The 1,153,433-nt window shown below is 42.3% G+C and overlaps 6 protein-coding genes, 1 long non-coding RNA gene, 1 other non-coding gene and 1 pseudogene across 9 annotated transcripts; 3 read left to right on the top strand and 6 right to left on the bottom strand.

Moving 5' to 3' along the window:
* Positions 1-3,036: 3,036 nt before the first annotated feature.
* Positions 3,037-13,264, bottom strand: LOC124789002 (protein yellow-like). Its single transcript, XM_047256289.1, has 5 exons — positions 13,252-13,264; positions 12,826-13,025; positions 11,241-11,420; positions 4,661-4,978; positions 3,037-3,484 (listed from the first exon to the last, which is right to left on the bottom strand). Exons 1-5 carry the CDS (start codon positions 13,262-13,264, stop codon positions 3,164-3,166), a joined length of 1,032 nt encoding a protein of 343 aa, XP_047112245.1. The 3' UTR covers positions 3,037-3,163.
* A 55,383-nt stretch (positions 13,265-68,647) lies between these two features.
* LOC124788242 lies at positions 68,648-75,793 on the bottom strand. The gene is made up of 3 exons (XM_047255424.1): positions 75,621-75,793; positions 71,140-71,457; positions 68,648-69,087 (listed from the first exon to the last, which is right to left on the bottom strand). The coding sequence occupies exons 2-3, from the start codon at positions 71,287-71,289 to the stop codon at positions 68,767-68,769; spliced, it is 471 nt and encodes a 156-aa protein (XP_047111380.1). The 5' UTR covers positions 71,290-71,457; positions 75,621-75,793; the 3' UTR covers positions 68,648-68,766.
* A 1,281-nt stretch (positions 75,794-77,074) lies between these two features.
* Positions 77,075-145,027, bottom strand: LOC124789001 (protein yellow-like). Its single transcript, XM_047256288.1, has 7 exons — positions 144,730-145,027; positions 142,592-142,791; positions 141,478-141,657; positions 137,809-138,126; positions 136,254-136,426; positions 121,613-121,917; positions 77,075-77,331 (listed from the first exon to the last, which is right to left on the bottom strand). Exons 1-7 carry the CDS (start codon positions 145,025-145,027, stop codon positions 77,075-77,077), a joined length of 1,731 nt encoding a protein of 576 aa, XP_047112244.1.
* Positions 145,028-224,823: 79,796 nt separating this feature from the next.
* On the top strand, positions 224,824-821,492 carry LOC124789000 (octopamine receptor Oamb-like). The gene is made up of 5 exons (XM_047256287.1): positions 224,824-224,827; positions 224,986-225,036; positions 503,446-503,546; positions 754,859-755,154; positions 821,174-821,492. The coding sequence occupies exons 1-5, from the start codon at positions 224,824-224,826 to the stop codon at positions 821,490-821,492; spliced, it is 771 nt and encodes a 256-aa protein (XP_047112243.1).
* LOC124789632 (major royal jelly protein 1-like) lies at positions 286,728-376,824 on the bottom strand. Of its 2 annotated transcripts, XM_047257058.1 has the most exons (7): positions 376,678-376,824; positions 336,214-336,317; positions 335,992-336,126; positions 321,490-321,680; positions 315,177-315,356; positions 292,418-292,726; positions 286,728-287,856 (listed from the first exon to the last, which is right to left on the bottom strand). In XM_047257058.1, the coding sequence occupies exons 2-7, from the start codon at positions 336,302-336,304 to the stop codon at positions 287,536-287,538; spliced, it is 1,227 nt and encodes a 408-aa protein (XP_047113014.1). In that variant the 5' UTR covers positions 336,305-336,317; positions 376,678-376,824; the 3' UTR covers positions 286,728-287,535. The 2 variants fall into 2 exon arrangements, with proteins under 2 accessions (XP_047113014.1, XP_047113013.1); XM_047257057.1 differs by having other exon boundaries at positions 335,992-336,317.
* Positions 614,979-615,062, bottom strand: Trnas-gga. Its single transcript is given in 2 exon segments — positions 614,979-615,013; positions 615,023-615,062. It is a non-coding gene; the product is annotated as a tRNA-Ser (tRNA).
* LOC124790258 lies at positions 792,507-792,624 on the bottom strand (annotated as a pseudogene).
* Positions 821,493-869,108: 47,616 nt separating the features above from the next.
* LOC124788999 (5-hydroxytryptamine receptor 1A-like) lies at positions 869,109-1,066,983 on the top strand. Its single transcript, XM_047256286.1, has 5 exons — positions 869,109-869,137; positions 871,040-871,318; positions 917,668-917,944; positions 1,057,807-1,058,092; positions 1,066,925-1,066,983. Exons 1-5 carry the CDS (start codon positions 869,109-869,111, stop codon positions 1,066,981-1,066,983), a joined length of 930 nt encoding a protein of 309 aa, XP_047112242.1.
* A 15,252-nt stretch (positions 1,066,984-1,082,235) lies between these two features.
* On the top strand, positions 1,082,236-1,114,894 carry LOC124789897. The gene is made up of 3 exons (XR_007016186.1): positions 1,082,236-1,082,410; positions 1,096,469-1,096,534; positions 1,113,741-1,114,894. It is a non-coding gene; the product is annotated as an uncharacterized LOC124789897 (long non-coding RNA).
* The last annotated feature ends 38,539 nt before the right edge of the window (positions 1,114,895-1,153,433 follow it).

Genomic DNA, 1,153,433 nt, shown 5'->3' with positions numbered 1-1,153,433 from the left:
CTTGCTTTGGTCTGGAGATGTGTATTATTCGGGAACAGATATTTTCTTTAACCTCCTGGCAGATATAAAAGTTTAGTTATTAAAAATAATGTTCAGTGTAACAGAAACTTAAGGATTTTTGAGGCAAACTCCTTTCAGTCTAAAGGCATATATCTTAGGGGATCTATGGAACCTAAATTAAATCTAATCTAAATTCAGTTTCTTGAGTGTGCATACTCGCGAAAATTTGAAATGGGGAAAACTATTATTCAGCCTTTTATGCAACTAAACTCTTTTCATACAATTGCTTTTCTTAAAAGAAGATGCAGATAAGTATCTTGTTTTATTTCTGTATTTAGAGTTATTAGTATCTTATGATAAAGTTTTCTCATGCACCTGTTCAGAAGGAGACTTCACTTCAGTAAGTGGGAAGTAACAACTGCATGTAGCAATTCAATGATCACAATATACAGGAAGTTTTTTCCTATAAAACCCTCCATTAGATATCAAATGATGAATATCGCTTGTGAAATTTCTTTATGAGCTATAGTTTACCTTGATAAAGTTCATGTTTTGTCAAAACTCCACTGTGAGGAGCCACATAGAGTGATGACAAACTATCCTAAAGAATACTAAGTAACGTAATTCAACTCGTTCTGTGTCAAGTGGATCTTGTAGTTTAACGTTTTAATGATTTTAAGAGCGCAATAGGCATGAGACAGTAGCATGCTTGACCTAACGGCTTACCAAGGTGATTGTGCTGATGCTTCAGTCTCTCATCTCACTCTATGAAAGTCAGTATAGCACACTGCTGAGCTCTTCTTCAAAAACAACTGAACACTGCTGCAAATCCCTCCAGCGTCTTTCATTGTAATCATCTGGAACCCGTCAACTTTGTGATCTTAACAAGCATCGCTAGTGAGAAACTCAGCTTGCCCCTTTCTCACATGACATATTGCCAACTATGGATGAAGGGCAACAGGCAGATTCCATATTTATAGATTTCTGGAAACCATTTGACACGGTGGCCCACTGCAGGCTGACGAAGGTGCGAGCACGTAGAATAAGTTTACAGACATTTGAATGGCCTGAAGATATCTATGTAATAGAACCCAGTATGTTGTCTTCGGTGGCGAGTGTTAATCAGAAACTAGGATATCGTCAGGAATGCCCCAGAGAAGTGTGAAAGGGCCGCTTTTTTTCTATATACATAAACGATTTGGCGGCAGGGTGGGTAGCAATCTGCAGTTGTTTGCTGAGGATGATGTGGCGTATGGTAGAGGTGTCAATGTTGAATGACTGTAGGGAGATACAAGACGACTTTTAAAAAATTTCTAGATGGTGTGATGAATGGTAACTAGCTCTAAATGTGGAAAAATGTAAGTTAACGCGGATAAGTTCAAAGAACAAACCTATAATGCTCGGATACAGTATTTGCTAGCGTCCTCCTTGACACAGTGAAGTCGTTTAATTACTTGTGTGTAGCGTTGCAAAGCGATATGAAGTGGAACGAGCATGTGAGAAGTGTGATAGGGACGGCGAATGGTCGACTTTAGTTTATTTGAAGAATTTTAGGTAAGAGTGGTTGACCTGTAAAGGAGACCGTGTATGGGACGTTTTGAGTGTTCGGGATCCGTAACAGGTCAAACTCAAAGAAGCCATCGATCGAAGCATTTCAGAGGTGGACAGTTATATTGTTACCGGTAGGTTCGAACAACACGTAATTGTTACGAAGGTGCTTTGGAAATTCAAGTGGGAATCACTGGAGAGAAAACGACGTTCCTTCCAAGAAGTACTGTTGAGTAAATTTAGAGAACTTGCATTCGATGCTGACTGCCACACGATTCCACTGCTACCAACATTCATTGCTCGCAAGGTTCACGAAGATGAGATTCGAGAAATTAGGGCTCATACGCTGTATTTGCGAGAGGAACAGGAAAGGAAATGACTAGTACTCGTATAGGGTACCATCCCCCACACACCGTACAGTTGCTTGATGGGTATGTAGACACACTAGGATCTGTTATCGGTGTTTGAGTCGTGAGACATGCTAAGCTACTTTCCTCTTCCTGAAGGCTGCCACAAAAAAAAAAAAAAAAGATCAGAGATGCTCTCACGGACAGTAGACTGTCATACACTTTCGCGAATTTTAAAATACCACGTACACATACGCTTGCAAATCTTGTCAAAGGAAATCAACCACAACTTGAAAAAATGCAATAATACCAACAAATGCAACACAAAAAGAAATAACGTCATCATACTCGTCACTAACGCTGTTAGTTGATCACAGTACTGCATGCAACACGCAGCCACAAAAATATGTAACAATTTAAACAAAAACGTTACTGTATTATATTTTGTCAAAGCAAGTTTTAAATATCTGCTAATGTTACCCCCTATGAGTACTTCTTCTATAAAATAAAAGTGTAACGTTGTAGCGGCATCAGTTGAATCGAAGGAAAAGAAGATTACCTCTTTTCTTACGACTATTTCACAAGACATACATATAATGGCTTAGGGCAAAACGTACAGTCTGCGCTACTGGAAATTCTAAAATGCTTTGTAACCCGACTGGTTCAACATCATATCGACATAAATCGTGTCGATGATCTATGACCAATGGAATTAACTAACTTCATTTCCTAGGTGAGATACCAGCCATTCTTAATGCCCAGCTATTTTTCTTAGCACAAAAGGATCCCATTCGCTAAGACATCAGTTCAGATCCCCAGCCTGCCAATGACATTTTCATTTTCTGTAATTTCCCAAAGTTTCTTTATGCAAATGATGGGATGGCCGTTATGAAAGAACACAGTTGATGTCGACAGGAATGGAACACCCTGCTTTGCTTCCTTTCTTTCTGATGGAAGAGAAGATATTAAAGTAAATGTCTATATGTTCCAGTTTTAAACTATCTGTGTTTCAGTGTAAATGTAGGGATTAACATTTAAATTGATGATTGTGCGTGATTTAATTTTCACTTTCTCTGTCACAAAACAATAAATTTTAATATGCGTTATTCTGCATCTTAAACCTGAAAAAATTAGATTCGACTTAAGTTTTTGCAGTGTCTGTATTTCATTCTTCTCAATATATCATACAGTGGTAATTACATACGATGGATCTTGCCGAGGCACCAAGTTCCTTCGAAATCACAAAACAAAATCTGTTACACATAGAACTAACATTCTATATTCTTGATGTCAATATACAAAATCTGGAAGTTGTCATCAGAGCAGTTGGTGGTATTTGATAGATAGGATGTTAATCGATCGCTCATTATATATAGTCCTTGTTTTTCATGGTCTATGTTGATGCTGCTGACGAACTGTAGATTTTCATCGTCTTTAATTATCAGGCGGAAGTTCTTTTGGTCGTGAGGCTTGCTCGTATTCCAACAGTAGATGGCCAGTTCATCTAGCACAGGGAAGAATAGCAACTGTCCCTTCGGATCCACCGCTATTACTCCGCTCGGCCCAGATATTTCTCCTGGCAGATCAACCTGAAACACATACTTCAGTCTTCTACCTGCACCATACATTACCGAATTTCTTAAGTAATAGCAAGCAACACTACTATTTGTGACATTTTTGGTTACGCCACATTTTCCACGATCGTAAAGAGTATTTTCTCAGATGTATGACTCACTAGATGAACATTTCTTAAATAGACTCCAGTACATGCTACAGGACAGTGAATGTCCCATACGAAAGCAATTAATTTCAGATGCACTTCAAGCGAACGAAAGAGGGTAAAAAATTTATCAGAGAAGATCAGCAACTTTATAACATGGTATACTGATGATGCTGTTGAACTCATCGAAGTGCCGACGTTGGAGGCAGAAACATTTCGACAAAATATATACTTGATGTAACGAGTGGCAGTCCTTCAGTGCCTAGAACAGACAGGAATAGCGCGATAGTATCTGATTACAAGATTAGTGGTGAATATCTAGATTACACTCTTGCAGTATTACATAGATGATGCGAATAAAAGACAAATTTGTTGGAAAGGTTGCACGAAAATGCAGCACTTTAGTGAAGGCAATCGCATACAATACCCTACCGCGCAAAATCTAGAGTAATGGTCCAGCTTTGTGAGCCGCTAGGATTTCAGCTTGAGAAAAAGACATCAAGCGAGAATTCAGAGACGCAATGATAGGATCGTAATAGTTTGTGAAGGTCTCATGGAAGTGTAACAGAAATACTGGGGAACTGAAAAGGGGGATCCAGACAGAAAGACGAGAACCACCGTTATGTAAATTTAGAGAACCTCCAGCTGACGATGTTACTCATATTTGGGTATAAGACTTTTTTTAAATGTTGCGAGTATCACCAAGGCACTCCCTTAGACAATGACAACTCCCACGGTCTCGCAAGTGAAATATGCTACAAGCTGAACATGATACAAATCTGCTTAAACTCATATTGAGGCCATCGGAATAGCTATCAACCTACTCACATGCCTCCATCGGCAGCCGCTTGCAGGAAGAATGGTTCGATAAAACTGTACTCACAGACTAGAGTCAAGCCTCGTTGGCGAGAACCTTACAATCTGCCTCTAGCGGCAGCCGCTTGCAGGAGGAATAGTTCGATAAAACCGATAGAAAAATACAAGTATTCGCTGCGTGAGGAAGTACTCCACGTACCGTGTGACAGAGCTGAACATGTGACGTTACCTGCGTCTTGATGTCCAAAATATCCCCGTCGCATGCATCTCGGATGACCTGCTTGTCGACAACGCCCTGGATGTTGCTGGCGAACGCCTGGAAGTAGAGTTTCCCATCGCAGCTCTCATCGGCCGTCGCTCCATTGATGCCGTCCGGCATGTAGTAGGCTGGACCTCCCGCCTTCGGGAAGAAGAAGCCGGGCTTGGGGTGGAAGTACTGGCTCTGCAGGTGTTTGGAGGCTCCAGTGGAGAGGTCCGTCACCGACAGTACGTTGCCTCTGGTGTCAGAGCTGTAGGCCGTCAGGCAACCATCTGGGCACGCGTCCACCTGAACACAAACTCATGTCTGTGTATGTCCTTTAACACACTGCTCATCCGTGTTTTAAGGGAAACATAGTGATTAGGATAGAGAACTCTCTGTTGACTGGCATAACAGCTTGAAAAAAATAATAAAAAAGAACTGCAAATCCCTTTCAATAAAACAATGTGACTGCACCATCAAACGTTTAAAAAAAAAAAAGTATATCTGTCTTTCACTTGAAGGTCGATGTGTAATCCAGACTGACTATTGGGGTCTGTGAATCCCAGTTCTGTCAACTACACTTCTACCCTCTTAACTACCCTGTCAATAAAGTATCTTCTTGTCCATATCGTTAACGTCGATATGCAGCAGGATTTTGGAGCATATGTTGTGTTAGAACATTATGAATTACCTCGAAGAAATCGATCTATTGACACACACTCAACATGAGTTTAGAAAACATCGTTCCTGTGAAACACAACTAGCTCTTTATTCACATGAAGTGCTGAGTGCCATTGACAATGGATTTCAGATCGATTCCGTATTTCTAGATTTCCGGAAGGCTTTTGACACTGTACCACACAAGCTGCTCATAGTGAAATTGCGTGCTTATGGAATACCGTCTCAGTTATGTGACTGGATTTGTGGTTTCCTGAGAGAGAGGAATTGGCGTAAAGTTATCGAGTAAAACAAGTGATTTCTGGCGTTCCCCAAGGTAGTGTTATAGGCCCTTTGATGTTCCTTATCTATATAAACGATTCTGGAGACAATCTGAGCAGCCACATTCGGCATTTTGCATATGACGCTGTCGTTTATCGACTAATAAAGTCATCAGAAGATCAAAACAAACTACAAAACGATTTAGAAAAGATATCTGAATGATGCGAAAACTGGCAGTTGACCCTAAATAACGAAACGTGTGAGGGTATCCACATGAGTGCTAAAAGGAACTCGTTAAACTTCAGTTACACGATAAATCAGTCTAATCTAAAAGCCGTAAATTCAACTAAATACCTAGGTATTACAATTACGAACAACTTAAATTGGAAGGAACACATAGAAAATTTGGGGGAAGGCTAACCAAAGACTGCGTTTTATTGGCAGGAAACTTAGAAAATGTAACAGACCTACTAAGGAGACTGCCTACACTATGCTTGTCCGTCCTCTTTTAGAATACTGCTGCGAGGTGTGGGATCCTTACCAGATAGGACTGACGGAGTACATCCAAAATGTTAAAAGAAAGGCAGTACGTTTTGTATTATGACGAAATATGGGAGAGAGTGTCACAGAAATGATACAGGATTTGGGCTGGACATCATTAAAAGAAAGGCGTTTTTCGTTCGGACGGAATCTTCTTACGAAATTACAATTACCAGTTTTTTCCTCAGAATGCGAAAATATTTTGTGGACCCTGGCCTACATAGGGAGGAACGATTGCCATGATAAAATAGAAGTCAGAGCACGTATGGAAAGATATAGGTGTTCATTCTTTCCGCGCGCTATACGACATTGGAATAACAGAGAATTGTGAAGGTGGTTGGATAAACTCTCTGCCAGGCACTTAAATGTGATTTGCAGAGAATCCATGTAGATGTAGATAAAAAATAGTTAAAAGCGTAACATGAAAAGGGGCTCAGTTGTATTGCGGTTTATTCCAGTTTCAAAATTCTACTTGACCTGAGAACTGATTTCATGACGGCGGTAGTGTACAAATGTTTCAGGTGACAGACACAGACAAAATTCTGAGGCAGCTCTTCCATGGAGTGCACGCAAGGTGGACTATGTTAGTGTGATTATAAGGGCAGATTTGTACTCGGCCAGTAATATGGGTAACCCTTGATAGTAATGCACCTATCAGCACTCACAATTGGTAACTCCTAGAACTGTAACACCGCTGCCTTTTGTTGACTTTGGGTGAACGCTGTTGAATTTTCGTGGCCTTAGGGAACACAATCCCCAGCTGCGATATACAGAATGTGTAAGAGAAACAAAATGAACCTCCCTTAGCCTGCTCCTCACCCCCCAACTTCACACCATGTATTGACTTCTTGAGCATCAGAGTGGACTCCTGCCCCGTACATATAATCATTTTATGTGCTCATAAGTGTTGTCAGTGTTTACCCTCTCATCTCAACAGTGAATTGGCAAACTGCGTACAATCTGATGAGTACAAAGTATAACATCCCAGATATCTAGATTCCCTAATGACATCTCTTTGGTAGCAAAAGATATAATAACAAATAGTTATTCTGACCTTGACGGGAGCTACTGACAACAAAGTATTAACACTATTAAAAGTTTGACTAACAGAAATACTATGTGACTAACAACGTTTATTACAAGGAAAGAACCAAATGAAAGACTATCAGATGATACGAAGCATGAAACTGTAAATAAAGAATTCAAAATATATGTCTTACGGAGATTAACACCCAGACAAGACAAAATGATCAGAGATAACATTTATCAAAGAAGAGAGTTGTAGTCACATCGAGCTGTAAGTTCGCTGCGACTACAATGTATAACTTTGATGGAGATGTTAATTCTCTCTCCTGTAGACGTTGCGATAACAGTACGCCTATTGACCGCTACTAGATTCTTTCAGTCCGATCTGGAGTTTTAAATCTTTTCCAGTATCGTCTTGACTCACTAGTCACAATTCTGAACAGGTGTAAGATAACAGTTACCATTTAGCCAGACAACGGAACAGTTATTATACGTGAAGGAAAAATAAGTCGCGAGATACTTAATCAATTCTGGGACTTAACCGTCGTGACCTGTGACAGTCACGAACATTGAAGTCTACAGCAGCATACCAACCCCCGACATAAAATCTACAAATAGCCTTGAGTAGTAAACTTCTACACAGGATCACGAAGAATTCACAGGTACGACGTTTGCTGATGAAAATAGCTTCAATTCCCTGAATGACAGATCGGCGTGTTTTCAAGTGCAATGGTTAAATAATTCTGAAGTTCAATAAACGTTAATGCTTTGTGTCGGCTATATTATTTAATGGAACATTACTGTATAACTGTGAAATGATTATTTCTTGAGAGAACGCCGAAGTAAAAGGTGATTTAGTGACAGTATTAATAGGGAACGGTAAGTTTACAGCGAAATACGACGCATTCTGTACGTTGTTTAGAGAATACCTTATCTCTGGATTTACGACGTAGGAGTTGTTGAATTAGCACCATAGCGACGCCTTAACTACGCTACAATACTTCACAAATCAACATCCTCACAAGACTATATTGTGGCATCGGCTTGAATGGTGCAACTTATAATTCGAGAAATCATATTATCTACTTTTGAACAGTCATTTCCAAACTGGGCATAGAGAACTACTGTTATCAAATTTCGCGTAAGCTTATAAGCCGGTCGCGAACACGCGAAGGATATTTGGTTTATTGTTTCAGGTAAAGGGAGTTGTTGCAGTACCGAGTGGTGCAGTCACTGTGTGTGGCAGTGAAGAAGACAGACATCCTTCGAACACCATTGCTTCAATTGTAAGCGAGGGCCGCTTATACATTCCGACGTGCTGCTCCATCGATACGCGGATATCTGATAAAGGGAGATAGTATCTGAAACTAGCCAAACAAAGCGAGGAGTTTGTTTCAACAGTTACAGATCGGAGTTGTCGCGATCGACGGACGTCGACCTGTGTCCACCAGACCTGAACAACCATCCCCATCGAGCCGACACACACACACAAACACGTGCGCACGCGCGCCGCAATAGTCACCAAGTGTTTATGACTTGAGGACATATACAAATCGGCTATAAATTTTGTAGAATGAAGGAAATCAGAAACAACCAAGAAGTGAGCAAGCATAAAGGAGCCACACTGCTGAGTTACGGTACTATCCCTAACGCCGTAAGGAATAATACTCGTATTGCTCCTTCCCGTATGTCAGCCACTAATCCAAAGTTACCGTATCCTATCACCGGATGCTGTTGGCTATCGAAACATCACAGACATGTGAGAGGGGATAAGGGAGACCTCTAATTCTACAACCTTACGTAGACAACGTTGCATCTGTGCTTGCTTGTCGGGTTCATTATTGTTTTTAACTGCATATCATTCGGAACTATGTGACGAAATTCCCATGGTTGCCATCACAGTCACGTCAGTTATGGAAGAATTGGACTGAGTAGCTGCTATATATATACTTATTTGCTTCTTTATTTATTTATTTACGAGTACCCTTATTTCATTAGGGCCATCAGGCCATCTCGTAATCTGACCAAGTTTTCACTTGTACAGTACCTGTTTAACATCATAGTTATCTAAAAGATAACATTTTCAATACGTCAAACAGTATTAAAAGGTTTGAGTATCCTTAATGACAATGTGAATAAATAGTACTACGTATAAACTAATGATGTTATTGCTGACAGTTCTTCTGCTACTACTCCTCCCGCTGTCACGTGTAATGATAATACTAATAATAATGACAACAATATCAACAATAATAGTAGCGAACATAAACATAGTTTATAAGTATACTAAACAAACTTTTTTCTGATATAGCGAGCTCTGTGGAAAGGAACTGTAAGGAGACTACACTAGCTAAGGTTGGAATAAGGATATATAGAGAAGGTGCAGTGCAACGGGGACAACGATACTCATTATTGTTGCTTAGGAGAAACATGATTAAATGTCTTCTGAAGCTGGTGACGTTATTCCGATCTCTAAATAACGCAGGAGTTTATTCCAGAATTGCGTTCCTGCTAGTGAAATGAAATTCGACAATGCGGCCGGACGATGTAGTGCGACAAAAAGGATTTTGCGCTGATGGGAACAGCTGTTTCTGCCGTGTTCTTTAGATGTCAGCATTAAGATGGAGGAGCAGTATGAGGGACAGTGTACGTTGATAAGACTGTATACAAGACAGAGGTTATGGAAATCTCTGCACTTGTCTACTGGCAGCCATGATAGAAGGGAAGAACTTTTTATATTTTTGTAGGGTTCGGAGAGATGTTGGTTGATATGTGTACCATTTAGGGTTAAACACGCTAGGGGTTCGCGATATTTCCGGCGAATCAGTGTAGAAAGAGCAACCAGTACCCTACTCGCTTTTTTTCCCTTTCTTCCTTTTTTTAAAAATTGGTTCTGCTGTAATCTTATATTCTGCACCCATTTTGACAGTGCACACAGGTCGGTGTGGAGAACTCTTGATAGCTTTCTTCAAGATTATTGGCTTTTTACTAAGATACAACTGTAGATCATCAGCGTACGTGTGGTATTTGCAGTAGGAGAAAACGAAAAGAGTAAAGATCTGATACGGAACCCTGGGGGATGCCTGATACTACCTACCTCTATTGTGACTTTACGGTGGCGGACATAATGCTCTGCTGGCGAGACGTAATGTATGAGCGAAACAATTACACTGCACTTTTCCAGAAATTTATGCTGCTTAGTTTGGCAAGTAAAATATCGATTTCGACGATGTTAAAGATTTTACTGACGTCTAAGAAGAACATGATAGGCGCCTCTTGTACATCCGTGATAAGCTTCGTATCATCTCTTACATTTAATAAGGTAAATGATGTGCTGCAATGCTTACGGCAACCTGGTTGGTACTCGTCTAGTTGGTTCATTGTAGTCAGGTAGTCTTTTAGCTGGCCGTGGACAGAAATGCCTTAGCGAGTCAACCATATAGTGGAAAGCCTCGGGGCGTATAAGGAATTACTGCTGAATTTATAAAATGTAGCCGCTTTTGTAATATTAGCACTACGTTTTTTTGTTGGGAAGAAGGGTACGAAGGGTACATTCCATAGTATGTGCGCGCTAGTAAAAACAAATTAGCAGCACTCACAAATATATATGGAACTGTAAACACGTACCTAAAAACAAAATAAGTTACCAGACACGATTAAAATTTTGTAATACCGTGGCTGTCCCTACAGTTTGAATGGGATTGAGGCATGAGTCAGTAAAAGGATTTACTAGAATGGTCGTAATTAAGAATAACGATATTAGAAATGAAATAACATCTTCTTATTAGATGATGGAATGAACACGTCAGCAGGATGTGTAATTAAAGATTACCTCTCATAATCATTAGATACAAATCCAAAGGGAGAAGAAGTAGAGGAAATCCGTGGAATAAATGTGTTTTGGCAAGATGATATGTATAACGCTTGAAGTGGAGAAGAAGACTACTAGTCATCAAGCGGATATTATTAGCGTATAACAAGACCATCTTAGTTTTATAATAGATTCTCAGGCATGAAACGAAGATTATTTACAAATATACTGCCTTTTTGAATAAATACTCACCCACAAATAGGTGTACAATGCGTTGCAGGCTGTGTTCTGGATGACTATGGAGTTGATGACCTCATCAGTCCTCAGGTCGACGATGACAATTTTTGGTGGACACACATTTTTGGGACTCGTTGTCAGGTCCAAAGCACCGTTGTCGAGGGCGTATAGCGTATCATCATCAGCCCATGTTTTCTGAAACAGACGGTCAGTGTAAGAACTCACAGCTGAAACTGTCGACGACAGATGTCTGTACGAGAATCGTGGGTTACTGCACTGAGGAAAAGTTTACTCACTTCGCAACTGAGTATCGCGGTTCTTATCTGATAAGTCTTTACGGCTTATCCTGTTTGCTGTCTACAATTTAAGTAATGTAACAAAAATGAGACAAGAAACTATGACGGAGAAGAGTTTTATAAGTTATTGAATGAAACTGGGACAGTAAATGTAAATGTCGTGTGACAAGGGCCTCCCGTCAGGTAGACCGTTCGCCGGGTGGAAGTCTTTAAATTTGACGCCACTGCGGCGACTTTCGGTCGATGGAGATGAAATGATGATGATTAGGACAACACAACACCCAGTCCCTGAGCGGAGAAAATCACCGACCCAGCCGGGAACCGAACCCGGGCCCTTAAGATTGACATAATTTCGTGCTAATCACTTCTTTTCTGTTTTTTTTTTTAGCTTTGATCTCATTTTATTCGAAACTGTTCGTTGCATTTGTTCAATGCGGATGTCCCAAGACACGCGTTCCAGTTCAGTCTTGAGCCGTTGACTCAATTTTTTATTACAGGCGGCAGCTAATCCTCTGTCCGAACACGCTGAGGTACCGTGCCGGCTTCCACACAGCTGCCTGGGGCGGACACTGGGACAGTGAAAATGTCAGACACTTCTGAAAGGAATGTGAACCTCTATTTACAATGAGAACTTCGAAACAAAATTCATATTAAAGTAAAATACAAACGAAAGCAAAGGCAAATCTAAGAAGAAGTTGAACTTTTTCAACACTAGAAGTTACAATGTCGTAGAATATATTCAAGATCATACATGACAGCCGAAGCAGTGAAGGAATAACGAGTAGACTGGAATATCCTGAATACTACGTCACGAAGGGTAATGGTTATTACTTATTTATTTATTTTCACATCCTTTTTACTTAGTAAAATTATGGCCCCGCATTTCATATGCAGCCACGTTACATTGGAGGTCATATGTCAATATGTATATAATGAGCGATGCATATAGTCTTATTATGAATAATAAAAGAAGGAAAATAGTTACAAAATTATCTTTATCAATGGAACATTTTCAATTAATATTACGAGAAAATAGTTTTCCACACTGTAACGTTACATTAAAATGAACTGAACCTTAACAACATGATAGGACAGAAGCACTAGAATCATTTATTGAGTACTAACGCTTTGTTCCGGAAAGAAAGAGAAATGATAAAAGTCAGACAGGAAAGATGATGAAGGTAGATCATAGAGAATGGAATAATAATGCAAAGAGAACGAGATCAGGATGAAACGCCAAGAAAATTTCAGCACACAGACTACTCGCGTACGGAGTACGAATGCACGTGTCACGTGAGACTTACCGTCGTTTTGATGACGTCCACCAGCTGGGTGTTGCAGTCCGTGATGGAGTCCTCGGTGGTATGGTGGATTTCCAGGCTGGGGTAGGGCTTCAGGCGCGGACACTGCTCTCCGTCATAGGGGATGGTGCTCAGCGTCACCGGGATGCCGCGACGGGCAAGAGGCGTCGTGACAAATATGCGGTTACGCTGGTGATCGTCCACTGCGACACGACGAACATAGGCAGTTCATATTGTGTTTTATAACCAGCTATCGAAATGAACATAGGATTCACTGCAAGTGCAACATGACCATAAGGGCATCATACGATACTGAAATCACCCACAGCAGAGTACTAGCTAAAGTAAATCTGTCCTACTGCCTGCTTTTGATTCTCCTTTTATCTCTAATTCTAGGTTACGACTGTGGGCTGCTTTAATTCTACGTACGTGAATTAGACATAGCGTGTTAGCTTGAATCAATTTATACAGAAACGTTTACAAATAAATAAAGAATCATGTATTTCTTAACCAGAAATATACGTATAAGCAACGAATGGTATTGTCCATATCACGGTAGTTTATAATAGAAGATATGATTGCCATAACTGTGCATTTTTCTTACATATTTCGTCGGTGGTATTGTCTAATCTGATTATGTTACAATAAAAATAACAAGGAAGGCTGATCGAAATCTTTCACTTTGGATCATAATGATCCTGAATACATGAGAGAACAGGATCAAACCTGACTAATCTGTTCTATGACAATGATGTTAGTTTCACGCCGAAAATTATATCCTACGGAAGTCTCCAGAGCAATAAGTTTGCAAACACGTAGTTCTTTTGTAAATGTTAGAGCTTCACAGACACTTCCAGCCGATAATGCATTATCCACTCTCACGCTAGGGAAGAAACCGTTTCAAGTTACTGTTACGATAACGATTCATGTAAGCTCTCTCGAGTTCCTCTGAGAATTAAAATCATAGAAGTGTAAACTTCGGTAGAAGTAGCTCCTACCATTATTCTTTTATCAGTATGACGAACTGTTCTTCGTCCATGACTTCCTTGCTGCATATCTTACACTACTACATCTTTTTATTTAACCTTATATTCCTCAGTAGCCGTCCGCTGTGACCGAGTGGTTCTAGGTGCTTTAGTCCGGAACCGAGCTGCTGCTACGGTCGCAGGTTCGAATCCTGCCTCGGGCATGGATGTGTGTGATAGGTTAGTTAGGTTTAAGTAGTTCTAAGTTCTAGAGGACTGATGACATCAGATGTTAAGTCCCATAGTGCTCAGAGCGATTTGAACCATTTGAACCATTCCTCAGTAATCAATTGCACATCCTTTCTAGATACCACATCCTTTACAAATATAAACAGCTCGCAAGGTTGCCCCAAACAGCAGCCGAAATGTTGGCACTTTACCACAAATGGAGCAGGTTCTTTTTTTTGTCGTCTCGCTCCATATGAGACCGATATGTGGCGAGGTGTGACACTTGCATTGACTACAGATTTATTACTGCTTTATGAATGTGGAAAAGTATTCAGGAGATAGCTTTGTCTGTCTTCAAGCAAATTCCGTATCAGGTTTTTCAACATTTTCTTTACGCTCTTCTGTGACTCAAACCAGAACCCCGTCGTTTTACTGGTCAATATCACCTCATGGCTCTCTTTGGCATGAGCTCAACACACTAGAGGAACGTTCTATGAGGAGTCATACGAATGTTTTGTAACGAATCTTCTATGTAGAGTGACTCCATTTGTCGAGTATCTGACCAAGGAACAGAAGTTTGTCACCTATCGTGTTTACAACTAAGTTTATGTGACCATCTAGTCTTACATCCCCATAAATTGTTGCACAGGTATTTAAAAATTGTGACTGGTCCCAGTTGTGACACTGATATACTCAGCTACATACTTGCCTTATCTGTGTTTGCCATATATCATATTCTAAACAACACACCTCGCATGATCGGGGCAGGAAACATAGTACTCATTCTCACTAGTAAATGGAAAATTTACCGTCACTATCATTAGACGTTCATTCTGTGCTTGTTCACATGAAGTGTAATCATACTGCTAAAAATAATTTAGCAGATCTGTGGTCACTTTGCGATATCCTTCTTCTTCTTCCGTTTTTCTACTACTGTTTCTAGGAAATAGAATGACGAAATTACAGATTTAATGTCTTCTTGTGACCTACTTTCACATGAACAGGACAATGTGGTAACAAATACGTAATGATTAGAAATATGAGAATTGTGTTCCTGAATAGAATTCTTACTCGTAAAGTGATAGCCCCGGACCATCTTAGGGTCGTAGCGCCCAGTAGCTATCATTTCCTTCTCCAGTGTCCCATCGTCTCCGAAGTCGAATTTGATCTCTTTGATGTCCTTGATGGTGACCAGCAGGGACTCTTCGGAAGCGCCTTTGCTCCTCGCCACTGGGGACGCCTTGCCGGCCCTGTGAGCCGCTCTGACTCGACCGCCGTGCCGCGTGGCGTGGCTTGGCTTGTGGTGAGCGTCACCAGCCGCCACCAGCAGCAGCACCAGCAACGTAAACGTCGACACGCGAGGCCTCATCTCGAACCTGTTCGGGCATTTTTTTAAATGTGATTCAGTATCATATCTAAATTAACTAACTGGAAAAAAGGAATAAAGTCCTTTGTAGATGTGACATTAGTCTAGGAGTATGCGTAAAATATTTAGTGTTGTTTTCATGTCTGTGTTCAGGTCTAGACTATTCGCTCACTGTAGTGTTCATTATAGATCACATGAAGCAGTCTTCACAAATAGTCCTTCAACAAATACCAGTGATAGTTTACCGAGTAAATATATCGTCTTTTGTTTTTTGCTAAGTTACAGCGGGAAATGTGGCTTATTTTCTGACGTTTACAAGTTATTGTTAGCGTTTGTAGCCGTCAAACGATCTCACCAACGTTGTTTTTATTGAACTATAATTTTCTCAAAAAAATTACAAAGATCCTTCGAAGAAAACTCAGCATCATAACACGTGTGGACCTTGACCAAACGGTAATAAGAGAATGGCACAGCAAACCACTGTCCCACTGTCAGGAGAAGAGGTGCCATTGCTGTACTTGATGAAAGCAAACATGTAGCTCCAATACGGTTCGTGTGTTTATTATTATGACACCCACATCATGTATTCAAAATTTCGATCTTTAGCAGTAATATGTACTCCATAGCGATTCCGGCGAAACAATAAGAGTCGTGCGTAGTGGCCGCGCGGTTAGAGGCGCCTTTTCACTGTTTGCACGGCCCCTCCTGCCGGAGGTTCGAGTCCTCCCTCGGGCATGGGTGTGTGTCTTGTTCTTAGCATGGTAGTTTAAGTAGTTTGTATGACCAGGGATCGATGACCTCAGCAGTTTGGTCCCTTAGGAATTTACACAGATGTGAACGTTTTTGAAACAGTAGCACCTGTCACATCACAGCATTTTCTGTCTTCGGGAGTCGTCGATGTTTCACTAATCTCATGTTTCAATTTCTTTTGTCAGGAAAAGTCCACAGGTGGTAAATCTACTTTTTTTTATAACCAAACTCCCGATCCAGCCAGCTCCGACAGATTCTGTTAAGGAGGGCTGTAATTATCTCTTCGGTTATGGGGGTGGAAGAGGGGGATGTTCGTTGTGTAGGTACCATATCGATTGCCTCAGAAACAGTGGAATGTCTTTCAGTAATACTGGTACGCTAGCTATGGGGAACTGCAGAGTCGTGAATAAAAAAGAAACCAATGATGCCATTCCTGAAAGACCCACCACAAATTTACAGGCCAAGGTCGTTGTAGATCCACTTCTCTTGGTCCTCATGTACTTTTAACTGGTTAGTATAGCATACTGACGATTGATTTGCCATGCTTTAGAAACAAAATGATGAGACGAAAAACGTTAATCGCTTACACATTTATGCTGTTCATGCCTTAAAATTATATCATTGTACGACACATGGTTAGCACATATGATGTCATAAACATTGAGAATCGTGAAAAACTGCGTTTTCTTAAGTCGGAGCGTAAACTACCCAAACTATCCCCATTCAATGTTTGAGAATGAGTCCACTTAGAGACTTCCGACAAACTTCAACCGTAATTTCTAACCTTCTCTAAATTTTTTCTCCCTTTAATCCTTAGCGTCAAATACTTAACACATTAATTCAATTGTAAAGTAATCAAAAGTCTGAAGCTATTTTACAGAGGGGAATTCAATTCTTTAAAGTATCGATACTTAACTTAGTCCCCCCCCCCCCCCATGAACCATGGACCTTGCCGTTGGTGGGGAGGCTTGCGTGCCTCAGCGATACAGATGGCTGTACCGTAGGTGCAACCACAACGGAGGGGCATCTGTTGAGAGGCCAGACAAACATGTGGTTCCTGAAGAGGGGCAGCAGCCTTTTCAGTAGTTGCAGGGGCAACAGTCTGGATGACTGACTGATCTGCCCTTGTAACATTAATCACAACGGCCTTGCTGTGCTGGTACTGCGAACGGCTGAAAGCAAGGGGAAACTACAGCCGTAATTTTTCCCGAGGACATGCAGCTTTATTGTATGATTAAATGATGATGGCGCCCTCTTGGGTAAAATATTCCGGAGGTAAAATAGTCCCCCATTCGGATCTCCGGGCGGGGACTAATCAAGAGGACGTCGTTATCAGGAAAAAGAAAACTGGCGTTCTACGGATCGGAGCGTGGAATGTCAGATCCCTTAATCGGGCAGGTAGGTTAGAAAATTTAAAAAGGGAAATGGATAGGTTTTAAGTTAGATATAGTGGGAATCAGTGAAGTTCGGTGGCAGGAGGAATAAGACTTTTGGTCAGGTGATTACAGGGTTATAAATACAAAATCAAATAGGGGTAATGCAGGAGTAGGTTTAATAATGAATAAAAAAATAGGAGTGCGGGTTAGCTACTACAAACAGCATAGTGAACGCATTATTGTGGCCAAGATAGACGCAGAGCCCATGCCTACTACAGTAGTACAAGTTTATATGCCAACTAGCTCTGCAGATGATGAAGAAATAGGTGAAATGTATGACGAGATAAAAGAAATTATTCAGGTAGTGAAGGGAGACGAAAATTTAATAGTCATGGGTGACTGGAATTCGTCAGTAGGAAAAGGGAAAGAAGGAAACATAGTAGGTGAATATGGATTGGGGGGAAGAAATGAAAGAGGAAGCCGCCTTGTAGAATTTTGCACAGAGCATAACTTAATCATAGCTAACACCTGGTTCAAGAATCATAAAAGAAGGTTGTATACAAGGAAGAATCCTGGAGATACTAAAAGGTGTGAGATAGATTATATAATGGTAAGACAGAGATTTAGGAACCAGGTTTTAAATTGTAAGACATTTCCAGGGGCAGATGAGGACCCTGACCACAATCTATTGGTTATGAACTGTAGATTAAAACTGAAGAAACTGCAAAAAGGTGGGAATTTAAGGAGATGGGACCTGGATAAACTGACTAAACCAGAGGTTGTACAGAGTTTCAGGGAGAGCGTAAGGGAACTCCTGACACGAATGGGGGAAAGAAATACAGTAGAATAAGAATGGGTAGCTTTGAGGAATGAAATAGTGAAGGCAAAAAGGATTAAGTAGGTAAAAGGACGAGGGATAGTAGAAATCCTTGGGTAACAGAAGAAATATTGAATTTAATTGATGAAAGGAGAAAATATAAAAATGCAGTAAATGAAGCAGGCAAAAAGGAATACAAACGTCCCAAAAATTAGATCGACAGGAAGTGCAAAATGGCTAAGCAGGGATGGCTAGAGGACAAATGTAAGGATGTAGAGGCTTGTCTCACTAGGGGTAAGATAGATACTGCCTACAGGAATATTAAAGAGACCTTTGGAGAGAAGAGAACCACTTGTATGAATATCAAGAGCTCAGATGGCAACCCAGTTCTAAGCAAAGAAGGGAAGGCAGAAAGGTGGAAGGAGTATATAGAGGGTTTATACAAGGGCGATGTACCTGAGGACAATATTATGGAAATGGAAGAGGATGTAGATGAAGACGAAATGGGAGATAAGATACTGCGTGAAGAGTTTGACAGAGCACTGAAAGACCTGAGTCGAAACATGGCCCCGGGAGTAGACAACATTCCATTAGAACTACTGATGGCCTTGGGAGAGCCAGTCATGACAAAACTCTACCATCTGGTGAGCAAGATGTATGAGACAGGCGAAATACCCTCAGACTTCAAGAAGAATATAATAATTCCAATCCCAAAGAAAGAAGGTGTTGACAGATGTGAAAATTACCGAACTATCAGTTTAATAAGTCACAGCTGCAAAATACTAACGCGAATACTTTACAGACGAATGGAAAAACTGGTAGACGTGGACCTCGGGGAAGATCAGTTTGGATTCCGTAGAAATGTTGGAACACGTGAGGCAATACTAACCTTATGACTTATCTTAGAAGAAAGATTAAGAAAAGGCAAACCTACAAAAAGCTTTTGACAATCTTAACTGGAATACTCTCTTTCAAATTCTGAAGGTGGCAGGGGTAAAATACAGGGAGCGAAAGGCTATTTACAATTTGTACAGAAACCAGATGGCAGTTATAAGAGTCGAGGGGCATGAAAGGGAAGCAGTGGCTGGGAAAGGAGTGAGACAGGGTTGTAGCCTCTCCCCGATGTTATTCAATCTGTATATTGAGCAAGCAGTAAAGGAAACAAAAGAAAAATTCGGAGTAGGTATTAAAATTCATGGAGAAGAAGGAAAAACTTTGAGGTTCGCCGATGACATTGTAATTCTGTCAGAGACAGAAAGGACTTGTAAGAGCAGTTGAACGGAATGGACAGTGTCTTGAAAGGAGGATATAAGATGAACATCAACAAAAGCAAAACGAGGATAATGGAATGTAGTCAAATTAAATCGGGTGATCTTGAGGGAATTAAATTAGGAAATGAGACACTTAAAGTAGTAAAGGAGTTTTGCTATTTAGGGAGTAAAATAACTGATGATGGTCGAAGTAGAGAGAATATAAAATGTAGACTGGCAATGGCAAGGAAATCGTTTCTGAAGAAGAGAAATTTGTTAACATCGAGTATAGATTTAAGTGTCAGGAAGTCGCTTCTGAAAGTATTTGTATGGAGTGTAGCCATGTATGGACGTGAAACATGGACGATAAATAGTTTGGACAAGAAGAGAATAGAAGCTTTCGAAATGTGGTGCTACAGAAGAATGCTGAAGATAAGGTGGGTAGATCACGTAACTAATGAGGAGGTATTGAATAGGATTGGGGAGAAGAGAATTTTGTGGCACAACTTGACTAGAAGAAGGGATCGGTTGGTAGGACATGTTTTGAGGCATCAAGGGATAACAAATTTAGCATTGGAAGCCAGTGTGGAGAATAAAAATCGTAGAGGGAGACCAAGAGATGAATACACTAAGCAGATTCAGAAGGATGTAGGTTGCAGTAAGTACTGGGAGATGAAGAAGCTTGCACAGGATAGAGTAGCATGGAGAGCTGCATCAAACCAGTCTCAGGACTGAAGACCACAACAACAACAAACTTTACTTAGTACTAACTATCTGGAAAGAAGCACTGGAAACAAGAGCCACTTACATCCTACAGGCTTTGCATTGAAAAGAAGGTGACAGTGAAGAATAATTCAGGATCAAGTGGAGCAATTTAAACAGAGTACATGAGGTTTTGTGTGTCCAAAAATACTGTGGGAGTAAGACTGCACACGGAAAATAGGTGTAACGTAAAAATGTTCGTACACAGCCTGTTTTTATTTATCCCATGGTTCAAAATGGTTCTAATGGCTCTGAGCACTAGGGGACTTAACATCTTAGGTCATCAGTCCCCTAGAACTTAGGACTACTTAAATCTACCTAACCTAAGGACATATATCAATGCCCGAGGCAGGATTCGAACCTGCGACCGTAGCAGTCCAGCGGTTCCGGACTGCAGCGCCTAGAACCGCACGGTCACCGCGGCCGGCTATTTATCCCATGTATTTGGTTGTCTTTGGGCCTTTTTAAGAGTGTGAAGTGTAATTTTTCCCTTGCTTGTGTTGTTCGGCGTGTCAGGCAGATTGCGTGAATGTCTACTGCAGCGAGAGAATTATTTTGTCACCGTGTTTCATGACGTAAGAAGAAGGCACACGACTGAATACCTCAGGTAAATTTAACATCCTCTCTGGAGTCATATGTTGCAAAACAGCAGAGAATCAGGTATAGTATATGTATTCAATGTACTCGTATGTCAGCAGGAGATGTAGAATGTATGCTTATCTCATCGACTTAAACCAAACTTGGTATGTATTACTTACAACATGGAAAGATATACTGTCGTAATGAAAACGATGAACATCGTACTGGGGGGGGATATGATAACGGGCTGATGGATAGAGAAACGGGGAGGACGTGAAGAGAAAGCAGAAGACAGGGGAGAGATGTACAGAGTCAGAGGCGGATGTGGTCATAGACAGAGAGAGGAGGAAGCAGGAGATGGACTCAGAGAACATTGGAATAAATATTTACACATGCAATTCCAGGTTTCTCTGCTGGTACGTGTACGCGTTTGTGTGTGTGTGTGTGTGTGTGTGTGTGTGTGTGTGTGTGTGTGTGTGTATGTGTATGTGTGTGTTGCACCTTAACATGTACACTCATCAGTGTGTTGGTTGCTTCTTCTCTGCGTCAAGCAGTTTTTCCTCAAACAAGTCGCATACTTTACTAGCTGAAATTTATTGTACAATCATGACTCCATCACTAGGTAGACTACTGCTGTCAGTAAAGAGTAACCATGAAGCATACACACGTCTACATTTCGACACTTGGATTACTGTCCAGGGAAAAATATGCATTAAAGGCTTGCCGCAAGCACTACACAACGTAAAAACATACAACTTATAACTGCTATTATTATTAGTCTGCAAATGACTGAAATACTGATGTAATGATGTTTACTTCACCATCCTCAGAAACAAATAAAAATATTATGCTACTTACACCCACCACATCCTGTACATATATGGTGGTGCAAAGCTTTGCGATAGACGACTAGAGGTGATACATCATGGCATGGGAAACGATTTTAGTTTAGAACAAAATGTTCTCTGATGTTTCCCAGCAACGCTAGAGTCATTTTATTGAATTGGTCGGTCAGGGATTTTCTCTGCCTCGTGATTACTGGGTGTTGTGTGATGTCCTTAGGTTAGTTAGGTTTAAGTAGTTCTAAGTTCTAAGGGACTGATGACCATAGATGTTAAGTCCCATAGTGCTCAGAGCCATTTGAACCATTTTTTTTTTTGAATTGGTCGATCCTGAGACGACGAATTTGTTTCGGGATCTACTAAGCAGGCATACTGCATCTGCATACTACCTACTGAACTGAATGACAGAGGGAGTTAGAAAACATTAAAAATGATATTCTCTAAGTAGAGAAAGGTACTTCAGAAGCTCGGTCTACCCGCTTTCCAGCAGTGCAGAGGACTCTTTTTTAGGCACAAGTGTTCTCTAACAGAAATTGTTCTCCATGACGTGATCTATCATCATTGCACGTTTTTCGCAGGGATATTCAGACAGCGTGTATATATTCTTTTCCGCCGTCTTGTGTCCATTCCTTGGCGTCACTCACTCACGCTAATTTTATATTTAAATAAATTACTTGCTTGGGAAACCGGCAATCTATGCTTTGGGCAGAAAAAGAAAGTTAGTACGTTTTTCTTTAATGTAAGTAGGTAGTCAATAACGTCTCCTTTCGGAAGTAAGCACCTAGATACAGGAAAGAAGAAACGATGTGTCTGTGTGAAGTCTTCCATGAGCAGTTAATTGTTTCACCACGACGTTTCATACAAGAGCAAGTCAGTCATACAAGTATTAATTTCGACGACTAGTATTCATTGAATGTCAAGTGGTACGCTAGAAAGCGAGGACTAGCGCATATTCAAGCGTTCTTTGTTATTACTAATTCGTAGGTGTTTTAACACAGAGATTACGGCAAGAAAGTCGTCTCAAATAAATACAGATATCAGATCTTTTCTATCTGAAAAGTTATGAGAGCCAAACACAATGTATTGCCACTATTGGAATCCGTAAAATGACCACAATAACTAATACACTTCGACTGCGTCAGACTCTACACTTACCTTACGTCGGTGTACAGGAACGTATGATGCAGTGACTGCGTCTGTGCAAGCTATATATAGCCACAGTAAATGCAGCCGTTTACAATTTATCAACTTGTGCAATGACAGTATGATTTAGAGTGTCTTGTGAGTCTGTCGGCAACAAGTTTCTACGCTGCAGCTAAGGAAACAAAAGAAATAGATACGGTGTCGATAACTTGGCACTATTCATTTTTCATCGTTTACTTTTTCTCCAAGGTGATATTCTCGACGCTTCCGTGTCATACAGTACTCTCCACGTGACTCCTGGGTTGGTGTCACTTGGCGAGCACGCAAGGAAGCTCATTATTCGTTGGTTGACTACTTGTCTGGCGAACCCGCTGTTCATGGCCTAGGGTGTGGGGAGTGCAGCCAGTCTTCCGTAACTGTAAAATCTGAGCTCCCCTCAGCGACCGCTGTGCGGCGTAGTGGTGGTTTGTCGTCTAACACAGGGATTTTGGTTTAAGATACCGTATCGTAAGTATGACACAAACCTACAAACAAAAATAGCCAGCCTCAAAATGCACTACGTTCTGATGCGGATGATGGCTGTTGAGGTGAAACATTTGATAGCTGGAAATAGCCCCTTCCTTGTCTCTCTCGCCAACATTAAAAATTGGTTCCATCAACCTGTACGCTAATGTAGACCAAACATATCTCTTATTAACACACGCCATACACTATGGGGCACTAGGGATCGAGCCAAGAGCCGTGGATAAAAATAACGGTGTCTTGAGAGGCGGCTGAGCACCATCTTCAGCAGTGAAACATTAGTTGGCCCTCAATAAGCTCTTGCAGAACTTAAATAGGAATTTCTCGATGATTTCCATTCTGGTACCCCTTTTAGATACGGATTCACCTACCAGACAGACCAGTTCCTGAAATAAAGCCGCCACGATGGATACTCAGTAAGACATATTGTCCACCGTAAGCCAAATACGCTGAATTTGAGCACCGTTAGGGTGTCCAGTTTTGTGTCTCTCTCTAGGTGGAACACACTGCGATGAGAGGTAGATGGGTGACTCTGCTTAAGTTCATACCTTAACAGCTGCGGAGAATTTAACAACCCTACAGGTAGATACGGCTATTTGATAGTACAAGAAGAGATTACGACAGCAGTCCATGAACACCATGAATCGATCTGTTAAAAGTACGATTATGAAAAACGGAATGATTTGTTGGAGAGATAAGAAGTGCTCAGTGGCTGCTTTCTACCATCAGTCTTCTGGCTGCTTTGACGTGGCCCAAAACACTTTCTCTCCTGTATCAACCTCGTCGTTCCAGAGGTACTCTTTGACTGGGTATTATATATGCTGCAAAGCCATTCTTTCCCTTTACTGTTTGCCCTCACCGTCTTTCTTAGTACCATTATAGTTATTCCGTAACATGTTAACACACGTCCAATAATCCGGTCTATTCTTCTACTTCGGTTTATCAACATATTACTTTCCTCGGATGATTCTCCGGAAAACATCCTTATTGCGTATTATTACTGACCACAAAATTTTCAGTATACTTTTGTAACACCATACACTTTTATTCTGTTCTACTCCGGTCCTCCGACAGTCTAACATTTACTTGGCTCAAGATATACTATTTCAGAAATATCTTCCTCGTATTGAAACATATATCTGATACTAAGAGATTTATTGAAGCGAAAAATGCCATCATTGTCCGTTCATTTCTACTTTGTTTATCCTCCTTGCCTTGGCTGTCTTCCATTATTTTGCTTCTAAGGTGGCAGAATTCCTCCACTTCATCCGATGCGTTGTCAGCAGCGTTTGTTTTAATTTTATCATTAATCTCATTTTGCAACGACACACTTATATCAAGAAACGAACATACACCTAAAGTCACTCATTTGTGAAACTTGAAAGCGCAGGATAGTTTTTATTTGCGATTATATTAATTTCAATTCATAATTCAGTCTGAGGTATTTCAAAGTATGCGACATTGAGCTGTAATCGTAACCAGTATTAGCAGCATAACTGTCTGCAGAAATATTGTCATTCCTTCTGAGCACTTAAGTACGGGTAGATAATATTATTTGCGCAAGCAGTTATTTCAAAGGTTAAACTATACTGAAAAGTACAGCGTATGTTAAAAGGAAGAAAAGTATGTAAAAATTATTATACTTGTGCTAGAGCTGCACTACCTAGGCAGACACCTCCTTTATCGTAACAGCTTTGAGAGTAGTACTCTTTGACAGCATATTCGTTGCGGCAATGGTGTGTGCCCTGCGTGCAACTGTGAGCATTCTATGATGATCGACGAAACATGTGTGTGGAGATATTAATGGCTTGCTTTTATATGGAGATACTACAACAACAGATATACCACTACGTAGTAATTAACGTAAGATGGCTGTAAAAGGAACAAAGAGGGATATGGAAATTATTTATCTCTCAGTGAACGGCGATGTCACAACAACAGTCCATATAAGAGATAATTATTTGTAAAGTGCAGTTTCTCACAAACATTTTGCGTTCACACTCTGAGACTATTCAATTAAGACCTGTATAAACAAATTATATCTTTCATCAGTTATTTTCACAACCTTCCATTACAAACTACACTCCTGGAAATTGAAATAAGAACACCGTGAATTCATTGTCCCAGGAAGGGGAAACTTTATTGACACATTCCTGGGGTCAGATACATCACATGATCATACTGACAGAACCACAGGCACATAGACACAGGCAACAGAGCATGCACAATGTCGGCACTAGTACAGTGTATATCCACCTTTCGCAGCAATGCAGGCTGCTATTCTCCCATGGAGACGATCGTAGAGATGCTGGATGTAGTCCTGTGGAACGGCTTGCCATGCCATTTCCACCTGGCGCCTCAGTTGGACCAGCGTTCGTGCTGGACGTGCAGACCGCGTGAGACGACGCTTCATCCAGTCCCAAACATGCTCAATGGGGGACAGATCCGGAGATCTTGCTGGCCAGGGTAGTTGACTTACACCTTCTAGAGAACGTTGGGTGGCACGGGATACATGCGGACGTGCATTGTCCTGTTGGAACAGCAAGTTCCCTTGCCGGTCTAGGAATGGTAGAACGATGGGTTCGATGACGGTTTGGATGTACCGTGCACTATTCAGTGTCCCCTCGACGATCACCAGTGGTGTACGGCCAGTGTAGGAGATCGCTCCCCACACCATGATGCCGGGTGTTGGCCCTGTGTGCCTCGGTCGTATGCAGTCCTGATTGTGGCGCTCACCTGCACGGCGCCAAACACGCATACGACCATCATTGGCACCAAGTCAGAAGCGACTCTCATCGCTGAAGACGATACGTCTCCATTCGTCCCTCCATTCACGCCTGTCGCGACACCACTGGAGGCGGGCTGCACGATGTTGGGGCGTGAGCGGAAGACGGCCTAACGGTGTGCGGGACCGTAGCCCAGCTTCATGGACACGGTTGCGAATGGTCCTCGCCGATACCCCAGGAGCAACAGTGTCCCTAATTTGCTGGGAAGTGGCGGTGCGGTACCCTACGGCACTGCGTAGGATCCTACGGTCTTGGCGTGCATCCGTGCGTCGCTGCGGTCCGGTCCCACGTCGACGGGCACGTGCACCTTCCGCCGACCACTGGCGACAACATCGATGTACTGTGGAGACCTCACGCCCCACGTGTTGAGCAATTCGGCGGTACGTCCACCCGGCCTCCCGCATGCCCACTACACGCCCTCGCTCAAAGTCTGTCAACTGCACATACGGTTCACGTCCACGCTGTCGCGGCATGCTACCAGTGTTAAAGACTGCGATGGAGCTCCGTATGCCACGGCAAACTGGCTGACACTGACGGCGGCGGTGCACAAATGCTGCGCAGCTAGCGCCATTCGACGGCCAACACCGCGGTTCCTGGTGTGTCCGCTGTGCCGTGCGTGTGATCATTGCTTGTACAGCCCTCTCGCAGTGTCCGGAGCAAGTATGGTGGATCTGACACACCGGTGTCAATGTGTTCTTTTTTCCATTTGCAGGAGTGTATTTTGGCATTGAAGAACGAAGTTTCATTACTGTTTGAATCACTGCAGTCAATGAATCAGTTTAGTAACTGCACTATTTTATCTGTGTAAATAATTGTTTTGATTAATTCTTGAATATTATTTCAGTGTGTGTGCATGATAGTATGAATGGTTATTGTAGTCACTACGTTATAATGTTGTTATATGATCCAGTGCTGCATTGGTTTCTGATACTCTTCATCAGTGTAACCTTTTTCCGGTTTATTCTCAATCCATATTCTTTGCTCATTGAGATGTTCATTGCATTCAACAGGCCGTGCAATTTTCTCATTTTCACTGAACATAGCGATATTTTCAGCGAACATAATTGTTAAAATTATTTCACTGAATTTAAATTCCTATCCTTCCTTTTATTTCCATCATTGTCTGGATGTAATGGTTGAAGAGCAGGAGAAAATGGCTGTATCTATGCCTTGCGTGCTTTATAATAGTAAATCGGATCTCGTTTCCTCGTTGTTCCCTCTTGGTTCTCGTACATATTGCACGCTACCTGTCTTTCACTACCACACTACTCGAATTTTTTCCGAGAAGTTGCTACATCTTGCAACATTTTCCGTTATCAAACGACTTTGCCAAAACACTCAAATCTTAAAATATCTAACGATAGTTTTCATAAGTTTGTCTGCATTGTCAAGCACAACGACAGAACTGCCTGCTAAGTGTCTTTACCTTTTCTGAAAACAAATTGGCTGTCATCTAACACATCATTTATTCCTAACTATTTTATATTCCGGGCAACCGCAGTGTTGAAAGGCATGATTTTAGGAAAACCTCCGATCTCAGCTGGTAAAACTGTTGTTTATTAAAATACGGCCGGTTTCGCGGATTTAAGCCGCATCATCAGATGCACTACGTTAATACATCATAGGCTTGCTAACTACTAATAGTTAAAATTTACTATTCAGAGAATGTCGTCAATACTATGGCGCGGAAGGTAAGGAAAAAGTGCCCCATTCTTTAAAATTTCCTACATCAGTATAACAGCAAGACAGCTCAATGCAGGGCAAGGCAAAAGCGGCCCGCACGAACGGCAAAGAGAGACGCTCTTCCGTATTATTGAGATCCTTCTTAAAATCTACTCATGTAATACATGTTTCCTCATTTATTTCTAAAAAAGCGTTCTTTTATCAACCGCAGTGGTAAATTTACTTCTCGAGTTTCTTCACTTCCCTTAAAACTAAGCTATTCCTCTGTCAATCTACTTTCAGTTCTCCCTTCCATTTATCCAAAATTTGCTATTGTATTCTTACGCCAACCATTCAAGATAAAATGTAAGGTAATGTTATATGTATACATTCTTGCTTTTATCGGAAGTGTAAGAGTTACAATCACTTCAAAATCTGATGGAAATTCCCAAACGAGCTTGCTCTGATGCACGAAGTTTACCACTGTGTCTCACCAATAACTGGACATATACACTTCCACGTTTGTGCCAGGCTTTTTTAAAATTCTGATACAAGGACTGAATACCATCCACCACCATCTTGAACAGGGTCACCATTTTAAGTGTCAAATTTCTGCTATTCAAATGCAAAGATTTCCTAGGTACAGTTTCTGTCAGCTCGTGTTATCTTTTATTTCATTATCTGATTCCTTTTTCCATCTCTAAACTCTACGATCTTTGCTCATTTCTCCTTGAGAAGATTATTTATATGTTGATACGCAGCATCTACCTTAACCTGCGTCAGTTTCGTATTTATCTCTTAACGTTTCACCTAAGCGCATTCTTTCTGAGTTTTCATACATTTTTCGGTTAGACTCATTTCCGAGGAAGTTGTTATAGGGATTAAATTTTTAGGATTTCCATCTAGTCTTCTTAATTCGTCTTCTATCTTTAGCTGCTACATTTACTATGTTTTTTAAAGCGTTTCCCACGGTTCTCTAATCCAACAATTGCTGACAGTGTTATTATACGTCTCGTCACATATTCTAAGGTAATATGAGATTTTGGTGTCTTCAAATTATCTTGTTTCTAAAGTAGCAGGTGATTTCTTTGAGGTTTTGAATGGTCACTGGGATTTCACTACTACTGGGTTACGAACACTGTCAATGTCAACACATGGATAAATCTTTCTGTCCTCCATATTTTACCAAAAGATACACAATCCAATATCTTCTTTCATCCTCTAACATCTTCCATTAAAGAGCCTATTTAAAGGGTTTCCGGAAAACGTAGGATAGGACTAAGCTTTGTCTTGCGCTAAGTTCAGTTGAGTTTTCGTTTGTCTAAAAGCGCTCCCCTAGATCGGTCCCTCCAATCCCAGTAGTGACCAATAACAACATTCCAGAGACTCATTGTGATTAAATTTTTATCCTCTTTCAGATCATTTAAGAATTCATACAAAGGAAAACTGACAGAGTAACTAGTGTGTAAGTTTAATAATGAAATCTCCAGTTGATGGCTAAGCTCCCAGGTTGTTACACTTCTTCGTTCTGCCTCATGCTGAAGGGCCACACTCTGACAGGCAGTTACATAATGATCAGTTTGGTATCTCAAGCTTGTTAAGTGTTTCCAGTATTGCAGTTGAGTTCTGTGTAATCAGTGTATGGTGCTTAATAAAGAAGCCGTGTACCACGACTCAACTAGATCACAAAAGAAAATAGTACTAGAGCTAACTACAGCAATACAGGCGTATTGAACAACATAGTGCTGCGCTAGCCAAGCTATTGAGGGTGGAAAACTCTTTCCTTTACCTGACCTTTAAAATGATTTGCTCAGCCAGCTATAGACGTTTAACGTGGATCCACAACTATTTTAAAGGAAATAATTTGCCACAACTGCTTCCAAGGTGAAAGAATAAAAAAGCTTATGACGTAATGGGCATTTAATTCCAGTCATCTGCATTCAAAATCTCTCAACTATTCGCTTTATTACTTGCTCTCGTTCCTCGTCCTCTGTCCCGAAGACATTATCACCTTTTGAAACCTTCACCAGCGTTATTTCCTCGCTAAAGGGATACATTCTTCTAAACAAATGTATTCATATTGGTGAGTAATCTGAGGAAGATAGTAACGAGAACGAATCTTGTGAAATAACTGAAATTCCAACAAAAGAAAACAGAGCTTATTCCGTTTAAGATCTTGAAGAGAGAGTCAGATAGCCACCGAACCATACAAAATACAATTTTATTTTCTACGTAGTAGAAAAGGCCACTGACATTGAGTCGCCCGACTAGTACAGCAGTAGCATCCTTCTAGGTTTCTTGTGGTCACATCGAACCCCATATTTCGTATGAGGAGGATATGGGCGATTTATTCCTCATCTTTCCCTAATACTAGGTTAGGCTCCGCCTAAACCTCGTCGTCCACAAAACCTTAAACAGTAAATATACTTAGAGAGTTTGCGGAAGACTTATAACAATCTATGCAGAAATGTACTCGTAGTTCAGAAGTGTTACGATTGGACGTTAAAAAAAATCGATTCACTGTTGTAGGTGTCTCACTAGCAATGTCGCTCCATAGTTCACACTAACTGATAGTCTGATAGTAACGTTTCGTGGTTTTCACTCTTTGTTGCTGCTGTTGTGGTCTTCAGACCAATGACTGGTTTGGTGCAGCTCTCAATGCTACTCTATCCTGTGCAAGCCTCTTCATCTCCATGTAGCTACTGCAGTTCATATCCTTCTGAATCTGCTTATTGAATGCATCTCTTGGTTTCCCTCTACGGTATTTACGACTCACACTTCCCTCCAACACTGAACTGGTGATCCCTTGATGTCTCAGAAAGTATCCTACAACCGATCCATTCTTCTTGTCACTTTGTGCCACAGTTCCCTTTCTCACCAGTTCTACTTAGCACCTCCTGATTACGTGCATGATCTCCAGCATTCTTCAGTAGCACCACATTTCAAAAGCTTCTATTCTCTTCTTGTCTAAACTTTTTATCGTCCATGTATCACTTCCATACATGCCAATACTGTATACATATACTTTCAGAAAGGACTTCCTGACATGTAAATCTGTACTCACTTTTAACAGACTACTCTTCTTGAGAAACGCTTTTCTTTCCGTCGCCAGTCTACATTTTATATCATCTCTACATTTACAATCATCAGGTATTTTGCTCCTCAAGTATCAAAACTCGTTTACTATTTTAAGTGTGCTATTTTCTTATCTACTTACCTCAGCATCACCTGATTTAATTCGACTACATTTTCCTATTCGCGTTTTGCTTTTGTTCATCTTCATCTTATATCCTTCTTTCAAGACCTTTGCTGTCTTTGACAGAATTAAAATGTCGTCGACATATTTCAAAGATTTTATTTCTTCTCCTTGGACTTTTGTTTCCTTTACTGCTTACTGGAAGTACAGAATAAATAACTCACTCCCTTATCATCCTTTCGTTCCCTTTCCTGCCCCTCCACTCTTTCAAATTGTTCAAATGGCTCTAAGTACTATGGGACTTAACATCTGAGGTCATCAGTCCCCTAGACTTAGAACTACTTAAACCTAACTAACCTAAGGACATCACACACATCCATGCCCGAGGCAGGATTCGAACCTGCGACCGTAGCAGCCGCGTGGTTCCGGACTGAAGCGCCTAGAACCGCTCAGCCGCCACGGTCGGCCCCACTCTTTCACTCATCACTAATGATTTTTCATAGTTACACTCACACTGAGTGTTTACCTGATGCGATCGCCAATTGTTACGTCGTGTCTTTTGTTAACAAGTCTGATTATCGATTCTGTCACCATTTCCCATTTTCTTACTTCGGTGGTTCAGTTCTGCAGTTGGTAAATCTCAGTAGAAGTGGTCATAATGTACCTGCATATGTCGCAGAAGGAGAGTCGTCTTCAATTCTCTTTCCTTTTGGGTCTCCATCCGTATGGTTGGTTACAAGCAGCGCCTTCGGCCTACCTCTTGAGAGCAATATAGGTGATACACATGGTATCGTCTATGAGATGGTTTATGTCTTCCGTCAACATATAGTGAAGTAATATATGGAGCGCCGCAGCACTGTGTAGAAGAATCCTTACTGTTCATGACATACATGAGTTATATAGTCGATAGCATTAGATGCAATCTCAGGTATTCATATCTGTTGTCTATGACGGTAATCTATTCGGTTGGATGCAGTAAAACTCCTGCAAAGGCTATTAACTACCTCATAATGTAGCCAAGTTATTAACATCAAGAAGCGTCAAACAGTAGAAAACTTTGCCTATGGGATTAATGAATCCAACAATAGTCAGTCGTCTCATGCACACTTTTGACTGCTCTGTGCAGAATTATGTAGTGCAACGATCGTGTAAGATCAGAGAGAAACTCCAATTTTTGGACCAATTGGTTTGCCCTGCAAGAATTTTTTGACATTAGAACAACAGCTGAGAGAAACCAGGACGTGCGCAGTCAATACAGTAAACTGTCCACCTCCAGTGAGTCTTTTATCGATTTCGCAGTGAACCTAGGTACACTGACTAAAAAGCTGGTCTCTCTGTAACGCACGCCTCTCCATTAATTCTCAAATTCACCAGTTATTCAAGTGCACTTTTTAAATGTAATGAGTTTTAAGTCTGTGCAGCCATTTTAGAAGTAAACTCTCAATAATACGAGTACTTAAAACGAAACACTCATCTGGTTCTTGTGGCTCTTCGTCGAAAATATGAGCGGGTGACAACATGGTTCTGTAAAACAATAATTGTCTGGGCGGTACGATCGTATGTGCTCTTAGGAGTTGAACATTCCTACTTTCTGTTTCTTCAGCATTGCTTTTATTTTCATCATGTGATACTTCATTACAGTGTTACAAATTCTGTCTCTGTTCTAGTATATTCAATTCTTTTGAGCTACTAATTCATAACAACTACTGCTCTGACAGCTAGTTGAGATCTACTGACTTTATGAAGAACAAAACTGTAAGAAGTAGCAGTTCATTGATTTTATAACAAACCAGTATTTCACATCGAAAGAGGTTAATACACGATAAATGATATATTTTACAAATATTGTCAAGTTGTTATACAGGATAAGTTGCAGAATGACACTGGAAATTCAAATATTGTTACAATTTCGAATTAAATTGGAAGTGATAAAAAATAATAAAGATTCCTGAAAATGAAATCTTATGTTAATTGTTTTATTTCTGTTTATGAGAAACTAGCGAACACGACAGCGCTTTGCAAACTGCCAAGTAGGTATAGGAATTTAAGAGACGTCTCAAATTTCTTCCCTCTCTATTTGCCCATCATCTCATCCCCCCTCTCTCCCCGGACGCCTCCTCGTCCATATTTATGTGCATAACCTCCTCCTCCTTCTTTCTGTCTATCTCCTTCTCCCCTTTCTCAATTGTCAATTTCCGTCAGAATGTTAATTAGAGCATTGTGTAGAAATATTGAAAGTAAATTGGTCAAGGACATTTCGAGATTTTCGGTAACAACTCTTGATTTTTTCGCTATGGAAACATGTGACAGCTGAACTGTCACACCGATGGCAATAAGTTTTTATTTACTTTTTCATTCCGAAAATAGCATTACCATCTACAATTATTGACACACAGAAAATTTCAAAAACAAAAACCAACCAAATCCATCGAGCCGTAGTTAACTAATGATATTCCATACATGCGGCAACTGATGTTAACTTCCAACTTTTCCATAAGATTTTCTCAAAATTTTCTTTCATACAAATCTTGTTCTGATAGTTATGAATGCAACAAAAACAAACATCAAACAAATCCATCGAGCAGTTCTTACCTGATGTTAATTCATAGATCCGGAAACTGATGTAAATTTCAGAATTTGGTGTTAGACTTCCCCAAATTTTTCTGTTATACAAGCCCTTTCCTGACAATAACGAATACAACAACAACAAAAATCAACCAAATCGGCCAAGCCGTCCTCAAGCGATATTTCACACACGGGGAAACTCATTTTCTTTTATATACATTTGTACAGATATAAGATTAACTTATGTTATCAGATTTACAAATAAATGCAGCCTTAAGGTTTTGATTCTGTTACATCATGTTATCAATTTAACATGAATATCGATTTCTCCAACACATGGCAAAAATAACAGCACTGACCAGTCACATCACAGCCCCCAGGAGCCAACCTGTTAATAACGTGTAACAGAGTCTTTAGCCTACATAATGACAATAACTTTATTTTGGAACTCTTCCATTTGGTCCGTGTTTGTATAGAAAACAACAATACTAGAAACTGAGTCCACCCTGATGCCAAACACCTTGTTGTTCTTTTACTTTATTTATTTTCCCAAGCTAGTTTCAGCGACAAATATCACCATCATAAGTGTTCCTTTTTTCAAATCTTTTTTATTCTATGTTATAGCATGTTTTTGTGAATTATTGCCGCTGTTGGCGACATATTTTCTGTACTCTTTTTCTGTTGCCGTTTTTCTCTGCGAAGATCATGTCTTCTGCAAGTTCCTTGGATGGTATGTAGTGATGCTACACACAGGAAACTAAAACTTCGTTTATGATCAAGAATATTACATCTTGCTGTTCGCGTGATAGTGAAATTTGTCGCCGAAACTAGTTTGTGAAAATAAACAAGTAAACAAATTACAAGGTTGTAGAAATAGTTCAGATGCCAAGATCGCTTTACTAGATAACCAGTTTCAACACACTAAAGGTGCCATCATCGGATGTGTGAAGATATAACATGACAGGTTTGAGGGAGGGCGTACATGAGTTACACTATATACATTACTATTATTATATTACCACATACCCTCGTGATCGGAGATAGAAAAGACATCAATGATTATTTAAAAGCGCTGAATGCTATGCATAAGCAGATCATATTTAGAGTGGAAGTTGAAAGTGATGTAGTATTAACTACTTAGACCTCACTATTACTAAAGCAGCTGGCCGTCATACATTTAGCATTTACAGGAAACCGGTTCTACAGTCCTTATTCATGCGCAATCCAACCATCCATCTAAGTATAAAAACTATTTTTGCTCAATGATACATAGGCTCTTAAAGCTGTCGTTGCAACGGAGCAGCGTTAGGCAAGAGATATATGTTCTCAATCATATAGCCTGTAGCAATGGTTATGATGCGGCCACTGAGGACAGGTTGTATACAAAAATTAAAAAAGGCAAGGATAAGAAGAAAAGGCCATCTAACAATAGTAGGGGTACAAAGTGTGTTCCAATGACATATCAAGGCCCGTTGTCTGCCAAAACAGACTGATAGTTTCGTAAGTCCGCCGTGGTCCTGGCATTTAGCACGGAAGACAGTTTGCGCTTCCAACTTAGGCACACGATTGAAGCCAGCATTGATAAATTTAGAAACACAGGGGTATACAGATTACAATGTGGCGGGTGTGAAAACTTTTATGTGGGGCAAACAGGGAGATCGTATTTTGCGTTCTTTCGTGGGCATAGTAGTGCCCACAGTAAGTATACTTTGGGTGACCATCGGCGGGACTCGAACCGTAAAATTCCTAATATGCAACAAGGTATGAAAATCTTGCATTAAGCATTTTTTTGACGTATTTGATGCAGTGCTCTAGAGATCATGTGCGTCCTGTTCACACACTGTGTTGGGTGTTGTGTACCTGTTGTGCTCGGAAAACCACCTATAGAATACTGATAATGTCATTTATTGGTCATGTCTTTAGCAGGGCGTTGCCTGCCATGTAATCGTAAATGCTTGTTATGAGGCCTGACTTGTAGTCGGTTAGCCTCGCCAGTGAATCTCTGCTTGATGATTACCTTTCCCCGCCAAATGTGTCTGCGTCACATTTCTATATTCTACAGATATACACTCCTGGAAATTGAAATAAGAACACCATGAATTCATTGTCCCAGGAAGGGGAAACTTTATTGACACATTCCTGGGGTCAGATACATCACATGATCACACTGACAGAACCACAGGCACATAGACACAGGCAACAGAACATGCATAATGTCGGCACTAGTACAAAGAATATCCACCTTTCGCAGCAATGCAGGCTGCTATTCTCCCACGCAGACGATCGTAGAGATGCTGGATGTAGTCCTGTGGAACGGCTTGCCATGCCATTTCCACCTGGCGCCTCAGTTGGACCAGCGTTCGTGCTGGACGTGCAGACCGCGTGAGACGACGCTTCATCCAGTCCCAAACATGCTCAATGGGGGAGAGATCCGGAGATCTTGCTGGCCAGGGTAGTTGACTTACACCTTCTAGAGCACGTTGGGTGGCACGGGATACATGCGGACGTGCATTGTCCTGTTGGAACAGCAAGTTCCCTTGCCGGTCTAGGAATGGTAGAACGATGGGTTCGATGACGGTTTGGATGTACCGTGCACTATTCAGTGTCCCCTCGACGATCACCAGTGGTGTACGGCCAGTGTAGGAGATCGCTCCCCACACCATGATGCCGGGTGTTGGCCCTGTGTGCCTCGGTCGTATGCAGTCCTGATTGTGGCGCTCACCTGCACGGCGCCAAACACGCATACGACCATCATTGGCACCAAGGCAGAAGCGACTCTCATCGCTGAAGACGACACGTCTCCATTCGTCCCTCCATTCACGCCTGTCGCGACACCACTGGAGGCGGGCTGCACGATGTTGGGGCGTGAGCGGAAGACGGCCTAACGGTGTGCGGGACCGTAGCCCAGCTTCATGGAGACGGTTGCGAATGGTCCTCGCCGATACCCCAGGAGCAACAGTGTCCCTAATTTGCTGGGAAGTGGCGGTGCGGTCCCCTACGGCACTGCGTGGGATCCTACGGTCTTGGCGTGCATCCGTGCGTCGCTGCGGTCCGGTCCCAGGTCGACGGGCACGTGCACCTTCCGCCGACCACTGGCGACAACATCGATGTACTGTGGAGACCTCACGCCCCACGTGTTGAGCAATTCGGCGGTACGTCCACCCGGCCTCCCGCATGCCCACTATACGCCCTCGCTCAAAGTCCGTCAACTGCACATACGGTTCACGTCCACGCTGTCGCGGCATGCTACCAGTGTTAAAGACTGCGATGGAGCTCCGTATGCCACGGCAAACTGGCTGACACTGACGGCGGCGGTGCACAAATGCTGCGCAGCTAGCGCCATTCGACGGCCAACACCGCGGTTCCTGGTGCGTCCACCGTGCCGTGCGTGTGATGATTGCTTGTACAGCCCTCTCGCAGTGTCCGGAGCAAGTATGGTGGATCTGACACACCGGTGTCAATGTGTTCTTTTTTCCATTTCCAGGAGTGTATTTTTGTATGGCTGGCCAGATTGGGGTTTTCTCGGTATCGTAGTAAGATGGTATTCCATTACTTCCCGTTCGGTGAGTTAAATGAACGGAACGAGTTCCATGCCGGTGGGAGCGCAGGTGTAGTGGCTGTGCATCTGGGTGCTCATATCTGTTTTTTGCCCCTGTTCCCGGGCCCCCTCGGTTTGTTTCTCAGCTGGCCTTCCTTCATTTCATGTGCCTATGCAGGTTTTCATAGTCGGTCCGTACTATGTTCATAATGAGTGTACAGACGATGAGCCTTTTACAGCACGTTAGTACTTTTTTACTGTTACAATACCTAACACCGCAGTGCCCAGACAGGTAAAGCCCAGCATATAGGTTTTTATCACTCGTCACATTGTTTCTAAAGTGTATTATGAACAGCTTACTATGTGTAAATTCCTGACTTCCATATATGTATACAGGTAAATTACAATGTAGTTCTGTATGGCGCTAATATGGATAATGCCTTTCCTTCAGATGTTTTTACTCTATAACTGGCGTACTTTATAGAATGTATAGTATATATGGTATGCGTAGCATGTATAGCATGCACAGTAAGTGTATGCGAAAGTGTTCTTTGCATTGGTATTTAATTAGCATTAATAGTAAACTTGTTTTGTAGTAGTAATGAATGGTTATGCTGTGGGACTGTGTGTGCACTGTTTGGACAACGCTATCTAGTGGCCGGTTGTGAGCCACCAGAATTGCAGCAAGTGCACCTGCGCGGAATAGGGCAGTGTGACGCCGAGCGTTGTTAGTCGAGCAGCGGTCATGTACCAAACAGTGTTACCTTGTGACTCCGGTTTTATGTATATTATGGAAAAGAATGACCATGAGAGCAGTTGCTTTTGTTTTTTGTTTTTGTGACAGTGATTTCATATCAGCTAGTTTGCCTCATGTATCGTTCTATCCAGATGGTTTATGAATGTTAATCTACATTCAGGTGTGTGGCACTGTACTAATAGTAATATATATAGTGTAACTCATGTACGCCCTCCCTCAAACCTGTCATGTTACATCTTCACGGATCCGATGGCGGCACCTTTAGTGTGTTGAAACCGGTTATCCAGTAAACAGTATTTAAGCGAAAAAAAAAAATGGTTCAAATGGCTCTGAGCACTATGTGACTTAACATCTATGGTCATCAGTCCCCTAGAGCTTAGAACTACTTAAACCTAACTAACATAAGGACGTCACACAACTCCCAGTCATCACGAGGCAGAGAAAATCACTGACCCCGCCGGGAATCGAACCCGGGCGTGGGAAGCGAGAACGCTACCGCACGACCCCGAGCTGCGGACGTATTTAAGCGATCTTGGCTTTTGAATTATTTCTATAACAGAGTGATCGCCCCACTACGCACTATGTGTTCACTGCAAAATAACAATATGTTCTGCATCAAGGCTTACTCAATTTGAAATATTGTTCTTGTTCTTCGTAACGACCTCGATTCAGCCAAGAAGGATACAAATTTCTTCCGGTGTACCATATATCCATCTGAGACAACCCATTAGATCCCAAATAGCTACCGAATTTAGTGGAAGTTTAGTAAGTTACTTTAACTCTAACCCACTGTTCCATGTAGACCCAGATAATTTTTACGAGATTAATAACATGTGATATTACAGACCACTCTAGGTTCCATAGGTTGCCTGATTGTTAGTCAAACCAGCAACTTATGCGAACACAGGTGTAGACTTCTTGTCAAAGATAGGTTTAATTGTAGCTCTTAGGTAGAAAGATCTTTAGGAGTATGACATAATTCACTGTGTCAATCATTAAGCGACAATCATTGGTAACATTCAATCGAAATGAAAATATCAACAGAACGTAGTTGAATAATTCATGAAAGTAAAAGGATGGCCACTACGTTGCCGAACGTATTCAGTATGCTACCAAGTAGCAGTTATACTTGTGGGTAGAAAAACACGTTTCCTTAGCCTCTCCGTTTCTAGAGCGTCTCGTACTTGAAGGGCATGACAGTATCCACCAGACACTCAGTACGATGTTGTAGAACGAAGGGCGGCAGAGGGTCACTGAGAATGTTGAAATAAACAAGGTGATCATGTTCGTGGTACCCTCAGTGAGCTGGTGAAAGTGATGGTACAAGAAACAGCCCCAAATCACTACTGAACCACTTCCGGCCAGAACTTTGCACTCGACGCACTGCGGGTTTCAATAGTCATTGGGCAGTCGGTCCACTAGACACCTTGCATCATCGTCCGATCATAACTCGTTACTCCCTTCAGATACTGTCCAGTTTGTCTTGATTGATTTATAAAAAACATACTGATGCAGGCAACGGCCTTTTGCGAGGTACATGACTCCACCTATCTACCGCATGCGGTTTCCGTTGCAAGTTTCGCTCGCAAACGATGAGCCAAACTTGTAGTCGTTGACAGTAAAAATTACTGTGAGATTTGAAACCTAGTGTCTTTGATAATGTGTCAATACTTTCAGGACCACTTATAAGAGTACTCCTTAACACTGTGCTGAAGTACATCCAAATTACTTTCAATGTCTACCACAGCTATAGCAGTAGTTTTACTAAGCAGTTGAAAGGAATACTTTGAAATGCAAATAGATCTTTCACTTAGCTTGTAGTTGGCGTTGTGTTAAAGGCATTTGTTTCGATGATAATCTTAATGAAAATGTATAATGGTCTCAGGCCGTTTTCCGTATGACACTGCGGTGCAAGGCTTTAATTCTCATCCATCCACTTTTCGTTTCCATATCGTCTAATCGTCGTGAAATGAGGTTTCATTTTTCGTAACGAAAACTTAGTGCGTGATAACTCTTCGTTATACCACACTCGTATGAGAAAAGCGAGCGCACAGCAGAGTTGCACAACTTTCAGTTTAAGAAGCTTCCTGACATTGGCCGTGGGCTGGGTGCGGCTACATTACCTCAACAAATCACATAACGCGATAATGTGAACACGTCTATGGCAACGACTCAATGTTGCCGGAACTTTCTATTGTTTCAGCCTACAGCCGTTCCTACTTTCCAGTTGAAAGCTGGCAACAGCAGTGCCAGCTGTTACGGATCAACTCGACTGTAATAGGGAACTCTTGGTGGTTTTGGCGCCAATTTACAGTGTCACTGAAACAGGCAACGTGCTTGTCGCTTCCACAACTTCTTGTGATTCAAAGTACAGGTTACACGCACCCATGTTAATTAATGTCTTTCACACATGAATATACTTCTATTATTAATATGGAGGTAAAAGATATTCACGAAACTAGAAATTTAGTTGTTTTGGGAAATTACGAATACTGAAAAATGCTTCAAATGGCCCTGAGTACTATGGGACTTGACATCTGAGGTCATCAGTCCCATAGAACTTACAACTACTTAAACTTAACTAACCTAAGGACATCACACACATCCATGCCCAAGGCAAGATTCGAACCTGCGACCGTAGCGTTCGCGCGGTTCCAGACTGTAGCGCCTAGAACTACTCGGCCACACCGGCCGGCACGAATCTTGAGTTATGTCATAAAACCATCGCATTATATGTTAGTGCATTTACCAAAAATTAACATTTTTTCATAAATGATAGAATTCTGACTTTTTCAAATAGATTTGGAAACGAAGTTGTGTTTTGGGTTTTTTGCGGTATTTATAGGAAGACTGACGTCATAACATAGTACACTGATGTATTTAACTCATCTCACTTTATGTATGTAATGTATGTAATAAACAACATAATCATGTTCACTGTAACCTCAAAGAGCCGGTGCAAGAGATGGTACGAAAAATACCTCCAAATCGTCACTGCGACTTTCGGTCACAATTTTGTATGTAACTTCATAGCTGTGTAATAATACAATAATGAAAGTAATCCAAAAACGTGAATCAGATTCTCTATATCCCAAAACAGATATAACCACACCGAAAAGTAAGGAGGTATCGTAAGTTTCTGTAATATAAAAAATTGCATAGAATCTTGGATGATAATACGCTGTACTTAAACTATTTTCGTAACTACAAATGATACATCACTCCCTGTACAATTATTGGATGGTCCGCGTTGATATACCAAATTATCTGACAGTTTTATTCGCAATATGGTGAAGGGCAATTCTAAAATTGTGTACCACTCTGCCATTCTGTCATGCATGCACGTGGTGCCTTTACTGGGGAAGGTTCTACGTAATCTACTGCGCACCACTGCGTCCATTACACTGTTTTAAGGAAATGAGTAATAGTTCGTCTGGTAAGTCTAATTCGGTGATCAGTAGGGAATTTTTTGAATGTCTGTTCTCGGGTCACTGTATTTGACATAAATGTAGCTACCTACATCGCTTAGCTTAGTTTATGATGGGCATTCAATAAGTAACGCGTTTCACCTTTTTCTCTGCCAGTTTCGGTTGCAAAATGCGGAATTTCTTGTGGTACATTGTGGAATATTTCCGCTTCAGCCCGTATAGTTCCATGAAGCGCTGAATGGTGGCGGTGCTATATGTAGCCTTCAAAATGGCGTCTGTAACGGATGTGCGTTCCAAGCAGATTTGGTAGAAAACAAGAGCATCGCATATATTAATAGGTGGTAGCAGAGTACCTACGGAGACGTGAAAGTGAACAAAAGCACCGTGAGTCGCTGGGCGAGGTATCTGACATCATCGCCAGAATATCTCTCAAACATCTCCCACGTGCCGGCTGGCCGTACACAGCTGTAACTCCCGCAGTGTTGGACTTTATTTAGCGCCCTCGACGCCACGAAAATGCAAACGAACTTTTCCTTTTTCATGACTACGCAAAACCTCACATTGGTCTGCGCACTCGACAGGAGCTAATGTAACTTCTTTGCACTGTTCTTCCTCGTTCATTGTACAGCCTTTATCTCGCACCTTCTGTCCCTCATCTGTTGGCCCAGTGATTAATCCACTCCATAGGAAGGAGTATGTGGATGGGAGGGGGGCGGGAGGTGGATGTTGTAAATGCAGGACCACGTTGGCACGACGTGTGTCGGAAGGGTGGTGCCATGTGGGCATACAGGAAATCAGATACATGAAAATTACCATATTGCCTTGAGAGGTTTGTGCTTACGAGCTCGGAAGGTTTTGCACCACTTGTAAGCTTCCGCTGTCATTCCGCGCACCTTTGTGTAGACGTTCTCCAGTATCCAGTCCGACTTACTCTCACCCACGGACTTCTGTATCCATTGAAGATTTTTGCCACACGTTTCTGTCATCTTTAGCATACCTAAGAAGCCGTTGTATAACCCTACACGAATGGTTGACGGTTTTGTGGGGACGTAAATCTTTCTTCTCCGCCAAAGTTACCACATGTATCTGACATTCATGCTAGAGGTACGGGCGTAATTCGCAGATGATGTGAGAATAAGCATTTACAAAGAAATGCCACCATATTTCTCAGTTCCTGTTCGGGACCGCCTCTAGGAAACAATCATCACATTTTCGCATCTCATAACATCTGGAGTCCTTTGTGTCAATATCATATACGTGCTACGCTGTAAGTTTTTTTCCATTTTATTTCAATTAGGTTGCAGAGAGAAAGAGCTGTAAATGCTTGATGTGGCAGTGGAACTGTAACATGTTGCCATACTGCAAGGCCTTGTACTAGAGCTGGGGCCTTGAAAATAATAGGGAGGGGGTCAACACCAAGGAAAGGTCGCACTTCGTTATGAAGGTGCTATAAGTTACACCAGTTCTTGTTAAAGATAAGCAACAGCGAAGGAATAATACCTGGTCATGTGACAGCAGAATGGAAAATATTGCTGTCCTCGGACCTGTTTCGATTTCTCAGGATGTCTTAGATAACCGGTGTAGCAGGAAGTTGCCGCATATAGGCTACTGGCTGTTAAAAATAATCGTCAAAATGGCATGAAATGTTCTACATGCTTCGATATGAAAATGATTAGCTGCACAGCCACACAAATAGGTTCCAGAAACGCCATCTTAATTCCGTATAACCAGAAATTTTACAGAGCGGGTTTCTTATTCTGAAGCTGCAGTTCAATATTAATTGCTAGTGGGAAGACCGTGTTATACCTCGTGAGAGAAGAAGGAATATCTGCCTTCATGCGTCGGAACTTAACAGCGATCGTATCGTCGCTATTGGAAACTGCTGTTTATCTTTCCACGATACTGCGCTGCTTTCATCTGATACTTTCTCCTCTTTGGGGAAGTGTGAGGGGGAGTTTGTAGCCTTTCGGCTTTTACTCCCATGTGCGCTTGTGTGTGTGATTATTTCTGTACTTTTTTGGTGTCTGTGAAATGTGATGATTGTTCTGTGTGAGTCTGGTACTTGCCTGAGGTTTGGCGAGATAATTGTAGTAATTTGGGTAGGAGCAGGATTTCGGAATGGATATTGGGATTTTTCTCTTCGACTTAGTCGTCGAAGATCGTCATGGGGCTATTGTGTTTATCGCAGGACGTGTCATACTGACCTAGGGAGTGGAAGAGGGCGTTTCCCGACCGGGAAGTACCTTCATAGAAGGTTCTTGCCAGGTCTTGAAAACGCTCTCTCAGGAGTGGGATTTCCGCAGCGGCATGCAAATCGTCAATGGGGAATCCAAGAGCTAAACGCAGTGCCCTCCTGAGGGCGCGGTTCTGCAGCCTCTGGAGGTTGTCCAGGTGCTGCTTCGCCGCGTATCCCCAGACAGGACACGCGTATCCCATGACTGGCCGGATCAGGGCCTGGTATACGTTCACTTCTATTGAGCAGGAAAGGGAGCTGGATGAGTTGAGGATTGGGTACAGGATGGACATTCTGGCGCAGACCTTCCTATGAACCTCGTCTATGTGGGGTTTCCACGTAAGACGAGAGTCCAAGGTTACGCCAAGATACTTGGCGGTTCTGCGCCAGGGGAGTTGGGTTCCGTTTAGGTGATGGTGGAGGGGGGGGGGGGGGGGGGGGGAGCGTTGAGGAGGTTCGCGCCTTCCGAGCCTACGGGTAATCAGCATCGCCTGCGTCTTTTCGGAGTTGATGGTGATTCGTCAGCGACGGTCCCAAGTTTATGTGTCATCTAAAACCCTTTGTAGCCTACAGATGACCAGGTCCTTGTTCGCGTCTTTTGTGTAGAAGGCTGTATCGTCAGCGTACTGAGCGGTGTGCACCAGGGGGGCCGTTGGTGTGTCCGCAGTGTACAGACTGTACTAAACGGGCCCCAGGACCGATCCCTGTGGCACCCCAGCACGAATACGCCTTTTGGTGGAAGTGGCTGTTTCTACTTTGACAGAGAAAGTTCTGTTCGAGAGATAGCTTTTGATCTGCTTAACTATGCTCCCGGGGAACCCTTGAGTGTACAACTTGTAGAGTAGCCCTCTATGCCATACTGAGTCAAAGGCTTTGGCTACGTCTAGTAGCACTATCCCGCAGTAGCCTCTGTGGTTGAAGCCCTCTGTGGCTGCTTCAACCACTCTCATGATCTGTTGTGGGGCAGAGTGGTTCTGCCGGAATCCGAATTGGAAATCCGGCAGAATTTGCTCTCTGGTAATATGTTCTTGTATGGGTCTTAGCAGGAGGCGCTCATAGATCTTGCTGAGAGTTGGCAAGAGGCTAATCGGCCTGTAGTGCTGCGGGAATGGAGGGTCTTTCCCTGGTTTGTGTTTTGCGACCACTTCCGCGTGTTTCCAGCGAGCTGGGAACTCGCGGGTACGGGTAATCTCGTTGAAGACGTTCGCGAGGTGTTCGATCGCCGTGGGTGGGAAGTTTTTGACCAACTGGTTGGTGACATTGTCATGTCCTGGCGCCTTTTTGGAGGGGAGGGACCTAATTACTTTTGCCACGTCTTCAGGGGCAAAAACTGTTGGTTCGTCTTCTGGGTCCTCCTCAGCATTGAGGAAGACAGCCAGTTGACGACGGACCACTCTTTCATGCTCATCATCCTGGGGTTCAGCCGCTTAACAAGTTAGTTTCAGTACCATAACTATCGTGTGAATATGTAAACGATGCATTAGAAGGGCCGTGCTCTACGCCAGACACTAACTCACCGCTCCCAAGTAACTAGACCCCAGAGCATAGACATATTGTTAAGCTGGCCAAGGAGGATCTTACGCTCAAGTATAGGTTTCACATAGAACATTGCAACTGAACGGCGGTGATTGAGCTTAACCTGGCGGAATCCTATGTCCCACTATCGGAAGGAACTGCCAACACAACGTGATGCAAAAATGCCTGGTGGAAGTTAAAGTTATTCGGGTTTTTTATCTGCCCGTGGTCTGATGAAACTGCATAATGCTTCTGTAACAGGTGGCTTGCGGAAACTGCGCCTCACATGAGACGTCCCCGCAGTCAGTTTGTAGCGCAGAGCTGGACGGGGAGGTTGTCGCAATTCTGTGAGTAAGTATTCTCATTCTGTATCATGGAGACAAACATCAGGCGACATATCGTTAGATTGAACTTTCCAAATGGATTCTTCCGACATTCTTCCGACAATGAATTGCGAGTGTTGATGTCTAGCATCGAATTAAGAGCTAGGCAAATGCAAGTTCCCTTTCAGTGGGCCTTTTCAGAAATATAGAGGACCTAAGGAGTGATTGATCTCCTGCATTGTGGATGCCCAAGGTATTATAAGGGCAATATGAAATCCAGGAACAAATACCAGACGGTTTTGCTGTACGGGACTAAATAACATTCGCTGATAGAGTGGCGGGTTTTCGGCTTCACACCTGGAGTGGCCGAAACGATACTATAACATACAAAACATCAGATCACTTTATTAATACTTAATCAAGATGAAATGCTGATCTTTGTAACAATCCATGTTCACAGGAATACCTTGAGTGTTTATTACTTTCAATGTAATTAATGTATCACTTGATGCAGAAGAAGATCCTGGTCTCTTCTCGCAGTGAACTCTGCCCATGAAGTGCCACTGCGCTCAGACGTATGTGAGCGAACTGATACGGTGGCGTGTGGAAACTGTTCTGGACGTGTGTACGACACAGTCTTTTTATCGCCGTTGCTGCTGGCAGCGACTACGTTTCCGTCGTGAGGCACCACCTTCACATTGGCACCTCGCTCTGCGGAAGACACAACACCATTTTCAATCATTATGTACATCCAGTGGTAATATTGGCACGAAAGTGAGTGATTGGACGCGGTGCAACGAAAGTCATCATCAAATAATGCAACACCAAAACTTGTCTTTTATGGAATATTTCAGCAGGGAGGACCATGGCCTAGCAGCATACATCGTCCAGACAGAACTAGAATTTGGCTGCATTCGAGCTAAGAGACATGCGTTAACCATGACGGATGTTATATGGATATGGTGTTTGTTCTTTCGGACGGACACCATAACACCATATCCATATAAGTATATAGTTCTGGCAATACCGGCCATGACCTTCTTCCGTGCGCATGCACACATACTACCCAAACTCTTACCGGACTTGGTAAGAATATCTTCCACGAGCAATGAATGTGTTGGGTAGGAACACTACGAATGTATTGTGTTCAGATGGTTCAAATGGCTCTGAGCACAATGGGACTTAACATGTGAGGTCATCAGTCCCCAAGAACTCAGAACTACTTAAACCTAACTAACCTAAGGACAGCACACACATCCATTCCCCATGCAGGATTCGAACCTGCGACCGTAGCGGTCGCGCGGTTCCTGACTAAAGCGCGTAGAACCACTCGGCCACACCGGCCGGCAATGTAGTGTGGACATATAAGGTGAGAATGTGGATCCCGCGGGAGGCGTGTGCGAGGTAGTCCCTGCAGTCGCACCATCCTCTGCGCCCTCGGTGGCTCAGATGGGTAGGGCGTCGGCCATGTAAGCAGGAGATCCCGGGTTCGAGTCCCCGTTGATATATATCAACGGCCGTCAGCAGCTGAGGGTATTAATATTTAATTCTAATGAGGGATGTTGTCTCTCGTGAGCCTGCTTGCAACTCCAGCCTACAGGTGTCACCACTTTACAGGCGATGAGATATTAAATATACTATTATAAGTTAAGTGACGCCTTTGCCACACACTCGGTGGAATAAAACAATGTTAATTTCTGCATAGTTTCTACAACGCTTTCGGACATTTGCATATTTCTTAAAACACGGATTCTAGAACGTCCACGAATTAGTAATTTTCTGAGAGATGCACATGGTTAAAGATGTTACTGAAAGGTCAGTAACAGAGAAAACCATTTTTCTGCAAAAAAAATCACGGATCAATTTACCCAGTGAACTTATTAGAAGAATGCATGCTGTATTCAGCAACTACATTATGAATAAATGATTGAATAACAGTTAAAGTTATATTCCGGTACAATGAAGAATAGCATGACTGCAATACCCCATGTTCAACAACTGAATTTTCACACAGTCTTTAATACAGAGAGGTGGCTCTGTGTCACCAAGAGAAAATAGTGATCTTTTTTATAATTTTACGAACAAAGAACTGTCTAGATCACATATTTTTATAAATACATGATCTGGTATGCACATTGTTCATAAAATTGTCTCTGGAGCTCTCTGTATTCATGAATTATTAGTCCCTAACAGAAAGAAAATAGCTTTCTAATAGAGAATTTATTTATATTACAAATCACTGACATCAATCTTATATTTTCAGTGTACATTAAAATTTTAAGTAGAAATACACTCATTTCTTTAATATTTTTATGTTTTCGTTTACAATATGTTATACTTAATTAATAATGTAAGTTTCATTTGCTTTACTGTTTGACTGAATGAAAGAACAAGTGTGGTTTGTATGTGACATTTGAACAATCGGAAATGTAGGTAAAAGATTGTGATAGCATGGGAACATGGATCTATATCGTGTGAATTAGTTGCATATCTAGTGAAACTTTGTGTACTGCAAGATGACAATTTACTTTACTGGAGAAACAAGCAAAGTATTTTATTAATTCAGTCGTTTAAGGAGGGGGTCAGTTTGTGTTTGTTTGTTCATTCGGAACTTATTACGTGATGCAGTTGGCCTAAATGCCTTGATAAAGTAATAGCTGCAGAAGGGAAAACGCAGGATATTTAATTTCGAGTACCCGTGAGATTTAAAAGATCGTAGAGTGTAGAAAAATATTAACGGACCAACGTAAATAACTATTTTGCATATTCTGGATTTTGTCTCTAAAATGTGACTTAATTTCGAATAACTTACTCCCCTTGGCGTACTGTGCAACTGTAAAGGGTAAAGGAGAACTGATAGTTCAAAGTGAACTTTCGTTGAGTATTGGTCGAGGATGCGAGCCACTAACAAACCTTGTCTATAGTCGTGTTAGCTTTGAAGCTGTAAGCTGATTTTCTTATTTCGCTCTTTTAGTAGTTAGCAAGACCTGAAACAAAACAAATTTGTAGCCCCACAAGTAGTCCGACTGGTTTCGATTATAGTCGAAAAACCATTGCTGGTACGAAGCTTTTAGTCTAAAAATAGTGATCGAGGGCTCATTTCCTGCAATTGTAACCTAGAAACAGTCTCTGAACGTGCAGCCATGTTTAAAACTTTGCATTGCTTGTACTTAGCTTCAGGAAAAGTGCATATCCTGCGGAAGAAGTCAACTAAAGGCGAGTGGCAATTTGTACTGTATGCTACAGACTGCTCCGGCACAGGACGTTAGATTGCAAAGCCCAAACCCAAAGCCGCCGGAACGAAAAAACATACAATGAATTTCTGCCAAAGGCTTTGGGACATGATACTGGATACTCTTGTGCATATTTTCAGTCACTTATTAAGGGGTAGGCAGCTGCCACGAAAAGTTAACTGATTGAGTGACAGTTTTAGTTCCGAAAGTAGTAAGCCGGCAGAAATAAAAGCCGAAAGACCCATGATTTTATGCAATGTGATTATCACAATACATAACGGTATCCTCAGTAGAAGAACTAGGTGGGTAAATAACAGGATTTTATTAAACCTCAGTATCCTATGATACATCTGCGTTAGATGCATTATATTACCCTAGGTTACAGGGAATTTGTGCATTGAAACTGTGACTACGTCAGTACGGTGCCACGGCCTCGTCCATCGATTTGCATATATTAAACTCACATTAGCTCTACAGAGGCGGGGCTTGTCATGAAGCGATATATAACGTATTTCAGCCAAGAAAGGCTTAGAGAAAACTAGCTACACTACACTGCACACTAAGGTACATGGAACTGCCACCTCATCACTGTAAAAAGAGTTCATTCTATTAGGTCTAGCTGTAACTGCTAAATTACAAAAATTCTTGGATAAAATATTTATGCCGTGTTATCATTTTGTGCACACAAATTCTGCAATAAAGTCTATCCTAATACACAGTTCCAGAAATAAAAACACAGTTTGAACCAAAGCTTTCACACTTACAGCACCATCTCTCTCGAAATCAGCGTAAGTTTTGAACTCTCTAGCTATTATTCAAAGAACAACTCCTTTTATCACTTAATAATCAGTTTGTAAATACAAGAGATGTTTAACGTTTACAAATGCACACTCAAGTACTATGCAGTTCAACACACTTTAGGATTATGAAAGTTCTCGATTATGACTGTCTTGCACGCCACGCTGAATTTGTAGCCTTCAGAAGACTGGTTCAGTTCTCATAAAAAATGACTCGATGTTTCCATAAACGTCATCGACACCTAAGCACAATCATTTAGAAATTAATCCCATTCCCCACACTACAAACTTAATACGATGTTAATAAAACATGTTCAGAGACGACCACTTGTCGCAAGAGCTGAGCAAGTACTCCCACGGAACAGCCTATCGGTTTCCTATTTCAACTCCTAAAAATACCAGTAATCTCCCTTTTTTGACTAACTTCAGAAATCAGTTACCGAGAGAGGTGGCACAGTGGTTAGCACACTGGAGTCGCATTCGTGAGGACGTCGGTTCAAATTCACATCCGGCCACCCAGATTGAGGTTTTCCCGGATTTTCCTAAACAGGTCCCTTTTAAAGAGCACGGCAGATTTCCCTCCCGCCCCTTGAAACATTGTCAACGTTTGCTCCATCTCTAATGACCAAAATGTCAACAGGACGTGGCTCCGTCTCTAATTACTTAAACATCGACAGCACGTCAAATCCTAATCTAGTCTCCCTCCCGAAATCAGTTAACATAAAAACCCAAATTAATAAATTCCAAAAATCAAATAAAAAATAGCCCCATCTCTGCCTTCTCATGGACCAAAGTAAACATTGCCTTACTAAAATACTGCTGTATCCCTTGCCTCTCTATGTAACTCACAGCGAGGTTGTACTATCAGATTCCCCATCTCACTCACAAAACACAGTAAAACATCGGAAAGCTATTTATCATAGAAAATCGTAATTCTGAGCGTTTCGTCATTTTGTGTGTTTCAGAAGTTACTTTAAATATTAAACAAAATACATAGTGCGTTACAAAAGACTACGAACAGTCTCATAGCAATCAGTTCGCTAGGAGTGAATAATATTCGCTGGTTGCAAAGTATAAGTGCGCAGCTTAGCTTGACGACCTGCTCGGCTGACTTGTTACATATGACGGTGGCTGCCTGAGAAAGTGTTCTCTAGAGCACTGATCATTGACTGTGGCAAGATAGAATCTAACAGATTTTCTCTCGGCGATATGTGTCGCTATGCCTCATGAGGTCAGATTTTTCATTTCTGTTGTGGTAGCGCATGTCATAAGGTGCAATCGTAGTTTATTTTGGGCTTCTTAGAAAACTATGTGGGCTTCCAGTGCGGTAGATATCATGATCGAGAACTAATACTAGAACACTATCACAGGAATTAATGACCCTCGCAAGTTCAGTCCACCATCATAGACGGCTTTTGCCCTTTGTTTGCCACGATATATGTAATCCATTTTATCCGAAGAGTGGTACAGATGGCTGGCGCATTTTTGCGGGAGACATTTTCAAGGTGCCTTTCATTAGTACAGCCCCCCCACCCCCTCCTTAGGTATCCCCAGTCGCCAACACCATTGGCCATCTTCCTGCCCTAATCACATATTCTCAGCCGCTCGGGGTAGCCGCGTGGTCTTGGGCGTCTTGTCACGGTCCGCGCGGCTCCCCCTGTCGGAGGTTCGAGTCTTCCCTCGGGCATGGGTGTTTGTGTTGTCCTTAGCGTGAGTTAGTTTAAAATTAAATTAAGTAGTGCGTAAACTTACGGACCGATGACTTCAGCAGTTTGGTCCCATAAGGCCGTACCAGAAATTTTCAAAAATTTTTCACATATTCTCAGAACGGAGAACAGCGGTAACCATTCCGGATCAGTTATTCGCAATGTTGGAAGGAAGCAACTTCGAGCTACCGTTGACCGTTATTCGAAGATGTGACGTACGATATCTCTAAGAAGAATTTTGTGTGTTCTCGAGATAATGGCTTTGATTCCTGAAGAAGCTGTCCTACACTAATACTATTTATTATTATTATTATTATTATTGTTGTTGTTGTTGTTGTTAACAGCTATATTATCAAAGTCGATACACATTCGGCACTTCATAAGGAGTCCCCCATTACTACCTCCGGGAGGGGACTGCCAAGGGGGAGGTGACCATGAGGAAAAGATTTAATAACCAACGAAAGGGTAACTTTCTACGAGTCTGGGCGTAGAATGTCGGAAGTCTGAGTGTGGTAGAGAAGCTACAAAATCTGAAAAGGAAAATGCAAAGTCTCAATGTAGACGTAGCAGGGCTCAGTAAAGTGAAATGGAAAGAAGACAACGATTTCTGGTCAGATGAGTATAGAGTTATATCAGCAGCAGCAGAACATTGAATAACGGAGGATGGTGGGGGAGAGAGTATGTTTCTTCGAACAGTTCAGCGATATGTTTGTTCTTATCAGAATCGACAGTAAACCTACAACAACGATAATTCAGGTATACATGCCGATGTCGCAAGCTGAAGAGATAGAGGAAGTATATGAGGATATTGAAAGGGTAATACAATAAGTAAGGGGGGACGAAAATCTAATAGTCATGTGGGGTAGGACTGCAATTGTAGGGGAAGGAGTAGAACAAAAGGTTACCGAAGAATATGGGCTTGGAACAAGAATGAGAGAGGAGGAAGATTGAGTTCTGCAGTAAATGTCAGCCAGTAATAGCGAATATTCTGTTCAATTATCCCAAGAGGAGGAGGTTTACTTGCAAAAGGCCGGGTGATACGGGAAGGCCGGTCGGAGTGGCCGAGCGGTTCTAGGCGCTACAGTCTCGAGCGGCGCGACCGCTACGGTCGCAGGTTCGAATCCTGCCTCTGGCATGGAGGTGTGTGATGTCCTTAGGTTAGTTAGGATTAAGTAGTTCTAAGTTCTAGGGGACTGATGACCTAAGAAGTTAAGTCCCATAGCGCTCAGAGCCATTTGAACCATTTGATACGGGAAGTTTTCCACTGGGTTACTTCATGGTCAGACAGAGATTCCGAGATCAGATACTAGATTGTAAGGCATACCCAGGAGCAGATATAAGCTCAGATCATTTTTTAATAGTGATGAAGGATAGGTTGAAGTTAAACAGATTAGTCAGGAAGAATAATTATGCAAAGAGGTGGGATACCGAATTTTCTAAGGAATGACGAGATGTACTTGAAGTTCTCTAAAGCTATAGATACAGCAATAAGTAATAGCTCAGTAGCCAGTACAGCTGAAGAGGAATGGATATTTCTAAAAAGGGCAATCACAGAAGTTGGAAAGAAAAACATAGGTACAAAGAAGGTAACTGCGAAGAAACCATGAGTAGCAGAAGAAATGCTTTACTTGATCGATGAAATAAGGACGTAAAAAATGCTCAGGGAAATTCAGGAATACAAAATGGTTCAAATGGTTCTGACCACTATGGGACTTAACATCTGAGGTCATCAGTCCCCTACAACTTAGAACTACTTAAACCTAACTAACCTAAGGACATCACACACATCCATGCCCGAGGCAGGATTCGAACCTGCGACCGTAGCGGTGACGCGGTTCCTGACTGAAGTGCCTAGAACCGCTAGGTCAGGAATACAGAAATACATGTTGCTGGGGAACTAAATAATTAGGAAGAGCAGGGAAGCTAAGACGAAATGGCTGCAAAAAATGTGAAGAAGTCGAGAAAGAAATGATGGTTGGAAGGACTGACTCAGCATATAGGAAAGTCAAAATAATGTTCGGAGAATTTATAAGCAAGAGATGTCACCTGAAGAGGGTAACTGAAATTCCGCTGCTAAATGCAGAGAAGAGATCGGATAGGTGGAAAGAGTACATTGAAGGCATGTATCAGGGGGAAGATCTGTCTTATGTGATAGAAGAAGTAACAGGAGACGAATTAGAAGAGATAGGGGACCCAGTATTAGAAACAGAATTTAAGAGAACATTTTAGGTCTTAAGATCAAATAAGCCAGAAGGGATAGACAACAATCCATCGAAGTTTTTAAAATTATTGCGAGAAGTGGCAACAAAACGACTGTTAAAGTTGGTGTGTAGAATGTGTGAGTCTCGCGACATAACATCTGACTTTCGGAAAAATATCATCCACAGAATTCCGAAGACTGTGAGAGCTGACAAGTGCGAGAATTATCGCACAATTGGCTTAACAGTTCTTTCATCCAAGTTACTGACAAGAATAATATGCAGAAGAATGGAGAAGAAAATTGAGGAGGTGTCAGATGACGATCAGTTTGGCTTTAGGAAAGGTGAAGGTACCAGAGAGGTAATTCTGACGTTGCGGTTGATAAAGGAAGCAAGACTAAAGAAAAATCAAGCCACCTTCATAGGATTTGTCGACCTGGAAAAAGCTTTCCTCAATGTAAAGTGGTGCAAGATGTTCGAAATTCTGAGAAATAAATGGCTCTGGCTTTAATTCTTTATCTGCCTCCCATACCCCCACAAACTCATTCCCTGTGTGTGGGACTACTTAGGTAGTGACTGATACGGCGCTAGAAGAGGGAGCGAAGTGTCAATTTGATCCGAGATTTTCTCTGGCGCCACACTTCTTTCACCTTATCATTATGTATTTTCTACCTTTGTACCGAACATCCTCGAATTTTTTGACCTCTTGTCTCTCTTTCCACATGAGTACTTCGTGGCTGAATGTTTGTCTGTCTTGTATATTTCGGTATGTTATGCTACCATTCTTCAGGGCTTTTCTGACTTCGTGCACTGAATGTTTGCTGTGTACTCCATGATGTACTTAATTTGTCAAGTGTCCGGCATTCTCTTGTCGTGCCCGTAAAATTTCAGTCGACGTTTCTTCACGTCATGCGGTATATTACATACCTGTCCTTCCTCTTGTCTACTCGGCAATCTGTATCTTTCTTAACTCTCACAGGTCCCTAGAATTCTTCTGCTGATTCTTCTCTCTGGTTTCTTCATATTTCCTAGTTCACCCTTTCGATCCCTGACCCACATTTCTGATGCGCGTAAGGTTTCTGGCTTGATAATAGTGTTGTAATTTCCCACTTTCGTGCTACGTGACAGGAATTATATATTGTAGATGTTTCTAGTCTTCAAGAATGCTATATTCATCTTATGAGTGTGGTTCTAACGCTCTCCCATTTGCCTATATCATCTCCTCAGGATACTTCAATTCGTGAAATTTCATGAGCTCACCATATTTTATCATAATCTTTTTTTGGTACATCTTTTGGTTTCATATGTATTCTGTTTCCTCGAAGGAGATCTTTTTCAGCCTCTGTTTCACGACCTCTGTGTTATCCGTGAGTATTGTAATATCATCAGCGAATACCAGTGAGCCAATAACTTTGGCTTTCCTTCCCAGCTTGATTGGTTTACAAAGTCCAGGTATCATCAGTTATCTTTCCCGTTCCCTGATAACTTTATCTAATGGTATACTGAACAACAGTCGTCAAATACTATCGCCCAGTCTCACTTCAAGTGAAGAAGGATTCTGATAGCTCCTGTGAGTTTAATTACAGGTTTGTGTTTACTAGTGTCTAATAATGTTCACTCCCTTTTCCTGAGTCCCCATCCTCCAATTCGGCGATATGTGATGGTCTGTTTGTAGAGACGTTGCCTTCTTGAAATTTACAAAGTGGCACACGGTCTCTGTGTTTCTCATCGCTTGATATCTAAAGACGGTTTTTAAATTGAGTATTTGTTCAGCACATGATCTTCCCGGCCTGAACGCTGCTTGGTATTCTCATATCTAGTTTTTCAGTTGGTTCTGTGTCCTACATAGTAGTTACTGTGAGAGAATTTTGTGTGTGTGATGAACAGTAAATGTATCCCCCTGTAGCTGATAATATCGATCATATACCCCTTCTGATGTAGAGGGTGTATAGCTGCGCACTTCCAGTCTTTTGGTATTACTTTGGTCTCCCATATGTGTCACATGTTATTTTTTACTTCCCTGATGGTATTCGGTCCAGCTCCCTTAACACTTCAACCACAATTCCATATTTTCCTGCTATTCAAGACTTTTTGTTTTCTTTCATAAAGTGTCTGCCGATCTCCATTGCGTCTTCCACTTTAGACCTATAATATTTTCTGATCTCTTAACTCCTTGGGTATCTCTCTGCCAGTTCAGCACAGTACAGTAGTTCAGTGATGTACTTTGCCAATGTCTCGCCATCCTTTTGTTGTTTAGTGGCAGTTAAACCTTTTTTCTGAAACACAGAGTTTGTGTTTGGTGTCCTTTTTTTCTAGTTTTAAATGAGTTGTAGAAGTCTCTCGTGTTACAGGTCGGAAATCCTCTTCTACACCTCTTAAATGATTATTTTATATTCTCTTCCAATTCTTTCACGTATGTATTCCTCATGCTTACTTTACGCACCCATACAGAGTCCTGTCCTACGCATAGCTTTTCCTAAAACCTTTCTATGCGTTAAAGGTTTATATTTTTCCGCTTTAGCATGGGATTCTTTTTTTGAAAATCGCCTTCCGCTTGCGCAGTCCTTGTTACGTTACCCTACTTTCACTTTTCTATTTCGGCTAATGCTGCTTTGTCATCAGCAATTCGTTTCATTACGATTTTCTGTCAAAGACAAACCAGTCTCACATCGAAATAATCCCTCACTTACTTCATCACCATTTTAATTCACTAATGAACCATTTCTTGCCTGTTCACAGATTTATCGCCCACTCGGCTGCATGCGTACATTCCTCCCATCGTAGTTATTACCTGCTCCTCTGTGTAATATCGGCTAACTCAACAGAATTCGCGCGATCCTATGTCCTTTCTAACTACAAGTTCATCTAACAGATGCAACTTTGTTCAGAAATCTGCATAAGGAAAAAGACACAAACTTATATAATATGAATGGATGAATTATCGTACAGAATTAACAGATCAGATGTGATTCTTGAGTTTCTCCCGACGTATTTGATAGTCAAAATATCCACGGGTGTACTGCCGGTCTACAGTGTCCAACGGGCACAATATTTCGGCGATCATACATGTCGCCATCATCAGGTGAACTGACGGACTGAGCTCCTGTGAACGTCCCGGTACGGAGATCCGTACGCTGTGACTGCTCAGGGGGAACTGGGTTCGGTCGCGGCGGCGGCCGATTTAAATACCATCCGCCCGTGACGCACTCCCGCCGCCGTCCGCGCCCCGCGCCCCGCGCCACGGTCGCGCGGTGGAACATATTACGGCGGCGTCTGAGATGACGTCGGTGTGATGGCTCTGTCCGCCGTGGTCGTCACAACTATACGTTTGCTCGATTTACTCTTGATTAATCCAATCGCTGGTTCCCAAGCCTTGCTAAGATTATAGCCACAGTCACGGTTTATGAGATCGTCATTGGTGCGAATTTCGCTGGTCTCTCTAACAACGCTGTCCCAGTGGAGTATGAACGCACGAGGATTCTGGTACAGACGTCGAGATACTGGGACAGCGTTTTTAATAAAATTTTAATAGGTTATAGCCTCTTATATTGATAGTGTAGATCTCAGTTCACAGTATTTGTCAATGAGAAATGAACAAGTTCTTATCATTTTCCGTAACTTTTTCTTAGCCCTGTATGAGCTTATAAAAGGAAACGTGAGTTAGTTTTGAAGCCCTCTCTCATTGTTATCAGAAACTACACCACTGTCACCGTACTTTGTGTTAGTAATTTAATAAAGAGTGCTGTTGAAGAGTGCTTCTTTGCGCGCTGGATCTTGCGGTTAGCCGACATTGACCGTGACTTGCAACGGCCTTCCTACTAAGTCAGCCGCCCGCCGGCTAGGTGTACTGTACCAGCACCCCTTATGAGACTTCTACAGGGGGTGCTGACTGTACCATCTGCCTCGTTGCCAACAGCCAGGACGCTTGGCCCCAGCAGCCGCGAACGGCTACTCTGGCGTATCAGATTGCTGATTTTGACTTCTTATATCATTCTGTTTCTCTTGATTGTAAACTATACTAACGGCGTTGTACTAATGCACGAAGAGTTCCACTGTGTCGCACCAATACTTGGGCAAATATACTTCTATGTTTGTGCAAGGTTTCTTTGAAAGTTTGATGTAAGGGTTGAATGTCCCATCTCATCGTCGTGAACAGGCCATCATTTCTAACTGGTCAGATTTCGTTTGGTTAATGTAAAGCTTTCCTAGATGTCGTTTCTGTTACCTCGTGTTATCGCTTATTTCATTACATGAATACTTTTTCCATCCCTTACTTATGTGATTCTTCGTCATTACTCCCTAAAGAGATTATTTATAAGTTGGTTACAGCCTCTACGTTAACAAGTTACAGTTTAGTATCATCTTATCTACATCCGTACTTTCTTGGTTTTGATACGTTTTCAGTCACATTTATTTCTGAGTAAGTTGTTGTTTCTTCTTAATTCATCTCGTCTTTTATCCACTACTGGTTCTTGTGTGATTTTGATAACCCTAGCTCATTATCTGCTACATTTACTACATCTCGTTTTAAAGGAGTACTTCGGTTCTCTTCACCAATAACTGCTTGAGAGGTTATTATACCTTTCGTGTAATATGTTTCGAAGGTAGCATGAGGATGTGGTTTCCTCAGCTGATCTTGTTTCGTAAGTTTCAGATTTATTCTTTGAGATCTACGATCGCCACTGGGATTTCATTGCCACTACGTGATGGTCACTGTCAGTGTCACCAAAATGTCCTCCATATTTTACCAAAGTTATTTAGTCTGATATCTTCTTTCATCCTCTGGCACATTCCATGTATACCTCTTATTCAAAGGGTTTTCAAAACGTGTTTGCTACGACTAGCTTGGTTGGTATGCAAAATTCAAATTGCCCTTCCTTCGCGTAAATTAGCTTTCTCAGACCGACCCCTCCGTCCCACCCATCGACCAATAACAAAATTCGAGTCTCTCATTATAATTAAACTTTTATCATCATCGAAACATCATAAGAATTAGGACAAATAAATGTTGTCGGAAAAACTAAGGGTATCCCGATATATGAAAGCTGTTGTCAATGGCTAAGTACACGGCCAGTGTGGCCGAGCGGTTCTACGCGCTTCAGTCTGGAACCGAGTGACCGCTACGGTCGCAGGATCGAATCCTGCCTCGGGCAAGGATGTGTGTGATGTTCTTAGGTTAGTTAAGTTTAAGTAGTTTTGAGTTCAAGGGACTGATGACCTCAGCTGTTGAGTCCCACAGTTCTCGGAGCCATTTGAACCATTTTTTTGATGGCTAAGTTTTCAAATTGTTGCAGTTTTTCTTTCTACACTACTATGCTATCAAACGTATAGTATCAGCGATGCAAACCTATCACGCGATGTACAAGATACCATTTGCCTTATGCTGACGGGGAACTGGATACCTCAAGTTATTAAGTGTTTCGAGTACTGTACTTGTGTTCTGCACATCCAGTGTATTTTGCTTATAAACGAGTCGTGTACCAAGACTTTAACAAAAATAAATATTAATAAAGGTGTCTACAACCATACGCATGGATTCACCTCCATAGTGCTGTACTAGCCAAGGTACTGAAGGTGGTAAGCTGGGGCCTTTAAGTGACCTTTGAAGTGACTTACCGGCCAACTGCTGAAGGAACACAGCTTCATATGGATTACGAATTATTGTATTTATTGGAAATAAGTTCCCATAAATGTTTCCCGGACGTGAAAGAAGCAAGAATCGTAGTACCTAAAATGAATTCAGTCCCAGACATTTGGATTTGAAGTCTGCCAACTATTTTTTTTGTCGTCGCACTCTTTCCTCGTCCTCTGTCCCGACATCATCGGCATTAGTTATCGACTAAGCAGACAAGCTTTCCTCAAGATGTTTACCCGTACTGGTAAATACTCCGAGAAAGAGAATAACAAAAAGAATCGTCTGAAATAGCTGCAATTCCAACAAAAGAAAAGAGATCTTATTGCGTTTACAATTTTGAAGAGAGGACCATTTAGCCATCGGAGCAATAAGTATAAAATTTTGTTTTCTTACGTATGAGCAAAGTCTATTGCCGATGGGTTGCCCGATCAGTAGGGCGTTGTGACTGTATGCCGTCTTGACTGATGCGAGCATTACAGAGGGCCTGTTCCACCATCAGTGTTACTCGCTCGTAGAAGTCGTTGCAGGCGAGATGGCCTATCTGCAGTAGGGAGGACGACGTTTGAAATCGCATTTAGAACATCCATATCTAATATTTCTGTGGTTCCGTTAAACCCCTTAAGGCAAATGCAGAGTGGTTCCTATGAGAAGTACATGGCACATTTATTTCCACACCGTTCCACAATCCGAGGTTGTGCTCCAGCTCTACTAGCCTTATTGCCTACAAGACGTTAAACCTCAAGTTTACTTTTAGAGGCTGCGGAAGACAGGTAATAATTTACGTAGAAATTTTTGAGTTCCGAAATGGTGCAATTGCATGTTGTAACAATAACAGAATGGATTCACGGTTTTATATCTCTTATTTCTAATGTAGTTCCATAGTTTTCACTGACTAATAGTGTCGTTTCATAGTTGTCACTCATTAACAATGACATTTCATAGTTTCCACTCACATTGAGTGTTTACGTAATGCGATCGTCTGATGTTACGTGATACCCTCTTGTAGGGAAGCAGCCTACTCACGCTGTTGTAAATTCACATCAGTTTCCATTATGTGCCAGCCAGTCTGCTGTAACTAGCTCTGACGTCATAAATGTCGCGCAATACCTTAAAAATCAAGCAAATGAACTAAAACTTTTCTAGCATGTCAGAAATAATACTAAATTAATGTGTGTTAAATATCAGTTCGATAACTTCAGCCATTTCCGAGATTTGGACGTTTTTCTGGAAAAATCATTGGCGCAACAGAAAAGAGCTAGAGACTTCAAAATTTATATTTAGATTCATCTTTCATAATGATTTAATAAAAACAGTACTTTGGATTTCACAAATTAAGACTTTAGTGGAAATTCATGATTTTCTGGTTTTCGTCTCAAAACTGAAGGAAGCAAGATAGATTAAGTAGGTTAATAAATAAGGCTAGGATGTTTAGATTTAAATAGGTTGGAGGTCCGCTATGCTTATGAAAATGTGTAAAGTTTCTTTTTAATACCTATAAAATTATAGCGATAGCGGATCTCAACAGGGCCAGTTCAGAGCTCATCTAGTGCGTGCAGGGCAATTAAATTAATTCTCTCGCCTAAAGTATTTAACTTAGCCACGTCAAAATTTTATTATCAATACTTACCTGCGTGCTGAATGCACGTTTAAATTAAGAACTTCTTCGGCCATCAGCCAAAGAAGCTATAAATTATTATGTAACTTGAAGTGGTGCGTTACTAGCCCAGCGGCTAGTCGGGAGAGCGGATTTGATCAGGCGTTCCCTCAGCAGTCCGCACCGCGGCTTTATATATAAGAACACTGCGCGAGGAAGCATGGCCCCAGTTCTCTCCAGACGCTGAATGACACGCCATCTGTGTCGGTAGTCGCGTCGCATCAGTGTATCTGCTACAAACAGCCTCGGGTGCCGTATTAAGTTACTAGAGATATGCGGAACCATGAAAACATTTCATGTGAAGTGTTAATTCTGGAATGATTTTCGTTATCTAGCTTCAGTTTGCGTATTGTCGTATTTTCACGTGCCGTCGCGGGACAGACATTCTACCAAATATTTAGCGTGGCGTTTGATGAAGTAATTTCATCAAATTATGGCGAGCATTCATTTTAACATTTGATTCGGACATTTATAGTTGTATCAGCGCATTAGACTCTGAACTGCTCTGTTAGTTAGGTTGTAGGGATACTTGTGGTTTTTATCAGTGAATTTCAGAATATACTCAACTATTTTGGAAAACCGTTTTTGATTAGAAATCCCGGACAATCTCCTAATTCCTCAGAGCTATAAGCTGCAGCTATAAGAACATTCTCAGGTAAAGTGGGCACTAGGATATCTATTTACTGGCTCCAAGTTTTATTAAATCACTCTCTGGGGGCCACGAAGTAAATAGAGAGCCAGTGTTGAGAACGGCAAAAGACAGCATTAACAACATTCAAAAAGCCGGGAAATGTTTCTACAGTCTACAAATATTTTTATAAATTCAACCGCCGCCCCACACTCTGTTAACAAGTCCATTCATCGATTTGGTTCCCACTTTCCTTTTGCTTACTTCGGTAGGTCGCTTCTGCAGTACAAGTGGTCAGAGAATTACTGCATCTGTCGTGAAAGGAGGGTCTTCCGCGAATCTTCTTTTTCTGAGGTATTCAACCTTAAGGCTGATTAGCAGCAACGCACCGTGAGTTCCTGCGTTTGGCCTGCTACTTGAGAGCGTTATAGTTGATGCAGCCGGTGTCCTCCATGATGTGGTTGATAACTAACGTCTACAGATGGTGACTCAATACTCGTATATGTAGTGTCCCAGCGTTGTGTAATTGGACCCTCTTTATGACATACATGAATGATATAGCTGACTCTGTAAGTTGCAGTTTCAGATTTGTGTCTGTTGTCTGGAATGACAATGTATTCGGTAAAATACGCAGTAAAGCTAGTGCAGAGGCTGGCAACTACCACTTAAAAGGAGAAATGCAAAGTTACTCACTCGTCGAAGTAGACACAGAGGCTACGGGGATCCGTGCCACCTCTCCCCTACCTACCTCACAGGGAAAGCAAGAACTATAATGTTCCCACCTGTTTCTCTTTCGACCAAATGATTCAGATATGCAGGTTCTTAACAGGATCGGACCTGTAACCGTTTTAGGACTACTTAAAAGCCGCCATTCAGCTTCCAAAACATTAAAAGTACTCCTTCCCCCCACGTTTAGCAACACCTACCACACCTCCCGCACCCCTGCCATCCCACCCCCCCTCAAAAACTATCGTCTGGGTGACTTCGCCCGCATCCGAAATAGGTGGAAAGTATAATCAGTCATAAAATATTGTGATGGATTAAGAGAGAAATAAACTTGTTCCTACAAAATTTCATGATGCGCATTCACGTTCAAAACTTCTGCACCTACAGAATAATACACAAACCTACTGCTTTAAACTTTCAGTTCACTGGAAAGAGTGCACTATTTCTGTTTTAACAAGGAATAGTATACAGGTATGGTGTTTCCAGTGACTGTGAAAAAATATTGAACCACAGTTGACACTACAAAAATTACAGTACCTGAATGTCTCCTGATCACTCCCACCACTTTACTTACATGCAAATAACAATAACAAGCTAGGCAGCAGTCTGAAAACATCGTATTGCAACCACCTAAGCGCAGAATGGTTGTCCGATATAAATTGGAATGTATCTCACGCCAAAGTCACTCAAAGTGGATTTCTAGCTATAGCATATTTCCTCTTTTCAACAACAGATTGAGATCGACTGTTCGAAGAAACATCCTTTGAATCTCCATTAAGTAATCATGAAATGCGCTTCAGAATACCCTGTACGTTTGCAATTCTGACAACCGAAGAAGCTAAATCACGCAAAATAACATTTAAATAAAATGTATGCCTACTGAAATATTTCCCTCCCATCATAATACATAATGAAATTCTATCCAAAATTAATTCTCCATACTCACAATATCGTAACTCATTTTTCACTAGGCACACTTTAAAGTAAAATTTAATTATCAAGACGCATTATTCAGTACTTAAACAATTTCATCAAATTAGTTATGTCCACTTGCTAAGAAAATAAATGTACCTTTTTAGAGGAAAATGATGAGCATTTCCAGCCAAAAACTACTTTTCTATTTTAGGTTAATGATATTTCTTACCATTTGGTTTCTCCGATAATCAACATTTTCATGTCATTTCATTCAAAACTGTCTAATTACGTAATAACATTAAATCATATATTTGTTCTATGCATCGTTTGAAGATTTAACTTTTGGCAGCCCTTATATAGGGTGTTGCAAAATAACTTCCTGACTTTGAAACGCAATAAAATCCATTTTATGAATCAGTGTTTTGTTTTCTTTCTGAGTAATGTAGGTACATATCTATTGTTTTGTTTTACTTTGTTTTGAAAATCATATCCGATAGATGACACCTCCCACTGCCCATGCACAGAATAAGGCAATTTCTGCCTTTTATCACGAATCTTAGCAGCACAGCAACGGGAATATTGGCAGTATGTGCCGGGATGTTGGCCTTCCGGCCTTGTGTGATTCTTGGGCTATTGACATGAACGCGAAATTGAAAAATCCCCCTCCCCCCCACACACAAAAAAAAAGTTGCAAGAGGCCAAATCTGGGAGCGGACGGACCACGCCAAATCGCCCCTTACTGAGATGAGGCCCTCTCGGAAGAATTGTCTCAAAACAGCCATTGATGCCCTTGAAGTGTGAGCGGTCACACCGTCCTGTTATAGCCAAATGTTCCCTAAGTCCATTTTCCTCAAAAAAGAAAATCGGGGACCAACAATGCAACGAGAGACCTACAATCGCAGGTGAGGGACTTGCGCACCACACCGTGACTTTAAATTACTGCAGAGGCCTGTGATGGAATGCTCGGAGATTAGTGTCGGTCCAGTAGCACATGTTCTGTTTGTTGACGCATCCAGTCAAGTGGAAATGAGCTTCATCACTGAAAAAAAAAAAAAACCAGTAGCATCCTCAGTAACGTTCGCGGGAAGTACATCACATGCGTTCCTCTGAGACCTGAAGTCGCATTCGGAGAGTTCTTGCACAATCACCAACTTTAACGGATGGTGATGAAGGTCATCGTGAAGAATTCACCTCACTGAATGATCAGAAAGACCAAGCCCAGTCTCCGTGGTGACTGCAAGATTGAAGCTCTCACTGTCTCTATGCTTCACGTGATCAGATGGGCCGAGGGACTCCCGTTCTTCGTCTTGTCGTACTTGCGGTTTCTCTGAACATTGTGACCCACGTTACAAACGATTTTCGGCGCGGGACACGGCTGAATTTCCCCACATTATTAAAAAAATTGTGACTCATAAAAAGGGTTTTATTGCGTTTTGAATCAGGGAGTTTCCACACCCTGTATGTGACCCTACAAAAACAGCTTATAGTGTCAGATGCAAATTAGAGCCGAAACAGTAGTAGTACTGTGTTCACACATGTTATTAGTATCTTTGCCTTTAAAAGTTCTGTGTGGTATATTGTAATTCGTGACACGTTCTGCACATGACATGTGGCCATTATTTACGTAATGACAGACGTGATGTTGTGGCTTAATCTGTTTCAATGCTGACGTGTGAAGATGGCCCATGGTTGAAACTGGTAGATATTTGGACTTTAAATGAAAGAGCAGCTCATGGTCAAACACGCATTTCATTCATTTCTTTACGGCTGTTAACAGTCACCTTCCAGAAATGTTCAATAGTCAATGACCTCTCAGATCATAGCCTGCACCTCCTTTTGTTACTTGTTAATACTATTCAAGCTACGAAATTTACTAAATCTGAGCTTTGGCAGGTAGTCAGTAAGACAAAAATTGCGATTTCAAGAAACTCCTCGAGGACATACACTGGAGTCATGTACACAGTGACATAAAAGCATGTCATAACTGTTTCTGGAAATATGATATTTTCAGAAATATCTCAGACCAGCCATAACAAATGCATTAAGTAATGTTCACCATAATATCTTCAAAATCAAATTATTTTTATGATTATCCGTAAGTACCAACAAAGTGAATTGAAGAGTTTTCTTCTGAGTCTAGTGACATATTAAGTTATTTGTTTAATCAGTCGTTTTTCAGTGGCACATACCTTGAATGAGTGAATATTTTTTAATTTAATCTTTTCTAGAAGAAAGTATGTGAAAAATAGTGTCAAATTTTCATACAATTTCACTTTTGCCATATATTACAAAGTCCTAAAAATGGTAATGCGCAATGGACTTCTTAACAGTCTGACTTCAAATAATATACTGCCAACAGTTTTGATTTCTACAAAGTTATGATCCTGTGAAGGCTACTAACACATACATAAAGAATGTGCTTCATTCTTTAGACAATAAATCACAAGCTATTGGTTTATTCTGTGATCTGTCAAAGGCATTTGACTGCGTAAATGACAGTGTCAACTAAGGTAAAAAATAATACTATAATATCATAAGAAATCAACAAAATCCTTCCAATCGTATCTCCCTGACAGGAAACTTAGCGTGTCGACAGCAGAAGAACCTGGTTTAAGCTAACAGGCATCATCCAACTGAGAACTAATTACATGTGGTGTCCCAAACATTTCCGTCATAGTTTTCGTGGTAAATCAATGACGTATCATCAATAATATCACAGGAATCCGGGTTTACTTTGCTTGCACATAAACAGCAAGTTAAGTATAAATTTAGAAACATCATTTACTGCAGTTGTCGTTACCTTTAATAAATGGATGCTAATCAATTTTTTGTCGCCACAGTTTGAAAAAAAAAGCTACATATGCAGTTCACAAGTTGTAAGAAGTCCACCCTCCTTCAGTATATTCCTAAACTGTGACAAGCAGTTAGACGAGGCTGACAGTGCTAAGCTTTTGGGATTACAACTTCATAACGAATTCAACTGGGAGTACATATCACACAACTGCTCAAGCACCGAAACAAATTTTTTACTTTCTTTTACAGTGGGGAGGCTGGTGTATCCAGGTGATATAAAACTAAATAATGTTTTATATATCGCTTCTTTTCGTTCCATAATGTGATAGGGGATAATTTCTTAAGGTAAGTCATTAAGCTAAGCTAAAGTACTCTACATTCAAAAGCGTATATTATGAGTTATTTGTTGTGTGAATTCAAGAACACCCAGCACGTTGTACTGAATAAACCTAGTATGTCCGCTGCTGCTTCCCAGTACATTTATACTTTAATAATATTTATCATAAGCAGTACATCTCTTTTTCAAACCAAGTGCTCAGTTCATCAAATCTGTACTAGAAATAAGTTAAGTCACTCGCTTTGGTCCAGAAAGGCACCTTTTTTCCATGAAAAAATATGTTCGTTAACTTCGCAGCAGATATGAAAAGTTTAGCTATTAATAATAAAGCTCAGTCTAAAGGAAACTTAAATGATACGTGAGCGGCGAACTCCTTCTAATCCCAGCACATATTTCTTAGGTCTATGGAACCGACAACAAAGCTAACCTAAATTTCAATTTCTTAGTAGGTCTGTGGAACCAAAAGCAAAGCTAACATAAATTCCAATTTTTTGAGTTTGAATACTTTGAAATTGAGAGAAAATATTGATATTTTTATATAACTAAATTCTCTTCATACAAGTTCTTCTTTTGCAAAGCTGCAAATATATATCTTGTTTTATCTACGCATTTCGACTTTTTAATACCTTATGGTAAACATTTCTCAGGTATCTATTACTGAGGAATGGTTCGACTGCGAAAAGTGAGAAATTACACTTGCATGAAGCAGTTCAACCATCACAACACACAGGAAGTCCCGAAATTGGTGCCCACACATTATCCTATACAACGCCTCATTAGATTTTAAATCATAAATGTTCTTACTTAAATTGCCTTATGAGCTAACGTTTACCATAATGAAGTAGGTATTTTAGCAAAGCTCGACTGTGAAGGGTCACATACAGTGAGAACATATTATCTTAAAGAACAGTAAGTAGTACGATTCACCTCGTTCTTTGTTAAGTTTAACGTTATCATGAATTTAAGAGTGCTATAGTCAGGAGACGTCATGTGTTTGAACTAATAGCTCACCCTGAAGGAGATGGTGCTGATGGTCTCTCGTCTCGGTCTCCGAAGTTATGTGTAGCACAGCATTGGAACCTTCTTGAAAACCAATTGAAAACTGCTGGAATAACCTTCAGTGTCTTTCACTGTAATCAGCTATCCTTTTTTCGTTTCAACAGTACTGTTATTTCGGTTATCAGTCGTGAATGAATGAAGACACATGGGAAGCCCGAGTGTAAAAGGCCATTCATGTGTAGCACAAAATAACATTAGAATGGAATACATTAAAAATAAGAATTGGAAATGACAAGGCGAGAGCTCGGAAAATTTGCTAATGACAAGTTACTAGAGACATCAGGACCTATGGACGGTGGTCGAGTCGTGAGATATGCTGAATCGCATTCCCTTCCCTGCAGGGTTGCCACAGAATACGTTATTCCAGTGGTGTCCTCAGAAACAGTGTCATACATTTCCACAAATTTTATAGCACTATGTACATGTATCCTTGCGAAACTGCTCAAAAGAAATCCATCACATTTTGAAAAATTGCAGTAATACATTTGCAACACAAGAATATGAAGCCACAAGAAAACCTTTGATAATCTGAACAGAAACGTAAGGTGTATTAAATTTGTCAAAGCAAATTTTAATTGTGTGCTGATTTTGCTTCTTCTGGGTACTTATTCTAAAAAAATAAAAGGGAACTTCTTAGCGGCATCAGCTGTATCGAAGGAAAAAAAGGATTACCTGGTTTATTACACTAGTTTCACAAGCAATACATTTAATTTAAGTCCTAACTTCCACTTTAAAAAAAAATCCATTCTCTAATACTTGGCCTGTGAACAGATTGGTTTAACATTATATCATAGTAAGCCGTGTCGGTGAGTTCTGAAACAAGGAATGAACTACATTTGTTTAGTGAGATATCGCAGGCCGGAGTGGCCGAGCGGTTCTAGGCGCTACAGTTTGGAATCCCGTGACGCTAGGGTCGCAGGTTCGAATCCTGCCTCGGGCATGGATGTGTGTGGTGTCCTTAGGTTAGTTAGGTTTAAGTAGTTCTAAGTTCTAGGGGACTGATGACCTCAAAAGTTACGTCCCAAAGTGCTCAGAGCCATTTGAACAATTTTTAGTGAGATATCAGATATTGTTTATTCTTTATGTTTTTTTAACGGACATGTATTTAGAGACAAAAGAGACGCCACAGTGGTTAGCACAAAAGGCTCCCATTCCTGAGGATAATGGTTCAAATGTCCACCCTGCCACTGAGATTTTTATTTTATGTGATATTGCTAAGTTGCAAAGGAGGTGATCGTCGTTGTGAAGCCACTGTTCCTCCCCCGTTCGAGTTTGTACTCCATCCTTAACGGCCTTAGTGTCGATCACACTAGATATTCTAGCTTTCCTTCATTTCTTTTTGTTGGATGAGAATGTAATACTGTAAAAGTACGTATGTTCGATTCCCATTTTTTTCTGTTTAAGTGTAAATGTAACGGTTAATATTTAAACTGACGATACTTTGTGACTGTAATTCTCATTTACTACGTCACAGAGTAATAAATTTTAATATGCGTTATTGTGAGTTTTAACAGTGGACAAAATAAAGTCAACTTAAATTATTTGCATATTCTATATTTAATTCTTTTCAGTATTTCATATATTAGTATTGGCATATGTTGAATCTTGCCGAGGCACCAAGTTCCTCGAATTCACAAAACAATATCTGTGGTACGTAAAACTAACATTCTATATCCTCTATGTCAATGTACAAAATCTGATAGTTGTCTTCAGAACAGCTTGTGGTGTTTGATAGATAGGACGTTACTCGACCGCTCATTATATATAATCTTTGTGCTTTGGTGTCTATCTTGATGCTGCTGACGAACAGTAGATGTTCATCATCTTGAACGACCAAGCGGAAGTTCTTGCGATCGTGAGGCTTGCTTGTGTTCCAACAGTAGATGGCCAGTTCATCCAGCATGGGGAAGAGTAGCAGCTGTCCCTTCGGATCCACTGCCATTACTCCACTCTGCCCAGGTAATTCTCCTGGCAGATCAACCTGAAATAGATACACCATTCCCGATAAGAATGTTACGAAGAGATAGCAGAACAAACTGTGTCTGTTCCACACAGTTCAGAATTTCTTAAGTAATATCAAGCAATCAACCAACATTACTATTTGCGACATATTTGGTTACATCACATTTTCCTCTATTGTAAAGGGTATTTTCTCAAATGTGTGATTGAATGAATGAATATTTCTTCAATAGTGTGTAATGCATTGCACAGGACAATGGACGCCCGACAGACACGCAAGTAAATTCGGATGTGCTTCAAGCAAGCGAAAGTTCGTAAGAGATTTCGCAGATTAGATAAGCAGCTTTATAAGTTCGTACACTGACAATGCTGTTATTCTCATTATAATGTCATCTTTCGACAATTCTTATAAGTAGCAGAAACACTTTGGCAGGGTTTCCTCTAGGTGTAATGAGTGGTAGTGTCTCTACACCTGTAACAGAGAGAAATAACGTGATAGTATCTGATTACAAGACTAGTGGTGAATAACTGCGACAGGCCACTTCTTAAAAGTTTTTAGTGGTAATACTAAGAAGCGGTATGAATGCGGACGATTACACAATTTCAGTAATAGGTAAGGCGAATAGCAGAAAAATTTGTTGCAAAGATTGTACGAAAGTGCAGTTCATTAGTAAAGGAAATCGCATACAAGACGATATTCCGACTAAATCTAGAGTAATAGTACAGATTCTGGAGTTTTTACGAAATGAGCTTGATAACGGAGAGCAAGCGAGAATTCAGAGACTAGATGTTGGGATCGTAACAGTCCGGTATGGGCAACATAAAACTGTAACAGATATGTTGGGGAACTGGAATGGGAGGCCTGGAAGGAAGACGACGTAGTGTACGAGAACATCTGTTGGGTAAATTTAGAGAACCTCCATTCGAAGGCATATATGCAAAGTAAGAATGTCCTGACTCACCTATAAGTCTTTTTTTAAATATCGCGAATAGCATCATGGCTTTCCCATGCGCGATGACGTTGCCTACAATCTCGCCGCCGTAGTAAGCCTCAAGCTGAACATAAGACGACCAGCTTTATCTCCTAACTGGGATCTTACGTTTACCCCGCTATCCGCTTGTCTGGTAATTATATGAACAGAACCGCTCCACTGCAATAAGTGGAAAATGAAAATAAAGTAAAACAAAGATCTGTAACAGCCTCATTCCTAAGGGTGGAGAATGACAAATAAAAGCATTCACATGAAGGTGCACATGAGCAGCACGTAGATTTTGGAAACTCTACTTCTACAGAAAACATACTGTGAGGACAGTTTCTTGTATGTAGATGTCTGAGTAATTTCGTTTACACTGAAATGTCATAACGCGTACATGAAAGGAACTGAACTTCTACAGCAAGCACACAATGAGGGCAGTTTCTTGTAACTGGGCGCAGTAGTACTTTTGTTTACTAAATAACTTTGTTAAATTTGGTAGGCCAGTACTTGACAAAATACATCTAGCAATAGCCAGTTCGTCTATAAATCGTACGATACGCTGAATGTAAGAATTCAGCCTTTGCTGAGTGCTCAAAAAAACCATGATTTCTTCGTTTTTTTATTATGAATCAAATTGTAATTTGTCATTTTCTTAGTGATAATCAAGGAAAAAATAGTTTTTTTTCACGCCATCGATTGCAAGTGAACTGTAAATTTTAAGAAATGCCCAGTCCAAAGCACGATTGGAGTAATGCTGCATGAAAGTGAATCTATCTTGGTTAAATAGATTCTTACAGATACCGTTACAGAAATAACAACCTTACCTGCAACAATTAACATGAGTGGCTCTACAGTCTGACTATATTCCCTGTTGTGACAAATGGAAAGCAGTCAGCCATGAAATACATTGTGTGAAACTTAGTGTAGTCGACTTGCGTTGTTTTGCACCTGCCCTTTGTAGTATTTATCACTGAGGTTTACAGAAACTGCATGATACATACGCTAGAATCTGGGTATCGTATCACATAAGTACAAATATTCACTCTGCACTCAAGTATTTCACTTATTGTGTGATAGCGGGACACATGTGACGTTACCTGCGTCTTGATGTCCAAAACATCCCCGTCGCCTGCATCTCGGATGACCTGCTTGTCGACAACGCCCTGGATGTTGCTGGCGAACGCCTGGAAATAGAGTTTCCCATCGCAGCTCTCGTCAGCTGTTGCTCCATTGATGCCGTCCGGCATGTAGTACGCTGGACCTCCCGCCTTCGGGAAGAAGAAGCCCGGCTTGGGGTGGAAGTACTGGCTCCGCAGCTGTTTGGAGGCTCCAGTAGTGAGGTCCGTCACCGACAGTAAGTTGCCTCTCGTGTCGGAGCTGTAGGCCGTCAAGCTGTCTTCTGGACATGCGTCCACCTGAACACAAACTCATATCTACGTATGCTCTTTAACACACCCGTCATCTATGTTCTAAGTGAACAACTGTCCTTACGTTAACAACTGTCAATTATTGGCATAACAATTTATATAAATAACAGAAAAGAACTGCAAATGCCTTCCAATAAAACAATATAACTGCATTATCAAACATATCCAAAAACTGTATTCGTCTATCATTTCAATGTCGATGTCTTATCAAGACAAGACTGCTCTGACAATAAAGTGCTGTCTTGTACAAAACAAACAAAAAAAACAATTAATAGAAGTACATGAAAGAGGTTCAGTTTCATTTCGTTTCACTTCCAATTTTAATTTTTTTCTGAAATACAGCTAGGTCTGACAACACATTTAATAATGATAGTAATTTACAAATGTTTTAGGCGGCAGTAAGCGATCATAGTTCGAAGGGGGTTAATTCATGGACTTGTACCTCTATCTATTCATGTTCCACAGTGGACTGATCTACTGTGCAGCATCTTGTGGAGAACTCAGCCTGAATTACGGGAAACGCCAAAATGGTGTCTGTAGCGCGCAAGGTGGACTTGGTTGTGTGGCCGTAAGGGCAGACATGTTCTAGGCGAGTAATGTAAGTAAACCTTTATAGTAATATGTCTGTCAGCAATCACAATCGGTGACTGCTAGAACTGTGACGCCTCTGCCTTTTGGTTAGTTTACGTGATTTTTTATGACTTTGCATGGCTTTAGGAAAGCCAGCTACCAGCTGACAGGTACATATTGTGCAAGGAAAACAAACTTCTTTAGCACACTGCTCACCTCCCACATACACACTACACACTCACTTCTTGACCATCCATTTACTGAAAACAAGCTTCAGGCCTTGAAACCTCTCCCCACGGCTTGGACGACCTCTTCACGCCCTTCCCGACGGGAGGAGGCCGTTTTGGCCCGGTCACTGTTTGGACACTGCCGGTTCAGCCACCGCCATCTGCTGACGGCTGCGCCGGCGCCGTTCTGCCCATGTGGGCAAGTGCTGATGGTACGCCACACTTTAACGTCGTGTCCGAATTTTAATACACTGCGCATTGATCTTGGCCTGCCATGTACTCTGGATGAAATTTTAGCGGATGACCCAGGAGCAGCTGCTCGCGTTCTTCGTTTTATCCACTTGACAAATCTGTCTAAGGGCATTTGATTATGCTGTTTTCTTTTAATCCCTTGCCTGTTAATGTGCCTTTTATAGTGTTGTCCTTTTTAGTTGCTGTTTTAACATTATGCCTCTCAGTGCATTCATAATTTAGTCTGGGCGCTAATGACCACTGTAGTTGTGCGTCCTAAAACAACAACAACAACAACAACAAAAAACCTCTTGACCATCGGAGTGAAATCTTGCCCAGCAAATGTAATACTTTTATGGGCCCCTCAGTGTTTACTGTCCCACATCGACAGTGGCTTTACAGATTACGGACGACATGACGTGCACGTATGCATCAGATGTTCGGGACTTGACGATGTGTACAACTAGGCTATTAAATTATTTCGAATGAAGGAAATCAGGAACAACCGAGATGAGAATGTTTCAGTAGCAAGAATAAAAGAGCTCCACTGTTTGCTTACTGAAGTCATCCAAGTGCTGTGCTGTAACGAATAATGCTCGTTTTGATTCCTTTTTGTGTGCCAACAACTTCTCATAGAGCTTGCTTATAATAACACGGGATGCTGTAAACTATAAAAGCATCACAGACAGGTAAGTGGGGATAAGAGAAACCCACAATTCCAGAATCTGCGAGTCTGATCCTCTACAAACTCGAAAAGACAACTTTGTGACTGACCTGGCTCATCGGGTTGATCACTGTTTTGAATTGCAAATCATTCAGAACCATGTAACCAAAATGTCCGTGGCTGCCATCACAGTCATGTCAGTTATAGAAGAACAGGACTGAGTATCTGCTATATTTGTTTATTTATTAGTTCATTTATTTAACTTGATCAGATTACAGCCATCAGGCCGTTTCTTACATCAGACCAAGGTTTCACATATAGAGAACATTTTTTACATCATAGTTATGTAAGAAATAATAATTTGAATATGACAAAAAGTAGTAAAATGGTTTGAGTCTATATAAGATAATGTGAGTAAATAATACTGACTACAAACTAATGAAGTTACTACTGACAGTTCTTCTACTTCTACTGATGTAGCTGTCACTAATAATGATAATGCTAATATCAATGACAGTAATAACAATGATAATACTAGCAGATACAAAATTAATTTATAGGTATACATAACAGACGTTTCCCTGTATAGCGTGTCCTGGGGAAAGTAAATGTAAAGATATTAACTGCCTAAGTATACTGGGAAGATCTGGTTGGTTGAAGTAAGGTTGCACAATGAAGGTTAACGAGTGTATACAGGGGTATTGATAGTCATTATTGTTGCTTCAGGAGATACGTCATTAAATGTCTTCTGAAACTGGAGATGTTATTCAGATCTCTAATATAATGCAAGTGCTTACTCCAAAGTTGGGTTCCTGCTGCTGAGAAGGACATCAACAAAGTGACTGGACTGTATGCTGGGACAAAAAGGATTTTGCTCTGATGAGATCGGATGTTCCTACGACATTGTTACAAGAAGAGCATTAAAAACCAGGAGAGATATGAGCGACGGAGTACGTTGGGTATACGTTGATAAGACACTAGAGAAGACAGAGGGTATGGATATCTCTGCACCTGGCTGCATACAGTCTGAGTGGCTGTGGATATGGTGGCGGAATAAGACCAAAGAGTCGAATATCACAAATACAACGAGCCCAGGAAATCATGGTAATTTCGCGACACGAAGTATAAGTCTTTGTATGAAATTTTTTTCAGATGAAAAGGGAAGAGCTTCTTATATTTTTGTGGGGCATGAAGAGATACTTATGCGTTCTTACACATGCCGGTTTAGATATTCGTCTTTCATTACTCCTACACTCTTTGCTGAGGGATATAAGTTGATATTTGATCCATTTAGGTTTAAAGGTGGTAGGGATTCCCTACACATCTGGCTAATGAGCCTTGAATGAGCAACCAGTATCCCTTAGGTTTTGAATTGCTTGAGCTGTAATCCTGTGTTCAGCTATCATTCTGACAGGGCACACAGGTCGGCACTGAGATTTATTCGGGATTATTTGGTGTTTGCAGAAGGACAAGACTGATGACAGTTCATTAAATACCTGTTCAATGAAAGAGTACAGAAACCTGGTAGGCACCTGATATTACCTGCCCAGATTGTGACTTCATAGTGCCAGACATGACACATTGGAATGCATGAGCGAAACCATTGCACTGCACTTTTCTACAAATTAATGCTGCTTATTTTTGCAAATAAAATGTCCAATTCAGTGGTGTCAAGTCCAAGAAGCCCATGATAGTCGCCTCTCATATATCCATAGCAAGCTTCAGGCCATTTCTTACCTTTATTCAGGTAACTGTTGTACTGCGGTGTTTACAGAAAGCTGGAAGGTTGTTTGTAATTAGGTAGTTTGTTTAGTGGCCATGGAGAAAAAGACAAAAGTGAATAAACTTCTTAGCGGAAAGCCTCAGGGAGAATAAGGCATTCCACATTAATCCGTAAAATGTAGCCCTTTTCTAATGTCTGCACTGCGGTATTTGTTGGAAATAAGGATACATTCCATAGAATATGCACGATGGTGAAACTAGCAGCAATCTCAAATATATGTGGAACTGTAAAGTGGGGCCTAAGAACAAAACACAGAGAGAGAAAGGATTAAAATTTTATAAGATCATGGCAGTGCCTATTTTACTGAAAGGAAATAATTCATGGGTCACTGTAATAATGTAGTAGAACGGACATAATTTAGAATAATGATATTAGGAACGAAATAACATCTATTTAACAGGGAGTGGAATCGACACATCAGCAGGATATGCAGTTAAAGATTATCTGTCATAATCATTAGACAGAAATCTAAGGGGTGAGGAAGTAAAGGTAACCCGTAGAAAAGGCGTGTATTGGCAAGATGAAGATCTACAACGCTTGGAGTGGAAAAGAAGACTACAAGTCAGGAAGTGGACATTGTTAGCGTACCGCAAGAGTATCTTAATTTAAAAATAAATTAGCAGGCAGGAAACGAAGATTATTTACAAATATATTCTCTTTTCGAATAAATGCTTACCCACAAATAGGTGTACAATGAGTTACAGGCTGGGTTCTGAATTACTACGGAATTGATGACCTCATCAGTCCGTAGGTCGAAAATGACAATTTTGGGTGGACACACGTTTTTGGCTTCGTTGTCAGATCCAAAACACCGGTGTCGAGGGCGTATAACGTATCATCATCTGCCCATGTTTTCTGAAACAGATGGTCAGTGAAAGAACGCACAGCTTAAACTGTCGACGACAGAAGTATCGCGGTTCTTATCTGATAAGTCCTTAAGGCCTATCCAGTTTGCTGCCTACAATTTAAGTAATGTAACAAAAATGACAGAAGAATGAGTGACGAGAAGAGTTTTTATAAGTTATTGACTGAAACTGGGACAGCAAATTTAAATGTCGTGTGACAGGGGCCTCCCGTCGGGTAGATCGTTCGCTGGGCCCAAGTCTTCCGATTTGACACCACTGCGGCGACTTGCGCGTCGATGGGGACGTAATGACGATGCTTCGGACAACACAACACCCAATCCCTGAGCGGAGAAAATCTCTGACCCAGCCGGGAATCGAACGATGGCCCTTAGGATTGACATTCTGTCGCGCTGACAACTTTTTTTTATTTTTTTGTATTTGACCTCATTTTATTCGATACTGTTCGTTGCATTTGTTAGGTGCGGATGTCGCAAGACACGCGTTCCAGTTCAGTCTTCAGTCGTTGACTCAGTTTTTTTATTACAGGCGGTAGCTAACCCTCTGACCTAACACGCTGAGCAACCGTGCCGGCTTCCACTCAGCTACCGGGGGCAGACACTGGGACAGTGAAAATGTCGCACTTCTGAAAGGAATGTGAACCTCTAGTTACAATGAGAACTTTGAAACAAAATTCATATTAAAGTAAAATACAAACGAAACCAACGGCTAATCTACGAAGAAGTTTAACTTTTGCAACACTAGAAGTTAAAATGTGGTGGAATACATTCAAGATCACACATGACAGCTGAAGCTGTGAAGAAATAACGAGTACACTAGCATGTCCTGAATAATACGTCACGGAGGGTAATGGTTATTACTTATTTATTTATTTACACATATCCTTTTCACTTAGTAAAATTATGGCCCCACATTTCATATGCAGCCACGTTACATTGGATGTCATATGTCAATATGTATATAACTAGCGATGCATATAGTCTTATTATGAATAATAAAATAAGGAAAATAGCTACACAATTATCATTATCAATGGAACATTTTCAATTATCATTACGAGAAAAGAGTTTTCCACACTGTAACGTTACATTAAAACGAACAGAACACTAACAACATGATAGGACAGAAGCACTAGAATCATTTATTGAGTACTAGTGCTTTGTTCCGGAAAGAAAGAGAATTGATAAAAGTCTGACAGGAAAGATGATGAAGGTAGATCATAGAGAATGAAATGAAAAGGCAAAGACAACGAAATGCCAAGAAACTTTCAGCACAGAGACTGTTTGCGTGCGGTGTACGAATGTACATGCCACAGGAGACTCACAGTTATTCTGATGACGTCCACCAGCTGGGTGTTGCAGTCGGTGATGGAGTCCTCCGTGGTGCGGTGGATTTCCAGGCTGGGGTAGGGCTTCAGGCGCGGACTCTGCTCTCCGTCATAGGGGATGGTGCTCAGCGTCACCGGTATGCCACGACGGGCAAGAGGCGTCGTCACAAATATGTGGTTACGCTGGTGATTGTCCACTGCGACAAGACCGAGATAGCAAGTGGTTTTGTGTTTTATAACAAGGTATCGAAGTAAACATGGTATTCACTGCGAGTGCAACATGACCACAAGCGCATCATAAGTTGCTGAATTCACTGCTAAAGTAATTCTGTCCTACTAACTGCTTGTGTTTCTCCTTTTATCTCTAACTTTAGACTACTATTGTAGGCTGCATTACTTTTGCATACTTAAATTAAACATACTATATTAGTCTGAATCAATTTATTCAGAAATGTTTAGAAATAAATTATAAATCCATGTATTTCGAAACCAGAAATATATGTAACAGTAACAAACAACAATACGATGGAATATTTTACAAAGGTTATTGTCCATATCACCGTAGTTTGTAACAGAAGATATGTTTATCATAACCGTGCATTTTTCTTCTTCCTTCGTTGGTCGTATTGTCTAACCTGATTATGTTGTTGTTGTTGCGGTCTTCAGTCCTGAGACTGGTTTGATGCAGCTCTCCATGCTACCCTATCCTGGGCAAGCTTCTTCATCTCCCAGTACTTACTGCTACCTACATCCCTCTGAATCTGCTTTGTGTATTCTTCTCTTGGTCTCCCTCTACGATTTTTACCCTCCACGCTGCCCTCCAATCATAAATTTGTGATCCCTTGATGCTTCAGAACATGTCCTACAAACCGGTCCCTTCTTCTGGTCAAGTTGTGCCACAAATTCCTCTTCTCCCCAATCCTATTCAATACCTCCTCATTAGCTATGTGATCTACCCATCTAATCTTCAGCATTCTTCTGTAGCACCCCATTTCGAAAGCTTCTATTCTCTTGTTGTCTAAATTATTTATCGTCCATGTTCCACTTCCATACATGGCTACACTCCATACGAATACTTTCAGAAACGACTTCCTGACACTTAAATCAACACTCGACGTTAACAAAATTCTCTTCTTCAGAAACGCTTTCCTTGCCATCGCCAGTCTACATTTTATATCTTCTCCACTTGGACCATCATCAGTTATTTTGCTCTCCAAATAGCAAAGCTCCTTTACTACTTTAAGTGTCTCATTTCCTAATCTAATTCCCTCAGTGTCACCCGACATAATTCGACTATATTTCATTATCCTCGTTTTGCTTTTGTTGATGTTCATCTTATATCCTCCTTTCAAGACACTATCCATTCCGTTCAACTTCTCTTCCAAGTCCTTTGCTGGCTCTGACAGAATTACAATGTCATCGGTGAACCTCAAAGTTTTTATATCTTCTCCATGGACTTTAATACCTACTACGAATTTTTCTTTTGCTTCCTTTCCGGCTTCTTCAATATATAGATTGAATAACATCGGGGAGCGGCTACAACCCTGTCTCACTCCATTCCCAACCACTGCTTCCCTTTATGACTCTCGACTCTTATAACAGCCATCTGGTTTCTGTACAGATTGTAAATAAACTTTCGCTCCCTGTATTTTACCCCTGCCACATGTAGAATTTGAAAGAGAGTATTCCAGTCAACATTGTCAAACGCTTTCTCTAAGTGTACAAATGCTAGAAATGTACGTTTGCCTTTCCTTAATCTATTTTCTAAGATAAGTCGTAGGGTCAGTATTGCCTCACGTGTTCCAACATTTCTACGGAATCCAAACTGATCTTCCCCGAGGTCGGCTTATACCAGTTTTTCCATTCGTCTGTAAAGAATTCGTGTTAGTATTTTGCTACAGTGGCTTATTAAGCTGATAGTTCGGTAATTTTCACATCTGTCAACACCTGCTTTCTTTGGTATTGGAGTTATTATATTCTTCTCGAAGTCTGTGGGTATTTCGCCTGTCTCATACATCTTGCTCACCAGATGATAGAGTTTTGTCATGACTGGTTCTCCCAAGGCCGTCAGTAGTTCTAATGCAATGTTGTCTACTCCCGCGGCCTTGTTTCGACTCAGGTCTTTCAGTGCTCTGTAAAACTCTTCACGCAGTATCGTATCTCCCATTTCATCTTCATCTACATCCTCTTCCATTTCCATAATATTATCCTCAAGTACATCGCCCTTGAATAGCCCCTCCATATACTCCTTCCACCTTTCTGCTTTGCCTTCTTTGCTTATAACTGTGTTTCTATCTGAGCTCTTGATATTAGTACAAGTGGTTCTCACCTCTCCAAAGGTCTCTTTAATTTTCCTGTAGGCAGTATTCGGTCTTACCCCTAGTGAGATAAGCCTCTACATCCTTACATTTGTCCTCTAGCCGTCCCTGCTTAGCCATTTTGCACTTCCTGTCGATCTCATTTTTGAGACGTTTGTATTCCTTTTTGCCTGCTTCATTTACGGCATTTTTATATTTTCTCCTTTCATCAATTAAATCAAATATTTCCTCTGTTACCCAAGAATTTCTACTATCTCTCGTCTTTTACCTTCTTGATCCTCTGCTGCCTTCACTATTTCATTCCTCAAAGCTATCCATTCTTCTTCTACTGTATTTATTTCCCCCATTCGTGTCAGTTGTTACCTTACGCTCTCCCTGAAACTCTGTACAACCTCTGGTTTAGTCAGTTTATCCAGGTCCCATCTCGTTAAATTCCCACCTTTTTGCAGTTTTTTCAGTTTTAATCTACAGTTCATAATCAATAGATTGGGGTCAGAGTCCACATGTGCCCCTGGAAATGTCTTACAATTTAAAACCGGGTTCCTAAATCTCTGTCTAACCATTATACACTCCTGGAAATTGAAATAAGAACACCGTGAATTCATTGTCCCAGGAAGGGGAAACTTTATTAAGGGGTCAGATACATCACATGATCACACTGACAGAACCACAGGCACATAGACACAGGCAACAGAGCATGCACAATGTCGGCACTAGTACAGTGTATATCCACCTTTCGCAGCAATGCAGGCTGCTATTCTCCCATGGAGACGATCGTAGAGATGCTGGATGTAGTCCTGTGGAACAGCTTGCCATGCCATTTCCACCTGGCGCCTCAGTTGGACCAGCGTTCGTGCTGGACGTGCAGACCGCGTGAGACGACGCTTCATCCAGTCCCAAACATGCTCAATGGGGGACAGATCCGGAGATCTTGCTGGCCAGGGTAGTTGACTTACACCTTCTAGAGCACGTTGGGTGGCACGGGATACATGCGGACGTGCATTGTCCTGTTGGAACAGCAAGTTCCCTTGCCGGTTGTGGCGCTCACCTGCACGGCGCCAAACACGCATACGACCATCATTGGCACCAAGGCAGAAGCGACTCTCATCGCTGAAGACGACACGTCTCCATTCGTCCCTCCATTCACGCCTGTCGCGACACCACTGGAGGCGGGCTGCACGATGTTGGGGTGTGAGCGGAAGACGGCCTAACGGTGTGCGGGACCGTAGCCCAGCTTCATGGACACGGTTGCGAATGGTCCTCGCCGATACCCCAGGAGCAACAGCGTCCCTAATTTGCTGGGAAGTGGCGGTGCGGTCCCCTACGGCACTGCGTAGGATCCTACGGACTTGGCGTGCATCCGTGCGTCGCTGCGGTCCGGTCCCAGGTCAACGGGCACGTGCACCTTCCGCCGACCACTGGCGACAACATCGATGTACTGTGGAGACCTCACGCCCCACGTGTTGAGCAATTCGGCGGTACGTCCACCCGGCCTCCCGCATGCCCACTATACGCCCTCGCTCAAAGTCCGTCAACTGCACGTACGGTTCACGTCCACGCTGTCGCGGCATGCTACCAGTGTTAAAGACTGCGATGGAGCTCCGTATGCAACGGCAAACTGGCTGACACTGACGGCGGCGGTGCACAAATGCTGCGTAGCTAGCGCCATTCGACGGCCAACACCGCGGTTCCTGGTGTGTCTGCTGTGCCGTGCGTGTGAGCATTGCTTGTACAGCCCTCTCGCAGTGTCCGGAGCAAGGATGGTGGGTCTGACACATCGGTGTCAATGTGTTCTTTTTTCCATTTCCAGGAGTGTATTATCTATCTGATACCTTTTAGTATCTCCAGGATTCCTCCATGTATACAACCTTCTTTTATGGTTCTTGAACCAAGTGTTGGCTATGATTAAGTTATGCTCTGTCCAAAATTTTACCAGACGGCTTTCTCTTTCATTTCTTAGCCCCAATCCGTATTCACCTGCTACGTTTCCTTCTCTCCCTTTTCCTACTCTCGAATTCCAGTCACCCATGACTATTCAATTTTCGTCTCCCTTCACTACCTGAACAATTTCTTTTATCTCATCATACATTTCATCATTTTCTTCGTCATCTGCAGAGCTATTTGGCATATACACTTGTACTACTGTAGTAGGCGTGGGCTTCGTGTTTATCTTTGCCACAATAATGCGTTCACTATGCTGATTGTAGTAGCTTATCCACACTCCTATTTTTTTACTCATTATTAAACCTACTCTTGCATTACCCCTATTTGATTTTGTATTTATAACCCTGTGTTCACCTAACCAGAAGTCTTGCTCCTCCTGCCACCGAACTTCACTAATTCCCACTATATCTAACTTTAACTGATCCATTTCCCTTTTTATATTTTCTAACCTGCCTGCCCGATTAAGGGATCTGACATTCCACGCTCCGATCCGCAGAACGCTTTTTTCTCCTCATAATGACGTCCTCCAGAGTAGTCCCCGCCCGGAGATCCGAATGGGGGACTATTTTCCTCCGGAATATTTTACCCAAGAGGACGCCATCATCATTTAACCATACAGTAAAGCTGGATGCCCTCGGGAAAAATTACGGCTTTAGTTTCCCCTTGCTTTCAGCCGTTCACAGTACCAGCACAGCAAGGCCGTATTGGTTAGTGTTACAAGGCCAGATCAGTCAATCATCCAGACTGTTGCCCCTGCAACTGCTGAAAGGCTGCTGCACCTCTTCAGAAACCACACGCTTGTCTGGCCTCTCAACAGATGCTCCTCCGTTGTGGTTGTACCTACGGACGGCCATCTATATTGCTGAGGTACGCAAGCCTCACCACCTACGGCAAGGTCCATGGTTCATGGTTATGTTACAATAAAATAACAAAGAAGGCTGATCGAGATCTTTCACTCTGGATCACACACCGTCAGGTGGCTTGCGGAGTATGGATGTAGATGTAGATGTAGATCATAATGATCCTGAATACATGCTAGAATAGGTTCAAACTTGAGTTTGTTCACATTTATAAGCAAACATATTCTATGAAAATGATGTTAGTTTCAAGCCGAAAATTATATCCCTTGTATGTCTTCAGGACAATACATTTGTATTCACGTAGTTCTTTCCTAAATGTTAGAACTTCACACACATTGGCATGATCATTGCAGTGTAAACTTAGGCAAAAGTAGTTCTGCCATTATTATTTTACTGGTATGATGAACTCTTTATTGTTTATTACCTGCTACTCCCTTATTGCGCATATTATACTATTGTAATCAATTACACATTCTTTCTGGATACCATACCTGTTACAAATATCAATACCTATTAAGGTTTACCACAAATGGTGCCGTTACAAACCCAGAAAGTCTCTTTTTTGTTGTAGCCTTTGTCGTCGCGGTCCCTGTGAGACTAATATGTGGCGGGCTGTGTCACATCCCTTAGCCACAAACTTATTACTATATTACTTATTACTATAAACGATTTTGGACACAATCTGAGCAGCCATCTTAGACTGTTTGCAGATGATGCTGTCATTTATCGGCTAGTAAAGTCGTCAGAAGATCAAAACTAATTGCAAAACGATGTAGAAAAGATATCTGTATGGTGCGAAGAATTTGCAACTGAGCCTAAAGAACGAAAAGTGTGAGCTCATCCACATGAGTGCTAAAAGGACTCCGTTAAACTTCGGTTATACGATTAATTAGTCAAACCTAAAGGTCGTAAGTTCAACTAAATACCAAAAATTACAATTACGAACAACTTAAATTGGAAGGAAAACACAAAATATATTGTGGGGAAGTTTAACCAAAGACTGCGTTTTATTGGCAGGACTCTTAGAAAATGTAACAGATCTACTAAGCAGACTTCCTACTCTAAACTTGTCCCTCCTCCTTTACAATACTGCTGCACGGCCTGGCATCCTTACCAGATAGGATTGAGTGAGTACATCGAGAACCGTCAAAGAAGGGCAGCACGTTTTGCATTATCGCGGAATAGGGGAGGCAGTGTCACTGAAATGATACAGGATTGGGTGGACTTCATTAAAACAAATGCGTTTTTCGTTGCGGCGGAATCTTCTCACGAAATTTCAATCACCAACTTTCTCCTCCGATTGCGAAAATATTTCGTTGGCGCAGACCTACAAAGGGAGAAACAATCATCATAATAAAATCAGGGAAATCAGAGCTCGCACGGAGATACATAAGTGTTCACTTAGATGTAGAAAACCTACCAGGGAAGCGATACTTTCGATGGAGGCAGCCGGAGTCATATCGCGGGCCGCGTCAGAAAATGTGAATCCGCTTACAATTTCTGCATAAGGAAGACAGATCGGTCCGTTGTTGCCTCGATGCAAGGGTGTTAAATGATCACATTGAGGCAGAGGGAACAACGCTGTGAACCTATCCGGGACATACTGCGCCAGTTCTTCGGAAATATTTGGCTGACAACCTTCGACATTATAGTTTCAGTGAAGCTGAGCTCGATCCATCCTGTCGAAAATACATTGCCTTCGTATTCCGAGGGGAACATTACGCGTACAAGCGAGTATCGTTAGGGCTTCAGGACTCAAGTTCGCCTTTTGTGACGGCCCTAAACTGTATGATAACACCAGAGATGAAGGAATTTTGCGTTGCCTACATCGACGACATAATTGTCGTGCCTGCAACATCTTAAGAATATATGTGCCACACAAAACAGCCACAGGCGGTACTTCAGAGGTACGGCGTGACGCTCACGCCTTAAAAAGCGAACCTGTGCGCAAAAAAGGTGGTATATCTCGGGTTCGAGTTGTCGCCGGAAAGTATCCGTCACGAGAAGTGCAAATTGGTGGAAATAACGAAACTGAAACGGCCATCCCGCGTGTGAAAATTAAGACATTTCTTGGGACCGATTTCATTTTACAAAGGGCAGATTGTCAACTTTGTTTGGCGCATCCTGGCTTTACTGCATCTTTCCAACTCTTCACACACGCAAGTGCACAAGGCATTGGGGAATGTCTACAACGGGAAGACAAGGATGCGAATGTGTAAATTGTGACGACAAGTAGCCCGAAGCTACTGGATGTAGAAACACGGTATTTTACTACAGATCTAGAAATGCTGGTGATCGTCTATGCGACGAAACAGTTTAGAAGTTACCTGCGCCCCCGGAAAACTAGATTATATACAATCATTCTCCAACGTTTCTAAGAACCGTCAGATACACGAGTAACAGAGTGATACGTTGGGCCCTGGAGAATCAGAAACTCAATCTGGAAACTGCTCATTGCGGGGTAAACGCAACAAATTTGCTGACTGGTTAAGCCGGAATCCTTCGCGAGAGGACGGCGACGAAAATGTCGCGCAAGAAAATAATGAACTCATAATTGCAATGTTACAACAATGGGAACAGGCGTACATCCGAAAGTAGAGGAGAGAGCCACACCACAAGACCGACAGGCAGAAATACGGAAAGTAAATGACTTTCTGATGCACGACGTTGGTGGAGAGGATGTGCGAATTAGAAATAGTGCTCCGTTGTGCGCGATCGAGAGGAGGGTATGTTCCTGGTGTAATGTGAAAGAACGAAGATGGAAAATTTGGCTCCCTGACGCTCTTTTGGAAGATTTAATCGAACACTATCACGAGCACCTTGGCGACTGCGGAGGTACGAAGTTGTACGCGTCAATAGCCTAAGAGTGGGAACAAAACATCCGAACGTGATTTCGCGAGGTGAAACGCATTCCTTCACACAGGAAGCACGAAATGACCTGGCGTGCGTTTATCATTTCGGCTCTCTGCCGAAGGGACAGTTCGGGCGGCACTTTATTTTCGTTGTTGTGGACGCATTTACTAAGCACGTCTGGCTTTAGGCCACAAATCGAACCACAACGACAATCTGTGTAAAATTCTTGACAGAAGATTATGTGCTCACGTGTGGTAGGCCAAAGAGAGTCCTTTCAGACTATGCTACAATTTTCACATCTCCGAGATGGAAGGCAGGACTAGAAAAGGAAGGGATCAGAGTGATATTCTCCTCACTTAGAAACCCTCAATCCAATACTGCATAACAGAACGATACATGCGCCAGCTGGGAGTGTTCTTTACGATATTGGTATCTGACACAGTGCCTACATACAGTAACTCCCAATGATACAAAGGTTCTTCAATAAAGCCGTACATTACAGTGTAGTATGAAGATCAATAGACCTCCAGTTCCAGAAACCGTAGAAGACCGTGGCTGACAGGATTCTCATACCTCCGAGAGGAGGAGAGGCAGAGACACACCAGCAACGCGTCATTCGAGCCCGAGAATTCATGATGGAGAAGGTGACGAAAAGAATCGAAAGGGATCAGGAAAAAAGGACGAAGACTTACGAGATGGGGCCCGCATCCTCGTAAGAATGCATAGGCCGTTGGATGCCGAAAAAAAGAAGATAGAAAAGTTCTTACGCTTCTACGAGGGCCCATAATCAGTGCGACAGGTAGTAGCACCGAATGCCTACGCAATTTATAATGACATGTGCGAGGCCTAGGAGCGTACGTGATTCAGTACAGTACTGTACAGCAGTAGCGGTGTAGAAAATTGTAGGCATCTGTTAACAACACTATGTGAATAGATTTCCTGTTTTAATAATCAGTACGTATTTACTGAGCGTGGACAGTTATTTTTGTGTGTATCTGGACTGTTGGACACTTAGGTGAATGGGGAGAGCAAGGTCTACATAGAGAAGGTCTGGACACCAGTGTTCCTCATGGAGCCGCCATATTGGGGCTAGAGCCGATGACACAGTGTTATGTCGCCAGGGGCACAGAGCGGTTGCTTTCGGAGATTATTATCGTTCCGAAAACAGTTTATCTGTCTTTTGTGTCTGAAATTATATATTTGAGTTTAAAAATAAAATGCTGACTATGCGTAAGACCAAAATTGCTCATTTCGTTTGAGTAAAACGGTATGCCTTCATAAATGTTTGTACCTGCTCAATGTAAGCACTTGACAAGGATACCTGATACAGCATTGTCACAATCAAGCCGTGACTGTCACGTCTGCTACAGAAGTCACTGGACGAATAGTTACATGGGTTGTGCATTATTACTGGTGCTATCTTTATACAGAGGAAGTCGTGTAGGCATGCGAATATGAAAACGGCACCATTTACCAAAGATTAGTTTTGAAAATATTAATAATATAGATTTCAATTTAGCATTTATGACATTTATATCTGCACAGTATTTTGAGTGAACAAACGAGTCGGAGAAGCTGTGTAATGCCTCACGGGAAAATCCCTAGTAACTCATTACCTGCAAAGTTGACCCGTTTCATGCGCCTAAAAACAAGAAACTGATTAAAAACAAAGCTAGCAGGGGAAAAAAATCTGGCCAGAAAAGCTCACTAGGCATTCCATTCCACGGACAACACCCCTCAGACATTTTTTTTATTAATAATAATGTGCTTCATTGATTGGAAGGCAGCGAACAATAACAGACTATTTAAAGCATATCAAACAGCTATATGTTCCCCACATACCTTTGGGGAAATCATATTGTTAACGAAATGGCCTGTTTCCTTCGAATGTAATGTTGTTGTTGTTGTGGTCTTCAGTCCTGAGACTAGGTTGGTGCAGCTCTCCATGCTACTCTATCCTATGCAAGCTTCTTCATCGCCAGTACCTACTGCAGCCTACATCCTTCTGAATCTGCTTAGTGTATTCATCTCTTGGTCTCCCTCTACGATTTTTACCCTCCACGCTGCCTCCAATACTAAATTGGTGATCCCTCGATCATGTCCCACCAATCGATCCCTTCTTCTAGTCAAGTTGTGCCACAAGCTCCTCTTCTCCCCAATTCTATTCAATACCTCCTCACTAGTTATGTGATCTACCCACCTAATCTTCAGCATTCTTCTGTAGCACCACATTTCGAAAGCTTCTATTCTCTTCTTGTCTAAACTATTTATCGTCCATGTTTCACTTACACTACATACAAATACTTTCAGAAACGACTTCCTGACATTTAAATCTATACTCGATGTTAACAAATTTTTCTTCTTCAGAAACGCTTTCCTTGACATTGCCAGTCTACATTTTATATTATCTTTACTTCGACCATTGTCAGTTATTTTGCTCCCCAAATAGCAAAACTCCTTTACTACTTTAAGTCTCTCATTTCCTAATCTAATTCCCTCAGCATCACCCGACTTAATTCTACATTCCATTATCCTCGTTTTGCTTTTGTTGATGTTCATCTTATATCCTCCTTTAAAGACACTGTCCATTCCGTGCAATTGCTCTTCCAAGTCCTTTGCTGTCTCTCATTGAATTACAATGTCATCGGTGAACCTCAAAGTTTTTATTTCTTCTCCATGGATGTTAATACCTACTCCCAACTTTGCTTTTGTTTCCTTTATCGCTTGCTCAATATACAGATTGAACAACATCGGGGATAGGCTGCAACCCTGTCTCACTCCCTTCCCAACCACTGCTTCCCTTTCATACCCCGCGACTCTTATAACTGCCATCTGCTTTCTGTACAAATTGTAAATAGCCTTTCGTTCCCCGTATTTTACCCCTGCCACCTTCAGAATTTGAAAGATAGCAATGCAATCAACATTGCCAAAAGCTTTCTCTAAGTCTACAAATGCTAGAAACGTAGGTTTGCCTTTCCTTAATCTTTCTCCTAAGATAAGTCGTAGGGTCAGTATTGCCTCACGTGTTCCAGCATATTTACGGAGTCCAAACTGATCGATCCCGAGGTCACCTTATACCAGTTTTTCCATTCGTCTATATAGAATTCGCGTTAGTATTTTGCAGCTGTGACTTATTAAAGTGATAGTTCGGTAATTTTCACATATGTCAACACCTGCTTTCTTTGGGATTGAAATTATTATATTATTATATTCTTCTTGAAGTCTGAGAGTATTTCGCCTGTGTCATACATCTTGCTCACCAGATGGTAGAGTTTTGTCAGGACTGCCTCTCCCAAGGCTGTCAGTAGTTCTAATACAATGTTGTCTACTCCGGGAGCCTTGTTTCGACTCAGGTCTTTTAGTGCTCTGTCAAACTCTTTACGCAGTATCATATGTCCCACTTCATCTTCATCTACATCCTCTTCCATTTCCATAATATTTTCCTCAAGTACGTCGTACTTGCATGGACCCTCTATATACTCCTTCCACCTTTCTGCTTGCCCTTCTGTGCTTGGAACTGGGTTTCCGTCAAAGCTCTTGATATTCATGCAAGTGGTTCTCTTTTCTCCAAAGGTCTCTTTAATTTTCCTGTAAGCAGTATCTATTTTACACCTAGTGAGATAAGCCTCTACATCCTCACATTTGTCCTCTAGCCATCCCTGCTTAGCCATTTTGCACTTCCTGTCGATCTCGTTTTTGAGACGTGTGTATTCCTTTTTACCTGCTTCATTTACTGCATTTTTATATTTTCTCCTTTCGTCAATTTAATTCAATATTTCTTCTGTTACCCAAGGTTTTCTACTAGCCCTCGTCTTTTTACCTATTCGATCCTCTGCTGCCTTCACTATTTCATCCCTCAAAGCTACACATTCTTCTTCTACTGTATTTCTTTCCCCCATTCCTATCAACTGTAATCTTATGCTCTCCCTGAAACTCTGTACAACCTCTGGTTCTTTCAGTTTATCCATGTCCCATCTCCTTAAATTCCCGCCTTTTTGCAGTTTCTTCAGTTTTAATCTACAGTTCATCACCAATGGATTGTGGTCAGAGTCCACATGTGCCCCTGGAAAAGTCATACAATTTTAAACCTGGTACCTAATTCTTTGTCTTACCTTCCCCCATGAACCATGGACCTTGCCGTTGGTGGGGAGGCTTGCGTGCCTCAGCGATACACATGGCCGTACCGTAGGTGCAACCACAACGGAGGGGTATCTGTTGAGAGGCCAGACAAACATGTGGTTCCTGAAGAGGGGCAGCAGCCTTTTCAGTAGTTGCAGGGGCAACAGTCTGGATGATTGACTGATCTGGCCTTGTAACATTAACCAAAACGGCCTTGCTGCGCTGGTACTGCGAACGGCTGAAAGCAAGGGGAACTACAGCCGTAATTTTTCCCGAGGACATGCAGCTTTACTGTATGATTAAATGATGATGGCGTCCTCTTGGGTAAAATATTCCGGAGGTAAAATAGTCCCCCATTCGGATCTCCGGGCGGGGACTACTCAAGAGGACGTCGTTATCAGGAGAAAGAAAACTGGCATTCTACGGATCGGAGCGTGGAATGTCAGATCCCTTAATCGGGCAGGTAGGTTAGAAAATTTAGAAAGGGAAATGGATAGGTTAATGTTAGATATAGTGGGAATTAGTGAAGTTCGGTGACAGGAGGAACAAGACTTTTGGTCAGGTGATTACAGGGTTATAAATACAAAATCAAATAGGGGTAATACAGGAGTAGGCTTAATAATGAATAAAAAAATAGGAGTGCGGGTTAGCTACTAAAAACAGCATAGTGAACGCATTATTGTGGCCAAGATAGACACAAAGCCCATGCCTACTACAGTAGTACAAGTTTATATGCCAACTAGCTCTGCAGATGATGGAGAAATTGATGAAATGTATGACGAGATAAAAGAAATTATTCAGGTAGTGAAGGGAGACGAAAATTTAATAGTCATGGGTGACTGGAATTCGTCAGTAGGAAAACGGAGAGAAGGAAACATAGTAGGTGAATATGAATTGGGGGGAAGAAATGAAAGAGGAAGCCGCCTTGTAGAATTTTGCACAGAGCATAACTTAATAATACCTAACACTTGGTTCAAGAATCATAAAAGAAGGTTGTATACCTGGAAGAATCCTGGAGATACTAATAGGTATCAGATAGATTATATAATAGTAAGACAGAGATTTAGGAACCAGGTTTTAAATTGTAAGACATTTCCAGGGGCAGATGTGGATTCTGACCACAATCTATTGGTTATGAACTGCAGATTGAAACTGAAGAAACAGCAAAAAGGTGGGAATTTAAGGAGATGGGACCTGGATAAACTGAAAGAACCAGAGGTTGTAGAGAGTTTCAGGGAGAGCATAAGGGAACAATTGACAGGTATGGGGGAAAGAAATACAGTAGAAGAAGAATGGGTAGCTCTGAGGGATGAAGTAGTGAAGGCAGCAGAGGATCAAGTAGGTAAAAAGATGAGGGCTAATAGAAATCCTTGGGTAACAGAAGAAATATTGAATTTAATTGATGAAAGGAGAAAATATAAAAATGCAGTAAATGAAGCAGGCAAAAGAGAATACAAACGTCTCAAAAATTAGATCGACAGAAAGTGCAAAATGGCTTAGCAGGGATGGCTAGAGGACAAATGTAAGGACGTAGAGGCTTGTCTCACTAGGGGTAAGATAGATACTGCCTACAGGAAAATTAAAGAGACCTTTGGAGAGAAGAGAACCACTTGTATGAACATCAAGAGCTCAGATGGGAACCCAGTTCTAAGCAAAGAAGGGAAGGCAGAAAGGTGGAAGGAGTATCTAGATGGTTTATACAAGGGCGATGTACTTGAGGACAATATTATGGAAATGGAAGAGGATGTAGATGAAGTTGAAATGGGAGATAAGATACTGCGTGAAGAGTTTGACAGAGCACTGAAAGACCTGAGTCGAAACAAGGCCCCGGGAGTAGACAACATTCATTAGAACTACTGATGGCCTTGGGAGAACCAGTCATGACAAAACTCTACCATCTGGTGAGCAAGATGTATGAGACAGGCGAAATACCCACAGACTTCGAGAAGAATATAATAATTCCAATACCAAAGAAAGCAGGTGTTGACAGATGTGAAAATTACCGAACTATCAGTTTAATAAGTCACAGCTGCAAAATACTAACGCGAATTCTTTACAGACGAATGGAAAAACTGGTAGAAGCGGACCTCGTGGAAGATCAGTTTGGATTCCGTAGAAATGTTGGAACACGTGAGGCAATCTTAACCTTACGACTTATCCTAGAAGAAAGATTAAGAAAAGGCAATCGTACGTTTCTAGCATTTGTGGACTTAGAGAAAGTTTTTGACAAAGTTAACTGGAATACTCTCTTTCAAATTCTGAAGGTGGCAGGGGTAAAATACAGGGAGCGAAAGGCTATTTACGATTTGTACAGAAACCAGATGGCAGTTATAAGAGTCGAGGGGCTGAAAGGGAAGCAGTGGTTGGGAAAGGAGTGAGACAGGGTTGTAGCCTCTCCCCGATGTTATTCAATCTGTATATTGAGCAAGCAGTAAAGGAAACAAAAGAAAAATTCGGAGTAGGTATTAAAATTCGTGGAGAAGAAGTAAAAACTTTGAGGTTTGCCGATGACATTGTAATTCTGTCAGAGACAGCAAAGGACTTGGAAGAGCAGTTGAACGGAATGGGCAGTGTCTTGAAAGGAGGATATAAGATGAACATCAACAAAAGCAAAACGAGGATAATGGAATGTAGTCAAATTAAATCGGGTGATGCTGAGGGGATTAGATTAGGAAATGAGACACTTAAAGTAGTAAAGGAGTTTTGCTATTTAGGGAGTAAAATAACTGATGATGGTCGAAGTAGAGAGGATATAAAATGTAGACTGGCAATGGCAAGGAAATCGTTTCTGAAGAAGAGAAATTTGTTAACATCGACTATAGATTTAAGTGTCAGGAAGTCGTTTCTGAAAGTATTTGTATGGAGTGTAGCCATGTATCGAAGTGAAACCTGGACGATAACCAGTTTGGACAAGAAGAGAATAGAAGCTTTCGAAATGTGGTGCTACAGAAGAATGCTGAAGATAAGGTGGGTAGATCACGTAACTAATGAGGAGGTATTGAATAGGATTGGGGAGAAGAGAAGATTGTGGCACAACTTGACTAGAAGAAGGGACCGGTTGGTAGGACATGTTTTGAGGCATCAAGGGATCACAAATTTAGCATTTGAGGGCAGCGTGGAGGGTAAAAATCGTAGAGGGAGACCAAGAGATGAATACACTAAGCAGATTCAGAAGGATGTAGGTTGCAGTAGGTACTGGGAGATGAAGAAGCTTGCACAGGATAGAGTAGCATGGAGAGCTGCATCAAACCAGTCTCAGGACTGAAGACCACAACAACAACAACAACCATTATATAATCTATCTGATACCTTTTAGTATCTCCTTCGTTCTTCCATGTTTACAACCTTCTTTCATGGTTCTTAAACCAAGTGTTAGCTATGATTAAGTTGTGCTCTGCGCAAAATTCTACCACACGGCTTCCTCTTTCATTTCTTAGCCCCAATCCATATTCACCTACTATATTTCCTTCTCTCCCTTTTCCTACTGACGAATTCCAGTCACCCATGACTAATAAATTTTCGTCTCCCTTCACTACCTGACTAATTTCTTTTATCTCATCATACATTTCATCAATTTCTTCGTCATCTGCAGAGCTAGTTGGCATATAAACTTTTACTACTGTAGTAGGCATGGGCTTTGTGTCTATCTTGGCTCCTATAATGCGTTCACTATGCTGTTTGTAGTAGGTTACCCGTACTCCTATTTTTTATTCATTATTAAACCTATTCTTGCATTATCCCAATATGATTTTGTATTTATAACCCTGTATTCACCTGACCAAAAGTCTTGTTCCTCCTGCCACCGAACTTCACTAATTACCACTATATCTAACATTAACCTATCCATTTCCCTTTTTAATTTTCTAACCTACCTGCCCGATTAAGGGATCTGACATTCCATGCTCCGATCCGTAGAACGCCAGTTTTCTTTCTCCTGATAACGATGTCCTCCTGAGTAGTCCCCGCCCGGAGATCGGAATGGGGGACTATTTTACCTCCGGAATATTTTACCCAAGAGGACGCCATCATCATTTAATCATACAGCTGTAGTTTCCCCTTGCTTTCAGCCGTTCGCAGTACCGAAACAGCAAGGCCATTTTGGTTAGTTTTACAAGGCCAGATCAGTCAATCATCCAGACTGTTGTCCCTGCAACTACTGAAAAGGCTGCCACCCCTCTTCAGGAACCACATGTTTGTCTGGCCTCTCAACAGATACCCCTCCGTTGTGGTTGCACCTACGGTACGGCTGTCTGTATCGTTGAGGCACGCAAGCCTCCCCACCAACGGCAAGGTCCATGGTTCATGGGGAGGATTTCGAATGTAATACAATTTACTAATTGTACCTTTAGCCAAAAGTCATACATACCAGAATTGTAGTGAGACTGAATATGGTCACGTTCTGTATAACCAGCATGCCTCATAAGAATTTTGGTTTCACTGTTTCAAACCAAACGACTATTGCAACCGACCGATGGATCACGATTAAGAAAGGGTTAACAACGAAGAAAATTCCAATAATTTACAAATATTTATTTTGATAAATGAGGATAATTAGTATGATGTGCTTGCTAAAACTGGAAGATCTTTTTGTAAACTCAGATTTGCACAGAAGGCTTATTTACACACTATCCCAAATAACACTGTCTTATAAGATTTACATTTCCTATTTCCTAGAAGTCAGTAATGTAAGTGATGCTGTGTGACACTTGTAGTTTTACCAGCTGATTAGATAAAAATCCATTAGTTACGGCAAACTAATATGCTGTCTAAGAGTGCACATCATTCACAATTCCAATAACCCAAGACTTCAGATTATTAGTTACTTGTGCAGTATTCTCAACAGTGAATAGTTTATCAAGTTCACACAATACACGAGAAATACAGTTACCTCTTCAAAATAATTTTTACATTATTATGAACACAGATCCCCTTTACAACAAGTCAGAGACAATTTCAGTGGAAGGGCGGATTAAAGGTAGCTAACATCTAGGATCAAAGTAGCTTGTGCCAAGACATTTTAGAAAAAACAGTGACAAAAATGGACCATCAAAATCAGACCCAGTGGATTTTCTTTGACAGGCATTACCTAATCCAACAGAAGAAATCAGTTTTTCCAGCACAACTGAGAGATATTGCAAAAACCATTAGGTTACTGAAAAGTAGTAACTTCTCTGGCTATGTTTCAGCCAGAGTAAGTGTACTAGCTGACTTAAGAAACAGATAAAACAAATAAATTTTCTGTAGGCAACTGCTACAAACAAAATATGTGCAATTGTAAAATACAAACGAAAATATGAGATCTCTTGATGGTTTGCTTAGCACAAGAAGGGAAATGATCAGGCAAAACGTAACGGTTTACTTACAGTAGCAAAACATTATTTCGGAACATTAGCACTCGTTTGCATACACGAACTTGTACTGAAATAGACTTCTGATTTACTAGTGAAACACATGTCTAAATCTTTGGCACAAATGTATAGTCCCACAGAGAAAGAAGTCTTCAAAAGTAATTCCATTACATCAGGCTCAGGACAAAAAGAACCACAGACGCAATCCAATACAACTGAGACACACTGTAAGCAAATGGTGAGGCACATTTTCATACTTCAACAGTTCGTAACTGCATTTTTGGATGATCTCTTCACCATGGCGTATAACATTAAATGCAGCCTCTGTTGGATGCATCAGTGCCCCTTGATTCACTGTTGATGTCCACTCATAGAGAAAGTTCTCTGAAGGTTGTGGAAGAATATATTGATTTAATACATGTGTCACATGTAACTGAATTTGAAGTTGTGATAACTTTATGCACTACCCGCCCAGACAAGTAATACAATGCTCCTAGCTGAACAGTGTTAATGCAAACATGGTCTGAGGCTTGAGACTCTCAGTCTCAGTCTCTGACTGTTTTGCTTTGAAAAAAAAGTCGATGTAGTACTCATCATCATCCACTTCATATGATAATGACTGTGGTACATGTGAATACTGTGCAATGCTTATCATACTAATTACATGTCAGTTTTACTGGTGTGGGATGTATATCACCAGTTTCACTGACATGCCAAAAGAAATTTTCCACAGGGTCTGTGGTCAACCTACTAGTTAGAAGATAGTGAGTTAACTGCTTGGAAGATAGTTCCTTAAACAATTCCAGAGCAGTCATAGTAGACAGTTGAAGTCCAACTTGAGTTTGTTTCCACTGCTTCTTGCCGCTGAAACTCAATGTTGTGAACCACTTCAGCATCTACCTCAAATGCGTCATCCTATCTGCATTGTTCTTACAGAGCGATTCTACTTTATTTCTATTTACCATTATTTCATACCACTTATTAGCATTACTTATAAAGCAGCTTGTTGTTGAGACTGTTTTGAAAGAAACCCTGCTAATGCAGCAAACTGTAAAGCTGAAGCCACATTATGATTCAACAAGTTTCTAACCACTGAAACTCTCATCTTTTCAAACGTACTCGGATTAATCTCTATAGCTGATAAACTTGAAACAAGTACAGGTCCACCCTCCCCTTGAAGTTTGACTAAAGATTCCACACACTTCAGTGAAACTGTGTTGTGACTCAGAGTATTTTCTTTTACTGTGGTCCCACACAATCTTATGTTTTGTGACAACAATTTCTAACGTTCTTTAAAATGCGGGAAACATCTGCAGCAAAATATAAGCTCTCATCAGTCATGCCCAGGTGCTTAATTTTTCAGTTCACCTGGCTACAAATTGAATAAATTCCTAGAATTCCCCACATGCCAACATTGCTAGCACCCATGTCACTTTAAACACACTTCACTATTACACATTGAGTATGCGAGCATTCAGTTGCCTTCTTGAGGGTGTTCCAAAGTTTCTTTGGGTTTATAGAGTTCCCAGTTAAAAAATATGCCACTACCTGCTTCCAGTGCATTGTTAAACAAACCCTATATATCTTTTTAAACCTTCATAACATTCAACAAATGAGCTAAGGGACATTTCATCCAATGAAATTACACATAGTTTTCCTTGCACATCTTCAGACTGCCACTTCACACCTAACCACTGAATAATATCATGCTGAATGCCAGGTGAAAATCTGCAGGCTCCAGTCCTCCTCCTCAGGGTCCTTGCTGATGGAAGTTGATACTTGGTGCTCACCAGATATTCATAACCCTTTGTACCATCAGCACATTTTACTTTTAGAGAAAACCGTATTGTTTTGTTTGACCATTTGTAAGAGTTTGATTCAGAAACTCTTTCCAAGTTCTTTATTTGGTCTGGGTGTAAAAATGTGCTATGCTTGCTCTCCACTGAAGCCATCTTCTCTTTCAGTTTCTTCATTTATAAAGGGAGAAGTATATTTTATATGGGCCTACCATCAATACATAAGTAAATGGTAATTATTATAACACATTTCTCACTAGTGGATATTATTAGTGATAAAAGTGACATGCTATAAAAACTCACACCTGCTTTCAGTCTCTTGTTTTGCAACCGCAAGTTTGCAACATTATCTTCATCTGTAGTGCATGCTTCCTGTTTCTGTTAACGTGTTTCTTTCTCAAACGCTTCAGTGGCTGGAAATATAATCACGAAACTCCATTATTTCACAGCTAAAAATGTTTAAATGAAGACAAAAGTTGAAACAGCCTTTTCAGTAACCATCTCACCAGCACTGCGCCATTAAACAAACACAGGCATGCACTCAGCTATGAAACCAAGTTCCCTAATCCCTACATTACATTTGCAGCTGCACTAATGACATAACACAGTGTGTCAAGTGCAACAATTGCTATCTTCCAATTTACGATTTATTCTTAATATGAAAGATTTCACTGACCACATTACACAGTGCTGAGAATCAACAGAAACTGCAGTACTCCCAAAGCAGAGTTTTAAACAAAAATGCTTCATAAACATTTACGTGCGTCTACAATTTAATTCCGGGCACAATTTGCTCGCCACTAATTTGGTCCCTTTATAAACAAGCCTCGTTTCAGGTTCCACAGGTAATGGTAACTGATCACAGATTGGAAGGTTACGTTCATAAATCTAAAATAAAGTAAACAACTGCATTACATATGCAAAGAAAAACGTTGATGAATATCTCACCTTCATTGATATCTCATTTAGTCACTGTCGTTGCTTTTGAATGTTTCCGTTAAGAAGAAACTAGTTTGGGTGGATTTGGGACGTCAAAGTTCGTTGTAATAGCATTTCATTGTAGCAGTCTTCTTCCATGAGCTCTCTTTAACACGAAATGTGAATCCTCAAAGTGAAGCCTTAAAAAAATTGTAAACATATAAATTATATAGAAAACATACGATATTCCAGCTGTAATTCTTTCGGTAATTTACTTACCTCACACAACTTGGAATGTGTTGTTGGCTTCCATTTGTTTCTTCTACAGTTCTGTAACCATTTAGCTCTCCGATCGTTATCTGTAGGAAATCTGAATAATCTGATCCCTTTAGACGAATTGCCGCTACAATTCGGTGCAGCACAGCAACCCATTTATAAATACACAGACTTTCTAGCGAGAAACGCTCTACCCCTACAAAAACCATATGCTTCATTCGCGTATTAGACTGGGCTCAAAACGGCCGCGATCGCAAAGGGTCATGGTAGCGTGACCAGACATGTCCTATATAGACCTTGGTGGAGTGGTGATATGACGGTTGCATGCGTGTGTATATGGGGCCCGTAAGCCGTCGCCACGCGCAGTGCAAGACTGAGAGGAGCCGCCCGCATTTGACAGTATCACAGTTTCCGTAGCGCGGGATTATAATAAGAAGCTCACACAAGTGCACTGCAGTTTTCACAGCCTTCAATTTTTGTTTGTTTGCTGTATATATGTAACTGTAATGCAGTGTGATGGATCCACGCTTTGTCGTATTACCATGCGAGATGTTCAGTGTAAGACTCTAGAGCCAAAGGTGAAAACCATACGTGCACCAACATTTGATGAGATTTCTGCTGTAGCACACAGAGGCGCACTGAAGGTTCCTTGCAGTTGGTCGAGCAAATATTTTGTGTTTACAAAACAGCGCATGAAACGCTGATTGAAACATTTAGGATTATTATATTTTATAATTTAAGGAGTGGTTAACATCTCACGATTGTACAAAGTTAGGAACACGAAAGATTCGTCTTTAGATGACTGACATTCGAGGTTGTTTGCACAGCTATCACAGCTGACACTGTTGAAATTAATTAATAAAATAAAAGCATGTTAAAGTTAAGGATATACAAAGTTACGTACACGAGCAATTTTTTTCTGTTGACATATGAGTCCACCAATGTGGCTAGCACAGCTGACACAGTACAACCAAGTAAATGAGTAGGAGGCCTCCCAAAGATCAGCGATGCCTACATTATACATATTAATTGTGGGTTCAGTGGTAGAAGAGACGGCACAAATCTAATTTTGTATGTGTTATAAGATAAGAGAACGTGAAGGTGCTACCCATCCCATCCTATCTGGCATGGCCCATATCAATCCAATGAAGCATGTCATCGAAAAAAATTATTGTTTTTTGTGACGAGATGTTTGACCTGAAACCCGTTTTGTATCAATTCTATACATCTGTTTGATGACCAACACCACTTAAAGTGAACTTTTATGTAACTTACCTTAATTCTAAGTATCAAGTGTGTTTTCCGTGCTAGCATTTCTGACATATAATTCTTTTATAAACAATATTGTGGTGTAAAGTGCACTTTTGTTTCCCATGTCTTAACTCTGTGTTGTACAGATATATAGTATTCTCTTCTGTTACGTGATGAACAGTACTATTGTGAGTGGTTTGTTTATGATTTACATACATCTTGAACACATGTTTATTTTGCGTGCATCTTATGTACATCTGTGACGTTATCATCATGTTCATTGTGTCCGTTGCTATTGGTGTTCCTCGTGTATTGTTTACTTGTTCTGATCTCTTATTATTAGAGCATGTCTTATCTTCATGATCTTCATTGTGTCCGTTGCTATTGGTGTTCCTCGTGTATTGTTTACTTGTTCTGATCCCCTTTTATTAGTGCATGTCTTGTCTTTCGTACATCTGTGACGTTGTCACATTCAGTGTGTCATTCATGGCAGTTTACTTGTAAAGATCCTTATTTATTTGTACCCGTCTTGTATTTATTATTAAGGGCCACTGTATATGTGAATAGTCAACTGAACTTGACACGCTAGTACACAACTGAAAACGTAATATCCCCACAGTATCCCACGTTAATGTTTGAACTGTTAGTGTTACTGGTAGTGAATATTTTTGTTTCATTTTTGAACTGTGTTTGCGGTGGTCCAAATGAACATAGATGCGCCACTTTGCCATGACTCTCAAACTCCCGTATGAGATGCTTGATAGTCATGGCAAGAAGACGTGTGATAACTCCGGTTGTGGTCACTTTCGCCAACTCGCAGCGCCAGTAGCCGTGGAGGAGGAGGGACCCAGACACTTTGTGGCGAGTGCCCGAGGAGAGACCATTGCATCCTTTCTGCAAGCACACAGTGGGAAGCCATGCAGACACTCTCGCCTCACTCACGAAGGGACATGTTACGAAGATAGTGGCGGATAAAAGAAGTGTGCTGAGAACTGATGGACACCTGCAGCCATTAGGACGGAACGTCTAGAATGTACAAGCGAAAGCGTGTGTGTTCTCCTGGTAGCAGTCATTTTACCTGCTGTAGAAAACAGCAGTGTGCCTAGAATTCCAGCACCCATGGTGAAACGTAGACAAAGCGCGGAGAATTCGCACAAGAAGGCATGTGTAAGAAGTCAGTGTTCTTAAGATGTTCTCGACAGTAAGGAATTTCGTTATAAATCACGAACGCCAACATACTTTGAGATGAAGCCCAAACATGAGTCTGTCCAGGCCGGTTGCAAAGACAGCGGTTATAAATAAGTCTTGTGTAGCTGCTTATAATGGATTATACTGTAAATGATGAAAGTATGTGAATGCAGCTTGCCGCTAACTTGGTGTAATGTCTCTCACACATAAACCTGTACAGTAAAGTAAGGGCCTCCTGTTTTATCTTTAGGCTGATCCGTGATAAGACAGGCAAACAATTATACTAATGGAGGATACTGCGTATTTTCTCTAATTTCATTCGCTCTCTCTCTCTCTCTCTCTCTCTCTCTCTCTCTCTCTCTCTCTCTCTCTGTCCTTTATCTATATACAGCTTTAAATATAATATTTCATTACGTGAACTCAGCCCAATAGATTCTCTGGTGGAGCCCTTCGTCTTAATATTCGGCGGCTGGCTTGCTGTAAAAGATCTTTATATCTATTATTATTGTTAAGCGCTGCATTCAGTTGGGAAAATCGATCATTTGAACAATTCGTTCATTTTACGACAGATTTAGAATTTCAGATGTGTCCGAAGCCTTTTTGGACGATTTTATAAAATTATCGGTGATTGCAGGCTCTCTTCTTCGTCACAACTGAAACTTCCCCACTAATTACAGGGCCAAGACAATCATCAATGATTCAGACAGAGAACTCATTCGTCATTCACTCTAGAATAAAAAGGGTCACAAACCTTATTTCTGAGGAAAATTGTATATTCAATCCATCTCCATTACATGTTCCGTTTTCTGTTGATTCCAAGTCTTACTTAATTTGCGTTTACAGTTTTTCGCTCTCTTCAAATAACCCGCTAGTGGCACAAACGTTAGTAGCTCGCTTTAGCGAGAAGAAGAGCAAATATGTCTCTTTTAGCAACCCGACAATCTTCCAACAGATACTTCCGAAGCTGTCCTAGTTATCCGTCCCTAACAACCATGGAGAATACATACATGTTTCTCTGTTCTTCCAAAGAATAAACGTACTAGAAAAATACCCTAGAAAATCCGATCAGATACTTTCCAAAAGTGAATAAATGTGGATGATTTGATTGATAATTATTAATTATTGCGTGGTAGAGGGTAATTTTCCGTGGGGAGATTACAACGCCCCTCGCAGCGAGCGAAGTTTGTGAGCTCAATTTTTATTTGCCGAACACACTTCGCGAGCTATCTATTAGTGTGGATAACCCGGAAGTGATAATTGTCAGTCCTCCGACTGGAAAATAATATTATGTTTAAGACAGACGAAGAAAAGAAATATTGAAAACAGAAGAAATGAAGAGACAGGTACCGCGGCTGTATTGCTTTTACGTGCATCAAGGTGTTATGTCTGCTGTGCACAACCAAGGAAGATGATCTTTCATGAAACTGTTATCAGGGTCTACCCATTCGGGAACTTTCTTAAGCAGGGAAACCTTGGAAAACCTCTTAAGCCTAGACCCCCAGCTTACGGTACATAGAAGATAGGAAAGCCTATAGAAGGAAAAAAATAATTGTGGAAATAGATCTCTAAAGGAAAGATAGGGATCGACTTATATAACGCTTTGGAGAAGAGTGATTTGTGCCTCTAGCGAAAAAAAAACATTTTACAATAAATAACGTGAGTTTTCGCTTTACAATCTTGTTCCTAGGACAATCTCTTGCGGTGGTAAAACTCCCCCGGGTCTTGCATGTCCCCGACGTCCACATTTGTAGTCGGTCTTCTACGCGGCCCACTTTGTAGTCGGTCTTCTAAGCGGCCCACTTTGTAGTCGGTCTTCTACGCGGCCCCCAATGGGAAGAGTAGAAGGAACAGGGATACCCGATTTCACATGCAACATTCATTCCGGAAGAATTAGCAATGACCAAAGGGGAAACTCTTCCTGTAAGAGAACTGGTTAGGTTGCACCGTCCAAGATTCTCCTTTTTGAAAGCAAAATCCTTATGGCTTCATGCATCCTTTTTCTCACGACGTACTTCAAGGAATTTCACCATCAACTAATGCTGTTGCCAAAACATCCTCATATTTATTCTAGTTTGAATACTCTTTCGGACTTTGCATCCGCACTTGTGCTTATAAGTCCGAAAATTCTGACACGTTTCTGTCAGTGATTTGTTCTTCGTAATTTAAAGGATTCATGCAACTTACAGTAGATTTTGGATTCAAATCATCGAATAATGGAAAATGTGGTTCATTTTATACAATGACATAATCCCTCATTTCCTTGAAAGTCATGTAATTTATCTATACTCAAAAACTTTTTATCCTAAATACACATATTTCTCCAATTGATTGTTGTAATGTAAAAGTTATTAGCATTGAGGAATGCGGATTCACTTCTTTCATTTATTCTCTGATTCATACGGCGTTCACACATGCACATATATGGAAATGGATTTTTTTTAAACAAAAATTCCAAACGAACATGACCCATTAAATAACTACTAATTCTATGAATATTACTTTCTTTAAACATTCAATAATAAATTAAAAACTCTTAACTTCTAATTATAACACCTTTTCTTTTTAAAGTTCAACATGAATCAGTTTACCCTCGCGTTTGGTGCGAGTCTCTTACAAAGCATATCTGTGTCGTCTATATCGATTCTAACTCTCGCGCCGACGTCAAATGTTTTGCGCGGGAAATTATCTTTGCGGCGTTAACCGTCACTCATAATTCACTGCCTCAACACATCCCTTCACACGTTTACACATCTAAGCGTGCACTTGAAATTATATATGAACCTTCACTCGGAACCTCTTTCGATTATTCAGGGTCATTTACGGGAAACATTTCATTGTTCTTGAAGGTCAGTTAGATCCTTTATAAATCTTGATGACATTAGCAATGCTAAAGTTCCATGTTCAACCAAACACAGGTGAAGCCTATCTCCACTATCTTCTTTGCAACACTCGATAGTAATAGTTAGTCACTATTTCTATAGTCTATGTCACTGATTAATTATTTCAATTTAAAGTTTTCTAACACTACACACACAGTTTATTGTTATGTTTTTTACGAGCGTTTATCTCTGTCACTCGCAACACCATTCCTCCCTATCTTCTAATCTTCATTAAATTTTTTCAAGTCGTTATGGGAAAATAACCCTTTTATTTTGTTCGATCCCGGGTATGCTAACAGATAAGCTCCAGGATTCGGAATTTGTAGGATAATGTATGGGCCAGTATATAGTAACTCCCACATCTTTATACTTTTCTTTATTAAGGATGATTTGGTATGTCTTTTGACTAGTACCTTTTCTCCGACCCGGTATGTCTGTACCCTCTTGATTAATTTGTCAAATTGTTGTTTTCTCTGATCAGCTTTTTTCGTCATATTTATGATGGCTTGTCTTATTTTTTCTTCCCAAGGCATCTCAGTTTCCTGAGTTTTGGGCAGATGGTCAGTCCAGAAGTTTTCCTCTTTTGCTTCGAACATCAATTCATGAGGTGTATATCCAGTTGAGGAGTGGGGCATGTTATTATGTATCTGCTCAAACTCTTCCACATAATTTGCCCACGCAGTCTGCTTATTATGGCAATACGTCCTCATAAATCGATTGAACTCTCTAAAAATTCTCTCAACCAAATTGCCTTGTGGGTGGTAAAATGATGTTAGTATGTGTTTCACACCGACTTGAGACAAAGTCTGTTTCCATCGGAGTCCCCTGAATATCTTGGCATTGTCTGTTATGATCGCTTTAGGGGTACCAACATGTGGAAGATAATTCCTTATCAATTTTAATACAATTACTTTGGTTGTAGCCGCCTTTATCGGGTATAGCTTTACGTATTTCGTACACACATCGAGAAATGCCAACACATATCTAACACCACCTCTTGAAGTAGGTAACGGTCCACACAGATCGCACGAAATTAATTCTTTTGGTTCTTGGACTAATATAGAGCATAATGGGTGCTTACTCCCTTTTGAATCCGGCTTTGTTTTTTGACAGATTATGCATTTCTTTAAGACCTCATGCACTCTGCGCTTTATGTTGGGAAAATAACAGTACCCACTTATCTTGTCTGCACATTTTGTCGCACCGAAATGTCCCCAGGTTAAATGAGTGAACCATACAAGTTTCTCTATTTGCGCCTCAGGTATACAAACACACCAACGGACTTTGTTTTGCCTTCCCCAGCGGAAAAATAATACGACATTTACCGGTTTGTAATAATTTGCCATCTGATCCGAAGGTTGGTGTTGTAACCTTTGAATGACACTTCCCCATTGAGCATCTCTTTTCTGTAACTGTGCCATATGCGCACACAAATTGACGTAGTACGTCTTAAATGGATTTTCCTGCAGCAGCAATACAGGGAATTCAGAGTTATTATTTACTTCAATCTCTTTAGTCAAACCCTGCGGTGACCTTGATAGAGCGTCAGCAATAATGTTTTGCTGTCCTGAGACATGCACGATCTTAAATTGGTATTGTTGCAGAGCGAGAGTCTATCTAGCCAGTCTGGGGTGTAACAGTTTACACGTTTGTAAAAACGTTAATGATTGATGATCGCAATATACGATAGTCTTTGACCCATATAGATAATAATGAAATTTTTTTTAAACCCCAGACGACCGCAAGAGCCTATAATTCTGTCGTCGTGTAAGTTCGTTCACAGTTGGACAAAACACGACTGGCAAACGCAATAGGACAGAAGGTGAGCTGTCCATTTATCTTGCGCACTTGGAAAAGGCACGCTCCAAGACCCACATTCGACGAATCTGTTGACAAGTAAAATTCTTCTAGCATGTCCGGATGGTACAAAAGCGGTGCATTTACTAATTGCTTCTTTATCTCCTCGAATGCTTCTTGACACTCTAATGTCCAGAGCCAGGGCACATCCTTCTTCAGCAAACTATTTAGAGCTGCTGCATTCATGGCCTGATTTGTTATAAATCTTCTAAAAAATGAGGCAAGACCCATAAACCCTTTTAATTGCCTCCTATTTCTGGGTGTTGGAAACTTACTAATCGCAATTAGCTTCTCCTTGGTTGGTAAAATTCCCTTTGCGTCAATTATATGCCCCAGGAACTTGATTCTGTTTACTGAAAAATGGGATTTCTGTAGGTTAGCAGTTATTCCCATAGTTCTAAACACGTCCAACACCCGGCTCAGTAAGGTAATATGCTCCTCCCAAGTCTTCGATGCAATAAGCAAATCATCAACAAACACTGTTATCCTGGTTCTTAGTTCTGGGCCTAGTGCTTAATCTAGAGCTGCTTTAAAGATTCCAGCACTGATGTTGAGTCCGAAAGGAACTACAGTAAATTGGTAACTTCTTCCGGAATAAATGAAAGCCGTATATTTCCTTGATGACTCATCCAGCTTGACTTGCCAATAAGAACTCCGCAAATCAATGCTCGTAAAATATTGGACATCCTGGAACCGTTGTATAAGTTCGTCTATGTTTTCCGGATGTGTTCTCACTGGAATTATGAATTTATTTATTTCTCTGGCGTCGAGTACCAGTCTCACAGTCCCATTTGCTTTTGGCATGGCTAACAATGGGGAGCAGTATGGGCTTGTAGAGGGTTCGATCAAACCCCATTTCAACATGCGATCTATTTCTTTCTGAACTTGAGCCTTTAACCTCCAGGGAACAGGATAGAAAGTTCTACAATACGTTTCGTGCGGCTTAATGTAGAGATGGCATATGTATCCCTTAATAACTCCTGGCCTTTCATCAAACACGTTTTTATACGCAAATGATAATTCTTTTAGCTGCTTCTTCTGATCTTCAGTAATGCAGTCGGATTCATTTAACTTCTCGTACACTAATTGACCGAAATCTCCTTTGACTTGGAACTCACTAATTACATGCTGTTTAGAATTTTGTGCCGTCCTGATTACTTGCACACTGATCTCACAATTACATTTTCTCGTAAGGCTTCCTTTTCTCAACAACTCCAACTCAATTTCTTGTTTATTAACATTCAACCAAATTTTTCCTGTTTTAAAATCTATTCTGCATCCGTATTGACGTAGGCTGTCGACTCCGATAATGCAATCTACCACCAAATTTTTCACAACAAGGAATGTGCTTAATATTGCTACATTTCCGACTTCTACACTAAGTAGTGACTGCACTTTTACATTAGCCGATCTAGCCCCAACGGCGCCTATTATTGTGCAATTTTGAACTGGAAAAATTGGTACTCGTCTTATATTTCTGATCTTGTTGAATAGTGCCTCCGAAATAACATTTGTGGTTGCAGCTGTGTCTAAAACCGCCACTATAGGTACAGTCTCCAAAATGACTTGCACTTAGGCTACTGCCACCTGTTCCTTATCCTCATCCTGCGGTTCTAAGTTCTCGGTCAGTTCATCTGCCAGTAATCGTCCATCATTATACGTTAGCAAGGGTACACATATCCTGTTGCCCCTCAACCAATTGTTGACCGCTCCTCCGGGGCACGAGTAGGTCCTTACAAGTTTGTTGGATTTTGATCTGCCTGCTGGTTGACATCATCCGTCACTTCGGTAATTACCGGTTGATTCGTAGATGTCCGTCCCCACTGATGTTGGTTATTTGAGTTCATTCTCCCCGGTTGATTCCACTTTCTATTACTGTTATTATTCCAGGCTTGAGGTCTGAAATTCCTTTCGTTCCCCCACACCGGATTGTATCTTTTCCCATTCCTGTTGTTCCTTGGATAGCCCCTCGCAAGATTATTGCCGGTATTACTATTGAGATTTTGAGGGGCTTCTCCGCTATTTAACGATCTCTGTCCATTCCCTTGCCTACCGTTTGGCGGAGGTTCTATATCCCTATATTGGAATCTGTTATTACGGGCTTTCTGGTTGTTCTCTTCAATAATATCTATATGGTCTAACGTCGTGAGGAACGACTCCAAGTCTTTATCATTGCCGTAAATCGATCCCGGATGCTAATTGGTAGTCCAAGTATGTTTATTATGTCTGGCAAGAGCATAGGTCTGTCCCAGTATCTAGTTTTATTTATATATTTTTCAAAATACTTCCTAAGGCTTCCTTTTGAAAAGGAGAAAAGCTCTCGGTAGAACACCTCCTGCCTTAGGCGTTCCTGTACCTCTTCTGACCAGAACTTTGCTAAAAACGCCTTCTCAAAATCGTCATATGTCGAGCAAACAGAAGTCATGTCCGAGGCCAAATCGCCCCCGAACCTTGTATATATCCTGTAACGAAACTGATCTTCTGCCACTCCGACCAATTTCTGGGTAGCACTCCTCTGAAACTTCGAATAAAAACAATTGGATGGACCCCCCTTTTGTCAGTGTTAAAAATCTGGAATTGCCGATGCTTTATCGTTTTTTCTTCGGCATGGCAAAGGCTTTCGTAATCTCCGTTAGATAAGACTTCACGCGAACAACTAGCTCGAGGCAATTTAATGTTTGAGTTACTTACACAAGTCGGTATCGTGTGCGAATGTGCAGTAACTGGCTCTATAGTCGCTGCCAACTTCTGCTGCTGGCCTGTATTCATTTGTTCTGAGCCTTGTTGTGAAACGCTTATCGACTCTTCTATCGTTTGTTTCCAATGCTCGAAATCAGCACCTAACTGCTGTCGCACTTCCTCAAGTCCTTTCGCAAACAAATTCTCTTCCTGTTTGCCAGATAGACTCTGGAATGCTGCCTTAACATTTTGCTCAACGTTTTCACACATTAGCCTTTTGTTTTCTAATGTGATTTCGGATAATTTACCCGTTAATACATTAATTTGGTGGTCTATAACATCTTGACGCTCTGTCAGATGTTCAACACTTTCCTTTAGGTTAGTCTGCGTACGTGCCAATTCAGGAAGTTGCGCAATTGCACATGACATGGCATCTTGCTTTTGTACTAATTGCGGAACCATTTCCACCTGTTCCCGTACGGTATTTATCTTAATAGCCACATACTCCTTCATTTCTACACGTACGCGGTGAGTAGATTCCTCACATTGAGGTTTCACCAATTCTATTTGTGCAGTTAATTTTCGTTCCGTCTCTTCGGCCTGATCTTTAAGTTCCTTTGTCTTCGCCTCTATCCGCTGCTCTAATTCGAAAAACTGTCTTGTAACTGCTGCTTAATCTCAGTTTTCAAATTTTCCTGCCCTTCCGTAACTGAGGCTAATTTCGCGTTCAAATCATTTTGCCCTTCAGTAACTGGGGCTAATTTTGTATTCATATTATTCATGCTCTCGGTTATCATCTGCATCTGTCTCATGATAATGACCAATGGATCTAACCCATGTTGCGTACTTGCCGTTTCATCTCCAGCCGTGTCTACAGGGCGTTCTCTTGCGCTATCAGTGCTAACAGCTGAAGGCTGTTGCGTGCTGCTCTGCTCTGCTTCACTCATCTTAAACATTGCCCTAGTTAAAACCATATAAATGTTCTACCGTCAATACATATATATATCTCTCCCTTCTACTGTCACTATATGCAACTCCGTTCACACAAGAGTACTTCTGTGGCTAGTTTCTTACTGTACTTATACAAATAAATGCAACTGGGGCAGGTCAATCAAACTACATCTAGCATGTACACAATTAATCAATGTTCAAATATCCAATAATACTAAATAGAAAAGCGTATACTTCATCTTTACTAGCAAGCTTTAATAATAAAATTATAGATCTGGCCCCAGCGTGTTGTTTTATGTTCTTATTTGTAGATCCTCTTAATGTGACTGCGAGTATTTCTTCTCTTTTCCAAGCGTCAGTTAAGTTGGCTCGTCATAGTTCACATGAAACAGAGAACAAAATTATTTTAACAACGTCCAAAAACGTGTCCTGTCACGGATTGGCCATTATAATGGATTATATACTGTAAATGATGAAAGTATGTGAATGCAGCTTGCCGTTAACTTGGTGTAATGTCTCTCACACATAAACCTGTACAGTAAAGTAAGGGCCTCCTGTTTTATCTTTAGGCTGATCCGTGATAAGACAGGCAAACAATTATACTAATGGAGGATACTGCGTATTTTCTCTAATTTCATTCGCTCTCTCTCTCTCTCTCTCTCTCTCTCTCTGTCCTTTATCTATATACAGTTTTAAATATAATATTTCATTACGTGAACTCAGCCCAATAGATTCTCTGGTGGAGCCCTTCGTCTTAATATTCGGCGGCTGGCTTGCTGTAAAAGATCTTTATATCTATTATTATTGTTAAGCGCTGCATTCAGTTGGGAAAATCGATCGTTTGAACAATTCGTTCATTTTACGACAGATTTAGAATTTCAGATGTGTCCGAAGCCTTTTTGGACGATTTTATAAAATTATCGGTGATTGCCGGCTCTCTTCGTCACAACTGAAACTTCCCCACTAATTACAGGGCCAAGACAATCATCAATGATTCAGACAGAGAACTCATTCGTCATTCACTCTAGAATAAAAAGGGTCACAAACCTTATTTCTGAGGAAAATTGTATATTCAATCCATCTCCATTACATGTTCCGTTTTCTGTTGATTCCAAGTCTTACTTAATTTGCGTTTACAGTTTTTCTCTCTCTTCAAATAACCTGCTAGTGGCACAAACGTTAATAGCTCGCTTTAGCGAGAAGAAGAGCAAATATGTCTCTTTTAGGAACCCGACAATCTTCCAACAGTTACTTCCGAAGCTGTCCTAGTTATCCGTCCCTAACAACCATGGAGAATACATATATGTTTCTCTGTTCTTCCAAAGAATAAACGTACTAGAAAAATACCTTGGCGTCGACGAGCTGTCGGCGCATATATTACTAGAAAATCTGATCAGATACTTTCCAAAAGTGAATAAATGTGGATGATTTGATTGATAATTATTAATTATTGCGTGGTAGAGGGTAATTTTCCGTGGGGAAATTACATGCTCTCTCACAAAACCTTCGGAATGCAGAAAAACATTGTAAGAATGTGAAAACGTGATAAATATGTTAATTCCCAAGGCACACTCCTGCCCATGACAGGTATGAAATTTCCATCCTACACAGAGAGGCGTGTCCATGAAACGGCTATATTTCATTGGGCTGCATTGAAAATTTAGTCTGCCATTGACAAACCTGAAAGGAAGAAGAGAAGTTGAGGTGGGAGGTGGATGAGGAGTAAATGGGAGTTGGCGAGATGGCGCCGAAGTCAAAGGACATGCGGTTTCTTCCATCTGCCTCTAACATCTGTCTTCCAACACCATGATCCCACATCTTCGGCCACACAACCAACTATAGGGTAGACGATGTGGAGGTCTTATCTGGTCCTCTCTGCAAAGTCGCCATTAGTAATGAAGGCAGTATGGGGGCAAGGAGAGCAATACCCCACATTGTAGGTTTCCTACATAAGGGCGAGTGTACATTCAGGGGTAAACCTATTGTTCTCTTTTGATTGACAGATCGTCAACCTATGGTTCTGCTAAGAGGATTATGACCCCCTTGGGATAATCGTTCCTTTTTGTTGACAGGTCCATAACCTATTGTTCTGCTAAGTGGGTAATAACTCCCTGTGTATAATCTGTCCTTCTGAGAACCGTCCCCCCACCTCCCCTCTGCCACCTCCATCCCAATCCCTCAGGAAACCTTCTACCCTCCTCCCCTCTCGCTGATACAGGTAAATTTTCGGGTCTGAGTTTCTCGAATAGCCTCCTCTCACTCAATGAATTTGATTGACTACTTACTTAAATTGATCAATTAATTAACACATACCCCTCTGCTAGACCCTATCCCACCACTGCCATCTCCGCCCCCCCCCCCCACCCCCATCCCGCTGGCAATGCTCTGTGCTGAAGAGTAATGGCCTCACGACAGGAAATTCAATATCATAGCAGAAGGTCCATTGTTTACTAACACTACTGGCCATTAAAATTGCTACACCACGAAGATGACGTGTTACAGACGCGAAATTTAACCGACAGGAAGATGACGCTGTGATATGCAAATGATTAGCTTTTTAGAGCATTCACACAAGGTTGGCGCCAGTGGCGACACCTACAACGTGCTGATATGAGGAAAGTTTCTAACCGATTTCTCATACAAAAACAGCAGTTGACCGGCGTTACGTGGTGAAACGTTGTTGTGATGCATCGTGTAAGGAGGAGAAATGCGTACCGTCACATCTCCGACTTTCATAAAGGTCGGATTGTAGCCTATCGGGATTTCGGTTTATCGTCTCGCGACATTGCTGCTGACGTTGGTCGAGATTCAGTGACTTTAACGGAATATTGTATAGGTGGGTTCAGGAGGGTAATACGGAACGCCGTGCTGGATCCCAACGGCCTCGTGCAGCCACGTCTCGATCCCTGAGTCAACAGATGGGGACGTTTGCAACACAACAAACATCTGCACTAACAGTTCGACGACGTTTGCAGCAGCATGGACTACAGCTCGGACACCATGGCTGCGGTTACCCTTGACGCTGCATCACAGACAGGAGCGCCTGCGATGGTGTACTCAACTATGAACCTGGGTGCACGAATGGCGAAACGTCACTTTTTCGGATGAATCCAGCTTCTGTTTACAGCATCATGATGGTCGCATCCATGTTTGGCGACATCGCGGTGAACGCACATTGGAAGCGTGTATTCGTCATCGCCACGCTGGCGTATCAACCGGCGTGATGGTATGGGGTGCCATTGGTTACACGTCTCGGTCACCTCTTGTTCGCATTGACGGCACTTTGAACAGTGGACGTTACACTTCAGATGTGTTACAACCCGTGGCTCTACCCTTCATTGGTTCCCTGCGAAACCCTACATTTCAGCAGGATAATGCACGACCGCATGTTGCAGGTCCTGTACGGGCCTTTCTGGATACAGAAAATGTTCGACTGCTGCCCTGGCAAGCACATTCTCCAGATCTCTCACCTACTGCAAACGTCTGGTCAATGGTGACCGAGTGACTGGCGTCACAATACGCCAGTCACTCTCTTAATGAAATGTGATATCGTGTTGAAGCTGCATTGGCATCTGTACCTGTACACGCCATCCAGGCTCTGTTTGACTCAATGCTCAGGCGTATCAAGGCCGTTATAACGGCCAGAGGTGGTTATCCTGGGTACTGATTTCTCAGGATCTATGCACCGAAATTGCATGAAAATTTAATCGCATGTCAGTTCTAGTATAATATATTTGTGCAATGAATACCTGTTTATCATCTGCATTTCTTCTTGGTGTTGCAATTTAAATGGCCAGTAGTGTATAAAAAATTCAGTTTGCAGGGGTTGGATCTCTCTTGCTCATACTTCTCTGCTGTTTGGGAGGATGCAGGTATTGTAAAACAGAGAAAACATGCTGCAACGTACAATATGTTGTTTGAGGTAACTGGATGGATTCGAGTACAGTGCTACAATGTACCATTCGACAGAAAAAATTGTGCATATGCGCTAGGTGTTGGCAATTGTACTACACAAGCAATTTTATAACATGGAATAAGAAGTGATGTCATGATCGCATGAGTAAAAGTGACATTAAATGGATAAAATTTTTAAAAAGGCAGAAATACGTATAAATTGAGGAAAAGTACTCCGAAATGTGGGGACATTGAGGTAGTACTTGCATGTCTTCTGCTTGGTGCAGGCCAATCCTTGTGGAAGGGAGCAAGTATGTGACAGCAAGAGGAATACGAGAACACTGACATGGAAGCAGCGGGAACCAGGGAAACAGTCATTCTTCGTCGACAGTGTTACGGCAGTCAGAATAGAATGCTTAATGTGGATGTCCACCAAATGTAGAGTACTAAATTTATGTACGTCGGGTCACAAGCCCAGATGTGACCCCAAAGTTATCGGCAATCGGCTTATTAATTTTTATGAAGTGATCTTAGCTAAAGAGCGTTGTATTACAGGTTGGGGAAACTGCAGTATACACCTACAGTATGGAATGCATATTTGACCCTGTGCGGGACTATTTAGGTGTTTTAAACACTAAGAAGCACTATTGGCAATGTGCTTTTCAGTATTCGCCGCCAGTCACAACCTAGCGGTGTTAGCTAATAAACAGTTGCTGTGTGGCAACATTGTACTGTGTGTCTGTTGAGGAAATAGTCACACATGCAAGTCGATTGCAATGTTTTACTGGGAAAAGGAGCCATCTCCCTCTAAATTTTCATGGATCTGCGTTAATGGACAACAGGAAGAGGATGGAGTGAACAGTTGAGGGGGAGAGAGGGGGATGTTGCTGCAGGGTCGTTTATCATTTATTTAACCATATTTTCTTCATTATTCTCTTGGGGTGCATCAGCTGTGTGGTGTAACCTGCGTTCAACTCGTGTACAATTGTGTGTTCTACGTGCGACTTAGAGCGCTATCTACCTGCGAGCATTAACAGCAAACCTCTCCAGACCACAGTCATCAGAGAACTTCCAACTCAAATGTGATGAAACATGTCCATCGATGGAAACCTATTTCATTACCCTCCTCTAACGAGCGAAAATGTATGTGAAGTAGCCCATTTCACTGCCACAGTCTTCAGTTTCATATAGGTACGAAATGACTGTTACTATACGTTTCATGTTCGTCCTATCCAAAGTGCATGAATGAGGATCAGCGGGAAGAGGGCAAGACATACACCTCTGGAAGCCTATGTAGTTTCATGTTACAGAGAATCGATGTGCGCTTTGGTGTGGAAGGTAGTAGTTGTATCATTTTGTAGTTTCTCGCCGTAGTATCGAATGTATGTCATATGCTGGGGATATATTTCTTACATTGGATATTAACAGCACTGCAATCCGCATGACAATAGGTCGGAAGCCGCACCACTTTATCGTTATAGAGTGTTTTAAGTGCGTAACCGTGTAGTCTTAAGAATGTATCTATTTATGGTGTCTCTTACCAGTCCCTTCTTGGTACTGACCCCATACACTAGAACATATATTTCAGAATTGATCGCAGTAGATTTATGCAAAATCTTCAAGCTACGTCTGTCTGGAACTCCATCATGCATAAACGACATGTTTATATCATCGTAACACTTTCATATCTACTACACACCGATAAAGGATGCTAACCTTCTCGACATGCGTGCATCTGGAGAGATATTTTGCACTTGGATGGGTGCTGTGAGTAAGAAAGGTGCGAAACTGCAGTAATGGACTCGGCTTGTTCTGCTCCTTCACGAGACGTGGAATGCAGAGGCCTACTTATGGTCAGCCACAAATTAAATCGGCGATTATCCTAAGAATGCGGGAATGCTCTGTGACTCCCATCATCCAGGGAAAGAAGGGCAATCGTAATTGTAAATTACGCACTGTGATCGAAGTACTATAAATATGTAGATTTCTGTCTGGTATACTTTGGTGTATATGTTCGAGGATTAACAATGAATAAACGTAGTGTACAGTCATATCTCTCGCCTACACAAGGAGAGACGACCACCGCAATAAAATCAGGTGTACTAACGAATTTATAACGCGATACGTAATATAAACCTTATATTTACAACTTCTCAGTGCTGTTACCTTTAAGAGAGAGTCTGAAAGTGAGGGGGCATCCTGTGACAGCGGCACAGCGGCACATCTTATCACTCCATCATGAGCTAAAAATGAGCTTGGTATTCTAGTCCTGTGATGCAGGACATTGCAGGTAAGAAAAGATAATTTTCTAACCAATGAGAGAATACTTAGAGGGAATATAGCCTACGCTATAGTCAAATGGTTCAAATGGCTCTAAGCACTATGGGACTTAACATTTGAGCTCATCAGTCCCCTAGACATAGAACTACTTAAAACTAACTAAGGACATCAGATACATCCATGCCCGAGTCAGGATTCGAACCTGCGACCGTAGTAGCAGCGTGGCTCCGGACTTCAATGCCTAGAACCGCTCGGCCACAGCGGCCGGCTACGCCATAGTCCTGTACAGGACTTTCGTAACAGGTAACGATACTTTAGCGATGTGAAAATGTGTCTCATTTCTTCTATCTTCAAAAATAACTTTCATCAAAGGCAGAAATCTACATTTGGCGTGAGAAAATTGAGGAGTATCATCAACAACATCGCTGCCTCGGATTGGGAAACGTATACTTTTTAAATATGTGAGCCTATGATGGGGTGCTGACAGGTTTCAGATAGATTATATAATGGTAAAACAGAGATTCAGGAACCAGGTTTTAAATTGTAATACTTTTCCTGGGGCAGATGTGGACTCTGACCACAATCTATTGGTTATGAACTGTAGATTAAAACTGAAGAAACTGAAAAAGGTGGGAATTTGAGGAGATGGGACCTGGATTAACTGAAAGAACCAGAGGTTGTAGAGGGCTTCAGGTAGAACATTAGGGAACGACTGACAAGAACGGGGGAAAGAAATACAGTAGAAGAATGGGTAGCTTTGAGGAATGAAATAGTGAAGGCAGCAGAGGATCAAGTAGGTAAGAAGACGAGGGCTAATAGAAATCCTTGGGTAACAGAAGAAATATTGAATGTATTTGATGAAAAGAGAAAATATAAAAATGTAGTAAATGAAGCAGTCAAAAAGGAATACAAACGTCTCAAAAATGAGATCGACAAAAAGTGCAAAATGGCTAAGCAGGAATGGCTAGAGGACAAATGTAAGGATGTAGAGGCTTATCTCACTAGGGGTAAGATAGATACTGCCTACAGGAAAATTAAAGAGACCTTTGGAGAAAAGAGAACCACTCGCATGAATATCAAGAGCTCAGATGGAAACCCAGTTCTAAGCAAAGAGAGAAAGCAGAAAAGTAGGAGTATATAGAGGGTCTATACAAGGGCCATGTTCTTAAGGACAATATTATACATATGGAAGAGAATGTAGATAAAGATGAAATGGGAGATATGATACTGCGTGAAGAGTTTGACAGAGCACCGAAAGACCTAAGTCGAAACAAGGCCCTGGGAGTAGACAACATTCCATTAGAACTACTGACAACCTTGGGAGAGCCAGTCCTAACAAAACTCTACCATCTAGTGAGCAAGATGTATGAGACAGGCGAAATACCCTCAGACTTCAAGAAGAATATAATAATTCCAATCCCAAGGAAAGCAGGTGTTGGCAGATGTGAAAATTACCGAACTATCAGTTTAATAAGCCACTGCAGCAAAATACTAACACGAATTCTTTACAGACGAATGGAAAAACTGGTAGAACCCGACCTCGGGGAAGATCAGTTTGGATTCCGTAGAAATGTTGGAATACGTGAGGCAATACTGACCCTACGACTTAGGAAAGGCAAACCTACGTTTCTAGCGTTTGTAGACTTAGTCGAGGGACATGAAAGGGAAGCAGTGGTTGGGAAGAGAGTGAGACAGGGTTGTATCCTCTCCCCGATGTCATTCAATCTGTATACTGAGCAAGCAGTAAAGGAAATAAAAGAAAAAATTGGAGTAGGAATTAAAATCCATGGAGAAGAAATAAAAATTTTGTGGTTCGCTGATGACATCGTAATTCTATCAGACACAACAAAGGACTTGGAAGAGCAGTTGAACGGAATGGACATGGTTTTGAAAGGAGGATATAAGATGAACATCAACAAAAGCTAAACGAGGATGATGGAATGTAGTCGAATTAAGTCGGGTGAAGCTGAGGGAATTAGACTAGGAAATGAGACACTTAAAGTAATTAAGGAGTTTTGCTATTTGGGGAGCAAAATAACTGATGATGGTCGACGCAGAGAGAATATAAAATGTAGACTGGCAATGGCAAGGAAAGCATTTCTGAAGAAGAAAATTTTTTAACATCGAGTATAGATTTAAGTGTCAGAAAGTCTTTTCTGAAAGTATTTGTATGGAGTGTAGCCATGTATGGAAGTGAAACATGGATGATAAATAGTTAAGATAAGAAGAGAATAGAACCTTTTGAAATGTGGTGCTACAGAAGAATGCTGGAGATTAGGTGGGTAGATCACATAACTAATAGAACAGAATTGCAGAGAAGAGAAATTTGTGGCACATCTTGACTTGAAGAAGGGATCGGTTGGTAGTTCATATTCTGAGGCATCAAGGGATCACTAATTTAATATTGGAGGGCAGCGTGGAGGGTAAAAACCGCAGAAGGAGACCAAGAGATGAATACACTAAACAGATTCAGAAGGATGTATGTTGCAGTACGTACTGGGAGATGAAGAAGCTTGCACAGGATAGAGGAGCATGGGGAGCTGCATCAAACCAGTCTCTGGACTGAAGACCACAATAACATGATGGGATGAAATTGTTTACAATTTATATGCCCAAGCTGTAGCTGCTTGTTTCACAGTGCACACCGTAAATAAAGAATTAGCTCAGCCAGGGCCGGGTACAAGGAATGCGCCAACCTGTTTGATCTTGCCCACGGCAGCAAGGGCGGTCGAAATGACTAATGTCCTGGGTGAGCGCGAGAGAGGGGAATGAGTGTGTGTGTTGCGTGAGAGAAGATTCTGACAGATGGATGTTTACGCTGGACGTATGGATAACATCCTAATACCTACCTCTCCAATCATTCCCGGATGCCCTCCATGGTGGGGCCTCGTGCACTCTGGCATACACGCGCAATTACGAATGCGGCTCCGAACGATGCTGTAGTTTTCTTCGTTCCCTGAGCGTCGGCGCTGGCGATATACACGTGGACTGGCGCGCTGTGTGTGTGCATCGGGGAGGTGAGGGCGCGGGATGTGTGAGTGTTTCAGTGATCTCTGACATCTGACCAAGGCACTACTGCTACGTACTGGGTCGTGGTTTAAGTGTGTTGTGTCTAGCGCTTCTGAATACATTGCATTGGACTCTATCTTGCAGTTGTTTTTGCTGTTGGCTCTATCCTATCACGCGGTAAAGCGTTCCTTCTTCTCAATGTAGGGGAGACGACCAACTTAGGAATTGTATAGTACTTTAAAAACCTAGTAGCGACGCCCAATTCCCGACTGACAGCGATCTGCGACATCTAGCCATGACAACTACTACTACTGTGGATTGGGTCGTGGTTTTAGTGTGACACATTTAGTGCTTCTCATTACATTGCAGTGGTATTTGCTGTTGTTTCTATTCTATCATGCAGTAGAACATTCCTCCCTCCTTTGGAATGTAGCGGAGTGGACGTATTTAGGAAATCTATAGTACTTTTAAAAACTCAATCGCGACGTCAAATTCCAGACTGATCAATTGCTGTTGTCTCTATCCTATCACTGTACTGCGTGCACGCATGCGTTTGGTACGGGCGGGCATGGCTCCTGCGGTCGATTGGACTACCCTGCAGTCGCGGTTCGTGATCGTGAGTTTTTGTGATCGTCTGGCTTATGTTTTCACCAGGTATGTTTATTCGTGAAGGAGAGTGTTTCTGTTCACAAACATTGGGGCGTACACGACCTCGGATATATTTAGCATACGATCTATTTGTGACTGAAATTTCATTACTTCATTTGCATTATGTTTTGCTTATGATACTCAAACGTTAAAAACATGTTTTATTATGAAGAAGGATCATTGTACAGTAGAAGTGAGTGTCTTAAGCGATCTATTTGACTCCTGTAAGTTGTTAAACAATTAATGGGTTATTTCACGCAATCGAAATTGCGTCAGCTTTCTCTTTGTCTCCAGCATTAGCCCATAGGGGTATAGTATTCTGAGGATAGATGGAAACCTCCATATTCGTGTTTGGAAACGCTGTTTCACGCAGAGACATGTCAGTGAGTGAATGTGGAATTTGCCATTCAAAAGAATTCGGCCACTTGATGATAAATTTGGGGACCATGAGACCAAAGGAGGCTGATATCTGGTATGCGCCAGTGGCATTTAGTAACGTGACCTGTGGTAAGGAAGTTGAGCTGTTTTGACCTTTGTGGAGGCGCCCTGACAATACACACACATGCCGCAGACCCAACACCTAGGCTAGCATACTGCACTTGATTCCACTCACTGTCTGTTACAGTTATTATCTCAGTCTCACAAAAACTGATTAAATAAAGAGGATGTATCAATAAATTGTTAACTCTGATTTGAATTTCCTGTCATGAGATCCTTCCTCTCCAGCACACACCACAGAGCGAGTCTTTTTCCTACCAATTTTTTGTTCGAGGGCTGGGATGGGGGATAGGGGTGGGATGGGGGGTGGGGAGGGGATGAGTGGTAGGGAGGGAACGTCCTCTGATGGTGGACATTGTGCAGTAGCTTTGTCAATCCCTGCATGTCAAGGTGAGCACACACGAAAAGTTTCCAATAAGATGACACCCCCAATCTGCAGCACTGGAATTATGTAATTACAACATGTAGTTGCAGGGTGTGAGCTTCTTCCACTAAATAAAAGTGAGATCCAATCCGTGTGAATTTAATTTGATAAATAAACGATATATCCTACTTTTATGATTGAATTTCCTGTTGTGAAATCCGTTCCTCTGCAGCACAGAGCTGCCATTTTCCAGGTGGGAGGGGGCGGGGGGCAAGAGTTGGAGGGAAGGGGAATGTTTGCCATAGGGGTGGGGGTTAACTGATTCATCAATTTAATTAAGTAGTCAATCCAAGTCATAGAATGAGAGGAGACTATTCGAATAACTCAGGCCTGAAAGTGTATCTGTGTCAGTGAGTGGGGGTGGGGAGGGTTGGAACTTTTATGAGAAGTTTGCAGGAGGAGACTGAGGGGGAGAGATAAGAGGAGGTTTCTCAGAACAACAGTTTAACCCAGGGAGCCATAATCCATTTAGCAGACCGATAGTGAAGGGCCTGTCAATTGAAGAGAAGGTTTATCCCCAGTGGGTTATAATCTTAGCAGAACAATTGGCTAAGGACCTGTCAGTCAAAAGAGAATAATAGGTTTGCCCTTTAATGCGTACTTGCCCCTGATGTAGGTTGCCTACAATGTGGGCTGATGCTCTCCATGCCTCCCTACTGAGGGCAGCCAACTTGTGCCATACAGCTCTGAGACGACACGCCATACCGATGCAGCGCCTGCCGACGACAACGGAACACTGTGAGTGATAAAGAACAGTGGTGAGACAATTCGTCCCACTCTACTTCCACGCTCAGTCAAATCGTTCCTGAGATTTGTAATTTTGTTTTGATTTGTGTAAATAGCACTGAAATAAACACATTTCTTTCATCACTTGATCATTTAAGCAGTCTTTTACATTCGTACATGAATCCCTTCATTTAGTATCCTTTATGCCTGATTTCATTTTAATTATTGATATTAATTAATCTTTGGCTGCTAACGTGGGGCAATCTCATTAGCTATCATCTACTCGTCATTTCACGTCCGAAAGCAAAGAAGAAATCTAAGTTCACTACATTTTATGGCGCACAACGTGGGTCAATCTCATTAGTGATCTACTTGTCATTTCATGTCCGACGGCAGCATAGAATTCCGATTTCATCACAACAGTTTAGACAAGAGGAGAACAGATGGTTTTGAAATGTGGTGTCACAGAAGAATGCTGAAGATTAGGTGAGTTGATTGTATAACTAATCAGGGGGTACTGAATAGAATTGGGGAGAAGAGCAATTTGTGGCACAACCTGACTAGAAGAAGGGATTTGTTGGAGGCACACATTCCCAGGCATCAAGTGATCACCAATTTAGTACTGGAGGGAAGCGTGGGGAGTAAATATCATCGAGGGAGACCAAGAAATGAATACAAGCCGCTTCAGAACCGCGTAGGTTGCAGTAGTTACTCAGTGGTGAAGAGGCTTGCACAGGTTGGAGTAGCATGGAGAGCTTCATCAAACCAGTCTTTGGACTGAAGATCACAACAACAACAGTAATTCAGGATACAGTTTCTGTCGGTCTTCAAACATCTTTCTTATCAGGTTTTACAACATTTTCGTTACACTCTTCTGTAACTCAAACAAACCATCGACCATTCCACATAATCTTCATTTTATGTGACCGACATCGCCTGTTGGCTCTCTTTGGCGTACTTCCGACACTCTAGAGCAACATTCTACGAAGGGTTGCAAGAATGTTTTGTAAGGAATCTTCTTTTTAGAGTGACCCCGTTTTTCAAGTATCTGGCCACTGAACAGCAGTCTACCACATACTTTGTTTACACCAAAGTTTATAAGATCAATTAATTTTATATCCTCACAAACTATTATGCACAGGTATTTAGATATGTTGACTGGTACCAGTTGTGACTCACTGATACGTTTTGCAACATACATGCCATATCTCAGTTTGCAATACATCATATTCTGAATAACGCACCTCCTATGATTGGTGCAGCAAACATGGTACTCATTCAAAGAAACGGAAAATTTACCTTCACTATAATTACAAGCTCAATCTGTAGTTGTTCACATGAACTGTAATCGTATTTCTAAACCTAACTAATCATATCTCACAGTCGTCATTATCGATATCCTCCTTTTAATGCCCTTACTATACTACACTTTTTAGGTAAGTTACTGATTTTAAGTATTTTTTCACCTGCGTGGACATGATCAGCACCATAAAATGGTTCAAATGGCTCTGAGCAACATGGGACTTAACATCTGAAGTCATGAGTCCCTAGAACTTAGAACTATATAAACATAACTAACCTAAGGACATTACAAACATCCATGCCCGAGGCAGGATTCGAACCTGCGACCGTAGCGGTCGCGTGGTTCCAGACTGAAGCGCCTAGAACCGCTCGGCCACTCCGGCCGGCGATCAGCACCATGCGATAACAAATACGTAAAGATTAGAAATATGATAATTCTGTTTTTATCTGGGACTCTTACTTGTCAAGTCATACTCGCCGACCATTCTAGGATCGTAGAGTCCTTTGGCTATCATTTCCTTCTCCAGCGTTCCATCGTCTCCGAAGTCGAACTCGATCCATTTGGTGGCCTTGATAGTGACCAGCAGCGGCTCTTCGCAAGCGCTCTTACCCCTCGTCACTGGGGACGTCTTGCCGGTCCAGTGAGCAGCTCTGACATGACCACCGTGCCTCAGGACGTGGTTTGACTTGTGGTCAGCGTCACCATCCACGACCGGCAGCACCACCAGCATTGCAAACGTCGACGCGTGAGGCCTCATCTCGTACCTGTTGGGGCATATTTTTTAAATTATCTAGATGGAAACGAGGAATACAGACCTCTGTAGGTGTGATATATTGACATCAGTTCTAGGGGCACGCATAGAATATTTGTTGTTGACTTCCGTGTCTGTGTGCAGGCGGACGCTATGCACTCATTGTAGTGTTCATTGCAGATAACGTGAAGCAGTCTTGACAAATGTTCCTTTGACAAGTGCCAGCGATAGTTTTCCGAGTAAATGTATTGTCTTTTGTTTCTCGCTAAGCTACTGCGGGAAATGTGGCATATTTTTTGACGCATGCAAGTTATTGTTAGCGTTTGTATCTGACAAATTGTCCCACCAACTTTCTTTTTTATGGAACTATAACTATCTCGAAGAAAGTACAAAGAGTCTTCGAAGAAAACTCCAGCATTATAACAAGTGAGGACCTTGATCGAACACTAATAAGAGAATGGCGCAGCAAACCACTGTCTCTCCTTCAAGAGAAGAGCTGCCACTGCTGTACTAGATGAAAGCAAACACATATCTCCAACACGCTTCGCGTGTTTATTATTATGACACCCACATCATGCAATCAAAATTTCGATCTTTAGCACTAATAAATATTCCATAGCGATTCCGGCGAAACGATAACACTTGTCACATCACGGCATTTTCTGTCTTCGAGAGACGTCGATGTTTCACTGATCTCACGTTTCAACTTCCTATGTCAGTAGAAGTCCGCAGGTGTTAAATCTAGTTTTCATAACCGAACGACCGATCCAGCCAGTTCCGACTGTTCTGTTAAGGAATGTAATTATCTCTTCTGTTATAGGGGTGGTGAAGGGGGACATTCGTCGTGTAGGTACCATCTGAATTGCCTTAGATACAATGGAATGTCTTTCAGTAACAGTGGTAGGTTATCTGCTGGGAACTGCAGATTCGTGAATAAAGAAGCTACCAATGATGGCGTTCCTGAAACCCTCACCATACATTTACATGCCAAGGTCATTGTAGGCCCACTTCTCATGGCCTTCATGTAATTTGGAGTGGTCAGTATAGCATACTGAAGATTGATTTGCCGTGCTTTGGAAGCAAAATGATCAGAGGAAAAACGTCTACCCTTACACATTTACGCTGTTCATGCCTTAAAACTGTACCATTGTATGACATATGGTTTACAGATATGACGTCATAAACATTGATTTATTTACCTAGTTTGTTACTTTCATGTTCCATGGATCATTTGGTACGATAAATCGTCATGATGGGGAACGAGTCGTTTTACATTCATATTGCAAATTAATTTGTACACCTATTTCTACTCTAAACATCATCATACACTTTTTTCCCCGAAATGAAAAACAATATAGAAAGATTGAGTTAGCAATTCCTACCCACCACCTTTTCCACATTACAAACATAGAAATTCTTCTACAGAATAGAAGGAGTTGTCAAGAAGAAACCTTTTCAATTTATTTTCAAATTTTACCTGGTTGTCTGTTAGACATTTTATATCACTGGGAAGTTGGTCAAAAACTTTCCTTGCAGCGTTGTGTACCCCTTTCTGTGCTAAAGAACACCTTAATGTTGAGTAATGAATGACATTTTTCCTTCTAGCATTGTAATTATATACCTCATTGTTCCTATAGAACTGTTGTGGATTATTTACAACAAACTTCATGAGACAATAAATACACTGTGAAGCTATAGTCAAAATTCCAAACTCCTTAAACAGATGTCTACAAGATGATCGAGGGTGAGCACCACATATTGTTCTTACAGCACGTTTTTCGGCAGTAAAGACCTCCTTTCTTAAAGATGAGTTACCCCAGAACATTATTCCATGTGATATTACTGAATGAAAATAAACAAAATATGACAACTTACTGATTTCCCTCTCTCCAAAATTTGCTATGATTCTAAGTGCAAACGTAGATGAACTTTGTTGTTGCAGGAGTTCCAAAATGTGTTTTTTCCAATTTAAATTTTAGTCAATATGGACACCTAGGAATTTAGAAGTTTCTACCCTACGTAGTATTTCATCAACGTGTGTTACACTTATCACTGGTGCAGTACCCCTAGAGGTGCAGAACTTAAGATTATATGTCTATGTAAAATTCAGGGTGAGACCATTAGCAGAAAACCAGTCAATGATACTTTTGAGGACTTTGTTCACAATTTCTTCCATTACTGTATGTATACTGGGAGTGATTACAATACTGGTGTCATCTGCAAAAAGAACTAATTCTGCTTATTGTGCATTAGATGGTACATCATTTACATATATGAGAAACAGATTGAGCCTTGGGGAACCCCATATGTGATTTCCCCCAGTCAGAGTTATGTCCCTGGATTCTTTTGGCTGAATTACTACTATGTACAACTTTCTTCATTGTTTTGGTTAGGTATGACATGAACCATTGGTTGGCTATACCATCAATCCAATAAAACTTCAATGTATCTAGGAGTATGCTATGATTCACACAATCAAATTCCTTTGATAGATCACAGAAAATACCTATCGGAGCTATTTTGTTATTTAATGCTTGTAATATCTGGTGTGTGAACATGTAAATGTCATTCTCAGTAGAACAACCCCTTTGAAACCCAAACTGTGATTTGCTGAGGATATTAGTGTTGCCAAGGTAAGATACTATTCTAGAATACATCACATTCTCAAAAGGTTTGGAAATGATGTCAGCAGTGAAATAGTTTGGTAGCTACTGACGTCTCTCTTATCACCTTTCTTTGAGAGGGGTTTAACAACGGCATATTTTAGTCTCCCTGCAAAAATAGCTTGAGTTTGTGATGCATTAAATATTTCGGACAATATCGGACTCATTATATGGGAACAAACCTGTAGTACTCTATTGGAAACTCCATCAACACCAGAAGAGCTTTCATTATTGAGAGAATGTTTGAGCCTCTTAATTTCAGAAGTATAAGTTGGTAGTACATTCATATGATTTAATTTTATGAGAGTTACTTCTTCAGCGTAGTGCTGTGATCTTTCTCTTGAACTGTTGGTTCCTGTGGTTTCTACTATGTTTAAGAAATGATTATTAAATACATTTGCTACCCATGTCTTGTCATTTATAATCCTTCCATTCAATTCAATACTAATGGTTTCCTATAATCCCACCGGGAATCGTGAGAAACTACGTTTTATTAAGACGGAGCCCAAATTACCAAGACTATCCCAATTCAGTATCCGAGAATGAGAGCACGTAGAGACATCCAACAAACTTCAAAAATAATTTCAAACCCTTTCTAAACTGTTTCTCGCTCTGATGCTTAACGTCAAATATTTAACACATTATTTCTTTTCTAAAGCAATCGTAAACTGTTTTATAGAGGGGAATTGGATTCTTTAGAAAATCGGCGGCTTACTAGTACTAACTACATGGAAAGAAGCACTGAGGGGTTAAGAGCCACCTACATCCCACACGATTTGCTATGAAGGGAAAGTGACACTAAAGCATAACTCAGGATCACGTGGAGCAATCTGTAAGGTACATAGGGCTTCAAATGTCCAAGAAATAGTGTGGGAGCAAGACTGCCCACTGCCACTAGATATGACGTAAAAATATTCGTAAACGGCATGTTTTTTATTTATTCCCTGTATTTGGTTGGCTTGGAGAAGGCCTCCAAGGCTACCAAATACAGTTAAAAGAGTCGAGTCCAATTTGTGTGTTTTTCGTGTGATTCAGTGTGTCAATCAGATCCGCGAAAGTGAGTACTGTAGCGAGCCAATAATTTTGTCAACGTGTAACGTGATGCAGGATGAAGCCACATCCTCTCTGGAGTCGTATGGTGTAAAACAGGGGAGAATCAGACGTAGTATATGTGTGCAATATACTCTTATGTCAGCAGGAGATGTAGAATGTATGCTTATCTGATCGATTTCAACCAAACTTGGTATATGTATCAAGTACTATATGGAAATAAGTACTGTGCGAATAGAACCCACGACCATCATATTGGGAGTGAGGTGCTAACGTGGTGATGGATGTAGAAGGGGGAAGAACGAGATGGGCAGACACAGGACAGGAGAGAAACATACAGAGAGAGGGGTAATTGGGAGACGGAAAGAGGAGGGAGCAGGAGATGGACTCAGAGAACATTGGAATACATAAATACACAGGCAGTTCCAGGTTTTTCACCTGGTATGTCTATGTGTTCATGTGTGTAAGTGTTGTACCTTAATATGTACTCGAATCAGTGTGTTGGCTGCTTCTTCTCTGTGTCAAACAGTTTTTCCTCAAACATGTCGCATGCTTCATTAGCGCAAGTTTTCTCCACGATTGTAACTGCACCACAGGATGGACTATCACTCTCAGTACAGAATAACAGTTATGCATACACGTGCCCTCATTTCAACACCTGACCTGCTGTCCAGGGAAAAATAAGCATTAAGGGGTTGCCGCATGTGGTACCCAGCGTAAAAACATGCTACCAGTAACTGCTATTATTATTAGTATGCAAGTGACGCAAGCACTCATTTCACCAAACTGAGTAACCAATACAAATATTAGTGCGCTTACACCCGTTACTCTCTGCACAAAAATGGTATCGCAAAGTTTTTGCGATAGTTTCCTGGAGATGATAGATCGCGTCTTGGAGACCAACATTTGTGTGGGACAAAACGTTTTCTGATGCTTCCCAGCGACACTAGCGTCATTATATTGAGTTCGTCGGTCCTGATAGGCCGATATTTCGTAAAAGTATCAGGACCCACTAAACAGCTTAGCTGTCTCTAAGCAGAGAAAGGTATTTCAGAAGCTCGGTCTACCCGCTTTCAGGTCTTGCAGAGGACTCTCCTATACGCAATAAGTGTTCTCTCTAACAGAAACTGTTCTCCACTACGTGATCTATCACCACTGCACTTTTGTCGCAAAGACTTTCAGACACCGTGTATATATTCCTTTCTGCCTTCTTGTGTCCATTCCTCGACGTCACTCACTCACGCTAATATCATATTTAAATAAATCAGTTGCCTCGAAAACTGTCAATCCAAGCCTTGACCACTAAAACAACGTCATTTTCCTTTACTTTAAGGAAAGTAGGTAAACAATAACGGGTACTTACGGAAGTAAGCATCTAGATACAGGAAAGAAGAAACAATGTGTCGGTCTGAAGCCTCCCGTGTGAACAATTAATTGTTTCACCACGACATTTCATACCAGCGCAATTCAATCGTACAAGTATCAATGTCGACGAATAGTATTCATTGGGTGTGAAATGCGACGCCAGGAAGTAGGAGTCACCGCAAATTCAAGTGGCTACATTTAACGCAGAAGCGTTCTTTGTCACTCGTAGGTGTTATCACCCGCTTTTGACACAGATACTGCTGATAGAAAGTTGTCTCAAACAAATACATATCCCTGGTCTTTCGATCTGAAACGTTATGAGTGCCAACTCCTTTGTACTGTCATCATTAGAATATGGAAATTTATCATAGTAACTACTAAACATCCATTGCATGAGGCACAACACTTGCCTTACCAATGTTTACAGGAACGTATCAAGCGGCGACTACGTCCATGGAAACTATATATATGCACATTGCAGTATATAATGGAACCTGTTTCAAGTTATCGGCTTGTGCAATGTCAGTGTGATTTATAATGTCTTGTAACTCCCTCAGGAATATGTTTCTATGTTGCAACTAAGAAAACAACGGAAGTAGATACGCAATACGTCGATAACTTGACATTACTCATTTCGCATCTTTTAATTGCTCTCCAAAGGGCTGTTCTCCACGCCTCCATGTCATACTAGAAACCCCACATTACTCCTGTGTTCGAGCACACCAGGAAGCTCAGTTTTCGTTGCTTGGGAACTTGTCTGGCGATCCCGCTGTTCTTGTGTTAGGTTCTGCGGAGGGCAGCCAGTCCTCTATAACCGTAAAATCTAAGCACCGCTCAGCGACCGCTGTGCGTCGTAGCTGTGGATCGCTGTCTGGCATAGGGATTTTAGGTTCAGATCCTAGATCGTAAGCATGGTATAAATCACACTAAAAATACCAAGCCTCAAAAAGTGCTGTGTTCCGATGGGAATGACGGCTGTTGCGGCGAATCATTTGTTAGCTGAAATAATCCCTGATTTGTCTCTCTCGCCAACACGTTAATAGTAATTACATTCTACATTAGAAATTGGTTTCCACTACCTGTCCCCTAATACAGACCATACATTTCTCTTATTACCACACAACGGCTATGGGACCCTGAGAATCAAGACAACAGCTGTTGATAAAAATTGATGTGTCCTGAAATGGGGCTTATAAAAAATTCAGAGTGGAACAGTAGTCAACTCTCTCTATGCTCTTGCAGACACTACTAAATGGGAAGTTCTCGATGATTTGCCTCTGGTGACCCCTTCTCGGTGTGGATTCACCTACCACACACACCTGTTTCCGAAATAAAGCCGCCACTACAGGTGTTCAGTAAGTCTCTCTAGACCTGCCGTGTGGTGGCGCTCGGTCTGCAATTACTGACAGTGGCGACACGCGGGTCCGTCGTATACTAGCGGACCGCGGCCGATTTAAAAGGCTACCACCTAGCAAGTGTGGTGTCTGGCGGTGACACCACAGAATTATCTCTTTAATCTCTTGTAAACTTGGTGGCTTTGAGTCTGGGTTTCGTTGTGTACGATGGAACTCAAATTTTTCTGTAGGCTTTTCACAATTCAGTAATTTAGAAAGGTATTTTGCAAGAATTTCACAACTTTCGGTGTTGGTATGAGCAATTTCTCCATGGTCATTTTTGAACTGGAGTGATGGAGGAGAGTACTTTGTTAATTTTTGTTTGAATACTCTGTAGCAATTTCGGGAATTGTTTTTCTTGAAATCATTTTCTATGTCTTGCAATTTTTTGTCTTCGTGTTGTTTACGGACTGTTCGTATTGCTTTTGTGACTGTTTTCCTGGTATCTTTGAGATCTTCCAGGGTCTTTAGATTTTTGTTGCACAACCAATTTTTCCACGCCTGTTGTCTGAGATTTATCAGCTGGTCACACTCATCTGTCCACCATGGGTGTTTACGTGTTCTTGTTTGCGGTGCTACAGTTTCAGCTGCATTTAAAAGTCCTGCTTGCAGTTGTTGCCAATTTTGTGGTTTTAAATTTTGCGTTTCTTTTGTAAATTGTTCATTGCCATTTATCTTTTGTACATCATATTTACGGTGTGGAGATTTCTTAGTGAATTTTCTTTTTTCTGGAATGACATCTAGGGAGAATTTTGTTGGGTAATGGTCGGAATCTAGGTCTAGTCCATTAAGGACTTTAAGTTTCATGATTTCTACTGTATATACGCGGGAGATCATTACATGATGCAACTAATATTCACCTAGTAATGGATTAGGTGAGATCCAAGTTTTCGTTTTCGAGGCTCTTTTCTTGAAAAATGTTGATTTGAAAAAAAGGTCATGGTTGTTGCAGATTTCAATGAGTCGCATGCCATTCCGGTTTGTCTGTGTATGCCCTGACCATTTACCTACCCAATATCGATATTTCTTTTCTTTATCGATTTGTACATTGAAATCGCCCATAAGGATTTTGACATGCTTATTTGGGATTTTTTGGAGAATATTATCCAATTGGTTCCAGAATTCTTCTATTTCTTCTATTTTGTTTTTGTTAGTGATGTTAGTTGGTGCATGTCCGTTGATCAGGGTGTATATCTTATTAACTGATTTTATTGTCATCGTGGAGAGCCGACCCGAGTAAGATTTGAAAGTTGCGACTGAATCAAGTATTGATGTATCTACTATAAATCCAGTTCCAAATTGTGGACAATTTGCTAAGGCTCGTTTTCCAGGTTTTCCTTTGTAGATCCTGTATCCTTCCGAATCAAAAGGATTTTCATCTGTATATCGTGATTCCTGAAATGCAATAATTTTGATTTTACGTTCTCTCGATTTGTCCAGGATGTTTTTTAGTTTTCCCATTTTTAAGAGAGAATTTACATTAAATGTCATTAGCCAAATTCTAGATATTGGTTTGATTTACTTATTACGGGGTTTTGAGGTACTCCGATTTACCTCCATGCACACTTCTGTGGTCTCCCCAGAATCCGAATAGACCACTTGCGGTTTTTCAACCGTGGGATTTGACCCACTGGGGTAATTTGTCTTTGAAGTTGCTGTATCCATGTTGATTTAATTGGACTGAGTTTGTGACTGAAATTGAGATTTCGGTCTGGTTAAGCTCAGAGTTCCACCTCTGAGTTTTATAGATCAGCCGCCACTAACATGTGGAACAGACGCTGTAGGGTTACCGCCACTAACCTGTGGAACCGTCGTGCCCTTTGTCCAAGTAACCTTGGACGATAGCTTTTATAGTATCCCAAAAAGCAAGGTTGCCTCTTCCGTCAGTTCCGCCGTACCGATGATCTTCATTTCTGCCTTCACTGCCGTTGAGGTCTTCACCGTGTCCCTGGCAAGGGGCTCTCACGAGGTGCTATCACCCGGGCCAGGTGAAACAAGGTTTTTTATGAGGTGTTACTCCTCCCTCTCCTCCTTTTTCAACCGGGCTTGGGACCGGCTTTTAATATTGAATTTTATGCCATGTTGATGCAGTTCGTGTTTATAATCGTAAAAGGTGTGGCTAGATAACAATAGTGAATGAAGGTAACATCATTTGATACAACACAGTTATTCCTGTAGCTACATGCACCCCAAGCGTAACTTCTACTGATTTCTGTAGAATGAATCAGGAGTTTCTTTGCCTGACACATAAACTTTACATAAGAATGAAACGATATCATAACAATAATGTAACAAAATGTAACTGACTGACCAATCACCACATATGACAGAGACTTTCCAGGACAGAAGATACACTCCTGGAAATTAAAATAAGAACAACGTGAATTCATTGTCCCAGGAAGGGGAAACTTTATTGACACATTCCTGGGGTCAGATACATCACATGATCACACTGACAGAACCACAGGCACATAGACACAGGCAACAGAGCATGCACAATGTCGGCACTAGTACAGTGTATATCCACCTTTCGCAGCAATGCAGGCTGCTATTCTCCCATGGAGACGATCGTAGAGATGCTGGATGTAGTCCTGTGGAACGGCTTGCCATGCCATTTCCACCTGGCGCCTCAGTTGGACCAGCGTTCGTGCTGGACGTGCAGACCGCGTGAGACGACGCTTCATCCAGTCCCAAACATGCACAATGGGGGACAGATCCAGAGATCTTGCTGGCCAGGGTAGTTGACTTACACCTTCTAGAGCACGTTGGGTGGCACGGGATACATGCGGACGTGCATTGTCCTGTTGGAACAGCAAGTTCCCTTGCCGATCTAGGAATGGTAGAACGATGGGTTCGATGACGGTTTGGATGTACCGTGCACTATTCAGTGTCCCCTCGACGATCACCAGTGGTGCACGGCCAGTGTAGGAGATCGCTCCCCACACCATGATGCCGGGTGTTGGCCCTGTGTGCCTCGGTCGTATGCAGTCCTGATTGTGGCGCTCACCTGCACGGCGCCAAACACGCATACGACCATCATTGGCACCAAGGCAGAAGTGACTCTCATCGCTGAAGACGACACGTCTCCATTCGTCCCTCCATTCACGCCTGTCGCGACACCACTGGAGGCGGGCTGCACGATGTTGGGGCGTGAGCGGAAGACGGCCTAACGGTGTGCGGGACCGTAGCCCAGCTTCATGGAGACGGTTGCGAATGGTCCTCGCCGATACCCCAGGAGCAACAGTGTCCCTAATTTGCTGGGAAGTGGCGGTGCGGTCCCCTACGGCACTGCGTGGGATCCTACGGTCTTGGCGTGTATCCGTGCGTCGCTGCGGTCCGGTCCCAGGTCGACGGGCACGTGCACCTTCCGCCGACCACTGGCGACAACATTGATGTACTGTGGAGACCTCACGTCCCACGTGTTGAGCAATTCGGCGGTACGTCCACCCGGCCTCTCGCATGCCCACTATACGCCCTCGCTCAAAGTCCGTCAACTGCACATACGGTTCACGTCCACGCTGTCGCGGCATGCTACCAGTGTTAAAGACTGCGATGGAGCTCCGTATGCCACGGCAAACTGGCTGACACTGACGGCGGCGGTGCACAAATGCTGCGCAGCTAGCGCCATTCGACGGCCAACACCGCGGTTCCTGGTGTGTCCGCTGTGCCGTGCGTGTGATCATTGCTTGTACAGCCCTCTCGCAGTGTCCGGAGCAAGTATGGTGGGTCTGACACACCGGTGTCAATGTGTTCTTTTTTCCATTTCCAGGAATGTATATGCCTATTGATTACACACTGAAATATCCTGTGCCAAAAGTTGCATACTTCACAGAGGCAAGCTGTAACAGATTTTTATAAGGAATTCTTCGTTACTACAAGATGGCTTTGGAGTTATCAACATCTAGTCACCTTCAGGCAGATCCTGCCACATATATTTTACTGTTTGTGCATGTGTGGGGTTGTCAGTTAAGAACTGTCCTCAGTCCCACTGTTTCCACACGAGGTCCCAGAACGGTGACATTATTCCAGTGAAGTAAAGAATGTTTGATCGTTTGTGACAAGGACACTCGTCTACCTACGTTCTTCGTGTGAATTGCTACTTTCATATGTGTTATTCTTCAGAAGTGTGATATAGACACTAGCCTACTTTCTTGTGCTACAAAAACATTGTAGATCAGCAATATTACTTACTGCAGTACAAAATGTACAAATTATAAAAATAGCTCTGTGCAAAACTTTCTCATAGACATCATGAAACATAATAACCAAGTGTGGTGAATTCTGTTCTTTAAATCATTCACATGTTATTGAATTTGTAAATACCTTTTCATTTATTGTTCTTTAACACGTATTCTTCTACAGTGATTTTTCTCTTTGCATTTGTATTTTGTATGATCCTATCCTTAACGTTTAGAATTTTGTCCTCATCTTATTCCTCTCTGAAATGACCGTAGTACAAAATTCAACTCAGAGAAAGTAGAGGATATGTTAGGTGAGCGTGTCATTCCGATTTTGGTAAGCTATCGATATGCACGTCAGACATAGAGAAAGTTACTGTTAAGCAATCTTTGGTCTTGTTGTGGCACAGTCTTTGCCTTTGTTCAGCCGGATACTTTTTTATTTAATGTGTTGTAGGTGACGGACGTATTCAGTATCACTGTGTTGACTTGTGATTGTATGTGTTAGATTAAAAAGACTTATTGTAAACGACAACAAGGATGAGTATGATGTACATATTGGAAAATGAAGAGTGTAAACATTTTGAATAATGTCATTATATATGAAGAGAATCATTTTGAGACCAATTTGTTAGAAACCTATTATCAGCTAGTTAATTTTCTTAGGACTGAGACAAAGACCACCCAACTTCCCTGAGTCATGTATTAAGATATGAGTTGGTTAAGCTGTTCGGTTGTTCACTGAAATTCTCAGTTAAAATTTAACCTTTTCAAATCATTGTTCTCCTTGCTAAGCATAGTATTCTTCAGGACAGTGTTGTGTATGGAGATGGTGCGAATCCTTCACTGTGTTTTAATAATTCAACTCGTTCTGTATCTAGTGAATTTTGAAGTTTAACATTATCATGGTTTTAAGAGGGCAATAGGCGTAAGACGACACGCGTTTGACGTAACAGCTTACCACAGTGATGGTGCTGACGCTTCAGACTCTCATCTCACTCTACGAATGTATGTAAGGCACAGTACTGACCTCTACATCAAAAACATTTGAAAGGTGCTACAGACCCCTTCAGCGTCTTTAGTTGCAATCAGCTATGCATTTTTCGTTACAATAGTACTGCATTTCGCTTATCTTTAATGAATGAATGGAAATGGGTGGGAATTTTGAGTCTAAAAAACCAATCGTGTGAAAAATTAGAACGGAATATATTAAAAATAAAAATTGGAAATTCCAAGGTTGTAACACGGCAACTCTGTTATCGCAACTCGTATCGCTCGTGAGAAACTCAGCTTGCCATTTTCTCACATGATACACTGCGAACTATGGATGAATTGCAACAGGTAGATTCCTTATGTATATATTTCCGGAAAGCGGTGTCCCACTGCAGCTTGTTGCCGAAGGATACAGAATAAGTTCACAAATATGTGGGTGGCTCAAATATACTAATAATAATAATAATAATAATAATAGAACCTAGTATGTAGTCTACGAAGGCGAGAGCTCATCAGAGACAGGGGTATTGTCAGGAGTCCCCCAGGAGTGTGTGATAGGACCGCTGTTGTTCGCAATAAACATAAATGAGGTGGTGGACAGGGTGGGCAGCAATCTACGGTTGTTTGCTGATGGTGTTGTGACGTGCGGTAAGGTGTCGAAGTTGAATAACTGTAGGAAGATAAAAGACGACTTGAAAAAAAATTTCCAGCTGGTGTGATGAATGGAAACTACCTCTAAATGTGGAAAAATGTAAATTAACGCAGATCAATAGGAAGAACAAACCTATAATGTTCCGATACAGTATTGCTAGAGTCATTCTTGACACAGTGAAGTCGTTTAATTATCGCGAAGAGATATGAAATGGAATGAGCATGTGAGAACTATGATAAGGAAGGCGAATGATACAATATGTTTTATTTGGGGAATTTTAGGAAAGAGTGGTTCACCTGTAAAGGGGTCCACATATAGCACGTTTTGAGCACTGCTCGAGTGATTGGGATCCGTAACGGGTCGGATTGAAGGAAGACATCGAAGAGATGTAGAGTTCGGTAGCTACATTAATTGCCGGTAGGTCCGAACAACACTTACGTGTTACGGAGATGCTTTGGAAACTTACATGGTAATCACTGGAGGGAAGGCGACGTTCTTTTCGAGAAACACTATTCAAAAAATTAAGAGAACCGTCATTTGATGCTGACTGCCACACGATTTCCACGCCGCCGACATATCGTACGTTGCCCGCAAGGACCACGAGTAATAGATACGAGAAATTAGGGCTCATACGGAGGCATATTCCGCCTTCTATTTGCGAGTGGAACAAGAAAGGAAATGTCTAATAGTGGTACAGGGTACCCTCCGCCACGCAGCTTGCGATGGCTTTTTGTGGAGTATTTGTGTAGCTCTAGACGTAGACCCACCGGGACCTATTATCGGCATTCGAGTAGTCAGATATGCTGAACCACATTCCACTTCCTGGAGGCTGCCACAGCGTATATTTTTTCAGACACCTTCTCACAAACAGTAGACTGCCATACATTTTCGCGAATCTTAGGATACCATGTGCATATATCCTTGCGAATCTTGTCAAAGGAAATTCACCAAAATTTGAAAAAATTCAATAATACCTACAGGTGCAACACCAAAAAGAAATAACATTATCGCACTCGTCACTAAGGCTGTTAGTTAATCACAGTACTGTATTCAACATGTAGTCACAAAAATATGTGATAATTAAAAAAAAAACGTTGTACTAAATTTTTCAGAGCAAATTTTACATATATGCTAATGTTATTCCTTCTGAGTACTTCTTCTATAAAAGTGCATTATCCCGGCGGCATTAGTTGTATGGAAGGGAAAAGAGGATTACCTCTTTTGTTACAACTGTTTCACAAGAAATACATGTAATGGCTTAGGGTAAAACGTTCAGTTCGCGCTACTGAAAAAGTATAAAATGTGTTGTAAACCTACTAGTTCAACATCATATCGCCATATATCGCGTCGATGATCTATGACAAATAGAATAAGCTACCCCTATTTCGTAGGTGTGATACCAGCCGTTCTGAGTGTCCCAGTTACTTTGCTTAGCACAAAAGGCTCCCATCCGCGAGGATAACGTTTCAGATCCTTAGCCTGCCACCGATATTTTGATTTTCTGTAATTTCCCAAAGTTTCTTCAGGCAAATGACGGGACGGCCGTTATAAAAGGACACAGCCGATGCCGACAGAACTAGAAATCCTTGTTTTTCTTCCTTTCTTTGTGATGGAAGAGATCAGAATAACGTAAATGTACAATTATTGCAATTTTAATTTACGTGTCCTTACGTGTAATTGTAAGAGTTAATATTGAAACTGATTATCGCGAGTGATTGTAATTTTCACTTACTATTGAATTTTAATTTGCGTTATTCTAGTCACTAAATCAAGTTCGACTTATATTTTTGCATTCTTTATATTTCATTCTTTTCAAGGTATCATACAGTAGTAACTACATCCGATGGATCTTGCCGAGGCGCCAAGTTCCTACGAAATCACAAAGCAAAATCTGTTACACATAGAACTAACAATCTATATTCTTTATGTCAATATACAAAATCTGGAAGTTGTCTTCAGAGCAGTTGGTGGTGTTTGAAAGATAAGACGTTAATCGATCGCTCGTTACATATAATCTTTCTGTTTTGGTGTCTACGTTTATGCTGCTGATATACTGTAGATGTTCATCATTTTGAACGATCAAGCGAAAGTTCTTTGGGTCGTGAGGCTTGCTCGTATCCCAACAGTAGATAGCCAGTTCATCTAGAACGGGGAAGAATAGCAACTGTCCTTTTGGATCCACCGCTATTGCTCCGCTCTGCCCTGATATTTCCCCCGGCAGATTAACCTGAAACAGATCCACCAGTCTCGATCAGGAAGTTACGAACACATAACAAAACAAGTTTTACTTGCTCCATATACTTTGTAATTTCTTTAGTAATACCAAGCAACGCTAGTGTACGTGACATTTTTGGTTACACCACATTCTCCATGACCGTAATGAATATTTTCTCAAATGTATGACTGACTGAATGAATAATTCTGAAACAGAATCCAGTGCATAGTACACGACGGTGAATGTCCCATGGAAAAGCAAGTAACTTCGGATGTGATTCAAGCACACGAAAGGATCAGCAACTTTATAAGATTATACACAAAGGATGCCTTGGTACTCATCAAGCGTGATCGTTGGATGATTGTAATTAATAGTAGAAACACTTCGACAAAATTCCCACTTGGTGTAACTAGTGGCAGTCTTTCAGTGCCTATAACAGACAAGAATAACGCGATAGTATCTGATTACAGGATTAGTGGTGAATGGCAAGAGCAGTTCACATCTGTGTTAATTCTAAGAAGCAGTATGAGTAGAGGCGATTACGCTATTCCAGTATTAGATGAGGCAGATGGAAGACAAAGTTTTTGGAAAAGTTCTACGGAAATTTAGTGCTTTAGTAAAGTAAATCGCACACAAGACCCTACTGCGACTAAATCTGGAGTAACGTCCCTGCTTTGGGAGTCGTTAGGAAGCCAGCTTGAGAGCAGACATCAAGCGAGATTTCAGAGACGCCATGATGCGATCATAACATTTGGTGTAGGTCTCATTAGAGTGTAGCAGAAATGCTAGGAATACAGAATGGGAATCCTGGTAGAAATACGAGAACAACCGTTCTGTAAATTTAGAGAACCTTCATTTGAAGGTGTATATGCAGAGCAGAAATTACGTCCTTACTCGTATACGCCTGTAAGGATTTCTCTTTAAAAGTCTCGATTAACACCGTGGCTTTCCCTTGGACAACAGAAATTCTTACAATCTCGCAGCCGTAATGGGGTTTAAACTCAACACAATGCAAATATGCTCTTACCCACACCAAAAGATTGGGAATGCTAAAGGTCACATCTTGTACATGAAGAAAAATTAACTTCCTTACTAAACTACAATGTGGGCAGCTTCCTGTAACTAGGCGTTGGTGTACTTTCGTTCACTAAATAACCTTCTCATAGTTATTACGTCAAATTTCGTAGCTAAAGACTTGTGCAAAACGCGTATGACGACAGCCGGTTGCAGTAGGAATAGTCCGATAAACTGAATGAAGAAATGTATTTCACTGTGGTTCGCAGAAACAGAAGTGTATGTATGCTAGAATCTGGGCATTGCATCAGCAAAAGTATTCGCTCCATGTGGATGTGTTTGAGATACTGTGTGGGACAGAGGAAAACATGTGACGTTACCTGCGTCTTGATGTCCAAAACATCCCCGTCGCATGCATCTCGGATGACCTGCTTGTCGACAACGCCCTGGATGTTGCTGGCGAACGCCTGGAAGTAGAGTTTCCCATCGCAGCTCTCATCGGCGGTCACTCCATCGATTCCGTCTGGTAGATAGTAGGCTGGACCTCCCGCCTTCGTGAAGAAGAAGCCGGGCTTGGGGTGGAAGTACTGGCTCTGCAGGTGTTTGGAGGCTCCAGTGGTGAGGTCCGTCACCGACAGTACGTTGCCTCTGGTGTCGGAGCTGTAGGCCGTCAGGCAACCATCAGGGCACGCGTCCACCTGAACACAAACTCATGCCTCTGTATGTCCTTTAACACACTGCTCATCCGTCTTCCAGAAAAGCCACAGTGCTAAGGTTAGACAACTCTCAGTTGACTGGCATAACAACCTATATAAATAACAGAGAAATACCCACAAATCTTTTTTGATAAAACCATGTGATTCCACAATCAAAAATCCCAAAAACTACGTTTACCTTTTATTTCTATATCAGTGTCTAATCAAGTATTGTGGATAACCTTTGATAGTAATGTGTCTGTCAGCGCTTGCGGTTGGCGGCTCCTACAACTGTAACACCGCTGCCTTTTGGTGAGTTATGGCGAGTGTTACTGACTTTGCATGCCAAATACAGTTTACGTAAGAAAAACGAAATAATCCATCTTTAGCCCGCTCCTCATCCCCCAACTTCATACCTATATTCGCTTCTTGAGCATTGGAGTGGATTCTTGCCCTGCACATTTAATCCTTTTGTTGGCCCATAAGTGTTGTCATTGTTTACCCTCCTACCTCGACAGTGATTTTACAAATTGCGAACAACCTGACGAGTACATACACCAAGTGCTCATAACTAGAGAATGTATACGATTCGGTTATTAAATTTTTTTAAATAAAAGGCATCATAAAAACCAAGATTAGATTGGTCCGGTAAATAAGCGTAAAACAGCTACGCTGCTTGGTTTCTGTACTAACCCAAATGCTGAAAGGAATAATACTCGTATTGCTGCCTTTTCGAATGCCAACAATTTTTCCAGAGTTTCCGTATAATATCAGAGTATGCTGTAGACTAGGGAAACAGCACAAACAAGTAAGAATGGACAAGGGAGACCTATAATTCTATAACTTGTAAGGATGATCCTCTACAACTTTAGACAGACAACGTTGCGTCTGTGTTTGATATTGGAGTTTATCACTGTTATGAAGAGCATATCATTCAGAAATATATGACCAAATTTCCCAAAGTAGCCATCACAGTCATGTCAGCTGTCGAAGAACTGGTCTGAGTAGCCACTATATTTACTTATTTGTTTGTTTATTTATTTATTTAACCTGATCTCATTAGGGACATCAGGCATCTCTTAATCGGACCAACATTTCACTTCTAAAGTACCTTTTATAATTTCACAGTTACCTAAGAAATAACAATTTTAATATGAGAAATAATATTAAAAACGTTTGAGTGTCTTTAATGACAATTTGAGTAAATAATACTGGCTATAAATTAATGAAGGCATCGCTGACGTTTCACCTAATACTATTCCTGCTGCTGCCATTAATAATGATAATAGTAATAAAATTTACAATAATAACAATAATAATAGAAGCATATATGTAAATAATTGACATATATACCAAACAGATATTTTCTGATGTAGCAAGTTCTGGGGAACGGAAATGTAAGGAGACTACACTGGCTAAGTCTACTACGGAAATCTGATACGTTGAAATAAGGATGTATAAGGAAGGATGACGACTGCATGCAGAGACAATGAGAATCATTATTGATGCTTTAAGAGTTACGTCATTAAATGTCTTCTGAAGTTCGAGACGTTATTCAGATCACTTAATAACGCGGAAGTTTATTCCACAGTTGGTTTCCTACTAATGAGAAGGACTTCGACATTATGGCTGGACGATGGAGTGGGATAAAAAGGATTTTGAGCTGATGGGAATAGGTGCTTCTGCCATATTGTTCAAAGAAGAGCATTAAGATGGAGGAGAGATATGAGGCACAGTGACGTCGACAAGACAGAGGATATGGAAACATCTGCACTTGTCCACACGGAGTCAGGATAGCTGTGTGTCTGGTGGCGAAATATGATCAAAGAGTCGAGCATCACAAATATAACGCACACAGGCATTCATAACCAGTTCTAGGTGCCATGAGTTTTCCTGAGAATGATCTTGTAGGATAACATCGGTGTTATGAATAACTGAAACTATAAGTGTTCGTAAAAGTTTCTTTTTCAGGTTAAAAGGGAAGAGCTTTTTATATTTTTGTAAGGCCTGGAGAGATGCTAACGTCTTCTAGCACATTGCTCATTCCAATTTAGATTTCCATCTTTCATTACACCTAGACTCTTTGCTGGGGGATATAAGTTGACATTTGTCCGATTTAGGGTAAATGGTGGTAGGGATTCCTTATATTTCGAGCTAAACAGCCAAGAAAGAGCAGCCAGTACCCTATACGCTTTGCTATAGGTTGAGCTTCAGTCTTATATTTTGCGCCTATTTTGTCAGTGCACACAGGTCGGTTTTGAAATTTTCGACAGCTTCTTCAGGATTATAGGCTTTTCACGAAGATACAGTTGTAGGTCATCAGCGTACATGCGGTATTTGCATTAGGAGAAAAGTGATGACACTTCTTTGACATAGCGAATCCTGAGGGATGCCTGATACTATCTACCTCCATTGTACCTTTATGGTGCCAGACATGATGCATTCCTGGAGAAACTTAATGTATGAGCGAAAACATTGCACTGCACTCTCCTATAAATATATGCTACTTAGTTTGGCAAATAAAGTATCGAATTCGACGATATCAAAGATTTTACCGAAGTCTAAAAAGAACATGATAGGTGCCTCTTGTACATCCATGGCAACCTTCAAGACATTGCTTACATTTATTAAGGCAAATGACGTGCTGCAGTGTTTATAGGAATCTGATTGGTACTCGTCCAGTAGGTTGATTGTAGTTACGTAGTCTTTTAGGTGGCCGTGGACAAAAATGCAGTAGCGAATCAACAACATAGTAGAAAGCTTCGGGCTTACAAGGAATTCCTGCTCAATTTATAAAATATAGCCGTTTTTGTAATACCAGCACTGCGATTTTTGTTGGAATGAGGGATCCATTCCATACAATATGGGCGCTGGGAAGAAGAACGTAGCAGCACTGTCAAATAAATGTGGAAATGAAAACAAGTGCCTGAATAGCAAAACACGGAAACAGACGCGATTGAAATTTTATAAGACCGTGCCTGTCCCTACAATATTGAACGAAAATGAGTCATGGGTCAGTAAATGAATGTACTAGGATGGTCATAATCACGAAAAATGATACTAGAAATGAAATAACAGCGGTTTATTCGTTAATGAAATGAAAACATCAGCAGAATGTGTAGTTAAAGATTACCTCTCACAATCATTAGATACAAATCTAAAGGGAGAAGTAGAGGAAACCCGTGGAAAATACGTTTTGGCTGGATGAGGTGTGTAATTATTGAAGTGGAGAATAAGAGTAAAAGCAAGTGGACATTATTAGTGCGTCGCAAAACTATCTTAATTTTATAATAAATTCTCTGGCATAAAACGAAGATTATTTACAAATGTACTGTTTTTCGAATAAATACTCACCCACAAATAGGAGTAAAATGAGTTGCAGACTGCGTTCTGGATTACTATGGAGTTGGTGACCTCATCAGTCCGCAGGTTGAAGATGACAATTTTGGGTGGACACACATTTTTGGTACTCGTTATCAGGTCCAAAGCACCGTTGTCGAGGGCGTATAGCGTATCATCATCAGCCCATGTTTTCTGAAACAGACGGTCAGTGAAAGATCACACAGCTGAAACTGACGAAGATAAATGTCTGTACGAGAATCGTGGATTAATGTACCGAGGAGAAGATTATTCACTGTGCAACTTGGTATACATGGTCCTCAGCTGGTAAGTCTTCATGGCTTATCAAGTTTCCTGTCTCCAATTTAAGTAACCGTAATAAAAATGAGAGAAGAAACAATGACGAAGAAGAGTTTTGATAAAGTATTGAGTGCAACTGAGGTAGAAAAAATTTTATACATTTCTGAAAGGAATGCTACCTCTTCTCACGTTGAGATAGATTTTAAAACGAAGTTCGGTTTAAGGTAAAATACAAAATAAAGCAATGAGGAAAGTAAGAAGTAGTTGATTTCTGTAGTAATGGAAGTTAGTGTACTAAAGAATGTTCAAGATCATACACGACAGCAGAAGCTGTGAAGCAATAACGAATAGATTGGGCCATCCTGAAGATTATTTCATTATCGAGGAAATGGTTGACCACTTGTTTATCTTTTTAAATACAACCAGATTTCCTTGGAGGTGATATATCGATATGTATATAACTAGAGAGACACACAATCTTATTATGAGACATAAACATAAAGAAAATAGTTACAATAATTATCATAATCATTGAAGTATTTTCTATATTATCATAAAAAAATTTTCCACACTGTAACGTTATTGTAAAATGAATTAATTCTAACAAGAGAGGGCAGAAGCACTGGAAACGCTTATTGAATACGGAATAGTTCTTTTTCTCTGGAAGAAGGGGAAATAATAAGTCTGTCAGAGAAGGTAATGAAGGAAGAATATAGAGAAGGGTGGAAAAGAACAGAGTGAGCGAGATAAGGATGAACAAGCCAAGAATAGTTTAGCACAGATACTACGTGTGTGCAGAATACGAATGTACTTGCCACAGGAGACTCACCGTCGTTCTGATGACGTCCACCAGCTGGGTGTTGCAGTCGGTGATGGAGTCCTCCGTGGTGCGGTGGATTTCCAGGCTGGGGTAGGGCTTCAGGCGCGGACAATGCTCTCCGTCATAGGGAATGGTGCTCAGCGTCACCGGGATGCCACGGCGGACAAGAGGCGTCGTCACGAATATGCGGTTACGCTGGTGATCGTCCACTGCGACACGACGAACATAGGCAGTTCATGTTGTGGTTTATAATAGGACATCTAAATAGTCTTTATATTCACTGCTAGAGCAGCATAATCATAAGGGCGCCATACGATACTGAATTTTCCCATAGTAGAGTACTCGCTAAAGAAATTTCGTCTTACTACCTGCTTGTGCTTCTCCCTTCACGTCTAACTCCAGATGACGTCGTGAACTCATTGCTTGAGGGCTCCTACACTTTGGCATACATGAATTAGGCTTACTGTGTCGGTCTGAATCAATTTACACAGAAATGATAACAAATAAAAGCGTGTATTTAGAAACGAGAAACATTTGCATCATCAACATACAACAATACGATGGAATACTTTTCAAGCAGTTTTATTCGTTTCACTGTAGTCTGTAATCAATGATCTGATTACACTTCCATAATTATGCATTTCATCTATTTCTTTAATCGGGAGTAATTTCAGATCTCAGTATGTTACAATAAAATAATATAGGTTGCTGATTCTAATGATTCACTCGGCACTTTAATGATCCTGAATACAAGTGACAACAGCTTCAAACGTGAGTTTAGTTAAATTTATATTAGATTTATAAGTAAATATGTTCTGTAACAATGAAGCTGGTTCACGCGGAAAATATTTTTCCCGTAAGTCTTCAGAGCAATATATTTGCATTCGAGAACCTTAGAACTTCACAGGCATTTCCAGTCGATAAAGCGTTTTCCACACTTACGCTAGAAAAGAATCCGATGCATGTCACTGGTACCATAATGACTCTCGTCAGATCATGCGAGTTCCTGTGAGAATGAATGGCATGATCGTAGCACTGTATATTTCAGTAGAAGTAGTTTCAACCATTGATCTTAACTAGCATGATGAACTATTCTTTGTCTATGAGTTCCTACTACCTCCTTTTTGCATATTTTATGCTATTGTATCGTTATCTTCCTCGTGTAAACTAGAGCACATTCTTTCTAGATACCGAACCTGCCACACATGTTAATAACGAAGAAGATTGCCCACAACACATTTCGAAATGTTTGCAGTTTCTAAAATATGATACGGTTACATCCCCAGAAAGACTATTGAACTAGAGTATGTCCTAGCGGTCCCTATGAGACCGATACATGGCGGTCTATTACACATGTCTTTATTACAGACTTACACTGTTTCCTGAATATAAACAGGTATTCAGTGGATAGCTTTCGTCTGTCTACAAACATTCTCCATATCTCGTTTTTCGGCATCTTCATGGAGCTCTTCTGTGACTCACACAAACCCTTGAGCATTCCAGATGCCTTTCATTTTATGTGGTCATCACCATCTCTTCGTCTTGTTTGGGACAGGTGCGGTACACTAGAGCAACAGTCTATGAGGGGTCGAGCGGAAGTTCTGTAAGCACTCTTCTTTCTCGAGTGGCTCCCTTTTTCAGGTAACTGACCAATGAACAGACGTCTACAGCCTACTTTGTTTACAACTGGGCTTAAGTGTTCATTTAGTTTTATATTCCCACAAATTGTTACACACGGATACGTAGAGCTGTTCACTGGTTCCAGTTGTGACACAGTGATATGTCACGCTACATACATGCCTTATCTCACTCCCGGTATATCATATCCTAAATAACGCACCTCACATGATCTGGCAGCAAACTAGTAAACTAGTGAATCGAAAATTTACGTCGCTGTTATAAGACGCTCGTTCTATAGTTGTTCACATGAACTGTAATCATTTTCATTCCTTAATTCTACTGTGGCACACACCGGCAATCGTCACTCTCTTATCACCTTCATCTTGCTCCGTTCTGTAGGAATAACGACGGCAAAGCTACTGATTATACTGAATTTACGTCACCTGCTTGACATGATCAGCGTCATGCGATAACAAATATGTAATAATAGGGAATATGAAAAATGTATTTCTAGCTAGGATTCTTACGTGTTACGTCGTATCCAACGACCGTTTTAGGGTCGTAACACCCGGTGGCTATCAGTTCTTTCTCCAATGTCCCATCGTCTCCAAAGTCGAATTCGAGCTCTTTGGCGGCCTTGATGGTGACCAGCAGCGGCTCCTCGGAAGCGCCCTTGCTCCTCGCCACTGGGGACGCCTTGCCGGCCCTGTGGGCCGCTCTGACTCGACCGCCGTGCCTCGTGGCGTGGCTTGACCTGTGGTGAGCGCCACCAGCCGCCACCAGCAGCAGCACCAGCAACGCAAACGTCGACACGCGAGGACCCATCTCGTAACTGTGTGTGAATATTTTGCATATGAGATTCAGTACCCCATCAATATTAACGAGTTACGAAGATCACTGTAGATGTGATATATTAGCTTAGCCCTAAGAGCGTGCTTGGAATATTTAGTGTCGACTTCCATGTCTGCGTTAATGTCAAATCTATTCACTCATTGTACTGTTCGTTATAGAGCGCCCTAAAACAGTCTTGAAAACTGTACCTTTAACAAGCACCAGTGATAGTTTTCGGAGTAAATATATCATGCTTGCGTATAGCAGGCAGTTTGCACATTTTCTGTCGTATGCAAGTTACTTTTAGCGTCCGTGGCTGTCGAACTATCTCACCGAGTTCTTTTTTATGTAACAATAATTTCCTCGAAATAACTATAAAGAGCCTTCGAAGAAAACGTTTACGTCGTAACATGTGTGGAACTTGATCGAAGAGTAATTAGAGACTCTCTCATCAGTCCACTGTTCCGCCGTCAGGAGAGAAGGTACCACAAGTCTACCAAATGTGCAGAGTGTACGTTGGGAACCACAGATTTGTTAATAAAATAGCAGCCAATTATGTCATTTATGGAAGCCCCCACCGCACGTTTACAGATCAAGGTCGTTGTTTACCTAATTCCCTCGACCTACGCCTGTTTTCAATCAATCAGTATAGTATATTGAAGATATGTTTGCCAAGCTTTGTAAACAAAATGTTACAGAGAGAGGATTTGTAGTTTTAGCTGCCACCACTGTGCCATGGAGCGAAATATGGGAAATTCATTGTACTGTATCGTGCTTTTCGTAGAACACTCCTTTGATTGATTCTACTCGCACACTCAGGCTGGCTCGTAGTATCATGTGGATTTGCTAAAAGTTAATGGCATTTCTCTGATCAGTTGTTCTTCGAAGTAAGCGTAATTTATTGTAGACACGCTCCTGTTACTTTAATTTTTTTGCAGTTTGTGCAAAACCAGATTGTGAGGGCTAAGCTGGATCAGGATGCGTTTCTGCGTAAGACTGCATTGCTACTCCAACATTTTGGTCACATTCACTCTAAACGAAAAACATACCCACTTTTACGATGGTTGTAACGTCCTGAAAGTCTGAATAGCTTCATGAGCAAATTGTGTGATCACAACACGAGAAACGCACCGACTGACAGGATTGAAGCTCACAGGTAAACATACGAATCATGCATGAGCTTGGTGTCTGCATGGATTCCACACAGTACACGGTTGTAGGAGATCTTTTCTTATTTGATGGTGTTTTCGGCGGTATCGTCTAGTTACTATTAGATCAAATTCTACACGTGATGTGTCTTCCAAGCTCTGTTTGACGGCACTTCTATTTTCACAGAAGAAATATTTTGTTCTGTTAGAAAAGTAATGTCAGTTTCATAATTCAGCAGCTAAAAATGACTAGCATGCAGCAGGTAATTCAACACATAATGAGCTATAACTTAGCGAAAACTACACCTCAGTAAAGTTCCTCGTCGTGGACGTATCATGGATGGACTGTCTTAGCTGTCTCTCCCTGTATATTCTACATATTTCAACTCTACAAATCACATGCTCACATATATATATAACAAAAATGTATGTAGGTATATTGATCATCTAAACTGCTAGATAGATTTCAACTAAATTTGTTACACATGTCACTTTCTATGGGGAATGAAGCAATCTGTGGTCAGAACTGACCCTCACAAAACGATGAAAGGGAAACACTCTGACACTCACTACATTTACGCTCTTCGTGGAGTAAAATTAAATATTTATACGACGCATAGTTCAAGAGATACGTCACAAACAACCAGATGCTTGCAAAATTACGTTTTCTTAAGGCGGAGCGCAACATACCCAAAACTATCCCCATTCAGTGCTTGAGAATGAGAGCACTTGCAGACTTCCAACAAACTTCAAACATAATTTGAAACCTTCTCTAAACTTTTTGTCCCTGTCATGCCTAACGTCACATATCTAACACATTAACTCATTTGTAAAGTAATCAGTAGTTTGAAGCTGTTTTATGCAAGAGAATTCGATTGTTTAAAGCTTCGATTTTTTATTAGTACTAACCACCTGGAAAGAAGCACTGAGGGTTTAAGATCCACCTACATCCCACATGGCTTGCAATGAAAAGAAGGTTACACTCAAGAACATATCTGGACCCCCTGGAGCAATTCCATCAAATTTGTTAGGTAAGTGAGTTTTTATTTGTACAGAAATACTGTGGGAGTAAGATTCTCTTTCTACATGCAGTGCTGGCGTGAACGAGAAAGTGCGACGTAAAACTGTTCGAAAACGACATGTTCGTATTCATATCAAAAAATGTTCAAATATGAGTGAAATCTTACGGGAAATGCTAAGGTCATCAGCCCCTACGCTTACACACTATTTAGCCTCTATTATCCTAAGGACAAACACACACACCCATGCCCTAAGGAGGATTCAAACCTCCGCCGTAACCAGCCGCACAGTCCATGACTGCAGCGCCTAAGACCGCTCGGCTAATCCCGCGCGGCGGTATTCATATCCTCTATTTTGTTGCCTCTGAGACATTTAAAAGTATAAAGCGCAGTTTGTCCATTGGTTATGTTGTTCAGTGTGTCAAGCAGATGGCGAGAATGAGACTGCAACGAGCTAATAATTTTTTCACAGTGTTTCGTGACGTGATATCAACATACAAAACTGAATATCACAGGTAAATGTAACTTCCTCTCTGGAGTCGTATAGTGTAAAACAGTAGAGAATCAGATATAGTATATGTGTGCAATATGATCGTATGTCAACAGGAGATGTAGAATGTATGCTTATCTGGTCGACTACAACCAAACTTGTTACATATATTACTTACTAAATGGAAAGAGACACTGTGCTCCTAAAACTATGATCATCGTACTGGGATGGAGATGATAACGGGGTGATGGATATTGGAGGGGGGAAGACGAGATGGGCAGACAGAGGGCAGGGGAGAGATGTACGGAGAGAGGGGCGGATGGGGAGATAAACATGAAGAAGAGGAATCAGGAGATGAACTCAAAGACCATTGGAATAAATAAATAGAAAAGCAGTCGAAGTTCTCAGTTGGAATTGTGTGTGTGTGTGTGTGTGTGTGTGTGTGTGTGTTTGTGTGTGTGTGTTGCACCTTAATATGTACTCGAATCAGTGCCTTGGTTGCTTCTTCTCTGCGTCAAACGGTTTTACCTTAAACATGTAGCATACTTTACTAGCGCACGATTTCTGCACGATTGTAACTGCACCACTGAGTGGACTATCACTCTCAGTAGAGAATAACGGTCATGCGTACACGTGCCCTCATTTCAAAACCCGACCTCTGTCCAGGGAAAAATCAGCGTCAAGGGCTTGCCGCATGTACTATCCAGCGTAAAACCTTGCAGCTTGTAAAAGCCATAATCATTAATCTGCAAATGAGGTACATACTGATGTAATGATGTTCAGTACATCCTCCTCAGTATCTAATAGAAATATCTGCACTTTCACAGGTGCTTCCCAGAGACGCTTGGCGTCATTTTATTGAATTGGTCGGTCGTGGGACGTTGTGACTTCACCGAACTATCAGTGTCTACTAAGCAGGTGTCCTGCATCTACATACTGTCTACTACAGTGAAAGGATAGAGTCATTTGAACAAGAAAACTTTAAGAATGATTGTCTCTAAGCAGATACATTTATTTTAAAGGCTCGGTCTATTCGCTTTGAGGCAAGTCTGAAGTCTTCTATGAACAATTAATTGTGTCACCACGTAATTTCATACCGGAGCAAGCCAGTCACACAAGTATCAAAGTCGACGACTAGTGTTCATTCCGTGTCAAATATTACGCCAAAAAGCAAGGGCTAGCGCAAATTTAAGTTCACAATTTCACGCCAAAGCTTTCTTTGTCGTTACTAATTCGTAGTTGTTACCACCGGCTTTTTAACACAGGTATTACCACAAAAAAGTCCTCTCAAATAGATACGTGTCTGAGGTGTTTCAGATGTGAAACATTAAGAAAGCAAACTTATTGTATTGTCATCATTAGATTCTGAAAAATTACCATAATGACGAATACACTTCAAATGCGTGACACACTACACTTACCTTTCGACGGTCTACCGTAAAGTGTGACGCTACGACGTCTGCGGACCCTTTATATAGGTGAACTTAAGTCGTAAATGCAACAGGCAGCAAATTATCAACAACTGCAAGGTCAGCATGATTTATAATGTCTTGTAACTCTGTCAGAAACGTGTTTCTACCTTGCAGCTGAGGGAACAATAGAGGTAGACATGCACTGTGTCGATAACTTGGTGCAACCCATTCTTCATCGTTTAATTTCTCTCAAAGGTGACACTCCCAACGATTCCGTGGCATTCGATAAACGAAACGTGACTTCTGGTTGGTGCCAGATGGCTAGCACACCAGGAAACTCAGTTTTCACCGTCTGAGGACCGATGGGTGATGCAGCCAATCCTCAGTAACTGTACAAACTGAGTACGCTTCAGCGACCACCGTAAGGAGTGGCGGTGGAACGTTGTCTATCACAGGGTTTTTGGTTTAAGACCCCGTATCGTAAGTATGATACAAATATATAAACAAAAATACCCAGCCTCAAAATTCGCTACGTTCCGATGGGGATGACGACTGTTGAGGTGAAACATTTGTCAGCTGGAAATAACCCTTCACTTCTCCCTCTCACCAGCACCTTAACGGCAATTGCATACTCCATTTAAAATATATTACCTCCTCCTGTCCCCTAATGTAGACCAAACATTCATCTTATTAACATTCACCATATCCTATGGGACCCTGGGAATAGAGCGAAGTGGCGCTGATACAGATCCGTTTGTCCCGAGAAGAGGCTGAGCATGTGAAACAGTTGTCGGCGCTGAATATGCTCTTGCAGAACTGTTAAATGGGTAGTTCTCGATGATTAGCACTCTGCTGACTCCTGCTCGATGTGGATTCACCTACCACACAGACACAAAGCCGCCACGATGGGTGCTCAGTAAGGTAAAATGAACACCGTACTCCAAACGCGCAGCTTTCGACCACCGCTAGAGCACCACAGTATGTGTCTGGCATACCTCCAAATGATGCTCCACGCCACTGAACAGCCGATCCACGCTCTTCAGTTCATGTACGATGCCAGGCTCTCTTCTGGTGCGGTATACTGTTACGAGAGGTTGGCTGACGACTCTATTTAAGTTCATAGTTAACGCCTTCAGAGAACTTTGCAGCCTTACTGGTAGACACGGCAAACTATTTCGGATGTTTGACGGATCAAGAAGACAACATGACAACAGTCGGTGAACAGTACAAATCTATCCACTAAATGCACGAGTGCCACCAAAGGAATGATCTGTTGGAGTCGTAAGAAGTAATCAGTGGCTACTTTCTACCATAAGTCTTTTGAGTGCTCTGATATGACACGCACCAACATTCTCTGTTGTATCAACCGTGTCGTGTCAGAGCAGCTCTTACACCCCCTGTCTTCGACTCTATTTGATACGCTACAGTATCATTGTTACCCTTGAGTGTTTTCCCTCACCGTCTTCCTTTAGCATCACTGTAGTTGTTTCGTAATGTGTTAACACGCGTTTTATAATCCAGAACTTTCTTCTAGTTATGTCTCTCAGCATATTTCTTTCTTCGGTTGGTTCTCGTAACATTTCTCACCACAAAATTTTTAGCATCCTTCTGTAACACCATACATTTTGATTCTGTTCTATTCCGATTCCCTCACAGTCTAACATTTACTTTGCTTCAGATCTACATTCTCAGAAATATCTTCCTCGTGCTATAATCTATAATTGATGCTCGTAAACTTCTTAAAGCAAGAAAAACCAAGTTTGCTTATTGATTTCTACTGTATTTGTCCTTCTTATCTTGCCCATCTGTCGTTGTTTTGCTTCCAAGGTAGCAGAAATCCTTTCCTTCATCCACTACGTAGTCAGCAGATTTTGTGTTAAATGAATTGCTAATCACATTTTGAAATGATACACTTATGTCAAGAATGTAACATACACCTAAAGTCTCTCACTTGTGAAACATAAACGTAAAGAATGGTTTTTAATTGCATATTTATCAATTTTAATTCATAATTCGATGTGGGGTATTTCAAAGTACGCGCCATTGTTAAGTAAGCGTAAGAAGTAATAATAGCATGACAAATCTGCTGATAATTTTGCTTGTGTATTCATTTACTTCCAAAGTTAAACCATACTGAAAAGTAAAACGTACATTAAAAGTAAGTATGTAAAGCATTTATTGTACTTCTACGAGAACTCCACTCGTTAGGCAGAATTCTTCTTTATCGAAACAACGATGGGAGTAGTAGTCTTTGACAGCCTATTCGTTGTGGCAATGTCGCGGGCTCTGTGTGAAACTGAACATTCTGTGATGATCAATATTTACAACTTGCCTTTATATGGAGGTACTTCAAGAAGAAATGTGCCACTATGTGATAATTAACGTACCATTGCTGTAAAAGAAACAAAGACGGATATGGAAATTATTTGTTTGCTACTGAACAGCAATGACACAGCAGTTGTCCAGACAAGTGGCAGTTATTTGTAAAATGCAGTTTCTCAGTAACATTTTGCGTTCACATTCTGAAACTTTCGAATTAAGACCAGTATAAACTAATTATTTCTTTTACCACTTACTTTCAGAACTTTTCATTAGTAATTATTTTGGTACTGCAGTATAAAATTTTATTGAGTGTGCTGTTAAAATCATTGCAGTAAATCCTTCAGTTCAATAATACATTTTATTTGTATGAGCAGTTATTTTGATTAATCCTCGAAGAGTATTACAACGTGTATGCATCATAGCAGGAATTATTATTTTAGTCACTACGTTATTAGGTTATTATATTGTCCGATGATGCAGTGTTACATCTCGATAGCTTCTCCATTTCAACCTACCTTTTGTCACGGCGGTTTTGTTTCATCCTATTACGAATTGTCAGAACGTGATCACAGAAGTCGAGTAGTTTTACACCGCTAAATTAAATTTTATTATAAATTGGTGTCGTAGTCAGACGTCTTCACAGTCATATTTTCAGTACATTAATATTTTTATAGGTAACACCGACAATGCGTAATGGTTTTCTGATATTCTTTATTATTTTAAAGTTTCTTCGATTTATTCTCAATCGATAATCTGTGCTCATTGGAATTTTATAGCGTTCAACAGTTCGCGCAGTTTTTCTGGCTTTCACTGAGTGTAGCGATACTATCAGCGAACGTTATTGTTATTTCACTGAACTTCAATTCCACTCCATTCTTTTATGTTTACCTCTGTCTCGATGTTGTGGTTGCGAAGCAGAAGAGAAATGCTGTATCACTGCCTTGCGTGCTGTATAATCGAAGACTGTCTCTCTTCGTTTCCTCTTGGTTCTTGTACATGTTGTACATTTCCCGCCTTTCTCGATCGATTATATCAGTTTTTTCGAAAATTTGATAGATCTTACAACATTTCCCAATTTCAAACGACTTTTCTAGAAGGGCAAATCCTAAGATGTCGAAAGTTATCGTGAAGTCTTGTCTCCATCATCAAATGCAACGACACAACGGCCTCCTTACTGCCTTTACCTTGTCTAAACCGAGCTGATCCTAATTTAACAAATAATTTAGTCTTTTTCCCGAATTTCTGTTTGATTTACTTGTCTGCAACTTGGATGCGTCAGCTGCCAAAGCGACTATGAGATAGCTGTCACAAGTATGTGCGTTTGCTAACTCCTAGATTTTGTGGCTATTCTTCTTTCGAAAGTCATGTGTGCGTCTGCAGTCTCATACATTCTACAGACAAACTTGAATAGCAGTTTTTTTTTTTCTTTTTCGACTGTTCCCACAGTGGTTCTAGAAAGTCTGAAGTCTGCGAAAGCTCTTTCTCTACTCTGAATCCCCTACTTCGCGCAAATCGATATCCATTTCTTCTTTTGTCACAACATACTATTCGTCTGCCTCACACAGGCCCTCACAATATTCTTTCCAATGAAAGGTGGCTACACTGAGTCACAGCGCCAGAGATTGCGCCAAAGCGTTTTATTTCGCCGCCTCCACTGGCAGTGCTTGTTGAGAAGTTGTGGTGGCTAGTGCTTTGCTGAGAGGATGTTGATAGCTGTATTATTTGAGGCCATGTCGTGTGCAGTTGGGCTAGACAGCAGATGTTGTTCGAATGGAGATGTTGTAATGATCAGAGTGTACTTTTCGTCAATATACATGAAGGTAAAGAAAATTTTTTATTTCAAATGTCTTAAACAATAATGCCTCTTCGTCACAGGTTCAGTCAACAAAGCATCTGGCTCGTGTTCTTGTATTAGACTGTAATTCGGGTTTCTATGTGCAATTATAGTATTTCAGTTTTATTTAATTAATTCAGTGTAAATGGTATTTAAAATATCTTGTCTTATTGAGGAAGAACCGTGCCAGATGTGTACGTTGAATCACACTTCCACACACAGAACAGCTACACTTGTGCTTTGTTATTCGTAGTTTTTGTTTCGTAGCTTTTATAGTTGCTGGGGACTTAATTAATTAATTGTGTTAACGGAAGTTTTCTTTCATTCTTTGTTGTTATTCTATGCAGTCAGATTGCTTGCTAATACCAGTCAGGGCCAACCGGTTACGAGACAGCGTAACCGGACAGACAGCTACTAAAATTAAAAAAATATTTGCATTCTAAATAATTAAGCCCCCATGCACGTGGCTACCGCTGCTTCGGATCGTCCCTTGGAATTCTTTTGATGGTAAAAGTAGCAGACAGTAGTATTGTTGTAGTAATTTGTAGTAATAGAATATTGCATGAGTAGGTTTGGTAATGAACATTTGCAGTTGTCTTGTCATTCTTCAAATGGTATTTTTGCAGAATTTAATTTTTGATGTCTTGTATACGGGTTTGATAATTTTGTGCAGTTATGAAGATTTCAATTGTTCGTTAATCGTGTTTGTCGGAAAGCATTGCGTGTGAATGCTATTGTTGGAGATAAAGTGTCATTGTGTGTCATTTTCGTATAGTGACGAGTTTTGTATGTTTTGTAAATGATTACGCGATCGATGAAAAAGGCAAAAATGATCGTTAGTGAGAATGACGAAATTGTTAACATGGCGAACTTGCCAACACAGGAGAACAGTATGATGAATAATGAAGCAGAAAATAATTTAATAAGTCGGGAGAATAGTCCGGAAGCAGTTCAAAATTTTTCTCAGTCAGAAAATTCACAGAATACGAGATTAACGATAGAAGATTCTGAAATAGTATCGAACACAGATAGCTTTACAGCTATGACGAAAGAAGTTGGTTCATCTACATCTACATTGATACTCCGCAAGCCACCCAACGGTGTGTGGCGGAGGGCACTTTACGTGCCACTGTCATTACCTCCCTTTCCCGTTCCAGTCGCGTATGGTTCGCGGGAAGAACGACTGTCTGAAAGCCTCCGTGCGCGCTCTAATCTCTTTAATTTTACATTCGTGATCTCCTCGGGAGGTATAAGTAGGGGGAAGCAATATATTCGATACCTCATCCAGAAACGCACCCTCTCGAAACCTGGCGAGCAAGTTACACCGCGATGCAGAGCGCCTCTCTTGCAGAGTCTGCCACTTGAGTTTATTAAACATCTCCGTAACGCTGTCACGGTTACCAAATAACCCGGTAACGAAACGCGCCGCTCTTCTTTGGATCTTCTCAATCTCTTCCGTCAACCCGACCTGGTACGGATCCCACACTGATGAGCAATACTCAAGTATAGGTCGAACGAGTGTTTTGTAAGCCACCTCCTTTGTTGATGGACTACATTTTCTAAGCACTCTCCCAATGAATCTCAACCTGGTACCCGCCTTACCAACAATTAATTTTATATGATCATTCCACTTCAAATCGTTCCGCACGCATACTCCCAGATATTTTACAGAAGTAACTGCTACCAGTGTTTGTTCCGCTATCATATAATCATACAATAAAGGATCCTTCTTCCTATGTATTCGCAATACATTACATTTGTCTATGTTAAGGGTCAGTTGCCACTCCCTGCACCAAGTGCTTATCCGCTGCAGATCTTCCTGCATTTCGCTACAATTTTCTAATGCTGCAACTTCTCTGTATACTACAGCATCATCCGCGAAAAGCCGCATGGAACTTCCGACACTATCTACTAAGTCATTTATATATATTGTGAAAAGCAATGGTCCCATAACACTCCCCTGTGGCACGCCAGAGGTTACTTTAACGTCTGTAGAGGTCTCTCCATTGATAACAACATGCTGTGTTCTCTTTGCTAAAAACTCTTCAATCCAGCCACACAGCTGGTCTGATATTCCGTAGGCTCTTACTTTGTTTATCAGGCGACAGTGCGGAACTGTATCGAACGCCTTCCGGAAGTCAAGAAAAATAGCATCTACCTGGGAGCCTGTATCTAATATTTTCTGGGTCTCATGAACAAATAAGGCGAGTTGGGTCTCACACGATCGCTGTTTCCGGAATCCATGTTGATTCCTGCATAGTAGATTCTGGGTTTCCAGAAATGACATGATACGCGAGCAAAAAACATGTTCTAAAATTCTACAAGAGATCGACGTAAGAGATATAGGTCTATAGTTTTGCGCATCTGCTCGACGACCCTTCTTGAAGACTGGGACTATCTGTGCCCTTTTCCAATCATTTGGAACCCTCCGTTCCTCTAGAGACTTGCGGTACACGGCTGTTAGAAGGGGGGGCAAGTTCTTTCGCGTACTCTGTGTAGAATCGAATTGGTATCCCGTCAGGTCCAGTGGACTTTCCTCTATTGAGTGATTCCAGTTGCTTTTCTATTCCTTGGACACTTATTTCGATGTCAGCCATTTTTTCGTTTGTGCGAGGATTTAGAGAAGGAACTGCAGTGCGGTCTTCCTCTGTGAAACAGCTTTGGAAAAAGGTGTTTAGTATTTCAGCTTTACGCGTGTCATCCTCTGTTTCAATGCCATCATCATCCCGTAGTGTCTGCATATGCTGTTTCGAGCCACTTACTGATTTAACGTAAGACCAGAACTTCCTAGGATTTTCTGTCAAGTCGGTACATAGAATTTTACTTTCGAATTCAATGAACGCTTCACGCATTGCCCTCCTTACGCTAACTTTGACATCGTTTAGCTTCTGTTTGTCTGAGAGGTTTCGGCTGCGTTTAAACTTGGAGTGAAGCTCTCTTTGCTTGCGCAGTAGTTTCCTAACTTTGTTGTTGTACCACGGTGGGTTTTTCCCGTCCCTCACAGTTTTACTCGGCACATACCTGTCTAAAATGCATTTTACGATTGCCTTGAACTTTTTCCATAAACACTCAACATTGTCAGTGTCGGAACAGAAATTTTCGTTTTGATCTGTTAGGTAGTCTGAAATCTGCCTTCTATTACTCTTGCTAAACAGATAAACCTTCCTCCCTTTTTTTATATTCCTATTAACTTCCGTATTCAGGGATGCTGCAACGGCCTTATGATCACTGATTCCCTGTTCTGTACATACAGAGTCGAAAAGTTCGGGTCTGTTTGTTATCAGTAGGTCCAAGATGTTATCTCCACGAGTCGGTTCTCTGTTTAATTGCTCGAGGTAATTTTCGGATAGTGCACTCAGTATAATGTCACTCGATGCTCTGTCCCTACCACCCGTCCTAAACATCTGAGTGTCCCAGTCTATATCTGGTAAATTGAAATCTCCACCTAAGACTATAACATGCTGAGAAAATTTATGTGAAATGTATTCCAAATTTTCTCTCAGTTGTTCTGCCACTAATGCTGCTGAGTCGGGAGGTCAGTAAAAGGAGCCAATTATTAACCTAGTTCGGTTGTTTAGTGTAACCTCCACCCATAATAATTCACAGGAACTATCCACTTCTACTTCACTACAGGATAAACTACTACTAACAGCGACGAACACTCCACCACCGGTTGCATGCAATCTATCCTTTCTAAACACCGTCTGTACCTTTGTAAAAATTTCGGCAGAATTTATCTCTGGCTTAAGCCAACTTTCTGTACCTATAACGATTTCAGCTTCGGTGCTTTCTATCAGCGCTTGAAGTTCTGGTACTTTACCAACGCAGCTTCGACAGTTGACAGTTACAATACCGATTGCTGCTTGGTCCCCGCATGTCCTGACTTTGCCCCGCACCCGTTGAGGCTGTTGCCATTTCTGTACTTGCCCAAGGCGATCTAACCTAAAAAACCGCCCAGCCCACGCCACACAACCCCTGCTACCCGTGTAGCCGCTTGTTGCGTGTAGTGGACTCCTGACCTATCCAGCGGAACCCGAAACCCCACCACCCTATGGCGCAAGTCGAGGAATCTGCAGCCCACATGGTCGCAGAACCGTCTCATCCTCTGATTCAGACCCTCCACTCGGCTCTGTACCAAAGGTCCGCAGTCAGTCCTGTCGACGATGCTGCAGGTGGTGAGCTCTGCTTTCATCCCGCTAGCGAGACTGGCAGTCTTCACCAAATCAGATAGCCGCCGGAAGCCAGAGAGGATTTCCTCCGATCCATAGCGACACACATCATTGGTGCCGACATGAGCGACCACCTGCAGATGGGTGCACCCTGTACCCTTCATGGCATCCGGAAGGACCCTTTCCACATCTGGAATGACTCCCCCCGGTATGCACACGGAGTGCACATTGGTTTTCTTCCCCTCTCTTGCTGCCATTTCCCTAAGGGGCCCCATTACGCGCCTGACGTTGGAGCTCCCAACTACCAGTAAGCCCACCCTCTGTAACTGCCCAGATCTTGCAGACTGAGGGGCAACCTCTGGAACAGGACAAGCAGCCATGTCAGGCCGAAGATCAGTATCAGCCTGAGACAGAGCCTGAAACCGGTTCGTCAGACAAACTGGAGAGGCTTTCCGTTCAGCCCTCCGGAATGTCTTTCGCCCCCTGCCACACCTTGAAACGACCTCCCACTCTACCACAGGTGAGGGATCAGCCTCAATGCGGGCAGTATCCCGGGCAACCACAGTCTTAGTCCGATCAGGGGATGCGTGGGACGAGCTGGCCGTCCCCGACAAACCCCCATCCGGACCCCCACAGTGATGCCCATTTGCAACAGCCTCAAGCTGTGTGACCGAAGCCAACACTGCCTGAAGCTGGGAGCGAAGGGATGCCAACTCAGCCTGCATCCGAACACAGCAGTTGCAGTCCCTATCCATGCTAAAAACTGTTTTACAAAGAACTTCTGAACTAATCTACAGAGAGCGCAAACAAATCGACAAAATTTAAACGGTTATTAAAATACAAGATTGCCTAGTAAATGCAGAAATGCTGCTACTTGCGCACTGCTGACACTGCTCGGCGGCGGAAGGAGACTAAGCGAAATTACACTATTCAGGTACTAAGACGCTATGCTACACTCTCAAATACTATAATACGCCCCAAATTTATGAATTAAACAATGCAAGTACCAAAAACACGCAAAGAAATTAAGAATTAAACTATGTAACAAATGAGTGAGCTAGGAGTATACGACTTGCTGCTCAGCTGCTTATCCAACGGCGGCAGGAAGCACACTGACTGTGACCAACCGACACTGGCCGTTCAAAACAAAAACAGTAGACAAACGACTATGCGAATTTACACTATTCAGGTACTAAAACGCTATGCTACAACTCAAATACTATAATACGCCCGAAATTTATGAATTAAACAATGCAAGTACCAAAAACACGCAAAGAAATTAAGAATTAAGCTATGTAACAAACGAGTGAGCTAGGAGTATACGACTTGCTGCTCAGCTGCTTATCCAACGGCGGCAGGGTTATGCGGGAAATGTTAGGGATGAAAAGAGTTTCGAACCAGTTAATATGGAGCAGCTGATGAGTGCAAAATTAAATTTGGGATCACAAGTAGGAACAATTACAACTGGTATGGGAACAATGGAAACACGGTTAGACTCACTGGGATCACAGTTAGGATCTGAATTAAAAACAGTGGCAACACGGTTAGAAACTGATATGGGAACAATGGAAACACAGTTAAGAACTGAATTAAAAAAAGAGATGGGAACAATGGCAACACGGTTAGACTCACGAATAGGGACATGTTTCAAAAACATGAAAGATGAATTAAAGAAAGAAATTAGAGAAGAAGTACAACCGATTTTGAATTCTCACAATCATAGATTATTTCGATAGAAATAAGACAAAAGGAACAGGATAGAGAACAGGAAGAAAGAGATCGCGTGATAGTACAAAAATTTTCAGAGTTAAATTTACAACGTGCACACGATAAGGAAGAAATATTTGAAAGAATCTAGGAATCCGTACCAAATGACAGATTAAATAACCTAACACAACAGTATGAACAATTAACTACTAAATGTGTCAATACTGAAACCCGAGTCGCGACACTTACGGAAGACGTAAATAAGCAGAAAGAAAAAATAGGTGACGTATCGGAAAGAGTTGAGGAGATTTCAGGTAAATTGAGGAGTCTTAGTTTAATGGGGACAGAGATTCATATGATACAGCTCCATTGCCATTTGCAGAAACCGAAGAGTACCAGAACATATATAAACATGTTGACAATGAGGGAAAATTTAATGAACGCGTTAAAAGGGAATTTGAGGCATTACGAAAGCAAATCAAACAAATTGAAGGCGAAATCGTAGGAAAAGACGGTAGAAGAAATTTGGAATCACCGATAGCAGCGGGTTTTGAAGATAATAATGTATTTCATTTACGGGAAGCAACAAGAGAGCGCAGGGCGCACGAACTTCACAATAATCGACATTCGGACTGGGACAGACGCGGTAGGTCTTTGTCGCCACGAGGCGAAAACTTTGACTATAAACACTTTTTAACTGTCTGGAAATTTAAGATCTTTCGCAATTCTAAGAATGACATACATCCATGTTCATGGTTAGATCAATTTATGTACGCACTCCCACCAAATTGGCCACTAAGTCACAAACTGGAATTTATGTGTGGATATTTAGAAAACGAACCGGCGACGCGGATGCGCGCATTTATTAGAGATTGTAATAATTTAAATGATTTTTATCATGCATTTCTATCGGCATATTGGTCTGAAAACACACAAGACAGAGTCAAACATAGTCTTATTATGCAGCGTAATTTTAAACAGTCTGAGTTCGCACGCCAGCAGAATACTTTGAAGACATGATTCGAAAGAATCAGTTCCTTTCCAACCCCTATAGCCCGACTGAATTAATTCGCATTTGTTTAACTAAGCTGCCACAATCGATAAGACAAATTGCTTTAGCCGGAAGATGTAAAGACGACGTTGAGACTTTTAAGATGTTGCCACAAGAACTTGAGTATGACAACGACGACGGGACTTCTTGTAATTTTTTCAGTAGCAGTCATTACAATAGATTTTCAGAGAAAAGGGATAGTGATCGGAACGGACGTTATAGCGGTGGTAATTCTGAAAATGACAGACGTAACAGACAGGACAATAGATACCAGCCTTATGACAATAACAGACGGTCTAACAGAAATTACACAGACAATTATAATAACGGAAATTCTTACCGGAATGATCAATCATACGGAAACAGTAATCGGTATCATCAAGACAGAAATTATTCATACAATAATAGAAATTCTTACTACAGAAATAACCAGGGTAGTAGATATAACAATAATTTCAGAAGTGACAGTCGAAATTACACAAGAAGCGGTCATGCAGATAGACCGGAAAATAGAAATTTTAATAACAGACACAACCAAGAATTTACATCTAACAGACAGGAGGGACCTAAGTGGCATCCTCCGCGTGACAGAAATTCCAAGAGACAAGTGCAAGTCGTAGAAATTGATCCGCGAAATGACGCGAATAATCAAAGACTTGACGCAAACAATCGACAATGACTTGTAGCTTCTGCTTCTGGCAGCAATATAGACGGTTCAGAAAGTAATGACACTACGACTTTTCACTACGTACGCCTGGAAGACATGAGAGACATTTTGCTAGACGAAAAGGAAAATAATTTAGACGCATTTTTACATCCTGTTATTGAAGTATGTGTGGGTAAGAAAAAGTTCACTGCGGTTTTAGATTCTGGGAGCCCATTGAATGTTATTAGTGAATCAGTTTTTCGTATATGTGTAAGAACTACTGCTTGTCCTTTGTTACCTGTTTCTAAAACTACAATTCGAGGAGCTATTTCTGGAAAAAGTATGGAAGTCAAACAACAGACCAACTTAAATTTCATTTGTCAAGGATACGAATTTTCTGCTAATTTTATTATTGTTCCATTACTCAATACACAAATTATATTAGATATGGAGTTTCTTAACACACATAAGGCAATTTTAAACTTTAAAGAAGGAAGTGTGAATTTGACTGTTGCCGGAATGCCGAAATGTTTGAAATTTTTCGAGTGTTTAGCAAAATCTGAATCAGACACAAAATGTTTAAGGTTTCTTACGTCTGATGTTTTCGCTGAGTATTATGACGACAGTGTGTTTATTCATGACAACGACAATAGATACAGAGAAGGGATGGATGATAAAATTAATAGCGAAGAATTAATTAATGAAAAGGTTAAAGCTGAAGTGCCAGATGACGTGGCAAGAGAAGAACTGCACCAAATTTTGAATTCACATGCTACAGTATTTAGTCATCACACAGTAACTATACAAGGCTTACAATATTTATTTAAAGTAAAAGAACACACACCATTTGGAGGAAAAACGTACGCTATTCCTTTGGCTTACAGAGACAGGGTTAAGAGTGTACTTCAATACATGTTAGATCAAGGCATTATTGAGCCAGCAGTCAGTCCTTATACCAGCCCATTACACGTCGTTCTTAAAAAGGATGGGTCAATTCGTTTGGTTCTGGATTCCAGACAGATAAATAATATCATCATTCCTGAAACTACCGCCCACAAAATCTAGATGAACTTCTTCAACATTTCCATGGAATTAAAGTTTTATCCACCTTGATATGCGAGCAAGTTTTTGGCAAATAGAACTCCACCCTGATTGTAGACAATACACTGCCTTTTTAGCCTTTGGTAACTGTTACCAATTTCGGAAATTACCGTTTGGACTTACTGTATCTTCAGCAGCATTCATTCGTAGCTTAAACGAAATTTTACCTGTTTATCTTCGTAACAATATTACTTCATATGTTGACGATATTCTTATTGCTAAACGTTCTTGGAGTGAGCACAACAAAATTTTGGATTCATTATTATGTATTTTTGCAAGAGTTGGCATTACAGTGAACTTGGAAAAATCTGAATTTGGTCGTTCTCAGGTGAAATTTCTTGGTCATATTATTTCTACAGAAGGTATTCTCCCTGATCCAGAGAAGCTAGACGCAATTCGTAATTATGCTGTTCCTACTACTAAACGTGATGTTCGTAGTTTCCTTGGTGTCTGTAATTTTCTTAGACGCTTTGTTAGATTGGACAATTTGGCCACATCTCGTTTATGTGAACTATCTGGAAAGAATTCTAATTGGTGTTGGGATGAGGAAGCTCAGTCAGAATTTGAACTACTTCGTGATGCTTTAGTTGCTGCTCCACTTCTTTCACAACCGGATTTATCTAAACATTTTTGTTTGGTGACGGACTCATCATACAAAGGCCTAGGTGTGCATTTATTTCAAGAGATAGAAGAAAACGGCGTTGTAGTACAGAAAACTATTGCATTTGGAAGTCGTGTTCTCTCTAAATCAGAAAAGAATTATTCGATTACGGAACTTGAAGCCTTGGCTGTCATTTGAGCTTTCACAAAATTTCTGACATTTTTGTTTGGCAGACGTACTAAGGTTTACACCGATCATCGAGCTCTGGAATTTCTTATGTCAACAAAATTAACACGCTCCAGGACATCGCTAAGGAGCAAAATAAGGGTCCAATCTGGAAGGACATTAAGGAGAAGTGGAGGAGAAAGGAAAGCGTAGCGATTAGATAGTATTATTTAATTCGCAATGATATTCTTTTTAAACGAAAATCGGTCGACAACTCTGTTTGGTTAGTTTGTATTCCTGATGAGTGGGTTAATAAATTGATTGATAATAAATTGATTTGGTACCAGAAAATGCTATCATAACTTAATAGAAATTTGCTACTTCAGTAATATGGAAAAACGTATTCGATCTGTTCTTGCCAAATGCAACTTATGTCAAAAGGCTAAGCCGCCAACTATTTCTCACAGAGCACCGTTGTTTCCTATCATTCCAGCGAAATTAAAGGAGATGGCTGCAGTCGATTTGTTCGGACCAGTGGTTCGTTCTACTAATGATTTTACGTACATTTTAGTAGCAGTGAAATTGACATCAAAATATGTGTGTTTTACACCTTTACGCAAAGCAACAGCTCGTTCAGTATCTAACGCTTTCATCAAACATTTTCTTAAAGAAGTGGGTCATGTTGATAAGGTTATATCAGATAATGGATCACAGTTTCGCTCTAAAATTTGGCTTCGTACTCTACGGCGTCGTAAGATTAAACCAATTTTCATTTCACTTTTTCACCCTCAATCTAACGCTTCAGAGAGATGGATGAAGGAAATCAATAAATTGTGTCGACTTTATTGTCATCAGAATCACAGAACATGGGATCAGTATCTTCATATTTTTCAAAACATTCTGAATGAACTCCCTAATGATTCATTTTCTTTACCGCCTATATTGATATTAAAAAATAAAGCACCGACAAATCGCATTTCTGAAATCTTTCCTTTTCCGCCTTCACGGAAACTGCGGCATTCTGAAGTTGTCAACCTGGCTCTACAAAATATTGCATCTGTGGCTGTTAGAAGAGAGAAATCATCTAAGCGTCCTGGTCGTTTAAAAATCTTGTCAGTTGGTCAAAAGGTGTTAATTAAGTCTCATCGTTTGTCTCAGTAAGGAAAAGGCTTGTGTCGCAAATTTTTTCTGCTTTATAACGGTCCATACAGAGTTCGCAAAATTATTCATGATAACACTGTCGAAGTAGAAACTCTTAAATCTCGGCGCTCTAAGGGAATACGTCATATATCGAACGTTAAAATTTTTGTGGAATGACATACTTTTGAGAGACTAACAGTTACATGTAAACACGCAGAGAATACAAGGATACCGCGCCGTGTTCCGGCGGCGGCACATACTCAAAGCAACAGTCAAGTCTGCGCGGCGCACAAAGCAGTCGTTGACCGCAAACAGTTACTTCCTACGTCACGCGTACCTACAGCTGATCGAGAGCTCATTGCGAATGCACTGACAGCCGTAAACAAATACACAGTCTAATTTCTCCGATTAAATTCAGTATAAAGCTATAGTGACTTGATAAATTATGTTGTTAACGTTCAGTATTTTTCAGGATACGGTTGTATAAAATATTTAAGAACTTCAGGTAAATTCTGTTTGTGTCCGACGTTAAGAGGACTTGCTATTGAGAAATTTTCAAGAAGAATGTAATTTCGAAGAAGAAACTAATAAACTAAAAAGGTAACTATTAATTGAGTTTATTTTTCAGGTAACATATTTCCACTTAGGTACGTACTTTAGACGTAATTTGCTGCTCGCGATTACGTGATTCGTACTTTGAGCTAAATTTCATGTTCTATGAATTTACTTGTGAAGCGACATGCTTGCGTACATTAACTGATTTTGACAATGATTGATTAATGAACAGGGTTGTTATTTGTGTATATTATGCATTGCATGGCGGCTATGCTTTTTCACTGACGTCACATTTTTTTATTATATGCCTGCTGTTCTCATTTATTAAATTATAATTGTCACCTGATTAGTTGTGCTGATATGGTTATGTATGTAAGTTATACTTTGTGGTTTATCTGCTTGCGCCTTCATGTTTACTTATTAAGTTGACATACAAACATTTATTTGCTTAGGCTGATACGATGCTAATGACCTGTTTATTATGAATTTAGTGTATAGAAATGCTGATATACTGTGTACAAACATAGAGTTTAGGTCACACTGTGGTATTAATTATAGATTGTTCGCTTGGCAGAGCCTCGTGGTAGGAATTGTGCTGCATCCACTTGTTGACATTCTGTTCTCTGCTGGTATATTTACTCGCTATTGCATGTTTTGCTTACGCTTAGTGCCTTATATTTTAAGATAAGAATGAACTGCTATAATTCTACGAACGACGTTGGTACAAGAAACTTCATTGAAGTCACATGAGCTGGAGGTTTTATGGAAGCTGTATAAATTTATGCTAATAGGAAGGAAGCTAACGACATGACATACCAACACTAGGTTTAGATCATTGACAGTTATTACACTGCATTCTTCGTGAGCAATTGAAATAGCAAGTGACACTTGACACAAGAAATACTCCACATGTTTGCTTCTGTTTTGCCATGATTCTTAAAGTAGTGTACACACTGTGAATTATTACTATCATTCACACTCTGTACTCGTACTTACTTACTGAAAGTTATTCAAACTAAAGGCTATTAGAGGTCATGTAGGCATTTCTTTTATTTAATGATGGACAAGGTAACCAAAATGTATTTTAAAATTCGTAATGAGTAGAAGATTTGGGTCAGGTGGATTACACAGAGGTTGTGTGTGGACATTGTGTCTTCGGATTGTATGGGATGATGAATTGAAGTTTACACTAGGATTTTATCTGTACTTGTTCGAGTAGACTGACTAGAGGAAGGAGTTGTTATGGAAGTGAAATGATATTGGCGATAAGGTTTATATGTGTCGACGTATTGATGAGGTGTTATTGAGGTATTGAGATTGTGTGAAGCTGATGATTATTGGAGTTTTGGTGGACAAGAGGTAAGGTAAATGATATTGATGATAAGGTTTATATGTATTGACGTAAGAGGTATTATTGAAGTATTAAGATTATGTGATGCTGATGATTGTTGGAGTTTTGGTGGATAAGAGGTAAAGTAAGTGAGGAGCATATTTTTTTGTTGGTTTATATGGAACAAGGAGGATGAAGATGGCAGACTAGAACTCTCAAGTAGAAGGAATATTGTCTACACACACACTTGTTAAATCACTAAGCAGTATATACTTCTTTTTGGGGAGAGGAAGCATTTGCATATCTTGGCACACTGACAGTTGTTCAGAAACCGTACATTTTGATTTGGCTTGGGAAACATTGGTCTTGACATGATGACTATGACGTTGACTAACTATTATTGACTGTTATACACTGCTGCCACAACTACTTGATACACATGTCGAACATCAAATCTTCGACAGAATTGCGTTTACGCAGTTAACACTATTCAACTACACAGTAGTACTTAATGTGGATGAACAGTGAGTGAGTGTGTTTTCCTTTCCTAATCCCAAATAATTGGTACCGACCTATCTCCTAAGTATAATTTTACTTGTTTGTTGTGGCTTGCACTGACACCCATAAATATTATAGGTTTACTGTTATTTGTGTATTGTAATAGTTCATATGACAATTATCTGATATCATTTGTGTGTTTATTACAATTTGTATGTTTAGTGTAAGAGCATTAATAATGATTTTGTAAAAGCAATTGTGTGTGCATTCAATCTGTTGTTCATGCCTGCACCTGTTCAACATTAATGGGTGCCACTTAGAAGTGTTCAATTTCTGCTGATAAACTCTGATGAACTGTCTGATTAGTGATAGTGAATATAATGGATTGTTACCTGCACTTGTTCAAAATGATGGGTGCCACTTGGAAATGTTTAATTTCTGCTGATGAACTGTGATGAACTGTCTAATTAGTGATAGTGAATATTATGGACTGTTACCTGCACTTGTTCAAAATGATGGGTGCCACTTGGAGATGTTTAATTTCTGTGGACAAACTCTGATGAACTGTCTGATTATTGATAGTGAATATTATGGACTGTTACCTGCACTTGTTCAACATGATGGGTGCCACTTGGAAATGTTTAATTTCTGCTGATAAACTCTGATGAGCTGTCTGATTAGTGATAGTGAATATTATGGACTGTTACCTGCACTTGTTCAACATTGATGGGTGCCACTTGGAAATGTTTAATTTCTGCTGATGAACTCTGATGAACTGTCTGACTAGTGATAGTGAATATTATGGACTGTTACCTGCACTTGTTCAAAATGATGGGTGCCACTTGGAAATGTTTAATTTCTGCTGATAAACTGTGATGAACTGTCTGATTAGTGAAAGTGAGTATTATGGACTGTTACCTGCACTTGTTCAACATGATGGGTGCCACTTGGAAATGTTTAATTTCTGATGATGAACTCTGATGAACTGTCTGACTAGTGATAGTGAATATTATGGACTGTTACCTGCACTTGTTCAACATGATGGGTGCCACTTGGAAATGATAAACTCTGAGGAACTGTCTGATTAGTGATAGTGAATATTATGGACTGTTAGCTGCACCTGTTCAATACTGCTGGGTGCCACTGATGGAACGGTTTCTACTGAAATAATGTCACTTGTTGCTGTCTGCACCTGCTCAACATTGCTGGTTGCCACCGATGGAACTGCTCCTACTGACATATTGTCACTTGTTGGTGTCTGCACTTGTTCAATATTGCTGGGTGCCACTGATAGAACTGCTTCTACTGACATAATGTCACTTGTTGCTGTCTGCACCTGCTCAACATTGCTGGGTGCCACTGATGGAACTGCTTCTACTGACATAATGTCACTTGTTGCTGTCTGCACCTGCTCGACATTGCTGGGTGCCGCTGTTGGAACTGCTCCTACTGACATAATGTCACTTATTGGTGTCTGCACCTGTTCAACATAGCTGGGTGCCACTGATGGAACTGCTTCTACTGACATAATGTCACTTGTTGGTGTCTGCACATGTTCAAAATTGCTGGGTGCCACTGATGGAACTGCTTCTACTGACGTAATGTCACTTGTTGCTGTCTGCACCTGCTCAACATTGCTGGGTGCCACTGTTGGAACTGCTTCTACTGACATAATATCACTTGTTGGTGTCTGCACCTGCTCAACATTGCTGGGTGCCACTGATGGAACTGCTTCTACTGACATAATGTCACTTGTTGGTGTGTGCACCTGTTCAACATTGCTGGGTGCCACTGATGGAACTGCTTCTACTGACATAATGTCACTTGTTGCTGTCTGCACCTGCTCAACATTGCTGGGTGCCACTGATAGAACTGCTTCTACTGACATAATGTCACTTGTTGGTGTCTGCACCTGTTCAACATTGCTGGGTGCCACTGATGGAACTGCTTCTACTGACATAATGTCACTTGTCGGTGTCTGCACCTGTACAACATTGCTGGGTGCCACGGTTGGAACTGTTTCTACTGACATAATGTCACTTGTTGCTGTTTGCACCTGCTCAACATTGCTGGGTGCCACTGATGGAACTGCTTCTACTGACATAATGTCACTTGTTGCTGTCTGCACCTGCTCAACATTGCTGGGTGCCACTGATGGAACTGGTTCTACTGACATAATGTCACTTGTCAGTGTCTGCACCTGTACAACATTGCTGGGTGCCACTGATGGAACTGTTTCTACTGAAATAATGTCACTTGTTGGTGTCTGCACCTGCTCAACATTGCTGGGTGCCCCTGATGGAACTGCTTCTACTGAAATAATGTCACTTGTTGGTGTCTGCACCTGCTCAACATTGCTGGGTGCCCCTGATGGAACTGCTTCTACTGAAATAATGTCACTTGTTGGTGTCTGCACCTGCTCAACATTGCTGGGTGCCACTGATGGAACTGCTTCTACTGACATAATGTCACTTGTTGGTGTCTGCACCTGTTCAATATTGCTGGGTGCCACTGATGAAATTGTTTCTACTGACATAATGTCACTTGTTGGTGTCTGCACCTGTTCGACATTGCTGGGTGCCACTGTTGGAGCTGTTTAAATACTGCTGATGAAATGTTATGAGACTGCTATTTGTACCTGTTGACCATTACTGGGTGCTACTGTTGAAACTGTCAACTATTTCGAGGAGTGCTACTTGTTTATTGAACAATTGGAAGGATTTTAGATGAATATTTGTATAAACTGATTTTTTGTGTATTTACTGTTTATGAAATGTTATGAGACTCTTACGTGCACCTATTCGTCATTGCTGATGCTATTGATTGAATTGTTTAACCACATGATACTTGTGTAAACTATTATGTAAAATCACATCTATGCAAGCATTTGTATTCCTTACTGTATTTTATATATTAGGTTATTGAAGGGTCAGTGCAAAGCCAAAATTTATTTAGTTATGTGATATTTACTTATTAATATTATCTTTTATTTTTGTCTGTATTCTGTTTACGAAGTTGGTGGTATTTTCACCACCAATGTTGGCAAAAATACCATCAAATTCTAGCCCGTGGTGGATGGGCATTTGAAAGGTGGCTACACTGAGTCACAGCGCCAGAGATTGTGCCAAAGAGTTTTATTCCGCCGCCTCCATTGGCAGTGCTTGTTGAGAAGTTGTGGTGGTTAGTGCTTTGCTGAGAGGATGTTGAAAGCTTTATTACTTGAGGCCATGTCGTGTGCAGTTGTTTTGATGGGCTAGACAGCTGATGTTGTTCGAATGGAGATGTTGTAATGATCAGAGTGTACTTTTCGTCAATGTATATGAAGGTAAAGAAAATTTTTTATTTCAAATGTCTTAAACAATAATGCCTCTTGGTCACAGGTTCAGTCAACAAAGCATCTGGCTCGTGTTCTTGTATTAGACTGTAATTCGGGTTTCTATGTGCAATTATAGTATTTCAGTATTATTTAATTAATTCAGTGTAAATGGTATTTAAAATATCTTGTCTTATTGAGGAAGAACCGTGCCAGATGTGTACGTTGAATCACACTTCCACACACAGAACAGTTACACTTGTGCTTTGTTGTTCGTAGTTTTTGTTTCGTAGCTTTTATAGTTGCTGGGGACTTAATTAATTAAGTGTGTTAACGGAAGTTTTCTTTCATTCTTTGTCGTTATTCTATGCGGTCAGATTGCGTACTAATACCAGTTAGGGCCAACCGGTTACGGGACAGCGTAGCCGGACAGGCAGCTACTAAAATTAAAAAATTATTTGCATTCTAAATAATTAAGCCCCCATGGACCGCTTACCTGATTTCTCTTTTCCATTCGAAAGGTTGTTATTAAAGGTTTTTGTCGTTGATCTGTTACAGAACCTCTTCTCTATTAACTCAGTTAATCCATCACTTTGACCATACTTAAAAGGCTTCAAGTTATTTCCCTTCTGTCTTTCTCACTGTTCACTTTTCCCAATTATACAGAGTCCTCTTCTAAATATACCTTAAACTTCTCTCTGGACTCTACGTTAGCAGTAGTGTATTTATGGGGAAATCACTTTCCACATGATCACTCGTATGTACTGTACCTTTCAGGCATGTTCTTTACTCGCCTACTCTACTTGTAAGCTAGTAAAATTTGTCCCCCTTACCAAAAGGTCTTTCGACATAGATTAAAATTTATCGATCCATGAAGTCCATCACATTAGCTCACCATTACCTTAGTTTTCGTATTGTTTGCGGGCATGTTATAGTCATTGGCTACCATGAAACTCTTATTTTCTTTCGCCTAATGCAGCTTTGTCATCAGTGAATCGTGTCATTCCGATTTTCTCACAATGGCAAGCCACTTACACAGAGAAATAATTCCTCATTAGGTAACTGCCATTGCGATACACAAGCTATACATGAGTGGTTATAATTACTTACCATGCTGTATCAGATTCCTGATTTTGACTTCTTATATTACGTTTGCCGTGACTACTTCAGTTTATTCTCACAGGCAGGACGATTTAGAAGTCCCATTAACTGATAATCCAACAAAAATTTCTTTCCATGCGATATTATCAGAATCTTTTCTGATACCTACTAAAGCAATATATATTTTCTTATTTTTTCTAAAATAAACTTCTTTTATAATCCAGAGTGCTAAGTTAGCTTCTCGAGTTCCCTTGCGTCTCTTAAACCTAAGCTCGCCCTCTTTTAATATATTTTCAGTTCTCCCCTCCATTTGTCCGAAATTTGCTACTGTTTTCTTATGCTCGCCACACAAGATAAAATGTGCGGCAATTTTAAATGCATCCGATCTTGCTTTTATCGGAAGTGTAACAATTACATTCACTTCAAGATCTGATGAAAATTTCCCAGTTGCATGAACATTGCCCTGGTGGACGAAGCGTTCCACGTTGTCTCACCAATACCTGGGCATATACACGACGTTTGTCCAAGGCTTTTTTAAAAGGTGGTATCAGAACTGAATATTCCCTATCATCATTTTGAAGAGTGTCGCCACTTTTAAGTGATCAAATTGCTGCTGGTCAACTACAGGGTGTCTCACGAAAGACGCTTCGGAGGGGTTCGCACGGCACGGCTACCGGCCGCCACCGCGCGACTCTCGAAAACTGAATCTACATCTACACTCTACAAACCACCGAGAGGTGCATGGCAGGGGGTACATCCCATTGTACCAGTTGTTAGGGTTTCTTCACTTTACAGTGACCTACATAGCGCGGGAAGAATAATTGTTTGAATGTCTCGGTGGGTGAAGTAATTATTCCAATCTTATCCTCAAAATCTCTATGTCAACAATACGTAGGTGGTTGTAGTATATTCCTAGAATAATAATTTTCTGCCAGTAATCGGCTGCGTGCGCTCTTCCTCTGAGTTAAACAAAGTTTCTATATGATTAAGCTTACCTTTATTTACAGTAGCTGAACAAAATGATGTCTCTTTATGGTAAGAGCAGCCGAACCCTGTCTTCCAACTCTTCGAGCATGTGGGGATTGGTTGCCTAGACCTTGTATTTTAACATTCTACAAAATTTAATATCACGCTGAATTAGATCTGAAGAACGAGTCCAGTGAAATAGCCTACCTGGGGGTAAAAAAAGATGCAGTATTTTGCTCACATACCTGTCAGAAAGTATTCTTTCGTGCAAATTATCTATCCAATAATTCGTGTAGCACTAATTGCACATCACACACCAGTTTTTACATCACGCGAATGTTGTTGATGTAATTCATGACGATTTTCAGAGCTCCAATGTCGATTTTTTGGGAATTTACGTATTGTGAAAAATGCAGCCTTGCTTCATCAGACAAAATGGATTTCAGAATCAACTTCCCCATCGTTCACAGACTGTAACAACCGGTTGCAATAACGATGTCGAGCAACAGTATCTGTGTACCGCAGTTTACGCACTACCGTTATTTTGTACGGGTTCAATTTCAGTTTGTGCACAGCTCTATCCACAGATAACCGTGACACACCAGTCTGAGATGCCAAACGACGGAGAAATTTCCTCGGAGTTCTTTCCAAGCCTCCCCTATGTCGTCTAATTTATTTTCGGTTATAACATTAGGTTCTCTAAGTCTTCTTTGAGTAACACAGGTCCAGTATCTTGAAATTTCTTCACTAATCTGCGGGTCGTCGAATCATTGGGAACATGCGCACTGGGAAATTTTCGGAAGAATTCAAGCCGACATTCAACATATGATTTTGCTTTTGCACAGTTCATCTCAAGAAACACATCCTTCGTGTATACCGTAGCGCATGGAAACGCGACAGGAAACTCAAAACAAAACTTTGGAACACAACTGCACAGTATAGAGGACATGCACACGTGGTTGCTGTCTGAGGGTAGGTCCCAGCGACATACGGGCAGTGCCGGCCGTGGTGGCCGTGCGGTTCTAGGCGCTCAGTCCTGGACCGCGGAACTGCTACGGTCGCAGGTTCGAATCCTGCCTCGGGCATTGATGTGTGTGATGTCCTTAGGTTGGTTAGGTTTAAGTAGTTCTAAGTTCTAGAGGACAGATGACCTCAGATGTTAAGTCCCATAGTGCTCCGAGCCATTTCAACCATTTGAATATACGGGGAGCGAAAGCCCCGGACTCTGAGCAGTTGCAATAATGACGTCTAGCAACAGTATTTGAGATAATTAAAGTTGATGAAAAACCCAAAAGTAAACACCAGTTCACTCAGTCGCACAGCTTAGGTGGCATGTGAGAAATATTGGAGTCCGAAAACTTCGCAAGGCGACATCTGACAAAGGCAGCGGCAACAGCCGGCAAACGCGCCGGGCGACTAGCGGACCATTCCCTGGCGTCTTTCGCGAAACACCACTTACAAAGCTTTGCTGAGTATAGTTTGTCAGGTTGTGTTACCGTTTATTTCATTAGCTGATTACTTTTTCCGTCCCTAAACTCAATTCTCCTTAAAGTGATAGTTTATAAGTTGGTATGCAGCATCTACGTTAAACTGTTTCAGTTTCTAGTCTCTCTATTAACGTCTTATCTACATCCGTTCTTTCTTAGATCTCATACATTTTCGATTAAATCCATTTCCTAGGAAGTTGTAGGGCTTAAATTTTTTAGGTTTTTTTCCTTCATTCGTCTTTCATCCACTGCTGGCAATTTCGTGATTCTTTATTTGCTCCATTTATTATACCTTCTGAAACAGATTCTACGGTTATCTGCACTAGTAACTACTTTCAGCGTTGTTATACCTTTCGTTAGGTATTCTAAGGTAGTATAAGGTCTTGGTTTCTCGAGCTCATCTCGTTTCTAAAGTTGCAGATGATTTCTTTGAGATCTTGAAGGGCCACTGGGATTTATTGCCACTATTTAGGGTCAATGTGAGCACATGGATAGCTCATACTGTCCTCTATACTTCACCAAAAGATAGTCAATCCGATATTTCTTTTACCCTTCCATGTATACCTCCTACTCAAAGGCTTTCCGAAAAAGGTATCCAAGATTAAGATTTGTCATGCGCACGCAAAGTTCAGGTGACGTTTCTTCTGTCTAAACCCATTTTCCCAGACAGACCCCTCCGATCCCAACTTGGACCAATATCAACATTTCAGAGTCTCATTATGATTATCTTATCATCGTAGACACATTCTAAGAATTCATACAAATAAAAATTGAGAGAATAACTAAAGCGTAAGCTGAAAAATGAAATTGGCAATCGATGGGTAAAATTCCAAATTGTTAAACTTCTTCGTTGTACGGTATTATGCCACCAGACGTATAGTATCAAAGATGTAGACCTACCACACGATACCCTTTGTAAGATTTGCCTCATGCTGATGGGAATGATCATTTTTATATCTCATGCTTGTTAATTGCTTAGTTTTGTGGTTTGTATAACCAGTGCATTGTGTAAATGAAGTAGCCATGTACCACGACTCACCAACTTGATTACAAAGTGAAACAGTAACAAAGGTGTCTACAACAGTCCGGGTGTACTGAACCCCAAGGTGCTGTACTAGCCAACTTATTAATGATGGAAACATCTAGCTTTTACCTGACGTCTGAAATGACTTATCCGGCCAACTACTGAAGAGAGACAGTTTAACGTGCTTTCCGAACCATTATATTTATAGGCAATAATTTTCGCCAAACGTTTTCCACAGCTGAAAGAATAAAAAAAGAATAGAACCTAACGAAAATTCGATACCGGAGATTTGAATTTAAAATGTGCAAACTACCTTTTTTTTATAGGTCCTCTTTCCTCCTCCTCTGTTCCAGAATCATATTCACCGTTTGAAACCCTCACCGGCGTTAGCACTTGGCTAAACGGAAAAGCACTTCTCAAAAAATTTATCCATGTTGGTGACAACTGCGAGGAAGATATTAACAATAAAGAAGCTTCTGAAATAGTTGGAAATTCCAACGAAAGAAAATTAAGCTTAAAGATTTTAAAATATTGTAGAAAAAGCCATTTAGCTATAGAATCACACGATCTACCAAATTATTTTCTTACCTAACAATAAAGGCAATCGCCAGCGTGTCGCCCAATCAGTATAGCAGTACCATCCATACTTAGGTTTTTTATGATGACGTGAAACAGAATAAGGCTAATGCCGGCATATTTCCTATGAGAAGAATACGGCCGTTAAATTTTCTTCAACATTCGTCAGTCGTAGTTTGACCTCCGTCTAAACCTCGTCGTCTACAGGACGTTAAATAATAAATTCACTTAGGGAGGTTGTGGAAGACACATTTCAAGAATATACTTCGGAAATGGTACGATTGCACGTTTCAACAAAAAAAATCGATCCACAGTTTTAGTTCTGTCGTTACTAATGTCATTCCATAGTTTGCAATAACCGATATTGACGTTTCGTAGTTTTCACTCACTGCTAACGGGTTTTCTGTTTTCACTCATACTCAGTGGCTACATGATACGATCGCCAGTTGTTACGTCGTGTCCTCTGTTAACAAGTCCGTTTATCGATTCGTCCCAAGTTCCTATTTTCTTACTTAAATCGTTCAGTTCTGCAGTTGATATACCTCAGCTTGGTTAGTAGAAGCGCCTTCGTCTTACTTCTTGAGAATGGTTTAGCTGATGCATCCGATATCGTCCATGAGATTGTTGTCTTCCGTCTACATATAGCGAAGTATGGAGTGATCCAGCATAGTGTAACAGAGCCCTTGCTGTTCATTACACACACGAGTAATTAGTCGATAATACTAGTTGCAATCTCAGATTATCATATCTGTTGTATATGACTATATTTTGTTCGGTAAAATGCATTAAAATTACTGCAAAGCCTTTTAACTACCATGTAATGGTGAAAAATGCAAAGACGTTCACTTCATGAAGCATCGCAGTGTGGCAAACTTGGGCCCAACTATTGTCAGTCGTCTCATGCACAGTTTTGAGAACTACGTGTAGAGTTATGTAGCGCAACGATAATGTAAGATCAGTGCGAATTTCAACTTTTGTACCAATTTGTTTTCCTCACACGTATTCAAGTTTAGAACAACAGCTGAGAGGAATTGGGACGTGCACACTCAATATAGCAAACTGCCCTCGTCCAGTGATTCGATGCGATTTAGACTTTGCAGCGCGAATGGGTACATCGGTTAAAACATTTGTCACCCAATCACGAACCCCTCTCCATATTGATTCTAAAGATCACCAGTTATTCATATGCATTTTCTATGCACAGTAACACTAAGTCGAAACATCCATTTTAAGCGAGAAGAAAGTTCGAAATAATACTTAAAATTAGGCACTCACCTGGTTCCTGTGGCTATTCGTCGAAAATATGGCTAATAGTGTAGGCGGTGCGATCGTGTTTTCTCTTAAAATTTGGATTAGTAGTTTCTGTTGTTTCAGCATTCGTTTTATTTTCATCAAGTCACATTTCGTATCCATTCTGGTACATTCAACTCGTTTGAGATATTAATTCTTGCGCCAACTCCATAACAACTACCACTTCATGACAGCTACTTAACAACGACTAACTTTAAGAAGAAAAATGCTACAAGAAGTCGCACTTCATTGGCTTCTTAATAAATGGATATTTTACATCCAAAGACATTAATACACAATAAATTATTTCCTTTACGAATATCGTCAAGATATTATACAAGACCAATTATAGAATGACTCTGGCAGTTGAAATATTTCAAATGAAAGGTTTCTGAAAACTGAATATCTTTTTTTTATTTTTATGAAAAACTAACGAACACGACAGTGCTTTGCAATTGCTAAGTGTGTATTGGAATTGCATATATATATATATATATATATATATATATATATATATATATATACATAAACTTTGAGGTTCGCCGATGACATTGTAATTCTGTCAGAGACAGGAAAGGACTTGGAAGAGCAGTTGAACCTAATGGACAGTGTCTTGAAAGGAGGATATAAGATGAACATCAACAAAAGCAAAACGGAGATAATGGAATGTAGTCGAATTAAGTCGGGTGATGCTGAGGGAATTAGATTGGGAAATGAGACACTTAAAGTAGTAAAGGAGTTTTGCTATTTGGGGAGCAAAATAACTGATGATGGTCGAAGTAGAGAGGATATAAAATGTAGACTGGCAATGACAAGGAAAGCGTTTCTGAAGAAGAGACATTTGTTAACATCAAGTATAGATTTAAGTGTCAGGAAGTCGTTTCTGAAAGTATTTGCATGGAGTGAAGCCATGTATGGAAGTGAAACATGGACGATAAATAGTTTGGACAAGAAGAGAATAGAAGCTTTCGAAATGTGGTGCTACAGAAGAATGCTGAATATTGGATGGATATATCACATAACTAATGAGGAGGTACTGAATAGAATTGGGGAGAAGAGGAGTTTGTGGCATAACTTCACTAGAGGAAGGGATCGGTTGGTAGGACATGTTCTGAGGCCTCAAGGGATCGCCAGTTTAGTATTGGAGGGCAGCGTGGAGGGTAAAAATCGCAGAGGGAGACCAAGAGATGAATACATTGAGCAGATTCAGAAGGATTTAGGCTGCAGTACGTACTGGGAGATGAAGAAGCTTGCACAGGATAGAGTAGCATGGAGAGCTGCATCAAACCATTCTCAGGACTGAAGACCACAACAACAACATATATATCCTAAATTCCTTGCCCCCTTTTAGTTTTAGCTCGTTCATACGTTGATCAAGACATTACAATTAATTATAGTAATCAATATTAAGTATCATACGGACTCTCCTCATTTGAGCATGGTTTTTTGTAAAAGGTCCGTTCATGTATTTTCAACCGTGTTTCTGCTCTCTGTGTTTTGATTAAAATCGGACTTCGTATTACGACAGCATCTGAAGACGACGGTGGATCGAGATGGAAGACTTTTCCCTTAGAAGTACGGAAGCTTTTCCCATTCCAAGTCACCCAACAATACAAAATAAAACATATGTAGATTATTAATTACATTATATTCTGAAATAAAACACAATTAAATTACGACGCTTATGTTGAGATTTCTGTTGCGCAATTGCGAGTGCCGTTTGATTGCAACTCGTAAATAATGTGGTAGTAGTGGCGGTGTGCCAAAATACGTCCGATCGGGACAAGACCTAAAAAACAAAAGGTGCCTCTTATTCCGCCACAGATACGACGATCAAAAACCTTCAAATGTTTCCAACGGCTGCATACAATATTTATGCAACCGTGGACTATATCTAGGGCTCAAATTATTTCTTTACATAATTACTTATAATTATGTTTTCTTCTAATAAAAGCTCAGCTTGCAGATGTGCCTTTAAACCCTCTCTGCCCAACTTCGCATCGCCTCTCTCTGTCTGTACACCTCCTCCTCCTCCTCCCATCTCTCTCTGCATAGCCTTCTCCACTTCTCTCTCTCTGTCTCCTCCTCCCCCCCCCCCTCCCGCAAGTGTACATTTCTATGATAATGTTAGAGTATCGTGTAAAAAGTGGAAGTGAAACGGTCAAGAACGTATCGACGTTAGTGATAACAACGCTTCCCCCTTAATATTTACGTATATGTAGATATTATGTGTTTTATAAAAATATGTAGCCTATGTCCGTCCGGGCAGTCATCATAGTACCGTGTAAAAATTATTAGTAAAGTGGTCAAGAAATTTTCTAGATTTTCAGTAACAACTTTCCACTTTGTTATGTATTATATATACACCTGTCAAACAATTTTTTTCTTTGAAAACATGACAGCAGCACCGTCAAACTGAAGACAATATTTTTATTTCGTTTTTCATAACGTTCACAAGGTCAACCAAATCGATCGAGCCGTTCTCAAGAGATGATCTTACGCAACTGATTTTAATTTCCGACTTTTACGGGGATTTTTCCTGAAAGTTTCCTTCATACAAACCTTGTCCTGAGAATTACGAACAAAACGAAAACAGAAATCAACCAATTCCATCCAGCCGCTCGTAACAGATGATATTTCATACATGATGGAACTGTTGTTAATTTTCGACATTTTCGTTAGACTTTCCCAAGATTTTCTTTCATACAAATCTTGTCCTGACAATAATGAGCAGAACAAAAGAATAACCAATGATATCGGTCAAGTCGTTCTCAAGCGATTACAATAACCATATGACAACTGATTTTCATATATCCACCTCAACCACCACCTAATTCTGATGACTTAACAGCGAAAGTTAAGAATCACGTGACCGCCTGAGGATGGTTCTACATAACCTACTGCACAACAGTGCGACCTTCCACTGTTTGAAGGGAATGACTAATAGTTTGTTGGGTAAGCCCAATTCAGTGATTTGCAGGAAATCTGAATATGTGTTCTCGGGCCACCATATTTGACATAAAAGTAGCTACCAACACTGTGTAGCATGATCTACAGGGTGTTTCAAAAATGACCGGTATATTTGAAACGGCAATAAAAACTAAACGAGCAGCGATAGAAATACACCGTTTGTTGCAATATACTTGGGACAACAGTACATTTTCAGGCGGACAAACTTTCGAAATTACAGTAGTTACAATTTTCAACAACAGATGGCGCTGCAAGTGATGTGAAAGATATAGAAGACATCGCAGTCTGTGGGTGCGCCATTCTGTACGTCGTCTTTCTGCTGTAAGCGTGTGCTGTTCACAACGTGCAAGTGTGCTGTAGACAACATGGTTTATTCCTTAGAACAGAGGATTTTTCTGGTGTTGGAATTCCACCGCCTAGAACACAGTGTTGTTGCAACAAGACGAAGTTTTCAACGGAGGTTTAGTGTAACCAAAGGACCGAAAAGCGATACAATAAAAGATCTGTTTGAAAAATTTCAGCGGACTGGGAACGTGACGGATGAACGTGCTGGAAAGGTATGGCGACCGCGTACGGCAACCACAGAGGGCAATGCGCAGCTAGTGCAGCAGGTGATCCAACAGCGGCCTCGGGTTTCCGTTCGCCGTGTTGCAGCTGCGGTCCAAATGACGCCAACGTCCACGTATCGTCTCATGCGCCAGAGTTTACACCTCTATCCCTACAAAATTCAAATGCGGCAACCCCTCAGCGCCGCTACCATTGCTGCACGAGAGACATTCGCTAACGATGTAGTGCACAGGATTGATGACGGCGATATGCATGTGGGCAGCATTTGGTTTACTGACGAAGCTTATTTTTACCTGGACGGCTTTGTCAATAAACAGAACTGGCGCATATGGGGAACCGAAAAGCCCCATGTTGCAGTCCCATCGTCCCTGCATCCTCAAAAAGTACTGGTCTGGGCCGCCATTTCTTCCAAAGGAATCATTGGCCCATTTTTCCGAAACGATTACTGCATCTCGCAATCTGGAAATTCTTCGTGAATTTGTGGCGGTACAAACTGCCTTAGACGACACTGCGAACACCTCGTGGTTTATGCAAGATGGTGCCCGGCCACATCACACGGCCGACGTCTTTAATTTCCTGAATGAATATTTCGATGATCGTGTGATTGCTTTGGGCTATCCGAAACATACAGGAGGCGGCGTGGATTGGCCTCCCTATTCGCCAGACATGAACCCCTGTGACTTCTTTCTGTGGGGACACTTGAAAGACCAGGTGTACCGCCAGAATCCAGAAACAATTGAACAGCTGAAGTAGTACATCTCATCTGCATGTGAAGCCATTCCGCCAGACACGTTGTCAAAGGTTTCGGGTAATTTCATTCAGAGACTACGCCATATTATTGCTACGCATGGTAGATATGTGGAAAATATCGTACTATAGAGTGTCCCAGACCGCAGCGCCATCTGTTGTTGAAAATTGTAACTACTGTAATTTCGAAAGTTTGTCTGCCTGAAAATGTACTGTTGTCCCAAGCATATTGCAACAAACGGTGTATTTCTATCGCTGCTCGTTTAGTTTTTATTGCCGTTTCAAATATACCGGTCATTTTTGAAACACCCTGTATGAGGTGCGTGCAATAAGTAATGCAATTCATTTTTCTTCTCAGCCAATAACGGCAGTTCCGGTTGGGAAAATGCGGATTTTGTTATGATACATCGTGGAATATTCCCGCTTCAGCCACTACAGGGTGGTCCCGAATTCATGGTACAAACTTTAATGGTAGGTGCAGGACATTGTAACAAGGATATATTGTATAGGAATGTATAGTCCCAGGTGACGCGGTGAGGCGTAAACAGGGGAAATAACGGCCGAAAGGAAAACGAAAGATTTTATTGAAATCGTTGTTGACAAGTGTCATGTTTACAGTAAGTGTTCAAAATTGCGTCCACCATGAGCGATACATGCTTGACAGCGTCGGTGCAGCGATTGGCGTACACGTTCAAAGATGCCTGGTATTTCACGCACACCTGCAGCAGCTACAGATATGCGAGCAACGAGATCCTCATCTGAGTCAACTGGAGTCTCATAAACAAGACTCTTAAGATGTCCCCATAAAAAGTAATCGAGGCAAGAGAAATCAGGAGATCGGGGTGGCCAAGGGACTGGTCCACCACGCCCAATCCATCTAGCACCAAACGTGGCATTCAGGTAATTCCGTACAGCAGTGCTGAAGTGTGCTGGCGCTCCATCGTGCTGAAACCACATGCGGTTACGAATGGCGAGCGGAACATCTTGCAGCAGTTCTGGTAACACTTCTTGCAGAAAAATAAGATAGCTTTCGCCACAGAGTCGCGTGGGTAGTAAGTATGGCCCAATCAAAAAGTCGTTCACAATACCAGCCCACACATTAATACCGAAACGTTGTTGATACGCATGTGGACGCGTTGCATGTGGATTATCTGTTGCCCACACATGGGAATTGTGCGCATTAAAGACACCCTCGCGTGAAAATGTCGCTTCATCTGTAAATAGCACATGACCTACGAAATCCGGCTGCAACGCACATTGCTGCAACAACCACTGGCAGAAGTTCACGCGAAGAGGATAATCTGCCGGATTCAATGCTTGTACTTTTTGAAAATGGAAGGGGTGTAAGCGATTTTCATTTAACACTCTGCATACAGTCTGATGACTCACATGTACGTCACGCGCAACAGTTCTTGTGCTTGACTCGGATCTATCAGCCACTATGTTCAAGATGCGTTCTTCCAGTCTTGGAGTGCGTACAGCTCTTAATCGACCAGCGTCATGTCTGTTGACGTCGAACGTACCTGTTTCACAAAGTTGACGATGTAACCGTTGAAAAATTCTATGATCCGGCATTCGTCGATTAGGATACTCCGCGCGATACATTCGTAACGCAGCTCTGGCGTTACCATTTGCACGGCCGTACATGTAATGCATGTCTGCTTTTTCTGCATACGTAAAGTCACCCATCGTCTACGGCAGCACAATTGTGAATGGCGCTTGTCCCTACTGCGATACATCATGTTCATCTACTGCCCTCTACCGGCAGTGACACCAACCGATCACTCCATTTCTCTTTCCCCTGTTTACGCCTCACCGCGTCACCTGCGACTATACATTCCTATACAATAAATCCTTGTTACAATGTCCTGTACCTACCATTAAAGTTTGTACCATGAATTCGGGACCACCCTGTATAGTATCACGAGGTTTTGAAAGGTGGCGGTGATACGTAGCCTCCAGATTGCCGTCTGCAACTGGTGTGCGTTCCAAACAGGGAGGTGTCATTGAGTTTCTTTTGGTAGAAAACCAGGGCATCGCGGATATGAATACGTGCTTGCAGAACTTCTACGGAGACCTGACAGTGAACAAAGGCACGTTGAGTTGTTGCGCAAACCTGTCCGACATCCTGCATACCGGCTAGCCGCACACAGCTGTGACTAATTGAGCGTGCTCTTCGTCACAGAAATGCAAACTACCTTCCTTCTTCACGACAATACAAAACCCCACGTAAGTCTGCGCAGCCGAGACGAGCTCATGAAGCTTCTTTGGAGTGCTCTTCCACATCCACTCCACAGCTTGGATATCCCTCTTGTCTATCATTTGTCTGGCCCCGTGAAGAATGTGCTCTGTGGAATGCAGTATGTGGATGGGGGGCTCCGACGTCTGCCAGTAGAATGGTTCCATGCCGGCGTACAGGAAAGGTGATACATGAAAACTACCATATAATCTTGAAAGGAGTATGCTATCAACTTGGCAGGTTTTGAACCACATGTAAGCTTCCACTGTCGGTTCCAACAACATTGTGCAGACCTTCTCCAGCATCCACTCCAAATTACTTTCACCCACGGCCTTTTATCTTTGATTTATCTTTGAGTTCATTCAACAATCGAAAGAACCATGTTGCCTCACGCTCCTGTCATTTTTAGCGCACCTAAGAAGTCATTGTTCATCGTATACGTGTCCTTCATGGTTTTGTACGGAATTAAATCTTTCCTCCCCGCTAAATTTGTCTCAGGTATCTGGTATTTCTGCAAGAGGTACTGGTGTACTTCGTGGAAGCTGTGAGGCTAAGCTTTTCCAAATAAATGCCAGCACGCTTTGCAGTTTCCGTCTGGGACGATCTCTAGGAAAAACTACTCACATTTTCGCATCTCTCAGCAACAGCAGTAATCTGTATCATTATCATACACATGCTACACCACTGTTTTAATTTTTTTCGTTTTATTTCATTTAGGTTTCAAACAAAAAGATTTGTAAATGCTTGCTGCGGCAGTGGAAGTGAGGTGTACATGATACATACTACATGCCATCATGCCATGCTGCAAGAACCTGTTCCTGCGTCGAGGCCTTGACCATAGGGGGAGGGGGGGGAGGGAAAGACAGAGTGTAAATCCTTGGCTGCCACTAGTACCTGATATCATATCAACGCTAGGAAATGTTGCGCTTAGTTGTGAGGGTGCTACAAGTTACACTACTTCCTAGTTAAAGATAAGAAGCACAGAAGGAAGTAATAAGTGGTCTTGTGACAGCAGACTGGAAAATATTAGTCACCGAACCTGCTTCTATTTATCAGAATATCGTAGTTAACATACGTAGCAGGAAATTCAGCATTTAGGCTGCTGCCTGTTAAAATTGCAACGTCTTTGAAAAGTGGCATGTGACAGACGTCAAACTGGCATTTTGTGTACTACAGAATGGGGACTAGTTAGCATATATTTGGGTGTTCACAAATTTTTTGATTCAGATAAATATGAGTGTGTGAAATTAATAGCATCTGCTTACAACTCTTACGTTTAGTAACATGTAACATATTTAGACGACTACAGCCACTGCCAGTAATCATAATAATAATATGCATAGCTTGTCTGAAAAAAGAAAGAACTGTTTATGTGGAATTTTGTTGTTTTGTATATAATTTACAGTTCAGGGAAAGAACGAAATAATGTTAAATCCTTCGCTACTCTCCGATTCGCATTTCTACGCAAGTGAGAGTTTTCGTCCTGTATTTTTTCGGACAAACGTACAGTATCCCGAACAGAAGTATTATTGACGAATTAACTTCCTGGCGGAATATCAAACATTGTTACGTTGCACCCGCACAACAATTAACTCTTATTAGACTTCTTTATTAAGTGTTGCCTTTTAATCACATTTATTTGTTTTAGACACTTTCTCAGTCAATGGAGCTGGTCTGGGTGACCCCAGATCCTTTATGGCTAACTTTTCCTGATAATTTTATTTCCTCTCAGCACTTACAACAGCTTCAACAGAGTTCATGTTAATACTGCGCACAAAAGTCGATTTCTGCACAGTAAACAGCAAACTCCAAACACGAATTGCCGTTTATGGAAATAATTTAATTCATTTCATTTAACTACAGTAAAAATGACGCAGTGGGAACAATTAGGGCAAAAAGCACACTGTCTTCGATCCCACATTTAAGTGAATATCACAGAAAGCAGGGAGACAGCTTTTCGTGAATGTTCGTAGCTACAGTGTGGGCCTACATCACAGATAAATCTGACCCACAATAAGATCAACAGCTATCAGAAGCATGAATAAATGCTACAGTCTCACAATCGACTATGATGTTCTTTAGGATTTTAGCGCCACAAATGGATTACTGCTTGATAGAATCCAAAACTTAACACGCCATGTTTCATTCAGAATTCCACAGAATAAGTTTTTCTGTCAGTATAACAATAACGTATACTGATGCCCATTCTATTAGTGAGTGAATGGACTAATGTCTGCTGCAGTGCCACAGCAGGTCTGCTGGGAGGGGCACCAGACAGAAGCTAGGGACCCAATGGAGCCTAACTCACCTGGCATTTACCTGAGTGTGGCAGCTCTGCCAGTAGGCCTGCCAGCCTGGCGGCTCTGCTTTTGTTTTATTTGCGAGATGAGGACGAGATCAACAACTTGGGACACTCAATCTCAAAACTATTCAAAACGTGAAATGGAAGAAGAAGTGTTGGGAATTAGGAGAGTCATAAATGAAGTTTTGTACGAAGAATAAGCCTCTCCACACTACAATAACGGTGAAATTACTTATAATAATACATTTTCCGTTTTCTAACTAACTGGAGAGCGTGGAAATTATTGATTCTCAATTTCCTCATAACCTGTTCCTAATGCTCCACTCCAACCACAAGGACCATGTATCACAGACAAAGCACGTTTACTTTCCGGGCTATGTAAGTTTTTCTCAAATCCTACCTCCAGACCGAAATAGCACAGCTACATCTCCTGCTGCAGCAAGTGATGAGTAAGATACATCAGACACTCTAGAATTATCTTAAGAAAAAAGATATGTAAACAAAGGAGACCGTTTTCTGACTTCTTTGTAAAACATTCGCAAATTTAATTTCCATTTACAGTAACGTACTTTTCGAATAAACACTGGAAATCACTTCTGTGTATCCTTCACAGATACAGCTAAAACAGTATATATTACTGCTGACAGCAAATATTTAGCTACCCAATACACAGGTCACGAAAATGTTTTCCCATGAAGAGATTACTTTCCTTAAAACGGTGAAACTTTTCGTCAGTTAAAATCAGGAGCTATCCATCATTTCGTCGAATGAATAGAATAATATTTCCAGGATACTGGAAAACTTAGCGCTGTATTTTCTTAAATCATTGTAAAGTGTGTTAAATAACCCGTTGAAGTCACGATCAGCAATGAACAGATGCGCCCAGAACTTCTTATTCTGCATTCCCTTTTTAATTTGAACTTGCACACAAAGCTTGCAGCTCTTCCACTGAGCGCTGACTGAAGGCATTCCTCTGGCGTCCCTGCTGGCGTCTTGTACTGGCAGACCTGAGCACTGCCAGCACGAGCGGCCAGCAGACCTGCCGCGTCGTCCCAGTGCGGTAGGGCCTAAGGGCTTGTGGCTGTGCACGCCGTGCACCGCGCACATTGTTTCTCAGATCCGTTTGTGATTGACCCATAAGGCAATTGTGTCACACCAGTTGCACATGCGCGAGAGCCTCTTAAAACGTGCACAACTGAAGGTGTACATGAGACCCGCATGCCAAGTTTCACGAAGTCTGGAGAAGTAGCAGTGGAGCATAGCGAGGTAGATTTAGTGCTGTGCATTTCAGATTGGTGCATTACATTACGTTTCACAGCATTCAAAGCAAAATAACCAAAAAATTCGCAAGGTGTCAAAAGCTATGGTGTTCGCGAGCTCGTGTGCTCTTACGCAAGAGCCACCAGTGGTACCACACGCTTGGATAGCAGCACAAACACAAGAAGGTTGGAGTAACGCCATGTTCATTCTCTGTATAAGGAAATACAACGCAACAGGTCTCTTATTCCGAAGCCATATTTGAATGTTAAGCGTCAGTGGTAAAACCATGTTATGCTTCGTGTAAGAAGGAGCAATGGTTCTAATGGCTCTAAGCACTTAACATCTGAAGTCATCAGAACTTAGAACTACTTGAACCTTACTAAACTAAGGACATCACACACATCTATGCCCCAGGCAGGATTCGAACCTGCGACCGCAGCAGCAGCGCGGTTCCGCGCCTAGAATCGCTCGGCCACGGCGGCCGGCTAAGAAGGACAAATGTCTGCCTTCATGTGTTGGAATTCGACAGCCACCGTATCGTCGCATATAGAGACAGCAGTTTATCGTTCCCAGATACGGCTCCACAAGTGTGCTTCAGTCCCACGAGTGCCATGCGAATATGTAATCAATGGATTATCACGACTATACTCAACACTACGCAATAACTCAAAGGTCCCAAGCGACTAGACCTGAGAAGATAGACTATTGTTTGCTTGATGGTGTAGGACCTTAAGGTAAAACACGGTTTTGACATAAAGCACTGCCAGTAGCTGGCCGCTACAGGGATAAAGTCCGAGTACTTCGTCGGAGGCAGTAAAATTGGCCGCCTCTCAGGATCCTAAGTCCTACCATCCGCAGGAAGTCTTTGTGCTAGAGCTATTCACGTGCTGTATCTGCTCGAGGTCTGATGACACTGCCCACTGCTTCTGTAACAGATGTCTTGCGGCTGTTGCCCGTCATGTTAGCCGTCCACACAGTTAGTTCGTGGCGAAGAGCGAGGTGGAGAGACTGCTGCTACGTATTGTTAAGTTTTATCATTCGGCAACAGGGAGGTGAACCCCCAGCGACCTACCCTTTCCAAATGGATTTTTCCGACCATGAATCGTGAACGTATACGTCTGGCTTCGAATTAAGAGCTAGGCAAACACAAGGTCTGGCACAGTTGCCATATTTCGAAATGCAGAGCAGCTAAGGACAGACTGATACGCCGATTGGGGATACACAATGTATGCAATCTGAAATCCGCAACCATATAATGAATAGTTTTAAATCATTACATGCATCCGGCGGTGACAGTGATTCGAAGGTGAGTGACTGATCACAACGCGATGAAAGTCATTAACAAATTACGTAGCATCAAAACGTGGCTTTGAAGCAGACTTTCATTAAGGAGGACAGTGGTTTAGGGCAATACATCATCCATATAGAACAAGAAGGTAGCTGCATACGTGGTATGAGACATGCGTTAACGATGAAAGATATTTTTTCGTGTGAGCCAACCTGCAGCTCGAGCCGACAGGTGTCACCGCCGTACAGGCGATGGAATATTGACTACAGCATTAGAAGGTAAGTGGCGCCTTTCCCATACATCAAATGGAATACAATTTTGTACAACAGTTTGTTAGGCCTGTTGCCCATAATACTGGTAATTTCAGATTTTTTCTACAATATATTTCAATATTTAAAAAATTACTTACAATACAGAATTTAGAACGTCCAAGAATTAGTTACTTCCTGAAGCTTAGTGAAAATGTTTAATGTAATATCAAGCCTTTCAGTAAGAGATAAAACACTTTTCTGTGAAATCCTTTACTTTTCGTAATGAAATTATGTTTTTAGATACAGTAAGTTCTTTCTTAAATAATGCCAGTTTCCTTTCTTTTACTGCTTGAGTGGTAAGTAACTGATTAACTGTCCCTTGCGCCTGACAGCTCATATCAACACAATGTACTGCTATCGCTGTAGAGGTAAAAGTCATACGAGTTCCTAGTCAAGTCATATTTAGCAGAAAAGTGAGCAATATCTTTCTCGTGACAGCAGAACTGAAAAAGTTGCTTTCGACGAACAGGTTTCAGTTTATCGGAGTGTCATAGATTACCTAAGTAGCAGGAACTTGCCGCTTTTACGAATACAATTGAATAGTTATATCAGTATATTTCCGCAGAAGCGAAAGTAGTATTTCGAGAAAAAAAAGTTCATACAACTGGCAATTAAAATTATAACAGCAATAAGGATAGCAATTAACCAAATTTTACGTAATGAGCGCCACTTTCTATATATCACAAAAAATATTTTAATCTGTACGATATTATCTGATATCAAGAATTTAATTGCAGTATCAAAGATAATGTCTTTACGATGTCTGTAGTGTTTGTTTGTGTTGCAGTGTTCTTATCACTTTTCTCTCCTTTCTGGCACTGGATTTCTGCAGCTCGGCGAATTTAATCTTCTACTGTCCGACGACTCACTTTAAAGTCATTCGTAAGCTGCTACTCAGAATGAAACTCGACTGCTCATGGTAGACACTTCGGAAGTCGTCCAAACAAAGATACGATTCTACATTTGAATCTGGTAAGCATTATCTATCTTAGTGAAACCGCAAAATAGAGAAAACTCTTTTACGGTGAACAAAAGTTATGGGACGTGGCTAATGCCCATCTATTATGAACTCTATAACGGTACTGGTCGTGAAGCAAATTTTCTGGGGGAGGCTGGATGTATCGTGTCACGTCACTGGGAATCTTCGACTTGCTCAGGTTAGATAGCAAGTACAGAAAGCTCACAGGTTACTGGAATTGACTAAGCGCCGATTTTTGGTCAAACGTTTTTAATGCATATGGATACCAAAATATTAAAAAGTTACTGCATTTTAATGTGCTTCAGAGTGATTAAAAATTCAGAAAAGAAAAAAAATGCATATATTCTACTGCTATCTTGTATATTAGTAGGAGTAAAATATCCGAACTCACAATAGTGAATTATGTATAAAACTGGCTTTTTGTACAGCAGACTAGGTTTTCTAGGCTCATGTAACTGTCAGAAAGTATCGAAACTCTTGGAGTTAGAGATTCAATATAAAAGCAACAGTAATGCTATTAGTTTTGATATAGAAACCAGGGAAAATAATTTAAGAATTATGAAGCTGTTTCTTGTATAAGAAAGGCAAAAAATAGTGGCTCTAGCAAATTATTTTAAATATAAATTTCTTATTGATATTACACTAGCAGTGGCCGTAAATAATTTCCACGCAGTTAATATAATGTTGTTTCTTTGTTTTTTAAAACAACTGTTACACATTTAAACTTCACTTTGACGTAAAAAAGCAAAGTTTTCTCCATCGTGAAGGTTGGTTTACGCATCGCCGTGGTATATAAGGCATGCCTGTAGGCCTATTGGATGTGGGATGTTGTGTCCGCCTCCCGATCTTAGAACTCACTTAACAAATCAATTTTTAGTGTGGTCTATAGTTTCATTTTGGGTCGTACCATGGAGCAAATTGGTGTTCTTCGGACCAACGAATCATCAGCAGAGGTAAAGGAATAAGTTAATAAGTCACAGATAAATACTAACAAATCGACAATTGCTAAGACATTAATAAAAAAACAACCGCGTATTAGAGATAGCTACAAAGTGTACAAAACGGAGATCTCGAAGATACCACACACTCATCGACTTTAACCAGTCATAAACTTAAGGGCTCCTATCCAAATAACCGGATAGAAGGAGAAGAGGCGATTGCGCTTATTGCCAGTAACACACTACGCCACCACGCCCTGTGATGATTGTAATCTGACAGCGCTGGTTCTCGGACACACTACAATGCCCTCTGTGTCATTGTAGTGAGAAGGAAGCGACTCTGCCTTACTTCTCTGGCTGCTGTATTACTAACCTGGTGTCTTGCTGCTTCGGTAGCCCCTCGTCGCACAGGAGTAGCACTCAGGCGCCAGGTTCAATGTATGTTTGTGATCCCGCTGAAGTGGGATGTGAGTTATTAAATGTTAACAACGTTTTGTAATGTACTCGTTTTAATGAAGAATACTTTGAAACACACGTCACAAAATTTCCAATATGACGGCTCTTGGCTACGCCGTTGTATTCAACAATTTCAACACATTTATCACTTTCCTTACTCGTGATAGATACTGCCCACGACAAGTGGCGTTTACTGATAACTAATACCTTCACTTTAACTTTATATCTTGTTTAACAGCTGGAATATTTTCTCGCGACCGTTCTTTTGGAGCCGCCCACGGTGACTGGACCGTGAATTTTGAGTGGCACCTCGCTACTATCTCGCCCTGTGTTCCTGACGAACAAGAGACCCCATCTTTCTCCCTCAGCTAAGAGAAACACTTCATTCGTCTCCTACGCATATATATATATAAACTTTCAGCCAATGTGCGTTTAGATCGCTGTTGCTTGGCGGATCTGACGTCACGTTTATGGACACTGTGACGGAAGTTTGTCTCGGACCACTGTCTCAGTTTATAAGACCCTTCTCCCGAATAGTCGGATCTTGTCCCTACTAAGGTTGCACAACATTGCCTCCTATGACGTTATCGTTAGTGCTCCTTGCTGACGTATAACTGTCAGATGTACATGTAGCCTGGCTGCTACTGAGCATTCCCGATCACATAAATGTCCGTAATACCTAGCATAAACACATGAAGGGATTGCAGAGATGCATTACTACACGAAGCTGCTTCGAGCGTAAGGGACAGCACGTCTGCAGACAGGGCACCGTTCTCGAAGGGCAGTTGTGATCCTACATTGCGCTCTGTACCCACCACCTGATCCTACGGTCCCATATTTCCGTGGCAGTCTTGTGATCCCGGCCATACGAGCAATGATGTGGAACGACAAACGACAGGGTGGATAGCCTCGGTCCCGCCAGTGTTGAAATCCGACAGGTGCTGGCAGACGATGCTGCTTACACAAGGCATAACATAATCCTCTCACAAACCAACAATATTCAAAAATAGTTTCTGAAAGAGAAACTCGCTGCGAAATCTTGTTTCATATATACAGAATGTAGATACATTTATTCCTGTATACGCTTTGCGGTTGCATTGAGATGAATATCATGGTTCTGTAACTCAAACGGTAAAAACGGAACTATACTAAGACTGTTAAAACATTTTTTGCTCAGGAACAGGCAAGTAAAAATTCATCCCATATTCAGCTCTATTATTCCCTGGCGGTGTAAAATATTGAATCTTCTATAGCAAAGCTGTCAATAGGTATGGCCATTTATGTCACATATTTCAATACTCAAACTCTCTCATAATAAGCTTTAGGGTACTTTCCGTTGGCGTAGACTCATGAAATTTAGCAAAAAGGAAGGTTTTACATTAAAACCAAAGAAAAAACTCGAAAACTATAAATTTTTTACCAAACCACAAGGATTTTTTTTTTCATATCTTATTTCCCTTTCTGTTCGTCCGTCTGTTAAGAATATTTTGTCTTACAGATGGGTACAGATATCAAGTTGAAATTTATGGCCAATACTAAGGTCTACGGTCCCTCTGCTGCGTTCACAAATGAAATTTCTAAATAAATTCCGTCATTAGATACGGTAATTTAGTCACATATTTTCATACTCGTAGAAAAAAAACCTGTAGAGTACTTCTCGTTATGAACAATGATAAAATTTTGCAACGTACAAGGTTTCACATTGCAAGTAGAGTGCACTAATTTTCGATGTACTAAGGCCTATCACAGCAGTTTTTTTGTGTGTTCCCGTATAAAGCAGCTAAAACACTCATTTGGATTTTGAGTCCCACTATGTAATTACTTCTCTAGTGATCTTGTACAATAAGGACAACAAAGACTAAAAAGTCATGAAAAACATATTTTTGTCTGCAGAACAAAATTCTGTTTTTAACAGAGCTACCTGAGTGACACGGTTGGTGGGGGGGGGGGGGGGGGAGAAGAGGGGAGGGGAGTGGTAGCGGAGATACGGCAATTTAGTCACATATTTTGATACTCGTAGAAAAAAACCTGTAGAGTACTTCTCGTTATCAATAATGATAAAATTTTGCAACAAGCAAGGTTTCACATTGCATCAGCCTGTATTAAACTTGCAGTCGTGCAAGGTGTAACAATCCAGTTGAAAACAGCAGAGGTGGAAAATTTCAAACTGTCCTTTATATTCACACAGTATTTGAAAAAGCAAGCACAGGACGACTTGTGACAAAATTTACATCTGATTTCATGCTATTTAGCGCTGATACACCCCTGCCCCCACCCCACCTGATAATAATAAAAGAGAATAATGTACCGCTTACTATATTTTCGCTATTAATGCTGTAAAACCTCAGCATCAGGCAAGGCGTAATAATTTATTACTTTATTACTGCTAACTCTATTGGTAACACATTTTACAAAGACTATCCACATGTGTCAAACTCGGACATACATCAAAATCATATCATTGTACGACACATAGCTCAGATCTGTCATTGAGGTGCGTGGAAAACTGGATTTTCTTAAAACATAGCTTTTTGTGCATACGAGTTCGATTCGTTAATGATTCCGGTTCGAAGGACAGTGGTAAGTACCTCCTCACTCATAAAATCATTGAAGAACTACACTTCTGACCCATATTGTCCAGAACTCACAGAGATCCATCTAATATTTGCCAAGAACACAGATCTGCTCTTGGTAGCGTGTGGTATGTGGTCAATAAGGATTAGGTGTCTCGGGGTTCGAACAATATTCCTTCTGTTCATTGAGTGTTATTTAAACTGACCAATACAATCTGGGAGTTCTGAGGAGGTGCAGTTTCTTGTTGAAGTTACACGTTGTCCTCAGAGGGAGAGACAATGCAGCAGATCTCTGTATTGCACTGTGGAGACAGGCACGTAAGCGTACGCTATACCAGAAGAGCTGACTGGTATCCTGCTGGCACGTGGGTTTTGATGTTGTTGTTCTGGTATATATTGAAGTTATTTCATTCTATGCTTGAAGCATCCAGTCATGGTTCTTGCCCATCGGTTTACCTGATGTATTGAAAGGTGGCTACACTGTGCCACTGCGCCAGAGATTGCGCCAAAGAGTACTATTAAGCCGCCTCCACAGTGGTTGTCGAGAGTTCATAGCAGTCAGTGCTATTAGAGAGCTCGTGGAAGTCAGTGCTTGTCGAGAGCTCGTAGCAGTGTGTGCGTGGGCAGAGCTCGTAGAAGACGGTTCGTGTTGAGATGTGCTAGGGGGCACTGCTTGTCGTGAAGTCGGAGCGATATGTTGTAGTAAAGAGTGTTGTTCCATGTTTTATGCAGTTATTTGAAGGGAGAGATAGCAGATGTTATTGTAATGATTAGAGTGCATTTCGTCAATATATATGAAGGTAAAAACCACAATGTTCTTTATTATTTGTGTGTCTGAAATAATGCCTCACTACAGGTTCAGTCAACAAAGCATCTGGCTCGTGTTCTTGTATTAGAGTGAATTCTGGTTTTCTTGCGTAATTATAGTTTTTCTAATTTTCTTTTGTCACGTCAGTATAATTGGTATCAAAATTCTTGTCTTGTTGAAGAAGAACCGTGTCAGATGTGCGTTGAGTCACACTCCCACATACAGAACAGTGACTCTTGTGCTTATTGGTTTCGTAGATTTTATAGTTGCTGGGGACTTAATTAATTAACTGTGTTTACGAAAATTTTCTTTCATTGTTTGTTGCAGTCAGATTGCGTAATAGTACTAGTCAGGGCCAACCGATTACGAGACACTGCGTAATCGGACATACAGCTATCAAAAATATTTTCAATAATATTTAATTAAGCCCCCATGCACGTGGCGACCGCTGCTTCGGATCGTCCCTTGGAATCTTCTGATTGTAAAAATAGTAGACTGTAGTATTGTTGTAGTAATTTGTAGTTAGTAATTGTAGTCTGTATTGAGTGTGTAGATTTGGTAATTGGCATTCTTCTAATGGTATTTTTCAAAATTTAGTTTTTTTGTTGTATTTTTATTGCCTTGTATACGCGTTTGACAAATTAGTGCAATTATTTCAATTGTTCGTTAATCGTGTTTGAGGGAAACATATAGTGTGAATAGTATTGTTGGAGATAAGGAGTCATTGTGTGTAAGTTTCGTACAGTGACGAATCTTTCGTATATTTTGTAAATGATTACGCGATCAATGAAAAAGGCAAAAATGATGAATAGTGAGAATGACGAAATTGTTAACATGGCGAACTCGCCAACAGAGGAAAACAGTGCGATGAATAATGAAGTGGAAAACAATGTAATAAGTCGGGAAAATAGTCCGGAACCATTTCAAAATTTTTCTCTATCAGAAAATTCACAGGATACGAGATTAACAATTGAAGATTCTGAAATAGTATCGAACACTGATAGCTTTACAGCTATGACGAAGGAAAATGGTTTTGCGGGAAATGTTAGGGGCGAAAAGAATTAGAACAAGTTAATATGGAGCAGTTAATGAGTGCAATATTAAATTTACGATCTGAATTAAAAACACAGATGGGAACAATGGAAACACGAATGGAAACAATTAAAACAGAGATGGGAACTTTGCGATCTGAAATTAAAACTGAGATAGGAACAATGGAAACACGGATGGGAACAATGGAAACTCGGTTAGGGTCTGAATTTAAAAACAGAGATGGGAACTTTGGAAACACGGATAGATTCACTAATAGGGACATGTTTCAAAAATATGAAAGATGAATTAAAGAAAGAAATCAGGGAAGAAGTACAACCGATTCTGAATTCTCACAATAATAGATTAATTGCAGTAGAAATCAGACAAAGGGAACAGGATAGAGAACAGGAAGAAAGAGATCGCGTGATAGTACAAAAATTTTCAGAGTTAAATTTACAACGTGCAAACGATAAGAAAGAAATATTTGAAAGAATCGAGGAATCCGTACCAAATGACAGAATAAATAATCTAACACGACAATATGAACAATTAACTACTAAATGTGTTAATACTGAAACCCGAGTCGCGACACTTACGGAAGACGTAAATAAACAGAAAGAACAATTAGGTGACTTATCGGAAAGAGTTGAGGAAATTTCAGATAAACTGACAAATCTTAGTTTACATGGGGACAGAGATTCGGATGATACAGTTCCATTACCATTTGCAGAAACCGAAGAGTATCAGAACATAAATAAGCATGTTGAAAATCAGGGAAAATTTAATGAACGCGTGAAAAAGGAATTTGAGGCATTACGGAAGCAAGTCAAACAAATCGAAGGCGAAATTGTAGGAAAAGATAGCAGAAGAAATTTAGAATCACAGGTAGCAGAGGGGTGTGAAGAAAATAATTTGTTTCATTTACGGGATGCAACAAGAGAGCGCCAGGCGCGCGAACTTTACAATAATCGACATTCGGACTGGGACAGACGCGGTAGGTCTTTGTCGCCACGAGGCGAAAACTTTGACTATAAACACTTTTTGACTGTCCGGAAATTTAAGATCTTCCGCAATTCTAAGAATGACATACATCCATGTTCATGGTTAGATCAATTTACGTACGCACTTCCGCCAGATGTGCCACAAAGTCACAAACTAGAAATTATGTGCAGCTATTAAAGTCCTCAGGGGATTCACTACTCTTAAGTGAATATGTGCCGTAGCGAGCATAGGGCCCCGAGCTGTAGTGGTGCTATTTCTCTTTTAGTTTTCTGTACCGCTGCCTACTCTTTTACTATTCTTTGCATCTGTCAAACCAACTCTTCGACTATCAATCTATCTAGTGAGTAAGTAAACAATATCCGGATATGACTATTTTACCTAAATGTGACTTCGGAAATTACCATTTGGACTTACTATATTTTCTGCAGCATTCATTCGTCGTCTAAATGAAATTTTACCTGTTTATCTTCGTGACAACATTACTTCTTATGTTGACGACATTCTTATTGCTAAACGTTCTTGGAGTGAGCACAACAAAATTTTGGACTCATTATTACGTATTTTTGCACGAGTTGGCATGACAGTGAACTTAGAAAAATCTGAATTTGATCGTTCTCAGGTGAAATTTCCCGGTCACATTATTTCTACAGAAGGTATTCTTCCTGATCCAGAGAAATTAGACGCTATTCGTAATTATGCTGTTCCTAGCACAAAACATGACGTTCGTAGTTTCCTTGGTGTCTCTAATTTTCCTAGACGCTTTGTTAGTTTGGACGATTTGGCCACACCTCGTTTTTGCGATCTATCTGGAAAGTTCTTTTTAAACGGAAATCGGTCGACAACTCTGTTTGGTTAGTTTGTATTCCTGATGAGTGGGTCAATAAATTGATTTGGTATACGCATTTCAGTTATGCACACTTTGGTCCCCGAAAATGCTTTCATAAATTACGAGAAAATTGTTACTTCAGTAATATGGAAAAACGTATTCGATCTGTTCTTGCCAAATGCAAATTATGTCAAATGGCTAAGCCTCCAACGATTTCTCACAGAGCACCGTTGTTTCCCATCATTCCAGCGAAATTAAAGGAGATGGCTGCAGTCGATTTGTTTGGTCCAGTGGTTCGATCTACTAATGGTTTTGCGTACATTTTCGTAGCAGTGGAATTGACGTCAAAATATGTGTGTTTTACACCTTTACGCAAAGCAACAGCTCGTTCAGTATCTAACGCTTTTATCAAACATTTTCTTAAAGAAGTCGGTCACGTTGATAAGGTTATATCAGATAATGGATCACAGTTTCGTTCTAAAATTTGGCTTCATACTCTACACCGTCGTAAAATTAAACCAATTTTCATTTCACTTTTTCACCCTCAATCTAACGCTTCAGAGAGATGGATGAAGGAAATCAATAAATTGTGCCGTCTTTATTGTCATCAGAATCACAGAACTTGGGATCAGTACCTTCATATTTTTCAAAACATTCTGAATGAACTTCCTAAGGACTCAACTTCTTTACCGCCTCTATTGATATTAAAAAATAAAGTACCAACAAATCGCATTTCTGATATCGTTCCTTTTCCGCCTTCACGGAAACTGCGGCATTCTGAAGTTGTCAACCTGGCTCTACGAAATATTGCGTCTGCGGCCGCAAGAAGAGAGAAATCAGCTAAGCGTCCTGGTCGTTTAAAAATCTTGTCAGTTGGTCAAAAGGTATTAATTAAGTCCCACCGTTTGTCTCACAAAGGAAAAGGCTTGTGTCGCAAATTTTTTCTGCTTTATAACGGTCCATATAGAATTCGCAAAATTATTCATGATAACACTGTCGAAGTAGAAACTCTTAAATCTCGACGCTCTAAAGGAATACATCATATATCAAACGTTAAAATTTTTGTGGAATGACATACTTGTGAGAAACTAACAGCTACATGTAAACAAGCAGAGAGTACAAGGATACCGCGCTGTGTTTTGGCGGCGGCACATACTCAAAGCAACAGTGAAGTCTGCGCGCCGCACGAGGCAGTCGTTGACCGCAAACAATGACTTCCTACGTCACGCGCCTCAGCTGATCGAGCGCTCAGTGCGAATGCACTGACAGACGTAAACAAATACACAGTCTAATTTCTCCGACTAAATTCTGTATAAAGCTATAAGGACTTGTTGAATTGTGTTATTAACATTCAGTATTTTGCAGGATACGGTTGTATAAAGTATTTAAGACCTTCAGGTAAATTCTGTGCGTGTCCGACGTTAAGACGACTTGCTATCGAGAAAATTTCAGGAAGAATGTAATTTCGAAGAAGAAAGTAATAAACTAAAAAAGGGTAACTATTAATTGAGTTTATTTTTCAGGTAACATAAATTCACTTAGGTACGTACTTTAGACGTAATTTGCTGCTCGCGATTACGTGATTCATACTTTGTGCTAATTTTATGTGCTATGAATTTACTTGTGAAGCGACGTGCTTGCGTACGTTAACTGATTTTGTCAATGTTTTATTAATGAACAGGATTGTTATTTGTATATATTATGCATCGCTTGGCTGCACTGCTTTTTCACTGATGTCATATTTTTTTTTAATTATGTGCCTGCTGTGCTTATTTATTTAAATTATAATTGTCATCTGATTAATTGTGCTGACTGTGGTTATGTATGTAGGTTATACTTTGTCATTTATCTGCTTGCGCCTTCATGTTTACTTATTAAGATGACTTATGAACATTTATTTGCTTATGCTGATATGATGCTAATGACCTGTTTATTACGTAAGATATATGTTTACTGCTATGCGTATGGATTACATATTTATACATTTCTGTTTGTTGCCATAACTGCTCTTTAATTTGGTATATAGAAATGCTGATATAAGGTGTACAAACATAGAGTTTAGGTCATGCTAATGACTTGTTTATTACGTAAGATATATGTTTGCTGCTTTTTGTATGGATTACATATTTACACATTTCTGTTTTGTTGCCATAACTGCTCTTTAATTTGGTATATAGAAATGCTGATATACTGTGTATGAACATAGAGTTTAGTTCACACTATTGTATTAATTATAGATTGTTCACTTGGCAGAGCCTCGTTGTAGGAATTGTGCTGCATACACTTGTTGACATTCTGTTCTCTACTGGTATATTTACTCGCTATTGCTTGTTTTGCTTACGCTCAGTGCCTTACATTTTTAAGATAAGAAAATTAACTGCTATAATTCGACGAACGACATTAGTACAAGAAAGTCATAGAAGTCACATGAGCTGAGGTTTTATGGAAGCTGTATAAATGTATGTTAATAGGAAGGAAGCTAACGACATGACATACCAAAACTAGGTTTAGACCATTGACAGTTATTACACTGCATTTTTCGTGAGCAATTGAAATAGGAAGTGACACTTGACACAAAAAATACTCCACATGTTTGCTTCTGCCATAATTCTTGAAGTGGTGTACACACTGTGAAATATCATGATTATTCACACTCCGTAATCGTACTTAATTACTGAGAGTTATTCGAACTAAGTCTGTTAGAGGTCATGTATGCATTTCTTTGTTTATAATTCATAATGAGTAGAAGATTGGGTTCAGATGGATTACACAGAGGTTGTGTATTGACAATGTGTCTTCGGATTGTATGGGATGATGAGGTTTGCATTAGGATTTTATCTGTACTAGTTCGAGGAGACTGACTAGAGGAAAGAGTTGTGTTGGAAGTGAGATGATATTGGCAATAAGGTTCACATTTATCGACGTATTATTGAGGTATAGAGATTATATGAAGTTAATGATTATTGGAGTTTTTGTAGACAAGAGGTGAGGTAAATGATATTGATGATAAGACGTATTGAAGAGGTATTATTAAGGTATTATTGAGATTGTGTGAAGCTGATGATTATTGGAGTTTTGGTGGATAAGAGGTAAAGTAAATGAGGAGCATATTTTTTTTGTTGGTCTTATGGAACAAGGAGGATGAAGATAGCAGACTAGAACACTAAAGTAGAAGGAAGATAGTCTATACACACACTTTGTTAAATAACTAAGCAGTATATACTTTTTTTTTTTTTTTTGAAGAGAGGAAGTAATTGCATATCGTGGCTCACTGACAGTTGTTCAACAACAGTACATTTTGATCTGGGTTGGCAAACATTGGTCTTGACATGATGACTATGACGTTGACTTAACCATTATTGACTGTTATACATTGCTGCCAGTACTACTTGATACACATGATGAACATCAGATTTTGACAGAATTTCATTTACACAATTAACACTATTCAGTTACACAGTAGTACTTAATGTGAATGAAAGATGAGTGATTGTGTTCTGTGTGTTTTCCTTTACTAATCCTACCCACCTATCTCCTAAATATTATTTTATTTGTTGGTAGTGGCTTGCACTGACACCCATAAATATTATAGGTTTACTGGTATTTGTGTATTGTAATAGTTGATAGGACAATTATCTGATATCATTTTTGTGTTTGTTATGATTTGTATGTTACTGTAAAAGCACTGTATGTGTATTCAAACTATTGTTCATGCCTGAACTGTGTGATTAGTGATGGTGCTGCACTTTTCAACATGATGTGTGACATTTAGTCATGTTTAATTTCTGCTGATGAACTGTGTGATCAGTGATTGTAAAAAAATTATGGACTGTTACTTGTACCTTTTCTACATGATTGGTGCCACTAGGACATGTTTAATTTCTGCTCATAAACTCTGATGAACAGTGTGATCAGTGCTAGTGAATTTTATGGAACTGCTTCTGCTGAGAGATGTGACTTTTTGCTGTCTGCACCTACTCAATATTGCTGGGTGCCACTGATGGACTGCTTCTACTGAAAAGATGTTCCCTGTTGCTGTGTGCACCTGATCAATATTGCTGATGCCACTGATGGACTGCTTCTACTGAAAAGATGTCCCATGTTGCTGTGTGCACCTGATCAACATTGCTGATGCCACTAATGGACTGCTTCTACTGAAATGGTGTCACTTGTTGCTGTCTGCACCTACTCAACGTTGCTGGGCGCAACTGATGGACTGTTTTTACTGAAATGATATCACTTGTTGGTGTCTGCACCTACTCAACATTGCTGGGTGCCTCTGATGGACTGCTTCTACTGAACTAATGTGACTTGTTGCTGTGTGTACCTCTTGAACTTTACTGGGTGCCACAGATGGAACTGCTTCTACTGAAATAATGTCACTTGTTGCTGTCTGCACCTGCTCAACATTGCTGGGTGCAACTGATGGACTGCTTCTACTGAAATGATGTCACTTGTTGGTGTCTGCACCTGCTCAACATTGCTAGGTGCAACTGATGGAACTGCTTCTACTGAAATGAAGTCACTTGTTGCTGTCTGCACCAACTCAACATTGCTGGGTGCAACTGATGAACTGTTTCTACTGAACTAATGTGACTTGTTGCTGTGTGTACCTCTGCAACTTTACTGGGTGCCACAGATGGAACTGCTTCTGCTGAAATGATGTCACTTGTTGGTGTCTGCACCTGCTCTCAACATTGCTGGGTGCAACTGATGAACTGTTTCTGCTGAAATGATGTCACTTGTTGGTGTCTGCACCTGCTCAACATTGCTGGGCGCAACTGATGGACTGTTTTTACTGAAATGATGTCACTTGTTGGTGTCTGCACCTGCTCTCAACATTACTGGGTGCAACTGAGGGACTACTCCTACTGAAATGATATCACTTGTTGGTGTCTGCAACTGCTCTCAACATTGCTGGGTGCAACTGATGGATTGCTTCTACTGAACTAATGTGACTTGTTGCTGGGTGTACCTGCTAAACTTTACTAGGTGCCACTGATGGACTGCTTTTACTGAAAAGATGTTACCTGTTGGTGTTCTTTTTTTGTATAAACTAATCATTGAAAGCATTTTATGTGAACATTTGTATAAACTGATTTTTTTAATGTATTGTGTAAACTATTATGTAAAGCCACATGTATGAAAAGAATTTGTATTGCCTACTGTATTTTATATATTAGGTTACTGTGAGGTCAGTGCAAAGCCAAAATTTTAACTAATTATGTGATATTTAGGTATTAATATTATCTTTTATTTTTGTCTGTATTTTTGTGGACGAATTTGGTGGTATTTTCACCACCAATGCTGGCAAAAATACCATCAAATTCTGGCCTGTGGAGGAGGGGCATATGAAAGGTGGCTACACTGTGTCACTGCGCCAGAGATTGCGCCAAAGAGTACTATTAAGCCGCCTCCACAGTGGTTGTCGAGAGTTCATAGCAGTCAGTGCTAGTAGAGAGCTCGTGGAAGTCAGTGCTTGTCGAGAGCTCGTAGCGGTGTGTGCGTGGGCAGAGCTCGTAGAAGACGGTTCGTGTTGAGATGTGCTAGGGGGCACTGCTTGTCGTGAAGTTGGAGCGATATGTTGTAGTAAAGAGTGTTGTTCCATGTTTTATGCAGTTATTTGAAGGGAGAGATAGCAGATGTTATTGTAATGATTAGAGTGCATTTCGTCAATATATATGAAGGTAAAAACCACAATGTTCTTTATTATTTGTGTGTCTGAAATAATGCCTCACTACAGGTTCAGTCAACAAAGCATCTGGCTCGTGTTCTTGTATTAGAGTGAATTCTGGTTTTCTTGCGTAATTATAGTTTTTCTAATTTTCTTTTGTCACGTCAGTATAATTGGTATCAAAATTCTTGTCTTGTTGAAGAAGAACCGTGTCAGATGTGCGTTGAGTCACACTCCCACATACAGAACAGTGACTCTTGTGCTTATTGGTTTCGTAGATTTTATAGTTGCTGGGGACTTAATTAATTAACTGTGTTTACGAAAATTTTCTTTCATTGTTTGTTGCAGTCAGATTGCGTAATAGTACTAGTCAGGGCCAACCGATTACGAGACACTGCGTAATCGGACATACAGCTATCAAAAATATTTTCAATAATATTTAATTAAGCCCCCATGCAGTATCTCTGAATTGCTGTTTGAAGTGGTTCAAATGGCCCTGAGCACTATGGGACTTAACTTCTGAGGTCATCAGTCCCCTGGAACTTAGAACTACATAAACCTAACTAACCTAAGGACAGCACACACATACTTAACCGAGGCAGGATTCGAACCTGCGACCGTAGCAGTCGCGTGCTTCTAGACTGTAGCGCCTAGAACCGCTCGGCCTACCGTTTGATTTTTATGATATGGAGTCTGTGTATCCACTTATATTATCTAGGATGATCGATGCTGAACGTAATGCATCTGATGCTGCAGTTTTCCTCTACTGAAGGTCGCACGTTACAATCTTGTTAAGGTGACATGTAAAGCGTTCCTTGTCTTCATGACCGATCTGCCACGTATAGAAATATTTATTATTGGGATCTCATTTCTCTAAGATACCACTTATTCCAACACAAGCAGAGAATGTATGATACCAAAGAATTATTCCATATAGTCACTCTGCCGCTGACATAATCACGAAGCCAACTTAAAATTCGTAGTAGTACATCGTAGCGTAATCCTGTGATGTAAAGTTAACGTTTCAAGGTGTATTACTGTTTCTCTGCGTTCCTTCGACTATGAAGGCGTCAGTGACTCAGCAACTGAAATAGAAATCATCCACGGTATTTGCAAAGAAATCACCCACTCAGTGCATTATAGAAGGCGTATGAAGAACAAAGAATGTGCAGGTAACTGCATCGAACAAATTATTGCCCACACGCAGGAGACATCACGCTAAGACCATTCAGAACAACCACCAGTCTTGATACCACGCACCCATTGCTCATAATGAACTCAGTCAGGCGAGAAAGATAGTCAAAAAGTTTCTTCAGGTGTATCATATCAATGTGAAGACGGTCGTTGGTATTAGATCATTTAGAGCTACCAAGTAGCTGGGATGCTGACTGCTAAGTTTCACTCGCTGTTCCAAACAGTCCCATACATTTTCTACGGAATTTCGATCAGGTGATCTAGCGATCTAACTAGTCGACGTGCATTAGGATGCCTGTGTTTTTGTTAATCCTTGGACGTATGCGTGGAATCCAGTGGACACGACGGATGTCATTGTGTAGGCGAAAGCGTCCGCAGCACACTCAAGAAAAAGTGGAAGAAAAGACAAAATTCAACAATTCCGGCAACTTATTTCGCTGTGTGGTCTTGAGGGCATCCTTCCTGCTGTTCTCTCATCTCCCAAGGAAACGAATGTTACTACGATGATTCCATACATCCAACCGACGCATACAAATCAAAAATTGGTTCAAATGGCTCTGAGCACTATGGGACTTAACTGCTGCGGTCATCAGTCCCCTAGAACTTAGAACTACTTAAACCTAACTAACCTAAGGACATCACACACATCCATGCCCGAGGCAGGATTCGAACCTGCGACCGTGGCTGTCGCGCGGTTCCAGACTGTAGCGCCTAGAACCGCTAGGCCACTTCGGCCGACCGCATACAGATCACTTCACTGCCATGATGATATGACCTACGTCAGAGGTGAAGCGTCATGTGACTACCTGGTACTAGTTCTACACCACAAACAGCACTACAAAGCGACCAAGATGCTATTATTGTAAGGGGATGACTAATATGTCATCAAGTGAGTCTACTAGCGTAAGGCGTTGATGTGCAGCAGCACCCAAACTTCCATCCCCTTCTGTGCACAATTAGAAGAAAGCTCATTACCAATTCGTGCTGTAGGCTCAACCGAAAGTTCTATGGATAAACAACCAACGCCAGCTGAAATTTCTACGAAATGTTGCAAACTGATTCGGTGTGTAGTGAATGGAACGATGTCGCAACATGACCTAGTACAGGCAAACAATCGTATCGTAACGAACAGTGCTGATCACAGGTATTTAATCAACGTTAAACGTCATATCAGCAGCTTCAATTCAAAGTGTCGATGATAACGGCAACACCTAGTACGGGGAAACAGTCGTATCGCAAGGAACAATGAATGTTAGCACAAAAAAAGGAAACACCGCGAAGGAATTATCAGAAAGGGACGGAAATCTGTAGATGTGATGTACATGTACAGACGATTAAATGATTATGACTTCAGGAAAACTTTATAATTTATTCAAGAAGAAGAGTTTTACAAATAGAGCAGCTTAATAACGCGTTTGTTGACCTCTGGCCCTTACGCAAGCAGTTATTTCGCTTCGCATTGATTGACAGATTTGTTGGATGTCCTCCTGAGTGATATCGCGTAGAATTCTGTCCAGTTGACACTTTACATCGTCAAAATGCCGAGTTGGTTGGGGTGGGGGGCTGCCTATTATGTTCCAAACGCTCTCAGCTGGTCCGAGATCCGGCGACGTTCCTGGCAAGATAGGGTTTGGCAAGCACGAGGACAGGCGGTAGAAACTCTCGCCGTGTGCGGGCGGCCATTATCTTGCTGAAATGTAAGTCCTGGGAGCCTTGTCATGAAGGGCAACAAAACAGGGCGTAGAAACCCGTAGACGTACCGCTGGCTGTAAGAGTTCAACATATGATACCCAAAGCGGTCCTGCTATGAAATGAAGTGGTACCACGGACCATCACTCCTTATTTTCGGACCGTGTGGTGGTCAATACTCAGACCGGTATCGCACCGCTGTCCGGGGCGTTTCCAGACACGTGTCCGCAAATCATCGGGCTAAATTCTAACCAGGACTCATCAATGAAGACAATTCTGCTACAGTCAATGAGATTCCTGGCCTAACGTGCCCGACACTATTGCAAAAGGGCTTGTTTGTGTACCGGGGTCAGTGGTAGTCAACGCAAGGGGTGCCGTAAACTTTGGACCTCTTTCTGTGATCCGTCTATTTATCATCCTTGTGGTTACTGAAGCGCAAGTTGCACGTCGAACCAATGATGATGATGAATCCGGTGCTCTGAGTGCCTCTCTAACGTTGTCTCTGAACTCTCATTCCGTCGTCTCTCTGAGTCCATCCCTTCGTTCTTGATGCTGTGTTCAGCCAAGGTTCACCCACTCCTGCCATCTTCGTCGAATAATGGCATCGTTCCCATTCAAATGTTGAGCGATTCGCCGGTTACTACAACCTGCTCAACTATACGTCCTCTCTCAAAATCTGGCTTCTGCGTATATTATCTACACGCTTTTCTGCGACGCGTAGGTACTGTCCAACTGAATATACCGAACGAAATTCGCAGAGACTTTATGCCCTGTTATTGACGCGCCCCTGTTTACTATCCTTGTCAGCTACACGATGAAACTAGGTTGCAGCGTCACACATTCATTCATCGGCCGCCAAAGTTTATAATTTTCTATTTCCCGTCGATACCTACCTATATGAATATAAGTTTGTGACCAATTTGCATAACACGCTTGACGTGTGCCTTTGTTTATTTTAGAGTGTATTTAATCAATGTTAATTGACAGATCAGTGTCACAAATTTGATGTTCATTTCTTGTGCTCTTCACTTACTTTCATCTCCGAATCGCTACTTAGGTTATGTTTCAGTGAGACAAAGCATAGTGTATATGAAGCAGCACAGACGCGTAGAGGTGCAAAACTGCGGGTGTATGCCGCATCCGATATCGAATGTGAATCTCCGTTGTGCCACCATCAATCGTTCCTGTGTGCAGCCAAGTTTACCTTCTATACAGGATCAAAGCTTCAGTTCTTTGCTTTATTGCCCTGTTCGAATTTCGATAAAACGTTCGAAGAAATTGAAGAAGGGCTAAAGGCAAGTGGGATCTAGAAGTGGAGTTCCGATTGAAGCGTTGTTGAATAGCGCCGTGAATTGCGTTCTCTCATCAGGGTTCGGTTTTCTATTTCCTTTATAGCATACGCTTTCAGATCGAGAACGGATTGTACTCTGATAAAAGATGGTACGTATGCGGCGCGGAAATGAAGATTTACGCGTTTTCATTTCAGATAAGGTTTTAGGGGAAGCATCTGTGACGGTTTCAAATGATTTGGTCGACAGTGCGATTCAGATGTGATACGGCGAAAGAGAAAAATGACATCCGACTCTCTATTAACAGTGAAACCTGGACCATAGCAAAGTCACAGGAAACGAAATTACATCCGGGAAGTATATGAGAGTTATATGGAGCTGTGATGAAAATTAAACCCACTAATAATACCCTCGATAATACATGTAAAAGAAAACGCAAGAGCGGAAAAAAAGAACGTCCTCGCGAAAACAATACTAATGTTAGTTCGATATTCTAAGTATATCTCAGTACTGACTTTCAATTCAAGTGAATGAATTTCGGGCAGAACGTTGGTGCATGTCAGATACTGTTATTCTGAGAATGTGCAGAAAGGTTTACTACTTTTTCGACCGTCAATGCGGCATCTTCGAAAAAGTGAATCTTTTTTTCGATGAAAATATACCGACGGCGGAGCGGCAATGATAGCAAAAATACTGCTGGATTTCATGTTGAAGCTGAAACTGTAAGCAGTAGTCCTACAATGACAGTTCATCATAGGATACACCGAGATGCTTAGTGGCTAAGGAGATTTTCAGACTTCTGGATGCGATATTAAAAAGTGCAGTTAAAGTCGTCAAACTGATTGAAATCCTCACACTTGACAATCGTCTCTTCGCAAACTCATATGATGAAATTTCGGGTTCTAGGCGCTTCAGTCTGGAACCGCGCGACCGCTATGGTCGCAGGTCGAATCCTACCTCCGGCATGGATGTGTGTGGTGTCCCTAGGTTAGTTAGGTTTAAGTAGTTCTAAGTTCTAGGGGACTGATGACCTCAGCAGTTAAGTCCCATAGTGCTCAGAGCCATTTGAACCATATGAAATTTCGGGAGACGTTTACTGCTTGTGACAGAGCGACGGATATCAAAGAGACAACCTCTCAAATGGCTCTCTTAAGAAGTTTGATTTGGCTAAACACATCAGAATTGATGAACTGGTATGATATCAAGATAATTTTCAGCAGCATTTTTTATCTCAGCTATAAATAAGCAGTTTGTATTCAGAATGTCCTTGCCATAGAAATCGAATGTGTAACATCTCTCATTTAAACTAAAATAGAATATTTTGAGACCTTTGATTCATATCGCGATCCTCAGTTTTCAAGTAGAACAATATTTGGTTTGATACACAGGTAGATCTGTGCTGACGCCCACGAAACAACGCTTCGTGCTGTTGTGTACAATTAAGCAGTCATATTTATCGTATTATAGATGAAGGTGTCTTTCCCAGATTTCATTTAATATATCTTTTGTTGAAGTGAAACTGTAAGTGGTATGACAACAAAGCGATTTTTTAAACTTTTGTTACACACCATAGGATTATGTCGTGCGTTGTGATGAAAAAAAAACGTTGCAAGTAATATTTCATCGATGATTAAAATTTTGTTACACACCATAGGAGTATGTCGTGCGTTGTGACGGAAAAACAAAACGCTGCAAGTAATATTTCACCGATGGTAACAATACAATCTCTTAACACTACTACATCTGATACATCTGTACGATTCCGTTACTTCTCCGACAATCAGTTGCTTTCCTACCGAAGTAAATGGTTGTCGAAAGTTGACATTTTTGTGCATTGTCCACAACACGTGACTAATGCACTGAAAACAATTTCTACAACAGAGCGTACAGGGAAGTCTTCGTGGTTATACACACTAAAAAATTCGAAGGAATTACCAGAATATAACGGAAACCAGTTGATGTGTTGTACATGTACAGACAAACAAATGATTATAGTGTTAGAAAATCTATATGATTTATTCAACAGAGAGAGCTTCACAAACTGAGAAAACCAATAACGTTTTGGTCCACTTCTGGCCCTTTTGCAAGCAGTTATTCATCTTGGTATTGACTGACAGAGTTGCTGGACGTCCCCCTAATGGATATGGTGTCACATTACGTCCTATTGGCTAGTTAGATCGTCAAAATCCCGATCTGGACCCTGCCCATAATGCTCCAAACTCTCTCAGTCGCCGAGGGATCTGTCGAAGTTGCTGGCCAAGGTAGGGTTTGACAAGCGCGAAGACAAGCGTTGGAAACTTTCGCCGTGTGCGTGCAGGTTTTAGCTTGCTGAAACGTAAGCCCAAGATGGTTTGCCTTGACGGGCGTCAAAACGGACGTAGGATATCATCGACGTACCGCTGTACTGTAAGGTTGCGCAAATTATAACCAAATGGGTCTTGCTATGAAACGAAATGGCACCCCATACCATCACTCCAGATTGTCCGACCGTATGGCGGGTGGCAGTCAGATCTGTATCCTACCTCTGTCTGGAGGGTCTCCAGAATCGCCTTCACTGGTCATCAGGACTTCGAAGCGGGAACCATCACTGAGAACGATTATCAACCCGACTGTTACTCCCTATACGGCCCGACAACCAGGAGTTTCCATTTCTTTTCATAGTGGGACCAGTTTGGTTGTCATCCTCTGAACCCATAGAGCATCCCCTCAGTATGTCGACGATGTTCTACAGCCGGCTTTGTTTCCCTCCAGGGCTTACATTTCAGCAAGATAATGCCCGCACTTACACGGCGAGAGTTTCTACTGCTTCTCTTCGTGCTTGCCAAACCCCTACCTCGGTGTGTTGTTTCTTTACTTCTTGGAGGACATTTGCAATATAAGGGTTATTGATAATACCTCTCGGCTTTCAGAAAACGACCGCGCGAACACTGGAAGACGAACTGAAAAGAGACAGAAATCACTTGACGGTCGCAAGAATTTCAAATATTAGCGGGTGAGATTCATTGTTCTGTACAGAAGTACGTGTGGTTTTTGAAACAGTTTACAATAATCACTCAGTCGAACATTATTCATTCTTGCTCGACGGTTGTAAAGGCGACACATTGTAGAAGTCAGTTGTGCTGAAGAATTCGCCATTGCTGTTGTGCGGAGCGGTCACAGCGGCGTGCTCGTGATGTTGACAAAATCTGCATACGTGTGAGCCACGACGGTCTGCGTTGTCTGCAATGGAGCAAGAAGATTGCGAAGTTCTTGATCGGTTGTGCTCCACGGTATCCAGTCAGCCAAGGACAGAGGGATTACATGAAACGTTCGTAGATTGGTGTCAGTAACACAATATTAGCTTTTTAATATACATTCCCTTTAATACTTTTGATTAGTACATACTTGTAATCACGTGCAACACTAATTTACATCAATTAGTTCGCTGAAAGCTTTGGTTTACGTAGTATACATGTTTGCGTTGTGATACGAAAGGTCTATTGTATGCTTTTTGTTCATGCAGTTTTTCTGTCAGTTGACATCGATATCGTTACTGCACAGACGCGTTCATGTTAGTTTCTGTTTCCGCACATTCATTAGTGTCCTCAGAATACCGTATATTACACATGTTCGCAAAGTGTTTATCAAAATTTCCGTTCCTTAAGCGTTTAGCTTCGCGTCGGCGTGTAATAATCAGACGTGACGTCATATCCACAAAGTTCAACGCTACAGTCTGTTTCACAGTTTATTGCGCGATACACGTTATCTGAGTTTCATTTTAAAGCAACAACACTTCACTGTGTTTCACGTCAGCATATCACCACATCACAGGTGAGTACACAATCTAAGTTCACTTGCCACTAAGAGTGCCGTCCATATTCGACATGAGTGCAAAGTGTATTTATTTCACCAGACGAAATTGTATTACCACGCGTATAATGTCTCTTGATAACACATATATCTCTTTGCTGTTTTATAGAGCGTTCTCCCATGAAATGCAAATTTACGTGCACTACGTCACCACTGACAGTTATGTTTCCCATTCACAATTATTACTCAGCCTCTGTCGGTACGTGCCTTTTTACTTACAAATATGCTCAAAGAAAAATCCCACAGCTTATGTACTCTGTATTAAGTACTAACTATGATTTGCATAGTGTTTATGTTCTATAACTTTTTAACTATTCCCTGTTAAAATTTTTCGCGACATTAATTTCATTGTGTGGCTGTTTACGACAGTGAAGCCTAGCTTTACAGGTTTTTTCGGCATGTAATGCGAGTTTATTCATTACTACTGGACCTAAGAACGAGAATTAGGGCAGAATACAAATCTGTTTACGGCACAGTGTTGCCGTTTCCCTACTCTCAATAGTTTTATTACTTCACTTTAAAAACACGATCTGCAGTAGCTTGCTGTTTATGTTTACAAACTACATGACAGGCATAAACAGAAAAAAATATTTTACACTACAGATCAATGCATTTGTACAATACTTAAAATCTTCTGATAGCAAAACTTTATCATCTGTATGGCTTCTGCCTTACTCTCTTTACTTACAACTGCATAGCAAAAGAAATGGAATAATCGCATCCATGAAAAGTGTTATTAAGAATAAATCAAAACAAGTTCCTTGTTTACTTTTCTCTTCATAATATTAATGAAATGACTTTACTTAAAAGTTTATTCCTCAACTGCTATTAAAGTTTGTTTCTTCAGCAAAAAGTGTACTTAAGATCTACTTATGCACACGAAGAAAATAAATTTGTTCCTAAGACTACCACGTACTCTGTGAAACGTCTTAAATACTAATAAATTTACAAATTCGCATAATATTTACATAGTTACATCCACTCTAGGAAATGTTTACTCAGCAAAATATTTCTGTACATCCTTGTTTAGCCACTACAAGTAGTGGTCGACTATATGGTGACATAGATGGTTCTATAATATCCCATTCTAACATGCGACGGATTTCATCTGATTCAGCTTCTCTTTTGGCCCACGGGACAGAAAAAATGTGTGTAAAATCTTATGGGACTTAAGCGCTAAGGTCATCAGTCCCTAAGCTTACACACTACTTAACCTAAATTATCGTAAGGACAAACACACACACCCATGCCCGAGGGAGGACTCGAACCTCCGCCGGGACCAGCCGCACAGTCCATGACTGCAGCGCCTGAGACCGCTCGGCTAATCCCGCGCGGCCCCTCGGGACAGAATAGGTAGAGTGGCAAAATTTTTCGTGAGGCTTTACTTGCATTGTATACACATATCCTTTAATTATACCTGGATTGTCACCAAAAACAGATATATATATTTGTTTAAGGTCAATCAGTTCGTTTTGTTGTACGGTGTTTGAATGAACTAATTCATAAACTTTGCTTCGTATTTCTTGTCTGCAAGAACTGTATATCAAATTGCTGTTGACTGGGCTGTGTTCGATCTGGCAACATAGGAAATTGATTGTCACATAAAATTACTTCTGTTTTTGATATATTTGATTCTGACTCCTTGACATAACTTACTGTGTACCGGCTTGCTTTTAATGAGTGGTAGGTCTATTCCCTTCCCATTCACTTTTAATACATATATGCCACAAGAAATGTCAATTACTGTATCTCTTTCTTGTAAGAAATCTACTCCCCACATGCAGCTCACTGATAAACCATCACAAAGCAGGAATTTGTCCACTAACACGTAAGTCTGCATACGTACTCCATTTGACTTATTTCCAGACGCACCAATTATCCTATAATTGTGTACCAGCGACGTATGTGGTGTCTGAAGTTCACAACTCTTATTATAGAATTCTAAAGCCATACAATTTGTAGCCGCGCCCGTGTCAACAGTAACTGCGTTTGGTATTACACCTACTACTGCGTGAAATGCAGCTTGGATTGCTTCCTTTTCGTTAGTTTAGACAAATGCTTTTCTTCACGAAGTTCATCACTCAGATTTTTGCCCTGATTTATATCGTATTAAATACACGCTCTTACGACATTTGCCCCCTGCTTCTTCTTTGACCGCCACATGAGGGCTGCATGAGGTCGCATTTAGTTTAACGCCTCTGAAGTGCTGGGCGTAGTGTTTCCCACCACTTCTGTAATTCTTACTGGTGGCTGTTGCCTCCAGTTTTGTCCAGAACTATTGTATTCAGCGGCACTATTCGGTGGTGCAGAAGCTCCAGCTCATTGTGTATTGGTTCCTGTATTATGATGCCAATTACTGTTTAACTGCTGTGGCAGTGGTTGCCATGGGTTCGGCTGATTACTGTTATTAGTATTGTAATTACTGTACGCTGGATGATACCTGTTGTCTTGCCTACGTCTCGTATAAAAGGAGGAGAATTTCATCCATCCCTTTGTCGTAGGTTATTATTACCCCTGTAAGAATGAGGCAAAGTATTCCCATTTTTGTTACCATTACTGTTTTCTCAAATTCCTTATAAGTATGGTAATAATCTATTACTTCACTTGCTCATAAGACTCCATCACCTTGAATATTTGTAGTGACAAACTGTATTTTATCCATGATTTTGGTAGTATATCACGGAAGCTTTTGATAACAATGACAGGGTGTGGTATTTTGCGATCCGGTGTAAAGCTTTGGAATTGTCTGTATTTTAGTAAACTCTCTTCCACAAGGATATTAGAAAGAGAACTGGCCGCCCCATGTTCGCAAGCTACGTGAACGGGTTGCGGACCGGGCATTGTTGCCGAACAGCTGATTGATGTCGCTGCTCGAGATGTCACAGACTGCGTCTCTGGCAAATTACTGACACGTAAATCTGACTCGCCTGCTGTGTTTTGTATCGTTGCAAGCTCCTTTTTTAGCGTGTCTACGTCTTGTGTAAGTGTGTTTCGATTCAGAAACGTGTTCGGTGTTTTCACCTAAAATTTTTTGCTGCGGACAGAGCTTCGTTTGTCGCGTTCTTCACGGTTACAGGCAGTTCGTTCCGTAAACATTCTTGAAATTGGTTGTCTTCCGTCAAGAGTGATCTGATTGCCTTTCTCAACAAATTTCGCTTCTAGAGCTTTCTCCTTTTCGACAGTGAGTGTCTGTACCCGTGTAGCTATTTGCTACACAGAATTTTCTACTGTACTTTGTGCGACATTAACTTGCGCGATCTGCTTGGTTACAACATTGACAGCTTCGGGCAAGTACTTGTATGTTTTTCACATTTCGTCAATTTCATGACTAATATTTTTGAAGTCTGTTTCAATTTTACTGAATTTTCTATCAAGGTCGTCACGAATTTGTGTGGCAAAATTTTCTTGTATATGATGGGCTATGGCGTTCAAATTTTCATTTCCTAATATGGTTATATTATTCTGAATTTCAGTGGCCGTAGTTTGAAGTTTTCTATTCAAACCGTCAGTCAGATTTTGAAGTTTTGCGTCTGAACTACGAGTCATATTAGTTTTGATTTCAGTGGCTGCAGTTTGCAGGTTTGCATCTGAATTGTCAGTTACATTTTGTAGTTTTGCATCTAAACTGTCTGTTAAATCTTTTAGTTTTGCATCTAAGAGAAATCAGAGCTCGAACAGAAAGATTTAGGTGGTTGTCTCTCCTATGCGCCATTCGAGAGTGGAAAGGTAGAGAAGTAGTATGAAAATGGTTCGAAGAACCCTCTGCCAGGAACTTAAGTGTGAACTGCAAAGTAACCATGTAGATATTGATATAGTTGTAGATGTAAACTGTCTGTTAAATCTTTTAGTTTTGCATCCAGACAGTCTGTTGAATCTATTAGTTTTGCATCTAAACTGTCTGTTACGTTTGTAGTCTTTCAAAGTGTGCATTTTGTTTATTAACAGCGCGATGTAAACCTTGCTTGGTTCTATGGAAAATGTGAACTTTTCAGCAGAATTAATAGGTACTGATTCACTGTGGGACGGTTCTTCAGTGTGTTCGGCCGTAGGTGCATTCTCACTCCCCGATAATTCATTATTTTGGGTTTCGTGACTCGCCATATCTTGCTCGTCACTGTGTGTCTGACTCTACTCCGGGTGGTGTAGCCATTTTATTGTTTCTAACAACTTTGCCCTGAATTTTAAGAAATACACTTCACTGGATTTAATAAAATGGACCGTTAATTCCACTCAAGTTACACACGGCAAATTTTATTTAATAGGAAGTACTGTTAATGGACAGCAATTGGCGATAAAATAGTTTAGCGACGATTCTCAGTCGTTCTAGAAAATGGACATCTTGCAGACATTTCGTTTTGCAAAATTCACCAAAAAATTTGCAAGCTATTGTGAGCAACCATTTTTGGAATTTAACACTCCCTAACCGACCTACGCACACCAAGGCAAAGGAAAACAGTAATGTCCTTACCTCCTTTCTTAGTGCGCTTCAGCAACATCTCGAGTTGTGCTTTTTTCTTTTAAGGGCCGTTCTCCACGTCTCGTATTACCCAGCTTGTTGAAATTGTCTCGTATCTCTTTACAGTGGTTTTTCAAGTATCAGAAATATACAAATTTCTTACATACGAAAATTACAATGATACATATATATATACATATGTACATACATGAATAGCTCCTGACACGATGGCCATTTTATTATTGAGTTTTGAAATTAATATTTAATTTTATATTATTCTGGCTTTAAAAAAGTTTGAACTCAAATGCAAGTCTGAATCGAATTAAAATTATCTTTGGCTAGATGAGTCGTCAATTAAAGCGTGAAAATTACGTACCTGAAAAATTATGTAAGAATATTTTTAAATAGTGAAATTTGAATGCAATTTGCCAGATATTACCTCCATATGTTTTAACTAGGCTCCTCCATCGGTATTGTCTGTTGGCGAGTACAGTTTTGGGACGTGATTTACGCCTAAATGCTACCGGACTTCGTTTTGTGAAAAATGAAATTTTAGATGCAGGTTCTATTCTGAAAGCAAACCAAACGCATGATACTGATTGGTGCCGTTAATTCGTGATCATTCACTAAGACATCCCCACACAAAGTAGGCCACATTTAATTATCACATTCATTTAAAAAACCTGACGAAGAAAGGTATGATTAGTCGTAATGACAAGCACAATGAAATTAAATAGTTATTATTATGCAAAATGAGAACAAATACCGAAATCTCTGTGTAACATAGATCAAGCAATATATTTTATCACCTTACCAGGCAATGGCTGAAAAGGAAGAGAGAGAACAAAAAAGCTGCAAGTCCTTGTTCGCTTAAATTACATAGATAATCCAATTACAGAGATATTAATTTCAATGTAATCGCAGTGTCAATTGTCAGCGATAAAATCGTCTCAGAGCTAATGCGCGTGAACACACAGTCACGAAATTCGCTAACACTTGGGGAAACATTACATGATGGTTCAGAATAACGGGCTCTTCTGGTTAAATTAGCGCCAGATTGCTACGAGATAGAAACTCAAGTTATGAGGATGCCGTAGCAAGCCATGAGGCCGCAACGCCTCAGAGGCTACGGTGAGAGAGGAAGCGGCGCGCCGCCCACGCACATACACAGCCGACGCGGACAGACTACGCCCGATGAACCGGTGGGTAACCAGAAACACACCGGGTCAGCGCCTCCAAACTCTTCGAACAGCTCGAAAAGCAGAGAGCAAACAAGCAGACATATAATTCATGCATAATAGTCATAGAACATATGAAAATACTCAGACCACGAGAAGAAACTCAATGTGAACGTCACCACAAACCCCAACCAAACCTTCCTATTACAACAAAAATATTGCAGTTATAACTACTAAGATGATTAACCGCTTAATCTTACAATAAAATATAACAAGTTAATATGATAACTAAGAAATCACCGTGTTCTCAGCTCAAACATGTACAATAGTAATTGTACTTACAAGGAAACCTCCCCATCCACCCCTCTCAGATTTATTTATAAGTTGGAACAGTGGATAGGCCTTGAAAAACTGAACACAGATCAATCGAGAAAACAGGAAGACGTTGTGTGGAACTATGAAGAAATAAGCAAAACGTACAAACTGATTAGTTCATGCGCAAGACAGGCAACATCAAGCATGGTGTGAGCCCAGGAGCGCCGTGGTTCCGTGGTTAGCGTGAGCATCTGCGGAACGAGAGGTCCTTGGTTCAAGTCTTCCCTCGAGTGAAAAGTTAAATTTATTATATTTAATTTATGATAATCACATCCACAAGAAAACCTAAATCGGGCAAGGTAGAAGAATATTTTTACCCATTCGCCAAGTTAGGTGGGTCGACAACATATTCCTGTCATGTGACGCACATGCCGTCACCAGTGTCGTATAGAATATATCAGACGTGTTTTCCTGTGGAGGAATCGGTTGACCTATGACCTTGCGATCAAATGTTTCCGGTTCCCATCGGAGAGGCACGTCCTTTCGTCTACTAATCGCACGGTTTTGCGGTGCCGTCGCAAAATACAGACACTAAACTTATGATCTGTTCGTTCGTTCATTGACGTCTCTGTTCACTGTAATAACTTTGCGAAAATGTAGAAAGTAAACTTTTCACTCGAGGGAAGTCTTGAACCCAGGACCGCTCGTTCCGCAGCTGGTCACGCTAACCACGGGACCATGGCGCTCCTGAGCTCAGACAATCCTTGATGTTGCATGTCTTGCACATGGACTACTCAGTTTGTATATTTTTGCTTTTTTTCATAGTTCCACCCAACTTCTTCCTGTTTTCTCGATTGATCTGTGTTCAGTTTTTCAAGGCCTCTCCACTGTGCCAACTTATAACTAAATCTGAGGGGGGTGCGATGGGGAGGTTCCCTTGTTAGTACAATCAGTATTAAATTTTTTGTGAGGGGAAAAATCTCACCAGAGTTAATGAACTTAATTAGCGAAATGAGCCAAGATTGACTAGGCCGCAAGCGTTTGCTTACCACGTCCGTAGGCTATTTTATAGTCGTTGCATTAGTCAGGAAAGCAACAATTTCCAATTAAAAAAACAAAAATGTCGTCTGACTAGGGCCTCCCGTCGGGTAGACGGTTTGCCGAATGCAAGTCTTTCGATTTGACGCCACTTCGGCGACTTGTGTGTCGATGGGGATGAAATGATGATTATAAGGACAACACAACACCCAGTCCCTAAGCGAAGAAAATCTCCGACCCAGCCGGGAATCGATCCCGGGCCCTTATCATTGACATTCTGTCGTGCTGACCACTCAGCTTCAAATTTCCAATACAAATTAGACTCAATTTCTACCTCAGTGGTCACCAATTCACGTGGGGGCATAGAACATATGACAATCAATTTCAGGCTCAAAAGACAAGATAAACAGACACTAAACAATTTGCAACTGAAAGAAATTGTAAAATATATCAAATATGGAACTCAGATAATCCCAAACAGAAGCACAAAGGGCAAATTTAATACTTGAAGTAGAGTGACAGAGAATCACAGGCAGTCGAGCGAAGCAGGACCAACTTCGACACGGGAGCACATAAGTGAATCAAGTAACGAGTAATTTATCCCCCAAGGGCAGAACAGACATCACCAGAAAATGAACAGCACTTTAACACCCACATCAGCAGCTATGCCTCCTCAATCAAGGGTAAACCAGCTGCGTGGACACAAGGCCCGAGTACTGCCGACAAACACAGCACTACCCACCACTGGCTGCTTAGCCTTAAGACAACCTAGGCTCCGTGACCAGCTCGCCGTACGTCACACGTGCCCCTTGCCTCTCTCTCTCTCTCTCTCTCTCTCTCTCTCTCTCTCCCCCTAACTGCGAGCGACTATTTGCCCACGTGGTCAACAACCCGCGCCAAGAAACTACAACCAAAGATTCAACTAGCAGGCGAGCAAAGCGCCACTCTGGGACGAGACATAGACAGATAGCGCCAGCTGGCATAGATGTAACGATATAGAACGAGCCGACAAGGCTCAGGCACCTAGGAACCAAATTTCAAACTTCTGCGTCGCCATGGGAGAAAATTACGGGATTTCGCGACCCTTTAATTGTGTTGCGGAGTATACTTCCTGTACTCCGTTCCTCCGATGAAACAAGAAAAACGTTAATATGTGCTTCAATAAAACCATTGAAATCCGTCTACCTAAATGATTAATTCTGCCTCCTGTAAAGTGTATCAAGAATGATTTATAAACCGCAAAGCCGTCCGCTGTGGCCGTACGGTTCTAGGCGCTTCAGTCCGGAACCGCGCTGCTGCTACGGTCGCAGGTTCGAATCCTGCCTCGGGCATGGATGTGTGTGGTGTCCTTAGTTTAGTTAGGTTTAAGTAGTTCTAACAAGGGGAGGCCGCCAATTGTGAAATTCAGATTCGATTCATACTGCGCATAATAAAATCTCATGGCCAGAGGTGTAATGTGGCAAAGCACCAAGATGCACTTCTCAGCCGTTGTCGAGAAAATCGACAGTTAAAAGAAACCGTTGCGGTGAAATGCTCTCTACGATTAATAACTTTTCACAGCGTCGTGGCGCAGGGGTAAGCGCCTGGGTTCTTAATCCGAAGGTCGCCGGATCGAATCTAGCGCCCTGCGTTTTTTTTTATTATTAGTTTTTTGTAATTCAAATATATATATATATATATATATTAATTAATTGCTTATGCATGTTGGTGAAGGCGGATCGCTCTCCAATTGTACCGCCTCCATTTTTCCGTTTTTTTAACAGGGTGTCCCAAAGCTCTCCCGTCCGCACTGATTTTCGACGATGTTATAAGTTGCGCTAGGGACCGCATCTACCTTCTTTCGAAGTTAGCAGGCAACTACGCTGTTATGCGGCGGCTCGTTTCGGCCCATTCAACATCTGTCCTTCAAGTGTAACGAGCGAGTAACGGAGTTTATATTTCATACGTGCCACAGCGAATTTGTGTTCGTGGGGTCTCTATTCTAATTCGAACGTTTGACTTACGCTATACTTATTCGTTCCGGAATATCGTTTCTACGTCTTCCGTTAACTATACGTGGTTAACATTATGAAGACAATTAATAACATTTGTGAAATACAACTTAGTTTGCGGAAAACATAATGATGTTCGAAGTCGTTAGTTCTTCCACGACAAACGACATTCAACAACTTATTATATGCATAATTGTTGCAACTGATTGCCGAGAATTATATATATATATATATATATATATATATATATATATATATATATATATATGTGTGTGTGTGTGTGTGTGTGTGTGTGTGTGTGTGTACACACATTTGAATTACAAAAAACAGATACTAAAAAAAAAAATAAAGTTCCATGGTGGGAGATTCGACCCGGCTACCTTCGGATTACAAACCAGAGAGCTTACCGCTGCGCCACGACGCTGTGGAAAATTATTACTCGTAGAGAGTGTTTCATTGCAACAGTTTCTTTTAACTGTCGATTTTCTCGACAACGGCTGAGAAGTGCATCTTGGTGCTTTGCCACATTACACCTCTGGCCATGAGCTTTTATTATGCGCAGTATGAATCGAATCTGAATTTCACAATTGGCGGCCTCCCCTTGTAAGTCTAGGGGACTAATGACCTCAGATGTTACGTTCTATAGTGGTCAGAGCCATTTGAACCATAAACAGCAAAAATCAAGAGGTGTGTTTCGGAAGCTGATGGATAAAAAGTGAAATACAGAGCATTACTGCATGGAAGTAAGAATGATCAGAGATATGAATTACAAGGAAAAGCTTAATTTTACGTAAATAGAATATCGGTGTTCATTTCCTTGTGAGGGTACTGGGAAGCAGCTTTTTATTTTCAGAATACGTTGCTTCCAAATCTATGCGCACGTTACTCTGCAATACTGCCATGGTCTATCTCACATGACTTCCAGTTCTCACAGTGGTAAGAGACTTGATTAACCGAAGTGTGAATGTACACGGTATTGTTGAAAAAACTGACGGATAAACTAAAGATTACGTAGCATTTTTAAATCAACACGTCGCAGTGGCCTTGTTGAAGTAACTAATGAGATTTCAGGTGACTAGGTGAGCTGAAATACAATTTCTTCTGAACTCTGTTGAATATATTTGAAGCCATTTTCTACGTAAGTAGTGGGACGGGCAACTACTGCCAAGCGTACATAAATCATGCAACACGCAATTATATATTTTTCGTATGGGAAGCATAGTTTTACTAATAATTTAGTGCTACTGTAAATAATTCCGAATCATCGTTTATTATGTAACATGTCCAGAAAAATTCGCGTTGAAGTTGTCGGTACCCCAAAACTGATGAATGAGAGACGGTTCACCACGATTCAAGAAACTGATAATGAAAGGATGTGTCAGAATCTGTCTGACTTTGTCTTTGACGTCTGAACCTTTAGTGCTCGTTATCACGGGTAAAATCTCCCTGTCCAATGTTCGGCTCATATTGGAACATCCTTCACTGGAAGACAACAACAGTGGTGAGTTGTCAAGCGATGTGCTTTTATTGGCGTATCTCCATAGAGTAAAAGCTTTGAATCTTATTGAGAACGGTAGCAAAAACACATACATTTTTGTGTATGGAGCAGTCTAGATCCCTAAATATTTCTTTATTTTCGATAGTGTGTCGGCTACTGCCCATCTTCGTATCCTCGATTAAGATTAAAGGAGCATCAGAAGTCTTCTATAGCTACTCCCATATCCTGCACAGGGTTAAGGACGGATTTGGCACGGTTAATTTTAAGGGGTAGCTGGATGCCCTTCCTGCTGCCACCCCATACCCCCCTCCCCCCCCCCCCCCCCCCCAGGACAGTATTAGTGTACCCCAGCTGACTGCATCCAGTGTAAATCATGAAAGAGTGCAAATAGGTTTCAGATGTCTGCGAGTCGTATAACTGAGACGGAACATGGGGACCAGACCGTTATTCACGTAGTGGGATGTGGAAAACCGCATTACAATCGCACCCACGCCGGCCGGCACACCGACCCTCGCCATTAATCCACCGGGCAGATTCGATACGAAGCCTGCGCGCCTACCCGAGTCCAGAAAGCAGCGCATTAGCGCTCTCGGCTAACCTGGCTGGTCAAATGAGCATCAGAATGAGACAGGTTAATTATAAATTAACAGATGACAAAAGATTGGAAAATTGAAAAGCCAATATCCACTCGCTTAAACTTAGAAGTTCTGAGCTTCCGTGAAAAAGTAACTTCTTAATTCTTTTACTTTTGTCGCCTACTTATGTGTAGTTAACACATCTCATTCTCTCGTACCTTTATTCTTAATAAATATCAGAAGATGACATTAATGACCGACACATCTTTATTTGCAGAAAATCCACAATGATTGCCGACTCATAAGGGAAATTTATTGTCTTTATTAATAAGCCTACGAATTGGTTTTTACTGATTTTCATTTTTTCCTGTACACAGATTTTGCACTTTGCAAAAAGTGCGCGGGTGATCTGCAAAGTGAAGCCTCTGAATTTGTGTGAAAGCTCTTGGAGCTTTTTAAATAAAACATACGTTATTAATATTCTAAATCTTTGCCTTCATGTCCACATATTTATTTCTCAACTTAGTCAGATATCATATCAACATATATTTCCCAACGAGAAAGCCGGCCGCTGTGGCCGAGCGGTTCTACGCCTTTCAGTCCGGAAACACGCTGATGCTACGGTTGCAGGCTCGAATTCTGCCTCGGGCATGGATGTGTGTGATGTCCTTAGGTTAATTAGGATTATGTAGTTCTAAGTCTAGGGGACTGATGACCTCAGAAGTTAAGTCCCATAGTGCTTGGAGCCATTTGAAACAACGAGAAACCTGTTTGTTGATACCGTTACTGTAGAATGTTAGATATTGTTGACGAAGCTAAACCTCACCACCGTTTATACCACTTCATCACTAGCAAAGTAAAGTCCTTGAAGGTGTTCTTTAAGCTTTGGAAACAGAGGAAAATCGGATGCGGCCTAGTCATGACAGTATGGAGGACGATCGATGACGGTGAACCGAAGGCATCATCAGATTGTTGCACCTGTCGCGACGCTCGTGTGTGATCTGTCATTGTCATACTGAACGAGAGGATGCTCCATATGTGCATTAACTTTACGCATTCGAAATTCGATTACAGCGCGATGTCTCTTGCGCACCTACGTTGGTAGGTTACATACCGCCATGTTATATGCTAGAATTAAGAGCGCTCTAGCGTCAGAGGGCTGGTAAAACGTAGACATGAAGAATAAAGGTATAGAGTGTTAATAACGTTTGTTTCGTCTAAAATCTCGAAGAGTTTTCACATAAAAAGTTCCGAGGCATTCCTTTTCAGCACGCTGTCGTAACTATTGTTCTATTAGCAAAAGCATACACATAGTAAGTACATCTCTGTGCAGTACGTACAAGATGATAATTCGTCTTTTGGCCTCAGTTCCTTGTGTAATTCCTTATGATCTATCAGTTCCTGCGTAAGAAAAACTGTGGATATTGTAGCAGTTCGCATAGTTCACGCAACAGATTATGGCGGATACAACGTCGCCTTCCTTCTAACGTCATAAATTTAAATTTCCCGAGTGTGTCCGTCAGTTTTTGGTATGAGCCACACACATCTGGCAGTGTTAGCGGAACATCTTCGGATTTCGTCGATGTCTTTATTTGTACATGATAAGAATATTGTAGTATTAATTCTCATTTTGTAACTGAATCTTCTATACGGTTTCCTGAAGAGTTGAAGTGAACTATTCCAAAATTACTTTAACAAGTATTGTCATGCCATTGTCTCCAGATGTTCACGGACATCTCCGTGGTATATCAGATCCGTCAAGTTCAGAGCCCACGGAGCACTGTTGTTGCAGCTGGAACTTTCTTGTTTAAGCGAATGCTGGAAATCGTACTGTTTTAGCTTCCTGTGAGTTAGAAATAATCAACGACAGTAAATGTAGCCTCAGTATCTGGGTTAATGTTAGGAAGAAATATGCACAAGGACGCACACGTGAAATCAGTTGTAGTGTAGGCGGATGAGAGGCATATCTGCTGGAAGGATTCTGGGGAAGTTTTTAAAACGCAGCAGCATTTCAGTAACTTGCGTACGCCACTGTAACTGCACCTTCTGGGATTCGGAGCAGTTACACGCGATTACTGTTTTAGTTCCTAGTTCTCCTTATGGCAAAAGTTGTGTAGTGTGCACAAGTTATGCTAACTGTATACAACACTTATTGCTAGGGAAACTCACTATGATTAACAATTACCTAGAGATACTCTTACTGTTATCAGAACTTGCAGAGAAAACGTCCAAGTTATTGGTGAACAACATCATGTATCAAGTATTTTCGTTAAAATTTGTTGAGATCAAGCAGAACCGGAACAATACATGATAGCAAATTTCAATACAATGGCGAAGTTAAAATCCGATAGAACTGGATTGGTCTTTCGACTTCTTTCTAATTATCCTTTCTCTGCGGAAGTTCACATCGTAAACCGAGTGAAAATGTGCAATTTTGTTGATGTGGAAAAAAGTATGAAATCAATCATAATTTAAATAGAAGCAAGGCTGAAAAAGATGTTCTCAACGAAATTAGCATATTCTGCTAACTTTTATAGATAATTTCCTACAGCACCATGTGCAATTAGTTATAAACACCTAGGACCTGTTTGAAACAAGAAAGTATTCCTGTCGCCAAGAAAGGTTTCCCCAAATCTTTACCTTAATATCGAGATAATTTCTTAACAATGGCGACGAACAGTACTCTTATCAAATCTGTCAAAGCAGCGGTAATGCTATTTCTCGTTTCGAACAAGTAATTCACATATAAGTGTTGGCATTGGTTCCCCTCAAAACAACGGTATTAAATTTCAGGAAATTTGTCGTTTAAAACATATGCAAGATATCGACACTTTTCCAGTAGCTGATAGTGTTTCAATGTGAGACTTTTCTGTTGTATGGTTGATACTTAATACTGTGTTAATGTACTAATGTATTCTTTAAAAATAAAATATTTTAATGAAATTCGTTACTTCTTGATAATAGTTAAGTGATATAACAATGGTCACTTTCTGTAGTAGAACTTGTCGAAAACGGAGCGAGCTAGTTGCCAACAGTAAAGATCAAGACTGACACCAAAGCAATTTTCACTCTATTGTTTTGTCAGTATCGCATAACCGGATCGAAACTTAACTGTGTCGACTATCCTGAGAAGAATTTAACAATCTTGCCAGTAGTATACGAAAAAAAAAGAGTTTTACTATGAACTTGCTATAAACATTAGCATGTATTGCAGAAATGTACTATCATCCTTTCCAGAAAAGATAGAAAATACAATTGTTCAATGTTTTGGTAGTTGTGATAATTATAACAAATCGTTACAGGCAAGTGTATGCGCAGTATCTTTTGCAGCCATCTTGTTCCGGGCGCAGTAATGTAAATCGGACGCTAGAGATGACAGTGTTACAGGACACACGGTACACAATTAGTTTCCAGAAATTGGAATCCTATGAACAAAAATATTAATACGGCAACATATCTACTACAGTTTGCTCCGCAGCCACGTTTCGTCATCGAATGACAGAACTATGTTCCTGAACTGTTGCCGTGTGATTTGCTCTTTTGGTCCTGTCTTACAGAAATATGTGATTGTGATCGTACGTAATTTTACTTTTCTTTCTTCAGAGCTGAAATGGAATTGCACAGTCATCCTCCAAATTCGAGAACTGGATTGTCGATGAACGCCAACGTACAACTGTGAAATAAGGTTTATTTCATGGACTCTATATAAAGAACACATTGAGTCGAAATATTTCTTAAACACTGATTTCTTAGAACCAAACGATAGTTATGTCAATAATAAATTACGATTATTGGCAGAATATGGGTAATAAATATGAGACCTGCGTACCACCGACTCATGATTAATCGCTGCAGCGTGCTCGATGATATATAAATTGTTGCCGTATTAGTTTGTTTCGTAGTTAAATATGGACAGTTGCTTTTACTGCTTGGATTTATATGACATATTTTATCTTTTTACAGGTACGGTCTCAGCGAAACAAACACTGTCTACCAACACCGAGACCAGTTTCGGTTCGTATGTCGTTAGCATAATTTTGCATTGCATTTCTTCAAAGCTGATACACTTTCGTCTGAAAATACACACTATCTGCTGGTGAGGTATGCATTATTCCATTTCTGTACCTGCCTTTCCATCGTCTCAAGTTTCTTTAACTTCTATGAATACCTTAAATGTCATTGTTTATCATATTTTATTCTCCATGTGTAAATTAAATAGATTTCATCAGATAACATGTGTACAATTCAAGATGTTATTAGTTTTCCTTTTAATCTTGTTTTCTGAACATGGCTTCCACTTTTCAACTTTACCAGGAGAGCGGAAATCGAGGTTTGCTTCTTTGGCAGTCCGTCCTGCATGTCAGTCTGTCGTAGTCGTGTTGTGGCAGTTATGCGCTCACGACAGATTGCTGTACGTAGAAGGTCGTCGGGCCTGAATGTGCAGTGGCAGACTTTCGCCCCAGCAGTTGTAGCGACTGGTTACACGGTTGTTCACTTGTATGCTCTGCACTGCATTTACATTTTGTGTATTACTCCTGATGTCTCGCTTAGCGTCTGCTATAGGTCTCCGTTACGCGAAAAGTACCAGTCATTACACTTTTTTAAGTATGCGAAAGAGTATCAGCAACAACTAAAACTTAGCCCTGGAAGGATACTGTTAAACTTGAAGTCTCCAGGAACAACGACAGATCAACAGCTTTCTAAATTGGCTTGCTATGTACTCGAAACTAGCATACAGACAGTGTGCAACTTAATGTTGACAAGTCAACTTTCTATTTCTATCTCTGCTCTAACTTAGTGTTTGAGCGAATAATACGTGAATGTACTGGAAACACTGAGTTAACATCATGAAGAGGCTCTGTCTCGAAGTTGTGCATTAGTCAAATCCAGGGCAGATTAACAAATCCAGCCCTGAAATTCTATAGATATGCTGCCTGACAAAAAAAGTGAACCAACCAGAAGTGAAGGAGGAAACAAACCGAGACTTCATGGCTTGAGAGTGTATGTGACTTTATTTCAGTGATTAAGAAATTTATATTCAGATGTACAAAGAACTTGGCATTATGCTCTCAATAATCAGTGCATTATTATTGTTTATTTACATGCAGATTTTTTAATCTCTTACCTATATTCAACAACAGACCGAATGGGCACATGACTCAGCGCGTATATCGAACAAAATATTTTAACATAATTTCAGATGTGTTAGTATAACTAAGCACTGTGGTGTTTAAGGAAAAGAATCTACATAGAATATATACATCAAATAATAATAATAATTTAACTGAGTAGTAAAAAATAAATCTCTACATATTACCATTTGGCTATTTAGGGCAGAAATATATGATCTTTCAGAATCCAGGGGGGCACACGCTACTTGTCTACTAAACCATGTAGCATTGGTAGACCACAAGTTTTGCAATTTATAATTATGGACTACACTGCTATACAACAGTGCACCACACAGCACTACGCAATACAATACTACCCAACTGTACTTGGTATCAGAACCAAGGTGAAATTCTAATTTGTCTACTTCATTGGCTTCTGGCTCGCTGAGGAGCAACTGAGAATTCCCAAGGGCTGTGCTGCTGTGCCAACCAAGATGTAGAGATTGCGAGGTGCAGTCAGGATCTCAGAAAATCCTTTCTGGTCCTCTCCGAGGCTCGTCTCCTCACTGCTTCCTGAAGGTTGTTGTAGGCGGATGTTCTGCCATGGTGCGTCTCCTTGTCAACATGGCCTCTTCTTCGTTGTTTCTTAACCATGTAGGCTTGCAGTTCACTAGCTGATATTTTAGCTGTTGGCGAGTTCAGTTTATGTCACAGTATCTCAATTCCTTATTATGTTGTAAACCGTCGTTTCTGCCCTGGTCTGCAACGTCTTCTGACATTCCGAGACGATGTGATCGGGGTGCCGATTGCTCCACGCTCAGAAGTGTTTGTAGTGCTTTGCCGCATTTTTAGCGAGTAGCTGGGATATGGCCCATGTCCCAACAGGCAGGGTATAGCTCCCTCGGTCGGAAGGAAGTATGACATTCTGCTTCTTTCTTTTGTTTTAGGAGGGAACTTGTAGGTTCTCATCCCTGTTTCTGCCCTGATCTCTTGCCATTATCTATCAATGCGTGCCTTTATTTCCTTATTCGGTACAGCTCTTGCACCCAGTATCGCCTTTACATTACCAAATTTGCCGTTTTTCAACCAGTATTGTGCACCTCTCTTCCTTACTGCTAGGTTTAGAGGTAGCAAGCATAGTATCACCAGAAGTGTCTCAGTCGCTGTTGTTTCATATGCGCCTGTCCGGTGCAGGAGTACACATCTCTGTGCTCGCTGTAGAGCCTGTGTGAACCATACATTTCTCGCTCCATCAGCCGAGACGCCAGACCTGTAACCCACAGCAGCGAGTGGGACTGCGTTGTGGTACGTTCTGACTGTACTTCCTAGCGACTGAAAACTTCTTTGGCCAGTTTTTGCTATTTCCTTTAGAATTTTTATGCCTATCTTGCAGACGATTTCTACATGTGCCTGGAAGCTTTTCGGTATAACGTTGCACCCTCTGGCCGGGATGTATCAACTGATTCGATTGGGCCGGCCGGAGTGGCCGTGCGGTTCTAGGCGCTACAGTCTGGAACCGAATGGCCGCTACGGTCGCATGTTCGAATCCTTCCTCGGGCATGCATGTGTGTGATGTCCTTAGGTTAGTTAGGTTGAATTAGTTCTAAGTTCTAGGCGACTGATGACCTAAGAAGTTAAGTCGCATAGTGCTCAGAGCCATTTGAACCATTTTTTGATTCGATTGTAAGGGTGTCATGAAGCCGTTGTATCCTCGTATCCTCTCCTGAGGCAAGTTGATTCACAACTGTAGCTGGTCCTCGATATCCTGATATTGGCGCAAAGTTGGAGTCGACATCTGTGCTCGTCTCTCACATGTTCTATTGGGGACAGATCTGAAGATCTTTCTGGCCGCAAGAGTACCGCAGTATAATGCAGACATTCATAGGGACATCTGCCATGTGAGCAAGACCATTGTATAGTTCCACTGACTCATATGCATGAGAGCGGTGGTCTCGCGGTTCTAGGCGCGCAGTCCGGAACCGCGCGACTGCTACGGTCACAGGTTCGAATCCTGCCTCGGGCATGGATGTGTGTGATGTCCTTCGGTTAGTTAGGTTTAAGTAGTTCTAAGTTCTAGGGGACTGATGACCACAGCTGTTAAGTCCCATAGTGCTCAGAGCCATTTGAACTATCTTATGCATGAGAAGTAACACATGAGGTCGCAGGACGTCCTTGTTATACCGTCTGATGTTCCTGAAACAGTACCAGCCATGGCCTAAGCCATGTATGATGGCGCCCCACACCATGACGCCAACAGTAACTACGCTGTGCCTCTCCAAATTACTGGAAGAATGAGATTCTCACCAGTAACCGATGTACTCGCTAACGTGTCTTCCAGGGCAGTGCAGAACCACGATTTGGCGCTGAACACAGTGCATCGCCGTTCATCAGCACTGCCTGGTGGACGGTAATATCTAGTTCGGATGCTGTTGGTCTCCAAGCAATTGTGCGGGATGAAATGTTCTCGGATGACTGGCGCAAGGGGTTGCAGTGTGAGTGGCGTAATGGCAATACTCCCTTGTGGGCCACACGCGGTCGAGCGGAATCTTGCTGACGAGTATACCTTCTTTCACGTTCCAATGCAATCCAAGATAGAGCCACTGTCACATCTGAAAGCCCCAAAAATCTGTACCCTTTACGTGTAAAAAGAGTAAATAACTTACAGAATCGTTTGATAGAGCAATGAATGTGGGTTTCAGTTTCATTCCCACCTAACACCGTTAGTTCCCGACACACCCGTCAGGTGGCATGTGCGATTGAGTTATTCTAACAGTCATCACTGCATCCTATAACGGCGAAGAGTGTGCGCAGTGTTGCTTATGGTTTTATGAAACCAGATCATTTTCTACAATTCGGGACAATTCAGGCCTAAATATCGCAAGCCACCACCACAAAGACAAACTGTTATTAATTGGTACAATCGTTTCACCGAAACCGGCTGCACCATTATACAGTACCTTGATTGGAATAGCTCTTTCGTACATGTCACCTATCGGAAACGTCGGGAATTATCAGTGTCGGGCGGGAATAAATATACTAGTTTCAGTGCTATATCAAACATTTCTTTAACTTATTTACCTTTTTAGTGATTAAAGTTTACTTCTCTGTAACTAATTCATAAACAGTGTATTTCATGATTTGCATAAGTACGGTGTTCATCTGAGGAATGAATAACTGATATTAGAAGCAATTTTAAACATTCCTGACAGCAGCATCCGTACATAAATTTTCAATGATTAATGTATACAGTCAACGGGTAGCATAAGGTTATCGAAAAGAACCTTGACCACGTTTCAATACCACTAAGGGTAACTTCTCCAGAAAGGAAGTCACATATATTAAATGACTTCAAAATTGTAAACGTGTATGATTAGCTGAGAAGCTTAAGTCAAACAGCAGAAAATAACGAATATAGTCCTTCATTTTTACTGTTTCAGGGGATGACTAAATTCCATATTTACTGCTGGTTGACTGGAGGTTCTTAACTCTTCATGTATGTTTCCAATTTTAACGTCGTGTTTGACGTCGTGCAATTTACGTGACTTTCTTCTGAAGAAGATACCCTTCGAGATATTGAAATTTGGTCAAAGTTTTTTCAATAAACCTGTTGGCTGTGTACTTCATTTACTGAAAAAAGTGGTATTTGAAGTTGTCATGTTTTCTGTTTTATTATTTTCCCCAAGTATATTGGTAATGGAGGTTCCGGAATAATGAAGCGTGTTTGAATGATACCTAAGAAAGAAAAGTTCGATTTGCACTCGTTTATCTTTTAGTTTTTAGTGAGCAAGACGTTAATCATTTTTAATTAGTTGTTATTTATAATACTAATTCTAGATTTGATGCTGGTGATTAATATATCATAGAGATAACTAACTCGACATTCATTCGACAAATTCCTTCACATTTGTCAATCCACATGAATATCTTATCAACTACTGCTCGGGCTCGTTTCCTTTCCTTGACACTTCCTCTGCGGACTAATAGGTACAATATCTCCATCGGTCTATCGCGGTTATAAATCACTTCTACTCGAGTTCCTGTTCCACGCCCATTCCTTGCTAACTTATTCAGAACTAGTTAATCTCTGGGAACAGAATGGACATCCCAAGGACAACGACCTCCTTTCTGCGATCATCCTCAACTACGACCCCTGCTTCTCTTCAGAATTTATCGAGTACATTACCATCCCCAGTCCCCAGCTCTGTTCTCTCCCCCTCTAAACTTGAATTACTCAGGAAAGAACTGAAGTTACTGTCGAAACTATTCCAAAAGCTGAAATGCTTCGTGTCTGTCTCTGAAAAGGAATATTTCGTAACACTGACACTGTTCCTTCTAAATTTAGCATCAACCACCTATCAATTGTGAATAATGCATATTAACATGCTTTATTTCTTATTTATTGCATTTTTTTCGACGTGATGCTGAAAATATTTCTACGAAAATTAATGTCAATTGCTGCCGTTTGGAAACATATCGCAGTGTTTATGATGGAAAACAATTCAGTTTACGTGGCTGGAATGTGAGGTACATCATCATAAAACACTTTGTGTCCACAGTCTTTTTGTGTGTAAGTTTGAGATATACGTGAAATTGAACTGCATGAATAATAGTGAAAGTGTGTATTCATACATATGAACATTACTGACGTGGATGTACGTACACTGAGATGACAAAAGTCACGGGGTAGCGATATGCACTCGTATAGATTCCGGTAATACCATGTACACAAAGTATAGAAAGTCAGTGCATTGGCGGAGCTGTCATTTGTACTCAGGTGATTCGTGTGAGAAGGTTTTCGACGTGATTATGGCCTCACGACGGAAATAAACAGATTTTGAAGGTTGAATGACAGTTGGAGCTGGACGCATGGGACTTTTCATTTCGGTAATCCTTAGGAAACTCGATATTCTGTGATCCACAGTGTCACGTGTGTGCTGAGAGTACCGAATTTCAGGCGTTACCTCTCACCACTGACAACACAGTGGACTACGCCCTTCACTTGACCGAGAGAAGCGGCGTTTGGATAGAGAAATCAGTGCTAACAGACAAGCAACACTGCGTGAAATAACCGCAGAAACTAATATAGGAGATATGGCGAACGGATCCGTTTGGATAGTATGGTGAAATCTGACGCTAATGGTCTGTGGTAGCAGAAGACTGACTCATGTGCCTCTGCTAACTGCACATCACCTGCAGCGACTCTCCTGGGCTCGTGACCATATCGGTTGGACCCTAGAGGAGTGGAAAACCGTGGCCCGGTCAGGTGAGTCCCGATTACGGTTGTTAAGGGCGGATGGTAGGTTTCCAGTGTGGCGCAGAACCCACGAAGTCATCGACCTAAGTTGTCAACACAGCATCATACAGGCCGGTGGTGGCTCCGTAATGGTGTTGGCAGTTTTCACATGGATTCGACAGGGTCTTCTGGTCCAACTGAATCGATAATCGACTGGAAACGGCTATGTTCGGCTAATTGGAGACTATTTGCAGCCATTCATGAACTTCATGTTCCCAAACAACGATGGATTTGTTATGGTTTATTATGCGCCATCTCAGAAGGGTACAGCTGTTCGCGATTGGTTTGAAGATCTTTCTGAACAATTCGAGCGAATGAGTTGGCTACTCAGATCGCCCGACAAGAATCCCATCGAACATTTATGGGGCATATTAGAGAGATCAGTTCGTGCACAAAATCCTGCACCGGCAAAACCTCCGCAGTTACGGTCGACTATAAAAGCAGCGTGGTTCGTTATTTCTGCAGGGGACTTCCAACGATATTTTGAGTCCATGCCACGTCGACATGCTGCACAACGGTGGGCAAATGGAAATCAGACATGAATTAGGAAATATCCCACGACATTTGCCCCTCAGAACATGAGTGTGCGTATGTGTGTATGCTCCACATCTCCTCCTAAACCACTGGACGAATCTCAACCTGACGTAGAAATATCCCTTACTGCCGGCACCAATCGCTATTGGGGGCAAGAACCACCTATCTATCATAATTCAGGAGATACTCCATCATAAGCAATGTGATGCGTCCACTTACGCTGCTGAATGTACCTACAATGTTATCTCATTCTACGACCCATAGTTCAAGTGACATAACGTCGTAAAACATGCCGCGTTTTGCATGACGTAATACATTTATTCTTCACTTTTGAGACACTCCTGTAGTCGAGACAGCTTAAGGTAATCCCTTGACACCTGTCAGCGCTTTGACAGCTTTCAGCTGTGAAGCGCAAACGGCTGTAAGCGAAAACAATAGCCGACTGTAGAGCTGTGAAGAGACATTGCCTTAGAGATGTATATAAAATCGCGTTTTAGACTCGCGATACAGCTGCGCCCAGCACACAGAAACTATCCGGGATATTGTATAAGGGGCGTTAAAAAAGAAACGAGCCAGAAGCATAATAACAAAAACTATTACCTGTATGTTAGAAATATTTATGGTAGCTGTTGAGACACTTGTCCCACTGTCACACAAGGCGGTGAATGGCTGTGTCATAAAATTCCCGGGACTGTGATGTTAACCAGTTCCGCACGTACAGCTAGACGTCGTCGTCCGAGGTGAATCATTTGCCCCTCAGAGCCTTTTTAAGGGGATTAAAAATGGCGTAGTCACCGGGAGAGGGGTCCGGACGGTATGGCGGGTGGCCGAAAACCTCCCATTTGAATTTCTGAAGGAGTGCCGCGACTGTGTTGGCCGAATGAGGCTTTGCATTGTCGTGGAACAGAATGACCCCGCGGGTGAGATTGCCTGGTCGTTTTGATTTGATCACTTGGCGAAGGATTCTCAAGGTTTGCGAGTAACGCTGGGCATTCACTATTGTCCCATGCTGCAGGAAGTGAATCAGAAGGGGGCCATCTTGGTCAAAGAACAATGTCAGCATAACCTTTCCTTTCCTCGGTTGGCGACGACGTCCAGCTGTACGTGACAAACTGGTTCACATCGCTGTCCCGGGAATTTTATGAGACAGCCATTCACCGCCTTGTGTCACAGTGGGACAAGCGTCTCCACAGTCAATGGAAATGGAAATGTCGTGTGGCTAGGGCCTCCCGTCGGGTAGACCGTTCGCCTGGTGCAGGTCTTTCGATTTGACGCCACTTCGGCGACCTGCGCGTCGATGGGGATGAAATGATGATGATTAGGACAACACAACACCCAGTCCCTGAGCGGAGAAAATTTCCGACCCAGCCGGGAATCGAACCCGGGCCCTTAGGATTGACAGTCTGTCACGCTGACCACTCAGCTACCGGGGCGGACTCCACAGTCAATACTTCCAACATACAGATACTGGTTTCTGTAATTATGCCTCCGGCTCGTTTCTTTTTGAACGCCCCTTATACTTCTACATTTGTACATATACGTATTTCTATGCACAACTTTGTCATAATTTCAACTTTGTCTTCACGAATACACAGAAATTAATTTTTTCCGATATTGCACTACAAACACTGTGCATTTCTTGTTTTTGTTGCTAACAGAAAATTGGCAACTAGTAAATATGTAAAAAATAATCAGTTAGTATTTGCAGCGAGAGTTACTTGTAGCCTCAATGAATCGCAACGATTTTTGTCATAATAATACAGAAATATTGACAATATGTAATAGTGGATATTCCTGTACTACCTTTTATAGACGTGCATCATGCTAGTCACGAGTACGTCAGCGGTTGACTGCATATTACTCACCGTGCAAGGCCAAGACGTTGCTCTTCAATCTTAAACTGTTATCTTGCAATCTTGTTTTAGGTCTTGTGTGATTTCACCAAACCACTTAAGGTGAACGTCGGAATGATTTCCGTGAAGCCGCCGTGGGCTATTTCCTACCCCATCTCTATATAGGCTGATGGAAAAAAAATTGCAACACTAAGAAGAAGTTGTGCGACATAAACGAAAGTTGACAGTCGTGTTTATCTGCTGAAACATGGTGTCTATGAAAATTTCGAGCCAGTGGCATAAGAGTGGCACTAGTCGTGTCACAATGAGAATGCTAATCAGGTTTGCTTTAAATACACGCTGTAACGGTCGTGAGCGTTTGAGACTGGACGTGGTGAGTTGATTTTAGTCAAGAATGAGTTTAAGGCTACAAAGACGCCACTATCAACAGCTCACTGAGTCTGAACGAGGTCGTGTAATAGGCCTACGAGAAGTTGAATGTTCCTTCTGGGATATTGCAGAAAGACTTGGCAGGAATTTAGCCACTATACATGACTAGTGACAGGTGTGGTCACGGGAATGTACGCTCACAAGAAGACTGGGCTTAGAACGACCGCGTGGCGCTATCGAGAGGGAAACCATCAACTTTGGTGTATGGCGCTGGCGCGTCGTACTACGTCTGCAGTAGCAATCTTATAAGCAGCTGGCACCACAATGACACAACGAACTGTTACAGATCGGTTACTTCAAGGACAGCTTCGAGCCAGACGCCCTATAGCGTTCATTCCACTGACTCCAATCCATCGCCATTTGGGACTTCAGTGGTATCAAGTGAGAGCTCATTGGATGATGATGATGATGATATTTGGTTTGTGGGGCTCTCAACTACGTGGTTATCAGCGCCCATACAAATTCCCAGCCTTTGCTCAGTCCAATCTAGCCACTTTCAGGAATGATGATGGAATGATGAGGACAACACAAACACCCAGTCATCTCGAGGCAGGTGAGAGAGCTCATTGGAAGGCAGGGTGGAGATCTGTTGTTTTTTCTGATGAAAGGTGATTCTGCTACCTCCGCTGGTCGTCTATCTGTTAGAAGGAAGCCAATTGAGGACCTACTACCAACCTGTCAAAATGCTAAACATACGGGTCCTACACCAGGTGTTATAGTCTGGAGTGCGATTTCATGTGAGCGTAGGAGCACTCTCCTGGTTATGCCACACATCCTGACCGCAGATTTGTACGTCAGTCTGCTGATTCGAACTGCTTTACTGCCTTTCATGAATACCATTCCAAGGGGTGTTTTCCAACTGGATAACGCTCGCCACGTACCGCTGCTGTAATCCAACATGTTCTATAGAGTGTCCACACGTTTCCTTGATTTTCTGGATCAACAAATCTGCTCCATCACCAGATCTGTCTCCAATCAAGCACATTTTGGGACATCATAGGATGAAAACTCTAGCGTCATCCACATCAGCATTAACTGTCGCTGCATTGACCGACCAATTGCAACAGACATGGAACTCTATCCTACAGACTGACGTCCACCACCTGTGCAAGTACATTTGCATGCTTGTATTCAACATTCTGGCGGTTACACCGGTTATTAGTGTGCCAGCATTTCTAATTTGCAATGGCTTACCTCGCACTTACATTAACTTGTGATCTTGCAGTGTTAATCACTTAAATACGTTACCGAGACAAATTTAATCTCGAAAGTCATTACTCTACAATAATTATTTTTTGGTGCTGCGATTTTTTTCCGTCAGTGTATAAAATAAAAGCAAATGCCCTGACTGACTATCATTGCCCTGCCGTAACTGCTAAGGACAGGAAATTCAAAATTGTGGAGGGTTTTGATACTATTCTATAGGCATCGTTTAAGAAGGTATTTTTCAAAATTCCACCCCTAAGGGGTTGAAAAATTTTTTTTGAAAGTATGTCGATATTTTGAAGCTAGAATAACCAAAATTGGTACTTGGTTTCTCAACCAGAAACAAAAAAACACGTCCTGCAGAGAGGTGTTACGTTTAGGAGTCCGTCGTAACTTAAGTGGTGGGGAAACTAGCGCATGTGCAATTGTTTCTGTATATTCGTTACTAGTTATTTCAGCAGACGTAGACCTTGTTCAACTGAACAATGCATCTTTGTTTATGGTTCCTTTGTTCAAGTGGTTCTGAGCACTATGGGACTGAGGTCATCAGTCCCCTAGAACTTAGAACTACTTAAACCTAACTAACCTAAGGACATCACACGCATCCATGCTCGAGGCAGGATTCGAACCGGCGACCGTAGCGGTCGCGCGGTTCCAGACTGAAGCGCCTAGAATCGCTCTGCCACACTGGCCGGCGCACCTTTGTTGCAGCCGGTCATTCGGTAGTACAGACACAGTGAAGATTTCGAAATCAGTTCGTTGTTGGTCCACACGTTACTGTCTCACCTCGTCCTACAATAATAATGTACTTCAAGTTCAGAACGAGACGAACGATGCGACCTGGAACAATTCGGAGAGGTGTTTGGACAGTTAGAACAGCAAAACACCGAAAATAGTTCGACAAACTATGGAGGCCAGCCCTCGGCGTTCAAGGTACGACATGCCCATGCTTTTCGTATCTCAAGCAGGTCAGTTCGCCGCATTTTGCAGTTTGATCTTCACTTTTACCCTTTGAAAAGTATGATTGTTCAACAACTGGAGCAATTGACTGTGTACGGCACCGGCACTGGTCCGTAAATAATCCATGGGAACTACACGAGAGACCCCACATAGCAAAAAGGAAACTGTGTGGCGTGGATTAGCCCGATTTGGCATTATTGGAAACTACTTCTTCTGAGGAAATTGACGTACTGTGCCTGTTAACTCAAAGCGTTACCTCTCGATGATGCGAAATTTTTTGTGCCAGAACCCTTTTCCAAAGGAGCCTCATTTCTTAGCACGGAGATGTGGAGTGGCCTCCTCGGTCTATAGATCTTTCTCTGTGCGATTCTTGCTTGTTGGGGTACCTGAAATCTCGGGTTTACATTGGAAAAACCAAGAACTCTTGAAGCTCTTTCAGAAGTAATTACTCGAGATATACGAGAAATTTCTCTTGATATGTTTGAAAAGGTGTGGCAGTAGTTCCACTCACCTGCAATAAGGCCTGGACAAGAATGCCAGCCAGATGGATGATGTCATTTTTCGAACTGAATGCATTCTTCTTAGTGCTTCATGTTTATTCAGTGGCATTATATTTGTAATCTTTGAGAAATATAAAAATGGAAATTTATGAAAAAGATAAATGTTTTGGAAAGTATTTCTATGGAAACACCACCACATGAAATCAACAAGCAGGATTAACAGAAACCTCCAGCTACAAGAATCGCAGTTTGGTCAGAAGTATATTCAGAAAAGACCTTATAAAGAGTGAGAAGTTTAGAAGATGTTGCAGTTTGTGAACAACATTTGATTAAAGAAAAAGAAAAACATCTGTGCAAATCACACAGTGTGCCTGAAGGAAGCTGCGAGCACTAAGCTAGACCTTTAATAAATTGAACCGATATCATCGTCAGTGTAAATTCACATCCTTTGACTGTACAGTGAGTGAGCCTCCCGTACCTTCAGCGTTGTCGAATGACAGAGCAACTTCTCCTTTAGTGTCAGCCAACCATTCAGCGGTACACCGGTATCAACGCTGAAATTGTTCACAGGATGCTCCTCGGAAATTTCAGACGCTAAGCTCTATCGAATATGGCATGCGTGGATCTACAGGCTGAACCAGAACTCCACCCACAATCTTCCAGAGGTGGAAGTATGGGCCGAAACAAGAAAAAAAGTTTAGTAAACATGGGGTCTAAAGTGCATACCTAAAGAGCTACTATCGCTTGTTCATTTTCGGTACTGTGAAACACATTGCTTCTATTGCAAGCTCTTTGATTTCCTTATTTTGCTACGAGGTACTGTGAATCAAAACAAAAGCAAAAAAAAAAGCATGTCCAGCAAACATGGACTCTATTAACACCTCAAGAGCTATGAGTAGTTGTTCAGTAGAAAAGATGTGATACACAGTAGCGTAGATGGTGAGCTCTGCTTTCATCCCGTTAGCGAGACTGGCAGTCTTCACCAAATCAGATAGCCGCCGGAAGCCAGAGAGGATTTCCTCCGATCCATAGCGACACACATCATTTGTGCCGACATGAGCGACCACCTGCAGATGGGTGCACCTTGTAGCGTAGATGAACTAGCAGTCTTACTTCTTAAGATGTGCACAAATAGACCTCTTGTTTACTGCACATTTTTTTCGTTTTTGGATCCCTACCACGATCTCTAATAGTTTGGCGATGGACTTTTAGTTCACTCTGTATGTTCTAAACTGTTAAAACGGCCGCACGACCCGACTGCAAGTGGCTTCCATGGGCAGAAAAAACTTCATTTTCTATATTTTATATAGTCATTGACCGAATTTAAAACTTAGAAATGCCATCACAATCCTCTCATGAATAGCTATAATTTTATGTGAAAGATTTCACACGACAGTATGAACTATACTTTAAAGTTAGAAACATAGTCCTGCTACTAATAGATCTTAACTCGTAAATGGGACTATGCAACAGTACATAAATGATTGTCAAATCTATGAAAGGTAACATGTTTGAGGCATAAATTATTACTGGCTCTCATACAGGAGAAATTACTTTAATTCAGAGGATGGACTCAACAATTTCCAACATTGAGTTACCCTTCGTCTTAAGCGTCGGCAGTTTCCCGTTAAGGCTGCTTTTGTCACGACTGTAAACTAGTTACAAGGTCAAGCACTGGACACAGTGTGAATATTGCTGCCAAAATTGTTTTCGGTAATGGTCAACTTTATGCTGCAACCTCAAGGGTTCGAGGCTTATGTGACGTAGAAGTCAGGGAAGGAGATTCAATGTTTTCGTTATCGATTTTTCATTAGCTTATGGGTGAATAATGGTAAACTAATAGGGCCAACGTAATTACTGTTTTGCTTCTTCAACCATAAAAATTTTGCGTACTTAGCCTGAAATGGTTCTAATGGCTCTGAACACTATGGGACTTAACATCTATGGTCATCAGTCCCCTAGAACTTAGAACTACTTAAACCTAACTAACCTAAGGACATCACACAACACCCAGTCATCACGAGGCAGAGAAAAATCTCTGACCCCGCCGGGAATCGAACCCGGGAACCGGGGCGCGGGAAGCGAAAACGCTACCGCACGACCACGAGCTGCGGACTAGCCTGAAATATTTATCATATTAACTCATATGTAAAGTATTTTTCCTCTTCGTATGTGAAATACTCTTTGTGATGTGCATTTGCTACAACTGACAATGACATTTCTATGTATACCAGCATAAAACTGCTACAAACTTTATGTTGCTGCTAGTGCCTACAATTTGTGTCGTTATCTGGCAGACTTCAGAATTTAAAATGTCCTTTATTTTAAAATACATTACATATTTAGTGCTGTAATTATGTAACGTATTTTAAAACAATAAACAGGCAATATGAATCATTTTAAATTTTAAAGTCTGTCAGAAGAAGAACTAGGATCATAATTTGTGGTGGAATGCAAGTATCTTTTTTTTAAGCTGTGTAGTTAAAGAATATACACTGAAACGTACGCTGTAGCGGGACGCGAAAGCATACCTGTCTTTCAAGGCTGATGCGTGCTCTTCGAGCGGACCGACATACAAATTACTCTCGCCATTTGACAACTACAAACCACTTTGTCCCATGACCCTGTCATATAAGTTCCCCACCAATAACACCGCTCAAGCATTCTGCTAAGCATTTGTTTGAAATGGATGACTCATTATAATGTGAGTTATATGCTCCCATACATATCTTTTGTAGATGTTTATGACGCCCTCTCTTGTTTAAATGCTTCCCGGATGAACAGAACAATGTCGTAAAATATCCGACTCACCCTGGAATTTGAAATGTCTCGGAATAATTTAACCAGGCATTGGCAGGAAGAGGGGGGAGAGGGCGCTCGAACTGTCTGCAGTGGACGGTACTGCTTGTAAACTGCCTCGACATAACAGTAATATGTGATGATTCGGTGTGTCGTTGATCCTTCAGTACTGTCACATGTGTGACTAAAGATGAGATTCCTTAAGCTGTCGAGTGGACTGATGCATCATCTGGCCGGTCATGGCACGTATGCTATATGCCTATACAAAATGAAACGACAGATGAACGGTAGTTGCGGCAGTGGCAGTGTGGGCATCCCACAACTCGGACTGTGGGACCGTGTCCTCTGTAAAGAACGTCAGCCATTAAAGATGTTGGATCTCAAAGCGGCACTGAGCACATAGCCGTCCTTGCGCTTCTTGGACGTTACTGCAGCCGCCAAGGAAGACTAGATGAGGCGTTCAGCCACAGGTCAGAATGTTCCAATCCCGGCTAGACAAAATGTGTAGAACACATGGAGGGAAGAAAATTGAGGTCGGTGACCACTGAATGAAATGGCTTCTCACGAATGTACACTGACATGGCTGCTTGTCCTGTTCCAGAGGTTGCCCCTCAGTCTGCAAGATCCGGGCGGTCGCAGAGGGTGGGCTTACTGGTAGTTGGGAGCTCCAACGTCAGGCGCGTAATGGGGCCCCTTAGGGAAATGGCAGCAAGAGAGGGGAAGAAAACCAATGTGCATTCCATGTGCATACCGGGGGGGAGTCATTCCAGAAAGGGTCCTTCCGGATGCCATGAAGGGTACAGGGTGCACCCATCTGCAGGTGGTCGCTCATGTCGGCACCAATGATGTGTGTCGCTATGGATCGGAGGAAATCCTCTCTGGCTTCCGGCGGCTATCTGATTTGGTGAAGACTGCCAGTCTCGCTAGCGGGATGAAAGCAGAGCTCACCATCTGCAGCATCGTCGACAGGACTGACTGCGGAACTTTGGTACAGAGCCGAGTGGAGGGTCTGAATCAGAGGCTGAGACGGTTCTGCGACCATGTGGGCTGCAGATTCCTCGACTTGCGCCATAGCGTGGTGGGGTTTCGGGTTCCGCTGGATAGGTCAGGAGTCCACTACACGCAACAAGCGGCTACACGGGTAGCAGGGGTTGTGTGGCGTGGGCTGGGCGGTTTTTTAGGTTAGATGGCCTTGGGCAAGTACAGAAAGGGCAACAGCCTCAACGGGTGCGGGGCAAAGTCAGGACATGCGAGGACCAAGCAGCAATCGGTACTGTAATTGTCAACTGTCGAAGCTGCGTTGGTAAAGTACCGGAACTTCAAGCGCTGATAGAAAGCACCGAAGCTGAAATCGTTATAGGTACAGAAAGCTGGCTGAAGCCAGAGATAAATTCTGCCGAAATTTTTACAAAGGTACAGACGGTGTTTAGAAAGGATAGATTGCATGCAACCGGTGGTGGAGTGTTCGTCGCTGTTAGTAGTAGTTTATCCTGTAGTGAAGTAGAAGTGGATAGTTCCTGTGAATTATTATGGGTGGAGGTTACACTCAACAACCGAGCTAGGTTAATAATTGGCTCCTTTTACCGACCTCCCGACTCAGCAGCCTTAGTGGCAGAACAACTGAGAGAAAATTTGGAATACATTTCACATAAATTTTCTCAGCATGTTATAGTCTTAGGTGGAGATTTCAATATACCAGATATAGACTGGGACACTCAGATGTTTAGGACGGGTGGTAGGGACAGAGCATCGAGTGACATTATACTGAGTGCACTATCCGAAAATTACCTCGAGCAATTAAACAGAGAACCGACTCGTGGAGACAACATCTTGGACCTACTGATAACAAACAGACCCGAACTTTTCGACTCTGTATGTGCAGAACAGGGAATCAGTGATCATAAGGCCGTTGCAGCATCCCTGAATATGGAAGTTAATAGGAATATAAATAAAGGGAGGAATGTTTATCTGTTTAGCAAGAGTAATAGAATGCAGATTTCAGACTACCTAACAGATCAAAACGAAAATTTCTGTTCCGACACTGACAATGTTGAGTGTTCATGGAAATAGTTCAAGGCAATCGTACAATGCGTTTTAGACAGGTACGTGCCGAGTAAAACTGTGAGGGACGGGAAAAACCCACCGTGGTACAACAACAAAGTTAGGAAATTACTGCGAAAGCAAAGAGAGCTTCACTCCAAGTTTAAACGCAGCCAAAACCTCTCAGACAAACAGAAGCTAAATGTTGTCAAAGTTAGCGTAAGGAGGGCTATGCGTGGAGCGTTCAGTGAATTCGAAAGTAAAATTCTATGTACCGACTTGACAGAAAATCCTAGGAAGTTCTGGTCTTACGTTAAATCAGTAAGTGGCTCGAAACAGCATATCCAGACACTCCGGGATGATGATGGCATTGAAACAGAGGATGACACGCGTAAAGCTGAAATACTAAACACCTTTTTCCAAAGCTGTTTCACAGAGGAACACTGCACTGCAGTTCCTTCTCTAAATCCCCGCACAAACGAAAAAATGGCTGACATCGAAATAAGTGTCCAAGGAATAGAAAAGCAACTGGAATCACTCAACAGAGGAAAGTCCACTGGACCTGACGGGATACCAATTCGATTCTACACAGAGTACGCGAAAGAACTTGCCCCCCTTCTAACAGCCGTGTACCGCAAGTCTCTAGAGGAACGGAGTGTTCCAAATGATTGGAAAAGAGCACAGGTAGTCCCAGTCTTCAAGAAGGGTCGTCGAGCAGATGCGCAAAACTGTAGACCTATATCTCTGACGTCGATCTGTTGTAGAATTTTAGAACATGTTTTTTGCTCGAGTATCATGTCATTTTTCGAACCCCAGAATCTACTCTGTAGGAATCAACATGGATTCCGGAAACAGCGATCGTGTGAGACCAAACTCGCTTTATTTGTTCATGAGACCCAGAAAATATTAGATACAGGCTCCCAGGTAGATGCTATTTTTCTTGACTTCCGGAAGGCGTTCGATACAGTTCCGCACTGTCGCCTGATAAACAAAGTAAGAGCCTACGGAATATCAGACCAGCTGTGTGGCTGGATTGAAGAGTTTTTAGCAAACAGAATACAGCATGTTATCAATGGAGAGACGTCTACAGAGGTTAAAGTAACCTCTGGCGTGCCACAGGGGAGTGTTATGGGACCATTGCTTTTCACAATATATATAAATGACCTAGTAGATAGTGTCGGAAGTTCCATGCGGCTTTTCGCGGATGATGCTGTAGTATGCAGAGAGGTTGCAGCATTAGAAAATTGTAGCGAAATGCAGGAAGAAGATCTGCAGCGGTTAGGCACTTGGTGCAGGGAGTGGCAACTGACCCTTAACATAGACAAATGTAATGTATTGCGAATACATAGAAAGAAGGATCCTTTATTGTATGATTATATGATAGCGGAACAAACACTGGTAGCAGTTACTTCTGTAAAATATCTGGGAGTATGCGTGCGGAACGATTTGAAGTGGAATGATCATATAAAATTAATTGTTGGTAAGGCGGGTACCAGGTTGAGATTCCTTAGAAAATGAGAGTCCTTAGAAAATGTAGTCCATCAACAAAGGAGGTGGCTTACAAAACACTCGTTCGACCTATACTTGAGTATTGCTCATCAGTGTGGGATCCGTACCAGGTCGGATTGACAGAGGAGATAAAGAAGATCCAAAGAAGAGCGGCGCGTTTCGTCACAGAGTTATTTGGTAAGCGTTATAGCGTTATGGAGATGTTTAGCAAACTCAAGTGGCAGACTCTGCAAGAGAGGCGCTCTGCATCGCGGTGTAGCTTGCTCGCCAGGTTTCGAGAGGGTGCGTTTCTGGATGAGGTATCGAATATATTGCTTCCCCTACTTATACCTCCCGAGGAGATCAAGAATGTAAAATTAGAGAGATTAGAGCGCGCACGGAGGCTTTCAGACAGTCGTTCTTCCCGCGAACCATACGCGACTGGAACAGGAAAGGGAGGTAATGACAGTGGCACGTTAAGTGCCCTCCGCCACACACCGTTGGGTGGCTTGCGGAGTATAAATGTAGATCTAGATGTAGAACTGTGGATTCTAAGACGTAACAATGTGTCGTGGAATCGATTGTTATAGTGGAAACTGCTGACACGCTGCCTTAAGCCCAAGTAAAGTAGCAGGTAAGAGCTGTTGACCGGTTTCTAAGAGGAAAGATTTAGCAACGGTGAGACCCACCTACAGTTGGGTAATTGGTTAAAGAATTATAACCAAAGGAAAGTCCAACATTGGTCGTATAAATTTGAAACTATTTTAAAATTATTACATATAAATTTCAATCACAGAGTAATAATCTTCAGTGCAAGACTAAGTCCTGTGCGCTCATATAATCACGCAGGAACTATAGCTTCACCAAAAGGTGTTTGTCATGAAGAACATGCCAGCTAGCAGGAAAAGTCCATGTTGGAATGAAGAGTTGTACATCAATACCAAGCTTTCAGAACATAAACGGCATTGCATTGCAGGGCAGGTGGAAAAACTGACCGTGGCGGAGTACCACCGTGTGACACCGACCGGTCACGTAATAAATTTCGTCAGCACACAGATTCCCACATTGGACAATAAATACGACGATCGTTTGTTCAAGGAAACCGTCGAAATTCTCAAATCAGGACAATAGTTTCATCAAAAAACAGGCAAGCCTAATACATCGCATTGATTCCTCCATGGCCGAGAACGACCGTTCCAGGTAACAGGGTTGTAACTGCAGCGGTAATGGTTAGAGAAAAGACATCACAAATTTATGCTGCAAGTTCATATGATCTCCGTCGGCGGATTCGAATCCAGTCCGCCGGCAGGAATTGAGGATGAATGACAGTGATAGCCGTTTGCGTTTGGCAAAACGCTAGAAAAACCACAATCGAAGATCCAGAGAAGACGAAGAGAAGAAGAGGCCACGAAAACTTCAACAATTCCATAATTTCAGTTTATCTGAGTTTTTGAAATATTCTTCAATAGATAGCAGCGCAGCTTCCTCTTTCCTGTGTGGCATTACAAATTCCATAATTTCAGTATATCTGAGTTTTTGAAATATTCTTCAATAGATAGCAGCGCAGCTTCCTCTTTCCTGTGTGGCATTACAAATATATCCTAAATATTGTGTACTTTTACTACCACTACTCTTTTTCTTTTCCTTCTCTTATTTCTAGTTTTCAGTGTTTCATAAAACAGAACTTGTAATGGGACAAGTTTCTTAAGGCCAAATTAGGATGCTTTGACAAGATTTTTTTGATTTCCCCAACGCATTCTCATTTTTGCACGATTGCACGCGATATATATTTTATTCCGTAGAGTTGAGGGTTTCTAGGTATTAACGAATGAGTGAAAATGACGTAAGACAATTGTATCATATTTGTTTGTTGCAAAAATCAGCAGTCATACTTGGAGTGTGACACTGAAATTGAAGTGAATGAGAGGAATCACACAATTTTTTGTCTATAGCACACACAAAAAATAGGATGTCGTGTTTTATCGCTTTCTTTTAGTATCGCAAGATGTGATTTCGGACACGGGTTTAGAGTCAAACTTACTGGAAAAGTTCGTGTATGAAACCTGTAGCTACGTACCTTACCGCAAATAATATTACGACCTTTGTTATTTCGGAACTCTCTCCATTTGCAGTCGGAACTACAGTATATTCATTCTGCGTTGACATTACATGCTTCACATTCGCTTAATGTAATCTACACACATATCACCCAACGAAACCGTCTGTCAACGATTTTAGTGCATCGTGCATCCGCAGCCTAACTGCACCGAAGTCCATCGAATTTATTTTGGCATCTGTGACGATACCAAGCTTCTTTTCGGATACACGTAACTTTGATGATATGTATCTGTTACCCCAAACTTTACAAAAAAAATTAGTAATATGCATATAGAAACAACATAAAATAAAATTCAACGATCGTAGTTGCACTTACATAATTTAATTGTGTGTTTGTCAGGATGAAAAAGTTTTTATTGTCTTGTACACTTGATGCTCTATAGGTGAAATTGCAAGTATGGCATATTTGCCAATATTTTATTTTTCACGCATATTTCGGCCACCAGACATAAAACATACTGATAAAAAACTCACTTTTTCACTTAAGATTTGTATCGACAACTGACGGGACATTTTATTTCGATTTATTTCACGTCATTTTGGAGTTGGCCTTGGCTGGAACACGTCAAAAAATTAAAATGTTTTTCTCGTCGAGATAAAAATTTGATAGTGTAAACATATACGGGGAGAAGAGTGCCTGGAAAGCGAAAATACTCCTCGTCCAAAATTTCCTTACATTTCTAAGTATGTTGCACGATTAAATTTTTGGTGTGTTATTATTGTTAGCTAAGATATTCAGTGATATGAAATGTTGTCACGTGCCCTGAAAATAATATCCTCCGCTACGCTGAAGTTGACGCAGGAGAGATTGTCCTGTCACATGCCCGTTCTCTGCATTAATCAAGCGGTTACAATGCATACCATCTCATTGGTAGGGATGAGCGTTCCAAACTTGTTTATTCTTTCTCCATCACATTTTGCTTCATATGATGTATCTTGCACATTAGTTTCGGAAGTTGTCTACGTAACTGCATTTCTTACACATAGAGTGAAATCGTTCAATTGTGTGCCCACGGGGTGCTCAAAGCTGAAACATCAATTCTCAGAAGATACTGCTATTTATGATGTGAAAAAGAACTACAGGTTTCAGTATTTACTGTAGCTGGGGGAGAAATCTTTATACTTGTCTAGAAGTAATAACGGATTTAGGTAACCGGTTTCTCAACGAGGCGTCCTGAATTTCAATCATTGAGATGATAGTTTTTCTCTTTAGCAGTGTGTGGGCTGTGGCAAAATTTGTGCTAAGTTAATTCAATGTAGCCCTACAAAACCGAGACGATTATGTAAACCTACTATCATAACGTGCTTCACGTTCCGACTTCAAAAGTGTGGAGAAGACCTAATGGTTAGATGGTGTTTATACGGGTGAAGCTTTCTCGAATGCCGCAGTTCAGCAATGTCCGAGAAAGACATGGATTCAAGTTAGAGTTCCGGAGAAATACAAGGTTTTGTCGCAAGTGCCACATCATCAAATGACTAGCGACATGAAACTAAATCCCAATTGAGTAACAGAGTCTCTCGTGGATGCTGAAGGAGTAAATTTGTTTATCACTTTCGAGCTACTGCGATTTATCAGCTAGTCTAAATAGCGGAACATCCTGTTTATTTCTGTATTTCACAGATACGATGCAGTCGTTCATCTTAGATCATTTTGTTTGTCTTTTAAGTACCATGACTCAAAGTACTTAATTCATGTCTCACGCAACATCCTGGCCAGCCTCTTGACAAATGAATAGTTCATTTTAGAAACCACTTATAATTACCATTTATGTCTCTATTGAGATACTCGCCCTACATCTCTGGGAAGTTGACAGATGGCATCTTTCCACCACTTGGCAGCTTGTCGAACAAGTTAAGTGACAAGCAGAGCGGACCTGAATTATTCAGTACTTCAAGGATTTTGTAGAGTATGTCATTCACATTCCTTCAGCTTACAGGCACCTTTTTGTTGCAAGAGTTGTAAGGCAGCTGTAGTTTTCATTAAACTGAAACCTTTGAATTTTAAGCTCATTTTACGTTTGCTAAGCCTTCTACGTGGCTTAATTCTTGACCACGAACTTTCACAAAGGGAAGAACCACTGAAAGAATTTTTCGTAGAGCTACCGTATGTTGTGATAGATAAAGCTAATGTCAGTTAAATGCATATACGAAGGGTTAGGTCCAGAAAGTGTATAACACACAACTGAAAACTTTAGTATAATTGAATGCTCCCTTATAGGAAAGGCAGTGTAATTATCACCCAGATAAAATTATAGGATCAGCACACATAAAGTACTGAAAAACAAACAAAAGAAAGGATACGCCAAGTAAGAGTAAGTTAACACTAATTCAAACAATTGTACTGCACAGGGCATTGAATGCATTATTTATCGAGCTACCTTCTGACACTGAACATTAAAGCTGTTTAAACGAATTAGCTACGCTGCTAGTAGTGCAACGCAACTGGATAAAGAAGCTCAGCTAAATAGGGTCATGTGCACCGTGTGTCGCAAACTTGTGACGGTCATGAATAGATGGTAAGAACTAATGAGGAATACCTTGGGCGAAATCATACACCTGAGCACGGACTGGTTTTGGTTCCCTGTGTTTAGAAAACAAAGCTGGCATGTAAAGTGACCTGGCTGTAATCCACAAAGAAAGCCAAAGTGCATTAGACGTTAGGAGGTGACAGCATATGAAACTGATGAAACATCGATGCAAGTGGTAAAGAAATTATTATACTCGCTATCTACACATATAATCTTCAGTTGCTCAAAGAAAGCAAACTATTAAAACACATTTTACGACACTCGAAGGCAATGCGCGACACATACATTCCAAACTAATTAACTGACTTGCTTTCAACGGAAACAGTTCAGATACATGTTACGTATGAACAAGGTCGTAAGTCTAGAATTCATTTGCAAATCACTGAGTTCCGGTTCTCCCGACGCTCGGTGAATGAATGTCTCTGCCACGTGTGAAACCAACGTCAGAAACAGAATTACTTCTTGCAGAATAATGTAATATCTGTGTTTATCGTACGCGCAAGAGCATCTAACTGATGCAACATGCGGCTTCACCTAGACCTACATCCAGCTAACACAGCAATTCGTCCACAAGAGCCGGAAAAAACCGGTCCTTTGAAACTGGCCCGGATTGTTCACTCTCATCCTGCAGTGTGTCAACCGAAAGATGGTCTCATCGATTGACCCATGTACGCAACCCTGAAAATTCCGCTAAGTACTAAAACGAGGCGAAATAGCAACTACGTTTCAATGTTTAAAACCTTTCAGGTGAAGAGTGTGAGCGAAATCCTGAAACGATTTAGATTTGTCTCTCATCCTGCACGAGACCCTCAGTTTGTCGCAGATGTTTGTACTATTTAAACTCCCATACCCCAACAGTTTGAATAACTGTGAATACAACAAACCATCAGGAATTATCATGTACAGTTGAGATAGCTAGAGGTCTCCGTTGTTTCTAATTGCTCAGATATTGGACTTACCAACAAGAACTGTCATCATCAGAAGGTATGACCCACAAAGTAAAATTACTATCTGAAGCATATGGGTGGATACATTTGACTTAGGAACTACGGTGGAGAAAAGTGACGTAGTGGCTGTTCTGATTCAAGCACTAAACAACATGGGTGACCATGGTTGTCGTCTATAGAAAACATGTACTGCTTTCATTCTCAACGAGTCACAGTAATTCTCCTGTTCATTCAAGATGACAGATAAGATTGTTCAATAATTGTTCTTTACTCGGGGCTAAGAATGGTATATTGCTGACGTTAAAAGACCACCTAAAAATCGGATTGACTACCTCAGAGCTATTTCTCGAGTGCCTGAAATTCACATAAATCTGCAATGGCAACTGATATTTAGTACATATTTAGAAAAAAAAATGACATGAGTGATCGTTTCACTCAAACGCGACAGTAGAAGGAATAATGAAAGATTTTTAGTATCGAAAACAGTCTTGGTCACAGTTTATTTATTACGGTGACCGGTTTCGACCACTACTGTGGTCATCTTCAGACCAATGAGTAAGAACCTTCTTCTACTGGAGAATCACAGCAGAAGGATGTTCTTACTGGTTGGTCTGAAGATGACCACAGTAGTGGTCGAAGCCGGTCACCCTAACAAATAAATTGTGATCAAGACTGTTTTAATAGTAAATATTTGTAACACATTGATCACTGTCACTCACATAATGTATTCAAAAATAATGAAAGACTGTACAAGCAGACTGTCACACACAGACGTCGAGTATCTAGTAAAAGTTTCAAAGAAAATTTCACGAGCTGCTGTTGTATCAGAAATAAAGGGACTTTCGGTAGCTGGTCTATTAGAAGATAAGGATAAGCCGGACAAAGGACTATTTAAACAGAGACATCTTGTAGGACTGGGAATAAACTTTACGTGTAATAAAGGTACACCCTACCTCAGAATTCACCGTACTTTTTACAACACTGGGGTAAGCTGTAGATACACGGATACGAATTGTACAGATACCGTCTGCATTAGTATGCAAATCAACGACGATCTCCAATTGCAGTATCACATTCCAGGAAAATTCGAAACTTAAGGCACTACCCTTCTAAAATTAGAAAAAAAATATGTCTGTTCTAGGCCGTTAAGGGGAAACTAGTGAACAAATAACTTTCATTGGAACTCGATCTTTTTCCAGAACATTCTACATCGCTTTTACGTGACTAGGTTACAATATAAATTGCACTAGAAATCAGTGACGTTACTTACGGTAAGCGATCAAAATGTTAATTTAATGATTACATCATTAGTGTTTTTTTTTAAAGCGTATAAAAGCATGAAAATACAAATGACTTGGCCCAAATTCCAGAATTTCTCTCTCTCTTCTCTCAAACAAGCATATTTTCTGAAACCACTGCCACGTGATAATAAAGTTCATTTTGATGTTCCTTACTCTACAAGTTTTCGAATATTGTATCCTTGTCAACTGCTGTCGTTCTTCCTGTATCATCACTAGCGTCGCCGTGAACTAGCAGAAAGAATTTTAAGACTGCAAAATTTACTCCATACTACAATTTCCGATCCTGTACTGAATTTTCACAGATTTCAACTCTGAAGAGCACAAAGCAGACGAAAAATGTTCATCATATTCGCGAATAATTGAATTTACGTGTGAGCAATATGTAGAGAAAGGATGGAACGTCAATCGCAGTGTAATTAAATTATCATGATAACTTCGTACCACTATTTTGTTTGATTTATTTATCACTTAAAAGTAACATCAATGTAACGTTAACGGCGTTTTCATACATTCGTTTACTGTCGTATCGTGTAATTAAGCACTGGCACAGATTAGTTTAGTTTCTCTCTCTCACTGCCGAGCTGTCACGTTGCTTTTAGCAGTCGCTGTGAAATGCAGTCGTACGCAAATATTACATACAAAAATCAAATACTGCAGAAACCTTTCAGTAACATTAAATGTAAACTGAAACTAATCCCGTAAAACAGTCCGTTTATTATATGACAGTTATTTTGTACGAACTCCGATAATCTGAAGAAAAAAAATGTGACTATCAGAAAGGAATTTTGTGTAAATACTGCATAAGAGCATTAACTTCCTTTTAACAGAAAAATACCATTCTGATTAAATCGTTATTCTGTAGCAAAGCTATATCAAATTTTTTATCCACCTTTGGAAACAAAAATACTGCCTTTCTACTAAGATCACTTCGCGCTGCAGCTCCTTATTTAAGGTAAAACGTCGTCCTCCACCTTCTTCATCCCCGAAAAAGAAGAAGAAAACATAAACTGGTGCCGCGAGATTACCCAACATCCTCCAATATTGGACGATATAATCATGCTGAAAAATAAACACCCGAGAGCGCCTTAACTTTACCACAATCCGTGAAAACCTAAGATCGGACATTATGACACCTGAGAATATTATGCGTGTTGTTATCTGGCGTTTCAGAGACGAGGAACTAAGGCAAGAGGTTTGGAGAACGTTGGAAGGATTATGCTGCCAACAAAATAAACACCCGGCCCTACGGCAGTGGTGGATATAGTTGGTCAAGTAAAAAATAACAAAATAAGACACTATAGTTATCAGAAAACATGTTTGGGAATACTAACAGTGAAGCTGAATAGAAATTCAGGTACAGACGTCTTTGGTAGTTTATAGAAGACTGAAATAAATAAGAGCGAAAATTCTTTTAGTAAAAACAAAGGAAATTGAAGGCATCAGAGAAGGTTCATAAGTGAAAACAGCAATACCAGCACAAGTATCTTCGCTTTACTATTTCACTGAAGGAAAAAACAACGTGGCAAGTGCGAGTGAGTTTGCGAGCATCTACATATGGGACATAAATGACAGTATCTTATGATCCTACTGATTTAGAAGCTGCCGTTTTTGACAACGCCAAGAGACCATAGGAGTCAATATTTGACATAGCTTTCAATTCGATTTATCGTCCCGTTCCTGAGAAAAAGGTGTCTTAACAGACGGACATCAAAGTGATACTGTAAGGGTCCCGTTTTTATAGACAGGTACAGAACCCTAAAAAGGGAAAGAGCGGAAATAATCAAATAATTAAAAACGGCAAATAATACATAAATTAAAATCAAACACAAATTATCACATGAATGTATAATGAAATTAGGTTATTCTGTATACGACTACAAATAGACGAACCGCTACTTCCCCAGCCATCAATCAAGAACTAAAAAAAAAGAAATACAGAAGGAAACGGAAGAAGAAGAGATTTACAACATACTCAAATCCAGCCTATAAACAAATCACCACGTCCAGATAACATCGCAGTTGAATTCTACAAATGTTATTTGCAAATGATGAAAGAGGAGCTTATCAACATCGTCAATAAAGTGCTGCATGTACGAGACATACCAGCGGAATTCAAAGAATGCTTATTTATTTTTGTTCCTGAAACAAATGTAATCGATGATATGAATAAGAGAAAATTAATTTCACATGAGACATGCTTTTCCTGGTAAATACTCAACCATCACATACCAAGTGGGTGGAGAAGGGGGATAAGGGTTACTTCGTGCCAACCATTCCAAAATATTGTAATCTAGTCAGTTTCTTGATCTGTTCATTTTAAGAAAACATTTAATATTTTTAATGAATTCTTCTACCAGAATCGAGAAATGTTTTACAATTGTCAGTTAAACTTCACGCAAAAACTGAGCCTTACTTGTCACTTTCCCAGGGAACATATCGAATACGGCACTCCACCTTCAGGACCCTACTTACAAATCAAAGTATATTGTGAGTAAAGGCAACAACAATTAACGAAATTTACATTTCAAAAATGTTATGTGGCGGTCTATATACGTTGTTGAAAATGCGTCGAAATTACTAAGAGTGTGGTAAACGATATTTTCAAGTTACAGACTCTACGTACACATCAGTACCCCTTTAAAAAGTATGTTGTTAATATAAGTCAACAAAATTAACAAATCTGGCTTTTTTAGATTCTTTTAGGGTTGGCATGAAGTACCCCACACCCACTGGGTAATTCGTGTTAGGAAAATGTGTTGGTATTGCCAGGGTTAATGCTCTCAAACAGCGCCTAGCACCGTAAGCCCAAATTTACCAAGTCCTTCAGTTATAGGCCACTACTGATATTACATTATGTCCGATGATGTACTTCACAGATGCCACTCGGCTGTTTACGCCTCTTCGCTTCGGTAGAGTGATCTCGCTTTGCATGCAGTTGATGTATTTATTATTCCTGTTCCAACATACGTTTCACAGTTTTGATCTTTTTATTTTGACTTTATTGTTCCTGTAACTGGTGAATGATTTCGGTTTACAACGTCTAATCAATACGAATCTGGTTTTCATAAAGTTAAAGTGCGATGTCTTTACACCCTTCAAAAAGTGGTTCAAATTGCTCTGAGAACTATGGGACTTAACTTCTGAGGTCATCAGTTACCTAGAACTTAGAACTACTTAAACCTAACTAACCTGCCCGAGGCAGGATTCGAACCTGCGACCGTAGCGGTCGAGCGGTTCCAGACTGTAGCGGCTAGAACCGCTCGGCCACCCAGGCCGGCATTTCACCCTTGTTGCAGTAAATTAGGGAAAAGTAAGAAAAAATATTTTAACATGTGATAATACAGGATTTGTGGTTTACAAATCGATCATAGACAACATCCTAGGTTTCAGTTCAGTACCAGAGAGAGTCTCTACAATAACCTTCAAATCGGGAAACAAAAGGTACAGTCATTAATGCTCATGCATCGGCAAACGATTGCAACAGAAAGAAACCACAAGAAGTCGAAGACTTTTGGGAAGACATGGAAGATATAACAAATAAAATACGAGAAAGACTACTTAATATTGTATTAGGAGACGTCAGTGCACGACTAGGCCGGAAGGAGAAGCACTAGTAAATCACAGTCCCATACACAGCACTCAAACGCACCAACAAGGTTGGGGAACATACTTTACAGTCAAAATCTTCGCTTAAACATTGTGTGAACGCAATTTCAAAGGCCAGAACGGCAACCTACAACATCGAAAACGATCATAAACTTATGGGGAGAATTTGAAATAGATCACGTTGCCATCACAAGCAAAAATAAAAGCGAAATTCTGAACGTGAAAACACACAAGGGATTCTTTGAGTCCGACGATCACTTGCTACAAGTAAAAATTAGGCCAGTCTCAATATACAGAAAGACAAAACAGGAAAAATTATAAGGTCGGAACCGGAATACCTTAAACTAAAACAAAATTGTTAAAAAAGTTAACCAAAGTTCAACAGAAAATTGGGTAGACTCACGGAGACAATACAGAATGCAGTGCGTTGGGACCAACCTCTTAGAAAACGAAAAGATAGATGGTAGAACCCAACTTGTGATAAGGCCATTGCACATAGAATCCAGGCCTGAAGGAAGTTTAGCAGCAGCATAACAAAAGATACATGTCAAGATTTCCACAAAGTCTAGAAACAGTCCTCGAAATATATTAGAAGAGTGAAAAGGACATACCACAGAAATAGACTAAATGAAATCGAGGAATACTTCAAAAGAAGTAACAGGAGAAACTTCTACAGAACTTTCAGAGAAAACATAAAAGGTTATCAGCCTCCAGATATATGCCTCAAAATAACGGACGGATCTCTGGAGACAAATACTAAAGAAAGCTGTAAAATACTTAAAAATTATTTTGATAAAATCCTCAACTGCGATAAGCCTAAAGAAAAATTGCTCTTCAGGAAGTCAGCCCTAGACCCAGATTCCAAGTCGCCTTCAATGACAGAGGTAGAAGAGACAAAACAACTAAAACACAACAGAGCCCCAGGAGAAGACGGCATTATCTCCGAGATCTGGAAACTCAAATTCCAAACCATCACAAAGAAAACCCATGAAATTCTTATAAAAATGTGGAATAAAGAGAAAATTTCACAGGAATGTAAATGTGCGTTGATCCACCCAGTCCACAAAAAGAGTGACAAGCCAGACCCTAATAACTACAGAGGTATCTCATTATTACAGGTCACCTACAAAATTTTCTCTAGGAAATTACTCAACAGATTAGAACCAAAAGCTGGTACAGAGATAGGTGAATACAAAGTGGGGTTCAGAAAAGGAAGGTCCTGTACTGAATAAATTTGTAACCTACGAACGCTTGGTAGCTCGTCGCTTGTATTCAACATAGTCTTGGACAAAATTATCAAGCAAATGGAAGAAAACCTAAACGAATTCAGTTAGCAAGAACGTGTGCAGACAAGACTATAAAATGTCAGGCATTTGCAGATGACTTGGCAATACTCACCAACAATAGACAAGAAACACAAGAAGCACTGAAATACTTAAATGAATTCTCTGGGAAAACAGGTCTAAAGATACTGTATGAGAATACGCAATACATGTAAAGAGAGAACAACAACAAAAACAACCAAACCATGTACACGAAATGCAGAAAGGTTAACGTAATGGAAAAATTCGAATACCTTGGGGAACATACACAAACAGGAGTATCAAATAAGGCATCCAACATACAAAGAACTGAAAAACTTCAGAAAGAATACAAACTGATATGGACGCATTACAATGAAAGAAATATTTCAAGACATGCTAAACTCAGGCACTACAGTACAGTTCTACTACCTGAAGCACTCTATGCGTCAGAAACTACCACAATCGGAGAATCATGCATCACAGAGACACAAAGAATTAGAACATAAAATCCTCAGAAAAGTTTTCCGTGCAGTACACAGAGATGATATATGGATGAAAAGACCAACCAAAGAATTATATTAACACACAGACAGACTCACAGACATGATCAGGAAACGCCGACTAACATTCAATGGACACATACATAGAATGAACAACAACAGATTCACAAAGACGATTTTTGATGTAATAAACAGTTCAATTAAATAAACAATTTGTTTCAAGAAATAGCTGAAGATCATAAACAAGCAAGTATCAGTATTGAAATGATAAATGAAAGAGACAAATTCAGAGGCAAAATTATGAACACGAAATTTGAAGTAGAAGAAAGGAAGAAAACAGGCAAAGTATGGGCAGAGGAAAGGAAAAAATAACGTAACTAAAGAATGAAGAGGTTTTGGGAAGAGAAAAAGAAGAGTGAAGCAAGAAAAATTAATAACATTCAAGTTAATCACTGTCTTGGAGACAAAAATTGTAATAACAACAGTGAAGTTAAATAAATAAATAAACTGCAGCGACGAAAGGTTCCTCTCCGCCTTTTTGTAGTGAGCCTCTTTAATACTCATCTGTGTGCAAAGAGATGAATAATAAAAGTTGAACACGTAGTGTAATTCATAAATACCCAAATGGTGTAGTAATACAACAATCACAGTGAAAAATATCATGAGAATCTTTCGAAGATAGTCCATTGCAGTGACTATTTTCCGCGGTTGCTGTTTATCTTCTGTTGACAATAGGAAGCGTAACATATGTTAGGGAAACGAAGACGTAAAAGGAAAGCTCTATGGTTCCTAATGTTCAAACCAACTTATGTTAATTTCTTTTAAAAGAACTGTGATAATCGAAATATATAAGAACACAATTATTATCAATTATCATAAAACGAGTAACTGGAGTGTTTTCTTTGAAAAGTGTACTAAATGGCTTTTGAGTAAATTTATCTGTTCCAAACTTAACAGTACGCATTACCATGCATTACGATATTTATATGTAAACGTCGGCTGGATTCTGCAGGCATTCAACTTTTTCATTTTTCAGACGACACCGGCAAAAAACAGTACATCATAAACAAATATACAGTACATCACACGGAACTTCATTTATGTTCTGTTCCCCAAAAATTTAGTAAAAGTCTTTATAAATAATAGGCATTGAACTGAGATGCGATTGTAAGCCAGATATGCCTGAATTCCCAATGGACAGCTATCTTGCAAGCAATGTTTCCGTAACTGACGGTGTGGTCAGTGCTTCTTTTTTTTCTGCTCTGTGTTTGTAAAGGGTAGAAGAATCCATCGGCTGATCAGGGACAGTAGATACACAACTGTCAGTTGAAACGGAAAGCAGAAACTGGATCCCACAAATCAGGTCACGCACCATCACTGCAGAAACTTTCGGGGCTCTTACCATTGACTTGGAAGCGGCTTTGCTCGGACCGAGCGTAAAGGGTGAGACTAGATTCAGACGGCCCGTCGACCATGAGATCATTAGAGACGGAACACATTCGGTTAGGGGAGGGTGAGGATGGAAACCGTCTATGTCGCCTTCAAACCATGGCCTAACGCCCATACAACCAACATGAACGAGGATGCTCACCGTTTTTTGCATTAAGGGATTTAGGGAAACCACAATGATTTGAACAGCTGTCATCCTGGATGAATGCCCGCACGTTGCTCGGTCATATTGTACAATAGATATATAGCGACAGGAAGTTGTAACCTCCCAACAGATTATTTCCGTAACCTCGGAATAAAAATCTGACTAACTACCCAATGAAAATTTGACTCATATACAACCTTTCAACAACTAACTGACGGTAAATCTAAACTGGAAAGTCTAGACGTCAGTAATGCTGCGTCATGGCCCGGAAATTCTGAATAAACTGAAGATTCTTACCTCAATTATGTCGCCGGATAAGGCGCATATATCTGCTCCTTTAAGGAATTTTTGTGGCACAGCCCAGTGCAATGCTGGCCGCTAGATTTTGTTATGTGTAAAAAAACTGATTTTTCTTGACGATAATTGGCATGGATAGGAGAAATTAGTAAAAAACTTTAAATTCAGATGAATGACTGTCAAAAGTTATCTTTATCAGAAAGATTAATATTGAAAAATTACTGAAAATTATTTACATGTGACTTTGATATAACAATAGTACAAAATGAGTTGTTGCAAATTACATATGCACGGCAATAAATAACAATAATTTTTGCTTTTACTTTATACTACATCGCTCAGGCACCGCCATCGTTCTCCACGACCGGCCTTGATGATTCCATACAGGACACAAATGCTCTCTATGAGCTATACAGCTGCTCTCTAAGACCGACCTGACCCCACCGCCCGACTGCGAGCTACTAATACTACTACTACAACTGCTACCGACACTGCTCTCTGGTCTGCGATTCTATTGTAGCTTACATATCGCAGGCAACACAAGAGCAATCCATCGAAGTTACATCTGCTCAAGTGCGCTAGTAATAGATTCCTTAGTCATGGACCTCTTACAAAGTGTTAGAAATTCTTTACGATAAGGCGAGTGAATGCCTGGTAGCCCGTAACGTCTCCTCATGGTTCATATTTTTTAAAATCTTTTTCTTTATTTTCCGACTGTTTTGATGCTCCCGCCACGACTTCCTCTTCTGTGCCAGCCTCTTCATCTCGGAGTGGCACTTACACACAACGTCCTAGATTATTAGTTGTAGGCGGGGTGAGGCAGCCAACAGGACGAAAGGCCACCCAAGAACATTTTTTGAATGAGTAACTTTCCGGCAACTTATAGCGGACAATACGGTGAATTTCTTGACGCTCGAAAGTAATTTTTTTCATCTTTAATCGCTGAATTACGACACCGACTCTGTTTTTTCTAATGGAAGTATATACTTTTTCCTGTGGCACTTGAAAGAGGCTTCTAAGAGAACTTCAACGACATAACATGTATGGGACTTCATTAAATGAATTCGCAATTGCGAATAAGACAACCATCAGTTGGAGAATGGAATGTCGTCGATGGCAATGTGTGCCGAACCCGGAATTCCCGCTTATCGCGAGCGGTCGCTTTAACATTTGGCTACCCGTGCACGGCTCAAGACCACACCCGAACTTCATACGTCGTCAACCATGCGTCTACGAATTGTAATCGTACATCAGTTACGTACATTCCCGTACTTGAAAGTCGCTTACTCGGCATCGGCAGATAAATACGATACTGCAGTGCCTATGTCACACTGATTACGATGCAAAGTTCCGTTGGACATATATGCATTGCATCGTAATAACACAGGCACTGCAATATCTTTTGTATGGGACTCGTTCGAATAGTAACAAGATAACAGCGCCGTGAAGCACTGTCCCGTTGTCAGGAGAAGAGGCTCTACAAACGTCTGTCCCGTTATTCCACACTCAATCAAACACGTAACTCAGGAATGGTTCTTGTGTTTACCTGTGCGCTTGAAGCCCATCAGTCAGTGCTCTACTGTTGAAAAAATGGAAATGAGCGTTGGGCGTCGCTGGGCGGGAGGCTCCTTGCACGGCAGGGTCTGGTAGGCTTGGTGTAGGTCTTATGACATTCGACGCCACATTGGGCGACCTGCGCACCGGATGGGGATGAAATGATGATGAAAACAACACAACGTTCAGTCCCTGACCGGATAAAAATCCCCGACCCAGCCGGGAATTGAACCCGGGCACGGAGGACGGCAACCCGTCACGCTGACCACTTTTTTGTTTGTTTTTCATTTTGTTCGATATAGTTCGTTGCGTTTGGTCTGGGCGGACGTCAAAAGACATCCGTTGATGTTGATTCTTTGACTCAGCTTTTTTATTACAGAGAGCACGCAGCACTCTGACCGAACACGCTGAGCCACCGTGCCGGCGTCACTCGGCTATCGGGCCGGACTCTGGTGTCAAAGCAATCAGGTAACTTTCTTGTATAGCTACTGAGACATTCACGATGAGTACGACAGTCGAAAACGTGAATATAATTTATGGCGAATGTTGCCAAACTATTGGAGCAGCGGTGCGATTGTATACTGAAGAATATCCAGATCGTACCAAGCACTTGCGATCTGTCTAGGACGTGGAAGTGTGGAGAACAAAACAACAGAGAAAAAACAAGAGAAATTGAAAGAAATGAAGTTAACATTTTAGCAGCAGTAATACACAATGCAAATGCCACTAAGAGGCATCTCGGAAGAGCTACAGGGATCGACCAAACGAGTGTTCTGCGAACATGACATTCCAAGTGCCACATTTCACTGCGTTTAAAAGTTCGTGGCAATGAATTCCTAAATTCGTTGGAGTTCTCCGAGTGTTATCTACGAAAAGTGTAAAGTGATGCGGTGTATTAGTGTAAACTTTTGTTTAAAGTAGAAGTATCGTTTACAAAGAATGGGCAGGTCAATCTTCACAATACGCACTAATCATCAGTTGAAAACCCACGACGGCTCAGAGAACGCTGTTGATCTATCAACGTCTGGTGCGTGCTTTTCAAGAGTCGCATCACTGGTCCCTGTTTTAGTGACGGGAATCTAAATACAGTCAAGTATCTCGAGTTCCTATGATATGCTGCTATCGCAGTTATTGGAAGACAACCCACCGGACATACGCTCGTAAGACAACCAGTGTGCTTCCAGCACGAAGGAGGTACCATTCCGCAGACACTGTTAAGAGAACATTTGGAAAGCACTGGAGCGGTCGTTCAGGAAACGGAAATTGGTGCGCATGCTTACTAAACTTAACACCACCACACTTCTGTCTACAGCGGAAATTAAAACGAGGGGTCTATTAGAAAACGCCGACGACTCCCAAAGGCATGACGAAATGCCTTATATCAAGATCTTGTGCTGCTGTTAACTCCAGACGAAATTCAACGTGGGGTATTGTTTCTCCAGGATCAAATTATAGTGTGTAGCAAATGCTAAAAGCCAACATTTTGAACACTTGTCATAACAGTCGTGATAATAAACATACGAACCATCCCGGAGTTTCGTGCTGCTAGAAACACCAGGTATGTAATTGTTAGCCTCTCACTTAGACAATGAATTACAATCATTTAGTTCCAGTATGACGGACGTAGAGGAATTATCGATGAAGTTTGCACAGATTGTAAAAAGTGCTCTGGACAAGTATGTGCCTAGTAAGTAGAGTAAGGACGAAAAAGACCCAACGGCGTTTTGCAACGACATTCGGAAAATGTTGAGAGGGCAAACGTTGTTGCATGCGGGGAAGGTGAGTAGAGACAAAGGTCAATAGAGAATCGTGCGTCTGTGGAAAGATAATGCGCGAAGCATACAAAACTACCACCGTCATACCTTAGCAAAAGATCTGACCGAAACCCGAGACAATTCTGGTCCTATGTAAATCGTTAATCACGTTACATCCACTCACTCATTCCCAGTTTGGGTTGCATCTGAATACACGATAGTAATAAACATCCCTGGCGTAAAGAAACAACGAAAGAGTTGAAAACAAATAGGTCGTTATGCTCTGGAGGAATCCCAATTCGGTTTTACAAAGAACACTGTACTTTGGGGCCTGATTCCCACTTAGCTTCCATTTATCGCGAATCTGTCGCTCACTGTAAAGCCCCAAGAGACTGGAAGAAAAACGGAAGCAGCTCCTGTATATAATAAGAGTGAAAGAATGGACCCTCAGTATTACAGACCAATATCCTTAACACCGGTTTGCTGCAGAATTCTAGAACGCATTCTGAGTTGGAATACAAAAAAAAAAAAAAATCCTAGAGACCAAAAAACTTACGTCCACAAATCAGGGTGATTTTTGGGATCATCGCTTGTGTGAAACTTAACTTTCGCTTTTCTCACAAGATATAGTGCGAACTATAGAGGAAGGGTCACAGGCAGATTCTATATACCTAAATTTTCGGAAAGCATTTGACACAGTACCCCGCCGCCAACTTTTAATGAAGGTGCAAGCAAACGGAATAGGTTCTCAAATATGAGAGTGGCTCGCAGACTTCTTAGGTAATATAGAACCCGGTATGTTGTTCTCACGGCGAGTGTTCACTAGAGACAATGGCGTCATCAGCAGTGCTACAGAGAAGTGTCGAGGATTGCTTTTGTTTTTCTGCATATATAAATAATCTGGAGGACAGGCTGAGCAGCAATCTGAGGCTCTTTGCTGCTGAAGCTCTGGTCTGTGGGAAGGCGTTAAAGACGAATGACTCTAGGAAGACACTAGACGACTTAGTCGAAACTTCCAGTTAGTGTGACGAGTGGCAGCTAGCTCTAAATGTAGAAAAATGTAAGTTAATGGGGCTGAGTAGGAAAAACCAATACGTAACGCCTGCATACAGCGTTAGAAGTGTCCTGCTGGACACAGTCGTGTCGTTTAAATATCAGGTCGTAACGCTGCAAAGCTATACGAAATGGAACGAGAATTGTGGTAGGAAAGGTAAATGGTCAACTTCAGTTTATTGGGAGAATTTATAGGAAAGTGGGGCTCATCTGTAAAGGAGACCGCATATAGGACGCTAGTGCGACCTATTGTTGAGTACTGCTCGACCGTTTGGTCCGACCACGTTGAATTACAGGAAGACATCGAAGCAATTTATAAGCGGACTGCTATATTTCTTAGCAGTAGGTTGTCATCAGGCAAGTATTACAGACGTGCTTCGGGAACTTAAATGGGAATACCTGGAAGGAAGGCGACGTTTTTAGCCAAGAACATTATTGAGAAAATTTAGAGAACCCGCATTTTAAGCTGACGGGAAACGATCCTGCTACCGCCAACAGACCTTTCACGTAAGGTCCACAAAGATAAGATACGATAAATTAGGGCTCATATGGAGATAAATATTCTTAGGGATTGTGCCCCCCCCCCCCTCCCTCTCTCCCCGGAAGTTCGAGTCCTCCTCCGGCCATGGGTATGTGTGTTGTTCTTAGCAGAAGTTAGTTCAAGTAGTGTGTAAGTCCAGGGACCGATGACCTGAGCAGTTTGGTCCCTTACTAATCTACACACATTTGAACATGGGGATATATAAACTGTCATTTTTCTCTATCTTTCTCTGCGAATGAAACAGGATAGAAACGACTAGTAGTGGTAGGTACATGGTGCCCTCCGTCAGGCACCGTACAGTTCCTTTGCAGAGTACTTATGTAGATGTAGATGTACATTTGGTATAATAGGGTAGACGTTCGTAGAAACTCTGACGGGTGGCCAGTGGTTTGAGGCGCTGTTACTTTGATGTTATTTCATCAAGTGTCACACATGTTATGTCGCTGAAGTTCTCTTAGAAGCTTCTTTCAACTGTCACAGAAAAAAATACGTTGTTCTATTAGAAAAAAAAACAGTCGGTGTCGTAACTCGGCGATTAGTAACGATAAAATTTACTTGCGAAAGTCAGGAATTTCCCCATATTGTCCAGTATAAGTTAGCGAAAACCGCATCTGGATGTACAAGGTTACTAGAGGTGACTTAAGCTGTTTCATAAATTCACTGCAGCTAAATGAAATGACATATTGTTACAAAACTCAACACTCACGTAGAAGAACTCAAAAAGTTTCGTTCTGCTTGAGCCGCTGTTCATATTTCTGCCACGATAGTGCAGCAGTGAGCAGTTAGGTCAGATGGGGTCAGGGGGTGAGTATACGTGGATTGTGCTTGAAATACATTCACAACAGTCTTGTGTAACAGTGCAACGGCACTTCAAAACGAAGTTCAACAAGGATCCACCAACTGCCAATTCCATTTGGCGCGGTGCGCGCAGTTTAAACCTTCAGGATGCCTCTGCAAGGGGAAATCAACGGGTCGGCCTGCAGTGAGTGAAGAAGCGGATGACCAAGTGAGGGCGAGTTTCACAAGCCACCCACAGAAAACGACGAACAGAACAAGCAGAGAGCTGAACATATCACAGCCGACCGTTTGGAAGGTCTTAAGGAGACGACTGAAGTTGAATCGTCACCGCTTCCTTTTGTTAAAAGCCCTGACAGCCGATGACAGTCAGATGCTTTGAATTTTCAGCACATTTGTAACAGCATGGTGAAGACGATGGTTTTTTTTCGAAATACATCTTCAGCGATGGAACAACATCTATTGTGAATGTCACAGTGAACAAACACAACGTGCGAATCTGGGACACAGAGAATCTCCACGACATCTTGTAGCACATTCGAGATTTATTAAAAGTTAATGTGTTCTGTACAATCTCATTGTTTCAGGTTAATCATCCCTTTTGCATCTGTGAAAAGACCTTTACAGGACACGTATATCTGGACATGCTGGAAAATTGACTCATGCCACAACTGGGGACTGACAGTGTGGGCTTCCTCTGCCAACAGCATGGCGCTCCACACCACTTCCAACATGACGTTAGTGAATTCTTAAATAGGAAATTAGTAAACCATAGGATTTGACATGGTGGGGTTGATTACTAGCAACTCATGTCATGACTTCCACACTCTCCCGACCTCATCCCCTGCATTTTTGTGTGTGAGATTATATGAAAGAGTGTTTACACTTCCTCCATTCACAAACCTACTAGAACTGTCAGCTCGCATCAACGGAGTTTTTGAAGAGATTGATAATGACATGCTGCAACAAATGTGGAAAAACTCGATTATTGTCTTGATAGCTGCAGGATTAAGAGTGCACACATATGGAGCACTTGTAAAATGTAAAAAAAAATGGTGTTTCTATGTGTGTCACAACATTTCAAACAAAACAGCGCTGACAAATGTATGAAGTCGCTTCAGTAACTTGTAATAGCGTTCTATTTATTCATTCTGGACATATTTATGGTCGTCTGTCTTAGTTGTCCACCCTGTATATTCCAATCTCTGTCTTTCCATGTACACTACTGGCCATTAAAATTGCTACAACACGAAGATGACGTGCTACAGATGCGAAATGTAACCAACAGGAAGAAGATGCTGTGATATGCAAATGATTAGCTTTTCAGATTATTCACACAGGGTTGGCGCCGGTGGCGACACCTACAACGTGCTGACATGAGGAAAGTTTCCAACCGATTTCTCATACACAAACAGCAGTTGACTGGCGTTGCCTGGTGAAACGTTGTTGTTATGCCTCGTTTAAGGAGGAGAAATGCATACCATCACGTTTCCGACTTTGATAAAGGTAGGATTGTAGCCTGTCGCGATTGAGGTTTATAGTATCGCGACATTGCTGCTCTCGTTGGTCGAGATCCAATGACTGTTAGAAGAATATGGAATCGGTGGGTTCAGGAAGGTAATACGGAACCCCGTGCTGGATCCCAACGGCCTCGTATCACTAGCAGTCGAGATGACAGGCATCTTATCTGCATGGCTGTAACGGATCATGGAGCCACGTCTCGATCCCTGAGTCAACAAATGGAGACGTTTGCAAGACAACAACCATCTGCACGAACAGTTTGACGACGTTTGCAGCAGCATGGACTATGAGCTCGGAGACCATGGCTGCGGTTACCCTTGACGCTGCATCACAGATATGAGCGCCTGCGATGGTGTACTCAACGACGAACCTGGGTGTACGAATGGAAAAACGTATTATTTTCGGATAAATCCAGGTTCTGTTTACAGCATCATGATGGTCGCATCCGTGTTTGACGACATCGCGGTGAACGCACATTGGAAGCATGTATTCGTCATCGCCATACTGGCTTATCACCCGGCGTGATGGTATGGGGTGCCATTTGTTACACGTCTCGGCCACCTCTTGTTCGCACTGACGGCACTTTGAACAGTGGACGTTACATTTCAGATGTGTTACGACCCGTGGCTCTGCCCTTCATTCGATCCCTGCGAAACCCTACATTACAGCAGGATAATGCACGACCGCATGTTGGAGTTCGTGTATGGGCCTTTCTGGATACAGAAAATGTTCGACTGCTGCCCTGGCCAGCACATTCCCAAGATCTGTCACCAATTGAAAACGTCTGGTCAATAGTGGCCGAGCAACTGGCTCGTCACAATACGCCCGTCACTACTCTGGATGAACTGTGGTATCGTGTTGAAGTTGCATGGGCAGCTGTACCTGTACACGCCATCCAAGCTCTGTTTGACTCAATGCCCAGGCGTATCAGGGCCGTTATTACGACCAGAGGTGGTTGTTCTGGGTACTGATTTCTCAGGATCTATGCACTCAAACTGCGTGAAAATGTAATGACATCTCAGTTCTAGTATAATATATTCGTCCATTCCCAGGTGTCTTTATATTTTTCCTGTAAAGCAGTCTTTTCCACATATTCATTTTCTCATTGAGTCTGCGAAACACCTTATTTGTTACTTTTATCAATGGAACTGTATGGTCCCAAAGACCTTTTCAAGTATCAAACTTCTGTGATGTATGTATGCAGACTGAAGTGACAGATGAAAATAAGTAACAATGTCAGTATTGGAACCCTTGTCTCCCGTTCATTAAGCAGGTATGCTAACCACTACGCCACCCTGGCACGGTGGCTTAGCGCCACTGAACGGAGTACCCTAGCACGTCTCCCTCCTCAGACCTAATTCCCATTCATGCCTCAGCCCACTTGATATTCCAACTATGCTCGAATTGCATTTCTTACTATATCGTATAATTTACTTTTGAGCATCCTTCTGTAACACCTCAAACCTTTCAATCCTTTTCGTGCCAGCTTTTTCTAATATCAATGATTCATTCCTATAAAATTCTATGTACCAGACATACATTCCTCGAAACAACTAAGCGAGGTGGAGCAGTTTTTAACGTACTGGATTTGGGATCCGTAGGATGATAGTTAAAATCCACACCCAACCATCCAGATTTACTTTTTCTGTTTTTTCCCTAAAATGCCCCAGAGAATGGCAGGACGGTCCCTTTCAAATGACATGGCGCAATTCTTGCCACATCCTTTTGTAACTTAAGCTTGTGTTCCGTCTCTAATTACCTCGATGCCAGTGGGACATTAAACCCTTGTCTTCCTTCCTTCCCTCACATATTTAAGGTCAATATTTGATGTTGAAGATTTTGTATTAGGAGGGATTTTCTTCTTCCGATATGGGTTACTTTGCTGGCCGCTGTTTAATGTAGAAGACTTCGATGTAAGTGTTTTTATTTTTTGCTTTAATTAAAAATTATACCAGCTGATGTCCCACCATCATCCAATTAAAATATGGATGTACGAAGATCGTTTCAAGAGGGATTATCTTCGTCCGCCATGGGTTAGTTTGCTGACTGATGTCTAATATAGAAGACTTCGTTCAAAGAGGGATTTTCTGCGTCCGACATAGGCTAGTTTTTTTTTTTTTTTTTTTTTTTTTTTTTTTATCAAGAAATGGAATTCCTTCATTTTGTATGCTACGCGGTCCCCAGATTCGACGCCATATTTTTCGCTAATCTTATTTCTGTTGCTTCTCGCTACTTTTCTTTTACATCTTCTCAGTCCATACTCGGTAACTCTTTATTCCATTCGTGAATATTGTAATCCCTCATCACATTCACTGATCATAAAAAGAAGTCATTAGTAAGTCTTAACCGCCTGCGTAGTTGAGTGGTAACGTGCTTGCCTCCCACGCAGCGGGTGCGGGTTCGATTCCCGGTTGGGTTGGTGTTGCTGTTATGCTCATCACCGGCATGCAAGACGCCCAGTGTTGCGTCGACTGAAATAAGACTTCCACTCGGCGACCGAACTTCCCCGGAGGAGGCCTCCCGGCCAACTGTGCAACACGATCATTCATTCATCACAGATACATCCTGAATCTTTCCACTTTTGAACCATTCTTTAAATTCCGTTATTGCTTCTTCCCTATAAAAGTCGTACAGGAGGCATTCGACATATACAGCATCGCAAAGCTACATTACAATTTTCACGAAATAAGACAGGTCCAGAAATTATAAAATAAATAAAATAAAATAAAATAAAATATTAATTATGTATTATTGTATGATAGTGATTGGTTGTACTTAATATTTGCGTGACGTTTAATTATTCGGTATCAGACGCTTGACAATGGCTTTTTCGTAAATGTAATGTTATTCGTAGTTGACCGTGAAATAAAACTGAAATAATCGGACTTCGTAATTAAATCGTTTCCAAAGACTGCTGCGGTAGGTGCGGACTCATAATCTAAATCTCAGTATTTCAATAATTTGCCAGCCATGCCAAAACGTCGTACAGAGGTGATTGTCTACTAAACAAAAAAATTACACAGTTAGTTAAATCAGATATATTCAATGAATAAGCCTACAGTTCATAATCCTACTTACTTTTATAAATATAAATTCTTTTCAGAATCGAGTGCCTAGTATGGTTGCAACTCGCAGTAATTTTCTATAACATGAAATATGGCGGTGTGCCAGACAATAAAACTAAAAATACGTGCTTCTCGCACCACTTCAACCAGAGCTCTCCTTTCTTAATCGAACATACGAGTAACGTAATTGTACTTTTGTTTCATCAGCGACACAGCGCTGCAGTTGTGTGCCATAGGCTTTATTTATTTGTCACTGATTATTTATTTAATTAATATCTCGCGTTTCCGAGGAAACCCACGCTCGGCATGCAAATGTGCCTTTATAAAATTCAAAAATGTTCAAATGTGTGTGAAATCTTACGGGACTTAACTGCTAAGGTCATCAGTCCCTAAGCTTATACACTACTTAACCTAAATTATCGTGAGGAGAAATACACACACACACCCATGCCCGAGGGAGGACTCAAACCTCCGCCGGGACCAACCGCACAGTCCATGACTGCAGCGCCATAGACCGCTCGGCTAATCCCGCGCGGCTCCATAAATTACATTAGATCTTTTGTTATTGGGTAATGTTCATATAGTTTGGCTACTATTACGCAAAAATTATATTGCTATGCCATAAGTAAGAAAAATCCAACCACCCAGTGAATACATAAAAATAATCTTACTGTAATTATATATAATTCAAAGCCGTTGTTCAATGAGACAGGGAGGCAAGTACTTTACGAAATAGCGACTGAGTACGTTCACTGTCAGACTAGGACACAGTAAACTGCAGTACCGTGGAATGTAATGAGTTTCCTCGGCGGGGAACGAGGAAGCGAAATGAATACGCACTTTTAAAACTGCAGCAGGCACACTCGTGTTTCATCAACGGCCATGTCTCCTTCCCGTCAACTACAATGTACCGAGCACGTGTATGAAAAGCTCCGCAGAATGAAGCTTTTAATGAGACGTGAGGATCGCACATCCAGAGACATGCACAAAAAAAGTACGGTAGACTCTTCACTTTTCTCTGGAGAAAAGAGGTTCTGGCATAAAAAAGCCGCATTCTCTGGTACGACGTTTAATGGATGTACAAAGCTCAACGCAAAAGCATCATTCGCTCTTCTACAATTTCGCAACGAAGCGACGTATCGTAAGTCTGTCCTTGTGGCCAAAGAGACGGAATTTCTTTTGTTACGTTCGACTATGATTATAGAAGTAAAAGCCCACTATCCGGTTGAAAGAGAAGTGCACAAATTGACGTTAAAGTGCTTCTCGGTTGTACCACGTTTAGTTACAGTGCTACTGACAATAAATTACATTCGCTTTCGAAGAAACAAAACGACAAGCAAAAGTAAATTCCACGTGTTGTGAACGAGACCAGAACGCATATGTGAAACCCAAATGTTTTCTCCAAGGTCGCGACCGCAAACGTCTTTCAAATGAAGGATAAGATCTTATCAACAAAGAATGAAAACATTAAATTTAGTGAAGAGGCTTCATATACAGGTCTATGTGTGTAGCAATTTTGTGTCACTCTTTCTTTACCCTTTTCCCTGAACGACGTTCCTTTAGTAAAATATTGTATTAATTACCGTACGACGTCTGTATGTCAACTGTGTAAATTTGGAACTCATACAATCAACGTGTTTCTTTATTTTCGTCCGACATGCAATGAATGAACGCCAACATCTAGCATGCTCATAAAGAGCACAATCTTCTTAGGATACTCTTTGTCTTTGCTACAAAAATACATAAGCAGAAGCAGTATCAATGTAAACGGTGCATAAAACTTGTTAGAAACTGATAATGTGTCAGGCCAGACAAGTGAATCAATATGCAAAATGCAGAAACTAAGAAAGCACACAAGAATATTTATAGTTAACTTACGAGGACGTGCAGAAAAGTAACGCTTCCGAATTTATTGTGCGAAAACTATCAAATCTATTTTAAATGAAACAAATATTATTAATATTGTACGTCTCCATTCTTCATGTCTATGTATTTGCAGCTCTCTGCCAGTAGAGGACTCTAAATTGTTAGCGTGTAACATGGCAGTGCGTAGCATAACTACGTCGGCACGTGAGAAACATCGGTCTGCAATCGAGTTTCGAGAATCGTCCACAAATTGAGCACACATGACAATGCCAGATCACTATGAGCTCTGTGCCATCTGCAACAATCCGATGCCTTGGGGTTTACTGCCGTCGTTCATCCTCCATACAGTCCCAACTTAGCCCCCGCCGATTTCCATTTGTTTTCAAAACTTAAACAACTCCTTCGAGAATTTCAATTTGATAGTGACTAAGTGGTGCAAGCAGCAGTGAGATTATGGCTCTGTCAACAAAGTCCAAGTGACGGTATGGACAATCTGGTCTGTCGTTGGGAGAGGTTTACTTGTTGCCAAGGCAAGTATGTTGAGCAATAAATTTGTAGACATGAAGACTACGGATGATTAATGTTGACATAAAAAGTTTTATGAATTTTCATATCAAAAATTCGGAAGCATTACTTTTCAGCATGCCCTCGTAATATCTATATATTGATGATGATTTATTTAAAAAATGAGAATCATTATTTGATTGTAAAATCCCGCAATTTATGAAAATCCTGGATGTCAGATACTTAACAATATTATAGCAAAACTATTTAAGTAAGATACAAAAGAGGAAAGAAAAGACGTCCTAACTTTCCTGTGAGAGTTAATTTATTTGGAAACGGTATTACCACTGGGGTCTTTGTTAAAAGTCGTGAACAATCATCCCAGCGGCTACGAAAGGGACACTGAGAATAATGCTACAGAAGTGATTGTGAATACATTTTAACAACAATTTTTGTTGAAACAAATCTAATATAGCTTTATGCATATTTCGTGGCATACTTATCTAAAGCTTATAGGAGGAATAAGAAAGAAGCTTAGGGTTTATCGCCTCGTTGACTGCGATGTCATTAAATGAAGTTCAAGCTTGTAATGAGGGATAAGAGGGTGAGGGTGAGAGGAATAAAATACGCCACATCCTTGTTTCGGAGAGACCACCGTGGCATTTGCCTTAAACGATTTAGCGATGAAACGGAATTCCGAAACCTGGATGATCGAATAGGGATTTGGACTGCAGTCGTCTCGAACGCATACGTAATCTTAACCACTGTGCCACCTAGCTCGACGTCGGAAGCTATCGGCTGTGATAAGTTGAGGGACGAGTGTGTGGAAACGATGCATCTGAAAATTGTTAAATAGTTTTACAGGAACCATGCTCTTTTATCAACTGAAGACATGAAGTCCGTAAATGACTCCGCAATCATTTTATTGTTGGCACTTTAATTTTCACAAGTCCGATTCGTTCACATCGATTTCTTTACACAAAGAAATCTGTGTTATCAAGACGGAATTTTGAAAATAAAACATACTCCTCTAATTCTACTTCATTGAATTACCTCAATGACGCCTTGAGCAACAGCGTATTTGTAGGTCACTTTCGTGACAGTAAGATGGTATATCGCTTGTGACGCGGTACTTGGTACCGGTATTTACAGTCTGGGTAAAACCTGGCCTACAGATGACTGAATAAGTGCACAGTATTTCTGAGATAACGTTTCACTTCATCTGAGGAACGTCACAGAATGCAACTAGAATTATCCGCTAAGGAACTGGATAACAGTGATAAGCGACAGTCGAAGAGAGACAGAGTTATTGCATGTAAAATATGCTACATGATGTGCTTTATTTGTGTTAGTTGGTATATCAACAATAGACCGGGATGCGGAAGCTCTGCCACTAATTTTAGGTTCTCCCTAGTGGCAGTTTTGTGAGGAAGTCTGCATGTGAACATTGGTAAGTGAAAGAAACATGGCTGCCGGTACTAGCAAAGCTTGCAGTATTCGTCGTAACTAAATGCCATTAAGGGACTATTTGTACGAATCTGAGGATGATCGGAAACTACGACACGGATTAAGTTCCTGAATATGTTCCTGGCCGCAAATTTTCTTCAAAAGTGTTACCTATCAGATAAATTTCTTTAATCAAGTAAACAATGCTAAGTTGTGAGCCTTACCAAAGTTTACGTGAATTTTCGTGCCAGGGTGACGGTAAAGATTTCAAGGTGATCGCTAACTTTATTTACGTGCTGTACTAAGCTGTTAGCAAAATTTAATTTTGTATTGGGCTGAATCATGATTAATTTTTGAGATTGTTATACTTTATTACTGCAAAAACTCTTAATGCAGTTCTTACCACCAAAAACTGAAACATTTCGGACATTTTAAATACAGTCACGGAAGACATCGCAACACCAAGAAGGAATTTGGCGACGTAAACGAGATTACGAGATTTAGTAGGCGTGTTTTTACATGTGAAACATGATGTCTGTTCAAATTTCGCACCAGTCGCATATAAGAGTGGCGCTAGTAGCACCGCTATGAGGATGCAAATCAGGTTTGTTTTAAATACGCGTTGTAACGGTCGTAATGGATAGAGACGTTTGAAACTGGAAGTGGTGAGCTGATGTTAGTCAAGAATGCCTTTAAAGCGACAAAGTCATCATTATCAACATCCAACTGAATTTGAACGAGGTCGTGTTTTAGGGTTACGAGAAGCTGGATGTTCCTTCTGCTGTATTGGAGATACACTTGGCAGGAATATAGCCGCTCGGGGTAGCCGCGCGGTCCATCGTCTTGTCACGGTCCGCGCGGCGGCTGCCCCCGTTGGAGGGTCGAGTCCTCCTTCGGGCATGGGTGTGTGTGTGTCGTCCTTACTGTAAGTTAGTTTAAGTTAAATTAAGTTGTGTGTAAGCTTTGGAACCGACGAGGGCAGCAGTTTGGTCCCATAAGACCTTACCACAAATTTTCAAATTGGCAGGAATATAGCCACTGTACGCGACTGGTGTCAGCTGTGGTCGCGAGAATGTACGGTAGCAAGAAGACGGGGCTCTGGACAGTGAAGTTGTGGTGTCACCGCCAGACACCACACTTGCTAGGTGGTAGCCTTTAAATCGGCCGCGGTCCGTTAGTATACGTTAGTATACGTCGGACCCGCGTGTCGCCACTGTCAGTGATTGCAGATCGAGCGCCGCCACACGGCAGGTCTAGAGAGTCTTCCTAGCACTCGCCCCAGTTAGACAGCCGACTTTGCTAGCGATGGTTCACTGACAAATTACGCTCCCATTTGCCGAGACGATAGTTAGCATAGCCTTCAGCTACGTCATTTGCTACGACCTAGCAAGGCTCCATTACCAGTTACTATTGATGCTGTAAAACATATACCGTCAAGAGCGATGTTCACCAATTATGGATTAAAGTTAAGTATTCCAACAGATACGTACTATTTTTGCTAGTCTCATATCCCTGACCTGTTCCAGACCTAACGCCAGCCTGCGTGAGCTTAACGCGTGCCTTTCGGCTTCCTCATAGTGGCTTGGCTGTCTTGCCAAGCCACAACAGAAGTGGCACTACCGAGAGGGAGGATCATTGGGTTCGGCGTGTGGCTCTGGTGCTTCGTACGGTATCTGCAGCAGCAATTTCGGCAGCTATTGGCACCACAGTCACATATTAACTGTTACAAATCGCTTACTTCAAGGACAGAGGCGAGGCAGACACCCTGTAGCGTACATTCCACTGAACCCAAACTACCATTTGCGACTTCAGTAGCGTCAAGCGAAAGCACGGTGGAGGGCAGGGTGAAGATCTGTATTGTTTTCTGATGAAAGCTGTTTCTCCTTGGGTGCCAGTGATGGGCGCGAGTTGGTTAGAAGGAGGCTAGTTGAGATCCTGCAACCAACCTGTGCGAGGCAGACACACTGGGCCTACACTTGGAATTACGATCTGGAGCGCGATTTCGTATGAGAGGAGGACTCCTTTCGTAATTATCCTACGCATCCTTACCGCAAATCTGTACATCGGTCTGGTGATTCGGTCTGTTGTGCTGTCATTCATGAACAGCATTCTAGGGGCTGTTTGTCGACAGGATGGTTCAAATGGATCTGAGCACTATGGGAGTTAACATCTGAGATCATCAGTCCCCTAGAACTTAGAACTACTTAAACCTAACTAACCTAAGCACATCACACACATCCATGCCTGAGGCAGGATTCGAACCTGCGACCATAGTGGTCGCGCAGTTCAAGGCTGAAGCGCCTAGAACCGCTCGGTCACACCGGCCGGCTGCCGATAGGATAACGCTCGCCTACGTACAGCTGTTTGAACCCAATATGATCTAAAAAGTGTCGACATGTTGCCTTGACCTACTCGATCACCAGATCTGTCTCCAGCCAAACAAATACGGGACAACATCGTTCAACAACCCCAACATCATCCCCTGCCAGTATTAACCGGTCCTCTATTGACCGACCAAGACAACAGGCAAGGAACTCCATCCCACAAGCTGACATCCGGCACCTATAGAACACAATGCATGCATGTTTGCATGCTTGCATTCAATATTATGGCAGTTATACCGGTTATTATTGTACCAGCATTTCACGTTTCCAATAGCGCATCTCGCACTTATATTAACCTGTGATGTTAATTTTGTTACCTAGACAAATACAGAGTCCGCCAGAACAATGTATACAGACTCAAAGGAACGAATAGTATTACATATGTGTTTATTTTACATTTAGTAATTGATCACACATGTTGTACAGTCTTCAGTTTAGCACATGGTTACTTTAAATATTCAAAATGTTCACCGTTGGCGGCTATACACTTTACAGAAAGACGAGAGGTCGTCGCAGCTACGTCAGGCAATGTTACAGTGGAGATCGCTGCACATGTCACTGTAATCTCCTGGCGAACCTCATCCAGCGTGCGTGGCTTACGTCGATAGACGTCATCTTTCACAGTTCCACGTAAGTAAAAGTCCATAGGTGTTAGATCTGGTGACCGTGGAGGGAACTAAATTGGCCCTCTTAGTCCTCTCCAATGCCCTGGAAAATGGGCATCCAGGAAAGCTCGTACGGCTACGAGGTAGTGTGGTGGCGCCCCGTCCTGTTGGTAGAAGAACTCTTCATCAGCTCCATAAAGCACACGTATACCTGTCAAAGTTGATGTCCGTAACATTTCCAGGTACACGTCTCCAGTGTCTGTAGCATCAAAGAAAAAGGGTCCTACTAAGCCCCTAGATGATAGTCCACACCACACATGAACCCCTGGTAGATTGACCGCTTTACCCACATAAGCATGCGGATTTTCCCGTGTCCTTTACACACTGTTATGCCGATTCAAGGTTCCATTATGTTTAAATTACGCGCTTTCACTCCACACTAATTCCGTCACAAATTGTTCGTCAACATTTACCATTTGCTGATACCATTCGGAAAATTTCGTTCGGTGATTTGTATCGGCATTATTAATCGCTTGCAGTAATCGTGGAATGTAGATTTTCCACTTTGCAGCTTCCAGAATCCTTCGTACACTTGTAGTACTAACAACCACTTCACGTGCACATTGCGTAGCAGACTTCTGTGGAGAACTAACAAATGTTTCCAACACGAGAGCTGACGAAGCAGGACTTGTAGCTGTTCGCTGTCTTCCTGATCTTCCTTTGTGAATATGACAAATCGTTCCATGCAATTCAAACTTGTCAACGATACGTTTAATTGTTAGGCGGATTGGTGTTTCTGTTTTAAACTCTCGCCTCCACTGATGTTGCACTTCAGCGGGATAATTAAACTTGAAAAACCACTTCACAACACATTTTCGTTGGTCGAATGTCGTGCTCCAGCCATCTTGTTTTCTCAATACCGAGACGAAACTACTAACACCTGTTGAGCCAAAGACCATACTACAACACACTCGTAACTCAAGTCGAACGACAACATCGATATCTCGGTAGAGCCTGATACTGAACGTATACATTTTTCTGGCGGATTCTGTATATTCCCGAAATTTCATCCCTCTACATTAATTACTTTTTGATGTTGCGATTTTGTACCGTCAGTGTATGTATGTTTGAGAGGTTTCGCAGTAATGTTTCGTGTAAACTGTGGCGAGTCAAACTCAGTTGTTTTGAACAGTATTGCTGTTGGCAAGATGACTCTTGTATATACTATTATTTATATATATTTGACGATGCTGGCGTTGATTTTGTGTTTGTTATTTGACGATGCCACGATGGCTCCAGTAAATTAGGACATGTTTCTACAAAACAGATCTGAAGATGGTCATTATAGACCGAAACCGGCAGTCTGATTACACAAAATTTTTGACCATAGACGTGAAGATAGTGAGGTGGTTTTTTAAACGTACAGCATGATTGCAAATATATATTTCTGTGATAACTTGGGCCTGTTGTGTTCTTTCCACCATAATAAAGAAAAATTATTACCACAAAAGAACATGTGATCGTTATTTGTGAACTATTGCGTGGTTTATCTTATCTGGAGATGCAACAGGAGTCCACTCGAATATTTCACAAGCGAGTGCCAACAAGGACGAACATACAATAACTTCTCAGTAAGTTCCAAAGAACTGGAAACTTGGCGGTGAATCAACTCTCTGGGAGACCTCGTGTACAACAAGAGACTGTTCAGCGAATCAGGCAAGTAATCGAAAGATGTCCAAATGCTTTCACTCGTCATTAAGCAACGAGATAGACGTGCCGAAAGGAACGATTTCGAAAACTAGACGTGCCGAAAGGAACGATTTCGATAACTGTACAATTACTCTAAAGAAAAAAGCGCTGCAGATGCTTCGCAAATTAATCTACAAAGATTATGCGGCTCGCCGAACTGCGTTTTACGATTTGATGGACGGTGCACACAACAAACACCTCATGGGTCATATTTTGTTAACTGACGAGGCCACAGTCCACATCTGCGGAATATAAACAAAAGTAACTGCCGCCTCAATGGTAACGAAGCACCTCACCCTGCTGCTGAGTGGCAAAGGGATACAGCACAAGAGAATGTGTGGCTTGGTTTCACAAAGACTACAAATTATAGTCCATTTTTCTTAGAGGAGACGATTACAGGAAACGTTAACCTTCATATACTGGAGCGATACCTCGAACCACAGCTTTAGCAAGAAGGCATTGCTGACACTGTTGTGCTCTAACATGATGGAATACCCCTCATTTTATGATAGACGATCGAAAAGTTTCCATTTGAGGGCGTTGCTGCAGCGTGTATAAACGTAGCGTGAGTCCAATGTGGGTATATAGGTACCTACTTATAGGCAAGGCATCAGTGTGGTATTCAAGTGTTTCTGGCGAGTGCGTAGTATGTGCGGAAACATGAAATGTGGCGACATTACTATCAAACGCGTCTAAACAAGACAAGAGCTGTTATTCGTTTCTTGGCTGGCGAACAACAAACACCGGTAGACATCCGCCGGAGAATGAAGAATGTTTTTGGACCGGTATGGCAGACGAAAACCACCGTTGTGGATTGGTAAGACCAGAGTTGTTGCTGCTTCGTAATAACTCACGATCCCATATCGCAAATGTCGCAACGCAAAAGTTACGAGAACTCAACTGGGAGACAGTCGAGCACCCACTCTATAGTCTTGATCTCTCGCCATCCGATCATCACTCCTGAGGCCCCTTGAAAAAAGCATTGACGGGTCGTTGATTACCGTCGGATGAGGATGTGCAGAAGGCAGTTACGGACGTCTTCATGCAGCAGAACATGTCTTACCAGACGGGGGTTTTCAACCTGGTGCGTCGGTGCCTCAATGCTCACGGCGATTTAACCTAATTTTCATATCGATTGTAGACGCTACGGCCTTGGAAAAGCTAGTAAGGCAGTAACTCAGAAGAAGAATCGAGACAGATGGATAGGCGCCGGCCGGAGTGGCCGAGCGGTTCTAGGCGCTACAGTCTGGAACCGCGCGACCGCTACGGTCACAAGTTCGAATGCTGCCTCGGGCATGGATGTGTGTGATGTCCTTAGGTTAGTTAGGTTTAAGTAGTTCTAAGTTCTAGGGGACTGATGGCCAGTGCAGTTAAGTCCCATAGTGCTCAGAGCCATTTCAACCATTTTGAAGATGGATAGGCAAAGGTTCAACAAGACTGCGGCCATCGCCTGTTTATCTTCGCTTGGGCGTACAAAACAAAGAAAAGGGAGCTCCAGGATTCGAGAGCTCGAATCTGTGTTGCTGCATCGGCTATTTCACAAGATATGTCCCACAATGCAATCAGGTCTGTTCTTCAATGATGGAAACTATGGTTCAAACTGGACGAAGGCCATGTTCAAGTGTGGTGAAAAAGTATACATAGATTGATCATAAACATTCGTGCATTTTATATAAATGCATATCTAAACTTAGACTTTATGACCATCCATGTTTTATTCGTTACATAAATTACTGGGTACTTTTGTTTCCTGTAAACTTGTGAAATATAATTTACTCTTGTAAACACTATACCCTTTTAAGCGAATTATTATAGAATTACAGGCATTGGTATCAGATAGTTCAAGGCGTTTCTCCCTAACAGTAACCACAGATGTTAAAACGAAAGACCTCTGAATTGTCAGTCGTCATCAGATTAGACCATAACATTCATGGGATCCCTCCATTACAAGATCGTTCCTGTTCAAGGTGTAAGTGGGTTGCTTCTGTGTTGGCAGCGCTGTGTAGCGCTTTGCATTGGCACCCTGACTGCGCTTTCTTTGTAAGAGACGGTGTGGCTGGTTGTACTCGTTGTTGGAAGTTAAATGGTTCAAATGGCTCTGAGCACTATGGGACTTAACTTCTGAGGCCATCAGTCCCCTATAACTTAGAACTAATTAAACCTAACTAACCTAAGAACATCACACACATCTATGCCCGAGGCAGGATTCGAATCTGCGACCGTAGCGGTCGCTCAGTTCCAGACTGTAGCGCCTAGAACCGCTGGGCCACCCCGGCCGGCGTTGGAAGTTAGTCGCCAGCAGTGATGGAAGTACTGTTGGGCAGCTGGAGGTGAACAGCCAGCAGTGATCGATGTTAAATGGGAAAAGTTAGCACTGATGGAGGGTAGAGGTCTGAAGTGTTAGTGTAGGCTAACGATCTGGAAGTATCCGACTTGGAGATTGAAAATTATTCGTGATTATACAGGGTTATTACAAATGATTGAAGGGATTTCATAGCTCTGCAATAACTTTATTATTTGATATATTTTCACAATGCTTTGCACACACGTACAAAAACACAAAGTTTTTTTAGGCATTCACAAATGTTCGATATGTGCCCCTTTAGTGATTCGGTAGACATCAAGCGGATAATCAAGTTCCTCCCACACTCGGCGCAGCATGTCCCCATCAATGAGTTCGAAAGCATCGTTGAAGCGAGCTCGCAGTTCTGGCACGTTTCTTGGTAGAGGAGGTTTAAACACTGAATCTTTCACATAACCCCACAGAAAGAAATCGCATGGGGTTAGATCGGGAGAGCGTGGAGGCCATGACATGAATTGCTGATCATGATCTCCACCACGACCGATCCATCGGTTTTCCAATCTCCTGTTTAAGAAATGCCGAACATCATGATGGAAGTGCGGTGGAGCACCATCCTGTTGAAAGATGAAGTCGGCGCTGTCGGTCTCCAGTTGTGGCATGAGCCAATTTTCCAGCATGTCCAGATACATGTGTTCTGTAACGTTTTTTTCGCAGAAGAAAAAGGGGCCGTAAGCTTTAACCCGTGAGATTGCACAAAACACGTTAACTTTTGGTGAATTGCGAATTTGCTGCACGAATTCTCTACCGCCCAGATTCGCACATTGTGTCTGTTCACTTCACCATTAAGAAAAAATGTTGCTTCATGACAGAAAACAGTTTCGCAATGAACGCATCCTCTTCCCTGAGCTGTTGCAACCGCGCCGAAAATTCAAAGCGTTTGTCATCGGGTGTCAGGGCTTGTAGCAATTGTAAACGGTAAGGCTTCTGCTTTAGCTTTTTCCGTAAGATTTTCCAAACCGTCGGCTGTGGTACGTTTAGCTCCCTGCTTGCTTTATTCGTCGACTTCCGCGGGATACGCGTGAAACTTGCCCGCACGCGTTCAACTGTTTCTTCGCTCACTGCAGGCCGACCCATTGATTTCCCCTTACAAAGGCATCCAGAAGCTTTAAACTGCGCACACCATCGCCGAATGGAGTTAGCTGTTGGTGGATCTTTGTTGAACTTCGTCCTGAAGTGTCGTTGCACTGTTATGAATGACTGATGTGAGTGCATTTCAAGCATGACATACGCTTTCTCGGCTCCTGTCGCCATTTTGACTCACTGCGCTCTCGAGCGTTCTGGTGACAGAAACCTGAAGTGCAGCTTCAGCCGAACAAAACTTTATGTGTTTTTCTACATATCTGTAGTGTGTCGTGACCATATGTTAATGAATGGAGCTACAGTGAATTTATGAAATCGCTTCAGTCATTTGTAATAGCCCTGTATATCTTTGTACTGTATGTCAATGACGATTTATATTCATGCTTGAACTGGATGTCACATTATTAGGGTAAGGAATACATTATTTGGTTTGCAACAAAATCTTTCCTTTGTTAACCACGTGCCTATTAGCAGTTAGTGACTTAAGTAGTAAGAATCTTTTATTTAGCTGGCAGTATTGACGCTCGCTGTATTGCAGTAGTTCGCGTAATGAAGATTTTTGTGAGGTAAATGCTTAATGAAATGATAGGTTATTGTTAAGATTTCTATTTAGCCAGGGCCATTCTTTTGAATTAATTATTTGAAGTCAGGTTGTAATTTTTTTTGAGCAGTCAGGTTGCGTTGCGCTAGAATGTTGTGGGTCGGTGTTGAGATGACAAGAAAAAGTAAAGAGAAAGTAGTCTCAGTACGTTCAGTTTTCAGTCATTCAGCAATTTAAGTACAGACACACACATTTAAGTAAAGAAGTTTCAAAGTCTCTGGTCTGCATAAAGTACAGAGACTTAGATTCCCATTTGTGGTTTACAGACTAAAGTACAACATATTTAAAAGCTTTTATATTTCTAATAGTTTAATTAATTTATAATTACAGTGAGGTTCTACATTGCATCCCTGTTTGTCTGTATATCAGAATACGTTAACACTGTTTCTTGGTTATGACTTAACACCGATATTATGCAGTGCTTTCATGTGGACTGAATATACGTGAACAAATTTACGAGCGATAGATAATTGTAGGTTGTGAGTGTTATATTTTTTGCTAGAAATTTCACTTACTACGCAGGGTGTGTAACTACACTTGATATTGTTTTACTCGTCGTCAATACACACAGGAATATTTCTTCACACAGATTTATTTCTTGATTACTGACGTCATTTTTCTAGGGTGCACTACAACCGCGCCGTTTTACTATTGAGGGTGTACCACAAATGTCTTATGTTTCATTTTAGTACCTTTCCGATTTTCAGAAGTCTCTTATGACGTAAGTTAACTCTGTCTTGACCTACTTACTCGCTTACTTTCATTCTTTGGTAGCTGCTACACTACATTTTTTGCCGCATGGTACTGATGTAGTGCGCTGTTTCCTTCTTAGGCTGACTTCGTACTATACGACGTGTGTTTGTTTCCACGCGTCTCCTCCTGTATTAAGTGATGTGGTTATGTTGTTTTCGACAACGCACCTGTACTTATTATGCCTTGTACTACTCGAATAGTGCTTCTGGTATATTCCTTGACACCCACGTTCCCATTTAACCACCAGCTCTTGAAGCTACCGACTGGGTTGTTACACATTTCGTAGTATACCCTGACACGGTTTTTGTTTTAGAACTGATTGTTTGACGTATTTGGGAAACATATGATGCATTGGTTGCCCTCATTACCGCCTTGACTGTTCTCTTGCATTCTGTTTCACTGCATGACATACAGACGTTTCTACACAATTCTTTATTTTATATGAAGTAGTTGTATGAATTTATATGTATTTTTACATCTATCATATACAGGCGGTTGTCCACCATCACTAACATTTTTTGAAGTTTTGCATACATGTTTTGGCTAAATTAAGGCATAGATAATTGCATGTTCTGTAACACATCTATGGATAATCACGCCATAACTTTTGCCCTCATTATCGTCTTGAGGTCACCCTGCCCCCCCCCCCCCCCCGGCCCCCTCCCTCTTCCTCTGCCCGCGACAAATGGAGTTTGTTTTTTTTAATCTTTGATCCACTTTGCCATTTGTTTTACTGGTCATAGGTCACACTATCCTCTGTTTTACTCTGTATAAGGGCTACGTGTCTCATAGATGTCCGTGTCCTTGGTTTTCTGATTGAATGGAATATTTTTTCTGATTTACTGAGTATAACTTCCATGTCATTTCTTTAAACTTACTTCATAGTTAACATTTCGCTATATCACCTAGCCATACTCCTGCTTCCAGCAGACTTCCCGTTTCTTAGCAATGCTGATTATGACCTCTTAATACTTCATACAACATGGGAATTCGTTAAGGTGTATTATGTTAACTTTACAGTTTGTTTCATAAAAAATGTTTTTATTGAATAGGTAGAACCATACGAAACTGTGATTGATACTTGTTTTGACGTAACGTTAAATTTTTGTTTCTGTATCAATATACAGCATTACTTCTAGTTGTTTGTCAATATGTGACACTATATTTATCTATGAATGACATCCGATTAATAGGTTCACTTTACTAATAAGTGGCATATATATATTATTTCCTAATTTATATTCGTACAGTGTGCAACGTTCCTCTCGCTTTATTCTTCAATTTATCATTGACTTTGACTTCACACCCTGTGCAGTTTGGTTTTTGTTAAATGTTTACTACGTGTTACTACTGTGTAAATTGATTTCTTAAATTCTACAGCGCCCATTTTATTATTGTTTTCATTATGTAGCTAACACGTTATTGTTGTTGTCTTTGCACAAGGGCCTGAAGATGCATAGTGAAACGCCGAAACTGGTCGCATAAATAAATTACATTCAAAATTTCGATAGCTGAAGGTGTAAGTAGGCTGTTTATGTTTTCTTATTGGCAACGTTACGTAGCGCTCTGTATGAAAATCACTGGCTGTGCTGTGTGCAGTCTGTGGCTAGTTTGCATTGTTGTCTGCCATTGTAGTGTTGGGCAGCGGCAGCTGGATGTGAACAGCGGGTAGCGTTGCGCAGTTGGAGGTGAGTCGCCAGCAGTGGTTGATGTGAGGAGAGAGATGGCGGAGTTTTGAAATTTGTAATACTGGATATCATGAACTGCTATATACATTATGACTTTTGAACACTATTGAGGTAAATACATTGTTTGTTCTCTATTAAAATCTTCCATTTGCTAACTATGCCTATCAGTAGTTAGTGCCTTCCGTAGTTTGAATCTGTTATTTAGCTGGCAGTAGTGGCGCTCGCTGTATTGCTGTAGCTTGAGTAACGAAGATTTTTGTGAGGTAAGTGATTTGTGAACGGTATAGGTTAATGTTAGTCAGGGCCATTCTTTTGTAGGGATTTTTGAAAGTCTGATTGCGTTGCGCTAAAAATATTGTGTGTCAGTTTAAGCACAGTATTGTATAATTGTTCAAAGGGGACGTTTCATAAAGGTAGTTTTAATTTTATGTTATTATTCATGTTTATATTAACGATCTTTCTTCAGATACATTGCCATATGTTCAGTTTGTTTTATTTTTGAATAATTCAAATGTTACAATACTTAGCAATTCGAGTGAAGCTTTACAAAGAGCTGCCACTGAAATTGACGGGGGTTTTAATACTAGGTTTATAATTGAGTCATTCTCATCACATTTTGAAGAAATATCCTGTACGTCATTCAGAAACCTGGGAGAAATCTCTATACTAATAAATATAATACGAGGAACTAAGGATAAAGGATGCTAATGACCTCATTTTAGAATTTTAGCATTATAGCATATTAAAATGAAGTGAACATAACACATAACTGCTGACACGCCTTAACGAATTATTATTTGCAAGGCGAATGTAATAGTCGAAAAGAACTGTTGGCATACTTCGCTTTTTCCATTCCATAATGTCATATGCTGCTATATTTTGGGGTATTCTCAACCTATATCATTGTTTTCCCAGACCAAAAGTTTAAAATATGAATTTTGTGTTGTGTGAATTGAAGAATGGCCTATACAAATCCAAATAATATCTATACTACCTACTACTTCGGAGTATCTTCATTTATTACTAAAATTTGTATTAGATAATACATCCCTTTACTTATACGACCAATCGGCTCACAAAACAGGTGCTATGAATGAGAACCGTTTACGCAAAGACTTAAGCGCAGTTACTTTGATCCTCAAAAATTTCCCATTTTAAATAATTTCTCGTGCCACCACAAACTGTATTTTTTCACAAAATAAACAGCCTTTCGGGATGACTGATTGCTACTTCTACTCCACTTACGACTTGGCGCTAATGTTCGATCTCCCTAACACCTCGTTCAAATATACGTAGGTTGGAACTTAAATAGTGGCAACACTGCTGTGGAGACACTATGCAATGGAATCTACTATTGTCGCTGATAGCACACGTTGTTGACATACCTACCTAACCTCCGAGCAATCGAGGGAAACACTGTCACTTGTGAATGAGCGGTCTAACATGACGGTGTCACTATGTTTTCGAAACAGGAACAACGGAGTTGCATCAAGATTGAATGTGCCAGAGGTCGTACTGCAGGACAGTGTCATCAAGGTCTTCAAGAGGCGTGCGGGGAATCGGCATTGCCGTACAGAACAGTGGCACGACAATGCGCGGCCGCATACAGCGCAAGCTGTGGCTGCTCTGTTCGGTCGACGGGACTGGGAAGTACAGTACCATCCACCATACTCCCCCGACTTAAGTCCTAATGGCTTTGATTTGATTCCGAAGATGAAGGAGCCACTTTGTGGCATTCGCTTCAGAACTGTTCCAGAGATTCGACATTCGCACCATTAACAGAACAGGTTCTGCTAACGGTATACATCGCCTTCCACATCGCTGGCAATGGATTCTACACAACGCTGGTGACTACTTTGAAGGACAGTAACAGGTGCAAACATGTAACTCTTTTGTATCGGTTGTGAGTAAATAGTTGCCACTATTTAAGTTCTAACCCTCATACTTCTTACAGACAACTGATATGTAGTAACTTGCCTGAAGTAATTTCGTGAGTGGCTGTGACGATTACTGGGACATTATATAAATTTGTGTGTAACTGTATCGTCGATGAAAATGAAGGTTAACTTTTTACTCGTCCCACACTGTTGAGGACCACATCATTATCTTATGTCGACTGGATGTTAGATCGCTTGTAAAATATTTATTATGTATTCGTTTCGATATGTTCAACATCCGAAACGATATCTTCAATTGAGATTTATGGGAGAAAATATTTCTCCAATATATTTTGTAACATAAATAGCTTGTTGCCTGTAAGAAGCGGTTGGCTAAAGACGTCAACCAGATAGATAAGAATAAGTGCCTATAATTTTTGAACTGTGTACTTGAAACTCAGAGAAAGTGGAACTGTTTCATCATGAAAATCACCTTAGGTGAGACGTAAATTACGTTTTTACTAATATTGTAAAATTCATGACTTCTTCCACGCAGAAGGCGTTGCCACGCTGATGAATACTACATCACACTGCTTTGAAAACGAAGCCCAGAATGCGATGCCAGTGAACGGAGAACAGCGCCACTATATGTAAACAGAGTTTCGAGGCCTCATTTTCGTAATGTGACTTCTGAAGATGTTTTTCAACAGGATGACGCAACCTGATGCGTAGCGTGATAAATATCGACATAATTACCTAGTTGGCTGATTTCTCTAAACGCCCGTTATAAATCTCCTAGAATATTTTATGATCTGCATTGACGTCTACATCTTTACCTGTATCACATATAGAGATAACGAGTGTGGCACTTACGTTGCACCATGTATTAAGATTTAATCTTCCGCGTAATTCGCTGATGAAGCACGAAAAGAATTATTATTTGTATACATCTCTGCCAATGATTAGGTGAGTTTTATCCGTACAGTAGCCATGATAGCTACGCAAAGGGGCTAACGATGCTCGCAAAATCTCTGGTGATAAATGGTTTTTGGAACTTTCTAACTGATATGAAGAAATATTAATCACGTTTTTTCAATGTCCCCTGATGATTGCTCATTGTTCAACTCTTCAACAAGGTGAAACGTTCAAAGATCGGCCGCGTTTGGTATCGACAGGTATACATCCCACATATTTGAGATGTATTATGATACAGTTCTTACAAATGCCTACCAGCAGTGGCTTTTCCAACTACAGTATACTGAGCCCTCCAAATGTAACGAAAATCCTGTAGTTTCCGTTATCTGCAATTCATTTTGTGTGATCACATGGCTTCTTTTTAGGGAGGATTTGTGAAGTATGAAGCACGCTTACTTTCCAATGAAATACAACTGGTGGCTTTCACGGCGAAACTGAGTCACTCTTACGAAACGCCGGTATTATTTAAAGGCACCATAGAAATAATGAACATAACGATACTGCGACAATAAACTGTGTGACGGACTTTCGAGTGCTAAATGATATTTTGTGGTTGATCATAAACTGGGTTCCTTACAACAAGATATTAGCAATTAAGTGTTTTCTGTACATTCTTATGTTATTACTGGATTCAAAAATTTCGTTCGTTTTGGGACAATTTTCTTCTTTGGCTAATGTCGTTGCAGTTCCACTATGTTTAATATTTCGTTCATTCCTTGTCCCATGTAATGCTTACTTCTCGTATAGATTCCTGTCGTAAGATTAAAATTTTAAGTACTCCAGAGTTATGTATTTAATAATTATCTTTTAACTCCCATAAATTTCTCCACTTTATCAACATCAATCTGACACAGCCTGCTTGCATAGGTTGTTCACCGATCCTCTGTAATTTTGTCTCCTTTTCGTTACTCGTAATTTAACAACATAGTCTGTAAGTGTTTCACCTGTTCCATAGCTGTATCTTCCAGTTTAGATGCTGTCCACTGAACTTAACAGTGAGTTCATGTACCACTAGTCACAATTAAACTCAAGGCTTCTCTATTGACTACAGTTTGGGTATCGCCTCTGGTTGAATACGATTTGCTTTGTTCAAGTGTGAGTGTTAACAACAAAATTGAAAGCAGTAAAATCGACACAATGGATTATGTTTTACTTCTGACATTTTTCTTACAATATGATCATTGTAACGCTATCGTAATTTCTTTATATATAGTATCGATCTCGCGTGTAAATTTGTTTACCGCCAAACATGGCTTGCATTCTGTACAGTATACTGACATCAGATTCGTTGTCTGTAGGGTGCAACATATTCCAGGGAAGCTATCAACGTAGAAAATTCTAGTTAAATATTTTCCTAAAATATTGAAAATGAAAAATTAACTGTCACCATTGGAAAAAAAATTTAAAGTGCATCTATAGATGTTACTTTTTTAATGAAGCAGATAGATATTTTGAATACATTTTACAATAGAGGAACATGCAAAGTAAACCTATGTCCAGTTTTGATCATAAATAATAATGGTTTCCTTTCGTTCTTGATTGTTTCTATGTTCCACTCCTCCCCCCCCCCCCTCTCACTCTCTCTCTTTTATAACAACAGACAGCGCAAAATTGATTGTTCTCAGACGAGAAAACAATTTTACTCATCTTGCGTTTAGGAGCCCGTGAACTCCACGACAGGTCAACAAACAGAGCCGAGATCTTTGTATTGAAATGTAGACCGTCAAATTACTACACTGCAATTACGCATTTTGTGTGGAATTCAATATACATATATAACCTCTCGTAGCATCTGATTAATATTTCTTTTTTGAGAGACATACTGAAACACTGACAAAATGTGTTTATTCTGGCATCATTTTAATTGGAAATACTGAGACGATTGTTCAGAAGCGGCAGAAGAAGAGGTCCGTTGTCGACAGCGTAGTTTACCTAACAGTTTAGATGGCTGATGTTCAGGGACATCACACGGTAATTGACCGATTGCTGGTCGACAATGCCCTGGCCGAACTTGTTGTAGCGGTCGGTAACGACAAGCAACTTGTCGTCGGAGTGCAGCACCTTGACGCTGCTGAAGAACTGGAGGCGCTCGGTGTTCTGGGCGAGCTGCCGGAAGAAGACCTGCATGTAGGGCTTCCTGGTGTCCCAGCAGTAGAGTGCCTCCTGCTCCGCGATGCCGAAGAACATCCGCCTCCCGGAGGCGTCGACGGCCAATGCACCCGCTGGGCCCGCCCTCTGCCCTGGCACCAGCGTCTGTCCAACACGCAGACGAAGGCAAACATTGCATCTTGCACGTGAAAAGGCAAGTAAATAGGTAAAGCCACCTTACTTATGCTCCATAAGTTCACAGCAGTAACACGATCGTGACGTGCCTAAACCTCACTGTTGATCTTGTGAATTAGCTCTGTTGGTTCAGTAAATAGCTCTGTTCGCAGTGATTTCGGTACATTTTACTACGAATGCTGCGTCATATGTTTGCGTCACGGAAGATATGTGGGGAGTGATTCGTTTTCTAAACTCTGAAGGGACTAACACTACAGAGAGCATTCGTAGAATGCAGCTTGTCCCAGTTAATGAAATTTTACAAATGGGTAAATCGTTTTTGCAAGTGGACGCATTTCTGCCAATGAAGAAATGCCGAACAGGTTATCCACTTCCACAATGGACAGGAACGTCGAAACAAGTGAGCTATGATTCGTGATGACCGCCTTGCCAGAAATGATAACAGTGTTTATTAACTGCACATTAGCCACTGTTCAGCACCTGCACTATCCTATGAATCTCTAAACCAAGGCAAAAGTTTGTGGCTTTTTATGTACGTCGACTGCCACGCGTTTACGAAAAAAAAATTGCTGGCATACTCGGCTACAGAGTTATAATTCATTCCACAAACACGATAGAACTTACATTTGAAGCGCTTTGTGGAGGAGGGTAAACACTTTCTCATTCGCATAGTAACCGTCGAGGGCACATAGGTCCGTTACCGTGAAACACAGATTGTCAGAGAATGGTGTGAAAACATCCAGTTTCGCCTACAGCAAAGATGTTAAAAAGGCCAAACTTGTGCAGGAATGTTGATGAAGAAATCGGTTTTAGATATTAAACGTGCACTGCATAGAGGTCAACAGTGAATAGTGACAGTTTCTGTAAGCTACTGTGATATGTGAAACCCAAAATAAAAAAGATATGAGAGGGAAGCTTCCAAGAGGTGAGATTTCGCCCCGATGTGATGACAGCCCCCATAAAGCTGAGAAAATGATTCCCCGTATTCAACCACTGGGTTTTGAGCTGATGGAGCACCCGCCGTGAGTCTTCATCTAGTTTCTGGCTATTTTCACCTTTTTGGTGATATAGGAGCACCTGCGTCAATCAGGTTTACATCTAATGAGCAAGTTGTAAGCTGCAGATCCTTCCAGGATGGACTTGGGAACCCTGTAAAAAATATGGACGAACTGCACACAAGTTTAGGAAGAGTCTGTGGAGAAATCATTTTACTTGCATAGATACTTCGTGTTAAAAGGTTTCTTTTTATAGAATGCCTCTACTTTTTGAATTACCCTCGTACATAAATCTAACGGACTGAAAATGTGTAGTGATGTTGTCAGTGTGTCCGTGCGGTTACATAATGTGACACTAATGAAGTCCTTCACTGAGATGACAAAAGTAATGAGATACACAGTAATATCGTGTCGGGCCTCATTTTTTCCGGTGCAGTGCAGCAACTCGACGTGGGGTGGACTCAACAAGTTGTTGTAAGTCCCCTGCAGAGAAACTGATTTTCGATGCCTCTAAACCCGTCCATAAATGCGGAATTGTTGTCGGTGCACGATTTTGTTCCCGAACTGACCTCTTGATTATGTCTCATAAATGTTCTATGTGATTCATGTCGGAGGAGCTGTTTAGCCAAATCGGTCGCTCGAACTCTCCAGAATGTTGCGACACTGCGCATTGTTAGCTATAAAAATTCCGTCTTTGTTTGGTAAGATGAAATCCATCAATTGTCACAAGTGGTCTCCAAGTAGCTGAACACAACCATTTCCAGTCAATGATCGGTTCAATTGGACAAGAGGACCACTCCATTCCATGCGACGACAGCATACACCATTAAGGAGCCACCAACACCGTGTACAGTGCCTTGTTGAAAACTTGGATCTATGGCTTCGTGGGGTCTGTCCCATACTCTTATCATCAGCTCTTATCAACTGAAATCGCGACTGTTCTGTCCAGGCCAAAGTTTTCTAGTAGTCTAGGGTCCAAACAATATGACCAAGAGCCGAGGAAAGGCGCAGCAGATGATGTCGTGCTCTTAGCAAAGGCACTCGCGCCGGTCGACTGCTGTCATAGCACATTAACGCCAAACATAGCCTTATTGTCCAAACGGATGCGTTCGTCGTACGTCCCACGTTGATTTCTACGGTTATTTTCCGCAATGTTGTTCGTCTGTTTGCACTGACAGCTCCACGTAAACACCACTGCTCTCGGTTGTTAAATGAAGGCCGATGGTCACTGCGTAGTCCCTGGGGAGAGGTAATGCTTGAAATCTGACAATCTCGACACACTCTTGACCCTGTGAATCACGGAATACTGAATTCCCTGACGATTTTTGACATGGAATGTCCCATGCGTCTGGCTCCAACTACCATTCTGCGTTCAAAATCTGTTAAAGCTCGTCGTGCTGGTATAATCACTTCGGAAAACTATTCACACGAATTACCAGAGCGCAAATGACAGGTTAGCCAATGCGCTGCCGTTTGATACTTTGTGTGCGCTGTTCTACCGCCATAAGTATATATGCATATCGCTATCCCATGACTTTCGTCACCTCATTGTGCTGGACCTGAGGTTTATCAGGGAAATTCATTTTACGTAGAATAAATACCTGCCCTTCGCTCAACCCCCAACCTGGAGGACTACGGACTTTTCTGCCAGGGTAAACTTCACTTAGGAGAGTTGCCTTCGCTATAACTAAACATCTCTGCTCCATCAATTTTGTACTGCCAGTTAAAGCAGTGCTCCATCATGCTTCACGTGTCAGTTCCGACGGCCATCATCCCCGCCTTCTTTGCCCTTGAAGTCTTCACGGTATCGCTAGCGAGAGGCCCTCAGGAGCTACCATCACCCGGATTGGATCAACAAAGGCTTTATTTTACTTTAACAAGGTGTTGCTCCTCCTCCAATCTTTAGCGGGATCGGGGCAGACTATGACAAGGAAAGGGTAAGGCGGCAGTTCAATATGTCTTTGTTGAATGATGGAATATTCCAAAACAAGGGAACTGATGAGGCTCATATTTAGAATGGAGAACATAAGAATTGCAAAGTTTACCCTTGATATCATCTTACGCGAAGAAGAGATATTGTTCGACTCATGAAGATTGCAGGAAAAGTGTGGTCGGAGCAGACTAATAGGCTAAGTCTGAAAGAAGGAAGTAAGTAAATAAAAAATGTGTGTGAAATCTTATAGGACTTAACTGCTAAGGTCATCAGTGCCTAAGCTTACATACTACTTAACCTAAATTATCCTAAGGACAAACACACACACCCATGCCCGAGGGAGGACTCGAACCTCCGCCAGGATCAGCCGCACATTCCATGACCGCAGCGCCTCAAACCGCTCGGATAATCCCGCGCGGAAGTAAGTATATAATTGAGATACAACACAAGTAATAACTTGGTTGCTATTACGGTGCGATTTCAGCCAGGGTAAACTTCACTTAGGAGAGTTGCCTTCGCTATAACTAAACATCTCTGCTCCATCAATTTTGTACTGCCAGTTAAAGCAGTGCTCCATCATGCTTCACGTGTGAGTTCCGACGGCCATCATCCCCGCCTTCTTTGCCCTTGAAGTCTTCACGGTATCGCTAGCGAGAGGCCCTCAGGAGCTACCATCACCCGGATTGGGTCAACAAAGGCTTTATTTTACTTTAACAAGGTGTTGCTCCTCCTCCAATCTTTAGCGGGATCGGGGCAGACTATGACAAGGAAAGGGTAAGGCGGCAGTTCAATATGTCTTTGTTGAATGATGGAATATTCCAAAACAAGGGAACTGATGAGGCTCATATTTAGAATGGAGAACATAAGAATTGCAAAGTTTACCCTTGATATCATCTTACGCGAAGAAGAGATATTGTTCGACTCATGAAGATTGCAGGAAAAGTGTGGTCGGAGCAGACTAATAGGCTAAGCCTGAAAGAAGGAAGTAAGTAAATAAAAAATGTGTGTGAAATCTTATAGGACTTAACTGCTAAGGTCATCAGTGCCTAAGCTTACACACTACTTAACCTAAATTATCCTAAGGACAAACACACACACCCATGCCCGAGGGAGGACTCGAACCTCCGCCAGGATCAGCCGCACATTCCATGACCGCAGCGCCTCAAACCGCTCGGATAATCCCGCGCAGAAGTAAGTATATAGTTGAGATACAACACAAGTAATAACTTGGTTGCTATTACGGTGCGATTACAGATACCTCTAATGCGACGTAGTGGCGTGGATGCGTACTGAATTTCTGATGAATTAGACAAAGAAAAAGTGAGTCAACCATCTTAACTGGACACGCGACACAGATGGTATATGTCAGATGTGTCGCACGCAAATATTCGTGAGTACTTCTGACTGCCTGGGGTTTTCGTTAGTTGTTCTGTGTAGAGTTACATCTTTATAGTGGAGGCTCAGCAGAACGAGTGATTTCAGACGTTTATGGTATGTGTGTGTAGTTAGGTTTCGAAACTTGTGGAGTAGACAAAGGCAAGGAGGAGTCTTACTGCATGTGGTTTTAGCTCCGTAACAATGTCAACTCAGAGGGTAAAGATACCTCAACGGTGAGGTCCAGTATCTGCTCATCGGTGGCGTTCCTCAGCACGCGGGTGGCAACCTTGTTGAGGGTGTTGCTGGCGAACGCCCAGGAGTAGAAGTTGCCGTCGGCGACTCCCAAGGCGAACAAGCCGTCCATGAGGTAGGAGCGCACGCCGCCGATGGTGGTGACGCCCAGGCCGGGAGTGGGGTAGTAGTACTGGCTGTAGACGCGGTGCGTCCGCCCGCTGTCCAGGTCCGTCACCGCGAGGGCGAAACCCGTCACGTCGGCCGAGTAGGCTACTCGCCTTCCGCCCCTCAGCACCTCCACCTGTCGAGCACATTACCGAAACGGCTGAATACTCATCAAGACCGGTGTTTCTCATAAGAAATTATAGTTGGTATAATAAAACATGAGATTTTTTTTAATTACATACACATACACAGAAATTGTTCGAGTAGCTTGTGCAGCGTGCATTTCTACTACTTGACGCGAGTGCATTTGCCACATCCACTGATGTTTTTTAAGTAATGTTTGTGGACCTGCCTCTAGGTCTGCGTATCAGAGAAAGAACTGCCATCAAGTAGAGTAAATCAACATACCACAGAAAGCAAGGGCGGCCACGGCGTGCCAAACTTCAAGTGTGCAGCGTGTGCGGGCCGCGTGCTGCTCAAGAGCCGGTCTGTCTCCGCTTTGCTTCGTCCTTCCCGGAAGTACCCGGAACAGCGAACATTTTATTGAATACCGCGGTATCGCATTTTACGGTATTCTCAAGTCTCTTCAGTTCGGCAGAATCGTGCTATCAGCGCTGCATATCGTTCGCTTGTTAGAAAATTGCAGCGAAATGCAGGAAGATCTGCAGCGGATAGGCAGTCGGCACAGGGTGTGGCAACTGACCCTTAACATAGACAAATGTAGTGTATTGCGAATGCATAGAAAAAAGGATCCTTTCTTGTATGATTATATGATAGCGGAACAAACATTGGTAGCAGTTACTTCTGTAAAATATCTGGGAGCATGCGTGCGGAACGATTTGAAGGGGAATGATAATATAAAATTTAATTGTTGGTAAGGCGGGTGCCAGGTTGAGATTCATTGGGAGAGTCCTTAGAAAATGTAGTCCATCAACAAAGGAGGTGGATTACAAAACACTCGTTCGACCTATACTTGAGTATTGCTCATCAGTGTGAGATGAGTACCAGGTCGGGTTGACAGAGGAGATAAAGAAGATCCAAAGAAGAGCGGCACGTTTCGTCACAGGGTTATTCTGGTAAGCGTGATAGCGTTACGGAGATGTTTAGCAAATTCAAGTGGCAGACTCTGCAAGAGAGGCGCTCTGCATTGCGGTGTAGCTTGCTGCCCAGGTTTCGAGAGGGAGCGTTTCTGGATGAGTTATCGAATGTATTGCTTCACCCTACTTATACCTCCCGAGGAGATCACGAATGAAAAATTAGAGAGATTCGAGTGCGTACGGAGGCTTTCCGACAGTCGTTCTTCCCGCGAACCAAACGCAACTGGAACAGGTAAGGGAGGTAATGACAGTGGCACGTAAAGTGCCCTCCGCCACACACCGTTGGGTCGCTGGCGGAGTATAAATGTAGATGTAGATGTAAGGTCGTTCGCACCTCTAGTAGCTGATTGCACAAAAAGGCGCAGTCAAGTGATCTATTGTCACAGTTCTTTAAAACTGACCGGTAGTGGCAGAAGGGATGGACGAGAATTCTCAGTACCTACGCACATGAAGAAAGTTTTGCATCACCCCGGTTTCCAGAACTCCTGAAGATCGACGTTGACTGTGGATATTGTATCACATACACAGTCCCTTTGACAGTTCAGAGATGTTACTAAACCCGCCCAAAGATGTAAACAGCCATGCATGAGCAGCGCCTATTAGACGGAGGGGTCCGACATTCCACCACGGTCCCTGTTGTCTGTAGTTCAACCATGCCCAGACGGTCAGTACGGCGGTTCGATTGCTTCCGCAGGAAGGTCTGTCAACAAGGGAGTGAACCAAGGCGATGTTGTCTGGATACGGAGGAGGTGCAGAGAGACAGGAACTGTCGATGACATGCCTCGCTCAAGCCCCCCAAAAGCTACTACTGTAGTGCATGACCGCTACCTACGGATTATGGCTCGGAGGAACCCTGGCAGTAACGCCATCAAGTCAAATAATGCTTTTCGTGCAGCCACAGGACGTCGTGTTACGACTCAAACTGTGCGAAATAGGCTGCATGATGCGCAACTTCACTCCCGACGTCCATGGCGAGGTCCATCTTTGCAACCACGACACCATGCAGCGCGGTACAGATGGGCCCAGCAACACGCTGAACGGACAGCTCTGGACTGGCATCACGTTCTCTTTACCGGTGAGTGTCGCATATGCCTTCAACCAGACAATCGTCGGAGTCGTGTTTGGAGGCAACCCGGTCAGGCTGAACGCCTTATTCACGCTGTCAAACGAGTGCAGCATGGTGGAGGTTCCCTGTTGTTTTGGGGTTGTCATTATGTGGTGCTGACGTACGCCGCTGATGGTCATGGAAGGCCGTAATGGCTGTACGATACGTGAATGCTATCCTCCGACCAATAGTGTAGCCATATCGGCCGCATATTGGTTAGGCACTCGTCTTCGTGGACGACAATTCGCTCCCCCATCGTGCGCATCTTGTGAATGACTCCCTTCAGGATAACGACATCGCTGGACTAGAGTGGCCAACATGTTCTCCTGACATGAACCCTATCGCACATACCTGGGATAGATTGAAATGGGCTGTTTATGGACGACGTGGCCCACCAACCACTCTGTGGTATCTACGCCGAATCGCCGTCGAGAAGTGGGACAACCCGGACCAACAGTGCCTTAGTGGACTTGTAGATCGTATGCCACGACAAATACACGCAAGCATCAATGCAAGAGGACGTGCTACTGGGTATTAGAGGTACCGGTGTGTACAGCAAGCTGTACCACCACCTGTGAAGGTCTTGCTGTATGTTGGTACAACATGCAATGTGTGGTTTTCATGAGCAATAAAAAGGGGGAAAATGTTGTTTATGTTGATCTGTATTCCAATTTTCCATACAGGTTCCGGAACTCTCGGAACCAAGGTGACGCAAAACTTTTTTTGATGAGTGTATAATGCAGTCGCATGTTCTACAAGTAAAGTAAATGTGCTGCGGAACGACATTACAACACCATACGAAAGAATTTAGAGATATAGTTGACAACGAAAGACCAAAGAACTACAAGGTCCATCTTATCTTTATTGCCGCAAAAGCCATAACACGCTCTCTGACGGAGAAGCGAGTCGCAAATTATTCAGGTTCTGTAGGTCAGGTGTGGCAAGGAATTTCACCTCGCGAGCCGTGCCGTGGAATGAGTACCATAGTGCTCAGCCTTGCTTCACATTACCCCCGCCGCTACACAACGCTCTCTGAGCACGAGGAGGGTGAAAAAGGGGAAACGGCGGACGCACCGCATTTAAATGGGAATACAGTCGCACTGCATACGACTTGGTTTCATGTTACACTTTTCTCCACAACGTAGATCATAAACAAAACAAATTTTCAGTATAATTTGATTATTCCTGGCGCGCTAAAGATGTAATATTTTGTCCTTGCACAGGGTTATCTGGTAAGCGTGATAGCGTTACGGAGATGTTTAGCAAATTCAAGTGGCAGACTCTGCAAGAGAGGCGCTCTGCATTGCGGTGTAGCTTGCTGCCCAGGTTTCGAGAGGGAGCGTTTCTGGATGAGTTATCGAATGTATTGCTTGCACAGATTCTCGTACTCAGGTTGCTACGTAACCATGGTTTATTTAGCTTCACAATCGAAAAAAACATCTTCCACGCGTATCTACATCTACATCTACATTTATACTCCGCAAGCCACCCAACGGTGTGTAGCGGAGGGCACTTTACGTGCCACTGTCATTACCTCCCTTTTCTGTTCCAGTCGCTTATGGTTCGCGGGAAGAACGACTGTCTGAAAGCCTCCGTGTGCGCTCGAATCTCTCTAATTTTACATTTGTGATCTCCTCGGGAGGTATACGTAGGGTGAAGCAATACATTCGATAACTCATCCAGAAACGCTCCCTCTCGAAACCTGGGCAGCAAGCTACACCGCAATGCAGAGCGCCTCTCTTGCAGAGTCTGCCACTTGAGTTTGCTAAACATCTCCGTAACGCTATCACGGTTACCAAATAACCCTGTGACGAAACGCGCCGCTCTTCTTTGGATCTTCTCTATCTCCTCCGTCAACCCGATCTCGTACGGATCCCACACTGATGAACAATACTCAAGTATAGGTCGAACGAGTGTTTTGTAATCCACCTCCTTTGTTGATGGGCTACATTTTCTACGGACTCTCCCAATGAATCTCAACCTAATATCCGCCTTTCCAACAATTAATTTTATATGATCATTCCACTTCAAATCGTTCCGCACGCATACTCCCAGATATTTTACAGATGTAACTGCTACCAGTGTTTGTTCCGCTATCATATAATCATACAATAAAGGATCCTTTTTTCTATGCATTCGCAATACATTACATTTGTCTATGTTAAGGGTCAGTTGCCTATCCGCTGCAGATATTCGTCCATTTCGCTACAATTTTCTAATTCTGCAACTTCTCTGTATACTACAGCATCATCCGCGAAAAGCCGCATGGAACTTCCGACACTATCTACTAGGTCATTTATATACATTGTGAAAAGCAATGGTCCCATAACACTCCCCCGTGGCACGCCAGAGGGTACTTTAACGTCTGTAGACGTTTCTCCATTGATAACAACATGCTGTGTTCTGTTTGCTAAAAACTCTTCAATCCTGCCACACAGCTGGTCTGATATTCCGTAGGCTCTTACTTTATCAGGCGACAGTGCGGAACTGTATCGAACGCCTTCCGGAAGTCAAGGAAAATAGCATCTACCTGGGAGCCTGCATCTAATATTTTCTGGGTCTCATGAACAAATAAAGCGAGTTGGGTCTCACACGATCGATGTTTCCGGAATCCATGTTGATTCCTACAGAGTAGATTCTGGGTTTCCAAAAACGACATGATACTCGAGCAAAAAACATGTTCTAAAATTCTACAACAGATCGACGTCAGAGTCTTGTGCATCTGCTCGACTACCCTTCTTGAAGACTGGGACTACCTGTGCTCTTTTCAAATCATTTGGAACCTTCCGTTGGTCGAAATATTGTTGCACTTTTGCAACCTCATTAAGGAGACCTGGAAACTCTACCTGAGGAAAGAAATGTTCAGGGCATCTCCAAAGTCAACGGAATTTGTCTTTAAAACGGGAACTACGTTGCTGATCAGTCAGTTACATCTGGATATGCGCAGAGGTACATTCAACTGAAACTGCATACGGTTTCGGAAACATCTTCGAAACAGACGTAAGACTGGCAGTATCTTGGAAACGTTTAGGAAACTATTGTTGTAAGTTTTTCAAGGCAACAATGAACACCTTAAGCCTCACAGTTTCGTTAACGCCAGTGAGCTTAGGAAACTGGACTGCCCGCCACAATGAGTCCCTTCTAAAACGTGATTTTCTTTTTAAACGCGTCCCCACCAAACCAGAAAGAAGTTGTTTCTGAACTTGCAATGCCCTACTGTGTTCAGTGGGCAGCGTGCAGTCAAGTCCACTTAAAATGCGACGCCTGTAATCCGTTCCGGATGTTCTAAGTTTTGTTTCTCCACTGCACTTTCCGTTACAAAGTCAATTATAGGGAATTTCAAATTGAAACATCGTTCCACGTGTGCACTTTGACTGAACCATCGTACCTTGTAGTAATACATAAAGTCTATACACTGTTGGTTCAGTTCCACCTAGAACAGTGGCAGCTGACTATAAAATAACACGTGCGACTTCGTACCATCAGTTCCTTCACGAGCTCCATGGCTGCAAATTTAGGACAAAGTGCTTCTTGATGTGCAGAACAATGAATCCCATCTTTCAATTGCTGTAATCTTTTGCTCTTCCATTGACAGCAATATCTTTAAATTGCTTTGCAAAGGAACTTTGCATCGTAATTCGGGATAACACAGCCACTGCAATATCGTATTTATCCACCGACACCGGGCAAGCGACGTGAAACTAGTAAAATGTCTGAACTGTACGGGAATATACATAATGGATGTTGTTGGCGCTTGGTTGACGACATATGAAAGTTTGGGTCGAGCCGTGAGTCGTGCACGGTTAACCAAATAGTACAGTCTGTTTTCCGCAGTCGTGCGGCTCAGACGTTTGTTTACGTCCATGCCGCGGTGCTCCGCACGCAAGCGGTTATTCATTTCGTGTTAGCCTTCGCTAGTGCTTGCCCTTTCGAACCAGAAGGGTACATTCCTACCAATAGTCTCCCATCAAAATCATCTTTAATAATGAATTTGCACGCCAGAAGGTATTTATATGTGAAGCAATTAAAATTAAACAACACGCTATGATTGGGATTCACTTCTCTAGCACAAGGAGTGTGGTCTATATCAAACTGATCACCGACACGCGCCCATGTCGGGGAGGCAATAAGCGAGACGGTGGAGGCACGGCCCCCCTAAAGTTAGACATGTTGTAAGTAGCCTGTTTGTATATTGGAAGCGCTATAGACTGTGTTAATATCGCTGACAGCGCTCGGAGCCCTCGGCAAGAGATTCTGTGGCTGGTCGGACTAGCAGTTAGCGAGTGGATATGGAAGTGTATGGACATTGTATTCTTAGTGGAGACTTTGTGTTGGGAGGACATGCATTGTAAAGTGAGGTGAAATGATGTGTTTATGCAAGGAAATGTATGAGGATCGATGTATGGTTGATAATGTTTGAGCTGTGGAACTATTGACAAATTTATAAGTTTTGGAACTGGATGTCACATGAATAAGGTAAAATTTGCTAAATATATTGCACGCTCTTCAACAAAATCTTTCTTTTTGGTAACCACATGCCTCCTAGTAGTTAGAGCCTACACTAGCTAGAACCTTTGTATTTAGCTGGCCGTTGTTGCTACTTGCTGTAATTGCTGTAGTTAGTCTTACGAAGATTTTCTGTGTGGTAAGCGACTTACAAAAATGCTTGGGTTTGCACTATCGGGATTCGTGATTGAAATGAGTTTAGGCAATTAACAGAGTTGGAGGTAATTTAATATTCCCTTAATTTCATACACTCCTGGAAATGGAAAAAAGAACACATTGACACCGGTGTGTCAGACCCACCATACTTGCTCCGGACACTGCGAGAGGGCTGTACAAACAATGATCACACGCACGGCACAGCGGACACACCAGGAACCGCGGTGTTGGCCGTCGAATGGCGCTAGCTGCGCAGCATTTGTGCACCGCCGCCGTCAGTGTCAGCCAGTTTGCCGTGGCATACGGAGCTCCATCGCAGTCTTTAACACTGGTAGCATGCCGCGACAGCGTGGACGTGAACCGTATGTGCAGTTGACGGACTTTGAGCGAGGGCGTATAGTGGGCATGCGGGAGGCCGGGTGGACGTACCGCCGAATTGCTCAACACGTGGGGCGTGAGGTCTCCACAGTACATCGATGTTGTCGCCAGTGGTCGGCGGAAGGTGCACGTGCCCGTCGACCTGGGACCGGACCGCAGCGACGCACGGATGCACGCCAAGACCGTAGGATCTTACGCAGTGCCGTAGGGGACCGCACCGCCACTTCCCAGCAAATTAGGGACACTGTTGCTCCTGGGGTATCGGCGAGGACCATTCGCAACCGTCTCCATGAAGCTGGGCTACGGTCCCGCACACCGTTAGGCCGTCTTCCGCTCACGCCCCAACATCGTGCAGCCCGCCTCCATTGGTGTCGCGACAGGCGTGAATGGAGGGACGAATGGAGACGTGTCGTCTTCAGCGATGAGAGTCGCTTCTGCCTTGGTGCCAATGATGGTCGTATGCGTGTTTGGCGCCGTGCAGGTGAGCGCCACAATCAGGACTGCATACGACCGAGGCACACAGGGACAACACCCGGCATCATGGTGTGGGGAGCGATCTCCTACACTGGCCGTACACCACTGGTGATCGTCGAGGGGACACTGAATAGTGCACGGTACATCCAAACCGTCATCGAACCCATCGTTCTACCATTCCTAGACCGGCAAGGGAACTTGCTGTTCCAACAGGACAATGCACGTCCGCATGTATCCCGTGCCACCCAACGTGCTCTAGAAGGTGTAAGTCAACTACCCTGGCCAGCAAGATCTCCGGATCTGTCCCCCATTGAGCATGTTTGGGACTGGATGAAGCGTCGTCTCACGCGGTCTGCACGTCCAGCACGAACGCTGGTCCAACTGAGGCGCCAGGTGGAAATGGCATGGCAAGCCGTTCCACAGGACTACATCCAGCATCTCTACGATCGTCTCCATGGGAGAATAGCAGCCTGCATTGCTGCGAAAGGTGGATATAGACTGTACTAGTGCCGACATTGTGCATGCTCTGTTGCCTGTGTCTATGTGCCTGTGGTTCTGTCAGTGTGATCATGTGATGTATCTGACCCCAGGAATGTGTCAATAAAGTTTCCCCTTCCTGGGACAATGAATTCACGGTGTTCTTATTTCAATTTCCAGGAGTGTATTTTTTGGATTTGTGTTATTGTTAGAATTTCTTGCAATTCACGGTCAATCTTTCGTGTTAATTATTGTAAGTCATGTCGTCAATGTAAAGCAATCAGATTGCGTTGGGCTTGTACATTGTGGGTAATAAGTGAATATAAAGTTTGAGTTGTCTTTGTCAGAGAAAATTCTGTCGGTCGGTGTTTAAAAAAAAAAAAAAAATACGAAAGAGTTTCACCTGTCGACCCTTCGGGCGAGGATACTTAACTGTAATCTTCTGATTTTCGTGCAGTTTCAATAATTTGTGCATGATTAGAAATTAGTTTCTTGATTACTGCTAGTGCGTAATTGTATGTATGGAATTTCCTTTGTAGTTGTAGGTTCTAATTTTTGTACTGTATTGTCATGAGCAAAGTAGATGTGGCATGCATATGGGTTTGCACTAAGTATCTCGCAGCCGCTTTTGCAACTAATTACATATTTATTATTTTCAGTGCTATTTTAGTGTTTCTTCTTATTTTTGCTTCTCAGTTTGCTTTGTGTGTGTTATTGTGTAAAATGATGTGATAATTATGGCATGTGAAAAGCGTAACGCTAGGCCGCAAAGCGAATTGAGAAATGACAGTGACGACGGGCGTAGCTCGTTAGCACCACCTAGCAACGAACTTACAAATGTTCAAGACAACTATTTGGTAGTAGTGCAAGAAACATTGACCAGACAGTAAATAACGGGTTAGTAATAGAAACAATCTGTCAACAGGGAACTATTGACGATCGATCGGTCAGTAAAAGTTCGCCTCAGGAATGCGAAGTAACAGAACAAAATTTTGCAAATACCGTACATTCAGGTTTTTTATCAATACACTTTTCGGAATTAAGACACACTGTCTGCTTTTCAAAATACGAATACTGCCGTTGCAAAAGCACTGACGGAAAACATCAAGGAACATTTTTCAGTGACTAAAGCATTGTCATTGCAATTAATTCAAAAATTTGATCAAATAAGCCAAAAGCTTCAAAAGCTAGACACATGGCAATAAATCAGAAACAAACAGCAATAACTTCAAAAGCTAGACACAATGGAACAAAATCAGAAACAAACATAGCAACAACTTCAAAAGTTAGTCACAATTGACGACATTAAACAAGGACGTCAATATTTAACCGCTGGAATACACAAAATCAAATCGAAATAACAAAACATTTCTGAAGACTTTAAAATACAAATTTGTGAGCATTTTCAGCCTATTTTTTTCGCGATCTGAAGCAGCAATAAAAGAACTGCAGATCACTGAACACGAAAATCACGACACCTTGCAGGCTAAAGTTGACTCTGTTGCATCTACCGATACGGTTGCGCAACTTGTAAAAAATCAGGAAAATTTAAAAGGACACAGCAGATACGATTGCGACACAGACACTCTAAAACTTGGCTCGGGAAAACATACGGAGGAAATCAGCACATTATCGGAAAAAGTAGCCGAACTGTCGGATCACTTAACAAATTTATCTACGAAGGTAGATGACGATTTGAATAATGCGAGACCTGTAGCGTTTACTGACACAGAGGAGTACGAGGAAATTAAAAAATTTAAACAGAGTCAGAAACAAATTAATAACCAATACAAAAGAGAAATACGGGAAGTACAAGATCAGTTGGCACAGGTGATACAAGAATTACATATTTCAGAGGATACTCGCACTTCGACAAGGGAAGAGGGATTTAAAAATACGAAAAAGTCACACAATAATAATACATGGTATTTCGGAGATCTTGAATGGAGTCGGCAGGGTGCACCGAGTCTTGAGATGGAACCGCCGACGCGATGTAACAATGGCCGATTTGCGACTCGCCGACATGATGACTATGACTGTAAGTTCTCCATCACAACGCGTAAATTTAAAAACATTCAAGAATGCTAGTAATGACACACATCGACAAGCTTGGCTTTATCAATTTTCTCATTGTTTTCCTCCTAATTGGTCATTAAAGCATAGATTAGAATTTCTGTGTGGCTATTTAGAAAATGAACCCGCTGTAAGAATGCGATCGATTATTCGCGACTGTCACAGTGAAGGAGATTTTTTTTGTGCATTCCTTTCAGCATATTTGTCTCAGGCTACACAAGACTGAGCAAAATACATTAGTATAATGATTAAGCGTTTCGAACTGTCTTAATTTTCCAGCTCTGTAAAACATTTTGAAGATATGTCACACAAGAATCAGTATTTGTCGAACCCCGACAGCCCCTCGGAATTTACTCGTGTTTGCGTAGTTAAATTTCCTGAACACATAAGATATATTATTTTGGGTAGACGTTGTCAAGATGATATGGAAGCTTTTCAGGAACTTTTGCAAGAACTGGAAATCGACACGGACAATTGCATGATGCGAAAACAAGAAAACAACAACAATTATAGGTCACATCCAACACAATTTCGTGACGACAAAAACAATAACCATACACGACAAGTCTACCGTGACCAAAACAGACACCACCCCTTATGTCAACCATTGGCAGAATAACAATTACACAGATAGATCACATTTCCGTGGTAATGACTATGACAGAGACAACCATAGAAGCAGACAATATGGGAACCTGAATAATTATTATCAAGGGAAACAAAATAACTTCAGACACAAGGCTCCACTCCGTAATTACGATTCCGGGAGAAATTCTCCACCACTTAAACGACTAGGAAGAAACTACAGTAATTACCGACATGACAACAGACCTGAATTTAATCAGAACTGGCGTGATTCAAATAGGGCAGGCCCCTCACGACAAGTTGAAATTGTAGAAATTAGACGTCCAAATCCCAGTTACGACGAGCGACAACAAAGAGATTTTAGATAAAAACTCGCATCGCAAGTAGCGACATAACGTACTTACGAGGCTGACGACGTAGCTGCTATGACTGTCAGTTGTGTGAAAATGGAAGACATTAGGGACATTTTACTCCAGCAACATGACATGAAACAAAACAATACTGCATATCCTGTAACTCACATCACAACAAATGACATAAAATTTATGCGCATTACTTGACTCTGGCAATCGTATTTCGGTAATTAGTGAAACAGATTTCAGTAAATGCAACAAATCGATTACCCCGACACTTCCTTCACGTAAAATTAACTTACAAGGTGCATTTTTTGGAAAAAGTGTTGATTTACGCGAACAAACTAAATTAGAATTATTTTCTCAAAGCCACAGATTTATGATGAATTTTCTTATTGTTCCGTTATTGTCGACGGAGATTATATTAGGTGTAAATTATTTGAATGAGTACAAAGCACTTTTGAACTTTCAAGATGCTGAAATAAGTTCAGAGAAAGAAGGTAGGTCAATAGCTTTGAAATCTGAAGACGGGCTTTCAAACCATGACGAGGAAATCATTCGGCTTTACCTTTTGTCAGATCACAGTTTGGATGTTTCGACGAAATTTGACACTAATGATCACTTTGAAAGTACTGACAAGGATGGCATAGATGACGTATGGGATACTAACGTTTTAAGTCAGAAAATTTTCAAACATTTGAGAACTGTAATGACACTGATAGGCAGAACCATTTTGACATTTTAGAATCACATTCCAAAATATTTACTCACAAAACAGGACCAATTAAAGGATTGAAGTAGACATTTCGTGTTCGTGACCATACAAAATTTTGCGGCAGACCATAAGTAATTCTGGCGCATTATAGGGACCGGTTTAGAACGGAAATACAATCTATGACTGACTTTCTACGTTCTTCTGGAAAGTAAAACACGTTTTGGTAATGGCTTTTGTGGCGTGGTTACAATGAGACAGTTATTTTCGTAACACCACACTGTGTTACAGTACAGTACTTTCAAGGTCACAGCAATGAACGTAATAACTACGACATTCATATGCAAAGCACTTTACTTTTGTGTATGTATGATTTCTGGAGAACGTTATCTACGAACGACGATAACTACGAGACTTGGCACATTTTTACCGTTAAGCGATGACAGAAATTTTCTTACAGCAGGAAGTACAGTTTAGCGCTACGTGAGACGTATTTGGGTGATTGCTATTTGTAACTGAAACAGTATCATAAATATTTTTGAACTACAATGATACAAAGAAGGTTTTCGGTGATACATTTCATTCCGCAGTTTTAATTTATAATATCTGAGGTATCATTACACTATCCTTCAAGGGGGTATGCCAACTTTCTGTACCATGCATATGGCAAGCTCGAGGAGCCCTAGCTAATATGGTATTTTCTTATACAGTTTTACATATCGGTACTATATTTCTCTAACGCAGAATTACACAGCTATCTGGTCAGTGAACAGAGAGAAACGAGCATTGTAACTACGTCACTGACACATGTCTGTCGGAACCATTGTGATACTGAGAGAGCTTTGAGTAATGTATATTGTAAGGGGTCATGATTTTTGAAGCACATTTGAGGTAGGTGACACAAATGAAACAAGCAGAGAGCATTTTAAGAGGTTTTGAGATTATTGAAGGAAGCTACGACGATGTTGAGATTTGATTGATGTGTTATGATGATATTATTACGACGATGTGTATTATGATGTTGTGATATGGCTATGATCAATAAGGCGATGCAATATGAGCAACATGATTATGCTACGTGTTTATTATGATGAAATACTGAAGAAGTATCAACGAATATGTATATATGTAATGAGGCAATGAATAATGAGCAGGGGTTTGAGATTCTGGTTTGTGGAAAAGAATGTTGGAAACCAAGAATTGTAGTTTAAGAGTTACGAAAATTGAGTATATAATATACACTCAATACGAGCATTTTAACTACGTCACTGAAACATGTCTACATAATTGAGCAGTTGGATCACTTTGCATTTATGAAATTGTACTTTGTCTGCATTTTGTGAACTGTTCACGTATATTTTTTATATTATGTGAATGTGAGTACCAGAAAGCTGACGGAAATTTTTGGACACTGTTATTGATGATATTTCGTTTCTACACACTTCTCCTGTAATTTTCAACCTGTGATTTTTTTCTTATATGCAGCTGTCATTGTAGCTGCAACTGCTGTCATAAATATTTTGGTAAAGTGTGTATGTGACCTTGACGTAATACTCTGCTGTGCTGGGCTGTGCGCTAGCTGCCTTCAAATGTACCCATTGTTGTGTAGCCTTTGAACTTTACTGGTGCTGCTTGAGCCTCTTTTAAGCTCGTCGCACTCCTGCAAGCGCTCGCATAGCTGTACGAAAGAAGGCCATTGACCTCGCTATTGACATTTCTTTGCAGAACACACCACAAACATAACTTACACTACTACTTGTAAACATATGATTACACGTTGGTGTTTGAGCTATACTTAAATGCTTATGGATTGATCAGAAATATTCTTAAGTTTACACACCTGATTATGGCAAGTATCTCTCTACGAGAGTTGAGAGAATTTACACTGATTTATGAAATGCCACATGGCTACTGAATAATGTTTTTATGCTTCGCTTAGTACAAGTGTGCTTATTTTATTTGATATCTGGTTTCTAGCTGTACTGCAGCATTGGTTTTATAAAATAAAATTTAATACATATGCTAATGTGAACACTTTCTGTCAACAGATCCTTTAAATAATAATTTTGTGACCCACATTCTTGAGAAAGAGCACTAGGAAGGAAACAACAATGAGGAGAAGGGACTAGTAACAGAAACTGCTTACATAATTTTCTTTTCAAGACCTTGGTATTTTTTTTTTGTAGAATACGTTGTTGTGGTGTACCACTTTTTGGTGTAAAGATGTGACATAGAACCATTGCATTGCACGTGAGAGATAGTATAGATCTTGTTCCTTCTGCTGGCAGTTGGTTTAGTTGTGATGAACACAGATGCACATATGCTATTGTAAGCTTACACATATATATCCCTTATCTGCATTGGTGTCTTTACTGTAGTATTTTTTCTGCTTGTGCTTTGTCGTGTTTATGTATAAGTCATTGCACTTGCTGCTGCTATTTATCAGGCAGCATTCTACTGAATTTTACTTTGTATTACTACGCTAAGCCAGTTTTACCACTGTATTATTTTTGTTTGCTGCATATTACCTTATATTATTTGCAATGTTGCATTAGCTTTGCTAATTTAGATATGCTGCTTCTTGCTTTGCCAGTTTGCATTTTGGTAATTGTTGTTAGTGCTAATTTTTTGTGCTGCTGCATTGTCTCGTTCTCTAGTTTATGTATCTTAACTCAGTAGATTTAAGTTGGCGTAAGAGGGGGTATGCTCTATAAGAAATTGATTTGTGATGAGTTGGGAAGAATTGCATTGAGAAGTTATAAGGAAAAGGTTTGGCCAAAGAGTATTGTATAATGAGGAACAATTACTTTGAAAGAGTAAATGAACAGATATAAGTAGGATATAGTGACGACAGGTTTAGGTAGGATTTTCTTGGAAACAAATGATGAGGTAAGAAAAATATGGAAATATGAGCACTGCTTGAAAGTATAAATACAGATAGCATGCTTAGGTAGGATTTTTGTGGAAAGAAATGTTGAAGTAAGAGAAGTCTGCGAGAGTTAAGTGAAGTTTTGGTTGGAGAGGAAGTAGTTTTTGCTGAAAGTAAAGGAGGTATGAGCATGAAGTATATTATTTAAAAGAAAAGAATTAAAAAGAGGTATAAAATGCGCACCAGAAGTACTGCAATGTGAAGTGTTACAGTTACACTTTGGCACATTTGCACTTGAAGACAGATCCTGTCCTTTCCTTCTGTGTTATTCCTGTATGTTTATGTGAACCCTGCGTCTGTGTGTGCTTCTTATCCCTTTGTGTTTATCTGATAAGATAAATTTGGCAGAATTTTTTTCCTTCTAATATTATGCTGCATTCACTACGATGACGAATACTGTTACCTTCAAACCTAATCTGTTTTTGTACCTTATTCTTTACTTTAGGAAGATGTTCAGACATTATTTATTGTGTTATGTTTTCTTTTAATATTCATGTCTCAAGTTAATGTTTCCACTGACATTCTCATTTTCCTTTTATTTACTTATGTCATAATTCCTGTAATACTCATGTATACGCTTATTTCTGTTCTTTTTGTAAAGCCTGTATTACTACAAATGTTAATTGTATTATCATGTTCTGTACTACAGCTATGTTTTCTTTACATTTGTAATTGTATTCTTAAGCTGTAAAATTGTAATTCTATATATACAAGTTCTCCAAGTGAGGTAAATAGTAGGGATTCTTTTTACTGCACACATTTGTCTGTTGGTCATACTATATGTATCAAATCTCAGAAATTATATGACTGTGTTAGTGCTTGCACATGTGTTGATAACTCAGCAAGGGACTGGTTAAAAGCATTGCTGGTTGTAAGGACATTACAAATAAAAAAAAAGGAAATTAAAAAAAATTGTGAGTGCACAAGTGGTGGCTCAGGGACTTGTAATATGCATCAGTACTGACTGCACAATGGTAACTCATGGACTTGCTATATTATCCTCAAGCCTCTTCAATTGTGAATGTGCACCCGCATAGTTGCAGTGGAAGGACTATAGTGGGTTTGCTCTGTGGTGATCCACCAGTGCTACTAATATTCTTCAAGACCTCGAGTGATACTGCTGTGTGTCTGCTCGGTGGTGGCCCATTACCAATCTTACGATATCATTCCAAAACTTCATGTCACGAGTAAGCACTGTCTTTCTGTGCTGAGGACAACACTACTTCTTCAAGACCACATGGTTGTGCACTACTTATTTGTGCATTTTCATATACTGCTCAGCCTATGTGCGAAAAACTGGCATAGACTTCTCTTCTGACGAATTATTAGGACTGCCTTAGGAACTGTGAGGAGAATTTTTACTTTATTGATCAATAGCATATTACTTTACCTTTGTGTGCATCTGCTCTATCTGATATTTTAATATAAAAACTTCAAAACTTAGTCTTGACCACTGCCCAAAACACTTCTTAAAATTTTTTGAGGGGGGCAGGGGGGGGGGGCTATGTAAGTAGCCTGTTTGTATGTTGGCAGCGCTATAAACTGTGTTAACATCGCTGATAGCGCTCTGTGAACTTGGCAAGAGATTATGTGGTTTGGACGTACTAGCAGTTAGTGAGTGGATAGGGAAGTGTATGGACATGATATTCTTAGTGGAGAGTGTGTGTTGGCAGGACATGTATTGTAAATTAAGATAACATGATGTGTTTATAAGAAGATACACAAGGAAATGTATGAGGATTGATGTATGGTTGGCCATGTTTGAGCTGTGGAACTATTGACAACTTTATAATTTTTGGAACTGGATGTCACATGAATGAAGTAAATTTTTCTAAATATATTGTTCGCTGTTCAACAAAATCTTTCTTAATATGTATGTTTTTGGAGAGGGTCCGCCTTTAGCAAAACACAGTTTTGGTTTTTAACCTAAACATGTTTCACTGCAGTTGCAGCATATTCAGTGGGCTTTTATTTTTCACCTGTTAAATATAAAGAGTGTTCCTTGCTGTTTGTATACATGTAGCTATTAGTTTTTAAATCGTAATTACAGATATTTGAGAAAACACATAAATTACGAATTCATACCTTTTTACCACATCTGGTATAAAATTATATTATTAATTTGGAATGAGTGGAGACTCTCTCTCAGGAAGGCGTCAAATGAGTTTTTATCTGCTTTTTTGAATAGGTATATTTTTCGCTTATTTTTCGAGGATTTGGGGATTACAATATTCAATCTCGCTACGACAACGCTGTGTTCACTAATCCCTATATCGGTTTTGATGCTCGTTATTAACTCAGGGTTATTTGATGCTAAAAGGTCAAGTATGTTTTCACAACTGTTTACTATTCGCGTGGGCTCATGAACTAACTGCTCGAAATAATTTTCAGAGAATGCGTGTAGCACAATTTCGGATGATATTTTATGCGTACCTCCGGAATTAAACATGTATTTTCGTCAACATATCGAGGGTAAATTAAAGCCACCACTGACAATTATCGTATGAGTCGGGTATGTGTTTGAAATCAAACTCAAGTTTTCTTTGAACCTTTCAGGAACTGTATCATCTGAACTGGGAGGTCGGTAGAAGGATCCAATTATTATTTTATTCCGGTTGCCAACAATGACCTCTGCCCATACTAACAGGAAGTATCTACTTCAATTTCACGACAAGGTGAGCTACTTGTGGCAGCAACAAACACACCACCGCCATCCGTGTTTAGCCTATCTTTTCGGAACACGGTTAGGTTCTTTGCAAAAATTTCGGCTGAGCTTATATCCGGCTTTAGCCAGCTTTCAGTGCCTATAACGATTTGAGCATCAGTGCTTTCTATTAGCGCTTGGAGCTTTGGTACTTTCCCAACACAGCTACGACAGTTTACAACTGTTATACCAATGGTTCCTGTATCTACTTTCTTCCTGTGTTCAGCCTGCAGCCTTCGTGACTGAAGCCCTTCTTGTGTTTTCCCGAGACCCTCTAACCTAAAAAACAGCCAGTCCACGCCACACAGCCCCTGCTACCCGTGTAGCCGCCTCCTGCGTATAGTGGACACCTGACCTATTCAGCGGAACCCGAAACCCATCCACCCATTTTGCGCAAGTCGTGGAATCAGCAGCCTACACTGTCGCAGAACCGTCTGAGCCCTCGATTCATACCCTCCACTCGGCTCTGTACCAGAGGTCCGCAATCGGTCCTGTCGACTATGCTGCAAATAGTCAGCTCTGCTTTCATCTTGCAAGCAAGACTGGCAGCCTTTACCACTCCTGTTAGCCGCTCGAAACCAGAGAGAATCTCTTCCGATCCCAAGTGACACACATCATTGGTACTGACTTGAGCAACCACCTGCAGCTGACTGCACCCTGTGCTCTTCATGGCATCCGGGAGGACCCTTTCCATATCTGGAATGTCTCCACCCTTTATGCATGAGGAGTGCACATTGGTTTTCTTACCCTCCTTGTCAGCCAAGACCCTAAGGGGCCCCATAACGCGCCTAACGTTGGAGCTCCCAACTACCAATAATCCCACCCTCTGCGATTGCCCGGATCTTGCAGGCTGAGTGGTTTCCTCTGTAACAGGACAGGCGACAGCATCTGGCTCAGCGACAGTGTTAGCCACAGACAGCAACTGGAACCTGTTTGTCAGACAAACCGGGGAGGCCCTACGTGTGGCCGCCTAGGAAGTCTTTCGCCGCCTGATTCACCCTGGGGCGACCTCCCACTCGACCACAGGTGAGGGGTCAGCCTCAGTGCGAGCAGTAACTGGGTTTGCCACCGATGAGGACCGATCGGAGGACTCTGACGTGCTGGACGTCCGTTGGATCCCCACGGCTGGCCCACAACAGTGGCGCCCATCCACTGCAGCTTCAAGCTGTGTAACTGAAGCCATCACAGCCTGAAGCTGAGAGCGAAATGTCACCAACTCGGCTCGCATCCGCACACAACAATCGCAGTCCCTGTCCATACTAAAGTCTGTGGAAAACTAAACTATTCAGATAAACGGACCCTGACGAAAACGCACGGTGTGTAATAATACGCAGATATTCAAAAATCTAGCTACCGAAGCACTGAAGTGAAACTAAATAATTTGCCCCTGATTAGGAACTTTTATTATGTCACAAAATCGTTTTACTTTCTGATGCAAACGAAAACGCGAGAACTGTGGCTATTAGGTGTTAAATTTACACACAGAAACACAAGAAACTAAACTATTAAAGCACACAGATGATACAATAAAATTCTATCCTGGTTAGGAACTCGTAAATGACACAAAAGCGTTTACTTATCTGCTGCTGCGTCTGTCGCGGTCGGCTACTGCTGCCTGACTCACTTGGTTCAAATGCCTCTGAGCACTATGGGACTCAACTGCTGAGGTCATTAGTCCCCTAGAACTTAGAACTAGTTAAACCTACTAACCTAAGGACATCACAAACATCCATGCCCGAGGCAGGATTCGAACCTGCGACCGTAGCGGTCTTGCGGTTCCAGACTGCAGCGCCTGACTCACTTATTTCGCGTATTAGGTCATGCATGTCTAATGCAAAGATACAGTTCTGTACCTCATAATCGATTGCGGGCCTTGAAGGCTAACACTGATCTCTATCCTACCTGGATGTAGATCTTTGACCCTGGAGCATACAACTTTGACATGTCTGCAGATTCTGCATAGTCGCCATGTTGTAATTAGGCAAAAGAAATTCCACCAGTCCGTACGTGATACGGAATTATTTAGATATTTTGAGTAGTCTGCATCAGGTGAATAGTCTTCTGTCAAAAGACGATCAGCAAAAGTTGAATCTTTCCTCCTTAATCCCCATCTTCTTCCATGTTCAGACAACTTAAGTGCCACAGTTCTCTCAATATATACATACTTTTTCACACTGCTTGCATGTGATTTTATACATATCGTTTGTGCCAAGGATTTAGTTTTGTCTTTACTATTAAATAAAACTTAAGTATTCTGTTGGTATTAAAAAATGCAGGTCTGCAGTTGTGATGATTTTTCTAAGGTTATCTGGAATGTTGCCAATATATGGAATTCTGCAACAGGCTTTATAGCTACTGACTGCTATACACCAGTGTACAGAAGCTTTGTAGTTATACGCCTTTTTTTGTAGTATATTATCAGTCAGAGAAGAGCTATAGCAATTGCTGGAACCGATGAGCTTGATGGTCTGTAGTTCTGTTTGAAAGGCTGATTCAGATTACTGAACAGATATGAGGCGATGCAGCATCGAATGGAAAGCTGCATGTTTGTGGCTGTGTGGATGCTGGGTGTTTGCAGAGATTACCGAAATCCTAACTGTTTTTCCTATAAATGCATTTACACCACTTCGAGCGCCGCTCAGCTCTGATTTCAGAAATGTGTCGCTTATAAGGAGCTACTCGACCACTGTACCCCTTCCTTTTTATCTTGCTACGCACAATTGCCGGTCAAGCTGGACTGTTGGTAGTACTGTGGAAATCGAGTGATTCCTTACTGTGATTACATGCAATTTGTTTTCAACCACCCTCCTCCGCAATGTTCGACGGTCCCAATCCATCAGTACACGAGGTTCTTTTGGTCTTGTTTCAGCTGTAGTTGTCCCTTTGGGTTTCTGTAGCACAATCACAGTTGTCGATTTGGGCAGCTGTAGAGGGGTTCATAGGTCACTGATGGATTTTTAGGTGACATCCAATGGTTAGTCCACGCTCGACAAGTTACTGAGCTCTCCTGGCGGCCCTGTTTGTTCTTACTGCTTCTCTCTAACGACAACACAGTATGCTTTCATACTGGCGGGTCCGCCTCGCGACATCTAGTGGTGAGTTCCGCATAACATATTGGTGTCCTGGCACTTTTCGTCAGGAAATATATGTAATAAATTAGAACATGTGTCAGAATTCCCTTTGTCTCGTATTCGTGAAATTCTAGAGAAATATCATCAAGAAACATCATCGAGAAACAACAAAAGAAGGTGACCGCTCACCGGTAAACGAGAATGCCTTGCGACTACGACCAAAGGCACTTTTTAAGCATAGTTGAATGTTCTCGAAAAATAAGCCGCACTCTGATAAAGTTCGTTGCCTGCAGAAAGAAAATAAGCGGAAGAAATAGTCGTTTTGTCGCAAACAATGCTGTGATGAACTATGTGCTGTTCCATTACTAGAACCCTAGCTTATTGACTGACGAAATGTAATATTGACGAAATGTAAAGTTTTACACCACTGTAAAGTTTTGTTAAAGCCAGTTAACAAACAGGCAGACACAGCAATGGTGATAATTTAGCGCGACAGCGATTTTAATAGCACGTGAACATGACCCGTAACATCCAAGGCACATGACATTGGCCGATTCAACTATAGATTCCAACCCACCCTTGATTTTTGAACTCGGCGCCTGTAAGAAAAGAAACTGATAATATTAACAGACTTAGATCACATGGATGCTAATAACATGAGATTTTTATTAAAATTAATAAACCATCTGATTTGTGATTCCTGGCTTACTGAAGAGGACATTATGCATATAGTGACAAAACGTGATAAATACAATCATCCAGGAACGGTAATACTGTGTAATGCTCCAAAACTTAAGTTCTCTTAGAGTACCACGTAGTTCCGTGGATAGACCTGCAGCTAAATGCAGTTGCCATTTCTTCCACCTTTATAAACGGAAACTTGAGGTGTTTTCCTTATGTTTCATTATTTTTGTATACAATTATATATTATGTTGAAACTATTGTTTTCTATTGTAATGGTGCAGTTAGAATAACGAAATTTGTAGACTTGTTATTATATTTTTCAATGAATCATGAAATATGTCTGTATCATTGTTTGACATAATTGTACGTGGGGAAGTGGCCTTTGCCTGAAACCAATAAAAGAAGATCGTATGAAAACAACTTAAAAAATCGCAAACACAGCATAGCACAGCCTGAATTTGCGAAATACGAACAGTAAGCGCACTGCTGGCATGAATTCTACAGAGAAAGTGTCTATATTGTTGTGAACATAAGACTGTCTTCTGCAAGGAGAACACAAAAGATACAACACAAATGATATACTACACTGCAGTGCCTGTGTTGTTACGAAGTACAATGCATGTCCAAAGGAACGGGCACTGCAGCGACTGCAGCCATCATGAAATACGTAAAATGTATTCGCAGTTGCGAATACGCACCACCATTATCTGTTTTATGGAATGACAACAATGAAATCTGTTCCGGATATGGACTCGAGACCGCATTTCCCACTTTACGAGAGCGGTCGCCTTAATGGATTTGGCTATCCGTGGACGACTCACGGCCAGACCCAAATTTCCATACGTCGTCGTTCATGCGATACAGCCTGCATGCATGCATGCATGTCTGAAGGAACATTGTCGTACATCTTAACAACAGGCACTGCAATATCGTATTTAACCGCCGATACGAGGCAACAGCTTTCAATCCCCCCCCCCCCCCCCTCTTTCCCGTACGGGAATTACGTAGTGTGTACGAGTGCAGGATGTGACACATGAACGACGTTTGGTAATTTGGGTCTACCTGTGAGTCGTGCACAGATATCCACAGCTGCTAAGGCATAAAGCGGGATTTCCGGGATCTGGTCCCGATCTGGCATAAATTTTCAATTCCATCATTCCGTTATGCAGCTGATAGTTGTCCGTGTTGGCAACTTCGAATATATTTCGTGTAAAATATATTCTACGGACGCACAAGGTTACCACTACGATACCAACAGTTCAGTAATTAATCGTCGTCTTACCTCGATGGCGATGTACAGGGAATTGCAGGCCTCCTTGTCGATCTTTGTCGTATTGAGGATTGTTGCAGACGGCACGTCGAGCGTCACAATTTTTGGAGGACACAGTTTCTGGAACGTTGACGCTATGTCCACGACCCCTGAGTCTATCAGGTACACGGTATTGTGGTCAGATGGAACTCTCTGGAAAAGTCATTTCATTACATACAAGCAGAAGAAAAAACAAATAAAACGTGTGTTTGTGTGTGTGTGTGTGTTGCTCTTACTACAATGCAAAGTATGTTTTGTAAGCTGTCATTTCAAAATTAAATAACTTAAAATTAATTCTCCCTATCAGTGCAATTTTAAGTATTAGACATTTCTACATATTGTCGAAACAATATGGGTAACAAATATTATCAAATTAAATGTTATTCCTTAGCTACATCCCTACATTCTTAATTTTACATTGTTTAGTCATAACTGTCCGCAGCTCGTGGTCTCGCGGTAGCGTTCTCGCTTCCCCAGCACGGGGTACCGGGTTCGATTCCCAGCGGGTTCAGTGATTTTCACCTGCCTCAAGATGACTGGGTGTTGTTGTGTCGTCTTCATCATCATCATCATCATCACTCATCCCCATTACGCTCGGAGCAAGGCAATGGCGAACCACCTTCATTAGGACCTTGCCTAGTACGGCGGTGCGGGTCTCCTGCATCGTTCCCCTACGCTCTGTCAAAGAGTATGGGACTTCAAAAAATCATCATCAGTCATCATAAATATCGTAAACGTAATAAATGGTTAGGAATTCTTTGGAAGGATTTTGAAATTAAATGTGTTGTTACCGCAGGATTTGACCGAAAATGGGCAGTGCAGCAATATTTCCTTAATGGCCTGTGATGAATACCTCTTCAGTAAAACTCATCATGAATGAAAATATCTCTATTTGGGAGCCTCATATTTTGAGCTTTATTGGGTTGGTGCATAAGTTTTGGTGCATAAGTTCGTTGCGTTTTCCGTAAGATTAATAAACACATAACAGATACTTTAGTCATCAATAATATATTCACCTTCACTGTTTACAACAGTCTGCCAACACAGGCGGAATTTTTCAATTCCACGACCGGGAAAATCACGTGTGTTTGAGGTGAGAAAATCGTCAAGCCAATTTCGGAGCGCATTTTCATCCAGAAAGGAAATTCTTTGAAGGTTGTTTCGATAGAGGGAGGAAGAGGGGAAAATCTAAGGTCGCAATATCAGGTGAATAAGGTAGGCGTTTTTTGTCAGTCTAGCAGAATGCGGACAGGCATTTCCGCGGAGTAGCATCTTTCTGATCTTTGTTCTCGGATTGCTCTGTAAGACGTCTCAGTTGTTGACAATGAATGTCAGTTGTGATGGTTATATCTCGCCACTCGTAGTATACCATACAGTCACTGTTCCAACAGATGCGTAACATAATCTCTTGTGGAGCGCGCAGGTCTATGTACAGGCAGTTTTGGGTTTGTTTGGGTTGAACCATTCCTTTCTTTTCCTTATGTCAGCATAAAGATATTTCTCGTCAACAGTAACGATACAGGAAAGGAATGGTCGGTGTTGTTCACTAGCCAATTGATGACGAGAAAACAGAGGTGTACAAATGCCCACCCTCTTATTTTTGTGGTTTCGGCTTACAGGAAGCGGTAACAATACACTCGATTTTTGAACCTTGCCGAATGCATGCGAATGTCTTACGATTTCGGAAGGATCACAGTTTATCACATTTGCCAATTCTAGAGTACAATGAAGTGGATCATTGTCTATTAAAGCGTTTAAACGTTCTTCATCAAACCACGAAGGTCTTCCTGAACTTGGCGAGTCTCTATTCTCAGAATGATACTTCTTGAAACGAGAAAACGATTTTCTTGCCGTGCTCTGGCCATTATCACCATAGACGGAGCAAATGTTTCTGGCTGCCTTCCCTGATGTCTCTCCTCTATTGAACTCAAGTATGTCGGAAGTGTTCCAGTTTCTCCACTTGGCACTCCATTTTGCAGCGTCCACAGCTCCGCTCAGTATCTCCAAATGACAAAATGTGAGCGTGAAAACAAAAATTGCAGCAGTGAACTACACACCAAAAAGTCACGCGCTAGATAAACCTACGGCTACAGGTATACCAACATGCAAAACAAAATCACTAAAGAACTTACGCACCAAACTAACAATTTTTCAGCGTCCGACGCCAGTCATCGCAATCTTTTAAATTAGTGAATACGAATTAGGGCAAGGCACTTCACACAAGCAAGACAACAAATTCCAGACTCTTCCAGGAGGAGTACCGGATTTATGAACTCATATGAAGTCGATATTATCAGCGTGCGCAAAATGCCGCCTCCTGACTTTCGGTTGTGCGGGGTTCTGGCGTCTAATTCGAAGCTCTATTCCCGCCTTTCAACAATCGAGGTCATAATCTACCTTACGCTCTCTAATAAGGCGCTGAGTCTTTTATAACTGAAGCATAGTAATGTGACGCAAAAGCCAAAATTCTCGTATTTGTAGATTCTATTTTGTTTCCATTTTTTGGCAAGTTTCACTATGGCCGACTTACTTAGCTTCTTATCATTTGTATAAGTCCTGAAGAAAACAGAGGGATTATAAAATAAATTGCTTGAAAACCGAGAGACTTGTAATTAGTCGTGTTGTCGCGAAAGAATCTGAAAATAATTGATTACTTTTACTGACAATGAACTAATTTTGTGGTTGTATCAGAGGAAACAGCTGCTTGGCGAGAGCTGTTGCCGCACAGAACACAGTATTCATAATATGCTCGACTGTGTGTGGCGTCATGTTCCAGTAATTGCTTCCTGGAAAAGTTGCTTCGTAGTTGACGTTTATTACCATCACCTCAAACGTTTTGCACCTGCAGTTCCGTTGAAGCAAGCGGTAAGGCTGCGTCAGGTATTGCCGCAACACGATAATGTTCGTACACGTGTCGACAACATCAGAAAAGCGGGTGCCTTCCTCCCGCCAGTCCCCCCTCCGCCTCTACTCTCTATACCATCCCTCCCTCCCAACCCCACCCTTCCACACACACAACAGCTAACGTACCTCATCCATAGATTAAGAATATCTTTGGAGTTAGGGTTCAGATCTGCACAACACAGTTTCTGGCGCCAACATACATTTCCTCTAAAGACACATGAAAGGTGCTACGTACGTGCGCTGTAAATTTTGTATGTCATTACGTCTTAGTACAGACCGATATAGATCCTGATGTACTCTGCACATTCATTTCACAGGCATCTTAGAAATTAGCATTCGATTTCTGAAATGCACTTGGCTTAAAGTTTTTGTAGAGGTAAATGCGAAGGCATTTCGATTCTCTGCGACAAGTGTCACAGCCCAGACGTCAGAAATTATTTTACAATTTATTAGTTTCATACTGCACTTCATCAAATTTCAGAGTTTCTTTCACAATACAGCACGCGCCTGATGGTGACATCACATGTTTATAGATAAATTTCATAAAATAATTATTTATTTACTAACATTCCGTGAGATGGATCAATTAGCAGTGGAGTCGTAGTGGGAAGGCGTCAAATGGCCTATAAGAACGTAGCAAAGAAAATGCGGGGAAATTAGTTGGGTCGCTGTGTCACGTTGTGCTGTTTGTTATCAGCGGCGATTACGCTGCTAGTTTCGAGCACAGAATATTCTGCCATTGAATTAAATTTACGTAAATGATCGTGAACTCTTATTGCGTTTTCAGTGCCGTAACAATAAGTTTCTCTGGGAAATTCCGCCGGCTGAAGTGGCCGAGCGGTTCTAGGCGCTACAGTCCGGAGCCGCGCGACCGCTACGGTCGCAGGTTCGAATCCTGCTTCGGGTATGGATGTGTGTGATGTTCATAGGTTAGTTAGGTTTAAGTATTTCAAAGTTCTAGGGGACTGATGACCTCAGAAGTCCCACAGTGCTCAGAGCCATTTGAACCATTTTTTGGGAAATTCCATTGAGATATTCTGGAATCGTTGAATAAAAATTGATTCATACCACAACAGTTAAAGCTAGGACTAAATAAATAAGTTAACATGCATGTGCAGATATTGTGATCCTTGCTACCTTAATATATACACATTTCAGTGCGTTAGTTGTTGTTCTCTGCCTCTAACAGTCTTTCTGCAGTTACTTCGCATAATTTACTGCCCTATGTTTCCTGCACAGTCGCAGCTGTACCACTAAGTGGACTATGCTCGTCAGTGTAGACTAAACGTTTCGCGTCCAAGTGCCCACACTAATGGCTTGCTCTTGCACATATACATGGAGCTACTAACCATCCTAAAACATACCACTCATAATAGCTATAATTATAAGCCTGCAAATGAAGTAAATACTGATGTAATGCTGTTCATTACACTGTCCTCAGTCACCAATGAAATATCTGTTCTTATATTCCTAACACCTTGTATATCGACGTTTTGTCACTGAATGTAATTCACAGCTTATCACTTTGCACGACAGAACGTTATTGACTGCGACAATGGCTGCAGAAGCCTACGTTTATATTTGGAATATCTACTTTAGCACTGAAAGCACTGAGTCGAAACAAGTCCCCGGGAGTAGACAACATTCCATTAGAACTACTGACAGCATTGGGAGAGCCAGTCCTGACAAAACTCTACCATCTGGTGAGCAAGATGTATGAGACAGGCGCAATACCCTCAGACTTCGAGAAGAATATAATAATTCCAATCCCAAAGAAAGCAGATGTTGACAGATGTGAAAAGTACCGAACTATCAGTTTAATAAGTCACAGTTGCAAAATACTCACGTGAATTCTTTACAGGCACGTGAATTCTTTACAGGCGAAGGGAAAAACTAGTAGAAGCCGATCTCGGGGAAGATCAGTTTGGATTCCGCAGAAATATTGGAACACGTGAGTCAGTCCTGACCCTACAACTTATCTTAGAAGATAGATTAAGGAAAGGCAAACCTACGTTTCTAGCATTTGCAGACTTAGAGAAAGCTTTGGGAAATGTTGACTGGAATACTTTAGTTCTAATTATGAGGTGTCAGGGGTAAAATACAGGGAACGAAAGGCTATTTACAATTTGTACACAAACCAGATGGCAGTTATAAGAGTCGAGGGACATGAAAGGGAAGCAGTGGTTGGCAAGGGAGTGAGACAGGGTTGTATCCTGTCCCCGACGTTATTCAATCTGTATATTGATTAAGCAGTAAAGGAAACAAAAGAACAATTTGGAGTAGGTATTAAAATCCATGGAGAAGAAATAAAAACTTTGAGGTTCGCCGATGACATTGTAATTCTGTCAGAGACAGCAAAGGACTTGGAAGAGCAGTTGAACGGAATGGACAGTGTCTAGAAAGGAGTGCATAAGATGAACATCAACGAAAGCAGAACGAGGATAACGGAATGTTGTCGATTGAAGTCGGGTGATGCTGAGGGAATCAGATTAGGAAATGAGACACTTAATGTAGTAAAGGAGTTTTGCTATTTGGGGAGCAAAGTAATTGATGATGGTCGAAGTAGAGAGGATATAAAATGCAGACCGTCAATGGCAAGGAAAGAGTTTCTGAAGAAGAGAAAATTGTTGACATCGAGTACGGATTTAAGCGTCAGGAAATCGCTTCTGAACGTATTTGTATAGAGTGTAGCCATGTATGGAAGTGAAACGTGGACGATAAATAGTTTGGACAAGAAGAGAATAGAAGCTTTGGAAATGTGGTGCTACAGAAGAATGCTGAAGATTAGATGGGAAGATCACATAACTAATGAGGAGGTATTGAATGGAATTGGGGAGAAGAGGAGTTTGTGGCACAACTTAACTAGAAGAAGGGATCGGTTGGTAGGACATGTTCTGAGGCATCAAGGCATCACCAATTTACTATTTGAGGGCAGTGTGGAGGGTGAAAATCGTAGAGGGAGACGAAGAGATGAATACACTAAGCAGATTCAGAAGGATGTAGGTTGCAGTAGGTACTGGGAGATGAAGAAGCTTGCACAGGATAGAGTAGCATGGAGAGCTGCATAAAGCCAGTCTCAGGACTGAAGACCACAGCAACAACTCCTATTTCAGCAACTTTAAACATTAATATATCAAGCTCTCGGTGTGCGGCGAATGCTAAGAAAAAGAGTGTGATAAATTTTTGTTGCAGACCACATACTGCCCACAGCTATTGGACAAAAGTGTTCAATAATGGGCAGTAGCTTAGTAACACGTACGCCTAGAAGACACATTGGGTCGAAACACGTGAGTAATTTTGAACCACAAATTGAACCCAGGGACAACAGCACAACGCAAGGAAGAAGAAGGACACGAAAGGGCCGGAAAAGAGCGCGACTCACGGTCGACCTGAAGACGGAGACCATCTGCGTGGAGCAGTCGGTGAGCGCCTGCGCGCTGGTCGCGTGCGCCTCCCAGCTCGGGAACGGCCTCAAGGGCGGGTCCAGCGTCCGCGAGCCGCTCACCACGCTGAACGAGGCCGGCGCTCCCGTCTTGAACAGCGGCGTCGTCACGTAGACGTGGTCGCCGACAACTGCCAACAGCGTAAACGGACCAGGATGGCACTCACGCTTGTGTGTGTCACTTAACAGTCGGAGAACACGGCAGCTCAGATGAACCAACCTCATCATTTCTGCCTTGTGTAACAGGTACGGAAGTGCACTACTGGCCATTTAAAATGCTACACCACGAAGATGACGTACTACAGACGCGTAATATAACAGACAGGAAGAAGATGCTGTGATATGCAAATGATTAGCTTTTCAGAGCATTCACACAAGGTTGGCGCCGGTGGCGACACCTACAACGTGCTGACATGAGGAAAGTTTCCAACCGATTTCTCGTACACAAACAGCAGTTGACCGGCGTTGCCTGGTGAAACGTTGTTGTGACGCCTCGTGTAAGGAGGAGAAATGCGAACCATCAACGTTTCCGACTTTGATAAAGGTTGGATTGTAGCCTATCGCGATTGCGGTTTATCGTTTCGCGACATTGCTGCTCGCGTTGGTCTACATTCAATGACTATTAGCAGAATATGGAATCGGTGGGATCAGGAGGGTAATACGGAACGCCGTGCTGGATCCCAACGGCTTCGTATCACTAGCAGTCGAGATGACAGGCATCTTATCCGCATGGCTATAACGGATCGTGCAGCCACGTCTCGATCCCTGAGTCAACAGATGGGGACGTCTGCAACACAACAACCATCTGCACGAACAGTTCGACGACGTTTGCAGCAGCAGAGACTATCCGCTCGGAGACTACCCTTGACGCTGCATCACGGACAGGAGCGCCTGCGATGGTGTACTCAGCGAAGAACCTGGGTGCACGAATGGCAAAACGTAATTTTTTCGGATGAATCCAGGTTCAGTTTACAGCATCATGATGGTCGCATCCGTGTTTGGCGACATCGCAGTGAACACGTATTGGAAGCGTGTATTCGTCATCGCCGTATTGGCGTATCACCCGGCGTGATGGTAGGGGTGCCATTGGTTACACGTCTCGGTCACCTCTTGTTCGCATTGACGACACTTCGAACAGTGGACGTTACATTGCAGATGTGTTACGACCAGTGGCTCTATCCTTTATGCGATCCTTGCGAAACCCTACATTTCAGCAGGATAATGCACGACCACATGTTGCGGGTCCTTTATGGGCCTTTCTGGATACGGAAAATGTTCGACTGCTGCCCTGGCCAGCACATTCTCCAGACCTCTCACTAATTGAAAACGTCTGGTCAATAGTGGCCGAGCAACTGGCTAGTCACAATACGCCAATCACTACTCTTCATGAAGTGTGGTATCGTGTTGAAGCTGCATGGGCAACTGTACTTGTACACACTATCCAAGCTCTGTTTGACTCAATTCCCGGGCGTATCAAGGCCGTTATTACGGCCAGAGGTGGTTGTTAGGCGTACTGATTTCTTAGGATCTATGAACCCAAATTGCTTGAAAATGTAATCACATAAATCACACATCAATTCTAGTATAATATATTTGTCCAATGAATACCCGTTTATCATCTGCATTTCGTCTTGGTGTAGCAATTTTAATGGCCAGTAGTGTACTTAGCATTACGACACCCAAGGAAAACTAGACAGTGGCAGAGTGCATCGAAATTATTGAATTAAATTCGGAAGTTCAGTGTATAATAAGCATGCCACTGTGCAGCGTGCGTAGAATTATTGTAACAGAATTCAGTGGGCTGTATGCCATATGTATTGAGGACTACCGAATCGTGTAATTCAGTAAAGGAGGGGTCAATGTTCTGTCAAAATACACGATGCTGCACAATTCATGGCTTCAAAGGTGAGCAGAGGGGAATCAGTAGATAAAGTTCCGATAGAGCAACCAGTCCGGAACTGTATCGCTTGGGTGTAAAGTAAGACTGAAGATCGGATCACATTCTATAGTCCCGCTTCACGGTACCCACACAGCAGAGAATGCGTTCTGAGGAGAAAAACGGTCTAGATTTCGATGTTGAAATTACTGTTTATCTATTCATCAACGACGCTTGTTTCATCTAATTCAAGTCATATTCGGACTGGCTGTTAAATGGTTATAAGCAAGTTATGGAGATCGCTGACAAAACATACCCAAAAATAAATTGCCCTCGTCACGTGCAAGAAAAATAGTCGAAGCTAACATATGCTATCGTCATGTGTTAAAAGTAAAACGTCATATTAAGTCAGTACTGAAGTACTGTGTATGTGGTCGTAGGACACAGAACGACGCTTCCAGCATGTTTACCATTTGACATATTTACACGCCTGATCCTGTCTTGCATTCATTGGACCACATTACGCGTCCCAGCAAAGTTATCGGATGTTACGCATTTATTACATGGCGGGAACATATGTCTTCCTCAATTATTTTTCATGGACATGACGAGTGCAGTTTTTTTGCGGGTGTTTCATCATCGATATCCAGAACTTGCTTATCACCATTTATCGGCTAATCTGAAGATACCCTGTATTACTCGAAACGCTCATGATTGATGAATTAATAGTGATTTTAACCTCGCAACTAAGACTTTTCTCCTTCACATTGTACTTTCTGGTTTCCCACACCATGGAGTGGCAAACCTTATACAGTGTTTGCTCTACAGGACACTATGGCAAGGGCATTCTTTCGAGTTCTCGTCACCTGGTTCTTTTCTACGTGACAAAGGACGTTCTCTTCAAAGTCGAGAGTACGGCGCGTCAGTGGAGCAGCATTCAACCTCTTAGCTGCAAACGCAGCAATTTCTGGCAGCTGTTGCGGCTGATAATCGTATGTGATGCTACAGTTATAACTGGGTTGATTGGTTTTTTGGGGGAAGAGACCAAACAGCGAGGTGATCGGTCTCATAGGATTAGGGAAGGATGGGGAAGGAAGTCGGCCGTGCCCTTTCAAAGGAACCATCCCGGCATTTGCCTGGAGCGATTCAGGGTATCACGGAAAATCTAAATCAGGATAGCCGGACGCGGAATTGAACCGTCGTCCTTCCGAATGCGGGTCCAGTGTGCTAACCACTGCGCCACCTCGCTCGGTGTGTTATAACTGGGACTGACGACAGTGCTCTCTTCCCAGTCTGCATGCGTAGCTTGAAGCGATACGACATTCAAACTTATTCCGGACATGGGTTCCTCATGTAAACTTTGTCTACTAACGCCCCTCTGCAACGTCTACAAGCCTGTAATAGGAACTGTGAAACACCCTGTATATGGGAAGTTCTTTTTCGAGTCATCTAGATAGTTTGATGCAGCCTGTCACGAGATCCTCTTTGCTGTCAACCTCTTCACCTCGGAGTAGCTCAAAATGGCTCTGAGGTCATCAGGCGCCTAGAACTTAGAACTAATTAAACCTAACTAACCTAAGGACATCACACACATCCATGCCCGACACAGGATTTGAACCTGCGACCCAGCGGTCGCGCGGTTCCAAACTGAAGCGCCAAGAACAGCTCGGTCACAACGGCCGGCTCGGTGTAGCACTTCTCTTATATCCTCAATGATTTGCTGGATGTGTTCCAATATCTGTATTCCCACACATTTTTTCCTCTATAATTCCCTCTAGTACCACAAAAGTTATTCTATGATGTCTTAAAGCATCTCGTTTCATCCTGCTCCCCTTCTTGTCATTGTTTTCCTTATGTCCCTTTCTTCCTCGCTTGTGCTGGGAACATTCTCATTTCTTATTACTCTACCTGATTTTCAAAATCCTTCTATAGCATCACATCTCAAACGCTTCGATCCCTATCTTTCCCGTTTTCCCATACTTCATGAATCATTATGATATAATTCTATGTTCCAAACATAGATTCTCTGAAGTTTCTGCCTCAGATTGAGGCCTAACAAACATCTCTTGTAGAGTAAATTTCACGTCTGTTGTCACAAACTTGTAGGTCCTCAGACTACCGGTTTCGGTCAGCAATGACCATCTTCAGATGTGCTTTATAAAAAAAAAGTATATTAGAACATGTTTTTCTGTAAAAGAGATCTAAAGATGGTCACTGCTGACTGAAACCGGTAGGCTGAGGACCTACCACAGGCGAGAAATATAAGAAATTTATTCCACATTTCCACTGTTCCATGTCGCCGTTTGCGATACGTCTCTTGGCCATCAATATCCTCTTTGCTCGTGAGAAACTACTTTTTATGTCGTCCTTGCTTCGTCCCTCATGTGCTACTTTACTTCTGGATTAAAATTTACATAGAAATTTAACCCCACTGTTGAACAATTTTTTTATTTGTATCATAGATTCTTCCCTGCATAGACTGAATAGTGGAGGCATTGATATTGTTTCCTCTGGTTCTTGTACATACCGTATAGCTTACACATATCTTTCACAGAATTTCAAACATCTTGCACCGTTTTACGCTGTCAATCGCTTTCTCCAGGTCAACAAATGCTGTAAGGGTGTCTTGCCAGAACTGCCTGTCTAGTGCCCTTACCTTAACGAAAGCCAAACTAATCGGCAGCCAGCACATATGCAGTTTCGTTGTTCATTCTGATGTATATTATACCAGTCAGCTACTTGGATGCTTGAGCCGTTGAGCTGATTGTGCGATAATTCTTGCATTACCTGCCACTGCTGTTTACGGTATTGTTTAGACGATATTTTTCCGAAAGTCTCATGGTGTCGATTTACGTTTCATTCTCAGCCACGTCATGAGAAAAGTGCTCCCCCTTGTAGAGGCCTTCGATGTAGTGCTTCCATTTTCCCGACCTCTCCTCTGCGCTTAACAATGAAATTCCCGTTGCATTCTTAATGTTGATGCATTTGCTATAAATTTCGCCGAAGGTTGTTTTGAGTTTTCAATCTCCTGAATTAGTTCTTCCGATGACATTCCGTTTCTCGCTCTCTTCACATATTCCTGAATAGTTTCGCTATACTTTCACACACTTCTTATTTATTTCATTCCTAAGTGATTTGTATTGCTGTATTCCGGAATTTCCAAGAGCTCTTTGAGCTCCATTCTTTCGTAGGTCAATAAAATATTTCTTGTGTTATCCATGGTTTTTTCGCAGTTACCTTCTTTGTACCTGTGTACATTTCTTTGAGCTTTGTTTTTTCCACTTCACCCTGTTTTTCATCATTAATAAATTTGACCTGACGGTATGTCCTATAATTCAATACCTGATTTCGGAATCTCTGTCTGACGATGATGTAATACAGCTACAAACATCCCAATCCATAGGCCTTTTCGAAGTATACCTCCTCCTTTTTTGAAACGAGTAATGCACTGATCTCCATTGCGTTCTGCATCCTCATGCCTTTGAGTATAGTTATTACGCCTTTTACTAACAGTTCCCTTTATTAAGGACAAGAGGGTGCCGTGAACATCTGTCCGCTCCTCCGTTATCTTAGATAAGGCCGTCGGTAGAACGAGGGTGACACATTGAACTGGGAATATTCGGTGGCCATCGCTGATGATTTTTATTCAAACCTTAAGGAGTGGCTCGGTTCGAACCCGGGACCCAGGACAATTTGGTAATCAGTCATTAGACGCTACCCGTAGACCATGGATTTCGAAGTTTACAACAGTAAAATTGTGACTTGGGTCTTATATCGCACTTCAGTTATACTTTGTACAAAATTGATAGCCGGCCGGAGTGGCCGAGCGGTTCTAGTCGCTGCAGCCTGGAGCCGAGCGACCGCTACGATCGCAGGTTCGAATCCTGCCTAGGGAATGGATGTGTGTGATGTCCTTAGGTTAGTTAGATTTAATTCTACGTTCTAGGCGACTGATGACCTCAGAAGTTAAGTCGCATAGTGCTCAGAGCCATTTTTGAACCTGAAAATTGATAAACTGTGTGTAGAAGTTTAGACGAATCATTCTTTCACAGATAAAATAAAATTTTATGATGAAGAATAAGAGAGGAAACTCATTTTCTTATTTTTTTAATCAATAGAAATGGGTTAATCTGTTATGCAACTTCAAACTATTAACTACAAGTTTTGTAAGTACGATATAGAAATTTTGAACACATGTGAGCCATTAAAACTACGAGGTTAGTCAAATTAAAACACGCACAAAACACAGTATTAAATTACTTTTGTGAACGGAAAAATAGGTGTTTTAAGTCAAAAGAGCGATTACAGTGACAGTCTGTCAATTGCATTAATTAATGTTATACCAAACCATATATTACCATTCACTTTCCTTCCGTTTGGGGGATAATTTGTCTGTGAAGCAACTGTTCTAAGTGTAAGGTCATGGCTAGTGATTCTAAGGTGGAGCTTGTTGTAAAAACACTTGTGTAAGGTTCATGGTTAGATGATAGAAACAATCAGGTGAGGGTGAGAAATTCTTGAAGTACATGGTTTTGTGTAGAGATGTATAAAGCAGAGGCGCAGGAAAAATGGAAGATGTAATAAAGGGAAAGTTGAAACACAAGAAACTTTGATATTCATAATGAGAACCGATTCCTTGGTTTTTTCTTGGGATCGTGAACTTGAAATTTCGAGGTGAACCGTAAGATTAGTACTAATATAACCAGATAACCAATCAATCATAAATTTATTGTGTCAGTCGTATTTCTCAGTAGTCAATTTCCACATGTCTTTAATATATATCAGACTGTACGCTTGTATGTGGTCAGTAGTGACTAATTACGCGGTTCGTGATTAACCCACCCCCCTCCCATCTCCCCACTCCCCTGACTTGTCCTGCTGTTCAGTTCGCGGATGAACAACTGACCATAATTGTCCGGATGAGCTTTTTTATATCTCTGATATTCTCGTCGTGGTCATTTGTCGAGACGTATGGGGCGCAAACAGTACGTGGCCTTAACTTCTTAGAAGGAACTCTCGGATTTTTTACACTAAAACACGATGCACAACGCCTCTGTAGTTTAACAAAAATGTCTGCACTGCTGTCACGCATACTAAAGCACTCATGACGAAACACACCTCTGTGCATTGCATCTTCTCCACCTTCTTTATTAACTGTACCCGCTAAAGACTTCCGAGTGAATAACAATACTGAATGAGTGCTTTGTACGCCACTTTCCTGTGGGGTCTGACGTTTCTACGATTTGTCTATCGTGTTCGCTCCACATCAGACGGCTCCTGTCGATTAGCCCCACACAGTTTACAGATCATACTATTTCAAGCGATTTTTCACCAATAGCGTTAGCCAACAGGACTTTTTTTTGGTCTCTTTATGCGACATATGTTATTCATTTACATAGATGGTCAAACATGTATGCAGAATACATCACATTCTTAAACTATTCTTGATATAAAGTAAAGAACTTAGAATAAACGGACACAAAAGATGACTTTTACACCCAAGACAAAGAAATGAGCAAACGGCGTCATAGAACAGACAGCTCAACATCTGATGTAGAATTCCTGCGACGACACAGCATTGTGAACAAAACTGTGGCTATCTGAACAAGTTGGTTGTCATCTCATGCGGTGGTAACAATACCTTGTCCTCTTGCCATGTGTCGCTGCATCCTCATGCGTTTCACTTCGTAGATGAACTGGTACGGTATATCGAGTGCGTTAACAGAGACCGACAAGTCAACCGCTTTAGAACTCACTCGCATGCAGCCGGCCGAAGTGGCCGCGCGGTTCTGGCGCTGCAGTCTGGAACCGCGAGACCGCTACGGTCGCAGGTTCGAATCCTGCCTCGGGCATGGATGTGTGTGATGTCCTTAGGTTTAACTAGTTCTAAGTTCTAGGGGACTAATGACCTCAGCAGTTGAGTCCCATAGTGCTCAGAGCCATTTGAACCACTCGCATGCTCGTACTGCTGCCTCTGAAGTTGCACACGTGCACTTGCACTTTCCACGTCATTCCGTGTCCGCACGCATCGTGCACTTTCCACGTCATTCCGTGTCCGCACGCCTCGTGGTCTAGTGTCTAGAGTTGCTGCCTCTGGATCACGGGGTCCCGGGTTCTCTTCCCGGTCGGATTGGGGATTTCCTCTGCCCGGGGACTGAGTGTTTCTGTTGTCTTCATCATTTCATCATTATCATCATTCGAGGCAGTGGCTACATTGGATTCTGAAAAGACTTTGGACTGTGTAAAAACTGGGACTTTGTACGGGCGCTGATGACTGGGCGCAGTTGAGCGCCTCATAAACCAAACATCACCATCCTCGTCGTTCAATGACTCTTCAATGAGAAGTTTTGATGTTTCACAAGACAGTGTTTTATTTTGGACCCTGTCGTTTTTCATTTGCGTAAATGATCTTTCACTTTCCATTTCGGAATATGCTAATGTTGTCGTTTCTGCAGATGGTCAAGTATAGGAACAAAAGCAGTGCCGATCCCTTTACTGAAAAGGCAGCAAATGAAATATTAGGTAACATTATCATATGATTCAAAACACTAGAGGCATTACTAAATTTTGAGGAGAATAAGTAAATATCATTTAATATTTCTCATGTAATTGCACAAAGTACAAAAATAATGTTCTGAAACGACGTAATACAAGCTGTAGAATGTGTTAATTATTCGGTACTAGAAATAGAGCACAACTTTGATTAAAGATCCAGCTGCGTAGAATTAACGAAACGCCTTAGTTAAGCTACATTTGCAATATCGTTGTTATAAGTTTCCTTCCAAATTAAGAAAATAGTTTATGCTGCATGTTTTCATTCACTAATGTGCTAAGCAACCATTTTTTGAGTAAACGTGCAGGGATAATACTTTTAGAAAACAGAAAGGCGTTAAAAACCTGCCAGGGCATATTAAATTTCTTGTCAGCAGTCAGCGAGTGCGGTTTTAGACTGTTCATTACTGCATTTTGTGCCTGCTATCAAATATATGAGATTAGATCCACATCAATATGACAGCTACTGCAATTAAAAATATTGTGTTTGACGTCAATGAACCAACCTTAAACTTGATATTGTGTTAATTCGTGACTTGAAGATAGTCGCGTGATCGAAACCACTTACATGGAAATAAATATTGAAACAGCTTTTGGTGGTTCATGAATATCGTTCTTTAAAGACATTTCACTGGGACCAATATTAAATTTTGCAAGAGGATATAATACAAGCTTATTTATGGAAGAATGAAAGAACTAGTAGAAGCTTACTTCATGGAAATTAATCTCGGTTCCGGAGAAATGTAGGAACTCGCGAGGAAATACCGACTACACTGCACAGAAGACAATTAGTTTATCTTGCGACATAAAGTCGCGAGGGAGGGCTGCGAGCGTTAAACTCTGATCAGAAGTATCTGGGCACCTGTTACTGGCCATTTATATGGGATATGTCCACCCTTCGCCTTTATGACGACGTGGTCTCTGCTGGGGTCAGTGGGATACATGAATATCTGTGGACGAGTGGTAGTAATTTTGGACTCTGGGTTCTGGATCGAAGTCGACTCATCCCAAAGGTGTTCCACTAGATTCAGTTCGGAACACCAGCCAGACCAGACTATTTCAGGAATGTCAAGCCCACAAACCACTGCCTCAAGGTTATGCTTTATTGTCGCGTGCATTACATTGCTAATCCAAATAATCATCGTCTCCGAACAGTTCCTCTACTGCAAGCAGGTACACAATGCTACAAACTGGGTTCATATCCTCCGGCATTTAGCAATCACAGCAAAATACGAAAAAGCACCCGTACACCGTAATACCAACTCCTCCACACTTCACTGTTGGCCCTGCACATAATGGCAGGTAAAGCTCTCCAGGCATTCGCAGAGCTCAAACCCTTCCATCGGACTGCCAGAGGGTATAGCGTCATTCGTCACTCCAAGTCGCTCGTTCCCACTCATCCACTGTCCAGCTGTGTCGCTCTTCGCACCACCTCAAGCGTCGGTAAGCAATGGCTACAGAAATGTGTGGCTAATGAGGAGCTACTCGAGCACTGTGCGCCATAATTTTTAACTCTCTATGCACTGTCACTGGGCTAGGTGGACTGCCGGTACCACTTTGGAACTCACGAGCGATTCCTTCCGCTGATTTCATGCGACTGTTTACAGCCGCCCTCCGCATTCCTCGACGGTCCCTGTCCATTGGTACGTGCGGTCTGCCTGGTCTTAGCTTAGCTCCGGTTGTTCTTTCGCCTTTAGTCACATAATCAACAGTCGACATTGACCTCGCCACCTCTTATACTGGTGGTTCAGCCTCTAGTGACATCTAGAGGTAAATTCCGCGTTACATAGGGGTACCCTGGTACTTTTGATTAGATAGTGTACTAATGCTGAACACGTCCAGATCCTAAGTTTTTGTCCACTAAAAGCAAAAGTCTACGTCACTTTTTTGCGGTTCTAGCATGACCCATCATCGGAACATGTGCCAAATCGTCACAACTATCATGCAGGCACAACTTATAGGTGGTATTAAGAGCACATGTTCTTAAATTTATTGACAAGTAAGTTTACACGCCAGAGAAAAGAGCATAATACAGAGTATAGCATCTGTCGTAACATTCGCAGCAAATGTCTTTCGTCCCTGGCTTAAATATTGTTTCCCCTTGTATTATATAAGTTAATGAATACCTGTTTTACTTTTTCCAGTTTCCTGGATTTTTATTGAAATAATACGTGCCTATTCTGTCAAACATGTCCTTGTTTAAAATGTTAGCATTTGTTCCACGGTATTTGTAAGTGCATTCCATTTCGATCTTATTTATCTCATCTGGAGTGGGCGCTCTCTCGTAAGGCCTGTTGAACATTATCGCTTTTCTTCATTGTTTGCTTGTAATTTACAAATGTTTAAGATACTTTAATTATAATGTGACTTGATCTGTGTTTTGCAACTGTACGTCAGTAAAGAGAGTCTCCCCTCTCCCTATACCCCCACACTCTCCATATCCCCGTTCCGGTGCATATTCGCCCACGCCTTCTTTCTGCCGTAAAAGAAATTTCTCCTTTATCGTAATTATGTAGTTGCCCATTAACTGACAGACTTACAGTGGGTCTCTCCACTGTATATATGTAATAGGTTTGCTAACGGTGTACTTCGTTGGCTGTAACCTGTGTGAGCTAAGATTTATTCATTCCACCATGTCGGCTCGCTTTCCCATCACCCGTTGCTCGTATCAGATGTTGTTTGCCCATTTCTAAATGTGATTGTTGATTTCCCTTAAAAGGGTTTACTGCTACTTTATTTGTGACCCTAATTTTGTTAATAATTGACCGTCGACTTTTAATGTAAGTTTTAAGTTTTTGAAGGTGGCTACCTGGTCAGCGACCGTTTACAAAGTAAAATTAAAGCAGTAACAGCCCTCGGTCGGAAAAAGAAGTATTTTGACCTAGGTTTCGGTCCTATTATGAGTGCCTTCATCAGAACTGAAACACTCAGACTGGCCTATGACATAAGTAAAAAATTATAGTAAAATATTTTTTTTGAAGTATAAGTACTGACTAGCAATACAAAAAAGAAACAAAACTTACATGTCACGTATAAATAAGATCAAGCGATAAAGCTTTTACCACAAATTTTTTGAAATAGAATTACTTCTGTACAAGACACTCATAGAATTGCAAAAACCTATGTCAAAAGACGTCTTTTTTGCGACCGAGGGCTGTTATTGCTCCAATTTTAATGTAAGTGTCCAACACCAGTAGAACTATTACAAAAAATGGTTCAAATGGCTCCACTATGGGACTTAACTTCTGAGGTCATCAGTCCCCTAGAAGTAGTTAAACCTAACTAACCTAAGGACATCACACACATCCATGCCCGAGGCAGGATTATAACCTGCGACCGTAGCGGTCGCGCGGTTCCAGACTGTAGCGCCTAGAATCGCTCGGCCACTCCGGCCGGCAGAACTATTCCACCCGGCGGCATTTTATCATAGCCGGTTTTTACAATGTCAACACACGGTCAGTTGAAAATCATGTTACGATTGTTACCACTTAGCAGTACTCTGTGTACAATTCTTTTCTTTGGTATGTAAACTTGTTTGTCGATAAATTTAGTTATGTTCGCTCTTAAAACGTCATCTCTTTGTTGTGCTTTCATGACATTAGTGAATTTTTTGGCAGACGTTCTGTTGACGGGCCATGCTGTAAACGCATAAATAAGGGTACTCTCAGTATTTGGAACAAAGATTGAAGAACCAATTGTTTAATTTTCGGAACTGCGTATGAGAGTTTGACTGAAATACACTCTTTGGAATTCTGGAGGTAGCAGAAATAAAAATACATGGAACGAAAGATTAAGTGCAACAGGTGCATAAATCAGACTGCAATTATAAGGCGAAGGACGTGAAAGGGAACCAGTAGTTGATAATGGATTGACATATGATGGCAACCTACCACCCCCCCTCCCCCCACCACCCCTATTTTATTCAGTCTGTACGTGGAGTAAGCTTTGAAGTAAATCAAGGAGAAATTTGGACAGCTAATTAAGGTTTAAGGAAACCAAATAAAAAATTTAAATTTTGCGATGACTATAATTCTCTCACAGACTGGAAATAACGTTCAAGAGCTATTTAACGGAACAGATAGGGACCTGAAAGTTTATAAGATCAACACCAACAAAAGTGCAACACGTAAACTAAGTGTGGTGGAATTAAACAGAGTGATGCGTAGGTAATTGCTTTATATTAAGGGGGGGGGGAGGAAGGAAAGGGAAGGAACTGAAGATACCAGGTGCACTTGGACTTTGTGCGGAATCGGTAGTTGACGAGTGATAATGTGTGAAAGACGGGGACTCTAGCCCAGAACCTCTTGCTTGTTAGGCAGTTGAGTTAACCATTGCGCCACTAGGCACTGTGTTTATCGCAAATGCATGAAGTATCTCGTCACGCTCTCCGACTGACCCACTTTCCCACCCCTGGTGCCATCCACCGAGCGAGGTGGCGCAGTGGTTAGCACACTGGACTCGCATTCGGGAGGACGACGGTTCAATCCCGTCTCCGGCCATCCTGATTTAGGTTTTCCGTGATTTCCCTAAATCGTTTCAGGCAAATGCCGGGATGGTTCCTTTGAAAGGGCACGGCCGATTTCCTTCCCAATCCTTCCCTAACCCGAGCTTGCGCTCCGTCTCTAATGACCTCGTTGTCGACGGGACGTTAAACACTAACCACCACCACCACCTAGTGCCATCTGTCCACAGTCCCCGTCCATGTCCACCATGTTCGCTAATTTTAGATTCTCGTTAGAGGTCGAGCGATATTGTGCATTCTCACTGAAGGTTGTGGATTCATTAATCAATTATATCAATCTGTGGTGACTCTTTTTTCGGACATGTCTTGGTATAAGTAGTGTAGTGGTTTTAGGTAACGAAAGGCTGAAAGCGGTTTACGTATTTTGTTACTTGATTACGTAATAAGCAAAGATGGCTGAAATAGAACATAAAATGTGAATAGGCAATAACGAGAAGAACATGTCTGAAAAAGATAACTTTGTAAATATTGAAAATAAATTTAAGACCGTCATAAGACGCAGGCCGGGATGGCCGACCGTTCTAGGCGCTACAGTCTGGAACCCCGCGACCCTTACGGTCGCAGGTTCGAATCCTGCCTCGGGCATGGATGTGTGTGATGTCCTTAGGTTAGTTAGGTTAAGTAGTTCTAAGTTCTAGGGGACTGATGACCTCAGAGGTTAAGTCCCATTGTGCTCAGAGATATTTGAACCATTTTTGAACCATCACAAGACGAATGTCAACAAAATCAAAACAAAGGTAATGGAATAAAACAGAATTAAACAGCGCAACGGTGTGGGGATCGGATAATGAAATGAGACACTAAAATTCGTAGATGTTTTGCTGTTTGGGCAGCTAAGTAGCTGACGATGGCCGAAGCGGACAGCATGTGAGACGGTGACTGACAACGGAAAGAGAAACATTTTAAGTGTTAGAAAGTCTTTCCTTTTGGCATAGGTCTGGATTGTAGCGTTGTAAGGAAGTGAAAGGTTGGCGATAAAAAGCTAGACAAGAAAAGAATAGAAACTTTTGAAATTTGTTGCAACAGCAGAACGCTCAAGGTTAGATGTCTAGATCGAGTAGCTAATGAAGAATTACTGAATCAAACTGAAAACAAGTTAAATAGATAGTACAAGTGGATTAAGAAGGGGTCGACTGAAAGCACACACGTCATGAGCCATCATCGAATCGTCAGTTTATGTGTGTGGTTGGTAAAAACTGTAGAGGGAGACCAAGGCTTGACTACAATGTGCAGGTTGAGATGGATTTAGGTTTTCTCGGTTAAGCAGAAATGGAGACTATATGCAATAGACTAATGTGCAGGAGTGCATGAAACCAGTATTCGTATTAAACACTATAACAACAAAGAACACCAACGAAAATCAGATCTGGTGTTGCAGATGCGTTATTTGTAACAAATTCTATGACAATTCTCTGAAATTTGCCCTTATTAATAGAGCGCGTTGCGTGGTCTTTATCATGGATCGTAGCTGGAATTTCAAGACGGTACTTACTCTCGGAGTCTATGAGAAGGATGGAGGGCGGGTCGTAGCGTCCTGAGTTTCGGTACTCCTGCTCCTTCGTCCAGTTGCCGCCGAAATCGAACGTGAGAGTGTGCCACCGCGCCACATCTGAAAGCCCGCCCACACCTGGCCACATGGGCGAAAAGAAGTCCCAGTCATCGGAGCGGCCTTCTTTCTGCTGCTGCTGCTGCTGCTGTTGTTGCTGCTGCTTACCACATGCAGACGTCGCCACTGCCAGCACCAGGAGTGCAAGAGGCACGGCGTTAGCCAGTGGCCCGGCTCCTCTTTGTGACGCTACTGCCATCACGTGTCTCTCTCTGGAAATAAAAGAGTTTCAAAACTCGTCATTAAAGGATACGATGGTGGCAGTGTGACAGAAATGTTGTTTGGATAAGACTTCGGTTCATTCACAGGATACTGACAAAATGCAACCAGTCTGCAGAGGAGACTGCTTGCAAAACGTTCTTGCCACTCATCCAAGAGTATTGTCGAAATATGTGGGAGCAGCATTAAGAACATTAGGGGATATTTAATGTATACTAGGAACGGTTGCACGTATCGTCACCTCTATATCAGTTACATGGGGGAGCGACAAGTAGGTGCAGCAAAACCTAGACTAGTAGCTGCCAACTATCTACTTTGCATGTTTGAAGAATCGGAATCAACGGAGGAATTTGGGGTGTACACAACTGCCTAAGCATCGCTCCTGTAGGGACTACAAAGACAGGACTGGACTACTTACAGCGCGCACAGAAGCACTGAAGCTGTCATTCTTCCCACGCTCCACATGTAGATGGAACTGGAAGAAGCGCTAATGAGATGTAGATTGGCTTTTACCCTCTACCATCCACTTGGTTGGAAGAGTACAGATATACATGTTGAAGTAATAGGTGTTGATGTAGAAGTGGATATAGATGTACAAGAGGCGATCAAAAAGTTTCCTTCGAAGGCTGTACAGCCTAGATTCGGAATGCGAACTACGCAAAATTGCTTTGAGCATTGAGACAACCATCCCACCGACGCACCAGGTTAAATATGCCCTTTCGCTAAAACACCGTCTCCTGATGCTTGAAGAAATATGTAACTGCCTACTGCACGTCTATGTCCGACAGGGATCGTCGATCGTTCAAGGCCTTTTTTAAGGGAGCAGAAGTGTGACAACCGCATGGGGAGGGATCAGAACTATATGGCGGGTGCTCGAATGTCTTCCACTTGTCCGTAATGGATGAGGCTGGCTTCCCAGATCGACCGGCGACTCGAACCGCCACCAGTACTGAACTTGGCGCACCATTCCACAATGGTGATTTTCTTCAGACGTGCTGCGCCACACGCATTCCTCATTCGCCAATGTTGGTTCTTCGGCGGTCAAGGAAAGAATAACAGTACGCTGATCCTGTTAGAACGCATATGGTAATAACGTCGCCATACTTCACATTTTTGCATTTACCGCCCGCATGTTGGAAAGACACTAATGCGCCACTACTCTCTGGCCTACATGTCCGCGCTTGTATTGAGCTACGTTGCATATCCACTGCAACAGTGCCCTCGAACGGAAACTTTTTGATTACCTCTCGTACGTAACAAGTCATTATCTAACTATTCCAATCAGAATACCACACGCAAGATTCACTGACAACTTCTATTATCACTGTTGTGTTCAAAGCAGTGTTTGCTGTGATGAAAGTATGTAACAAAAAGTCTGTGTGCCGGCCTGGACTTTGGAAATTAATTCCTCCCTTTCGCGGACAGTGCACTACCAGTTACGCCATCCAAAAATGCATCACGGATCAACTTCGAGCTTCATCCTGTCCATAGTTACTTCACTACCAGTTACGCCATCCAAAAATGCATCACGGATCAACTTCGAGCTTCATCCTGTCCATAGTTACTTCACTTTCCTTCGTCGGATGCTGAGACACAGTTTCAGTGCGCTGCCTGAAAATTATCATCTTTACTGATATTACTAGTACACATAACGTCACAGTTGTCATTAGGATAACGGACCAAGGACAATAGCCGATTATCTTTCAGCTGCATCCTAGCCAAAGGATCCATTTCTGTGTAACTGAATCGTTTCCAGAACACTGAAACACCTGCTAAATTTTGCACCACATTTAGCATGCTACAGCAAGATTTCCTCAACTGTTTCACGAACAAGGCTCAGCTCATCATTCTCGTATAGACAGCAACAATTACCTTATGTAAACTGTTTCTAGTCTTCGGCAGCCCATTGTTTGCGTCAACAGTAACGGGACCATTGTTGCCAATTTAGCGACTTTGTCGCTAGAAATGGCGACTTTTGCCCTCGTCTTAGCGACAAAAAAAACTTTTTAGCGACAAAAATTATTTAGCGACTTATCTGGCGACTTTTGGACTACCAACGACTTTTGAAGTACAAATCAAAACTATTCTGAGCCAGTATTTTCATTAACAAAACTAAGATTTTAGCTATAGAATGAGTACTACACTGACTTTGTTCTAGATTTAAGAAGTTAAATTAAGTTCTTAGCAGATCATGTAGCACTGTTCAGCATTTAGTAAACCTGAATGAGGGAATTGCCTACAGAGTAAGAAAACCTTGACTATAGAACAATACATTAATCATTACATACTAGCCTGTTATCGTCGATAGCGTATAGATCTATAGTTCTTCAACTTTTGAACTCCTTTTATTTTTCGAATTGACAAAAAACATACGTAATATTAGGTATAATAAAATTCATTTCTGTCCAGCAACCTCTAATTTTTCGAAATGTTAACTAGCAGTGAAATCATTACCACGTGCACAGTGGTAACGCAAGAACAATTCGGTGGGGGTATTATTATGTTTTAAACAATGAACAATAGGACTGATATCGAGTTACCGAGTGAGTAGATTGTTTCATGACTTCTAGTTCACCTGAGTTTTGATATATTTTCAGTGATTATAAATTGATGAAACTTATGTTGTGGTGGCTTACATATTGGATTTACCGCAGAAGAAGAAGCAGTACGCTCAAAAATATCGGGATGCTTGGGAAGCAGAACCTGAATTCAATGGGTGGCTGAAACCAGAGTTGGAGACTTATCCAAGGCAAGATGTCAAGCATGTGCAACAGAGTTTTATGCTAAATTGTGTGATATTAGAAAGCATTCGAAAACTATTATGCATAAACAAAAAATTGATTAAAAAAACACAAACCACCTTACCTGTGAAAACTGTTCCGAAAACTACAGTTGGAATAGCAAGCAGAGCGGAAGGCGCCGTTTCTTTATTTATTGCTGAACATTCTTCTATCTTAGCTGTAGATCATTTAGGAATACTGTGCAAGAAGGTGTTTTCCGCTGATGAGGGCGCTAAAAACATGCAATTACATCGTACGAAGTGCACTAACATTATAACTGAAGTTTTGGCTCCATATTTGACACAATCATTGGTTGAAGATATAGGTAACCAAAAATACAGTGTACTGATAGATGATTCCACAGATGTATCAATATCTAAAATGCTAGGTATCGTTATACGGTACTATAGTGTAAACAACCAAACCATTAGATCAGCATTTCTCAAACTCGCTGTAGTAGAAACTGGAGATGCAAGAAATCTTGCTGCTGTTCTTGTGAATTCTTTGAAAGATCTCAAACTTCCAATCGCTAATATGGTAGGAAATGGCACAGATAATGCAATGGTTGGAATAAACAATAGGCTTTTCGAACAACTCAAGAGAGAATATGGTTTGAAGCATTTGGTATCGATCCGTTGCATTTCTCACTCTCTTCAGCTTGCAGTTTCGCACGCCTCAGTGAATACCATACCTGGAAACAGAGTTTCTTGTACGGGAAAGCTACAATTGGTTCTCCATTTCACCCAAAAGACAAGGGGAATATGAAAAGGTTTATGAGACAATAAATTGTGGAAAACAACCACTAAAAATTTTGAAGGTCTGTGCAACACGTTGGCTTTCAATTGAACCAGCAATACGAAGAATTCTGGAGCACTGGGGAGAACTAATGCTACATTTTTCACTTGCCATGGTTCAAGACAATTGTTACACTGCCGATCTTTTCTACACGATGTATTATGACAACTCAAATCATCTTTACATGTTTTACCTTAAATGTGCTTTAAAAGACGTACAAATAGCAATAAAAGCTTTTGAAGGAGAAGACAATGACCCCACTAAATTACTACATACACTTGTATTTCTCATGCAGTCGCTCGGACAAAACATAGTTTTTCCAGCTGTTGATTTGTTGACAAAACCAGTTCCAAGCGAATGTACGAACGCAAATCCGAACCTTGGCTTTATGTTTGAACAGAAATTGTCTGAGTTAAGTTTGTCTGAAGAAAATGAAGTTTATTTGAAGAAAAGATGCATTCAGTTTAGTCTGAAACTCACAAAACAAATTCGACAAAGACTGGCAAGTAACGTTACGATCCTGAAAAAAATGTCAATGCTGAATGTTGAAGAAACACTAAAAGTGAATTAAAATAATGCTGTAGCGGATGTAGCCAAAGAATTAGGTTTTAGTGGCGATTTCATAGACGGTATGCTGCAAGAATGGCATAATATCAACTTCATGAGGTGGAATAACACTACTAACACTGTTCGATTTTGGAGTGAGGTTTTGCAGTATAAAAATGTAGGTGAGAATCCTTTTTCTTTGATTTCACAACTAGCAATGACTGTTCTATGCCTACCGCATTCAAATGCAGAAGTGGAAAGAGTATTCAGTTCTATGGACATTATAAAAACTAAACAACGTAACAGATTATCGTTAAAGACAATTAATGCTTTGATCATATTGAGAGAACAGCTGAAGAAACAAAATAAAGATTGTGCATCTTTTGACATACCGTCAGACGTAATGGAGCTTATTGGTGCGAACAAAAGTTACTCTTTTGCGACAAAACCAGTCGAACTGCAACATCATCTTTTGAGCGATGTTCAACCCTCTACATCAACAACAGTTCTGTCAGAGCATGAAACAGAAGAGTTATTCGATCTTCTGAGTGACGACGATGAATAGCTCACATACCGGTATGTATATATTTTGTAACCTAATTTGAGTTCTTGCTTTCTTTTGCTACAAATATAGTTGTATATTTCCAGTGTATTTGACTACTGTGATTGAAACAACAATTTATGTGTTGTATCAATTATGATAACATGTTTAATTAACCGTTAGTGTATTTTATATGTATGTTGTTGCAAGCGATGAGTCATTTAATTAAGACAATATAGCAATTACGTATGAGACAATTTTTATTAAACATTTATTACCCCCTCCTCCCCACTGGCTTATTGCACCATTCAAATTTTCAGTACAACTCTAGTAAAATCAGTTTTAGCAACTTTCTAGCGACTTTTGATATTGAATGTAGCGACTCAGGTTTTTTAGAGTTGGCAACACTGAACGGGACAGCCTTCTTCACAGGACTGAAGCATGTGCAGCTCTACTCCAAATGTCCACGCTATCAATTTCCACCACACTGTACCTTAGGGGCCAGGTTGAGAAGTGTCAGTGTTAACGTACTACATGAATACAGAGACCGAAATTCTACTTTGCTGCTTTTGTGGACTACCAGAACACTACTCTGGCCAGACTGCCGCCAGTGCACAATGAAACACCACAAGTCACGGCCATTGATCGTCTACAGCGAAAGTGAATAATAATGGTAGATTGAGTCCCTTCGACAACGAGATCTTTAGAGAGGATGAACAGACTTGGATTACAACTCGATATTGGATGAAAATGAGCGATGTGTAAACTACATTTAAGCGAAAACTTTTCAGTCTTACCTTACGCCTTCAACGAAATTTGTTATTGAACGGAATGCAAGGAAAATAATTAAGGCTCTGACAACCCGCGGACGTGGAGGTCTCTTTGTACCTCGAAATGACTTTATGATTGACAGACTGCAGTGGCGGGAGGCACCGTTGCTGCTTGCCATCGTGCAGCCAGACGGCTTAACTAAAACTGTATACACAAAACACACAGACATACGTTTAGCCAGAAGCACGTAAATAAATATTAGTGGTGCTACAATTTGACTTGTTTTATCACGAGAAATTTACATTGCTGCTAGCCAAAGTAAAGTAAGGGGCAAAAAGCTAGTGCCAAACACAGGAATATTTGGAGAATGTGTAGCCAGATGACACTTCCTGATGTAATCGGAAATTAGACAAATTCGATATAAATAAAACTCGCTCTTCAGTGTCTTTTGAAACGATACAATCAGTAACTTTAGTTTATATTTTCAACAAATCTTTTGAATTTGCATGGGAGTGTTTATATATTTCAAAATCTTCTAAAAGGTTATTATGTTGCACTTGTGAACTATATGCAAAATTTCTATGTTAAGCAAGGACTGAGGAGAAAGGTGTGTTTCTGTATTTTGTGATGTTTGCAAAAGTTGCCTTTTATGAATTCTTACCGTCTTTGTTGAGCAAGTCCTCACAAAAGTGGGTCTCAAATGCCATGTCTATCTGTCCTGTACTATATAAAAACACGGAAAAATATTACATTGTATTTTATAAAGGGTGATTCACGAAGATATGCAAATATTTTAGTATGTTTTTCTACAAGTAAAACCAAAGAAAAATGGTCATGTAAACATAGGTCCGCAAATGTTTAGTTATGGAGTTACGGCTAATAACAGATTTTGCTTGAAATTAAGCAACTTCGCTAATTTTAAGCCAGCACAAAACTGTATGAGGTTAAAGTAAGGCACGATTTCCATTTATTTTCTTGTTATTGATGTGGTGAATCTAATAAAACATGTCCCAGACGTGTATCTACAGTAGTTCTCCAGAACATCAAAAATGGTTCAAATGGCTCTGAACACTATGCGACTTAACTTCTGAGGTCATCAGTCGCCTAGAACTTAGAACTAACTAAACCTAACTAACCTAAGGACATCACACACATCCATGCCCGAGGCAGGATTCGAACCTGCGACCGTAGCGGTCGCTCGGCTCCAGACTGTGGCGCCTAGAACCGCACGGCCACTCCGGTCGGCTCCAGAACATCCAGAGAAGCAGAGATTATTATGCAAGTAAATTCGTTTACTTTCCATTGAGAATGTAGAAACGTTTTTGTCATTGTTGGCAACCGTTAGTGAGTTGTTTAAGTCGTTTCGTAACCTTGAAACGAGTTAGTTTTCTGTATTGTTCAGTGAAGGAACATAACAACAGTGTAAGAGAAACCACATACTAACTGTTGTAGATTGTAGATTATTTATGAAATAAGGATGCCTTTCAAATTTACGACAGAGGAGTGCGCCGAATTTTTTTTTTTTTTTTTTTTTTTTTTTGTTATCGCAAATGTGATGGTATGCTACGGCTGCGGTTAACGAATATCGCATACGTTATCCTAATCGGAGGATTCCGAATGCACGAACCATTAGCTCAGTGTTTCGAATGTTACGGGAGATAGACTCTCTGCCTAGCGTTCGTAATTAGTACGAGAGCTCGATACGCGAAGATGATGGTGAGGATATTACGGATGCTGTTCTACGTTGCCGGATTACCAGTACACTACGTATCTCTCAACGATTAGACATCTCACAATATAAGGTATGGCGTACACTGAAGTACAATAATCTGTATCCTTACCATAAACAAAAATTGAATCATTTACAACCGGGAGATCGTGCCCTTCACTTGGAGTTGTGCAATTGGTTAAATACTAATCAGCAGTTACACAAATACGTTTTATTTACTGATGAGGCACAGTTTACTCGAGATGGTATAAACAATTTACATAACGAGCACGTATGGTCTGAAGTAAACTCACATGCAACAGTGCAACGCAATTTCCCAACAGCGATTTAGTATAATGTGTGGTGTGGTATAATCAACACACACTTGATTGGACCATTCATTTTCCAAGGACGTCTAACTGACGAACGTACTTACGATTCCTTCAGGATAAAATGTCCCGCTTGCTCGGAGATGTTCTACTTACTATGCGATTGCAAATGTATTTTCAAGTTGATGCCGCGCCTCCACATTTCACCAACGCCGTTACTACACATTTAAATGAACAATTTCCCCAGAAATGGATTGGTCGTGGTGCTACACGTCCGTGGCCACCCAGATCGCCCGATTTAACAACGCTGAATGTTTGTGTATGGGGATGGATGAAAGACATAGTTTTATGTGGACACAGTCAATAAACGTGAAGTATTGCTTGCTCGCATTATGAATGCAATAAACGAAATAAGAGGAACCCTGTGAAACTGAAACGAGCAGCAAAATCTTTTCATACACGTGCAGCTAAATGCATTGAACTCGGTGGAGACATTTTTGAACATTTATTGTGAATGTATTGTGAAACTGTTTGTAGACTGTGCAATTTCCTTAACACTGAGCTTTTTTCCGGTTCAATATGAATTCACGTGTGCTGTGGTATTAATAAAAGCAAATTATCTGACACATTCATACAGTTTCAGTTAACGCTATTACCATCATTTTTCCAAAATTAAATTCTCTAGAACTTCTGTTAAGAACTTTGTGCAGTTGTTTGGAATTTATGAAAACAAACTAGGCCAAGTAGTTAACAAATAAAAAATTTTACGAAATTGCGTCTTAGCTTCTCTGGATGTTCTGGAAAACTACTGTAGATACACGTCTGGGACATGTTTTATTAGATTCAGTAGATCAATAACAACAAAATAAATGGGAATCGTGCTTTACAGCTTTGCGATGGCTTCATATTAACAAAGTTGCTAAGCTTCAGGCAAAATCTTTAATTAGCCATAATTTCGTAACTAAACATTTGCAGACCTATGTTTATATGAACTTTTTTCTTTAGTTCTACTTGTAGAATAACATATTAAAAAATTTGCATATCTTCGTGAATCACCCTGTATAGTCCAGATTCGAGAAATTTGTCATTTGGATCTATTATGTACAGGACATGCATGAGAAAAGTAATGAAACTGCCTTTTTATCTATCTAAGTTTTATTTATTTTCAGACAACAATATTGTCCTCTTGAAAGTAGTTCTCTTTGGCAGATATACACCGGCGGAGTCGATGTTCTCACTCTTGGTAGAAGGCCTTCAGGTGGTAAGGCTTTTAACATCTCGGTCACATTCTTTTGAATGATCTCCAGAGTTCAAAAATGGCGTCCTTTTAAGACTTTTTTAATTTCAGGATAAGAAGAAAGAACAAGGATTCATATCAGATGAATACGTAGCTGTGGAACACAAGAAATCCTTTCGAGACCAAGAATATGGTGATGGAAGTTGCTGTGTGACATGAGGCGTTGTCTTGATGCGTCATACACTTGTCAGCAATGTCCAGTCTCACTCGATTCACGTTTTTCCTGAGCCATTCAAGTCCATCTTTGTAAAACACTTGGTTAACAGTTTGTCCTTGGGGAACAAATACTTTATGCACAATACCCCTATTGTCAGAAAGGCAAATCAGCGTTGTTTTGATCCTTGATTTGCTCATTAGACTTTTTTCAGTCGAAGAGATGTCTTCGTGTGCCACTCTTCTCTTTCTCACTTTGTCGCGGTATTGTACTAAAAAATCAAGGATTCAGGATTCATCACCTCTGATCATACGACTGAACCATTCGTGGTCATTGGCAATCGCCTTAAGATCAACGCACACGTTTCTTAGATTGTCTTTTTGCTCAGTTGTGACGTTTTTCGGCACCATTTTCGTACAAACATTTCGTATTTGCCAAACATCGGAAAAAAATTGATGTACGGTGAAAGTGTTCAAGTTTAATAAGTCATCCATTATATTTACTGTTAAACGTCGGTCTGATCTTTCAAGAACACGTTTCCGTCGGTTTTTGAAGCTGATGGTCTCCCTGGGCGAGGTTCGACGTTCCTCTGCCTTCCAAAAATAATTTGTGTCAGCGAAAATCTTGTGCACTTGAAAAGGTGTTTTCCACTTAAGCTTGTTTCCGATTTTCAAAAATCACACTGGCGAATTCCACAAGTGTAACATAAACTTTGGTGGCATGAAATTGCTCTAAATTCCGCTTTCCATTTTCGTAACACACAACAAAAACATCTGTGATGGAGCTATCAGATACCACGTGATGGCCGTGCGGAGGTGGAACTCAGACTGAGCGTCTGCAGGGGATGAACACACCGGTCTACACAGGCAGAACATCACAACGTTGTCAGAATGCTCACAGTGCTGCCTGTCTCATTACTTTTCTCACGCCCCTCGTAAAGAGCAACTCGCTGGCATTATTGGTGGTAAAGTTCATAGTAACGTCATATTCTTTAAATAAATTAATTATACGATATGAGGTGTCATCTAAAATTGGGATTGTAGCATATTCTTTAATTGTAAGGCCATTTTTATTGAGCGTATAGAAATGTTTGTTCTTGTTTATTTTAGTATCATGAATTTTTTGTACAAGGGATGCTTGATATCCGTTTTTCATCGCTTTATACTTTTAGTTATTAAGTTCTGCAGCAATAGCTGATGGGGTTAGCGTCAGCTCAGTAATGTGGTCGATTATCGTGTGGAAGAATGCCATACGGTTAGCAGCAGCTCAGTAATATGGTCGATCGTCGCGAGAAAGAATGCTTCAAGTCGTGACAAGAAGAGACATGACTAATGTTACCTTTTGTGGTGGGTTTCCTCTAAATATCAAAGTTAATAGTACCATCTACTACAAATAGTCTCACATCCATAAAACTCAGTTCATTATGTTGATTTTGTATTTCATATGTAAATTTAGTTTAAGGATGGACGCACTTCAGTGAGTCAATAACTAATTTGGTATCCTTCACATCTTCTTTTAAAACAGTGATGGGACCATCGACATATCGCATGTAAAATGTAATGTTATTGGCTAGAATGGGATAGGAACTATAAAAATTTATTTCAAAATTATTAATGGAAATGTAAGGTACAATGCCCAGCAAGACAGTTCACAATAGCAAGGACTTCATCTTGTTGATGTAGGTGACCATTGAAACTGAAGTAGTTGTGCTTTAGAATTACTCTCAAAAATCTTATAAATTCTTTAATTTCATTTGAATTCAGTTTCTTGTACTTAGTGAAATTGTTTTCAATTATATGGATAGTTTTGTATGCAGGAATGTTAGTGTAGAGATATGTAATATCAAAAGATGTGAGTATGTGGCCAGGAGGGAAAGTGACATATTTTAGAGAGTTAATCATCTCTCTTCTGTTTCTCACAGAGAATGACATTGCATATATATAGTTTTCTGTAATATATACTTTTACGATGCCTTTACACATGTTCATTGCTACTAACACAAGAGCTCAATGAACATATAATTCAGTTACTGTAAACTGTCAGTCTTTGTTTACAATAATCACACACAACATGTAAATTTCTTGACATATCATGTTTAGTAGGTGGCAAACTCAACTCCGATAGTTCAGGAAACCGATTACAACACATAACATCATTCATGCCTCACCTTCTCACACCTTTAAGCATGAAGTGAGATTCTTACAAGCTATGATCGACCTTATTACTGAGGTGCCACTAACCTCTCCTGCTATTGCACTTAATAACTTAAAGTATATGGAGTTCAAAGATGGATATCAAGCATTAAAAAATGTTCAAATGTGTGTGAAATCTTATGTGACTTAACAGCAAAAGTCATCAGTCCCTAAGCTTACACACTACTTAACCTAAATTATCCTAAGGACAAACACACACACCCATGCCCGAGGGAAGACTCGAACCTCATCCGGGATCAGCCGCACAGTCCATGACTGCAGCGCCTTAGACCGCTCGGCTAATTCCGCGCAGCTATCAAGCATCCTTTGAACGAAAACTTTATAATAACAAAACCAGTAAGAATATAAACTGCACTACACTCAATAAAAATGGCGTTACTGTTAAGAAATGCACTACAATCCCATTTATAGGTGACATTTCATACTGCATATCTAATGTATTTATAAGATTCGAAATCTGTGCTTCACCAGCAATGATGCTGCCAAGTTGCTCCTTATACATAATGAGAAACTCCTGGCTGACAAATTTCTCAAATCTGGAGTGTATAAAATACATTGTAATATGTCCAAATATTTTATAGAGGACAGACAGGGAGGCTTTTTGGTCCCACATTCCGGAGCATTTGCGATAATTCATGTAAGTCCCATAATTCATATAAGCCCCATAATTCAAAAGATTTGTTGAATGATCAACTTACATTAAGAAACACAGTTTTGATTGCATATAATTTCTTATAAAATGTGAAAATTAACCAATTCCTTTTATATGGTAGAACTGTTTGCCATGTTTTTTCCTGTGCATTATGTATAACAGATTTGTATACCTTTGTATACTTTTAAGATGCTTTTATATATGTTCATTGCTACTAACACAACAGCTCAATGAACATACCATTCTATTACTGTAAACTGTCAGTTTTTGTTTACAATAATCACACGCAACATGTAAATTTCTTGACATATCATGATATTATGCATCTGTAAGGTGATACTGATATCAAATCAATACTAACTTAGTTTCTGTACAAAAAACTTTTTATACTTCGCATAAATGTATAGCCAAGCTCTAAATATTTATAATATCGCTAATTTTGTAGGCTTCTGAAGACGACAGATTATTCAGCTGAATCTGGCAAAGCGTTATAAAAATATTTTTGCAACTGACAACTGAATTTTATCCTGAAAAATACATACTTATATATTACAGATATTACCTATGTGTCCAAACGTTTGTTAGAGTAACACTTTGAAGTAAATTGGTCAACAGCTTTTCGAAATTTTTGATAATAGAGTTTTCCACTTTACATATTACAATTTATTTATGTATTACATATATTAAAATATGTGTATAAAAACAGTTTTATATTTGAAAGACATGTTATATTTACATTTTGGAGACTTCAGATTTTGACGAAACAAACATTAAATTCGTGTATAAAGTTCACCTATAATTATTACATTTTTGTACAGTGCCACATATATATGTGTCACTCCAGCAGGTATAGCAACAGGGCCACAGTCCAGTCCAATGTCTTGTTAAAATGTCAAAGCAACAGTGAATAACATTTGTATGTATTTTCGAATACAATGTCATGTCAAAATTTCAAAACAATCATTGAAGAAGTTTTGGAGATTTTAGATTCTGCAACAAACGAATATTTACATCTACATAAATAAAACTACAAATGGTTTATATATATATATACACAGGAGTTCTTCACCATTTACTTTGAAGTTTTGACACAGTGTTTAATTTTTTTATGCAGCTATGGGAGCGATATTATCCACACATTATGAAGAAGTTTATGCACTGCAGTAAGTATATGTAACATTGCGACATCAATACATGCCCGACGTGTAATGCAGTGTATTTTATCCTCATCCCTATCATAATGGAAATACTGATTAGATTATAATGCACATCCTGGAAACAATAATTGCGATTAAAATTCATGATTATTCTAAGAGAACAAATAGAAACAAAAAAATGAAGATCTAGTTTTATCAATATGAAGAATGATTTGCATTGAAACTATTTAACTAAAATTTATCAAAGTATTTTAGTGTTGTTAGAGGCTATGGGTTTTGCTCTGTTGGTGAGATTAATGGTACAAAGCAAAATAAACTGTTTTCGTACCCACGTGGAGTTCTTAACGAAACTATGCTTTCTGGATCGAGAAGTTTCCACATATGCTAATTAATTGCCGTTATCTGCTGCTTCAGCTTGCACAGCAGCGAAGAGAGTTGTTAATGTAGGGGAGAGTACACGCCACAAGGGCACAGACAGGTGTTTTCAGAGCAAACTCTGACCTTCCAGGGAAACGTCGTACAACCGCGTTTGTTCAGCGTGAGCCGTGCTTTCCTAAGCAAAATAAAGAGTCCCCAACGAGTTGTTAACTTGAATTAATACTATATTGTCTGCAGCAGTATCGGTGTGCGGCTTGGCCGTACCTACCTAAATTAATTCTCGTTATTCCTCTTACAAGTGTTATGTGGGCCATTCCGTCCTGCATAAAAACACAGTGAAAAGATTTATTCTGCTGTGCCTCACTCGACGAACTAAACAAAAAGAAAAATCCGGGTGAAACGATTCAGATGGATAGTTTCACATCAATCCGAATTCCGGCTTCAGATTTTGGCACTGAACCAGAAATAACATTGTACTTCATTTATGCTCTGCATACGCGCTCTTAAAAATTTTCATATTATTACTTTCTGAACTGTGAGTTTTCCTCTCTGTAAGTGAATCACCCAGTGGAAATTTTATAAAATCTCGGATATGGCACGAAATTATAGTGACAAGAAAATGCGGGTGTCATTTCACAGTCAACGCCTTCATGAGCCGAATGTACGTAAGCTACTATACACTTCACGATCCGAATGTACGTAGAGTGCTATACTTCTCATTTGAGTATAAAATGTATTGAAGGGGGTAACTGAACTGAATTGAGTTGGAAATGGGGTTACGTCCCAGAAAATAAATTTTTCAGTAGACACAAAAAATTTGTGTTACTGCACAATGGGTTTAAGCATCGTGTCGTGAAGATGCTATGTAGGTGAAACAATATACACCATAATTTAGCCATCGAGTGTGGACAATAATCCAGTATGAAAGAACTGGAGGTGACCCTTTTTCGAACTTGATGATGTTGAAGAGGCAACTAGCGTTCCGTTTGGAGCGGAAGGATTGTGATATGCAACTTTATATTGTTCATATTCATAATAGCAGTAACAGAGTGTGTTACGAGCATAAAGGTTCATTTATAATGTTATAAAATGGTTTCTTTTCGTCAAGTATGCAGTACAGAACATTTCTACATCGTCTAGTTTCTTACTTTTTATTGGAACAGGTCCACTATTTGGTTGTTTCTTTGGAAGACCTGTCTTACATCATCCTTTGAACAGCGGAAACTAGAAGGCAGTGAGTCCAGGAATGAATGGCTCGGCTTCAATAATTCTAGGAGAATTGCTACGGAAAATGAAGAGGCCGTACGCAGACATCTGAAACTTCATTTTGGTTTTGCTAACATAAAAGCACTCTCAGGTAGCATCGCTTTTGTAGCAGTCAGGCCACCAGGTCTTGAAGTTCAGAGTATCTTCTGTCTTCGCGTTTATGAAACTAAACGACGGACGCATCAGAGTTGTTGTTTATCTGGACTTCTGTGGAGTCATCTCTGGACATGGCTACTTCTCTAACTCATCACCCATCTAACGAGCATGTATACTGATGAGATATGAGCCCTTGTTACCGCAAACACTGCGAACAGATACAAAGATAATTTATATCCGGTAAATGTAACCTGAAAAAATTGTACTTGGCCCTTTTTCACCGATTCCATTATGTCATCCATGATAACCGCTTTATGTTATGTTCACATTTTAAGCGTGAAATGGACGATTGCTGTGTGCCTCCCCCCTTCTCAGTCCAACGTAAGATTTGCAAGGTTAAGCGTTTCACAATATTCTCAGATTCCACCGTTAAAATCACATTTTGGATGTTTGTGTGGAGGTTTACACAAAATACATGAGATATGTTTCTTCGTGTATATGCCACCTGAAAGTCTCTTTTACTATTCTGCGAGCCAATCAGTCCTAAAATATTTCACATTCCATTTACTTTTATAAGATTAATTTCCCTTATTAGGCCAACCACATAGGCATCCCACACATTTCGGCAGTACTGCGACTAATGTGGCCATCATGGGTTATCGAGTAGGGTACCCTCGTTGTCCCAGATTCGATCCCGGATATGGGTGCGGATTTTTTCTACTTCCCGCTCTTCCACAACTGCCCAGGTCCACTCAGCGTGCTATCAAATCAATACTGGGGATCCTTCCGAGAGATAAAAGACGGCCGGGCAACGGGTTTGCCACCCTCCCCATCCTGCTGCTGGAACGAAGAAAGTCTGCACTCCACCTACAATCAGGCCAGTAGACCGCTGACGTGCGCTGACCCACAGACTTTACCTTTTTCTGATACCTTTATTACAGCTAATATTTGATAATCCATTAAGATGGAATGCAAATAAAATCCGGAACATCATACTTTACCGAGGCAGCTCTGAACCATTCGCTCCTTACAGAGCAAAATGCTGCACATCCTGTTAATAAGATCTTGATCCACTCGAAGAACCGGCTACATATTCTGAGCAAACGTAAATTTTTTTAGTTACATCTTTATGGCGAGCAACTCATTAAGTAAAGGTATTATGTGGAAAAATGAGATGCTTAAATTCTTAGAAATTAAGCATCTCACTTTTCCATAAATTATCTACGAAATTCGACAAACTCAAACTGAAGAAAGTGGAAGAAACATTCAGCCGTCAGTTCTTGATAAGAAGGCAAAATACAGAAGCTAAGACCTGCTATTTTCGGCGTTGGCTCATTTAATTGTTTTATATTCCGGTAGCGAAAGGAGTCAATATAACCTGTTGACAGTGAACATTATAGTGAGTAACGTTTCTCAAGCGTTACCGCGTTACATCTTGCAGGTGAGATTACTTCTGTTCAATACTATGATAATCCACTTTCAAAGATTTTATAACCTCCGGCAATTTCAACTGAGCTCCCGCTTGTGCATTGACCGTTGTCGCCCACTAATGCGTAGTAATTGTTATGTCCATTATAATTATTCGGGCTGTTATGCCGTGGTCGGTTGATGAATTCAGTGTCAATTTCCAACGTTTCGTCCCCGTCTGCCAGGGTCACCTTCAAGGGGGTCTGTAGCTCGATGGAAGGTCCAACACACCCACTGGCTCGCTACTGACTGCCGCTAAATTCCGTGTCCGCGCGCTCCCGTGCCGAGGCGTGACGTCACGTGTTTTGAAAACTTCAGTGCAATTGGCCGCTGTCCGCTGTCGTCGATCGCCGTTGCCATCACCGAGTGGTGGACGGCTGGAACATATCTTCTTCAACACCGGCATCCATATACCGTTTAATTTCACGCCCTCCTCCTTTCGATTGAAATTGACAGGGTGTTTGGCGATTTCGATTGTCTCCCTGTAGAGTTCGAAATATCCGCTTGTGGCCGCTAGTACTTGCGTCTCCTCGAAACGAATATGGTGGTTACCTGGCCGGAACAGCTGATCATTCCGTTTCTCCTCTTCTACAATTGCCCTTGTGCTCTTCCAAACGTTTTGAAACAGTTCTTTTAGTGGTACCCACATAAACATCTCCACAGCTGTACACTCCAGCTTTTTCCAATGGTTTGCGAGCGTCCTTGGCAGGCTTAAGGTATTCCTGTATCTTCCTGGTGGGCTTGTAAATTACGGTAATATTCCGCTTCGTCAAGATCCTCCCTATTCTTTCCGTTACATTTTAACAAACGGCAGGAAAACCTTACATTTTGCAGTAGCCTGTACTTCACTATGGTTTCTGCGTGGCTGTCTCAACGCACGTTTTATTTCGGCGGACGAATATCCGTTCTTCATTAGTGCATTGTGGAGATATTCCATCTCAGAGTCGAGCAACTCAGGTTCACAAATATTTCTAGCTCTGTCCGCTAACGTTTTCAAAACACCCCGTTTCTGTTGTGGGTGGTGGTTCGAATCCCGGTGCAAATAACGGTCCGTGTGCGTGAGTTTCAGGTATACTGAGTGGACCAAACTATCATTTTCGTTTCTAAAAACAAGCACATCGAGGTAATGTAATTTGCCGTCTACCTCCTCCTCCATTGTAAATTGAATTCTCGAGTTTATACTATTCAGATGTTTGTGGAACCGGCTAGAATTGACACAGAATTCATCAAGCGACCACGACATAATGGCCCGGATAATTATAATGGACATGACATTTACGGCCCTGAAAGTCTACGTTTTAGTATCAGTAATTGTTATGTTAACTTAATTTCAGCCCAACGTAGTCAGTTTCCTAACTTCTGTCCTTAAAGGGGTCGGCGCTCGTATCATTTCACTTTTAAATCATAGCATTAACTCCTACCTTGCAAGAACAACAGTTTTTCATTATTAATAAAGTTTATGCTCAAAAATATAATTAAAGCAGTTAACATACAGAACTGAAATAATATCTTCAGTTCACTTGTTAACTTCATCGTTGCATTGCAACAGCAAAATTTAAATTCTACTTTCTGGCTGGTCCATGAGTTTAATATGCAAGTTCCTTTCATTAATTTTGACACTTGTTTATTGCAATGATAGGAATAGGATCCTCCTGCACGTAATAATGAAGCGGGAAAATCATTAACGCAGGAAAATTATTAATGTTCACAGAAACACCGTGTTATTTGATAAAATGGTTTTACGAACTGGAAAGTTTGGTACATTTCTAAATGTCTGAAATGGCACAATGTTACTTTCAAATGGAGCAGCTGTTGACGCGGCGCAGTGGTTTGGTGCAACAGTTATCAGGCAAAAGGCCCTTCTTCTAGTTATGAGCTAATTTTAATCCATTTGGCCAAACAGTACTCTTCATTTCATAATCCTATTAAGACTTCTCCTTGAATAAACATCGTTCTATGTCTCATACGACTGCCTGCTTATTGAATCCATAATATACGTTTCGTCACCACGCCATTTATGCACTTACTTTCCTTACTCTTATAGCTACTTCTCGTCCGACCTCATTTACTATACCTTGCGACACTTCACCCGCACGCTGGCTTGCCATACAAGCTGGTACTATTCAGACAATCTTTCTCTCCCCGATGTTATTCAATCTGTATATTGAGCAAGCAGTAAAGGAAACAAAACAAAAAAGAAAAAATTGGAGTAGGAATTAGAATCCATGGAGAAGAAATATAAACTTTGAGGTCCGCCGACGACATTGTAATTCTGTCAGAGACAGCAAAAGACTTGGAAGAGCAGTTGAAATGAATGGACAGTGTCTTGAAAGGAGGATATAAGATGAACATCAACAAAAGCAAAACGAAGATAATGGATTGTAGTCGAATTAAGTCGGGTGATGCTGAGGGAATTAGATTAGGAAATGAGACACTTCAAGAAGTAAATGAGTTTTGCTGTTTGGGGAGCGAAATAACTGATGATGGTCGAAGTAGAGAGAATATAAAATGTAGACTGGCAATGACAAGGAAAGCGTTTCTGAAGAAGAGAAATTTGTTAACATCGAGTGTAGATTTAAGTGTCAGGCAGTCGTTTCAAAAAGTATTTGTATGGAGTGTAGCCATGTATGGAACTGAAACATGGACGATAAATATTTTGTACAAGAAGAGAATAGAAGCTTCCAAAATGTGGTGCTACAGCAGAATGCTGAAGATTAGATGGGTAGATCACATAACTTATGAGGAGATATTGAATAGAATTGGGGAGAAGAGGAGTTTGTGGCACAACTTGACAAGAAGAAGGGACGACTTGGTAGGACATGTTCTGGGACATCAAGGGATCACATATTTAGCATTGGAGGGCAGCGTGGAGGGTAAAAATCGTAGAGCGAGACCAAGATATGGATACACTAAGCAGATTCCGAAGGACGTAGGTTGCAGTGAGTACTGGGAAATGAAGAAGTTTGCACAGGATAGAGTAGCATGGAGAGCTGCATCAAACTAGTCTCAGGACTGAAGACCACAAGAACAACAACAACAACAAGTTTGGTTATTATACAATACAAAGATCTGACATTAGTAGAGTGACCGCTACAATCTTTACAAAACTGTTTTCAGTAGTTTGCAAGAATATTATTTCATATTTTCAATTAATAATTTACAACAAAATAAAAATATACGTACATTTATTTGAAGAATGAATTCGAAAAAATAAAACAGATAGTTTGCTACGTATGAATTAGTCTGTTTGGTGTTGCAACAGAACACAATTCTGACAGATGATAAAGATGTGCTTGGTCCGAGGATATTTGCATGGGATGAAGTGGGACACCTAACATTTCCACCATCGTCTCTCATTGAGAATCTGTGGAGGAACTTAGCGTTTGATTTCAGCAGGACACTGCACCACCCCGTTTCTCCCGTATATTGTGTTACGACGGTATCACGAAACGAGAGTGCAGTTATCTTGCTTCAGGTTTATCTGATGTCAGTCGTACTGAGTACGTCTGCGACACCATTCAGAGAAGGCGTATCTTATTCAGTTCCTTATGCATGGACCCTTAAAGCTTAGAGCCGGCCGCTGTGGCCGAGCGGTTCTCGCGCTTCAGTCTGCAACCGCGATGCTGCTCTGGTCCCAGGTTCAAATCCTGCCTCTAGCATATATGTGTGTGATGTCCTTAGGTTAGTTAGGTTTAAGTAGTTCTAAGTCTAGGGGACTGATGACGATCAGATGGTAAGTCCCATAGAGCTTAGAGCCATTTGACCATCTTAAAGCTTAGAGCTCGGCAATTAAGAGAATCGCCACTTCCTGACTTTACCTGTAAGTCTACGGTCGCCATTTTCAGTTTTCCGAGCGACCTTGATCCACGGGAGAATGAATTTGATGCATATGTTGTCACATGTTCCATCATCTTTCTGCTAATGTGATCGAAAGAATTCTGTACTTTTTTAAAATCCGTTTTTTGAACATACGTAAAATGCCGTATGATGTTGAATAAATCAATCTCGGTTAGAAAGTAAGATCACCGGACTAAAAATAAGTCACACTTACAGAAAGCATTACAATTACCATTTAATACCGTGTAAATACGACCCTGGACATGATATCCACCTGGTTTCGGTTAGGAAGTGAGTCCACAAGGTTATGGAGTTACGTCGCATCGAGTTCAACCCACTCATGATTTGATCGTGCAGTTTCGCCAAATTGCGGGAATGCTGTCGTCGGCAACAGCGGGTGAAACGCTGTTGCAAAATATCTTACAGATTTTTATGGGGTTCAAGACAGGTGATCCTGCAGACAAATGGAGATGTAATTGATTGCGCAAGTGGTCAGGAAACCAGTCACATTTTCCTCCAACCAATAATTGTTATTGTTATCTTTATTTGTTGTGTGAGCAAAGGCCTTTGTTAGGTGAGCGAATCCAAACGTTCATTGTGTGCAGTTCCCGTCGCAATGTTCCGTCGCTGACAGCTTGGTATAGACCTCCATTCACTGCCTGTAGCAATTTCTGTCGGTTTGGGAAGCGATTCTGATTCACAAGGCTGCAAAGGTGTGCCTGGTCTCTCCAGTCAGTATCTTCCTCCGACAACAATTCTCTCGTTGCGTTTCGTGGCCACTGTGTTACACCACTGCTGGCTGAAACGTAGAAAGCAAATCCAGCAACTTCACACATACCGTATGGCTGCGAGCACGCCCAAACACGACTGCCTGTTTTTGTCACCCTGACACGTCATCACATTTAATCACGTCTACATACACTGTCCGCCTCAAACATAAAGTCTCGCTTATCGCTACTGCCCTACACTCCCGCAGAGGCAGTGCACGTGCGGCTGAACAAGTCACTCCATCGCTGCACCATCTGTAAACTGATAAATGTCAGATCGTCGATAAATATGGGTGAAATGTAAGAAACGCCCGGAAGGAAAGAACAATACACAGGGCTTTAAAAAATAACTCTCGCACGTTCCTACTGATGGTAAATTGGCCAGTACTAGAAGAAAGTTCCTGTATATGTCCGCAAACCAATACCTCTTGACATATGGACCGTTTTTTTGTGACGAGTAATGTTCAGTACTCGGTGGTGCTGGCAGTCTTTCTGTTGCAGATTAGTAAATTACCATAATATACACGTGTAAGCAGTGCAAATGCTCGAGTACTCATGGAGGTGAGGCGTCAGGAGCGCTTCAGTATCAGTATATGGACTGAAATCGTCTGTGGCAGACTTCTAGGGCCATACACTTTACCAAACAGACTACAATATGCTTTGTATTACGGATTTTCTGTACGATGAATTAACGGCGTTATTGGAGAACGATACCTTTGCACAAGGATAACGATTATGGTTTATACACGACGGGGCATCACCCTATTTCCTCAGTATCGCACAAGAACGTTACAGGGGCCATCGGTTGGTTGATGAGGTCCCGTAGCATCGGCTGGATTTCTGGCTTAGGGAACATTTAAATGTATTATTGTATGCCCAACCCGTCGACAACGTGCAGACGTTGTGCATCCAGTGTACACTGCACGCGAAGGAATTCGAATGGAGCCAGGTGTACTCGAAAGAGTGCGTGATTCACTGTAAATAAGGGGTGAAAGATGAGTAAGGATGCATGGTAGTCACTTGCAGTACTGCCTAAGGTGTCTGCTCCTGCGTACGAGAGGCAGATGACATCACTGATAGGTCTATATCGTAACAGGTATTTGTTTCCAGAGATATTATGAGTTTTGACCTAGACTACCTGTTTAGGAATGTGTGTTGTGTCTCTTCTTTTCCTTTGAGGTAGTCACAAGTCCCTTATGTAGTGAGGGGAGTTTGTCATCAACGGCCCTGACACCTAATCTTTGACAACCACTGCAGGTGCTGCTCGCGAGTGATATGTTACTACTTCTTTCTAAAAAGTTACGTTGCCAAGGAACTGTATTGCCAAAACAAAAGCTTTAGACATGTTATCTGTGCGAGGGATGGTAAACATCTGTAATTATCGGGCAAATAAATTGCAATCTAACATCTGTTAGTCAGCACTCGTAGATACTCAACATATTATTCAGGGTTACTGGCAGTCGATACAGATGCCGTCGCCTCACGTTTCGCCAGTGACTGCAGCCGTTATAGTCAGTCTTCAGTCAGCCGTCTTGCGTTGCACAACAGAAAACGCTGTTACGAATTTGGACTCCCATTTTATTAATTTTCTCAATTAGATACCTTAAATCGAGCTAATTGTGGCGAAAATCGTCGGAAGCGATTAATCAGAAGAGTAGAGTTTTAGGATATCGTTCGTTGTCAGCATACTGATGGCGTACTTCGGGAGATGTAGGAATTCCTCACGTTGTCGAACCCTGGCAGTGTAACATAAATGCCATATAAACCCTGCCGACTAATTTAATGCTTAGGTGCTCGGTCTGATGACTTCTCATTATTGACAGACACCAGTTACATAAGTTAACGAAATTTGTTCGATAACTTTGCACCACTTATTCAAAGCATAAATTGATAACAAAAGCAATGAAATGTTGTTTTATAATGTGCAGGGTTAAACACGCTGTATAGCGCAACCAGGAAATACTGCCCATAGCTAAATGTTGTTAGATCTTTGTGAAGACAAACAGATGTGTTTATCACCAGTAAACTGCATGATGGATTCAGTAACCGTAAGTGAAACCCAGCGCATTGTGTGGCGTTGGGCACAAGATTCCTATCCAGAAGGAACAGTGTTCAAAACCCCATCCAGGTACCCAGATTTCAATGTTTCTGAAATCGTTTACGGCTAATATAAGAGCGGTTCCTTCGTAAAACACTCGAACAGCTTGCTTCCCCTTCCACGTCAAATCGGCGAGTGTGCTGGTCATCGACACGACCTAATCTCCTTCCTTTTTTTCTAAATGTATATTATGACATTCGCCGAAGCCTCACAATTACTCAGTGTATGACTGCAAAACTTTTATGGTACGCTGACATTTGGGTGGGATCTCAAAGCTGACTTAACGTGCCGACATGCGAAATCATGTCGTCAAGAAAAATAATCTGAACTTACTTGAGCGTCAGTTTTTGCATGAAGTGTAGAAAGCACAATTAGCCGGTTTATGTGTGAATGAGATCGACTTTCATCGACAAATTTACGAGTGTTGTGGACCGTCCACATGAGCTCACCGTACAAAAACATAGTTAAGCTTTGCGCACGCGCAGATGATGTGTTAAGCGATGATAGATGGCGCAGCGATCGAATCATGTGTTCAAATGTTCGTGCTCTGACTAAGGGGGCTTAGGCAGTAGCGATCAGTGAAGCATTTATGTTTCAAGCGAACATTGTACGTCGACAAGGGTAAAAGGTAAGGATTTGAAAGAGTGACAAAAAAGGGTCAATCGTGTTTGGCCGTGTCCATGGCTATAAGGTGTGTGAAGTTATTGAATTTGTTGGTGTTGAGTTGGTGTGTCGGACTGGTCATTGTGCTTACAAGCAGTCGTGTAACGCAAGTAGCCACTAAACACGTCAGAGCTCTGATGGGGAAAAGAAGAAGACACGTTTCATGGCTTATGAATCAAAATCGATTCCAAACCCGACAATAATTGTTGCAGGTAGTTAATGAGGGTCCATCACAACATGTGAGTGAGAGAATACTGGAACGGCAGCTACACGCAATGAACATAGTTATGGAGTCGGTACGCGTTGCAAGAAACCACTTCTCGCAGAGGCACATAAAGCCGACCACAATAAAATTCACTGGGCTGGAAGAACATGGTTTACTGAACACTCCCCCACTCTACTACATCTTAATTGGCCTGAAAAATCACGACTTGAACCCCATACAAAACTAGTGGAACGTGTTGGAACAGTGGATAAAACACCGAAATTAGCATCCCCGTAATTTAATGAAGTTGCGTGCTCAGATCTACAGCGAGTGGCATCCTGAACGCGACGTACCTGCACAACCTTGTGGACTCACTTCGTAACCGAATCCAGGCTGTTACCGAATTCAGCAGCGGAATTACACGTTATTAAACGCTGCTTGTAATGATAACTTTAGGGGTGAGTAATTTTTTGTCCAGTGATGTAAGAAGAATGGGTACTGTAAACGTGTTTTGTGTTTCCATCTAGGTAAAGGTATTGGTTGCGATGACTGCTGCTGTCTAGAACAGGGAAATTACTGGAATTGTGGAATATTTTGGTCGAACCATGACTATGAAGGAGCGTAAGTTTTCTGCGTGAAGTTATAGAATAAAGCTAGGTTCGTATTTACACTATGTGATCAAAAGTATCCGGACACCAGGCTGAAAATGACTTATAAGTTCGTGGCGCCCTCCATCGGTAATGCTAGAATTCAGTATGGTGTTGGCCCACACTTAGCCTTGATGACAGCTTCCACTCTCGCAGGCATACGCTCAATCAGGTGCTGGAAGGTTTCTTGGGAAAAGGCAACCCATTCTTCACGGAGTGCTGCAGTGGGAGAGGTATCGGTGTCGGTCGGTGAAGCCTGGCACGAAATCGGCATTCCAAAACATCCCAAAGGTGTTCTATAAGAGTCAGGTCAGGACAGTGTGCAGACCAGTCCATTGCAGGGATGTTATTTTCGTGTAATCACTCCGCCACAGGCCGTGCATTATGAACAGATGCTCGAATTTGTTGAAACATGCAGTCGCCACCATTACCAGCCTCTTCAACTGTCGGCGGCCTCGGTCAGCGGACGAGGTCGGCTTGTACGCTTTTGTGCTGCACGTGTACCTTCACGTTTCCACTTCACCATCATATCGGAAACAGTGGACCTAGGGAAGTTTAGGAGTGTGGTAATCTCGAGTGCAGACGTATGAGACAAGTGACAACCAATCACCCGATCACATTCGAAGTCCGTGAGTTCCGCGGAGCTCCCCATTCTGCTCCCCATTCTGTCCTCTCACGATGTGTAATGACTACTGAGGTCGCTGATATGGAGTGCCTGGCAGTAGATGGCAGCACAATGCATACCTAATATAATTAACGTATGTTTTTGGGGGTGTCCAGATACTTTTGATCACATTATTGTATTTACTGTACATTTCAGCTCCAGTTTGACATAGTCTTTACGAGTGTGGCAGCTCTGGTCTCCCCAGTTGTATAATTTGGAATATTCTTCAGTCGCTGTTTATAAAAATCAATATAAAAAATCAGAACAAGAGATGTCACTGTATCGTTCATTGCTGCATTGAAATTATCACGTAAAGTCGTGTAATTTGATATCCCCATTTACTCCGTTGGTCCACTGAATTCAATTTTAAGTTTTCTCTGTGTTATTTGCGAGTAAAATTTCATAGATGCAAAGCTTCTGATGGTTTGACCTTGGATCTACCACTTGCTCCAGTACCAACCTTTTCTGGGATTTCCTATTCCTTTATCTGTGGCAGCACAGTTTCTGTCCTCACTGGTCTGCCCCTGTCATTCTTACAGGGTACACCGTTCCATCCCTTCACTGCGTTCTCTCCTTAGCCAAGCCGGGAACCAGCTAGCCTTTTAAATTCACATCACTACGTCGTTCCACTAAAAGAACATGAAAATAAAGACTTGATTATTTGTCATTGGACAAGTATGAGAACCTTGATGTTCTTTTTCCATGTTGAAGAATCATTTATGTGTGTGCCAGTCTTCACTCCCGTCTAATAATTATAATAATAGTACTAGAAGACTTGAAAAAATCGTCGTTGGAATAGTTAGAGGTGATATTTAAGTTTATTAGTGTTGTTTCCTGGAATAAAATGAGTACTTAAAGATCTTAATCTTAATGCGATATATTATTATTTTCTTCAGCAACTGAAAAATTACTCTGCATCTTATTATGCGGCTTTTAATGTTAAAAACGCTGAAGTGTCCTTGAAGATATAATACGTTTATCACCTCGATACATCAACGTTAAAAATATAGTTTTTAACGTATTACATGCAAGGTACAATGGTCCCCCATTCGGATCTCTGGGCGGGGACTACTCAGGAGGATGTTGTTATCAGGAGAAAGAAAACTGGCGTTCTAAGGGTCAGAGCGTGGAATGTCAGATCCCTGAATCGGGAAGGTAGGTTAGACATTTTAAAAAGGGAAATTGATAGGTTAAAGGTAGATATTGAGGGAATTAGTGACGTTCGGAGACAGGAGAAACAAGACATCTGGTCAGGAGAATACAGGGTAATAAATACAATATCAAATAGGGGTAATGCAGGAGTAGGTATAATAATGAATAAAAAAATATGAGTGTGGGTAAGATAATACAAACAGCATGTTGTTGATGTTGTGGTCTTCAGTCCAGAGACTGGTCTGATGCAGCTCTCCATGCTACTCTATCCTGTGCAAGCTTCTTCATCTCCCAGTACCTACTGCAACCTACAACCTTGTGAATCTGCTTAGTGCATTCATCTCTTCGTCTCCCTCTACGATTTTTACCCTCCACGCTGCCCTCCAATACCAAATTGGTGATCCCTTGATGCCTCATAACGTGTCCTACCAACAGGTCCCTTCTTCTTGTCAAGGTGTGACACAAGCTCCTCTTCTCCCCAATTCTATTTAATATCTCCTCATTAGTTATGTGACCTACCCATCTAATCTTCTGCATTCTTCTGCAGCAACACATTTCGAAAGCTTCTATTCTCTTCTTGTCCAAAATATTGATCGTCCATGTTTCACTTCCATACATGGCTAAACTCCATACAAATAATTTCGGAAACGACTTCCTGACACTTAAATCCATACTCGATGTCAACAATTTTCTCTTCTTCAGGAACGCTTACCTTCCCATTGCCAGTTATTTTGCTCCCCAAATAGCAAAACTCCATTACTACTTTAAGTGTCTCATTTCCTAATCTAATTCCCTCAGCATCACCCGACTTCATTCAACTACATTCCATTATCCTTGTTTTGTTTTTGTTCATGTTCATCTTATACCCTCTGTCCATTCCGTTCAACTGCTCTTCCAAGGCCATTGCTGCTTCTGACAGAGTTACAGCGTCATCGGCGAACCTAAAAGTTTTTTATTTCTTATCCATGCATTTTAATACCAACTCCGAATTCTTCTTTTGTTCCTTTACTCCTTGCTCAGTATACTCATTGAAAAACATCGGGGAGAGGCTGTAACGCCGGAAATGCATATCCTCCTATTTCCATCTATTGTACTATAATTTTTTTTCCTTATTTTGTTACCTGAAGATATGACGTTTCTGTGTCTTTATATATTCTATTTTTTTACTATATATATATATAGTAAAAAAATAGTGTGTGTGTGGTATATATATATATATATATATATATATATACATATATATATATATAAACCACACACACACTATTTTTTTACTATATATATATATATATATATATATATATATATATATATATAGTAAAAAATAGAATATATAAAGACACAGAAACGTGTGTGGTTTATATATATATATATATATATATATATATATATATATAAACCACACACACACACACACACACACACACACACATACACTCCTGGAAATGGAAAAAAGAACACATTGACACCGGTGTGTCAGACCCACCATACTTGCTCCGGACACTGCGAGAGGGCTGTACAAGCAATGATCACACGCACGGCACAGCGGACACACCAGGAACCGCGGTGTTGGCCGTCGAATGGCGCTAGCTGCGCAGCATTTGTGCACCGCCGCCGTCAGTGTCAGCCAGTTTGCCGTGGCATACGGAGCTCCATCGCAGTCTTTAACACTGGTAGCATGCCGCGACAGCGTGGACGTGAACCGTATGTGCAGTTGACGGACTTTGAGCGAGGGCGTATAGTGGGCATGCGGGAGGCCGGGTGGACGTACCGCCGAATTGCTCAACACGTGGGGCGTGAGGTCTCCACAGTACATCGATGTTGTCGCCAGTGGTCGGCGGAAGGTGCACGTGCCCGTCGACCTGGGACCGGACCGCAGCGACGCACGGATGCACGCCAAGACCGTAGGATCCTACGCAGTGCCGTAGGGGACCGCACCGCCACTTCCCAGCAAATTAGGGACACTGTTGCTCCTGGGGTATCGGCGAGGACCATTCGCAACCGTCTCCATGAAGCTGGGCTACGGTCCCGCACACCGTTAGGCCGTCTTCCGTTCACGCCCCAACATCGTGCAGCCCGCCTCCAGTGGTGTCGCGACAGGCGTGAATGGAGGGACGAATGGAGACGTGTCGTCTTCAGCGATGAGAGTCGCTTCTGCCTTGGTGCCAATGATGGTCGTATGTGTGTTTGGCGCCGTGCAGGTGAGCGCCACAATCAGGACTGCATACGACCGAGGCACACAGGGCCAACACCCGGCATCATGGTGTGGGGAGCGATCTCCTACACTGGCCGTACACCACTGGTGATCGTCGAGGGGACACTGAATAGTGCACGGTACATCCAAACCGTCATCGAACCCATCGTTCTACCATTCCTAGACCGGCAAGGGAACTTGCTGTTCCAACAGGACAATGCACGTCCGCATGTATCCCGTGCCACCCAACGTGCTCTAGAAGGTGTAAGTCAACTACCCTGGCCAGCAAGATCTCCGAATCTGTTCCCCATTGAGCATGTTTGGGACTGGATGAAGCGTCGTCTCACGCGGTCTGCACGTCCAGCACGAACGCTGGTCCAACTGAGGCGCCAGGTGGAAATGGCATGGCAAGCCGTTCCACAGGACTACATCCAGCATCTCTACGATCGTCTCCATGGGAGAATAGCAGCCTGCATTGCTGCGAAAGGTGGATATACACCTTACTAGTGCCGACATTGTGCATGCTCTGTTGCCTGTGTCTATGTGCCTGTGGTTCTGTCAGTGTGATCATGTGATGTATCTGACCCCAGGAATGTGTCAATAAAGTTTCCCCTTCCTGGGACAATGAATTCACGGTGTTCTTATTTCAATTTCCAGGAGTGTGTGTATATATATATATATATATATATATATATATGATTTTTATTTGCAAATATTATTTGTGTTTTTACGCTGGTTTTGGCCTAGGGAAAACTATGCTATCGAACGACTACATCGATAGGTCGTGTGGAGAACCAAAGTGTTTAGGATCTTTGGTAGTGTTAACTCTGCCGCATGGAGCGCGGGCAGAGGGAGTCTGGCTGGAGTAGGGCGGTGGAGCTGGTGTGTCGTGTGACGCTCCCGCGAGTTGCCGCGCTTTCGGGGTTTGGCAGCATGTAATTGGGCTCGACTTGCTATGATAGTTTCTGATACGGTGTCGCGGACGGGAAGCATTAGCTGGCGCACATCAAGAGCCCGTTTCGCCTGGTGACCGTGTCGAGAAGAAGGCGCGGCAACATCGAGCTTCTGCAACAGCTACGGCCGACAATGAGTGATTGTCGTCACCTCCTCGATCGACGACTGCAAACCTTCAATCAACCATCAAGGAAGACTAAAAGCACGTAAAGTTTTAGAACTGTATAGCAGACCTCAGCTTTTAAAACTGTTCAATTTTCATAACTAAAATTACAGCAACTTAGCATGAACATTTGTTGCTCATTGTCCCAATTGCATTACCAAGCAAGGTCTCTTCCTTTTCCAGAATGAACTAGAGTGTCGTTGGGATTCAAACGTCAGCATTAAAGTAATGTCATTCCATTTTACTGCCTTAATTTCAAAGTTCAGTTAAAGTATTCATAGCTGGCTACTATATTCAGATTACACAAGCACAAATTAAGCTGTGGCTGCAGCTCAACTTGGTTAGTTACTAAATTTTACTATTGTTAACTGTTCAGAACCATTTAAGTCAGGTTCAAAGTTAAATCTCTTATTTCTAAATTGCGTAGCTTCAAGTAGCTTTTGAAATGATTGTTGAGGTAGCCCAAGACTAATCTTATTTTACTGAATTTCGTAGTGCTTCAGAAACAAAGCTCACTATTAATTTCAGTCACTGAATTAACTTTCAGTTTTCCGGTTTTATTAATTCTTTTGCTAAATTAAGTCAGAGTTTAGCGAAATTTATTACTTCTGACAAACATTCAGTTTTCACACAACACGTGTCAACCTTCAGTTGCCACGCTTTAGTGCTAATTATGTGTGCAGTAACCTTTCCTTTTCAGTTATTATAATAGTTGACCATAGGACTGGCGACCGTAAGTTTCCCCAAATTTCAAATATCTAATTAACAGCAATTAATTGTTAACGTAACGACCACACATTTACTTTCTTTATTAACTTTATCCCTTTTCAAAATTAATTTCCACCAATTTCATTTACATTTTACCTTTCATTTAGATGTAACCCTTTCCTCCCTCTTTACCGACAAATTAAATTCGGTGACGATTGCTTTTTCCAAATTTCCATTAGGTGCACACAGTTTAATTTTTCACTGTCATTAAGGTCGATAAGTGAGAGGGGGAGGTTACAAGGCTACAACCCTGCCTCACTCCCTTCCCAGTCATTGCTTCCCTTTCATGCCCCTGACCCTTATAACTGCCACCTGGTTTCTGTACAAATTGTAAATAGCCTTTCGCTCCCTGTATTTTACCCCTGCCACCTTCAGAAGATGAAAGAGAGTATTCCAGTCAACATTGCCAAAAGCTTTCTCTAAGTCTACAAATCCTAGAAACTTAGGTTTGCCTTTCCTTAACCTATCTTCTAAGATAATTCATAGGGTCAGTAATTCCTCTTGAGTTCCTATATTTCTGCGTAATCCAAACTGATCTTCCTCGAGGTCGGCTTCTACCAGTTTTTCCATTTGCCTGTAAAGAATTCGCGTTAGTTTTTTGCAGCTGTGACATATTAAACTGATAGTTCGGTAATTTTCACATCTGTCAACACCTGCTTTCTTTGGGATTGGAGTTATTATATTCTTCTTGAAGTCTGAGAGTATTTCGCACGTCTGATACACCTTGCTCACCAGATGGTAGAGGTTTGTCAAGATTGACTCTCCCATGGCTGTCAGTAGTTCTAATGGAATGTTGGCTATTCCCGGGGCCTTGTTTCGACTCAGGTCTTAAAGTGCTCCGTCAAACTCTTCACGCAGTATGATATCTCCCATTTCATCTTCATCTACATCCTCTCCCATTTCCATAATATTGTCCTCAAGTACATCACCTTTGTAAAGACCCTCTGTATACTCCTTCAACCTTTCAACTTTCCCTTTTTTGCTTAGAACTGGGTTTGCATCTGAGCTCTTGATATTCACACAAGTGGTTCTCTTTTCTCCAAAAGACTCTTTAATTTTCCTGTAGGCAGTATGTGTCTTATCCCAAGTGATATAAGCCTCTACATCCTTACTTTAGTCCTCTAGACATCCCTGCTTAGCTATTTTGCACTGCCTGTCGATGTCATTTTTGAGACGTTTGTATTCCTTTTTGCCTGCTTTATTTAATGCATTGTAGTATTTTCTCCTTTCATCAATTAAATTCAATATATCTTCTTTTACCCAAGGGTTTCTACTAGCCCTCGTCTTTTTACCTACTTGATTCTCTGCTGCCTTCACTATTTCATCCCTCAAAGCTACCCATTTTTCTTCTAACGTATTTCTTTCCCCCATTAATGTCAATGGTTCCCTTGGCCACAGCAATGCGTTCGCTATGGTCTTTGTGGTAGCTTACCCGCACTTTTATTTTTTTTATTCATTATTAAAGCTACTCCTGCATTACCACTATTTGATTTTGTATTTATTACCCTGTATTCACCTGACCAATAGTCTTGTTCCTCATCATCATCATCATCATTTAAGACTGATTATGCCTTTCAGCGTTCAGTCTGGAGCATAGCCCCCCTCATAAAATTCCTCCATGATCCCCTATTCAGTGCTAAAATTGGTGCCTCTTCTGATGTTAAACCTATTACTTCAAAATCATTCTTAACCGAATCCAGGTACCTTCTCCTTGGTCTGCCCCGGAAATCAGGCACAAGTACATAACAGTGATCTCAGAAAGGTACCAGTTTGTTGAATGTAGTCAATTACAGTCATTGGAAAAGGAATGGACAAGGTACAGGGACACAGTACTAGACGTGGCTAAAGAATGTCTTGGAACAGTAGTGTGTAAAAGTAGGATGAAGCAAACAGCTTGGTGGAATGACACAGTCAAGGCTGCCTGTAAAAGGAAAAAGAAGGCGTATCAAAAATGGCTACATACTAGAACTCAGGTAGACAGAGAAAGTTATGTTGAAGAAAGAAACAAAGCCAAACAGATAATTGCAGCATCCAAGAAGAAATCTTGGGAAGACTTTGGAAACAGGGTGGAGACTATGCGTCAAGCTGCTGGAAAACCATTCTAGAGTGTAATTAGCAGTCTTCGAAAGGGAGGTAAAAAGGAATTGACTAGTATTTTGGACAGGTCAGGAAAACTGCTGATTAATCCTGTGGATGCCTTGGGCAGATGGAGGGAATATTTTGAAGAGTTGCTCAATGTATGTGAAAATACGATCAGTAATGTTTCAGATTTCGAGGCAGAATGGGATAGGAATAATGATAGAAATAGCATCACATTTGAGGAAGTGGAGTAAATGGTCAATAGACTGCAGTGCAATAAAGCAGCTGGGGTGGATGAAATTAAGTCGGAACTCATCAAATACAGTGGAATGTCAGGTCTTAAATGGCTACACAGGATAATTGAAATGGCCTGGGAGTCGGGACAGGTTCCATCAGACTGGACAAAAGCAGTAATCACACCAATCTTTAAACATGGAAACAGAAAAGGTTGTAACAACTACAGAGGTATCTCTTTAATCAGCATTGTGGGTAAAATCTTCTCAGGTATTGTTGAAAGGAAAGTGCGAGCATTAGTTGAGGACCAATTGGATGAAAATCAGTGTGGGTTTAGGCCTCTTAGAGGTTGTCAGGACCAGATCTTTAGCTTACGGCAAATAATGGAGAAGTGTTATGAGTGGAACAGGGAATTGTATCTATGCTTTATAGATCTAGAAATGGCATATGACCGGGTTCCTAGGAGGAAGTTATTGTCTGTTCTACGAGATTATGGAATAGGAGGCAAACTTTTGCAAGCAATTAAAGGCCTTTACATGGATAGTCAGGCAGCAGTTAGAAATGTATGATGGAATAAAAGAAATTATTCAGATAGTGAAGGGAGACGAAAATTTGATAGTCATGGGTGACTGGAATTCGGTAGTAGGAAAAGGGAGAGAAGGAAACGTAGTAGGTGAATATGGATTGGGGGTAAGAAATGAAACAGGTAGCCGCCTGGTGGAATTTTGCAGAGAGCACAACTTAATCATAGCTAACACTTGGTTCAAGAATCATAATAGAAGATTATACATGGAAGAGGCCTGGAAATACTCGAAGGTTTCAGATAGATTATATAATGGTAAGACAGATATTTAGGAACCAGGTTTTAAATTGTAAGACATCTCCAGGGGCAGATGTGGACGCTCACCAGAATCTATTGGTTATGAACTGTAGATTAAAACTGAAGAAACAGCAAAAAGGTGGGAATTTAAGGAGATGGGACCTGGATAAACTGAAAGAACCAGAGGTTGTACAGAGTTTCAGGGAGAGCATAAGGGAACAACTGACAAGAATGGGGGAAAGAAATGCAGTAGAGGAAGAATGGGTAGCTTTGAGGGATGAAGTAGTGAAAGCAGCAGAGGATAAAGTAGGTAAAAAGACGAGGGCTAATAGAAATCCTTGGGTGACAGAATAAATATTGAATTTAATTGATGAAAGGAGAAAATATAAAAATGCAGTAAATGAAGCAGACAAAAAGCAATACAAACGTCCCAAAAATGAGATCGACAGGAAGTGCAAAATGGCTAAGCAGGGGTGGCTAGAGGACAAATGTAAGAATGTAGAGTCTTACATCACTAGGGGTAAGATAGATACTGCCTACAGGAGAATTATAGAGACGTTTGGAGAAAAGAGAACTACTCATATGAATACCAAGAGCACAGATGGGAAACAAGTTCTAACTAAGAAAGCAGAAAGGTGGAAGGAGTATATAGAGGGTCTGTACAAGGGTGATGCTCTTGAGGACAATATTATGGAAATGGAAGAGGATATAGATGAAGATGAAATGGGAGATATGATGTAAGTAGGCTCTTTAGGTTTTTATATTGGTAACACCACGTAGCAGTCTGTATGAAAATCACTGGCTGTGCTGTGGGCAGTCTGTGGCTGGGTGGCATTGTTGGAATATTCGCTATTGTAGTGTTGGGCAGTTGGAGGTTAACAGCGCGTAGCGCTCTGCAGTTGGAGGTGAGCCGCCAGCAGTGGTGGATGTGGGTAGAGAGATGGCGGTGTTTTGAGAGCGGATGATCTGGACGTGTGTCCATCAGAGACAGTAAATTTGTAAGACTAGATGTCATGAACTGCTATGTATATTATGACTTTTCAACACTATTGAGGTAAGTACATTGTTTGTTCTCTATCAAAATCTTTCTTTTGCTAACAATGCCTTTTATTTAGCTGGCAGTAGTGGCGCTCGCTGTATTGCAGTAGTTCGAGTAACGAAGATTTTTGTGAGGTAAGTGATTTGTGAAAGGTATAGGTTAATGTTAGTCAGGGCCATTCTTTTGTAGGAATTATTGAAAGTAAGATTGCATTGCGCTAAAAATACTATGTGTCAGTTTAACCACAGTCATTTATAATTTTTCTAAGGGGACGTTTCAATGATACTCGTGAGGAGTTTGACAGAGCACTGAAAGACCTAAGCCGAAACAAGGCCCCGAGAGTAGACAACATTCCATTAGAACTACTGATAGCCTTGGGAGAGCCAGCCCTGACAAAACTCTACCATCTGGTGAGCAAGATCTATGAGACAGGGGAAATAGCCTCAGCCTTCAATAAGAATATAACAATTGCAATTCCAAAGAAAGCAGGTGTTGTCAGATGTGAAAATTACCAAACTATCAGTTTAATATGTCACAGCTGCAAAATACTAACGCGAATTCTTTACAGACGAATGGAAAAACTGGTAGAAGCCGACCTCGGGGAAGACCAGTTTGGATTCCATAGAAATGTTAGAACACGTGAGGCAATACTGACCCTATGACTTATCTTAGAAGGTAGATTAAGGAAAGGCAAATCTACGTCCCTAGCATTTATGGACTTAGAGAAAGCTTTTGCCAATGTTGACTGGAATACTCTCTTACTCTCTTTCAAACTCTGAAGGTGACAGGGGTAAAATACTGGAAGCGAAGTGTTATTTACAATTTGTACTGAAACCAGATGGCAGTTATAAGAGTCGAGGGGCATGAATGGGAAGCAGTGGTTGGGAAGGGAGTGAGACAGGGTTGTAGCCCATCCCCGATGTTATTCAACCTGTATATTGAGCAAGCAGTAATGGAAACAAAAGAAAAATTTGGAGTAGGAATTAAAATCCATGGAGAAGAAATAAATACTTGAGGTTCGCCGATGACATTGTAATTCTGTCAGAGACAGCAGAGGACCTGGAAGAGCAGCTGAACGGAATGGACTGTGTCTTGAAAGGAGGATATAAGATGAACATTAACAAGGGCAACTCGAGAATAAGGAATTTAGTCAAATTAAATTGGGTGATGCTGAGGGTATTAGATTAGGAAATAAGACGCTTAAAGTAGTTATTGAGTTTTTCTATTTGGGGAGCAAAATAACTGATGATGGTTGATATAGAGAGGATATAAAATGTATACTGGCAATGGCAAGGAAAGCGTTTCTAAAGAAGAGAAATATGTTAACATCGGGTATAGATTTAAGTTTCAGGCAGTCGTTTCTGAAATTATTTGTATGGAGTGTAGCCGTGTATGGAAGTGAAACATGGACGATAAATATTTTGGACAAGAAGAGAATAGAAGCTTTCGAAATGTGGTGCTACAAAATAATGCTGAAGATTAGATAGGTAGATCACACAACTAATGTGGAGGTACTGAATAGAATTGGGGAGAAGAGGAATTTGCGGCACATCTTGACTAGAAGAAGGGATCGGTTGGTAGGATATGTTCTGAGACAGCGAGGGATCACCAATTTAGTATTGGAGGGCAGCGTGGAGGGTAAAAATCGTAGAGGAAGACCAAGAGATGAATACGCTTAGCAGATTCACAAGGATGTAGGTTGCAGTAGGTACTGGGAGATGAAGAAGCTTGCACAGGATGAGCAGCATGGAGAGCTGCATCAAACCAGTCTCAGAACTGAAGACCACAACAACAACAACATGCACGATACATATATAAACGAAGGAAAATATGGGGAAAAATTTCCTGTGGTCAGAAAATTTTGTACAGTTGTAGGAGGAAGTACCCTGAGCAACATACCGTACTACAAATCCTAGCCAGTGTGATGTGTGCGTGGTGGTGCGGGGCTAGATTTAAGGGTTTTACATTGCAGGGGATGGAAAAATCTCAAATGATTAAAAATAGGGTTTTCAAGGTATAAAATTTATGTTTGTTGTTAAATGAAGTGCGTTAGGAACAAATATTAAATTTGTGCCACATATGAGTGCAGTAGAACCATATTAAAGGATGGAGCGTGTTATGGGGCGTGTGTCAGGCTGGAGAGCAGCATTTTCAGTAAGTAGTACTATTCACAGGGGTAACATATGTCCCTGAAGAGTTCCTAACAGCATCTGACTATGTATTTCTTATCAGCGGCCACACATGTACTCTGCAAATACGGATAAAACTGAATGATGTTAGTTGATCATTTTACACTCACAATTACGCGTGGAATTGGCTTGTGTGACCAATAAGTGACATAAATTATCCTCATTTATACCCATAATGCTTATATTTGTTTTCAGTAGAACTATTTTCTGAAGGCCTCTGTCTCGCAAATGTTCCAGCAGAGCTGAAGAGCAGTAGGACACATCATACATTTACTCATGTCTGCTCTGTAATCGTAAAATGTTTCCCCAGAAGATTTCCAAGAAATATGTATATTTTATTCACTGTGAACACGACTGCATACGTTACGGAAGTTGCTAAATCGTTGTAAGAAATGAAAATATATTAAGCTATACAGACGACTTCCTTCTCAAAAAATTATTTCAGTTACTTACACAGTTCAAATTTGATTTACTGTATTATTTGCTCAATTCACCTTGAGATCTAAAGTTCATTGTTCCAAATCGACAGAAATCAGAAGATTTTGAGGATTGGTAGTGTTTTGTGTCCAGTAATTTGTCAAATTAGATGTGAAAAGATACTGTATTCTGCGGTATTATGCTGGTCATTATTGAATTCGACGTTTCTATCATGGAGATGAGCTATAAATATGTCTGAAAATTTCAAAGCAACGTACTTCCAGTTCCAATTTCGATTATGTTGCATGTTCAAGCATTTCGCAGCCCTAAGTGTTGCTTCCACACAGCAAATGTACGGTAATTGCACTGCCAGAGGAAGTCGGGGCTTTCAATGAAATTGGACAATGACTCAAGCTCCTTTTCTTTTTTTAGTAACAACATTATACACTAATTCAGTAACCCATGCGATACATCAGTACAGGACTTACAATTTATTCGCTCTGTGTTTTGTTATTTATATTAAATTCTCATATACATCAAAATAGAGTATTTTGGTGATATTTTACCTGTACGCAATTAGTGGCAATTCAACAACATTTGGATTACATTTCCACTTGTATTTCATTCTTTCGGAGATTTCCTTCATTACAAAACACTTGTAACGGTCATTATAGAGTATTGAAGCATTTATAAATATATCACAAAATATGTAAGGTAAATGATATTCTTTTGTTTCTGTTACAGTGTTGATGCAGAGACTGCTGGAATAACTTTATTGTAAGCTATTTGGTGAAAAGCCTATTGGCAGCATGAGCTTTTGCAGTGCATCGATGTGTTAATTAATTACTGTGACGTTGTTAAGGAGTATGGATAAAATCAAATAACCTGTGAAATTTAATTTAGTAACGGGTGTGGAAATACTTAGAATCTTGATATCCTTTTTGCAGCAAGGAATCTACAAATAGACGACTTTACCAATGACTGCTGATGACAATCAACATGTGACACGCAGAAGAAACCTTTTATTGACGCTAATTTCAGTATACAGATTATGTATCATTTCCCCTAATTTCTTCTCAAGGTATGAGGAAAGTGAACGCAAACTAGATCAAACTGGAATTTAGTAAGTTTTTGTTGCTGTTATTAACTCAGTTATTCCAGAGTAGAGTTTATACAAGTGATCTTAAAGGCTTCATCTCTCCTCGCCGCATCTCTCGTCACACTAGCCAAGTTGTAGGTCGGGGCTTGTCTCCTGCACTCGTGACGTCACAGTCTACAAGTTCAATGAGCGCTTTTAATACCACAGTAGCTGTCTATAGTACCTCTTTGCCACTCTTTACTAGGAAATGTTTTAGATGCTATTTTGCAGTTCACTTTCTGTTTGTAGTGTTCTCACTTTTAGGTCTAGATGATGTTCTAGCGGCAGTTTCTTCCCATGCTACGTGTATATATTAGTACATATATCTATTAATTTTCAAAAGCTTTCATTTAAACTCTGCCCTTGCATCACGATGTTTCCCAAATTAAAGGACATTTTGAAAGTGGCCCTGGGAAGCATAAACCAAGAATTCAGTTGCAGCGGCTACACTTTACCAGCTGTACAAGCGGAACTGAACTGACTACTAGCTGTTACATTAAAAAGTGGTTTGGCTTTATGTACTTGGTGAACCCCGAACCCCCGATGATAGAAATTCGGTGTACAATGGTTTGCGCGGCCGGCTTCAGTGTCATTAGAATCCTTTTGAGTGTATTGCCGGCTGCCGCGGCAGCCTTTGTCGTGAGGAAGGCCTCTTAGCACAACCAAAACGTCGGCTAGTTTTAGACTTTTAGAAGACAGTACAACCAGAAGGGAGTTTATAAAAATTTCGTATGTTGTTCAGTGATATTTTCTGAGTATTTTGGTACAAGGCATCCATGGTCAACGATGGCTCGATACAGAATTATTATGTTTTGCTTCGAAGTTTACTCGCTGGCAGCGAATTCCCTGACATCTGTTGTGTTAGGCATAGATCTATTACCCAGTACTGACATGAAGAATTGTGCTGAACCATTATTAAATTGGTATTAAAAATAAAAATGCAACGAACCAAAACATGTAAAAAAAAGTAAACTCCGGCATCTGAAGCATTTATACGGGGATATATTTTAACATTGTGACGGAATCAGTGTTTTGTTATTGCCTTCAGCACTGATACTGAACAGAAAAGCACAAACAATCGCGGAGAAACATCTTCTCATGTTACAACGCACATCAAGAATCGCTACATTAGCAACATTTTCGGAAGCAATTTCTCTCCTTCCATCTTTTGGCGTAGAACAATCAAGGGAAGAATAAATTGTTATCATGTAGCCAAAAGTCATGAATTTCCTGAACAATAAATAATCGTGTTGTTAGGTGAACACACGAAATGAAACGTTACTTGTGTATCGGAATTATCATCTAGTGCGACACTGATCATTGGCCACATACCAAGTGATCCTGCCTAATAACTTTGATTTGCGATTTACGCTGACAAAACAGTTTCCAGTAAATAATACAGTGCGAAAAGGTGAATGTTCAGCTGTGTAGTTAATAATCGCAGCTATTACTTTAGTTGAGATACAGCAGCACTTACGACACATTTAAATGCCAAATGTGCTGTATTTAACGACATTTAAAAGCGTTTGCAGTCAGTACAATTCTCGTCAACACTTGCAGTATAACTTTCCGCAAAAACCGACTGGACATGCTCCGAGTAATTTTAAGCGACTTTTGTGTGATGATTGAGATCAAAACTTTCCATCTGTATCAGCGATTAGCTTCATTGAAAAACATTTAGGACGCAGCTATTTGAATATTCAAACTTTGTTGACCGTCTACACTGGACCTACTTCCAAAGGAGTGACGGTTATGTTTTCGTCAGATCTTAGTACGTCGGCTATAAGAATAGCCCGTTAAATTCTATAACCACGTTTACGTGCTACTTCATAGAGCAGTATACTCTTGTAGCCAACATGCTTAGGTCTGGTGATGATCCGATCGAATCAGAACATAACACAGTCTTAAAGTGAAAAAGAAAATTATTATAGCATCATTAACGGCAGATTTTCTCCATACAAGATAATATGTCAGTTGACAACGTTCCATTAACAAAAATCTAACTATATCCGTATTTTGAGACAGAAAGAACTTTTGAGCCTAATTAATATAAGGAAATACTTGTATCTTCACACACAAACTTTTGTTAAAATCATTTGTTCGATATTTCGGAGCATACAGAATATTTCATGAGTATCTACGTTAAATGGTATTCCGTGTATACGAGTAACTCACCTATTCGTTGATGGAACAGAGACGTCAAACAGTCATGCATACAGTACTTCCCCGTGTGCTTGCAAGAGCTGAACGTATCTTCACTGACACCTCAACTGCACACGGAAGCTAGAAGCATCTTTGGCTCTCAACTTATACTCTCTGCCGTACGTGTGACACTGACTAACGCGAAGGCACGGCGCGCCCGCCAGCGGCGATAAGGAAAACAAGTTTCTGTAATCATCAGAGAAAGGAAAATACCAACAGAGCGCACGATAGCGGGGAAGAGCCGTAACTGCCGTTAATGTCAAACGGACCGTCGCATCAACTGTGATACCGCAAGGGTCATGGGTCCCAGACGAATCGACCTGATACCGCAGAGGTCGAGCCCACGATGAAGACTCTGGGAAACACTGCTTTGTGGTTACGCTCCTCTGAATTTGTAGGAGTTACGTTGCGAGTCTGTGGTTTCGTGATGGAAAGACCATTGACTATTTCCCAGTTCGAACTTTGACCTCAGTACCCAGCAACGTGGTTAGCAGACTGGACTCGCATTCAGGAGGACAGCGGTTGAAATTCGCGGCCAGCCATCCAGATGTAGGTCTTCCATGATGTCCTTAATTCACGCCAGCCAAATGCCCTGATGTTTCCTATGAAATGGCACGGCCAACTTCCTTCCCCACCCTTCAAACAATTCGAGTATGTGATCCATCTCTAATTACCTCGATATCGGTGGGACATTAGATCTTAAACCTTCTTGCTTCCTTCGAACTCAGAAGAGCCTGAGCAGTGTCTCAGTTCTCGTTCACAGCGATTTTCTTTTACCTGTTGCGGCACGTGGTTTGTCGACACCTATAAATGTCAAATAACTCTGCTTCCAAAAGTTGCTCCAAGAGGTTACGATCGTAAATTTCACCTTTTGCTGTTTATAGGAGGATTCAGATGCTGTGTTGTTGAAGCACTGGCCTCGCACTGTAGATGACAAGCTGAAATCTGTTACTGGCCATTCGTTTGTGGTTTTATCATCACCAAACGGTAATACCTAGGTACTTGTTCTCCGAATACTATGGCCGGTGACCTGCCTAATCGGTTTCTCGCCCAATCTTTTGTTTCGTTTATGAATATGTTAATATCTAATGGATACAAAACCCGGCCTTCACATTCTTTTTTCCATTGGTGTATACTGCTACAAATTTTTCCGTTTTCCAATGTCTTCGTTTTTTTGTCTTCTTAGTCTACTTATTTTTTAGCATTCTATTTAACACCATATCTTCTTTGCCAGAAAAGGTGTACTTTGAAAAGGACTGCAGACAATGTAAGATGCCAATTACACTTCATCATGGTAACATAGATTCCGATATCGGATATTGGATTCTAAGGAGTATCCAGGAGTAGATATAGACTCACATGCCTAGAAAGTTCCTCATATTATTGCGTCTCTGCGGCCCCCTCTACGATTGTTACAATGCCATGTGACTCAGTGATAAGCGTTATCAACATGTTATAGCTCAATATACAGAAACCGAACCCGATAGGTTTTGTCGATTCCAGGAATTTCTGGTACATAGTTTGTAAGTTGCTGTTTCGGTCATCAATCAAATGGTTGGAATGGCTCTGAGCACTATGGGACTTAACTTCTGAGGTCATCAGTCCCCTAGAACTTAGAACTACTTAAACCTAACTAACCTAAGGACATCACACACATCCATGCCCGAGGCAGGATTCGAACCGGCGACCGTTGCGGTCGCGCGGTTCCAGACTGTAGCGCCTAGAACCGCTCGGCCACTCCGGCCGGCGATCATCAATCCCAAGGGCGGTTTGATGTAGACTTTCAATCCTGCTCTCTGTAACATCGAAAGGCTGTCTTATGTAGTCACATCTTTGTCAGCTTGTAACGTCCCCATACAGCGATCGATTAAACCACTGAACCTTGTGGTTACGTAACTGTGTGTATCTACGGATTTCGGAAGCAGTCTATCGGTCATGAATACTGCCAAATGGAAATGGGGAAACATACACAACACTACTAGGAATGGCAACAACAACTAGCTCACTTTCAATATATTTGATATGGAATTACGAACACTTTTACTGCGAATCACGTCAGTCGACGGGCCACTAACATTTCAGTAGACTATCGATCCCACCATGTGGCTGGAGTACGATTTCTTCAGCTTTTAAATACGAAATCATGTATATTGAGGGGGCCGATAGGTCTTCATTGCTGGCTACTCTTGGTCACTTACACAGCCGGCTCTCTAAGAAACGTCAAGGTTTACGTGCCCGGCAGGCAAAGTGTTAATGAATTAATGGATTAAAGTTGGTGCTGATCTTTCTTAAAATATACTTGGATAATTTGTAAATGATAATGTCAATCGTCCAAATGGACGACCTTCAATACTGTACATTTTGATTACGTAATTTTGTATCATGTCTACTGATGAAAATATTGTGTGTGATTACTGGAAATAGCATGCCTGAATCGCTCAGCCCAATCATCTTCACAGACCAATACGATAAAACATACTGTAATTGCTACAACAGAAATGACCTTGAACAGGAATAGTCTCAGCACGCTGACACTTTGCTTCGCAATTTTATTTTTAGATGTATTTATCAGATAAGAAAAGTATCACTTTCAAACTATTGAAACTCTTTAAAACATCAAACAAACAACACTCAAATACTAAACACTAAACAATGAACGCATAACAATAAAGATACAAATGCAAATTTCTTTGAATTTTTAACCTATTTAGTACCAGCACTCAACTGAAATAGCGTAATTGCTTTCATACAGAATAATAATTAGCGTAAAGGCCTTTTACTATGGAAGTGACGGTTAATTTACAAATTAATTATGAGGTATTCAAAGGTGTAATATCTGATAAAATTCTATTACATTCTGTTACATATTTATGGTACTGGTTCATGTCAACAGGGACCTAGCAATCAGGATCCAATTCTGGCAATAATAAAACACTATTTGTTGGTAAATTACTGTTTTCAAAAGAGTTAGTGGGATTTACGACGACAATCGAATGTCGTAATCTCATGGTGAGTTTGGTCGACGCAACAATGCTCTAGAACTGCCCCGTGTTTTTAGTTTGCAACACCTCTTTAATGACAGAAACTGTTGCCCAAATTACCTTCTCTGCTGACTGCACTCCATGACTGTCACGGTTAAGAAAAACAACATACTACTAAATCATGCCTCGCAAATGTTCGCGAGCGCCGTTTACGAGCCCACGTCGTGGCTCAAATCTGTGCCTACAACGCGTGCCACGACCGAATTCTCGCTACAACCAACGGGCGCAAGTACACGTACAATTCCTAACATTTGTGTATTGTGTGTGTATTGTTTATTGAACTGGGGACCTAGAAACGACGAAGAGGCTTCGTCCCACCATAGCCCTCAGTGGTTCACACCCCTGCTACAGGCCACAGCAGTCCACCCACCCCACCGCCGCCCCACACCGAACCCACGTTATTGCTTGGTAGAGTAATTATGGTTTACGCGTGCGTGGAGAAAAGTGTTTGCGCAGCAATCGCCGACATGGTGTAACTGAGGTGGAATATGGGGAAAGAACCCGCATGCGCCGATGCAGATGGAAAACCGCCTTAAAATCCATCTACAGGCTGGCCGGCACACCGGACCTCTACACTAATCAGCCGGGCGGATTCGTCCCGGAGACCGGCACGCCTTCCCTTTCGGAAAGCAGCGTGTTGGACCGCGCGGCTAGCCGGGCGGACATTCCTAATATTTACTACTCCATTTGCTCTTTCATACCTCAATGATTAAAATATTTTCAAGAAACTGAATTATTCAGCCAGTGCAAATTTATTTCGCTCGAAGACCAGTACCAACTTTAATCTATTGAATCATTAACACTCTGCCTGCCAGACACGTAAACCTTAACGTTTCTTAGAATGCAGACCATATAAATGACCAAGACCAGCCTACACTGAACACCTATTGAGCCTTCGTGTTTAAAAGCGGAAGAAATCCTATCCCAGTCACATGACGGGATCCGTAGTATACTGAAATCTTGGCTTCCCGTCGATTGACGAGATTCACAGTCCAAGTGCTAATAATTCCATGTCAGCTCTATTGCAAGCGAGTGTGTTGTCACTGTCATAAGCATTGAAACATTTTTATTAAGTGCGCTTCATTGAATATACGCGGAAAAAGCTAAATTTGACTATGTTTGCCTTGCATCTGAGGAAAAAGGAAGTAATTGACACTATTGTGGCGTTGTATGCCCCTACGATTCTTTCCCTTATGCCACCACTTTGTATCTTCTTTTCAGTAGGCCAAACTCTTCGTTGGTGTTTTTCGCTGTCGGGTGTTTATGTTTTCGACAACGGCATGCATCATACATTTTGACGGCTTAGGACTGAGCGTTTTCTGCAATGGTACTATAACACTGCTTCCCACAACACTATGATCCCTGCATTGTTTACAAAAATAAGTGTTATTTAAAAGACAAGCCTGCTCAGTCCCAGGCCTGATCCCAAATAAACGTTTTGGATGAAGCGTCAGTTGCCTGTGGGATCATTTCTCCAAGAAAACCACCAAAAACTGCTTTTAGCAGATTGGGACTCTTCTTAGCATATTCCATGATAAATGCATCAGAATTTAGCAAAAATACGTAATGCATGAACGCTGTACTTATAGCAATAAGTCACGCAAGCTCTATTCATGTTTAGCGTCTTTGTCAAAAACAGAATAGCTGACTTTGGCAAGAAAGAGAATAGGTGACAGGAGGCTTTTCCCCTCATCGTGTGTCTCACGTGTATGTCACCCTTTATATCCATCTCTCTCTCTCGTTTTGACTTGTACACAATAACAAGTGTATAATTTCCTCTCCACGCGTCTTCCACAGACAAGTATGTGTTTGTAAAGAAATACCGGATTCAAATCAGAATGAGAATATCTGAAAATATGACAGTCACAACCATTTAGTGTCGAGAACTTCACAGTTCTGCACTGTACAGGTATGTTATTCGTCAACTGGCTGCTCGGTTTTGCGTTAAGGTGGCAGGCGTTCCTAGATAGTGCTAATTTCCTGCTTATTACGTAACGCATGCTCATTTCGCGCCTCACCACCTGTGCTGGCATTTCGTTATGCGGCGCCTCTGGGCTCTAACTGACCCCGGCACGACGCAGATAAAATTATAAAATATTTCCTTAAAAATATTCTTCATTTGTCTGAGGTATTGTAAATCTGGTAGATTAATCGCTGAAAGATTTCGCCAAGGCCGATTTTCAACAGCATACCGTATCTTCCACTGACTTCGTTTGAACACTGCAGGACGTGTTGTAGTCTATATACTAGAACACGTTTTTACTGAGTTTACTAAGTCACTGTTCACTTCAATATCGTTGTGGTTACAGAATTTCTCTGTAAGTCGCCAGCTGGTGAGCGGCGCAATACCGTTATGTTTATGTTTGTACGTAGTAATTTTAACATTTGACATGCCGATTTTGTAGTGATCTTCATGAGAGCGGGAAAACGATGTGCAACGCCAATGGACAATACAATTTTAAAGCACAAGGTATGTTATAACTCCACACGTTATGTTACAAGACAATTTATCATCATTGTAAAAGATTTTTCCTATCAGTTTCTGTTCGTCTTGTTGCAGATCTGATGATGACAGCGGAACTCTGTCGAAACCGTCATCCAGTAAACTTCTTTTTTTAGCGGTTTTGGCTTGTGAAGTTGTACTCAGTTATCATTATGATACACGAGTAACCAATGTAAACGTTTAAATAATATAAATTACATGTTCAGTGCAAACTGATCAAAGACCTGTCCGTACTGCTGAAAGACGGCGCTGTTTTTGGCAAGATAACTACCAAACTACCTACTACAAGGAGCTGTATATAAAAATTCGTTATATAATGAAAACTGCAAAAAAAGATTGCATTAGCGTTGACATGATCAACAATAATACAATAATAGGAATCCCGTTAGAAGAAAATGGAATACTGTATTAATCAACAAAAACTCACATATTTACTTCTTTAAAACAGTATCTATACTCAGCGTTAGGGAAGACGGGGTCACGTAGTGACGATGTAAAAAGCAAGTTCTACGGCTCAGTATGCTGAGAGAAGGCACCAAACTACAGCTCGTTTATAGAAATCGTTGTCAAAGACATTACCATACGGCACCCACTAATCTGACGTGTAAGATGACATCAGCGTCTGTGAACGCCCAAGGTCAAACTAGCAGGCTAACCATAAACCTGTTTAGCCCGTAAAACCTGTTTAGCCCGTATGACTCTCTGGCCATATAACACCGAGAAGCTACAGCATATCATTCTTTAACGCTGTTATGAGGAACTGTTTGTGCTGTCTTCGAAACAGGACTACACACATCATTCGGCCGCTGCTGAAGTGCCTTTTTTAACGCTTCACTATTATGCAAAGTCTACTGTGCGTCACAGAGAGATATAGCATGGCGCCAGTGGATAAATTTGAATATTCTTTCGCCATCACATACCTGAACTGAATATTCCACCAAAATAATTTCCGGATGCCTTACTAACTCGCCTAAAATTACACTTTCGGTCGGGAAAATTGCGAAACACCTATACAAACTCAAGGTACAATGTTATATGTTTGAAACAGGATAAAAAATTAGATTTAATTCGGTTTGTTAGTAGTCCCATGAAACAACTGCTAAGGGCTGCCGACCTTTGGTGGCCGGTCGGTTCTAGGCGCTTCAGTCTGGAACCGCGCGACCGCTACGGTCGCAGGTTCGAATCCTGCCGCGGGCATGGATGTGTGTGATGTCCTTCGGTTAGTTAGGTTTAAGTAGTTCTAGGTTCTAGGGGACTGATGACCTGAGCAGTTAAGTCCCATAGTGCTCAGAGCCATTTGAACCATTTTGCTAAGGGCTATACTGCTACAACGGCGACGAGACTAACCAGGTGATTTACGTTGTAATTTTCTATTGACGCAGGTTTCTCGCTATTAATTGCGTTGTGCACTTAGAAGAAAAAATCACAGTACCAGCTCTGTGTGTTAATTATTACACTATGACTATATCTTCCCATCCTCAGGCAAACAATTTGGGTGTAATCAAACATGTAGAGAATGTACACTACTGGCCATTAAAATTGCTACACCACGAAGATGACGTGCTACAGACAGGAAGAAGATGCTGTGATATTCATATGATTAGCCTTTCAGAGCATTCACACAAGGTTGGCGCCGGTGGCGACACCTACAACGTGCTGACATGAGGAAAGTTTCCAACCGATTTCTCATACACAAACAGCAGTTGATCGCCGTTGCCTGGTAAAACGTTGTTGTGTAAGGAGGAGAAATGCGTACCATCACGTTTCCGACTTTGATAAAGGTCGGATTGTAGCCTATCGCGATTGCGGTTTATCGTATTGCGACATTGCTGCTCGCGTTGGTCGAGATCGAATGACCGTTAGCAGAATGTGGAATCGGTGGGTTCAGGAGGGTAATACGGAACGCCTTGCTGGATCCCAACGGCCTCGTATCACTAGCAGTCGAGATGGCAGGCATCTTATCCACATGGCTGTAACGGATCAAGCAGTCAAGTCTCGATCCCTGAGTCAACAGATGGGGACGTTTGCAAGACAACAACCATCTGCACGAACAGTTTGACGACGTTTGCAGCAGCATGGACTATGAGCTCGGAGACCATGGCTGCGGTTACCCTTGACGCTGCAGCACACACATGCGCACCTGCGATGGTGAACTCAACGACGAACCTGGGTGCACGAATGGCAAAACGTCGTTTTTTCGGATTAATCCAGGTTCTGTTTACAGCATCATGATGGTCGCATCCGTGTTTGGCGACATGGCGGTGAACACACATTGGAAGCGTGTATTCGTCATCGCCATACTGACGTATCACCCGGCGTGATGGTATGGGGTGCCATTGGTTGCACGTCTCGGTTACCACTTGTTCGCATTGACGGTGCTTTGAACAGTGGACGTCACATTTCAGATGTGTTACGACCCGTAGCTCTACCCTTCATTCGATCCCTGCGAAACCCTACATTTCAGCAGGATAATGCACGACCGCATGTTGTAGGTTCTGTACGGGCCTTTCTGGATACAGAAAATGTTCGACTGCGGCCCTGGCCAGCACATTCTCCAGATCTCTCACCAATTGAAAACGTCTGGTCAATGGTGGCCGAGCAACTGGCTCGTCACAATACGAGCCGCATGGGCAGATGTACCTGTACACGCCATTCAAGCTCTGTTTGACTCAATGCCCAGGCGTATCAAGACCGTTATTACGGCCAGAGGTTGTTGTTCTGGGTACTGATTCCTCAGGATCTATGCACCCAAATTGCGTGAAAATGTAATCACATGTCAGTTCTAGTAATATATATTTGTGCAATGAATATCCGTCTATCATCTGCAAATCTTCTTGGTGTAGCAATTTTAATTATTGTAGAGAAAGATTTGGAATATAGTGATAGCGTTAATCTTTAATAGTTGACTTCCTTTAAGGATATATTACCTTGGTGTTGTAACTTGTGGCGTTGTACAACATGATATTAGAGCAAGAGGTAATGTTGCCTGCTGCGTTTCTTATAAGTACCAAGCTCCTTTAGATGATTTACTATATTGCACATCGTACGTTCACTTAAGTATGTAAACGTAGCAACAATCCTTTTCGACTTACACTCCTGGAAATTGAAATAAGAACACCGTGAATTCATTGTCCCAGAAAGGGGAAACTTTATTGACACATTCCTGGGGTCAGATACATCACATGATCACACTGACAGAACCACAGGCACATAGACACAGGCAACAGAGCATGCACAATGTCGGCACTAGTACAGTGTATATCCACCTTTCGCAGCAATGCAGGCTGCTATTCTCCCATGGAGACGATCGTAGAGATGCTGGATGTAGTCCTGTGGAACGGCTTGCCATGCCATTTCCACCTGGCGCCTCAGTTGGACCAGCGTTCGTGCTGGACGTGCAGACCGCGTGAGACGACGCTTCATCCAGTCCCAAACATGCTCAATGGGGGACAGATCCGAAGATTTTGCTGGCCAGGGTAGTTGACTTACACCTTCTAGAGCATGTTGGGTGGCACGGGATACATGCGGACGTGCATTGTCCTGTTGGAACAGCAAGTTCCCTTGCCGGTCTAGGAATGGTAGAACGATGGGTTCGATGACGGTTTGGATGTACCGTGCACTATTCAGTGTCCCCTCGACGATGACCAGTGGTGTACGACCAGTGTAGGAGATCGCTCCCCACACCATGATGCCGGGTGTTGGCCCTGTGTGCCTCGGTCGTATGCAGTCCTGATTGTGGCGCTCACCTGCACGGCGCCAAACACGCATACGACCATCATTGGCACCAAGGCAGAAGCGACTCTCATCGCTGAAGACGACACGTCTCCATTCGTCCCTCCATTCACGCCTGTCGCGACACCACTGGAGGCGGGCTGCACGATGTTGGGGCGTGAGCGGAAGACGGCCTAACGGTGTGCGGGACCGTAGCCCAGCTTCATGGAGACGGTTGCGAATGGTCCCCGCCGATACCCCAGGAGCAACAGTGTCCCTAATTTGCTGGGAAGTGGCGGTGCGGTCCCCTACGGCACTGCGTAGGATCCTACGGTCTTGGCGTGCATCCGTGCGTCGCTGCGGTCCGGTCCCAGGTCGACGGGCACGTGCACCTTCCGCCGACCACTGGCGACAACATCGATGTACTATGGAGACCTCACGCCCCACGTGTTGAGCAATTCGGCGGTACGTCCACCCGGCCTCCCGCATGCCCACTATACGCCCTCGCTCAAAGTCCGTCAACTGCACATATGGTTCACGTCCACGCTGTCGCGGCATGCTACCAGTGTTAAAGACTGCGATGGAGCTCCGTATGCCACGGCAAACTGGCTGACACTGACGGCGGCGGTGCACAAATGCTGCGCAGCTAGCGCCATTCGACGGCCAACACCGCGGTTCCTGGTGTGTCCGCTGTGCCGTGCGTGTGATCATTGCTTGTACAGCCCTCTCGCAGTGTCCGGAGCAAGTATGGTGGGTCTGACACACCGGTGTCAATGTGTTCTTTTTTCCATTTCCAGGAGTGTACTTACATAAGTGTGCTTAATAATGGCTCTGAGCACTATGCGACTTAACAGCTGTGGTCATCAGTCCCCTAGAACTTAGAACTACTTAAACCTAACTAACCTAAGGACATCACACACATCCATGGCTGAGGCAGGATTCGAACCTGCGACCGTAGCAGTCGCACGGTTCCGGACTGCGCGCCTAGAACCGCGAGACCACCGCGGCCGGCTGTGTTTAATATACACCAGTTGTGTGTTGGTTTATATTGATGTTAATTTTATATTATATTAATTATATTATGTTAATGCTTCCCTACTGACGTGGTATATGTGACGTCAGATAAATTGGTGTAAATTACGAGCGTAGGTGACCTTTCATAGTGATGGCAACGAATCAATTTTCATGTGTAGATTCTAGAAGCATAATTTTTTTTTTACTTTGTTAGACGACTCTTCAGGCAGGAAGTTTTTGACTGACTGCTGATAAAAATTCAAGAACGGTGAAATACTTTAAATATATGTGTTTTCTTGGTAGTAACTAATACTGTTGACATTTATATTACAGCTGGATGCATCGAACTCCTTTGTCTTCAGTACTGCGAAGGACAATAATGCCCAAGTTGTATAATATTGTCTCGAATATTTCAACTTTTTCTAACCAACGTGTTCTGTCACAGCAGATGTAGCAGTGAGACTACGGTCATAGGAAATTACACGATGGTATTATTTCCTGTTATTGTCCTGATTTTTTAATTTTAATTTCATGTAAGAAATCTTCCGCTTGTGACTTACGGGGAGTTGGAACGCCCTATCCCGACAGTGTTAAATTTAGTGACTTGGCTTACCTGTATTTCAGGAATCACTGTAGCCATTGACATGAAACCTTTACAGGACATTAAACTGTATGTTCTGTGTCTACAATAATAGCATTTCAGCCACTGCTTTTGGAAATACAATTTTTTACTTGTTGTTGTTACCGTCTTCAGTCCAGAGACGGGTTCGATATTCGATGCAGCTCTCCATGGTACTCTATCCCTTGTAAGCTTCTTCATCTCCCAGAACCTACTGCAACTTATATCCTTCTGAATCTGCTTGGTGTATTAATCTCTTGGTCTCCCTCTTCGATTTTTACCCTCCACGCTGCCCTCCAATTCTAAATTGATGATCTCTTGAGGCCTCAGAACATGTCCTACCAACCGATCCCTACTTCTAGTAAAGTTGTGCCACAAATTTCTCTTCTCCCCAGTTCTATTCAATACCTCCTCATCAGTTATGTGATCTACCCATCTAATTTTCAGCATTCTTCTGTAGTACCACATTTCGAAATCTTCTGTTCTCCTCTTGTCCGAACTATTTATCTTCCATGTTTAACTTCCATACATGGCTACACTCCACACAAACACTTTCAGAAACGACTTCCTGACATTTAAACCTGTACTCGATGTTAACAAATTTCTCTTATTCAGAAACGCTTTCCATGCCATTTTTTAATTACACAGTTAGAATTTTGTGTACTTTCTTTGTACGTTAACCTAAATAATTTTAATTATACATAACATTATGTTCTTCTTTTAGTTCAGTAGACTCAGGATATGTGTGTTATTACTTCCTGAAAATTTGAATACTCTACTCGAAGTGGTTTCTCAGCATTAGGAAAAGATGCAACAGAAAATGTAACTTTCCAGTAACGGCTTCTAAAGTTTCGAAAGACTGTAACCCACTTAATATGTGCTTAATTTTTTATTTTCACCCACTCAGAAGCACACTGCACCATACTGTGTATCATCCTCTTGACCTTCTTCCAAGTTTTTTCTTCTTTTTTTCTTTCTGGACTCCTTAGTGGCCAACTGTGCTGCATACTCTGCTTTATCAATGCGAACCTTGTCCATCTGTTCAAGTTCTCTGATGCTGTTTGCTCCAGGATTAATTTCCATATGCTGCAGCACATTAACCCTACCAATGTTGCCATAATTAAAAGCAATAACAGCATCTCTGACCCCCCCCCCTTTAGTGTCACCATTCGAACAAAAACATTTTTTGGTAAGCGAGTCCAGATAAGATTATTGAACGACTCATTGGGATTTTGAGTCTGACCATGCAGACACTTTTTCAGTAGTTCAGGGTTTGCCAGGTCTCTGTAAATAGATTTTATGATATGCATGACTGCTAGTGGGATGGAATGTTTGTGGCTGTGTGAACCGTTTGAGTACTGGGCATTGCACCGTGAATCAGGTCCAGGAGGGCAAAAGTGGTGTACAGATTTTTCATACTGCCTGCTTCATTTTCAACAATTCCTCAGTATTATTTCTAATGGCCGTCCCATAACACTGTAGTTCATCAGTCATTTTGTCTGTCAGCCAGCCTCTTAAGGTTTTACCATCAGAAAGTTTCTTGTCTCCCAAACTTTGTTTCAACTTCTTCAACCTGGTGCCCGTCCTCTTCTGGACATGACCAACACATTCCAGTTTTGTGATAATCTTCTAACCACTGTTATATGCTTTTGAGTCTCCATTAACTAAGAACTTCGTGTAACACACTCCACTTTCTTTCACAGATCGACTAATAATTTCAATAGCTGCAGAGGCCTCCATACCACCACTTGTTCCTTCATAGTTTCTGTCACAGATATGCCCGATTTCATTCCCTGATTTACACTTATAACAATGTTTGGCTAAAATCTGGAAATCTATTACCCTTCCAGTATCCACACTGGTCACTGTAGCAACAGAATTCTAAGAACTGTAGCTGCACTTCTGTCAAATGCCATGAAAAGCTACTGGTATGTCAGTCATATAATCATTTATTTCAGCAGCTTCGTTTGCAGCATCCTTTATTGACTCACATGCAAGAGATTCCACAGCAGCTCCAATAAATCCTGCATACGTGTCGATTTTACAATGTGGGCGTGGCATATTCATCATGGCACACATTGTTTCTGCGACAGTGCGACCTTTACCATTAGCACTCAATCCATAAAACCACCTAACAGTTACTTCAAAATAGTTGTCTTTACACTTACCAGAATTTTACAACTGCCACAATTAATGATAAGTTTCCTGGTTAGTCCATTTGAAACCTCACTGTCTTCATGTAAACTAACTGGCTATCCACATATTTTACAACACACACGTCCACCTAACACCCTTGTTAGGATGTGTAAATCTATCAGAATATAACCCAACCTACAATTTACATCACTTTCGTTTTGAGGAATCTGTGTATTACAACGTTTTATTTTAATCTTTGAAGCACTAATGGGGGTTTCTCTAGATTATGACGAGTTTGCCTGTATTTCATTGTCTGTAACTTCACACGCCACATTTTGAACACTATGTTTCCCTTTATTTTTCATTGCCTGTAACTTCACACGCTACATTTTGAACACTATGTTTCCCTTTATTCGAAAATCTATAGGAAAACGTATCACTTCGACATACAACGCGCGTTTATACTATGAAACGATACGATACTGTTTTCGAGTGTTACCAATACAAACACGTAATTTAACTTTATCTTCTATATAAAAAAATACCAATTTTATTTGATCTTGAAGTAATGCACTTACAAATTTTAACAAATGGTGTAGATTATATTTAAAAAATAAAATAAAATACTTCCCATGTGAGTTTGTGCCTCTCCGTCCCATTGTAAGTAACATAGGAACACCTACTTATTTCGTTGTCAAATACCTGACATCACTATTGAGACCTCTCGTAGGCAAGTGCGACCATCACATTCGAAACTCTGAAGATTTCATAGGTCGCCTGAAAACTCTTACACTGCAATCATCGGATCGGATGTTGTGTCTTTATTTAGAAAAGTGCCCTTGTAGGACTCTTTGGAGCTCATTAGCAACAAGTTTGAGGACACAGTAGCATTATTTAGACACGTGCTTACTTCAACATACTTCTTATTTCATGACCAATATTTGAACAAGTGGACGGTGTTGTAATGGGAAGCCCTCTGTCTCCTGTGGTGGCCAATTATTTTATAGATGACTTTGAAGAAAAAGCACTACAGTCAGCCACTCTCAAACCCTGCGGTATGTGGATGATACATTTGTGGTGTGGCCACATGGACTTGATACTCTACCTACGTTATTTCAGCATTTTAATTCGCGCCATCCGAATATAAAATTCACGATGGAAGTGGAAAAAGATGCTACTTTACCTTTTCTTGATGTTTTGGTACGAAGGAAAGCTGATGGAACCTTGGGACACAGCGTCTACCGAAAGCCAACGCATACAGATCTATATCTGCAGGCCACAATCTGCCATCATCCTGTACAATGCAGTAGTGCATTACGTACGTTAGTTCATAGAGCCCATCCCGAAAGCCTGTAGAGTGAAATACAACAATTGAAGACAGTGTTCCAACTAAACGGTTATTCTGAGAGACAGATACGTAATGCATTCAGGGCCAGGAGATTTCAGTCTATGGAGCAGAATGAAGATATGAAGACACCAACCACTTTGTCCTTTTTGCTGCATTTTGGTGCCATTTCATCAGGAAACGGAAGAGTCCCCCGAAGAAATGGAATTAAGTGTGTGTTTTCAACCCAAAACTGAGACACCTGTTTGGTTCGATTAAGGACAATCTTGGCCCGAGGAAATGTGGTGTGTACAAAATTCCTTGTCAATGTTCAAATTATCATAGTATGAAGGCTTTCACGACCGGATGACACATCTTCTGGTAAACCTTGCGGGATGTAAGGTCGTGGTCCATGAAACTCTTCAGCTTCTAACGTTTCGTCCAGTGCTTCGCTGGACATCTTCAGAGGGGTGTTTCTCCTCCGGTGAGTCTTGCCGAGTCGGCAAGACTCACCGGAGGAGAAACACCCCTCTGAAGATGTCCAGCGAAGCACTGGACGAAACGTTAGGAGCTGAAGAGTTTCATGGACCACGACCTTACATCCCGCAAGGTTTACCAGAAGAATGTTCAAATGGTTCAAATGGCTCTGAGCACTATGGGACTTAACTTCTGAGGTCATGAGCCCCCTAGACCTTAGAACTTCTTAAACATAACTAACCTAAGGACGTCACACACATCCATGCCCAAGGCAGGATTCGAACCTACGACCGTAGCGGTCGCGCGGTCCAGACGTTAGTGCCTAGAACCGCTCGGTCACCCCAGCCGGCCCTTGTCTATGTGGGGCAGTGTATATAGGCCAGACATGCAGCACAGCACAAAACACTGCGATGAGCATTAGCGTCATCACGCCTTCGTCAACCTGAAAAGTGGGCAATTGCGGAACACTGTCTGAATGCAGGACATCCGACGATTTATTAAAAGACGGATGTCTTATCCCCTGCATCATCTTTCTGTGACTGCGTCATTAAGGAAGCAATACATATCGGTACAGCCGATAATCTCATCAACAAGGATACGGGATTTCAACTGAACACGGCCTGGAACCCTGCATCGGCTGCTATTAAATCACGACGCGAAAATCAAGATTCTTCGACAACAGACCGGCCATAACATTGGTCTTGTACGGCCGTTGGTGAGTAACGTCTGGCCGCAGTGTTGGCAAACACGGCACACAGCGCACGCGCAGGAGAGCCGCTCTGCGATTTTCGGCAGAGGAAGTTCGAATATGGCACCACGTATCTCCAAATCATTGCGCATGCGCGATTTCCGCGCCTGTGCATTCTTCGTGCGCGTGTTCTAGAAACGGGGCGTCGACGTGCGGATACCGTCAGTCGTACCTAGCCACCAATAAGGCTGAACCACCTGAAGATGTCGGACAGCTGCTCCGAGGAAATACTGTGGAATTTGCACAACGTGATCTGGCGGCAAACTCGTGAAGACTATTTTCAAAAATGTCATTGTTCAAAAATTACCATAAGAATTATGCTACCGAAATTGATATAAAATAAAAGTAAACAAATTAAAGTCCAGATTGATGGAAATCGTTTGTAATGTAACATTATTCACTGCCTTGATTCTCTTTCCTCATGTGTAACAGTTATATGTGCAACAGTTAAGCTGTCGATATAAACCATAAGTTTCCTAGAAATCGAGAAAAGAAACTTTTCCGACTGCCGCTGATGTACCCATAAGGGAGCATCACAGGTGGTGCGACCAAGGCACATGGCTGCGGAGAGGTGAACCTGTGTTCGATTCCCAGTTGCGTTTTACGGGCTTTTTACTTCTGTTTTCTCCGCTTCGACGTTTGTAGGCATAGGAGATTTAAACGGCCGCGCGGGATTAGCCGAGCGGTCTAGCCGCTGCAGTCATGGACCGTGCGGCTGGCCCCGGCGGAGGTTCGAGTCCTCCCTCGGACATGGGTGTGTGTGTTTGTCCTTAGGATAATTTAGGTTAAGTAATGTGTAAGCTTAGGGACTGATGAACTTAGCAGTTAAGTCCCATAAGATTTCACACACATTTGAACATTTTAGATTTAATATGCTAAGTAAAGCAATAGGGAATAATGACAAAGTAGGCAAATAAATTTCTCAAACGACTTGAATTAGAGAAGAATTAAAAATTTAATCCTGGTCCTTTTACAGTGACTCTTTCAGTCACTCTGTTACATATCTTCAGTTTCCTACGAAGAACTAGATGGATGATACTTGTCATATAAATATTCGACTCAAATGTACTCGCGAGACCAAGCAAGTCTGACCAATGCAATCTTCGCATAACTACGTTGTTCTTTCCGAAGATTTCGAAGAAAAGAAACTTGGTCTACATTTAAAAATACTTGCTTCTCGAGAAGTAATTTTGATGCATACCATGCATACGATAACATTCTCTTTAAAAATCTGTGCTCAAAGTTAATCATGAATTATGCAGTGAACCGTTATTGCATACGCTCGGGGTCCAGAAGCAGACTGTAAATTTTAAGCCTAGAACTAAACTTTTGAACATGGCAATAAAAATAAAAATCAGATGGCTGGCATGCAAGTGGGTGGTTTGGCGGTATTGCTTTTACCATACAAGGCGTCTGACCCCCGTCGTCTGTAAACATGCCGTCATATCATATGATGGCGTTAATTTGTCATCATAATATTACACAAAAATTGTTATCAACAACATATGGATTTAAAATGTTCTCAAGAAATGTTTTGTAAACTTCTTTTCACGGATTTCGAGCAAGGCAAGCAAATTTTTTTTAAAGGCCCAGTTAAAAGATTAACCTCTTCTATACACCGAGGATCAAAATAATTATTAGTTTCTTATAAGCCCAGGGACAACTATATCCCAGACGTTGTGATGGAATGTTGTGCAGTTTAAGAATGCGTTACTTACGTAAACTACAGTTTTTGTTCGCTATGCAATAACGTACGCTGAATGTTCGTTTCCGCAGCAATCTCACACGGATTTCTTTTCCTACAACGAAGCTTGAAATATCAATTCTCTACTAATCCAAGTCGTTTACTCGCCTACTTTGTTATTATTTCTCATAGATTTATTCATCTTATTGATCCTCGTATTCATAATAGTTTCGATGAGGCAAAAAATACGAGGGCTATTCAGAAAGTAGGGAACGTTTCCGTCTGACGTCGCTAGGCGCGCGCAGATCGCGTGTATTTTGGTATGTGCGAGCTCGGCAGCTCAGTCGGCATCCTTCCGTGACAGCGCGTCTGGTGTTTTCGATATTCAAATTTGAAATGTGCGCTGCAATCGAAAATCCCACCAGTTGTAAGGTGCGGTCTGTGATACGGTTGTTGTTGGCAAAAAACCTAAAACCTATAGAAATTTATCGTGAACTGTGCGAAGTGTACGGAAACCACTTAATGACTGAATGTTTCGTCCGTAAATGGTGCATTCGGTTTAAAAATGGCCGAACCAACATTCATGATGAAGAGAAGAGTGAACGCCCGAGCATTGTGACAGACGATTCTGTCGCTGAAGTTGAAACGATTCGTGAAAAACCGTCGCTTCACAATAACGGAGCTTTCGCTTTCTTTTCCACAAGTTTCGCGGATTTTGCTGTTTGAAATTGTCACTCAAAAACTAGGCTACCACACATTTTGTGCACGATACGTGCCCAAAATGATTACAGAGCACCATAAAGAACAGCGAATGGAGGCAACGTTGACATTTCTAGAGGCCTACCACAAACATGGTCATTCATTACTGGATTGAATCGTAATCGGTGACGAGACTTGGGTGAAACTCGTCAATTGCGAGACAAAATTACAGTCCTTGGAGTGGGGGCACACAAGGTCCCCACAAAAACCAAGAAAATGTTTGCAAAATGGTTCAAATGTCTCTGAACACTATGCGACTTAACGTCTGAGGTCATCAGTCGCCTAGAACTTAGAACTAATTACACCTAACTTAACCTAAGGACATCACACACATCCATGCCCGAGGCAGGATTCGAACCTGCGACCGTAGCGGTCGCTCGGCTCCAGACTGTAGCACCTAGAACCGCACGGCCACTCCGGCCGGCAAATGTTTGCAAACCCTGTCAGCAGGGAAGTTGATGGCGACAATGTTTTTGGATAGGCAAGGTGTGCCTCTTATTGATTTCCTCGAACGTGGAGCAACATTCAATTCTGCCCGGTACTGTCAAACTTTGCACAGCCTTAGAAGAGCAGTTCAAAACAAACGCCGAGGAAAGTTGACGTCCAAAATTTTGTTTTTACACGACTGTGCCCGACCTCACACTGCAAACCGCACTAAAGAACTCCTTCATTAATTCAAATGGGAAATTTTCCCTCATCCTTACTACAGCCCCGATCTTGCACCAAGCGACTTCCACTTGTTTCCCACGATGAAGAACTGGTATGCAACGCAGCGCTTTGATGACGACTGGGAACTCTAGGCGGACGTTACTCACTGGATGAAGTCTCAGGCGGCAGAATTTTACCACGAAGGTCTTTGAAAGCTAATCCACCGCAATGATAAATGCCTCAATGTTTCTGGTGACTATGTTGAAAAGTAGTACGTCAGTCGCTCTTTCAGATGTATATAATAAAATGTATTTCTTGCACGTAGTTTTTTGTAATGCCAAAACGTTCCCTACTTTCTGAATAGCCCTCGTAGAAATGAAAGAAAACAGAGACTGCAGAATCAAAGTGTGAATCTAATACAGGTTCTCTGCTTCCGAGCGAGATGCGTTGGTCGCTGCACCAGCGGCGCTTTTGATTAACAGCTCGTACGGTATAAGTACACGCGGAAATCGAAAAAGTTTCTTTCCTCGATTTCTAGGAATATATGCTTTTACAGACGCCATTTATGTGACGAAAAATGTTCAGTTTTCAATTATCTATGGATCCCGTCAAGTCTTAGTCGATTACTCGTAATGAATTTAGGTGTATTTTCATTTTAGATTGTACACAGTCGACTTGCGAAATATGAGCCAGATCGGTTTGACCGTGTTTTAGACCTTCCCCTTGACAGATTCATCACTGAACACTAATCGTGAAAGGATATTATTTTCTATCTCCACGCACGTACTGAATTTACATGTTATTGTTTATAATCATCGTGAAGGTCTTGTAATAATAGATCCCTGTGCGGTTTGAAACGCTAACGTCGCTTCAAAAGACGCCAGACAGAACCACGGAAAATGGATAACTCTCTGCTGGCATGGCGATTATAGCTCTGTGGACTAAGTGCCAAACTCTGTTGAATGCGCTCATCGTTTTAATTGACCTCACGTGGGCGACCTGTGGATGTAAACAGAATCTTGAAAACGTTGGTGCCGCATCAAATATTTAGAACTGGAGTGCGCACAGTGTCCTACTCTCGACGAAAATCACGACGCACAGTTGCTGAACTGCACCTGTTGAAACGAGGAACTCAAAACGCCTGTTGTTGCTGTATTATTGTCTTTTCAACTCGATGCACATTGGATAATGAATCAGTAAGTGAGAGGGCGGGTGAGCTAGTTGCACAACTGTCATCATGATAAAGTTTCAATTTCGATGCGTAAGTTAAAATCCACGCCACATTTGTTACCTTGACTGATGCAGGTGACATAGCCTTGTGAAATCGAATGAATCGTTTTGAAACCATCCTGTATTATCGATATTAGTTGGTGAATTCTCTCTGCGACACTCAGCATGTGGAACTGTCCGTTCTGTTCGGTAGAACTTACTGTTACGGTTCATGCGTGTTGTTGAGGGAGCAATGAATTTAATTCTCGCCTTAATGCTGTCCACCTAAATGAAATAATATACTGAACGGATTATACAGTCAAAGCCTGTATGGCCTTTGTTCGACTTGCAGAAAATGTCTTACATACGCATACTCGCAAGCGACGTTAAATCAGTGGCCTCTGACATCTGAAAGTTGAAGATAGCTCTGGATTGCAATTGCTACTCCTGTTAATTGTATTTATTAAGTACAAAATTTTATTTTGACATCAGACTATCTACAATGACCTAAAGATGTATCTTTGTTATTTGTATGGAGTGCAAAACAGGAAGATAATTTACTTCTTCATATTGTCGGAAGGGACACCAGTTGCAGAATACTGATTTATCTAGAACCAAAGGTATGAGTTAGGCATATTTTTCTTTTGGCCCACAAAGAAAATAATTAAATGGAGAAGAAAAGTTATGAGTGCTACTTTCATCGTTCTTGTAATTCATTTCAATAGTTTTTCGGTTACCGCTATTTTGGAATCTTTATACGACTGATAACTTTTCAGGAAACTCGTAAGTGCTACTGATACAGATTACTTTAAGTAATTCTGTTACAAACGAAATGGTTCAAATGGCTCTGAGCACTATGGGACTTATCTGCTGTGGTCATCAGTCCCCTAGAACTTAGAACTACTTAAACCTAACTAACCTAAGGACATCACACACATTCATGCCCGAGGCAGGATTCGAACCGGCGACCGTGGTGGTCGCGTGGATCCAGACTGTAGCTCCTAGAACCGCTAGGCTACTCCGGCCGGCTACAAACGAAATTCGCGTAGTCACAATAAATTATATTGACATGGACGGAACGTAAAGATCCTGTTTACAGAAAAGGTGGTGGTTGAATGGTATCTTCCGTGGAATAATTTTGAATTTAACGTGATCCTGCTTCATTTTGTAGATAATAGTTGAAGTACATTTTATGTTTAGGGAAAGGAGGGGACGGCTGTGACCTCCTGTGTGTGTGTGTGTGTGTGTGTGTGTGTGTGTGTGTGACTGAGTGCGGGAGAGGGAGAAATCCAACCAGCCCCTACACGGTGGAGGATTGTTTCATTTTTTTATTTCTATTTTTTTTTTCAGGCAGAGCACATTTCACCCGGTAAAAGTTCATGATTTCGTCTGCCATTTAAGTTAACTGTCACTTGAATACCTTTGACTCCTGATCGTTCATATTTCTGTTACAACAATTTCTTTACATTGACCATTCTCCCATTACTTTTCAGAAGTTGATTTCAAATCTTATTTGAAGAATTCTGACACTGAATCATCTTTCAGTGTATTTTTCATTCTTGTTCCTATAGTCATATTTGGGCATATTGTGTGTGAATTATGATTAAGAAACGGTTGAAGAGGCGCTTGGTAGTAGTGGTTGAAGTGCAAGTGACGAAAACTATAGTAATTGTAATGGTCTACAGTAACAATTTACCTACACAAATCCACAAGGTTCCTCATCATCTGCCAAGATTTGCGTATGGTTCTTTCTTGTATGTGTCGACATATTGAAATTGTACAGAATAATACGTTTTGCCATTCCTCTTAAGCTTTCTACGTATCAGAATTCTGCTACTTTCACTTAAAGAAATACGGAAGACTAAATATAGTTCGTACTTTTCTCAGAAGCAGCAGATTCAGGTAAGCGACATGGCCGACTGAACTGGTGCTCCAGTTCTGACGATAGCTTTTCCTTGGGTAAAATATACTTGCCAACACAATAATCAACATTTTAATATTATAGTTTTTTTAATTTGATAAGGAATAACTGGCCGTTAGGTGGTGTAATTTTGAGGTCGTGTAATTTCTGAACTGCAATTGGTGTGGTTAAATCTCGTGTTGATGCAGATTGTGCCATTGGTTTGACCAGAACGCTTGAGAACTCCAGAAAATAAAAGTTAAAATACTACAGTACTGTTACAGCGTAACGCGGTTTAGGTTTGGTATGATATGTTTAGATTTGTTATTGCATATAATGAAACGATGAAATAAATATTATGAAATAGAAATGTGAACTCTGTTAGTATTCAGCTATTCCTTTCATAGCAAAAGAGTATTGAAAGAATATTGAAATCTTGATTGAGAAGAAAGCTTATTTATTGTACAGGTGTATGAGATAAAATTGGCCTGACAATTGAGGGAACGAGTCGGCATTTGGTCATCAGTCCCCAAATCTGGAACGTTTGGCACTCGCATACCTGTGGTCACTTGAATATCTTTGATTCCAGATCTTTCATATTTCGTAGTTACACTCATTACAACTTACGACACACTGGAGCTGCCATATACGTATCGTCATAAACTATTGAGAATCGCGATGAAACCCGAAACAAGTGACAACTTTGCATCGGTGATGAACATCTGTGCTACACTTCATCCAGATCCACCATTTCTGTCCTGTGTACGTGTGAGAGGCGCCTAAGAATAACGAAATTATTGAAAACTTCTGATGGCAAATATTTGTGCGTATTTCAAGGAAGGGAGTTTCTAAGAGCGTGCAGACGGTATGTATTGTATCTCGGCGTAATTTAAAGTGAAATCGACGACCAACGTTCCTGCGTTGATCTACATCCGTTCAGAACTTTTCGCCTTAGTCGTCTTGAGTTGAACGACGTATAATTTTTAACCCTGCAATTCCATGTAGATATCATGCCCTGTGTAACTTCTGTAACAAACTTGCTTCTTCATCACAGTTTAGCACGTTTGCCCTTAATTTAGGAATCAAGCAGTCGATCGGACTCAGTGAAAGGTGGTTTCCAGAAGGTGGGAAAATCAAGCGAGTGGAGAACCCTAGCGGTTAGTGCCACATTGTGCAATTGCCGTGCAAGCACAACAGGTCGTGACAGCTTTCCGCGTCGTTTGGCTTTGATTGCGGCACGAAGCAGACGATCGTGGTTTTCGCAACATTCACTTTAATGTCACTGCAGGAGCGTTTCCACAGGATGCCCATTGTGATCCATGTACTGCAGGATTCAAATCGTTACTGGCGTCGTTTTGGTAGCAGAATGGTTCTTCAAAAGCAACACTGATACTGTCTTCCATTTGAATATTGTTAAATTTTCTGAATCAATTAGTGAAACCTTTCTCAGCATTTATGTTTTTATTCTTCATTGCCAAATCCAGCCGATCTTGAGAAAACATGAGATGTGTCCAGACAAATAAAGAGTAATTGTTTACAAGTACTGGTGATTAACCTGTTCCGATGAAAACGAACACAGACACACACTGAGCTCAAAGTAAAGAAGGAAGTGCAGTATTTGCCCATTGATTCCAGAAGCTACAATGACATGCATTTAAAGTTGTATTATACTAACTGACAAAACCCGGCACTGCTTGTGTATTTATTTAGCTGTGCCTGAGACTTTGTAAGTATTGGTCTTCTGTTTGACTTATAAAGCTTCTTTGTATATAATCTTTGAATTAGTATGACCGGGGACATCAATGAAGAGCTTATTTGCTTCATTAACACGGAAGAGAATCACAAAAATCTTGCCGTGTGAAAAGCAGTTGACACTAAGATCCATGACTGAAAAAAACAGCCTCTGATCTTTTACTTTGTTCTTAATTTCACTGGGAATTGTAAGCGTTTAAATCGAAATGGTAAACTGTTAGGAACAACCAGGTTTCGGTATATAAAAATTCACTCGCCTACGCCACTGCTCGTCAGAATTTCCGCTTCTATGATGTTACGCTGGAGAGAAGTACCTTTAAGCCTCTATGAGTGAAGGTTTCTGGGAAGCGAGATAATACATGACGATATCGGCCAGGGTTACATCGCACCTCGCTTTCAGAAGAAGTTTCCAAATGAGCAACAAAGTCTAATATTTTCGAGCTACAGCGAATGTCGCATCACAGTCTTCATTGGATTCTTGAGACAGCACAGTCTGACTTTTAGCCATTCTGATGTATTCAGAAAGACTCGATCGTTTTCTAGACTTTTAATTTGTAAACAAAAAGAAATATATATGTGATGGATAGATTCAAAAAATCACAAAGCAAACTTAATAAATTCGTTTTCCGTGGCAAAGGATATAAATAATACCTCTCGAAAGGAACAAAGCAATGTAGTTAACCATATGTCTGAGCCAAGTAAATTTGCTGTTAGTTTTTATTCCTGAAGATATGACTGTGGCTCTTAATTCTGTCACTGACGTAAACGTCCGAAAGCAGATCTTTCACCGAGATAAAAAGTTATGGTGCTATCTACTGGTTCTTGGGTGTACTATGTCGCAATGATTAAACATCCGAATTAGTAAGCTGAGCCGGCCGGGGTGGCCGTGCGGGTCTAGGCGCTACAGTCTGGAACCGCAGGACCGCTCTGGTTGCAGGTTCGAATCCTGCCTCGGGCATGGATGAGTGTGATGTCCTTAGGTTAGTTAGGTTTACGTAGTTCTGTTCTAGGGGTCTGATGACATCAGAAGTTAAGTCCCATAGTGCTCAGAGCCACTTGAACCATTTTTTTACTAAGCTGAGCAGACGATTTTAGATAAAACTTTAATTATCGGTATCATTTTCTTTCGTCTTCCGATTTTGATGAAATAAATCTTATATATAGCCCCCCAGCTATGCTCAGATTAGCTGACAAATTCCATTAAAATTCGGCAGATAGTTTTGCAGATTAGCGCGTTCAAGTAGGCAAACAGACATGCACGATAGTTTTAGATAAAACTTTATATTACGAAACCTATTTTCCGTGACCCGATTTTGACGAAGTAACTGTGTCCATTGCCACACAAACTACACTCAAGTTAACCTGCGACGATTTTACAGTTTTATTATTAGTGTAGATATTGATATAGATATAGCGCCGGCCGGTGTGGCCGAGCGGTTCTAGGCGCTTCAGTCTGGAACCGCGCGACCGCTACGGTCGCAGGTTCAAATCCTGCCTCGGGCATGGATGTGTGTGATGTCCTTAGGTTAGTTAGGTTTAAGTAGTTCTAAGTTCTAGGGGACTGATGTCCTCAGAAGTTAAGTCCCATAGTGCTCAGAGCCATTTGAACCATAGATATAGCTTGGCGTTAGAAATCTGACCACTGTAAGCTGACATTCGTTGCTTTGTGGAAATATTCTCAAATAGATGACAGTATTTCCACACTTTACCGACAACTTATATTCTCTAACCAGAAACATTGGTGTAAAAAATATTAACGCTACTTGTATTATATAAGGCAGAAACGATACCACCCGGTGTCTTACTCCCAAGTCTCCTTTCGCTTTTATGAAGTTTTGAAGTATTCAGTATTTGGCTGAGTGCAGTTACAATGCTTTAACCAAATCTTAATAATGTACACACAATTCATATCAGTAGATGAATCTTGTGTGGGATTTGATAATGGCAGATGGTGAAAATGACTTCCCGCAGTGAGTGAGAGAACTAAAGAGGTGATGGAACTTCGCCACGGGCACTTAGTCGCAGTCAGCGAGCAAGGAGCGACACTGGTTGCGATACTGGGCTCTAACAAGGGAACCCCCCCATCGCACCCCCCTCAGATTTAGTTATACGTTGGCACAGTGGATAGGCCTTGAAAAACTGAACACAGATCAATTGAGAAAACAGGAAGAAGTTGTATGGAACTATGAAAAAATAAGCAAAATATACAAACTGAGTAGTTTATGGAAAGATATGCAACAACAAGGACACCGGAAACGCCGGTGCGCCGTGGTCTCGTGGTAACGTGAGCAGCTGCGGTACGAAAGGTCCTTGGTTCGAATCTTCCATCGAGTTAAAAGTTTAATTTTTATATTCAGTTTATGTGACAAACTCTAATGTTTTCATCACTTTTTTGGGAGTGATTATCACATTCGCAAGAAAACCTAAATCGGGCAAGGTAGAAGAATCTTTTTACCCATTCGCCAAGTGTACAAGTTAGGTGGGTCGACAACATATTCCTGTCATGTGACGCACATGCCGTCACCAGTGTCGTATAGAATATATCAGATGTGTTTTCCTGTGGAGGAATCGGTTGACCTATGACCTTGCGATCAAATGTTTTCGGTTCCCATTGGAGAGGCACGTCCTTTCGTCTACTAATCGCACGGTTTTGCGATGCGGTCGCAAAACACAGACACTTAACTTATTACAGTGAACAGAGACGTCAATGAACGAACGGACAGATAATAACTATGCAAAAATAAAGAAAGTAAAATTTTCACTCGTTGGGAAGATTTGAACCAAGGACCTTTCCTTCTGCAGCTGCTCACGCTACCACGAGACCACGGCGCACGTAAGCTCTGTGTCTCCATGATATTGCCTATGTCGCCCATGGACTACTCAGTTTGTATATTTTGCTTATTTTTTCACAGTTCCACACAACTTCTTCCTGTTTTCTCGATTGATCTGTGTTCAGTTTATCAAGGCCTATCCACTGAGCCAACTTATAACTGAATCTGAGGGGGGTGCGATGGGGAGGCTCCCTTGTAAGGAGCTTGTTTCAGTTCCCCACCCTGACTTTCTCATTTACGATTTCAGTGATATTCCTCAATCTCTTGGCCGGCCGAAGTGGCCGTGCGGTTCTAGGCGCTGCAGTCTGAAACCGCGAGACCGCTACGGTCGCGGGTTCGAATCCTGCCTCGGGCATGGATGTTTGTGATGTCCTTAGGTTATTTAGGTTTAACTAGTTCTAAGTTCTAGGGGACTAATGACCTCAGAAGTTGGGTCCCATAGTGCTAAGAGCCATTTTGAACCTCAGTCTCTTGCTGTGAATGGCGGGGCCGTAAGATAAATATAACCACAGTCGATTTGAAAACAGAATAGTTATTATTTGTCTGTATCATAAGTAAAAATTACCGGCTTCAGTCTGTTTAACGAATCATCTTCATATCTATGTGGTGAAATGTGTTACACCTCAGAGATAGACAGTAAATCTTTTAAATGATCATACCTGTCTCTACCCCACCTGTACGTCTACAGAAGACCTCATATGTCCTGAAATATCAGACTGTTAAGACGTAGAGTGCGAAGCCTATTGAAAATTTGCGGAGGCACATTGTGTCCTGGCCTTCAGAGCGTACCCTAAAGCACTCAAATCAGCAGATCTAGTAAGCGTAAGCGCATAGATCTAAGCAAACGAGGAATAATTTTATATATTTAAAATACATAATGTAAAAGTACAGTTATTTGCAGTTAAATTATAAACAAAAATTTAAGAAAGTGGAAAGAATCGGAGTTAATGGAGTGCTACCAGCAGTTCACGTGGCTTCCCTTGCCTCGTGTTGTTTACTGCTTGTGCCAGAAGCGTTTTGGTGGAAAATATCAGATATTTTAAATTCAGGGTAGCACTTAAATTCGGTATCTCCAGGAAGATATGAATACAGAATCTTATTAATCTAAAATCTTGCCATCCACAGCAATGCATGCAGGCGTATTGTAATATGTTGATATACAGAATTTTGAGATCGTTTTTACAGAACCAAGAGAACGGAAAGAAGAAAAGAAAGGGCTTTCTAAAGCAAGGAACAGTACCGAATGGATGCAGGTATCGTTTGTGGCACAGTCATACAACAAACGAAAGAACTCGATGGAAAGTAAAAGTCTATATGATGTTGTGTTAACATGGCGTAAAATGGAACTGTGATAAAGTTGACATCGCATGTGGGAACCAACTAACAAACTCCGTCCGAACAGGCCATGAAAGCCCAAGGGTACCGACCGGTTGCCGCGTCATCCTCAATGCAAAGGCATCACTGGATGCGGATATGGAAGGGCATGTGCTCAGCACAGCGCTCTCCCAGCCGTATATCAGTTTACGAGACCGGAGCCGCTACTTCTCAGTCAAGTAGGTCCTCAGTTTGCCTCACAAGGGCTGAGTGCACCCAGCTTGCCAACAGCGCTCGGCAGACCGGAAGGTCACCCATCCAGGTGCTAGCCCAGCCAGACAGGGCTTAAGGGGGGTAGGACGTCAAACGGGCCGACTTGGAGCAGGAGAGGCGCCACACGACATTTTAATTTCCACTGTCTATACTTTTACAAATTAATTCATAAAATTTTGTCAGCACGACAAGGAAGGATTCAGGATTCAAACTCATAGCAATGTAAGTTCAAAAGTATAACAAAATAAATTTTTTTACGTGTGAAATTTCATCATTTTTTCACTTAATATTGGCTGCATTTGTTGCTATAGGTACACTTTTCTTCACAAGTAAGAGAGATTCTTCGATGAATAATGCACTGCATACAAACCATACTTTCAGGTGTATGAAACTCTAGAATTTATTTAATTAATGAAAAAATGAATGAGCTGTTACATTTTAAACTTCATGTTTAGAAAAAACTCATATTTTATGGTTAATTATCTCAATTTTTAGCACAGTTTTTAATAGATTTGGAAAATTCTGGAGTTTCATACACCTGTAAGTATGATTTGTATGCTGTGCAAAATTCATCGAAGAATCTCCCTTACTTATGAAGAAAAGTGTACCTATAACAACGAATGCAGCCAATAGTAAGTGAAAAAATGATGACATTTCACATGGAAAAAAAGTATATTTTGTTATATTTTTGAACTTCTACTGCTATGAGCGTGAATCCTGAACCCTTCCTGGTCATGCTGACAAAGTTTTATGAATTCATTTGTAAAAGTATAGACAGTGGAAATTAAAATGTGCTGTGGTGCCTCTCCTCCACCAAGTCGGCCAGTTTGACGTCCTACCCTCCGTAACTACGGTGATCTGACGGGAACCGGTGTTATCACTACGGCAATGTCGTTGGCGTTGAATGTGAGAAACTGATATAAAACTTGATTCAAAGTCTTTAATAAGTTAAGACATGCTTTGCCATACTTTCTCTACAAAAAATGAATTTATTCATTCAGGGATGTATAGTTCTGTGCAATAACTGCGAGAAATGATTTGTTGAACAGTTAGATGGATACAATTTGTCTTTGATGAGCGTATGTGAGTACAAAATAAAATTCATTTAAGTAATTCATGTACGCCTATAAAATATCTTCATGGCGACCAGAATTTGGAAATATTACATAAATCTAGTCGAGGACAGATCTTACCGTCGATGCGAACGTATCAGACAAGCTACTTCTACGACGCACTAACACGCTCTCAACGCCAGGAGGCAATGTACCTACGCCTGTTTAAACAGTCTACGGTGGAAGTATCACAACTGTCTGACATGTGCATTTTGTCTCAATCTCACGCTGTAGTAGAGGAAGGTATGATCTGGCATATATTTCGATAATTTTACTGTATTTCTATGTGAGTTTCAACATCTTTTCTAACGATGCTTTCGTTTTACATTTCCCACATGGATGTTTAATTAAATTGTTAGTTAAATAAACTAAAACAGGTAATTTGTGTTTGTGATCTTGTTGTATAATGAATGTTCTTTATTAGTGATCAGGGTGTTCTGTTGTCACGATGTCTGTCACAGTTGCAGTATATATATTTTGAGGCTGTTTCCGAACCGACTGGTTCATTCTCAAACCTGACTTACTGAGGCTACATTTAAAGTGTCCGATATTAGAGACAAGTTTCTGAAATCGGCAGAACACACATCACACCGCGACCGTAGATAAATGTTACACTGTACGTATGCTCACTGCACAGGTCAGAATCGAAACCTAGAAGCTGCGCAGCTTCATCGAGTGTGTATGTGTGGGTTTGGGAGATCTCACACGTTGTTCATCATAGTAATAATTCAGATCATCGAGGCACCAAGGTTATTGCTTCTCTGATTTTACAGTCTATATTTAATTACAAACATGTAGCCTACAAACTTCATTTTCCTGCTTCAGTAGTCGCATGAAGAAAAGCATCCGGAACAACTAAGCAGTACCTGTTACGAAGTCGCAGACAGCAAAGTCAAGTATCTGAACCTTGTAGTGAAACCACGCAAGTAATGGATGTAACAGGTGATAAGAAAGCCTGTACTTAATTGTACCTTCGTGAAATTTATATCTTCCTGGTAACTGTGTAAGGAAATTCTGAAAAGGAGTGGTGCTGCTTTTGCAAGATAACAACCCACATAAGTTCAACTAGTTGTTCAAGCTCTTGCTATTGTTAAGAATTCTCAGACATAGCTAACAAGTAAAGGAAACTGATACATGACGCTTTGTTAAGTCTCTATTATCATTTTTATGGGGAAATACTAGATAAAATCTACAACAGAATGCACTAAATGTCGTCATTTACATTTGTGTCCTGTTATTTAATTCTTTCTTTGAAGAGAGGTACTTACTTGTATTGAAACACCAGTAGCCTTCAAATGCAACTGACGATACAAAGTGGTTCATTTTAAGTAAGGTTAAATGAAGTGAAACGTTTGGCACCTTAAGTTGGGTAAGCGGAAAACGCACGTGCTTAGTGGCGTATTACTTTCGACAATACGATTGTGAAACGTTCACTGCCAGACTTATTATATCTTCAGTTATAGTTTTGGTAACTTATTTGCCTGCTTGGAAAGAAATTCTCCTCACATATAGAAACGTACAGCGTAGTAGATAAATGAATAGAAAGATATTCGAAAATAATTGAATGGAACAACCACATCCCGTAAAGTGCTTAAATTACTAGAACGCTGCATGCTCCTTTAATGTATATGTTACTGTAACTATGTGACGCGAATTGCGTATGTCAAACAAGGAGTGATTGATGGTTCGAGTCAATTGTGAAGGTGCATTTATTAACTTTGTTCGGTAGTAAAATATTACTTGGAGCGTTGTGTCATAAATATGCCAACAGTATCTCCTCCAAGGCGTCTTCCAAGACTATGCACAAAGTACAAAAAAATCACAGGTGTTTGAAATTTTTTGGAAATTTGTGGTAAGTTCCTATGGGACCAAAGTGCTGAGGTCATCGGTCCCCAGGCCTACACACTACTTAATCGAACTTAAACTAACTTCCGCTAAGGACAAAAGACACACCCATGACCGAGGGCGAACTCGATCCTCCTGCAAGGAGAACCGCGCGAACCGTGGCAAGGTACCCTAAACCACGCGGTTACCCGGCGCGGCACATGTGTTTGATTACGACGACTGTCCACGTGTGAAGAAGACGTTTGGTACCATGAGACAAGTAACCCGCTGCCAAGTAAGTTCCACAGTAAATAAGGTGCGGATGAGGGAAATGTCGACGACATAAAAAAAAAAAAAATTCTGATTGTTCTAACACGTGTTTTCCCTCGTCGAATTGGACTATTGTCGTGCATTGTAATGTTCGATTACATTAAGTTCATGAAAGATCGCTCGTATCTATCACTTTCGGTCCATGGGATGCAAAGTCTCAGAACAGTAAGCAATCAGTGTTTTGGAATTAGAGATTTTTGAACAAAAATTGTAGCTTTCGAAGATTATCATTTTCTTCTTCACCTTGGAGTGTTTGACTGCTTATGAAGCAGTAGCCCGGCTTAATATTTGTGGAGTTCGACACCTGGACTATGATTTTCATATGCGAATGCGGAAAATGAGCAATTAAGAGAGCACTGCCTTTATCTCCCCCCCCCCCCCCCCCCCCCCCCCCCCCCGGAAGGTCCAGAATTAACCGATGACTGACGTGAAGGGAACGGACAAAACTCTGTCATAGCTCCTAGAGTACTTTCCTTAGAAATCAAGTTTATAGTATTTAGTCTTTGTAATCAGTCCATTTTTATTTCCCGGCATTACATTTGTAGCACTATTTCCCTTTATTTTAATAGGCACAGCAGAATTTCTACCACTTTATATTATTTCTAGCTCAAATTAAACCAAAACGTGTGATAAGTCTTTCGTATTTTTCTATGGTTGTTTTATGTACTTCCGTAAGGCTGTTTTACGCTGTCACTGCCATTTGCTGGTATCTGAACTCGATATGACGTTTACGCTTAGAACAGCATCCGAACATATAGCGAACTCTCTGGCCTACGTAATTTTCACCAAATTCACATAGCACTCCGAAACTATGTCCATTATATCTGAGCACGAGCGTTTTGAATTAACTGGACGTTCCTGCGGTAGAGAGAGATTGCTCTCGCTAGAGGCACTCTACATAGCCCAGTGCAACTCCTCTTGTGTGCCTGAATAGTCCACTACAATCGCGTCGCGATTAAGCGAAGTCCAAGGGACCTCACAAAAGTTCTAATAACTGAGGGTTTTACTAATAGAGGTAAAATTAGATAAAATTCAAAACAAGAGTATCCTCTGCAAACGTGAAGTTAAAAATAAAGTACTGTAATTTCAGTAACTGCAGTATCTTACGCCACAGGGAAACAGAAAATAATAACTACAACTCAAATTAAAAGAAAATTATTTTTACATGTTTTTATTTATATTTATTTTAAATTTTCAAGCCAAAGTTACAGATAAACTTCCAAAAGTTTTAAAGACGAGTTAACGATTTTTTTGTGCTGCAACTACCTTCAGCATGTTTCATTAATCGCATTCCGTACTGTTTCCAAAACCGAAAGTACAATATCATCAACTACACACATAAGCGTTCACATGAGCAATATTTGCAATGACGACGTGGAATTTTTTGGAGTCCCAGATGAAAATGATTGCTTCTTCGTCTCCTTTTTCATCGCCTTAGATTTCGTCATTCCTAAAAGTCTAAATTTCACCTTCACTCAGACCACCGCAGAATGCCACATGATCGCCATAATGTAAGAAATGAATAAATGTAACATTTTCTCCTTATATAACGAGATAATCCTGCCACAGTAAAACTCTTGTGCGTCTTTGAAGTCATCTCAACACTAATTTACCTATTGTAGTAGATTATATGTTGTCGTGTGCGCAAAGGAGTGTTACGAAAAGTCGAAACTCGAAACCATTACCGAAACAACCTCGAAAATTTTCAATTACAGAATTTTAGTTAATCGACAACTTTCCAGTTATAGAATAGTTGTGGATATGTTTGCCGTGATAGTCGCTTCGATTGAGTGTGCCAAAATACGTAGGACTTTTTCGATTTATGTGAATTTTTTCAAGAAATCGGACTACTAGATCGATTTACCGTAAAGTTTGATTTATCGAGGTTCAAATCAGCAAGAATAGACTGTAGAACTTAACATAGCTCATTGTGATGACAGATACACCGCTGTAGTACACTCATTACGAATCCAGACATCTCACTTGACATATTTAGTTGTGCCTCCATTACGGTCTAGTGCCTACTTTCCAGGTACAGACTGGATGTTGTGGAACTGCACATGTTACTGAAAAAAAAATTGGTAGACACATGTTCGGTTTCGTGAACTTCAGGTAATCAAAATTTACGTTACAATATGTGACAATAAGAAAACTTGACGGGACAAAACTGTCGACGATTCGTTTACACATGTATCCTAAAGATTCAAACAAATCGTTGGAGGGTTTCCAATTGCAATAACTTACAGACTTCCACTCACACTATGCGCTACTGTCACGGGGCTAATTACAGAATGTTGTCATTGCATATACCCCACAGGAGGAATCACGAGGGTGTTACGTATGCGAGCAGACCAACCACGTTGGTTCTGCCCACCAGTCGCCACTGGCAAGAGTATTCGCAATGCTCAAATCGAGATGTACACTACAGTGTAGATCAGTGGAGGTTTATCTCTTCGTATCTCAGAACAACTAAGTTTGAAGAATGATAGATAAAGGAAACCTATTTGGAGACTCAATTCGGACACTTTCTTGACAGATATAAAAAAAAATACTCATGAAACAAATAGTCAATTAGAACTTTTTTATGTGTTGAGGGGAGAAATATTTGTAAGTGAATGTACAAACATGAATCCATTTCAAGAAGTAACTGTGACTGCGTAAGTGTGTGTGTATCCGTAGTATTTGATCATGGTAGACGATAACTCTCAAGTAAATAGGACGTGTGTCTAAGGCAACTGACTCGCTAACTGCAGAAAGGAAACATGTCCAAAATTTTCAAAATTCGTGTTATTGCATCAAAGGAAGTGGTAGGCGCATCTTTTACTGCCGATGCTTAACTTGCCCACAGTTAATAGAACGTGTCTGGCAACAGGTATAAATTTCAGTTACTGCAGAAAGGGTACATGTTCTTGACGTATTCCCTTTATGCTATAAACAATAATTCCTGCAGCTAGCGCGGGTGTGTTAGCACCACTGAGCGGACGGACCTAAAAACATTTGATTACACATCACTTAAGACAGCTGATCTCTTTGCAGTCGAAGTAAATTACAACGTATCCCAATACTATTACTGTCCATAATAAGTCCATGGGGAGACGAAGGAATCGAGGTCAGAAAAAGGAACAAATGAATCATTAACGCTGAAAAAGCAACAGAACTATGATCGAACAGCCAAGATTTCAGGTAGAGAACACTTTAACTGGAAAGGACAACTTACTCCAGCTACAAACAGCCTGAATTAAATAACTGTAGTTAACATCTTCTTCTTATATTTAAATGTCGATGTTTTATACCAGTACTTTTATAAGAAAACTTTATTGAATAATACACAATATCAACTAAAGCGCTAAAGAAACTGGTATAGGCATGCGCATTCTAAAATATAACACGCACAATACGACCAGTGGTCGGCAACGGCTATATAAGACAACAAGTGTCTGCTGCAGTTGTTCGTTCGGTTACTGCTGCTAAAATGGCTGGTTATCAATATTTAAGTGAGTTTGAACGTGATGTTACAACCGGCACATGGGCGATGGGACACAGCATCTCCGAGGTAGTGATGAAGTGGGGATTTTCCCTTACGACCATTTCACGAATCAAGAATCCGGTAATACATCAAACCTCCGACTTCGCTGCGGCCGGAAAAAAATCCTGCAAGAACGGGACCAACGACGGCTGAAGAGAATCGTTCACCATGACAGAAGTAAAACCCTTCCGCAAATTGCTGCAGGTTTCAATGCAGGGCCATCAACAAGTGTCAGCGTGCGAACCGTTCAACGAAACTTCATCGATATGGGCTTTCGGAGACGAAGGCTCAATCGTGTACCTTTGATGACTGCACAATACAAAGCTTTAAGCCTCGCTTGGACCCGTCAATACCGACATTGGACTGTTAAAGATTGGAAACAGGTTGTCTGTTCGGACGAGTTTCGTTTCAAATTGTATCGAATGGATGGACGTGTACGGGTATGGAGAAAACCTCATAAATCCATTGAACATGCATGTTATCAGGGGACTGTTCAAACTGGGGAGCCTCTGTAATGGTTGGGGAGTGTGTAGTTCGAGTGATATGGGACCTCTGATACGTCTAGATACGACTCTAACAGGTGACACGTACGTAAGCATCTTTTATGATCATCTGCATCCATTAATGTCCATTGTGCATTCCGACGGAGTAGGGCAATTCCAGCAGCACAATGCGACACCACACATGTCCAGAATTGCTACAGAGTGGCTCCAGGAACTCCCTTCTGAGTTTAACACCTCCGCTGGCCACCAAACCTCCCAGACATTAACATTATTGAGCATACGTGGAATGCCTTGCAATGTGCTGTTAAGAACAGATCTCCAACCCCTTCGTACTCTTGCTCATTTTTGGACAGCCCAGCTGGATTGATGATTACCGCCAGCACCATTTCAAACATAAGTCGAGTCCATCCCCCGTCGTGTTGCGGCCCTTTTGCGTTCTCGTGGGGGCCCTACACGATATTAGGCAGGTGTACCAGTTTCTTTGGCTCTTCGGTGTAAGAGGCATAATCAAGAATTATATTTGCGAAGCGTAGAAATTATGAATTTAATGCAGTCTTAATATTTTCTAAATTAAGTTTATTTTATTTTATTTTATGGCCTTGGAATCGTTACTGAAATTGATCCACACTTATTACAAAATAAATATATTTACGTAGGTATTTATGTATGTTCCACATCTCTCCCTGAACCATGGCACCGTTTTCAACCAGAAATGGTACACAGTTACTTACTGTCTTACTGTCAGAAAAGAATCACTGTAGGTAAGTACCACGTAACTATGAAAGGGGTAGAGCTGGCGCTTGGGGTAGAGTTAAAAAGCAGTGTAGACCACGACGCGCAGATATCCATATTTTATTCATCCACAACTAAAGCATGAGAGCATTTAGGCAACTGCAACTAACTTTACATATCATTTCAAACAATAGTTAAACTTTCTCTTGCTGACAACATCCAAAAAATGATGAAAGAAAACAGGTCTATGACTCACTACATCTTCGGTGTTCATGCAGTAAAACTGCCGCACGAAGCGTGACGTTTTAATTTATCAATTCTTTAGCACTAATTGGATTCGCAACACATTTTGCAGACGGTATCCACATACATCGCTGAATCTACCCACAAAAATATTTCATTGTACGACACATTTTTCAGGACATATGACGTGAAATACTGAGATGCGTGAAAGTCTGTCATATCATGCATGACATTTTAATTAATTATTTCTTTACAATTAACTATTTGCGTATGCCGCTGAGTGTAGCGACAAAAATATATCTTTGTTCGATTCGATGCACAGTTATGCAGGTACGACGTTATAAACATTGAGCTGCGTGAAAATGAAACGTCAGTGTGACTTTCGTCAGAAATGCAACCAACCTACGTGTACAAATACGTGTGCACTATTTTAAATATTTTGCCGTGCACGTATGAGGGAAAAGCCACGTGTAACAAGCTCATTCTAAACCCCTGGAACCACTTCACTCAAATTGGGCACACACATTAGTTACGATCTGGAAAGAAATACTGTTAGAAGGAAGAGCAGTCGGGCTCCTACTGGGCATGGGCCATAATTTGGAGAGAGAAAAGGAAAAGAGGAGGAGGAGTTGGCCGGAGAGAGGGTGGGAGGAAATGAGAAGAGAGAGAGGAGAAGATGGGCTAACAGCTGACTGGAATAAATACATACTCGGGCCACGTCGGGACTTCAGTTAGTCCTTTAATAACTTGAAAGTTGTAGTTGACTCTACATACCATACTAAGGGCAAGAATTGTAATTGGTTTTGCAAATATATATTCATTTTTTGAGTCATCGGTCTTCCGACTGGTTTGATGCGGCCCGCCACAAATTCCTCTTCTATGCCAATCCTTTCTTCTCAGAGCTACTCGTACTTCCTCAACTATTTGCTGATTTGTGCCAATCTCTGTCTTCCTCTTGGGTTTTTAACCTCTCTGCAGCTCCCTCTGGTACCATGGCAGTTATTCCGTAATGTCTTAATTGACTGCGTTTTTTTAAATAAGAACCCCCATTTTTTATTACATATTCGTGTAGTAAGTAAAGAAATATGAATGTTTTAGTTGGACCACTTTTTTCGCTTTGTGATAGATGGCGCTGTTATAGTCACAAACGTATAAGTACGTAGAATCACGTAATATTCCGCCAGTGCGGACGGTATTTGCTTCGTGATACATTAGCCGTGTTAGAATGGCCGGCTACCAATTGCGGAAAAGGTCGATATCGTGTTGATGTATGGCTATTGTGATCAAAATGCCCAACGGGCGTGTGCTATGTATGCTGCTCGGTATCCTGCACGACATCATCCAAGTGTCCGTACCGTTCGCCGGATAGTTACGTTATTTAAGGAAACAGGAAGTGTTCAGCCACATATGAAACGTCAACCACGACCTGCAACAAATGATGATATCCAAGTAGGTGTTTTAGCTACTGTCACGGCTAATCCGCACATCAGTAGTTGACAAACTGCGCAAGAATCGGGAATCTCAAAAACGTCGTTGATGAGAATGCTGCGTCAACATCGATTTAACCAGTACCATATTTCAATACACCAGGAATTGCATGGTGACGACTTCGAACGTCGTGTAGAGTTCTGCTACTGGGCACAAAAGAAATTACGGGACGATGACAGATTTTTTGCACGTGTTCTATTTAGCGACGAAGCGTCATTCACCAACAGCGATAACGTAAACCGGCATAATATGCACTATTGGGCAACGGAAAATCCACGACGGCTGCGGCAAGTGGAACGTCAGCGAGCTTGGCGGCTTAATGTATGGAGCGGCATTATGGGAGGAAGGATAATTGGCCCCCATTTTATCGATGGAAATCTAAATGGCGCAATGTATGCTGATTTCCTATGTATTGTTCTATCGATGTTACTACAAGATGTTTCACTGCATGACAGAATGGCGATGTACTTCCAACATGATGGATGTCCGGCACATAGCTCGCGTGCGGTTGAAGCGGTATTGAATACCATATTTCATGACAGGTGGATTGGTCGTCGAAGCTCCATACCATGGCCCGCACGTTCACCTGATCCGACGTCCCCGGATTTCTTTCTGTGGGGAAAGTTGTAGGATATTTGCTATCGGGATCCACCGACAACGCCTGACAAGATACGTCAGCGCATTGTCAATGCATGTGCGAACATTACGGAAGGCGAACTACTCGCTATTGAGAGGAATGTCGTTACACGTATTGCCAAACGCAGTGATGTTGGCGGACATCATTTTCTGCATTTATTGCAGTAATGTGGTATTTACAGGTAATCACGCTGTAACAGATCGCTTTCTCAGAAATGATAAGTTCACAAAGGTACATGTATCACATTGGAACAACCGAAATAAAATGTTCATACGTACCTACGTTCTGTATTTTAATTTAAAAACCTACCTGTTACCAACTGTTTGTCTAAAATTGTGAGCCATATGTTTGTGACTATTACAGCGCCATCTACCACAAAGCGCAAAACGTGGTCCAAATAAAACATTCATATTTCTTAATTACTACAAGAATATGTAATAAAAAATGGGGGTTCCTATTTAAGCAAACGCAGTTGATATCCGTTTGACCTATGGCAGCGCCATCTAGCGGGCCAAGCATAGCGCCATCTGGTTTCCCTCTTCAACCTAGACGAGTTTCGTTTTTGTAGTTTTTCCGTTTGACGCGTACTTCGTGAGATATTTGGCCCGGTCACTATCAATGGACCACCCTGTATACAGGTACTGGGCTCTGAGCACTATGGGACTTAACTTCTGAGGTCATCAGTCCCCTAGAACTTAGAACTACTTAAACCCAACTAACCTAAGGACATCACACACATCCATGCCCGAGGGAGGATTCGAACCTGCGACCGTAGAGGTCGCGCGTTTCCAGACTGTAGCGCCTAGAACCGCTCGGCCACTCTGGCCGGCTATACAGGTACTGTCAGTAGCTCAGTTGATGAAGCGCAACATTTGCTGCGAACAGTTTTCAGGTAACCAGAGACCATCAGTTTTTATCTATTTTATTTACTTTGTTTTGCTGACCGATACTATTACTGAATGTCTCATGTAACAAATTTTATTTTTTGAGCATTCGTCTGTAGACATTTAAATGGCCTATATTGGTTAAAAGCGGTTATGCAAAATATAGTAAAAATTGTGATCCAGCCTGTGACATTCAAACAATCAGAACGGCTATTTGATAAACTTACTTATGAGACGGAATCTTTAAATTTTTTTGTTGTCTTCAGTGAGACGTACGTAGGAGAAAAGAATGTGTTTATTGATTCCACTGGGATCGCGTGCTTCCGTGATTTTAACAGTAAAGCACACCGTTACACACAATGGCATCTATCTTTGGAGTTAAGTGCGCAACTCCGTATCACGTCCAAGCATACTAAACGAACTCGCGCCGAAGAGAGGTAGTCTTCTTTGGATTCCCTCTATTCCGTCTATCAGTCCTACCTGCCAGGGGTGACAGGCTGAAGAAAAGTACTCAAGCACTGTTCGAAGGTTTCATAAACGATCTCCATCGCGTATCGACAACCCTTTCAAAAGATTTGTCGAATGAAAACACGTCACCGAATGTAATGTAATCTGATCAAGGTAACGACAGTTAATAATTACTACTTCTCCCGAACGGACGTGTCCATGTGTTACAGTCAACTTATTATGTTTTATTTATGGTATACTACATATTTCGTTTTGTTTCATTTCATTCGAATTACAGTTATACTCTTTTTCGCTTGACTTGCGTAAACAAGAGCAGAATCTCGTTGAATCAACTTTGTTGGATATAATGAATTACATTTCGTTCCAATAAAAGTCTTCTGAGAGTGTGAACGCATCATGAGAGTTATTCCTACATTTCAACAGGTATAGAAATTAACCATTATAATGGTGATAATACCAGAACTGTGCACAAAAGATACGAGACCCCTCGCATGAATAAGAAGTATTCATTGCGACGTATATAGTATCTGATCATAAGTCTACGGGCATCTAGTAGTGGATGTTAATATAGGGTTACTTCAGTCTCCACCTTTGTAAACACACCATTGTCTCACAGATACTGTACTGTCATGCTGACACAATTATGTTAACTGATTCTCCTGTCGGTTTATACAACAGCTGATGTAGGGAAATATTATTATCGTTATTTAAGCATCAGACTGGGAAGGGAACGCAACATATACTTGCGTGGCTCCGTTTCCCGCGTACCACTGTGGAACAGTGAGGCTTTGTGGGAGCGATGTGCCCTAGGAGAAGTAAAGTATGCTAATAAATTACCGGACGTCACTCGCACTGGAAATTTACCTAACGGCCAGTTTGAAACAGAGTTCGAAGAATATTACAGGGGGGAAATATAAGTAGTATGTCAACGTCGGCCTCGACTGTTCTGTCCACACAGTGACATGTGGGACACTGTTGGCCCTGTAAAAAAAACTTGGCACATAGAAAGTAAATGATTAAGGTTGTCCAACAACGAAAGCAAACACAAATTTAGAGTAATTGACACTATATTTATAAGCTTTCACTTAACATACGTATATAACATGTTAACACTTACGTCAATAACAATGACAGAGGTTGAGTGGTTTGAAAAGTTTAGAAATCACATAAAAATGTCCGTTCATTAACCACTCTGCGTTTTTCACACATACTAGTCTCGCACGCATCAAAATCTTATAATGACGCCTATGTAATGGTGCGTCCGCATTATACAGGAGTGATATCGTCCGGCAGTGGACGATGGGTTGCGCGCTTGCTTTTTTTTTTTTCTTTTTTTTTTTTGAAATATTCAAATGTCTTCAAAGTCAGTCTTTAATATCGATGTTTCTACATGCGCGTTGAATTAGTCTATAGTATCAGTGGCGCTGGATTCGTTTCTCCTCGAAAATCGTCAAAATACATCATTAGAATGAGTAGTTAAATATTATACATTGGCAAACAAGTGGCTCTTGGCCTCTTTCATTACTCACATCAGTGTTTTATATGCTGAAATGTGGCGGTGTGAAAATAAAACATCTCAAACAATCATCGGTTCAGAAGTGTTCCTCTACTGTACGCAGTACAAAGTGCTGCGAAATGTGTTCATATCGCTCGGCACATTGCATTTTCTGAAGCTCAATGAGTGGATCATATCCTAATCACAAAAAAACTGCCACCTGCTACGTAATTCCTGTTGCAGTAGCCGGCCGCGGTGGCCGAGCGGTTCTAGGCGCTCAGTCCGGAACCGCGCGACCGCTACGGTCGCAGGTTCGAATACTGCCTCGGGCATGGATGTGTGTGATGTCCTTAGGTTAGTTAGGTTTAAGTAGTTCTAAGTTCTAGGGGACTGATGACCACAGCTCTTAAGTCCCATAGTGCTCAGAGCCAACCTGTTACAGTACACGTGATAGCAGTTAACACAGTTCCATCGGATCGCGAAGTTTACAGCGTAACTAATCACTCCGAATCAGCCATTTACTTTCCAGTAACGTCACTCTTTACATCATCTCAAGCGTCGCGTACCATTTACAGAATTATGCGGCTTATGAGGGGCTGCTCGGCCAATGTGCCCGATTCCTCGTAACTCCCGGCGCATAGTCAGTGCTAGCTAATCTGCTGGCAGCGATCTGGAACCCACGAATGAATTCCGTTACATGAGGTCTACCTGGTCTTGGTTTCACTGTCGTTGTTCGTTCGCTTCTCGACAACACCAACAGTCGACCTACTCGACTGTAGCTGGGTTGAAATGTTCATGATGAATTTGTTTGGTGACAACCAATGACTAGCCCATATTCGAAGCCACTGACCTCTCCTGACGGACCCATTCTGCTGGTACCCGTTATCTGTTGACAATGTTATGTTACGTTATGTTATGTTAACCGGGGACCTAGAAACGACGTAGAGGCTCCGTCCCCGCCGCAGCCGCAGAGGTCCGCAACCCCACGACGACTACCGCAGTCCACTTCACCCCTCCGCCGCCCCACACCGAACCCAGACTTATTGTGCGGTTCGGTCCCCGGTGGACCCACCAGGGAACGTCTCACACCAGACGAGTGTAACCACTATGTTTGCGTGGTAGAGTAATGGTGGTGTACGCGTACATGGAGAACATGTTTGCGCAGCAATCGCAGACATAGTGTAGCTGAGGCGGAATAAGGGGAACCAGTTCACATTTGCCGAGGCAGATGGAAAACCGCCTAAAAACCATCCACACACTGGCCGGCTCACCAGACCTCGACACAAATCCGCCGGGCGGATTCGTGCCGGGTACCGGCGCTCCTTCCCGCCAGGAAAGCCGTGCGTTAGACGGATTATCTGCTGACAATACTTTCATACTGGTGGGTCCGCCTCTCGTGCCTTAGCCTTAGCCTAGAGTCCCGCGTTACAATGGGGTGTCCGGATACTGTGGATCCGATAGTGTATATTAGTTCGAGACAAGTTATCAGTCTTTAACTGTGCTCTTACGCTGTGACACGTTTTGTGATAATCGATAAGCTCGTGGCAGTAGACGGGCAGTCTTGTACACTCGACTGCTGAGAAGAATGCGCTGCACAGAAAAGCGACAGCGGAGGGTACTTCTGGAGGGTACTTGCGGTACCATGATTGTTGGTAAGCCTCTGTGCTGGTTCAAATTTCTCGAATTTTCTTCTTGTGGTCAATACACGAGACGTATGTGGGGGGAAGTAACACGTTGTCCGACTCCTCCTGAAAAGTACTGTCCGGAAATTTCAATAGTAAATCTCTCCGTAATGCACAACGCCTCTCTTGTAACGTCTGCCAGTGGAGTTTGCTTAGCAACTCCGTAAACCTCTCTCGCCAGCTAAACGATCCCGCGAGGAAAAGCGCCGCTCTTCGTTGGATTCTTTCTATCAGTCGTACCTGATAGGGATCCCAGACAGATGAACAATACTCAAGAATCGGGCGAACAAGCGCCTTATAAGCCACTTCTTTCGTGGATGAGCTACATTTAAGATTTTTCCGATGTATCTGAGCCTGCTATCTGCTTTTCCCGCTATCTGTTTTATATAGTCATTCAACTTAAGGTCGCTCTGGATAGTTACGCCTAGATATTTTACGGCAGATGCTGTCTCCAGCTGTTTGTCACCAATAGTGTAGCTGTACAGCAGAGGACTTCTTTTCCTATGTATGCGCAATATGTTACAATTATTTACATTCAGGGTGAACTGCCAGAGCCTGCACAATTCATCAATTCTCTGCAGGTCGTTCTGCAACCTTCTGGCGTTGCTACTTTGGTATTGACAAATGCATCATCTGCGAATAGCCTTAAAGAGCATCCGACGCTTTCCACTAGATCATTTACATATATTGTAAACAGCAACGGTCCTATCACGCTTCCCTGTGGTACTCCTGATATCTGACGATTTAGTTCTGTTAACAGTGACGTGTTGAGATCTATCTATGCTGCGATACTCCGCAAGCTCGTACTTTTTCCATTAAACGTCAATGCAGGATGGTGCCCAATGCCTTATTGAAATTAAGAAACTCAGTATCAACCTGAGCTCCGTTGTCCACTGTGCTGTGGGTCTCAAGGAGGAACAGAGCGAGCTGAGTTTCGCAGGATCTCTGTTTGCGGAATCCATTTGACTTTTATGGAGGAGATGTTCATTTTCCAAAAACGTCATATCTCTTGAGCATAAAACATGATCCATAACTTTAAAACAGTTTGACGCCAACGATGCAGGTCTATAATTGTGTGGGTCTGTCTTATGGCCTTTCTTAAAAGCGGAAATGACCTGCGCTTTTTTCCAGGCGTTGGGTACCATTCGGTGCTCAAACGATCTGCGATAAATTACTGCTAGAAGGGGAGCAAGTCATCCCATATTACAACAGCATGATCATGAAAATTTTAATGATATTATGAAAGTTCTGTTTGAAGTGATCTACAACAATAGATCCTGACCCAAGTGGTCTATAAAAGCACCCGATCAACGTGATATTCAATTCCACCGAGATTAATTCACATTCGGAATCCGTGATAACCACGCTAGATTTTATCGAATTTACTACTGCAATAAACGCGCCGTCACCACTGGCGACTAACCTATCTTTACGAGAAACATTCCAATCTGAACTTAGGATTTCGCTGTCATTGACCTTTGGTTTCAACCAATTTTCTGTTCCCAATATTATCTGTGCATTGTAACCTTCAGTAAGCGATGCTGTTTCTGGGAGCTTTCTTTGGATGCTCCTGCAGTTTACTAAAATCATATTAATCTTTTCTATCTCTGATCTGCGACGACCTAGATTCCCTGAGGCCACTGTGGCTGTTCTAACAGGCAAATCTTCTTTGATCCCAAGGGAGGGGTTCTCTAACCAAAAAAAGCCGAATTTGCACGCCATACGTACTCCGCTATCCTAGTAGCCGCTTCCTGCGTGTGGTGCACGCCTGACCTATAAAAGGGAACCCCACAATTCTGCACCCGATCGCGGAGGTCGAGAAATTCGCATCTAATACCTTCGCAGAGTTGTCTGAACCTCTGGTTTAGACCTTCCACTCTGCTCCAAACCAGAGAACTGTGGTCAACCCCGGGTACGACGCTACAAATAGACAGCTTAGCCTGCACCACGCGTGCGTTGCTAGTTGCCTTCACCAAATCAGCCAGCCGCCGAAAGGAGCCGAGGATGGCCTCAGAACCCAAGCGGCAGGCGTCATTCGTGCCGACATGTGCCACTACATGCAGCCGGTTGCACCCAGTGCGCACGATAGCCGCCGGCAGGGCCCCTTCCACATCAAGGATGAGAACTCCCGGCTGACATACCGAATGCAAACAGGAATTCTTTCCCGCGTTGCCTGCTACGTTCCTGAAGGGCTTCATCACCCGCCTGACATTGGTCTCCCAACTCCCAATGACTAGCATACCCCCCCTCGCAATCTGTGCTTGTTCGGGCTGGGCCGGAAAATCGAGAGCTGGCCCAACAAGAGAGGAATCCCGTTCCGGCCCAGAGTTATCATCAACACTGGGTAGCCCCTCGTATCTGTTGCTAAGACGTAGGGACCCAGCCGCAGTGGCTCTCTCTTTCGCCTTCTCGTGGATACAGTTAGGTCAACGTTGTAACTGTGATTCACGTGATGACACTGAGCGACGCAAGTACACCGGTGTTCGACGATGCCTGTCGTACCCTCGTATGGCGAGACATGATAACGCTGAATGCACTTTGGAGCATTGTCAACGTGATCGTTTCAAAGGACGAGGTGTTATGGCGTGGGGAGGCGCGATGTTTCATGGGCGTAGTAACCTCCAAATCTTTGGACACGAAACAGTCGCGGATCGACGTTACTGTGACACTGTCTGCTGCTGTCCCTAATTGTGATAACAGTAATAATAATAACAATTAGAAGAAGTAAAAGAAAAAGAATAATGATGAAACAATAGTAACAATAATGATAGTGGCAGATATAAAAAGGTTTTGTAGTTTGGTAAAATAGATGTTCCTGATATAACAAGTTCCGGGCAAAGAGAATTTGAGGAGACTGCATCAGCTAAGAATACTGGGAAATGAGGAAGATCTGGTTGGAAACAAGAGTGTACAAGGGTAACTAGTACATATAGGTGCAATGGTAATCATTATTGTTGCTGTAGGAGATATGTCTTCTGAAGCTAGAGATGTTGTTCACTTCTCTAACATACTGCGGGAGATTACTCCAGAATCGGTTTCGACTGCGTGGGACAGAAAGCATTTTGCTCTGATGGGAGCAGGTTTCTAACATGTTGTTCAGACAAGAGCGTTAAGCTCGAGGAGAGACGTAGAAGACATAGTACTTTGAGAAGACAGAGTGTATGGACATCTCTGCGTTTGTCCTCACGCGGCCACGGTATATGATGGTGAAATTTGATCAAAGAGTCGAAGATCACAGATACAACAAACACAGGCTTTCATAAACAGTTCCAGGCACGGGGAGCTTTTCTGCGAACAAAGCGCCTTACCGTATGAACTGCTTTCAACATTGTGGTCAGTATGGAAGTACGACGCAGAGTGTGCGCCTTGGTCCACGACGTTCACACACCGTACTTAGAATCACGTCCAGTATTTCATAATGTCCAGGGGACAATCATGAATTGCTTCAGTGTAATTATTGACTTTGAATCAAAACGTAATTTCTGTTCGTCTCATTATGTACACTACCGGCCATTAAAATTCCTACACGTACCATCACGTTTCCGACTTTGATAAAGGTCGGATAGTAGCCTATCGCGATTTCGGTTTATCGTATCGCGCCATTGCTGCTCGCGTTGGTCGACATCCAATGACTGTTAGCAGAATACGGAATCGGTGGGTTCAGGAGGGTAATACGGAACGCCATGCTGGATCCCAACGGCTTCGTGTCGCTAGCAGTCGAGATGACAGGTATCTTATCCGCATGGCTGTAACGGATCGTGCAGCCACGTCTCGATCCCTGAGTCAACTGATGAGGACGTTTGCAAAACAACAACAATCTGCACGAACAGTTCGACGACGTTAGCAGCAGCATGGAATATCAGCTCCGAGACCATTGCTGCGGTTACCATTGACGCTGCGATGGTGTACTCAACGACGAACCTGGGTGCACGAATGGCAAAACGTCATTTTTTCGCATGAATCCAGGATCTGTTTACAGCATCATGATGGTCGCATCCGTGTTTGGCGACATCGCGGTGAACGCACATTGGAAGCATGTATTCGTCATCGCCATACTGGCATATCACCCGGCGTGATGGTATGGGGTGCCATTGGTTACACATTTCGGTCACGTCTTGTTCGCATTGACGGCACTTGGAACAGTGGACGTTACATTTCAGATGTGTTACGACCCGTAGCTCTGCCCTTCATTCGATCCCTGGGAAATCCTACATTTCAGGAGGATAATGCACGCCGGCATGTTGCAGGTCCTGTATGGGCCTTTCTGGATACAGAAAATGTTCGACTGCGGCCCTGGCCACCACATTCTCCAGATCTCTCACCAATTGAAAACGTCTGGTCAATGGTGGCCGAGCAACTGGCTCGTCACAATACGTCAGTCACTACTCTTGATGAACAGTGGTATCGTGTTGAAACTGCATGGGCAGCTGTACCTGTACACGCCATCCAAGCTCTGTTTTACTCAATGCCGAGGCGTATAAAGGACGTTATTACAGCCAGAGGTGGTTGTTCTGGGTACTGATTTCTCAGGATATATGCACCCAAATTTCGTGAAAACGTAATCACGTATCAGTTCTAGTATAATATATTTGTCCAATGAATACCCGTTTATCATCTGCATTTCTTCTTTGTGTAGCAATTTTAATGGTCAGTAGTGTATTTCTTTCACTTACCTTCTGTGCTATACTGTGGCAGCTCTCTCTGTGTGTGGTCCAAGTTTCATCGATCTACGGTTACAGTGACACGCGATGGGAAAATTACTTTGGTCCTTGCGTTTTGCACACCACTGTTACTTAGTTACAAGCTCCGTAGATCATTTAAACGAAGCTTTTATCGGAATGATGTGAACGAGTCAGTGGTACGCATTATTAGTGTCAACATTATTTAAAACATTACTATTTTAGCCCTACTAATGCAACTACACATAAAAACAAGGTTTACTTCATTTTATTTGTAAATTATATATGGCAGCAATCAGTCGTCTATCTTAAATTTTATTATGCCGATCTAAATTTCGGCTAAGAACTGGCCATTCTCAGTACACAATTTTTTTCGCTCAATGTGTGTAAGTCCCTGTTGATCGGGCTTCACCCACAGTTCTTTGAACTTACATGCATTGAGCGAAAATAATAGTGCATTGAGAATGGCTAGCTTCTCGCCGAAAACTAGATCTGCATAATAAAATTTAAAAAGGAGGACTGATTGACGCCATCCATAATTTATAATTCAATATAACAGTCGCTGAGTGCAACCGCTTTCCGAGTGGAAGGTAACCTGATTCAACTTATTTATTTATTTTTTACCGGCTTCCAGTTTTTAAGCAGAAATTCGTCAATGAATTAGCTCTCCAGGGGAAATAATTTAAATTTGCTCTGCTGGCAGTCAGTCATTTTATACTATTGAGCAAGTGATCAAAGATTGATGTTGCTGCGTAATTATCTCCTTTCTGAACAACTAACAGCTTTAATAATAGGTAACAGAAGTCATTTTTCCCTCCAGTGATGTAGGTATGGACATCACTGTACTTCTCAAATTGTGATAGGTTATTCATGTCGAATGTCATTACCGAATATATGCATTGCGAAGCCGAAGTTAAGAAGTCTAGCTCCTTGAAGAGGGCCGGCTGGGGTGGCCGAGCGGTTCTAGGTGCTACAGTCTGGAAACGCGCGACCGCTACGATCGCAGGTTCGAATCCTGCCTCGGTCGTGGATGTGTGTTATGTCCTTAGGTTAGTTAGGTTTAAGTAGTTCTCAGTTCTAGGGGACTGATGAGCTCAGATGTTGCGTCCCATAGTGCTCAGAGCCATTTGAAACTTGAAGAGGTAGCTTCATGACGTCCCCGGTTGAATACCACGTATTATCCTTACGGCTCGCTTTTGTGCAATCAGTACTGTCTTTCTATGTAACAACTTTCTCCCAGAAAATTATTCCATAAAACATTATTAAGTAGAAACATTAATTATATGTCGGGAGCTTGATTCATTTGTTTCCAAGATAAGCAATTATTCGAAGATCGATAGTAGCTGCATTTGTTTGAGAATCTCAGTAACATGCTTCTTCATGTTCAGGTTGTCGTACTCCCAAAACTTTAGAGCATTCTACCCTATTTACTGACTCCTGCTAATGTGACGCATCAATTGTTGGTATGAAGCTATTTGTCATACAGTAATGAACATAGTGTGTTTTTTTTTTCAATATTTAAGAAGAGCCTCATCTTTTCAGCTCTGATACTGAAAGCATAATATCGATCAATAATTCCATATGAGAGTACAACTTATATCAGTGTTGATACTATGAACACAACAACCGGAATGCATACTTTATCTCGCTACACGTTTCGTTTCATTCGATTAATAGATCCCAAAAGGTGGAGGTCTCGTGTCAGTTTCTGTCGTACAATGGGGATGTAATGTAAGCATACACGTACCACTCAAATCTTTTTGTTTGACACTGTTGTTGTACAAACTGCAGGCCATTAGTATTGCTACATCAAGAAGAAATGCAGATGATAAACGGCTATTCAATGGACAAATATATTATAGTAGAACTGATATGTGATTACATTTTCACGCGATTTTGGTGCATATATCCTGAGAAATCAGTACCCAGAGCAACCACCTCTCGCCGTAATAACAGCCTTGGTACGCCTGGGCATTGTGCCAAACAGAGCTTGGATGGCGTGTACAGGTACGGCTGCCCATGCACCTTCAACACGATACCACAGTTCATCAACAGCAGTGACTGGCGTATTGTGACGAGCCAGTTGCTCGGCCACCATTGACCAGACGTTTTCAATTGGTGAGAGATCTGAAGTATGTGCTGGCCAGGGCCGCAGTCGAACATTTTCTGTATCAGAAAGACCCGTACAGGACCTGCAACATGCCGGCGTGATCTAACCTGCTAAAAAGTAGGATTTCACAGGGATCGAATGAAGGGTAGAACCACGGGTCGTAACACATCTCAAATGTAACGTCCACTGTTCAAAGTGACGTGAATGCGAACAAGAGGTGACCGAGACGTGTAACCAATGGCACCCCAAACCATCACGCCAGATGATACGCCAGTATGGCGATGACGAATACACTTTTCCAATGTGCGTTCACCGCTATGCGCCAAACACTGATTCCACCATCATGATGCTGTAAACGTAACCTGGATTCATCCGAAAAAAATCACGTTTTGCCATTCGTGCACCCAGGTTCGTCGTCGAGTACACCATCGCTGGCGCTCCTGTCTGTGACGCAGCGTCAAGGGTAACTGCAGCCATGGTCTCCGACCTGATAGTCCACGCAGCTGCAAACGTCGTCGAACTGTTCGTGCAGATGGTTGTTGTCTTGCGAACGGCCCTATCTGTTCACTCATGGATCGTGACGTGACTGCACGATAAGATGCCTGTCATCTGAACTGCTAGTGATACGAGGCCGTTGGGATCCAGCACGGCGTTCCGTATTACCCTCCTGAACCCACCGATTCCATATTCTGCAAACAGTCATTGGTTCTCGACCAACGCGAGCAGCAATGTCACGATACGATAAACCGTTATCCGATTGGCTACAATCCGACCTACACTCCTGGAAATGGAAAAAAGAACACATTGACACCGGTGTGTCAGACCCACCATACTTGCTCCGGACACTGCGAGAGGGCTGTACAAGCAATGATCACACGCACGGCACAGCGGACACACCAGGAACCGCGGTGTTGGCCGTCGAATGGCGCTAGCTGCGCAGCATTTGTGCACCGCCGCCGTCAGTGTCAGCCAGTTTGCCGTGGCATACGGAGCTCCATCGCAGTCTTTAACACTGGTAGCATGCCGCGACAGCGTGGACGTGAACCGTATGTGCAGTTGACGGACTTTGAGCGAGGGCGTATAGTGGGCATGCGGGAGGCCGGGTGGACGTACCGCCGAATTGCTCAACACGTGGGGCGTGAGGTCTCCACAGTACATCGATGTTGTCGCCAGTGGTCGGCGGAAGGTGCACGTGCCCGTCGACCTGGGACCGGACCGCAGCGACTCACGGATGCACGCCAAGACCGTAGGATCCTACGCAGTGCCGTAGGGGACCGCACCGCCACTTCCCAGCAAATTAGGGACACTGTTGCTCCTGGGGTATCGGCGAGGACCATTCGCAACCGTCTCCATGAAGCTGGGCTACGGTCCCGCACACCGTTAGGCCGTCTTCCGCTCACGCCCCAACATCGTGCAGCCCGCCTCCAGTGGTGTCGCGACAGGCGTGAATGGAGGGACGAATGGAGACGTGTCGTCTTCAGCGATGAGAGTCGCTTCTGCCTTGGTGCCAATGATGGTCGTATGCGTGTTTGGCGCCGTGCAGGTGAGCGCCACAATCAGGACTGCATACGACCGAGGCACACAGGGACTACACCCGGCATCATGGTGTGGGGAGCGATCTCCTACACTGGCCGTACACCACTGGTGATCGTCGAGGGGACACTGAATAGTGCACGGTACATCCAAACCGTCATCGAACCCATCGTTCTACCATTCCTAGACCGGCAAGGGAACTTGCTGTTCCAACAGGACAATGCACATCCGCATGTATCCCGTGCCACCCAACGTGCTCTAGAAGGTGTAAGTCAACTACCCTGGCCAGCAAGATCTTCGGATCTGTCCCCCATTGAGCATGTTTGGGACTGGATGAAGCGTCGTCTCACGCGGTCTGCACGTCCAGCACGAACGCTGGTCCAACTGAGGCGCCAGGTGGAAATGGCATGGCAAGCCGTTCCACAGGACTACATCCAGCATCTCTACGATCGTCTCCATGGGAGAATAGCAGCCTGCATTGCTGCGAAAGGTGGATATACACTGTACTAGTGCCGACATTGTGCATGCTCTGTTGCCTGTGTCTATGTGCCTGTGGTTCTGTCAGTGTGATCATGTGATGTATCTGACCCCAGGAATGTGTCAATAAAGTTTCCCCTTCCTGGGACAATGAATTCACGGTGTTCTTATCTCAATTTCCAGGAGTGTATATCAAAGTCGGAAACGTGATGGTACGCATTTCTCCTCCTTACACGAGGCATCACAAAAACGTTTCACCAGGCAACGCCGGTCAACTGCTCTTTGTGTATAAGAAACTTTCCTAATGTCCGCATGTTGTGAGTGTCGCCACCGGCGCCACCTCTTGTGTATGCTCTGAAAAGCTAATCGTTTGCATATCACAGCATCCTCTTCTTTTCGGTTAAATTTCGCGTCTGTAGCACGTGATCTTCGTGGTGTAGCAATTGTAATGGCCAGTAGTGTAGAAAGTAAAAGGAACTGAAGGACTGAAAGCGGAAAACAACCAACATTCGCAGCCTTATTCTGGGTTAAATACTGACACAGTGCTTGAGAGTAGAAGACTTGTTTAGGAAACTTCTGTGTTCAGTTAGTAATGATCGCCTTCAAAAGAGTACCCATTTGAGCCCCATATCACTATTCGTTCCTTCCACTTTTCAAAACAGAACCGTCTGCCCGTTTTGCAGAGGCTGAATTACCTGCTCGTACAGCTAAACGTGCAGCGTGGTAGCTTGTGAGATACGACAATGAACCGGACCCGAATCGAAACTGCGCAGAGGATTAACAACTCTTGGTCTGGTACAGCGGTCAGCCAGAGTTTGCCAAATCATGACGAGCAGCGGACCATGTACGATGGTTTAAACTGTAGGAACGAGGGATTTTCTGTAAGGCTGAACAGGAGCTGCACGATGCATGCAAATATGTACCGAACTGCTCGCCAACTATCGGTCTTATTACTGTTGTGAAGTAGTGTAAGACAATTCCATTACTACTATCATTCTATCCAAACTGCTGTTTTGCCCAGCTCGTATGAATATATGCCAGGCCAGCGATAAGACTCTTCTTCTGAATGGACGCCTGTATGAGCGGGATCTAAGAATATTCTTATTTTCTTGGCAAGTCTTGTGGAACCACAATGAAAGAAATCTTATTAGCAGTGCTCCCGAGACTTCTAGTGGCAGCCTGCCAGTGAGTCATACACTTTCTTTGTGTACGGAGTATCGTCTCAGTTGCGCAACTGGATTCGTGATTTCCTGTCACAAAGGTCACAGTTCGTAATACCTGGAAGTTATCTTGTGAAACAGAAGTGAGACGTGGTGTTCGCAAAGGAATTGTAATAGGCCCTTATAATGTGTCAGGCAAATCCAACGCCTTCCATGAAAACCCTGACATGATAAGCAAACCCAGTAGTATGTCACATAGCTCCTAATAAATCGTGACATTAAATTAACCAAAGTAATACGAGTAACGGGTGAGCAAATGGAATACCACAGACTAACACAAGAATGCCTAAATGCATGTCATACCTTACCACCGTGAGACAGACGCGGGGAGAAACGAGAACAGAAGCCGAGAGCAGAACCATGTTAAGCTGGAAGGCCCTACGATAAGGGACGGACACCCACGTCGCCAGCTAACCGCTAGGGCCACACCCCAGCCGCAAGTTTTAGCGTGAGACTTTTTCGCGTCTCTGTTACGTCAGGACCACCCCCAGCCCACGTTAAATGATAGAGCCCTCCAGAAGAAAAGTATAGATCTTACGATAACGCTAAAAGGACCACATCAACTGCAAGTTTTAGCGTGAGAGTTTTTCGTGTCTCTGTTACGTTGCAAACTTTAAAAACATTGCCCCACCACGAAAAGTATAACGTTTCTCATTGGATAGACAGAATTTTTGTAGGTGGAGCTTAAGGTTAACATTGAGACCCTGATTGGTCAGATGACAACACAGCCAGATAGTTTTTATAAACCAACTTCGGTAAGTTGTAGTGAGGAGAAGTTAGGGGAGAGTTGCTTCCGAGACGGCGAGGTGAGCGGAGCTGTGCTGGCCGCCGCCCCCTGACGAACACCGACAAGGTAATGAACGCACGCGATGCCGCACAACAGCTCATAAAGCTTCACTCAGAACTGCAGAAGGCTCATCTGTTACACCCTCTTTTTGCGTAATACTAGGGTCGATCGTCAATTAAAGCTCATGGTGTTCACATTTGCCACTTGAAGTAAAAATCTGAAACGCGATGATTTTTCTGTTGTATAGTTATTGAGAAGCCACATTAGTTATTGAGAAGCCTCATCAGCCACTGTAATTTATGACAAGTTAGATAAATAATTAAAGATAATTGAGGGTCACTGTAGACCATTTTGATAGTTTTCACTTTTGTGAAACTTAATTTAAACCTAGATTATAGATGTGATATGGCATAGGTCATCCTTCGATCCATTGTAGAACTTGGAAACCCATTCAGGGAATATTCGTTCACATTTTTGTTGAACGCAGTTGGTTTTTACCATCCTGTATTAAAACATTTCCTTTTATCAATACTGCAATTTATAAACAATGTTTTGTTAGTAGAATTAAATTTCCAATAGTAAACTTAACTGCTTTTTCGACATTATTTTACCAGCCAACTAAAAATAGGAAAGCCTTGAACCCCTTCCACTAAATTTAGTTGGTATTAAGATTCTTTTACAGGGAGTGCAGTGGAGCTGACGCTGAAATCATTAAGTATTTGGTTATATCATCGCTAGTCTCACTGAACTCTTCTGAATTCTACATGTCATGTGTGGTCTGGCGTCTCCTTACCAGCAACAGGTCCCAGGTTGAAACTAGTCAATTCCCTAAAAAACACGCTCAGGGCGTCGTTGCGCGAAAGTGGTAGGAAGACACGATATAGAACAAACAGACACCACGCAGAATGTTAGACCCTCTGTGTTTTTACTCTACATATATATTTGTTTACCATCTAGTAAACTCGTTTGAGGATCAATACGAATTACAGGATTATTTATATGATACAACTGCATGGTGCTAAAAATGGAAACTGATCTCGAAAAATAAAAAAAAGTATGAGGTCACTCACATGAGTACTAAAAAATTTCTATTAAATTTCGGTTACACGATAAATCGTACGTAGGCCTATTTAAGGGTTTTGAACTTAATGTGTAGCGATTGCAACTAAGTAATAATTAAATTGAAACCATCACACAGAATATTTTGCGGCCAAGGAATGCGTTTTATTGGCATAACACTTAAAACATGCAATAAATGTACTACAAAGACTGCCTGCACGACGCTTGTGCGTCCTCTTGTGGAGTATTGATGTGTGGTATGGGACCCATACTAGATAGGTCTGATGCGGCTCCTGAAAAAGGTGAAAAAAGGGCAGCTCGTTGTGTATTATCGCGGAAAGGAGGAGAGAGTGTCACTGATAGGGTAGGCGAGTTGGTGTGACAATTTCTAAAACAAAGGCGTTTTCGCTGTGACGAGATCTAGTCACAAAATTTCAATCACAAACGTGCTCGTCCGAATGCGAAAATATTTTGTTGACTTACACCTAGATAGGAAGAAATGACAATCGTGATAAGATATAAGAAGTCAGAGCTCACACGGAAAGATTCAGGTGTTCAGTTTTCCCACGTGCCTGTCGAGAGTGGAACGTGCCAGAGATGTAGTCTGAATGTGTTCCTATTAACCCTCTGCCATGCAGAGATGTAGATTGTCTGTTACTGACGTTAGAGTATGATCGAATTTCACTTTCACGTTTACCAATTTCGTGCCAGAAGATCGGTTTACTTATCTGTATCCTGAATCCGTTTAAAATCTTGTCCGTAATTTCTTAAGATTGCTCGCTAGGCGAATGTGAGGAACAGGGCAAGGTACATGACATCAATCTAGGGGCCGTTGTCAACTGCCCTCTTCGTGGGTTGAATTTCGAAGGATGACACTTTGTGGAATCTATGTTTACATCCTGTCTCCAGAAGAGTTATAACACTCGAGTGTAAAACGTGTTCCATAAATTATAACATTTTGTAGGGGGAAAACGACACCTGTGATTTCTTAAACATTATTCCCAGATTGTTTTTCGGAACTTATATTTCCAATTTCATTTCAAACGGCATAATTCATCTTCATGAATTTCCAGGTGATGGAAATACTGGCCTGCAATTGTATAGTCCACTTTAAAGGGGAAGAAGAGCCACACAACAGTTAACATTTTTCTTTGAATTTTATTTATGATAAATATCGTAGAAAAATTGTATATGTTGTGTAGATTTTCTTACCCCACAAAGTGGATTAGGCAGTGGATCTGATACATGTAGTATAAGACAAAAACCACCTTAGGCGTATTTTTATTTAAGATGTATTTACAAGCTTGACACAAAATACGTAAATACGTAATACACTGGGCTGCATATCACAATTCTTATGCTTATTCTAGCCATGCATCATCTAAGAGGAAATCAGTTAGGAAATTATTTATATTAATCACATTTCTGCACTGAGAATTTGCTTAAGTCAGATTTTATGTAACAATCACGTTATTTAATTTTGTTATAATTGTTCATTGACATTTCCTGGTTATAGAGGTTTTTCTCGAACATAACAATAGCTCATAAACTGTAACGTATTAGCACTGAAGTAGTCAACAGTGTATCTTGAAGGTGTTCCTTCATGTTTACCTATTTTGTATATCAACTTCTTCTGCATCAAGACTTTTTATTATAAACCGTAAACTTTGGATCCAGTATAAGTTTTACTATTCTTGTTCCCTCCATTCTTGTTATACGTCCAAACCACTGCAATTTATTTCTGTGTAACACATCGTATATTCGTAGTAACTTTTCTTTTCACTTCAACACTTCATTGTTCCTTACTTTTTTTTCTTAAAATTTTCTCTAAAAGTCCGTCTCTAATAATTTCAGCTTTTCAGTATCTTTCGCAGTAGATATCTGGGCCTGTGCTCATTGCAACACTCTAATAGCGACTTGAGTACGATTCTTTTCGTGTTCTTCATCACATTCCTACTCCACAAAACTGACGATCCCAATGAACATCTGGCCGTTACAAATTCTTTTATTATTTCCAACCTCTGAAGACAAAATTTCTCTAAAATAAATCCAAGGTAGCAAAAATTATTGATATTTTGATTTTGTTCCTATCTATGGACAGTTCTTCCCTATATCATTGGTAAGGTATTCTAGTTTTGATTATTGATCCTCATACCCAAATGTTTTTGTATTATGTTGCTAACAGATTACGTATGTAATGAGCATCTTTCTCGTCTTCTGTTAGTTATTAAAATATATTCGAATGAATTCGTTCTACTGAGAAATTTGTCACTGGAGTAGAAGGAGTCTGTCACCAAGGAAACCCGTGGGTCCCCTTAAAGAATACTTTACTGGTAGTTCATCTTTCTATGGCTGCTAGCTGGTTACTGATGCGTGCCTGAAAAGTGGCTGCATTTTTTGATCAATGTAAGTGATTTAAATACACTGACAGAAAAAAATCTCAACACCAAAAAATAGTCAATGCGGAGTAAAGAAATTTCTATAATACTCTTGTCTAGGTAATATATTTCAGTGATTAACATTTCATGGTCACAGGTTAATGTAAGCGCAAGATTAGCCATTGCAAATGTGAAATACTGGTACGTTAAGAACCTGTGTAACAGCCAGAATGTGAATGCAAGCGTGCAAACGTGTAAGCGTTGTGTTATACAGGTGCCGGATGTCAGTTTGTAGCACAGAGTTTCACGCCGTTTCGCTTGGTCGTTCAATACAGTGACTGTTGATGCTGATTGTGCAGACACTGAGTTCTCGTGAGATGATGTCTGGTGAACGAGCAGGCCTTGGCAATACGTCAACACTCTGTAGAGCAAGTTGGGTTACAAGAGCGGTATGTGGGTGAGCGTTATCCTGTTGGAAAACACTCCAAGGAATGCTGTTCTTGAATGGCGACACAGCAGGTCGAATCACAAGACTAACGTACAAATTTGTAGTCAGGTTGCGTGAAATGACCACAATGTGCTCCAGGTGTAGGTCTAGAGTGTGTAGCAAGCAGACGGGTGAGGTGCACGCCTCCTTCTAACACATGGGAACACTGGCAGAGAGATAGAACCAGCTTTCATCAGACAATACAACAGCCTTCCATCCTGCTTTCCAGTGAGCTCTAGCTTGATACCACTGAAGTCATAAAGGGCCGTGTTTTGGTTCAAAAATGGTTCAAGTGGCTCTGAGCACTATGGGACTCAACTGCTGAGGTCATTAGTCCCCTAGAACTTAGAACTAGTTAAACCTGACTAACCTAAGGACATCTAACCTAACTAACCTAAGGACAACACACACACCCATGCCCGAGGCAGGATTCGAACCTGCGACCGTAGCGGTCTCGCGGCTCCAGACTGCAGCGCCAGAACCGCGCGGCCACTTCGGCCGGCGGCCGTGTTTTGGGCTCAGTGGAATGCATGCTACAGGGACCGGGCTCGGAGCTGAACTAACCGATTGTTAACAGTTCGTTGTGATATTGTGGTGCCAACCGCTGCTCAGTTTGCTGCTACAGACGAAGTACGGCGCGCCAGAGATATACACTGAACACGATGGTCTTCCCTCTCGGTAATGCCACGCGGCAATCCGGAGCCCGGTCATCTTGTAACAGTAGGTTCTCGTGACCACCGCTGCCAGCCATCCTGTACAGTGACTACATCCCTACCAAGTCTTGCAACAATATCGTAGAACCATCCAGCTTCTCGTAGCCCTAGTACTCGACCTCGTTTAAACTTAAAGGCATTCTTACGAAAAATCAGTCTCAAAGTATTTAACGCTCACAGCAGTTACAGCGTGTATTTGAAGCAAACCTGGTTTGCATTCTCTTAGTGGCGATACTAGCGCCACTTATCCACCTGATGTGAAATTTGTAAAAATACGCATATCAGCTTTCGTTTATGTCGCACATCTCCTTCTTGGTATTGTGATTTTTTTCCGTCAGTATTTTTAGGGAGATATTTCTTATTTCTAGTACTGATTCCACGAACTGAGCTGTCCATTTGAAAAAGGGATATATTATTATTGACAAATTCGATGAAGTAATAAATATATTGAAAACAGTACTTAATATCCCCGGTTCCTTGAAGAGGCCTCTGCGAGAGGTTCTTGAATTCACACAACAAACAATTCGTATCATCAACGTAGACTATTCCGCACTTGCAGCTGATCTCGTAGATTACGGGCCCAAGCAACAAATTCAGAGCATATTTCGTGGAGTTTGATTTCGTTGCTGGCTGAGCCTGACGACCTCTCTGGAGGAAATCAGTTATTAGATGATCACCGACGTCGTCCAGGTACGACTGGACTGGACGACCTCCATCTCCTGTACAATTTTCGCCCCTTCACTCACGCTGAATGGAATGAACGGTCTGAGGAGTACAGAATATGAAATGAGAGTACATTGAAGAAAAGCGAAAGTAATGAGAAGTAACAGAAATGAGAACAGCGAGAGACTTAACATCAGAATTGAGGATCACGGCAAAGACGAAGTTAAGGAGTTCTGCTACCTAGGTAGTAAAATAGCCCATGACAGACGGGCAAGGAGGACGTAAGAAGCAGACTAGCACTTTGCAAGAGAAGTCTATCAATATCAAAACTGCCTTCATGTGCAGAGGTAGTATCCATACAAATTTGTACTTTTTTGGTGGCTATTGGCTTCGTGTCTACCGTGGCTGTTGTAATCCGTTCACTATCTGTTCGTATTAGCTTACCTATTTCCCTGTTTTCATTCATTATTAGATTTATTACTGCATTACCCTAATTGATTTTGTATTTAGAACTCTGTACCGACCTGATAATAAGCACTGTTCTCGCTGTCACTGCACTTCAATAATTTCCACAACACGTAAATTCAAGCTATCCGATTCCTCTTTTAAATTCTCTAACCTACCTAACAGAATAAGGCTTCTAACATTCCACGCTCCTACCCGTTGAACGACAATTGCGATTTTTCTGATGGCGACATCCTGCTGAGTAGTTTCCACCCGGAGATCCGAACGGGGTACCGTTTTAACATCGAAGTACTTTACCCGAGATGATGTCACCATCATTAAGCCACGCAGTAGGCCGAGATGCGCAGGGGAAAAGTACCGGCTGTAATTTCCATTCGTTTCAGCTGTTGGCACTACCAACGCAGCAATGCCATATTGGCTAAAAGTTAGGTGAACGACGCAGACTGTCCCTTAAAAGTTTGATGCCCCTCTTCAGGTAACACAGGTTAGTCTTCTGAAACTTCCTGGCAGATTAACACTGTGTGCCGGACCAAGACTCGAACTCGGGACCTTTGCCTTTCGCGGGAAGTGCTCTACCAACTGAGCTACCCAGCACGACCCACGCCCCGTCCTCACAGCTTTACTTCCGCCAGTACCTCGTCTCCTACCTTCCAAACTTTACAGACGCTCTCCTGCGAACCATGCAGGACTAGCACTGCTGAAAGAAAGGATATTGCGGAGACATGGCTTACCCACAGCCAAGGGGATGTTTCCGGAATGAGATTTTCACTGTGCAGCGGAGTGTGCGCTGATATGACACTACCTGGCAGATTAAAACTGCGAGCCGGACCGAGACTCGAACTCTGCCAGGAAGGACGCCCCTATCACACTTCCCTGTGGTAATCCGGATATTACCTTTACCTCTGTCGATTTAGTTCCGTTAAGAGCGACGTGTTGAGTTCTATCTGCAAGAAAGTATTGAATACAATCGCAGGTCTGCTCCGATACTCCGTAAGCTCGTATTTTTTTTCATTGAACTGGCATGCGGGACGGTGTCAAATGTCTTACTGAAGGCACACTGAAGGAACACTGCATCAGCTTGAGGGCCGTTGTCCACTGCGCTGTGGATCTTATGGAGGAACAGAGCGAGTTGAGTTTCGCAGGATCTCTGTTTGCGGAATACATTTTTATAGAGGAGGTGCTAATTCCAAAAAAACGGGAATGGCCTGCGCTTTTTAGCTGTCGTTAGGTACCTATCGTTGCTCAAGCAATCTACTATAAATTACTGCTAGAAGGGGAGCAAGTTCTTTCGCATAATCTTTATAAAATCTTATAGATCTCTCATCTGGTCCTGAAGCCTTTTCACTACTAAGCGACTGTAGCTGCTTTTTAACTTCACGATCGGTTATCTCAATATCTGCCATTTCGACGTTCGCACGACGATTGAAAGGAGGGACAATGTTACGATCTTCCGCGATGTAACAACTTCGGAAGACCGAATTTAGTATTTCGGCCCCCTTCCGTTAGGGTGCCGGTGTGGTCGCTGAGAGAATGAATAGATGATTTTGACCCACTTACTGATTTTACTTACGACCAAAATCTCTTAGGGCTTTTACTCAGGTCGGTTGACAACGTTTTACTTTCGAAATCACTGAACGCCTTTCTCCTTGCTTTCCTTACGCTCGTTTTCGCTTCGTTCAGCTTTTTACTGAAATTATTAAATAATTCGGTAAATCCGTGAACCTAGACAGGAGTAGGCGTTACTCATAACATGCATAAGTAAATAAAAATAATTTTTCGTCTTTGGAGCGTAACGCACGAATTTATTACACGGTACCTATGTTCCGCACTCTGAAGTTCGTGACACCGCTGCACGCGTAACAGCAGGTATGTCATAGACTGGGTAATATCTCTAAACAAGTGCACATACCAAGCAAACAGTGTCGGTCGTAGCAATTTGAATGGAAGGTAAAATATTAGAAAAATATCTCCGACTGACTAAATGATACAAACTAAATAAAGAAGAAGACGCGAAGCTAGTTTTCAACCGGTCCTGTCACAAACAGCACAAGAAATTACGCTAACGGTCCCGTTTGAATTCATCTCCATCGCGTCACTGTATTCTGATCCCCTATAACCATTCAGCACGCAATAATCATAGTATAATAATTCGTCCTTTTGCTGCCATCAGACTCTAAGATTCTGGCGGCCAGAAACGTAAAATAAGGGGTGGGGGCAGACCTCAAAGCAGAGACTTGCTTTGGCAGACTGCGTGTTTTGCTAGCAGCGGCACTCGCTTATGTTTTTGCTGTGCAGCGACGCAGTAGTTAGTTTGCTGTACCGTACAGTGCTACGGCAGAACTTAATTCTCGGCTGAACTGTAGAGGCAGAATTTGGGGTGAAAGAGGCTGGTGGGCAGGTGCACTTCCTCTCCTGAATATAGCGTATCAGAGCTACACCTCATGTTTTCCAACTCCACGCTGACGTCTATTCACAATGCTTGTTGCAGGAAACTTTTACACCATTATTATCAATATTATTTGGACCACCCATCTCTGAATTAGTTTCATCTCCGAATTCAGCAATTTCTATTGTGTACAACCATTTCATTTTGATACACAACCTTCAGCATCCTCCAAGGTCTTTGTGAATATTCTAATCACGGTGTGTCCGCATAATTTTAATTGTCTACTGCTCCTTCCAGTTCCAAGGTGCGGAAGTCCCACCAGCATAGCCTTATCTTTTGGTAATGGAATTCCACAGACCTCTTATGGTTATTATTCTTTCTAGAACTTAATTTCACACTTCTGTCAACATACTTTAGCGGGCTACCATGTTATTACTTTTCAAATGCTTCTAGGTTCTTTATCTCCAGATTTCTGAAGGATCTCATTTCATTTCTGTACAAATATCCCAGACTTTTACTTTGATGGACGCTTTTCCCAATACATTTTTGTTTTGCACTTATAGAGTTCCTTTCCCAAGAAAAGCTTTCTTCACTGATGATCCTTTAATTCTAATACTTTCCGTGGCTCAGCAAATGTAATCTGGCATCCCAGGAAAGAATAAACTTTCATTTCTTCTCCTGCTCTGTCTCAACCGCTGTTGATGTTAAACAAGTTCCCATACTTTCTTCCAGTGATCTCCGTCATTTCAAACTTAGCTGTTTCATGCTTACTCCATACACATGTGAAGGGCGCCGCTTATACATTCATACATTCACCGGTTTGCTTCTTCTTTCTATTGAAAACACACTGTTTCAGGTGACGAAGAAGAGAGAATTATGCGTGTATATCAAGCGAAAAGTAGCAAATCGAGCAATACTCATGTTTACTAAGGAATAGATTTATTAAATATTCTGGTAATTGTGTGAGATGCCGTCTTTATCGTTTAATATTATTTACAGACAGGCGGCGTTGTATCGCATGAAATGGCTGTGGTGTTGATTTATTATTTTATGAAGAAGAGTGTACAGAGCACGATACTGTTCGACTGTCATTACCGCCATTGAGTGAAATGGTGGAGGACTGTTCCTACCAGCGGTGTCTCCCAGAGCACATCATCATAACGACGTTTTAACAATGTTCCTGTATTTCAGCAGTAACCCCCTCCCCCGTATTTTATGTCTACAGGGTCGTCCATTGATCGTGACCGGGCAAAATATCTCTCGAAATAAGAATCAAATGAAAAAAGTACAAAGAACGAAACTTGTCTAACTTGTAGGGGGAAACTAGATGGCGCTATGGTTGGCCCGCTAGATGGCACTGCCACAGGTCAGACGGAAATCAACTGCGTTGTTTTAAATAGGAACCCCCATTTTTATTACATATTTGTACAGTACGTAAACAAATATGAATGTTTTAGTTGGACCACTTTTTTTACTTTGAGATAATGGCGCTGTAATAGTCACAAACATATGACTCACAATCTTAGACCTACAGTTGGTAACAGGTAGGTTTTTTAAATTAAAATACGGAACGTAGGTACGTTTGAACATTTTATGTCGGTTGTTCCAATCTGATACATGCACCTTTGTGAACTTATCATTTCTGAGAACGCATGCTGTTACAGCGTGATTACCTGTAAATACCACATTACTGCAATAAATGCTCAAAATTATGTCCGTCAACCTCAGTGCATTTGGCAATACGTGTAACGACATTCCTCTCAACAGCGAGTAGTTCACCTTCTGTCATGTTCGCACATGCATTGACAATGCGCTGACGCATGTTGTCAGGCGTTGTCGGTGGATCACGATGGCAAATATCCTTCAACTCTCCTCGCAGAAAGAAATCCGGGTACGTCGGATCCGGTGAACGTGCTTTGACGACCAATCCATGGCGTGAAAATACCATCCATGATATGATGCCATACCCGATGAATCCCCAAACCAAGAGTAACGCCGCTGCGACTCTCCACAAGTCGCTGCCACGTTCGCCGACTATGGTCGTACGTGGCAGTGCATCGCTGAACACAACGCGACGCCATGCATCAACAGTCCGTGCGTCACGGCGTCACTCCAAACACGGCCGTTTGTCTTGCGGTGATGTCGGCAGTCCATGCACTTGGCGCTAACTCCCTAGTCCGGCTACTGATAGTCCCAGACTAGTGATGTGGGCTGAAACAGAATGTTTCAGGAAGACCACTACTTGTTCTGAGGAGGCAGACGGAGACAATAAGGGGGCACCACGTTCTTGGTGGACAATACTGCGATCCTTCACTGTGTTGGTCAGAGGTGACGGATCGGAACATCTACGACACTTGAGGCTGCCCCATATTCCACTCCAGTCCAACATCGGGCCACTGTCACATCAGAATGCCCCGCAGACCTGGACGTTGCTTAATAAAGCCTCCAATGAGGCCCCCTTCAAACTCTGTAGAGTGCTGATGACCCTGTCTCACGCGAGCGTGCGCCATTTCCCTGCCCCTCACAGTAGTAACGTAACCTCTGACACTGTTCACGCCACTTGTATTCCCTACCAGGCCTGATAACAACACTACATACACTGGTCAGATGTAAGAGACGGCCATACGGCCCTAATCTGGTCAGCTAAATATGCAGTAAACAAACAACATGAACAACAATAATCCACTGTGGTGACCGTTTTACCTGTCCCAGAAGACTGCAACTCACATCGTTTACATACCCTCTAATGGTGTGTATGTCTGCAAAGTTACATTGAAGTACGGCCATGCCTTGTGGATAGGTCACTTTCTTGATCAAGCATTGTATTTTAACCCGAATGAGAGGTAAAAATGGTTCAAATGACTCTGAGCACTACGGGACTTAACATCTGAGGTCATCAGTCCCCTAGAACTTAAACCTAACCAACCTAACGACAGCACACACATCCATACCCGAGGCAGGATTCAAACCAGCGACCGTAGCGGTCGCGCGGTAACAGACTGACGTGCCTAGAACCGCTTGGCCACAGCGGCCGGCTAAAAATGAAGGCACGGTCTATGGTGAAAACTCTCTGAAACGTTTGTGATTTTTAAGGAAGAAATTTGTATTGGCTAGTGGCAGAATCCTGTTATATACTTTGAAAGAAGCACATACATAAAGCATGCTTGAAACACATACTGGTAGCTATCAGCTATGTCAGGTTCTTTTTTTTTTGCTGTCATTTTCGTGTAGTGTGATTAACCTGTAGTGCGAAACAGCGCTATCTTCATATAGCATGTACAAAGAAGCGTCACAAACTAATGAACATCCGTGTTCAACAAAGTTGAAATCGTTCGCTCAGACATGAGACTAGTGTTGATAAAAACTACCAACGAACGACACTAGCACACTTTAAACATACACTGAAATTAAGATGTACAAGGGCAACGTACAGTCATGCTCAGAAGTATCCGAACGACCTGAATTGCATTTCGCCTGATTCTCATGCAACCCACATAACGCAGCTGTCTAGCAGGTCCTCTAATCGCTCCTCGGTACAGTCGTTTGACTATTGAAAATGGTTCCAACAAGTCACCACTAGAAAACACTACTATGTATCGCAATAACTCAAGATGTAAAGTAATGCCACAATATTACAAATATCAGGGAACACCTTTTCACAGGTAAGACTGTCCTTAAGGCTTGTAAGCTCACATTTACTACAATAAATGACATACCTGAAATGTTACGTCAGATAGGTAATACACGTAGTAAGTTCGTCGTATTCATGACTTCCTCTTCAAAGTAACATACCGTACTTATTATTTAACACAAAATGACATTAAAAGTTTAAGTTATTCACGAGCAGCTAGTTGAGAATATGTATGAACTTCAAATGACACGACGAACCGTCTCGTTCTGCATATGGATTCAAACCTAGGTCATGGAGACTAAGCAAAGATTTCGTGACTGACGTAAACTAACAGTCATTCCTGATTAGGCATACAGAGAGTGATATACCTCGATTTTAGACAGTATCAATTAGCAAATACCAACTTTAAATTACATAACGCAACCATTTTTAACGGACGCGAATTCCTACAGAGCACCTATTGTCCCTGTTAACGAACTACGAGAGATGTTAAATATTGATTCTTTACAAGTAACTTACTTGAAATGCCGTGAGGTAAACCTTTGTGTTGGACAGGGTTCAAATGGCTCTGAGCACTATGGGACTTAACATCTGAGGTCATCAGTCACCTAGAACTTAGAACTACTTAAACCTAACTAACCTAAGGACATCACACACATCTATGCCCGAGGCAGGATTCGAACCTGCGACCGTAGCAGTCGCGCAGTTCCGGACTGAAGCGCCTAGAACCGCTCGGCCACCGCGGCCGGCTCGGAATAACATCTTGAACTTACAGTGATCTCGCAAATAGTTCTGTGTCTCATTGGGAGTCAAAAACGTCAAATATTGTTACTGTTGAAAATGAATGAAAATACATTCAACATCGAAATTATTATCCACCAGCAGACAGGTATTCTCATGGTAGAGCATCATAATACTTAATGAAATCTTTAGTGCCGGGCCAGAATTCGAACCCATTTACGCGCAATATGTGGAGATGTTGAGGAATCTGCAGTTTTGAACAAATAAATTGTAGCCGAGCTGTATTGTTACGAAGGGATCAAGTTCCGCGTTAAGGGCAGTCTGAGTTGCATTCCCAGTTCAGAAACAATTTTATCGACATACAGAAGCTCAGATAAAAGATGGAATAAGTGTCCTGTGAGCCTACATAGCGTTTGTTTCGTCACTAGAAATAAATAACTAGTATAAGGAAGGTTACCGGTGATAGAGTTTCTACGTGTCGCCATCCCAGACTTTATTGTGGCTCAACCTAACGTCTACTTGGTAGAGAAGGAATATCATTTATAAAGTGAATTTCAGACCACAATGCCATTATATTTTCTTCACTTAGTGTAACCAGAAGAGAATGGAATCTGTATCTCCCTATCTAAAATCACTGACCGTAGTTGGAATCGAACCCAGACCATAGAGGTATGAACCTATCACCAGCCCAACAGACTACCAAATCCTCTCCTCACTGGTTCATTTTTCTATCATAACGCCGGTGTGCCACACTGGCTGAGAATTCGGACACACAGGCTCCCTGTATCAATTTGCAGCACGTTCAGTAAATTCATTTACTAGGTTGACCGAATCACCATGAACTGGCTGCCTCGGCTACCCAGTGCATGCATTCAACTTTATTTTGTAATCACCCAAATGAAATCACGTAACTGCCACCTACACAGAACTGCCAACAGTGTAGGATGCTGGCCGGCCAGAGTGGCCGAGCGGTTAAAGGCGCTACAGTCCGGAACCGCACGACCGCTACAGTCGCAGGTTCGAATCCTGCCTCGGGCATGGATGTGTGTGTTGTCCTTAGGTTAGTTAGGTTTAAGTAGTTCTAAGTTCTAGGGGACTTATGACCACAGCAGTTGAGTCCCATAGTGCTCAGAGCCATTTGAAGTGTAGGATGCAGAAATTTAAATAGGAAGTGTTCCTTTCCACTTGAGCTACTCTGTTGCGCTATCTGTTTGTTGAAAACGTCGTGCAGTGCAAAAGAAAACTGTTTGTCCCTCATAAGTATTGACCTGGCCATATGCATTATCCCACAGCGCTGTGGAATGCAGAAGTTCTGGAGGAATTCTTGTTTACTACTGGAGCTGTTATAGCTACGTGTCAGCTAGTAGCGTAATGCTACGTATCTCGCGCGGTGGATAAGATGTCTCGAGTTCGAGTACATTCGCTGCTATATTTTTTAAAACGCAATTCCGCTGTCTGCTAACGTTATCAATCTAATGGAAGTTGTAATATAATTCTCTTCACTTCTCAACCCAAAATAGTCACGTGTGGGAAATGGGATAACTTCTGCGACATTTTATTCTTTTTAGGTTTAATGGACAACCAGGCAGCAGACGCATCTTGGAACTTTAGTATTATGTATGGGGAGAGCGCATCGTGCCATAATACGTCAGAAAAGTATTTTCTACATTAGCTGTCGTCTGGTAGTGGCATTTTATTCTTCTTCAAACCTTGTTTGACAGCTTTATCTCAGAACAAGTGTTCTACATATATGTTATCAATAAACTGCATGTGCATTTTCAGACTGTTATAGATAACATCAGAGAATTCGCATATATCGTTGATGATTAATTTCTCTCTCATGTTTTAACAACACTAAAGGAAACCTTACGAAAATTGTGAGCTGTATTATAAGAAACGTAATAAAACTACCCACAATAACCTTACGACGAAAGTCTGTTTTAATAAAACTGAGTATCGGTACACAAGCGTGCCTCTATCGTCACGAATTGGTAAAATACAACTCACTTAGATTTTGATTTTGTTTGTGTTTAATTGGTATGCTGTGTCATACTCAAGAGGTATGCAGGTGTGGCATTTCATAAATAAAGTTATGTATTCCTAGAAACCCAAAATTTGCTTTTCAACAGCGGAAAGAGGCGTTACCTGTTTTGCAGCATTGTAAGTTTTTCACCATTGCACTATGAGCCGAAAGTATTTTCTTGCGATTTCCTTAACGATGTTTGATCTGACTGTTTGTAGCTCTTTCACAGAAGGGATAAAAACGCTATCCTGAGTGAGACTGGCGCTTTTTCACTCGTCAGCAGGTGACCACAGAGCTGGCGAACAAGTATGTGTCTTAGCTTCCTCTTACGAAACCAATAGTGGGTAGAACTCGTAAACCGCTATTTAAAAGACGAGATTAGCTGCGATTTCCAAGTGCAACGACTTTCCTGGGCTGAAAACCGTAAATTTACAATCTTTTGTTACACCTTAAGCGATAATAACTCAGATTATTTAATGGAAATGACAGCTAAAATCAAGTGAACTTTGAGGCTTAATTCCGTGCAGACCAGGAAGTAACTCGTCGATCACAGAGTTGCCAAACATACATTGCCTTGTTGCCAAATCTCAGTTACAATACCAGCAGGAAGAAGACGAACCGATGTGATCTTATAGCAGGCTGGAAATTAACCATAGCTGATGTCTCTAAGTCGCGGCTGCTACGCCCTGTAATACGTAATGCGTCTGATTCGCATTTCTGTAACTAGGTTTAGGGAATGGAGCGTAGTTACTAATAATGCTCATAACTGACTGCAAACTAAGCATCATAAATCAGTAACTCTCACAGTTGTTTTTATATGTCTTTCGTAAGTGTACTCAAAACTAAGAAACTCATTCACAGACGTTTTCGTATCTCGCAGATAGTCGAGCACAACAAACAAATAAAAAAAAAGAAAGTGTGTGTGTGTGTGTGTGTGTGTGTGTGTGTGTGTGTGTCAGAGAGAGAGGGAGAGGGGGAGAGAGAGAAATCAAAAAGAAATTGAATCATGGTATGTAAAGAAATCATTCATTAAAATGGCATGTTCCACATCATTATGAAATATCGTATTAATGATGTATGAAAGAAGAATTAATCCAATGTAATCATATCATATTGATGACTAGCCATGAAGAGTCATGAATTACCGAAGTTTTTTCCAATACCAGTAACCCAATCTAAACTTGAAAATAAAAGATGATAATTTTTGTAATAAACCGGGACTTCTGTCAAGACCCTCTCGTCCCTGTTAATTAACCACGAAAGACGTGTGATATACCTCTATTCTGAAGTAACAAAGTGTGCGTGCATTTAAAGATGAAGTGCATGATGTGAAGTTCTGTGACAGAGGTATGAACCCAACACGGTTCTTTCCCTGTCTACGGAATCCTTTTCATGTTGATATCAAACATCAGCAATTACTCGTAGTTTACATTAAAACTAAAGTAATTGATGAAGTCGTTACCTGATAGCAAAAACGCGCTGCCTTATTTTTCATTTACTTGCGCCTAGAAATGGCTGTCGAGTACTGCCAAACCAAAAGGCAAGAGATCTTACTGCCTTCCGATATACGTCGGTGTCAGTTCTTCCATATGATTTGGTCGACATGACCTGTTTCAAATTGTGTTTGACAGACAATGTTTTAGAAAATCAATTGTTTTCCTTTGAAATAAACAGGCAGATTTTCATTCTAAGCTATCCAAGTATAAAATGTTCTCAATATTAGTTCACATTTAATATTCGCTTCTATAATGTAGGAAAGTATTTCACAGTTGCAAACTCGCATCCGACTCATTGACCTTACACTTAGTCGCTGACCATAGATTCTAGCTCAGAGTGACACCAGATTAAGTAACCTAATGTAGCGAAGACTGTTTGCTAGTGCTCTTTCTCATCGTAATATACGCAATTCTCTCATTGGGCTCCATAAGTACAATGTAACAGTAATTTCTGTGTGTATGCAATGAATACGGATTAGAATTTAGTGGTTCGCTCTCTTCCACTTATTTATACAATATGCCTGACCTAAACGGGCCCTTTATCATTACAGGCCCTGGGCAGTGCAACATCATACTGACAATAGTAATGTGCTTATACTGACAACCTGACTGTTCGTTTTACCTGATTTTGTAATCATTTAAATAAAACAACATGACCCTCCAGTGGGAGACATTTCGTCCCTTGTTTCCTTCTGTGAAATTTGACACTAAGCTTTTGCCTTCCAGCCAGCGAAATGCGACAGAGTACGGCCGGTAAACGATTCACAAACCACGATTTAGTGTCGTTAAGACGATTTCTTTAAACATTGACGTAGCTGAAGGAATTTAGTTTCGTCTTAAATCGTCTCAAGCAGCAATGTTCACAGACATCTCAAATAGGAAAAATCTCATTATCCATGTACGAAGGTTTCAAAACAAACTTCCCACAGTTTGTGTCAGGTTGATCTTTTCGTCTGATAGCACTGCGTATGTATTTTGTCTATGAGGTATCACAAGTAGTTTTCCTTTAGCTGTGGTTGAAAACGAGTTTAACACCAATGGGTACAGTACTGCTAAATATTCAAAATGATTATCAACGTAAGTCTGACGCTCCACGACGGCGGTGCGGCGCCCCCGCTGCGCCCTGCTGTCGTCGCCACAGTCCCCGCGCGTCCCCCATCCCCCCTAGCGGTGTCGGCCGTTGCATCACGCAGTTCGGAGTCCGCAGCGCGCAGCCGCTTACGCAAGTAGTACGGCGACCGCAAGCTAAGTAGGTCACTGGCCGCACGTCTACCATTCATCGCCACGAAAACACAGATGTTCTATACTCGGATTATCTGTGCCCGCCATGCGTACCAATCGCTCCTTTCCTTTCTACGCAGGTACACATATGCAAAGCAGACACGTTAACATGTACACAGTAAATGAAAGACAACGATTTTTTTTTTTTTTTTTTTTTGTGAACTAAGTTTTTCCCCGAGACTGCGCCCGCATACGCATGTCACACACACTATACAGGGTGTTACAAAAAGGTACGGCCAAACTTTCAGGAAATATTCATCACACACAAATAAAGAAAATATGTTATGTGGACATGTGTCCGGAAACGCTTACTTTCCATGTTAGAGCTCATTTTATTACTTCTCTTCAAATCACATTAATCATGGAATGGAAACACACAGCAACAGAACGTACCAGCGTGAAGTCAAACACTTTGTTACAGGAAATGTTCAAAATGTCCTACGTTAGCGAGGATACATGCATCCACCCTCAGTCGCATGGAATCCCTGATGCGCTGATGCAGCCCTGGAGAATGGCGTATTGTATCGCAGCCGTCCACAATACGAGCACGAAGAGTCTCTACATTTGGTACCGGGGATGCGTAGAAAAGAGCTTTCAAATGCCCCCATAAATGAAAGCCAAAAGGGTTGAGGTCAGGAGAGCGTGGGGGACATGGAATTGGTCCGCCTCTACCAATCCATCGGTCACCGAATCTGTTGTTGAGAAGCGTACGAACACCGACTGAAATGTGCAGGAGCTCCATCGTGCATGAACCACATGTTGTGTCGTACTCTTAAAGGCACATGTTCTAACAGCACAGGTAGAATATCCCGTATGAAATCACGATAACGTGCTCCATTGAGCGTAGGTGGAAGAACATGGGACCCCAATCAAGACATCACCAACAATGCCTGCCCAAACGTTCACAGAAAATCTGTATTGATAACGTGATTGCAAAATTGCGTGCGTATTCTCGTCAACCCACACATGTTGATTGTGAAAATTTACAATTTGATCGCATTGGAATGAAGCCTCATCCGTAAAGAGAACATTTGCACTGAAATGAGGATTGACACATTGTTGGATGAACCATTCGCAGAAGTGTACCCGTGGAGGCCAATCAGCTGCTGATAGTGCCTGCACACGCTGTGCATGGTACGGAAACTACTGGTTCTCCCGTAGCGCTCTCCATACAGTGACGTGGTCAACGTTACCTTGCACAGCAGCAGCTTCTCTGACGCTTACATTAGGGTTATCGTGAACTGCACGAAGAATTGCCTCGTCCATTGCAGGTGTCCTCGTCGTTCTAGGTCTTCCCCAGTCGCGAGTCATAGGCTGAAATGTTCCGTGCTCCCTAAGACGCCGGTCAATTGCTTCGAACGTCTTTCTGTCGGGACACCTTCGTTCTGGAAATCTGTGTCGATACAAACGTACCGCGCCACGGCTATTGCCCCGTGCTAATCCATACATCAAATGGGCATCTGCAAACTCCGCATTTGTAAACATTGCACTGACTGCAAAACCACGTTCGTGATGAACACTAACCTGTTGATGCTACGTACTGATGTGCTTGATGCTAGTACTGTAGAACAATGAGTCGCATGTCAACACAAGCACCGAAGTCAACATTACCTTCCTTCAATTTGGTTAACTGACGGTACATACTGACGAAACTAAAATGAGCTCTAACATGGAAATTAAGCGTTTCCGGACACATGTCCACATAACATCTTTTCTTTATTTGTGTGTGAGGAATGTTTGCTGAAATTTTGGCCGTACCTTTTTGTAACACCCTGTATAACACGGTTTGCCACACGTATTTGACTTCCGCAAGGCGTTCGATACAGTTCCCCACAGTCGTTTAATGAACAATGTAAGAGCATGTGGACTACCGGACCAATTGTGTGATTGGATTGAAGAGATCCTAGATAACAGAACGCAGCATATTATTCTCAATGGAGAGAAGTCTTCCGAAGTAAGAGTAATTTCAGGTGTGCCGCAGGGGAGTGTCTTAGGACCGTTGCTATTCACGATATACATAAATGACCTTGTGGATAACATCGGAAGTTCACTGAGGCTTTTTGCGGATGATGCTGTGGTATATCGATAGGTTGTAACAATGGAAAATTGTACTGAAATGCAGGAGGATCTGCAGCGAATTGACGCATGGTGCAGGGAATGACAATTGAATCTCAATGTAGACAAGTGTAAAGTGCTGCGAAAACACAGAAAGAAAGATCCGTTACCATTTAGCTACAATATAGCAGGTCAGCAACTGGAAGCAGTTAATTCCGTAAATTATCTGGGAGTTCGCATTCGGAGTGATTTAAAATGGAATGATCATATGAAGATGATCGTCGGTAAAGCAGATATCGGACTGAGGTTCATTGGAAGAATCCTAAGGAAATGCAATTCCAAAACAAAGGAAGTACGTTACAGTACACTTGTTCGCCCACTGCTTGAATATTGCTCAGCGGTGTGGGATCCGTACCAGATGGGGTTGATAGAAGAGACAGAGAAGATCAAACTGAGAGCAGTGCACTTCGTTACGGCATCGTTTAGTAATCGCGAGAGCGTTACGGAGATTATAGAGAATCTCCAGTGGAGGACTCTCCAGGAGAGATGCTCAGTGGCTCGGTACGGGCTTTTTTTGAAGTTTCGAGAACATACCTTCACCGACGAGTCAAGCAGTATATTGCTCCCCCCTACGTATATCTCGCAAAGAGACCATGATGATAAAATCAGAGACGTTAGAGCCCACACGGGGGCATACCGACAATCTTTCTTTCCACGAACAATACGAGACTTGAATGGAAGGGTGAACCGATTGAGGTACTCAAAATACCCTCCGCCACACACCGTCAGGTGGCTTGCGGAGATGGACGTAGATGTAGATGTATTTGGACATATATTTCACCCGAATTTTGCCTGCTTTCTAAGGAAATTCGTGATTTTGAGAACAAGGACTGTCGCTAGTAGCTTTATGACACTCCGCTGTTTTATACCGTGTAAAATGAAAATGAGCATTTGGCGTCTTTGGCCAAGAGGCCCCTTACGGGGCAAGTCCGGCCGCCTTGGTGCAGGTCTTAGTACAGTCGACATCACATTGGGCGACCTGCGAGCCGGATGGGGATGAAATGATGATGAAGACAACACAACACCCAGTCCCTGAAGGGCGAAAACCCCGACCCAGCCGGAAATCGAACCCGGGTGCATTAGGATGGCTGTCTCAGACTGAGACTTCAATGCTACTTTGTTTTATTTCTCCAGTGTCAGACTTACAACCTTTGGTGACATACATTTGTTATATTACCACATAAATAGAGTCTACAATGTCCAAATGTTGACAAATAGTGGCTAATTAGAAAAATAATTAAGTAAGGAAATGAATAAAACTGAAAATGTCCAAATGAAAAAGACATGAAGACATCGCGGATAGTACAAATACAAAAGGAACATGCGCCTCTAGCAATGAAATGAATTCGAGTCGGGGGCGATACCTGCTCACGACCCGACGTTCGATAGAGCAATAGAGCCATCTATCGACCCGTTCTCCAGACGTTGGTGTAAGACTTGGTTGTCTTCTCGGCTTCTTCGTCTATCTCATCTCTCACCCGTCACACCCCATCTGGCCGGCGGGCCGGTAAATGTAAGTCGTAGGTAATTTACGAAGTCTTGCCTATATTTCTTATGCTGTTGCAGCTTCGTGCGTCCATCCAGAAGAAAATGCCAAAACTCCATTTTGTCCTTTTCCGTTTCTTTATAGACGTAGCCCACAACCATTCCCCGTACCCATGTCACTGCATTGGTTTTTTGGACAGGAAAATAAGATTATTGGGGGAAAGAAAGAGTGTTTGATGAAATTGTGTGAGGGGTGGAGCGTAACAGAAACGCCAATATACTTCGTGCCAAGTGCCACACCGGAGCCGTCCCAATACATGCTAAACGATGTTCATCAGTGTCCACTGTCGCGCAGCCTAAACATAGTGGAGTGTCTGCCAAATGAATCGCATACCGCCGCTGATTCGTTCGTCCCGACGTTGGGAGGTAAACGTTCCGTATAACGCGCCATATCTGTCGCCAGTTCTTGTCTGTGTACTTCTTTTCCAGGGTATTCCTGAGGCACCGGCGCTGTAAGAGTTGGTACACATCTCGCGTCGTCGGTAGTCGTGTTGTTGGGAAGGCTTCTCTGACATAGCTAAGCTCCGAAAACAAAGGCTTGAAATGTGACATCTTCAGTGAAATATGGCCCACATTAAAGTGGGCGCTAGTACATCGGCCAACGCACCCGAGATATTGTGAAATCGACCGCGCCACTGTCGTAAAATCGTACTGACGAATAACGCCCGTGCCTTTTCATATACGTTCACCAGACCAAGTCCACCCTCACCGTTCAGCGGACTGTATACCGGGTGATCGGGAAGTAAGGATGAATTTGAATTTTTCGCCATTTTGTCATACGACGGCCGGCAGCCGTGGTTTCTTCGTGTTTGTTATCTGCGACCCTTTCCATTAGTAGCCTGATAGCTCTTGTGTGGTGATCATTGTTCTCTGATGTTTATTTTCGTCATGGAGCAGAGGACAACTGAGCAACGTATCCAAGTGATAAAAAGTTATTACAAAAACAGTGAAAATGCCAGTGTACCTGCTCGTGAACTGCGTGTGACACTCGGACGTAATGCTGCTCCAACCTAATCATCAGTTCGGAAGCCGGATACTATGCGCTCTATTCCAAACGTTAAGAAAACAGGACGACCGAGTTACGCTCTAACACAAGAAAACATTGTCGTCGTGCGTGACAACGTGACCGCAAGCCCCAGAAAATCGGTTCGCCAGCGAGCTCAACAGAATTGAATTTATCACCAAGTTCACCGCATGAAATTCTTTCAAATGATCTGAAAATGCATGCGTACAAGATTCAACTTCCACAAGAGTTGAAACCTGCAGATGGTGAAGAGAGACATCGATCTGCTCAATGGGTCTTGGCTCGACAAGCGAAGAACGATAACTTCGAAGAAGGAATATTTTTTTCAGGGTGAAGCGCACTTCCTCATCAGTGGGTACTTCAGTAAGCAGATCTGCACAATTTGGGATAACGAAAATCGGCGAGTGACTGTGGAAGATTCGGGGCACCCACAACGCACGACTGTGTGGTGTGGGTTCTGGGCAGGAAGAGTGACCGGCCCCTACTTTTTTCAAAATGGTGAGGTAGTCGCCGTCACTGTGAATGGCGACACTTACCGAAACATGATTTCTGATTGGTTTTTCCCTCTTATTGATGAAAATGATTTTTGGTTTCAACAAGATGGTGCGACTTTGCGCGACAACCAGAAATGGCCTGCCAGGTCATGTGATTTTACGCCTTGTCACTTTCTCTTAAGCCACGCGGGGTAGCCGTGCGGTCTCAGGCGTCTTGCCACAGTTCGCGCGGCAACTCATTTGTCCATTCCTTATTGCTGGCACCTTAAATGGTGATAAATATCCGGTATTCCTGTAGGGCGATCATGCAGTGTTGGTTACTGACCTTCCCTCGGACTTGCGACAAAAAATGTGGTTTCAGCATAGTGGCTCTCGAGCACATTATTTTGAAGCTGTACGTGAACTATTTGACGGTGTGTACAGTCATCGGTGGTCATGAAGAGGCAATCCGGTGTTTTGGCTTGCAAGATAGGCAGATCATACTTCATTTGACTATTCTTTGTGGGGTTAATTGATGAGTTAAGTTTATGATGAAGTTCGAACAACGCGCTATAACATCATTAATGCATGTCAGCATATTACATCACAAACAATTCTCAGTATTGTCGAATTAGTCCATGCCGGATAAATGAGTACATCGAAGTAGGCAGTGACATTTTTGTGTACATACTGAGAAATAATTCTTACAAATAGGCACTTCGTTGGCGAGAGGTGGAAGTTACACCTCCAACGAGACGTACTATTTTTCCCCGTAGGACCAGAATCCACAGTTAAGTTTCAAAGTGTTTCCCACCCCATCCCCTGTATACTTTCTTACCGCCTCACGAGTTTGCAGCGGCGCCAAGAGGCACTCAGTATTGCGGTGGACAGTATTCATAACGTTTTATCTCAGCATTTGCACGTATATCTTGTAATCTCTCGATGCCAGTTTTGTAAAGGTCTCGTCGCTACTGCTGTGGGGGCAGAGTTGCCACTGTTACGGTAGCCCGAGATTGTGAGATCCTGAAACGGCTTCTGGTGCAGTACAGCGCTAAGACAATTTCTGCCTGCCACTATTACAAAGCTACGCCCCAGGGTCAGGTAACAGAGCAGGAGAACGGAGGTTCAACAACACTCCAACAAATTAGTGACAAAGTCAGACAAATCAATTGAAAGATTTACTTATCTTTGTGACTTGTAGAATAATGACTTGTCGAATAATGACGTCTACAACACAGCATGTGATATAAAACAAGCAAGGCCCTCATTGGCTAAGTGCAAACAATCGTAGGTAAACGTCACAGTACATTACAAACTAAATTTACAAGAACCGTTTGTTCACTTGTATGAGTTCACTAAACGACGTTCCCCGTCTAAGTCAACCCTGATGAGTTGTAACCAAGTGGGTGTGAGCTGCTCTTCTATCTTCAGAGTAGATTTCTCTCAGTTGCCTTCCGGTCATTGGCGGATTGTACTCGGCCGGCAAATGGCCGAGGAGAAGTCAATATCTTCATCCTCAGCGCCGCTTTTGGCGCTGATGGAACTCGCGCAAGTGGCGAGTCTCTATGCCACTGATAACAGCTCGCATCTTTGAGCCTTGGTGCTTTTGCCATTGCTGTGTCTTGTTCGGACGACACAGCAATATATCTTACAAACTCTCTGACAGACAAATTCTTGGGCGCTACTTCGCGTTGGTAAATAGCCGTATTTCTGTGTAATCACTCTTGTGGCAAAATACACACATCAAAAGTAGTTTTGCAACACCTCGGTTCCGAGCGTTCCGGAACCTGTACAGAAAATTGGAATAGATATCACTATCATTTCCGCCCTTTTTATTGCTCATGAAAACTACATATTGCATTTTGTACCACCATATAGCGACACCTTCAGAGGTGGTGGTCCAGATTGCTGTACACAGCACGTCCTCATGCATTGATGCATGCCTATATTCGTCATGGCATACTATCCATTAGTTCATCAAGCCACTGTTGGTCCAGATTGTCCCACTCCTTAACAGCGATTCGGTGTAGATCCCTCAGAGTGGTTGGTTGGTCACGTCGTCTATAAGCAGCCCTCCTCAATCTATCCCAGGCATGTTGGTTAGGGTTCATGTCTGGAGAACATGCTGGCCACTCTAGTCGAGCGATGTCGTTATCCCGAAGGAAGTCATTCACAAGATGTGCATGATGGAGGCGCAATTTTTCGTCCATGAAGACGAATGCCTCGCCAATACGCTGCTGATATGGTTGCACTATCGGTCGGATGATGGCATCACGAATCGTGCAGCCGTTATGGTTCCTTCCATGACCACCAGCGGCGAACGTCGGTCCCACATAATGCCACCCCAAAACAGCAGGGAACCTCCACTTTGTGCACTCACTGGACAGTGAGTCTAAGGTATTCAACCTGACCGGGTTGCTCCAAACACGTCTCCGAGGATTGTCTGGTTGAAGGCATATGCGACACTCATCGGTGAAGAGAACGTGATGCCAAGCCTGAGATGGCCATTCGGCATGTTGTTGGGCCCATCTGTACCGCGCTGAATGGCGTCGTGGTTGCAAAGATGGACCTCGCCATGGACGTCATGATTGAAGTTACGCATTATGCAGCCTATTCCGCACGGTTTGAGTCGTAACACGGCGTCCTTTGGCTGCACGAAAAGCATTATTCAACATGGTGGCGTTGCTGTCAGAGTTCCTCCGAGCCATAATCCGTAGGTAGCAGTCATCCACAGCATTAATGTAGCCCTTGGGTGGCGTGAGCGAGACATGTCATCGACAGTTCCTGTCTCTCTGTATCTCCATGTCCGAACAACATCGCTTTGATTCCCTCCGAGACACCTGCACACTTCCCTTGTTGAGAGCCCTTCCTTGCAAAAAGTAACAATGCAGACGCGATCGAACCGCGGTGTTGACCGTCTAGGCATGGTTGAACTACAGACAACACGAGCCGTGTACCTCCTTCCTTGTGGAATGACTGGAACTGATCGGCTGTCGGATCCCTTCCGTCTAATAGGCGCTGCTTATGCATGGTTATTTTTACCTTCGGGCGGGTTTAGTGACATCTCTGAACAGTCAAAAGGACTGTGTCTGTGATACAATATCCACTATCTTCAGGAGTTCACGGAACCGTGGTGATTTAAAACTTTTTTGATGTGAGTATTTAGTTCCGGATGTGGTGCTCTACGCTATCTTTTTCTTCAAAGATCAGGCACGTGTAAAATCTTGCTTATTATTAAGGCAACAGTACTACAAAATGATGCAGGGTTTTCGATGGCACCTCCACACGAAGTAACTTCCGTTACAACTAAAATCAGCCGACATCGCTTGTACGTTTGAGGAGACTGTTCCGCTTGAATTAAATGGTAATTCTTGATATTAGTCAACGGTTTGTTCTAGAATATTCTTGAAAATTCTTAAACGACCAGCATGACGTTTTGTTATTGGAAAACAAGACACGAACAATGAATTTCCCTGTATAAAAAAGGAGCCATATGGTAATCATCTAAAATTTCACGATTGTCTTTAAAAAGTCTGCTTTCGCTACCTCGCGTGCTATATATATTTGAACGTCATCCGCTGATGGAATCCTAATAACGAAAAAGAAAAAGAGAAGAGCATTATAAAAACTTAATCCCTTTTTTCGTTTATTTATTTGCTGCATCTGGTAGTAATTATTGTCCGAAGCAATCGCATAAATTGCTAGAACATAACAGAAACGTACGGGAAAGTAACAAGTAATCACCGTTAACTCTTATGTACGCAGTGTTTACCGTTAGTTTCTGCGAGGCAGTTTGCCGGGCTTGAACTCACATGTGACGCCGGCTAACGACTTCATTAGGGACTCTCAAGTCTCGTTTACTGCCTCTGGTAGCGACGTAACTGTTACCTTCGGCCGCGTCGTTGAGTTTAACGTGCAGGAGATTTTAAGTTCCACCCGTACGTAAACATTCCACCTCACACTACCTCGCAGTGTGTGTATAGTTCGATGCAATGTTCCTCATGCTTGCAAGTCTAAAGGAACATTACGTTGAACTCTTCAGACACTGTAAAATACAAACACTTTCCCACTGTATTTCATGCAATCTGATGAGATTCCTCTGCGGGAATCATACAAGTTGAATGCTATCACAAAGGGTAATAGACACAAGATGATATATGGAAGTGTGAGCCGATCCTGTAGACTCGCTCGGATGGCCGAGTCGCAGGCACGGTAGCTCAGCTAACACATATAACGAACAAAATGTCAACAACAACAACAAAATAAGGCGATTAAGGCAACCGGCCGCCTAAAGCGAGAAGTCCGGGTTCGAGATCCAGTGTGGCACAAATTTTCATATGATTCTAGTAAATCGTGTAGTCATTGTACAAACGTACAGGCAATTTGCAAATGCATTTTATATTTCCTCAAGTTATCGTTGCGGTCATCTTCCTGCTTTTTCTGCCTAATGTACTTTTACTCTATGTTGTACGCGGTGTGTACCTGACGTAACAGCGAAAAGTGATGGTACGTCCCCTTAGAAAAATTTATGAATGACTGTGCTGATAAACCTTTTACATTATTTGCTTTTCTAACAGCTGAGCAAAACTGAACGTACTCAGACATTATTCTCTTTACTTATTCTGATCAACACTAAACTGACACACCATATTTTTAGCGCAACGCAATCTGACTTTTAATAATCCCCACAAAAGAATGACCCTGACTGACTATAACCTACACCTTTCATGAATCACTTACCTCACAAAAATCTTCGTTTTTCGAACTACTGCAATACAGCGAGCGCCAATACTGCCAACTAAATAAAAGAGTCTAACTACTGAAGTCACTAACTACTGATAGGAATAGTTAGCAAATGAAAGATTTTGATAAAGAACAAAGAATGTATTTACCTTAATAGTGTTCAAAAGTCATAATATATATATATATATATATATATATCACTTCATGACATCCAGTGTTACAAATTTACTCTTTCTGGCGAACACACACGTCCAGATCGTCCGCTCTCAAAATTCCGCCATCTCTCTCCCCACATCCACCACTGCTGGCGGCTCACCTCCAACTGAGCAGCGCTACGCGCTGTTAACATCCAGTTGCCCAACACTACAATAGCAAACAACAGTGCAAACCAGCCACAGACTGCACACAGCACAGTCAGTGATTTTCATATAGAGCGCTACATGGCGTTACCAACATAAAAACCTAAACAGCCTAATTACAGTGACACAGGCAAAAGTATATTATTACACAAGCAATAACTTTCCAGTAAGCATCAGTCGGCAAATTTTAGGACTGGGAGATAAAAGCGAATGTGTCGTTGTGAGCCACCAATGACTTCAATATGTTAGTGCTACTAATGTACTTGAAATGTAAGCTTCTTGGTTAAGAACTCATCTAACTTCGGTCAAGTTGTACCCATTGCTCACAGTTGGAGAATATACTAAGTGCATAATGGGGCTCTAGCGCATTTTCTGCTGATGTAAGGTGTCACCTAACTCTCCACTCATGAATGGGTGCAGAAGGCCTCCAACATCACCCGACCTCATACTCTGAATGTTTCTACCTCTGGTCATCTCAAGTGAAATGTATAGTGCTCCTGTTGATAAAGTTGAAGAACTGGACGAGCGAGTTGTATAGTTCTGTCTAGACTGACATGGTGATCCTGAGATGTCTGCAAGCATTCATCTCACCGAAGAGGCGAGTCAAATGCAAGAACGACAAGTGAAATTCGTCCGTTAACAGGTAGGATTGTACACGTAACGTGTTTTTGGTCCTATCAGTATTCAGTTTCTTGTTAGGACAGTCCATGGGTGAAATTTGACCTCAGTTGAGGGATTAAACTTAGTTAAGTTTTCAAATTCGTTTGTACTTCATACTGATTTCAATGGCTACTCGTGATCAAACACTGGCTCGTAATCAAACGTTCGCTTGTAATCAAACACATCTGGAGAATGGCTGGTTTACGGATGCATGTTTGCTTGAACATTTTTTCTAAACATCGGTACGCATGCGACAACAAGCACTAGGTTATGCGATACAGAACACTGCGCATAAAAATGGGACTTTTTCGGGGCTAATACCGCAGGTTCCGTTGGTGAGAGAAAGGTATAGTGAAATGTTCTGGATAGACCTTGAGCCAGGGGCCATTTGTATACACAGCAGAAGGATCGGCTTACTCTAAGTATCCTACATTACAGGGGGGACTTTGAATGTTACCCACTTCCTTAGCCAAATGGAGCAGATCGTTTGGTTCTTTTTGCATGAAATGTGTTCTACTGTGCGCCGCTAGGGGCTTGTGGAGGCACCATTTATTTCAAGGGCGTTTCCTGAGAAAACCCGAAGAAAATGTTTTTTGAAACCTAAACCGAATCACAGATTCCAGAGCGGCTATTTACAGCAGATGGCTCAAATTTTTACAATATATTTCTGAGACCCCGATCTCGATCAAGCTTGAAAATTTTCTTTATGTCTTTATAGATTATAATTACAGCGGTTCAAAGTTACGCCACTTATAAACGCAAAATACGCGTGTAAAATGCGACGTGGTTTTACAAGTGATGGAGCACCGATAAATATGCAGTTAAGTGTCGCTGTTATCATCAGAAGTGTTCTGGAAACCCCATTTTGTTGAAGTACTGCAGGTGTAAAATTATATAATGTTCCGTTAATACAGTCTCATGTAAGTAAAACATCAAAATTTTACTTACTCATAAAGTTTTTTTCATATGAGGAACGTATCCTGCAGTAGCAGGGAAAAGAAAGGAACCAGCGAAAAATGCTTCTATCGGAGAACAAAAAAGGCGAATATGCTCCTGTTTATTAAAAGACTCTGACGTAAAAGTTGTGTGCCAGCTGCCTCGTACTACCTTGCTCGGCACCTTCAAAAATTTCCCCAAAAATTTTGACATGCGAACATACTCACACTTTTTAATGCTGAGAGGGAAGGAGGCAATGTCAGTGGGGAAGAGACGGGAAAGTAATAACTACTGGAAGATAGTAGACAGTGGCTGAGATATAGAAAGAACGAAGGCGACAATGATAGTGTGAGAGAAAGAGAGGGACACAGTGCAGTGGACAATAGTTGACAGTGACAGAACAGTGCTATGAAAAGAGCGAAGAAAACAGCGCCAGTGGGAGAGGAACAAACATAAGGAGAAAGTGAAAGTGGATGAGAGCCAGGGTTACTGATAGACATAGTCTACGACGATGAGAACGAGGCAGAGAGAGATAGTGACAATAAGAAGAGGCGCCAGTAGTGGGAAGTAACGAATGAGATATTAGCAGTAAGAGAGCAAGCGGGAGACAGTGACATTGAGGAGACAGTGTTAGGAGGACACAATAAAGAGAATATGGCTGTGAGGTAGGGGCTGTGACTATTAGACAGACGCAATGACAATGAGTTGGGCTGAATGAGTGAGTGAGAATGGGTAAGTGAGAGTGGATCGGTATGGGTGACTTACAGCGATGGACTAATGGTTGTGAGCGACATACGGTTAGGAGAGCTTGTCAGAATGATATGTGGATTTCTTGTTAAAAAGAGCGCAAATATTTTCGCGTGCCAAAATTTTTAAAGGTGTTGAGGAAGATAGAGTGAGGCAGCTAGTACCCGAATTTTCAATCAGAGTCCTTCAATAAACAAAAAACAGGAGCAAATTTGCCTGTTTTGTGCTCCGATGGGTGCATTTTTCTTTTGGTGTTCACTTTGTTTCGAACAGGAAGACCCCGAAAAATTGCCAACATTTCGACATAATAACGCAAACAACACTAATATAAAAGATAATGTAATGCTCTGTCAGAACACAATTTCTAAATTAAACATAATTTTATACATGAAGATAGTAACGGTTCTCGAAAGAACAGATACCATTGATGACCGTGCAGCTTCGCCAGAATAAATGATGATTAATTGAAACCCTCAGCTACCGACAGGTGTTGTTGATATACCTCGATGGGGACAGCTGAAAATGTGTGCCCTGACTGGGACTCGAACATGGGATCTCCTGCTTACATGTATATTGATTGTGGACAGTTGGGAACGTGCGTCTCACGGGAAGCGTGAATGGGAAAAGTCGTTGCAGTCGCGCTATTGATCTGTGTCCTCGGTGGCTCAGATGGATAGAGCGTCTGCCATGTAAGCAGGAGATTCCGAGTTCAAGTCCCGGTTGGGGCATACATTTTCAGCTGTCCCCATCGAGGTATACCAACAACACCTGTCGGCAGCTGAGGGTTTCAGTTAATCATCATTTAAACATAATTTGTCATAAGAGAAAGTAATAAGAAGAAACTAAACTTGTTAGTTTAGAACAGAGGCACAGCTAAAATGGAAAAATGGGATTATAATGAAGGAGTGTAGATTTATGAAATGAATACGTTGAAAAATTAGGGTTTGGTTAGTAAACAGGAAGTATGCTGCTGCAGTAAGACTCTATATCGCAAATAATGATGACTTACAACAAAACTTCTCACCCTATCACAGGATAAAGTGGTAATATCGATGTTGATCTTAAATGAATTTATCTTGTGTTCATTCGTCAGTCCTAGTTTTTTTGTTATGGTCTCCATAAATTTAGCATATTTTATTACTACGGATTTTTGTTAGGAAAACTCACGTCCTCAAAAATATCTTACATAATATCTGCATTTTCCTGACTGTTATACTCAGTTCTTCTCGTCCTTCTTTTGTCTGTCACTGGAACCAGATCTTTGATATTTATCCGTTAACATATCAAAAGAGCCTCTATCTTCGATTCTCATACTGCCGGGGCATTGACGTTCCTTTACGTGCGCCCTTCTTCTCCTTTCATCTTGTGAATTCATATTCGGTTAAACCTATCTTACTGATTCAGGTGTCGCATTGATTTCCCTCAACACTGCAGGCGAACACCGGAATGATCCTCCGCTACATGTCAGAGCTGCTACCGTAATCCATTGTCCAACACTTCCATTCCCATACATAGGTGATACTGCTAGCCCAGGACATTCCATCGGATATAGATTAAAAGGTAGCCTGTTTGATTTCAGCAGTCGGCCAGGAAAGCGAGCAGTAGTGACGTGAAATTCTTGATCACTATGCGCCAATATCCCCCATTACATCTCAGATCTCTTCACACGTAGTCACACAATGAGAGCATGTGAGACTGTTGATGGTGATTATTGTTGCTATCTATCCGGTCTGGACTTGCGTTGACACCAGAGTCTGCGTTTCAGGACTACGTTTCAGCACAAATACGACACCATAGTTAAGACGCACTGATTGACAGTAACCTGACAAGCTGCATTTTTTTTCAATCTGTATTTTGACTACTAAGACTTTCCATCTCATTACTTTATGCAAGCTGTAGTGCTCCACACAGACGGCTTAGCCAGCACCTACGGCCACCACCGAGCAGCAGAACTATGCTACGCAGCTGAGGCCCATGCAGCACCACATGGAGGTGGGGCTGTATGGTGCTCATTTGTCTGCTCTTTGATATTATTCGGATCTTGTTTACTTACAGCAACTATTCTTACCTTTGAAAGTAAAAAATACACGAATTTTGAATCTGGCATATTTTAGAAAGAGTACGGAAAGAAGACAAGGAGGAGTAGACAGAGATGCCTCTTCACCAGTATCAACTCGGAAGGGGATTTGGTACCGACCAACTCCAGCGTCTCCGTGCTGTGCTTCTGTACTTTATAAAGTTTATCCTTATATTCTAATTACCATGCTATCTCACGACTCCCTGAGTGCAGCCGGGTAACCCAGATAATTTTGTATATATTGCCTAATATCTATGATCTGCTTCTGTTGTATACTGACACTGAATTAGCGCTAACTTACTTTATAGAACTTTCATGTAGTTAAACTTAAAATGATGTTCTCATTTATGGTACTACTTAAAAATTATGTATACTATTTTCACGTGGATTCTAGAACAGTGTCTGTCCATGTACTATTCTAATTACTTCTACTTTCAGTTAAATTCACGCACAATATCTGTACATAAAAGGCAGTGTACTGACTGACTGACTCACTCACTGCCTCATCATCGCTCAGTCCAAAGTGCTAAGGATAGAAACCTGAAATATCTGGAGGGTGTTCTGTAGGCATCGTATCAGAAGCAATTGCTCTACATTCCACTCCTAATAGGGTAAAATAGGGTATGACAGGCGTTTCCAAAATATGTCGCTATTAAGCCAATTTTGAAGCTAGAACTACGAAAATGTGTACTTATTTTCTCAGTCAGAATTTTGAAAACAAGTGTTTCACTATTTTTGGAAATTCAGTCCTGAAGGGGGTGAGATAGGGGATGAAAATGTTTAAAAAGTTTTAAAGCTAAATCTTGGGAAATTGGTATTTAATTCCTCAATTCGATATAAAGAAATATGTGCTAGGGAATGAACGTATTATGGAAATATCACCACAAGAACGCATATGCACGAATGACAAAAACTATGGATTCCAGAGGCCAGAACCGATTTTTGGTCAGAAATACATTCGGAAAAGATCATACCTGTATAGTCTTAATTAGCGTGAAAAGTTAGGAAGGTGTCACAATGAGTGAGAAACATAAAAATTTAGTAAAGAGAAACAAACAAAATAAAGTCTGTGCTCACCACACAGACGATGCGAGCTAAGGAGTGGGCGCTAAGCTAGTGTGACACAAATTGTGATCTTCTACTAATGTTCAGGTTACTTGTTGTGCATGGATGATGCAGGATGGTTGTCGACGCTTAGTTACATTAATTCAGCAATTTCGATGTCTCCCTGTACTGCATACTGTTATACCAAGTCGCGTATGGAGTGTGTATGTATTACACTCGGTCGGAAACTCGTTCGATTCGGCTCTTCGGCGGCAACTTGATTCCAACTCCAATGAAAACGACGGGAGCAAGGCTAGAAAGGTTAGAGTTTAACCTCCCGTCGATAACGACGTTATTATTGACGGAGCAGAGATTCGGATTAGTGACGACGGGGATGAAGTTGGTCACACCACACTGAATTAAGTAGGAGTTCATGTGCGTTTCCATAGTATTTCGCATCATAAATAAAGGTTTATCATACAGTTGAATTGGTCTTGTTCACTATAGTACATACTAGTAGTCATTGAGCCGTGTGCAGCTCGTGTTCATGCCGATTATAGCTTGGTATCTTGTCATTGCGAATATGTCATTTCGTTTCTTATTCGGTTTACTGGCGTCACTAAGTTCTACATCTACATCTACATCCATACTCCGCAAGCACCTGACAGTGTGTGGCGGAGGGTACCTTGAGTACCTCTATCGGTTCTCCCGTCTATTCCAGTCTCGTATTGTTCATAGAAAGAAAGATTGTCGATATGCCTCTGTGTGGGCTCTAATCTCTCTGATTTTATCCTCATGGTCTCTTCGGGAGATATACGTAGGAGGGAGCAATATACTGCTTGACTCCTCGGTGAAGGTATGTTCTCGAAACTTTAACAAAAGCCCATACCGAGCTACTGAGCATCTCTCCTGCAGAGTCTTCCACTGGAGTTTATCTATCATCTCCGTAATGCTTTCGCGATTGCTAAATGATCCTGTAACGAAGCACGCTGCTCTCTGTTGGATCTGCTCTATCTTCTCTATCAACCCCACCTGGTAAGGATCCCACACTGGTGAGCAATATTCAAGCAGTGCGCGAACAAGTGTACTGTAACCTATTTCCTTTGTTTTCGGATTGCATTTCCTTAGGATTCTTCCAATGAATCTCAGTCTGGCATCTGCTTTACCGACGATCAACTTTATATGATCATTCCATTTTAAATCACTCCTAATGCCTACTCCCAGATAATTTATGCAATTACCTGCTTCCAGTTGCTGACCTGCTATATTGTAGCTAAATGATAAAGGATCTTTCTTTCTATGTATTCGCAGCGCATTACACTTGTAAGTTGCTGGCTTGCCTGCCCGTGAGTGGCAGCAGCAGCGCTTATCGATACGAGTATTGTGGTACTATCTTTGGAGCGACCGCTAGTATTTCTAGGTCGCGTTGAGTGGAGTGGGGGTTGCGAACGGAGATGAGGTCGGTGGGGTGCGCAACAGCGAGCAGGTCCGTGCAGCGCGTGGGGCCACTGGCGGCGAGCTGCCACTGCTGGATCGAGGAGGGGTAGCTGCGAGAGCGACGACTTCGTTGCACATCGAACCCTGGACGTTTACGTTTGCTGAAAAGTTAACTGCTAATGCAACCTCGACTATTCTGACACTGTCGAGGAGCCAGATGCTGTCTGCTGTCGCCTGTCCTGTTTCGGAGGAAACCACTCAGCCTGCAAGATCTGGGCAATCGTAGAGGGTGGGATTATTGGTAGTTGTGAGCTCCAACATTAGGTGCGTTATGTGGCCCCTTAGGGGCTGACAAGAAAGCTAAGAAATCCAATGTGCACTCCGTGTGCATACCGGGTGGAGTCATTCCAGATGAGGAAAGGATCCTCCCGTATGCCATGAAGAGCACAGGGTGCAGCCAACTGCAGGTGGTTGCTCACGTCAGTACCAATGATTTGTGTCACTTTGGATCAGAAGAGATTCTCTCTGGTTTCGAGAGGCTAACAGAAGTGGTAAAGGCAGTCAGTCTTGCTTGCAAGATGAAAGCAGAGCTGACCATTTTCAGCATAGTCCACAGGACCGATTGCGGACCTCTGGTACAGAGCCGAGTGGAGAATCTGAATCAGAGGCTCAGACGGTCCTGCGACCGTGTAGGCTGCAGATTCCTCGACTTGCGCCAAAGGGTGGTTGGGTTTCGGGTACCGCTGAATAGGCCAGCGGGCGATTTTGTAGGTTAGACGGTCTCGAGAAAACACAAGAAGGGCTTCAGCCACAAAGGGTGCACGCTAAACACGGGAAAAACGTAGACACAGGAACCATTGGTATAACAGTTGTAAATTGTCGTAGCCGTGTTGGGAAAGTACCAGAGCTCCAAGCGCTAATAGAGAGCACTGATGCTTACATCGTTGTAGGCACTGAAAGCTGGCTAAAGCCGGAAATAAGCTCAGCCCAAATTTTTGCGAAGAACCTAACGGTGTTCCGAAAGGATAGGCTAAACACGGTTGGCGTGTCTGTTGCTGTCAGACGTAGTTTAACTTGTCGTGAAACTGAAGTAGATAATTCTTGTGAGTTTGAATGGGCAGAGGCCATTGTTGGCAACCGGGATAAAAAAAATAATTAAATCCTTTTACTGACCTCCCAATTCAGATGTTACAGTTGCTGAAAGGTTCAAAGAAAACTTGAGTTTGATTTCAAACACGTACCCGAATCATACGATAGTAGTTGGTGGTGACTCTAATTTACCTTCGATATGTTGGCGAAAATACATGTTTAAATCCGGAGGTACTCCTAAAATATCATCCGAAATTGTGCTAAACGCATTCTCTGAAAATTATCTCGAGCAATTAGTTCATGAACCCACGCGAATAGTAAACGGTTGTGAAAACACACTTGAACCTCTTAACAACAAATAATCCCGAGTTAATAACGAGCATCAAAACCGATTCAGGGATTCGTGAAATAAAAAAAATAAGCGAAAAATATACCTATTCAAAAAAGCAGATAAAAATTCACTTTACGCCTTCCTAAGAGACAATCTCCACTCATTCCACATTAATAATATAAGTGTAGATCAGATGTGGCTTAAATTCACAGAAATAGTATCGGCAACAATTGAGAGATTTATACCAAATGAATTAACAAACGACGGAGCTGATCCTCCTTGGTACACAAAACGGGTTAGAACACTGTTGTAGAAACAACGGAACAGACATGCCAAATTTAAACAGACGCACAACCCCCGAGATTGGCGATCTTTTACAGAAGCTCTAAATTTAGCGCGGACTTCAATGCGAGATGCTTATAACAGTTTCCACAACGAAATTTTGTCTTGAAACCTGGCAGAAAATCCAAAGCGATTCTGGTCGTAAGTGAAGTATGTTAGCGGCAAGAAACAATCAATGCCTTCTCTGCACGATAGCAATGGAGATACCGTTGAAGACAGTGCTGCCAAAGCAGAGTTACTAAACACAGCCTTCAGAAATGCCTTCACAAAAGAAGAAGTAAATATTCCAAAATTCGAATCGAGAACAGCTGCCAACATGAGTAACATAGAAGTAAATATCCTCGCAGTAGTGAAGCAACTTAAATCACTTAATAAAAGCAAGTCTTCTGGTCCAGACTGTATACCAATTAGGTTCCTTTCGAAGTATGCTGATGCATTAGCCATACTTAACAATCATATACAACCGTTCGCTCGACGAAAGATCCGTACCCAAAGACTGCAAAGTTGCAAAGGTCACACCACTGTTCAAGAAAGGTAGTAGGAGTAATCCACTAAATTACAGGCCCATATCGTTAACGTCGATATGCAGCAGGATTTTAGAACATATATTGTGTTCGAACATAATGAATTACCTCGAAGAAAACGGTCTATTGACACACAGTAACATGGGTTTAGAAAACATTGTTCCTGTGTAACACAACTAGCTCTTTATTCACATGAAGTGTTGAGTGCTGCTGACAAGGGATTTCAGATCGATTCCGTATTTCTGGATTTCCAGAAGGCTTTTGACACAGTATCACACAAGCAGCTCGTAGTGAAATTGCGTGCTTATGGAATATCGTCTCAGTCATGTGACTGTATATGTGATTTCCCGTCAGAGCGGTCATAGTTCGTTGTAATTGATGGAAAGTCTTCGAGTAAAACAGAAGTGATTTCTGGCGTTCCCCAAGGTAGTGTTATAGGCCCTTTGCTGTTTCTTATCTATATAAACGATTTTGGAGACAATCTGAGCAGCCGTCTTCGGTTGTTTGCAGATGACGCTGTCGTTTATCGGCTAATTAAGTCATCAGAAGATCAAAACAAATTGCAAAACAATTCTGAAAAAGTATCTGAATGGTGCGAAAAGTGGCAGTTGACCCTAAACAACAAAAAATCTGAGGTCATCCACATGAGTGCTAAAAGGAACTTGTTAAACTTCGGTTACACGATACATCAGTCTAATCTAAAAGCCATAAATTCAACTAAATACCTAGGTATTACAATTACGGACAACTTAAATTGGAAGGAACACATACAAAACGTTATGGGGAAGGCCAACCAAAGACTGCGTTTTATTGGTAGGAGCCTTAGAAAATGTAACAGACCTACTAAGGAGACTGCCTACACTACGCTTGTCCGTCCTCTTTTACAATAATGCTGCGCGGTGTGGGATCCTTAGCAGATAGGACTGACGGAGTACATCGAAAAAGTTAAAAGAAAGGCAGCACGTTTTGTACTATCGTGAAATGTGGGAGAGAGTGTCACAGAAATGATACATGATATGGGCTGGAAATCAATAAAAGAAAGGCGTTTTTCATTGCGACGGAATCTTCTCATGAAATTCCAATCACTAACTTTCTCCTTAATGTGAAAATATTTTGTTGACACCAACCTACATAGGGAGAAAGGATCACCATGATAAAATAAGGGAAATCAGAGCTCGTACGGAAAGATATAGGCGTTCATTCTTTCCGCAACACTATATGAGATTGGAATAATAGAGAATTGTGAAGGTGGTTCGATGAACCCTCTGCCAGGCACTTAAATGTGATTTGCAGAGTATCCATGTAGATCTCGCCTTTGGTCTGTGGATTGTTGCTTCCAGGGCCACTGCGCCTGGTGGCAACGAGTGAAGTGTTTCGAGGTGGTGAAATATTGCAGCCGCCCTTCTCTATTTGTTATTCATCATTGAATTTAGTATTATTCTTGTTAGTGAAGTGCAACCAGCGATTTTCTGCCTTGTGGCCGCTAACGCCCCAGTTACCTGCCCTGAAGGTTACCGTACCTGTCTGGCAATGTACCTTTCCTCGTCGTGTTGATGCTGTCCGACACGGCGTGTAGTTCGATAGCCATTTGTATTTTACTGTGCATATTTTTTGCCCCCCCCCCCCATATGAACCATAGACCTTGCCGTTGGTGGGGAGGCTTGCGTGCCTCAGCGATACAGATAGCCGTACCGTAGGTGCAACCACAACGGAGGGGTATCTGTTGAGAGGCCAGACAAACGTATGGTTCCTGAAGAAAGGCAGCAGCCTTTTCAGTAGTTGCAGGGGCAACAGTCTGGATGATTGACTGATCTGGCTTTGTAACACTAACCAAAACAGCCTTGCTGTGCTGGTACTGCGAACAGCTGAAAGCAAGGGGAAACTACGGCCGTAATTTTTCCCGAGGGCATGCAGCTCTACTGTATGGATAAATGATGATGGCGTCCTCTTGGGTAAAATATTCCGGAGGTAATTTAGTGCCCCATTCGGATCTCCGGGCGGGGACTACTCAAGGGGACGTAGTTATCAGGAGAAAAAAAATGGCGTTCTACGGATCGGAGCGTGGAATGTCAGATCCCTCAATCGGGCAGGTAGGTTAGAATATTTAAAAACGGAAACGGATAGGTTAAAGTTGGATATAGTAGGAACTGATGAAGTTCGGTGGCAGGAGGAACAAGACTTTTGGTCGGGTGAATACAGGGTTATAAATGCAAAATCAAATAGGGGTAATGAAGGAGTTGGTTTAATAACGAATAAAACAATAGGAATGCGGGTAAGCTACTACAAACAGCACAGTTAACACATTGTTGTGGCCAAGATAGACACGAAGCCCACGCCTACGACAGTAGTACAAGTCTATATGCCAACTGCCTCTGCAGATGACGAAGAAATTGAAGAAATGTATGATGAAATAAAAGAAATTATTCAGATAGTGAAGGGAGACGAAAATTTAATAGTTATGGGTGACTGGAATTCGGTAGGAGGAAAACGGAGAGAAGGAAACGTGGTAGGTGAATATGGATTGGGGGTAAGAAATGAAACAGGAAGCCGCCTAGTGGAATTTTGCACAGAGCACAACTTAATCATAGCTAACACATGGTTCAAGAATCATAAAAGAAGGTTGTATACATGGAAGAAGCCTGGAGATAGTAAAAGGCATCAGATAGATTATATAATGGTAAGACAGAGATTTAGGAACCAGGTTTTAAATTGTAAGACATTTCCAGTGGCAGATGGTACTCTGACCACAATCTATTGGTTATGAACAGTAGATTAAAACTGAAGAAACTGCAAAAAGGTGGGAATTTAAGGAGATGGGACCTGGATAAACTGAAAGAACCAGAGGTTGTACAGAGTTTCAGGGAGAGCATAAGGGAACAATTGACAAGAATGGGGGAAAGAACTACAGTAGAAGAAGAATGGGTAGCTTTGAGGGATGAAGTAGTGAAGGCAGCAGAGGATCAAGTAGGTAAAAAGACGTAGTAGAAATCCTTGGGTGACAGAAGAAATATTGAATTTAATTGACGAAAGGAGAAAATATAAAAATGCAGTGAATGAAGCAGGCAAAAAGGAATACAAACGTCTCAAAAATTAGATCGACAGGAAGTGCAAAGTGGCTAAGTAAGCATGGCTAGAGGACAAATATAAGGATGTAGAGGCTTATCTCACTAAGGGTAAGACAGACACTGCCTACAGGAAAATTAAAGAGACCTTTGGAGAAAAGAGAACCACTTGTATGAATATCAAGAGCTCGGATGAGAACCCAGTTCTAAGCAAAGAAGGGAAAGCAGAAAGGTGGAAGGAGTATAATGACGGTCTATACAAGGGCGATGTACTTGAGGGCAATGTTATAGAAATGGAAGAGGATGTAGATGAAGATGAAATGGGAGATATGATACTGCGTGAAGAGTTTGATAGAGCACTGAACGATCTGAGTCGAAACAAGGCCCCGGGAGTAGACAAAATTCCATTAGAACTACTGACAGCCATGGGAGAGCCAGTCCTGTCAAAACTCTACCATCTGGTGAGCACGATGTATGAGACAGGCGAAATACCCTCAGACTTCAAGAAGACTATAATAATTCCAATCCCAAAGAAAGCAGGCGTTGACAGATGTGAAAATTACCGAACTATCAGTTTAATAAGTCACGGCTACAAAATTCTAACGCGAATTCTTTACAGACGAATGGAAAAACTGGTAGAAGCCGACCTTGTGGAACCTCAGTTTGGATTCCGTAGAAATATGGGAACACGTGAGGCAACGACGTATTTTAGAAGCTAGATTAAGAAAAGGCAAACCTACGTTTCTAGCATTTGTAGACTTAGAGAAAGCTTTTGGCAATGTTGACTGGAATACTCTCTTTCAAATTCTGAAGGTGGCAGGGGTAAAATACAGGGAGCGAAAGGCTATTTACAATTTGTACAGAAACCAGATGGCCATTATAAGAGTCGAGGGGCATGAAAGGGAAGCAGTGGTTGGGAAGGGAGTGCGACAGGGTTATAGCCTCTCTCCGATGTTGTTCAATCTGTATAGTGAGCAAGCAGTTAAGGAAACAAAAGAAAAATTCGGAGTAGGTTTAAAATCCATGGAGAAGATATTTAAAACTTTGAGGTTCGCCGATGACATTGTAATTCTGTCAGAGACAGCAAAGGACTTGGAAAAGCAGCTGAACGGAATGGACAGTGTCTTGAAAGGAGGATATAAGATGAAGATCAACAAAAGCAAAACGAGGATAATGGAATGTAGTCGAATTAAGTCGGGTGATGCTGAGGGAATTAGATTAGAATATGAGACACTTAAAAGTAGTAAAGGAGATTTGCTATTTGGGGAGCAAAATAACTGATGATGGACGAAGTAGAGAGGATATAAAATGTAGACTGGCAATGGCAAGGAAAGCGTTTCTGAAGAGGAGAAATTTGTTAACATCGAGTATAGATTTAAGTGTCAGGAAGTCGTTTCTGAAAGTATTCGTATGGAGTGTAGCCATGTATGGAAGTGAAACATGGACGATAACTAGTTTGGACAAGAAGAGAATAGAAGCTTTCGAAATGTGGTGCTACAGAAGAATGCTGGAGATTATATGGGTAGATCACAGAACTAATGAGGAGGTACTGAATAGGATTGGGGAGGAGTTTGTGGCACAACTTGACTAGAAGAAGGGATCGGTTGGTAGCACACGTTCTGAGGCATCAAGGGATCACCAATTTAGTATTGGAGTGCTGCGTGGAGGGTAAAAATCGCAGAGGGAGACCAAGAGATGAATACACTAAGCAGATTCAGAGGGATGTAGGCTGCAGTTCGTACTGGGAGATGAAGAAGCTTGCACAGGATAGAGTAGCGTGGAGAGCTGCATCAAACCAGTCTCAGGACTGAAGACCACAGCAACAACATTTTTTGGGGTGGTCTACCTTGGTTCTAGTGTTTCCATTGGCCTTGGGTGTTTTCTGAAGACGTAGTATTGTCTGTCTCTTCGCCCTTGCGTAAAAATATACCCTTGTTGTACCGGTGATCAGACGTTAGGCGGATTGGTTAGTCGGTCGGTCGGCGATTAAGCTGCCCCCAGTTTGAGTTGCCATCCTGTTACGTAAGTACAACTCTTGGCCGCCTGTCTCACCTTACCTTATGTTTGAGTTACATTCCCAGGCCGACCCTTAGGAACACTTACTGAGAACCGCTTGTCCTAAGTCCTTAGATTGTGATGTATGTTTCAAGGATATTTGTTATTTTCTAATTATTGTTGGTGTGGCCTTCAGCCGAGCAATAGTTTCACTTCTTTGGTGATGAGGCTTTCAGCCGTGTTACCATAAGTTTTTTTAAAAGCAAACTTGTTTTAAAAGCAAGGGATTTATTTTAAAACTGCCATTTGGAATTGTTTTCCTGACTTCTAATTCAGGCCTTCAGTCGTTTGTTGTTTGAGGTTATTGCTGGTGGCCTTCGGTCATAAATTGTGGAATTTTTTTGTGATAATGCCTTCAGCCGTCATACAGTCAATTGTGTTTTTTAAAGAGATTATTTTAAAATTTTAACTTCTTTAAATAAAGTTTACGTATTTGTTGTGCAACCGAGAGTAACTGATTACGGCCCCATCCACAATCGTAACGTTATGCTGCCCCATCCTCAGAAATCAGCTCTTTAACATAGAGTACTCTGCTATACTGATTCTAAAAGAAATATAATTGAACCTCAAAATGACTGTGATTATTATCGAAACACTAAGTGATGCAAAATCTGAAGTAAACGTAAGTGGAGTAAGAACAAATCATTTTATTTTCCGTATGGGTATTACAGCCATTGATCCAACAATAATTATAATGAAGATCGGACCTTATAATTGACGGAATCTAGCAAATTACGAAGAACGAATGTTACTATAGACTTTTCAGCTTTTGCAAATAACCTGGCGGTTGTATATCACGACATTTGTAAATCACAAAAACAAAGAGGTATTCTTAAAGCAGCCGAAAGGATATATCTCCAAGCACCATGTGGAAAACCAAAATATATGTCTGGCAAAAAACTACCACCAAAAATTCTAAAAAATCAATGCGGGAAAAGTGAGTGTCATAGTTCAAATTTTTTTTGTAAATCTTATAGGGGACAAGTTTGCAAATAATGACTTTGAAATTCGTCGCCACAAAAAGGAAAGAGTGTTCACAGTTAACAAAAGATGTCTGTAACAAATAATACACCTTAAACAGCAAAACTAAAGCGCTGCAACACATTCATCGAAACAGTGAGTATTTATAGGGCTGAAACACACGATTTGAACGGAAAGACAGATTGACGAAATTCTAAAAGAGAGAACGAAAAGTTGTCAGGAAAATTTTACTTCCAAATTACACTGAAGAGAGAACACAGAGACTCAGAGAAAATAACAAACCTGAAAAGTATACCAATATATAGCTTAGTGTCATTAGCTGAATCTGTGACACAAAGCTCACTACAGTCGATTTCGAAACAGTTTATTACTTATTGCTTTTGGCCTAACACCAACGACATAATTTATTCTGTCCTCTTTGTTGTGTGTCAAATGATACCGCATTCTTAGAAGTGACTTGCGATAACACAGTGTGTATCAGCAGTCAGCCTTGTCAGAGGCAATTATGTGCGCGTTGAGCCCAGGCTGAATCTTTCTGCATGTGTAGAGGACAAAAGTGGAAACAAAGGCCAACTAATTAACATGGGTAATTACGATAGTACAAAAGTACGAGTACGTTAACAAAGCTTCAGAAATACAAGCCTTTTGATCGACCTGTTTGCTGCGGTAATGTTTTCACTATATTTGCTTTGCTTAAGACGAATATCTTGCACATAAGACAGCCGCAGTCAACTGGAATAAACCCCAGATGACTCCCGCATATAAGAAGACTGAAGAGGACGAACCAGCAAAATTACAGACCAATATCTTTAACATCGATTTGCTGCGGAATTATTGAGCATATTTTAATTTCCAGTGTAAGAATTCTCCCACAAACACAATAACTTCAATTCACAATTCAACACAAATTTAGAAAGTATTGTTCACACGAAATTCAGTTTTCCATTTCCTTGCCAAGGTCCGAGAACAGACAATAGGTTCTGAGGTATGTGAGTATCTCGAAATCTTTTTTAAGTTAGTAGAATCCAGATCGTTGTCGGGGCAAAAAGCGTTCATCGGAGGCACTGAATACCCAAGTATTATGTCAGCAGTGGCCGAGGGACGTGTGAAAGGACCACTGTCGTTCTCTACATACGTGAACCATCTGACGGATATACCGAGCAGCAATCTGCAACTGTTGGCTAGTGAAGCTGTAACGTGAAGGACAGTATTGTCTTCAAGTGACTGCAGGACAATACAAGATGAACAGAATTTAGTTTGGTTTAATGGAATGACAGCTTCTTCTAAATGTCGAAAAATGAAAATTAACAAATGGGAGCAGGAAAAACGTTAACGTCGGTTAAATATGTACATTTAAAATTGTAAAGCGACATCAGAATAGAACGAGCACGTGAGGTAGGTTGTAGCGAAGTCGAATGGTTGACTTCGGTTTAATGGGGGAGTTCGACGAGACATCTGTAATAGAGACCGCGTACAGAACACTTGCGTGACCCGTTATTGAGTACTGGTCGAGTTTTTGGCCCCGTCACGTCAGATTAAAGGTATTAATCGAAACAATTCAAAGGCGTACCGACAGATTTGTGATTGATAGGATTAATGGATACGCCATTATTACGGAAATGCTATGTGAACTTGAATCGAATCCGTGGAGGGAAGAAGACGTTAATTTCGCGAAACAATATTGGAGAAGTCTAGAGAAACTCGCATATGCGACAGACTGCAGAGCGATCCTGCAGCTACAAACATACATGTCGCTTAAGGATCGCGAAGAGAAATCAAGGCTTACACGGAAGCATACAGACATTCGTTTCCCTTCTCCCCCCATTCGGGGGTGAAACAGCAAAGGGAATGAGTAGCAGCGGTACAAGATACCCTCTGCCAGGCACCACACGGTGGATTGTAAAATTTGTATTTGAATGTAAATGTAGATGTAGATGTTTATGTTGAAATCCAAACAAACTTTATTGGTTTTTCAATGTCATAACGTAAGTAACAGATCTAACTTTTATTTTAGTATACGTACCTACATTTCCTCAAATGTACTGATTAACAAATAAAGATATATCTCTCGTATCATTTACCTCGCCGTACGGGGTCTGTTGCCTTCGCATCATTTGACATCTTTTTTTCTTCTTCTTCTCCTTCTTGTTGCTATAGCCGACAGTTAAGCTAAGGGAGGGAAGTCACGTGCCCTATCTGTGTAAAGTGTAAATTTTGTTTATGTGTTGTCGTATTTTGAGACGTAGTGTAAATTATTTTCCGAGGCGGAGATTGAGTTCCAGCCCAGAATTTGCCCACCTACATTGAAAACCGCCTGCGTACGACACTCAGGCTCTCCAGTTTACCAGACAAAAACGTTAATTAGCCCATTCGCGTGGATTCAATCCACGTCTCACTCACTTCCTTAACTTGAAAGCCGGCGCACTGCGAGTTTAGCTCTTCCAGAAAAGGTTCTGAGCACTATAGGACTTAACATCTGTGGTCATCAGTCCCCTAGAACTTAGAACTACTTAAACCTAATTAACCTAAGGACATCACACACATCCACGCCCGAGGCAGGATTCGAACCTGCGACCGTAGCGGTCACGCTTCCAGGCGCCTAGAACCGCTCGACCACAACGGCCGGCCTAGCTCTTCCAGGAAATCAAAGACGATGAATAATAAATTGGCTCGTTCAACCAGGTAGCATGAATTATGTAATTGAGCGTATACGAATATGTTGTACATGAATTTTATTTCGGATCTCTACAACCGAAAGAATGAAAGAAGAAATTAGTACATATAAAACAGGTAAGATCGAGCACCTATATTTACATCCCTCAATACTGGTAATTCAGTTGCGCAATGATACAATATCTGTCCGTGGATCTCGTAATTGCCGGTAACTTGGGTATCTCGTAAAATCTCTATATTCAAAATGCAGTGTCCTCACTGGCTGACGACTCTTTATCACCTAGACCAAGTCGCTAAGGATAGAAACTTGAAATTTGGAGCAGATGTCGATCTTATACTGTAGACGTCGTTTAAGAAGAGACTTTACGAAAATCCAAGCCTAAGGGGGTGAAATGAAGCGTTTTTCTTGAAAAATGTCGCTATTAAGTTAATTTTGAAGTCAGACCTACGAAAACTGGTATTTGGTTTCTCGGTCAGAAATAAATAGCTGCTAAATGTTTTTTAAGATTGCATCTATGAAAACTGGTATTTGACTTCTCTGTTAGCAGTAAGAAAATAGATATTTGAATTTTTATGGAAATGAAGCCCAAAGGGAGTGCACTTGGAGATAAAAATTGTTAAGAAAATATTCCGTTACATTAAAAAATTTAAAGCTTAATTTTTGAAAATTTGTATTTCACTTCTCAGTTAGATATCAAGACATTTTGGTTATGGGATGAAAGTTGTTATTATAAAATCTCCACATGAACTCGAAAGCCTTGATTAACAAAAATTTGGGCTCCAGCTACCACAATTGCTTTTTGTTCAGAAGTACAGTACATTCAGAAAAGACCTTGCTTATATGGCCTTAGTTAGCGTGAAAAGCTTAGAAGGTGTTGCAATTTGTGAACAACGTAAAAATTCGGTTAAATAAAAACAAAAAACTCTCTGCAAGCCATGCAATCCACGCGAGCGAAGCAGCGGAGCAAAGCTACTTAATCGCCCCTGGTTGTGAACTAGCGGTTCATACACACGCTCCGCTCCAGAGTGAACATTCGTCCTGGACACAGTATATCTAGCATGTTTCACACTGATTACTTTAAATATCACACAAACACACACATGCAAACACAAACACACAAGCACACACACACAACATAATATTACTTATTCAAAATTTGCTTTGGCCAGCAGAAGGTGATACTAAGCACGAATGAATACCTTAAATAATTCTTTGGAAGTTTGTATTATGTTCGTACTGAGTGTTAAGAATTTTATTTAATGAGAGGAGTCACTGCAAACAAATTTTTCATTCTTTGGTCGGAGAGCCAAGTAGCGAACAGAGGACGTACGGGAGGATGCAATGAAAGTAAGAAACACTATCAAAAATGCATTTTTTTCCTTTTTTTACCAATCTTCTGACTGGTTGGGTGCGGCCCTCTGCAGTGCCAACATCTTCATCTCAGAGAAGCACTTGCAACCTACGTCCTTACTTATTTGCTGGATGTATTCTGGTCACTATCTTACTCTACAACTTTCACCCTCTGCAGCTCCCTCTGTTACTATGGAAGTTATTCCGTGATGTCTTAACAAATGTCCTACCATCTTGTCCTTTCTTCTTGTCAGCGTTTCCCATACATTCCTTTCCTCGCCGATTTTCGGGAGAACCTTCTCATTCCTTACCATTTCAGTCCACCCAATTCTCCTGTAACGCCTCATCTCAAATGCTTCGATTCTTTTATTTTCTAGTTTTCCCACCTTCGATGTTTTACTACCATACAGTGCTGTGCTCCAAACGTACATTCTACAAAATTTCTTCCTTAGATTAAGCTTATGTTTGATGGTGGTAGACCTCTCTTGGGAGGAAAGCCCTTTTTGCCAGCGCTAGTCTGCTTTGGATGTCCTAATTCCGACCATCAAGAATTACTTCGATGCCTAGGTAGCAAAATCCCTTAACTTTTTCTACCTCGTGTTCACCCACCCTGATGTTAAGTTTCTCGTTACTCTCATTTCTGCTACTTCCCATTACTGTAGTCTTTCTTCGATTTACTCTTAGTCCTTATTCTGTACTCTTTAGACTGGTAATTACATTCAGCATATCCCGTAATTCTTCCCTTTCACCGAGGATAGAAATGTCATCAGCGAATTTAATCATTGATATCCTTTCACCTTGAATTTTAATTCCACTCTTGAACCTTTCTTTTATTTCCGTAATTGGTTCTTCGATGTACTATGTGAATCGTAGGGGCGAAAGACTAAATCCCTGTCTCACATCCTTTTTTATTCGAGCGCTTCTTTCTGCGTCTCCCGCTCTTATTTTTTCCTCTTGGCTCTTGTACATATCGTATATTACCCTACAGTTTATCCCCATTTTTTCTCAGAAATTCGAACAACTTACACCATTTTACACAGGTTCCCATTTCTGAGAAAAATAGGGGTAAGCTATAGAAATGCGTGCTTGGGCATAATCCAAGAGAAGCCTGCAGATTGCGCTAATGTATACGATCACAAAAAGCACTTGTGTGATGTTATAAATACGTTGCAATTGTCATACGTGGTCAGAACGGTGTTCTGTGTAGTTGCAAGTGCATTACGTGGGAGAAAACTGAATTCGAACGTGGTCAAGTTGTTGGTGTTTCCGTAACAAAGAAAGCGAGAGTATTTGATTTTTCAGTTAAGTGCCGCACTGAAGATTTGTACCGTATACAGAAAAAGCGGACAAACATCATCCACTAAGACAACGCTAACGATAGTGTGTGTTGAGTGATTTTGTCAGATGGTAACTGAAGAGAAATGTGATTAAAACCAAGAGGACGACAGCTGCAAAAGTTACTGCAGAACTGAATTTCGCACTGGCGAACCCTGTCAGCATCAAAACAACACGAAGGGAGCTCCATAAGCTGAGAATTTCAATGCGAGCCGGAATTCCAATGCCACTCATGAGTGATACAAATACCCGTGGTACCGAATGTATAGAGCCTGGATTCTAACAATAGAAGAAAACCGTTTCGTCAGAGGAGTTTTGATCCACTCTCTTTACAGCCTCTAGACGAGTGTATGTCCCAAGAGTGAAACATGGAGGGAGTTCGATGAAGATTTGGGCAGCCATATAGTGGTATTCCGTGAACCCCATGGTTACTCTGCAAGGTCGCATTACTGCCAACGGTTATGTGACCATTTTGGCTGATCAGCACCATCTGGGACCAAAAATGTATTGACTCCTATGATGTGCGCACAGCACGTGACTCTACAGGTCTTATTCCGTAGGCCCCATGGTTACTCTGAAAGATCGCATTACTGTCAAGGATTATGTTACCATTTTGGCTGATCAGACCCATTCAGCGTCAAAAACGTATACGAGCCCCTAGCGTGCCTCAAAGCACGTGACACTGCAGCAACAGTCTGTGATAGAGAACGAGGTACCATTTCTCACCAGTTTAATGCTTCGTAACTGCGCGTTTAAGTACAGTCAGGCACTCTGCAACATGTGACAAAGTTTAGGACTTTAGTGGGGACCTTAAAATTCACATACTAATCTCTCGCCTGACCCCGGACGTAGTGGAGTGTTCACGACGTATGTCGGGAAGGGTGACTAGTGTGACGTCACAACTTCGGTGCGATGTCCGTATTTCTCGTAAGCTACGGTCCATCCCATCTACATCTACATATATACTCCGCTAGCCACCAAGCCGTGAGTGGCGTAGGGCACAATTCGCGCGAGGGAAAAACGACTGTCTGAATGCCTCAGTACGAGCTCTAATTTCCCTTACCTTTGAATGGTGATAATTGTGCGATCTGTAAGTTGGTGGTAATAATATATGCTCTACATCCTCGACGAAGATCGGATTTCGGAATGTAGAGAGCAGCCCCTTCCGTTTAGCACGTCGTCTACCTGCAAGTATGTCCCACTTCAAACTCTCAATGAGATTTGTAACGCTCTCGCGATGGCTAAATGTACCAGTCACGAATCTTGCCGCTCTCCTTTGGACCTTCTCAATCTCTTGAATCTGACCCAACTGGTAAGGGTCCCAAACAGACGTACAATACTCTTAAGACTGGACGAACTAACGTATTGTAAGCAATTTCCTTTGTTGAAGGACTGCACCGCTTCAGGATTCTACCAGTAAACCGCAATCTAGAGTTCGCCTTGCCCGTTACTTGTGTAATCTGATCATTCCATTCGAGATCATTACGAATAGTCGTATGCTTCCAAGGACTGATCATTTATTTTGTAATCTTACATTAATGGGGATTTTCGCTTTGTTATACGCAGTTGGTTACACTTACTAATATTGAGAGATACCTGCCAGTCATTACACCTCTTTGATTTGTTCACAACTTTCGTGTGATACTACTTTCCTGTAGACTACAGCATCCTCGGCAAACTGACTAATTCCGCTGTCAATACCATCAACCAGATCGTATATGTAAATCGTAAAAAAAAGCAGTGGGCCTATTACGCTGCCTTGGGGCACACCTGAAGTTACGCTTGTTTCTGTTGAAGTCACCCCGTTCAGGACGACACACTGCTCTCTGTCTGTTAGAAAACTTTCTAACTAACCGCATATGTCATCGGATAGACCGTAAGCGCGCACCTTTTGGAGAAAGCGACAGTGCGGAACTGAGTCTAACGCCTTTCGAAAGTCGAGAAATATGGCATCAACCTGGGAGCCGGTATCTAGAGCCTGTTGCATATAATGCACAAACAGGACCAGTTATGTCTCGCATGACCGCTGTTTCCTAAAGCCGTGCTGGTTTCTGCAGATGAGCTTCTCAGAGTCTAGAAAGGTCATTATGTCTGAACACAAAATATGTTCCATGATTCTACAACAAATCGATGTCAGTGAAATTGGCCGGTAAGTATGTGCCTCAGATTTTCTACCCTTTTTTTAAATTGCTATGACCTGGGCCCTCTTCCAGTCCCGTGGAACTTTCCGCTGTTCCAATGATCTCTGATAGATTATGGATAAGAATGGTGCTGTATTTGTAGCATAGTCAACATAAAATCTTACGGTGATACCGTCTGGGCCAGATGCCTTCCTGGCGTCTAAGGATCTTAACTGTTTTACAATCCCAGACACACTAAACACTATGTCAGCCATCCTAGCGTTTGTTCGATAACTGAATGGGGGAATGGTGCTGCAGTCCTCTACTGTAAAAGAGTTTTTGAAAGGTACGTTTAGAGTTTCGGCCTTCTGTTTATCATAATCCGTTAAATTACCCGCACTTTCAGTAAGAGAAGGTATTGAATTATTTGTAGCGTTCATAGATTTTACGTACGACCAAAATTTTTTGGGGTTATTTTTAGAATCTGCAGATAAAATATTGCTCTCAAATTCGTTAAAAGAATCTCTCATTGGCCTTTTGACAGCTGCTTTCATTTCGCATAATTTCTTTTTGTCAGCGGGGCAGTGACTACGTTTAAAACGACTGTGATAAATTCTCTACTTTCTCAGCAACTTCCTAATATGTTTGTTGTACCAAGGTGGATCATTTCCCTCCCCTATAATTTTCCTGGGGACATACTTCTCTAGCACGTGGTGGACAATACCTTTAAATTCCGACCAAAGATGCTCAATATCTTTGGGTCCCGCGGTGAAAGCCTGGAGCTGACTATGAAGATGATAATTAATGACACTTTTATTTGCTTTCCCAAACAAGAAAACTCTACGCTGTTTCTTTGTTGTTTTTTTTTTGCAACTTCCACTGACATAGAAGCTATAACGACATTATGGTCGCTAATACCTTCTTCCAGATCAACTTCCTCTAAAATATCAGGTGTGTTTTTCACCAAGATATCTAATATTTTTCCATCTACAGTTGGGTTTCTAACCAATTGCTCAACATTGTATGTTGAGAGCGCTCCTAGAATGACTTCACACGAGTCTTTGCTTCTGCCCCCTGTGATAAACGAGTAATTTTCCCAGTCAGTGGATGCCAGATAAAAGTCTCCACCTATAACTAATGGGTAATTTGGATATTTGTTTCCAATGTACTGGAGACTTTCCCTGAAACGTTCTGCGACGTTTGTTGGGAATGCTGGTGGTCTATAAAAACATCCTAATACAATGGTCAATCCTTGTCTGATTGACAGCTTTATTCAAATTATTTTACAGTCGGACCCAGCATCGATCTCAACTGCGTTTAAACAGCTTTTAACTGCAATGAAGACACCACCTCCCATAGCATCAGTCCTATCCTTCCTAAACATTGTCCAATCCGAGTTCAAAAATGGTTCAAATGGCTCTCAGCACTATGGGACTTAACATCTGAGGTCATCAGTCCCCTAGAACTTAGAACTACTTAAACCTAACTAACCTAAGGACATCACACACATCCATGCCCGCTGCAGGATTCGAACCTGCGACCGTAGCAGTCACGCGGTTCCGGACTGAGCGCCTAGAACCGCTAGACCACCGCGGCCGGCTCCGAGTTCAAAATTTAGCTGCTATTTATATCTGGTTTCAACCAGCTTTCGGTACCTTATACAATATTGGCATTGCTACTGTTTATTTCGGAGAGTAGCTCGGGGATCTTGCTACAGACACTTCGACAATTTACTAACGTGAGATACAGCATATTTAAATCCTTTGGAGCATGGTACAATGTGTGTTCCCCAGTGGTGATGCTGCGTTCCATGATAACAGGACCCAAGCTCACACGACGCGCATCACCCAGGATTGGTTTGGTAAGCACGAGGATGAACTGTCGCGTCTTCCCTGGCCATCACAGTCATCTGATCTTCGTGTTATTGAGCGTTTGTGGTCCACTTTGGAGAGAAGAATGTGTGATCGCTGTCTGCATTCATCGCTGTTACCTGAACTTGACACTATGTTATATAAAGATTCCCTTTAAACCATACGTGACCTGTATTTACGCATTCCGAGACGACTAGAAGCTGTTTTGAATGCCAACAGGATTCTTACATCGTATTAGGCAAGGTACTGTGTTTCCTTTTGGTGTTTCCATATTTTTATCCATGCTCTGTATTTCTATTCCATGAGTTACATTGGCACTCTACTCTTCAAAATCTGACGAGTTCGTAGTGACAACCGTTTACAACCATATAAATGTGCTGTTACCAGAATTCTGAGTTTTTTATTAGAGAATTCCTAGAATTTAATCATTTCCCTTATGGATGAACACAGTGAATAACGTTTACTACAAGTTTATGATTTGGAATAGTAAGTCTAACTGCAGGCTGGTATTGATTACTATTACAAATACTCGTAAAATGAAATCTGTGACACTTTGGCCATCTAAATAAACAGTTACATGCTCAGAAAAAGTTGCAGATCTGAAGCCTGTAATCTTGCATATAATACGTCACTTCGATATTTGTATTCGTATTAGTGCGGGCGTGAAGTAGTGCTTTTCGTAACGCCTTCCCCATTTGTTCCACTGTATCTTCCGAGGTCGTATCGTGATTTTTGCATAAGAGTGTGTCCTTTATTTTATGTGGTAAGAGATTGATGGTTCATGAACAAAATCAATAGTTCGGATACGCGAATTCGCTAAGTCAAGGTCCAATGCGTCTCCGACGAGGCTGGGATCGCTTCTCGATGGGGCATTCAGCGCTGTCTACTTCGGATAATAAAGCTATAAACGCGTCCTTCTGCTGCGTGATGCCACATATCAGAACAGAAAAACCCATCATCTGTGCAATTCTATAGCTTTCTTACAACCTCTCGTCCAATTTTCCCCCTGTACGCTTCGACGGAACATCTTTGAAATGGGAATGACTGGTTCGTGCCATACCCCGTCCTCAAGCAATCAGAATGCCGGAGTCCCAGCAAAGTGATGTACATCACGCCATTTCCATTTACGTTACGTGCTATTGAGCGCCAGAATAAAATGCTTCGCCTTTCTGCCACCTCTTCACTTCCCTCTTGTCCTTGACAAACGCCAGACGCACGCGAGTCGCTTTCTAGAACGACAATCTGTGTGAAAGATAGGCCTCTCACCATAATGTTTGTTGTGGCTCGAAAATAAATTCCACTGGCAGCCGACATCATTTAACAGCAGTCGTTTCCGACGGGACAGGAGAGTGAACCACAAACGATGCGTCGTGACCTTCGTGCTGCAAATCACGAAGCGGCGAAGGAGCTTGCTCTTAACGATACGTAACTGATTAGTAAGCACGTTGTGTGAGCGTTGTTCACCGAAAGGTAATTATAGTTGCGGCTTCAAAATTGACCATTATGTGTGTATAATCTGTATACATCGAATACAAAATATACACTCCTGGAAATTGAAATAAGAACACCGTGAATTCATTGTCCCAGGAAGGGGAAACTTTATTGACACATTCCTGGGGTCAGATACATCACATGATCACACTGACAGAACCACAGGCACATAGACACAGGCAACAGAGCATGCACAATGTCGGCACTAGTACAGTGTATATCCACCTTTCGCATCAATGCAGGCTGCTACTCTCCCATGGAGACGATCGTAGAGATGCTGGATGTAGTCCTGTGGAACGGCTTGCCATGCCATTTCCACCTGGCGCCTCAGTTGGACCAGCGTTCGTGCTGGACGTGCAGACCGCGTGAGATCTTGCTGGCCAGGGTAGTTGACTTACACCTTCTAGAGCACGTTGGGTGGCACGGGATACATGCGGACGTGCATTGTCCTGTTGGAACAGCAAGTTCCCTTGCCGGTCTAGGAATGGTAGAACGATGGGTTCGATGACGGTTTGGATGTACCGTGCACTATTCAGTGTCCCCTCGACGGTCACCAGTGGTGTACGGCCAGTGTAGGAGATCGCCCCCCACACCATGATGCCGAGTGTTGTCCCTGTGCGCCTCGGACGTATGCAGTCCTGATTGTGGCGCTCACCTGCACGGTGCCAAACACGCATACGACCATCATTGGCACCAAGGCAGAAGCGATTCTCATCGCTGAAGACGACACGTCTCCATTCGTCCCTCCATTCACGCCTGTCGCGACACCACTGGAGGCGGGCTGCACGATGTTGGGGCGTGAGCGGAAGACGGCCTAACGGTGTGCGGGACCGTAGCCCAGCTTCATGGAGACGGTTGCGAATGGTCCTCGCCGATACCCCAGGAGCAACAGTGTCCCTAATTTGCTGGGAAGTGGCGGTGCGGTCCCCTACGGCACTGCGTAGGATCCTACGGTCTTGGCGTGCATCCGTGCGTCGCTGCGGGCACGTGCACCTTCCGCCGACCACTGGCGACAACATCGATGTACTGTGGAGACCTCACGCCCCACGTGTTGAGCAATTCGGCGGTACGTCCACCCGGCCTCCCGCATGCCCACTATACGCCCTCGCTCAAAGTCCGTCAACTGCACATACGGTTCACGTCCACGATGTCGCGGCATGCTACCAGTGTTAAAGACTGCGATGGAGCTCCGTATGCCACGGCAAACTGGCTGACACTGACGGCGGCGGTGCACAAATGCTGCGCAGCTAGCGCCATTCGACGGCCAACACCGCGGTTCCTGGTGTGTCCGCTGTGCCGTGCGTGTGATCATTGCTTGTACAGCCCTCTCGCAGTGTCCGGAGCCAAGTATGGTGGGTCTGACACACCGGTGTCAATGTGTTCTTTTTTCCATTTCCAGGAGTGTACATCCATGTTTAATCTTTCAAGTGTCCTTTTCTGATAGTATCACATTTTACTGGGAGCTTAGAAATTCCCGCGTGATTTGTTTGTAGGCATGTCAGGACACAAACATTGATATATACCGTAAACTCTCAACAACTGATACACTGATTCGTAACTCGGGGTCACTGCTCCATCGGATCTTACAAATCCCTTTGAGTCCTAGTGGTGCGGAAAAAGATTTACGGACTATTGAAAATATGTCAAAACAGAACGGTTACTCAGCTATGGTTGTAGACGATATGTTGAAAAATTAAACTTAAAGGGAAACAGAGAAGTACGCTCCTCAGATAAGAGGATGAGGCGGCCTAGAAGAGCTATTGCAGAACCTCTTACTTTGGTCCAATATCCGATAAACTACGAAGATGTTTAGGATCTGTAGGTGTCACTCCACCCTTTCTGTACCTAAAATAACGGGCGTGCAGTTTGTCCGTAATGTAATGCTGGTATTTACGGTATCAAATGCCCACAGTGTGAGTGTAGATATATCGGGCAGACGGAGAGAGGGTTTCAAACTAGAGTTGGAGGACATGGTACCACTCGTAATCTTAAGTCAGCTTCAGTGGCGCATTTGGCATGCAATGTGCACAGATTACGTAACACTGAAGATGACTTAGAATTCTTGCCCATAAAAACAAAGGGCCAGGTTTTTAACATTTTAGAGGAGCTAATAATCATGAAGTGCAAGTAAGTCCTCACAGTAGTCTCAATGAGGAAACCGAACTTAAACTGAAATGGATGTTCCGCAACTATTTTCAATGGCTACGGCGGTCTCCACTGCAGTAGGTTGTCGTATTTTATCATCTTCGCGCATGCTGTATCTATGATATCTCGTCCCCTGATCGTGGATGTTCCGTGTCATGTCAACTGTGTGGTTTCGCATAATAAGTTTTTGAAAAGAGCCACAAGTCAAGTTTAGTGTTTTTTATTTGCCGGTTTCGCTCTTCAAATGAACGGGATCTTAATCAGAATATATAGTTTCAAGTTGGCTGACAGCACCAAATAGTAAACTGGGTATACTATAGAACTTGCAGTACGTTTGAAGAAAAGTAGTAAACGGTGACATTGACAGCGCCGATGATAATCTGTCAGTTTCATCATTTACTACTTAGTTTACACATATTTTAACCGTCAACATCCAGTTTAATCTTTAGTGCTGTCAGCCAAATTTAAACGCAATCTTTAGTGCTGTCAGCCTACTTAAATCGTTATATTCTGATGACGCTTTTGTTAATTTGAAGAAGGAAACCAGTCAGAAAAAATACTAACTTTGACTTGTGGCTGTTTTCAAAAACCTAGTTTTAACAGTCGCTCCACCTGCAGGCATACCTGCTCTTGCTAAAAGTCTCACATAATGTTTTCAAAACTAGAAAACTGGAAATTTGTAGTAAGGTCTTATGGGACCAAACTGCTGAGGTCATCGGTCCCTAAGCTTACACACTACTTCATCTAACTTACGCTAAGGACAACACGTACAAACAGCCATGCCCGAGGGAGGACTCGAACTTCCGACGGGGGAAGCCGCGCGGACCGTGACAAGACGCCTTAGACCGCTCGGCTACCCCGCTCGGCTTTTCAAAATTAGATTCAAGTTTTCTTTTAATGGGCTGTACGTAATATTAGTGCCTAGTGTGTAACTCTGCGGCTATGTATATGTTTAGTATATTTTGGAGTTTGCTAGTCACGCTGGCTTTTCAGTTTCTGTAGATTTTATGGACTCTGATTATGTAGGCTACCCTGTTCACTTTGTTCTGTCTGCATTCACAGCGTCGAATTTTTAATATGACGTACTCTGTATATTGACATACCTTCCACTGCTATCTTTAATTTGTGGTTTTTCGGTTTGCCCTTTTTTATTTTATTCTATGGTTTTATTAATTTTATATTTTGTACTATGGTTTTATTAGTTTTATATCTTGAAAATTTTATTAAACTTTTTTTAATATTTTTATTTCTTGACAACCGCATTATACGTTGCATGTTTTGTTTCTATTGTTTGCTCTACACTAGGCCTGTGTTAGCTGATGCCCTACAGAAGTAAGGTGGATTTAGCAATATTGATATCGGTTAGCATTTGGAAGGAAACGTGTGGTGCGGCCGTGTTGTTAGCTGTAATTTCTTCAATGGTTCCTCTCACCCTCGGCGTTAGTTCCGGTGGCGACCACTCTCTCATCTATGTGTGTACACAGAGGTCTCATTACGCTCCGCGCGGCAGTCTGTTGACGGCTTTTGCTGAGTTTCCACGATATGGGGCGGTCTGGGTACTTACATGGCAATCTACTTTTGAGTTTCACAAACTGGCATTCTACAGCTTTTATGCCTTCATTCTAATTTCTTAAGCGCATGTCAACATGTCGAGTCGTTCGCAGTTGGTTCATTCGTTACATAAGGCTGGCAGTGTGTGCTTACTTACTGTTACATTCATGTTGTCTCGGTTGGACCCTGCTTACCCGGTGTGGTAGCCTACTGGTTGACTCATGCCTCATCAGCACGGGATCTAGCATGCTACTTGATAAATTTCCTGGATTTTTTTTTACATGACTGGTACGACTTTCTCGTACGCAATCAACATATAACCTGATGTGCACATTTGTATGTGCGCTTCCAGTGTTATTTAATTTGATTAAGAATCCCTCTTAGTTCTCCTAGTTTTTAGTAGCGCTTGAAGGTGAGATTTACCTCCTAAAACTCAAGTTGTATGCACGATTTTATGCAAATAAAGTACAACTGAGGCAGATTTATTCATCATGAAAAAATTTAACAACAGTTGTGGGTGCCCCACGATAGATTTCAATGTTGCAAAACAGGTATGTCTCAGAATATTGCTTATATTTTTGTTTCTGATGTTACTGTTTCAAACAGCAAGCGGCTGTAAACCAGCCTTAATTTGATTACCAGCTGTAACAACAAATCAACGGCAGATTAGACGTAAGTTTCAGCATCGTGCACTGAAGTGTAACTTGTACAGTTTGTCTCATCAACTGAATAAAATAAGTTGTGATGTCAGGGAAACCAATAATGAGGTGTTTGCAGCGGTGTTCTTCCCGGTGAGCAGTCTCTTCTCTCTGAAACATCAGCTTTTGGTGGTTTATTTTTACAAAATGATGCGGACTAAGACCCAAATAGATTTCACTCGAACTGACACTGACCTTTAGTATCTATGTCAACAGTGGAAAGTAATGAATCGGTCGAGATTGGGATGATTATCAACGCGCCCATTTTGTAGCTCAGTGACATTCTTCTCGTGTTCGTGATTATGCAAAATCCTCAATGTTTGTACGTCCTTCGATGACTGATTAGTGAACACTCAATACTGTTGACCACTGGCATTATTGTAGAGGTCTGCCGTGAAAAATATTCCTTCATTTCTCGTTTGTTACGCTACGTCTAATAATGTCAATGGTGAGTAATTGTTACGGATGCAAATAGAAATACATTACAGGAGGAATTGTCAGTTTTCATGGGTAAATACCACAAAGATCTATTCACAGTTAGTACAGCAAGACAGTGTAATATAGAATTAATGTCGTAAGGCTAATTTAATGAAAATGTTCAGGAAGAGCATCCGGCTACCCCTTAAAATTAACATGCCAAATCCGGTTAACCATGGCCGACCCTGCGTAACCGCGGGACAAGGCGCAAGCGATAGAATAGAATAGTGTAGACAATTATTTACGAGAGAGTCTTAGTTAAATACGGAGAGAAGTGTCAGTAAGTCCGGCAAATGTGTACGTATTTTGAACACTGTTCCTCTGACGATAACGGTTATACATGGCAGTCTCAGTCATTTCCTCTGCTTTTCACAGCTTTCCAAGCCATCATGACTATTTTAAAGAAATCACAATAGAAAGATCAACTTGTAGTAGAAAATGGTTCAAATGCCTCTGAGCACTATGGTACTTAACATCTGAGGTCATCAGTCCCCTAGAACTTAGAACTACTTCAACCTAACGACATCACACACATGCATGCCCGAGGCAGGATTCGAACCTGCGACCGTAGCAGTCGCGCGGTTCCGGACTGAAGCGCCTACAACCGCTCGGCCACCGCGGCCGGCAACTTGTAGTAGAGATATATTTGAGGTTGAGCGTGATTATACAGCGTAATTCCATGATGATGTTACAAAATTTCAGGGATGATGGAGAAGGATAAATGTGTCAATTTCAGTTCAGGGACTCTGGTCCGGAGGCGACTGAGTCGAAAGTTGTAAGTGAAAAAAATTTTGATACCTTTGACAGTGGACCTCTTCTTTCGGAAGCTCTTTGCTCTCCTTATTTTGGGAGGAAGTAGTATAGACCAAAGCAAGGAAAAATTGTCCGGTCAACGTGGGCTCTAAAATGCATACGTTAGGAGATATGAGCACTTTTCCAGTAGACGAGATGTGTTTCAGAGTACCATAGACGAGCTCATCGCTCTTAAGTAATGCAGTTCTGAGCTCGTATTTACTGAAAATTTTTATGCGCTTTAGAGTCCATGTTTACTGCAATTTTTTTCTTTTGTTCCAGCAGCATAAGACAACTCTGTCATCTGAACGATTTTCGCTCATAACTTTTAACTCGGACTTTCCCTGACCACTCTTTGAATGCTGGCCCCTATGATGACCGAAACCGATGTTGGATTTCGAGATTGGGCTCGATCTCATGGCTGTGATTTACGGGACAACGAAGGTACCCCGCAAGAACGAAGCCCGCTGCACCGAGTTCATCGCTAGGTAGTCACCACACGGTATTGCTAACACACGTCATGTCCAACGAAAATAGTCTGAGAGGGCTTGGTATTAACAGAAACAATGTTCGTGCATCACACAGCATTCATGTCGACTTCATTAACAATCACTGGTCACAGGAAAGTACAGGTCAACATTGCAGCCTGCATACATTCCACTGTGCATGCACGGTGCAAGTATTTAAGTATAAGAATATTTATAACATCCCTTCCGAGTGCGAAAGGAAGTACCGGGTGATCAAAAAGTCAGTATAAATTTGAAAACTTAATAAACCACGGTATAATGTAGATAGAGAGGTAAAAATTGAGACACATGCTTGGAATGAGATGGAGTTTTATTAGAACTACCCCATATTGCTAGACGCGTGAAAGATCTCTTGCGCGCGTCGTTTGATGATGATCGTGTGCTCAGCCGCCACTTTCGTCTTGATTGGCCGGCCTCCCAGGTCCCCAGACCTCAGTACGTGCGGTTATTGGCTTTGGGGTTACCTGAAGTCACAAGTGTATCGTGATCGACCGACATCTTTAGGGATGCTGAAAGACAACATCCCGACGCCAATGCCTCACCATAACTCTGGACATGCTTTACACTACAGCTATTCTTGAGGAGCGATGGTGGACATATTGAGCATTTCCTGTAAAGAAAATCGTCTTTGTTTTGTCTTACTTTGTTTTGCTAATTATTGCTATTTTGATCAGATGAAGCGCCATCTGTCGGACAGTTTTTGAACTTTTGTATTTTTTTGGTTCTAATAAATCCCCAAGTCATTCCAAGCATGTGTGTCAATTTGTACCTCTGTATGTACATTATTCCGTGACATATTCAGTTTTCAAATTTATACTGACTTTTTGATCACCCGGTATATCGGTCAGTCCATCTGAACCGTTTCAGGCTGCTGTGCTGAACATCAATGGCATATTAAAAATCGAGAACTGGAGAAATATGCAGTTGCTGAGCACATCCTCACATACAAACACAAAACACTGTTTCACAAAAAAGTTTTGTAGTAATAGGAGAAAGATTCGTCGCAATATTTACGCCACTACGTCACCAGCGCAGACATAGACACCATATGCGACAGCATTACGTAATTACTGACCGGTCAGAAGCCGTCTGTGGGCTATCAGCAGCTTAAACAGTCACTTGCTTCTGACGAAGACGATGTAGGTAATCGTAGAAAGCCGGACGGAGTGGCCGTGCGGTTCTAGGCGCTATAGTCTGGAGCCGAGCGACCGCTACGGTCGCAGGTTCGAATCCTGCCTTGGGCTTGGATGTGTGTGATGTCCTTACGTTAGTCAGGTTTAATTAGTTCTAAGTTCTAGGCGACTGATGACCTCAGAAATTAAGTCGCATAATGCTCAGAGCCATTTGAACCAATCGTCGAAAGCTCGAAATTTTATGCTGAACTGACGCGGTAAGAAATTGAAGAATGTTTTATGAAAAAGCGCCGTCGCCAAAGACTTCTTCTCAACATAAAAAACAGTTTTTCTTCTTGCTGTAAATAACGCTGTGTGTTTATACAGACCAAGATACAATAACGCACCGTTAATGAATATCAGGAGCGAATGGTACGAAATGGTGGAGTTTTCTCCTCAGCTGTGGGGTGACAGGCTAGAAAAGAAAGCAGCAACGATTCGCCGGTAGAAGGTGCAGGACACGGTGTATCCGGGTCGGAAGCTTTTCCGCCCACCGCCTTCTTGGGTGTCTGGCGCTACGCCACGGTGCCCAGGGCACTTGCCGACACTTCCTTTCGGCCGGCTATAAATACCGGGATCCGAGGGCAGGAGCGCCCAAACGAGATATGGCACGGTCCACGGCGATGCTTCAGCCTGCGTACCCCCATCCCGACCGAGTTCCATTTTGTCTAAGTCTCCGGTGGGCCCGAGCCTGTGTGAACGCAGGAACGCGAACGTGCATTCACTTCGCGACCTGTTTTCAACGTCATAGTGTGTTCATGCGTGCGTGTAAGTAATTGAAATAGCCGACATGAATTGCCCAAGCACATGCGACAGGAACAGCTTTGGAAATTGTTCATCAGTTTGCTTATCTACAGGAGCGAACTAATGCGCTGTAACTATACAGAGGAGATGATTTACCTACATCTTCTGATACACCTGCCCTCTAACACAAGTATGCCGTGGCTCGTATTACGAATAGAAATTTGGAGAGATTGTCTGTCCACTGATACATGTGTCATTTTTCTGTGTGACTTGTACATATCACGCAGTCCTCTTGTGGAACCACAGAGTTAATTATTAATAAATCTTTACATGCTGCAGACTACATCCGAGTGTGAACATCAAATTCAACAACATTATATTTTTAATTGTAAATAATGTATTTCAGCTATCAATCGTCCTTTTCAAATTTTATTGGCAGATCTAGATTTCAGCTAGAAACTAGCCATTCTCAATGCACTATCATTTTTGATCAATGCATGTAATGTCTGTTGGTTAGGCTTCATCCACAGTTCATTGGATACTTTATTCAATTCTGAATCGAAGGTAACCTGATGAACATTATATTTGACAAAAACTGCGCTATAGTCTTCTTTTTTGTTTTCTTTTCCATACATAAAAATGCACTTTGAGTATATTAAGTCCCCTAATTCTTACTTCAGCTGATTTTTTTCAGAACTTTATTATTTGGTGTATTATTCACAGTTCGCTTATAGCAACAATTTAGATCAGCTAGAAGAATCTCGCTTAGAAAAATATTCTAAATTTACGATTCACTAAATCCACGTGCACATAAAAATTCGACCCTGCTAATAATTACTCGTTTCAAGATTGACATATCTTATTTTAAAGCCCTCGTCCAAACTCCTCTTCTAAACGAACGTTTTACTTTCTTCGAAAACCTAGAGTTGCAAATGCATAACTACTCATTATTTCCAGAATGTAGTTCTTTCCAAAATGATGCCTTATAATTTTGTTGCACCATAAAGGTGCACTACTACTAAAGCAATATCTTCTTCTACACCTATAATCATACACGTGCAAGGCACATAACGGTCTGTGGAGGATGGTACTTCTGTACCAGAAACTGGATTCCCCTTCCCTGTTCCATTTGTGAGTAGCACGTAGGAAGAATAATTGTCGGTAAGGTTCTGTATCATCTCTAATTTAGAACGAAAATCGCTGATGAAGTGAAGGCTGTTATTATACATGTATCCATTTTCGGAATATTCGAGTTTGATTTGCACGCAACCTCTGGAGTGTCCTTCAGTCGATCACGTTGACACACGTGTGTTGTGAGTTCTACCAGGTTACGTCTCAGTGTTCACAATACCCGTCAGATGGCTGACACCGCACGTCTGGTGAGAAGCCCGTTTAAGACGTGTATGGGTATAGAACGAAACAGAATGTGAAAGACAGGCCGGTAGTTTGATATGCTTCAAACGGTAACACGAAAGTCGAAAATTAAACTTCCCCTTAGAACAATTATACATGACTGTGCTTAAACTGACACACAATATTTTTTAGCGCAACGCATATCTGACTTTCAATAATACCTAAAAAAAGAATGGCCCTGACTAACATTAACCTATACCTTTCACAAATCACTTACCTCACAAAAATCTTCGTTACTCGAACTACTGCAATACAGCGAGCGGAACTACTGCTAGCTAAATAAAAGATTCAAACTACGGAAGGCACTAAAACTTCGCCATCTCTCTCCCCACATCCACCACTGCTGGCGGCTCACCTCCAACTGAGCATCGCTACGCGCTGTTAACATCCAGCTGCCCAACACTACAATGGCAGACAACAATGCAAACTAGCCACAGACTGCACACAGCACAGCCAGTGATTTTCATACAGAGCGCTACGTAACGTTGCCAATAAGAAAACATGAACAGCCTGCTTACAAAAGTAGGGAACAGTACCGCTCATGCGTTGGAAGTTACACAAATCACACAAATACAATAAATCCGCTGAATTATCAACCCATATTACAAACATCGATAAGTAACAGGATTTTAAAACCAGTACGATTCAGAAAATACTGTCCATGTGAAACACATTTGGATCCTTATTCGTCCGAGGTACTGAGTGCTGTCGACAAAGAATCCCGATTCCACTTTTCCAGATTTTGAGAAGGATTTTGACGATGTTCCTCACAAGCTGCTTCTAAACAAATTGCTTGGAGTACTGTGCATCTGGATCATCGGTATTTGTAACAGAAATGTCAGGAAGTTGTCGAGTGAAACCGAAATTATATTTGGAGTTACCCAGGGAAGTGTTATAAGCCATATGCTGTTCTTAGTCTATATAAACGATGAAGGAGACAATCTCAGCAGCTCCCTCCAATTGTTTGCATATTTTTCGTCGTTTGCTGTCTAATAAAGTCACACGAAGATCAAACCGAATTACAATATGATTTAAACAAAATATCAGCATGCATTGATCCTGTATCACATACTATATTGTAATAGTTTCACAATATTGTAATGATAAAGAGTACATTGAAGGTTAAGAAAACTGTCCGAAAGACTTAACAGGTAAAGCAGTGAGATACAGAGGTAATGAGGAATGATGAGATACGTTTGGAGTACTTCAACGTTGTTGATACAGCTATAGTGAATACCACTGTAGGCAGTTCATTTGCAAAGAATGGACAACACTAAAAAGGGCACTCACACATAAATTGGACAGATAATCATAGGTACAAGGAAAATGACTGCGAAGAAACTTGTGAAACTGAAGGACTACTACAATTCATTGATGAAGGCAGAAGTACAACAACTTCGTGGCAAATTAAAAATACGTGCTAGACCGCGTCTCGAATCTGGCGTCAGGATTAAGAGTACAATGCAAATTTCACTGTTTAACACGGAGGAAAGAGAGCGGGTAGATGGGAAGAGTACACCTCTTCGTGTAAACTTTCAACTATGTCGTCCTCTTCGGTCAGAAAATCTTCTAACGGATTTTCGTCACAACTTCAAAATCCTCCCTGGGTGATATACTTTGCACGGGAAGCTGAAGGTGTAACCTTACTTCTCGGCAGAGGATGAGGACTTGTAAAATAAGGCAGAAGGGATAGATAACGTTCCTTCGGAATTTCTATAATCATTGGTATCAGTGTTGTCAAAACGATTATTCAAACTGACGTGTAGAATCTATGAGAATGGAAACCTGCCATCAGAGTTTCGTGGAAATATCATTCCCGAAGACAGCAGGGGTAGATAAATGTAGGTACCATCATTCTAACAACTCAATCATCCAAATTTATGACAAGAGTAACACACGTAAGAGTGGAAAACAAAAGTGAGGATCTGTTAGATGACGCTCATTTTCGCTTTGTAAAGTTAAAACCACCACAGAAGTAGCTCTGACGTTGCGGCTGACAATGGAAGCATGCCTTATGAAAGATAGACACCTTCACAGGATTTGCTGATCTAGGAAAAGCGCTCGACAATGTTATTTGCTAAAATATGCTAGAAATTCTGAGGAAGAATATGAGTAGGCTGCAGGGAAATTCAGGTAAAGTGCAGTATGTACAAGATCCAAGAGGAAAAAGTAAGAATGGAAGGTGAAGAACCACGTGCTTGGATTGAGACCAGGATGCAGTCCTTCACCCCTGTTGTTCAGTCTACAGAGCGAAGAAGCAATGGAGTTGACAAAGGTGTCAGAGGGAGATTAAAATAGGAGTTGACATGATATCCACAATTAGATTCACTGTTAACATTGGTATCTTTTATTGATGAGAATAAGAATTATAGGACCTGTTGAATGGAATGAAGAGTGCAGCTGGTATAGAATATCTATTGAGGGTAAATCGATGGAAAATGAATGCAATCAGAAGTAACAGAAATGAAATTAGCGATAGATTTAACATCAAAGTAAGTAATTTGGCTACTTTGGGAGCATAATACCACATGATGGACGAAGCCGGGAGGACAGGAAAAGTATACTAGCTAAGGCCAGGAGGGTACTTGTGGCCAAAAGAAATTAGCTAGTATCAAACATCGGCCTTAACTCAAGGAAGCAATTTCTGAGAATGTACGTTTGGTCTTTGCATTGAATAGTGGGAGACTGTGAGAGACAGGAAGATAAGAGACTTGAAGGGTTTGAGATGCGGTGTCACAGAACGATATTGAAAATTAGGCGCACTGACAAAATAAGGAACGAGGACGTTATCCGCAGGATTGGCGAAGAAAGTAACACATAGAAAGCACAGACAAGAAGAAGGGATTGTATGATAGACATAACTTCTGTGTTACTAGAAGGGGCTGCTGAGGCTAAAAGCTACAAGGGAACACGAGGGTGGGAGTACATTTTACAGTTGAGGACATAGGGTGCAATTGCTTTTCTGAGAGGAAGAGAGCTCATGGCGGGTTGCAACAAACCAATCAGTAGATGACTCTGCAGTGGAGTTCGCGGTGATTTCAAACAACCTGGAGGGTTTAAAGTATTTTCTGCGCAGGGACTCGAACTAGGGAACTTTTTCTTTCATCTTTCGTAGGTAAGTGCTCTAGTGATTGGGCTACCCGAACTATCGTAGCGAGCCACCAACACCTTCCCCTTCGTTTACCTTACGACGCGTTCACCTGTCAGCGGCGAGTTCTGTTATGCACCATAACTAAGACATCCAACCCGTCTGCATCAGTGTTGAGGTCTTTCAGTAGATATAATGCTGTTTAGATAACTTACGTATGACGTCGTCGAGAGAAGTTATCGACACTGAAATTAATAATCAACGGCTGAGGCAGCATTAACTCTGTCGCTCTGTTTTCTGAGAAGGGAGAGAGCAGGATTCCATGCAGAATTTAAACAAAAACGACCATCTACATTCGTAAGGTTATTTGCTAATTTAATTTCATCACCTTCCTTAATAACGCTATCCCAACAGCTGGAAATGCATGCCTGAATCTCTGTGTTTTTATGTTCCATAGGATGTCAGGTGCCGAGACAATGTTCTGCAATGTCTGATTTGCACGGCTGTTGTAAGCGTGTGTGTCGCTTATGCTCAGCACACCGCTCTTCCACAGTCCTGATAGTCTGTCCAATGTATGAAATGCCGCATTCGCAAGGAATACACCCAAAAGGAACCTGATCTTAGATTGTATACATCGTATTTCCGCAAAATGCGACCAGTATTCTTAGAAATCCTCGCTGCGTAAGGAAAAAATGGAGTAGACTTTGGTGCCACCTAGGTGTCATCTTCACTCACCCGGTACACAGTAGGTTGATAGTGCAACGCACGTTTGATGTGCATTTCACTATAACCATTCTGACGAAAGGTGACTTCGAGATGTGCCAACTCAGTTGACAAACTCTCAGGATCCGAGATGACGTTGATCTGGATGGTGACAACTATCAGCCTGCAGATACAAGTCACTGTAAGCAGACTTCCCACGAATGACATGTCCCAGCATACCATCCATCTTCCGCCTGCCCAACACATCAAGGAAGGGAAGACAGTCATCCTTCTCCACCTTCAACGTGAAACATGAAGGTGGATTAAATTCAGGCATTCTAAGAAGTAGTTCAAATTCTCACTGCCATTAGGCCAAACAACAAATGTATCGTCTACACATCTAAAAAAATACGGTTTCAAAGCCACCGACTCCAAGGCGCACGTTCCTCGAAATCTTCCATAAACAGATTGGAAATAACAGGTGGTAACGGGCTTCCCCTCGCAACCCCATCTGTCTGTTCGTAGTACTGGTCACTGAATAAAAAGTAAGTGGAAGTCAGTACAAGAGGAATTAGTTTCGTTAACTCGGAATCAGATCTCAGTCATCCATAACTAATCAGGGGAACACGAATGAAAAGAGAGACCACATAGTAAATTACAACGATATCAGAGTCATCAAAACGCATCCCCTCTAATCGATTTAAGAATTCCGCCGAGATCTTAATGTGGTGCTCACACCGACCTACTGTAGGGCTCAACAGAATATCAATGTGTTTCACTACACGATATGTCGGAGCCCCAACATTACTCGCAGTCGGACCTTAGGGAAGTCATACAACCTAGGCGGAACAGCACAGTAAGACTCTTGATAGTTTCCTGCGAAAGATTACTTTTTTCTGGAAGCTGTTAGTCTCTCTCTCAAAACTTTGTGTGGGATCAGCTCCGACCCTGCGATATGCTGCGTGAGACAATAAACACTGCATTTTTGAACGTAATCCAGCACAGTAGGACTCTTGATAGTTTCCTGCGAAAGATTACTTTTTTCTGGAAGCTGTTAGTCTTTCTCTCAAAACTTTGTGTGGGATCAGCTCCGACCCTGCGATATGCTGTCAGACAGTAAACACTGCATCTTTTGAACGTAATCCTGCTTGTCCACAACAACGGTAGCATTGCCCCTGACCGTAGGTAAAATAGCAATATCCCAACTAACTCTAAGTGAACGTAAAGCAGCCCTTTCAGCTGCTGTGATACTCATGATATCTTAGGAGAGCTTACACATGCACCAGAATAAATACGTGAGCTGGGAAAGTTAATAAGCATGTCAAGATAACTCAGGATTCACTGCAACAAAAGATGAGTTAAGAATCTCGAAAGAAATGGAACGATAAAATTAAAAATAATGACTGCAGCTGCGATACGAATGTAACTTGATCTCAATGTTCCTAAACTTCTCACGATGGCAATCTCAGTTAAATCCTAACACCGCAGTAAGAACCTTTTCATTCTGGCTGCGTCTAGGATCTCTGCTGCTCTCTCCCTATCTCTACACCGTCCTACTGAACAGAGTGCTCTCTCCAACACCGAAAGCCTTCTCAATTTTTTGTTTCTCTAACTCTGGTGTTTCACTAAAAATAATGCAGCTGAAAACCAGCGTCAGCCAATCACGACTCTTGGGTATTTGTTGACCTATCGAAACACTGCTGTCCTCTCGCCTCAAGAGCCTCTCAGAAAAATCAGTGCCACTTATCGGCGACCAGTGAGAGCTCTTGTTTTGTTATTAGCCTGTAAGGCATGGGCAAATGCTTGCATCTTCCCCTGCCAATCAGACTATTTTTGAAAACGTTTTAGCTAAACCACGAAAGATTTCGCATATCTTGTAAATACCACTGGCGTCGCTGAGTCCTGCAAGGACCTAACTTCCTACATAGCCAGCAGACTGTCAGCCCTCGACTAGCTCCGTCATGTCGCATGTGTGCATAAACGACTGATAGTTTGAGAACTATCTCCTTGCTGCTGAAGCCGTCATGACTGCAGGAGGCGTAACTACATCGTTAATCAGAAAGCAGTCCTCCACAGTACATTCCACCAGAATCCTGGCGTGACGGACCCCTGGAGAGTTCAAAGACGAGCCTCGTCTGTATACTTTTCATGAGATTCTGCGTTGTCTGAGGGACACAATAAGACCGCTCTCCCCTTTGAAACACTCAACTGGAGTATGTGAGGTGACGGGCGAGTTGTGGAGCCCTGAAAATATTCTAACTTCTGAGTTGGCGTGGCCGCACGGGCCGCTCGGTAAGCCAGGGCTCGTCAGCGACCACATGGTGCCGAACATTAGCTGAGCAAGAGCGGTAGCCCCAGCGCATGGTCCAGCAGACGCGTGGCAGGGAATTCCATGGTGATGCTGTGTCGATGAAGGAGACCCGCCGGGAGTGCCAAAACTGGCGGACTTTGTGAAAATTTAATGGCAGAAATTTCACAGTTCATATAGAAATTAATAGTAGCCAGATGAATCATGATACTTCAAGAAGAAACAGGTCCAAAACCATTATTTGCATGACGATTCTGATGGTGTAATCAGATTTTCTATATCTTTATTAGTTTAAAGTTTAGTATCTAACTGTATATTATACAAGTAACACCCAGCAACGAATTTCCGAAATCACTTGATTCATCCGATTTTGTCAATCGACATGTCTTTAGAAAGCTATTAGTGTAAACCTAAATTGTTATAAATTACAGGCATGTAACTTGAATAATACATGAGTTATTGAAGGTCAAAGTGGCCGATTACTATTGATCACGTCAGTCCACAAGTACTCCACAGTTACACGAAAAAAACGGTAGCAGCATGCTTACAAATATATTTATTCATTTATGTCTTCTTTATATCCAATATATACTATTTATGAAGAAATTGGTCAATTATTTACTGTGTTTTAGAAAGCACAGAGACATTAGGCTACTGGTTTATGTCTGTTCTAATTCCTTTGATATATGTTTATTAAATTCGTTTATGTGTTTAATAATGTGTGTTATAGCGTGTTTATGGTCCAGCTGTAGGAATAGTTACTAAATTTCAACTTATTTAAATGTAAATCCGGTATTTCGAAGAGTTTCATTATGTTTGTGAGTGTACGTGGGCCTGGAGACAGGGCGCGAGCGCTCTAGCCAATCCAGCGATCGTTTCCAAAAAAGATACGTGGAGAGACTGCATGAAAGTGTGGGAGGGGGCAGTTCTGGATAGTGCAGCGCGAGGGACAGTACAGGAGAGGACACAGAGCGTCCTGGACAGTACGGCGCGATAGACGCACGGTCGCGGGAAATACTTGGAGAGTGGAGCAGTTTGCGCGTGGTCGCGAGAGATAGAAATATTTCGTAGTGCCGACTTGTGTACTTATGAGATTTCCGTGGCTTCTGCAGGGAAGATGTAGTACGCATTTAGAAGTGAATATCTCGCAAGCTATGTTGTTGTTCATAACTAACTACGTGAAGTAGGAATCTGTTGTTTCCCTATTATTCAACTTATAATTTATTGCTGGACTATCGACACCAGTAAGTGTTTCTCAGTAATAAACGGCATTCTAAAAGGTACTTCTGCTATCGTACTCATTACTTAATTTTGTTAAGATAGTACCTGCAATATAGTTGCAATCCTTCATTTATAAATTAGTATGTTGCATTAAAAATTCGCAATTGCCGAGTGATAGGAACCTTCGACCATCCGATTCATGTGTATATTCATACTGTATACTGTAGACTCAGCAGTATTTGGCTTGTAATGCGGCCCAGCCCCTAGACTATGAAACCAGCTAAAACTTTTAATAATTCAACTCTGAGTTTGAGGGTACATAGTTCAGAGCCATCACACCACCACATCACATAATTTCATTTATTTCTGAAAGCTCGCAAGTAACAACAACTCGGTACATCAGACGAAAATACTATTATTTCAGTACAATCTGATTTACTCATTTCTTGCCCTTCAAAGGGCGGTACTGAAATATCTATCTAGATTTCATTAAAGGAGCTAATTACGACAGTGACTGCACTTCCTTCTGTTCTGCTTTCGTTCACACTGAAATTACCGTTGCGAGAACATCTGAACTGACTTTTAGCCACAGCAGGTGGACGTCTTGTTCAAAGTGCAAGCGCTAAGATGAACGCCAGCATTTCCACATGTTTCTTTTGTTAATCTACCTCTTTGTCATCCTATGCCGGATTGGGTTTTCGTCTTAAGCTGGACTAGAAAAGGAGTTAGGAGTGAAGACAGAGATAATCATTTATGAAACATACAAACCTAAAGAAAAAAATAACACGATTCTTTCCGAATGCAATCATTTAGCTAGCGGAAAAAGGCAATGAACAGTTTAGAAAAGTAGAAAGATATGAGAAGGATCTAACAGATCTCTCTTAGTGCTGACAGTTCTTCGTATGTTCACGGTTACAATTCGATTTCGTTACTATAAATTACTCACACTAACACATGACGCCACAGCATCTGCTTTCCGTTATTTTTCATCTATAAATGGGCTACGCTAAGTAGCCACGCAACAATGTTTCTTGGAGAGTACTTCGTACTAATATTAGGCATTCCTTGTTCTGTTGCAGTCGCTTATAAACTGAGAGGAAATTAACTGTAGGTGTATTCCTGCATGCGTTATCCTGAAGGTTCTGAAATTTACCCAACAGTGTTTCCAAAATTTAAGCGGCCTCTTTTCACGAGAACAACGTAATCCATCTTTCAACAAGGTAGGAAATTTTGTTCGGTATCATATGAACAATTCAGTCATGATGAAACAAACTGCAGACGGTTTGCGGCATTGCTGATAAAGTGATGCTAAGGGATCAGTTCTCTTTTTAAGAGGAAAACAGCATAACGAATAATCGAAAAGTGTTCGCTAATTTTATCTAACAAGTAGTTCCTTTTCACTGGTAGTCCTACAGCGTTTCGCTGCTCGTCATCTGACTTTACTGTTGAACACTCGTTCGAAAGGACAACGAAGTTCTGTCAGCGATTGAATGTGATGATACAAGAAGTGTACACCGAAGTTTGGAACTCACCTGTCTAGCTATTATCTGACACGGTCAGGCAAAGCCACATATCTTACATCATATGCAAACAATCTGGCAGATGGCTAGCTGTGAAGTATAGAAGATAATCTTGTTTCTGAAATGCTCACGGATTATAAATTTTCACTTTTACACTTATTTTTGTCATTGTTCAGCCTTTGAATGAATTCGCTAAAGTGATGAAAGTGTCTTTGCAGCATCACAGTTAATACCCCAAAGGTATCGTAAGTAGGTTCACAAAATATCAACAGTGAAACTTGAAGTAGTACCAAAAAAATTGTTCAACTGGCTCTCAGCACTGTGGGACTTAACATCGGAGGTCATCAGTCCCGAAGACTTAGAACTACTTAAACCGAATTAACCTAAGGACATCACAAACATCCATGCCCGAGGCAGGATTCAAACCTGCGACCTTAGCAGCAGCGCAGTTCCGGACTGTAGCGCCTAGATCCGCTCGACCACAGCGGCCGGTTGAAGTGGTCCCGATCCCTAGCACTCTGCGCAATAAAACGCAGCAAAATGAAACAAACATTTGCAAAATTGGAAATTTTCCTGACATTTGGCAGACAGGAGTATATATTAATAACTGCAGTTGCAAAATGAGTACATCCCCAAAGCAAATGAAACACTTATCAACCTTCAAGAAGAGTTGAGCAAGTTAGGGTAGTACTAAGTGCACTTTAGCGGGTTGTGGTGTGAACTTTCTTGACAACCAGCTCATACTACCACAGAACATGCGCCTGCAGCAGACAGTCCTGTCCAAGCCATGATGTGAGTCGTCGTATTCCCTTTTCTTAAAATTTTGTTAATGGCTCGTGTGTTATGTGTTCTATGATAGAGTCGCTTAATAACAAAACTGAATCCTCGTTGTCGCAATAGTAGTTTTATATCGATTAAAGTTATTACATAACTAAATATTAGAAGACATTTAATTAACAATTTTTTCAGTTGGTAGCTGATTTTTTTGTATTCTTGTTTCAGGTGAGACATGGTCGTGTGGAAAGTTTTCAAGCAACATCCATACACAAAAAGGTTTCTGCGCAACTCGTATTTCCTGTCTGAAAGAATCTTCGAAGAATACGGTAAGTTCAAGACATTACTGGCTCTTACTTTCTAGGTACCTGCGCAATGTAACCATCAAGGGTAAGCAGCCTGTCAGACAACAGTATCTTACACTCGTCCACTTAGCCGCACCACACGGAAGATACCATGCTGTCAGAAAGACATTCGTTTGCATAGACGATGCATTTTTCATGTAACTGGCAGTCGCCACTTCACGTTTTGCATAATTTTCGTAATTTGCTAGCCATACATCCGGGAAATGTCTCAAGGATGTTTACCTTACTCCTACACGTAACCCCAAACAAGGAAAGTACTGTTTCAATGATCGGTACTATAATGTTAGTGCAAACCTATTATCTCACGTTCATAATAAAATATTTTTCCCGAACTTCTTGCATTTTCCTTCTTGCACTGTTCGCAGAGTTCGCACACGTAACAAGTTCCCCTTCATGACATGTTTTTACAGACTTTGCGTTCAAAGATTTTGTCACACGTAACTCTCTTAAGTTTATTTGTACCTTACTGAATTAAGCTGCTGCCATTCGCTTGCGTAAGTGCTTAATGTCTGGTATGTTTTCCAAGGTCTATTTTTCATGATTCTTATCTGGAGCAATATGGTTCGGATTGCCTCTTAAACGAAGTCGTTGCATACCTTGAAGCATGGTCTGAGTCAATCTTCGCAGGAATGCCTACGCCAAAGGCCAAAGCATGTCCTTACAATAAAATACTTGACCATCCTACGCTTCTATCACGGAATACTACATGTTATTAATTTAACGTCCTCCACCACATTTTGCCACTCTGTGATGGCTAACTTCTGGAACTACTGTAGGGATATTATTATTTATGAAACGTTACGTCGGTTCTTGGAGGAACAGAGACATATTAGTAACCTTAATGCAACGTATTAACGGTCCACAACGTTAAGACGTTGTATTCAAGTTATCAATATTGTTATCGTTTTTCTTAATAGATATCTTGAAATACAAGGAAGGTTCAGAAATATGATTTATAATTATTTTGAAAACTGACTGAATGATGAAGTCCGTCAGTTAATTCTTGCCTCCTGAGGATTTCCCTGGCGTGCCCTGATGAAATCGTTTAAGCTGTGATAGAATTTTGAGTTAATCTTCAGTTCTCTGAATTTTAATCGTATGCGTACGCAGTGTCAGTAAACGCAATTACTCTTACGCGGGAAAAGTCGACTGGCCGTACTTAATGCTACCCGAGCGAAGCAGAACCGTGTCGCTTGTTCACATACTTGAAATTATTGTTACAAAAATTGAGAGATCGAGCATCCTGACGAAGGAGAAAAACTCTGTTCCTGTATTCATAAGGAAGATGTTCAGATACTTCTATGGCTGCATATTTTGAACCTTTGTGGCGCAAGAGAAAGGTTGTCGATTGTGGGGGCTACTTTTGTACCTATTGTTATGCACTGTGGGTGGGTGAGTGTGGGGTGTGAAGGGGAACGCATCATTCGCATGTGCATGAATTAAACAGCAAAGGGAAGGGAAGCGAAAAGGTGGTTTCATTGAGGCCGATTAAGCCATATCCTAAGGGCTTTTCGTGCCGTTTCTGACCGGTGATGTGTTTGAAAACGTTTTCCTCGGTCAGTGATTTCAATGCTGGGTGTCGCAGTTCTTACTTCCATCGCAGAGGCGTCAAAAGAAGGGGTGAAACGTGTGTAGCGGGGATGTGACCACTTTCTCATCATGTGACTCATCCATGATGGTGTATGAAGGAAAATTGTGGTGAAATTTGTGCCAATGTGACATTGGTAACCTATCTTACTGCTCGCCTGAACCTCTGAATTGTGACTTCAATAGCATGCTGTTTGAAGCGCCACTGAGCCATAGGGTGACGTCGCAGGGCGCCAAGCTTTTGCACCATTACAGAGGAACGTTGTAGGCTAAATTTCAAACTTATTCGTCGTAGAGGGAGACAATTACGATGTTTCGAAAAAGTGATACTTTAATTTTTTGCGCAGTGAAGATGCTGCAATTATTACGAATTTGTAGCTGATTATTGACAACAAACGTCAAAAGACAGTAAATGATTTATGAGATTATTGTTGACAACATGCAGTTAGAGGCGTCCATACGAAATTCAAGGTACCCATGTGCAGTTAGGGAGTGCACACCAGATATTAGCCTCACTGTAATACACTGGAACTTCAGTTTGTGGGTCACGCAAGCTGTCCCGCGCCAACACCATTGCGCAACTAGTGTGATGCATTGTCGGAAGAGTGTTCACGTTCCGGGTTTCCTGCAGACACCGCTATCCTGAGATACGGATGATGGTGGCATTACCGTATACAAGTAAAATGGCTCGGAAAATAGAAACGTGCACCAAAGCTGAACTAAGCGGGAAAGTATTATTTTTGTGGACAATAAATTGCACACAGATCCACCGCGAAATACTGTCACTATTTTGAAAATACGCAGTGTCGTGCCCAGTCATAATGAGTGATGTTGATGAGGAAGCCGAGATCGTAGACATGCGATTCCTATGTTTCTTGAAGGCTGAAAGAGTATTTAGAGGGAAAGAGCAGTGTTACTCACATTTCCATAGTTTAAATATCCGTTAGTTTCGATAATCTTTAAACCATCGATATGCCGATAAACTATCAATTGTTTTGGCAGGTATATCAATGAAAAATAAATTAATAATAATTTTTATTGGATAAAATAGTAAGTACCAGCACAGGAAATGCAAAGTTTGTTTTATGAAAAGCGAGATATTTAAATTATTTTTCTTTTGTCTTCTCCGTTTTTTGTTAATTATTTCTCCTACCACGGACGAAACCCTCTCTGCAAATAAATGGTTCAAATGGCTGTGAGCACTATGGGACTTAACTTCTGAAGTCATCAGTCCCCTAGAACATAGCACTACGTGAACCTAACTAACCTAAGGACATCACACACATCCATGCCCGAGGCAGGATTCGAACCTGCGACCGTAGCGGTCGCGCGGTTCCAGACTGTAGCGCCTAGAACCGTTCGGCCACTCCAGCTGGCCCCTCTCTGCAGTAACAAGTCCCTAGACAGCACAAATGTTTATTGGCCATTGCACGTGAGAAACAATATTCTAATATGGAAGCATGGATATCTATTATAGGCTTTTCAGAATAGACATAGTTCAATAGAATCAGTGACTGCTCTAACGACGTCACAGTTACGCTTTTGCTTATTGGGCAGAAAAGTACGAGTAGATAATCCGATAGACGTATCAGTAGGTGCATTAGCGCCACTCACGAATCCTTCTGTTTCCTGTGTTATTCTTGGTGTCGATGAGTCGACCCGATGACAGCTGCGTACTGTTTCAGAAGGAGTTACGCAGCGCTGTCGGCCTCTTGAAAAGTCCTGAAACCTAGAGTTTAATAATGTGCAAGCATATTAACAGTCCATGTACTAAATGGTTTTAGTCTTTCATTGACTGGTTTAATCAAGCAATCTGGAACACTTCATGCTTCATTAGTTGCTAAAGTGCTTCCCAAGTCTGACAACTTTGCAGAAATATCTCGTATAATCACAATCACAAACGCTGAACGAATCGTTGGAATGTCATATTTTCCTCTACTAATTGCGTTGTATTATAAAAGCTTTATTTACATTTGTACTCGTAGCTACAAATAAGTAGGCTTACACATTTGAAAACGGTCATGTGTATAATGCGCATTCATGAATCCATGTTATTTACATGTGAAAGTTTTGTCATAGCGGTTCATCGGTATATCCGCACACCCGGTTGCTGATATCACACGAAAACAAACAAAATTTCCTCTCTCACGCTCCCTCCCCCGCAGTGTATAAACCAGCACTGATTGTCTAAGAAGCCCCCGCGTTTGATGTTCATTTAATTTTGCTTTCCTATCTTCTTTCGCTCTGTACCCAGCACGCCACGGAAGTAAAGGACAACTTTTCGCGTGCCCATTAAATGGGAATCATATCAAACGATATGATTACCAATAGCTAACGTACTCTGCCGGTAATATCGACAGTGCGGATACTATCGATTAATGGATATTTTATGTACGTTTAAGTACACTACGAAAGAGAGTTTCTTACAATGAGAACGGTCACAAAGTGATTCATCCCCTCGCAGCACCTCCTACGACCCTCCTCTTCATGCGACTCTACGTGTAATTATATATCTGGCTACGTACCTGTCCTCCTCTGATGTTTTCCTTGTCTGGTAGAAGCACGGCATAGACAATGTAATTTTCTTGTGCTTGTGTCTGGGATAGCGATCGTGTAATGTAGCTGTTGGTGGTAACGGGACGAGACAAACGCTGTGTCCCAGAACCAATTGGGTCATCGTGGCGATAACAAAGGACGGGAGGCTCCAACTGTTCGAGTGACAAATTGCGCAGCTCCAGCACGCTGAATCAACAATGGCGGCTATCGCAGGGGTGGGCGCTGGGTCGGAGAGAGCCCTGCAGCAATTTATTTTGGCGGAATTTCTCGCCTCAGGTGCGCACAGAGAAGCACCTGTCGTCTCCTGTGACACCTGAAAGCGTCGTCACGTTGTTTATAAAATCAGCGTATCGGTCACCGTTGCAAATGGCCATCATCAGGGTACTGTATTTAGTACGTAATGGCCTAGTTTCTTCGTTATTAATCATTTCAATCATCACACATGGTGAGAGGCTGACAGCAGGGACATAGCTGCACTGTTGATTTTAGCCAAAAGGTGATAAAATACAGTGTGACCCAAAAGCCCGTTAACATTTGAAAATGCCCTAATTCACGGAATAATGTAGACAGGGGGGTCAGACTTTACCCACGTTCCTGAAAAGACATGGGGCTTTATTGAAAACAAAAACGAGTTCAAAAACCGGCAAACAGATGGCGCTGGCCAGGTTGTGCTGGTTTTCACAGAATGAGCCGACGTACGCCTGTAGCATCATCCCTTGCCCGGCTGATGAACACATGTTGTAAGGTACAACTTTTATGCCAGATGGCGCTCCATCCCATATGTGTGAAAGCTCTCCTGCGTACATCGTTTGGTGTTGATCGTATTCCGAGTCACCACTTCCGTCATGCTTGGCCTCCCAGATCCGCAGACCTCAATCCGTGTGATTGTGGGATTACCTGAAATTGCAAGTCTACCGTGATCGTCCGACTTCATTAGGGACGCTAAAAGACAGCATCCGAAGACAGTTTCTCCCATACCTACTGATATTCTGTACCGTGCTGTTCACAACGTCGTCCCTCCATCACAGGTATCGTTAATAGATGACGACCGCCATATTCAGCATTTGTTATAAAGAACAACGTCTTTGCTACTAAAAATAGTTACGCAAATTATTACCTTTGTATCACATGAAGCTCCGTCTGTTCGTCATTTTCAGCACTTTTTTGGCTTCAATAAAATCCTATGTCATTTCAGCCATGTGTCTCAGTTTGTACCTCTCTACCTGTATTACTCCGTGCATTTTCAAATGTTAACGAACTTTTGGGTCATTCATTAATACAAATGTACTTTTGGCGGATTAGATTACCTTTTCAGTCTTATACTCTGACCACTAGAGGATGCTGTGGTATATGAGCAACGTATAGAGTTATTTTGCAAAATTACTGCAGTGAACGATCCATGAGGATAGAATAAAGGCAAAACAGATATTTTGGACACACAGCTGGAAAAGCATTCCAAGAAAACCGCACTCACTTAATCGTGGAGATAAAATACTTTTGACAGTAACCGCGGCATCAGCACCGGGTAGGTGTCTCGGCAGTATGCGATTAGCAGACGATCTTACGGAACATTCTCCCCAACTTCCTCTATCCATACCACTTATGTTGCTACCTACCAACCCGCCTCCTCGGCGACCGTTTTGTCGCTGGGATGTCGCACAAGCCACCACTGTGCTGGGATTCAATGAGCCTTCAAAACACTCGCTTGTGGGTTACGGAGAATTTCAACAGCATCGTGGCAGCAATCCATCTGAAACGCTTCAGCCTCGATGTGTGAATGAGGAAGCCAGTCATCCTTCCACGACGCCTCTCTGGCAAGGTATATCTGAACTTCCTGCGGGGGCCCTGTATTCTCTGCTGACACGTGGCATCCGTGATACGTAGGATAACGTGGCTACTACACGATGGTGCTCCGACTCACTACCCTCTTGGGTGTGTAGCTTAAACACTCGCACAGACAGTGCGGGATGTATTATCTTGTCTGCTTTCAGTGACTGAAACCTAAAGGTGTTTTATACCCATCTTCAAATGGGTGAACCTTCCTTGGAACGTATTTCCGGCTTTACATCGATATGACTTTCCTTGTCCTCTCATAAATCTTTCCTTGCAGTTTTTTTTCATATGACAAAATTCCCCTGTATATTTGCGTATTACATTTCGAAAGTCTGTGCTTGAGTGGCTGAATATAAAAGCACAAAAGGCTTCGTAATCGATTGCAATGAAACAACAAACATAACTGAGAGGGAAATTAGTATGAAAATATCATTTTCTTCTGGATAGACACCACAGCATCAATAGATCTGAAGAATGACCTCATTTCACCGGGTTCCACTTTAAAAATCGCGCACTTTGAAGATCGGGCTAAGAACAGTTACCTATCAACAGATACTTTAAAAAAAAAACCACTGTTTGTAATTGTTTCAAGCTGTTCTTCTCCAGTTTGGTCGTCTAATCAAACACAGAGTTTTCTGATGTTTCAGGCTGACCGTAAACGCAGAACACTAGTGTATATCATCTCTTGAAACTGCTCGAACATTTTTCCAAATCGTATACACCCCACCAACCCCAATAAACGCAATTGTCTATCCGATCGTCTCCAATCCAGGGATGCAGCTGCGGGTACACCAAACTGTCCCATCCTCCCTACACGACCACACCCACCTCATCCATTTTTAACAGACCCTCTTTTCCTGGCCCTCCCACGATCCCATATCCAACCTAAGATCGAGGCTCCGTTACCTTTGTCAGCCTTCCGACCCAGTCTCGCTCCTTCCTGCACCGATCGCTATTTATGCACGCCACTTCTCACATCATCAGCACACCCCCACTCTGAGATACAGCGAACCTTTAACCCGTTATTATTCTATTGCCTCTCCACCCTCTACCCTTTTTTCATTCCTAATGGCACAGTCTGTTGGGAGCTTGCCATATGCGCCTTCATCACTGTCATCGTCATCGTCTTCGTCGTCACAAAATCACCATTAAAATGTTACAGTAAATCTTCATCGGAATAACAGTATACTATTTCAATTATTTTCTTCTTTTTATTGTAAAGAAAACCTCTGTACGTATATTTCGTTTTGGAAGATAGAGATAATTTCCATTCTGGGAGAGACATAAGCCTCTGGGCCGTAATTTGAAAGTGCTACGTTTTTCATTTTATTTTTTCTATGTTTAGAGATCGGATGCCTAGTACTTAAAATACAGGGCGTCAATTTTGCAATTTTTTCATGTGATAACATAAAGTGTTCGCCACTCCAAACAAGTATTGTTTCTACCAACAAAAATTCAAAGTTATAGTAACAAAGATCGGAGTATTCTAATAATGACGCTTTACTCAGCACTAATAGTCTTGAGCATGGCCTTTTACATATATAACTGAAGTTAATACATCGTCTTCCTCTCGACACATAAAAGTCGCTTGCCTTAGTGTTTTTTTTTAAAGTATCTGTTGATAGCTATAGGCGAATGAGGGGCAGTACAAGACAAAGCAAAGCACTCCGTCTTCAGGCCACAAGTGGCCCATCGGGACCATCCGACCGCCGTGTCATCCTCAGCTAAGGATGCGGATAGGAGGTGTGTGTGGTCAGCCATCGCTCTCCCGATCGTTACGATGGTTTTCTTTGACCGGAGCCGCTACTATTCGGTCGAGTAGCTACTCAATTGGCATCACCAGGCTGAGTGCACCACGAAAAATGGCAACAGCGCTTGGCGGCCCGGATGGTCACCCATCCAATAGCCGGCCACGTCCGACAGCGCTTAACTTCTGGAATCTGATGGGAACCGGTGTATCCACTGCGGCAAGGCCGTTGCCATTGCATGACAGAGAGGCGTATTTACGCCTCCTCGCAGCTGTTAGCAACGGAGACATATCAGTGTGTGCCGCCGCTGAATCGGGAATGCTGCCAGCAACTGCAGGCAGGGAAAATGTTGAGAGGTCTTATCTGTCGTCACATGTTGGAAAGCTACTTCACGAGTGTCGTACTTTTCTCTAAAGTTAAATGGCTGGCTACAAGCCGTGCTACCTTCCTGAAATTGGTTTTGCCTCACTCATGGCGATGATCTGCTGAGTTGCCATCCAGGACCTCCCACGTTCCATTAGGAGCGTGCCAACAAAACATACCGACTCACCAGTGTCTACTAATCTGCATTTTCAGCGAATTTCTTTGATTTGAGCTTATCGATAGCTTCTTTCGTGGAGCCTAAGACCACTAAAATTTTTTACTGCCTTTGTAGATCTTCTGCTCGGTGAATAATTTTTTCCATTCTTTCGCTGACACCCGCAATGTACAATGGAAATGTGTAATAATTTTGCTCCGTCTCTTCCTCTCTTTTAGTTTCATTATGACAGTACAATGCTACATTTGTTCAGTTGTCGAAGGCATTTACCCTAAAAATGGGTGACGTTCCTCAGTTGTCATGCATCACTAATTCGGTCTGTCCTCTTAGTTAATGTATGCTGGGCAGAGTTGTTCTGTTTGCTCGATGGGGCAAGTAATGTGCAGGAAACAGTACCTGTAGGTTCCCTATATACTCTGTGGCCGTGAGCAGTCAGCCTTCCCGTACATTTCCACATCGAGGAAGGGAGGCTCGCCGTTCTTTTCAAGATTCTGTCTGAAATGTGTATTCGTACGCTGCTGACTGAGATGATGGTGTAAATTATTCAGTTCTCCTTCACCGTGTGACTAGGGTTAAAGATTTCTTCTATGTAACAAAGCAAGCTTTTGGGACGCCACGATGCAGAGTACTGATTCTTCCCATGCCAGCATAAAGATATCTACAACTGGATCCCCTGGCTGCATCACCTGTCTGTTCGTAAAACTTCCCCTTCCACCTGAAGTAGGTGGCCGTGAAACAATGATCTAAGATGTTGCAAAGGTCAGGTGCTTTGAGATACCTCACATTCATCCAGAACGTCGACACTTTACGTCAGTGGAATATTTATGAATAAGTATTTCGAGGCAAAACTAACCCTTAGGTCATTAGACGAGATAACTCAGTCTGTTAGAAATGCAGCTAAGTGAAGAAAGTCCTGAAATACGTTCCAGTGTAGCCCACAAGATGCCATAGGTTCTGAGTTTTCACCATAAGGTAGATTGGCGAATTATATCATTGACTATGAGAATTACAAGGTAAGCTAATTTGTGTACCTAACAAACACAGCAAGCATACTTAAAAGGAACGAAGAAGATAATCCAGAATAGAATCTGGCAGGGGCAAAAACTCCGACGACACCCAAAACATATCGAGAACCCAAGGTAAAAGTGTTTAGAATGCCTGAACACTCAGTGACCCATTTACAGAAACACATCACTTCTCACAAACAACGTCACGTCATCTCCCACCATAATTCAAAACAGAATAATTCCGCCTGAACACATTAACTGAGAGAGAGCATCGAATCAGTGATGCAAGACACTTAAAGGAAGAACTGCAGACATGGTAACCCCCTTTCAGAAACTATGACTAAGACAAAAGAACAATACGTTGCATTGTGCCATCACAAAGAGATGAGATGAGAAAGAACAAAGCTCATCGGCCTACTACCACACGCGCGATGAGTCAGGGAACGGATAGGAAGTGCTTTCGTCCATCGGTATCAAACCGATCATCGGAAGCAGCAACACTTTCAAATGTAGCGGAATCAATGAAAGCTACACACACCTGACCTTTGAGAATTCAGCTGCGAGTGCGGAATAATAAACATTGGTGAGACGGTGTGTCCTATTACCACATACGTAACGGAACACAAATCGGTTTTACAACTCCAACAACACAGCCGGTCATCAGAGGCGGAACATCAATGAGGGCGCCAGAACATTTTTTTTCTTTTAGTCTTCTGACTACCTTGATGCGTCTCTCGCCACGAATTCCTTTCCTGTACCAACATTTTTGTCTGAGAGTAGAACTTGCACCCCACGACCTCAGTTATTTGTCGGGTATATTCCAATTTCTGCCTTCCCCTGCAGTTTTTACCTTATACATTTCGCTCTAGTACCATGGGAGTCACTGCGCGATGTCTTAACACATGTATTACCATTTTATCCCTCCTTCTAATCAGTGTTTTCCATACGTTTTTTGCGTCACTGATTCTGCGGAGAACACCCTGTAATGGAACTGAAATGATGGTGGGCTGACAGTAATTTGGAGCCCGCGCGTCGGAAACGGGCGCGCTGGTGTGAGACTGCCAGGGAGTGCACCCTGATGCCATCTATTGGCGAAACTGGGAATTAGCGCTATCTGTCAGACAATGCACTAAGCTCTCGGAGTCAAATGTATTCTTTTTCTTGGTAATTATAAGTTATTACTGTATGATTTAATGTTATAAAGCGCTAATAGTAAATTATTATTACTGGTATGAACTCCAGGGTAATAAATATAAATATTCTTAAATACTAAATAATTTCGGTGAAAAGGTGGTAGGGGAAAGCCCCCACTCTTGGTGATACGAGCGTTGCTAGAGGTAGCTGGAGACACAGGGACTGAACAATGAAATGGCCTGGGGAGTGTTGACGTGATAGGACATGCGTAACTGTGCTCACGCAAAAGTGATTGTGCAACAGCGAAGAGGCGAATATCGTCGCCGTTTGTGGAGTAGAACGCGACGAATGGTTGTCGAAGCCGTCTCTATGCCACTGGGGCTGATTGTAAGAGTTCCTGCGCCTAGATTTGATGGCGGACGTGCAGTAGCTTATACGAGTGCTACAGCTCGTAGTTCCAGCCGCCATTAAGGGCATGAGGCGTGAAGAGCTGCGTTAGCCACATGCATCTCACCACCAGCACCGACACGTCTACCCAAGGCAAGACTGCTTGCAATTGTTAAGTCGAACTTTGTATACATGTAAAAGGAGAATACCAGTTTTCTTTTATGCAAGTGCAGAGGACAGAGTATAGTAATGAGTAAAATTACGACGCATGTTGTTCATTGTAAAGTGTAGTAACCTCAAACATAGTATAGTGAAATCAGACTGAGGCCACCATCGCCTCTTTCATTTACAATTCTTTTGGTTGTAGAATACTTTAGCGAATAAAAATGTTGAAAAGAGCAATGGTCACACCAGAATGAGTCACCTATTTATAGTTACTTAAATCTTTCTGAGTAACTTTTCAAGTAAAGTCACTTAACTAATTCTATATCAATTGTCCAAAGAGTAATATCCAAAATCATTAAGTAAGTTGAAGGATAGGATTTTGTTAACCTAAGTTGCATAAATTGTCTTGGTGGTAATTACCAAGCCAACTCACAGAAATTGAGAGAGTATTTGCTTTGTAGAATCACCTAGAATGATCAGAAATAGTAATATTCAGAATTAAGTTTAAAATTCAACTCAAGCCGTTTCACTTTGAAACGAGCCAAAAAATTGATTTATTCTTTCGCTCCTTCAGAGCTGGCGACCGTAGTTATAAGTATTTTCAGGAGGATTCGACGGTAAGTCTGCTGCTCTCGTCGTGCTGATAGAATTATCCACTGCTGCTAGCAGTGGTGATTGGATACATAAGCTCACTACCAAATTAAGTGGGTCAGGTAGGCAGTGTTACCGTGTGAACTGTAGGGCACTGTAGGCCGTGGATCGAACCCGTTCAATCATCACAGCTCTTTGGGAAATAGTCCGGTTAGGAGTGTACTAATCATTAGGTAAATACTGGCGAGTAACGGTCAAAAATGTATACGCAAGTGAATTTAGCAAGGTCCATGTAGCACCTACTTAATGTGGTGCAATGGCGAGGGTAGGAGTGGAATAAAAGTGAGCTGAGCTTGCGGCAGTTGCGCTGTATTCGAAGATTAATAACGTGAATTCACTACTACCTCTTACCATTAGGACTGAGCTATTTACGGTTAAAATACGTAGCAGTAAGCGCAAAGGCGTGACAGCTACAAGTCCGTATTGGCTTTATACATATGGAATTAGGAAGCGGGTCATTCCGTCAGTGGAGGGGGTTAAAACAACCGAGTCAGTTGAGAACATACCCCATTTACTGATGGAAAGATTCGGTGGTTCGGTCGCAACCCTCATTCCTTATCTTATCAGTACACCTAATTTTCACCATTCTTCTGTAGCACCACATCTCAAACGCTTCGACTGTCTTCGTTTTTACGACAGTCCATGACTCACTACCATACAATTCTGTATTCGAAACGTATATTCTCAGAAAATTCTGCCTCAAATCAAGGCCTATATATATGACACCAGTAGACTTTTCTCTGCCAGGATTGCATTTTTGCCATTGCTGGTCTGCTTTTCATGTCCTTCTTGCTCCGTCCGTCATGGGTTATTTTGGTTCAAGGTAGCAGATTTCCTTAACTTCAACTGTTTCGTAATCACCAATTTTGTTGCTGCGTTTCTCACTACTCTCATTTCTGCTGCTTTTCAGTACCTTGGTCTTTTGCCGGTTCACTCCCCATCCATGTTCTGCACTCATTAGACTGCTCATTCCACTGAACAGATCCTATAACTCTTCTTCACTGTCATTGAGGATAGCTATATCAACAGCGAATCTTATCATTGATATACTTCCAGCCTAGAGTTTAATGCCATCCTAGAACCTTCCTTTTATTACCATCGTTGCTTCTTCGATGTATAGACTGAAAAATAGAGGAGAATAGCTCCATCCCTGCCTTTATGCTTTTTTATCCGAGCACCTCATTTTTGATCAGCCAGTCGTAATGTTCCTTCTTGGTTCTTCTTCATACTGTATATTACTCGTGTTTCCGTATAACTTACACCTGTTTTTCTCAGAATTTCAAACATCATGCTCCATTTTGATTTATCGAACGCGTTTGCAGGCCGACAAATTCTGTGAGTGTGTCTTGAGTTTTCTTCAGTCTTGCTTCCGTTATCAAATGCAACCTCAGAACAGCCGTTACTGTTCCTAAAGCCAAAATGATCTTCATCTATAAGTAACAGAGTACTTATTTTCTCCACTGTATGTTATTCTTGTTAGCAGCTTGGATGCATGAGCTCTTAAGCTGAATATGTGATAGTTTTCGCAATTGTTGGCCAATGCTGTCTTCGAAATTGTATGGATTATTTTTTCCCGGCAGACGGTACGTCGCCAGTCTCATATATTCTACTTACCAATTTGAATAGTCGTTTCGTTGCCACTTTCCCTGAATGATTTTAGGAATTTAGATGGAATGTTATCTATCCCTTCTGTCTTATTCGATCTCAGGTCTTCCAGAGATCTTTTAAAAATCAAAGTAGTTCTTCCAATCCATCTGTGGCATGAATGAGCAAACCAGTGTTTAGTATCATTATTCGAAAACAGTCTTGGTTGCAATTTCAGTTGTTTATTTATCAACTACGCGTTTCAGCTTATTTAGGCATCTTCAGGCTGATCTTAATTTGGTATTTCTTAGGACGATCCTTTAAACAGTGTAGTCAGCTACACTGTTTAAAGGATCGTCCTAAGAAATACCAAATTAAGATCAGCCTGAAGATGCCTAAATAAGATGAAACGCGTAGTTGATAAATAAAAAAATGAAATTGCTACCAAGACTGTTTTCAACTAATAAAAAATAAAGGCATTGGTGATGTTCAACCAGAGACTCTGGACGTTTCAATTATCAATCAAAGACGCTATCTCTAGACTGCGGCCTGCATCTCGTGGTCGTGCGGTAGCGTTCTCGCTTCCCACGCCCGGGTTCCCGGGTTCGATTCCCGGCGGGGTCAGAGATTTTCTCTGCCTCGTGATGGCTGGGTGTTTTGTGCTTTCCTTAGGTTAGTTAGGTTTAAGTAGTTCTAAGTTCTAGGGGACTGATGACCATAGATGTTAAGTCCCATAGTGCTCAGAGCCATTTGAACCATTTTTTCTAGACTGCGGGTACCACAAAACTATAAAGCACCATAGACTAACGTTTTATAGTTGGGGTTCGTGAGCCTGTCCCACCATGCGCGGCATCACATGCAGCAGCTGAAGGCACATACAGTACCGAATTGTTTCAGCATGCAGCCTGCACTGCTCGAGCAAATACTGCGTCGCTGCCTTGGCATGCCCGGAATCCGCCGATGCAAGCTGCTGATGGAGAGTACCCAACAGCTAAGGCCACGAGTCTCCTATTCAGCTTCCAGGATAGTAGTGTACTCAAACTGTATGCGTGCAGAATAAGTTCAGTATGCAGGTGTCGGGAAGTGTTCTAAATGTTTGCGTCCCGTGCATCTGAGGCAGAACATGGGAACCAACCCGATATTCACCGAGTGGGAAACTGCCGTAAAGCCGTATCCGGGCTGGAAGACACATCGAACCATTGTCGTTAATTCGATCCAAAAGCAGGACCGACTTTCCTTCCTGTCCAGGAAGTGATGGTGTTAACCCGTGCGGCTACCAGGGCGAGTCCGATGCAAACCACTGGGAGATAAAACAAACAATATCAATGAAGAGTGTTGCTCCCTGCCTCTCAATTTCTGTGCCATCCAACCGAGATAGAGCTCAATTCAGTTCCAGACAAACTTTATCTGAGAGCAGGATGAAATCACAGAATGGAAGAGCTGAACACGGCACTGGTCCAGCAATAAATGCATCACTCTGGTGAAAGGAACTTGCAGCAGCGGCAGAAACGTAAGTTTTATAAACACGACGACCAGATTATAAACACGGAAACGTTTTATTGAAATAGATAGTAATCGCCAAAGTCCACGTTAGTATGTGTACCCCTAACTCCTTTCCGTTCAAATTAAAATTAAAGCAATCACTGCACTCGGTCGCAAAAATTAAGTCATTTGACGTGGTTTCGGCACTTTATGAGTGCCTTCATCAGAAATTATACATTTAATCTGGCCTACAACAAAAGTACAAAAATTATGGGAAATTTTTTTATAAGCTACTAGATGGCACTCTTGGTGGAATATTTACCTGCCCGTAGTTGCTAAAGCGGGCGCCTCAGTCTGTTGCTACCTGTGGCTTGACATGTGTGAGCAGCCCATAGTGGCTTGCGTTCCATGTATTCTTTATTTAAAAATTTTTGTGACTAAAGCTTTATCGCTTGATATTTATTTTATACGTGACATGTAAGTACTGATTCTTTCTTGTACTATTAGTCAGTACTTACTCTCTTATAAAAAAAAATCCATAATATTTGTACTTATGTTATAGGACTGTTTACATGTACAATTTCTGATGAAGGCACTCATAGAAGTGCCGAAACCAGGTCAAAAGACTTAATTTTTGTGACCGTGGCCTGTAATTGCATTAATTTTAATTTGTAAACGGTCGTTGACCACGCAGCCATGTTTAGAAATCTAATGCCTTCCGTTCGCTAGTGTGACAGCGTTATATGATACTTGACTTAAAGAACAAAGTCGCATTCACCTCGACATCGTAGCAGTTGGAGGCATACAGCAGTATACTATATTTTATTTCTTTTTTATTTACGAGAGCACTCTGAAAAGTAATGCCTCCGAAAATTTTAGTGAAAACTCTTAAAGAGTTTTACAGAAAACAAACGTTATTAACATTCTACTTCTTTCTTTTTCATGTCTACATATTTATTTCTCAACAAAATTATCCTGGCGATGAACACATTTTTCCCAATGAGAGACGAGTTTGTTGATACGGCCGCTGTAGAATGTTGACTTTGTTGACGGAGCCACAACCTGACCTCTCCTTCCACCGCTTCATCGTTGTCAAAGTGAAGTCCTCGCAAGTATTCTGTAATATCTGCAAACAGATGAATATCGGATAGGATGCGAATGAAGGATTACCGGTGACAGTCAACCCAAGGAGTTAGATTGTTGCAGAAGTCGCAGCGTTCGTCTGTGACCTGACATCGTCATGTGCAAGAAGAGGGTGGATGTTTGCTGCGGTGAGAAAGTCGACTAGAGCACACTGTTTCTCGGGCACCGAATTACTTAAGTTACACACACCTTTGTCACACGCTACAGTCCGGAGCCCTCCAGCAAATATACTCTATGAAGCTGAAATTTGTCAATCCAAGCAATCGTTGAATGGCTGCGAAATGGGGCCGAGAGTGTCACGGACGTGATACTTGAATTGGGGCGGCAATAATTAAATCAAAGGCATTTTTCGTTGTGGCAGAAACTTCGCGTGGAGTTTAAATCACGAACTTTCACCTACGATTTCAAAATATATTCTGTTAGCGCCATCCTACATAGGGAGCAATTATCATCATAAGAGAAATCAGAGTTAGCACAGAACTAGAGCGGTAGAAAACTACCCACCTCCCCCACCCCCCGGCCCCATGGATAGAGGAGCGTGTTATCACGACGTTTTCGGGTTCGGGGAGAAACGCCGGCTCCGAATCAAATCCGCCCGGCGTATAAACGACTAGAGATGTTGTGTGCACCTCCTGGATTTGGTTTTTAGGCGGTTTCCCATATTTGACCACGTGATTGCCTGGCTGGAACCCACGTCCCGCTACTGTTACACGATTCGCAAACATTCAGAAAACTTACATACACTTTCACATGGGACAGCAGTAGATGCGGACATGTGATCTGCAAAAAATGGTTCCCTAGGGAGAACGTGTGGTGGCGACAGGAAGGTAATCCGGCCACCCTCTACTAAGTACGGATTAACATGAAGAGTCCGTGAAGACGTGGGATAAGATCAGGAAAAGAAGCAAGTTCGGTAGAGTACAATGGTTGCTCTGTGTCTACATGTTTCAAACTCTTCCCCTAACTAAGACTGACTCAAAAATAATTAATTATCAATGTATCAGAGATACAAAGAAATTAACTCAGTTACCTTCTGTGTGAAAATATTTTAGTAGTTGGCCTTTGTCATCGTTTCGTCGATACGTGTCTCTATTGGCTAAATCGATGTGCACGCAACTGTGTTGCACGCATCTCATGTGTACAACAACGCCATTAACATGAAATGGCGACATCAACATGACGTAATTAATTGGGTGGCATTTGCATGTGGAAATACGCAACATGGTAATGAAAGATCACATTTACTCTTCATTATAAGTTTTTAGTATAATCATAACCCAAATTGGCAACTGGACACATAACGAAGCACGTACATTATCAACAACAATCACCGAATAGAAATAGGAAGGCATTATCTTCGAAATAATGACAAACCTGGAAATTATGTAATTAATATAACAATAACCCTTTATTCGCAGATTTCTTCAACAAATTCGTGGACATATCTACGTGAGCACAAAATTAGGCAAATAATTCAGTTCTGGTGCTCCTAAAAATAGACCACGGTCAGACCTTGACAACACGGTAAGATATTCCAGACAGCAACTTATCTTAAGCGACCTTGACACACTAATGGAAAATCGTGGCCGTACCACTCAATGAGACACAAAACATGTGCAGAGAAAAGAAGAAGAAGAAGAGAGCTGTATAAAAAGTTGGATTCAGCAGGGCTGTTATATATAACGTTGCTGCCTCATCTACATCTACATAATTATTCAGCAATTCACAATTAAGTTCCTGCCAGAGTGTTCCTCGAACCACCTTCAAACTCTACCTATACCGTTCCACTCTCGAACGGCGAACGGGAAAATTGAGCACTTATCTAGTTCTGTGCTAACTCTGATTTCTATTATGATGATCTTTGCTCCCTATGTAGGATGTCGCTAACAGAATATTTTTTTTAAAAATCGCAGGAGAAAGTTCGTGATTTAAACTCCACATGAAGATTCTGCCGTTACGAAAAAGCCTTTGTTTTAATTATTGCCGCCTCAATTCACGTATGACGTCCGTCGCACTCTCTGCCCTATTTCAAGATAATACAAAACGAACTGGCCTTCTTCGGAATTATTCGGATCCCATGCCGCACAGCTGTACACCAGAAGAGAGCGGACAAGCGTATTCTAAGCAGTCTCTTTCCTAGACCTATTTCACTTTCCGAGTGTTCTGCCAATAAATCGCAGTCTTTGGTTTCCTTTCCTAACAACATTACCTATGTGATCGTTAAAATTTAACGTATTCGTGATTGTAATCCCTAAGTATTTACTTGAGTTTACAGTCTTTGTAAGTATTTATATGATTTATCGCGTAGCCAAAATTTAGCTCACTTCTTCTATTACTCATGTGGATAACTTCAAATTTTTCATTATTTAGAGTCAAATTTCACAGTTCGCAGGGTACTGATATCTTGACTAAACCATTTTGCATATGGTTTTGATTATCTGATGACTTTACAAGAAGGTAACTCGCAACACCATCTGCAAAATATCTAAGATGGTGCTCAGATTGTCTCCTATGTCGTTATGCAGTCAGGAATGGCAAAGGGCCTACAACTCCTCCTGGGTAACGGTAGATATTACTTCTGTTTTACTACGAACTGTGACCTTTCTGACAGGAACTGACTTATCCAATTACACAGCTTGGACGGTACTCCATAGGCACACAATTAGATTAGAGCTTGCTTGTGAGGAACGGTGCCAAAAGCCTTCTGAAAATCTAAAAATTTGTACTCAATTTGACATCCTCTGTCGACAGCCCTCATTACTTCATGAGAATAAAGAACTAGTTGTGTTTAATATTAATGAAAGTATCAGCCTCGATTGCGGTAATGAAACCACTCTTTACCTAGGTTTCAGCCCAAATAATTTGAGCCTTCTTCAGAAGATATACATGAATCTATAATTTGTCTAATGGGGCATGGTCTAGAAATAAAACTAAAACAGCCTGAATAGGCGTAGTCACATTTTAAAAATGCGGTACATAAGTACTAAGTCAACACCTAGACTTTAATTAAGCTCTGGCGTGCGCCTCGTCTCCATGGACGCCGTGCGGTGGGCCTCGGGAGCTCACGTGAAACTAAGTAGGACTAGATAACGCACTGCATATTTTATTTGTAGACCATGCCCTCTTACACAAATTATAGATTCAGGTATATCTTCTGAAGAAGGCTCAATTATTTGGGCTGAAACCTAGGCGAAGGTTGGTTTCATTACCGCAATCGAGGCTAATAGTTTCTTATATATTAGATTATCACGATTGCTGGCTGGGCTGCAATGTTGAATGTACAAAAACTAGTTGTGTTTAATAAGAACGGTATTTTCTGAATCGTTTTCTTCGAGGTAGTCCATAATGTTCGAACACAGTATATGTTCCAAATTTGTCGTTAGTGATACGGAAGTGTATTTCAGCGGATTTCTCCGATTTCATTTCTTGGGTATTGGTATGACATATGCAGCTTTCCAATCTTTAGGTATAGACCTTTCGACAATCGAGCGGCTGTCTGTGGTTGCTAAGTAGGAGCCATTGCGCCAGCATACTCTGAAAGGAACGTGACTGGTATACATTCTGAAACGGAGGCCTTCCCTTTATTAAGTGATTTAAGCTGCTTCGCTACACCAAGCGTGTCTATTCTAAGTTAATCACCCCTGAAAATTGCTCTAGATTCGAATTCTTGAATATTTACTTAGTCTTATTTGGTGATGAAGTTTCGGAAAACCGTGTTTAGTAACCCTGCTTTGATGGCACTGTCATCAGTGGCTTCACCATTGTTATTGCACAGTGAAGATTTCGATTGCATATTTCCGCTGATATACTTTACGTATGACTAGAATCTGTGTGGGTTTTCTCCAAGATTTCGAGACAGAGTTTCGTTCTGGAAACAATTAAAGGCATCTCGCACTGAAGTTCACACTAAATTTCCAGCTTCAGTAAAACTTCGGCAACCTTGTGGGTTTTGAGTTCTTTTAAAGTTGGTATGCTGTTTTCGTTGCTTCTGCAACCATGTTCTGACCCGTTTTGTGTACCATGGGATATCAGTACTAGCTTATTAATTTATTTGATGTACATCTCTCAACTACCCTCGATACTATTTCTTTGAATTCAAACCACATCTGATCTACGATCTAGTCAGATTGGAAGGACTGGAGGATGTCTCTTACGAAGACGTTATGTGTATTTTTATCTGATTTTTTAAATAGATTTACTTTGCGTTTATTTTTAGTGGGCTTCTGAGCTAATTGTTCAAAATAATTTTTTGAGGAAGCATTCAGTTCAATTTCGGACGACGTTTTATGCCTACTGTCGGAATTAAACATGTATTTTTGCCAATACGTCGAGAGTAGATTGAAATCACCACCAACTATATCTGTATCGGTGGAGTACCTATATGAAATAAGACTCAAGTTTTCTTTGAACTGTTCGGCAACTGTATCGTTTGACCGAGAGGGTCGGTAAAAGGAATTAGTTCTTAATTTATTCGGTTGCCAAACATAACTTCTAAAAACTTAACTCATAGGAACTATCAACTTCAGTTTCACTACAAGGTAAACTACTTCAGCCAGCAATAAACACTCCACCACCAACTGTATTTAATCTACCCTTTCTGAAATAGATTAGATCCTTTGTGAAAAATTCTGCTGAACTTATTTCAGGCCTTAGCCAGCTTTACATACCTATAACGATTTGAGCTTCATTGCTTTCTATTAGCGCTTGAAAATATGGTTCGGTTCAAACAGAATAACTGCATTTTACAGCTGCAATACCCATTGTCCCTAGGTTTGTCCTACACACTTTTAGACTGGCGCCCTTTCTGTAGTTTCCCGAGACCTTTCAACTCAAAAAAATCCACTTCCCTCCACACAGCTCCCGCTACTTGCGTAGCCGATTCCTGTCAGTAGTGGAACCTGAAAAATCATCACCCTAGGTCGCAAGTCGAAGGACCTGCAGCCTATATGGTTGCAGAACCGTCTGAGCTCTTGACTCAGTGCCTGCACTAGTCTCTCTAGGAAACGACCAGAGTCGGTTCTGTCGCCGATGCTACAGATGGTGAGCTCCGCCTTCGTTTCACCAGCGAGACTAGCAGTCTTTATCACATCGGATTCAGAGAGAATATCTTCCGTTAAAAAGCGACACACATCATTGGTACCGATATTAGACACTACCTGCAATTGGCTGCATCCTATGCTCTTCATGGCATCCATAAGTACCCTTTCCAAACCTGGAATTACTCCTTCTGGTATGGACACAGAGTGCGGGGGCAACAGCCTTTCCCTGGAACAGGATGAGAAACTGTATGTAGCTCACGGACTTTGTCAGCCGCCGATAACGCCTGATACCTGTTCGTCATACGAACCTATGAAGCCCTTCTATCGGCCCTTCGCTGCATGCCACACCTTGGAACGACTTCCCACTCCACCACGGTTGAGCGGCCAACCTAAGTGCAGGCAGTACCGGGGCGGTTCGAGTAATGGACCGATCGGGGAACACGTGGGATGTGTTGCGGGGCAGGTCGATCGAAGTGTGGAACCATACCGCACATAAAAACGAGCGAAAACGCATAGGCATTCCATTTGGTCCTTTGGAAAATCTTACAAACAAAGTAGGTCTCACCAAGTGAATGAACTTTTGAACAGCTCATTATTATTATTTTGTGTGACAGACGGTCTTGTAGAGCTCTCCAGTTATATTCAGTACGATGACTAGTATATCAGCCACCATAGTGAACCCGTCTTAACGCTAGTAATAGTGACTCTTTCGTGTTCTCGTAGATTGTAGCGTCGGGTTTTGTTTCTGATACTTCTGTTACATGGAGACACCAATGATTCGGTCAGGCCCCAAAGAGAATGCGTTCCTCTAAGCAGCTTGCACATAATGTCCGACTTATCACGCATTGTTAGTTTCAACTACCTTGTTGGTTTTCCATGCAAGTACTGTCGTCTTTCTGTAATAACTAAGTGATACTTCAGTTATTAGACGAAATTACCTATTATTATACCTTTTGTATATGAGCACTTTCAGGCCAGATTAATTTTTATGCAACTCTTTTCAGACTGAAACTACTTGTGTTAGTGGTAATCAAGATAACAGTGTCTTGGTAGAGAGGCTCTGCAATCGAAGAAGGATCCAAAGAGCCTAGGGCTACTTTATTGGGAGGTAGTTGGCCGTTAGGACCAGCCAGATACTGGCAACCTAACCGATCTGTAGAGTTCCCAGGGAACATGCTCGCACGACGGGCTTTCTTTCCTTTTTTTTCTGAGTCAGCCTCACTTTTGTTAGTGTCCCAGACAAGTCAATGACCCACACACAGGACCTGGTGGTAGGCGTCACGCTGGCTGAAGTCTGGCACTGAGACCTCATGCACTTGTTGAGTTTGAAAATCATGTATGAAGTTTACTATTCGCGAGAGGCAACTGATCTATATGATTCAAGCCATCGGCCACCGTCTGCATAACATGGCAGGATGTTGCAGCCTACAGCCACCATGCTCCACTGCTAGTAGTTCTCTCTCTTCATCTTCCATCTCAACCCTGCAGTGATTTCCTTGACACAATTTTTAATTTTTAGTTGATGATCTCATGTTGATCTTGACCTAGATACTAGTGCACTCTTTCCTCTCGATTGCAGTGCGTTTGACTCATCATTTCAAATGATGAGTCAAATTTGGGCTCTTCCCAATGTTATGGCTGTGATGCGAGTATTCCTGTTCACGTACAACCCCATGAAAAGCTTTGATTTGTCAGTGTCAAAATTTAGTGCTTGATTCACGTCTGTAAGTTGCATCGAGTCAGATTGTAGCGTACTTTTCTTACTGGTGGAATAAAATTTGGAAAATATATTTAGTTTCATGTCTAATTCCATTGCGAACCGTGTGCACTAAGACCGTATTATTTTCAACATATTTTGGATAAATGGCAGCATCGGTCGTAAATACTGAAATCCTTTATTTTTCAGATCGACTTCCGTCACTGTCAGGCTATGATCAGTGCAAATTATTCGAACCTTTTAGGCACGTATCATAATATTACAACATTTTCTATGAGATGTAACATGTACTGTACTGATTACTCCACTCTTACCGCATACAATAATTTTTAAATTTAAAGAATAGCCTGTCTTTTAACAGTTACCGATTCAATGTATAGTGAGCTCTGAGATCTGTAAAATCAAGGATCTCAATATTAACAAGCGATCCTGCCATTTATCGAAAATATATTGATATATTCAGCTGTTAAAAAATTTTCAATGCCCTTAAGCAACATTTGTCTTGGAAAAGATACACCACAAATGGGACTGCGCGATGCGGTTACCAGTCTAACACGTATCACAAAATTTCGAATTATTTGGTGAGTGCTCATTAGCTGTAGTATCTTACGTACGCCATTGCGACTTTGGTGTCGTCTCTGTGTATCAGCCACTGATGGCTGTCGAACATCGTATTACATTACAGGCCGTTAAAATTGTTACACCAAGAAGAAATGCAGATGATAAACGGGTATTCATTGGACAAATATATTATTCTAGAACTGACATGTGATTACATTTGGGTGCATGTATCCTGAGAAATCAGTACCCAGAACAACCACCTCTGGCCGTAATAACGGCCTTGATACGCCTGGGCATTGAGTCAAACAGAGCTTGGATGGCGTGTACAGGTACAGCTGCCCATGCAGCTTCAACACGATACCACAGTTCATCAAGAGTAGTGACTGGCGTACTGTGACGAGCCAGCTGTTCGGTCGCCATTGACCAAAGGTGTTCAATTGGTGAGAGATCTGGAGCTTGTGGTGGCCAGGCCAGCAGCGGTGGTCTCGCGGTTCTAGGCGCGCAGTCCGGAACCGTGTGACTGCTACGGTCGCAGGTTCGAATCCTGCCTCGGGCATGGATGTGTGTGATGTCGCTTAGGTTAGTTAGGTTTAAGTAGTTCTAAGTTCTTGGGGACTGATGACCACGGCTGTTAAGTCCCATAGTGCTCAGAGCCATTTGAACCATTTTGGCCAGGCCAGCAGTCGAACATTTTCTGTATCCAAGGCCCGTACAGGACCTGCAACATGCAGTCGTGCATTATCCTGCTGAAATGTAGGGTTTCGCAGGGATCGAATGGAGGGTAGAGCCATGGGTCGTAACACATCTGAAATGTAACGTCCACTGTTCAAAGTGTTGTCCATGCGAACAAGAGGTGACCGAGACGTGTAACCAATGGCATCCCATTCCATCACGCCGGGTGATATGCCAGTAAGGCGATGACGAATACACCCTTCCAGCCGGCTGGAGTGGCCTTGCGGTTCTGAGCGCTACAGTCTGGAACCGAGCGACCGCTACGGTCGCAGGTTCGAATCCTACCTCGGCCATGGATGTGTGTGATGTCCTTAGGTTAGTTACGTTTAAATAGTTCTTTCTAGGCGACTGATGACCTCAGAAGTTAAGTCGCATAGTGCTCAGAGCCATTTGAAAGATTTGAGCACCCTTCCAATGTGCGTTCACCGCGATGTCGCCAAACACGGATGCTACCATCATGATGCTGTAAACAGAACCTGGGTTCATCAGAAAAAATGACGTTTTGCCATTCGTGCACCCAGGTTCGTTGAATACACCATCGCAGGCGCTCCTGTCTATGATGCAGCGTCAAGGGCAACCGCAGCCATGGTCTCCGAGCTGATAGTCCATGCTGCTGCAAACGTCTTCGAACTGTTAGTGCAGTTGGTTGCTGTCTGTTCACTCAGGTATCGAGACGTGGCTGCACGATCCGTTACAGCCATGCAGTAAGATACCCGTCATCTCGACTGGTAGTGATACGAGGCCGTTGGGAACCAGCACGGCGTTCCGTATTACCCTCCTGAACCCACCGATTCCATATTCTGCTAACAGTCATTGGATCTCGACCAACGCGAGGAGCAATGTCGCGATACATTAAACCGCAATCGCGATAGCCTACAATCCGACCTTTATCAAAGTCGGAAACGTGATGGTAAGCATTTCTCCTCATTACACGAGGCATCACAACAGCGTTTCACCAGGCAACGCCGATCAACTGCTGTTTGTGTATGAGATATCGGTTGGAAACTTTCCTCATATCAGCACGTTGGAGGTGTCGCCACCGGCGCCAACCTTGTGTGAATGCTCTGAATCATTTGCACATCACAGCATCTTCTTCCAGTCGGTTAAATTTCGCGTCTGTAGCACGTAATCTTCGTGGTGTAGCAATTTTAATGGCCAATAGTGTAGTTTGAACGCAGTGACCGTGAAAACATTTTACATTAACTTCCACGCACAGGGTGGCAGAAAGTATGAAAAGAAATAGAAGGGTTCGACTTTTATGAACATAATGGCGAAACGACACGACGCGATAAGCTATCGACCGTTTTGCTTCCACGTGATGTGTACACATTCCTTGTCACAGACCAGAAATGCTAAAACTCATAAACCAGAAAAGCCTATGCAATCATAAATGATTCTGTAAATGACTGCCGTCACATTGTTAAATTACATAAGCCTACATCTGTTCACTCAGGATACTCAAGAAGAATGAAGTGAACATCAGAAGAGGAAGACTTCGTTTCCCTACTTTTCTTTTAAAAAGTGAATAACGTTTAGCCGGCCGCAGTGGCCGAGCGGTTCTAGGCGCTTCAGTCCAGAACCGCGCGACTGCTACGGTCGCAGGTTCGAATCCTGCCCCGGGCATGGATGTGTGTGATGTCCTTAGGTTAGATAGGTTTAAGTAGTTCTAAATTCTATGGGACTGATGACCTCAGATGTTAAATCCCATAGTGCTCAGAGCCATTTGAACCATTTAAATAACGTTTAGATATAATCTCGGCTGGTTTTATCTATACACAATCCGTGAATTATGTCTACCGTCCTATGCCTTTTAGGACATAGCTGTCACATAGCATGATCATTTCATCATAACATAGGTAATAAATGAAATTTAGTACAGTTTTGTGTTAAAAGATTCGTTTCAAGATGCTTCCAAGGGCAGAACGTACGCCATCTCCCTCTTTGGTTTCTATTTGATAGAGGAAGTGGTGTGTAGGCCAAGTGTATCACCACAACTACATTTATGAACGATTTATTCTATTTGGACCATTATTGAGTTGTGTTACACTCTATGCTCGTATTCGATATTCCATTGCTATCAGTAATTGCTCCTGTTCATTGTTATGTGCATTCTCTTTATTGCACACTGTCTTATTTAATATAGTAAAAATGTGCTGAGAGTCTAACGTAAAGCTGATGGCGATGAGGGAGGAGGGAGCGAGTCAAAAGTAAGACCAGTAATATAGTTCGAATGGCACCAAAGACATTGGGTATTGTGTCAGTCTATCAGACAATCACGATCAGCAGTTTCTCATGCACGGGGGAATTGACCCAAGGTATATGTGCATAACTTCGTGATCGTGAAGTATACACTTTTAGCTCTCCATCTCTTGCCTATCAACTACTAGGAAGGAAAATGTCTTAACACCGGCAGGATTGGAACCGAGCAACCATTTAACATTATTCTTTTAAGACGATGGATTAATGGTGGCATTGTTATTCGCCCATACGTTTATGGCATGTTGTTCCTGACTTCAATCATTAAACACAATGACCTTTCATTAAATAATTAGCCAATTCATAGATGTCCATGCTATTACTTGGACGAAGGACTTCAGCTGATGATATATATGAGAAAAGAGTACCACCTCAGCTCTATCTTGAAAATGTCTTTATTGTCTCACACGACTAGTTTCGATGTCACATTACCGATGTCTTCAGGCTCCACCACTGCCAAAAGAGCGCTGTAATTGCTTGGCGCGTTTATAATGGAGTCCAGTTCCCACAGTGGAGACAACACAGTGTCGGGCAAAGACTCCTAAGTAAAGTTAGTCGACGTGTACTAGTAACAAGGACTTCACAATAAATGCGCCAAGGAATTCTAATACCTTTTGGGCGGTGGTGGGCCCCAAGGATGGCGGTAATGTGCCGCCGAAACTAGTCGCGTGAGACAATAGGCTCCGAGCACTATGGGGACAACAGCTATGGTCATCAGTCCCCTAGAACTTAGAACTACTTAAACCTAAATAACCTAAGGACATCACACAACACCCAGTCATCACGAGGTAGAGAAAATCCCTGACCCCGCCGGGAATCGAACCCGGGAACCCGGGCGTGGGAAGCGAGAACGCTACCGCACGACCACGAGCTGCGGACGCGTGAGACAATAGAGACATTTTCAAGATACAGCTGTGGTGGTGCTTTTGCTCATTAAAGTCGCATTTTCACACAACATCCTAGATTATTTTGGTGATACATTCCAGTGTTTGTATTCGGTCTTATTCTTTTCCCTCTGCAACTCCCTCTAGTACCAAGGAAGTAATTCCCCATAGTCTTAACATATGTGAAAACATTCTGTTCCTTCTTCTATCCACTGTTTAACACATAATCCTTACCTTCACAATTCTGCGAAAAATTTCATTTCTTGTCATATCAGAACACATAATTTTCAGCATCCTTCTGTAACGCCACACCTCAAACGCTTCGTTTCCCTTCTTTTTAGGGTTTCACATTGTTCATAATTTCTTTTCATAGAATACTGTGTCCAGATGACCGTTCTCAAACGGTCTTTCCTCAGATAGAAGTATACTTGTTGTAAGGGTAGGATTCTCTTACTGAGAAATTACTGCCTGTCCTTGTCTGCTCCTTGCTTCAGCCTTCATGAGTTGTTTTTGTTCCATGGTATCAGAAATCCTAAACTTCGTCTGTTGTTTGTCCCCCAGTTCTGATGTTAAGTCGATCACCAATCTCATACCTCTCAACCTTCTGTGATTTATTTTCATCCATATTCGGTTGTCATTACACTGCCCATTCTGTTCAAAAGGTCCCATAGTTCTCGCTCACCTTCACTGAGGATAGCGACACCATCAGCAAACCCTCATCATTTCACCCTGACTTTTATCCCACCCCTGAATCTTCCTTATATTTATATCATTGCTTTATCTATGTACAGTTTGAACAGTAGGGAAGAAAAAGTACATCTCAATTTCATTCTAAGTAATCAGAGAATTCGTTATTATTAATGCTTCTCTGTTCTTGTACCAATATGTTCAAAAAACCCGCACTTTAAAATGAGATTTTTCAGGGGTCATATCTCGGGATCTACTGATCACAGATATAAGGGATCAAGTGTTTTAGACAGCCCTCCACCTATCGGACAGTCATACTGTACCTACCCTACCGTACAGGGTCAAAATTTAAACAGTACATACACGCTCCAGCCGAGGCAAAGAGCCAGTCGGGTTCTTCTTTCGCATTAGGTGTGGTCTAAGGTGGACCTAAGGCAGTTTGTACAAACACCGTTTGCTCATTGGCAATACCATCATTTTTAGATGCGAAAAAATACCACTTATGAGAATGGCCAGATACATAGTTTCTATTCAAGATGACATTCCCTGAGAAATTCATAATATTTTCGATATCATCAACCGTTTTCGAGATCCAGAGGTTCAAATCTACCGTACATATGCAGAAAACAACAAAAACTGGCGTTTGGCCATATCTGCACGGGATGTTGCAATTATCTAATAACTAACGGTAGAAAATGGTACCAACAGTAACTGTACATTCTTTACAAATTCGTCTAGAAACACTATTTTCCAGTTTTTGAAAATCTGTATCCGTTATAAAGATACACCTGCAACCCCAGGATTTTTGCGTATGTAGAGTATCATCTAGACAGATGATCAGTTCTACAATTTATATTCATGGCCAACTGTCGAAATTCTTAGTATACATTCTTAAGATGATGTTCTCGGAGAACCTTGAAACTTTTTTTTTCTATCATTACCCTTCAGCGAGATCTAAAGGTTCAACTTTAGCATACTTATGCTCGTAAAATATGCACGTAAAATTCTGTCTGATGCGTAAATATAGCTTTAACTGATATGGTGAACACAAGGCAAGGATTCTAGGGTCACCGCATTGGTTCTGAAGTCACCAACCTGCGTTTATTGTCACCATTTTTCCACAAATAAAACTTTATGACCTGCTGCCCCTGTAATAGGCATATTTTTCCCACACAAATATGCCCAAAGTGATACTGCAACGACAGAAAAATAGCCAAAAAGGCCTTAACATGCCTGAAAATAATTTAAAATGTGTGTCAAATATTATGTAAAGCTGTAAAGATTGCAAATTCAGTAAAATATTTCCAATAAAATTCTTACTCTTTCAAGATTTAAATGCCGGCCGCTGTGGCCGAGCGGTTCTAGGCGCTTCAGTCCGGAACCGCGCGACTGCTACGGTCGCAGGTTCGAATCCTGCAACGGGCATGGATATGTGTGATGTCCTTAGGTTAGTTAGGTTTAAGTAGTTCTAAGTGCTAGGGGACTGATGACCTCAGATGTTAAATCCCATAGTGCTCGGAGCCATTTGAACCATTTTTGAGATACAAATCATAAGCCGGGCTTTTCGATTAATTGCCATCGATAAGCAAAGTATCCAGACAAAAAGTAAAGAAAACGATTTTGTGGTAACCTTACATTTTGCGGACTTTTTGTTTATATGCGTCAGTGTGTATATAGCTCACCAAAGGGAAACAGCGGAAAATACTCCTATACTCCTGTTGGAGAGCAAAAAAAAAAAAAGAATATGCTTCTCTTTAAAAGACTCTCACTGACATGTGTAGAACTAGTTAGTTCCTTCAGTCCCTCATTCCACCCTCCTCAACAGAGATTTTGCAGCGACAAAATATTCGCGATTTTCAGTTCTCGAGAAGAGTAGCATAGAGAGACTGACGGTGGAAGAGAGAGGAGACAGCGCAGACAGCGCCGGTGGTTGAGAAAGAGAGAGGAGACGTTGATGGTGGGAGAGAAAATGTCAGTGAAAGAGAGAGAACGGTGGATGGTTGACAATAGTAGTTGGAGCCAAAAAAAAGACAGGAGATATTGATGGTCAGTGAAAGATAGTGGTAGTAAAAGAGAAACCGGGGTAGATGGGTATAGTTGGGGTTGGAGAAAACGAGAGAGGTGACAGTGGTAATGAAAACTACTGAAAAGTGGTGCCGAATATATAGGCTTGGGGGGGGGGGGGGGGCCGATACCCTCCCAGACGGGTGAAGTGAACTTTGTAACACGTACGTTACGTGAGAGCGCATTTCGGATCGAATTTTTAAACGTATGGATACAGGTAAAAAATAAGTTTGGCCGCAGAATTTTTGAGCTGCTGAGGTGTGGTGTAGTAAGTGGCAGAGGGAAAGAAATACAGAAGGAAACAGTGTAAGTGAGAGAGCAAACAATGGTAGTGGGATATCCTGTAAATTAATGGGAGGAAAAGGAGCCAGTGGAAGAGATGCTGAGGTTCACGGCTTAACTACAAGCGTAGGCTGGGTCAACGGATTTAGAATCTTGTGCTTAATATGCTAGCATGCCAAATTTTTTTGTAGGGAAGGTCGTGTGACTAGGGCCTCGGGTCGGGTAGACCGTTCGCCGGGTGCAAGTCTTTCAATTTGACACCACTACTGCGACTTGCACGTCGATGGGTATGAAATGATGATGATTAGGACAACACAACACCCAGTCCCTGAATGGAGAAAATCTCCGACCCAGCCGGGAATCGAATCCGGACCGTTAGGATTGACATTCTGTCACGCTGACCACTCAGCTACCGGGGGCGGACGTATGGAAGGTGAAATGAGGATTGAGGCAACTGGTTCCCCATTTTCCTGTCGTATTCATGTAAAGAGTAAGGTATTCGCCTTTTTTGTGATCCGACAGGAGTATTCTTTCTCTGGCTCTGTCTTACTCCCCTTTCCCTGTAGGTTATTCATCCATTACCAATTTACACAATCGAATCATTTTTCTAGATCGACAATGTTATAAACGTGTTTCACATTACTAATTTCACGTGTCTCCGTTATTAAATTCTGCGTCATGACTGCCTCTCAGGTGTATTTACCTTCCCTATAACCAATCTGTTCGTCATGCAATACATCGAATATTTTTCTTCTCGTTCTTGTGTGAATTATTCCCGTCAAACACTTGGATACATGCGCTGTTAATCTGATTTTGCGATGCATCAATGGTTTAATATACCATTTAGGACCGTTGAAAGCAAAGTATCACCACATAGACACATCAGGGCTCCAGCCAACATTGAGAAAGGATAAGGAAGGAGGGAGACTCACTCTGTCCATATTGGTTCTGTGGAGACTAAGTTTTCCAGGTTTCATATCTTCCGATATCTCACGCAGGGACGTGTTTATACCTTCCAAACCTACTTGATGAACCTGTACTCATTGTGGAAAATATACGGTACATAAGTGATCGTCCTTGCAACGAAATCTGGGAAAAATAAACCAGTCAAACCTAAAGGCCGTGATTTCAACTAAATACCTAGAAATTACAGCTACGGAAAACTTAAATTGGAAAGAACACGTAAAGAAATGTTGTGAGAAGGCGAACCAAAGGTTTATTTTTATTGACGGAACACTTAGAAGATGCAACAGATCTACCAAAGAGACTGCTACGCGTGTCCATCTTCTTTTGGAGCATTGCTGCGCCGTGTGGGATCCTCACTAGGTCGGAGTGACTGAGTACATTGACAAAGTTAAAAGAAGGACAGCACGTTTTAGATTATCGAGAAATAGGGAAGACAGTGCCATGGGTATGACACAGGTTTTGGGGTGGAGATAATTAAAACAAAGGCGTTTTTCGTTGCTGAGGGACCTTCTCACGAAATTTCAATCACTGACTTTCTCCTGCGAAAATATTTCGTTGGCACCGACCTACATAGGAAAAACGATCATCATAATAAAGTAAGGAAAATCAGAGCTCGCAGGGAAAGATGTATGTGTTCGTTCCTCCACGCGCTATTCGAGAGTGGTGAAACTGAGAATTATTGTGAAGGTGGTTCGATGAACCCTCTGCCAGGCACTTAAGTGGATTTTGCAGAGTATCTATGTATATATAGATGTAGAATTTGCATTTTCTGATTAAAATTGGAAATTTACTTTGAAGTCTAAGGCTTTCTAATTTAATGCCTGAGTATTTATATGTACGTATCTTTCCAAGGAAGAAAATTTCATGAATGTCTCGTAATTTTTGGTAATTTCCATCTCTTTCAACGTAATTGGCGAGGTTCCGCCATTTTTGAGGAATCTTCAACAGCAGTTTTTTGAACGTACGTACAGGGTGGCCCATTGGTCGTGACCGGGCCAAATACCTCACGAAATAAGCGTCATACGAAGAAACTACACAGAACGAAACTTGTCTAGCTTGAAGGGGAAAACCAGATGGTGCTTTGGTTGCCCCTCTAGATGGCACTGCCATAGGTCAAACGGATATCAATTGCGTTTTTTTAGATAGGAACCCCCATTTTTATTAGATATTGGTGTAGTATGTAAAGAAATATGAATGTTTTAGCTGGACCACTATTTTCGCTTTGTAATAGTCAGAAACGTATGGCTCACAATTTTAGACGAACAGTTGGTAACAGGTAGGATTTTTAAATTAAAATACGGAACGTAGGTACGTTTGAACATTTTATTTCGGTTGTTCCAATGTGATACATGTACCTTTGTGAACTTATCATTTATGAAAACGCATCCTGTTACAGCGTGATTACCTGTAAATACCACATTAATGCAATAAATGCTCAAAATGATGTCCATCAACGTGAATGCATTTGGCAATACGTGTAAAGACATTCCTCTCAACAGCGAGCATCCGCCTTCCGTAATGTTCGCACATGCATTGACAATGCGCTGACGCATGTTGTCAGGCGTTGTCGGTGGATCCCGATTGCAAATATCCTTCAACTTTCCCCACAGAAAGAAATCCGGGGACGTCAGATCCGGTGAACGTGCGGGCCATGGTATGGTGCTTCGACGACCAATCCACCTGTCATGAAATATGCTATTCAATACCGCTTCAATCGCGCGCGAGCTATGTGCCGGACATCCCTCATGTTGGAAGTACGTCGCCATTCTGTCATGCAGTGAAACATCTTGTAGTAACATCGGTAGAACATGACGTAGGAAATCGGCATACATTGCACCATTTAGGTTGCCATCGAAAAAACGTGGGCCAACTATTCTTCCTCCCATAATGCCGCACCATACATTAACCCGCCAAGGTCACTGATGTTACACTTGTCGCAACCATCGTGGATTTTCCGCTGCCCAATAGTGCATATTATGCCGGTTTATGTTACCACTGTTGGTGAATGACGCTTCTTCGCTAAATAGAATGCATGCAAAAAACCTGTCATCGTCCCGAAATTTCTCTTGTGCCCAGTGGCAGAACTGTACAAGACGTTCAAAGTCGTCGCCATGCAATTCCTGGTGAATAGAAATATGGTACGGGTGCAATCGATGTTGATGTACTCGCAGCATTCTCAATACCGACGTTTTTGAGATTTCCGATTATCGGGCAATTTGTTTGCTACTGACGTGCGGATTAGCCGCGAGAGCAGATAAAACACGTACTTGAGCGTCATCATTTGGTGCAGGTCGTGGTTGACGTTTCACATGTGGCTGAACACTTCCTGCCGGCCGAAGTGGCCGTGCGGTTAAAGGCGCTGCAGTCTGGAATCGCTAGACCGCTACGGTCGCAGGTTCGACTCCTGCCTCGGGCATGGATGTTTGTGATGTCCTTAGGTTAGTTTGCTTTAACTAGTTCTAAGTTCTAGGGGACTAATGACCTCAGCAGTTGAGTCCCATAGTGCTCAGAGCCATTTGAACATTTCCTGTTTCCTTAAATAACGTAACTATACGGCGAACGGTCCGGACACTTGGATGATGTCGTCCAGGATACCGAGCAGCATACATAGCACACGCCCCTTGAGCATTTTGATCACAATAGCCATACATAAACACGATATCGACCTTTTCCGCAATTCGTAAACGGTCCATTTTAACACGGATAATGTATCACGAAGCAAATGCCGTCCGCACTGGCGGAATGTTACGTGATTCTACGTACTTATACGTTTGTGAGTATTACAGCGCCATATATCACAAAGCGAAGAAAGTGGTCCAACTAAAACATAAATATTTCTTTACGTACTACACGAATGTGTAATAAATAATGGGGCTTCCTATTTAAAAAAACGCAGTTGATATCCGTTTGACCTATGACAGCGCCATCTAGCGGGCCAACCATAGCGCCATCTGGTTTCCCCCTTCAAGCTAGACGAGTTGCGTTCTTTGTAGTTTTTTCGTTTGATGCTTATTTCGTGAGATATTTGGCCCGGTCACTATCAATGGACCACCTTGTATATATGCCCTTAAAATGTCATTTTACCACAAACTGTGAAAGTCGAAATGAAGGAAAATGGATAAAATGGCAAATTAGTACGTATCAGATAATCTGCCAGTTTGAAGAACGGGAAAGAAATGCAAAGTTGACCCTGTTGATAGTTAAATAACTCTACAAGATATGAAGGTATTCAATAATTTTTGATGCTCGGAAACTAGAAAAGGTTTTGAAGGGAATTAGGACTGAAACAGAACTTGATGCCGTTCCGTCAGTCATTCTTTAGGCGGCCGGTGTCGGGTTGCAATCGGCGGGAACGTCGCACTATGTAATTAAATTTCACAATGTCGTCATTACGGTCGGGACTCGCGCCGAACAACTTGGTTTAATTAGCCAAATGCACCGACATTGTTCGATCTGGGGCGACAGCTGCGAGGGCGCCCGGGACGACCCCGGGAAACCCCCGGGTAGCCGTCCGCGGCCGCCCGTATTCGTCTCTGCAACGGAACGGGAAGGATCGCGTTCCCTACAACCCTCTAGAGAGTAATTGCTATTATACACGACAGTAACTGAGTAGAAGTACAACACTGGCGATTAAACGTCATATGAGCCAGGAACACGACACATCATGCTTTCGTCTCGAAATGTGCATGTCTCTTTTACTTATTTCTCTTATGTGATATTCTGGAATGTTTCCAGTAAACTGACTGAGACTGCTAAAGAGTTTTAACTCTAATTCATACGCACTAAATTTAGACAATAATTCAAGACTGATTTATGTACGGATTATAGCAGCATTACTACACCTGGAAGGCTGACTTTTCCTTAGGAGGTCCGCAGCATTTACAGCAACATACACTGACGAGTCCAAACATTATGGCAACCCGCTTTGTAAGGCTTTGGTCCCGCCTTTGGAACGCAGTAAAGCAGCGATTCGGCGTGTCACTGATTGAAATAAGCGTTTGGTAAGCTGACAGAGCTATATGGCATGAGATATCTATGCACAGGTCATGTAATTCCCGTAAATTTCGGGTGGGTGGTTTGTGATGCGGAGCTGGCGCTCGATAGCACTAATTCTGTTTCCGATCTGGCAAATTAAGCGACCAAGACATCAGCGTGATTCTGCTATAATGCTATGGCACAATTCTGGCCCTCTGACACGGATAGTTATCCTGTTGGAAGATGCCATTGCCGTCCGGAAAGTCGTCACACATGAATGGATGCAGGTGGCCCCCAACGATGTTCACTTATCTCCACACTGCCATGGTGCCTGCGATTACTAACGTAGGTCCCATGGAAGTCCACATGAATGTTTTCTGCAGCATAATGCTGCTCCAGCTGGCCTGCGTCCTAGGTGGAGTGCACGTTTGGAGCAACTGTTCGCCTGGATGACGGCGTTTCCAGACGCTACCATCGGTATAGTGTAACAGGAAACGTGATTCATCTGACCAGCAACAAGTTTCCATTGATCCGCAGACCACTCCCTACGATTCCACGACCCATCAGTCACTCCTACCGTAACTGACGATGTTGTTGGTTCAGCAAAGGAACACATAGGGAGCCTAATGTTCAATGGTGTGTGCTGAACGGCGAACTCCGAAACGTCCTTGCACCAGCATTGCGCTTTTGTCAGGTCAACCTTTGTGATAGCATTGGACGTCTACCTCCTTTTCGCCTGCTCCTGGCTTCATCGTTCTTCAACCAGTATCCATAGATGTTGACGACGGTGAAACGAGAACAGCCGTCCAGCCTTGCTCGTCCCCAGGAGCCAGGCTAAGACCATCTGCCCTTCATCAAAATCGGTTATGTCAGTGCATCTCCTCTTCTTTTTTTTTTTTTTTTTTTTTTTTTTTTGTCATCGGTCTACTGACTGGTTTGATGCGGCCCGCCACGAATTCCTTTCCTGTGCTAACCTCTTCATCTCAGAATATCACTTGCAACCTACGTCCTCAATTATTTGCTTGACGTATTCCAATCTCTGTCTTCCTCTACAGTTTTTGCCCTCTACAGCTCCCTCTAGTACCATGGAAGTCATTCCCTCATGTCTTAGCAGATGTCCTATCATCCTGTCCCTTCTCCTTATCAGTGTTTTCCACATATTCCTTTCCTCTCCGATTCTGCATAGAACCTCCTCATTCCTTACCTTATCAGTCCACCTTATTTTCAACATTCGTCTATAGCACCACATCTCAAATGCTTCGATTCTCTTCTGTTCCTGTTTTCCCACAGTCCATGTTTCACTACCATACAATGCTGTACTCCAGACGTACATCCTCAGAAATCTCTTCCTCAAATGAAGGCCGGTATTTGATATTAGTAGACTTCTCTTGGCCAGAAATGGCTTTTTTGCCATAGCGAGTCTGCTTTTGATGTCCTCCTTGCGCCGTCCGTCATTAGTTATTTTACTGCCTAGGTAGCAGAATTCCTTAACTTCATTGACTTCGTGACCATCAATCCTGATGTTAAGTTTCTCGCTGTTCTCATTTCTACTACTCATTACCTTCGTCTTTCTCCGATTTACTCACAAACCATACTGTGTACTCATTAGACTGTTCATGCCGTTCAGCAGATCATTTAATTCTTCTTCACTTTCACTCAGGATAGCAATGTCATCAGTGAATCGTATCGTTGATATCCTTTCACCTTGTATTTTAATTCCACTCCTGAACCTTTCTTTTATTTCCATCATTGCTTCCTCGCTGTACAGATTGAAGAGTAGGGGGGAAAGGCTACAGCCTTGTCTTACACCCTTCTTAATACGAGCACTTCGTTCTTGATCGTCCACTCTTATTAATCCCTCTTGGTTGTTGTACATATTGTATATGACCCGTCTCTCCCTATAGCTTACCCCTACTTTTTTCAGAATCTCGAAAGCCTTGCACCATTTTATATTGTCGAACGCTTTTTCCAGGTCGACAAATCCTATGAAAGTGTCTTGATTTTTCTTTAGCCTTGCTTCCATTACTAGCCGTAACGTCAGAATTGCCTCTCTCGTCCCTTTACTTTTCCTAAGGCCAAACTGATCTTCATCTAGCGCATTCTCAATTTTCTTTTCCAATCTTCTGTAAGTCCTCCAAAGCTCTTTTAAATTCCGATTCTAATACTGGATCCCCTATTTCTTCAAATCGACTCCTGTTTCTTCTTCTAACACATCAGACAAATCTTCACCCTCATAGAGGCTTTCAATGTATTCTTTCCACCTATCTGCTCTCTCCTCTGCATTTAACAGTGGAATTCCTGGTGCACTCTTAATGTTACCACCGTTGCTTTTAATGTCACCAAAGGTTGTTTTGACTTTCCTGTATGCTGAGTCTGTCCTTCCGACAATCATATCTTTTTCGATGTCTTCACATTTTTCCTGCACCCATTTCGTCTTAGCTTCCCTGCACTTCCTATTTATTTCATTCCTTAGCGACTTGTATTTCTGTATTCTTGATTTTCCCGGAACATGCTTGTACTTCCTCCTTTCATCAATCAACTGAAGTATTTCTTCTGTTACCCATGGTTTCTTCGCAGCTACCTTCTTTGTACCTATGTTTTCCTTCCCAACTTCTGTGATGGCCCTTTTTAGAGATGTCCATTCCTCTTCAACTGTACTGCCTACTGCACTATTCCTTATTGCTGTATCTATAGCGTTAGAGAACTTCAAACGTATCTCGTCATTCCTTAGTACTTCCGTATCCCACTTCTTTGCGTATTGATTCTTCCTGACTAATGTCTTGAACTTCAGCCTACTCTTCATCACTACTATATTGTAATCTGAATCTATATCTGCTCCTGGGTACGCCTGACAGTCCAGTATCTGATTTCGGAATCTCTGTCTGACCATGATGTAATCTAATTGAAATCTTGGCGTATCTCCCGGCCTTTTCCAAGTATACCTCCTCCTCTTGTGATTCTTGAACAGGGTATTCGCTCTTACTAGCTGAAACTTGTTACAGAACTCAATTAGTATTTCTCCTCTTTCATCCCTTGTCCCAAGCCCATATTCTCCTGTAACCTTTTCTTCTACTCCTTCCCCTACAACTGCATTCCAGTCGCCCATGACTATTAGATTTTCGTCCCCCTTTACATGCTGCATTACCCTTTCAATATTCTCATACACTTTCTCTATCTGTTCATCTTCAGCTTGCGACGTCGGCATGTATACCTGAACTATCGTTGTCGGTGTTGGTCTGCTGTCGATTCTGATTAGAACAACCCGGTCACTGAACTGTTCACAGCAACACACCCTCTGCCCTACCTTCCTATTCATAACGAATCCTTGTCTTCCTTCCACTTCACTTCACTGACCCCTCCTATATCTAGATTGAGCCTTTGCATTTCCCTTTTCAGATTTTCTAGTTCCCCTACCACGCTCAAGCTTCTGACATTCCTCATTAGCGGTCCATATCGTCTCTGCTCCATTTGTATTCTTTTTTTGACAGTGTGACGTGACCGCATTACACTAGGTGGCATTCTTCTTCGGTATAGGCTATGGTCATAATTTTTTGGCTAGTCTGTGTATTTACTCCTCAAGCCACTCTCCAGCATATAGCGGTTGTGCATCGTACCAATACTATTGATTTTTTGTTTCACCTGCTTACCGGCGGGGTCAGGGATGTTCTCTGCCTCGTGATGACTGGGTGTTGTGTGCTGTCCTTAAATTAGTTAGGTTTAAGTAGTTCTAAGTTCTAGGGGACTGATGACCATCGATGTTAAGTCCCATAGTGCTCAGAGCCATTTGAACCATTTTTTTCACCTGCTTAGTGAGGGAGAACTGACTGTATTCCTTCGTATTCACCCTATTTCCTCTTACTTATTACCATGAACCTTATGCGAGATACACTTTGCTGGCAGCATAACAACGACACAAAATGATGAAATGTGCGTATGGCAATTTTGGCAGGGAGATCCCTTCCGGGTTGTTCAGCCCCATGTGCAAGTCTTTTGATTTCACCTCACTTCAGCGACTTTCTCGTCGATGATAATCAGAACAACACACTCACACACACAGTGTCGAGCGCAGAAAATCCCCGACTTGCCGAGTATTGGACCCGGGACCTCGTGATCGAGAGTCAGCAGCTCTAACCACGAGACGACTAGCTGCTGACAACAATACAGTCCTCTACGAAGACAGGGTCTCTATCCTCATACGACATACTTTTGCAAGCAATATTTCGTCCTTCTTCAAGGAATTTCCATTGAATCCCATCGAACATTCCTGTCATAAGTTACTTTCATATGGCTGTATTAGCCTTTTATGAACCCAGCAATGCTTCTGAATTTGTTCACTGTGTATTATTTAGCATAGTTGTTAAGGATCAAAAATACTGGAACAATGCTCTAGAATTTGTCGCATTATCGTCTTGGATGCTATTTCCTGTCAGTTTCGAACTACACGGACGGAGTTAGATCGCAAGACCAAGAAATAATTACCGTAGCGTAATGAAATTTCGGGAATACATTTGTGTAGGTAACATTGCAAGATTACAGTTGAATGAAAGCGCGGGATAAGCCATTGTAAAATGGCGTAACATTAATGGCAGGTGTCAGATGTCTGTTTTTGGAATAGAGTTCCATACCTGCACTAAGTCGGTCAATAGAGGGACGGTTAATGCTGGTTGCGAATGACACTGGAGCTGCCATCCGGTGATGTCTCATGTGTGCTCGATTGGAGACAGATCTGGTGATGGAGCAGACCAAGGCAACATGTTGACACACTGTAGAGCATGTTGATTTACAACAGCTGATTGTGGGCGAGCGTTATCCTGTTGGGAAACAACCCCTGGAATGCTGTTCGTGAGTGGTAGCGCAACTACTTGAATCACCAATTGACCTACAGATTTGCAGTCAGGGTGCTTGGGATAACCACGAGAGTGCTCCTAGCGTCGTAGGAAATCGAAGCCCAGACCTTAATGCCGGGTGGAGGTCCAGTGTATCTAGCATGGAGACAGGTTGGTTGCACGCCTCAGCTGGCCTCCTTTTAATCAACACACGTTCATCACTGGCACCGGGACAGGGGCAGGTTTCATCACAATACACAACAAGACTTCCACCTGCTATCCAACGAGCATTTGCTTGATACCACTGAAGACGCAAATTACGATAGTTTGGGGTGTGCGGAAAGCATGCTGCAGGGTGTCTGGTAGGAGTTGTCCTTTTAGTAATCGATCTGTAAAACTCCATTGTGTCACTTGGGTGCCAACTGCTGTTTCAGATGCAGTAGGAAGCACCACAGCTATCCGCCGAAGCAATGGTGTTCCCTCTCGGTAGTGCCACTTCGCTGCCCAGAACCCAGTCTTCTTACGACCGTACGTTCTCGCGACCACCGCTGACAGCAGTCTTGTAGTGACCATATTCATGCCAAGTCTTTCTCCTATTTCGTAGGATGAACATGCAGTTTCTAGTAGCCATATTATACGACCTCGTTCAAATTCAATTGTAAATAACGAAGACTTTGTCGCCTTAAAGGCATTCTTGGCTAACATCAATTTCAAAGGTATCACGACCGTTACAGCGTGTACTGAAGGAAAATCTGATCTGCATCCTCGTAGTTGCGCTACCAGCGCCACTCTTAAGTGATTGGCGCCGAATTTGAATAGACATAATCTTTCAGATGTAGAAACACCTCCTTCTTGGTGTTTTTTCCGTCAGTGTATAACAATAAGAGAGCACGGCAACCAGTCACAATGTAATTGAATGAGCGATGTGTTTAGTTGTTATTAGTTTCGCAGCCAATCCCTTTTCAGACGGTGGCACACATAGCTGTAGCAAATTACGTATTGTCTTTACTGTTTGAAAGGAAGAATCAATTTTGCCTTTTGCATAATAATTTCGTTATTTGTTCGAGATGCAGGAAAAATAATAAACTATATGAGAGGTACAGGCGTGCATGTGGAGGTACTTGGGTTTCGATATCAGTTACCGGTTGAATGAATTGATAATTCGAAGAAACTGTGGCCGACTACGACGTTCAATGCTGATCAGAATATCACAAAGTAAAAACTAGTACAAATTATGACAGATTAGGTGCGACAGATTTCCGTACCTTGATCCATAGCAGTTAGATCTACAACGCCAGATCACAAATACATTCACCGTGGCGAGCGAAAAACGTTATAACTGAAGTTGCGTACTGTGAAACCGCGTCTCATGCTTTCTCAACGGCAGAGGATGCATTAAACAGACTATTTCCTGTTCCCCTTGATAACAGTTTCGTGTGGCTCAATGATCGAATGCAAGATCGTCGATTGGACGCCGCTTCGCCGACTTGCATGTACATAACGAATCAACGACGTGGAGGTGGAATTTCTGATCAGCTGGCATCATGTGCATCGACAGTGCTGCACTTAACGAGGGTATCAACATTGCCGCCGATGTTTGTTCAAAATGGTTCAAATGGCTCTGAGCACTATGGTACTTAACATCTGAGGTCATCCGTCCCCTAGACTTAGAACTACTTAAACCTAGCTAACCTAAGGACATCACACATATCCATGCCCGAGGCAGGATTCGAACCTGCGACCGCAGCAGCAGCGCGTTTCCGGACTGAAGGTCGATGTTCGTCAGCAATCTCTCAGACGCACGCACTCGAATGCAGGTACACAATGCTGGGACCTTCTTCCGCAGAAAGCTCTGTCTACTTATTGGCCATATCGGAACTGCTGCTTATCATCGGACATCGCTAGCTCTGGTTACTACAACGCAGACAGTGATGCCGGCATGAAACTTTTCCATTGAAGTGCCAGAGCTCCAATCACGTCGGCGGCATCGCAAAAAGGTATCTCGCGGACTTATGAAACCTGTGGTTAAGTGTGCGGAACACGCTCCTGGGGTCCCACAGAGTTAATGTAGAACAACCGACGATGATTGAAATTTATTTACCTACACGAACTAATTTCGAAAGATCGACTTAACGCACATCATGTACAAGTATTGAAAGCAGTTTCCTGAGCGAACAGTCTATAGCTAACAGAGCTAAGACAAGAAGAGATTAGAAGCTTCTGAAATGTGGTGCTACAATTGAATACTAAACAGTAGATGAACAGATGGATAACTAAGGAAGAAATACTGAATCGAATTGTGGATGTATAAAATTTAACGCATAACTTCACTAAAAGAAGGGATTAGTTGCTACGACACATCCGGAGGCATGAAGGAATCGTTAATTTGTTAGTGGAGGAAAGTTTGGGGAATTTAAATTGTAAAGGGACGTCAATGTTGACTATAGTAAGTGGTTCGGAAAGTATGCACTTCGCAGCAGGTATGTAGAGCTGAAGTGGCTTTCTAAGGATATAGTGTCGATAGCTGTATCAAGCCAGTCTTTGGACGGAAGATGGTAATACCACAGTGAACAGAGACTTTCCTACATGACTCAGGTATGCCTATGCGAAAGAGGCCTACGACTAGAGGGAAACCGTCATCCACAAAATACTAAACTCCGGTCCAACATGCCTCGGAAGGTCCAACGCTAAGGTCCGGCAGCCATGCCGTCCTCAGCCGATAAGCGTGAATGGATTCAGATATGGAGGGGCATGTGGTCAGGACACTGCTCCCCAGGCCGTTGCCAATTTTCGTGACAGCTACTTTTCAGTCGGTTAGCTCCTCAGTTGACCTCACAGGGTTTGAGTGAGCTCCTATTACTAATATCGCTCGGCAAACCGGGACAGTAACCCCTCCAGATGCTAGCCAAGCCCGACAACGCTTAACTTCGATGATCCGATGGGAGCTCGTGTTACCATCGCGGCAAGACAGTTAAAAAAAAAAAAAAAAAATACAGAGACAGCAAAATCTCTACCATCAAAATAACAACGTAAAGGACGCATCTTTGTATCCATTCGATTTGACGGGGTGGACACAACAGCCTGTCTGCCGTTGAAGGTATTTCATCAACTAGAAGCCGGGAGTTTAGTAATCTTCGTTCTAAGTACCACCGCAGTGTATAAAACAGGTTATAGGACAATCCAAAAATGTAGATCATTGTGAGCTTATCCACAAAAACTTCGCTTATGTTGAAAAACGAAGTAAATAAATTCTTACAATGGAAACTTTATCCACATGATTGCTGTGCTTTTGTGCATATGAAACTTTTTGCAGTAACCTCGATCAGGCAGATAGGCTAACGTATTGGCTGCATTGCAGATCATTACAGTCCACAGAGAAAGGAGTGGGATATCCACTTCGTGGAATTGTACTTGAGCCGCCCCGAACATTTAGCAGCCGCTATGGAACACTTCTGTGCTACATCGTCCACGGAATCAACCTGTTGGCTTTTCTACTTCTGTCGTAACAACCTTTAGCTAAACAAGAAAGATCAATGCATACTGGCGGTGTGTTATTATACCAAATAATCCGTTCACACTCACCACACACGGACGAGCATACATTCTCAGTATCACTTTATGCGTTTGGTCGTTTACTAGTCGACAGTTATGAATATAATATTATTTGTGATAATAAAAATTAGTAGACTGCCAAATAACATTGTAAATTTAATAAAAGTTCATCCGATTACATTTATTTTTCCCATTATATCAATTGTAATATAAATAGTAAAGAAAATGACGGTGCTGAAAATAAAAAAAAAATGAAGAACGGAACTCGATCCAGCGATCCATCGGCTTGAACGCTAGATACCTCCTTCAATAAGACCATGTCCGATTTCCTGTCTCATTGGTATCCAGTTCTGGTTTGAGCTTGACCTCTAATGATCACGGCGTCAGCAGTTCGTATAGCTCTTCCGAACCCTACCCAGCAGGACGAACTACAGCCCCATACTAACAGCTCAGAGGTTCAAATCACATTCCACAGTTTCTTTTTTCTGGTTTACGTTTATCGAAAAGAGGAAATATATTAAACTCTCGTCCGTCCTGTCCAGAATCTTGAAATCTTTGCCATAACAGAGGAAGCAGTAAAACAGGGAACTCAAAATCATGTGGGAAACAAAAAAAAAAAAAAAAGCAAAACACTTCGAGAAAAGTTGCTGAAAATTGTGACATAGCTCGTCCCTATAATAATCAGGGAACGAATTCGTCACTATATTCACACATATACCGTGCAATGGCTACAACGGGGAAATTAGAAAATCTTCTATTTGTACAATGGCATACAGGCAATCGTCCGTTATGTGCGTTATTCACTAACTGAGTAGGAAGAGAAACAAATTACTCTATATTGTACACCGGTACTCTCCACCGTATACTGTTTGCTCTCTTGTGGCGTACGGATTTAGATGGAGATTAAAAGCGTGTAGGATAATGGCATGAGTACCAAATTTAGGACAATAATCTGTTTGCATTCAGTTTAATACGGATCAGTTTTAATTAATATATAAAGCAAAATTTGTGCAGCTGCGTATTCCTGCAGTCAATATACTCTGTAAACATTGTCCCAACTATTAATTGCTGTTCAGTTTATATTAATGCATTTTATAAAAATTGTTGCACGACCTGCGTTATTTTAAAACAGTTAGCAATTTGTAGAACGCTATGAGAATTTTAAATTCGTAAATAAAAAAATTATGTCAGCTAGATTACATCATGGTCAGGAAGAGAATCCGAAATCAGATACTGGACTGTAAGCGTACCCAGGAACAGATATAGACTAAGATCACAATTTGATAATGATTATGAGTAGGCTGAAGTTTAAGAGACTAGCCATGGAGAATAACGTGCAAAGAAGTGGAATACATAAGTACTATGGAATGAAGAGATACGGTTGAAGTCCTCCGAGACTGTAGATACTGCGATAATGAATAGTTCAGCAGGCAGTTCAGTTGAAGAGGAATCGGTATATCTAAAAAGGGCAATCACAGAAGTTGGAGAGAGAAGCGTAGGTACAAGGTAGATTACTGCGAAAAAACCATTTGTAACAGAAGAAATTCATAACGGTGTTTTGTTTAGTTGTTATAACTACAAGAAAATGTCTGTTTTCCTCGCCAGACGCTTTACGCTTTATTGGGGTAAAGCGACATCAGTGGTCTGTAATTAAACATATTTACAATTTGATTTGTTCTTAAGATTGGAAAACAGTTCGTTAGCTATTTGTTGGTTCTTACTTACAATGATTTCTGCTTGGTTTCTCTCCCACATCAGGAACTGCCGTCTGCTAGCACGCCTTTGGTTTCTTTCTACATTAGACATTCACACTTGTAGTCTAATTTTTCACTGCTTTGCAGAACTATGCACTTTTTACATTTTTCACACCACACTTTTTCGTACATCGCTGTTTACTGTTTATCTATGTGCGTTATTCTGTTTAATTATATTACTGTGCATTTATAGACTGTGTAAGAGTAATGAAGGAATAGTCGTGGAGTGTGACGGAGATTGAGTGGGAGGAAAATATGAACAACAAGACGTGAGATGAAATTATGGAGGGGGGCAGGGGGTGGAAGGGGGATCGGGGGGAGGGAGGGAGCGGGTGAAGGAGGAAAAGGTTCTTTTTTCATGTGGTACATCAAAGACAAACTAGTGGCAATTTTGGCACATTCCAAATCACAATACATACTTCATCATCATCATCATCATCAGTGTTCTGCCAAAAGGCAGGTTTTCCTCAGGCTGTCCGGTCTTCTGCAATCCTCTTTAGGTCTGCATAATTTCCTCTTCCCTTTATGTCGTCTATCATCTTGTATCTCCTTCTTCCTCTCATACTTCTCCCACAAACTAATACATACTTGGAAGTACACAAATAAACAGCAAAGAAACGTGTAAGAAGAAGTGTGCTATAAAACATTAAAAAAGCATATTTATGCAAATCAGCGTAAAATGAGGCTTCAAGTATTAGTGTCTAATGAAGAAAGAAACGGAAGACGTGCCAGCAGACGGCAGTTCCTGATGTAGGTGAGAAACCAAGCAGAAATTACCGTAAGTGAAAACAAACAAATTGTTCATGAACCATTTTTTGACATTAATAACAAACCAAATTGTAAATATGTTTAATTACAGACCTCTGATGATTTTTACCCCAATAAAACGAAACGTGTCTGGTGAGAAAAACAAGCATTTTCTTGTAGTTGTAAAGACACAAATGTACCCTCAGGAATTGTAAAGAATCTACGTAGAACACGGCCACGCAAATGAAGAACAGAAGAAATACTTCAGTTGATCGAAGAAAGTAAAAAAATGTTCAGGGAAATCCAGGAATACATAATTACAAGTCGCTTAGGAACGAAATAAACGGGAATCGCAGGGAAGATAAGGCGAACTGTCTGCGTGAAAAACGTGAAGAAATCTAAACAGAAATGATTGTCGGAAGGACTGACTCAGCATATAGAAAAGCCTAAACAGTCTTCGGTGAAGTTAAATACAAGGGAGATAACACTAAGAGAAATGGAAATTGAGCTGTTCAATGCAGAGAAGAGAGTGAATAGGTGAAAAGAATACAATGAGGGCCTCTATAAGGGCAAGAACTTATCTGATGACGTAACAGGAGAATAAACAAGGGCCAATAGGGAAGAAATAGGCGATCCGGTATTAGAATCAGGATTTAGAAGATCTTTGGAAGACTTGAAATCAAATAAGGCAGAAGGGATTGACAACATTCCATCGGAAAATCTGAAATCATTGGGGTAGTGGATCCATTAGGATCAACAAAGCTACTTTTCAGATACGGAAACTTACTAGAATCAGTGTATTCTACTATACAGGCGTAGAGTCATGATCAGTTTGTGTGGCTTTTGTAGGATAGTATTGCTGTTTAGTGAGCGCTCCTGTTATCGTTAGGATGAGACCTCGTAACAAATCGTGTAGCCTTATGAAACAGTTGTTGATTGAAGGCGAGGACTTGGCGAAGATTCATTAACGTTAATAATCCTTTTTATCTTTGTGGAGATTACCAGCAGAAGCCACAGAGAATGACTTTTAGTGTGATATAATTTTGTAATCCATTATAGCAGCAAAGTCAGTCGCGAAGCTAACTATACATAAGACATATCTGTGATAACAGTACACTAATGCTGACTGCTCTCTGATTCCATTTACACAGTGCAATCCTCTCAGAACTGCATTTTGAGATTCCTGTCAGAAATCTTTATTTCTAAGGTTGATAGCATTTTAATTCATCACCCAATAAATTACTACCGTGAATTGAGTATTGATAGCAACTTAAGACCGTAACAGGTTAATGAGTTTGGGGGGGGGGGGGGGGGAGCAACTCATTTAGCCTATTCCAAAACTGTATCATATATGAACAAAGGGAGGTGTCGTGTAATATTCAGATTCAACTAAATGACTGTTTCGAAAATTAACGTTTATTGATAAGATGCTGGAAAACAAAGGATCATAACTTACACAAACAGCCGTAGACCAAATGCATCAGCTGAACTTATGTTGTTAAATTATAAATCGGAATTTCAAAATATGTGTTATTTGGAAATATTAGTCTGGAACCGCGCGATCGTTACGGTCGCAGGTTCGTATCCTGCCTCGGGCGTGGATGTGTGTGATGTCCTTAGGTTGGTTAGGTTTAAGTAGTTCTACGTTCTAGGGAACTGATGACCTCAGAAGTTAAGTCCCACAGTGCTCAGAGCCATTTGGAAATATTGCGGACTGGAAAAATCACGAACAAGTAGCTTGGGCTCATCACAAAATTTAGGTTGAGACATTCTATACATAAACCCACAGTCTTATGAAATTTCGTTAAAAGGAAAAATCACTTGTATTTGGCAAATATGGCAGACATGTTTGATGATATAGTAGTGGACACAAGTGTTAGAACATATTTCACTAAATTCGAAATGCAACAGAAAAACTAAGTTAATAGCAATATAAATGAATATAGAGACAGCCTTCATCTAGCGTAATTGTGTTATTAAATACATTCTTCAGGTAGCTGAATTCTGTTATTAAAAACATATTTATACTTTTCGGGTACATGGCATCCCTTAACTAGTGGGGACACGGATGTCTTCAGATACCTTTTCGGGTTCAAGTCAAGCATCACCGGAGAGTAAGTTAATGTTACAGTAGGTCAAATAGACCAAAACCGCTTTTAATTTTTGCGAATGCCAAAATTTATGTAAATGTAGGTTGGCAGGAATGTAAAACAATGTTCGATGTTATTCTCGATCAACTTCTGCGATTTATTTGGAGACCGCTTTATTTATCAATACTTATAGCACTAGTGCTCAAAGGACCAGTGACATGACATCGAATACAACCATCAGACCTTTTCCATTACATTCATGAAATCCACAAGCTGGATTTATGGAGTAGTTCTGGTATACTGAATGGGGATTGCCATTTTTAGCCGACCGAAAGCGCAGGTAGCGCTGCAACTGGGTTTATTGATTTGAGCTATTTCCAACGTGCTTAGGTCCACAGCTATCAAACCCCTATTATTAAGAGAAGTCGTGGTTTCACTGAGGCTGTTTGTTCTTTAGGTAAAAAGTTTAATAGCTACAATCGACCAATTTGGACCACACATTCGTTGTCAAGTGTCGTATGTACGATCACATTTGATGTACTGGCATGTACTGAAAGAATTGCCCACTCTTTTCTACCATGTATTTCGTTTTACGGCGACCACGATTTTCACTGTTCGACAAAAGCATTTTTTACCTTTATTCGTGTCTTAAGTATGGGAATTCATGTGCGCCATCTGTCTGTGTGTTACATTTCCTGTAAGTTATCGTAATTCGTTCTCCGGTTCAGCAAATACGTAAATGAGCGCGGGAAATTGTCTAAAACCCACACTCAGACTGGTTCGTGTACCAGACCAACCACGATTAACCCGTTGCCGGGGTTCCACCCGCACCTAATTCATTTCTCCATCTGGCTATCTAGCGCGTTGCTCGTTTTTCTTTTACCATATTTCATCCAATAAAAAAAGCTGTTGTCCCCAGTGAAGCATTCATACTTCAGTCTTCAGTATAAACGTTGTGTGAGGAACGTAGTCACATTCTTGAGTGGGTGATTTGGTGTTCGGTTAGTGTGCAAGGCGTAAAAATGTACGTGGAAGTTTCTGCGTCCACTACACACAGAGTTCGACACCAAAGTACAATTACAGACCAGAACACGAGATGACTCTTTTCTGATTTCCTGGTCTGTTGAAGCGTTAACGGCTCAGCTGACAATCAGCTCATGCTGAAAGCGAGGTTATTCACAGGAACTTAATTAAGATTACCATGATTGTGTGTTTAAGTCCGCTACTGTTGCTGTGCACAGACATTTTAGAAAATGAAGTCTTTCAGACGTGCGAGTGCACTGAAGGAGTCGGCTGCTGTTTCCCTCTTGATGGGAGGACATGTTTATTAGCCCAGCTCTGATATCGCAGTGATGTGAAATACATAAGATATGGTTTTGTTTATTTAGTAGTACCTAGTCTATGGTGTTACTCGACTCACATATGGCTACAGAGCGCGTGTCCGTGGCGTGGCGATTCAGGTATTTGAGGCGACATTATTGTTGCTTGACGAATACCTATGGATTTCAGTTAAGTTCAGTTTAATATGTTGAAGCAAATTTTGCGTTTTTTTGGCAAAGTTTGATGATGCAGTGCATCTACTAAACAGACTGAGTACAGTAACTTGTCCGAGCTATTCCGACGCTACCTGGTAGAAGCCTTTGTATTTCGCAACTCAGTTGCGTCTGGACAAATACACTATTGGCCATTAAAATTGCTACACAACGGAGATGACGTGCTACAGACGCAAAATTTAACCAACAGGAAGAAGATGCTGTGATATGCAAATGATTACCTTTGCTGAGCATTCACACGAGGTTGGCGCCGGTGGCGACACCTACAACGTGCTGACGTGGGGAAAGTTTCCAACCGATTACTCATACACAAACAGCAGTTGACCGTCGTTGCCTGGTGAAACGTTGTTGTGCTGCCTCGTGTAAGGAGGAGAAATGCGTACCAACACGTTTCCGACATTGATTAAGGTCGGATTGTAGCGTATCGCGATTGCAGTTTATCGTATCGCGACATTGCTGCTCGCGTTGGTCGAGATCCAATGACTGTTAGCAGAATATGGAATCGGTGGGTTCAGGAGGGTAATACGGAACGCCGAGCTGGATCACAACGGCCTCGTATCACTAGCAGTCGAGATGACAGGTATGTTATCCGCATGGCTGTAACGGATCGTGCAGCCACGTCTCGATCCCTGAGTCAACAGATGGGGACGTTTGCAAGACAACAACCATCTGCACGAACAGTTCGACGACGTTTGCAGCAGCATGGACTATCAGACTCGGAGACCATGGCTGCGGTTAGCCTTGGCGCTTCATCACAGTTACGAGCGCCTGCGACGAACCTGGGTGCACGAATGGCAAAACGTCATTTTTTCGGATGAATCCAGGTTCTGTTTACAGTGTCATGATGGTCGCATCCGTGTTTGGCGACAGCGCGGTGAACGCACATTGGAAGGGTGTATTCGTCATCGCCATACTGGTGTATCACCCGGCGTGATGGTATGGGGTGCCATTGGTTACACGTCTAGGTCACTTCTTGTTCGTATTGACGGCACTTTGAACAGTGAACGCTACATTTCAGACCCGTGGCTCTACTCTTCATTCGATCCCTGCGAAACCCTACATTTCAGCAGGATAATGCACGACCGCATGTTGCAGGTCCTGTGCAGGCCTTTCTGGATACAGAAAATGTTCGACTGCTCCCCTGGCCAGCTCATTCTCCAGATCTCTCACTAATTGAAAACGTCTGGTCAATGGTGGGCGAGCAACGGGCTCGTCACAATACGCCAGTCACTACTCTTGATGAACTGTGGTATCGTGTTGAAGCTGCATGGGCAGATGTACCTGTACACGCCAACCAAGCTCTGTTTGACTCAATGCCAGGCGTATCAAGGCCGTTATGACGACCAGAGGTGGTTGTTCTGGGTACTGATTTCTCAGGATATATGCACCGAACTTGCGTGAAAATGTAAAAACATGTCAGTTCTAGTATAACATATTTGTCCAATGAATACCCGTTTATCATCTGCATTTCTACTTGGTGTAGCTATTTTAATGGCTAGTAGTGTAGCTTGCCGTAGACAGTGTACGATATAATTTTTCCATATGGCTAGGTGAATTAATTCCACACTGTCAGTATGGACCGATCGAAGAAAGTTAGCGAATGCTGTCGTCCGATGTCAAAGGAAGTCGCAGGCACTAATGGAAACTACTGCTAAGGTTACCTATAGTGTGCGCGCACAGCTTGAGGATAAAAGTAAGTTTAGCATCAGGTGTCACTGCCAAGTAACGTTGCTTGCTGAAACTTCGACCGTACATGGAAAGAACAGGAGGTAGCTGAAATAAAGACATTAAAACGAACAGGAATGGGACTCTTACTGAAAGATAATAATTACACTAAAGTTACCACGAATTATGATGGTCCCCTGGACATTACAAAAGGCGGGACATATTTGCTAATAGACTTTGAGATCACCAAGCACAGCAATGTACGCTCTGCAAGGTACTCCCGTGATGGCTACAAGGTTTGTAAAGAGTTCTTGGCGTAGGACGTTCCATTCCTCCACCAGAATGATCGACAATTGGTGGGTGGTACATGTGGACGTGCCGCAGTACGTCTCTCCAACGAGTTCCCCACTTGCTCGATGGGATTCCAGTCAGGGAGACAGACAGGCCAGTCGGCTCTCCGAATATCCTTTAGTTGCAAGAGCTCCTTCGCCCGCGCAGCGCGATACGGTCGCTACTTACTATCCATAAAAATGAAGTCAGAGCCGAATCTACTCTTGAAAAAAGGCACATGAGGAAGGAATTTAACTTGTGAGTGTACCTCGTTCAAAGATTTGGAGGTCAGTACGCCCGTGCAATGTTGGATGAGCTCTAGTATAACGAAAGACAGGAACACATACTGCACCGGGGAACATTGTCCAACATGATCGTTTTGGTGGTGCAGGCGTTATGAAATGGGGAGGCATAATGTAGACTGGGTGTATCGATCTCGAAATATTTGAACACGCTATACTCACCAGTCAACGCTTTGTGACCTTGACAGAGAGGGTCGGAGCCTCATGACACTGGCGTGGTCAGGTGACCTTGAATTGTCCTGGAAACCGCTTGCAACCTCTTCTATGTTTCAATTTACAAGTATCAAAGATTGCAAATTTTTAATACTGAAATGAACAGACGTAAAGTTTTGTGTTAGATAACGATTCAAACACAGCACCTAATCGGTTTGTTAACTGAGCGAAATTAGATGTTGATGTTACATACCGCTTCTTTCATCAGTAGAGAGAGATGAGGGAAACTATCATGATGAAATAAAAAAAAATTTCCCTTACAGGATTCGAACTTGAAACTTCTGTCCCAGCGGTAAACAGACTTTAAATACCGGTTTACTGCAGTAGTGGCGAGATTTTCGCATGTTTGAAATAGAAATAACGTCTCGGAAAGCTCTGTGATGACTGGGAGTAGAACCAGACACACATAATTGTTGTTGATTACAGATGAAGGCATATAGAGACTGTAAAGCGATTTTCCATTGCCGCAGCGAGAGGAGAGCTGTGGACTGCCCCCACACTGCCGTTTTGGCGTGAACGTCACAAATTTAAAAAGAAATGGTTCAAATGGCTCTGAGTACTATGGTACTTGACATGTGAGGTCATCAGTCCCCTACAACTTAGAACTACTTAAACCTTACCAACCTAAGGACATCACACACATCCATGCCCGAGGCAGGATTCGAACCTGCGACCGTAGTGGTACTGGAAGTATAAGGACGCTGAAAAGGTGTGATGGTTTGATATGAAAGCAATTGAAATGAAAACGTTAATGATTTATTACTATGTAAATGAGGTCATATAGAAAACTAGAAAAACTACCATCATTTTTCGACGTAGTGCCCATGACGTGTAACGAATGGTTTCCACCGCTTCTGAAGTGTATTGGTACCTGGTGGGAAGCATTATGTTGGTTGTGAATACACTACTCGTTCACCGCGGCGTCAGCTCTTCACTGCTTCTTAAATTCTTGATTCCCAGCACTTGTTTGAGTCGCTCGAATACATGAAGATCAGTCGTGGCGAGGTCTGATGAGTACGGTGAGTGTTCCAGACATTCTGATTTCATATCCTGTGTTGTTGGTACGGCTGTACGGGCAGTCTCGTGACGACCACTCTCATGTTGAAACATAACATCCGCAGTGAGAAGTCATCGTCCTTACATCCGAGTGCGGGGTGAATTTGATTTCGTAGCAGATCCCAGTATGAATTGCTGGTCACTGTTGATCCCCTTTCAGTGTAATGCTGCAAAATTTTCACATTTGCATCCCGGAAGAGGGTGATAATGACTACTACTGCCGATGGTTGACTACGGATTTTTTTGTCTTGCTCGATCTTTTCGATCGCGACTGAGTATCTGAGAGGTTCCATGCCCTGTTTTGCATGTCGCCCCTCATTTTCATCAATTTTATTAATGTTCTGTGTCATTGCATGGTAGTAACAGACCGAATAAGGTTATTGTAATGAGAGTATTTGTACTGAGAGCTCAAAAAAAATACTTTTAACTTGAGTCCTAAACATGTTGTTTTACTTCCCTGGGTGGCCTGTGCAAGGTGAGCATCGGAGGACGCGGCACACTGCGTTTTCGGTTGGGGGCTGCAATACCCTGAATTCTGAGGGGTTCGAACAATAGGCTTAAGCGCCTGGCGGAACGACTGATGTCGCTCGAGTTTCGCCTATTGTATGCAGGGCGAAACGACATGTGGGACGTCTGAGTGTCGCCACAGTTTATGTGTTTACCATTCCGGCGCGTCCGGAACGAAGATTCCTGGCACCAACTGACTGCATTGTCCTCTTGATTCTGAGAATACTTGTGGACTGAGCCCTGCTGGGTGCGACTGGCGCTGGATGGCCGGTGGTCTAGGCAGGTTGTTTTCGTAGCCAGTCAAACGGCAAGTTCAGTGCCCTCAGCTGCATCGTAGAGGCATGATTGGTCAATTTAAACTGAGGTTAGTTGACGCCATAAAACCCTGCTCGAAATTGAAGGAAACTGTCGATATTGGCGCGAATGATGTTCCGAGACAGTGTGGGGGAATTTTGGAATCAGTACTGAATGCTGATTCGTGGTTTTCGAGGAGAGTAGTTAGTTGAGCAATGCTGGCTTCGCCATTGCATCGCTTCACTGAGGAAAAATTCGGGATATGATCTTCGTCGGAGTCGGACAGTCTTGCGACTTGGTCGCTCTTTTTCGGAAGAACTTAGAATTCTCGGACAGCCTTCGAGACCAGGGGTTGACACAGAGTCTGCACGGCAGGAGTCGGCGCCTGCATCATCAGGACGCGGCCTACCGACGACGTGCTGCAGATTTCAGTACTGGTACAGTATTTTGCGGCTCCGGCGTAGTAAGACCTTATCAATTTTATACTGAATCCCTCAGCAGCACGCGCGCTCGCTTTGCTTGGTCCACTTTGCTTGTTTCTCCATGTGATCCCATTTGAGTTCTCACAACTAATTGCGATACTCGTATATAGTTGTGAGATTAATATTTGATTCATTATGACCTCCAGTCATTATCGTCAATCTATTGCATCACAGAAAGTAGGAGCCCCTTGTTCTCGAGCCAACTCTTATTCTCATAATATTTCAGTATACCCTATCCTTTGACTTATTGTGTGTGTCGACAATCATGTGCATTTATGTTTTGATGTGTAATAAATCTCATTGTAATATTTGATGCGCATATCATTTCGTAGATATAGGCAGAATCCCATTTTCTGTTGGTTATTATGATAAAGTTATCTTTTTTTGAATAGATTATGATGTTTATTAAATTATTGTGTGTGTGCACTCCTTATTTCACCAACTAGCAGGGTCCACCATCATTTCCTTCCGTTACCGCTGTGCGCTTAATTAATTAGCTGGTAGATAAGGAGGGGTCGAGTGCATGTCTCGTTCTCCATGCAAAATTCGTCTGAATTAAAGACGTACAAACTCTTCTCCACCCCTGCACCTCGCATATCAATGCATCAAGGTTTCATCTCCGTAACAGTTCTGCTCAGAGCTCCATTACCTTATAACTGGAAACGACGCAGAAGTTCGTCACAGGCATCGACGAGACGATGTCTTAATTGAGCAGTCGACTGACGTGGCACCTGTCTTGCGGATACTGGAGGAATCACAGCACATGACGGACAATATTATGCTCTGAAACAACTCTAATACCCAAAATAGTGACTGTTTCGTTTGTAGTACTGTAGTATGCCAGTTTTCCGTCACAAACTCTTCCACTCTAGCGGAGTTTTCGGTCGTTACTAAGCGCTGCGCCTTGTACAAAAATTATGTATCCTTTGAACTCGCTGTCACACTCACAGTTATTCAGAACTTTCATTCAGGGTAGTGGCATTTGGGCGTTGAAATGAATCAATTGTCACAAGTGAAAATTTGTGCCGCACCAGGACTCAAACCCGGATTTCCCATTTAACTGGACTGTCGCCTTAACCACATCGGCCATCGGAGCGAGCTTCCCTTTCGACTCAAATTTCCGCTTGTTACACACTACTGACGTAATGTGACCTAACCATGAAATTCCCGTAAGAGCTAGTGTGTGTGTGTGTGTGTGTGTGTGTGTGTGTGTGTGTGTGCGGGTGAGAGGGTGGGTAGTGTCTGTTCGCTTAGATATGTCGGAAAGCACAGACGCCACGTGCTCGTATATGCGTATTCGTACAGTTGCTGCAGGGATACTCTCGAATCACCGTATTGTGCTGTCACCCTACGATACATTTGGCAATTGACAAGTTTTAGAGTTTTACTGCTCCAAAAAAGCATCAGCAATCGCTGTTCGAACGCGGCGCATGTCATCCGTGGGGCCACCATCTCTGCGCTGACAGCGCCATGTAAGCGCACGCGGCGCGTTCGCTGCGAGGCCGCAGGGCACGGCACGGCACGTGCTGGGAGACGTTCTCTTTTCGCTCGGCTGTCGCAGCCGATGCGCAGCCACGCGCGCCTGCGGCAGCAATTAGGGGCCGGTGCACTGCCGGTGGTGACGTCCGCCCTGCGACGCAGGCGTGTCCCGGCGTGCAGCCAGCGGGAAAGCGGGCGCAGCGTAACGACGTCGCAACTCCGCCCACAAGGAGTAAGTACACTCGGGGACCCGACCCCTCCAGCCACCCACCCAGCCATACACACACGCATAGAGAGAACTGTTACCAGAGCGTCGTTGAAGAAACAACACCACGTAACTCACTTTTCCGTTTTTCCAACATCGAGTGACTTGGAAATACTTGACTCAGCTCGTCTGCTTTGCTTTCTTCGTGAAGTAAGTTACCAGTGGACAAATGCCCTTATCGGAGGACAAAAAACTCGAATATTTTCATATTTATTTAAAAGACTGCCTCGTTCTACCTTTCTCAGCACCTTTACAAGTTTTCCCAAAAATTTTGGTATGGTGACTTTTTTTTATGGTGCTACTTTCCACAACGAGCCCTAACTGTAACTAACTCGGACCCAGTAGTCCATCGCTCATAACCATACACTCCCAGTTGGCCTTTCTCACTCGCTCGTTCTGCCTAACCCATTGTCATTATCTCTCTGTGTGTCGCTATCTTTGCCTCCATGCATGCATGTCGGAAGTAACAGTGCATCTAATTCTGAACAACACAGCCACTGACATATCGTATTATTCACTAGTGCTAGGCAAGGGACTTTCCATTAAAATGTCTCCCCTGCACGGGAATATACATCATGAATGTACGAGTGCTGGTTGTAGACACATGGTTGACGACATATGGAAGTTTGGGTCCGGCCGTGAGTCGTGTTCAGATAGCTAAACGGTAAGTCGACCGCTCTTGATAAGCGGAAAATGTTCCAGTCCTGATGCAGCACCAATTTTCACTGTCGTGATTCCATTGTGCAGCTGATGGTAGTCCATATTAGCAACTTTCAATACATTTCATGATTTTCCGTAATGGCTGTAGTCCCCACAGTGTCTGTTCCTTCGGATGTGCATCACATCAGTGGATCACCCACGCCTGAGGTACATGGAGGCTTTCCCCATTAGGTACAAAGCTGGGGTGCTTTTTCAGTATCGGAGAGTCTCGGCAATACTGACGATTTAGGGGACCACACCCTGCCTATCTAACCCATGTTAATGTAGGCAAGTATTTGACCCATTTCTGGAAAAAACTATTTGATGCACGACCTTAATATTTTGCTGTTTATTACATGATGATAATAGAGTCAACTGTACTAAAATGTACTTTATCCATTTTATAGTTTTTAAGAAATACTTTTTAAACTAATTAACAAAAAATATTAACAGAATGAGATTTTCACTCTGCAGCGGAGTGTGCGCTGATTTGAAACTTCCTGGCAGATTAAAACTGTGTGCCCGACCGAGACTTGAACTTGGGACCTTTGCCTTTCGCGGACAAGTGCTCTACCAACTTTTTTTTTTTTAATTTTAAATAAAGAGTGTTCAGTTATGAGTAGGTGGAGACAAGGCGGGCAGGGGTCGAAACCCGAGGCCTGGCCGCGATGTCTCCCCCCCCCTCCCGTCCCTGAATCACTCCCTCAAAGTAGCTTTTTGATTTATTTTATTATTTGTATTATTATTTTTTTTACCAGGAAAAGGGTAAATGAAAAAAAAGATCTTTATTGGTACAAACTTAAATACCACAGAAATGCCATCCTTCAGGCGAAAATAACACATTATACTCGTACAAGGCGAGCAATTTTTTTTTTATGAACAAGGTGTAGGGAAAAAAGTGTATAAGCAATATACAGTGCAGTGAGGGAAAGACCAGTGTTTTCTGGTGTAGTGCATAAAAGAAAGGAGGCGCGTGTCCATGCGCCTACTTCACTGTGGGTTACAATATAGAAAGTAGCGCGGGGGGTCTCAGATGTCAGCAGGGGGGGAGGGAGCACTGTCGGCGTGTGGCACCATCCAACTGAGCGGGGGTGAAGTAAAGATCGCATATAGGTAATTGGCGAAGAAGGCGCGGTAGCGCGGTCGGTGTGCGACTTCACTGTGGGCTGTTTGTAAGTACTTCCAGAAATCAAGGCGTGATTTGTCGCCATCATTATACATGTAGGTGATCGTCCATCCCTTGACCCATACAATCGCATGATTTTTGGTGGCGGGGAAATAAGTATTCTCAGGATGGATAAAAGCCCATGGGTCAATCGAGTCCGGCGGAACGCGGAGGTAACAGGCAACGAACTGTCGGGCAAGTTTCCAGACGTCACTGGTGGCAGCACAAGTCAGTTGATGGACATTGTCATCCACGAGGTGGCAAATGGAACAAAGTGGAGAGTCCTTTAGTCCGATGGCGTGAAGACGATGATTTGTGGCGAATTTTTCATTTGCGACTTGGTACCATGTTGTCCGGACGTTGGAGGGAAGAAAAGGCTGGTGGATGTGACGCCAAACCGTTGGCCACCGCGTGGACGGATGTCTCAGTCCGATATTGTTGCTGGATATGGAACGAAGGAGTGGGGTGTAAAAATCTTTAGGTCGAGGAGAACGCGTGGTCGGTATGTGTGTGTGAGCATAACTGAAGTCGACGATGAAATCAGAAATGTGCGTCATATGGTGCTTGATGTGTCCGACTGGTACTGGTGGTGTTATGGTCGCGGGCACAAGAATTTCCAGCAAGCTGCGCGTAAGGGAGGTGCCCCCGTGACACTGCTTGTGCATGGTGGACATGTACAAGGACGCCGCGTGGAGTCGCACATTGACAAGGCCGAGGCCCCCCGCTCTCGGGGGAAGGGTGAGCGTGTCGTAGCGGACCTTAAAGAGCGTACCAGCCGTAAGGAAGTATCCGAAGGCAGCCTGGAGGCTGCGTCCAATAGTTGATGGCAGCGGGAGGACCTGTGCGATGTGGACCATTCTGGCCGCCACATGTTGATTGAGGTATTGGACACGTTGTAAAGAGTCGAGTCGTCGGAGAAGATTTTGTCGCACCGTCATGCGGATAGTTTGGAGTGCACGCCGAAAATTGATGGCAGCGGAGCGGCGCACGGTGGAGGTGAAAATGATACCAAGGTATCGTAGTTTTTGTACACACGGGAGAGGTGCTAAGTCGTCGTGTGAGAGGCCGCGTCCAATGGGCATCGCCGCGGATTTAGCCACATTCATGTTACTGCCCGCTGCAGTGCCGTACGTTGATATCAAATCAAATACCGTGTGTGTTTCACTCCGTGAGCGGATCAAGAGGAGGAGGTCGTCCGCATACGCACGACATCGAAAACTGTGCTGTCGCAAAGTGAGACCAGAAAGGTGGCTCGTCAGACTCCCGATGAGCGGCTCCAGGCTTATGGCATAGAGTAGGGTCGAAAGTGGGCAGCCTTGCCGTACGGAACGCCGAATCGCCACTGGTCCCGCCACACGGCCATTAACCTGAATCAGCGATTCGGCGGTGCCGTACAGGCGCCGGAGCACGTCGATAAAGGCTGGTGGAAAACCCATGCGGTTCATCACTGAGAACAGAAAAAGATGCCGCACTTTGTCGAATGCGCTGTCAAAATCAATGGCAACCACTGCGGCGCGGAGTCTGCACGCCGCTGCCAATGCAATTAAATCGCGACATTCTCCTGTGGCCGTTTGTATATTAACTGTTCCGCCCGGAGTTGTCTGTTCCGGGGATAGAATGCTAGGCAGGATCTTGCGGCATCGCGTTGCCAGTAGGCGTGTAAAAATTTTACAGTCTGCGTTAAGCAGGGTCAGGGGACGGTGATGTGCTGTCGTCACACCTGGTGTCGGTTTGTGGATGGGTATAATAATTCCCGTGACGAAGGACGGCGGTACGGCGTTCCCCATCGTCAGCAGTTCATGAAACATCGTTGTCCACCGTGACGCCATTAGTGTGAAGAAAGCGCGATAAAATTCTATCGGCAATCCGTCGACACCAGGTGACTTATTCAGAGCACCTTTTTTGATTGCATCGTGGATTTCGTCACGCGCAATGGGCTCCATCAGCTCGTCCGCTTTGTCGCTGGCGAGGGTGCGAGTTACGTGTGGTAACACAGACTCCTCAGCGTGGTCGTTGGTAGTCTCCTCCTGGTACATTGTGCGGTAGTGGTCGACAAAGGCACTAACGATTTCGGCCTGGCAAGTGATGTGCTGGCCGCGACAGGTGGTGATCTCGGTGATGAGTTGTTGTCGTCGATGTTTCCTATCGGAGGCGGTATGATGCATGGTCGGATGTTCTTGTTCCGCCGAATCTTGACATCGGGTTCGCACCATAGCCCCCTGCAGTCTACGGCGTGTCAAAGTTATAATTTGCGCCTTAATCCTGCTGCGTTCCCTCTGGGTGTCGGGGGTGGGCGGTTGGGCGTCCAGGTCGCGGAGAACGGCGTAGAAGTAGTCGGTAGTGTGCCGGCGCCACATAGCAATTTCCTTTCCATACTGAATCAAAGTACGCCGAATGGCAGATTTGGCACATTCCAGCCACCAGGTCAAGGTCGTGCACTATTTAGGTAAGCGACGTTCACAGGTGGCCCATGTCTCGGTAACACGTTGAAGTCATTCGGGATCATGAAGATGGGAGGTGTTTAGCTTCCACGGTGCACGACTACGCCAGACCACTTGCTTGGGGAAGAGAATGTTGCAGATGTAGGCACAGTGGTCCGAAAAGGCCCGGGGCCAAAGTTCTGCACCTTGGACTGTAGGTGTGAGTTCCCGAGAGACGTAAATTCTATCAAGGCGGCTCGCGGAGTGACTCGTCTGGTAAGTATGTCCAGGCGCGTCGCCGTGCCGAACTTCCCAAGTGTCGCGGAGCAACAGATCTCGGACGACAAGACGCAGTTCTTGACAGGTGTTGTAGTGGGGCACTTGATCTTTAGGGTGCAAGACACAATTAAAATCACCCCCAAGCAAGTAATGGTCGCAGCGTCCAAGAAACAAAGGAGCGATTTCTTCTGAATAGAAGAGTGCCCTGTCGCGTCTGCGGCTGGAGCCTGACGGAGCATAAATGTTAATGATACGCGTCCCCATGACGGTGACGGCCATGCCTCTGGCAGATGGAAGGTATGTGATATCGGCCACTGGAATGCCTTCTCTGGCGTAGATGGCTACGCCACGTCCCAGGTGGTCACCAGGAGAAGGATAAGTGTTATATCCCGCGACGTCTGGAAGTGTGGCCAAGTGTACTTCCTGTAGTAGTGCGATATCGATGTCCGACGCCCATATCATCTCTCGCAGCAGTTGAAGTTTCACGGGTGAGCTAATGGTGTTAGTGTTGATCGTCGCTATTCGGTAGGTTTGGAGCCGTACGCCGCCGTGGAGGGGAACTCCACCGGCGGAAGATGGGCGAGGCAACGGTGAGTCGTGCCGTACGCCACCTGACGGCGTTATGAGCGGCGTAACGATGCTTCCGTCTGGGGTAAATCTGTCCCCAGCGTGTGGTCCGGGTTCTCATCGACGTCCTCACTCCACACCATTGAAGGCGTTGTCGTTGTGATGGTCGTACGTTCCACTTCGGTCGTAGGGGCGGAGGACGTCTCGGCGGCAGTCGCATCGGTGGAGTCCATTGCTTCAGGAGCACCTGAGCGAGCCAGTAGAGTAGGCATCGACGCATCCACAGCCGGCGTCATGTTGTCGTCATTCGTATCGTCGTGTAGGTTCTCCGAGGCCTCGTCGGGTCGGACGGCCTCTACAGCATCAGGGGGAGGTGATCCGTCTCGTTCCGAGACCGTACGGCGCCTCCTCTTGCGCCTTTTAGGTGAACGTTGTTTGCGGGTTCGCCCCTCCGTGTCGGAAGACGGAAGGGAGTCGCGTCGCTCTGAGAGGAAGGCCGTCGCGGGAACGTCAAATGAAGGGGCGTCCATATGTTCAGGCGGGTGGGTGTCGGAAGTCGTCGCTGTTGGTAGTGGCGCCGGAGTAGCGTCAGGCTTTGAGCGCGACGTGTCGGCCCCGGCGGTATCCGTAGCAGCTGGAAGGGTCACCGGTACATGGTCCGATGGGCGGCGGCCGGTGGGAGGAGAAGAGAGCGCCGATGCGTAGGTGATCGGTAAAACCGTCGTGGGAGCCGGAGGTGCCACGGTAGCGGCTGGCAATTGGGTGATTCGTCGCTGAAGACACTCAGATCGGAGGTGGCCTTCTTTGCCGCACCCGGAACAGGTCTTGGGTTGGCCGTCGTATATGACAACCGCGCGGCACCCGCTAATTTGCAGGTAAGATGGCACGTGGCGATGGAGGTCGATGGTGATCTGCCGTACACCGTTAAGAACGGGGTACGTTTGGAATTGCGCCCAGCGTTCGGCAGTGTGGCCATGTACAGTGCCATAGGGGCGGAAAGCCGCGATAACGTCTTCCGCCAGAAGCTCGAACGGGAGTTCGAAAACTCGTAAGGTGCGCTTTCCTAAGCCGGCATGGTCGACAGTGACCGCTCCGACATTACCGTCCATGGTTGGTGTCACGAAGTATTCTTTCACATACCGCGTCATTGACGACTTTGACGTACACAGTACTGCTTAATATGGACAAATGGATGCCCAAGATGTCAGAAGCTGGGATCTTAGCAACGTCACGTAGGAAGCGTTCCACTTCCAAGGCCTTTGGTCGTGCGTAGTCGCTGCGGAAGTTGAATCGTAAAGTTGATTTTCGAATACGGTTGGCCATGGTTCTAGTGCACGTAAGCGACACGTAAGTGACGGCCGCTGAAATGTAAACAACAGCGAGCGCGAGCGCTCCGCAGGCGGAAACAACTACACGTCCGCACTGCACGGCGGCGAAAGCCGGACTGACCAACTGAGCTACCGAAGCACGACTTGCGTCCGGTACTCACAGCTTTACTTCTGCCAGTACCTCGTCTCCTACCTTCCAAACTTTACGGAGGCTCTCCTGCGCAGGTCATAGTGGTCGGCCGTAGACGATTGTGAGATTAATATGAGTGGAACGTGTATAATGGAAAGAAATGCCGCCTAATTGAGGCATTGGGAAATTCAAAAAATTGTTCACGTTCTCCTGTTCTTCCATTGTCCATATGTATGTTGAAAAGTGAGAAGGTAACGAAACGCAGGAAGACCTACACGAGATCGGTTATTGGCGCACTGGCTGGCAGAAGTCAATCACTCTCTAAAGCAAACTACCACCTTCCAACCCTACTCTCAAGGAAGGAACGATTTCTTTCTCCGTGTAAAGATCGTCTTCCGAAACGTTCTCTATTTCAAACAGCTGAAGCCTTCACCCAAGAACTGCTTTCTGACATGAAGAGATAGGAAGCACAAACATGTTCTGTGCTCAGAACGCTTTTGTGCTTTCGAGGCACAGTCAGTTACGGGGTGTTGTTTGTTCAACGGCGTAGTGCTTCTACTACAGGACCTGTTGGACAGAATGAATAGTCTACTGAGTGCACAATGTGGACTGAGAGTAAATTAAATAGGTGCCCAAGTGAGTTGAGCGATAAATTTAACACCAAAACTGAGTACTTCGTAATGGACGAATTGAAGGAATTACGCTGCCTTGGAAGTAAAATAAGGAATGACAGGCGAGGCGAGCAATATATGAAAAGAAAACCGACACATGTGAAGAGAGGATTCCTTACCGAAAGACCTCTACTACTGTAGGCTTTACCTTGAGAAATAGATTGCTGAGAATGTTTTGGACTACAGGGTTGTGTGGAAAAATGTCGCGGACTGTGGGAAAGCAGAAAAAGAAAATGACGAAAGCCTATGAGACGCGGTTCTGCAGAATGATGTTGAAAACTAACCGAACTGATAATGAGGATGTCCCCGCGGAATAGCTGAGGACGAGAATATCAGGACAACACCGACTATGTGAACTCGCATAAGTTCAAATTAAAACTGATACTTACCACACTTCGGTATTTGTGAGAGGACCGACATACTAACTGGAAGGTGCTGCATTTGGGATCTAAGGACGATTCATCAGTTAACTACGGTGACACTTCTGCTCTTGTTTCAGTGCAGGGAATTCAAGTAAAGAAAATGTTAAACAATAACTTCACATCGTAATTTTAATTTCAATACACACTTACACTGCAAAGCTTCATCAGCAACGTCATGAAGTGTTGAAAATGCCCACCGTCTAATGCAATACACGTTTGCAGACGCTGTTGCAGTGATGTCTGGATAGATTGATGAAATGCCCTTATTTTTCTCGCACATGTAAGTAGCCGTAGGTTGTCTTAACTTACGGATGGATTTCATATTTAAGTTTACTGCTGGGAAAAAAAGTCCAGTGGCGTCAAATTAGGTGAACGTGCTGGCCAAATGAAAACGTCTTCACTCCCTACCCAGTGACTAGCAAAGGGCTGGAGAAGAGCTTTCGTAGTCACAAGCAAGTGGTGAGGCACACTTATACCGCTGAAACAACATCTACGTATTTCTAACGATACTTCCACCGGGAGAGCCAGTAGGATTTCAGTAAAAATTGTGCGTGTCTTTTACAATTAAAATTTCTTAACGGAGTAGCTAATCCCACTACAGACGTCCACTCTCTACTGCCTTTGGTGTTCAACATGCCTCAACCAGTGTGGGTTCTTTGTTGTGCAATAACGCGTATTTCTTCCACTCAGCTTTCCATATTTTCTATAGGTAGCGTTTTCGGTAAAGAGAATTCCTTGAAGATAGAGCCTACTGTTCTTGGATCGCATCGTAACCGTAGAACAGAATTTCATGCCTATTCTGTGTCGCCATTGGTTAGTGTGCTGATGAAGTGACACATGATACGGGTGGATGCCTTATGCGCGCAAAATGCGAACAATGGTGTGCCAACGTATTCCAGAGGCACTCAACAGTTCCGCATGTGGATTACGAGCGTCAGCTGTCAGAACATCTACTTCATGGCTCTGCTCGTAACAGGCTTGACACTTACTCTCTGCCAAATACTACAATTCCCCTGCAATACTCTTTTCTTTCCTTTTTTATCACATTCGCCGCGATAATTCTTGTTGGAGACAATCTGATACAATACCTCTGGGCGTACAACTAAGCTGTTCTTTTTGGATTCCTTCTGTATTCTCCACAAAGAAGTAGAATACCTAGTGTCTCTTAGTTTGTGAATGGCTAATCAGAACACGTGAACAACACAGACTAACCAGCGCTAGATACACGTGAACGACACAGAATGAAAGCTACATTTCGCGTGTTTCCTCTTACACATGTCTTGTAAGGCATGAGTAGCGCCTGTCGCTTTTCCGCTCGCGGATATACGACGCTCGCCCCCCCCCCCCCCTCCCCACTTCACTCCCCGCCATTGCACGCACGCACGCACACACACACACACACACACACACACACACACACACAACAGCAGCTACCGCTGGTGGGACATTTCGGCCGCTCGCGGTCGGCGGAAGCCGTTAGGCGGCTTGCCTCTCAAATGCGCCGTCTAGGGGTCCGCTGGCTACAGGAGCTTTTCCATTCGGCGGAATTTCTTCTTGAGATACGGCTGGGACCAGAGAAGGCCTGACAGCCTCGTCAGTTGGCGATATGTGGCTCACTATACCGAGCGTATTTCGACGCCTCTTCTTCCGTTACAGGCGCGGCTGTCCTTCTCGACTGAGCAGGTGGCTCATATCAGGACGTCGCGGCAGTAACGTCCTCCCTGACACCTGAAACACTGGGGTTTGGGGTCTACCCCTGGGGGTGGGGGGAGGGGGAGGGGTGAGAGCTTCCACTTTGACCGTAAGTCCAGAATCTTCCGCATCTCAAAGTGGTCGCTGGAGTAGCCTGCCGCTTGCGCGGGGACATGAAAAAGTGGCCGCCTCTTGTTATTGGTCCGGTTGTGCCGCTTGATTGTTACATCTGCGAAACCCGAACGTAGCGCCCTCTCTCAACTTCTTTCTCATCGCAAATGGAAGGCAGTTTTATGGCGTCATCTCCTTCTCGGGCGCTGCTGGTGTATGGATAGCACCAACGTGTTTGAGTCCCTTGAAGTCGGCCATGCTCTCTGCCTGTGACTCGATCATGGCGTCCGAGTCAAAAGTCTCGGTGCCGAATCCGAGCTCCCAGCAGTCGACCATCTTGTCGTACATCTCTGCCCATAGTATGACTCTGCACTGGACGTACAGAAGAAGAACAGGCCTACGATCGTCGCCTTTACTCTTCTCGGGTGATGGGCATGTCCACTGAACAACGCTACCGATGGCACCTTCACGGAGTCGACTTTCCGCCGCCCGTCTTGTTTCCCTGCGACCATGCTGCGAGTGCAAAATGCGACAGATTATGCCCGTGCCTTAAAACAATAATCACGACAGTTTCGCAATGTTGAGATTGCTAACGGCATGAACACTCCTTGTTAATTCTCCTTCAATCAAAGTAGCGGAGAGCGCAACAGCAGCTATGAGCACGTTTCGACTGCTCAGACATAACCATTTAGTTGGTGTCCTGTCGACGTGCTTAGTACTGCACGGCAGCTGGCATCTCATCTCGCAGTAGCCACTGGAAGTGTTGTATCGAGACAAACGGTGTACGGAGGGCGTCTGCAGGATGGCCTTTATTGCCGGAGACCTGCTGTATGTGTACTTCTGACACGTCTTCACAGAAGGGAACGTCTAGAGTGGATTCGTCAGCATGCCACTTGGACGGTTCAACAGTGGGCCAACGTTCTTTCCTCAGATGAGTACTGAATTGGTCTGTAAAGTGATTCTCGGCAGGTTCTCATCTGTAGGGAACGTGGAATAAGATTTCGGGACCCGAATATTGTGGAAAGAGACCGACCTCTGGGAGGGTCCCTAATGATGTGAGCAGGGATTGCGTCGACCACTCGAACGCCTCTTCATGAAGTTGTACCGTTGAATCGGCAACGTTTAACTGCTTTCAGGTATCCATGAGAAAAAGATTGAATAATCAACGAAAGGATAACGTTCTACGAGTCGGGGCGTGGAATGTCAGAAGCTTGAACGTGGTAGGGAAACTAGATAATCTGAAAAGGGAAATGCAAAGGCACAATCTAAATTGTGAAGTGAAGTGGAAGGAAGACAAGGATTTCTGGTCAGATGAGTATCGGGTAATATCAACAGCAGCAGAAAATGGTATAACTGGTGTAGGATTCGTTATGAATAGGAAGGTATGGCAGAGGGTGTGTTACTGTGAACAGTTCAGTGACCGGGTTGATCTAATCAGAATCGACAGCAGACCAACACCGACAACGATTGTTCAGGTATACATGCCGACGTCGCAAGCTGAAGATGAACAGATAGAGAAAGTGTATGAGGATATTGAAAGGGTAATGCCGTATGTAAACGGGGACGAAAATCTAATAGTCATGGGCGACTGGAATGCAGTTGTAGGGGAAGGAGTAGAAGAAAAGGTTACAGGAGAATATGGGCTTGGGACAAGGAATGAAAGAGGACAAAGACTAACTGAGTTCTGTAACAAGTTTCAGCGAGTAATAGCGAATACCCTGTTCAGGAATCACAAGAGGAGGAGGTATACTTGGAAAAGGCCGGGAGATACTGGAAGATTTCAATTAGATTACATCATGGTCAGACAGAGATTCCGAAATCAGATACTGGATTGTAAGGCGTACCCAGGAGCAGATATAGACTCAGATCCAATATAGTAGTGATTAAGAGTAGGCTGGAGTTCAAGACATTAGTCAGGAAGAATCAATACGCAAAGAAGTGAGATACGAAAGTACTAAGGAATGACGAGATACGTTTGAAGTTCTCTAACGCTATAGATACAGCAATAAGGAATAGCGCAGTAGGCAGTACAGTTGAAGACGAATGGACATCTCTAAAAAGGGCCATCACAGAAGTTGGGAAGGAAAACATAGGTACAAAGAAGGTAGCTGCGAAGAAACCATGGGTAACAGAAGAAATACTTCAGTTGATTGATGAAAGGAGGAAGTACAAACATGTTCCGGGAAAATTAGGAATACGGAAATACAAGTCGCTGAGGAATGAAATAAATAGGAAGCGCAGGGAAGCTAAGACGAAATGGCTGCAGGAAAAATGTGAAGACATCGAAAAAGATATGATTGTCGGAAGGACAGACTCAGCATACAGGAAAGTCAAAACAACCTTTGGTGGCATTAAAAGCAACGGTGGTAACATTAAGAGTGCAACGGGAATTCCACTGTTAAATGCAGAGGAGAGAGCAGATAGGTGGTAAGAATACATTGAAAGCCTCTATGAGGGTGAAGATTTGTCTGATGTGATAGAAGAAGAAACAGGAGTCGATTTAGAAGAGATAAGGAGTCCAGTATTAGAATCGGAATTTAAAAGAGCTTTGGAGGACTTACGGTCAAATAAGGCAGAAGGGATAGATAACATTCTATCAGAATTTCTAAAATAATTGGGGGAAGTGGCAACAAAACGACTATTCACGTTGGTTTGTAGAATATATGAGTCTGGCGACATACCATCTGACTTTCGGAAAAGCATCATCCACACAATTCCGAAGACGGCAAGAGCTGACAAGTGCGAGAATTATCGCACAATCAGCTTAACAGCTCATGCTTCGAAGCTGCTTACAAGAATAATATACAGAAGAATGGAAAAGAAAATTGAGAATGCGCTAGGTGACGATCAGTTTGGCTTTAGGAAAAGTAAAGGGAGGAGAGAGGCGATTCTGACCTTACGGCAAATAATGGAAGCAAGACTAAAGAAAAATCAAGACACTTTCGTAGGATTTGTCGACCTGGAAAAACCGTTCGACAATATAAAATGGTGCAAGCTGTTCGAGATTCTGAAAAAAGTAGGGGTAAGCTATAGGGAGAGACGGGTCATATACAATATGTACGACAACTAAGAGGGATTAATAAGAGTGGACGATCAAGAACGAAGTGCTCGTATTAAGACGGGTGTAAGACAAGGCTGTAGCCTTTCGCCCCTACTCTTCAATCTGTACATCGAGGAAGCAATGATGGAAATAAAAGAAAGGTTCAGGAGTGGAATTAAAATACAAGGTGAAAGGATATCAATGATACGATTCGCTGATGACATTGCTATCATGAGTCAAAGTGAAGAAGAATTAAGTGATCTGTTGAACGGAATGAACAATCTAATGAGTACACAGTATGGTTTGAGAGTAAATCGGAGAAAGACGAAGGTAATGGGAAGTAGTAGAAGTGAGAACAGCGAGAAACTTAACATCAGGATTGATGGTCACGAAGTCAATGAAGTTAAGGAATTCTGCTACCTAGGCAGTAAAATAACTAATGAAGGACGGAGCAAGGAGGACATCAAAAACAGACTCGCTATGGCAAAAAAGGTATTTCTGGCCACGAGAAGTCTACTAATATCAAATACCGGCCTTCATTTGAGGAAGAAATTTCTGAAGATGTACGTCTTGAGTACAGCATTGTATGGTAGTGAAACATGGACTGTGGGAAAACCGGATCAGAAGAGAATCGAAGCATTTGAGATGTGGTGCTATAGACGAATGTTGAAAATTAGGTGGACTGATAAGGTAAGGAATGAGGAGGTTCTAAGCAGAATCGGAGAGGAAAGGAATATGTGGAAAACACTGATAAGGAGAAGGGACAGGATGATAGGACATCTGCTAAGACATGAGGGAATGACTTCCATGGTACTAGAGGGAGCTGTAGAGGGCAAAAACTGTAGAGGAAGACAGAGATTGGAATACGTCAAGCAAATAATTGAGGACGTAGGTTGCAAGTGCTACTCTGAGATGAAGAGGTTAGCACAGGAAAGGAATTTGTGGCGGGCCGCATTAAACCAGTCAGTAGACTGATGACCAAAAAACGAGCTCTTGGGACCTCTGGTGGGGTTGCTGCGAGGCGCAGTGGGCCCAGGTTTCGTACTGATAGACGATACTGCTCGACATCATAAAGAACGGGTGATTCATGTTTTCTTGTAAACGGAAGCCTGGTCGCTCTCCCAATCTGAATCCCGTTGAGCACGTCTAGGATACACTAGAGACAAAGGTTGAATCACATCAGCATCCACCGACCACTCTCCCAGATTTGCCAGCAGCTCTGCAGGATGTGAGGGATTATTGCCTCAACTTGAGATTGATGACATTATTTACAGCATGCCTCATCGCTGTCAGGGCTGTACTGCTGCCAGCACTGGTCGCGCCCATTGCTGATGTGTGTCTAAATCCGTTAAGTTGGAAAAAACGAAGAACATATTTGGCGACCGTTATGCATGGTGCAATTGTCTACTTTCTGAATTCTTTGCATATTTTCTACTTTACTATCACCAGTTTATACTGTTTTTTGGCAAAATCAATGCAACCACGTATATATTCAGGCCAATTCACTGACTATTGCCACTCCGAAAGTATAATAGTAGCTGAAAATTTTGTGGGACAGAAGTTGCATGGAACTACGGGGGCCTTAATATGACGGCGGTGTTTTGTTGATAGTTGGGGTTGCGTCAGAGATATGAAGGTCAACTTTGTATTTTTAAATGGGGTGCCTTAGTTTGGTACTTACTTTCTGATAGCGACTATCGAGGCAAGTTCAATGATGTGTAAAAGTAAGGTCTTTGAAGCTCAAAGAATGTCAAAAAGGTGCCATGAACTTCCATTTACAGAATGTGTTTGAAGTAATGACCACTGGTATCAATGCAGTGCTGCCATCTTCTTGTCATGGATTGAGTGGTATTCCTTACGACATCGGCACATATCGAAGGACATGCTCTGACAGTTCTCTCTCGTATATCGTGCATATGGTAAATATTCGCCGAATACGGCGGATCCATCTAACGTGCCTTGACATGTAAACACCATTCGACGGTTTCGCAGTACAACACTAATAGGAACGGTAAGACTAATATCGTCGAATCAAGTGAATGCGAATGATGTATTCCTTCGAAGAACAAGCCAATATGCTTCTCATTTAAGGAGAATGCCAACGAAATTCAGTGAGAGCTAGAGGCTTATACGCTGAAAGACATTCTCAATGTACTCGCCCTACACGTCGTACATTTAAATATGAGTATGATAATTTGAGAACACCTGGATCTTTCACGCCTCGGAAACATATCCGGCAAAGGAAAGTTACTAACGAGGAAATGGAAATTGGTACTATTGCCACTGTAAATCGAGATGCTTGTGTTACTTCAGGTCAAATCGCAAGGGAATCTGGCATGAGCCAGAGTAGTGTTGTTCGTGTTCTGCATCTCCATAAATATCATCCTTACCATATCAGTCTCCACCAAGAGTTAAGCGGTACGGATTGTATGCGTTGTATTGAATTCTGCCGATGGGTTCAATTTCAGATTCAGAGGGATGACACATTTATTAATTTGATTTTGTTTACTGACGAGGCTCCATTCACGAACAATGGAAATGTTAATTTGCTTAACATGCATTATTGGGCAACTGAAAATCCATGTTGTCTGTGGCAAGTTGCACAACAAAAACCGTGGTCGGTGAATGTATGGTGTGGGATTCTGGAGGACAGAATTACAGGCCCCTATTTCATCGAAGGAAATCTTAATGATAGGAAGTACACCACATTCCTGCAAGAAACATTAGGTCTGTTATTGGAAGAAATACCTTTAGGAACAGGGAAGAGAATGTGGTATCAATACTATGGGCTCAGTTGTTGATAGTAAATGTCAGAAATGATGGTTACACCTCGGGGAAGCAATTCGAAGTCACCACAGTGTCGCTGTTCCACCATATTCATAACATCTCTTGTGGATGCGCACAGCTCTTTGTACGGGGAGTTGCTGCTTTGTTCGGCTTAACCATTCCTCTCTTTTCCTTACGTTATCACAAAGACACCATTTCTCATCACCAGTAATGGTACAGGATAGGAATGATCGGTGTTGCGCACAAGCCAAATGATGACGGAGAAGCAGAGAAGCACATATGACCACCCGCTGATTTTTGCGGTTTTGACTGAGAGCATGCGGTATCTACGTACCCGATTTTTGACCTCCATTGCACGCAGATGTCGCAGTATGGTAGAATAATCACAGTTCATCACATTCATCAATTGTCGACTAGAATGACGTGGATCATTGTGGATTAATGTCTTCAAACGCTCTCCCTGAAACCCCGAAGGTCTTCCTGAACATGGTGAGTCACTAAACTAATTACATGATCCATAGATCATTTTAATGGTTCTTTTATCGAAATGATGTGGAACGAGACTGTTTACAGGATATGAATGTGTGAATAGTGCTAACATTAATGAACACATTAATATTTTATTCCTACTCATGCATTTACACTTACAGTGAAGCCAAAACGATAGTCCTTAAAATGACAAAACCATTTCCTTGCTTTGTTCTCTCCAGTGGCATTATCCTCATACACGGCGCAATTGTTCCTGGCTGCCTCTGCTGCTGTCACCCCTCTATTGAACTCAATGTCGAAATATCCTGATTTGTACACTTGACACTCCAGTCCCTTAGATTTAGAACTACTAAAACCTAACCAGCCTAAGGACATCACACACATCCGTGCTCGTGCCCGAGGCAGAATTCGAAGCTGCAACGCATCAACAGCGCAAACAGCAACAGTGAAAAACAAATAAAAAATGACAATCGCTAAACAAATCCATAGCAACCTGAATAGTAATAAACAAAATAAAAACGCTACGAACTTCCATACCGCGCGCGTGCGTGCGTGCGTGCGCGCGCGTGTGTGTGTGTGCGTGTGTGTGTGTGTGTGTGTGTGTGTGTGTGTGTGTGTGTGTGTGTGTGTGTGTGTGTCTTACAAATCTCCTCGTAAGCCAGTGGGCTGATTTCAACCCAACTATGTGGGGGTGAAAAAGTGGTGTAAAGCACGACCCGCGAATTCGCAAACCTTATTGATTAAGTAGTTCAGAATGACAGAACTTACTAACTTGTATAAAATTTTACGCATAATTTCAAACCTGTTTGAAACTTTTTACCTCTGACAACCCTCCAAAGAATTATGAAAGAAGAAAAAGTTTATCGCTTACTACATTTTCGCTACTCATGCTGTAAAACTAACGCATCAGGCACACGCTATAAATTATTACTACTTTTTTTCTCCTAGCTATGTTGTTGTTGTGGTCTTCAGTCCTGAGACTGGTTTGATGCAGCTCTCCATGCTACTCTATCCTGTGCAAGCTTTTTCATCTCCCAGTACCTACTGCAACCTACATCCTTCTGAATCTGCTTAGTGTATTCATCTCTTGGTCTCCCTCTACGATTTTTACCCTCCACGCTGCCCTCCAATACTAAATTGGTGATCCCTTGATGCCTCAGAATATGTCCTACCAACCGATCCCTTCTTCTGGTCAAGTTGTGCCACAAACTTCTCTTCTCCCCAATCCTATTCAATACTTCCTCATTAGTTATGTGATCTACCCATCTAATCTTCAGCATTCTTCTGTAGCACCACATTTCGAAAGCTTCTATTCTCTTCTTGTCCAAACTATTTATCGTCCATGTTTCACTTCCATACATGGCTACACTCCATACGAATACTTTCAGAAATGACTTCCTGACACTTAAATCAATACTGGATGTTAACAAATTTCTCTTCTTCAGAAACGCTTTCCTTGCCATTGCCAGCCTACATTTTATATCCTCTCTACTTCGACCATCATCAGTTATTTTGCTCCCCAAATAGCAAAACTCCTTTACTACTTTAAGTGCCTCATTTCCTAATCTAATTCCCTCAGTATCACCTGACGTAATTCGACTACATTCCATTATCCTTGTTTTGCTTTTGTTGATGTTCATCTTATATCCTCCTTTCAAGACACTGTCCATTCCATTCAACTGCTCTTCCAAGTCCTTTGCTGTCTCTGACAGAATTACAATGTCATCGGCGAACCTCAAAGTTTTTATTTCTTCTCCATGAATTTTAATACCTACACCGAATTTTTCTTTTGTTTCCTTTACTGCTTGCTCAATATACAGATTGAACAACATCGGGGAGAGGCTACAACCCTGTCTTACTCCCTTCCCAACCACTGCTTCCCTTTCACACCCCTCGACTCTTATGACTGCCATCTGGTTTCTGTACAAATTGTAAATAGCCTTTCGCTCCCTGTATTTTACCCCTGCCACCTTTAGAATTTGAAAGAGAGTATTCCAGTCAACATTGTCAAAAGCTTTCTCTAAGTCTACAAATGCTAGAAACGTAGGTTTGCCTTTCCTTAATCTTTCTTCTAAAATAAGTCGTAAGGTCAGTATTGCCTCACGTGTTCCAGTGTTTCTACGGAATCCAAACTGATCTTCCCCGAGGTTGGCTTCTACTAGTTTTTCCATTCGTCTGTAAAGAATTCGTGTTAGTATTTTGCAGCTGTGACTTATTAAGCTGATAGTTCGGTAATTTTCACATCTGTCAACACCTGCTTTCTTTGGGATTGGAATTATTATATTCTTCTTGAAGTCCGAGGGTATTTCGCCTGTTTCATACATCTTGCTCACCACGTGGTAGAGTTTTGTCAGGATTGGCTCTCCCACGGCCGTCAGTAGTTCCAATGGAATATTGTCTACTCCGGGGGCCTTGTTTCGACTCAGGTCTTTCAGTGCTCTGTCAAACTCTTCACGCAGTATCATATCTCCCATTTCATCTTCATCTACGTCCTCTTCCATTTCCATAATATTGTCCTCAAGTACATCGCCCTTGTATAGACCCTCTATATACTCCTTCCACCTTTCTGCTTTCCCTTCTTTGCTTAGAACTGGGTTTCCATCTGAGCTCTTGATATTCATACAAGTGGTTCTCTTCTCTCCAAAGGTCTCTTTAATTTTCCTGTAGGCGGTATCTATCTTACCCCAAATGAGATAGGCCTCTACATCCTTACATTTGTCCTCTAGCCATCCCTGCTTAGCCATTTTGCACTTCCTGTCGATCTCATTTTTGAGACGTTTGTATTCCTTTTTGCCTGTTTCACTTACTGCATTTTTATATTTTCTCCTTTCATCAATTAAATTCAATATTTCTTCTGTTACCCAAGGATTTCTACTAGCCCTCGTCTTTTTACCTACTTGATCCTCTGCTGCCTTCACTACTTCATCCCTCAAAGCTACCCATTCTTCTTCTACTGTATTTCTTTCCCCCATTCCTGTCAATTGCTCCCTTATGCTCTCCCTGAATCTCTGTACAACCTCTGGTTCTTTTAGTTTATCCAGGTCCCATCTCCTTAAATTCCCACCTTTTTGCAGTTTCTTCAGTTTTAATCTACAGGTCATAACCAATAGATTGTGGTCAGAGTCCACATCTGCCCCTGGAAATGTCTTACAATTTAAAACCTGGTTCCTAAATCTCTGTCTTACCATTATATAATCTATCTGATACCTTTTAGTATCTCCAGGGTTCTTCCATGTATACAACCTTCTTTCATGATTCTTAAACCAAGTGTTAGTTATGATTATGTTGTGCTCTGTGCAAAATTCGACCAGGCGGCTTCCTCTTTCATTTCTGTCCCCCAGTCCATATTCGCCTACTATGTTTCCTTCTCTCCCTTTTACTACTCTCGAATTCCAGTCACCCATGGCTATTAAATTTTCATCTCCCTTCACTACCTGAATAATTTCCTTTATCTCATCATACATTTGATCAATTTCTTTATCATGTGCAGAGCTAGTTGGCATATAAACTTGTACTACTGTAGTAGGCATGGGCTTTGTGTCTATCTTGGCCACAATAATGCGTTCACTATGCTGTTTGTAGTAGCTTACCCGCATTCCTATTTTCCTATTCATTATTAAACCTACTCCTGCATTACCCCTATTTGACTTTGTGTTTATAATCCTGTAGTCACCTGACCAGAAGTCTTGTTCCTCCTGCCACCGAACTTCACTAATTCCCACTATATCTAACTTCAACCTATCCATTTCCCTTTTTAAATTTTCTAACCTACCTGCCCGATTAAGGGATCTGACATTCCACGCTCCGATCCGTAGAACGCCAGTTTTCTTTCTCCTGATAACGACATCCTCTTGAGTAGTCCCCGCCCGGAGATCCGAATGGGGGACTATTTTACCTCCGGAATATTTTACCCAAGAGGACGCCATCATCATGTAATCATACAGTAAAGCTGCATGCCCTCGGGAAAAATTACGGCTGTAGTTTCCCCTTGCATTCAGCCGTTCGCAGTACCAGCACAGCAAGGCCGTTTTGGTTATTGTTACAAGGCCAGATCAGTCAATCATCCAGACTGTTGTCCTTGCAACTACTGAAAAGGCTGCTGCCCCTCTTCAGGAACCACACGTTTGTCTGGCCTCTCAACAGATACCCCTCCGTTGTGGTTGCACCTACGGTACGGCTATCTGTATCGCTGAGGCACGCAAGCCTCCCCACCAACGGCAAGGTCCATGGTTCATGGGGGGGGGGGGGGGGGCGGGGTCCTACTATATTCATGACAATTTTTGCAGACAGTATTCACATATGCCACTGAAAGTGTACCTGCAAAATTATATCGTTGACAGCACACAGCTCATGAGATACGACGTCATAAACATTGAGATGTGTGAAAATGAAACTCCAGGGCGAAATTCGCTAGAGATACAGGTGATATATTTGTGGAAATATTTATAAAATACACTACTGGCCATTAAAATCGCTACACCACGAAGATGACGTGCTACAGATGCAAAATTTAACCGACAAGAAGAAGATGCTGTGATATGCAAATGATGTAGCCTTTCAGACCATTCACAGACGTTTGGCGCCGGTGACGACGCCTACAACGTGCTGACATGAGGAAAGTTTCCAACCGATTTCTCATACACAAACAGCAGTTGACCGGCGTTGCCTGGTGAAACGCTGTTGTGATGCCTCGTGTAAGGAGGAGAAATGCGTACCATCACGTTTCCGACTTTGATAAGGGTCGGATTGTAGCCTATCGCGATTGCGGTTTATCGTATCGCGACACTGCTGCTCGCGTTGGTCGAGATCCAATGACTGTTAGCAGGATATGGAATCAGTGGGTGGACGAGGGTAATACAGAACGCCATGCTGGATCCCAATGGCCTCGTATCACTAGCAGTCGAGATGACAGGTATCTTATCCTCATAGCTGTAACGGATCGTGCAGCCTCGTCTCGATCCCTGAGTCAACAGCTGGGGACGTTTGCATACAACAACCATCTGCACGAACAGTTCGGCGACGTTTGCAGCAGCATGGACTATCAGCTCGGAGACCATGCTGCGGTTACGCTTGACGCTGCATCACAGACAGGAGCGCCTGCGATGGTGTACTCAACGACTAACCTGGGTGCACGAATGGCAAAAGGCCATTTTTTCCGATGAATCCAGGTTCTGTTTGCAGCATCATGATGGTCACATCCGTGTTTGGCGACATCGCGATGAACGCACATTGGAAGCGTGTATTCGTCATCGCCATACTGGCGTATCACCCGGCGTGATGGTATGGGGTGCCATTGGTTACCCGTCTTGGTCGGCTCTTCTTCGCATTGACGGCACTTTGAACAGTGGACGTTAGATTTCTGATGTGTTACGACCCGTGGCTCTAACCTTCATTCGATCCTTGCGAAACCCTACATTTCAGCAGGATCATGTACGACCGCATGTTGCAGGTCCTGTCCGGGCCTTTCTGGATACAGAAAATGTTCGACTGCTGCCGTGGCCAGCACATTCTCCAGGTCTCTCACCAATTGAAAAGGTCTGGTCAATGGTGGCCGAGCAACTGGCTCTTCACAATACGCCAGTCACTATTCTTGATGAACTGTGGTATCGTGTTGAAGCTGCATGGGCAGCTGTACCTGTACACGCCATCCAAGCTCTGTGTGGTTCAATGCCCAGGCGTATCAAGGCCGTTATTATGGCCAGAGTTGGTTGCTCCGGGTACTGATTCCTCGGGATCTATGCACCCAAATTGCGTGAAAATGTAGTCACTTGTCAGTTCTAGTACAATATATTTTTCCAATGAATAACCGTTTATCATATACATTTCTTCTTGGTGTAGCAATTTTAATGGCCAGTAGTGTATGTTATTTATATTTGAAATGTATTTGACATATGAGTTCGTGAGCAAGGCCACAGATAGGAAGGTAATATGAAATCCCTGGGCAGTTTTGAACCAAATTTGGTACACTTATTACAATCTGGAAAGAAATATGGTAGGGAGCTAAGAACCACCAGCCTCGTATTGATGTGAGAATGATAACGTCGAGAAAGAAGTGGGAGGAGGAGATCGACATCAGCGAGAAGGAAGGAGGAGATGAGTACAGACAGGGGAGAGGAGCAGAGGAAAATGGACATAGAGAGGGGGAGAGGAAAATGGACAGAGAGAGTTGTTTGGACAGAGAGAGGGCGGGAGCAGATGGATAGAGAGAGGGGGAGGAGAAGATGGCGGTGGACGTAACAGATGGACAAAGGCTTGGAGGAGCCGGACGAAGAGCAGGAGGGGAGGGGTGAGCCGGCCGCAGTGACCGAGCGGCGCTTCAGTCTGGAACCGCGTGACCGCTACGGTCGCAGGTTCGAATCCTACCTCGGGCATGGATGTGTGTGATGTCCTTAAGTTAGTTAGGTTTAAGTAGTTCTAAGTTCTAGGGGACTGATGACCTCAGATGTTAAGTCCCATAGTGCTCAGAGCCATTTGGACCATTTGCCATTTGGGAGTGGTGAGGAGGATTTCTGTAGGGAGAGGGTTTGGTAGGGGTGGGCAGGGAGGGGGGGGGGTGAAGGAGGAGATGGGCAGAGGCAGACGGAAGGAGGAGGTGGACTAATAAAAGACTGAAATAAATATACATCCGGGCAACGTCGCCTACTCAGCTTGTGCTAAAATAAAGAAAACGTGAAGTTATTGTGAAAAGTCGCGAGGCTGCGCTCTCACGAAAAGCGGTTGGTGCAACATTGAGGAAAGAATGCAGGTATGTGCACCGGGATCCCACCTGGTCCGCGGAGCGCGATATTGGCTGAGGGAGCGCCCGACGAAACCGGCAGGCTGCGTGCGGCCAAACTCCGCTCTGCAGCCCTGACCGCGCGCGGCGCGGCGCGGTGCTGCGAGAGGGGACCGGAGCAGCCGCAGCCGCTGCGAGATTAGGCGCCGGTATTGGACGGCTAAGCCGGCAGCTCCGACGGGCGGGCTTACGTGGGAGCACAGCACAGGACAGGCCGCGTGGCTGTCCCAGCTCTCCGCACGCCTCTCGGGCACTCTTTTATTCGTTCTGGCCGTTCTGTTCTCTCACATACTGCGGCAAAACGTCGTTCTTCACAGTTGCTTGGCAAGTCTTGTAACAATACGTGTAATTACTCCTCGAGTACTATGGCGACAAATTGTTTTACTAGTAAACTGTGATGACATACCTGTCCTCGTGTTGTAGTTATTTACGAAAATTATGCGTAGAAAAAGAAAATAAATAAATACCAACGTTTTCCATCGGTGTAGTAGACATATGACGTAAGAGGTACCTGTACCGTGCCTCGGGTATATTCTTGGATGTCGATACACTGGTTGCTCAACTGTTCATATATGTGTGAAATCTTATGGGACTTAACTGCTGGCCGGCCGAAGTGGCCGTGCGGTTCTAGGCGCTTCAGTCTGGAACCACGAGACCGCTACGGTAGCAGGTTCGAATCCTGCCTCGGGCATGGATGTGTGATGTCCTTAGGTTAGTTAGGTTTAACTAGTTCTAAGTTCTAGGGGACTAATGACCTCAGAAGTTGAGTCCCATAGTGCTCAGAGCCATTTGAACCATTTTGACTTAACTGCCAAGGTCATCATTCCCTAAGCTTACACAGTACGTAACCTAAACTATCCTAAGGACAAACACACACACCCATGCCCGAGGGAGGACTCGAACCGCCGCCGGAACAAGCCGCACAGTCCATGACTGCACAGTGGTCGCGTTCAATGCCGAACTGAGGGCAGAAGGGTTTTGAGGAGAGCGAGAATGTGGTGCAAAGAGTTGTCGGGTAGTATCGCTGGGGCTGTTCGAATGAACTGGGCTGATGAGTGCTGGCGGCGGCAGCCGATGTTTGGACGACATGGAGTGGAGGCTCGCACTGCTCCGTTAGTATTGACAGAACCCGGGGCAAGTGGTAACACAACATTAAGAATCAAAGACACTAAATTTTCCCAATATTAATGTAATTTTGAGTAATGGAATAATATTTTCTTATGGATGAGTATCATTGTGTAATTTAAACGCAGTGTCTACAAAAGAATTATGTGATTACTAGTAGTGTACACGCTGGGCTAGTCAAAAATGGTTCAAATGGCTCTGAGCACTATGGGACTTAACATCTGAGGTTATCAGTCCCCTAGAACTCAGAACTATTTAAACCTAGCTAACCTAGGGACAGCACACACATCTATGCCCGAGGCCGGATTCGAACCTGCGACCGTAGCGGTCGTGCGGTTCCAGACTGCAGCGCCTAGAACCGCTCGGCCACTTCGGCCAGCGCTGGTCTAGTCAGGGCGACTTGGTATTGCGAACAAAGAGTATATTAAGATGTAGGGAACATTGTCACTTGGCGCGAAGCGCACAGTGCAGTCGGGTCTGCGCGATCTCTTGTACACAATCCGAATAGCATCAAGAGGAATTAATATGAAGGAGACGTACTGTGGACCCAAAATTGTTCATTGCAAAGAGACACTAAGAAGAGCCTATTGCCATGCTTGTCAGTGATTATTACCTTACGCAGTACCAGCAGCCACTCATTGAAGTAACACCAGACCAACTTTAATATTTAGAAGTGTATCAAGACTAACCAGCGTAGTAGTCTTGAAATAACTGTGACAGATGCCCGAACAACAGGGCACTGACAAACTAGAACATGCATTGATACTATGAAGTGGTGGATTGATAATGTTTACGCGTTAGCTGAATAAAACTTGCAAGAGAAGGACGACTGATTGCTGCGCTCTATCTTTTGAAAGCTAACTGGCGTGGTACTTTCATTTTGTGAACAACTACCAACTTAAGGTTAACGCTGTGTTACAAGTGTTTAAACCTGAGCAATTACCAAGTAGGTTCCTCTCCTGAGATTATGAATTAAAACCCAGCATCACTGTTGATTAAAAGAAGGGTAAAATTGCTGAGATAATTTAGTTCTGATAATCTCTTTTAAAAAGTGGAATTTATCAAAACTTTAATAAACAATTGAGACTAATCGTTAAAGAGATAATGGACTATGTTGCTCAGCGAAATCTTCACTCAAGAACCAGTATTAATATTCGGTGATTGTGAAAAAGTAATTTCAGTGATTTTTAGTGATTAGTATAGATCAGAATGTTTAATTTCTTTGTGTGAACAACAATTTCTGCTCTAATTTCCAAAATACGTAACAGTGTTATGCAAACGTTAATCAATGAAAGTTACGCACTAACAAGATCTATTTCGTTTAACAGAAAATGGTTGTTTAAGAATAATTACGATAGTAGAAATATTAACAGTAGGCATAGTGGTAAGCTGCGCGAAGTTATTTATTACGCAGACTGAGTGCCAAACAATGAGCAGTCAAGTGCATATGTTTAGCGCAATTTGCTTTACTGATTTCACAATTAGTTTTATTTCGTGTTGCTGTCCGATTTTGAATCTGAGCTCGAGTCAGTGTTATTGTACCTATTTCGACCTCATTGTCTTGCATTAATTATTATGTGAATACTTTGACAAATTGATTAACAACTGTACAATATTTTTCGCTTTCATGATGAGCTGGCGACCTTTTTCTGTAATTATCGCAAATATTTAACTTCATCATCTGAATTTTGTACTAACTAAATAGTTTTTATAATTTTTCAAAATTCTTTCGATTGTTATTGCGTAGAAGTAGTCGCGCAATAACGGTCCCGTTACAACTGCTTCTACATCTTTTTTGTATTTAATTTCTTCTTTGGAACCGATACTTTCTCCCAGACAACAGGAACATTAGGAACACATGTCATCAATTAATTCAGTTATCCGAAAGTGTAGGTCCATTATAAAATTTTGGCTGTTCACTACTGCCCTTGTGTAATTGCAAGCCTTATGAAAAGATGACTTTTGTAAATACGCGAGTGTCAAGCTGGTGGGTCTCGCTCGCCTACGTGTTCACTACCTGTGTCACAGTAGTTTGGACTGCCTAGTGTAAGTGCTACCAGTGTGGTTACTGTACGTTTTTGGTTGAGTATATATGATCAGATATTCTGAAACATGATTAAGTGCAAGTAGTGCTCATACACTTAGATGAGTGCAGTCTTAGCTTGTGCATAGCAGCAGTCATTTCCAGGATCTAAAAATTCTGTATTGGATTTTGCATTCAGAAGCGTTTCCTTATTGCTGTTCAGTGTTAAAATATTTTGTGGCTGTGTCTGTCACTGTACGTATGTTTCAGGTTTTGTTTGTCTAATTTGATCCAAAAGCGCACGAGTCACTTGTCTGTAACACATTTATGAACCTGTTGTTCACACGAAGTTTGTTGATGTTCAGGCGCACTTACACGGACTGTATTAGCGCAGAGCTTTGTCCACTGACGGCAATACTTCGTGCTAAGGTGATTGTATTCTGTTCTTTATATTTTATTCAGTTACTGTAATTTGGTGTGTATTCCTGCTTACGTGCGAAGGTACAGTTGTGTAAGTTAACAAGTGTCAGTATAGCCCAGTCGACCTTTGGCCCTTGGCTCTGTCAAATTTGTGTGTCGTCGACGCCATTCCGCCTTGCAGTCCGACGTGTTCTCTTGCCGCTGTTACTAATGGCTGCATTTAAGGTGCTAGTGTATAGGCTTGTTGAGGCTCGGGTCCAACTGACAAGGTGAGTCCCTTGAATAACATTATTCTGAGGATTGATTCTCTTGTTTTAAGTCTAACTAACATAATTTCAGCAGTAGGCGTTGTAGCACTTGCGTCAAAACTTATGACTTAATCAGAATCTGTTCTGATATTTGATTACGCCACGGATGTTATTGGCGTTAAGCCTTCATTGCTAAGGCTACGGTGTGGAATGGTGATTCCTCAATTCTGATAGAGTGTTTTGACGTTTGCCCTGCATCTGACATTTGGCGTTGCGTGTCTCACAAATAGACTTGGCTGTTAAAGGTTCTATCCTATCTGAGGCGCGAGAGGAGTTTCATTATTTTCCACGCTTGATACGGGTATAAATTGTTTACATAAGAATAAACACACTCCATATAATGGCGCCGCACCTCATGGCCATTTAATGTAAAATTAAAGCTGTTGTGTTTCTTTGAACCCTGGCATGATGTACGTCACATCTAAGCTATACTATAAGGATTTCTGTAGTCTTAAAAGTGACATGCGTCACGCTTAGCAACGTTGTCTCCCTTGGTTCTGTTTAAGCAATTCATGTTCCTTACGAGTAACATATATCACCTATGACTGTTTTGCATCTTTAATTCAGTTTAAGTAAAATCCTGTCTTTCTACAAGGTGACATACGTCACGTTTTGATAAAATGTTCTTTGATGCCGGCTGCTGCGGATGAGCGGTTCTGGGCGCTTCAGTCCGGGAACCGCTCTGCTGCTACGGTCACAGGTTCGAATCCTGCCTCGGGCATGGATGTGTGTGATGTCCTTAGGTTAGTTAGGTTTAAGTTCTTCTAAGTTTAGGGAACTGATGACCTCAGATGTTAAGTCCCGTAGTGCGTAGAGCCGTTTGAACCATTTTGTACTTTTATGTTGTTAAAGTAGACGCACATTTGGTTTAAGGTCTTTGATGCTGTTAGAGTAAATGCCCATTTTATTTAAGGGACACACGTGTTCATCGTTGTTTTGGAATATTTGTGCACAGTAATCTTTGATGGATTTAGACCAATGGTCTGTGTATAGTATGATTAGAGTTTTATTTGAACAAATCTTTTATTTGTTTTACAAAAATTGTTTACACCAAAGAAAAGGTTATACAAATGAGAATTTAAAAAAAAATTAGGAAATTGTTTAAATTAAACTTTTGTCGGTGTGTTGTTAATAGTTTGTTTGTTTGTTTGTATCAGTATTTTACCACTCTCTTTGCCCACTGACCTGCCATGTCGGTACGAAATATCTGTTGATCAACGCTATCCTCGTCTGTATCGCTGAAGAAGGAGATTGTTCAGGGATGGAGAGCGTCCCTCGCAAGGAGAAGTCTACGTGTATCATATATAAGTCTTAATTCGAGGAACAAATACTTGCGAAAGTACGTCTGGATCAGGTAACTGTGGAAACCCAGAAAAGAAAACTGAAGCACTTGAGATGTTCTGTCGCAGAAGGGTGATGGAAATGAACTTGACTGATAAATTATTTGAGGAGTTCCTCCACAGAATCGGCGAAAACACATTGAAAACATTGACTAGAAGGAGGGGCAGGAATATAGGACATCAGCGAATAAAATCCAAGGTACTAGAGGAACGCGTAGAGGGCACAAAGTTTAAGGGAAGACAGAGTTTCGAATTCAGGGGGCTGGATGTTAGTGCTATTCCGAAATGAAGAGGTTGATCCAGGGCTGTTTGCCGGTTTGGGTTACATCAAACCAGTCAGAAAACCGATGGCAAAACGAAACAAGGAAAAGACTAATCTTCTTGGAAGACGCTAGAGCGGGTTTCCCAGCGAAGGAGGTATCGCGTCATTTCATTTGGAGCCTTCCAGTAACGTTGGGAATTTCAAACAGTTGGCCGCCGTGGTATCGAGGAAGTGTTGCTTCCTCGAATTTCAGATGTAGGGAAATGTATCTGACGAAATCCTCTCGGGCTTCCATCCAAGTGGCTGCGTTGAAGTTCCGTGACGCATGTATCCACTTTACATACACTTTTGAAACCTAATAATTTCCACAATGTATTTTTCTTTGACGAATAGTGGCTTTAACCTTATAAAATAACGAACAGCGTATTATCATGGCCTCGTTAGCCAACAAGACGTTAAAAACACATTTTAATAATATTTTGTGGCTGTTTCGTTCTAGAATAGTAGTTCTACATTGACCTCAGTATGTTAGTAAATATGTTTAAGCTAATTCTCCATTAGTAAAAGTCATTTTAGAGTTTCCGAAATGATAACTATACGACACTAAATATTTTATGACCAGTATAAATTATAGCTTTGGCGTATGTCCGAATACGCTTAATTTACATCGACTCCAAGCAGCTCTGGGAATTTCAAATAGCTGCAGGACGTTAATTCTACTGTATTTCATTCAAATTTCCAGAAGACTAATACACGAATAATCGAGTATCTCTTATCGGGAGTAGCATAAAATTCCAGAAGGTGTTTATTCTACCCTTTCTAACCGTACAAAACCAGGGAGGGTCGTGTATATACAGGGTGGGTCATCCAGAACTTCACCGCAATTATTGCAGAAATGGAAAGTGCTATTGATGAAATGAAATGATCGTATGTCATTTATTGGGGGGGGGGGGGGGGGGGGATATCCCCTTCGGGGTTCGGCGGCTGTATTGCAAGTCTTTTTTTTAGTCGACGCCACTTCGGCGACTTGCGTGTCAATGATAATGAAAATGATAATGAAGGACACACAACACCCAGTCCCCTGCCTGGAATCGAACCCGGGCCTCCTTGCGTGGTATGCGGTAACGCTACCGCTGCGCTACGGAGGCGGACAGTGCTATTGTTGTACGGTTTTCACAGATATGATAAATTGGTAGTAAGGAGCTCGTATTGTTAGCCAATCAACCGATTGTCGTAGTACTTAGAATGTGCATTTTTTGTGCAGACATTCATTTTTAATGAAACTATGCATATTGATATTAACAGACTAAAAGTAGGGTAAATTACTATGTCAGTGGTGTTTGTTGCAGAGTCTAGTGTGCGTTGTTCATCAGATACCGTACTTGGAAAAGTTTCTACGCCGACACTTGTACAACACCTGTCGTAGCGCACACTAAAGAACAACACAAGTGCATACAGTAGTCATGCAATTCTGACTCGTAACGAGACAATTGACCATCACAGATTGTGCGTCCGCAGCTCGTGGTCTAGTGGCTGAAGTTGCTGCCTCTGGATAACGGGGTCCCTCGTCCGATTCGCGGCCGGGTTGGGGATTTTCTCTGCCCGAGGACTGGGTGTTTGTGTTGTCATCATTTCTTCATCATCGTTCGTGACAATGGCTATATTGGACAGTGCAAAAAAAAAAATTGGATTGTGTAAAATTGGGACTTTGTACGAGCCCCACAAACCAAACATCATCATCGTCACCACTACCACCACCATCACCACCACCACCACCACCATAGATTGTGTTCGAAATGACCACCTGCAGCGGTTATACACGCTTCCACCCTGGCATGGAAGATGCTAGCATTTCAGCGGACATGTCCGAGGAGGCTGCAGTAGTTCAAAAATGTTCGAATGTGTGTGAATTCCTATGGGACCAAACTGCTGAGGTCGTCGGTCCCTAGACTTACACACTACTTCAACTAACTTACGCTGAAAACAACACACACACACACACACCCATGCCCGAGGGAGGACTCGAACCTCCGGCGGGAGAGGCCACGCAATTCGTGACATGGCGCCTCAAACAGCGCGGCCACTCCGCGCGACCACTGCAGTAGTACTTCGCTGCGTATCATCGGATGTAGTTGGTATGTCATTGTGGACAGCGTCTTTCCGCTTTCCGCATCGAAAAATATGTCTACAGGTGTCAAATCCGGGGAATGGACCGGCCAAAGTACAGGTTCTCTGCGTTCAGCAACAATGCAGGTTGAATGGTACAAACAAGTGTCGGTGTCGAAACTTTTTAAAATACATCTCCTAAACGACTCGCACTTGAATCCTGCAACAAAAACCCCTGGCATTATGAATTCCCCTACTTTTAGCTTGTTATTGTTAACAGGCGATGTTCAGTATCAAAAGAGTATGTTTGCACAAAAAATACTTCCCCAGAATTACTACAATCAATTTAGTGGCTAACAATACGAGCCTCTGACTACTAATCCATTCTGTGACATCAGCATATCAACAGCACTTGGTATTTCCGCAATATTTGCGGTGCAAGTTTTAGACGAGTCACCCCACTGTTATAAGTTACATAGAGCTTTGCTTTCTTGGTCCTTCCCACCTTCAAATGAGGAGCACACGCCCCCTGTTCGTTTTGACAAGTAAAAGAAATGCAGTAATGTTCCAAGATAAGTTACTTCCTCAAGACGAATCCGCGAATGTATGTAAATTTCGTGCTTCTCTGTGTGGCACGCAAGATATATTACAAAACACACTTTCCGCTTTCTTTCAGAAATTACTATCTCATCCTCTTCTCCATCATCTCCTATGTTAGCACGGAAGCTACGGATCTGCTTACTCACTGTTCAGCAGAAGTATGTATCTGACACCTAGTAACATTCTTGTGAGCTTGAAATTTATCTGTTTCGATTTGTTCTTGTGTGTAACAGTGAATGTTGAACTAAAAGTGAATCTGAATTTGTAGGTACTGTAACTCTGTTGGTGACAAAAAAAATCAGCTGAGACTATGCAGGGATAAACATATTTGCGAGATTCTTAAGAAAATAATGCCCTGTCTTCAATGTAATGTAATAGCAAAATCTGTCTATAAACTTTGATAAATAGAGTTGCTCCCTGTGAAATTTAACTAAAGGAAGAATCTGCCCTCTACACAGTTTATCTTGCCTGGGTGTAAATTGCTTTAATAGCTACAGCGTGTCACAATAACACAGCTGCAAAATCTAACTACAGGGGTACGCGGAGGTGCAGTGCGTTCTCTAAAAGCATTGCTATCTTTTTAATACATAAGTTTTGATAACAATTTTTAAATAAAGTGAAAATTAATTGACTTTTTGGATGTGGATAATCATTCTGGTTTAAATGAAGTCAATTCCGAGTTCATTTCCTTTGACGTAACAACATCTAATGAATTTAAAAAACAGTTAAGCTATCTCTGAAATCATGCCACAATAATCCAAGAGTTACAGAAATTAAACTTTACATGTATAACGTCTCGTTAAACAAAATTCCAAAATCTAATTTTTCAAAATATCTTCGGTCAGTGATCGATAAATCCTACCAAAAAACTCAAAAGCGGAAAGATTCCCGACCTGGATGTCTGACGAACCAAGAATGCTGCATTATCAAACCCCTTCATCAAATAAAACAAACGTAATCATTACCTGTAATCCATTCTTCGCAAATTTAATAGCACCAATCTAAAAATCATTTTTTTACCCTCCAGAATAAGTGTTCCACTGACTCCAAATTCCCAGAAATCTCCAATTTTTTCCCCCTTGCTGCTACTAAACAAAGCCGGCCGGAGTGGCCGTGCGGTTCTAGGCGCTACAGTCTCGAGCCGAGAGATGGCTACGTTCGCACGTTCGAATCCTGCCTCGGGCATGTATGTGTGTGTGATGTCCTTAGGTTAGTTAGGTTTAATTAGTTCTAGGTTCTAGGCGACTGATGACCTCAAAAGTTAAGTCGCATAGTGCTCAGAGCCATTTGAACCATTTTTACTAAACAAAACCTAGACTGTTCACATTTTGCATCAAAACTACAATAATTATCTCCTCTCTTCTCCTCGCTAACAACAGATAAATCTGGCGCGCGTCTTCGCAGAGCAAAGATCACCTCTGACTCATTTCTGTGCGGCGCAGCATCTCTGTCAAGGGTGCGCGCGCATGTCTAAGCAACTCAAAACTTACGAGAATGATTTCAGACACCGAAAATAAGAAAAGTTCCTAAGAAAATATACATGTACTCCTTTCAAGATTTCAGCTGTGAAGAGAAAACGGGAAGTCGGTCACGAAGATTTGCGGACAGCAGGGTTTGCCGAAGATTTTAGGACAAAACTTTTGGCACGTAGTTTAGACACCCATCGATTGGAGCGAAAGTGGACCTTCCTAGAGTTGGCAGAGTCCGCGAATCTCCTTTTTCGAGCCAAACGTGTCCGCATGTTTCCCGACACCACCTGTACGTAGGGGGGTTGTATACATTCATATTTATTAACAATACTATATTTTCAGTCCCTCAATGTGTTGTAGCCACCAGAACGCCATCAATTATGTTAGTATTTTCGTTTGGAGACACGAGTTCAGGAAGCAAGTGTTTGTTGCTAATTTATTAAGCTTGACTGGAAAAAATCGATATGTGATTGGTTGAGACATCTGTATCGCCTTATGAAAAAGTATTTGGGATGTCGCAGCACAGAACGGAAAAGAAAACATGCTAATTAGAGAGGAAATTGCAACTAAAAAAAGATTAGGAGCAACTGAAATTTCTTGCTACAGGAAGGTTATTTGAGTAATACCTTGCGCTGTAATACCAGTAAACGCCTTCAGGAAAACTGTCATGAAAAGCTGCTATGCGATTATGTCTGTCTTGCCATAATGATTTTAGTAAAAGGAAAGTAAAGAAACAATATTTTGTTTTTTGTGATATTATTTCGTATGGTATGGAGATGAGTAATTTAAAATAATATTAAAATATAAACAAACAGTATCTTAAATATATACAGAATTTTATTATGATCAACGCATGCTGCATCTGGATTTCCAGATCCCTTAATCGTCTGTAATAATTTCGTGAGACTGGCGTGCATTTTACGTACGACAAATTGCTGTGTAAATGTTCGAAATGGAAGCAATTTTCAACAATGCAATGTGGAATATTGGTGTGCTTTAACTCGACAAGCTAAAACTGTATTTTAATATTTAAAAAGTAAACAACGTTCCAGAAAATCATTTATAAATCATATTTTGGAGTGATTATTACTGCATAAATTTATGCTACATAAGTATTTTAACATAAAATACTATTCAATATATTCAGTTTGTGGATCTAGGTTTCTGGTTTGTTTGAAATGTTTAGTACGAAGATATACACTGACGTATAAACTGACATTTGAGGCATATTCTGAGGCGACGCAGTGCTTTCCGTGTGTTTATAGACCAGAAAACATTATCTGCTCTTCTTTCAATTTACGCATGCCAGCAATTCCACCGTAGAGAAACTTTTACCGTCTTATAAATACTTTTTGTTATGTATTTCATACTCAAGACAGACAAATGGTTTCGAATTATCATGAGATGTGTTGTTTGTAAAATACTAGGAGACTGAAGCATAGATCAAATTAACTTCTATACATAAAAATGTGTTTGAATATGTTACGTAGTAAATCAGAGGACGCGCATGACTTTCAGTGCGTACCAGAACTCCAAACGTGTGTCTGCAAACAAACAAAAAAAATTGCTTATGGAACTTTATTTTTTCAGGGTGATAAAGTAGTGCCAGAAATTTCACGATATACACTAGCAGAAGGGAATCACGGGATACACTGCCTTATCCTGCCACAAAGAATATGTGAGAAATCAATTCAATGCATTGACATAAAATGAATGGATCGACATGGAGGAAGTCAGTTGATGTGAAACAACATGGCGGGCTGCGGTAGCATCTGATGCTACTGCAGCGCGACATGTGTGAGCAGCCTGTAGTGGCTTGCTTATTTGTTTTCTATTTTAAAATTTTGTGGCTAAAGCTTTATCGCTTGATATTTATTTTTTACGTGACATGCACTCTTAGTAGTTGCCGAAATCCAGGTCAAAAGACTTCATTTTTGTGACCGAGAGCTGTTATTGCTTTAATTTTACTTTGTAAACGGCCGCTGACAACGCAGCCGTGTTCAAAGCTTTAAGCTACACAGATATTCAGTCAGATCTTGGCAAGATTTCCAAGTGGTGAAAATTTAGGAACTTGCTTTAAATATTCAAAACTATATAACTCTGTTTAGTTCACAAAATACGGGAAAGTAATATCCTGTGATTACATCAATGATTCACAATTGCAACCGGTCAACCCATACAAGTACCTGATTGTAATAGTTTGTAATGGAATTTCCACGTAGACACAAACGCTTAATTGGTAGGATATTGGTAAACTGCAGTGAGTCTACAAAAGACATTGCTTATAAAACACTCGTGCGACAGATACCAGAATATTGCTCAAATGTGTGGATCCATAGCACATAGGACTGGAAGGCAATATTGAACGTGATGGCTCTCAATCTTCCACTATAATCGAGTCCATCAACATGAGGTGGCAAATATGAGGTAGCCAAGGAGGTGGAAACGTGGTTTCTACTGTGCCAAGACTGCTTGGTAGCTACAACAGGAAAACACAATTAATTAGCAGGAGTACAAAATCAAGTATTTATTACTTAACTTTGCTGTAGTCCATGATCAGTTGGTTGACAATTATATAGAAGACGCGACTAGACTTAGCGTCTGTAGAATAACATGATTTACAAGTCACAAATCTTGCAGTGACGAATTAATCTCTCGTAATCTTGAATATAGAATCCGGTGAATTTGAAGACTTCCTTGGAATGAAGCTACCGAGACTTGATGGCAGCAATGACTGAGCTGCAGACGATGACTATCATCGGCGCTGGCTGGTCAATGAGAGCGGCTACGAACTGTAGACTGGCACAACTGCACTACACTCCTGCTGCACATGAAGTGGCCTAGCGGCGCCTCGCGGCGAGCATAAGTACTGCGACTGGCTGTCTACTCTTTGGCTAACACAACCGTTCTTCTGTTCCGTCTACAGAGAGAATCGCATCCGGCGGATCGATCTCTCGGGCGGCGGTGTGATCGTATGACTAACGACATCACAGATCGTATACAGAGAAAGACAGCATGAATGGTGAGCTGTTTGAGTTACGGAGGGGTTCAGGGAAACCCTAGACAACTTGAAGACGCTTCAATATAGACAACTGTGGAGCGAAAGCTTATTTACACAGTTTCAAGAACCAGTATTAACCCTAGGACGCCTAAGGGGAGGTGGGGGGGGGGGGGGGTTCGTTGAACCCACAATATTTTTATGTCCCATGCTTTGCCCAAGTAACTTTCATGCTACATATACCTTTTGAGTTATTGTTTGTTGGCTATTTTATGAAACGTCAGTGTCAATATATTTTATAGAAATTCCTGCTTAGAAAGAAAAAATAATTAAAGTTATTATGGGTCGAACAACCCCCCCCCCCCCCCTTAGGCTTCCATGCTGTAGAAAATTTCCCTTAGTAGGATTTCGTATTTCTCATCTCTACAACAATGTAAGTTAGTTTCTTGTTGGTTGGTATTCTTGATATTCACAACGATCGGTTTACTTTCAGAGGGAGTGATTGTTTATGTCAGTCAGCTGTTATTTATCTTGTAAACTTGCAGTGAGTTAGTGCAGTTCCCAACACGTAGGCCTCCAGTAACTTTGGTGTCCTACACTGCAAAAACGAAACCAAGTAAAAACTTACTGATGTTGTCAACAATGCACCAAGATAAAGGCACTGTTGGAGGAGAGAGGAATAAAGCCGAGATAAATGCATATTATAATTCCACAAAAGGTGGAATTGATACCATTCATCAAATGGCATGTATGTACACCTGCAAGAGGGGAACAAAGAAATGACCTCTATCTGTATTTTACTCTCTCATCGACATTTGTGCTATCAATGCAACCACCATATTCATCCAGCACCATCCAAGATGGAATGAAAAGAAACACAACAAACGGATACTTTATCTTCTGCAAGCTGGGATGGAACTAGTGAAATTGCAGGTAGAAGAAAGAAGTGCCAATGCAAGCGGGTTATCTAACCAAATTGTTCAATCAATGGAGACTATTCTACAAAAGAAAATCAAAGAAGTGACAACAGAAGCACGTAAGCCTCCTGCAGGGAAAGGACGGTGCCATATTTGTGTAAGAGAAGCTAAAACAAAGAAGCAGAAGTACAACAATCTAATTTAACCAAAACGGTATTGTGGACAATGTCACAAACATGTGTGTAACACACATTCAGAAAAAATTGTGAAGTGTGCCTCTTGCCTTGAAGTTGAGGACTCAGTAGTCTATTGTATATGAACACATCTGTGTATTGTATTGTAATATGTCAATTTTTTATTTACTCAATCCAATATTTATAACAATTAACAACATTTATAAACCGATGCCTTAGTTAAAATACATAAACCATTTTTAAAGTTGTAATTTTTCGTCAGTAAACTTATTTAATACCTGTGGGTTCGCCGAACGCCCCCACTACCCCCCCCCCCCCCCTCCTTAGGCATCCAAGTTAGAAAAAAAGGCTTGGGCGTCCTAGGGTTAAATGAAGAATAGGGATATTTCTCAATGTTCTACGTGTAGTTCCCCTATAGACCACGAAGACAAAATTAGGCTAATTGTATTGCCTACAGAGGTATTAAACCCTGTGGTCACATGTCCACTGCAGTGCACAGCTGTGAATGATCGCTTCTTCGGAGATTTCAATCAGTCCTGAGGCTGCAAAGGCACGCAGGGCAAAGAACCAGTAGGGCACGTCCACTAGAGTGGGCTATGTGCATTTGCAGCCTCAGGACTGATCTAAAATACCGAAGATGCGACATTAACGGCTTTCCACCCCAGTGGACAAGTGCACCAGTGGTTCAAGCAGACATTTTCCCCTCGTACCAAACGCGACTGGAACAGGAAAAGACACTAACACATGGCTAAACGCTGAGCACCTTTTGCCATGCTTCAAAGTGCATTGCAGAGTATGCACGTGCATGTACACGCAAACTTGACCGGTTGCACTGCTGCTGGCCTGACAGCAGGCCGAGTTGCTGGAAGGACGCAAGGGCGGAAGGATACGCAGCCGTATCTGAGCTCAGTGTGCGCCCAAGTTGGCGAACAAGTTGGGCTCCGGCCCTCGCATCCGTGACCGCCTCCCCTGCCGCCCACACTCCCGCTCCCACCCCCACCCCCTCCGATCCTCCATTCTCCTCATACCATCTCTGCCCCTCTCCCTCGAACCTCGGTGGGACAGGCGTTCTCGAATAAAGCACGCGCACCTCACCGCTCCACTCTTGCCTTTCCCCACACAGAGGAAGTTGATTTCAAAAAAAAGTTAGTGAGAATTGCTGCATAAATTATTCTGGTACAGCATCTCCGTCTGCGATTCAATTTGCGCTACTGTGGGGTAAGGGGGTGGGGGATGAGGAGGTGGACAGACGATGAAACGGTGTGAGGTGAGGGACAGAATTAAGAGCAGGTGCTCTTCCTCGAGAGCCGCCTCCACGCCGTTGGTTGCCGGTCTGTCTGGTTCTCATCAGCACCAAAGATGAGCGACGCTCTGGCGTCGATTGTTAGACGTCTTAACGAATGAGAACAAACACGAGTCACACGCACGCTAACGAGGTGAAACATTATGAGACCACAGTGCAATGCAACACTGAAAACCGCCTGGTGGCATTGCGAGCACGTGAAGCGATAAGACAAGTGTACAAACTAAGCAAATAAGAGTGAGGAATCATTCTGCAAACGGGTAAATACACTAACGTAGGCCACTTTGACAAAAGGGTCATTGTTATGGGCCGGCGCTTAGCAACGAGCATTTCAGCAACGGCGTCACTGATAGCCTCAGCTCGTGGTCTTGCGGTAGCGTTCTCGCTTCCCGCACGCGGGGCCCCAGGTACGATTCCAGGCGGGTTCAGGGATTTTTCCTCTCTCGAGATGACTGGGTGTCGTTGTGTCGTCTTCATCATCATCATTCATCCCCATTACGGTCGGAGGAAGGCAATGAAAAACACCTCCACTAGGACGTTGCCTAGTACGGCGGTGCGGGTCTCCCGCATCATCCCCTACGCTCCTCGGAATATGGGACCTCATCATCTTGTAGAGTACCAGGGTTGTAACAGCAGTAAGTGGGCGAGCGTCATCCTCTTCGACAACGCCCCTTGGAATGCTAGCAGCACAATAGGTCACATCGGCGGACTGACGTATAAATTTTCTGTCAGGCTGCGTGGAATAGCCACGAGAGTACTCTTGCTGTCATACGAAATCGCTCCCCTGACCATAATTCCAGGTGTAGGTCCACTGAGTCTAGCACGCAGACAGGCACAACTAGCTTTCACCAGAAAACACAACAGACCTCCACCGCACCCTCCAACGAGCTCTCGTTTGACACCACTGAAGTCACAAGTGGCGGTGGTCTGGCGTCAGTGGAATGCACGCTAAGGAGCGTCTGGTCTGGAGCTGTCCTCGAAGTAACCAGTCTGTAACAGTCTGTTGTGTCATATTTTATATTACGTGGCTTCCGCAGCCTGGTCATCTTGCCAATCGTATTGTGTTCCCAAACTGACGCAACAACATTGTCGCAGTTGCAGTGGGTATGTGATGGTCGATGGTGCATCAAAGGAAACACGTCGCCTAGTCTGATGAAGTACGTTTCTTGCCACCCCATCTCGATGGCCATATGCCAGTAACGCCATAACCCAGGCGAATGGGAGTTCGAAACATGCACCGCGCCATAGATGCAAGCTGTCGGTGGCACCAGTATTCTACAGGGATATTCACCTGGCCTTCGATTGGACCTCTAATGGTAACCAAAGGCAGTACCATATGTGTGTGTTCTTTAACATTTTCACAGACCACCCAAATCATATCATGCATCATGCTTAATGTCTTCCTAGTCCGCCCCGATAGCCGAGTGGCTCGGGGTCGATTCGCGGCTGGGTTTGGAGATTTTCTCTGCTCAGGGAGGGACTGGGTGTTGTGTTGTCCTCATTATCAGTTCATCATCGTCAGGGGGAATCACTTTCCTAGACATGCGGTGGACTTCTCTGACGGGGTTTCCCTCATTACAAGACCTGCCGTAAGGCCTAACACAAAGTTTAATGTCTTCCTCGACGGCCAGGACACCAGCAGCATAACTGTCCGTGCCACAAGGCCAGAATCGTGCAACACTTGTATGAGCGTTATGACAGTGAACTCGCACTGATATCCTAACCACAAAATTCCGCTGATATGAACCAGCTGGAACAAAATTAGGACAGTATCTGTCGCCGATCTGCACCAGCAAACCGCCAGCAGTAATGCACTGGCATTGCGTGCAGTGTGTGTAGAGTGCTAGGACAAAAAGCCTCCGTGAGCCTACCAAGGACTTGTCGAATGATAGCACGCAGAATCTCCGCTCTACTGCGTTACACAAGCCGATCAACACGCTTATAAGCAGGTGGTCATAATGTTTTCACTCTTCAGCGTATGTGCATAGATTTCTGCGGCCAGCAAGTTTCAGTAATCGCTTGGAAACACGCACGTGCAATACGCTTGCATCGTTTCCGGGAAGATCCAGAGGATACAGCGAGTGCGTAAATGGATTTCTCCGACGTTAAAAGGTCTGTTAAGTAGAAACTTCCTCGCAGATTAAAACTGTGTGCCGGACCGAGACTCGAAATCAGGACTTTTGCCTTTCGCGGGCAAGTGCTCTACCATCTGAGCTACCCAAGCACGACTCACGCCCCGTCCTCACAGCTTTACTTCTGCCAGTACCTCGTCTCCTTCCTTCCAAACTTTACAGAAGCTCTCCTGTGCAGGAAGTCCTGATTTCGAGTGTCGTTCCGGCACACAGTTTTAATCTGCCGTGAAGTTTCATATCAGCGCACATTCCGCTGCAGTGTCTGGTCTCTTAACCCTTTAGTGACCAAATTTTTTCAGGAAGTTGTAGACTTTTTATGAACACTTTATTGGGCTAAGAAACCGTTCATACAATCATAGTTTTAATCTTGAAAGTGAGAGTTTAGCATACGAGTATAAAAAAATTAGTGGGAACTATTGTTCCCACTGAACTCTGGAGTAACTTCACTTGCCAATTAAAAAAAATGTATTTCCTTTATTTTTTAGTACAAAAACATGTTAAACATTACATTTATATTTGTATTAGTTCATACTGTCCTTTGCGTTCACTAAGGTGATGTACTATGGAACTTCTAGAAGCATGGTGCTACAAACAAAGGTACATAACAGTTGCTACACATTATTTTTGTTCTCTTTTCTTTGTTCTTAGTGCTACATTGGTGGCATCTTTTGTTTGTTGTACCTTTTGTAGGGAAATGAGTTCCAACTTTCTCCAGACAAACTTCATCTGGTACTCCAGACACACCTTTTTTTATGTTTGAACAGGCCTTCCTCTTATCTTACGACGTGAGAAGTCAGAGATAAGCTGCCTTGCCAAGTGCAGTCTAAATGTTAGCTGGTCTGCTTCTGTCTTCTGTAGCTTCCACATAACGTAGGAATTGACAACTGCCAAATCCGCAAGAAAGAAAAACCGTTTGTGCCACCACTTCCATGAATGACGGTCTACAGCATACCGTTCACGCAGCTGATCAAATCTATCCACTCCTCCCATTATGTTATTATACTCTGCCACAGCCAATGGGCAGAATACTTCACTTCTGCTTCCACTAACTTACCTTGTAATATTTATGTAATTTTCAGTCAAATCCAGCAAATATACATGAATACTATCTCCCTCTAAAATATAAAAGTAGATAAATACAACACAAGTCACTTCACAGGCAAAAGGAAAGCACACCATCCAAAAAACACTGCAGCGGTCGAAACAGTGGCTTGTTTTCAGATGGGAACTGCGGTTCTGCATTGACTGACTCACAAGGTAGAAATACAACAGCTTTCGCCTAACTGTTGACAATCTACACATAGTTAGCACACTCTAACAAAGATGGCAGCACAAGTTAGAAGTGGGAACATGGATTACCACTGAACTTACAGCAAAAACAAATAAGTGGGAACTATAGTTTCCACTGGTCACTAAAGGGTTAACTTGTTTGAAAACCAATTGCATGAGACATATGTTACATAGGCTGTATGAACTGCGGAACAAATATGCAAACTACACAACGCTATCCCCGAGTAAGGCAACTAAGTAAATCAAGAGTCTACGAACGCCGCCTCATCTGGGAGCACGTCATGAAACACGAAGATACCAGCGTGAATTCCTGTGACAGTTTAATGAAGGAAGCAATCTAAATTGGAGTGTCGAATAATTCTGTCAGAAGTGACAGGCTCATCAGGTACAGATTTACGGGATTGCGTTTCGGGGTGCTTGGGTCCCGGTTCCTTACTTTGTCTCCCTTGCACCCCCCCCCCCCCCCCCCCCCGCCACCACAGTACAATTGTCTGTCACTCCTATCTTTAGCTTACCACGATTTCCTAGGGATTTTAATATTATAATAATTACGGTAGTACTGAATAGAACTGGGGAGAAGAGCAATTTGTAGCACAAATTAACTAGAAGAAGGGATCGGTTGGTAGGACATGTTCTGAGGCATCAAGGAATCACCAATTTAGTATTGGAAGGCTGTGTGGAGGGTAAAAATCGTGGAGGGAGACCAAGAGATGAATACACTAAGCAGATTCAGAAGGATGTAGGGTGCAGCAGTTACTATGAAATGAAGAAGCTTTCACAGTATAGAGTAGCACAGAGAGCTGCATCAAACCAGTCTCTGGACTGAAGGCAACAACAACAATAATAATTTGTAAACGTTATTGCAAAGCAAATCACCTAACAATAACTTGCGAGAATAATAATCTACAGAACACAAAACTAAAACTGTACTCGCCGTTACGAGTATTTCGCTTAGCACTGTGGACGTGGACACAGGTCTGCAGAGTAAGGCTGTGCGAGTGTGTAAATGGCAGGAATGCTAGTTCCTCTAGTGTTTCCCGCGTATGGTCTGGAAAATGATATTTTTCCCTTAGTAGACAGCATTTTCCTTTGTTTCTCTCTCTCTCTCTCTCTCTCTCTCCATACTCAGCTTCCATTGATTTTCTGGTTATGAATATCAGCCCGCGAACTGTGTCGGATTTGTAGCTGGCAGCTGCTTCGGTCAGACTGCGAGTAGCTGGAATGCTCTCTCCGCAGCCTTCAAGTCGCAAACCCATCCATACGAGCTACCCCTCCAGCGAGCCACTGAAATGTGTCATGCGTTAGGCATAAGTCGTAATTTTCTATAATTCCTTCCAAGTTTTAGACGTTTTAATGCTATTTTACTTTACGAAAATAGCCTAAGAAACTTAAACTGAGGACGTACACATATAAACGCATTTAGTAAAATGTTCTCTAGGCTGGGGAGGAATGGGGGGAGGTGCGTCCATGAGCCTTATGATCTCCCACCTCCTGTTCGTGATTTGTATCCACGCCTGCGTTTTACCTTCAGTAAAACATGGTTAGATTGCTTAAATCAGTCACGGAAAACATATTACTGCTCTTTAACTCTGCCATATAAAAGTGACTGTTAATAAGGTTTTTGGTTTCTTTGTTTAACGGCGTTCGGAATCAGTCTGTAGGAGGATACGCAGTGTGTGGCGTCCTCTTTTCGGTTCACATCCAGACAGCAAGCAATTAAAACCACCCACGACACATCACGAAGAAAACTAAACAAGATACTGAAATAATATGGAAAGATAAAATGCCAAATTGACAGCAGACACAAATCCTTACAAGCCCGTTTCGGCAAATTGTTCTGTGTGTGTGGTTGTGGCTTTCTTTTAAACGGTCCGACAATTCTACATTGTAACTGAAAATCTTCTTCATCGCGGTAACATATGAGGGTACTCGCCAAAGTTAACTGAAGACCTGACCAGGCTGGCAACCCTATTGTTTTTACAGCCGGGGTACAGAGAGGAGAAAATTTCACTTACGTACATCATGATTATTACTTACAGTACTGGTCGAAACTTTCGATAATCTTAAACTGTTGTGGACTTATAGCACCATATGAAACATGACATTTGTAACGTGAATCAGTAAGAAACAGTTGGAGTTTTGACGGAAAAATGTACAACATAAAGGGCAATGTTTCGCCAAGTTTGTCATCTACTTCGTATTTTAGTTACGGAAAACGGGCACAGTATAGCAAATTAACTATTTTAGGCGAAATTTCAGTACAGTTCAAGAAACTATTTAATGTAGTTCATAGTTGAAGTTTTACTCCTAGGTGAAGTTTTCTGCAATGATATTCAAACGAGAAGAGCTGTATTTTCAAATTCATCCCAGTTCAGAAGCACCTAGTACGTTTCGTTGGTTCATTTATGAGTAACAATGTGTAGCAGGGGTATTAAACATTTTTGGGTTAGCTGCAGGGGTTAATGCAATACGTTCGATGACTTTATTGTTCATTTACAAGCCGTATTAACACGAATGTACAATATCCATGTACCGTCTTTCTTAGACCACCTCCATAAATTGAAGAACGATTAGTATGGTACTGCGATTGAGGTATTGCCAAATCTTTTGGAAGAATTTGAGCTCCAGCTATCCACAGTGAGGTGCTCCACAGTTTCCTTTAATCGCTTATCACTAATTCTGTAATAGTCCCTGTGTAAAGAACATGATCCGTTTCCTTCTATGTTCTCCCGTATCCTACCTTGTGTTTCGCCTCTAACAAGATACCCATGAAAAAGGATGATAATTAATAACTTATATTCCAATCTCAAATCTTCCCTAAAGAGTAGCAAATAATGAGGTGACAATTCCGCTCAGCACATCCGGAATTAGATCGAGCGAAATGTGCGAGCCTCCGACAAATTTCCGGCCAACCTCACCAGAGTTGTGATCATAGATTGGGATGGATACCCAATGCTTTCCCAGTCTCCTGGACTATATGCCACGTATGTCACCGCCAACGTGTAAGGGTCTGCTGTAAGCCACTAGGTAGGTATCAAATGCTTATGGGTGTATTTCCGAAATCTCTCACACTTCGATTACTCTCAGTAATTCTGCTCCGACACAGAAAATTCATTTCATCGCTTCTTTACTCGGTTTCTATGTCATGAGTGCCCTCGTACATCCTCATTACATATGTGAAGAATTAGGTCAGCTACAGCCCTCAGAAGTAGTACATATCATCTCTGCACTTTTCTTCGTAAAATTTCTTGAAATTTCTATACTGTTTGTAACTATGTAATTACCTCATGATAATTTTATATAAATCATTGATGAGTTATGAAAACGACTTAAAAAGGAGTCGCTATCAGTTGCGAAGAATCTGACAAATATTGATGAATATGATGACTGGTTATGCCCCTGAGAGGCGGCGTTGATATGCCATGTGTACCACTTACCTACTCATCTACTTTACGTGAAAGGTGGTAGGCCCAGCAAAATTGAAGTTCCTGATTCGCTTATAAGATGTGTTTCTCCGCCTAGAGACACTTATTCTTATGGTCTTCTTACTGCAGATCACTGTCAATTTCCTGCGGCAGCACTTGCACACCTGATTGTGAAACCCTGCTAGTTCGGTGAAATCTCGTTGGCCCGTTGTCGACGGCTACTAAAGGACGTCCAGCATAACTGGGAAGCGCCAAGGAATATTTTATGTCTAATAAAAAAGCTGTTCCCCATGACGCCATGGTTCACTTCTAGAGGTTTGTTGGAAAGACTTTGAAACGTATTACGCATCTCAGAAGCGTCCTAAGGACACATAATTGTGTCTTTCTTCAGAATGTCTGGATAAGTCGACGTAAATCTGTGGTTCACATGTATTTAAATCCTCCAGCTATCGGAAAAAAGGGCCATCACACAGTGCGTGCTGTCTAAATGGCTGAGCACTTAAATAACAGTAACACAACCATACAGATAGAGCACGGGGACTTCCTCTCCCAAAGCTGTAAATAGGAGACCTGACAAATAAAAAGTTCTTAGATGTGTGTTAAAGTGTGACTGTTTTCAAGGAGGATGTTTGAGATGATTCCAATCAAGGCTAGCCCTCATATCAGAATATCAAACACGTGTAGCTACAGTATATTGTGCTCTAAGTGGCATTCCCCAAGCTTGAAATGCTGGTGGATCATGCCGCCAGCGAATGGAACCCTGTGTCAACGGAATATGTCTACATCTACATCTACATCTACTCTCCGCAAGCCACCTGACGGTGTGTGGCGCAGGGTACCTTGAGCACCTCTATCGGTTCTCGCTTCTATTCCAGTCTCGTATTGTTTGTGGAAAGAAGGATTGTCGGTATGGCTCTGTGTGGGCTCTAATCTCTCTGATTTTATCCTCATGGTCTCTTCGCGAGATATACGTAGGAGGGAGCAATATACTGCTTGACTCCTCGGTGAATGTATGTTTTCGAAACTTCAACAAAAGCCCGTACCGAGCTACTGAGCGTCTCTCGTGCAGAGTCTTCCATTGGAGTTTATCTATCATCTCCGTAACGTTTTCGCGATTAGTAAATGATCCTGTAACGAAGCGCGCTGCTCTCCGTTGGATCTTCTCTCTCTCTTGTATCAACCCTATCTGGTACGGATCCCACACTGCTGAGCAGTATTCAAGCAGTGGGGAACAAGCGTACTGTAACCTACTTCCTTTGTTTTCGCATTGCATTTCCTTAGGATTCTTCCAATGAATCTCAGTCTGGCATCTGCTTTACCAACGATCAACTTTATATGATCATTCCATTTTAAATCACTTCTAATGCGTACTCCCTGATAATTTATGGATTTAACTGCTTCCAGTTGCTGACCTGCTATTTTGTAGCTAAATGATAAGGGAACTATCTTTCTATGTATTCGCAGCACATTACACTTGTCTACATTGAGATCCAATTGCCATTCCCTGCACCATGCGTCAATTCTCTGCAGATCCTCCAGCATTTCAGTACAATTTTCCATTGTTACAACCTCTCGATATACCACAGCATCATCCGCAAAAAGCCTCAGTGAACTTCCGATGTCATCCACAGGGTCATGTTACGCTAAGCTAATGAAGATCAGTTGCATCAACCGGTGAGGCCTGGATGGTACATTTTACTGGCTGTAATTTTGTTGTGTACCACCTTCAATTGCTCGTATCCCCACTGAAGCAAGATCATTCTGAATGCGTGCAGGGAGACGGTGCACCGAAACACAGAGCCTCCTGTACACAATTTCCTGACTGCAGAATATCCCCATATCCTGACGTGTCCCACTATCCAGCAGAATTCAACGTTTTTGCCTCCGCTCTGGATCAGATGTAATGCCGTCACCAAAGAGCAAATTGGGGCAGCAAGAGGTACCGACAAGCTCCCTCAAGGAAACACCGGTTCCAACTTCTCGCCTGATGCGTGTCGGTGGAGCGGTTTAAGTAAGAACTGACGGCAGGAGCAGGCAGCTGTGATGAATTTCCGATACGCCGTCGTGCTCGCCCACTTTTTTGGAGGCTTCTCAGATACGTTCGCATGCTTCACGGGAGCACGGCGTACCGAGCGGTGGCGCTCAGAAGAAGCGCAGCACAGTGCAGTGCGGCTGGGGCGGCGGGACCATTACGTGGAGGCGGGGTGGGGGTGGGCGGCAGGAGCGAGTGTGGGGCAGCAGCTAATGTCTACAGCGGCGACCGCCGCCCTTCCGCCCGCCGGCGCGCTGTCGTAATTACTGGCGGGCGATCTGGCGCCAGCCGTCACGCAGGTGCAGGCGCGCCCTCTCGGCGTACTTCGGACCCTAACGTCGGAACAGTTTTAAAGGGATGCGACCTGCGTAGCTTCTGCGTTTCAGATCGTGCCAGAAGTGTAGAAATTCATAGTGTCCCATTGAAACATCACCTTAGAAAACTTAGAAAATTTAATGAATTACTGTGCTGATAAAACTCTTACGTTATTTGATTTTCAAACAGCTGAGCAAAACTGAACGTAGACATATCTCTCTTTACTTATTCTGATCATCACTAAACTGACACACAATATCTTTTTAGCGCAACGCAATCTGACTTTCAATAATCCCTACAAAAGAATGGCCTTGACTAACAATAACTTATACCTTTCATGAATCACTTACCTCACAAAAATCCTCGTTACTCAAACTACTGCGGTACAGCGTCCGCCAATACTGACGGCTGAATAAAAGATTCTAACCAGGGAAGGCACTAACTACTGATAGGCGTAGTTAGCAAATGAAAGATTTTGATAAAGGACAAACAATGTATTTACCTTAATAATATTCAGAAGTCATTATATATATATATATATATATATATATATATATATATATATATATATATATATACTCCTGGAAATTGAAATAAGAACACCGTGAATTCATTGTCCCAGGAAGGGGAAACTTTATTGACACATTCCTGGGGTCAGATACATCACATGATCACACTGACAGAACCACAGGCACATAGACACAGGCAACAGAGCATGCACAATGTCGGCACTAGTACAGTGTATATCCACCTTTCGCAGCAATGCAGGCTGCTATTCTCCCATGGAGACGATCATAGAGATGCTGGATGTAGTTCTGTGGAACGGCTTGCCATGCCATTTCCACCTGGCGCCTCAGTTGGACCAGCGTTCGTGCTGGACGTGCAGACCGCGTGAGACGACGCTTCATCCAGTCCCAAACATGCTCAATGGGGGACAGATCCGGAGATCTTGCTGGCCAGGGTAGTCGACTTACACCTTCTAGAGCACGTTGGGTGGCACGGGATACATGCGGACGTGCATTGTCCTGTTGGAACAGCAAGTTCCCTTGCCGGTCTAGGAATGGTAGAACGATGGGTTCGATGACGGTTTGGATGTACCGTGCACTATTCAGTGTCCCCTCGACGATCACCAGTGGTGTACGGCCAGTGTAGGAGATCGCTCCCCACACCATGATGCCGGGTGTTGGCCCTGTGTGCCTCGGTCGTATGCAGTCCTGATTGTGGCGCTCACATGCACGGCGCCAAACACGCATACGACCATCATTGGCACCAAGGCAGAAGCGACTCTCATCGGTGAAGACGACACGTCTCCATTCGTCCCTCCATTCACGCCTGTCGCGACACCACTGGAGGTGGGCTGCACGATGTTGGGGCGTGAGCGGAAGACGGCCTAACGGTGTGCAGGACCGTAGCCCAGCTTCATGGACACGGTTGCGAATGGTCCTCGCCGATACCCCGGGAGTAACAGTGTCCCTAATTTGCTGGGAAGTGGCGGTGCGGTCCCCTACGGCACTGCGTAGGATCCTACGGTCTTGGCGTGCATCCGTGCGTCGCTGCGGTCCGGTCCCAGGTCGACGGGCACGTGCACCTTCCGCCGACCACTGGCGACAACATCGATGTACTGTGGAGACCTCACGCCCCACGTGTTGAGCAATTCGGCGGTACGCCCACCCGGCCTCCCGCATGCCCACTATACGCCCTCGCTCAAAGTCCGTCAACTGCACATACGGTTCACGTCCACGCTGTCGCGGCATGCTACCAGTGTTAAAGACTGTGATGGAGCTCCGTATGCCACGGCAAACTGGCTGACACTGACGGCGGCGGTGCACAAATGCTGCGCAGTTAGCGCCATTCGACGGCCAACACCGCGGTTCCTGGTGTGTCCGCTGTGCCGTGCGTGTGATCATTGCTTGTACAGCCCTCTCGCAGTGTCCGGAGCAAGTATGGTGGGTCTGACACACCGGTGTCAATGTGTTCTTTTTTCCATTTCCAGGAGTATATATATATATATATATATATATATATATATCACTTCATGACATCCAGTGTTACAAATTTACTCTTTCTGGCGAACACACACGTCCAGATCATCCGCTCTTAAAATTCCGCCATCTCTCTCCCCACATCCACCACTCCTGGTGGCTCACTTCCAACTGCCCAATGCTACGCGCTGTTCACACCCAGCTGCCCAACACTACATTAGCAAACATTCCAACAATGCGAACCATCCACAGACTGCACACAGCACAATCAGTTATTTTCATACAGAGCGCTACGTGGCATTACCAACATAAAAACCTAAGCAGCCTACTTACACCATTTGCAAACAGTTTTTTGTGCATCGTGTTGCAAGATGAGACTGTATAGTCCAGGCGCCCTTTGCTTCCACCAGCGACAGCCTTTAAGGAACAAGTGAAGCTACACATCGGGTGATCAAAAAGTCACTATAAATTTGAAAACTTAATAAGCCACGGAATAATGTACATAGAGAGGTAAAAATTGACACACATGCTTGGAATGACATGGGGTTTTATTAGAACCACCCCATATTGCTAGACGCGTGAAAGATCTCTTGCGCGCGTCGTTTGGTGATGATCGTGTGCTCACCGCCACTTTCGTCGTGCAAGGCCTCTCAGGTCCCCAGACCTCAGTACGTGCAGTTATTGGCTTTGGGGTTACCTGAAGTCGCAAGTGTATCGTGATCGACCGACATCTCTAGAGATGCTGAAAGATAACATCTGACGCCAATGCCTCACCATAACTCTGGACATGCTTTACAGTGCTGTGCACAACATTATTCCTCGACTACAGCTGTTGTTGAGGAATGATGGTGGACATATTGAGCATTTCCTGTAAGGAACATCATCTTTGCCTTGTATTACTTTGTTATGCTAATTATTGCTATTCTCATGAGATGAAGCGCCATCTGTCGGACATTTTTGAAGTTTTGTATTTTTTTGGTTCTCATAAAACCCCATGTCATTCCAAGCATGTGTGTCAATTTGTACCTGTCTATCTACATTATTCTGTGATTTCTTCAGTTTTCAAATTTATACTGACTTTTTTATCACCCGGTATATAATCTTCTTTTCAGACATGTCCGAAAGAACAGATACCATCGGAGACCATGCAGCTCGTTAGAATGAAATTACAAAGAAATGAAATGAACACCCTTATGGATAGAGCGTCTGGCATGTAAGCATGAGATCACTGGTTCGAGTCCCGGTCGGAGTAGACATTTTCATCTGTCCCCGTTGACGTATGTCAACGCCTGTAAGCAGTTAAGAGTATCCTATTCATTGTAATTAATTGAAACTATCGCTGCATATTCCTTACTAACATGAGTGAAACTCCCCTGGTTACACTAGTTAACAAATTTAAACTTTTTTTATGCATCTGGTTTGTAAATGGGTCGATTTGCCTAAAAATGGTTCAAATGGCTCTGAGCACTATGGGACTTAACATCTATGGTCATCAGTCCCCTAGAACTTAGAACTACTTAAACCTAACTAACCTAAGGACATCACACAACACCCAGTCATCACGAGGCAGAGAAAATCCCTGACCCCGCCGGGAATCGAACCGGGGAACCCGGGCGCGGAAAGCGAGAACGCTACCGCACGACCACGAGCTGCAGACGATTTGCCTAATTTTCGGGTGCTGAATACACCGGTAAAATCAGTTTTTCTCTATGACGTCACATTTCCTAGAATAAAAAATGGTAATAGCGAAAATTGTCACAATTAAGTTAAACAAAAATACACATACAGAACATTTGAAATCAATACTGTTTTGTATGTATATATGGGCATGATGCCAATAAAAGGTCCAGATTATTTCAGAAGATATTTTCACCTTTAATCGTATTTGATTTTTGTAAAGTGCGACGACGGATCTCTGCTTCTGTTTGCCGTTTCATCACTCTCCCTAACAAGACCCCCAGAAGTAGTCACCATCATCGAAGGGCTCCAATGGCCTTGCTAACGGTGTTACATGGTAAGAATGTCTTGGTGAAAGCTTTCATATTTCTCATAGCTTACGGCTCCCAAATTTTCCGGGAAGAAATGAAGGTGAGAATGTAAAAAGCGAATTTTAAGCGACGTTCTACACCCCATGTTCTTATAGTTGTCCAACAGATCATTCACAATGGTAACATTGTTTTTGTCTTTTCTGTTACCCAAAAAGCCCTTCACAACTGCTTTAAAAGAAGACAAAGCACCTAGTTGGGTATCTGTCAGTTTCGTATCAAAGGTTGGATCGTTCAGCAATTTTCTTATTTGTGGTCCAATAAATATACCCTATTTCAGCTTTGTCTCACTTAATTCGGGAAACTTTTATCTTAAGTGATTGGAGGCCTCACCTTTATCCAGAGCTTTTACAAAGTTCTTGATAAGGTTCAAATGGTTCAAATGGCTCTGAGCACTATGGGACTTAACTTTTGAGGTCATCAGTCCCGTAGAACATAGAACTACTTAAACCTAACTAACCTAAGGACATCACACACATCCATGCCCGAGGCAGGATTCGAACCTGCGATCGTAGCGGTCGCGCGGTTCCAGACTGTAGCGCCTAGAACCACTCGGCCACCAAAGCCGGCTCTTCATAAGGCCCAACTTTATATGAAGAGGAGGCAAAATGATTTTACCTGGCTCAACCAATGGGGTATTGTTCACATTTACGTTTCCAGGGACATATGACTTCTTATAGGCCATTCCTTGACTGTATAGTGGTTCTTGGTGTCACGTCTCTCCCAAAGGCACAAAAAGCAGCTGTATTTCATGAATCCAGTCTGTAAACCTGTAACGAGTGCAACAACTTTTAAATTACAGCAAAGCTGCCATTCATGATCCTTGTACTTGATAGCGTCTAGCAGCAAAGCATGGTTTCATAAAATTCTTCCATGTCTACTGCGTAAGTCAAAGGTACCGATGTAAATTCATTGCCATTATGCAGTAGTACTGCTTTCAAGCTGGTTTCACTGGAGTCAATAAATAGTCGCCACTCCTGTGGATTATGTTGTACACCTAGCTGCATCATCAGACCATTGACATCTCTACATACACACATTGAATTCTGCATATCGAAATTTTGAGCGTAGGAAGCACCTCTTGACCTGTAAGAGGAAGTTTTTGTCCCTGGAGCCAGAAGGTTCCGTTGTTGCAGTCTCGACCTCAAGAGCTCAGATTTCTGTTTCGAAAGTTTTAGACTGCGAACCAAATCGTTCAGTTTCTTTTGATTAAAGAGCTGAGGCGAAGTGTGATGATATTAAGGGCAGTACTCTTCACATGTTCAAAACTTTCTGATTTACTTGGCATGATGGCTGGTTCCGTGGCTTTCAAGTTACAGACAGGAACAGGCAACCCCTCATCATGGGGCACAGGAAAATGCACTGAAGATGCATTTGGATACTTATTTTATGTTTAGTTTCACTTGAATGTCCCGAAATATTTGTAAGACAGAAGTAACAGTCTGAATAATGGTCTTTAGGCTCACACCACAACATCGGAACAGCGAATGGCATGGCTCGGTATTTTCGTTTCAGCCACTCAGTTACGGTTGTACTACAGATTATGCAGGTAATATGAGGTGCAAAATTTTTATCTTGATCACCAACATGACGATCAAAATACAATTCATGTGCCTTCTTAACCAAATCAATGATTGGTTTTCTTTAGGATTTTAGAGTGGATTCCCCACACAGATAGCAATACTTGTCGGAGTGGTTTAGACAGCAACGAGATTTACTTGTTGCCACATTTCTTAGCGTTACGTTTTGAACACGTTTCCACCATCTTTCGCAGGAAACGCTCACTGAGGATCGCTTTCACACCACTGGATTACCACACCACCCATTTACTGACGATTTGTAGGCCCCTAGCTCTCCTATTGCCGCAGTGGATACAGCCGTTCCCTTGGGATCAAAGAAGTTAAGCGCTGTTGGATGTGGCCGACATTTGGATGGATGACCGTTCGGGCCGCCATGCACTATTGCCATTTTTCGGGGTGCACTCAGCCTCGAGATGGTAATTGGGAAGCTAATCGACAGAATGGTAGCAGCTCCAGTCAAGGAAAACCATCATAACGACCGGGAGAGCGGTGTGCTGACCACATGCGCCTTCTACCTGCATCCTCCGATGGGCCACTTGTGGTCTGAAGACGGAGTGCCTAGTTCTCCTCTGCAAATCAAAACAATCAAAGAGAAGAACATCAAAAAAAGAAACACTGAATACGAAAAATAAAAAATCTGTAAAACTTAGAAATGGTATGTGCTAGAACGTTTTGAATGGTATATACGTATTCTAAACACCAAAATACATACTAGTTGATGTAGCATATCCCAGGTGCAAAATGGCTGTTGACTAGTGTTATCGAAGTCATGATCTCGGACAGCATGTTGCGTGGCGCTAATAAAATATTTACATCTAATAAAATATTTACATCTTCCTAAATTCAGTAAAATTTGAAGTGCGAGTTCTCCCTAGATAGGGAGAAATCCTGAATGGGTTCCATATGGGTCATTAATGGGTCTACAATTACTTCCTATACCGAATGTCCCAGGAATGCTGCTACAAATTCTGTGATGTTCTACAGGGTATCTTGAGGAACAAATCGATACTAGGAGTCCATGTCCAGAAACGTCATCCAATGCTGCTTCAGAGCGTCGAATTTATAGGCGCTGGCGCCTGCTACTAGGCCAACACTCTGGCAGCAAACGTGACTTTGTACGCTGACGGACTGTAGGCGGACTGTCTCGAAATGTTTTTTCTTATTCAGTGATCGCGACTGATTGCCACGATAGTCAGTGGAGAAGATGGAAGTACCTGCTGCAAAGACACGCCTTCTCTCCTATGAATGCAATACTCTTACGTCAGAAGACGACGGTTTCGGATAAGAGTTCCGATCTGCAGTTCATTTTTCTCCTGTATTCCGAAAAACATTGGAGATTTTAGACAGTTCCAGGAGAATGATAAACTGTGAATTGGAACCCATGTCTGAAACCTTATCCACGGAAGCAACACAGCATCACATTCATAGGAGACAAGGCCATTCTACGCAGCAGCTAGCTGTATCTTCTCCAATGGCAATCGTGGTAAAAAACAAAGAGGCAGACCGTTCCGCCTACGGTCCATCAGCGTAGAACGTCACGTTTGCTGTCGAAGGTGAGGCAGGAGCCGTCACCTGTAATTTCGACGCTTTGTAGCATCGTTGTATGACGTTTCCAGACGGAGGCTCCTATTCTCGATTTTTCCTCAAGACTATCGCAACATTTCTGGGACATCCTATATGTGTACAGGACTTTCCATTTGACGATAGCGTAGTTTTACTTGTGAGAGTCTGAACTTGTGAGAGTACGAAACCTATCAAAGCAATGGACCTACCGAGACTCTGTCACGCTCCTCTTTACATGTTAACTGTAAATTACACAACGGAATCACTGTCTTGAAATGTCCTCACACAATCATAAGGTGAGAAATTGCCACAAGCCAGCAGAAAATAAGACATTCAACCAGTGGAATAAATCAGTGAACTGAAGGGAACCACGTGCCCTTTGAAATAAAAATGAAACATAAACCGATTTATTATATTAACCAATTAAAAAGTATTTGCATCCACATTTTATGAAAAAACAAAGTTAACTGCTGACGATAACTAAAAAGATAGGCAAACAGCGGGATGGGTACCGTATCCTAGATGCATATTAAATGATTAATCCACTACAAACCCAACGGTTAAGTTAGAAGAAAAAAATGGTTCAAACGGCTTTGAGCACCGTGGGACTTAACATCTGTGGCCATCAGTCCTCTAGAACTTAGAACTACTTAAACCTAACTAACCTAAGGACACCACACACATCCATGCCCGAGGCAGGATTCGAACCTGCGACCGTAGCGGTCACGCGGTTCCAGAGTCAGGCGCCTAGAACCGCACGGCCACACCGGCGGGCTAAGTTAGAAGCTTCAGTGGTCTATTCAGTATGACATCAAACAATAATAAGACTGAAATCGGGTTTAACGGAACTGTGGCAACGGTACGCTTCCTATTTAAACATTAACGCCCACCTAGAGGGCCGTGCTTCTGCATACGCTGACCCAGCTGTTGTGGTGCTATGTCGGAGGATCGTGGTCGTAGTGGGGAATCAGAATCTCTCTCGTCAGCACTCTCACACCTTCAAGCGCCACGCCGTCTCAAACGAGAGACCTGTCTCCATCCACAGTCAAACCAAACGTGTCCTTTTTTTATTCCAATAACTCCCGACTCGGAAATTTGCGCCAATTTGGCCGCAAAGGCCAATCAGGTAGAAGCTTACTGGTTTACAAAAAAAAAAAAAAAAAACAAAAAAAAAAAAAAACAAAAAACAAAAAAGGTTCAAATGGCTCTGAGCACACGGGACTTAACGCTGAGGTCATCAGTCCACTAGAACTTAGAACTACTTAAACCTAACTGACCTAAGGACATCACACACATCCATGCCCGAGGCAGGATTCGAACCTGCGACCGTAGCGGTCACGCGGTTCCAGGCTATAGCGCCTAGAACCGCTCGGCCACCCCGGCCGGCCTTACTGTTTTACAAATTCCAACCCAGAACGTTGTAAATCATCAGAGCACATCTTCCTCGCTAGTTTCTCCCAGAAATTCCCGGCTGACGTCAACCGGCGATCAGTGAGTCAAAGCGCTGCTCAACATTCCTGAATTTCCTGAGGTCCCTGTTCTCACCATAGTTTGCCCAACATTCCAAGACTTTTACATTTCCGCTGAAGTTGTGGAGTCCCAATAAGCACTTGAAATTGTTGCCATCAGCCATCTCAAGAGGAGAGTCGTGCCACCGATTTAGAGAAGTGGACTGGTAGCTCACTTGACACGCGGAGGCCAGCACAGGGCTTTGAGTGCCCACGACACACCTGCCGCATTCTGTGTGGGCTGCGCATTTCTTACCTAGTCACAGACTGGAACTATTAACCCTTTCACGACGACCACTAAAAGTTTATAAAATACATTTCCCCATAATAAATCAACGTAATCAGACTAAACACGTGCAACTAAAGTGGCCTGCCTATCGCCAGTCGTGACACGTGGCAGATAAATTTAGTACAAATGGAAGATGGCAAGCCAGACGGCTTGTGACATTCCACACCCTTTAGCTTGCAGTACTCGGCGACGGCAATTTGTGTGAAGTTAAACTGTTTACTGGACAGGAACTCGAAATCGAATCCATGCTTATGGTGACCAGTCCACTAGCAACTCTACTATTTGAGAACTCCTCAACAACTCACTCGAAGCCACTAGTTGCCACTAATTCTTCTACAACCCAATCTCTCCCTCGCTTTTTTTTAGGCTAACATCCATCTGGCGACTTTGAGAATTCGAACGCAGTCCAAAAAATTTTAGTGAAATAATCTAGCTTTACTTTTCAAATGGCTCCAAACACTATGGTACTTAACACCTGCCGGCCGGGATGGCCGACCGGTTCTAGGCGCGTCATTCTGGAACCGCGCGACCGGTACGGTCGCAGGATCGAATTCTGCCTTTGGGATGGATGTGTTTGATGTCCTTAGGTTAGTTAGGTTTAAGTAGTTCTAAGTTCTAGGGGACTGATGACCTCAGAAGTTAAGTCCCATAGTGCTCAGAGCCATTTGAACCACTTTTGAACTTAACATCTGAGGTCATCAGGCCCGTAGACCTAGAACTACTTAAACCTGACTAACTTAAGGTCATTACACACATCCATGCCCGAGGCAGGATTCGAGCCTGCGACCGTAACAGCAGAGTGGATCCGGACCGAAGCGCCTAGGGCCGCTCGACCACAGCGGCCGGCTTTACTTTTCGTAGGAGTATTTCCGAATGTTCATCACAATGCATACTCCTCTTAAGAGTAAAAATACTTCAAGTCAGCAATGGTCTTTTAATTGTTATCAAGTTGAAATCTCCCTCATAGCCTTTCCCGTCTTTAATACTAGTTCCGCATCACCGTGATAAAATCTCTGTGGAATCTGAAAGATACTGTAACGTCCGCAACTTACCAGTTATCCTGCCGGAAATAATCTCGTAAACACTGAATAGTGCGTACGCCAGAAAGAGACTTATGAGAAGTAAGTTGCAATTAATAGTCACTACCTTAATCTTAATTTTTAAAACTGTGAAAGTCACGTTCAATTCAGAGCGTCTAGTAATAGCATATCAGCGACACTCAGTTTGAAAAATTTCGTTGTTTCAAAATGGCCCTGAGCACTATGGGACTTAACATCTGAGGTCATCAGTCTTCTAGAACTTAGAACTACTTAAACCTAACTAACCTAAGAACATCACACACATCCATGCCCGAGGCAGGATTCGAACCTGCGACCGTAGCGGTCGCGCGGTTGTAGACTGAAGCGCCTAGAACCGCTTGGCCACCACGGCTGGCTTCGCTGTTTCCTGACGCCTGTTAATATGTACTCTGGATGTCGACTAGGCACGACTCTCATCGCTTTACTGCTTGTTAGGAGGATTTTATTTAAATGCTCCACACCCAAACACAAATTGCACCCATGAAAAGTATACACAAAATAGAAGTAACTCAAAAATTTGCTGTAACACCGAGAGAACAACGTAATCGATTTCAAAGAGGATAAGCCATAATAGATCACGGAAATGGACACAGGAGCCGAGAAGGAGATGACAGAAAAAATAGTGTAGACGTGAAATCTCTGTTAAGTAGAGAAAAGGAGCATATACATCCATGAGCGAAATCATGATGACCGCCTGCTTCGTAGTGCATTGGACGAGATTTGGAACACAATACAGCAACGATAGGGAAACATGACCATATTCTGGGTGGATTCCTAAATCCGCTTAGATGGATATCTCGCCTGCTAGATGCTGCACTTGGTAGCTCGCTCAGACAAGCAGTAGCGAAGGTCATTCTGATACGCCTTTGTGAATTTGGTGACTGTGCTGTTAACTTTTCGTTCTCCACAACTATCTTTGCACTGTTGTCGATATAAACATTTTCTGTGGAGTTCAATTGGAAATTCTCCCCCAAGCCAAGTAAACTTTCAAAGTAATTCGTATGAGACAATAGTGTGAAACCTGCTTTATCTTATCTAATTAATAAAAATGCCGTTCTTCGCTCGTTTAAGGGTTAGGTTGTGCCTGAATAGAAGTAAGGAGTGGTTCCTAATACTTGGGAGTAAAGGGCTGCACAATTTTGGGTACTCGCGATTAGGCGTGAGTTTACACAAACAGGTGTTATGAATATTATTCCAGACGTCACTTTCCCTGTGTATAAGAGACAAAGACGTTGAGCCACTGGTAGATTGCGCATACTGTAGAGGTGATACTCTAGAATTGGCTGTAAAAAAAGTGTTCGGTCTATCCTTGTGAACCATTGGTTTTTCAGTAATTTGCAGCATATGTTGGTAAGACCTCAAACTATAGCAAGGCCACTGTCTACTGTAATTCCTGTACGGAAGGAAGAGCGGTTTCTTCTTTTGGAATCACCTCACTTCTAGTTCCTGCCTCAATCTCGACACCAAGAGCAGGTAAAGGAGCAGTGTTGGTTCCATCTCGTTTTAATAAGGCTTTGGTGTAGTTGTGCCTTAAGAGAAAAAGGAAACAAGAATCAAGATTACAGGAAAGACACCACGTTCAGCAAAACATGCTCCAGGAGCTTTATGTGATACGTCTAATAGACCTTCAAATTCTGGGGCTGTCAAAAGAAAGTTCTTCGTAAGAAAGAGCCAGAGAGTCACGAAGAAGCAGGATCGAGGTGAGGAAGACCACGATTCACGCGCTAACGAAATCATGTCGGAAGACTCATTATCTGAATATAAAGAGGACGAGGAGTGCATTTACTGCGGCCAAATGATACTTTTAAAGAGACCTGAGTTAAGTTCACCGGTTGCTTTCACTGGTGTTATGAACATTGTGCAGATCTCGACAATGATACTTGGAAAGATTTTAAATGTAACATCTACCTCAAAAGGAATAAAGACTGAAGATTTGTTTTGTTAGGGCTGAAACGTCTGCAGAGTAATCGACAATTATGCAGCACTCTTTACTTCTCAAACCATTTGTGCGGATAAAGGCAATATTACTAATTCATCAAACTGTAGTCTTTATATACACCCCGTAATTAGGAAACCTGTAATTAGGAACCAATTTTCCGGAGGTAAAAAATACAAAATTTTATTCTTTGTCCTGTTATTACAGAATGAGAAAATATTCGGAAGATTTTTTCCAATGCTAGTATCTAAATATTTCCCAGTGATACTGTAGCACATTTTCCATAATTTAAAGACTGCTAATCTACTGTAAATCTCAAATTTGGAGAGGCACCCGATAATACACTATGGCACTTCCCCGTACTCGTGGCATGGATTCGATAAGTCCTTGGTAGGTTTCTGGAGGTATGCGGTATGATATGTCTGCGCGCAGGTGACGGTCACCGGAGGTCACGGGCAGTGGTTTGTGAACACGGAGCCGACGCTGGAACCGTCGAAGATGTGCTCAGCAGGCGAATTTTGTGGCCAAGTTAACACCGTGCGTTGTCTTGAACCACTGTAGCACTATTATGGCCTTGTGGCGTGAACAGTTATCCCGCTGGAAGATGCTATAACTGTCAGGGCATGATGGGATGCAAGTGGTCCTCAGTAATGTTCCTGTAGTCCACAGTAGTCGTCGCGCATTCGATTAATTATCACAGGCCCCAGGAAGCCAAGGTGAACATCCCTCATAGCATAACATGGCCTCCACCAGCCTGCGTTGGCGACGCTTTGTATCTTTCGAGCTGCTGTACGACTGGACAACGACGTATCCGTACACATCTGTCGACCAGGTCAAATGTGATTCATCCGACCAGGAAACTCGTTTTCATTGATCCACTGTCCTACCGCAATAATCCTGTGCCCACTGCCGTAGCAACTGACGATTCGTTGAGGCAACATGGACACACGCAGGGTTCATGGCTCCGTATCAAAGATGTTGTCTAAATGGTATGCTACGAAGCACTTTTTCCTGCACTTGCACTGAACAGTTTCGTCCGATCGGCTACAAAGCCCCGGCTATCATTTACAGAGAAGGCGTGCCTCAGACATCTGTTTTCTGCGATAGGGCGTACAGGTCGAACATCTTGTCTCCTATCCGCAGTTTCTTCGTCCTACCACTTTCCACTGATGCTCCCGGAAGCAGTACAGGAACAGACGATCAGGTTCGTCGTTTATGGGATAATAATCTGGCATAAGTCGAAGCCTCTTATTATGCTGGTGGATTATCCCTCTTGCGACCTAAATCGCCGCTTTAATGATTCACTATTCGTATCTGCTCTCATTACATACATTTTTTTTATCGTGTCACGTCCTCGCAACGCGGTCAAGTTTTCTTTCCCTCTTTATTAGCACTGTTTTATGGTTGATTGTGTGTTTGCCTACTATTTGCTTTTAGTTTCTTTAGCCTATTGTACGGGGGCACATATAATTTACAGAAAAACCATTGGCTATAGCAATCTGCTTTATAATACAGAGTTCCTTACGTATTTCATTGTCGTTCAAAGTTAAACGAAAGAGATGACTAATCATTGAGGAACTAATGCTTTTTTAGGGAGAGGGCATGAACTGGCACTTACGATAATATCTGTGGATGTGAGTGTCCTGAAAACAGAAAATTTATGGTTGTTAACTTTCTTAATAGCGATGTCTAGGTAATTAATGGAGTTCTGTTCTTCTGCTTCGTGGAAGAAGTTATTTTTATGTGGATGTTGCTTATTTCTTAAGCAAATGCTTTAATTTCATTGGCGTCACCCTCTAACACTTATAAAATATCGTCGACGTAACGATTATAGTAAACAGTTTTTACCGGTTCTAGGCGCTACAGTCTGGAACTGCGCGACCGCTATGGTCGCAGGTTCGAATCCTGCCTCGGGCATGGATGTGTGTGATGTCCTTAGGTCAGTTAGGTTTAAGTAGTTCTAAGTTCTAGGGGACTGACCATAGACGTTAAGTCCCATAGTGCTCAGAGCCATTTGAACCATTTTGAATGGCGTGGCAGTCAGTTTCTAATGCCGGGTCTCATAAATTTTCTCAGTAATGTTTCTCAAAAAGAACGTCGCCTTCCCTCTAGCAATTCCCATTTCACTTCCCAAAGCATCCCCGCAAAAAAAAAAGTGTGTGAAATCTTATGGGACTTAACTGCTAAGGTTATCAGTCCCTAAGCTTACACCTAAATTATCCTAAGGACAAAGACACACACCCATGCCCGGGGGAGGACTCGAACCTCCGCCGGGATCAGCCGCACAGTCCATGACTGCAGCGCGTAGACCGATCGGCTAATCCCGCACGGCATCTCCGTAAAACTTAAATGTTGTTCGAACCTACCCGTAACAAATATAGCAGCGTACCCGTGGATTGCTTCGATGTCTACCTTCAGTCCGACTTGGTACGGATCCGAAACACTCGAGCAGTACTCAAGAATGGGTCGCACCGGCATCCCACATGCGGTCTCCTTTACAGGTGAACCAATCTTTCCTACAATTCTCCCAATAATCCTAAGTCGACTATGCGCCTTCCCTGCCGGAGTTCTCACATGCTCTTCCCAATTCACAATCGCTTTGCAACGTTGCGCGCAGGTATAAAAACTACTTGACTGTGTCAAGCAGCACACTAGTAATACTGTATCCGAACTAACAGGTCTGTTCTTCCTGCTCATCCGCATTAACTTACATTTTTCCACATTTAGAGCTAGCGGCCATACATCACACCAGCTAGAAATTTTGGCTATGTCGTCTTGTATCTTCCTACAATCAAACATATTCGACAACTTACCGTACACCACAGGATCATCAACAAACAACCACGGATTGCTGCCAATCCTGCCCTTCAAATCCTTTATGTGTATAGAGAACAAAAGCGGTCCTATCACACGTCCCTGGGGTTTTCCTGACGATACCCTTGTCTTTGATGAACACTCGCTGTCGTGGACAACATGGGTTCTAATACTTAAGTAGTCTTCGAGCCACTCGCATATCTGTGAACTTATTCCATCTGCTCGTACCTTCGTTAACAGCCTGCAATGTGCCACCGTGTCAAATGCTTTCGGGAAATCTAGAAATCTGCCAGTTGCCCTTCATCCCCAGGTCGCAGTGTATCATGTGAGATAAAGGCAAGCTGAGTTTCGCGAGAGCGATGCTTTCACAAACCATGCTGATTCGAGGACGCACGATTCTCAGTTTCAAGGAAATTAGTATGTTCTAACTGAGAATATGTCCAAGGATTCTGCAGCAAACTGAAGTTGTGAACATTGGTCTGTGATTTTGTGGGTCCGATCTTTTAACCTTCTTCTATACTGGAGTCACCTGCGCTTTTTTCCAGTCACTAGGGACTTTGTGCTGGACGAGAGATTCATGATAAATGCAGGTTGGGTAATGAGCCAATGTCGTAGAGTACTCTTTGTAAAACCAAATTGGGGTCCCATACGACCTGATGATTTATTTCCTTTCAAATCTTTCATTTGTTTCCCCACGCCAGGTATGCTTATTACTATGTCGTCAATACGGGAGTCATCGGATGGTGAAATGACAATGTTTGTACGAATCTCCTGTGTGAACGATTTCTTGAACGTGAAATATAAAACTTTGGCTTTCGTTTCGCTATTTTCAATGCCAAACCAGACTGGTCAACAAGGAAATTTGGAAAAGTGTGGTAAGATCTTATGGGACCAAACTTCTGAGATCATCGGTCCCTAAGCATACACAATACTTAATCTAACTTAAACTAACTTACGCTAAGGACGACACACACACACACACACACACACACACATGCTCGAGGGAGGAATCGAACCTCCGACGGGGGAAGCCGCGCGGACCGTGAAAAGATGCCATAGACCGCTCGGCTATCCCGCGCGGAGGTCAACAAGGGACTGAATGGAAGTGTTAGACCCGATTAGTGATTTTACATAAGACCAGAATTTTCTCGAGTTCCATGCCAGATTTGTTGCTAAGGTTTGACGGTGATAGTTGTATGCTTCGCGCATAGGTCTTTTCACAGACGCACGAATCTCTACTAGCCTTCGCTTGTCATTTTTGCGTTCTCTTTTGAACCGAGAGTGCAACAGCCTTCGCTTCCTCAGCATCCTCCGAATTCCGGTATCAAATCATATCTTTTCATCATTTATCCACTTACTAGGCCCATAACTCTCCAGATGACGATTTACAATTTGCTTAAACTTCGTCCATAATTACTCTCGACCCATCCTACTGGAACTAAGTGATGCGAATTCAGTGTCTAAGTGAGATGCGAACAACTACATACCTGCTTTGTCTAGCAGAAACACTGTCCTAGCCTTCTTGACAGATTTATTTACTTTTATAATCATAGTTGCTATCATGACATCATGATCGCTAATCCCCGTTTTTGTACTGACGTTGTCGATAAAGTACGACCTAGTTGTAGCTATGGGGTAGAATACATTTCCATTGCGTGTGGGCTCCCGAGTTACCTGCTAACACAGTTTTCAGAAAACGGGTTCAAAAGTATTTCGCATGACGGTCTGTCTGCACCCCGAGCAAAGAATCCATAGACATCTCAGTCTATACTCGGTACCCAAAGTCGCCCCCAAGTAGTATTGCATGATCTGGGCACCTCGCGCTACTGTCCATAGACATTCTTTGAATGACTCTAGAAATGTCAGAGCGGAATCGTGTGGCCGGTAGAAACATCGAACAATTAAATTGGTTTCAGCTACACCTGTTATACGCGACTAGACGACTTCATTGCCACACTGTGCTCATTGCTAAACTCAATACGCAAACGGTGCTATCACTGATATAGAAATCAGTACAAACTTCAGTCCGATTCTGCAGTTGAAGTGCTCTCGATATACAGCTGACAGTACAAGGTATCAGGCAAATAAACTGTTAATCACTGATCATCGAATCGTTTCGACACACAGCGAACGTAAGTGTCCATTTAGCAAACGCAAGTCACCGTGGAAACTTCGCAAGAAGAGCCAGAACCAATTTCCCTGGACTTGGTGTCTAAACACATCATGAACATGGTGCAAAAATTCAAACCGAGAACTATTAATAACTAATCCTTCAGGCTATTTTGGCTACAAACATACAAGGCGTACGTTCATAATCCACCACGAACCATACTCACGAAGTACCTAAACCAATTTCCGAATACACAATACCTATTAACTAGGAACACACAAACACTGTGAAGCCATGTAGAGGTCAGCGTGCTGCTCCGTAGAAAAGGGAACAAAAATGTGAAATGTGCACTTTGCATACAGGTATTTGGCTAGGACTTCCCTTTTGGCAATTTCAGTCTCCTGAGGCAAGTGTTTTTATTTTACGCCACTTCGGCGGTAGGGCATCAAACCTGACCGTCTCACATGCCGTTCAGCTGCGCTTACCACTTAGCTATTGTGCCATACACAACAAGAAACAGTTTCTAAATTACAGCTGATAAGAGTGTTAATGACTCTAGCCGACGCCTTCACACTTCACCCGTAACTACCATAAAACAGCTGGGCACTTCCGCTTCTCAGGAGAACGCTCAGTAGTACGACACACCACTGGGCTTTCCATCGTGCCGTCTTGTGCAATAGTCACAACAAGACAACATCTACATACGTGACATCACGCCACAGCGTAACAAGGAAAACCTACCACCACACCTGCTAGAGGTGATCAATACTGTTGGCGAGAGCCGCTCTCTTGCACGTCACGGGAGGGAAGACATCGTCTCCGTGCACTAAACGTCTCAAGTCACGAAAAAGGCCGGCAGGCGGCGCCGCTGCGACTGAGCTCAATGCGCGCCTCAACGGCGGGCTTCAAAATCCCGTCATAGCCAGGACCACTCGGCACAATGATATGTCAGCGTTTTTGTAATGTGACCGCTTATGAATGCAACTAGCGTAACTCCATGAATTCAAACGTCCCACGCCGCACGGGGTAACCATGCTGTCTGAGGCGTCTTGTCACGGATCGCACGGCTTCCTCTCTCGGAAGTTCGAGTCCTCCCTCGGGCATGGATGTGTGTTTTATCCTTAGTGTAAGTTAGTTGAAGTTAGATTACGTAGTGCGTAAGCCTAGGGACCGATGACTTCAGCAGTTTGGTCCCATAGCCCTTACAACAAATTTTCGTTTTCAAACGTCCCACATCCATACATTGCGTGGTATTGGGATGCGAAGCGCTGCTTCCTACTTTTACCATCGGATTTCAACACGGTAATTGTAATACAACAATGGCATCTGTAACACAGTTACCCCAGACAGGCTCGCTACGCTTCGGGAAGCACATAGGTGAGATCGCTAAAGGCAACACACAAGAAATAAATTGAGACTAATTAACAACAAAATTTTAAGACGCCCTTGGGTTATGGCTAAACATCAATAGCACCTTTGATCTGAATCGAATGAACCCATTCTATATCCATATTGTCCACCTCCCCTACGATTCAGACGTATTTAATAACTACGGTCAATGGAAACGTATAAAACAGTGCTTGGCCCAGAAAAACGAGTCGTGGGTGTGGTTCTTATCGAACTTTACATAAATACTGAACTGAAAGACTTAGACCATCATTTATAACAAACTATTCCACACGAGGGACGGAACGTAATAAAGTAACATAATAGTTAACTCTGTCACACATTGGAGATGAGTAGAAATCATAAAAGGTAATCCGTATAATTAAACATCTTCCAGATACTGTGATGCAAAGTCCATGGGGAAGGGAAGAAAATAGTCTGTTAGCTAACTTATAGAGTAATACAAGTAAATTAAGTACACGGTTACACATCGGATTTGAATATTGGATTGATTAGGAAAATACGTACAAGAACCAAAATAAATGAGTCATGCTTAAGCGATCGACTATCAGAAGTTGAAACTCTCGCTGCGGTCACCGTCCCACGAAGAGTACTGTCAAAAGTCGGTCCCGACCAAAAGTACCACTTTGCTTCACGCCATAACTGAGAGACCTCTGCTTCACTTCCTGACGAAGAGTACTCCTCTCTTCCGTGCCCCGCCAAAGAGTACTATTTAGCTACGCATCCCGATGAAGAGTAAAAACGACGCTCTTCTAAGCTCTCTGCGGAAAGACTGCCAAATATTACTGCTTGTTGCATCAGACAGAATGTTAGAAACACCAACAATGAGAGACTGCGTAGCTAAGATTTCCCTACCTCTTCCAAATGTTTTTATAATCTCTTAATTTTCAGTTTAAACAAATTAACAATTTGGTTGCTACATCCCCACACTGGAAAACTGTGGAAGCCCTGGGCAATGTGAGAGAAGTTGCGCTTCCGCCCCTTCGAAAGTCGACACAGTTCCCCCAATCTGGTTAATTTTTAAGACCTCATCCAATCAACGACTTCTCTATTGCCTACGTCAAAAGGTTCAAATGTGTGTGAAATCTTATGGGACTTAACTGCTAAGGTCATCAGTCCCTAAGCTTACTCACTACTTAACCTAAATTATCCTAAGGACAAACACACACACACTCATGCCTGAGGGAGGACGAACCTCCACCGGGACCAGCCGCACAGTCCATGACTGCAGCGCCTTAGACCGCTCGGCTAATCCCGCGCGGTCCTGCGTCAAAAGCTCGGGTCGATGGCACTGGTAAGATTCCGAAGTGGGCTTAATGCGGGATGTAGCGCTCCACGTCTTCCACGAGATCTTATCGGCAGTGTAAACTACTGCCCAAATTACCCTGAAATGTCCTGCCGGCTCACCGTGCCAGTCCCTTGGTGGTATGAAATGATAATTATATCAATACCCTAAGCTGTCGATAGGCGTTATGTACATCAACGGGGACAGTTGAAAATATGTGTCCCAACCGGCACCAGAACCCGGGATCTCCTGCTTACGTGGCAGATGCTCTAACCATCTGAGCCACCGAGGGCACAGAGAAGAGTGCGTCTGCTGGCATTTATCCCTTGCACGCTCGCCTTAAGACCCACATTCCCAGCTTAATGTCCGCGCACTACATTCGTGGTGCTCCTGTCCGTTACACTCATTACTCGCGGCAGACAATCTTACCGAGTCCCGTAAGAGTTCGGGCGATGCGTGTGCATCCGGCACAGATGAAGAGGGTCAATGGCCGGTTAGTCTTAACTATATGAAGATGGTATCTGTTCGTCCGAAAGAACAGATACCATCGGTGACCATCTCTAGAATGAAATGATAATTATATCAAGACCCTAAGCTGTCGGCACACACATTTTCAAATGTCCCCTTTTATGTATATCAACGCCTGTCGACAACTTAGGATCTTCATATAATGATCATTTCATTCAAGAGAGCTGCATGGTCACCGATGGTACATATCCGAAAGAACAGATACCATCTTCATACCTTGGTGATGTGGTGAAATCACAAGCGAGCAAAGCGCCTACATAAAAACCCTCGTACAGCCTCCGTAAGATATTATCTGCACAAGGCATAACTGCTCAGAACGTCTGCAAACAGTCTGTACTGGAGGTTACATACATAAATGATTTGTTGCAATGATTGGTTCTCTCATGTGTGAACACCCATCCAGTCATTCAGCTTACTAGACAACGCTACAGATAGTTCATCTTCGAAGAAATCCTGTCTAAGTTCGAACCACGTCATTACGTTTACAATCCTCAAGATTACGACAGCTGTACCCACCACTGTCTTTAGGAGTAAACTACTGACTGTTACTATTGGTTCTGTGTTCTGATTATAAAGGCTGAACCTGAACTGACAAAATTCCGTAGGTTGTTCAGTCTTTTTATTTTCCTGTTAGAGGCCAGTGGTCTCTAACGGCTCATTACAAAGTAACTGCATTTCGTTTGACCTCTTACCCATCTATCTTTGTATTTCCATTTTATTGGAAATATCTTCACAACAATGCAAATGCCAATATCATATCTTGCGTGCCTTGTTTGTAAACAAAATTGCCTACTTTTCTCTCCGCTCTCAAGCTTGCATTCAGAACTGCTCACTTCGGCAGTATTAGTTGTACATTAACTGTGATGCTTATCAGTATAGGCAGGTTTACTGATGTAGAGTTGGCTCACATGTATTTTGCGTATAGATTAACTAAATGTAACAGAAGAGTGAGATAACGACGCTGTGGCCAGGTGTTTGCACTAAGTGGACATCACATCGTAAAACTTTTGCATCTCTAGATAGCAGTCTAGTCTGTGTTTTGTGATGCAAGTTTTGGTGACAGCGTACTACAGGCCTTTCAATTTTTGTGAAGGTATTTCCACAGAAACAAAGAAAATTGCAATAACAAACGGAACAAGCCATAATTACATTATTACTCTGTAATGAGCTACGAGAGACGATGGATCACTCATTCCAAAATACTCAGAAAACTGAATAGCTGATGCAGTCACGTGTACATACTTTCAAACAAATGATGAAGTGGTTCATGCGCAGGAAGGCGAACTGGGCGTCTTCTGTCAGCTATGGTCTGCGAAGATAGCTCTCGAAGTCAGGTGGCCGACACTGCATTTTATACAGCGACCCCCGGCTCCTTATAAGCACCTAGCATTCCTCTTTAGTTGTGCTTGGCGTTCAAAGCAACCCCTCATGCCCCGAACAGTGGGTGCCCTTGATCTCCGTTAAAATTTTTAAAATCTAGTCTCTGCCGCCTCTTTCTCCTGGTACCCCAATATGATGGCGTACGGACAAAAATGCTAGTCTTTTCTAAATTTATTTTGTGCCGTTACTTGGGCATGGCAACGAGAAAATTATTTTTAAGTATGTCGCCATGAAGGATGCCGAGGACTACATTTCTTACTCCAAAGCTGAGGATACTCAGTCAACAACATAGGCTTACTTGTCAGCATTCTAGGACAAGTGAGAAACGAGGTCCAGGGAGCGGACACAGGAATCCTGTATCGCTGTTCTACGTAAGGTCCAATGAAGGGAAAGTGCTTTGTCATTGACATTCTCCGACATTATGAAATGTCCAGTGTGTTTGAAGTTTTTCGTATTGAGAAAATGGAAGAAGCAATCTATAATTAACTCGACAATACTTTTTTAGGCAAGATCACATTATTAATATTTATTACTGACCACCGGTTTCGATAGATGAAACTGTCATTTTCTGATCTTCAGAAAGGTTTTGGTTATAAATATTATTCAGTTATTAGTGTCTCACTCATTCCATGACGTCTTTATGGTGGAGAATATATAGCAAATTATACATAGGTTTGTGAAAAGTTAACTAAAACCATACACAGATAAAAAACACTTTGTGCAACTTTTTATAACCAAAATCGAATTAATTAATATTTGTTATTGACGCCATGTTTCGACAGTTGCACAAGGTGCGTTTTATACGTATACGGTTTTACCTTGACGAACCAATGTATAATGTGCTGTATATTGCTGTGCTGTATATTCTCCACCATAATGACGACATAGCGTAGGTGATAAACTCTTAATGGAACATGGTTTATAGCAAAAAAAAATTAAGGTTAGATGAAGACAGTTTCAACAGTCGAAACCTGTCGTCAACAATAAAGGTTAATTGTTGCGATCTAGATTGTAAAGGTTTTATCGTGTCCAATGTTCGTACTGTGTCGTGTGAATGACTGTGATGAGTGCTTGTAGAGTGTGGTGTTGTGTTGTGTTGTTATAAATAAAGAGAAGGGAGAGGGTCAAATTCGCTGACGCGCATAGCCTATTACTCTCAAATAGCAATATGGGGGCCGCCAGGCTTAACTTCCCCATCCGATGGATGGATCACCATCAACAGTGTCACATGAGATACTCCAGAGGAGTTTGGAACTTATTTAAGGAGATTGGAGCAAAGACTCATTATAACGTATTTTACGCCGATACCTCTCCTCCCATTTCCGACCAAATACTGACAATGAAAATTTTCCGCACCAGGGATGTAACCAACTTGCCACTGAGTTGATACCACCACGTAATCGTGCTTTAGTGACCTTGGCTACCATGTCGGGTGATTCTACCAATGAAATGCTCAAAATTCAAAGGATATGCAGTGGAATACCAGAAGGACACCTTGAGGGAGCAATGAAACTCCATGGTGCCTTCGAGAACATGCTGGACCGATATCGCACTAAAATATCTTTGGTTGGTAATTGGCGACCAATACTGTTCCCATAAGACGCGGGTTTTCATTATAATACAGGATAGAAAATCCACACATTATAATAACGGACTCCTTTGAACATCACACATTAAAAATTGCACATTTGGGGTACTTACGTGAAATTGTGGGATGTTGACAGAAAGCAGTGTACAGAGCAAGGTCGGCTCTCAGAGACCAGTGTGGCCTGAGCTCCCAGTTGGTGCACATCGACAGCGCAGAAAGTTACGTACATAGCTTCTTTTCTGTGTTTACTTCGTAAATTCTTACTTAAATTGCGTGTGAGTTTCGTATAGGAGGTGTAATTTCGAGTTTTAGTTTCTGTAATCGTAAATTCAGGCAGATTGTAGCGCAGTCATTAGGCATTTGTACAGGTTAGTTCATACATTCTTTGCGTGTTTCCCTTGCGTTATCTAGGCACGGACTCGTGTTTCAGTAACTGTTGTTCAACATCAATTAGAATGGACAGGGACTGTGATTGCTGTGTTCGGATGAGGGCTGAGTTGGCATCCCTTCGCTCACAGCTGCACGCGGCGCTGACTTCGGTCACGCAGTTTGAGGCTGTTGCCAATGGGCACCACTGTGGGGAGCCGGACTTGGGTATCACGGGGATGTCAACCTCGTCCCATCTGTCCCCAGATCGGTCTGCCGCTGTGCTTGCCCCGGTTGCTGCCCGCAGTGGGGCTGAGCCCTCGCCTGTGGTTGATTGGGACGTCGTTCCAAGGCGTGGCAGGCAGCAAAAGACGTCCCCGGAGGCTGATCAGAAAGCCTCTCCAGTGCGTCTGACCAACGGCTTTCAGATACGGTCTCTGAGCCAGATACAGCTGCCTGCCCTGTTTCAGAGGATGATTCTCAGCCTTCACGGTCCCGGCAATCGCAGAGGGTGGGCTTATTGGTAGTTGGGAGCTCCAATGTTAGGCGCGTAATGGGGCCCCTTAGAGATATGGAGGCTAAGGAGGGGAAGAAATCCAGTGTGCACTCCGTGTGCATTCTGGGTGGAGTCATTCCTGATGTGGAAAGGGTCCTTCCGGATGCCATGAAGAGCACAGGGTGCAGCCAGCTGCAGGTGGTGGCACATGTCGCTTTGGATCTGAGGAAATTCTCTCTGGATTCCAGCGGCTATCTGATTTGGTGTAGGCTGCCGGTCTTGCTTACGAGATGAAGACAGAGCTCACCATCTGCAGCATCGTTGACAGAACCGACTGCGGACCTTTGGTGCAGAATCGGGTGGAGGGTCTGAATTAGAGGCTCAGACGGTTTTGCGACCGTGTTGGCTGCAGATTCCTTGACTTGCGCCATAGGGTGGTGGGTTCAAAAATGGCTCTGAGCACTATGGGACTTAACATCTATGGTCATCAGTCCCCTAGAACTACTTAAACCTAACTAACCTAAGGACAGCACACAACACCCAGCCATCACGAGGCAGAGAAATAGGGTGGTGGGGTTTCGGGTTCCGCTGAATAGGTCAGGAGTTCACTACACTCAGCTGGCGGCTACACGGGTAGCGGAGGCTGTATGGCGTGGACTGGGCGTTTTTTTTTTTTCTTTTTTTAGGTTAGAAGGCCTCGGGAAAGTACGGGGTGGGCTGCAATCTCAAATGGTTCATGGCAAATACAGGACGTTCTTGGATCAAGGAACAGTCGGAATTGTAGTTTTAAATTGTTGTAGTTTCGCTTGGAAAGTCCCCGAGCTTCAAGCGCTAATAGAAAGCACAGAAGCTGAAATCGTTATAGGTACAGAAAGCTGGCTAAAGCCTGAAATAAGTTCTGCAGAAATTTTTACGAAGTCTCAGACGGTATTCAAGAAAGGTAGATTAGGCAGAATTGGTGGTGGAGTGTTTGTGTCTGTCAGTAGTGGTTTATCTTGTAGTGAAGTCGAATTGGTATGGGTGGAGGTTATACTTAACAGCCGAACTAAGTTAACAATTGGCTCCTTCTACCGACCCCCAGACTCTGATGATATAGTTGCTGAACAGTTCAAAGATAATTTGAGTCTCGTAACAAATAAATACCCCACTCATACGGTTATAGTTGGTGGGGACCTCAACCTTCCCTCGATATGTTGGCAAAAATACTTGTTCAAAACCAGTGGTAGGCAGAAAACATCTTCCGAGAGTGTCCTAAATGCTTTTTCCGAAAATTATTTCGAGCAGTTAGTCCACGAACCCACGCGAATTGTAAATGGTTGCGAAAACACACTTGACCTCTTAGCCACAAACAATCCAGAGCTAACAGAGAGCATCAAGACTGATACAGTGATTAGTGATCACAAGGTCGTTGTAGCTAGGCTCAATGCCGTTTCTTCCAAATCCACCAGAAACAAACGCAAAATATGAAACTTCCTGGCAGATTAAAACTGTGTGCCGGACCGACACTCGAACTCGGGACCTTTGCCTTTCGCGGGCAAGTGCTCTACCAACTGAGCTACCCATGCACGACTCACGCCCCGTCCTCACAGCTTTACTTCCGCCAGTACCTCGTCTCCTACCTTCCAAACTTTACAGAAGCTCTCCTGCGAACCTTGCAGAACTAGCAGAACTAGCACTCCCGAAAGAAAGGATATTGCGGAGACATGGCTTAGCCACAGCCTGGGGGATGTTTCCAGTGTCACTAGAAGCCTTCCTAAGAGACAATCTCCATTCCTTCCGAACTGACTATGCAATTGTAGACGAGATGTGGCTCAAATTCAAAGATATAGTAGCAACAGCAGTTGAGAGATTCATACCTCATAAATTGGTAAGAGATGGAACTGATCCCCCATGGTACACAAAACAGGTCCGAACGCTGTTGCAGAGGGAACGGAAAAAGCATGCGAAGTTCAGAAGAACGCGAAATCCCGAAGATCGCCTAAAATTTACAGACGCGCGAAATCTGGCACAGACTTCAATGCGAGATGCCTTTAATAGGTTCCACAACGAATCATTGTCTCGAAATTTGGTAGAAAATCCTAAGAAATTCTGGTCGTATGTAAAGTACACAAGCGGCAAGACGCAGTCAATACCTTCGCTTCGCAGTGCCGATGGTACTGTTACCGACGACTGTGCCGCTAAAGCCGAGTTATTGAACGCAGTTTTCTGAAATTCCTTCACCAGGGAAGACGAATGGAATATCCCAGAATTTGAAACACGAACAGTTGCTAGCATGAGTTTCTTAGATGTAGATACCTTAAGGGTTGCGAAGCAACTCAGATCGATTGATACGGGCAAGTCTTCAGGTCCAGATTGTATACCGATTAGGTTCCTTTCAGATTACGCTGATACAATAGCTCCCTACTTAGCAATCATATACAACCGCTCGCTCACCGATAGATCTGTACCTACAGATTGGAAAATTGCGCAGGTCGCACCAGTGTTTAAGAAGGGTATTAGGAGTAATCCATCGAACTACAGACCTATATCATTGACGTCGGTTTGCAGTAGGGTTTTGGAGCATATACTGTATTCAAACATTATGAATCACCTCGAAGGGAACGATCTATTGATATGTAATCAGCATGGTTTCAGAAAACAGTGTTCTTGTGCAACGCAGCTAGCTCTTTATTCGCACGAAGTAATGGCCGCTATCGACAGGGGATCTCAAGTTGATTCCGTGTTTCTAGATTTCCGGAAAGCTTTTGACACCGTTCCTCACAAGCAACTTCTAATCAAGCTGCGGGCCTATGGGGTATCGTCTCAGTTGTGCGACTGGATTCGTGATTTCCTGTCAGGAAGGTCGCAGTTCGTAGTAATAGAAGGCAAATCATCGAGTAAAACTGAAGTGATATCAGGTGTTCCCCAGGGAAGCGTCCTGGGACCTTTGCTGTTCCTGATCTATATAAATGACCTGGGTGACAATTTGAGCAGTTCTCTTAGGTTGTTCGCAGATGATGCCGTAATTTACCGTCTAGTAAGGTCATTCGAAGACGAGTATCAGTTGCAAAGCGATTTAGAAAAGATTGCTGTATGGTGTGGCAGGTGGCAGTTGACACTAAATAACGAAAAGTGTGAGATGATCCGCATGAGTTCCAAAAGAAATCCGTTGGAATTCGATTACTCGATAAATAGTACAATTCTCAAGGCTGTCAATTCAACTAAGTACCTGGGTGTTAAAATTACGAACAACTTCAGTTGGAAACACCACATATATAATATTGTGGGGAAGACGAGCCAAAGGTTGCGTTTCATTGGCAGGACACTTAGAAGATGCAACAAGTCCACTAAAGAGACAGCTTACACTACACTCGTTGGTCCTCTGTTAGAATATTGCTGCGCGGTGTGGGATCCTTACCAGGTGGGATTGACGGAGGACATTGAAAGGGTGCAAAAGAGGGCTGCTCGTTTTGTATTATCATGTAATAGGGGAGAGAGTGTGGCAGATATGATACGCGAGTTGGGATGGAAGTCATTAAAGCAAAGACTTTTTCGACGCGGCGAGATCTATTTACGAAATTTCAGTCACAAACTTTCTCTTCCGAATGCGAAAATATATTTTTGAGCCCAACTTACATAGATAGGAATGATCATCAAAATAAAATAAGAGAAATCGGGGCTCGAACAGAAAGGTTTAGGTGTTCGTTTTTCCCGCGCGCTGTTCGGGAGTGGAATGGTAGAGAGATAGTATGATTGTGGTTCGATGAACCCTCTGCCAAGCACTTAAATGTGAATTGCAGAGTAATCATGTAGATGTAGATGTAGTTGTAGATGTAGGTCGATCTATCCTCCTCCTCCTCCTCCTACTACTACTATTACTGATAGAAACTACATTTCTTTCATTTTTATTGACCTCTTTTCATTCGTTATACATACACCAGATTATATAAAATTACTAATTTCTTATTCACGCTATATCTTGCAGAACTTTGTTATTCACGGTATAGAGTACAGAGAGCTGACAACAATAGTGTAACTAGTTCGAGCAGAAACATTGTCTTTGATGATGTATTTTACGATTCATAAAAATCATCTACTCTTCAAAGTGCGACACCGCTAATTACTCTGTTTTATCATTGACGTACCTTAACTGAAAAATCGCATTATCCATTTTGCAATGAAAATCTTGTTTTTTCAAAAACGTAAATAAGTTATATCTCTTAAAACGATGTTATTATAGAATGGTCAATTTTTAAAATGTATTCCTGGAAAAAATTTAATCCTACAGTTTTATAGACCTAGTTTTCAGTTTACACAAATGTTTAATTCTCCTGAAGCAACATGATAGTTCGTAAAATATTCCAATAAAAAAATTAAGTTTGCACTAAATTCCTGGATGGTTTTAGAAATCAAAAAGCATTGATAAATTTCATCATCAAAATTGTACCTTCGGTTGTCATTTTTATGATTCGTAAATGAAATTAAGTCAGACTTGCTTATATTTATTATCGAGGTAATCGATTATGATCATCTTCAGACCAATCTCGAACATATCCATACCCGTTTCACAAAACATGCTGTACATAATCATCACCATCACCATAGGCAAAAAAGTTAAAAACTCTGCGTTGTGCCCCTAAAGGGAATTTGCTAAATTCTCTTGAGGAAACTGACACCTATTTGCATTACAAAAAACAGCCATTTTTAAGAAAAATAAATGAGCCTTTGGACTTCAGAGAAAAACATTTCTGTTAACCTTCCAATGACTTGTTGTAGAACATTCCTGCTTTCTTCTCCTTTTCATCCTATATTCTCTTAGTGACGTAGCTTACGCTTTTAAATTTTTGTTTTACTTACGGATTTTAATCTCATTTTCTTCTTTGATTATATGATCCACAATTTTTATATACTGGCTCAAATTATACACATTTTCCAGTTATAGGGCATTTTGATCTATTTTGGCGGTTTATATATTTTTTCCTACACTCAAGTTCCAAGACAACTATTTTTATGCATTTTACTGTGCCAGTTTGAATTTTTTTCTATGCTCACTTCGCAGGGCAACTATTGTTAAGCAGCATATTATGGTCACTGGTATTTTTTTCTATGTTCAAGTTCCAGGCCAAATACTTTTTATGGCTGCATACTTTGGCTTGTTCACCGATCATCTCATACCTCTCGTTTATATGCCACCACTGCAATACTGGTGCGACGTCTGCATTACAACAGATGCACCCCAGACAACTTTATCTCCCGTCGGTTCCTGCTATTTGCCACCACTACAATACTGGTGTGACTTCTGCATTACCGCAAATGCATCCCATCCGATTTTATCTCTCATCGGTTCCTGGTAGCTCATCAGAAGTGTACATTTCCATGGCGACCGACGGTGTCCTCTTTCCGACATATCAGTGGTCCACCGAAACGTTTCAATAGCGAGAGACAGCGTCCTCCTGTCGCCACTACACCTTCTGTTCATCGTGTGCTTACTGCGGACGTACGCTATCGATTCACTTCGTTGAACGTTTTAGACACGTTTTTAACTCTTGTTTTGTTTTATTGGCTCCTACTGACCCACAGAGTACTCATGTTATTCAGCAGTCAACGTTTGTCCCTTCCCACATGTAGTTCGTGCTCCGTTCACCGCCGCCTCCGGTCATCACCTAAGGTTTACATCTTATTGTCAATTTGGTTTTACTCTGTAGGTGTTAGTTTTTAACTTTTACTGTTTCTTTGCCCCTCTAACTTGTAACAGTACGTCTGAGACTGGTCTGCTTTCATTGCTTCTGTGTCCGTCAAAGTTTTAACAGTATCTAAGTGTCTGAGATTGTTCCGAATACGATTGTAGCTGATTTGAACCGCTTAACATTTTAACTGACAGTTTGTGCGACCAAACTGCTTTAAAATTTTCTTTAAATTTAATACAGATCGCTGTTTTTCCATTAATATTTTCACAGATTAGCTCCTCCCCTCTTCCTGTCCGTCTCCTACTTCTCCCCATCCCCTCTCTGTCCATCTCGTCCACCCACTCTCCCAGTCCACCTTTTCCACCCGCCACTCATCCTGCCCCATTCTCTATCCATATTCTCCTGCACATCTCTCTGTCCATCATTCCCTCCCCCTCTCTCTGTCCATCTGCTCCTTCCCCCTCTGTCCATCTCTCCTCCCCCTCTAAAACCATTCCCTCCTCCCCTTTCTCCAACTCATTACCACATCACTCTTTGTCCACCTATCTGTCCATTTCCTTCTCTCCTCTCTCCCTATCCACCCCTTCCTCCACTCTCATACCATTCGTCTCCTTTTTAGTTCTGTCTCCATCTCCTCTGTCCCCCTCTCTATGTCCATCTCCTCCTCTGTGGCTGTTTTCCACGCTTCTCAGCGTTTATGATCATATCCCCTGAACTATATGCCACACAATGATATAATTTTGCTGGTATATTCAGTTGTATATGTCGATGCCGTCGGCGAAATGTGTGTTTGTTAGTAAAGAAATAATAAATTGAAGCGGCGTACCTGATACAGAAGCTTAACTAGATAAAGAGCTCGAAAGGTATTAAGTGATAAAATTCTTTTCTTTTGTCTTTTTTTCAGACTTATCAATGACAAAAAGTTTCGTAAAGGTCTAAAATTATGTGTAAAGTTTGCTGCAAGTCACTAAGTGCTCTCATTTTGCAATAATGGATGAGTATAGTCTGGATATTGGCAATTCAAGAACTTTGCTACTTCGTCAGCCGCACCCCAACACCTTTGGTAGGTAGGTGGTTCCTACCCCCACGGCGATCAGTCCAGGCACTAAGTGATTTGTGTAACAACTTTGTTTGAAATCATTCAAGTTGTTTAGAAGGAGATGTGGAGCATAAGCACGCAAATACATCCATATATGTATTTTTATAATAAATTTGTATTCTATTAGTCCATCTGCTCCTTCACTTTGTTCGCCACTTCCTCTCCCTCCTTGTGCACCTCCACCTCTCTCCACTGTCCATCTCCTTCCGTCCTTCTCTCTGTTCATCTCCTCCTCCACTCTCTCTCTTCCCATTTCCTCCTCCCTTCTCCCTGTCCCTCTGCTCCTCCCACCTCCCTTTGTTCATCTCCTACCCTTTTCCTTCTATTTCCATCTCCTACTCTTCCCTTTCTCTGCCCATCTTCTTGTCTTTCCCCCTCTCTATCCATTTCCCCATCCTCTATCTCTGTCCATCTCCTTCTCCTCCCATCGGTGCCTCTCTCCTCCTTTACCCTCACTGTCTCTCCACATCCTCGTCCTCCCTTCTCTCTTCACGTTGTCACACTCACTCCAGTAGGAGGCTGCTGGTCCTTGCCCCTACAGTATTTCTTTCCAGATTGTAGATAATATGTGTACCAAATGTAACGGAAATCGTTCTGGGGTTTAGGGTGAGCTTTTCACCTGAGGATTTGCCAGCACATCTCAAATTCATTTCACTCATATTTAACATGTTTCAAGCGTATTCACCAGTATATCTAGGAAATGCTGACCTGCAGTTTCATTTTCATTGCTTAACTTTTATGACGTCGTATTTCCTGAACTACTGCTGTACAATGATATAATTTTGCAGCTACATCCAGTGCGAAATGTGTTGTGAATAGAGTTAGTAGTAAAGAAGTAATGAATTGAAGCGTCCAGCACGATGCGCCAGATTTTGACGCATTTCAGTATTTGACGTCATATATGCTGTATTATGGGTCGTACAATGATATGCTTTTGTAGATACATTCAGCGGTAAATGTGGATACTGTCTGCAAAAAGCGTTGCGAAACAAACAATAAATTAAAACATCTGTGGTAGTTTTTCATGCATCTCATTGCTTATGAGGTGGTATCTTCTTAATTATACGGTATGAAATGAAATTTTTCTGGTACTTTCAGTTGCATATGTGAATTGTGTCTGCAAAATGTGACGCGGATGCAATTAGTAATAAAGAAATAATAAATTAAAACGTCATGCTTCATGTCGCAGTTTTACGTAGTAAGCGACAAAATTCCTTCCTTTCATCATTTGGTGGAGGGTGGGGAGGGTGGGAGGGGTTGTCAGCGAAACGAATAATAGTAATGGTTTGAAATTATGTGCAAAGTTTGTTGCAAGTCTCTAAGTGTTTTCGTTCTCAAATAATGGCTGGCTAAAATATGGGTATTCTCGCATCGTAGGTTAGACTGTTTCTTCACTCCCACCCCTCTGGTAGCTCGGTGGTACTTACCCTCACAGTTAATCTTTCCAGATAGTATAGGATATGTGTACCGCATTTGGTTGAAATCTGTCCAGTTGTTCAGTAGGAGATGTACAACATACATGCATACATACATACGAGTACATATGTAAATTCATTTTTATAATTTGTATGGATTATGGTTAACTAAGATAAATTCACTAGCCAAACTGGTTTTTGTGAATTTTACTTTTGTTGTATTTAATGTTAATATCCAAAAGGTAAAAGCTTTTTTTTTTGAAGCCATTTGGACTATTTTTCGACCGTGACTGTCTCAAGAAATACGTAAAAGTTTTTTTTTTTTTTTTTTTTTTTTTTTTTTTTTTTTAAATTACCGCTGCCAGTCACAAACCTTGTCAATATTGTATTACTTATTTATTTAGCGACGTGTTTTGAGGCTTAAACCTCATCTTCAGGCTAAATAGTATTACAAAAACAACTTTACAATAAGGTCATACTGATGTTACATAGTCTTTTCGTAAATATTGTGGTCACCCTGTGAAAGAAGAGAAAACTTAGTAATAGGTGATGTCACTTTGGAAGCTGGACTGATGTTTGCACGAAAATGTTTTGTAATGGTCACTCACTTTGTTCTTGTAGTATGGTAGTCTGGTTTTGATGCGTTGCTGTGTTTTCATTTCCGTGGCTCTCTTGGTCACTGTCCACAAATTGTCACTAACACAGCAGTATCTTGGAAACGCGGTCACAAACAGTTCTGTAGTGCAGTGGACAAGATGGCGGTCTGTTTATGATTGTGCTTCCAAGTTGCTGCTATTCTAGTGACGATTTGTGAACAGTGATCGAGAGAGTCACGGAAAAGAAAACACAGCAACGCAACACAACCAGACTGCCACACCACAAGAACAAAGTGAGTAACCACTACAAAACATTTTCGTGCAAACATCAGTCCAGCTTCCAAAGTGACATAACCTATTACTAAGTTTTCTCTTCTTCCACAGGATGACCACAATATTTATGAAAATACTATGTAACATCAGTATGCCCTTATTGTAAGTAATACAATAGTTGACTAAGTTTGTGATTGGTAGCGTTAATTTAAAAAAAAGAAACATCACATAAAAGCTTTATGTTTTTGCATTTTGTAATTTGTGTCCAACGTCCATCTTCAGATGTCCTGGTGCACAATACAGGGCCGGCCGCTGTGGCTGTGCGGTTCTAGACGCTTCAGTCTAGAACCGCGTGACCGCTACGGTCGCAGGTTCGAATCCTGCCTTGGGCATGGATGTGTGTGATGTCCTTAGGTTAGTTAAGTTTAAGTAGTTCTAAGTTCTAGGGGACTGATGACCACAGATGTTAAGTCCCATAGTCCTCAGAGCCATCTGAACCATTTGAACCACAAAACAGGAGTCTCTTGGTGATTATTACTGATCTAACGCTGAGAGAGTGTTGTTACTCAGTCGATGTTCGCTAATCATAATACAATCTGCATCCAGAAATGAATTTGTAAACTTCTGTTGAAGATAGCCTACGTAGTTCACAGATTTGTGGTGTTGAATTGAAATATTTCACAGCACAGAAGCTGATCGTCAAAAGTGTTTATGAATATGAAATGATAGTTAATTTCACCTGGGTTGAGTACAACCATTTTAAGTTTATAATAAATATGTAGAAGAAGTAAGACGAAGAAGCAATTCTACATAATTTAAGAAGCATATGAAACAGGTCGCTAAGTTACAGCAGTGCCGAAATAGTTAATAATTCGCACTTAATCGGATTGAATATGTAGAACAACAACCGTCTTTCCACTCAAGCCAGCTTCGATAGTACCTGGCATTCGTTCTACCAGGATCACAGTACGCTGTTTAGACATTTTCATTTACCACCAATTCTCCAATGCCAATACTGCGAAGAGAAAGGTGAAAGACGTTGAAAAATATTCGGGTCTGTAAAATAAGGTGGTATGTGATACTTAGAATATCATTCCTCCGGGTCAACACTGCTAGTTTAGTAACAGAGGAAAAGAGGAAAGTAAGCTAGTAATTTATCTACTCTTTGATGTTTACTGGTATCACGGCAAATTAAAGAAACTGATAAATAAAACTCTTTCAGAAAAATGTAGTAGGAATAAACTGTAATTTGCCGGAAGCATGAATAATTTGTTCAGACTATTCTTTCACGGCTTCCTTCAGCAATCGAGCATCCCATTACTCAACTTGCGGCAATTACTTAAACGGTAATGGCAGTTATTCAGGGTACCAATATAGCCGAGTGACGCGTCAGATGGTTTTTCCTGCATTAAGCGAATGAGCGGCTGCTCGTTGATTGGGCGAAACTGCAGCAATTACTGCGAATATATGGTCGAAACTACTCAGTTTTAGCAGTACTTCAGACCATTTTTCACAGCACATATGGGAGCCTCCGTCCGTAAAAGTCGGCCGCTAATGAAAATCGATGTTCAGCATTTACTAGTTGTCCTGTCTATGAGAATTGGAGGACATGTAGGAGAACCACGAACTGTGGAAGACATTAACGACCCAACTGATAAATAGTTACTTTCTTTTTCTTGCACTGTTCCTACATGTACTGCTACTCCTGTACTGTGTCCGTGAGTGGCTTTTTCATGGCTAATACAGTGCTTACGAGGCCAGTTCAATAAAGTCCGACACGCGCTTAGTTCTCATCCCCTTGAGGTACTGAAACATGAGGTTTGCTGTTTTGTTAAGAAACAAGAAGAAGAAATACCTGCACTATGCAAATGTCATAACGAACGAAAATAATTGTATTTAAAGACAAGCGTGAAATCTATGGACATATAGAATGTAGTAGTAGCCGAATTTAGGTTTTAATCTGGTGTTAAATAGTGATTTACTTTTGTCTTCTGTAACCAGTCGGTGTCACGGGTTACCCAAAGGCACATGTACAACAATGAGATGTCTTATTAATTGAGTTAAAGCCACCCACTGGTTTAAGGATCCGAAATGCCTAGACGTAATCAAAATAAAAAATGATTCAAATGACTCTGAGCACTATGGGACTTAACACCTTAGGTCTCATCAGTCCCCTAGAACTTAGAACTACTTAAACCTAACTAACCTAAGAACATCACTCACATCCATGCCCGAGGCCGGATTCGAACCTGAGTCCGTAGCCGTCGCGCGGTTCCAGACTGAAGCGTCTAGAACCGCTCGGCTACACCGGCGGGCGTAATCATAATAAAGTGAAACTATTCAGAGTAATTTGTAGTTTCAAAACGACTTGCCTCGTGGAGGTCATATGCGATAAATCACAGCAAATGCTAGATGTTTCTTACAAATTATCTCTCGAACTATTCGCACAGCCCAAGCTGACAGTGCGATGGCTCTTGGGAGCGACCGCAAATAACAGAACGCGGGCTGAGTAACGGCTTCGACTCCACGGATGATAAGGTAACCTAAGGAGAATGCAACAAGACTACGTGCTTCCTTTTTGAAGACGACTGCGAAGGCGGTTTTGATCCAGATAGTACTACCAGCAACCCAGCAAATGGTATTATTATGCGTAGGGAGTTAAAAAGAATAGGGTACAATGGTCGGGCAGCTCCCACACATTTCTGTGACGCATGAGGTTGTGTAAAGACCGATGCCAATAGACACTGGATGACTGAACACTTCTGACTTTAGTCACGCTATATCCTGTAGCAATCAAATGGAAGTGTTTGAATTGTCTGAATACCTCTAGAACATTACCCACTGTTACGTGCCGTGCCAGCAGTCAAGTGCAGAGAAGACGATGTTACAGTATAGACGTGTTTCCCGGGGTTATGGACTGGTACCTATATTGCGCCTAAGGAAACGCAGAAAGCTGTGAAGACATTCCACAGCATTGCGTACTGTGTATAGTAGTATACCAGTTCGGAGACGACGATTATACCGTTTTGAAAATGCGGCCTATGGTAAACCAGCATATGTGAGGCAATGCGGACAATAACATTTCTGAAATGGAGTGACTTGTTCAGAGTCCCGAAGTGAGCCAAATGGAACACCTCGCCGACTGAGTTATAACGTCAACCACGCTCCACACACTAGCGCCCAACGTTACTAGCTATTCTGGTTTTCGTCTCTTGAGTAACAAGACGTTCAGACACCTCACTGAAGATGTTCTCAGCAGAGTATAAGCAGTGATAAAGGCGGAGGGTGCACACACCCACTGCAGTGTCCACGAATAGGTGCCCGGTTACTTTTGTCAGATAGTGTACTTATCGTTGTCCAGGGTTGCTATTCCACGTCTTCGTTGCCTTTGATGTGTGTGTGTTGTTTTTAAATTTATGTACAATAAAATATCTTTACGTGATATTTGTTTATTTGGCTTCCATAGTTAAACAACAATACCAGTGAGATATACTGAACTGCGAGCTCCCTGCATCGGCGTTGCCACCTTCACTCTAGACAAAGACACTACAGCGCTGTCTTGAAAATATGTAAATATGTGCAGCTGTAGCTGTCTAAGTGCCTACTTGGCAAACCCGTAGACATTGTGCACAAGTCACAACACAATCACTGTTCCCCCCCATCCTTCAGCTGAGGCCGCTTCTTTTGAACTGGTGGCCTGTGATGCCATCCCCACGGCTTCAATCAAGAACTACATTACAACTACTACGTGTCTTATGAATAAAATTAATTTTCATTTAATTGTAAGTTATGCTGGGCTGATGATCAATTAGTTGCTTCTAAGTGACATTTGGCTCACAAATTAGAAGATAGACTCGCAACTTTTGTTTGTAATACACTAATTTAATGGTGATGAAAGGTTTCTAAAAACATACAACGAAAATATCACTAGAAAAATGCCAAAATATAAATCAAACGAGGCGCGCGGGATTAGCCGAGTGGTCTTAGGCGCTGCAATCGTGGACTATGTGGCTGATCCCGGCGGAGGTCCGAGTCCTCCCTCGGCCTGGGTGTGTGTTTGTCCTTTGAATAATTTAGGTTAAGTAACGTGTAAGCTTAGGGACTGATGACCTTAGCAGTTAAGTCCCATAAGTTTTCACGCACATTAATCATTAAATCAAAATAATTGTTTTTCTGTGTCCTCGGAGTCTTTCGTGGTGGCACGACTGGATAAAATCTCGGTTTCCAAACCGCGTCAGTTCCACTAAAATTCTCGAACTTTCGATGGCTAGCAATTTTCCACATTTGTTCGACAAAAACAGTATGACGTGACATAAGGGCCACTACATAAAATTGCTTGAAATTAATTGTCCCTTTTCATATCAGCATTGCTCGCGTGGTTCAAGTTTTCGTATTTGGTTTCTGTTTTGGAAATTATCCTCAGCCTTACTAACAGGTGTTGGAAGTGAGACCATCTCCTACATGCAGCGGTATAGTAGGTTATATGGGGGATAGCCGTACAAAGCTTGATGTATGAGCACTGCGTATCTTAACTTTGATTCTCTTTTTAGAAAAGCCTTTTGAAGCAATCTACGTGTTACAGCGAAACCATGAGGTCGAAATACTTCAATACTGAAAACTAGTTTCACTTATAAGACGATGTTTTACGCACTGTTAATAAATAAGAACATCGATAAAGATAGGTTGACAACTCTCCTAATATTTTGCTTAGACGAAATCTAATTTCAGTGTCGTAATCCTCTGATCCAACTGAATTGTTTGGTACAAAGTAGAAAAACAATTCGGATAAAACCTTCTCGATTTTCAAGCCGCGTCAGTACCAATAAAATTCTCGAGCTTTCGATGGCTAGCCCCGCCATCGTCGTCAAGAGTAAAACTACAGACTGCCAGGACTGCCAATATTTCCTATTTGTACCTGGTTACCTACGATTACGGCCGCTGGCACCAAACAAAGAGGGCCGAAACGAGGCGTGCACGGAAGGCTAGTTCGGCAGCTCATAGCAGCTCCGGCCCACCGCGGGACCCAGTGACATCAGACTGCGCGAGAGGCCGCCGCCACGTTTGAACCTGCCGCACCCGCCACCCTATAAGAGTCAAGCACCCGCCGTTGCTTCCTTTCGACATGCAGAGCCCGCCTCCACGCTCTGCTCCTTGTGTAGCCCTGGTCTCTGTTAAAACTGTTGCTGTTCGTTCTAATCCCAGCCGCTGCTTTTATAACGTAGTCCCTGTACGTTGGCGCATGAGCAAAGACTCTTACGTTTTCAAACTGTATTTTTTGCCCGTTTTCGAAGCAAAGCGCGGCTATGGCCGACTTGTCGAGCTCCCTTTGCTTAATATGTCATTTGTGCTCTGCAACTGTGCGAAATGACCGGCATATATAAATACATGAAAAAAAAGTTGTGCGTCACCCTGGTTCCCAGAAATCCTGAAGATAGACGTTCACTGTGGATATTGTATCACAGACACAGTCCCTTTCACTGTTCAGAGATGTGTATAACCATGCATGAGCAGCGTCTGTTAGACGGAGGGGGTCCGACACCCTGTTAGTTCCAGTCATTCCACCCGGAAGGTTGTACACAGCTCGTGTTGTCTGTAGTTCAGCCCATGCGTAGACGGCCAATTCGGCGGTTGGATCGCGTCCGCATTGTTACTTTGTGCCAGGAAGGCCTCTCAACAAGGGAAGTGTGCAGGCGTCTCGGAATGAACCAAAGCGATGTTGTTCGGACATGGAACAGATACCGAGAGACAGGAACTGTGGATGACATTCCTCGCTCAGGCTGCCCAAGGGGTACTACTGTAGTGGATGACTGCTACATACGGATTATGGCTCGGAGGAACCCTGACAGCAACCGCCTCCATGTTGAATAATGCTATTCCTGCAGCCACAGGACGTAGTGTTACAACTAAAACTGTACGCAGTAGGCTGCATGATGTGCAACTTCACTCCCGACGTCCATTGCGAGGTCCATCTTTCAACCACGACACCATGCAGCGCGGTTCAGATGCGCCCAACAACATGCCGAATGGACCGCTCAGGACTGGCATCATGTTCTCTTCACCGATGAGTGTCGCATATCCCTTCAACCAGATAATCGTAAGAGACGTGTTTGGAGGCAAGTTGGTCATGCTGAACGCCTTAGACACACTGTCTAGCAAGTGCAGCAAGGTGGAGCTTCCCTGCTGTTTTCGGGTGGCGCTATGTGAGGCCAACATACGCCTCTGGTGGTCATGGAAGGCGCCGTAACGGCTGTACGATACATGAATGACAGAATCCGACCGACAGTGCAACCATATCGGGAGCATATTGGCGAGGCATTCGTCTTCATGGACGACAATTCGAGCCCCCATCGTGCACATCGTGTGAATGACTTCCTTCAGGATAACGGCATCGCTCGACTATGGCCAGCATGTTCTCCAGACATGAACCCTATCGAACATGCCTCGGATAGATTGAAAAGGACTGTTTATGGACGGCGTGACCCACTAACCACTCTGAGGGATCTGCGCCGAATCGCCGTTGATGAGTGGGACAATCTGGGCCAAAAGTGCCTTGATGAACTTGTGGATAGTATGCCACGACTAATACAGACATGCATCAATGCAATAGAAGGCGTTACTGGGTATCAGAGGTACCGGTGTGTACAGCAATCTGGACCACCACCTCTGAAGGTCTCGCTGTATGGACGCACAACATGCTACGTCTGGTTTTCATGAGCAATAAAAATGGCGGAAATGATGTTTACGTTGGTCCCTATTCCAATTTCCTGTACGGATTCTGGAACTCTCGGAACCGAGGTTATGTAAAACTTTTTTTGATGTGTGTAAATGCTGCCGCACACGCAAGGGACACCACACATACCGGGCACACAAAAAGAGCTACGTCGTCTTTAACAGCGCTCAACATATTTCGTATTTTGGGGGCGGCCGTAACACTGGTTTCAATGTAGTAGACTTGCTAATTTGCTGCTCGTTGACCCACAGTATGGTAGGAAAGTGGCCGGCTTGGCTTCTTCTGCCGATTCACAATTCTTAGGTGACACCTGAAAGCTTTTGCAATTTCTTTTTTGCTTTAGCCATTCTACCTGAACACGTTCCTCAAGTGCTGCAATGCATACTGTAGGTGGTCGTCGTCGGAATTAATTTTTGCTCTATGTATTTAACGTGTTCAGGGCCGCTTTCTTGTATGCAAGGTTGCGAAAACTACCGGCGTTCAAATATCGATCAGTGTGCGTCGGTTTCCCGTACGCTGAATTACCAAGCCCTCCTCCTGGCTTCCGCTTAGCTAAAATATCTAAGAACGGTAAATCAGCGGTCCTCGACACGCTAATACATAGAGTCAAAGTTCTTTCAGAGACGACCACCTACAGTCTGAATTACAGCACTTAAGGAACGTGTTGAGGAAGAATGGCTACAGCAAGAAAGAGAAATTTCAAACGCTTTCAGGTGTCAACGAAGAAGAACGCCTTGTGAATAGGCAGAAGAAGCCAAGCTGGTGGGTTTCTTGTCGTACTGTGGGCCAACGAGCAGCAAACGTGTGTGGACGTGTACTGAGGACACGGATTGAGACCAGTGTTCCGGTCCGCCCCAGGATACGAGATACGTTGCGCCTTGCTAAAGACGACACAACCATTATTGTGCCCGGTGTGTATGGTATCCCTGGCGAGTGCAGCAACATCTATATAGGTCAAATTCTCACAGTTGCGGAGCGTTGTACCGATCACAAGAGACATATTAAGCAAAGGGAGCTCGAAAAATCGGCCATAGCTGAGCATTGTCTCTAAAACGGACACAAAATACAGTTTCATAACGCAAGAGTCTTAGCTCATGTGTCAACATAGTTATAAAAGGGGCGGCTGAAATTGGAATGAACAGCCAGCCGGAGTGGCCGTGCAGTTGTAGGCACTACAGTCTGGACCCGGGCGACCGCTACGGTCGCAGGTTCGAATCCTGTCTCGGGCATGGATGTGTGTGATGTCGTTATGTTAGTTAGGTCTAATTAGTTCTAAGTTCTAGGCGACTGATGACCGTCCGCAACTCGTGCTCGTGCGGTAGCGTTCTCGCTTCCCACGCCCGGGTTCTCGGGTTCGATTCCCAGCGGGGTCAGGGATTTTCTCTACCTCGTGAGGACTGGGTGTTGCGTGCTGTCCTTAGGTTAGTTAGGTTTAAGTAGTTCTAAGTTCTAGGGGACTGATGACCATAGATGTTAAGTCCCATAGTGCTCAGAGCCATTTTTGAACTGATGACCTCAGAAGTTAAGTCGCATAGTGCTCAGAGCCATTTGAACCATTTTGGAATGAACAGCAACAATCGCAACAGAGACCAGAGATACACACTGAGTAGGACGTGGGGGCGAGCTTTGGATGTGGAAAGGAAGCAACGGCAGATGCTTAACGCTTGTAGGGAGGCGGGAGAGAGAGTTTCAAACGTGGCGCCGGCCCCTTGCCCCACCTGACATCACTCGGTCCCACGGTGCGGCCCACGAGAAAAGCAGGCCGCTGTGCGTACGTTCACGAAGGTAGGCCTGAACTCGCTCGCACGCTCAGCTAAGCAGACAAAATGCGTTTCTCAGTCTGTTTACTCGCAGCTGGGTGTGTACGTACTAACGAAATTGCATCTTCTACTTGATTCACAGTGCTACATCCGTAACATATTGTAAGTAGGCCCAATGACTTACCATCATTGTAGAACTCCATAAAAGCGGATTCCAGTAGATGACGCAATTATCGTTTGTACGTACACACTTAGTTACGAGTTAGGTATAGAAACGTATTTTGTCTGCTGGGCTGAGCATGCGAGCTCAGGTCTACCTTCGTGATGTACCCGCTGCGGCCTGTCTTTCTCGTGGGCCTCGTTCCGCGGCGGGCCGGAGCTGCTATGTGCTGCCCAACTCCCCTTCCGCGTATGCGTCGTTTCGGCGCTCTCTGGTGCCAGTGGCCGTAATCGTAGACATACGGGTATAAGCGGGAAATAGTGGCAGCCTCTCCCGACGATGATGACGGAGCTAAAAAATGGTTCAAATGGCTCTGAACACTATGGCACTTTGAAGGCGGAACGTGAGTCGTGCTTGAGTAGCGCACTTTCCCGTAGAAGGCAAAGGTCCAAAGTTCGAGTCACGGTTCTCTGTAGTTGAAATTAAATTACAAAACAACAATAATACTGTAGGGAGATATCAAACAATGTGAGAAAGAGCTGCAAATGGTTCGAAAGGCTCTAAGCACTATGGGACTTAACACCTGAGGTCATCAGTCCCCTAGACTTAGAACTACTTAAACCTAACTAACCTAAGGACATCACACACATCCATGCCCGAGGCAGGATTCGTACCTGCGACCGGAGCGGTCGTGACGGAGCTAGCCATCAAAAGCTCGAGAATTTTATTGGAATTGACGCGGCTTGAAAATCGAGAAGATTTCATAGGAATTGTTTTTCTAATTTGTACCAAACAATTCCGTTGGATCAGAGGATTACAAAACTGAAATTAGATTTCGTATAAGCAAAATATTAGGAGAGTTGTCAACCTATCTTTATCGATGTTCTTACTTATTAACAGAAAATAAAACATCGTCTTATAAGTAAAACTAGTTTTCGGTATCTAAGTATTTCGACCTCATGGTTCCGCTGAAATACGTCTATTGCTTGAAAAGGCTTTTCTAAAAAGAGAATCAAAGTTAAGATACGCAGTGCTCATATATCAAGCATCGTACGGCTGTTTCCTGAGAGCTATCCCCCATATAACCTACTATGCCGCTCCTAGTAGTTCTGACTTTCCAACACATGTTAGTAAGGCTGGGGATAATTTCCAAAAGAGAAACCAAATACGAAAACTTGAGCAACACGAAAAAAGCTGATATGGGAAGCGACGATTAATTTCAAGCAATTTTATGTAGTGGCCCTTATGACACGTCATATTGTCTTTGTGCAACAGATGTAGAAAATATTGATTACCATATTTTTGGCTATGCACACATAAGAAACGAAAATGTTATTAGCTAGCAAGACATACTGAAAAATGATGCAGGCGGTAATCTAACGGAAGAGTACCTACAAAACAGCTTATTGCGTTTTGATACTGTATCTTTATCTCATAATGGAGAGCTGATGAGGTTTTAAATCTTATTGGCAGGTTAATACTGTGCTGGGGCCTGGGACTCGAACTAGCCCTTAGCGTCGAATGCTCTTACTAACTCCGTTGTGGAGTCTCGACTCACAACACCCCCTCAGAGCTTAATTTTGGTCCATAACTCTCTTCTAGTTTCGATGGATCGCGGAAGTTCTCCTGCATGCCTTACGGCACTAGAATCTTGGAAGAAAGGACATGGATCCTGGTTCATGTCCCACCCCGGCACATAGGTTATTCTACCAAGAAAGTTCTACATGCGATGTGTCTCAAATATAAACCTGCTTCGCCAGACAGGGTTGGAAGCGTCGTCCTTCGGAATGCAAGTCCAGGGTGCTAATTCACAAGTATCTTCACTCAGTGCACAAAAAGCATGGACCACCTTAAGATACATTTGTAAATTGGAAACAGTTAACAGTGCTTTTCAAGTAAAGAGACTCAAAACCAAACTGTGGCTAGAATGAAATTTTCATTCTGCAGCGGAGTGTGCTTTGATACGACACTTCCTGCCTGATTAAAACAGTATGCCGGACTGAGACTAACTCGGGACCGTTTCCTTTCGCGAGCAAGTTTTAAGGGATCCGCGATATCTTACCCAAAGATGAACACAATTTTTACCTTACACAGGTCGATAGTAGCAAAAAATTATCAAGTGCCGCTAGCGCTAAGCGAGTGAAGCGTCAGTCAGTCGAATCTGGGAGGAGTTAGATTTTGGGCTCCGTCAGGTCTAGGCGGAGATTTTCAAGTTCGTGTTAACCGTACCGGCTGTAGACTGTAGTGAGGATTGTGTGTGGTAACCGCTTTCACACTCTGTGACACAGTACCAGGAATTCTGACCTGTGTCTGCCTCAAAATCGTGTTTAATCACAATGTATATTAATTCTGGAATTATCCCACAGGCTGTGGCAAAGCCATGTCTTTTCAATATCCTTTCTTACAGAAGTTCTAGACCCGCAAGTTTCGCAGAACTTCTGTGAAGTTCGGAAGGTAGGAGACGAGTTACTAGGGGAAGTACAGCCATGAGGAGGGATCCTGAGTCGTGCTTGGATAACTCAATAGGTACAGAAATTGCCCGCGAAAGGGGAAGGTCCCGAGTTCGAGTCTCGGTGCAGCATACAGTTTTAATCTGCCAGGAAGTTTCTATGTAAATCAAGCAGTGTAAAAACATCTGCCAGTTGTTATTGCATGAATGTTTATCATTTTGTTGAGCAGTCGCATCCTAATTAGAAACGACTCCCGAAGAAGCTAAATCCGATTAGTACTTCTCTATTAGGTCACGGCCACATCAAAATTTAAGCTAAGCTGTTATTTCGGTTAGTAACAAACAATGTCATATTATTCGGTACAGTTTCAGAGTGCTCTGCAGACTCATGTAACCAAGCACGACACACGAACCCTCGTCAGAACTTTACTTTTGCCAGTGCCTCGTCTGCTACTTCCCAAAATTTGGAATCACATCACTACATAGCATGTACCGCATCCTTCGCGCATCATTGAAGCAGAGTGAGTTATATATAAACAGGCACGTGTGATTATGAACAGTGTAACAAAATTTTTGAAAAAATTTGAAAATTTGTGGTATGGTCTTATGGGACAAACTACTTAGGTCATCGGTCCCAAAGCCTACACACTACTTAAACTAACTTACGCTATGGACAACACACACATCCATGCCCGAGGGAAGACTCGAACCTCCAACGAGGGAACGGGGGGAGACGCAAGGACCTTGACAAGACGCCCTAGACCGCGCGGCTACCCCGCGTGACTAAATTTTTGACCGGAAGGCTGAACAAGGAAGCAAAAATCTTATTAGAAACTGTGCTTGAGAGGATTTCGAGAACTGGAAAACATAGACATGTGTACTGCCCAAGGCTTGACTAATTCGTAAATACGTGGAGGAAGGAAAGAAAATATTATATTTATCTAAAATTAACGAACGGGCAGTCTCAGGAGTGATACACACTTTCCACACAATACGTGTTCTTTATTTTACGCATTCAGTATCAAAGCAATTGACATTGTCTGCTAAGCTACATATTTAGTCCTCGTTTGTTTTTTGAGTTTCCCTTCCGGCAGTGTATGGTCAACTTGTTTTCCTTTGTTTGGTCTTTTCTTTATGCGACTATTTATTTTCTGAACTCTAGTGAGACACTGTTGACTTTAAATGTCTATATTTGTCAATTATTGGTCGTGGTAACATAGCTTATTAATCGGTGGTTTCCAGAAATGTTAGGTGTAGCTTATCGACTCCCATCGCCCCTCTCCTAGGTCATCACCTGTGCAGGTACTAGCCACGTTATTTCGTTCGCACTCAATTTGGTTATGAAGTAACATGAACTATTCACATATGTAGTTCTGTATGATTTTGCACTCTTCACTCTGCAAGGTTAATGCGGTCATTCAAAGAATCACGTTCCAGACATATTTCCATATTTTAATTGTAAAACAGATTTACAAGAAGTTCGTTGGCAGAAAACTGGGAAAATGCGATATTTAAAAAGAAATTTGCTTGCATAACGCTTATGCGAGTAACGCAGGATGCTGATCATGAACAGAGGTGGCAGTGCGATTGCTCACAGGTTTGTATGACTAATGGAAGAGAGTGATGGAGATGCCGATAAATCCGAATTGGGAGACACTTGGTTGCCGGGAAATTCAGTCTAATACTCAAAAATTAAGGAATGTGTATGTTATCGACCGACTCATAGCAAGTGCACGGAACTGGATCGAAACCAAGACGGGATTTTACGCTAGCTCGGGTAGTGCATTTACTGTATCGGTTCTCCAGATAGGCAAAAGTTCACATTCGGTTTGCGTCACGCAAACGCTCTCAGTAACAGTTATCGGTTCGATACACAGAGAGAATTTCATTTTGGAGGCAGTATGACGTTCACGCACATTCCTGATTAATTATTCTGCTCTTGTTGATTTCAATAATTCCGAGCGTAGCGACCGCAATGCACTCTGGCTGTGGGCGTAGAGGATTTCACTGTGGCGGCACACAGAGGACATAATGTGGACCAGTGGTGCTACGTAAAATTTAGTATATATGTTTTCTTCTTTATTCGTTGGTAAATGGCTTTATTTACTGTTCATGTGAACGATGCAATGAAGTTATATTTAATGACACTGAATTTTGCAAACTTCCACCACTCTTTGTGTGGGCTTGTGGAACCTAACCCTTTGGTAGGGGCCGGCCGTTGTGACAGAGCGGGTCTAGGCACTACAGTCTGGAATCGGGCGTCCGCTACGGTAGCAGGTTCGAATCCTGCCTCGGGCATGGCTGTGTGTGATGTCCTTAGGTTAGTTAGGTTTAAGTAGTTCTGAGTTCTAGGGGACTGATGACCTCAGATGTTAAGTCCCATAGTGCTCAGAACCATTGGAACCTTTAGTAGGAGTACCTGACTGAAAAACTGTTGCTTTCGGGATGCATCAACAAACATGTAAAATGGTGTATTTCAGTGATCAGAAAATGCAGAATTTCACGATCAGTATCTGCGCTTTAGTGAGTTTTGTTTTACGGACATTAGACTGTACTCCAAGGCGTACTTCTGATCCTATCATTTAGTCTGCTAACGCTGGCGGCATCATCGGTGGTTACAAAGACAGCAATTTCACACTCACAAAATCTTAGCAGACTAAACTGTTTGCAAAGATACATGAAATTGTCGTCTGAAAACATGGATAAATAAGCAGTAGCAAAGGCGGAACTGGGACCAGGGAGCCAGCAAATTCTTTTCTCCAACACTAGCATAGTATCAAGATCGACTCATTATTCTGCTAGGGTGTACAGAGAGGCCATAGATATTCAGAATCATAAAATCGACTTTAAAAGAAAAGAAGAAAGAATGAAATTAAGTAAGTTGTGTGCCTTAGTCTTAAATAAAGCAAACAGCGCAAACTCTTCCCCAGTAGAAGCTCCGTAACACACATCATCGCCACTTCACAATCTTAGGCAGCGGTTAGGGGCCGACCGTTGCATGTATACATGTAAATAAATAGGTTCGCTGAGTATGTTTGTTTGAAACTACCATCTGAATCTTTAGAGCCTCTCATGACATCTCCCATCATTAGGAGACGAAACGATACGCACATAAATATGTTTTGGGTTCTAGTCTAGCGCCCAAAATACAAAATTCACCTGGAGTGTATTCTACTGGCTGGCGTACTTTGCATGAAACAGTGAAAGTACTTTGCTGCGACTGAGCTACACCTGTAAGGAACTATCTCTATCTAATGTTGCAGCAATGTCAGCTGACAAGGGGTAAGTGAAAAGGACAATATTCAACCGCCACTCTTAATCGTCCGTTCCTCTCTCTCTTATATAACTGCAACGTAATGACGTGTGGTTTTCAACGCAGGTAACCTAAAACTAAAATATTTTCATTTCAGCGATTTATTTACACGGTTTTCAATTGCTATTAAGTACAATTATAGATAAATAGGAGTTTGTCAAGTCATGTTTCGATTGCACGACACCACTACCCCTGGGAATTTTCATCACAAGCCTGAATAAAAAGTGAAAACTAATGTAAACAGAAACTAATCTGAATCCTTAAGCGAACAGCCATATGACGATGAACCTAACGGTGCTATTTATGTGGTTCAAGAGCAGTATTAAAAGTGGCTGGTTCCTGTTGGCTTCTCTGCAAGGGTCGACCACAAAGAAGTTTGTGCCTATAAGCTATTTACTCACCGGAAATGCGGACACCGCACTTTTTTCTTTTTTTTAAGTCATCGGTCTTCCGTGGCTTGATGCGGCGGACCGCCACCAATTCTTCTCCTGTGCCAGTCTCCTCAACTGAGGGGACTACTTGCAACTTGCGTCTTGAGTTATTTGCTGGTTGTATTCCAATCTCCGTCTTCGTCTTTTCAGCTTTTACTCTCTATAGCTCCCTCTAGTACCATATAAGTTATTGCGTGATGTCTTAACAGATGTCCTACCATCCCGTTCCTTCTTCTTGTCAGTATTTCCCATATATTCCTTTCATCCCCGATTCTATGGAGAGCGTCCTCATTCATTACGTTATGAGTCTACCTTTCAACATTCTTCTGTTGCACCACATCTCAAATGCTTCGGTTCTCTTCTGTTACGGTTTTCCAGCGGTTCATGTTTCACAATCATCCAATGCCATGCTCCAAACGTACATTCTCATAAATTTCATCCTCTAATGAAGCCCTATGTTAGATACCAGTAGACTTCTCTTGGCCAAAAATGCCATTTTTGCCACTACTAGTCTGCGTTTGAGGTCCTCCTCATTCCGTCCGTGAGGGTTTTTTTTTTTGCCTAGCTAGCAGAATTCCTTAACTTTATCTATTTTGTGGTCACCAACCCACCGACCCTGATGTTAAATTTACCGCTGTTTTCATTTCTGATATTTCTCATTATTTCGTTTTTCTTTGATTTACTCTGAATCCACAATGTGCACTGATTAGATGTTCATTCCATTTAGCAGATCATGTAATTCTTCTTCACTTGCACTCAGAATAGCAAAGTCATCAGTGAAACTTATTATTGACATCATTTCACTTTGCATTTTAATTCCACTTCTGAACCATTCTTTTATTTTTGTCATTGCTTCTTAGACGTATAGATTGAACAATAGGGGCGAAAACTATACCCCTATTTTACATTCTTTCTAACTCGAACACTTCGTTCTTGGTCATCCACTCCTATTATTCCCTCTTGGTTCTTGTACAAATAGTATATTACCAGTTTTCCCTATAGCTTACCCCTATTTTTCTCAGGAGTTCGAATATTTTTGCACCATTTTACACTGTCGAATGATTTTTCCAGGTCGACAAATCCTTTGAAAGTGTCTTGACTTTTCATCAGTCTTGCCTCTATCATCGTCAGAACTTCGTCTCTCGTGCCATTACCGTTCCTAAAGACAAACTGATCGTCATCTAAGACATCCTCAGTTTTCTTTTCCGTTCTTCTGTATATTGCATCAGCAACTTGCATGCATGAGCTGTTAAGCTGATTGTGTGATAATACTCGCACATGTTGGCTCTTGCTCTTGCAGTCATCGGAATTGTGAGGATGATGTTTTGACGAAAGTACTATGGTATGTCGCCAGGCTCTTACAATCAACACACCGACATGAATAGTCGTTTTGTTGCCACTTTCCAAAATGATATTAGGAATTCTGATGGAATGTTATCTGTCCCTTCTGCCTTATTCGATCTTAAGTCTTAGATAGCTGTTCTAAATTCTGGTTATAACACTGGATCCCCTATCGCTTCTATTTCGACTCCCGTTTCTTCCTCTATCACGTCATCAGACAAGCCCTCCCTCTTGTACAAGTCTTCAGCGTACTCTTTCCACTATCCGCCCTTTCCTCTGAATTTAACAGTGGCATTACCATTGCACACTTTATGTTACAGCCCTTGATTTTAAGTTCACCGAAGGTTGAGTTGACTTTTCTGTATGCTGAGTCAGTACTTCCGACAATAATTTGTAAATTTCTTTACATTTTTCATGCGGCCATTTTGACGTAGCTATTAACTATTTATTTCGTTCTTAATTGAGTTGTATTTCTGTGTTTCTGCATTTCCGTGAACATTTTTGTACTTCCTTCTTCCGTTGATAAGCTGAAGTGTTTCTTTTGCTATCCAAGGTGTCTCGCAGTTGTTTTCCTTGTACCTACGGTTTTCTTTCCCATTTCTGTGGCATCCCTTTTTAGAGACGTTCATTCCTCTTCCCCTTCCCCCCATGATCCATGGACCTTGTCGTTGGTGGGGAGGTTTGCGTGCCTCAGCGATACAGATGGCCGTACCGTAGGTGCAACTACAACGGAGGGGTATCTGTTGAGAGGCCAGACAAACATGGGGTTCCTGAAGAGGGGCAGCAGCCTTTTCAGTAGTTGCAGGGGCAACAGTCTGGATGATTGACTGATCTGGCCTTGTAACATTAACCAAAACGGCCTTGCTGTGCTGGTACTGCGAACGGCTGAAAGCAAGGGGAAACTACAGCGGTAATTTTTCCCGAGGACATACAGCTTTACTGTATCATTAAATGATGATGGCGTCCTCTTGGGTAAAATATTCCGGAGGTAAAATAGTCCCCCATTCGGATCTCCGGGCGGGGACTACTCAGGAGGACGTTGTTATCAGGAGAAAGGAAACTGGCGTTCTACGGATCGGAGCGTGGAATGTCAGATCCCTTAATCGGACAGGTAGGTTAGAAAATTTAAAAAGGGAAATGGATAGGTTAAAGTTAGATATAGTGGGAATTAGTGAAGTTCGGTGGCAGGAGGAACAAGACTTTTGGTCAGGTGATTACAGGGTTAAAAATACAAAATCAAATAGGGGTAATGCACGAGTAGGTTTAATAATGAATAAAAAAATAGGAGCGCGGGTTAGCTACTACAAACAGCATAGTGAACGCATTATTGTGGCCAAGATAGACACAAAGCCCATGCCTACTACAGTAGTACAAGTTTATATTCCAACTAGCTCTGCAGATGATGACGAAATAGATGAAATGTATGACGAGATAAAAGAAATTATTCAGGTAGTGAAGGGAAACGAGAATTTAATAGTCATGGGTGACTGGAATTCGTCAGTAGGAAAAGGGAGAGAAGGAAACATAGTAGGTGAATATGGATTGGGGGGAAGGAATGAAAGAGGAAGCCGCCTTGTAGAATTTTGCACAGAGCATAACTTAATCATAGCTAACACTTAGTTCAAGAATCATAAAAGAAGGTTGTATACCTGGAAGAATCCTGGAGATACTAAAAGGTATCAGATAGATTATACAATGGTAAGACAGAGATTTAGGAACCAGGTTTTAAATTGTAAGACATTTCCTGGGGCAGATGTAGATTCTGACCACAATCTATTGATTATGAACTGCAGATTGAAACTGAAGAAACTGCAAAAAGGTGGGAATTTAAGGAGATGGGACCTTTAGAAACTGAAAGAACCAGAGGTTGTAGAGCGTTACAGGGAGAGCATAAGGGAACAATTGACAGGAATGGGGGAAAGAAATACAGTAGAAGAAGAATGGGTAGCTATGAGGGATGAAGTAGTGAAGGCAGCAGACGATCAAGTAGGTAAAAAGACGAGGGCTAATAGAAATCCTTGGGTAACAGAAGAAATATTGAATTTAATTGATGAAAGGAGAAAATATAAAAATGCAGTAAATGAAGCAGGCAAAAAGGAATACAAACGTCTCAAAAATGAGATCGACAGGAAGTGCAAAATGGCTAAGCAGGGATGGCTAGAGGACAAATGTAAGGATGTAGAGGCTTGTCTCACTAGGGGTAAGATAGATACTGCCTACAGGAAAATTAAAGAGACCTTTGGAGAAAAGAGAACCACTTGTATGAATATCAAGAGCTCAGATGGCAACCCAGTTCTAAGCAAAGAAGGGAAGGCAGAAAGGTGGAAGGAGTATATAGAGGGTTTATACAAGGGCGATGTACTTGAGGACAATATTATGGAAATGGAAGAGGATGTAGATGAAGACGAAATGGGAGATAAGATACTGCGTGAAGAGTTTGACAGAGCACTGAAAGACCTGAGTCGAAACAAGGCCCCGGGAGTAGACAACATTCCATTAGAACTACTGATGGCCTCGGTAGAGCCAGTCATGACAAAACTCTACCATCTGGTGAGCACGATGTATGAGACAGGCGAAATACCCTCAGACTTCAAGAAGAATATAATAATTCCAATCCCAAAGAAAGCAGGTGTTGACAGATGTGAAAATTACCGAACTATCAGTTTAATAAGTCACAGCTGCAAAATACTAACGCGAATTCTTTACAGACGAATGGAAAAACTGGTAGAAGCCGACCTCGGGGAAGATGTTTGGATTCCGTAGAAATGTTGGATACGTGAGGCAAAACTGACCTTACGACTTATCTTAGAAGAAAGATTAAGAAAAGGCAAACCTACGTTTCTAGCATTTGTAGGCTTAGAGAAAGCTTTTGACAATGTTAACTGGAATACTCTCTTTCAAATTCTGAAGGTGGCAGGGGTAAAATACAGGGAGCGAAAGGCTATTTACAATTTGTACAGAAACCAGATGGCAGTTATAAGAGTCGAGGGGCATGAAAGGGAAGCAGTGGTTGGGAAAGGAGTGAGACAGGGTTGTAGCCTCTCCCCGATGTTATTCAATCTGTATATTGAGCAAGCAGTAAAGGAAACAAAAGAAAAATTCGGAGTAGGTATTAAAATTCATGGATAAGAAGTAAAAACTTTGAGGTTCGCCGATGACATTGTAATTCTGTCAGAGACAGCAAAGGACTTGGAAGAGCAGTTGAACGGAATGGACAGTGTCTTGAAAGGAGGATATAAGATGAACATCAACAAAAGCGAAACGAGGAAATGGAATGTAGTCGAATTAAGTCGGATGATGCTGAGGGAATTAGATTAGGAAATGAGACACTTAAAGTAGTAAAGGAGTTTTGCTATTTAGGGAGTAAAATAACTGATGATGGTCGAAGTAGAGAGGATATAAAATGTAGACTGGCAATGGCAAGGAAAGCGTTTCTCAAGAAGAGAAATTTGTTAACATCGAGTATAGATTTAAGTGTCAGGAAGTCGTTTCTGAATGTATTTGTATGGAGTGTAGCCATGTATGGAAGTGAAACATGGACGATAACTAGTTTGGACAAGAATAGAATAGAAGCTTTCGAAATGTGGTGCTACAGAAGAATGCTGAAGATAAGGTGGGTAGATCACGTAACTAATGAGGAGGTATTGAATAGGATTGGGGAGAAGAGAAGTTTGTGGCACAACTTGACTAGAAAAAGGGATCGGTTGGTAGGACATGTTTTGAGGCATCAAGGGATCACAAATTTAGCATTGGATGGCACCGTGGAGGGTAAAAATCGTAGAGGGAGACCAAGAGATGAATACACTAAGCAGATTCAGAAGGATGTAGGTTGCAGTAGGTACTGGGAGATGAAGAAGCTTGCACAGGGTAGAGTAGCATGGAGAGCTGCATCAAACCAGTCTCAGGACTGAAGACCACAACAACAACAACATTCCTCTTCAACTGAACTGCTTACTGAGCTATTCTTTATCGCATCTCTATAGCCTCAGAGAACTTCAGGCGTGTTTCTTCATTTCTTAGTGCTTCCGTATCCCACTTCCTCGCGCGTTGATTATTCCTGACTAGCCTCTAAAAATTCAGCCTACTCTTCCTCATTACTAAATTATAATCTGAGTCTGTATCTGCTCTTCGGTAAGCCTCACAGTCCAATATCTGATTTCGGATTCTCTGCTTGACCCTGATGTAATCTAACTGAAATCTTCCCGTATCTCCCGGCCTTTTCCAAGTGTACCTCCTCCCCTTGTGATTCTTGAGCAGTGTAGACTCTATTACTAGCTGAAATTTATTGCAGAACACAAGTAGTCTCTCTCGTTCTTACTACCAAGTCCACATTCTCCCATCACCCTTTTCTTCTTCTCCCTCCTCTACACCCGCATTCAAATCCCTAATGAGTATTAGATTTTCATCTCCCTTTACATACTAAATTACCCGTTCAATATCCTCATATACTTTCTCCATCCCTTCGTCTTCTGCTAGCTACGTCGGCATGTATACTTCACCTATCGTTGTCGGTGTTCGTATGCAGTCGATTCTGATAAGAACAACCCTATCACTTGACTGTTCACAGTAACTCACTCTGCGCCCCACTTTCCTATTCATAACGAATCCTACTCCCGTTATACCATTTACTGCTGCTGTTAGTACAACCCCATCATCATATGACCAGAAATCTTGTATTCTATCAATTTCACTTCACTGATTCTCACCATATCTTCATCGAGACTCTACATTTCGCTTTTCAGACAAGTTAAAAGCTAGGAAAGAGAGAGACTCCAAATCCCAAAACCATGGACAGACCCAAATGTCATGGCAGTGTTTACAAAAGGAAAAAGATGTGAATTCAGTAATTACCATTGTATAACATTAGTGGACCTGGAGTATAAGATTCACGCCAAGATAATAAATCAACATATTATTGCTGAAAATCTATAATGCAAAAAAAAAGTTTCATAAATCCGGGGGCCCGTACAGGAAACGCTTTCATACTTCAACAAGTTATATGGGAACAAAGGGAGTTCGATTGGAAAACACACAGAGTATTTACAGACTTAGAGGAAGCCAAGGAGAGAGATCCTCAGCAAATAATAAGGGTAATAGGAATCGTATACGGACATGAAAATAAAAGTAAATACTAAGCACGCTATGTCGGAAGACATACCAATAAAACATAGAGTCCAACAACAGTGCAGCTTATCACCCACAGTATTTAGTACCAGGAGGCCAAGATTTCGGCTGGCTCGCCATACTGGGGCCCGAGTGCCAAAGCAGTCAGCGTCGCTTCCCATTTCCCCCACCACCATGTTGCACTGTCTGAGTGCGAGGAGGGGGAAGAGGGGGAAAACGGCAAACGCGCCATATTTAGATGACAGTAGAGTCGCAGTGCGTATAATTTGGTTTTATATTTCACAATTCTCAACAACATAGATCGCAAATAAAATAAGTTTTCAGTATTAATTATTTATTTTTGGCGCTCTGCAGACATAATATACTGAAATTTTTTATGGTAAAAAATATTGGAGTACGGACGGACACAGACAGGTTCACAGCTTCGCATTCAGGTTGCCACGTAATCGTGACCTATTTGGTTCCATAATCGGAGAAAGGTCTTCCACGCAAATTTGTCGACAGAAATATTGTTGCACTTTTGCAACTTCATTATGGAGACTTGGAAATCCTAACTGAGAAAAGCAATGTAGGCGCTCTGGACGGTTTTAACGTACATAGATTTGTCATTGAAACTGGGATTACGTTGCAGGTCAACCTGTCACATCCGTACATGCAGAGGGCCGCTTTAAACTTTGACGGTCTCGAAAACAGATGTGTCCTCAAAAACTTTATGAAAGTATAGTTGTAGTTCTTACAGGACCACAACAAGTTCTTCAACCATCGCACTTTCTTTACGGCAGTGAGTTTACGGAACGCGATTGTTTTTTAGATTATGTCCCTTTTACAACGCGATTTTCTTTTAAATGCAGCCCAATCAAATCAGAAGAAGCTACCTAGCAACGTCTTGTTGTGGGGAGTGTGCAGTCAAGTTCACTTAAAATGCGAAGTCTGCAGTCAGTTTCAGACGTTCTAACTTTCGGTCCAGCAGTCCTTTGTCCTACATAAATTCAACAATAGCGAGATTTAAATCGAAAAATCGTTGCGGACATGCCCCTTGGCATAACCGACGTACTTCTCAGTAACGTATGAAATCTCCATACTCCTCATTCTTTTCCATTAAAAGCTGTTGCAACTGACAATAGAATAATGGGTGCAGCCGGCCGAAGTGGGCGTGCGGTTAAAGGTGCTGCAGTCTGGAACCGTAAGACCGCTACGGTCGCAGGTTCGAATCCTGCCTCGGGCATGGATGTGTGTGATGTCCTTAGGTTAGTTAGGTTTAACTAGTTCTAAGTTCTAGGGGACTAATGACCTCAGCAGTTGAGTCCCATAGTGCTCAGAGCCAATAATGGGTGCGACTTCAGAAATTTTACCATTCATAGCACCACTTCTTTCAAGTGCTCCATCCCTGCAAATTTAGCACATAATGCTTGTTGGTATGCAGAACAATGATTACCGTCTGTCGATGGCCGTAATTTCTTGCTCTTTCATTGTCATCTAAAATTTTAAATTATTTCTGCATGGTACTATAATGTCGTCTCGTAGCAAATAAGCAATACCCAAGGCTTGTGGGAATTGAGAATTCTCACCCGTCTCTTCTATCATTCCCATTCATTTTAAAGGATTGTAACAGTAGATCGCTTGACTGCCTCTTCTTGTGCAAACAGCCACTGGACCTGTGAACGTTCTTCATATCACGAAGAAGTAGCTAAGGGTAAACAGCGCTGACACAACGATTCTGCCGAACTCAGAGAGTTGTGCCGGCCACAGAATGCCGCACCGCAATTCTAAATGAAATGTAGCGTTGTTCCGGGTACTTCCTAGAAGAACCGAACAAAGCGAGTGATAGGCACTCTGCACGCGCGTAATTTGGCACCTCGTGGCCTGCCCTGATTTGATATACAAGGCTATTTTTTCCACCGTGTAGAAACTCTAGGGATTGATAGGTGAGAGGATACGGAACAAAAAAGGTCTAATGAACTTATGTCCGGAAATGCATGGTTCCCCTGCTAGAGGGCATTTATTCAATCATCATAGATTGTGGTCTAATACGCGCTGCACCGTGCAGTCATAGTTACAGCATGCATTGTTTCCTCCTAGAAGATGGTAATGTTATTCATACGTTGTGCCCTAGTTCCCTCTCCTGCCAGTGTAACTGGTAACGTCGTTTCCGATTCACTTCTCTTGTTGGCTCTTCTCGTAGTGGATGTGATGCAGCGTTGTACACAATGTTCCATATTCCAATGGAGAGCTTGCCGACGTGGTGTTTACTTACAGAGGCAAATGGCAACGGGCGGCAGGCAGCAAGGTTGTATTAGGGAACGTATCCCCGGTGAAAACAACCACAGCATTTATCGTCAGCAACAATGTTTCGCCGTTTGACTGAGACTGGAACGTTTCAGAATGTAGGAAATCATGAACGACGTACCTGAAATTTCGGACACCACACCTGGAGGAAAATGTGATGAACACCGTGGAAGGCGACTGCCATTTCATTACCAATCAGTTGGCCTGCCAGTGCAGGATAAGCCAGAAGACTCTGAGGAAAATTCTCCATAACAGTTGTTTCTACTGTTATCACTTACAGCGTGTGCAGGGCTTACCGACGACATACTTTCCACATCGGTGGCAGTTTTCTCACTGGTTTCTTCACCAGGAAACGATGATTCCGGGCCGGCTGAAGTGGCCGTGCGCTTAAAGGCGCTGCAGTCTGGAACCGCAAGACCGCTGCGGTCGCAGGTTCGAATCCTGCCTCGGGCATGGATGTTTGTGATGTCCTTAGGTTAGTTAGGTTTAACTAGTTCTAAGTTCTAGGGGACTAATGACCTCAGCAGTTGAGTCCCATAGTGCTCAGAGCCATTTTTTTGATGATTCCGGGATTTGTGTCCTCCGTCCTATTCACAGATGTGGGCACCTTTACGCGAAGTTTTAGCTTCAATTTTCATAACAGTCATCTTGGGATAGTGTACAGAACCCGCATGATATGATATGGTGACAGCCAATCATCAGCATCGATGCAGCCGGAATGTGTGGGCCGGAATAATTGGCGACCTATTTTGGGACAGTCTCCCTTCTACGTCGCCTAACAGGCCGCAAGTAATCGGCGTTTCTTGAGGGTGAAACTTCCTGGCAGATTAAAACTGTTTGCCTGACCGAGACTCGAACTCGAGACCTTTGCCTTTCGCGGGCAAGTACTCTACCATCTGAGCTACCCAAGCATGACTCACGCCCCGTCCTCACAGCTTTACTTCTGCCAGTACCTCGTCTCCTACCTTCCAAACTTTACAGAAGCTCTCCTGCTTTCATATCAGCGCACACTCCACTGCAGAGTGAAAATCTCCTTCTGTTTTCTTGAGGGTGACTTTGCCTACCCTGCTGGAAGGAGTGACATTGACGATTCGAAGGGTTATGTGGCGGCTACATGATGGTGCTCCAGCCTACTTCGTCGTTAACGTCCGCATGCATATCAATCGCGTCTTCCCTGGTCGATGGATCGGACGAGGGGATCCAGTTGCGTGACCTGCTCGTTTATCGGATCTCAACCCGTGCGATTTATGGTTATGCGGCCGTGTCATAAGTATCGTGTATGCAGAGCCCATTCCAGATGTGGAGACACTGCAGTAACGTATTCATGCTGCCTCTGATAGTGCTCGGATGTAGCCTGGTCGATGTGAATGTGTGACAACATGCTACGGCGCGTACACACTTGCGTTGAGACACATGAAAACCATTTTCAGCACATACTATAACTGTGGCTGCATAGTGCAGCGCCTGTTGGACCGCAGTGTCTGTAACAATGTATGATTGAGTAAATGGTCTCTAGCATGGGGAAACTGCAGCTCTGCTTGTTTGCAGGCTGAATTTAGTAGTGCTCTTCGGTAAAAGTTAACGGGCCAAAAAATCATGGCAGTTCTTTTATTGTTTTAGGTAGTGAATAGTCAACAGTGGTTTGTACTCGATCTGGTAGTGGTCTTATTCCCTCTGCAGTTACCACATATCCCAGGAAAGGTACTTCTATTGAGCAGAAAATGCATTTGTTCAGATTGATTCTGATGTTGAATTTACTGAGGCATTCGAAAAGCAATTGAAGATGCTTCTTGTGCCCTTCTTCATCTTGTGATGCCACTAGAATGTCATGTATATAACAATACATGAAACTGAGGTGTCTCATTATATTGTCGATATACCTTTGAAAAGTATATGCTGCGTTTCGGAGTCCAAACGGAAGGCGCGAAAACTCACAGAAACAAAACAGAGTTATCACTGCGGTCTTAGGTACATCGTCTGGACGTACAGGGATATGATGATAAGCTCTGACCAGATCTATCTTTGAAAATATTTGTTTTCCATGCAGGTGGCTGTTAAAATCTTGAAGGTTGGGAATAGGATACCTGTCAGGCCTGGTGATTTTGTTGGCAGCACGGTAGTTTCAGCAAGGCCTCCAGGATCCGTCTTTCTTGGGAACTAAATGGAAGGGGTTTGCCCAGGCTGTTGGAACCCTGCTTTAGCTGCTTTATCTGGTGAAAATCGATGTGCCTTTGCTGATACAGGATGTCCTCCTGTGACAATCGTATGAAATACAGTGGTATGCGGGATGACAAAATGGACGTTTTCTTGGACTAAGTTAGGAAATTTCTTTATAACTACAGCATATTTTTGATCTGTTGGCATTACATGAACTGTAATCAATGTGCCAGATGTTGCAGCTGACGTTACCGGGTCAATGAGTCGTCTGTTCTTGAGGTCTACTAAAAGATTCTAATGGTGAATGAAGTCGGCTCCGATAATCGGCGATTGCACATCTGCTATTACGAAATTCCAGGTGAAGTTTCGCCGTAAACCCAAACTGGGTAATAATACCCGCCCTCCGTAAATATTAATACCAGTGCCATTTGCAGCATAAAGTTTACGATCTGTTTTCTTTCGGCGATCACTGTTCGAAGACGGAATCACAGAAATGTCAGCCTCGGTGTCAATTAGGTAACGACCTCCGCTGCTTCTGTCTGTGAGAAATAGACGGCGTGAAAGATGGCTCCCATCACCTGCATCCGCCAGTGTGGTGCGTTTGAGTGTGACTGTTTGTTGGAATTTTGGGTGGAAAATAGTCGTTTCGAGCATGGTCTCCGACATTTCTTTGCCCTGTGGTGATATTTAAAGTGATACCGACGTAGTGCTCCATTGGGATTAAAACGCTGGGCTGACCGTGACCTGTCTCGTGATATACTTGGTGAGGAGCGAGACAAACTTGAACTGCCTCTTGAACGTGACAATGTTTTCAATTCATTGCTTGTCAACGTTAATTCAGCAATCTACGTTTTTAGTTTTGAGATTCTATCGCTATTGGTATCATCTACTTTACTGACTGCAATAGTGGATGACCCGTACAAGGTCTGAGCTCATATATTCGACCCCGTTTGTGAAAATTCGACAGGTTCGTCAGACATAGTGGCTGTGACGTCAACATCATCTCTACTTGTAGTTTGCGTAGAAAATGCGGTGACAGGAAGCCGCTGCATAAATATGGTTTTCAAAAAAGCGTCCTCAACTTGCGTACCAGCTAAAGTTCGCATCTCACGTAAGAGTTGAGTTGGCTTCTTATCACCTAATTCAACTTCTGTTAATAATTTCGTTAATTTTCTATTTTCTGACTCTTCAAATTCCTAAATTAATCTTGTTTTATGCTCTGTGAAAGGAGTGGTAGATAATGGTCGTGTTAAAAAGTCGGAAATTAATTCTACAACAAGCTATAAATATAACTTTGACATACTGTTATAAACAACACACAGTCCATCAGATCGATAATACATATCTCAACCGTGAACTATGAACAAGCGATGTATAATATTTTACAACAATTATTCATTCACAATTGTAAATATTATGTACCAAAAATTTCACTAAATGTTTATATGTAACAACAATTTTACGCTTAGAAAATAATAAATAACTCACTGAAGATAGCACAAAAAGTGCTGAAACATGTCTGGGTGAAACAAAACAGGAAAAAATGTGTCTTGCATAAGGCGGAATTCCTCAGTCCTTTGGCGAGCGCACTAATTGTACGATTAATTCGTTTCTGACGTCTACTTTGTGCTTAGTTGCGTCCACAGTTTTACAATATTCCAGAAACGATAACACGTTCCACTTCGACTGTTAATGGATTTATCCATTTCACAGTTGTGATATTAAATTTCTTTTACTTTACGTGTATGGTCACAAATTTTTAGTCTACAGATTACCGGTTTCGGTCTATAATGACCATCTTCAGATATGCAGCAAAATATGGGAAAATCATAAATACACTAGCAGATTGTCTACAGCTTCAAAAAATAAAATTTACTATAGTGAAAAGTGCTACTGCCTTACATATACATGACAAAAAGTTTGTGAATGTAGACGTAAAGTAAAGGAAGTTTATTACTTTATCTAAATATTTCTATGAAACTTCGTAGGTAAAGAAAATAATTAATAAAAGCCTTTGAAGTATTATGTGTAAGTGGTCGCAAGAAATTCAGTATCCAACAAAATACGAACGTGGATATTTTCGTAGTCCACAGCAGGCAAAATCAATGACGACAGGCTATAAGATGATAGAGTTAGGCACAAAAAGATTCAGCCGCTCACGACAGTACCTTACGACAGATTCCGTTTGAACTAAAGCTGACGCCACGTCATGGAAAGGCGAGATACCGCCAGGAACCAGGTTAGTTCATTCAAGCATCATGCTGCATTCACACTGCGGAAGAGACTTAGTGACTTTATTTGTTTTACGAAAGTTACCTTTCATTTGACACGGAAAACGAAGTAATTTCTCCTGAACTATGGAGCGTTTTACAATCGACTATGCGACGTTGGTGTAATGAAAACACTGCAGAAATCTTGTTTCCTTTCATTTGTGTTGCAGCTTTGTACCTCGCCCTATGGACCTTTCTCTTTAGCTGTGTAGTTGGTTACGACGAGAAGGCTGCACGAAAGAGAGCTGTTTTCATTCCTCCCCAGCCCTGTCTTTCTTTTTTGGATCGTACTAATTGTCTGTGTGCCTTATCCGGCGCTGCGAAAAATTCGCAGCGCGCACAAAGGGTTTGCCGTAAACAGTATACTTTATTGCGGTCTGGCCCCTCCACCCTGTCGAATTCTTTCCCTTGAGATAACGATAGCAGGCAGGACCACGCTGCCCCTGGCAACGGCCTGTGAAGTCGGCCGTAAAGGATCGCAACAAAGACCAGCCCTGCATTTTCCTCGCGTATCGGCCCTGCTGTCTGATCGCCACCACTCGCTATCTGAAAGGAGGCCAACCACTTTTACAGCGCTATGAGTAGACAAAGGCAAACTCTGACAGAGATTATCTCCTCTTTTGACGGTTCAAAAGGCCCAAGTGCACAAGGTAGCAGACTGAAAATTTATATTTCTCACAATAAAGTTTATGTAAAACGAACGGAGTTCTCATTTCACTACCGCATCAACACTTGCTGGAGAAAAAAATTCCTGTTGGATTAATGGGGCTCGAGACTGACTGAATACTTATTGACACCCTCCCACCGGAGGTTCGGGTCCTTTCTTGAGCATGGTTGTGTGTGTTACTTTTAGCATAAGTTAGTTTAAGTATTGTGTAAGACTAGGCTCTGAGCACTATGGGACTTAACAGCTATGGTCATCAGTCCCCTAGAATTTAGAACTACTTAAACCTAACTAACCTTAGGACAGCTCGCAACAACCAGTCATCACGAGGCAGAGAAAATCCCTGACCCCGCCGGGAATCGAACCTGGGAACCCGGGCGCGGGAAGCGAGAACGCTACCGCACGACCGTGTAAGACTAGGGACCGATGACCTCTGCAGTTTGGTCCCTTAGGAATTCACACACACACACACACACACACACACACATATATATATATATATATATATATATATATATATATATATATATATATATACTCCTGGAAATGGAAAAAAGAACACATTGACACCGGTGTGTCAGACCCACCATACTTGCACCGGACACTGCGAGAGGGCTGTACAAGCAATGATCACACGCACGGCACAGCGGACACACCAGGAACCACGGTGTTGGCCGTCGAATGGCGCTAGCTGCGCAGCATTTGTGCACCGCCGCCGTCAGTGTCAGCCAGTTTGCCGTGGCATACGGAGCTCCATCGCAGTCTTTAACACTGGTAGCATGCCGCGACAGCGTGGACGTGAACCGTATGTGCAGTTGACGGACTTTGAGCGAGGTCGTATAGTGGGCATGCGGGAGGCCGGGTGGACGTACCGCCGAATTGCTCAACACGTGGGGCGTGAGGTCTCCACAGTACATCGATGTTGTCGCCAGTGGTCGGCGGAAGGTGCACGTGCCCGTCGACCTATGGACCGGACCGCAGCGACGCACGGATGCACGCCAAGACCGTAGGATCCTACGCAGTGCCGTAGGGGACCGCACCGCCACTTCCCAGCAAATTAGGGACACTGTTGCTCCTGGGGTATCGGCGAGGACCATTCGCAACCGTCTCCATGAAGCTGGGCTACGGTCCCGCACACCGTTAGGCCGTCTTCCGCTCACGCCCCAACATCGTGCAGCCCGCCTCCAGTGGTTTTGCGACAGGCGTGAATGGAGGGACGAATGGAGACGTGTCGTCTTCAGCGATGAAAGTCGCTTCTGCCTTGGTGCCAATGATGGTCGTATGCGTGTTTGGCGCCGTGCAGGTGAGCGCCACAATCAGGACTGCATACGACCGAGGCACACAGGGCCAACACCCGGCAGCATGGTGTGGGGAGCGATCTCCTACACTGGCCGTACACCACTGGTGATCGTCGAGGGGACACTGAATAGTGCACGGTACATCCAAACCGTCATCGAACCCATCGTTCTACCATTCCTAGACCGGCAAGGGAACTTGCTGTTCCAACAGGACAATGCACGTCCGCATGTATCCCGTGCCACCCAGCGTGCTCTAGAAGGTGTAAGTCAACTACCCTGGCCAGCAAGATCTCCGGATCTGTCCCCCATTGAGCATGTTTGGGACTGGATGAAGCGTCGTCTCACGCGGTCTGCACGTCCAGCAGGAACGCTGGTCCAACTGAGGCGCCAGGTGGAAATGGCATGGCAAGCCGTTCCACAGGACTACATCCAGCATCTCTACGATCGTCTCCATGGGAGAATAGCAGCCTACATTGCTGCGAAAGGTGGATATACACTGTACTAGTGCCGACATTGTGCATGCTCTGTTGCCTGTGTCTATGTGCCTGTGGTTCTGTCAGTGTGATCATGTGATGTATCTGACCCCAGGAATGTGTCAATAAAGTTTCCCCTTCCCGGGACAATAAATTCACGGTGTTCTTATTTCAATTTCCAGGAGTATATATATATATATATATATATATATATATATATATATATATATATATATAGGGTGAGTCACCTAACATTACCGCTGGATATATTTCGTAAACCACCTCAAATACGGACGAATCGATTCCACAGACCGAACGTGAGGAGAGGGGCTAGTGTAATTTGTTAATACAAACCATAAAAAAATGCACGGAAGTATGTTTTTTAATACAGACCTACGTTCTCCTAAAGGGAACCCCGTTAGTTTTGTTAGCACATCTGAACATATAAACAAATACGTAATCATTGCCGTTTGTTGCATTGTAAAATGTTAATTATATCCGGAGATAGTGCAACCTAAAGTTGACGCTTGAGTACGACTCCTTCGCTGTTCGATCGTGTGTATCGGAGAACACCGAATTACGTAGGGATCCAAAGGGAACGGTGATGGACCTTAGGTACAGAAGAGACTGGAACAGCACATTACGTCCACATGATAACACCTTTTTATTGGCCTTTTATTGGGGTTCCTTATCTTTTGGCACCCGTCTCCCAGATGTTAACCCAAACACTTCCTCCCCGGTATCAGTATATATCATTAATAAAAATTTAAAGAAATAATTTATATTTTCTTTGAACCATCTTTAACAATGTCGCGACTAAGACGATCGAATATCTCTCGACAAAGCCGTAATGCAAGAAGGATACAAAACATTGCGAATGAAAGGACCGAAGAAGAACAACAAATTGCCCGTGAAGAGCGCCGCGTTAGTATGGCTCGACTTCGTGCTTCTCAGTCACAAGAGCAAAGAGAGGCAGCCCGTGAAACGGCTCGGTTAGCAATGCGAAATCGTCGAGCAACTACAGAGATCAACATGTAGATAATTTTCGACGCACAAGAAGAGATTTATCACGTCATGATGTTAATCGAGCTGCGTTTAGATACGATTGCAGCACTGATTACTGCTAGCATCCTTGCGTTTGCAGTGGGCCGATGGACGTTGTTTTTGCGAGTGTTGTGGCGCATTGAAGTTTTCCGGAGAGACGCACAGATTGTGCTGCCTTAGTGGGAACGTGAAAGTGCCATTATCTGCTCCGCCACCCGAGCCATTGCATTCATTGCTTTGTGGCGAAACACCCGAATCACGTCATTTTCTTGCAAACACCCAAAAATACAATAGTTGTTTCCAAATGACCTGACTTGGGGCAGACAGTATCGAAGAACGAGGATTTAATCCGATATTCAAGGTATTTATTTATTTATTTTTGTACTTACACACAATATAGTAGAAGAATAACTTACTATACTTATTCGTACGTATTATGTTTGCTAATTCAAAAAAAGTGTTTCAAAATCAGTAATATTTTATTTTGTGGATACAAGGACAGATTCACCATCGAATTGGATCATTACTACCTCTCGAAGACGCACAGCATAATTTTTTACAAATGTACTTCATGGGCAACATGGAAGAACAACTTGATCGACGTTAAGAGATCAATGCAGCAATTGCGTTGTGTTTGTGGTTTAAATCTGGAATATCCATGTTTTGCACATGGTCGATTATATGTGACATGTTCACGGGTCGGTAGACCATCTGCGTTGTTAGTTCTTGTGCCTGATAATAAAACAAAAAATGTCGTGTGTCACATGGTACTTAATTGAAGAATGGAAGCTATGCACAAAAAGACATAAAGAATCATTAAAATACTTAATTTTTATTTGTATTTCCTAATAAAAAATTGAACTTAACATCCAAAATCTGATTATTTATTGTCTTTAAGGCGGAATAGAGTTCGCCGGGTCAGCTAGTTTGTGAATAAAAAGTGTATTTCTAATGCATCGCAAACCTCTGTTTGACCATTTCAAGATTCTTTGACAATAATGATCGCAAGTAACAGTTTCGATAAGCTAGACAAGGACTAGAAGAAAATTCTTGAAATTAGAGCCAACACAGAGGTTTACTGACAGTCGTTCTTCCAACGTGCCATTCGCAAATGGAAAAAGGAAGCTGGGTCAGTTAGTGGTACCAGAAGTCCCCACCAGCACACACCATCAGGTGGCTTGTGGGGTATTAAACGTCTCTACAATATTATGAGTGGGCAGAAAATAAATTACAATCAAGTACTTATATCGTCTGCAGTGGTTCTTTGAAAAATTGTCTAGTATCTTGTATTTCACCCATCCGTTGAATGATTGGTAAAATGCCCCGTCTTTTTCACTAAAATTTAAGCCAGAAGCTGGAAAATGTTTTGGGAGTTCGTCCTACACTTTATTCTGACTCTCACTGGCGAAGCTACATTATTAGAAGCTGGAAATAGTTTTGTTTTCGAAGGTGTATAGTGAATTAATATATTTTGACCTCTTTTTACAAATCGCGACTCATCAAAGCGGCTATTGGAATTGAAAATGAGCCTAAAGCTATATCCACAACCTGATATACTTCTCCAAAGCGCTACTGATGCTGCGAGACATACTCATAACAGACCGAATTTGGCGTCCTAATCTCGAATTCATGGCGTCTCTCAAGATAAAGCTTACGCTCAGACAGTTCATACGTACCTTCCCTTGTGGGGTATGGCGCTGAAGTTATTCTATGTTAATCATGGCGCTGAAGGTATTCTATGTTAATCATACACAGAAGTAACTACAAGCTTCCGATCTTAAAAACAACGGTGCATTTGGCTCTAGTCACCTTAAAGTTAGCATGAATCACCAGGCCTGAGAACAGCGAAGCTGCAGTTAACCCGTAAAGTGACTGTGTTAAAAGCTGTTACTTTATTTACAACACACAGTAGTTTTTTTTTTTTTTTCATCGTTCTTCTGACTGGTTTGATGCGGCCTACCACGAATTCCTCTCGTGTGCCAACCTTTTCATCTCAGAGTAGCAGTTGAGCTGTTGCAACCTACGTCGTCAATTATTTGCTGGATGTATTCTAATCGTCTTCCTTTACAATTCCCTCTAGTACCGTGGAAGTTATTCCCTGATGTCTTAACATATGTCCTATCATCCTGTCCCTTCTCCTTACCAGTGTTTTCCAAATATTCCTTTCCTCTCCGATTCTGTGCAGAACCTCCTCATTCCTTACCCTATCACTCCACCTAATTTTCAACATTTGTCTGTAGCACCACATATCAAATGCTTAGATTCTCATTTTGTTCTGGTTTTCCCACAGACACTACCATACAAAGCTGGGCTCCAAACGTACATTCCCAGAAACTTCTTCCTCAAATTAAAGTCTGTGTTTGATGCAAGCAGACTTTTCTTGGCCAGAAATGCCCTTTTCGCCAGTCCTAGTCTGCTTTTGATGCCCTCCTTGTTATGTTCGTCATTGGTTATTTTCCTGCCTAGGTAGTAGAATATCTTAACTTCATCTACTTCATGACCGTCAATCCTGATGTTGAGTTTCTTGCTGTTCTCATTCCTGCTACTTCTCGTTACTTTCGTCATTCTTCGATTTACTTTCAGTCCATATACTATAGTTATGAGTCTGTTCATTCCATTAAGCAGATCATGTAATTCTTCTTCGATTTCACTCGGGATAGCAATGTCATCAGCGAATCATATCATTGATAACCTTTCACTTAAATTTTAATTCCACTCCAGAATCTTTCTTTTACTTCCATCATTGCTTCTTGAGTGTACAGATTGAACAGTAGGGGCGAAAGACTACATCCCTGTCTTAAACACTTTTAATTCGAGCATTTCGTTTCCGGTCGTAAACTCTTATTACTACCTTTTGGTTCTTGTACACATTTTTATTACCCGTCTCTTCCTATAACTTTCCTCTGGTTTTCTCAGAATTTCGAACATCTTTCACCATTTTACATTGTCGAACGCTTTTTCTAGGTCAACAAGTCTTACGAAGGTGTGTTGATTTTTACTTAGTCTTTTTTCCATTATCAACCGTAACGTCAGAATTACCTCTCAGGTGCCTCAATCTTTCGTAAAGCCAAACTGATCGCCATCTAACACATCCTCAATTGTCTTTTCCATTCGTCTGTGTATTTCCTTATCAGCAACTTGGATGCATGATCGGTAGATGATTGTGCCATAATTCTTGCTCTTCTCAGCTCTTGCAGTCTTCGGAATTGTGAGGACGATATTCTTCCGACAGTCGGATATTATGTCACCAGACTCATACATTCTGCACACCAACGCGAATAGTCGTTTTGTCACCAATTCCCGCAACGATTTTAGAAATTCTGATGGAATGTTATCCATCCCTTCTGTCTTATTTTATCGTAAGTCCTCGTAAACTCTCTTAAATTCTGATTCTTATACTGGATCCCCTATCTCTTCTAAATCGACTTCTGTTTCTTCTTCTATCACATCAGACAAATCTGCTCCCTTATATAGGCCTCTTTCCTTACTCTTTCCACCTATCCGCTCTCTCCTCTGTATTTAACAGCGGAATTCCCCCTTGCTTTTAATTTCACAGAAGGCTATTTTGACTTTTCTGTTTACTGTGCAGTTCTTCCGCTAACCATTTCTTTTTCTATTCCTTCACATTCTTCACGCAGCCATTTATCTTAGCTTCCCTGCGCTTCCGATTTATTTCATTCCTGAATGACTCGTTTTCTGTATTTCTGAATTTCCCTGAACATTTTTGTATTTTCTTCTTTCATCGATCAGCTGAAATATTTCTTCCATTACCCATGATTTCTTCGCAGTTACCTTGTTTATACCTATGTTTTTCTTTCCAACATCCGTGATTGCCCTTTTTAGAGATTTCCATTCCTCTTCAACTGTACTGTCTACTGAGGTATTTGTTACTGTCGTATCTATAGCTTTAGAGAACTTCAAGCGTAGCTCGACGTTCCTTGGTACTACAGTATCCCACTTCATTGGGTATAAATTCTTCGTGACTAAGCTCTTAAACTTCAGCCTACTCTTCATCTCTACTGCATTGTGATCAGAGTCTATATCTGCCCTTGGGTACGACTTACAATCCAGAATCTGTTCTGGGAATGTTGAAACGTCCCCTTTGAACAATTGTACATGACTGTGTTTAAACTGACACACAATATTTTCAGCGCAACGCAATCTGACTTTCAAAAATCCCTACAAAAGAATGGCCCTGACTAACATTAACCTATACCTTTCACAAATCACTTACCTCACCAAAAATCTTCGTTATTAGAACTACTGCAATACAGCGAGCGCCACTACTGCCAGCTAAATAAAAGATTCAAACTGCTGAAGGCACTAACTACTAATAGCCATAGTTAGCAAATGAAAGATTTTGATAGAGAACAAACAATGTATTTACCTCAATAGTGTTCAAAAGTCATAATATACATAGTAGTTCGTGACATCCAGTCTTACAAATTTCAAAACTCCGCCATTTCTCTCCCCACATCCACCACTGCTGGCGGCTCACCTCCAATTGCGCAACACTACGCGCTGTTAACATCCAGCTGCCCAACACTACAATAGCCGACAACAATGCAAACCAGCCACAGACTGCACACAGCACAGCTAGTGATTTTCATACAGAGCGCTACGTGGCGTTACCAATATAAAAACCTGAACAGCCTACTTACAATGTCTGTATGACCATGACGTGATCTAACTGAAATCTATCCGCATTACCCGCCCTTCTCCAAATATACCTCCTCCTCTTGTGATTACATCCAACTGTAGTAATTACATGCTGTTAAATGCTGCTTCTGGCGACGAATAAACATTGCAGATAATACTGTTTCACAAATTGTTTCGAAAATGTTAGCCGCTGAGATAATATAAATTATTCCCGCAGACAGTGCATACGTAGGGTGGATACCGAAAATTTGTAACATGACGACAACAGTTTATGCGCATACCTGAAATTAATAGGCATTTGTTGGTTTTTCTAGTTACAGAGCTCAAACTGACATTCGAGAATATTTATTTCATATACATAAGAATGACGTTATGGAGGCGGCATTGTTGCATAACAGATGAAGTTCTTGCTGGTTGTGTAATAAACTGCAGGGAAGAGGTTACAGAAGGGCACGCAAAAGAAGCTTGAAGGATCCTCTGATGCACAAGATGTAGCCATCATCTCTATCGTTTCAAACACTACTACAGTAACTGATAGTGTTCTGGATAACACTGTGTCAATGGACCTTAGGGTGAAATGTTTAGTAGAGATTCGAGCAGGTATCGTAGACTGTTTGATTGTACTTGAAGAAGCATTTTGCGAAGATAACGAAACTGACTTGTACTGAAGTGGCTGCAAATGTGGTCTAAATATGGTTGTGAACCCCAGTCCTTTGAGATACGTTTCCTCCTGATGGTACATGTTTACTAACAGAAAGTGACATTTCCTGCAGATTTTTGCAGACTTACCAGTGAAACTACCATACATGATATAGTGTTTTTAAATTCATTTGCATGAACAATTACCACACCGTAACTCATGGTGGACTTGGAAGTACATAATAAATTGAGCAGTTTTACTGATTATTATTCCCAAAAGAGCAAATACTGACATGTTTCGTTGTTAAGGTGGATAGGCCTCTTTCTCACTTAAAAGGGTTAGTACACAAACATGAGCAGCGTACAAGTCACTGAAACCAGATCAACACTCCAGGGGCTCGTGTTCACTGTCCTACCGATCTGCCGTTTTTCTCCGTGTCGGCCAGTGCCTTGTTCACTCCCACTTTGGCTACCGTCCCCCAACTGTGATCGCTGTGCTGCCGGGGCAGTACTTGGATGGGAAAATTACAGCTCACTAGTCTTACTCACATTGTTACCAGAAAATCGATCTCGAATAAGTGCACCAAACAGAATATTTGTCACTACCTTAAAATAGACATTGGTGACTTTGGATGGTGCAGAATTATCGGGCGGTAATGCGACTTTCTAGCACTGACGTAACTCGTGCCAGTTAGGTGGCATGTATGTACCTTTCAACTGTATGAAATCAGTGGAGTAAGATGGACCGACGTGGAGACGTGCCCATGACTACACACTGAAAGATGTTGCCTGATTTACTAGTGTATCAGCGGGTGTCTGATGACGATCGATTTCAAACCAGATAGTTTGGCTCATTACCTGTTGGCTTCTGTCGCGGGTTCTCCGGCCGACGTTTGTTTGATCACTTTCTGACGTTTTGCCAGCACTAGTGACTGGCGTTCTCAAAGCTTCGTCCTTCATTACTGGTTGCGGACTTTCTGGGCGAAGAATCCGAGACAGAAGCCAACAGACAATTTGTCAACAAGTGGCCACGAGGCCTTAACAGCTTTCTACAGACAGGAATTGTTGCTGCCAATAAATGCAAACAGTTTCAGGGCAACACTCCGAAGGGAATTTAATGCAACGGATATTTGGAGTGTGGTACCTCGCAGAAGGCTATTTCTCACTGCGGCGCATGAAAAGTTACATGTCTTCCTTGACCCATAAAACAAAGAAACTATAACTCACTAAAGGCGCATAGTTTCGTCCAACGATTCAGTTTTGCCTCTTTTCAAATGATACTACAACGTGTCGAATGCACCGAAGACCCAATGAGGCGTTTATCCAGCACTGAATGGAGGGTATATCTGAGGCCATGTTGTGGAAGTGTTTTTTGCACCGTGGCCTGGGCACACACATTCAAGTTGCGGTGAATATGAACCACGATGTTTATTGCAATGTTCTCGTTGACTAAGTGTTTCCTTTTATTCTACAACTCGATGATCAGTATGCTGTAGACACTCTGCTTTACCAAGATGACAACTTCCGTCTTCACAGGGCTGGGCTTAAACGTTCTTCGTTTGACATGCATTCAGGCTCCTTGTCGCGCGTCGAGTGGCCCGCTAAATCATCTGATAGAAATTTCTGGAACTATTTGGAACAACAGTTGAAACGCAGAGAACAACATCACCGCAAAATCGTGTCTCTACGCGATCTAATCATCAATGAGATGCTTCAGCAGGAATTCTGATGCTGAAGAAATCTGTAGGCTCTCTTTGCATCCGAAACTAGGTCATTATAAAAGTTAGAAGCGGTGTTATACGGTATTAGCGTGTAGCGTGATGTCTACTGGTGGGTGACTACTGTCCATGACACTGCAACGCCATTACTACGAGGTTTAAACCATGTGAATATATCACAGTACTATAAATATTTAACTAGTCTTGTAAATATTACAGACAAAATAAAAGCATTACATTGAAGTCTTATTGTTGCACGTGCTCATTTCTCTGCGTACAACGTACTCCGAGTTCATTTTGCATGCTGAGTTTCATTTATCATCAACATATCCAATAAAAGAAATTTTGCAGTTTGCTATCAAGATACTTGCAGATGAATAGTTAAATATAACTGTTTTTTTTTTTTTTTTTTTTTTTTTTGTCATCAGTCTACTGACTGGTTTGATGCGGCCCGCCACGAATTCCTTTCCTGTGCTAACCTCTTCATCTCAGAGTAGCACTTGCAACCTACGTCCTCAATTATTTGCTTGACGTATTCCAATCTCTGTCTTCCTCTACAGCTTTTGCCCTCTACAGCTCCCTCTAGTACCATGGAGGGCATTCCCTCATGTCTTAGCAGATGTCCTATCATCCTGCTGTCCCTTCTCCTTATCAGTGTTTTCCACATATTCCTTTCCTCTCCGATTCTGCGTAGAACCTCCTCATTCCTTACCTTATCAGTCCACCTAATTTTCAACATTCGTCTATAGCACCACATCTCAAATGCTTCGATTCTCTACTGTTCCGGTTTTTCCACAGTCCATGTTTCACTACCATACAATGCTGTACTCCAGACGTACATCCTCAGAAATTTCTTCCCCCATTTAAGGCCGGTATTTGATATTAGTAGACTTCTCTTGGCCAGAAATGCCTTTTTTGCCATAGCGAGTCTCCTTTTGATGTCCTCCTTGCTCCGTCCGTCATTGGTTATTTTACTGCCTAGGTAGCAGAATTCCTTAACTTCATTGACTTCGTGACCATCAATCCTGATGTTAAGTTTCTCGCTGTTCTCATTTCTACTACTTCTCATTACCTTCGTCTTTCTCCGATTTACTCTCAAACCATACTGTGTACTCATTAGACTGTTCATTCCGTTCAGCAGATCATTTAATTCTTCTTCACTTTCACTCAGGATAGCAATGTCATCAGCGAATCGTATCATTGATATCCTTTCACCTTGTATTTTAACTCCACTCCTGAACCTTTCTTTTATTTCCATCATTGCTTCCTCGGTGTACAGATTGAAGAGTAGGGGCGAAAGGCTACAGCCATGTCTTACGCCCTTCTTAATACGAGCACTTCATTCTTGATCGTCCACTCTTATTATTCCCCCTTGGTTGTTGTACATATTGTATATGACCCGTCTCTCCCTATAGCTTACCCCTACATTTTTCAGAATCTCGAACAGCTTGCACCATTTTATATTGTCGAACGCTTTTTCCAGGTCGACAAATCCTATGAAGGTGTCTTGATTTTTCTTTAGCCTTGCTTCCATTATTAGCCGTAACGTCAGAATCGCCTCTCTCGTCCCTTTACTTTTCCTAAAGCCAAACTGATTGTCACCTTGCGCATTCTCAATATTCTTTTCCATTCTTCTGTATATTATTCTTGTAAGCAGCTTCGATGCATGAGCTGTTAAACTGATTGTGCGATAATTCTCGCACTTGTCAGCCCTTGCCGTCTTCGGAATTGTGTGGATGACGCTTTTCCGAAAGTCAGATGGTATATCGCCAGACTCATATATTCTACACACCAACGTGAATAGTCGTTTTGTTGCCACTTCCCCCAATGATTTTAGAAATTCTAGTGGAATGTTATCTATCCCTTCTGCCTTATTTGACCGTAAGTCCTCCAAAGCTCTTTTGAATTGTGATTCTAATACTGGATCCCCTATCTCTTCTAAATCGACTCCTGTTTCTTCTTCTATTACATCAGACAAATCTTCACCCTCATAGAGGCTTTCAATGTATTCTTTCCACCTAACTGCTCTCTCCTCTGCATTTAACAGTGGAATTCCCGTTGCACTCTTAATGTTACCACCGTTGCTTTTAATGTCACCAAAGGTTGTTTTGACTTTCCTGTATGCTCAGTCTGTCCTTCCGACAATCATATCTTTTTCGATGTCTTCAAATATTTCCTGCAGCCATTTCGTCTTAGCTTCCTTGCACTTACTATTTATTTCATTCCTCAGCGACTTGTATTTCTGTATTCCTGATTTTCCCGGAACATGTTTGTACTTCCTCCTTTCATCAATCAACTGAAGTATTTCTTCTGTTACCCATGGTTTCTTCGCAGCTACCTTTTTTGTATCTATGTTTTCCTTCCCAACTTCTGTGATGGCCCATTTTAGAGATGTCCATTCCTCTTCAACTGTACTGCCTACTGCGCTATTCCTTATTGCTGTATCTATAGCGTTAGAGAACTTCAAACGTATCTCGTCATTCCTTAGTACTTTCGTATCCCTCTTCTTTGCGTATTGATTCTTCCTGACTAATGTCTTGAACTTCAGCCTACTCTTCATCACTACTATATTGTGATCTGAGTCTATATCTTCTCCTGGGTACGCCTTACAATCCAGTATCTAATTTCGGAATCTCTGTCTGACCATGATGTAATCTAATTGAAGTCTTCCCGTATCTCCCGGCCTTTTCCAAGTATACCTCCTCCTCTTGTGATTCTTGAACAGGGTATTCGCTTTTACTAGCTGAAACTTGTTACAGAACTCAATTAGTCTTTCTCCTCTTTCATTCCTTGTCCCAAGCCCATATTCTCCTGTAACCTTTTCTTCTACTCCTTCTCCTACAACTACATTCCAGTCGCCCATGACTATTAGATTTTCGTCCCCCTTTCAATATCCTCATACACTTTCTCTATCTGTTCATCTTCAGCTTGCGACGTCGGCATGTATACCTGAAGTATCGTTGTCGGTGTTGGTCTGCTGTCGATTCTGATTAGAACAACCTGGTCACTGAACTGTTCACAGTAACACACCCTCTGCCATACCTTCCTATTCATAACGAATCCTACAGCTGTTATACCGTTTTCTGCTGCTGTTGATATTACCCGATACTCATCTAACCAGGAATCTTTGTCTTCCTTCCACTTCACTTCACTGACCCCTACTATATCTAGATTGAGCCCTTGCATTTCCCTTTTCAGATTTTCTAGTTTCTAGCTATGAGAATTACTGTTACATTAAATTAAATAGTGGCAGATTACATTCTAAACATCAAATAGTATTTACATGCTTTTTTTTCTTTTTACTTTTCGTAAGTATTCTTCGCAAGTAAACCTTTAGATCATTAATTACTGCTCATTTTCGCGTTGCTACGACTCCGTTGTTTGTGAAGTACTGCTGGTGTGGCAGTTTTGCTTGGACTTCTCTGGTAAACCCTTTCCTCGCACAGCGGCTATCTGCTTATAATTATTGTGACTGGTGGTTCGCTGACAATGTTATTTGGAATTTCTAACTCCAATAGGCGAAAAGTACAAGTTATTACTTCTTTTCATCTACTGTGTGCACACATTTACACAATAATTTTAGGTGGTTTGGTATAACTGAAAAACAATCTCACAGAATGACAGGTCGAGATGGTCAGGGAAACATTGCTTTGTAGATCCGAAAGACCTATGGATTGTTGGTTTCTGGTAATTGCCACGCGTATTGAATTTTAATATGTACTTGTGTACGTAAACTTATTTAGCAAAAGACTGTCTAAATTTCGAAATCACAGCTCACAACAGTTATACAATAACAGATACTCATCGCTTCTTCCTCACAGGCAGAAACAATTATTTTTCTTCCATTGCACAATATTTACATTTTTAACCCAGCACTGATTTCCAGTACAAAGAACAATTGGTTTCGTATTTCTGTCAATTGTTACTTGTTTAAACAATTACACATTGCTACGTACTTCTATCATTTGTTACTTTCTTAAACAACGTCGTTCAGTTTCAACTGATTACCGTTGTTACAAACTACGCTAATAATCGTAAGACAACTGGGTGGCCGTTGTTGGCTTTTTAACACGTGACTGCATCTGTCTCTCTGATATCTTCGACTTACATTATCTCTGATTTTGTTCCTGATCCATTTCAGATGTAAGAGGTTACAAGTTACTTACCTTGGGCGTACCTCTATGGAGTGAGCATAATGTATTTCACACGGCGGCAACATCAAACCAGGACCATCACGCGATTTACGTGCAACGCTGATAGTCTACATACCGGAAATCTAAATATCACAAGTATCTGCCCAGTTTTCATACTTATTTTTTGATAACGGCAGTGATGAATGATTGTTGTTGCAATGACTGCAAATGAAAATACGCCTAAGGAAGAACAGTTGCTTTTCGTAAGTAAGTACCCCAAAGGACTAACTACAATTTTTGTACTAATAATTTCAGGACAGAGCGTGATACATACAAAATCAAAAATGATTATGTGTGACACGTTTTAGTTTCCCTAAAAACAAACAAAGATTAAATTATTTATACTGCGAAGTAATGACGGAGGAATTTCGTGTCTAAAAATAATTTGTGAAAACTAATTAATTTCCTGCATGTCATAGCTCCAAATTCGAAGTTTTTCGGGATCCTTTGTCTTACTAGGCATCTCTTGCGAAAATGCGCCGGAACATATCCCATTAGAACGGAGACTCGGAAAAACGATTATGTTTAGTACAAACCCTGAAAACCTGGGATGGTTATCCTTCTTTTCTTATACAAAATAACAGTGACATCCTTGCTATGTCACTTAACACAAATAAGCGAAATGCCCTTGCATTTATCTCTTCAAAGCCTTAAGCGAAGTTCATTTCAGATATCGAGTGTGAATAGTTACCTGTTTCACGTGTACTAAATCCATGTTCCTTTTGAACGGAATCTGCAGGGCGTTTACTGATAAACCTTACACAATGCATTAGTCAGGTGACTATAGATGTAGTGTATATTGACCACAAAACTTCTGTTGTGTGTATCTGATGCTCACCTCACACACATTCCTAACCTATGGATGTCTCTTAATGACTTCTATTCAACGAAATTCTAAATTACACGCAATATTAAAATTTACTATTTACACATAGCAAAATTACATCAATTCCGTTATAATACGGGTTGTTAGATGGCAAGCTGATGAGGTGAGAGGCACTCCATTTCGGAGTCTTAAGTCGTCTCCTGATAGGCGAGCTAACTCTACATACCTGTTTTCACAGTTTTGTTGTTGTAAAATCCCATTTTTATTGGACAAAGGCAGGAACGATGGCAGTCGCATGGTAATGTTTCCGAATGTAACAAGCTGGGAATTTATTACACCGCTGCATTACATTTCGGTCTAACACAGTTTTGCAACACAGCCTAATGATACAATTTGAGAGACTACTGTCAACTTCGCATGTTCTCTATTCATCAATTAGCAGGCACAATAAATATTGTTGTACAGGTTCTCCTGTAGTGTCGAGTAGGGTTTCCTGTCAAAGAAATAGTTGCTCTCTCACACTGTGAAAGGTATTTTCTCTATATTTTACCTTGCCTCTGAACAATAGACTTGAGATGATTGAGGTGTTGTAATGTTATACCAGTGAATTAGCCTGTGACACCTACTGAGCCATGTCACGGATTTTTTGCGTGGTTAAACACATGACGTTAGTAAAAATACTTTTCTCCTGTTCTATTGGCTGTCCTGTTCATGTACTGATAAGGAAGCTCTGCTTTCTATGGCTTCTGATTGGCTTCTGATGTGAGAGGCTATTGAGGGAGTCTGACAGTGGTTGCGTGTGTTGAGAGAGCGATACAATGGCTGCATTCCTGCAAAGTCTTTTTGCAGTATCGCAGAAAGAACTTCCAGCATCTTTTAGCCCTATTACACGACATCATTCACACCCATTGGGGTGCTGAGAGTGGCGTCTTTGTCGCCTAAAAGGCAATCTTTACTAACATCAACTCACCAGGTCCAGTCACAAAGATAATTAACGTCCACGACCGCTACAGCCTGTATTTAAGCAAAGGTGATTTGTATCCTCATAATGGCACTATTGGCGCCACTATTATGAGACGGCGTGGAATTTTAATAGGCATCATCTTTCGGATGTAGAAACAAGCCAACCAACTTTAGTTTATGTCGCACAACTCCTTCTTGGTGTTGAGATTTTTTTTCGTCAGTGTACATAAAATTTGTTCGAAATTTCTTCAGACATTATTTCATACATAATTTGACTGGAATTATTCTTGAGTTACGCACTTATATTACCCCTTTTCATCTCTACCACAGTTCCTGTGGGAGGTACGTAGTTCTTAACCCCAAAGTGCGTCTTTCAAGATAGTTATATGTGTACCAAGCTGGGCTGAAATCGGTCGTTGAGGGTGTGTGAAACGCACGTAAACACATATATTCGTTTTTATAAATATACGGAATAAACCAGAAATCAGCCGACAGACTTTCAAAGATTAAGAGGATGAAAAAAATCAGCCGACCAGTTGCAAAACAAAGGTTTATTAGCCTTTGATCTAAGTTTCAATATTTCTAAAAATATCTTCTTCAGAAGCAGTGGGCCTTGTTACATCACATGATGGTACATTAAATTAGCTGAAGCCGATCGGTACTTGTCATATATAAAATTGATAAAACAAGAATTATCTCAAGCCATGGCTTTAGATAGCAACCAGATTACATTTAACGTACTTCAGAATGAATGCTCGCTAGTAAATGTCCACAGGTAGAGGCTGTTGTCAACATAAAATTGTAATAGGACGCACAGGTTGTTAATTGATACCTCCTGAGTACTTTGATTTAAGGGAGCCGCGGTCTCCGGTGGCTCGTTACAGAGTAAAAATGTAATTGGGTTTAGGGGTTTGTCACCTTCACAAAACTTCGTCCGCTTCGTCAACATCAAAGCGATGTCCTCGATGGTATTCTTTAAGTTCTGGAAACAGACGAAAATCGGATGGAGTCATTTCCGGGCCGTGAAATGGATGATCGATAACGGTGAACACAAGGCGTCTGATTGTTGCAGGTGTCGAAGCGCTCGTGTGTGGTCTGGCATTGTCGGGCTGAAGAAGAGGCTGCTCATGCCAAGACGCAATTTTCGAATTCTAAATTCGATTACACCACGTTGTTTCTCACACAGCGACATAGTTACGTTACACATTACACGTTAGAATTCGGAGTCCTCTAGCGATAGAGTGCTGAAAATAACCAGGCATTAAGAATAAATGCGGAAAAAAGTCAGTAAATTTTGTTTTGTTTCAAAATCCTTAACATTGTCGCTTGATCGAAACTGGTTGATCTAAAAAAAAAAAAAATCGGTTGATGGTTTCGTGAGGCCGTTTTTTAAATCAGGGAACATAAGGTACCGAGAAAAAATATATTCGTTAATAGATATGTTGTTTAAGCTGCGAATAACACCTGTAGGAGAATTTTGCAGTAAGATTTAATTAATGACTTCATCAACTAGAAAGAGGTTATACTGGCCTATGGGCATATATAGATGATGATCGTCCTGTTGAGAGAGAAAAGAGATTTACAAAGACATTTACATCTACTTGACTACTCTGTAATTCACAGTTAATTGTGTAGCAGAGGCTCCATCGAACCACCTCCAAGCTATTTCTCTATCGTTCCAGTGGGAGAACGAACACTTAAATTTTCCGTGCGAGTTCTGATTTCTCTTAATCTATTACAATGACAATTTCTTTCCACGTAACTGGGCGCCAACAAAACAATTTCGCATTCGGAGGAACACTTTGGTAATTTAAATGTTATGAGTTCTTACCACATGTAAAACACCTTTGTTTTAATTATTGTCACCCAAATTAGCGTATCATATCCTTGAAACCCTCTCCCTTATTTCTCGATAGTACAAAACGTGCTGGACTTCTTTGAAATTTTTCGATGATCTCCGACAATCCCTCTGACGTGGATCACACACCGCGTTGTAATACTCCAGGAGACAGGCATACACAGCGTAGGCAGTTTCTTCCGTAGACTTGTTGCATCTTCCCAGTGTTCTGGCAATAAATAGCAGTCTGTAGTTAGGTTTCCTCACATTATCTAAGTGGTTGTTCCAGTTTAAGTTATTCATAATTGTAAAAAGTAATTAGTTGAAATCACAGCCTTTAGATTTGTGTCTTATCATGAAACCGCAATTTAGTGGATTCCTTTTAGTATGCATGTTGATGACTTGACAGTTTTCATTATTTATAATCTATTGCCACATTTCGCACCATTTTTCAGTTCGTTTCGACTATCTGATCACTAAACAAGACCGTAAATGACAGCATCATCTGCAGCCAGTCTGAGGACTTCTCGGATTCTGTCCTAAATCATTCGCACAGAAGAGGTCCTATAACTCTTCCCTGGGGAACGCCAGACATCACTTCCGTTTTACTTGATGGCTTTCCGTCAAGTTCTATGAACTTAGGCCATTCCGACAAGAAATCACGAATCCAGTGGCACAGCTGAGGGGATACTCCTTAGACACGCAAATTGATAAGAAATCTTTTGATAGGAATGACATCAAAAGCGTTCTGGAAATCTAAAAATGTGTATTGATCCCACTCGTTATTTCGGGTGAGTAAAGAGCTAGCTTTGTTTCACAAGAACGATATTCCCTGAATCCGTGCTATTTCTCAATAAATCGTTTTGTTCGACGTAATTCATAATGTGCGAATACCGTATATGTTCCAAAAGCCTACTGCAGACCAACAGTCATGATATGGGTCTGTAATTCAGTGGATTACCTCTATTTCCCTTCTTGAGTATTGGTGTGCAAATTTACGATCTTTAGTTATGGAACATGAAGCATCGCAAGTTACTTCTGTAGCTCTCATTGATGTCTAGCAAGCAAACTAAAGTTGAAGGAATTAGAACAAAACCAGAAATATTCGAAAAATTATCATGTAAAATACGTCACTCGACCGCAGTTCGATCCAGGAGTGATGGCGATTTGCGCAGTTCGAGATAAGGACAGGGATTGCATTGTTGCCAGTTCCAAGTGACAGCTGCGGTACGTGCATACACGTGCTGTGAGCTTGATGAAAGCGGCCGCAAATTGTGTCACTCGCTCGGCTGTGTAGAATTTGTGAATTGCCGCCGCCATCAGCCATGACATCTTGCAACAAATGGAATTAAAATTCATTAAATGCCTCTGTACGATCACGCGGGACTTAGTTGCTCAGAACAAGCCTAAACTCGACCATCATCGTTGGTAAGTCGAACTACAGCAGCGCTGGAGCGCGGGAGGAAACGAGAATGGCGCTGGGCGCCTGGCTTGTAGGCATCCCTTCTCACGCACACAGGTGCGCTGCTCCGCGCCGCGAGCCAGACCGGTTGGTGGTTGCCTGTCCGTCCACGCGGAACTAAGCGCGAGCGACGGAAGGCGATGGACGCAGCGATACGCAGCGTCCTCGCCAGGCTATCGCCCTCCCAGGAATTCCGACCAAACGGACCAGCTCCAGTAGACTAGACAGAGAGCAGCTGCACGTGAGCAAGCCACAAAGCGAAATAGTGGGCACACGGGCATTATACCGACGCGATTTGACTCCACCTTGCGCTCACTGTGGTTCTTCACAGTATTTTCTATTTATGGACCTTTCAGTCCCAAATAAAACTCACCAGATGACGGCTGACAACCAAACTGTTATAAAGACAAGTCACAGAAATGTCCTGCTGCTACTGTAATTTGAATTAACTGATATACAAGTTACTTTTCAACCGTGACGCCGGTAGTCAGAAGTGTCTAACACGAAATAAGTAAAATTTCTTATTAAGTTTTTGTTTGCGTAGAGGTACAAGTTTGGAGTCGTGATACCCTTTGAGACCTCCCCACCACAGTATCGTAGTATGCCACTAGATGAACAGAAACTAGATTTAGCCACAAAGGAATTAGGCATTACCTGCTTGTGGTATTGATTTGCACTACTGGCCATTAAAATTGCTACACCACGAAGATAACGTGCTACAGACGCGAAATTTAACCGGAAGGAATAAGATGCTGTGATATGCAAATGATTAGCTTTTCAGAGGATTCACACAAGGTTGGCGTCGGTGGCACACCTACAACGTGCTGACATGAGGAAAGTTTCCATCCTATTTCTCATACACAAACAGAAGTTGACCGGCGTTGCCTGGTCAAACGTTGTTGTGGTGCCACGTGTAAGGAGGAGAAATGCGTACCATCACGTTTCCGACTTTGATAATGGTCGGATTGTAGCCTATCGCGGTTTAAGGTATCGTGACATTGCTGTTCGCGTTGGTCGAGATCCAATGACTGTTAGCAGAATATGGAATCGGTGGGTTCAGGGGGTTAATACGGAACGCCGTGCTGGATCCCAAAGGTCTCTTATCATCAGCAGTCGAGATGACAGGCATCTTATGCGCCTGGCTGTAACGGATAGTGCAGCCACGTCTCGATCCCTCAGTCAACAGATGAGGACGTTTCCAAGACAACAACCATCTCCACGAACAGTTCGACGACGTTTGCAGCAGCATGGACTATCAGCTCGGAGATCATGACTGCGGTTACTCTTGACGCTGCATCACAGACAGGAGCGCCTGCGATGGTGTACTCAACGACGAACCTGGGTTCACGAATGGCAAAACGTCATTTTTTCGGATGAATCCAGGTTCTGCTTACAGCATCATGATGGTCGCATCCGTGTTTGGCGACATCGCGGTGAACGCACATTGGAAGCGTGTATTCGTCATCGCCATACTGGCGTATCACCCGGTGTGATGGTATGGGGTGCCGTTGGTTACACGTCTCGGTCACCTCTTGTTCGCATTGACGGCACTTTGAACAGTGGACGTTACATTTAAGATGTGTTACGACCCGTGCCTCTACCCTTCATTCGATCCCTGCGCAACCCTTCATTTCAGCGGGATAATGCACGACCGGATGTTGCAGGTCCTGTACGGGCCTTTTTGGATACAGGAAATGTTTGACTGCTGCTCTGGCCAGCACATTCCTCAGATTTCTCACCAATTGAAGACGTCTAGTCAATAGAGGCCGAGCAACTGGCTTGTCACAATACGCCAGTCACTACTGTTGATGAACTGTGGTATCGTATTGAAGCTGCATGGGCAGCTGTACCTGTACACTCCATCAAAGCTTTGTTTGACTCAATGCCCAGGCGTATCAAGGCCGTTATTACCGCCTGAGGTGGTTGCTGTGGGTACTGATTTCTCGGGATCTATGCACCCAAATTGGGTGAAAATGTAATCACATGTGAGTTCTAGTATAATATATTTGTCCAATGAATACCCGTTTATCATCTGCATTTCTTCTTGGCATAGCAATTTTAATGGGCAGTAGTGTATATCAATGGACCCAGTTGAAAATTCGTGCCGGACCGAGATTCGAACCTGGGTCTGCTGCTTACCATGCAGATGCGCTGACAACTACGGCATCTGAACACAGTGGTCATCACAATCCGTCGGACAACCCTAGCATGCCTTCTGTCAGACGCAAATTCTCAACACCACCTCTGTAGTAATGCCGCTGCTCATTAGCTTCATTAATGGCGGCGTCTCGCCAATTCCTGTAAGTGTTCGGCCTCGGTGTGCATCTGCACTGAAGGGCTCATTTACTGTCATCACCCTAACTAATTATTGTGTGGTATCTCTTCTTTCGTACATTTAAATCAGTAGCTTGTGGTTCAAGTTGAGAATTTTGGTGTAACGGGTCGTCCATGCGTTTGTGGTGAGCAGTGAGTCGGAATGGCGCGGTGGTCATTGCGTCCTCTTAATAAGCAGTAGAATTGGGTTCGAATCCCGGTCTGTTACAAATTTTCATCTTGCATCATTGATATAAATTAATGCCCACTGGCAGCTAATGTCTTTAATTACTTTGTGTCTTGATTCTTAGTGGCTGCAGGCTCTTAACGATGTCCGAAAGAGCAGACACCACTAATATAAAAATGTTGTGTACATAGTTCCGCGTAGCCAGCGCGTACACAACGTTCCCACTAGAGCGTGCCCCGCTAAGCACAACAGTGCAGGCGCAGCGCTCGTCCGTCTCCGTACTACGAGATGGCGCTGCCTTCGAGACGGACCAAATTCTGCTTCCGCCAATCCGCGTATTAATATGTAACGCAGCCAATGAGATTGCTGCTAACGTAGAACCTTTGCTCCTCGTGGATCACACTCGCGCAGTGATATCTGAACACGCGAGGTATTATAACGAGTGTACAGACATCCGATTAGTCAGTCTGCATTAGTCTGTACCAGTCTGCATTAGTCTGTACCAGTCTATAGTCAAGTTTCAGTCTGCACCTAATAAGATTACCATATTCCTGTACATAGCCATGAAGATAAATGAATAGACACATTGTCAAGTATCAGAGATATGTGAGAATAAGTTTAACGTACCAAGACCAAAGGATCTTCTGATGGTCAATTGTAAACAGCATCCAGAATCAAGTTACATAATGTCTATTCTTTTTATTATTTTAATAAATGTGTGTTAAAGTTAATCAAGTTCTGTTTAAAGTTGGTCACCGTCGATCTGCTACTCTAAGCGCGCAAGTGGCATTTCTATCGTCTGACCTAATGGCAGAAGATAAACACGCCACGATAAGACCAAGAGACATATTGCTGACACTCGCCTACTTCATTAGAGCGACAAGTCAAATAATCTGATGGTGTGTGTACTGAAGGTCTTACAGTACGCATTCTACAAAAACAAAACTACAGAGACAGTTAACAACGTGAAATAAATATTGTGCGGTAATTCGGCAACAGCTGAAATGTTACAGCTATGTAAAGAAAATGCCGGTGATATCTATAGCCATTCGCATTAGTATGACATTGCTGCAATATTTATGTTGTTGCTGAAAACGAATTACCGAATGGTATTCATTCTATATTACCAAGGGGATGTGCCAAGGCAGTTCGACTGCTCTAGTGGCCTGCTGCTCTGCGGTGTACAGGGATTTCAATGTATAATAGGGCTGCAGACATTTGCCAGTTGCAAAAATTCAATAACGAAATAAAATTTTAAAACAAGTATTTCACTTTGTAAATATAAGTAATAATTATTTTGCAAAATGAGTCAGTCTAAGGAGTCCGCCTTACATATCTGGCACAGTCAGAAACTCGCTTATCAAATATTTTATTTATATGTCTTTTTCCTATCACTTTAGTAACATATAATTTTGAATGTAGAGAAACAGGAAGCCATTTGTCATCATTGAGATATTAATGAACATTATTCCGAAGAACCAAATACCAAATAAGTAAACCGGCAATGAGCAAAACACCGATGAAACGATTCAATTGCTGCTTAAATTATTCATGAATTTCAAACATTCGTATGATAACTCACGTGAAGTGCAATTTTTGTACTTTATACGAGTAGCGATACAACGTTATATTCTATACATATGAAAAGTTTCCGTGCACTAAAGAAAAACCGTACCTTTACTTCAAGAGTTCGTCTTAAGGAGACTACTCTAGTGGACCGTATGAGACTTGGGACAGAATGCTGTGGCTCCCAGAGTCAGAAGTGATACATATTTTAGTGGACTGCATGAAGCACAAACTTGCTGGTCGTGTTTCGAAATTTAGCTGTCATGTGGCATCCATGAAACTATACGAAACAGTAGTCGTGGTCACTTACGTCATTTCCTATTTAATTTAGTTAAGAGTAAAGGGAACACATTAAGAACGAAGAAAGTGCACTGTTTTGTGCAGTTACATATACCGCCCCGACATGCTTGTAGTCATCGCAAAGGACTGTTCTCTTAGCCAGCAGCCAGGCAGATATAACTGGAGCGTCTATCTAGAAATGACGCGCCTATGGAGAAACCGACTGGTGGCAGCATATTTGAGGGCCAGGGCACATGATGTTTCGCGAGACAACTTTGTTTCTAATTGTTTTTCGGCGTAGTATCAACTTAAACTCTGGAATACTTGCGACCATTTAAAACGGAAAGCAAAGATAACATTTCTTACGATTTTGTGAAATCATTAATGGAAATGCCGATCAAACAACTATTCAGGTTAGTCTGTAGAACCCATGAGTCTGGAGACATACTACAAAACTTTCGGAAAACGATGATTCACGTAATCCCAAAGATTGTAAGTGCATAAAAGTGCAAGAACTGTCGGATAATCAGCTTAACATCTCATGCATCCAAATTACCGACAATAAGATTATGCAGAAGAATGAAAAAGATACTCGAGGATCTGTTCGATGACGTCAGTTTCGAAGCAAAACTTTAAAAAATGAAAAAGAAGACACCTTCCTACGATATTTCGACCTATAAAATAATTTCTACAATTAAAATGACGGAAGATGTCCAAAATTCTCAGGTAAATATGGGTAAGCTACAAAAAGACGTACAATGTGTACAAGTACCAATGGGGAAAAATAAAAATGGAAGATCAAAAGCGAAGTGGCTGGATTGGGAATGGTGTAAGGCAAAGAATGTAGTTCTTCGCCCCTACGGTTCACTATAAATACACAACTAATAATGTTGATAATAAAGGAAAGGTTCTGCAGTTGCATTAAAATACAAGGTGAAAAGGTATGAATGATAAGATTCACAGACGATGTTCCCTTTTCTCAATGAAAATGAGGGAGAATTGCAGGATCAGTTGAATGAAATGAATAGTTTAATGACCACACACTGTGGATTGAGAGTAAACTGAAGAGTATCAGAAAAAAATAATATGTAAATTTATGAAAGTCGGGGATCTCGCCGTAGATGAATTGAAGAAATTTTGCTGCCTGGGAAGCAAAATAACACAAGCCGGACGAAATAAGGAGGCATAAAAAGCAGACTAGCACAGGAAACTGTATCGTTCCTAGCTAAAGGATGTCTACTACTGTCAAGCATCATCCTTAGTTTGAGGAAGAAATTTCTGAAAATGTTCGTTTGGAGCACAGCGCTGTACGGAAGTGAAAGATGGACTATGGAAAAGAAACAGGAAAAGAATTTAATCGAAGCGTTTGAGATGTGCCGGTTTAGAAGGATGTTGAAAATTTGGAGGCCCATAATAGATTAAGAGGTTCCCCGCAGAATAAGTGAGAAGAGAAACATATGAAAAACAATTGGTGGAAGATGAGTGGATGCATGTTAAGGAGAGAAGAGGGAAGGTACCACGTTAAGCTGACCGTTTTCGTTGTACTTTTTCCCAGAAGTATTAAAAGTAGAACACTAAATTTATTTCACAAAGATTTAGACTATTTGCTAACAACCAGACATTTTTTAAAGATAGCATTTAAAATTTTAATTTTTAAAAATATTTTATTCGAACAAATTTTTATAATAAATAATGCCATAGTTTTCTTCATGTACTTGTACTAAGACAATTCACTGTTAGACTTTCCTCGTTCTCCGATAAATGGATTCAGAGAAAAGATGTAATAGGCTAGAAAAAGCAAAATTCGCGGGAAATTGAGTTTAAAATGTTGCTGTAATTACAGTGCCCTTAATACATTCCTTTTACGCACTCATCAGTTAAATTCATAGCTTCTTTCGCTGCATCTGTCGCAGATTACTCTCCCACTGATTTTCCAGCATGCATGCAGTAAATAATTGTATTTCAGAAGTTCTTGAAGGTGAGTTTTGTAAGCTCATACTGACAAATAATATTTTCCCCGTTGTTAACTCCTTTCTAATAGCACACATGCCATGCACAAACCAAATACTGTTTTCTTTATATTCACTCTTTTCTTTCTTCAAGGTCCTCCCGACCTTTCCTTGGAAATTTTTGTGGTTTCCCCCTGCATTTCTTTCTTCAGAAACAAAAAAACTAGTTTTGTATTATTACTGTAGGAAACAACTGAATATGACACAACAAACTGAAAGCTCAAATCAATGAAAGAAATGTCTCTAGGCTTATAAATTCACAGAAGAGACGTCACAGAGCATCATGTGGGCGTGTCTGACGCTGCAAGCTGCCATTTAAATTGACGTTTGGGACTTTTAAATAAGGATTTGGTCCAAATCGCTTTTATAATCACATGAAGCAGACTTCAGACCATAATAATCACCAGTAAAAAGAAATTTCGTATTTTATCATTTTCAAGGTACTTCTGGCCTTAAAGATAGCAAGGAACACTTCCATGGTATTTGAGGGAGCTCTAGAGGGGAAGACTGGGATGTAAACGCATCCAACAAATAATTGACTACCTTGTGTGCACGTGATACTCTGCAACGAAGATGCTGGCACAGTAGAGGGGTTCTTGGTAGGCCGCATCACATTAGCAGCTTCATATCAGTATAATACAAAACTTCACATTAGCAGCTTCTTATCTTCACATCAGTATAATAAATCTTTCGCCATCAGAAAACTTCGCTTTTATTCTGTAGTTTGCTAGACTGAGGAAATCATTTCGTAGTTTGCAAACAAATTCTGTGTGAAGTAGCGACTGATAGCAGCATTCCTTCTATAAAAGCATTCAAAAATATGTTATTTAAATTTGTGGCTGTTGTAGTTCAGTATTAACCATAGATGAATGAGTATAGACTCAACTGCCACAGTAAAATCGCGGAAGTCCTAGCATAAAATTGCCGTAAAAACACTGACTGAGTTTTTGAAAATGAATCCCTGAAATAAAGCTTTTCTTATCCAGAACACTCGGAAAAACGAAACGTAAAAAAATGGAAGGATTTTATATAGAGTTTAAAATTATCAAAAATGTATACAGAGTTTAAAATTATGACAAATACACTAATAAGAATGTAACAAGAACGTCTACATTCCTTTACGAATACGCATGCGAATGAAAGAAAGCTGATCTGCCTTAACAAAAATGAAGAAAAAAGATGAAAATCTTAAGATTTTTCATACGAAAATTACCGTGTGACTTCCAGTAAGGAAACTGCAGCCTCTTTACATCGTCCAAAGCACGCCATAACCAAACTCAACACAACTATTCTGTGGTTTGTAACTCGTAGAATTCCCACCGTATTTGGCCTGCCAACAGCAGACCGTGGAGCGAACTTCAGTGTTGCCTGCTGGCCTGTATATTCTTCCATCCCAGGCAATCTAATGTTAGTAGCCAGGTTTTCACTGCTGTGTACCACAGCGTCCGTTTCAAGCGGACTGACGTCGACGAGGGCTAAACGGAGACCGAATGTTGTGTCCCGGCTCGCGGTAAGGCTCAACTCGCCAAAAGCGCTCGCCCTTTCCCCTCCTCGTGGTAGAAGACAACATTCAGAATGTAATAGTATTTTTCCCTCTGGTATAAATCAGCTTCTGTAGAGATTTAATTATACCCTTTCGACAAGAATTCTTTCACGGCCCCCAATCACATGTAATAAATATCTACATCTGTATCAACACTCCGCAAGCCACATTGTTGTATGTATGTAGCGGACGATACTTCTTGGAGCAGTATTTTTATGTCCGTTCCTGTTCCATTCGCGAAGGGAACGTGGGAAGAACTGTGTCGATATGCCTCCATATTAGTTCGAGTTTCTCACGTTTCCTCGTTGTGGTCACATCGCGAGACATACGTGAGCGGAAGTCAAGTGTTGCCTAACTCTTCCCGGTAAGTACTCGGCATTTCAGTTGCAAATTTCTAGGTGTTGCAGCGCCTGCCACTGGAGTTTGTTGGACATTGTCTTAATGCTTTTCCGCCGACTAAGCTGTCCCAAGACGAAGTACGCCACTTTTCGCTGGATCTTTCGTATCTCTTCTATTAATACAACTCAGCAATGGTCCCACGCTGATGACAGATACTTACGAGACGGTCCTAAAATATTTTGTAGGATAATTTTTCCGTGGATGACTTACATTTCCTTAAGATCCTTCCAAAGAATGTTAGCCTGGCACTTGATTTTCTTACGGTTTGTTTAATGTGATCATTCCACTTTACGTCTCTCCACACGGTTACTGCTAGATATTTGATATAGTGATTTGTTGCCAACAGTATGGATTTCTTCGTCTGTTTCTGCGCACTTCGTTATATTCATATACGGTGAGGGTCTACTGCCACTCACTGCACCCAATGTAAATATACTCTCATATTCTCCTCAAGTATCTATCAGTTGTAAAATTCAACTGTTCCAACGGTCATAAGTCGTTGACCTCACGTCGGATGACAATCCAATCAGCATATTGGTTGCTTAAATTCAAGTGCTTGTCATTTTCTTTCAGTTGTAAAATTAAACTGTTCCAACAGTCATAAGTCTTTGACCTCACGTCGGATGACAATCCAATCAGCAAATTGGTTACTTAAATTCAAGAGGTTTTATTGTCATTGTCATCATTCTTTGAACGACGAATGACATTTTAATCGTCATATGAGTTTCAGACCTGCACCCAAAGCGGATCAATTCTATGTAATGACGAAAAATCTCTAATTTGTTACTGCGAGAGAGAAGCTATGCTCTCTGTGGCTCGCAGCTCTTCTTGGACTTCGCGGATAAGCAATTAACGAACTGTAAAAGGACACACTGGTGTTAATTCTCCGACTGAGTAGACGCGTATTGAATATTTGCCCCAAGCTAATTTAATATATTGTTGAAAGTCTGCCAGCTTGTAAAACTCGGAATTCCAGACGTTTGGTCATTTGATAAGTCGTAATAACTTACATACGAAAGGTAATTGTGACCGTATGTGAAGAATATACGAGAACACACCATTGTTTAATATGAAAAGGTAACTACGTTTCCTTTATTTCAAGTGTTGCAGCTTATATGAATCCCGATGTGTTACACATCGAAATTGTCGTTCGGTTGGATGGATTTTGATAACAATCCTGGGGGCTGTGCATGGTCCGAATATTTCCTAGAGAATGTGTATTCACCCCTAAAGTGTTTTCCCTCATTTGAGGTTTTTGTAGGACGAATAATACTTACCAACCTCCAATATAGAAACGTGTCATTGCTGTGACAACTTCCGAACTGTCTACTACGAGTGGTCTAATTGAATTCTGAATTGTAGCTCACGACGAACGTAGCAGTGAGACGTTGAGCACCAGAAGACTAAATTCGCCGACCTGCTGAACCCAATACCGGAGAGGAGTGCCACTGAATAAGAGCGCTGCAACATATAATAAATAATAAATACAGAAGACATTATATTTGATGTTGCAGTTAAATGTCAGATAACAGATAACATCAAACAGATTTAAATAATTTTTTGTGATATATTAAATCATCATCGATCCTCCAAAAATCTTGCTGCAGTTCGATACAGTTTTCTGGCGCTGCTACCGTCTTATAGAACGGAGGAAGATCAGAGTTTAACGTCCCGTCGACAGTGCGATCATTAAAGTTAGAGCACAAGTTCGGATTAGGGAAGGATACGGAAGGCCATCGGCGTTTGTCCTTTTCCGAGGAACCATCACGGCTTTTGAGAGGGGCGATTTAAGAAAATCACGGAAAACCTATATCTGAATGGCCGAACGGGAATCTGAACTGTTACCCTCGCGAATGCGAAGCCAGTGTGGTAGCCACTGCTCCATCCCTCTCAGTCCTTCTTATACAAGGTGATTTTTTCCACGGTGTACAAACTCTATGGGTTGATCGATGAGATATGGAACAAAAAAGGTCTAAAGAACTTATGGCCAGAAATGCATTGTTTCCATGCGACAGACCATTTATTCAAACATACATTGTTGCAGAGATTGCGATTTAATTAGAGGTGTACCATGAATCCATAGTTACAGTATGCCTGGTTTCCTCTTAGAGGGTGGTACTGTCCCTCATAAATCATGCCCTAAGCCCTCTCCTGCCATAGTAATTGGTAATGTGTCCGATTCACTTCTCTCGCTGACTCACCGGATGTGATACAGCGTTGTATACAGTGCTCTCTATTCGAATTGAGAGCCTGTCGTCATAGTGTTTACTTACGGAAAGGCAAATGGCAATGGGTGGCTGGCAGCAAGGTTGTATCAGGAGACATATCCCCGCCGACAAAAATCAGTGCATTGAATATCTGCGACTGTTTCTCGCCGTTTCTCTGAGACAGGGTCGTTACAGGAGGCAGCGAATCTTGAAGGACTTACCCGAAATATTGGGACACCAGACCTGGAGGAAAATGTGATTGAGACTGTGAGAGGAGACCGCCGTGTCAGTACCAGGCAGTTGGCCCGACATTACACTGTAAGCCGGAGGACCTTGTGGAACATTCTCCATGACAATTGTTACTACTCTTATAACTGTCAACGTGTGCAGGGCTTCCTAGCGACAGACGTTCGACAGTGGGAGCAGTTTTGCCACTGGTTTCTTCACCAGGCAACCACTAATCCGGGATTCGTGTCATCCATCCTGTTCACAAATGGAGCTACTCTACGCGGAGTGGCACCTTCAACTTTCAGAACAGTCATCTGTGGGATAGTATGCAGAAGCCCCATAGTATGGAGACGTGAATCATCAGCAAAGGTGCAGCCGGAACGGCGACCGTATTTTCTGACCAGTCTTCCTTACACGCCGCTTAAGAGACCGGAACTATCGGAGTTTCTTACGGGTGGCTTTGCCTCCTCTGCAGGAAGTAGTGCCACTGATGATTCAAAAGGTTACGCGGCTGCTGCATCATGGTGTCCAGCCCACTTCACCGTTAACGTCCGGACACATCTCAATCGTGTCTTCCCTGGTCGATGGATCTAACGAAGAGGTCCAGTTGCATGGCCTGCTCGTTCACCGGATCTTAATCCGTGCTATGTCTGGTTATGGGGCCATGTCAAAAGTATCGTGTATGCAGAGCCCATTCCAGATGTGGGGACACTGGAGCAGCGTACTCATGCTGCTTTTGATATTGTTCGGAAATAGCCGGGCCGATGTGAACGTGTGACACAGAACATGCCGCGGCGCATATACGCTTGCATAGAGGAACATGGAAACTATTTTCAGCACATAGTGTAACTGTGGCTACATGGTACGGCGCATATTAAACCGCAGTCTATGTAACATTGTGTGATTGAATAAATGGTCTCTAGCTTGGAAACCATGCATTTCCGACGTAAGTTCATTACACCTTTTTAGTTCCGTATCCTCTCATCGATCAGTACCAAGAGTTTGTATCCGTTGGAAAAAAATCAGTCTGTAGGCAGCCGCACCATCTGCTAACAGACTACTGTAGCTTCCAACTTGAATCCCTAGATCACTGAGATACCGGTATATTTTTAACATTAACTGTCCTGTCACACTCCCTTGGGTACGCCCGAAATTACCTTTACATCTGTCGATTCGGTCCACTTGCAACATATTGAGTTCTGCCATTAAGGAAGTCCTGAATCCAGTCACAAATCTAATCTGATACTCGGTAAGCTTGTACTTCGTTCATTGATGGACAACGCGCAACTTGCCTTCCTGAAGTCGAGGAACACGGCATCAACCCGGGCGCCGACGCGCACAGTGTTCTGTATCTCACGTAGGGATAAAGCTCTTTGCAGAATCTACGCTGGTAGGAGTAATAGCAGGGGTAATATACACTACACAGCAGCATAAGCAAAAGATTTATTTAGTGCACAGTTAACAGGATTAGACAACGTTGCACGTATACGCGTTTGTAGCTTCGTTACAGCCTAAATAAAAAAAAAATAAAACATGAAATGTTTAACAGTGTCACGAAGAAAGCCGATTGCGGCGAAGTTATACAGTGTTCTATAAACGGAGTTCAATGACACCTAGTACACAGAAGAGCTGTCGTCTCACGTTCGCAATGCATTTAATTCATTCGTGAATGAAACCTACCAACAATTCACCTCCAAGTCGAGTAGGCTTGTTTGATGAGAACTGAGCTATCGACTGTAGGGACATGTCAAAGGCCGTACGGATAACAAGGTGTCTAGTCTGAAGGTAGCAATGAATCCTGGTATTCTTAATCAAAATATAAAACCACAAAAATTTTAAAAACTTTCTATAAACATTTTAACACTTTCAAAATGCTCAGTATATTGTGTTAGTCGAATTTAATATTAAACACTTTTCTCTACAAAGCGATGATCAGTTTCAGTAGCTTGATTACCATCTACAGATCTGAGAACAGACAAACCAAAAGAAAAACTGCCTTAAGTAACCAAGTTCTGTAATAATTGCTATTGGCTTACTTTTAAAAATTTTACCAGGAATTAACATACGATATGTAGTATTATGAATGCACTCACAGTGTTTAAGATCGTTGCATGGCTCTTAACATTCTTATTTTATATTATTTTAAATCTTCAGGTAAAATATGCCACGCACAGCCTAAAAGGAAGGTAACGGCATATATTATGTACTGACAAACAAACAAGAAAATAAATAATTATTTAGAGATAAGCCTACTTCGTTGGAGGTACCACGCTATCTGTGAAGTCATATACGTTCAAACGCTCTTTTAATTATTATTGTTACAGTCAGTAACTGCAAGCAGAGATTTGCTTATAAAAAGGAAAAAAAACAAGTCACAAATGTACGCTTTTAGTAAACAGACCATAAAAGTAATATGATTATTCAAAGTAGTATAATATTCGTAGTGGGACATACTATGTGTGCTGTATTTGAAATCAATAGTAAAGCGAAATATATACATACAACAATAGCACACTGGGTAACTTGTCCAAACAGTAAAAATATATGACCCCTACGTACTCATGGTTACAACAATACTGACCGTCGTGTTTAATGAAAATGGCAGGTTAACAGATGTAGAAAATGGAACTGTAATTTCGCTCACGGCACACGCTTGGGAAATATGGAACATGCATTATGCTTTGCCCATTCATCTTAATGTGACCGCCTGGCATAACAATCTTTTGCAGCAGGTACCACCGTCAAACGTGCAATAACTGAGCCAACCAGGTTCTGCCAGATAGCCGGCCGCGGTGACCGAGCGGTTCTAGGCCCTTCAGTCCGGAACCGCGCTACTGCTACGGTCGCAGGTTCGAATCCTGCCTCGGGCATGGGTGTGTGTGATGTCCTTAGGTTAGTTAGATTTAAGTTGTTCTAAGTCTACGGGACTGATGACCTCAGATGTTAAGTCCCATAGTGCTTAGAGCCATTTTTTTTCTGCCAGATATTGACGGGTATGTGGAGCCAAGGAGACTCCAGTTCCATGGCCAGCTGCCCTACGTTTCTAGGTTGACCATCCACGGCGCAAACAATCCGATCGAGGTGGTCTCATAGATTCTCGACTGGGTTTAAATCCGGGGAGCCCGGTGGCTAGGGGTGTACGGTACACTCAGTCTGGTGCTCCTCAAACCATGCACGTACAGGGCAAACCGTGTTCCAAGTTACATTGTCCTGATGGTAGATGCCATCGTGCCAAGTAAAAACAAACTGAATGTAGGTGTGGACGTGGTACCCAGGGATTATATATAGGTACTTGTGTTGATCGCTACGGTCGCAGGTTCGAATCCTGCCTCGGGCATGGATGTGTGTGATGTCCTTAGGTTAGTTAGGTTTAAGTAGTTCTACGTTCTAGGGGACTGATGACCTCAGATGTTAAGTCCCATAGTGCTCAGAGCCATTTGAACCAACCTGTGTCGATCGATTGTGCTTTCCAGAATAACAAGATCACATAGAGAATACCACGGAAAGATTCCCCTTCTGACGATTGTTGCAGGTTGTTTCCTTTCGATTCCTTCTCACCACGACAACGGCCATCTGTCCGATTAAGCATAAAACTTGATTCATCTGAAAAAGCCACATGTCACACTAAGTGGACGTCCAGTTGTGGTATTGTGAGCAAGCCTTCGTCCCCGATCAACAGCAGTCGCCATGGGTGCATGAACACGGTGCCTACTGTAGATGCTCGTACTGAGTAACGTTCGCTGAACGGTCGTTTAACATGCATTGTTGGTAGCCCTTTGAATCATCTGGGCGGTCGGTTGTTCAACAGTAGCAGGCCTGTTAGCCCTAAGCATACCCACAGCCGTCGTTCATCCTTTTCATCTATGGCCGGTGGTGCAACGCAGTTGTCTCGGCGTCGGTTCTGTAGCGCCATTCTGCCATGCATGGTATACTTTAAGCACGGAAGCACGCGAACAAACTTAGCCATTTCGGATATGTTTCCACCTTTGGTGCGAAAGCCAATGATCATGCCTGTTTGGGCGTCAGGTATATCTCTCCGTTTCCGCCGGTCGTGGTGGTCTAGCGGTTCAAGGTGCTCAGTCCGGTACCGCGCGACTGCTACGGTGGCAGGTTCGAATCCTGCCTCGGGCATGGATGTGTGTCATGTCCTTAGGTTAGTTAGGGGACTAATGACCATAGATGTTAAGTCCCGTAGTGCTCAGAGCCATTTGAACCATTTGAACATTCTCCGTTTCCGCTTTGCGAGGACGACCGCACTGCTTTCCGCGTCCCCTCGACACGCTTTATATACACTACATAGCTAGTGCTGTCATCTACTGTCTGTGTGTCGTTATTGTACGTTGACATCGAATATAGCCGGTGGGCACATTAACGTGGCTGGACTGTGTTGTTCACGACGGCTGATACAGGACGACAACTAATGCGACAGTGTGGTTCGAGATGGATCTGTCAACGCTGGTATCTTGTCTGGGTGCCAGATCGTTTCATCTCCTGTGGAGTTTTCTGTCTGGAGCCATCTCAAGAGAGAAGGGTACACGAATCTCGTTGATATAGCTAAAGAACTGAAGCAGAAAATATTTCACGGTTTTGTCAAAATTACCAGATCATGCGGGGTGTTTGAAAGAATGCGTAATTCACGTAGTGAGAGCAGTACTGGGGCCAAATATGAGGACAACATGCGGAACACCTCTTTTAATATGAACAACTGCACACTAAATTGTAGCTTGTAATCTGCTGAACAGGTGCAGTACTTCTCATTCAAGAGCTTATAGGTTGAAATTTAGCCCAACTAGATGAGGACTTCATTAAAAAGGTTGCATTCGTAGAGCTCATTTCTGCTAAGTATAACAATACGTCATACAGCCGTCAGTAGCGGCTTTCGGCCACCCATCCGCTGTTATCATCCGCTGTTATCTCGCAAACTGTTCGTCTCCACGCCCTTGCTCACTGGAACGCTTTTTATTCTGCTATCATATGTTTTCACCTGAATCAATGTTCGGCATTAATTATGATACTTCATGTATGCTGACTGCAACAAGTGCATCCAGGGTCGCTGGACGTGAAAAAAAAACAAACTATTTCGTCCTTCGCTTTTGTTCTCCTTGCAACTGAAAATTCTAAGCAGTTCTGGATTCTAGAAGATTCTAGTTAACAATGGAGCTTCAGTTCGTGACTTCTTTCCTCGTATCAATAACATGCAATGGAGGTTCAGTTTGTGACTTCTTTCCTCGTATAAACAACGTGTCTCACAAAACTACTAAAAATGTGAATGTGAAATGTATGTACACGCAACATAAATCATTGGTGGAAAAAAAATAGTGCACCTGGAAAGACAACGTATGATTTTGATCGGATGACGGCATATGCCACCTGGGGGATATTTGATGCGCTGATAATGGTTTCACCGTCGTCCACCAACAGATAGAGTAGTGGCAGAGCTACGGGAACGCGATGTGTGTCTACCTTGTAACAGGGAATGCTCACAGCCACAAGGCTCAGTGTGGTGCAAATTGTGAAGCAAGCAGACAGCCGTGCCTCAGAGACACACTCATACTTCCTACAGCCAACTGAGCGAGTTCGAAAGCGGTCAAACTGTGGCCTTCCGCATGGCGGGGTTGTCCTTTCGGAGAACTGTCAACGAAGTTTGGCGTATTGCGTCAGTTGTGCAACGATGCTGGTATCAGTGATCATGTGAACATTCTCACACCGATAGACAAGGTTCTAGACCTCCATGTTTCACAGGCGTCAACCAGGGTCGTCACATTTTAAGGTCAGCAATGGCAGATCGTACAGCTACCATAGTACAGGTAAGAGGGCTTGTGAGCCCAGATGTGTCAACATGAACTGTTGCGAACCAGTTATCAGCAGTGGGACTACGGGCAAGCACACTTCTAGTCCATTTTCCACGCACAGTGTATCACCAACGTGCATGGCTCGACTGCTGTCGTGAAAGGATCACTTGGAAGATGGAATGGCGTGCCATAGTCTTCAGAGATGAAAATACATTCTACCTGCACTCAAGTGATGGTCGTTTGCACGTACGACGTAGGCCTGGTGAGTGCTGTGTCGTAGGGTGCTTTCGTCCAAGGCACACTGCCCATAACCCAGGCGTTATAGTCTGGGAAGCCATAATCTACAACTGTCATTCACCTTTGGTGTTGTTAGAGTGGACACTAACCAGCACTCGGTATGTGCAGAATGTTGTTAGAGCCGTTCTTTTGCCGTTCTTGCAACATGAAGGTGATGCGCTGTTCCAACAGGCTAATGCTCGCCCACACACTGCCCGTGAAACTCAACGTGCTCTGCGAGACCTGAAGCAACTTCCCTGGCCAGCACGCTTGTGATGGGAGGAGAAGTGAATCGTCCGACTCGTCAACCAGCCACCCTTACAGACTACGTGAACAGGTCGAGCAGTCGTTTAATAACGTATCCCAGGAAAGTATTCGCCACTTGCACGATAGAGTCAGAGTCAGCGCCTGCATTACTGCCCATGGACGCTCAACCACGTTCTAATATGGGTCTTTCAGCAAAGGTCAGTAGCTGGTACCCCAAAACCGCTTGTGCTTTTGATCTGTTAATTTAATCATTACCTGTACTCCATATGTCCTGTTGCAACAATAAAAACTGAGACAGTTGGAAACCTCTAAAAGAGTGTATTAATTTTTTCCACCAGTGTATTTTAAAACTTAAAAACGATTAAAATCTTCAGAAAAACTTCTGATAACCGCATTACCTTTAGTTCATTTATTATAATATCGCACACGACCGGCTTCGCGGTGACTTAGAAGACTTTAATAGTTTTTATTTTTAAAAAATTAAAAAATTTCTTTTATGTACCTAAGCTCTGGATGCTCAAACCGTAAAACCTTATTTTTACACGTATCTGAAGGTCAGCTGTCTGACAGGATAGTAGTTCTCATACAAATTATATTCTCCTAGTTATGTACATTATAGGTAGTAGAACTAGCAATTTTGCTCACATTGATTTATCCGTTATACTTGCGGTTGATCTCCGTGACTCTGGATTAAACTAGTTGAAGGAATACGACAACCAGCCACTTGTTGATTAAGTTTATTTATGCTAACACGCCTTCCAGATTTTCGTCTGTCTTAAACTGGTTTATAACTGTTACGTGTTCAATACTATCAAGCTTATGTCCACCGCATTTTGAATGTCGCACTCCAGTTGTACGATCTCGTGGATGCCAGAGTCAGTGGGCCGGGCGGGGTGGCCGAGCGGTTCTACGCGCTACAGTCTGGAACCGCCCAACAGCTACGGTCGCAGGTTCGAATCGTGCCTCGGGCATGGATGTGTGTGATGTCCTTATGTTAGTTAGGTTTAAGTAGTTCTACGTTCTAGAGGACTGATGACCTCAGAAGTTAAGTCCCATAGTGCTCAGAGCCATTTGAACCATTTGAGCCAGAGTCAGTGCCTGAATTACCGCCCATGCAGGGTAAACCACGTCCTCATATGGGACTTACAGGATGGGTCAACAGCTGGTACCTTAAAACTGCATGTACTATTGATCTCTGAATGTAATTATTGCATGTACTCCATATGCGCTGTTGCAACAATGATTCTTGAGTGAGTGGGAAACTTCCAAAAGAGTGCACAAATTTTTTTACACCAATGTATTTTAAAGTGAAAAAAACTATTAAAATCTTCTTAAAAACGTCTGGTACTCGCATTAGCTTCAGTTCCTTTATTACAGTGTCACACACGACCGGCTTCGCGATGATTTAGAGGACTTGAAAAGTTTTTATAACAAAATTATAATATTTCTACTATGTACCTAAGCTCTAGATGCTCAAACAGCAAAACCGTATTTCAACATGTATATAAAAGTCAGCTATCTAACAGGAAAGTAATTCCCATACAAATTATATTCTCCTAATTAAGTACATTGCAGGTATCAGAATTAACAATTTTGCTTAATATTATCTATTATACTAGCGGTTGATCTGCATGGCTCTAGATTAAATTAGTTAAAGGAATAAAGCGACAATCAACTTTCCGTATAACTTTATTTGTGCTAAGACGCTTTACTGATTTTCATTAATCTTAAACTGGCATATGACTGTTACATGTTCATTATTATTAAGTTTACGTCCACCACATTTTGATTTTTTTTCCTTTATTGTATGTCAGTTCTTCATCGGGGCGGGCTGGCAGCGGCATATGCGCTGCTCTTCATCCGAAAGACATAGAACAAACAGTAGAGGACATTTAAAAATAACAAAAGACAAAACATGGTGAACATAGATATAAAAAAGGGGGAACATCATGGAAGACAATAGACAAAAAAAGGGGCGATTGTAAAATGGAGATAAAAACCGTAAAAAAGTAGCGCACACAAAAAGCCACACACTGGGACAATTAAAAGAACACATGGCGCAGTATGACCGGGGCACAAAAATATCGACGGATGGCGTAGTTGCATTTGGAATGCCGCACAATCTCTTATTTGCTTCCATTTAACACACACCTCGTAACATTATGCCGATACGCGTCAAGACCAGAAGTCGGGCCCCTCAGCTACGCTGAAGCCATTCACATCGACAGTACCAGAACTTGAGAAGGGCATCGCTGTGCGCTATTAATTACCGTGGTTCCGTAATTAGCTACATGAAAGCCCTCAACACAAGTCTTAAGGAACGTTCTGGCGAGATGCCGCTCGATGTTTGTACCTTAACAAGGCGCGCCAGGGAGGCGGCTCAGAGAAAGCCCACTCGGAGTCCCTCTACAGCGGACAATAGCAATCAGTGGCGCTGATGGAATAGTCCTTTTGTTTGAGGAATATGGATGCTCTTGAATGGAATCGCTTGGTTACTTGTAAGTAAGAAAAATTCAGCCACAGTGTATATTACATTAAATGAAATTATTTGAATCACATTCCAAACGCGTCACAGAGATGGTTCTATGTGATATGGAAAACATTAAGGGCGATACAACTTAATGAGATAAAATATAACGATGTAAAAACGATACCGTGAATTACACTTTATCCAGAAATATTACATTTAAAATCTCCTATAGAGCTGATCTTCAGAGGAAGTGAGAGTGTAAGTATAGAAAAAGTTTTCAAAATGAATTTTCACTCTGCGTCGACATTTGCCCTGAAATGAAACCTCCTGGCAGATTAGAACTGTGTGTCGGACCGGGACTCCAACAGAGGACATTTAAGGACCTTTGTCTTTTACGGGAAAGTACTCTACCAACTAAGTTGCCCGAGTACGACTCACGACCCTTCCTTATAGCTACACTGCCGCCAGAATATCATCCCCCATCTTCCAAATTTCATATTACTTCTCCTGTGTATCTTGCGAAAAGAAAAGGTCCCGAGTTCGAGTCTCGGTCCTGTGCAAAGTTTTAATCTGCCAGGGAGTTTCATATCGGAGCATACTCCACTGCAGAGTGAAAACTAATTCAAGAAATAATCACCCAAGCTGTGGCTAAGCCATGTCTCCGTAATATCCTTTCTTCCAGGAGAGCTCGTCCCGAAACTTTCGCATGGCAACTCTTGCGGAGTTCGGAAGGTAGGAGGTGAAGTACTGGAGGAAGCGATGCTTTGAGGGCGGAACGTGAGTCGTGCTTGAGTAGCGCACTTGGTAGAGCACTTCTCCGCAAAAGGCAAAGGTCCAGAGTTCGAGTCTCGGTTCCCTGTATTTGAAATTAAAGTACAAAATAACAATAATACTGTAGGGAGATATCAAACAATGTGAGAAAGAGCTACAAATGGTTGGAATGGCTCTAAGCACTATGGGACTTAACACCTGAGATCGTCAGTCCCCTAGACTTAGAACTCCTTAAACCTAACTAACCTAAGGACATCACACACATCCATGCCCGAGGCAGGATTCTAACCTGCGACCGTAGCAGCCGCGTCGTTCCGGACTGAAGCGCCTAGAACCGCTCGACCACAGCGGCTGGCCGAAAGAGCTACAAGATCTGCTCATCAACTCGTGAGTTCGCGAAATGAAAGTTAATGATACAACAAAATGCCACATACGATGGTAAAATTAAGCAACACAACCTGTGTGGCAAAGTAAGCAAGTAACGAGCTACCCAGAGCACGGCTCGCGCTATCACAATTGTGATACATTTCCCCAGAGGAGCAAACAGGGCGTCCATCAGTAGCCCGGAGACGGGTGAGTATCTCAGGGGGTGGCTCTCGAATGACCACAGAACAGCAGCCTAGAACAGACTGGCCAGATGTTAGTTCACGCCTCTCAACCGCCTAATTTTCAGATATTATATGAAGGGGATGACTCATTGCTACTGATAATGTGACGGACGAAAATTTCGGTTATTTCACGAAAAAACAAGGGAACATTTCATAAATTTCCCACACTTGGCGAAAAAAAAGCTCTTTAACAAATGCGAGATTGGTACTGGGAAGGAGCAGAGACTTATCGAATTTTTGGCTTTTTCGCGCCAGGCATAGTGGTGGAACCATTCATTCCGGTTGTTTACACCAGATTTTTGAGCGAAAGCAACACAGCTTCCCACCCCGGCAGGACGCCACGTCTGTGTCTTGTCCATTGCTATCCCAACAGAATAGACGAAAACTCGTGCTCAGTTACTTTCTGGGGATGGCAGCTGTAGCGCTGTGCCTTCTGCTCAGTGTAGCCGGCCGAGGTGGCCGAACGGTTGTTGGCGCTACAGTCTGGAACCACGCGACCGCTACGGTCGCAGGTTCGAATCCTGCCTCGTGCATGGGTGTGTGTGATGTCCTTAGGTTAGTTAGGTTTAAGTAGTTCTACGTTCTAGGGGACTGATGACCTCAGAAGTTAAGTCCCATAGCGCTCAGAGCCATTTGAGCCATTTTTTTTTGCTCAGTGTAGGAGAGATGATGGCTCTGCCGACAAAACCGCGAAGTACGCAACAGGATCATTCCCGTGTAAACTGCCCACTTTATAAATGACCTTGCCGATTTCCCAAGTGGCCTGTCCGCTAATGTTTTACGAAACTGATTACATGGAATCGAACCTATAAATTTTTCGTAGTGTGGTTGGTTAATCAGTTTCATTACGAAAGTAACAAATATGAGTTGATTTGTGTTAACTGCTTTTACTTGCACCAGAGTTTAAATACTGCAGAGAATCCGACTATAAGCGTCTGGAAATCACAGTTTCCAGCCTGCGGCGCAGCACGTGACTTATCTGCGGCAGTGCGGTCATATAAAACTGCCTCTCATGACAACCTGTTTCCCGGAACGCTAACAGTTTTCCTCACTTAGAACTGGTGCTTGTTCTGCGCTTAACGAACACTTTATTGAATGTACTTCAACTACTTTTAGCTACAGCAAGTTTCTTGTGGTAGTCAGTTTTGTAGCAGCTGCATATAAATTAAAAGAAAGAGGCCTTTTGCATCTGCACAATATGTTTCTTATTAAACTTGTGCTTCCAGTCGTGTTTTTCCTTATTTATTAGGCATCTTCAGCGCGTCTCATGAAATAATACACAATTTTTTCGTTTGTACATATACGTTTCCATTTGCACTATATATTTAAAACAATTCATTGAAGTGTTTACAAAACAACGAAAGATGCTTACAGATCAAACTGATTATTTGTAAGCCTAAAAGCTTTCTCTCATGTAAAAAACTGGTTGGAACCTGTAATTTTCCTTGTGGTGTAAATGGGTGTTAGCAGCAATGCCCTCACTAGACGTTCATTGGGCATTGTGGTGTGCTGTTTTTGAAACACAGCATTGTATCTGCTGATTTCTGCGTTGAGAGCGCCATTCTAGTCTATAAGTGTTCCAGCTCTCTCACTTTTTGCTTTCAAGTGTTTTTTTTTTTGCTATATTTGTGTTGATGTAAGTTTGTGTGTGTGTGTGTGTGTGTGTGTGTGTTTTACTTCCTATTGTCCAAATATAACCTAACAGGAATTTACCTTATTGCTACCGCAATCAAAAACTATCACTAATTTCTTTCCAAAGTGCAATGAGGGAAAGGGGTCCGATTATAATTTTGGTACACGTATGTAAATGACATTTCACAGTACTGTCTATCCGAGTTGTTTTCCTTACAGCTTCGTTTTGTCCTCAACGTAGCAACAAGTAATTTGAAGACACACGAAAACTTGTACTACCTTACTGCATGGCAATCCGTCTGTAAGAAAAGTTACTCAATAAAAATTTTGGTTGCTAGCTCTGAAGAGATGAATTTTACACTGCTGAAATGAAATTAATCATCTTTTGTCAAACGGACATTTACTTAGAGCAAGATGGATGCAGACTGTGAAAAGCAAGATGGATGCAGACTGTGAAAATATCACTTAGAGCAGTGGCTACCCCCTTTAAACTTTTATATTGTTTAATTATTGAAGTTAATTACTTAGCGGAACAAACACTGGTAGCAGTTACTTCTGTAAAATATCTAGGAGTATGCGTGCGGAACGATTTGAAGTGGAATGATCATATAAAATTAATTGTTGGTAAGGCGGGTACCAGGTTGAGATTCATTGGGAGAGTCCTTAGAAAATGTAGTTCATCAACAAAGGAGGTGGCTTACAAAACACTCGTTCGACCTATACTTGAGTATTGCTCATCAGTGTGGGATCCGTACCAGATCGGATTGACGGAGGAGATAGAGAAGATCCAAAGAAGAGCGGCGCGTTTCGTCGCAGGGTTATTTGGTAACCGTGATAGCGTTACGGAGATGTTTAACAAACTCAAGTGGCAGACTCTGCAAGAGAGGAGCTCTGCATCGCGGTGTAGCTTGCTCGCCAGGTTTCGAGATGGTTCGTTTCTGGATGAGGTATCGAATATATTGCTTCCCCCTACTTATACCTCCCAACGAGATCACGAATGTAAAATTAGAGAGATTAGAGCGCGCACGGAGGCTTTCCGACAGTCGTTCTTCCTGCGAACCAGACGCGACTGGAACAAGAAAGGGAGGTAATGACAGTGGCACGTAAAGTGCCCTCCGCCACACACCGTTGGATGGCTTGCGGAGTATAAATGTAGATGTAGATGTAGATGTAGAAAAATGTGAAGTTACTTTAAAGCAAATTCAGTCATCAGCAGTTTATCAATGCGACCACTATGTTTAATTGAAACAATAATAACAGCTCTTTAAGCTGTTACACAGTCATCTACAACTTACTACAGACATGCTTTGTCGTAAAGCTTTCATTGAAATACGATGCTTGATCTTACAAATTTTCAAAAACAAACTTACGTGAAATTTATGATCAGGAAACAGGATTCAGTAAGTAGCAATTAAAGAATGAATTTCAGATGCCTTTTGGACATCTGTTTATACTCAAAAGTTGCAAAAAAAAGTCACTGCAATATTCTTGCACAGTTCTAAGAACAATTAATTGTTCTTGACCTAGCCATGGCACAAAATTTCACAGATTATGACTGAGAAATCTTATATTCCACGGCCCATAATATTGAAAGACAACCTTCGACTAAAAGTAACACAGCCGCAACAATTCTGACTTCGTTCAACACAATACTGGAACTACTAGTTCCACCTATTTGGACACGACACAGTTCCACATCCGCACACATTGCTGAACCCCCCCCCCCCCCACTTTTTCTATGCCTGCTCCTCACACTGTTCTCCAAGTTCATGCAGACTAAGTGATGCAAAACTTAATGACTCTCTGCCTGGGGTACGTTTCGTTTCAAAATGTTACGAGTAATTCGTATTGATTGACTGTAAGAAATGAAAATGGTATCTGTTCTTTCGGACATGTCCGAGACAACAGATTACAGTGGTGATCTTGCAGCTCTCGAAGAATGAAATTAAAATGAAATATAGATCTTTATCTGCTTACAGGCCTTGATAATTATCAACGGGGACGTTTGAAAATGTGTGCCCCGACCGGGACGCGACCGCGAAATCGCCTGCTTACATATCAGACGCTCTATCCGTCTGAGCCACCGAGGACACAGAGGATCGTGCGACTGCAAGGACTTGTCAGTGCCACGCTCCCAATGAAACCCAAAGTTTCAACTTACTGTCCACACGCTATATTTGTTGTGCTCCTGCCCACTATACTGATTACTCGCGCAGTCAGTCTACCGATTCCCGTAAGAGTTCGGGCAATGTGAATGCATCCACACTGAAGAAGATCATTGGACGGCTAGCCTTATCTATATGAAGATGAAGAATGAAGTTACAATGAAATCCAGACCTTATCTATATGAAGACGAAGAATGAAGTTACAATGAAATCCAGACCTTTAGCAGCTTACAGGCGTTGATAAATATCAACGGGAACAGTTGAAATTGTGTGCCCCGACAGGGACTGGACCCCGGGATCTGCTTACATGGCAGACGCTCTATCCGTCGGAGCCACCGAGGACACAGAGGAGAGTGCGACTGGAGGATATTATCTCTGGCACGCTCCCTGTGAGAGTGGGCAGGGGCACTGCAAATGCAGTGCGTGGACAATAAGTTGAAAATGTGGGTCTCACGGGGAGCGTGCCAGAGATGAGTCCCTGCAGTCGCACTATCCTCTGTGTCCTCGGTGGCTCAGACGGATAGAGCGACTGCCATGTAAGCAGGACGGATTCGAGTCCCGGTCGGGGAACACATTTCACTTGTCCCCGTTGATAATTATGAACGCTTGTAAGCAGCTAAAGGTCTGGATTCCATTGTAATTTGACCCTAAGAAAGTTACAGTCCATATTTGTTACACGGGTGGTAATCACCTTATAGTTATTAACAAATCGGTATTTACATATCTTCATTGAATTTTTGTTAGTAAAGTCGATCTACATCGACTTTTATTTCTGCATATATATAATTTGAACTCTTTAATAAAATTTATGCTGTTACGTTACAACCTGTATGGGACCTTTACCCTAATAATGAATCACCTTCCAGCAAGAAAAACGCAAAGCCATCCTACTAGTAAATATAGCTAGTAGACTCTAAACAAAAATTAACCATAAAATGATGCCAAAAATGAATCGCAAAAATTCAACTTCCGTAAAATAGGGCAACAAAAACGCCTCCATTCACTAACTGCGATTTTTACTTCAATAAACCATGCATATTTAGCCCTGGCGGCTAATCTTCATGTGCTTGATTAGTATTTCATATTTTGGAACTTGCTTTACTGCTGGCCTTGTTCAGAGTACATAGGTATATTACAAAGTGCATTGTGTACCTACGATTTTTGCAAAGCTAAGACAAAACCTAAAAAATTACTGTTTCCAGTAGTGCTCATAAGTATTTTAAGCGTTTTATTCAATTGTCTTCACTAAGGTTGACGAAATTTCGACAAAATATATGCTATGAGCTGTCTGTACCAACCGAAAAAGTTGAGAGGTCAAGTCTCAGTGAGGTACACAGTTTAATCTAACAGATACTTTCAACATCAACGGTATCACGTACTTCCTCTTTAAAAATTGGTTTGTAGAGGCTGGAAATTAGTTCATTCGCTGACTCCAAATTGGTGACGAGGAACTACGATCTCTCCTTTTCTTAAGGGAAAATTCTATCATTTAATATCTGTTCAACATCAGGATCAGAACCCACCTGTTTCAACAGATCCATTGTAGAGTTCGTATTAAATCGATCATGACCTCTAACGATATTATGTAGCAGCCCTGTAAAGGAAATCGTGGGAATATGCTGACGGTGAGAAGCTCACCAGAGAACAACAAGGTGGTAAGAAAGTGGAAACTCTCTAGGCGACCGCTCCGTGCAAGCCGCTCATGGATCGCGGTGTCGAATTGCGCGTGGGGCGTAGAAAGGAAATCGGAGATAGCGGTGCCAGCATTCTCTCGTTTCTCTGTGCTATTGACTTCTGCAGAGTTCCGTGAGATTCTTCTACCATACGTAGCCGAATCCGAAGCGGGATGAACGTCAAGACGCAGACTTCGAACGCTGTATCTTGTGTGCAGGAAAATGTCTTTTCCTTTGCGTTCGCCATCTTGTTCAAAGACAACATTTTCGCCATTGACGGCTTAAAATTTGTTGCAAACCCCATAACTGCAATTTATGCTTTAACCCATTCTTGGATGGTTTAAGTTCTGACAAACAGCAACTGTGATCATTGATGCATATGAGATTACATGACTCTTGTTAGCTTCCGTTAAACGTGCTGTTGGTAAATAACAATTGAAAATGATGCAGAAAAAGTTCCATCGTGACTTTTCAGTTATGACAATATTGGACATCCTATGGTGTCCCCAGTAAATATATGTGAAGCGTACGATGAATTCCCTGTAGACTGAATAAACTGAATAAATAGCAAAAAGGTAGAAAATTAAGGAGATAGGACTTGGATAAATACAAGGACTCTGAGGGAACGTTAGGCAACGTTACACTGAAATAAGAGGTAAGAATACAATAAAAGACGAACGGAAACTTTGGAGAGATGAAACAGGAAAAGAAACAGATGACCGCATAAGCAAAAAGACAAGGCCTAGTAGAAATCTCTGAACAACTCAGGAGGACTTAAGTTCAATTGATCCAAAAAGAAAACACAAAAATGCAGAAAAGGGAAGCAGACAAAAGCGAATATAGACATTTAAACAAACTAGAGTGACAGAAAGTGCTAAATGGCGAAGTAGGAATGGCTAGAGGACAAATGTAAGGCTGTAGAAGTAAGTTTAGCTTTGGTAAAGATGGAAGCCGCCTATAAGAAAATTAAACAGGCCTTTGGAGAAAAGAGGAGCAGCCGTGTGAACATCAGAGCTCAGATGCCAAGCCAGTACCAAGCAAAGAAGGGAAATCAGAAAGGTGGGATGAGTGTTTAGCATATTTATGTAAGGGGAAAAACTTGAGAGGAGTATTATAGAAGGACAAAGGTGGTAGGTGAAGATCAGATGGGACATAAGATACTATGAGAAGAATTGACAAAACACTGCAAGACCTATGTGGAAAGATGGCCCTGGTTCAGACGGTAAGCTCTTAGATATCGCTGGGACACACGAGGCAATACTGACTTTTGCTAGATGTTAGGTTGAAGAAAGGTAAGCCTACGCTTCTAGCATTTGTAGACTTGGAAAAGCTTTTGACAATGTGGACTGGATTACATTCTATGAAATTTTGAAGGTAATAGAGACAAAATACAACGACCAGGAAGGTTATTTATAACATGTACAGAAACCAGAATGTAGTAATAAGGGTCGAAGAACCTGAAAAGCAAACCACAGTTGAGAAAGGAGAGACATATGGCTATAGCCCACCCCCAATGTCATTCGGTCTGTGTGCTGAGCAAGGAGTGAAGAAATTCAATAAGAGATTTGGCAAGGGGATAAAAGTTCAGTGAGACGAAATTATAATTTTCGGATTTGTCGAGACACTGTAATTCTGCCAGAGACGGAAAGGACTTGCAAGAGCAGATGATTGAATGGAGTGCATCGACCGAGGTGGCACAGTGGTTAGCTCACCGGATTCACGTTCGGTAGGGACGATGGTTCAAACCCGTGTTCGGTCGTCGCAGGGGATAAAGACAGTATTCAGGACAGACTAGAATGGAGAGATGTCTCAACTCAGCCTTTGGAATGAAAACCACGACAGTAACAACAACAACAACCCAGACTGGTTCAGGAGAAGATTTGTGGTGAGTTCAAGTGTCGATTTCTGTCTGTCGAGGTTTCCTTGAGGGTTTTCTGCATTTCAGTTCTAAAATTGCTGCCCTGAAGTTTAGGCAGCATTTCTGAAATGACAGGCCGTTTCTGTGCACTATTCTGCAAGAACATGTCATCCACAGACTTCTCTATGGAAACGCTAATTCACCTGCTTGCATCTGGAAGGACCTGAGTTTTGCGAAGATGATTCCACTAAAATAGCAGATCTACCAACTTTACGGACATTTGACCTTTAGGTTTGCTACATCTGGAGGCAGGGATAATCACCTTTGACCATTGGGTTAACCTTGGATGCATGATGTCATAATGCCCCGCGAATCTCCACTCCCCTCCCCATGACCTTCCTCTCACCCATTCTGTACCCTCCCCTCTCATCCATTCCCAGCCCATTATTGCACTAGGCGTCGAAACGTAATTGCCTATCAGAGCCTAGTAATTTACCAGTCATTAAAACGAAACAGCTAGTTAGCATGTATCACAGAGCAGAACATCTTGTTCTCTGTGCCCTACTTGGTAGCCACTATAGTTCGATATTCCAGCCCATTATTTTACCAGCCATTGAAATGAAACAGTCACAGCCCAGTGTTTTACGGGCTATTAAAACGAAACTACCCATCATTATCTATTCCAGAGCAGAACACCTTGCTCTCTGTATCCGTCCTTGGCAACAAATATAGTTCGATGTTTGTACCCGACTTAGAAAAAGCCATAATGAACCTCTCAAATTATCACGATGCTATTCCCACGTCTAAACGGTATGTAACAGCGAGCAAAAATGCGTAAAGATATTGACGCAACTGATGTAACTTACAGGGTATGAGGCATCTGACGACCAAAATATAGCAGTGTTATTTCCAAATGTAAAACACTTCTGTATTACGTAACTGGTGTAAATTACAGGTTGTGAGGCACTTGTCGAGTAACCCAGTGAACAGTAAAATTAAATGCTAGAACGTCATTTCCACGTCTGAAGTAGCACTGTCATAATTCATACACAACCAATTGGTTGCAATTATTTTTTTATATTGCGTGTACAATCACTGTGTTATATTTTCTACATCCTTAACAAGTAGTTTGCCATATATGTGCATTATATTAACATCACATATAGCTACAATGTCATTTGCTTCCACACAGTCATTATTATACCTGTAGAAGAACAACCGTACACACACCTGCCTTCTTGTAAATGACTCCTTAACACGACAACGTCGCTGTTTCTTCGCAGGTACTCATAAACGCTTCCTACCCGAACTCTATCGAAATCTGAGCATAGAACCTTAGTTTTAGCACTTTTAGAAACGAATGTCCTTTAAATGAAGTTATAAAGCCAGTTTTAGACTCTTCCAGCGACTTTTCTGTTGATAAATGCAGAATGTCGAGAGCATCAATGTAACCCCTCATAGTAGAAACTGTATATAACCTCGATTGAATTATATTCTGGACTGTCGATTTATCAACGTAATTCAATATCTTGCATAAGTGCTATATGCCGCAACATTTTTTCAAGCTCTTTCCTAAACCATTTTAGTTCAGCTAAAACCGATACACTGAATGCAATATTATACACTTCAAGGATGTAGTGGTTGTTCTATTATAACTGTGTAACAGGTAGAACAACCGTTTTCCGTCTTACAGACGACTTAACGACTCGTTTCGAGAGACAATGCTCTCATCATCTATTTGTCTAGCTTACCTCACGTCGTTAAAACATTAAAACGTCTACCAACACAGTTGCGGTATTCATAAAATGTAATAGAATAAAAAGACATTTGACGGCGGACCCTCGTCTTACATTGCCGTTCCACCTCACGCCAGCCACCGTACCACGTTGCGTCCTCTTGGTCTGTTCTGGGCTGTAAGTGTGTCACGTTGATGCTTATCCAGGTGTCCAGGCTTTGTTGTGAGCTGACATGCCCACGGTATTAACATGTAGGCGAAGCTATTGCCTCAAACATAATGCGATTCCACTGGTCCCATATTTCTCTTCATTTTCAAAGATGCTGTTTGCGTGACTCTACGATTTTCGTCAAAGAACTATTGCAAGTTTACGACTGTTTACTTTAAAATAGTTCTAACAAGCCGTTAAGAATGATCCTTCTGTTGTGTTTCACTTGAGCATTAAAGAATTGTTATCTGTTCTTAAATTAAGGATAATTGCAGAATGTGGCGCCACCACAACGTGGCACTACACAAAACAGCGCTGATAGCATAGGCGCATAGGGAACACACACGACACAGATCTGTAAGTCCACGGTATTGGTGATAAGCTGAGAAAACCGTCCCGAAACACATGTGTTACAAAACGCCACTGTTTCCTGAGCATGTACCCCCGACATCGGTATGGGATATGATCACCATCCACACGTACACAGGTCGCACAACGGGTTGGCATACTCTGGATCAGGTGGACGAGCAGCTGCTTGGTTTAGCCTCCCACTCTTGCACCAGTGCCTGTCGGAGCTCCTGAAGTGTCCTAGGGGTTTGAAGACGTGCAGCGATACGTCGACCAAGAGCATCGCATTGATGGGGTTTAGGTCTGCTGAACAGGCAGGCCACTCCATTCACCTGATATCTTCTGTTTCAAGGTACTCCTCCACGATGGCAGGTCGGTGGGGCCGTGCGTTACCATCCATCAGGAGGAAGGTGGGACCCACTGTACCCCTGAAAAGGCGGACATAGTGGTGCAAAACGACGTCCCGATACACCTGACCTGTTACAGTTACTTTGTCAAAGACATGCAGGGCTGCACGTGCACCAATTATAATCTCATCCCACACCATCAAACCACGATTCTCCATACAGGTAGCTTTCAAGGACATTAAGGGGTTGGTATAAGGGTTCCTGGTTCACGCCAGATGAAAACCCGGCGAGAATCACTGTTCAGACTATACCCGGACTCGTCCGTGAACATAGCCTGGGACCACTGTTCCAATGACCATATACTGTGTTCTTGACGCCAGGCTTTACAGGCTCTCCTGTGACCAGGAATCAGTGGAATGCACCTTGCAGGTCTTTGGGCGAACAAACCATGTCTGATCAGTCGTCTGTAGACTGTGTGTCTCGAGACAATTGTTCCAGTGGCTGCGGTAAGGTCCCAAGCAAGGCTACCTGCAGTACTCCGTGGCCGTCTGCGGGCACCGATGGTGAGATATTGGTCTTCTTGTGGTGTTGTACACTGTGGCCGTCCCGTACTGTAGCACCTGGACACGTTTCCTGTCTGCTGGAATCGTTGCCATAATCTTGAGATCACACTTTGTGGCACACGGAATGCCCGGCCTGCTGTGTTCGACCAGCCTCCTGTAGCCCTAGTATTCTATCCCTCATAACGTCATCGGTACGTGTTCTTTGAGCCATTTTCAAACACACAGTCACCATTAGCACGTCTGAAAACGTCTGCACACTTACTCCCTGCACCATACTCTGACATGCACCAACACACCTCTGCGTATGTGGACTGCTGCCTGCGGCACCGTGCGACGACCACTTGTGAAAGGCACCGCATGGTCATACCTCAAGGTGATTTAAACCCGCAAACCGCCCAACAGAGCGTAGTTTCACCATGTATCAACATTATCCTTAATTTCTGAGCATGAGTGTATATTTTCGTCAATGGCAATATCAGATTCTTCCAACAAGTCGAGTTTTCAACCCTTCTTTTCTACGGGCAAGCTTCCTGTCTTCCCTTCCTTTAACCTGATGTCCTGTTTCGTACTCGTGGTTCGAAATAGCTGATACGTCGCAGTTACTCTGTCTGAATGGTCTCCGTAAAGTCCAATTCCTGGTCCATGTCGTGGGAGACGGGCAACGGCACGAAGTAGAGGCGATTTACAGTGTGGGCTGTGTGTTCCCCGAGACCACTAACGTATCTGTGAAGGTCCTACAGGAGCCTTGAAAAGTGACGGCTAACGGCGCTCTTGTGAAGCTGCGGTAGGCCTAGCAAGCCAGTAGTCAACAATCAGACGAGCTTCGGATCAAAACCAATACCAAAAGTGACGAAGTTTTTGTGCAGATGTGTCAGGTGTGACGACCATTATGGCTCTGACGAGTGACGGATTTGTCCATAGAAATATACAAGTGTGACTATTAATGGTGTGTTCTTAAAAAGGATGCAAAAATACAGGAACTCACACGGATAAGGCTTATATCAACATCAAGGTTTAGGCTACACCTATCTAGCTTGCTTCTCTGGAACGCTCTCTTGGCATGATGAGATTGTTCCATAGTACGGGGTAGTGAACACTTTCACTTTTTCTTCGTTAAGTGCCTCCTTTCTGTTTTTTTAACTTTGACACATTACATTAGTAATATCTACTTTGCAATCTTTGTTTACCACTGTCTTCTTAATGATGTTTAGTTCTGTTTTCTTCATTCTTCCTGCTCATTGCCCTGTGTGTTAAGCTATGAAAAGCAGCCTCTTTATAAGCCAGTGGATGATATTAATCATCAGAAACTATAACGTTAATTGTGAGTTTCATGCACATCGTAAACGCATGTTTATTGCCCTGCCTTTTAATGCTCAAATCAACGAATTGTAAACTGCTGTCAATTTCGTACCCCTCGCTACACTTAGTTAATCTATGGAGCACCATTAACCTTTTTTCACTATTTCTTCCAAGCCATCCTTAGAGCCATCAACAAGCAATAATGTACCATCAAAGTAATCTTTATAATAATCATTCTCACCCATATTCGCTTGGTCAAGTTTTACAATATTATTTTCTAGCTACAATATTGAAGTGCGTATGTTTTTAAAAAATACGATGCGATTGCGATGCGATGTCCCTTCAGGCATGCACCATGCTTGTCTAATGGAAAATTGCATCGCACTTCTTAAAAACACAGGCACTGCATTATCGTATTTACTCGCCGATACCAGGCAGTGACTTTCAACTGAAACGTCTCCTCCCCCCGTACGTGATTTACATCAAGTGTACAAGTACAGGTTGCCACGCATGAACGACGACATACGGAATTTCGGTGCTGGCTGCGAGTCGTGCACAGACACTCAAAGCACGTAAACTCATAAGGTGGATAATCTGGGATCAAGTCCCAGTTTGGCACAAATTTTCTCTGTCGACATTCCATTATACAGCTCACAGTAGTCTGTATTCGCAACTGTGAATATATTTCGTGTATTTTCTAGGTTTCTAAGCCGGCCGGGGAGGCCGAGCGGTTCTAGGCGCTATAGTCTGGAACCGCTACGGTCGCCGGTTCGAATCCTGCCTCGGACATGGAAGTGTGTGATGTTCTTAGGTTAGTTAGGTTTAAGTAGTTCTAAGTTCTAGGGGACTGATGACCTCAGAAGTTAAGTCCCATAGTGCTCAGAGCCATTTGAACTGTTAGGTTTCTGATTAAAATGTCAGCCATAGAGCCTGTAATACTGCATCCCACAGCTACACTATTGTTTTTAATATAAAACTTATGACTAAATATGAAATGGATAAAGCATGGAGTCATCTGTAAAAGTTCTACGAATCTGGTGACATCTTTCCTTGAACTTTAAACACATTTAAGGAAATTCGATCCAAATATATTGATAGTTTCTTTAACTAAAACATAGAGGTACAAATTCTTAACATCCAGTGAAACCGAATAGAAAGAGTCAGTGACTGGTATCTCCAGAATTTCATTAATCAAAGCCATGTTATTATGGACTGAATAGTTGTTATCAAAGAGGTATGCTTTTATAGGAGTATGGTCAAACAATCTAGTTATCTAAAAAGCTGGGCCGTTTCTGCAGTTCACCATCGGTCGAATCGAGTGGTTAGCGTAACGTATTTTCATCTGTGATCTGAGTATAGGTTGGGTTCATAATTAATACTTCTTCTTTGGAGTCCAGTTGCTGGAAATCTGTAAGTTAGAAAATATTATTTAGTTTAGATTTGAAATCCGATGTTATATCCTTTGGGATTTTACTAATGTCATCTTCAGCCGAAAGCACCAATGTCATCAAAATGTATTGCTGCTCCCTAACAACGGCAACTCTGTTCCCTTTATCTGTTTTCATAGCAATGATCTTCGCTTCAATACACTTTCTTCATGGAGTTAACAGTTAATTGAGCAGCATTGTTAGTAATATTGTTTTGCTTGTCCGCTTTAGTTTTAACAAACGGCAATAACTTATGATCGAAATGCCAATTTCATTATTACGTAATTTGGCAACTTTAGATGTCATCCTAGTGAGAACATTCTGTTTTGTAGCAATAGTTCTGTTTAAAGTGTCTGAATATTAAACTTTTTTTTTATCACTCACCCGTCAAAATCTGATGATGGTGCACACTATCTGCAAAAATCTGGAGTCTGTCTCTTTGCTAGATTTTCTATTTTCGATACAGCTATTGTGAGCATTACGTATATAGACATATCTGTATTAACCTTGGCTGCCTCACCGAAAGCTTGTAGCTTCATTTCGTATTTCGATATTTTGTTAAAAAAATGTTTGATGTCACAACCTGTTTGGTTTTGTCAAATTTGAAGTACAAGCAATGGTAATGATCTAAGTAATCTCGACAAATGGGATATGATTTACCATGATATAATTGCTTGACAACGTCCCTCATGTTAAATTAGACCCTCAGTAATAGATATTACACTACTGCCCATTAAAATTGCTACACCAAGAAGAAATGCAGATGATAAACGGGTATTCATTAGACAAATATATTATACTATAACTGACATGTTATTACATTTTCACGCAGTTTGTGTGCATAGATCCTGAGAAATCAGTACCCAGAACAACCAGCTCTGGCCGTAATAACGGCCTTGATACGCCTGTGCATTGAGTCAAACAGAGCTTGAATGGCGTATACAGATACAGCTGCCCATGCAGCTACAAGAGTAATGACTGGCGTATTGTGACGAGCCAGTTGCTCGGCCACCATTGACCAGAGATTTTCAATTGGTGAGAGATCTCGAGAATGTGCTGGCCAGGGCAGCAGTCGAACATTTTCTGTATCCAGAAAGACCCGTACGGGACCTGCAACATGCGGTCGTGCATTACCCTGCTGAAATGTAGGGTTTCGCAGGGATCGAATGAAGGGTAGAGCCACGGGTCGTAACGCTTCTGAAATGTTACGTCCACTGTTCAAAGTGCTGTCAATGCCAACAAGAGGTGACCGAGACGTGTAACCAATGGCACCGCATACCATCACGCCGGGTGATACGCCAGTATGGCGATGACGAATACACGCTTCCAATGTGCGTTCACCGCGATGTCGCCAAACACGGATGCGACCATCATGTTGCTGTAAACAGAACCTGGATTCATCCGAAAAAAATGACGTTTTGTCATTCGTACACCCAGGTTCTTCGTTGAGTACACCATCGCAGGCGCTCCTGTCTGTGATGCAGCGTCAAGGGTAACCGCAGCCATGGTCTCCGAACTCATAGTCCATGTTGCTGCAAACGTCGTCGAACTGTTGGTGCAGACGGTTTTTGTCTTGCAAACGTCCCCATATGTTGACTGAGGGATCGAGACGTGGCTGCATGATCCGTTACAGCTATGCGGATAAGGTACATGCCATCTCGACTGCTACCGATACGAGGCCGTTGGGATCCAGCACGGCGTTCCGTATTACCCTCCTGAACCCACCGATTCCATATTCTGCTAACAGTCATTGGATCTCGACGAACGCGAGCAGCAATGTCGCGATACGATAAACCGCAATCGCGATAGGCTACAATCTGACCTTTATCAAAGTCGGTAACGTGATGGTACGCATTTCTCCTCCTTACACGAGTCATCACAACAACGTTTCACCAGGCGACGCCGGTCAACTGCTGTTTCTGTATGACAAATCGGCTACGTCAGCACGTTGTAGGTGTTGCTACCGGCGCCAACCTTGTGTGAATGCTCTGAAAAGCTAATCATTTGCATATCACTGCATCTTCTTCCTGTCGGTTAAATTTCGCGTGTGTAGCACGTCATCTTCGTGTTGTAGCAGTTTTAATGGCCAGTAGTGTAAATAGGCGACTCGTATAAAAGATACAATCGCAACTCTCCGTAAGTTTTTGATCGAATGCTTTGAAATTTTGAAACTACGTTGCTTTGGAACATGCGTGTGTGCTTATATCCGTGCTGTTTAATATATGTGATGTATAATTTTTTAAAAATTTAATTACAGGGAATATTGTTATAAAAATCTCAAAATGTTACATACACATATGTAAAGGATAAGCACCTACAAGCACGCCTGAATTAGAATGCAACGTGGTACCGAAATTTCAAATCAATTAGTTAAGATCTTTTGTAGATACACGATTTGGAACGTCTGACAAAGTTTGTGTTATGTAGAAAAAGTTTCCCATACTGTGAAATTACGTCCGTTTTCAGCTGTGCTGACATGCGGGCACGCTCGCTTACTCTGTGCAGTGGTGACACACGAGTCCTGCGCTTAGAGATCAAAAGCCACGCCGCTTGCCGCGTATCCCCTACTGCCCGCAGCCTTCTCACCATGCATTCACTGCCGTCGCCGAGATACCGGAAGGGACCTGTACTGTCTGCTAGCACAGCAGCTATGTTTTTAGCATTGTCTTGTTTACGTGAATGGTTCAAAAAAATTTAAAAAAAGCCGGCCGCGGTGGTCTAGAGGTTCTAGGCGCGCAGTCCGGAACCGAGCGGCTGCTACGGTCGCAGGTTCGAATCCTGCCTCGGGCATGGATGTGTGTGATGTCCTTAGGTTAGTTAGGTTTAAGTAGTTCTAAGTTCTAGGGGACTGATGACCACAGATGTTAAGTCCCATAGTGCTCAGAGCCATTTGAACCATTTGTTCAAAATCACTAACCTCCGAGAGTACTTGAAAGATTGCTTCGAAATCCCGACACAATGTTCAGTTCCAATATGGATGCGTTTTAGGTATCTAATTCTTTAGGATATGATGCATAATATATGCACGTGTAACTTTTTGAGATTTTTTGTAACACTTCCTTATTGTTAATATTATATAAATTTATATATTACATGTGTCTAAAAATGGTAAATAGGAACACGCATGTATACCAATGGAATATTGTGTCGAAATTTCAAAGCGATCATTCAAAAAATTTTTTAGACTCGTGGTTAGGAACATCCTTCTTTTCTATATAAGTACAAACTTAAATGTTCATTTCTTCAAAATCTCAAACCTCCGAAAGTTCTTCCTCGATTGCTGTGCGGTTTTGACGCAATGTTGCATTCGAATATTCAAATGCTTTTATGTATCAACTGGAACCTCATCTGGTGTGTATGTAATATACAGGGTGATTCAAAAAGAATACCACAACTTTAGGAATTAAAAACTCTGCAACGACAAAAGGCAGAGCTAAGCACTATCTGTCGGCGAATTAAGGGAGCTATAAAGTTTCATTTAGTTGTACATTTGTTCGCTTGAGGCGCTGTTGACTAGGCGTCAGCGTCAGTTGATGCTAAGATGGCGACCGCTCAACAGAAAGCTTTTTGTGTTATTCAGTACGGCAGAAGTGAATCGACGACAGTTGTTCAGCGTGCATTTCGAACAAAGTATGGTGTTAAACCTCCTGATAGGTGGTGTATTAAACGTTGGTATAAACAAGTTTACAGAGAATGGGTTTTTGTGCAAAGGGAAAAGTTCTGGATGGCCGAGAACGAATGATGAAAATGTGGCACGCATCCAGCAAGCATTTGTTCGCAGCCCAGGAAAATCGACTCGCAGAGCTAGCAGAGAGCTGCAAATTCCACAATCAACTGTATGGAGAGTACTACGAAAAAGGTTAGTTATGAAACCTTATCGTCTGAAATTGTTTCAAGCACTGTCTGCAGCTGATAAGATTAAAGGAATCGATTTCTGTGATTTTATCCTTGCTCAAATGGAAACAGATGAATCTTTCGTTTCAAAGATTGTGTTTAGTGATGAAGCAACTTTCCACACTAATGGGAAAGTCAACCGTTACAATGTCTGTATATGGGGCACTGAGAATCAGCGGGAAACAACTCAGTATGAACGTGACTCGCCTAAGGTGAACGTTTTCTGTGCCATTTCAGCCAATAAAGTTTTTGGTCCCTTTTTCTTCGAAGGTGCTACTGTAACAGGTCTACAGTATCTGGAGATGTTAGAGAATTGGCTGTTCCCTCAGCTCGAAAGAAGCACAACAATTCATATTTCAGCAGGATGGAGCGCCACCACATTGGCACTTATCTGTCCGTAACCACCTGAACGTCAACTACCCGAGGCGATGGATCGGCCGCCAGGCAGCCCGTGACAGAGCACTTCATCACTGGCCTCCAAGAAGCCCTGAACTTACCCCCTGCGATTTTTTCTTACGGGGGTATGTTAAGGATATGGTGTTTCGGCCACCTCTCCCAGCCACCATTGATGATTTGAAACGAGAAATAACAGCAGCTATCCAAACTGTTACGCCTGATATGCTACAGAGAGTGTGGAACGAGTTGGAGTATCGGGTTGATATTGCTCGTGTGTCTGGAGGGGGCCATATTGAACATCTCTGAACTTGTTTTTGAGTGAAAAAAAACCTTTATAAATACTCTTTGTAATGATGTATAACAGAAGGTTATATTATGTTTGTTTCATTAAATACACATTTTTAAAGTTGTGGTATTCTTTTTGAATCACCCTGTATATGTAATAAAAGTAGAAACTTTATGAAGGTGTGAATGTTCAAAACGTTTAATCTCCTGAAGAACTTGACCAACTGCTTTGAAATTTAGACTCGATGTTGAATTCTAACACAGGTGTATTTTTATCTACCTAATGGTTTAATAAAGTGCATTTTAGGGTGTTACAAAAAGGTAAGGCCAAACTTTCAGGAAACATTCCTCACACACAAAGAAAGAAAATATGTTATGTGGACATGTGTCTGGAAACGCTTACTTTCCATGTCAGAGCTCATTTTATTACTTCTCTTCAAATCACATTAATCACGGAATGGAAACACACAGCAACAGAACGTACCAGCGTGACTTCAAACACTTTGTTACAGGAAATGTTCAAAATATCCTCGTTAACGAGGATACATGCATCCACCCTCCGTCGCATGGAAACCCTGATGCGCTGATGCAGCCCTGGAGAATGGCGTATTGTATCACAGCCGTCCACAATACGAGCACGAAGAGTCTCTACATTTGGTATCGGGGTTGCGTAGACCAGAGCTTTCAAATGCCCCCACAAATGAAAGTCAAGAGGGTTGAGGTCAGGAGAGCGTGGAGGCTATGGAATTGGTCCGCCTCTACCAATCCATCGGTCACCGAATCTGTTGTTGAGAAGCGTACGAGCACTTCGACTGAAATGTGCAGGAGCTCCATCGTGCATGAACCACATGCTGTGTCATACTTGTAAAGGCACATGTTCTAGTAGCACAGGTAGTGTATCCCGTATGAAATCATGATAACGTGCTCCATTGAGCGTAGGTGGAAGAACATGGGGCCCAATCAAGACATCACCAACAATGCGTGCCCAAACGTTCACAGAAAATCTGTGTTGATTGTGAAAATTTACAATTTGATCACGTTGGAATGAAGCCTCATCCGTAAAGAGAACATTTGCACTGAAATGAGGATTGACACATTGTTGGACGAACCATTCGTAGAAGTGTACCCGTGGATACCCGTGGACGCCAATCAGCTGCTGATAGCGCCTGCACACGCTGTACATGGTACGGAAACAACTGGTTCCCCGTAGCACTCTCCGTACAGTGACGTGGTCAACGTTACCTCGTACAGCAGCAACTTCTCTGACGCTGACATTAGGGTTATCGTCAACTGCACGAAGAATTGCCTCGTCCATTGCAGGTGTCCTCGTCGTTCTAGGTCTTCCCCAGTCGCGACTCATAGCCTGGAATGTTTCGTGCTCCCTAAGACGCCGATCAATTGCTTCGAACGTCTTCCTGTTGGGAAACCTTCGTTCTGGAAATGTGTCTCGATACAAACGTACCACGCCACGGCTATTGGCCCGTGCTAATCCATACATCAAATGGGCATCTGCCAACTCCGCATTTGTAAACATTGCACTGACTGCAAAACCACGTTCGTAATGAACACTAACCTGTTGATGCTACGTACTGACGTGCTTGATGCTAGTACTGTTGAGCAATGAGTCGCATGTCAACACAAGCACCGAAGTCAACATTACCTTCCTTCAATTGGGCTAACTGGCGGTGAATCGAGGAAGTACAGTACTTACTGACGAAACTAAAATGAGCTCTAACATGGAAATTAAGCGTTTCCGGACACATGTCTACATAACATCTTTTCTTTATTTGTGTGTGAAGAATGTTTCCTGAAAGTTTGGCCGTACCTTTTTATAACACCCTATATATATAAAGGGAAAGCATTATTACCAAATATCAGAAACTGTACCTTTCCCATCTACTTCAAATTTTTACTCGTTACTGAAACATATAAACTATATACAAACATCAATAAAAGTTTTGCATCACCACGGTTCCTAGAGTTCCGGAACCTGTACAGAAAATTGGAACAGAGATCAACATAAACATCATTTTCGCTCTTTCTGTTGCTCATGAAAACTACACATTGCATGTTGTACCACCATACAGCGAGACCTTGACAGTTGGTGGTCCAGATTGCTGTACACACCGGTAGCTCTAATACCCAGGAGCACGTCGTCTTGCATTGATGCATGCCTATAATCGTCGTGGAATACTAGCCACGAGTTCATCAAGGCACTGTTGGTCCTGATTGTCACATTCCTCAACGGCGATTCGGAGTAGATCCATCAGAGTGGTTGGTGAGTCACGTCGTCCATAAACACCCCTTTCCAATCTATCCCAGGCATGTTCCATAGGGTTCATGTCTGGAGAACATGCTGGCCACTCTAATCGAACGATGTCGTTATCCTGAAGGAAGTAATTCACAAAATGTGCACGATGGGTGCGCAAATTGTCGACCATGAAGACAAATGCCTCGCCAACATGCTGCAGATATGATTGCACTATCGGTCGGAGGATAGCGTTCACGTATCGTACAGCCGTTACGGCGCCTTCTGATCACCAGCGGCGTACGTCGGCCCCACATAATGCGACCCCAAAACAGCAGGGAACCTCCATCTTTCTGCACTCCCTGGACAGTGTGTCTAAGGCGTTCAGCCTGACCGGGTTGTCTCCAAACATGCCTCCGACGATTGTCTGGTGGAAGGCGTGTGCGACAACCATCGGTGAAGAGGACGTGATACCAATCCTCAGCATTCCATTCGGCGTGTTGTTGGGCCCAACTGTAAAGCGCAGCATGGTGTCGCGGTTGCAAAGATAGACCTCGCCATGGCCGTCGGGAGTTAAGTTACGCATCGTGCAGCCTATTGTGCACAGTTTGAGTCGTAACACGACGTCCTGTGGCTGCACGAAAAGCATTATTCAACATGGTGGCGTTGCTGTCAGGGTCCGAGCCATAATCCGTAGGTAACAGTCATCCACAGCAGCAGTAGCCCTTAGGCAGCATGAGCGAGGCATGTCATCGACAGTTTCTGTCTCTCTGTATCTCCTCCATGTCCGAACAACATCGCTTTGGTACACTCCAAGACGCCTGGACACTTCCCTTGTTGAGAGCCCTTCGTGGGACAAAGTAACAGTGCGGACGCGATCGAACCGCGGTGTTGATCGTCTGGGCATGGTTGAACTACAGACAATACGAGCCGTTTACCTACTTTCTGGTGGAATGACTGGAACTGATCGGCTGTCTGAACCCCTCCGTCTAATCGGCACTGCTCATGCATGGTTGTTTACAGCTTTGGGTGGGTTTAGTGACATTTCTGAACAGTCAAAAGGACTGTGTCTGTGATACAATATCCACAGTCAACGTCTATCTTCAGGAGTTCTGGGAACCAGGGTGATAGAAAACTTTTTTAGTTGTGTGTACATTTGAAACGTTGTTAGCAAACAGGCAACTTGTATTCATGGCTTATTGGTTTATAATTTGAGTACTACTACTACTACAGAATCAGAATTTCCAGTAACAGTAATCAACGTTCGGGGAGGGAGGGGGGGGGGTGATGGACAGAGGTGGGAGGGCATGATGTAGAAAACGGGAAGGAGGTGATGGACGTATAGAGAGGTCAGGGGGGGATGGAGGGAGAGGGGGCTGGAGAAGGTGGACAGAGATAGTGAGGGGAGGTGATGGACTGAGAGGTAGAGAGAGAGAGGGGGAAGGAGGAAGTGGAAAGGGGGAAGCTGATGATGTACAGAGAGAGGGGAAGGAGAAGGAGATCGACAAAAAAAGATGCTGGAGAGATGTACAAAGGGAGGGAAGGAGATTAGGACGTATATCCAATTCCCACACATATTGGGAACGTGTGCTTTCTCTTTTCTTTCTTTTCCATGTAAGTAGAGTGTGCCACAGCATAGCATTGACTGGTAGAGTTAGTTTTTGTATGAAACCAGTAATTTTTGCTTTAAAGCCAATCTATTTTTTAATAACGCTGTAAACCATTTTTGATTGTAACGAACAAAACCTAAAGTTACGGAAATATCAAAAGAGTCAGAATTTCGCTACTTGTTCGGAACATATTTCTTATGCGGCTTATAGGAGCATAGGCTTGTGGCACATGCATTTATGTTTACTCGGTGAAATACGACAAGTCTGAAGATTGCGTACGTCTCAACATGTCAGCAAAAGCATACATACATTTATGTTGACTGGGCAAAATATGGCATGGTTCAAATGGTTCAAATGGCTTTAAGCACAATGGGACTTAAAATCTGAAGTCATCAGTCCTCTAGACTTAGAAATACTTAAATCTAACTAAGCTAAGGACATCACACACATCCATGCCCGAGGCAGGATTCTAACCTGCGACCGCAGTTGCAGTGCGGTTCCGGATCGAAGCGCCAAGAATCAAGCGGCCACAGCGGCCGGCAAAATATGGCATGCTTGCAGATACAGCCGATGCGCATGCACGTCGTGTCAGCAAATGCATTGTTCACAACCACATCGTTGGTTCCGTGGCAGTCTTCTTGTACACGGAAATCATGGCTTGGATTAGAATAATTACACATCTCAATTTTGTCCAAAATCCCCAAAAACATTTGCATTTGGTCCGCATCCGTAAGTTTCTGCAGTATCCCACACAGTTCACCCTGGAGAATTTACTGCATAGATAACTGTTAAATACCCGACAAGTCTTTGCAGTGCGCTACTTCACCGGTACCCGCATCTGACAGCAACCCTATATACACGCAGCTCACATTTATGTAAAATCAGAAATAAGACACGTGCAGGTTTGAACTCATCATAAGTCTCGAATGAGAACCGCCCCAATGCTATCCCTCCTTCCTCGCCGCATTCATGTGACGTTAGGTGGCCTATGCTAAGGTGGGCAAGTTCTCACATAGATCGAGACTTGTTCTAAATTTAGGAGGCAGAGACTTTCACGGTATAGACATATGGAGAGCTCCAGGAAATCACTCTATAGATTGAAGACCACAACAACAAACAAGAGCATTAGCATTTAATTTTTTATTCATAACATTATATACCATAATGTTAAACGTTACATGTCAGTATGAAATACAGAAATATGTTTGCTTTGGTTACGTGTTATGAAGGTGTGAGAAAGTATCATTAAGTGCCACTACAGTTACAAATAATGCTATGCTTAACTGAATTCTTGGAAGTTTATGTATCATTCGTGTCGTAGGACAACACTGACCTTGCTAGGTCTCACACACGAAACGTGCTTGTGGTAAGTAGTGAACATTATTACTGCATTTACTAAATGTCATTATCATTTCCATGGAAAGCGATGCAGCGGTAAACAAATATGAATGTTGATCTGATTTAAAAAATACGACGCGAAAGAAGGTCAACAACATCAGTCGACAAGCAGTCTGGAGAAAATATGATTAACACACATAGTGATTTTCAAATTTCCTTTTGATATCTCTCATTATAATCTGCTCTCAAAGCCACATAGATGGTTCCGGATCAGCGCTTTTCATACATCCAAGTTCTTTAATTCTTAAGTGATTGTGCTCTTACAGTGTGCAGAGAACTGAGGTCGTTTGTCTACATAAATTCAGCCTTAGCCTTTAATATTAATCGTCGAAAGCTCGTACATAATTATAGCATATGGGTCCCAGTGTTTAATTTTTCATTACAACAATTACATGGAATAAATTGAAAACATTTTATTTAAAAGTGGATTATAAGTCTTTAGAATATATGTGAATTATCAAAGACAAAAACCATTCATTTCAAAAATGTTTAAAATGCATATGAAGTGTACTGAAACTTTTTCACATATTTCTTTCTATCTTTGACCATATACATCTATTTTGCCATAGTAACGTCTCCCACTATTTAATTTCTCATCTCCCGTATCAGAAATACTCACACCTAACCTGGAAGTCATTGCTACATTACTATTGCCTGTGTCATGATCACTATCTGATTCGAGTTCACTTTCAGTTGCAAATTCACGTTCACAAGCATCAGTATCACTTGCTAATTCCTGTAAAGTGTTAGCTGGAAAATCAGGCAAACAGGGCTCATTCACAACCACTTTCTCAGTGTTTCTCAATCTGGCCTTTGTACCCTAAAATATTTTAATAAAAGGCATTAGAATATATAATCATATTATTTACAAAACTTAATCATCTTAAATAAGACATAAAATAGATAATTATATTATTAGCAATTTGTATTCATTAAAAATCTGAAAACGGGAAACAGCTTACTTAGCTGGCGTAACTGGGTCCTCAGGCACCTTTCTGCATACTGACACTGATGTAGCAGTCTTCAATAACGAAACTGTAAGTACAGTTCAAACTATTACTACATAATAGGAAAAACCAACCACCAGAACTGTTTATAACCTATAGAAACATTGCCCAAAATGTAAACTAAATATTAAAAATATTCCAGGCCACTGAAGATACCTTGCACAGAATAAAAGCGAAACACGTATGGGACGAAAACTTCATTCAGTTGTATTCAGACGGTCCAAAAAGTAAAAATTATCAATATACCGTAACAAACGCATTATCTATAATCAGAGCGTCGGGTCCTCTTGACACGGCCTGCTCCACTTTAAATGAGAATATATATGGCTTTGTTTTCTGTCGCATATTTTCATTTATGATTCGGCAGTACTTTGTGTATCAAGTACATAGAAAAACCACTCGCATCAACGACAATTTGTGGAAGATGATCATACGGTGTTTCTGGAAATCCGTTCCGCGTTTATTAAAGTGGCGGAGCAGCTGCTGAAGGATCTAGACTCGGTAACAAAGGAAGATACAGGAGCAGCTCCCCCTGGGCATTCTCTGCCTCAGCGCCGTTGTTCTATTTCGCAGCCGTGGATCTCTCCGTCTCGGCGCTGCCAGCGCCATCGCGGCGCTGTGGTCGGCCTCTGGACTACACTCATTGCCATTCAGAGGGCGGTCCGCGCTATTAGCTGCCTAATGAATTCACGCTGTCCGCGCACAATTGGGGGCGCGGACGCTCCTTTTGGCAGCCGTCTTCCCCGACCACTGCGGGATTTAGTGCTGGCGAGCATTCCGCATTTGCTGGCGGGGGTCTTCATCAGCTCCGCCAAAGACGGACCGCGGGCTCCTCAAATCCGCTGGCAAGCGATAACGCTTCACACAGCGTGGGAGAAAATCTCAAGTTGATCAACAGGGTGCAGCCATGCAAGTTTCACGTTCTGATGATGACGGAGTCACCTGTGCGCACGACATCAAGGTGCTGGGTGTCCGTATCCTGATGAGATTAAGAAGAAAAGATTCCTGCTGCTATGTGGTACAGTACAAATTACCAGCAGGGCATCAAGTCGCAAATATTGTGAAGCTAATTGCTGTCTTAATAAAACAGTGTAGATCGCTTAATGGGTTTCTTTAACAAATGGTTTCGGCTACTGCCATCAACAGGTAGAAACTTAGACCTTGTAAAGTAGTGGCCAGTATATCAATACGAGCGTTGAGGCTCCATTTAAGAATAAGTTTTACTGACACTGACATTGAACGCTATTTTTACAAGATCTAAGTTTATATTTGATGATGGCAGTAGCCCAAACGACGCAGCAAATAGAGTAGTATATTAAGCGACCTAGTCGACTTTCTGTTTAAGATACCGCGAAATATTGTAAGTAACTACGTCTAATGAAACCAGTATTTCGACCAAGATTCAGTGGCTTCTCTGGGTCCGCTGGTCACGCGGTGCCATATCCAGAAAAGTTTCACGATAACTGTCTCTGACCCAGAAAGCCTAGTCAAGTTAACTATAAGGTTTTATCCACCAAGTGTCCCCAATGACCGCTGACTCAAGCAGCAAATTTATTGTCGTGAATAATTAACCAAGTGCAAACCTCAGCCAGACGACACAAAGAATTTGTTTAAGGATCCTGACGACCGACGAGGACCAGTGGTCATCGTGGGCGACACAGGAAACATCCCGATTAAAGACTGAAACTGCAGCATTATGAGAGATATGATCCGGCCGGAGTGGCCGAGCGGTTCTAGGCGCTACAGTCTGGAACCGCGCGACCGCTGCGGTCGCAGGTTCGAATCCTGCCTCGGGCATGGATGTATGTGATGTCCTTAGGTTAGTTAGGTTTAAGTAGTTCTAAATTCTAGGGGACTGATGACCTCAGCAGTTAAGTCCCATAGTGCTCAGAGCCATTTGATTCATTTTTTGAAGAGAGATATGGACGGAATAGGAGTAGCAACTGCACACACAGGGGCAGATTTGGGAAGTCCTGCAGCACCAAGATTAGTCCGGTGAGCCACGCGAACATGGAGGTAACTAAAATGAAATCTCATGGAAGTGCAGAAGTAGGACCCTATATAGGTGTAGGATTATTAGGTTAGAGTCAGAATTCAGGCACCCAGTTGTGAATTAAATTAAAATAACAGATGTGCCCCACAATCTTTTTAAGAATGTACAGAAAAGTAAGATTAGTATATTCATCAGAACATAAGGGGACTGAGTACAACGTAGGAGAGCTTGTTGTCTGTTGAAAAGATAGACATAGACATACTGTTTCTACCTGAACACATCACCAAAGGCGTTATAAAGCTTAAACATAGCATATTGTTCACGAAGAACTAATAGGAAACCTGAGTAGCCACATACAGGGTGGTCGGAAACAACGTGGAAATACTTTAAGGACGTTGCAGGGTAGGTAGTGCTGAGAAATAATTATTAAGAAATAATTGCTTATTAATTCGTTATATACGACTAAAATTGCTGATGATGGATAAAATACTGGAAAAACTGTTCAGAAGAAAATTCGATACGTTTCCCCGTTCCCGAATTAATTAGCTTTGATATTACCCATCAGGCAGTTACGCGCGTAATTCAAGCGTCGCGCAAGAGACGGTGTCATCCACGCTATTTTCCAACACCAAACAACACTGCTATGCGAAAACGGTAGTAGGGGTCGAACCCGAGCCAAAGTCTGCTTTATGAGAACAACTGACACCCACTGTAACTGGTGGGCCGCTTGAATTTGTGCCCGCGACAGCCAGGGAGGTGCTAATTAACCAGGAAACGGCACAACGTATCGAACTTTTTCTTAGCAATTATTTCTCAGCACTACCTACCGTGCAACGCCCTTAAAAGCGTTTTCAAACTGTTTCTGACCACTCCACATGTAGGTACTCAGTTTCCCACACTAGTTCCACACGAGTAATATGACTGACTTCTCTAACACTTTGGTGATGTCTTGATATAGAAGTAGAATGTCTATCTTTTCAGAGCTCCGTAAATCTTGCAAACAGACGACAAGTTCTCTCACATTACTATTCAAGCCTCCTATATTCCGATGAGCTAAGCTAATCCTACTTTTCTACACATTCTTAAGAATTTTGTTGGGCTCTTCAGTTATTGTAACTTATTTCACAACATGATACCTGAGTTCCGACTAACCTAATAAAGCAGTACCCATATAGAGGGCTTACTTTGCGCGACAGTGGCCACTTATCAGCAGAGCACAGCCACATATCTTTCACTCTCTCATTCAGTGTGAGCTCAGTTTATCTGCATCTTTCGGTGTAGGAACAAGCACTGCACTCACGTGAGATTTCATTTTAGTCAACTCCATGTTCGCATGGCTCACCGGAGTAGTTATGACGCTGCAGGATTTCCTAAATATCGCCGTTGTGTGTGCAGTTGCTACTCCTATTCCACCCAGGTCTCCCTTAATGTTGCAGTTTCGGTCTTTGATCAGAGTCCTCGCTACTGCGCCTGATATGATCACTGACCCTCTTTATCAAAATCCTTTACACAGCTCCCCTATGTCCTCCGTCACTTGACTACTGTAACTGTGCTAAGCAACAGTGTGTTTATATGGACTGAGTTAAGACAATTACGACAATTATATAGTTCAGATTTCTATGGCCCGTGTATGACGGAAATGTATGTTTGATCCATTGGTGCACAGTTTTTTTCTCCTTGATTGTAACAATCGAAACCGGTAGAAAAAAGTGACTTAAATGGCTCTGAGCACAATGGGACTTAACTTCTGAGGTCATCAGTCCCCTAGAACTTAGAACTACTTAAACCTAACTAACCTAAGGACATCACTCACATCCATGCCTGAGGCAGGATTCGAACCTGCGGCCGTAGTGGCAGCGCGGTTCCAGACTGTAGCGTCTTGAACCGCTTGGCCACACCGGCCGCCGAAACCGGTAGACAATAACCATAAAATTGTGCAGCTGATAGCAGGAATATGCTTTTTCCAAACTTCCACGAAAATTTTCCTGGCACCTAAAATTACATTATACTTTAATTTTTCTTTTTGAGCTAATGATTACTTACTGTGGTCAGTCTGCGGGTTATATCCTCATACACTATGTGATCAAAAGCATCCGAACACCCTCAAAAACATACGTATTCAATATTAGGTGCACTTTGCTGCCACCTACTGCCAGGTACTCCATATCAGCGACCTCAGTAGTCATTAGACATTGTGAGAGAGCAGAATGGGCCGCACCGCGGAACTCAAGGACCTCTAACGTGGTCAGGCGATTGGGTGCCGCTTGTGTTACACGTCTGTAGGCGATATTTCCACAGTCCTAACCATCCGTCGGTTCACTGTTTCCGATGTGATAACGAAGTGGAAACATGTAGGGACACGTCCAGCGCAAAAGCGTACAGGCCGACCTCGTCTGTTGACTGCCAGAGACCGCCGACAGTTGAAGAGGGTCTTAGTGTGTAATAAGCAGACATATCAAGACCATCACACAGGAATTCCAGACTGCATCAGGATCCACTGCAAGTACTATGACAGGCGGGAGGCGAGAAAACTTGGGTTTCATGGCCGCTCAATAAGCCACACAACACGCCGGTAAATGCCAAACGACGCCTCGCTTGGTGTAAGGAGCGTAAACAATGGACGACTGAACTCTGGAAAAACGTTGTGTGGAGTGACTAATCACGGTACACAATGTGGTGATCCGATAGCATGGCGTGGGAATGGCGAATGCCCGGTGAACATCGTCTTCCAGCCTGTGTAGCGCCAACAGTAAAATTCGGAGGAGATTGTGTTATTCATTTATTTATTATTGTGTCAAAAGTACAGAAATATAAAAATGTATATGTGTTGACATGATTTTACACAAAAGACGATCAAAAATTCGACACTTCAAGTGCATTTGGTGTAGCTCTCATAAGGTCTTCCATGGTGCAGGTGGTTGGTCATGAGGAACACAGAAGGAAATGGCTGTTAGTCTGCTCAGCGCCACACTGGCAAAGAACTGAGTCCATAGAGAACCCCAAGACCTCAGATTGGTCTTGCATCTCGTTGTGTTTGATCGTAACCTTTTGAGAGACCTCCATATTGACCACTTCTCCGTATGTCCAGGGGAAGTTCTTCCTTTGGAGTCATCCATTCTCCCAAATACCGACATTTCTCCCGCCATCGCGAGATCCTTGCCGTATGTGGATTCTCGATGAGAGCCTCAGTAGTTGTCAAGAAGCTCTTTCTTGATTTCAGCTTAGGATGTGCGGGCTGACGACCATATAGTGGATGGGCTTCCTTCGTTGTGGCCTTACTTCACGTCTGATTTCAGGAGCAGCTACGCCTGCGAGGCAATGGAGTCTGTCCACAGGTCTTAAGTAACCGTGATAATCCAGCAAGACTCATTTAGAGCCACATCTATGTTCCTGGCATGACTGGACTTGTACCATACATGCATATTCAGCAGTGGAATAACGCAGAGCAAGCGCGCTTGAGCGCCCAGTGCATGGATTAGTACCCCATGATGTACCTGTCAGTTTTCGCAATATGTTATTTCTGGCTTCCACTTTCTGTTTGGTGTTTAGGCAATGCTTTATATATGTTAGCGCGCTATCCAGAGTTACCTCAAGATATTTTGGAGTAGGATTATGTTCGAGTGCGATGCCTCCCCATGACATATTTAAAGATCTATTTGCCTGTTTATTCTTCAGGTGGAAAGCGCAGGTCTGAGTCTTGGCAGGATTACGTTTCAAGTAATTCCCATGACAGTAAACAGTGAATACTTCCAAAGATTTTGATAGCGTATCTTCTACAGTTTCAAAACTGTCAGTCTGTTATTGTGTGGTCGTTCTTTTCATGGAGGGGGCACGCACCCGCTGTTGTTTTGCGTGGCACTATCACAGCACATTAATGTTTTAAGCACCTTCTTGCTTCCCACTGACTGAAGAAGAGCAATTCGGGGATAGCGATTGCATCTTCCAACACGATCGAGCACCTGTTCATAATGCGCAGCCTGTGGCGGAGTGGTTACACGACAATAACATCCCTGTAATGGACTGGCCTGCAGAAAGTCCTTGTGCCAGGCCTCACCGACCGACATGCCATTCCCCAATAAACCTTCCAGCACCTGATTGAACATATGCATGCGAGAGTGGAAGCTGTCATCAAGGACAAGTGTGGGCCTACACCATATTGAATTAAAGCATTACCGATGGAGGGCGCCACGAACTTTTAAGTCATTTTCAGCCAGGTGTCCGGATACTTTTGATCACATAGTGTTATTCCATTCGTCGCCAGTTATTTTGCTGCTCAAATAATAAAACTCGTCTTTTGGTATTTCATCTATGGACCGATTCCTCTCAGCATCATTTGATTTAAGCAAATGTCTGGATAGTCAGGCTCATCCACATCAGATGAAAAGGTGTGCCCTGTCGAAGGACTAATTCAAGGCGTAGCCTTTATGTAAGGCAGATTGAAAATGCATTCAGCATCTCCATGTCAAAGTAGCAGGTATCATGTACTTCACGACTGACTACGGAACATGTGTCCTCGCAATTGTGGCAGCTCTTAGAAAAGAATAAATTGAAAGGAATACGGCTATCTCTACAGCACTACTTAATGCGTTATCAGGCGGAGGTAGTTCCATTCCAGCGCCATATCAACACAGGTTGTGAATCATGGGAGCAACCCCTAACACCTGAAATGAAAGAGCGTGAGCGTGATGCAGATGCCGCGCACACACCCACCACACTTCTTTCCATAAAAACCTTAAACATAAAAAACAACGGCGTCCGACATAGTCTTCGCGGATAAGGAAAGTGTGCTAACGGGCAATTTCTTCACTTATGGGGTACTGTGAATGCTGCCATTTATTGTCCCACGCTCTAACGGTTACATAAGGTGATACGGAGGAAACTACTGGAATTGTTTTGAAACATGTCTTGCACAACATAACTATACCGCTTATGGTCTCAGTTGCACGTAGCTCGTCGTTACATCCTCGGCGCTGCCCAGTCTCGCACCGAGCAGTGCTTATCTCTTCGAACAGTTGAAGAAGCACCTGGCTAGTTGCCACTTAAAGTCCATGTCCGACGTTCAGGAGGCTATTGATAACTTGCTCTTACACCTGGACCCCGACAACGTCGCTTTCGACATATTTGTTGACCGAAGGAACAAACCTACTTTGTGAAAGTTTAATTTTTACTGGTGCTCAAGTGGCTTCGGTATGTCTTACATTTTATGAATAAACGTTTTCTCGCATAGGAGTTGTTACGTTACCTTTCGGTCGAACCTGTTAGAGAGATAACAAAATCAATATAAAATGGGCAATGAACATCAGCAGGACGACAGCAAACACTGTTGTGGATTGACCCTTTTAGCGCAAGTAAAATGGCACACATCTCAACATATTTTTATTTACAGAAGTCTTTTCTAAGTTTCAACTGCACTATCTCCACCTTCTAGATGGTAATCTGAAAATTAGGCTCTCCCTTAATTCTGAGAAAATCCACTAATCCACTTTTGTTCAACAAATGGAATCATAAAAACATCTGATGTAGCACGGGAAGAAGAGTCAATAAACGAGACAGAATCTTCGAAACTTCCCGGTCTACATACTGTTGATAACTTGAACTGGAAGACATATATTAATAAATTGCTCGAAAGATTAAGTTCAGTTATTTTTGCTTCTAGAATAATCACTAGTCTGCATATTTCCACTCAGTAATGCATTAGGAGTAATTTTTCAGTGCAACACGTCACGAAAAATGTACTGATTCCACAAAAGTGGGCAATAAGAACAATATGTGAAATCTTGCGGGAAGCTCCTCAAAGAGTTATGACACTTTTAAGTCCACATTCACTATATATACAGTACATTCACTAATGATATTCATTATTTAAAATTCAAGACAATTTGAGAATAACAGACTGTATTTGTAACAGTACAAGAAAATATGACCTTTAATACTTATTATTAATTGAAAGTTTTTTTTTCTCAGTTCATGCACTTCGTCTTCATTGTTGTCGTCAATAAGAGATCTTCTAGGACTGGGGTTCCTGCTCTTCGTACTCTTCTTTTTACTTCCATTCTTCTCTTCTGGTGCTTTCCGTTTATTCTTCTTTCCACTTACTTCTCTTTCTTTATTTGCCGCTTCTGGTCAGTATTATAAAAACTTGCTGCAAGTATCGCCCTTGTTTCGGCCACTGCTTTTACGTCTTTCCCCTACGCAAACAGGTCAAAACCGGAGCTGAGAGGGCCTCTTTGCCCACACTGACGCGATTGCACAAAAGCTATACACCCTCTAACAGCATGACCGAAATTTCAGTAGCTAAAGTATGATTACGGAGCTAACATATGTCACTCTCAACACAATTTCATTAAAAAGAGATAAGTCACTTGCCTCTCTACAACATATTCGCAAACTGACCACTTTCTGACAGCAGGAAAACTACAATCCACGAACTTTATTATATATAGGTGTGGCACAGCAAACAGGTTAGCCTTCATGGGGTGACTAGGTCCCACAGGAACCCAACTAATACTTGTCCCCCACGACAACTTCACCCTGATCTCCCTTTCTGAAAAATAATATCTTCATTAATGCTAAATATAGGCCAGAGTGCATTCTAAGAATGCGTAAATGGACAACATGTAGCCATCCGCTGAAACCATTCGTCTTTACATATCCAGCAAAATGACTCATCCCACATAATATGATAAGAAAATCGTTCAGATAATGTACACTACTGGCCATTAAAATTGCTACACCACGAAGATGACGTGCTACAGATGTGAAATTTAACCAGCAGGAAGAAGATACTGTGATATGCAAATGAATGGCTTTTCAGAGCATTCACACAAGATTGACGCTGGTGGCGACACCTATAACGTGCCGACATGAGGAAAGTTTCCAACCGATTTCTCATACGCAAACAGCAGTTGAACGGCGTTGCCTGGTGAAACGTTGTTGTGATGCCTCGTGTAAGGAGGAGAAATGCGTACCATCACGTATCCGACTTTGATAAAGGTCGGATTGTAGCCTATCACGATTGAGGTTTATCGTATCGTGACATTGTTGCTCGCGCTGGTCAAGATCCAACGACTGTTAGCAAAATATGGAATCGGTGGGTTCAGGTGGGTAATACCGAACGGCGTGCTGGATCCCAACGGCCTCGTATCACTAGCAGTCGAGATGACAGGCATCTTATCCGCATGGCTGTAACGGATCGTGCAGCCACGTCTCGATCCCTGACGTTTGCAAGGAAACAACCATCTGCTGGAACAGTTCGATGACTTTTGCAGTAGCATGGACTATCAGCTAGGAGACCACGGCTGCGGTTAACCTTGACGCTGCATCACAGACAGGAGGAGCGCTTGCGATGGTGTACTCAACGACGAACCTGGGTGCACGAATGGCAAAACGTCATTTTTTCGGATGAATCCAGGTTCTGTTTACAGCATCATGATGGTCGCATCCGTGTTTGGCGACATCGCGGTGAACGCACATTGGAAGCGTGTATTCGTCATCGCCATACTGGCGTATCACCCGGCGTGATGGTATGGGGTGCCATTGGTTACACGTCTCGGTCACCTCTTGTTGGCATTGACAGCACTTTGAACAGTGGACGTTACATTTCAGATGTTTTACGATCCGTGGCTCTACCCTTCATTCGATCCCTGCGAAACCCTACATTTCTGCAGGATAATGCATGACCTTCTGTTGCAGGTCCAGTACTGGCCTTTCTGGATACAGAAAATGTTCGACTGCTGCCCTGGCCAGCACATTCTCCAGATCTCTCACCAATTGAAAACGTCTGGTCAATGGTGGCCGAGCAACTGACTCGTCAGAATACGCCAGTCACTACTCTTGAATAGAAGCCATCCAAACTCTGTTTGACTCAATGCCCAGGCGTACCAAGGCTTTTATTACGGCCAGAGGTGGTTGTTCTGGGTATTGAATTCTCAGGATCTGTGCACCAAAATTGCGTGAAAATGTAATCACATGCCAGTATAATATATTTGCCCAATGAATACCTGTTTATCATCTGCATTTCTTCTTCGTGTAGCAATTTTAATCGCCAGTAGTGTATCTAGCAAGTAGCTGACTACAGTGAGAATGTGGGGCACTTTCTTAAACACCTAAACCTACTTTGTGTAATATATTTCTTAAAATTTTTCATACAGTATTTAATTTTCAATAAATATTAATTCCCATATGCTTACCAGAAATACTGAAATTTCTCTGAAAGAGCAGATCTCAACAACAATTAGTGAAGACGGGTGTGGGAACCCGTTCTTCTACCGCACTGGCTTTTGTGCCCGATGGTGGCAGTATTTATGTGAGATCCAGTGGAGGACAGTGGAGCTGGAGTTATTGATTTGGCGGCGCTGCAGAGCCGTGAGGGACCAAACGGGGGCGGGCTGGCGGCAACAGGCGATATTTGCCGGCTGCGGCTGCGGCTGCAGCGGCGCGTCGGCGCCTGCGGTTGCGCCAGACGGGGTCCCACTGGCAGCGCGAGACGTGCCGATAACCTTCCGGTCGGCCGCGTCGCAAGTTCTGCTGGCGACCGACCGCCTCTGTAGCTTCCGGCACTGCGACGTTGCCCAGTGCGGGGAACACAGTTCCAGGAGTAAACCGGTATCATATGTCGTGATTTACCGTAACCTACCCGTGGACCGTTGGCCTTTGTAGCCTGGTCCCTTCAGCCCCACAAACCAATTTACGTTTATGCTTCCGTATCAACTCCCAGATTAACGACGGAGAGGTATTGTGGCAGCAACGTAAAAATTCTCTTATAGGAGTACAAAAACCAGAATATGATCCCGTCTATTAAAAGACCTCGACAAGAATTTTGGCATGCGAACGTTTTCGCGCTCTTTTTAGCATGCAGCTCTCCTCTGACTCCCACAAGCTGCCCTAACAACCACTCATACCCATCGCTGTGGTCTTTTACAAATTTTAACCAGCCGGATACGCTGTTACGTGGTAGAACTGGACCAAACAACAAGGAACAGTATTCACAGTTGACAACACCAATGTTATATTTTTTTTATTTTTTTGCTTCAAAATTCCTTAAATTGATTTAGGATATAAAATATAGACAATGCCACTAAAATTCCGCACAAACTGGAAGTAAACACACAACAAATGCGTAACGCCCCTTGCTGAGTGAGTGTGCACTTATATGAAACTTCTTGGCAGATTAAAACTCTGTGCTGGATCGAGATTCGAAATAGGGGACTTTGCCTTTCGCGGATAAGCGCTCTACCGACTGAGCTACCAATTTGCCCGCGAAAGGCAAAGGTCTCGAGTTGGGTCTCGGTCCAGCACACAGTCTTAATATGCCATGAAATTTCATATCAGCGCACGCTCCTCTGTAGAGTGAAAATTTCAATATGGAAACATCTTACAGGTTGTGGCTATGCCATGTCTCTACAATATCTTCTCTTCCAGAGTCTTGCAAGTTTGGCAGGAAAACTTCTGTGAAGTTTGGAATGTAGGAGACGAGATACTGGCGGAAGTACATCTGTGAGGAGGTGACGTCAGTCCTACTTGGTCAACTCAGTCGATAGAACACTATTCCGAGAAAGGCAAAAGCCCCGAGTTCGAGTCTCGGTCCGGCGCACAGTTTTAATCTGACGGAAGGATTCATATCAACGCACACTCCCCTGCCAAGTGAAAATTTCATCACAAATAATACGTGGACCCATCACTTTTCTGTGGGTCATTTTAACCACTACTGATAAGCGAGTGGAATGCACGAGCGTAGCCTGCCCACTAGCCAGTGGCTTGCGATTCCTGGTGCGATATGCCAGTTAATATATTCTCAGTTTTTATGTTTTCATAATACCTATTTTAACACATTGATAATTTGGCTATTTTGTTGATGTCGTGTGACAGTGACTCTGCGGCATCCAATGACATTTTTAATTAATTTTACCGTTGTGCCTGTAGTTATTGCGAGCTCCAATTTTTTTCAGTAGTGAGGTATAATTCTTCCTGTAATCAAATTTCCACTGTGTAGAGAGATCATGTAATCTTCCAACACAGGTGTTTGTTTAAATATAGTATACTGTCCCGTTACATTTTGTTATATGACGTAAAAGCAAGAGCATTTCCGTTGTGCCTTCTACGTTTCCTTTTATAAAACGTGAACTAAGTTTTTATATACATTCCCTATACTGGAGAACAAGGAATATACTTCTCTGAAATCATATGAACTGACGTCCAGCGGCGAGATGTAGTGGGCTTGAATGGTGGCAAATTTCTTGCCGGTCCACGGCAGTACGTTCGCTTCAGTGGTTCTCTTTAGATATGACAATTTTGTTTGTTTGACAATGCCGAAGTAGCGAATGATTTTGACTGCACCATCGCATGTAATGGCGTGATATGTACACTGCAACACGTTTCTGTTGAGTTACAAAAATGTTGTATAGTTGGTTTATAGTGTTTTCTGCTTCAAATTCTTATAGTTACGAGAGCTTATATTTTTGTAGGTCTGAAGATGGTCAATATCAACCTAAATTAATAACCTGATTACAAGTAAATATTGCGATCTGAGACTGGAATTATAATAAAACGTTACTGAATGTGGTGAACTGTTATTAAATAACGTACTCAAAGCTGCAGAATTTGTCTTTAATTACCCTTGCATTCATTGCCACTAGGTTGAATTTCGATAATCAGAGTTTTATAATGTAGAAGCAACAATATTGAACGACAAACCGTTATGCTTCACCTTCTAGACGACGTCCACAGGTGACAATGCTCAACGTAATAACTGTGGGACCAGTTAGCGTACTAAATGATAATCCATTATAGCTTGTCATTCAAAATTGCAGCACGATTATTGCAACTGTAGTGTTTGAAAGCTTTTCCACGACTCCATACGAATGACTCAGACTTTGGGTGCGACGCTTATTTACAGATGAGCGTATAACAGAAATTTAGACATGGTAAAATACAAGACTATTGTATGTTAGATATGAAAAGACAAAAAATTAAAGATACAAACATGCCACACGTAGTGATGCCATCTTTCACCAAAATCTGTATACTTAAAAAGTGATAAAAATAACAGGTACTTAGTCTTGAGAGAAAAATTTTAATGTGTAACGGGATTTTCAAATTTCTCTAAGAACTTTCTAGAGAGTGAAATTTTCTAATTGGAATAGTTAACATACTAAAAGGTTATTTTTGAAACAGAAACCCGGGCTTTGGAAAGAACTACAGTTTTATACCGGAGCACGAAATTTTAACTGTGAATAACTTTGATATATTTAGTTTTCAGGAAACCTAAACGTCTGCTTGAAAGAGGAGTCTCAGAGATTTCTAATAATTTATCCTTAAAATATATTAAAAAATTTTTGCTTGGTGCATTTTGACTTATCGTAAATTATGAATATTTCTTTAGATGAAATGTTGTCGTTCAAACTAAATTAATATTATCAGCTTTCGGTTAATTATACAGTGAGCAGTATAGTTTAGTGAAATAGTGCATGGACGATAATTTAGCCACTTGATGTACATACAATATGGTGCTTGAATGATTTTCAGACGGGGAACGTATGTGTGCAACTCTGTGAGCGCGAATTATGTCAAGAAGCAGAGACCACAGCATACTGAAGATGTAGAAGAAATTACAATGCTTGCGTACCGAGAATGTTTTCAAGTATTCAGACAAAACAACGTTCTAAAATTGTTCGCACTAGCGTCTTGTGTACGATTTCGTTTACAAATCGTCCGCACTTTCCCAGTAATTTTTCAACATATCATTCACCTTCCCTAATACTCATTTTAAGTTGTCGTCCCACTTCATAGGGCTTCTTCGTATTACCATTAAAGACATGTACGATGAGACTTGTGCAAGATGTTCAACACTAATCTTTTCATCAGAGACTACACCGTTCTTCCTCTTTATAATAGGTATGTTTTTGTTGCGTTTACCAAAAGTAGGTGCTCAACAAGATTGTAGTTAGAAAGTGAAACCCTGACACAGATATCAGTAACTAAATGGAAGTGGCTTACCTGCTACCCAGATTTACAGGGCAAAATTTCTATATAAAATAATATTGTAATAAGTTACTCGTCTTGGCTTGCAGAGGAAGCATGGCGCTGACGTAAGATTCTGCATCTAAACTAACAGTAGAAGATTACTGGCTTATCTAATTCATGTTCAGTATTTAAAAAAGTTCTGTCTCTCATTATATGAACTATCACTTTTACCTATAGGACGATTTTTTTGGTCGACACTATAGATAACTTACAGGCAACTTTAGAACCGAAGAACTGCCAACACCGGGCGATAATAGCTGTAACTGGTCGATAACTGGCATGCAAGTTGGTGGTAACACTAATCAATATAAATTTACTTTTTTTCTGTAACTGGCATTAAAACAGCTAATATTTATGCTTTCAGATGTTCCGATAATGAAGTATTAATGTAAGATTATCTCTAGTTTTGAAGTTGTGATAAATTACCTTAGTGTTATCCCTCACAAGAAGGTCACTGAAGGCGCAGCCGCTTTGCGTGGCCTTTGTAGTTTTCTGTTGCAAACTCCCTGATTAATACCCAGCGATAATGGACTAACATTGATTCATTCACTTTCCCGGTATCTCATTTCCATGTCCGAAATTTATTGGTGGAAGCGTACTTCTTGCTTGTATTTCACAGCACTACAGTTGTAAGAAAGGAGTCCGAGTGGTAATTTGCTAATCTAGGAAATGTAATTTTAACGACGTGTGGCACCCCAGTTTATTATAGCAGTGCAGAAGATTTGCCACAAGATCATTATAGTTTTCTTCCCTCTTATTTCCAAGGTAGTGTGTTAACGCTTGAACCAAGACATCCCAAGCTAACATTTCATCACTTATCAGGATAGCGTTGAAATGCTCATCTTTGTATAGTTTGCGTATCTGGTGATCCACGAAAATCCAGCCTCACTAAGACGTGGAAATTTCACAAGCAAATAGAGACATGCTTCCCTAGGTTTTTTCATGGCCTTAACGAAGTTTTTGATTAAGTCCAGTTTGATATGAAGAGCAGGAGAATTATATTGTTGGATTTCACAAGTGCTTTGTGCATAACGTTGTGAGAAACTGATTCACGTGATTGAGACTTAGGCCAGTCTTTCTTTTATAATGAAATACTTTGGCGCGGTTATCTCAGACGCACAGGAAGCTACGACATTTCGTGTAGCCAATATGCCAAAGACTTCCAGATTCCCGGAAACCTGGCAGTGGCAGTGGTAACACATTATCATTATGCAGTTGCATGCACTTGAGACTTAATTTGGAGGAGAAGATGAACAAGCACTGACTCTTATAGTCAGTGTTTGTTGCTGCCAATAGTCCCTGTACATCATTACAAAGTAAGAGATTCTTTTCACTTTCGAAAAATGGAAGGAATAGCATATGGCGGTTACAGAGTCACGCTTACCGTCTTATTAAGGCAGTTCCTCTTTTGTTGTGTTGACACCAACAACTGAGCTTTACCTTCCGGCTGTTCCAGATCTCTCGTTAGGTAATTAAGTTCAGTCATTAAGTTCACACTGTGTTATTTTGTGAAACTGTGTACATTCGTCGTTACACACAAAATCAGGATCTTTCGAAGACCTGAGTTTTGAAGGTAACTGTGCATCACTAGTTTCAGTACCGCTCTCGTCACTATCGCAGTCAAGTGGATTGGGACAGGCAGTCAACGTTCGTGAGGCACTGGTCGCAAGGCCGACGCCATGGTAGACTGTGTCATGGAAGACTTTTTTTCTTGCGAATACCTTGTGTTAATAGAGCTGTCATACAAAGGTGATAATCATTTACACCATTTGATATTTCTCGTCAGTTCATGGGTATATCAAAGCCCATGGAAGATCTTTCACAATTAAGTCACAAGGTATGCAAGACACATGACGATTCCAGAACTTGTCCTGGTCCCCGATATTACAGCCAAAGTACAGTCTGTACACCTTCCTAATAGGTAGCACTTCCAATGTAGCCTGTCCGCAATGCAGCAAAATTTGTGGGCACTGTTTACCCATCTGAGAGGCATTTTGAATCACAGAAATTACGATGACCACACACACTAATTACAGTAGCACGTTCTTCCAACACACGAACAGAACGCTGTAACAGAGTAAAACTTCTCTTGAAGGAAACATGTTCGACTCCTTCGTTCCTCTTCCCCTGCCCGTTGTTGCAACGCGCCAGAGCTAAAAGTAGCGACAAAACACACAGCATTCTGTCTACCATCAGACGGATTTCGAAACATATATCGGAATGAATTGTCAATGAATGCTAATAAAATATAATTAAATGCACTCAGTTTAAGTTGGAAAAGAAAGCTAATCCGAGTTATTCATTGTCGTTGTCGCTATCAGCGTAGTCGACATAGTTCACAAATATTTATTTCACCCCGGCTACATTTCCACTGTTGTCTAGTGATAATTGGTGAGAACTGCCCAGAACTGGCCGACCCTCGGCGTGCGACCGCTTATGTCATGCACTTGGCAAATAAGTGTTGTCCTGTGAACAACTGGGGAGCTGCCGGCCGGGGTGGCCAAGCGGTTCTAGGCGCTACAGTCCGGTACCGCGCGACCACTAGGGTCGCAGGTTCGAATCCTGCCTCGGGCATGGACGTGTGTGATGTCCTTAGGTTAGTTAGGTTTAAGTAGTTCTAAGTTCTAGGGGACTGATGGCCTCAGTAGTTAAGTCCCATAGTGCTCAGAGCCATTTTTGAACTGGAGAGCTGCAGTTAACAGTTCCGTATATAGTGCTCCCTGTGTTGGCAGACATAAATCTTGGTGGCTCCATGGCCTAACTGAATGTTTTGTACGGAAGGATGAAATAGTTTTTGGTCAGACAGCCATCTAGGTGGTATCTGACATTACTAGATGATGTTCAAAACTTAAACACGGAATTGTTTCGCTGCCAAGTAAAACAGCTCGATTAAACTCTATAATAAATTGCTGTAGTTTAGCGCATAAGGTAATATATATATATATATATATATATATATATATATAATAAACTGGTGTAGTTTAGCGCATAAAGTAACTGAAAGAAACACGCAATGAGACAAAAGGAAATGACAATTTTATTCACAGATAAAAATTACACTGAAGCATCACCGCGAGTAATGATGATTCCCTGTAGACTATAAAAAACGGGACAGAGTCCTTATTAGGTCATCACCGACGGCAAGGCATGCTCTGCAACGTGTCCAATACCGGCCACGAGTTTAGTAAGGAGTTATAGTGGTTGGGCGTTCCATTCCTCTATCAGCGCTGATAAAAGTTGCTCGATAATCGTTGGTGCAGGTGGACATGCTGCAGAAAGCCTCCTCGACGCATCCCACAGGAGTCAGACGGGATTTAAGTCGGGAACACGGGCACGCTAGTCCGTTCACCGACTATCCACTCATTCCAAGAGTTTTTCCACCTGCGCTGTTCGATACGATCGCGCATTTTCATCTATTAGCATGAAGCCATGGCCGAATGACCCCCAGAAAAGACATACAGTGGAAAGGAGTATAGTGCCTCAATAACACTGAGCGGAGAGTGTGTCATATTGTTTAGGTATCAGTACGGCCATGCAACATTATGACTGCCCGGAAAAATAACACCTTACGAAAAAAAACGATAAGCTCCAACAACGTTCGTTGCTGCATGACGTGCTACCGTCTGTCGCTATATGAGTCTACGTCCAGCACTGGCAGACATGATCGTTTTGGTGATCCAGGTGTTATGCTGTGGGGAGGCATGATGTTGCTTGGGCGTACTGTCCTCCAAATCATGGAACACTGTACACTCTCCACTTTCGTTATTGAGGCACTGTCTCATGTCCCATGTACGTCTTTTCAGCGGTGCATTCGGCACTGACTTCATTTTAATAGAAGACAACGCGCGAAATCATCGAATAGCGCAGATGGAGAAGCTCTTGGAATGAGTGCATTCTCGGTGAATGACAAGAATGACGAGAACCACATGCCAACGTTGTGGCCAGCGTGAGAGCACGATGTAGAACATGTACAACCGTCCGAGGTCATTACATTTTATATTAAGATCGGCGTCCCGCCGTTTTTAATTTCCAGTGAAAATTCATGAATCGCGGTGACCAGTTTACTGGTTGTCCTTGATTAAAAGTCTCCTTTGTGTTCGGCTCATTGCGTGTTTCTTTGAGTGACCATCGGTGCTATACTGTAGCAGTTCTTTCTATGTATGTGGTGTAAGTTTCATCGAGGTACGTTACTTGGATGTGACACATGAAGCGAAAACTTCTTACGCCCTTAAGATTTGCACACTCTGTATTTCTGTTGCCACGGTTAAACTGCCTTATTTGTGGCACTCTCAAATGCTTCTGTTCTCTACCGCGGCTAGTGGAGACGTGGTAGTTTTACATACAATATTTAAATAAATAAAACTAAAAGATTGGATGATTTATTCAAGAGAAAGAGCTTCAGAAACTAAGCAAGTGAGTAACGTGTTGGTATTCTAGCAGTTATTCGGCTTGGCATTCATTGACGGAGTTCTTGGATGGGCGCAGGTCAGAAAAATGGTACCGAATCTTCCCAACCCCGCAAGGATCTGAAAAACGATGGGACCGAATCCTCCCGTTTCTAAACGCTATTAGTACTCCAAGCAGGAAAAGGAATGCATATGAAGTTAAAGTAGAAGATGTAAAAATTTTTCGCATGTATGTTTAAAAAAATTTTATCTTTTATCTTATTGAGATAAATGCCAGCCAACACAGCGTCAACGACTAAGTCCCGCTCAAGGTCACGCGCAAAACGTGCTTTTAAGTGAATCAATATTTTTTGTTTAAAACGTGGGAGGGGAAGGGGATGGAGATAAGGAACATGGCAGAGATAATTATATTATTGTCTATAATACAAGATACAATGTGTCAGTTTGAGCGGATTCGGTCCTTTTACCTGCTTACCTACCTGGTTTCGGGAGCATTCGGGGCTGCGCCCATGTGGATACCCTCCTAAGGGATATCGTGCCATGTTCTGCCCATCTGGCTCGTTAGATCCTCAAACTTCCGAGCTGCTTGGAGAATCCCTCCCTAATGCTGCAAATGTACTTAACTGGGGAGAAGTCCAGAGATCTTGCTGACCAAGGTAGGAGTTCGCAAGTACGAACACAAGCAGTAGGAACTTGTGCCGTGTGCGAACGGGCTTCATCTTGCTGAAATGTAAACCCTGGATGACTTTCCATGATGGACAAACAAACGGGGCATAGAATATCGTTGACGGACACCTGTACTGTAAGGGTGCCACGGATAACAACCAAAGGAGTCCTGCTATCAAATGGCACCCCTGGCCACCACTCCTGGGTGTCGGACCGTATGGCGGGCAATAGTCAGGTCGTTATCACACAACAGTCCGGGGCGTCTCAGACATGTTTTCGTTGGTCATGATACATGGCACGAAGCTGAACTCATCACCGAAGACAATTCTACTGCAGTCGGTGATATTGCAGCCCGAATTCAATCGGGCTCGTTGGTGTACGGAGGTCAATGGTAGTCGGCGCAAGGGGGAGACGTAAGCTCAGTCCCCTTAATTGAAAAAGTGGCTCTGAGCGCTATGGGACTTAACATCTGAGGTCATCAGTCCCTATAACTTAGAACTATTTAAACCTAACTAACCTAAGGACATGCCCGAGGCAGGACTCGAATCTGCGACCGTAGCAGTCGCGCGGTTCCGGACTGAAGTGCCTAGAACTGCTCGGCCATCGCGACCGACCCCCTTAATTGAGCCGCCTATTAATAATGGTCTTTGTGGTCATCGAAGCGCTATTTGCATATCGGATCGATGATAATGATTAATGCAGGGCTCTGAGTGCCTCTCTGACGATTACTCGCTCCTCACATTCTGTCGTCTCTCTTGGTCGACCGCTTCCTTCTTGACGCTGTGTTCGGCAATGGTTCACGCATTCCCACCAACATTGTGTAGTAGTGGCGACACTCCTATTCAAATGTCGAGCGATTCGCCGGTTATCACAACTTCCTTCTTTGAGCCCAACAACACGGCATCTCTGAAATGTTGACATCTATCTACATTTTTCACGCGCCTGTCGGCGAGGCATAGTTACTGTCCAGCTGAGTACATGGAATGAAAAAAATGGAAATGAGCGTTGGGCGTCATTGGCCGGGAGGCCACTTGAGGGGCAGGTCCGGTCGCCTTGGTCCAGGTCTCATTACATTCGACGCCACGTTGGGCGACCTGCGCGCCGGATGGGGATGAAAAGACGACGACAGCACAACGCCCAGGCTCTGAGCAGAGAAAATCCCCGACCCAGCCGGGAATCGAACCTGGACCGTAGGACGGCAATCCGTCAAGCTGACCACTCAGCTATCGGGGCGGACAGTACATGGAATGATATTCGCAAAGACTTTATGTCCTCGTTTCGACATGTCCCCTGTTTATTATCCTAGCCAGCTACGCGGTGAAATTGCCGCTGCAGCAGCACACATTTATCCATTAGCCGCCAAAGTTTAGAACGTTGCATTTTCCATCAATTTTTTTTCTTTTTTTGTCTTAGAGCGTATATCGGTGTTTTAAGAGAGGTACGATTCATTACAGCAAGTGGAATTTTTGTTCAAGTCATTCTGCATTTTCTTACAAGTGCCCAACGACGATAATTTCCTGTTGACAACAGCATCACTAGCAAACAATCTGATAAATCATTTTACTATAGCGTAAAAATATGGTAGAAAACCCAAAGAGATTGTGGTCACATGTAAAGTACACCAGTGGCAAAAAACAGTCAATACCGTCACTGCGCGATAGCGATGGAAATGTTGCCGATTATGGTGCCACTAAAGCGGAATTACTAAACACAGTTTTCCGTAATTCCTTCACGAAAGAAGACGAAGTAAATATTCCAGAATTCCAAACCAGAACAGCTGTTAGCACGAGTGACATAAAAGTAGATATCTTAGGTGTTGCGAGACAACTCAAATCAGTTAAGAAAGGCAGGTCTTCCGGTCCAGATGGTATACCAATCAGGTTCCTCTGAGAGTATGCAGACACAATTGCGCCTTTCTTAGCAATCATATACAACCGCCCACTTGACTAAAGGTCTGTTCCTAAAGACTGGAAAGCAGCACAGGTCACACCAATATTCAAGAAAGGAAATAGGAGTAACCCATTGAATTACAGACCCATATCACTGACCTCAATTTGCAGTAGGATTTTGGAGCGTATACTGTACTCGAACATTATGAATCACTTTGAAGAAAATGACTTATTGATATATAGCCAACACGGATTCAGAAAATATCGTTCTTGTACAACACAGGTAGCTTTTTATTCCCATGAAGTAATAAGTGCTGTGAACAAGGTATCTCACATCGATTCCATATTCCTAGATTTCCAGAAGGCTTTTGATACCGTTCCTGACAAGCGCCTATTAATCAAATTGCCTGCATATGGAGAATCGTCTCAGTTGTGTGGATTCGTGATTTTTCCTCAGAGAGGTCAGAGTACGTAGTAATAGACGGTAAATCATCGAGTAGAACAGAAGTGATATCTAGCGTACCGCAAGGTAGTGTCATAGGCCCTCTGCTGTTCCTCATTTATATAAATGATCAGCCCCCTTAGATTGTTTGCAGATGACGCTGTAATTTGCCGTCTAGTAAAATCATCAGACGATCAATTCCAATTACAAAATGATCTAGAGAGAATTTCTGTATGGTGCGAAAAGTGGCGATTAGCACTAAACAAAGGAAGTGCGAGGTCATCCAATGGGTAGTAAAAGAAATCCGATGAATTTTGGGTATACGATAAATCGCACAAATCTAAGGGCTGTCAGTTCGACTAAATACCTAAGAATTACAATTACGAGCAACTTAGATTGGAATTACCACATAGATAATATTGTGGGGAAGGCGAAACAAAGACTGCGTTTTTTTGGCCGAAAACTTAGAAGATGCCACAAACCAATTAAAGAGGCAGTCTACATTACATTTGTCCGTCCTCTGCGGGAATATTGCTGTGCGGTATGGGATCATTACCAGTTAGGATAGACGGAGGACATCGAAAAAGTGCAAAGAAGGGCAGCTCGTTTCGTGTTATCGCGCAATAGGGGTGAGAGTGCCACTGATACGATACGCGAGTTGGGGTGGCAGTCACTGAAACAAAGGCGGCTTTCTTTGCGGTGAGATCTATTTACGTAATTTCATTCACCAACTTTCTCTTCCGAATGCGAAAATATTTTGTGGGCACCCACCTACGTAGGGAAAAATGATCGTCATAATAAAATAAGAGAAATCAGAGCTCGAACGGAAAGATTTAGGTGTTCCTTTTTCCCACGCGCCATTCGAGAGTGGAATGGTAGAGAAGCAGTATGAAAATGGTTAGATTAACCCTCTGCCAGGCACTTATGTGTGAATAGCAGAGTAACCATGTAGATGTAGAAAAGTTTTACTTTAGTATTTGTATTTGTCTGTGTTTATTTTTCAAGCTCGTGTATTTTATCATATATTACAGTTTCGTGAAGTAATTAATGAGTTGGTTTGATCTTTCTTTTAGTAAATTCGGAGTTGTTCGTAATGGAGTGTTTTTTGGGATGTGCCGGCAGGTGTGGATCTTCGGCGACGTGTGGTGCGCGGTGTGGCTGGCGGTGGACGTGTGGATGTGCACGGCGTCCATCCTGAACCTGTGCGCCATCTCGCTGGACCGCTACGTGGCGGTGACGCGGCCCGTCACCTACCCCAGCATCATGTCGCCGCGGCGCGCCAAGATGCTCATCGCGGGCGTCTGGGTGCTCAGCTTCGTCATCTGCTTCCCGCCGCTCGTCGGCTGGAAGGACTCGCACACGGCGCAGCCCCGCCCGGAGCCCTGCCCCTGGACCTGCGAGCTCACCAACGACACAGGGTGCGTAGAAGAGCACTGCAGTAGCGTGACCAGTCCATCTGGCGTTCACACTGCTACGGTGTGTGAGAGAGAACGCGAACATACTTCGCTGAAGTTGCCGAAATTTAACGACGATGCCTCGCCTATTGGCAGCCTAGTGAGCGCTTGAGACGGCCACGCCGCTGGCGCAGCCAAGTGCTCGCTTTTTCACTGCCTCGCGGATGCCACGCGCTCGCACCCACTTGCACATTGGTTGCAATTTGCAGCGTGGGCATGCGCGATGCCCTTAAATTTGAAATCCACTGACGTTTATTGTTACAATTCTTTGTCCTTTATTAAACGAAAGGACTTTTTGTTACTTTTAAATTAGTTTTCCAAACAATTCTTTTTGTGAAACATCTCATCAGAAACCATATTTGGTTTTCGACGATTTGCCGTCGTGTCGATAAGGAAAATACTTTCCACATATGCAGAGGGGATATCAGTGTGCTATCTCCTCAATTCGACTTTATTTGAAGATACCGATCTGACTTTCAACTCACATCTACTTCAGCAAAAAATCAGAATCATCAATTCTGCAGCAGTTTTCGCAAATAATCCATTGTCATTCCACATTATTTTCATTTCCGAATTTACATTCAAAACAAAATTTTCTTTTTAGGTCATAATATCAGTCGAAACTTGTGACCTGATTTCTTCGTTATTTCTTTGGCTATTATACAAGGGTTGTTCAATAAGTAATGCGGCACACTACTTTTTCCCGGCCAGTTTCGTTTAAAAAATGCTGAATTTTCTGTGGGACATCGTGGACTATTTCTTCTCCAGCGCTCTATAGTTTCTTGAAGTTCTTAAAGGTGGCGGCACTGTATGTAACGTTCAAAATGGCGTCTGTAACGGAGGTGTGTTCCAAGCAGAGAGCTGCCGTTGAGCATCACAGATATTCACAGGCGCCATTGAGCATCGCAGATAGTCACAGGCGCTTGCATAATGTCTACAGAGAACTGACAGTGAACAAAAGCACGGAGAGCCATTGGGCCAGGTGTCTGTTGTAGGTGCCACGATGAGGTGATGACATTGGCATAGGTGAGGAAATCGTTTGCTTCCGTCGTTGCTTCTACAGTGTGCAGGTAGAAGAGTGAGGCTGCATACCCATCTTTCACCGTTCTTAATACGAACACTTCTTCCTCTATTTTCTATTCGTATCTTTCTGTCTTGATTCTTGTACGTATTGTATATTACCGGCACCGATACCTATTATTCCAAGTATTTAGTACATCTCTTTGCAATTTTACAATACCGAGAGCATTTATGCTGGTCGACTTATCCAGTGAAACTGTGTTCGTTTTTTTAAAGCCGTGTTTCCATTATCAAGGGCAATATCACAACTGCCTCTGTGGCGCGTTTAGCTTCACTAAATGCAAACTGATCATCTGACGGGTCTCTTCAGGCATCATTTTGTTACTGAGTTTCGTAGCTGCGAACCTCAACGTAAGTATTGTGGTATCAGTTCGAAAGACTGACGACGATTGGTTTCACTAATACGTTTTAGAATTCCGCGAGCCATGCTACTTACTCGTACTTTCTCAGGCATTCAAAAACAGATTTTAAGTTTAAAGGCGTAGGTTCCCGCTGCCAGTGTCTATCACATTAAAAACACTATATAGTGCGTCGGGAAGGTATAAGTTAAATTACGTCATGGTCAGACAAATTCCGAAATCAGGTACTGGGTTGTAAGGCGTTCCCAGGAGCAGATATAGACTCAGATCACGATGTAGTAGTGACGAAGGGTAGGTTGAAGTTTAATCAGGAAGAATCAATACGAAAAGAATTTCGATACGGAAGTACTAAGGAATGAAGAACTACACTTGACGTATACTGTGAGAATGAAGAGCTTAGTTGGCAGTCCAATTGAAAAGGAATGTGCATATCTAAGAAGGGCAATCACAGAAGTTGGAAAGAAAACCATCGGTACAAAGAAGATAAATGAGAAGGAGCCATGGGTACCAGAAGAAACACTTCAGTTGATCAATGAAAGAAGGAAGTACAAAAATGTTCAAGGAAATTTAGGAATACAGAAATACGAATCTCTCAGGAATGAAATAAACAGGAAGTCCAGGGAAGCTAAGACGAAATAGCTGCATGAAAAATGTGAAGAAAACGGAAAAGAAATGGTCGTCGGAATAACTGGCTCAGCATGTAGGAAAGTCGAAACGACCTTCGGTGAAATTAAGAGCAAGGGTGGTAAAATAAGAGCGCAATGGGAATTCCACAGTTAAATGCATAGGAGAGAGCGCAAAGGTGAAAAGAATACATTGAGGCCTCTATGAGAGGAAGGACTTGTCTGATGGCGTGATAGAAGAAGAAGCAGCAGCCCATATAGAAGAGATAGGGGATCCAGTATTAGAATCAGAATTTAAAAGATCTCTGGAAGACTTGAAATCAAATAAGTGAGAGGGATAGATAACATTCCATCAGAATTTCTAAAATAATTTGGAGAAGTGTTAACAAAACGACTATTCATGTTGATGTGTAGAGTTTACGAGTGTAGCGATACACCATTTTCTAGGCGCGCAGTCCGGAACCGCGCGACTGCTACGGTCGCAGGTTCGAATCCTGCCTCGGGCATGGATGTGTGTGATGTCCTTAGGTTAGTTAGGTTTAAGTAGTTCTAAGTTCTAGGGGACTGATGACCACAGATGTTAAGTCCCATAGTGCTCAGAGCCATTTGAACCATTTGATACACCATTTGACTTTCGGAAAACATCATACCCCCAGTCTCGACGATTGCAAGAGCCGACAAGTGCGGGAATTATCACACAGTCAACTTCACAGCTCATGTATCGAAGTTGATGACAAGAATAATATACAGAAGAATGGAAAAGGAATTGAGGATGTGTTAGATGACGACCAGTTTGGCTTTAGGAAAGGTAAAGGTTCCAGAGAAACAATTTTGACGTTGCTGTTGATAACGGAAGGAAGACAAAGAGAAATCAAGACACGTTCATACGATTTGTCGACTTGGAATAAGCGCTCGACAATGTAAAATAGAGCAAGATGTTCGAAATTCTGAGAAAAATACAGGTAAACTATAGGTATGAAGTGATCAGATGAAAAAGGGTGTGAGACAGGGAAGTAGTCTTTCTCGCCTACTGTTCGGTATATACATCGAAGAAGCAATGATGATAGAAAAAGAAAGGTTCAAGAGTGGAATTAAAATTCAGGATGAAAGATTGACTGATGACATTGCTATCCTCAGTGAAAGTGAAGAAGAATTACAGGACGTGCTGAATGGAGTGAACAGTCTAATGACTACACGATACGGAATAAGGGTAAATCGAAGAAAGTTGAAAGTAATTATTTCTAGTAGCAGAAAAATGGAACATCGAGAAACTTAACATCAGGATTGGTGACCAAGAAGTAGATAAAGTTAAGGAATTCTAATACCCAGGCAGCAGAATAACCGATGATAGGCGGAGAAAGGGGGGATAAATAGCAGACTAGCACTGGCCAAAAGGGCATTCCTGCCCACAGGAGGTCTTCTAGTATCAAACGTAGTTCTTAATTTGAGAAAAAAATATCTGAGAATGTACACCTGGAGCACAGCATTGTACGGTAGTGAAACATGGACTGTGAGAAAACCGGAACAGGAGAGACAGGAAGTATTGGAGGTGTGGTGCTACAGAAGAATGTTGAAAATTGGGTAGACTGATAAAGCAAGGAAAGAGGAGGTTCTCCGCAGAATCGATGAGGCAAGGAGTATGTGGAAAACACTGACTAAGTAAGGAAAGGATGGTAGAACATCAACTAACACATCAAGGAGCTGTAGAGGATAAGAATTGTAGGGAAAGACAGAGACTGGAATACATCCAATAAATAACTGAGGACGTAGGTCGCAAGTGCTACTCTGAGTTGAAGAGGTTGGTACAGAATTCGTGGTGCGTCTCATCAAACGAATCAGAAAACTGGTGACTCAAAAAAAAAAAAGTTTGATTCTGATTGAAGTTTCCACCACAGCATTGCCTACTGTCGACTGCGTTGCATACAACTCTTTTAAAATCCCTCTCACCGTCTGATCTTACGCTTATAATTTCTGCGGGAAATTGACGTAGTAGGTAACAATATTGTCGCTCGGTCTTCCTCGAATATTGGATATTTAAAATTAGCAAATATATTTTCGTCAAAACAGCGTCGACTACCTTGCAGAAATACCTGTTGAAGTTTTTTGACCATCTCTATCACATTTTCACATGGGTTTTACCTACCTATTCCGATCCCTGTGGGGCATCTCATAACTCATTTGATACTGCCCTCATTATTACTTTATGAGGACTCTAAACGCAGAATTGCTCTAGACAATTTCCTTTACAGATACAAAGCACTTTCTTAGAGACATTTCTACACTCATACTCATAAATTAAGGATAATGATGATACACGGTGAAACAACGTTCTGGTGGACCGTTTGCGGGCTTAAAACACCCCGGGGTATGACGATGTGGTGCATTTCACCTGCGGTCGTCGCACGGTGGCGCTGGCAGCAGTCCACACACGCAAAGGTGTGTTGATGCATGTCAGAGTACGGTGCAGCAAGTGTGCTGACGCTTTCAGACGTGCTAATGGTGACTGTGTGTTGAAAATGGCTAAAATAATACATATCGATGACGTTATGAGGGGTAGAATACTAGGGCGACTGGAGGCTGGTCGTAGTACATGCCCTCCGTGTGCCACAAACTGTGATCTCAAGATTATGGCAAGGATTCCAGCAGATAGGAAACGTGCCCAGGCGCTACAGTACTGGACGGCCACAGTGTACAACACCACAAGAATACCGACATCTCACCATCAGTGCCCGCAGACGGCCACGGAGTACTGCAGGTAGCCTTGCTCGGGACCTTACCGCACTGGAACAGTTGTCTCCAGTCTACAAATGACTGAACAGACATGGTTTATTCGCCCGGAGACCTGCAAGGTGCATTTCACTGCCCCCTGGTCACAAGAGAGCACGTGAAGCCTGGTGTCAAGAACACAGTACATGGTCATTGGAACAGTGGTCCCAGGTTGTGTTCACGGACGCGTCCAGGTACAGTCTGAACAGTGATTCTCGCCGGGTTTTCATCTGGCGTGAACCAGGAACCAGATACCAACCCCTTAATGTCCTTGAAAGGGACCTGTATGGATGTCGTGGTTTGATGGTGTGGGGTGGGACTATGATTGGTGCACGTACGTCCCTGCATGTCTCTGACAGAGAAACCGTAACTGGTCAGGTGAATCGGGACGTCATTTTGGAGCAGTATGTCCACCTTTCAGGGGTGCAGTGGATCGCACCTACCTGCTTCTAGATGATAACGCACGGCTCTACCGAGTTGCCATCGTGGAGGGGTACCTTGAAACAAAAGATATCAGGGGAATGGAGTGGCATGCCTGTTCTCCAGACCTAAACCACATCGAGCACGTCTAGTATGCTCTCGGTCGACGTATCGCTGCACGTCTTCAAACCCCAGGACACTTCCGGAGCTCCGACAGGCACTGCTGCAAGAATCGGAAGCCATACCCCAGCAGCTGCTCGACCACCTGATCGAGAGTATGCCAGCCCGTCGTGCGGCCTGGTGATCATATCTCATATTGATGTCGGGGTACATGCGCCAGAAACATTGGTGTTTTGTAGCATGTGTTTCGGGATGGTTTTCTCAACTTATCACCCATACCGTGGTCTAACAAATCTGTGTCGTGTGTGTTCCTTATGTGCCCATGCTATTAGCGCCAGTTTTGTGTAGTGCCACGTTGTGTGGCACCACATTCTGCAAATATCCTTAATTTATGATAACGGATGTACATATCTATTGCCTCTAAACATAAACCTTAAAAGATTCAACGATGGGCTCCAGAAGTTTACTAATAAACATACAATAGAGCACTGCCGGTTCTCTTTGTATCAGGCTTTACACATGAGATTTTCCACATACAAATACAAAAGTTATTCATTACATAAGTACAAATACCGTCTAGTTCTTTCCGCGTTTCCTTACGGTTACTCAGTGAACTTCACCGACAAACTTTCAGAAGTAGTCGTATGGGGGAAAATAGTAAGCGTGGACTCTAAAGTGTACCCTTAAGGACTACGAAATGTGCCATCGAAAAATGAACAGTGCTTCTAATCGTACCTGATAAGTCATTTATGTATACTGAAGACATTACAAGTTCCACGAATTCTTCGGACGCAACCGGTGTTTCGTTAACACTGAACATTCACCGTCTACCACAATGTACTGGATTCTGTCGGATTCGCAAAATGTGTTGTGTTGTGGTTTTCGTTAGATGTTGTCGTGCTGTACTACAAGCCCCCTAATTTTCACATACCTAATTGGATGTATAACATAGTTTAAAATTATAGACGTGTCGTATACTATGTCAAACGTCTGTCACACGGCGACATATTGTCGAAACTAACTATAGAACAGTAAAGATTTTAGCAGCTTTATTGAGGTTACACAAAAATGTACAGTCAAAAGTACTTTTCTGATTTCAGCCAAGCCCTCTGTGTCCCAGCGAACCTTATCTCTGGTACAGCCTCGTTCAATAATTTTAAATCCCTTCTATCATTGCTGATTCGATGTACAGATGAACTGTAACTTCACCGACAAACTTTCAGAAGTAGTCGTATGGGGGAAAATAGTAAACGTGGACTCTAAAGTGTACCCTTAAGGACTACGAGCACTTAACTAATCTTCGATACTGTGACACACGCTCCTTCTACTGGAATCTGTTGCTTTTCACATTTTGGCAGGTGGTAGCATGGACCAAAACAAGAAAAATATGTACGGTAAACATGGGTTGTATGGTGCGTACCTACTAATTCATCGTCACTACGATGAATCACTTCTACTAAACTACTGTATCTTCAGTTTCTCACAAGTCGTTAGGTTTGCATTTTAGATTCCCGGTTTGCATGTTTTTCTTGTTTTGGACCACACAACAACCTCTGAAAGTATGTCGGTGGATTACCCTATAGAAACTAAACAGTACTGGAGGGAATCTACAACACAGAGTCACACATTTTTAACACACATTAATGTAAATCCTAAAAATGATTTAGTTAGGCTCTAGAGATGATGATTATGAAGTCCCATACTCCTTGGGCCGGCCGATGTGGCCGAGCGGTTCTAGGCGCTTCAGTCTGGAACCCCGTGACCGCTACGGTCGCAGGTTCGAATCCTGCCTCGGGCATGGATGTGTGTGATGTCCTTAGGTTAGTTAGGTTTAAGTAGTTTTAAGTTCTAGAGGACTGATGACCTTAGATGTTGAGTCCCATAGTGCTCAGAGCCATTTTAACCATACTCCTTGACAGGGCGTAGGGGACGATGCGGGAGACCCGCACCGCTGTATAGGCAGGGTCCTAGTGGAGGTGGTTTGCCATTGCCTTCCTCCAACCGTAATGGGGATGAATGATGATGATGAAGACAACACAACAACACCCAGTCATCTCGAGGCAGGTGAAAATCCCTGACCCCGCCGGGAATCTAACCCGGGACCCCGTGCTCGGGAAGCGAGGCCACGAGCTGCGGACGGACTCTAGGGACACAAGAATAATTAAAGAACTATACAAAGAACAATTAGCGATAGTAAAAATGAAAAATACATAAAAAGAAGCTAGGAATCTCACAGATATTGGACAATCATGCAATCTGTCTTCAGTCCTGTTCAATATCTGGGAATAACACGCAAAAATAGTTGCAAAGAACACTGTACAGACATAATAATAAATGGTGAAAGAAAACCCAAGCTTAGGTTTGCGGATGACATAGCTATGATAGCTCCAGGTGAAAGAAATATCTGAATTGTCTTATAAGTATTGATACTGTGTCATGGGATGAATAGAAAATGGAAATTAACACAAAAAAGACAGAAATACACGTTTGGTCCAAGGAATCAGAAGAAGTAAACATTAAAACTAGACGAAGCAAAATAAAACATTCAGGATCCTAAAAAGGTAGCTGAAGACGGATGAAGTGAAGAAAACACAACCGTAGAATCAGAAAAGCAGAAACAAAGTTCAAGAACAAAAGAAATGATTTTGTTCAAACAACGCAAATAAATAAATTACGACCGAGGTGGTTAATAACTGCATTTGGAGAATACCACATTATGGTAGTAAAACACGGACAGTAGTGAACAATGAACTGAAATCTCTTGAAACATTTGCGCAATAGTGCTGGAGACGTCTTTAAAGCAAAAAGGACACATGAAGCTATCAACCAGAAAGTCCTGTAAGACACTAGTGAAAGATATCAGTAAACTGAAAAAAGCACGAGTGGACTGGTCACATAATGCGACACAAACAGTTCCTTAGTGTCCTAGAGCATTGTAAGGAAATACAGGCCGAAGGAGATTGAAACTGGCATTCTAAAACAAGCTAAACGTAAAGTGAGAGTCTATAATTATGTAACAATGAAAGTAGTGACTTCTAATAGAGGCGAATGGAGAAACGCCAACCAATCGAATGGCTGATAATGAAGAAGAAATCGTCTTTGTTACTCTTCCAAGTTCATTACTAGAATTTGGCTTTTTGTGAATAGCTATTGTATGATGGTGTTATGGCGAGGCAATATTCAGACTGCCTACAGACTACGTGAGCTCCTTGTCCGGTCTACCGCCCTGGGATGTGCTTCCTTCCTAGGCGAGTCTAGGCCGTCGCTGGTAATTCGCCCGCAGGGGTATCCTTCCGCTAGCTGACGTGCCCCAGTTTCAAGGCGCCGGGAGCCGACCGCCCGTGTCTGCTCTATGACGCATATCCATTGTGCTCCGTGCATTGTCCGAGAGCCACAAAGCCGCAGTGGAAGAACGGAGCGATGCATTGGCGGTGCGCCATTCACCCGACGCTTCTGCGGTTTCTCTTCTGGATAGGTTGTCTCTGCCCTCATATAGACTCGCGGGACACACTGCTGCCAAATGATTCAGGGGCACGTAAAAAGACATTTTCCGCACTTTGCATTACTCGTTTTCCCTTTCGTATTTCTTATAGTGTTCATTTGCTCGCTCATATTGCTGCCCATTAAAACTACAACTCTGTGAAGACGGCACGCTTCGACCGTTAGCACCCACAACATTAGTGACGTGTAATGCCACTGGCTAAGCCGTATGTTCGATGTCTCCGTGACATTATCGTTCAACAGCAGATGCAAGACTTCATATTGCCCGCACTTTCTCTACAGACCTCGATACAGACGGTGGTACACTTTTGCCTTGACCAGCGCATTTCTGAATCTCTCACTACTGAAAACATCTGATCGTGGGCTGCCAAGAAAGAGAAAGTACGCCACCATTCGCTAGCCATTACAATTGATCATCGCTGGCACAGAGTTGACGCAGCATGGAATGACGTACCAGGATCCTTCATCTAAGCTCGGTTTGACTCGAATCTCGGCCGTTTCAGGACCGTTGTCGCTGTCACAGGTGACCCTCATTCCGTATAAACCCAAATAACTAACAAGTTTGATCATGCGTTCTTTCTACTATGAAGTATATTTACAATAAAAAATTTGCTATTTTTTATCGTAGTGAAAGGGCACTCCTGCAAGTATTAGTCGACCACAATGTTTCTGCATCTGTGAGTGAGGGAGCTTCGGTCGGCTTATCGTGATTTAATGTGTAATCGGAATTGATCCATGCGTAAGTAATCTGACAACATTGACAGTGCGATGCGTTTTCTGTAGCAATTACTGTGCTTGTATACTGCAACGTCATCACATGACTTCGATAACGGCAAAGGGCTTAATATATTGTGGTTGCGTGGTATTTGCTTCAGCATCGCATGTCTCCGATTACAGCCAAGTGCGTAATGTATGGCGCTTGCGTAGTATTTACTTGAGCCATTTCCAACGGGTATACTAACAAAGGTCGGCGATTACTTGCTGCAGTCTTACGTTTTGTTCGTATGGTTTATTTTATTATTTTTTATCATTTTAGTGTAATTTTGTTAGCTCCATAAACCTGTTACATAGGTATATTAACACAGTTATATGCCGTTTTCGGTGCCAAGTATTTCCACTCTCCCACATACTTCTTGACAAACATTAGTTTCATTACCTATTTTTCACGTGTTTCATTTAATTACTCTAACTACTTTTAAAACGTTTCAGTTCCAGAATAGTTTACAGATAATTGTAAGTTTCTTGCATAGCTGTACGTACGTATCTGTCAAAAATGTATACCTGTCGAGCTGATGTCACAAAAATATTTGTAATGTCGTAACTGCACCCCAGTTTGTAACGCAGCGTCAATCACATTATGATTCTCCCGACACTGTGACCTGGCCTGCATTATATTGTTTATCTATTCGACGATGCCAGGCTAACTTTTCTTACCTCTTATGACGACGCCAGTTTGGCTTAATAATATTGGTGTAAAAAGCGGCGTCTTGTGTTTTAGGTGTGTCTCGTCACATTTTTAAGCTCGTGTTTTCTATTTACACGAAATTATCTAATTACACGAAACTTTAATTGTTTTGTAGTTTGTTGTTTAGGAGACGTATATAGTCTTGCATCATATTTGATTTCCCATTTTCCAACAGATTTGTAGATGGTCATTATAGACCGATATCGGTAGTCTGGCTACAGTTTGTTTGTGATCATTTACTGAACTCGAAGAAAAGTTTGAGCTGAATTCTTAAGTGGTATGATTTCCGTGAAAATGACTTTTTGTACGGAATTGTGGTTCCCCAATGAAAATTAACGTGATCAACTGCTCTTTGGTTGATATACTTCGGTGTAAGAAAGACTTTTTTTGCGCAAGTAGAAATATAAGGGAAACTTGAACATTTATTTAAGTGAATGCTACATTGTGATCAACATACTCTAATCTCCTGACACGATCTGAAAGCGTATTTGTATCGTTTCGGATATGCAGTACTAGCGGAGAAACCCTGTGTTGCCCAGAGATTTATTTATAGCTGTGCGTCCACCCGCGTTACACACAGCGTCTGGCCTTGTGCTTAATGTTTATGACGTCATATCTCCTGAACCGTGGCTTAAGCGCACGTTTGTGTGACGTCAGCAATGTAGTGTTAACAGCCGGCCGACACAAACGCTTTGTCAAAGTTTTCGTGAAACTTCTTTGACCAAGCAACTTCACTGGAGCTACTACACAATAGTAAAATTTTTCGTCATAGTTGTTTGGGAGTGGGTGCCGAAAAGTTAACTGCAGCTTATGTTGTTGGAGAGCGCATTACTGGAAAAGAGAAAATGGAAACGATTGTGGGTGAAACCATGGATAGCGAGTGGAGAAGCTCGGAGGCTTCACCAGATTTTTGCTTCATGAACTACAGTGCGAGGACGTGAAGAACAATGAAAATTATTTGAGAATGAGAGAATATAGATTTCAGTTTGCCCTCATGGAAGTGACCCCTCATATTTGCATACACGATACTCATTTAATAAATACCATCTCTTAATTTCTTTCATCATAATCGACGTTTTTGGAAAGCCTGGAACTGTGTAATTCTCAGTCATGATTTCAAAAATGAAACACTTCATTAGGAATGCATTTTTTCACGATTAACGTCATGTTTTTCGAGAATTTATTCTCATAATAAAAAAGAAATATTAACATAGATATTTTGTATATGTGTTGTTTACCTTTCTTGCCCTACAATTATATTTTTATCTTCACCTACAGTCAGACATTTCTTTTGGGCGATTCTTCGAAACATCACATAAAATACCTATGTAAATATTTTTACTTGATCATAAGAAAAAATTCTCTCAAAGCATTGCGCAAATCTTGAAAAAATACGTAAATGGTGCAGTGTTTCATTCTTTAAATCATGAATGCTATCTCCGCTAAAGATGGTCTCACAGCTAATTTCAGGTTTTTAGCAACAGCCGAACGCTATTCCAGGTTTCAATATATCACCCGAATCCAACAATATACCGTTTTGCATTATTATTCCAGAAACATGTGAACCAATGTATAAATTACTCAATGAGGCATTAACGGAAGTTATGTTAGGTTATTTGGATTACTAATAAACACATTTATTTCACTTACGTATACTTTAAACTCACTTGGATTTTCAAATCCCAGTCTCCTTTCGCATCCTTTCTTTTTATATGTAAGCTTAACATCATCCACAGTGCAGCAAATTCGAATGCAGCTGTTTCTTTGCAAGGTTTCAGCTGCTTACTACGGTTTTAGTAGTCACCGTGCTTTTTGATGCAGTGATCACTGTGGTGGTAGCCACGCACCGAATATACACCATTTTATAACTTACATGCACTAAATCAAGCGAACTGACATGTAAACAATGGCCTCACTCTAACTTTTATGTAAGATCGTTGCTAAAAGTTTCCATACCACACTTTCAAACGTTTGATCAAAGGACTTTGAGAAAGAGTACGTATGTCTATGGGCTTTGATAAGTATTTATAGTTGGCCACGAACGCTACATTGCTGATGTCACACAGCCGTGCCCTTAGGCCTGTATTTATCGCAAGCCACGTCCTGAGCTATGTATCGTTCATCGATATAATTTTGAAGGTACATTCAGAGGGATATGTCAGTACTATCTCAAAATATGTTGCGAATGGATTTAGTAGCAAAGAAACAATAAATTTAAATATCAAGCACGATGCGGCAGTTTTTCACGTATCTCACTGCTTATGACATCATATCTCTTGTACTATGTTGTCTTACAATGATATAATTTTTCATTTGCATTGAGTGGCATATGTGCATACTGTCAGTAAAAAGTGTAGCGAATACAGTTAGTAGTAAAGAAGTAATAAATTACGCCATGCTACATGCGAGAATTTTTCTGTAAGAACAGCAGAAAAGGAGTAAGCGATAAGCATTTTTCCAATCATTCTGTAGGGGTTGTCAGCGCAAAAAATTAGAAATTATGTGTAAAGATTTTCCCAAGTCCCTAAGAGCTCTCATTCTCAAGTACTAAATGAATAAAGTAGAAGAATTAATGAGCCGTGGGCTCCGATCCTCTTTCACCCCCAAACCTTTGATAGACAGGTAGTTCTTACCCCCACAGCGATTGTTACTTTGCAGTAAGGTATCTGTGTACGAAGTTAGTTGAAATCGGTTCAGTGGTTTAGGAGGAGATGTGGAAGACACATACACACACACACACACACACACACACACACACACACACACACACACACACATTTTTATAATATGTATGCATACGTTCAATAAGGATGTAATGCCTCACTTTGTACGGTCTAACACCCAATCACAATAAACGTGAATCGCAGTACCTACTCCGAACATGTTCAAGATCAGCATGAGTTTTCGAAGTCCCCAGCTACCAAAACTACCTTATACTTGCTGTAAAATGCATGCAAAGAATTGAAAAGATTTCTCTAACGGCAACTTACTAGGAAAACGGATCTGCTGAAGGAAGAATGTGTATAGTAAGTAAAATGCGTGAGAACATGGGACCATCAGAGGAAAGAGTAATAATTTTCAGAAATGGCTGCGGGATCGAAATAATTAAAGTTTAATTTAGAATAACTTCGTATTATTACTCGATAAATAAGTGACAAATTGTTGTAGCATTTGTCCTCTAACAGACCGAGTGCAGTAAAATTTCACAAAGTGTTTGAATTCCCACAGTAATATTCGATAAATGGAATGGTGTCGTAGACCACGGCCCGTATTCAAGGACGAAGAAATGACACACCAACATTGAGCCTTGAACATGGAACAAAGCCTTTTGCTTCGAACAACAGATTTAACCTTAATAACAAGTAACTGACACCTATAAAACTGAAAACGAAATATGACGCCGATGTATGCTTGCAAGCAAAGATCGTACCATTTATTTCTGTATACTGCAGCACAGAAATGGCCATTAAAACGAAACATAAGACGATTATCTAATCAGAGCGGTTAGTGTCCTGTTGATTCAACGATCCGATAAACATAAATGTTGTTTTGTCTTGTAGCCTACGCGTGTGTGCTGCACGAAGTTCTACCTTGCTGACATCGAATTGGTCAGACAGCTACTATTCCAAAGTACATCATGTAGATATACATTCGCTTATTACCCAAAGACTGTGGTATCCCTAGCAGACGAAAACCGTGCACAGCGTCTCTTTGGATCCCAACAATGACTAACAATAACTTAAGTAAATTATTTGACATAAATTTTCTAATGGATGGTTTTCTAAAGAAACCTCCTATCCTTCCTGGTGTTGCAATTTTGATGGCTAGAAGTTCCCTAGTCACTGAAGTCCTAAAGCGACGGATACAGCGATGAAACTACCATCTCATCATCCTGCCTTAGGCGTCAGTCCTTTCCCTTGTGGTTTCATTCGATTTCTTGGTGCGTGGCTTTAGCATAGTAGAAACGGCAATGCTGCATGGAAACGAAACACAATTACTTAAACAAGGCCGTCACGAAAACACAAAATCAGCTGTAATGCGTATTAAGTTACGAACAACAAGTTTTACCAAGCGACCAACTTCAAATCACGGATTTACATTGCGTCACTTTAAAGGTTCCGTGCCTTATAAAATGGATCCATTCGCTTACACATTTTTTCAGCAACCACGAAGGGCATAGTCGATAGCCCATTGCGCTGATCAACATATTGTGTGACCAGTTCTTTTTACGGACTCTGTATGAAAAACAAGTGCATGATTTGTTTTGCAGAGTGCTGGATGTGAGTTGGGATGAAATCTCAAGCCTTCTGTATGTCCATTTCTACTCTGTCTCCTTACACTGTTCGTGTTCCACGTAAGGGGGTCGCCATTTTTCATGCTTCTGCGATCAGAGCGGAGCTCGGCTCCTTGTGCCGCAGTACAGGTGACGACGTGGACTTCCGACATAGATGTAGGCTAATGCTAGACATTGTTTCATTCGCGGGAAGAAATTACGGAACGCTTTTGTAGTATGTCTGTGTCTGATGAAACCTTATCAGCTGTACCAATTTCAAGTTATTGTGTTAGCATTTGCAGAAACTTGCAGATGCAGAAAAAGGCAGTCGGGAGCCCGAAATATTTCGTGGTGTTTTAATTTAAAAGTAAGTGAGTGATAGACACTATTTCTATTAATTGCGGAGTTTGAGAAAAAGGCACTGTTTTGGGTCAGATTAGAGCCTGTGTGGTCGATACTGTCTGTTAACAGGCAGCAATTCGGCGTTATTGTCCGAGTGTAGGGTAACTGTTGGAGCGAGTTAGGCACGCTTTCTGCTCGGTAAATCGCGGAAAGGACCGCCGAAGCAACTAGCCGCGCCTCCTTACATCTCTCACTCTTCTCTCCTTTCTGATCCATCTTTCTCTGTAATCAAGCAAAATTTACCTTTTTCTGTAGTTCACAGTATTCTGCTTTACGTTTGTTTACTCACATCTCACAATGGAATGTCGACACATGAAATGTGCAGAATACGTAGAGTATCAATGCTCTTTCTCTCTGACTAACAGTGTGTAAAAAAGTGTACAAGTGTTATAACATTTCTCTCCTTAATACTAATTAAGGAAGGTCTCTTACCGGACATTGTGATGTACGTAAATATAAGGTAGCAATTTGTTTCGATTTATTCAAAGTTAATTTGCTTAACAATTTGGTCCGGTATCTGACTTACATAAATACGAATAAGGAAACATAGTCCATACGTCATTTAAAGACTTTTGATTTTACATAGAATAATGTATCTAACTGAGCGTTGCCATCTTTTTAAAAAATGTGTGTGAAATCGTATGAGACTTAACTACTAAGGTCATCAGTCCCTAAGCTTACACACTACTTAACCTAAATTATCCTAAGGACAAACACACACACCCATGCCCGAGGGAGGACTCGAACCTCCGCCGGGACCAGCCGCACAGTCCATGACTGCAGCGCCTTACAACCTCCGCCGGGACCAGCCGCACAGTCCATGACTGCAGCGCCTTACATCTTTTTAGTTTCTGATTTTATTTTTGTGTTCCTCCCCGCCCGTCCAACTCTCCTAATATGGTTCCTTTTGAAGTGTGAAATTTGAGGCCATTTGACTGCGAGTTCAAAACTGGAAAATTAAGGTAAAACTTCTTTTGCAATGTGTAATTTCTACGTGAGGAATTAAGGTATTGTGTAATGTAGACTGATTGTTTACTTCAGTCTACATAGCTGAATCCCTACTCAAATCACAGGTGGAATTGGTTGGGGTGACGTGACAGGTAAGTTGATACAGAGAAATGACGAAGCCATTTCATTTTACGATCCAACATTATCGCCCCAGTGGCCTTTCACTTCACTTTCGAGGAATGTTATCAGGTACACTAAAAAAAAAAAGTTTTTTTCAGATATTACTCTCTTGTACTCTCTTGAAATAACTGGAAGCCAACATGAACCGTCAAACAAAGGGTAATGACTGTCATTTAAAATTTGCGCGTCTGTAATAATTGTGAGGCAAAGCGTTACACTATGTATGCGGGAAATTATGGGTTATTGGAAGTAATTATAAAAATCCGAAACCATATTAGATTTATGGTAAGAGTGGAGACGACTACAAGAGCCACGGGGAAGATTAAAAAATTAGATTTTCTTCAAAATCTTCTCGTCATTTTCGGGGTAGCCCAACTTCTCTTCATAATTACAAATAAAAACGGAAAATGCGTTGAATCTTGACGCAGAATCGTCAAAAGAAAATGTTAAATGGATTCAAGTAGGAACCGAGAACATTGCAGAGGTTACTAAGTGAAATGAACATTTCGTCTATAGAAAAACACAGGGATATTTGTTACCATGTAGGATATAAGTGACGACTCTCATACGTTCGATCTGTCGTAGTGGCTTGTAAGTAGCGATTTCACGAACTCTCCAAATCTGATTCACAAACGTGTTACGATTTAGATGTGTGCTGTGTGGTTATTTGGTGGATACAGGTGCGAGAAACAGATGCTGTTCCTGAACAGAAAATTCGGATATTAATTTTTTCTACATCTAATATCAAATAGTAAAAACAATACATAACTTTGATATCAGCGTTAGTTCTAACAGGAGATCTGAATGTAGAAATATATACAGCTTCGAAAGATTACAAATTTGTCACTCATGAATACAATGCCTATTCACTCATGAGATTTCTTCCTGTATTATGTTTTGAATATTTTTCTGAGCCTCTCATGGGAACTGAGCAAATAGATAATGAATTGCGTATGTCTTATTTGATCACGTTATGTTATCTGACATACTGATTTTGTTTTCAGAGAAGAGGCCCGCATAGATCACTTGATATATTAACATTTATTATTACGACGCTTAGGCTACTGCCATCATCGAATCAAAACTGTAAATTTGGAAATTAAAGGTGAGTATAAGTTGCAATAAAACCTATTCCTAAGCGTGACGTCAACTCATATTTTTTCTTACAAATGACATGCAATTTTGATTTTCCAGTTAAGTGTTTTGGTAGAATGATAGCAGTAGAAAAATTTTAATAATAACCAAACAGCTTGATCCGCAAAAGTCCACATAATCGATGACTGTTTTTGAAAAAATATTTCTTTATTAATAGTCTTTTTGTTCTCTTTGGTTTATAGATAATTTACTATTCAAACAACCTTCATCATCATCCACTTCACAAAATAGGCTACCTGCTCTTTCCCTATTTGCAATCTACTTTCCGTAACACTCTCAGAAGTGTCAAATCTCAGAGCTTTTTAGGTTTTATCATGGCAATAACATTGTATAGTTTTTGTTTCTGGTGAGCTAATGACATTCTGTAAGTCCTACTGACATACGTCAGTTCTGGCCCAAGAGGAACCCGGTACGAACGACGGTGGAACTACTGAGACGGCCTTTATAAATAATTGATATGTGTTATGAACATCAGAGGAAGTACAAGATGTACTTGGAAAACTCTGAACGGTATGTTGTTTACTCACGTAAACCTAAAGCCATTAAATACAAAAGTCTTTTCGCCTTTATACGGCATTCACAAAGAGTTAATCTTGGGTGCCACAGCTAATAAAATAGAGATGCAGGCAGTCATCGCGAACTTTTGAAAAACCTCTACTACGACTTTGCTGCTGACAGTAGTAAATATACATATTTTCTGCTTTTTGTGATTCGAATAGTGCTATTTGTAGCAGGGAAAAGAGGAAAGCATTTACATACCTGTGTTAGCATCTCGCTACAAAAATACAATAATCGTTAAATCCGTCCCTTAAACGCTAAGAAAGTCAGGAAAGATACACGAAGCTGCCGTGCTTCTGCAGCCTAAGAACAGTTGCAAGGTACGAGCTGAGCGACTTACTGTAGCTCTCGCTCTACGACACCAGTCGAGAGGGGGAGGGGGGGGGGGTGCGCTCGCCAATTGCAGGCAGTAGCAATTTTAATTACTTACCTGAAAGCACTATCAAAAAGGCCAACTATTCCACTTGATGTAAACAGGTATAGTGGTTGCGTCGCCTCATTTTTGCGGTTTCCTTTCTACTGATTTCACTAATTTTGTGAATTCTCTCGCTAATCCAAAGTTACTGTAATACCAGAATTAATATTTCACTCGACGGTGGAGAGTACCCTATTTTTGAAACTTCCAGACAGATGAAAACTGTGTGCCGGACCGGAACTCGAACTCAGCACCTTGCCTTTAGCGGAAAGTGCCCTTAACGACCCAGATATCCAAGCTCGACTCAGGAGTGACCTGTACAGTATAATAAATTCACATACTACTTATCTCCAACCTCCCAAACTTCACCGTTCTCCTGCATACTTTGCGGAATAATCAAGCCTAGAAAACAAAATACTGCAGAGAAATGGCGCAGCTAGATCCTGGATAACTGCCACTGTAAAGTTTTTCTGCTACAATGTAGCAAAACTTCAGCCATTAGAATTGAGCAGTATTTACAGTGGTAACTCGTTTATCCGGCCCTCTTTACTGTTTAGTACTCTATTCCCCCGTTTATTTCGAGTGTGAAACGTCATCAGAGAGAAAGTAGGTGGTGTCATGCCACCTCGACAAAGGCAAGATGTACTGCACAAGATTGATGAAGGATCATTGTTGCAAAACATCAGAGCTGAAGGAGTTAAAGGCTTTTAGAAACGGGTAGTAACGTAAACGACTGGCTGCGAAATGGGATTGATTTCTGATGACGAAATTTCACAGCTTGTCAGTCTGCAGAGAATGACAATTGTAATGATGGTTTACGTAACGGATTTGATTCTAACTATGAAAACATTACGAGACAAGCAGTGTCAGCAATGCAGCTGGACCAAATAAAGGTTTGCTTGGAACGCCAGCCGGCAACAGCTCCGGTGAAACTACTACTGGTGAAATGGATGCGTGATCATGCTGCACATACACGACTTGTAAATCTGGATCGAAAAGGGAATGAATATTTCAGGCTGTACAACTTACCCTTTTTTCCATACTTAGTGGACTTTCGTGTGGAAAAAACATGCAATATGTGTCTTTACGTGAAAACTGATGTAATATCTGTACTCGTATTTGTAGCACTCACACTTAATAAAATATTCCAAGCCTTTATGCTGTGATCCAGAGACTTATGTATTAAAAGCTTACGTTTCGTCCCCATCTGCAGAGAACATCAAGGGTTGGTGTAGCGTTTTTAAACGTCCGATGCACACCCTGTCTCGCTGCTAATCGCCGTTGGGTTTCTATAAAAAATTCATTCGTCCACGACTTGCTGGTCTGGAATATTTAGTAACTGTGACATTTACGGCCGCAGAAGTTCTCAGTTTTTAGCGTTTAAGCCATGTCATTCAGTTTATTCACATTTTCAGGGTTTCCAGATGTTAGATTATAAGGATGACACAGTTTCACCTACTCCAGATAACCGAAAGCTCCACTGTATTTTATTTCTGTGAAATGGTTATACTCTCTTAGGAACTCGGAACGACAGACATCCCTCGCAGTACGTCGTTCTTTATACTTCTATGTCACGCAGCAAGAGTGCTAATACGTCACCAAAATTCATGACAATGAAAACACAATTCCGCCTTGAAATGTTTCACTATACTTAGAAAAATTCGTTCTTGCGTGTTTCACGTTGTTCGGGTATTTCGTCGAAGGTTTTCGCTGCTCCTATTGATATCTATTACCTAGTGAACCATTCTGCCAAAGTACACTTTCACTATTACCGTAAGCCCTTTTTTCGATGTCTCGAACCGTTTTCTATATTGGGTGTAGCGAGTATTAAGCACAGATATCTCTATTTTTGGTTGAGGACAGAGTACTGATCAACATTACATCAGTGTTTACGTCGTTTGCAGACTAATAATTATTGCTATTAAAAGTTACGTGTTTTTAGTTCGGGTAGTACCTCCAAGTGCATGTAGCAAGAGCAAGCCATCAACGTTCATTTGCCCCTTGCAGAGTAGGTAGGTTTTGAACTGTGGTGACATGGATGCAAAGTGGTTTGTCTATACTGACGGGGGTAGTGAACTTAGTGTATTACACCACTGGCCATTAAAATTGCTACACAACGAAGATGACGTGCTACAGAGTGAAATTTTACCTACGCTGAAGAAGATGCTGGATATGCAAATGATTAGCTTTTCAGAGCATTCACACATAGTTTGCGCCGGTGGCGACACCTACAGCGAGCTGACATGGGGAAAGTTTCCAATCGATTTCTCATACACACACAGCAGTTGACCGGCGTTGCCTGGTGAAACGTTGTTGTGATGCCTCGTGTAAGGAGGAGAAACGCGTACCATCACGTTTCCGACTTTGATAAAGGTCCGATTGTAGGCTATCGCGATTGCGGTTTATCGCATCGCTACATTGCTGCTCGCGTTGCTCGATTTCCAATGACTGTTAGCAGAACATGGAATCGGTGGGTTGAGGAGGGTAATACGGAACGCCGTGCTGGATCCCAACGGCCTCGTATCACTAGCAGTCGACATGACAGGCATCTTATGCGCATGGCTGTAACGGATCGTGCAGCCACGTCTCGATCCCTGATTCAACAGATGGGGACGTTTGGAAGACAACAACCATCTGCACGAACACTTCGACGACGTTTGCAGCAGCATGGACTATCAGCTCGGAGACAATGGCTGCGGTTACCCTTGACGCTGCATCACATACAGGAGGGCCCACACGAACCTGGGTGCACGAATGGCAAAACGTCACTTTTTCAGATGAATCCAGGTTCTGTTTACAGCCTCATAATTGTAGCATCCGTGTTTGGCGACATCGCGGTGAACGCACATTGGAGGCGTGTATTCGTCATGGCCATACTGGCGTATCACCCGGCGTGATGGTATGGGGTGCCATTGGTTACGCGTCTCGGTCACCTCTGGTCGCATTGACGTCACTTTGAACAGTGGACGTTATATTTCCGACGTGTTACGACCAGTGGTTCTATCCTTCATTCGCTCCCTGCGAAACCCTACATTTCAGCAGGATAATGCACGGCCGCATGTTGCAGGTCCTGTACGGGCCTTTCTGGATATAGAAAATGTTCGACTGCTGCCCTGGCCAGCACATTCTCTAGATCTCTCACCAATTGAAAACGTACGGTCAATGGTGGCCGAGCAACTGGCTCGTCACAATACGCCAGTCACTACTCTTGACGAACTGTGGTATCGTGTTGAAGTTTCATGGGCAGCTGTACCTGTACACGCCATGCAAGCTCTGTTTGACTCAATGCCCAGGCGTATCAAGGCCGTTATTACGGCCAGAGGTGGTTGTTCTGGGTACTGATTTCTCAGGATCTATGCACCCAAATTGGGTGAAAATGTAATCACATGTCAGTTCTAGTATAATTTATTGGCCAATGAATACCCGTTTATCATCTGCATTTCTTCTTGGTGTAGCAATTGTAATGGCCAGTAGTGTAGTTACGACACTGCAGAAAACATCTGGTAATAAATTACGGGACGTGTTTTGCGGGAAAACTGTGAGATATGGAGAAATAACCACACCGACACTACATATTAAGGTGTCAGCCATAAAACTATCTGCACGTTTATCTGTTACACGCTGTATGCTGAAGTTGTTCATATTACATGCGACAAGCTGCAGAACTTCTATGTATATGCAGGCTGTTGAGCGTCACTTGTTATCCGAAGCGCTGACGTGGCAGCCGGGCGCAGTGCTCCTTGCGCCACCTGACCTAACTTCTCGCCCCTGGTTTTATTTTGCTCTTCCCGGAGTCTCAGTGTCGTAACGGCGGCGTTATTGGTGGAGGGCGGCGAGTGAGTGTATTTCCTTTTCAACGAAACGAAATCGGAAATGTGTGGGACTGCGCTTCCCAGGACTGACTGGAGCCCCGCCATTTCACGCCCGAGCAGACGCGAAAGCGGCGTCGTAAATCCCGGCCCCAAGCACCAGCGCGGACGGTGGGCGGCGCGTCACCTCCCTCCTGCACGCCACTGTGCGCTGAGTAATGCTGCGACGTTGCAGCCTGCGCCTCGCACGAGACGTAGACGAGGCTACAGTGCACTTAGAGTGGGGTATCAAAAGCTGCGACGTCCGTGCATACACATTTGTCGTTTCGTTCGCCAGGAAAGTTTGAATGCCAAACATAAATTCTGTTGCATTGACCATACCGCTTAACCTTTGAAGCAAAATCGTTATCAGAAAATTTTTATCTCAGATCTTTAAGTTAACAAAAGGTACTGTAACGTGTTGCTGATTATTACACGCCCGAAGAATTTAACAGAAAAAAGTCTAGATTTGATTTATCGCTTCGACAACCGAGTTGACTGTACATTATCGACAAAATGAAGAAAAAGTTTCGCCAAATATTTTATCTGAAGTTTAGAAGGACACAAGATGGTTCCAGTGATGGACAGGTTTCTCATGCCAGGAGGTAGAAGCTGACTGTTCTTCAGTTGTAGAGGAACACGCCTGCTGTTGTTTCTCATTAAACTTCACTTTTGTCTTGCCAGTGTTGATAAACCCGATGCTAAACGAATGGCCGTTGCTACTGCAGCTGTACTGATAATCTTCACATGGAATTTGGATCCCCTCCTGGTAAATTTAACAAAATAATTACAAAATTTACACTAATGAAAAATAGGATAGCATTCTTTTTTTAAGGAAACCTACTACATTTTAAAAATACAAAGATTTTTAACACGAAGTTTTTTAACCTGTCGTGCTTGTCCTATTATGAGACACAACTTTTGTGCTCAACTCCGGACAAGGGATAAGTCTCACAGACAAACATACTAAAATCGTCTTTCATTCTTCAGGGAATATTCTCATAATGCCAGTTTCAAAAAAAAAAAAAAAAAAAAAAAAAAAGGAAAGAAGTGATCGTGTGGAATTGATGACCGGGTGGTCCCACGCGGTGTACTCCGGCCGCCGGGTGCAAGTATTCTTTCAGGTGACGCCACATTGGGCGACTTGCGCGTTGGTGGTGATAACGCAACACCCAATCCAGGAGCGAAGAAAATCTCCAACCCGACCGGGAATCGAACCCGGACCCACCCGCTCCATGGCACGCAAACTCGTTACCGTTCAGCTAAGCAGCTGGACTGTTTAAAAGAAATCAATTTGGGTCTAGAAGATAATGAAAGCTGATGTCGATGGTCTATTGAGGGGAAAATTCAGCATCAAGGTAACGGCAGGGCATTTTTCTATCCCTAAGAGCTCATTAGGAGAAAATGTCGCTGTCTTTAACAATGCAGCAATGGTACGTTACGGAAACAGATTTTAAAACACTTTCCCTCATAAGTTGTAAGATGAGCTAATGAAACATCCTAAACATTTGGACAACTGACTTTTGCGCATAAACAGAATAGATTTTTTAAAAATTACTTCACTGTTTAGTGGCACATGTGAAGCGGTCATACCAATCTAAAATGAACAAGAAAACTACTGGCAAAAACAATTTTAGGTTTGCATGAAGCGGCATTCTAATATTTCCTTACGATGTGACCAATTTACCAGCTTTCAAGGAGCACTAATTTTCAACAGAGAACAGCTTATTTTGAAGGCAAAAAACAACAATATTGATATTATTATTCTGTTTCATTTTATGTTTGTGTTCACATTTGGAATGTTTTCCAGCGTTGGGAACAGTAACATGAACCATATCACTCTGAACATTGTCTTAATATGTGTGTGTGTGTGTTTGTGTGTGTTTGCGTACTTGTGTGTGTGTGTGTGTGTGTGTGTGTGTGTGTGTGTGTGTGTGTCTGTCTGTCTGTCTGTGGGTTCCATTCCTAAGGGACCAAAGTGCTGAGGTCATCGGTCCCTACACTTACACACTACTTAAACTAACTTATGCTAAGAACAAAACACACACCCACGCCCGAGGGAGGATTAGAACCTCCGGCGGGAGAGCCCGCGCAATCCGTGAGATGGCGCCTCAAACCGCGTGGCCACTCCGTGCGGCTTAAGATGTAATTAGCTATGTTAAAAACGACTTACCATTCTGATATTCTTTTATTTTTAATGTCACATATTCTCATCTTGAAAAAAGTCTAATTCTACATTGAAGAGCTAAAATACCTGGCATAGGGCCCCCCGCGAGCACGAACAAGTGCCGTAGCACGACGTGGCATGGACTCGTCTAATGTCGTGCTGACATGAACAGTAGTGCTGGAGGGAATAGACACCATGAATCCTGCAGGGCTGTCCATAAATCCATAGGAATACGAGGGGCCTGGGGGGGGGGGGGGGGAGGTGGAGGTGGAGGTCTCCTTCTGAACAGCACGTTGCAAGGCATAGCAGATATGCTCAATAATGTTCGTGACTGGGGAGACTAGTGGCCAGTGAAAGTGTGACGTGTGGGTTGTAGCATTGTCCTGCTGCAATTGCCCAAGTCTGGCGGAATGCACAGTGGACATGAATGGATGCAGATGATAAGACAGTATGCTTACATTCGCGTCACCTGTCACAGTCGTATCTAGACGTATCAGGGGTCCCTTATCATTCCAACTGCACATGCCCCACGCCATTACAGAGCCTCCACCAGCTTGAACAGTCCCCTGCTGACATGGAGGGTCCATGGATCCACGAGGTTGTCTCCACACCCGCACACGTCCATCAGCTCGATACTATTTCAAACGAGACTCGTACGACCAGGCAACATGTTTCCAATCATCAACAGTCCAATGTCGGTGCTGATGGACCCAGGCGAGGCGTAAAGCTTTGTGTGGTGCAGTCATCGAGGGTACTCGATTGGGCCTTCGGCTCCGGAAGCCCATATCAATGATGTTTCGTTGAATGGTTCGCACGCTGGCACTTGTCGATGGCCCAACATTGAAATCTGCAGCAATCTGCGCAAGGGTTGCCCTTCTGTCACATTGAACGATTCTCTTCAGTCGTCGTTGGTCCCGTCCTTGCAGGGTCTTTTTCAGGTCGTAGCGATGGTTGAGATTCGATGTTTCACCAGATTCCTGATATTCGTGGTACACTCCTGAAATGGTCATACGGGAAAATCTCGACTTCATCACTACCTCGGAGACTGTGTCCCATCCCTTGTGCGCCGACTGTAACACTACTTTCCAACTCACGTAAATCTTGATGACCTGCCACTGTAGCAGTAGCCATACATTTGTTGTCTTACATAGGAGCTGCCTACTGCAGCGTCATATTCTGCCTTTTTACATGTCTCTGTATTTGAATACGCGTGTCTACATCAGTTTCTTCGGCGCGTCAGTGTAATTCGTTGATATCATTTTTGTGAAAAAATAGTAGATAGTAAAGTTGCTGAAGAAAAACCGAATTATCTCAGACACGCTCGATAAGGAGTCCAATAACTGATTTCTTTCTAAGCAATGCGTCGAACATTTTGAGGAGGCTTCCATATCCAGACGCTTCTAGCTCTGGCCACATCATTAATTCTTGCTCAACGTGGTCTTGTATTTATCGCAGCCAGCGTGTGGCGAGAACCGCGTCTCTAAATTCGTCAAAAGAACTGCTGCGTACTGCAATGTCTCTTATTTTTCCCGCAGTGACGCCATCCATGTGAGCAGAAACAAATTTCAGCTTTGAATTAACTGGCCACAAAGAGGAGAGTGACTTGCTAAATAGCCCCAGCCAGATTTGGGGATGTAAAGTACTCCCTACCTCTTTGAAGTTCTGAAATTTCAGGACGGGCGAGATATGTTTGCGATAGAGTGTGTGGGAGTTCCTTCCGCGCTTGAACATCTCATGGACTCCGATAACTACTTCTCCATCCACACTGGAACTTCGGGTGCGCATTAATCATAACTCTGCTCGAACTGTGTGGGCCGCCACTTAAAAAGGAACCTGTCAGTAAAGACTGAACCGACAGTGACCCACACAGCCGTACAGGCTTCGGCACATCGTCCCTTATTATGCCTGTTTTGAACATTTGCTCAAGGAGAGCCACTCGATCATCTATTTTTGTGACTTTGTTCGAGATGCGCTTGACCACGACCTTACCTTTCGTAGTCGACTGGCGAAGGCCTATTTGTTCAGATCCACTGTTTGATTCATATGCTTAGCTCTCCCGGCTGCAGTGATAGCTACCTTCGTGGGTCCTGCCACTTCTAATTTAGGTAAACGCACGTCTCTTTTTGTGCCCATTACAGTTTCTTTTGATTCTGAACACATTTTTACGATTCCTAGCATCTCTTCCCTGAGTTCACTAAATTCAGTTGAAAATCGCTTTGTAGGTACCTTAAAATTTGTATCTCGCGGCTTTGCAGCCTCCTCCCTCCTTCCTATGCCTCATTCGCTTTTTCCTATACTTGGAGACTTTCCTTAGGAAATTTTTCGGCCTTCTCTTCCTCCTTGCTTCTGCTTTATCCCTTCTTTTATGTATTTCCTCTCTTTTCTTTTCGGCTCTCTAAGGAAATCTGAAATTTGATCGTCCAGTATTTCATATGCAATACTGATAACAGGGATCGCAACTCTGGATTCTCGTGCACTATTACGCTAGCACCGACTAACTGACCTGCTGTTTCTTTGTCACGGGTTCTGGATTGTTAAAATGGATTCAGTAGGTTCCCTACAGCGTAGCTCAATGGAATCCGTATTATCTTGAATTCAGTGTGTTCCCAGATCATGATCAATCTCAGAACAGTGAAAAACACTGGCATCTGGACCTATCTGCTCCATATTCCCGTACACCATATCATTGCCAGTCCCTGGTGTCGAATTGCTCTCTTACGTAATTAGAATTTGTACATTTCCTTCCCTTAACAACCACACCTTACTCCTTGTCAGCATTCAAAACTGAATAACAGTACAACATAGACACCAATTCAAGGAAGAATGTATTTAATAATCTACAATTCCTTTCTCAGGAAAATAATCAAAGAAACTTTCCCTCTCCAAGAATAGAACATACCCACAAAGATATCTTACACAAGTTCACGACACTGTTCACAACACTGATTTATGACAATCATCATGAATGCAGTGCAGAAACCACAGAACCTTGAGTCACAATGGAACGTAACTCGCTAAATAAAAGATAAATGAAGCATAAGGATAGCATAGAAGCGCCACCAATTGAAATGTACCATAGATCTAAATTTAAAAAATCAGGTAACTGATGAGGGAGAGAAAATGAAACTAGACTGTAACAGAAGATTCGAGGTTCGAATCCTGGCAGGATCGCCAATATTGAAACTAGCTATTTTTTTTTGCTATCGTGGGATCCTTAACTGATATGCAGGACAGGGGGCAGAATCACGATGTTACGTAAATCACCCCCAAGTGGAATTATATTGAATCTGCACAAAGTGTGTAATACAGTCTGCACGGGGGCTTAATTAAATATAATGCAAATATTTTTAGTTTTTAGTCGCTGTTTGTCCGGCTACGAAGTCTCGTAACCGGTTGGCCCTGACTAGTATTACTCCGCAATCTGACTGCATAGAATAACAACAAAGAATGAAAGGAAATTTTCATTAACACAATTAATTAATTAAGTCCCCAGCAACTATAAAAGCTACGAAACAAAAACTACGAAGCAACAAAGCACAAGTGTAACTGTTCTGTGTGTGGAAGTGTGATTCAACGTATACATCTGAGACGGTTCTTCCTCAATAAGACAAGGTATTTTAAGCACCATTTACACTGAAGTAATAAAAAAAAACATCCCCAATCGAACAGCATCGGCTGTCTAGACCATCAGAACAACTGCACACGACATACTCACAACTAGTACTGCTATCAACATCGCCTCAACAAGCACTCCCACGGCAACTTCTGATCTACCACTGCCCACAGCAACTTCTGAACAAGCACTGCCAGTGGAGGCGGCTGAATAATACTCTTTGGCTCAATCTCTGGCGCTGTGACTCAGTGTAGCCACCTTTCAAGTCTTATAATGACCCAGATGTAACTATTATATGGGGTGGCTAGCCTCTCATATAATTTTCTTTAAATTAATGTATCAAAATTCTCCTACAAAATGATAATGGGAAAAGATTCTGGCGAGTGTGTCTGTATAACAAGTAAACGCCATCCTAACAATTTAAAATTACATTCATTTTCTTTAAATAGAAAACAACACGGATCATGAATTTCTACAAGGAACAATCGTGTATATTAACATTAACCAAACATGTAAACAGTCCTCATTTGATAGTGACGTTGGCAGAACCTAACATGAACAACACTGCATGGAATCTAATGTGCTTCTCTGGCAAGAGAAAGAGAAAAAAATGGTTCAAATGGCTCTGAGCACTATAGGACTTAACTTCTAAGGTCATCAATCCCCTAGAACTTAGGACTACTTAAACGTAACTAACCTAAGGACACCACACACATCCATGCCCGAGGCAGGATTCGAACCTGCGACGTAGCGATCACGCGCTTCCGGACTGTAGCGCCTAGAACCGCTCGGCCACCCCAGGCCAGCGAGAAAGACAAGCAAAGAGTTGAAATGTATAATATTGACAAACAAGTCGGTAATCGGATGCTGTACCACAGTGTCACCTAAGGAGGCTAAGGAGGCAGAGTTGTTCTACAGAATCAACTGAAATTCTGCAGACCGGAGTTGCGTATGTTACAGACAGTACAGCGCAAGGCAGCGTGTTGATGATGGCTGCTATTCGTGGACTGCTGCTGCATGGAGATGGGCTCTGCATTGGAGACCAATCAAAGTGCGAGCATGAAATAAACTAAGTGTTTGTCCGGTTGGCTGGGCAAATGGAACTGTGAAAGAAATTACTCTCCAGCAAGGCTGGCAATTATGCGACCAACTCCTGCAGCGATCAGTAACCACCTCCCCAATCAATGTCAATAGCAAAAGCTTACACCACTTACGGCATTAAAACAAATTCGTCTGGACTCCTACTACCATTCTCCATCAACGTAAGCACATACCATTCATTCCTTCCCCACATTTCCCAATGGTGACTGCAAACGTGTGCTGCTGTAACAGTCTAGCAGCCTTTCATAGCCTCCACTAGGACTCTTAGTGAGGATATTCCTGGCGGCTGGTGCCAACGGCATATGGTAATTAGAGTCTGACATGTGGCGCCTTTTGTCGGCTTTCCCATGGAGCTCAGCGACTATTTCCCTGAATCACCCCAGGTAGTAGCACAGCTATGACGCCAAGCTGTGCGCTCCTGCCCAAAACATGGGGGCTTTCATGAGAAAACTGCCCCAGCCACTGTAAAAATAGCGAGTGTCCTTTGCTCTGGTCACTGAGGTTCGACATCAAAAGAGAAAGCCACCAGCCACGGATCAGGACTCTGTCCACAATTCCCAGTGACCAGGTGTCCAACCTCCTGCTACAGTGAGTGGATGGCCTCCCCACAGCCCAAAACTGTTCACAGGTTCTCACTCGTCTCCTACCTGAAATGAACAGGATTGCATTATGCAAGCATCCCACTCCCCATTGTGTACATATTGGTATGCAGAATCCGATTACCTACTTTGCATGTAGTGTAGCACGATAGCGAAATTACGTTAATTTTGATGTATGCATATTCAGATTTTAGAAATGCAAGATAGGCTCGTTTTAGGGCCCTTAATAATCGCATAAAGACGCCGTCTTAAACATGGAACTGCACTGTTCGGTCTGCAACATGCTCAGATATGTGTAACTTGTCACTGACGTGTATATGTCATGTGACTCAGAGCTGGCCATGAAATGATGAGGATCGCATCTTGGCGAATGTATCTGTCTGTTTTGTGTTTACCCAATAACAGAAAATATGGAGTTCTTGCGTTATAAGTAAATGTTTGTGTATACCTCTGACCTGGATACTGTATAGTATTAAATGAGTAACTAGGAATAAACAGCAAACGCTACAAACTGGTGGTATATAAATACCAATGTAAGACTGCAATAAATACAGTGGAACCAGCATTTAAGACGTTGTTCTTACCTCGCTCTTAATGCATCTGAAACTGATAGAGACCCTAATGTACATGATACAATAAGAAATGCCATCTGACATGCACTTCAGAGTGGTTTGTATTCTTCTGGATGCAGATGCAGTCTTGAGAGAGCTCATATTTTACATGACTGGATGCAAGGCCAAATTCTCTGACATGGTGAGAAATTGTTTCATTTCCTGATCGGTACTAGAATATATTTCTTTTCGTCCAATGCCAATCTCCAATGCTGGGTAACAAAATATTGCAGCACTATGAAGGATAGTAGGTAATGAAACTGTACTTGTTGTGCATATTAATATGGTTCGAAGAATACCTGATTGGAATTTTGTAGATGCTTTGGGGATATACTCGGTGGGAAACGTAGTACACGATCGACCACCTTCGGCATCAAAATCGGTTCTAACGCGTTTGGGCCTCGAACTGGACTGAGCTAGGCTTGTATGCGATACTGCTTCAACCCTACGCCACAAATCATCAATTGTATTGTCTGGCGAGTGCTGAACACTTTTTGTATTGGGGAAAACCACTACAGTACCGGCAAATGCAATCTTGCATCGTCTCCTTGACAGATAATGTCATGGAGATTTCAAAGACAGGATACAGCCACCCTTTTGAACACTTTAGAAATGTAACGCCTAATGATTAAAGTCGTCATGTTGTGAACCAAATGGCACCCCACACCATAAAGCGTCTCATATGGTAACGACAAATGCAAATTGGAAACGTTCGCTCTTCTCGAATCGACACGGATGCGTCCATTGAGTTAATGTGTACAGAACTATGATGTCTGAAAATACAGCATGGTCCACTACTGTCTGTGGGCGCACCATTTTCAGCGCATCTCTGTCTGCTTGCATCAACGGATGGTGTAGCAATGTTAGCCATGCTGGCAGTCTTGGGTGCTCCAGACCTCGTTGCGCCGTTCTTGTCAATAGGCCTACTTTTCTTGCTCTAAAGAATCTCATTTCCAAGTTCGAGATATGTGGCGTGACTATACAAATCCACATGGCAGGGTGTTGTTCCTCTCAGTTACTAGTTAGATTGGGCTCTTGGGATTCAGCGTGGCATTCAGTATGGACCTTCTGTTACCATCGACTGCGTATTCACGTAACAACCAATGTGAACAGTAAACTGCTGTCTCAGTAGGCCATGAACCTAATTCTGTGATATTATGGCATTTGCTGGTACACGTTTGTACTTTTCGCATGAGGAATGTTACGGTCTTCTCTGAGGGCAACATTCAAATGCGATTTTTTAGTCACATGCCCACTGTTTAATCTTTCCTCACATATATACGAACCAATCACATTAATGTGAGTACATGTCAAAAGCCTAAACAACCACTTTTAGCAGCTCAGACATGCTGGAAGAGCGTCAGTGAGGTTCTACAAGCTACTGATACAGATATGAAGGAATTCTGAATCCAGTGCTTTGGTCAGCTGCACTAGGTTTCTCGGTTGAGGATCGATGATGTGAATATCATGACTGAAGTGGCCCCACAGATTCTCTGTTTGCTACACCGCGAGCTGTGTGATACATTGCATTGTTCTGCTGGTAGATGCCACCATGCTGAGGAAAAACGAACTGTATGTAGGAGCTGATATAGTCCCCAAGAATAGAAGCATACTTGTTTTGATCCAGTGTGTATTTCAGAACAAGAGACCAACAGGGAATTCCCCAGATCATAAAGCTTCCTCCTTGAGCCTTGAGTTTTCCAGCGATTGTTGCAGGGTGTTTGCTTTCAAAAGTCTCAAGCTGTACACAGCCAACGACCATCTGTTCCATGGTGCATAAAACACGAATCATCGGGAAAGGTCACCTGTCGCCACTCAGAGGATGTCCACTTACGATACTGACGTGAAATTTAGAGCCTTCATCGCCTGCGGAAGCCCTTAAGCAGTTGAACATTCGTTGATGAGACATTGTTCGTAGTCTCATTTCCTTTTTCTTCCGTCAGAGCGATCAGTTGCTCAACAGTTGCACGTCTGTTCGTCCGTACATTCTCTACAGCCGCCATCCTTGTCATCTGTGGGTCGCTGCCAAGTTCGAATAGCACTATTTTATCATGCACGTATACTTTAACCACGTCAACAAGCGAACAGTTTACGGCTTCGCCGTTTTGTAAACGCTTTCACGGTTAGTCCGATAGCCAAAGATTATCCCCATTTGGATGTCAGATAAATCGCTCCGTATCTGTATTACGACGACAACTGCACTGTTTCCCGCATCCCCCGAAACGCTGTGCATACCCTCCACTGCTAGTGCTTCCACCTATCATTTGTGAGCCCACTCCACACTCTGCAGTTTGTTGCATGTCGTAATTTTGCAGTTTTAGTGGCCAACAGTGTGTTTCTTTGCATGATGCTTCAGTAACACATTACAAGGAACTACACTACTGGCCATTAAAATTGCTACACCACGCAGACGACGTGCAACAGACGCGAAAGTTAACCGACAGGAAGAAGATGCTGTGATATGCAAATGATTAGCTTTTCAGAGCATTCACACAAGGTTGGCGCCGGTGGCGAGACCGACAACGTGCTGAGAAGAGGAAAGTTTCCAACCGATTTCTCATACACAAACAGCAGTTGACCGGCGTTGCCTGGTGAAACGTTGTTGTGATGCCTCGTGTAAGGAGGAGAAACGCGTACCATCACGTTTCCGACTTTGATAAAGGTCGGATTGTAGCCTATCGCGATTGCGGTTTATCGTATCGCGCCATTGCTGCTCGGGTTGGGCGCGATCCATTGACTGTTAGCAGAATATGGAATCGGTGGGTTTAGGAGGGTAATACGGAACGCCGTGCTGGATCCCAACGGCCTCGTATCACTAGCAGTCGAAATGACAGGCACCTTATCCGCATGGCTGTAACGGATCGTGCAGCCACGTCTAGATCCCTGAGGCAACAGATGGGGACGTTTGCAACACAACAACCATCTGCACGAACAGTTCGACGTCGTTTGCAGCAGCATGGACTATGAGCTCGGAGACCATGGCTGCGGTTACCCTTGACGTTGCATCACAGACAGGAGCGCCTGCGATGGCGTACTCGACTACGAACCTCGGTGCACGAATGGCAAGACGTCATTTTTTCGGATGAATCCAGGTGCTGTTTACAGCATCATGATGGTCCCACCCGTGTTTGGCGACATCGCGGTGAACGCACATTGGAAATGTCTTTTCGTCATCGCCATACTGGCGTATCACCCGGCGTGATGGTATGGTGTGCCATTGGTTACACATCTCGGTCACCTCTTGTTCGCATTGACGGCACTTTGAACAGTGGAAGTTCCATTTCAGATGTGTTACGACCAGTGGCTCTACCCTTCATACGATCCCTGCGAAACCCTACATTTCAGCAGGATAATGCACGACCGCATGTTGCAGGTCCTGTACGGGCCTTTCTGGATACAGAAAATGTTCGACTGCTGCCCTGGCCAGCACATTAGCCAGATCTCTACCAATTGAAAACGTCTGGTCAATGGTGGCCGGGAAACTGGCTCGTCACAATACGCCAGTCATTACTCTTGATGAACTGCTGTATCGTGTTGAAGCTGCATGGGCAGCTGTACCTGCACACGCCATCCAAGCTCTGATTGACTCAATGCCCAGGCGTATCAAGGCCGTTATTACGGCCAGAGGTGGTTGTTCTGGGTACTGATTTCTCAGGACCTATGTACCCAAATTGCGTGAAAATGTAATCACATGTCAGTTCTAGTCTAATATAATTGTCCAATGAATACCCGTTTATCATCTGCATTTCTTCTTGGTGTAGCCATTTTAATGGCCAGTAGTGTATTTATTTCCCGCTAAATTCAAACTCAGAATCCTCGGCAACAGCAAATTGTACTCTAGTGATTGTGTGTATGTTGGCTATTGCAATTTTTGGCTAACGAAGCTAAAAAAGAGAACGATTCGGAGCCAGCCATCGGCGTTGTCTCGTCTAGGCTGCACACAGCAAGTAGCACTGCACTGTGTTTCGAGCTGGGCAGAAGCGCTGGGCGCTAGATGGCGCACGCCGCCGGCGCCCCTGAGCCCGCACGAAAATTTCGGTGTGCCTGAGGGGTGGGACGAAGTGAGCGGCGTGTGAGGCGCGTTTTACGCTTCCTTTAATCACGTCCACAGAGCCCCGGCAGGAGCTGGGAGGCGGCGGCAATGGTGGGCGTCAAAGCAGACAGCTGCCGGCTTCCGTTCCCACGGGAGTGCGGACGAGAGGACGCTCTCTGAAGCTCACCCTGGGCTGGGCTGCGTCTTCCAAGTGCTGGGAAGGGGGAAAAGGCAAAGTTATTTTAGGGAACTTTGTGAGATCAGTACTCGGCTTGAGGAAGAAATTATTTTAAATTACGTGGAGAAAGATAGTTCTCACACTAGTTCAGTTTTGTTATATCGTGTATTAGTGTGTAAAAGTGAAGTATGATCAGCAAATGCGGGCGTATAAGGTAAAAATGAGCGTCGGAAGAGTTAAGAACTAACTGTAGGAGAATGAGGTTGAATGTTACTAGGCTAAGATGTTAATGTCTAGTTTACACCAGTGCTATTAGGGACATAATATCGAGACAGTCTGAAATAAAAAAGAATTGCTTTGGTCTAAAATTGCACTTTCATTTTGTCTAGTGATTGTTGGTATCAGACAGATACCTACTACTATCATCATGTCATCCCAAGGAAAAATATCAAAAAATATTCAAAATGGTTCAAATGGCTCTGAGAACTATAGGACTTAACATCTGATGTCATCAGTTCCCTAGAACTTAGAGCTACTTAGACCTAACTAACCTAAGGACATCACACACATCCATGCCCGAGGCAGGATTCGAACCTGCGACCGTAGCAGCAGCGCGGTTCCAGACTGAAGTGCCTAGAACCGATCGGCCACTCCCGCAGGCCAAAACTTATTCTTTAGCAAATGTTCCCAAAATATTTTTCTTCTGTCATAGTTATTGTAGCCGGACGGTGTGGCCGTGCAGTTCTACGCACTTCAGTCTGGAACCACGCTGCTGCTACGGTCGCAGGTTCGAATCCTGCCTCGTGCATGAATGGGTGTGATGTCCTTAGGTTAGTTAGATTTAAGTAATTCTAAGTTCTAGGGGACTGACGACCTCAGATGTTAAGTCCCATAGTGCTCAGAGCCATTTGAACCACAGCTAATGTGAAACCAGTCCTTTACCCATGGTGCTGATCCAAATACGTGTGATAATTACTGAAAGTATGTGTCAGTACTATACTTTAAACACAGTATTGATAAGAGTAGTTTATATTTTTAAAAAAGAGTAACAAGGTAAAATACACCATCCAGTTACATTAATCTTACCATCGCCTATGTTAGTCGTGAAATTGCGATACCAACTCACAGACGACAGGTGACGGCACTGGGAGTGGTGGGCGTATAAAGCTTGTCGAGCCGTTGTCGTAATGCGGAAACTGAATGATTTATCTGATGTCCTAAAGGGCGTGATAATTGGCTTTCTGGCCAAGGGTGGAAGCATTTCTGGATTAGCTAATACTGTAAACAGTTTGCGTGACGCCGTGGTTAATTTATGCCGTGCACGGCAAAATAGAGCTATCCAAAACCGGCACCGTCGTAACTGTGCTGCACCACGGACGATAGTTGACAATGGTGAACCACGCCTTTGGAGACGTGTACGGGCGAATAGCCACGTACTGGGATCAATTATTTGTTCAGGCAAGGTGTCAGTTATCTTTGGCAAAAGTAAGCATTCGACAGATACATAAAGCTCCTTACACAGGAGCCCACTAGTATAGAGACACAGTGTTTTGCTTCTGAGCGAGTTGCACCTATTCCTTGAATCGGTGCTCTGCTGTGCCACCTTTGAAGTCTGAGACGTTGTGCACATGTTTCCGATATGAAGCAACTGTGACTGCGCGTCTTCCTACTTCTCCACGATCTTTGGCAACTGTCGTAGCCCGACAGTAATTTCCAAAGTGTCCGATTTGCCTGTTACATCGAATTCTTTTGCAAACTTTAACAAGGCGTGTGAGGCTTGCTTTCGCCAACGAGCGTGCCCTTACATATTTCTTTCTCAATACTTCGTCCATCATGGAAAGCTAGCGGTGGCAGGCAACAGCAGAAGCAGCAGTTACAGTGAGTGGGAATTGCAGGAAGCAGGAGGACCAAAATGTGAGGACCAAAATGTTAGCATCCGCAGACGGAAACGTAAATGTGCTGGAGGACCATGAATTGAAGAGGACTGGATGCTGGTTCGATTAATCACTTGTTATTCGTAGGTAAGTTAACCGAAATATACATCTTTGCCGTTTACATGGCTCGCGCCGCCACGGGGTAAGCACAGCCGGTGGACCACAGCCCATTCACCACTGCCAAATCTCTCCCTCGCCTCGGCGGGAGTACCGTTAGGTGCCCTTGGAGGGGTGACCCACTGACCACTGTCCCTCATGTACAAATACCTCCAGAGAGGGCACCACTATCCAGAGACACAGTGCATACACGTTTCCATGCTTTCATTCAACATTCTGGCGTTTACACTGATTATTAATGTACCCGCGTTTCACATTTTCAGTGGCTTATCTCGAGCTTACATAATCTTACGATCTTAACAATGTTAATCAATTAAATATATTACTTAGACAAATGTGTTCCCGAAATTTCATTATTCTACATTAATTACATTTTTCGGGTTGCGATTTCATTCCGACAGTGTACGTAACGTACAGGAATATAATTTTTCAGTCACATCCAGTGGTATACTTTTATAGTGTATGCGAAATGTGTTGCGTATAGAGTTAGTAGCAAAGGTGAAATAAATTAAAAGATGATGCATGATATGCCTGTTTTTCACGTATCTCAGTGTCTGTGACGTCATATCTCGTGAACTATGTATCGTACAATAATTTAGCTGTGACATTCATTGGTATGTCTGACTAAAACTAAAAACTAAAACTCCGTCCGAGCAGGCCATGAAGGCCCAATGGTACCGACTGGCCGCCGTGTCACCCTCACCCACAGACGTCATTGGATGCGCAAATGGAGGGGCATGTGGTCAGCACACCGATCTCCCGGCCTTATGTCAGTATACGAGACGGGAGCCGTTACTTCTCAATCAAGTAGCTCCTCAGTTTGCCTCAGAAGGGCTGAGTGCACTCCGCTTGCCAACAGCGCTCGGCAGACCGGATGGTCACCCATCTAAGTGCTAGCCCAGCCCAACAGCGCTTAACTTCGGTGATATGACGGGAACCCGTGTTACCACTGCGGCAAGGCCGTTGGCGGTATGTCTGACTACTGTCTGCAACATTTGTCACTAATGCATTTAGCAGTGCAGAAGTAATAAATTAAAACATCTTGCGTCATGCGGCAGTTTTAATGGGTGAACAGCGAAAATGTCCTTAGCGCCAACTTTCTTTCCTTTTATGATTTTGCGGAGGTTGTAAGCACGGAAAAGTTTCGCAACGGTTTGAAATTATGTGCAAAATTTGTTGCAGGTCACCAAGTGCTTTCGTTCTCAAATATTGGATGAAGAGAGTATGGATATTCTTGCAGAATGGGCTACACTGTCTTTTCACCCCCACTCCTTTGAGAGGCAGGTATATGATTTCCGCACAATAAGAGATACGTTCGCCAAGTTTGGTACAGGAGGAGATACGGTGTATACATACACACACACACACACACACACACACACACATATATATATATATATATATATATATATATATATATATATATATATATATATAAATAATATACTCTATACATACACAATGTAATCTAAAGTATCGAGACACACCCAATAACATTCGTTTATCTTATTAGGTGCATTGCGCTGCCACCTACTGCCAGGTACTCCATATCAGCAACCTCAGTAGTCATTAGACGTCGTGAGAGTAGAATGGAACGCTCCACAGAACTCAAGGACTTCGAACGTGGTCAGGTGTTTGGGTGTCACTTCTGTCATACGTCTGTACGTGAGATTTCCACACTCCTAAACATCTCTAGGTCCACTGTTACTATGTGATAGTGAAGTGGAAACATGAAGGGACACATACAGCACTAAAGCGTAAAGGCCGACCTCGTTTGTTGACTGACAGAGACCACCGACAGTTGAAGAGAGTCGTAATGTGTAATAGGCAGACATCTATCTAGACCATCAGACAGGAATTCCAAACTGCATCAGGATCCACTGCAAGTACTATGTGAGTCTGGCGGGAGATGAGAAAACTTGGATTTCATGGTCAAGCGGCTGCTCATAAGCCACACATCACGCCGGTAAATGCCAAACAACGCCTCGCTTGTTGTAAGGAGCGTAAACATCGGACGATTGAACAGTGGAAGAACGTTGTGTAGCGTGACGAATCACGGTACACGATGTGGCGATCCGATGGCAGGGTGTGGGTATGGCGGATGCCCGATGAACGTCATCTGCCAGCGTGCGTAGTGGCAACACTAAAATTCGGAGACGATGGTGTTACGGTGTGATCGTGTTTTTCACGGAGGAGGCTTGCATCCCTTGTTGTTTTGCGTGTCACTATCACAGCAAAGGCCTACATTGATGTTTTAAGCACCTTCTTGCTTCCCACTGTTGAAGAGCAATTCGGGGATGGGTATTGCATCTTTCAACACGATCGAGCACTTGTTCTTAATGCACGGCCAGTAGCGGAGTGGTTACACAACAGTAACGTCCCTGTAATGGGCTGGCCTACACAGAATACTGAGCTGAATCCTATAGAACACCTTTGGAATGGTTTGGAACGCCGACTTCGTGCGAGGCCTCACCAACCGACATCGATACCTCTCCTCAGTGCAGCACTCCGTGAAGACCGGGCTGCCAATTCCCAAGAAACCTTCCAGCACCTGATTGAACGCATGCCTGCGAGAGTGGAAGCTGTCATCAGGGCTAAAGGTGGGCCCACACCATACTGAATTCCAGTATTACCGATGGACGGCGCCACGAAATTGTAAGTCATTTTCAACCAGGTGTCCGGATACTTTTGATCGCATAGTGTATATTCGTTTTTCTAATATATGTGGATTACAATATCAGTGATTCAAGACAGGGATCAGGAACTCATACAAATACCTGGGTATAACAGTTTATGGAATGGTCGTAATTATAGACTCAGCGGTACGTGAAGTAGGTGCCAGACTTCAGTTCATTGGCAAGACGCAGAGAAAATGAAATCGGTCTGGAAAGGAGATTGCTTATAAAACTCGTAGAATATTGTTCAGTATCCCAGAAACGCAGGAGAATTCTCAAGGATAACCTTTGTGATTTCTCTCTCTTTTATTTATTTTTAGAGAGAGACTAATAAAAAAGTAATTACTCCAATGTGAGCTGTACAAAAAACTCAATTTGCTTGAAGGGAAGCACTGAAAAGAATATTGCATAGAGATGCTAGTACCATCAGTTCTGTAGGACTCCCTCTAGTCTGAGTATCTATCAAGCAGACATAGAAGGAATTCAGAGGCATGCTGCAGCGATCGTAACAAGTCAGTACAGCATATACGTAAATATAGTGGAAATGTGCAGTGATTTAAATAGTGAATTTTTCGAAAAAAGCGGCTTTATTGTGACTGAACTCTGTTGTGTATAAAAAAAAAGCGATACAATTCTTCCGCCTCCACGTTGGCATGTCTGACGTAGGGATCACGAGGAAAATATAAGATATTATGGAAAGTACAAAGACATATGAATTTTTCCCAACTTCCACCAGTCTTAAACCGGGACATACAGTCTATATTTTAGACGATGTGGACGAAGTACCTGGTGATGAGGAGAGTACATCTGCGTGTGTAATGTAGACTTAGATAAACACTGTCCAGTCTCATCAATGTGAACACCTGTCAAAAGCCTGACTAAACACCTTCTGCAGAGCGGTCCGCTGCGACACGTGCACGAAGAGAGACAGGGTGGTACTGGAAGGCATTGACAGGAGTGCCTTGGTCAGCTGCGCTATGTGTCTCGGATGATGATTAGAGGCGCGAACAACCCGATAGAGGTGGTACCACAGATTCTCGATTGGCTTTATATCCAGAGGTCTGCGGCAAACTCATCCTGTTACTCTTGGAACCACGCACGCACAAGCCGTGTGACACGTTGTACTGTCCTGCTGGTAGATGCCGTCGTGCTGAGGAAAAACAAATTTGGTGTAGGGGTGGAAGTAGTCCCCAGGGATGGATGTATAATTATGTTGATACACTGAGATTTACAGAATGCTGAGATCACCGAGGGAGTGTCGCGATAACATTTTCCAGACCATAACGCTCCTTCCTCCGTCCTGGACTCTTCCGAAGATTTTTGCAGGTACTTTGTTTTCAGACGCTTCACGCCGTACACGCCAACGGCCACCTGACCTACGAAACATTATACGTCACTAATATGAAATGGCCATCTGTCACCATTCAGTGGGTGTCCATTTACGGTACTGAAGTGCAAACTCCACCCTTCGTCGCGGAGGCCCATACGCAGCAACGGTTCCTTAACGGTCGTCCAGAAGACACTGTTGATAACCCTTTAGTTTTTCTATGTGTCAGCTGCTCAATCGTTGCATGTCTATTCACCCAAGCACATCTTCGCAGCAGCCGTTCACCCGTCTCACCTACGGCCTATGCTTTCCCACAGTTGCAGCTGTGGATAGCGCCATATTATCATGCACGGTATACTTTAACTGCGGATACACGCGGATAGTTTATAGATTTATTCATTTGGTAAATGCTTCCGCCCTTGTCCCGAAAGCCAGTGATCATGCCTCTTCGAAGTCAGATAAATCACTCCTGTTTTCGCATTACGACAACGACTGTGCAGTTTTCCCTGTGCCTCTGACAAGCTCCACCGCTAGTACTACCACCCCATGTCTGTGAGTGTTTATTAAACGCTGACCAAAATGACCACTTACCTTACATCAGCATAACTAAAATCCACAAAAATTATGCAACTGTAAGGAGCAGCACAGCAGACAGGTTAGACTTCATGGGGTGACAGGGCCGCCGAGGGAAAATAAGTTGAAGCATTTCTGATGCGATGCAGGTACCTCATAGCTCCCGGGACACCAGTAGTCACTTTTCCAGACATGGCCACTTCGCCCGCCAAGGCCACTTCGCCTGGCTCTCCCTTACTTAAAAATGTTGGAAATTTTTTGTAAGTTCCTATGGGACCAAACTGTTGAGATCATCGGTGCCTAGGCTTACACACCTCTTAATATAACTTAAACTAACTTACGCAAAGGACAACACACACACCTGTGCCCGAGGGAGGACTTGAAACTCCGACGCGGGCAGCCGCTCGAACCGTGGCAAGGCGCCCTAGACCACGTGGCTACCCTATGCGACTTCTCCCTTACTTAAGGATATTGGACCAAAAAGTAATCATCCCTATGAAACACATTCCCTCTATCTTTCGTAACGGCCTCAGCTTCACGGTTTCTTCAGGAATACCATTTACAGCTAAGGTCGTCGCAGCTCTTAGATACCACAAAAATACCTAATGGGGGGATGTCGGCAGCTACGCCCCACTAGCTGAACCAGAGTGTCACAGATACGACGTGAAGACTGGATGATTTAAGTGACCAGGGAAGTTGCGATAGAATGCCTGAGTTTCCGTCAAACAAGCGTGCAGCCCTTAGAACTAGGTTGGTTGGTTGGTTGTGTTGGGGAAGGAGACCAGACAGAGAGGTCATCGGTCTCATCGGATTAGGGAAGGACGGGAAAGGATGTCGGCCGTGCCCTTTGAAAGGAACCATCCCGGCATTTGCCTCGAGCGATTTAGGGAAATCACGGAAAACCTAAATCAGGATGGCCGGACGCGGGATTGAACCGTCGTCCTCCCGAATTAGAACTAGGCTGTTGTCATTTTGGAGGGTGGGAGTGTTCACATCTTACTCATCGTGAGGATGTGGAATAAAGAACAATACTTGGCCAGTTAATCAATACATATGATAAAAATTAATGTTCTTATTTGCGTGTGTATATGCGTATCTCCCAGACCCACAACTGGGCCGATTTGAGGCAACTTGGTACACATACCACTTCTGTCTATGAAGAATCGCAATGGAGATAAGAATCATCTGTATGTCAAATGGATGGAGCTGGAGGTGAAAACACAGCGTAGACCAAGGCGCGGATCCGCATTCGTTACTCATTCGGTATTTGAGAACGAGAATTCTTTGTGACTTTGCAACGCCCATTACGCATAATTTAAGACCTTTACGACATTTTTTTTCTCGTTGACAAAGGCCACAAATGATGAAATGAGAAAAGTTTATCGCTTACTACATTTTCACTGAATACGCAGTCACACTTTAATTTATTACTTCTTTATTACGAACTGTATTCACGATGAATTTTGCAGACTGTATTCACATATACCGCTGAATGATCCAGCAAAATTATATCATTGTATGACACATTGTCCAGGAGATATGATGTCATATGCACTGGGACGCGTGAAAAACTGCCTCATCGTACAAGATGTTTAAATTTATTACTTCGTCGCTACTAATTCCATTCGAAACACTTTTCGCAGAGAGCATACACGTATGCCGCTGAATGTTCCTAGAAAAATGTATCATTGTACGACACATGGTTCAGGAGATACCACATGAAATACTTATATACGTAAAAATTCCAAATTCATGTATGACGTTTTAATTTATTACTTCTTTATTACTAATTCTATTCGCAACACATTTCGCAAACAGTACCCACACATGCCGCCGAATGAACACATCCGGCCGCTGTGGCCGAGCAGTTCTAGGAGCTTCAGTCCGGAACCGCGGTGCTGCTACGGTCGCAGCTTCGAGTCCTGCCTCGAGCATGGATGTGTGTGATGTCCCTAGGTTAGTTAGGTTTAAGTAATTCTAAGTCTCGGGGACTGATGACCTCAGATGTTAAGTCCCAATGTCCTTAGGTTAGTTAGGTTTAAGTAGTTCTAAGTCTCGGGGACTGATGACCTCAGATGTTAAGTCCAATAGTGCTCAGAGCCATTTGACCCATTTGAATGAACATAGAAAAATATACCAGTGCACGAGACGTAGTTCTGGAGATATGACGTGATAAACACTGCGATCCGCGAGAAACTCCCGTTCCACACGTGACGTATTAATTTATTACTTCGTTACTATTAACAGCAGGTTTCACAGACAATAGCCACATGTACCACTGGACGTGACTGCAAAATTATACATATATTGTACAGCACGGAATTCAGGAGATACAACGTCATAAACAGATGTGTGAAAATGAAACTGCATTGCGAAATTTGGTAGATAGTCAGGTGAAATACGCGTGCAAATACAGGTTATATTTGTTAAATGTAAGTAAAATATATTTGACATTTGCGTACGCGGTCCAGGACACGATTAAAGAGTTCATTCTAAACCCCTGCAAGTATTTCAGCCAAATTGTGTACACTTTCCAGTTATGATCTGGAAAGAAATATTGTGAGGTAAGACCCTCAGACTCCTGTTGGGGTGAGTGTGATAGCGTGGAAAGAGGAGAGGGGACAAGCTAACGGGCGGACAGGGGGAATGAAGAGATAGACGGAGGAGGGAGGAGCACATGGAAGACAAAAGGGGAAAGGCGGAGACGGAGTAACAGGAGACTGGAATAAATACGTTGCCGGACAACGCCGGGTACTCAGCTAGTGCTGTAAATACCATCCCGGCTCATGTTCACGGAAACGTGAATGAGTAGGCCCACGTAAGTGCACGAAAAAGACTCTCATTGCTTCATTCGAAACGAGGCGAAGCACAACTCATCGGATGACACTATACACCTCCAGTGAGCCACTGTCCACTTTAGTGTTTTCTGGCCTATTGATGACATGGAGTTTCATGTGCCGCAGTGAGCAGTGGCCTCCTACGGTGTTCGCGGTTACAAATGTCAGTTCATGTGTTCACTCCTAAAATACTTGAGATGTAATTGTATTCACTGACAGCGGCTGTTCCTCCGAGGATTGAAACCGGTTGTCATTGAGAAGAGCACATCGCTTTCTTTAATGGTACTGTTCTTATGCAGTGCTACATGGATCGTAGAGCTACACCATTCTTTGAAGACACGTCGGATAGTACGCGTTGATACAGCAACAAATAGGGCAACTTCATTCACTGCGTGGTCATGGGCACGTCCAAATACATTAGCTCATTTCTGCCATTTTGTCACATCGGTACACTGACCCATCTTACATCTGATTACATACAACTGATTGGTGCTTACACGCTACTTCACAGCCATGATTTACGTCAGTGTAGGGCGTGACACGACCGCCAGGTACGTTTCGCACCATTTACAGTGCTCCAGAGACAAATGTGTCCTTTTAGCGGGGTAACTAACAATTTTACAGTGAGCTTATTTCCTGCGGAAGGGTATTCATTTCGCTGGAGAGGTGGATTATTAGGGAATGTCTATGCTCAAAGCGACAATGTATTTCTGCAACGACGGTGTGCACAGCAGCACAAAGAATTTCCAGAGGCTGAAGCCCGGAACGCCGAAAGCGTAGTAGTGCTGTGGCGGGCGTTTGGCGGGGTCGACCGCAGAGGGCAAACACAATACCATCACCGCACCACACCCGCTTTTATTCGCAGCGCCCCGCCGACTGGCAATATTGCTGCCGCACTGGATTCCAGACCGGGATTTGCGGGTCCTGGAACTTTCCAGTGGGGTGATGGGCCGGTCCTCTGTCAAACGGATGACTGCCGCAAACATTTTTTAGCTTTGTACACGGATAACATCCACCTGTTTTTTCGTTATCAAGCCGTAATAAGATTAAATGCATTTTTGTATGGGCCAACCACTGAAGCGCGCACAAACGGAGGTCATGACAGAGGAGCTGTGGTTCACTTCCTGGGGCGAGATGGTAATTCTTTCTACTGTACTGAAAGAGATCTACCAACGCTATTTCCGCTGCTAGAGAAATATTAAGTTCATTAATATTTTGTACTAGATCTTCACTCCGCAATTTCCTGTACGTTGTGCACAGGAACGTTCATAGCTTACCAATATAATATTTACACACTCTTCCCTTTTCATTTGTGGACAGTGGATGGGACAATATGTTGTAAGGAATGCTCAGTGAAAAGCAATATTCGCTATTCTTGCACCATTGTGAGCACCAAGGTTGTATGTGCGAGAAGATGGCGTGTTACAAACACACTCTTCAGCTTGCGTCACAATTTACTAATTAAATTTTCTAGAACCGATCGGCATTATATTAATGCATCACAAGTGCATAACAGTATTCGACATATTTTCTTTTAAGTTCCCCAACCAGCATTTAGGATCTGCAACGGAGAGGATTTGTTGTCGCATGCTTGAACTCTCTATTTGTTACTTGTTTCAAAAAGAAAAGGATCAGTGAATCATTAACCGAAGGCAAAAATTATGGCTCATGAAGGTTGCAGAGCGCTTCCGAAATGCGTCATACTACACTCCTGGAAACTGAAATAAGAACACCGTGAATTCATTGTCCCAGGAAGGGGAAACTTTATTGACACATTCCTGGGGTCAGATACATCACATGATCACACTGACAGAACCACAGGCACATAGACACAGGCAACAGAGCATGCACAATGTCGGCACTAGTACAGTGTATATCCACCTTTCGCAGCAATGCAGGCTGCTATTCTCCCATGGAGACGATCGTAGAGATGCTGGATGTAGTCCTGTGGAACGGCTTGCCATGCCATTTCCACCTGGCGCCTCAGTTGGACCAGCGTTCGTGCTGGACGTGCAGACCGCGTGAGACGACGCTTCATCCAGTCCCAAACATGCTCAATGGGGGACAGATCCGGAGATCTTGCTGGCCAGGGTAGTTGACTTACACCTTCTAGAGCACGTTGGGTGGCACGGGATTAATGCGGACGTGCATTGTCCTGTTGGAACAGCAAGTTCCCTTACCGGTCTAGGAATGGTAGAACGATGGGTTCGATGACGGTTTGGATGTACCGTGCACTATTCAGTGTCCCCTCGACGATCACCAGTGGTGTACGGCCAGTGTAGGAGATCGCTCCCCACACCATGATGCCGGGTGTTGGCCCTGTGTGCCTCGGTCGTATGCAGTCCTGATTGTGGCGCTCACCTGCACGGCGCCAAACACGCATACGACCATCATTGGCACCAAGGCAGAAGCGACTCTCATCGCTGAAGACGACACGTCTCCATTCGTCCCTCCATTCACGCCTGTCGCGACACCACTGGAGGCGGGCTGCACGATGTTGGGGCGTGAGCGGAAGACGGCCTAACGGTGTGCGGGACTGTAGCCCAGCTTCATGGAGACGGTTGCGAATGGTCCTCGCCGATACCCCAGGAGCAACAGTGTCCCTAATTTGCTGGGAAGTGGCGGTGCGGTCCCCTACGGCACTGCGTAGGATCCTACGGTCTTGGCGTGCATCCGTGCGTCGCTGCGGTCTGGTCCCAGGTCGACGGGCACGTGCACCTTCCGCCGACCACTGGCGACGACATCGATGTACTGTGGAGACCTCACGCCCCACGTGTTGAGCAATTCGGCGGTACGCCCACCCGGCCTCCCGCATGCCCACTATACGCCCTCGCTCAAAGTCCGTCAACTGCACATACGGTTCACGTCCACGCTGTCGCGGCATGCTACCAGTGTTAAAGACTGCGATGGAGCTCCGTATGCCACGGCAAACTGGCTGACACTGACGGCGGCGGTGCACAAATGCTCCGCAGCTAGCGCCATTCGACGGCCAACACCGCGGTTCCTGGTGTGTCCGCTGTGCCGTGCGTGTGATCATTGCTTGTACAGCCCTCTCGCAGTGACCGGAGCAAGTATGGTGGGTCTGACACACCGGTGTCAATGTGTTCTTTTTTCCATTTTCAGGAGTGTATTTTAGTCAGTGAATGAGTGTAAATGTTTTACTGGGTTAGTCGGCATTTTTATTAACTTTTACGGCAGACTGAATAATTAAAAGTAAAAATAGTAGTACCTCAGTATAACACCGATTTAATCTGAAAATACAGTCCTTGGGAGGAACGAAATCCTGTCGGAGATGCGTGGTCGATGCACTGTGAACTTTCTTTTATCTTTGAAGGAATCACATTTTTGACACAACTGTAACCGTTTTCGGCCTACATTGGCCATCTCCAGATACTGTGACAGGAAAAAAGTGAAAAGCCTATGTTAGTATATCTTTATTCAAGGATATTTAGAGGTCACCCATAAATCTAGACATAAAATATGATTATGTTAGAAATACAAGGACGTGCATCATACGTTAGTCACGGATCTCCTCCGATACAATGTCTGATTTTTGCAAAAATTTGCCTAGCAAGGTGTAGGAACCTTAGGGCTTTTTTGGAAAAATAATGTGTTCTAAAAGCATCTAAGCAGAAGACCCCCGCTCGAATCCCAGACTAGCACAAATTTTCAACTTCCCATTGATATGCCTCGTACAGAGGCATATAGGCAGTCATTTTTTCCTCGTTCTGTTTGGGAGTGGAACAGGGAGAGATGATGCTAGTTGTGGTACGAGGTACCCTCCGCCACCCACCGTATGGTGGTTTGCGGAGTATGTTTGTAGATGAGTAGATGTAGATATTTCCTTCAATGGCCATTTGCAGCTAATGTCTGTAACTAGACTGTGTCAAAATAAATTTTAATTTTATTTCCATGTTTGTGACCAGATACTCTTCCTGACGCCTCGATAGTCTGTTAAACTAAGGTTGGGAAGTCGTTTGTGCTAGCTGCCTATGAGTCGTCTATACTGCATTCTGTGTTTTATGGCAGCCGTAGTTGCTATTCTTGGTAATATCGATGCAGTGATGTAAATGAAGAGATAGCAGATGGAGTCTGATACAATGTTTTTGATTTGTTTTGTATGTTATTGCATTTTAACTGTTTGCACACCGTATTTTCTGGGTAGTATTGAGGACCAGCCCAGCATCTGCTTAAACGAGAGTAGAAAACGACACTGATGGTAGCCTGTCTACCAGACCAACAGTCGTTGTCCACACTTATTCAATCCTGACATGATTCACCTTGTGAGAAAGCAAGCCGTCGCTAATGAAGCGAGTGAAGTATTCATTTTTCTCAGTCGCTCACTGAAGGCCGTCCTACAGTGCACCTGATGTAGGCTGTGACACGTTGAACATACAAATTGCACCTTATAATCATATAAAATTGAGTGTTTAAATGTTGGTTGGAAACTTGATTATGTAAGACTATGGAAAGGTTAAATGTCGTGAATCTCAATATGTTTCGCTAATTAGTACCTTGAAAAACCTAATTTTTGTAAACCTCGAAGAGAAGAGCGATATTAACTCTAATGCTAGAAAGTTTTACTTTTGTAATTAGATGCAGTTTATCATAAAAACACATGATAGATGTTTTAAGGGAGCTACCTCTTTTACTTTTTGAATTATTCCACTTTTTTCGTAAAATTAGAAGCACGTGATATTAAAGTTACAGAGTTCAGCTTCTGAAATTAGTTTCAGTTTATCATGAAACATAATTTTGTAAAACGACTTTTGTTAACTAATCTTTGTTATTAAGCTAGAAAGCCAAGACGGCAGCACTATGTTCGGTACATGTAATAATGAATCTGTACCAAGTGTCACGACCATACTTTAAATCTGTAAGGTGCAGTAGACTAATCAGAGACAGTTCAGAGGCCACCATCTATTGTTGGTCGACCATCTATTGTGGGTTCCGTTTGGAAAATTCTGGAATTCAAATTTTAAGAGCTATTTGGCTAAGGATTTGATAGAACATAAATAAAGTACGGAGATACTTGTAGAAAAATTGGGATTGATGTTAGTCTTCAACTAACAACAATATAAATAATTTCGTAAGGATGCTGGCTGGGCACTGTTGCCAATGCTAGAAGCAGTTTTGTAGTAAGCGTTTCCTTCGGCATCCGCAAAGAATATACATAAGTAACGAGTCATCTGCACTTGAGAAGGATACTCGATAGTTGTCAGTCATAAGTCCGCTTATGCCTCGGATGGTGTTAATAATGGCTGACATTGTTGTGTTCTGCTTGAATGATATATTGTGTATAATTGGTGAAACTATGTAAAAGTGATTCCACTTGGATTATGTTTCGTTCTCCATGTTCTGTTTTGTGTGCCGCCCGCCATATTATAGAAATCCGCGTGGAAAGTGTCCGAGATTATTCTCCACTTTTACGGCGAGCAGTTAACGTTTTATAAGTGGGAACAAGGACTAGAAATAATCTCTGAACTGTTTCGAGTGCTGAGAAAGCTTTAATCATTTTTATTCTTGTTCTCGTGCGTGTGAACGTTGATCGTAATATACTGTTTCGTCAAACGACAGTAGACACATTTATCATCGTGGCTCCTGACACCTTTGCATACTTTTAAGAGAGTTATAACGTTTATTTCCATTTAGATGAGCTGAATTTTCAGGCCCTTCTAATAGCATGTGGTATCTAAGAATCACACAGAAGTACCAAACATTTCAACTTAAAAATTTAGAGACCAAGCCACCCCATAACCTCCCAGGCTCAAGCATCGTGTTTTATGCTAACGAGGCCAAAAATTTCCACTTGATCACAATAAAGTATGGAGAAATTCCGCTGCAGAAGTGTCAAATATGACTTCAGGAACAATACATTGGGACGTTAAACCCCAATGTCACTTCCTTCGTTCAGTTATAGTTACAACTGTATCAGTTTGGGCATCACCGAAGATCAATGAGCACGAATGGTACGCTGTTCGTTCAGCACCGGTAACTGCATCGGTGCTGTTCGAGGGATGGTATGCACTCCAACCCACCTTTTCTAGCAGTCGTCTGTGGTGCCCGATTTTTACAACTCGGAACACAGCTAATAATATCCTCCCAACAGCACACGCCAAATAGATACATTTATCAGGGTATCAAGTTACAAATGGCTCTGAGCACTATGGGACTTAACATCTGACGTCATCAGTCTCCTAGAACTTAGAACTACTTAAACCTAACTAACTTTAGGACATCACACACATCCATGCCTGAGGCAGGATTCGCGACCGTTGCAGTCGCGCGGTTCCGGACTGAAGGGCCTAGAACCACTCGTCCACCGTGGCCGGTTTATCAAGTTACAACTGTTGATGGGTTCCAACGGCACATACTCAACGCCGTGCTGGATCTCAGCCGTCACACGCGACTGGCAGCTTGCTCGCTACTGTAAGATACTGCATACGCCTCATGTATTTTAAGTCAGGTATTGGCACTATTTGCGGGAAGAAACGTGTCCACACGATTAGTGCGGCGACGGTTCTAGCATTACGGACTGCCAGCATGGTGACCATTGCTGCGACGCGACTGCAGAGAGGGAGCTACTGCGCCAGCGGTGCCCCAAACGGCAACAATCGGTACAGGAATGGCGCCTCCTCGTCTTTTCAGACGGTACGTTTTTGTCGACACCATCACGATAGCGGTATTGATGTCTAAAAGTTCAGAGAAATGCGAATTGCCAGGTTTCGTTAGGGTCTCAGTATCTCAGTATCTCACGTGGCTGCATGGTATGCAGTTAGGTGCAAAACACCATCAACATTGCATCCAGGTTATATGGACAGGGGAGACTACATTTCTGAAGCGGTAAAGCCGTAAGATGTGCCCTATTTTCGAGGTCTTCTTCGGGGCCTCCGACTTCTTATTCCAACAAGATACCACAAGACATCATTATGCCCATGCTGTCCTGAACTATCTCCATAGAGAGATTGTTCAGTTACTGCCCTGGCCTGCACATCCTCCATTACCTCTCACCCATTGAAAACATCTGCTCATTGGTTATCAACAGATAGGCATGTCACCAGTCACGGGCCACCACTCTGACATAGAGCTGGAGCGGCGGGAATATGCTGTCAACCATCCGGAGTTCGAGGAGACGCTGAACCGGATTAGAACGATTGTTCCTGCGAAATATGTAAATTTTGGGTCCTGCATACCCCCACATCACCTGCAAATTTAATTATGTATTCTTACGTCTATTCTGTAAATGTACTATAAGTCATATTTCGTTATTTCTTACTGTTAGTGGCTTTGTAAATTTAGTGGCCAACAATGTAGATTCCTGATATTACTTGCGTGTTCCATTGCAGCTCACAAATGCTATTGCTCTGGTTACCCATTTGCACACCATACAGAACTACACAGCGAAATAGCTAGTAGGGACACGTACGTGTAAGTTTTAGAGTCAAAGATAGATGTCGGACCTATGTAGTTCGTTACAACACGAGAAATCATTATAAGAATATGCTATCAAATGCCTAGTAAACAGTGTCTGAAATATGAAATTTTAAGTTATCGTAACAGTCAAAAGCCTCATGGAACACCCACACCTACTGAAATCCCCTTACGTAACATGCGAAAGGAAAAGGACACATGGAAGAGTGGACCCACAGTATTCGCATCATTTTTCCTTTGTCAGTTCACATTTATTTACAGAATACATTACAATATTAACAATGCAAAAGAAACAGGTTTAAGCAGCTGAGCAAAGGCCCCCAGCCAAAACCAAAAAACTAGTAATGAATAAAAACTTGCGAGAAAATAAAGTAATATATTTCTTATTTAAAGCAGTTTGCCCTTGGAATAATTAAAAGATTTACTCTGTCGAAACTTTGAGAACAAATCACCACTTATGCCTATTAAAATCGTTTAAAAAATAAAATGACTTTCAGTATTAGTCAGATTATCCTTTGACAGGAACATCTGCAGCTGTGATTATTAATTACAAATCACAAGTCCAAACATTTAATTTTCAGAACAAACCAACCATGCAAGTTAAGTGCCAACAGTTACAATCCAGCAAGATTTTCATTTGGATGCATGAAATGAATAAAATACGGAAGTGATGGCAAAATAATTAGAAAAACATCTCAAACATTGACCACTGGAGAAGGTAAGCTCAAAGTTTCCAAATATTAGCACAATAATGTGACATAGAAAAACTGAAGGTTAATCACAAATAGGGAAATATTTCCCATTTTAGGAAAACTGTAAAATATTTGGCGGAAAAGTTTAACGTAAGAACTTGTAAATAAGAGCGTGAGGTAAAGAAACCAGCACTAACAGCACCACTAAGGTAATGTGGAGCAGCCACAAACACTCCAGAAAAATACTGTGCCGGTGTGTAACAGCAGCAGGTCCCCACGACCAGGCGTCGCCCCGAACAATTGATCCACAACTCATAAAGCTAAGAGCATTGCTACACCAAGAAGTCGTTATTTCATAATTTCAGCTCAATGCAAAAAGGGGGCCATTCAAAGACGCAGAGCATAGACTTGAGGGAAGAAAATTCAGCTGAAGCACACCGAAGGGCGTGATGAAAACTTCGATGCAGTCACTACCGGTAGGCGCCTCCCGCCGGAGGCTCGAGTCCTCCCTCGTGCATGGGTGTGTGTGTTGCTCTTAGTATAAGTTAGTTTAGGTAGTGTGTAAGTCTAGGGTCCGATAAATAGAAATGTCGTGTGACTAGGGTCTCTCGTCGGGTAGACCGTTCGCCGAGTGCAAGTCTTTCGATATGACGCCACTTCGGTGACTTGCACGCCGATGGGTATGAAATGATGATGATTAGGAGAACACAACACCCAATCCCTGAGCGGAGGAAACCTCCGACCCAACCGGGAATCGAACCCTGGCCCTTAGGATTGACATTTTGTCGCGCTGACCACTCAGCTACCGGGGGCGGACTAGGGACCGATGACCTCAGCAGTCTCGTTCCTTAGAAAATCACACACATTTGACATTTTGAACACTAACGGTACACTGACCTGTCGCCACGTACCCGGACAATCTCCACAGCAAACGCTCTGGCTTGTTTTCGGGACTCCGCGCCAGCGATAACACACAGTAAACTGACAACTCATGCCACCTAACGGGGCGCTGCAACTGCAGGGGGAAGAAATGGTGAAATGAAGCCACCACGGCTCACCAGCGTATGGTACGTTATGTCTTGAGTTGTCAGATGTGACCTCAAATTCATAAGACAAAGACAACCCTTTTCCTACAACGACTGGCAATGAGAGGCTCTAGAAATGATTAGATAATCCAAGAGATTACACGCAGATTTTTCTTAAAATTGTCGGTGTCGGCCTCATGAATTCCACGCGGTAGGGAACCAGCATTGATCGTTATTACGCGTAAGTCGGCCTAGCGAGATTTTCGCAAGAGGCCAGAATCGTATTTGAGTTACTTATTTATTCTTCTTCTTTTGAATCTCTCTGTCGTTTGCTTTGCTCAGAACAAGATTCATAAGATTATTCTACTTTAAAGATCTCCGAGGTTATCTTAATCTGCTGCTATGTATACAGCAAGCAAGTCACGATTCAGTGCGTGGTAGCGAATACGGTATCAGCAGTTCACTCGCATATGCAGAAAGGACAAAACAACTGTGTATGTGTATCGGTATGAGGCCTAACCTTTCTCCTATTTTTCCCATGATACCTGCTCTTTGTGTACGACGGAAGCAGCATGGCTGTCGCACAGTCATTCTCGAATACCATCAGGTTCTCGCGGCACCGTTACCTTCCATCCAAGGATTCCCATTTTACTTCCCTCAGCATCTCTTGCACAGTTTAGCTGTGTTAACATGTTACGAATCGTTCGATTTTTCATATCACGCCTACCTGATAAAGACAGCAAACGCTGGAGTGTCAACTGGAATTGTTCGTAAAAGTGTCTCCCTGTGTTCACAGATCAGAATCAAGAAGAAATCTCTGTCTTTCATCAATCCTCTCTACATTGATTTTACGCGTTCGCCCCATTCTATATCGCTACCCCTAAATACTTAAACTACCTGAGGGGCTCCAGAATTCTGTAATCTGTCTTGTAACGTGTGATATATATAGTTCTTCTTCTTTGTTGTTTGACTTGTCCCATATGTACAGAACTACAATTCTTTAAGATGATTGGAAATATTGTCCTCAAGTCGCTTTAGATTTCCTTTCGAATATCCAGCGGCAATACTTACCCGTTGACGATAGCGTCGTACACTGTCCTCTGACTGCCGGCCGGGGTGGCCGAGCGGTTCTAGTCGCTACAGTCTGGAACCGCGCGACCGCTACGGTCGCAGGTTCGAATCCTGCCTCGGGCATGGATGTGTGTGGTGTCCTTAGATTAATTAGGTTTAATTAGTCCCAAATTCTAGGGGACTGATGACCTTAGAAGTTAAGTCCCATAGTGCTAAGAGCCATTTGAACCATTTTTTTTGTCCTCTCACTGTCACTGTTTCGCTCCAGCTCTCACTGACTGCTTCTGTCTCATTCATTCCTTTTCACTGCTGCTGTCACTTCTCACTGTCGCTGTGTCACTTTTCCTCTTTGTGATCGTCATAGACTCTGTCTATTATCACTGGCTCTCACCCACTACCACTTTCTCCTCTTTATTCCTTTCCCACTGTCGCTGTCTCCTTCACACTTTTCCTATCACTGTTCTTTCACTGTCAACTATATTCCATGCCACTGCGACCCTCTTTCTCTCACACTGCCATGTTCTGCTTTGCTCTTTCAGTACCATAAACACTGTCTACCATCTTCCTATATTTCTTACTTTTCTGTCTCTTTCCCACTGCCAATGTCCCCTACTCTCTAAGCAAAACAAAGAGCCCGTATGATCACATGTCAAAATTTAGGGAAAAAGGTATTAAGATGCCGAGAAAGGTAGAAAGTGGCAGCTGATACCCCACTTTTCAGTCAAAAGTCTTTTAAAACAGGAGCATATTAGTCTTTTCCGCTGATTCCCTTCTTTTCCCTCATACAGAAGGGCGTTTCATGTTTCATGGGTCAATAAAACTTTGACAGTTCAGTTATGTGAAATTGAAATAATGCAGAACTAATTTTACACCTCAGAACGGATTTTACGTACAGAAAAATTTTGCATGTGCTTCAATATTAAAACATGGAGTTCCGAGAAGACTTCTAATGATAACGGAGACACTTCATAGCATATTTCTCCGTGCTACGTTGCTTTGTAAACTACATTTTCGCCTAACACCGGATTTTACTTGGACAAGTAGAGTAACTTTGTACCTTTGCATCTGGAAATGGGTAAAGATATCCGGAAAATTTTCTATTTTATGCGAGATCAGCTTCTTAGCAATATATCTTAAAAATTACAGCCATCTGCTGTGCATAGCCGTCTTGGAATCTGCGGCTCGGTTTTGGTTCCCATGAGCCATGTTTTAGGGGTGGTTCTCAATAAGGGATAAATATTTTTCTAAACGGAAGATGCAAAAGCCCAACTATTCAAGGTTTTCTCAGGAACCGTTCGTGAACTAAATGGTGCTTTGCACCAAAGCTCAAAGAACCAACCGATTTGCTATATTTGCCTAAAATAGAGGAAGTGGGTAATCAAACTTTGAACCCGTACTGTAATATTGTTACTAAGCTGATTCTTTTGTTGGGTGTATGAATACAAATGGTCCCTAGCTCAAGGGCTATCCGATATGCATGCATAACGATTCTCTGCATGATCATATATCATACGTCGATAGTACTTTATAGTATCGAACGGCTTCGGGTATCCGGAAAGACGGAACCTACTTCATTTCATCTACTGTTACAAGATATCGTGGCGGGTGAATTAAGCGTGCTTCGTTTCATATAAATAGTAGGCCTATGTTCCTGAAACCCTCATGATTATTTGAATGAAGCTATTTTTCACACAAGAACATTATAACACTCAAGTTAGGAATGCGTTCTACTATCACGCAGTAGAATGCTGCCATTTCACAGTGGTGATTGTGGCACTTTGTTTTTACTTTAAATGACTCTATCTTCGTGTTTTAAGAAGGTTCTATGAACTGCGTCAGTTCTACCAAACCACATACCTTTTTTGAATAGTTTACCTCTGATGAGCGTTGTCCCTGTAAGGTCAACAGGTTGCTGAACCCACTGTTAATAACATTAATAACACAGTTAACTATTAAATCTACACATTTGCTTTTAGACTGAGTTTAATACTTAGTTCCTCTGTTGACATTTTCTCGTGTAGGAATCTGAGCTTCTTCTAATCTTAAACGAAAGCAAAGTATTACTATGTAAACTGAATTTGGAGGAGGGGGGTGGGGGAAGGAAAGGAAATGAACTAAGGATATCAGCTGCGTCGGGACTCCACGCAGAATCAGCGGCGATGAGGGTCAATGTGCGGCAGGTCGGCATCTGAACCCAGAATCCCCTGCTTGCCAGGCAACTGCATTAACCACTGCGCCACTTGGACAAAATGTTCATCGCAAACGCGCCGACTACCTCGGCACGCTCCCTGGCTCACTCACATTTCCACTTAGCGCCATGCGTCCACAGTTTCCGACCGTGCCCTCCACTCGTGCTTAAGGTCGAATGAAAATGTGCATCCACACTGTAGGTGATGGATTCAGAGCCAAATCGAGGCGGATCAGCTGTATATGAGTGTGTCGGCACTGATTCCGCAGCTGGTATCATTAGTTCCTTCCATTTCCTTTCCTATTTACATCCCTCCACCATCAGTTTACATAGTATGTATCACAGCAAAAAAAAAAAAAAAGTGGTTCAAATGGCTCTGAGCACTATGGGAGTCACTACTGAGGTCATTAATCCCCTAGAACTTAGAACTAGTTAAGCCGAACTAACCTACGGACATCACAAACATCCATGCCCGAGGCAGGATTCGAACCTGCGACCGTAGCGGTCTTGCGGTTCCAGGCTGCAGCGCCTTTAACCGCACGGCCACTTCGGCCGGCTGTATCACAGCAGCAGATTCCATGTGGTGTCTGGTGTTTCGGATGTTCGCGAATGAATAGACATCAGGCACTCATACATAAGTAAAGTACTACATATAGGTTAAGTATCTCTAACGAGAAATGTGTAGATGGATGTGTTTGTTTATTTGTTAGTTTGTTATTAAGCAACTGATCCGTTTGTATCTATAACAGAGTGCACTTGATGCTTATGGCTACGTGGTTTGCTTAGAACACACCCAAACAGACCGCACCATTTAACGCAGAGAAAATTATGAAGTTCGAAGTAGCTGGATATTTCAAGGCTTGAATAAATAGTTCATTAACTAGTACTGACGGTTAACAGGTTTGAACTATAAAGAATTCTTGAGTATGAACTCGACCTTTTAAGTGATAACAATCATTGTCGTGAATCACGATTAATTATACTGAATGTCCAAAGATAAGACTCTGAGTTGATATAAAGATGCAGATATCGATCTTTAATTCTGAGCGAAAGAATTAACTGCTTAATCCGTCGATATAATTTAACTGTTGATCACTCACACCACACACATACTTGATGAAGTTCAGTCACATTTCACGTTGATCTCAAGAAACTGCTGCGCCCCCTGAAAACCTTTAATACGACGCAAACAGAAAACATTTCTACGCTGTGCTGATGGATCACCAGCTCACCTGGATGCAATGGTGAATTGTCACATACAAATTCGCAGTTCGTGGAGCGGAGTGAATGCATTTTGGAAGTTAGATTATTCAATGATGGCAAGATGAATACTACGATTGTTAAGAAATTGCTGATTCTTCCACGCAATAGAATTACGAGGGATATCCGGAAAGTAAGTTCCGATCGATCGCGAAATGGAAACCACTTTGAAAATCAGAAATATTTTATCTGCAACAGTTAGCTACAGCTTCCAGCCACTGCTCTACATAGTCACCACTCCGACTTAGACATTTGTCGTAGCGTTGTACCAACTTTACAATACCCTCGTCATAGAAGACAGCCGCCTGTGCTTCCCGCGAATTATCTACGCTCATCTATAGCTCGTTGTCTGTGCGACAATGTTGTCCTCATAGCCAGTATTTAATGTGAGCAGAGATGAAAATAGAGGGAAACATTTACGGGCTGTAGTGCGGGTGATCAAACACTTCCCATCGAAAACGCTGCAGGAGCATTTTCATTGCCCCTGCAGATTGCGACCGAGAACTGTCACAAAGTGGGAACCGTGTGACAGTTCTGTAATGTGGACTGCATAACGTCAGGCGAAATCTCTCGCCAGGACCTCACACTTGGCGGGATACACTATTTTCTACGCATCTTTATGTGCTCACCAAGCGTTCAGAACCAAAAAGAGCGAAGTGATGTAACCGACAGGCATACTAGTGACACTGTCGAACACATATCTGCAAAGTTTTATTAGATTTTCACAGTGGTTTCCATTTCTTGACCGATCGGAACTTACGTTCCGCATATCCCTCGTTACGCAATTCCAATATATATGGTAGCAATCACTCAATAACAATATTTCTTGGTAAATCTAAAATTAATTTTGAAGAGGCACGTTAATTTCACATATATAATGAGGTTCTTACAGCACTCTCCACACATTTGACGTCATAGTTTCATTCCCACTCAACTTCAAACATGAAATTCTTTTTATGTGCCTAAGACAAGCGAACAACAATTAAGAAGAAAAACACCAGTGTAGAACAAGTCTACCTTCATGTACGATTAAAGCCAGAGTCACTCCTTCTAAGTCTTATTACACCTAGCAATTACATAAAAACTAAGAGTAATGAAGAATTCAGCGACAGCACTACACCGAGCGGCCTCTGATTAAGTATAGTATGTCGTCCCTGCCGTTAACAGTTACAACTGTCGCATTCAACTGTTCAGGCGCGAGTTAGGCAAGATCACTAAATGCATTATTCAGCGCCAACAGATCGCACCTCAGTACATCCTTATTTGCATTTTTTATGTTTACACATGAAATAAAAGGAGATTGCTCAGTATTTTTTACACAAACTTTATCTCATCACAAAAGTTACTGTAAATAGAATTTGCTATTCTGGGTGACTTTATTAATTTGCATTGGTCTTGTTACGTCGAAATAGCTTTGAGCAAACGAGGTATTACCATACCAAATTACGTCATTAACGTAAAATAATTACGGTAATGATATATGCGTAAGCTGTTTTTCATTACTTAATTTGATCCAAATAGTCACGTAATATTATTGTACAGTGTGCACAATGCGAAATTACTACGTTCGACATTTTTTTATTGTTTAGAAATTCATGCTATTTTCGTAGATGATGTAATAAATTTACTGTTAGCTTTTCTCATATTCGACATTGGTGCTGTTTTGGAGTTGTCTTGTTCTTGCTTGCAATTTTTCGGTCATAGTTCTGCTATGTCGTCGTTACAAAAGAGCAGGAGTAAAAAAAAAAATGACAAATTCATCGACGTAAATAGTATTCCTCTCGCATTGGTTAAATGTTTGGTATTAAACAGTAATTTAATCATCAAGAGAAAACGGTAAGCTCATTCGCTATTTTAAGCATACCGCATTCAGGCGGTTTAATTTATTTCCACGTACCAAATATAATTCGTTTGAAGCGAGCCTCAAATTTCAATTCTTCAATTGGAGAGGAAGACCACAAATTTAATTTCGTCAAATCGCATCTGCGTTTGCACTAAAGAGGACCTCATTTGCAGATGAATAAATTAAATCCGCTCAGGTGGATGAACACATTCGTAAGTTTATCCTGCGCCCATATTGATGTTTCTGTGTCTTTTAGTAGACGAACTCAACTTCGGAGAGACCATATTTCTGTAAATTGACAGATTTGCTGAGGTCTACTGCGGTTATGATGTGACCGTGGATCGAAAGTTGTTTCTTTCCGATCTCAATTTTGGTAAACGTTTAACTAAGAGACCGGCAACTGAATAAAAGCGTCAGTATAGAGTTCTTAGCAGTCATGTTTCATGGCAATGTTTCAACCCTCCTCGCTACGTCTGAGTTTGTGGCAGTTCACTTGTCGCATTGGTCCATTGAGTAAATAAAGAGTTGGTGACTTTACTTCTGTCGTGTGAGGACACACAGTATGTTCCATTTGGAGGACAGTATTCTATACCTCTACCCGTCTTCCTTCGGCAACACATTCGCAGGCATCAAAACAGATTTCGTGTTTAACATGTTCTTACTATTTATCACACATTACACCTGAAACATGTCACTTATACCCCATCTAGAGTGTGGAATGACCTCACTGGGAGAAAGTGCAATTTATTTTCACAGAAGTGCATCCACAGATGACATCCTAAATGACAAAACAGAGCTATCCAACAATATTTCTCCAATGAACTTACAAAATTTTCTCATACAATCACACACTAAGTAAAACCATGGAAAAGCTTAATCCATTTTGAGCTATCCAGGATGAGCCCATACAGTGCACAAATCTAGCAGTGCAACGGAATGCAAATCCATCGTTCTTTCTTCATCGTTTACAGAGGTCATTACAACTATGAGTGAAATATATAGTAGTTTTTTTTATAAAATGTGTAACATTTTTCTTTTTATGATATTTCATTTAATCTGATTAAAGTCACTAATGCAGTTGCTTAATGACCATACAGAATTCTCAACACATTCACGCTAAGCAGTTTCAGTTCATTTTAGTCATACAGTACCTGTAAGCAAAATAAAACTGTGGCCATAGTAGAACCTGTAAGCAAAATATAACTTTGACCATGGATATAATTTTCGGATGCAGACAAAGATATCAGTAGCCAATATGGCTAATACTGTGCTGTTACTGTGCAAGATAGAAGTAGGAAAGTGTTCGTGCCACACATATAAATGCAAAAATCAGAATAACAACAAGCGGAGTAGAAAGCAAGTACAGCAAAGCAGCAATATACAGTAAATATACAGCTCGTGAAGTTTAGAAACTAAAAACAAAATTGTTATTTTGCACAAGGCAGCTGCAGCATTCAGTTTTCTGTCGACGTTGTAAGGATCTACTGTCTGAACATTCAAATATGAATTACGCTAACTAAAGAAGGGTGAAAGCCCGAAACGCGTATTAGCTTAAATAGAAAATACATAAAAAAGTGACTGGTTGGTATATTTCTTAATATAATTTAATCCGCAGCCACGGAGCTCAACAACCAGTAAAACTAATAAATTATAAAAGTCAGTAACATCGTAACATAGAGAAACTCAAATCCGTTCATATGAAACAAATCCGTGACGTCGGGAAGACAGAGCCTTCAAGACTGGCGTTCGTCTTATTGAAAGAAACCTTCTCCATAGAAGACATTAGAATGCAGATGTCCTGTCCACCGCCAACGCCTAAGAGAGCACACGGCAAATACTCATAGAAAACCAAAATTTTAGCTAAAACGACTTCTAATCAACCGATGCCATAATGACAGAATAGTGGAATCAGGCGAATTACGAACACCGAAACGTGGTAGCACGATACACAACACATGGATACCACCACAAGGTGTTACAAAACAAGATATTCCACAAGCCAAATGAAGATTACATGTTTGAACTGTGTAATGAGTGCTGTGAAAGATATCAAGCAAAAAACGGCAAAAGAATAAGAATGTCATTAATAAAACTAGGACTAGAGTGTTGTAACTCAGCTTCGTAATTTTGTTTGTTCTATATTTTGCATTGTGCGGATTTTCATGAGTAATAAAAATTTATTGTTATTCCTCACTGACCTTTCCGTTCCTTATTACACAGGATGACCCAGCTCTCCTTACCGATGTAGTTTTATGCAACCCACAATGTTATAACTGGCCTTCAAAATAAGCTCAGAAATGCTCAAATGTGTGTGAAATATTATGCGACTTAACTGCTAAGGTCATCAGTCCGTAAGCTTACACACTACCTAACCTAAATTATCCTAAGGACAAACACACACACCCGTGCCCGAGGGAGGACTCGAACCTCCGCCGGGACCAGCCGCACAGCCCACGACTGCAGCGCGTAGACCGCTCGGCTAATCCCGCGCGGCTCAAAATAAGCGAGATTTTCATATTCCCTCGCTTGCTATGCGCACAGTATTCTCCTACAGAAAAAATGAACAGATTTTTTTATACGGAATTTAATGAAGTTAAATTTTGTACTGGGATAACTTGGAGGCAACGGTTTTCGAGTTGTTCAAGAAAAACGTACGAAAGTGGCCTTCAAACGCACCTCTATCACCACACTCATCCCTCACCAGTCAGTATTTCTAGTAGGTTGTTGATAGCAATCCCTGATGCCATTGCACAAACATTTCCGACTACACAAACTATTCTCGATAAGCCTATTGGACCGTTTTTGGAGTCTACTCCAGCGTAGTTTGTTATTCCGTTTACATTATTAATCTAAATGTGGCTTTGAGGGTAATGAAAGAAAGAAAAACGACTTTCACAAACGTTACGCTATAACTAATTATGTTGATAATTCGATCGAAATTTAACCCTTATAAGCACAGTAGTATCGTAGAAGACCTCACGAATGCAACGATGTAATTATTCGTTTTATATAGTTAAAATTCAAAACGTATTAGGTAAAATTTACACAAACGTTAATTTTGCAATTTGTATATGCTCGACTAAGCCGGTGGCGTAATAAGGCTCGTCAATGAATACCATAAGAGTTCTAATTTGGGAAATAAGTCGTACAGTCGCAAAGTTTTGTACATTATGGAGGAAGGAGTGCTGTTAACATTTTACTAGAATTTTAACCGTTGGGGTGTGAGTGTGGCAGCGTTGGTGAGTTTGAAGGTCATTTTGGTACTTTGTTCTTGAATAACTCGAAAACTACGGCCTCTAACGAAAACGTATTCCAATAAATTATGTAACTACATGAAATTTTCTCCAAAAACTATCTTGTTAATTTTTTCTTTAGGACTAATAGTTGGCGACTAGCGAGTGAGAGAATACGAAAATCTCGAGCGTGGTTTTTAAAGGAGAGATATAACATTGCGGGCTACATAAAACGACATCGTTTGAGGTTGCTGAATCATCCTTTATATTTGACTAACGATCTTACGTTTGTAACAAGTTTCTGAGGCTAAATGCTGCAAAACTGCAAGTTCTATATGGATTTTATCTTTGTCAAACTGAAGTTTAATAACCCGAAAATCATTGAATGAAAATATGATTTCTTAGGACATTAGGATGTTAAAACTCATTGTGTATTAATAAGTCAGTAGCAGTCGTCATCCGGTAAATGATAACTTTTATGTTTGTAATGATTATTCATTATTTTAATGTCTAAAACACTGATACTTCCGTTACTCTACAATTCACAAGTGAAATGTGTTTCCGGATGCAAAGAATTTAAGTGTGACTGATTTCTGTAAGACAGTCGTTAAATAGGCCCAATGTGTCATCGGCTTAGTGCCTGTTGTATGGTACGTTGTCTGAAGTTGGATTACATGGCTTAAAAAATTTCCTTTCCATATTTATTTATGTGTTATCTTTTCAGAAGTACAAAGTATTGCATATAATCAACAAAAGGAAATCCATCATTGACATCATTTGATACATGGTTGACAAGAAATTTACCACGTCGAGTGCATTCGAAGTCACCCTCGTCAGATTGCTGGAGATGAACACTGTATTAGATGGTTGTTAGTCCACACAGCATCACATTTGCAAAACAGTGACTCCACAGGAACGCCTTACTTCTACACGCTTATCTTGCATCTCGTTGTACTAGAGCGTAGTGTGTTGAGAGCCTTCTATGTTGTCCACTGAATGACCAGGAGAGCTCTTCCTTCGGAGGCACTCACTTACTCAAATGTTGACATTTCCCCCGCCTCTTCGATATCCTTGTTTGCTGTGGCATTGCCGTAACAGCTTCAGTAGTTGACAGTAAGCTCTTCTTGATTTCGGCCGTGGATATGCTGGCTGACGACCATATAAAGGGTGGGCTCCCGTAGTCATAGCGTTGCTTTTCTCGCATCTAGCAGTTGTCTCGCGTCTAATTTCTAGAAGACAGTCGAGTTTCTCTACGGGTGTAGGTCTTAAACAATCCGTGACAACGCGACAGGTCTCATTAAGTGTCACATCTGTGTTTCTGGCGTGGTTGGACTTGTGCCATGCCGAACATGCATATTAAGCACTGGAATAACACTCTAGTCAGGGCGCGTGGGTGAGCTCCCCATATGGTACGTGTCAGTTTCCGCACCATACTATTTCTGGCAGACACTTTCGGTTCATGCTCCTTTTCAGCTGATTTATGAGTATGTCTACTACTCTTCCAGCAGACATTTCGCGAGCCATATATTACAATAACTATTCAGACTCTGAACGTACGCTATCTACCGTCATAAACCTCGCTTTCTAGCTAAAAATTATTTGTCATATGTGTGGAGTTACGTTGCTTGGCCCGCCTCCCCCTCCTCCCCCTTTCCCGGGATTTAACTGCACTCTGCAAACGCATTTGATGCCCTGACGCACCTTTCGTTCTGAATTTGAGCTTGTACCTTTGAATATATGCATATAACAGCGTACATTACGTTATGTCTCTGACTCATTATAGATTTATGGGCACACTGCTTCAAATTACTCTATCTTTGCTGTAACTTTTCCCCGTGTGGAAAGAAGTGACTTTTGGTGTACAAAGGATGGGAGCTCATATAATGTCGTGTTGGTTATGAAAATGACTTTTACTTTAGGCAGTATGCCTTCTGGGTTTAACTGTAACGCTTGCACGTGATGGGGCCGCTATCTGATAAGTCTAATCCGCCGTTTAATAACAGGATACTCCTATAACACACCGACACCTATTAATTACTATTTTAGGCTGTCCGTTGTGAAATATTATCTTTGAATTTCAGTAAGCCAAACTTAATCTGTTTCTTTGTAGACTGCTTTCGAAAATGGCCTGTAAAGCCGAAATTGGTCAATCGCGCAAAACATAATAAAGCGAACGATTGTCATAAGCAGCCATGGTGGAATACTTCAGTGTATCATCTGACAATTATCCGTCTGTCGTACCCATATTAAGAAATTGATTTAGTTTCTTTCTTTAAAAGAAAAAAAACCCATAATCCATTAAGTTGATCATCTTCCTACAAATATATAGCATGTCGAAACTTCCTGGCAGATTAAAACTCTGTGACCGACCGAGACTCGAACTCTGCAAGCTTCGCAGGAGAGCTTCTGTAAAGTTTGGAAGGTAGGAGACGAGGTACTGGCAGAAGTAAAGCTGTGAGTACCGGCCGTGAGTCGTGCTTCGGTAGCTCAGATGGTGGAGCACTTGCCCGCGAAAGGCAAGGTCCCGAGTTCGAGTCTCGGGCAGGCACGCAGTTTTAATCTGCCAGGAAGTTTCATATCAGCGCACACTCCGCTGCAGAGTGAAAATCTCGTTCTGGATATAGCATGTCGGTTACTTGTTTATCTTTAAGTGTTTATTAACTGTTAAAAAAGAATTCAAAAGTTTGAATATTTGTCTCCCACGGTTTCCTAGAAAAGCGTGAGCCTTCTTCAGGCGAGTGAATTGAGTGAATGTCATCCCTCTAAAACCATCCATCGTTGTAACTATTAAGTTGCGGCAAGTAATTGAAAGTAAGAAAAATTTCAGTCCAATGAGGGCTATAAACTTGAAGACAGGATCCAAGTTTTCCATGTCTTTGGCGTGGAATCTTGTAGTTCCTAACCACCAAGTTGTATAAATCTGTACTTCCTCGTTTTGCAGACTCATATCGAAGTAAAATTACCCTTTGTTAATCCCTTAGAATATTTTTGGGACTGCTTGGAGAAACGGGTGATATGTAGCAATGTGGTAGCTCTGCGAGAGCTTATCATCCATGAGGGCTTCAGCTTGTTACAGCATTCCTGAAAATACTTGTGGTGTCTCCTCCACGACGACTTCAGGCTATTTTCAAGGTCAGAGACGGTGTTACGCGATGTTAGCACGATGTCTCCTAAGGGTTACGGTTTTATTGTCCACTATGACTTTTAGCAGTGATTTTATGACTAGCGACACTGCGTTGCGCCGTGCGCCAGCTGCAGCTAACGCAGATCTCTTGTCTGCAGTCACGGTTAGAGTAGTGGCGCAAATGGCACCATCCCAGCCGTACGGCACTGCGTTGACAGCTGGCGTTGCGCTCCCGCAGGTACGTGCTGTACTCGGCACTGGGCTCGTTCTACCTGCCGATGCTGGTGATGCTGTTCTTCTACTGGCGCATCTACCGGGCAGCGGTGCGCACCACGCACGCCATCAACCAGGGCTTCCGCACGACGCGCGGCGTGCACTCGCGCTTCGACGACCAGCGGCTGACGCTGCGCATCCACCGTGGCCGCGGATCGCTCAACAGCAACCACGACGGCGGCGGCGGCGGCGGCGCCTCCGGCAGCGGCCAGCCCTCACCCAGCCCCTCCTCGGTGGCCGGCCGGTCGCCGTCGGCGCGGCGTGTCAAGATCAGTGTCAGGTAGGCCGAGCCGCACCCCGCGTGCGCCGTCCACTAGTACTCTTCTTGATCAACAACGGCACCTAATAGTGGACGTTAATAAGGCATATGTCCACCCTCCGCCCTTATGACGGGTTGATCTCTGTTGGTGACACTTTCAGCGACGTATATGAAGTCTTGACGGGTTGTCAGCCGAGTAGCAGCGTCGTCTCGTAGCAACGTTTCGATGGAATGCGTCTCCATCATCTTCAGGCGAAGTGTCGGGATATCGTCTCTCTTCGCACTTGAATTCCTCTTCTTGAGGATGTTAAGGGGGAGTTTGTTGTCGTTAGACATTTACTCCACTGAGATGGGTTGAGGTATGCTGGGACTTTTGGGAATAACTGGGACGGTTGTGCGTATTTGGGTTCATGTGAATTGCCTGTCGGAGACAGGCGGTAGGTCACGTGAATTTGACATGTATGCATCGGCTAGGGGCCTTTACTTAACTGGCCCTGTCGACGCCTGGGACTGTCAGTCAGCGACTGACAGAACGGATATTTAATGATGATGATGATGATGGTGATGGGTGCCGGACACAGTGAGGAGGTGAGTCTTCTAGGTCCTTCTGGCGTCTGGGTATCTCTTCTTGTCCTTCTTCTTCTTCTTGTGGTGTGTGTCTACTTGTGACACTTTAGGATGTATCACATCCTCCCAGTTGGCAGCATCGGCGTCTTCAGCGGTCCTCGCCCCTTGTTCTTGGCTTGCGTAGTCTTCTTGTTGTTCTTGCTGTTCTATTGAGACGAACAGAGCTTCCCACTGGGCTGGCGTGAGAGGAGGGCGGGCGTTGTAGGACCTGAGAGTATCCAAGTGAATGGACACTACCTTCTGCAACTGCGTCTTGGAGAGGGGGCAAGGAGCCTCCTCCGTGATGGCTTGGGTTGCCATGTTCTTCGCCACGACAATTGTCTGTGCGGCTGCGTCTTGTGTTTGCACCCTCGTGGCTTCCTGTATTACTACAGGTTCCACGGGGGCGGCAGTCTGCGTGTCGGCATCCTTCTTCTGTGCTGGGAGGGGCTGGCTGGCCAATGCATCACGGAGACTATGCACCAGCAGCCGAGCCTCGGCTAGTTTGGCTTGGAGTGTTGCCCTCTCTTCCGCCATTGCGGCTTTGAGGGCAGCAATTTCTTCATCGACGGCGGCGCGGACCCTGGCGCACGCCTCGCTGACTGCGTCCGGTGGTACAGCCACGTCATCAGCCACCACAGATCCGCCAGAGGCGGGGGGTGACGAGGACGCAACGGCCTCGGCTGTATCCGTCTTCTTGGTAGTCTTGTGTCTCCGTCTAGCTTTGTCATCGCGAGTCCAGTTCTTGATGTAGCTGCAGCCGCGGTAATTCGCCGCATGAGGGCCGCCACAATTGGCGCAGCAGCGTGTGGCGTCTTTCTTGGCGCAGTGGCGCGAATCGTGTGCTTGAGCACAACGAAAACACGCCACTGCATTACGGCAGTACTTGGCAACATGGCCAAGTTTTTGGCAGCGATAACACTGCTCCTTCCGCTCCGCCGTCTTCTTACGTTCCCCGTCTTCTGATGCGCCGAGCACGAGGCCCAGCAATTGCAGCAGGGCAGCAGCTTTGCCTCCCTTTCCGCCACGTCCGTACATGCTGGAGAGCTAGCGCTTACATGCAGCGATTAGCTCAACTCCGCAGCCTGATCGGGAATGAGGGATATCGTCGGTTGTGGGCTTATATCTCTGCTGGACCGCTCTCCGCTTCCCGCGGCCGGCCAATCACGCGCCCGCGGAATCGCCAGATGCGCCTGGATAGGCCGGTGGTGGTGGTGGTGGGGGGGGGGGGGGGGGGGGACGCGTGCGCGGGGTTCGAGTCCCGGCGTCCGTCTCTCTCTGCTCCGTCCGCGGCCCTTGGTGGAACGGAACGTTCTTCTCTGATATTCCTGATTAGGTTGTCGTGTAACTGTATTTCTATTGACTCTTTGATTACTGAGTCCCAAAATCCGTTTGTACTGCATATTTTCTTTGTGTCCTCGAAATCGAAGGTGTGCTTCTCGTCAATACTATATTCCGCCGCAGCAGATTTGTTGGTCTGACCCAAGCGTACATGCCTCCATGTGTTCACTGCGGCGCTGTGAGATGTAACGCTGCGTCTGTCCTATATATTGCAACCCAATGCATTTCAGCGACGTGTCTTCCTCAAGAGCTGAAGCCAGGGAAGCTAGTGATGTAGGAGGTTGGGATCTGGACTAAAGTCTTCTATCTAAGGTGTTCCATTGGGTTCGGATTGGGATTATGGGAACGCCAGTCCATTTCTGGAATGTTATCTTTCGGAAAGCATTGCCTCACAGATGCTGCTCTATGAAAAGGTGCACTATTATACTGATTTAAAGAGTCATTGTTTCCGAACAGTTCCTCTGCTTCGCACATTAAACAGTGTTGTAAAATGTGTTCGTCTCCTTCCGCATCTGGCCATTTCCTATGTTCAGTAGGGGGTGTACACCTTAACTGCCTAAGATACGCCTGTAGCGTAACACCATCACATGCGTCCTTCAGTGCTGGTACCGTTCTACAGGCTTTCGCTAAGTCCAAACCTTCCATCTTACTGGTACAGGATACCGCGTGAGTCGTCACTCCAAATCACTCTCTTCACCATCAACTTTCCACTGCCGTCGCTCCTTCCACCACCTTAAGCCAGGGTTAGCACTGACTACGGGAATATGTGACTCACGACGAGTTGCTTGATCGTTCCATCCTACTTCTTTCACAAGTGATTCCTTTCGCTGATTTCAGCTGTCTTTTACAGGACTTCGTTTACCTGTGGATTCTCTTCGCTTTTCCACTTTGCAGTGACATCACCAATAGTCTATTCGGGCAGCCTTAAAAGGCCAGAAGTGTCCCTGATGGATGTGTTATGTAGTTGAGATCCAAATGATAGTCGTCGTTCGAAGTCATTGAGCTCTCCTTACCGATCAAATCTGACAACACAGTATTCCCTGCGTTCATTTGCGTTGGCCGGTCCGCTTCTAGTGACACCTGCTGCTCCATTCCACATTAGTAGAGGTGTCTGGATACTTTCGATCAGATAGTTTACTCTTACGCTGACGCGTTCTGACGGATTAAAATTGTATACCAGATCGGTATTCCAACTAGGGACCTAGCTTTTCGCAGGCAAATCTTAGACTGAAACACCCAGACATCAGCAGTTAGTGACCCAAGACATCCCGTATTGTAAGGTATTCCCATACGTAAGAGTTAAAACGATTACCCAGTATCGACCTTGGACGAGAGGTTTAAATGCAATATTTAATGCCTTCCGCTAATTTATCTTATTCGTCTATCTCATTTGTCGAAATTATATCAATATTAGGCCTATATGCTGCTCATAAATACAATGAAGCATGAGTTTGTTTTGTAACTTGTTTGGTACGTAACATTACTTGTCTGTTATTGGACTGGATTTGCCTTCTTTAAACTGTAGCCAAAGTCGATAGTCAACATAACTTGAAAAATATATAGAATATATTACTAAACAATACGTTAATGTTTGATAAGTTGCGACAGTAATTGACATCACTTTGTTGAAACGATACAATACCAACTGCAGCTCCGAAACAGTGGCGTAGACAACAGAAGCTAATCGTCACCAGTTGGCTAGTTGTTCGTTGTACAAATACGACTAACACCTGATAATAATGTCTAATTCACCTAAGCGAGTTAAACGACTTTGTGTCTCTTTAAAAAAAGTGGGGATGTATAATTCTCTCCCGAGTGAAAATTCTGTCCTAATACTCTTTGTGGGCTATCATGTCGCTTGCAGATGCGCCATGATGAACCGTTTCAGTGCCTCATCCTCAAGTCGCTGGAGATGACGAGTATGAAAAACGTCGAAACGGTGCTCTGAGACGAGTTTGTTACTCGGCTAGCAGACCGAGACTATTTCATTACTGAAATTATTCAACAAAACCAGCTTGTGGACGTGCCTCTTATATACTGAAGGGCCAAAGAAACTAGTAGATCTGCCTAACATCGTGTAGGGCCCCCGCGAGCACGCGGAAGTACCGCGGCACGACGTGGCATGGACTCGACTAATTTCTGAAGCAGTGCTGGAGGGATCTGACACAATGAATCCTGCAGGCTGTCCATAAATCTGTAAGAGTACGAGGGGGTGGAGATCTCTTCTGAACAGCACGTCGCAAGGCATCTCAGTTATGCTCAATAATGTTCATGTTTTGGGCGTTCGCTGGCCAGCGGAAGTGTTTAAACGCAGAAAAGTGTTCCTGGAGCTAATCTGTGGCAATTCTGGACGTGTGGGGTGTCGCATTGTCCTGCTGGAACTGCCGTCGGATTGCACAATGGACATGAAAGGATGGAGGTGATCAGACAGGATGCTTACGTACGTGTCACCTGTCAGAGTCGTATCTAAACGTATCAGGGGTCCCATATCACTCCAACTGCATACGCCCACGCCATTACAGAGCCTCCATCAGCCTGAACAGTCCTCTTCCGACATGCAGTGTCCATGGGTTTATGAGGCTGTCTCCGACTGCACGCGTCCCGCACCGTTACAGAGCCTCCATCAGCTTGAAGAGTCCTCTTCTGACGTGCAGTGTCCACGGATTCATGAGGCTGTCTCCATACCCTTAAACGTCCGATAAACTTGAAACGAGACTGGTGTGACCAGGCAACATATTTACAGTCATCAACAGTCCAATGTCGGTGTTGGCGGCCCAGCCGAGGAGTAAAGCTTTGTATCGTGCAGTCATCAAGGGCAGACGAGTGGGCCTTCGCCTTCGAAAGCCCGTATCGATGATGTTTCGTTGAATGGTTCGCACGCTGACACTTGTGAATGGCCCCGCACTGAACTCTGCAGCAAATGCACTTCTGTCACATTGAACGATTCTATTCAGTCGTCGTTGGTCCCGTTCTTGCAGGATCTTTTTCCGTCCGCAGCGATGTCGGAGATTTGATGTTTTACCGGATTCCTGGTATTCACGGTACACTACTGAAATGGTCGTACGGGAAAATCACCATTTCACCGCTACCTCGAAGATGCTGTGTCCCCTCGCTCATGCGCCGATAGCAACACCACGTTAAAACTCAATTAAATGTTGATAACCTGCCTCTGTAGCAGCAGTAACCGATCTGACAACTGCGCCAGACACTTGTTGTCTTATATAGGCGCTGCCGACAGCAGCGCCGTATTCTGCCTGTTTTCATATCCCTTTATTTGAATAAGCATGCCTATACTAGTTTCTTTGGCGCTTCGGTGTGTGTCTTGCCTGTTCCGAACTCTTACAGGAGGCAGTACTCATCAAAACTGGGAAAAGTGTCGTAAACATATGTCCAAAAACATAATTGTTTAGTTCTACATGACCAAGTGTTTATGCCAAACCATAAATAATATAAATAAATTTTAATTCTACCCAGAAGGGCCTTTCTGTTAGTTTTCATTGCTCATTTCCCATTGGTTGCGTTTTTCTCGGTATTTAATAGTGATGCTATTTGGAAAAGTAATACTTATCGTCAGTGGAAATTTTGTGAGTAAGAAAAAGATTTTCTTTATTTTCCTGCGACAGTAATCAGTTCAGAATGTTGTCACCATCGCTTTTTTGTAGATCGAAAAAAGCAAAGAAGAGGAAAGAGCAAGAATCATGTCACCTGAAAATGACGAGTAGGAAACTTGTCGAAACGTTGCAACGACACGACGCCACGACTCTGCTGATCAATGAAATTCGCCGAGAAATCCTGCGTTCCGATAAATTTTCATTATAGATTCAGTAAAATCTGCGCATTAACTATGTATGTAACGATAAAACAGGAAAATATTAAGGTTTTATGCACGGAGTGTAACCTTCTCTTTGTCTAAAAATATTGTGATGATGATGACGATGGGGTCCCATACTCCGAGGAGCATACGTAACGATGCGGGAGATCCGCACCACCGACTAGGCAATGTCCTTGCGGAGGTCGTTTGCATTGCCTTCCTCCGATCGTAATGGGGATGATGATGAAGACGACCCAACAACACCCAGTCATCTCGAGAAAGGGAAAGTCCCTAACCCCACCGGGAATCGAACCCGGGACCCCATGCGCGGGAAGCGAGAACGCTACCCAAAGGCCACGAGCTGCGGACAAAAAATAGTATTGTACCTTGACCAAAAAATGTGAACTCTACGTACTCTTGCCTATACCTGAGTTGACAACGCGACGGGAAGCTTACGTCACTGCTTGCAACATATGCACTTTAGCATACTTTCATTCCTTTTTTTTATCATTACATACATAGTCAATGTACAGAATGTGTAGAATCTACAATGTAATTCATTATTAAGACAGAAACAACCTGGTAAACATGGGTTCACAAACTGTCCATTTATGAGATAATTGCGAATAGACAGGGTGTAAAGGCTACAAGTGCAGATATTTATACTGGTGACTGGTGAACTACATTACATCAGTATTTACGTCGTCTACAGACTAATAATTACAGTTATTACAAGTCGCACGTTTTTAGGATGGTTAGCACCTCCAAGTACACGTGGCAAGAACAAAAAATTAGTACTTATTTTGACCTGAGCTGCAGGTCAAGTGTTGTGGTGTGGACACGTGAACTCAAAACCGTTAGTAGTACAAATGTATATGAAACGTGCAACTTTTCGATTTGGTCCCTATCTAATTGTACGTATATTTTGCGTATCACATCCCTTAACAAGAAACACGACACTACTTCCACACGTTACATGTTACAAAGCAGTCTACAATCACACCTCTTAAGGGAGGTGTTTCGCGTGTTTCCCTCGCACTTAAATGCAAAAATACAGTCGTCTCTACTGTGAGTTGCAATTTTCTTTATACAACCCCGAGTTACCTCGCAAATCTTGACAAGATTGTTTAGTTCGTTGCTCCAGTTCTTCAAACATTTCGACGGGATGGCTATGCACTTCACTTATCATATGACCCTAAACAGATAAACTCAGAGGGCTGACGTCAGATGATCAATAGAGGTCAAAATACAGGCCCTGTTGAACCTATCCATCTCGGACCACATTAGTGCCTTACATGTTGTGTTAGATCAACAGCAACTTGTGCCTGTTCCCCGTCACGCATGTACGACATTCCCCAACATTACACAAGTGGGTTATCCTTAAGCAGTCCTGCAAATCCTCAGCGCCATGAAGTCCTTGTAGGAATATGTGGGCCAATAAGGACATTCACCAAATATTCATAACCACATACACAATGAGAAACGTTACCGACGTTCTAACTTCAGAACAGTACCTCGTTAACAGCATGTATGTTTGCGTCAAATTTGAGCCAGTTAGTTGGGATCTCAATTGAAAAGTTTACAATCCTAATCTATTGTGACTGGACCTGCGGTCATTGTGTGTACTTTGTGAATAAAGCCTTAGAGATTTCTTATACATTTCTTGATTTACAACATCGTTTCAGCTACAGCCATCATCAGATTCAACCTTGTTGTTGTTGTTGTGGTCTTCAGTCCTGAGACTGGTTTGATGCAGCTCTCCATGCTACTCAATCCTCTGCAAGTTTCTTCATCTCCCAGTACCTACTGCAGCCTACATCCTTCTGAATCTGCTTAGTGTACTCATCTCTTGGTCTCCCTCTACGATTTTTTCCCTCCACGCTGCCCTCCAAAACTTAAATGGCGATCCCTTGATGCCTCAGAACATATCCTACCAACCGATCCCTTCTTCTAGTCAATTTGTGCCACAAACTCCTCTTCTCCCCAATTCTGTTCAATACCTCCTCATTAGTTAAGTGATGTACCCATTTAATCTTCAGCATTCTTCTGTAGCACTACATTTCGATAGCTTCTATTCTCTTCTTGTCTAAACTACACTCCTGGAAATTGAAATAAGAACACCGTGAATTCATTGTTCCAGGAAGGGGAAACTTTATTGACACATTCCTGGGTTCAGATACATCACATGATCACACTGACAGAACCACAGGCACATAGACACAGGCAACAGAGCATGCACAATGTCGGCACTAGTACAGTGTATATCCACCTTTCGCAGCAATGCAGGCTGCTATTCTCCCATGCAGACAATCGTAGAGATGCTGGATGTAGTCCTGTGGAACGGCTTGCCATGCCATTTCCACCTGGCGCCTCAGTTGGACCAGCGTTCGTGCTGGACGTGCAGACCGCGTGAGACGACGCTTCATCCAGTCTCAAACATGCTCAATGGGGGACAGATCCGGAGATCTTGCTGGCCAGGGTAGTTGACTTACACCTTCTAGAGCACGTTGGGTGGCACGGGATACATGCGGACGTGCATTGTCCTGTTGGAACAGCAAGTTCCCTTGCCGGTCTAGGAATGGTAGAACGATGGGTTCGATGACGGTTTGGATGTACCGTGCACTATTCAGTGTCCCCTCGACGATCACCAGTGGTGTACGGCCAGTGTAGGAGATCGCTCCCCACACCATGATGCCGGGTGTTGGCCCTGTGTGCCTCGGTCGTATGCAGTCCTGATTGTGGCGCTCACCTGCACGGCACCAAACACGCATACGACCATCATTGGCACCAAGGCAGAAGCGACTCTCATCGCTGAAGACGACACGTCTCCATTCGTCCCTCCATTCACGCCTGTCGCGACACCACTGGAGGTGGGCTGCACGATGTTGGGGCGTGAGCAGAAGACGGCCTAACGGAGTGCGGGACCGTAGCCCAGCTTCATGGATACGGTTGCGAATGGTCCTCGCCGATACCCCAGGAGCAACAGTGTCCCTAATTTGCTGGGAAGTGGCGGTGCGGTCCCCTACGGCACTGCGTAGGATCCTACGGTCTTGGCGTGCATCCGTGCGTCGCTGCGGTCCGGTCCCAGGTCGACGGGCACGTGCACCTTCCGCCGACCACTGGCGACAACATCGATGTACTGTGGAGACCTCACGCCCCACGTGTTAAGCAATTCGGCGGTACGTCCACCCGGCCTCCCGCATGCCCACTATACGCCCTCGCTCAAAGTCCGTCAACTGCACATACGGTTCACGTCCACGCTGTCGCGGCATGCTACCAGTGTTAAAGACTGCGATGGAGCTCCGTATGCCACGGCAAACTGGCTGACACTGACGGCGGCGGTGCAGAAATGCTGCGCAGCTAGCGCCATTCGACGGCCAACACCGCGGTTCCAGGTGTGTCCGCTGTGCCGTGCGTGTGATCATTGCTTGTACAGGCCTCTCGCAGTGTCCGGAGCAAGTATGGTGGGTCTGCACACCGGTGTCAATGTGTTCTTTTTTCCATTTCCAGGAGTGTATTTATCGCCCACGTTTCACTTCCATACATGGCTACACTCCATACAAATACTTTCAGGAACGACTTCCCGGCACTTAAATCTATACTCGATGTTAACAAATTTCTCTTCTTCAGGAACGCTTTCCTTGCCATTGCCAGTCTAAATTTTATATCCTCTCTACATCGACCATCATCAGTTATTTTGCTCCCCAAATAGCAAAACTCCTTTACTACTTTAAGTGTCTCATTTCGTAATCTAATTCCCTCAGCATCACCAGACTTAATTCGACTACATTCCACTATCCTTGTTTTGTTTGTGTTGATGTTCATCTTATACCCTTCTTTCAAGACACTGTCCTTTCCGTTCAACGGCTCTTCCATGTCCTTTGCTGTCTCTGACAGAATTACAGTGTCATCGGCGAACCTCAAGGTTTTTATTTCTTCTCCATGGATTTTAATACCTACTCCGAACTTTTCTTTTGTTTCCTTTACTGCTTTCTCAATATACAGATTGAATAGCATCGGGGAGAGGCTACAACCCTGTCTCACTCCCTTCCCAACCAGTGCTTCCCTTTCATGTCCCTCTCGACTCTTATAACTACCATCTGGTTTCTGTACAAATTGTAAATAGCCTTTCGCTCCCCGTATTTCACCCCTGCCACCTTCAGAATTTGAATGAGAGTATTCCAGTCAACATTGTCAAAAGTTTTCTCTAAGTCTACAAATGCTAAAAACGTAGGTTTGCCTTTCCTTAATCTTTCTTCTAAGATAAGTCGTAGGATCAATATTGCCTCACGTGTTCCAACATTTCTACGGAATCCAAACTCATCTTCCCCGAGGTCGGCTTCTACCAGTTTTTCCATTCGTCTGTAAAGAATTCGCGTTAGTATTTTGCAGCTGTGACTTATTAAACTGATAGTTCGGTAATTTTCACATCTGTCAACACTTGCTTTCTTTGGGACTGGAATTATTATATTCTTCTTGAAGTCTGAGGGAATTTCGCCTGTCTCATACATCTTGCTCACCAGATGGTAGAGTTTTGTCAGGACTGGCTCTCCCAAGGCTGTCAGTAGTTCTAATGGAATGTTGTCTACTGCCGGGGCCTTGTTTCGACTTAGGTCTTTCAGTGCTCTGTCAAACTCTTCATGCAGTATCGTATCTCCCATTTCATCTTCATCTACATCCTCATCCATTTCCATGATATTGTCCTCAAGAACATCACCCCTGTATACACCCTCTATATACTCCTTCCATCTTTCTGCTTTCCCTTCTTTGCTTAGAACTGGGTTTCCATCTGAGCTCATGAGATTCATGCAAGTGGTTCTCTTTTTTCCAAAGGTCTCTTTAATTTTCCTGTAGGTAGTATCTATCTTACCCCTCGTGAGATAAGCCTCTACATCCTTACATTTCTCCTCTAGCCATCCCTGCTTAGCCATTTTGCTATTCCTGTCGATCTCATTTTTGAGACGTTTGTATTCCTTTTTGCCTGCTTCATTTACTGCATTTATATATTTTCTCCTTTCATCAATTACATTCAATATTTCTTCTGTTACCCAAGGATTTCTACTAGCCCTCGTCTTTTTACGTACTTGATCCTCTGCTGCCTTCACTAATTCATTCCTCAAAGCTACCCATTCTTCTTCTACTGTATTTCTTTCCCCCATTCCTGTCAATTGTTTCCTTATGCTCTCCCTGAAACTCTGATTAACCTCTGGTTCTTTCAGTTTATCCAAATCCCTTCTCCGTAAATTCCCACCTTTTTGCAGTTTCTTCAGTTGTAATCTACAGTTCATAACCAATAGATTGTGGTCAGAATCCTAATCTACCCATGGAAATGTCTTACAGTTTAAAACCTGGTTCCTAAATCTCCGTCTTACCATTGTATAATCTATCTGATACCTTCTAGTATCTCCAGGGTTCTTCCATGTATACTGTTGTGACTTGGCAAGACAGCCAAGCCACTAAGAGGTAGCCGAAAGGCACGCGTTTAAGCTCACGCAGGTCTGGAACAGTTAAAAGAGTTGAGTCTAGTAAAAAAAGTACGTAGCTTCTGGAATACTTAACTTTAATTCATAATTGGTGAACATCGGTCTGACGGTACATGCATCACCAGATAAATAGCAAATGATAATGGCGCTTTGCTAGGTCGCAGCAAATGACGTAGCTGAATGCTATGCTAACTATCGTCTCGGCAAATGAGAGCGTAATTTGTCAGTGAACCATCGCTAGCAAAGTCGGCTGTACAACTGGGGCGAGTGCTAGGAAATCTCTCTAGACCTGCCGTGTGGCGGCGCTCGGTCTGCAATCACTGATAGTGGCGACACGCGGGTCCGACGTATACTACCGGACCGCGGCCGATTTAAAGGCTACCACCTAGCAAGTGTGGTGTCTGGCGGTGACACCACTTATACAACCTTCTTTCATTATTCTTGAACCAAGTGTTAGTTATGATTAAGTTATGCTCTGTGCAAAATTCTACCAGGCGGCTTCCTCTTTCATTTCTTATCCCCAAACCATATTCACCTACTACGTTTCCTTCTCTTCCTTTTCCTACTGTCGAATTCCAGTCACCCATGACTATTAAATTTTCGTCTCCCTTCACTACCTGAATAATTTCTTTTATATAATACATTTCATAAATTTCTTCATCATCTGCAGAGCTGGTTGGCATATAAACTTGTACTACTGTAGTAGGCGTGGGCTTTGTGTCTATCTTGGCTACAATAATGCGTTAACTATGCTGTTTGTAGTAGCTTACCCGCACTCCTACTTTTTTATTCATTATTAATCCTACTCCCGCATTACCCCTATTCGATTTTGTATTTATAACCCTGTATTCACCTGACCAGAAGTCTTGTTCCTCCTGCCACCGAACTTCACTAATTCCCACTATATCTAACTTTAACCTATCCATTTCCCTTTTTAAATTTTCTAACCTACCTGCCCGATTAAGGGATCTGACATTCCACGCTCCGATCCGTAGAACGCCAGTTTTCTTTCTCCTGATAACGACGTCCTCCAGAGTGGTCCCCGCCCGGAGATCCGAATGGGGGACTATTTTACCTCCGGAATATTTTACCCAAGAGGACGCCATCATCATTTAATCATGCAGTAAAGCTGCATGCCCTCGGGAAAAATTACGGCTGTAGTTTCCCCTTGCTTTCAGCCGTTCGCAGTACCAGCACAGCAAGGCCGTTTTGGTTAGTGTTACAAGGCCAGATCAGCCCATCATCCAGACTGTTGCCCCTGCAACTACTGAAAAGGCTGCTGCCCCTCGTCAGGAACCACACGTTTGTCTGGCCTCTCAACAGATACCCCTCCGTTGTGGTTGCACCTACGGTATGGCTATCTGTGTCGTTGAGGCACGCAAGTCTCCCCACCAACGGCAAGGTCCATGGATCATGGGGTACTTGTGAAAAACATTCTCTGTCACTTTCAATAAAACGTATACCATAGGAGAGCACAGAATTCATTGACACTGGCACTGTGTTGTTTTACAAATACTAAGTTTTGTTCGTGTTATGGCAGTAGCCGAAAGAACGTTATAAATGAAAAAGATAATATCTCAGTGGTAGGCTGTACACAGTAAATGATGAATTTCCGAGTAGCATACGAATGAGATGTAAGTAACATAGCATACGGAGAAGGAGGTTCCATATAACTTACATTCTGATAGATACAGTTGAAGTGGTTCCTCCTGATCTGGTACGAATGTGGTGATATCAAGAGTTTGTCGTTCCTGGGTGATGACGATTTCGTGACGTAGGTGGTGACAATAGTCCGTCGTGACGTAGGCACTTAAAGGTTCACATGGAAGAATACCAGTTCTGGGGACACTGAATCTAGGGCAGGCCAGCATCAGACGAGCCGAAGGTTGCAAGAGTGATGGCTGGCAGATCGGTGCAGATGTGTACCTTTCATGGATGGCCATTGAGAAACCGACTCCGAGGGAGGCCAGCATCCCAGGAGGCGAAGACTTCGATGGTGACGGCTGGCGATTCGGTGAGGCGCGGCTGCCGTGAGCTCCGACCGATGTGCCGCTACGCGCTGCCGATGTAAGTCCGGAGAGTGAGCTTCTGGTGCCTGCTTGCAGCCGAGAAGCGTCTTAAATAGGCACCGGTGGAAGGATATGCTAACGGTATTTTTTGAGCAGGTGGACCAAGAATGGAGGACATTGACACGACTGCAGGGCACGTTGTGGGTGGCGAGATAAGCGCCTCGGCTCCTGCTGGAGGCTGGCTTGTCAACAGGCGTGCTTCTGTTTGTTGGCTGTACTGCAGACCAGGCCTGTTCAGGAGGTAGCTTGGCGATGTGGAGAGCGTTCACGTTGTGTGGATCGGTCAGACATCATTACGTAGCGCAGGAGAAGTGCAAACAATGTACTGGCTTCGGAGCTATGACCATAGGTTTGGCGTAGCCTTAAATACCTACGGCTCAGTGCCTAAAGTGGAGAGTGGATCTTTTCAATTCTATCAGAGTAGCATGATGGTTGGAGGGAACTTCAGACCAAAGGACAGACAGGAGGAACAACAGTAGCCAGTTACCCTATTGCTTTGCAAATTGCCAAAGGACTGCGCAGTTTTACTGAATTAGAGTTTATAAAGACATGTTTAGTTTCTGCAGCTGAGTTTGCCGCTCATGAGAGATTTGAAGAGTTTCAGGCGGTTAGCGCCCCCCCCCCCCCCCCCGTTCAAACGCTCGAAATAGAATTCAAGAAATATCCACTAAAGGTTTAGGTAAGGTAATAGCTCTTGCAAAAATTTTATTGGATTTTATTTGGAACTAGATGTGTGCAGAGACGTGTCTGATACTGCTCATTTGGCGAATGACATTCACGGAGTTGCTAGTCTGTCCGTGAATTTGTGCGAAGAAGACAAGGGAGCGTTGACAAAATGGGTAAAATGGGCCAGCAATGGAAGAATCTCGATTTCGTGGCTACAGACGGCGCAGATGCTGTGGTTGGCCGTAATATCGGTTTCGTATCACTTCTTCAAGAGATGGTAAAATCGTTACCCGGTCGACGGGAGAGTTTTGCACTACATTCTTCTCCACCAAGAGAACTGATGTGCTAAGAGCGTAATATGAGGGAAATGATGAGTAAAACATATTTCATCGGCTGTCATGCTCTCAGTCATCGCCATTTCAAATCGTTTTTGGGAGAATTCTGAAGTAGATAGGGTGATGTGAGCAATCACGGTGAAATATACTGCCTGAGTCAAGGCAAATTCCTTGATAGAGCTCTTCAACTTAGGAGTCAAACAGATATATTAATGGACATGAGTGGTAAGCCTGATGCAGAACTGAAAATCGAACGATGGATAGTAAAACTTGCATTCCTCTGTGACATTACCAACCATTTGAATGTTCTGAATTTTGCACTGCATGAAAAAAGAATGTTAATCTCAGAGTTGTGTGAGTATTCAGAGCTTTAAAATGAAATTCTCTTTGCAGAATATTCAGCAGGGAAATGTGTACAGTGCTCGTTTCTCCATGCTATCATCTTTAAAGAATTGTGAACAAAGTCAAAATGCTAGTATACTCATTGATTTTCTCCACGAAGTTGAGATTCGTTTCCAGGAATTTCAAAACTTAAGTGAACATTTTAGTGTCATTTCACTTTCCTTTTCAGCTAACGTTGACAATGTGGAAACTGAGCTAATAAACTTAAAGTAGGACACGTAGTTGCAACATAAATTTCATAACAAAAATGGTCTCGCAACATAAATGTCCATGACTTCAAAGTCTGCAACTACGATATGTCGATGTTTGTATTTATATAAGTCCCCAAGCAACTTTCTCACACAATGAAGAGGACAAAATCCAGACACAGGAGCTCGCTAATAGACTTCCTTTTCAAAGTTTGTCTTCAAATTAACAAGTGCCCAAAAAGTGGTACCTGATATTTACGCTTAAATTATAAGTAAAATACACTACTGGCCATTAAAACTGCTACACCAAGAAGAAAAGCAGATGAAAAGCGGGTATTCATTGGACAAATATATTATACTAGAACTGACATGTGGTTACATTTTCACGCAATTTAGGTGCATAGATCCTGAGAAATCAGTACCCGGAACAACCACCTCTGGCCTTAATGATGGCCTTGATACGCCTGGGCATTGAGTCAAACAGAGCTTGGATGACGTGTACAGGTACAGCTACCCATGCAGCTTCAACACGATACCACAGTTCATCAAGAGTAGCCACTGGCATATTGTGACGAGCCAGTTGCTCGGCCACCATTCACCAGACGTTTTCAGTTGGTGAGAGATCTGGAGAATGTGCTGGCCAGGGCAGCAGTCGAACATTTCCTGTATCCAGAAAGGCCCGTACGGGACCTGCAACATGCGGTCGTGCATTATCCTGCTGAAATGTAGGGTTTCGCAGGGATTGAATGAAGGGTACAGCCACGGGTCGTAACACATTTCAACTGTAACGTCCACTCTTCAAAGTGCCGTCAATGCGAACAAGAGGTGACCGAGACGTGTAACCAATAGCACCCCGTACTATCACGCCGGGTGATACGCCGGTATGGCGATGAAGAATACGTGTTTCCTATGTGCGGTCACCGCGATTTCGCCAAACACGGATGCGCCCATCATGATCTTGTAAACAGAACCTGGGTTCATCCGAAAAAATGACGTTTTCCCATTCGTGCAGCCAGGTTCGTCGTTGAGTACACCATTGCAGGCGCTCCTGTCTGTGATGCAGCGTCAGGGGTAACCGCAGCCGTGGTCTCCGAGCTGATAGTCCATGCTGCTGCAAAATGTCGTCGAACGGTTCGTGCAGATGGTTGTTGTCTTGCAAACGTCCCCGACTGTTGACTCAGGGATCGAAATGTGGCTGCACGATCCGTTACAGCCATTCGGATCAGATGCCTGCCATTATCATATCGACTGCTAGGCATACGAGGCCGTTGGGATCCAGCGCGGCGTTCCGTATTACCCTCCTGAACCCACCGAGTCCATATTTTGCTAGCAGTCATTGAATCTCGACCAACGCGAGCAGCAATGTAGCGATACGATATATCGCAATCGCAATAGGCTAAAATCCAACCTTTATCAAAGTCGAAAAAGTAATGGTACGCATTTCTGCTCCTTACACGAGGCATCACAACAACGTTTCACCAGGCAACGCCGGTCAACTGCTGTTTGTTTATGAGAAGTAGGTCGGAAACTTTTCTCATGTCAGCACGTTGTAGGTGTCGCCACCGGCGCCAACCTTGTGTGAATGCTCTGAAAAGCTAATCATTTGCATATCACAGCATCGTCTTCCTGTCGGTTAAATTTCGCGTGTGTAGCACGTCATCTCCGTGGTGTAGAAATTTTATTGGCCAGTAGTGTAAGTAATGTTCATGGACGTCCTATGTCTTTATGTTTAACGTTTTACAAAATGGTCACTAAATACCAATTTAAATTTCGTCCCAATTCGGTATTCATGGAGATGTTGTGTCAGTCGTAAGAAATGTCATGTTTCTTGTTTTAGCTGCCCCATGTTTTTGCTTGATTAAAATATTACGTTAGATTTAAATTTAATTTCCTTATCATTTATCATTAGCGCAACAGTCTTAGAAAATGAATTTGCCTCGAAGCGCATTAACGAGACACAATGAAGCGATCTATCTCCGTGTAACGTGACAATATCGGCCTTAGAATTAGACTCGTTGCGAAGCTCCCCTACCACTCCTCCCCTCCCTCGCTTCCCTTTCACTCTCACTTTTGCCACTAATAGTCGCCGTGAGCCGGCCGTAGCGTGAGAGCGAGCCAACTCACGCTGTTAGATCGACGAACACGTCTGTTGTCGGCAAAACCACGCTGAGCTTACATCGCACGGCCCGTACTGTCTCCGGTGGAGGAGCGCCTGGAGAGAGACTGTCCGCCGATCGTGAGCGTTATGGGAGAAGCCGAAGTGGCCGGCGTCTGAAGTCTTGTTGGCGTTGGAAAAGGAAAAGTTGTGCCCTTGAAGTGTGAAAAACTTGAACAGGGTGTCCTCTCATTCCGTGTGGAAAATGACAGAAATAGCATTGTTATTTTGAATAGAATAATTTAGGTGTTAGACCGCGTCAATGTAAAACACTGAAACAACTAAAGTACCGGCGATTCGACAGACTTGGTGCGGTTCTCTTCTGGGTGGTTAACTCAAGAGGACCACAGCAGGTACGTCGAAACGTTGGCAGTTTATTTGCGTTAGTGTTTTACACTGACGCTGCATAAAAGCCAATACAATTGTATTCAAAACGACATTCGCCATGGAAGTCAAAGAACTTATACAAGCAGTCTGCTATGATTTATTCAACGGCGTTAATCGACCGGCACCGATCAAGTGCGCAATACGACATTTTAAACGACGTATTCCATAGGAAAAAAGGTAATGTTTCGCTGGCCGATCTTATCCATGAATTATGCCAAATATAGAAAAAGAGTGTTGCGACGAGTAGAAGACTATCGTGAAAGAAACGGGGTTAGCTGCTGCAGGCATGAAGCAGGGCCTTTCTTGCTCAATTTTGAAGCGACAGTTACTTTATCCTCATCACTTAGAGTATGTGCAAGCTATAACGCCGCAAGACCAACTTTACAATTCTGTCAGCAGTTTCTGTGATGCAGCTCTGAAGGTCCTCATTTCATAGTCTACATTTTATTTGAGGATGAAGTGGCTTTCACCCAGAATGGGACAATACCTTAGCACAGTAAACGCATGTGAACAGACACAAATCTCCCAGCGATCATGAATGTAAGCTATCAAGTTCGCTTTGGTATTAACTCTTTCATGATTAAAATTTATTTTTCATGTGCTTGAAAAACAAAAGGTCAAAAACTGTCACCCTTTGTGACAAGTAATACGCTCGTACTACAAAAAAAAAATTTTAAGCTGGCCTGTTTTAGAAGTCGATGAAGTGCGAAAGATGTGTCCCACCAGCCTATCTATCTATATTTTTATTTGAACATAGGAATTTCAGACAGAAATTTTTAATTTGAAAATGATTTTATCGGAATGACAATTAAGGCAAAAATTTTACAAATCAGTACTAAAATGCATTTATTCTCCTGATAATGAAAAACTTGAAATATCACACACAAGTTTACAACAAAACATTTGAAGATGGCTTTGATATACCACCCACATTCTCTGAAGTATTTTGGGGCATATACGTCTCACTACAGACAAATTTTGTACAACTCAGCTGAATTGCTTAGGTGTGAAGTAATATTTGAAAGCAATGATGTATAAGAAAACACAGGTACTTCAGACATTTTTCGAATGGAGAAGATGATTTGATCTGATATTCATGAAACAGACGCTCTGTGACAAAGATAAACGCACGCCACCCCACTTGCTATCTCAAAACCTTCTGGGTATCCATCCCGTATTTTTCTCCCAAGTTCCGGAAGCATCTCCGTACGTTCTAATGCTAGACAGACAGGAGATCTAGATGTCCCAACACTGACGACTGAGTATTACTTTAATGGGACATATGTGTCCCATTAACCAAGAGAGGATTAATAAGTAGACGAGAATTGTCAATGACAGACTCATAGGTCAATATACAGGGTGATTATAATTAAATTTAAACTTCCAAACCGTTGTAGAAATAACACCACTCCTCAGAATGCTGGAAAATTGCAACAGAATATTATCGGAGAAGGGGGAAAACGTATGGCAGAAGAAAAATATATAGCAATAAATCATAATTTAATAGTGGTCGACTACAAATGAATAATAACAATGCCTAAGATGTACATTTGACGTTAAACAAACTGTACTACTCGGTGTGCATGGGTGTACAGATGTGATATTGTTAGTTACGTAAGCCAACCACCATGGCAAGGTCATACCACATCGGTGGGAAAAATCGGTTTTTAATTGTCCTGAGGCCAAAAACCGCATCAAAAGTGTCAATCACATCGGTTTTTAATTGTCCTGAGGCCAAAAACCGCATAAAAAGCATCAATAAAATTCAAATCGGATTATTAATTTGTGTGTGACTGGCGCAAAACATGTTCAATATACTGTCCACCGTTTTCTGCAACAAGTTTAAATCGAGAAACAGCATGTACCACAGGTGATCGAAGTGCTTCCGGGGTCACGTTCAGAATGCGTTGCGCAATGCGTGCCTTCAATGCAGCTAGGTTTGTAATCGAAACACTGAACACAACATCTTTCAGATAGCCCCCACAGCCGGAAGTCACACGGATTTAGATCAGGTAATCGGGACGGCCAGGCCCTAGGGAAATGGCGGCTGTTAATTCTAGAATTTCCGAAATGGCTTTGCTGTGTGTAGGGGTGGGTCATCTTGCATAAAAATTATTCCGTCCACACATCCACGCTGTTGGAGAGCTGGAATGACGTGGTTGCGCAAAAGACACCAATAGCGCTTACCAGTGACGGTACAGGTAACAGGTGGTGGTGGTGGTTAGTGTTTAACGTCCCGTCGACAACGAGGTCATTAGAGACGGAGCGCAAGCTCGGGTGAGGGAAGGATGGGGAAGGAAATCGGCCGTGCCCTTTCAAAGGAACCATCCCGGCATTGGCCTGAAGCGATTTAGGGAAATCACGGAAAACCTAAATCAGGATGGCCGGAGACGGGATTGAACCGTCGTCCTCCCGAATGCGAGTCCAGTGTGTACAGGTAACAGGACCGGAAGCACTTGTCTCTTCGAAAAAATACGGCCCTATGATAATTAATGCCGCAAACCTGCACCACACAGTGACCTTTTCAGGATGAAGTGGTACTGGTTGATTTGCGTGTGGATGTTCCGTTGCCCATATTCGACAATTCTGTGTATTGACATATCCTGTCAGATGGAAGTGGGCTTCCACAAAATCTTCCACAGCCAATAATTGGCTCTGAGCAGTATGCGACTTAACTTCTGGGGTCATCAGTCGCCTAGAACTTAGAACTAAATAAACCTAACTAACCTAAGGACATCACACACATCTATGCCCGAGGTAGGATTCGAACCTGCGACCGTAGCGGTCGCTCGGTTCCAGACTGTACGCCTAGAACAGCTCGGCCACTCCGGCCGGGCCAATAATCGCCCACTTCCATGTGAGCGAGAAATTCTAAAGCGAAGGTCTCTCTTGCTGGCAAATCAACAGGAAGCAACTCGTGCACATGGGTAATTTTGAGTGGATACAAAGAAGGATGTTTCGTAGGATTTTAGGCACCGGGCTCACGGGTATGTCCAATGTTCGAGCAATTCTACGTGCACTACATGTTGGCACAGCGCTACTCGTCTCCTTCTGCATTGCTGTGGCCACTGCTTCCACTGACGTCGAATCAGTTCTTTTCCTCTCTCTAACAGATTGCACACCAAAAAAATCCGTCTTTTCGAATTTCGGAATAATTTTCTCCAGACCCACGGTAGTCATGGGATCAATACCTTTTTTCAAACCCTTCAGTGTCCGGAACTTATGCAGAGCGACGGGTGGACAGTCATCATTCTTGCAGTACAGCTTTACAAGCAGAGCGCGATACTGCATTGAGACAGTCGAGGCGAGCGTCGCAGACGCTAAAGGAGGAAAAGCCGTGTACCTGGCGTGTTTATACTAACATCATTGGGTCGTGCGAATGACAGGTATTTTTATTTACGTATTCTGACACATACAGCGCCATCTATTGATCAATTTTCACAAAAATTGTTTTCTTCTGCCATACGTTTTCCCCCTCCTCCGATAATATTCCGTTGAAATTTGACGTCATTCTGACCAGTGGTGTTATTTCTACAGCGTTTTGAAAGTTTGACTTAAATTAGAATCACCTTGTACTTTACTGGACAAACTAACAAATGCTGTTTATCACCAATTTCTCCACGACAAATTTTCTGCACTTTTGGAGAACCTATCAGAAAGACAACGAACGTGGTTTATTGTCGACAGGGCAGCACTCTATTATCGTACGACGAGAGTCAGATGTTGAACTAGTGGTGATTTAGGAGATCCTAAGGATGACCTCGATTTTCACATGCCTTTTACGTCTTTAGACTTCTGACCATGGGAAATACGTAGATCTTGTGTTCCATACGCAACGACAACGCGCACACTTTACAGGAGCGTGTGGATTATCCAATCAGAGGATCCCCAAGTAAGTTCCCAAGAGATCGTGTTTGTTACAGAAGGAGGGCTTTTGGATGTACAAGAATAAGTGGTAGCCACATTGAACACCTCTTATAGCGTTAAGTACGTAGATGGGTATCATAGGACAGTGTCATCCATGTCTCAACAAATATTTGCTTCGGGACATTTGTTTACACGACTTTTATCTCGTTTTGATTAGTACTGTTGGAGTATAATACTTTTTTCGTGTCCCTACGAAAAAGAATTCTTTGATGGCTGAAATATATATCTACGAAGAAGTAAAAGTAGAAGTAGAAGTAAAGTAGAACTAAAAATATCAAACCGCATCATTTTGACACTATTATAATAATTCGTAATTCTCTATGAATCGGGCTACCGTTGCTAACGGTGGGAAATGTGTCATCATTTGAGCTGTCCGAAAATGCGTCATAGACCGATTCGAAGTTAAAATTTTCCGATTGTTCATCATGTAAAAGAGATAATGGCATCATATTAAATTTCCCTTTTTAGCACAAATGCTAACAAACAATGTGAAACAAAAAGAACGATAGCGAATATAATAAAGAGAAATCACAAATTACATACTCACATCTTCCTGATCTTCCTGCTTTTGTCCCTGTGACATCGTACACTCAGAGGCAACTGTTAAAGAAATCGTAAGATTACTCATTTTGTTAGTTGCCATGTGAAAAGGTACAATGTGTATAACATGTCTAGCATGAATTTTAGGACAAAATACCTTTCTTAATCAGCTGATAGTTAATCAAAGGTAAGTGAGATCAATGCTGCAACAAGCGATGCTGAGTTAGTAGATGTGTGGCAAAAAAGTACCAACATACGACAGAGTGGTTAGGTGGAACAGACACTGGCAATGATGTCAGGTAAGTCTGAATGACGATGAACGATGTGGCAGACCGTCTTCTCAAGAAGAGCCGGGAATCGCAAACGAAGGCCCTGGTGGTCGAATGAACAGCGTATCACCATCGAAGCGTTAATGGGAAAAGTGAAAATCAGTCCTGGATCAGTTTTCACCATCTCGTAGGAAACCTGCTTACAAAAATTCAAAAAGTCTGCCGAACCGAAGCAACAGTGAAAATGTTACCGCTGTGCCAGACCAATCCCAATGACTTTTTTAACCACCCAATCAGCTTGGAAGAGTGCTGGATGTATTGCTATGATCTCGAGGCGGACAAGCAAAGGAAGAAGAGAAATCTAAAAACAGGTGGAAAGAGCTTGTGAGCGGAATACCAGAAGAAAGACTGATGAAAAACTGTCGGGATACCGGCCGAGAAATAGAAGAAAACCTGGTAACCCCAAAATGAGAAGGATTCAACATGAATCCTAGAAGACGGAACAGTCAGTTATCCTAATCCCTGGAAATGAAGATGGTCAGACGATGAGACGATGATGACTTTCCGTTCCCTGTTCCAGCTGTTACAGTAATGACGCAATGGGAAGTGACAAACTTTTCACCCGAAAACCGGGCGAGCCGGTAGTGGGGCGCAAGCAGTCCCACTGGGGAAATTCTGGAGTGGATTTCAAGTTCCAGCATTTGACTTGCAAGCCCGAGGAAAGCCTCCCGGAAACTTTGCTAACAACAGGGGAGCGGGTACTATTTCTACTTTAATTCTGCAACAGTAAGTACCAGTAACATATGGGATGGTAGTTTATTTTAAAATATAGAAGTAAAACTTCAACAGCCAATTCAGCTAATTATATAAGAAAAGGCTTTGCGAGGAAACGTGGTTTGTGGAGGGGGGAGGGGGGGGGGTGTAGGGCGGTTCCTGTTTCAGCTAGTAACATGGGGTAAAATGATTTTGGTTTAGCCCATACCAGCGTCTGTTTGTATAAACATTTGAACATCTGTCTTACTTTTACAGTACATTAAGCAACGTTTGAACTAAAAGCCGGATTTAACTCCCACGCAAACTGTGAAAAACGATTAATTTCTTTTGTAAAAGGTTTTAATTCTCAGGTAAGGAAAAAAATTGTACGCGCACCGTTTGGGTCGCACATGCAAAAACAGTCACTCTTAAATAACTCCGGCCTGGGGCGAGACTGATGGTTCAGATTTGGTTCCCCGGTGTATTAGACCTTGCTCCTACAGTAAGTTTCAATCGTTTCCAAACCTTTGCTTCTTTTGGCTTTTACGTGCAAAAGACACGTTTTTCTACGAGGTTTTCCAAGGCCGCCACTTGTATGCTTTACACTTGTATGAATCGTTCGAAATTTTTCACAAAGTTAGATAAATGCATCTAGCCAAAACGCATTCTTTTATCCAATAATTTTATCTGTTGTCCATCTCTGATGGTTTAAAATAGAGCTAAATGTAGCACGTAAAATTCGTTCCTACCTGAAGTGAATGCATGGAAATGGTTTAAAGTGAATCAAATAAATAGAAAGTGCATTCTTACGATAAAATTGAAAACTGGCTTCCAAAAATCTAGCTTCATTCAGTTTTTAAGTACAAAAAGCACGTTTTTGTTAATGTTTGCACCCACGCCACTTCTGTGTTTCACATTTAGGCGAATCGGTTCTATTTTCGTGAGAAGGTGCACAATACAGCTGATTAACGGTCGTCATGTTGTTTTGCGAAGGCGTTATCCATTGCCAAGATGTAGACAACGTTGTTCGTAAAAATAACAATCTTCATTGGCTGCCAAGGTATGGCGATCTAATTCAAAAATTATGGTAGAGTAAAAGATGGGAACTAGAATAAAAAACGCTTCTATGGTAGCACAAAAAAGTGAAATAGATCCTGGGCAGAGTGAGGAATGCAAAAAAAAAGGGAACTAGCTTTTCGACTTACCTCACAGCCTCAAAGGCATTTAAATCAAAACCTATTGATATATTCGCGCTCTTTTGCGAGTTAACCATCCTTCCATAGCACAGTGATGGCATGTGTCATATTACACGACTTGTTACTTTATTTGACACGACACATTATATTGCGTGACTTGGTTAGTAATACTAACAAGTAAAAAAAACGCGTACATGTCAAGAATTTTTATTGAAATGCCTCTGAAGGTGCCAGTTAAGTTGAAATGCTACCCTAACGCTTCTCGGGACATACTTGCCTTTTTTGTGCTAAGATAAGAGCATTTTTCATTCTGGTAACATTATTTTTGATGACTGGTTTCGGTATATCTATGTTGCTATCATTGCATCTGTGATGTATATATACCGCGAATTAGACTCATAACCAAGTCAGCCAAAAATTGATGTACACAACATAAATCTCAATACATCTCTGTCATATGTACAATATATCGCGTCAAGTCGTGACAAGTCACTCAAGGAACCTACAGAGAGTCATGGACTGACATGTCAGTAACAAAACAAGATCTACATAAAATAACATACATATAGCACCGTCTGCACAGGCTCATGTTCACACGACATATGAAAGGAGACTGAAGATCCCAAGTGAAAGCAACGGTATTACGAACCACCAGCAGGTGACTCTGTATTAGTAAACGTATAGAAATACGATCGTAAATTATAAAGCATAAGGAAGAAGTTACTTCCAAGGAATCGACAAAAGAATGCAGTCGGCCTATACACATTTTTTTATTATTATTATTTGCATCGATACTCTGTAGGATCACGCAAAGAATTCTTCCTCAGCTGAGCATTCTTTCCGAACTTCCACGATTCTCTCATTTTTCCTCCTTGGATTTTCTTTCTAACCTCAGTGCTCTTCGTACTGGCTTCTTTGGGACTTCATTCACTGACGCAATATTCCATGTACATGTTTCAGTCTTGAACTTCTATTTGATTGATTTGTGCTTTTTCTAAGACAAGTTTCACTTGTGTGATCCATGGCATTGTTGATTTGATGCCTTGTATGTATGTCAGAATTCTGTTGGTGAGTGTTGTTGATAGTAACCTGCTGATGTGCCCATAGAACTTTAACCTTGAAACTTCCTAGCAGATTAAAACTGTGTGCCGGACCCAGACTCGAACTCGGGACCTTTGCCTTTTGCGGGCAAGTGCTCTACCAACTGAGCTACCCAAGCACGACTCACGCCCCGTCCTCACAGCTTTACTTCTGCCAGTACCTCGTCTCCTACCTTCCAAACTTTACAGAAGCACTCCTGCGAACCTTGCAGAACTAGCACTCCTGAAAGAAAGGGTATTGCGGAGACATGGCTTAGCCCCAGCCTGGGGGATGTTTACAGAATGGAAACATCCCACAGTGTAGTTCAGTTGGTAGAGAACTTGCCCGCGAAGGTCCCGAGTTCGAGTCTCGGTCCGGCACACAGTTTTAATCTGCCAGGAAGTTTCATATCAGCGCACACTCCGCTGCAGAGTGAAAATCTCATTCTGGAAACTTAAACCTTCTTTTTCTGATGTCTGCCGATGGATTTGACACCTTCTGTGTGGTTTTCCTAGAGTATAATCTGTATCCCTCTTCTATAAGCTGTGGGCCGAGAATTTGTCTCGTGAGTTTGCATTCTTCCTTCAGTATACTTTCCATGTCACTTTTCGAATGGAGTGTAAGTGTCCCACTTGCATACAATATTTCAGGCTTGATTATCCTCGATCTTTGTTTGAATAGATATGGATTTCTTGTTATATATGCCGATTTGTAGACGAGTCTTCTGAGAGATCTTCGTTCCTACTGCAGCTTCGAAGATTTCAAAGAGACGTTTGAAATATGTAACTCTGTTTGTCTTTGTCGTATTATGTGTCTAATTTTTGAATGTTTAATTTTGAGCATAATAATTCAGACTTCTGGTAGGAGATTTGCATGCCAACTTTTTCTGCCCATTCTTTCAGTATTTCTATTTGTTTGGCTGCTGTTGCTTCTTTACCTGAGAGTGTGGCCACGTCGTCTGCGAACGCTATGCTTGAGATTTCTGTTTTGTCCTGGGATCGTTCTAGACGTATTGGTTGCCAGTATCCTAGGATTTTCAGTTCTTTTTCTCATTCCTCATTACTCGGTCCAGGACTACGTTGAACAACAATGGGGATAATCCGTCGCCCTGGCCTACTCCAGTTTTGATCATGAGGGATTCAGAGATTCTGCCCACTAATTTAAATTTTGATGTTGTGCCAGCCAATCTTTGTTTGATTAGCCGTAGCGTTTTTACGTAGAGTCCACGTTCTTTTACGATGTTGAATATGTTCTTGATAGCCTTGTATTTTAGAATTGCTTTCAGGTTGAAGATTTGCTCTATGCATGTACGACCGAGGCGGAAGCCTGCCTGGTATCCACCAATTGTGTTCTAACTATTTTGTGTTCTCTGGAATAATTAGACTGAGAAAATTTTGTAGGTAACTTGTAGAAGGAGATCCCTCTGTCGTTGTTCGAATTTGTGTTATCTGTTTTCTTGTACAGAGAGTGGATAGGTTCACATTTGCAATTTACTGATGTAAATATAATATCAAAATATTTGTGATTAAAGTATATACAAATATTACAAAAACCATAAAAGACCAAGGTAGCTCGAGGTCTAGGTGTGAACTGTATACAGTTATTAGCACAAGGAAGGCTTTCAGTAATCTGAAGTACACCGATAATATGTACAGCATTCCAGTGCGTTAGATTGACATAATATCAGAGTACATTGAATTGACAAAATTCCTTTTATTTATTTTTAAAAAAGTTTGTAAAAAATATTGTGATTTTTTTATGATATTAGTCTAGATTAGATTAGATTGGTGCTTGTTCCATAGATCATGAATACGACACTTCGTAATGATGTGGAACGTGTTTATTTTAAGAATACCTACATGTTATGAATGTAGTTTTTGCATTGTTTCACTCACCTAGACTTCGAGTGGTCTTCTGTAAGCTTATTCAGCGGCTATATATTTCTCACATTATACGTGCCTTATAATTATTGTGACTGTATGGGCAATAGGTATTGGTGCTGATATAAGGTATGTTCTTTTATAATTACATAAGAAGTTTGATTTTAAAAAATTTAAAATAAAAAAAATAAAAAATATGCACCGCACCTTAGTGCATCTGACATGAATATGAATGTAATTTGCAATCTTTATGCTTTACAGATCCGATGATAGCCACTTAGATTTGCCGAAACCAGTGACGAAAAATAGTATTATAATTAGCGACCTTGGCTGTTGAAGCTTTTTGCCTCTATATTTCATATTACTCCAGATCGATTCCCACACTTGAACGATGTCAACCATATTTAGTGTATTTGTGTATGTGTACACACACTAAAGCTGAGGACTCGCTTAGTACTTGCAGCGTACCAGGACGACGCTCTGTCATCGCCCTCGCTTTTTATGGCAGAGAGTCTCCGAGACAGACTGCGGGAGTTATTCATGGAGGCGGAGACAGCCAAAGTTATGACTCCCGAGGGAATGCGCGAGCTAGCACTGAAATGAGTTCTGCTTCCATCTCTCTCTGTGGTAATCTTTTTCCCTCCAATGCCACCACATTGCGCCTACTTTACACATGGACAAGTTAAGCTGGCAGTGGAAAGCTTCAGTGAACAATAACATCGTCATTTTGGCTAGGATATCATACTCACTCATTTAATAGACCCAACAGAGCTGCTGTTGATCGGCCGTGGAACGTGGTCTGTTATTCGTTCGTTCATGCTCAGACGTATATGACACTAGACGTCTATTTACAAAGCTGCAATTAGGAGCAGATACGTTAGTTGTCACTGCACGTCATTCTAAACATGCTGGTAGCCTGAAAATTAGAGCACTGCTAACTTCAAAAAAAGTTTATTATCATTTCCTTTGCACCATTATTTCACTATTTTCGCCTTCAGTCACAACAAATAGGTTTCAGCTACAAGTGGTCACGGCAACTGGATTTAGGACAGCTAACGTCAGCTACAAAATTTTATTCTGCCTACTTCCGACATTTGTGAAAAAGAGATCAAGAGAAAATGTTCACATTTTATTAGGTCTGTATAACATCTCCAAGATAAGGAAACTGAATTACTCTTTATGTAATACTTTCACGCGGAATCTGGGAAAGGAAATAATGAAAAATCTAGAAGCTTATTTAATTTTAACATTGAAACTACACGAAACCGAAACTTCCAGTTTATCACTATTACTGCTTATATTTTATATTTAATAAGAACAAATTGAGTCGAAGAATTGCCAAAGGCTATGGTGTTCGAGTTAAAATGCTTCTGCATCTGTATTATACAGCTTTTTCCACAGAGGATAAGGAAACATCGTGGGTTACTAAGTTGAATTGAGAGGGTGTATAGTGAAAAATGCGGCAACTACAAATAAAGTAAAGAGGAAACGAATGGAGAATTACACGCAGGAAAAGCTAACAATTATCAGTGTGACGTTACAAGGGGAAAGGAAAATGTAAGGAGCAGTTCAGTCGTATAAAGCTGTTTGTCACGGGTGAGAACAACTCTCTTCGAACGAAGAAATTGACTAAGCTGGAACGCAGGTAGTGGTTCAAGAAAGCCATTTATGGACGATTCACTGCCTGAAAGTAAAACTAGCCCAGTGGAAAACACAGAAACCAAGAAGTTAGATACATTTCGATGGTAATGCTACAGTGTGATACTGAAAAATACGTGAACATGTGAAGGTAGAAACACAGCGTTACTAGCCATAAAAAATGAGAAATATGGGAATTAAGCATCATAGGAGGTAGAGAGAGAGAGAGAGACCGACGGAATATGTGTTAGTTTTATACCGAAGGACACATGAAACAGAATGATCTAAAAAGCATTACAAAGATTGTAATAAGTACTGAAGGTTTTGGAGTAATCTGATTATAGTTTGTCAACTGGGTATACATGACGAATGGAACCTCAAAATAAAATGAAGATGAGTGAAGCGTTCTGCCGTTTTTATTCTGTACCGCAAAATGACTTCCAGTTATGGCAACCTCGCTTTGGCTTAACTCGATTGCACGCTTTGTATTCTCATAAAGATAAAACAACCACTCAATTTTTAATGTCTATAATCTTTTTGATACTTAGTTTTGAGATGCATTTTGTTGTGACATAATGTATGTGTCAATTCCAAATTCTGCAGCGCACTCTTTTAGTTTTATTCATTCTGGCACAGATATTTTTTCTAGAACATTGCTATTAGCTATAACACAGTTAGTGTTTAAGTAATGTAATTTATATCCTGATGTATTTTTAAGTTTTGATCTTTCATCGGCTGATTTTTTTACTGTCGCTGATTTACGTAAATTGAAATTTCCATTATGTTAAATAAAAATTGATTATATGTTGACTAGATTTGTAACTATAAATAACGTTTTATCTGGTAGTGGAATTTCTGTTATGTGAATTTTGACCTATAAATCCTCTTTAATATAAGGAATCTGAAAAATCTGTTGTATTGAAATGTTGTTTTACCTGCACTTCATACAATTTGCCTCTCGTATTATGGCTTTTATTTATATCTCGAAAACACTGTTGGAAATAAGAGCTTCAATATTCATGACGACGATTGTTATTCCAGTGTAGCATTAATAGAGTAACTGCAGCATTTTATAGCAGTAACGTGTCCATATAATTTTATTTTTGTTATTATATCTGAAAAGCACTAATGCTTTTGGCGTAACTAATCCTTGTAATTTTTATTCTGCCTTTAGAGGAAGAAGGTCGGAAGGACTTGTTTTCGTGTAAGTACTCTGATTTGGATTTCCCTATGCCTTGGATTCAATGTTAAATCTCCTCCACTACCTAAAAGTAGTGGGTGCCAGGAAACCTAATGTATAATGTCTTGCTCCACCCCTGAAGCATTTACCATGTCTGCTGTCAGTGTCCGTATAGTCATATGTATCTTTGCATTTAACGACCTTTTATCCCTCAATAAGAAAAAAAATTTTTCTTGCATAATTGCCCCAACCTTCAAATTATATTATTTTAATTGTCATTGATATCGCTTTTTTGCTCTTCATTTAAAACATTTCACATTAACGATCTGTGTCATCCCCCATCCAGAAAATTAGCACGTTCGATGCTCCTTTAAACATGGTTGATTATAATCGCTACAGTTTTAAATGCGAAATTGTATTAAAATCCATCTCTGCATGCAGTCTCATCAAATCACAAGATATTTTTCACTCCGAAAGTAAGACTTATATAGTGGAATTATTGTGTAAATGTGGCTCCTTAGTTAGCCAAATACTGACATTGCTAGAAAAAAAAATTGTCTTATCTGGTCTGCACAGACCCCTAATGAATCCATAAGACATTCCAAAGCTGCTTGAAAGTATTTTCGTCAATATTTCTATCCCTAGTTAAAATGTTCGAGTTTTGTAGGTAGTACATGACTATTCTGTCGGTAGAAAACTAAAGTTGAACACATCGGGTAAAACACCAACATGTTAAGGCCTCGTTCAATAAATAATTCCTCAGTTTTTTTACAGTCATTAAGAAGTGTAGGAAAAGATCCTTTCAGGTGCTTGAAATGCGATGCTTATTTTGCAAGTGTGCAATGTTTTGAATAATTTTGACAGATGACCCAGCAGCGGTGAACCATCAAAACAATGCAAGACACTCTTTACAAGGAATGTGCAGTAATTGAAATTTTCCCTCTAGCCGAAAGATTCATCGCGTGAGAAACAACAGTTGATAGTCAAAATAAATCTCATTTATTGTTCCACCTCAGTTGCTCATTTAAATTAGATTAAATATTGAGATCACTCAGGACCACCTTCAGATCTAAAGCAAAGTAAAACTAAATACATACTATCAAATATTCTGAAAGAAGTAGAAAAAATTGTACTTAAATGTAGAATTTACGTAAGTATTTGCATCAGCAACCCGTTTTTTCTACTCAGAGCCACATATCAGAGTACTGTGTTTTGCATTTGCGGTCAGTGTTTTAAATAGGTAGGGGAAGGGGAGGAGGGGGTAAGGGTTAATGGAATGGAGCTGATTGGGGGAGGATAAAGGAAACAGGGACGGGGTATTGGGGATGTCATGAGTTCAACAAAAAGCGTCTTTCTAAAAATATAGAAAGTATAATTATCTAAAACTTCTCGCTAAAATACTAATAGTCCTAGACAGTGAGGATGTAAAATGTACATGGCATAAAATAATAAAATTATAAAGTGGACCGAGGGGGATTGAGAGCAGGAAAAGAAGGCAAGGGAGGGGGAGGGGGGCAGAGTGGCAAAGGAGGGGGAAGGAGTGATAGTGGCGACGATACTATGTGTTTAACAAGAGATGGGCTAATATAGTAAAAACAACAATTATACGTTCTTCTGTCAAAATAGCAGAATGGAAGTGTAAAAGTGTAAGAAGGGATAAAGCAGTAGATTATGAAAGTGGGAATAAGGTAACGAAAATTAATTAGTACCTTAAGATAACAAAAATGTGGAACTTTGAAAGTATAAAATAAAATTTTACAAAAAACCTCATCGCCTAGAAGGATGGATGGATGAATTGTGAAAGACATCAAAATCGTAAAATTACCCAACTTGGGTATGTAGAAGACCTAGAACTGTATGAAGTGTGATTAAATAGTATCTCTAGAAAAACAATGGAAGAATAAAACCATAAAAATTGTAAAACAATAAATTACATTACGCAATAAAATAATTTTTTTCACTGCTGCTTGCCTGAAAATATGTTCCTCATAATAATTCATATGAGCTGAATACAGAGCTGCAGTCGGATATGCTGTGGCACGTCAGGAAAAAAGGTTATGCCCGTATAAACGTTATCAAGAATAATGCTATTAACTAAATTGAATTGCCAATGTCAGGGACCCTTAGTTACACTAAGGCTCACAAAGTCTTGGTTTGAAAGTGTGTAGAGCTTCTGCTGTTCTCTGCAAAAACCGACAGTAATCCCCCATCATGTTGGTACTGAAGCGGCATGACATCTTGCTTGCATGGTGAACATCTCCTCGCCGAATCCTTCACCGTGCTGAGATGCGAATGCAAGAAATGCATCTTTAGTGACATTCGGCAACTGAGGCTCAGGAAGGCTGTTAGCAATTGTCCACAGTTTCTGCATAGTTGTCTGCTCTGTGGTTCCAAAGAAAGTTGTACTCGACAAGCGCAAATGCGTCCCAAGCTGCTTGCTCTCGTTCCGTGAGCTCCAATCTGAATTGTAGATCTTGAATCAATTTTCGTGTTTCTGGTCCAACGAAGACTCCTGATTTCAGTTTTCCGTCAGTTTTCATCCTTCCAAACTTGCCTTTTAGGTACTGAAGATCACAATTTGTTTTAACTGTCTCTGCAGCAAACTGTTTCGTAAGACGCAGTTTGATATGGAGTGGAGGTAGCTAAATCTCATTACGTTCCGCAAGATGTACATGTTGAACTGGCTGTCTGTCTGCAGCTGAATTTCTGAGTGTCCAGTTTTTCACTATGTGGTGATTCTTGTCATCGCGACTATTCCACAGGCAAAGAAAGCACATGTGCTTTGTATACCCAGTCTGTTTTCCTAACGGAAGGGTGCAACCATCAAAGCCCCGCAAACATTCCAATTATGCTTAGAGCACATAATCAGGATCAAGAGTGTTAATTGTTTCGTAGGTTTCCTTCATTCCCACGGCACGAGCAATAGGAATTGATGATTCCTGGTTCCTATTGTGTAACAGTGAAGCCCTGAGACTGCTTGACGTAGAGTCAACAAAAAGTGTCCACTTTTCTGCTGAGTATGTTATGTAGTTCCTTAATGAGTCCTGTCACGTCATGACAGTAGCAAGCATCACGTTCAACAGCATAGTACGCTGCGAATTTCATGTCGTGATCTCGAAAATTCGTAACTGTAGCAGCTCTCTTTAGTAAGTTTCAGTCCTTCAGTCTGGAACCCAACAGCTCAGGCTTTTCTTTCGACAGGAACAATTCGCGAACTAAGTCGTCCTGTTCGGCTTGGCTTATCAACTGTGCCTTTATTCATGTATTCCATAGCTCCAGTCACTACCAGTACTTTCAGCATCATTTTATTCGTCGTTCATTGCATCGGTTGAAGGAGGAATTAGTACTGGATAATCTGTACTATGTGCTACAGGCAGTAGAGCAGACTCACAATCCAGATACACGATTTTTGACTTGTTCTTCTTGTTGTACCCGGATATGATGGTCAAGCAGAAATAGCAAGCCGAGTGGTGGTCTTTCTCCTCCTGGCAAATCATGGGAACAGCAAAAGTCATTCGATTTCGCTTACCGTTTAACCACTGGTTTTGGCCAGAATAACAGACGGTGCAACAGAGATGAGGAGCCCAAGATTTTGTTTAATCTCCGATTTCAAATCCGAAGTAATGTTTGTAAGCTATACGTAACTTTCTGCTCATGTTCTTGCGCTAGTCGGACGTCTTATACCAGCCACAAATATAGAAAAGCAGTCCAGACAATTCACACAACTGCACATATTCACCTTTCGTTTTCTGAATAACGATAGACCGATTTACCGAATCGTCTTATAGGAAATCAGTTAAATGCATATTGCTGCGACTGTTGATTGATAAAACGCAGAACCACACTAGCACGAACTATTCTCTAGTCAACTCCGAATCAAATTGTTGGACGATCAGGAGATACTGCACGGGAACAAATTTTATAAAACATTTTGAAACCTCCCTGTATGATTTTGTTCGCAGACAATTTAGAAATCGTCGTGAAGTAGTTGCATCTTGTCCAAGTCTGCCTGTTTCTTTTTACTACTACACACTTATCTTTCCACAGTCACATAAAGCAGAGTAATCTTGAGAATACACACACATGCATACACATTCACACAATCGTACGTCAGACACGACTCGTTGATGCAGCCACGTGTTAGCCAATGTACAGGCTTTTAATATCATATCACTTTCAGTTATAACTTTAAATCCAGACACACCATTTCTGATTGAAAAATCGTGTTATTTTCACCCAGTAGCAAATCACTGCTGCGTAGTGTTATAAAAGTGAAAATACGTGTAACAACTGAAGTTACAAGGAACAGGTTGTGACAGATCAGGTTAAATTCCTCCAGAATGAGATTTTCACTCTGCAGTGGAGTGTGCGCTGATATGAAACTTCCTGGGAGATTAAAACTGTGTGCCGGACCGAGACTCGAACTCGGGACCTTTGCCTTTCGCTGAGAAGTGACTGGTTCAAATGGCTCTGAGCACTATGGGACTTAACATCTATGGTCATGAGTCCCGTAGAACTTAGAACTACTTAAACCTAACTAACCTAAGGACATCACACAACACCCAGTCATCACGAGACAGAGAAAATCCCTGACCCCGCCGGGAATCGAACACGGGAACCCGGGCGCGGGAAGCGAGAACGCTACCGCACGACCGCGAGCTGCGGACGGCTGAGAAGTGCTCTACCAACTGAACTACCCAAGCACGACTCACGCCTCGTCCTCACATCTTTACTTCTGCCAGTACGTCGTCTCCTACCTTCCAGACTTAACAGAAGCTCTCCTGCGAACCTTGCAGAACTAGCACTCCTAAAAGAAAGGATATTGCTGAGACATGGCTTAGCCACAGCCTAGGGGATGTTTCCAGAATGAGATTTTCACTCTGCAGCGCAGTGTGCGCTGATATGAAACTTCCTGGCAGATTAAAACTGTGTACCGAACCGAGAAAGCCCGCGAAAGGCAAAGGTCCCGAGTTCGAGTCTCGGTCCGGCACACAGTTTTAATCTGCCAGGAAGTTTCAAGGTTAAATGCATTTGTTTCCCCTTGCTGGTGTTTTACGGCAGGCAGTTTTTCAATAGGTGCGAAAGTCAGTTCATAGCAGTGCTATAGGGCAACGAGTAAAGGAAGTTAAAATGTCAGGAAGAACAGAAACTGAGGCCAAGATCGGCCACGTTCGGGACCTGCTTCCGACATCCTGAATCGCGCGGATGCGCTAATTTCTGCGAACTGGCGCATCGCCAGCCGACAATTGGCTCTAGAGTTATCGGTGAGCATTGGAAGTTAATCTGAACTGATTGAGATGATGATAAAACCTGACTGACGACAATGTAACACAGTTACCCGCCCTTTGATTTTCGTGCTCCTGGCGTGTTCCTGACAGATCTCTTGCACACGATTTGCGCTGGCTCCTGCTAGAGGTCAAGGACGCGGGATATAATAAAAGAAAGCTCTGGACGTGCAGAAGCGGCGATTCGTGCCGCCGAAGCCGGTGCTCCGGCGGGCCCGCGGTCACGCTTGAATGCCCGCTGCGGTCCGCCCCCAGTCACCTGCGCTAACTGCCCTCGATGCGAAATGGCCCTGTGGCACGCGAACTCCACGCTGGCCGATGGAAAAGCCGGGCGCACGCGAGATTTTTATTTCCTCTGGCCTCGGGTATTCAGACGGCCTGCTGCTTACTCAGTCGTCAGTATTCCCCAGAAGAAAGATCAGTCTGAAGTGCTGAATGCAAGGACATGGCCATCCTAGACATCCTACTTTCTGTTCTATTTATTGGCACAATGAAGCGATGGAGAGCGTAAAGCGTTTTGTGAACAAATGTGAAAATCATTCACCTATCTGATGAGGAATAGCTCCCGGAGATCTTCTGAACTTGGGGACTGAGGAAAGTGGAGATTAATTGTTTCTTATTTTGTCAACAAATAATGTGAAAGCGCTGCATGAGGCCGGAAGCATAACTGAAATAATCTAATTACCCTTTATCGCTCTGTTCTTTTACAAGCTATAGTCCGCCCAATAGCTGAACGGCCGCCGGCACGGTAGCTCAGCGTGTTCGGTCACAGGGTTTAGCTACCCTCTGTAATAAAAAACTGAGTGAACGGATCAACGAACAACCTGAACGAGTGTCATCGGACTTGCGCCTCGACCAAAGTCAACGAACAATATAGAACAAAATGAGATTTAAATAAAAACCGTCAGTGCGTTGGATTGCCACGCACAGGGGCCCGGGTTCGATTCGTGGCTGGGGTGGGACATTTTCTCTCCAGTAGGGACTGGATGTTGTGCTGTCCTCATCATCATCTCATCCTCATTGTCGACGAGCAAGTCGCCCAATGTGGCGTCGCACTCAATAAGTGCGACGGCTGTACTTCCCTTGTATAAAATCCCGGTCACTGATGCCATACGCTCATTTCCATTTGTATTAACTGTACAAGTATACATTTATTAGCTTAAGCCTTCATCCTAATAATATTAAACGGACATTGACACACAGCATCTCTTCAGTAAGTCGAATGTACAACCTTATAATGTATTATTGCATTAGTCCACCTTCGGTCGTACTACCAAATTGTTTATGACATATTCTGTCTCTTGAAGATGTGTCTGATGATTGGTTAAGCCGAAACGCCTTAAGTTATGAAGCTAACGAAATATGGAAGCTTGCGACACGGAAAATTGCGTTTTATAATTGACACAACCGTAATTTTGTTGGCCTCGAATGATTGATAAATACATTCTAAGGCAAGAAGAAGTCGCATCAGGAAGGAATTATCCCAATGAGACGGGAATCGGTAGATGTGATGCATATGTATAGACAAAAAGTGATTACACATTCAGATAAATTGGATGATGTATTCAAGAGAAAGAGATTCACAAACTGAGCAAGTCTGTAACGCCGAGATCCGACTGTGGCCCTTACGCAAGCGGTTATTCGGTTTTGCTTTGACAGAGGTGTTGTATGACCTCCTGACTGATATCGTGCCGAATTCTACGCAATTGCCATGTAGATTGTGAAAATCCGAGCTGGCTCGAGTGCCCTGCCCATAATGCTCCGATTTTTCTCAACTGGACAGAGATCTGACGATGTTACTGGCCATGATAGGATTTGGCAAACACGAAGACAAACAGTAGAAGCTTTCGCCATGTTCGGGCGGGAATTTTCTTGGTGAAATTTAAGCCCAGGATTATTTTCCATGACGGGCATCAAAAGTGGACGTAGAACAACGTAGACGTACCACTGCGCTCTAAGGCTGTCACGCATGGCAACCAAATGGGTTCTGCTATGAAATGTGATGTCACCCTAGACCGTCACTCCTGGTTGTCGGACTGTATGGTGGGCGACAGTTATGTTGGTATTCCACCGTTTTAGCTTAGAATACCGTTGACTGGAGTAGAATTATATTTAATGATGAGTCCCGCTTCGAACTGATCCTCAATCAGCAGCGTGAAGCACGGGGGAGACAGTGCACGTAAAACGACTCGATGATCCGGCGGAATACTTTGCACGAACTTTAATCTTCAGTCCAGTAGTTGTAAACTAATGTATTTGCGTTGTAGACGTAAGATGTTGAAGCAAAACCCCGACAAGACTACACACAGAAGTAAACTGAGCAGAGATGTCAACCCTAAGAGCTTTTTTTTCTTTACTATTTTACAGAAGGCAAGTAGAACATTGTAATAAAATCTTCTTCAGTTTCTTGCTGCGTCAATTCGTAGTATGTCCGCAACGTTCTGGAGCACATACGTTTTAGAAGACAGGATACACTGCGAAATGGTGAGGCAAGAAACCACAAAAGATTTTGTTGAAGTTTCACGCCGCGAAAATTTGCATTTCTTATAGTAGAAATAATGTCTGAAAAACACATATTCACAGCAGAGGACCTGTTTCAGGCGAAAACATATAGTACAGTTCGCTTTCAGCTTCCAAACTAATTGAAAATCCGTCACGGACTTATTACTGAATCCCAATTTTCAGGATATCATTCTAATACTTGAGAGAAATATGGGACTGTTGGGTACACTTAAACAATTGCGGGAAGTAAATATTTGTAGTGTGTGCATTATTTTGAACAGTGATTTCTTCTACGTTCTTGCGTATTACGTTCCCTTCCTTATGTGTGCCATGATTTAAACAGTTCTTCAGATCACTCATAAGACGTTTAATGACAAACTGTCTTTTTCTACCCCTGCGAATTTTCTTCTTTCTCTCAACGTATCCTTCCAGTGCGAATTTCATCTCAAGTAAAACATGGAAGTTTATAAACCGAAGTGTTTCGTTATAGCAACATTTTTCTTGGCGAGATAATTTCTACGCATCATCGGCTGTTTGCAAAGGTGTTTTTCCCTGCTCACTGTGTGCTCTCTTCTGTATGTGTTAATCGGCACCCAGATAAAGTTAGTTATCACAGTCTGGTCATCTGCAGAGAACTGCAGCTGTGTAATCGAAAACGACCTCTTTCATCTTTACGTTTGCCTTCGTCGATGCTAAATTGCGGTTCCATATGAGGTGCTTTTATCTTTAATTTGACTCATGGCTTATTTCCCTGGCGTTTCACTATATTCCAATATCAGTCACGACGTTATTCAGAACGATGGCATCTGTATCTCCCAATGAAAGCAGAGCGCTGACCATCGACACCCCAAACTTATTGCTATTCGTGGGAAAGAATTTTTGGAACCTTGAATGAGCAAAACTTGATGCATTTTCGAAACAGCATATAAAATTCAGTACTCATGTTACACCTGCTAATCCAAATTGAGGGACAAAGTCGTCATTCGTTTTTCGCATTCCTGTTCGGATGATACAGCAAAAGACGTCTTGATTACCCCTGCAGTGGAAGCGCCCAGTACTTTCATGTCTCTTACGAAACCATGTAAGACACTCGAACACAGTCCTCCATCAAAATATGCAGATCCTCGAATGGATATTAACGTAGCCATGCAAACAATCTGATATTCACACGCTATCAGGGAGATGATATTTCAAAAATCTGTTGGCGCACATTCTCTGCCTCGTGATGACTGGGTGTTGTGTGATGTCTTTAGGTTAGTTAGGTTTAAGTAGTTCTAAGTTCTAGGGGACTGATGACCATAGATGTTAAGTCCATAGTGCTTAGAGCCATTTGAACCATTTTTTTGTTGGCGCACAAACATAGTCTGCACTGCAGTGACAGTTACTTAGGCGGCTGTAACTGCACACTAATTCACATCATTCAGATGCTTGTTCAACAATGTTGCCAGTTTAAATGAAAGCACAGTTCCCTTAAATGATCAGTCCTTAATTCTCTGCGCAATGATTGCGGGAACCTTTTAATTCTGCAATGAGGTTTCCCGTAAAGTGAAAAATTTTCACGTTATCGAGCAGTTTCTTTATTCGGCGATACATGTTATTAAACAAGGTAATTTCCTCCTACGGCAGTCAATAACTGTTTGTTGTATTTTATTTTGTACTGCTTTTGTTCCTTCCAAGTACTCCTCAGAACACTGTACGTTTGTGTCAACTCTTTTCCCGATTCTTTAAGGATTTCTTGAAGACGGTTTTTGGCATAGCGCATAGCTCTTTCAACGTTTCTCTTCGGTGGTAGCATTTAAGAGGACCGCTGTTCAAATTCCGGTCAGACTGTTCAGACACTTTTTTTAAATTCCTGTATCGCTTAAGATAGGTGCTGGAATGGCTCCTTAGAAAAGGATACGGCCGATTTCCTTCCCTCTGTCTACTCAATGTAAGCTTATGCTCTGTCTGTAACGATCTTATTCTAGATGGATATTCTACTCTGCGTTCCTTCCTTATTAGGTACTGGTGAAACACTGTCTTCTATATTTTGTTTCCTATTTCGTAGTATAGAACAAGAAAAAATCGAAAAGGGCCGTCGTTTGCGTATTCGGAAGCTGAGGCCCCAATATAACATCGGATTTGTCAAATATTCACAAACAGGCAGTGATGTGTGACCGGATGCTTTATTGCTGTTTTGCCACAAACAAGACGTAATTTTTCTCCGAGACCTTCGCGCAGATGGCATAGATCTGTCAAGTATTTCATATTCATTGAACGATATCGTAGCAAGAAATGACGCTGTCAACGTCGATCGAACCTGATAAGCTTTTTCGGGTCATGGCTCTTCAAGAAATTTCTGTTGGTGCGAATCGGCAATAGTTTGTACGTCATACACACAGAAACATGTCTCACTATCAGTTATATGTAGTTTGTACACTTCTGAGAAGTCGTGAATTTCACGATAATTTACTTCAAAGCGATGTTAACTCGACACTGCTGTTTGTCTACATTACAAAATAATGGAATAAATTTTGCTGTCGCACGTTTCACGAACAAAATGCGTTCAGCATGAGCCCAAGGCTGTGGCCACATCTTCACCGTCAGTGCTGATGATTCTGCGATTGTTGAAACGCAGTTGCGTCCAGCTCCTTACATGGCCCTCTGATAAGTGTGTTACATGTCAACACTTGTATATTCACCCACAGTTCGTCAGGACTGATATTCGTTTTAACATGTCTGTGTGGTATAACACTTTACCATATTCGCAAAAAAATTTGTAGATACTTTGTTCATTTTTTCCACACCTTAAAAATGGCGGAGTACCAAAACGAATATAGGAAACTCCAAAATGTTAGCGATAGGTTTCAGTCTTGACTGAAAATGTTAGCTGGCTCTTTCAGGAGATTTATATTCTCGTCCGATATGTCGTTAGCTTATGAGTTAGTGCACTAAAGAGAAGAGCATACTAAAATATAGTTCGCGAGACCCTAATCGTGTGGAATAAACGATCACTGCAAGACGTTGCTTTATTGGTGGATGATATCGGAAGTTCACTGAGGCTTTTTGCAGATGATGCTGTGGTGTATCGAGAGGTTGTAGCAATGGGAAATTGTACTGAAATGCAGGAGGATCTGCAGCGAATTGACGCATGGTGCAGGGAATGGCAATTGAATCTCAATGTAGACAAGTGTAATGTGCTGCGAGTACATAGAAAGATAGATCCCTTATCATTTAGCTACAAAATAGCAGGTCAGCAACTGGAAGCAGTTAATTCCATAAATTATCTGGGAGTACGCATTAGGAGTGATTTAAAATGGAATGATCATATAAAGTTGATCGTCGGTAAAGCAGATGCCAGACTGAGATTCATTGGAAGAATCCTAAGGAAATGCAATCCGAAAACAAAGGAAGTAGGTTACAGTACGCTTGTTCGCCCACTGCTTGAATACTGCTCAGTAGTGTGGGATCCGTACCAGACTGGGTTGATAGAAGTGATAGAGAAGATCCAACGGAGAGCAGCGCGCTTCGTTATAGGATCATTTAGTAATCGCGAAAGCGTTACGGAGATGACAGATAAACTCCAGTGGAAGACTCTGCAGGAGAGACGTTCAGTAGCTCGGTACGGGCTTTTGTTAAAGTTTCGAAAACATACCTTCACCGAAGAGTCAAGCAGTATATTGCTCCCTCCTACGTATATCTCGCGAAGAGACCATGAGGATAAAATCAGAGAGATTAGAGCCCACACAGAAGCATACCGACAATCCTCCTTTCCACGAACAATACGAGACTGGAATAGAAGGGAGAACCGATAGAGGTACTCAGGGTACCCTCCGCCACTCATCGTCAGGTGGCTTGCAGAGTATGGATGTAGATGTAGATGTAGATTTTGAAATTCACAGACTCTGCCAAAGGCTCTGCGTTGGATAGAGATATTTTGATAGTATCTCGAAAACTGTTATTGAAAACACCAGCAAATTTCGAGTTTTTGATCCTCAAAGGCATTTTCATAATCAGATTTATATTCAGAGAAGCGTACATGGAATGAACTTCATAAGCGTCGTTGAATGAGACGTTTATACGGTGGAATTACATGGCATGAAGATTACTTCGTTGATGTAATTTGCTAACACATTTTGTTTCACTCAAGTTTACGATTGGCGTTTACGTGAACCGAGGCACGCAGCGAATGGCTCTTTATGTGATCACGCATAGTAAAAGACTCATTATTCGTGGATAATGTAAGTCTCTAATAGCTTCAATATGCATACGAATAGGACTATAAAGAGTACTTCTGAGTTGCAACTTTTGTCGTCTATTGCCTGCTTTCACGATGTTCGTCAGTGCATAGCGAGTAATTTTAAGAGCAAGAATTGTAAAATTAAAGCCTCAAATTGCTAAAAAAAGCAGTAAATACTACAGCATCCTGTAATTTAACAGTACTCATAGAATGTACACTCTAAGAATGTCATAGCAGCCGCTGAAAAAGAGTTACCTCTCCAATGTTGCGGTGCGGGCGTTAGAACGGTATGGCAGGGCGTACATGGTTAAAGTAAGACAAAATAAATCTCGCATAGTGTCTGAATCACTATTGTTCACATATTCTTTTAGAACTATTGAGTGATTCCAGTATTTTCCAAGTGTAACTAATTTTGTTAAATGCTACATCATACTTCAGTGGAGCAAACATCTGGCTAACGCTACGAAGTATATTCATTTCCTGTTTTTGAACGCAGTGACTTGCTTTCCTGTGCGAAACCCTTCATCTTAGAGCAGCACGTATATCAAACGTTCTCGACCAGTCGTCAGTTGTTTTCCACTCTCTTTCTTCCCCCACAGTTTCTATCCTCCTCTAACTCCCTCAGGTATCATGGAATTTATTCGCCGTTGCCTTGCATCCTGTCATCCTGTACTTTCCTCTTGTCATCTTCGAATATATTCCTTTCAGCGCCGATCCTGTGATTTCTTATCTCTCTTCTGAGTTCTAAACATACCTGTAAAATACATCTCGAACATTTAGAATGTCATGTTTTCCTGTTTTCCAGTTCATTTCCACAGAACGCAGTGCTCCAGATGTACGTTCTCATAAACTTCTAGAACTTTCTTCCTCAAATGAAGCCACATATTTGATTCTAGTAGACTTCTGCACCCTCCTTACTTCATTCGTCATGTAGAACCCGTTTACTTCGTCTACAACGTCACCGCATACCGACGTAAAGTTCATTGCTGATCTCGTTGTTTCTGTTCCTCAATACTCTGACCTTTTCTTGGTTTACATTCACTTTACATTCTGTGCTCATTAGAGTGTTTGTTTCATTCAAAAGGTCCTGTAATCTTTCCCCACTTTCACTGATGACAACAATGTCTCTAGCAGACGATATTAATTGTAACTTCAAACTTTTCGCAAATAATTCGGACATTTACAATAAAACACTGTTTGAAAGAAGCTACACAAATATTATTTATTTATTTGCTTATTTAGTCTGACCAGATTAGGGCCTTAAGGCCCTCTCTTACATCTGACCAGGAACAACACATACAGATATATTAGCAAAACATTCATGAAAATGATAACAATCTATGAGATTATAATAAGCTAATAATAGTAATAATAATAATAATTATTATTATTATTATTATTATTGTTATTATTATAGTTCACAATAATGAACGTAAGGATAAATGGCAATAATGACAGTAATAATAAAACAACGTACATTAAAAATAATATATAGTCTAGAACAACTTAAATGATGTTTAGTATTGTCAGAAAAAGAAAGGATGAAGAATAACAGTAATAGTGGCTGTCAGGAGAGGACTTGATTTAAGTAAATAACTCTGTAAGCGAGGAGAAGGGAAATGTTAAAAGGGGAGGGGGGATTGAAGAGTGTGGGCTGGAGACCAGTATGTGGGAGAGATAGCTATTGCGAGAGAAGGTGAGCCATTAGCTGCTTTTTGAAGCATGGACGTGATTTAATTTCTCTCATATTTTAAGGAAGATTGTTCCAAAGTCGGGTTCCGGATGCAGAAAATGATTTAGGAAACATGACGGTGTTGTGTGTTGGCACTGAGAGGATCTTAGTTTGTTGAGATCGAATATTTCTGCTGTACTGTTTAGATAGTAATGTAATGGCTGAGGATAAGTAAGAGGGAGTCTGATGATTGAGAAGACGATGGAGTAACCATAAATTTTGGTAGTCCCTACATTTATCAGCACGTAGCCACGATAATTGTTCATAGGCTGGAGTGATATGATCGTAATAACGAACGTCACAAATATATCGGACGCAAGCATTCATCGCCAGTTCAAGCATGCGAGAGTTTGCGTACGAAAGTCCTTGGAGAATAGCATCCCCATAGTCGAGAATAGGGAGTGTTAGAGATCCTACGAGCATCTTCTTAAACTCTAATGGAAATACTTTTTTATATTTCTGTAGACAATGAAGGGGTGCAGAAACTTTCTTGCAGACTGCAGTAGTGTGTTCAATCCAGTCTAAGTGGTGGCCCAGGATTATCCCCATGTTCTCTGCAGAAGGAGAAAAGTTTGTTTCGGTGCCATTTATAATTAAGCATGGAAGAGACGCTCTGTGCTATGTTGTAATAAGTCTTTTGTGGGCGACTAAGATTGTTTGCGTTTTGGAAGGGTTTAGTATCAGACCTACGTTCTGCGACCATTCTGATAAAGCAAGTAAGTCAGCATTTACATGATCGATGGCTGTGTGCATGTTTTCTGGACTTGCACTGAGATATAACTGAAGGTCATCAGCGTACAGGTGGTATCTGCAGTTGGAGAGAATAGTTGACACATCATTAACATACACAACTGGCCATTAAAATTGCTACATCACAAAATGACCTGCAACAGACGGGAAATTTAACCGACAGGAAGAAGATGCTGTGATATGCAAATGATTAGCTTTATAGACCATTCACACAAGGTTGGCGCTGGTGGCGACACCTACAACGTGCTGATATGAGGAAAGTTTCCAACCGATTTCTCATACACAAACAGCAGTTGACCGGCGTTGCCTGCTGAAACATTATTGTGATGCCTCGTGTAAGGCGGAGAAATGCGTACCATCGCGTTTCCGACATTGATAAACGTCGGATTGTAGCCTATCGCGATTGCGATATATCGTATCGCGACATTGCTACTCGCGTTGATCGAGATCCAATGACCGTTAGCAGAATATGCAATCGATGGGTTCAGCAGAGTAATACGGAACGCCGTGCTGGATCCCTACGACCTCGTATCACTAGCAGTCGAGATGACAGGCATCTTATCCGCATGGCTGTAACGGATCGTACAGTCACGTCTTGATCCCTGAGTCAACAGATGTGGACGTTTGCAAGACAACAACCATCTGCACGAACAGTTCGACGACGTTTGCAGCAGCATGGACTATCAGCTCGGAGACCATGGCTGCGGTTACCCTTGACGCTGCATCGCAGACAGGAGCGCCTGCGATGGTGTACTCAACGACGAACCTGGCTGCACGAATGGCAAAACGTCGTTTTTTTCGGATGAATCCAGGTTCTGTTTACAGCATCATGATGGTCGTATCCGTGTTTGGCGCCATCGCGGTGAACGCACGTTGGAAGCGTGTGTTCGTCATCGTCATACTGGCATATCACCCGGTGTAATGGTATGGGGTGCCATTGGTTACACGTCTCGGTCACCTCTTGTTCGCATTGACAGCACTTTGAATAGTGGACGTTACATTTCAGATGTGTTACGACCCGTGGCTCCACCCTTCATTCGATCCCTGTGCAACCCTACATTTCAGCAGGATAATCCACGACCGCATATTGCAGGTCCTGTACGGGCCTTTCTTGATACAGAAAACGATCGACTGCTGTCCCGGCCAGCACATTCTTCAGATCTCTCACCAAATGAAAATGTCTGGTGAATGGTGGCCGAGCAACTGGCTCGTCACAATACGCCAGTCACTACTCTCCATGAACTGTGGTATCGTGTTGAAGCTGAATGGGCAGCTGTACCTGTACACGCCATCCAAGCTCTGGCTGACTCAATACCCAGGCGTATCAAGGGCGTTATTACGGCCAGAGGTGGTTGTTCTGGGTACTGATTTCTCAGGATCTATGCACCCAAACTGCGTGAAAATGTAATCACATGTCAGTTCTAGTATAATATATTTGTCCAATGAATACCCGTTTATCATGTGCATTTCTTCTTGGTGTAGCAATTTTAATGGCCAGTAGTGTGTGAAGCTATTGTATCACCACACTCTGAAAGGAACCTGACTTGTATACAATCTGGACCGCAAGCATTGCTTTTACTAAGTGATTTAAGCTCTTTTGCGACTCCCAGGATATCTGTTTCTATGTTTCTCATCTTGGCAGTTATTCTTGATTGGAATTCAGGAATATTTACTTCGTCTTATTTTGTAAAGGAGTTTTGGAAAATCGTGTTAAATAACTCTGCTTTAGTGGCACTGTCATCAGTGACTTCACTGTTGTTATGGCGCAGTGAAGGTATTGATTGCGTCTTGCCACTGGTGTGCTTTATGTACGACCAGAATCTCTTTGGGTTTGCTGCCAGATTTCGAGACAGACTTTCGTTGTGGAAATTATTGAAAGCATCTCGCATGTTTCGAGCTTCTGTAAAACTTTGCTAGTCTTGGGGATTTTGCGCTGTTTGTATTTGGCATGCCTTTTTCGCTGCTTCTGCAGCTGTCTGATCCATTTTGTGTAGCATGGGGGTCAGTACTGTCACTTATTAATTTATGTTATATATATCTCTCAACTGACGTCGATGTGGTCTCTTTGAAATCATTCCACATCTCTTCCACGTTTAGATGATGAGATCGGAAGGAGCGAAGACTGTTTCTTAAAAAGGCGTTAAGAACATTTTTATCAGCTTTTTTAAATATATATACTTCGCGTTTCCTTGTTAATGGGTGAGGGTGTTACGGCAATCAGCCTAACAGCAACTGTCTTGTGGTCGCTAATCCCTGTATTCGTCACGATGCTCACTATTTATCCACGATTGTTTGTTGCTAAGAGGTCAAGTATGCTTTCGCAGCCATTTACGCTTCGAGTGGGCTCATGAGCTATTTGTTCAAAGTAATTTTCTGAGAAAGCATTCAGTACAATTTCGTTTTATGACTGCCGCCTGCTTTAATCGTATATTTTTTCAAGCATGTCGAGGGTAGATTAAAGTCACCACCGACAATAATTGTATGAGTGGTGTACGTATTTGAATTGAGACTCAAGTTTCCTTAGAAATGTTCAGCAACAATATCTTCTGAGTTGGGGGGTCGGTAAAACGACCCAATTAATAGTTCAGTCTGATTATCAAGTGTAACCTCTGCCTAGAGTATGCCACAGGAACTACCTACTTCAATTTCAGTACAAGGCACACTGCTTCTGACAGCAATAAATACTCCACCACCAATTGTGTTTAGTCTATGGTTTCTGAACACTGCTAGATCGTCAGAAAAAATTTCTGCTGAAGTTATTTCCGGCTTTAGTCAGCTTTCTGTAACTAAAACTATTTGAGCTTCAGTGCTTTTTATTAGTGCTTGGAGCTCTGGTTCTTTCCTAACACGTCTATGACAATTTACAACTACAATACCGATCGTTTCTATGACTAACTTACTGCGTTTTACCTGCCCCCTTTTAGACAGACGCCCTTTCTGTGGCTCCCTGAGGCCTTCCAACCTAAAACTGCAGCACTTAATTTCTTAGAACAATGATGCCAGTAAGTGCGCACCTCCTCGCAAATCCACTATCAGCAGAGCAATCAATAGCAAGTGTAGCAACCCGTAGTTCGATCCAGTAGAGAGCACCTCGGTTATGGAAGCGCATCACGACGATGACGTAAACAATCCTCACTGGGTGAACGACGTGTCAGCGAAACATCTGGCTGCTGCTTATAAAAGCGTCGTGACGTCTATACGGAGGGACCAGGTGAGTCGCGAGATGTGCCACCTATCTTGAGTTGGCATGGTCCGCAAACATTTTGACTCGACAACGTCAGTATCTTTAGTGACACAAGTGATGTCTTGATACAAGACTATGGTTAGTAACTGCTTGTCTTTTCTCTTCCCCGTTTCCTAAACTTCAGACCAATACATGAGTATGCATTTTCCAACCACACCGACACCAAGACAGATTCTACATTACAGTCTTAGGCATGCAAAACGTAATATTGCGGTTTCACGGCTTATTATACAGGGTGAGTCACCTAACGTTACCGCTGGATATATTTCGTAAACCACATGAAATACTGACGAACCGATTCCACAGACCGAACGTGAGGAGAGGGGCTAGTGTAACTGTTTAATACAAACCATACAAAAATGCACGGAAGTATGTTTTTTAATACAAACCTACGTTTTTTTAAATGGAACCCCGTTAGTTTTGTTAGCACATCTGAACGTATAAACAAATATGTAATCAGTGCCGTTTGTTGCACTGTAAAATGTTAATTACATCCGGAGATATTGTAACCTAAAGTTGACGCTTGAGTACCACTCCTCCACTGTTCGATCGTGTGCATCGGAGAGCACCGAATTACGTAGGGATCCAAAGGGAACGGTGATGGACCTTAGGTACAGAAGAGACTGGAACAGCACATTACGTCCACATGCTAACACCTTTTTACTGGTCTTCTTCACAGACGCACATGTACATTACCATGAGGGGTGAGGTACACGTACACACGTGGTTTCCGTTTTCAATTACGGAGTGGAATAGAGTGTGTCCCGACATGTCAGGCCAATAGATGTTCAATGTGGTGGCCATCATTTGCTGCACACAATTGCAATCTCTGGCGTAATGAATGTCGTACACGCCGCAGTACATCTGGTGTAATGTCGCCGCAGGGTGCCACAACGCATTGTTTCATATCCTCTGGGGTTGTAGGCACATCACGGTACACATTCTCCTTTAACGTACCCCACAGGAAGAAGTCCAGAGGTGTAAGATCAGGAGAACGGGCTGGCCAATTTACGCGTCCTCCACGTCCTATGAAACGCCCGTCGAACATCCTGTCAAGGGTCAGCTTAGTGTTAATTGCGGAATGTGCAGGTTCACCATCATGCTGATACCACATACGTCGACGCGTTTCCACTGGGACATTTTCGAGCAACGTTTGCAGATCATTCTGTAGAAACGCGATGTATGTTGCAGTGCTCTCCGATACACACGATCGAACAGCGGAGGAGTGGTACTCAAGCATCAACTTTGGGTTACAATATCTCCGGATGTAATTAACATTTTACAATGCAACAAACGGCACTGATTACGTATTTCTTTATATGTTCAGAAGTGCTAGCAAAACTAACATGGTTCCATTTTAAAAAAAAAACGTAGGTTTGTGTTAAAAAACATACTTCCGTGTATTTTTGTATGGTTTGTATTAAACAATTACACTAGCCCCTCTCCTCACGTTCGGTCTGTGGAATGGGTTCGTCAGTATTTGATGTGGTTTACGAAATATATCCAGCGGTAACGTTAGGTGACTCACCCTGTACATTACATCGTTGTTGGACTGACAATGTGAGTTGAACACATTGAGAATTCCAACCAACTGCATGATAGGTATTTTCCTGTAATAAATAGTTGTAACTTAAGTGTTTATGAGCCTGGAAACGGGATAAAACATCATAAAGTTGCAATGTGTCTGTGACATCCCACTGTTCTACAAGACAAACTAATGTGTCTCCATTAGAAGGAATGATTACGCTTGCAGGAATGACGCCTCCTTTGCTTCTTTCTAGCAGCCACCATCACACCCCCCCACCCCCCTCCCCCCTCTAGAAAATGTAGTGGCGCGTACACGCTCTTCAGCATGTCCTTTTACCTGAGCCCCAACCGCCCGATCCGCGGCCTCGCATTAGCTTGTCCTGTGGTTGACGCACGCACGCCTGCAGCTACCCGAGCAGCGACGCCATCTGCGGCGGGGGCGGCGCCGGCGGCGGTGTGGGGGTGGCCTGCCCCCAACCAGCGTCCCCATGCGGGTCCCCGCCGCCCCCCGGCTCCCCGGGCAACAACAGCAGCACGGCCAGCACCATCAAGTCGTCATCCTTCTCCGCGTCGCCGCCCGGCTCCATGGCGCGGCTGTACGCCGCCTCCAGTGGCCAGCAGCAACAACAGCAGCACCTCAGGGTCACCGGGGCGCGCCTCGCCGCCTTCCGCCGCAACAGCAGCGTGTATGTAGTCTTCTGCCTCTCTCAGCTATAAGCGCTAGCCAAAAGCTAAACATAATGCACACAAAGCTGTCTGTGTGCACTGCGCACTCAGAAGTCTTGTTGTCAAATCACTACGGCCCCATGCCAAATATGGAGTCTATACCGCAACGTAACAGCAATACTCTCTTTGACATTCTGACGGTAACAGTAATAAAACACTCGGAATGAAAGGTTATTCACACCTTTTTCAGAAACCAGACTGCAGATTTAAGAGTCGTAGGGCATGGAAAGGTGGGAGCAGTTGACGAGAGGCCGAGACGGGGTTGTAGACTATCACCATTGCTATTCAATTATTTCAACTGAACAGTCTTCGAAGTAGAGGAGAAATTCGGAAAGACCATAATTTAAGTCGTGAGAAGTAATTAAAAGCGTTGTGATTTTTCCAGTGAAATTGTAATTATTTCACACAGCAAAAGACTTGGAACAGCAGTTCAAGGGAATGTACAGTGGTCTTGAAATGAGTTGATTATTTCATTGACAAAAGTAAAATCGTAGCAATGAAATTTAGTCCGTTTAAATCAGTTGGTGCTGAAGGTATTAGAATTAACACTAAACTCTAAAAGTATCAAATGAGTTCCTCTGCGAGCAACAAACTAACATGCACTACTGACCATGAAAATTGCTACACCAAGAAGAAATGCACATGATAAACGGGTATTCATTGGACAAATATATTATACTAGAACTGACATGTGATTACATTTTCACGCAATTTGGGTGCATAGATCCTGAGAAATCACTGCCCAGAACAACCACATCTGGCCGTACTAACGGTACTGATGCGCCTGGGCATTGGGTCAAACAGAGCCTGGATATCGTGTACAAGTTCAACTGCCCATGCAGCTTCAACACGATACCACAGTTCATCAAGAGTAGTGACTGGCCTATTGTGACGAGCCAGTTGACCAAACGTTTTCAATTGGTGAGAGATCTGGAGAATGTGCTGGCCAGGGCAGCACTCGAACATTTTCTGTATCCAGAAAGGCCCGTGCAGAACCTGCAACATGCGGTCGTGGATTATCCTGCTGAAATGTAGAGTTTCTCAGGGATCGAATGAAGGGTAGGGTCACGAGTCGTAGCACATCTGAAATGTAACGTCCACTTGTTAGAGTGTCGTCAATGCGAACAAGAGTTGACCGAGAATTCTAACTAATGGCACTCCATACCATCACGCCGGGTGATACGCCAGTATGGCGATGACGAATACACGCTTCCAATGTGCGTTCACCGCGATGTCATCAAACACAGATGCTACCATCATGATGCTGTAAACAGAACCTGGATTCATCCGAAAAAATGACGTTTTGCCATTCGTGCACCCAGGTTCGTCGTTGAGTACAGCATCGCAGGCGCTCCTGTCTGTGATGCAGCGTGAATGGTAACCGCAGCCACGGTCTCCGAGCTGATAGTCCATGCTGCTGCAAACGTCGTCGAACTGTTGGTGCAGATGGTTGTTGTCTTGCAAACGTCCCCATCTGTTTACTCGGGGATCGAGACGTGGTTGCACGAACCGTTACAACAATGCGGATAAGATGCCTGTCATTTCGACTGCTAGTGATACGAGGCTGTTGGGATCCAGCACGGCGTTCCTTATTACCCTCCTGAACCCACCGATTCCATATTCCGCTAACAGTCATTGGATATCGACGAACTCGAGCAGCAATGTCGCGATTACGATAAACCGCAATCGCGTTAGGCTACAATCCGATCTTTATCAAAGTCGGAAACGTGATGGTACGTACTTCTCCTCCTTAGACGAGGCATCACAACAACGTTTCGCCAGGCAACGTCGGTCAACTGCTGTTTGTGTATGAGTAATCGGTTGGAAACTTTCCTCATGTCAGCACGTTGTAGGTGTCACCACCGGCGCCAACCTTGTGTGAATGCTCTGAAAAGTTAATCATATGCATATCACAGCATCTTCTTCCTGTCGGTTAAATTTCGCGTCTGTAGTACGTCATCTTCGTGGTGTAGCAATTTTAATGGCCAGTAGTGTATTATAGTCAAAGTGGAGAGGATGTAAAATGTACACTGGCAATAACAACGAGAGATATTCTATCATCGAATACAAATTTAAGTGTGGGTGAAAGGTGGATAATAACCTGCTCAGACAAAATGAGAACGGAAGCAGTGGTGCTGGCAGGAGAATTCTGAAGTTGAAATGTGTTGTTAACATAACCTGTGAATAGCTAGTGAATAAAATTCAGGAACAAAGAAATTTACAGAAAAACTTGAGTGTAAGTAGAGTATGGTTGACAGGACACATTTTGTGGCATCAAGGAATCGCTAATTCGTAGCAGTGTATGAAGGTGATTGAAAAAGTTGCCTAGGAAGTCTGAGGCTTGACTACAAATTTCAAGAATTTTGCAGTCGGTGTATAGAAAATGTAGTGACCTTATGTGCTGCGGTGGGTCGTGGTGAGGGTGCAGGGCGTTCGGTAACTCATGAAAATAAAATCAGAAAGTCAAACACTTCATTGAGGTTCATGCTGCTACACTCGTAGGCCTGCAAAGCGGCGGCCGCGCCACCTTTAGCGTCTGACATGAACGGCCTGTGGGGTGCTTTCTGTGGCCAGCTGTTCAGCAGAAGGCCGCCTTTCACAGCGGCACCAAGGAATGCTGACGCCCAGGAGCGTGTTCAGTGGCCAGTGGCGTTCACCACAGTTAGACACAGGATGGCGTGGTTGGTGCCACAGCCGCGGAACCCTGCTGTAATTCTTGCAGGGGATAACATCCTGTAAGAATGAAACTCCCCCCTGCGAGCAAAGGCGTGTGGGACCAGGACATCCGCCCCAGTGTTAGGAGGGCGATCAGCTGTGCCACCACAGTCACTATCTGCTACTGCCAGTACAGAAGTCTGGCTGCTGAAGTGTGGCTGGATTTGGGTCACTGGTAGTAAGGCGCGGAGCCCAGGGAGGAAGACACACTGCCAGAAGACTCAAACTCGTAGTGGAACTTGCTGGCCCACACCACTGTGGTGTAGTTCTCTAGTAGTTGATGCTGGCAGACTGCAAAGACCTCTCCTAGAATTGACACGTATTTGAACTGGTAAGAAGCTCTTTTGTTGTGCCGATGTACCGCTTCTAGGACTTATAGAATAACATATCCCTGGGCAGAAATGAAGAGACCACCTGGTTTGTTTTTCAAGAGCCCAATCTTTCCTCTGCATCATTGTGATTCCAGTGCTCGATCTGGCTCGCCTCGCGTTGTGTAAACAGCACTATTGCTGCATTAGTCACTTCGACGCCTTGGCACCCACAAGCTGCTTAAGATGTTTTCAATTACCGTGGCTGCCATTTATCATAGTGAAGCCCAAAAAATGGTGATTACACATAACGCCTCCCTCTTTCGGGGACCCCTCCTTCCCGAGCTCTCTACCCTAGACGGCTCTGCAAAAATACTCAGCATCCTTGGACAACAATAAACAGTATTTAGGGTTTTCTTTGTAATTACTAGGCAGCTTCTATCACAAGTTTCAGAGGCAGCGAATATACGCTACAGCTTTAGCCCTGTGGCTCCTACTTCATCTATGCTCAATATCTGTTCCGAATTCTTCATTTACGAGTAATAGAGATATTACATTCCGTTTCCACTAATTAATAGTCAATTAGTTTCTTTTGAAATCATTTAATATACAACAGTTCACTGCCTCTCGAAGGTCACATTCCAAAGGCACCTCACCTTGTGTTGTTAATCGCCTCTCAAAAATCACTTATGGGCCCCACACCCTTTCATTTCTATTTTACAGCATCTTAAATACTAGAAAACATATCAATAATTGCTATCTGTTTTGCAGTGTTCGCACACTCAAGAAGCTTTTGCTTACCGCTACCCCTCTTTGTACCCGTAAACGCTTTGTGATCCACTCTCGATGAAGAGGTGAATCACTGCTACGACTAGGATTCCCTTCATCCTCATTCCTGACACACGGTAAACTGGGAACAGGGAGCTGCACTTACTCTCTCTTCCTGTTTCAGAAGGGTCTTTTGTCGCCTGACATAACTTTCTAAAGCGCGTTGATAATAAAACCTCGACATGAAACTATAACAACTGTGGCACACAGAAGAACTTATTCCCTACACATTTTACAACAAAATGCTGCCTTCCGACAGCCACATAGCACCATTTTCCTCACATCATTTCATTTTCTTCTATGTGGTGGATGTCTGGAAGTCCTTGAAATCGTTGTAGGCATCCAACATTAACAATCGTCTTTCTAGATAGCACCTGAAGCTTGACATTAGCTGATGATATTTTCTCCGTTACTTGGTGCAGCACCTGTTACCTCGTAATAAACTTTTTTCGTTTTACCCTTTGGGGTATACGGGCTTCAGAGCATCACCCAATCACCCATTGTCCTATCCTGTATTGCAATAATTTCTATGTCAATTCTCCGAGTATCTCTTGGCGTTCTGGGGCCTTGGTGTTTGCTCCTTCCACTCGTCTCCATACTTCTTGCGAAATTTCTCTTGGTAGAATTTCGAACTGACTTACCATTCTTTCTAATGTCGAGTCTGACCGTATCAAACGGCAAAGGCCTCTTCCTCCCATACATCACCTCGTAAGGGGATGGCCCAATACTAGTGGAAACCTCGAGTTCCATCCTGCTATAACAAATGACGAATTGACAAATACAAATACCAATCACTGCGACCAGAGTTCACTTGGTACCTCAGTTTCCTACCAATAGAACGACGCACTCTTGCTCTGGTTTATCATTAGTTTGTGGATGCAGCAAACTGTTTCTTAATTTCCAAACCCTTAGCAAACAACATAGTTGTTTCACCAAATTTGACATGAAACGTGTCCTTTTGATCCGTGATTACTTTTTCAGGCCGACCAAACTGACACATGTGCCGCTACATGAAAAAGAGCTTGCACTTTATGTCTCCTTCATTTTCCTCTATACCACATTCCACCTCTGTGTACAGATCTGCAATATCAAAATTTAATGGGAATGCCGCCGATGGACCTGGGCTACCCTTTGGCGTTCAGTGCCAGTCTACTTCACACTTGTCTATTTTTACCACTTCTTTTACAGTCTCATGGTTCGTGTCCAGCCACATCAGATTTACCCCTCTGAGACAGCCACCACTGCCTCTGAACATACCCCAACGGTCCAGACCTGAAGCGTCTTACGTTGGTGGAAAACATCCGCTGCTTATCATGAACCCTTGTCGCTAGATGTCGATCTCTTCTGTCTTTATAGAAAACCTAACAGGAGCGTACAGATCTTTCAGGATACCTGTCTGAATTCTTCAGGTGAAGAACCCCTCAGAAAAGTGTCTCATCTCGTACATTTGCACATTATTTTTCTGTATTCTACCCACAAAACTTCCTACTGTTATACTGTACTTCTTTCTTAAGCCACTTAACTGTTCGTGGAAAAATCTCGCCGTATTTGGTTTCTTACATCGTTTCGGGCGGCCCATTTCAAATGATTAAATATCTGCATGTTTCTCAACCCCTTCATACACCTGAAAAACGTTTTCGCCTCCCCTAACAACCCTAATGTTGCTAGTTGCAATAACTGATCATCTGACCAAACTCCAATCTCCAGCGACGATTGCAGGTCATCCAAGAAAGACATTACATCCTCAGTAGACTTGCCTGGGAAGATACTGATTAAATTGTTAATGGCTGGGTCTATCTGAGGACTACGCTGTTCGATTAATGCTAACTGTTTATCTTTACCACGCAAGTTGTGCACGTGATTCCGTATTATCCACTCACGACTGCGCTACCTTATCATTTGAAGACTACAACGACTTCTGCTGGGAATTACTCTGTGTCCCAGACTCACTCATTATCACTAGTGCACAGTTAAGTATAGCACGGTATCAGTCACAGCTCACATTGCCATAATTACATTAACTTAAATCCTTTGTCTCATCATGGGCCATCTTGTCTCAGTGCCCTGCCTAGCCATATGGCCCAATCAGTGACACACTAATGCCACTGGCTCAGGACATGGTGCACTGAGCCCAGGAAGTTACACTGGAAACCTCTTATAGATAGTTACAAAATTGTGGTACATCATCCGACTCTAACGACTCCACTGCTGTGACTTTTAAATTTCGACAACAGTTCGCCTTGATCCAATCTCCTCTGCACACGGTAGTAGAAACAAACAGTTCGTTAACTCACCCCACTCTGCAATAAGACTGCGAGCTGTGGTTGTGACAGCGCGCTGTTTGTAGATTGATTCTTCTGCCACATGCTGTAGTGGCCGAGGATGAAGAGCAGATGTCAAGTGGTAGGTCGTGGCGTTGGTCCAGGTCATTAATAGCTCAAGGAAACAGTATCAGAAAGTCGAACACTTCATTGAGATTCATGCTGCTACACTCATAATGCTGTGATCTGGCGGCCAAGCCTCCTTTAGCCGTTGATGCGGACGACCCGTGGAGAACTGATGTGGCCAATTATCAGCCAGAAGACCAGCAGTGACGTCGGCACCCAGGAACGGTGACACCTAAAAGCCCACTGAGCAACGGTTGCCTCTGTCAGGCAAAGTGTGGTTGCTTGTGGTAAGCGCCAGCGGCATGCTGGAATTCTCGCAGGGGTTGAAAGCCTCTGGGGATGGCATTCACTCCTGTGAAAAGAGGTACGTGGCGCCAGGATGTCCGCATCTGCGTAGAAGGGCAAGACGCTGTACCACTCCAGTCTGCATCTGCTGCCCCCTCCCAGCTCCGAAGGCAGGAACCTGTCTGTTGCTGAAGTGAGCCTAGTGCCTGATCTCCAGTGTAAAGGTGCTAAGTCCAAGGAGAAGGACCTAGTTCTAGGGGATGCTCCGATGGTGTCCGTGTCTCAAACTAATGGTGACTGCTTATTGACCCAAATCTTTCCAGCACCTTGCATAGTACTCTCGTCGTAGTAAGTACTGTGGAAATGATGGAACTGACGGGTACTTATACTGGTTATAAGGTCATTTTATGTGCCAATGTGCTACGGCCAGACATGTACAAAATTAGAGGTCCATTTCTCGATGGCTTAGAAACCGCCGAACCTATCTGCTGCGTCTTCAGGATTACAGGGCCCCGCCTGGCTCGCCTCGTAATGAATAAACAGCTCTGTTGCGGCAGCAGGCATACCAGTGATGTTGCGGCCACTGGCTGCTTACGGCTTCTTGAAATGAAAGCTCATGAAAACAGTATCTGAGCTGCCAGTTTCCACAGTAAGCTCCAAATAACAGCGCTACAAAATGAAGAGGCTTGCAAAGGATAGTCCCCTGTGGACAGATGCATTACAACAGTTTTCGGACTGAAGAGGTAGACAGTCCATCCAATGCTAAGTTGCACATTTGGGAACATGTTTCCTCCAGCAAACTCCACAAGCTGTCACGCTGTCTGGTCGCAATTTTTATCCATGCACTGAAGACCGATTGCAAAAGTTTGTTTGCAAGTGCTATGATGTCTTCCTCTACCTCTGCAACTACCCTCTGATTTTCATAACTGTGCTGATCTGGGGATTTTTCGACCTTCAACAAAAACGTATACTTGTCTGCAGGCTAGTGGCCTATGCACTTGGTGTTCACGTATCTGCGGGCGACCGGACGGCCAAAAAAACTTCGAATACATTGGCCAAAGTAGCAGAAGGTGAGCGAGACTACTTCTGTTAAAAGGCACAGCCGCAAATGTGGCTTTCTCACTCGGCTGCGTATCCTCATGCAAAGGATACCAAGTCGCGGAGTGCGTAGGACCAATGCATCCTTTATGCTAAGCTTTCACTGAAGCACGCCACTTTCTCCGAATTGTTCGCAGTATCTGAGAGCTTCGCACTCAGTGACCATCATCAACAGGAATATGTTTTCTGGGGTCTCTCAGTGTTTGTATTTGAATATGAAAGCCTATCTTCCGCTGCAGTAGTGTGTGACAGTGAAGAAATGAGTGAGAGTCATGGGACTGTTGTTACAGGCATATTGATTGATGTACAGAAAATCAAAAAGAAAAGATAAGGCAACAGGTTTTGGTGGCACAGTATTGACAGCAAATGATACCATCATGGTGAGTATCATTCTCCATTTTTGGATTTGACGAAACATGGTACAGTACTTTTTCAGTGAAATTAAATAATATTGAAAAGGAAATGTTATGCAAAATTATATTTATTTGGTCACGAACCGGCTTTCGGCTTGTTAGCTCATCTTCAGGCGACATCCTAAGAACCCGAAAGGCGGCTCATGACCAAATAAATATAATTTTGTAGAAAATTGGGAATCCTATTCCTTTTTAATATTATTATTACGTTCTGTCAATCTCTGACGGATAATGAGTTAATATTATTAGTAACTCACCAGAAATTTACATCTTTCCCTGGTAAACCTTTGTACGTCACATGGTTAAAAAATTCTGTTACTTACTTTACTTATTATAAACGTACAGAATTCATTTCAATTATTTTTCACTTATCTAAGTAAGGGGCATCTTTCAGTACAACTCCTGCTTCAGAAACTACATTGTAAAACACCACTGCAGAACCACTTTCTCGAAACCCCGTAATTGACTCCCATTACGATGTACAGGTTTGAAATTTGCCTCAAAGGTAACTTTCCTCTGTAATTGTGCAATGGTGTGGCGCCTGCGACGTCGCTGTCTAGTTCGGACATGCTTCAAACAGCAATATGTCGACAAATGCGAAAAAAGTACCACAGCTAGGAAGCTGAAGTGAACTGTAAGGCTGGTTAAAGATGTCACATTGTCGTAAGAATTCATTACAAATCTGCTCAATGCCATCGTGGACGTTTCACATTCCCTCTTACCTCCATTTCACCCATTCTTTAGACGTCTCTGTGATGGAGGTCTGAATGGTGACACCCAGGGTTGATATCACGCGGTTTTCTTATGGTTAACCGAGAAAAAGATTTCACACACACCGCAGGCTCAGAATCGACAGAAAATGGGGGCGTAAAGGGCGCCAATGATAACGCCCGACGCTGCTGACACACCCAGACCATTTCTAAAGACTTTGGGGGGCTGTATCAATACGAACATGGTCGCAAGTGCAAGACCACGAAGATGGCACGAAGCGTACTACCTTCTTCCATATGAAAATGATTAACATCTCACCGTCACTACACAAAGTGGATAGTAGTAGCCCGCATTATGTACGTAAGGAAATATTATACAGCATATTTCTCATTCTGAATCCGCATTCGACTGTTGGTTGTTGATTAGAAGCCTTGTGTAATAATGAAAAAGGTCTATCAACATACCTGAATTCGACAGCGGCATGATTACGGCCTATCAAGACTGCCCTTTATCATTTTGTGATACTTCCGCTCACATTGGTTGGTATCTTACTATTGTAAAGCGAATCTAGGATCGACGTGTGCGGGAGGATCATACGTCATGCAGTATCTCATTGGTTACAAAACACTAACGCCCAAGAAGTTAGGTATACCGCTCACTCGGCTGTGAGTGCCCTTGCTGCCACGTCACATACCTTGAGGCAGGAAAGGGGCATCCTTACAAGGTGACAAATATTTACACGAACAGCTTCACGGTATCTGGAGTAAGACGGGCTCTTAGCATGGCATCATTGATGCCAGTTCCCTAGATGCGGCGCCACCAAAGAACACACTGAACACACGAACGACAGCACGGCGACTTGTCAGACGAGGCCCGATTTGCTTTTGGTTTTACGGTGGACATGCTTGTGTACGAAAGGTCCGAGGAGAACGGTCGCGGCCATATTGAATTTCTTATCATCATGAAAGTCCAACATATGGCGACCACCTCTGAATTGCATAGACAGTAGTGTGGACAGCAGGCGTTACACATATAGTGCGTATCAGGTCTCCGCGGTGTATCGTTCAACAAGATAAAAAAAGATCGCATGTTGCCCATGCTATGCTGGACTGCTTCCCTACAGAGACTGTTTGGCTACTGCCTTGACCAGCACGTTCTCCAAATCTGTAACTCACAGAAAACATTTGGTGGTGTGTTGCCGCGAAACTGGCATGCCATTACTTGGCGGGCACTACGACTGAACGCTGTCATAGAGTCCTTAAAGTGACTTTCTTAAAAAATATGACAATGAAATACGTGTCAGTATGCACTCTTTGGAAATAGTAACGTACAAATCTCGATTTACTCCACACAGTCATATTAATTTGACCACCTGTCAAAAACCCGAATAACCACGTTTTGCAGCACGGACCGCTTCGGGGCGTGCAGGAAGGAAGTCAGTGAGATGCTGAAAGGTACCGACAGGCATATGGAGCCATGTCAACCCCAGTGCAGTGGCCGGAAGGGCTAGGTTTCACGTTTGAGGAGCTGCCCGATCGAGATGGTCCCACAAAGTCACGACTGAATTTAATTCCGGGGAGTTTGGTGGTTAATGGAGTACGGTAAACTCACCCTGACACACTTCGAGCCACGCACGTAAACTGCGAGCTGTGTGACACGTTGCATTATCCTGCTGGTAGATGCCTTCGTGCCGAGGAGAAACAAACTGCATGTAGGGGGGGGGGGGGGGGGGGGACATGATCCCTAGGAATAGAAGCATACTTGTGTTGATCCAGCGTGTCTTGCAGAAAGACGAGAACATCCAGAAAATGCTACGGGAACATTCCCCAAATCATAGAGCTCCCTTCTCTGGCCTCGACCCTTCCGACGAGTGTTCAGGCTGTTTGCTTTCAGAAGTTTCACGACCGATGGAGCATGAAACGTAATTCATCTGAAGAGGCCACCTTTCGCCACTCCGTGGAATTCCAGTTGCAGCACTGACGTGCTAATTCCAGCCTTCGTCGCTGATGAAACACCAGCCAGCATTTTTTAAATTATTATTCCACTAAAACAGTTACGGAAATGACTAGCTCACAATGAAATGACATAAATAAGGTGATAGCTATTGCAGTCATCAGTTGCAGCGTTCATAGAATGAGGAACGATATCAGTTCTTTAACAGTAGCACAAATTAGCAACGTCCTCCATTCGAGAGGCATCTTCACTGTCAGCTTCAACTGTTGGGAGTTCAGAATCCACATTACATTTTTCTGCAGCCTAAGGTTCCTCTTCGTCAATTCCCAGACTCAATCATATATCCTTGATGTATGCCCCTAAGTCTCCTCCAGGGTAAATTATGTGGATAGAAGATCAGTACCAAACAGCAGGATCCTGAAGTCCTTTACTGACTTAACATTTTTGCGAGCTTCAATCCTCTAACAGTATCCTTGGGGAGTTCAAGATCTTCTTTTGTAACAGATACAAGACGTCTGCCGTCATATTCTTGTATCTGATTTACTATTGATTTATTTGTCGCGTGTAACTTGTCAGGGAGCTTGGGGTCGGGAATCCGCCGCAGAAGTAGTCGAGCATGTCTGCGGCACTGCTAGTTCTTCGTGGCCCAACTCAACCCATTCTAACGAGGAATCCATGTGTCCCAAATCTATACTCATCCTCTTGAAGACAATTTGGAATATGTTACCATATTTCTTATTGTGGTTCGGATACGAAAATGCTTTTTCGAATTCAGTTTCGATATACGCTTTGCATTCCCAATATTGTCAAAAATGTAGTTCCCCATTAACCAAAACACTGTGTTATTTTTCGTCTTTCTTCTGGTCTCTAGAAAATGTTAGTCGGTACATTGTTTGCTGAAGTTCTTGTTATTTGAGCCACTTTCTCCTTGATCCACCTCCAGTTGAAAATTTGAACTCCACACGTTTACCGATGAGACACATTATCGAGAACGTTGCATTTACTGCAGGGGTTAGTGTCATTTAAACCGATGGCAAAAAGACACTAATTACTGCTGATGATGTTATTGACTACCTCGTAACAAGTTGTTAGCACATCATATGAAAGAACATCACTGCTGATGTTTTTCCAGACTACAATCTACGCTATTCCAGCATATTTAGTTTCTATGTTAGTTTTCCTTTCGTGGTTCATTCTTTCTGCTAAGATCGTCTTTGCTGTAATGTTTTTAGACTTTACAAGCTTTTTGCTGAGGTAGCTTCGTTCAGCATAAAACTCCCTAATATGTTTTAGTATAAAACTTATTTTTTTATATTGAGCGGCGATTGTGCACTTTCCCGCCTGACAAAGTCATATAGTTTTACTGTAATGTATCTTGGATTACTACACTTTATGCTCAATGTTAGTTTGACATACAAAGCCATCGCCTTAGACTACATGTCAGTTAGTCCCATTCCTCCATTGCTCGGATCCAACATTGCCGTCTTAACAGGCACTCGAAACAGTTTCCCTCTCCATAAGAAGATTGCTAAGGTTGACATGATCGTCTTCGCCAACAATGATGGGATGGGGAGAACCTGTGCTACGTAGTAAACCTTGGACAAAATATACGTGTTGACAAGCAGTACTCTTTGGAAATGGTCTATGTTACGTTGACAAATTTCAATCAAAGCTCCCTTGATTTTTCTTGCCTCCTCCTGACAATTTATTGCAATCATTTTTAAAAGAGAAATTGTCAATGCCATTCCTAGAGTCTCGTGTTCAGTAACATGGTTCACTAGCAAAATGCGCAAGTTAGCAAACTCAGAAATTTACTTTTGTTTTCATTTACCCTCAAACCTGATGCTGAACAACACTTTTCATGTGTCATCTCTAGTTGTAACACATCAGCGTGGTCTTTGATGATTACGCCTGCATCGTCCACATAGGACCTACCACGGTCTTTATTCCTCGAAAGACAATGCCTGTCACTCTATGCTGTAGCTGTTTCAGGAAAGGTTCCAGCGATAAAATGAACAGAAGAATTGATAAGGGGCTTCCTTGGGTAAAGCCTCTTTTATTTCAGTTTATTTTGTCAGTTGATAGTTAATGGAGATTTGCGCAGTTACATCTATTTCTATGTTCTCGATGATGTCGATAGTTTTGGCAGAAGTCTATGCGGCACATTGTGTCTATCAGGTATTTTTGGTTATTTTGATCACATGCTTACGAAAGTCTATGAAAACCAGTCCACATTTTATGTTACTTGTCTGTGTTAGCACAATGATACCGCGGCTGAAAGCCGTAATTTCTAAAATCATTCTTCTAAAAACATAGGTCTACTGCTGGCCTATTATGCCAGCGGTGCATCGTATAAAGCGATTATGAATTGCTTGTGCTATAATTTTATAATCCGAATTTGTCTCCTATTAGGGACCAGAATCATTTCTACAATTCAAACGGCAGTCCGTCAGGTCCTGCAGATTTCCTAGCGGACGAGCTGCGCAAGATTTCCAATATATCCTGCTTGGTGATGTCCGAAGAAATATTCTCATCGTCATCTCGCGATATTCGTGGAAGATGTGTGCCAAAGAGCTCATCATATTCATCTTCGTTTGTTTTTCCCAGTGCATACATGCTTCCATAGTACATGGATATCTCTTTAATTATTCCCTTTTGGATCGTGATTATGGTACCATCATCGAGTTGAAGTTCATCCATTAAAATTCTTTTATGCTTGTTGTGTCTGAAGGGCTGGTACTAGACAGCAGTCTCATCTTCAATGACCGACTTTGCTTTGGATTTAATCTTAAGTCCCTTCAGTTCCTTACGTTTCAAACTTATTATCTTTGCTTTTATTTGCTTGATGTCTTTTATTCTTGTAGGAACTACATCTGTCTGATCATAGAAGTCCCTCAGCACACTACAACAGAATTCTACAGTCTATTTCCTTTTTCTGGCCTTATCTATACTAAAGGATATTAAACTTCGGTCCCGCCAGCCGGGTCCACCATTCTAGCACACATGGAAAGTTGTTCAGCGAACGGAGACACATTTCCCAAGCTCTGTTTAGGTCATCATCTAAATCTTCTTCTGATAATCCGAATGTGTCTCCTGTTAGTGTCCAATATCATTTATAGATTTGAAAGGGCAGTTAGTTAGATAGTTAGATTTCAATGGCTTCTTACACTTCGGTAGGTTGTGATGTTAAATTTACACCGGTTAACAACGCACTGCGACCGGAAAAACCAACAGGAACAGTTTCTGTTTTCAACACTTTGCCTGCTAAGTTTTCCGATACGTAAACACTGTCAATCCTACTAAGGACATCACACACATCTATGCCCGAGGCAGGATTCGAACTTGCGACCGTAGCGGTCACGCGGTTCCAAACTGAAGCGCCTAGAACCGCAAGGCCACACCGGCCGGCCCAAAATGAGTGAAGTTCACATTTGTTGGATATTTTATTTTCCACACATCTTTTAGTTTTAAGTCGGCAACAAGGCCTCTCAAGTCAGTTGAGTAACTGAAGCTGAGAATTTTATCCTTTCGGTTCAGTATACAGTTAAAATATTTACGTATTATATGTTGTAGAGGGTTTTTTCTCAGTAAATAAATTACGCTTTCTTTAAAGAATGTAGCTTTTGCACTTCTTTTAGTGCTACCAGAAGGTGCATGAAAACTGACAATAGCAACTACTGCCATATTTATTCCAGTACTTCGCCCCGAATCTAATTTATCAACGTTATGTGCGGGGATGCATTCTCTAACTAAAATGAGCGTCCCAACGCTTCTTTCAATGGATATATTGTGAGAACCAACATAACTGGAAATATTTAGTTACGGGGACACCACTTTCTGTAGTAGAGCAACGTCGGTCCTGACTTATATAGAAAATGTTTCAGAGCAGCTATTTTTACATCGAACTGTATCCTGTTAATGTTCAACGTGGTAATCGTATATGACTGTAACACTAGAGAGTGATTTTTTTTTAGTCATCATTTCATGTGGGATCCTTCCTGGGAATCTGACGGGTTTGCATTTGAACCGTTCTTTTTTACTTTCCTTACATATTGCAGTGACACTGGCCTTCACCTAATGTCTGCTCTTCCCATGTCCGGTCACTTCTACAGTCACACTCGTTTGCTGTTTGTTTGTTATCGCTGTAAAACTCCGCTTGTTGGCTGGGGGGGGGGGGGGGGGGGAGTTGGGGGGTTGGGCGGTGACGTCGCCTGTGGTTCTGTTGTTGACAATCGCTCGATACCTCGTCATGTTTGCTTACAGCTGCATCCGCGGGTGAGTCTGTTTGCATTCCCCGACACGCCCTTACTGCAGCGCAGGGTTGTGGCGTCAAACGGGCACGCGCATTGCCAGCTACTGTCAGGTACTGGACTGCAGAATGAGGTTGTGACGTCACTCCTACCTGTTCGATTGACGGTAGCCTACTCAGTTTGTCCACTGATACACTTAACTCAGAATTTGAATCTATGCTAACAATATTGTCTGAAATTATAGTTTTGTCTCCTGGCTGTTAACAACAGCATTCAGCGACAGGTTGATTTCATCTGTGCTACTGCCGTCATAAGTTCGACGTGTCTTGTTAGTGACGTATACTACTTTTCGCAATAGCATTGTCTACAGTGTCTCTCCTAAGTAAAGGTGGAAATACTTTAAGAGTATTTTGTGGTCTCTCCTGTACATTTCCTGTAACGCTGGAAAAATGTTCAAATGTGTGTGAAATCTTATGGGACTTAACTGCTAAGGTCATTAGTCTCTAAGCTTACACACTACTTAGCCTAAATTATCCTAAGAACAAACACACACACCCTTGCCCGAGGGAGGACTCGAACCTCCGCCGGGAGCAGACACATAGTCCATGACTGCAGTCCCTAGACCGCTCGGCTAATCCCTCGCGGCGTAGTGCTGCAACCTTCACCAACCGTCATCTGATTTTCGGTCACAAGATCAGCCAGTGTTATTCTTAGCCGGCCAGTGTGGCCGAGCGGTTCTAGGCGCTTCAGTCTGGAACCGCGCGACCACTCCGGTCGCAGGTTCGAATCCTGCCTCGGGCATGGATGTGTGTGATGTCCTTAGGTTAGTTAGGTTTAAGTAGTTCTAAGTTCTAGGGGACTGATGACCTCAGATGTTAAGTCCCATAGTGCTCAGAACCATTTGAACCATTTTCGTTAATGCTGTTGCAAATTTTTCTGCACTACAAGCACCTTTATTGTACAGTTTTTCCAATGATACCCACTTTCATTAGGTATGTGGCAAGTCAATGTCTGTCCTTTGTAAATAACGTGCGCCTTGTAACCACAAACCGAAACATGAGTTGGGATATTTTGTTTGACACGCATATCGACAGAAAATGGCTCTGAACACCATAGGACTTAACTTCTGAGGTCATCAGTCCCCTAGAACTTAGAACTACTTAAACCTAACTAACCTAAGGACATCACACACATCCATGCCCGAGGCAGGATTCGAACCTGCGACCGTAGTGGTCGCGTGGGTCCAGACTGTAGCGCCTAGAACCGCTCGGCCACTCCGGCCGGCCCATATCGACATACCGAACACTATTAAGGCATTGCAATCTATGCTGGCGCTGCAATCGTTCACTACGATTTGGCTTGATGTCTCAGTGCTTATATAATACGTCTTTTAAGCAGCAGTTTTCTATCTCAGGGGACAAATTAAATACTCTAATTTGTTTATAATTAACATCAGCATTTGAAATAGACGCTGTACTCACCGAATTGTCGCGATGGCGGAATTCAGCTTGCCCTCAAATTTCTGTAGAATCTCTTCTAGCACCAACGGGGAAAGAAGTTTCACAAAAAACGATATTGCTCCAAGTCGTAACAAACAGTGTTCGTCTGATCCGAAGTAATGCCAATAACATCAACAATCCGTGTGTGGATCACCAGTGAACTTGGCGGAACATTATGAGTTACTTTGTCAAATCCAAATCTTAGAGTAAGCTTCTTGGGAAACATGGTGGCCTTTTCAGTAGTTCACAGCAGGCGAAAACAAGTGAACTAAAAGACTTTACCAACACAGTCTCAATCTTACACTAGACTGTAAAGCACAGAACGAATACAAATTGTGCGACATCCAAGCAGAGCAGCACCGTGGCTGAAGCTCCAAAGGGCGTCCGCAGAGCGCGGCCGCAATAGTCGCTATTTTGGTCCCAGGCAAACGAAACTTTTGTGTCAATTCTTTGTCGAAAGGCCATGAACGACAATGGACACCGCTTAAAGTTGAAACTATATTGTCTCTGTATGTCCATCTTTTCGGAGATGGTTGCAGAACTCGGCTGTTCGATACAGGATGTCACATCAAATACCTTTCAGCAGTCTAGTTTCAAAGCTTATTTTATTCGGCTACCAGTTTCGGCGATTTACTGCGCGATCTTCAGGCCTCTGACCGACGTGTAGTTGGTTCTGGGGCCTGAAGATTGAGTAGTAAATAGCCGAAACTGCTAGCCGAATAAAATAAGTTTGGAAACTAGACGACTGAAAGGTGTTTGATTTGACATCCTATAACAATATTGTGTGCATGAACCAGGCGCCTATTGCGGAGGCTCATCAGTAACAATGTTGCCTGGAGGGTCGTTGAGTAGACACTGTTGGTAGCTCCTTGGTTCATCTGTTCGGTCAGTTGTTCAACAGTTGCACGTCTGTTCGCCCGTATACATCTTCACAGCCGTCGTTCACCCCTGTTATCCATGACCCGTGGTGCATCACAGCGGCCTCGGTGCTGACTTCGTATAGTGCCATTTTGCCGTGGACAGTGTACTTAAACCATGCGAAAGGCTTACAGACTTAGCCGTTTCGGAATTCCTTCCAGGTACGTCCCGAAAGCCAATGATCATGCCCTTTTGGACGTCAGATAAATCGCTCCGTTTCAGCATTAGGACAACCACTGCACTGCTTTCCGCGACCGCTCGTGCCTCCCCCCCTTTCCCCCTCTCCAACACGCTTTATATATCCGCCACAGCTACTGCTGCCACCTACCTTCCGTGAGTGGTTATTGCTCGGTGACGCTGAACACTGGATGTGGTCACATTAATGTGACTGGTATGTGTATTGTTAATTTCAAAGTCTATTATGAGGTATGGGGTTGTAAATATTCGTACTAACGAATCAAGAGAAAATATTCATATAAGGTACTTCCAATGGTATATATAGATACAATTTTACCAAAGTCACGTAAAAGGTTGAAGTAGCGTAGAACGACATACCAAGATTTCCAATTGAAGGACATTTCGACTCGATGGCTGACCCACTGAAAGTCATTATTGCTGTCATAGGTGGCAGCTTTGCGCAGTCTTCATACGTTCACATCACCTACAAGTAGAGTCATACAGTACTGAGATTAGATAACACATACAGGTACGTCGTTCCCTGCCGCTTCAGCTTCATACCAGGGTCCATGAATCGTAATGGATAGCGTGTGGTGGTGTGTCGGTCTCGTTGTAAACTCACGACTAGAGGTTTTGCTGGGTAAGATATCAGCGTAACGTATGGAACAGGCCATCAGCAACATGTTGTCGGGCACTGTCTTGCTGACAGGTAACTTCACAGTAACCTCGAACAGAGGGGCCAATACTTAATAAAAAAAGATCATTAAAGTCATGTGATTCATTCTCAATAACCATATTTTCTACCGTCTTTCGGTCCAAAAGATGCAAATGCAGATTATTAAGCCTCAATTTTCATGCAACATCTGCGACAAAAATAAACATTTCTCGGCAAGAAAAACTCTTTGATGGAGTAAATATACACTACTGGCTATTAAAATTGCTACACAACGAAGATGACGTGCCACAGACGCGAAATTTAACCGACAGGAAGAAGATGCTGTGATATGCAAATGATTAGCTTTCCAGAGCATTCACACAAGGCTGGCGCCGGTGGCGCCATCTACAACGTGCTGACATGGGGAAAGTTTCCAACCGATTTCTCATACACAAACAGCAGCTTACCGGCGTTGCCTGGTGAAACGTTGTTGTGATACCTCGTCTATGGAGGTGAAATGCATACCATCACGTTTACCACTTTGATAAAGGTCGGATTGTAGCCTATCGCGATTGCGGTTTATCGTATCGCGACGTTGCTGCCCGCGTTGGTCGAGATCCTATGACTGTTAGCAGAATATGGAATCGGTGGGTTCAGGAGCGTAATATGGAACGTCGTGCTGGATCCCAACGGCCTCGTATCACTAGCATCGAGATGACAGGCATCTTATCCGCATGGCTGTAACGGATCGTGCAGCCACGTCTCGATCCCTGAGTCAACAGATGGGCACGTTTGCGAGACAACAACCATCTGCACGAACAGTTCGACGACGTTTGCAGCAGCATGGACTATCAGCGCCTGCGCCTGCGATGGTGAACCCAAAGACGAACCTGGGTGCACGAATGACAAAACGTCATTTTTTCGGATGAATCCAGGTTCTGTTTACAGCATCATGATGGTCGCATCCGTGTTTGGCGACATCGCGGTGAACGAACATGGGAAGCGTGTATTCGTCATCGCCATACTGGCGTATCAATCGGTGTGACGGTATGGGGTGCCATTGGTTACACTTCTCGGTCACCTCTTGTTCGCATTGACGGCACTTTGAATAATGGACGTTACATTTATGATGTGTTACTACTCGTGGCTATACCCTTCATTCGATCCCTGCGAAACCCTATATTTCAGCAGGATAATGCGCAACCGCATGTTGCAGGTTCTGTACGGGCCTTTCTGGATACAGAAAATGTTCGACTGCTGCCCTGGCCAGCACATTCTCTAGATCTCTCACCAATTGAAAACGTCTGGTCAATGGTGGCCGAGCAACTGGCTCGTCACAATACGCCAGTGGCTACTCTTGATGAGCTGTGGTATCGTGTTGAAGCTGCATGGGCATCTGTACCTGTACACGCCATCCAAGCACTGTTTGACTCAATGCCCAGGCGTATCAAGGCCGTTATTACGGGCAGAGGTGGTTATTCTGTGTACTGATTTCTCAGGATATATGCACCCAAACTGCGTGTAAATGTAATCACATGTCAGTTCTAGTATAATAAATTTGTCCAATGAATACACGTTTATCATCTGCATTTCTTCATGGTGTAGCAATTTTAATGGCCAGTAGTGTACTTCTATGCTGGCTTACTTAGTAGGTTGTTGGTTTACCATTGAAACGCAACATAATAAAAGTTCTGCTTGGCACGTGTTCGACAAGTCCTTGGTATGTTTACAAGGGTGTGTGGCAACAAATGTTGACGCACAGTTCACTCGACTCGAGTAAATGAAGGCCTGTCTGTTTGCGGGACTGATCTGGCGGCCGATACCACGCCAGACGCGTTCTATACGTTTCATATCATTAATATCCGTTGAAGAAGACATCACTGTAGCGCTCTTCTGGCCTCGTGATACGGCCAGCAATACAGCTGAAAGATGCTATCACCGTCGGGGAAGACATCAAACACGAAGGGATGTAGATGGTCCGCAATAATGTTCACGTTGCTCCGCAGTTGTCATTGTGCCAGACGACTCGTGGCGTTGCTGTCACACTCAAATGTTTATATGACATGAGTGTTCCTATTAATGTCTCTCAGTCTTTTGTCGTATCCTTAACAACTTCACTTATCGCAATACAACGAATGCCGGACAAGAAATTTTCAGTGTCATCGCAAAACCTCTTGAGAAGGTGTCGAAAATCTTTCTACAATCTAGAAACAACGAATAAACTTCATTCTCTTCATCCACTGCAATGAGGACCTCATTTACAAATGTGTGACGTTTTCCACATGATTGATGTTTTAGGCATCCAAGTGACATTTTTTCAGTTACTCTGTCTCCTTTGTGGAGATCCTGTAATGGGTTCGGCTGTTTCCAACTACATCAACGATTGTAGGGTAACTAGGAGCTGCTAGCAATGGCTACGAAACAATTACGAGGAATCATCTTCATTCAATGTCGCATGGTTTGTTTCAGCAAGCGGCTGCTTCTTCCAAAATAATAAGTGCCTCTCAAGTGACTTAAGGTATACAACACTTGTTTGATTATCGTACGGATGAATAATTCTCTTAGATTGAAGTGGCCTAAATATGATACAAAATCACAAAATTTGTCTCCATTTTTGAAAGAAAAAAGAGTACCTGTGAATTTTTTTTTTAAATTTTAGAGAGCATAGGCTGCTTCAAAGTGATATTGTATTTTATGTTTCAAAGCTACAAATCTAAACTACAAAAACAAAAACTGCTTATTATTTTTTGGACTGAAATTTTTAAATATGATAGCGATGGTCCATAGTATGATACACATGTTTTGTTATGTGCACAAAAGCTATAAGGTTGAGATCTTAAAAATGAGACAGAGTTACGTATGCATAACTCTGATTTTTCTGTAGGGGTATTTCTAGGCTATTTATGGCATGAAACATTTGTCAGAGTGAACTTCTGAAATTTATTTATTTATTTTTCCACTTTTTTAAACCATAAAGTCAACCAGTATTGGATAAGAAATGACACTAATACAAAAGTAAGAGATACACAAAAGAGAATCACTGTCTCATTTTTTTCCCTACTGCATCAACAGGAACGTTAAACACAAGGCAGATCTTTGATACTTTCCAAAAAACAGATTCCTCTTTGATACACCCCACCCCAGTATCAACATGACGAATGTGGAATTCCTTATAGCATCACACTGATGAGTAAGACGAACGTTGTTTTCATTTAATTTAAAAACAATTTTACCCTCACAGACTCTGGAACAATAACTTCTAAATCATTTTTCACTACTTTTTGTGTGGTGGAGACATATCTGTACCTGTATGAATTCCTCTTTCCTTTTCGAAATTTAGCCATTGTTTTCACAGATTATAGAGCAATACATTCTAGGTCATTTTCCAATACTTTTTCCACGACGCAGACATATCTGAAGCTGTATGAATTCCTCTTTCTTAATTTCATAACTATCAAACGAAAATTACAAACTGCATTAAACCTAGTCTAACGTACCTCCACTTTTTCTACTGACTATTGATGGCGGAGACTTGCCATGAGTACGTACATATGATAATTTGTGTAATGCATATTTTAACGCTACTGAAGTCGCCCTGACACTTATACGTCCCCCGTAGGAGAACGTTATTCTCATTAATTATGTAAATTGTTATGTGATAACCTACCCGTTTCCTAATCTTATCCTGTGGACACGATAGAATGTCAGGATAAGCCGACAAAATCCAGTCTCCCTTTTAACGAATAGGTTATAAAATGTACACAAGGGACAAGATTAATTGGCACAAGAAAATACTATCTATTAAAATACAAATGCCGTGGTTTTAACACATTTATTCATCATGAAAACAATTTAAAGGAAATAAATGAAGATTACAAATCTCAGGTTCTCCCTGTATTAATACTGACGCTTAAACTGTCTGGCTCTGCTCTATAATGTACTCGCCCTCTGTGACTGGGCGTGGAGTCACTGACATCCGCCGTTGTACTAAATAGCAAGAAGAAACTACTGTCCCAATGAGCTGTGTGAAACCTCAGTGCAGAACGGAGTGCAACACGTGATTCACCAATGTAAATTCACTTACCTACACTTCGGTGCATAAGCAAGATCACCGGAATGATCAGAAGCTATAACCGCAGAACTTCTCGGCCTCATCGAGGTAGTAACAAAATTGTGCTTCACCAAAATTACAGCTGTGGACCTCCAAGACCCTGCTCCACGAACCCGCAACGACTCCCTGTGTACTTCTCTCGTCTTTTCGCTGTTCAAAGTCTTTTCTCCCTCTTCAATTTGGGTGGCAAATCATCTTACCGGAATGCACTCGTTTCTGAATGCCGACCAATCGCAGTTTAGAATCCAGATGGAAGTATCTGGAAGTTCTTTCTCTGTTCGTAGGAAAGTACGCGAATACCTGCTGCCATGTGTTTTTGCCTGACCAGGTCGTTTTCTCACGCCTGCAAGTAGGCAACGTGTTCCCGTTTAGCAGGTGGTCCAGTTCACAGGCGGGTCCCGGGGGCTAGCGCCGGAAGTGGCTGTGGCGTCCCATTGTCCGAAAGAATGTATCCTGTGTCCTTCCGTTCTACCACGAATTTCACAGCTCTGCTTTTTCCCCAGTCACCCAACATGCAGACAGTATACTAGAAATTACGTGTATAGACGATGTCAGTCACATACATGTTTATCATGCCTTTTCTACCATTGAATGGGCTTACTGATGTATTGGATGTAAACGCGGTTTGTAAGCTGTAAAATAACGCCACCTTACAGCTCCTTCCCGTTCCCAGCAATTTTGTAATAATATGAGATGACTCTTACAGTGTCGTCTGATGCAGTAAAAAATTTTTTATCCCCTTATTAATTTATCAAATCTATCGAGAGTAGAGGGACTGATAAACATCAATATGCCTTTATCCATTCATCATTATTTACTTCTTTGTTCGTCGGTGCCTTATAGTCTGAATTAATTTTGGTTTGTAGCACGACTGTTACAATGTTCAGGTGCAAAATAACGCACTTCAGCCAAAGAAAAATGTAAAGTAACAATATAATTTATCTAGTTAATTATGACAAACGGTAGTCACTCTATTTAATTTAAACTCCTTTCATGCAATCTTTCATCCTTCCCTAACTGAATTTGTAGTAATACAACATATTAAAAACATATTTGATACATATTAAAATTAAAATTTCTTATATTAGAAGAGGACTTTGTCATTTTATCATTTCAACAAATTAATATTCATTACAAATAACAATTATCTTGTGTAATTGTGTTTGGAAGTGTTTCTGTCCCTGGTGAATGAGTCACTTAGCTTCACATAATTTAGAAACGGTCTGTGTAAGTCCAGTGCTCTCTTTTATTGTACATCTTGTATATTCAATAGAGGCATGGTTGTAATCATATTGTTTACTTTGACGATCTGCGTTTAAAAGAAAATTACAAATGTTCGTTTTCGGAGCGACCTTTCAATGTTAGAGTAACAAAGGGCAATGCACAAATATTCAGTGTGTTCGCTTACAAGAAACATGCAGAAACAAGATTAGTATAATACATTTTAAATTGATATAGTTTACAAAACATGTTTCAGAAAGCCGCGATGAATTTTGTTTGTGGTTGTTGACAAGAGTCTATCAGATGTGGCACTACTGGTTGTATGATCCTAACACTGTTCACTGATTGACACTTCACTGACACTAATGATGATAGTTTATTTACAGGAGTACACTGTAATCTGTGTGTGATGGTGCGTGGTGTGAACTGACGCGCGTCTCTGGTGTGAATTAGCTCTAGTGCGTTTGCAATAAGATCTATGGGCGCTCAGCTTTCTCGTCGATTGGAACTGGTCGCCGAGGTACAGTGACGTCGGTGTATGGCATATCTGTTCACAAGGTGCGCAGCGAGGTAGAGTGTTGCATTGATGGGCTGTCTCATCTGGTTTTCATCGCTGAGACAGATAATTGTTTAATAGGAAAGTACAAAGGTTTTATGTGGTGCTGGCAGTGGATATTAGGAAAAGTATATTTCTTCTGCGTTGACTAACAAGGGAACCTCCCCATCGCACCCCCCTCAGATTTAGTTATAAGTTGGCACAGTGGATAAGCCATGAAAGACTGAACACATATCAATCGAGAAAACAGGAAGAAGTTGTATGGAACTATGAAAAAAATAAGGAAAATATACAAACTGAGTAGTCCATGCGCAAGATACGCAACATCAAGGAGAGTGTGAGCTCAGGAGCGCCGCGGTCTCGTGGTTAGCGTGAGCAGCTGCGTTACGAGAGGTACTTGTTTCAAGTCTTCCCTCGAGTGAAAAGTTTAATTTCTTATTTTCAGAAAATTATTGTATGTCCGTCCGTCCGTCCGATGCGAGGTAACTGCGCCGACTGTGAAACGGTTGCATTCATTTGTTGCAGTTTATGTGACAAACTGTTATGTTTTCATCACTTTTTTTGGAGTGATTATCACATGCACAAGAAAACCTAAATCGGGCAAGGTAGAAGGATCTTTTTACCCATTCGCCAAATGTACAAGTTAGGTGGGTCGACAACATACTCCAGTCATGTGACGCACATGCCGTCACCGGTGTCGTATAGAATATATCAGATGTGTTTTCCTGTGGGGCAATCGCTTGACCTATGACCTTGCGATCAAATGTTTTCGGTTCCCATTGGAGAGGCACGTCCTTTCGTCTACTAATCGCACGGTTTTCCGGTGCGGTCGCAAAACACAGACACTAAACTTATAACAGTGAACAGAGACGTCAATGAACGATCGGATAGATCATAACTTTGCGAAAATAAAAAAAGTAAACCTTTCACTCGAGGGAAGACTTAAACGAAGGACCTTTCGGTCCGCAGCTGCTCTCGCTGACCACGGGACCACGGCGCTCCTGAGCTCACACTTTCCGTGATGTTCCCTATCTTGACATTCACTACTCAGTTTGTATATTTTGCTTATTTTTTTTCATAGTTCCACACAACTTCTTCCTGTTTTCTCGATTGATCTGTGTTCAGTTTTTCATGGCCTATCCACTGTGCCAACTTATAACTAAATCTGAGAGGGGGTGCGATGGGGAAGTTCCCTTGTAAGAGTATGTGTAGCTGTCCCTATTTCACTCTTCATGTATTTCAGGTTCAGCCATTAATTTTAGTGTTCCTAATCTTCTTGCTTCCTGTTCTTCTGTCTCTTGTAAACAATTGAAATTGGGTAAGAAACATAGATCGTTGTAAGTTACTTTTACTTTTAGGATTGGTTTAGGTTTTCCTTGGAAACGCGAGCTTTTGTAGTTGCCTCGTTTCCCGTTGAGTGGTGTCAGAAGAAACGAAACTATTGGGTTGGTGACGTAAGTCACTCTTTAAGCTTTGATGGTGCTACAAGGTAGCGATAGTGGTTCTTTTGCAGTACACAAACCTTATCTTTGTAAGGCCTGCCTGAAGCGACTGTGAACCTATCATTTTATCTGCCATGTCATCTGCTGTCGAAGCCTTGTTGAACACGTCACCACTCTGTAGATCATTAGCAAGCTGCGCCGGCCCAGTTGATGCCTGGGAGTGCGACGGCGTGTGTCCGCTGTCCCGTATCCTTTCGTCTGTATTGCGCTCACCCAGGAGCGGTTTCACCGTCTGCGTCCACACCAGCAGTTCGGCCACCCCAGCAGCTGGCTCCTATCGTCCAGTGTTACCTCGAACAGCTCGTCATATTAGTGCCGGTCATCTCAATACATGCACCCACTAACGCACACAGTCTAAATCATCGATACCTGTGTATGGATTTTAACACATACATAATCGTCGTACATCACACTGACTGTCTAATGAGAATGGACGACAGTGACTTTCAAGGCAGATGTTCTTATTTACATTATTAATCTAGTTTTAATTTTGTAAGTACATGGTAAGTACATGTAGCTGTCCTTTCCACCGGACCTGTTTTATGTGGGAGAAATAGTTTCAGTAGGATATACAGTGTACTGCAACACCAAGGCCCATGTCATACGGTAAATATCTGTCTGCGCTACTTGTTAAAATTAAACAAACAACTAACACAAAGAAAACAAAATACGCTGGCCAGCGTGTCTACTCTACTCTTATTCTACTAACCTCCCTTTTTTTCTATGATCTCGGAAGCAATCTTCCGCGCCGTGGATCCCTGGTTGTGGAAGTTGTGTGGGTTTCCTGTGAACATAAGAACAGAATGCGCCACGGCGTATAGATTACGGTTAGTCATATTTTCTTTCTTGGTAATCCAGCTCTTTCTTCTTGCAATCGCCCTTAACTCTGTCTATGTTTGGTACCTGCAGACGGATGATTCTTTTGCGTGATATTGTGATTACTACTCAATATCACGAGAAAGAAAACTGGCGTTCTACGGATCGGAGTGTGGAATGTCAGATCCCTTAATCGGGCAGGTAGGTTAGAAAATTTAAAAAGGGAAATGGATAGGTTGAAGTTAGATATAGTGGGAATTAGTGAAGTTCGGTGGCAGGAGGAACAAGACTTCCGGTCAGGTGACTACAGGGTTACAAACACAAAATCAAATAGGGGTAATGAAGGAGTAGGTTTAATAACGAATAGGAAAATAGGAATGCGGGTAAGCTACTACAAACAGCATAGTGAACGCATTATTGTGGCCAAGATGGGTACGAAGCCCACACCTACTACAGTATTACAAATTTATATGCCAACTAGCTCTGCAGATGACGAAGAAATTGAAGAAATGTATGATGAAATAAAAGAAATTATTCAGATTGTGAAGGGAGACGAAAATTTAATAGTGATGGGTGACTGGAATTCGAGTGTAGGAAAAGGGAGAGAAGGAAACATAGTAGGTGAATATGGATTGGGGCTGAGAAATGAAAGAGGAAGCCGCCTGGTAGAATTTTGCACAGAGCACAACATAATCATAGCTAACACTTGGTTTAAGAATCATGAAAGAAGGTTGTATACATGGAAGAACCCTGGAGATACTAAAAGGTATCAGATAGATTATATAATGGTAAGACAGAGATTTAGGTTTTAAATTGTAAGACATTTCCAGGGGCAGATGTGGACTCTGACCACAATCTATTTTTTATGACCTGTAGATTAAAACTGAAGAAACTGCAAAAAGGTGGGAATTTAAGGAGATGGTACCTGGATAAACTGAAAGAACCAGAGGTTGTAGAGAGTTTCAGGGAGAGTATAAGGGAACAATTGACAGGAATGGGGAAAAGAACTACAGTAGAAGAAGAATGGGTAGCTTTGAGGGATGAAGTAGCGAAGGCAGCAGAGGATCAAGTAGGTAAAAAGACGAGGGCTAGTAGAAATCTTTGGGTAGCAGAAGAAATATTGAATTTAATTGATGAAAGGAGAAAATATAAAAATGCAGTAAACGAAGCAGGCAAAAAGGAATACAAAAGTCTCAAAAATGAGATCGACAGGAAGTGCAAAATGGCTAAGCAGGGATGGCTAGAGGACAAATATAAGGATGTAGAGGCTTATCTCACGAGGGGTAAGATAGATACTGCCTACAGGAAAATTAAAGAGACCGTTGGAGATAAGAGAACGACTTGTATGAATATCAAGAGCTCAGATGGAAACCCAGTTGTAAGCAAAGACGGGAAAGCAGAAAGGTGGAAGGAGTATATAGAGGGTCTATACAAGGGCGATGTACTGGAGGACAATATTATGGAAATGGAAGAGGATGTAGATGAAGATGAAATGGGAGATATGATACTGCGTGAAGAGTTTGACAGAGCACTGAAAGACCTGAGTCGAAACAAGGCCCCCGGAGTAGACAACATTCCATTGGAACTACTGACGGCCTTGGGAGAGCCAGTCCTGACAAAACTCTACCGTCTGGTGAGCAAGATGTATGAAACAGGAGAAATACCCTCAGACTTCAAGAAGAATATAATAATTCCAATCCCAAAGAAAGCAGGTGTTGACAGATGTGAAAATTACCGAACTATCAGTTTAATAAGTCACAGCTGCAAAATACTAACACGAATACTTTACAGACGAATGGAAAAACTAGTAGAAGCCAACCTCGGGGAAGATCAGTTTGGATTCCGTAGAAACACTGGAACACGTGAGGCAATACTGACCTTACGACTTATCTTAGAAGAAAGATTAAGGAAATGCAAACCTACGTTTCTAGCATTTGTAGACTTAGAGAAAGCTTTTGACAATGTTCACTGGAATACTCTCTTTCACATTCTAAAGGTGGCAGGGGTAAAATACAGGGAGCGAAAGGCTATTTACAATTTGTACAGAAACCAGATGGCAGTTATAAGAGTCGAGGGGTGTGAAAGGGAAGCAGTGGTTGGGAAGGGAGTAAGACAGGGTTGTAGCCTCTCCCCGATGTTGTTCAATCTGTATATTGAGCAAGCAGTAAAGGAAACAAAAGAAAAATTCGGAGTAGGTATTAAAATTCACGGAGAAGAAATAAAAACTTTGAGGTTCGCCGATGACATTGTAATTCTGTCAGAGACAGCAAAGGACTTGGAAGAGCAGTTGAATGGAATGGACAGTGTCTTGAAAGGAGGATATAAGATGAACATCAACAAAAGCAAAACAAGGATAATGGAATGTAGTCTAATTAAGTCGGGTGATGCTGAAGGAATTAGATTAGGAAATGAGACACTTAAAGTAGTAAAGGAGTTTTGCTATTTGGGGAGCAAAATAACTGATGATGGTCGAAGTAGAGAGGATATAAAATGTAGGCTGGCAATGGCAAGAAAAGCGTTTCTGAAGAAGAGAAATTTGTTAACATCGAGTATTGATTTATGTGTGAGGAAGTCATTTCTGAAAGTATTTGTATGGAGTGTAGCCATATATGGAAGTGAAACATGGACGATAAATAGTTTGGACAAGAAGAGAATAGAAGCTTTCGAAATGTGGTGCTACAGAAGAATGCTGAAGATTAGATGGGTAGATCACATAACTAATGAGGAAGTATTGAATAGGATTGGGGAGAAGAGACGTTTGTGGCACAACTTGACCAGAAGAAGGGATCGGTTGGTAGGACATGTTCTGAGGCATCAAAGGATCACCAATTTAGTATTGGAGGGTAGCGTGGAGGGTAAAAATCGTGGAGGGAGACCAAGAGATGAATACACTAAGCAGATTCAGAAGGATGTAGGTTGCAGTAGGTACTGAGAGATGAAAAGGCTTGCACAAGATAGAGTAGCATGGAGAGCTGCATCAAACCAGTCTCAGGACTGAAGACCACGACAACAACAACTCAATATCACGGCTACCGCAATGAGATCTTATTATTAGTACATTCTCCCAAGCGACAATTTTCGGAGCTTCTTGTGCCTATATTTGTCTTGTTAGCTATCTGTATTTAATCTTACTTGATCAAGTAACTAAACATTCTGATGTCAAGTTCCCACAAACTTTTAGATTTTAGTGCGTTCATACGCCATGACGCAGATCAGGCCTCCATTATTGATTTCTCGTCTCAATAAACACAATTAAGAATTTAACTCTACATTTTCACGGTGCGCTCTTGCGTACTTCACGCTGAGCAGGCCACCAAATTAAATTAACATAACACTTCTAAATAACACGAGAGGCATACACATTTGTCTCCATAAATAATGCCTATTAAATTACTCATTGGTGACATCCTGTACTCACGCAAATTAAATATTTCTTTACAGTTTGTCGTTCCGAAAACTGACATTACATTTGTACAGGTAATCCTTTTATTACGCACCCATATCACTATGAACATATTTAAAGAGAGATAGCTTTTATTAAATAAACTCAATGGGATTGTTCTGTCTTTTCCAGGCACACATAATATGGAATCACTAAATGGTTTTGTACTTGCTCGTTATCAATTTAACTATTGCTCTTTCTACCACAGCTTAATTCTAAACATTTCATACCAGATTACTACATCTACTTAATCTCTAAACTTATAAATAATTTATACAATGGACATCCCATTCTCCATTTACTGGTTTACCGTCCCTTGTTTTTACTCCACAAAGTTTTTGATATGGCTTACGTGATGTAAGCCAAGTGACTTCCCGCGTGTGCTAATCGCCTAATCCGTACAGGTCCGTCATAGGCAGCGAAGAATTTGTGGCATAGCCTCTTTTGTTTATTGGACAAACTGTGGGTTTTACCAACACTCGTTTGCCGAAAGTAAATTCTTGCTCATTTGCTTTGGTATCTGCACCCGTCTTGCGCTTCTCTCCTGCCACACAAATGTTACTTAGCGTTATCTGCTACGAGGGCTCTATGCCGTTGTCGTTTCCTTGGCGGGAAATCGACTAGTTCCATTATTCTATCTGGAGCTGGTCAGCCCAGCCACATGAAAATTACTTGCAAACTAAAAAGAAAATCAATACGCCCTACGTTACAACATCTGTTTAACGAGTTCAAAATTGCTATCCATGGTTTGAATTGGGCGCGCACCATGAAATTCCTTACTCCTAAGGAGAGAAGTATTCCCAAGATAAGTTTTCTTCCTCTAAATGGCTTAGAGGGTTGATAGCTGGCGTCCCAGCGTCAACAACACACACCCTAAGCCAGACTGCCAAATTCACGAGTTGCCCAGCCCACGCGGATGTCCGCGCCAGCAGCGGATTCGTGAGCTACACACAGTTCTTTCGACAAGACTCGTCGAGTATGGCGCACACGTCCGCGTATTTCCTCTCTGCTCCACCAACTTGCCTTCTGGTGGGTAGGCATCCTTCGGTAATCCAGAAGTGGTCAGAGACATTCGTCGTGAATGGCTCCTGTCGATATAAGGAAGCAGTCCTGATTTGTAATGCATCACGGCTCAAAGCTGTGTGAGATAATGTGAAATACTAAGGTATTTATTCAAATAATTTTCCCAGTCTCTTTGGAAAAGAACGAATTCCTCTCTAAGTCTGCAAGTTTTTCTGCATCGATGGTAAAAGCTTCTGGGTCATTACTTAGTGTCAAATTCGTCTTCAAGCTTCTTCTATGCTCTACTTTCCGATCTTTCCACTGGGATCTTCTTCAGGATTCCTCAGGTGTCCCTGAATGACAGAACACTGTGAAAGACAGTATTCCCTTGTTAAAAGCTGTTCTCGTTCGCTTTTCGGGTAGAAGTGGAATTTCTGGCTAAAAGTTTCCAGGCTGCCAATGATGAGTCACCATCATGACTAAATACTGAAAGAAAATTTGTGGAAAGAGGGGGAGGGGAGCCTAAATATTATGGCTGTTGTACTAACTCGGTGAGTTACTGGCAATTATGTTCCTCCCTCGCCGTGGCTGGATGTTTCCTTCCTTGATAGCAAGTGGCTACAAAGTTGTAATCCTATAAAAGTCTCTATTCAAACTGCATTCATTCTTTTATATGTGAATTGCTTACCGGCCTTTGTTTCTATAAATGCTATTTTCTGTGGTTAGCACTTGTATATTCTTAACATTCATTACCTGGTCGCATTCTTCTTGACCCTTTGTTACCGCTGATTGTGCATTTTGTCTTACAATGTGAGGCGTTCTTCAGTAGGTTCTTTTGCAGTTCTCCTAGTTTCCATTATATATACTTTGCCAGACCCATTCATCACTTAATAGAACACTGCAGTATGGAGGCAATTAGGCATGTTTGTTGCAGGTTGGAAGGAGCCCGTTGGCTTGTCTTGGCTGAAAATACATAGCATTATTCCGAAGGGTTTTGCCGATACAACAACAGCCTGCACAACAGCAATAATATTTTGTGGTACCCCTCTGTATCCGTACCACCTTTCAGTATTTGCCCAAGACGATGGACCACCATAAGCAGTCTGGAGATTTTCACCCAGTAACTCCACTTCTCCCGAAATCAGCAAGGAAGTATTATTTTGTAGGTGAATACGACACTGTCTTTCGGCAGTGTTCAACAAACCAGGTACACCAGTCCAATCCTAAAGATTATCCCATCACGGGACTGAAACGTCGAGCTTTGAAGAAGTTTGAAGTGATATATGACGCGGCGCAACAATTTAATGGTTTTACCATCAACTAATTTCTCTCCCTAACACGTTTGCCTACGTGAGACTGAAAACTTTCGCGGCGTACATATCATTCCACAAAATTTCGGTAGGACTGCAGGATGTTTGTAACTTCTTGCCACAATATTTCGGCGCAGAGTCTTCTGGCCATCTTCAGGTGATACTTTCGAAAACGCTCTGAGCTCTGGTATTAAGGCCCCGCCGGTACGTGCGTGATGGATTCACTTGGCGTTACGCGTGCGCTACTTGAGCGCGTTCCATTCTCCTGCGCCGCGCTCCCTCCGTGGTGAAAACTCTCCGCATCGATATCAATTCGATTATCTTGTCGCAGTTCCATCACAGAACTACGCCGTCTGCGGAGGACACAAAGTTTTTCAACGATTGGAATGCTTGCTGAATTCAATTGAAAAGCGGCGTCTCGATAAATAAGAGACTCACTGTCAGACGGTCGTATTTCCACCGATTCATTAATAATAGAGCTCCAAAAGTTAGACATATGGGCCACAATTTTCGTCTCACTGTAATTCATGACACGACCAGTGGAAATACAGTGTTCAGAGATGACAGACTTTCATGGCTAAAGAAGGCGGGTAGGCCGCTGATGTTCTACAATGCGATCCTGCACAGTACATGTTATTTGCCCTATATAAGATTTGCCGCAATTGCACGGAATCCTGTAAACACCTGCCTTGCGCATCTCTAGGTCGTCTTTGACAGATCCCAACGGCGATGTTATTTCTGCAGGAGGTCGAAAGGTTTCACGTTTTATTTTCTTAGTATTCTGCCTATTTGCGCTGAAATATTATCAGTATATGGTAAACTGACAGTCGTTTTAAAGGCCTCTTCCTCTTCTTAGCTCCGTAGTTTACAGGTCTGCAGCACTCTCTCCACTTGCTGGGACGAATACAGTTTGCAAACTATCCGTGTCAGAGATGGCGTGGTCTCGGTGAATCAATGTCTTCAAAACACCCATCGTTTGTGCCGGATGGTGGCAACTAGCGGCTTGCAAGTAAAGGTCTGTGTGAGTAGGCTTTCTATATACTGAATGACAAAGTGTGCAATTGCTCTTACGTCACACCAGGACGTCTAAAAACGGCAGGCAACCCTCCTTCCCCAACACCATAGTAAATTTTATGTTTTCGTGTATAGAGTTCAGGCGTTGTAGGAACTCCGCAGACGACCCAAACCACGAAGCCAAACTATAATAGTATCATCAACATATCGCCAAAATACTGTTGGTTTAAAAGTGACTGTGGCGAGTGCTCGCTGCTCAAAATCTTCCATAAAGGATTGGCCACCAGGGGAGACAAAGGACTCCCCACGGCGAGACCGTCTGATTGCTCATAAAACTTGTTGCTAAATAAAAATTATGTAGAGGAGAGGGTGTGTTCAAACAGCGCTGTAATTTCGGATCCAACCTATTGCCAATGAGATGTAGTGAGTCCACAAGAGGTACTTCTGTAGAAAGTGAAACTACATCAAAACTGACCAACAAGTCGTAACTTTGCAGATGCAGTAACTTAAGTCTGCTGATGAAATCACTATAATTCTTTATGTGATGTGGACACTTTCCTACCATTGGTTTGAGCAAAGACGACAAATACTTTGCTAAGCCGTAGGTGGCTGCTCCAGTATTACTCACAAATGGACGCAATGGCGAGTTATCCTTGTGGATCTTCGGCAATCCATACACCCTAGATGGAACTGAACTACTTGGTTTCAGTTTCTTAATTATCTCCTTCGGTAAGGAACTATTAGTCAGAAGTTCTGCTGTTTTCTGCACCACTCGGATAGGCCGTCCGCTGTGGCCGAGCGGTTCTAGAGGCTTCAGTCCGGAGCGACGCGGCTGCTACCGTCGCAGGTTCGAATCCTGCCTTGGCCATGGATGTTTGTGATGTCCTTAGGTTAGTTAGGTTTACGTAGTTCTAAGTCTAGGAGACTGATGACTTCGGATGTTAAGTCCCATAGTGCTGAGAGCCATTTGAGCCACTTGGGTAGTAGGATCCTTTCCCATTTTGCGATATGTTGAGTCGCTTAATAAAAAACTATCTCATTAATATAGTCCTCCCGTAGCATTACCTTTGTCCTGTTTAAGTACCACTGTATCCGGGTCTGCTCGCAAGTTCCGGAGGGCTGTCCTCTCCATAGGCGAGATGTTGCTCGTCGGCGGTGTAGCTCTTGTCAACACACAAGTCTCCCGGTGCACTTCCTCAGCTTCATCTGTTGCAAGACGGTGCACAGCTTCTTCGATGGAACTCACGATGTCCAGTAGTGGTAGTGAAACAGGTGTAGGCGCAAAATTGAGACCTCTTGCTAACACAGAAGTAGTCGAGTCATCTATAGGTTTCCACGCCAAGTTAATAACGGATCGTCGAGTAGGAACTTCGTCCAGCATCTGTGTCCAAAGTCGGTCGAACTTGGCCATTTGCCTCTACGTAGCTTTGTCGTGACTCCAGTTTGCTTTGGCCCATGTCACACCATCCACCCAGTCCCAAACAACGTACACAGTCTTGCTGCCCATTAAATGAAGATAGTACATGACCTTCGATACGGAATCCAGTTCACGCCTACTGAAGCGAATCCTTTCTCTGACTAATGCCATACTTGCTTTACGTTTGATCTTACCTGCAGCGGCGCTATTCATAAAATGCACAATTTTTGCAAAATTTGGGATAATATTCTCGTCTCTGCAACTTAATAAAAATGTCAGAGAGATCATTAGTCATGCTCTTTTTTCCCGTAACCTATCGAATCTTCGAATACACTGCATCAGTTGCTCCCTGTAGGGATGCTTGATGTGGGATTTAAAACTTTCCCGGAGTATATGTTGTTCCACAGAATTTCGGGAGGACTGCCGGATGTTTGTAACTTCCTGCCACAATATTTCGGTCTAGAGTCTTCTGGCCATCTTCAGGTGATACTGGCGCGCGGCGCAGCAGGATCGAACGCGCTCAAGTAGCGTACGCGCAACACTAAGTGAATCCACCACGCATGTGCCGGCGGGGCCTTAAATACCAGAGCTCAGTGCGTTTTCGCCAGTATCACCCGAACATGGCTAGAAGACTCTGCGTCGCAATATTGTGGCAGGGAGTTACAAACATGCGGCAGTCCTACCGAAATTTTGTGGAACAAATTTGCCTATCACTGACGGAGAATCACTGCGATGCTGTTCATTGACGCCTCACAGTGAATAGGAATTGAGTCGTACGCTTAATGAACTGGAACCAGTGCTAACTGATGCACTTAGACGCAAAGGAAACGAAGATACTGGCGTATGCATCAGGTGGACATTCTGGATGGATAAATTTAAGCTTATTTCGGAGATTAATGAATATTGCTACATCAACAGTAGAGTACATAAAGAGTGAAGATGAAACGAGCATATGAGCTTTCTGTGGAAACAAAATCCTCTGATAATGTCCATAATGCAATCTTTGAGAACATTAAAAAATTCATGAAGTATGGATAAAGTTAGAATGGGGAACGTCGTAGAAATAGGAGGCAGAACTGAAGCGATTAGGAGCCTCTGAAATACGAGGATGTGGAAGACTTTTGAAGATGAGATGGACTGGTTTAGTAAAGAATTAAAATGTCGCATAACGAGGAAAAAATGCCTAATTAAGAAGACAATAACTCGAAGAGACGGAACGCTCGTATTTCCCATGTTACTGTCGACGTGCAACAGTGGCGACATTCCATTTATCAATAAATTTTATTGCAGCCAAATAAATTTTTAAGTGAAAAAGTTGTCTTACACTTACATCGATAACAAATATTTATATACTAATGTATTTATATTGTTATTTAGGATATTATGCTGTTCTGCACACAGTTAGACGCTATTCTGTGGCGATGTGTTAAAAATCGGGCATCCAGCGAACTGGCGGCGCGACGGGAAAAAGCACTGCGTCGCGTAACATAAATCCGCCGGCGATGCAGCGGGAGGGATTTTCTCAGATGCGATTATTATTGCACTCTTTTTTTTCAGATGCCAGTGTGGGGGCCAGTTTATACAGACGCACACCCAGTGTGATTCAACGTGGACCTAGGACGTGTCTAGTGAATATAATATGTTAATATTCGCTGTGTTGTTGACCAATAGCGTCCGTGAACTCATTAACTTTTGCTATAAAGTTTACATCAGTCAATGATCACAATTTTTGTTTATTAATGATTCCGGTTTCGATTTTTCAGTCATTGTGTATAGCTCTGTAAAATGAAAATATTATACGATAATGCATCTCCACATTACATTAAGAAACAAGGTAAATACCCAACTACACTTCATAAATTCAATGTGGTACCATAATCTTTCTCGGTCGATGGCCGTGTCAGAGTGTGGTTGGAGTGAACATATTCTCAAGGCTCCTACTAGGGCTAGCGAGTGAAAGGTCTATAGCACGAGTCTTGAAGATGGCTCTTGACGCCTAACGCACTGTCACGTTTTACACTAGATGATCAATCTAAAAAAGAATGATAAAGAATGCATCTAACAATGTTTACCTTCGTAAAGATGAAATAACTCACATGCCTATAGTTATGAGAAAAATAATCGAGACTCATATTTTCATTAATGTATTTCATTCGGAAACGCAACCTACTTAAACTCCTTCCGTGTGTGTCTTAATCTGCTGTTGCTACTTGACTAGCCTGGATTCAGAACTGAAAAACTCGTTCCAGGAACTAACAGCTGAAATAAAGAGCTGAAGCATGCATGCCTGTTTGCACTGGGAGGTGTAATAAACACTTCAGTTCCGTCCGGAAACACGTGCCACAGGGTCGCAGAAAGAATCTTAATTTCTGCCTTTCATAGTTAAAATCAGAAAGAAAATACATACAGATATTTATAATGATTCAAAAGAGATAAACGTCTTGACTGAATGATAAACGGGATTGTCAAGGTCTTACTAATATATAGTGGCCCTCCCGTTTAGCCGCACGGTCTAACGCGCTGCTTTCCGAGCGGGAAGGCGTGCCGGTTCCAGGCACGAATCCGCCCGGCGGATTACTGTCGAGGTCCGGTGTGCCGGCCAGCCTGTGGATGGTTTTTAAGGCGGTTTTCCATATGCCACGGCGAGTGTCGGCTGGTTCGCCTTATTCCGCCTCAGTTACACTATGCCGGCGATTCCTGGGCAAACACTGTCTGCACGTACACGTACACCATAATTACTCTACCACGCAAGCATTTGGGGCTACAGTGGTATGGCGTGAGTCGTTCCCGGGGGCCTAACCGCGCAATAACCCTGGATTCGGTGTGGGGCAGCGGTGGGTTGAGCCCTGTTGTGGGGTTGTGAACCACTGAATTCTACGGCGGGGACGAAGCCTCTCCATCGTTTATATTCCTCCAGTTCAATACAATACAACATATACTGTAATTAATTCGCCATAGAACGATTTTACAAAATGACTCGTGACAACAAATGCGAACAGCATGTATATACATTCACTGGAAAATTGTAACACCTCCAGAACACTTTGAGGGTCATGAAATCTGCTGCAGTTATTTTTCTTAAGCAAATGTACTTTTGTTTAGAAAGAGCACCCATTCTACCTAAGAATTCATTTCCCACAAGCCTGAAATACGTAAATCTACCAGACGAAAACTGACCGAAAAGCCACAATAAATGGGACATACATTGTCCGCTGTCACTTGTAGACACTACAACAGAGTGAAATAAACTGAATACTTTTTGTTGACTCCTAAAGTACAAGCATCAACATTGATCCAAAGAGAGTAATCCAAACGAAGTCCAGTAGTAGATCCAAGACAGTCATATCGCCAAAAACGAGAACGAGATAGCTACGGAGCAGCTAGTGAAGTAAAGTGTGAAGCTCGGTCCGTGGCCAGTAAAGGCCCCCGTAAACTATCAAACATTTTGTTAACCTTAGCTATGCTTGGAAATATTTGACCGTGTACGGTGCAGTTTGACGTGTTTGTCAATCGTAGATCATGTTTGACATGTTTGCGAGAAATATTGATTGACAAAAAGTTTGACAAGAAGGCGGGCGTTGTTTGTGCCGACGTTTCACCGCATATGTTTAGTGAAAAATTATTTTATTACGATTTATGTCACTGTGTCGTGAGTTTCCGCTACTATGAAAACTACAGTCTAGTATAAAAACAAAATAGCACTCACAGTTACCAAAATGGTAGAGGTACCACATCTTTCCCAGTCATACATTACGCATGAAGAGGTTACGAACAAAAACAATATTTTACGCATGCAGTGACATAGAAGCGGAGGGGAATGAAATAAAAGAAATCGAAGTTCTCCGGTACTGCCAAGGTCGATGTGGGCTATATGTTCCCACATTACGGTGTTGTAATAGACTGTGATTAGAGGACCAAGTAGAACAGAATAAATTTTCGCATATTTGTGTCTTCTTTCCAACGTTAGGCTGAAGTACAGCTAAAAAAGATATTAAAGGTTTCGCTGTCCACACACAGGAAGTAGATGTAATCATCGGGTTCTGTGAGTAATATTTCCTTTAGCATACTTTCTTGGGTAAATCTCTCGTTTTAAGCCAGAGTCTTGCTCTTTTTCTTCTTGTTCTTTGAACACAGAGCCAAAGTCGATGCCAGGACTGCTGTGTCTGCATTTGTGGCCGTTCTCGCTACTCGTGAGTCCCAAAGTACACTCGAATAAGAATAGCGTCTGTTTCAGTAGAGGTTAAACTAACAAACAGTATTTGAACGTGTACGGGCTTCCTTCGCAAATCCGTAGCTAGATAAGAGTGATTTGTCAAACACGTTTGATCGTTTACGGAGGCCTTAAGGATACGTAGTTCAAATGGGCGCAAGTTGGAGCACTGTGAGCACCGGTCCGTTAGAGAGCCTGTATAGGGAGAGGGTGGCCAACCGGGCGATACGGCGGCCATTTTTCTGCCAAACTGCGGGCGGGACTTTTGAATGGCCAGTAGTGGAGTACACACTCACCGAATCAAAAACACAAGACAATATGGCGAAATCATTCGTTAAATGCCTTTGTTTATAAGAATAACGTGTTATAATAATTTTCACACACCCAATTTACAGGTCTGTTTTCAAATTTAACTATGTATATTGCAAGTTTTTTTATATGTACTAAAAAGCAAAAACGACTTACTTCGCATAGATAAGAGTACTTGGTTTGGTTTCCACAAAGCTCCTGTTTGATTCACGTCAGCCCTGTTCACTGCTACTGCCCACAGCTTTCGTCTTTCTTCATTGCGTGGAAATGCTGACACGCGAAATCCACCTTCGCCTCTATTGGAACAACCAAATGCAGCACAACCTGGCATCGTTTACGAACGTTTGCAGAATGAATTACAGAAGTCAAAAACAATACTGTACAATTACTAACGTGTTTACTTCAAACATGTAGGCCTACCGACTTCATCACAAAACGCTTCATTATTTCAACTCGTATTTAAGATCGCAAACGCTAATTACGTACTAAAAACGATATACAACTAAATCGAACATGCATGCACAACGCATAACAAGTCTCTCAATAATTCAAATACCTTTTAACCGCTTCCAAAAGTCCTCTGAACTTCAATTCAACTCAAAAGCACGGCGGACATAGGAGGCGCTAGAGACGTTTGGCGCCATTTTTCTGCCAAAGCTAATAAACCAATCACGGTCAACTTCACCTATGGCTCTCTACGGCGCGTGCATCTGTGTTGCAGACTCGCTGCAGGGAAGCAGCTGCTGATCTTAAAGGTCAATTCCGGAACGGACGCCAAGGGCTGGCGGACGAGACTTGATGACGTAGCGTGGTGAGGCGGAAGGCGGAAATAGTGCCATGCTGTTTGAACAACCGTGTGTCAACCGCGCGTACTACCAGTGGCGGCAGACGAACGGCGGTCGCCTCAACGGGAGGAGCCACCGCCGAAGTTGGAGGTGCCTAGTGACGCGCTAACGTGTCGGAATTACCGCACTACTTCTCTCCAGAATATTTAGAAATTTAGAACTGGCATTCAAAACGCGACACACAACGAGCACACTGATCCACACAAAACTACTTGGTAAGAACTCTAATATGAAACAAGTCGTACAACTTTTCGCAGCAACAAATAGTGTTCTGCGAATTTGTAATTCACAACACAGTTGTTTTTCCCTCCCTGCCTAATGGCGGTGACAGCGTGGTTCTTCTGTCTCTGCCGCTACGTGGTCTGAGGTGTGGGGTTGATCTGTTAATCTGTTATTCTGCGCAATAGATTAATCTGAGATGTACCCTTTACCCTGTGGCTCCATTAAGATGAAATTTCCACGCCCACACTACTACAGAAGTCAGACAGACGCTCCTAACGTTCTCAAGAGAAATGCCTGAAAAACTTTCAGCAATAAATATCTTCTGGAGTCGTCCGCTGGAAGGAAATGACACAAAAATTCACAAAATTTCTTATGTAACTAGTTGGATACTTCGGTACTGAAGTAGTGCTAGTTAGTGTAAGAAAAACATGGAACTAACGAAAGTTATAATTTATTTTGCAAAAATTCTGAGAAATCACAATGGCACCTTCAGTTATGAGTTGAACAAGTTATATCCTGGTTCTTTTCGGAATGTGAAGTTACCTTTCAAGGATAGGATTCGCTAATGAAATTTCTACACAAAGTTTAAGATGGTAGTTAACTTGGCAGAATGGCTGAGAGGCACGCCTACTCAACTTGAATAATTACCCTTTAGAATGTTGCTAGGTACGGTAGAGGCTGTCGCGTGTGAAATGCAGTGAAGTGTACCATTGTGGAGGAAATATGGGGCTCGCAATAGCTGTAGCGCACAATACCGTAAGTTGCGATGACTGCTGTCTGCGCCGCTCGCTGCTGACAAATAAGATAACTCTCGTTCTATCTGGATTGACCTTCGCCAATCAAACTCTCCCTATGCCTTGATGAAGTCAAGGATTCCTATTCGCCCCTAGTCGAACTATTAGCGTGGTACACCGGTCAGATAACCAGTCCACCGCGATGCCACTCAAAATTCGCTCGCAGGCATTTAACTGTAACTCTGTCTGTTCACACCGCACAATAAGTGTGTCGGCCAACACAGTGAACAACGCTTAGTCGCAAGGACTCAATATAGAGTCGCCCTTTGATTCACTCTCGACAGAGGTGCTCTCCCAGTGAAGTACTGAGGAGATACTTGTTCCTCGCCCTTTGAGTACACGTACGAGCGCGCACGCTCTCGTTACGTGTTCTCGCTCCAAGAGCGACAACAGAATGGTGCCTCTCCACGCCAGAAGTGAAGGGGTATGTCTTTCGGTCTCTTCCATTATTCCTTCAGCTCAAGGCGTCAGAAGTATTGTCTGCCAATCCGCATTGCTCTTCTAAAACGGGACAATGACTTTTCGTTTAAGGCGACCAATCTGGAAGCTTTTAGCTTTGGCGTTTGGCGTTTGCTGTCTCCCTGTGAAAATCTATGAAACTGCGTGCTATGTGTAAAGAATGCGTAGGCTGGCCGCTCCCACACAATGTAGCGGAATTTGGTTTTAAGCCGAACACAGAGTTGTTCCTCCCTTTCCACTCGGGCCCACGCTGTCTGCTACGGGCGGTCACCGGCCGACATGGGCTGCGTCGTCCTCTGAATGGCCTGGTGTCCCACTGTGTGGTTTCTCTCCTGCACTAAAAGCCTCTGTGACCGTCGTGTCTGGAATGTATGTGTGCACACCAGCCTCGAGTATTTCAACCACGGTGCACTCACTTGTCAATTGCATATCATTTACATGAATTTATACAACATTGACTTTATGTTATCGAGTTTGGGTTCGAAGGAAGCGTCTTGATGTGCGGAACATGATTGTGAGGTCGGAATATGTAAGCAGTGAAGGTGAGGAGACCACGTGTTACAGTGTGCTGCACTTACAGGCGATTTCAGTGGACACAACACCACGCTGTGGTTAGCTGTCATGGTGCATTTCGGTTGTGGTCAGTCTAAAGAGCAGGGCAGAACCGACTGCATCAACAGCATCTGTGAGTCAGCCCATAGGCTGTGGTAGCAAAGTGTTTCATGTGGCAGAGGGGGACGGGGGGGGGGGGGGGGCGCATGGCGCCACGGCGGTCCTTACATAGTACCAGTATGGCTGACCCAAGTCGCTGTTGCCATAATGGGTAGGCAGAGGACGTGTGGCTGCTGTCACCATCAGATGAGACAGCCACAGTGGAGAAGTGGAGATGCAGTCCACCAGCAAAATTGAAAATATCCCGCAGGAACCTGAACAGCGTCATCTGGCATCGTAGCAGGCAGTGTGGACTCAGCGAGACAGTGTGGTTGCAGACCATCAACAATGTGTGAGATCTGCCGTTAACGTGAGGCATCGTTTAGCTGGAGAGGCAATCGGTGTCTGCCTCTGTACTGGCTCTGTGCGTGGAGAGGTTCAAATGGCTCTGAGCACCATGGGACTCAACTGCTGTGGTCATCAGTCCCCTAGAACTTAGAACTACTTAAACCTAACTAACCTAAGGACATCACACACATCCATGCCCGAGGCAGGATTCGAACCTGCGACCGTAGCAGTCGCACGGTTCCTGACTGCGCGCCTAGAACCGCGAGACCACCGCGGCCGGCGCGTGGAGAGGATACGGCAGCTTGGAGTCAGGAAGCGCTCGCGCAAGAAACATTTATGTTAAAATGAGTGGAACGCTTCACGTAACAGTAGCTTGCGCCATTCTGTTCTGCTGTCATTTGTGCCTGTGGGGGCGTACGTTTATTGCCAATGTTTAAAACTGATAAAACATGGAGTTGCCACTATTGCTCCTGCAATTGGAGGACCGTGTAATGCAATGTACTTTGATGAAACACATTTAAGACATTTTGGGCCTGAATACTGTAGAGCAGTGCATTACCTCAAGAAATCTGTTGTAGTGATAAAATTTTAATGATTCAGTGTGCTTTGATTATTGATGCACATTTGTTTATTGGGTCACTACATGTTGTGGATGTTGTCTATCTTGTCTGTCTGTGTTTTCGTAAAGTGTTGGTCACACTGTGTGACCTTTTCTTATCTTTTTGACTAATGTGTGTTGTTGTAGGTGCCCGTCTTGTTACGTTAATCTCAGTGGGGCAAAGTATTTATATCTGATGATATATGTATATTAGGTTAAGATTGTCTGATTGTGAATTCATTGAGCTATGCTGAAGGCTTTATGATTATTGTGGGGCATAAGCTTATTTTCTCGAAATTCTCGTTATTGTGTGAGATGTTAAGTCATTTGAAAATCCAAGCACCATGTCCTGGTTTGTTTTTTATTATACGTGTGCCCTACTAATTGAATGCTTCATGCTATCATAATATTAAATAACATTTGGTTAAGAATCTGCACTTGCACAACCCACAGCCAAATTCCACTCCCACAGAAACTTTGCGCTACACTACCATATTCTAATAAAATAAGTGATATCACAATCTATCTATCTATACCCCGGTCCCGCTATTGCCGGATCCTCTCCATTTGGCTCGGTCCTCTCCACGACTTCTTCCTCCACTTGCTGAAAGGTCACATCTTTCCTTTCCACAGATATTCTCACCCCCGTTTTCCACCGTGTTCTCGGGCGCCCTCTAGGTCTTTCTCCGTTCTTCCATAATTTTGGGGAGTCTCTGCCCACGCATCCTCTTTTTTTTTCAATTTCTTCTTTCATACTTTCTTGTTTAAGGCCCTTTATAATATATACATTCCTTACTATGTCCATTCTTGTTTTTCCCTGAGAAATTTCATTTCCCCCGCTTGCAGTCTGCTCCAGTCCCTTTCTGTCATTGTGCATGTTTCTCTCCATAGGTGACAATAGGGAAGTAATAACTCTTATACATAAGGAGTTTTGGTTTTACTGGAACTACCTTATTCCAAATCAGGTGTTTTATTCAGAATGAGATTTTCACTCTGCAGCGGAGTGTGTGCTGATATGAAACTTCCTGGCAGATTAAAACTGTTTGCCCGACCGAGTCTCAAACTCGGGAACTTTGCCTTTCGCGGGCAAGTGCTCTACCATCTGAGCTACCGAAGCACGACTCACGCCCGGTCCTCACAGCTTTACTTCTGCCAGTGGTAGAGCACTTGCCCGCGAAAGGCAAAGGTCCCGAGTTCGAGTCTCGGTCGGGCACACAGTTTTAATCTGCCACGTGTTTTATTGTTTGGAAGAAATTGCCTTCCTTCTGTACCTCCTATTAATTTCGTTGGTTATTCTTCCATCACTAGATATTTCACTACCTAAATAAGTGAAACTGTCTACCACTTTGAGGGGTTCTCCATTCAAAGTAACATTTCCGTTGATCCCTTTGTCTCTCCCAAATACCATTACTTCACTCTTATCTTTATTTCTTTTTAATCCATACCATTTCATTATTTTCTTCCACGCATCAAGTTGTAACTGTACATCTACCCCTTTATCGCCCCATATTACCATATCATCTGCTAAAATCATCTTTTTTTTTCTTTTACTATATCTTTAATTGCCCTATTCATTACCTCCATCACAACTTAAAAAGGGCAGGAGATAGAATACTTCCATGTATAAGTCCTTGTCTTATTTCGAAGTACTCAGAGTTCCCCAATGGTGTTTTAATTCTACGATTGTGTCCTCTGTACATTGTCTTTATTACAGTAATGTATCCATCTTCTATATCTATCTTCTTCATTTCTTCCCAGAGTCTTTCCCTGTTAACTGAGTCATATGCCTTTTCTATATCTATAAAAACCATTATCATCCGCCAACAGAAAATCCTTTCTTGCGTTTGGCTTAGCAAGCCAGTAGGAAAGTCTTCATATGTTGCTTTCAAAACAGAGATGATTTCATTCTCTCTCTTCTCAGCGATCACAGGCCCTGTAGACCACGTGCTGCATCAACGATCTGCTTCCACCGCCTTCTACCCCTCGCAGACTCTTCACTCTGCAGAAATTCCTAATGCTGCGATGTCCTTCTCAATGTCATCTTTCCACCTTGTACGATGTCGGGCCAATGGTCTTGTTGCCTGGAGAGTTCCTTCAAATGCTTTCTTGGTGATTCTGTTGTTTTCGATTTTGGCCCCATGTCCAGCCCATTGTAGTCTCCTACCTTCTAATTTCTGGGTGATAGTGGGTTGCTTCATTAACTGATAAATTTCATTGTTCTTTCGAATTCTCCATACGCCATTCTCCAACACAGGTCCCCAGATTTTTCTCATTCCTTTTCTTTCAAAAATGTTCAGTTTTTTTCTTTCATTCATCTATACAATGGTATCCGATTCGAAAACAGTGAAGTAAAACTCCTGGCTTATGCAGATGATATAGTGTTGCTGAGTGAAACTGAAGAAGAAACTGAAGAAGAACTGAAAGACATGTACCGATCTCTCAGGCACAGTGCCAGCAAAGTCGGGCTTTTGATTAACCAAGAGAAAACTGAATATATGGAAATAGGTCGAGTCATAAATCCAAATCCTTACTTTGAAATTGACCAACATTCCAAATTCAGAAAAGTTCTCCAGTTTAAATACCTTGGATCACGTTTCAACAGTAAAAATATCATAACAATAGATATAAATGAAAGAATAGCCTCAGGGTCAAGATGTCTGTACTCACTAGTCAACCCACTCAAAAGTAAAGCTTTGTCAACCACCACAAAGATGAAGATATACAACACTATTATCTGCCCCACAGTACTGTACGGCTCAGAAAGCTGGGCGCTTACAAAGATGATTTCACAATACATAATATTAATCAAAAGCTGAGATGACTCCAAATTCCATTCGACAGGAAGCGACGTGGTTCGCATTTACTAAAACGTGAGAGGTTTGATCCATTTCCAATTCGAATCTGTGCCTCTTGCTTTGTTTTTCATCAATAAGACACAAAAATCTTGACTACAGTTTAGAAGAACAGGCGATCTCTTACGTGAGAGACCCTTTCAGTACTCTGACGCAGCGATCGGTCAAGAGATATTACGGTACCCCTTTTAACTTGCGTAGAGTTAAATATTTATTTAGTTTGTCAAGTTAGTGTTCACTTGTGTGTTTGCGAACACAGTATCTTGTCGTACACGGGTCCTGATATTGACTCAAACGTCGAAAGCGGTATAAACGCAAAACAAAATTATTATGCGCATTAACTGGTGTAACCTTTGTCGTCACTGTTTACAATTGTGTAACACAGAGATGGGATTTGCACCTCAGGATACGCCTTGTGTTTCTGTGGCTCCAGGAGGATCCGGCGGCGCAGCAGCAGCGACAGCGGGAGCGGCACGGCGATGCTGGGTCCAGGAGCTGTGTCTGGTGGGGGCGGTGAGTCCGCGGGGGGCAGTGGAGGCGGCGGAGGCGGCGGCGGCGGCGGCGGTGGAGACAAGTCTCCGTCGCCCACGTACGAGGACAACGGCGGCGGCGCTGCAGCCTCCGGGGGCGGCGCTGCCTGTGGAACTGGGGGCGGCAGCGGCCGGCCCAAGCTCATCTCTCGCATGGGCAAGCGCAACATCAAGTCCCAGGTAGGCGGCTGTTCGCTCCAGCTGTTCTCCGCCTCACCTGTTGCTGAGTCAGGAACTCGTGTAATGGTACTCGCATAGCTGTTCGTACTGAATTAGCACTGGAAGTATAACATTTACAGAATGAATTTTCTCTCTGTCGAAGAGTATGCAATGATCTGAAACTTTCTGGCAGATTAAAACTGTCTGCTGCACCCAGACTCGAACACAGATGTTACGCCGTTCACGGTCAATTGTCGCAACGACTTAGATATTCTGAAAAACTCTGCTGTAATTCTAAATGTGTTCCGTAAATAATCGCCTAGGCTGTTTCTAAGCCATTTTTCCATAATATTCTTTCTTCCAAGAATGCTAATCCCGAAAGGTACCCAGGAGAACTTATGAGAAGTTTGATAAGTTTAGAGAGATACTCTGGGGAACGTAAAGCTGTTAGAACCAGTCGGGAGACGTGCCTGCATAGCTCAGATCGTATAGCATTTGCCAGTGAAAGGCAAAGGTTACAGATTGAATCCCATTCCGGCATACAGTTTCAATCTTCCATAGAGTTTGAAATGTAACACTGCCAAGCTGAAGGCAACTAGCATTGTGGATGCTTTACGTGAGTTTGACGGTATGATGTAATTACGGTAGAGTATGCACAAAATATCTTGTCCCGTACTCATAGGCCGCACAAAATACCTTAGCCCTAAAGAGTGTGCACAAATTACCTTGGTCCAAACCAACGCAGATGGCATGGGTGGGGGGAGAGTACAATGTTAGTGGGGGAAGATCAGCTGCTGAGGCCCCCATGTGATAGGGGAAGTGCATTTCAACAGCTCAGCGAAAGGCTCCTCATACGCAGAATTTCTAACCTACAGCTATAGAGTCTGAAAACGATCGTATAAACACGTCATGCCAGTAAGTGCAACAATGCAGTAAGTCAGTAGTCTCTGACCGAATAAGAGAATCAGTGCAAAACAACTGAGGTGGCTGTTTCAATGAAATAAGGCGCATAGTTCAGCAGGCACAAGCATACAAGGTAGCCACCCGCTCGGAACAAAATATTTTGGAAATTTGTGGTAAGATCTTAAGGACCAAACTGCTGAGGTCATCGGTCCCTAAACTTAATCTAATTTAAACTAACTTACGCTAAGGACAACACACTCACACACCCATGCCCGAGGGATGACTCGAACCTCCGACGAGGGGAGCCGCACGGACCGTGACAAGACGCGACAGATCGCACGGCTACCCAGCGCGGCTCGGGACAAAAGGGTCGACTCATGCAATAATATGAACGTTATGTCGCGCCAACTCTGACTGGCGCCCAGGGAAAAAATTGGTGCCCTCTGCCTTTTGGCAACACTACCCCTTTTTTAGTTTAGCCCTCGAGCGGGAACGCCTATGTAGACAGCGCATCGACCACAAATAACATTGTTTCGTACCGTTCCATTGTAGTTTTATAACTGCGAACCCACTTCTGTACCTTCATCAGAGCTTCAGCTAACACAGTAATAAGCTGTGCTGTTAGACGTACAAATGAGCAGCAATAAAGTAAACAGCGAGCCAGGCGAGAAAAAATTTACGACCCGTGCTAGAAAATGACCCAGATTGCGAGCTGACAGCACAATCCCCTGATGAAGTAGCTGCCTACGAGATTATTAGTGATGAAATACATTTTTGGTGGGGATCTGATGCACCTGAACTGTTTAATGCCCCGAGTGGGTCATAACTGTGCGGTAATGCTTGTACGCCGCAACAGAAGGAAGTTTATTATATTATTGTGTAATTAAAGAGTGATTTGGCTCATATAATAGAGATTTATATTATCGTTGCTTAATTAAACTAAGGTTAATTGTGATTTTGCTCATATATGGTTACGGCGGTCGGATGAAGACAGCTGTTCTTTGCATGTGCATAAAGCACGCCGCGCGCCCGTTCGTGTCACGAAAATCGGCGCGCCCGATGGAGAGTTAAGCTGCATCGGCGCTTATCGTGTTTATTCATTTCTTGAAAACAACACCACTCAACAGTGGAGTAAAAGTTGTACGCTTCATTATTTCTTTTTCGTATACGATTCAAGACAAGGTCGTATTACTTGCGACAATAGCTGAATTCCGTTTTCAGTCTTTCTTTTCCAATCACTGCAAAGCTTAACAAAAACACAAGTGCAAAATAAAACTGAAGTTCTGTTGGACCATTCTGCGTAACTAGAGTGATTCAATCTGGTATCTGGAAAGAAGAAACAACCGTGTCTCCACAAGGAAATAGGTTGGACATAGAACAGTTGTTCAACACATTTTATTTAGAGCTTCCTCTTGATTCCCTGTCATACATCTCAGCCTCCTTCTCATTTTAGTGTCGCCTAGTCCTTTTCATTATTCTTTATTCCTTCTTCTTCTCCTTTTTCTTGTTCGTCCTCTTACATTTCCCTTTTCTCATTTTTTGCCTCTCACAAATACGCGGTGCACATTGCACACGTACCGGCTCCCACACCCTGGTTAAGTCACCGTGTGTTCAGCAGTTGGTAATAGTTTCGTTACGCGGGCAAACGTTGGCAGGTTTTGGATCTACCATAGATAGCGTTGCTACTGATGAAATTTTGTTTGTGTGATTTTCATATGTGTTGGGCAATGACGTGAGTAAATCTTTTTTTCACAGTAGCTGTCTTTTACAGTTAATCTCCTTGCAGAAATAATAAACAGCCAATCAGCTGCAAAATGGAAAGTTTATTAAAACTTCTCTACCATATAAACTTCTTCTTCAGAAAGAAATGTTGACAACCTAAACAAGTTACTGCTCCAACCATGTACAAAACATTAAAGAATAAAGTTAAAAAGCATTCCGTCATAAAATCATTTATCGTGGACTCTGCAACGCCATACACGACAGAGAGTGATGATGTGAAGCTTATGAGGAATCCGCTACTCCATTTTCTATAGTTAATAAACGACCTGCAGGAATCAAATATTTGAGTTCTCGTATGAGCAAGGCTAAAAAGAAACAACTACCATAGACAGGAACATCTACAAGCTGGTCAGCAGAGTATTGGAACAACGGCGACTTAATTTTCATGAAATAAATGGCGCGGTAGGCATGCTGGAAGAAAGAATATACTACATTCTAGATATTTATCATATTCATAACACAATGAAATATTCAGGCCTAAAAGGCTCTTCGGGCGTACGTCAAATGACTGTTGCAGGAATTTCGAAAGCTCCACAACGATATTCGCATATGATTCTACTGTGTACAAGGCCAGAAAGTTAAGAAATTGCACTGAACTGTGGGAAGACTGCAAATGAAAGGCATCTGATGCGAGGATTTGGAGTGGACCCTCAACACAAACAAATGTAAGGTGAAATGTCCATTGTCGTTCAATTGCGCGATTGCCAGACACTCAGTGGAAGCAGTAATTTCTATCAAATATCTCGGAGTTCCGTACGTATCGATTAAGTTTGAACGACGACATAAAACTAATCTTGAACGCAGATGACATCGGTGATTCATTGGAAGGAAACAGGTTTAAGAGATCTTCTCTGCGTAGATTTGACCGTGCATTTATATGATAATATGACACGAAAGATCGTGATAAACTAGACCTTGCTGATATAGACTTAAAGAACCCGTTCTTCTTACGAAGTTTATGAAAGAAACCATTCCAGAAATTTTTAATGTACCCCAAAAGAAGACCAAAAATAGCGTAATTTATTTCATAGATAGTGGCGGAACAGCCTGTAATTTTACTCGGGTATACCTGTGAAAGCCTCGTCATGAGTATGCAGCAGTATGATGTTCTCTGAATGTAAACACAGTTCTTGTTGTTGGTCGGTTGCCAGATTTAAAGTTCCCACCGACTGTATGTCTTGCACAAATAGCGAACGAGTAGCACTGGTATGATTGGTCGGCGCTCGGAATATAATGGTGGACGCCATAGCTTACGCAAATTGCGATGTATCACAACAATACGTCTATTGGAAACACTGCACACATAGGCCCATAAAAAACACCAGGCTTCGCAAAAGGTACGTAAAAATACATACATGCAATAATGAGGCATATAACATTAACACTGATTGCAAACATTCTTCACAGAAACTACATTTTTTAATGGAAATAGCATTATAGAAGAAAAGAAAAATTGTAACTGTAGCTGCCGGAATACTCGTATTTTAAAGTCTTGACATAGCAGCAGCTTTGTGTCGTAGTTTACCTGTTCGTAATCGGTGCGATCTGACGTCTACGGCAGCTCGTCACGGCAGCGGCGTAATTAAAGTGGCTCCATCAGTTGTGAAATTGGAGCAGATGTGCCCTCTTGCTTGGTGCATGATTCTCCAGACAGTAATATCATGCTCCATGGCGTTCCTTTGATCGCATATTGATCGAACGTAATTGTTGCTGTTTCGGATATACAGGAATGTCGGCTTTGACCAGTGACTTAGAAAACATGCTACATGCACCGTAAACAATTTAGCAACTGTTACGTTAAGTTCTTGGCTAAGTTTTTTTGAACAGGCTAAGGCGCAGATCACTCTGTCACCACAATCAGATTTTTTTAGTATCACATTCGTTGGCTTCGCAAGATGACAACCAAACTCTCACCTTCCAGCTTAACCTACACCGCGGGCAGACCTAGAGATCAGTCTGTCACCATAACCAAGATTATTTAAGATGTTTGTTTACATTTTACATTCGGTGGATTCTCCTGCTTACAACCTATCTGTCACCTACCAACCTAGCCTAGACCTCGGTGGTTAAAGCTGCAGACCAATGCGTCACCACAACTAAGTCTTTTTTTCCACATTTTTTAGCTTTGCAACTAACAACAAAACTATGAATATGTGCTCCAAAAGGTGATGTGACGGCAGCCACGAACGTTACTTTATTGGGTAAAAGCCTATGACTCCTATCTAATCTCCTCTTGAAGCTTTCTGTTATCAACGACGCGTACACAGTTTCAGAACGGTGCAACATTCACCTTAACTCATGTTTTAACGCACTAGACCGTTCAAATGGCTCTGAGTACTATGGGACTTAAATTATGAGGTCATCAGTTCCCCGCTAGACCGTTCATTAAGTTACAAATAAAATAAGAAATTTTAAAATACATTAATTTGATCAACTCAGTTACCAGACAGTTTGGTTCAAATAACAACAATCACTGCTCATCCGCATGTGTACTGCCACTGCCGTGCCGTTCATAACACTCCACGAAGCTAGCAATATTTTCGTAATGTTCACATCCAATTTTAGTTCAAACCGGTTCAAAAACAGAAAAAATATAGCTGCCTGTGTTTTTATCCCACTCGGCAATAGCACAACACACGCGCGTACATGTCATGCCACTGCACACCCACTGATTGTCGCTTGTCAATTCCAGCGATCCATATTGTTGTCGCTTCAAAAAAAATGGTTCAAGTGGCTCTGAGCACTATGGGACTTAAGTGCTGAGGTCATCAGTCCCCTAGAATTTAGAACTACTTAAACCTAACTAACCTAAGGACATTACACTCATCCATGCCCGAGGCAGGATTCGAGCCTGCGACCGTAGCGGTCGCGTGGTTCCAGACTGTAGCGCCTAGAACCGCTCGGCCATCCTGGCCGGCCGATATTGTTGTCGCCTCACAGTTTGTACAACAGTTCTGCATATTACGTTTGGTGTCACACAGCGCATTTAACAAAAGCAAAGAAGATCAAACATAATTTGAAGTTTTGTATACTCAATTACTAAGAGACTCATGTAGCAATTTATTATTATTATGTGCGATTAGACCCTGTTGGACCAACCAAAGATACTTGATTTTTTTTCTTTTTTTCCACGTGCTTTCATTTTTTGTCCATGGGCTCTTTTCCTTTCCTCTGTCCATTTTGTTTCTGCTTTCTTCGGAGCTTCGTCCTCTGACTTAACTTCCCATCTGTCAACTTTCTGCTTAAATACCTTTCTGTCCAAAATATCCGCATAATTTATCTGAGCTTCTGGTAGGTCCTTTCTGACCTCTTGTATCCAGGGTATAGTTTCAAGTCCTTCTATGTATTTAAGAATTTTGTGCGTAAGTCTTGTTTTGGGAAGTCTAGAGACGTTCCCATAAAATTTTAATCGCCTTTTTCTAATGTCTGGTGCAAGGTTGGACAGTTTCTCAGTTGCTTGTCGAGATTGTAGTCTACAGCCCTCTTTTGTTTCCTTTGCCCCTGGTATCTTTCTGATGATTTTACGTTCTCCATTAATAAGAGTTCTAGGTCATCTTTTATATGGACTGTCAGGGTTTCACTGGCAAACAGGACTTCAGGTTTTAATACTGTACTACAGTGCCTAATTTTAGTGTTTTTGGACAAGCATTTTTTATTGTACGCCTTGTAGGTTCTTCCATAGCCTCTAGTTTTTGGAGGCGAATGCTTTGTGCTATTTTCTCTCGCCGCGTAAGTTCAAGGACTTCACCTATTTAAAACATGGGACTCTATTGACATGACCGTATTTTGTAGTCACGTTATGCGTGTCAGTTTTTGTGGCGGTGAACTCAGACTTTAGGAAAGGTATTTGCAGACCAACATTCTTTACACATTCTTCAATGGTTTCTACCTGTTCAATTCCTGCTATCTCGTCATCCGCTAGTAAGGCTAAGTCGTCAACAAAAGCTAACCATTAAATTCTTGTGTCATCCCTGACTCACCCCAACTGTATAAGTTCCCAACAGTTTTTATTCTTCAGTTCCTTTTCCCATTCGCTGATGACCTTGTCCTACACAAGACTGAATAGGAGACGAGAAAGACCATGAAATTTTAGGACGCCAGTTCTGATCGAAAGGTCTCGGATATTTCACCCACGAATTTTACCTTGGTGATAGTATCGGTCAACATTTCTTTGATGAGGTTAAGTATTTTTGGATCTAACGCTTGTTCTTCAAGGATATCTAAAAGTGCTTGTCGGTTAACTGAATCGTATGCCTTCTTAAAGTCAACAAATGTGTAAATTATTGGGCTGTTACTGACTGCTTTGTATTTTAGCATGGTCTTTAGATTGAAAATTTGTTCTTTACAGATATATTGGGGAGAAAGCCACCTTAGTAATGTAGTAACTTAAATAAAACGAAACATAAGCACATTCGGCAGTGTGGAACAAACCAAAAAAACTATTTTAGACCGCCAAAGATATACGTACAGAGTAAAAGGAAGCAATAGAAGGTAAAGAAAAATAATATATATATTCCAGTTATCAAAATCTTCACAGAATATTCATCAAGAAATATAATCCATCTGTGGGTGAGGTGGCATACAAAACCCTCATTCCACCAATACTTCAGAGCTGCTCACCATTCTTGTACCATTGAGAAGCAGGATTCATAGTTCAAATAAAAATGATCTAACGAAGACGTCACGAACATTCCCATCCAACTTCAGTGGCAGAAGCTACACTCGTGCTCAAAATTAAGGATAATTGCAGAATGTGGTACCACACAACGTGGCGCTACGCAAAACAGGCGCTAATAGCATAGGCACATAGGGAACACACACGACACAGATCTGTAAGTCCGCAGTATTGGTGCTAATTTGAGGAAACCGTCCCAAAACACATGTGGAACAAAATGCCACTTTTTGCTGCGCATGTACCCCGACAACAATATGGGATATGATCACCATACACACGTACACAAGCCTCACAATGGGTTGGCATACTCTGGATCAGGTGGTCGAGCAGCTGCTGGGGTGTAGCCTCCCATTCTTGCACCAGTGCCGTCGGAGTCCCTGAAGTGTCGTAGGGGTTTGAAGACGTGCAGCGATACGTCGTCCGAGAGCATCCCAGACGCGGTCGATGGGTTTAGATCTGGAGAACAGGCAGGCCACTCCATTCGCCTGATATCTTCTGTTTCAAGGTACTCCTCCACGATGGCAGCTAGGTGGGACCGTGCGTTATCGTCCATCAGGAGGAAGGTGGGACCCACTGCACCCCTGGAAAGGCGGACATACTGGTGCAAAATGACGTCCCGATAACCCTGACCTGTTACAGTTCCTCTGTCAAAGAGATGCGGGGGTGTTCGTGCACCAATCAAAATCCCACCCCACATCACCAAACCACGACCTCCATACAGGTCCCTTTCAAGGACATTAAGGGGTTGCTATCTGGTTCCTGGTTCACGCCAGATGAAAACCCGAAGAGTATCACTGTTCAGACTATACCAGGACCCGTCCGTGAACATAACCTGGGACTACTGTTCCAATGACCATGTACTGTGTTCTTGACACCCGGCTTTACGGGATCTCGTGCGACCAGGGGTCAGTGGAATGCACCTTGCAGGTCTCCGGGCGAATAAACCATGTTCTTTCAGTCATCTGTAGACTGTGTATCTGGAGACAACTGTTCCAGTGGGTGCTGTAAGGTCCTGAGCAAGGCTACCGGTAGTACTCCGTGGCCGTCTGCGGGAACTGATGGTGAGATATCGGTCTTCTTGTGGTGTTGTACACTGTGGACGTCCCGTACTGTAGCGCCTGGACACGTTTCCTGTCTGCTGGTATCGTTGCCATAATCTTGAGATTACACTTTGTGGCACACGGAGGGCTCGTGCTACGACCTGCTGTATTTGACCAGCCTCCATTCACCCTAGAGTTCTACCCCTCATAACGGCATCAATATGTGTTGTTTGAGCCATTTTCAACACACAGTCACCACAAGCACGTCTTAAAACGTCTCCACACTTGACGACCGCAGGTCAAATACACCGCATGGTATACACCGAGGTGATTTAAACCCGCAAACCGCCCACCAGAGCTTTGTTTCACGATGTATCAGCATTATCCTTAATTTATGAGCATGAGTATACAAGGGGGCATTCTGCACATTACGCTGACGGAAATGGAAAGACCTGAAGAAGGAAACGTCCGACATATATCAGACTCTGTTTAGATATTCTTCACGTAACAGGCATTAATTGATTAAAATGGTATTCCATTCTGACTGATTATCAACATCAGTATGAAATGTGATTCCCAAGGGCAGTAATACACACCTGTATTCGGTGTCGCGTGAAAGCAAATTGCCTCCAAGTGTCACCTTAAGAAATGCCTGAAAGAAATGCTGTATCACTTCATCAAGATTACTGGTTGGAGGTTGGTATGAAAGCATGTTTCCTTCCATCGCATACCAGCACTGCTCTAAGGTTCGTACAATACTCAGAGCGTTTTTAATCTGAAATGCAATGTGAGATCTTGCGTTATCATGCTAGAAGAAACTATTTGGGCCTTCCTCTTGAAGGGTGTGTTAATCGTGTTTATTATTCTTTCCACGTAGTGGTGACCATTTAGCCTACCTTCAACAATTATCATAACAGTCCTGTTGTCATATACAGTAGTTCCCCATTACATCACTCAAGAAGCTGGAGGGGTCTGGGTCTCAAGAGTCGTTACCGCCTGTGGTCTCTCACCATGTCGTGTACGGACACGTTGGCAAGGAGCTGACCACCATAAACAGAAACAGGACTTGACGCTAAACACCAGAGAATAAACTGAACTGACAAAAGCCACGGGATACCTTATAATATCCTGTCGGACCTCCTTTAGCCTGGTGTAGTGCTGAAGCTCGATGTGCCCTGCAGAAATACTGAGCCATGTTGTCTCTGTTGCGCATATGTTGCCTGGGCAGGATTTTGGTCGATGGGCCTCGTGTCCAACGGTTTGGGTGGCAAAATCATTCGCTCGAATTATCCAGAATGTACTTCAAACCAATCGCGAACAACTGTGGCTCAGTGACAATGTTATCCATTATATTCCATCGTTGTTTGAGAACGTGATGTTCGTGAACAGCTGCAAATGATCTGCAGGTAGTTGAACATAATCATTTCCAGTCAAGGATCGGTTCAGTTGGACGAAAGGACGCATTACATTCTTTTTAAACACAGCTCACACCGTATGGAGCCACCACCACCTTGTACAGCACTTTGACAACCTAGGTCCATGATTTGGTAGGCTCTACACCATATCTGAACCCCAGGTCTGCACCACACTTGAACCCTACCATCAGCTCTTACCAACTGACATCGGGAGTCATCTGACCAGGACATGATTTTCCAGCCTAGGGTCCAGCCAATATGGTCACAATCCCGGAAAGGAGCTTCAGTCGATGCTGCCATAGCCCATTAATGCCAAATTTTGCCGCACTATCCTAAAGGATATTTTCGTCGTATGTTCCAAATTGATTTCTGCTGTTGTTTCACTCAGTGTTGCTTGTCTGTTAGCACTTGCAGCTGTACACAAAAGCTACTGCTCTCAGTCATTAAGTGAAGGCAATCGGTCACTGCATTGTCCGTTCCGAGAGGTAATGTGTGCTCTTCGCAAACTCTTGACACCGTGGATCTCGGAATACTGAATTCCCTAACGATTTCCGAAAACAAATGTCCCATGCTTCTAGCTTCAACTACCATTCTGCGTTCAAAGTCTGTTAATTCCCGTCGTGCAACAATAATAACGTCGGAAGCCTCTTCGCATGAATCACCTGGGTAGAAATGGTACCTCCACCAATGCACTGCCCTTTTATACTTTGCGTACGCGACACTACCGCCTTCTGTGTATGTTCATATCGCTATCCCATGACCTGTCACATCCGTGTACCTTTCTATGTTCCAGTTGATTCTGGCTCTACAGCACGAAATTCTCTGGTCTCTTCAGTGTCAGCAATACAAGATGGATGGGAACTGGACATCTGATCACAACTTCCAATAATCTGGGACACTATCTCTCACCTCTGCTCGGATTTTAGTGGTTGTCAGAGCCTGTCGAGCAATCGTATAATCTTGTCGTGGTATAATCGGCGTGGAAGGAACTGTGCTCACTATTCTCGCCCCACTGTTGACCTAGGTCCATGTTGTCATAACTCGTTTCGCAGTCATTGCAATACCGCCAAATGGCTGTGCGATCTGTCGTTAAGGTAATCCCGTTTCTCTGCTCCCAGTGGTTCAACATTTTTTGAGGATCGTAGGATTGTGGCAAGCACATGTACATTTCAATGTAAAGCGACTGCCTACATTTTGGCTGTCGTGTATCGCAGTGAAACTGATAGTGTTCCGTCAAGACTTTTTACTCTGTAATTACGAGAAATAGTATGACATATAACGATAGTATTGTAATTAGAGGGAAAGATGTTCCTGATCTGTTGTATTGCAAAAACGGGTTTAGAACCCAGGAGTCATTTGTTGTTACATTTTCATCAGATCTAAAGTTGTTCGACACTATCCGAAACCTATCAGTTTGATATAATAAAAACGGCGATTGGAAGACTGTCGATAGTTTGTATTAACTGCGAACTGCCCAAATGCACCTCCCATACAGTCTTTCAACAGAAGACTTGCGTGATCCTCCCCTATCCCTGGAACAACGACAAGATTTTCCGTTTCATTATCACCGCTCTTCAAACCTGAGCTGCTAAATGGCTTACCCCTCTTGCCTGGTGTGGTAATTTCGCTTAGCTCGGCGTGACCCGTATCCCGGACGTTGAGGTTCTACGGTGAGAGAGGCCCACAGAGAGATACAGTGAGGGAGAGAGGGGGGAAGAAAGGGACAGGGAGAGAGAGAGAGAGAGAGAGAGAGAGAGCGCTGCTAGCCCGGCGTATCAGTATCCGGGCCCACTTAGGGTGCAGGCAGAGGCCTTTCACGGCCGGGGCCCCTTTGTCGAGTGGCCACTCCGCCAAGAAAGGCTTGAAACCTGCCGCGGAAGGCGGTGCAGTATTTTTAACCCCTTTCATCGTCAGAACGAGTACCCCCCCGCCTGCGTAGGTCAAAGGTGCGCGCCGAGCAAGTTCGCGAATCTGGTGTAGTCGCCCCAGCGACGAAATTAAGCTGTCATGGGGCGTTTATGGAGACATACCATCAGAGTTTTGGGGAAAAATATCCACAAAACCCCGGAGGTAGCAAGCCATATAAATGCCAGAATTATTGCACAATGAGCTTTAAAGTTTATGCGTCCGAATTGCTGACAAGAGTAATGGAGAAGAAAACTGAGGATCCTTTAGATCGCAAACAGTTTTGCTTTACGAAAGATAAAGGCACACGAGCTGCAGATGCCTTTGATAACAGAAGCAAGAATTAAGAAAAACGAAGCTCCTTCACAGGATTTGTCTACCAAGTAAAATGTTCAACAATGGGAAACATTGCAACATGTTTGATGTTAGGAAATATAGGTATACGCTACAGGGAAAGTTGGTTAACAATCTACAAGAAGCAAGAACACAAAAATGAGAACAGGAGACTGAAACAAAGCATTCGCATTAAAAAGGATGTCAGTTAGGGATTCAGACTTCGCCCCCTTCCTCCGTTATGACTGTTATAACTGTTCAATCTGTATATAGAACACATGACGACGGACATAAGAGATTATTTCAGGAATGAGTTTAAAATTCAGGGCCTAAGGATTCCGGGGATTTGGTGCAAATGGTTCAAATGGCTCTGAGCACTATGGGACTCAACTGCTGAGGTCATTAGTCCCCTAGAACTTAGAACTAGTTAAACCTAACTAACCTAAGGACATCACAAACATCCATGCCCGAGGCAGGATTCGAACCTGCGACCGTAGCGGTCTTGCGGTTCCAGACTGCAGCTCCTTTAACCGCACGGCCACTTCGGCCGGCCCGGGGATTTCAGTGATACGTTACACAGATGATCTTTAATATGTCACGGTCGTTTAGTTGCACTATAATAACACATTTGCCGTGACCGTAGTTTACATTGACTTTGTTGTACATTATGTGTGGCGGCGTTAGGCCATTTCCAAAGGATCTAAAGTAATACGGGCGCACATGAGAGCAGTCAATTCTGAACCAAGGGTTCCCCTTCATGTCTATCGACTCTTGTAACTGTCACCTGGTTTTTGTACAAGTTGTAAATAGCACTTCACTCCCTGTATTTTACCTCTCCTATCTTCCGACTTTCAAAGAGATTATTCCACTCAACATTGTCAAAAGCTTTCTCTAGGTCTACAAGTACTACAAATGTAGGTTTACCTTTCCTTAACCTAACCTCTAAAGTAAGTCGTAGGTTTAGTATCGCTCCACGTGTTCCTACATTTCTCCAAAATCCAAACTAAGCTTCCCCAAAATCGGCTTCTACCAGTTTTTCCATTAATCTGTAAGGAATTGGTGTCAGTATTTTGCTACCACGACTTCTCTCCGTCCGAACAGGCCTTTGAAGGCCCAACGGTACCGACCGGCCGCCGTGTCATACTCACTCAGACCACAGGCGTCACTGGATGCGGATATGGAGGGGCATGTGGTCAGCACACCGCTCTCCTCCGTGTGTCAGTTTACGAGACCGGAGTCGCTACTTCTCAGCAGGTAGCTCCTCAGTTTGCCTCACAGGGGCTGAGTGCACCCCACTTGCCAAACAGCGCTCGGCAGACCGGGTGGTCACCTACCCAAGTGCTAGCCCAGCCCGAAAACTTCGGTAATCTGAAGGGAACCGGTGTTATCACTGCGGCAAGGCCGTTGGCAACGATGACTTAGTTTAATAGTGATTTGGTAATTTACACACCGGTCAGCACCTTCTTTGGAATTGCAATTATTACATTCTTCTTGAAGTTTGAGGGTATTTTACCTGTCTCATACATCTTTCACACAAGATGGAACAATTATGTCACGCCTGGTGCTCCCAAGGCTGTCAGTAGTTCTGACGGAACGTCGTCTGTTCCCAGGGCTGTCTTTTGAATTAGCCTCTTCAGTGCTCTTTCAGATTCTTCACGAAGTATCATATCTCCCACCCCTTCCTCACTACGTCCTTAGCCCTTTCTACAGTATTACTCTCAGGTTCATCTCCTTCATACAGACCCTGTATATACTCCTTCTGCCTATCAGCTTTCCCTTCTTTCGTGCCGGCCGCGGTAGTCGTGCGGTTCTAGGCGCTCCAGTCCGGAGCCGCGCTGCTGCTACGGTCGCAGGTTCGAATCCTGCCTCGGTCATGGGTGTGCGTGATGTCCTTAGGTTAGTTAGGTTTAAGTAGTTCTAAGTTCTAGGGGACTGATGACCACTGCAGTTGAGTCCCATAGTGCTCAGAGCCATTTGAACCATTTTGCACCCTCTTTCGTCAGAACTGGTTTTCTATCTGAGCCGTTGATATTCACACAGCTGCTGCTATTTCCTCCAAAGGCCTCTTTTATTTTCCTGTAGGCGGTATCTATCATTCCCCCAGTGAAATATGCTTCTAAATCCTTAAATTTGTCGTCTAGCCATTCAAAAACGGTTCAAATGTTGCTGAGCGCTATGGGACTTAACATTTGAGGTCATCAGACCCATAGAACGTAGAACTACTTAAATCTAACTAACCTAAGGACATCACAACATCCATGCCCAAGGCAGGATTCGAACCTGCGACAGTAGCGAACGGTTCCAGACTGAAGCGCCTAGTCATTCCTGCATAGTCATTTTGCACTTCCTGTCAGTCGCATTATTTACGCGTTTCTATTCCTTTCATCTGCTTTATTTCCTGCACTTTTTAATTTTCTCTTTTCTTCAGTTAAATTCAATGTCTCCTGTATCATCCAAGGATTTCTACTAGACCTGGTCTTTTTACCTAGTTGATCCCATGCCAGCTTCATTATTTCATCTCTTAAAGCTACCCATTATTCTTCTACTGTGTTCCTTTCCCTTGTTCTAGTCAGCCGTTGCCTAATGCTCACACTGAAACTGTCAACAACCTCTGGTTCTTTCAAATTATCCAGGTCTCATCTCAAGTATCTACCTTTTTGCAATTTTAATCTACAGTTCGTAACCAGTACATTGTGGTCAGAGTCCACATCTGCCCCTGAAAAGCCTTACAATTTAAACTCTGGTTCCGAAATCTCTGTCTTACCGTCATATAATCATTATTGTACTTTCCGGTGTCTCCAGGTCTCTTCCACGTTAACAACATTCTTTAACCAAGTGTTTGCGATGGTTAAATTGTGCTCTGTGCTGAATTCTACCAGGCGGCTTTCTCTTCCATTCCTTCCCCCACTCCATATTCACCCAGTATTTTTCTCTTCCTTTTCTTGCTATCGAATTGCAGGTCCAATCACAATTAAATTTTCATCTCCCTTAACTGTCAAAATAATTTATTTCATCTTTTAAAACACTCCTTCAGTCTTTACATCTGCGGAGCTTGTTAACACATAAATTTTTACTTCTGTCTCAGGTGTTGGCTTTGTGTCTATTTTGACTACAAGAATGAGTTCACTGTGCTGTTCATAGTAGCTTACCGGCGTTCCTATTTTCTTTTTCTTTATTATACCGACTCCCGCATTATCCCAGTTTGATTTTGTATTTATAGCTCTGTTTTCAGCCGGTCAGAATTCCTGCTCCTGTCACCGAACTTCACATATTACCGCTGTATTTAACTCCAGCCCATCTATTTTTCTTTTTAAAGTTTCTATGCTACCTGTAGGAGTAAAGTCTCTAACATTCCGCCCACCGATCCGTAGAACTCGAGTTTTGTTTCTCCTGATATCGACATCCTTCTGAGTTGTACCCGCCTGGATATCCGAATGGGGGCTATTTTACCTCCGAAATGTTAATACCCAAGAGGATTCCATCATCATTTCCCCATATAGTAGAGCTCCATGCCATCGGGAAAAATTAGGGCTGCAGTTTCCCCTTGCTTTCAGCCGTTCACAGTACTAGCATAGCAAGACGGTTTTGGTTGATGTTACGGGATCAGGTAAGTCAATCATCCAGACTGTTGTCCCTCCACCTACTGAAAAGCCTGCTGCCCTTCTTCAGGAGCTGCTCGCTTCTCTGGAATCCCAATGGATACTCTCCGTTGTGGTTGAGCCTACGGTACGGCTCTCTCTATCACTAAGGCACGCGAGCCACCACACCGACGGCAAAGTCCATCGGTGGGGGGGATTATGAACCAACAAATAGCAAAAATGAGTCAGTCAAACATTCTAACACAGGTCGTCGTCGGTCTTAAAGCCGTGAAATACAAGCGCAAACTGATCGGAATGTACTCACGAAAGCGTTAAACAAAGATATCCCCCAGATGGCACTTAACGCATGGAGGTTATGACGAACAATATTTCGGGATTCCGAAAGTAATTTGCAATTTTTAATATCACACAGTGTTGAATAACTTATGTTTGGGCACCAAATGTAACATATAGACATAAAAATATTGTTTAAAGGAAAGATCTGCTGATGACATTGCTAACCTAAGAGAAAGTGAAGATGAATTGCAAGTGCACCTATAATAATTACAAAGAATCCACGGACGATATGGCCACACAAATGAAGAACTTAAGGAACTGCAGAACCCGTTAAATGAAACCAACTGTACAACGAGCATACCATATGGACTGAGGATAAACTGGAGAAAGGCGTAAGTAATGAGGAGTAGCAGAAATGAGGCCAACGATAAACATAACATCAAAACTCGTGACCACGCACTTGACGAAGTTAAGTAATTCCTTTGAAGCAATATAATACATGATGGAGCAAGGAAGGCATAAAATAGCATATTAGCGCGGGCAAGTAAGGCGTTCCTGCAGAAAAGAAGTCTACTACACAGGCCTAAAATTGAGGAAGAAAAGTCTAAGACGTACATTTGGAGCATAGCAATGTATGCTAATGAAATATGGACTGATGGAAAACTGAAAAGGAAGAGAATCGAAGAGTCTGAAATACAGTGATATAGAATGATGTTGAAAAATAATTGGAGTATTAAAGTAAGAAATGATGTTTCTCACGGAATTGGAGAGAAAAGAAATATGTCGGAACCTTGAGAAGAAGTAGGGTCAGGATTGCAGGACTGGTTTGATGCGGCCCGCCACGAATTCCTCTCCTGTGCCAACCTCTTCATCAAAGAATACGTCCTCAGTTGTTTTCTGGATATATTCCTGTCTCTGTCTTCCTCTACAGGTTTTGTCCTCTACAGGTCCCTCTAGTACTATTGAAGTTATTCCCTGGTATGTTAACTGATATCCCATCATCGTGACCCTTCTTCTTGTCAGTGTTTTCCACATATTCCTTTCTTCTCCAACTCTGCGCAGAACCTCCTTATTTATTAACTTGTCAGTCTATCTGATTTTCAACATTTTTGCGGCACCACATCTCAAATTCTTCAATTCTGTTCAGTTCTGGTTTTCCCATGGCCCATGTTTCACTGCAATATAATGCCGTTGCACAAGTATAATCTCAGAAATTTCTTCCTCAAATTAAGGATTATGTCTGATACTAGTAAACTTCTCTTGGTCAAGAATCCACTTTTCGCCAGTGCTAGGCTGCTTCTGACGTCTTCTTTGCTCCGTCTGTCATTGGTTTTTTGCTGTATCGGTAGCGAGTGCACACATGGGCTAGGGGTAGTGTCTTTGATTAATTATCAAAACGCTCTCGGTCCCGGGTTCATAACCCGCCACCGCTCAAATTTTGATTAATAATCAGCACTGGCGGCCGAAGACTTCCGGCATAAGAACTCACTCTCAAACTGCCAACGGCCCTGTCAAAGAGGGCGGAGTAGGACAGAAGTTCAGGGCACTCTCTTGTCCTTGGGGTGGGAAACTGCCCCTACAGGTGGAAGGATCAGCAATGATGAACGGCATGAGGGTACCGAAGACAATGGAAACCACAACATCAAAGACACACAACGTATACCCACAGGACCTGTGGCCTGTAATTGGAAAAGTGTCATGATGTTTTCTCCATTGGCAAAAGATTTCGGAATAGTCCCCCATTTAGATGTCCGGGATGGGACTGCCAAAGTAAGGATTGAATAATCAGCGAAAGGATAACGTTCTACAAGTCGGGACATGGGTTGTCAGAAGCTTGAATATGGTAGGGAAGCGAGAAAATGTAGTAGGAGTCAGTGAAGTAAAATAGAAAGAGTAAAAGGACTTTTGGTCAGATGAGTTTGGGGTAATATCAGCAGTAGCGGAAAATGATATAACGGGAGTAGGATTTGTTATGAATAGAAAGGTAGGGCAAAGAGAGGGTTACAGTGAACAATTTAGTGATAGCCTTGCTCTTGTCAGAATCTATAGCAATCCAACAACGATAACGATAGTTCAGGTACACATGCCGACGTCGTAGCCCGAAGATGAAGAGATAAAGTATATGAGGATATTAAAAGGGTAATACAATACGTAAAGTGAGAAGAAAATCTAATAATCATGGGGGACTGGAATGCAGTTGTAGGGGAAGGAGGACATGGAATTGGGACAAGAAATGAGAGAGGTGAAAGACTATTTGAGTTCTGTAATACATTGCAGCTAGTAACAGATATTACTCTGTTCAAGAATCACAAGAGGGGGAGCTGTACTTGGAAGAGACCGGGTGATACGGGAAGATTACAATTAGATTACATCATGGTCACACAGGGATTCCGAAATCAGATACTGGGTTGTAAGGTGTACCCAGGAGCAGACATAGACTCAGATCACAATGTAAAAATGATAAAGAGTAGGCTGAAGTTCAAGAGATTAGACAGGAAGATTCAATACGCAAAGAAGTGGGATACAGAAGTACTAAGGGATGACGAGACACGCTTGAAGTTCTCTAAGGCAATAGATACAGCAATAAAGAATAATTCAATACGCAGTACTGTTGAAGAGGAATGGACATCTCTAGAAAGGGCAATCACAGAAGTTGGCAAGAAAAACGTAGATACAAAGAACGTAAATGCGAAGAAACCATGAGTAACAGAAGAAATACTTCAGTTGATCGTTGAAAGAATGAACTACAAAGCCGTGCAGGGAAATTCTGGAACACAGGAACACAAGTCGCTGAGGAATAAAATAAATAGGAAGTGCAGGGAATCTGAAACTATATGGCTGCATGAAAAATGTGAAGAAATCGAAAAAAAAATGATTCTCGGAAGGACTGAGTCAGCATATATGAAAGTGAAAACAATCTTCCGTAACATTAAAAGCAAAGGTGGTAGCATTCAAAGTGCAACGGGAATTCCACTGTTACATGCAGAGGAGGATAGGTGGAAAGAGTACATTGATGACCTCTATGAGATGGAAGATTTGTCTGATGTGATAAAAGAAGAAACATGAATCGATTTAGAAGAGATAGGGTATCCAATATTAGAATGATAATTTAAAAGGGCTTTGGAGACTTAAGATCAAATAAGGCAGAAGGGACGGATAACACTCCATTCGAATTTCTAAAATCATTTGGGGTATGTAGCAACAAAACAACTACTCAGTTGGTATGTAGAATGTATGAGTTTACGCCATACCATCTGAATTTCGGAAAAATATCATCCACACAATTCCGAAGAATGCAGGAGCTGACAAGTGCGAGGATTATCACACAATCGGCTTAACACCTCTTGCATTCAAGTTGCTGACAAGAATACTATACAGATGAATGGAAAAGAAAATTTTGAACGTGCTAGATTACGATCGGTTTGGCTTTAGAAAAGGTCAAGGCGCCAGACAGGCAATTCTGACGTTGAGCTTGATAATACAAGCAAGACCAAAGAAAAAGAAAAACACATTCCTAGGATTTATCGACCTGGAAATAGTGTTTGACAGTGTAAAATGGTGCAAGATGTTCCAATTCTGAGAAAAATAGAGGTAAACTGTACGGAGAGACGGCTAGTATACAGTACGTACAGGAGCCAAGAGAGAATAATAACAGTGGACAACCTAAATCGAATCGCTGGGATTAAAGGGGTGTAATCTTTCGCTTCACTGTTGAATCTGTTCATCGAAGAAGCAATGATGGAAATGAAAGAAAGGTTCAGGAGTGGAATTAAAATTCAAGGTAAAAGGGCATCAGTGATACGATTCGATGATGACACTGCTTTCCCGGGTGAAAGTGAAGAATAATTACGTAATCTTCTGAATAGAATGATTTGTCTAATGAGTGCAGAATGTGGACTGGACACTGTATCAGTCCTTTCGTCAATCATTCCGATTTATTCCCTTTTTTGTTGCACTCCTCTCGCCTTGGCTTCCCTGCAGTTTCTATTTCTTTCATTGCTAAGTGACTTATAATGCTGTATTCCTGTCTTTAATTGAACAGTTCTGTACTTTGTTCTTTCGGCGATCAACAGAAACGTTTCTCCTTTTCCCCAGTCGTTCTTCGCAGTTCCTATGTTTGTCTGTCCGACATTTGCTATTACCCTTTTTAGAGATTTCTATTCCTCTTCAACTGAGCTGTTAGCTGTGCTGTTCGTTATCATCTACAGTCTTCGATAACTTTAAATGCATTTCATGAATCCTCAGTATTTTAATTCCTACTTCTTTCTACATTTATTCGGTGGGACGATTTTTTGAAACTTAAGTTTCCATGTTACAGCATTGCAATCAGAGTCTGTACCTGTTCCGGAGTAGTCCTTACAATCCAGTATCTGATATCGGGATCTCTATCTGGCCGTGAGGTAATCCAATTGGAATCTTCCCATGCTTTTATGCCTTTTTCAAGTACATCGCCTCCTTTTGTGAAATTTGAACAGTGTATTCAGTATTACTAGCTGAAACCGATTCAGAAATCAATTACTCTTTCAACTCTCTCTCGTTCTTACCACTGTATCTCTATTTTTCTGTAACTTTTTCTCCTTTTACTTCCACTACTACTGCGTTCCAGTACTGCATTTTTATTAGATTTTCATGTCTCTTTACTTACTGAAATGCCCACTCAGGTTACTCACATTCTTTCTTTATTTCTTGATCGTCTGCTTGTGACGTCTGAAAGTATAGCTGAGCTATTTGGAGTCGATTATAATGAGAACAAAACTATCACTGAACTGGAACTCACGCTCTGTCCTACCTTTTCATTCATAACGGTTCCTAATCCGGAGAGATTCGAGCCCGCACGGAGGCTTTCCGGCAGTCGCTCTTCCCGCGAACCATACGCAATTGGAACAGGAAAGGGAGGTAATGCAGTGGCACGTAAAGTACCCTCCGCCACACACCGTTGGGTGGCTTGCGGTGTATAAATGTAGATGTAGATGTAGATTTATCATTTTATGCTGCTACTGATATTACTCTCTAGTTGTCCGACCATAAATCATTATCTTATTTGCATTTCGCTTCATTGACACGCATTATATCTAGTCTGATATTATGCGTTTCCCTTTTCAGCTTTTCTTTCTCTGCCATATTCAGACTTCTGACATTACATATTCCGACTCTCAGTATGTTACTCTTTCTGGTTATTCAGTTTTTTTTTTTGAGGGGGGCGGGGCATCTCCCTCCCAGCAGTACCTTACCGGAGATCCGAATGGGGGACTAATGAGGAACCTTTTCCCAAAGGCGAGGTGATCATGACACTTTTAAAATTACTGACCACATGTGCTGTAGGTGCACATGTGTCTTTAGGGCAGAGGTTTCCATTGTGTTCTTCATCTTCAGTCCGAATATCATTTCTGATGCTTCTACCTCTCAGGGGCAGTTTCCCACCGCAACAGATAGAGGGTGCTCTGAAGCACAGTCCACCCCTACACCATCTTTGCAAGACTGTTGGTAGAATTAGGTTGTTTCTTCTTCGGGCGCCATTAAATTACTCAAAATTGAGCAGTGTCTGTATTCGAACTGAGTTTGTTAGACGCTTTGATTTCTACTCAAAGACGCTATCTCTAGAAGACGGGTGAGCTGTGCTGTAGACACAGATATCATTATGACAGGGTTTCCTATGTAACGTCGTCGATTGTACCAATTGATGAAGAAGGAATATTTCAGTAATATACTTGGGAATTATATGCTGGTCAACAAGAACCAGTGATCAACCTTAACATCCAGATCACGTTCTTACTGCGGGATCCAGGAGGTACCGCTTCAGAGCCATACCTCTTCTTAGTGAACAATACAGGGTATATAGGACAGACGGCCTGTGCCCATGAACAACTTTAAAAGTTAGCAGAAAGTTCGCAAGAGTTGCGGTAAATATACAAGCTAACGGCAGGACACAAAATTCACTGTTACTGTAGGTGGTTGTGATAATGTCGCATGGAGGATGTTTACACGGTATGAAATGGAATCTTTGGTTTGCCTGGCACCTTTGACCTGTAAACTATCAAGACATGTACTGTCCAATCATGTACAACCGTCCGCATGTTTACAATGTTCCTTAAGTGACAATACCTTTAGTATGACTATGTAGCAACCAATCGATCCCTAATCAGGTAAAAATGAGAACAATCCTGAAACAGGACACTTCACGTCAGGTACTATTGAACAGATTTAGGGCATCGTCAATCAAACATGTTTCAAGATGTCTTTTCAAAGCTTTAGGTAACTTCTCGTGGAGTCCGCGCTATACGGCGTCGTCGCCATAAGGATATTTGCTCATAGTTGCTCATGACCGTAGTTTCTGTATACACTCAGATAAGAATATAGGCACTCAAATGAGAATACACTTTTAAAAGTGCGGGGTGAAAGAATCATCCCTGGGCCTTATGATGTAGCATACCATAGCGTACCAATAGACTTGATCAGGTCTGCTTCAACTCTGCATACGACCCCTGTGCTAGTGCGGAGAGAATATTCGTACACGTATTATGCAGGGGCTTACACTAGGTCTTTTTTTATGACTTATCAAACGCTGCGATGAGGAGTGATATCTCAGGTTTTCTAGGGATAATTTATATTTTGCTTTCGCTTGTATAATCGAGTTACTGATTCCCGTTTGTGATCAATATTCCGACAACCGACGCTGTCGTCTTCTTCAGGTGCTGTGTAGTGTACTATTATGCGTAGCTACTGCCTGTGAGTACAGTGTGTGAAGTATTGTTGATGTTGCGCTACTATTTACAGCTCACTCCTGGCGCACGCTGCCACGATGCCCCCTTTGGCGTCTATTTGTTTTCCATAACCCGCGCTGTTTCTCCCTGAAGCGCATACTCATTCAGAGTTTTCGAGCTTTGATGAAAGAGACGGCCGGCAAGGTCTTAATAAAATGAATTTCGGACCCCGAGCTTTGTTTAAATTGATACTTCCATCATTGTTTATTTGTTTTTCTGACGTAATTATTTCGGTAGACCACTCAGTTACGTTGCCTTGTCACCAGGACAACGGCTTCTTTATATGTAATTTCATGGTTATATTCCAGACAGTGCTTAGCGTTATACTCCATGCAGTACTTAGCGACAGCTGATTTGCTCGGTCGTATTAGTCACTTGAGTCACTGATGTTCTTTACATTTCATCACAGCTGTTTTATTAGTGAAATGTGGTAGGGAGCTGGTGCTGAGTGGAAAGATACTGGGTCCAGCTTTACTAACATATTTGTTAAAAACACAAACGAATGTATTCAAACACCAAATATGGTTTTTAAGACAATATGAGCCGCTACCCTTCCGGCATAAATTAAATTTATTTCCAGCAACACAACTGTTGGTATACATTACACAACTTTGAGAAATCACTGAATGAAGTTAAAATTTTTTTTTTTTTTTTGAGAACAATATTAAGTTAAAAAAAATTGACACTTAGCACGGAGGTCTAATCTGGTCACAAGTCTATAAAATTAACCCGCATATTCCACATTACAAATTTCAATGACATATTGAAATTTGATGACAGGTCATTAACATCACCCATCCACTATCACATAACTGTTTGCAGGTGATTAGAAGGAAAACCACTGTTTCGAAGAAAGCAGAATAACCTGAAACATTAAATTCAAAATATGATACAAGTGGGAGCTACAGAGCCGAGCAATTTCTTTTTCTTCACTTGAGAGAGGATGGCCATTAGAGAGACTGACACTCACAGTCAACACGTTCACAGTACCCAAACCTCAATAGCTGGACCCACAACATGAACAACATGTACACCAAGCTATCCTGTAACATACAAATCACTTACTGACAACTGCATTTACAACACAATTAGACACTGTAAAGACACTTAAAAAAGGTGAACGTTGCGTATGAAACACTGATTCCAAAATGAACAACAAATTTTAATTATAGGTGAGAGCGAGCTTAGTCTAACGGCTCGAGCACCACTAGTTTAGTCACATACGGCAACAGAAACGTAACTTGTGTGAGACCATTTGAGGTATTTGTGAATGAAGATGTTTACATGTCACGATGGACAACTGGGATAATGAGTTAGAATAGACAGTGTGCGACACAACATTATCATACCCACGGTACACAGAGATTCACCATAATTTCTTGCAGATCGTAGCATAAGTTGAGAACCGCTCGATCAAGGTGCCATTAACCAGGTATTATAAGGAGTTTGCTAAGAATCAGGAGCCAACGGACGCTACTCACCAGATGCCCCTACACCAGATTCTTGAACCTGGCAGACAGGAATTCAACGCGACACCACAGCGGACTCAGACTTCTCGCAAATTCAGATTCCGAGAAGAAACCGGGCAGAGATAACTGTTTCAACGAGCAGTCTTCACGTCCCCAGCCGACACTCACTCCCACCAAATCTGCAGTGACCAAAAATATAACTTTTAGCAGCGGTCCAAGGATACTGGTGGCCACGACGTCGCAGCGTTTACTCCAGTCGCTGTCAAACACACGGCTCAACCGCCCGCTACTTCGAGAGCGATTCCTGGCCGCGAAAACGCTTAAATCCTGGCCATCTGCAGTCGACAAACCGCTCGGGAAGCTGTTGCGGCTAGAGAGGCTAATAGCGGGCGGGAATTATCGATATCTAAATGTGCCTGCACGGCACAATAGTTTGCCCCTCGTAAGACGAACCACATTGGTCCTGTGTGCTTTACTCTTCTTGCTTTCACTAACTGAGACCTTCCGTAACACTCCATGATGTCTGAAAGCACACCATTAATCAAACACGAGAAAGCGAGCTGTTGCGTTGTTTTCATTATGGTTGCCATATATCAAACACTAGTACAGTGTGTAACATCAATAAACATACTAGCAAGAAAGTACAGAAAAGTTTTATGGATTAACGGTTAGATTGGAAAAACCGCATTTTACTTTCATCTCGATTTCGTGAGTGTAGGATGCGTATTTGAAAGTGGGGCTGTAGGTCCTGAGTACACAGAATAGTTTGAAATTTGCAACAATATTTAAAGACTCACATAATCTATTTTGGACTGTGAACATTGTAGTGTGGCTTTTCTTACGTAACGGATCTCCTGATGCTAAGAGACAATTCAAAAGTAAATTACAGTATTATTGTCCTTGCGAAGGTACTGGAAGGACGATTCGTTGTACATGCTCATACAAAGTAACGCACAGCGCAGTAACTTGCTGGGCAAGGAGGCGAGCCAGACATTGACGGAATTCGCGAATCGGATTATTAATAACGGGCTGTTAAAATGACCAGCCTCAGGGTGGTGGTTTAGGCGGTCTCTCACATTCGTTTACGCAAATGCTGGGCCGGTTCCCAAATTCCGCTTCAGGGAATACTATACAGAAAGAGTTAATATACGATAATACACAGAACGATACACTATTCACAGATATATGACTCACACGACCTCCCTCCCATATACCTACATGTGCAAATATACACCGTAAGCTACCGTATGACTATTTCTGTTAGTCATTTCATTTCCTGTTCCACTCGCAAACATCTAGCAGTCCGGCTTTGAACTGCTACGATGTCTTTCTTTAATCCGACCTGATGAGTTTCCCAAATACTCAAGCAGTACTCAAGAATGTACAGCACTATACTTTGTTCATCATGATAGTAAACCTGATGTTAGGAAATACAAGCACTCTGATTGGAGATCAGCCGTAGCACACGTACGTGTTGTTACGCTTTTGGAAGTAGGTCCTACTTACGACTTAGACGTATTATTACGATGTTGCAATAAATCAAACCTTAAGACAATCTAATGTGCTACCAGCCATCAACGTTTTTATTAATCATACTGTAGCTATGTAGTTTTTACTTCAAAAATCATCTACAATCGCAATCCCTGTGCAGTTGTGCTCTGATTGCCGTACTGTGAAAAGTGCTGACGCTGCTTCCTCCTCCGTAGTGAAACACTCGCGTGGAACACCGTTAAAAAGTGACGAGAAACGGATTGATCTGAATGTTTTTCACATCTTTACAGAAAGAATCAACTCTGAGGTTTTCTGAATAAGTATAATTACTGAAGTAAGGGGGCTATGAAAGCCGGATGTATAGCTGAATAGATAGCGACGTAAAAATACAGTTTGGTATTGTTCATGGTTCGATGGTACAAATGTCCCTTTGGTCTTCCTTTTTTTTTTGTTCAGTATGGAATATCTAAATCTTATAAATATAAAACTCGACAAGTACATGCCAATTAACACATAACTAATAATCACGTTAATGAAAAATACACGTCCTCTAGTTTCTAATAAAGTATTGCATGCGAAATTACTGTACCACTGCAGTGTGAACTCAACAGAACACAGTTGATCTGGAGCCAAGTTAAGGGATCTGTCTCGAGGAATACCAAGGCATTTAAAACGTCAGACGTGCTGCAACTAATGCACAAAATTCCTGTCACACGTCACTGCCGAGCAATGACGGGATACAGAACGGCACGTAATGAAATAAGTGGAGAAAATGTAGCACTTGGATGGTTAGTGAATTCTGTTATTGATCAACTCATTATCAGTGTAGCTCCAGAACTAAAATGTATTTCTCGGATTTGGATATGGAAGGAGTTCAGAGATTACCAGGCGACTGACAACAAATAATACGTTCAGTAGCCTCAATCTCCATATCTAAAACGCAGTGTCCTGAATCAACGCCCAGTACAAAACGCTAAGAATAGAAATTTGAAATTTGGCGAAGTTGTGGGTCTTATACTGTTGTAACATCGATGAAGAAGGGATTTCGAAATTCCAATCCTAAGAGGATGAGTTAGGGGATGAAGGCGCTTTCTTTTTTTTAAAAAAATGTCGCTATTAAGGAAATTTTTAACCTAGACCTACGTAAATTGGTATTTGGTCTCTCGTTCAGAAATGAAAAAATACGTCTTTCAGCATTTTTGGAAATGTAATCCTATGGGAGCGAAATAGTGGGCGAAAGGTTTTCTTTTAAATGTATCATTCTTAAAGAAGCACTAAAGTATTTTTAAAGGTACATCTATGAATACTGATATTTGACTCCTCGGTTACGGATAAAAAAAAAAAAACACGTGCTTCAGTGTTCTTAGAAATTGAAACCGTAAGGGAATGAAATACGGGATGACACTTTTTGTGAAAATATTTTATTACCAAAGCAATTTTAAAACTAAATCTATCAAAAAGTACGTGTTTTACTGTTTTTGGAAATTCAGCCCCTTTGAGGATGAAACGGGAGATGAAAATTTTGATGAAAATATTTCATTGTGCAAGCGTTTTTGAAGCTAAACCTACGAAAATTTGTATTTTTCTGCTCTGTTAGAAATAAAACCGACGGATGTCACTGTTTTTGGAAATTCAACCCATAATGGGGGTGAAATATTTCACGAAAATATTTCATTGCCTAAGGATTTTCAAAACTAAGTATTTGAAAATTCGTCTTTGGCTTCTCGGCTCGACAAGAAATATTACGTGTTTCACTGCCGCTAATGGGGTGAAACAGGGTCAGACTGATTCACTGACCCATCATAACTAAGGATAGAAACTAGAGGTTCGGAGAGGGTGTGGACTGATACTGTACGCATCGCTTAAGAAGGGATTGTCCGAAATTCCACTCCTAAGGGGATGAAATAGGGGATGAAAGGCTTTTTGAAAACTGGTATTTGGTGCCTCAGTCAGAAAATAAAAAAATCGTGTTTCAGCTTATTTGGAAATTCAACTAATGAAGGATAAAGTAGTGGAAGAACGTTGTTTTGAAAAGAAATAGGTACTAAAGAAATACTAAGGATTTTTAAGGCTACGCCTGTAACAATTGATACTTGATTTCCCCGTTAGAAATAAATTTTCTGTATTTCTGAAAATTCAACCCATGAAGCAGGGCAATAGTGGACGAAAATTTTTAAGGAAATCTTTCGTTATGGTAAAAAATTGCCTTAATAGCGACATTTTACAAAAACCCTCCATCCCCTGTTTCACCCCCTTAGCGTCTAAATTTTGAAAAGTCGTCGCCTGCAGTATAAGATCCACATCTCTTCCAAATTTCAAGTTTCTGTCTTAGCAGTTTGGGCTGGGCGTTGATGAGTCGGTCCGACAGTCAGTCAGGACACTGCCTTTTATATATTTATAAGTATAACATATTTATATTGAAACTAGACGTACGAAAGTTGGTATTTAGTTTTGCGGCCAGAAATACGTGTTTCAGCATTTTTGGAAATTCAACCCTTTGGGAGTGAAATAACGGGTGAAAGTTTTTCTTTAAAATATATGATTATTAAAGAAATAGAAACGTATTTTTAAAGCTACATCTATGAACAGTGATATCTAACTTCTCAGTTACAAAAAGAAAAAGAAAAAGAAAAAAAGGCAAGCACCACGTATTGCAGTCTTTTAGCACATTGAACCCCTAAGGGGGTAACATAGGGGGTGAAATGTTTTATGAAAATATTTCATGTTGTAAGCATATTTAAAGCTAAATCTTTTAGTGTTTAGCTTCTCTATTGGAGATGAAAAAATCACTTTTCACTGTTTTTGGAAATTCAACCCCCAAGGGTGTGCAATAGCGTCAGAATGATACACTGACTCATCATCGTCCACCCCAAACCACTAAGGATAGAAACTTGATGTTAGGAAACGGTGTAGATCTTATATTGTAGGCATAGTTAAAGAAGGGATTGTCTAAAATTCCACTCCTAAGGGGGTAAAATAGCGAATGAGAGATTTTTTTTAAATATGTCGCTATTAACGGAATTTTGAAGCTGGAACTACCAAACCTGGTATTTGGTTCCTCAGTCAGAAAATAAAAAAATACGTGTTTTTGGAAATTCAACCACTAAGGGGGTAAAATAGTGCGTAATTTTTTTAAATAAATACTTACTAGAAAACTACCAAGGATTTTTCACGCAACATCTATGACAACTGATATTTGAGTACCCGGTTAGAAATAAAAAATACGTGTTTCAGTGTTTCTGGAAATCCAACCCCTAAGGGAGTGTTATAGGGGATGAAAATTTCCAAGAAAGTATTTTGTTACATTAAACAACTTTTAAAGCTAAGTTTACGAAAACTGATCGTTCACTTTCCGGTTGGATATAAAGAAATAATTCTTAGGGGATGAACGTTGCTGTGGAAATATCTCCACAAGAACGCAAAAGGTATGATTAACAAAATCTTTGGACTCCAACTACCAGAACTGCTTTTTGGTGAGAAGTACATTGGGAAAAAACCGGGATTAGATGGCCTTATTGACCGCGAAAAGCTTAGATGACGTTGCAGTTTATAAACAGCATGAAAATGGATTGCATAAAACCAAAAAAATCTCTGCAGGCTGTGCAGCCTATTCGAGCGCTGCAGCGAGCGCTAAGCTTGTGTTTAACTATACGCTGAAATCCCTGCAATACCCTTTTGTGTCACACATATCGCGCAGAAAAATTACCCTGTGTTTAAGTCAGGAGTTTCCGTCACGGTTATTTTTAGCTACAATACTGTGTTAGCTAAGAACGAGAGCATGTTATGCATTCCGGCTGTTTCCGTAAGAAGTTTTGCCGAATATTAGTTCGTTCTCTTTAAAAATTAGGTCACATCTGTAGCTATTTTGTTTCTCTGCTCCTCCCTTTGAACATCGTAACTAACTGCTCACATCACTGCTGGTGTTTCTATTTTTACTTACTTGGCCGTCCGTGTAGCATCTCCATTTAGCCATCAATAACATGTAGTTACAATGAGCATGGAATTGAATAAAAGAATACGGAAATGCGTATTTACAAATAGAGAAAGCTGAAACCGTCACAGATATGTCCACTATATTTTTGCAACAATTAGATTAACAGGTTGTGTTAAAATTGAGTAGAGATACAGTTCACACCATTTCTGAAATATCTTCAGAAGCAAGACAGAAAAATAGAATATTTACAGCACTGAAACCTATAGATTGTGCCCAGTGCTCTTAAGGAACTTAACAGTCACTTTACAACGGCGAATGTCTTTGGTAAATAGAAGAGAAACAGCTGATTGAGGAAGATGGTATCCCATACGCAGCAATGTCTTCAGAAAGTCCAACCGTTCGCAGTCGAATCTGGGACACATAAACAAGATGTGGTTGAGATCAGCTTCCTACTCAGGATCACACTCATACTGGCGAAGCGTAGACGTTGAGCCGTGTAGATGGTGAGGAAAAGAGACGTGATTAAAGCGAAGTCGTGTGATAGCAGAAATCGTGGATCCGTCCAAATATGTTCTCAAGAACCACGGCTATGAAGGAATCCGAGGTTGAAGCACTGCGTAATAACCGTCTATCGTTTGCTGGGAAACGTTCCGTGTCTCTTGCCATTGTGGGTTTGCGTGACCCTTGACGTCAGGCAAGTAATTTCAGATCCAGTACAGTCCCTAAAAATATCGCTTGCTCGGCTAAAGCCGTCGGCGCAATGACCGTGCTGTCGAACGTTAACGTTAGCTTGCCAATTGCAACGTGCTGCTGAACGCTCAGGAACGAGGCGACTTGTGCATAGGGTACGTAGGTCCCAGCGTGGTATACTCGATCGCAACGCACTCCAGCGGCAATTGAGGGATATTTCTAGTCCGCAAATCACACGGTTTACTCAACGGGCGCGCGTAAAATTCCCACGTTAGCTCTATTAAAACGCACGTTTCCTCTATCGTCCACGAAAAGGAAAGTATCATGTCCAATCAATAAGGACACAGGCTCATAAAAGATCGATTACAAACAGTGCGGTACAAATTTGGAATTCTTCTCCGTATAAGATAAACATTATTTCATTATTCCCACATGTTAGTAAAACCCCAAGCTCAGTCTTACTTGATCACTGTTCCTACTCAGCAGCAGAATCTTTGCAACATGTGAATTACGAAGCGTAAAAGAAAAAGGAGCGAAATATCTTTATACAAGTAGCGCAAGCTGTCCTGTAGATTAAGCCAATCGAACAAAGTCACCCCTCAAAAAAAGTGAACTTACATTTACATAACATCAAATATTATAGTATATACTTATATTAAACTAATAATAAAGTATCGGAATCTAATAAAAACGCGAATGTTAGGAAAAAAGAAGTTGGAGATGTCAAGACGCGAACCACCGCCACAATAAACAATTCATTACTGGATAGTGACGCTACTCCTCATGCTTTTTTTTCCCTTTTTAGTCTCATTTTGTTCGTTTTCGTTCGTTGTATCTGCTCGGGGCGGACGTCGCAACACACCCGTTTCGGTTCGTCATTGATCCATTAACTCAGTTTATTTTATTACAGGGAGCAGCTAACCCTCTGACCGAACATGCTAAACCAACAACACGCCTGTTATATCTAATCATATTACGTTACGCCGTGCTGAAAACCTTAATCGTAGATATATTACTAATTGAAATTTAATTATAACAAATTGTACCAAGAACAATGCGTTTTGGGTGGATCTTCGGCGTGTCGCTGCCTTCAAGTAGCCTACTCTCATAATACGCAAGTTACAGTAATTCTTTTGCCACGAATATGATGTTTCTCATTATTTTATTGGAACGAATCACACAGTTAACAACGGGTTTTCCAGTGTTTCTCAATTTGCTGGTGCTCAGAAACGGCATATATACATTATAGGCTTGAAATGAATGCCAATATGGCGACTCACAACTCTGTACTGAAGGGAGACGGCGTGCGTGTGACGTAGGTGGCGTTGTGCCATCTCATTGGTCAACGCACAGACGCACGCTCAGAATATCTGACATGCCATATACTGCTCTGCACGGTCGGAAAGACTCCCGAACGTGCTATTCCATGCTATGACGTCAGAAACTCGGCACGCTCAACGCTCAACGTTCGGATGCACGGTCCGTGTGCCGACGGCTTAATGTATCAACTTCCTCACTATATAGGATACCTGCGTGGGGAGGCACCAACAGCTAATTGATTGTCCGCCCCAGCCGTGTGCTGAGAATGTATTCCGAAACCAAATACAAGATATAGCGGTTAGTTGTTTTGTTCCATCTCAAACGTTGAATACTTTGAAGGACGCTTTGAGAGTCGGACACAATATCTTGGGGAAGGCAGTGGAAGTGACAAACTTACGAGCTTCATGCAGTGCCATTGCCTCCGCCGTAAATACAGTAGCGCTTGGGGGCAGTTTGAAAGTTTTTCCGGATCTGAATCTGAGGGTAGAGAAATGCACGCCCAGTATACACTTTCTGTAGAATTTTGGATCTATCGGCATATGCACAGAGAAAACGAGGCCATTGAGCTGCAATGAGATGACTGAATCCACTATTGACATTTGCGCGTTCCAAAATGTTTATATTAAAATAGTAGACTGGAATATGACAGCTGAGTGTACGAAGATCGTAGATAAAAAGAGGAAAAAGCGATGAACATCGTATAGAACGTATGAGAGGTGACCAAGTGTCAAAGCTGTTGCCGTAAGTAACAGCTTACGGCCGGAGCTTTATTCCTTCTGTAGGAGGCAGTCCATAGTCGGTAAATACAGTCTCTGGTAGACAGAACTGTACATAAAGGCTATGCCTTGAATGTAGAGTTTATCCGATAACATTTGGTGTCTAATGCACAAGGGCACCTCCTCTGCTTCCACTAAAAGAGCGTTTTGTTGGATGTCGATCGGGTGGCTTCAAGACACGTACGACTGGCTCTATATTGAAGAGTATGTAGTTTGGTGAGGTGAACCTTTGGCGCATTATGGTAAAGTTAACAGCCATGGTCTAGCTGAGATCGGATAAGCCCCCGGTACATGGTGAGTAAAGTACTCCTAACCATGCACGGGTGAGTAATCGAATTACATTTAAACCTTCTTCACACTTGGAAAACAGATCGCGCCTGAGGTGCCCAGATTAACTGAGAGTCAAAAATCACCCCCAGAAATGGAGTGTGAGTGTACTTTCCACACGTAGTGTGACCATAATCGCGAGCCGATGTTGACTTGTAAAAGGAGACAATCACTGATTTCTCAGCCGAAATCTCTAGCTTGTTAGTAAATTGCCACTCATCAAAGTGTGCAGTGAGTGTGAGGAATGTCGGTTTGCCCTGAATATGAATATACGAAGCGGCAGTGGAATAAACACAGACGTCGTCTGCGTAATCTTTTTGTGGGGAGAGTGATTATACGTTCTGCGTCATACGTATACAGGTTATATACGAGGTGGATTAAAATTGCATCCTGAGGAAAGCCCTGGGAGACAAGAAAACGTCCTATCATATTTCCTTTGTAACGGACATAGATGGTTCTTTGACCGATCGGGGTACTGATACCATAAATCACCCGTGGAGGAATTCCGAACCCTGCAAGTTTGTCCAAGAGAACTGGAATATGAACGTGATCATACGCTACCTTAATGTTCAGAAAGGCAACGACCACTGTTCGTTTAGTTTGAATGGCCAACGTAATATCCATAGCAAGCAGATACAGACTGTTCCTAGTCCCTTTGCTTTTCCTGAAGTAGTATTGTCCCCGAGGCATCAAATCACGATTTTCAAGCCACCATTCAAATCTCCTTTTAACCATTCATTCCATCTTTTTGGCAAAGCATGACTACAAAGCAATCGGCCAATAATTAGAGGCCACATTTGGACCAGCATTGGAATTATTACTTCCGTCTTCCGTGTTCTAAGGGATCCTTGTGCATCCAATACCAATTAAAAATGTATAAGAGCAAGTATTTCGCTTCTGGGGGCAAATTAGAAAGCACAAAATAATGAATAAGATCAATACCAGGACAACTGTCACTCGATGATTTAATAGCTTCGTTGAGTTCTTCTTTGGAGAACGTACGAAAGAGAACATGTTGCCGACCATCTTCAACTGAAGACGGATGATTCAAGAATGGGGCCATGGGAGGAGCAAGTGTACCTATAAATTCCTCTAGCAAGGCAGTGCCTACCTAAATGTATCACTGAGCACTTCAGCTTAGTCACAGAACAGACTTCCAACATGCACCGCATGTTTTGATAGATACACTATGTATCTATCAAATGCATTCAGTGAGAAATCTGAAACGTCCGCTGTGGCCGAGCGGTTCTAGGCGCTTTAGTCTGGATCCGCCCTGCTGCTTCGGTCGCAGGTTCGAATCCTGCCTCGGGCATGGATGTGTGTGATGTCCTTAGTTTAGTTAGGTTTAAGTAGTTCTAAGTTCTAGGGGACTGATGACCTCAGATGTTCAGTCCCATAGTGCTTAGAGACATTTGAACCATTCTGACAAACCTGAAGCGCTCAGCCGGCCGCGGTGGTCTAGCGGTTCTAGGCGCGCAGTCCGGAACCGCGCGACTGCTACGGCCGCAGGTTCGAATCCAGCCTCGGGCATGGATGTGTGTGATGTCCTTAGGTTAGTTAGGTTTAAGTAGTTCTAAGTTCTAGGGGCTGATGACCACAGTAGTTAAGTCCCATAGTGCTCAGAGCCATTTGAACCATTTTTTTGAAGCGCTCAATTATGCTAGTTTAAGTGTACAATGATGTGAATGTGGTGAAAACTACAAACGTTGTCTGCTGGACGAAAACTATGAAAACAAGTACTCCAAACCGACATTTCACGATAACTAATCAGTAAAAAACGTAGCACATGTTGTAATGAAAGCATGAAAGCTGTCTGACGATGAAACGTAATGATTCGAAACCGGTAACGGTACCTTTTCAATAAAGGAAGTTGAAATAAATTTGTTGCTGGTTGCTGTCTCAACGCCATCAACATTTGTTGTTATATTTGTTTACTTCCGCCTGCCGCTGGAGAGGTCGATAAATGATGGTAGTCTCCCGGGGCACATTCACACGTTGCGTTCCGTCCCCACTTCCGCGTTGTTGACTCTGCGTACTTGCGGCGGGCAGAGGTGGGAAGAGTTTAGTGTTTGGAAAGTCCGGAGCACTGAAGTTTGTTGGAGCAGCAATGATCGGTGCTGGAAAGAAATGTTGTTGACCGCGGGTGACTGATGCATAGGTTGGCATACGAGCAAGAGACAGCGCATCAGTGAAGTCAATATTGTTGAACGTAGCTAATTCTTGAGCTCGGCGCAGGATATGGTATCCAGACCATGACCGATCTGGGTTGTCACTCGCAGTGAGCTCAAATAGTGAAATGAGGGGCACAGGATTCGACAAAATACGGCCCACTACATTTCGCACGTCTCATCTGGGATCAGAATTGTTTACTAACGTGCCGGTAAGGAAGGAATTAAAGCACTGCTTGACAGTGAGCACACAAATATCTACAGGACGTCTTGTGCCATCGATAGACACAGCTTCCGGCGATGTTTGAGGATCAAAGGTAAACCAGGGGGTTAACCTTTGACACTTTGGTCTTTACCTTATCGCTTCGTAAGCCTCCGAACGCCTGTAACAGGGAAGGGAGATATTACAGCTTCTTCGCTCCTTCAAGGTTTATGTCTTCTTTTCTGATTACTTCCAGTCTATGGACAGCAAGAAAAGGAGAGTAAGCTTCTATATTTTTCGACTGAAATACCGCACTGGTAACTTAGAAATCACCCTTCTCTGGAGTGTTCACTAACACTTTAAATTGGATTTTTCCAGCTGAAGAGACATTTACTACAGCATTTTTCATTTGTGGCATGGAGAGATGCATGAGTTTTCCGAGAGCCATAGGGTGCTAACGGCCTAAATTTTTCTCCAAACTTTCCATCCAAACAACGTACCGCCCACTATCTGTACATCTGTAAAAGTTGAGAGACAGTTGCGTGGGTACAGATCCCACAGGAGTAGCGTTAGGAACTGTATGGTTGTTAGGATTGAGACCAGAAGTAGTTGTTACAGGGGGATCAGCTACATTTGAAATATTTTCAGGTGAGTTGTGATTGGCATCCGGTACACATTCCTTAAATCCAGACTAACTTCAATTTGTCGCTTGTTTCTCGTGGCGGAGAAGATGGAGGATTCCTGTTCCGACGACTCCGTCTGCTCTTCTGCCGCGTGTATTGTAGAGGCGCCCCGAACAACCGCTGGCGAGTGGCTGATAACTACCTCCGTTCGTCCAGTGTAGATTCTGAAGGACCTGGTAAGGGAGCTGCATCTGAATACAGCTGCAGGGCAACACGTTATTGTTGATGTTGTCCCGCTGGAGTGACGAAATCACCAACCTCTTCTTCATAAACCCCACCGAACTTAGAGATTCACTGCAAATTTAAATGCAGCCAAAAACTCTCAGACAAACAGAAGCTAAACGATGTCAAAGTTAGAGTAAGGAGGGCTATGCGTGAAGCGTTCAGTGAATTCGAAAGTAAAATTCTATGTACCGACTTGACAGAAAATACTAGAGAGTTCTGGTCTTACGTTAAATCAGTAAGTGGATTGAAACAGCATATCCAGACACTCTGGTTATAATAATGGCGTTGAAACAGAGGATGACACGCGTAAAGCTGAAATACTGAACACCTTTTTCCAATGCTGTTTCACAGAGGAAGATCGCACTGCAGTTCCTTCTCTAAATCCTCGCACGAACGAAGAAATGGCTGACATCGAAATAAGTGTCCAAGGAATAGAAAAGCAACTGAAATCACTCAACAGAGGAAAGTCCACTGTACCTGACGGGATACCAATTTGATTCTACACAGAGTACGCGAAAGAACTTGCCCCTCCCCCCTTCTAACAGCCGTGTACCGCAAGTCTCTAGAGGAACGGAAGGTTCCAAATGGTTGGATAAGAGTACAGGTAGTTCCAGTTTTCAAGAAGGGTGGTCGAGCAGATGCGCAAAACTATAGGCCTATATCTCTGACATTGATCTGTTGTAGAATTTTAGAACATGTTTTCTGCTCGCGTATCATGTCATTTCTGGAAACTCAGAATCTACTCAGTAGGTATCAACATGGATTCCGGAAACAGCGATCGTGTGTAACCCAACTCGCTTTATTTGTTCATGAGACCCAGAAAATATTAAAAACAGGCTCCCAGGTAGATGCCATTTTCATTGACTTCCGGAAGGCGTTCGATCAGTTCCGCACTGTCGCCTGATATACAAAGTAAGAGCCTACGGAATATCAGACAAGCTGTGTGACTGGATTGAAGAGTTTTTAAGAAACAGAACACAGCTTGTTGTTCTCAATGGAGAGACGTCTACAGACGTTAAAGTAACCTCTGGCGTGCCACAGGGGAGTGTTATGGGACCATTGCTTTTCACAATATATATAAATGACCTAGTGGAGAATGTCGGAAGTTCCATGCAGCTTTTCGCGGATGATGCTGTAGTATACAGAGAAGTTGCATTAGAAAATTGTAGCGAAATGCAGGGAGATCTGCAGCGGATAGGCACTTGGTGAAGGGAGTGGCAACTGACCGTTAACATAGACAAATGTAATGTATTGCGAATACATAGAATGATGGATCCTTTATTCTATGATTATATGATAGCGGAACAAACACTGGTCGCAGTTACTTCTGTAAAATATCTGGGATTATGTATACGGAACGATTTGAAGTGGAATGATAATATAAAATTAATTGTTGATAAGGCGGGTGCCAGGTTGAGATTCATTGGGAGAGTCCTTAGAAAATGTAGTCCATCAACAAAGGAGGTAGCTTACAAAACACTCGTTCGACCTATGCTTGAGTATTGCTCATCAGTGTGGGATCCATACCAGGTCGGGTTGACTGAGGAGATAGAGAAGATCCAAAGAAGAGCGGCGCGTTTCGTCACAAGGTTATTTGGTAAACGTGATAGCGTTACGGACATGTTTAGCAAACTCAAGTGCCAGACTCGGCAAGAGAGGCGCTCTGCATCGCGGTGTAGCTTGCTGTCCAGGTTTCGAGAGGGTGCGTTTCTGGATGAGGTATCGAATATACAGGGTGTTACAAAAAGGTACGGCCAAACTTTCAGGAAACATTCCTCACACACAAATAAAGAAAATATGTTATGTGGACATGTGTCCGGAAACGCATAATTTCCATCTTAGAGCTCATTTTAATTTCGTCAGTATGTACTGTACTTCCTCGATTCACCGCCAGTTGGCCCAATTGAAGGAAGGTAATGTTGACTTCGGTGCCTGTATTGACATGCGTTTCATTACTCTACAGTACTAGCATCAAGCACATCAGTACGTAGCATCAACAGGTTAGTGTTCATCATGAACGTGGTTTTGCAGTCAGTGCAATGTTTACAAATGCGGAGTTGGCAGATGCCCATTTGATGTATGGATTAGCACGGGGCAATAGCCTTGGCGCGGTACGTTTGTATCGAGACACATTTCCAGAACGAAGGTGTCCCGACAGGAAGACGTTCGAAGCAATTGATCGGCGTCTTAGGGAGCACGGAACATTTCAGCCCATGACTCGCGATTGGGGAAGACCTAGAACGACGAGGACACTTGCAATGGACGAGGGAATTCTTCGTGCAGTTGACGATAACCCTAATGTCAGTGTCAGAGAAGTTGCTGCTGTACAAGGTAACGTTGACCACGTCACTGTATGGAGAGTGCTACGGGAGAACCAGCTGTTTCCGTACCATGTACAGCGTGTGCAGGCACTATCAGCAGCTGATTGGCCTCCACGGGTACACTTCTGCGAATGGTTCATCCAACAATGTGTCAATCCTCATTTCAGTGCAAATGTTCTCTTTACGGATGAGGCTTCATTCCGACGTGATCAAATTGTAAATTTTCACAATCAACATGTGTGGGCTGACGAGAATCCGCACGCAATTGTGCAATCACGTCATCAACACAGATTTTCTGTGAACGTTTGGGCAGGCATTGTTGGTGATGTTTTGATTAGGCCCCATGATCTTCCACCTACGCTCAATGGAGCACGTTATCAGGATTTCATACGGGATACTCTACCTGTTCTGCTAGAACATGTGCCTTTACAAGTACGACACAACATGTGGTTCATGCACGACGGAGCTCCTGCACACTTCAGTCGAAGTGTTCGTACTCGTCTCAACAACAGATTCGGTGACCGATGGATTGGTAGAGGCAGACCAATTCCATGACCTCCACGCTCTCCTGACCTCACCCCTTTTGACTTTCATTTATGGGGGCATTTGAAAGCTCTTGTCTACGCAACCCCGGTACCAAATGTAGAGACTCTTCGTGCTCGTATTGTGGACGGCTGTGATACAATACGCCATTCTCCAGAGCTGCATCAGTGCATCAGGGATTCCATGGGACGGAGGGTGGATGCATGTATCATCGCTAACGGAGGACATTTTGAACATTTCCTGTAACAAAGTGTTTGAAGTCACGCTGGTACGTTCTGTTGCCATGTGTTTCCATTCCATGATTAATGTGATTTGAAGAGAAGTAATAAAATGAGCTCTAACATGGAAAGTAAGCATTTCCGGACACATGTCCACGTAACATATATTCCTTCTTTGTGCGTGAGGAATGTTTCCTGAAAGTTTGGCCGTACCTTTTTGTAACATCCTGTATTGCTTGCCCCTACCTATACCTCCCGAGGAGACCACGAATGAAAAAATTAGAAAGATTCGAGCGCGCACGGAGGCTTCCGACAGTCGTTCTTCCCACGAACCATACGCGACTGGAACAGGAAAGGGAGGTAATGACAGTGGCACGTAAAGTGCCCTCCGCCACACACCGCTGGGTGGCTTGCGGAGTATAAATGTAGATGTAGATGTAAATGAACCATACAAGGCGGGGCCTGTCGTCACAGAAAGTAATGTAAGGTGCTGAAGCACGTTACAGACAACAGTACTGAACGCTAAGCTGTTCTGCACACACGCTAGTAGGTGAACATAGGCGTCCCAAGGAAGAGCGACCGCGGAGTCCGTCTGGACACTGTCGCGGCTGCGAGCGAGCTGCGTCACTGCTGCTTAGCTGGACCAGCTGGCTGGCCTCTGCTGCCCAAGTTAAAGGTGTCGGTAAAGCTGCTGTCCCGTATTCTCGCTCAGTCGACGTGCGCGTAAGGAGCAGCATAAAACTTATCCTTATTACTGTAAATGATGATACACGAGACAGCATGGCTTCCACTCCACATGAAACGAAATCCAGTGAGATTCCAGCAAATGCGAAAAAAATATATAAAGCAATGTTTGCATCAGGTTTATTCTTACGATGAACAAAATATAGTGTTCTATAAGCGCTCTCCCTTACAGAGGAAACACACTTTCCTAAAATTCTCCCAATAAACCTAAGTCGACTATTTGCCATCCTTACGTTGAGGACTGTGGCTTCAGGAAAAGCATCAGGGAACTGAATCAAATAATTAAAGAAAAATTCCCAAATGCTGAAAAATCTGGAGCAGGAGGAGAAAAGATTCGTTACTCAGATCGTTTTAAATGCAATGTCAGATTTGGCAGTGAAACACGAAAAACCGTAGTTACATGTTAACTAAATTTTATTATTATGTAAAAGAGACGCATCCAAAGACATACCCTTCCAAGAACAGAATATCCAATATTGACTTCCAGTCACTGCTGGAGACGTGGCTCACACTGACCTACGAAAAAATATGAATGTGTTCCAGGCCAGAATTAAAAACTGACATGTCAGCCAGCTACAAGCTACGGTCGTAGCGCGGTCCGAGCTTTGGTTCTGCACGCAGTTTTACATGTGTGTCTTGAGGCAAAACTGCGGTTTATTACCACATCAATAGTGAAAAATCGCGCACCTTACTGACGAAGCGTTTAATCACCCGACAGGGAAGAATGCTTTGGAAGACGAATACGGGTCGGCGTAAGTACTTCAGATATGTTTAATGCCAAAGTGCCACTAACGCAGCGAAGTCGGACAGTGATTAAAACGTCGACTGTGTTTGAGATGGCGCAGACTTTCAGAGCGTTCCGCCAGTGCTGATTTACATTTTCCCTAAATCCACTGCGCTGAGCTGCGTGGCCAATTTCCTGTCCGTGCCGCTGATTCCGCATCTCCAATGACCTCCATGTCGACGGAGCTCTAACCTACCTACTTTTTGTGTGATTTAACCCGCACTGAGATCAGAGCCATTACAGACAAAGCAGTGGCCAAATTGGAAAAAGTGTACGAGTAATACATCTATGTCGTTTCTTTTCGTATCTTTTGACATATTTCATTTTCTTAAAAAGACTAATAATCTGTGTACATTTTCTGTGTGTATGTTTTCTAAGTGTAAGTTTTCTATGTGTAAGTTTTTCTATGCTGGTACTCAGATGTAACTTTTCCACTCTATAAGTGTAAGTGCCTAAGCGTGATTTTTCGAAAGACAGTTGCAACGTGGAGTTTACGTGCAAACCGGTGACAAGTGAAATAATAACAAGTACAGAGGACTTGCAAGATACATCTAATTTATTACTGATCAACAGTTTAACCAAATGGGCACAGTATTTACCAAAACTTTTCTACAAGTGTCTCTTATTCACAAGTCAGAAAAATACATTACACTATACCTTTCTAATTGAATTAGGTGCAAACAAGAACTTCTTATAACTTATATACTAACTGTAAGCACTCAGTGGCCGCCGTATTTGTTGCCGTTTTCCCCGCTGCCAAAAGAACCTCCCGTTCCCTCTGGTACTGGCCGGCCAAGGCGTCGTACTCCGGACATCGATTTAGACATGGACTAGGTGCCCGCTGCAGTGCTGCAACAGAAAAGCACAAACACACAGCCATAGCCAAAAGAAACAATGTTAACAGCCCCAGAATATAGTAAGATAAAATTCTGCGATGATAGATCACATCAAGACAAAGGCAAATTAAAAATGGTTAAAAGAATTAACTATAGGCCTCAAATTTCAAAATATGTAAAACTGCCCCAGCACTCACAGACTAGTTTTAAAAGGGCAACGGTAAGACAAAGCATAATATTATTACACCAGTACGTCGCAGTTCCAATACAATATTGACACTCATAAGAAAAGGTAGAAGCTAGTGATAACACGGGTAGGCCCGAGCGCCAAACTAGAAAGCTTGAATGTCTACTTCTTCAATAGACAACTGCATGGTACATAGTTCAACTCCACTAGCCAAAACGAATAACACATTGCTCAGCGTCCTGTGAAGAAGACTACGGCCCAGTCACGCCTCAAGAACTTGCAATAACAGGCCCGCTTCCGCACTCCGAGCCACATACACCGGTCAAATCCAGCTAACTCCACGCAAACACAAGTTTGACTCTCTGAGCAGCGACACGTACCGGCCGTTCCGAAGCCAAAACCCAGTCTGCCCGTCAGCCCACCAGCACCACCACCGTCCAACGAGGCAAAGATAAGCAACGCCAGAGGGAAACAATCGATCCGGGTGGCTCAGATGTATAGCGCGTCTTTCATGTAAGCAGTAGATCACGGGTGTGAGTTCCAGTTGGGGCACACATTTTCAACTGTCCCCGTTGACTTATATCAACGCCTGTATGCAGCTAGGAGTATTCATTTAATTGTAACTCAGTTCTTTTCCGTTTATTTATTTCTACCTTGCCCCTGTTTCTTCGTCATTTACCATAGAACACCTCATAACGGTTTCAACAATTCAACAACCTCAACAGTAAACTGCGCTACCCGCTTTAACATGGCTATCTGGTGCAGTCGTTCTGTGTGGGAAGTCTAGCAAATTTCTGTAACACAGTAGGATCTTTTGTAAAGAGGTACGACTGTTGGTGGGATTCTCGTAACGGTCTTGTTCCGACTTGCAAACAAATACAACGCACAGTTTATTTGCCGTTTCCCGTAAGTAATCAGTAGAACACTTCTTCTTTCTTTTTCCTGGCATATTCCTTGTCTTCATGGAATCGGAATGTCATATGAATTTGACAATGTTTGTGGTAGAAGGCGGCCAGGTAGCCTTGCTGTCACCCCTGCCCCCTCGCACTTACTTCCTCTCCCCCGCCCCCGGTTCCCTTCAGGGACGGAATTTGTGTACCCCATCTGTCTGCATCTACTGTTATCGCATGAGAAAGTATGAGAACGTTTTCAAACGTTACCGAATCGTGTAACTCAGGTGGGTCATCGATACCATCCTGCTATTCTCCTAGTCGGATGTGAAAAACAGCCTAAAAATCACATGCAGTCAGGTCGGCACAGCGACCCTCGTCGTTAATCCGCCAGGTGGATTCGACCCGGGGCTCTCCGCATCCTGGAAGTGGCGTGTAAACGTGCGTCGCTGTCCGGGCGGGCAAGCAATCAGTACCACACATGTGTAAAATTAAAGATAAGTGCCATTAGGAGCATTAAAAAGAGAAAGAATATAAACTGGCTTGAGATGACTTCCACCAGCACACTAGACTGTTTATAATTCAATAAATGAACGGGCCAGCCTTTGTGGCCGAGCGGTTCTAGGCGCTTCAGTCCGGAACAGCGCTGCTGTTACGGTTGCAGGTTCGAATCCTGCCTCGGGTATGGATGTGTGTGCTGTCCTTATGTAAGTTAGGTTCAAGTCCTTCAAAGTCTAGGGGACTGACGACCTCAGATGTTAAGTCCGATAGTGCTCAGAGCCACCTGAACCATTTTTTTTAATAAATGAACGAAATTAAACGTGGTCACACGATAACATAGGAAAGAAGGCTACAGAAGACTCTTCAGATTTCTTCGGAATAAATGTACCATAAAATTCTTAGCATTCTGATACAAAAGTCATAAGATCGTTGATTTGATAGATACATCATAAAAAATGAAACGTAACGCGAGTACACCGTTCGTTTGTAGTATATAATTATGAGCTTCAACTAGGAGCGACTTATTTTCAGTTATCTATGTAGTTACTAGTTTATTTTTGTAATTTATTGCGCATTTCAGTGGTTACTAGGCACAACCTTTTACTTTAATAACAGTGTAGCGTACAGTGCCACCGTTGTTATCGACCCTTGTTCAAATGTTCAGATGTGTGGGAAATCTTATGGGACTTAACTACTATGGTCACCAGTCCCTAAGCTTACACACTACTTAACCTAAATTATTCTAAGGACAAACACACACACCCATGCCCGAGGGAGGACTCGAACCTCCGCTGGGACCATTGACCCTTGTATCGACACTCAGCGACAGAGCACCTCGAGTTCCCGCTGCTAATAAGCTGAGTACACCTTTCGTTTATTTGTTTCTGTGAGGTTCAAACAGGAGTGACTTCAGTAATGGATAGGAACTGTGATTACTGTGAGCAGATGCGAGCTGAGTTGGCAGCCACTCGATCACAGCTCCAGGCAGTCTTGGATTCATCACCCAGCTTGAGGCTGCTGTCAAGACACATGACTGTAGGGAGATGGACGCCAGGGATGCGTCCCCCGATCGGTCCACTCCTGTGGCCGCCCCAGGTACTGCCTTCACTGAGGTTGGCCCCTCACACATGGTCGAGTGGGAGGACATTCGAAAGGCTGGCGGGCAGCGAAAGACTTTCCGAGGGGCCAATTGTAGGGCCTCCCCAGTTACTTTGACGAACAGATTTCGGACGTTATTTGTGGTTGAGGAAGTCTCTTGAGCCGGATGCAGTCATCCACCCTGTTCCAGAGGAATCTCCTCGGCCAGCAAGATCTGGGCATTCACAGAGGGTGAGTTTGCCCGTAGTTGGGAGATCCAGTGTTAGGCGCGTAATGGGGTTCCTTAGGACGATGGCTGCGAAGGAGGGGAAGGAAGCCAGTATGCACCGTGTGCATACTGGGGGGAGTCATTTTGGGTGTGGAAAAGGTGCTTCCGGATGCCATGATGAGTACAGGGTGCAGCTAACTGCAGGTGGTGGCCCATGTCTGGTGTCGGGCGACTAGCGGAAATGGTAAAGACTGCCACTTCTGCTTGCGAGATTAAGGCAGAGCTCACCATCTGCAGAATAGTCGATAGAACCGACTGTGGTCCTTTGGTGCAGAACCGAGTGGAGGGTCTGAATCAAAGGCTCATGCGGTTCTTTGACGGCAGATTCCTTGACTTGTGCCATCGGGTGGTGGGTTTCCAGGTTGCGCTTAATAGGTCTGGAGTCCACTACACACAGGAGGCGTCTACACGGGAAGCGGGGACTGTGTGGAATGGACTGGGCGGTTTTTAACGTAGAGCGTCTCAGGAAACCACAAAAGGGCGTCCGTCTAAGAGGGGGCAGGTAAAACGCAGTAAGGTAGTTGTGAAAACGATCGGTATTGTAGCTGTGAATTGTCGTAGATTTACTGGGAAGAAACCAGAGCTCAAATCCTAATAGAACGCACTGAAGCTCAAATAGTTATAGGTATGGAAAGCTGGCTGAAGCTTGAAATACGTTCAGCCGAAATACTTTCAAACGATTTAACAGTGATTAGAAAGGACAGATTAAATACATTTGGTGGAGCAGTGTGTATTGGTGTCAGAATTAGTTTACCTTGTAGTGAAAGTGAAGTGGATAGTTCCTTCGAAATAGAATGGGTAGAGGTTATACTTGACAATCGAACTAAACTATTAATTGGATTGTTTTATCGACCCACCGACTCAGAAGGTATGGTTGGTGAACAATTCAAAGAAAGCTTGAGTCTCATTACAAACAGGTACCCCAATCATACAATTATAGTCGGTGGTGACTTCAATCTACCCTCGATATGGTGGAAAAATTATACTTTTAAACACGGCGGCAGGCATAAAACATCATCCAAAATCGTACTGAATGCTTTTTCAGAAAATTATTTTGAACAATGGTTGCGAAAGCATACTTCACCTCTAAGCTACAAATAAACCTGTGCAAATAGGGAGTATCATGACGGTTACATGGTTTAGCGACCACAAGGCAGTTGCTGTTAGGCTGAGTAACACCTTCACCCATTAAAAAGAAACGCAAAGTACACCATATAAAGGAAACTGATAAAAATGCTCTTAACCCCTTTTTAAGAGACAGTCTCCACTCCTTCCGCTCTGATCATGCAAGCGGAGAAAAGATGTGGAATGATTTCGAAGAGATAGTATCAACGGCAGTTCAAAGATATATACCTCATAAATTAATAAGTGATGGTACTGATCCCCCATTGTACACAAAACGGTCTGATCGCAGAAGCAACGAAAAATCCAGGCCAAATTTAATAGAACGCAAAATACCCAAGATTGGCAAAGTTTTGCAGAAATTCCAAAGACAGGACGTACTTCAGTGCGAGATTCTTATAATAATTTCCACAACGAAACTCTGTCTCTGAACCTAGCAGAAAAACGGAAGAGATTCTGGTCATACGTAAAGCAAACCAGTGGCAAGACGAAATCAATACCTGCACTGCGCGATAACAACGGTGAAGTCACTGAAGACAGTGCCACAGAAGCATATTTATTAAACAGGGTTACCCAAAGGTACTTCACCAAAGAAGACGAAGTAAATAGTCCAGAATTCCAATCAAGAGTAACTGCCAAGATGAGCCAGATAGAAGTACAAATCCTCGGTGCAGCAAAGCAGCTTAACTCACGTAATAAATGCAAGGCTTACGGTCCAGATTGTATACCAGCCAGGTTCCTTTCAGAATATGCTGATACAATAGCCCCATATTTAGAAATTATATACAAACGCTCGCTCACAGAAAGATCCGCACCTAAAAACTGGAAAATTGCTCAAGTCACACCAATACCCGAAAAGGGAAATAGGAGTAATCCAATGAATTACAGGCCTATTCACTAACGTCGACGTGCAGTGTGAGTTTGGAACGTGTACCGTATTCGAACATTATGAATTACCTCGAAGAAAACGATGTATTGACACATAGTCAGCACGGATACAGAAAATATTCTCCTGTGAAACACAACTTGTTCTTTATGCTCATGAAGCAATGAGTGTTATCGACAGGCATGTCAAATTGATTCCATATTTTTAGATTTCCAGAAGGCTTTCGACACCGTTCCTCTCAAGCGTCGTCTAACCAAACTGCGTGCCTATGGAATATCACCTCAGTTGTACGACTGGATTCGTGATTTCCTGTCAGAAAGCTCACAGTTCGTAGTAATTGACGGAAAGTCATTGAGAAAAGGAGAAGTAATATCCGGCGTTCCCCAAGGAAGTGTTATAAGCCCTCTATTGTTTTCTGATCTATATTAACGACATTGGAGACAATTCTGGTAACCCTCTTAGATTATTTGCAGACGATGCTGTAATTTACCGTCTTGTAAAGTCATCAGATGACCAAAACGAATTGCAAAATCATTTAGATACGATATCTGTATGGTGCGAAAAGAGGCAATGGACCCTGAATAAGGAAAAGTGTGAAGCTATTCACATGAGTACTAAAAGAAATCAGTTAAATTTTGATTACACGATAAGTCACACAAATCAGAAGGCTGTAAATTCAACTAAATACTTAGGGATTACATTTACAAATAATCTAAATTGTAACGATCTGATAGATAGTGTTGTGGGTAGAGCACACCAAAGACTGCGATTCATTGGCAGAACACTTAGAAGGTGCAACAGGTCTATTAAAGAGACTGCTTACAGCACGCTTGTCCGCCTTATTCTGGTGTATTGCTGTGCCGTGTGGGATCCGCATCAAGTGGGACCGACGGATGACATCGAAGAAGTTCAAAGAAGGGCAACTCGTTTTGTATTATCACGAAATAGGGGAAATGGTGCCAGAGACATGATACGTGAATTGGAGTGGGAATCATTAAAACAAAGGCGTTTTTTGTTGCGACGGAATCTTCTCATGAAATTTCAATCAGTAGTTTTCTCCTCCGATTGCGAAAACATTCTGTTGGCACCCACCTACATAGATATAAATGATCATCACGATAAAATAAGAGAGATTAGGGCTCGCACGGAAATCTTTAAGTGCTCCTTTTTCCCGAGCCCCGTTCGAGGGTGGATCGATAGAGAGACAGCTTGAAGGTGGTTCATTGAACCCTCTGGCAGGCACTTTATTAAGAATAGCAGAGTAATCACGTGGATGTAGATGTAGATGTAATATCCTGAATGTATAAGAAGAAACTGGATGTTCGAACTGGGACGCATGCATTGACTTCGAACAAAGAATATTAGAGTACCGATGTAAAATGATCGTTGAAAATGTTTACACCTACTCCACTGACAAAGCATGCGTTCACCATTACATCTCCATAACATTTCTACAATCAGAAAAGGGAGTTGCAGAAAGTAAAATCATATTGACTGAATATTGGAAAATGGCAAAAAAAATCATTGTGTATTATTACGCAATATTATCAGCAATTGACACAGTGTACTGAAGCGGATTCGATCATGAGTCCTATGTAAAACTCTGTGAAGGCAGATATATATGAGTTGTGCTCCAAAATAGTTTCTTAAATTCGTCTGTGTGTGATTTTTTCCTGTATCCTAATATCAAATACGGCAAACTAAGATGTTTCTGTGCTATAAAGGAGTATTATAAGGCATTAAAACTGATGTTTTTGTTGCGTAGAATTCAAATAAAAAAAATTTGACCTAACATGGTCAGCTTCATTAACCACACTACAGATTTCGTTAGTTAATAAATTATTGTTTGCCTAGAGAATAGTTTTTCTTCTCTCTATTTCACGGAGTGTCTTTCTTCGTGATGACTCGTTAAAGATCTGCCGTGCCAAGTAGATGTAGTCCTCGGAGAATTTGAATAGGAATACTAAGAAGTTAGAGGAGCTAGCTCTCGCTAAAACATGTTTGGTAAATTTAAGAGTCCGTCTATTCGAAGAAAACTGTGGAACCACCACACTGCCACCTCCGTGTTTCTCAAGCAGCGGTCATGATACAAGGAGAAATTAGCACTCGTGCAAAGGCATGTAGTCGTTTTCCTCTAACAAGGGAAGGCCGCCAATTGTGAAATTCAGATTCGATTCATACTGCGCATAATAAAAGCTCATGGCCAGACGTGTAATGTGGCAAAGCAGCAAGATGCACTTCTCAGCCGTTGACGAGAAAATCGACAGTTAAAAGAAACCGTTGCGGTGAAATACTCTCTACGATTAATTACTCTCTATGATTGCTGACTCTTCACAGCGTCATGGCGCAGCGGTAAGCGCTCGGGTTTGTAATCCGAAGGTCGCCGGATCGAATCTCGCAGCATGCAACTTTTCTTTTTTTTTTAGTTTTTGTTTTTTGTAATTCAAATGTATATATATATATATATATATATATATATATATATATATATATATATAAAATTCCCGGCAATCACTTCCAACAATTATGCATATAATAAGTTGTTGAAAGTCGTTTGTCGTGGAAAAACTGGCGTCTTCGAACATCATTATGTTTTCCGCAATCAAAGTTGTATTTCACAAATGCTATTAATTGTCTTCATAATGTTAACCACGTATAGTTAACAGAAGACGTAGAAACGATATTCCGAAACGAATACGTATAGCGTAAGTCAAACGTTCGAATTAGAATAGAGACCCCACGAACACAAATTCTCTGTGGCAGGTATGAAATATAAACTCCGTTACTCGCTCGTTACACTTGAAGGACAGATGTTGAATGGGCCGAAACGAGCCGCCACATAACAGTGTAGTTGCCTGCTAACTTCGAAAGAAGGTATTTGCGGTCCCTAGCGCAACTTATAACATCGTCGATAATCAGTGCGGACGGGAGAGCTTTGGTACACCCTGTTAAAAAAACGGAGAAATGGAGGCGGTACAATTGGAGAGCGATCCGCCTTTAGCAACATGCATAAGCAATTCATTAACAGTTTATATATATTTGAATTACAAAAAAAAACTAATAATGAAAAAATTGCATGGCGCGAGATTCGATCCAGCGACCTTCGGATTACAAACCCGAGCCCTTACCGCTGCGCCACGACGCTGTAGAAAACCGATAATCGTAGAGAGTATTTCACCGGAACGGTTTCTTTTAACTGTCGATTTTCTCGATAACGGCTGAGATGTGCATCTTGGTGCTTTGCCACATTACACCTCTGGCCATGGGCTTTTATTATGCGCAGTATGAATCGAATCTGAATTTCACAATTGGCGGCCTCCCCTTGTAAGTGAATGTATGTATGGCACAGGAAAGAAACTCGATACTGCTAGTGTGATGTTCCTTCCTTCTGTTTACTGATGAAGCCTGTAGCCCTTGTGATGGTATCAACAACACTCCTAACTCACATCGGTGGTCCGACGAATAGTCACATGCTTTTGCTGAGACACCTCTCAAGAACGCTGATCTGTAAAAGTGTAGTGTGGTATGATAGACTGTCAGTTGAGTGGGCCTGTTTTGTTACCGCATCGTCTTACAGGACTCCGTTCCACAGGCCTTCCCGAAAACTTGTGAACGCGGCCGGCTTTGTTGATTCCCGCTCTCCGATATCCACTCGAATGGAAGAAAACTACGTACAGTACGAAACTACGGAAAAGAAGACGATGCTGTACTCCTATTTGTGTTTGTTTGTCATGTAACAAATTGAAGTGACACCGCAAACATCCCGACCTCACAGCACACACAGTATGCCCTCTGCTCCTTGCCTGTGTTGGTCTGTTTATTTAGATTCCCGTTTCGGAGGCCACAGCGTGTGAACAGTCTCAGAGCGATTGCAATTTATATTGAGCTTTACTGTTTGTCTAGCTTTACGTTCAAAACTATGACCTCCTCCTCATTTCAGAGACGCTACCACACACACGAAGCGTTTTCCAATACACCTTCATTAGAAAAATGTGCTGCCATGGGAGCCATATGTCAACCACCACGCCTTGTAACATACTTTTTGATGTCGCCACAATCTCCAAACCCCAACAAATCCGGGTCGTCAACACCAGGTAGACGTCATCCACCCGTGTTCCACACGTGCTACAGTACCGTGACATAATCTTCGCCTTTTTACTCTTTCCATCGATTGTCTCACAAATTTCCGTGAAAAGGAGCCCCAAATGATCACTCGGCTCCCTTCAATCCGCTGCCGTGCTACGCCCTCCCCCCCACCTCCCTCCCCCCCAGGTGAATTTCCGATATAGCTGTCGTCTGGAAACCGTGAATATTGTTTTTCGAAAGGTAAATAAGACTTCGCTGCGAAGAATGCACTTCTGTCTGCCTCTCCAAATAGCCTCGCAGTTCTCAGAACCGATGCGGTTCCATAACTATTCCAGGTACCTCATAGGTTTCACAGTAAACATTACCGTGGACGAGTTTACTGCACTGTAACCGGCGTTCCGTACCCTTGTACATGTGCGTACAGACAGGCTGCACAGTAAAATCTTCATTTACCAGAAAACAATACTAAAAATTTTTATACGATGAAACTATGAAATCTGTGAACTTTACTATCCTCGTGCAACACTTTCTATCAATATATATGCTTCCTTAGATATTTCAAAGAACCGTTGACATAGTCTCGTGACTGACTATTAAAGCGAGACAGTAAATGGGATCGCGTATGCTGTACAGCCTGTATTAAAGCAGTGGCGTGTGGTGGGAGCTAGTGGCACTGTGTCAAAGCGATGTTTACAGGTAGGCATGACTTGTTTGCAGGCTCCGCTTGTCGCACCGCAGAAGCCACTACCGCAGAAACCACTAGAGACGGCTGCCTGACCCACGACTGCACATCTGTTTACCAAGTGTATTCGCCAGGCAGCTGGACGTGTGTCATGTGATTTACTGTGTTACATGCTACGCATCTATGCCGATCTATTATTGCCTGGGGGTGGCATAATTAATTGACGGTTCAGCGGTTCATATTTTATACTTTAGAATGTTGGCTACAAAAGTATAATAATAGTTGTTGTACCTCCTGAAAGGTAATTATGTCAGTGTTATAACCTATCCAGAATTAATTTAAGGTTTATCATTCATTGATTGCCGCGCAGCACTCTGTCTAAACGACTCTCTACTTACCACTGACTTCTTATGTTCTCAATGTATGAAAAAATCGGCTGTATGTGGTGGCATAAAAAGATCCACCAAAGTCTGAATGTATGGGAAAGACCTTAACACGGAACGTAACCAAGGACAACACTAAACAGGAGTTACTGTCCATTTACAAAGAAGTAATTGCTTAACAGCAGGTGCACAAAAGTACACTACCGGCCATTAAAATTGCTACACCACGAAGATGACGTGCTACAGACGCGAAATTTAACCGAAAGGAAGATGGTGCTGTGATATCCAAATGATTAGCTTTTCAGAGCATTCACACAAGGTTGGCACCTCTAGTGATACCTACAACGTGCTGACATGACGAAAGTTTCCAACAGATTTCTCATACACACACAGCAGTTGACCGGTGTTGCCTGGTGAAACGTTGTTGTGATGCCTCGTGTAAGGAGGAGAAATGCGTACCATCATGTTTCCGACTTTGATAAAGGTTGGATTGTTGCCTATCCCGATTGCGGTTTATCGTATCGCGACATTGCTGCTCGCGTTGACTGAGATCCAATGACTGTTAGCTGCATATGGAATCGGTGGGTTCAGAAGGGTATTACGGAACGCCGTGCTGGATCCCAACGGCCTCGTATCACTAGCTGTCGAGATGACAGGCATCTTATTCGCATGCCTGTAACGGATCGTGCAGCCACGAGTCAACAGATGGGGACGTTAGCAAGACAACAACCATCTGCACGAACAGCTCGACGACGTTTGCAGCAGAATGGACTATCAGCTCGGAGACCATGGCTGCGGTTACCCTTGACGCTGCATCACAGACAGGAGTGCCTGCGATGGTGTACTCAACGACGAACCTGGGTGCACGAATGGCAAAACGTCATTTTTTCGGATGAATGCAGGTTCTGTTTACAGCATCATGATGTTCGCATCCGTGTTTGGCGACATTGCGGTGAACGCACATTGGAAGAGTGCATTCGTCATCGCCATACTGGCGTATCACCCGGCGTGATGGTATGACGTGCCATTGGTTACACGTCTCGCTCACCTCTTGTTCGCATTGACGGCACATTGAACACTGGACGTTACATTTCAGATGTGTTACGACCCGTGGCTCTACCCTTCATTCGATCCCTGCAATACCCTACATTTCAGCTGGATAATGCACGACCGCATGTTGCAGGTCTTGTTCGGGCCTTTCTGGTTACAGAAAATGTTCGACTGCTGCCCTGACCAGCACATTTTCCAGATCTCTCACCAACTGAAAACGTCTGGTCAATGGTGGCCGAGCAACTGGCTCGTCACAATACGCCAGTCACTACTCTTGATGAACTGTGGTATCGTGTTGAAACTGGATGGGCAGCTGTACCTGTACACGCCATCCAAGCTCTGTTTGACTCAATGCCCAGGCGTATCAAGGCCGTTTTTTACGGCCAGGGGTGGTTACTCTGGGTACTGATTTCTCAGAATCTATGCACCCAAATTGCGTGAAAATGTAATCACATGTCAGTTCTAGTGTAATATCTTTGTCCAATGAATACCCGTTTATCATCTGCATTTCTTCTTGTTGTAGCAATTTTAATGGCCAGTAGTGTAGTATGTTCAACCTGCTGCGTCTTTGGGATGATTGTCGCAGTACTCAGTGTGGTTTTGTTTGACTGGCATACCTTTTCTGGATGGAAAGTTTTTGATCGCCCCTTATATTATGGAATATATAGTCAGTACGTGGCTGGTTAAGTTTTGTTCAAGAAACAGAATGCATGAAGTTAGTCCAGGCTGTTCGTGTAATAGGAAAAAGGACGACACATCATTTGAATGGTCTGAAGGGGAATAAATTACATCTTGTGTGAACTGATGATGTAGAGGCGGGGGGGGAGAAAGAAAAGGAAAGGGAAGAAACTAATATTACCACTTGCATCGGGACATTATGCGGAGTCTGCGGCGACGAGTGAAAATGTGTACCGGGCCGCGACCCGAACCTGCTTCCTGCTTTCTAGATAGTTGCGTTAACCACTACGCCACCCGAACACAGTGTTTATCGCAAATGCATGGAATATCTTTGGACGCTTCCCAGCCGATTCTCACTGCCACCCAGTGCCACCTATCCGCAGTCCCAGTCCATGTCCTGCGGCTTTCATAGCATTTATGTAACGTTTTACATTTGGAGACCCACGGGGTTCGACCTCTTGCCCGTTACCGTTCATGCTTTTTGTTAATTTTACACCACTTATGTTAATCACCATACAGAATTTTCCTTTTCGCAGGTGATACAAGCATTGTTGTCAATTCAAACAAAAAATCACCAGCGGTGAAAGTAGTAAATGATGTTTTAATGAAACTTTGATTTAGCAGAAGTACGGTGAAATTTATTTCTATCAACAATATCCATACTAATATTTTAAATGCGAATGTAGCTGTGTTACGTTTTCACGCTTAAACCGCTGAACCGATTGTGATGGAATTTAATGTGGAGATAGCATGGATCCTGAGGAAGGACATACTTTTCGCAGATGATACAAGCATTGTTGTCAATTCAAACAAAAAATCACCAGCGGTGAAAGTAGTAAATGATGTTTTAATGAAACTTTGATTTAGCAGAAGTACGGTGAAATTTATTTCTATCAACAATATCCATACTAATATTTTAAATGCGAATGTAGCTCTGTTACATTTTCACGCTTAAACCGCTGAACCGATTGTGATGGAATTTGATGTGGAGATAGCATGAATCCTGAGGAAGGACATAAGCTTCTTTAAAAAGTTGTATAATGTTTTGAGTAGTAATAATATTTTTAAGTATGGTACAAGTGAGTGGGATTCACACGACGCTGGCCTGAAGTTGGTGACTTTGAGTGTCTATAGATTATTCCGTGGGACTGTGAATCTAATGTTTACATTAGATGAGCGGTTTCTGATATTTTAAACACAACTGCTACACCGTACGACGGAGGTGGAGATACAGCAACATATGCATCTACATCTACATCCATACTTCGCAAGCCACCTGACGGTGTGTGGCGGACGGTACTTTGAGTACCTCTATCGGTTCTCCCTTCTATTCCAGTCTCGTATTGTTCGTGGATTTGTCGGTATGCCTCTGTGTGGGCTCTAATCTCTCTGATTTCATCCTCATGGTCTCTCCGCGAGACATACGTTGGAGGGAGCACTATACTGCTTGATTCCTCGGTGAAGGTATGTTCTCGAAACTTCAACAAAAGCCCGTACTAAGCTACTGAGCGTCTCTCTTGCAGAGTCTTCCACTGCAGTTTATCTAACATCTCTGTAACGCTTTCGCGATTACTAAATGATCCTGTAACGAAGCGCGCTGCTCTCCGTTGGATCTTCTCTGTCTCTTCTATCAACCCTATCTGGTACGGATCCCACACCGGTGAGCAGTATTCAAGCAGTGGGCGAACAAGTGTACTGTAACCTACTTCCTTTGTTTTCGATTTGCATTTCCTTTGGATTTTTCCAATGAATCTCAGTCTGGCATCTGCTTTACCGACGTTTAATTTTATATGATCATTCCATTTTAATTCACTCCTAATGCCTACTCCCAGATAATTTATGGAATTAACTGCTTCCAGTTGCTGACCTGCTATATTGCAGCTAAATGATAAAGGATCTTTCGTTCTATGTATTAGCAGCACATTACACTTGCGTACATTGAGATTCAATTTCCATTTCCTGCACCATGCGTCAATTCGTTGCAGATCCTCCTGCATTTCAGTACAAAATCCGACAGTAAGCCCTAGAACCGTAAGTACAAGCATAACGTCAGGAAAGCCTTAAGAAAAATATTATTTATGTTTATTTTATGTGTCTCACAAAAGCAAATCTGATTCATTGCATCGTTCTAAGAGAGCTGCGAAAGTTACTCGAACTCAACGAACTCAAATGCAGAACTTTATGCGGCCAGAAGAGCTAGAGAGACATTCGCACAGTCACAAATCCGACCCATTTTAAACGCTGAGTCACACGCGTGTTATATAGCGTCTGAGACGCTTGAAGCCTCACAATAACGGCGTTATTTAAATGTGCGAGAACCAGAGAGACGTCGTGTCTTTACAAGCAGAAAGTGGGCTTTTAGTGTGGCTGCACTTGAATGTGATTCGTATCTAACAACATACTTAGTCACCATCACTCATCTTAACAAACGGGTAACAGCTAGGACTTTGTATATCAAGTTTTCAGACAGATTACCTGCACCCTTGAATGTTACACATTGTCAGTTAATGATATAAAATCACAATACGAATCCATGATTATCATGTTACTAGTTAAGAAATATTCTCTCTTGGCTGATTTATATTTTAAATTATACAGTTTTATTGTCCGTGGTGTGGTTGCACATGAGAGTTCAGACGAATTAGCGTCTATCGACTCCTTTTAATGTGATTCTTGTCATCGGAAGCAACGAGTAAAGCAAGAAAGCATCAAAAAGTAAACAACCGTTTGTTATACGGAAGTGGTTTCACGTTGGAACCACGGGACGTAAACTTATGAACCTCTTGCAATTTCCTGCGGAAACAAGCTCAGAAACCTCCATAGGAGATTCGCAGCGTACATCAACATCAGGTCCGACCTCTTAAGAGAAGTCATGTACAGTTGCTACTTTGTACTTTGTAAAAACGGTATTTGTGAGTTTATCATGGCAAGCTCTTCTTCACTGTCGTCATCAGCAATGTTATGAACTGCATTTAATGTACACTTCAGGACCTAGGAAATAAGCTGAAGTTCCTTATATACCTGCCTGATGGTGAACAGTCACAGGAGCATCCTCCAGGTCCCTTTCTGCCTCAAATGACTCTGACTCCAAATCACTCGGAATTTCTTCTTCTACGAGACGGACGTTTGTGTCATGGGTGACGTCTCTAAACTTCCGTACCACATAATGCCAACAAACTACAGCTCTAAATAGCAAGCAGAAAAATGGCCTATAATTAAACAAATTTACATTCAATTACAAAATTAATTATAATAGTGCATACGGGCCCATTAGTTTCCTGTCGAAACTCAACTTCACGTTACAGTAACTGCTATCTATGCAAAAAACTATGTACCAAAAATCTGAAGATACAAAAATCCTACAATCCCGTAGCAGACACTCCCCGACGACTATTGCTTTGGATGCCGTAATGACATACTGATCGTGAACGCCTGTAATTACATTAACATTCGCAAATATGTTAAATCATACGTACAAATTTCCCGATATTTGCAATAAAATAGTTTAAAAATGGAATGTGAAATAATATCGTTAATTTAAATAGTCATTGTCTTTTGTGACAGCAGTTGTAAGTGACAATTTAGTACCAACACAAATGGAATCCAGTAAAATAAAACGTCTTTGACTGTATTCAAACCATTTATGAGACACTAGTCTCGCAATATATTTGTAGCAATTGTGATTGATGCCTTGTCTGTATGTGATTTTCTGCCTAATGAGGGATGCACAATAGCTGCAAACAGATACATAAAAAATGCTATTTTCTAACATTAGCATCTGTCAATTGCAAGATTTCTGTTTTCCAATTTTCCGATGGCAATAAACCCTAAGGAAGACTACTGTGACGGAAGAGAAGCGCAGCAATAGACACGCAGACGTCACAAACAGTATTAACGCGAGCTCCCACAGCACTTGAAAATGGGAATAAATTCTCGACACACGTCTGGCTGCGCACAAAACAACGTAACTGGTGCAGCATTTTATTAGTTAAATCGTAATCAGTCTATTTCCACCAATCACCTCGTTGATTCAGAAGAGGGCATCGCTAGATTGTCCGTCATCCTTCTCGCTAAGTTTCGGCAATGGCCTGAACACTGGTAACCTATCACTATACACTATAATTTATAAATGTACGTCAGCTCCCGGCTCTTTCAATCACTGCCAAATTTTGCAGTGGTCTTACAGATAGGTAACTAGACACAAAAAAAAAAAAAAGCTTCAAGAGCAAAACATCACCTTTTACGTTTGTGGTTATCTGCAAACGAGTATTTACCAACATGTTAGTAGTGCGAGAACCGGAAAGTAATGTTGTTTCTGCTCATGTCGATATCTGTTTTTTGTCACTTATCAGCCCACTGCGAACTTCAAATTGGTGTGAAAGACATTTTAAGGTTAGAGTTACTTGTTTGTTAGCAAATATTTAAATTTTCTTTTTTAAATTTATGGTGAAATGGCCAGCGAAATTCCAAAAGACGTACATTTCTGGTATCGTACGCTTTTCGAGTTTCGCGACGGTAGTAACCAAAAACTGTGTGTGAAATCGTATGGGACTTAACTGCTAAGGTCATCAGTCCCTACTCCTACACACTACTTAACCTAAATTATCCTAAGGACAAACACACACACCCATGCCCGAGGGAGGACTCGAACCTCCGCCGGGACCAGCCGCACAGTCCATGACTGCAGCGCCCCTGACCGCTCGGCTAATCCCGCGTGGCCGGTAGTAACCCAACAGTTGTTACCAAAAACATGTGCGATCTTTATCTAGATGCATTATACGTATATAAAGGCCAAAGGTGGTTTTCTTAGTTCAGATCCGGTAATTTTGATCTTTCCGTATCGATCAAGAAGGCCCAACAACTTTAGACAACGACGTTTTAATGGCGGGAGTGGAAGCAGATCCGTGTCAGGCAACCGAGAAACTGTCAAAAAGTGTTAAGCAATCTTTATTGATCATACAAGGACATTTACAGCAGATTAGTAAAGACAAACGGAACCAACCGATCCAGCACATGCAACTTATTGTTTCATCAGCAATATACAAAAGCGTTTCTCGATCGCTTGACCACAGGAAACGAGAAATGGGTCCTCTACGACAAACAAAAACGCAAGAGGCAGTGGATCTTTCCAAATAAATCCACACGAAGTATAGCTAAATCAGGTTTACACCCAAAATACGCGCTTTTGTGTTTTTGGTGCCATATTCTCAGGGTGGCCATTTAAAGTGCTGAAATCTGAACAAACTGTGAATTCAGACACTTACTGTGAATAACTGAGTCGAATAAATCAATCTTTACTTGGAAAATGCCCGGCGATTGTCAACAGAAAAGGCGTTATTCTACAATACGATAATGCAAGCTCGCACTCGCAAAAGACGAACTCTGGAAAGAACTAATGAACCGGGGTGGGAGGTATACGCTCATCCACACTCGTCCAATATTGCGCCATCAGATTTCCGTTTATCCCCATCAGTACAACATTTTCTAAGTGTAAAATAAACTGGAAATATGGATTATGTCCAAAATGCCATCTCCAGATTTTTGCTTAAAAACCGATTCATTTTTATCGATACAGCATCGAAAATTTTCATACTAGATGGCGAAAGGTTGCTGATCGATATAACGAGGTTGATTACTTGATTAAAAATAAAAAGTTGCTAACAGTTTATCAGTTTGAATCTAATTTAGAAAAACGACAATACTTGCAATCACCCTGTTATTTCATTCAACCTTCGTCACTTGTTGAACATTCAGTGTAAATAAAGAGATCGCTTGCTTTCTAATTTACCTATAAATGTCACAAAAATGGTTAGATGGACACAGGATTCTACATTGTTTGTCTTTAAGAGTAATGAATTTTGAAAGAAAGATGTTCTAAGGTTGTGTTATTACATTTGCAGTACCGACAGAAGTACTGAACACTTCAAACGATGCTGGCCTGTCACATTAAGAGCCTCAGCTGCACGAGAAGTGGCAGCTGATGAAATAAATGAGATTCTCATAACAATAAGCGCTCGCAATTTCTTCATTAAGGTGTGGCGGCCACGAGATTCTGTTTCCGAGAACAAAGCTTGCTGTGTAAGAAGCGGAAGATGGTATAAGAAAATTATCCTCGTTGACTGCAGGAATACCCAATAACTGCTGGAAAGTAACTGCTGTTTTTGGTACTAATAATTATTTTGTTACAGATGCTAATTTATTTTATTCTGTTTTGATTTCACAAAATGTGGTTAGAACGACGCCTGATATCCGGTGAACCCCACCGTTGATGTGATATGATGTGTGTTTGGCACTATGTCAATTACATGAGTCCAAAGGTTGGCAAATTTGGTCAAACAAGTTAATTTTGTTGATAGCATATCCATAAAATCATGTAGCCAATTACTGATTTGAAGTGGAACATGTCATCTGAGTTCCAGAAATAACATAATTTCTCAGTGGTCTGAGCATTTATAAGAGTTAAGTGTAGCCGTATTTACACTGCAATACTAAATTTATCCACACAGGCATACGAAGTCAGTAAACAAACACGTGCGAGTATTTCCTTCCCCTACATTCACGTAACTGATAACATGTAGAAACAACCTGCAGAAACTTCGTATATAATGATCATAGCGTATAGTCCTCAGCGAAAAGTCTCTAATAAGCTGGTGTTTGTTCCGTTATTACTTAAATATGATTCATTGTAACCGAATTCTTGTGAGATTCATGTGGAACCAGTTGATGCCTCATTTTATCATACTGCACTCCTGGAAATTGAAATAAGAACACCGTGAATTCATTGTCCCAGGAAGGGGAAACTTTATTGACACATTCCTGGGGTCAGATACATCACATGATCACACTGACAGAACCACAGGCACGTAGACACAGGCAACAGAGCATGCACAATGTCGGCACTAGTACAGTGTATATCCACCTTTCGCAGCAATGCAGGCTGCTATTATCCCATGGAGACGATCGTAGAGATGCTGGATGTAGTCCTGTGGAACGGCTTGCCATGCCATTTCCACCTGGCGCCTCAGTTGGACCAGCGTTCGTGCTGGACGTGCAGACCGCGTGAGACGACGCTTCATCCAGTCCCAAACATGCTCAATGGGGGACAGATCCGGAGATCTTGCTGGCCAGGGTAGCTGACTTACACCTTCTAGAGCACGTTGGGTGGCACGGGATACATGCGGACGTGCATTGTCCTGTTGGAACAGCAAGTTCCCTTGCCGGTCTAGGAATGGTAGAACGATGGGTTCGATGACGGTTTGGATGTACCGTGCACTATTCAGTGTCCCCTCGACGATCACCAGTGGTGTACGGCCAGTGTAGGAGATCGCTCCCCACACCATGATGCCGGGTGTTGGCCCTGTGTGCCTCGGTCGTATGCAGTCCTGATTGTGGCGCTCACCTGCACGGCGCCAAACACGCATACGACCATCATTGGCACCAAGGCAGAAGCGACTCTCATCGCTGAAGACGACACGTCTCCATTCGTCCCTCCATTCACGCCTGTCGCGACACCACTGGAGGCGGGCTGCACGATGTTGGGGCGTGAGCGGAAGACGGCCTAACGGTGTGCGGGACCGTAGCCCAGCTTCATGGAGACGGTTGCGAATGGTCCTCGCCGATGCCCCAGGAGCAACAGTGTCCCTAATTTGCTGGGAAGTGGCGGTGCGGTCCCCTACGGCACTGCGTAGGATCCTACGGTTGACGTGCATCCGTGCGTCGCTGCGGTCCGGCCCCAGGTCGACGGGCACGTGCACTTTCCGCCGACCACTGGCGACAACATCGATGTACTGTGGAGACCTCCCGCCCCACGTGTTGAGCAATTCGGCGGTACGTCCACCCGGTCTCCCGCATGCCCACTATATGCCCTCGCTCAAAGTCCGTCATCTGCACATACGGTTCACGTCCATGCTGTCGCGGCATGCTACCAGTGTTAAAGACTGCGATGGAGCTCCGTATGCCACGGCAAACTGGCTGACACTGACGGCGGCGGTGCACAAATGCTGCGCAGCTAGCGCCATTCGACGGCCAACACCGCGGTTCCTGGTGTGTCCGCTGTGCCGTGCGTGTGATCATTGCTTGTACAGCCCTCTCGCAGAGTCCGGAGCAAGTATAATGGGTCTGACACACCGGTGTCAATGTGTTCTTTTTTCCATTTCCAGGAGTGTATTTTGCTCGATATGGTTCAGGTCGTGGCTTTCAGAAGGCCATTCCCATCTTACAATCACGATCTTAATAAGTGACTGCTTCGTGGTTTCTCTCATTATCATAGTAATACAGGAACTATCCATTTCAATCTGTCATCACAGCCTAAAGACAAGAGGGCATGCCTCCGAAATTTTAATGTGAAAGTACCTAAGGCTTTTTTTTAAGCACAGTATTAACATTCTGTATCTTTATTCTTCATGCCCTCGTATTTGCTGCCTTGTGCCGCTAGAGGGCTCCGAATTGTAGCGTGCAAAACGGAGGTGTGTAACACAATAATGTGAGTGCGAGAGAAACAGCGCGTTGTAATCGAGTTTCAGTTTCTGTCCGCAGAAAACGTTCGTGCACGCATGGAGCACCCTCTCCTTCAACATGAGAGTGCCACCATGCCATACACAAGAGCTGCGACATCTGCAGCAATCTGACGCCATGGGTTCATTGTCGTACATCATCCTCCATACCGTTCCGACTTGGCATCGGTCAATTGTAACCTATTTCCAAGACTTCCAGAACACCTTTGAGGATATCACTTCGATAGAGATGAAGGGTGAAGCAGAGGTGAGATTGTGGCTCCGTCAACAAAATCAAACATTTTATAATGACGGTATCAACAGACTGGTCTCTCTTGGGTGAAACGTGTTCGTCGCCAGAGCGTCTGTGCTGAGAAACAGAACATTATTCATGAAGAATAAAAATGTAGAATTATTTTCTTTCTAGCATATCCTTGCATGTTAGTCATCATCATCATCATTTAAGACTGATTATGCCTTTCAGCGTTCATTCTCGAGCATAGTCCCCCTTATAAAATTCCTCCATGATCCCCTATTCAGTGCTAACATTGATGCCTCTTCTGGTGTTAAGCCTATTACTCCAAAATCATTCTTAACCGAATCCAGGTACCTACTCCTTGGTCTACCCCGACTCCTCCTACCCTCCACTGCTGAACCCATGAGTCTTTTGGGTAACCTCGCTTCTCCCATGCGTGTAACATGACCCCACCAGGTAAGCCTGTTCGCCCTGACTGCTACATCTATAGAGTTCATTCCCATTTTTTCTTTGATTTCCTCATTGTGGACACCCTCCTGCCATTGTTCCCATATGCTAGTACCTGCAATAATCCTAGCTACTTTCATATCCGTAACCTCAACCTTATTGATAAGGTAACCTGAATCCACCCAGCTTTCGTTGGTCGAGAGATTGAACGGTGCACAGATAACTTAGTCTTAGTACTGACTTTCTTCTTGCAGAAGAGAGTAGATCGTAGCTGAGCGCTCACTGCATGAGCTTTGCTACACCTTGCTTCCAGTTCTTTCACTGTGTTGCCCTTCTGTTAGAATATGCATCCTAAGTACTTGAAACTGTCCACGTGTTCTAACTTTGTTCCTCCTATTTGGCACTCAATCAGTTTATACCTCTTTACCATTGATATTACTTTAATTTTGGAGATGCTAATCTTCATACCATAGTCCTTACATTTCGGATCTAGCTCTGAAATATTACTTTGCAAACTTTCAATCGAATCTGCCATCACAACTAAGTCATCCGCATATGCGAGACTGCTTATTTTGTGTTCACATATCTAAATCTCACCCAGCCAGTCTATTGTTTTCAACATATGATCTATAAATAATATGAACAACAGTGAAGATAGGTTGTAGCCTTGTCTTACCCCTCAAACTACTCTGAACCATGAACTCAATTTACCGTCAACCCTAACTGCTGCCTGACTAGCTTTGTAAAGACCATTAATAGCCTGCAAAAGTTTGCCTCCTATTCCATAATCTCGTAGAACAGACAATAACTTCCTCCTAGGAACCCGGTCATATGCCTTTTCTAGATCTACGTATAAAGCACAGATACAATTCCCTGTTCCACTCGTAACACTTCTCCATTATTTGCCGTAAGCTAAAGATCTCGTCCTGACAACCTCTAAGAGGCCGAAACCCACACTGATTTTCATCCAATTTGTCCTCTACTAATACTCGCACTTTCGTTTCAACAATATCTGAGAAGATTTTACCCACAACGCTGATTAAAGAGATACCTCTGTAGTTGTTACAATCTTTTCTGTTTCCATATTTAAAGATTGGTGTGATTACTGCTTTCGTCCAGTCTGATGGAACCCGTCCCGACTCCCACGCCATTTCAATTATCCTGTGTAGCCATTTAAGACCTGACATTCCACTGTATTTAATGAGTTCCGATTTAATTTCATCCATCCCAGCCGCTTTATTGCACTGCAATAAACTCCACTTCCTCAAATGTGATCGTATTTCCATCATCTTTCCTATCCCATTGTACATCTAAAACTGAAACATTACTGGTCGTATTTTCACCTACATTGAGCAACTCCCTCCATCTGCCCAAGGCATCAACGGGATTCACCAGCAGTTTTCGTGACCTATCTAAAATACTTGTCATTTTCTTCTTACCTCCCTTTCGAAGACTGCTAATTACACTCCAGAATGGTTTTCCAGCAGCTTGGCCGGCCAGAGTGGCCGAGCGGTTCTAGGCGCTACAGTCTGGAACCGAGCGACTGCTACGGTTGCAGGTTCGAATCCTGCCTTGGGCATGAATGTGTGTGATGCCCTTAGGTTAGTTAGGTTTAAGTAGTTCTAAGTTCTAGGGGACTGATGACCTCAGAAGTTAAATCCCATAGTGCTCAGAGCCAGCCAGCAGCTTAAGCCAAAGTCTCCAACCTGTTTCCAAAGTCTTCCCAAGATTTCTTCTTGGATGCTGCAATTATCTATTTGGCTTTGTTTCTTTCTTCAACATAACTTTCTCTGTTTACCTGAGTTCTAGTATGTAGCCATTTTTGATACGCCTTCTTTTTCCTTTTACAGGCTGCCTTGACTGTGTCATTCCACCAAGCTGTTTGCTTCATCCTACCTTTACACACTACCGTTCCAAAACATTCTTTAGCCATTTCTAGTACTGTGTCCCTGTACCTTGTCCATTCCTTTTCCAATAACTGTAATTGACTACTTTCAAGTAACTGGTACCTTTCTGAGATCACTGTTATGTACTTGTGCCTGATTTCCCTATCCTGAAGATTCTCCACTCTTATCCACCTACATATGGACCTGACCTCCTGCACTTCCGGCCTCTCAATACCAATTTTACTGCAGATTAAATAGTGATCAGTGTCATCAAAGAATCCCCTGAATACACGTGTGTCCCTCACAGCCTTCCTGAATTCCTGATCTGTTATTATATAGTCAATGAAAGATCTGGTTCCCCTGCCTTCCGAAGTATACCGGTGAATGTTCTTACGTTTAAAAAAGGAGTTTGTGATTACTAAGCCCATACTGGCACAGATATCCAAGAGTTGTTTCCCGTTCCGATTGGTCTCCACATCCTCTCCAAAATTACCCATAAGCTTTTCATACCCTTGTTTTTGATTTCCAATCCTGGCATTAAAATCAACCATGAGCAGAACACTGTCCTTGTCCTTTACTCTAACAACTACATCACTGAGTTCGCCGTAGAAACTATCCATCTTATCTTGATCTGTCCCTTCACAATGCGAATATACGGACACAATCCTAATTTTCTTGCTAGACACTGTCAAATCTCTCCACATCAGTCGTTCGTTTACATACCTTACTGCAACATTCGCTGGGTTCCATTTCTTTCCCGATGTAAAGCCCTACACCCCATTGTGCTGTTCCTGGTTTGACTCCTGACAGGTAGACCTAATATTCTCCCACTTCCTCTTCTTTCTCACCCCTTACTCGAATGTCATTAACAGCTAAAACGTCCAACCTCATCTTACTTGCAGCCTCTTCCGGCTCCACCTTCTTCCCAGAGTAGCCCCCATTAATATTAATAGCTCCCCATCTCGTTATCGTTCGTTTGCCGAGTCTTATCTTAGGAGTCCCTGGTTTGTCAATTAGAGGTGGGACTCCGTCACCTCCAAAGGGCAGCTCGTGGTCGTGCGGTAGCGTTCTGGCTTCACGCGCCCGGGTTCCCGGCGGGGTCAGCGATTTTCTCTGTCTCGTGATGACTGGGTGTTGTGTGATGTCCTTAGGTTAATTAGGTTTATGTCGTTCTAAGTTCTAGGGGACTGATGACCATAGATGTTAAGTCCCATAGTGCTCAGAGCCATTTTGAACCTCCAAAGGTCCGAGGCATTTTGCTCTGATTGTTTCCAGCATCATATTTAACGTACCAAGGAAGCAGGTTGCTAGTCTTACTTGCCCCGGGTTCCATTGAGTTTTACCCCTAACGGTTGAGGGACTAGCCAGTGGATTTTGTAGTCTTTGCCGTCTGAGCACAAAGGTGACCAAGACTCAGAATATGTCCAAGTGCCCAGCTTTATTCCAAAGTAACTGGTATCCCGACTGTCAGGACCACTTACTTGGCCACTCATACGTTGCCCGTGGTTCATGAACTAGGACGTGACAACAGGAACCCACACCATGAACCGCTTGCATGTCTGTGTCTGAAATATTTGATACAGACCTGTGATCATATTTCCATCATCTGAAACTAATTTAAAGAGAGAAAACGTCGAAAAATGGTCATAGATCTTTGCTCTATGTCCACCATCTCTCTTTGGTGCCAATAAATACAACTAAATATCTTCCGACAAGCATCCAACAAGAACACAGACGTCCATCTGATCGTTATATTCAGTCCCAGGGCTCAACACCGCATAAAAAGTTCGTTGATTTGTGTGCATTTTAGTGACGACTTTGTCCTAATCACTGCAATTGTTTATTATGATCAATATTCTCTGGATAGCAACTCTGTTATGAAAACGGACATGTTTGTAACTAGCTTCAACAAAGGCTTTAGCCAATAATTGAGATGATGACCAGCAGTCCCGTTCGTAGCACAAATTTTAATTCATTTTTCAGCTTCCATCATTATCGTAGCTAAAGATGAAACTCAAATATCTCGAGGAATATTTAATTATAAGATCTATAGGTCACCTACAACTGAGGTACATGATTTCTCCATCATGTCAAATGCTGGGGTGCTATTGCAGTGGCAGAAAGCCTCGAAAACAGTGACGATCTAAGAAGGGGAAAATAAACTGAAGATGTGAATGTAGTGTGTGTTGGTGGAGGGCATTGGAGTTAGGTAGTCCCTGCAGCTATGTTAGCTACAGTGCTCCGTTGGTGTAATGGCTATCATTTCTGCCTAATAAGCAAGTAGATCCACGTTCGAGTCTTGGCTGTGGCACAAATTTTCATTCATTATCGTAGATGAAAAAGAGACTCGAGGAAAATTTAATTATAAAATTCCTTTGTCATTTCGTGGTTATCGGTTCATCCTAGTAAGTTCTTTGCCTACTAATGTGGTGCATATGTTAGCAGTGATTAGATATATAATTAATAAGTGAACAAAGAATAATCATATTTACAAAACTATCACTATCAACAAAATACATAAAAAGAAAGGAGGGCAAATAAAAATGACAATAAATCTGCAACACGCAATCACCGTAGGGTCAATGTAATATAAAGTACTCTGTCAAAATACACGCAATTGGCATATTTGTAGTTTCATAGAACCGAAAAGTAATGACTAGGAGACTGCAGTGTTATTTTGATTCCAGTCGACATCAAAACACGTGAAAAGACACAACAATCGCTGTATTTGATTTGTAAAAAATCTCCTTTTCAGGGAAAGTTGCTTTTAAATCTATAGTAATCGAAAGATCAAAAAAGGTATTACACATTGATAACGCTTTCTTAAGACGGTCGTTGTCTTCTGCTTCTGAATTTCCCAACGTCAGTCCAGTCTTCTTCCTGAAGGTTCCCTTGCTTTCATCGCTTATTTAACATCCATCTTCTTGGTGGTGTCCACGTTCTCTTCGCTCAACTGATGCCATTTCATAGATTATTTTTGGCCGTCGGTCACTATCTATTAGTTATAGTTGTCGATACCAATCATATTTTGCTATCTATGACAAAGAGAACAGTGCCTTTTTCTCCTATAATTTCCCAAATTTATCATTTATGATGCATTCTAGTCTGGAAATGCGACGACTTCTTCGTCAAAAAATCCATCTCAGGATATTGTTGTTGTGGTCTTCAGTCCTGAGACTGTTTTGATGAAGCTGTCCATGCTACTTTATCCTGTGCAAGCTTCTTCTTCTCCCAGTACCTACTGCAACGTACATCCTCGTGAATCTGTTTAGTGCATTCATCTCTTGGTCTCCCTCTACGATTTTTAACCTCCACGCTGCCCTCCAATACTTAATTTGTGATCCCTTGATGCCTCAGAACATGTCCTACCAACCGATCCCTTCCTCTAGTCAAGTTGTGCCACAAACTCATCTTCTACCCAATTCTATTCAATACCTCCTCATTAGTTATGTGATCTACCCATCTAATCTTCAGCATTCTTCTGTGGCACCACATTTCGAAAGCTTCTATTATCTTCTTGTCTAAACTATTTATCGTCCATGTTTCACATCCATACATGGCTGCATTCCATACAAATACTTTCAGAGACGACTTCCTGACACTTAAATCAATACTCGATGTTAACAAATTTCTTCAGAAACGCTTTCCTTGCCATAGCCAGTCTACATTTTATATCCTCTCTACGTCGACCATCATCAGTTATTTTGCTCCCCAAATAGCAAAACTCCTTCACTACTTTGAGTGTCTCATTTCCTAATCTAATTCCCTCAGCATCACCCGACTTAATTCGACTACATTCCATTATCCTCGTTTTGCTTTTGTTGATGTTCATCTTATACCCTGCTTTCAAGACACTGTCCATACCGTTCAACTGCTCTTCCAAGTCCTTTGCTGTCTCTGACAGAATTACAATGTCGTCGGCGAACCTCAAAGTTTTTATTTCTTCTCCATGGATTTTAATGCCTACTCCGAACTTTTCTTTTGTTTCCTTCACTGCTTGCTCAATATACTGATCGAATAACATCGAGGAGAGGCTACAACCAAGTCTCACTCCCTTCCCAACCACTGCTTCCCTTTCATGTCCCTCGACTCTTATAACTGCCATCTGCTTTCTATACAAATTGTAAATAGCCTTTCACTCCCTGTATTTTACCACTGCCACCTTCAGAATTTGAAAGAGAGTATTCTAGTCAACATTGTCAAAAGCTTTCTCTAAGTCTACAAATGCTAGAAACGTAGGTTTGCCTTTCCTTAATCGATTTTCTAAGAAAAGTCGTAGGGTCAGTATAGCCTCACGTGTTCCAACATTTCTGCGGAATCCAAACTGATCTTCCCCGAGATCGGCTTCTACCAGTTTTTCCATTCGTCTGTAAAGAATTCTCGTTAGTATTTTGCAGCTGAGACTTATTAAACTGATAGTTCGGTAATTTTCACATCTGTCAACACCTGCTTTCTTTGGGATTGGAATTATTATATTCTTCTTGAAGTCTGAGGGAATTTCGCCTGTCTCATACATCTTGCTCACCAAATGGTAGAGTTTTGTCAGGACTGGCTCTCCCAAGGCCGTCAGTAGTTCTGGTGGAATGTTGTCTATCCCAGGGCCTTGTTTCGACTCAGGTCTTTCAGTGCTCTGTCAAACTCTTTACGCAGTATCATATCTCCCATTTCATCTTCATCTACATCTACATCCTCTTCCAATTTAATTATATTGTCCTCAAGTACATCGCCCTTGTATAGACCCTCTATATACTCCTTCCACCTTTCTGCTTTCCCCTCTTTGCTTAGAACTGGGTTTCCACCTGAGTTCTTGATATTCATGCAAGTGGTTCTCTTTTGTCCAAAGGTCTCTTTGATTTTCCTGTAGGTAGTATCTATCTTACCCCTCGTGATGTAAGCCTCTACCTCCTTACATTTGTCCTCTAGCCGTCCGTGCTTAGCCATTTTGCACTTCCTGTCGATATCATTTTTGATACGTTTGTATTTCTTTTTGCCTGCTTCATTTACTGCATTTTTGTTCTTTCTCCTTTCATCAATTAAATTCAGTATCTCTTCTGTTACCCAAAGATTTCTACTAGCCCTCGTCTTTTTACCTACTTGATCCTCTGCTACCTTCACTATTTCATCCCTCAAAGCTACCCATTCTTCTTCTACTGTATTTATTTCCCCCAGTCCTGTCAATTGTTCCCTTACGCTCTCCCTGAAACTCTGTACAACCTCTGGTTCTTCAGTTTATCCAGGTCGCATCTCCTTAAAATCCCACCTTTTTGCAGTGTCTTCATTTTTAACCTACAGTTCATAACCAATAGACCGTGGACAGAGTTCACATCTGCCCCTGGAAATGTCTTACAATTTAAAATCTGGTTCCTAAAGCTCTGTCTTACCATTATAAAATCTATCTGAAACCTTTTAGTACCTCCAGGGTTCTTCCATGTATACAACTTTCTTTCATGATTCTTGAACCAAGTGTTAGCTATGATTAAGTTATGCTCTGTGCAAAATTCTACCAGGTGGCTTCCTCTTTCATTTCTTAGCCCTAATCCATATTGACCTACTACGTTTCCTTCTCTTCCTTTTCCTACTGTCGAATTCCAGTCACCTATGACTATTAAATTTTCGTCTTCCTTCACTACCTGAATAATTTCTTTTATCTCATCATACATTTCATCAATGTCTTCATCATCTGCAGAGGAAGTTGGCATATAAACTGGTACTACTGTAGTAGGCGTGGGTTTCTTGTCTATCTTGGCCATATTGACGCGTTCACTATGCTGTTTGTAGTATCTTACCCGCACTCCTATTTTTTTATTCATTATTAAACCTACTCCTGCATTACCCCTTTTTGTTTTGTATTTATAACCCTGTATCCATCTGACCAAAAGTCTTGTTCCTCCTGCCACCGAACTTCACTAATTCCCACTATATCTAACTTTAACCTATTCATTTCCCTTTTTAAATTTTCTAACCTACCTGCCCGATCAAGGGATCTGACATTCCACGCTCCGATCCATAGATCGCCAGTTTTCTTTCTCCTGATAACGACGTCCTCTTGAGTAGTCCCCGTCGAATTGGGGACTATTTTACCTACGGAATATTTTACCCAAGAGGACGCCATCATCAATTAATCATACAGTAAAGCTGCATGCCCTCGGGAAAATTACGGCTGTAGTTTCCCCTTGCTTTCAGCCGTTCGCAGTACCAGCACAGCAAGGCCGTTTTGGTTAGTGTTACAAGGTCAGGTCAGTCAATCATCCAGACTGTTGCCCCTGCAACTACTGAAAAGGTGCAGCCCCTCTTCAGGAACCACACATTTGTCTGGCCTCTCAATAGATACCCCTCCGTTATGGTTGCACCTACGGTACGGCTATCTGTATCGTTGAGGCACGCAAGCCTCCCCACCAACAGCAAGGCCCATGGTTCATAGGGGTACATCTCAAGATACAGGAACTTATTTTTGGCCTTTTTCGTTGGCTCCCACATTTCAGTGCCATATGTGATGATGTTCTCCGACTTGTATAGCGAGACCTTTGTTCTCTTTGTAATATTACAAGGGTTTCAGTTGGCCAAGTACTCTTTTACGTGCCCAGTTCTACAACGTCTTGTGTGATTCTACTGTTTGTTGTAAATGTGACTCCCGAGTATCTGAGTGTACTGCCATTTTAATCCTGCAGAATTCTACATCCAAATAATGTTGGTCACCTTCACACACTATCCTGTACTCTCTTTTTTGTGTTTATTGTCAGGTCCTATTTCAATTGTTCTTCGCGCAGTTTCCTGAACATGTAGATGGAGTCGTCGTTGTCTCCCGCTGTAAGGACCTGGTGAAGAGTAAAGTATTTAGTATTTCTTATCCTACGTTGACTCCCATTCCACGACACTTTCTAGTCCAATTTTGCAAAAATTCTTCTAAGTATTTTTCAAATACAGTCCGTTTTAATGAACACCTTTGTCTTAGACACTTACTTACGGATAATTGTTGAGAAAGTTTGTTACCTGATTTAACTACACTGTTGAAACCCTCATATATTTCTTATTGCCTGGACACAGTTATCATTGATACCAAAATTTTGCATTGCTATCCACAGCTTACTTAGTGGGACTGTTTCACAATCCTGCTGTAAATCAACGAATGTCATGAACCGTCACTCCCCTTTATAGTCTCTTTTCAGTGAGGTGTTTAAGAGTAAAATGGCATCTGTACATGAGATGTTCCGCTAGAAAACCCATTTTGCTTCTCCGACTCTGTTACTTGTGCTTCTGTTTTACGCTTTATTACTTTGTGTACAATCGGCTTATTGTATTAATAACACTTATTCGTCTACAATTTTCACAATTGTGTCTGTTTTCTTTAATAACACTAGATGAAATAATTGCCTATGTTACTTCTTTCTCTATCTTTCTCCTTTTGTTCTTACAGTTTAATCTGCCTTGAGCGTTTTTCGTAGATAACAATTTATTACAAGCAGCTTTCTTCTCATCTAAAATATTTTCTGTATCTTTACTCCCATGCAGTGTATCTTTCCTATACCTTACCTTTACGCTACAAGTACTGGAATTCTCTACCAAGAAAACTGAAATTCAGCTGTCGAAATCTTTTTCAAATTACAGCATGGATTGTATGAAGAAACCAAAGTGTTACTGAGATGAAAATTAACCAAAACTGCCCTCATCCTGAATGAGCGTTATATAAAACGGTTAATCAGTTTAATTATTGTATATATGAACTAAGTAAATCTTTTTTTAAACTACTCCCTGGACTTCTATTACCTAAATTTCTTTAAATTACAAATCAAGGGATAAATAATAAATTTTTCTGATCAATATGTGTGGTCCCACAATATTAATTCTACTGAGAACGAGTATTTCAATTATCTCTTCCAAACTTCTACTATCGTAAAAAAAATAATCACTGTCATCATTTATATTTCACTATTAATCTGCGTTCTCTTCGATTATATCAACTAAGATACTATTCTATTCAGTTACCTTACGTAAATTAATCTTCAGACAAATAGTATTCATCTTGCGTTAGCCAGAGTGTTCAGCGACCGTGAAATTACTGACACAGAATATTACTAACGCTTGGGTTCCTCGAATACCCGTTGAAATGTGGCCGTCATCGATGGTGTGGCGAGAAAAGTAACATTCTGGCAGTAAAAGCAGCTAACACACTCAATTGTCTGACATTATGGAGCGCCTTTTGCATTTTCACCACCGTTCCACCACTAGCAGTCCCGGCTTTCTGTCATTAGCAGTTCAAAGCATTCATATTTCGTTCCAAGAATTATATCAGAGTTGCACCAATACATCGTCGCCTACACACGCCATTTTCGCTTTGAACTGGGAGTGCCCCACATCGGTTAGTGAAATTAGCTCTTTGAAACAGCTAAAGAGAAAGTGATAATAGCAATGAGCCACCGTAATAAGGGACACCGAAAATATCGAAGGGGAAATTCCTGTCGTAATGAAGAGGTCAATGAAATTTATTATACTACTACTGCTGTTCAGATGTATCGTGCTGGACTCGCAATGTTTTGTTCATTGATTGCAGTATTTTAATGGAATTAAACACGGAGGATACCTACGTCAATGCTGGTGCATTTCATCATTGGAACCTCTTTTTTTTCATTTCGTTTAATTCTTCTGTAGCCGACATAGGCAACTTAACTGTATTATTGTTGAAACTCAGTTCGTACGACGTTTTCCAGCGTATCTTGCAAGATCGTATCTAACTTCATAAATAGCGTAACAGTTTTACGCCTGTTTGTACTTTCACATAGAAGCAGTAGTAAATTGTTAAATGTTCTTTAGTACCGTATTCAGTAATTATGATGAGTTTACTGGTTAGCGAAGCCTAATTATAGGGACCTCTTCCCCTGCCCTCCTTCCATACTTTCGTTTACTTTTTCTCCAGCACGATCTAACGCATATATCAAAACTAGCAAGAAAAAAGAACAGCTCATACTCTTTAAAAAGAATTTGTTGCAATTATCAGATGGCGACTCAGGTAATTTCTTAAACTGATTTGGAGGTCCAAATACGTTGCGAATATAATGGAAAGGAGAGGAGGAGGGCAGGAGGAGGATTTAATGGGTGTCGCGACTTCCCGTCTAAGAACAACTTACTGTTATTCTATTGTATTTCTAAATCAGAGAATGAAATAACATGTAAATAGGCGTCGAAAATGGCGAGAAACTCTACAAAATTGGAAGCTATGTTTAACACACAGGGTATTTTTCAGTTGCCGGCGTGAGCGATAGCCCTCGCGGATAGCCTTGCTGCCTGACCCCAAGCAGAAAGCAAAAGACCTTCCACACGATGACCGTACCTATTGACAACATTATTCCGACGTTATTTCCGAGACCACAGGTAGAACCGGCAACCATACTTGAGTAAATTGAGACAGAAAGGAAAGACCTTCCAATAAGAATTAAGAAGAAAAGGAAAAGTTACATATACCGAACGTCAGTAGAAACGACCGAAAGGAATGGCAGTCTCCCATTTATATTCCCCATCGCCACAGTTGGCAGATCTGTTGTCACGATTGTAGTGCGAAGAGAGATACATATTGTACTATGGGCAGTGAACACTTTAGTTGAATTTCCTGTACATCATGTGGTTGTCAAAGCTGTGTAAGTGTGATTCTTTTATAGTTCTTAAAACAGTTGCATGATATGTGTTTTTCTCAAATTTTCGAGCAAGTGCGTTTCAGATAATATCTTATATGAATTACAATTTCTTTGAAGTTATGTTAAGGCAATACTCGAAGTACTGATATAAAAATAAAGTACAAAAATTGCCTTTTTTAAATCAACTAATAGCAAAATTTTCGTTAAGCGTATTTAAAAAACTGTCAAATCTATTATAATCACGTGATATGTGGGCTTGCGCTACAAGAGTGGCGTTTATGAAAGAAGCTTCAGTTCAGCACACAAAACCATTTTACACTGTGTTTGAAAACTGTCAAGAAGTTGACTTTTTGAAAAAGTGTTAATGAAGAACAGCTTAAAATATATATGGTCAGAAAAAATCTGCCGTTGTTGCTAAGCATTAAACAAAAGGTCTCATACAAAAAATGTTCCTGTAAGGATGGCATTTACGTAATGAAAATTTACGGGAATAGATGTAGCAAAGTGTCCTTTTACATATTATTTGAATAGCTATACATATTACAGAATGTTTTATTCGATTTCACAAGACTATATCTTTTATATGAATGAAGAAAGAAACCGGAGGTAAATTAAAAGCATGGAAACTAAAAGCTTACCTTGTCGGCAGTTTTAAGGGTCAGTTAATGAGGTTGCCGGTGACTGCCTTACAACGCTCCTACGTGCTTTTCCTTAAACAGTTTTTAGTTCTCTTGTCTTTCTTTGATAAATACTTCGTTTTTAATACATAGTTAGACTCAGTATTCACTTCCAAGACAAGGGCTGTCTGTGGACATAAACTAAAAAATATAAATCACATAATTTTCGCCACAGTGAATGGTTTTTGATCTTCTTTCCTTTTATTGCTTATTCATCTTTGTATCAGTTATTTCATATGCCTCCTCGCAATGGGCAGTGGTCATAATGTTTTGGATCGACAATGTACGTTATTGTCAGGTGGCAAAGGCAATCAACAAATCAACATAACCCGTGATTTGTTCCGGAAATGAAGTTCCAAGGACTTTATATAGAGCTGCAGTAAGTATGTTACAGTTGACAGATAAACCAAAGGATAACACTTTAAATTAATAGCTACGATCGGCAAACATGAACCTTCTGGGATTCCTTTTGGATGGAATTTTCCAGAGACAAGTTTAGGTTGATACTGCTGGAGAATTTTATGCCATGAAATTTCTGTAAATACTCGTCTAGGTTTTTCGGGTATGATCGTTTTGCTTACCCCTCTGGCCTCGAGCAGTAATCGTATTTTTTTACCTGGCTTTGTCATTGCAAGTGTAATGAATATTCGCGTCGATGGTAAAACGTAGTCTCACATTAAACACAGCTTTGACACCCATAAGTTACACAGGGGGTTACAGTAAACAGAACATCCCGCCTTAAAAATGTGCCGGGGTTAAGAAAAACGGTGGATTTCTTAAAGAAGTGTCGGAGGTCACTTTGCCTAGCACATCTTCTAAAGATGTCGCGTAGCCGTAGTCCCGTTTTGTTTCTTCACCGTTGGTCGCGTGCTCTAACACTTGTGCCATACACAGTGCCTAATAATGTGACAAATGGCTAGCTTCAAATGCTAAGAATAAAAAGAATCGTACAATGTTAGGATGACAGTTAATTTCGTTTTATTTCAGTAATCGCAAGATTAGTAAAACGATTGCTAGATCCAGTCTATAGTCAATATTCTTAACATTATTCCCGGTCATTAATCATTAGTTGCCGAACAACGCAAAAGTCACACATTTGCTTCCACGATCTTAGAATCAACATGAGATCGCTCAAATATGTTTTCCGAGGCAACTTGAACAATTATTTCCGTCCTTATACGGAGTTGCACTTCACACACTAGTTCGCGTGTTGCCACCTCGAAAACCTTAGATTAACACAACATCGCACAAGTACATTCTCCGAGGCAATTTTTCACCAAACTGGTCCGTCTTCGATTGAGATCATGAATTACCTTTTCGGAACCCTACCTTAGACTATTAGTGAGCTATCTTAGCAGTATAGCGCCAGTCCTCTCGCGACGTGCTTGTGATTGTCCCCTCCTTTCCATCAATACGCACTGACAGTAACTAAAATTTGTAATTATCATTTCCAGACGAATTGAGTGATGATGAAATTATTATTAACAAGTTCTCAGTGGAAATAACATCATGAGCATGGTTGGAGCTACATATTAACACTGAAAAAGTAAATATAAATTATAAAAGATTCGCTTCTTCGCGCCGAAGTGGTAGGTGACTCCCCACTGTCTCTCAATGGTCCAGTACGATTCGATTTTTGTTCGCCCGGCCGGTCTCACGCTACGTGGCCATCTGGGGCGTCTTTTGAAGAGTCTTCTTTGTGCCCGTGCCCACTCGCTAGCCCCCCGTTGCAAAATCGTAATATACTGTGCATTAAAGCATAGCAACAAAATGTAATAAATGTGTGCAGCTATTCGGCATAAACGCCACACAAGTATTGGGTTAGCGGAAGGACTTTTGATGGCTCATTATTTTCCACTACAGCAAGTAGTTTACAAGTAGTTTCTTTTGAGTCGGCTGGTCATTTTGTGCAATGGAAGATTAAATGGTTTATGAAGCACAGCATCAACTTCAAATTCATAACAACTGATTTCTCATGTTTCTCTTCAAAAACATTTATATAATCGGTCAGAGCTTTCCGCAGATCACATCTTCGTTTATCATTAATACGATCTGATTCAGACTCCTTACTACCTACTGCTATTATTAAACGATTGGTACTATTCGTGTTAGAAGTGCTTAGATCTTGATGTCACATTTTGGCCCTCATCATTCTTATTCGTAGCTGTAGACAGAGTTTGCTGGTGCTTTCAGCTACAACCAAAAAATGTACACCTATGCTACGGCCTCCTCAACGTAAAGTATATTTGCCTACAGAAAAACCTGTGAGCTTTTCTCGTCTAGAAATTTGAAATCCAGCATTTACCTCAAGGTTGTTTGCGACAAGCAATCTTAAACTTTACTTCTAGTCGGGCCAGCAGCTTAACAGCCTTTCTTTCTATTCCATGGCACCCAGAGTTCTGCAAGAGCTAAAAGACAGGCTTCATACATTTTTACATTCAGAAACGTTTCTGAACAATGCAATACGTATGAGTGTCATCTCAACCCCAGAATTTGCAATAATTACTGATTCTATTTCAGTCATTATTGTGGATCGCTTCTTACGTTGTTCTAACAGCGGACATTTGTCATGATTACTTTGTAGTTAGTCTCACACATTTACGTCTTCATTGTAGTGTAGCGAAAACATGTCATAAAATACTCCCCTTTCATCTCTTTTCTATGTCCGAGGATAGTTTTCCGCCCTGCCGCGATATGAGGACTCGTCTTGGCCACTGTTTTGATGGTGGATTCGATTTTTATGATCTGGCTAGTATCGATCATTCTTTCGCTATTTCCATCATTCATTGTTAGACTTTCCTGTATAGTGTTCACAGCTGTTTGAATTACCATGCCACTCACCACGCGTGTTGTGCTGTATCTGTGCTGCTTGGCTACGGCATGACTTTTCACGCGACTGTTTTGCTTTCTCTTGGATTGGTGGGAAGTGTTGTGTGATACAAGAGACTTGTTTTCAGCAGGTCGCTTCTCCTCTTCCACGAGGTCAATAGTAATGATTGTGGAGAAAAATTCGTTCACGTCGCGAAGAGGGATGTCAGATCGTCCACATCGTGAACAGGGATGTCTAATAACTTTTCCCTGGTGTATATTGGAAGTTCCTCTAAAGATTTTTAGTACTCACGTCGGTGACATCTACTGGTCTCAATATTTTATCTTATATGCAAGCTACCTTGCTATTGAAACTTCCTGGCAGATTAAAACTGTGTGCTGGACCGAGACTCGAACTCGGTACCTTTGCCTTTCGCGGGCAAGTGCTCTAGCAACTGAACTACCCAAGCACGACTCACGCCCCGTCCTCACAGCTTTACCTCTGCCAGTACCTCATCTCCTACCTTCCAAACTTTACAGAAGCTCTCCTGCGAACGAGTGTCTCCTCGAGTCTCGGTCGGGCACACAGTTTTAATCTGCCAGGAAGTTTCATATCAGCGCACAGTCCGCTGCAGAGTGAAAATCTCATTCTGAAAACATCCCCCAGGCTGTGGCTAAGCCATGTCTCCGCAGTTCCTTTCTTCAGGAGTGCTAGTTCTGCAAGGTTCGCAGATATCTCATACTGGAAACATCCCCCAGGCTGTGGCTAAGCCATGTCTCCGCAATATCCTTTCTTTCAGGAGTGCTAGTTCTGCAAGGTTCCCAGGAGAGCTTCTGTAAAGTTTGGAAGGTAGGAGACGGGGTACTGGCAGAAGTAAAGCTGTGAGGACGGAGCGTAAGTCGTGCTTGGGTATCGCCGCACCTCGGCGATTAATTTTCGGGCGCTGCTGCAACGCATCCGGGCCAACATACAAAATCACATACTATGCCCGCTGAATATGTGCCAGAGAGTCACATTCGTCAATATCCATCTGGCAGCCCGGATACTCCATGAAGCGCAGATTCTGCCCATCACTGCGACAATGGCGGCCAGATTACAGGCGGCTTTCGGCTATTTCATTTCTTCTGGACACATCTTCAAAGTCCAGTATGAAGCTCTCACCTTACCGAAGCGGGATGGTGGCCTCGATCTGGTTAATGTGAGAGCCAGGACTACGGCACTTTACACCAATACTATGCTCCGGTTATGGAAAAGCCAAAATGCTAGTTTTACTGGAATGTTGACCACCGAGCTCGCACCTGTTTCGAGACGCCCACCGACGTCTTTGGCACACATCCCACCTCCGATGTCACATATCGGCCGTTTGTTTTTGGAGTACAGCTACATATGCACCGAGCTCCCCAGGACCAGGAAGACGACCACCCGCGACATCTACCGCCTTCTCCGAAAGTCTCCACCCCGCAACCCCGTCGAAACACGTCAGCCCCAGGTTTCATGGCCTACAGTTTGGAAAACGATCCACCAACCATATCACACCACTGACACCACCTCTATGTGGTACCTTCTCGTCAACGGCAAGTATACCACAAGACAGAAACTGCATCGCATCGCACTGGTGGACTCTCCCCTGTGCCTCAAGTGCACTGTCGAAGATACAGATTTACATCGTTTTGAGTGTGGGCCAGCGGCAGCTGTCTGGACCCTCGTACAGAAGATTGTGGCTTTCTACCTCCGAGTACCACCACATCACGTTTCTCCCACCATGATGATATATCCCGACACGACCTACTTTCCATCGGCTAAGTCGCACGCCATCACATGGATCAGTGGCGTGGCTGTCAACTACCTCTTCCGGGACGACATCGCCGATCCGGCGGACTTTTGGACACGCCGCCAAGTACATCACCACACCCTTCGCCGGCATCGACACTATCGGGCCATTTTCGCGAACTATTTACAGAGTATTTTCATCAGCCCGCCTCAAAGCTGGAATCTCAACGAACCGTGCCAGCCAAGACTGGACGATCCCACGTTCCCCTTCAATGGTCAATGATAGAATGCATTTTGTTCTGATGGCGCGCCAAAGTGGAGCATGGCGCGGAAAGTATTCCTATTTTATTATTTTATTTCACTTCTCTTTTCTCCTCCTCTTCTAAGTTTAAAAAAAAATGCTGCTGATGGTGAGACTGTATACTCATCTATGTTAACAAAAAAATAAAAATAAAAATAAAAAAGAAGGCCGTTGCGTAAATATAGCTACCCTTTATGTTTTACGTTTTCAAAGGATATTGTGTTATTTTATGAAGAATGTCGTCTTTTATTTTCATACAAAAGAGGTTTTTATTTGTTTTCTTAAAAAAAAAGGTTGGTAGAGCACTTGCCCGCGAAAGGCAAAGGTCCCGAGTTCGAGTCTCGGTCCGGCACACAGTTTTAATCTGCCAGGACGTTTCATATCAGCGCACACTACGCTGCAGAGTGAAAATCTCATTCTACCTTGCTATTACAGATCGCTGGACTGAATACTTCATTTTGTAATCTGCCTTCGACCAGCGTCTTTGAGAGAAATGCATAGCTGAAATCGCTAAAGTACGCCAGTGCGAAGCACCCGACTCGTAGGTAAGCCGGTTCGGACCCTGGTGGATGAAATTTTTCACTGCCAGTATTTTTAACGGTAAAGGGAGATGCGACGACAGCCTAAAGTTATTGATTCCAGTCTTTCCATCAAAGTCCTGCATTAAACTCTAAATCTATCAGACGTGTCTAATGATGTGAGGACATGTGACACTGTTGACTGTTCGTCTGTCAAATGGGCTCTTTAAGTTGGTGCCATTTGAGAGGAGTAGGCTGCCTGCCTTCAGCCGGTTTCGTCCACCCTCTTCACCCATTATTATATATAACGAATAAAGCGCCATACTATGAACACATCCATCACACTCACTAACACTCTACAAACACATATATGACACAACTCTCCGCAAGGTAAGGGACTATTCTGCACGGAGGAAGGACACCCTGTCCGACAAGCGGCTGAAATCATCCCAGGAGATATGCCAGCCAGCAGTGCCATTTGGTATTTACAGTTTTTCATGCTGCAAATGTCGCAGCAGATTTCATTTTTCTTGGGACAAATGATAACATTGTCCCAAAAATAGCGACAATCCCTCTGTTCTAATCAAGGCTTTTGGGAGGTTTCCCTTGGTTAGCAAGTGAATGCTCGAACTGCATGTCCCCTTCCAAATATTCCCAGTTGAGATTCTCTGCGCTCCAGTCACAGCCTGCTGGGCCACTTGACTGAAAAGAACTGCGACTGTTTAATGGGCTGTATCGTAAACATCCCGCTCTGTCCCTTGGAGTGTGGAATGAGACGTGGAAAAAAGAAAGAAAAATGCCTCCAAGATGAAGTCAACTTCATGCGTTCTGGCATTACTACAAAAGTGAGCGTCATTTTGATGATCATTGTTATTCTAATTATTTTTACCGTTTACGCTGTCTTCGTCCATAACAGAAGCCCCTGTATCTAGCTGTTTCAAATCATTATTCAGTTCTGAAATTTTGTGGTGTACCATTTTCATACCTATATTTACCATCTCACACATGGTATGCGTTTCTTTTCCACGACCATCGTCACACGTGATCTGAATTTTATTCAGTAGCTTGGTCAAGACGTTGGTAACATATGCTTCAGTGGCCTTTAAATAATTTCTAAGCGAGATTCCGACTGCTGTACGGTTTTGTTGGGTTTGGGTATGGTAGTAAACAAAGTAAACTTCTATGTTCTTGCCATGACTGGCAATTTGGATGGGCTTTTGGAACAGCTAGTAATCGGTCGAGTAGCTCCTCGTGTGGTCTCACGATGCCGAGTGCACCAGTAACAATCGTCCCGTCAAGGAAAAGTCCTTGGCAGGACCGCGAATCGAACCTGGGACCCCATCAAGGTAGGCAGCCGCGCTGACCACTCAGCTACGCAGGCGGACTTCGCCTTGGTACGCTTTAGAAATTTGTTAGCTCTGTGACCTTTCTCAAGCGAGAATTTATCGTGTATTGTTTTCGTGCGATCCTGACTGTTTTTTGTGCCAATCAGTTGGCCATTTCTGTCCGTCTACGAGTTTTTCCAACTTTCTTGCGATGTAGTCCACAAGATGCAATACACTATGATGCTTTGATGTATTTGCGAATGTTAAGTGGTTTTCTTCTGCAGCAGTTTTCTCTATTGTTTTTCATTTTTTGAGCAACGGATTTTTGTTCTGCAGCGATGATCTCTATTGTTTCTATGTTCGGAGACAATGAGTGTACACAACTGCAATAGATTATAACTTGGATAGAATGTCTGTAATTGTATGTTTCGGAATTTGTACAGTAACATCTCCATGTCCGATTTCGACTTCACGAGTCCATAACCTCAGTTTTGCAACATAGATCCATATTAATAAGTTTCAAGTTACAAAATAGGTTTACTGTTGAAGTGATTACTTCTTTAGGTAGAATTCGTCTTTGAAATAAATGTAAGAAGCCTTTGTAGTAATTATTAGCCAAGGTGTAGGACGGCCGATCGCACTGAATGAATCAATTTCGGAGCACTAGGTAGAACAGTGAAACATGAATTCTGAGTGTTCCGTTGTTACAGACATTATTTCCATTAACATCTACTATTATAATTAAATAAATTCCGCACCTTTTTATTCCACAGTTCCTGATTGTTAAAGCGGAAATTTCTGTCACTAAATTTTCATCGATAGTTTGCTACTGTAATGATCGAAAAAAGCCGGGCGGGGTGGCCAAGCGGTTCTAGGCGCTACAGTCTGGAACCGCGCGACCGCTACGGTCGCAGGTTCGAATCCTGCCACGGGAATGGATGTGTGTGATGTCCTTAGGTTAGTTAGGTTTAAGTAGTTCTAAGTTCTAGGGGACTGATGACCTCAGAAGTAAAGTCCCATAGCGCTCAGAGCCATTGATCGAAAAAAATTATACCACGTTTTAGATCCAGCGGTGGTCGTGGTGTGATTATTTTCAGTCTCCATCAGGTTTTTTCTCTCTTATAAATTTCTCTGGATTCAACAATTCTATGTAATAAAAATTTGCAGACATATTAGTGCATAGAATTGTACACACATTAAAAACAGTAAAATTAGTTAATCGCTAATGAAATCAATTGTTCATGCCCACAACTTGTAGAACTGCAAGCGTGTAAGTCTTTTGCATTGTCGCCATTTGATAATTCTCCATAGTTACTTTCCTGATTTGGTTTATTGGGTTCTTGTCCATCTTTAAGCACTTTTCCTTTAATACTTATTGAGGTTGACGGTTATAAAAATTTAATGCCATGAGTCAATGACAAAATATGTATATGTATTACGATGTAAGATCCCATCAAGCTTTGAAAGCTGTTTACATAATGTTGTTAGTTGATGGTTTAGACGGTGTGTTCATTTTTCATTAACAATTCATTTTATGTAATTTTGTATTCTACTATGACCATGTGTCATACGAAACATGGTTTGCTCTAATGTTTCCTCTTTATTTTGTCAATGAATCAACGTTATTAACGCTCTCCATTGGCGTAGACACGGAGGTAACAAAAGACGTGAGATGATGCTATAGGCTTACGCTGTACGTTGATTTGAAGCTAGAGTGGGCGGGGCCTGCCGTCAGATTAAATAGCCAAAGACATTAGCAGACTACTGTTTACGATTGTTTTTTGGTAATTATTTCTGCCACGTCCACGTCTATTTTGAATTCTAAAAATTACAGTGCTTACATCAACAAGGGTCAGGAAGACAATTTTGATCGTTTTTCTGTTCTTGAAAGTGTATTTACTCTAATAATACGGCGCTTTTGGACTCGTTAATGTAAGTTTATTTTGTTGATATATTTCGAATAACCAAGAAGAGAAGAACATGAAACTTCCTAGCAGCGCACACTCCGCTGCAGAGTGAAAATATCATCCAGGAGAAGGATATGATGTGAAAAAGATGTTGTTGCAATCGATTTAATTCCACTTTTAAAGTATTTGTATCGATAGTAAAGGAAGCTGTAACTCCAAAACCAATGCTTGTTTGCTAATTGGTACTGCTTCTTGTTCGTCATATTTTCAGCTTTCAGTTCGTGTGCACAACTTTTCTAATGTTTGTAAAAAATTTATCTAAGTGTTCTTTGCTAGCACCTAAATGTGTGTTATGAGGAAATAAGAAAAGCATGGAATCGTATCTTGTTCATGTCAACGAATAGAACGATTACTGAATGAAAAAAAAAAAAAAGAGAAACCTGGACAGAGTTATACTTCAGTGCAGAATAGATTGTCAGTGCATTGGTCTCAATGTAGAGTACACGTCTTCCGACTCTGAAGTCTTACCTATGATGCGTCATTCGTTGTGCGGCTAATAATAACAATTTACATGATAAAAAGAGATATAATTTTTAAATATGTTCCAGCATTTTGCAGTGCTATAAATATGATTAATGAATGAACTCAAACGCTTAGACCCCGAAAATTAATATTTTGCTTCAATATGTGTATAAATCATTTTTAGTAATGATAGCCTAATCTGTGTAACACGTAGGTCTACGTTTCCAACAGTAGCCTACTTGTTTCTTTTCCCTGAATGTTCCTCGCCAACTGCTCAGTCATTTTTTCAGGAATAACCAAACACATCACATTTGGAATGTACGTGCACTTTGATCATCTGCTTCATTTTACTTTTTCATTTCATTTTGAGGTTTTCAAAGTATATAAACCTATACCAGCCTTTGTGATATACCAACAGTTAGTTATTTAGCTAGTGAGTTTCATGTTCGATGTATCATCCGCACCATAAATCGCAATGAGGTTAATGAGTCTTTTACATTATAATCAACTTTTGTAAATATCCATCCATGCTGGTAATTTTCTTGTTTTTTGAATTAAAAACAGACATAAGTTAGTCAGTAATTCGACTCTATCATCATGAATTACCTTCTCGGAACCCGATCTTGGACTATTAGTGAGCTATCTTAGCAGTATGGTGCCTGTCCTCTCGGGACGTGCTTCTGATTGTTCCCTCCTTTCCATCAATAAGCACTGACAGTAACTAAAATTTGTAATTATCATTACAGACGAATTGAGTGATGGGGAAATTATTATTAACAAGTTCTCAATGGAAATAACATCGTGAGCATGGTTGGAGCTATATATTAACACTTAAACCGTAAATATAAATAATAAAAGAATCGCTTCTTGGCGCCAAAAGTGGTAGGTGACTCCCCACTGTCTCTCAATGGTCCAGTATGATTCGATTGTTGTTCGCCCGGCCGATCTCACGCTATGTGGCCATCTGGCGCGTCTTTCGAAGAGTCTGCTTTGTGCTCGTACCTACTCGCTAGCCCCCCAGTTGCAAAATCGTTGATCGTGCGGTAGCGTTCTCGCTTCCCGCGTCCGGGTTCCCGGGTTCGATTCCCGGCGGGGTCAGGAATTTTCTCTGCCTCGCGATGACTGGATGTTGTGTGATGTTCTTAGGTTAGTTACGTTTAAGTAGTTCTACGTTCTAGGGGACTGATGTCCATAGATGTTAAGTCCCATAGTGCTCAGAGCCATTTGAACCATTTCTTTGCAAAATCGTAATATACTGTGCATTAAAGCATAGCAACAAAATGTAATAAATGTGGGCAGCGATGCGGCATAAACGCCACACAAGTATTGGGTTGGCGTAAGGACTTTTGATGGCTCATTATTTTCCACTATAGCAAGTAGTTTACAAGTAGTTTCTTTTGAATCAGCTGGTCATTTTGTGCAAGGGAAGATTAAATGGTTTATGAAGCACAGCATCAACTTCAAATTCATAACAACTGATTTCTCATGTTTCTCTTCCAAAACATTTATATAGTCGGTAAGAGCTTTCCGCAGATCACATCTTCGTTTATCATTAATACGATCTGATTCAGACTCTTTACTACCTTCCGTTATTATTAAGCGATTTGTACTATTCGTAGTAGTCTTCTGCGGAGTAGGAGTACTCGTTAAAGAGAAACGTTTTCAGTTTTGTTTTAAATTTTACAATGCCATTTTCAGGCATTTTAGATAGGTGGGTAAGCGATCAAAACTCTTTGTTGCAGCATTGTGAATCCCTGTTTGTACTACCAGATAACCTCAATGCGACATAATGAATGTCATTTCTTCTTCTAGTATTGTAATTATGTATATCATTATTCATGTTGAAATGCAGTGGACTATTTACAACAAAATAATTGAGGGAATAACTGTACTTTGAAGTGGCTAGATTTCTATTCACACGCCGAGCAGCAGACTGGCACGAGGAGAAGAGAGTTCATAATAGTTTTCGACCAAAACCTTCTTCACAAGGCAAGCAAAGCATAAAATGACATTCATGCAATCATACACACAAAACCCACACGCAGGTGACCGCTGTTTCCGGCTGTTCTAGCCAGAATCTTTTTCAAGGATGGAGGAAATGTGAACAATGAATAATTATCGGCGGCAGGACTTTGAGGCATGAGATGCTGCACCAACAATTATGGCAGTCACGTAGCCGTGTGTTGTGCGGTGACGAGACCGGATAGAGTGTGTCTCGGTGTCGGAGTGTTTGCAGTTTGGAAGGCAATGCAAAACAGGAAAGAATAAAAGCTAACAACGCAATAAAATAAAATATTGCTTGAACTTCTTAACTTACGAAAGAAATGTGATTCCTTTTAGTTTTAGATTGACAATCGGATCGATTAGTACCTTCGCTAACGCCGCAAGCTGTCATTTTTGGTAAAACAACTAACTACACAATCAATGCACTAGATGCTACTTTCTATAGGACCACAGTAGTCGATTGATATCCACGCTCGTCGAAACTGGGTACGTTCAAGTCGAAGTGACATCTCAGGCAGGTATCACTGCGGTGAAACCTGGTGGTGTAAATGCGGTGAACCTGCTGTTCTGGACTCTATAAGATGACGGACTTTGGCTACAAGTTTGTGACATAATGACAACTCCGTTCTGTTTTGCCTCCATGAGTGCCTGAAACCTAAAATTACAGCTCGCACTTTGGTTCTGTGTTGTGTCTTCTCCTACCAGTATAACATCTTTGACGATGTATTCAGTACTGAGATCACATGTTACATCAGTATTGTAAAGTGCTTCGCCACATTATTTGTGGGCGCTATACAGTTCCTGAATTGCATTTAAATGGAGGAGGTAGTTGTTTCATCATGGCTGATAGTTATTCTGAGATTCCTTACAATTCACAATGTAAGATCTCAGTAGGTTAAAATGCTGAGTACTACATTTACGATTGTTTCTATAACGACTTCTTGTTGTTGTGATCTTCAGTTCGAAGACCTGTTTGATGCAGCTCTCCATGCTGCTCTATGCTGTACAAGCCTCCTCATCTCCAGATAACTACTGCAACCTACGTTCATTTGAATCTGCATAAGCCGGCTGGAGTGGCCGTGCGGTTCTAGGTGCTACAGTCTGGAGCCTAGCGACCACTACGGTCTCAGGTTCGAATCCTGCATCGGGCATGGATGTGTGTGATGTCCTTAGATAAGTTAGGTTTAATTAGTTCTAAGTTCTAGCCGACTAATGACCTCAGAAGTTAAGTCGCACAGTGCTCAGAGCCATTTGAACCATTTTGAATCTGAATACTGTATTCATCTCTTGGCTCCTTCTATGATTTTTACCTCCCACACTTTCCTCCAGTACTGATCTGGTGATCCATTGACGTCTCAGAATGTGTCCTATCAACCGATCCCCTCTTCGTATTAGGCAGTGCCACAACTGTTTATTCTCATCAGTTCTATTCATTACCTCCTCCTCAGTTACGTAATCTATCCATCCAATCTTCACCTTTCCTGTGTAGCACCACATTTCAAAAGCCTCTCTTCTCTTCTTGTCTAAAATGTTTATTGTTCATCTTTCACTTCCATGCACGGCTACTATCCATACAAATAGTTTCGGAAAAGACTTCCTGACACTTGAATCTGTACTCGATGTCAGCAAATTTCTCTTCTTCAAAAATGATTTTCTTGCCATTGTCATTCCACATTTAATATCCTTTTTACTTTGGGCATCATCAGTTATTTAGCTGCATAAATAGCAAATCTCACCTACTACCTTAAGTATTTCGTTTCTTAATCTAATTTCATCAGTAAAACGTCATTTAATTCCGCTGCATTTTGTATCCTTGTTTTTCTTTTGTAGATATTCATCTTATACCCTCCTCCCAAGAAACTGACCATTCCATTCAACTGCTCTTCCAAGTCCTTTGCTGTCTCTGACATAATTACGATGTCATCATCAAACCTCAAAGTTTTTCTTCTCCCTGGACTTTAATTCCTAATGCAAAGTTTTCTTTGGTTTCCTTTACTGCTTGCTCAATGTACAGAATGAATAACATAAGGGACGGGCTACAACTCTGTCTCAGTCCCTTCTGAACCACTGCTTCCCTTTTATAACCGTCGGCTCTTATAGCTGCTGTAGAAGTTGTAAATGCCTTCGGCTCTCTGTATTTTACCCCAGCTACCTTCAGAATTTCAGAGAGAGTATTCCAGTCAAAAGCTTACTCTTAGTCTACAAACGCTATAAATGTAGATTTATCTTTCCTTCCTTAACCTATCTTCTAGCAGAAGCTATAGGGTCATTATTGTCTCGAGTCTTGCTGCATTTGTCCGGAATCCAAACTGTTAAATATTGAGCCATTAGATTACCATACTTCGAAAAAGATGTCATTGGTGTGCAATCGTTACCGAAAAATTTGCCATTATTAAGTGACTTACGTTGAATCTCTACACCGATGACACCTATTTTTAAAATACTTAAGTTGGCAGCTGGTTTCGACTTGAATGCAGGAGTATTTACTGCCTCTTCTTTGGAGAAAGAATTTCGAAAACTGTGTTTAGTACCTCTGCTTTAGCGGCGGCGTCATCGGTAACATTACCATTGCTACCGCACATTGGAGGTATTGATGTGCGTCTGAGGTGGTGAACTTTATACAAACAACCAAAATCTCTGTGTGTTTTCTGGCAGATTTCGAGACAGGAGCGTGACACCACTGCCGTAACTGGCGACAAAGCCTGCAGCGTAGGCCTAGCTTTAGTTGCATGCGGATGCCCTATAGTTGTGCTGTACCAAAACTACAGTTCAGTGGTTTTGATACGCTTCATAAATGACATAGTAAATTGTGGGATTACCTGTAGTATTGGTAGGGAAGGAAACATAGATTAATGTGTAAGAGAGAAACTGGGAGAAGACGACTAATCTTTCTTTCTTTTTCACATAACGAGAACCGCATATCATTCAGTGTTAGTCCATTGTGTGTTTTATATCCTTACAGAATGTAAATGGCATTTTATAAGTACAAAAAATAAGTTGATCGTGTAACTTCTGCGTTCTTACGTAAACAAATCAGTTACTTCTGATGAAAGTACAATTTACATTAACAAAAATAACATTTAAATATGATAACTGCTGTTGTTTTTAACTCAATACAATGTTCTTCATCATGATTAAAGGCAAGAGTTTCCTGTTATTATTGATAAACGCCACAGGTGCTTATGAATAACAAGAAAATGTTTTATATAAGTTCGACGAAGTACTGAAGCGATGTTTGATATGTTTTTGTTTCGCAGTTTTTTCATTTTATGTTTTTGTTTAGGAAATTGCTTTTTGAAGCGCTGTTTCATATATCTATAATGTTTCTTTTATTTTTACTGCAAGATATCTCTGTTTCACGTTAAAAATCGACAATTTCCGAATAAAACCTGAATTAAACATTGACAGTTTTTGTTTAGCTATGAAAACTGAAAACGGCGTGGTGTGCTGAGCACACGCACCCCCGTATCTGCATCCGGTGACGCCTAAGGGCTGAGAATGACACGGAGGCCGGTTAGTACCGTTGGGACCTCAAGACCTGTTCGGACGGTGTTTGTATAGGCGTCATCGGATGCAGATATACTACAAAAAACAGTTTCCTAAACAAAAACATTGTAAACCGTCTATTTTCAAGTAACAGGCAAGGGAATAACTATGTAACACTAAAATGTTCCATGGGTTACCTGGCCCTTTATACACTACTGGCCATTAAAATTGCAACACCAAGAAGAAATGCAGATGATAAACGTGTATTCATTGGACAAACATATTATACTAGAACTGACATGTGATTACATTTTCACGTAATTTGGGTGCATAGATCCTGAGAAATCAGTACCCAGAACAACCACGTCTGGCCGTAATAACGGCCTTGTTAAGCCTGGGCATTAAGTCAAACAGAGCTTGGATGGGGTATACAAGTACAGCTGCCCATGCAGCTTCAACACGATACCACAGTTCAACAAGAGTAGTGACTGGCGTAATTGTGACGAGCCAGTTGCTCGGTCACACTTGACCAGACGTTTTCAATTGGTGAGAGATCTGGAGAATGTGCTGGCCAGGGCAGCAGTCGAACATTTTCTGTATCCAGAAAGGCCCGTACAGGACCTGCAACATGCTGTCGTGCATTATCCTGCTGAAATGTAGGGATTCGCAGGGATCGAATGAAGGGTAGAGTCACGGGTCGTAACACATCTGAAATGTAACGTCCACTGCTCAATGTGCCGTCAATGCGCACAAGAGGTGACCGAGACGTGTAACCAATGGCACCCCATACCATCACGCCGGGTGATACGCCAGTATGGCGATGACGAATACACGCTGCAAATGTCCGTTTACCGCGATGTCGCCAAACACGGATGCCATCATTATGATGCTGTAAACAGAATCTGGATTCATCCGAAAAAAATGACGTTTTGCCATTCGTGCAGCCAGTTGAGTACACCATCGCAGGCGCTCCTGTCTGTGATGCAGCGTCAAGGGAAACCGCAGCCATAGTCTCCAAGCTGATAGTCCATGCTGCTGCAAACGTCGTCGAACTGTTCGTGCAGATGGTTGTTGTCTTGGAAACGTCCCCATCTGTTGACTCAGGGATCAAGACGTGGCTGTACGATCCGTTACAGCCATGCGGATAAGATGCTGTCATCTCGGCAGCTAGTGATACGGGGCCGTTGGGATCCAGCACGGCGTTCCGTATTACCCTCCTGAACCCACCGATTCCATATTCTGCTAACAGTCATTGGATCTCGACCAACGCGAGCAATAATGTCGCGATACGATAGACCGCAATCGCGATAGGCTACAATCCGACCTTTATCAAAGTCGGAAACATGATGGTAGCCATTTCTCCTCCTTACACGAGGCATCACAACAACGTTTCAGCAGGCAACACCGGTCAACTGCTGTTTCTGTATGAGAAATCGGTTGGAAACTTTCCTCATGTCAGCATGTTGTAGGTGTTTCCACCGGTACCAACCTTGTGTGAATGTTCTGAAAAGCTAATGTTTTGCATACCACAGCATCATCTTCCTGTCGGTTAAATTTGGCGTCTATAGCACGTCATCTTCGTGGTGTAACAATTTTAATGGCCAGTAGTGTATATCCCCACTTAGTTTCTAAAAGGTTCACCACTTTCGATTATTATTGGACTCTAGTAAGACACTGGTCGCATACGTAAAGTAAGCGAATGTGGTGAGGTAACGCACGATAGGTATGCAACACACCTAAACTCTAGAATACTTGCTCGCCAAAGGCAAAGGTCCCGAGTTCAAGTCTCGGTCCAGCACACAGTTATAATCTGTCAGGAAGTTTCAGCCTACAGTGGTTTTACAGTTCTTCTGTCAACATAAGTACAATTACAAAATTCCTGTTACAAAGCCAAATGCTGAAATCAGCAATATGGGAGTTAATGGTTAAAACAGCCAAATGTCGCAAGGAAACCTCGGAAGAGCAACTGCACCTGGAGTCGAGTCCGTTGCGAGGCAGAAGGTGGAGCAAGCAGCAGCAGCGGCAGAGCGAGCCGGCGCATTACGAGTGCGGGTGGCAGGCGGGCAGCTGTTGTTGTGGGCCAGTTCCTCGGCAGGGCCGCACAATGCCGCCAGCGGCACTTTTGTCTGGCTGGCGCGTCATTAAGCGGCGTGCGCCAACAAGCTCATCACGGCAGAATGGCCCGCAAACTGCGCCCATTCACCGTCGCCACTATTGTGACTGGCGCGCCAAATGCCTCGCCCGCAGCCGCAGCCGCCGACGGCTGAACACGGGAATTATACACCTGCCCGCCCGACTGTTCAGCACGAGAATAACGCGCCACACTCCGCAGTTTTTGTCGCCGCCGTCGAGTCGGGAAGCTCGGGGACGGTGCAGGACTAGCGGAAGCAGATATGCACTTAGCAGTCCAGCGTTTTACATAGGGAAACGGAAACACTGTAATACGTCATCTGTACAAGAAGTATCCTAAAAAAAATAATGCGATCAATCAAGAGTACCTTTCAAACGTTTGGAGTCCTTAACAAGTATTAGTGTCAAGTGTTGTCCACGTGTGATTTTTATTTGATTCCATAGTACTACATTTCTAGAATGCTTTCGACACCACTTCCGGCAAGCGGGTTTTAATAATGTTTCGTGTCTCTGAAATATCGTCATATTTGTACGATTGAATTACTGATTTTCTGTCAGAAAGACGACATTATAAATTAATGTGTAGTCGTCGAGTGAAACGTAAGTCTTATCTGGCATCCCCAAAGATGTTTCACTGATCTTTCGTCAGTCCTAAACTACACAGAAGGATCAGAAACAGTCTGAATAGCTTGTAAGGGTGTTGCAGGGTAGGTCGTACAGAGAAATAGTTGTTAAGAAAGAAAATCGATACGTTGCACCGATTCCGAGTTAATTAACATTGAAGTTAGGCAGTCAGCCTGTTGCGCACGAAAATTCAAAAAATTGTTCAAATGACTCTAAGCACTATTTGACTTAACATCTGAGGTCATCAGTCCCCTAGACTTGGAACTACTTAAAACTAACTAACCTAAGGACATCACACACAGCCATGCCCGAGGCAGGATACGAACTTGCGACCGTAGCAGCAACGCGGTTGCGCACTAAAGCGCCTAGAACCGCTCGGCGACAGCGGTCCGACCCATGAGAGAAGATTGCGTCAAACATGTTCTTCGTTTTTCCCTTCTGATCAAAACAGGAGAACTAAACAAAAGTTAGACATAGCACTGTAGTAAGAATCCAAAGCTGGGGCAGTCCCGTGCGCTATCATCTACGGTATGCGACGCGGGGTAGCCGCACGGTCTAGGAGCGCCTTGTCACGGTCAGCGCGGCTTTCCCAGTCGGAGGTTCGAGTCCTCCCTCGGGCATGGGTGTGTGCGTTGTCAAATGGTTCAAATGGCTCTGAGCACTATGGGACTTAACATCTGAGGTAATGAGCCCCCTATAACTTAGAACTACTTAAACTTAACTAACCTGAGGACATCACACATATCCATGCCCGAGGCAGAATTCGAACCTGCGACTGTAGCAGCAGCGCGGTTCCAGACTGAAGCGCCTAGAACCGCTCGGCCACAACGGCCACCTTTGTGTGTTGTCCTTAGCGTAAGTTAGTTTAAGTAGTGTGTAAGCGTAGGGACCGTTGAACTCAGCAGTTTGGCCCCAAAGAACTTACCACAAGTTTCCAAATTTCCATCAATGGTATGAGAGCAAGTGACACTGATTGTATCTAGATTTTCTCGAGCAAGAGCCTGGTTGCCTAGCTTCAACACTAACTCGAAAATTAACCAAAGTTTTTCTTAACAATTACTTCTCAGGACTACCTACACTGCGACAGGCTTATAAGCTTTTCAGTCTGTTTCTTACCACCCTGTATAATCGATTTCCGACACTAACTGAGTAGCACTCTTAAATTATTTACAGATGTTGTTATCGTTTGCCGTCTAGTAAAATCTTTAGAAGATCAAAACCTATTCCATTATGATATAGACAAAATATCTACATTTTGCGAAAAGAGGCAATTGACACTAAATAATAAAAAGGTGTAATGTCCTCTATCTAAGCATTAAGAAAAGTCTTTTAAATTTAGTCTACAAATAAGTAATACAGATTTAAATGTTACAGATCCAGTGGAATACCAAGCGAGCGTAATTACAAACATCTCATACTAAAGCCCTCGTATGGAAATGTCGTGCTGTAGCCCAACCACCGACTAAATTTTATTGACAGAGCCCTTAGAGGCTGCAACAAATCTAGTAGACTGTTTGTACTGCGCTAGTCCTCTGTGTTCTGCAGGACTGCTGCCCGATATGGAACACTTACCAGATGCTATTGACAGAGGACATTGAAAAAGTACAGACAATGGCAGGTGGTCTAGTGTAATCGAGAAATAGAGGAAATTCTGACAAGGATGTGATCAGTCAGTTGGGGATCGCAGTCATTAAAACAAAGAAGTTTTTCGTTGAGACTACATCTTCCCACGAAATTTCGTCACGCACTTATCAAGGCATAATGTTGCAATATGATATGAAACTGAACGAGCGCTTAAGGACGGTAGCAAGGAAGTAGAATAGTTGTCTTCCTTTACTGCGAGGATTCTAAGGTGTAGCCCATCTATAAAGGGGACCGTATATAGAACGCTAATGCGACCTACTCTTGAGTACTGCTCTGGTGTTTAGGATACCCACCAGATCGGATTAAAGGCAGACGTCAGTGCAACTCAGAGACGTGCCGTTAGATTTGTTACCGGTAGATTTGATCAACACACAGGTATCACGGAGATGGTTCCTGAACTCAAATGGAAATCACTCTAGGGAAGGCTATGTTCGTTTCGCAAAACATTATTGAGGATATTTAGAGAAGCGGAATTTGAAGCTGACAAAAGTGCCATCAACGTACATTTTGCATAAGGGCCCCGAATGTAAGAGAAATTAGGTCTCATGCAGAGGCAGATAGACAGTCGTTTTTCACTCCGTCTATTTGCGAGTGCACGCACTGTACGACACCTTGCGGAGTATGTATGTAGATGTACATCTACTTTCTGCTCTTAACTACTATACATTTTCGTGATTACATAGCCCACCACAGGGAGAAATGACCTTCGTAACAAAATAAGCGAAATCAGAACGTAGCACGGAAAGATTTAGGTATTCATTTTTCCCACGTGCTACTCGAGAGTGAAAAGGTCGAGAAACAGTCTTAACGTGGTCGTGAATCTTCTGCCAAACATTTAAGTGTAAATTTCAGAGTAATCGTGTACGAGTAGAAGCAGACACGTCAACACACATTGAACGAATTCAGGGAAGCTTGGTAGCAGCGTACCACGATGATTTAGTACACATTAAAATCGTAACAGAAATGCTCGGTGAACTTTAGTGTGGATCCTTGGACAAAGATGAATTTCTTGCAAACCTTGTTGAGTGAATTTAGGGAATCGGTATTCGTCGAAAAGTACACAACATTATGCTGCCATCTTCGTATATCTGAAGCAGTGATAATGGATAATAGGATAACAGAGATTTGTGTGCTTACGGAGGGATGTACAAAATCATTATTTTTAACTGCTTACCGTTCTGGAACTAACTAAAATTCGGTTAATTGTGAAGGTTTACTTATAGTGATCAAACATAAAAAAAATGGTTCAAATGGCTATGAGCACTATAGGGCTTAACGTCTGAGGTCGTCAGTCCCCTAGAACTTAGAACTACTTAAACCTAACCAACCTAAGGACATCACACACATCCATGCCCGAGGCAGGATTCGAACCTGCGACCGTAGCGGTCGCTCGGTTCCAGACTGTAGCGCCTAGAACCGCCCGGCCACCCCGGCCGGCTGATCAAGCATATTTTAATTTTATTTGTCTTTGAGAAATATAAGAGTTTTGTGATGAGTTCAGTTGTTACTGCTAACTCTCAATCTGTATATTGTAGGTGCAGTGACTTTATTGTCATATACTGGTTTCTTCTTTAAAATCTCATTGGTCTCTTTACTTCTTCTCTTATGTTTGCTGTCACTATACTACTATAGAGCTCCAGAACAGGAGAAGTAATAGCGTGAGGTAAACGTCAGTTACGTTTATTCACAAGATGCTGGGCTGCTAAAGTTTTGTCTCCGCCTTCTGCCAACCTTAGCGATCAAACAATGTGCATTACAGTATGGTAGACATTAGTGAATGCTGTACATCAGAAACGTTTGTAGATTTGCATATAATAGCTAAACTGTCAAAATGGCATGCAGTGACGTCCTTGGCTGGAGATCTTTCTGCCGTTTTGCACGTGTATAGTAGTACCATGTCATAACAGGTATCTCTTACAGGCTCTTTGGTGTACGTTTGCTGCCACCGGCGACCAGATTGCTGTTCAAGAATCACATCTTAGGCGGACTCTGTCTTTCCAGCTGGCAAACGATGAATCAGGCCCGGCCAAGATTTACGTTCCTGGAGTTGCTCACGCTCCGCGAGAGCAGCCGAATTTGCTCAGTGTCCGGATTCCCCCACCACTGAGATCTTCCCAGTAGTTGTGTGAACTAGAGGGCTATATGTCTAAGGTAGCATACACGGGAAACTTCAGGAAGAAGTGTTTGCAACGCAGTGCTACTACTTCTAAGAGTCGAGTATCGCAGCATACTTTTATGAGTAGGATTTTATCACTTGAGTTTATATACAACTTTTTTCTTTTTCGCCAAAGAAATAACTTGCATGATTGAGCTAAATTAGTACATTATACAGTACACAGTACAGTGCTAATATGGTCAGCACAAATACAAACAGCTTTACATGAAAGCGTTTAACATTAAGTCGTGATGTTTATAAATTTATATGCATTTCGACTTTAGAAACAAGGAAGCTAGTCGCAAACGAATGATAGTATGAACTGGAACACTATAAAACCCCAAAATGTCTAGAAGTGACACTTGATAGATCTGTTACTTTCAAGAAGCATTACTTCCATGAAAACTGGCCGGAACACAGTCGGGTAGTCAACTTCAAACTCTACGACCCTCTGCAATGGCATTATCCTATTTTGAGACAGAGTATGCATGACCTTTTTGCAACTCTGAACGCATACCAAACAGGTGAAGATAGGATTCAGTGTTCGCTGCAGAACCATAACAGTTTGCTTAAGGTCCACTCCAGTCGAATGGCTTTACCACATCGCAGGAATAGCAGTGAACAGAAATAGCCGTGAATGAAGCAAGGAAGTATATGAAGCAGCGGAGAACACGTCTTTTGTATGGGCACGAACAGCATCCGCAACGACTGAAGTCTCGGCGGAGTCCCCTAAGAATCTCGATGACACTTGGAACCATTGCTGTTAAAGCTAGGTTGCAACTATACAGGGCTACGGCTTACCTTCCCCCCGCCTGGAACAGAATTTTAGAGAAATGGACGACTTGGAAGTCCCTGAACAGACAGAGATCTGGAGATGGCAGATCAAATATTAATTTGGCAAGACGGGGCTACACTGATGAAAATGATATTCAGTGCTGTTGTGGAAAAGAACAGATTGTTCATCATATGCTTCAATGACAACTGTGTCCAGCCTGCTGCGCAGCAGATGAACTTCAGGAAGGAACAGAAAGTGCATTGGAAGTGGTCAAGTTTTGGCTGAAAGTAATATAGTCATAACCATGTACGTAATATGTATGTTTCTGATATGAGAACATATAAAACATATCTGGTTCGTGATACAGTCAAACACATGGAGTTGGACGTATTAAAGTGCGTTTAGCCTGAACGTTGGTGGGACTTTGTTAGTTTCATAACAGAGAAGAAAACGCTCACGTACATGTATTAACCGAAGACTGCAATAACATTAGCGACTTGTCTGTGCAGTTGAGAATATTCCTCTTGCAGTAACACATTAAAAAGGTCTTGTAAATTCCTGGATTGGACAGGCGGGTTGTTGAGCTGGATGGTACACTTCGCGTCTGTTATCTTAAGTTGGAAGCAATGAGGCACAACAGCAGCCAAAAGCGAGACTGTGCTGACAAATATATCGAAATCCATTATTTTCATCATGGAAGCGACAACAGCAACCGTTACGAAATTGTCTCAAATGGAAAGCAGCCCACAGCTAAATTACGTTTATTTTAAACCTTGACCATGGTTTCTGCTATAATAATATAGCCTTCTTCAAAAGTTATACACACTAATAAATTTTTTATTTATTAGTATGTATGACTTCCGTAGAAGGCTGTATTATTATAGCAGAAACCATGGTCAAGGTTTAAAATAAGCATAATTTAGTGCAACTGTGACCTGTTTTTCACTCGAGACATCGAAATCCGTCTTCAGTCATGCACTGTGTTAGAATCTCTTTGGAGACTGATCGTGAAATGTTCCAGGTACTGAAACATAGTCATGTCTGGTCCACAAGTAACTGCTTTAAGTTCCAAGAACTGTACCATGCCACGAACTTTAAGGTGATTTTTCAATAAGATTAATCTTTATTTGATAGCATAAATCTTGTCCGGATATGTTACCAAATGATTCTTCGGTTGCATTAACACACTTTATGGATCAAATGATTGGGCACGTCGACCATACAAGATATTGTCACCTCTCTACTTACCCTTAGTATTTTCCCTAATTATCATCTTCTGTTCAGCCAGCATTCACTGTTAGTCAGAAGACAAATGCATCGTTTCGTCTTTGAGGCGAGTGTTGTAATGACGTCTCAATAAGTGTTCTCCGGTTCCTAATAGTTTGATGACATACAAACTGTCTGAATGGCCTCAAAACGATACGAAAGTTAAAGCAATTTCCATTCGGCATTAGAAGATGTTTATTCTCCACCTTCCCGTTCTTAGACAGTTGTGTGGACGCCATGATATTCGTTATCCAGAACGTAAATCTAAACTGCCACAAAGGGTATTGTCAGCAAACTGCTTGGCGACTAACAAGGCGACTGACTTGCTCTAGCGGCACCCGACTGCCTCCTTCGTGTCCCAGCCACAACCACCGTTGCGCTTGGAGCGTTAGGAGGAACGACGGATTTCGACCAGCTTACTTGTCATCCATTTCGCAAACTCAAACCGACGATGCTTCGTCCTCGGCAAGGTGGTGTAATACAAGCACATCCTAAGGTTACAAATTCTCGTTACTGATGCACGACTGATCCCAGCTTCCTGCTTGATGTGGTCAGTACTGCAGTCTGGTCTCCTACCGAACGATGTCAAAACAACTGATTTCGATCCTGCAGTTTTCGGTTCGCCGGCGGTGCAAGAAGTTTAAAAAAAATGTGTTTGAAATCTTATGAGACTTAACTTCTAAGGTCATCAGTCCCTAAGCTTACACACTACTTAACCTAAATTATCCTAGTGACAAACACACACACCCATGCCCGAGGGAGGACTCGAAACTCCGCCGCGACCAGCCGCACAGTCCATGACTGCAGCGCCTTCAACCGCCAAGAAGTTTCATCAATGAACTCTGGGGTAAGGGAGGTCTATTTGGTTGACGTTGGCAGAAGTGCTCCTCTCTCCTGACATTGGTACTATCTAAATGCTATCTGTTGGTGTTCACATCATTTGCTTTCCTGTTACCTGTGAGGAAGAAATATCAATTACACGTCGAGGATGAACAAAGCTATGCTCAAACGAAAGGTACTGTTGTTTTTCTCGTGTTATTCTCTATCTCTTTGATGTGTTACGTGACCCAGTATAATCGAAAACGTTTCCCCCTCTCACTTGGCCGGCCGGTGTAGCCGTGCGGTTCTAGGCGCTTCAGTCTGGAACCCCGTGACCGCTACGGTCGCAGGTTCGAATCCTGCCTCGGGCATGGATGTGTGTGATGTCCTTAGGTTAGTTAGGTTTAAGTAGTTCTAAGTCCTAGGGGACTGCTGACCACGGATGTTAAGGCCCATAGTGCTCAGAGCCATTTCAACCATTCCCCCTCTCCCATCTCATACTAATTGACTTTCAATTTCTATTTATTCGCCTGTTTTTCCTTCAGAAGGTTTGTTTCATAACTAGGGCCCACCTTGTATAGTCACATTCGTACTTAGACGGCGTCCGTCTTGTGTGGCCGGCGGTCGCATCTTGTAGTTACTGCCACTTGTGACACAGCTGCTAAACGTATGTCCACGGTATTTTCCATCCATACTTCTTCCACCGATGGCAAAGATATGCGACAGCGAGTTTCGGTTCCCTCTAAAATTTTCAGCGTCCCTTTCGGTTTAAATCTCGTATCTGTCTTATGTGCTAGTAGACTGGGGTGTCAAAAGTCATAGGATACCTGCTAATGTCGTGTTAAACCTCCTTTTTGCTGGCTAGTGCAGTAACTCGACTTGGCATGAACTCAGCAAGGGTCCCAGTGCAGGATTTTGTGCACGAACTGACCTCTCGATTATATCCCATAAATGTTCGATAGGTTACATGTAGAGCGATGAGTGGCCGGATCTTTCGCTGGAATTGTCCAGAATATTCTTCGAACCAATCGCGAACGAATGTGGCCCGATGAGATGGCGCATTGGCGTCCATAAAAGTTCCACCGTCGTTTAGGCACGTGAATTCCATGAATGGCTGCGGAAGGTTTTCAGGTAGCCGAACATCACCATTTCCAGTCAATGACAGGTTTAGATGGACCAGAGGACCTAGTTCATTCCATGTGAATGCAGCTCACACCATTATGGAGCCACCTTGCACAGTACCTTGTTGACAACTTGGGTCCATTGCTTCAAGGGGTGTGACACTCGAACCCTACTATTAACTCTTCCCAACTGAAATTTGGATTCATCCGACCAGGCCATGGTTTTCCAATCGTCTAGGGTCCAACCAAGTTGGTCACGAGCCCCGGAGAGGAGCTGCAGGCGATGTCGTGCTGTTGGCAGACGCACTTGCGTCAATCGTCTGCTGCTATAACCCATTAACGACACATTTCACCGCGCTGTCCTAACAGATACATTCGTCAAACATCTCTCATTGATTTCACGCATCGTTACTTGTCTGTTAGCACTGACAATTCTACAAACGCCACTGCTGTCGGTCGTTAAGTGAAGGTCGTTAGCTACTGTGTTGGGCGTGGCGAGAGGTAACGCCTGAAATTTGGTATTCTCGGCACACTCTTGACACTGTGGATCTCGGAATACTGAATTCCCTAACGGTTTCCGAAAAGCAATATCCAATTCCTCAAAGTCACTTAATTCCTATCGAGCGGTCAGAATCACGTCGGAAACCTTTTCACATGAATCACTTGAGTACAAATTACAGCTCCACCAATGCAGTGCCCTTTTTATACCTTCTGTACGCGATACTACCGCCATCTGCATATGTGCTTATCGCTATCCGCTATCCCATGACTTTTGCCACCACACTGTTCGTCAGGGAGAGAGACATTTACATCATCTAGCGTCATAATGCACTACTGAGATACCGCCTGTTCTATAAAGTAAAACTTAGAAAAACGCCGTCTGGGCAGAGAGACAGATGTAGACCAATTACAGAATCAAACTTACTGTCAGAGGCATACGAAAAGTCGGTACATGTTTGATGATTTACATCTTTCTGGAAGCTGTGGCTGACTCTCGCTTCCTCACTCGCAAGGGGAGGCCACGACCTTTATAACGCAGATTTACTTCAAACTTCGTACACTCGTAGTACTCTATTAGGAGAACAAAATGTGCAAGCAGTAGCGCGTACTTCTGAAGCGTAACTGAAAAAATCGCAAGATTATTTTGGTCGTCCGATATATATACCTGTGCGTGGCCGTGTATACTAGGAAGCCGCGGCAGCCGAATGGGGCCGGCACGGTAGCTTAGCGTGTTCGGTCAGAGGGCTGTGTGCTCTCTGTAACAAAAAACTGAGTCAAGTAATCAACGATCATCTTGAACGGATGTCTTGTGAAGTCCGCCCAGACCAAACACAACGAACTATACCGAAGAAAGAAAAAAAAAGTGGGTAGCATTCAAGCCGATGGATCGGTGGATCCAGCCCGTTCGTCAGTTTTTTTATTTTTAACACAGTCATTTTCTTTACTATTTATATTGCAATTGATATAATGGGAAAAAACATGTGTAATCGGATGAACTTTTATTAAATTTACAATGTTATTCGACAAGCTACAAATTTTTATTATCACAAATAATATAATATTCATAACTATCGACTAGTAAATGACCAAACGCGTAAAGTGATACTGAAAATGTATGCTTGTCCGTGATTTGAGAAATCCCTTATACCTGAAAGGATCCTGAAACTACTTGTTACCTCCAAGTTTTGACCGGCACAGACGGCTTTCGAAAGATGTACAATTAATCTTCGCTTTCGACGTTACGAGTACAATGGCAGGATGGTATTTTTCGTAAAAACATGGAAAACATGAAGTTAAACGGCACCAGCTGTATTGAATAAATGCTGTTTCCGCATACGTAATGTCTTTTGAGGTTTTCCGTGGAAAAACAAACCTCACTAACAATTTCAAAAACCTCTCTTTCAGCCGGTAATTTGGAAGCAAACCATGCATAACGCAGCATTTTCTCAAATATCGGCGCTGATAATTGATCATGCAGTATCGAGTGTATTTTAATAGCGTCTTCACAAGAAGCAATTTCTCGTTCTTTTTCGATTAAATACGAACAATTTTGAAGACACGGACAAGCATACATTTTCAGTATAACTTTATGCGTTTGGTCGTTTACTAGTCGATAGTTATGAATATTATATTATTTGTGATAATAAAAATTTGTTGACTGTCAAATAACATTGTAAATTTAATAAAAGTTCATCCGATTAGACGTATTTTTCCCATTATATCAATTGTAATATAAATAGACGTATTTTTCCCATTATATCAATTGTAATATAAATAGTAAAGAAAATGACTGTGTTGGAAATAAAAAAAAAGTGACGAACGGGACTCGATCCAGCGATCCAGCAATTACGGGGCTTGAACGCTACGCACTTTTTTTAAAATTCATTTTGTTCGATATTGTTCGTTGCGTTTGGGATGGGCGGACGTCACAAGACATCCGTTCAAGTTGATCGTGGAGTCTTTGACTCAGGTTTTTTTTTTTTTTACTACAGAGAGCACGCAGCCCTCTAACCGAACATGCCTTTTTTATTTTTTTTAACCTCATGCAATTTTATGTTTGTTAAATAATCAAGGTATCAATCTATAAGCGTGAAATAACGTGAATGTATATGAGGATCCCTGGCGACACGTGGTGAGTAATTGTGCAATGGTTATAAGTATCTTAGGACAATTAGTAGACGAGAAATTGTGGTCAAGAGCAAACGATTGGGTTTTTTTACAATCTTTTATGTCTTATAATTAAATGTTTCCCTGAGACATTTAAGTCTCTTTTTATCATCTATGATAATGATCGAACCAGACGAAATGAATTAAAATTTGTGCTCCCGCTGGTATTCGAACCAGGGCCTTCTTGCTTGCTAGGCGGAAATGGTAACCATTTCACCACTTTTTTTTTTAAATTCTGCTATCCGGTCGGGAATCGAACCCGGGCCCGCTGCATGGGAGACAAGCACGTTAGCATTTTTCTTTATTTTTTTTTATAGGAAGCTCAGGGCGTGCTACACGTCGCACTAGCAGTGGGGTCTCTTCACGGCACTGCCAGTGCGTCGAGGCCCAAACCCCTCCCAACCCTTTTTTCATGTCCCCTGTTGGGTCATAGCACTAAGTGTGCAGAAACCTTAACACATAACTCCCATTATCCGATGTAAGAAAGACAAAGAAACCTGTCGCTGAGCTACCGTGCCGGCGCACTTGGCTGCCGCCGCTTCATGGCATAAAGGGCCACGCACAGGTATATATTTGACGACCGAAATTATCTTGCGATTTTCTCAATAACGCATGAGAAGTACGCGCTACTGCTTACACATTTTGTTCTCCTAATGGAGTACTACGAGTGTACGAAGTTTGAAGTAAACCCGCGTTCCAAACGTCGTGGCCTCCCATTGTCAGATACCATCTCACTGCGTCTCCTGTACATGTATACAGTGATCAAAGGTGGAGCCTGTGTAGAGCTTTGAGGACCCTGGTAGTTTAAAGCGTCCCAATGAGGCGGACTTCTCTGCTGGCCCACGGGCGGGTGGCAGCCCTGAACGCTGGCAGCTGGAGATGCCGACTTATTACGGCAGGGAGCGCTGCTCGTTATTCCGCGTCAGAGATCCAAACAGCGGCGCGCCTGCGCACTCATGCACACACAGCGTCACGTGGACACACGCACGCGCGACCGCGCCACGCTGCCTGCACGGCCGAGCCGTCAAAGACGTATTTTTAAACCGTCTGGCGGCCCGCTGTCCGGCGTAGACGCCGTCAGCGTGTCCCCGTCCTTCGCAAGCCCACTCGTTCACGATAGCAGTGTGCACTCGTGCTGACAGTTCGTATTAATAACCACCTGATGCGATGGGCGACGCAAGCGTTAGTTATTAGCGTGCCGTATAGCCAGTGCACACGATAGCGTGATGCGGAACGAGCAATCATATATATAGCACCAATACACATGCGATTAAAATTTACGCACGGCTGCATATCGAAGGACTTTTACACTTAATATTGGAACCAAATTCAAGATTCTTTTTCAGATATCTCTGACACACACACACACACACACACACACACACACACACACGGGGGCTGGATAAAAATTTGGGAACACCGAAAACACAACACATTACCATCCCGGATACAGCTTTGAATCGAAATACGTGTCCTGTACGGTTTTCCAGGGAATCTTGTACCATTATTCCAGCAAAATGGTGGCAAGTCAGTGTACGACGAGAGAGGTGGACAGATCTCACGCAGCCTCCTCACCAAAGCAGACCAGATAGGGTCAGAAATATTGAGATCTAGGGAGTGTGGTGGCCAGTGGAGGTAGGAGAATTCATCCTCGTGCCCACAAAACCAGTCTTGGACGATACGAGCTGTTGAACTGGGGCACTGTCGTCTTGGAACATAGCATCGTTATTGGGAAACAAACAGTGTATCATGAGACGGGCCTGATATGCCAAAATGGTCACATAAGCCTTGACAACAATGCAGTCTTGCGCAGTAACCCTGGGATCCATTCAATATCGCGATATGGTCGCCGAAATCGTCAGCGAACCCCCGCTAAGTTTCACCTATGGGACGTAAACTCGGTCACAAGCTGGAAATTGTGGGAGACGAGATTCATCCGACTAAATTATTTTCTTCCGTTGCTTCATACTCCAAGATTTGTTGCTTCGGCAGCACATTTTCTATGACGGGCATTTACATTACTGATGTTGCTTTTCGAATTCCAGCTCGTCCTGCAGTTACGTGCTTGTGGACCTATCTTCGTGTGAGAAGGCTCGCGAGTGCGTCATTCAGTTCTGCAGTCACTGTCGTTCCCATTTTTTCCTCGTGACGGTCCGTCACGATCAATTCGGCCGCGTTGACAAATGGCTCTGAGCACTATGGGACTTAACATCCGTGGTCATCAGTCCCCTAGAACTTAGAACTACTTAAACCTAACTAACCTAAGGACATCACACACATCCATGCCCGAGGCAGGATTCGAACCTGCGACCATAGCAGTCGCGCGGTTCCGGACTGAGCGCCTTAACCGCTAGACCACCGCGGCCGGCGTGACTTAGCTGGTGACGTTTCTCCGCTTTCCCTGTATGAACTTTTGATAGGCCGTCTCTTGAAGCGTCATTCAAATACTTTGGCTCCCTTGGTCACAGAGGCACCCACCATACGTCAACCAACAATTTGTCCACGCTCCCACATAGTCCGCTCACAATTACACAGAACACTATTCTAACCGCCGGCTGGAGTGGCCTAGCGGTTCTAGGCGCTACGGTCGCAGGTTCGAATCCTGCCTCGGGCATGGATGTGTGTGATGTCCTTAGGGTAGTTAGGTTTAAGTAGTTCTAAGTTCTAGTGGACTGATGACCACGGATGTTAAGTCCCATAGTGCTCTCAGCCATTTGAACTATTCTAACCACGACTGAGAACCTTGCACAGGTGCAGTTCGTGGTCAATTACTACAGGGTATCCTGCAGACTAGGCTGGCAGCTACGTTTATGAAACTTCCTGGCAGATTAAAACTGTGTGCCGGACCGAGACTCGAACTCGGAACCTTTGCCTTTCGCGGGCAAGTGCTCTAGCAACTGAGCTATCCATGCACGACTCACGCCCCGTCCTCACAGCTTTAACTCTGCCAGTACCTCGTCTCCTACCTTCCAAACTTCGCAGAAGCTCTCCTGCATACCTAGCAGAACTAGCACTCCTGGAAGAAAGGATATTGCGGAGACATGGCTTAGCCACAGCCTAGTGGATGTTTCCAGATGAGATTTTCACTCTGCAGCGGAGTGTGCACTGATATGAAACTTCCTGGCAGATTAAAACTGTGTGCCGGACATAAAGGTGTGAGGACGGGGCCTGAGTCGTGCTTGGGTAGCTCAGTTAGTAGAGCACTTGCCCGCGAAAGGCAAAGGTCTCGAGTCTCTGTCTGACACACAGTTTTAATCTGCCAGGACGTTTCATATCAGCGCACACTCCGCTGCAGAGTGAAAATCTCATTCTGGATCTACGTTTATGTTCGAAAATGAGTTTCTTGGGGTGTTTCCATATCTTTACCGAATGCCTGAATATACACTGGTGTGTACCCTGGAAAGACGGACATGGGAGGCAGTATAGTGTCACAATAACGTTGACTCGTGCGTGTACGATATTCAAAGATGGTGAAGTCGGTACAGCCATGTAACATTATGACTCCACTCACAATGACACTTGGGCTGTTGAAACGATCATATTCAATAATGCTGGACGTATTGTCATACGGCAAGATGTGGGAATGCGTAATGCACGCAGAAACATTATGGCCAGCATGGGAGGACGTTGCAGAGTAACACTGCCGTCCGTAGTGATCTCACACTCTGTAGAGAACGACGGCCCGCCTTTTGTAATGTCCAGGGAACCACCACACTGCCAGGTAACACAGCTCGACAAAAAATGGAACAACTACAATATAGGAAATAAAGTAACTGTACGTAATGAGTGGAACAGATACTTCCGTGTCGCGCTGTGGAAGCGGCCGCCGAGGTTGCTGGTCCTTTTCTCCACTGCGTTTCATTGTTGTGAGTGTGACTCCTTCTGACTGACTGGCCCTACGGCCACACATTTATTTTTTGTAATTGTTTGGTGGCAGCTGAAGATGAAGCCTTAGACTTCGAAATAATGAATAATAATAAATTACTGGCGACTGAAGTTCATTTTTATTCTGTTAATATGTTATGATCATTCTTGTCCAGCCGCTCTTTCGTCATCTCATTTTTCTGTTTCCACTTCTCGTCAGCAAGGTAAAAAACTTCAATACCTTCTCCTTATGTGTGTTCCCCATCTCATTTTCATTACCCCATTTTCTTCAGCAAGGTACGGAACTTAACGGATCCAGCTCATTTGCCATATAGAAAATGAAAGAAGGAAAAAATAACAGTCTGCTGAAAATATCTGTCATGACCGCCAGAGAAGTTAATCTAGGTTATCAAAGAAACGTGCAGGAGCTTCCAAAAAGGCATTGAGAAGATTGTAATTAGAGTCATCATCAGATGATGGCTTTTCACTCTGATGACGAGTCAGAGAAATTCATTGACGTTGGATGCGTAGTATGTCTGGAGCTTTACTATGAAACTCGATCAAAAGCTGATTACCTACAATGCGTAATGTGCAAACGATGGCTGCATGAAGACCGTTCAGTTTACAGCATGTATGCCCTTCGTGGGAGAAATGAAAAGTATCAAAAATTACACTTATAATTTTGGAAAGGTCTTATAGGACCAAACTGCTGAGGTCATCAGTCCCTAAGCTTACGCACTACTTCATCTAACTTACGCTAAGGACAACACACATGCCGATGCCCGAGGAAGGACTCGAACCTCCGACGGGGTGAGCCGCGAGCACCGTGGCAAGGCGTGGCTACCCCGCGGGGCCTAGACTTATAAGGAAAGTATACTAATACTTGCTGTCTTGTAACTTCTTTGTTTGTTTAGATAGCAATTTATAAATAATTTCATTCAGTTTCTACGTTTGTATCTGGGAACAAATGCGTTTATAACAGATAAGTGTTATTCTCACTCCGTCATTGCTTCCATTGGCTTCAAATTGTAATAAAAGCTTCTTTAACCAGTTGTGAACCAGTATGCTAGAGTTGTCTTTATTATTAAACGAACCATTTGGAAAGTACAATCATGAGACATCTCGCCTACCACGGTGCGTCATCTGACCTACCCTAGGAGGTGAATGTCAAAATACTGTCTTTTTCGATACTGTTTAAAATACTAGTTTCATTGACTTGTTTACAGAAACGATCTTTACGTCAAAGACGAGAAATATGTGCCAAACATTTGGTAAGCATTTATGCTTTTACAGGATTTAGGCAATGTTTTTGAAAAATGTCATCTCTACTCGCTTTATCCAGTATACAGTTTGTCTCTTTCTCTCTCTCTCCCAAGTGTCTTAAGGTGAATTTTTTCTGGTGTTTCTGCAGACTTTCGCTACGTGTAGCTGGAGCAAGCAGAAACAAATACTGCTCAACACGCCTTTCATGAGATGTTAATTGTCGATGATTGAGCGTCGGTTTGTTTCCGGTTGCAAACAAAATGATTTTACGTGTCCATTCGATAGAACGGTCTTAAATTAGTCTAGTGCAATATTCATCTTTTATAGGTACGTATTAACGAACAGCCTGAACTAAGAAAGAATAGCGGGTACTCCAGCGAGCGGCCACTGAGCAGTGCTGACTCCATGCCGGTAGCAGTCAGAGCGAGCCAGGGCGTTACTGTCGCTGCTGCAGTACTCGCTATTCATATATACAGGGTATTACAAAAAGGTACGGCCAAACTTTCAGAAAACATTCCTCACACACAAAGAAAATATGTTATGTGGACATGTGTCCGGAAACGCTTACTTTCCATGTTAGAGCTCATTTTATTACTTCTCTTCAAATCACATTAATCATGGAATGGAAACACACAGCAACAGAACGTACCAGCGTGACTTCAAACACTTTGTCACAGGAAATGTTCAAAATATCCTCCGTTAGCGAGGATACATGCATCCACCCTCCATCGCATGGAATCCCTGATGCGCTGATGCAGCCCTGGAGAATGGCGTATTGTATCACAGCCGTCCACAATACGAGCACGAAGAGTCTCTACATTTGGTACCGGGGTTGCGTACACAAGAGCTTTCAAATGCCCCCATAAATGAAAGTCAAGAGGGTTGAGGTCAGGAGAGCATGGAGGCCGTGGAACTGGTCCGCCTCTACCAATCCATCGGTCACCGAATCTGTTGTTGAGAATCCTACGAACACTTCGACTGAAATGTGCAGGAGCTCCATCGCGCATGAACCATATGTTGTGTCGTACTTGTAAAGGCACATATTCTAGCAGCACAGTAGAGTATCCCGTCTGAAATCATGATAACGTGCTCCATTGAGCGTAGGTGGGAGAACATACTGACGAAACTAAAATGAGCTCTAACATGGAAATTAGGCTTTTCCGGACACATGTCCACATAACAGCTTTTCTTTATTTGTGTGTGAGGAATGTTTCCTAAAAGTTTGGCCGTACCTTTTTGTAACACCCTGTATAATTGTAAAGGGAAACGAACCAACTCTTTCTGTCAACTCTGAGAGTCGCATGAAAGAAGTATTGAGCAGAATCTGTTTGGGCTCGTCAGATATTTGCTGTACATTGCAAATATCTGCTGAAACACCGGACAAAAATGCGCCTGGCGACATTTAGGAGAGACACCCTGTACGTAAACTAACGGTCACACATGAAAAATCTGTGTGCTTTATTTCAACATACAAACACGTCATACAAACTAAATAGACCAACAAAAAGCAGGCCGGTGTGGCCGTGCGGTTCTAGGCGATTCAGTCTGGAACCGCGTGACCGCTACGGTCGCAGGTTCGAACCCTGCCTCGGGCATGGATGTGTGTGATGTCCTTAGGTTAGTTAGGTTTAAGTAGTTCTAAGTTCTAGGGGATGACCACAGCAATTAAGTCCCATAGTGCTCAGAGCCATTTGGACCATTTGAACCAACAAAAAAATATTTTTTATCTTTGTCATTAAGTGCAATAGAATATCGTGTAGATTTTAGCCTCTTCATAGTATACATCCTTTGCCTTAAGAACAGCTGCACAAACGTTTGGCATTCTGGAGATAAAATTTTGTAGTGTTCTTGCAAAGGTTGAATGCAACAAGTCTGCAAATTGTTCCATAGATCTTCGATATTGGATGACAGTTTTCTAACCTCCCGTAAGAGTTCAATGGGAATTAAGACGGTTGAATGACTTGGCCAAATCATATTCTTCTATTCCCCACATCTCTCTTTTCTGTTGACATGCCCTCTGCAAAATTTAGAAGCAAAAATTGTTCAAATGGCTCTGAGCACTATGGGACTCAACTTCTGAGGTCATCAGTCCCCTAGAACTTAGAACTACTTAAGCCTAACTAACCTAAGGACATCACACACATCCATGCCCGAGGCAGGATTCGAACCTGCGACCGTAGCGGTCGCGCGGTTTCAGACTGTAGCGCTTAGAACCGCTTGGCCCCCCGGCCGGCTTAGAAGCATTTTTGGGATCATTGCCCTGCTGCAGGACAAACCCACAACCAATAAATCTGTTGCCAGATGGAACAGCGTTATTGATCAGTGTCCTGTGATATCTTTCCTTCTTTACTGTTCCATTAATTCTCACTAGATCACAGACTTTATCACCAGAAAAACATCTCCACTCCATGACCGACCTTCCACAATTCTTCACCACTGGTGTCACACGCTGAATCTTCGTACGTTCTCCACGAAGTCGACAAACGAACATTCGGCGTTGGCTTTCGAAAGCTCAAAACTTAGATTCGTCCTTGAATTGTGCCACCCTTCCGCGCTGCAGTTTTTATGTTGCTGTGCCCATTGCAATCTTTTCACCTTATTTTTGTTTCTGTAATAAGATCTTTTCTGTCTGCTGTGGACCCTTTTAACCTTTGCTCACGGCATTGCACTTTTGAGACAGACATTTGCGACCGAACCGCCGAATCTTTCCATCAGTAAATGGGGTATGTTCTCAACTGACTCGGTTGTTTTAACCCCTCCACTGACGGAATGACCCGCTTCCTACTTCCGTATGTATAAAGCCAATACGGACTTGTAGCTCTCACGCCTTTGCGCTTACTGCTACGTATTTTAACCGTAAATAGCTCAGCCCTAATGGTAAGAGGTAGTAGTGAATTCACGTTATTAATCTTTGAAGACAGCACAGCTGCCACAAGCTCAGCTCACTTTTACTCCACTCCTACCCTCGCCATTGCACCACATTAACTAGGTGCTAAATTCACTTGCGTATACATTTTTGACCGTTACTCGCCAGTATTTACCTAATGATTAGTACACTCCTAACCGGACTATTTCCCAAAGAGCTGTGATGATTGAACGGGTTCGATCCACGGCCTACAGTGCCCTACAGTTCACACGGTAACACTGCCTACCTGACCCACTTAACTTGGTAGTGAGCTTATGTATCCAATCACCACTGCTAGCAGCAGTGGGTAATCCTATCAGCACGACGAGAGCAGCAGACTTACCGTCGAATCCTCCTGAAAATACTTATAACTACGGTCGCCAGCTCTGAAGGAGCAAAAGAATAAATCAGTTTTTTGGCTCGTTTCAAAGTGAAACGGCTTGAGTTGAATTTAAACTTAATTCTGAATACTACTATTTCTGATCATTCTAGGTGATTCTACAAAGCAAATACTCTCTCAATTTCTGTGAGTTGGCTTGGTAATTACCACCAAGACAATTTATGCAACTTAGGTTAACAAAATTCTATCCTTTAACTTATTTAATGATTTTGGATATTACTCTTTGGACAATTGATATAGAATTAGTTAAGTGACTTTACTTGAAAGGTTACTCAGAAGAATTTAAGTAACTATAAATAGGCGACTAATTCTGGTGTGACCATTGCTCTTTTCAACATTCTTATACGCTAAAGTATTCTACAACCAAAAGAATTGTAAATGAAAGAGGCGATGGTGGCCTCAGTCTGATTTCACTACACTATGTTTGAGGTTACTACACTTTACAATGAACAACATGCGTCGTAATTTTACTCATTACTATATTCTGTCCTCTGCACTTGCACAAAAGAAAACTGGCATTCTCCTTTTACATGTATACAAAGTTCGATTTAACAATTGCAAGCGGTCTTGCCTTGGGTAGACGTGTCGGTGCTGGTGGTGAGATGCATGTGGCTAACGCAGCTCTTCACGCCTCATGCCCTCAATGGCGGCTGGAACTACGAGCTGTAGCACTCGTATAAGCTACTGCACGTCCGCCATAAAATCTGGGCGCAGGAACTCTTACAATCAGCCCCAGTGGCATAGAGATGGCTTCGGCAACCATTCGCCGCGTTCTACTCCACAAACGGCGACGATATTCGCCTCTTCGCTGTTGCACAATCACTTTTGCGTGAGCACAGTTACGCACGTCCGGTAACGTCAACACTCCCCAGGCCATTCCATTGTTCCGTCCCTGTGTCTCCAGCTACCTCTAGCTACGCTCGTATCACCAAGAGTGGGAACGTTCCCCTACCACTTTTTCACCGAAATCATTTAGTATTTAAGAATATTTATATTTATTACCCTGGAGTTCATACCAGTCATAATAATTTACTACTAGCGCCTTATAACATTAAATCATACAGTAATAACTTATAATTACCAAGAAAAAGAATACATTTGACTCCGAGAGCTTAGTGCATTGTCTGACAGGCAGCGCTAATTCCCAGTTTCGCCAATAGATGGCATCAGGGTGCACTCCCTGGCAGTCTCACACCAGCGCGCCCGTTTCCGACGCGCGGGATCCAAATTACTGTCAGCCCACCATCATTTCAGTTCTGTTACACATTGAAGCTGCTCGCATACTGATTACCTCCTCCCGAATTTCAGGTGCATAACGAGTCCTCTGACGTTTACTTTGTATAATGTTACTTGACATCTTTCAGATCGCGAATCACTTGCGTTGTCACCATTGTGCTTGAACGCTGCAATGTGTACACCACTGTGGACTGGGCTACGCCAGCGTTTGTTGCTATTCTTCCACTTCAATAGCCTTCCTTGTCAAAGCTACGACTGCAGCGCGTTTTTCGATTCCAATCACGTGATGCGTCCCTTTGGCAAGTAGTATTGTTTGAGCCTGGTCAACTACACGAACACACTGCTAGATGCACACAGTGTACTGTAAAATAATGCTTGCCATACAGAAAAATGAAGACTAAGGTCTATTCGAATGGAAGCGTCTTAGGTAAAGGCACGTCAGTTGTTGCTTGGATATTCAGGAGCGGCCCGCTATGCGAGCAACCAGATAAATACACTACAGAAGCTTTAATCTTTGCATGTTTATACTTGTTCTGTTATCAGAAAAGGGATATGACATAATATTAAAAACGAAATCCCTGTTTTAACCAGAAATACATAGTTATCATGGATTTGACCGGTAGTGTATGTCCTATTTTTTTTGAGGAATTGACATAGAGTTGATACTGTGTCCTCAAGAAGATAAGAGACACGGCCATGCTATTTATGACTCAGGCTCAATCTAGTTAAGGCTACACTCGCACAGAGCGCGAAATGGACAAATGCTATGTTACATTTCCGCCGTATGTCACGGTAATAGTTCCCAAGTGGATATCTAATCACCAAACGTGTGTATAAGCAGACACATGGCTCGATTTAGCAGATAGTTAGTCCCCTGAAGTTAGTACAGTTACAAGTCACTGAGAGTGTCTCAGCGTGTACCTAGTCAACGCGAAGGAGAACCCTGCTGGATACTGTAGAAGTGACGTTCGTCATCATTCACTGGATTTAGGGCTACATCATTTTTTGAACATTGACCTGTATTGCAACGCACGATCCTTGTACTCCAGTTAAGTATTGTAACACTTCTATTAATAAATCATTATAAACTGTAGCTTATCGGTGATGCCATCTTGATTTTGACATAGATGTTGCTTAGCCCTCTGTCAGCCTGTGACGATTCTGTATAGCTGCAAGTCACCTCATACCAGTGACTAGTCGATGATAAGAAGTGCTCTCCCTGCCACATTAACATATTTGGCGCCAAGTGCATTTGGTGAATACAACAGTTAAAGACTTTTGACCATCACTATCTGAGCAGCTAAAGTTGCCCAGTTAGTTACTTGCCTCCTCCTCTCCATTTCCTACAATCACTCCACACGTGCACTTACAATTGTCGGTGTTCGTATGTACCTGTGCAGTAAGATCCATGAATTCTCAGAAAGTAAAGCATGCGAAAATGACTCGCGGGGTCAAAATTCGTTAACTTTTCACAGCGAAGTTGCAAACACAGTTACAAGAGCAGCATGGAATCGCCTTTTACTTCCATTGGCGAAGAACAAGAAATGTGACTGCGCTTCGTAACTGGCCGTGAATCTGACTGGTAGACTTACTGTTGGTGTAATGTCCTAAAGAAATATAATGAGTATGAAAATGGTAGAAAGTGCTATGGTGGTATTAACTGACATAACGGGTTTAAGGACGGGGTACTGGAAACTGGTTTCGAATGTAGTGTATGAAACAGTGCGAAATAGCAGAATTAGACGATGTGGGTATGTGATATGAATGGTTGCAGGAGAACTGCCTATCATAAAAGAAGTAGGTGTAACAGGTCATTATACTCGGTCCGTAATGGACGAGCTATTCCCTACGATTATTATATAGGAACAACATTGTATTTCAATAAAGGAAAGAAATAAGGTTGCTTTAGGCGTCGATATCCACAATGGACTTTTATATGTGAAACTATATAGCCGGCCGCTGTGGCAGAGCTGTTCTAGGCGCTTCAGTCCGTAACCGCGCTGCTGCTACGGTCGCAGGTTCGAATCCTGTCTCGGGTATGGATGTGCGTGATGTCCTTAGGTTAGTTAGGTTTAAATAGTTCTAAGTGTAGGGGATTGATGACCTCAGATGTTAAGTCCCATAGTGTTTAGAGGTATTTTGAAACTATCAGTCACTAAGTTGTGTGTGAGGAAGCTTTTGAATCAACAACCTGCAATAACAGTTCAAGAAAGAAGACGTTGATTCGTCGCTTGTTAGCATACTGAGAAATTTATGTGACATTCATGCAAGTGAATCGCGTACATCTAATCGGGCGTATGAAATGTGACTTCTCTAAATCTGTTGGCCCGCTGCTCATGATGTAATTATAATCTTCACGTCATAAGGGTTACGGAAAAAGCTGTTATATCGTGCTACTATAGAACGGACGCTAATGTAGTGTTAATAGTATGCAGGCCAGTATGGGAAGCATCTGGACATGCTGAACAGGTTGATGTAAGTATAAATGAGACAATGCGAATTGTTACAGGCTGTCTCAGGCCCACACCAACGGGTAATTTGCGCCTACTTGCTGGAATTGCCCCATCCAAGATCAGAAGGTAGGTGGCAGCAGACGCTGAGAGAACAAAGAAAGAAACAGATTCTCGACACCCACTGAATGGGCACGTCACTCAGGCTCGGAGGCTTAAGTCTAGAAATAGCTTTATTGCAAGAACCACGATCCTTGACGGTTCACAGGAAGATAATAGAGTCCGTAAATGGGAGAATGAACAAACCGCACTGCAGATAATACCAAAAGAGCAAATGGCACCTGGAAACTAACTTCCTTATACAGTGTGGAGAACACTAAATAGGCTGAGGGCTGGTGTACCCAGATGCAAAACTAATCTGTGCAAGTGGGGACTGCTGACTAACGATGACGACGTTCTTTGCGGATGCGGAGAGGTAGAAGACGAGGCACATCTGCTCATGTGCCGACTACTGCCGGAGCCTTGCAGTTTTAGTGACCTGCTACAAGCCAACGACAAATCCGTAGCGGTGGCTAACTATTCGAAAAATAAAATTTGATCTCGACACGGAAAAGTAAAGTAAAGTAAAGTAAGTATACAAAACAGCTCTGGGAAATTACCTGTTACCGAGGTTCTTAACGCTAGTAATTCAGTTACCCTAATACGTTAGTATGAGAAAGTAATGTTTCAATTTATCTTGTCATTAGCTATTAGAAAGCTCAAGGCAATCAAAAATATACGATAGCGTTCGTTATTATCCCCACCGTACTACTGACTATTCGTCGACGACCTCGCTTGATATCGGTTTCCCTCTCTGGCCTTAATTTGGATTGTGGCCCCTACTTGATCTGTTGAGAGCGATGTGTCGAAAGTTTCCAGCACTCAGACCGTGTCTTCCGTAAGCATCAGAAGCGACCGACAGTGAGTGACGTCTGGATACGCGACACTCCAGCAATAAGCAGCAGTATCGCGCGGGAAGCTTGGGTGTCGTGCTTGCGAACGACCATCTCGCGCTACAAGATAGCTGCTTAGAGCCGACCAGCTGTTTCTATAAAATATCGCCCCTAAAAAGTAGAATACTATAGCTGGAGAGTAAGGCTACAAAATTACCTTTACTTAGAAAAATAAAGAGAAACGGAATGTGGTGCATGGAATTTACAAAGGGAGAATCTTCATCGAAAATTTCATAATTTATATCATCAACTACGAAGATCACCAGACAATTCTTCGAATACATGTGAATGAGTAGAGGAGCTGTCTCATCAATAAATTAAACACGAATGTTTTTTTACATGATCAAGAACTTTTAACAGCTGATAAATGCGGAAGAATGACTGACTTCTCTAAATACAAGGATCAACCCTCGAAAACGAGAGTGAGATTGGTGTAGCGGCAGCGTTCTCGGTTACTGAATACGGATGTAGGAGAGTCCTGGGTTCTCACCCCAAATGCTTATTATTAAAAACTGACTGAGCTACAATTCTGTATACTAAGTTTTATGTATACTGTTTACACTGCATCGCTAAGTATATTTTAAGGTCTTACCAAAGTACTTGATCCTATCCCAGTATATCACACACATTACTAATAAATTACAATGAACGACCAGGAAATTTTACAGATTTTTGATGTAGCGAACGCGAAACTGATCACCAACCAGGGATAAGGCCAAGCGTTTCTGTTAATCTGAATAGTCTGTAAAAGTAAAGGATACAACATTTTTAAAAAGAAAGTCAAACGTTTTTATGAAATAATTTTTCTAATAGTATGAAATATAAAATATTAGGGAAGAGTCTGATGCACCTCATTTTCTGTTCATAATTTCGAACACCGTTCAAAGACACATAGAATGCTTCTGTGGTCTATTTATTTCTTTTACACAAATCATTTCGCAAAATATTTGACCGATTTCTTTTAACTTTTATTTTCAAGTTTTATTCAGAAAACATGATCTTACTGACACATGATTTGCCTTCCTAACGTCTTCTGTTCTCGAAAATCCTAACTTTGGTACTTGATTCGAAGGAAGAATTTTTGACATTTAAATACCGCACTAATGCATCTCATTACGTGCAAAATAGCTACGCCTTGAACAGAAGAACTTTTTGACACTTCATTTACATATCTTGGCAGCAGCTTTTCGTAAAATACTTCTATAGTTCCTCAACTGATTAATTAAGTTTATTTTATTTCCCTGATTACTTTGAAGCAGTTAAATTTTCTCATGCAAAACTAGGCGTCTCGTTCGTCACTTTGATACCCAGTTTGCCTGTTTCTTTCTCTTTGTTTGACTACGAAAATTCGGACTAAAACTCATGTTGTTATTTGTAGGGAATCTTGTTTCCGCTCTGCCCACGCGTCTACAAAAACGTATCGAGTGTTAATCATACGATAAAATGGTCCTTTCTGCGTGCTGTTATTTCCAAAAAACGTCCTTTCTATGTCTTTAACTGTTTATGAGATACGACGATTTTTACGACCACGTGATTGACGAAGCGCAGGAAAGGATTCGGACGCACCGCGAGCGACTCCTCCGCGGAAATAACAACCAAAATCTCAAGAATGAAAAGAGATATCATTCCGGTCTCAATTTTAAATACAATTTAGATGTATTAATTACATTTCATATGCAGTAATGTGCGGCTTTAGATGAACTATACGGAAAGTCTATGCAATGTGATTTTACCTCTGGAAATTCTTAACAATTTCGTGCAGCCATGTACTCCGTTTCGTGCAGCACAGTAACTATAACGAATAACGGCAATAATTATAAAGCAAAGATATCAAGCTATAACATAGAGAAGAATCAAATTTTTTCACTGAGTAGTTTTTTTTATTTTTATTTTTTTTATTCGGATGGTAACTAATAGCTGCCGTTTCGTCCGCTCCACTGCTTTGCCGAGAAGACACATGGCTATCGCTCCCACTGCCGCGCGTGCTGCAGCCACAAGATTCAAACACGTTTGAATTCAAACGTCGCTAGTTGTAACAGATAACAGGCAGCGCCACGGATGTCGCCCATGTAGGACCCTCCTGTAACCATACCTGCGGTGGTGTTTCGTCGTCTGAAGCTATCGCGCGCTGTCGGTCGCTTCTGTCGCTTACGTAGGACACGGCCTAAGGGTTGTCACCTAGATTGCTATCGCCTTGCTCTTGTTGTGTCAGGTCCGCCGTTCGTCTGCCTCTTCGCTCGACTCCGGCGTTTGAGTCTCGACCGTAGGCGGTCTTCCCGCCTTCCGTCGTAATCGTTCCTCGCCCGTTCTGTGAAGTGTGATCCGGTATCTGGCGACTCGCGGATATAGCACAGACATTTTAGGCAGTATAGCTAGTTGTCAGAGTGTGAAGTCTGACACTCGGACTGCCTGAGTATGTGTTGTAGGCCTCTTGTTCTGCACTCGCTGGTCGAAATATTTTTGGGAAGGAATAGGTAATAGTCGATGCTAAGTGTGTAGGTGAGCAGCCGTAGAGGCTGCCAAATGGATAACGCCGGATGGATCCCCCTTCCTGCCAAAGACTTGATGGAAGGACTGCACTCAGCCTGGTGGAGATAATTGAGGAACTGTAGCATGGAGAGATGGAACCCAAATTAACGTTCAAGAGTGTGGCATGCCGAAATATGGCCCTGCAATACCTTTAACAAGATCTGTTTACGAGCACAAGTGAGGAGCTATATGAAGGAGAACTATTGATCCTAGTTTCACAGTCCAGTTGTGCAGTCTACCAAATGTGCATATCAGAACTGGAACATAGCGCTGTTCTACGCTCATGTTTGTATGGGTCTATATTAGTACTTAGCCTACACGGCATCATCTCCATGAGTTTCAAACGAAATCGGTAATAATGTCTGAGTCCGAAAGATCTGTTTACGCCAGTGATAAAAAGCATTATCACCAACTACTTAACAGTGAGTTGGTCCACCTCTAGATCACAGAAGACCAGCGATTCTGAACCACATTGATTCGACATGTCCTCGGTAGGTTTCCGGAGGTAGGTGGCATCAAATGTCTCCGTACACGCCAGCAAGCCCCATAAACTGGTGATTTGTGTGCGCAGGCCTGGTGCCCGATAGAGTCCCAGATATGTTCAATCCCATTCGGATCGGCAACTATGGTGGCCAAGACTTCAACATTAGTTCAGTGATATGCGCCTCAAACAGCTATGGCACAATTCTGGCCTCGTATCACGGGCTTTTATCCTGCTGGTAGATGCCATCGCCGTCGGGGAAGTCGCCAATCACGGTTTATGGTGGGCACTGATGTTCAAGTAGTCCACAGTTGTCATAGAGTCTTCGATTACCTCCACAGGCCCCACGGAGACCTAAGTAAATCTTCCTCATAACATAATACTGCAACACCGACGTGCTTCCGTGGCGCTGTGCTTATTACGAGCATACGTTCGCGTATCCGGTCACGAACGTGATTCAGTCGACCATACCACGAGTTTCCATTGATCCATGGTCCAATTTCAGTTCTTCTGTGCCCACTGCAATCGTAATTGATAAGGTCATTGGAAAGGGATCAGGTAGTAGTTGGCGGCGGAGCCCCATGTCCAGAAAGGTATGATGAACGGAGTGCTCCGCAAGTTTTGTGACTGTACCAGCAATGTACCGTGTCGCCAGACCTGCCACAAATGGCCGTCTCTCTTGGTTTACAGAGAGGGTAAGCCTCCGGTCCACAAGTTCATTGGTGACGTGGACTTCCAACTGACTTTTACCTTTTTGTGATATGACCGTCCTTCAGCCACTTTCCGTAGATGCTCACGACTGTACCACGCGAACGGCCAACCGACTCCGTCGTTCCTGAGATGTTCCTTCCCAAATGGGTCATGATGACCTGTGAATGTCGCTTATAGGCCTGTCAGTGGATTTCCCCATTTGCGGCCCAGTCGCTAGAATGATTTACCATTCATTTCTGTTCCGCTTACACATTTACCTTAAACCATCGGGTGCCCGCAGAGACATCAGACTGCATTGTCTCTCCCGATGGGCAGTGGTAACAATGTTTTGGTTCACCAGAGTTCTTCAGGTCTTCCTGGGCCGTCTTGTGCGCATGCCCACGTAATGTTGTCATTATGTAGTGTTGTTGCTCATCGGCTGTTGGGTTATTGGCTATTCTTCGTGATTTTCTGCATCTGTTGACATCTATTATGAAGTCTAATACACTCCTGGAAATTGAAATAAGAACACCGTGAATTCATTGTCCCAGGAAGGGGAAACTTTATTGACACATTCCTGGGGTCAGATACATCACATGATCACACTGACAGAACCACAGGCACATAGACACAGGCAACAGAGCATGCACAATGTCGGCACTAGTACAGTGTATATCCACCTTTCGCAGCAATGCAGGCTGCTATTCTCCCATGGAGACGATCGTAGAGATGCTGGATGTAGACCTGTGGAACGGCTTGCCATGCCATTTCCACCTGGCGCCTCAGTTGGACCAGCGTTCGTGCTGGACGTGCAGACCGCGTGAGACGACGCTTCATCCAGTCCCAAACATGCTCAATGGGGGACAGATCCGGAGATCTTGCTGGCCAGGGTAGTTGACTTACACCTTCTAGAGCACGTTGGGTGGCATGGGATACATGCGGACGTGCATTGTCCTGTTGGAACAGCAAGTTCCCTTGCCGGTCTAGGAATGGTAGAACGATGGGTTCGATGACGGTTTGGATGTACCGTGCACTATTCAGTGTCCCCTCGACGATCACCAGTGGTGTACGGCCAGTGTAGGAGATCGCTCCCCACACCATGATGCCGGGTGTTGTCCCCGTGTGCCTCGGTCGTATGCAGTCCTGATTGTGGCGCTCACCTGCACGATGCCAAACACGTATACGACCATCATTGGCACCAAGGCAGAAGCGACTCTCATCGCTGAAGACGACACGTCTCCATTCGTCCCTCCATTCACGCCTGTCGCGGCACCACTGGAGGCGGGCTGCACGATGTTGGGGCGTGAGCGGAAGACGGCCTAACGGTGTGCGGGACCGTAGCCCAGCTTCATGGAGACGGTTGCGAATGGTCCTCGCCGATACCCCAGGAGCAACAGTGTCCTTAATTTGCTGGGAAGTGGCGGTGCGGTCCCCTACGGCACTGCGTAGGATCCTACGGTCTTGGCGTGCATCCGTGCGTCGCTGCGGTCCGGTCCCAGGTCGACGGGCACGTGCACCTTCCGCCGACCACTGGCGACAACATCGATGTACTGTGGAGACCTCACGCCCCACGGGTTGAGCAATTCGGCGGTACGTCCACCCGGCCTCCCGCATGCCCACTATACGCCCTCGCTCAAAGTTCGTCAACTGCACAAACGGTTCACGTCCACGCTGTCGCGGCTTGCTACCAGTGTTAAAGACTGCGATGGAGCTCCGTATGCCACGGCAAACTGGCTGACACTGACGGCGGCGGTGCACAAATGCTGCGCAGCTAGCGCCATTCGACGGCCAACACCGCGGTTCCTGGTGTGTCCGCTGTGCCGTGCGTGTGATCATTGCTTGTACAGCCCTCTCGCAGTGTCCGGAGCAAGTATGGTGGGTCTGACACACCGGTGTCAATGTGTTCTTTTTTCCATTTCCAGGAGTGTAGCAGATATCTGCTGAGACACCAGAGAACATATACCTGCCGATTCCTAGGCGTAAAACTCGTACTTCTAATTTACGTATAAATGCATTCTGGGATTTCATTAAATTTGGTCATTGTTTTTCATTTATTCTTGTAGAGTATAGCGCCCGTTCTCGTCCTGTTTACGGTAGCGATGTGACTTAACATCGACAGCACAAAACACTGGTCGCTTTGATGAGCCGATGCCCGACCACTCAACTGCCGTCCACATAGCATAGAAATTGACTGAGTCCAAGGTTTTCATATCTCGGTGAACGACGCTCTTCACAAGGGAATGATAAGAAGTGTCATGTCGAAAGCTGTGCTGACATTTTCCCCACTGTAAGTCAGCTTCAGAAATTTTTAGTTGCTGGTATCAATGGGAAGACATTCAGAGAGAACTACGCAATATATTTCGCATGGGTTACACTATTCAAACTGTACGGTGAACAAGCTCTAAATTCTCCTGCTACGTGGTGCGTCGCTCTGTTGTAAGAGCTAACCTTTATTTTGCAATGCGAGTGGTGATTGTCTAATTGTAAGTGATCGAAAGATAACTAAATATTCGAGATGGAATATGCAACTTACATTTTACGTGTAACTTTATTTCTAAACTAATATGGAGTACATAAACACCAAATTTCCAACATTTCTTCTAACTATTGAAAATTTAGAAATACTTATACAGTGTTCCAAACTCTTTCTACAACATTAACATAAATTATGGACGACATTGGAAAGTTCTATGAATTGCAGAACGACTCGGACAATTTTACAGAAAATTAGACCCTAGTTGGGAATGAGTCCCGATTATTATTGGTATATTTTGAGTAATGCTTCACATATTCAATCAGATTTCGATACGAAAGAAAGGATAGTGTACTATCATTCTAACTTAAGAATATTCCTGCTGTGGACTCTGATCGTAATAATTTCAGTAAAATGCATTCCACCGATGGAGATTTGTCAGTCTAGCGTTGAAGTTCATTCGTCGTACCAGATGGAGTCTGGAGCATGTGTGTAGTTTTGTCAGTGCGAAATCGAAATGCGGATGATTCAGAAACTTAATGATCTGACCTAAAGCTTAGGAAAATAAGCAATTGTTTTTGCGAAATGTAAGAAAAGACTGACGTATGAAAAACATAAAATTATTCTTTCCCATTTTGCCAGACTTTCGTGTGTCTACCAGTAGACTTTCTGCACCGAACGTCGATCTTTTGACACGTGGACCAAGTTTGCAGTCGATTCTTGAAGACAAACAAATATCATAGATAACAATGAACCATCCAAATAGATTACCAGCGTAGCTGTGTCAGAATATGTTGGTTCACTCTGAAACCTTCTTTTAGCCTGCATGTCATTTTCAAGATTAGACTGCAGTGTACGTGCAAGATATCTTTTGGTGGTAATATCTTTCATAACATATGACACTATGAACCTCAGATTCTTCAGGAATACAAATATCTCTAGTTTCTACGCAGCCAGTCATTTTGCAGTCTACAGTATCTGATCAAAGGATCCAGATACAACTATGTAATGTTGAATTGACTACTAAATATTACGAGAGGCGGACGCACCACAATAAAAGGAAGCAGTGCGTGTTATATTGTCAGTAGAGAAGCAGAGTGGATCGGTCACGGGAGATCGGTGACTTCGAACGAGGTTCACTGGAGCATCAAATCAATCACGGACATTTAAACCCTTCTAAAGCTGCCCAAGCCGACTGTTGGTGACTGAATGACGCTATAACTTGTGCCAACCCGACGGGAGGGTTTGGGTTTGGCGAATGCATGGAAAATGTTAACAGCCATCACGTACAGGAACAAACGTACGGAGGAGATGGTGTTACGATCTGAGGGTCTTTTTCGTGGTTACAGTGTTATGTCCTCATTGTGATTAAGAAAACTCTAAATTTCGAAGGATAAGAACAAATTTTACAGAATTATGTACTAAGTCCAGTAGAGGAACAGTTCTGAGACCATGGTTTGTATTCACATGCCAATGCACCCCTACATAAAGTAGCACATGTAAGGCAATGATTTTTGGACAATAAAATCCCTGATATGGACTGGCCTGCGCTAAGTCCTGGCCTGAACCCAATCGAATACCTTTGAGCTCGGTTAGAACGGCGACAGCGCTCCATATCCTAGTGATGTCTTCTCTGGTTTCGGTTCCTGAGGAAGAATGGGCTGCCACTTCTCTGCAGACATTCAGATACCTCAGTGAAAATGTCCGCAGATCTTCACATCTTGTGAAGCTGCTATAACGGCGAAGGGTGGACACAGCCAAAATTAATGCCCAATAATAGGCGTCAGGATATTTTTGAACACATAGTGTAAAGTGCTTCAGTTGTTTCTAACCACACATCTGCACTGTTACGTTCATCTAAAAGTTTTGCAAGCATTGCCTACATAGCCGGCCGGGTGGCCGAGCGGTTCTAGGCGCTACAGTTTGGAACCGCGCGACCGCTACGGTCGCAGGTTCGAATCATGCCTCGGGCATGGATGTGTGTGATGTCCTTAGGTTAGTTAGGTTTAAGTAGTTCTAAGTTCTAGGGGACTGATGACCTCAGAAGTTAGGTCCCATAGTGCTCAGAGCCATTTTGAACCATTTTGAACCATTGCCTACATAACATAACCTTCACGAGTTTTTTGTAGGTGGGATCAGTTAGCGTTACATTATATATCCATAGGATAACGAGTTTAACATTCCTAATCGTAACCGTCATCTGTGTGGCGAAACTGATTTTTTGTAGTTCAGTTTTTGATTAGAACGATGTGATTCCAAGTATTTTCCAGAAATTAAAAAAGAGTTATGAAAAGAAAAGATAAATGACGTTAACTTCTGATTTTAACAGAGCCCTGAAGTGACATTCGTCTTCAATGACTGCGGCGGCAAGAAGGTCGGAATTGTCCGACCATGCTCGCTACTCGCGCTGTAATAACAGCCAGCGATATCCAGAGCTATCCATCTCTTAGCTGCAGGCGAAAAGCCAATAAGCACCAGTTTCCCTATTTTTAGGTGTGTATCAGCAGCTCAATCAGCTTGTGAATCCCAAATTACAATACCTACATAGTGGCGAGTAAGTCATGTCAGAATTCGACGACATGTCTGATCAGCCTTTCGTCAGATTATTTCAGTACGATAGAGGCTAGATGATACAGGAACCCACAAATTACCTAATGTCCAGACCGCTCCTCACATCATTGTGACACATTTTGCAGTTTACATGCGCTCTTGGTTTTACATCAAAACCACTCAGGACGTAAATTTATTAATCTAATAGTACCACAACCATGAAGACTTTCCGCAGGTAATACACACATCAAAATAAGTTTTGCATCACCTCCGTTCCTTGAGTTCCGGAACCTGTACAGAGAATTGGAATAGAGATCAACATTAACATCATTTCCGCCCTTCTTATTACTCATGAAAACCACACGTTGCATGATGTTCTACCGTACAGTGGACCTCCAGAGGTAGTAGTCCAGATTGCTGTACACACCGGTACCTCTGATACCCACCCAGTAGCACGTCCTCTTGCATTGATGCGTGACTGTATTCGTCGTGGCGTACTGTCCACAAGTTCATCAAGGCACTTTTGGTCCAGATTGTCCCACTCCTCTATGGCGATTCGGCGTAGATCCCTCAGAGTGCTTGGTGGGTCACGTCGTCCATAAACAGTCCTTTCCAATATACCCCGGCATATTCGATAGGGTTAATGTCTGGAGAACATGCTGGCCACTCTAGTCGAGCGATGTCGTTATCCTGAAGGAAGTCATTCACAAGATGTGTACGATGGGGGCGTGAATTGTCAGCCATGAAGACGAATGCCTCGCCAATATGCTGCCGACATGGTTGCACTATCGGTCGGAGGATGACACTCACGTATCCTACAGCCGCTACAGCGCCTTCCATGACCACCAGCGGTGTACGTCGGCCCCACATAATGCCACCCGAAAATGGTAGGGATCCTCCACCTTGCTGCATTCGCTGGACAGTGTGTCTAACGCGTTCAGTCTGATCGGGTTGCTTCCAAAACTTCACAGACGATTGTCTGGTTGCAGGCATATTCGACACTTATCGGTGAAGAGAACTTGATGCCAATCCTGAGCGGTCCATTCGGCATGTTGTTGGGCCCATCTGATCGCGCTGCGTGGTGTCGTGGTTGCAAAGATGGATCTCGCCATGGACGTCGGGAGTGAAGTTGCGCATCATGCAACCTATTGCGCACAGTTTGTCGTAACACGACGTCCTGTGGCTGCACGGAAAGCATTATTCAACATGGTGGCATTGCTGTCAGGGTTCCTCCGCTGTAGGCAGCGGTCATCCACAACATTAGTAGCCCTTGGAAGGCCTGAGCGAGGCACGTCATCGACAGTTCCTGTCTCTTTGTACCTCCTCCAAGTCCGAACAACATCGTTTTGGTTCACTCCGAGACGCTTGACACTTCCCTTGTTGAAAGCTCATCCTGGCACAAACTAACAATGCGGACGCGATCGAACCGTAGTATTGACCGTCTAGGCATGGTCGAACAACAGACAACACGAGCCGCGTACCTCCTTGCTGGTGGAATGACGGGAACTGATCGGCTGTCGGACCCCCTCCGTCTAATAGGCGCTGCTCATGCATAGGTTGTTTACATCTTTGGGTGACATCTGAACAGTCAAAGGGACTGTGTCTGTGATACAATATCCACAGTCAACGTCTGTCTTCAGGAGTTCTCGCAACCGGGGTGATGCAAAACATTTTTTGATTTAGATATCTGATTAGCTCTACCTTATCTGCCAAATATTGCTTTAGTTGTAAGACCGTATACTTCCGTCAGTTAACAAAACGTTTCCCACGAAAGGCCACTGCAACCTCGGTCGAAACGTACGTTTTATACAGGAAAACGTATATTACAAAATGATCCAACACCACACCAAGAAAACTTTTATGTTAAGATCCCATTTTTAATTTCCGTGCGTTCGTCCTCTTTGAAGCTTTAAATCGTTCTCAAGTGCAATACCGAAAGGATGATGCATGTAAGACACGCTAGTCAAATATAATGGTCATCTAACAAATAACACATCATAAACATGCAAGAGCTTGTGTATTACGAGAAATCACTCATTATCGAGCTAGATGAAGAAAGGAAGTGTTTCCAAGCATCGGCTTTCCAGTACCTTGAGACATATCGATAACAATACAACGCATAACGTAACAGCCCACTGACATTAATGAAGCGTACGGGAGTTTGCTTTCATACTGCTGTCGGTTAACTCTCTCAAAGTGATATTCATGTAACTTATACATAATATCCCTGAAACAGTGACTACACATTGCTGTAACTTTCTACATACGTTTGCTGCTTTTATTCATTCTTCTTACTGGAATTAAGGAAAAAGTGTAAGGGATGAACCATCAATATAACTTTCTTTACACACTACCTGTTTATTTAACAATATATAAACTGTGTTTTAGAGATAATCGAAGCATTTAACCATAAAATTTTCCTTAAGAAAATAAACAAATTTGCAAAATTCTTTTGACATTAAACCTTAAGCTGAATAAGCTTTTAATCTTTGCAAAAGAAATGTGAAGTGCTGTATTGCAAAATATGGCAGTGATTACAATGCGGCCGGACCTGCAGCCCATCCTTTATCGGGTGAAACAGCGGTGTTTACTGCCGCGCTAGACACAGTCTGTCTTATTAAATGCCCTTCTGCAACACACGAAAACTATATAAGCACCACTGATGACAAGAGCGATTCAATTACTCAAAGCAAATGATTTAACTTTTAATTTGAAAGCTGTATGTCGAAAGTTTCGGGGATAAGACGCGCACCAGTGCTTAGTGGTTACACAGATTAGCAAACAATATGACAATGATAAGGTTTACTTCAAAGCAACCAACCTCTTGATTTCAATAGGCAACCGAGGTGCGACTAGGTCCCAACCCGTCCTATCTGACAATTGACTAAATCCCAGATGACAGTTGGCTGTTAATATTTTCAGGGTTAAACTTATTGCCAGTTATTAAGACCGCTCTGAAGGAACGTCTTTAAAATATCACTTATGAACACTTATTAAAAGAGAACTCACTCGACGACGCACAAGAACCAGCTAAAATACACCAATAATGACCGGGCCCTTGGAACCGTGCGATCGCTACGGTCGCAGGTTCGAATCCTGCCTCTGGCATGGATGTGTGTGATGTCCTTAGGTTAGTTAGGTTTAAGTAGTTCTAAGTTCTAGGGGACTGATGACCTCAGAAGTTAAGTCCCATAGTGCTCAGAGCCATTTGAACCATTTTTTGACCGGGTATTTCAAACACGGAAACTAACAGCTTAGTACAACAGGTAGTTCAGATTATAACTAATGGATGAGAAATGAAATTACAATCAAAGAATTGTACCGGTTAACAACTAAATCTAACCACAAGGTCCCTCTTTTGTTTAACGGCAATTTGTGCCTTAGTACAGTTTTTGCGGCTGTGTTTACGACCAGGAGCTGATTAATTAGAACATTAGTGATCGGGAAATCAGAAGGGAAAGGTCATATAATAGCGGAACAAATTTTCAAACGACAACTAGTGTCTTAGTACAACACTACTGCTTATATCTGTGACCAAAGGTCCGACCGAGTAAATCTCTGAGGATCGGGTACAAACCAGAAAATAATAAGGAGGGCAGGTAGACAATGAAACAAATCACCACGAGGATTACAATATGTTACTCCCCTTTATCAGCAAGCAGTTCCATGGATCCACGGTGCGTCGCCGATGAAAGCCAGGTAGAAGAGGGCAGCCAGGCCACCAGCGGTCGTCCGACACGAATGTTACTAACCAACCGACGGTGCCGGCCGGTGTGGCCGTGCGGTTCTAGGCGCTGCAATCTGGAACCACGAGACTGCTACGGTCGCAGGTTCGAATCCAGCCTCGGGCATCGATGTGCGGTCTTTAGGTCAGTTAGGTTTAAGTAGTTCTAAGTTCTAGGGGACTGATGACCTCAGAAGTTAAGTCCCATAGTGCTCAGAGCCAACGGACGGAACGTCGGCCTGCTGCTTGCAGTCGATGCTCACTCCGGCGTCTTCGCTCTGCGCCAATCCCCGAACTTTGTGCCTCCTTCTCGGGCCAGCGAACCCTGTACATTTCTCAGCAAGCAAAGACGCCAACACTTCCTCATAGATGTTGGCAATGTAGCCGCAAGAGGGATAGTCGACACTACACCTGAGCTAGGAACGCCAGACAGAACAGCCTACTAATTCAATGGCGCCACGGCTCAATCCTGTCGGCAATGCAGTTTTATCAGAAGTCAGAGTTCACGGTTTTCCAAAGAAAACAAAGTCGTGAAAATGAAAATTTTGTACGAGAATGTTATATGTTAGTAATTATCTCAGAACTATTAACACAGTGCCATCTAGACCTTCCTTCATTGATACTTCACTAGAAATGAGAGTGTTGAGGTGTCAGTGTAATTTTGTAATACAACCAACTACATATGCATAGGCAACGGAAAAAGCATGCGAAGTTCAGAAGAACGCGAAATCCCGAAGATTGGCTAAAATTTACAGACGCGCGAAATTTGGCTCGGACTTCAATGTGAAATGCCTTTAATTGGTTCCACAACGAAACATTGTCTCGAAATTTGGTAGAAAATCCGAAGAAATTCTGGTCGTATGTAAAGTACACAAACGGCAACACGCAGTCAATACCTTCGCTGCGCAGTGCCGATGGAACTGTTACCGACGTCTGTGCCTCTAAAGCGGAGTTATTCAACGCAGTTTTCTGAAATTCCTTCAACAGGGATGACAAATGGAATATTCCAGAATTTGAAACACGAACAGCTGCTAGCATGAGTTTCTTAGAAGTAGATACCTTAGGGATTTCGAAGCAACTCAAATCGCTTGATACGGGCAAGTCTTCAGGTCCAGATTATATACCGATTAGGTTCCTTTCAGATTACGCTTATACAATAGCTCCATACTTAGCAATCATATACAACCGCTCGCTCACAGATAGATCTGTACCTACAGATTGGAAAATTGCGCAGGTCGCACCAGTGTTTAAGAAGGGTAGTAGGAGCAATCCATCGAAGTACAGACCTATATCATTGACGTCGGTTTGCAGTAGGGTTTTGGAGCATATACTGTATTCGAACATTATGAATCACCTCGAAGGGAACGATCTATTGATACGTAATCAGCATGGTTTCAGAAAACATCGTTCTTGTGCAACGCAGCTAGCTCTTTATTCGCACGAAGTAATAGCCGCTATCGACAGGGGATCTCAAGTTGATTCCGTATTTCTAGATTTCCGGAAAGCTTTTGACACCGTTCCTCACAAGCGGGCCAATGGGGTGTCGTCTCAGTTGTGCGACTGGATTCATGATTTCCTGTCAGGAAGGTCGCAGCTCGTAGTAATAGACGGCAAACCATCGAGAAAAACTGAAGTGATATCAGGTGTTCCCCAGGGAAGCGTCCTGGGGCCTCTGCTGTTCCTGATCTATATAAATGACCTGGGTGACAATCTGAGCAGTTCTCTTAGGTTGTTCGCAGATGATGCTGTAATTTATCGTCTAGTAAGGTCATCCGAAGGCCAGTATCAGTTGCAAAGCGATTTAGAAAAGATTGCTGTATGGTGTGGCAGGTGATAGTTGACGCTAAATAACGAAAAGTGTGAGGTGATCCACATGAGTTCCAAAAGAAATCCGTTGGAATTCGATTACTCGATAAATAGTACAATTCTCAAGGCTGCCAATTCAACTAAGTACCTGGGTGTCAAAATTACGAACAACTTCAGTTGGAAAAACCACATAGATAATATTGTGGGGAAGGCGAGCCAAAGGTTGCGTTTCATTGGCAGAACACTTAGAAGATGCAACAATTCCACTAAAGAGAGAGCTTACACTACACTCGTTCGTCCTCTGTTAGAATATTGCTGCGCGGTGTGGGATCCTTACCAGGTGGGATTGACGGAGGACATCGAAAGGGTGCAAAAAAGGGCAGCTCGTTTTGTATTATCACATAATAGGGGAGAGAGTGTGGCAGATATGATTGGGATGGAAGTCACTAAAGCAAAGACGTTTTTCGTCACGGCGAGATCTATTTACGAAATTTCAGTTACCAACTTTCTCTTCCGAAAGCGAAAATATTTTGTTGAGCTCAACCTACATAGGTAGGAATGATCATCAAAATAAAATAAGAGAAATCAGAGCTCGAAGGTTTAGGTGTTTAGGTGTTCGTTTTTCCCGCGCGCTATTCGGGAGTGGAATGGTAGAGAGATAGTATGATTTTGGTTCGATGCCAAGCACTTAAATGTGAATTGCAGAGTAATCATGTAGATGTAGATGTAGATATGCAATGCCATCTCCAGTGTTATGATGAAAGTAATGGTTGTTTGGCACTGACTATAATAACAATATATAACTTGTAAGTCCTTAATTAGTACACGTTATTAACATTTTATTTCGTAACGGTTCCTTTTTTTATCACTAACTCCGCCTGTTTGCAGTAACTGATAGAATTCAAATAGAATAGCCAAATTGGGTTTTGACTGTGTAACCTCCGCAGTCCCGTTGCACCTACTCCCTCGATGCCGTTCCTGTTACAGGAACGAATAAAACGCCTTGATCTCTTTCATCTTTGACTCAATTTTTGAGAGGTTAATTCGTTACCTGAGCAAAAAAGATAGCTTCGTCAGCGCGAAAATTTCTCTCACATCCTACTCAAGCACTTCAGTGTTGAAGACGGATGAAGTCCTTAAATTGCCAAAGCTTTCTTCTGGGATTAGGTGTCCCTGCTAGCCGGCAGTATAAAGTGATAAAGGAAGAGTACCCCGAAGGCAATTTACCCGATTTGCATAATCCCTGTTTAATGGGGCAGTCTTTCTCCTTTCACCTTTACCTTGCAAAGCGTGCTGGGACTCTTCACGACCACTTTAAATACTCGTAATAGCCCACTTATAGCCTGTATTATCCAGTACAGACCTCGCCCGAAGGGGAAACGTGAAGTACTTCTGTAATGCTGCTCCCGTGTCTAACAAGCAAGGAAGTAGTTTTCCTGTCCTCCATCTTTCGAGATAGTCCTCTTGGATGTGAAGATGTATTTACTAAAACTATATACCTCGAATGTTGTACAAAGGTGTCTTTATTTATGATCATATTTACGTTACGCAATCTATCTCGCAGCTACTCATTTCTGCCAGACGTCCATGTTTATATGGACGCCTGACGTCTAGGGCTGTTGTTATGTAACTCTGAAATCGATATATTTGTATATGAACATCATAAACGAAGACAGATAAGTGGTGTATACCAAAGAAATTCTCTTATCAAAAAGTAAGTTCTACAGAATATTCATTTTGTTTTGTAGCTAATGACGCCTTCCATCACATGTAAATTAATGCAGATGCTACATTGTAAAGACTTCTGCTGTGAAACTAGGATTTTGCAGATCACACTACAACGATAATAATGACTGGCGTGTATGACAGCTCAACTTTAGGGTCATTAAAAGCCAATGTAGTATGCTAGAAGATGGTAAACTATATAAAAGTCTTTTGATGGAGCATACAGACCAGAGTATCTGCGTATATCATCTAACAGGATATCGTTTTCACCCCATTTTTTACGTCTAAAAGAAACAGGGCAGGTTATATCGTGTACACAGTCGTGGAGGTTTTAGGTGTGACAACGTCCTTGTAATGTACTCATTTGTTGCTAACACTGACGCGAATTTAATTCTGATACATAAACCGCAACATATCTCAAACTTAGCAGTGGTCTCCAACACAGACACTGAAAAATGTCAGTTTATTTTCTCGGTTTTGCCTGTTTTCTTTTATTCGTGAGTGCTTATATTTCACGGTCTTTTCTCACTTGCTATTCAGATCCTGTCACTCCGCCGACGATACTGCAATCTTCTTTGCCAGAGGTGAAATTCATTTTGGATCACAGGTAAATGTTGTCACTAATCCCGTCATAATATTAATCTTGATTCTATAGTATCAAGACTGATAGAATGTCTGTTTCTAAATAACGCGAAAACGAACTGTCACGGATTGGCTAACGTGTTCATTTGTTCTGTTAAATTGTGTCAGTTCGCATATCCAGAGATTACCTGCTTTAGCAGGCAGAGTTGCCATCCCACTAAACGTGTGTCATGGACATTTAAGTAAAACCTTAAGTTACAAAACGATACAAGAATAGTTTCTGTGTGGCAGAAACAGCAAAAAGAGAAGCTATTTTATTTGCACCAAGTTATCGAAATTGCATGCTTTGGAGAGACCCTTTTTTAAACAAAACATATACAATAACAGTTGAATTAAATTCAAGTAAGAACAATCAATTTACGAAGAGAGATGAAATATGTTTAAACCGTGGAAAGATGACATGCGTCCCTTGCTTATACTAACTGATTCGATGAGATACGCAATATGATTAATTCTCAGAAACACCATCAGAAACAAACAAATAAAAACGAGCAATATCGCAAGCAACGAAGAAGACTGCGATAGAGATAACAACAATAAAAATAAAGTAGAAAACGAAGCAAGTGAAAAAAGAAAAACAAAGGTTAAGGCAAATTCTCACCAAACGAAGGAAACTAAGAGTTCAGGCTCCGGTCTGATACACATTTTCCTTTTTCCATATGTGTTCATTTAAAAAAACATCAAAATGGTTACAAGAAACTCCTGGAAGTGACGACTTTTCTTAGCATAAGAGGTTTGGTAACCGTATGTGCATCTAGACTCAAATCACTTTGTTCTACTCGAATGACTACCACGCAAGAGCTACTTGTTTTCCTGAAAATTTTTTTTTTAAAGTGACTATTGACTGCCTAATCACGTAAAACACTATCATTTGTTCCAGTAGCATCACATCTACACTCCTGGAAATTGAAATAAGAACACCGTGAATTCATTGTCCCAGGAAGGGGAAACTTTATTGACACATTCCTGGGGTCAGATACATCACATGATCACACTGACAGAACCACAGGCACATAGACACAGGCAACAGAGCATGCACAATGTCGGCACTAGTACAGTGTATATCCACCTTTCGCAGCAATGCAGGCTGCTATTCTCCCATGGAGACGATCGTAGAGATGCTGGATGTAGTCCTGTGGAACGGCTTGCCATGCCATTTCCACCTGGCGCCTCAGTTGGACCAGCGTTCGTGCTGGACGTGCAGACCGCGTGAGACGACGCTTCATCCAGTCCCAAACATGCTCAATGGGGGACAGATCCGGAGATCTTGCTGGCCAGGGTAGTTGACTTACACCTTCTAGAGCACGTTGGGTGGCACGGGATACATGCGGACGTGCATTGTCCTGTTGGAACAGCAAGTTCCCTTGCCGGTCTAGGAATGGTAGAACGATGGGTTCGATGACGGTTTGGATGTACCGTGCACTATTCAGTGTCCCCTCGACGATCACCAGTGGTGTACGGCCAGTGTAGGAGATCGCTCCCCACACCATGATGCCGGGTGTTGGCCCTGTGTGCCTCGGTCGTATGCAGTCCTGATTGTGGCGCTCACCTGCACGGCGCCAAACACGCATACGACCATCATTGGCACCAAGGCAGAAGCGACTCTCATCGCTGAAGACGACACGTCTCCATTCGTCCCTCCATTCACGCCTGTCGCGACACCACTGGAGGCGGGCTGCACGATGTTGTGGCGTGAGCGGAAGACGGCCTAACGGTGTGCGGGACCGTAGCCCAGCTTCATGGAGACGGTTGCGAATGGTCCTCGCCGATACCCCAGGAGCAACAGTGTCCCTAATTTGCTGGGAAGTGGCGGTGCGGTCCCCTACGGCACTGCGTAGGATCCTACGGTCTTGGCGTGCATCCGTGCGTCGCTGCGGTCCGGTCCCAGGTCGACGGGCACGTGCACCTTCCGCCGACCACTGGCGACAACATCGATGTACTGTGGAGACCTCACGCCCCACGTGTTGAGCAATTCGGCGGTACGTCCACCCGGCCTCCCGCATGCCCACTATACGCCCTCGCTCAAAGTCCATCAACTGCACATACGGTTCACGTCCACGCTGTCGCGGCATGCTACCAGTGTTAAAGACTGAGATGGAGCTCCGTATGCCACGGCAAACTGGCTGACACTGACGGCGGCGGTGCACAAATGCTGCGCAGCTAGCGCCATTCGACGGCCAACACCGCGGTTCCTGGTGTGTCCGCTGTGCCGTGCGTGTGATCATTGCTTGTACAGCCCTCTCGCAGTGTCCGGAGCAAGTATGGTGGGTCTGACACACCGGTGTCAATGTGTTCTTTTTTCCATTTCCAGGAGTGTATTTCCTTTCGACTTTGAGATTTCAGACGAGGTGATATATACTGTGAGTTTTTCACTTCCATGATAACATGTGTTGTAGTGTAATGAAAATAAAGGACTAGTATATGAAAATTAATTTTTCTGTACACTGTAATTTGTGCAGTTTAAATGCTCCCAGGGTTCTCAATGGCTCTGCGCACTATGGGACTTAACATCTGAGGTCATCAGTCCCCTAGAACTTAGAACTACTTAAACCTAACTAATCTAAGGACATCACACACATCCATCCCGAGGCAGGATTCGAACCTGCGACTGTAGCAGTCGCGTGGTTCCGGAATGAGGCGCCTAGAACCGCATGGCCACCGAGGCCGTCTCCCAGGGTTCTACGTGGTTCCATAGAATAAGCAGTGAAACTATGTTTATTTGCAATTCCTTATTTTTTATCTGTTTTTTATGACTGAGAATCGTTCTATGGCATTGATGCGTTCCTCTAGCCAAGAACAATCGCTTTGGCTTTCCATACATGTTGCGTTTGCTTCCTTTATAATCTGGCTCACTTATTGTAAACAAGTCCTGCGAATTCTTCTGCTCCGCTGCCCCTAGTTACCAGTATCAAATGGCGGATATCGTTTTTCTAAGAATTGGTTTTGAGGTTTTTTTTCCTTCATTTTGGTACAGTTTCGGAACGAAAGACACTTTCCATCAGTTCTTCCCTCGTTATTCAGCAAGTTATTGCGGCAATTGTACGTAATCGTATTGCTCTTTCCTTTCAGTCATTTAAGAAACACGCTTGCACTTGTGATTCTATCATAGTTTCAATATTAATGGTAAACTCTGCTACGTTACTTGCGAGACATTTAACATGTTCTGGAAGGTTATTAAATTACATTTGTGCCCATATAGTGGACTCTTTTCAACACCAACGTTATCTTTTTGAAGTATTTGTAAAGCTTGGTTTCCATTCTGGTCATAAATTCACACACTGCTCTATTTTTTGTAGAAGACAAATACTGACAACTGGAAAGAAAACCATTCTGAATTTAAGCTGGGAAGCAACTATCAAAGCACTAAGTTCTTTGAAGCGGTATTTGCAGGATGTTCTGGAAGTAACAGCAAATACAAATCTTGTGATACGATTCTGTATTCTGAAAATATATCCCTGTAAGTTACAGAGGAGACAGTACGCGATGGTTGTACAAAAGTTGACCAATGTTACTCGCTTCCGCTGGATCCCAGATATGATTCAGTAACTCATTAGTCAATGGCATTATGATGAGTAACATTTAGCTTCATTTTAACGTATCTTTATTAAAAGCTTTGCATATAGCTGAATTAAGCCGCTCATTTAGTGTTGGTACATGGATTTTTCAATTACACTTGCGAACATTTTCCTATCCCACAGATAGAGTATTTCTGTTTTTAGTGCTTATGGCTTTCTATGAGAAATGCAGAGCAAAGTAACGGGTACAAGTTGGGGTGAGGGGTGGGGGGTGGGGGGTGGGGGGGGGGGGAAGGTGGGGAGGAGTATCACTTCGCCCAATCTCTCTCTCTCCTCCTCCTCCTCCTACTCCTCCTCCTGTCCCCTAAATAACATTTTACATACATTAATATCAAATTCCAAGCTCACTTTCGGAAAACACAATATCTAGGAGTATCTAAAATGGCAATAAATTGAATAATACATGAAATGTATTCGCCGTTGCGAAAAGGAATAACCATCAGCTGCATAAGGGAATGACGGAAACGGAAATTTGTGCCGGACTGGGAGTCGAACCCGGATCTCCTGGTTTGTGCGAGTGGTGGCCTTAACCGCTTTGACTGTCCTCGCACGACTCCCGGCCAAACCCAAACTTCCGTATGTCGGCGTTTTGCGACTCTACCTATAGTGGTACACACATAATGTAATTCCCGTACAGGGGAAGACATTTTTTATTGAAAGACGCTGCCTCGTATCGGTAGATAAATACGGTTGTGCAGTGTCAGAGTCGTTAAGAAGATCGACCCAATGTTTCTTCTTAACAACACAGGCACTGCAATATCGTAAATTCTGTAAAATTGTAAGCTTTGTGCCGGCTGCTGTGGCCGAGCGGTTCTAGACGCTTCAGTCCGGAACCGCGCTGCTGCTACGGTCGCAGGTTCGAATCCTACCTCGGGCATGATGTGTGCGATGTCCTTAGATTAGTTAGGTTTAATTAGTTCTATGTCTAGGGGACTGGTGACTTTAGATGTTAAGTCCCATAGAGCTTAGAGCCATTTGAACCATTTGCACAAGCTTTGTTTCACAGGACCTCTTCAGTAGTGTTCTTGAATGCTAGCCCACGCGGATGGTCTGCGGCATGACATGATGTAGCAATCAACCTAGCCAGGAAGAGGCTAACCACACCCGCTGCCAGTAATACATCTGACACGGTGCACCTGGCAAAAAACAGGAAGTTGAGGAAGTGCTACACAGCAGGAAAAAAGCACCACGAAGAAAAAAAGAACAGAAATACTAATTGTTCCTGAATTTAGGTTGAAACTACAGGCAGATATCGCATTTCCCCCCTCCAGTTTACATGTTAGTATAGCCGTAGTTACTTGAATTCACAATATTAGAGCTAAGTCAATTATTGTACCAATTATGGTGAGCACACATTTCGATTTTATACAGTATAAATTAATTATGGAGTGGTGAAAGGGGGAGCGGGGGGGGGGGGGGGGGGGGCAGACACCAACAAACTGTGACGCCCAACCCCTCCATAACTGAATCGGAGATCATGGCCAATTCAGAGGCTTGTAAAAATTTAATTTCTCTGTTTGCTGTTTCAAAATATTTCATTAGCTGCCTTTTTCAGTAAGAGGACCTGTACATCATTTTATTACCGTACTAGTATTTACAAAAAGCACTAAATATTTCATTACCTGATAACAAAAAATAATAGACTACCCAAAGTAGGACATTCCGGAACACTATATCTGATACGACGTCTTTGCCGTCAAGCAGACACAAAAATTATGAACCTACTGAGTCTACTGTCCAAAGTATTTAAAATTTTCCGTGAGGAAATTTTGGTTAAAGCAGTAAAAAGCCTTAGCCAAATCAAAAAAGATTCCCAATGATAATAAGTTTTGATTTATTGATTCCGTCGTATTACTGTCTAGATAACAAGTCTGTAACTCGAACTGATTGCCACTGTGCTAGACCCTATCGAAAAGATACCGGTCGACAATTCTTCATTAAATGTAGTTATGACTTCACTCGAACCTGTAGAATTTCCTATACAACTTTCACAATACATCAAACATTCCTCTGAAGAACAAATGTATTACTAATTCATATATAGTGGCGTAGTAGCGTAGTTCCGATAGGTTGACTAGAACTAGCATAAAAAGAATGACAAATCATAAATTTTAACGATCTGTCCTTATTCATGCCACTAAAATCTGACCTAGAGCTCCTACAGTCTGATCAGGATTCAACATGGATACAGCCTTCTTAAAGTGATATGAGAGCGTTCAGCAGGATCGATGTCAATCGACATCGGGGACACTAAACCATTATGTCATCGGAGCTTCATCAAACCCTTCCTACAATGTTGGGGAATGTCGTAAGCAGTCAATAACCTATCTAGATGTCCAAGGCTGCAGTAAGGTACTGGTGGTGAACGTGTAGGGTAGTTAGAAACAGTCTAAAAGGCTTGTAAGAGTGTTGCAGAGTAGCTTGTGCTGAGAAATAACTCTCGAGAAAAAAATTCTATACGTTGCGCCGTTTCAGAGTTAATTATCCCGTCTCGCCGTTGCGCTCACAGGTTCAAGCGGCCTGCCAGATATAATTAGTGTCAGTTGCTGTGATAGCGATGAAAGCAATGTAGGACATTTCAGACTTTGGCTCGGGTTCGATCCTTACTTGCGTCTCATGTCCAGTTTCTGTATCGCTCCCTTGTTCGGTTTTAGGACACCAAACGAAGGACACGTTTGGATATACCTTCTCTGGCACCCCGGCTGAATTTGCTCTCTCTACGGCCTGATTGGCTAACTTCAATACTAATTAACTCGGAAGCGACGTAACTTACCGAATTTTTTCTTAATAGTTTCTTCTCAGTACAGTGTACCCTATAACACCCTTACAAGCATTTTAGACTGTTTTGACCGCCCTTCGTATCCGTACTGGATCTGCAAAGAGGTTTTACAGGAACTTCGCAATAACCATGTTGCATGCATCATTATTCCAGTTTAATCTTAAGTAACTATTCTCCTTATGGGGATACGACCACTACCTAATACGCGAGTTGTTCTACTCTAAAGGAACAAAATAATGTCAGTGGCTACGATTGGTCGCTTGTAGTGGTTTTAGGCGAGGATTGACTAGAGAGTGAGCTGTAGAAGTGTGGTTCATTCATCCCCTGCTACAATGTTAATGACCGACAGTGAGTGCACACACCAGCCGGTTTTTCGCTTTGGATGTTGTGGGTTTACCTGTGCGCTTGCGACTGTGCTACGTCTTTGAGAGTGAATAATCTCCTCATTCTCTTGATGCTGCCCACCGTCTGGCTTAGAAGCCTAGTCCCCCTTGATAAAACAGAAATGAGCACTTCGAAATACTACACCTGCCGACGCTTCACGCATCAGCTCCATCCACTCTGGATTTCTCCTCCGGTCTCGGGCTGTTCGTAACGAAGACTGTTCCATGATGTGAAAGACACGGTATGGCGCGAGGCTTTTCTTTATGATGTATCTCAAGTGCTGCAACACATAAAGATCCTTAAAGTAATCAACAACATACTGAATAACCGAATCACTGGTGTTACTTTGCGAAACAAGACACTTGAGTAATGGCCTTTCACAAGATCTGGTTCTTGTCTGATTGCTTTCCATCTGTGACGTCGCTAACGTCGTAAAGAAACAACTGAGAGAGCCTGGATGCATTTATGACGCCGTACGTGAATATCAGTTTCTGATGGAAATTATTTGCATAGAGATAAAAAAAACATCGAAATTAAATAATGAGAGTACACACGCCAGTCACAGTACATATGACCTTTTCGTATGCACATCAGTTACGTAAATATTAGAAGTTTACTGCATTTACAGTTTTAATAGTCCATAAAAGTAAAGCAATTAAGCCATGTTAGGAAAGGACACAGGGCACTATTTGGTTGCTGACTTCGTATCCATAAAGTCAGCTTAGAATGAGCGACCGTTACAGGTTCTACCGTTAACGTTTCGGATACTTTTTGGGTCTAACATAAGCTTTCAATTACGCATTCTCTGTGAATGACATATATATACATATCGACAGATTTCCAAGATATTCCAAGTATTACCCCAAATTGGGGCCCACACAGAACGTAGCCTAGTGTAGACTTTAGTCTATAAACGTGATATCGTCTGTCGTTGCAGGTGAAGCGGTTCCGCATGGAGACGAAGGCTGCGAAGACGCTGGGGATCATCGTGGGCGGCTTCATCGTGTGCTGGCTGCCGTTCTTCACGATGTACGTGGTGCGCGCCTTCTGCACCGACGCCGAGTGCATCCCGGCGCCGGTCTTCTCCGTGCTCTTCTGGCTCGGCTACTGCAACTCCGCCATCAACCCCTGCATATACGCACTCTTCTCCAGAGACTTCAGGTGCGTGCGCCGTCAATGGAGCAATTCTCCGAAGGAGAAATCCATACATAAGATCAAAAATGGTGTGTGTGTGTTTTGCACGTTTCGTCCCATACCACTAGAGCGATTTCAAGCAAACTTTGTGCCTATTCTCTTCAGTCCCGAAACCTATTCTCTTCAGTCCCGAACATAAACAAAGAATGGAAAAGATATTTCAGTCACTTTTTTGGTGCAGTTGATCTCAAAGTAGCACAAAAAGATAATTTTGAAATTTTATTTTAAATAATGTTTGTATAATTGAATGTTCAAATGGTTCAAATGGCTCTGAGCACTATGGGACTTAACATCTATGGTCATCAGTCCCCTAGAACTTAGAATTACTTAAACCTAACTAACCTAAGGACATCACACAACACCCAGTCATCACGAGTAATTGAATGTAAACATATGTGTATATTGGTTCTTAACAGAGAAAAAAAATGCCGATTTCGTAGTATTTTCATATTTTTATTTAAAATGAAAAATGTTCACATTACTTCGCCTTTTTATGTAGACATTACATTTTATGAACACATTACTTCTCATGTTTATGAAATTTAGCAAAACAATTGTTTTTTAATATGCACAAATAAAGTTTGCACTTTTCACACTTTATGCGACAAAGTGACTTGCACCCTGGTAGCCGACACCCTGAGGCAGAAATACTCTGAATATATTCAGGAAGGTGGCCAATCCTGTCACATTTGCTTTCTCTAGTTGGCTTTGGCCCAATTCATCTTTGTTTTGTGTGGTTTGATGCCCCTCATCTTCATCAGAACTGCTGACATTCTCCTGTGTTACACTCGGAGAAATTTCTTTCGATAGTACCAGTGAGTCTACAACTTTTGAAGACTTCACCAAGTGGTGAGCCAAGTGAATTCTGAACTTAATGAAAGACATTCACTTTTGTTCTGGCATCCCTTCTTTTTGACAACACCTTTTCTACATAATCCATGAATTAATAGTGGCACACCAATACGTTCAGGTGGAGTTGGAAGTTCATCAACAGAATCGTCGTCTTCATCTGCCAAGGTACTCAAGTCCCTCGTCTCAAGTAGTTTCATAATTTCATCGTCTCTCAGAGCTGATAAGTGAAAATTAAATAAAGTGAAGGTACCTGTTGAAGTAATTGATAAAGAAATGAAAGTGAACCTAATAACAAAATTAAAAATTTTAGAGCTTTTACTGAGATTAGTACCCAGGACCAATAAATTACATGTCCATCATGCTAGCCGTAACACCCACAACCACTTTCCCCCTACTCTACCGTATTAGTAGCTAAACTTTCAGCTTTTAACTTAGATTACGTTTTAAATTACGACTTGGCAGTGAGATCAGTCTTAGCGTTAGTACCACTACATTCTGTGAGCTAAGACCTGATGTACACAAATCTGTACTTCAAATTCAACAGTCGATGTTTGTAAAACTACGAAATTATCTTTTTAATTGAATGCACACATCACTTCCTTGATGTCTTGTTTGGAGCAGGACATGCTCAAAACAGCAATTCAATTTTAAAAAAAAACTAATATTGAAACTAAATTTACCTTTCTCGCGTGTCGCAGATGACGCTGTCCTTAAGATCGGAAGTTTCGGGATGCGAGAAAACCAGCCAAAACTGACTTGCGCGCGACCTAGTGGCAAAAACAGAGACCGCATGATGTGCACAGTCGTGCACATCAGGTGTCAATTCGGTAAACCGACACTTGGCAGGATGGAACTACAAATACCTGATGTGCACATAGGTGTACGTCGGGACTGAAGAGCCTATAGTGCCAGGCCAGAATCGCAAGGGGGGGGGGGGAGGAGGAGGTAAGAACCACCTGTATATCACAGTTCAGGAGATACGACGTCATAAATAATGACATGCGTGATAAACACCCGCCTCATACACGACGGTTTAAATGAGTTACTTCTGTGCTACTAACTGTATTCTGAGTAAACTTCTAAGGTAGTATCCACATACGTCGCTAAATGCACCTACAAAAGTGCGTTAAGATACTACACATAGTTCACAGATACTTCATAAACAATGAGATGCGTGAAAAACTGCCACATCATGTATGACTTTTAAATTTATGGCCCCTTTGCTACCAACCCCATTCTCAATAAATATTGCAGATAGTATCCACATACGCCGCTGAATGTATTTACAAAATTGTATTGACATTTAGATTAGGAGATGTGTCATCAACACTGGAAAACATGGTAAAATGCCACATCATGCATGGAGTGTTAATACATTTACTCTTTACTAATAAAACACTACTACTGTCGAGTCAGGTTAAGGAAATCCCTGACATCCGGTAGCGCTTTTGAGAGCTTTTAACTGCGAAGTGCAAACGGCTTTGGGTGAAAACGCCGTGAAGCAGCGTACAGTAACTGTCCAGGGTCATATTTCTTAATTTGGATGCTGTACTTCTACATTTGTACATTATTCGTATTTTTTTGTATTACTGCTTCATAATTTCAAAGGTGTTTCAAAGAATAGATGAAAATGGACTTGTTTCGATACTTCACTATAAACATAGTTAATTTTTTTATTTTTATTTCTAACAGGAAATTTGGCAAAACGAATACCCGGGCAATGCCGGGTATGTCAGCTATTTATTGATAAGTGTTGACTTCACCTTGATCCTTAATTTCTCTGTCCTTACGCCATCATCCATGAAAAAGCAAATCCTTAATAATGTTAGATTAGGTTTGTTGATGAAGAACGAAACCGACGCTTCATCTTCATCTTCCTTTCAGGTATTAGGCAGGAATTTCTTGTTACGGTACCCATTACAGTCGGGGGTCTTCCTCTGTCTCTCTTCTCCCATGGCACTTATAATTTCTTGCCTTTAAGGGAAGTCTCTCACTCTCCATTCTTGTAGATGTTCGTTCCATTTTCTTCTGTTATCTCGAATTTTATCATTCAGGCTAAAGATTTGCAGTTCTCCTCTAATGTCTTGATTTCTTAGCCTGTCTTCTCTTGTGCAACCTTTAGCACCTCCAAGGAATTTAATTTGTTGTGCCTGAATCCAGATTTCTTGCTTCTTGGTAATCACCCAGGTCTCACTTCTATAGAGCGGTGTGGGATCTGCAACAATTTTGTAAGATTTAATTTGACTGTTTTTCCTGGTTTTGGTTTTTAAGTTTCTGTTAATTGTTCCACATATCCGGCTGGATTTACTAAGCTTAATTTCAATAGCTCTGCTGTAGCCATATGTCATTTCACGTCCGAGGTAATTGAAATGGTTTACTTGTCGTAAAATCTTCTGATCTGTCACTATTTTGGTTCTGATTGGTTCTTTCACCACGAAGGCCATTGTCTTAGTTCTTTCTTTTGAAATTTCCATGTTAAATTTTGGACTTATTTGTTTTAGCAAGTAGATTCCTTTCTGAAGGTCATCTTTATCTGCTAGGATCACTTCATCATCAGCATATAGCAAATTATTTAAAAGAATGTTCCTATCTAGGTAGATGCATTTCTGAAATTCTGAATTCCGTATATGTATTATTTCATTAATACAGATGTTGAGCAAGGTTAGACAAATGCAGCAGCCTTGTCGTACCCTTTTCTTATTTGGTATGTCTTTAGTTATTCTATCGGTATTTGTGTCTTGATATAAACTTTTTATCGCATTTACTAGGTGCTTTGTATATCCACTATTCATCATTATTTCCCAAAGTTTCTGTCTTTTGGCGTTGTCAAGAGCTTTTTTAAAGTCAATAAAAGCAATATGTGTTTCTTTATTATACTCTCTCCGTGTTTGTATTATTTGCTGTCGAATAAAAACTGCATCTATTGCGGAGCGTCCTTCCTAAAACCAATTAATTCCTCATGCAGTACTGCTTCTGCTATGTTTGTAAGTCTTGTATTTAAAATCTTAGCATACACCTTGTTTGCTGAGTCCAGTAAACTTATTCCTCTGTAATTACAGCATAAACTTTTATCTCCTTTTTTAAAAATAGATATCACTGTAGCTGTTTTCCAATCTTTGGGAATACTCTTCTTCTTCTAACATTCGTTTAAGAGATGTAGCAGTCGTTGGTGTAGCACCATTCCTCCATATTTTAATAATTCAGCATTAATGCTGTCTTTTCCTGTTCCTTTTCTATTCTTAAGTGATGTTAGTGCAGATGTTTATTCGTCAGACTGTCTTTCATCTAATCCTTTCTCGTCTAGTCATTCAATTTCAGTTTCTTGTGCTGTATGATCATACCACAATTCGCTGTAATGATTTATCCACTGTTCTACTTCAGTACTATTTATTTGTATTTTCTCTCTTTCTGATGTGTTTAAGGTTTTTAAAACCTTGTATGCCATTTGTTGTCTTCCGTGGATATCATGTTCGACATTAGAAATAAACTTATCCCAGTGATCCTGATGTGCTTTCCTTGCTACGCATTTACCTTTATTTCTTTTCTCCTTATAGTATTGTTTGTTCTCAATAGTGGAGTTGCTTAAGTATTTTTTATATGCATCCTGTTTTTCTTTGACAGCTTTCATTATATCCTCATTCAAAATTTTTAGGCCTTTTCTTTTCCGTATTCTTCTCTTTCTACCGAGAGCTTCTCCTGCTACTCTGCATACAGTATTCTTCAGAGTTTGCCATTCTTCTTCTATATCGTCTTTAGTTTTTAAGTTTGCTAGTTCTTCATTAAATCTCCTTTGGTACAGGTGTCTGATACTGTCCTCTTCAAGCAAGTATACCTTATAAATGCTATGATCTTGTTGGTTTGTTACTTGTTTAGTTATTTTCTTCCATTTTGTAAAATGATCTGTTCTTGAGATTAGTAAGAAATGATCTGATCCTATTTCTTGTTTTCTATAAACTCTCGTATCCCTTACTTTGTCCGCTAGCTTATCATTTACTAAGATGTAGTCTATTATTGATCTAAGACCTCTGCTGGCCCAAGTATACCTCTGTACATTCTTTTTCTTAAAAAGTGAGTTTGTGATTTTTAAATTGTTTTAAGTGGCAAAATCTCTTAGTAATTTTCCATTTTCATTACACATGGGTTCTCCAAACTGACTTACAACGTTTGTTACTGGGATATCTCCTATTCTGCATTGAAATCATCCATCATATTAATCGGACCAGTAGCACTGTATTTACTCAGAGTCTTCTGCAGTTCTTCGTATAAGCTTTCAGACATGTCTTTTTTCCCTTCTTCAGATGCATATACACTGATAAAGTTGGCGTTACCCCTTATCAGTTTCAGCATGACTGTAAGTATTCTTTCACTTATGTATGTACAATCTTGAATGTCTTTTTCCTATTTTTTATGCAGGATTAGTGCTACACCTCTGCTTGCTCTTTTATGTTGTTCAACACCACTACAGAACATAATGTAAGCCCCTACATATTTATTTCCTCTTAAGTTCTTTTTAGTTTCTGTGAGTGCTACAGCATCGATATTCATGTCGCTTAGTATATTTACTAGTTCTACCTCCATTTGGAAAATTCCTCTCGCATTCCAGGTTGCTACTTTGATGGGTCCATTTGTCCATTTTCGTTTGTCCTTTTTCATAGGCTAGTCATTTACCTTTGAGACCTTCTTGTATCCAAGGATTCTTTGGGTACTGGGAGTAGTCTGTGTCTTCTGAGAGTTGGTTACCAGCCATCTGCTCAACTCTCTTCTAGGAAGACCAGGATTTTCTTTCTGGGTTATCTCCTTTAGCCGATATGTTCCGGTTATTTAAAGGCGCCGGAAATAAGTTCGCCTTTCATCTCCTCCCATCTTTGTAGCCTGTATCTGTTGTGTGTCATACATTGTCTAGGGGTCTCGCGACTCATGCCTTCTAGAATGTGGGAGTAGGGTTTGTTGGCAGAGCTGCATTGAAATCCTTAGGTCTGATTGATTTCCCAAATTTCAGTGGACCTTTCCCACGGTTTTGTTCCTGCAAACAGGAACTGGCAGCCAGAGCAGACTCTGGGGTCCTTTGCAAAGCTTTGACTGTTGGAAAATAGAAAAGAGAAATGAAAGACAGCCCCAGGCCTCGAAACCTAATACCATTGGGGACGAAAGAGTATGGTGACCAAGGGAGGCCAATAGGAAAGAAAGGTTTCTTCTGTTTTGACAAGTAAGTGGAAGCAATGTCAGACACAGCTAAGGCCCCATGTGGTTGCCACCCACATAATCCCAAGACGGGAGCCCCCCGGGGGGACTACTCTTTGTTTGTAATCTCACCAACTGACCTGTCTTGCATGGATGACCCTACCGGGAGTATAGCTCATGCCAGTGTAGCTCAGTGGATCACTGATACAAACCTCTCCACCAACTTTAAGGTGGTAGTCCTTGGGAAATACGCTATATCGGAAAATATCTATAAGTTGTTGTTACATCTGCAATTATCATTATTATTATTACTATCATTATTATTATTACAAGGGGCACTCAAGAGAAACTCAGCTCTCTGCTTGGAATGCACTTCTGTTACAGACGTCATTTTGAAAGCTACGTATAGCGCCGCCACCTGTAGGAACTTCATGAAACTATAGGGGTTGAAGGGAGAATATTGCACGATGTCCTACAACAAGTTCAACATATTCTAACCAAAATCGGGCGAGAAAGAAAACTGTAGAATTACTTATGCAACGACCCTCGTATTATTGTTTTTATTAGTATTATTAGTGACAGATTTTTTTTACTCTTGATGGTGTCTAGTGTCGAATACCTGTGTCCATTTTCAAACGACTCTTATCGTAAGAGTAAGGTGATGCTTACGACACGGATGGTTTGAAAATGGACACAGGTGTCCGAAACTACGCTACTGGCCATTAAAATTGCTACACCAGGAAGATGACGTGCTACAGACGCGAAATTCAACCGACAGGAAGAAGATGCTGTGATATGCAAATGATTAGCTTTTCAGAGCATTCACACAAGGTTGGCGCCGGTGGCGACACCTACAACGTACTGACATGAGGAAAGTTTCCAACCGATTTCTCATACACAAACGGCAGTTGACCGGCGTTGCCTGGTTAAACGTTGTTGTGATGCCTCGTGTAAGGAGGAGGAATGCGTGCCATCACGTTTCCGACTTTGATAAAGGTCGGATTGAAGCCTCTAGCGATTGTGGTTTCTCGTATTGCGACATTGCTGCTCGCATTGATCGACATACAATGACTGATAGCAGAATATGGAATCGGTGGATTCGGGAGGGTAATACGGAACGCCGTGCTGGATCCCAACGGCCTCATATCACTAGCAGTCGAGATGACAGGCATCTTATCCGCATGGCTGTAACGGATCGTGCAGCCACGTCTCAATCCCTGAGTCAACATATGGGGACGTTTGCAAGACAACAACCATCTGCTCGAACAGTTCGACGACGTTTGCAGCAGCATGGACTATCAGCTCGGAGACCATGGCTGCGGATACCCTTGACGCTGCATCACAGGAGCGCCTGCGATGGTGTACTCAACGACGAACCTGGGTGCACGAATGGCAAAACGTAACTTTTTCGGATCAATACAGGTTCTGTCTACAGCATCATGATGGTCGCATCCGTGTTTGGCGACATCGCGGTGAACGCACATTGGAAGCGTGTATTCGTCTACGCAATGCTGTCGTATCACCGGGCGTGATGGTCTGGGGTGCCATTGGTTACACGTCTCGATTACCTCTTTTTCGCATGACGGCACTTTGAAACAGTGGACATTTCAGATGTGTTACGAACCGTGGCTCTACTCTTCATTCGATCCCTGCTTAACCCTACATTTCAGCAGGATAATGCACGACCGCACGTTGCAGGTCCTGTACGGGCCTTTCTGGATACAGAAAATGTTCAACTGCTGCCCTGGGCAGCACATTCTCCAGATCTCTCTCCAACTGATAACGTCTGGTCAACGGTGGCCGAGCAACTGGCTCGTCACAATATGCCAGTCACTACCCTTGATGAACTGTGGTATCATGTTGAAGCTAAATGGGCAGCTGTACCTGTACACGCCATCCAAGCTCTGTTTGACTCAATGCGCAGGCGTATTAAGGCCGTTATTACGGCCAGAGGTGTTTGTTCTGTGTACTGATTTCTCAGGATCTGTGCACCCAAATTGCGTGAAAATGTAACCACATGTCAGTTCTTGTATAATATATTTGTCCAATGAATACCCGTTTATCATCTGCATTTCTTCTTGGTGTGGCAATTTTAATTGCCAGTAGTGTAGCTATCATCAAGAAATTAAACAAAAATTGCGAATCTACTGTTCACATGCAGCATGCTGTAAGTTCGTAGATGCTCAATTTATTTTGCTGCTGTTTTTCTTATTGTAATTATTGTTATTTCTTAGGTAAGTGTGATGAATAAAATACTGTATGTGTGAAACAATGGTGAGATGTAAGAGAGGACCTTAAGGCCGTAATGTGATCGGTTTAATTAAATAAATACATCGGAACTGATGTTGGCTAAGGTACCTGAGCACTGTGGGCGCTTGAAGCCGATCGGAAAGGAGTCGTTGCTCGACCATATACAGTGAATTTAGAAGACAAATTGTTTGATAAGTTTTGGGTTCTGACAGATATTCATCCATGTTCTTTTTTTTTCAATATTATCTGTATTCACCACCTTCATGGCTGCGGGCAGTGTCCCAGCCGAAGGGGTCGGTAATGATGGAGGAGGACGGGTGGGGAGAATTTCAGTTGTGGCGTCTGCTGGAGCAGATGGTGCTTGCCTGACAGGTTCGCCTTCACGCGCATCCTCTGCCGCTGCGCCGGCGGCCGCGGCGGCTGGGGGCGGCGCGCTGCGAGCCCCGGCGGTGCGTGGGCGGCGCGGCGGGGCTCCGACGGCTCCACCATTGGTCTGCGGCGGTCCGGAGCGCGCATCGAGAGGCGACACAGGTGGGCCACTGGCTTTGTGTGTGTGCTTGTGTGTGTGGACTGTACAGGCTGCTACGAGCAACACCAGCAGCCGAGGCGAGTGTACCGGGTGCCGGAGAGTGACTGAGAAATGGGGACACGGAGATTTGCGGACACCACCTTTGCCAGGCAATTTGGATACCCATCCCTAGGGACGAAGGTCGGCCTTTCTCGAGCTCACGGTGTCCGGATATCTCCGCTTTCAGGTCACCGAACCCGTGTCTTTCCTGACACGGCTAGTACATATGGGGCCTTCACTCTTTCAGTATTTATTAAAAATGCTGTACTGTCAGTCCTTCAGTACACAAGGTGTTAGGAAATTCCCGTTACAATGTTCTAGGTGTTGTGCAGGAGTGTGAGCGGAAAGTACCGGGTGATCAAAAAGTCAGTATAAATTTGAAAACTCAATCAATCACGGAATAATGTAGATAGAGAGGTACAAATTGACACACATGCTTGGAATGACATGGCGTTTTATTAGAACGTTCAAAAAATGTCCGACAGATGGCGCTTCATCTGATCAGAATAGCAATAATCAGCGTAACATAGTAAGACAAAGCAAAGATGATGTTCTTTACAGGAAATGCTCAATATGTCCACCATCATTCGTCAACAATAGCGGTAGTTGAGGAATAATGTTGTGAACAGCACTGTAAGGCATGTCCAGAGTTGTGGTGAGGCACTGGCATCGGATGTTGGCTTTCAGCATCCCTGGAGATGTCGGTCGATCAGGATACACCTACGACTTCAGGTAGCCCCAAAGCCAATAATCGCACGGACTGAGGTCTGGGTACCTGGGAGGCCAAGCATGACGAAAGTGGCAGCTGAGCACACGATCATCAGCAAACGACGCGCGCAGGAGATCTTTCACGCGTCTAGCAGTATGGGGTGGAGCGCCCTCCTGCATACACATCGTACGTTCCAGCAGGTGTTTATCAGCCAGGCTGGGGTGGTGCGATTCTGTAACATACCTCTCACCCGTCACGGTAGCAGTTTTTCTGTCCTGCGCCATCTGTCGGACATTTTGTGAACTCTGTTTTTTTTCCTAATAAAACCCCATGTCTATCTACATTATTCCGTGGTTTATTAAGTTTTCAAATCTATACTGACTTTTTGATCACCCCGTATTTTGAATTGGAACCCATGTTCGGAAACGTACAGTTTCCTCACTGCAACCATTTGAAAACGTGTTGGTAACGCGACCACTTGTGCAAGCAGTTAATTAGGCATGAACTAGTACATTATTCATTTTACAATTCCACTCACTTATAGCCAAAGAAAGGGGTGTTGCACTCGTTTACGGTTGGTCTTCAATGCGATGCAGTGCGGCCTCTTCCATTTCGGGTGTGGGGCTTCTCCTTGGAGTACCGCAGTCGCGTCTGCTGACGGTGAAGGTAACCTTTCTCGAAGCCGTTACGCATTTGTGGCGGAAAGGGTATGCGATGAAGTCGGATGTTATGGAGAAAGATATTGATAAAGACAACGAGCAGGTCTTTCACTATCGTGTAGCTCACCATTCAGAAGGATCTTGTCGGTGTATTTTGCAAACATGTACTCAACCATGTTGCTCAAGCACTCACAGACACATAAATGAGGATCGAACCACGTCATAGACGTAGGACAGTTCCAACGTAAGCACGTCCCCATACCTACCTAGCAAATATATGTTCAAACGCTTGTAGCACGGACACGGTGATTCCCGAGCACGGGTTCCTGCTTAAAATGTTATGTGCCCACTCCTCTCTACAAGTCCTAGAAATCTGTAGTAGGAATTTTCGAACACCCTGTATTCAAGGCACCATCAATAGTTATGTCTGTATTTTCATTTGGAAACATGATTTTAAGAAGTCAAGATGTCAACCGATTAAGCTATTTCATTATTTTGTTAACACGCTGTTAATGTGCACACAGAATACCAAAGTTGTAAAATGGTCACTCCATAGTTTCTACCACGGATAAGGTTGGGTTCCAAAGACGGCGGCAGTATAAGAGTTCTGTCCCAGCTACACAAAATTAGTCCATATAAAAGAACACTTACTTATTGTAACTAACACACAGGGTGATTTACCTACGCCTATCGATTCCATTTTATGAAACCCGCACTGTTATATCTAGCCTTCAGAAACCAGGCACGAGATTTTCAAATTGCCTCACTCGCTAAGCACAAACTATTAGTCCTACGAAAAAAAAACGCACAGGATCTTACTGTTGGAAATGTAATGAAAGACTGGGATATGTTTTCACTAAAGGCCATAGTTTTATTGTTATTCAAGAAAAGCGTACAGAAGTTACCTACAAACGCACCCCTATTCCCACACTCAGCTCCCACTGGTCTGAATTTATAGTATGTTGTTCATGGCACTGACCCCTACCACTGTAACATAATTTGTGATTGCGCGAATTATTTCCCACATTCGACCAATTTTTGTCTTCCTTGACTGACCTTATTAAGCTACCGATTTAGTCGGGCACTTACAAATCTTGGACGTTTAAAAGGTTTCACTTGCTCCAAGATTTTATTATTCAAAACTAATTTAGATCTTACTAATTGCCTGCCATGAAATGTCATTGTACTTCCGTTTTATCTAACTAAAATGTTGGGTTGTAATTTGGGGCTACCTGCTGCAACTTATAGACTCCCATCTAAAGGTCATCTAAATTCTCTGTAATCAGAGTGACCTCGTTCAGCCATGATATATCATAGGCTTTCTCTACTAACATTATCGAAAGCTTTCTCAAAATCCAAAAAAGCGAGATGGGTTTCCTTACTGAACTGTCATCTCTTTTCTATAACTTGTCGCAGTCTAAAAACATCGTCAATAGTTGATCGCCATTTTCTAAAACCTGATTGTTCCTCAGATATTAACTTCTCCATGATACCTTTAAGTTTTGAAATCAGGATTTTGGCATATAATTTATAGGCTGAATCCAGGAGGCTGTAAAGGTACTACATTTATTTTATCGCATTTTTTAAAGAGAGATATTGCTTTGGCTCTCAGCCAATCTTTTGTTGTCTTCTTATTTCTCCAACATTGATTAAATTTGTGAAGAAGTCTGAAAGGCAGGCATAGCCCTCCATATTTCGGCAGTTCCATATTAATTTCATCTAAACCAGTGGCTTCCCTATTTTTGTAGCTTTTGGAGCTCAGTGTTCCCTCATATCAGTATCGTCCAGACCTTTTGGTCATTTAGTTCAGGTAATGTCCATCATACCACAATTTCTCTACTATATTATTAACTCGTATACGATCATTTTCTTGTCTGACGAGTAATTTCATCACTTTATGAACGACAGTTTGTCTGCCATGCACTATATTGCTAATAATAGTCCCCATGATTCTACGTGCCATTTTCGAGTTATGTACTTCGCATTATTTCTCTTCTCTTTATATTCATTACATTTCTCATTAGTGGGATTTTGTAAGTAGATCTTGAAAGCTTATTGTTTTTCTTTAATTGCTTTTTCTACTTCTGGCATCCAAACTGTTACTCCTCTACGTTTCCTGCATTTCCTTTTCTTCTCCAGAAACTCTTACCTATCTTAAACACGGCTGTTTTTAAGTTTTTGCATTCTTCTTCCAAGTCTCCTTTGTCATCCGCCTTTGACAGAGATCTCTTATGCTACAGTCTTCTAAAGGATGAACTTTAAGAAATTGTTCTTCGTTTTGATCCTTAATTGTTTTCTTCGGTTTTCTCCGTTTTGCATAGATATGAATTATAGACACGAATTAGAGGTTATCTCATCCAATATCCACTCCTCGATAAACTCAATCCATCATTTATTATTATATAATCTATAACAGATCAATATCCTCTTGCTGACTACGGAAATTTGTGTATGTTTCCTTTTCTAAAGAAATTATTGATAATTTTTAAATTAATAATGGTGGAAAAATCTCTGAGTATTTGCTATTTTCATTAACAAATTTTCTCCAAATGCACCTACTATTTTTGGAGTTGGTATATTTCCGTTTCTAGCATTGTAGTCTCCCATAAATTAAGTCTGATCTTTATTGTATCTGTCTAATATCACTTTAACTCTTTGGAAAACTCTTCGATTCATCAAGTTTTCCTTCTTCTAGCGCATTAGTTGCAGATTTCCGAACTTAATTAACCCATTTTCTCTTGTTCCTGTTTCTTGCTCATGTCGTATTCCGGCAATCCGTCCTGTTTTCGACGCTAGATTGAGTACTGCAAGTACGCTTTTGAGTTCCTGAATGGGGCACTGGCCCATTGCAGTTAAGACTTGTGATGGGATTGTTATTTCTGGGCTTTACCATCCACAGCTCGTAATGCATATAAGTGTGTATGGGAGGAGGCTACTTTTATAACTTTTTTTTGAATGAGTCGAAAACTGGCCTCAAGTAAAACGTATCCCAAAACAAAATGAAAAATGTCAGTTCATTATGTCTCTGGCATTAATAGTTTGCGCCTAGCGAGCGAGAGAATATGAAAACCCCGTTCGTGATTTTTGAAACTCCCATATTGGAGGTTGCATAAAACTACATTGGTGGGGGTATTTCAGTCACGCTGTATACCTTAACCTCCTACTGTTTTAACGCATTTAATCTGTACAGACGCACCACTGGGTCCATAACTCGTAATCATTTCTAGTGGTAATCACATGATACCCCTTTCACCCGCTAGTTCTCCAAGTTGAATGATATCGTCATTGCATCTAATTGGCGACCAGTAGGGTGTGTCAATGAAGCCTGGCCACTGCGGAAGGTCTCTTTGGACAACCACTAAGCTCACGCTGCTGCTGACCTCGCCTTAATGTATGCTACGCCGGACGCTGCTGCTATGGAGGGGAGGCCTACGCGGCGGGGTAATGGTGTGGGTCACAACATAACATATACCGCGGCCTAAGAAAAATTATTAAAGACGTTATGGGAAGCTATAGAGAAAGAAAATGTGTTGATTACAGAGGAAATTACATTTGGAGAAGGTTGGGAGTAACTAAAATTTCTAATGACAAGAACGTCATTTGATGATGCTCAATGTTTTAATATCATCAATCACGTCATGAAAACCTGAAATACAGTTATATCTCCGATGCAGTAATGTATTTAGTTAATGGAAAAATGTAAAGACGCCTTTTTTGTTTTGTGCTTGTTGTTTCGTATGGCATGGAGGTCCATTCAACAAAAATAAATGAATGCAGGCAAAATTCTTGAATGAATAGGGATTTTGAATTTGATCAGTGCCTAAATAAGCATTCCTACAGCTAGGTGTCTACATTCCATCACAATTTGTGATAATTTAGTGACACTGATTGACTACATAAATACGACATACTGTTCTAAATGGAAGCAGTATTTCACAACTGCAATGTGGAATATTCTGTTACCTAATTTGATAAGATAAAAATGTGTTTTAATATTTAAAATGAATGAAATGCCACAGAGAGACATTTGCAGACCACATTTCAAAATGTTAACGGTAATTATTATTGCAAAAAATTAAACTACCTAAGAATTTTTAATAGTATTTTCTATTAAAAAAAATTCAGCCTGGGAAAGCAGATTTTTATTTTGATTTAAATATGTAGTACGAAGTCATGAATGGAAGCATATACTGCTATTTCAGGCATATTCTGAGGCCGAACAACATTTTTTGCATGTTTGTAGGCTAGGAAACACCGACTATTATTTGAACCACGTTGCGTTTTTCACGCTGAATACCACCATGTTCTCCCCTTGCTTCGGAAGTAAAGCAAGTACTGGAATTTGTGTTTCTGCCAGCGCACCGTTAATTGGTTGTGCCCGCAAATCTCCGGTGTTCACAAATCTCCATGCCTGTGTATCTCCAGGCGCTGGCTACACTGGCTAACATTCAGCTTTGAGAAGGTCGGTTTCACAGCAGCGCATCCCGTAGTTATTCATTCTGAAATTGTGTTCACCTATACTAGGCTCTAATAAGTTAGCCTAAACACATAAAGAGAAAAGTTTAAAAAAATCGGCGGAATGGTATGCTTTCGGGGATTGACGTGAATTGTTGATTTCACTTTTCTGCACATTTCTACTACCAACATAGTCAGCTTCTTCAGGTATTGCCAGGTGTGTTGTTATACGTCGTTGATGCTTGGACGCTAATCATACTGTACACTAATGTTGGTCTCGCGCCGCTATTTATGCCTGAGTTCGACTCTCGGAGAGCGCAGCGCCCCCTCAGTCACGTTTAGTGTCCATTCTCTGATCATTACCCAGCTGTGGAGGAAGTGATTGTTGGCGAGATGTTAATAAATTGAGAGCCGTACCCCAAGCCTTGAGTAAATTCAATTCTACGTCCCAATTTATTAGGTTTTGTGAGATTATTATTTCGATAGACTCCTTAATAACACTGCGACTATATTAGTCTTGTTGTATTTTATTTCATGATTACAGTCGAGGGACTGCTCGGCAACAGCTTATTTCTTAGAATGTTTTAATCAGATGTGTCGCTGTTGTCCCTGACAGTTCCTCTCGACGGCTCCAGCAGTCTGGACCACGTAACAACTGCCACACATTCAAATAGAATGAGGTACACACCCAACTTTCGGAGACCTAGAAAGCTTTATTACTACAGAGCAGATCTTTCATCTTCGCTGACGAGAGCGAAATACAGTGGATGTCACGTTTCCGCAGGAGTCTATGGATTTCTGTGGATATCGGGACATTTAGGCTAGGCTCGGGATTCAGCATACTGTTTATCAAGATCTCTTAGTATATGTGAACAGTCTGAGCTGGAAAACGCTAACGAAATGTGCATTTCGCTGAACGACGTTGCAGCCCCTGGGAAACAAATGAACTTCCTATCATCATTAAAACGGCATAGCCGGCACCGGGTGTCGAACTCGGGTGTCAACAGCGGCGTGACATCAGTTGTACTTCGCAGTGTAGTTGGAGCCCTAGGAGCGAGTACGCATAACAGTAAGACAGCTCGTAGGAGCTGAAAAAGACGATTGAACCAGTTGTCCAAATACAAGGGCTATTTATAAAGTAACTTCCGATAGTCCATTTTCGTTTTATAAGTTCCGTTTTTACTTGGAGCGTAGGCCAGCCCAGCTCGAAACTGATAATGAGACTTTGAGATGTGTCTCGGTGCACCATAGACGTACTGGTGCGTGTATTCGGAAAGTAAGGTCCGATCGGTCGCGAAATGGAAACCACAATGAAAATAAATTTTTTTTATTCGGAATAGTTAGCCACAACTTCCAGCTACCTCTCTAAAAAGTAGCCACTCTTACGTAGACATTCGTCGTAGCGTTGTACAAACTTTCCAGTATCCCAGTCACAGAAAGCAGCCGCCTATGCTTTCCGCCAATTGTCTATGGCGGTGTGCCTTTCGTTGTTTTTACCAATATGTGGTCTTCGTAGCCAACCGTTCATGTGAGCAGAGATGGATATCGGAGGGAACCAATTAAGGGCTGTATTGTGGGTCATCAAACACTTCCCATCGAAAACGCTGCAGGAGCGTCTCCATTGCCCCCGCAGAATGCGGCTGAGAATTCTCTTGAAGAAAGAAACGCATGAAATTTGTGTTATGTGGGTTGCATAACTATAGGTGAAATCTCTCACCAGACCCATATACTTGACGGGAGACACCGTTGTTTTAGGAATTTCTACGTGATCACTTTGCACTCTGCACTGAAAAGGGCGACGTAAAGCGATCGATAGGCACACTAAAGACACGGCGCAACACATCTATGCAAAGCTACATCGGACTTTCACAGTGGTTTCCATTTCACGCAAAATTCGAATATGCCTCGTAGGACAGCGAGATTGTCTACTGCATCAGCAGTCCAGTTTGGAATTCAGCTTGTAAGAGTACCGACAATGTATTGTTTCAGTGTGATTTTGGCGGAGTTTGAATAAGAAGAATGGGGGAGTGCTCCTGAATTCTCAGATAATTGATCCTATTTTAGAGGAGATTTCGGCGCAGTTTAAGTGGAGCACTAGCTGTCAGGAGGAGATTGAAAGTCTAGACAGTGAGACAAGTTAGCGAGAGGTGATGAGGATAATTATTGTAAAGTCAGGGATTTTCATTGCCCTAAGGTCGAAGTTCCCGTCAAGCTTATACAGGGTGTCCAGAAAAAGGCTCCCTGATTTCAAATTTAAATATCTCGAAAACAAAGATCGATAGAGGACTGCAGTAAACGGTATGTTTATTGTGAAAGCTGTAGGAAGTTTATACAGCAGTTTGAAATAATAGTTACAAAAGCTGCTAACAAATTACGCTGTACGCTGTACAGCTCATATCAGCATACATAAGTGAAATAATCGCATGAAAACAATCTTTGCAAACAATCACATCACAATGTTTTCAAAATGTTCACCATTGGCACTACAAAGGTGGCGCAAACGAAGAATGAAATTCGCCATCACATTTCGTAGTGTCTCAACCGAAATGGATTCACATGCCACAGAGATTGCAGATTCAAGCTCGTCCAGCGTGGCGGGATGCTTCGGGTAGACCATGTCTTTCACTGTGCCCCACAAAAAAAAGTCACAGGGAGTCAAATCCGGCGGATATGGAGGCCAATCCATGCCTGCACCAGTAAATTTCGGAAAATTCCAAAGCAATGACTCGATTCCCGAAGTATTCCTCAAGAAAGCGAAACACTTGTTCGGTCCGATGTGGTCGGGCTCCATCTTGCATAAACCATTCAGTACCTGGTCGATCCTCTAACGCTTGCTATGTGTCGACCAATTGTTCCAAAACTGCAACGTAACGTGCACCAGTAACCGTTTCTCCAATGAAAAAAGGGCCAATAATGCCTCTGCTGCATACTGTAGCCCACACAATAACTTTAGGAGAATACAGGGGTTTCGCTTCACACCAATATGGATTTTCGGAACCCCAAAATCACCAGTTCTGCTTATTCACGTATCCATTCAGGTGGAAGTGTTCTTCATCTGTAAATCAGATGCAGCCAACATCAAATCCTTCACTATCAATCATTGTGAGCATCTGATTACCGAAAGCAACCCTTTGTTGCACAGCTCGTACGGGTATGGCCTGGTGCGTTTGAATTTTAAATGGAAACATGTGTAGGCTCTTTCTCAGTATTTTCTGCGTGCTGGAACACTTCAAACCAGTCTCAGATGCAATTCTACGGACGGATGGCATTGGATTTCGCTGAATAATTCCAGAAACTGTGACGATATTTTCAGGCGTAACTGCGGTTTGCTTGCGGCCAACATGCCCCACTAGATCATCAGTTACGCTGCCTGTTCGTTGAAATTTTGCGAAGAGCGTACGAATGGTTTTCGCATCGGGTCCTTTTGGAACATCAAATCGTGCTTGAAAACTTCGCCTTGTTGCCGTAGGACTCTCTTCTAGCCTGTGGTACTCTAGCACCAGAAAAACGCGTTGTTCAATGGAGTACATGGTTTTAATCTCTTCCTTCGGTACGCTAACGTCCTTTCACGTTTCAATAGTGGAACTGATCGCTCTGGGCTTCGGATCACTATACTAGGCATTACGTATGATAGCGATTACAGCGCCATCTGTTAGCAGCTTTTGTAACTATTATTTCAAACTGCTGTATAAACTTCTTACAGCTTTCACAATAAACATACCGTTTACTGCATTCCTCTATCGATCTTTGTTTTCGAGATATTTAATTCTGAAATCAGGGAGTCCTTTTCTGGACACCCTGTACCTGTGCTATTTGCATACTGTGAATCATCTGTGGGCAGATTCATAAGTTTATTTGGACGGGTATGGAATTCGATATAAGGACGATCCTACTTATTCTGTTAGTAAATCCCCACAGGTCACCAAGAGGAGTACGTTCACATCCAGTGAAGAAACTCTTACAAAATATATATATGGCTTTTGTGAGGTCGTTCCTTCGCTCGCTTTTTGGAAACAAGTGCGCATTTCTTTGTATGGATACCTTTTCAAGGTATTCTTGACCTTTGCATACATGCAGCCACGGAGCCTGCAGTTATCAGCTTTTTAAGTCGCTCGTGTTGTATCTTTGGTCCATGGCAGATTGTGCTATCGGATAATGCTACCAGGTTCACTTCCAGAACTTTTAAACAGTTTTGTTTTGCATTAGGAATGAGACGCAACACTCTCTATTATCCGAAACCCTCATTCACGGAGAGAGCCAATCGGAACCTTGTGCTCCACTAAACACGTACCACAACCTAGTCTTTACCTGTTAGGGCAATATATCGAAATGACTGATGTATGCCCACAATACTGACAAGCAAGGGGCACATACGGACACTCCAACGGGCTTATGTTCGCTTTTCGGCAGAATGTACCCGTATCTAACTATAGTCTATTAACGTATAGCTACCTAATTAGGACGTCTTTTGAAGAGATTCCGGAGAAATGTCATTTGTGCAGGAAACTCATACAAGTAGCCGGAAGCTAAACACCGTAATACGTGAGGACTACTTAATAAAGTTAGGGGATGGGGGTTTACCTAAGGAATTTTCTCTTCGTTAACAACTCGGGGGAGATGCTGTTGGGGAGCTCTTACGATTGTTTTCGGATTTTACCGAATTCTTAGGTGTGTATCACTTTTCTTTTGAAGGAAATTGCAACAGGAGATGACTGTCGAATTCATATTTCCCAGCTCAAACTCCTGTACGGCTTTTTTCATGTTTAAAATGTTTTCTTAAGATTATAAGGGCTTCGCTCGGATACCTTTCTCTAAACTTCTTAACCCGCTGGTTGCATGAACCAGAAACCTGACTTGGATTGCGTTACACTGAAATGATTCTCTTTCTCCCGTGAAGCATGAAATTTATGTCTTTGCGTAAACGTTTGTTTTTTGTTAGCCCAACATTTCTCTCTTACTGCCGATGTTAATATACGATTTATACCATAAACTGGGATGACTTTGTGCCACTTTTGAAGATTTTCTGCAAGAAACTGCTTACTAGAGAAAATGTTTTCGTCAATTCTGAAGGTGTATATAACTTTAACGTATGTCTCACAAAATAAACTTGGTGCTGGTTTTCTGTAGTACACTTTTCTATCAAAATATTGTCAGAAACTTGGCACAAAGTCACGTCATTGCCGGAGGTGGGGTCTTTGTGTCATAGTCATGTTCTTAGATTTTTAAATGATAAACAGTGAGCGGCCTAAAGCCAACCACCTAAAAGGTAACTTTGTGACAATAAAAGGAAAAAACTCTAAAATAAATATGTTTTATTAAGTATTTAATATATTATTACAAGTTCTGCAGTAGTTTACAAATTTACTGGTCCTATATTTTTTTAAAGTCAGGAATACAGAAGAAGGATGACACTATGCGAACATATCGCTCGAGATACACCTTTGCAGTGGACTGAAAATCTAGTAACGAAAATTGGAAACCATAATAACAAATTGTCACAGCATGTGCGACAAACATATGCTCTTCTTTTTCAAGTACAGTTTTCGACCCACTAGTGCATGACGTTTCCCATGAAATTTGTTCGTGAGGGTGTTTCGGCAAATGCCATTTTTGGTAGCTGCTAAACGAATTGAGATTTTCTTCTCATGAATTTCTTTAAGCGCATTCTACATCAGTGTAGTTGGCGTAGGAACAATAATTTACGACGTTTCTGTATGTCCGTGGCATATTCTGTAACAGTATCGTCTAATGCCAATTAATGTTATGAATACCTGTACCGTACGTCATTGAAAAGTCACACAAAGCCTCAATGAAAACGTGGTGCAAAGTCATCCCTGTATCTTCCAGTTTTCAACAAATCTCACTCACGTGCCAAAACCATCAGTGAGAGAATTTATGAATACGTTGTCGCATCAGACTAATGAGTAATGTAGCAAAAACTATATACTAACCAGAGTTTGCTGATATTCTTTCTTTGGTGAGCCACAATAGAAAGTTCCCGATTAACAGGCTCATAACGCAAAATACACAGACTGCTACAGACGGTTTGCTGGGACCATCCGAAGTAGGACGTAATAAATGAATACATCTGCAGATAACAGAACCAGCCAGCAAAGTTTCAGGCACTTCAACTCTTATGATGGGGACATCTCGAACTATTAGGATGCACTGGTTCGAAAGAAAGTGCGGGTGGCACGAAGTCACCTGTGCGGCGAAACGTCACCCCGGTTTACGATAATGAAATTCGTTCATCAAAACATAGAACTATTTCAACATTTCGCTTATTTCGCCTGTATTCGATGGAAATCGTTCTTGGGTACATCTACATCTACATACATACTCCGCAATCCACCATACGGTGCGTGGTGGAGGGTACCTCGTACCACAACTAGCATCTTCTCCCCCTGTTCCACTCCCAAACAGAACGAGGGAAAAATGACTGCCTATATGCCTCTGTACGAGCCCTAATCTCTCTTATCTTATCTTTGTGGTCTTTCCGCGAAATATAAGTTGGCGGCAGTAAAATTGTACTGCAGTCAGCCTGAAATGCTGGTTCTCTAAATTTCCTCAGCAGCGATTCACGAAAAGAATGCCTCCGTTCCTCCAAAGACTCCCACCCGAGTTCCTGAAGAATTTCCGTAACACTCGCGTGATGATCAAACCTGCCAGTAACAAATCTAGCAGCCCGCCTCTGAATTGCTTCTATGTCCTTAATCCGACCTGATAGGGATCCCAAACGCTCGAGCAGTACTCAAGAATAGGTCGTATTAGTGTTTTATAAGTGGTCTCCTTTAAAGGTGAACCACATCTTCCCAAAATTCTACCAATGAACCGAAGAAGACTATCCGCCTTCCCCAAAACTGCTATTACATGCTTGTCCTACTTCATATCGCTCTGGAATGTTACGCCAAAATATTTAATCGACGTGACTGTGTCAAATGGTTCAAATGGTTCTAAGCACTATGGGACTTAACATCTGAGGTCATCAGTCCCCTAGACTTAGAACTACTTAAACCTAAAGACATCACACACATCCATGCCCGAGGCAGGATTCGAACCTGCGACCGTAGCAGTCGCGCGGTTCCGAACTGAAGTGCTTAGAACCGCTCGGCCACCGCGCTACACTACTAATGGAGTATTCAAACATTACGGGATTCTTTTTCCTATTCATTTGCATTAATTTACATTTATCTATATTTAGAGTTAGCTGCCATTCTTTACACCAATCACAAATCCTGTCCAAGTCATCTTGTATCCTTCTACAGTCACTCATCGACGACACCTTGCCGTACACCACAGCATCATCAGCAAACAGCCGCACATTGCTATCCACCGTATCCAAAAGGTCATTTATGTAGATAGAACACAACAGCGGACCTACCACACTTCCCTGGGGCACTCCAGATGATACCCTCACCTCCGATGAACACTCACCATCGAGGACAACGTACTGGGTTCTATTACTTAAGAAGTCTTCGAGCCACTCACATATTTGGGAACCAATCCCATATAAACTCGTACCTTAGTTAGGAGTCTGCAGTGGGGCACCGATTCAAATACTTTCCGGAAGTCAAAGAATATGGCATACCCTTCATCCATGGTTCGCAAGATATCATGTGAATAAAGGGCGAGTTGCGTTTCGCAGGAGCGATGCTTTCTAAAGCCGTGCTGATGCATGGACAGCAACGTCTCTGTCTCAAGGAAATTCATTATATTCTAACTGAGAATATGTTCGAGAATCCTGCAATAAACCGATGTTAAGGATATTGGCCTGTAATTTTGAGGATCCGTCCTTCTACCCTTCGTATATATAGGCGTCACTTGTGCTTTTTTTCAGTCGCTCGGGACTTTACGTTGGGCAAGAGATTCGCGATAAATGCAAGCTAAGTAAGGAGCCAATGCAATAGAGTACTCTTTGTAAAACCGAATTGGAATCCCATCAGGACATGGCGATTTATTTATTTTCAACCCATTCAGCTGCTTCACAACCCCAGGGATGTCTATCACTACGTCCTCCACACGGGAATCTGTACGAGTCTCAAACGGCGGTATGTTTGTACGATCCTCCTGTGTGTAAGATTTGTCAAATGCTAAATTTAAAATTTCAGATTTCGTTTTGCTGTCTTGCGTTGCCAGGCCAGACTGATCAGTGAGTGACTGGATGGAAGCCTTCGACCCGCTTATCGATTTTACGTAAGACCAGAATTTCCTTGGGTTTGGAGCAAGATCTTTTGCTAAGGTATGACGGTGGTAGTGGTTCTATGCTTCGCGCATCGCTCTTTCTACAGCAGCACAAATCTCTACTAATTTTTGCCTGTCCTCATTCTCTCGATATTTCTTGTACCGCGCGTGCCACTGTCTTTGCTTCCTGAGCATTCTCCGAATTGCGCTGTTAAACCACGGTGGGTCTTTTCCGTCCGTAACCCACTTTCTCGGCACATACTTGTCCAATGCGTGATTTAAAATGTGTTTAAAATTTGCCCATAATTCTTCCACGTCCATCGTACCGGAAGTAAATGAAGTCGATTCATTTACTAAGTGGGATGCTGACAACTGCTTATCTGCTCTTTCGAGTAACAATACCCTCCTAGCCATCTTGACCGACTTTTTAACTTTCGTAACAATAGTCGTAATGACATCATGATCACTAATCCCTGTCCCAACACTCACACCGTCGATGAGGTCTGGTCTGCTCGTGGCTACCAGATCTAAGATATTTCCATCACGTGATGGCTGTCGATTCAGTTGCTCAAGACAGTTTTCGGATAATGTGTTCAAAATTAATTCACACGACAGCTTGTCTGTACCACCTATAATGAATCCATAGACATCCCAGTCTATACTAGGTAGGTTGAAGTCATCTCCGACTAATATAGCATGATCCAGGTACTTCTGCGATACAGAGTGTAGAGTCCCTTTGAATGATTCTAGAATTGTCACGGTGGAACCTAGTGGCCGGTAATAACACCCAACAATTAACTTTATTTCCCCTAGCCCTGTTAAACGTGTCCAGATAACTTCACAATCACACACTACTTCGACCTCAGTAGACACAATATTTTTGTCAACTGCAATGAAGCCACCACCTCCTACGGTGTCTAATCTGTCTTTCCGATACACGTTCCAACCCTCACTAAATATTTCAGAACTTCCTATCTCAGGGTTGAGCCAGGTCTCAGTCCCGAGAATAAATTGCGCACGACACGCTTCCTGGAGGGCAGTAAATTCAGGAACTTTATTCCGAACACTCTGAAAATTTACTGCTAATGTCTTGATAGCACTTTAAACAAAAGAAAAAGAAAAAAGGAAAACCACTTTAAAATGCAGTTAGTATTTTGCGATACTGTCGCTATCGACGCTTTTGTCCCGGAATAGTCGAAGTATCGATACAATTATTTCAGGTACGGATATCGATATCGAACACCGGGCAGTGGCAGTGTGTTGTTGTTGTGCGGCCAGGTCGGGGTCTTCGGGCAGCCGCGGCCGGCAGGTGTCCGGCAGAGGTGCCGGCGCCGTGGCGGGCGCCGCTGGGGACGACAGCGACCCCAACAACGAGGGTTCCGACTCGAGGTGACCCCGGCCCGCCCTCGCTGACCCCGCCGTCCCCGTCGCCCCCACGCCGGCCGCCGCCTGACCACAGCGCAGTCCGCTGCCGCAGCGTCCGGCCGCAGCTGTGAGTACCGCCTCACGTATTACACCTCAAATGCTCTCCGCAGTGCCGTGAAGATTTCACTAACCTGGGCCCACCAGATACCGGCACCCGACAGATCTCGTAGCTCGCCCGCTGGGCAAGTTAGAGTACTCCCACGTGGTCTTATTGCACCGTGTTCAGGCCTCGTTCCGTCACGTGCGCACAATGTCTCTGTCACTGATACAACTAGTCGTGTAACTGACATTCGCTGCTCAAAAGAATTAGGAAACATGACTCTATGTCCGCAAGAACAGATACCACCTTAGTAAATATATAGTTAAGGCTCACCGGCCACTTGACCATCTTCTTCTTCTGTGCGAATGCACAAACAGTGCCCGAACTCTTACGGGAATCGACAACGCGCCGCGAGTAATGAGTATAATGGGCGGGGCCACTACGAATGTAGTGCGGGACAATACGTTGAGAATGTGGGTTTCGCTGGAGGCGTGCCAGAGATAAATCCCTGCAGTCGTGCCATCCTTTGCGTCCTCGGTGGTTCAGATGGATGGAGCGTCTGCCATGTAAGCAGGAGATCCCGGGTACGAGTACCGGTCGGGGCACACATTTTCACCTGTCCCCGTTGACGTATGTCAACGCCTGTAAGCAGCTGAGGGTGTTCAATTCACTGTAAAAACATGACTCTGATCATCTGCCACACTCCACTGAGCAATAATTGAGGACTGGCTATGTTACCCAACTACAACTTTGTTGTTGTTGTTGTTGTGGTCTTCAGTCCAGAGACTGGTTTGATGCAGTTCCCCATGCTACTCTATCCTGTGCAAGCTTCTTCTTCTCCCAGTACCTACTGCAACCTACATCTCTGTGAATCTGTTTAGTGCATTCATCTCTTGGTCTCCCTCTACGATTTTAACCTCCACGCTGCCCTCCAGTACTAAATTTGTGATCCCTTGATATCTCAGAACATGTCCTACCAACCGGTCCCTTCTTCTTGTCAAGTTGTGCCACAAGCTCCTCTTCTCCCCAATTCTATTCAATACCTCCTCATTAGTTATGTGATCTACCCATCTAATCAGCAGCCTTCTTCTGTAGCACCACGTTTCGATAGCTTCTATTCTCTTCTTGTCTAAACTATTTATCGTCCACTCCATACAAATACTTTCAGAAACGGCTTCCTGACACTTAAATCTATACTCGATGTTAACAAATTTCTCTTCTTCAGAAACGCTTACCTTGCCTTTGGCAGTCTAGATTTTATATCCTCCCTACTTCGACCACCATCAGTTATTTTGCTCCCCAAATAGCAAAACTCATTTACTACTTTAAGTGTCTCATTTCCTAATCTAATTCCCTCAGCATCACCAGACTTAATTCGACTACATTCCATTATCCTCGTTTTGCTTTTGTTGACGTTCATCTTATATCCTCCTTTCAAGACACTGTTCATTCCTTTCAGCTGCTCTTCCAGGTCCTATGCTGTCTCTGACCAAATTACAATGTCATCGGCGAACCTCAGAATTTTTATTTCTTCTCCATGGATTTTCATTCCTTTACATTTTACAAATTCAGTACACAATAATACATCATTACATCCATGATTGTTTCATAAAAAGAACTGAAATGTCTGACGGGTGTCGAAAACAAAGTGGAAACAATCATTCATCCCATCGTACTCGGTGCTTTTCATTGGACTTTGAGAGCCTCAGTAACATGTACGCCCTCTGTGCCTGACTAAGTGGCATGCTCCAGTAAGGACGCGGAGGTCCACATTCTTCAATGTGAGCCCGTTACAATTCTTGTAGAGTCTGTGACCGAGGACTACGACCACGAACACGCCTGGGAAGCATGTCCCACACAAGCGCGATATGATTTTGGTCGGAACCCACCGCCGGCCATTCGACTACTTCATTATCGTGACTACGCAAGACATGCCGCCAGATGAGTCCTAGAATTAGAAGGAATTCAGGGACACCACCCTATGCAGCAGCCAGCGGTCACCACATGGTCCAACAGGATCAGTTTGATGTACTGCCTCTCATTACGGTGACCATGAACATCGAGAAGTTCCATACGGTCCATATTGTGTCAACACTGAAGCCTTCCCGTGACATCACAGAACCTCTTAAATCTGTAGAAAAAATTTGGCACACGGATACGCCCATCACCTTCCGTCAGAAGTTATCTGGACTCGTCTGCGAATAGCACGTTTTGCCAGTGACGAAGTTGCCCGTTGACACTGGAAAAGCAGAACTGAAGGCGATCTGCAAGGTGTTGTCGTGTCAGGCGTTCTATTCGAACAGGACATGTGGGTCGTAATATCGTTCTTGTAACCTGTTCATTACAGTATGTTCGGACACAGTAGCTCCAATACCCTTCTGACGTCGTCTTGGATTGGGCTGGCGATAGTCGTACGACGCCGCAATGCACAGTGGCCAGATATCGGTATTTACGTGGGGTTTGTGTCTAACTCGCCATGTGTACTGGCGTGTCTACCTGTAGAGCGTTTACAACCTTTAAGTGACGCATGGAGAGGCATTTGCATCTAGGAGCACAACCGAAGGTCCATCCTTTTTTTGGTTAAACGAATCACTCGTGCAGGTTGCACTGGATTAAGATGTCGCTTTGCCTGTGCTTGGATGGATACAACGTCCACAAGTGACAACCGACGTCGGCGCACCTTAGTAAAAATCAATTGGACAACGGTACTCATTTTCTTCCGAGGCCAGACACTGTAATGCATAACATTGCCAACAGCTGGCGAATGATTTTAATCGTTGCCTAAATTGAAAGCGAAGTTTCCAAGCCATGCAATAAGACCACAGGTATCGCCTGTATCAAAACGGATGTAACCTATCGGACGTAGATACACGTGCTGCTCTAATTCTTTTGAACAATATATGATAACGCAAGGAAAGAATCACCTGGCTCATAATGTACGTGACAAAATTAAGGGTTATAAGAACCAACTGCATCTGTTTCGAAGGCAGCTTTGTAAAGGTATCTACTTTTTTCGAATGTCTTTCATTCTTACAATCCCCTCCACCTATATGTTACCCAGTTTACTAATGAAACGTTGTATAACTTTGTCAGTATTTTGAGGCACGGCTTCATGACTTCCTTACCCAAGAAAATGCGGTTATTTACCACCTCGTTATCAGCTGCTCCACATTCTGTTGCTTTCCAAATGCAAATAGAAGTGACACATTTTCTGAATAATTGATACATTTTAAATGGAAATAAGAGACCTTATAAATGTTTATATATAATTTATTATGTCAGGACCGCCTAATAACTACAACGGTCACATTAAAGCTTTCGGCAATTTGTTCCGTAATAATATATGATTAATCGACTGACAGCTTCGTCATCACGTATACATTCAAGTTTGCCCTCTGAACGTCATAAACCGGTTTAAAATATATCAATTAATTGTACATCATGGTGTCACTAGTAAACATCCCTTTTAATACGGATAATTTTGTAAATCAATCACATATGCATTATTCATTACACTATAATCGCCTAGTTACTACAACGCTGTTATTACTGGTTTCGGAAATTTACTGCCATCTTCATATATGGTGTACAGGATGAGTCACGTAAGACGTAACAACCTTTTTCTTTCGTGAACGGTTCCAGACATCAAAATGAGATTTCCTGCAAATGGTAATACGCTAAGGGGTACTCGATAATACTTTAGTCTGTAATAAATACGCCTAACTCTTGTATAGAGCGAGATATTCAAGCAAGTACGATTTTTAAATGGAATGATACATTTCTTTTAATGGCCTCCGAAAGCGCTTGAAAAGGCGAGTACAATGATATAACGCTTGTTAATTTTGAGGCTGAAACTTTCGCAAGACAACGCTAGGTATATGCTGAAATTGGAAAGAAATGCGGCTAGAGTTGTTTATCGGGGTGTAAACGCCACCCAGCAGAACTCCGTCGTTATATGCAGCAAGACATTTCTATGCTACAAAATTAAAATCTCATTTCCTGTTCGACATAGATACAGGGTCAGTTGCAGTTTTTCTATATGGATCTACGGCATATACTAGCTTCTGCCATATCACATGGACCTTAGAAAAACTTTTTCAAATGTGTCTACGTTTCCAGATTTTGGCGGTAGCAGCTACAGTTTCGTCAGGCAGTTTTCATTTTAAACCCTCCCTGTCGATGATAACTTGTCTCAGCCAAAATAGAGACGTAGTTCGTTTATATTTCATAGTGATAAATGGTCCTATTCACAGAAAAAGAAAACTAGTTTATTAACTTTCTGAGGCTTAAAAATAATAGTAATAATAATACCTGACTTCTTTTTGCGTTAAGACGTCTGCATACCTATTAAGAGTAAAACACCTGCTGTCGGACAGATGAGTCTATATATACTACTCGAAATTGTAATTAGACGGAATACACTTCAAATAAACTAAATATTTTATTCAGAAAGGCTGACGTCATGTCTCCCACAAAATACCCACTCTTCTAACGAAACGTAATTTTACACTTAAGCATGTGTTCGCATTGTTTACCATCAACTGCAAGGCACATATGAAATTTTGAGGACAGTTTCAGCCTCAGAATCAAGAAGCATTATATCAATGAACCCATCTTCTCAAGCACCTTCGAATGCCGTTAAAAATGTGACTTCTGAGATTCGGCATAAATACCGCGACTGCACCTGGGCTCTTCAGTAGTTGTGTACTCACCTGATGATGGCCGGACGTCTCTGGGCCGAAATATCGTGGCAGAATGTCGACGGGATCCGGCTGCATACCCGGAAATTATTAGAAGCCGTTAAAAATGTTCATCATTCAATTTTAAAAAATCTTACGTTGCATGAAAATTTCGATCGATACATGAGTTAAGGCTCTTTATGACACACCATATTAGCGTTCATGGATCAAGGAATCGGGTTTGGTTCTGAGAGAGCTAATAGATTTTATTTCTCTGCTACCCTCTTCCCCCCCCCCACCCCCGCCCCCACCCAACCGCCCTCACTGCAAATAGTACTTGCAGTCGCCCACACTTTTAACGTGTTACATATGCGTAAGATTCAATAATAATAACAATAAAATATGAACAGTATAGAATGTCTTAATATACGTAGCAATACAATGTAACATCCGCTCTTTAACATCATTTTAAAAAACGTTCGAGATATTACAGTCCTGAGAATCAGAGTACTTCAAAAACACCAGTCATTTAATTATTTTAAGAACCGTAATAGCACGAAATTATCACAAGTCTGACAACATCATAATTTACGCAATATAAAATGTGCACTCATCTTAATCACTATTTCACTTAACAGTACGACTATGGAAATAAGTCTGAAGACTATGAAGTATGCTGTTGTAAACATGGCTTGTAGTTTGAAAAATTGCTTAACATTTTCATGCTAATTTCCTCTCCCAAAGTTAGCAGGGAAATCTGGGACTTCATGTACGTAAAATCTTAAAAATTTCGAGTCAAATATGTTCAGGGATTTGTTTAGCGATTGGAATCACGACCCTAAATGCCCCCTCCTCCCGGTTGGATCCACATGTGCACAATAACTATTTTTTAGTGCCTGTCGTCAAATCACAGTCGTCGTGCGGCCAACTCCTTGGCGATGAAATGAACAGCATTCTTTGAAAAATTTATATTTGATTTGAAGTAACTGTGTTTTCAAATGAATTTAATTCATCACAGATGCCTAAATAATGAAGCTCCGTTTCTGGAATTAATATGTGTGATTGTATTTTGGCAAATTCAAGGTAAATAGCAAATTCACTGTCATGGTTAAAGCGTAGGATAATGTACAGTAGAACAAAAATGTCGTCATAGAAACGCGCGACAGTAATTTTGTATGTAAATGGTACTCAAACACACTCCATAGCCTCGGACAAAGGCGTTAGAGAAGGTTGCAGCACTTCACCCACCCTTTTCAACATTTATTTAGATGACACAGTCCATAAATGGAAGGAGATTTTTAACAAGGGAATTAAGATTAATAGAAATTACCACTTGAATTATCTTTTATTTACAGACGACGCCACATTGCTGGCGGGAATGAAGATGATCTAAAAGGAGCACACATTTGTCAGATTAGATTTGTGAAGAGTACCATTTGACGACTTCAGAAAAAAAGACAGAAGCAATGACGTTTGAAAGAGAACATTCTGTACGGATAATCATTGTGTTTCACAATGGAACGGGTCAAACATTATCACTATTGAGGTTGCGGCGTCACCTATGAATATGACGAAGGCACTGGGAAGAAATCATCAGTTAGGGTTGGATGTAAAACAGTGAAGAAATGTCTAAAAAATAAAACCAATAAAGAAACAAAATTTAAATTTTAGAACGTAATGGCAGTTTCGATGTTTATGGAAGTGAATGGTGGGTTAAAAGCAAATTTCAGGGAAGTCGCATACAGGCAACAAAGAAGAGATTTGTAAGAGCATTAAAGGGATGCACAGGAGCCGCCAGATTTCGAAATTAGAAAATAATTGAAGAAATGAATATACAGGGTGAGTCACTAACTGTTGCCACCTAGAATAACCCCGAAAGTATGACAGTAGCTGAAAAGTTTGTGGGACAAATGTTGCATAGGACAACAGAGGCCATAATATGACGTTGGGTAGGGTAGGTGGTTAGTGTTTAACGTCCCGTCGACAACGAAGTCATTAGAGACGGAGCGAAAGCTCGGGTTAGGGAAGGATTGGGAAAGAAATCGGCCGTGCCCTTTCAAAGGAACCATCCCGGCATTTGTCTGAAACGATTTAGGGAAATCACGGAAAACATAAATCAGGATGGTTGGAGACGGGATACAACCATCGTCTTCCCGAATGCGAGTCCAGTGTGCTAACCACTGCGCCACCTCGCTCGGTCTATTACGTTGGTTTTTTGTTGATAAGTGGGATCGGTTTGTTGGTTTGTGGTTTGTGGGTTTAAGGGACCAGACAGCAACGGTCATCGGTCGATAAGTGGGGTCGCGTCAGAGATATGGTCAACCTTTATTTTTTTTAATTGTACGCTATAGTTTGGTACTTACTTTCTGCTAGCGGCTATCGAGACGAATCCCATGATGTGTAACAGTAAGGTCTTTGAAGGTCAACGAAGGTCAAAAAGGTGGCATGAACATCCATTTACAGAAGGTTTTCTAAGTGATGACCATTGGTATCTGTGCAGTGCCGCAATCTTCTTATCATGGCTTGAGTGATATTCTTTATCACTTCGCCACTTATCGAAGCACATGCTCTGACAATTCTCTCTCTTATATCGTGCAAATAGTAAATATTTCCCGAATACTGCGTATCCATCTACCGTGCCATTGACATGTAAATACCATTCGACGGTTTCGCAGTACAACACTAATAGGAACGGCAAGACTAATATCGTCGAATCAAGCGAATGAGAATGATGTATTCCTTCGAAAAACAAGTCAATATGCTTCTCATTTAAGGAGAATGCCAACGAAAGTCAGTGAGAGCTAGAGACTTATACGCTGGAAGATATCCTCAACCAACTCACCGTACACGTCGTCCATTTAAATATGTGTACGATAAATTGAGAACAACTGGATCTTTCACGCCTCGGAAACATATCCGGCAAAGGAAAGTCACTAACGAGGGCACGGAAATTGGTACTCTTGCCACTGCAGTTCGAGATCCTTGTGTTAGTTCGCGTCAAATCGCAAGGGGATCTGGCTTGAGGCAGAGTAGTGTTGTTCGTGTTCTGCATCGCCATAAATATCGTGCTTACCATATCAGTCTCCACCAAGAATTAACTGGTACGGATTGTATGTGTCGCATTGAATTCTGCCGATGGGCTCAACTTCAGATTCACAGCGATGACACATTTATTAATTTGATTTGCTTTACTGATGTGGCTACATGACGAACCATGGAAATGTTAATTTGCATAACATGCGTTACTGGGCAACTGAAAATCCATGTTGGCCGCGGCAAGTTGCACACCAAAAACCGTGGTCGGGGAATGTGTGGTGTGGGATTCTGGAGGACAGAATTATTCCAGCGAATGAAATCTTAATGGTAGGAAGTACACCACATTCCTGCAAGAAACATTAGGTCTGTTATTGGAAGAAATACCTTTAGGAACAAGGAACAGAATGTGGTATCGGCATGATGGGTGTTCATCACATTTTTCGCTGATGGCTAGAAGTGAGTTGCAGAGACCATTCCCAAATCGTTGGATTAGACGCGGAGGAGATGTGTTGTGGCTTGCTCGTTCGCCAGACATAACGCCTCTGGATAAATATTTCGAAAGAATGAGGAGCGAAATATTACCTGCCTAGATTCGAAGCCTTGGTGAACTGTCAGAAGAAGTCAAGGAAAACCGAAGAAGCGATGGGTGCCGTAACAGGCTGTCGACTCCGATGCTGAATAAGCATTTAAAGAGATTATATAGCTATGCTATTCAGTCTCGTATACACCCCCAAGACAGGAGAAGTGCATGCAATCATCTGCGTCTAGAGTAAATTCTGTATGTAAGTGTGAGAAAGTGGTCTAAACTTTTCTGTAGCGTGTATCTCGGGCGAGACACGGCAACTATCCCCGTACTCTCCTCGTAGGAGGCTGTAGTTTAAGAGGTTTGTCAGGAAAAATCAATGCCCAAAGAAGTGGGATACAGTACTACTGAGGAATGACGAGATACAATTGAAGTTCTCTGAGGCTATAGATACAGCAATAAGGAATAGCTCAGTAGGCAGAACATTTGAAGAAGAATGGACATCTCTAAAAAGGGCAATCACAGATAGAAGTTGGAAAGGAAAACATAGGTACAAAGAAGGTAACTGTGAATAAACCATGGGCAACAGAAGAAATACTTCAGTTGTTCGATGAATGAGGGAAGTATAAAAATGTACGGGGAAATTCAAGAATACAGAAATACAAGTCACTGAGGAATGAAATAAAAAGGAAGAACAGGGAAGCTAAGATGAATGGCTTCATGAAAAATGTGAATAAATCTAAAAAGAAATAATTGTCGGAAGAACTGATTATGAATACAAAAATGTCAAAACAGCCTTCATTGAAATTAAAAACATGGGTGGTAACATTAAGAGTGCAACGGGAATTGTACTGTTAAATGCAGAGGAGAGAGCGGATAGTAGGTGGAAACAGTACATTGAAGGCCTCAATGAGGGGGAGGTTTGTGTGATGTGACAGAAGAAGAAACGGGAGTCGATTTAGAACAGATGGGGGATCCAGTATTAGAATCAGAATTTCAAAGACCTTTGGAGGACTTAAGATGAAATAAGGCAGAGGGGATTCATAAAATTCCATCAGAATTTCTAAAATCATTGGGGTACGTGGCGAAAAAACAGCTATTCAGTTTGGTGTGTAGGTTGTATGAATCAGGCGACATAACATCTGGCTTTCGGAAAAATATTATCTACACAATCCCAAAGACTGTAAGAGCTGAGAAGTGCGAGAACTATCGCACAATCTGCTTAACACCTCATGCATCCAAGTTGCTGACAAGAATAATGCACAGAAGAATGGAAAAGAAAATTTAAGATAGATAAGGATCAGTGTGGCTTTAGGAACAGTAAAGGCACTGGAGAGGCAATTCTGGCGTTGCAGTCGACAATGGAAGTAAAGCTAAAGAAAAATCAAGACACGTTGACAGTATTAGTCGATCTGGAAAAAGCTTTCGACAATTTAAAATGGTGCAAGGTGTTCATAATTCTGAGGAAAATAGGGGAAGCTACAAGAAGAGACGGATAATATACAATGTGTACAAGAGCCAGGAGGGAATAACAATAGTAGAAGACTAAGTATAAAGTGCTCAGATTAAGAAGGGTGTAAGACAGGGATGCAGTCTTTCACCCCTACTGTTCAAACTGTATACTGAAGAAACAGTGATGGAAATGAAACAAAGGTTTCGGAGGGGGATTAAAATTCAAGGTGAAAGGATAACAATGATACGATTAGCTGATGACATTACTATCCTCAGTGAAGATGAATTACAGAATTCTGAATGGAATGAACAGTCTAATGATGGCAGATTATGGACTGAGAGTAAATCGAAGAAAGATGAAAGTAATGAGAAGTAGCGGAAATGAGCACAGCGAGAAACTTAACATCAGGATTGATGGGAACGAAGAAGATGAAGTTAAGGAATTCCGCTACCTAGGCAGCAGAAAAACCGATGACGGACGGAGCTAATGAACATGGACTGTGGGAAAACCGGAACAGAAGAGAATCAAAGCATTTGAGATCAGGTGCTACAGGCCAATGTTGAAAATTAGGTGGACTGATAAGGTAAGGAATGGAAAGGCTCTGCCCAGAATCGGAGAGGAAAGAAATATGTGGAAAACACTGACAAGAAGAAGGGACAGGATGGTAGGACATCTGCTGAGACATCAGAGAATGACTTCTATGGTACTAGAGAGAACTGTAGAGGTCAAAAACTGTAGAGGAAGACAGAGATTGGAATACATCCAACAAATAATTGGGGACGTAGGTTGCAAGTGCTACTCTGAGATGAAGAGGTGACACATGAGAGAAATTCGTGGCGGGCCGCATAAAACCAATCAGAAGACTGACGACTAAAAAGAATATGGGAAACTGTCTGAAAACAGTATCTATGTTGGCCGGCTCATCGACATCTCGTCTTTGAACCGCCGGGCCGATTCGACCCGAGGCCAGCCTGTCTCCACGTCCCAAATGCAGTCGTGTTAGTACGCACGTCTTACGGGCGAGTACAGTGACACGCAAAACAAGGTAAGACCTAATGTTTGAGGTGAGGATGATCCTGTAGGTGGTGACGGTAATTATAACCAACTCTCACTTTACGACATTCTACTAAGAGTTGTTTCAAAAGAGATTGTGTTTTCTTTTAAACTACGGAGTATGGTGACGCTTTTCGCCTGCTCAGTAGCACTTCATTTCGTTTTTTTATTAATAAAGAAGGAGCTTATGACTGATGGTGGCCTTTGTTTATAACCGAAATGAGAACTAGAGCAACCCTGAATGCTACGACACGTAACCATCACAGCCAAGTTATTCCGAAGAAGTTACGTATCTAGGGAAACGAAAATTACCTTCCGCCCGTCTCGTGCCGGCGCGACCTTCTCCAGATCTGTGCGCTGATTCCCTTTCGGGGCTTATTTATAGGATTAGCCATGAATCAGCGACCCAAGGCCCGCGTCCGTGGCCAAATGGCGGGGCAATTTAGCTCCGGGACTGCGTCCGCCGACGTCATTGATCAGAGCCCCGTATCTGTCACTGCGCCTAACCGCCGACTTTTTTCGTGGGTGGTCGTCGAGCTCTCGTTATGTGTACAAAACAGACAATCAAAACGACTGGTTTATCAAACACAGAAAAAGATATACCTCCGAAATGCGGCCAACTGAAATTTTGTGCAGGAAAAAAACGATTCCGGCACCCTAAACGGTTTCTCGTCGTCCTGCACCGACCAGGTTTAAGGAGGAGATAGAACAATGCCAGCACATAAGATCAGTTGATTCCTGAGTCGCCGGCCGGAGTGGCCGTGCGGTTCAAGGCGCTACAGTCTGGAGCCGAGCGACCGCTACGATCGCAGGTTCGAATCCTGCCTTGGGCATGGATGTGTGTGACGTCCTTAGGTTAGTTAGGGTTAATTAGGTCTAAGTTCTAGGCGACTGATGACCTCAGAAGTTGAGTCGCATAGTGCTCAGAGCCAATTTTGACTCCTGAGTCCGGTACGCCTACTTACACTATTTATCATTAAAATTGGAACACCGTGAAGGCGACCTGAAACAAAAGTAAAACTGTCACGAAATGTCCAACATTTAAACCACTGCAATACAATGGAAGAACCGGGGATTATAGTTTATCTAGAAGGACCAACCCATCATTTCGACGTATGCAGTGTTATTTCACTTTTTTGAAACAGTAAACATTTATTTAGCGTATGGCTAATACAGACATATCATGAAATTAAATTACATATACATATGTACATATTGACACACAAGAAACTTAAGTTTGTCTTTACAACTGAATATCCAGTTCTTCAATCCAGCGCACTGCATCTGGAGTTGCTAGCAGGAAGTCCTCTTTGGCGCCGTGATAGGCTCGAATCCTGCATTCAGTGACAATGTGGTGGACAGTCTGGTATGGAGCCCCGCAGTCATAGGCTGGATCAGCCAGCTTCTTCCACTTAAAGAGAGCATCCCTGCATCGGCCATGGCCGGTACGGATTCTGTTGAGAGTAGTCCAGGTATTGCGTGATAGGTCGAATCCACTTGGAAGTTTAGCATCTGAGAAGATGTTATGCGGGTGTTATGTTATGTTATGTTTCTTTAACAAGAAACAGTAAACAAATTTGTATATATACCAATTCACTTCAGACTTTATAAACTTTACGAGGACGTAGTTTTACTTTTCTCTGAAGAATTATATAGTATAATGAACATTTTATATCTGATAATTAATACAAGCAAATATGACAATAAAATGTGAAATGTGTACCTTCCCTTAGCAGAAACATTTGTTTCAACATACAATTTTGAGCAGGACAATATACACTGAGGTGATTCTTCCTAATATCGTGTCGGGCCTCGTTTTGCCTTGCTTAGTGCAGCAACTCGGCGTGGCACGGACTCAAGAAGCCATTTGGAAGTCTCCCGCAGAAACACTGAGCCATGACGCCGTTATAGCCGTCCGTAATTGCGAAAGTGTTGCCCGTGCAGCCTACATATACAGACTGGTATCTGCACGCTCAATCTTATCACCACCCAGCGCAGAAAACTTAGTCATCCGTTCTTTGGCAATCCGTGCGCAGCGCCTAAGTGATGCTCAAAACATAACATCTGAGCTTTAAAGGTTACGCACAACGTTTCTAGCCAATGGCTATAGCCGTAATTCGATACACACAGCCTTGTCGACGAATACAAGTAAACAAGATATGCAAGAAGTTTTATTCTGCAAACAAGAAATAGAGAAGCTGCAGCCAGCAGTGCGCTTACCTTATGTGAAAAATGTTACGGACCGAATAGGGAAACACCCTCGTCAGGTTGGGGTGCAGCCTGTCTTCTTTAGTGGTCGCAGGACCCAGGACGTGCTAGGCTCCACTAAGGAGAATGTGGATGCATTACACCCTGCAGGCGTGTACAAGGTGGAATGCGAATGTGGGGCCGCGCAGAGTGGCCGCGCAGTTACAGGCACCGTGTCACGCATTGCACGGCCCCTCCCGCCGGAGGTTCGTTCTCCCTCGGGCATGGCTGTGTGTGTTGTTCTTAGTTTAAGTTAGCTTAAACTAGGGACCGATGAATTCAGCAGTTTGGTCCCTTAGAAATTCACGGACGCCATACATCGGCGAGACTGGCAGGCCAATAGCAATGCGCATTGGGGAACATATTCGTCTAGGGCAAAACAAAAAATCTGCAGTGGCAGAACATCAGCAAGACTGCGGAAAAGAAATATAATTCAGCGAAGCCTGTGTGTTGGCCTAGCAGTCGGTTATGGCGAAACGCAAAATCAGAGGGGCCATCGAAATACTTAAACACTCTAAGAACATGAATGGAGAGGCTTACCCCAGTTTGGCTGCCAGCAATCAGAGCCCACCAAACAGATCGCACTGTCAACAGGAGGCGCGAGCGCTACCGGCGAGCAACTGCCACTGCCATGCCGACATCCAGCTCCTGGTAAACAGGAGCCAACTTCTCATTTGCTCGTGACCATCAATCATGGCACGTAATACAAGAGCCATTAGACAAAATAGGTTACGCTCTCCCTCCACCGCAGTAACCCATTAAAATAAAGTTCCCTCTCATTCTTTCTTAAGTGACCAATGAAATGAACTACGTTTTTAAAATTATGACGTAATGGCGTGCGCAGTGAACAGCAATAACAAAACATAAGGGACACTGCACCAGTAGTGCCAGAAGAAGGACGCTGCAACCGTGGCCAAAACGTTGGTTTTCTCCAGCAGTAGTTTTATACAATATGACGTGGTACCATACCCAATAAACTTTTATGTCGACTGACTCTGGCCACGGAAGGCTACGCAGTTATATAAGGCAACATTGCCGCATAAATGTGTAGTGGCTGTTGCAGAAACAAATTTTGTGGGTTTCTTCTGTTTCAGATGGTGCGATTGTGGCGCGGACTGTCTTACCAGATGAGTTCAACGTCACGCACATTACGACAACAGGTACGTAGCGACTACCCGTGGTTTCACGAAAGAGGAAATAGTGATGCTTCATGTTCGAAAGTATCGGTTTCGAATTCTGGTTTCATAGTGGTGGCAGCTAGTGATGTATAGGGTGATTATAATTAAACTTTCGTTACATGAGATGGCCACCATGAAAAACGAGTGATCTTAGGACACTGAAACTTCGTGGAAACATTTGTAGAGACATTCAGGCGAGAAAGAAACGAATAGACCATTGAAACAAACACATTTTAAGTTCCACATAAGAGGGTCACATTTGTTAATTAGATACCATGGTTAGAACCCCAAGTTAAAAACGTTGCTCTCTGTGACGGCCACCTGAGTTGGCAACGTCATGGAACCGCATTAGAGACACCATTTCATAATTTTCACAACACTTTTCGAATGGTGAGCCATGGAACGTTTAGTTGTCCTGATACATCTCCTGCACTGCTTGTAGATCGCACATAGCGCCCATCATTCTCAGACATGGCAACAGTATCATCAACAATTTGTCGCGCAATTGGCCTTCAGCCTTCCCCAAGAATAATTCCCAAATAGCCAGTTAATTCGAACCTCGGAATCATATTCTACAATTTCGTGTGGAAAGTGGACGTCTCCATATTAATCTAATATCGGTATTGCTATTATTCTGATAAAATAGCTTTACGAGTAAAGGCCCGCTCAACATGTCCAGACCCATGTGGACCGTCAGCATCTGTAATTCACAGTGACGCTTATGTTTCAACACTACGCCTCCGGACTACCAACGGCGCCTAAGGCAAGTCATGACATTAATAAACAATGCAAATCCTGCAGCGTACAGTCTGAACATCTTTCCTATCATGTTGGGTATCCATACAGTAAATTGTTTTTCGTCCACACCTGTTCAAGTAGCTAAATTTGAATTACAACCACCCTCTTCTCAGCGACTACTGTGTTTGACGATTTTGACGTCTGCTGATTACAAAACTGCTATTGGTTCTCAATCTTTCACTTTATTACGGACAAGTAACTTACATCAGCAGTTATAATTTGTGCAGTGATATAACGTCCACCCAAATTACGTTGTACCTCCGATACGTCTTTTCCTATTCAGAATACGTAAAAATTCAGTGGACTAAGTTTTCGTGCATGGCTGTGCTGGTGGTGGTGACCTTCTTGATAAGGAAAATTGAGGTTGGTTGTTGTGTCTGTGGATTGCGAGGTCAAGTTAATTTAACTTTTCGTTTTCCTTCCCTAGTTGAATTTTACTTTCGGATGGTCTGTGTTTACGTCATTGTAGAGTTGTTCGATGCAGCTGGGTGTATCATCTATAAGGCTTTTGATATCATCTTGATAGTGACGTCAAGATACTATACTGTGTTGTTGTATCTTACTATGCTTTCAAATACTTTGTTCCCAATGTTGTAAGGAAGATGTTGGCGAGAAATCCACTGAGTGGTAACCCCAAGGGAAGTTCACCTTTTTGTGAGTGTTCATTATTTCTTTTACGTGATATATTCAAAAGTCTTTCTAGTCTTCTGATCGTTATTTCATGATGTTGATGGTTCCTATCATGGGAATATCGGTATAACTGGATGTGATGTTGAGTGATGTAAATGTTGCTATTGTGGGTATGTTGAGGTGTTGCTTGCTTCTGTTTGTGTATACTTAATATTCCTGCAAGTATGTATGTGTTTTAAGCATCCAGCTAGATGAAATGCAGGTGCTCTTCTGAAATTACAACTGGTTGTATCGATTTTTCGTGCTCGTGGGTTTTTGGGGGTCTGTTTAGAGTGGGTACCTTGGAGTTTTTTTGTTTCAGCGATTCATTTTCTGTTTTGTCAGTATGTGTCAGATATTTTTTAGAAGCAGCTTCTTATTTCTTTCGTATCTTTCTGTTGGATCACTTGTTATTTTTACTTTATCGTCGTTTTCTAGAAATATTACGGTTTTGTTTTTGTATTCCTCCAGCTACGTTATGACCATAGTGTTGCCCTTGTCTGCTTTTGTGATGAGACCCTTACTGTTTCTAAGTTTATTCATTATTCTTCTGAATGTTTTTTTCTCCTTATCTTTTTCGTTCATGACCAAATGTTACTGTTTCTTTTTCCCTCATAATGCATCTAACTTATTCTGCAACTGACTCTCCTGCATCCTCAAAGAACTTCAAGTTATTTTCTTGTAGTTTTATTATGTATTCACTTTTTGTGATAAAATTCTCCATTGTTTTGTGTGTAATGTTTCTGAGGACCTCGTATTTAGGTGCTTTATTTAGCAGATTTGTTTCTTCATTAGTGAGTTATGTGCCAGTAAGGTCGACCAAACGTTTATACAGTAGAATGTGTGGTTTGTCTGCCTTCTGTTCCTATATTTATGGTAGTACTTTGCTTCAAAAGTTTGTTTACTTCTTCTTGTTGCTTTTTCCCATTACAATTTTATTAGTGTTTCTGTAGTTTGTTTGACAGCATTCATGATTTCATCAAATATTTCAGAGATTTTCATGCGACTTTCTAGTTCTATACAAATTTTGAGTAGTTCTATATTGAGTTCCTTTTTCATGGGATCTACACATTTAATTTCCTGATTCAGCCAGCCAGTTTAGCTTTTCTTGCTTGATATAAAATGGGCAGCAGCTGACACAATGTTTACATTTACTTGTATAAATTTGAGTATTACATAATGTAAACGAGAGATTCTGTTGTACTTTGTCTTTAGAACAATTTTATGGTGCTCTGCTCTAGTGTTTCAGAATTTTTTGTTGAGCTTACTTGGTAATGAGTGATATGGCGTTGAAAATTTCATCTTCTGTTCCCAAATTTGTGAATACTTTTCTTAAAATATGAAAACAGCTATAGGTACAAGTACTCGTAGTAAAGAGAAACTTTGCGGTTACTTAATTGAAAGAAAGTGAAAAAAAAACCACTGGTACTAATGGTGCTTAACTTCAGCAAAACACGTCTGGTTAAGAAGATGAAAAAATTTGTCAGCAACTCGGACACAAGAATGAGGTTCAACCTCAACATAATCCTTGATATGTTGGATACAGGCAGTGGGAGATGTTGACGTCTGAGCTCGTCCCACACATGTCCTATCAGAGATCCTTCTGGGGATTGTGCGGGCCACTGGGGTACTTCATCACCATGCAGACAGTTCATAGAGACGTTTGTGATCGAGTATTACCCTTTCATAATATGGCACCACGTTATTGTAGCATGAAAGGTAACATTTGCTGATGTAGGTGTGCTTTATGTACTGTTGTGCAATCAGAGTTCCCTCAGACACTACCAGCAACGATCTGAAGTCTTACCGGGTGGCTGTCCCCAACATGATGCCGGAAGTAACACCGTTGTGCCTCTCCCGAGGTCGCCATTGTAGTCGCCAACGATGGCCATCCAGGACAGTGTAGAACCGCAGTACATTGCTGAACACGGTGCGATGCCATTCATCAGTAGTCCGTGCTTCCTGGTCATGGTACCGCGCAAAATGCAGCCGTTGTGTCATGTGGTGTTAATGGCAGCCTAAGCATAGGATGGTCATTCCCTAGTCCACCTGCTGTTAGTTCCTGACCAGTCGTGCAGGACGACACAGAACATTGCACAGCGCCCGTTACTCACCTCGTGTGGAAAACACACATGTGAAGGTTGCGGCGGGGCGGGGTCGGTTTGTCTTTCGTACTGTTGTTATTAAAATGTCCACCTACCTCAGTACGGCTTCCGCTCGACGTCCCTTCACTCTCCAATCGTGGGTACTTACTAGGCAGCGAAAAAGCAGCGTTGAAGAAAAATGTCACCTAATACCTACCCTGCTGAGGCCGCGTAACTCTAATAGTGAAAAACAGTGCTATGAATCATCGCTAAGACAAAATTCTGCAGCCTCCTTTCAGCCACTGGTTCCAAGTCTGCGTATCTTACTGCAATGAATGTTATCCCACAGTAATTTGCTACGTTACAAGGAGTTACAATGTGATTGGTGCACGATACTGCAAATGTCCCTTCTGGACATCATCGCTCTCAGCCGGAAACATGATGTCGAATATGACTGCTCTCACGTTCACAAGCAGTGCAACCTTGGGCCACTGCCTCAGCCGAATGTCCTACCAATCTGGATGTTGCACAATTAGACTAGTTGATCAAATGGAGGCCCACGGTTAGGCACCTTCCAAACTGTCACATGGCGATAATGCTGTCTGTCACGACTGTCCGACAACTTCAAGTTCCTTATATACGTTACCAGGATGGGTAACAACACTAAACACGAACAACACTCTTGAACTCTGGTGGCCGCTCTACCTGTCATACAGAACTGCATACGCACCATGTCTTCTGGGTGCTTCATTTTTCTTTTGTCATGTTGTCATGTAGTGAAGATTTTGTAACACAGGAATGAGGAGTAGAGGCAACTAATATTACAGATTAATATCAGTGACAAAGACAAAGCCACAAAGTTCGTAATTCCCTGTGACTTATCAACTGCTTCAGAGGCAGAATTTTGAAAATATTCGACGATGTATTGAACGAATTAGAATAATCTTTTCCTGCGCCTGACTAAAATCAAAATTTATTTTGGAAAATATGGTCCTTAACCCTCTGCTTACCAGGAAACCCGCATAGTGTTGCCTATCAGTTTGGCTTCTCAGGCCCGTGTTGTTTAAAGTAACATAAATTGACACTATTGTGATTACCTATGAGGTGAATGACTTTTCAGGCCCAAATAATTTGTATATTTAAAGTTAAAATGAGTATGTATATTTAAAGTTTACATTTTAAACACAATTTTTATACTTTTACTGGTATCTTTTATTCTTACTGAAAATGTGCTCAGGGTCTACAGACAATAACAAACTGTTTTGAGCATACACGTTTGGCACATTTGTAACAGGTAACTTGACTTTTTCTATCGTTCTTCTCTACGCAATAAGCACATCTTCTCCTTTTCTTAGCTGGTGGTTTCACTGCGCTTCCTTCATTCGGTGCTATTAATGAATTCATTAACTTCTATACCCCTGCTAGCTGCTTTCCCAAATTGATTACGGAAGTCAGAGGTCTCTCTTTTTTATTGGTAACCAGTATCATCCAAATTATGTATGCATTCATTAAACTTATCGATCATGTTGAAGAAAACCACCAACGGCCAGCGCCTTGTTTTTCTCTTCAAACTGTAGCGTCACTTCTTCCGGTCCATGGAGTTAACGCCACCCTTTCTGGCTTTGAATCTCATAATATCTTCGGGTTTCTTTACTCGTGATGGTAACACCGTTGGTTGGATATGAAGAGAGCTAAGGACGGTAACAAGTTTTTCTTAGGAAGATAAGAGTCTGTCATCACATCTGGTTGAAAACCAAATAGTATAGAGTTTACTTCACGTCCTTTAGATGTAATAAAATAGGCAGGTACCTCACCTTTGTTTTTTCCGATAGTACCATCTAGTGTCAGATCTTCTGGAAACAAATAATGAGCTAAATCAAAAATCAAGATATGTAAGAAAATTATCACAGTTGATATTACGCCCAGACTTTCCAAGTTCACAACGTTCTCCCCAAGTTTCTTCCTACTTCCCCAAATTCACTTTACTCTTCCAGCAGCAGGTTGTTCCGTTGTCACAAACTGCCCAGAACTTTATTCCGCGTCTACTAGGTTGTGATGGGACGTATTGTCGAAATGGTCGGCGACCTCTAAGTGTGGCCAACTGCTCATTCACTGCCACACACCATCTCGGAATGTAGGCAAGGTTAAGGGTAGTGTCCCACATCACAAAAACTTCCCTGGTTGATTCCAGTTTGTCACTTGAACTCTGTTTACGCCGGGCTGGGCTGCTGCAATATCAAAGCGCAACGTCCTCAGAATATCATGGAAGCTGCTGCGAGACATAATTTCATTGAACAGTGGTCGGCCAGTCTCATCATTCCAAAGCAGACTGATATCTTTATTGCTTGGCTAGTAAGCGCCAGTCAGGATCAGAAGAGCAAGAAAATTTCTCATTTTATATATAACTATATCGACCCAGCCCGTCATAAAGTATTTGACTTTCCTTGATGGTCCACATACACACTTTTACAATGAGTGTTACCCTAAAGAACAATATGAAACAAGTTGCTTCATTATCACAGTCCCTGATCGAATATCTTGTAGGTCCCTGGTCGTCTTTCAATACATCCCGTTCTACTCCTCCTATTAGGAATTCCAACTTGAGGAGCTGTGGCCCATATTTCATTCCCGTTAAGAGAAAACAGTAAGTCACACTCAACAGAATTTGCTCTAAAACGTTCTTCTCATCTCCGTAAAGGGATTCTTCATGACCATCATCTTCGTCTGATTCTGAGTTGTCATCGACCTGTGCCTCAGTACCATTGTCACTAGAAGATTCACATTCAATAGATGGGTTTCCAGAATCAGAAGACTGCTCCAACAATTCCCTTACCTCCTCCTCTGATAGTCATTTTCTCCGTAATATTTTCAGTTTGCACAACAACAACTGGTATGAATTAATACACCAAAGTAGACACGTGCTTATCGGAAGGAGGCTCGTTGGACACTGAAAGAACAACAGCGCGAGTCAAAAATGGCAAATGGCGTAACAGACGCTGGACAGGCAGACATCTAGTTGTTGAAAAATTGCTTCTAACTGCACGGGCCTGCGAGGTCCGTGCCGGGAGAAAATGTGCATCAACAATTTAACACGAAGCTGCAGGTAAAATTTTATAGTTTTACACAAAATTATGCCTAACTTGACAAATTAGGAAAAGTAATATAATTTCATTAAAATAAAATGCATTGGTACTAATAGGGAAGATATCAAACACCACCGAAGGGCGAAGGGCCTCTGAGGACAGATGGTTGATAAAGGATTGTTGTTGATGATGATGTAAAGAGTTAATAAGTTTTTAAATAAAATTTCCATTCCAAATGGTACCAGGACATTCAAGCAAATAGTTACAGTGGGCAAAATTGAAGAAGGGAATAGTATATGTAGAAAAATACCAAAACTTAGTCTTGTCGATGCATTAACGGTTTAAGTTTATTATTTCTTAGTTCCAAAATTAACTGTAGGATTAAACAAGGCCAACTCGATATTTAACAATCTGATGCACTAGCTCTAAAAGAATCAAAACTCGCGAAAAATATATTGGTATATGATCTAAACAGTAACATTACGCTTCTCTCTGTAGTGTGGATTGGTTCAAATGGCTCTGAGCACTATGCGACTTAACTTCTGAGGTCATCAGTCGCCTAGAACTTAGAACTACTTAAACCTAACTAACCTAAGGACATCATACACATCCATGCCCGAGGCAGGATTCGAACCTGCGACCGTAGCGGTGGCGCGGTTCCGGACTGTTGCGCCTAGAACTGCACGGCCACTCCGGCCGGCTTGTAGTGTGGGCTAGCAAAATCATATCAATAACCTCACAGTGTCAATCAGCCACTCCTGCCGTTGTGACCCAACTGGAACCTTGTCACTATTCTTTATGATTGAAGGTACAGAGAGAAGGATAAGCTACATGCAGCTTAAGGTTTATTTTTCGCTTTGAATGTGTCATTCATTTGAACGCACTGTATAAAATTTCTTATAGATTAAAACAGTGTGCCACAGCGTGCTTTCAAACTAAAAGTGTCCTTCCCAGAAGCAGTTCTCTTCCTGACCTGAACATATACCTTAAGGATAATTGGCAAAGTAGTTGTCGGACCATCGGCATATAGGACATGCGCTTTGTATTATTCGTTGTTAGTGATGGGGAGGTACACAATTACAGGTGAGAAGTGTTAACGGAAAATTACTGCAAGACGTAAGACAATTATGAAATACTCGTACATTGCCAGAAATGGTTTGAAATAAAGAAGAAGGGGTTTGTGGTGAAAATAGTAAGTACTGAGCGCCCCCGACAGTAATCAATCTGCAGTCTGTACGAGGTTGCTCTGTGCGTAGTATATGTCCAAATAAATAGATTCCCTGTCACCGTCAACATTGGCAACAATGCAACGTATTCTGATGGAAGTTAATTACTTGTCTGTATATTAAGTTCAATGCGCATAATAACTCTATCTAACAGCCCACTATAAAACTGTTGAATGAAATTTCATGAGGCATAGCTCGGTTTTAATGATCCTAAGAATAAATAATATGTGCGTTCATGGAGACCACAAATCTAATTTTTAAATTCTGAGCACACCCCCGCGTTAAAAATTTTGCTAATGTTGAAACTCAGTTTCAAATTTCTTGATTTCACGAACTTGCTATGCTAGAATGCATAGTTTGAAGCTGACCCAACCCGCCAAAGAGAACCTAAAAATGAATGTATCTATAAATTCGGTATGTAGCAGAATCATCGTCAGTTTTCACAACTGACTCACTTCACCCTTCTTGAATTTTTACAGGCTTATGTTACAACATACGGCGTCTTTTTCCTATATTTACGCTTTTCCGCACTCTTGATAAGCAATGGTGTCGTTAGTGTACACATCTCTTTAAAAGCGCGATACACATAGAATGAAACTTACCCATGGTGTAAAAAGACTATCTTTCGCTTTTCTCATACACAGTGAACGAAACAGAGCATACGGTTACATTTTAAACGGAGTCGTTTCGTCTCGTCCTACATCGCTACACGGACTCATTAGCTGTATTCATTGTCTGTCCTCTCACGCACAACTTTCTTAAGCACGTGAAACAGATTTCTAGAATCAATTTTTGGGGGATCAGTAAACATTAGTTTCCTTAACAGGTACAAAACAAACCATTATTTCAAAAACCAATTACAATCTTAGTAGACTCGTTTCTAATGAATAAACGACAATAGACTCATTAATTCAAACGGAAGACAGCGATGCTTTTACCGGCTGTTGGCGGCTCAATTACTCAGACGTGCTGGGGGATGTTCGCGAAGCGTAATCAACAGTGCTACAAACATTTCATATTTTAAAGAGAATTGGAGGAAATTTCTGTCTCACCATCTCGAAATACCTTCCTCATCAATCAGCTACGAATAGATCACTTCAGATGAATCGTTAGCTCGTACCATCTTGTCAATTCCTACAAGAAAGGAAAATGATTTATCTTCAACGAAGGTCCATGCTCAGCTCAAGTTCGATTGAAAATTCTGTGCTGGTGTGAATGATGCGCTAGAGAATATTGAACTTGGGGTAAACTAATTTCATACAAAGAAGTAAATTTTCTTTAGAATCATCAAAGCCTCATTCCTCTGTCATAATATCTTACACGAATGTGCATGATACACTGTCATGAATTCACCTATGCATTTCAATGCATTTTATGCAGCATCGTGTTGAACAATGTCACGTGTTCTTGTGTGATACAATCTCCTTCTTGTTCTAACTGTGCACTCTGAGTATTCTGGATATCTCAATTGTCCCCGACAATCAGATTTGGATATTAGCTTCTCTCATAAATATCCAGTGCAGAGTTATTTCGTTCATTGGTGTTAATCGATTGTTGTAATGTACAAAACCTTTATGACGGCACGAACACCTGTGTCTGTGGAGTCAATGATTCATTCCCTATTTTGCGGTATCTACTAGAAAACCGTCTGAAATTAATGTATTTACAGATCAATTTTTTGATAAGAATTTTTAATATATATTTTAGTGTCGACCTTACTTGTGCTTGTCGACCTATATAGATTAAAGGCACATTGCAACGCAGTATTTACGTTGCTTACTGTTAGCATGCCACACTAAAAATTTTCAACCCTGACAGTTGTTGCTTTATAAGCGTATACCGTATTTAATTTGATATTATCGATACAATTACCCATTTGCTAACATATCTAGTTGCTCAAAATGTATGAAATCGCACTCTCGACCCCAAATAATAATGCTTTTTACTAGAAACTAATGTTACTATCATATGAAATTTGTTTACTTGAAAATAAATATCACGATTCGGTTATAAGAGAATAAAATGAATGAGTAAAGTTGGTTTATTTTCTAATTTAATTTTCGCCCTTTCCCCCTAACTTTTAAGCAGTTGTTTCTGGGATGGAGCAAGCTGCTCCCTGGGTAAAAGTCAGCAGTGCTCACAGTGCACAAAAGAACACAATCGTCCGTCACTACCATCGTAACTCATCTTCGATTCTTGTCGTTCCTGTTTTATTTTCTACTTTCTTGTAAAGTCTTAATTTTCTCCATCAGGTGACAATACTATAAAGCGCCCAATTACAATGCTAGTCTGCAGTATAGTATGCGATTTTTAGTGTGACTTCAGTTACAATCGTTTTTTGACTGCTATCCCAATAATTAGATATATTAATGCATACCATCTACACATACTCATGTTATTTTCGATATCAATAGGTGCTATGTGACAAAACAAATGAGAAACAGAGAACGTATAACTATGTCATCACCACAAGATCTTATGCTCACTGTTGAAAGTTGTGACCCCATGAACCAATCCAAACGTCTCCATTCTCGATGGTTACCAGCTACTTTTAGAGTCTGCTGAAGAGGTAGACTGTAGATTATTTGATGTGTCCACCTGCTCGCTGGTGTTCCCCTCAGTCTCTTTCCCTCGATCTTTACTTCCACGATTATCTTTTCTCACAAAATTGCCAAAGAACTGGAGAATATTTTGGTTGAAACGAAAAGAAGGGCGCCCGGAGATATCAAGTACCTCAATAATTGACACATTTGTTCTTCTTTCGGTTCATTTTATGCACAGTATCCTGCGCCTGAATCAGAGCTCAAATGCATCAATACGCTGCCTGTCTCTGGCCTTTAGGTCCATGTTTCTCAAATGTAAAAGACAACAGAAAACACAAGTGATTCAACAAGCCGGATCTTTGCGATGTTCGCCATCGCTCTGTCCTGTCAGATCTTGGTGCCCCTAGAGCGATGAGTCTTCTTATCGTATCTTCACAGCTTCCCATGTCCCCAATGGTTGACCCAAGATAGATGAAAGAATATACAACTTCAGTTTCCTTTTATCAATCTGAGTTAGGACTTGCCTAGACAGATGTCTAATCCACATGATAGTGCCCTTTTTCTTTGATAGGTGCTCAACCATTTCACCTTCTATTCTGGCTAAAAGCACGATATCATAGGGAAATCGGTGGTTATTACTAGTTCTACCAATAGTTGAGATGTTTTTAGTCCAGCCATTAAAATCATTTCTAGTGATATGTTCTGCATAGAAGTTGTGTAGTTGAGGGGACATAACACAACCCTGCCTGACAACTTTTGATATACTAAAGATATGAAACAAGCCGAGAGGTGATTATTGTATAGATTTCTGATCAGTGCTGCCAAGTATGGTGAGACACCGAAATCTATTAGCGCCTCCCACAACTTTTTCCTGGCAACACAGTTAAAGGCTTTCCTGTAGTCAAGGAAGCAGAAGAAAACAGGAACACAGAACTCTCACGATTTCTCGATTATTTGTTGTATCTTGAGAATCTGTTCACGAGTTCTTTTCCTTCAAGGAAACCTGCTTGCTCTGTCGATATGCGAGGCTGAATATACGGCTTTAAACGCTGGTTCAAGATGTAGAGCAAAATATTTCTGGCATGGGAAATGAAAGTAATAGTTCGGTGGTTGGAGCAGTTCCAGATTGACCCTACCTTATGTAGAGGGATGAAGAGAGACTTCGACCAATCTTACGGCCACCACCCAGTTTCCCATATTCTTGTACACAATGAACCCAACACGTCAGCACCTTCCTGCCCCATTTCTCTGATGATCTTCCCATACATACTGTCTAGACTAGGAGACATATAGTTCTTCAGATGATGAATGGCTTTCTCTGTCTCTCTGTGTAAGACTGTAAGTTATAATGTAAGTTCTGCTTGACTGTCCGTATTAATTCCCGATTATAACTTTACACAGTACCATCCGACGTCTCAGCCGAGAACCATATTTACACAGTATTGTGTGCACTTTGCAACAGTATCTTCCTTATCTACGATAGGATTGCCAGTCTCATCGTCTACCACCGACACACGAGGATTAAATTCAACGGTGATGCTGTTGAGTTTCTTGAAGAGCTCATACACTTGGTTTTGATTATGATGGTGACCTAACTCATCACAGAAACCGTTAATGAAGTTTCACCTGTCCTTTCTACAGTACGTCTTTAAACGCTGGTTCAAGATGTAGAGCAAAATATTAGTAGCGTGGGATATAAAAGCAATATTTCTGTAGTTGGAGCAGTTGTATTTCTTTCCACAGACTCTTATTTATGTCTTGATCCCGGATAGCGCAGATACGAGTTTTCTTCGGATTGGTTCTCTCTTTAATTAAATGCAGTGCGGACTACGATATCCGAGGATGTTTAGTACTTAATGGTCGTTCTGATATTGGAGAGACGAAGAAACGACGTCCATCATTCGATCCCATGTTTGTGATTCTGGATCTTCCTTCTCAAGACTGATGTTGTGTTCTGGTCTTGCAAGCTCACCAGATTCTCGAAGAGCTTCCTTTTTTTAAGACTTAGCTGTCTTTCTGCGCTATTCTATGTGGATTTCACCTTAATCCGCATTTTCATGGACAACAGATTGTGATCAGTTTCACCGTCAGCTCCAGGAAAGATCTTAATGTCTAAGATTAAAGTCTTCGCACTAGGATGATGTCAGTCTCCTTTCTTATACAATCACCGGGTGACATCCAAGTCCACAGTCGTCTTGGGTGACATCGCAACATAATGTTGCAGACAGTCACGACGTTACGCAGAAATGTAGTAAGTACCTGCCTGGTTCATTTATCTCGCCGAGAGATCATAAGTTACAATCACAGACTGTAAGTGGGTGTCTTGGCTGTATCTCCAATTTTAGAATTGAAGTCTCCTTGAACCGTCACCTGTTGCTTATTACGGATCTTACTGAGGACTTGTTCCAGTTGTTCTTAGAACTCGTCTATCTCCTCATCCGATGCTGCGATTGTAGGGGCAAAGATCCGAAGGATATTTTGTTAATAGGAGAAACTTTCTATTTAATAGACATTATCCTGTCATCAACGGGCTCATAGCCGATAACACAACTTTTCAGTTTTCGGGGAACAACTATTGCAGCACCGTTTCTGCTTTGGTCACTGGTCCATGGAATGTACACATTGTTCCTTCCTTGGGTCATGAAATGGCCACTTTTGCTCCTGTGAGTCTCACTAAGCCCTATAACGGTCATTTCTTTTGCTACTGTGGAAAGGAAAGTTTTCCACGCCCAAGCCGTGTTGCAATCGAAATGCTCTCTGTTCACCGACTGTTTCCCGCTTGGTTTGGTTACCCAACCCTCCGCTGAGTTGTTCGGCTTAACAGGAGCATCACTTGTAGGTATGAAAATGGAGAATGGAGGTGACAGAGCCTTAGGTAACTCACTTGCTGAGTTCTTGTAATCGCGTATCACACTCATTTTTTCTTGCCAGTCTCATGGCGTTAACAGAGACTCCTCCATATTACAAAGTAAAGAAATATTTTTCTGCAATGATGTATTATTTTAATTCTTTCGTAACTTCAGAGGAATTTTGTGTATGTGTCTGCTAGACTAATAATCATAACCTGCGTTTCCCATCGTAACGATAAATGATAATCAATTTTCCTTGTTCATTATGTCTGTATGTATTTTCTTCTTTTTAATTTTACTTCAGTTTCGATTCCTTGCTGAGAAACTTCAATTCTCCTCTAAGTCAAATATTACTATCTATAGCAGGGGTTCCCAGATGGTGGCACACATACCAAAGGTGATACGTGAGGACGTTTCAGATGACACGCGTGCAAGTAAACAAAACACATGCTGATACAAGTAAAATTATTATACCTTGTTACTTACTTTTAAAGTAAAATGAAAGTGAAAAAAATGATCGATAAAACTAACGTTTGTATAATGTTGAAATGGATTTACCGCAGAATATTTGCTTTGATTATATACAGGACGCAGGTGGGTCGGATTATACCCTTCCCATCCCAACCTTCATTTTTTTTCTTTGGCGATATATTCGGGTCTTGTCGGTGGTTATTCGAATATTTTTGTGTTGGTTTGAAACTGCCCCCATCTTTTGCGCCGAATCGATGTTGCCGCTGCAGCCATTGCACACTGAACGGTTTGTTGTTGCTACTGCCGCTCTGTTCGCCGTTGCCTCAAATGGTATCATGATACGAAGAAACATTGCTTTTGGAACCGAAGTATGCGTTTTACAGCCATCTCATTCTTGACTACTATGATTCTGATGTGTAGTTTAACTTTATTGTGTGATTTCTCGTGAGTGTGTTTTATGTTAACTATAAAGCTATTTTTAACCCAGAAAGTTCGTCTTACCTTCAAGGAAGTAGTTAAAGAACCTGAACCAACATCTAACCGCCAGTATGACGAAAACTACTTACGCTTTGGACTTACAGTAAAGGCCAGTACAGAAATCAGTGGTAGCCCAATCCCCCAATGCGTTAGTTTCTTTAGAACACTTTCAGATCAAAGCATGAAGCCTTCTTTCTTGAAATATCTTCAAAGTTCTCTATCTTTGAGTTAGTTGGTAAACCTATTGACTTTTTTCAAAGAAAATCTCCGATTGATAAAAATGAGTCCCAATGCTTGGCAAATTTTAATAACACCGATACTGACTTGATAACAACGTTACACGTGACTGGTTTTGGAATTGCAAAGGAAGGAATACCTCACAGATTTGTGAGTTTCTCTTACCGCCAGCGGCTGGAGAAATAGTGTAAGCAGTTTTGGTGGAAAAAGGACCATAAAGAAATAAAGCTCCGTTATGCAACAACACGGTAAAAAGGTGAACTGAAGACAGCCTTCAAATATTGAAGAAACGTTGCTATTATAGCTGCGAAAGGGCATTTATTTCGCTCTTCAAACAGACGAGAGTATAGAATCACAAATATGACGCAGCTACTCGTTCTTGTACATTTTGATGTCATGAAAATATCAGACAAGATTTTATTTTATTTATTTTTTCTTTGGAGACCACTTGAGTCAAAAGAAAACATTTTCAGTATGATCGGCCTTTATTTGTTAAGTGTAGGTATTTATTGATAGAAATGTGTTGCTAATTTTACAAACGGCAGCAAATGAAATTCGTGGTACTTAATAGGGCTGGAAGCAAAAGTGAAGAAAGTAGCACATAAACTCTATAATACACGGAGAAGCATTGGCTTCTGAGAATATGCTATAAACTCCTCATTTTGTTTTGGCAGAGGCTGTAGATGTTACAATCTTCATCAAAGCAAGAGCTCTAAACTCATGGTCAGTCACGCTGTTGTGTGAAGCTATGGGAGATTTAAAAGTTTGCTTCATACTGAAGTAAAATGGCTCTCATGGCAAGATTTTAAATCGAATCTTTAAACTGAGGTACGAAGTTTTTACGTTTTCTTATGTTTCTCAGTGACAAGAACAAAGACATGCAGAATTCTTTGTCTGATTAGTGGTTACTGTGATTCGCCTAATTAGCTGATATCCTTCACAGACTTCAAATTTTGAATACGGGCCTACAAGGACGAGGCACAACACCATTCTTAGCAGGTAACAAAGTATCTTCTTTCAAAAGGAAGTTGACTCTTTTTAGTTCACAAGTACTGAACAATATCTTTTTCCGTTCCATACTATTGCATAATTTTTGTAAGACATTGAACTAGTTCCCACGAAAAATATAGTTCGAGACATTGTTTTACATTTAGGGGTCCTTCAGGAAAGTTTTGAAGAGTTCTTTCCCAAAGACTACACAAAAACTGTATGGCTGGATAAGAAATTCATTTTCAGGGAAAGTACCGGAAGAAGCATCACGAAAGAAACTCCCATCGATATAACTCGCGACAGTTCAATGGAAGATGCTTTTAAAAAGATAACTCTGGTTTCTTTCTGTATGGGAACAAAAACAGAATGTCATTCTCTTTTCAAACAAGCAATCCGATTTTTGTTACCATTTATTAATTTTTACATGTGTTGTACATTAAAAATAAACACACAAAGAGACTTAGCGTTGAAGAAGACTCTGGAGTTTAGTTGAGCTCAATCGAGCCAGACCATGAAGCTCTGACTACAAACGGCAACATGCTGCGAAGTAAAACATGCTGCGAAGTAAAACAAGTAGATGTTCTTTCATCAGAATCTAAATTTGAAAATTATTATATTCTGAATTATTTTTCTTTTAGTACTCTAATTTACTATACTTCACGTTTAGTTTGCTACTCTCTTAGACAGCTGGTTTATATTATTTGTGATGTGAAAATTTAATAATTTTTTAAAAATGTATCCCCCCTTATACGTTGAATATTGTGTTAGAACCTCCTAAACTTAATTTCATATTATTTCCCACAAGTAAGTGCCACTTGTGAACATGAACGACAATGTAAAAAGTGCTTCCACGAAACCTAATTGCTTATATGTGTCACATTTCTGTCGTGCTTAGTAGCTGATCAGCATGACGCAAAATCCATATGTGCGTTGTTAGCACTGAGGAAGATGGTGAAAATTTTCCCCCCGTATCGTTTCTCATCCCTGCACCTGTCCTCTCCCACCTCCAGGGTTTGTTAAACATAAACACGCTGTAGTGGTACGCCTCAATTTCTAAAGAGTGTCAAGTGGTTCACAGTGACAAAAAGTCTGGGAACACCCAATCTATAGTAATACTTTATTCCGCGAATCTAAGATTGTTTTTTCCTATAATTCAAGGTTTTTGACACTTGTAATCAATTTAGTCTAATGTCATTCTGTGTGAGCTTAAACCAAGTTATAATCTAAATATTGCTGCTGTTGTGGTGAATACGGTCGTAATACAGTGCGGGTATGAATCGAAACTGTAAATAGACTGCAGTGGAATAATCACAGTCCTGTACTTTGATATGTAAATATACAGTTGTTTCAATAAGGAGCAGCGGTCGCCACCTTAATCATCGCTTGGTTTTTATTGAAAGATGTGACTCATACTCAATTGCCGTCCTATATTTCAATAACTGTTTTCACTTAACTCTTCTTCCATCGCTATGTAGTAAGTCATTACAAGAAAAGCTGTTTGCTCCCGTCCGTTACCCTGGTCATTGGTATTATTTTTCAGTTAATACTACTATATACACAACACCAAACAGTCTTCAAAACTGTGCAGAACTCTCCAAATTTTGTAACTGTGTCTGGAATAGCCTGTCTAACATTTCCTTCTGTAAAATTTCGAAGATAAAGATGTATAACCACCCATTTACAAACTATAAAATTCCAAAAAATTCAACCACATTGTCATTTTTACGACTAATTTATTTGTCTATTTTCTTTTTTTTTCAGACCAATAAGGAGAAACAAACTGACCAACTATACCAAGGAATTGTGCATCTTAAATAAGTAGAGTGTAAAACAAAAATTTTACAGTGATATGTGAAAAACAGAACAACCTGTCTCACCTTCTGTACAATGTGTGTAATCGTAGTTAGCCCTTGCAGCATATATGTGTTTTTTCAAATAAGAAATATTTTTGTGGATAATTAATGACAAATATTTATGTAATTGTGATGTTACAATTGTGTATTCTATTGGATAATGTGGCTTCATTCGTGTTTGTGTACTCCAAAGTTTCACATCTGTTTAGAAGCTTTACAAAATTCGCCACAATATTGAATTTAAACTGCAGAAGCTAGAAAACGACTGTTGGATAAAAGCCGAGTCCAATATACGCCGTGGAGACATCATTTAGAAATGCAACAAAAAAGCTCCTGAAATACGGTAGTTTTCTTTACAGTCCAAGATAAATAATATTCCAGATCAGGTATGAGCCTATGAAAAGTAACTGAAACTCGTCGTATTGGCCCAAGACGTCTTATCGTGTATTTAACTCCCGTTTGGATTGTGTGAACTGTTGTGAGTCTTCTCAGCTTGCCGGCGGTGTTCCGTGTTGTTATAGCCTGCACAACCGGAATTATCACTTCAGTCTGTGAATGTCACAACATTTCTGTATATAGTGAGATAAAATTTCTGTGAAAAGAGAAATAGTAACATCGTTGGTCGCCTCTGCGTATATTGTCATAGCGCTTAAGGGATGAGTACTCAGACGGAATGAATATGCGTTTTCAAGCTCTTAGTCATTATAAAAGAAGAGAGGAAGAAATATTTTACTTGTTACCAGAATTCAGCTGGATTCTTTGGAGCTGCAACGTGCAAAACCATATTTGGCTTTTAGACTGCGCAGTTTTAAGGTCGCTTCCTAGTTTTCAAAATTTCAGGAAGCACAGGTTTTCAGCTTCAAAGAATCGGCGTATCTCTTACGGGTCAATTTCTCTCTCCAAAAAGTAAAAACTATAAGTGTCCAAAATCTATAATATATTGTAAAATTTGTGTAAATATTGTTGTTATTGTAATCGTTTCTTGCCACCTATCACATCGCCTGATGCATCAACTGAAATGTCTACATTCTGTGTATATAACACGCAACAATTAAAATTATAAACGGGTATTTATTATAAATGTAAAAGTCAACTATATAATAAATATGATTGCTGTAAATTTAGACCGCAGTTTTATTTTTTTTTTTTTTTTTGTCAGTGGGGAGCTAAACAAAACTTCCAAAATGCCTTTGATTTGAATGATCACTGTATCTGTTCAAACAATTAGTGGTTTATGAATCTCTAATTACTTTCCAAAATAACTGCTGCGAATATTGTACATTGTATATGAAGTTCATTAAAGTAGCATTTCCAGATGATATGTGGACTTAGGTTCCGAACAGCATAAAGTACTGAGTGTTTAAAAAAATATGGCTTTGCATCGAAAACATATTTGCTCATCTTGTATTTCCTACTTCGAGTTCATCGGCTCCCTACTTGGAAGAACACTATTTATTGAAGCTGCTCTACTTCAGTCCAAAGGTAAAAGGGAAGAAATAGTTACAATCTAGAAGAAGTTTACAGAAATTGGAGACTTTTGTAGTGGGCAGGGGGATCGCGGTTAACTCAGATACCCCGTCGCTTAGATTAGACACTACATTATTTATTGCATCAGATACTGCAGTTGTGTTGGCACAATTAGCTGCCAGGTTCGCACGTCCGCTATGGGGTGCGGAGAAGGCACTGGACACGGCAAGCAGGCTTTTCGGACAAATTACAATGGCTAGTAAGCCATGGTGAGGCAAACACACACCGTCAGCGCTAGGGCAGGTGGGGCAATGCAGAGTTAGCCGCAACATTGTCGTCTGCTGAAGCCGGTCCAGTGTGTGGCGATGGGCGTGGCTCAGTGCAGGGAGCACGCAGAGTTGAATCAGCGACCCCAGGGTGGATTGCAGCGGCGATGAGCAGCGGAAGTAGTGTGTGTCCACAGAAGGTAGGCGGCGACAAAGCACGTGGTCCGACCCAATGGTGGACTCCCGGTGAGGTGGCCTGGAATCCGCAGCGGTCAACCAATGGTTGGGGCCCGTCTGGAAGGTACCAGTTCGACACACTGCAGCATCAGGTCTACACGCAACCTGTAGCAGTTAGCAGAGGTGGCGTCTAAGCAGTGGCAGCTACACTGGTATGCAAAACGTAAGGACGAAAGTAACTTTCTCATGATGTGTCACTCCCAAGAAACGTAACTTAATAAAACTTGGACCACACTTTGGAAGAACTGCTGTAGTATAGTATACTACTGTGTAGTATAGAAGGTAAGCGAAAGAAATACACAATGACAAGAACAGGAACGACGTTTTTATACAAAGCCTATAATTATACTGAATTCACCAAGACACTTGACATGAAAAAGGTTGGGACATGGCTCTTAACAGGGTGTGTGATAACCAAGGAGGGCAGTGCATGATCAGCAACGTGCTCCCATGCCGGCCATATGGTTGATTCGGAGTTACTGCGGTAGGTCGTTCCGTTTTTCCACTAGAACAGCTGGGAACTTCTGGATGGTCGCTGGTGCACATGTATGTGCTGCAGTACATCTCCCCAATGCTTCTCACTCGTGGTCCATTGGATCGGGAGAAAGGCTACGCCAGTTCATTCGTCGAATATCCTCTCAGTCTAAGAGCTCCCCCATCTGTGCAATTCGATGTGATCAACGTTGTCTTAAAATGTAGTCAGGGCTGGCTGAGCTTTTGAAAAGACGTACATGGGAAAGGAGAACAGTATTGAAAAAGGTTGCCCACTGAGTGTACTGTGTTAAAAAATTTCGAGGTCAGTACTCCCATGCAACATTATGCCTCTTCAAACCATTACGTGAAAACGATCGTGTGCAGAGCTCTTCACAGAACATCAGAAAAGGCCACAACTGCCGACATTATAGAACTGACACCTCAGGAGCAGACTCCAGCAAACAGGTCAGTGCTCCCTCTTCCAATGCTACGAAGCCTCCTCTGGCAGTCAAACCAAATGGGAAGCATCATCTACAGAAGGAGACAGGCTATAAACCTTCGAACCATGTAGACCTCATTTAGACGGCTCTAATGATTCGCTTTGGAGACAATGGAAGCCGTAGCCCCCTCAAGCAACTATATAGCCCTCCAGACTAGGCCTCCATTTGCTGCAGGATTTACTGTAAGGTGGAGAGACGAAGTGAGTGGAATACTTCACCGTTAAATGGCCGCCACACAACAGTTTAACGTGAGTGGGTTCAGGAAGCATGTGAAGGAATGGCAACTACTAGCACAGAAATGTTCCCTGTGCTTCTGCCTACAAGAAACATATTAAATCTACTGACCCCCTTGAGTTGCAGGGCTTTACCATTCATTGCAAGGATAACCTGACTGGGGAAAGGGCCAAGAAAGGGTTAGCTGTGTTTGTCGATAACCTTTATCACCCCTCTGCTCTACCCCTGGTAAGTTCTGTATGCCCTTTGTATTTACCACCACAGGAAGCGATAGATTCTGAGGCTCTCGCACTTCTCAAGGACCAACTCTCCCGACCATTTCTCCTACAGGCACACTTCAGTATATGTATTGTATTATGTGTCTCACGCTCTACTTATCTTAGGGTTCGAGTTTGAGAGAGACTTATAATATCTCAGGATCTTTGCATCCTCAACAAGGACAGTACCATTCATTTTCCTGCTGCTGCTAAGACGTCCTCAGCTGTAGACCCCTCTTTCTGCTAAGACGTCCTCAGCTGTAGACCCCTCTTTCTGCTTCCATGCGCTCATACCCTCTGCTCAGTGGGAAGAAACAGATGACCTACGTTCCAGTGTCCATTTTCTACTCCGTATTCACTATATGCAGCAATCCTTGAAAGAAAGCCATCGAAAATCAGCAGACCAAAGTAAACGCCGTCTGGCCAGCTGGCTGAGAAAGCTGGGACAGCGTGCATGAATGAATGGACCACATCGCAAGTGTCATCCACCAAGCCACTGACATATCCCTCCTAAAATGGGATGATCTTAGAAAGCAGCCTGTACCTCGGTGGACTGATGCATGCAGTTCAGCAGTCCAGATCAGCGACAGTTCTGTGATGATGTAATTTCCGTTCAACAACAGAAAATCGCGCAGCCTTGTGTATCCTGATAGCCAAAGCTCGATGCATTATCAAAGAGAGTAAGAAAACGTAATGTCACGAGATCCTGGACTCTCAACCGCTTCGCATGTTCTACAAACGTGTGGTAAGCCATCAAGAAGGTTTCTGGTACGTGCATTCATTTAATAATAGTAGCGATGTTGGTTTAGGGATGACTGTAAACAATGCCTGGAGACACTGCCAACAGGGATACAGCATTCTGCCAGTATTCTGCGAAAGTGGAGATGAGCGAGTGGGACATCGGATCCTACAGTTCTGCCCTACAGCTACTGTTTCCCCAAAAACGTCCAATCAGGACCAGATCCAGTACTTGCATTAGCCTCAGTCGAAATTCTTCTCTAATGTTTTAATTCGATGTGGCAGACAGGAAAATTTTATGTCACTGCTAGAGGCAATTTTGATGTCTCTCCTCAAATCAAGAAAGGACCAAACGTGTCACAGTAGTTACCAGTGCTTCACCTTCACGAGCTCTGTACAGAAGTTCTTGGCGCATATTGTCAACAATCGTCTGAGCTAGATGTTAGAGACAAAGTAGCTCCGTAGCCACTCTCAGAGTGTATTCAGGAGACATCGATTCACTGACAACAGTCTGATCCAGACAGAGGCAGCCATTCAATAGGCTTTCCTGTACATATGTATGTATAAATACAGATATCACTCATGAACAATTCATACCTGGAGTTTAACATATTCAAACCATTTTCCACATTGTTCTGTTTATTCTATTTTTCGATAATTTTCACGTTCTATGAGCAAATGTTCAATGTATATGCTATCTTATGCTTACATTACCAGTTGTGGGTTCCTAGTTTTTGCAGTCTAACTATAATACAGAGTCTCATTCCAGCCAGGACAGCTACAAACTATAGTTCTTCTAAATGTCAACACGACAATAAGTGCTAAAGCCACTGTAAAATTTCACACATGTATGTGGATAGCTGTGGAGGTTATCCATATACGGATGTCTGGTCTGGATTAGTATATGGAAGTGGATCCATCCTATGTAGTGTCTTGGGTCACCCACACAGCATCTAGAAATATCATTTGGGTGGATCCAGCACATGCTACATTTGGAAACAAGACATTACTTTGAACCCACCACAGGATGCTATCATCACTGATGCCACCCTGTCCCCAGTCCCCCCCAGTTCCGCCAGGGCAGGTGCTATGGTGTTCTGTGGTGGGTTCAGAGTAGTTTGTGGAAGGTGGATCTGTCCATTTTAATAGTGGAATATTGTTTGATGTGGATCCACAATGTGCTGCATGCAGGATTACTGTTTAGTGGACAATCGACTTGTGCAAAGTCCAGGATATTTTTTAGGGTTGATCCATCTGAACAGATTCTCTGATAATGTTTGGGGTGGCATCCACATGCACAAAAAATTCTGGAATAATACTCACTTTGGATGCAGTCATGCATAATCTGGTTTAGCATCCAGAATTAGATCCACTGATGTATGATACAGGTAGTGTCCAGAAATCGATCCACCTGCATTATATCTGGAAATATTCTGGTGCGTCCAGCTTGCACTACATTCAGGGTTAGAATACTACTCCAAACCCTCGCCATGATGCTTCTGCCATCGTCCCCTGCCACCTCCACATGCCCCTGATGGCACCTGCAGCATCTTAATCTCAATGGAGGGGAGGGAGTGGAGGGCCCCTGTGGGAAGCCAACAAACAAACTAGTGTAACTTAGCAACGTGTCTTTACAACAGCATAACGCCAACCCATAACCTCCACAGCAATCCATGCACATGTGCGTGTCTTAGTGTTGGGTTTGGCACTTAGTGTTATGTGTGTTGACATTAGGAAGAACTATAGTGGGTAGATGTTCTCGCTGAGTTGAGACTCTGTATCGCAGTTTGATAGCAGAAAAAGCAATTGATACCTGGTAGTTTAACCAGTAAGAGCATGTATGCAGTTGCACATTTACATGCAGTACATTGAAGAATATTGGATAAATGTAAAAATGCAAAAAATTAGGATAAATGCTGAAAATGTCAACAAACCGTAAATCTGGATGTGACATGTTCATACTGGATATCTACATTTATCCCTATGAACCAGTCGAAACTTCTGTGATATCTTGGATACCTTCCTAGAAAGATACGAATTTGTACCAAGGAAGAGAACTATTAGTGACACAGCACTATATGTTCCCAAACTGTCTGTGAGTTCTTTGCTAAACGTTCAGAGGCAGCTTCCAGACATCTTAGAAAAAAAGGTATAAGAAGTCTGTTATTTCTACAGACGGATGGAGGCAGAGATATGATGTCAAACATACACCTAGAAATTAAAAAGCGTTATACAATAGGAATAATCAGCAGCGATGGGCAGTAACGACTAGGTATGAGAGAGGGTATGACAAGTGAAAAGACGTTGCGTTCAAGACGGACGTGGTGACATGACGTTATTGTCATTCTCGCCCTAGTTCCGTGTGCGTGAGGAAATGGTAATGTTACTTTATTCTGAATGTTGTGGTGTTCTCTCCCAATACATGTAAGTTGCAATTTACGTACACAGATCTGGAATCGTAAAAATATTTGGATTCAATTTAAACTGGTATTTTTCCATAACAGAAAAGTGATATACGTGGATCACATACTGACGATATTATAGACGAATCGATAAAATATTTCTGGTAGAAGATAAAAGGGGCTCTGTGTGCAATATGCGTTTCATCTACAGGACTTAGATTAGCACCTACTACTATTGCTCGGTGTCTGTCTAATTTTTTAAACGATTTATCCTACAGTTAACCATTATTTCAATTGTTTTCCCTGACAGTATCGGTAGTGGGCTGTTTACTGCTTGCGACCCATATGCAATTGAGTGTTTTGGAGTAGAGTGAATGTATCTCGGAGAGAGGTGGTCGCAGACTGTAGTCACTACAGATAATGCTAATATGTCTCCGAAACGGTGTGGAAGGTAATACGCTGATTGATCAGGGTCATTTGATAGCTCCATCAGCCAGCCTGTGACCTCCTGTCACCATCCTATGGTTTTAATGTGTAACATTTTATAGCCACATCTTATTATTTTCTTAAAATAATAAATTACATTCTTGTTGTAAGTGGACGTGGTTGACATTGGAGTGACTATCCTCAATTAGTATGTGTTTTAGAGTGTTGAGTAACATCACGCAAACAGAAAAAAAGATCACATCCAACATACCCCTCGCCATAGTAGGGGTCAGTGAAGTGAAGTGGAAGGAAGACAAGGATTTCTGGTCAGATGAGTATCGGGTAATATCAACAGCAGCAGAAAATGATATAACAGGTGTAGGATTCGTTACGAATAGGAAGGTAGGGCAGAGGGTGTGTTACTGTGAACAGTTCAGTGACCGGGTTGTTCTAATCAGAATCGACAGCAGACCAACACCGGCAACGATAGTTCAGGTATACATGCTGACGTCGCAAGCTGAAGATGAATAGATAGAGAAAGTGTATGAGGATATTGAAAGCGTAATGCAGTATGTAAAGGGGAAGAAAATCTAATAGTCATGGGCGACTGGAACGCAGTTGTAGGGGAAGGAGTAGAAGAAAAGATTACAGGAGAATATGGGCTTGGGACAAGGAATGAAAGAGGAGAAAGACTAATTGAGTTCTGTAACAAGTTTCAGCTAGTAATAGCGAATACCCTGTTCAAGAATCACAAGAGGAGCAGATATACTTGGAAAAGGCCGGGAGATACGCGAAGATTTCAACTAGATTACATCATGGTCAGACAGAGATTCCGAAATCAGATACTGGATTGTAAGGCGTACCCAGGAGCAGATATAGACTCAGATCACAATATAGTAGTGATGAAGAGTAGGCTGAAGTTCAAAACATTAGTCAGGAAGAATCAATACGCAAAGAAGTGGGATACGGAAGTACTAAAGAATGACGAGATACGTTAGAAGTTCTCTAACGCTATAGATACAGCAATAAGGAATAGCGCAGTAGGCAGTACAGTTGAAGAGAAATGGACATCTCTAAAGAGGGCCATCACAGAAGTTGGGAAGGAAAACGTAGGTACAAAGAAGGTAGCTGCGAAGAAACCATGGGTAACAGAAGAAATACTTCAGTTGATTGAAAGGAGGAAGTACATCTCCATCTACATCTACATTTATACTCCGCAAGCCACCCAACGGTGTGTGGCGGAGGGCACTTTACGTGCCACTGTCATTACCTCCCTTTCCTGTTCCAGTCGCGTATGGTTCGCGGGAAGAACGACTGTCTGAAAGCCTCCGTGCGCGCTCTAATCTCTCTAATTTTACATTCGTGACCTCCTCGGGAGGTTTAAGTAGGGGGAAGCAATATATTCGATACCTCATCCAGAAACGCACCCTCTCGAAACCTGGCGAGCAAGCTACACCGCGATGCAGAGCGCCTCTCTTGCAGAGTCTGCCACTTGAGTTTATTAAACATCTCCGTAACGCTATCACGGTTACCAAATAACCCTGTGACGAAACGCGCCGCTCTTCTTTGGATCTTCTCTATCTCCTCCGTCAGACCGATCTGGTACGGATCCCACACTGATGAGCAATACTCAAGTATAGGTCGAGCGAGTGTTTTGTAAGCCACCTCCTTTGTTGATGGACTACATTTTCTAAGCACTCTCCCAATGAATCTCAACCTGGTACCCGCCTTACCAACAATTAATTTTATATGATCATTCCACTTCAAATCGTTCCGCACGCATACTCCCAGATATTTTACAGAAGTGACTGCCACCAGTGTTTGTTCCGCTATCATATAATCATACAATAAAGGATCCTTCTTTCTATGTATTCGCAATACATTACATTTGTCTATGTTAAGGGTCCCTGCACCAAGTGCCTATCCGCTGCAGATCTTCCTGCATTTCGCTACAATTTTCTAATGCTGCAACTTCTCTGTATACCACAGCATCATCCGCGAAAAGCCGCATGGAACTTCCGACACTATCTAGTAGGTCATTTATATATATTGTGAAAAGCAATGGTCCCATAACACTCCCCTGTGGCACGCCAGAGGTTACTTTAACGTCTGTAGACGTCTCTCCATTGATAACAACATGCTGTGTTCTGTTTGATAAAAACTCTTCAATCCAGCCACACAGCTGGTCCGATATTGCGTAGGCTCTTACTTTGTTTATCAGGCGACAGTGCGGAACTGTATCGAACGCCTTCCGGAAGTCAAGAAAAATAGCATCTACCTGGGAGCCTGTATCTAATATTTTCTGGGTCTCATGAACAAATAAAGCGAGTTGGGTCTCACACGATCGCTGTTTCCGGAATCCATGTTGATTCCTACATAGTAGATTCTGGGTTTCCTAAAACCAAAGTACAAACATGTTCCGGGAAAATCAGGAATACAGAAATACAAGTCGCTGAGGAATGAAATAAATAGGAAGTGCAGGGAAGCTAAGACGAAATGGCTGCAGGAAAAATGTGGAGACATCGAAAAAGATATGATTGTCGGAAGGACAGACTCCGCATACAGGAAAGTCAAAACAACCTTTGGTGACATTAAAAGCAACGGTGGTAAGATTAAGAGTGGAACGGGAATTCCACTGTTAAATGCAGAGGAGAGAGCAGATTGGTGGAAAGAATACATTGAAAGCCTCTATGAGGGTGAAGATTTGTCTGATGCGATAGAAGAAGAAACTGGAGTCGACACAGAAGAGATAGGGGATCCAGTATTAGAATCGGAATTTAAAAGAGCTTTGGAGGACTTACGGTCAAATAAGGCAGAAGGGATGGATAACATTCCATCAGAATTTCTAAAATCATAGGGGGAAGTGGCAACAAAACGACTATTCACGTTGGTGTGTAGAATATATGAGTCTGGGGATATACCATCTGATTTTCGGAAAAGCATCATCCACACAATTCCGAAGACAGCAAGAGCTGACAAGTGCGAGAATTATCAAACAATCAGCTTAACAGCTCATGCATCGAAGCTGCTAACATGAATAACATGCAGAAGAATGGAAAAGAAAATTGAGAATGCGCTAGGTAACGATCAGTTTGGCTTTAGGAAAAGTAAAGGGACGAGAGAGGCAAATCTGACGTTACGGCTAATAATGGAAGCAAGGCTAAATGATCTGCTGAACGGAATGAACAGTCTAATGAGCACACAGTATGGTTTGAGAGTAAATCGGAGAAAGACGAAGGTAATGAGAGTAGTAGAAATGAGAAGAGCGAGAAACTTAACATCAGGATTGATGGTCACGAAGTCAATGAAGTTAAGGAATTCCGCTACCTAGGCAGTAAAATAACCAATGACGGACGGAGCAAGGAGGACATCAAAAGCAGACTCGCTATGGCAGAAAAGGCATTTCTGGCCAAGAGAAGTCTACTAATATCAAATACCGGCCTTAATTTGAGAAAGAAATTTCTGAGGATGTACGTCTGGAGTACAGCATTGTATGGTAGTGAAACATGGACTGTGGGAAAACCGGAACAGAAGAGAATCGAAGCATTTGAGATGTGGTGCAATAGACGAATGTTGAAAATTAGGTGGACTGATAAGGTAAAGAATGAGGAGGTTCTACGCAGAATTGGAGAGGAAAGGAATATGTGGAAAACACTGATAAGGAGAAGGGACAGGATGATAGGACATCTGCTAAGACATGAGGGAATGACTTCCATGGTACTAGAGGGAGCTGTAAAGGGCAAAAACTGTAGAGGAAGACAGAGATTGGAATACGTCAAGCAAATAATTGAGGACGTAGGTTGCAAGTGCTACTCTGAGATGAAGAGGTTAGCACAGGAAAGGAATTCGTGGCGGGCTTCATCCTTCATCAAACCAGTCAATAGACTGATGCCCAAAAAAAAAAAAAAAAAAAAAAAAATCATCAACTAAACTTTGACCTGTGGGGGTCTAAAGAAAAATATTATGTGTCAGTCTAAAATTTTAATTATTTAGTGTGTATATCGATTGCGCAAAATCGTGCTGTTGTGCTCATATGAAATAATGTATACAGAGACACTTAGTACTGCACAGGGCGGATAAACACTGGACTGGGCACCTAAGTCTAGATTTTGCGTATTATTTTATCAAAATACTCATCTTAGTTGTACTTCAAAAGGTATCAAAGTCATCCATTCATTATGATAACCCTCCATACTTGGGTAACATAGTCACATCCTCCCGTATGGTTGTCTGGTTTGAGAGTGGCATCTCACATTTTTTGTAGATATCGAGACTGACACGTGAGTAATAAATGCACACTGCTAAGTATGCGTTTTTTGTGTACAGAGTAGCACTATGTATATAAACAAAGCACCCAGCGACTTGGCACTGTGGTTGGCACACTGGACTTGCCTTCGGATGGAAGACGATTCAAACCTGCATCTTGCTATCTAGATTTTGATCTTCCGTCATTTCTCTAAATCGATTCAGGCAAATGCCGGGATGGTTCCTTTGAAAGGGCACGAGCGATTTCCATCTGCATCGTTAACACAATTCGAGCTAGCGCTCCGTCTCTAATGACCAACGTGTCTACGGGACGTTAAGCCCAATCTTCCTTCCTTCCTTCCTTCAAACAAAGCACCTGCATATTACTTGTCTTTGTTGGACCCACAGTACTACTCCAAGGCCCTCAGATCTCCATGTTGTGGTACACAGAAATCACTGCAAGTCCAGTTACATTTAGAAGGTATAATCAGAAGATCACGTGACTATAAGAGTTTTCATCATGAGCTATACCCGAAGGTCTTTGCTACTCGTATGATTAATCAGCATCAATAAAAAAGGTATTTGATGTTGGTGGACATTCCGATCATATTCCTTGGCTGTACCACATTTCAGTATTTGTGTTACACATTTACGGGTACTAACGTAGACTGGCGTGGGATCTAAACCAGCATCTTCCAGAGAAGTAAATTAAATATTGTTTACTCCTGTGGATTTGCATACATTCAATGTAATTGGGGCCGATAAATGGTTAACTATGCTCTGTAAGTCTATAGTTTTAATTATTTAACCTGGAAATCGATTGCATGGACTACCAAACAGCGATACTAACAGTTACACTTAGACTGCATCTTGGCAGTACTATGTTTTCCATCTGGATGACAGTCTTATCGTCGTAAGTAAATGACATTTCGAAATTAGTATAGGATACAACAGCTTCCATGACGTTCTTTTGCTAGTGTTAACCATGTGGAAAATTCTAATTCCAGTAAATCTGAGAACGCAAAAACAGCTATACGTAGCCAGTGGTCTGACTGTCTTGCTACCAAAGATATGGACCGTTTTAATGGTTCAAATGGCTCTGAGAATTATGGGACTTCACTTCTGACGATATCAGTCTCCTAGAACTATTTAAACCTAACTAACCTAAGGACATCACACACATCCATGCCCGAGGCAGGATTGGAACCTGCGACCGTAGCGGTCACGCGGTTCCACACTGTAGCGCACCTAGACCGTCATGTATTAAAGTTATCGTAAAGTTATTCTGCAGTCTGTCTGCCGGAAAGTATATGTTGTTGATCCCGTGATCATGAAGTCTTTTTCTGGTTATGACTTCTAAAATTAGAATACATGAGCTTAAATTTTTAGTTGTATGTGTGCATGTCGTAGAAGACTGTTGTTTTAATGCAATATTTGGTAATGGCAGGATGCAATAACATACCTTAATATTTTACTTTGGAAAGACAATCAGGTGCCGTAAGGGATTATAAAACTATGTACTGTATATCTGTAGTTTTGATTATTTAATGTGGAAATTCTTTACGCAAGCAGTGGTACTGGCAGTCGTTTTATGAATGGTCTCTTGATGAAATACTATGGATGACTGTCTATTCATTGGTCGTAAGCAAATCAGTACGATATGCATATGAATTAGAAGAATGCTGTTTCAACAGAATATTTGTTGACGACAGAAGACTGTGGCTATCTATTTATCGAACCGTTTCCTACGTCAAGTTACTTGGGTCGGATTCAAGCTGTAGAATTAACACTCGTGTTCGTTATTTGCGGTTACCAATGGCCTTCAAACGCATCACCTCCCCGTAAATTTTTTACTAATCTAAAGAAATGGAACAATTTCGTGACAGTAATACTTGTAATGCGAAAAAGAGGCCTGACTCCCTTTCTCGCAAATATATATATCAAATTATGCCTCCCTGATACATGAAGGAGGCACTGTGTCATGCAGACTTAGACCATTCCCCATCATAATTGTTGTACTTGCAGTCCTAATATCGTTCTGCAGTTTTGTCTAATGGTATGTTATATGAGCTTATACGTTGACGAATTTTCCTGTTATCACCTCAAAAATTAGAACACAGTTTACGTGGATGTTTAGAAGTTGCGAAGCACAATAATATTTGGTATCGTAGGATTAAATAACATACCGCAGCACTCTACTTAAAAAGAAAGACAATCAGGATCAATTACGGGTTATAAAACTATGCACAGTGTGGCTATATTTTTAATTATTTTAAAATGGAAATCGGTTACACAATCAGTGATACTGACAGTTGCTTTGTAGATGACTTAATGGTGGAATTCAGTGTTAATATGATGAAGTCGTTAACCACGTTACTGACGTCATATATTTCCTATAAAATCAGGACTGGGGAACGTGTTTTATTATGCGCTTGCAACTACGGCTTTCAGAAACTAAGCCTTCCCAAATGTGTTACGGATCTACCATGCAGCGCTAAACTTGGTATGGTGTTATAAGCAAATGCCCACAATTAATCATCGAATTTACAATTATTTACTGTATACATGACATGTTTAGTACTTTTGTGCTTCTTTCGAAAAGAATATGGTATTTGCTCGTCAGTCAGCGACACTTATCAGTCTGGATTAATAGATGACGGCTATAATTATTGTGATGACTACATTACAACTCTTCCATACAAGTCTATTTTACTGCCAGTCTAGTGCTTACATGTGTATATTTCAAAAAAAAAAAAAATATTGGACATATCTTTGCGCATAGAGTCATCGCGTTTTTTCAAATGTATGTTAGAACTCTAGGTCGCTTATTGCTTATAAGATGATCACTAAATTATGAGGTCTGTTCCTAAATTCTTTTAGAACACACACACACACACACACACACACACACACACACACACTCCTCATGGTACCTTGTGCCACTCACAAAAAACGGAGCTAGAGAGGAAAACGTCTATTTGTACGAGTCCGAATTTCTCTTATCTTAGGTGAAATGTATGTTGGCTACTAAAGTCAGTTGTCAATAGTGTTATTGCGAAAAGAGTGTTGTCCGATTTGAGTTCATGTAATACTAGCATGTTGATTGAATCTACTGGTAACAAGTTCAGCACTAGATTAATTGTTATGGAAAAATTCTTCTACTTAGTAAGGATTATGCTACAGCATTTCTGCTGAACAAAAGGTTCGTTGCTATAGAGTGTTACCACTAACCTTATAAACCACATTGAGGGATTTGCTGGTAAGTCTGAGACCGATACTAGGTTGGATTATTAGATGTGGGGTATAATTATCGCTCAACCTTCCTTAAACGTATGTTTCCTAGATAAATTACCCAGCACAATGGTAGCTACAAGAGGCAATCATCACTTGCAAGGAATACATGCACTTTCAAATGAATTGTCATATATACCGCCTTTCAGGAAAAGGTAAAAGAAAAGGTTCTGTAATCTTATATACAGCCTTCTCCTCTCAGCAGCATCATGCCCTGAACGTGACTACCACATTGATTGATTTGTACGTCTTCAGTGACAATCTCGTAGACAGGGCGTTGTCGCAACTCTAACGAAATGTGAGAAGCAGGAGTGAGAGAGGGATTAGTGGTGACGTTCAACACTTAACACTTGATTTTATTGAATCGAGTACACGTGGTATTCAAATAACATACTTTTTATTAATAAGAGTGCGTCAGTAAACCCAGTAGCTTGCAAATGTGTTGAATAACATACAAGAGTCATGTAATAAAAATAATTTTAGAGCGTTTGTAAGGCCACCTTCATATAGCATCTGCTTGTTGTCATGCATGTTCGGTAGATGACACATTACCAGCATTATTAAGTACCGGCTTCCTGCAATGCTACTTTCCTGGTTAAACGGCACAATTTTGTTCATAGTACAGAGAAGTTACTCTTCTCAAAGAGATTTTAGCACTCTGTACACGAGGCATTGTGGGTGCGCGACATCAGAGGTGGCATGCGTTAGAGTGACAGATAGTCGTGGGAATCGAAACGAGATGGTTTTCATCAGGTAAGTGCGAACTATTTTTGCCAGTAATCAATGCCCGTGTGTTCTTCGCAAGTTGAATCCCATTGGTTACAGGTTAATTGTCATTACAAATGCTTCTTTGGAGAATCGTCTAAATTGTTATTAGTAAGTTAGGGATGACATCTTCGTCATTATGCTTACTGAAAGTACGACAAGGAATATATTTTCGTACTAGTTAATGTATTGCAGAAAATCGTTGCATTTTGTTATAATATTGACCCACTGTAATTGTTTGTAGCGATATGTTGTGGAAAGACATAAGTATGCATATTTTCCCCTTGGTATTTACGAGTCTTACACTATCTTGAAAAACCAGTTATATTGCAGTGTTTATTTGTATAAATATCGTACTGTGGCAGGTTAGAAGTAATGCATAGGCACACACAATGTCATTCATTATTAGCGCACAAATGAGTTTTTCGTAAGAATTTTTGTTTTAAATACTGCAGTGTGCTAGCTGTCCAGTATATGCAGCATATATCTTTGGAATTCTTTGCATCAGTGGAAATTATGTTAATTCATATTATTTTCTTCTTTTTCTTAATCTACGAAACTTGTAGTAATGTCGCATATACTGTTAATATTGCAGGGTGTATTTGTTTCGATATCGTTATTGTAATTTCTTGTTTTCATTCCAATTAGGAGTGCTGGTTGAAGAAGCGGTCGATCATGCATAAGTGCTAGTTCTGAAAGCATATTGGTTGCGCTGAGCTTGACTCTCATTGAACCAGAGAGAGGAAGAAGAGGGTAATGGTTGGCTATTACCTACAATTCCGTCTACATATTTCAGCAGACGTGCCTGGGGGTGCCTGCTTTTATAACAGAGATTATTGCACCAGCAAACAGGTCGGAGACGATTACGCTCACATTGTGCAAATATCTGGGTAATTGCTGGGTTGGGGACGGTTGCTCACGACCCTACTCCACATGTCAGGGCTAGGGGGGGGGGGGGGAGGGGGGGGTAGTATATCCTGCAGGCTTAGGTTGTTGGAAAAACTGCACAGCTCTCTCTAGAAGCTCAGTTTGTAGCGCTGTGCTAATGCTCATACACACAGTTTCTTTGGTTGGAAATTGGTAAAACTGAAGTGCTTATAGATTTTGCTATGATGTAATTAGATGGTGTGACACCATTATTCCTACCAATGCGTACGTTTTTAACACATATATTGAGACATCACACACACACACACACACACACACACACACACACACACACACTACTAATGGAGTTGTGGTAATGATCAATAATTCGGATACTTATGGACACATGATATACTGTGACTGGCTGAGAGCATCACGACATTGATACATAGCAACATTGACATGCAGTCGAGAGTAGTGGAATGGAGTTCGGGTAAAGTGATGAAATATGTAAAATTTGGGCAAAATACGAAAAACCTGGAGAAATACGTAACATTGTGAAAAATATGGGGAAAATACGAAAAACGTTGAAAAATTAACTAAAATTGTTGAAAAATGAGAAAACTTACACATTGTACCTGTGTGTGGTCCCTGCTGATGTCTTGAATGACGGGAACCACGTAACATAAAACTGTTATTAACAAACAGACCTAGAGTGACATGTCTTAACGTAAGTACAATAATTCGTTTAACAGACAGACACAGCCTGATCCTTTCTCAAGGGCTGCGCCGGAGCATTGGTACTGTGCACTTACTGCTGTTACATGTTTTCATGTTTTCATGCTTCCGATGTCTTTTGCTTGCTTAAGCCGATGTTATGGCATTAAGTATCATTTTTTTTATGTTTTCAGGTCAGCAACGGCGTATATTTTTCTGGTGAAATAGCGTGTTGACACGTGAATTGTCACAACAGGTATTTTCCATTGTGAAGATAGTCCTTAACCGAAATCGATTATGAATAAATACACTGTAAGACAGCACAGTGTGTCATGCATTTCTCCAAATTAAACGTTAGAGCTTATGCTACCGTCAGTAAAGTAATGATAGAGAGAAAGGCACTCTGCTACATAAGAGAAAGACTTTCAGCATCATTGGAGAAATCCCATAAAAAACAACCAAAATTTTTATACATTTATTTACAGAAATAATTGGGATGATAGATTACTGCATATATTTCAGTGAGTATGAAAATTATATTTTTGGCGTGTCGTCAGTCGTCTGGCTTATTTGATTCGAATCGACACAAATTATTGTCCTATGTTAATCTCTTCATACTATCGGAGTTGCCCTTACACCCAACTTCCTCAGTTATTTGTTGGATATATTCCAATCTCTGACTCCCGCTACAAATTTTAGGTTTTATGTCTCCCCCCTTTATTCAGTTATTCCTTCATGTACCGTCATACTCTCCATTTAATCAGTGTCTTCCGCATACTACTTTTCTCATCAGATTTACCATCTTATCAGTGAACTTAATGTACAGAATTTTTCTGTAGTAGGTGGGTGAGTTAAGTCGACGAAAGGTCTACAGACTGAAGTTTTACGAGACCCAAAATGTTACTCTGTCGGAATAACTGGCTTAGATTGATATTTCTATGGCCTTTTGTCAAAGTCGCTTATCTTGGTGGATTTCCGCATTTGCGCCACTTGTCTTCTCTAGAAAGATCCCCATTCGTCTCTGTTCCGCTCATATACTTCTCTTATTGCTTCACGTGCCCTCAGTGCCATCACTGCGATGAGAAGTGGTCATAATGTCCTGGCTCATTAGTGTATGATTACTAGATCACATGCCATCGTCTCTGAAGTTATTATAGCAACAGCGGTTAAAGAGGAGTCAGCCACAAAAATATCAAATCCGAACAAGAACTTTCCTTACAATAATAACAGCAATTATAATTAATCAAAGCAGATAAAATGATTTAAAGGTGGGAGCTATAGTTGTGAAATTCCTAACAGAAACGCTAACAACATTGTTTGCTATTTAAATATATTAATTAACATAAACTGATAACTACAACAATGTTGCAAGAGTGATAATGCAGAATAATTAATGGCCAAGCTGAATAAATTTGTTGCAAAGGCAGGTGCATCAAATACCTTTTTATATTTTGACTAAAGTTCAGTCTTGATCACATCATGTATGTTTTAATGATATAGGTAACCGGTTTCGGTTCTTTCTACAAAACCATCATCAGACCCATGGCTCCCTTAGGATGGTAGGCGGATGATATAGGTTACCTATATCATTAAAACATATATGATGTGATCAAGACTGAACTTTAGTCAAAATATAACAATTGATTGATCACCGCTTTCCAAAAATGTTTACCAAAAAAAATACCTTTTTCTTATGTTTGAAGTTAACTGCTTGTCATTTCATCAAATGCTAGTTTCCTAAAAATCTCAGTTTCTAAGAAATTATCTATAGTGAGTCGTTTAGTGACATCACTAGAGACTAATCTCTCCAATAAACACTTTGTGGTGGTGATATAACGTACAGCACAGCACATAATCTTACATAACGTGTCTGATTATAACAGATACTTTTGGCTACGAGAATTCACATCTTCCCTTCATTTCCCTTGAGCAAGAAGCTTTACAGTAACGTCTTTCCGGCACAATAACCATTCTTGATTCTTACATAGCACAAGATCGCGCCACCGAATTTCTGTTGTAAGGCTTGAGCTTCCACATTGAATTAACAAGAGGAGGTTTAATTTTGTATTTCCATCTTTAATGATATTTTTGACCAATGTTGGTAGAAATACGAGTCATTAAGACGAGACAACAGTGACAGCCTGAATGGAATTTCACATCTAGGAGCGTCAAACAGTTGCCTCAAAGATATTATTCATTCCTTTTTAAGTGACTGAAATTTGCAGAGCTGTGCAGTCCCTCTGTTACAGGAAAGCTTAGGGTCAGCCTACCAGGCCGCCAGTATTTTTAGGTCAAATGCAGGGTTAAGTTATGTGACAGAGGATTAGGGTCTTTGTGTATGGTTTTTTAAAAAGAGGACCATGTTATGATGGGTGTAGTGGGAAATGATCTGAGAAGGAATGAGATACATGACATAGGTGGTGACCTGGATAAGATAATTTCCATGAGTTGCGGCGTCAGTGTACTATTCGTTGACCTGCTCCGGCGTCATAATCAGCCACACCTTAATCGAGCTGTAAGGTGGATTAATGTGGGGGTTAGCGACGGCACTATTGGCAGCAGACTTTCCGCACGTTGCTCTGGTGCCTGCGGGAACAATAGATGCGGTTTCAATAGGCATGGTCTACACCTAAACAGGGCTGGAAAGGGAAGACTGGCACAGCTGATCCATGAAAGTATATGGTGTGGATCTCGAGCCACACGTTGTCAGATACCTGTTGTTACGGGTATGAGAAGTAGATCTTTCATTTTAGGATAAATCCAAATAATAGTGTCGTCAGCCCAAAAATTTGTCACCAGCAGCAATAAATAATCACTCACAACATAGATTCTAACACACAAAGTGACACACATAACTGACTACGTGTTATAAAGAAAATGAAAACATCGCAAAAAGTAACATGAGGCATACCAAAGACTTGACAATCGTTCATCAAACATAGAGTCGGTAAAAAATGAAATACAACAATTTCTTATTGAGCTCCAGTCTTTGAAATGCACATCGGTTTGTGTCACTGAGTACTGGTGTAGAGAACAGATATCCAACATATAATGTTATGACTATATGAAAGGACAGACTCTTATCGTAGGACTACTTCGAAGGGTGGAGGATCATTCACTTACGTCAGAAAAGGAACAGAGCTCAAATTCATACGCGACTTCGTTACAGTAAGGGAAAAAAACACTTTGAAATATCAGGTATTGAATTAACAGAGCTTGATAACAACAATAAATTATTCATTTTGTGTGTGTATCGATCTCCCAATGGCAGTGTGGACACTTCTTCAAGAAATTAAAAAGAAGTTCTAGATAATGTTTCCAGTACAAAAGCAAACATAATTAGGTATGGAGGCAGAAACAGAAACACAAATATCATAATGAAACTAGTTGCACCATCGTAATTAATATCCTTCAGAGTTTTTCTATTAAAAATATGTAGCAGCAAAAGATACAATAACAAAAGACACTAACAAAAATCTGTGGTCTTTTGAAAGCGTTCAGAAACAACCTGCAGCCAAAGATAGCGAGATTCTCAAGAAGCTTACACAGGAAATTCACTTTACACGATGAAGTCCTTTTCAAATCAAAAAGCCGAACAGAAGGAAGTGACATTAATTCAGAGCTTGCAAAATATGGTGACATTTTACTGAAACTTAGGGTGCTGTGTTTCTGTAACTACTTACAGAGGAAAATCCCAGATGAATGGAGGATTATGGAAAGGAAATCAAAATGAATGCGAAAATGATAGAGGTATAAGTATAGTAGGTGCAGCATATGAGATATACATCGGAATATTCTGTAGGAAGCGTACAGATAATAAGTGAAACACTCCCTTAGACGAGCAGAATTGTTTTAGCTAGGGCAGTTTTGCACACAAACGTAATGTTATAAAGAATATGCCCAAGAAAATCAGAGTGTAATAATGAAACTTAGCTAAAAAGTGATGAACCCAGAAGGGGACGAGGAAGCGGAATGAAATACCACGACCTGAGAAGGTGTGAGACTTTATTTCAGTGATTACAATATCAAGTCATATCTACAAAGGACATGGAAATATGAGTGCCTTATCAGTCTGATGCTGAACCAATTCTGGCAAGGATGCATGCACTGAGTCGGTTGGAAAGGGTGTCACGAAGCCATTGCATCCTCTTCTGAGGCAGGGTGACAGAACTGTCGTATCTCGTCCTTGACATTCTGATACTAGCACTGAGACGCGGATTCTCTCTGGTTTCTGGCGGCTATCTGAGTTGGTGAAGACTGCCAGTCTTGCTAGCGAGATGAAGGCAGAGCTCACCATCTGCAGCATCGTCGACAGGACCGATTGCCGACCTCTGGTACAGAGCCCAGTGGAGGGTCTGAATCAGAGGCTCAGACGGTTCTGCGACCGTGTAGGCTGCAGATTCCTCGACTTGCGCCATAGGGTAGTGGGTTTCGGGTTCCGCTAATACGTCAGGTGTCCACTACACACAGGAGGCAGCTACACGGGTAGCAGGGAGTGTGTGGCGTGGACTGGGCGGTTTTGGGAAAAACATCAAAAAGGGTTCCAGTCTCAAACGTTGCAGGGAAAAGAAACGACGAGAATCGACCTAGCAACAGTCGGTATTGTAGTTGTAAGTTGTTGTAGCTGTGTTCGAAAAGTACCAGAGCTTCAAGCGCTGATAGAAAGCACTGAAGCTGAAATCGTTATAGGAACAGAAAGCTGGCTAAATCCGGAGATAAATTCTGCCGAAATTTTTACACAGGCGCAAACCGTATTCAGAAAGGATATATTAAGTAGAGTAGGTAGTGGTGTGTGTGTCTGTTGGTAGTAGTTTATCTTGTAGTGAAGTTGAAATAGATAGTTCCTGCGAATTACTATGGGTAGAGGTTATACTCAACAGCCACACGAAAATAATAATTGGCTCCTTCTACCGACTCCCCGACTCAGATGATACAATAACCGAACGTTTCAAAGAAAACTTAAGTCTCATTACAAATAAGTACCCCACTCATACAATTATAATTGGTGGAGACTTCAATCTACCCTCGATTTGTTGGCGCAAATACATGCTCAAAGCCGGTGGTACACAGAAAATATCTTCCGAGATTGTACTAAATGCTTTCTCTGAGAATTACTTTGAACAATTAGTTCATGAGCCCACATGAATTGTAAATGGTTGCGTAAACACACTTGACCTCTTAGCCACAAATAATCCTGATCTAATAGGGAGCGTCATGACGGATACAGGGATTAGTGAACAAAAGGTCATTGTAGCGAGGCTCAAAACCATATCAACCAAAACCACTAAAAATAAACGCAAAATATATCTATTTAAAACAGCAGGTAAAAATTCGCTTGATGCCTTCCTAAGAGAGAGTCTCCGTTCCTTCCAAGCCAATTATGTAAGTGTTGACCAGATATGGCTCAAATTCAAAGATACAGTATCGACAGTAATACATAGGTTCATACTGCATAAGATAATGAGAGACGGGACTGATCCATTATGGTACACAAAACAAGTCAGAATACTGTTGCAGAAGCAACGAAAAAAGCAGGCCAAATTCAGAAGAACGCAAAATCCGCGAGACTGGCTAAGTTTCACGGAAGCTCGAAAATTAGTGCGGACGTCAATGCGAGATGCTTTTAATAATTTCCACAATTAAATATTGTCTCAAAATATGGTAGACAACCCAAAGAGATTATGGTCGTACGTAAAGTCAATACCGTCACTGCGCGAAAGCGATGGAAATGTTACCGATGATGGTGCCACTATAGCGGAGTTACTAAATACAGTTCTCCGCAATGCCCTCACGAAAGAAGACGAAGTAAATATTCCAGAATTCGAAACCAGAACAGCTGTTAGCATGAGTGACAAATGTAGATATCTTAGGTCTTGCGAAACAACTCAAATTACTTAAGAAAGGCAAGTCTCCCGGGCCAGATAGTATACCAATCAGGTTTCTTTCGGAGTATGCAGACAGAATAGCGCGTTTCTTAGCAATCATATACAACCTCTCACTTGACGAAAGGTCTGTTCCTAAAGACTGGAAAGTAGCACAGGTCACACTAATATTCAACAAAGGAAATAGGAGTAAACCACTGAATTACAGACCCATATCACTGACCTCAATTTGCAGTAGGATTTTGGAGCATATACTGTACTCGAACATTATGAATCACTTTGGAGAAAATGACTTATTGATACATAACCAACAAGCATTGAGAAAGTATCGTTCTTGTGCAACGCTTCCTATGAAGTAATGAGAGCTGTCGGCAAGGGATCTCAGATCGTCCATATTCCTAGATTACCAGAAGGCTTTTGATACCGTTCCTCACAAGCGATATTAATCAAATTACGTGTATATGGAGTATCGTCTCAGTTGTGTGACTGGATTCGTGATTTCCTCTCAGAGAGGTCACAGTTCGTAGCGATAGACGGCAAATCATCGAGTAGAACAGAAGTGATATCTGGCGTTCCGCAAGGTAGTGTCATAGGTCCTCTGCTGTTCCTGATTTATATGAATCATCTAGGTGATAGATTGTTTGCAGATGACGCTATAATTTGCCGTATAGTAAAGTCATCAGACGATCAATTCCAATTACATAATCATCTAGGGAGAATTTTTGTATTCTGCGAAAAGTGGCAATTAGCACTAAACAAAGAAAAGTGCGAGGTCATCCACATGGGTGGAATCCGATAAATTTTGGGTATACGATAAATCGCACAAATTTGAGGGCTGTCAACTTGGCTAAATACCTAGGAATTACAATTACGAGCAACTTAAACTGGGAAGACCACATAGATACTATTGTGGGGAAGGCGAAACAAAGACTGCGCTTTGTTGGCAGAACACTTAGAAGATGCGATAAACCCACTAAAGAGACAGCCCACATTACACTTGTCCGTCCTCTGCTGGAATATTGCTGCGCGGTGTGGGATCCTTACCAGGTAGGATTGACGGAGGACATCGAAAAAGTGCAAAGAAGGGCAGCTCGTTTCGTGTTATCGCGCAATAAGGATGAGAGTGTCACTGATATGATGCGCGAGTTGGGGTGGCAGTCACTGAAACAAAGGCGGTTTTCATTGCGGCGAGATCTATTTACGAAATTTCAATCACTAACTTTCTCTTCCGAATGCGAAAATATTTTTTTGACACCCACCTACGTAGAGAGAAATGATTATCATAATAAAATAAGAGAAATCAGAGCACGAACGGAAAGATTTAGGTGTTCCTTTTTCCCACGCGGCATTCGAGAGTGAAATGGTAAAGAAGTAGTATGAAAATGATTCGATGAACCCTCTGCCAGGCACTTAAGTGTGAATTGCAGAGTGACCATGTAGATGTAGAGCTGGTCCTACACATGTTCTATTGGGGACAGATCTTCGTACCTTGCTGACCACAGGGGTATCAAGAGACAGACAGTTCATAGAGGCACGTGTCATGCGTAGACAAATATTTTACTACTGAAAAATGGCACAACGATACGACTATACTGCCGCATAAGAGGTAACAAATGATGATGCTGGATTTCCATGACGTACCGTTTTCCCGTCAGAGTTCCTTAATCACAACCAGCCACAACTTGAAACCATTCCTGATGGCTCCGCGTACAATGACGCCGATGTTATTCTCCGAAACATTGGAAGAATGAATCATATCGCTTAGTCGCCGCCGTCCTGGGCGATTATGGTCATCTGGGATGGTGTGGAACCGCAATTCATCGCTGAACACGGTGCTGCGCCATATATCAGCATTCCATACTTCCCTGTCACAGCACCACTGCTAATGGAGCCGTTTGTACTTTGGTGGTAGCTGTAGCTACCCGTGGGACGATAATTCTCTAGTCCGGCTGTTGCTAGTGTCCGACTAACCGCTCGGGTTTACGCAAAAACGGACAGCTCTTTACTTGTTCTCGGAAAAGCAGATGATTACGTGAAGGGTGTTATGATATGCTTGGTGCACAATAACGGTGATCCTTCCTTGCGGTGGTCACACCTCGTCGACCAGAACCTTGAGTATGCTTGCCCTCACATTCCCAAGTACACCAACATCGAGCCCCTGTCGCATCTGAATGCCTGCGAACCTGGATGTTGCGCCATTCGACCAGCCCGCCAAATGGAGATCCACAGTGAAGCCCCATTCAAACTCTTTTAGGGGCCGATAAGACAGTCTCATACTGGTATACGGCACCTTCATGTCCTTCCAGTGATCGCTGAATATCCAACGCTGTTTCCGCCTCCGTATATACCCTTCCAAACCTGTCAACAATACTGAACACGAACAACGCTAATGCACTTTGATGGCCATTGTACGCGTCGCAGGTAATTGCTTCTCTGATATTGTACATAACTGACGAAGGTGTCTGCGTGTACGCACTTACATTGCCATCCAACCATGATTTCTGCGTGCTGCAGTCTTTTTTTCAGTCAGTGTATGTGAAGGCGTTTAGCTGAATAGATAGAAAATTTCTTTAGGGTAATTCTACATCTACATTTATACTCTTGAAGCCACCTTTTGGTGTGTGGTGGAGGTTACTTTGTGCACTTCCCACCTTTCCTGTTCCAGTAGCCAATGGTCCACGGGAAGTTTGATTGCCGATAAGCTTCTGTGTCACCGCGGATCCCTCTGTTTATCTTCATGCTCTTTTCCTGAGATACGCGTGGGAGGAAATAATATATTGCTTAGGAAATTGCGTTCTCGGAATTTTAATAGCAACCGTGATGCACAACGCCTCTTTTGCAGCGTCCGAAACCCAATTTGTATGGGTCTCTATTGGCACTTACTAAATGACTCTGTAACAAAAACAGTTTTTCTTTGTATCTTCTTTGCTTTCTCTATTAAACTCGTCTGGCATAGATTCCAAAATGATGAGCAACATTGAACTATTTATCGGAGAAGCAGGTCGTAGGCTATCTACCTCCTTCCGTGGATCATCGTACTTGGCGGAGAGAGATGATAAAAAGATCCTGCACAAAATTATAGAGGTCGCAGATAGACTTACTTTTAATGCAAACTGTAGTCTCTCATTTAGCTTACAGTGCATGGACTGACGTAGCTAGTTTCACTATCCACAGTGAAATGATGTGTGTCAGCTGATGTCAAGTCATTTTCTTTGATACTGCGACCGACGCTGTGCTCTGGCTATTTTAAGGGCATGACAACTGAATCTGGAGATTAGGAAAAGAGACGCGAGAAAGGTACTATATTTTGAGTGCATAAGACACTTGACACTGCACTCAGTATGACAAAAATAACGCAGAGTCTTACGCGAGCAAACTATTGGGACCTTTCTGCACGGCAGAAGAATATCAAAGAAACACATAGCCGTTGAGCAGTCTGATTCACTGTCGAGCTGTGCTTTATTCATAGAGGGGAGAGTCCTACATTACCAGCCACCTGAAACTTTATAATTGTAAAATGTGAAATATTTAAAAATTTAGGTATTTAATACAGTAATCTGGTATTTAAACTAATGGCTTATCGATGAACATGATCGATTTTCCTGAAATTTTACAAAAGTGACAGGTCTAGTAGAAGTACAGAAAAATTGTTCAAATGTGTGTGAAATCTTATGGGACTTAACTGCTAAGGTCATCAGTCCCTAAGCTTACACACTACGTAACCTAAATTATCGTAAGGACAAACACAAACACACCCTTGCCCGAGGGAGGACTCGAACCTCCGCCGGGACCAGCCGCACAGTCCATGACTGCAGCGCCTTAGACGTAGAAGTACAAATAGATGGCTTTTCAGTCCATACAAAAATTGTCTTCGAGTATCGGCCAGTGTCTGTATAGGAAGATTTTCAGGCTTTATTGATAAGTAGCATCACACAAGGGAAGAAAACCATTAAACACATTATGATATGAAAAAATTCACTAATTAAGAAACCACAGTTTGCTTATTGCAATGATCAGAAAAGAACACAATGTACCTTTCTGTCTACGCAACTAACATGTGCTCATTATTTACTTTAGTGCATTGGACCCATTTTTCCTTAGATCAATTCACAGCATATTACATATATCATGTCCTCGTCCGTAGTTAGAGTGTCGCCACTAAATTTCAGCTCATTTTGGCGCTTCCAATTTGCTGCAACAGTATTTGAACTATTAACGTGTTTGCCTCTGTTAGATGCATCTGACGTTTCTCTACTGCGCACTTGAGCTGACTTCAAGTCTCTTTCTTACTTCCTTTTCTCTGCTCATTGCCTTATATTTGATCACGTAAAGTGCTCCTCGAGACATGAAAAGTCTCAGCTGCCTGCCTGGCTGACATTTTCCCCTGTATTACCGCGTTTATTGCCATCCTCATATTCTCTGCAATCCATTTTCCTTTCATCGTACCCTTATTCTCAGCCATTTAACTCTGAAGTGTGGAGAGAAAGAGATATTATTGTTCTTCCCCAAATGTTCTGACTGGCTGGAACTGTACTACAATCACGCAATAAAAACGATGCCGGTTGCGTATTGTTTAATACACGATGTCTTTAAAGTTTTATAGCTACAATATCCTCAAGCAATAAAGTTAAAATAAATGTAAAAATAAATACAATTACCTCATAAACATGCACCGCAATGTTGAAACTAACTCCTTGAGCGCTCTTCTCACACAGCCAACTTTAAAGGCTCACAATTAACAAAGCACTGAACGCTGGCCGGAAAGCCCGACGTATCATAAGTTGGATCACTGCGTTTTCAGTTCACCCCTAGTATGTGCTGCCACCTACTACTAGACACGCGAACTACCGATGGCCGGTACTGTAAGACCCTACCCTACAGCTTCATTATCATCATGTTTCTGACTTCGAAAATGATCTTCCATCTTTTCTATGGTCCGCCATTTCAGCGAAATCCTCTAGACATGCAGTTTCCCTGTAGGTCGATTTTGGCAAAGGATCATCGCTCATCCATTCTGTTTAATATTTCAAATTTTGACGAACTATTTTGCCATTTAAGTTGTCAGTTATGAGTACCAGCAGTATGGCATCATCTCTCTCTCTCTCTCTCTCTCTCTCTCTCTCTCTCTCTCTCTCCACCTCAACTAGGTATCAGCTTTTTTTCGTCACCTCAACTTAGTATCTATTAAATGGTACTTCACTGACTTGGACCCTACTAGTCTTTGCTAGTGAGGACGCCAGCTTCGGACCCGCGTAAATCTGCTAGTTCCGGCACACTCTTATACAACTTCAACAGTGTTTCCCTCTTATTTCGTTTCTTAGCGTTCTACTTATTGTACCACACATTCTGTCAAATTTTTCAATATTTTTGCCTGTATCAAGATCTTCAAAAAGTGGGTATGAAACGAAGTAAAGTAGATTTTCTTTCTTGTTTAATGGATTTTCCATTGGTAACCAAATTGCAGTGTACACGAGATGGGCTGCAAACTACAATGGATTCTATTTCCTGAATTGAAGTTTCCGGATTGTGTTATTCCATTACTTTATTCAGTTCAAACAGGATTTACTATAGTGGCATTGTTACCTGGTCGTCTACAAACAGGAAGTCAAAGCTGTCGCTAGTTTTGCCGTTGTTACAAACGTCAGAACTTTCCGTTTCGAGTCTCGATTGTCATCATCAGTGCATAAAGTAATCATATGCAGTAACCACACATCATAAAACTGCTAGAACATATGTATGTGTATGTTCCACATCTCCTCCTAAACAACTGTATCGATTTCAACCAAACCAAGTACACAGATCGCTTACTGTCTGGAGATACCTACTGTAGGGGGTAAGAGCCACCAATCTCTCAAACGGATGGTGTTGGGGGTGAAAAAGAAGCGAAGCACACGATCCGGAAATAGACTTTATTCATGCAGTATCTGAGAGTGTGCGCACGTGGTGGCTTGCAACAAAATTTACACATAATTTCATACCTTTTTCTTGCATACACGCCCCATATAACGATACAAGGAAAAAAGTTTATCGCTCACTACACTTTCATCGTTCGTGCTCTAAACCTATAGCATCGGGCGTGACCAGTCAGCCATTAACTTTTACTTGATTACTTCTCTTTTACTAACTATATTCACAACACACTTTGCAGGCAACGTTTATGTATAAGACTTATCGTTCCTGCAAAAACACATCATTGTGCAACACACAGCTCAGAATATATGACGTTATGAATACTGAGTTCCGCGGAAACGAAACTGCAGTGCAAAATTCGCTAGAGATACGATTAAAATATGTGTACAAATAAGTGTGAAATATGTTAAATACGTGTGGAATTAGGTGACATATGCGTATAAGGGTAAAACTGGTGCTAGAAAGCTTCTCCTGAGTCCCTGGATAGATTTCAATCAATCTTTTCACACATATTACTATTTGGAAAGAAGCACTCTGGGGGTAAGAACTACCCACATCATATTTAGGTACAGGTGATAATATTGAGAGAGAATTTGGATATGGAAGGAAGAGATGGACAGAGAAGGAAGGAGGAGATGGACACAGGCATAAAAGAGGAGGAGATGGACAACAGAGGGGAAAGAGGAAATGGACAGGAAAAGGGATGAGGAGGTGTTGGACATTGATGGAGGAACTGGACAGAGAAAGTGGAGATGGACAGAAAGAGGTGGGAGTAGAAGATTGACTTGGGAGGGGTAAGAGTAGAAGGGTGGGACGAGATGGATTTAGTGGGAGCAGGAGTAAATGGACAGAGGGAGAAGATGGACAGAGAGAGGGAAGGGAGGGGACAGTCATAGAGTGGAGAGTAGTAGATGAACAAAAAGAGAGATAGGAGGAGGTGAACACAGAGGGGCTGTAGTAGACAAAGAGCGTAGGGAGAAGGCGATAGAGAAGGGGAAGGAGGAGATTGACAGAGATGGAGCAAGGAGAAGATGGACTAAGAATTTGAACAACGCCGTGTATTCAGCTAGTATCCATACGAAATGAAAGGCAGAAAAACGATATTTTTGCTTGTGACTTTGTATCCAGGAAGGCCAGGAAGAGATTCAGTCACTTAACAATAGGCTACCTTCACTGCCATTTAAGCCTCCGTGCAGTTGGCGAGAATGAATGTTAGGTCGGTAACCCCTGAAGCAACGTCCTAGCTGTTCATCGTATTGGTACGGCTGTTTTCCAGGAATATGTACCACTGAGGCTGCTGTGAATCATAGTATCCACTGCGACACCGGGGACACTGGCAAACCAGTCAGTACCCAAGAAATCCAGCACACAATGTCTGTTGACTAGTTTCCAAGTTGATCCGTTTGCGAAATAAGTTTACATATTTACTTCTAAAAGAAATGGCGATATTAATAAGTGAATTATTAGGGAAGTAAGTTTAATAAGAATAGCGATAATAGCTGTAGTGATACTTATCTTGGGAACGATAATGGTGAGATTAATAGTAGGGACTGGAAAATATTGTTAGAAATTAATAGTAGCTTCATAGTGACAGAGAAGAAGTAGGTATTTTAACCTGACATTCCGCTGAAAACCGGAGAGACATTCATCAGCTGTGTAGGCCATGTATTCTACAGTCACAGAGAAAACGTGTTTCCTAAAATTATTTTCAAACACGACAACGTAAACACAATGGTCTAATGCGTTTCCAAGACAATAATATCACAATTGCAAAAAGGTCAAAGCGATCTACCATACAAATCTACACTATCTGACAAATCAGTTAAATATCCAGAGACGGAAAACGTATGTCACGTTATCTGAGTGATTATAGAGTCGCGTCGAATTTACAAAGAACTTTGCAGTATGAACCCACTTATCAGTATGATGTTGTACACTCTCTGGTCTGGATGCTTGCTCTGATTCGGTTTGGAAGCGTGTCATAAAATCGACGTATTCTCTCCTAAGGCAAGCTAGCCCACAACCGTTGTATTTAATCGTTTATATCCTGGACACTAGCACCGAGACGGTCATCTTAGATGATGCCACACTCCTACTGTCGAGAACAGGTCTGGATATTTTGCTTGCCAGGGACTGCCTCAACATCGCACAGAAACTTCGTATAGAAATGTTCCAATTGTTAGACCGAGATTCTACTGCGATAAAACGGCACAGCGATACCCCTGCCTGAGGTCGATGGATGTTCGTGACGTACCGTTCTGTCGTGAGAGTTCCTTCGGTCGCCACCACCTGCGACCTGAAGTCAAACCCAATGGCTCTGCACAACATGACACCAGGAGTAACATCGCAGGCAAATGCAGTAATACTGGAGGAGTTAGATTCACCACCCCAGTATAAGAAATCCACTATACGTGCCTGTCCAAAACATTGGAAGAGTGGAACTTCTCACCAGGTCGCCGCCATATTTGGCGATTATGGCTATCCAGGGCAGTGGAGAAACATGATTCATCGCTGAAAATGCAGTGCCATTTATCAGCAGTCCAAGCTCCTCAGTTAGAGCAATACTCGAAATGCCTCCATTTGTGTGGTGGGGTCAACTGCAGTCTACATATGGGACGGTAGTTCCCCGGCTGCTGGTTGCAGGGAGTCCACTTCTTTGAAGTACATGGTGAATTCCTTTGGCAGTCTTATTTTGCACAATGCTACTAGTTTAGGTCACAGACTATTTTCAAGCTCAGCTTAAACGAGGAAATACGACACGTTAGAGATTGTTCTATTTGACAAGTTAGTGTTAGGTTACATATATAATGTACACTGCAAGAGTGTTACACCATTACATTAACGACTACAATTTGCTGTTGCAGGCCAACATACTCAACTAAATTGTCAGCGATATAATTACTGTAAACAACAGTTGTCACCAGATGGCTTACTCACATCGAAGGTCAATAACAATCTAACATTCGACAATAGGTCAAGCAGTATAAGGAAACAGGCAAAGATAATGTCATGTTAAAGATAGGAATAGTACAGCATATTCTAACAAGTGAAGCTATAACCCAACAACCACAGTGGTACAATGTAGTCTTCGGTTGTATCACAATTTCTTAATGTACAGAATTCCTAAGTTCTGAACCTTACAAATATTGTCAGCCTCGTTGTGCTGATATGTGGAAATAGCAGTGCTTATTGATATGCAGTGGTATGACTGAGCTGTAGACAAAGAAAACTGTATGCCACGATTCATTAGCCAGTTACTGGGAAAGAGCATTCTGATTATAGAACTGATTGGTGCAACACGCTCTCACGATACTTACTTAAATGCATGGCCAAAGGGTTGTTTGGTGAGACTGTAACATATGTTGGAAGACCTTAACTGTCAGACACATAAAGAAAGAAGCAACAGATCACACGAGAACCTGATTAGAAAACTCCGAGAAGCGTCATTCAGAACAAAATCTGTCAACCTACTAAGTGTCTGTCCCGCAGATACAGCGCAGATAAAATTATACAAAAACTCTCACAGAGGCTTCTAAACAGTCGTTCTTCCAGCGCTCCACCAGCGAATGGAACGAGAAGGAACCTTTAATATATAATTATAACACAATAAAATGTACCATTTGTCAATTCTCAGTGATTCGTGAAGAATTCAAGTATTCGTTGATGTATTGAAACCTCCTTTTGTCTTTGAGAATGTTGTAAGTGACGCAGACAAATGCCTGAGATAGATCACAGAAAATACTAGCTAGTGCTATTTCCTTTATAGTGTTTCTAAAATTTGGTGAGTGGATGTATAGATGGCATTCTTATCTGAGCAAGTCTGCATTACATGTTTCAAAAAAGACAGTATTTGTTCTGTGTGAACAAGTCTTCAGTGCTCTGTTGGAAACAACAACAAATCTAGTTGAGGTTTTATTTTATGAGAATATGTAACTGTCTTAATTTTAGAAGGATAGTTGCTAAGAATTTCATTGGATTTGATTGTATGTTACCTCCTTTTCAAAATACTCCTTTGATATTCCACTTGAACTGTTTGTCCCTATACTTTCTACAGCATTGACGAAAGGATTATTTTTGTGTCTGCTACCTGTGACGAATCATTTGTAGTCCTATCTACATCAACAGTATTATCATTTAGACTTAGGTCTATTGTCGGATTTTCTGATTTATGATGTAATGAGCACGTTTCTTGATTATTTAATTATTTTTAGGGTTAATTTTAATTAGTTTTTCTAGTGTACAACTACTGCAAAGTCTTTACTGTTCGTGCCAACAGATATTTTCTGCTGTCTCATTCTTCCTTTTCACAATATACTTTTACCCCTTCAGTGAGGCATGGTTTTTAAACATGGCTGTTTAATGTAATTTCTGATAAACTTAAACATAACTTATTTTTAAATAGTGATTTGAATTTATTATTGTACAGATTAAAATTTATATCAATATTCCGTTCATTATAAACGTTATTCCAGTTCTCTTGTGAGCTGTTCTTAAAAATATTTGACTTGGGGTCATTGTTTATTCTAATGTGTTTCCACTGAAGAGTATCTATACCGAAAGTAGGTACATTATTTAGCATAAATAACTGCACATCATGTTCAGAGAGAGATTTTCTTACTAGGTATACAGCCATTTTCTTGCTTTGAGCTTCTTCAAAATGAAGGTGTCATTTAGAGCCCTAAAGTCTTTATCCTCCTGTGTTCGAAAATTAGTTATTGAGATCAAATTGTATAATCCAAAAATGTTTCCAAATCATTTTTCCTACCAGTGTCTTTAGGAAATGTGCATTGAAATCACTGTCTGACAGACAACATAGTAGGAATCCATATGCCTAATTAAGAGTAAAAAATGCTCCCAGTGGTGATCTATATTGAGTTAGAATTAAAATGAACTGTTTTCACTATTAATTCACAAGCGAAATCAGACAGAAGTTATAAGACTCGACAGGCATGAAAGGGAAGCAGTGATTAAGAAAGAATTGAGGCAGAGTTGTAGCCTATAACTATGTTATTCATATTATTCATTGACTAAGCAGTGAAGTAAACAAAACAAAAATTTGTAAAAGGAATTGAAGTTCAGAAGTGCCAAAAACCTTGACATTTGTCGACGACATTGTAATTTAGTCAGAAACGGCAAAGGACTTGGAAAAGTAGTTGAACGGAATGGACATCATCTTAAAAGGAGGGTGCAAGATGAACATCAACAAAAGCAAAATAAGTCTAATGAAATGTTGACAAGTTAAGTGAGTCGATGCTGGGGAGTTAGATTAGGAAACGAGACAATGAAAGTAGTAGATGAGTTTCGCCATTTGGGCTGGAAAATAACTCATTAATGCTGAAGCATAGAGGATATAAAATGTAGACTTGCGCTGGCGAGGAAAAAGAGTATCTGAAGAAGAGAAATTCGTTGATATTGAATATATATGTAATATATCTTTTCTGTAGGTATTTGTCTGGGGAGTACACTTCTGTGGGAGTGAAATGTTAATGATAAACCGTTCAGACGAGAATAGAAAGAAGCTTTGGAAATGTGATGTTACAGAAGAATGCTAAATAATAGAATGGTAGATCATGTAACTAATGAGGAGATACTGAACAGAACTGTGGAGAAAAGAATTTGTGGCACAACTAGACTTGAGATATGACGCGTTCTGATACCTGAAGTGATAATTTAGGATTTGAGGGTATAGCGATTCTTTTTAAAATCACAAGCTAACACATTCCATAGGTTCTTTTTTATTTTATACTTTTTTTACATCAGGATGCATAAGTGTAAAGACTTCGAATATTAATGTATAGTTTTAGCTTAGAGGCCTAAGAGACTACATTTATACGCGTTATCTTGTTTTCGCAAAATTATTTTTCATTTCTCACTTCTTTACTCACTCATCTTCCTCTGCCCGATCGTTGGAGAGGCAACAGGTAAGTCATTCGTATTGTCGCTTACTTAACGGCGTTTTATTTATTAAGATCAGATGATATACCAGATTTCAAATCATGTTTCCTCTATTAAATGTTTTATTTGTGTTTACAGAGGCCGGTTTTCATAGGGTTTGAGCCGGATTATTGATTGACGAAAGGATTCGAGCTTTGTTTGTGCTCTTTCGTTAATGAAGCCCATGACAGAGAAAGGACCTAACTTCGTCAGTATCGGAATCTGATTATCTTAATACCTACATTGCTTTACAGTAAGAATTATATTAAATTTTCATGGTTGAGAGCTACTGAACAGTGGCGTTGTACAACCAAAACATATAGGTCAGTAACGTAATCATTCCTTCATCTTTTAGCGATGGGAAACACTGGGAAACACTTTGGGGGCGGCATATACATTCTCTTGAGATTTAATGGAAGAAAACTTGGACCCAGTTTCAGGTTTACTTTCCAGAGAGGAAAACCACACATCCCATCTCATTCATTAAGGCATTTAAAGGAGACTTGCCAAAAACCTGGACAGGTTACCAAAAAATTCAATTTACTACAGCAGAGACAGAAACTGCGTAATAATGTGCGACCTAAGAACAACCTGAACATGCATTCTTGGGAAAGTATTGGTCACTTTGCGTCCTGGAACGACTACGAAATGTATTTTTTTATCTTGAACAATACAACAGCAAGCGAGGTAGCTTGAGAAAGTATTTCAAGAAGACATAAACAAAACGCGATACTGAAATGAACCAGTTGTACATAGGATCGTCCTGAGAATGTTCTAAACAAAATTACCGTTCGGTATTAGTGAATAGTTAATTCATGTCCCAGAAACCAATCTAGCAAATTTCTTATCAATAGTAAATTCTGAAGACCTGATACAGGAAGATTCTAAGAGTAATGCTGGCAACGGTGGCATGAGATCTGCTCATTCCAGTGGACATGCCAACATTCATAGACAAAATGGTGCCATGAAAATGATACAGTGCCGCAGGGCAGATCTGTGAGTCACCGGAGACAACAAAATACAGAGAATTCGGCACATATTTGTAGGTGGGAAAGAAATAATATTTCAAGGTATAATATGACCCAAAATAGTCCACATTAAAATCAATTCAGGAATTAAAGGAACCTTCACAGCAGGAAGCCTCCACCACCTAACATAAATAAGTCTGACCAGGCCATATACAAAACATCAAACCATGTACCACCTTCAAATTGACAACAAGAACAACAGAATCATGTGGTACATATCGTCTAGATGATGCTAAAATATCTGTCCACTTCAAACAGTCACGATAAACTAATTGCGACCACATCACACACCCAGTGCAGGTTGCAGGATGGTAACGTAGCAGTATCTCAAACCAAAGAATTCACAGGTTACATTACAGTGACAGCACTGTCATGAGGGATAACCTCTGCTGTGACTTTCAGTTGTGTAAAGAACGGGATGAAGAAATTGTTCAGGAGCTGTTAGAGCTTGATGGAATTCCTACTAGTGTAGTGTTCCAGTGTTCCTACTAGTCTAGTAATCAAAACTGGTGTGGTGGTTAATGTAGTAAGATGTAATATATTAAGAGGATACTAGAGACATCTAAAGTACCCAACCTACTGGTACATAATTGTGCAATTTCTGAAAGACACTGGCACAAATTAAGGTAGATTTTAGAAGCAGTGCCATATCTTGCAAGTGTCTTGTTAAAAGTTTTGTCTGTGATCTGTATTTTGGGGATGGACTTTTTGCGAGGGGGGGGGGGGGGAGGGCGGGAGAAAGGCAAAAATATTCTTCCCTAATGGGAAGTGCTACCTGACAAATGACACGAAAATATTGCCTTAGATTTACTGAAAACTAAGGCTCCCTATGGAAAGTTTTGCTAAGGGTGAAAATAAAAACGAAAAGACATAATGCGTTCAACACACTACCTGTCTTTGTCCGCCGATGTTCGTACATCATACTGCTCTGGTGATATGTATAGTGACTCGTTTACTATTTACAGCAAAACTATGGAATCTGAATGTCTGAATGAAGAACAGCATGCTGAACTAGCCAAATTATTGTTCAAGTATGTACCAGTTTTTTAATGACAAACCAGGAATAATTAAAGCTTATCAGTATCGTATGCATGTAGAGCCCCACTAGATATTCTGCCATGCAAATTACTCCATCCTTTGGGGGATGAGGGATTGGGTGAAACGAAAGATTAAACTTTAACAAAATAAAAGAGTTATATAATCAGAAACATAGCTATATGCAATTGCAGTAAGATCGTGGATATAATTTTAACTTTCGTTACCAGTTTTTGATTTTCTATGTATTTAAGTATTTATGTTGTTTTTTATGTAATAAACGAGCTACTTTAGGTAGGAATGTGGGAACCGTTTCTTGGAGTAATGTATCTGTGTGATCAAGACAAGAAAATAGATCGCATTTCATTCACTGTATAAGATTTCTATACATCTGTCTTTGCGTTGTAGTCTGATGAGTATTGGTTTTGTTGTTAGTAAGTAAATGGGATTTAATCCTTACCCTCTGCACATTTCTATGGTCAAAATTTTTATACCAGTTGATATGTGATACTAAGGCAATGATAACGTTATTTTTCTTCATTAATTTTATATATATATATATATATATACATATATATATATACATATATATATATATATATATATATATATATATGTGTGTGTGTGTGTGTGTGTGTGTGTATAAATAAGTGTAAACATAGACTTTGTTCTAAACCTCAACATAATTCTTTGTCACACTGACTGTACTAGAGAATACTGAATGTTGTACACTAGAAACAAGTGTAAATGATAATGTAGGTCAAAAAGTGATAAACATTCCTAGTGCAATATGCTATATCCAGTGCGTAATGTAACATTTTGTAATGCACACAATGGACTATACCGTCTGATCACAGAAAAAGAACTGTTGCAAAACAATTTGTTATGTACGATGGGACCATTAAAACAAAAGAAAATATAAACCGTATGAATATTTTGAGCATGGCTGCCCAACAGCAACGGTTACAACACAGCAGAAATAAAGGACAGCGAAACAGTTGCAAAAAAAGGTGGTCTTCAACTAATCATGACCACAGCTACGACGGATTTAAAAGCATCTTCTTCAGAAGAACAAACCTGTGCACCTACAGTGCGATAACTTATAATGAAAATGCCATGGACCAATATTAGTGTCTAGCAGAAACTACTCTCTACAGAAAGTATAGAAATATCACAAACAATGTGGTATATATCAATACAGGATAAGTTGTGCTCACAAACTTCAAATTAGCAATTCACTGAGTAAAAGCTGTCTCCACATGACATTTATCAGGAAATGTCCGTGTATGTCCATATGTACAAATTAAAGACCGTAGAATCAACGGCTTGTCACACCTGTAAACCTAATCACTTAAAATAACGGACCATGTTAGTCGCTGCATCCCAAGTGAAGCCAAGTGGAGAGCGTGAATACCAGGAAAATAGCTCCTGAGGTGCATGCGCCGGTAAACGTGTACGCTTGACGGTCTAAACAGCCAATAAGCGTAAGCACATTGAAATTACTAACAGAAATACACCATGTATACCAACGAATATAGAATAAGGTGTTCAAAAAGACTAATACATAACATATATCTGCGTTAGGTAAGACTCTTATAGGACTGTAAATACATTATCGTACGGAAATAGTGATGTCTAAGCATAAGTTCGTTGTTACGAGCATAATGAAATTTATATCATCTCCAATACATCACCGTATGGGAAGTAAAACTGCCTGTGCATAAGAACGCTATTAAACATAATGACAAAGAGCAAAAATTTATAGGTCACTGAATAGTGGCAAACATAAGAAAAGTGGGTACCATCAGTATCCAAGTACAATATACCTGATACACCTGACTTCAAATCATGTTTCCTCTATTACCTTGTTTCTGTTTACAGAGGCCGGTTTTCGAATGGTTGGAGACGGACTGTTCATTAACAAAACTATTCGAGCTTTATTTGTGCTCTACCGTTAATCATTCCCTAGACAGCCAAAAGGACCTACTTTCTTCAGTATCGGAGTCTGATTATCTTAATTCCAACATTATTTTAGAATATGAATTATATTAAGTTTTAATGGCTGAGTGTCACTGAATAATGACGGCAGGAAATCAAAACATATTGGCCAGCAACGTAATTCTTTCATCTTTCAGCAATGGGAAACACTGATTATATCTCCTAGCATTTTCAGATTACATCTGGATGCTTATAAAAAGGCATAAATGCTTACTACAGAATACAATACTAGCAAGTGGATTCTGCATAGCCAAACCGTAAGTTTGAATATACATTTTACCGTCGAACATCTGTTAGGAAAGAAAGGAGCTAACACACATAACTCTACGTCTGCTGAACATCTACTCATTCCAAACACACTCCAAAAAATTTTGGAAGACACAGTTATTCTTCGTAGAGAAATCAATGGGAGCCACCGAGCGAGGTGGCGCGGTAGTTAGCACACTGGACTCGCTTTGAGGAGGACGACGGTTCAATCCTGCGTCGAGCCATCATGATTTACGTTCTCCGTGATTTCCGCAAATCGCTCCAGACAAATGCCAGGATGGTTCCTTTAGGGGCACGGCCAACTTCCATCCCCATCCTTCCCTAATCCGATGCGACTGATGACCTTGCTGTTTGGTCTCTTCCCGCAAACAACCCACTCCAACACAATGGGAGCAAGATGGACCTTTGGGAAGAATTAGAGATCTATAAAGGTCTTGAGGGCAATGATGGGAATTTACCAAGTGACCAGCTGCAGCTTGCCTGCAGACAATTTTTCGAAGGTTTCTAACCCATATTGGTCGCAAAAAAAAAAAAAAACGACTGGCGGTAGCCTTGGCGAGTGATTCATTCCCACACAGTTTTATTATTGAACTTTTTTTCCATTTAATTTCGTTTGTCAGTTTAATTTGTACTTGGATACTGATGCCATCCCACTTTTTTT

The sequence above is a fragment of the Schistocerca piceifrons genome, chromosome 3 (assembly GCF_021461385.2).
Source record: "Schistocerca piceifrons isolate TAMUIC-IGC-003096 chromosome 3, iqSchPice1.1, whole genome shotgun sequence".
In the NCBI taxonomy this organism is placed as follows: Eukaryota; Metazoa; Arthropoda; class Insecta; order Orthoptera; family Acrididae; genus Schistocerca; species Schistocerca piceifrons.
Note: the sequence above shows the minus strand (reverse complement) of the source record. Positions and strands in the feature narration are given on the sequence as shown.

Coding starts and splice junctions, on each gene's coding strand:
- LOC124788242 (XM_047255424.1), bottom strand. CDS start 71,289: ATGCCGGACGGCATCAATGGAGCAACAGCTGACGAGAGCTGCGATGGG. Junction 69,088..71,139: donor TTTTGGACATCAAGACGCAG/GTAACGTCACAT, acceptor TATCTATTTCAG/GTTGATCTGCCAGGAGAATT.
- LOC124789000 (XM_047256287.1), top strand. Junction 225,037..503,445: donor CAACACCGAGACCAGTTTCG/GTTCGTATGTCG, acceptor TTCTTGTTTCAG/GTGAGACATGGTCGTGTGGA. Junction 755,155..821,173: donor GAGCTCACCAACGACACAGG/GTGCGTAGAAGA, acceptor GCGCTCCCGCAG/GTACGTGCTGTACTCGGCAC.
- LOC124789002 (XM_047256289.1), bottom strand. Junction 11,421..12,825: donor TGGACGTCATCAAAACGACG/GTAAGTCTCACG, acceptor CGTCTGTTTCAG/AAAACATGGGCTGATGATGA. Junction 3,485..4,660: donor TTTTGGACATCAAGACGCAG/GTAACGTCACAT, acceptor TATGTGTTTCAG/GTTGATCTGCCAGGAGAAAT.
- LOC124788999 (XM_047256286.1), top strand. CDS start 869,109: ATGGTCCGCAAACATTTTGACTCGACAAC. Junction 917,945..1,057,806: donor AGCGCAACATCAAGTCCCAG/GTAGGCGGCTGT, acceptor CTGTCGTTGCAG/GTGAAGCGGTTCCGCATGGA. Junction 1,058,093..1,066,924: donor CATACATAAGATCAAAAATG/GTGTGTGTGTGT, acceptor TGGACTGTACAG/GCTGCTACGAGCAACACCAG.
- LOC124789632 (XM_047257057.1), bottom strand. CDS start 336,304: ATGGCAGTAGCGTCACAAAGAGGAGCCGGGCCACTGGCTAACGCCGTG. Junction 292,727..315,176: donor CCCTGTACATCGCCATCGAG/GTAAGACGACGA, acceptor TGTGCTCGACAG/GTGGAGGTGCTGAGGGGCGG. Junction 287,857..292,417: donor TACTGGACCTCACCGTTGAG/GTATCTTTACCC, acceptor CGTGTTGGACAG/ACGCTGGTGCCAGGGCAGAG.
- LOC124789001 (XM_047256288.1), bottom strand. CDS start 145,027: ATGGGTCCTCGCGTGTCGACGTTTGCGTTGCTGGTGCTGCTGCTGGTG. Junction 121,918..136,253: donor CAAAATGATGAACATCTACA/GTATATCAGCAG, acceptor ATGCCCCAACAG/GTACGAGATGAGGCCTCACG. Junction 77,332..121,612: donor CGGCGAGTATGACTTGACAA/GTAAGAGTCCCA, acceptor GTCTTGTCGCAG/TGGACAATCACCAGCGTAAC.